Source organism: Nycticebus coucang, chromosome 12 (assembly GCF_027406575.1).
Source record: "Nycticebus coucang isolate mNycCou1 chromosome 12, mNycCou1.pri, whole genome shotgun sequence".
Taxonomy (NCBI): domain Eukaryota; kingdom Metazoa; phylum Chordata; class Mammalia; order Primates; family Lorisidae; genus Nycticebus; species Nycticebus coucang.
The window spans coordinates 109,200,325-110,248,772 of NC_069791.1; the positions used below are offsets into that span (position 1 = coordinate 109,200,325).

Consider the following 1,048,448-nt stretch of genomic DNA (forward strand, 5'->3'; position numbering starts at 1 on the left):
ACACTTTTTATGAAAAGATCTGTCTCAAGCTGGGTACAGAGGCAGGGACCTGCAATCCTAACTGCTCCAGAGGACTGAGGTAGGAGGACTGCTTGAGACCTGGGGTTGGAGTCCAGCCTGGGCATTCCTTTGAGTCTTACTGTGTGCTGCTAAGATTATTATGACCACATCCTCTGTGAAGTTTAGTTTAATGTTTCTCTTTCTGTATCATTAGGGTCTGCTCTCCTGGACGTGGCTAATGCTGACCCAGACCATCACAAAACTGGTGATGAAATTCTTCTTCCAAGAGGCCTGGGGTACACTGTGGAGGAATGTACCTGTGAGGACTGTGCTAAGAGCAAACCAAAGGTTGATTCTGACCATTTCTTTCCACTTCCAGCCATGGAGGAAGGCGCCACCATTCTTGTCACCACGAAAACAAATGACTATTGTAATAGCCTGTCAGCTGCTTTGGGTGTTACAGAGATAGAGAAATCAATTTCTACTAGATAATTAACCATTTTGACTAATGTAGAGCTACTTTGAAAACCTTTTGTCAGAAGCAAAAGATCATGCATCAGATCTCTTTAGGATGACTTATTTTTCACTTGCTGATAACAGCTTTTTGTTGTCTAATTTTGAAAACTACGTTAGACATATTTTTCTACCTTAATGTTGGGAGCTTATCTGTGGGAAGTTCCTCAGTTATGTGATTAAATTCTTGACTCACTGATAAAAAAGTATGGCAGTCTCTAGATTCCAGGGTAACCCACTTCTATGGGTAGAGATGTACTCTCTCCTGTACACGCACATACACATTTCAGGAAAGATTAGATTTTTCTCTTTACTGTGAAAAGGAAAGTGAGATTATACTCTGTGTGTTTCTGTAAGTAGCAGAAGCCTAGGACTGGCAGACTAAGCCAGCGTGTAGTACATAGGTGGTTCTTGGTCTCGGGAGCTTCTAGCTCACTGGACACATCATCCAAGCAGATGTATAATTGCACACTGTGCTAAAGGTGTACTAGGTACTGTGTACAGCCCAGATACCAGGGGACAATAATAACCGCAGCTAACACACAGCCTCCCTAATGTGTCAGGGACTGTTCTAAATGTTTTATCCATACTAACTCAAATCAAGCAAAAACCCATAAGGCGGGTGGACGTTATTATCTTCATTTTACAGATGATGACAGACACGGAGTCAAAGCAAGATAACACAGCCAGCAAATGGCTGTCTAGTCCATTTATGCTGATAGAACAGAATACTCAACACCGAGTCATTTATAAAGAACGGAAACTTATTCTTCTTTTAGAATAGGAATAAAACTTTTATTACACAGTTAAACTACAATGTACATCTGATATACATCCCAGGGAATATGCTAAGAGATTGCAAAGACATAAAGAAAAGTTAACATAATTAGTTCTGAAGTAGAAGACTTGTTAGCCCCATTTGTCATACAGTTCACCCTAAATTCACCTTTTAATTGGAAAGGCGATCTGTGTTTTCTAATTAGCTGTATTCAAAGGAAAAATAAACTTCATGTCTTCATAACAGAAGACAATTTTGTAACTTGGAGCCAGATGCCTGCTAAAGGCAGGCTCTCTCATTCTTCTACAAAAACTGTGGGATAGGCTCCATCTTCTTGACTGTATTTTAAAGCAATGGTTCCTAGAGAATGAAGAACAGACACTTACTTTTTTCACAGTTCTGGAGCCTGGGAAGTCCAAGACCAAAGTGCTGGCATCTGGTGAGGGCCTTTCTGCTGTGTGCTTATGTGGAGGAAGAGCGAACAACAACCAAGCTGAATGTTGCATGAACCCTCTTTCTTTCATAGGGGTCTTATTCCCATTCATAGGGGAGGACCCGTTATGCCCTAATCACCTCTTTGGAGTGGCCACGGCACTCTACCAAGACCATACCTCTTGATACCAACATTGGCAACACCTGAAATTTAGAGGGAACACATTCAAACCATAGCAGTGGCAGAGCCAGGAATTAAACCTAGATAGCTTACTCTCTTTTTTTCTTTATGCATCAATTTTGTTTGAGTTCCTTCTTCTTGGGCTACTATTTTTGTCACTACTGAGGGAAAGTTTCCCTCCTGGGGTTATGCAAAGGTCCTGAGGTCTTATGGAAAGGCACTATAACAAGGATGCCCTCTGTTGACTGGTCATTTTAAGATGACTACTGGCACCATGGCAAAGAATCTCATGTAGGCTTTGTGCTGTGGTGGGAATTTTTGCTCATTTGGGTCACAGTTCCATTTGGAACCCTTCAGTGCCACAGGTGACAATATAGTGTCGTGGTTAAGGTATTGGCTCTTGGAGCCAGACTGCCTGGGTTTGAGTCCTGCTTCCTGTTACTAGGAAAGTACAGACCCTGGATGACTATGAGAAAATTACTTAACTACTCCAGGCCTCAGTTTTCCTGAGGATAATAATAGTATCTACTTATAACATTGTTTTAAGGATTGTATGAGTAAAGAGTTCATATATACGCAATTTCTAAAAATACCCGCTTCATAAATACTTTGAGTTAGCTGCTATTACTGTTATGATGGTCATTTAGTTCCTTTGAGATCTGGCCTCTGACAGCAGGCACATACTACTTTCCTGTTATGTGGCCTGAGAATGTAGTCCCTAGCCTCTCATAGGCCCTCTTTCTCCCCTTACCACTTGGTATAAACTCCTTAATGAGTTCAGATTTTTCATTTTTTTTGATACAGAGTCTCACTATGTTGCCCTTGGTAGAGTGCTGTGATGTCATAGCTCACAGCAACCTCCAACTCTTGGGTTTAAGCGATTTCTTGCCTCAGCCTCCCAAGTAACTGGGACTACAGGTGCCCACAATGCCTGGCTATTTTCTTTGTTGCAGTTGTTGTTTGGCAGGCCTGGGCTGGGTTCGAACCCGCCAGCTCCGGTGTAGGTGGCTGACACCCTAGCTGCTGAGCTACAGGTGCTGAGCTGAGTTCAGATTTTTCAAAAGCCCAAGAAAAGCTTTAGCCTTTCTATTCTTGGTAATCTATGCTAAAATCTCAGGAGGAATTACAGTGTAGCTGCCTCTTGGTTTTTAGGACCCCAGACTATACCAAATTCACACATGCTCAAGTCTAGAAGTTATCCCTGCATATATATGGATTTTGTGTCCTGTGAATATGTATTTTCAAGAGATGGAGGCTGGCACAGTGGCTAACGCCTGTAAATCCCAGTATTCTGGGAGGCCGAAGTGGGTGGATTGCTTGAGCTTAGGAGTTTGAGACCAGCCTGAGCAAGAGCAAGAACAAGACTCTGTCTCTAAAAAATAGCCAGGCATTGTGGTAGGTGCCTGTAGTTCCAGCTACTTGGGAGGTTGAGGCAAAAGCATCACTTGAGCCCAAGAATTTAAGGTTGTTGTGAGCTACGATTCCATGGCATTCTACTAAGGGTGACAAAGTGAGACTCTGTCCCCCCCCCCCCAAATAGAGATGGAGTCTTGCCCTTGCTCAGGCTGGTCTTCAACTCCTAAGTTTAAGTGATCTTCCTGCCTCAGCCTCCCAGAGTGCTTGGGGTTACAGGTGTGAGCCATTGCACCTGGCCTGAATATGTACTTCTGATCCATGTTTGGTTGAAAAAAATGCAAGTGTAAGTGGATCCTCGCAGTTCACATGTCATTCACATGGGTCAACTGTACTGAAGGGGGGTGGTTGGGGCTAGAAAATACTATAAAGCTCAATCTACAGGAAAATAATTTTTTCTCTTTACTCACATTCGATGTAAAACACTTCTGTGACCAGATGTGTAGGTTTTTCCCCCCTGTACACCAAGTAATTCTCAGACACCAACTGAGTGTCCTATAATTTAATTCACTGGATAGAGCGTCAGATCCCATGGGTTATAATTGCCCTTTCAGATGCCAATCGAAAGTTCCTGGTTCTTTTGCTGAAATGACATAGATCAGCTCCCCCCACCCCCAAAGAAAGCTCCTGATGTGACTTTTGCTTCTCACCAACTGGCTATAAACAGGATTTCACATGATCTCCCTCCTCTGGTTTGATAACTTGCTGGACACTTAACTTACATTGACCAGTTCATTACAAAAAACACAGATGGGGCGGCGCCTGTGGCTCAGTCAGTAAGGCGCCGGACCCATATACCGAGGGTGGTGGGTTCAAACCCGGCCCCGGCTGAACTGCAACCAAAAAATAGCTGGGCGTTGTGGCGGGCGCCTGTAGTCCCAGCTACTCGGGAGGCTGAGGCAAGAGAATGGCTTAAGCCCAGGAGTTGGAGGTTGCTGTGAGCTGTGTGATGCCACGGCATTCTACCAAGGGCCATAAAGTGAGACTCTGTCTCTACAAAAAACAAAAAACAAAAAAAACACAGATGAAGGGTGGTGCCTGTGGTTCAGTGGGTAGGGCACTGGCCCGGTATACTGAGGGTGGCCGGTCAAACCTGGCCCTGGCCAAACTGCAACAACAACAACAAAATAGCTCGGTATTGTGATGGGCACCTGTAGTCCCAGCTACTCGGGAGGCTGAGGCAAGAGAATTGCCTAAGTCCAGGAGTTGGAGGTTGCTGTGAGCTGTGTGATGCCACAGTACTCTACAGATGGCAATAAAGTCAGACTCTGACTCTACTAAAAAAACAACCACAGGTGAAGAGGTACATAGGGGTGCCACCTTTTAGGACAGTGGTTCTCAACCTTCCTAATGCTGTGACCCTTTAATACAGTTCCTCATGTTATGGTGACCCCCAATCATAAAATTATTTTCGTTGCTACTTCGTAACTGTAATTTTGCTACTGTTATGAATCATAATGTAAATATCTGATATGCAGGATGGTCTCAGGTGACCCCTGTGAAAGTGTTGTTTGACCTTGGTTGTGACCCACAGGTTGAGAACTGCTGTTTTAGGAGTCGCAGTATGAGTTTTTTTTTTTTTTTTCTTAATGTTTTAAGACAATTTATTAGAATATTGTCCCTCATTCAGAAGCCAATGAAATGTTAAGACAGCAGAAAGGAAGGTGGGATGAGAAGGTCTGGTGAGGCACCAAAGAGAATAATAGTCTTAGTTATGAAATTTCATTTTATTCTAATAAAGACAACATATGCCTGGTAGTCTAGTGATAATTCATAAGTTAACTATTCACAATAATTTCAGAAACACATACTAACATTCAAATAAGGCATTATAGAACAATGAAATGTTTACTGTAATCCTTTTAAAAAACCCTTGGTCCATTTTGAAAGATGAACAGTGAATTTTGGAAAATCAAAAGAAAAGGAAAGTAAGCTCCCCCTGCACAGGATACATTAGAATTACTTGCTGGCATCTGTGTGTGCCTGGAATAAAATGGGCAAAAATTTCAAAGGCAGTTAATAATAGCACGTACAAGGGCTTGTTTCATTTGATTTAGCACCAAGCAAGAGTAAATATGCCATCTCTCATACTGCCCCATTTCTCCAGGTCACATTACGTGAGCATGCATCCTTGTTGCCCCGCTAAGAAATCAAAAATGATTCAGATTGGTAAATGGCTGCTCATTTAACACTTGCCAGCAGAGTTCTTTCCCCGTTAGACAGGGTGACAGTAAAAGCTAGCAGATACCAATTTCTCTGGGAATAAAAAATTCCTTCAGTAAACTCAGTTACTCTCCTGGTCCTTGCTAACCTATCATGTAAATTTTTTTTTACTGCTACACTTGTTTACTAATTGTGATTGCTATTTATGCCAAAGGAATATTTTCTCCAAGCATGCTTGACCTCTGTTTCCTAATGAAAAATAAGCTTAGTTTACATACTGCCATGGGTTTTCTCTTCTTTCTTTCCTTTTCTTTTGGTATTATAACTTGTTTTTATCAAGGCGAACATATGTTGTATCAAAAAGAGAAACTAACAGATAGATCCTGAACACATTTCTTAACCTAAGTAACATCTAAAAACAAGACTTTCCTTACATTTTCTACTGAAAATTCATTCAACTTTGGTGCTTACCCAAGGATTTGTAATGTCAATTTCTGACATAAATCGTATTCCTCAATACATATGTATTTTTAAAAGGAAACGAGTCATCTTAAATATTCTGAGTTAAGCGAAGGTATGTTTAACAACAAAATACAGCATGGCTAGCTTATACATTTCTTAGTGTAAAGGCAGCTGTGAATTTGTATCTTGAGACAGATCTGTAAAGCCAGCTGCTTTTTCTTCTGCAATTTTATAGGTATGGTATCTCATGAAACCATGTTCCACCATGCTAGAAATGTCTGTTTTTGCACAATCTATGCAAAAACCTTTGAAGAACTATTTTCCCCAAATGACAGATAATTTTTTTAACTTTTCCAGAAAAATATGGAAATTTTATCAACCATTTATTCTTACGGAACAAAAGGTTATATAACTACCAATTGCTCTTTTAATTTTCTTCTAACAGATTGTTACAAAAGTTTAGACATCTCTGATATTTTTGAATTGCACACTCATAGAAGGTAATTGGATAAAAAACACTAGATGATTTTTAAAAATTTATCTTAGTATCTATTTCACTTGGCACATTGTTAGTATCCAGAATAAAATCAGTAGAAATCAAAGTAATATAATTTTCAAAGAATTCAAACAAGCTGCAGTCATAAGAAAAGGAATTTCTACATGCAAGGACAAAGAGATTTTGCCCATATTACTACTTATATACATTTTTCCTCATGGAGTAACTAAGGCTTTTCTGGTTTGTTTGTGGAACTTTAGTTTGTAGGAAAGCATATACATGGGGCCAAATCTTGTCAGTTTCTGTTCCAGAGAATGTTTCCAACACCCCCTTTTTCTGGTAGTATTCCAGGACTGGCTTTGTTTGGGCTTCATAAGCCTTCAATCTCTTGATGACTGTCTCTGGTCAATCTTCCTTAAGCTGAATGAGAGGTTCCCCAGTCACATCATCAATACCCACAGTTTTGGGAGGGTTGAATTCAATGTTGTAGAGTCGGCCACTAGCTGGATGAATCCTGCAGTATGAGGTTTTTTTTTTTTTTTTTTTTGGTTTTTGGCCGGGGCTAGGTTTGAACCCACCACCTCCGGCATATGGGACCGGCGCCCTATTCCTTGAGCCACAGGCACCACCCTGCAGTATGAGTTTTTATAGAGGTAATCTCCAGTCCCTCTGCCCACTTCCCAGAGATTAGTGGGTGGGGCTCAAAGTTCCAATCCTTTAATCTTCAGGTCTTCATTTAACTCACTTCATATTAACATAAACTTAGGTGTAATCAAAAAGGGGTTCCAAGTGAGTAACAAAAAGACATTCCTAACATGCAAGAAATTCCAAGAGTTTTAGGGGCTCTGTGACTGGAGACAAAGATCAAATATACTTCATATGATATCACACACAAATTAGAATTTCAATAAATTATCCTGCCTTAAGTGCTATAAAGGAAAGATGCAGGGTGGTATGAAGAGTTATAACCCAAGGATCCTTCCTCATGACAACTCTGTGAAGCAGGTATGTGATGCTTTGTCAAGGGATAGAGGCAGGCCGACCTAAACCAGGCTGTCTAGAACAAGAAATCAGACACATTAACTCTTTAACTGGAATAACGACTACAAAGTCTAATTTTGAAAATGGGAAAAACAATCTCACCAACCAAACTCATTTTTACATTCTCTCATAGTCCAGATACATAACTCTTATCTATATATTTTTAAGTCTTTTAATTTTTATTACTCAAAAAAGCTTCATTTTATTTAGCTTTCTGACTTGGTGCTTGTGCCTCAACACTTTCACGATTTTCTGCTCCTCAGTAAGGAAAGCACGCTTGATCCTGTCATGAACACATTTAGCACACGTGGAACCACCATAGGCCCTGCTGACATTTTTTTTTTTTTTAAACAACCTCATAAGAACTTTAGGTCTCATGGCGGGAACCCCTCGAAGTCTGGCTGGGCACATGCCACATGCAGATTTTGGTGCTTTCCTAACCTTCTTGGTATAAAGGTAAATAATTCTATTACCAGGGGTTCAGGACAGCCTGGTTTTGTTAGAGGCTATATTGTAGAAAAGCATATGACGGTATGTCAACCACTGCACCATTCTGAGTGCTCCAGACAGCATCCCCAGAGGAGAAAAAATAAGCTTTTTTTGTTGTTGTTGAGACAGAGTTTGTTGCCCTCGGTAGAGTGTCATGGCATTACAGCTCACAGCAACCTCAAACTCTTAGGCTTAAGAGAACTCCACGTTCTCTTGCCTCAGCCTCCCAAGTAGCTGGGACTACAGGTGCCCACTACAAGCCGGCTATTTTTGTTGTTGTTGTTGTAGTTGTCCTTGTTTGGCAGGCCAGGACTTGGTTAGCTGGCGCCCTAGCTGCTGAGCTAAAAGAACTATATTTTGAGACAATGTAATATGGTGTACAGACTAACTTGCATGGAACTTCTTTCACTTAATGTTATTGGCTTTGCCTCATATTTCTAGGCTTTAAAATCAACATTTTCAACTACTACAAGACATTCCTTGTGTGCTGGGCCATGATTTACTCAGCTATTCTTCTGTAGCTGGGCTTTGGTGCTTTCCACTTGTTCACTATTATAAATAACATTGCAGAGCTCTGGGCCTCTGCTGAGTTGCTTCCTTAAAGGTAAATTTTAGAGATTATGTGTTGAGAGGCAATGCAGTAGGAAGAACACAGGGATTTGGGGTCACCAAAACAGGGCAGGGATTCTGGCTCTATTTCCTAGGGGGGCTTGGTCGCCAATTACTAGTGGATTAAGTCTCAGTCAGCATTACAAAAAAGAAAGAAAATAAAAGAGAATACAGGGATCATTACAAAAATTGTGATACAGAAAAATGAAGAAACATAAAATCCCTATCACAGATACAAATGAAGGCCTCCCCTGCAACACAATAAGCCAAGCAACCTGAAACTTGCACTGGTGAATCAGAAAGGAGGACAGGGGCTGTGTTTCCTGGGAGTGAAACAATAGACCATAACACAGTCTGTCTCAAAACTGTCATACAGACCAACACACGTTACCTACAGATTTGTTTTGTTAAACATCTCCTTCAATTTATGCATATGTGATGTAAAACGTTATTTTTTAAAACTCTGGGTGTGGGCAAAAAAGTTGGAAAATATTCCTTCAACCTTTCTGATCCCCTTTCCTCCGGGGGCAATAACCTGAACTTCATAAGGATGTTGTGAAAGTGTTCATGCTCAGTCCTTCATCTTCTCCACGTTCACAAGCCACCACCGTGGCCTGGACAACTGTAACAGGGTCCTAACTGGCTACTCTTTTTTCACCCTGCCCCATTCCATTTTATTCTCATCCCAGGAAGAGTGATGTCTTAAAACCTAATTCAGATCATGTCACTCTCCTGCTTGATTTCTTGGATGACCTCCCAGTCCCCTACTTACCTGCGTTTACTCCTTACCCAGGACTGCAAAGCCCTCCCCCCCATCTCCTTCGCGTCACCACTCTTGGCTCACTCCCCCGCTGGCGCCAGTGAACCCCTCCAGCTATCCGGAACGCCTTTCCCGGGGACCTGAGCCGGCTCCCACTCATTAGCTACATCTGGGTTCAAAAGCCGCTTCTTTAAAAAGACCCTCCGAGACTGCCCATCTGCCCACGCTTGGGCCCATTACTTTTTTTAAATTTCCCCTCCAGCTCGTACCCCTCAGGAACGACGCTGTCTCGTTGCTTCAGTCAGGGGGCCCGACAGAGGTGTGAGCCCCAGGAAGGCGGGAAGGCGTCTCCTCGCGGAGTCTCGCCGCCGCTTGTCGCCTCGCAGCCTCTCCAGCCCAGTTCTCCAGCGCAGGCCGCCGGCTCGCTCCAAACCCGCGCCGAGTTTACTTTCCGGGTCGGGGGGCGGGGCCTCGGGGCGGCGAGCTCCACTTCCGGGGCGGAGCTGCTGGGGCGGGGCGCGCTGTCTCCCGGCCTGTCTAGAGCTCGGCGGCTGCAGAAGCGGCTGTGGTGGCGGCACGGCGCGGCCACCGGTCCGGGGAGCTGCACCATGAGCGGTGAGTAGCGGCTCCGCCGCTGTCACCCGTCCTGGCCGCCCCGGATCCCGCTGCTCCAGCTGCACACTCTGGTCCCCGAGTCCCGTGCCTCTCTGGCTCTCAGCTCCCCGGTCCGTATCTCCGCTTCCTGACCCCTTGGCGCCAGGACCCTGATGCCTGGCACCGGGTCACCTGCAGTTCTCTGACGCCCCAGAGGCCAGGCACTCTAGTCTCTTGACTCCTGTCCGTCAGTTACAACCAGCTGCTAGACCTCTGCCCCTCAGGCCCCTCTAGTCCTATCCCCTTGCCCAGTTGCCAGACCCCCCGGTTCGGAGACATCCCGTGCCTCAGTCCCTCCCAGCTCCTAGATCCGGTCCCCTGGCTGCCCAGTCCTTTTCCTTACCCAGGGCCCTTGTCTCCAGTCACTCGAGTTTCCACACTAGCAGAATGTCTCTGGACTCTTAGTTTGCTGGCCCTGTGCGCCCATGTCCTACTACCTCCCTGTCTTCAGAGAACTCTCAGCTCTGCAACTCCTTTGTCTTCTCCATCTTCTTATTTCCCCACCACTGTCAGTGCTTCTCTATTCCAGCCACCAGTTGTTCCCAGTTACCCTCTCCGGTCCTTGCATTTCCGTTATTCTTTCGTACTCCTTCCATTTCTTATTTCTTGTCCTAGCTCATCATTTAGGGTTTCTCTGTCCTGTCCTGCAGCCCTTCCCTTCTGTCCAGTGCCTGGCCCTTCTAGGAACCGTTGCTTTGCCCTTTTCAGTTCAAAACTCTTGCCACCAGCGAGAGGGTGTTTTCGGAGGGGAGGCTGATAGTGAGAGGGAGGTGGGACAGCTCGTCCTCAGTGTTTCTCAAGTTTAGTCCTTTCTGACTGGATGTTCACCCTCCTTTCCTCGGAAGAGTCCTATTGGTGTTTTGGTGCTAAGTCATTCCTGGGTGGAGATGGGAGTGACTCAGGGAAGCCTCTCAGCTTACCCCTGTCTTTTTGGCCAGTCTGAATCTGGATTTACTTAGGGAGGACCCGCCTACCCTCCTAGTACCCGTTTTTCTCTCACCATGGAATTGCTTCTCAGGAATCCCTGCATCCAGCTCCCTTGTCACAGCTTTCCACATAGGTATTTCTGGAGATTGAGAAGGCTCAATGCAGAGGGGATACCTGTATTCACTTTTACCTTTTAAGCTATTTGTGTGGATTTTTAATATTTATTTATTTATTTTTGCAGTTTTTGGCCGGGGCCGGGTTTGAACCTGCCACCTCTGGTATATGGGGCCGCTGCCCTGTGTGGATTTTTTTTTTTTAAACTAGCTTTATGCCTTTTGTTTTTCTGTTTAAGAGCAAGATTTGTGAAATTGATCGTCCTAAGGATGGGGTGGTGAGGGGGAGTTTCCTGGGAGATAGTCCACCTTTTGTTGGCAGAGCAAATGGTTTTTCTGATTCTTGAACATCAGTGATAGCACAATAAAGAGGTCATGAGCTGGCTTCCACCAGGAGGTGATGTAGTTTGGTATAAATGCAGGTCTTGGACCCAGACATCCTGAGTTCAAATCCTGGTTCTGCCAGGTAAAACAGTGTGATTTAGAGTAAGTCACTTGACCTTTCTGCAGAGTATAAGTCCCAGCAAAATAGGGATATGTGATAGAACCTGTCTTCTAGGCTTGTTGTAGTGACTAGATAATAACGTTCAAGTAAAGTGATTTGGTATTGTGCCTCTCACATAAGGCGTGTCAGGATCTCAGAACTGTTGATGTTGTTTCCATAAGGACCCATGCGGGGTGGAGATGAGGTTATTTCTTGGCCCAGTTCTGGCACAAGATCTGGAACTGGGTGTTCTCCGAAAATCTTTTTCTTTTAACATGACCTATGACCAAGGATCTCTGCTACAAGCTCACAGTGCTGGATTATTCTCTGGTCTATATTAATCACTGGAGGAAATGAAATTGGTAAATCAAAGGAAGTTAGTCAATGTATCTTTCAAGGGGCAACTTAGTATAGACTCAGGAAGTTTTTAAAATTTAATTTAAAAATCATTAGGTTTAGAGCCAAACAAATTATAAAAGGATACCAACAAATGGCTTTTTAGGAAAAAGCATTAAGGATGAAAGCCTTCATTAGGAAGGATTGTAATTGAGGCAGAAAAAGTGATCTCTTGGGATAGAAGGGGAAGTCCAAGGGTACATTTATTCATTTCTTGAGAATGCCGTTCAAAATGGGCTTCCTCAATTATGGTGATAATTGGTATATGATAAATAATGTGGCTTAGAAATATTTCCTCACTTTCTTCTGTCTTTTTTTTTAAGTAGAAAATTTCAAATATTATGAAAGTGGAGAGAATAGTATAATGAACTCCCACGTACCATCACATGGCTTAAACAGGTACCAGCACATGACCATTTTATCTGTATCCCTACCTACTCCCCACTCCTCTCCCCAGTTTATTTTGAAGCAAATCCCAGATACAGTATCATTTCACCTATAAATATTTTCACGTGTATCTCTGAAATACAGGGACTCCTTTATAAAAAACATAATTTGGGCTGGGTATGGTGGTTCACGCCTGTAATCCTAGCACTTCGGGAGGCTAAGGTGGGAGGATTGCTTGAGGCCAGGAGTTAGAGACAGGTTGAGCAAGAGCTGTCTCTGTCTATACAAAAAATGCAAAAATTAGCTAGGCGTTGTGGCATGCCCCTGTAGTCCCAGCTACTTGGGAGGCTAAGGTGAGAGGATCACTTGAGCCCAGGAGTTTGAGGTTGCAGTGAGACAGAGTAAGACTGTCTCAAAAAAATAAAAACCAAAAAACCATAATAACATTATCATACCTATAAGAAATTAGTATTGATTTTTAAATATCATCAAAAATTTAATCAGCCTTCTAACGTTTTTTTTTTCTTTTTTTTTGAGACAGAGTCTCTGTTGCCCGACTAGAATGCCATGGCATGAGCCTAGTTCACAAGAACCTCAAATTCCTGAGTTCAAGCGATTCTCCTGCGTCAGCCTCCCGAGTAGCTAGGACTGTAGGTGCTTGACATAATGCCTGGCTAATTTTTCTATTTTTGGTAGAGACAGGGTCTCATTCTTGCTCAGGTTGGTCTCTAACTCCTGAGCTCAAGGGATCCTCCTGCCTTGGCCTTCCAAAGTGCTGGGATTATAGGCCTCTGTGAGCTACCACACCAGGCAGTCCTCTTTACTTTTTAGTATATTCACAAAGTTGTGCAAACATTACCATAATCAATTTCAGAATGTTTTCATCACCCAGGAAAGAAACCTTGTATCCATTAGCAGTCACTCCTGATTCCTCCTTCTCTCAGCCCCTGACAACCACTAATCTACTTTCTATCTTTATAGATTTCCTATGGTCAACATTTCATATACATGAAATCATTCAGTATGAAACCTTTTATATCTAGCCTTTTTCACTAAGTGTGATGTACTTGAGGTTCAGCCATATTGTAGCATGTATCTGTGCTTCATTCCTTTTTGTAGCCAAATAATATTCCATTGTATGGATACTGCACATTTTGTTTATCAGTTGGTGGACATTTGGGTTGTTTTCACTTTTTAGCTATTATGAATAATGCTGCTGTGAACGTCCATGCACAGGTTTTGGTGTGTGCATTTGTTTTAATTTCTCTTGGGTATGTATCTGAATACAATTGCTGGGTCATGTAGGACTGTTTGAGGGACTGTTTTCTGAAATGACAGCAGCATTTTAAATTCCCACAAGCAATATGGGAGGGTTCTACTTTCTCCACATCCTCAGCAGCAGTCTTTTTGATAATAGGAATTCTAGTGAGTGTGAAGTACTATCCCTCTGTGGTTGACTGGTGATGTTGAACATCTTCCATGCGCTGATTGGCCAACTGTATATCTTCTTTGGAGAAATGCCTGTGCATATCCTTTGCCTGGTTTTTAATTGGGTTTCCCTTTTTTTTTTTGAACTTGTAGCAATGCTGTATAATTTCTGGATGCAAGTTCTTTATCAGATAGATTGTTTATAAAAGTTTCCCCCATTTTGTGTGCTGTCTTTTCATTTGCTTGATGGTATTATTTGAAGCACAAAGTCTGTTTTTAAACTACAGGTTCCCCTTCAATCTCTCTTTTCTCTTGCAATTTTTTTTTTTAAGGAACCAGTCATTTATCTTAAGGATTCTTTTTTTTTTTTTTTTTTTTTGTAGTTTTTGGCCAGGGCTGGGTTTGGACCCACCACCTCTGGTATGTGGGGCCAGCGCGCCACTCCTTTGAGCTACAGGCGCCGCCCTGTCTTGATTCTTTGCAGGATTTTGCTGATTGTATCCATTGGTTTAGCTTAACATGTTTCTCAGTGTCTTGTATATCCTATACATTGGCAATTAGTCTTTGTGTGTGTGTGCCAGGAATACCATGTGGAGATGGGCTGTATTTTTGAGTTGAAAATGTTTATGTAGAGGCAGAGGTCAGATCAGTTCAAGGCTGAATACATTAAGTGCAAACAACTGGAAGGTAGAATGGCCCTAGGTAATGCGCGCACAATATTAATGGGTATCATGAGGCCAAAGACAACTAAGAAGACCATTAATAGGGTATGAACAAACATTATATGGTCTGTATGGTCACATGATGGGAAACCTCAAAGATGTTGAAAGAAATAATATGGATTTATACTTATCACTCTCTCAATGTTAATATTCTCTAAAAAAAGCAAGATGTAGAATTATACTAAAATATATGCCTTATGCAAATTAAAAAATATATAAGACAACATTTACTTATCATATGTGCATGTAAAATTGAACAGATTATCAGGAAGAAAAGATACTTGCTAGACATGTGTGGGTAGTTGTCTTAGGGCAGTAGTGGTCACAATTTATTTATGTATCTTTAAAGCAAGATAAGAATAACTTGCTTGCCAGCTTCTTAAAGCTAAGAAATTCTGATTTCCAGATAATGCTTTTACTCTTACTGGAAAAGTGGAACTTGTAGAACCAGAAAGTTATTATTCTCAAGCATTGTCTTTTGTAAGACTTTATATTTGAGGGTCCCTAATGCTCCTTTCCTTACGTAATTATTTTTTCAGGAATTATTCTGAAGTTAGAAGGACACTAAAATTCTGTTTCAAGGGTAGGGAAAGCCAGGCCACAGAGCAAATCATTTGTGGAACAAACTCCTAGTGCCTGATGTGTCAGAGTTTTGGGCTTAGTGGGTAATTTACTGCTGTTTTTTGCCTGATGTTTATGTACATTTTGACAGTGTTTTCTTATTTTTCTGGAATGTTGAATGTCATGGTTTTCTCCTTGGCATTGACAAGACCTTTCCACTAGTGGCTTGTACTTAGAATAAGGAATCAGCTGAAACAAGTGAATAGAAAAAGAACACTCATGGTTTTCATTCAAAGTAGGAAAGTAATGCTATCAACATATTTCTTTTTCCTCTACGAAGGCATTGGGTTGGTTTATTATGGTGGGATGTAAGAATGTAAGAAGTAAGGGGGATTGTACAGAGTAATGTCAGCAAACATTTGACCACCTCCTATGCTAGCAAGTGGCAATGGACTCAACACTGACTCTCCTGCTTCCCTGATGCAGAACTGTGTCCGGGAAACCAATAGGAAGTCAAGTTCATAGAGCTTTTCAAGTTCAGAACTAAAATCCAAGATTTTATGGACTTCTCTAAATTTTGGCAATTTGTACATAATTCCAGATAAAGTACCTTCCATCTGCCACCATCTTATATCGGCCATGCATTCTCAGTGGCGTGATAACACCCCCAAGGGGTGGAAATTGGTTCTTGAAGGATTTAAAAATTTACTCTTAAAAAAAAATTTTTACTCTTTTGTACTCAGGAGTTTGAGGTTTCTGTGAGCTAAGCTACTGCCAGGGCACTCTACTGTGGGCAACAGAATGAGACTCTGTCCCCCCTACCCCCCAAAAAAGAGTACTCTTTAGCGTACTAGTAGAACATAAGTAGTACTCTTTAGATATGCTAGTAGAACATAAACAGACGTAAATTGTATCTATAGTATTAATATTTTATGGAAGGAATGATCAGGAAAAAAGTGTCTGAAAAGTATCCTATGGAGGGAAATAATGAAAAAAAGATTGAGCGAAACGCTGACATGGACTGAAGTGACTGTACTGTTATCAGACACCTTGCCTTCACCTTAACATCCCAGGAAAGACTGACCACGTTGCTGCCTGGACGCCGTACTGATCTCTTTCATGGTCTATAGTCCGTCTTCAATCCTTCATTTTGCATGTGGCACAATCTTTATTGACTGTCCCTGTAGAGACTTAGCTTATCTTCTTTTTTTTCTTTCTGTTCTTGTTATAAGTAAAGCATTTTTGTACAGGGTAGTTTTCCTTCCTTTGGGTTTTTAGGATGATTTCCCAAAAGCAGCACTAACATCAAGTTGCCATTCTTGATCGGTGGTTTTCCTTCCTTTAGATCGTGTTTTTAGGGTGATTTCCCAAAAATTTACACCAACACCGTTGTTGTTCTTGATTGTTTTTTCCCAAAGCAGTTGTGTTTGTTTGAAATGGTGCCAGGAAGGATGACAGCTCTACTGGCAGCGGAGACTGGCTGGAAATTTGGGTTTACCACTCAGCAAACAGGACTTGGTTGATTATTTGGTGCATCCTCTCTCGCTTACCAAAGGGCTATACCAAAGGTGTCATCGAAGCAAATTGAACAAAGGTACCACAGAAGTTTCACGAGAGCAATGTTGGTGTGTTAGCCAGCACTCTTTTCAACTGACAGAGCGAAAGGTGATCAAACTGATTTCAGCAACATTATAGTGTCTTATAATGTAAAAGTCTAGGGATTAGGCCAGGCACGGTGGCTCACGCCTGTAATCTTAGCACTCTGGGAGGCTGAGGCAGGTGGATTGCTTCAGCTCAGGAGTTTGAGACCAGCCTGAGGAAGAGCGAGATCCTATCTCTAAAAATAGTGGGGTGTTGGGCGGCACCTGTGGCTCAAAGGAGTAGGGCGCCGGCCCCATATGCCAGAGGTGATGGGTTCAAACCCAGCCCCGACCAAAAACTTAAAAAAAAAAAAAATAGCCGGATGTTGTGGCAGGTGCCTGTAGTCCTAGCTATTTGGGAGCCCAAGAGTTGGATGTTGCTGTGAGCTGTGACACCATGATAGTCTGGTACTGTACCGGGGGTGACAAAGTAAGACTCTGTCTCAAGAAAACACCAAACAGGGCTTGGTGCTTGTAGCTCAAGCGGCTAAGTCGCCAGCCACATACACCTGAGCTGGCAGGTTCGAATCCAGCCCGGGCCCACCAAACAACAATGATGGCTGCAACTAAAAAATAGCTGGGCATTGTGGGGGGCACCTGTAGTCCCAGCTACTTGGGAGGTGGAGGCAGGAGAATTACTTGAGCCCAAGAGTTGGAGATGGCTGTGAGCTGTGATGTTCCGGCACTCTACCCAGGGCGACAGCTTGAGGCTGTCTCAAAAAAACCAAAAACAAACAAACAAAAAAACAGGGTGACACCTGTGCTCAGTGGGTAGGGCGCCAGCCTCATATACCGGGTTCAAACCTGGACCTGGCCAAACTGCAACAAAAAATAGCCGGGTGTTGTGGCGGGCGCCTGTAATCCCAGCTATTCAGGAGGCTGAGGCAAGAGAATCAATCGCCTAAGCCCAGGAGTTGGAGGTTGCTGTGAGCTGTGTGACGCCATGGCACTCTACCCAGGGCGATAAAGTAAAAACTCTATCTCTACAAAAAACAAAACAAAACAAAAGAAAAAAAGTTAGGGATAGGGCTCGATTTAGGCACTGATGCATTCAGGTGCTGAGGGTCTGTCGGGACTCTTTGTCTAACTCTCAGCTCTGCTTTCCTCTCTCTTGGCTTCATGCATATGCAGCCTCTCTTCCAGTGGAGGCAAGAGGGCTACCAGCAGCTCTTGGGCCAAATCCTGTAACAGACCAATCCCCTGGCAAAGAGTGGACCTCTTTCTACAGGGCTCCAACACAGAGGTTGGGCTGGCCATGGGGTTATCCTAGAATCCTCACTGTGACTCTGGTAGGCCCGGTCTGGATCAAAGTCCAGTCCAGAGCCTAAGGGTTGAGTCTGTCTTACTAAACTGTCTGGATGAAGGATGAACTCTGGGGGGTGTGAGGCGGGTGTTGTAATTTTGATGGAGTGGTTAGGAGTGGTTAGGCCTCATGGCTAAGATGATGTCAGAGCAGAGACCTCATGAGGCAGGGACTTCGGTGAGTTTTGCTCCCAAGCAGCTGGAAAGGGTGAGAATTGCCTTTTTCTGAGGTGGGAGTGGCTGTGGGGAGCAGGTTGGATGAGGGGTGGAGCAGTTTGAAGCCTATAGGGGAGTGAGGACCGGTTCATGCTGACTAGTGCTTGCTGATCCAGGGCCCTTGACAGGCCTGGCAGACAGCGTTTTCTCTGCCTGCTGGACAACAGTCCACTTCCTCTAAGGTAGGACTCTTGCCCACTCCATCTCATTGTTTTTTGCCTGCATTTGTATTTCTTGTAATCTGCTCTTTCCTCCTACAATTAAAAAAAAAAAATCAAAAAACAAAATGAAATTAAATACTATTGTGAAAACAGAAAATACCTTTACATATACCTTCTTAGCACATTAAATATTGAAATTTTTAGGTATTCCATTCTGCCTTTGTTCAGAGCATACAATGTCTGTGCATTTTAAATAATTGCATATGTCTACGTTTGAATTAGGGTGTCCATTTACATTGGGGTTCTCATCCATGTCCCTTCTTTTTGCAATTATTAAAGGCAGCATAGCACTCTACCAAATCGATGTACTGCAGTTATTTAACCTTTCTCCCATTGTAGCAAAAGAAAGTAAATTCTATTTATGATGTTCTAGGATGGGGCTGGCAAACGTTTTCTGTAAAGGGCCAGATAGAAAATATTTTCTGCTTTATGGGCCATTTGGTCTTGCCTCTATTGTGGTGTGAAAGCAGCTGCAGGCATGTAGCTGTGTTCTGATAAAACTTTATTTAGAAAACCTGGCAGTGGCTGGATTTGGCTTGGGGGCTGTGGTTTACTGACCCCTTTATTAGGATTCTACAGTAAAAATCTTTGTGCCCACCATGCTGTCTATAATCAGGCAATCATTGTATTGTGAAAAAACCTTTAGATACAATGATCCTGGACTAAACTCTTTGTTGAAGAATTTGGTCAAATTATGGAACTTTCCCAGCTCTTAATTCCCTCATCAGAAAATGGAAATTAAAACAAGTGCTAGGGGGAGGAGACAAGATGGCTGATTGAAGCCAGCTTTCCACAGAGGCTCCCGTCCAGAAGGAGAGTTAAAGGATAAAAATTCAGCAAGTATCCTGGTGGATTTGAGCTGCACTGAGAGAAGGTTGTAGAACGCACGTCAACCCCGCTGAGGCGAGCTGCGACCACAAGGATACAAACAAAAGGTACAAAATCCATCACCAAGCGGACGGGAGTCCCCTCCCCCATGGGAACGGCTCAGAGTGCCCCACAAACAACCGGTCAGAGTTCAAAGGTCCTCCCACTACACTCCACGGGAGAGACCCCCTAAAAACTGGACCTACCTTCCCTACTAGGGTGCCACGGCGTCCTCCTGCCAGGCATAAAACTGTATAAACTGTATATAGTTTCTACCTGGAATTCTGAGCTCCCAGTCCTCCCCTTTACTCACACTGGGGTCTGGAGGCCAGTCCTGGTCGGTTGGCGGAGATGGGACTGCACCAGAGTGGCAGTTCCTTGAGGCACAGTGCGACAGCCGTCTTTTGGTGACAATACGGCCAGGCATAAAACTGTGTGAAGCTCTGTGTGTTCTTTGCCCGCAACCCCAGGCTCCCAGCGCTCCCCGCACTCCCCTCTGCTGTCACTCCAAGGTCTGGAGGCCTGTCCCCCAGGGGTCCGGGCTCTTGGGCGATTGTTCAAGGGGTGTAGACAGTGCTGGGCTGCAGCCTGTCGGTGCAGACTCTGGGGTACGGGAGCGGAGAGAGGACTGTTGGCCGGAGGGGAGCTACACCGGAGCGGCCGTTGCCTGAGCCATAAAGCAGCGGCCCTCTTTTGCTAGCAATACGGCTCACTACTGAATATTCTGAAGCCACACCCCTGTCTCCCTGGGCAACCAGAGACTCTGAGTTTGCCTGAGGCAACTCCAGCTTGCAAACCAGGGAAACTCCCAGGGTGGGGCTGACCCAGAGGTCCGCTTTACTAAACCTAAGACGCACCTGGCCCTCAGGGGATCGTCAGACTACAGACAATACAGGAGCAAAGACAAGCTGATTTGGAGCTCAATTCAGCTTCTCTTCTGCAGGGGAACTGCAGAGTTGTTCTGTTCTGTTCTGTCAGTAACATTAATCAGGGGCGAGACTGGACCTGAGTGAAAACCCTTCAACCTTCATCAAGTGCCCGAGGTTGTCAGGCCTCACCTCCTCCTGCTGGAGAGAGGCAGAGGGCAGCGGCCTGGCAGACTTCCTTGTGATTCAGGCAGGTACAAACTCTTGGAGTACCGATTCACTACAGGCAACTGGGTCAGCCAACTGCAGGGCTATCAGTGACTGGATGTGAAGTGGTGCAAGGTGGGGAAGGAGGCAGCAACCTTCCCAGACTGATTTATTGGCTGGGTGGCTTCTCCTGACTCCACGCAGCACTGGAGCAAGCCACACCAGAGTAGTCACCAGACCCCTGTGATCCAGTTCTCAGAGACCTCTTAAGCTCTCTCACCCGAGACAGGTGCAGACTGAGACAATTGATTTGGACCTTTTTGAACTGAACCAATCGCCTGAGGACAAATCAGGTGGTGCCCTGGGTGCACCGTGAAGGTTTGATTTTCCTTCTCCACCGTGAAGGTTTGCCGGTGGGGGGTGGGGTGACTTAATTGCTGATATTTCTCCACAGCTGAGACTTCAATCCAAAGTATCTGTTTCACTAGGGTGGAACAGAAACCAGCTGAAAACAAGACAGAACCACTTAGCCCCACCACACCAGACAGGACCCCAGTTTCTCAGGCCACAACACTGTACAGGCCCTCGACAAAGCTCCAGGGGAAAAAAATCAGAGGGAGTAAAACAACCATGGGGCGGAATCAGCGGAAAAACTCTGGTAACATGAATAACCAGAATAGATCAACCCCCCCAAGGAAAGATATGGCAGATGCAATTGAAGATCCCATTCGTAAACAACTGGCTGAGATGTCAGAAATCGAATTCAGAATTTGGATTGCAGACAAGATTAACAAAGTGGAATTAGGAATTTGAGGAGAAATTCAAAAGCTGTCTCAAGAATTTAACGAATTTAAAGACAAAACCACCAAAGACTTAGACACACTGAAGCAAGAATTTGCAGCCCTCAAAGATATGAAAAATACAGTAGACTCCCTCAGCAACAGAATGGAGCAAGCAGAAGAAAGGATTTCTGACATCGAAGATAAAACCTTTGAATGCTCCCAAACTCTCAAAGAGGAAGAGAAATGGAGAGCAAAAACGGATCACTCTCTCCGAGAGCTCTGGGATAATTCAAAGAAGGCGAATACCCGAATCATAGGGGTTCCAGAAACAGATGAAGTGGCCTCGCTGGGCACAGAGGCCCTTCTGCATGAAATTATAAAAGAGAATTTTCCAGACATGCCTAGAGAATCTGAAATTCAGATAGCAGACAGCTTCAGAACCCCAGCACGACTCAACCCCAATAAGACATCCCCCAGGCATATCATAATTAACTTCACTAAAGTTAATATGAAGGAAAAAATCCTCAAAGCTGCCAGGAGAAAGAAAACCATTACCTTCAAAGGGAAGAATATTAGAATGACTGCAGATCTCTCTGCTGAAACTTTTCAAGCCAGAAGAGGGTGGTCACCGACTTTTAATCTCCTAAAGCAAAATAACTTTCAACCCTGGATCTTGTATCCAGCTAAACTGAGTTTCATTTATGATGGAGAAATTAAATACTTTAATGACATTCATATGTTGGAGAAATTTGCCATAACCAAACCAGCTCTTCAGGATATTCTCAGACCTATCCTCCATAATGACCAACCCAATCCTATACCACAAAAGTAAACTCACTCAGAAACTTCGGATCAAACTCCAATTTCCACACTGGCGAAAGGATTAAAAATGCCCACTGGACTTTTGAAAAACTCAATACCCAAAACTTCACCACACTTATCAATATTCTCCATTAATGTGAACTGCTTAAACTGTCCTCTAAAGAGGCATAGGTTAGCTGATTAGATACAAAAGCTCAGGCCAGATATTTGTTGCATACAAGAGTCACATCTTAACTTAAAAGACAAATACAGACTCAGGGTGAAAGGATGGTTGTCCATATTTCAGGCAAATGGTAATCAGAAAAAAGCAGGTGTTGCCATTTTATTTGCAGATACAATAGACTTTAAACCAACAAAAGTAAGGAAGGACAAGAATGGTCACTTCATATTTGTTAAGGGTAATACTCAATATGATGAGATCTGAATTATTAATATCTATGCACCCAACCAGAATGCACCTCAATTTATAAGAGAAACTCTAACAGACATGAGTAACTTGATTTCCTCCAGCTCCATAATTGTCGGAGATTTCAACACTCCTCTGGCAGTGTTGGATTGATCCTCCAGTAAGAAGCTGAGCAAAGAAATCTTAGATTTAAACCTAACCATCCAACATTTGGATTTAGCAGACATCTACAGAACATTTCATCCCAACAAAACTGAATATACATACTTCTCATCAGCCCACGGAACTTACTCCAAAATCGATCACATCTTAGGTCACAAGTCTAACCTTAGTAAATTTAAAGGAATAGAAATTATTCCATGCATCTTCTCGGACCACCATGGAATAAAATTTGAGCTGAGTAACAACAGGAATCTGCATACTCATACAAAAACATGGAAGTTAAATAACCTTATGCTGAATGATAGCTGGGTCAGAGATGAGATTAAGAAAGAAATCGCCAATTTTTTTGAACAAAACAACAATGAAGACACGAACTATCAGAACCTCTGGGACACCGCAAAGGCAGTTCTAAGAGGGAAATTTATTGCACTACAAGCCTTCCTCAAGAGAACGGAAAGAGAGGAAGTTAACAACTTAATGGGACATCTCAAGCAACTGGAAGAGGAAGAACATTCCAACCCCAAACCCAGTAGAAGAAAAGAAATAACCAAAATTAGAGCAGAACTAAATGAAATTGAAAACAAAAGAATAATACAACAGATCAATTAATCAAAAAGCTGGTTTTTTGAAAAGGTCAATAAAATAGATAAACCTGTGGCCAACCTAATCAGGAAAAAAAGAGTAAAATCTCTAATCTCATCAATCAGAAACAACAAAGATGAAATAACAACAGACTCCTCAGAAATCAAAAAAATCCTTAATGAATATTACAAGAAACTTTATTCTCAGAAATATGAAAATCTGAAGGAAATTGACCAATACTGGGAAGCACGTCACCTTCCAAGACTTAGCCAGAATCAAGTGGAAATTTTGAACAAGCCCATATCAAATTCGGAAATAGCATCAACCATACAAAACCTCCCTAAAAAAAAAGCCCGGGACCAGATGGTTTCACGTCTGAATTCTACCAAACCTTTAAAGAGGAATTAGTACCTATATTACTCAACCTGTTCCAAAATGTAGAAAAAGAAGGAAGACTACCCAACACGTTCTATGAAGCAAACATCACCCTGATCCCCAAACCAGGAGAAGACCCAACAAGAAAAGAAAATTTAGACCGATATCACTAATGAATATAGATGCAAAAATATTCAACAAGATCCTAACAAACAGAATCCAGCAACACATCAAACAAATTATACATCATGACCAAGTCTGTTTTATCCCAGGATCTCAAGGCTGGTTCAATATACGTAAATCTATAAATGTAATCCAGCACATAAACAAATTAAAAAACAAAGACCATATGATTCTCTCAATCGATGCAGAAAAAGCTTTTGATAATATCCAGCATCCCTTCATGATCAGAACACTCAAGAAAATCGGTATAGAAGGGACATTTCTTAAACTGATAGAAGCCATCTACAGCAAACCCACAGCCAATATCATATTGAATGGAGTTAAATTAGAATCATTTCCACTCAGATCAGGAACCAGACAAGGCTGCCCATTGTCTCCATTGCTTTTTAACATTGTAATGGAAGTTTTAGCCACTGCAATTAGGGAAGAAAAGGCGATCAAGGGTATCCATATAGGGTCAGAAGAGATCAAACTTTCGCTCTTCGCAGATGATATGATAGTATATCTGGAAAACACTAGGGACTCTACTACAAAACTTTTAGAAGTGATCAAGGAATACAGCAGCGTCTCAGGTTACAAAATCAACATTCATAAATTGGTAGCCTTTATATATACTAACAACAGTCAAGTTGAAAAAACAGTTAAGGACTCTATCCCATTCACAGTAGTGCCAAAGAAGATGAAATAGTTGGGAATTTATCTAACAAAAGATGTGAAAGATCTCTATAAAGAGAACTATGAAACTCTAAGAAAAGAAATAGCTGAAAATATTAACAAATGGAAAAACATACCATGCTCATGGCTGGGAAGAATCAATATTGTTAAAATGTCTATACTACCCAAAGCAATATATAATTTCAATGCAATCCCGATTAAAGCTCCACTGTCATACTTTAAAGATCTTGAAAAAACAATACTTCATTTTATATGGAATCAGAAAAAACCTCGAATAGCCAAGACATTACTCAGAAATAAAAACAAAGCAGGAGGAATTACGCTACCAGACCTCAGACTATACTACAAATCAATAGTGATCAAAACAGCATGGTATTGGCACAAAAGCAGAGAAGTAGATGTCTGGAACAGAATAGAGAACCAAGAGATGAATCCAGCTACTTACCGTTATTTACTCTTTGACAAGCCAATTAAAAACATTCAGTGGGGAAAAGATTCTCTATTTAAGAAATGGTGCTGGGTGAACTGGCTGGCAACCTGTAGAAGACTGAAAGTGGGCCCACACCTTTCACCATTAACTAAGATAAACTCTCACTGGATCAAAGATTTGAACTTAAGACATGAAACTATAAAAATACTAGAAGAAAGTGCAGGGACAACCCTTGAAGAAATCGGGCTGGGCGAGTATTTTATGAGGAGGACCCCCGGGCAATTGAAGCAGCTTCAAAAATACACTACTGGGACTTGATCAAACTAAAAAGCTTCTGCACAGCCAAGAACACAGTAAGTAAAGCAAGCAAACAGCCCTCAGAATGGGAGAAGATATTTGCAGGTTATGTCTCTGACAAAGGTTTAATAACCAGAATCCACAGAGAACTCAAACACATTAGCAAGAATAGAACAAGGGATCCCATCGCAGGCTGGGGAAGGGATTTGAAGAGAAACTTCTCTGAAGAAGACAGGCACGTGGCCTTCAGACATATGAAAAAATGCTCATCATCTTTAATCATCAGCGAAATGCAAATCAAAACTACTTTGAGATACCATCTAACTCCAGTGAGACTAGCCTATATCACAAAATCCCAAGACCAGAGATGTTGGCACAGATGTGGAGAAAAGGGAACACTTGCACTGCTAGTGGGAATGCAAATTAATACATTCCTTTTGGAAAGAGATATGGAGAACACTTAGAGATCTAAAAATAGATCTGCCATTCAATCCTGTAATTCCTCTACTGGGAATATACCCAGAAGACCAAAAATCACATCATAACAAAGATATTTGTACCAGAATGTTTATTGCAGCTCAATTCTTAGTTGCTAAGTCATGGAAGAAGCCCAAGTGCCCATCAATCCATGAATGGATTAATAAATTGTGGTACATGTACACCATGGAATATTATGCAGCCTTAAAGAAAGACGGAGACTTTACCTCTTTTATGTTTACATGGATGGTATCTCAAGAATGGAAGAAAAAGTACCCAATGTACTCAGCCCTACTATGAAACTAATTTAGGGTTTGCACATGAAAGCTATAACCCAGTTACAACCTAAGAATAGGGGGAAGGGGGAAAGGGAAGGGAGGGGGGGGAAGTGGGTAGAGGGAAGGGGATTGGTGGGATTACACCAGCGGTGCATCTTAGAAGGGTATATGTGAAACTTGGTAAACGGTCTGTAAAGCTAGTGAATGATGCCCCATGATCATATCAATGTACACAGCTATGATTTAATAAAACAAACAAACAAACAAAAAAAAACAAGTGCTAACTGTAGTGCTTTCCTTGCCACCTGGAAGACACAGTGACTAGTGGGGTGCTCATGTGTTCCTCATTTCTCCCATTCCCCCTTAGCTTAATTTCCAAGGTGTCAAAAAGATATTTTGGTATTTGTGTAGCTTTTGGTTCCTTGCCACATTTCTTTTTAGAACATTACAGCATCAATTCATTGTTACCAGTGGTGTGTATATATTAGATTTACTGTCGGTTGTGTTGAGGCACAGAGGGGGGTTAAAAAATGAAAAATATTGGGCGGCTCCTGTGGCTCAAGGAGTAGGGCTCTGGTCCCATATGCCGGAGGTGGTGGGTTCAAACCCAGCCCCGGCCAAAAACCACACACACACAAAAAAATGAAAAATATTACACAGAGAAGTTAAGTCCCTCAAATTGACCTTTACTATCTTATTTTTTGAATGGCATTCACATTAAAGATGTCTTTATGGAGGAAGTCTTAATTTTTATTGAACCAAATAATTTTAATAATTCCATAACTGTTTGTCATCTAGCATTGGGGAGTTTCATTTTAAATGTTTCTTGGTTAATTTCAGTTTGAGGTTGCTGTGAAACCATGGCGCTCTACCAAGGGCGACATAGTGAGACTCTGTCTCAAAAAAATAAATAAAAAAAGGACAAAAAAAAGTTTCAAGGTTAGTTTAGTGCTTACACAAATAATAGTGCCATGTAATAGTTATTAGTAAGCATATAATTTGCATTTCTTCAACCATAAGGGAAGATGTTTTCTTTTTAAGCGTTTGCACACTGCTCCTTAGTGTCTTTTTCCTAGAGCAGGAATTAGCAAATTGGGCTAGCCACTTGTTTTATAAATAAAGTTTTGTTGGAACACAATCTCATCCATTTACTTACTGTTGTCTCTGGCCACTTTCATGCTACAGTGGCAGATTGAGTAACTGTGACAGAGACCACATGGCCTGCAAAGCCTAAAATATTTACTGTTTTGCTCTTTACAGAAAATGTTTGCCAGTCCCTGCTCTAGAGTAAATTATCTGCCCACTTATTTTGCCTTTGATCGTAGACATTATAAGCCCACATGGATGGCTTGCGCCCGCCTGTCTTGAGGCAGAGCCCACCTCTTTACATTGTGTGACGGCAGCACGTCTGTCCTTCTTTCTTGGCCCAGCTGTGCAACTTCATCTCACAGTACTGAGAGCCAGTGCCCTGACGGGAAGAACGTGGAGCAGACAAAACCACTGCCTCACTCTGCTCACTGCATGTGCAGACAGCTGTTGTGTCCTGTGCTGTTCTGGTCCTCTCCGTTTAAAGTAGCCACTTGGGAATCATAGAAGTGAACCCCACTAGAGTCTAGCTTCAGCAACTGTTGCATTCCTTCTGTGCAGGGATTCTGTGAGGCTCTTTCCCATCCCGGAGAGGGCTCAGAGTCCAGGGTGGGGGCAGGGAGCTAGTTTACATTCCCTGTAATCCTTTCTATGGTAGGGATTATGCCAGGGTGTGTTGGTCTGAAGGGCCACAGGACCACAGTGTGGAGAGTAGTTGTGCCACAAAGGACTCCCAGCAGGGAAGTTTCTATTTGAGCCCGTCATCAGGAGGTTGTTTTTTCTTTGGTGGCACTTGGGCAAGGGAGCCCTTTTTCTGTGTTGAAATTGAGCCATACAGGGGTTTACCTGGTCTTGTGGAGGTTGGAAGGTTCGAGTTTTCGGGTAAAATGTTGGGTCTGTCATCTCCAAGCTGTCCCTTGGGCAAAGGATCAATGTCTTCAAGCCTCAGTTCCTTTATCTTTTTCAGTGGGGCTGCCAGCACCCACCTTCCAGGTAGATGTGAAGGCTAAATGTGTGTCTCATTATGGTAAATTGGTGGCAGATCTGGCCCCAGGTGTGTTGTATTTGGTTCACACAGAGTCAGCTGGAACACTGCTCTAACAAGAGTATAATTAGGTGCCAACTAATTGACACAAAAATCTGGATTTCCAGCTTCTCATGAAAAAATCAGGGGTGGAGCATTGCTGGTGTTGCTGTGAGGAACTGTCAGCCAGAGCTGAGTAGCTGCTGCCCACCTAGGCACCTGCCCTGCTCTGGCACTGTCCACCTGGCCTGCCCACCCTGCTCGTTTCCATGCTCCGCCTGACCCAGTGGGCATCGTGGGGGTCCATCTTGGCCTTGCACATGTCTCTGGCATATATTGGACAGTCCTCTCGGCCCTCCTCCTCCTTTCCTTCTCCTTTCTTTCTGTGTCTGTTTGGAATGGTAGTGGAGTTTGGGGAAGTTAATGTCAACATCAACACTGAACTCATCACTGGGCCAGTAGTGCCAAGCACACAGATGCCTGCAGTGTAACTGACTATGAGTTCTGCAGTGACAGCTTATCCCCTGTAAGGTGTGTGGTCTTGGTTAGAGGTGGGAGAAGATGGGAACATGATTAAGATGTGGGCATGGCCTCCAGTCTGCTGGGGAACTCTAACATGTACCAGTGTAATTGCATGGTGGCAGTAAGGTCTGCAAACACAGACACTATTGTTTTAATTTTTACCCCTGCTTCCTTCCATCATTACTTCTGCTAGGGCAGTGGTCCGTTAAATCCAGCCCAGAGGCTGTTCATTAACACATTGTCTAGGGCTACTTTCACATGGTGGTGGTAGAGCAGTCGTGACAGCAACCCTCTGGCCTACAAAGCCTAAAATATGACTATGTGGCTCTTTACAAAAAGAGTTTCCTGACTCCCATCCTAGGCTTGCTAAAAGTAGAGGTTTATTCCTCAAAAATCAGAAACACCAATCATCTGAGACAACCCACCGCAGATGGGTATGCACGGCTTACGAAGGCTACGTTCATTGCAGTGTTTTGCGGGGCACGTTGATGGATCACATAGTATCGTTGTGCCTGTGATATCAGTAAGTCCTTCATTGTGTATTGACCTGTGCTTCCAGATGTTCTGGCCACTGTGTAGGTCATTCAGTGCAGGGTGAAGGAGATCTATGCTAGGGAACAGGAGTCAGGGGAGGGGTGGCTGTCACAGAGGGTTTGGCAGGGCTCATGAAGAAAGAGCCATGCGGGACAGGGCAGTGGGAAAATGGGGCAGCATCTGGAGGGGCATATGGAAATGCCTGGGTTTTATTAAGTTTGGGGGAGACATGACATTCTTGTATGCTTTAGGAATTGTATAGTGAGAAGGAAAAACTGATGATCTGGGAAGAAGGGACAATCGCTGGAGCATGTTTTTTTTTTTTTTTTTTTTTGAGACAAAGACTCCTTATGTCACCTGGGTAGAGTGCCATGGTGTCACAGCTCACAACAACCTCAAACTCTTGGGCTCAAGTGATCCTCTTGCCTCAGTCTCCCGATTAGCTGGGACTACAGGCGCCTGACACATGCCTGGCTAGTTTTTCTATTTTTAGTAGAAAAACTCTTGCTCTTGCTCTTGCTCAGGCTGGTATTGAACTCCTGAGCTAAAGAGATCCACCCACCTTGACCTCCAAGAGTGCTAGGATTGCAGGCATGAGCCCCTGAGCCTAGTCTGGAGGCTGTTCTTGAGCAGGTGAGGAGATGGGATTTAGAGCACAAGTGGAGGTTCAAGTTATTTAGTCTTTTGGTACCTCAGTTTCATCATCTGTGAAATGGGAGTCATACTATAGGGCTATTTCTCGACCGTGGCACCGTGGGCTTGGTACTTCTTGTTTGTCAGGGGCGTCCTGTGTACTGTGAATGTTTAGTAGCCCCTGGCCTCTTTTCCACTGGGCACCCTCCCAGTTGTACCCAGAAATTTCTCCTGACATTGCTGAATGTCCCCTATGGTGGCAGAGATTACCCTGGTGAATTGTTTATCTACACTCGCTCCTGGGAAGTAAGGCTTACAAGGATGCCTCCCTGGACTCCCCCGACTTGAGTGTGTCTGTCAGGGGAAGAGTGTGGCTGATACAGATGTTAGGGACCTCCTCACACCAAATAGACATGCTCCTCATATAATCAGAAAGAGAAGTGAGTGGGGAGTAGCCTTCCTAGTGTGTGATTCAATGTGGGGACTGGGTACTCTCTGGAATTGTCTTGTTTCACCCTTGGGGGAATGCTACTGTCATTGTTCCTTTGGTTTAGAAAGTTATTTTGGCCAGTATTTATGTAAAAAAAAAAAAAAATATATATATATATATAAACATCACATAAAATGAACCATTATTTTAGTGAGCAGTTCAATGGCATTAGTGCATTTGCGTTGTGCAACCGCTAGTTCTATCTACTGCCAAAACATTTTCATCCCGGAAAGGAATCCTGTATCCAGAAGCAGTTCCCAAGTCCATAGAGATAATGCAGACAGGTGGTTACCAGGAGCTGGAGCGGGGGGGTGAGGTGGGGGGACGAGTAACACCTATCTGCGTTATCTCTAGGGATCTACTGATTCTGGTCTTCATTTTTGAAAGCACAGCTCACATTCTGGCATTTTCAATGGGGCGTGATGGAAGGAGCACTTGCCTTCCAGAGTCAGGGGACCAGGGGCTCAGGGCTGCACCTGCTCCGCTGTGTGACCTTGAGCAGAACTCGTTGTGCACAGTGGGAACTCAGAGAACTCAGCCTTTTTTTTCTTTTCTCCCTCATGCCAGACAGAGTTCTAGTGCCCGATATCCACTTGCTCAGTTAATGGTCCTAAGACAGCGGTTCTCAACCTGTGGGTTGCGACCCCTTTTAACCATGAAAATACATTGCACTGCAGCATTAGGAAGGTTGAGAACCACTGTCCTCAGAGGTAGCTTCTCTGGTAAGGAGCCTGAAGCAGAGGGGTTAAGTATCTTGCCAATGACGAGTGGCTGGTAGAGCAGGATTGATTCCAAATGGCTGTTCCATTCTTACCTCCTGCTCTCTCTCTTCAGGAGGCTCTTGTAACTTGAGTGGAGACTCCAAGTGAAAGGCTAGAGGTTTGTGGTAAACATTGAAGTAGGACCTGAGGATTCCAAACATTAAAGACAAAGACATCGGGGGACTGGGCTCTGCTGTCCCTGGCTGGTGACATGGCCAGGCATTCAGTCTTCACATACATGTGTGGCTTCTGAGTTAGAGAGTAAGGAGATCATGGAATTTTTCAGGCAGGTTTGTGAAGGCAGGTCTTCTGTGCGGTGCTTTTACATTTTCTCTTTTCACTATGATCGTGATCTAACAAGAAATTATAAGGAGGTCTGTTCTGGCTCACCTTGTTAACTGTGTTGGATGGGAGCTGCCCCTGGAGAAGGGAGGAAGCAGGAAGGCTGGAGTTGGGTTACTCCTGAATTTGTAGTGGGCTGAAGTGGGCTTGTTGCAGAAGTCAAGGGTGAGCAGAATTTAGCAGAAGGCAGAGCCAGGAGCAGTGGACTTGGAACTGAATCCACCTACCACTGTTGCCTATGGATTTAGTCTTGGGTAAAGGTCTTTTCCTCTCTGGGCCTGAGGTCTTGCTAATGAATGGAGCCACCTTCCTTCCTTGTCAAGGATTAAGTAAGTCAGCTGTTTAATGACTTAGCTCAAGTAAGTCCCAGCAAGGGACTCAGTTGGGGGGCATCAACTCTGTGTGCCTGACTAGGTGTGTACAGCCTCTGAAGCTGGTGGATTCTTTTGGGTGCTGGTGGGGATGCTGTATCCCTGTGCTTGGCTGGGCACGTGCAGCCTCTGAAGCTGGTGGATTCTTCTGGGTGCTGGTGGGGATGCTGTATCCCTGTGCCTGGCTGGGCGCGTGCAGCCTCTGAAGCTGGTGGATTCCTCTGGGTGCTGGTGGGGATGCTGTATCCCTGTGCCTGACTGGGTGCGTGCAGCCTCTGAAGCTGGTGGATTCCTCTGGGTGCTGGTGGGGATGCTGTATCCCTGTGCCTGACTGGGCGCGTGCAGCCTCTGAAGCTGGTGGATTCCTCTGGGTGCTGGTGGGGATGCTGTATCCCTGTGCCTGGCTGGGCGCGTGCAGCCTCTGAAGCTGGTGGATTCCTCTGGGTGCTGGTGGGGATGCTGTATCCCTGTGCCTGGCTGGGCGCGTGCAGCCTCTGAAACTGGTGGATTCTTCTGGGTGCTGGTGAGGATGCTGTATCCCTGTGCCTGACTGGGTGCGTGCAGCCTCTGAAGCTGGTGGATTCTTCTGGGTGCTGGTGGGGATTGCTGTATTCCCCACTTTGTCCCTGGGAGAAGGTAAGAAAGACACCGAGAGCACTGATTGCTCTGCCTGCCTCTCTGCAGAGTTCCCTCATTTGCAGATACAGAGCTAGGAGGGCATGATCTCACACAGAAACCGGTGCCCAGACAAGGGAAGTGACTGTCCCTCTCACGTGGCTAGCAAGCAGCCCAGCAGGTGGAAAAGTCAAGCCTTGTGATTTCCCCTCAGTGTTCCTTTCACTATTTCTCATGGCCAGAGGACTCTTTGGGCACCTTGGGCAGTTGGTAAGTGGTCTTGAGGTTACCTGTTCTCCCTGCAGCCTGGGAGACTCTTCTCTCAAACCCTGTTCAGGGGCAAGATGGCCACAGGTGACCCTTCTGAGGCCAAGATTGTCTTAAGTACTTCTGGGCTGTGGAGAGAGATAACAGTCAGGGAGCTTCAGTTTGTGGGTTGAGACCTGCAATACCTCAGGTTTTTTTTTTTTGAGACAGAGTATCACTATGTCACCCTTGGTAGAGTGCAACCTCAAACTCTTGGAGTTAAGCGATTCTCTTGCCTCAGCCTCCCAAGTAGCTGGGACTACAGGTACTCGCCATAATGCCTGGCTATTCTTTTTGTTGCAGTTGTCATTGTTGTTTAGTTGGCCTGGGCTGGATTTGAACTTGCCAACCTCAGTGCATGTGGCTGGCACTGTAACCACTGTGCTATGGGCACCAAGCCTCAGGTTGTTTTTATATAGAGAGCATTCTTTTCCCTCATCATGAAAAGAGGCTTTGCAGAGTAAGGCAGAGGAGGCTGCTGACTTCTCATCTAGAAGAAGCAGTGGAGCAAAATACATAAAAATACCTTTGGTCATGGTACGTTCCAGGAAGAGCTGGTGCTGATCCCTCAGGAGCTAGCAGTGTCAGGTCACCTAGGAGTGTGTGAGAAATAGTGTCTCAGGTCTTGCCCTCAACATTTTGAATCAGAACCTGCCTTTTAACAAGATCCCCAGGAGATCTCTGTGCACATTAAAGTTTGAGAAGCACTGCATTAAAAAAAGATCAGTGGTGAGATGATGGAACTTTTTATTTTCTTTGTATGCTTTTTTTTTTCTGGAAATAAAAGCATATTTTATTTTATTTTTTCACCTGAATTACTTTGATGATGAGAAAAATAGCAAAGGCATTTCCAGAGGAGAAACCTTGTTAAGTTTCCTGTTGGCGCTGTCCAAGGGCAAGTGGACTTTTTGGGTCTAGTGCTTGAAAAAAGGAAGAAAGCAAACCTGACTTTTCTATTTTGGAGTTAGATTAGGAAAGAGCAGAAACCATACCTCTGGATAAAGAGTAGGGTTTATTGATAGACACATGTGGAAGGCGGTGGGCAGGTGGGATCTGTAACTATCCTGAATCACATTCTTGAGACAGCCTTCTGTCTGGTGGGAATGGTGGATAGGCTATCCTTTATTGAAACGTCTTCCAGAAAAAGTAATAATGGCAGCTGTTGAGGAGTTGGTGTTTTACTGTGTTTGAGTCTCAGTATCTGTTAACTGGTTTTATTGCCAGATCCTTCTTGTCATGGTTTTAACATGAGCTTTAGAGAACAAGGGTCTTGAGTTAGGATCACAGTTCTACCAATTAGTATTAAAATTTGAACAGAATCCAAACCCTTGTTAGTGGTCCACAAGATCGTGACTGGCCTCTGCCTGCCTGTCTGTTCTTCCCTTCCCCCTTTTTGCTTATTTCTTTCTTTATTTTTTAATAGAGACAGAGTCTCACTTTGTCCCCCTTGGTAGAGTGCCATGGCGTCACAGCTCACAGCAACCACCAACTCCTGGCGCTGGGACTACAGGTGCCTGCCACAATGTCTATTTTTTGGTTGCAGTTTGGTCGGGGCTGGGTTTGAACCCACCACCCTCGGTATATGGGGCCGGCACCTCCCGTTCCCCCCCTTACCCCCCCCCCCCCCCGTTTGCTTCTTGTTCACTGCGGACTTCCTTCTAGTCCTGGAAGACTAGAGCCACACTTGTCCTGCCACTTAGCCCCTCCCCTGGTTGTTTGCTTTTCCTGGAACGTTGGTCCTCCATAGCTGCTGCTCACGTCACTGTGTAGCCCTCGTTGGTCAGGTGGACTTGTTGCTTCCTCCCTGTCTTGTCACTCTGGTTCTTCTTCCTGGTATGACTCTCTAACACCATCTCATCGATTAGTTTACTAACACACCATGTGTTTCTTTCTCATAGAATTTTAGCTTCATGAGATGATGGCTTTTTTTTTTTTTTTTTTAAGTTTGAGACAGAGTCTCACTATGTTGCCCTTGGTAGAGTGGTGTGGCGTCATAGCTCACAGCAACCTCCAGCTCTTGGGCTTAATTAAGTGATTCTCTTGCCTCAGCCTGCCAAGTAGCTGGGACTACAGGTGCCTGCCACAGCGCCTGTCTAGAGATGATGGCTTCTTTATACCACTTACCTCCCTCCTTTTTTATACCACTCACACAGGAGAAGTTGAGTAAATCTTGAGTGCATCAGTGCACCCAAGCACTTAGCTCTTCTGGGCCTCAGTCTCCCCGTCTGTGGTATGTAGGCCTGTAGGTGGTTATGAAGATGAGAGATGACACATCAGAGTGCTTAACTGCTGGCATGCAGGAAGTGCCCAGCACGTGGTGGCCTCTGTTTTTGGCCGACTGGCCCTGGCTTGATGAGGAGGAATCATGGTTTCTGAGATTGTGCCCTGGTGCTGCCCTCACAGAGTTGCTCAAGAGAAAAGCAGCTTGATGGCAGTTCAGTGCCTGTGGTGTGAACATCTGCCCTTGTAACTTTGAATTTGAGTATCCTTTGAAATGACTGTGCTTTGTGTCTGGTGCATCATACTTGGAGATAACAGAGCTCATCTGTCGATTGGAGTCATTGGGCCTCTTGTGGAGCATCAGCTGTAGCTCTGACAACTATCTGCCTGGCACTTTGAAGTGCCCTTGTCCCAGACCTTCACTGGGATTCAGCTGGGAATGCTTTTGGTTGCAAGTAACAGTCCAACATATAGTGGTTGGACGAATAACAAAGAGGGTTAATTGTTTTGCAAGGATTAGGTTGTTTCTAGTCTTGGGTTAGCAACTCAGTGAAATCAGGGCTGCTATCTTGCAATGCTCTGTGCCTTTCCCTCAGGCATCCAGCATCACAGTGGCAAGGTGCTCTCTGGCTCCACTCATCGTGTTTGCGATTAAGGATGTAGGAAGGAATGGTGCCCTTCGCAGCTCTTCTTTCTATCAAAAAGATACAAGGGGCGGCACCTGTGGCTCAAGGAGTAGGGCGCCGGTCCCATATGCCAGAGGTGGCGGGTTCAAACCCAGCCCCGGCCAAAAAAAAAAAACAAAAAAAAAAAAAAAAAAAAAAAAAGATACAAATGCCCCAGAAATCTCCTGATGCACTTCTGCTTTCTTATCGGCCACGCTCCTTAAGGTCAGCCTCAGCTGCTGAGAAAGGAAGTGATTAGTTTTTTCAGCTTGTGCTGCTGAAGGTGGTGTGGGAACGGGATGTTGGAGGTGATGTGGGATCAGCTGACAGGCGGTGCCTGCCGCTCTGGCAAACATATACATTTTGCTTTAGACTGCTGTCTGTTAGCTGGGGCAGTTGTGCTTCCCAAGGGCCACTTGGCAATATCTGGAGACATTTTTGTTGTCACAACTCAGGTGTGTGTGTGTTAATGGCATTAGTGGGTAGTGCCAAGGTTGAGAAACCCTTAGTTTTACCATTCTAGGCCCATTCTTCAAATTGGGAAAAATTGTTTTACCTGTTTTCCTGCGACGCAGTAACAGGCAAATGGTCAAACTTCATTGTAATGATATAGATTATTAGTACCTAGTCATCCCATTGATTTTGTTAATGATCACTAGCACTGATCCTAGCTGAGGACAGCAACTCAATGTGCCTGAATGTACCATGATGTCAGAAGTCTTTGTAGAAGGCTAACATCAGTAGAATTAATTCTCGTTGCATTTCAGGATCACAGAACAATGACAAAAGACAATTTCTGCTGGAGCGACTGCTGGATGCAGTGAAACAGGTAAGGGGAAAGCAGATGTTTGCCTTTTGGGTTGAGTAATAGTGTTGATAATTAATGTGGAAGTCATTTCTTCCCTTTTATGTCCACAGACTTACTCCCACTTTGTATCTGGGAATAGTGAAGCTACATGACATTTTTCCCAGGAAATGACAGAGCAGGGGATATGGTTAGAGTTGAGATGGAGGAGTTCCTGTACTTGAGTTTCCAAAACCCTCCGGAGGACCCCATCCTTCAGTGGTGCCCCTTCAAGAAGGGTTCGATGTGGGTTTCAAAGTCTCATTTCTTTCTTTTTTTTTTTTTTGTAGAGACAGAGTTTCACTTTATTGCCCTCAGTAGAGTGCTGTGGCATCACACAGCTCACGCAACCTCCAACTCCTGGGCTTAGGCGATTCTCCTGCCTCAGCCTCCCGAGTAGCTGGGACTACAGGCGCCCGCCACAATGCCCGGCTATTTTTTTTTGTTGTTGCAGTTTGGCCGGGGCTGGGTTTGAACCCGCCACCCTCGGCATATGGGGCCGGCGCCCTGCTCACTGAGCCACAGGCGCCGCCCCAAAGTCTCATTTCTAAGCAGTTGCACTTTAGGGCAATTCTGAGGGGTGTAGAGCCGGTGGTTTGGAGTTAGGACCTGTGAGCGCAAGAAGAGGAGCAAGGCCATGCCCAGGATCCTCTGCTGCTGCTGCCAGCAGCTGTGTGGCCCCTGTAGGTGGCCTTTGCTGTGATCAGGTGATGTTTCTGATGCCTGTCTATGACTGAGCTCGAAAGCAAGTGTGGACCCAAGACTGGACTCCGTTTGCTTGCCTGTGTGTGCGAAGATGCACACTGCTGTCAGCTGCTGTCCACCACACGTTCCCTGTGTGCCAGGCTCTGCTACGTGGTTCACATTAACCCTTCCAACCACCCGGTGAGATAGTTCTTGCAGCTAGTTTTATTTTACAGATAAAGAAACTGATTCTCGGAGAGATCCAGTAACTTGTTCAAGGCATCATAGTAAGTGGCAGAGCTAGGAATTCTAGCAACTCACTTTTTGGAAGGGGCAGTGGGCATTATAATTATATGTATATAATTATAATAAAGGGAGGTAAGTACTTTAATATGGGTGTGTGTTAAGTGTTGAAGTGAGCCCAGAGAATTTAGCATCTACCCAAGTCTCAAAAGGACATAGGTTTTGGGCTTAGACATCACTGAGTTTAATACCAGCTTCATCTCTTCAGCTGTGTGTGCTGGAGCAACTTATGTACCCTCTCTGAGCATCCTTCTTCTCTGCCGTCAGGTCACCTATCTCCATGGGGCTGCTGAGGGAACTGGATTGTTAAAGTAGGTAAAGGGTCTGGGAAGAGCCTGGCCCATAGTAAATCTGGAGCCCATGTTTTTAGTTTGTTTTTTCCTTGCTCCCAGAAATGGAAAATATAACAAGAAGATGAGGAGGCAAGTTCAACCACTTTAAATATAGCAATTTAAGAGAAATAAATTGGAGCTTATGCCCAGAGCATCCGCTGTTATTATACAGGGTGGCCATAAAGTTTGTGTACAATTTAAAATAGTGTGCAATTTAAAATTGCATGCGAACTTTATGGCCACCTTGTATTATTATTTTTTGGGGGGAGGTTAAAGTGTTGTATATGTCTTTCAAAAGTAACCTTTATTGCTATATAATTTACATGTAATAAAATATACCATTAAGTGTACAGTTTAATGTGTTTCAACAAATGTGTCGTTTTTATCACACATACACAGAGTATTTTCAATAATATGTTTAGGAATCTTCCAAGCTTGTTACCCACAGCAGAGATTCTATACTTTTCACGGAGAATAGTGGATAGTGGTGATGATTACATACCATTGTGAACTGAATTTTACACCTACAAATGGTTAACATGGAAAACTTTATGTTATTCGACATTTTACCACAATTTTGAACAAAGGGAATAGTTTGGTTTGGTTCTTACTCACCCTGAGTAAATTATCATTCAGCAGAGCCACATGACTTGTTGGAAACGTGACTTACGCTGTTGTAATTTTATACCCAGTCATAACAACTTTGGGGCTCTGTCAATGGGAACCATCATCACAGACCTGTGAAAGTTTTCATTACTGCCTGTTAAGAGCTCTGTGTTATAGACAGTTGGCTGCTGACAGAGAGCAGCAGCTTCCTAGATCCCGTGCAGATGGATGGCTGTGTGCATGTGATTCCTGTCAGCGCTGTTTTCCCACAGGGTTCACTCTGTACAGGAGAGAGATAAGGGTTTGCTTTAAGTGGCAGCTTGAAGGCTGGGGTGTGCACCTTCTGAAGTCTCGTGCTGATACCCAGGGCACAGGGATGTGCTGATTCTGGAGTTTCTGGCCCCATGTGCTCCCCCTGACCCTGCAGGGCCTCTGGGCTGTTTTGTGATGGTTTGTGTTCTATCTCAGCAGCTGATCTCAGCAGTTTCTTTTTCTGTACAGTGCCAGATCCGCTTTGGAGGGAGAAAGGAGATCGCCTCAGATTCTGACAGCAGGTAAATATGTCACTTCCAAACCCTTTTACCATCAACACTAAAAGGTGGTAAAAGATGGCCAGCTGCTATGTTCCGCCTGTGTAGCCAAGAAGTGCAGTCATTAAATCTGGGTCACTGTGGGTCATCTGTGCAGTTACTACTTGTCTAAAACATTTTCAGTTTTCCATAATTCTCCTTCTAGGAATCTATTCTTAGGGAACTACTTGAAATACCTTTCTGTGTAAAGTTATTTTCATGTGAATTTATAATTATGAAAACTTGGAAACCTAAATGACCAATAATTAGGAAATGGTTAATAAAGTATGGTCCCTCGGTGGGCTGGAATGATGTATAGCCATTATTATTCTTTATTTTTATTTATTTTTTTGAGACAGAGTCTCACTTTGTTGCCCTCGGTATATATAGTGCCTTGGCATCACACCTCACAGTGACCTCCAACTCTTGGGTTCAGGTGATCCTCCTGCCTCAGCCTCCTGAGTAGCTGGGACTATAAGTGTTTGCCCCAATGCCTGGCTAGTTTTTCTATTTTTAGTAGAGATGGGGTCTTGCTTTTGCTCAGGCTGGTCTTGAACTTCTGAGCTCAAGTAATGTACCCAGCTCAGTCTCCCACAATTCTAGGATTACAGGTGCGAGCCACTGCACCTGACCCAGATGTATAGCTATTAAAAATGATATTTATATAGGTTTGTTTTCAACAGGAAAAAATATATGTAGTAATTAAAAATTATATGTATATAGTTAAAATGCATATGTTGTAAAAGTAAAAACAGTGGGATATAAAATTATATGGATGCAGGGTGGTCCTAGTTATGTTAAACAACAACTCTGGCAATAAAAACTCACCAAAACGTGAACAGAGGTAACACTGGGGTGTAAGAATATTGGGAATCTTTATGCTTCCTGGTATTTTTCATGTTTTTATTTATTTATTTATTTTTGTTTGTTTTTTTGTTTTTTATTTTTTTTGGTTGCAGTTTTTGGCCAGGGTTGGGTTTGAACCCACCACCTTTGGTATATGGGCCAGCGCCCTACTCGTTGAGCCACAGGTACCACCCTCATGTTTTTTTTTTTTTTTTTTTTTATTGTTGGGGATTCATTGAGGGTACAATAAGCCAGGTTACACTGATTGCAATTGTTAGGTAAAGTCCCTCTTGCAATCATGTCTTGCCCCCATAAAGTGTGACACACACCAAGGCCCCACCCCCCTCCCTCCATCCCTCTTTCTGCTTCCTCCCCCATAACCTTAACTCATGTTTGTTTTTAAACAAGAACTTTATTATTTATTTATTTAGACAGTGTCCTACTTTGTCTCCAGGCTAGAGTGCTGTGGCATCAGCCCAGCTCATAGCAACCTCAAACTTCTGGGCTCAACTGATCCTGCTGCCTCAGCCTCTCATGTTGCTGGGACTACAGGCATCTACCACCACACCCAGCTAATTTCCCTGTTTTTTGTATAGATAGGGTCTCACTCTTGCTTAGACTGGTCTTGAACTCCTGAGCTCAAGGGATACTCCTGCCTGGCTTCCCAGAGTGCCAGGATTACAGGCATAAGCCACCTCACCCAGCCATTTTTCATGTTTTTACTGTAATCATATGTTCCTTTTGTGATTAATAGAAAGAAAGAAGTCCTGGGCAGCGCCTGTGGCTCAGTTGGTAAGGCACCAACCCCATATACCGAGGGTGGTGGGTTCAAACCCGGCTCTGGCTGAACTGCAACAAAAAAATAGCCGGGCGTTGTGGTGGGCACCTGTAGTCCCAGCTACTTGGGAGGCTGAGGCAAGAGAATCACCTAAGTCCAAGAGCTGTGAGCTGTGTGATGCCACGGCACTGTACCGAGGGCCATAAAGTGAGACTCTGTACAAAAAAAAAAAAAAAAAAAAAAATTCTCCTTCCCTTAAAAAAAAAAAAAAAAGAAGTCCTAAAAATTGCCGTGATGTTCATGACCCAGGCAAAGGTGATAGAATTGCATAAGCTTATAACATCGAGTGGAAGGAGACGCACTGGTGTTGGCAAAGGTAAGAGACACACAGGCACCCAGTCCCTGCTGGACACACTTTGTGACACGGTCAGAGCTGACTGGCGCTCCCAGCCTGCAGAGCTGCAGCGATGATGGACTTAGCATTCATCTCATCCCAGAAACTGTCCTTGTTCCCATGGAGTCGGTCATTCCCTTTTCTGCCTTTTCATACCCATATTCTTCTCTCAAACTTTGACAGCCATGAGCAAAGCACGTAGAGCTACACTGAAGAGCTACAGGGATTATTTGAAACTGGTGCAGATTTAAAACGACGCCCGTTACCCTTCCTCCTTAGCTTAGTTTTCCTCCGTACCACTTATCACCACCTAACAGAACCATGCATTATGCTTTTTATTCTGTCTGTTATCTGTCTCCAGTACTATAATGTCAGCTCTGTGCAGGCAGGATGCTTTGCTGTGTTGTTTACTGATATATCTTTAGTGCCTAGAAGCAGCTAGAAGGTGCTAAGTAAGGATTTGTTATCTGGGTAAGTGTGTGCATTATGTTGTACTGTTCAAAGTGTTTAAATATCTGTGCCACGATGAGGCTTGAAGCTTTGAGGGTAGAAGAGCTGCTTCATCATTTTTTTACTTCTTAGTGTTTTACATAAGTGTTTTGTGCCTGTTACTCATTAGAATCTCAGTATGTGTTTGTGATACTCAGTCAGTAGACTGATACAGCAATTCAGTTCTTCCTAAGGGCCTGTTATGGGGCCTGGCTTTGTTTAGTAAGCACAGGGTTTCTTATCTGGGGTTCACTTCCATCAGAATTACCTGGACTTATTAATTAATAGTGCAGACCTGAAATCCCCTCCTAGATCTACTGAGTGACAGTGTGTGTGTGTGTGTGTGTGTATGGATCAGGGGGCTTGCTTGGGTATTTGCATCTTCAAAAAGCTCCCCTGCTGCTTCTGGTGGACACCAAGGCTTCCAGTCCAGCCATTGATTGCTTCAGGGCCTGGGATGCAGAGATAATTAAGAAGGTCTTGCCCTCTGTTGTGTTGTGTGTGTGGGTTTGTAGTGTATATAGTGTGCACATGGGTATGGATCCATGACTTCTTTCCTTTATCACTCTTCTTCATAATTGTGCTGTCCATTTCTTAGGAGAGGCAGTCCTACTCTGAAAACTAAATTAATGTGTTCTTAATTCAGATACAGGTTGAGTATCCTCAGTCCTCAATCTGAAAATTGAAATGCTCCAAAATCCTACACTGTTTTTTTTTGAGACAGAGCCTCAAGCTCTCACCCTGGGTAGAGTGCTGTGGCATCACAGCTCACAGCAACCTCAAACTCCTGGGCTCAAGCAATTCTCTCTGCCTCTGCCTCCCAAGTAGCTGGGACTGTAGGTGCCCGCCACAACACCCGGCTATTTTTTGGATGCAGCCGTGGTTGTTTGGTGGGCCCAGGCTGGGTTCGAACCCACCAGCTCAGGTGTAAGTGGCTGGCAACTTAGCTGCTTGAGCCATAGGCACCAAGCCAAAATCCAATACTTTTTGAGTGCTAACATGATACACAAAGGAACATTTCAGATTTTAGATTTCTGTATTAGCAATGCTCAACCAATACGTATGTAAGACAAATGGTACAAAATCCAAAAAAATCCAAAATCTGAAACACTTCTGGTCCCAACCATTTTTAGTAAAGGGATATTCAAACTCTTTAACAGGATTACTATAACTTTTATCATATAAAATGTTACATTTTTACAGTAGAATTTAAATAGTTAACTCCTCCCATGAGGACCATTGTCTGTGTCTGAAAGGGGTTTGTGGGTTGTCAGTCATGCTAGTTACTGTTAGTTGAGTCCTCCTGTGAGGACCGTTGTCTGTGTCTATAAGGGGTGTGTGGGTTGATGTCAGTCATGCTAGTTACTGTTAGTTAACTCCTTCTGTGAGGACCGTTGTCTGTGTCTTTGAGGGGTGTGTGGGTTGATGTCAGTCATGCTAGTTACTGTTAGTTGAGTCCTCCCATGAGGACCGTTGTCTGTGTCTGTGAGGGGTGTGTGGGTTGACATCAGTCATGCTAGTTACTGTTAGTTGAGTCCTCCCGTGAGGACCGTTGTCTGTGTCTGTGAGGGGCATGTCGGTTGATGTCAGTCATGCTAGTTACTGTTAGTTAACTCCTTCTGTGAGGACCGTTGTCTGTGTCTGTGAGGGGTCTGTGGGTTGACATCAGTCATGCTAGTTACTGTTAGTTGAGTCCTCCCGTGAGGACTGTTGTCTGTGTCTGTGAGGGGCGTGTCGGTTGATGTCAGTCATGCTAGTTACTGTTAGTTAACTCCTTCTGTGAGGACCGTTGTCTGTGTCTGTGAGGGGCGTGTCGGTTGATGTCAGTCATGCTAGTTACTGTTAGTTAACTCCTTCTGTGAGGACCGTTGTCTGTGTCTGTGAGGGGCGTGTCGGTTGATGTCAGTCATGCTAGTTACTGTTAGTTAACTCCTTCTGTGAGGACCGTTGTCTGTGTCTGTGAGGGGTGTGTGGGTTGACGTCAGTCATGCTAGTTACTGTTAGTTAGCTCCTTCTGTGAGGACCGTTGTCTGTGTCTGTGAGGGGCATGTCGGTTGATGTCAGTCATGCTAGTTACTGTTAGTTAACTCCTTCTGTGAGGACCGTTGTCTGTGTCTGTGAGGGGTGTGTGGGTTGACATCAGTCATGCTAGTTACTATTAGTTAACTCCTTCTGTGAGGACCATTGTCTGTGTCTGTGAGGGGTGTGTGGGTTGACATCAGTCATGCTAGTTACTGTTAGTTGAGTCCTCCCGTGAGGACCGTTGTCTGTGTCTGTGAGGGGTGTGTGGGTTGATGTCAGTCATGCTAGTTACTGTTAGTTAACTCCTTCTGTGAGGACCGTTGTCTGTGTCTGTGAGGGGTGTGTGGGTTGATGTCAGTCATGCTAGTTACTGTTAGTTAACTCCTTCTGTGAGGACCGTTGTCTGTGTCTGTGAGGGGTGTGTGGGTTGATGTCAGTCATGCTAGTTACTGTTAGTTAACTCCTTCTGTGAGGACCGTTGTCTGTGTCTGTGAGGGGTGTGTGGGTTGATGTCAGTCATGCTAGTTACTGTTAGTTAACTCCTTCTGTGAGGACCGTTGTCTGTGTCTTTGAGGGGTGTGTGGGTTGATGTCAGTCATGCTAGTTACTGTTAGTTGAGTCCTCCCATGAGGACCGTTGTCTGTGTCTGTGAGGGGTGTGTGGGTTGACATCAGTCATGCTAGTTACTGTTAGTTGAGTCCTCCCGTGAGGACCGTTGTCTGTGTCTGTGAGGGGCATGTCGGTTGATGTCAGTCATGCTAGTTACTGTTAGTTAACTCCTTCTGTGAGGACCGTTGTCTGTGTTTGTGAGGGGCGTGTCGGTTGATGTCAGTCGTGCTAGTTACTGTTAGTTAACTCCTTCTGTGAGGACCGTTGTCTGTGTCTGTGAGGGGCGTGTCGGTTGATGTCAGTCATGCTAGTTACTGTTAGTTAACTCCTTCTGTGAGGACCGTTGTCTGTGTCTGTGAGGGGTGTGTGGGTTGATGTCAGTCATGCTAGTTACTGTTAGTTGAGTCCTCCCGTGAGGACCGTTGTCTGTGTCTGTGAGGGGTGTGTGGGTTGACATCAGTCATGCTAGTTACTATTAGTTAACTCCTTCTGTGAGGACCATTGTCTGTGTCTGTGAGGGGTGTGTGGGTTGACATCAGTCATACTAGTTACTGTTAGTTGAGTCCTCCCGTGAGGACCGTTGTCTGTGTCTGTGAGGGGTGTGTGGGTTGATGTCAGTCATGCTAGTTACTGTTAGTTAACTCCTTCTGTGAGGACCATTGTCTGTGTCTGTGAGGGGTGTGTGGGTTGATGTCAGTCATGCTAGTTACTGTTAGTTAACTCCTTCTGTGAGGACCATTGTCTGTGTCTGTGAGGGGTGTGTCGGTTGATGTCAGTCATGCTAGTTACTGTTAGTTAACTCCTTCTGTGAGGACCATTGTCTGTGTCTGTAAGGGGTGTGTGGGTTAATGTCAGTCATGCTAGTTACTGTTTGTTCTGCTTTAGGCACTTTTTCTGTAGATGCTGGTTTTTCTTCAGAACAAGTAGCAGTGTGATTCTTTCTTTACTGATGAGAAAAGAGGAACTCACAGAGCAGCCTAGGTGAGATATCTCAAAATGTTACAGCTGGAAGATGGATCCTAGTTTCTTGGGTTATATAATATTTAGTGATTAAATTGGTTTTTTTTTTTAGAAAAATATTTTTTCCCATCTTGTGATTCTTTCTTGATATTAGAGTCTTGGTCTCAGCTTTGAAATGTATTTGGGTAAAGGTGGCACCAGCTTCATGTCCTGCTTCCATGGCACTGAGAGAAGTTTGCAGGGTGGGGACCCCCTCTACCTCTGCCTCCCAGAGCCTCCCCTGTAGCTTCCCTTTGCTCTTGGGAGAAAACCCCACACCCTTAACATGGCCTGGAGGCCTCACAGGACTTCCCCTGCTCTCTGCTCCAGCCTCCTGGCCTTTCTTGACTTTTCACTATTGTTTTCAGGGAAATCTTTAGATTCCTGACACTTCCAACCTCCTTCCCCCAACCATCCAGTCCTGGACCTGCTATTCTGATTCCACAAACTTCTGTGAAGGGATGGGTTTATCCTTCGGCTGGGCTGTGCTGACCCCTGCTCCGCACTGTTATAGTCTATACATCTGTACGAAATTACATCTTTGTATTACGGGTTAATTACACCCGTCTGTTCAACTAGATGACAAGCTGGGATCAAGCCTGTTTTGCCCATACTTATCTCCACGGCATCTGACACATAGTAAATGCTCAATAAATATTTATTGGATCATTGTTTGTTCAACAGTGAGATATTGAATGCCTACTTGGTGTCAGGCTCTGTGCTGAAGATTGGGGCTTTCCAAATATTTCAGACACATTTCTACTTCTCAGTGGCTTTCCAGTCACTGGGGAGGACAATCCGGGAGGCAGTGACTATAGGATGGGAAGCTAGGGGCTGTCGATACACCTTGGGAAGGCTGGAGTGACATGTATGGGCTTTCAAGGCCTGGCTTGGAATCGTGGCCCTTCCCCTCTCCAGCTGGTCTACTTAACCTCCCTCGTCCTAAGTATTAGGTCTACCTTGGCAGTTATGTGTGAAAATGCCAGACATGCAGACATGTAGGGATGTTGGTTTCATCCCCTTTCAGAGGAGTAAAGTCAGGCTGGGGATAGTCATCACTCAGCTGTGACACCTGCTTGTGGCTTCAGATAATAGATTGCAAATATAGAGTGGAAGGCAGATGTGAATTTGTGAGCCTTGAAGATGTTTGCTTTTGCTCTCAGAGGAGCCACTGAAGTTGGAAGAATTCTTTCCATATAACTCTGAGCACAGGTCTTGATCCCATCTGGACTTAGAGCTTCTTTTGTGTGTCTCTTCCCACATCAAGTCTTCTTCAGGAATCTATGAATCAGCATCTACTAAGAAATAATTGATGGAGGGGATTTGTCTAGTAATCCCCCTTAGAAGGCCAAGTGCTATCTTTGAATGCTGTTTAAAATTTACTGTCTTAAGAGATGTTATGAGCAGGACTGTAAATATCAGCTTGTGGTTGCAGCAAGAGAGTCCAGCTGTTTGGAGAGATCACTGGTAGGGACCTTTGAAAGGATGATACACTGTGGTGTTTACCAGGGCTCTTTGGTAATAAGCGACAGAAATCTACTCTAGCTGAGGAGGTTGTGAGCTCAGAGAACTGATGGCAGGCCATATTTGGAAATGAAGGAATTGGGGTAGCTTTGGAAAGCTTCTAAGCTGAAAGAGGGAGCTCTAGCAGTGGCCTCTTAGCGGGAATGGTGGCCCATCTAAGGCTCTGCTGCTGGAGTAAACACCAGCTGCACTCTGACTCTTGTTCTGCTCAAGATTGACATTCCAGGAAGGAAGCATGTGGCTGGCCAAGGTAATCACTTGTCCAACTCTTGGCCATTAGCAGAAGGATTTGCCTAAAGCAGGGGTTCTCACCTGTGGGTCACAACCCCTTTTTAACAATGAAAATACATTGCAGCATTAGGAAGGTTGAGAACCACTGACCTAGAGGAACTTACTGGGACACCTTTGGCTTCTGTAGTGAAAAGATGTCTACTTGGGTTCACCATCTTACAAGACTAGCTAGTGAGGGAGAAGTCAACCCTTACAGCAAAATCTGGGTATTATTACAAAGGTGGTAGCCAGAATGCCAACCATTGTTTGCTGTAGCTGCTGTATTATAATAATAACATTTTCTAATAATATAGTCTCACAAGCAACATGAGGAGGGAGAGTTGACCTGAGAGGAAACAGAGGGAAATAAAGAAAATAAAGCTATGAGTGAGATAAAGACAGAGAGAGGCAAGGAAGGCAGGACAGGAGACAGAGATAGGATGGGAGATAGGACAGGGCAGGAGAGGACAGGGCAGAGATAGGATGGGAGACAGGACAGGACAGGAGACAGAGATAGGATGGGAGACTGAGATAGGATGGGAGACAGGACAGGGCAGGAGAGAGAGATAGGAAGGGAGACAGGACAGGGCAGGAGACTGAGATAGGATGGGAGGACAGGGCAGGAGAGAGAGATAGGAAGGGAGACAGGACAGGGCAGGAGACTGAGATAGGATGGGAGACAGGACAGGGCAGGAGACAGAGATAGGATGGGAGATAGGACAGGACAGGATGGGAGACAGGACAGGGCAGGACAGGGCAGGAGACAGAGATAGGACGGGAGACAGGACAGGACAGGAGACTGAGATAGGATGGGAGACAGGACAGGACAGGAGACTGAGATAGGACGGGAGACAGGACAGGACAGGAGACTGAGATAGGATGGGAGACAGGACAGGGCAGGAGACTGAGATAGGAAGGGAGACAGGACAGGGCAGGAGACTGAGATAGGATGGGAGAGAGGACAGGGCAGGAGACTGAGATAGGATGGGAGACAGGACAGGGCAGGAGACTGAGATAGGATGGGAGACAGGACAGGGCAGGAGACTGAGATAGGATGGGAGAGAGGACAGGGCAGGAGACTGAGATAGGATGGGAGACAGGACAGGGCAGGAGACTGAGATAGGATGGGAGACAGGACAGGGCAGGAGACTGAGATAGGATGGGAGAGAGGACAGGGCAGGAGACTGAGATAGGATGGGAGACAGGACAGGGCAGGAGACTGAGATAGGATGGGAGACAGGACAGGGCAGGAGACTGAGATAGGATGGGAGACAGGACAGGGCAGGAGACTGAGATAGGATGGGAGAGAGGACAGGGCAGGAGACTGAGATAGGATGGGAGACAGGACAGGGCAGGAGACTGAGATAGGATGGGAGACAGGACAGGGCAGGAGACTGAGATAGGATGGGAGAGAGGACAGGGCAGGAGACTGAGATAGGATGGGAGACAGGACAGGGCAGGAGACTGAGATAGGATGGGAGAGAGGACAGGGCAGGAGACTGAGATAGGATGGGAGAGAGGACAGGGCAGGAGACTGAGATAGGATGGGAGACAGGACAGGGCAGGAGACTGAGATAGGATGGGAGACAGGACAGGGCAGGAGACTGAGATAGGATGGGAGACAGGACAGGGCAGGAGACTGAGATAGGATGGGAGAGAGGACAGGGCAGGAGACTGAGATAGGATGGGAGACAGGACAGGGCAGGAGACTGAGATAGGATGGGAGAGAGGACAGGGCAGGAGACTGAGATAGGATGGGAGAGAGGACAGGGCAGGAGACTGAGATAGGATGGGAGACAGGACAGGGCAGGAGACTGAGATAGGATGGGAGACAGGACAGGGCAGGAGACTGAGATAGGATGGGAGACAGGACAGGGCAGGAGACTGAGATAGGATGGGCGACAGGACAGGGCAGGAGACTGAGATAGGATGGGAGACAGGACAGGGCAGGAGACTGAGATAGGATGGGAGACAGGACAGGGCAGGAGACTGAGATAGGAAGGGAGACAGGACAGGGCAGGAGACTGAGATAGGATGGGAGACAGGACAGGGCAGGAGACTGAGATAGGAAGGGAGACAGGACAGGGCAGGAGACAGAGTTAGGATGGGAGACAGGACAGGGCAGGACAGGGCAGGAGACAGAGATAGGAAGGGAGACAGGACAAGGCAGGAGACTGAGATAGGATGGGAGACAGGACAGGGCAGGAGACAGAGTTAGGATGGGAGACAGGACAGGGCAGGACAGGGCAGGAGACAGAGATAGGACGGGAGACAGGACAGGGCAGGAGACTGAGATAGGATGGGAGACAGGACAGGGCAGGAGACTGAGATAGGATGGGCGACAGGACAGGGCAGGAGACTGAGATAGGATGGGCGACAGGACAGGGCAGGAGACTGAGATAGGATGGGAGACAGGACAGGGCAGGAGACTGAGATAGGATGGGAGACAGGACAGGGCAGGAGACTGAGATAGGATGGGAGACAGGACAGGGCAGGAGACTGAGATAGGAAGGGAGACAGGACAGGGCAGGAGACTGAGATAGGATGGGAGACAGGACAGGGCAGGAGACTGAGATAGGAAGGGAGACAGGACAGGGCAGGAGAGAGAGATAGGAAGGGAGACAGGACAGGACAGGAGACAGATATAGGATGGCGTTGGGAGGACTGATGCAGCTGATGGCTCGGCCAGCACCTGACCGTGGAAACAGCTTTATTTATATAAAGCTTTAAGATACTGTATAAATAAGCACATGGGTAGAGCTCAACCTTACAGTGGAAAAACTGTGTGCTTGCTGATAACAAGGAAAGAGTGCATGGGCTGTGTGACTTCTGGCAGGTGGAAATAATGTTAAGGGAGAAGAGGTTGGGGGTGGCTTCCTTAGTGTTTCCGAGGCTGTGGGGGCCCTGCCAGCCACAGCCCACTCCTCACAATATAGCTGTGCAGTTTGAAAATGCTCTTGCCTAGGTCTTCAGTCTCATTTAATCCTTAACAATCTCTGTGGTGTGGGCAAACAAGAAGGGGACAATTTCCCTCCTTTTACAGGCATAAAAGTTTGGGGGCTGGTCGTTTATGCAGCCCTTATTGTCATCTCTGAAGTGTTGGTGCTAGGGGCACAGACTTAGGGTCAGTGGATCTCTGAATTTGTAGACAGTTGTTGCTCCGATGGGTTTGGAGCCCAGACTTCTAGTTCCTAGTGTGGTCTTCAGTCCCTGATACCGTGTCTCCTCTTTTTTCCCCAATGAGAGATTTGTATCACTGCCATAACTTAACATCATGTTATGTTTTAAATGTCATGATATTAAATTCCTTTCGATTGCCATATTGGCTAGGTTGTTCCACTTTCAATTCCTTTCCTGTCTCAATGATATGAGGGGGAGAGACTTGTTTTGGTATTAACCTGAAGTAAATGAAGTTGTAAATATTCGATCATTTTTGACCTACAAAAATGTTAACTTGTTCAAAATAGTGAATGTGTCTCTAATGCCTTTCCCCCTTTTTTTTTTTTATTATTGTTGGGGATTCATTGAGGGTACAATAAGCCAGGTTACACTGATTGCAATTGTTAGGCAAAGTCCCTCTTGCAATCATGTCTTGCCCCCATAAAGTGTGACACACACCAAGGCCCCACCCCCCTCTGCCTTCCTTTGGCCCTGGTAGGGATTCAGAGAATTTAATACTTTAATTGCATTTACTTTTAGGGGTACTCTGTGTTACATGATGCTAGTTTTCCACTTACAACAGCCATATAGTTGTTTTTTTTTTTTGACAGAGTTGGTAGGGTGCCGTGGTGTCACAGCTCATAGCAACCTCCACCTCTTGGGCTTAAGCTATTCTCTTGCCTCAGGCTCCTAAGTAGCTGGGACTACAGATGCCTGCCCCAACACCTGGCTATTTTTTGGTGCAGTTGTCGTTGTTTAGCTGGCATGGGCCAGGTTCGAACCTGCCAGCCTTGGTGTATGTGGCTGGCTCTGTAACCACTGTGCTACGTGTGCTGAGCCTTTTTTTGAGACAGTCTCACTCTGTTACCCTGGGTAGAGTGCTGTGGCATTATAGCTCACAGCATCCTCAAACTCTTGGGCTTGAGCAATCCTCTTGCCTCATCCTCCCAAGTAGCTGGGACTACAGGCACCTGTCACAATGCCCAAGCTAGTTTTTATATTTTGAATAGAGATGGGGTTTCTCTCTTACTCAGGCTGGTCTTGAACTCCCGAGCTCAAGTGGTCTGCCTGCCTCAGTTTCCCAGAGTGCTGGGATTATAGGCATGAGCCACGGGGCCCAGACTAGTTTTTCCTTTATTTATTTATTTATTTTAAAGACAGAGTCTCACTTTGTCGCCCTCAGTAGAGTGCTGGGGTGTCACAGCTCACAGCAACATCCAACTCTTGGGCTTAGCTGATTCTCTTGCCTCAGCATCCCAAGTAGCTGGGACTACAGGCACCCACCACAACGCCCAGATTTTTTTTGTGGCAGGGCTGGGTTTGAACCCATCACCCTTGGTGTATGGGGCCGGCACCCCACTCACTGAGCTACAGGCGCCACCCTAGTTTTTCCTTTTTAAAACAGTCATGTTTAAGTGAAAAAGTGAGTCAAGTTCAAGATAGGTAATAAAAGGTATGATGAAAGTTGTCAAGGTGTTGTGGACAACTAACATGTGGGCGAGAGGGTGCTAGCAGGACTGAAACTGCTGTTGGATTTGGGGGCCTGTGTGATATACAGCATTGCTCTGCCCAAATGAGAAATTTCAAGTGTGTGCAAGCATGCGTGTGTGTGTGTGTGCATGCATGTGTGCGTGTGTGTGCATGCGTGTGTGTGTGTGTGTGTGTGTGAGAGAGAGAGAGAGAATGTATTTGATCTTGTGAGGAGACTGACATGCTGGCAGCAGTCTTCCTGAGAGGCATAAAACAACACTTACAAGCAGGACTTGTTTTTCTCCTTTCAGTCTGTGTCCTTAGAAACCTTCTCAGGAGGAAGTGGTGGCATTTGCTGGGCTCGGAGAAGCATGTGTCTCCTCATCACTTTGTTAGTGTTTCCTGTTTTCCCTACCAACAAAGACTCATTCTTGTTCATTGGAATTACTGTATATTCTGTCAGTCAGACCAGCCTGGCAAGGAGCTTTAAGATATCATTTGAATATTTTGCCTGCAAGAAATAATAGACTAAGAACTCAGCAGGTCCTGGAAGTTCTCTCAAAGACTAGATTTGTTATTGTTCCTTAGAAGCATTTTCTTCCCATGTGGAATTACGGGACACAGTCTGGAAGTTTTGGGATAATAAACAATAATAAAAACTGAAGGGCAAAAGAATGAGCATGGGGTTTGGAGCTTGGAGTTTGAATCCAGGTTTTGCTGGTTCCAAGTCTTATGATTTGGGGTGAGTTTCTTCCATGTGTCTCAGTTTCCTCATCTGTACAGTAGAAGTAGAGCTAAAAATACTCACTTCATGAGGTTGTCAGTTCACATGCAGCCTGCAGAGCATTGCCTGGCAGAAGGTAAGTTTGCAAGAATTGTTAGCTGTTGGGCGGCGCCTGTGGCTCAGTGAGTAGGGCGCCGGCCCCATATACCGAGGGTGGTGGGTTCAAACCCGGCCCCGGCCAAACTGCAACCAAAAAAATAGCCGGGCGTTGTGGCGGGCGCCTGTAGTCCCAGCTACTTGGGAGGCTGAGGCAAGAGAATCGCTTAAGCCCAGGAGTTGGAGGTTGCTGTGAGCTGTGTGAGGCCACGGCACTCTACCGAGGGCCATAAAGTGAGACTCTGTCTCTACAAAAAAAAAAAAAAGAATTGTTAGCTGTTGTTAGTGTTATAATCTAATTATGATTAGATTATAATCATATATAAAGTGTCTTTTTTTTTCTTTCTTTCTTTCTTTCTTTCTTTCTTTCTTTCTTTCTTTCTTTCTTTCTTTCTTTCTTTCTTTATTTTTATTGTTGGGGATTCATTGAGGGTACAATAAGCCAGGTTACACTGACTGCAATTGTTAGGCAAAGTCCCTCTTGCAATCATGTCTTGCCCCCATAAAGTGTGACACACACCAAGGCCCCACCCTCCTCCCTCCATCCCTCTTTCTGTTCCCCCCCCATAACCATAATTGTCATTAATTGTCCTCATATCAAAATTGAGTACATAGGATTCATGCTTCTCCATTCTTGTGATGCTTTACTAAGAATAATGTCTTCCACGTCCATCCAGGTTAATACGAAGGATGTAAAGTCTCCATTTTTTTTAATGGCTGAATAGTATTCCATGGTATACATATACCACAGCTTGTTAATCCATTCCTGGGTTGGTGGGCATTTAGGCTGTTTCCACATTTTGGCGATTGTAAATTGAGCTGCAATAAACAGTCTAGTACAAGTGTCCTTATGATAAAAGGATTTTTTTCCTTCTGGGTAGATGTCCAGTAATGGGATTGCAGGATCAAATGGGAGGTCTAGCTCTAGTGCTTTGAGGTTTCTCCATACTTCCTTCCAGAAAGGTTGTACTAGTTTGCAGTCCCACCAGCAGTGTAAACGTGTTCCCTTCTCTCCACATCCACGCCAGCATCTGCAGTTTTGAGATTTTGTGATGTGGGCCATTCTCACTGGGGTTAGATGATATCTCAGGGTTGTTTTGATTTGCATTTCTCTAATATATAGAGATTATGAACATTTTTTCATGTGTTTGTTAGCCATTCGTCTGTCGTCTTTAGAGAAAGTTCTATTCATGTCTCTTGCCCATTGATATAAGGGATTGTTGGTTTTTTTCATGTGGATTAATTTGAGTTCTCTATAGATCCTAGTTATCAAGCTTTGTCTGATTGAAAATATGCAAATATCCTTTCCCATTGTGTAGGTTGTCTCTTTGCTTTGGTTATTGTCTCCTTAGCTGTACAGAAGCTTTTCAGTTTAATGAAGTCCCATTTGTTTATTTTTGTTGTTGTTGCAATTGCCATGGCAGTCTTCTTCATGAAGTCTTTCCCCAGGCCAATATCTTCCAGTGTTTTTCCTATGCTTTCTTTGAGGATTTTTATTGTTTCATGCCTTAAGTTTAAGTCCTTTATCCATCTTGAATCAATTTTTGTGAGTGGGGAAAGGTGTGGGTCCAGTTTCAGTCTTTTACATGTAGACATCCAGTTCTCCCAACACCATTTATTGAATAGGGAGACTTTCCCCCAAGGTATGTTCTTGTTTGGTTTATCAAAGATTAGGTGGTTGTAAAATGTTAGTTTCATTTCTTGGTTTTCAATTCGATTCCAAGTGTCTATGTCTCTGTTTTTGTTCCAGTACCATGCTGTCTTGAGCACTGTGGCTTTGTAGTACAGACTAAAATCTGGTATGCTGATGCCCCCAGCTTTATCTTTGTTACAGAGAACTGCCTTAGCTATACGGGGTTTTTTCCGGTTCCATACAAAACACAGAATCGTTTTTTCCAAATCTTGAAAGTACGATGTTGGTATTTTGATAGGAATGGCATTGAATAGGTAGATTGCTTTGGGAAGTATAGACATTTTAACAATGTTGATTCTTCCCATCCATGAGCATGGTATGTTCTTCCATTTGTTAATATCCTCTGCTATTTCCTTTCTGAGGATTTCATAGTTTTCTTTATAGAGGTCCTTCACCTCCTTCGTTAGGTATATTCCTAGGTATTTCATTTTCTTTGAGACTATGGTGAAGGGAGTTGTGTCCTTAATTAGCTTCTCATCTTGACTGTTATTGGTGTACACAAAGGCTACTGACTTGTGGACATTGATTTTATATCCTGAAACATTACTGTATTTTTTGATGACTTCTAGGAGTCTTGTGGTTGAGTCTTTGGGGTTCTCTAAGTATAAGATCATGTCGTCAGCAAAGAGGGAGAGTTTGACCTCCTCTGCTCCCATTTGGATTCCCTTTATTTCTTTGTCTTGCCTAATTGTATTGGCTAGTGCCACCTATGCCTATACTCTTCAGTGTTCTAATTAGAAAAGGATGCTGGATTTTATCAAATGCTTTTTCTGCATCTATTGAGAGGATCATGTGATCTTTATTTTTGCCTCTGTTAATATGGTGGATAACGTTTATAGACTTGCGTATGTTAAACCAGCCTTGCATCCCTGGGATGAAGCCTACTTGATCATGATGAATGACTTTTTTGATGATAAGCTGTAATCTATTGGCTAGGATTTTGTTGAGAATTTTTGCGTCTATGTTCATGAGTGAGATTGGTCTGAAATTGTCCTTTTTGGTTGGGTCTTTTCCTGGTTTTGGTATCAGGGTGATGTTTGCTTCATAATGTGTTGGGGAAGATTCCTTCTTCCTCAATTTTTTGGAATAATTTCTGCAGTACAGGAATAAGCTCTTCCTTGAAGGTTTGATAGAATTCTGGAGTGAAGCCATCTGGACCAGGGCATTTTTTGGTTGGAAGATTTTTTATTGTTTCTTTGATCTCAGTGCTTGAAATTGGTCTGTTCAGGAGCTCTATTTCTTCCTGGCTGAGTCTAGGGAGAGGGTGTGATTCCAAATATTGATCCATTTCTTTCACATTGTCAAATTTCTGGGCATAGAGTTTCTGGTAGTATTCAGAGATGATCTCTTGTATCTCTGTGGGATCAGTTGTTATTTCCCCTTTATCATTTCTGATTGAGGTTACTAGAGATTTTACTTTTCTATTCCTCGTTAGTCTGGCCAATGGTTTATCTATTTTATTAATTTTTTCAAAAAACCAACTCCTTGTTTCATTAATTTTCTGAATGATTCTTTTGTTTTCAATTTCATTGATCTCTGATTTGATTTTGGATATTTCTTTTCTTCTACTGAGTTTAGGCTTAGATTGTTCTTCTTTTTCCAATTCCATAAGATCTCTTGTGAGATTGTTGATGTGCTCTCTTTCTGTTTTTCGAATGTAGGCATCTAAAGCGATGAATGTTCCTCTCAAAACTGCTTTTGCAGTATCCCACAGGTTTTGGTAGCTTGTGTCTTCATTGTTGTTATGCTCAAGGAAGTTAATGATTTCCTGTTTTATTTCTTCCTGCACACATCTGTTATTCAACAGAAGATTGTTTAGTTTCCATGCCTTTGGGTGGGGTCGAGCATTTTTGTTAGAGTTGAGTTCCACCTTTAGTGCCTTATGGTCTGAGAAGATACAAGGTAAAATTTCAATTCTTTTGATTCTGTTGATATTTGTTTTGTGTCCCAGGATATGATCAATTTTGGAGAATGTTCCATGGGGTGATGAGAAGAATGTATATTCTTTATCTTTGGGATGGAGTGTTCTATATGCGTCTATCAAGCACAGTTTTTCTAGGGTCTCATTTAAGTCTCTTATATCCTTGTTTAATTTCTGTTTAGAGGATCTGTCGAGCTCTGTAAGAGGAGTGTTAAGGTCCCCTGTTATTATGGTATTATCAGATATCATATTGCTCAGACTGAGTAAGGTCTGTTTCAGGAATCTGGGAGCATTTAAATTGGGTGCATAGATATTTAGAATTGAAATGTCTTCTTGTTGTATTTTTCCCTTGACCAATATAAAGTGACCATCTTTGTCTTTTTTGACTTTAGTTGCTTTAAATCCACATGTATCTGAAAATAAGATTGCAACTCCTCTTTTCTTCTGAATTCCATTTGCCTGAAAAATTGTCTTCCAACCCTTGACTCGGAGCTTTAATTTGTCTTTTGAAGCCAGATGTGTTTCTTGCAGACAGCAAATGGATGGCTTGTGTTTTTTAATCCAGTCAACCAATCTATGTCTCTTCAGTGGGGAATTCAAGCCGTTAACATTTATTGAGATAATTGATAAGTGTGGTAGTATTCTATTCGTCTTATTTGCTGAGAGTCCATTGCTTAGTTTTATCTTTTGTATCAGTGTGGAGTTTTGGTTCTGTCCTTTAATTTCTGAGTTCTTACTTTGCTGCTGATCCATTGTGGTGGTCAGTGTGCAGAACAGGTTGAAGTATTTCCTGTAGAGCTGGTCTTGTTGGGGCGAATTTCCTCAATGTTTGTATATCCGTAAATGATTTGATTTCTCCATCAATTTTGAAGCTTAGCTTAGCAGGGTACAGAATTCTGGCCTGGAAATTGTTCTGTTTAAGTAGATTAAAGGTAGATGACCATTGTCTTCTTGCTTGAAAAGTTTCATTAGAGAAGTCTGCGGTCAATCTGATGGATTTGCCCCTGTAGTTCAACTGGCGCTTACTCCTGGCAGCTTGCAGAATCTTTTCTTTTGTCTTGACTTTGGACAGGTTCATCACAATGTGTCTTGGAGAAGCTCGGTTAGAGTTGAGGCGACCTGGGGTCCGATAGCCCTCTGAAAGCAGTGTGTCAGAATCTTTGGTGATATTTGGGAAATTTTCTGTTATAATATTCTCTAGTATGGCTTCCATTCCTCTGGGGCATTCTTCTTCCCCTTCTGGAATTCCTGTAACTCGTATGTTGGAATGCTTCATAAAGTCCCATAATTCTGACAGTGAACATTCTGCTTTCTCTCTCTTCTTTTCTGCCTCTTTTACTGTCTGAGTTATCTCAAAAGCTTTGTCTTCTACCTCTGAAATTCTTTCTTCTGCATGGTCTAACCTGTTGCTGATACTTTCCATTGCATCTTTAAGTTCCCTGATTGACTGTTTCATTTCCTTCAGCTCTGCTATATCCTTTTTATATTCTTCATATCGTTCATCTCTGATTTGATTCTGTTTTTGGATTTCCTTTTGGTTATTTTCCACTTTATTAGCAGTTTCCTTCATTGTTTCCATCATTTCTTTCATTGTTTTCAACATGTGTATTCTAAATTCCCTTTCTGTCATTCCTAACATTTCTGTATAGGTGGAATCCTCTGCAGTAGCTACCTCATGGTCCCTTGGCGGGGTTGTTCTGGACTGGTTCTTCATGTTGCCTGGAGTTTTCTGCTGATTCTTCCTCATGAGTGATTTCTTTTATCTGTTTCCTTGCCCTAATTTTCCTTTCACTTCCTCTTGCTCTTTAAGTTCTCGTGCCTGTGGAAGTTGCGGGTGGGTTTAGACGGATTGAACACCCGCGACCACTTGCCGGTTTTCCACTGTTTTAGTCCTCCTCTTGGGGTCCAGAAGTCTCTCGCTGACTCCCTGTATCCTCTCAGGGGTGATGATAGGCAGATCCCGCCAGCCAGAGATGCCTGGAGTCCTATCTCCCCAGACTCACGGTGCCCAGATGCAAGGAAGCTGTTACTCGGCTGCCATCTTGCTCCGCCTAGTGTCTTTATTTTTTGAGACAAAGTCTCACTTTGTCACCTTTGGTAGAGTGCTGTGGCATCATCATAGCTCACAGCAACTTCAGATTTCTAGGCTCAAGCAATCTGCTTTCTTCAGCCTCCCAAGTAGCTGGGACTACAGGCACCTGCCACAATGCCTGGCTATTTTAGAGATGGGGTCTTGGTCTTGCTCAGGCTGATCTCAGCCTTACAGAGTGATGGGATTACAAGCGTGAGCCACAGGCCCAGCCATATAAAGATCTTGATACTTGGTATACATTCACCACACATTGAAGCTCTTTGCCATTATAGGTGGCAATGAGTTGGCTTTTTTTGTCTCAGAATGTTTAGAAATTGCCAGTTTTGTGAACTTTCTAGGTGCTATATTAGAAGAAATCAGAGGGGAAGATTTCTTTTTCTTTCATAACATGCCAGGAAAGAGTGATTTGTGTTGGCAATTTTTCTTTCCTGTTCAGGAATTAGAAACAGTTTTGAACTTTTCCGGAAGTTAAAACCCAGCTTCCCTTTGCTGTTCCCAAGTATGAATGTACTTGAAAGCTGTCACATGTGTTCTCCTGGACACTTACAAAACTGAATGGCGTTTCCAAGCATTTTTCCTCTTTTAAATGTCTCTGAATGTTCATCATGTGATTTTTATCTTCACTGCATCATAAGTTTCTTTTTTTTTGTAGAGACAGAGTCTCACTTTATGGCCCTCGGTAGAGTGCCGTGGCCTCAAACAGCTCACAGCACCCTCCAACTCCTGGGCTTAAGCGATTCTCTTGCCTCAGCTTCCCGAGTAGGCGCCTGCCACAATGCCCGGCTACTTTTTGGTTGCAGTTTGGCCGGGGCCGGGTTTGAACCTGCTACCCTTGGTATATGGGGCCGGCGCCTTACCGACTGAGCCACAGGCGCCGCCCTGCATCATAAGTTTCTTACCAACCTCTTATTAGTTTGAGGTGTTGACTGGATGTTATAATTCCTCTCATCCTAGTAAAGAATCCTAGGGTTTATTAATTAGTTTCCCCAGAGCACTTTATTTCCAGATTGGGGCTGTGTAGTAGATAGTTCTATACCCTTTCTTTTTTTTTCGGTTTTTGGCCAGGGCTGGGTTTGAACCCGCCACCTCTGGCATAAGGGACCGGCGCCCTACTCCTTGAGCCACAGGTGCCACCCCAGATAGTTCTATACTCTTACATTTTATTGTATTGATCAAATGAATTGAGTTCTTCTTGGAAAAAGTTATTTTAACATTTAACAAATCTGAGCATATATCCATATCTGAATTTTAATAAATCCTTACCTTATTTATGTTGGCAGTTGCTGAGAGCACTGTAAACAATACGTTAGCACCATCAGTTCACTGCCGTCCTCCTCCTCCTCCTCCTCTCCACCCTGGCAGTGAAGAGAGTGGGGCATGGAGTACGAGCTTTGGTGTCAGACACTTACCTTCGCGCCCACTTCAGCCATAAGCACCAATGACCAGCTGTGTAATTTGGACTACTTGCTTTTCTTTTATTTTTTTTATTGTTAAGTCATAGTCATAGCTGTGTACATGAGTGCAATCAAGGGGTACAGTGTGCTGGTTTCATACACAATCTGAAATATTCTCATCAAACTGTTCAACGTAGCCTTCATGGCATTTTCTAAATTATTGTATGTAGACATTTGTATTCTGCCTTTAGTAAGTTTCGTCTGTACCCATTCTAAGATGCACAGTAGGTGTGGCCCCACCCATTACCCTCCCTCCACCATAACCTCCCCCCTCCCTTACCCTTCCTTGGCCCTTTCCTCATAGTCCTGTGCTATAGTTGGATTATAGCCTTCATGTGAAAGCTAGAATTTAGCTTCATAGTAGGGCTGAGTACATTGGATACTTTTTCTTCCATTCCTGAGATACTTTGCTAAGAAGAATATGTTCCAGCTCCATCCATGCAAACATGAAAGAGGTAAAGTCTCCATCTTTCTTTAAAGCTGCATAATATTCCATGGTATACATGTACCATAATTTACTAGTCCATTCGTGGGTCGATGGGCACTTGGGCTTCTTCCATGACTTAGCAATTATGAATTGGGCTGCAATAAACATTCTGGTACAGATGTCTTTGTTATATTGTGACTTTTGGTCTCCTGGGTATAAACCTAGTAAAGAAATTATAGGATTGAATGGTGGGTCTACTTTTAGGTCTCTAAGTGTTCTCCATACATCCTTCCAGAAGGAACGTATTAGTGTGCATTCCCACCAGGTGTAGAAGTTTGCCCCTTTCTCCACATCCACGCCAACATCTCTGGTTTTGGGATTTTGTTATGTGGGCTAGTATTACTGGGGTTAGGTGGTATCTCAAAGTAGTCTTGATTTGCATTTCTCTGATGATTAAGGATGATGAGCTTTTTTTCATGTGTTTGTAGATTGTGCATCTGTCTTCTTTAGAGAAGTTTCTCTTCAAGTCCCTTGCCCACCCTGAGATGGGATCATGTGTTCTTTTCTTGCTAATACGTTTGAGTTCTCTGTGGATTCTTGTTATTAGACCTTTATCAGAGGTATAACCTGCAAATATTTTCTGCCATTCTGAGGGCTGTCTGCTTGCTTTACTTACTGTGTTCTTGGCTGTGCAGAAGCTTTTTAGTTTGATCAGGTCCCAGTAGTGTATTTTTGATACTTCTTCAATTGCCTGGGCAGTCCTCCTCATAAAATATTCACCCAGGCCGATTCCTTCAAGAGTTTTCCCTGCACTTTCTTCAAGTATTTTTATAGTTTCATGTCTTAAGTTTAAATCTTTTATCCAGTGAGAGTCTATCTTAGTTAATGGTGAAAGGTGTGGGTCCAGTTTCAATCTTCCATAGGTTGCCAGCCAGTTTACCCAGCACCGTTTGCTAAATAGGGAATCTGTTCCCCCTGAATGTTTTTAATTGGCTTGTCAAAGATCAAATAACGGTAAGTAGCTGGATTCATCTCTTGGTTCTCTATTCTGTTCCAGACATCTACTGGACATCTCTGTTTTTGTGCCAATACCATGCTGTTTTGATCACTATCGATTTATAGTATAGTCTCAGGTCTGGTAGTGTAATTCCTCGTGCTGTGTTTTTATTGCTGAGTAATGTTTTGGCCATTCGAGGTTTTTTCTGATTCCATATAAAATGAAGTATTATTTTTTCAAGATCTTTAAAATATGACAATGGAGCTTTAATAGGAATTGCATTAAAATTATATATTGCTTTGGGTAGTATAGACATTTTAACAATGTTGATTCTTCCCAGCTATGAGCATGGTATGTTTTTCCACTTGTTAACATCTTCAGCTATTTCTTTTCTTAAATTTTCATAGTTCTCTTTGTAGAGATCTTTCACATCCTTTTTTAGGTATTCTCCCAAACATTTTATCTTCTTTGGCACTACTGTGAAAGGAATAGAGTCCTTGACTGTTTTTTCGGCTTGGTTATTGTTGGTATGTATAAAGGCTACAGATTTATGGGTGTTGATTTTGTAGCCTGAGACATTGCTGTATTCCTTGACAACTTCTAAAAGTTTTGTAGTAGAATCCCTAGTGTTTTCCAGATATACGATCATATCATCTGCGAAGAGTGAAAGTTTGATCTCTTCTGACCCTATGTGGATACCCTTGATCACCTTTTCTTCCCTAAATGCAATGGCTAAAACTTCAATTACAATGTTAAAGAGCAATGGAGACAATGGGCAACCTTGCCTGGTTCCTGATCTAAGTGGAAATGATTTCAATTTAACTCCATTCAATACGATATTGGCTGTGGGTTTGCTGTAGATGGCCTCTATTAGTTTAAGAAATGTCCCTTCTATACCAATTTTCTTAAGTGTTCTGATCATGAAGGGACGCTGGATATTATCAAAAGGTTTTTGTGCATCAATTGAGAGAATCATATGGTCCTTATTTTTTAGTTTGTTTATGTGCTGAATTACATTTATAGATTTACATATATTGAACCAGCCTTGAGACCCTGGGATAAATCCCACTTGGTGGTGTATAATTTTTTTGATGTGTTGTTGGATTCTGTTTGTTAGGATCTTATTGAGTATTTTAGCATCAATATTCATTAGTGATATTGGTCTATAATTTTCTTTTCTTGTTGGGTCTTTCCCTGGTTTGGGGATCAAGGTGATGTTTGCTTCATAGAATGTGTTGGGTAATATTCCTTCCTTTTCTATATTTTGGTAGAGGTTTAGTAATATAGGTACTAGTTCTTCTTTAAAGGTTTGGTAGAATTCTGACGTAAAGCCATCTGGTCCTGGGCTTTTCTTTTTAGGGAGATTTTGTATAGTTGATGCTATTTCAGAACTTGATACAGGCCTGTTCAACATTTCCACTTCATTCTGGCTAAGTCTTGGTAGGTGGCGTACTTCCAGGTATTGGTCAATTTCTTTCAGATTTTCATATTTCGGAGAGTAGAGTTTCTTGTAGTATTTGTTAAGGATTTTTTGCATTTCTGAGGGGTCTGTTGTTATTTCATCATTACCATTTGTGATTGACGAAATTAGAGATTTTACTCCTTTTTTGCCTGGTTAGGTTGGCCAAAGGTTTATTTTATTGATCTTTTCAGAAAACCAACTTTTGGATTTATTGATCTATTGTATAATTCTTTTGTTTTCAATTTCATTTAATTCTGCTCTGATTTTGTTTATTTCTTTTCTTCTGCTGGGTTTGGGGTTGTTGTGTTTTTCCTTCTTCGGTTGCTTGAGATGTCCCATTAGGTTATTAACTTCCTCTCTTTCCATTTTCTTGAGGAAGGGTTGTAGTGCTATAAATTTCCCTCTTAGCACTGCCTTTGCAGTATCCCAGAGGTTCTGATAATTCGTGCCTTGATTGTTGTTTTGTTCGAGAAATTTGGTGATTTCCTTCTTAATCTCGTCTATAACCTATCTATCCCTCAGCATAAGGTTGTTTAGCTTCCATGTTTTTGTATGGGTATGCAGGTTCCTGTTGTTATTGAGTTCAACTTTTATTCCATGATGGTCTGAGAAGATGCGAGGAATAATTTCTATTTTTTTAAATTTGCTGAGGTGAGATTTGTGGCCTAGGATGTGGTCGATTTGGAGTATGTTCCATGGGCTGATGAGAAGAATGTGTATTCAGTTTTGTTGGGATGAAATGTTCTGTAGATGTCTGTTAAGTCCAGATGTTGAATGGTTAAGTTTAAATCTAAAATTTCTTTGCTTAGCTTCTTTTTGGAGGATCTATCCAGCACTGCTAAAGGGGTGTTAAAATCTCCAACTACTATGGAACTGGAGGAAATCGAGTTGCTCATGTCAGAGTTTTCTCTTATAAATTTAGGTGCGTTCTGGTTGGGTGCATAAATATTAATAATTGAAATCTCATCATACTGAGTATTACCTTTAACAAATATGAAGTGTCCATCCTTATTCTTCCTTATTTTAGTTGGTTTAAAGCCTATTGCATCTGTGAATAGGATTGCAATGCCTGCTTTTTTCTGCTTTCCATTTTCCTGGAGTATAGATGACCATCCCTTCACCTTGAGTCTTATCGCACCTTTAATGTAAGATGCGATTCTTATTTTTTTTTGTAGAGACAGAGTCTCACTGTACTGCCCTCGGTAGAGTGCCATGGCATCACACGGCTCACAGCAACTTCTAAGTCTTGGGCTTATGCAATTCTCTTGCCTCAGCCTCCCGAGTAGCTGGGACTACAGGCGCCTGCCACAACGCCTGGCTATTTTTTTTGTTGCAGTTTGGCCGGGGCTGGGTTTGAACCCGCCACTCTCGGCATATGGGGCCGGCGCCCCACTCACTGAGCCACAGGCGCCGCCCAAGATGCGATTCTTGTATGCAGCAGATATCTGGCTTGAGTTTTTGTATCCAGTCAGCCAACCTGTGCCTCTTTAGAGGACTATTTTAACCATTCAGAGTAATTGAGAATATTGATAAGCCTTTCAAGAGTCTGGTGGACATTTTTAATCCTTTTGTGACTGTGGAAGTTGGAATTTGATCAAAATTTTCTGGGTGGGTTTACTTTTGCAGTGGAGGATTATGCTGGTCTTTATGGAGGATAGGTCTGAGACTATCCTGGAGAGCTGGTTTAGTTATGACAAATTTCTTTAACATGTGAATGTCATTGAAGTATTTAATTTCTCCATCATAAATGAAACTCAGTTTAGCTGGGTACAGGATCCTGGGTTGAAAGTTATTTTGTTGTAGGAGATTAAAAGTTGATGACCATCCTCTTCCAGCTTGAAAGGTTTCAGCAGAGAGATCTGCAGTTATTCTAATATTTTTGCCCTTGTAGGTGATGGTTTTCTTTCGTCTGGCTGCTGTAAGAATTTTCTCCTTCATATTAACTTTAGTGAAGTTGATTATGATGTGTCTGGGGGATGTCTTATTTGGGTTGAGTAGTGCTGGAGTTCTGAAACTGTCTGCTGTCTGAATTTCAGAATCTTTTGGCATGGCTGGAAAGTTCTCCTTCATAATGTCATGGAGAAGAGACTCTGTGCCTTGTGAAGCCACTTCGTCACTTTCGGGGATCCCTATAAGACTAATATTGATTTTCTTTGAATTATCCAAGAGCTCTCTGAGAGAGTGATCTGTTTTTGCCCTCCATTTCTCTTCCTCTTTGAGAGTTTGGGAGCGTTTGAAAGCTTTGTCTTCAATGTCAGAAATCCTTTCTTCTGCTTGCTCCATTCTGTTACTGAGGGATTCTACTGTGGTTCTCAGATTTTTGAGGGCTGCAACTTCTTGTCTCAATGTGTCAAAATCTTTGGTTATTTGGTCTTTGAATTCGTTGAATTCTTGAGATATCTTTTGGGTTACTGCTTGGAATTCTAATTCGATCTTATTTACTATCCAGATTCTGAATTCGATTTCTGACATCTCATCTATTTTTTTGTGCATGGGATCTTGTGCTGTGTCTGCCCCATTGATCCTTGGGGGAATTGGTCTACTCTGACTATTCATGTTGCCAGAGTTTTTCTGTTGATTTTGCCTCATGATTGTTTTTCACCATTGCCTCTGGCTGTCCTCAGAGTTGGGGAGGTGTTTCTCCAAGATTAGGCCTCAGCGGGATCACTCTATTGTTGGTGGATCTTTGTAGGGAGTGGCCCTGTGTAGTTCCTTTGGGGCTGCCCCAGCCGGGGAGTTCTGGTTGTGGAAGCAGCTCCGGAGTGTGACACTCTCAGATCCAGCAACAGGGTGGGAGGTATTGTGCCCGGTTCTGGGAGTGCCTGGTGCCCAGTGACTTTGGCACAGAGAGCCCAAGGCTCCAGCAGTCTCTGGCCAGGAGAAGGGCTCTGCGCAGAGGCAGGGAGGGCTCTGGAGGGCACGCGGCTACCAGAGTCCCTGGCCAGATGAGTAGGCTGGTGTGGAGGCAGGGAGGGTACAGGAGAGAGGACGTAGGGTTGCGCAGCTCCCACAGTTCCTGGTCAGGGCATGCGGAGGCCTGGCGGGCACAGGTCGTGGGTTGGGTATCGCGGCGCATCTGTTATGGAGGTCCAGGCGGCGCCAAGCCCAGGAGTTTGAGGTTGCTATGAGCTTTGACACCATAGCACTCTGCCCAGGGTAACAGCCCGAGACTCCAGTGTGCGAAAACCGGTCTCATTCTGCCCCTGAGGGTTAAGGCTGTAAGGAACTCAGTCCTGGCCTTTAGGCTGCTCAGTTACTAGCTCCCGCCTAATCCTTGCTCTGCGACCCTGAGGGTGGAGCTTGCCGGGGCAGTTCTCTCACAATGGCTCCCTGTGGCCCACAACGAAACACTATTAGCTCTGTCCAGCTCAGCGGCTCAGCGGCTCAGTCTGGGGCCCTAGACAATGCCCAAAGTTCTCCACACTCCTGTTCAAGTTCTCCCCAAAGGCAGTTCAACTGAGTGCCAAGTCCAAAAACACCGAAACAGTTCACAGGTAAGGCCTTTCCAGTTTGCAGTCTCACTGCTGCTTGTACTTACGGCTGCTGGCGGGATTAGGTCGATCCGACACACGCAACCACATGCCAGTTTTCCACTGTTTTTTTCTTCCTCTTGGGGTCCAGAAGTCCCTTGCTGACTCCGTGTATCCCAGATTCCACCAGCCAGAGATGCCTGGAGTCTTATCTCCCCAGACTCACCGTGCCCTGTTGCAGGGAGGCTGTGACTCAGCCGCCATCTTTGATTGTCCGCCTGGACTACATGCTCTACTAAGCCTTTCTGACACCTTCTAGGAAATCAGATGATGTTAGTGGTTCCCACTTCCTAGGGTTATAGTGAGGATGAGCTATAGTAATGTTTGCTTGGTACATCCAGTAAGAACTTAACAGACTCAGTATAATTTCTTTTTATGGGTAGACATATTTGAGGTTCTTTTTTGGAAGTTATTAGCTAGAATAAGATTGCCTCATTAATTCTCCCAGTTCAACAGATATTAGTTTATAGAGTACTCTATTGGCATTGGGGATGCAAGTGAATGAGATGGTTACTGTCTTCAAGGAACTCAAAATTGAATCTGGAAGATGGACCTGTAAGTTGTGGACCATTATGGTGACCTATAATAATAATCGGATGGTGTAGAAGTGCCGGTGGGTTGTTAGTAGTCATGTGGGTGGGATGGGAACTCTGGGTAGAAGGAAGAGCAAGTGTGAAGGCACAAGGAACAGCAGTGGTGGGATGTGTCGGGAGATGAGGCTGGAACGTCAACAGGTTTTTGCTGTTCTGGAAAAGTATTTGAACCCTATCCATTAGAGTATTATTTCTTAAATTTTGGACATTTTGTGTACTGTTTTCACAATTTTGGCCATTTCTGAATTCCACCTGAGCTAGAGGTTGGCTTGATGTGGAATTCCAAGGCATCATCTACTCAGACCTTGTTGTAATTAATACTGTGGGTGAAATCAAAGATTGACGAGTTGGTTATATTTTTTCTTGACATAACAAGGTGATTAATATAGACTGGGCATGGACCCTCACTCCTCTAATCCCAGCACTTTATAAGGCTGAATTGGGAGGATCACTTGAGGCCAGGAGTTCGAGACCGACCTGGGCAAAACAGTGAGACCCTATCTTTAAAAAAAAAAAATTCAGTTGGATGTGGTAGTGTGTGCCTGTAAACCCGGCTACTTGAGAGGCTGGGGCAGAAGGATTGCTCAAACCCAGGAGTTAGAGATGGTAGTTAGAGCTATGATGGTATTGCACGCTAGCTTGGGTGATCATCTTTTTTTTTTTTGGAAACAGACTCCTAGTTTATCACCCTCGGTAGAGTGCCGTAACATCACAGCTCATATTCTTTCTGCATCCAGAAGCTCTTGTTTTTTCCATTCTCTTTTCCCTTTTTGATGTACTGGCTCCTGGCTCCTTCAGCTGATTCCATGTCAGCTGCCAGGTTGGGTTCTTGATTTTTAAGTTCCTCCACTGCCAAGAGAACCCCAAGTAGTGTTTGCATTTAGACCAGAGAGGACAGTTATTTTGTTTCTCTTAGTATCTTTTGAAAATTGTCAGATATTGTGATTCAGTCTGTTTATAAATAGGCTAATTTTCTATTTCTTTGTTCCTCTGGAAGATGAATTTGATTCTTTTTACATGCCTCTCTCCTGTGTGTCCTAAACCTTCAGTTAGGGTACCTTGAAAACTACCGCCTTATGAGTTTTCACTATTGCCAAGCTTGCATTTTTTTGTGTTTCTTGTCAACTGTTTTATTTTTGAAGGAGGGGTTCCTTTTTTCTCTCCCGCATTTTCTCCCTCTCTCTGGTTAACTTATGTTAATAACCAGGAATTATTTGGTCTGTTTTTTTCCATGCTCATATAATCATTTACAAATAAAATATACATTTATATCATTGTTATTGCTATTGTTTTATAAAAACAGGACCATACATAATGTTCTGTACGGTTATGTTCTCTCTTGGCACTCCCCTTTTGAAATCTTTCCAAGTTATATTTCTGATAATTCTTTTTAAAAAAGTCTGCATCATACTGCATGTTGCCAGTTGTACAAACAGTTGCCTGCTGGATACTAAGTTTGTTTCTAATTTTTACTACTCTGCACTAAGAAGCACCAAATATCCTTGAGCATCTTTCCTTATTTACTGAGGATTTTATTCTTTTGGAATAAATTTCCAGGAGTTGGGTTGCTGAGTCAAAGAGAACAGCTTCCAACTTTCTAAACATTTCTACCTGTAGTGAGTGAAGCTGCCCTTTTCTCTTCTTTCTTGCTAATAGTCTTGAGTGTGATTTTAAAGTTTTGTCAGTCTGATGGGTGAAAAGCGGTGGCTTACTGTGACCTATGTTTGCTAGAAAATTTCAATGTCTTCTTATGCCTAGGATCCTAGCTCTCTGGCAGGCCAAGGTGGGTGGATTGCCTGAGTTCAAGAGTTCAAGAGTTCAAGACCAGCCTGAGCAAGGGTGACACCCAGCTACTTGGGAAGCTGAGGCAAGAGGACTGCTTGAGTCCAAGAGTTTGAGGTTGCTGTAAGCTAGGCTGATGCTAGTGGCACTCTGTCTTAAAAAAACAAACCAAAAAGAAAACCTCTTACTTTTGAGATAATTGTGGATTCACATGTAGTTGGAAGAAATAATACAGAAAGATCCTTTTTATCCTTTACTAGTTTCCTCCAGTAGTAACATCTTATCAAACTCTGGGATAGTAGTTCTGATTTCTGTAGTTCTACTTGTACTTTTTTTGTGTGTGTGTGTTTAGTTCTGTACAGTTTCATTATCTGTGTAGGTTCCTGTTTCTAATATCACCTTCAAGACACAGTTTCATCGTCACAGGATCTTTATATTGTTCTTTGTAACCACACCCACTTCCCTCCTGCTCTCTCCCTCCCTGTCTTGTTCTGTATCCTAGGCTGATCTTAACAAGTGGAAGACTGGGGCAGCGCCTGTGGCTCAGTGAGTAGGGCGCCGGCCCCATATACTGAGGGTGGTGGGTTTGAACCCAGCCCCGGCCAAACTGCAACAAAAAAATAACCGGGCGTTGTGGTGGGCGCCTGTAGTCCCAGCTACTTGGGAGAATCACGTAAGCCCAGGAGTTTGAGGTTGCTGTGACCTGTGACGCCACGGCACTCTACTGAGGGTGATAAAATGAGACTCTGTCTCTAAAAAAAAAAAAAATAAGTGGAAGACTTATTAAACTAAATATGTCAATTCTTCCTACATTAACATGTAAATTTAATACAATTCCAATAAAAATTACAGTAAGGACTTGGTGGCACAGTGTAGTTAATTGGTTATTTTTTTGATATAGCTGACTCCATTCTAGGTAATGTTGAAGTTTTGACAGATGAGGATAATCCAGTTCATTTTCTTGATTGTATCTGGGTTTCTCAAAAAAAGTTCCAGTAAAGCTGTACCATCGAAAAAGAATCAATTTGAAGTAGTCCTCTTCGTTACAAGGTTAATTTGATGCAATTCATCAAAGCATTTATTAATGAGCCTGTCTGTTGTCCTTACATTTGCCATAAAAAGTATAGGGTTCTTATGAATCTTTTTGTAGATTAATGTGGCAGGTTGAGCAGTCTTGAAATCTAGGACAACGCTTGTGAAAACACGCTTGTGGAGTCTGCAGCATCGAGCTGTGCTGGTGTTGGTAGACAGTTTTACATTCAGCAGGAGGAAGTTATTTCATTTTCCTTCACTAACTCCTTTACTATTTCATCAAATTTCACTGAGCACTTTGAGAGAAGTTTTTCTTTACACAGCTTTTTTTTAACATGCTATAAAAATCTATGCCATATAAGTATACAATTCAGTGATTTTTGTTTTTTAGAGACAGAGTCTCATTGTGTCAACCTCGGTAGGGTGCGTGGTGTCACAGCTCATAGCAACTTCTAGCTCTTGGGCTTAGGTGATTCTCTTGCCTCAGCCTCCCAAGTAGCTGGGACTACAGGCACCTGCCACAATGCCCAGCTGTTTTTTTTTGTTGCAGTTTGGCTGGGGCCGGGTTCAAACCCACCACCCTCAGTATATAGGGCCAGTGCTCTACTCACTGAGCCACAGGTGCTGCCCGATTTTTGTTTTTTTAAATAAGTTTATAGAGTTGTGCAGCCATCACTACAATTCAGTTTTAGAGCATTTTCATTTCCCCCCCAAATTTTCTTGTGTCAGTTTGTAGTTAATTCCTCCTTCCAATTCCAGACCATACCTAGACTACCACTGACTGACTTTCTGTTTCCCTGGGCAGGTGCACTTCTACTTGTGGTGGGGTTATGTCCTGATAATCCCATTGTAAAGTCAAAAATTGTAAGTCAGACTATCATTAAGTTGGGGACCATCTATGTTTACCTTTTCTGAACACTTCATGGAATTATACAGTGTGTGGCTTTTTTGGTCAGATTTCTTTCCTTTAGCATAATGTATATATTTTTTAGAGACAGAGTCTCACTATGTTGCCCACAGTAGAGTGCTGTGGCGTCCCATCTCACAGCAACCTCCAGCTCTTGGGCTTAGGTGATTCTCTTGCCTCAGTGCCTGCCACAACACCCGCTTTTTTTTTTTTTTTTGTTGTTGTTGCAGTTTGGCCGGGGCCGGGTTTGAACCTTCCACCCTCTGTATATGGGGCCAGCACCCTAGTCACCGAGCTACAGGTGCCGCCCAGCATAATATTTTTAAGGTTCATCTATGTCAGTACTTTTATTCCTTTGTGTTGCCAAATAATATTCTGTTGTATAGATATACCACATCTTTACCTATCCATCTGGTGTACATAAGAACGTGGAGTGACTTTGTGAGTTGTTTTTCTTTTTTAAATTAAAACATTCACTGTTATTAAGTGCTCCATTCATTAGGAGTTAATTACAGGCTTAGCGACACCTGGGTTTTCCTGCTGTGTTAGGTTGATTGTGACCTGTGTGCCTCTGGGGGGTTGTACTGATGATGTAACCCAAACCTCTTGACGGGGTTTGTTCTGTTCCTCTGCATTCCATTCCCCTTAGAGACCTGGCCTGCCAGTTACTGACCTGTGCACTGGAGCCAAGCACATAGACAGGGGTTATTGAGTTGTTTCTTGCATTGCAAACTATTCTTTTAAAGATAGAGGCTTTGGTTAATTATGAAGAACTCTAAACACAGCCCAGGTGGCTTTTTTTTTTTTTTTTTTTTTGGTCTGCGTCAGGGCCCTTGTTCAGCTTTATTTTCTATGATAGGGTTTGGATGTTTGGCCCTTCCAAATCTCATGTTGAAATTTGATCTCTCGTGTTGTGTGTGGGCCTGCTGGGAGGTGTTGGGATGGTGAGGGCTCCGCCTCGTGTATGGCTGGTGCCCTCCCCACAGCAGGGTGAGTTCTCCAGTAGTTCACTCACGAGCTGGTGGTTTAGTAGAGCCTGGCACCTGCTCTTGCATTTCTCGGTCCCACGCTCACCATGTGACACACCTGTTCCCTCACTTTTCACTTGATTAGAAGCTCCCCCAAATCCTCACCAGAAGCAGATGTGAGTGCCATGTTTGTTGGACAGCCTGCAGAGCCATGATCCAAATAAACTTCTTTTCCTATTTTTATTTATTTATTTTTTTGAGACAGACCCTCAGTATGTTGTCTTTGGTAGAGTGCTGTGGCGTCATAGCCCATAGCAACCTCCAACTCTTGGGCTTAAGCAACCCTCTTGCCTCAGCCTCCCAAGTAGCTGGGACCACAGGTGCCCACCACAACGCCCAGGCTCAAAGCCGCCAGCCTCCGTGTATGTGGCTGGTGCCCTACTCACTGAGCTATGGGTGCCGAGCCAAAAACCTCTTTTCTTTATAAATCACCCATCCTTGGGTATTTTCTTTACAGTAGTGCAAAATGGACAAATACTGTGCATTTGTTAGGGGGCACAGTTTTGGTTGCCATCCTGGTTTTGATAGGTATCTCAGGTTTCAATGTTGCCCTCAAACACCTACCTATGTGCAGAGACTAGTGTGTACACATCTAATATTTAAGAATGACATCTGCCTATAAATGAGGGCTGTTTCAATACGGGGGAGTGTTCTGGGACCTGTGATTCAAGTTTAATCACCACTGGAACTGAGAAAGGCAGGGGCAATTTGCCTACTCCCTGGAAAGGCATTTGTGGAGCTCACACTATGGACCAGGTACTGAGCTAGGTGCAGGGGTCCAGAAAACACAAGATAGATGATAGAAACCAAACAGTGCAGTTGACAGAACTTACGTATCTTAGGTTTTGGGTCCCAAATAGACTTCCATCTGTGGAGGGTTAGACTTTGATCATTTGGCAGCTGAAAACTAGAATGCTAGGATGGACTAGTGATGTCTGTCACGGGCACAGACTACAGTGGGAAGACATGAGTGCTGTGTGTTTGCAGATGCTATGTTAGGTTTGTCTGGTGTAGACTCATCTTTTTGTCTTGGTGGAATGGGGCATGGTGGAAATTGTACTGGATCAGCATGGAATGGGTGGGGCTGGAGTGCAGATGTTGCTCCTTATTAATCACTGTCTTCAGGAGGTCACTTGAATGTCTTTAAGCCTCATCTTCTTCAAGTATAGAATGGAGATAATAATACTTGCCCCACCCATATTGTAGTGTTTTCTGGGAGGAGTAAGAGAAGTAATGGGTTTGAAAATATTTTACCACCCACAGAATGATAAACACCTGGAGTATTGTTACCACAGGTGTAGGGATGGGTGAAACAGCAAATGCCAGCTCTTAGGCAAGTTTCAGCTGAGTGGTGGTAGCCACACGGCCTTTGCATTGGGCCTGTCTATCTAGCCTGCTGCCCTTGTCATAGCCAGGTCATAACTCCAAGCCTGCCTCTATTCAGGTCACAGAATCTAAGCCTGTCCCTGTCTATCTCCACCCTACTACCTCATCCTGTCTTATTTTCTTCAAAGTTCTCATTAACTAAAATGATCTGGTCAGTTTATTTGTGTGCCTTCCTCTGCTAGAAGCATGCAAACGTGGGAAGGCAGAGACCTTGCCTGCCTCACTCCCACCTTTGTATCCTCAGAGCTCGGCACATGGGAGCTGTTCAGGATTTCTTAACATTTGCTGCAGGAATGAATGGAAAGGATTCTAAAGTACACAGACCCAGTTGGGCAGGGCCCAGGAGCCCTGGATTGCTAAGTATTGAGTGTAGTTGCTGTGATCTCATCTCTTTGTAGAGATGTTCCTGAAATTACCATTTCTTTGGTTATCGAGAAACAAATTCAATTAAATGCACAGTAATTGTAACTTAATTGAAATTTCTGTCAACTCTGGTTCCGCATCCACAATGTAATCTCTTATAACAAAATGCAGAACAAGAATCAGAATTCATATTTTTTTTTCAGTGCATGTAACAGGCCGTGAAATTACACAATATTTCCAATTTGGCAGGTTGGTGAATTCAGCCTCTGAAAATATAATCTTGTTCTTTAAACTACATATAATCTGAATTAGAATTAAAACTTGTGAATTGGATATAATTGTTGTGCTCCCCACCCCAAACTGATTGGTTTTTAAATTGTTATCTCTGTCCCCCTAGCTGGTACCAGTTCCCTTTCCTCTTACTCCTTGCAAATTGTTACTATACCTTCATGTCTGATGAATATGACTGGCCTGTGCAAGGCATCCCTGATTATGTGAAATGAACATAAATGCCGGGAGGCTGGTGGACTGGGCAGGTCCGTTACCATCCTGGTAAATCCAGACGTCTCCTGTGATTTGCCCCTGGTGGCTTGCTCTGTCCCTAGAGATGCTGGGGCCGCCCTGGTGGTTACTCCCTTCCCTGGGTGGATTGATGAGTCATTGTTTCTCTTGCAGGGTGACCTGTCTGTGTGCCCAGTTTGAAGCCGTCCTGCAGCATGGCTTGAAGAGGAGTCGAGGGTTAGCGCTCACCGCAGCAGCGATCAAACAGGCGGCAGGCTTCCCCAGCAAAACTGAAACAGGTACCATGCTGCCTGACTGTGGCTTGAAAGAGCTTGTCTTCTCTTTTGCCCTCTCTATTTATTTTTATTTATTTTTAAATAGTGGGCAAGGCAGTCACTGTTTGGCACTGGGGTGGGTGCTCAGAAATCCGTGTCTTACTTGTGGTCAAAATAATAATGGTGTTTCCTGGGATCATGATTTAAATGAAGTCATCCTTTGTGCAGAATTCTCAGAGCCATGTGGTACAGTCTTTTCTGGGTTTGGAGCCTGCAGTCAAGTGCTTATTTCCCCAATGTGGTTTGGCAATGGCTGGGAAATTAATAACTTGTTTTAATTTTTTGCATAAGGACAATATGGCATTTCGTAATCAAATGTCTTCAACAACTACAACAGAAACCCTGGAGGTCTCTGAGCTTGGAGTTCTGCTGTCATGCATTTGATGTTGTGAACAGCAGGGTTGATGCTAATAATGGTAACTGTTAACACTTACTGCTTAGTGCAAGCCTGGCACTTGTTTAGTCTTTGATATAAATTAACTCATTCAGTTCTCACAGCAGTCCTATGAGTAGTAGGGACAGTTATTATCACCACTGTACCCATGAGAAAACTGTTCAAAGTGATTTGCTTTGGATTGAACCTTGAAGTGCATCATGTCCCATGAAAATGTCCTGTGGTACCTTACCTTTCAAAGGGCAGGTTCCTTCCAACCCTGCTTGTGGCTCCACATCCCTGTCTTTCTTGTACTGTGATCATGTCTTTGTTATTGCTGAGTAAAATGTGCTGTCTGTTGCTAGTTCTCCTATCCCAGCAAGCAGGCCTCACTGGTGGAAGCCTCTGGAAGTTCTCTGTCCACTGAGTCCTTAGCCTTTTCCCTCCCCTCATGTTGCTGCTCTTCTGGAGTACAGTGGCTGCATCATGCTCACTATAGCCTTAAACTCCTGGGCTCAGGAGATTGGCCTCTTGCGAAGCTGGACTATGGGCGTGTGCCACCATGCCCAATTAATTTTTTGATCTTTGGTGGGAATGGGCTCTTGTCCTGGTCTCCAGTAATCCTCCTTCCTTGGCTTCCCAAAGTGCCGGAATTATAGGCATGAGCCACTGTGCCTGGCCTTTTTAAAAAAAAATTAAAGTTTTTTTTTTTAATTGGTACATAATATTGGTGCAAATTTTGGGGGGCACTTGTATTTTGATATATGTATACCCTGTTTCCCCGAAAATAAGACAGTGTCTTATTTTAAGGTGTGCTCCCAAAGATGCACTAGGTCTTATTTTCAGGGGACGTATTATCTTTCCTGTAAGTAGGTCTTATCTTCGGAGGAGTCCTTATTTCAGAGGATGTCTTATTTTTGGGGAAACAGGGTAGATATGTGGTGATTTCAACAGATCTTTGATTCTTTTTTTTTTGGAGACAGAGTCTCAAGCTGTTGTCCTGGATAGAGTGCTGTGGCGTAATAGTTCACAGCAACCTCAAACTCGTGGGCTCAAGCAATCCTCTTGCCTCAGTTTGTCTATTTTTAGTAGAGATGGGGTTTCACTTTTGCTCAGGCTGGTCTTGAACTCATGAGCTCAAGCAATTCACCTGCCTTGGCCTCCTAGAGTGCTAGCAGATCTCTGATTCTTGTTCATCTCACCAGTTACTTGTTTTTTTATTAAATCATAAACACATAGATCATGTATACATTAATGCATTTATGGGGTACAATGTGCTGATTTTATATAAAATTAGAAATGCTTACATCACACTGGTTAATAAAATACCTCATCTCGTTTACTTAATTGTTGTGTGAAGACATTTAGTTACTCATTTTCAGTAATGAATGTGGTTCCTGTTGGGCCGAGGGACAGCTTTGAGAGGGATTCCTGTCACAACTGAGTTTTCTTCCATGACCCTGTGTTTCTTCCTCTTTAAAAAGCTAGGGAAGGAGGGAGCCAGTTTAGAGAAAAGCCAGCATCAAGGACTTACGTATAGAAATCACTGCCTTGACCTCCTCAGACGTCAGCCTCAGTAATGCCTCTGAGACTGTCGTCTCTGGGAGGCTTCCCTGGGACTCTGTTGGGGGTAGTGTTATGGGCTGGTTGATGAGCTTTTCAAGGGCATAACTTTTCCTAGAGACCCCCTAGACTTCCTGGACTTTTGTATTCCTTTGGTTTCCATCTTATCTGTCTATGGGGGTGGTGATCTTACAAGAACTGGTGCAAAGTAAACCCTGAGGTTCTTGGTCTGCCTCTGTCCAGCTGAGGGCAGGTGCTGGGCAAGGCAGAGGCAACCCTGGCTTTGAAGTCAGACTGTACAAGTAAGTTTTGTGTGATCTTGAGAAAGTTCCTTCTGAGCTTTAGATTTTTTTGCACCTGCAAAGGGGGAAAATCTTCCCTATCTTGAGGGATTGTCAGGAGGATTCAGTGAGAACCTCATGTGAAGAAGCTGCTTTAGTTCAGAACACCTAATAATTATTTAACTGGTTACCATCTTCTTCCCAGCACCCTTTTAACTTTGAACCTCTCCTTCCATCTTGAACCTTCTGACGTTTGGCCCTGCAAAGTGGCTCTTTCTATTCCCATGCAGATTAGAATTCTTGTCTTCTTGTGATTTGGTTGGCCTTCATGATCAGAGAAGCACCAGCACATTTGCATAGGCAGTTTTCCGCTGATGAGCACGTGCTGAGCACCTCCTGCCTGAGTGACTGTCCAGGGCTTCATTGCCACACGGTCAGCAGTGTTAGTTAACAATTTACTGGCTGCTAGGTAGTCTTTGGCTGATTAAAACCTCCTTCGTGCTATTGAATGTTTAATTAAATCCCTCACAAGAGAGTGGGGCAGGTGGCTTTTTGACTTCTATGACTTGGGAAAGGTCAGGTCTGTGGCTTCTTTTTTTTTTGGCCGGGGCTAGGTTTGAACCTGCCACCTCCGGCATATGGGACCGGCGCCCTACTCCTTGAGCCACAGGCGCCGCCCAGGTCTGTGGCTTCTTATGGCTGTTCTTAAAGGCATTGGAATGACACTTTCAGACAGAATGACACTTTCAGAGGATTGGATAGAAATGAGTGTAACCTGCCTCCTCTCCCCTGCCAGCTCTGAGGCACTTTATGTAGTGCAGCAGTTAAGACTGCTGGCTCCAGAGTCAAATGACAGGGTCCAAATCCCCTCAGTGGCTTGTCACAGCGTGAGCTACCTGTAACATCCTTTCTCTGAGCTTCTGTTTCCTTATGTTTAAAATAAAGATAACAACAGGACCTGGCTCTCAGGTTGGTGGGGGTAGTTTCAGCAGAAAGTGCTGCACAGACCAGGCCCTGGTACAGAGCTGCCAGGGGGCTGATATTGGATGATAACATGGCAGCACTTCCCAGGGTAAGCATTGCTGTGTTTAGTTTTCCAAATGATGAAACTGAGGCTCAGATAAGTTAATAAGTTGCTCAAGTTCCTTTAGCTGGTAAAGGTAGAGCTGAGGGTTCCAACCCATCTCAGACTGACTTACAATGCCTGCCTCTTCCCAGCTTCCCCGTCCCTGGCCACAGGCTGGTGCCCCTTCATTATTGGTCTTCTGTGGACCACTCCAGCCCAGTTAACTAAATTGGAAGTGATGGGGGCGGATAAATAATGATGAATTAACCTTTTGAAGAGAGAAAAGCTGAACTTCAAAGTAATGACTGTTCAGTCATTACTGAAGTCATTTCACAAAGCTATTGTTGAAAATCACAATACAGTAGATCCTGCCAAGTGCCTGCCAGTGGCATCACTGCATTTGGTCCTTGGAGTTTGGGTGCATGTAGGACTGAGTTTGAAACTGGTGCCCGTGTGCAGTGTGCTTGAAGTTGTTTTTAAAGTTGCCAACATTTAAAAACTGTGAGATTTCATGTTGAAATACGGATTTCTAGCTTAAGCTGCACAGTCTGTGATTCTGGCCTGTACTTGGTGACTTGGTGGTCCCCTGCAGGCTCAGTGCAGTCTCCAGCTGCTCCTGTTGCCCCTCACACTTGGGGTAGGTGTTGGTCACCATTTATTGTTGCAGTGTGCTGTTGTTTTTCTTGTTAGAATCAAGAGGAAAATGCCTCTGTTCCCACATATTGGTATTTTACTTTGGCCCTTTTAGAATTACGGTCTAGGACAGGCGTCCTCAAACTGCGGCCCACGGGCCACATGAAGTGGTGTGAATTGTGTTTGTTTCCGTTTTGTTTTTTACTTCAAAATAAGATATGTGCAGTGTGCATAGGAATTTGTTCATAGTTTTTTTTTTTTAAACTATAGTCCGGCCCTCCAACGGTCTGAGGGACAGTGAATTGGCCCCCTGTTTAAAAAGTTTGAGGACGCATGATCTAGGATAAAGGAAATAATGCTTTAGACGTTTTAAGTTTGTGACAACTCACTTCATGGAGTGCTGCTGTCACCTTTCCTGCAGTGCTGAACCAGGGCAATTATATATATATATATGTATATTTATTTATTTATTTTTTAAATTAGACAGAGTCTTTGTCATCCTTGCTAGAGTGCTGTGGCATCAAATGATCTCCAACTCTTGGGCTCAAATGATCTTGTTCTCTCAGCCTCCCAAGTGTCTGGGACTACAGGTGCCCACCACAATGCCCAGCTGTCTTTTGGAGATGGGGTCTCACTCTGCTAAGGTTGGTCTCAAGCTCCTGTGCTTAGGCAATCTGCTTGCTTTCATCTCCCAGAGTGCTGGAATTAAAGGTGTAAGCCACCATGCTCGGCCTGCCAATGATATATTTCTTTTTTTTTTATTAAATCATAACTGTATACATTGATGTGATCATGGGGCATCATACACTCGCTTCATAGACCATTTGACACATTTTTATCACAATGGTTAACATAGCCTTTCCGGCGTTATCTCAGTTACTGTGCCAGAACATTTACATTCTACATTTACCAAGTTTCGCAAATACCCCTGTAAGATGCACCACAGGTGTGATCCCACCGATCCCCCTCCCTCTACCCACCCCCCCTTTCCCACTTCCCCCTATTGTTAGGTTGTAACTGGGTTATAGCTTTCATGTGAGAGCCCCAAATTAGTTTCATAATAGGGCTGAGTACATTGGGTACTTTTTCTTCCATTCTTGAGATACTTTACTAAGAAGAATATGTTCCAGCTCCATCCATGTAAACATGAAAGAGTTAAATCTCCATCTTTCTTTAAGGCTGCATAGTATTCCATGGTGTACATATACCACAATTTATTAATCCATTCATGGATCGATGGGCACTTGGGCTTTTTCCATGACTTAGCAATTATGAATTGGGCTGCAATAAACATTCTGGTACAAATATCTTTGTTATGTTGTGATTTTTGGTCTTCTGGGTATATGCCCAGCAGAGGGATTACAGGATTGAATGGCAGATCTATTTTTAGATCTCTGAGTGTTCTCCATATATCTTTCCAAAAGGAATGTATTAATTTGCATTCCCGCCAGCAGTGCAGAAGTGTTCCCTTTTCTCCGCATCCACGCCAATATCTCTGGTCTTGAGATTTTGTGATATAGGCTAGTCTCAGTGGAGTTAGATGATATCTCAAAGTAGTTTTGATTTGCATTTCTCTGATGATTAAAGATGATGAGCATTTTTTCATATGTCTGAAGGCCGTGCGCCTGTCTTTTTCACAGAAGTTTCTCTTCAAATCCCTTGCCCAGCCTGCGATGGGATCCCTTGTTTTCTTCTTGCTGATGCGTTTGAGTTCTCTGTGGATTCTGGTTACTAAACCTTTGTCAGAGATATACCCTGCAAATATCTTCTCCCATTCTGAGGGCTGTTTGCTTGCAGTGTTCTTAGCTGTGCAGAAGCTTTTTAGTTTGATCAAGTCCCACTAATGTATTTTTGAAGCTGCTTCAATTGCCCGGGGGGTTCTCCTCATGAAATACTCACCCAGACCGATTTCTTCAAGGGTTTTCCCTGCATTCTCTAGTATTTTTATAGTTTCATGTCTTAAGTTTAAATCTTTAATCCAATGAGAGTCTATCTTAGTTAATGGTGAAAGGTGTGGGTCCAATTTCAGTCTTCTGCAGGTTGCCAGCCAGTTCACCCAGCACCATTTGTTAAATAGGGAATCTTTTCCCCACTGAATGTTTTTAATTGGCTTGTCAAAAATCAAATAGCGGTAAGTAGCTGGATTCATCTCTTGGTTCTCTATTCTGTTCCAGATATCTACTTCTCTGTTTTTGTGCCAATACCATGCTGTTTTGATCACTATCGATTTGTAGTCAAGTCTGAGGTCTGGTAGTGTGATTCCTCCTGTTTTGTTTTTATTTCTGAGTAATGTCTTGGCTATTCGAGGTTTTTTCTGATTCCATATAAAACGAAGTATTGTTTTTTCAAGATCTTTAAAATATGACAGTGGAGCTTTAATAGGGAGTGCGCTGAAATTATATATGCTTTGGGTAGTATGGACATTTTGACAATGTTGATTCTTCCCAGCCATGAGCATGGTATGTTTTTCCATTTGTTAACATTTTCAGCTATTTCTTTTCTTAGAGTTTCATAGTTCTCTTTATAGAGATCTTTCACGTCTTTTGTTAGGTAAATTCCCAAATATTTCATCTTCTTTGGCACTACTGTGAATGGGATAGATTCCTTTACTGCTTTTTCAACTTGACTGTTGTTGGTGTATATAAAGGCTACCGATTTATGGATGTTGATTTTGTAACCTGAGACGCTGCTGTATTCCTTGATCACTTCTAGGAGTTTTGTAGTAGAGTCCCTAGTGTTTTCCAGATACACAATCATATCATCTGCGAAGAGCGAAAGTTTGATCTCTTCTGACCCTATATGGATACCCTTGATCGCCTTTTCTTCCCTAATTGCGGTGGCTAAAACTTCCATTACAATGTTGAAAAGCAATGGAGACAATGGGCAGCCTTGTCTGGTTCCTGATCTGAGTGGAAATGATTCCAATTTAACTCCATTCAGTATGATATTGGCTGTGGGTTTGCTGTAGATGGCTTCTATTAGTTTAAGAAAAGTCCCTTCTAGACCAATTTTCTTGAGTGTTCTGATCATGAAGGGATGCTGGATATTATCAAAAGCTTTTTCTGCATCAATTGAGAGAATCATATGGTCTTTGTTTTTTAATTTGTTTATGTGCTGAATTACATTTATAGATTTACGTATGTTGAACCAGCCTTGACACCCTGGGATAAAATCAACTTGGTCATGATGTATAATTTGTTTGATGTGTTGCTGGATTCTGTTTGTTAGGATCTTGTTGAATATTTTTGCATCTATATTCATTAGTGATAGTGGTCTATAATTTTCTTTTCTTGTTGGGTCTTTTCCTGGTTTGGGGATCAGGGTGATGTTTGCTTCATAGAACGTGTTGGGTAGTCTTCCTTCTTTTTCTACATTTTGGAACAGGTTGAGTAATATAGGTACTAATTCCTCTTTAAAGGTTTGGTAGAATTCTGACGTGAAACCATCTGGTCCCGGGCTTTTCTTTTTAGGGAGGTTTTGTATAGTTGATGCTATTTCTGAACTTGATATGGGTCTGTTCAACATTTCCACTTGATTCTGGTTAAGTCTTGGAAGGTGGCGTGCTTCCAAGTATCGGTCAATTTCCTTCAGATTTTCATATTTCTGAGAATAAAGTTTCTTGTAATATTCATTAAGGATTTTTTGGATTTCTGAGGAGTCTGTTGTTATTTCGTCTTTGTTGTTTCTGATTGATGATATTAGAGATTTTACTCTTTTTTTTCTGATTAGGTTGGCCAGAGGTTTATCTATTTTATTGACCTTTTCAAAAAACCAGCTTTTTGATTTATTGATCTGTTGTATTATTCTTTTGTTTTCAATTTCATTTAATTCTGCTCTAATTTTGGTTATTTCTTTTCTTCTACTGGGTTTGGGGTTGGACTGTTCTTCCTTTTCCAGTTGCTTGAGATGTCCCATTAAGTTGTTAACTTCCTCTCTTTCCGTTCTCTTGAGGAAGGCTTGCAGTGCTATAAATTTCCCTCTTAGAACTGCCTTAGTGGTGTCCCAGGGGTTCTGATAGTTTGTGTCTTCATTGTCGTTTTGTTCCAAAAAATTGGCGATTTCTTTCTTAATCTCATCTCTGACCCAGCTATCATTCAGCATAAGGTTATTTAACTTCCATATTTTTGTATGAGTATGCAGATTCCTGTTGTTACTCAGCTCAAATTTTATTCCATGGTGGTCCGAGAAGATGCATGGAATAATTTCTATTCCTTTAAATTTACTGAGGTTAGACTTGTGACCTAAAATGTGGTCAGTTTTGGAGTAAATTCCGTGGGCTGATGAGAAGTATGTGTATTCAGTTTTGTTGGGACGAAATGTTCTGTAGATGTCTGCTAAATCTAAATATTGGATGGTTAGGTTTAAATCTAAGATTTCTGTGCTCAGCTTCTTGCTGGAGGATCGATCTAACACTGCCAAAGGAGTGTTGAAATCTCCGACGATTATGGAGCTGGAGGAAATCAAGTTACTCATGTCTGTTAGAGTTTCTCTTATAAATTGAGGTGCATTCTGGTTGGGTGCATAGATATTAATAATTGAGATCTCATCATGTTGAGTATTACCCTTAACGAATATGAAGTGACCATTCTTGTCCTTCCTTACTTTTGATAGTTTAAAGCCTACTGTATCTGCAAATAAAATTGCAACACCTGCTTTTTTCTGATTACCATTTGCCTGAAATATGGATGACCATCCTTTCACCCTGAGTCTGTATTTGTCTTTTAAGTTAAGATGTGACTCTTGTATGCAACAAATATCTGGCTTGAGTTTTTGTATCCAGTCAGCTAACCTATGCCTCTTTAGAGGACAGTTTAAGCCATTCACATTGATGGAGAGTATTGATAAGTCTGGTGGAATTTTGGGTATCGAGTTTTTCAAAGGTCCAGTGGACATTTTTAATCCTTTCGCCAGTGTGGAAGTTGGAGTTTGATCCGAAGTTTCTGAGTGATTTTACTTTTGTGGTATAGGATTGGGTTGGTCATTGTGGAGGATAGGTCTGAGAATATCCTGAAGAGCTGGTTTACTTATGGCAAATTTTTTCAACATATGAATGTCATTGAAGTATTTAATTTCTCCGTCATAGATGAAACTCAGTTTAGCTGGATACAAGATCCGGGGTTGAAAGTTATTTTGCTTTAGGAGATTAAAAGTTGATGACCACTCTCTTCTGGCTTGAAAAGTTTCAGCAGAGAGATCTGCAGTTATTCTAATATTCTTACCTGTACGTAACAGTTTTCTTTCGCCGGGCTGCTTTGAGAATCTTCTCTTTCATGTTAAGTTTAGTGAAGCTAATTATGATATGTCTGGGGGATGACTTATTGGGGTTGAATCACGCTGGGGTTCTGAAGCTGTCTGCTATCTGAATTTCAGATTCTCTAGGCATGTCTGGAAAATTTTCTTTCATAATTTCATGCAGAAGGGCCTCTGTGCCCTTCGAGGCCACTTCATCGTTCTCAGAAATCCCAATAATTCGTAAATTGCTTTTTTTCAAATTATCTGAGAGCTGTCTGAGTGAGTGATCCGTTTTTGCTCTCCATTTCTCTTCCTCTTTGAGAGATTGGGAGCGTTTGAAGACTTTATCTTCAATGTCAGAAATCCTTTCTTCTGCTTGCTCCATTCTGTTGCTGAGGGATTCTACTGTATTTTTCATATCTTTGAGGGCTGTAAATTCTTGCTTCAGTGTGTCTAAGTCTTTGGTGGTTTTGTCTTTAAATTCGTTAAATTCTTGAGACAACTTTTGAATTTCTCCTCGAATTCCTAATTCCATTTTATTAATCTTGTCTGCAATCCAAATTCTGAATTCGATTTCTGACATCTCAGCCAGTTGTTTATGAATGGGATCTTCAATCACATCTGCCGTATCTTTTCTTGGGGGGGTTGATCTATTCTGGTTATTCATGTTACCAGAGTTTTTCCGCTAATTCCGCCCCATGGTTATTTTACTCCCTTTGATTTTTCCCCTGGGGCTTTATCAAGGGCCCGTATAGTGTTGTGGCCTGAGAAACTGGGGCCCTGTCTTGTGTGGTGGAGTTAAGTGGTTCTGTCTTGTTTTTAGCTGGTTTCTGTTCGACCCTATTGCAACTTCTACTCTGGCTTGAAGTCTCAGCTGTGTGGAAAAATCAGCAATTAAGTCACCCCGCCTGCCCCCCCTCTGGCCCCAGTTGGAAAAGGAGAATCAAACCTTCCTACAACCGCACACCCAGGGCACCGCCTGAAAAGTCCTCAGTCTATTAGCCCAGTTCAAAAGGTCCAAATCAACTGTCTCAATCGGCACCTGTCTCGGGTGGGAAAGTTCAAGAGGTCTCGGGGAACTGGATCACAGGGGCCTGGTGACTCCTCTGACACGGCTCATCCCAGTGCAGCATGGAGTCAGGAGGAGCCACCCAGCAAACAGAGCAGTCTGGGAAGGTTGACGTCTCCTTCCCCACATTGCCCCTCCGTCGGACTCAGTCACTGGTATCTCTGCAGATGGCTAACCCAGTTGCCTGCAGTGAACAGACACTCCAGGGGTTTGCACCTGCCTGAATCGCAAGGAAGTCTGCCAGGCCCCCGCAGACTGCCGCTATTTAGCAGGAGGAGATGGGGCCTGACATCTTTGAGTGTTTGATGCAGGTGATGGGAAGGAGGTGTTCACTCAGGCTTAGCCCCGTCCCTGATGGGTGCTGTTAACAGAAGAGAACAGAACAGACAACTTTGCGGGGTTCTGTCTCTGTTCCTGCCGAAATCGCCTACAGAAGACGGGCTGTTCTGAGTTCAAACGTCTTTGCTGCTGGAGGTTTGTGTCCTCTTTGCTGCTGAAGGCTTGTGTCCGATCACCTCTCTGGGTCGGCCCCGCCCTGGAAGCTTCCCGGGTTTGTGAGCAGTGTCAGGAAATCCCCCCCTCACCAGTGGCCTCGTCTGGTTGCCCAGGGAGACAGGGGGTGTGGCCTCAAAATATCCAGAAGTGAGCCGTTCTGCCGTTAAAGAAAAAAACGGCTGTTGCTCTGCCTCCAGGGAACTGCTGCTTTGGTGTGGGCACTCAGCCGACCCTTTTCTCCTCTGTCTCGCGCCCCAGAGTCAGCAATGAGCAGCCGCAGTTTATGCTGGGTCCACACCCTTCGAGAGATCCCCCAAGAATCCGAACTCTTGGGGGTCAGGCCCCCAGACCCCGAGTGGGAGTCGGGGGGAAGCTAGAGTTTCATTCAGTTTTATGCCTGGCCGTACTGTTGCCCGCCCTGGGAGGGCTGCTGCACTGCACCGCAGGGAAGTGCCACCAAGGCTTGATTTCCCCTCAGCAGAGTGCCCTCTCCTCGCTCATGTGTCTCAGAGTCAGCGCTGACCTGACGCAGCTTGGGCACTGTGCATGCCCCTCGAGAAATCACCCAAGGATCCGAACTCCTGGGGGATAGGCCTCCAGACCCTGAGTGAGAGTAGGGGCGCTCAGCGGGGAAGCTAGAGTTTTATTCAGTTTTGTGTAGTAATTTTGCCCGGGGAGGGCTGCTGCACTGCACTGCAGGGAAGTGCCGCCGAGGCGTGACTCCCCCTCTGCCTGTTGCCCTCTCCTCGCTCACGTGTCTCAGAGTCTGCGCTGACCAATCGTGGCTCGGGCACTGTGCGCTCCCCTCGAGAAATCACCCAAGGATCCGAACTCCTGGGGGACAGGCCCCCAGACCCCGAGTGAGAGTGGGGGGGAAGCTAGAGTTTCATTCAGTTTTATGCCTGGCCGTATTGCTACACCGCACCACAGGGAAGTGCCGCCGAGGCGTGACTCCCCCTCAGCCCGGTGCCCTCTCCTCACTCGCGTGCCTCAGAGTCAATGCTGACCAGTCGCAACTCGGGGACTGTCCACTCCCCTTGAGAAATCACTCAAGAATCCGAACTCCTGGGGGACAGGCCTCCAGACCTCAGTGGGCGGGAGGGGAGTGTTGGGGATTCAGGGTTGCCGGCAAAGGATTTTTAAAGTTTTATTCAGTTTTATGCCCGCCAGGAGAACGCCACGGCACCCCAGTAGGGGAGGTTGGTCCAGTTTTTAGAAGGTCTCTCCCGTGGAGTGTAGTGGGAGGGCCTTTAATTTCTGCCCGTTTGTTTAATTGTGGGGCTCTTGAGCCAGTCTCATGGGGGAGGGGGACTCCCGTCCGCTTGGTGGTGGATTTTGTACCTTTTGTTTGCGTCCTTGTGATCATAGCTTGCCTCAGCGGTGTTGATGTGCGTTCTTCAACCTTCTCTCTTGGTGTGGCTCAAGTCCACCAGGATACTTACTAAATTCCTGTCCCTTAACTCTCCTTCTGGATGGGAGCCTCTGTTGAAAGCTGGCTTCAGTCCGCCATCTTGTCTCCCTCCCCCTGATATATTTCTTAACCTAAACTTTGATAAATATTTAGAGGCAAATAAATGTACAAATCATAGATGTGCAGCTCAGTGTATGATCACTACTTATCAGTCCACTCCTGTCACACGAGGACAAGGATGGAGGACTAGAACATTAGCAGGACCCTGGAATCTGCCCAACTCCATGTTTTCTCCCAGTTACTTTGCCCACCTCTTTCCCAGAGGTAACCCTACTCTGACTTCTCACATCATGGATTAGTTGTGCCTGATTTTTTTTTTTGAGACAGAGTCTCACTATGTCGCCCTGGGTAGAGTGCTGTGGCATCACAGCTCACAGCAACCTTAGACTCTTAGGCTTAAGCGATTCTCTTGTTTCAGCCTCCCAAGTAGCTGGGACTAAAGGCGCCCGCCAGAACGCCCAGCAATTTTTTTGTTGCAGTCGTCGTTGGTTAGCAGGCCCGGGCCGGGTTTGAATCCACTGGCACAGGTGTATGTGGCCAGCACCCTACCCACTGAGCTATGGGCTCCAAGCCATTGTGCCTGATGTTGATTTTAATTTAATGTGTTCTCTTTTATGTCCCGTTTCTTTCACTTATCATTGTTTTGTGAGAGTCTGCTATGTTCTTGGCATATCAGGAACTCATCCAACTCCACTGATGCTTTATAGTTTATCTGCTTTACCAGGTAGCGTTCGGGTTATTGCCTCTTTAGGGCTGTTAAAAATAGTGCTGCTATGACTATTTTCATATGGAGAACATATGTATAGGTACAGTTCAGTTTGGGCTAGGTGTGGAATGAATGAGTGAGAGGGAACAGGCACCTTGAGCTCACATTTCCATCAGCAGTCAGTCTTGTGCAGAGCTGTGGTGGCTCCATGTCCCTGCCAACATTTGGTATTGTTCCCAAGGGTGCGTAGTATTTCCTTGTGGCTTCAGCTGTCATTTCCTGATGAGCAGTGTAGTTGATCCCCTCTTCATAACACTTATTGACTATTCAGATACCCTCTTTTATGAAGTAGCTGCTCAAATCTTTTTTTAATTGGGTTGCTTTCTTTTTCTTGTTGGTTTGTAGGAGTCTGTATATTGTAGACATAGGCCCTTCCTAAGATACATGCCCTTCAAAAATCTTTCCCACTCTGTAGTTTTCCTTTCACTCTCTTAATTATATCTTTAAACTGAAATATTTCATTTTTATAGCCCAATTTATTATCTTATTGATTCATCTTTCCTTTTTGAGAAATATTTGCCCATTCCAAAGCCATGAAGATATTCTGTGTTGAATTTCTAGTTTTGTCTTATGTTTTATTTTAAGATCTGTAATTTACGTGGAATTTGTTTTTGTAATATATGTGGGGTGTGTGAGAAGCATCAAGATTTTTTCTCCCATTACAGATATCTAATTGACTGAGTACCATTTATTGATTTTTTCTTAACTGCCCTGAAGTACCATTTTGTCATAAATCAGGTGTTCATATGTTTTAGGTGCTTATCTGGACTTTGTATAATATTCCTTTTTTTTTTTCCCTTGTACCAATATCACTTTGCCTTTTTTCTTTTTTGCATAACTCTACCCCCCTCACTTTGCCTTAAATGCAATATTTTTATGAAAAGTTTTTCTAGCTGGTAAGTGTAAGTCCTCTGGCCTTATTCTTTAAGGTTGTGTTGGCTATTCTTGACATTTTGAATTTCCACGTGCCTTTTAAAATCATCTTGTCCATTTCCACATACACATAGAAACTTGTGGAATATTGATTGGGGTTGCTTTGAATAATAGAGCACTTGGGGATGCATTCACGTTGTTTATAAGACTGAATGTCTCAATCCACAAGCACAGTGGAGCCCTTCTGTGTTGAAGCCCTCTCTTAGCTCTCAAAAATGTTTTGTAAGTTTCTGTGAATGCTTTTTGATAGATTTATTCTCAGATATTTGAGAATTTTTTGATGTTGTTAAAAATGACGCTTAAGGCTGGGTATGGTGGCTCATGCCTGTAATCCCAGTTCTTTGGGATGTGGAGTTGGTCAACAGCAGTTCAAGAGCAGCTTGGGCAACAGTGGGAGACTGCAACTCTTCCCCCCTCACCGCCCCCAGAAGGAAAGTATCCAGGCATGGTGGTGTGCACCTTTAGTCCCTATTGCTTGGGAAGCTGAGGCTGGAGGATAATTTGAACCCAGGAGTTTGAGGTTACAGTGAGCTGTGATTGTGCCACTGCACTCCAGCAGGTGACAGAGCAACACCCTGTCTTGGAAAAAAAAGGCATTTAAAAAGTTTATTTTCTGGGCTGGGTGTGATGCCTCCATGCCTGTAATTCCAGCATTCTGGGAGGTCAAGAGGATTGTTTGAGCGCAAGACTTGGAAGTTGTAGTGAGCTATGATGATGGCCCTGTATTCTAGCCAGGGGTGACAGAGTAAGACACTGCCAAAAAAGAAAAAAAAAAAAGGTATTAATAGCTTTAAAATTTTTAAATTTATTGTTGTATAATTATTTACAAAATTCATTGATTGTCTTCATATACCAGGATTCTTAAAGATGTGGGTTTTAAACTAAAACATTGATGACTCATTCAGTCATTTATTTATTTATTTTAGACAGTAGAAATTTGTTTCTCACCCTTTTGGGCTGGACGTCTAAGGCAGGGTCAGGTTCTGGGCAGGGTCTTCCTCCAGGCTGCACACAGCTGGCTTCTTATCCTCACTTGCTGCAGAGAGATCTGGTTGCTCTTTTACAAAGCAGCTTTGATGACCAGAAATCACTTTACAACAAAGATGTTTGCACCAGAATGTTTATTGCAGCTCAGTTCATAATGGCCAAGTCATGGAAGCAGCAGCCCAAGCAGTCCATGCCCATGGACCCATGAATGGATTAGCAAATTGTGGTATATGTACACCATGGAATATTATGCAGCTACAAAAAAAAAGAGACTTTACCTCTTTTATGTTTACATGGATGGAGCTGGATCATATTCTTCTTGGAAAAGTATCTCAAGAATGGAAAACAAATATGCAATGTACTCAATACTATTATGAAACCAATATATAATCACCCACACTTTCATATGAATGATGAAACACAACTATAGCCCAGAAAGACAGAGGGAAGAGGAGGGTGAGGGGAGGGCATGGGTGGAGGGAGGGTAATCAGTGGGACCTCACCTATGGTCCATATTGCAAGGGTACATGTCAAATATATTAAGAGTGGAGTATAAATGTCTTAACACAACAATTAAGTGAGGTGAAGCCTATGTTAACTAGTTTGATGTAAACATTCCAAATTGTATATAAAATCAGCACATTGTACCCCATAAATGCTGTAATGTACAGTTACCACCTAATAAAAAAAAAAAGCAGCTTTATCGGAGTAAAATTTACTTTCCATCAAGTTCACTCATTCTAAGTGTAAATTTATAGCGCTGTGCAAAGCATCACCGCAGTCCACTTAGGACGTTTCCATTTGTATTTCTGACTTCCCCTCTTTCTGATGAGAATTCAGCTGTTAATCATATCGATTCTTCATTGTAGGTGAGTCATTTTTCTTTTGCTGCCTTTAAGAACTCTTCTTTATCTTTGGCTTTCAATAGGTTTGACCCTGAGGTACCTATATGAGAATTTTTTTTTGAGAGAGTCTCAAGCTGTCGCCCTAGATAGAGTGCTCTGGCGTCACAGCTCACAGCAACCTCAAACTCTTGGGCTTAAGCGATTCTCTTGCTTCAGCCTCCCAAGTAGCTGGGACTACAGGTGCCTGCCACGATGCCTGGCTTTTTTTTTTTTTTTTAGAGACAGAGTCTCACTTTATGGCCCTTGGTAGAGTGCCATGGCCTCACACAGCTCACAGCAACCTCCAACTCCTGGGCCTAAGCGATTCTCTTGCCTCAGCCTCCCGAGATGCCCGACTATTTTTTTGTTGTGGTTGTCATTGGTGTTTTAGCTGGCCCTGGCTGGGTTGGAACCTGCCAGCCTCGGTGTATGTGGCTGGCACCCTCCCTACCCACTGAGCTATGGGCACCGCCCCTATGTGAGAATTTGAGTTCTTTTTATTTACCCTACTAGGAGTTTGCTGAGCTTCTTTGATATGCAGATTCTTTATAAATAAAACTTTGGACATTTTTGGCCATCATTTCTTTAAACATTTTCCTGCCCTGTTCTCCCTTCTTGCTGCTCCTTCCGTGTTCTCTGTGTGCGTGTGCAGTTGCCCAGGCATGTGTGACCAGTGAGGGCCTGGCTGTTCTGCTCTGTAGATGTGGAGTCTCAACTAAGGGTGTTGACCCAGTCATGGCTCCAGTCTTAGGCTCACTAGCCACCAAGAGGAGTCCTTCTCAAACACTGACACTAGACAAGGGCATTGCCCACCGCTGCAGTTCAAGTGAGCCCCCACCCATTGGGCTGCTCTTGGCCTGCCCGGCCCTGACAGGCCTCTGCACTCACTAACTGGAGTGGGTGGGGGCCAGATGAGAGAAGCCCGGGCAAGAACTCTGCAGATTCCTTCAGTTTATAATCTGAAGTCCAGCAGTTTTCAAGCATGAACACTCCTCGTATTATTTTATGCTTTTGGTCAGTTCTCACAGTACTGAAATGGTTTTCAATTTTGTCCACTTTCATAGTAGCTTTTGGGGGAGAGGTTTTGTTAATGTCCTCAGTTTGCTGAGGCGAGAAGACCCTGATTTTAGCTTTTATCCTGTTTTTGTTTTTTTTGTTTGTTTGTTTTTTTGTTTTTTTTGAGGCAGAGTCTCACTGTGTTGCCCTCGGTAGAGTACCATGGCGTCACTGCTCACAGCAACTTCCGACTCTTGGGTTAAGCGATTCTCTTGTCTCAGCTTCCCAAGCAGCTGGGACTACAGCCACAACACCCAGCTATTTTTTGGTACAGTTGTCATTGTTGTTTAGCTGGCCTAGGCCAGGTTCAAAACTGCCACCCTTGGTGTATGTGGCTGACACTGTAACCACTGAGCATGGGCACTGAGCCTTTATCCTGGTTTTTATTTTTTTTAATTTTTATTATTATTATTTTTTTTGAGAAAGAAAAGTTTAAAATCTATTTTTTTATTAAGTCAAATACACACAGATCATGAATACATTTATGCATATGTGGGGTATAATGTGCTGATTTTTTTTATACGATCTGACATGGTTACATCAAAGTAATCACCATAGCTTTCACCTGATTAACTTGATTATTGTGTTAAGACATTTATGTTGTACATTTGACATATTTGACTTGTACCCTTGGCAATATGCTCCGTAGGGGTGGTCCCGCCTTTTACCCTCCCTCTGTCAAACCTCCCCCCTCCCTCTCTTCCCACTCCATTTCTCTCTTTCATCCTGGGCTGTAGTTGTGTTCTATCTTTCATAACAAAGTGTGAGTAAATATAAGTAGGTTTCATAGAAGTACTGACTACATTGGATACTTTTTCCTCCATTCTTGAGATACTTTACTCAGGGGAATGTGTTCCAGGTTCCTCCCTGTAAACATAACAGAGGTAAAGGCTCCATTGTAGTCTATGTATATCCTGATTTTTAAGACAGTCTTCTTTTCACGCTTGCCTGCTGTTTTTGACTGACTGCTGCGTGTTGAGTATGAAGAATTGTGGAGAGAATGTGAAGCCTGGGACCACGTTATCTTCCTTCAAAGAGGATTTTCTGTTGCTTCTGGCAGGCAACTGGGGCAAAGGAAGATCAGTTTAATCTAGTTAAGGACTTAGCCGGTTTATAACTGGGCTTAGCATGTGTGAGGGCCTGTGTTTCTATTTCTCCTTTATGTATGGGACTTCTAGCTTGTATTAGTTTTTTAGGGCTGTTGTAACAAACTGCCACAAAAGGGGTGGCTTAAAACAACAGAAATTTATTTAGTTTTTCGAGACAGAGTCTTAGTCTGTTGCCTAGGCTAGAGTGCTGTGGCGTCATCCTACCTCATAGCAACCTCTGTACCCTGGGGTCAAGCGAACTTCCTGCCTCAGTCTCTCCAAGGTCTACGGGCACCCGCCATGATACCTGGCTAGTTTTTCTATTTTTTTAGTAGAGCTCAGGCTGATCTTGAACTCCTGAGCTTAAGGGGTCCTCCCTCCTCAGCCTCCCTGCTAGGATTACAGGTGTGAGCCACTGTGCCCAGCCTAGAAATTTATTGTCTTACGCTGGAGGGTAGAAGTCCTAAATCAGCATGCCAGCAGGGTCGATTGCTCTGGAGATGGAGAGAGAGACCCTGTCTCCCTCAGACAGGTGGCTGGGGATGTTCCCATCCTTAGCACTCCTTGCCTTGTGGCTGCGTCCCTCCAATCCTGACCCCTTCTCCGCACGTCCTTCTGTCTGTCCTGTGTGTCTGTGTGTCCTTTCCTCTCCCATAAGGTCTCAAGTTCTTGGACTTAGGTGCCGCCCTCATCTAGCATGACCTCATCCTAACTGATCAGCAAAGAGCCTGTTTCCAGATATGATCTCAGTCTAAGGGTGTAGTGGATGTGAACTTTGGGGGGACCTTATGTCAACGCAGTATACAGTTGAACCCTTGAGGGGTTCACCAGTTCCTTCATGATAGGCCCAGAACCCTTCATTTTTCTCTTTTCAGACCCTGCAGGAATTCTGAAAGCTCTGGTTAACTTCTTATCATAGAAGCTTAATAGTTGGAAAACACTTTGATGTTTTTTTTTAAAAAAAGGCCTCCAAATGTAGGACTTATGGCTGTAGCCTTCTCTTTGAGATTTTAGTCTCTCAAGTATTTCCTGCCTTTGCAAATCTCTTGGAGAGATTTTATTAAGTTTAAAAAACATCGTCTGGCTTTTAGCTTTTTTCTTTCTTCTTCTTCCTCTTTTTTTTTTTTTTTTTTGTTTTTGGTGGGGGAGTTGCTTCACTCTCATCTTTCCATGGCTGAAAGTGAACCCTTGAGGTGATACTTTTTAGCCTTTTTCTGTTGCCAGATGTACCACCAATATGTGAACATTATTTTTTTTTTTTTTTTGAGACAGAGTCTCACTATGTTACCCTCGGTAGAATGCTGTGGTGTCACAGCTCACAGCCACCTTAAACTCTTTGACCATTACCTTTTTTTTTTTTTTTTTTTTTTGGTTGCAGCGTCATTGTTGTTTTGGCAGGCCCGGGCTGGATTCGAACCTGCCAGCTCTGGTGTATGTGGCTGGCGCCTTAGCTGCTTGAGCCACAGGCGCCGAGCCGCATTACTTTTTTTTTTTTTTTTTTTACAAATCAAGTACTAAGTTTCCTTCTCATGTAAAATATGGCCTGGGAAAGGGAGCTTGCATGCAGTTGTCCTTAAGTTTGGTGATGATTTTAATCAGTGCCTGCATACATTTCCCATGCTGTAGTTTGCTGCCTGTTAGGTGTTTTTGTTTTGTTTTGGGCCTGCTATTCAAGTTTCTTTTCTTTTTTTTATGTTGGAGTTTTTGCCTAAACTCCCCCGACATATGAAACGCTGGTAAGGCAGACATGTTAATAGCAGGCAAGTCACCAAATCAGCCTCGTCTTATCAAGTAGTATTGTTGGGGGTGGGATGCAGTGTCTACCTCAAACTAAGCTCCTCCTGAATACACCATCCAGGTTGTTGGGTTACGAGGGATCCAGCAAGGCTCGGATGAAGCCCAGTGTGTCTTCTCTAGGCCTGGCTGGATTCAAACCCCAGAAGTGAAGGTCTGTTGTGCTCAGTGGAGCCTGGTCCTCTTACTTTGACAAAGTGACTACATTTGTCTGCACAGGAGATCGATTTGGAGGTGTTAAGAAGGGGGTCTGTATTTTCAGAGTCTGGTCCTGGAGTTTGTATAGCCATTGCCTTCTGCTTACGCAGGTTACCCTGAATAATTGCCGCATTCGTTGATTATTCCCTACCCAGCAGTTCTGTCCAGCAGTTCTGTCCTTCCTTTTTTGCTGATAGAGCTGTGATGTCATTCAGTTGTTGCTAGCTGGGAGCTTCAGTGGTAGCCGCAGGGCACCTTCTTAGCCCCTGGGGAAGTAAATCTGGATCAGTCATGACAGTTAACACCTTGCCAGTGATTGGTTTAGGATAGGCATGAGGTACAGTCTGGCTTAAGAGAAGCAAGGAGAAGTCTGCTGAGGGGCTTTTGAGAAAGTTCCTCATTGTTTAAAAGGAGACACAGAGAGAGTTTAGTTTATGGCAATGATTTTGTGACCCTGAAGTAGGGCCGGTACACAGAGGCAGCTTAGAGAGAGGGCGAGTTCCTGGGTCCTTGGTAGTCCCTGTCCCCCACCTCTGGGTTTGATGTTATGTGAGATAAATTCTCTGTTGCTCTAAGCCAGCGGTTCTCAACAGGGGGTCGCGACCCCATTAGGAACTGTATTAAAGGGTCCAGGCATAACTGCTCTAAGCCATTTTGAGTTGGGTCTCCTTTTGCCTGCTTCTGAAAGCACCCTCACTGAAACAATAGGGAAAAACAAGTAACTTTAAAAAAAAAAACAGTCAAAGGTTTGTGCTGCAGAGGTGGAAGGAGTGAGGTGATTTGCACGTGAGTCTTGGAAGTGACGCCTGGGTGTATTCTGTTCTTTTTGGTTCGTTGGTTAACCACAGGCATGGCTTCCTTAGTGTCTGTCAGTGACTCCTACCGAGCATTTCCTATGACTCAGGGAACTTGTTAGATCCTTTGTGTTCATTATCTCATTTTATTCCTGATTGACTAGGCTTGGTGAATGATATGTAGAGTCCCTATTTTACAGATGAAGAAAATAAGTCTCAAAGAAGTGAAATAATGGGACTCATGTTCTCAAGCTAGTAAGTGGCAGTGCTGGGGTTCCTGCTCAGGTCTGTTTGACTGTGATTCTGAAGTTCCTGTTTCTATATGTTATGGTGTGTTTCCAGAAGGAATGGTCTTTGAAAGATCATAAGGCCCTAGTTTGAATTCATGAGTGAATTAATCAGCAAATATTACATACTATGATCCCTTGGAGCAGAGGACAGCAAACTTTGGCTTGCCATCTCATTTTGTAAATGAAGTGTTTTTGGAACACAGCCGCACCTGTTCATCTATCTCTGTGCTGTAGATGGCTGCTTTGAGGCAGAATTGTGATCAAGACTGCTTGTCCTGTAAAGTAGCTTCTATTTGGCCCTTTACATAAAGCTTTTCTACCCCTTGTCTTGCAGAACAAAGGATAGGAGATTCCATTTTATTGTTTTGGAGACTGGGTCTTGCTCTGTTCCCCAGCCTAGAGTGCAGTGGCATCAAGGCAACTTCAGACTCCTGGACTGTAGCTATCCTTCTGCCTCAGCCTACCAAGTAGCTGAGACCACAAGTGTGCAGCACCATGCCCACCTAATTTTTCTATTTTATATAGAGGCATGGGGGTCTTGCCATGTTGCTCAGGCTAGTCTTAAACTCCTGGTTCAAGTGATCCTCCTACCCTTAGTCCCCCAAAGTGCTAGAATGTGCTAGGTGTGAGCCACTGTGCCCAGCCTGGGAGATTCCATTTCATCTTTTTATTTTTTTTTGAGACAGAGTCTCACTTTGTTGTCCTCGGTAGAGTGCCCTTGCATCATAGCTCATGACAACCTCTAACTCTTGGGCTTAAGTAATTCTTTTGCTTCAGCCATCCATCACAATGCCCAGATAATTTTAGAGATGGGGTCTCACTCTAGCTCAGGCTAGTCTCGAACTCGTGAGCTCAGGTAATCCACCTGCCTTGGCCTCCCAAAGTGCTGGGACTACAGGCATGAGCCACCTCGCCTGGCCATTTTATCTTACTATCGCCCAGTATTCAGTCATCTGTATACCCCACTATGTGGTAAGCTTTGTGAAGGCAGCACACCGAGTCTGTTTTGTTTTCTCTTATCTCCACACTGCTAGTACAGCATCTGGCAGTGGCTGTGTTCTTGAATGAAAATATATTCAATGAGTAAATACATCTTCACTGGAAGGAAGGGCATTTATAGTGCATAGTACTATACTTCATGCTTTCTGAGGTACCTTATACCAGGATATCACTCCAGAGTGCTACAGGGGAAGTGATTAATTTTAAGTGACCCAGTGCTCTACAAAGATTTGACTTGGAATTAGTGGACTTTGTAGCCATTGGAAGCCCGAGTATCCAATATAGAATGTTGTATGGAAAAATTAATTATTTTCCATTCCACTGGAGAAACAAGAAAGAACCACTGCAGTCACTGGCATTTGATGGCACAACCTTGGAATATGTTCTTTGACTCACATTGTCAGGTTAGAGGTTGGAGTTCAGAATATACAAGAGACACAGTTCCTGTTATTGAACTGCCTTACAATTCAGGTCTAGCCTTCCTTGTCTGTTCAGTAGCTTTGGGCACCGGGGGTCTCCTGACCTTAGAACATGGCCTTCCTCTGACCTTGGTGACACCGCAGCCTCCTGGCAGGCTTTCTGCATTTTTGCTGATCTTTCTTGGCATGGCCTTTCTATGCCCTCATGTGTTATTAATGCTGAGATTCGCTGTTGACTCTCATTTCCACACATACTGTTCTGATTCCCAGGTGAAGCTGCTGTGTGTGTTCCTGTGACCCCAGCTCAGATCATTTCTCTTTTGAGTGTCTGTTTGGATACACCAAACGGGTTCATCAAAATTTCCAGGACTGATTTCTCATCTTTTCCTGTGTTTGCTCCTGTCTTCTTTGCTTAGTACATGGCTCTGCCCTTCCCCAGGCCCCTTGGGCAGCCCTTAGGCTTCCTCCCCTGGCCTTCTCCTCCCTTCCCTCTCCCCAACACCCAGCCACTCATAAAGCATTGTGCTTTCTGTCTCACTCAGAGGGGCAGGCCCCCACCCACAGATGGCTCCTCCATCCTCAGGGAGTTCTCTTCTTTCTCTCTTGCTCCATGTGTCCTTTCTGTCTTCAATCACGATCAGCTGTAACCCACTCTGCACACTATAGACATTTGAGAAGAGGGTCTTCTTAAACCATCCCTGCCCTTGACTTAAAGCTCTTTCATGGGTCTCTGTTAGAGTTGAGACAGAGTGCACACTCCTTGATGTGGCTTCCAGAGTTCTGTTCCCTGTGGTCTTTGTCTGTCACATACCCTCCCACTCACCCAGGGCTCATTATGCAGCCAGCAGGTAAGACATCGCAATATTTCTATCCAGGGGGCAAAGACAGGATGGCCTGAGTCTTCCTGCTGCCACAGCCCCTGCCTGGGGCCCTTAGATCTCCCTAATATGCAGCAGCTAAAGCATTAATGCTGGACCCTCTGGGGATAGGCGATAGGCCCCGTGGTTTCAATGCCTTTTGATTACTCAGTACCTGTCACCAATTTGGTCAGTGCAATCATGTGTTTTAAGTAACACTTTGCTTTCTACTGTCTTGAAACTCTTCTAGTACTCTTTGTTTGGTCTGTTCCATTAACCTTTTTTCCCCCCAGCCCTTACCCAAACTCCTGCTGACCAAATGTATTATTTGCTCTCTGTCTTTTAAAAAATTGTGGTTTTTATTATGTACATAATAAAATCTACCATTTTAACCATTGTAAGCAAAAGATCATAATAAAATTTACCATTTTAACCTTTGTAAGCAAAAGATCCGTAATAAAATCTACCATTTTAACCATTGTAAGTGTACAGTGTAGTGGCATTAAGTGCCTTTACTCTGTGGTCCAACTATCACCATTGTCCATCTTCCCAAACTGAAACTGCACTCATTAAACACCAATATTCAATCCCTACTCCCACCCCCGGCCCTGGTGACCACCATTCTACTTCATATATCAGCACATGTTACTATTTTAGCTATTAATGTAAGTAGAGTAATATGATATTTGTTCTTTTGTGTCTGACTTAATTTAGCATAATGTCTTCAGGGTTAATCCATGTTGCAGTCCATGTCACAATTTCCTTCTTTTTTAAGGCTCAATAATATTCTTGTGTGTGTGAATGTGTATGTGTGTGTGTGTGTATATACTACATTTTGTTTATCCCTATGGACACTTGGGTTTCTTCCACTAATTGGCTATTGTGTGCTGCTGTGAATATGGGGATACAAATATTTGTTTCTTCCGCTTTTAGTTCTTTTCCGTATATACCCAGAAGTGAATTTCTGGATCACATGGTAATCCTAGTTTAATTTTTTAGGAACCTGCAAACTGTTTTCCAGAGTGGCCAGACCATTTTAAGTTTCTATTAGCAATGTACGTTGTATGGGAATGTGTAATGTGGTCTGATTTTTCCACATGCTTGCCAATATTTTTTAAATATAAATATCCACCCAAATGGATATGAAGTAGTGTCTCACTGTAATTTTTATCTATTCTCTCATGAAGTTTCATATTTCTCTCAAAAAGTCATTCATTAACGCCCCACCTGGTTCAGCTGAACTGTGCTCCTCCTATAGTCCTGAGTCCTTCTCTCATAAAACCTGTGTGTGGCACTATCTGTTTTCTTTCTTCTTTTTCTCGTTTTTTAGAGACATGGTCTCAAGTCTGTTGCCGAGGCTGGAGTGCAGTAGCATACCAAAGCTCACTGCAACCTTGCCTTCCTGGGCTCAAGCAATTCTCCCGCCTCAGCCTTCCAACGTGTTGGGATTACAAGTATAAGCTGCAGCACCTGGCCCTGTTTTCGTGACTGTTTCTCCTTTTGGAAGTCAGAGACTGGGTCCATTCTCACTTACCCTATAGTTCCAGTGCATTGTAAGGAACTCGGTCATGTACATAGAAGAGGCCACCAAAGGACTGCATTCAAAATAATGATGGCTGGGCACAGTGGCTCATCCCTGTAGTCTTAGCATGTTGGGAGGCTGAGGTGGGAGGATCTCTTGAGGTCAGTAATTTGAGACCAGCCTGAGCAAGAGTGAGACCCTGTGTCTACTAAAAATAGAAAAATTAGCCAGATATGATGGTGCATGCCTGTAGTCCTAGCTACTTGGGAGGCTGAGGCCAGGGAGGATTGCTTGAGCCCAGGAGTTTGAAGTTGCAGTGAGCAATGATGACACCACTGCATTCTTGCCTAGGTGACAGAGCAAGATTCTGTCTCAAAAAAGAAAAAGAAAAGTAATGACTCGAGGATCCTGACTTTAGGACATGCCACTTATTTTCCCAGGAAACCAAACCTCTGTTCTCCAGTGTCTGTGTACATTGTTACAGTCCGTTGGAAGCAGGTGCTATTAATGTACTTCCAGCTGTAAAATTGGAAGAACCAACTTCCTTGATCCTCAGTGGGGAATTTTGAAAGTGGTTGATTGCATTTAATTCAAAGCAGTTTTGCTTCATTGGGTCACCTTGGGTAACAATTTCATTTCTGTCGAAAATTAATTCTGGAAGCAGCTGAGTGTGCCAGAAGAACCCTGGGCCCATTATTTTGATTGCGAGGGGAAGTCCACTCCCCCACCCTCCCTTCTTCTAAATGCTTTCAGTTCCCTCCTGATGTTTCTCTGCCATATTCATGAACTTGCAGATCAGCTACTTCTGGTGCAAGAGACCTTGAAAGGATGTCTGCTAAAGGTACAGAGAAAATACTGAGCTCTGCCCAGGTAATAAAAATGGTTAATAGCTAGTAGAAAGCGTCTGGCTTTAGGAAGGGACCCAGAAGCCAGGGTGTCATCCCCATGGGCTGGGTGTTAACCTGTGGGTTGCTGGATTATGAGGATGTTCACAGGTCCTAGGGAAGATGCGTCCTTGATATCTAGTGGTGGGAGAGGGCTTGGGCCAGTCGTTATTTCCTGAGCTGCAGGAAGATGTCCCAGCATGTTAAAATCTGGTGTAGCTGGACGGATACCTCTTGGCCAAATGTGACCTCTAGCTGTTTCAAAGGTGTTTAATCTCAATGTCTCATGAATTAAGAGTCAGTTTGGCCTTGGAGTTGTCAGCTTTTAGACCATGATTATCCAACCTGTAAGTTCCATGGGTCCTTTGCTTTGCTCCTGCCAGAATGTAAATGACTTTTTAGTATATGATGGAGTACACGTCTGAAGGGAAAGGAGACACAAGTTCCAGAAGGCCTTGTTCCTTTGGTGCTAGAGAAGTTTCCCACTTTGCAATAAAGAAGATGCTGTGGACTCTTGTATAATGTAGCTGGATGCCAAGTCTACTAGGCTGAGCTATTAGACCTCAGGAACTCAAAGTTAAGATGCTAACAGGGGCCAGACAGATGGCAGAAATGAGTGACCCAGATGAGTGAATGAGTGAAAGCTGGTTTGGTGCAGTGGAAACTGACTCACATGGTCCCTGCAAGGTAGGCTGGGAAGCATAGTCTGTCTGGGTTCAGGAAGAAGAGAGGATAGAGTTTGATGAGCAGCTAGCAGTCTGCCCCGGTGGAGTTTTACAGCCCCTTGAGGGGGACATTTGAATAAAGACCTAAGAAGGTGAGGGAATTATTGTTACTGCAGAAGGGAATTCCAGGTAGTTCAACAAGTTCAAAGACCTGTGCCAATCAGTTGCCTGTTTGCTCTCTGGTCTTGCTCTGCAAACTCTTCCTGGACTTTCTGTGTGCTCTGGCCAACGGGAGGTGGGAAGGGTGAGGAGCGGCTGAGTATCTTTTCCTCTTGCCCCTGCTTCAGGGGCTTCTCCAGCAGGGGCTGTGCTTTCTCCATGGTGCACAGCATCCCATGTAGACCACTGTCAGGGTCTTCTCACCCTGCTTTCTTCCTGTGTGCCTCTGCTGCCGTCTGCGGGGCCCAGCAGCCCTGGTGATACCACCTCCTGCTTTTTGTTCCTTTGACTTCCTCATATCATCTCTAGATAACCTTCTTAATTATCTCCTTGTTTGGCTTTACAGCTCTTCTGAAATTTTTGCAACAGATTCCCGGTGTTGGAGTTCTTCTGTTGGAGTACCTGGTGTGGGTTCTGTTTCCGTGGCTGGGCAGGTGCTTTGGCCTGTTGGAGGGATGTTAAGGAGGCCCATGAGGCTGTAGCAGGATGAGGCCCCAAAGGTTGTGGAGGAGCCACACGGACATTAAGTGGCAATTTGTGCTTTTTTCTTGTTTTAGTTTGTTGATCTCCATCTACTCCACCAGGATAATTGACGTTTATACTGTGGAGTCATTTGGGATGCTTCTGTTTTTGAATTTAAATCTACTAGTCTTCACAAGTAATCTAGTATTTCAGATTATTATGTGTTTATTTATTCATTAAACATCTTTGAAGTTCTAATAGCTTAGTTTGCAGAGCAAGACCAGAGAGCAAACAGGCAACTACTGAGTGGTTAAAATGGTGAAATTTATACTGTAATTTTACCACAATTAAAAAAAAACCCTACAGATGACTAAGTTACCTTTAGCTGGCAAATTTATTTTTTCCAACTGAAAAAGTTTCAGAGCAGAGTTAATTGTGGTTGCAGAGAAATACTGGCAGTTCCATCTCTATTCATTGTAAAGGGGTGCAGCCACTGTGGAAAATAGTTTGGTGGTTTGTCAAACATATAGTCACCATATGAGCCATCGATTCTACTCCTAGATATACGTACCTAAAAGAATTTAAAGCAGGGACTCGCATAGATGTGCATGCATGTTCATAGCCGCATTATTCACAGTAGCCAGAAAGGTGTCAACAGATGGAGGGATAAACAAAATGTGGTCTGTCCATACAAAGCAACGTCGTTCAGCTGTGAGGAGGACGGAGGCACTGGCAAAGGCTACAACATGGCGGCTGAAGTTTGAAAATATTACTCTCCATAAAGAAGCCAGGCACAGAAGGACAATACTGTGTGATTGCACATGGGCCAGGTCCCTAGAATGGCCAGATTCATGGAGACAGAAGCAGAATAGGCGTCCTGGGTGGGAGGGGTGGGGAAATGAGGGAGCTCATGTTTAATGGGTGTGGAGTTTCTGTTGGGTTGACGAGCATGTTCTGAAATTGGACAGTGGTGATGGTTGCACAACATTGTTAGAGCACTCAATGCCACTGAATCGCACACTTAAAACTGGTTAACATGGTACATTTTATTGTGCATATTTTACCAGTTTTTAAAAAGGCAAAAAAAATCAAATATGCGCACTTTATGTAAATTTTTATTATGTGTGATTCATATTTAAGCCATAGTCCCTGTGTTCTGGTTATGGGAGCCAATCTGTGGCCAGTAGGCAGATGGCCAAGTGGCAGAGCCACAGCCGTTACTGGGAACCCTGCCCTGTAGTTGGCTCATCTAGATGAGAATGTGGCTGAGATTTGGGAGCCTGTGTTCACCCATTTCATAGGCTAGACTGTGAACGAACTTGGTTTACCTCATTCCTGGAATGGTTAATAGCATGTTTGGCTGATTCTGTGTTTCAGGCCTTAGATCCATCCCACCCCTGCCACTCCCTGCCACACCCCCATCCCTACCCCCGTCTTCTTTGGTTTGAGAGAACCCGATTTTGCTTGGGGCTGTGATGTGTCCATCCTTCTCTAGGTGAGGGGTTGTGAGTAAAGAAGGCAGTCATGACTCTTGTTCTCTATTTTCTTTGCTCCCTCGTGGTTTTCTGTGTTTTCTTATCCTTCCTGATAAAAGGGGTGATAGAGCTGGTTTTATACAGTCTCATTTCTTCCTGCTCTGATTGTGAATGGGATGCCTAGAGTTGTGACCGTCCTCAGTGACAGTGAGGTCAAGGGTTTGGAGATTCTGGCCTAGCAAAGCTTTTGAAGTGACTGCCTGCCTTCTGACTAATTATGTGGAAAAGCAAACCCTTCTTTGTATACAAGGAGCCGGCTTGTATAGTTGTAGTTTAGTTTTCTGTTTCTTCTTGAGCAGTGTTTGGTTTGTTTTGGGGCAATGCTATCATACTGATAAAGTAAAGCCCCCGGTTGTAGCTCTGGAGGACAGGTGTTCTTGGTGCTCTGGAGGTGGTGGAAGAACATACCTCATCGCATTATATTAGACATCTTCTGGTTGAAACTGATAGAAAATCCTTTATTCTAATTTAAGACAAAAAAGGGGGCACTTATTGATCTGTAACTAGGAAGTCAGCTGGGAGTCGAGCTGGATTCAGAAACCTAGTGTTCCTCCAAATCTGTCTCTTTCTCTTTGTGCACCTTGTGTGTGTGTGTGCACATATGTTTGAGACAGAGTTTCACTCTTTTGCAGTGGTGTCATCATAGCTAAGTGCAACCTCAGACTCCTTGGCTCACCTGATCCTCCTGCTTCAGCTTTCGAAGTAGCTGGGACCAGACATGCATCACAATTCTTGGCTATTTTTTCTACTTTTGGTAGACCTCTTCGTCAGGCTGGTCTCAAACTCTTGACCTTAAGGAATACTCCTGCCTCGGCCACCCGGAGTGTTGGGATTACAGGAGTGAGCCATTGCGCCCAGCCTATATTCTTATTTCATATTTTTTCCTCATAGCAATACTTAGAAGTAGGTACTATTCTCCCCATTGTACAGATAAGGAAAATACAGGACAAAATAAGTTGTCAAGGTCGCACAGTACATGAACTGGAATTTGAGCCAAGGTTTTTGTCTTCTGTGTGGTCTCCAAGGTATGAATTCTTGGCATCAATGAAAGTTGAGGCTTGATAGAAACTTTGCCACAGGCTCAGCGCCTGTGGCTCAAGCAGCTAAGGCGCCAGCCACATATACCTAAGCTGGCAGGTTCGAATCCAGCCCGGGCCCGCCAAACAACAATGACGACTGCAACCAAAAAATAGCCAGGTGTGGTGGCAGGCACCTGTGGTCCCAGCTACTTGGGAGGCTGAGGCAGGAGAATCACTTGAGCCCAGGAGTTGGAGGTTGCTGTGAGCTGTGATGCCACAGCGCTCTATCCAGGGCGACAGCTTGAGGCTCTGTCTCAAAAAAAAAAAAAAAAGAAAGTTTGCCACAAGCCTGATGCCATTAGTTATCCTCTATTAACAGGTGCCCAGGGGCAGCTCTCCTTAGCATCTGCTCCCTAGCTCTTGCTTTTTGTTGGCACTTGAGATTTTCCGATGTTCAGAGAATCTGAAGCCTTTGCCCACTTTTGGAATTAACTCTGTTTTGAAGCAGATCAGTATATCTTCCCAGATTAAATTATGGACACTGCATGCCCTAATTGGCAGGTGAGCTGCACTTTATATAGACTACGTTCATTTTGGCAGTGGAAGCAGAACCCTACTGAGATAATTCCTGTCATCAGCAGCATCATTCTGACAAGCTTTAAAAGGATTCTGTAGCACTAAGCAATTTACAAAATTGAATAAGAGGAAAACATACCTTAAAGTGTTCACGTGCTTTCAAGGTCAAAGGGAGGTAAATGCCCTTTTTAAGACAGTTGTGGTGCAGTGAAAATCACTTGATTTTAAACGTGATGTATGTACAAGTGGTTGTCCACCACATTTCAGAACACGTTATTGGCTGGCTTACCACCACATTCCCTCCCATCATGTTTCTAAGGTTCCGAAAGGCAGACAAAGAAGGCTGTTGTCTACGGCTGTGTGGTTTTAGACTGATCTGGTGAGTTTGGGATTGTTTTGACATTTAGGGATTGAGACAGCGATAGTTCTCAGTGACTTGCCCTGTTGGTGGAGTTTTCTGTCATTCTTAGGAAGTTTATTCTAAATGGTCACAAAAGTTATCTTGGTCCACTAATGCATATGCACACCCACCCCCACACAGAAACATTTAGATGCTGTTAACACAAAAAGGAAAGAGTCCGCTGCACAAATGCCCTCTGCTCAGAAGGTAATTACTAAGCAGATAGTGGCTGGTCATTGCAGACAGGGCATCGCCATCAGCACTTTCCTCCCTTTCCAGATTACCCCACTAACTGGCAATTCTGTGCTTTTGTATTCATTTTATGGGAGAGGAATCTGAGGCTTACTGTGGCTGAATGGCCTTGCAGAGGGCCATTGGACTGAGTGATCTCTTAACCAATTTGTTCTGCCTGCTTGACTGGAAGCTGCTGAGGGGTGAGTCCTTGTCTGTGCCTGGTGGCTTCAGCCTTGCTCAGCTCCTGGCTCATAGGAAAAGTATAGTCCCGCCTCATTAAGTTGAACTGAACCATTGGAGCACAGTTACTACCTTGCAATCCAGTTTTTGGAGATGTATGTATTGCATACATCTGGAAGGAAGATTCTAAGAATGTCAGATTTCAGAGGGGTCTTTGAGCCTGTTTAGCTCCTGGAATGAAAGCTAGATATGGCAGCAGAGACTCAGGTTTCCCTCTTAGAATATTAAGCAGTTGTGAACACTATTATTTTGAAGATGGTAGCGTCCCCACATTTTGCAAGGCTTTGTGGCTTCGTGGTTTGTAGGGAGCTCTGAGGCTCCTTTCTGTGGCACTGCTCACTAAACGTGTCATTGGGCAAGTCACTTCATTTGTTTAGGCCCCAGACCTGGTCTTTGACATGAAGATAGCCTTGGTTGTTCTGAGGTCAGATGTCGTGTGTTCACTGCAGTGACTGGTGCATAGTTAATACTCGATAAATAGTAGCTGCTGCTGTTGTTATTGGTGGCATGAAAAAGCATTGATGATCCAATGTTGAATGAAGAGAATTAGGCATACACTAGATTATGACTATGTACAATGTTTGTAATGTGTGTGGATAACAAAAGGTGGGGCGTGAAGATATACAGGTGGCTGAGGGAGTGACGACCTTATGGATGAAAATAAACTTTCTTAGGTTTACTTTAAATCGGTCTCTATCTTCATACTTAGTAATTCAGCGCATGTAAATCTTTCCTAAGGAACTGGAAATCAGGATGATTATGTGTAAGGATGTTCTTTGCTATATAGAGGGAGAATTAGCAGTGTATCATGTCTTTAATAGGACAGAAATCATTAAATTACGTTTCACTAGGAAGCCATCAAAAATCATGTTTCAAAGATTTTTAATTGTAATAAGCAAATGTTCATGATCTAGATGAGAAAAATAAATGAATCAAGATACAAAAATCAATGTAAATATATGCATATATAGTCATACAACATGTATTTTTTTTATTGCTGCTGTAACACATTAATACAAAGTTGGTGGCTTTTAGGCAGTATGGATTTATCCTTGTACAGTTTTGGGGGCTGCAAGTCCAGAATCAGCGTCATGGGGCTAAAGTCAAGCTGGCAGCAGGACTGGCTCCTTTTTTTTTTTTTCTTGTTAAATCATAGCTGTGTACATTAGCGCAATCAAGGGGTACAATGTGCGGGTTTCATATACAATCTGAAATATTCTCATCAAACTGTTCAACGTGGCCTTCATGGCATTTTCTGTATGTAGGCATTCGTATTCTGCCTTTAGTAAGTTTCGCCTGTACCCATTCTAAGATGCACCGTAGATGTGGCCCCACCCATTACCCCCCCTCCACCAAAACCTCCCCCCTCCCTTCCCCTTCCTTGGCCCTTTCCCCATAGTCTTGTGCTATAGCTAGGTTATAGCCTTCATGTGAAAGCTAGAATTTAGCTTCATAGTAGGGCTGAGTACATTGGATACTTTTTCTTCCATTCTTGAGATACTTTGCCAAGAAGAATATGTTCCAGCTCTATCCATGTAAACATGAAAGAGGTAAAGTCTCCATCTTTCTTTAAGGCTGCATGATATTCCATGGTATACATGTACCACAATTTGCTAGTCCATTCGTGGGTCGATGGACACTTGGGCTTCTTCCATGACTTAGCAATTATGAATTGGGCTGCAATAAACATTCTGGTACAGATGTCTTTGTTATATTGTGACTTTTGGTCTTCTGGGTATAAACCTAGTAAAGGAATTATAGGATCGAATGGCAGGTCTATTTTTAGGTCTCTAAGTATTCTCCAAACATCCTTCCAGAAGGAACGTATTAGTGTGCATTCCCACCAGCAGTGTAGAAGTGTGCCCTTTTCTCCACATCCACGCCAACATCTCTGGTTTTGGGATTTTGTTATGTGGGCTAGTATTACTGGGGTTAGGTGGTATCTCAAAGTAGTTTTGATTTGCATTTCTCTGATGATTAAGGATGATGAGCTTTTTTTCATGTGTTTGTAGATCGTGCGTCTGTCTTCTTTAGAGAAGTTTCTCTTCAAGTCCCTTTCCCACCCTGAGATGGGATCATGTGTTCTTTTCTTGCTAATACGTTTGAGTTCTCTGTGGATTCTTGTTATTAGACCTTTATTAGAGGTATAACCTGCAAATATTTTCTGCCATTCTGAGGGCTGTCTATTTGCTTTACTTACCATGTTCTTGGCTGTGCAGAAGCTTTTTAGTTTGGTCCCAGTAGTGTATTTTTGATACTGCTTCAATTGCATGGGGAGTCCTCCTCATAAAATATTCACCCAGGCCGATTCTTCAAGAGTTTTCCCTGTACTTTCTTCAAGTATTTTTATAGTTTTGTGTCTTAAATTTAGATCTTTTATCCAGTGAGAGTCTATCTTAGTTAATGGTGAAAGGTGTGGGTTCAGTTTCAATATTCTACGGGTTGCCAGCCAGTTTACCCAGCACCATTTGTTAAATAGGGAATCTTTTCCCCACTGAATGTTTTTAATTGGCTTGTCAAAGATCAAATAACAGTAAGTAGCTGGATTCATCTCTTGGTTCTCTATTCTGTTCCAGACATCTATTTCTCTGTTTTTGTGCCAGTACCATGCTGTTTATTTATTTATTTATTTGCAGTTTTTTTTGGCTGGGGGTGGGTTTGAACCCACCACCTCTGGCATATGCGGCCGGTGCCCTATTCCTTTGAGCCACAGACACCACCCTATGCTGTTTTGATCACTATCGATTTATAGTACAGTCTCAGGTCTGGTAGCGTGATTCCTCCTGCTTTGTTTTTATTGCTGAGTAATGTTTTGGCTATTTGAGGTTTTTTATGATTGCATATAAAATGAAGTATTATTTTTTCAAGATCTTTAAAATATGACAATGGAGCTTAAATAGGAATTGCATTAAAATTATATATTGCTTTGGGTAGTATGGACATTTTAACAATGTTGATTCTTCCCAGCCATGAGCATAGTATGTTTTTCCATCTGTTACCATCTTCAGCTATTTCTTAAGGTTTCATAGTTCTCTTTGTAGAGATCTTTCACATCCTTTGTTAGGTATACTCCCAAGTATTTCATCTTCTTTGGCACTACTGTGAAAGGAATAGAGTCCTTGACTGTTTTTTCAGCTTGGTTATTGTTGGTATATATAAAGGCTACAGATTTATGGGTGTTGATTTTGTAGCCTGAGACATTGCTGTATTCCTTGATCACTTCTAAAAGTTTTGTAGTAGAATCCCTAGTGTTTTCCAGATATACGATCATTATGATCTACGAAGAGTGAAAGTTTGATCTCTTCTGACCCTATGTGGATACCCTCGATCGCCTTTTCTTCCCTAATTGCAATGGCTAAAAATTCCATTACAATGTTAATGAGCAATGGAGACAATGGGCAACCTTGCCTGGTTCCTGATCTAAGTGGAAATGATTTCAATTTAACTCCATTCAATACGATATTGGCTGTGGGTTTGCTGTAGATGGCCTCTATTAGTTTAAGAAATGTCCCTTCTATACCAATTTTCTTAAGTGCTCTGATCATGAAGGGATGCCGGATATTATCAAAAGCTTTTTCTGCATCAATTGAAAGAATCATATGGTCCTTATTTTTTAGTTTGTTTATGTGTTGAATTACATTTATAGATTTACGTATATTGAACCAGCCTTGAGACCCTGGGATAAATCCCACTTGGTGGTGTATAATTTTTTTGATGTGTTGTTGGATTCTGTTTGTTAGGATCTTATTGAGTATTTTAGCATCAATATTCATTAGTGATATTGGTCTATAATTTTCTTTTCTTGTTGGGTCTTTCCCTGGTTGGCGATCAAGGTGATGTTTGCTTCGTAGAATGTGTTGGGTAATATTCCTTCCTTTTCTATATTTTGGAAGAGGTTTAGTAGTATAGGTACTAGTTCTTCTTTAAATGTTTGGTAGAATTCTGACATAAAGCCATCTGGTCCTGGGCTTTTCTTTTTAGGGAGATTTTGTATAGTTGATGCTATTTCAGAACTTGATACAGGCCTGTTCAACATTTCCACTTCATTCTGGCTAAGTCTTGGTAGGTGGTGTACTTCCAGGTATTGGTCGATTTCTTTCAGATTTTCATATTTCTGAGAGTAGACTTTCTTGTAGTGTTCATTAAGGATTCTTTTAATTTCTGAGGGGTCTGTTGTTATTTCATCGTTACCAATTCTGATTGATGAAATTAGAGATTTACTCTTTTTTTCCTGGTTAGGTTGGCCAAAGGTTTATCCATTTTATTCATCTTTTCAAAAAAACAACTTTTCGATTTATTGATCTGTTGTATAATTCTTTTGTTTTCAATTTCATTTAGTTCTGCTCTGATTTTGGTTATTTCTTTTCTTCTGCTGGGTTTGGGGTTGGAGTGTTCTTCCTTCTCCAGTTGCTTGAGATGTCCTATTAAGTTATTAACTTCCTCACTTTCCGTTTTCTTGAGGAAGGCTTGCAGTGCTATAAATTTCCCTCTTAGCACTGCCTTTGCAGTATCCCAGAGGTTCTGGTAATTCGTATCTTGATTGTTGTTTTGTTCCAAAAATTTGGTGATTTCCTTCTTAATTTCGTCTATAACCCATCTATCCTTCAGCGTAAGGTTGTTTAGCTTCCATGTTTTTGTATGGGTATGCAGGTTCCTGTTGTTATTGAGTTCAACTTTTATTCCATGATGGTCTGAGAAGATGCAAGGAATAATCTCTATTTTTCTAAATTTGCTGAGGTTAGATTTGTGACCTAGGATGTGGTCAATTTTGGAGTATGTTCCGTGGGCTGATGAGAAGAATGTGTATTCAGTTTTGTTAGGATGAAATGTTCTATAGATGTCTGTTAAGTCCAGATGTTGAATGGTTGAGTTTAAATCCAAAATTTCTTTGCTTAGCTTCTTTTTGGAGGATCTATCCAACACTGCTAAAGGGGTGTTAAAATCTCCAACTACTATGGAAGTGGAGGAAATCAAGTTGTTCATGTCTGTTAGAGTTTCTCTTATAAATTAAGGTACACTGTGGTTGGGTGCATAAATATTAATAATAGAGATCTCATCATATTGAGTATTACCTTTAACAAATATGAAGTGGTCCATCCTTATCCTTAATGATTTTGCTTGGCTTAAAGCCTATTGCGTTTGCGAACAGGATTGCAACGCCCGCTTTTTTCTGCTTTCCATTTGCCTGGAATATAGATGACCATCCCTTCACCTTGAGTCTATATTTGTCTTTTAATGTAAGATGTGATTCTTGTATGCAGCAGATATCTGGCTTGAGTTTTTGTATCCAGTCAGCCAACCTGTGCCTCTTTAGAGGACAATTTAAACCATTCACATTAATTGAGAATATTGATAAGCCTTTCGAGAGTCCAGTGGACATTATTAATCCTTTTGCGACTGTGGAAGTTGGAATTTGATCAAGATTTTCTGGGTGAGTTTACTTTTGTGGTGGAGGATTACGCTGGTCTTTATGGAGGATAGGTCTGAGAATATCCTGGAGAGCTGGTTTAGTTATGGCAAATTTCTTTTTTTTTTTTTTTTTTTTTTGTTGAGACAGAGTCTCACTTTATGGCCCTCGGTAGAGTGCCGTGGCCTCACATAGCTCACAGCAACCTCCAACTCCTGGGCTTAAGCGATTCTCTTGCCTCAGCCTTCCAAGTAGCTGGGACTACAGGTGCCCGCCACAACGCCCGGCTATTTTTTGGTTGCAGTTTGGCTGGGGCCGGGTTTGAACCCTCCACCCTCGGTATATGGGGCCGGCGCCTTACCGACTGAGCCACAGGCGCCTCCCAAAGTTTTTTTTTTTTTTTATGGCAAATTTCTTTAACATGTGAATGTCATTGAAGTATTTAATTTCTCCATCATAGATGAAACTCACTTTAGCTAGGTATAGGATCCTGGGTTGAAAGTTATTTTGTTTTAGGAGATTAAAAGTCAATGACCATCTTCTTCTAGCCTGAATGGTTTCAGCAGAGAGATCTGCAGTTATTCTAATATTCTTCCCCTTGTAGGTAATGGTTTTCTTTCATCTGGCAGCTGTCAGAATTTTCTCCTTCATATTAACTTTAGTGAAATTGATTATGATGTTTCTGGGGGATGTCTTATTCGGGTTGAGTAGTGCTGGAGTTCTGAAACTGTCTGCTGAATTTCAGAATCTCTTGGCATGTCTGGAAAGTTCTCCTTCATAATCTCATGGAGAAGAGACTCTGTGCCTTGTGAAGTCACTTTGTTGCTTTCGGGGATCCCTATAAGACAAATATTGATTTTCTTTGAATTATCCCAGAGCTCTCTGAGAAAGTGATCTGTTTTTGCCCTACATTTATCATCCTCTTTGAGAGTTTGGGAGCGTTCGAAAAAACTTTGTCTTCAATGTCAGAAATCCTTTCTTCTGCTTGCTCCATTCTGTTACTGAGGGATTCTACTGTGTTTCTCAGATCTTTGAGGGCTGCAACTTCTTGTCTCAGTGTGTCAAAATCTTTGGTCATTTGGTCTTTGAATTTGTTGAATTCTTGAGATATCTTTTGGGTTACTGCTTGGAGTTCTAATTCAATCTTTTTTGCTATCCAGATTCTGAATTCAATTTCTGACATCTCAGCTATTTGTTTGTGCATGGGATCTTGTGCTGTGTCTGCCCCATTGATCCTTGGGGGAGTTGATCTACTCTGATTATTCATATTGCCAGAGTTTTTCTGTTGATTTCACCTCATGATTGTTTTTCACCATTGCCTCTGGCCGTCCTCAGAGTTGGGGAGGTGTTTCTCCAAGATTAGATACCAGTGGGATCACTCTATTGTTGCTTGATCTTTGTAGGGAGTGACCTTGTATAGTTCCTCTCGGGCTGCTCCAGCTAGGGAGTTCTGGTTGTGGAAGCAGCTCTGGCGTGTGACACACCCGGATCCAGCAACAGGGTGGGAGGTGGTGGGCATGGTTCTGGGAGTACCTGGCACCCAGTGACTTTGGCACAGAGAGCCCAACGCTCCAGGAGTTTCTGTCCAGGAGAAGGGCTCTGCATAGAGGTAGGAAGGGCTCCAGATGGCCCGTGGCTACCAGTATCCCTGGCCAGATGAGCGGGCCAGTGTGGAGGCTGGGAGGACACAGGAGGGAGGATGCAGGGTTGCACGGCTCCTGCAGTTCCTGGTCAGGGCATGCAGAGGCCCAGTTAGTGTGGGGTCATGGCACGGATCTTATGGAGGTCCGGGCAGCACCAAGCCCAGGAATTTGAGGTTGCTATGAGCTGTAACACCACTGCACTCTACCCAGGGCAACAGTCCGAGCCTCCAGTGTGCCAAAACTGTCTTACTCTGTTCCTAAGGGTTAAGGCTGTATGGCAGCTCAGTCCCCACCTTTAGGGTGCTCAGTCGCTAGGTTACTAGGTCCTGCCCCATCCTTACTTTGGGACCCTGAGGGCGGAGCTTGCCAGGGTTGTTCTGTCACACAATGGCTCCCTGCAGCCCAGCTTAGTGGCTCCGTCTGGGGCCCCAGACAGTGCCCAAAGTTCTCCGCACTTCTGCTCAAGCCCTCCCCAAGGCAGTTCAACTGAGTGCCAAGTCGGAAAACAGTGAAAGAGTTCATAGGCAAGGCCTTTCCGGTTTGCAGTCTCACTGCTGCTTGTACTTACAGTTGCCGGCGTGATTAGGTCAATCGAACACATGCAACCACTTGCCAGTTTCCCACTGTTTTTGTCCTCCTCTTGGGGTCCAGAAGTCCCTTGCTGACTCTCTGTATCCTCAAAGGGATGATTATAGGCAGATCCCACCAGCCAGAGATGTCTGGAGTCTTATCTCCCCAGACTCACCGGGACTGGCTACTTTTGGAGGCTTCAGGGCAAAACCTGTTAATTGCCTCTTCCAGCTTCTGGGGGCTGCCAGCATCCTTTGGCTGTGGCTGTATCATTCCAATTTTTACTTCCCTGTTCACCTTATCTTTTTGTCTTCTGTGCCAAATCTGTCTCTGGTTCCCTCCTCTAAGGATACTTGTGATCACATCAGCCCCACAGGGATTATCCAGGATGATCTCCTAATTTACAGATCCTGACTAATGGTAGTTGTGAAGACCCTTTGTCTTTATGAGGTAGAGATTAGGATGTGGATATCTTTGAGGGTCATAATCCAGCCTACCATAAACGTTGATTTTGTATAAAAAAGAAAAGTGCAGTAAAAAAAACCAGAAGGAAATTCTTACCAGTGTTAATATTGGTCATTTCTGGATGGGAGGCTTTAGATCATTTTTATTTTTGATATGCTGTTCTGTATCTCCAGCCTTTTCTGTGCTAGGGAAACACTCCATTACACTCTAAATAAACAGTGGCGGCCGGGCGTGGTGGCTCATGCCTGTAGTCCCAGCGCTGTGGGAGGCCAAGGCGGGTGGATTGCCTGAGCTCAGAGGTTTGAGACCAGTATGAGCAGCAGTGAGCCAGAGTAAGACCCTGTCTATACTAACAACATCAAAAACAGCCGGTCGTTGTGGTGGGCCTCTGTAATCCCAGCTACTGGGCAGGCGACGGGAAAGAGCATTGCCAGAGGAAGAAGAAAATGAACAAAAAAAAGAGTACTTCAAACGAAGAATGAACAAGCAAGCTGAAATTAAAAATAAATAAATAAACAGTGGCCTAGGGACTGCGACTCTAAATGACCCCGTGGCCCTCTCCCCGCAGAGCCGGTGTTCTGGTACTATGTGAAGGAGGTCCTCAGCCGGCACGAGCTGCAGCGCTTCTACTCCCTGCGGCACATCGCCTCGGACGCCGGCCGGGGCCGCGCCTGGCTGCGTTGCGCCCTCAACGAGCACTCGCTGGAGCGCTACCTGCACTCGCTGCTGGCCGACCGGGGCAGGCTCAGGTACGGCGCTGGGGGCTCCGGGAGGGGGGAGTGCTGGGGGCTGTGGGGAGAAGGCTGGGGGCTTCAGGAAGGGGTGCTAGGGACGGGCCCTCCACCTGGGACAGGCGAAGAATAAGTGAAAGATGCCTGGGAAGGGCCTAGCATGGCACCTGTGCACAGTCTGCACTCCTATCGGTATTGGTTATCTCCTGGGTGTGGAGAGCGCTTTTGTCTCAGACACAGCTTGCTCTTCACTTTGTGGAATTTCTATCTGGGGGTTTATATATTCAGTCCATCTGAAACTGACTGAAAAATATTTATTTATTTACTTATTGATTGATTGAGACAGAGTGTATGTCACCCAGGCTAGAGTGCTGGGGTCACAGCTCACAGCAACCTCAAACTCTTGGGCTTAAGTGATTCTCTTGCCTCAGCCTCCCAAGTAGCTGGGACTACAGGCACACACCACAATACTCAGCTAGTTTTTAAATTTTTTTTAGTAGAGATGGGGTCTCTCTTTTGCACAGGCTGGTCTCAAACTTCTGAGCTCAAGTGATCCACCACTTCAGCTTCTCAGAGTGCTAGGATTGCAGGCATGAGCTGACACGCCTGGCCTGTTTTTTTTTTCTTTTTTGAGACAATGTCACTCAGTTGCCCTGGGATTGAGTACTATGGTGTCACAGCTCACAGCAACCTCAAACTCTTGGGCTCAAGTGATCTTCTTGCCTCAGCCTCCTGAGTACTTGGGACTACATGTGCCCGCCACAATGCCCAGATATATATATTTTTATACCGGCAGGGTCTCACGCTTGCTCAGGCTGGTCTTCTGAGCTTAGGCTGTCCACCTGCCTCGGCTTCCCAGAGTGCTAGGATTATAGGTGTGAGCCACCGCACCTGGCCCCAGCCTGTTTTTTTTTTTTTTTTTTTTTTTTTGTAGAGACAGAGTCTCACTTTATGGCCCTCGGTAGAGTGCCGTGGCCTCACACAGCTCACAGCAACCTCCAACTCCTGGGCTTAAGCGATTCTCTTGCCTCAGCCTCCCGAGTAGCTGGGACTACAGGCGCCCGCCACAATGCCCAGCTATTTTTTGGTTGCAGTTTGGCCGGGGCCGGGTTTGAACCCGCCACCCTCGGTATATGGGGCCGGCGCCCTACTCACTGAGCCACAGGCGCCACCCTTTTTTTCTTTTTCCTTGATCATGACGTTTATGCTCAGTTAGCACAGGTGAGTTTCTACCCCAATAATGAACATCATAAGATCCTCAGTAGCTTTTGACAACCAAGTTTATTTCTTCCTTGGGCTACATGTCTGTCATGAGTGAGCAGAGATATTCTCAGCTTAGGGATCCGGGTGACTGGAGGCTCCATCTCTACATATGGTTTCATGATTGCACAGATAGGAAAGGAGGTGTCGTTGAACTAGGCACTGGCTCTTAGGTCTTCTGTTCACAGTACACATCCCAGGGCCACACTTGGGCTTAGCGGGGTGGGGAGGTATAGTTATTCCACAGTGACCAAGTATGAGCCATCGATAACATAATCAGCCACATTTCCTTTAAAAACACTAAGAAATATTGTAGAGCCTGCTGGGGTAAAAACTTGAATCCCTCGCAGTTTAAACAGAGGTAACTGCAAACATGTCGGCATTTTCTTTCCTGCCATTTTCCTGTACTCACGATGTCTGTGATTCTCCTGCTCTGGCTCTGGCTGTTATATCCTCTCTGAGAATGGGGGACTAGACTTGTTGTTTTGTGTCTTCTGATGATACAAAGAGACAGTGATCAGACCTTCCCCGGTTCCTTGAGTAATTTCCACACCAGCAATGCCCAGATGCTTAGTAGTGAAATTCTGTTTAATTTGGTACTGTGACGCTTTTCTCTTGATTTCTTACCTGACCGTGGATTCTCAGGTGTTGTGAGATTGTACTGTAGACTTCTTAGAAATACCCTTGATGTTCTTCTCCCACTGGTGGTGCCGGTGACACCTGGTCCACTTGTGTGGTCGTAACCCTCTGTGGGTCTGAAAGGAGAGTGCTGAGGAGCCAGCAGGACTGACCCTGGTTGTATCTCTGTGTGCCGCTCAGGATTGGAGTCAGGGAGTGGATGATGTCTGCACCACCACGGCCTTGGCCAGCTCTAGGAGAGGGGATCATGCTCACGTTTCTTCTTGCTTTTTTTTTTTGTCTGCAGAGTTTCTGCTGACATACTCATATTTCTTAAAATGAATTTTTGTGAAGCTTTTTCCAGTAGATCATTTGCAGGTAGTTCAGAATTACGTTCTCATTATCAAAATTAAGTTAGTTGGGTGGGGTGAGTGGCTCATATCTGTAATCTTAGCACTTTGGGAGGGGAGAGGAGAGGATTACTAGAGGCCAGCAGTTTGAAACCAGCCTGGGCAACATAGTGAGACCTCCCCCCCCATATCTCTACTAAAAATAAAAGAATAAGCCAGGTATCATGGTGTGAGCCTATAGTTTCACCCACCTGGGAGGCTGAGGAAGGAGGATCCCTTACGTCCGAGAGGCCATGGCTGCAGTGAACTATGATGAGCCACTTTACTGCAGCCTGAGCGACAGAGTGAGACACGGTCTCAAAACAAAAAGAATCACATTTGACCTTACATGAATACTTAGGCACTTACCTAACTGGATGTGGGGAAACCATATTCAGTTATATGCGTAAAAACTAGCTCAGACTTTTTAAAAGATCACAATTTTTAGAAATCAGAGATATAGATGAAATGTTAGCTTGGACCTGTGGTTTGTGCTTCCATTAACATTTTCTGAGTAAGTATATTGAAAATATGTCTCTTCTTTCTTTCTGTTGGTTGTATTTGGCCACTTCAGTAGCTAAAACTAAACAGCAGATCACTCATCGCTGACTGAGTCCATTAATTTAGAATTCCATGAGCTGGTGGGCAAGTATGACGCTGAGGATATTTGTTTGCTCTTGCTTAACAGGGAATCATATAAAGAGCTTGCCTGTTAGACTCAGGAGACTTTCTTTTAAGCCCTTGCTGTGCTGTTTATTGGCCAGGTGACCTTGGACAGGCTGAATTGGCTTCTCTGCCCCTGATCCCAAATGCCATTTATATTTATGGGGCCATTTTAGGCTCCCAGCCCTTTCCAGGATAACTTGGGCGTTTGGGTCTGTAGTTTGTGTAAATGCCCTGGTTGACAGAGCCATGGAACACTGTAATTTCTTTCTGATATTGTCTCTTCTTGTATTCGCCAAATCAGGTGGGCACTCTTGGCCCTTTTGGATTTCCTTCCTGTCTCTTGGGGACATTGCTTGAGTGGAAGTCACCTCTCTGACCTTCCCTACTTCGCTGCCTCATAAATACATTTGCATAGCACGTCTATTTTAGTACTCTAAATCTTGGGGTCTCAGGAGACCAGTGAGGAAGTGGTGGGATGTTTGTGCTCAGTCCTTTGGTTATAACCAGAAGCTTCAGAGCAGCAGAGACCTCAGACATACCATGTCCCTTCTGGGATGAACAGGCATGGATCTTCCAGGGACCCATCTAATGGAACTATCTGGTTAGTCAATGCAGAGAACCACTATTAAGAACTTTTTCCTTTTCTCTTTCAATTTGCAGCACTTTTTATGAAGACTGGTCTTTTGTGATGGATGAGGAAAGGTCTAGCATGCTTCCTACCATGGCAGCTGGTAAGCTTGGCCAAGGCCAGAGGTGATGGGCCCTGTGAAGCTTGGTGAGCAGAGGAGGCTGCCTTGGAGTGGATGTACAACCCCAAGGGATCTGTCTCTGTTCTTCCTCTCCTGGCATTAAATTTTGGGTCCATTCATCTAGAATTTGATAATCTGGCAGAGAAAGCATGATGTTGAACGTATTTGGTTGTGCAGGTATAACATCAGTGAGTGGGGATTTGGGGGACAGAAGCGTACCTTTGAAACTGGGCTCCACCTTTTGCTGGCTGGAGACCTGTGAGCTTTGAAAGCTTTACATCCTCATCTGGGAGGTGGAGTCATAGCTCAGTAGTCACCTTTATGGGGCTGTGAGAGAACTGTGTGTGATTAAGAGTCATGGATGGGATTTGTCATCACGAAGGTCCTGGATTGATGTCACTTGATGGGTTGTCAAATTGTTTGCCATTTGACTTTCATTCAACCAGACAGAAGGGGGGACCTTACTTCTTTCTTTCTTTTGTGCCTCTTTTTTCCCCCTGAAAGTCTATACAAAGTCCCACATATTGGGGGTTAGTTTAGTCTTATCTGTTGATGAGAAAAAGTCAGGGTTTGACCGTGATTTCCTGTGTAGGCCGTAAGATGCCAGTGTGAGATTTTGCCTAAAGTGATGGTGATGGCGATATCCATGCACATGTTTGCTGGCTTATTGGTCTGAGTGTTTTTGGTGAGTGATTGTGTACTTACAACTCTTTGAGGAAGATGATTTTGTCTTCATCTTACAGGTAATGAAACTGAAGCTCTGGGAGATTAGAAATTGCTTGACCAAGGTCTCATAGCTAGTAAATGCAGTGCCAAGATTTTCTGACCTCAGAGCTTGTGCCTTCACCTGCTGCTGGTGGACTTGTTTGTGTTTGTCTTCCTGACTGTTAGGGAGAGAATCTGGAGAGACTGCACTCCCGTGATAGCTGGTGTCTACTGACCCCAGTTTTGTGGAAGGTTTTTATAAATGTTCACGGTCAGTGTGTGTCCTCACGTGTGCTGTGTTGTCCGCAGCGTGTCTCTTGTGTTGTAGGTGTGACCGCCCAATAGCAAACACTCCAGACTTTTCCCTTTTTTGGCACAGGTCTGAATTCCATACTCTTTGCAATTAACATTGACAACAAGGATTTAAATGGACAGAGTAAGTTTGTCCCCACTGTCTCGGACCTCTTAAAGGAGTCAACACAGAATATGACCTCCTTGCTGAAGGAGTCCACACAAGGAGTGAGCAGCCTTCTCAGGGAGATCACAGCCTCCTCTGCTGTGTCTATCCTCATCAAACCTGAACAGGAGACTGACCCTCTGCCCGTCGTGTCCAAGAACGTCAGTGCTGGTGAGCAACAATGGGGCACTCAGGGGCTGTTGAAAGGGTAGCAGAGTGCAGCTAAGGTGGATACACCTTGTCTGAAAGTTGTTCCAAGGGGAATGAAATCTGATGCACTTGCATTTTCAGTTCACGTTTTTGTTTATTTTTCTTACGCCCATTCACTCCAAAAAGGCTCTGACAGTCTTATTTAGATGTGAAGATCAGGGGGTGGAAAAATGAACAGGCAGCAAGCGGAAGATCAGAGTGTGAGAAGGAAGCTGGATGACCTTGATCTCCCTCCCTCCTTTCCTCCCCCTTTCCTCCTTCCTTCCCTCCCTCCCTCTTTCCTTCTCTCCCTCTCTCCTTCCCTCCTTCCTTCTTTCCCTCCCTCTCTCCCTCTTTCCTTCTCTCCCTCCCTTTTTTTTTTGTAGAGACAGAGTCTCACTTTATGGCCCTCGGTAGAGTGCCATGGCCTCACACAGCTCACAGCAACCTCCAACTCCTGGGCTTAAGCGATTCTCTTGCCTCAGCCTCCAGGCGCCTGCCACAACGCCTGCCTACTCTCCCTCCCTTTTGTGTTCTGTGACAGATTGCCAGCACTTAGCCCATAGTCTCCTTTGGGGTGGGTGAGAGTAGGCAGTTAGTGACTCATTATGTAAGTAGTTTATTATCCTTAGGATAAATGGTATGAAAGTCAAGCATGTGGTGCTATGGAGAATGTTACCATGGGCTGCCTCTGTTGGGGGATGACCTTCAACTGGAGAAAGGCCTGAGGGAAGAGAGGAGTTCATCAGCATTGACTCCAGGTTTTCAGAGGCCAGAGAAAGTTGGCTTTGGAAGGAGTTTATACGATGTTGATACAGTAAAACCAGAAATATGGGGTTTAAGTACATAGTCCCAGTGTTCTCAACACCGCAGTAATCATGGCCATCCCTTTGGAATTAATGGCGGTGAAAACTCAGAATCCCATGGATTCTTTGGTGCACAGTGACTTTGTCTTGCCCTGTCCTTCCCCAACAGAGACCCCATGTGAGTGAGGTAGGAGGCAGGATTCTTGAGGGCTTTGTGTAACAGAGACACTGAAATTTGTATACCCAAAGGAATATCAGTCCTATCCACTTTCGGAATTCTGTATCACCTCACAGTGGGACACCCTGGTGAGGTATCACCATGTCACACCTTGGTTTAAGTGGATTGGATTTGGGGGGATTGGCTCAAAGTGTTTCACATGCACATTTGGTGATTAAGTTGGGTAAACGAACAGGCTCATTTCAGCCTTGGTCACTGAGGCACTCTTGATTTCTGTTTTGTTAAGCCTTTCCTGTGTAACAAAAGACTCAAAAAATTATAGTGGCGTAAACTCACCAGGGTTCTTTTTTTTTTAGACAGAGTCTCACTTTTTTGCCCCTGGTAGAGTATCATGGCATCACAGCTCACAGCAACCTCATACTCTTGCCTCAGCCTCCCAAGTAGCTGGTGCCTGACACAGCAACTGTTTTTTTTTTTTTTTTTTTTAAGAGACAAGGCCTCACTCTTGCTCAGGCTGTCTTGAACTCCTGACCTCAGGCAGTCCACCCACCTCAGCCTCCCAGAGTGCTACCATTATAGGCGTGAGCCACTGCGCCTGGGCCCACTGGGGTTCTTTTTAACGATTCTGTGGGTTGGCGGGGTGATTCTCCTGGCTTCCCTTGGGCTCACTCATGGGGCTGCCTTCAGCTGGTGGCTGAGCTAGTAGATCCAAGGTGGCCCTATTCACCTTTGGAGTTGGTACTTGGACAGCTCAGGTCCCCCTGTGGCCTCTCACCCCCTCCCCGGAGGCTGGACTGGTTTCCTTGTAGCAGCAGTACCAGAGGGCAAAGGCAGAGCTGTGAGACCTCCTGACACCCTGCTCCGGAACTCATACACTGTTATTTCTGCCATGTTATTTTTGGAAAAGCAGCCAGTCACATTCAAGAGGTTGCAGAGATAGATGCCACCTCTGCATGGAAGGAGCAGTAGGGTCCTGTAGGGAAGGGGTATTATACAGGGATGAGAGGAATTTTCCACTATTAAACAATTAGCTACAACTCCTTACAGCTGTCATCTGGTTTCATCTACCAGCCATGAAACTGTTTTCCAAAGTGAAATAATGAAGATCGCTTTAGTAATGGTAGCATTTTTTGAATCAAAGTGGCTGCTTAAAAGGAAAGATTTTAACATATGCGTGATATGTTTATATAAATCAGAGGAAAAGGACTATGTCTACTTTCCTCAGTCTTCTGGAGACTGATTTTTATCAAGGATTAAAAAAAAAAAATCTCACTTAGTCCTACAGTGTATTTCTCAGCAGATTAGTATTTCCCATAACCTAGAGGTGAGTTGACTTGATCATTCTTTTGTTTCGCTTATTTTTTCTTACACCGTATCTTTTTATGTCCAGATGCCAAATGTAAAAAGGAGCGGAAGAAGAAAAAGAAGGTGACCAACATTATTTCATTTGATGATGAGGAAGATGAGCAGAACTCTGGGGATATTTTTAAGAAGATACCTGGAGCAGGGGAGAGCTCAGAGGAGAACTCTGACCGCTCCTCTGTCAATATCATGTCAGCCTTTGAGAGCCCCTTTGGGCCAAATTCCAATGGAAGTCAGAGTAGCAACTCATGGAAAATTGATTCTCTGTCTTTGAATGGGGAGTTTGGGTACCAGAAGCTTGATGTGAAAAGCATTGATGATGAAGATGTAGATGAAAATGAAGATGATGTGTATGGGAGCTCATCGGGAAGGAAGCATGTGGACCACTCAGAGTCCCCTGAGAAGTAAGTTCCCTCCAGATTTGAATGAAGGGTGTCGTGTTAACCATTTTCTCTTTCCACAGTATCATGCTAAATATACTAAGAGTGCAAGTTTTATATTTGTTCAGTATATCATTTATTCTTCAGGTCTTTGTTTAGGAAGAAGGAGTGTTAGCTTGCTATTCTTCTGAGAGTAAGAGAGGGTAAGGGAACATATTTGAAGGTACTTATTGCAAAGTTAGTCAGGATGTGTGCCTTGAAATTCTTGCTTTATACATAGGTCTTTCATTTTTGTTGACTTGGTTTTCCTACCATCTCTGACTTGGCACTAACATGGGAAACTCAGCACTAAGGGTTAGTCTAGGAGAAGTTGTGGGCTGGTAATTTTTGCATTTATCTGCAGAGGTGTGACAAGCATTAACTTGCTGCACTTGATGCCTTAACACTGGAGTTGCTGTAGATTTATACCCATGGAGGGGGCTTGATGCATACGAAGGCTGAAAGTACAGTAAAGAGCATGGGCCTTAGAGTTAAGACAGCCTGGGCCAGGGATGGTGGCTCACCCCTGAAATCCTAGCACTTTGGGAGCTGAGGCTGGAGGATCACTTGAGGCCAGGAGTTAAGAGACTAGCCTGAGCAAGAGTGATATGTGGGCATCTGTGATATGCTGGGTGCTGCAAGGTACTGTGTATCCCTTACAGTAATTCCTAAAGCAACCCTGTCAGGTTAGTGGGCATTCTCTCTATCTTACAGATAGAAGAATAGGATTCCAGACAGAATTAAGATTGTGAAAGCAATGGGCAAAACCGGGATTTAGGTTCAGATGCAATGTACTCCAAAGCTTATAGTATCAGATACTTTTCATGTTTCCATGTAATTATGAATGTCAGTTGATGTGATGTGTCAACTTTATCAGACCATAGGATGCCCAGATCAGACATTATTTCTGGCATTGTCTCTGGGGGTGTTTCTGGATAAAGTTACCATTTGAATTGGTGGGCTTAGGAGATTGCCCTCCCCAATGTGATGGGCCTCACCCCATCCACTGAGGGCCCAAGTGGAACAGAGACTGGAGGAAGAAGGGAACTGTCCCTTCTCTGTCTGCTAGCTTGAGCTGGGACATCAGTCTTTTCCTGCTTTTGCACTAGGGTTTGCACACTCTGTTCTCCTGGTTCTCGGCTGCCCTGGGTCTCCAGCATGCAGATTGCATGTTGTGGGACTTCTCAGCCTCCTTAACCCTGTGAACCAGCTCCTCATTATAAATTTGCATCTGTGTCTCTCTATATCCCTATTTACATGTACACTGGTTCTTTTTCTCTGTCGAACTCTGACCAGTGTAGTTGATATTCAATCAGATTAATATGCCATGACTTGCAAAAGGTTTACCTTATTGTTGACTATTTAAATTATTGTTTTTTTGTTTTTGCTTTCATGCACAGGGCCTTTTCCTATGACTGAAGTATTTGTAGGGTAGCTTGTCAGCAGTATTGTTCCGGCTCTTAAGACATGGAAGTTTTTGTACCTGAGATTGAAGTCTGGTGACCTGTTGTATTAGTCAGGGTTCCCCAGAGAAACAGAACCAGTGGGGGGGTGTGTGGCTGCATGTCTCCTCTTCCTGGCCCTCACTCTCTGTCTCTAGCTAACTTGTCTCTGTTTCTGTCTGTTCTGTCTCTCTCTGTTGATTTACTTTGAGGAAATGGCTCATATGATTGTGGAGATTGGCAAGTCCAAAATCTGCAGGGTAGCCTGGCAGGCTGGAGGCCCAGGGAAGAGTTACAGTCAAGTCCAAGGGCCGTCTGCTAGCAGATTCCTCTCCCTTGCGGGAGGTCCGTCTTTTTCCTCTTGAGGGCTTCCACTGCTCGGATGAAGCCTACTCACTGGCACGATGCTGGGCAATCTGCTTTACTCAAAGTCTCCTGATTTAAATGTTAATCTCATCTTAAAAATATCCTTATAGAAACATCTAGAATAATGTTTGACCATGGCCCAGCCAGGTTGACACATACAGTTAACCACTATAACTGCCTTTAATTCTTACTGTGGGCCTTTGGGTAACCACGTTGCAGAGATGACTGACTCCACGGGTTCTTTGGCCTCAGCACACTCATTCCTCCTCCACCCTGCTGGTGCCACTGAGTGGAGCCCAGAGGTGAGGCCACCTTGTGAGCCAAGACAGCCACTGGCATTGTGATGTGTAAAAGCACAAAATAGTGCAGAGTGACCTTCATGTGGGCCTGGGCCTCTTACAGACTAAGGACAGCGTCTCCCTGGCATAGGGGGATCTTGAGTGAACATTCTGCAGAGCAGCCTGGGAAGGAGCAGAGGAATGATGAGATGGCCTACTGAGTAATATTTTTATTTTGATTCTAAGCTAATGTTCACAGGAAAGTGAAAGATCTAGGAGGTTGGCACATAGCAGGTGTGTGAGTGGACAAGGAGAAGTTCATTGAGGATTTGTAGCCTCTGGCAAACTGTCTACTCTTATTGTTTTTAAGCAGACCTTTTGGCCAAAAGTTGGGCCTATTCTTCTGTTTATTGGTAATTAAACCACTTCTTTGATGCCTGAGGAAAAATTTTGTTCCTCCTGCCTCAATATTTATCACACAAGTTGGCTTTGCTTTTTTTGTTTGTTTATTTATTTATATACTTTTTAAAGAAGAGAATGTTTGATTTATTTAGGTCATATGGAAAAAGTGTATCCACATTCAAAATATAATTTTGTACACAAAAAGTACAAAGTATATAACAGATGCATATGCTTTGCATATAATGTACATATTCACTACATATTTTAAAAACGTAATTACTGTAATTTTCTGTGAATAATTCTCTCCCTCTCCCCTACCACACACTAGGTTAAGTCTTTCTTAACTCACTTTTTTTTTTTTTAATTGTTGGAGATTCATTGAGGGTATAAAAAACCAGGTTACATTGATTACATATGTTAGGTAAAGTTCCTCTCAAAATTGTCTCTTGCCCACAAAAGATGTATCACACAGCGAGACCCCGCCCTTCCCTCTCTGCTGTCCTTTCGACACCCCTACCGTGTCATTAATTGTCCTCAGATCAAAATTGAGTACATAGGATTCATGCTTCTCCATTCTTGTGATGCGTTACTAAGAATAATGTGTTCCACTTCCATCCAGGTTAATACAAAGGCTGTAAAGTCTCCATTTTTTTAACGGCTGAATAGTATTCCATGGTACACATATACCACAGCTTGTTAATCCATTCCTGGGTTGGTGGGCATTTAGGCTGTTTCCACAGTTTGACAATTGTAACTTGAGCTGTGATAAACAGTCTAGTGCAAGTGTCCTTAAAATAAAAGGATTTTTTTCCTTCTGGGTAGATGCCCAGTAATGGGATTGCAGGATCAAATGGGAGGTCTAGCTTGAGTTCTTTGAGGTTTCTCTATATTTCCTTCCAAAAAGGTTGTATTAGTTTTCAGTCCCACCAGCAGTGTAAAAGTGTTCCCTTCTCTCCACATCCACGCCAGCATCTGCAGATTTGAGATTTTGTGATGTGGGCCTTTGTCGCTGGGGTTAGATGGTATCTCAGGATGTTTTTGATTTGCATTTCTCTAATAAATAGGGATGATGAGCATTTTTTCATGTGTTAGCCATCTGTCTGTCTTCTTTAAAGAAGGTTCTATTTGTGTCTCTTGCCCATTGATATATGGGATTGTTGGCTTTTTTCATGTGGATTAATTTGAGTTTTCTATAGATTCTAGTTATCAAGCTTTTGTCTGATTGAAAATATACAAATATTCTTTCCCATTGTGTAGGTTGTCGATTTGCTTTGGTTGTTGTCTCCTTAGCTTTTCAGTGTAATGAAGTCTCCTTTGTTTATTTTTTTTGTTGTTGCAATTGCCATGGCAGTCTTCTTCATGAAGTCTTTCTGCAGGCCAATATCTTCCAGTGTTTTTCCTATGCTTTCTTTGAGGATTTTTATTGTTTCATGCCTTAAATTTAAGTCCTTTATCCATCTTGAATCAGTTTTTGTGAATGGAGAAATGCGTGGGTCCAGTTTCAGTCTTTTACATGTGGATATCCAGTTCTCCCAGCATCATTTATTAAATAGGGAGTCTTTCCCCCAAGGTATGTTCTTGTTTGGTTTATCGAAAATTAGGTGGTTATAAGATGTTAGTTTCGTTTCCTGGTTTTCTATTCTATTCCAAATGTCTGTGTCTCTTTTTGTGCCAGTACCATGCTGTCTTGACCACTGTAGCTTTGTAGTACAGCCTAAAATATGTATGCTGATGCCCCACCGGCTTTGTTTTTATTACTAAGAACTGCCTTAGCTATACAGGTTTTTTTCTGGTTCCATACAAAATGAAGAATCATTTTTTCCAAGTCTTGAAAGTACGATGTTGGTATATATTTTTTTTTTTTTGTAGAGACAGAGTCTCACTGTATGGCCCTCGGTAGAGTGCCATGGCCTCACACAGCTCACAGCAACCTCCAACTCCTGGGCTTAAGCGATTCTCTTGCCTCAGCCTCCCGAGTAGCTGGGACTACAGGCGCCCGCCACAACGCCCAGCTATTTTTTGGTTGCAGTTTGGCCAGGGCCGGGTTTGAACCCGCCACCCTTGGTATATGGGGCCGGTGCCCTACCGACTGAGCCACAGGCGCCGCCCACGATGTTGGTATTTTAATAGGAATGGCAATGAATAGGTACATTGCTTTGGGAAGTATAGACATTTTAACAATGTTGATTATTCTCAGCCATGAGCATGGTATGTTCTTCCATTTGTTAATATCCTCTGCTATTTCCTTTCTTAGGGTTTCATAATTTTCTTTACAGAGGTTCTGCACCTCTTTTGTTAGGTATATTCCTAGGTATTTCATTTTCTTTGAAGCTATGGTGAAGGGAGTTGTATCCTTAATTAGCCTCTCATCTTGACTGTTATTGGTGTATACAAAGGCTACTGACTTGTGGATATTGATTTTATATGCTGTGACATTACTGTTTTTTTTTTGATGACTTTCAGGAGTCTTGTGTTTGAGTCTTTGGGGTTTTCTAAGTATAAGATCATATCGTTAGCAAAGAGGGAGAGTTTGACCTCCTCTGCTCCCATTTGGATTCCCTTTATTTCCTTGTCTTGCCTAATTGTATTGGCTAGAACTTCCAGCACTATGTTGAACAATAATGGTGACAGAGGACAATCTTGCCTTGTTCCAGTTCTAAGAGGAAAAGTTTTCAGTTTTACTCCATTCAGTAAAATATTAGCCGTGGGTTTGTCGTAGATAGGTTCAATCAGTTTCAGAAATGTGCCACCTATACCTATACTCTTCAGTGTTCTAATTAGAAAAGGATGCCTGGATTTTATCAAATGCTTTTTCTGCATCTATTGAGAGGATCATATGGTCTTTGTTTTTGCTTCTGTTAATATGGTGAATAATGTTTGTGGACTTAAGTATGTTAAACCAGCCTTACATCTCTGGGATGAAACCTACTTGATCATGGTTATGATGTATGACTTTTTTGATGATAAGCTTTAATCGATTGGCTAGGATTTTGTTGAGAATTTTTGCATCTATATTCATTAGTGAAATTGGACTGAAATTCTCCTTTTTAGTTGGCTCTTTTCCTGGTTTTGGTATCAGGGTGATGTTTGCTTCGTAGAATGTGTTGGGGAAGATTCCGTCCTCCTCAGTTTTTTGGATTAATTTCTGCAGTATGGGAATAAGCTCTTCCTTGAAGGTTTGATAGCATTCTGGTGTGAAGCCATCTGGACCAGGGCATTTTTTTGTTGGAAGATTTTTTGTTTCTTTCATCTCATTGCTTGAAACTGGTCTGTTCAGGAGCTCTATTTCTTCCTGGCTAAGTCTAGGGAGAGGGTGTGAACCCAGATATTGATCCATTTCCTTCACATTGTTCAATTTCTGGGAATAGACTTTCTGGTAGTATTCAGAGATGATCTCTTGTGTATCTGTGGCATCAGTTGTTATTTCCCCTTTATCATTTCTGATGGAGGTTACTAGAGATTTTACTTTTATATTTCTAGTTAGTCTGGCCAAAGGTTTATCTATTTTATTTATTTTTTCAAAAAACCAACTCCTTGTTTCATTAATTTTCTGAACGATTCTTTTGTTTTCAATTTCATTAATCTCTGATTTAATTTTGGATATTTCTTTTCTTCTGCTGGGTTTATGCTTAGATTCTTCTTCTTTTCCCAATTCCATAAGATGGCTTATGAGTTTGTTGATGTGCTCTCTTTCTGTTTTTCGAATGTAGGCATCTAAACTGATAAATTTTCCTCTCAAAACTGATTTTGTAATATCCCATGGGTGTTGGTAGCTTGTGTCTTCATTGTTGTTATGCTCAAGGAAGTTAATGATTTCCTGTTTTATTTCTTCTTGCACCCGACTGTCTTTCACCAGAAGGTTGTTTAATTTTCATGCCTTTGTGTGGGATTGAATGTTTTTGTTGGAGTTGAGTTCCACCTTTAGTGCCTTGGGGTCTGAGAAAATACAAGGTAAAATTTCAATTCTTTTGATTCTGTTGAGGTTTTTTTGGTGTCCTATGATATGATCAATTTCAGAGAATGTTCCTTGGGGCAATGAGAAGAATGTATATTCTTTGTCTTTGGGATGGGATGTTCTATATGCCTCTGTCAAGCACAGTTGTTGCAGAGTCTCATTTAAGTCCCTTATATCTTTGTTTAGTTTCTGTTTAGAGGATCTGTCTAGCTCTGTAAGAGGAGTGTTAAAGTCTCTTGTTATTATGGTATTATAGGATATCATATTGCTCAGACTGACTAAGGTCTGTTTTAATAATCTGGGAGCATTTAAGTTCGGTTCATAAATATTTAGAATTGAAACATCTTTTTGTTGTATTTTTCTTTTGACCAATACAAAGTGATCATCTTTGTCTTTTTTGACTTCAGTTGCTTTAAATCCACATGTGTCTGAAAATGAGATTGCAACTCCTCTTTTCTTCTGAATTCCATTTGCCTGAAAAATTGTCTTCCAACCCTTAACTCAGAGCTTTAATTTGTCTTTTGAAGCTAGGTGTGTTTCCTGACAGCAGATGGATGGCTTGTGTTTTTTAATCCAGTCAGCCAATGAACCTGGTCTGTTCAGGAGCTCTATTTCTATTTCTATTTCATTGAAAGCCAATGTATGCCTTTTCAGTGGGGAATTCAAGCCATTAACATTTATTGAGATAATTGATAAAGTGTGGTAGTGTTCTATTCATCTTATTTTGTGAGAGTCCATTGGTTAGTTTTATCTTTTGCATCAGTGTGGAAGTTAGGTTCTGTCCTTTAATTTCTGAGTTCTGGCTTTGCTGTTGATCCATTGTGATGGTTAGTGTGTAGAACAGGTTGAAGTATTTCCTGTAGAGCTGGTCATGTGGTGAATTTCCTCAGTGTTTGCATATCAGTAAATGATTTGATTTCTCTGTCAATTTTAAAGCTTAGCTTCTCAGGATACAGAATTCTGGCATGAAAATTGTTCTGTTTAAGTAGGTTAAAGCCTGTTCAGACACAGTACCCCACCTCCACCAAGTAGGGAGGAAAGACAATAATGCTATAAATCAAACCAAAACAAGCAAACAGAAAAGTTTATGGGGTAAAGTTGGGAGAAATACCAAATAATAGGGGTAAAAACACTAGCAAAAATGAAGTTCTAATTTTTAAAGAAGGTAACTATGAAAAATTGTATTTAAACTATTAAAATGAAGAAATAAAAGAAAGAAAAAAGATAAAAAAGAGAAAAATCTAGAGGGAAAATGTTGAAAGTAAGAAACAAACGAAAATTAAAAATCAAAAACAAAGCAGTGTGTATATCTTGCTGAATATTGTCTGGGCAACAGATGATCTTCTGGGGTATGAGATGTTAATCACCATGCTAATACAGCTGTACAAGATGAAGATTGGATGCCTCTGCTGATTTCTCAAACCCTGCAGGGTGGAGAACCTAAATCTCTCCTCAGCCACTTAAAAAGCACTTTAAACTGCTAACCCTGGCTAAGTAGAAGGCGGTTCTGGGATGACTTGTCCCAGATCTTGTTGCTGGGATCACTTGTCCCTGGGATCACTCCTGAAGTAGCTGCCCGCTTTCCCTGTGTGCGAAAACCGGTCTCACTTGGGCCAGTGCTGTAAGGTGTTTCAGTCCCCGTCTTTAGGCTGCTCAGTCATTAGATTACTTGCCCAAGGTCTCCCGCCTGATCCTCGCTCTGCGACTCTGAGGGCGGAGCTTGTCGGGGTCAGAGCTTGTGGGGGCAGTTCTCCCACAATGGCTCCACATGGCCCACAACCGAACACTATTAGCTCCTCTGGGCTCAGTCTGGGGCCCTAGACAATGCTTAAAGTCCTCTGTACTCTTGCCCAAGTTCTCCCAAGGTAGTTCAACTGAGTCCCCAAGTCCAAAAAACAAAACAGCTCACAGGGAAGGCCATTCCAGTTTGTAATCTCACTGCTGCTGTACTTATAGCTGCCTGCGGGATTGGACTGAATGAACACATGCAACCACTTGCCAGTTCTCCTCTGCTTTTGTCCTCCTCATGCGTTCCAGAAGTCTCTCGCTGGCTCCCGTGCCCGGTTGCAAGGAAGCTGTTATTCGGCTGCCATCTTGCTCCTCCCCTCTTAACTCTGCCTTTTATTTTTAATATTCAAAAGGGATAATATCTTTATTTTAGACAGGAATTTTTCTATCACTTTATGTGTGCTCCATGACACTAGTAGGGAAGTCAGCAGGGGTGGGGTGGGATGGGCATAATTCAAAAAGAATTATAGACATACGAAGAGATGTTGTATCTCACTAGTCATTAAGCAAGTGCAGTTAACCAAGATGCTGTGTTTTACCATCATGTTTGCCAAGAGCTCTGGGTTCTTGCCCTGCTGGAAGGGGTGAGCTTGCTTGGGGCCTCAGTTCCAGGCACCTAGTAGGCGCTCATCACATGCATGCAACCACTGAGGTGGACGGACGGGGGGAGAGGCTGTCCTAGGTCTTTCTGTAGTCAGCTGTTAATGACCCTGGGGGAGAATAGTTTGACAAAATGTCACAAGCCTTAGAAATGTTTACCCGGGTGATCTGCTAATCCCTCTGCTGAGCATCTGCCCTGAGGACATACCCTTTACTCAGGGAAAAGTGGTTGTGTCTAGATACCAAAGTCCTTACTCAGAGAAGCAAAACACTGGAGCTTACTGACCTCAATGTGCAGCCACCAGGGATGATTAACAGCCTTAAAGTCTTAATGTTTAGCTACTTTAATATCTCAAATGATGTTTAAGACTATCCAGTAGTATGAAGGCGAGCTAACGAAGAAAAGGAAGATATGAAATTCTATTTCAAATCTATTTAGTTTTATTATAACTGTGTGAAGAAAAATGTGTATAGCAAGCCAGAAAAAAGGCACTCAGGAGTCTGTGTCTGACCCGCTTTTGGGTAATGTGGGTGGGTGTTTCTTTGTTTGTTTGTTTGTTTTTTTTTTTTTCTCTTGCTTTTGGCATTTTCTGGGTTTTGAAATAAGTGTCATAATTTTCTTAATGAAAAGCAGCACTCAGTATGTTTTCAGCTAAGCATGGAACCATCTGGTTCGTTCATTTCCCCCTTGGGAATCTCTTTCATATAACTTATTTTGAGATGGTGGCCCTTGGAGCTCACTTTTTCTTGAGTTCCCAATCTCATCCTGTCTGGGGCACTAGAGTATGCTACATGGAGGAGCAAGAATTGTCTCAGAAGGAGTATAAATTCCCACCTGCCTGGAACCCCGTGCAGTAGCTGGGAAGGACCTGGCTGCTTCTGCTGTCTCTTCCTGACAGGGTCCGTGACTGTCTCGGGGTGTCTACCCCTTCCCCAGCTGCTGGATCAGAGCCTCTCGGTGGGGAAGGGGTGTCTCTGAGAAGATTCTAGAGGCACAGGCAGGCTCATCTGGGACTCGGCTCAAGTCTGGTTCTGCTGCCAGGACATTGGCAAGAGGGGTGCCTCTTTTACCCCCAGCCTGCCGTCTGAGTCTCATAGGATTAAATGATACAATTTAAAGAATGCTGTTAGGACTGTTTCCTCTATGTTTCTCCCTTGGTGCCAAATGTCTTACCAAAAGGTAGAGAAAACTAAAAGAGTTTTTACCTAGAGCCTCTAAAAGAAGAGCTAGCAGACTATCCTGCAGGCCAATTCTGCCCCTAAGCTACGAATGGTTGTTGCATTTTTAAAGAGTTGTAAAGAGATACCACTAAAGAAGAGTGTCACAGAACTTACACTATTTACTGTCTGGTTGTCTACAGAAAAAGTGTGTTGCTTCCTGCTGTGAAATAAAGAAAAACTGTATAAATAACATCAGAAGGTGGTGACCCATTAGAATTGTATTTGGTGGACCTGGGGGCTCCAGTCCCACAGCTGGTTGCTCACAGCTGGTGACCTTGGACAAGCCACATCATCTCTGAGTTTTCTTTTTCCTCCTTCTATATCTAAGATTTCTTTTCTTCCTTTCCCAACCCCGCTTTTCCTTCCTCTGTTAAGAAGGTGTGATTATGGTCTGTTTTGATCTTCCTTAGAAAGGGATTCTACAGACTTTAAAGTACCGTTGGCCCTCTTTGTGGGCCATGGATTCAAACAACTGTGGATCAAAAATATTTGAAAGAAATAATAACAACATAATAAAAATAATATAAATAAAAACACTGCAACAACTATTTACATAGCATTTACATCGTATTGAGTATTACAAGAAATCTAGAGATGATTTAAAGTACAAATACAGGAGGATGTGCTTTTTTTTTTCATTGCTTTTTGCATTTATTTTATGTTGTGTCTATTCTATAAGTTTTTGTTTCTTCAGTTTCTTCTGGGATATCATTTTTTTCTGTGCAGTCTCCTCTTCTGGTTTTAGAACAGTTTGTTCCTTGCTGGTAAGGGTCACCTTGATGTGGCAGGAGGAGCTCACATATGGGCTGATGTGACCATGAGCTCTGTAAGGTGGGGCGCATCCTGGGTGCTCTCTTCACCTGGTTATGCAGGAGGAGCTCACGTATGGGCTGATGCGACCATGAGCTCTGTAAGGTGGGGCGCATCCTGGGTGCTCACTTCACCTGGTTATGCAGGGGGAGCTCACATATGGGCTGATGCGACCATGAGCTCTGTAAGGTGGGGCGCATCCTGGGTGCTCTCTTCACCTGCTTATGCAGGGGGAGCTCACGTATGGGCTGATGCGACCATGAGCTCTGTGAGGTGGGGCACATCCTGGGTGCTCTCTTCACCTGCTTATGCAGGGGGAGCTCACGTATGGGCTGATGCGACCATGAGCTCTGTGAGGTGGGACGCATCCTGGGTGCTCTCTTCACCTGGTTATGCAGGGGGAGCTCACGTATGGGCTGATGCGACCATGAGCTCTGTGAGGTGGGACGCATCCTGGGTGCTCTCTTCACCTGGTTATGCAGGGGGAGCTCACGTATGGGCTGATGCAATCATGAGCTCTGTGAGGTGGGACGCATCCTGAGTGCTCTCTTCACCTGGTTATGCAGAGGAACCAGAGAATCTGCATGTAAGTCCTTAATTTCAGCATTGCTCTCTGCATTTTTAAGCATTTGCCGGAAAAATTCAGCACTTTTTTGAGCCACCAATCCTGTCTCCAGGCCCTAGGCACACTTACTAACTTTGTAATGTTGGAAGAGTGTGCACTGTTTCTTTAAAGTGATGTCTTTTAGATGCTTGGTGGCTTTTTGTATATGCATGCTCTTGATGGCCTAGGCAATTTCACCTGTGTTCTTAAAGTGAATACAAAGATCTGAGCCTCTCAACTTGCATGACTTTATGTGGTTTTCTGGGTGAAATGAATAGCGAGCCATTTTCACAGACCACCTCAGGCCGCTTAGAGGAAGATGAACAGCAGTGAGGATGTGCATAGGTTTTATCCAAACTCTACACTATTTTGTACAAGGCACTGTAGCATCCTCGGATTTGCTGGGGTCTTGGAACTAATGCCCTTGGATACCAAGGGATGCCTGTACTACATCAGTGCAAATTGGTATTTATTAGTGTTTCCTGATTGCCAGTGCTGCAGTGGGAAAATACTCTCTCAGACACACTCAGCTGAGCCAGCCTGGAGGTACAAAGATGGTACATGTTGGTTTTGTGCTTTGTGGGTAAGGTGACATTAAAACATCGTATGAGCCTAGTTAATACTTGAGCTGAGCCTGTCCCTTGGAAGGGACTCAATCGTAATGTGGTCTGATTCTGTTCTTTTACCCACAATGGTCTGAGAACCCGTGAGGGGCAGCCACACTAGCCGAAGGTCAGGTGGCCGCCATCATTTCAGAAGCTGGAGCACGTGGTGTTCCTCCTGTCTCTGCCCATCGTACGCTCCATTCCTGTCCCCTCCCCTCCTGTAGCTTCTCTCCCCTTAGGAGCTGGGCTCCTTCCAGCTTTCTTCTTTAGGGTGGCTACTTGATCTTCCTCATCGGCTCCATGCATGTGAGCTGCCATTTTATAGCTTCTCCAGGACTATCGGCTCCATGAGGGCAGCATAGTTTGCTGGCTCTTTTACCACTCGTAGCGAGCACAGTACCTGGTGTTTAGTAGGATTCAGGAAACATGGGTTGAAAGAGGTCTGGATCTGGACTGCAGACTCCTCACTTCCAGCCCTGCTGCCCCCTGTTTTCAGCCCCACCATGGCCTGGTTGGTTTCTGGAGGGCACTTGTGGATTTCTTGCAGATGCTTGTGGTGAGTCACCGCCCTCAGGTCACAGGGGTGTATTCTTTCATCGCAGGCCGCTGGATGGGAACGCCTGCCTCTCCCAGATGCACGGCTGGGCCCCACTGCAGGTGCTGCACGGCGACTCCGACATCCTCTTCCCCGTCAGCGGAGTGGGCTCCTGCAGCCCGGCAGGTGGGTGTTTACTGATCATTCTTTTTCTCCAGGCAGAGCTGTGACTTTGAGTTACCTACACAGGTAGAACGGGAGCCTGGAGGTGTGGGGCTCAGGCCAGAGTAGGCTTGTTGAGATTCAGGGGATGGCTGAACTGGGGGCAGGTTACCAGGGAGCCCCCATTGCTGCTTTCCACCTCACCAGTGGCTTGTTGAACTTGGTCATATAAAAGTTGACCATAAGTAGTGACCATTATTTTGCCTCTTCAGAGGTGGGAGAAGGTAACTGAATGCCCATCTGCAAAGCCCTGGAGCCCTGTGCAGCAGGTGCTTGGGGAGCAGGAAGTAGCTTGGTTCGGACCTGTCGTTAGTTATGGGTGTTTCTATACCCTTCCCCGCAGTTGAGCGTGCTCCTGTGTGGTTTGTTATTGTTCTCTTTAGCTAGTGCAGGTGGGGAGGGGTGTGGCTGAGCTTGGCTGGCCCCCTGGGAAGTATGGCAGTGTAGCTGGCATGGTGCCTGCCACAGAGAAGTGCTCTGTTGTTGTCATTCCTCTAGCGTGTCACTGGGTCAGAGGGCCTTGGCCTGATAGACTCAGGTGCCTTCTTATTTTTTCTAGGAAAAAGCATTCCTCCTTTGGGCCTAGATTTAGAACAATGGTGACTGGGGCCCACCAATTACTTAGAAAGCTGTTGAAATTCTGAAATGGCTGATAAGACTTTCTTTCCTTTCTTTCTTTCATAAAGTCTTGCTCTGTTGCCCTGGCTAGAGTATAGGGGCATTATCACAGCTCACAGCAACCTCAAACTCCTGGGCTCAAGTGATACTCCTGCCTCAGCCTCCCAAAGAAGTGGGACTACAGGCATGTGCCACCATGCCAGGCTAATAAGTTTTTTGTAGACATGGGGTCTTGCAATGTTGCTCAGGCTGGTCTCAAACTCCTAGCCTCAAGCCATCTACCTGCCTCAGCCTCTTAAAGTGCTAGGATCTTAGGCAATAGCCACCACACCTGTCCTACTAGGCTAGTCTTGTCACTTGGCAGGGAACAGCAGGCTAGTCACATTAGCTCAAGCCTAGTTGGGGACGTTCACAGCAGCAGAACAGAGTGGCCTGAAGCAAGTTTCTGCCTGAGCTTCACATTCCCACTTACAGAATGAGGCTGAGGAGTACGTGGCTGAGGACTCCGTGTCTCAGTGTCCTCATGGGGAAAATGGGGTTGTTAACATGAAGGAAGCCCTTGAAACAGGGTCCAAATACTGCCAAGGATCTCATCAACTCTCCATTACAGCCTTGTGAAGAAGGGGGTTATTATTATTTCACCTCCCACTCAGATCGTGGCGAAAGTCCCTGACTTAATGTGGTGAGAGTGCCAGGCATGAGCTGAGCCTTGCTCTTCTCGCTGTGTGATGAGACATCTCGCACACAGCCTGGGAGCTAGGACACTGGAATGGAGGGGACACTCTTGACTTGGTGGGGTGCTCATCCCCATCTCCTTCCCCTCCTGGTCTGCCCTTGCTCCCTCTTCATTTGCACTGCTGCCATTTTTAGCCTGTATGTGGGCCATTATGAAAGTTTTGAGATACATACAAATTAAGAAACATAAAATATGTGCAGATGGAAACAAATGAAAAGCTCTCCTAGCAACACTGATAATCTAAGCAAGTTGAAACTTGCTTAGAATAGTCACCATGTCCAGCTATTTGTAAAGATGAAGACTTGTTCTTGCTCAGGCTGGTCTTGAACTGGTGAGCTCAGGCAATCCACATGCCTCGACCTCCCAGAGTGCTAGGATTACAGGTGCGAACCACCACACCTGGCCAGTTTTACTGGTTTGAATGTCAAGATATTGCAGTGGCTGGCAGAGCACTGCTTGTGTGTTTCCAGCTCACTTAGGCCAGCTGTGTGCCTCTTGGAGTTCATGGACTCCCCTCACCTCCCTCTCCCCCTTTCTGATACTCTATTGCCCCAGGTTAGCAACCTAGCTTATAGCAACCTTAGGCTTCTGGGCTCAAGTGATCCTTGTGCCTCAGCCTCCCAAGTAGCTGGGACTACAGGCACCTGCTACAATACCTGGCTAATTTTTCCATTTTTTTTTTTAGTGGAGATAGGGTCTCACTCTTGCTTAAGCTGGTCTTGAACTCATTGAGCTGAGGGGATCCTCCTGCCTTGGCCTCCCAGAATGTTAGGTGTGAGCTGTTGCACATGGCCGGTGTGTGGTTTTCTTTATTCAATCATCTCACTTTCCTATGCCAGGTACTGTGCTAGGCTCTGGCAGGTGCCTGGAGTTTTTCATGCAAGTGGGGGACAGGACATACCATTTCCATACCTGATGGAGAGAGGATAGCTGACCCAAGTGTACTCTGACTGCTTTACCACCCTGTTCAAATCATCACTGTCCCCTGCCTAGTCTGTAAGGATGCCTGGCCTGGGTGTCCTCTGACTGCTTTTACCACTCTGTTCAAACTCATCATTGTCTCCTACCTGGGCTGTTGCAAAATAGCTTCTCAACAGACTGTCTCCTGCCCTTGTCCTCTACCCTGGCCTTCACTGTTTAGCAGTTACCGGGTTGCATCATTGCCTTGCTCCACTCCCTTCTGGTGTTCTTAGGATAAAATCCAGAATCTTCACTGTGGCCTCCTGGGCCCCAGCTAACCCTGCAGCCTCGTCTCCTTCTATTTCCTCTTTGCGTGGTGGCCCTGGCAGCCACACCATCCTGCTTCCTTCTTCCTTCCATGGACCTGTGCCATTTCCCTCTGCTTGTGCCCTCTGCACCCCAGGTCCATCCTTCAGGTCGCAGCTCAAGTGCTGATTCCTTTGTGAAGGCCCCTGTGGTCCCCTCAGACAGGTCAGGCCCATGTTCCATGTGGTTGTAAACCTTGTGTGTCCTTGTTGGTCTGACTTCAGTTTGGAATGATACATTTGTGCTATGACTTGGCAGAGTTTGTTCTCTGCAGGCATGGCCATGTGCATCTAGCTGCCATTGTGACCCTGGACAGTGCTGGGTCCACAGTTGGAGCTCAGCAAACCTTTTCTGAGTGGGCAAATGGGTGGGCACAGTGGGTGGGGAGACGCACATGCTGTAGGGAGTGGATGCATGGTATTGGACAATGATAATCAGGGCAGAGGACACTGTGGGCAGAGGCATGGAGGCAGGAGCGCCAGGACATGTATAGGAGAAGCAGGTGTTTCATCAGCTGGGTGCAGCCTGTGAGCAGGGACTGGGCTCAGCTCTGCTATTGGGCAGACTGGGGATTACATCCTTCTACTCATTAGTCATGATCTTCGACACATCACTTATAGCTTCATGGTCCATTTCCTCATCTGGAGAATTAAGATAATAGAGTTCAGCTGGGTGCTGTGGCTCACACCTGTAATGCTAACACTCGGGGAGGCAGAGGCAGGTGGATCGTTTGAGCTCAGGAGTTTGAGACCAATGTGAGCAAGAGTGAGACCCTGTTTCTATTAAAAATAGAAAAACTAGCTGGATGTTGTGGTGGACACCTATAGTGCAGCTTCTTGGAAGGCTGAGGCAGGAGGATTGCTTGAGCCTAAGAGTTTGAGGTTGCTGTGAACTATGACCTCATGACATTCTACCCAGGGCAATAGAGCGAGACTCTGTCTCAAAAAAACAAGTAGTTTCTGTCTCAGAGGAGGCCATGAGGATGCCACAGTCTGTGGTTTGTGCACCCCAGTGTGTCAGGCCCACTTCAGGTGCGAGTGCTTGTGTGGTCTTGCAGTATGAAGAGGCCAGTGGGGAGTCACCTGGGGCCAAGTGGGTGTCCTGTCTGGAACGCCATGCTGGGTGGAGGCGGATGGCCGTGGATTTCCACAGTGTATGTTCGGGTCCCTGTCTTTGCTTCAGGGAATGGCTTCTGTCAGCCATGTATCAGATTAGCAAGGATAACAAGAATGGAGGGGCCCTGCTGCAGAAGGCCTGCTGGGAGGCCTGGAGCCTTTGAACTGCGGGGCATAGGAATGGCTAGTGACCAAAGAGTAGGAGATAATTTCGCTATCTCTGAGAAATCCTGGATCCCTCCTGGCTCTGTGATGGGTGAGGGTGGTGCTGTGCTTTCCTGAGCTTGCAGCCAAGTAGGACATTAGCCATGTGGTTCTGAAGGTCAGCCCAGCCTGCCCGGGTGTCCCAGCAGAGCTTTCTAACAGGCAGTTAGAAATGTGTGACTAGGATTAAGACTGAGGTCTCAGCCCAGGCAAGGCTTGCAAGTTGCCATCTTCACAGAAGTGAGAGTGGGAGCCAAGACCTTGCCAGATTTACCAATGGGGACAGAGGACCCTGGAGTCATAATTCAAAGATACCTTCACTCAGGAATCAGAAGAAAGATGGTGGGGGAAGAGGACCAAAGAATGGTGTTAGGAAGGTGAGAGAGGAGAGCTCTGAATAGGAGGTGTGCTGGGAGAGAGAACTCAACACCACCAGGGGCGTCTAGGAGCGAGTTGCTGCCCGCCTCACTGAGTTGTACACCTGTTAGAATGCGATGCTTAAGTATGTGGTGCGGATTAATAAGATGCTGTATGGAAGATAGTCCTGCCTCCCCATTTCACAGGTGATGGAACTGAGGTATAGAGAGGCTAGGTAACTGCTGAACTGAAGTTGGGGGGCAGGGATGTGAACTCAGGCAGTACTAGGTGACAAGGAGTGGGGGGAGGGGCAGAAGTAGACACCTTTTATTTCCCCTTCAGACTTTTTGAGACTTAGGGGTTTGAGTTGTTTGATGCAGACAGCAGAGAAGAAGAAAAGGTTAAAAAACGTTTTTTTCCCTATAAGTTTCTCTAAAGTTCAGCCCCTAAAGAGCTGGGGAGTTTTGATCTGGTTAACCAGGCATTAGAGGAAGGATCCGGTTGGGGGATGATTAGAGAAATGAAATGTGCCCCATCTGTCTCTTTGTCCACAGCGGTATCGACAAACAAGTTTTTCTTTCTTTTTTTTTTATTGAGACAAAGTCTCACTATGTTGCCCTCAGTAGAGTGCTACCGTGTCACAGCTCACAGCAACCTCAAACTCTGGGGCTTAAGTGATTCCCTTGCCTCAGACTCCCATGCAGCTGGGACTATAGACGCCCGGCTGTTTTTTTGTTTTTAGCAGGCTGGGGCTGGGTTCAAACACACCAGCCCTGGTGTATGTGGCCGGCACCCTACCCAGTAAGCTACAGGTGCTGCCCAGACAAGTAAGTTTCTTGAAGGAGCAAGAGTTTCATGTTGGGTGGTACTGAGCTCGATGTCACCACCCAGCCCAAGGTTCATGGATTTGTACTTTTTCCTACCGGGAGACTGGAGTGATGGCTAATACGTTCATCAGATTGTTAAATGTCTCTTACCTGTTAGTTTTAGGGACTATTTATGGCCTCATGTCTTGGGAATGCTTTTCTGAAATGCCACTTAACAATGCAGGTAGTGGCTTTTTAAAGAAAGCAGCGGACATTGTCAGTGATTAGGCCATGCTGCCCTCTAGTGTCTGACTCAAGCCACCACAAGCAGGAATGGTCTAGCGCAAAGCTGGTCCATTATTCCTTAATTCTGAGGTTGGGTGTGAAAAAGGACTTCATGTATAACTTCAACGTCACAAAGGTCACAAGGTAAGGGGAAGTATAGGACCTTCTATCAGTGACTAATGTGAAGTCTGAGATGATGTCTAAAAAAAGAAAGAAACAAGTAGTGGGTTAAAATTCAGCATGCAGATGAGGTAGGAAATTTTTCTAAGTCTGGTTTAGCAGCTGAGCCAATATCTGCATTGTGTCCTTGTCTCATGGAGAAAATGGAATGAAAACAAAAATGTGACCTTCCCTCTTGATTGCTGTCTGTTCACAGATGCTGCCCTCGGAAGCCTGGAGAACGGGACAGGACCAGAGGACCACGTTCTCCCAGAGCCTGGACTTGTGTACAGGTTAACATTAAGAAACAGGCTGCCTTTGTGATTGAAGTGTCCTATTCATAACTGTGCATTTTATTCTTTTTTAAAGACAGGAGGATACCTGCTAGGATTAAAGGGCAAGGCCTTAACTTCATATTTATGTTCTAGTTTAGTCTTTCCATCACAGAATGCACAGTTGCAATAATCTTACATCATCATTCCTCAGAGAGACCGTAAAAGTGACAACGGTTGTCAAAATTCATTCGCGTACAACCTTTACTCTTTATACTTTTGGGGTCATATCTGAGTACCTTCTGTATCATAATTTTCTTACTTTAAATATTTGTTATTATTTAAAAATAATATTTAATAATCCTAGTGTTATATAAAATTTAAGGCACTTAGACATTATATAGTATTTGTGAAGTGCTTAGAACATTGGCATATAGTAAGTGCTATATAGGTTTTCTTTTTCTTTTTTCAAATAAAAGTGTGTCGGGGGAAACTGAGTTACCCTGAGTCACTGGCTGTTGAGGTCTCCCGGTGCTGCCAGCACCCTTGTCGCTCTCACTGGTTATATTCTTCTCTCCTCACCGTTCTAATTTGGGGTTCCATAGATACCACATGTGCATTCTCTTCTCTTCTCTTCTTCTTCTCTTCTTTTTTCTCTTCTTTTTTCTCCTCTTCCCTTCCTTTCCCTTCTTTTCTACTGGGACAGAGTCTCACTCTGTCACCCTGGGTAGAGTGCCGTGGTGTCATCATTACTTCACAGCAACCTCAGACTCCTGGGCTGAAGTCATCCATTTGCCTCAGCCTTCCAAGTAGCTGGGGGTGCTAGGATTTTAGTCCTGAGCCACTGTGCCTGCCTGGCTCCCTACCCCCCTCCCTCTCCTTTCCTTTCCTCCCTCCTTCCTTCCCTTTTTTTTTTTTTTTTTGTTGTTGTTGTTTTCTTTAATTTCAGGTTATGTGAGAGTACAAACAACCAGATTACAATATTTGAGTTTCTTATGTAGAGTCCCTCTTGTAGTTGCATCCAGCACCCAAAAGATATGCTGTACTCTTCCCGCCTCTCCATGAGGTCTTGCTTTATTGGGCTACAGTGCAGTGGTGTTAATCTAGCTTACTGCAACCTAAAATTCCTGCCTCAAGTCTCCAGAGTAGCTGGTACTACAAGCATGCGCCACCATGCCCGGATAATTCTTTAATTGTTTTGCAGAGACAGGGCCATGCTACATTGCTCAGACTGGTCTTGAGCTCCTTGCCTCAAGCATTTCTCCTGCTTCAGGAGAGTACAGGTTTGAGCCACTGAGCCTGGATCACCTCTGCATTTTGAACCCCCAGAGTGGGACTTGCTGATTACTCTGGACCACGCTAGGTGTCATGGCCCTACCTATAATAGATAGGGGTTCTGCTCTTGGAAAATAACACTGGAAGAGGTTTGTGCCAGGTAGTAGTGTCAGAAAGGATTGGTTTTACCAGACCATCCCAGGGCTCTGGGTCCTTAGCCGTTGTATATTTTAGAAAATTTAGAAAACAGAGCAATGGGGCCAGACGAGGTGGCTCATGCCTATAATTCTAGTACTCTGGGAGACTGAGGTGGGTGGATTGCCTGAGCTCATGAGTTCTAGACCAGCCTGAGCCAGAGTGAGATCCTCTGTCTCTAAAAAAACAGCCAGGCATTGTGGTGGCCCCTATAGTCCCAGCTACTTGGGAGGCTGAGGCAAGAGAATCACTTGAGCCCGAGTTTGAGTTTGCTGTGAGCTGTGATGCGACAGCACTCTACTGAGGGTGACAGCTTGAGACCCTGTCTCAAAAAAACAAAACAAAACAAAAAGAAACAGTAGTGAATGCAAAACTATGAGTCCAACTCCCAACTCCATTACAATGTTGGTGTTTCAGTGCTTTTCTTCCTAGGCAGGGTGCGTATGTGTGTGTATGTGTATGTGAGCATGTGTGTTTGTGTATATGTATGTCTAGATTACAAAAAGGATGCTTGTTGATGGTATGAGAACTGACCCAGGAAAGCAGAATGTTTGTACCTGGGAACTTTCTTACTGGGTGATTCAAGTCTTTGGCTGCTCTGCGTGTGTTCATGAATGACTGTGAAAGTCACTTGAGTATTGATTTGGGGGTTACAGATAAATTTTAGTGAGTAGATGAATTTGCAAATATGGAATATACAAATACTGAAGACTGACTAAGTTCAAGTGGCTGCCTTTGTTTCTTCTAGTAGATGTGCCTGTATAAACTTGGTAGTTATTAGAATGGTGAGGTTTACATTTGTTTTTGTTTTTGTTTTTATTTTATTATTATTATTATTTTTGCTTTTTAATTTCATTTCGTTGCTTATTTTCTATTTCTTTACTATTTTTTTTTTGTTGTTGTTGAGACAGGGTCCCACCCTATGCCCCTGAGCAGAGTGCAGTGGCGTGGTAGCTCACCACAACCTCAGACTCGGGCTGCGGGCACCCCGCTGCCTCAGCCTCCGGAAGCCGCTGGGATTACAGGCACTTGCCGTGGTGCCTGGCTGGGTTTTTCCATTTTTTTCATGAGTCGGGGTCTCACTGTTGCTCAGGCGAGTCTCAAACTCCTGAGCTCAAGCAGTTCTCCCTCCTCAGCCTCCCACAGTGCTGGGATTACAGGCGTGAGCCACTGCGCCTGGTGAGGTTTACATTTTTAGTGGTCAAGTGTAACTTCCTTCTGCTGCTTTTTTCTAGTGTGGAAGCCAGTTCTCCAGGCCAAGGAAGTCCCCTGAGCAGCTTGTTACCTTCTGCTTCAGTGCCAGAGTCGATGACAATTAGTAAGTACCTTCTGAGGCCAGCTCTGGAATGGCCCCTGGGCCTGCTTATCATGGCAGTGCCTTGGGCTTGCTTGTGTGGCTGTGGGGTAAAGTACACATGTGCACACCTGCTTGTGGACTTGAAGTGTGGCTGTGGGCTTCTGGAGCTGTGGTTAATGCGTGGTGCTTAAGCGAGTGCATGCGCTGAAGGACATCTTGCAGGGCGGGGCTCACGGAGACAGACGGCCATCCTTCCAGGTACTGGGGCCTGCCTCCTGGAAGGCAGTCAGCTACTGAGTAACTGTTCTGTTTAGGTTTCCTTTGTAACTCTGGAGGGATCATTTTTGTAAGTAAGGAAAAGTGTGTCTTTCCAAGGTGATTAAACATTGCTAATGATCAGGTTTTAACTGTTTCCAATTTTACTACCCAGAGACAGCATTGGAGAAGTAGCAATGAAGAGTAGGTTTGAATGGCTTTATATAACAGAGAATAAACCAACCGTGGTTTAACGAGGTAGACCTTCCTCTCAATGTGTGGAGGTGAGCAGGCTGTGGATGGTTTAACGAGGTAGACCTTCCTCTCTCTGTGCGGAGGTGGGCAGGCTGTGGATGGTTTAACAGGTAGACCTTCCTCTCTCTGTGCGGAGGTGGGCAGGCTGTGGATGGTTTACAGGTAGACCTTCGTCTCTCTGTGCGGAGGTGGGCAGGCTGTGGATGGTTTACAGGTAGACCTTCGTCTCTCTGTGTGGAGGTGGGCAGGCTGTGGATGGTTTAACAGGTAGACCTTCCTCTCTCTGTGCGGAGGTGGGCAGGCTGTGGATGGTTTAACAGGTAGACCTTCCTCTCTCTGTGCGGAGGTGGGCAGGCTGTGGATGGTTTAACAGGTAGACCTTCCTCTCTCTGTGCGGAGGTGGGCAGGCTGTGGATGGTTTACAGGTAGACCTTCGTCTCTCTGTGCGGAGGTGGGCAGGCTGTGGATGGTTTACAGGTAGACCTTCGTCTCTCTGTGTGGAGGTGGGCAGGCTGTGGATGGTTTAACAGGGAGACCTTCCTCTCTCTGTGCGGAGGTGGGCAGGCTGTGGATGGTTTAACAGGTAGACCTTCCTCTCTGTGTGCGGAGGTGGGCAGGCTGTGGATGGTTTAACAGGTAGACCTTCATCTCTCTGTGTGGAGGTGGGCAGGCTGCGGATGATTTAACAGGTAGACCTTCCTCTCTCTGTGTGGAGGTGGGCAGGCTGTGGATGGTTTAACGAGGTAGACCTTCCTCTCTGTGTGTGGAGGTGGGCAGGCTGTGGATGGTTTAACAGGTAGACCTTCGTCTCTCTGTGTGGAGGTGGGCAGGCTGTGCATGGTTTAACAGGTAGACCTTCGTCTCTCTGTGCGGAGGTGGGCAGGCTGTGGATGGTTTAACAGGTAGACCTTCCTCTCTCTGTGCGGAGGTGGGCAGGCTGTGGATGGTTTAACAGGTAGACCTTTGTCTCTCTGTGCGGAGGTGGGCAGGCTGTGGATGGTTTAACAGGTAGACCTTCCTCTCTCTGTGCAGAGGTGGGCAGGCTGTGGATGGTTTAACAGGTAGACCTTCCTCTCTCTGTGCGGAGGTGGGCAGGCTGTGGATGGTTTAACAGGTAGACCTTCGTCTCTCTGTGTGGAGGTGGGCAGGCTGTGGATGGTTTAACAGGTAGACCTTCGTCTCTCTGTGCGGAGGTGGGCAGGCTGTGGATGGTTTACAGGTAGACCTTCGTCTCTCTGTGCGGAGGTGGGCAGGCTGTGGATGGTTTAACAGGTAGACCTTCGTCTCTGTGTGGAGGTAGGCAGGCTGTGGATGGTTTAACAGGTAGACCTTCCTCTCTCTGTGTGGAGGTGGGCAGGCTGTGGATGGTTTAACGAGGTAGACCTTCCTCTCTGTGTGCGGAGGTGGGCAGGCTGTGGATGGTTTAACAGGTAGACCTTCGTCTCTCTGTGCGGAGGTGGGCAGGCTGTGGATGGTTTAACAGGTAGACCTTCGTCTCTCTGTGCGGAGGTGGGCAGGCTGTGGATGGTTTAACAGGTAGACCTTCGTCTCTCTGTGCGGAGGTGGGCAGGCTGTGGATGGTTTGACAGGTAGACCTTCCTCTTTCTGTGTGGAGGTGGGCAGGCTGTGGATGGTTTAACAGGTAGACCTTCGTCTCTCTGTGCGGAGGTGGGCAGGCTGTGGATGGTTTAACAGGTAGACCTTCCTCTCTCTGTGCGGAGGTGGGCAGGCTGTGGATGGTTTAACAGGTAGACCTTCGTCTCTCTGTGCGGAGGTGGGCAGGCTGTGGATGGTTTAACAGGTAGACCTTCCTCTCTCTGTGCAGAGGTGGGCAGGCTGTGGATGGTTTAACAGGTAGACCTTCCTCTCTCTGTGCGGAGGTGGGCAGGCTGTGGATGGTTTAACAGGTAGACCTTCCTCTCTCTGTGTGGAGGTGGGCAGGCTGTGGATGGTTTAACAGGTAGACCTTCGTCTCTCTGTGCGGAGGTGGGCAGGCTGTGGATGGTTTACAGGTAGACCTTCGTCTCTCTGTGCGGAGGTGGGCAGGCTGTGGATGGTTTAACAGGTAGACCTTCGTCTCTCTGTGCGGAGGTGGGCAGGCTGTGGATGGTTTAACAGGTAGACCTTCGTCTCTCTGTGCGGAGGTGGGCAGGCTGTGGATGGTTTAACAGGTAGACCTTCCTCTCTCTGTGCGGAGGTGGGCAGGCTGTGGATGGTTTAACAGGTAGACCTTCGTCTCTCTGTGCGGAGGTGGGCAGGCTGTGGATGGTTTAACAGGTAGACCTTCCTCTCTCTGTGCAGAGGTGGGCAGGCTGTGGATGGTTTAACAGGTAGACCTTCCTCTCTCTGTGCGGAGGTGGCCAGGCTGTGGATGGTTTAACAGGTAGACCTTCGTCTCTCTGTGTGGAGGTGGGCAGGCTGTGGATGGTTTAACAGGTAGACCTTCGTCTCTCTGTGCGGAGGTGGGCAGGCTGTGGATGGTTTAACAGGTAGACCTTCGTCTCTCTGTGCGGAGGTGGGCAGGCTGTGGATGGTTTAACAGGTAGACCTTCGTCTCTCTGTGGAGGTGGGCAGGCTGTGGATGGTTTAACAGGTAGACCTTCCTCTCTCTGTGTGGAGGTGGGCAGGCTGTGGATGGTTTAACAGGTAGACCTTCGTCTCTCTGTGCGGAGGTGGGCAGGCTGTGGATGGTTTAACAGGTAGACCTTCGTCTCTCTGTGGAGGTGGGCAGGCTGTGGATGGTTTAACAGGTAGACCTTCGTCTCTCTGTGCGGAGGCGGCAGGCTGTGGATGGTTTAACAGGTAGACCTTCCTCTTTCTGTGTGGAGGTGGGCAGGCTGTGGATGGTTTAGCAGGTAGACCTTCGTCTCTCTGTGTGGAGGTGGGCAGGCTCTGGATGGTTTAACAGGTAGACCTTCCTCTCTCTGTGCGGAGGTGGGCAGGCTGTGGATGGTTTAACAGGTAGACCTTCGTCTCTCTGTGCGGAGGTGGGCAGGCTGTGGATGGTTTAACAGGTAGACCTTCGTCTCTCTGTGCGGAGGTGGGCAGGCTGTGGATGGTTTAACAGGTAGACCTTCCTCTCTCTGTGCGGAGGTGGGCAGGCTGTGGATGGTTTAACAGGTAGACCTTCGTCTCTCTGTGTGGAGGTGGGCAGGCTGTGGATGGTTTAACAGGTAGACCTTCCTCTCTCTGTGCGGAGGTGGGCAGGCTGTGGATGGTTTAACAGGTAGACCTTCGTCTCTCTGTGCGGAGGTGGGCAGGCTGTGGATGGTTTAACAGGTAGACCTTCGTCTCTCTGTGCGGAGGTGGGCAGGCTGTGGATGGTTTAACAGGTAGACCTTCGTCTCTCTGTGCGGAGGTGGGCAGGCTGTGGATGGTTTAACAGGTAGACCTTCGTCTCTCTGTGGAGGTGGGCAGGCTGTGGATGGTTTAACAGGTAGACCTTCCTCTCTCTGTGCGGAGGTGGGCAGGCTGTGGATGGTTTAACAGGTAGACCTTCGTCTCTCTGTGTGGAGGTGGGCAGGCTGTGGATGGTTTAACAGGTAGACCTTCCTCTCTCTGTGCGGAGGTGGGCAGGCTGTGGATGGTTTAACAGGTAGACCTTCCTCTCTCTGTGTGGAGGTGGGCAGGCTGTGGATGGTTTAACGAGGTAGACCTTCCTCTCTGTGTGCGGAGGTGGGCAGGCTGTGGATGGTTTAACAGGTAGACCTTCCTCTCTCTGTGGAGATGGGCAGGCTGTGGATGGTTTAACAGGTAGACCTTCCTCTCTCTGTGGAGGTGGGCAGGCTGTGGCTAGATTTTGGTCCAGGGCTCCTTCTTTGCTTCAAAGACCAAAGTAGTTGTTTTTAGCTCCAGTCATTTCATTCTCATCCCAGGCAGAGGGGAAGAGAGGAGGAGCAAGGAGAACTTCCTCCATTTCCACATATAGCTGTCAGGGGTCTACACTTGGGAGAGTGAAAAATTACAATGTTTTCACTTAAGTTCTGGCTGAAATGTAGTATTTTCTTCAACTACGACCATTCCTTTTCATCATAATTGTTTTCCTTTTTGATCTTGTGTGTTTCTTGTATTTTAAAATATTTTGCTGAAAAGGAGCCATGGTCTTTCCCAGACTGCAGGATGGGCCTAAGGTACAAAACAGGTGAAGCCCCTCACGGGGAGCTGCTCACAGGTCTGCTCTTACATCCTTGTCCAGCATTCATCCCCTGATGTCCGTGGAGCGGGACAGTGCACCTCAGTTACCAAAATATAGAGTTTTCCATTGCCAAGGAAGCACAGAGGGAATTTATGAAGCAGCCAGCCCTCTGCGCCCCAGGGTGAAGCAGGAAGGGAAGGGACACTGAGGCCAGTGTGTGGGATGACGTGGTCTGTGGGACACACGGGTGGGTGAGGAATTAGGGTTGCTGCTTTGCAAATTTTAGTCATTTACTTACCCTGTAGCTTGTTTTAATTTTAATGGAATACTTAAAAAAAAACCTGAATGCCTTTATTTAAAAAGGAGACTTTATCTCATGACTACACATGGAGAGTGGGCAACTGTGAGCTGAAGACAGCTTCTGACTGAGACCCCCCCTTGGAGATGGAGCCATTGCTTCTCTTTTTGGCCCAGGCCTGGGCCCCCACCAGGATGGGCAAGTGTCTCAGAAGCTCCATGGTCACCAGCTGGCCTGCAAGTGGTGTGATGAACAGTGTGACAAAGCTTGTTCAGCTGAGGAGGAGTCCATCTGCCACAAGGCAGCAGCCGCATAGAGATAGGATTGAAGATGGTGTCTCTATGATACCACCTTTTGGAGGAGCTTCTCATGCAAAGGGGACTTGCTAAAGTAGAGGGTGAAGCCAAATAGCTATATTTTTCCATGAGGAAGTGTGATAGGGTCCAGTGGATAAATAACGGCAAGACATTGGTTGCTTTTACTTTATAGTGGAGAATGCTGAAGTTCTGGCTGCTGGATTTGATTACAAAGATCACGCTGTTGGTGACATTCCTGGAGTATGCTTCAGGTGCTGTTAAAGTAGGCAGTGTGCCTCTTTTTCTGGCCCTGTACAAAACAAGAAGGAAAGACTGAGACCATAAATTTTGGTGGTAAAAACACAGTAGTAAAAAATTTTCATATGCCAAAAAAAAAAAAAAAAAAAAAAAGTTGGAAGGGAGGATGGGAGGAAGCATTAGAAAGGTGGTGAAGATGACAGCTACCGAGCTGAGAGTAATGAAGGGCAGTGGAGAAGGGAGAAGAGACCACCTTCCGTGACTTGCTGTTATTTAGTGCCTTATCTCTCGAGCATCTTCAGTCGTATCTCTGTGTGGGTGGTGCCTTGTGGTAGATGGACTGGACTTTACTCTGGCTGTAGGGGCATAGCTACTCTAAAGGACACTATTCTTCTATTATTCCTCTCCCACTAAGGACCTCCCACATGCACCCCGGTGGGTAGCTGACATTCTGCTTTTCAGGAGCTCCTGCTTCCTGGCATGAGGTCCCAGCGGCTCGGGTACACATGGTTTGGTTTGGTAGCTACCCTTCAGGTCCACTGACCATGGACTCTGGGTTGCCCTCAGCCATCTGCTGTTTTTTGGGGAGTCGCTGGCCCTGCTTGTGCGTTTTCCCTGACAACGTTCCCTGAACATGCTTAAGACAAGCTGAGGGCAGGAGGGAGATGGTTCGTGCTTTCACTCATACAGATCTCTAGAAAGTAAACCATTTTGTTATTTGGTATCTTTGGCAAATTAGGGACATATCCAGAATTTACAACTTGAATCTCTGAAGAAAACTGTGAGTATTTCCACACACTGGGCCGTACCTTGGTCTGCAGTCAGTGACGACCGTGTGGCTGGACGGTGGTGGGCTTGTCCTCTGCAGTGGCTACACTTAGTGGACTGTCAGGGGACAGCAATGTCATCTGCCCTATGTGTGTTCCAGCACAGATTCTTAGAAATCTTGAACAGAGGATAATTTCAACTTATGATCCCCCATGCTGCCTCCACCTCCTGTGCCATCTGTGAGAGAAATAAGAAGAGGGTATCTGTCTGGGTGTGCAGGCTGGGTTAGTTTGGTTCGATTAGGCTGAACCCACAGGTGGGTGGGTTTAACAACAAAAATTTATTTTTTACAGTTCTGCAGGCTGAAGTGCCAACCAGGATGCCATCAGGGTTGGTTTCTGGTGAGGCCCCTCTCCTGGGGCCTCCCTTTCTCTGGGCCCCTTTATGACCTTGCCTCTGTGCAAATGCCTCCTGGTATCCCTCTGTCTTTTCTTAGAAGGATACCAGTTCTGTGAGGTCAGGGTTCCATCCATAGGACCTTACTTAACCTTATTTATTGCTTTAGAGGCCCTGTGTCCAAATACACCCACTTCGGTTGTTAGGGCTTCACATAATGAATTTGCAGGGGATGCAATCCAGTCTATAACATGAGTGTCTGTCCCAGAAGCAGATGTTGCAAGAGCCATCCTGGTTCAGACTAAGAATTCCATCACTGCATGTGAAATACCTAAGATTCTACTTCAGAGCAGCTGCTTAACTTTTGTAAACCCCAGAGGAGCCTGGTAAAGATTTGACTCACTGCTCCCGGAAGCAGCAAATGCTTCCCTCACATCCTGCCAAGTAGCTTCTCTGGCTTCATTTAATAACCAGTGCAGGTGGCTGCCTCTGTACTATGATCAGGCTGGAACTTGGTTAATCCTCGGTGCTTGAGGATATTTGACGAGCCCTCTGCCAAACAACCTCCCCATCTTGGGTATCTCTGAAATTGTAAAGTATTTTGTTTTGAGCTGTTTTGCTGGTGGATTCTTATCACTATTTACCATCCAAGGGAAGATGGTGTGGCCAGATCCACAATATTGCTTTCTCTCTCTGTGAGGCCCTTTGGTAATTGAGGAAACACAAAGCCTATTAGGAAAGGTTAATTCCCAGCTGGGCTTTGTGGGGGTGCCTGTAGTCGCAACTACTCGGGAGGCTGAGGCATGAGAATTGCCTGAACCCCGGAGTTTGAGGTTGCTATGAACTATGACACACCATAGCACTCTACCAAGGGCAACAAAGTGAGACTCTGTCTTCAAAAAGAAAAAAAGTTAATTGTGCAGCGAAGCAGTGAAGACAGTTTGAGCAAACCAGAGCACCTGTAATCCTGCCGCAGGGATGCTTTGCTTTTCTGCAGGTAGGTTTGCAGTTCTCAGTTTTGGACACACAGGGTTGTATGTGGCTGGAATCATGGCTGTGCATGTGGGTGCAGGGAGGTAATGTGTCATCAGAGCTGCTCTGAAGCCTGGCTGCTGGGCTCAAGTGCCAGCTGGATGGCCCTAGACCTGTGTCTGTGTCATTGGAACATAAGGGTGGTTCTGTACTTACCATGTGGTTATGAAGATTAACCCTGATGTGTTTAACAAAGTATTGGACCAGAATTGAGTGTCCGTAGGTGTTGGCTCCTATGACTGTGCTTGTTTTTTATTCTGCTTAACGTTATATCACAGCCATCCTTTTCTTCATCTCCGTCTCCCTAGTCATGCTGTTGTGTGCTGCATAAAATTCTGTCATTTGGTTTATTATAATTTACTAGATTATTGTGGGGGGTTACCAGCCAAGTATTTTTTTTTGAGACAGAGTCTCACTTTGTTGCCCTGGGTAGAGTGCTGTGGCATCACAGCTCACAGCAACCTCAAACTCTTGGGCTTAAGAGATTCTCTTGCCTCAGCCTCCTAAGTAGTTGGGCCTACAGGCACCCACCACAACCCCTGACTATTTTTTGGTTGTAGTTGTCATTGTTTGGCCTGCCCGGGCTGGGTTTGAATCTGCTAGCTCCGGTGTATGTGGCTGGTGCCCTACCCACTGAACTATAGGGACTGAGCCCCAGGTTTTGCTTTTTTAAAAAAAGTTTTTTATTTTTAGCAAATTTCTTCATTCATTATAAGAAAAAAATAAAAAATACTACCTGTAAAGTGCTGGGTTAGTAGTAAATGCTCTCTTAAATTATCAGCCAGTGTTCTTCCTTTTTTTTTTTCCTGCCTAAAATGTTCCTTTGGGATAAATTGTTGGTTGTGAGATGAGTGGGCCAAATTTTTGCCTGTCTTTATAAACAGCCTTATAATAGCCATGTTATGTTCTAACTAGTGGGAGAGCTGCTGGTTTTTCACTCTTTACCACCATTAGTTGCTAAAATTTTAATACATTTTTGCTTCTTTAAGGACTGGAAAACGGCCCTCCACAGGGGGCGGCTGTGCATCCCGGTTATGCTTTTGTTTAACGTTTGTTTTCTCCCATGTGGGTCGCTCATTTATACCCTGTAGGTTCAGGGTCTTTTGTTTCCCTGGAGGAGTTCTGCCTGATTTGGAGAGGAAAATGGGAGTAGGATTAGGAGGATGGGACTGAACGCAGCGGCTGTGTGCTGCTCGTGACACTGTGCAGGGGTTGAAGAGGGAGCTGAGGCTCACTTCTTTTAGGGATGTCACTGGGACTTTCTTGTTCTGCCTTTTCATTTTCTTGGTCTCTAAAACTTGCAGAAAGTCTTTTCCACCCCACATCCCCATCTGGTTGGCCCCCCTACCCACCGGCCCAGGAACAGCTCAGTATCCCTTGGCCCCTATAGGCTCATACTCTCCCCACCCCCAGACAGCTCAGGTCCCCTGGCCCCTATAGGCTCATACTCTCCCCACCCCCAGACAGCTCAGTGTCCCTTGGCCCCTATAGGCTCACACTCCCCCCCACCCCGCCTGGGCAGCTCAGGTCCCCTGGCCCCTATAGGCTCACACTCCCCCCCACCCCGCCTGGGCAGCTCAGGTCCCCTGGCCCCTATAGGCTCACACCCCCCCAACCCCCCTGGGCAGCTCAGGTCCCCTGGCCCCTATAGGCTCACACTCCACCCCAACCCGCCTGGGCAGCTCAGGTCCCCTGGCCCCTATAGGCTCACACTCCCCCCCCACCCCGCCTGGGCAGCTCAGGTCCCCTGGCCCCTATAGGCTCACACTCCCCCCGACCCCCCCTGGGCAGCTCAGGTCCCCTGGCCCCTATAGGCTCACACTCCCCCCCACCCCGCCTGGGCAGCTCAGGTCCCCTGGCCCCTATAGGCTCACACCCCCCCCACCCCCCCTGGGCAGCTCAGGTCCCCTGGCCCCTATAGGCTCACACTCCCCCCCACCCCGCCTGGGCAGCTCAGGTCCCCTGGCCCCTATAGGCTCACACTCCCCCCCCCACCCCGCCTGGGCAGCTCAGGTCCCCTGGCCCCTATAGGCTCACACTCCCCCCCACCCCCCCTGGGCAGCTCAGGTCCCCTGGCCCCTATAGGCTCACACTCCCCCCCCACCCCCCCTGGGCAGCTCAGGTCCCCTGGCCCCTATAGGCTCACACCCCCCCCACCCCCCCTGGGCAGCTCAGGTCCCCTGGCCCCTATAGGCTCACACTCCCCCCCCACCCCCCCTGGGCAGCTCAGGTCCCCTGGCCCCTATAGGCTCACACCCCCCCCACCCCCCCTGGGCAGCTCAGGTCCCATGGCCCCTATAGGCTCACACCACCCCCACCCCCCCTGGGCAGCTCAGGTCCCCTGGCCCCTATAGGCTCACACTCCCCCCATCCCCCCTGGGCAGCTCAGGTCCCCTGGCCCCTATAGGCTCACACTACCCCCCCCACCCCCCCTGGGCAGCTCAGGTCCCCTGGCCCCTATAGGCTCACACTCCCCCCCACCCTGCCTGGGCAGCTCAGGTCCCCTGGCCCCTATAGGCTCACACTCCCCCCACCCCCCCTGGGCAGCTCAGGTCCCCTGGCCCCTATAGGCTCACACTCCCCCCCCCACCCCCCCTGGGCAGCTCAGGTCCCCTGGCCCCTATAGGCTCACACTCCCCCCCCACCCCCCCTGGGCAGCTCAGGTCCCCTGGCCCCTATAGGCTCACACTCCCCCCCCCACCCCCCCTGGGCAGCTCAGGTCCCCTGGCCCCTATAGGCTCACACTCCCCCCCCCACCCCCCCTGGGCAGCTCAGGTCCCCTGGCCCCTATAGGCTCACACTCCCCCCCCCACCCCCCCTGGGCAGCTCAGGTCCCCTGGCCCCTATAGGCTCACACTCCCCCCACCCCCCCGGGCAGCTCAGGTCCCCTGGCCCCTATAGGCTCACACTCCCCCCCCACCCCCCCTGGGCAGCTCAGGTCCCCTGGCCCCTATAGGCTCACACTCCCCCCCCACCCCCCCTGGGCAGCTCAGGTCCCCTGGCCCCTATAGGCTCACACTCCCCCCCCCACCCCCCCTGGGCAGCTCAGGTCCCCTGGCCCCTATAGGCTCACACCCCCCCCACCCTGCCTGGGCAGCTCAGGTCCCCTGGCCCCTATAGGCTCACACTCCCCCCACCCCCCCTGGGCAGCTCAGGTCCCCTGGCCCCTATAGGCTCACACCCCCCCCACCCCCCCTGGGCAGCTCAGGTCCCCTGGCCCCTATAGGCTCACACTCCCCCCCCACCCCCCCTGGGCAGCTCAGGTCCCCTGGCCCCTATAGGCTCACACACACCCCACCCCCCCTGGGCAGCTCAGGTCCCCTGGCCCCTATAGGCTCACACTCCCCCCCCACCCCCCCTGGGCAGCTCAGGTCCCCTGGCCCCTATAGGCTCACACACACCCCACCCCCCCGGGCAGCTCAGGTCCCCTGGCCCCTATAGGCTCACACTCCCCCCCCACCCCCCCTGGGCAGCTCAGGTCCCCTGGCCCCTATAGGCTCACACACACCCCACCCCCCCTGGGCAGCTCAGGTCCCCTGGCCCCTATAGGCTCACTCCCCTATGGCCAGTGACTTTCCTTTTCTGCCTTTTCTGCGGTCAGTTCCTACTACTAAGTGTTCCTGACACACCCACAGACAAAACTCCTGGAGCGTGATTGATTTGTTTAGAAACAACAGGTCTCAAGAGAGTGGTATTTAATTTATTTTTGGAGACCCCAGGTTCTCCCCCATCCTTCTTTTATCAAACGTGCCTAGATATTACTCCACTTTTGACAGTAGCATCAAATAAAAATACAACCTGGTGAAAATGATCATATATTTTGACAGAGCTTACTGTGTGCCACGTAAGCACTTTAATTTGTTTTCTCATCAAATCCCTCAGCAAACTTCTGAGGTATAGTTAATATTATTCTCTCTCTTTGTGTAAGAAAACTGATGCTTAGTGAGGTTAACTAACTGGCCTAAGGCCTCACAGGTAGTAATTATTCAGTAATATTTACTGAGCACTTGCTCTGTGGCAGGCATGGTTCTTAGATATAGTAAGTGGCAAATCTGGTGACGGACCCAGATTTTCAGACTCCAAAGCCAAATTACCTGAGGAGACAATTTCCACTGTCACCCAGCCAAGCCAAGCAGCAGTGGACTAATAACGTGTAGGCATCCAAGTCTCAGAGCCTTAAACTTAATATTTTTAACAAAGTGAGGAACTCTGTGTTTTGGGGATAGGAATACCAACCTTGTTTAATTATTTTCAAGAGTACTTTTTGCTCTGAGGATTCTTAGGGCCAAGAAAACTGGAATGACTGACTTCTCATCCATCCCAAGCACCCTTTGCACCCTCTCCACCTCCCAATTCCCTGGCTTCCACCAACCCCATAGAGCAGTGGTCCTCAACCTTCCTAATGCCGCGACCCTTTAATACAGTTCCTCATGTTGTGGTGACCCCCAAACATACAATTATTTTTGTTGCTACTTCATAACTGTAATTTTTGCTACTGTTACGAATCGTAATGTAAATATCTGGTATTAGGCGACCCCTGTGAAAAGGTCATTCGACCCCCAAAGGGGTTAGGACCCACAGGTTGAGAACTGCTGCCCTAGATGCTCCAGGCAGCAACTAAACTGTCTTGGGTTCATGTTGCCCCCTGGTGGATCGTCCAGGAACTGGCCCATTCATTTCTCTTCACCATCTCCTCTTTTTTTCTCTCTCACAACACCTTATATTTGCAACTCTTGGTGTGTTGTTTATTATAAATGATTTTATGCCTTTCAAAACACCTAGTAGCCCTCAAACTGTCTTGCAATTGGCACAATATATCTGTCCACCTTACCATCATTTGTTGTTTAAGCTAACTTTGTACAGACCCCCAAATTTTATAATGAAGAAAATGGCATTTTCTATTTTCCAGTTTCATTTAACTATTGATTTTTTTTGAACTTGTGGCAACAATATTTCAACAAAAATTTGGAATTACATTTGCATCAGAATGTTTATTGCAGCCCAATTCCTAATCCCAAGTTATGGAATCAGCCCAAGTGCCCATCAACCCATGAATGGATTAACAAATTGTTGTATATGTACACCATGGACTACTAGGCAGCCATAAAAAAGATGGAGACTTTAGGTTTGGTGCCTGTAGCACAGTGGTTATGGTGCCAGCCACAGATACCGAGATCAGTGGGTTCGAACCTGGCTTGGGCCAGCTAAACAACAATGACAACTGCAACAAAAAATAGCTGGGCATTGTGGCGGGCACCTATGGTCCCAGCTTACTTGGGAGGCTGAAGCAAGAGAATTGCTTAAGCCGAAGAGTTTGAGGTTGCTGTGAGTTGTGATGCTGCGGCACTCTACCGAGGATGACATAGTGAGACTCTGTCTAAAAAAAATAAGAAATGGGGACTTCACATCTTATATGTTTACCTGGATGGAGCTGGAACATATTCTTCTTAGTAAAGTATCTCAAGAATGGAAAAAACAGTATCCAATGTATTCAATACTACTATGAAATCAGTATAGAATCACCTACACATTCATAGGAATGGTAAAATATAATTGTAGACCAGAAAGAAGGAGGGAAGGGGAAAGAGAGAGGAGGGGAAAGGGGAGGGCAGGAAGAGGGAGGGTATTTGGGGGAATCCAACCTAATATGCATAATGCAATGATACTTTTATTTTTTTTATTTATTTTTATTTAATTTTAATTTTAATTTTTTGTTGTTGGGGATTCATTGAGGGTACAATAAGCCAGGTTACACTGATTGCATTTGTGAGGTAAAGTCCCTCTTGCAATCGTGTCTTGCCCCCAAAAGGTGTGGCACACACCAAGGCCCCACCCCCCTCCCTCCTTCCCTCTCTCTGTTCTTCCGTTCCCTCACCCTTCCCTCCTTCTTTCTCTCTCTGCTCTCCCCTTCCCCCATCCCCACCGTGACCTTAATTGTCATTAATTGTCCTCATATCAAAATTGAGTACATAGGATTCATGCTTCTCCATTCTTGTGATGCTTTACTAAGAATAATGTCTTCCACTTCCATCCAGGTTAATATGAAGGATGTAAAGTCTCCATTTGTTTAAATGGCTGAATAGTATTCCATGGTGTACATATACCCTAGCTTGTTAATCCATTCCTGGGTTGGTGGGCATTTAGGCTGTTTCCACATTTTGGCGATTGTGAATTGAGCTGCAATAAACAGTCTAGTATAAGCATCCTTATGATAAAAGGATTTTTTCCCTTCTGGGTAGATGCCCAGTAATGGGATTGCAGGATCAAATGGGAGGTCTAGCTTGAGTGCTTTGAGGTTTCTCCATACTTCCTTCCAGAAAGGTTGTACTAGTTTACAGTCCCACCAGCAGTGTAAAAGTGTTCCCTTCTCTCCACATCCACGCCAGCATCTGCAGTTTTGAGATTTTGTGATGTGGGCCATTCTCGCTGGGGTTAGATGGTATCTCAGGGTGCTTTTGATTTGTCTTTCTCTAATAGGGATGATGAACATTTTTTTTCATGTTTGTTAGCCATTTGTCTGTCTTCTTTAGAGAAGGTTCTATTCATGTCTCTTGCCCATTGATATATGGGATTGTTGGCTTTTTTCATGTGGATTAATTTGAGTTCTCTATAGATCCTAGTTATCAAGCTTTTGTCTGATTGAAAATATGCAAATATCCTTTCCCATTGTGTAGGTTGTCTCTTTGCTTTGGTTGTTGTCTCCTTAGCTGTACAGAAGCTTTTCAGTTTAATGAAGTCCCATTTGTTTATTTTTGTTGTTGTTGCAATTGCCATGGCAGTCTTCTTCATGAAGTCTTTCCCCAGGCCAATATCTTCCAGTGTTTTTCCTATGCTTTCTTGGAGAATTTTTATTGTTTCATGCCTTAAATTTAAGTCTTTTTATCCATCTTGAATCAATTTTTGTGAGTGGGTGAAAGGGGTAGGTCCAGCCTTTTACATGCAGATATCCAGTTCTCCCAGCACCATTTATTGAATAGGGAGTCTTTCCCCCAAGGTATGTTCTTGTTTGGTTTATCAAAGATTAGGTGGTTGTAAGATGTTAGTTTCATTTCCTGGTTTTCTATTCAATTCCAAGTGTCAGTGTCTCTATTTTTGTGCCAGTACCATGCTGTCTTGACCACTTTGGCTTTGTAGTACAGCCTAAAATCTAGTATGGTGATGCCCCCAGCTTTATTTTTATTACTAAAAACTACCTTACCTATACGGGATTTTTTCTGGTTTCATATAAAACGTAGAATCATTTTTTCCAAATTTGAAAGTATGATGTTGGTATTTTAATAGGAATGGCATTGAATAGGTAGATTGCTTTGGGAAGTATAGACATTTTAACAATGTTGATTCTTCCCATCCATGAGCATGGTATGTTCTTCCATTTGTTAATATCCTCTGCTATTTCCTTTCTGAGGATTTCATAATTTTCTTTATAGAGGTCCTTCAATTCCTTTGTTAGGTATATTCCTAGGTATTTCATTTTCTTTGAAACTATAGTGAAGGGAGTTGTGTCCTTAATTAGCTTCTCATCTTGACGGTTATTGGCGTATACAAAGGCTACTGACTTGTGGACATTGATTTTATATCCTGAAACATTACTGTATTTTTTGATGACTTTCAGGAGTCTTGTGGTTGAGTCTTTGGGATTCTCTAAGTATAAGATCATGTTGTCAGCAAAGAGGGAGAGTTTGACCTCCTCTGCTCCCATTTGGATTCCCTTTATTTCCTTGTCTTGCCTAATTGTATTGCCTAGAACTTCCAGCACTATGTTGAATAGTAAAGGTGACAGAGGACAACCTTGTCTCTAAGAGGAAAAGCTTTCAGTTTTACTCCATTCAGTAAAATATTGGCTGTGGGTTTGTCACAGATAGCTTCAGTCAGTTTTAGAAATGTGCCACCTATACCTATACTCTTCAGTGTTCTAATTAGAAAAGGATGCTGGATTTTACCGAATGCTTTTTCTGCGTCTATTGAGAGGATCATATGATCTTTATTTTTGCCTCTGTTAATACGGCGGATAACGTTTATGGACTTGTGTATGTTAAACCAGCCTTGCATCCCTGGGATGAAACCTACTTGATCATGATTTATGACTTTTTTGATGATAAGCTTTAATCTGTTAGCTAGGATTTTGTTGAGAATTTTTGCATCTATATTCATGAGTGAAATTGGTCTGAAATTCTCCGTTTTGGTTGGGTCTTTTCCTGGTTTTGGTATCAGGGTGATGTTTGCTTCATAGAACGTGTTGGGGAAGATTCTTTCCTCCTCAATCTTTTGGAATAATTTCTGCAGTACCGGAATAAGTTCTTCCTTGAAGGTTTGATAGAATTCTGGTGTGAAGCCATCTGGACCAGGGCATTTTTTCATTTCAGTGCTTGAAATTGGTCTGTTCAGGGGGCGGCGCCTGTGGCTCATTTGGTAAGTGAGCAACCAAAAAATAGCCGGGCGTTGTGGCGGGTGCCTGTAGTCCCAGCTACTCGGGAGGCTGAGGCAAGAGAATCGCTTAAGCCCAGGAGTTGGAGGTTGCTGTGAGCTGTATGATGCCATGGCACTCTACCAAGGGCCATAAAGTGAAACTCTGTCTCTACAAAAAAAAAATAATAATAATAATAAATAAATAAATTAAAAAAAAAAAAGAAATTGGTCTGTTCAGGATCTCTGTTTTTTCCTAGCTAAGTCTAGGGAGAGTGTGTGATTCCAAATATTGATCCATTTCCTTCACATTGTCAAATTTCTGGACATAGAGTTTCTGGTAGTGTTCAGAGATGATCTCTTGTATCTCTGTGGGATCAGTTGTTATTTCCCCTTTATCATTTCTGATTGAGGTTACTAGAGATTTTACTTTTCTGTTTCTTATTAGTCTGGCCAATGGTTTATCTATTTTATTTATTTTTTCAAAAAACCAACTCCTTGTTTCATTAATTTTCTGAATGATTCTTTTGTTTTCAATTTCATTGATCTCTGATTTTGGATATTTCTTTTCTTCTACTGGGTTTGGGCTTAAATTGTTCTTTTTTTTCCAACTCCATAAGATGGCTTGTGAGTTTATTGATGTGCTCTCTTTCTGTTTTTTGAATGTAGGCATCTAAAGTGATAAATTTTCCTCTCAAAACTGCTTTTGCAGTATCTCACAGGTTTGGGTAGCTTGTGTCTTCATTGTTGTTATGCTCAAGGAAGTTAATGATTTCCTGTTTTATTTCTTCCTGTACCCATCTGTTATTCAACAGAAGGTTTTTTAATTTCCATGCCTTTGTGTAGGGTTGAACGTTTTTGTTAGAGTTGAGTTCTACCCTTTAGTGCCTTATGGTCTGAGAAGATACCAGGTAAAATTTCAATTCTTTTTATTCTGTTGATATTTGTTTTGTGTCCCAAGATATGATCAATTTCGGAGAATGTTCCATGGGGTGATGAGAAGAATGTATATTATCTTTGGGATAGACTTTCTATATGCGTCTATCAAGCACAGTTGTTCTAGGGTCTCATGGAAATCTCTTATATCTTTGTTTAGTTTCTGTTTAGAGGATCTGTGCAGCTCTGTAAGAGGAGTGTTAAAGTCCCCTGTTATTATGGTATTATTGGATATCATATTGCTCAGATTGAGTAAGGTCTGTTTCAAGAATCTGGGAGCATTTAAATTGGGTGCATAAATATTTAAAATTGAAACGTCTTCTTGTTGTTTTTTTCTTTTGACCAATATAAAATGACCATCTTTGTCTTTTTGACTTTAGTTGCTTTAAATCCACATGAATCTGAAAATAAGATTGCAACTGCTCTTTTCTTCTGAATTCCATTTGCCTGAAAAATTGTCTTCCAACCCTTGACTTGGAGCTTTAATTTGTCTTTTGAAGCCAGATGTGTTTCTTGTAGACAGCAAATGGATGGCTTGTGTTTTTTTAATCCAGTCAGCTAATCTATGTCTCTTCAGTGGGGAGTTCAAGCCTTTAACATTTATTGAGATAATTGATAAGTGTGGTAGTATTCTATTCATCTTATTTTGTGAGAGTCCATTGCTTAGTTTTATCTTTTGCATCAATGTGGAGGTTAGGTTCTGTCCTTTAATTTCTGAGTTTTTACTTTGCTGCTGATCCATTGTGATGGTCAGTCTGTAGGAGAGGTTGAAGTATTTCCTGTAGAGGTGGTCTTGTTGTGGTGAATTTCCTTAATGTTTGTATATCCATAAATGATTTGATTTCTCCATCAATTTTAAAGCTTAGGTTAGCAGGGTATAGAATTCTGGTCTGGAAATTGTTCTGTTTAAGTAGATTAAAGGTAGATGACCATTTTCCTCTTGCTTGAAAAGTTTCATTAGAGAAGTCTACAGTCACTCTGATGGATTTGCCCCTGTAGGTCAACTGGCACTTACTCCTGGCAGCTTGCAGAATCTTTTCTTTTGTCTTGACTTTGGATTGGTTCATCACAATGTGTCTTGGAGAAGCTCTGTTAGAGTTGAGGTGACCTGGTGTCTGATATCCCTGTGAAAGCAGTGTATCAGAATCTTTGGTGATATTTGGGAAATTTTCATTTATAATATTCTCTAGTATGGCTTCCATTCCTCCTGGACATTCGTCTTCCCCTTCTGGGATTCCTATAATTTGTATGTTGGAATGCTTCATAAAGTCCCATAATTCTGACAGTGAACATTCTGCTTTCTCTCTCTTCTTTTCTGCCTCTTTAACTATCTGAGTTATCTGAAGAACTTTGTTCTCTACCTCTGAAATTATTTGTTCTGCATGGTCTAATCTGTTGCTGATACTTTCCATTGATTGCATCTTTAAGTTCCCTAATTGACTGCTTTAGTTCCTTCAGCTCCGTTATATCCTTTCTATATTCTTCATATGGTTCATCTCTGATTTGATTCTGTTTTTGGATTTCCTTTTGGTTATTTTCCACTTTATTAGCAGTTTCTTCATTGTTTTCATTGTGTGTATTCTAAATTCCCTTTTTGTCATTCCTAACATTTCTTTATAGGTAGAATCCTCTGCAGTACCTCATGGTCCCTTGGAGGGGTTGTTTTGTACTGGTTCTTCATGTTGCCAGGAGTTTTCTGCTGATTCTTCCTCATGAGTGATTTCTTTTTCTTTCTTTTTTTTTTTTGTAGAGACAGAGTCTCACCTTATCACCCTCAGTAGAGTGCCCTGGCGTCACACAGCTCACAGCAACCTCCAAATCCTTGGGCTTAGGCGATTCTCTTGACTCAGCCTCCCAAGTAGCTGGGACTACAGGCGCCCGCCACAACGCCCGGCTATTTTTTTGTTGCAGTTTGGCCGGGACTGGGTTTGAACCCGCCACCCTCGCCATATGGGGCCCGCGCCCTACCCGCTGAGCCACAGGCGCTGCCCATGAGTGATTTCTTTTATCTGTTTCCTTGCCCTAATTTTCCTTTCACTTCCTCTTGCTCTTTAAGTTCCCGTGCCTGTGGACTAACGTTTCAATGAGTTTTTTTGGTATAGGACCAGAAGGATGAGAAGGTTGAAGAGCAAGAAGGGATAAAAGAAAGAAAAAAAAAGAAAGAAAGAAAGAAAAGAAAATAGAGAAAGTAGAGGGGGTGGGTAAAAGGGAATATTGCCAAAAAGAAGAGAGGCACAGAAAAAGGGAGACAAAGCAATATAGGTGTACAGTAGTGTACTTTGACATAACCTTAAAAAAACTCCAGTCTCTGGGGGTGCCCAGTTGGGTGGTTCCCTTGAGGTCAGCAGCTCTTTGCTAACCTGATTGGACACAGTACCCCACCTCCACCAAGTAGAGAGGAAAGACAAAAATGCTATAAATCAAACCAAAACAAGCAAACAGAAAACTTTACGGGATAAAATTTGGTGAAAAACCAAATAATAGGGGTAGAAACAGTAGCAAAAATGAAGTTCTAATTATTGAAAAAGGCAGCAACGGGAAATTGTATTTAAACTAGAAAAATGGAGAAAGAAAAGAAAGAGAAAATAAAAGAAAAAAAGTCTGTACGGAAAAGGTTGAAATTAAACAACAACAACAAAATAAAAAACAAACGAACAAAAAACTAAAAACAAAGTATATATATCTTGTTGAATATCTTTTGGGCAACAGGTGGTCTTCTGGGGTATGAGATGTTAATCACAATGCTGATATGACTGGAGGCCTCCACTGATTTCTCAAACCCCACGGGGTGGAGACCCTAAATCTCTCTTTAGCTCTCTTAAAAGGCACTTTAAACTTTTAAACTTGGCTAAGCAGATGCTTTCACAGGAAAGTGCTTGTCGTTGGGATCACTGCTGAAGTGGCTATCCACTTACCCAGTGTGCCAAAACTGGTCTCACTCTGCCCCTGAGGGTTAAGGCTTTAAAGTAGCTCAGTCCTGTCTTTAGGCTGCTCAGTCACTAGGTTACTAGCTCCAGCCCAATCCTTGCTCATCGACCCTGAAGGTGGAGCTTCCCGGGGCAGTTCTCTCACAATGGCTCCCTGCGGCCCACAGCTGAACACTGTTAGCTTCGTCAGGCTCAGTCTGGGGCCCTAGACAACACCCAAAGTTCTCCGCACTCCTGCTCAAGCTCTCCCCAAGGCAGTTCAACTGAGTGACAAGTCCAAAAACACCAGAGCAGATCACAGGTAAGACCTTTCCAGTTTGCAGTCTCGCTGCTGCTGTACTTACAGCTGCTGGCGGGATTAGACCGATCGAACACACGCAACCACTTGCTAGTTTTCCACTGTTTTTGTCCTCCTCTTGGGGTCCAGAAGTCTCTCGCTGACTCCCTGTATCCTCAAAGGGGTGATTATAGGAAGATCCCACCAGCCAGAGATGCCTGGAGTCTTATCTCCCCAGACTCACGGTGCCCAGTTGCAGGGAAGCTATTACTCGGCCACCATCTTGCTCTCTTCCCTCTTGATGATACATTTCTAAACTATTAAGAATAGAGTATGAATGTTATTACTACAACAAATAAGGAAGGAGAGGGTTATGTTAATCAGATGTGAGCATTCCACATTGTATATGAAATCAGCATGTTGTACCCCATAAATGCATTAATGTACACAGTTATGATTCAATAAAGAATTTTTAAAAATAAAAAAATTGGAATTAATAGTCCCATGAGTCTCCATCTAGGGGTCCAGGAGAGTGCAAAAGGGAGTTGGGGGCAAGAGAGCAGCATTGTGAACCACAGACCCTGAGCAATTGTCTCTTTTCTGGAGAAGCAGATGTCTCTTCTGCTTTAACTCTGGGAGGACTTTAACTCTGCAACTGGCAGACTTTAGTAACAAGTGGGCTAACTAATACATAAGACTAAGAGACAAAGGTGGTTCATGGGGATGGTATCATAGTGGTAAGTGGTAATTATAATAATTGTTTATCCTCCTTAGCTAGTGAGATAGCAGGCACTATGCTAGATGCTTCTGTGAAGTTATCCCTGGCTCTGCACCAGCCTCCCAGGTGCAGGCATCACTGGTCCATTGTACAGATGGGAAAATCACTGTGGCAGAGGCTCATACAGTGCTCAGAGTCACATGGCTCTGAGCTTGAACCCACAACTCCATGTTCTTCCCTCATCTTCCTGGCTGATGTGGTGGAAATTAGTAGTGTTTTGCCTTTTATAGGCTAACCTGGCAACCCAAGCACTGCTGGTAGCTCTGCCTGCCTTGGCTTTGGAGGGGGAGCTGTTGGACAGCTAGGCTCTAATGTCCGTTCCAGTGCCACAGGGGGACATGGTCCCTTTGGAACCGTGAGCGTGGCTGTATCTTGCTCTGGCTGTGCCTGTCTCTCCAGGCTGTGTGACTAGGAAAGGCAGCGCCACTCACACAGCTTCTCTTGTGGGTGTCCTAGGCTGTGGGGCAGTAGGAGGTCTGTGCAGCAGGTCTCCCCGTGTCACTGTTTGGGCTAGACAGAAAGCTTGAGAGAGATTGGAAGCAGCAAGAACATGCGTGTGTCTTGTCAGCTGGCATAGCGCCCGCAGGAGGCTGCGGCAGACCGGCTTTGTGGGGTCAGAGCAGGGGTGGTGTCGGGAAGGTGTTCACATGCCGCTGCCGGGGGAGGTGCCAAGTTACAGGGCGTCCTCGCTGAGCTCTGCAGGGTGCTTTGAGGACATGCTTGCTGACTTCTGTTATTTGACAGCCTTGACTCTATCCCTACTCATTCTGACACTTAGAAAGGATTTTAGCCTTCACCCGTCCCACCCTCATTTATATGAGAAGTCTTGGCTCAGAGGGACTTTGTCTGGGGCCATGCAGTATGAACAAGTGGCAGAGGAATGGCATTTGGAGTTGTCCAGGGATTGTTTTTCCTGATGAAGAACAAAGAGCATCTTTCTTTCCTCTCCTCTGCTCCTCTCCTCTCTCCTCTTCTTCCTTCTCTTGTCTTTTCCTTTTCCTCCCCTCCCTTTCCCCCCCCTTCCCCTTTCCTTTCACTGTTGGCTAGACCTTTTCTTTCATTCGAAAACGATTCCTGCCCTGTGCTTACAGTGTGATGGACACTGTGCCAATATTGGCTTACACTTCGGTGAGCAAGAAGTTGAAGTATTGCCCTCGAAAGCTGCTAGATCCATAGGGAAGACAAATAACAGCCAGTTTTTAACAGTCACATGGACGTACCTTGCAAATGGCACAAGTGCTAGAACAGCGGAGCATGGGGCGTGTTGTAGGGTGGGTTGGTCAGGAGAGGCTCTCAGGTGGCAGTGGAGCAGCAGCTCATGGAAGAGGGGACACGGTCCATTTGGGTGATGGATGGTAACAGTGGCAGAGCACAAGGCGAGGTGAGAGGGGAGCTCGGGAGGGAGGATGCCTGAGAGGGCATCAACTCCACTCTTTACCCACACACATAGGGAGGCCAGCGGAGGCCTTGAAGCAGGAAAAGGGGGATTTTTCTCACTCTCCTTGCCGAGACAGCTCTGAGCTTTCTGCGACTCAAAGCACCTGTCTTCCGTGTGGCCTCCCTTGCGCAGGTGGTTCTCAGAGGGAGGGAGTCCTGAGTTGACTTGGACATCCCCACACTCTCAAGCTACTGGCAGTTTCCATTCAGTGTCTCAGTATAGTCTCCTAACGCCCATGCTTCAGAGATGTGCTAAGTGCAAAAAAGAGGGGTCCCTGGGGGCTGGTCTGGAGCCTGGGTTCAGCTCCTGGTTTCAGGCCCCAGGCCAGGATTTTCTAGCTAGTTTCTCTTTGTTTCTTTCTTTTGTTTTTTTTTCTTAGACCCTCTGGGCCCTGCTTCCTTATTTGTAATATAGGACACTGGCTTCTCAGGGCAGTTCTGTGGATTAAATGAACTAATGTAGGAAGGCCCTAAGTTTGAATCATTCGGGACTGCAGCTTTCCCGGATGTCTAGGACTCCCCAGGTGGTGAGTGTTGCTGCTCTTAGTTCTTCAGAGTCAGGCCAGTGCTGAGGAAGGGAATCAGTGCACCAGCCCACTGTCACTGCCCTCGACCTTGAAGTGTCAGGTGGCAGCATCACTCCAGGGAGGCCAGTTCTTTCTGAAGTCACATCTGGAGACCTTTGGGGACTGTTTTTTGGTCCATTGGATAGGAATGTTAGCAATGTTTTCTTTTGTTCTGTTTTTAAGACAGAGTCTCACTTTGTCACCTTGGGTAGAATGGCATCATAACTCACAGCAACCTCAAACTCTTAGGCTCTAGCAATCCTCTTGCCTCTGCTTCCTGAGGTGCCCACCACAACGCTTGGCTGTTTTTTTCTATTTTTAGTAAGATGGGGTCTTGCTCTTGCTCAGGCTGGTCTTGAACTCCTGAGCTCAAGTGATCCACCTGCCTTAGCCTTCCAGAGTACTAGGATTATAGGCATGAGCCGCTGTGCCTGGCCAAGCATCATTTTATAATTGAAGAACTTGAGGCTCAGAGAGAGTGGCTCTGTGAACAGTCACACTGCTGGTACATGGTGTGGCCCTGATTCACATTCCCCGCCCTTTCCTGGAGACCCACAGGCTTAAGGAATGCCCCACCTTCTGAGGAAAGTACTGAGGTCTCTTAAAATGCTCCTTCTTGTTATAAACCACATGTTAGTGTCTCTCTAAAATTCATATGTTGAAATGATAACCTGGTGTGATGGTATTGGGAGATGGTTAGGTGGTGAGGATAGAGCCCTCATAAGTGGATCCGTGCCCTTATGAAAGGGACCTCAGAGAGCTCCTTTGCCCCTTCTGTCCCGTGAGAACAGAGTGGGAAGGCACTCTGAGGGGGGCTTTTCTACGGCCACTGAATCTGCCTGTGTCAGCCTAGCAGCTCAGGCACCCTCCAAGAGGCTTGCCTTGTCCCCTTGTCACGTTACCTCACTTGGTTTTATCCCTTGCTGTTGGCTTCAGACTTGAGGACCCCTTGGGGCCTTTCTTCCTTCTTGGTTTCCTGGATCCTCCATGCATGGCAGTTCTTCTTGAGGACAGGCACTTTGCCTGCACTTTCACTGCCGTCTCCCTGGCACCCCACATTCTGCCTCATCTGTAGTGTTGTTTAAGAAACAGGGATGAGGGCGGCGCCTGTGGCTCAGTCCGTAGGGCGCCGGCCCCATATGCCAAGGGTGGCGGTTTTAAACCCGCCCCGGCCAAACTGCAACCAAAAAATAGCCGGGTGTTGTGGCGGGTGCCTGTAGTCCCAGCTACTCGGGAGGCTGAGGCAAGAGAATCGCTTAAGCGCAGGAGTTGGAGGTTGCTGTGAGCTGTGTGATGCCACAGCACTCTACCGAGGGCCATAAAGTAAGACTCTGTCTCTACAAAAAAAACACAAAAAACAAAAAAAACAGGGATGAAACAAATGAATAGGTAAAGGATCTAAAGTTTATTTTACTTATAACAAACATGGAAAATTGAAACAGTGTTCTGCAGGAATGAGTGGAGACTGAGTCCCTCAAGGATGGGCTCGCGTTGGCTCCAGTCCCCACTGCCTCGTTGTCTTGCTAGCTCTGGATGTAGGAAGGCCTGTCACATGAGTTGCCGCAGTGAGTCTCCCACTGTGTCAGGGAGAGAGGCATCTGGATGTGGTGGAAGGACAAAGATGCAGTATGTGCTGTTTTCTTTTAGTGGATGGGAAAACTTGGTTTTGACCCTGGCTCTGATAGTCGTGGGTCCAGTGACCTCTCTGCACCTCAGTTTCCCCAACTGTGATACGGAGGAGGCTGTGCTAAGGGTTCTTTGCAGTGCTCACCATCTGTTCTGGGAAAGGAGTCATGATACCCACATTCTTACTTGCAGTGATTAAAGATCCAAGTGATTGAAGTCTAGGTATTTCTAGTGACTTGCCTGATTTTGTCAGTTGCTTTGATGTCAGAGACAGATGTGTTCCTTTTGCTTACTGTCTCCCTCGCAAAGGTAGTGACAGTTCAGTTGACTTTGAATGCCCTTTGGTAGGTAAGGTAGCATCAGTAAACGTGCTGGCTTTGACACTTGGCCCATAACTTTTTTTTTTAGACAGAGTCTCAAGCTGTCGCCCTGGGTAGAGTGCCGTGGCATCACAGCTCTCAGTAACCTCAAACTCTTGGGCTTTAAGTGATTCTCTTGCCTCAGCCTCCCAGGTAGCTGGGACTATAGTTGCCCACCACAACTTGGCCCAGCTATTTTTTTTTTTTTGGTTGTAGTTGTCATTATTGTTTGGCAGGCCCGGGCTGGATTTGAACCTGTCAGCTCTGGTGTACGTTGCTGGTGCCCTAGCCACTTGAGCTACAGGCGCCCAGCCGGCTCATAACATTTTGTGCACTAGGGCAGGTGTTGGCCAGCATAGGGATTGGTAAGGGGCAGAATGGCATTCGTGTGAGTGCCCAGGCTCCTGCGGTCTGGTTTGAAAAGATGCTAATGCTGAGTCAACAGCCTTCTTTGTGAAAGGCAAATACCATCTTTGGGTTTTAATTCTGAATGTCCAGCAGCTCTGCCTTGTCACTGCCAAGCTTAGACTGCCAGATCTGCTGGATGAGTTGTATAAAACCTTTCTGTAATTTTTACATCCTTAATTTTTGTAGTGTCCCCAATGTTAGTCAGTCATAGATGAATTAAGAGGCCGCCTGTGGTCAGATATACCCTGGTACTGTTGTTCACGGGCGGTGTGACCTTGGGCGAACGCGTTACCTTATCTGAACACAGTTCCCCATTCTATGAAAAAGAATTAATATCTGTAGGATTCTAGGGGATGCATGAAATGTCTGGCATGGAGCCTATTTCTTTTATTTGGGAACTTTATTGGAAGCTCTTAGGTAGTTTCAAGGACTTCAGAAGCCTCTTGCAATTGTGTATAAATAAAACTGTCCAATGTACATTGCTTTAGTGGTGTGTGCACCAGAGGCTGATCCCACCATCGGGCAGGGCACAAGTGCAGCACAATTCATGTGCCCCAGGAATGTGTCTGTATGCAAAATAAATGGAAAAAGATTTTTACAATCATGTTTGTATATTTGTGCACATGTGTGGGTTTTTCTGGGGGAGAAGTTCCTTTGGTTTCATTACTCTCCTTCAAAGGGTCCCAGACCTTAGAAAAAGGTAAGAAACTCTTTAGGTGCTCAGTGTGTGGTCACCGTGTGCAGCGCCTGGCGCAGCTCTAGCAGTCGTGGCATCACTGCTGCAGTTGCGGCTGCTCTGCTCACTGATGCTGAAAGCAGCTAGGACTGGCTCTGTTCTTACCCACCTCCCGTATGTGTTAGCAGTGGGGACTTGGGCAAGTTATTTAACCTACTGTACCTCAGTGTTCTTGTCCACAAAATGGGGCTAATAACAGTACCTGTCTGATAGGGTTGTGAGATTAAATGAATTGATATATGACAAATACTCAGAAGATACTCTATGTAAATTTATACTGTAATAATAAAAATTAGAAAAAAATACCCTGAAGATTACATGGCACATTAAATGCTCAATAACTGGTAAGTGTGATTATTATTAACACCCTCAAGGGGTATGTTGCTTTCTAATCTTCCTAAAAACAACATCTTGGTGTTCCTGTTGAGCTGCTGATTGGCAGACCTGAGCTCCTGTTTTTCTGAGACCATCTGAGGGCAGAGGCCCCTGAAGCTGCTCTCCTGGTGTCTGCTCATTAATCTTCTCTCTAGTTAAGAGGAAGTACATCAGTGTATTCTTCAGTGAGGTGGTGGCCTCAAGATTGGAAGTAATGATCAGACAGGACAATGGTTCTCAATTGGGGTGATTTCAAGTCTTAGAGGACATTTGGCAACATTTTTGATTGTCACAGGTGGGATGAAGGTCTTGGCAGATGGTGAGTGTAAGCACCAGGCATGCCATTAAACATCTCATAGTGCACACAAATAGTGCCGCGACAGAGAACTATCTGGTCCAAAATGACAGCAGTGCTGAGGTTGAGAAACCCTGAGATAGGAGAAGGAGGCAGTGGGGCTCTTTTCCAGGAACCATATTTTGCTTTCAACTGTTTTTTTGCCCAATTGCCTCCTTTGTGGGTCATGAAATAAAACTTAAAAAAAAAATGAATCTGAAGGAAACGATGGATCCCAGAGAGCATTTGTTCTTGTGTCTGTGAAGTTGGTTTAGGGGGCTACTGGTGCATAAGGGTAAACACCTGTAGAAGGTAGCAGAATAAATGATCCTGACTTGGTAGCTGCAGGAACACTCAGCACCAGCAGCTCATTGGTGCTGCCTTACTTGAAATTACTGTTCATTCAGTTGATATTTATTGGTATTTGCATCAACCTTATCTTCCTTCACTTACTTTTTAACAACTGAGTTTTCTACTCTTAGGTTACTTTTTTTGATTGAATATGTGGTTATTTGGCAGCTGAAGTCTCTGTTCTTCCTGCTGATTGCAGGAAGCCACCAGGGGGCGCTCAGGTCTTTCTCAGCCGACCTCCTTGTGACTGTGGTGGTTGGTTTCTGAATTTTGGGTGTCCAGTGCTGGCTTCCTATTTTGGTGGTGTGGTGGTGGTGGTGGGAGCAAAGGCTTTTTCTAGTTAAAAACCGTCAAGCATGCCCACAGCTTTCTATCCACCATCACCCTCCCTGTAGTTGTGTGTTGCTGTTCACTTTCTGAAGGACAGGTGTAGGTGTCTGGTCCTGTTTTGAAAGGGACTATATTGCTAATTAGAAAACATTTCTCCTGTGTCATTACTTTTCATGAGATACAATTGATGAGCTATGGCTATTTATTCAGTCTTTCTTGGTGGGGTGGAGAGTGATAGTTGGTAGAGAGAGGTGAGCTCAGATAATCAGCCCGATTGTTTCTTTTTGATTTGTCATCGCTTTTGATCTTGTGCCAGGGCATAGAGGGCAAGAAAAACATCCTGAATTATTAGGCCTTGTTGAGTGGGTCCTTGTTTTCTCTTGCCTATTACTGGAAGAGATTCTCTATACTAGAGAGGCGTTGTGGCTGGTCACCTGGCAACGCAGTTCCAAACATTCGGCAGCTCAAGAAATGAAGCTGAACCCCGAAGAGATGGCAAAGTCCAGCCGCTAGCTGCTTGACTGAGGGTCTCATGATAAGATTTGAGGGAGGTGGTGGCAGCAGCCATTAAGTTTGCTGTCCTCTGAGCCCCCTACCTGTTAACTACAGGAGTGAGTTAACGGGTAGAGGGCTGGTTGATGTGGCCAACACAGATTCCTTATGTTGGGCTAGTTTCTTGAAAGGGGAAACTTCCCCCTGAATTTCGTCTACCAGACTTTCCGTCTTAGTAACTGGAAGGTTCCAGATGATATTTAGACATGCCTCACTTTTTTATAATTTATTTATTCATTCCTCAAACATTTACCAAGTATCTCTAACATGCTGGGCCCTGCTCTAGGTGCTGGGGAGCCACTCACAAGCTCTGTGCCTCAGTCTCCCTTTCAGTAAAATGCTGATTCTAAGAGTACCACACCCTCGGCTGTCGTGAGGACTGAATGAGTTCACAGACAGAAAGTGTTAGTGACCGTGCACTGAGTACTCTAGATGCTGCCCACAGAGTTCACAGCCTACTGGACATAAAGATGGTGAGAAAATAAGACAAACAAAGAACAATTGGGGGGGAGGGAAGGTGACGGGTCACATGGGAGTGATGTATTCTTTGTCAGCTGTGGGCATTGGGTACCCTCCCCAGTGACCGTCCCCACTCGATTCACTCAGAGGGGAATGAGCCCTCTTTGAAGTGGGAAATCCTAATGGGAGTTTCAGGTCACACAATACAGCTTTCAGCTCCTCATCTGGAACCACGGAGTCTTCCAGCCCTGTGCTGGGTGCTGGCTACTACTAATACAGACCTCTGATTCCTTGCTGCCAGGATGGGAGGGAGGAGCTTGTGGAGTCAAGGGGATGGGTGCAGTAAGGACAGGGTGGCTGAGCATGGGCATGGCAGACGAGGGGAGCATTAGGGGTGGGTGCAGGGGAGGGAAGGAAGCCTCCGCAGAGACGGGCTGCCAGGGCCTCTGGGACTCATGCGTGTGGAGGCAGCACAGCAGTGATTTCCTGAGCTGCACCTGTGTCCTGCCATTATGCACTGTAGAACATCCAGGTTTGGAGGGGCTCTTTAGGAAGCGGTGGTGGTGCAGAGTGCCCAGGCTGTCTTCCTCACATGCTAACTTGCTTGTTACTGTGGCCCTGTGAGAGCTTGCTATCATCCCTTTCTTACAGAGGAACCAGGAGGTGCATACAGGTGACAAAACTTGCCCAGCATCACACAGCTGGTGGCTGGTCAGGCTGAGATCTGCAGCAAGGCCCTTGGCCCAGGGAGAATGCATTTTAGTCTCACTGGAAACCCTGCCCCAAGCCTGGTCCCAAGGGCATTTCACAGCATTTGTATTTCAGGCAACTCTCTGCTTTTGGCTGGTTGCTCCTGCCCTAACATGCTTTCCTTTGACTGTGGCTAACAATCTGGGCTGCAGTGACCTCCAGAGGTCTCACTGTCATTTCTGTGCTTTTTGTTCTTTTTTGAGCCAAATGTGATTTTTTTCCCCTTTTTTGGAATTTAATAATTTTTCTTGAAGTCTTTTGCACTCCTGCTGACCTCATCAACAGTTCAGACTCTTAATTTGTTTACAAACTTTCAGGAAAAGGTCTCATTAAACTCTTAGCAGGGGTCGATTTTTGGTCTTAAGCTTTCTTGTCAGCTGGCTCTCGGTCAGGCCAGGCAGCGTTATGTAACTGATGTAATTCAGAGCCGATCCAAAATGGGCTTCTCACTCAGGCGATGAGGCACAGTCAGACTTGTGTGAGATGTCAGCTGTGTTTGAAATGTGTCAGCAGCAGAGCTGGGGCAGCTCTGTTTGTAGATTTGCATGGGGTGGGGAGTTTCTAAAAGGATAGAGTCTGTCTCAGGGCAGCTGTCCCCCCAGGGGTCCTTCACTGCATCCTGCTGCCCCCTGTGCAGTGGCCCTGCTGTCCCTGAGACCACTCCCCAGCCCTCTGGACTCAGACTTGCACAGTGTTTGGGAGGTGTTGCACCAGCCTTCTAGAAACTTCTGATTCAGGGAACATTGCTCCTTTGGGCTGAGGCAGAGGGCAGGTTGCCCAGGCATGCCTGTGCCTCCGGGGTGCTGGCCCTTCTCTCTCTGTAGTGTAACAGCCAGTACCTGCCTGTTTCTGAGATGGTGTTTGATCTGAGAATCCTAAATGCAAATCTGTTTCTCTGGAGCAGCATTCTCCGTGTGGGAAACCTGGGATGACTGATGAGGATACCTGAGCAGGTCTGCTCCTCACAGCTCCGTGAGACAGCTCCTGGTGTCATCCCTGGGTTGCTGAGGGGTAAGAACCAAGGCTTGGTGTTGCGGGGACTTGCCCAGAGTCGCACAGGCAGTACTGTGGGAGGCTTCGGAGTCTAAGCTCTTGAACCTTGGACCTGACCGCTTCCAGCTATTCATTATCTATTCAGTCACTCATTCAGCAAATAACTTGTTGAGGGTCTACTGTCTGCTGGGCCTGTACTGGGCTCTCAGGCAGGACGTCTTGACCTTGGCACTGCTAACATTGGGTGGCATTGTCCTGTGCATTGTAGGAGATTTTGTGGCATCCTGGGCTTCTACCCATGACATGCCAGTAGCATCACCCCCAGTTGTGACAGTGAAAAATATCTGTGGACAGTGTCCTGTAGGGTGGAGGCGGGCAGAATTGTCTTCAGTTGAAAACTGCTGCTCTAGGGTTACAGCAGAAAAAGTGGGGCTTATATTCTAGAGGGAGCAGGGAGGCCATGGGTGTAGACATGTCTGTCAGGGGATGCTCTGTCCTCTAAGACAAATAGAGCCAAGCAAGAGGACGGAGGAGGCAGGACCAGAGGGGCTGCTGTGTCATGGCCTTGCTGTCTGTGAAGGCCTCCTTGACAAGATCACTTCTAAGTGTGAGTGTGTGAGAGGTGCGAGTGAGGTGAGGAGAGTCCCTCGGATGTCACGGGAAGCATGTGCTCAGCAGAGGGAATGGCCAGTAGGGAGGGGCTGGGCAGTAGGAGAAGAGGGACAGGGGTCAGGGTAGCGTAGGCAGGGCGGCTCTTGCCTCTACCCAGAGTGAGACAGGAAGCTGCTGAGGGCTTAGAGCAGACAGGCAGTCAGAGCTGTGTCCTAGATGGGTCATCCGGCCCCGGGGGCCTGGGGACAGGGGAGACCACAGGGAGAGCATCTGGCCGGTGGTTATTGTGATCCAGGCAGCAGATGCGGGCCACCTGGAGGAAGGTCCAGAACTTTCTGATTAGAAAGATGACCTGTAGGTTTTTTGCCAAATTTTAAATTATCAGTGCAGTACACGCCTGTGGTTAAAATTGCATGTCCTTGGCTCACCTCTCCTGAACGCCAGGCCTGTGCCTCCCATGATGAAGAGCACACCTCTCAATCTTTTAGCTATTACTTCTGAGGCTGAGCACTCTTCTTCTCTCACTGCTTCTGGAATCGACACGTTTTAGAAATCCCAATTAGTTTCCTGCCAGAATGGGTAGAGATTATGCTTCTGCCCCCTGCCCGTCCTACTGGGCTGAAGGAAGCAACCTATTTTGTTCTCTTTGCTCAGAGTTCTGTTATTTTTTTCTTTATCCAGGTGTCCTAATGTACCTTTGTATCTCTTATTTACTTATTTTTTGTCTTGCAGAACCTTTAGCTTCTCTCTCATTCTGTTGCTACTTCTAATGAAAAGTGGTTGACCCATAATTGCTTTTAATCATGGTGTATGTATATTGGCAGCTTTAGTTTTAGTTACAGCTGTCCCTGGGTAATAATGAAAAAGAAAAGTGTGTTTTAAAAATGTTTCTTTGTTTCCATTTATCATCTTTCTATAATGTTTTTGTAATCATCAGTTTATTCATTCATTCTTGGAACTCTCATTGAACCTTTCTAGAATTTCCTGCTAAAAAGATGAATATATTTAAAAAATGCCCTATGCTCACTTCAGTTTCCTGGCAGCAAGAAAATCAGAGTTTGTTTCCTTGAAACTGTGGCCACCACTTGGTCCCACACCATGTGGCAGTTGAAAATGAAAGTATAGTTTGGTGCGTATGGCACTTAATTGCTGGGAGAATCTTCTCAGGAAGCATCAGGCGCAGAGATCACCCTGGCTACAGTTCTCTGAGACCAATGCTTTTTAAAAAATTTCTTTCGACATTTTCCTTGGCCTCTGAGTTGCCTGGATGTGTAGCTTTATCCAGGGTTGCTCTAGGATTTACTTTTTGTTGAGGCCATCATTTTTATGTGCTGTAGTTGGAATATTCTTTGTAGCATGTGAAATAGTTGATGCATCAATTGCTGTAAGTACTGGAAACGTGTTTTTCTGTGCAAATCATTGGTAAAAATAGTCTCAATGGGTCAGGTACAGTGGCTCAGGCCTATAACCCTAGTACTCTGGGAGGCTGAGGCTGGAGGATCCTTTGAGCTCGAGTTTGGGACCAGCCTGAGTAAGAGCAAGACCCTGTCTCTACTAAAAATATAAAGATGAGCCAGGTGTTGAGGCAGGTGCCTAACGTCCCAATTACTTGGGAAGCTGAGACAAGAGGCTCGCTTGAATCCAGGAGTTGGAGGTTTCTGTCTATCCAGGGCATCAGAGTGAGACTCTGTTTTAAAAAAAGAGTTGGTCTTATATGTCATAAGGTGCTTAAAAACAAAGCTGGTGGCCTTCATCTTTATTGCTGTGGGTTGTATGCAAAGCATTCTTTGCCTTCCAGAGATGGACCCAAAAGACAAATTGTGCTTAGGAAACGAACTAGAAAGAATACCAAAGACTCACCTTCTATTGCTGCAACCTCATGTCTGCTGGGAACGTTGGAGTGATCCACCAGTAAGTCGGCTCCGAATGCAGCCCCGCTGGTTACTGTTAACGTCTCTCCTTGCTGGGCGCCTGCTCACCCACATAGCCAGGCGATTGCGGATTCCTTCCGAGTCTCAGGGAAGTCAGCCTCCACCTTCAGAGTGTGAGACGACACAGTGAGCAGTTTTCTTCACAGTGAGGCCACAAATAACCCAAAAATGAAGCCAGACTGTACTAAGAATCCAATTTCAAAAGTGCACTTTGGACAAAAAAAGCCCACCCACAAATCTTTATTGAAGTTTGACCCTTTAGTCTAAATAAGATGTTTTTTTCTCTTCTAAATGGCACTTGTGACTCATAGCAGAAGATGTCTCTTTTCAGGTGATGTTTTAGCGACGCGAAATTCAAAACATGGAGCCGGTGTTGTCCATCTTTCAGGTGCTCTCGGCCCTTATCCTCCCTCCTCCAGAAGCCTCAGGCTCTTCAGGGTGGTTCTGTCACACAGATGAGCCACATTCCTTGACGTGGAGAGAACACCCTGTAAAGAAGAGTTCTGCAAAGTTCTCTTCATGTCAGTATGAAGTTCAGGTGATTGAATTGAGATGTTGGGAGTGAGGAACTCAACAATATTTGATAGAGAGCTTAGAGCATCCTGTCTGTTCAGCATGGGAGGGGATGAAGAGTGATTGCTTCCCAGAGAGGTCCCTCTGTCTTCCATCTTCACTAAGCCTCAGCCCTGGCTCCTCTAGAGGGACAGGAGAACATCTCCAGCACTGTGAGGGAGGAGGGAGAGATTCTGAAGCAAGATTGTCATAGCTTATGAGACGCTTTCACTGGGGATCTGAGAAGTTTGACTTCTCTAAATTTCATTTGCTCGCGTGTGGCCTGTGTGGGTTAAGGGATGGGACTGATGAGCTGCCTTAAAGCGCCAATTGCTTTACCCAGACTGCATCTGTGAGGTAGGCTCTCGCTCTGGCTGCATCTGGTGGCGTGTGAGGTAGGCTCTTGGCTCTGGCAGCATCTGGTGGCGTGTGAGGTAGGCTCTCGCTCTGGCAGCATCTGGTGGCGTGTGAGGTAGGCTCTCGCTCTGGCAGCATCTGGTGGCGTGTGAGGTAGGCTCTCGCTCTGGCAGCATCTGGTGGCGTGTGAGGTAGGCTCTCGCTCTGGCAGCATCTGGTGGCGTGTGAGGTAGGCTCTCGCTCTGGCAGCATCTGGTGGCGTGTGAGGTAGGCTCTTGCTCTGGCTGCTGCAACAAAGACCCCCAAGCAACAGGTAGAATTGAATTTCTTCCCACCTAACAATTTGAGAGCCACTCGCCTTTTATCTCAGATGTTACCCATGTCCATGTGTCCATCACATCTGCATTTCTGCCAGGGGAAGGCACAGCCCCTTCTCTTAAGGGTGTACCCCAATGTCTTGTTTCACTTTCTACTCCCCTCACCTTGGCTGGGAGAGGAGTTGGGAGATGTTTCATTCCAAGGGGTCATGAGGCCGGCCAAGGAACTTCTCTTACTACAGAAGAAGAAGATGGGTATGGGAACAAATCTGGGCAATCTGAGCATGGCACTTAAAAAACAAACCAAAAAAAAAAAAAACATAAAAAACAAAACATTTTGTTTTGAAAGAATTTAAGCCTTGTGAGATGTTGCAGAAATAGCGTGGAGAGTTTCCACGTGCCATTCCTCAGCTTCCCCACATCTTATAAAATGGTAGTAAATGTCACTATCAGCACTCTGTCCTGGGACAGATGGTATTTGGATGTCACCAGTCTTTACGTGAGCTGGGTTGTGTGTATGTAGTACTAAGAAATTTTATCCCCTATACAGATGCATGCAACCACCACCAAAGATGACACTGAAGAAAATCCTTCTATGGTTGTCCATTCCTTGTGTGGTCAAGTCCAAGGGACTCCTTGACCTGTGACTACTTCCTGCTGCCCCTTATTGTTGAAACAATGTGCAAGCAGCTCCGAGTTCTCTTCTATCTATGAATGTCAGATTGACTTTTTGCATTTGCTGATGCGCATCAGCTTCATTTGGTTTGGGCTGCAAAATATTGAAAACATTTTGAAAAATTACTTGCTGACATTTAACATTTGTGTTTAAAAAATAAAACTACCATAAACCATAGGACTCTGGTGGAGAAATCTGAACATTTGGTGACCACTGGGTGTTTGTGTGCAGTGGGGGTCAGCGGTAGCCAAACACGGGCTGCCTAGTTTAGAAAGCCCCTTCCGGGTATATGCCCAGTAGAAGGATTACAGGATTGAATGGCAGATCTATTTTTAGATCTCTAAGTGTTCTCCATATCTCTTTCCAAAAGGAATGTATTAATTTGCATTCCCACCAGCAGTGCAAAAGTGTTCCCTTTTCTCCACATGCGCGCCAACATCTCTGGTCTTGGGATTTTGTGATATAGGCTAGTCTCACTGGAGTTAGATGGTATCTCAAAGTAGTTTTGATTTGCATTTCTCTGATGATTAAGATATTTGTACCAGAATGTTTATTGCAGCTCAATTCATAATTGCTAAGTCATGGAAGAAGCCCAAGTGCCCATCGATCCACGAATGGATTAATAAATTTGGTATATGTACACCATGGAATATTATGCAGCCTTAAAGAAAGATGGAGACTTTACCTCTTTCATGTTTACATGGATGGAGCTGGAACATATTCTTCTTAGTAAAGTATCTCAAGAATGGAAGAAAAAGTACCCAATGTACTCAGCCCTACTATGAAACTAATTTAGGGTTTGCACATGAAAGCTATAACCCAGTTACAACCTAAGAATAGGGGGGAGGGGGAAAGGGAGGGGGAAAGGGAGGGGAGGGAGGGGGGAGGGCGGTAGAGGGAAGGGGATTGGTGGGATTACACCAGCAGTGCATCTTACAAGGGTATATGTGAAACTTGGTAAACGGTCTGTAAAGCTAGTGAATGATGTCCCATGATCATATCAATGTACACAGCTATGATTTCATAAAAAAAAAAAAAGTGGAAAAAAAAAAAGGAAAGCCCCTTCCCACCCGTGCCTCCCGGTGGCTCCTCCTGTTTCTGCTTGTAGCCTCCCCGCCCCATGTTTACTGTTGGTCTGTCTGTCCAGGGAGGTCTTTGAGGGCAGGATTAGGGACGTCCCCTGTCCCTCCCTCCTGGTAGTGTCCAGTGCCTGGTACTGTGAATGGTTAGTAGCTGCTGGTTGAAAACACAGGAGACTGGCAGCAGAGTGGTGATGCAGGAGCCTTCCTCACACTCCCTCCATGCAGTCCCTGGAGATGGGGTCCCAGGCTAGGCTGCACCAGCTGAAGGCAGGAGCTTTCCTCTGCGGGAATGCAGACTCAGCAGGAAAGAAGAATCAGGAGGTTTTCAGTCTGTCCCCTCCGTGGAAGCTTTTCCCTTCTCACCTCTGCTCCTTGCAGGTCAGAGTTCAAAGAAGGGAGGCTTTGCAGAGAGGAGGGCTGTCATTTATCTACCTAGGGACCTGGTCCTGTGCTTGCATTTCCTCTGGAGGATTCTGCAGGGGATGGTTCTGCCCAGGTCGAGGAGGAAGGAGACTGGCCTCCCCGTCCTCCTTTGTGCCAGGTGCTTTCAGTCTGTTCTGACCAAATTGCATCACAGCTACTGCAGGTGAATAGTTTTGTCCCCATTTTATAGGCAAGGAAACAGGTTCTGAGAGGTTGAATCATTTGCCTGAGGTCTAGCAGCCAGTAATTGACGGACCCAGGAGTTCTAACCCTGAGGCTATATGACCACAATCGGCTGTGCCATTTCCCAGGGAGATTGGTGGATATGGAGGGAGAGGAATGTATGGGAGACTGTCACACCCTGTCAAGTGTTTTGCTCATTTGGCCCTTAAGGCCAATCCATGACTTAGGTGTGTGATCTTATTGAGAGGATGGGGACTCTCTGAGGTTCTTGGTAACTTGGTTCTGAGTAGCTGGGATTTGAGTTCAGCATTGTGTGATCCAGAGAAGCCTTCTGGGGCAGAGAGGATCAGAGGTTCATTTCTAGGTGGCTCCCAAGGGGGTCCTTTGCTGTGGTGGTCAGGCACTTAGGAATGCTTTCAGCTGCAAGTAATCAAACCTACTTAACGACGCCTTAAACTGGTGTTTATGTTTCTGATGTAACAGGAAGTCTGGAGGCAAGTGGTGGGTGTCATGGCTCATTGGCTCTGTGGTGCTGTGAGGGATCCAGGCTTTCCCCGCCCCACCTTCCTTGCCTTTCGGCTTTCACCCTAGTGCTTGTAGCCGCCTTTGGTGAGATGGTTGCTGCTGTTCCAGACACTCTGTTTTCAAACAGGAAGCATGGGAGAAGGGGTTATCAGGAAAAGAAGACTCTGTTCATGAGTCTGCCTGGCAAACTTGCCTTTACATGTCATTGTCTCTAGCAGTCCTGCTGCGAGGAAAACCAGGTATCTGGCTTTCAGCCCTTAAGGTGGTCACCAGCAAAGGAGCGTGGGTTGGGAGTGGCTTTTGCATGGCCACCCAGCACAGCCTGCTCAGTCTGTGTGACATAGAAGTCACCAGGACTGTTCACTTGCCTGTCACTTAGGGTCAGCATGCTAGGTTGCCCCTGGCCACCCTTCTTGGGGTGGAAGAGGGGATCCTCTGCCAGTCCGTGCATCTGTGCTGGGAACACCCAGTCCTTAGCCACAGGCTCTTCCTGGGGGTTGGAGCTCACCTGGAAGCCGTGGTCTGCTCTCCACCCCCACCCTCTTGAAGCTTCTTGCATCAGAATAAGAGTGGAGAGGGAAGATTCTTGGTGAGGAAGAAAACTCAGAATCTGTTGGCTGCAGAGGACAGGGCAGCCTTTGGGCCTCTCTAATACCCTCTTTAAATGGCTTCTGAAGTTGGCATCAGGCACTGATTTTGTTCCATCCATGTGTGTTGATGAAGACCAGGCAATGTACTAAGCTGGATGTGTGGAGAAAACTCAGAAGGATTGGGCTTAGCCCTGCTCACACAGGACTTATTGAGGCCACAAAAGCTAATGCTGAACTCTATAGTAGCACCACAGGGAGAAGAGTCCTTGGCTCATCTTGTGCAGTTCGGGGAAGGCTTTTTGCAGGAGAGCCTATCGGAGCTGAATTTTGAAGGTGAAATAGGAGTGAAAGGGTGTTGCACTTGTGAATGTCAAACCCCTCTAATGTGTGGTTTCTAATTACATTCCTGTTCCAATACGGCTGGAGAATCCTACTGTTCTTAGCTTAAGAGCTCAGTTACTTGGTGGCCGCAGCTGATCACATAGCCCCCATCTCCTTGCCGGGTGAAGGGAGTCCCTCAGTATTCCACGTGATGGTAGAGGTTGTCTCTGTATTTGACTCAGCAGGGCACTTGGAGGCTTTGGTGGCATTTGGTAGCCATGATGGAAACCGGGCTGCCTGTGGCCAGCACGGCAGACTCAGAGCATCAGGAAGGAGACCAAACCATTCCTGTCATTTCTTGGTCACTTGTGCTCTGGGTGTCTCGTGTCACTCCATCTTTCTGGGGCTCACTGGCCTTGACTCTAAGACTAAGAAGCATCCTCTGCTCCCATCCTCCTTTCCATGACTGAGGAGGTGAATTGAAATGATCACTAGTTAGCCAGATTCTGGCATAACATCTTCCAGTTTATGAAGCACTTCATTCTCTTATGCCCATAGAATTACCTCCATAATTTTGGAGGTAGACAGTAGGTGCCATCATGCCCTTTTCACATTTTTTTTTTTTTGAGACAGGATCTTGCTCTCTGGCCCAGGCTAGAGTGCTATAGTATCATTGTATCTCACTGCAGCCTTCAATTCCTGGGCTCAAGCGATCCTCTTGCCTCAGCCACCCTAGTAGCTGGGACTACAGGAATGCATCACCATGCCCGACTAATTGTTTATAAATTATTTTTTGTAGAGATGGGGTCTTGCTATGTCACCTAGCTTTGGTCTTAAACTCCTGGCCTCAAGCAATCCTTTACCTTGGCCTCCTAAAGTACTGGGATTACATGTGTGAGCTACCACACTTGGTTCATCATGCCCTCTTCAGAGGTGGGGAAACTGAGGTTTAGAGAAGGCAAGCCACATACCATGGCTGCATAGGAGGTGAGGTGTTATGTGGGAAGTGTGCAGCAGGACAGCCCAGAGCTGGTGAGAATCAGTCTGGGTGTGAGGCCCGCCTGTGCCCTCTCAGTGCCTGCATGCTTCTGATTAATTGCGGATGATGTGAGAGAATCTGTTTGAGAATTACCCATACATATGATACCACAGCCTGAGGGTGGAAGGAAGCTGTGCTGCTTTATACCCTAATTATTTATGAGGATGCCACATGCAATTAATCCTGCTTGCCATCAGTTAACCCTGCCACTCCGCTGTGCATGAGGCCAATCACAGCAGATGTTGGCGTCGCAGCCCTGGAGGCCACGGCAGACTCGGGGCCTTAGGCAGGTCAGGGTCATATCTCTGCTGGTTGCATTTGGCTGGTTGTCCAGCCAGCGGAGAGCAGCACGTGACAGGGGCAGCTAGTGTTTCACTTTGCCTGCAGAAGGCAGAAACTGGAGAGGCTCGTCGGCTACTCCTGATGAATCACTCATCCCAGGCTAGAAGGATTCCAGAAGATCAGCACGTGTAACCTCTGCATTTTACAGACTGAACGTCTGAGGCGGAAGTGGGTGTGAAATGCCTAAAGCACCTGAGCCCACCATCCTTGTCTGTTTGTTATTTGTCATGACATCACACACTTTCCTCTTCCTGTGTCTCCCCCACCTCACTGGCCACATTGACACCAGCACCAACTCTATGATGGTTGCAAGTTGTAGCATCTGAGGTGTGACTCATGGGTTGCAAGTGACAGAAACCAGTTCAAACCAGCCTAAGAAAAATGAGAGACTGTTACTGCTCCTCCACCTCCAGCCTTTAGGTGTGCGGTTGCATGTTGGCTGTGCTGGGTCCAGGGTTCAGTGGTCTTCAGGCCTCCCTTGAAGGCTCTCTTAGGAGAAGCAGGTGTCCCTGACCTGTGCTTGAGGTGGTTCTGCCCTGAACCCGCTGAGGCTTCAGTGACAATCTTGAGAATGCTGATTTGTACAGAGACAGCAGGAAGCCCTGGCCTCTTCCTCCTGAGACCCCACTGGGGTTCTGGGGAGCAAGTGTCACGTGGCAGTTGGGCTGTGACTTCCCATGTTAAATGGCTTCTGTCCTGATCCCAGTTCCGTGTTGTAATTCCTCTGTAACCTAGGGTACATTGCTTCATGTGTCAGTTTTCTGTAAAATGGACTTTGCTCCTTCTTCCCCCATGTAGCACCTCTGCTGCCTCCTTGACTACACCTTGACTGCAACTCCCTGGAGCCTCCTCAGAGCAAAAGCTGGTGTGGGGCTTTTGGGAGGCCTGCAGGGCTGCAGCCTTGCTCTTGGGACCAAGACAGCACATGAACAAGTCCAAGCTAGTCTTGTGGGAAAAGGCAAATGTGAGAAAAAGAGGTCCCAGACTTCCAGCTTCCTCTGCCAAGGGCACACACATGAAGGAAGCCATCTGGAATGTTCTACCTCCAGCCACCATCTGACTGCAAGCATGATTAGCAGAATAATGGGGCAGAGTAATAGCCCTGTCAACCCATAGAATAGTGAGCAAATAAAATGGTGGTTGTTTAAAAAAATGGATTTGATTCTGGCACTTGCTTTGTGAGGTGGTTTGAGAGTTTAGTGAGGTAATTTATATACATTTTCACCCAATGTCTGGCCCATGCATGTGCTCTGCTGGCATATGTTGTTCCACATATAAAATGGGGGATAATGCCACCAGTTCACGAAATAAGGAGCTCACTGTTTCCTGTAGTATAGCCAAATCCAGGTCTAGCCTTCAAGGCTGGCAATGGGTGAAAGATCCCAGGTGCCTCGGGGATGCCTGTCCCTCTCTGCTCTCCCCTTTGGCAGGCTCACCACTGCATTGTGCCAGCGCTGTCTTCCTCTCAGCTGGGAGTCTCATCCTGTTGTAGGGATTGGATTCTCCTCCACAAGTACTGGGGGAGAACGAGGAGTCCTCAGACTACACGAGGGTCGTAGATTCATATGGCTTCAGGAACCAGGCCTATAAAACCTCAGGCAGCAGTGGGCCCAGCTGGTAAGACATGCTCTCTCCAGAGAAATTCAGAAGAGATTTTGCTGGCCCTACTGCACAGCCCCACCCATGCACCCAGGTTTATTTGACTCGGTTGTTGTTGGGGGGAGAGGGAGGGTTACAGGAGTTAAGTAGGATAAAGCAGTAGGATAGCCTGTTATTCAAACGAGCTCTCCCCAGTATCTGTGCAGCTGTGCCTCCTCTCTGGGCCCCTCACTTAGCTGCTTTGCAGTGAAGGGCAAGTAGGCTCTGCCTTCCTTAGCTCCACCTTTATCTGGCACCATCTAATTAACACCTGTTTTCTACTTGCCACCTTAACTCAGGGCCTTTCTTGGTTTCTTCTGTAGTTTCTCACCAAGGCCTGCTTGTGCATGTCACTAGGAGCCCTTGGAACAGTGATGAATGAGAAGGGGTAAGCTTGGTGTGCATGTCTAATTGGTAAGTGCCCCCCACCCTGTGATGGTGTTCTGCTGGGGGACCAGCTGTCTTCCTTCCCACCCCCTGCTGCACTCTGCATAACAATTATATGAGTAATGGTTTATTGTTGAAAAGCACTTGGTGTCAGCATGGTGAAATAGAACTGACTATCTTAGGTAGTAAGGACAGATACCTGCCATCCAAGTTGCTGAGCTGGTCTGGAAGTGAGATGTAGTAATTTTAAAAACTGTATCTCCTAACTGTGGGAAATAGCTTACATGTCCTTCAGTTGATGAGTGGATAACACATTTTGGTGTATCCATACAAGGCAACATCACTCAGCTACAGGAAGGAAGGAGGCGCAGAAGCTTCCTCCAGCGTGGATGGATCTCTGAAACACCGTGTCAGGGAGATTGGACAAAAACACCACAGATTATATGATTCCATTTATGTGTGGGATATCAGGAATCTGTAGAGACAATGTAGATAGGTGTTGCTAGGATGATGAAATGGGCAGAAATTGCTTAATGGGCAAGGGGTTTTACTTTAGAGCGATGGCATGTTCTGATAGGCAGTGGTTGTACAACACTGTAAATTTGCCGAATGCCACCGAGTTGTTCACTTTCAAATGGTTTTGTGTTATGTGAATTTCACCTCATTAAAAAAAAATCCCCAACTATATACCACCCTCTCCTTCTTCCTGGCAATTAAGTCTTTCACTTAGTTCAATTTCTTCCATTACTTAAAGCAACCTTTAAAGCTTTCTGTTTTTAGTTCTTTTTGGTGATTCTTCTTGAAAGCTAAAGTGCTCATGCTTTAAAAAAAAACTGAGGTAATAAATATAGAGATTACCTGTTGACTTCTTGTTATATGAAACGAGAACATGCATGTGGAAATGTATAAAATTAAAAGTAAAGGGGCTCCCATCCCCTTGACCCCCGCCTGAGTTACTCCTTCCAGTGAGTCCAAGTGCCCCTAAGTGCTGAGCGTTCCAGCCCTTTCTGAGGGGGGCAGGTCAGGCGTGCTCCATCCTAAGTGCTGAGCGTTCCAGTCCTCTCTGAGAGGGATAGGGGTGCTCCGTCCTAAGTGCTGAGCGTTCCAGCCCTTTCTGAGGGGGGCAGGACAGGGGTGCTCCGTCCTAAGTGCTGAGCGTTCCAGCCCTTTCTGAGTGGGGCAGGACAGGGGTGCTCTGTCCTAAGTGCTGAGCGTTCCAGTCCTCTATGAGGGGGGCAGGACAGGGGTGCTCTGTCCTAAGTGCTGAGCGTTCCAGCCCTTTCTGAGGGGGGCCCGACAGGGGTGCTCCGTCCTAAGTGCTGAGCGTTCCAGCCCTTTCTGAGGGGGGCAGGACAGGGGTGCTCTGTCCTAAGTGCTGAGCGTTCCAGCTCTTTCTGAGGGGGGCAGGACAGGGGTGCTCTGTCCTAAGTGCTGAGCGTTCCAGCTCTTTCTGAGGGGGGCAGGACAGGGGTGCTCCGTCCTAAGTGCTGAGCGTTCCAGCTGTTTCTGAGGGGGGCAGGACAGGGGTGCTCTGTCCTAAGTGCTGAGCGTTCCAGCCCTTTCTGAGGGGGGCAGGACAGGGGTGCTCTGTCCTAAGTGCTGAGAGTTCCAGTCCTCTATGAGGGGAGCAGGACAGGGGTGCTCTGTCCTAAGTGCTGAGAGTTCCAGTCCTCTATGAGGGGGGCAGGACAGGGGTGCTCTGTCCTAAGTGCTGAGCGTTCCAGCTCTTTCTGAGGGGGGCAGGACAGGGGTGCTCTGTCCTAAGTGCTGAGCGTTCCAGCCCTTTCTGAGGGGGGCAGGACAGGGGTGCTCTGTCCTAAGTGCTGAGCGTTCCAGCTCTTTCTGAGGGGGGCAGGACAGGGGTGCTCTGTCCTAAGTGCTGAGCGTTCCAGCCCTTTCTGAGGGGGGCAGGACAGGGGTGCTCCGTCCTAAGTGCTGAGCGTTCCAGCTGTTTCTGAGGGGGGCAGGACAGGGGTGCTCTGTCCTAAGTGCTGAGCGTTCCAGCCCTTTCTGAGGGGGGCAGGACAGGGGTGCTCTGTCCTAAGTGCTGAGAGTTCCAGTCCTCTATGAGGGGGGCAGGACAGGGGTGCTCTGTCCTAAGTGCTGAGAGTTCCAGTCCTCTATGAGGGGGGCAGGACAGGGGTGCTCTGTCCTAAGTGCTGAGCGTTCCAGTCCTCTATGAGGGGGGCAGGACAGGGGTGCTCTGTCCTAAGTGCTGAGCGTTCCAGCCCTTTCTGAGGGGGGCAGGACAGGGGTGCTCTGTCCTAAGTGCTGAGCGTTCCAGTCCTCTATGAGGGGGGCAGGACAGGGTGCTCTGTCCTAAGTGCTGAGGGTTCTAGCCCTGTGGGAGTGGGCAGGGCGGGGGTGCTCCATCCCTCTTTGGTCCCTGAGTTAGTTATGTGGAGGCTTCTAGGGGTGTTCTCTCTTGGGGGTCCAGCCATAGTCCATTCTCTGCTTCTGTTAAAGCCTGTCTCAGGCCCCTTCCATGCCTGCACATTCTTTGACATGGGTGGAAGGCTGGTTTTGAAAATGGCTGTGCAGATGTGTGCTAACCACCTCCATTTCCAAGCTGATGGGCGCTGAAAATTCAAACTTTAAGGCAGGAGTTTCCAAGTGGTGGCCTGTAGCACAATCTGTTGGGCCTGCATGGCAGTGACCTCAGTGAATAGCATTTAAAAATTGAGTGGGTATAAAAATGTGGGTTCTTGCTTCTGACCAATCAGAACTGGGTGGCAGCCGGGGCCATATCCCTGCAAGGACAGTGGACTAGAGGAAGGGGCTACTTCAGCTGGGCACGTCTTTGATTTCTTTCTTTTTTTTTTTTTTGTAGAGACAGAGTCTCACTTTATGGCTCTCGGTAGAGTGCCATGGCCTCACACAGCTCACAGCAACCTCCAACTCCTGGGCTTAAGCGATTCTCTTGCCTCAGCCTCCCGAGTAGCTGGGACTACAGGCGCCTGCCACAACACCTGGCTATTTTTTGGTTGCAGTTTGGCTGGGGCTGGGTTTGAACCTGCCACCCTCGGTATATGGGGCCGGCGCCTTACTGACTGAGCCACGGGCGCCGCCCACGTCTTTGATTCTTTTTGCTGTGTCCACAGCCCACATCTCTGTGAGGAGTTTACTACCGATGAGGTCCTGTCTGACATCTGCCTTAAGGATAACAAACTGTGTGTGTGTGTGTGTGTGTGTGTGTGTGTGAGAGAGAGAGAGAGAGAGTGTTAGTTTACATGCACAGAAACCAGAGAGAACCAAAATATTGCTGATATGAAGAAGTTAATAAAGAGCCAGAACCTTTCTTGCAAGGTGTTTTTTTCCTGCACCTCACGATTTTCTTATGTATTTTCGTCCTATTCCCATGGGTTCCTTGAACCTTTCTTTCCTTTTCTAGATTATTATTATAGAAACATTATATAGAAATATTAGTTTAAAGTTGGGAAAGGCTGGAAGTTAATCAGATTCCTGATTTCCCTAACAGAGATGGCTGGGGAGTAGCGAGGGGCCCACCCTGGGCGTGGGTGTGAGCCGGAGCCACGTGTCCCCGCCCAGGGGATGGGCTTGCAAGGAGCCCTGCCAGGTGTGGGCCTTGTCCTGCTGCTGCCTGGCTGTGTGGCAGGGGGCAAGTCACTCCCCTTCTCTGGGCTTTTTTCTTCATTCCTATAGCAAGTGTGATAATACTTGCTCTTAAGGCCCTTGTGAAAGTGAAATGAGATTGTGTATTTCAAGTACCTTTCCCCTTGGTGGGCTTGCAGAAAGCAGCCAGTGCAAGGTGACCACTGGCCATCGGGGCACTGGGAAGGGGTCTGGAGGGCATTTATTTCTTTTTCATCATAACAAATTGAAAAGTAGAAACTCCGGGTGGGCAGGGACAAAGGGGAGACAGAAAAGAGAAATAATAAAAAGCTAAAGAGGCCCAAGGTTGATTTAAAAAGTTACATTTTGGAGCTGGATATAGTTTATCCTTTCCTTTGGAGATGAAAGGTAGTGGGTAGGCAGTCAAAGATATAAAAAGCAGGATGTTAACTTTGAAAAACGACGATGTAGGTTAAGTACATACTCATAGAAGAACATTTTTTATTTCTGTGTGTGTGCCCTCGTGAGCTCGCTCTTTAAATATAGCTGAATATAGTCCCCAGGGGAGGGTTTGTAAAGACTCTTTGAGGTCTTTGGGAGAAGATGCTAAATAAAGCCAGGAAATTATTCCCCAGATCTGTGTGTGTGTATGTGAGTGTGTGTGCATACATGCGTCTGCGCATCCTGATGTGCATATCTACTCAGCCTATTCATTAACCTCTTCCTTTTTTAATTTTGAAAAGGGAGTTGAACATCAGTTAGTCTCAGGATAATTTTCCCCTGGGAGGCCTTTAATGGCTGAAGATGGGGTGCCGTTCACCCCTGCCTCAGTGACACTGTCTCAGTCTTTATATAGCAACCTCTGAGGCCCCCAGCCATTTGTGTGAATGGGCCAGCACGTCATCAGGCTGTGTGTCTGTGTTTATGTTGGGTCCCTGGGGACTAGGGGTTGGTCCCTGCTCTGCTGATCTTTTTGAAACTGAGGCTTCATGGGGTCATTGCAGAGAAAGGAGGGGAACGGTTATGCTGGCTGGTCCTGTTTTAGGTCATGATAATAATAAGTAAGGATTTGTCCTGCCTATGTATATCACATTCCCAAGACATGTAATAGAAAAAGCTCAATTTGAGCTTGGATCCCTGTCACTGGGGCAGGAAATTACAGCTGTGAACCTGGTGGTTAGTGTTCTCTGGTGAGGCCTTGAACTTATTATTAACCACAGTTGACATTTCTGCCCAGCCCAGCCTGTGCTCAGTTCCTGGAGCCAAGGGGCAGGTTTTAGCTGTGAGCGACAGTCATTCTCCAGTTTATTAATTCCCTCACTTATGTACCCAACCTTTGATTCATTCAACAGCCCTCACATATGTAACGCTGGCCTCTGTGCACTGGCCTTTGTGCTCAGGGGACTTACAGGCTTGGGGGAAGGACTTTGGTGGGCGACCTGCAGATGTACGGCTCTGGCCCCGTGGATAACGTGCTCTCACGGAGATGTCTACGAGGGGTGGTGGGTGCTTATTTAGGGAAAGGAGGGTCCCGTCAATTCTGCTTGGGTTGTTTGGCTGTGAGGACATGGAAGCTACTCAAGTTGAGATACAGGGCAGAGGCCTGCAGGGTGTCTCAGGCCCTGGGGTGGAGGCAAGTCCAGCAGGAGTGGGATGGCCATCCGTGTGTGGCCACACGAGCACCACAGTCGGCTTGCTCTCACTTGCTGTTGCCACCCTCAGATGGCCATCTTGGTTTCCTTTGTACAGCAAGAGACCAAGTCAGCAATCAGTGAGTTCATGGAATTGGTACAAATTCTTTTTAAAGTTTTGGTTCTGAGTGGCTTTTCCCAGGCTACAGGGCTCAGTGGCATACTTTTGACATTTCAGACATCTCCAGCTTTGCTGACTTGGTGTCCTCTCTGCAGTTGAGGGATTTTACTGGCTCCCCTGTCTGATGGACTTCTGCCTGTGCCTTCATCGGCACTTGACCTTGCCCAGCCCTCTGCACCAGCTGGCCAGAGAGCCCCCAGCAAACCGTCCTTGGCTCAGTTTAAGGTCTCGGCTAAGGATGAGGTCATTAAATTGATCTTTTGGCAAATTGGCTTTCAGTAAATGGACTTGGTAGAGTGACTTAGAACCATTCTCTCCGGGCCACATCTGTCTGCTGCCGCCTTCTTTGTCTCTCTCTCACAGTCCAGAGACTGTGGCACATCCAAAACTTCAGGAAGAGCCTGAATGATTGACTCAGTCTGCGTCGATGAGTGCCCCTTGGTCTCATGGGTTGGATGGGTGGGGACAGAAGACTGTCTGAGCAGCAGCAAGAAAAGACAGGGCAGGCCCATTGACTTGTAAGACTGCTATAGCCAGAGGGAACAGGTACTCTCCAGCAGAAGCTCGAAGGGGCCAGGGAGGGGGGGCTGGGCCTTCTAGGCTTGGGGAACAGGCAGTGCCAAGACACAGGCTCCAAAAGAGAGGAGAGGAGAGCGGGTCTGATGTGGTGCAGACTGAACAGGGAGGAGTGGAGGAGGCAGCTACAGGAGTGCCTGTGCCCTGGAGCTCAGGGGAAGGCCCGGGGCCCCAGTGTCTGCGAGTGGAGCCTCGTGCATAGATGCAGTTACCCCAGGGGGACCAGGAAGGATAGGGGAAGGAGATACAGGGCAGGAGGCTGTGTAGGGACAGCCAGAGGGACCCAAAGAAAAGGGGAGGAGGTCTTGCCGAGGGAGGAAGGGGTGAACCACATCCGAGGCAGCTGCTGCTCAGCGGCTCTGTCCTTCTAATAAAGCTCCATCTGCAGTCTCTGGTTTGGGTACAGCAGTGAGCCCACCCGACTAGCACAGTGTCAGAGAGCTCCCACATGCACACAGCCACTTCCAGCCCTGAACTGGGAATGCCTAGATGGGGGTCAGTGGAGGGAAGAGCTTGTGGGTGTTCTAAGATGGGATTGGCAGGTGTTTTCTGTAAAGGGCTAGTAAATATTTGAGGCTTTGCAGGCCCTGTGTTCTCTGTCATACCTCATGGCTACCTTTATAGGGCAAAAGCAGACTTAGATGATACAGGGCTAGGTGAGTGTGGCAGTGATGTTTATACTGCTGTGCCCTACCCTGTGAAGTTGGCAACATTTCTCTGGTGGAGGGTGACGAGAGGTGGAGTGTCATTTGCCAGGGGCTCAGAGTGTGGGGCATCTGGTCTCTTAACCTAAGATGTGATTAGAAAAAGGGTGTTCTTTTTTACTCTGCCAGTTTGCTGCCCAGGGGAGCTGCAGGTTCCACAAAAGATGGACTGGTTTGGTAGTTGTTAGGTGGGCAGATGGTGTAGCAAAACTCTTACTGAACTTGGTCTTCTGTTTCATGTTAAGAAAGATGGTATGAAAGTTCATATATAGTTTTTATTGCTTCACTTTACACATTTAAATATTATTGTGTCTGAAACTTATTTTGATACATTATAGAAACAAAGATTTAAGTCTTAATTCTTGCTTTCAAAAATGGTTCCTTGCCTGGCAACATTTATGGACAAATGCATCCTTTCCACAGTGATTTGAAACGCTGCTTTTTATCCCAGATGGATTTCTGATGGTTGAAGTTAATGTTCTCCTGAGTCCGTGATAGGATTTGTGCTTCAGTCCTCTGAAGCCAAGCAAGGAGCCAATTTTGAGATGGACAGCCATTCACCTTCCAGCGTTAAGAGAGGGAAGCTCTGGCGTGGCCGGCCTCTGCAGAGGATGCGGTGCAGAAATGCAGCTGTACTTTCACTTGAAATGTATGCTATAGCAGGTAATAAAGAGGAAGGAAATCCCAATGACAGAGACTGAACAAATAGCAGGCTGCTCAGTGCCCAGGAGAAGAGAGAAAATTACATGTTTGAAACACCTCTGCCTGCGCATGTCACCTGTGCTCATGGAGTATAATATTTACATGATATGTAGAAATCACCCCAATGTTACTTAACACCTTCCTGCACAAAAGGAGTTACAAAATAGCCAGTGTGGCAGCAAGAGTGAATGCATATTAAAGTTAAACCCTGTTGAAAGAGCACTTTCTGGGGGATACCAGCTCTCTCTCCATTAATGTGGACAGAAGGGATGGCTCTGACAGCCTTTCTCTCTGTGACGGATTTTTAAAAACAATTCCCACCACCGGAGTACTGCTCTGTGCTCGTGTTGCCAGTCATTTTGATGTTGACACCAACAGAGGCTGGGAAGGTGCAGTGTTGGGATAGGGAAGGGAAGGCTTATATATAGGTGCTGGTGTGCGTCGTTGGGTCAGCACCGGTGGCCTCCCTGCTTCTCACAGGTGGCTTCTGTGCAGTGTGATTTGGGCCCTGCAAGGCAGGCTCATGGCTGAGATCTCTTAGTGCTGCCCGAGGCTTTTCTTGCCAGATGAGTGTTCATACAACTCTGATACCTCCTGGGATATGGTTCCTCCACCAAGATTATTTTCCCTGGAATGTGAAATTTTCAGCTGCAAAGTCCGAGTGGCAGTATTTGAGACCCCTTTATCCCATGCCTAGAAAAGCCCCAGAACCCAGACCCTTGCTCAGTTTCTTCCAAATGACACGTCTCTGGTCATGTGATTTCCCACATTACTGGTGGTGATTGTGTTTGACACTTCTGGAAATTCTATCATCTGGTCTGCTGCTCAAGGGCAGAGACCACTTCAAAAAGTTCCTTTTTATTCCACAAGATTGAGGTACATAGGAGCTTAGTAAATCCCCTGACTCCTGAAAATGTGCCCAGTTAACCCACTTGTACATAGGAGCTTAGTAAATCCCCTGACTCCTGAAAATGTGCCCAGTTAACCCACTTGTAACCCGGTGGTGATTGTGTTTGACACTTTTGGAAATTCTATCATCTGGTCTGCTGCTTGAGGGCAGAGACCACTTCAAAAAGTTCCTTTTTATTCCACAAGATTGAGGTACATAGGAGCTTAGTAAATCCCCTGACTCCTGAAAATGTGCCCAGTTAACCAGCTCGTACTCAAGAGCTGTCAAGCTTTCTCCATCTTCTGTCCCCCACTGTTGTAGTTCTGGAAAGACTCTCATCACAGTGATCAGTAATACTTGTCAAATGCTACCAGGTGCTGGGCACTATGCTAAGCCTCTCACTTAAGGAGTCATTGAATCCTTATGACATTCTATGAGATGGTGACTGTTAAGATCTAGTTTGATAGATAAGAGAGTTCGTGCTCAGAGAGGGTCAGTAACTTGCCCAAGTTTGAACCAGAGCCAGGATTTGAACTCGGAATCTGACTGCAGAGATTGCCCCCTTGCATTTGCTGCAGTATGCGCACCAGGCTGGCAGCTTTAGTCTTTTGTCCATCCTGCAGGGTACACGGCCTTATCCCACTCTGTAGCCTGCAGAGGCAGAAACCTGCTGAGGTCTACATCCAGTCTGTGGCTGAACTGGGGTCTGAGCTCTGGTCTACCTGGCCTGGGAGCCTGTTGATGGCCCCATGCTGCGGGTGCTGCTCCTGCTGTTGGAGTGGAAGCAGCTGGAACCCCTGTCTGATCTTGCTCCTTACATCTCCCACCCCAGTGCCTTATTCTTCTAGTGTCTGCCCCTCTTGGGCCGCCCAGGACAATGTCTGCAATCTTAGACCATGTGGAGGGTTTGGAAGTTGACTTGGGACCTTGCAGGGAATATGCCCCAGTTTCCTATTTCCTAATCTGTATTGAACATCTTTACCAGGTGATTGTGAGATTTGAAAAGAGGCTTGTCAGGGGTTGATTCATTGCTAGCTACAGAAAATGCTTACTATGTGACAGCCACTATCTCTTCTGTTAGTTTTGGGAGCATAGTTAAAGAAGAGTGGCTTCTCTGTACCACTCATGTCACAGAGTTCAGCTCCATAATTTTGACTAAGTGCTCAGTGTGTGGGAGCTCTGGAGACACCAAGATGCATGACATTGTGTGCCAGCGGGGAGACAGAGGTGACTGCTTATTGTATACTTTGCATTGTGCTGCTCAGAATAGGTGTCTTTTCATCTGGACCTGAATACATTAGTCAGGTTTTATCGGATTGGAAGTAGGTGATGGACATGAGGAAACTTGGATTCTGGCCAAGAAATCCATGAAATAAACATCTGTTGGATTATCTCTTACTCAGGGGAAAGGCTGTCATATTTGTGGGTATGGCCAAAATATTGCTGTCAGAATTACTCTGGAGGGTCGTTTAAGAGGCTGCTGGACCAGACAGGTCTCTGTGCAATTAAAAGGTGTTGGATGGTGTTTAGGGGCTGTAAGGAATGACAAAAACAAATGTCTCAGTAGCAGGATCATTGTGGTGGTGAGTGGTTTTCCTCCAGGGAAGGCATGGCAGAGCCCAGGGACTGAATGCCCGTTAAGCACAACTCTCCTGCCCCCAGTCCAGGGCTCTCCTTATAGAGCGCACGGGCAGTGGAGGTGCCCACACCCTGCACGTCTCCTCGCCCCAGACCGAGCGCACGGGCAGTGGAGGTGCCAACACCGTGCACGTCTCCTCACCCCAGACCAAGCGCACGGGCAGTGGAGGTGCCCACACTCTGCGCGTCTCCTCGCCCCAGACCGAGCGCACGGGCAGTGGAGGTTCCCACACCCTGCACGTCTCCTCACCCCTGACCGAGCGCGTGGGAGGTGGAGGTTCCCACACCCTGCACGTCTCCTCACCCCTGACCGAGCGCGTGGGAGGTGGAGGTGCCCACACCCTGCACGTCTCCTCACCCCTGACCGAGTGCGTGGGAGGTGGAGGTGCCCACACCCTGCACGTCTCCTCACCCCAGACTGAGCGCACGGGCGGTGGAGGTTCCCACACCCTGCACGTCTCCTCACCCCAGACCGAGCGCATGGGCGGTGGAGGTGCCCACACCCTGCACGTCTTCTCTGGCTCTTAGCCTGCTCTGGTCCAGTGAGAGCAGGCTAGTTGTGCAGGCCGGACATGTGTGCCACGACCACGGACAGAGCCAGACAGGGGGAAACCTGCCAGATGGGGAGACCTTCTAAGAGGATGCAATTTCTTTGATTCAGAGGAGATTTCATTTCTTCCAGCCTGTCACTATGGGGAGGAGGGCCATATAAGAAAATACTGAATTCAAGCAGGCCTTGGAGTAAAGGAACAGTTTCCCCATTGTCTATGTAAAGATAGGAGCCAAAGAGGTATAATACCCTGGCCCTTGTGGCCTCTGTCAGAGCTGTGCTTCGTGACAGCACAGCCATCAGGAATACCGACTCTGATGTTTATGAGGTGTCAATTGTGTAACCTATTCAGTAACCTCTCTGAGTTTGCTCCTTATCTATGAAATTGATTATTGTTCACTGCAAATGTCAATAAAACAGTAGCTCTCTGGTCTCAGGATCCCATTTCTTGCCTGGTGTCTGGCAGTATCCTGAGTGTGAGGGTTTGGTGGGACCCAGCGACTTATCCATTTCTTTTATTTTTTTATTATTATTTTTTATTTTAATTAAATCATAGCTGTGTACATTAATGCGATCATGGGGCAGCATACACTGGTTTTATAGACCATTTGACACATTTTCATCACACTGGTTAACATTTCTGTCCCTCCCCCATCTACTCTGCACTTTCTGTTTTGTGATTTATTTATACCCTCACAGAATGGGAATAGTGATGTGCATTTCTTCAGTGTGTATAAAGGATTAGACGAGATAATGCCAGTAAGAGCTTTGAATAGAGTTTGGCAAGTATAAGGATTTAAATTTTAGCTGAAAGGAAGAAATCAGCCAACCATACCTCTTCCCAGAAAAGGATTTTTAAAAAACAACAACAAAGCGGGGTAAGTATCAAGTAAAATTGCCTCAGAGTGGATAGACAGGTTGGAAAGGAAGACTAAACAGAAATCTGGGACAGAGAGTGTTTGCCGCATAGCCATGTACCTGCCCTGGCTAGAGCCAGAATTTTGGCTTGAGCTCCCTCTCAGCCCTTCCTCAGAGGGAGATCACGTTCACAGAGTCCTTTATGGGAAATAAACACAACATTGGGTCTAGAGAAGACATTCAGAAGTTTTCCGTCTTGATATCTGATGAAGTGATGTGGCAGTCTCTTCAACATGTGGATGGTGACTACAATTAAATTTGATGCAGATGAGAAACTTGGGTGCTGATTTAATGTAAAGGTATTCTTTATCCAGAATGCTTTCTTATGTTGAAGCTTTCCGGAAGAGTAGCTCCTAGAAGTAATTATGGGGTGTGTGTTGGAGACACCCTCCACCCGTCATAGTGTCACCTGTATCCTAACTATAGAAGGCACTGTAGGAGAACCAGATATTGTAGTAAATTTAAGTAACTCTTTCTATGCCACTATGGAGCCCAAGTGTCACTGAATCAGCTGTCTAGGTTGATGAACAGCTTTAACTGGGAATAAGTCACTGTTACACAGGTATGATTTAATACAAAAATTGTTAAGGGAAAAAAAAAAAAACAAAACACTTAGACATTGCGAACTCTTTTTCCATGGCGTCTGGATATATATTCACCAAGGAGGCACCTTCACATTAATTCTCATCCCGCCTGGCCCTTCTGTGTTGTGTGGCTGATGAAGAGGGATCTGCTGAGCCCATTGGATCTCTTAGACCATATAGGAAAATTTTTGAAAGGGCAAAGGGAACTTAATAGCATGCAATCCACAGAGATGAGGGGATGGTGTAACATGCAAGATCTGCCAATTAATTTCGACCTTGTTTTCTTCTCTTAGGTGAACTGCGACAAGCCATTGTGGCCATGATGAATAGGAAGGATGAGCTGGAGGAGGAGAACAGGTACTGTCAGGCTCCAGGAGTAAACGCTGCCCTGGACATTCCACCTCTGGGACACAGAGAGTAGACCAGAAGAAGGCAATTTTGCTTTACTGACAAGACTGTGACTGGCTATTTATTTTTGCCTGGACTGTGCCACTTGAGTCTGTATCTCTTGTGGCGTGTGGGTGAGCAAGGAGCGAGAACCTCACGATAACGGCACCACCTTACGACAAACTGAGAATTTGGTAGAGCTACCTTTAACTTTTTCTCTTAAACAGCTTTTATTGAGATTTAATTTATATACCTTACAATTCACTGGTTTAAAGGGTACAATTTGAGGTTTACAGTGTCTTCACAGATATGGGAAATCATTACCAGAGTCAATTTTAGGACATTTTTATTACCTTAGAAAGAAACCCATACCCCTTAGCTGTCACGTGTTTCCCTTAAAGCAGTCTTTTGATTAACCTTTAATGATAGCCTTATCTATCATGTTCCAGGTATTCTAACATTTGTTTTAAATTTTGCCCAAATTAGGGATACTTAGGGCAAGATGATATTTGGATTCTTTTGACTTGGCCCACAGATCATTTGCAGACACTTGAGAGGGTTTTATTAATCTTTGCTGTTGAAACCAGTGCTAGATTACTACCTGCCATTGGTCGCATTGCTACTATCCGGCTGTCTGAAGTGGAGCTTCTCAACTGCAAGCATCTCGCCTCGACTGTGGGTGGTCAGTGGAGGGGCTTGTCCATGTCACCCACCAGGCCTCTGCCTGCTGGGAGCGGGTGCACGTGCTCCTGGGTGTGTGTGTGCACCTCACCACTCATTCCTCTATTTAGAGCAGAAATTAAGGGTCCATGGTGACATCCAATCATGATTCTCTTTTAAACCTTATTTTTGAACCCTACTTGACAAGCTTCTCTCTCATCCTTTATGGAAACACATAAAAGCAAACAAGCATGATGTCTAAAACAAAAGAGATTGTTTTTAAAAGGAATCTTTAGATTATACCATTTTCGAAATAAACTTTCAACAAAAGCATTCAGCCATTGAGGATTCTCTTCCTTTGCTCCAGCTGGACCTATTATCTTAGAAGAAGCCACAGATTGTGTCTTACCTTGTGAAGAACAATAGTCACTGTCAATTTTTTTTTTTCCCAGAGAAAGAAAGGGGGGAAAAAAAAACAACAACTATGCTACATTTGTGTCAGGTGGTCCCAGGCTGTAAGAGGGGAATTTTCTCAAAGCTGTGAAGATTTCAGTGAATAATCTGAGTGGTGCTGAGGGTCAGACTGTTTTGCTTATATCCTAATGTCACATGGCACGTGTCCTCTAGATTTAGTCATTGGTAATTGTTCTCTAGAAATGGGCACTCACAGGTAGGGGAAGTAGGTGGTCAGCAGTGGCTCAGGCCTGTAAACCCGGCACTTTGGGAGGCCAAGGTGGGAGGATCACTTGAGGTGAGAGTTCAAGACCAGCCTGGGCAACATAGTGAGACCCTGTTTCTACCAAAACAAAAGATTAGCCAGTCATAGTGATCCTGCCCCTTCAGCCTCCCATAGCTACCTGGGAGGCTGAAGGGGCAGGATCAGAGCCCAGGAGTTCAAGGCTATAGTGCGTTATGATCGCACTACTGCACTCCAGCCTGGCAACAGAGCGAGACCCTGTCTCTTTAAAAGAGGGTCAGTAGAGCCATGGAGGGCTTTCTTCTAGGTGGTCACTAGTGGCTGGTAACTTGTGATGATTCCCGGAAGACCTGCTGTGCTCTCCCTTATTTAATAAGATCAGGCATGCTAGATACACAAGTGAACATGTTTTGAAAGGTTAATGAACTTGGGAATTTATGACACTGTCTACACTATATCAGACTGCATGCTATATAAATTTTGTTTAGCCTGGACGATGAAACACAGGCTCACAGTGTGCTCTGGGCAGCAGGGAAACAAGACTGGACATCAGCCAGGTAATCTGAGTGGATGTTCCGTTTTCATGCCTCAGATCATTCTTTTGGCCTCTCCTGGCATCCTTTCCTTTTCTTAGGAAGGAAAAAGTGCAGCTGTGACAAAGCGGTCTCAGTTTAATGTCCCATACTTTTGAGCATCCTAAACTTTTGTCTGTATATAGAGACTTTCCTGGGATTTGCTCAGCTTGTTGCTGTCCTTTGACTGAAGTTGTCAGATGGCCGGTCTGCTCTCAGGCCACCAGGGACGTGGAGCTGGCTGCAGCTGACTGCCTCAGGGCTCATCCTAATTCTTAGTCTGAGGCTCCTGACCAGATTTTGTTATCTCTTCCATCAGTTTAGATGAGATATGCTTAAATTATGATTTACGTAGAACCTTGTAGAAATGAATGACTCAGGGCTTGACTTAGGTTAGGAACTATGTTCTGGGCTCAGCAGACTCTGGGTTGATGGCATCTGAACAGATGGGCCTCCTCTTCACAGATCACTGCGGAACCTGCTTGATGGTGAGATGGAGCATTCGGCTGCACTCCGGCAAGAGGTCGACACCTTGAAAAAGAAGCTGGCAGAGCAGGAGGAGCGGCATGGCATGAAGGTCCAGGCCTTGGCAAGGTAGGGGAGCGGGAGGGGTGAAGAGGTAAGCACACAGGGGCTTGGTTAAAGCCTGAGCACACCTTTCACCTGCACTTTTTAATTTAAATAAAAAAAGAAAGAAAGAATACGAGAGAGACAGTGACCAAAGGGTGTCTGATAATATCACAGGTGAAAAATGATGTGGCAGAATATTTTTTATTTTCTAAGTATAATTAAGCCTATTTTTATTTCAAAGCTATTTTATTTCCTTTTCAGTGGCTTTGTTTATATTTTATTAAATAAAACCATTAAGTGAATCAAAAGAAGTCCCAACTCACACAGGAACATGCATTTCTACTGCACTTGCTCGTGTGAGAATGTATTTTTATATGCTTGTACTTAGGATCTCTGCTTGCCACTGTTTAGTCCCTCCGTCCACTACTTACTCCTGCAAAAGCAGTTTTTATTGTTTCCATATAGGCTTCATGGTAACTGTTTTTACACACCTGTTTGTGGTATTTGATTGAGTTAACATATAATATTATCAGATTGGGCATTCCAGGTTGGAATGATCAATTTAATATGGTCAATTTAGCATTTGGGTTATTTCCAGTTGTTTCTCATTTTAGGTAAGCTAAGCAGTTTATTGGCTGTTCTTTAAACTGCTTTTAAATAAGACCAGGAGATAAATACGTCTTGTGGATGTGTGAAGGAGTCCACGTTAAGTCAATTTACAGCAGCAGCGCTGGCCGTCTTTCTGCCGTTAGGTGTTGGGCACGGCACTGATGTAATTGTTTCGTGTGTGTGATCGAATGTCGGCACTATGATCCCAAATTTAATTTCCATTCCTTGAGCTTCTCCCTTTTTTTCACATTTCAAAATGACATCTTAAGAGCATCAGGGACTGTTAAATGACTGTTATAAATAGAGTAATATGTGCCTAATTTGGCATTTTCTCAGCCAGACCATCATTTCAGTTGGCTGTGCTAGAGTTCTGCACATAATTGCATTTAGTGTTCCCAGTAAAGACTGAAGGCTTTAGAGACTGTGGTTCTGTATCACTGAAGAAAGAACTATATTCCCTGTCATTATAATGGCTTGTATTAGGAATCAGCTTAGTCTCGAGTCCCTGCTTCATTACTTGCAAATTATGAGTTTCTGGGTGAATTGCTTGAGTTCTGCAAGACTGTTTCCTTGTCTATGAAATGGAAAGGAAGAGCTTACCCACCTGAGAAGCCAGGTGAGGAGGAAACGACAGTGAAACTCTGGACACGAGCAGGCAGCTCTGAGTGTATTTCACAGTGAGTGTGTTTTAGCATATGGTAATTGTTGGGAAAATTTCATCCCATACATGGGATAGAAAAAAAACAGTTTCTTAACCAGGTAGTTTTACAATCTGAAGTCTCCCCATTTAAACAATGGGTAGGTAGGGGTTTAAGGCAGCGGTTCTCAACTGGTGGGTTGCAACCCCTTTGGACTGCTGCGGCATTAAAGGGTTGTGGCATTAGGAATGTTGAGAACCACTGATTTAAGGTGTCTGAGAATTTCCAGTTTTTATAGGTATAAGAAACATCTGTAAAACAGACAAATATTTCAAAAAGAAGAAATAGAAGAAAGCAAACCAATTAGCTGGATGTGTAAGTTTTGAAAAATGTAATTGCTGACATGTTCTAGACAGAGTTAATCTCTGCTGATGGTCAGAACTTTCTTTTTGCTTCTGGCCACAGAAGGAGCCACTGTTAGGATGGTAGACGCTGGCCTGCTTGAGCAGGTGTAGCTTGGGGCTTGGGGGTGCCATAGCTGCTGGGGCACAGTCAGGGTTGGGCAGTGGAGCATCGCAGGCCACAGAAGAAGCCTGTGTGTGCACTTTGGGGCCCCCTGTTCCTAGGTCCCTGTCTGTTCAGGTGGAGGTTTCATGATGTGCGTGGTTTAGCCTAGGGGTTTAGACGGCAAGGGTCAGATCTTGCTCTACCGTGGGTAGGTTACTTAGCCTCTCTGTCCTTTGGCTTCCTTAGTTACAGAATGAGGATAAAAAAACTGTCATAGAGTTCTGGTGTGGAAAATGAGAGACCATGTACCAGTTCAATGAATCTTCATAGATGCTTGGTAAATGTTAAACTATCATTATCATTTTTATTTACTATGATGATTGTGATGGGATTCTTAGGCTTCAGAGGAGAGTAGCCTATCCAGGCCTGGACAGTGAGCTTATTGGCCGCCAAGACCCAAGCTGGCCTGGAAGAGCCATTTGCAGCAGGCTTGAGAGGGTGACGTTAGCCAGGAGTTGTTGGCAGCTGTCTTTGCCACTCTGTGAAAAGATCCTACCCCATATGGTGTCCACTCAGTGCAGAATGGAGGGAGAGAACAGTCAGCAGTTCTTGATAACCCTGTTTGAGCTCCTGGGTCCAGGCTTTCCTGAAGCTGTTTTTCCTCTGGACTTCTCAAGTAGATGAGCCAGTAAGTTGCTCTTGTCATATGAGCCAGTTCATGACTGGTTTTCTTTCAGTTGTAATTGTGAGGGTTCTGACTAACCAGGTTTCCTTGTTTGGATATTAGGGGTTTGAGCGCGCTGTGTTTTCTCTGCCTCTAGGTGGATTTGCCTTCTCAGTAGTCAACCTTCCAGGTCCATAAAGGGCTTCTTGTTGGCTGAGATTCTGCAGGGGGCTGAGAAAGTGTTCTTGAGGAGAAACCCACTGGATTGTTTCTCAAAGCACCACTCGAGGCTTTCTTCCCATCGCTCTTGTGGGACCAGCCTTGTTATGTCTATTTTGTCACAACTTTTCTCTCTGCTGGGCAGTCCTAGTACATTACACACTGTTGTTATTAGTGGTATGTCTGGAGCCATTCCCATAGCCCTTCTCAGCCTCCGGTTTTGTGTTTAAAGATTTGAAGGGGGTGGAGTGGCCTGGAGCAGGCTTCTCCCTACTTCCTGCAAGGTGGCATCAAGCAGGATGCCACATGGATGCTGATGTGTCGCAGGCACTGCTGGGGCAGGAGGGCTGTGTCCCACGCTCAGCTAGGGAAGCAGTGCAACTCAGTGACTCTGGCCCTTCTGCTTAGTAACTTCTCAAATGTCAGTTTCCCCAACTAACGCTGACATGTTCTTGGTGGCAGAAAGCCAAACCAAGGCCAGCAGGGGAATTTTTTCTTGCTGTAGCTGGGAAGCCAAGAACAGCTTGGTCCCTTTCTTCAGGCACCATCAGACCCAGTGTCCTTGTGATGCCTGCACCCTTTTCCTCCCCCAACTTGGGTTTTGTGTCCTTGGTGTGCTGGTTTCATTCTTCAGTACTCCCCAGAATGACACCTGGTAGTGCCAAGCCTCACACAGAATCAAAGAGACTCTTTCTTCTAATGTTCACATGTAACATTTTAGGAAAGAGTCTTTGTTGGTTTTTTTTCAGCCAGTAGTGAGCAGAGCCCCGTGATTGACAGCTTTGCCAGTCCCAAAGGCATGCCGGCAGACAAAACCATGTCTATTACATTTTCTCATAGGATTGTAGGGAAGCTTACACGAGCTAATGATTCTAAAGCACTCAGCGCAGCTCCAGGCCCTGTGTAAGTGGTCAGTGAATGTTACCTAATTTCTTCTCTTTGGCTGGCTCCCTGGTGTGGGTGGCTAGGGTTGCAGAGGGAGGGCTGGAATCTCCAGGTCCTTCCCTTGTCCAAGCTCCCCATGCAGTGAGCATCTTAGGAGCCTGTGGCCACTGGCCTTCATTTGACCTTCAGCTCCTCCTGGTGTTATTTTTCTCTGCCCTGCCTGCCCAGCATGTGTCCCTTTGTTATTTGTCCCCACTGGGCTTCTGAACCATGAGAGCTGCTCTTTTGTGTCCTGTGTGAGATGGAAAACTGTCCTGCACAGCCTGTAGGGAGTGGTGGCCCAAGGGCCCTGGATGCCTGTTCTGATCTGCTGTCTAGCCCTCCAGGGAGACCTTTAATGGCTTTCTGTGAAGGCTTTAAATTTCAGTTCTGTCCTGAGGCTCAGTCTTTTCTTTATTTTTTTTTAGTTTAAAAAAATTATTGGAGAAATATGAAAACTATGCCCTTTGCAAAAAAGGACAGTAAATTTTCTCAGGGACCATCCGAAGGCATTGATTCTGTATATTGCACAAGACAAATGGTCGGAGTTGAGAAGGTCAAACATGAGGGATGTTGGCTTGAATTCTGGGCCTGCCCTGGGTAAGGGACAGCCTTTGGAACTAAAGGTCTGGGCTTTCTGATGCTATCTCTGCAGGTGGAATACATACTCTGACAGGAGAAGTCAATGGGTTTCACCCTGCTGCCAACTCTGGTAGTAGCTGCCTGGGAATCTGGTTGAGAAGGACTGTGGCTTCTCACCTGGGCTCAGAAAGAGTGCTATTACTGGTTAGCAGTGTCTGCCATGGACGTGGGGAGGGGACGTGGTGGCAGGCATGCCAAGAGTTTCCTGTCCCTATGGTAGCACTCATGTAGTAGTGGGAGCTGCTTGAGAGAGAGAGTCCCCAGGCCAAGACGGCAGCATTGCACATGAAACTGAAGAAAGGAGAGAATTTGTCATTCTTCCATAGCTCTGTTGTTCTGTTCTGTTTGGTAATAGAAAGAAACTTGCTCTTGTACCCATTATGTGAAACAAAACAAAACTTTTCTCTCAGGCTTAGTAGAGATCAGAAATAACATCCAGTTTTTGCTGTGTCTTTCAAAAAATTGACATTTGACTTGTCCGATTTGGGAACATGTCCAATGTTTGTGGATTGAGAGTCTGGGAGGAAGAGAGGATTTCTTTCCCTAGAAAAGGAGTTGCTGTGGTAGACTTTGCATTGTCTTCTTAAAAGCCCTCCCTGTACTTCTCCCACGCTGGGCTCTCAGCTGTGGCTTGAACTTTCTTTTGTTCTTGGTTGGTGGTAGGGGTTGAATCTCCCAGACAACAAAGTTCAGCCTTGACTTATCTCATCTGGCCAAGTTAATCCATATCCTTTCCACAGTGATTGGGTTCAGGTAGCCATGGCTTGACCCAGCAAGATGCAGGTTTGGACTTGGTTCAGGAAATGGGCATTTGATCTAATTCTGGCCATAGAGATATTGTTGGAGGTTTGTTGGGACTTTGGAAGAAAATTGTCTCTTGGTCATTGGGAGGTTGTCTTCTTCTGGACCGTGTTTTGTGACGGTGGAAAGGCTGGAACTGCTTTAGCCATTTTATTGCCACGAAGGGAGAAAGCTGTAGGGCAGGGTCTATGCTGGGAATGGGTGGGGAGGAGAGCACTGGGTCTTACGCTGGATCCACCTCCTCATTATATGGGCCAGTAACTCCCTTGTGCCATTTAAGCCAGTTGGAGTTGGGTTTTCTGTTTCTGGCTACTGATACAGATTGCCTTGCCCACCATCTCCTGCCTGACCACGAGTGAGGTCAGGCCCCCCTGAGATGCCTGTCCGAGGGAGCCAGTGTTCCTGAATAGTAGTACTGTGGGCAGTCGCAGTCCACCGAGGGAGCCAGTGTCCTGAATAGTAGTACTGTGGGCAGTCGCAGTCCACCGAGGGAGCCAGTGTCCTGAATAGTAGCCCTGGGGCAGTCGCAGTCCACCGAGGGAGCCAGTGTCCTGAATAGTAGTACTGTGGGCAGTCGCAGTCCACCGAGGGAGCCAGTGTCCTGAATAGTAGCCCTGGGGCAGTCGCAGTCCGTGTTGTCACCTGTGTGCTGCCCGTCTTCCACAAGGGCAGTGACTGCTCTTCCTTACGTGCAGCATAATGCCTGGATTGCCTGATAATTTGGTTAAATGAGGGAATGAAAGGACTGTGGGCCCAGTGACAATGTCACTTGGTCAGTGTCACTAACAAGTGTCAGCCGCTCCAGCACTTTCTTTTGGGATAATGCAGTAATTAGACTGAGCTTTAGACCTGCTAATGGTAGACATTTGTCCCAAGACTATAGTCTAGGGATTTTGGGGCGGTGGGGCTTAGAGGTTTTCTGGAAACCTCTCAGTCATTTGTTTAAATCTTATCATTTAGAGTAGATTATGAGACCTCTTCGTAATACTGGCAGAAATCCACAGAAAACTACCTATGAGAAAGCACTATTGACTGGCTCATGTAACTTGGAAGTGTAGGATAAGAGCTAGCTTTTTGCTTGGCTGGACTTGGGGGTGTTAGGAACCACCTGTGTCTTTCTTTCCCTTCCACTTGGCTTTGTTCTCAAGGTCTGCTCTTCCTCTGTGGTGACAAGAGGGCCCCCAACAGCCCCTGACCTAAATCCCATCAGCTTCTTCTCCGAGGAGGAGGAGCCTTCTTCCCAGTAGCTGCCGAGAACGTCCTGGGATTCACTCTCATTTCTCCAGTGGACCGTGTTATTCTTGCTGCTCAGGCCCGGAGTCAGGAGGTGCTTGCTTTCCCTCACGTGACGCACATGGAGCAGGAACGAGAGACAGGACTGAGAAAGGTCAGTGTTGCTCCTTTCAGACAGTGAGAACAGCGCCAGGCAGGAGCTGCAGTCATTCTCACCACCGGCTGCTCCCACCGCGGGCTCGTGTGCCCCTGTGCAGGGTTCTGTAGATCCTCAGAGTGGCGCAGCTGTGCTGGCCACACAGCACACCAATTGTCCTGTCAGTGGTCAGTGAAATCTGGGCTGTAGCCGTTCTGAGCTATGTTCTCTTTTGTGTTTTTCCTTGATTAGATGTTTGTATCTAACCTTGTTAGATACAGGTAGATGGAATTTGACCTGGTTCACCCACTGTGGGCTCATTAGGCTTGATCTCAATAGACTCAGTATTTCTTTTTAATAAAAACATTTTGGGGCTGGGTGTGGTGGCTCACACCTGTAACCTAGCACTCTGGGTGGATAGTCTGAACTCAGAAGTTCAAGACGAGCCGGAGCCAGAGTGAGACCCCATCTCTAAAAACAGCCAGGTGTTGTGGCAGGCACCTGTAGTCCCAGCTGCTTGGGAGGCTGAGGCAAGAGAATCGCTTGAGCCCAAGAGTTTGAGGTTGCTGTAAGCTATGATGCAACCATACTCTACTGAGGGTGACAAAGTGAGACTGTATCTCCAAAAAAAAAAAAAAAAAAAAATAATAATAATTTGGTAATACCTTCTTTGCTATCCAGAAATGAAATTCATGGCTGATATAACCCACCTACACAAGTAATTTTAAAATATCAGTGTAACACCCTACCTCTAATATGAAAGAGAAAAGAAAGTAATTTGTAATAAAAAATAGATTTTAGAGTATATTGGCTGGGCACAACTTTGCCAGAAAACATGATGAAGTTAAGTGCTTATGCCTAATGATAATGTGCAAGATTGGATTCAAAGAGAGTAAGAAGATCAGAAGTCATTCTTTACGGGTGGCGCCTGTGGCTCAGTGAGCAGGGCGCCGGCCCCATATACCGAGGGTGGCGGGTTCAAACCCAGCCCCGGCCAAACTGCAACAAAAAAATAGCTGGGTGTTGTGGCGGGCGCCTGTAGTCCCAGCTACTCGGGAGGCTGAGGCAGGAGAATCGCCTAAGCCCAGGAGTTGGAGGTTGCTGTGAGCTGTGTGACGCCACGGCACTCTACCAAGGGCAATAAAGTGAAACTCTGTCTCTACAAAAAAAAAAAAAAAAAAGAAGTCATTCTTTACAAGAAGTATAGAAAACAAAAGAGCGAAGTGTGGGTGGGCCCTGCATAAAACTAGTATAGTGAGTGTGTATTTAAGCAGTCCATTCTAGGCTCAGATTATGAACAAGCTTTTTAACTACAGGGGTGGCCTTAAGACAATTGTAAGCGTTGGAGGAGATGGGCTGACCTTGGTTGTGTCAGACCCACCGTCCTTGTGATGACTGAAACTGTCCGCACGCATTTTTGTTATGCCTCTAGAGGGCAGCACTGTGTCCAGTGAGAATCCCTGTTTCACCCTTTAATCTAGTGTTTTATTTTTCGGGACCGTTTGCAGCAAAATTTTGTGTTCAGGAGCCTCCTGGGCCCCTTTTAGTCACCCCACTCTTGTGAGTCCCTCTCCAGTGACTGTGCCCCGAGCGCACTGAATTGTCCATTGATTTCCTACTGCGTATCTGGCCCACCCTGGCTCTCTTGCCCCTCACTTCTCTTTGGGCATGAAGCTTGCTCCCCCAAGGTCGCTGGCTGTTTCGCTTGGAATTTGACAAGCCAGGTAAGTTGTGTTCCTCATTCTTAAGCACATGCTCCTCAGCAGCTGGCAGGTCTTTAATGACATACCCCAGAGCAGCCAGGAGAGCCGAGTGTGTGGGTTGGGACGGGTGTGTGGGGACAGGGGTGAGTCCAGGACACATATGTCAGGGCAGGAGACAGGATGGCTCAATAGGAGCTTTTTTCCTATAATGTGATGCTACTGACGAAATTCAGAGGAGGATCAACGGTTAGTTAATATCATTCATTTTTTTTTATTCATTTATCAGACATTTAACTATTCTGTGTTAAGCTGAGTTATTCAGAGATCAACAAGACACAGCTGATTCTAACCTGTAGGCGCTGACAATTGCGGGAGGGATGTGAGAACAAAGATTTGAACCTTTGGGCTGACAGTTTCACATGTGGCCATTCTCAGCAGGAGCGAAGGCAAGTGTCATAGTGTGGGGCAGGCCTGGGTCACAGCCCTTCCCAGGGCTCAGCCAGCCCAGGGTGAGGAGGGTGGGCAGGGGGCTGCACAGTGGAAGGAGGTGCTTGCTCGCAGGAGTTCCACAGCGTCTGCGTGAGCTCTCAGATGGCCGTTCACCTCTCTTGCTTCTCCTCCTATAGATCAGAGTGGCCATCTCTCCCTTAGAGATAGTATCCCGGAGCTAATGCAGGAAAGTGCTAAGCACAGTGAGATTCCACTTGGTAAAAGCCAGCCCCATGATGATTATTGGTTTCGTAGAAGTAAATTATCGCTCCATTTCAAGGCTGCAAAAAGTCATTTTCTGTAGTTAATCTAGCCTATTGTTGCTTAGATGTAACTAACTTTTGAATCAAGAATTCTCTGGGTTGAAGAGCTAAATATGTTGCTCAAGCGTGGCCAAGGATTACAGTCCCTTGGGGAGTTTATAAAACTGTTACGTCTAGCCCTCCCTCAGGACCAATTCAGTCAGAGTCTCTTGGGCTGAGACCCAGACAGCTCAGGTAATTCCAGAGTGCAGCCATGGTTGACAACTTATGGCTTAGAGCAGTGTTATTCAGACCTGATGTCCCCACCGACCTCCTGGGGATCATGTTAGAATTCAACTTCTGATGGAGCAGGGCTGGAGTGGGGCCTGATTAACATTCTGACAAGCTTCCAGGTGTGGCTGCTGCTGCTGCTGCTGCTGCAGGTTCCTGGACCACACTGTAGGTAGCAAGGGCTTGGAGACAAGGCTGGAAAAGCTCTGACAGCGTGAGCTAGTTGAAATTACCCTCAGAAAGGTGCAGGCACTTGGGATTTTTATCGAGAACCAAGTGGGAATCTTAAGTTTTTGTTTATTGGTTTGTTTGAAAAACAAAGAATTACCCAGTGCAACAATTAGCACCATTAACATTTGTCATTTTTGCTTTAGATTTTAAGAAAACTATGAACAGTAGTTGGCACTGTAGGGTTTGTGTCCCCTCCACAACTCCTGTTGAATCTTCATTGTACGGGGATTAAGAGGTGGTGACCTTTGTGAAGTGAGTGGGCAGGAAGGTCCCACCCTCCTGAGTCCGATTAATGCTGTTATGAAAGGGTCAATTTGGCCCTTTTGTCTTGCAGTCTTCCAGCATGTGAGGAGGCTGTGGCCAGATAATGGCACCTTGATCTTAGACTTCCCAACTTGCAGAACTCTGAGTAAGTTCAGTTCATTGTCAATTACCCATTCACAAGTAGTCTGTTGCAGCAGCATAGAATGCAGCGTACCAGCTTGCTTTGGGGTTTCTAAGGATGGGTGACCCATGTTTTGCAACTTGCTTAAGTGGCATGAATGTGAACAAGTTGGCATGAATGTCTTCCCAGCTGATATTTCTTTTGGAAGTAGTGATGTGGGGCTCCTCCAAAGGTAGGAGACTGGAGTTGCCAAATGCATTAATGTCAAAACTTTAAATTATGGAAGCACCTTCTCAAATATTATGAATAGTGGAGGGCCATATAAATTCTTTCATAATCCTTTCAGAATTTTATAACCAGTATAGGTTTCCTAGATTTTTTATTTGAAAATGATAGGTGGCAGCATAGTGGGGGAAGAACAGGAGCTTGGTAATATCTCAAAGCAATCCTGTATGAGGGAGAAAACCACGTGGGTGTTTATTTTCTGCAAAGCTTCTAGAATCCAATCAAAGACTCAGGTTTTGTTGATGAACTAAAATTTGTTAGGGACTATGCAACAAGGTATATTTGCACGCACATCTGCTTTTTGAAGTGTGTGCCCAGACTGAATGGCTAAGCGTCAGAGCTGTTAGTACCCGATGCCAGATGTTCCCTGAAAAATCTGCACCAAACATGGACTTGGATGGTTCATCAAGATGTGGAAAATAGCAGCTGTTAAGGGAAAAGGCAGAGGGTTGTGTCTGAAATGTTGCTTTCGTCCATCAAAGCACAGAAGCAGGAGGAGATAAAAAATTACCGAAACCAATAAATATGATAGAACTCTCATTAAAAGGTTATGGTAATTATCCACTGGGGAGGGAAATGCATTTACTATTCGTTAACATTTCATTTGTTGTCTTGTCTAATGAGAAATAGGTAGAGAAGTCTAGAGGGTTTGAAAAGTAACACAATGGGGATGGCTGCTGCTGAATGCTGGGGTTTGAATCACTTTAGAGCAGCAGTTCTCAACCTGTGGGTCGTGACCCACAGGAACTATAGTAAAGGGCCGTAGCATTAGGAAGGTTGAGAACCACTGCTTTAGAGAAAAGATGGGACCAAAACAGCAGGCCCAGGACAGGCCCACCAAAGCGAGGAGCTGACCTTGTAACCCCTTGGCTTTTCTTGTGCCTTGGGAGAAGCAGAATTTGCAACCTGGTTATTCGTAGAAATAATTTTCTAAATCTTGCCTTTCCAGTATGGTTCATAAGGTGGCAATTGCCATGTCACTGAACGTGAAGCCTGGGTCTTAAATATAGCCAGCATGTACATGCCCCGCAGGCAGTGACAGTCACAGTGTGACATCACTGCCAGGCAACTTCTTGTTATTTTGGAGCCTGGGAGGGGAGCAACAGGAAGCTCAGCGTAGGGGAGATATTCTTGGCAGCAGCAGCTTTGCGATTTAGAGAGAGACAACTGTCAAGGCTGGTGATTCTGGAAGTTTACAAAATTTTATTTGTTTACTGAGCAAACAAAAGTTCACCAAGTTTGCACCGGGTGCCAAACACAGGTAACACGAAGAGGTGTGTGAGACTCATATCTGCTGCTACTCGGCTCCTGTGCCACCAAACAACCGTCACAAAAACATTTTATCTTAAGCAAAAGAGCCCTTTCTTCACTCGCATTCTTACCTAGAAGCTCCCAGTGTAACCTCAGTGAGAGCTGAGGTGCACAGGTTAAAGTGCAAAAGTGTGTATATGTATTTGGGGCGGTGTCCTGGAACACCCCATGCAGAGCTTTAAAAAAAAGGCCCTTGTGAGCCATATCAAAGAGGCCATTAAAAAATGACCGTGTCGTGCAGGACAGGTTTGCCTGTGAGTGTGACTGTCTCTCATTTCTGGTAATGTGCAGTTGGAGCTGCTGGGGCCAAGCTGAGTCCACATGTGGTCTCTGCATCTCTTTTGTATCTCACAGACTCTTTCCTTCCCCCTTTCCCATGATTGTTTGGCAGCAAAGTCAACTGCACTGTAGTAGGATCTTCTTTTTTCTCCCTTCATAATTTACTTACTTGCTCCTGAGTTTTTATAGAGCAATCTCTGCCCCTTTGCATTCTTAGTACCCTTTATTTTGTTCGACCATTTCTTTCTTTCCCACAGCATTTCTCAGTTTCTAATGTTACTTCTTACATTCTCTATTTAATCCTGTCTTTGTGTCTTATGTTGAAAACCTCACAAGGGCCGAGATTTTTCTCATTAGTTCACTGATGGATCTATCCCAAGGGGCCTAGACGTAAGCGAGCTCAGTAGACGTTTGTTGAATGAGTGTGTGGATGAGTATTTGCCAGTTACTTCTGCGCTGTTGTTTTCCTGTGCTTGGCTTATGTCTCCACGGTCATTTGGAGATATATCTAAGGTGGCTGCTGGAGCCCCGGCCATTACGTCTGTGCTCTTGGCAGCAGGAAGGATGAAGCAAAGAAAGGGGAAAGTATGTGGTGACTCCTGTTAAGGCAGTTACTTGTAACCACTCAAGACAGTTTCTCTTTCTTCTCAGTGGCCTGAACTTAGCCAGGGATGCTGAGAAATGTGATTTCTGTTTTTGGTAGAGGCTACTGGAGGATGGGTGTTTTGGTAGCAAATAGTGGTCTGTGCCCAGTGCCTGGCATGTTGTAAACTCTTTTCATATTTTTTTTTTTTTATTAAATCATAGCTATGTACATTAGTATGATCATGGGGCACCATACACTTGGTTCATAGACCGTTTGACACATTTTCATCCCACTAGTTAACATAGCTTTCCTGGTATTTTCTTAGTTATTTTGCTAAGTCCTTTACATTCCACATTTATTAAGATTCACATATACCCTTGTAAGATCCCATTAATCCCCCTCCCTCCACCTACCTCACCCCTCTCTCCCCTCTCTTTCCCCCTTCTCCCTATTCTTAGGTTGTAACTGGGTTATAGCTTTCATGTGAAGGTCCTAATTAGTTTCATAATAAGGGTGAGTACATTGGGTACTTTTTCTTCCATTCTTGAGACACTTTACTAAGAAGAATATGTTCCAGCTCCATCCATGTAAACATGAAAGAGGTAAAGTCTCCATCTTTCTTTAAGGCTGCATAATATTCCATGGTGTACATATACCACAATTTATTAATCATTCGTGGATCGATGGGCACTTGGGCTTTTTCTGTGACTTAGCAATTATGAATAGGGCTGCAATAAATATTCTGATACAAATATCTTTGTTATGATGTGATTTTTGGTCTTCTGGGTATAAGCTCAGTAGGGGGATTACAGGGTTGAATGGCAGATCTATTTTTAGATCTCTAAGTGTTCTCCATATCTCTTTCCAAAAGGAATGTATTCATTTGCATTCCCACCAGCAGTGCAAAAGTGTTCCCTTTTCTCCACATCCACGCCAACATCTCTGGTCTTGGGATTTTGTGATGTAGGCTAGTCTCACTGGAGTTAGATGATATTTCAAAGTAGTTTTGATTTGCATTTCGCCGATCATTAAAGATGATGAGCATTTTCTCATATGTCTGAAGGCCGTGCGCCTGTCTTCTTCAGAGAAGTTTCTCTTCAAGTCCCTTGCCCATCCTGCGATGGGATCCCTTGTTCTTTTCTTGCTAATGCGTTTGAGTTCTCTGTGGATTCTGGTTATTAAACCTTTGTCAGAGATATACCCTGCAAATATCTTCTCCCATTCTGAGGGGCTGTTTGCTTGCTTTACTTACTGTGTTCTTGGCTGTGCAGAAGGTTTTTAGTTTGATCAAGTCCCAATAGTGTATTTTTGAAGCAGCTTCAATTGCCCGGGGGGTCCTTCTCATAAAAAACTCACCCAACCCAATTTCTTTAAGGGTTTTCCCTGCGCTCTCTTCTAGTATTTTTATAGTTTCATGTCTTAGGTTTAAATCTTTAATCCAGTGAGAGTCTATCTTGGTTAATGGTGAGAGGTGTGGGTCCAGTTTCAGTCTTCTACAGGTTGCCAGCCAGTTCACCCAGCACCAGTTGTTAAATAGGGAATCTTTTCCCCATTGAATGTTTTTAATAGGCTTGTCAAAGATTAAATAACGGTAATTAGCTGGATTCATCTCTTGGTTCTCTATTCTGTTCCAGATATCTACTTCTCTGTTTTTGTGCCAGTACATGCTGTTTTGATCACTATCGATTTGTAGTATAATCTGAGGTCTGGTAGCGTGATTCCTCCTGCTTTGTTTTTATTTTTGAGTAATGTCTTGGCTATTTGAGGTTTTTTCTGATTCCATATATAACGAAGTATTGTTTTTTCAAGATCTTTAAAGTATGACAGTGGAGCTTTAATGGGGATTGCGTTGAAATTATATATTGCTTTGGGTAGTATGGACATTTTAACAATGTTGATTCTTCCCAACCATGAGCATGGTATATTTTTCCATTTGTTAACATTCTCAGCTATCTCTTTTCTTAGAGTTTCATAGTTCTCTTTATAGAGATCTTTCATGTCCTTTGTTAGATAAACTCCCAAGTATTTCATCTTCTTTGGCACTACTGTGAATGGGATAGAGTCCTTAATTGTTTTTTCAACTTGACTATTGTTGGTATATATAAAGGCTACCGATTTATGAATGTTGATTTTGTAACCTGAGACGCTGCTGTATTCCTCTATCACTTCTAAGAGTTTTGTAGTAGAGTCCCTAGTGTTTTCCAGATATATAATCATATCATCTGTGAAGAGTGAAAGTTTGATGTCTTCTGACCCTATGTGGATACCCTTGATCGCCTTTTCTTCCCTAATTGTGGTGGCTAAAACTTCCATTACAATGTTGAAAAGCAATGGAGACAATGGGCAGCCTTGTCTGGTTCCTGATCTTAGTGGAAATGATTCCAATTTAACTCCATTCAATATGATATTGGCTGTGGGTTTGCTGTAGATGGCCTCTATCAGTTTAAGAAATGTCCCTTCTATACCAATTTTCTTGAGTGTTCTGATCATGAAGGGATGCTGGATATTATCAAAAGCTTTTTCTGCATCGATTGAGAGAATCATATGGTCTTTGTTTTTTAATTTGTTTATGTGCTGAATTACATTTATAGATTTACGTATATTGAACCAGCCTTGAGACCCTGGGATAAAACTAACTTGGTCATGATGTATGATTTGTTTGATATGTTGCTGGATTCTGTTTGTTAGAATCTTATTGAATATTTTTGCATCTATATTCATTAGTGACATTGGTCTATAGTTTTCTTTTCTTGTTGGGTCTTTTCCTGGTTTGGGGATCAGGGTGATGTTTGCTTCATAGAACGTGTTGGGTAGTCTTCCTTCTTTTTCTACCTTTTGGAACAGGTTCAGTAATATAGGTACTAATTCCTCTTTAAAGGTTTGGTAGAATTCTGATGTAAAACCATCTGGTCCCGGGCTTTTCTTTTTGGGGAGATTTTGTATGGTTGATGTTATTTCCGAACTTGATATGGGCCTGTTCAACATTTCCACTTGATTTTGGTTAAGTCTTGGAAGGTGATGTGCTTCCAAGTAACGGTCAATTTCCTTCAGATTTTCATATTTCTGAGAGTAAAGTTTCTTGTAATATTCATTAAGGATTTTTTGGATTTCTGAGGAGTCTGTTGTTATTTCGTGTTTGTTATTTCTGATTGATGAGATTAGAGATTTTACTCTTTTTTTCCTGATTAGGTTGGCCAAAGATTTATCTGTTTTGTTGACCTTTTCAAAAAACCAGCTTTTTGATTTATTGATCTGTTGTATTACTCTTTTGTTTTCAATTTCATTTAGTTCTGCTCTGATTTTGGTTATTTCTTTTCTTCTACTGGATTTGGGGTTGGAGTGTTCTTCCATTTCCAGTCTCTTGAGATGTCCCATTAAGTTGCTTACTTCCTCTCTTTCTGTTCTCCTGAGGAAGGCTTGCAGTGCTATAAATTTCCCTCATAGAACTGCCTTTGCGGTGTCCCAGAGGTTCTGATAGTTCATGTCTTCATTGTCGTTTTGTTCCAAAAATTTGGCAATTTCCTTCTTGATCTCATCTCTGACCCAGCTGTCATTCAGCGTAAGGTTATTTAATTTCCATGTTTTCGTATGAGTATGCAGATTCCTGTTGTTACTCATCTCAAGTTTTATTCCGTGATGGTCCAAAAAGATGCATGGAATAATTTCTATTCCTTTTAATTTACTGAGGTTAGACTTGTGACCTAACATGTGATGGATTTTGGAGTAAGTTCTATGGGCTGATGAGAAGTATGTGTATTCAGTTTTGTTGGGATAAAATATTCTGTAGATGTCTGCTAAATCTAAATGCTGGATGGTTAGATTTAAATCTAGAATTTCTTTACTCAGCTTTTTGTTGGAGGATCGATCCATCACTGCCAAAGGAGTGTTAAAATCTCCGACTATTATGAAGTTGGAGGAAATCAAGTTGCTCATGTCTGTTAGAGTTTCTCTTATAAATTGAGGTGCATTCTGGTTGGGTGCATAGATATTAATAATTGAAATCTCATCATATGGAGGCTTACCCTTAACAAATATGAAGTGACCATTTTTTTACTTCCTTACTTTTGTTGGTTTAAAGCCTATTGTATCCGCAAATAAAATTGCAACACCTGATTTTTTCTGGTTACCATTTGCCTGAAATATGGATGACCATCCTTTCACCCTGAGTCTGTATTTGTCTTTTAAGTTAAGATGTGACTCTTGTATGCAACAAATGTCTGGCCTGAGTTTTTGTATCCAGTCAGCTAACCTATGTCTCTTTAGAGGGCAGTTTAAGCCATTCACATTAATGGAGAGTATTGATAAGTCGGTGAAATTTTGGGTATTGAGTTTTTCAAAAGTCCAGTGGGCATTTTTAATCCTTTTGCCATTGTGGAAGTTGGAGTTTGATCAGACGTTTCTGAGTGAGTTTACTTTTGTAGTAGAGGTTTGGGTTGGTTATTATGGAGGATAGGTCTGAGAATATCCTGAAGAGCTGGTTTGGTTATGGCAAATTTCTTTAGCATATGAATGTCATTAAAGTATTTAATTTCTCCGTCGTAAATGAAACTCAGTTTAGCTGGGTATAAGATCCGGGGTTGAAAGTTATTTTGCTTGAGGAGATTAAACATTGATGACCACCCTCTTCTGGCTTGAAAAGTTTCAGCAGAGAGATCCGCAGTCATTCTAATGTTCTTCCCTTTGAAGGTAATAGTTTTCTTTCGCCTGGCTGCTTTGAGAATTTTCTCCTTCATATTAACTTTAGTGAAGTTAATTATGATATGCCTGGGGGATGTCTTATTGGTGTCGTGCTGGGGTACTGAAGCTATCTGCTATCTGAATTTCAGGTTCTCTAGGCATGTCTGGAAAATTCTCTTTAGTAATTTCATGCAGAAGGGCCTCTGTGCCCAGTGAGGCCACTTCATCTGTTTCAGGAATTCCTATGAGTCAGATGTTTGCCTTCTTTGAGTTATCCCAGAGCTCTCTGAGAGAATGATCCATTTTTGCTCTCCATTTCTCTTCCTCTTTCAGAGTTTGGGAGCTTTCAAATGCTTTATCTTCGATGTCGGAGATCCTTTCTTCTGCTTGGTCCATTCTGTTGCTAAGGGATTCTACTGTATTTTTCATATCTTTGAGGGCTGCAAATTCTTGCTTCAGTGTGTCTAAGTCTTTGGTGGTTTTGTCTTTAAATTCGTTAAATTCTTGCAACAGCTTTTGAATTTCTCCACGAATTCCTAGTTCCATTTTTTTTAATCTTGTTTGCCATCCAAATTCTGAATTCGATTTCTGACATCTCAGCCAGTTGTTTTTAATGGGATCTTCAATTACATCTGCCGTATCTTTCCTTGGGGGTGTTGATCTGTTCTGGTTATTCATGTTACCAGAGTTTTTCCGCTGATTCTGCCCCATGATTGTTTTACTCCCTTTGATTTCTCCCCTGGTGTTTTGTCGAGGACCTGGATAGTGCTGTGACGTGAAAAACTGGGGCCCTGTTTGGTGTAGAGGGGCTAAGTGGTTCTGTTTTGTTTGCAGCTGGTTTCTTTGTTTGTTTACAGAGACAGAGTTTCACTTCATTGCCCTTGGTAGAGTGCGTCACACAGTTCACAGCAACCTCCAACTCCTGGGCTTAGGCGATTCTCCTGCCTCAGCCTCCTGAATAGGTGGGACTACAGGCACCTGCCACAACGCTTATTTTTTTGTTGCAGTTTGGCCAGGGCTGGGTTTGAACCCGCCACCCTCGGCATACGGGGCCGGCACCCTGCTCACTGAGCCACAGGTGCCGCCCTTGCAGCTGGTTTCTATTTGACCCTAGTGAAACAGTTACTCTGGGTTGAAGTCTCAGTTGTGGAGAAATACCAGCAATTAAGTCACCCCACCCACCACAGGCAACAAATGGAAAATGAAAATCAAACCTTCGTACAACCACACACCCAGGGCACCACCCGGATAGTCCCCAGGTGAGTGGCTCAGTTCAGAAGGTCCAAATCAATTGTCTCAGCCAGCAGCTGCCTCAGGTGGGAGAGTTCAAGAGGTCCCTGGGAACTGGATCACAGGGGTCTGGTGACTGCTCTAATATGGCTTGCTCCAGTGCTGTGTGGAGTCAGGAAGAGCCCCCCAGTAAATAGATCAGTGTGGGAAGATTGATGCTTCCTTCCCCACCTTGCAGCTGTGTCACACCCAGTCACTGCTAGCCCCACAGGGCTGTGACCCAGTCAGTTGTCTGCAGTAAGCAGATACTCCAGGGGTTTGCACCTGCCTAAGTCACAGGGTAGTCTGTGTCTGCTCGTCTAGGCCGCTATTCTCTGTCTTTATCCAGCAGAGGGTGGTGTGGCCTGTCAACCTCAGGCACTTGATGGAGGCTGGAGGTGTTCACTCAGTTCCAGCCCCACCCTTAGTTTATGTTACTGGGTGAACAGAACAACCCTGTGGGAGTTTGTTTCTGACCCTGCTAGCTTCCTCTGCAGAGGAGAGGCTGATTTGAGTTCCCAGAACCTGTGCCTCAGGTCCTGTCTTTAGTCCTGCGGGTTTGTATTCGCAGCACGATCAGTTGTCGGCTGTAGCCTCTTGGCCTCCTTTGTCTATAGGCTGGTGATCCCCTGAGGGCCAGGTGCGTCTTAGGCTCAGTCAAGCGGTCCTCTGGATCAGCCCCACCCTGGGAGTTTCCCGGCTCTGCGGGTGTGTTTTCTAGTCCCCGTGTTCCACCCAGGTCAGTGCCCTTTACTCACGGGGCCTGTGTTTCAGTCCCAGGTCTGTTCCATGGTGGTTGCCATCTGAGAAGATGCTTGGCCTCATCTGATTGCCCAGGAAGACAGGAGGAGAGGCTATGGGATATCTGGGGGTGGGCCTTGTTATTGCTGAAGACGGCTGTTGCTCTGCACCTCGGGGCACCACCACTCCAGTGTGATTCCCTCTTAGCCGACCATCGTCTTCTCGCTCTTTTGCTGCAGAGTCAGCACTGGCCAGCTGCAGTCCAGGTCCTGTCTACACCTCTCGAGAGTTCACCCAAGAATCTGGACTCCTGGGGGGCCAGGTCTGCAAATCATGGAGTGAGAGTGGAGGGGAGTGCTAGGAGCTCAGAGTTGCAGGTCATAACTCCAAGCTCATTGAGACCAAATGAACAAATAAACAGATACAAAGGTTACCAGGCACATGGGCCCATAGATACAGAGACAGATGGAAACACGTAGACATACAGGTAACAGCCCCGACAATAGCAATATAAGAACAACCGCAATAAAAATAGTCATAATTGTAAAATAATTAAAAGAAAGGAAAAAAAAAAGAGAGAAAAGAGTGGTGTTAGTAGGAATGTTAAAAGAGAAGAAAGAGGAAATGAAAATTAGAAGACATAGAAATAAAAGCTATATCTATATAAAAAGTAATAATAAAAAATTATTGAAATCTCCTCTAAGAAAATGGTGAGGAAAAAACAGACAAAAACAAAGAAACAAAAAAACACGAAAACCAAACCAAACAAAACAAAAAAAAAGGCACCAACTACAAAACTATTCTTGCGTGTAGAAATATACCTATATATATCTATATGTCTGCTGTAGGGATCAACTTTTGTAGGAATATATTAATACTGCAGTATACTTTCTGGACACCAGGTGGCGCTATAAGTGGTTCTGAGGCTTATACCTGGTTTACAGTTTACACTGTTACCATGGTAACCACCTTCCATGGCCGATGGCCATTTTGAAATTTCTGTAAAAGTGCCTAAGAATTGTGTAACCTCTGCTGTTCTTTTCCGGACAGCACTTGTGACCGACCTTCCCACTCAGTGCAGGTGTCCATGCTTCTTAAGTCTTTCCACTCTGTTCCCAGGTTCTCCTGCAAACTGGCGACTGCAATCGGCTGTAGGGGGAGTGGTGCTGAGTTTGTGCGGTCGTTGGTGGTTTGCGGTTTTATCTGCTGTAGCTGGCTCCCCGGGCTGAAGCCAGGTTCGCGGCTTTAGCAGCTAAAGCCGAGTCCGCGGCTTCAGTAGCTGTAGCCGGTTCCCGTGGTTGGAGCGTTCGGGGAACTTATTCTGAGTTTTATGGTTCAGAGTTTCCCTTTTGGATCGGCGCCCGCCAGTTCGCCGCGCAGCCTGAACCACCAGCCCCCTCCAACACTTGGGGGAAAGGTGCCCGCCCTTTTGGGTAGTTCAATATGCCTGTTTCCCGGGCAGGATCCCTTCCTTTCAATTGTCCAACAGTTTGCCCAGCTCCCTGTGGTTTTGAGTGGCTCTCCTTTCAGATGCCTCCCTCAGTTCAGGAATAATTATTTGTCAATTGGGTTTTGTCAGCATTTACAAGCTGGTGACCTCCGTAGGGGAGGGGCCTGCTGGCCAGCACGGCCGAGCAGGGAAGAATCTCTACAACAGTCTGTGGTTTTAAAGTACCCCTTATAAATAGCAGTCTACCAGTTCGCTGGGCGTCTCCAGCTGTCTGTCCACTCCAATAATCCACATACAGGGAAGGTCCAGACCGCCTTTCCTCTCACCTGATGGCTTGGGGGAGGTGGGCTACATGTCCATCCTGTCTGCCATCATGCTCTGACCCCCCTTGTAAACTCTTAATAGAAAAATTCACCTAATTTTTGTTACATGGAATGATACGGTAGCTTAAGTTCTGTTCTGTGGTCTCATCAGTGTAGCAGACTGTCCTCATAGTGGTCAACAAGAAGTCTTTCGAGTCAGAAGGACCTTGGCTCAAATCCCTGAATTAAATATTTGCACGGGGCATTGTGACCTTGGACAAGTTACTGTACCTCAGTGAGCCTCAGTTTTAAAAACCTATCAAATGAGGAAAATAATAGAACCTACTGTGTTAATGAGGATTGAATGAGACATGGTAAGTTAATAAATGGAGGCCTTTATATATCATCTCATGATCTTTCTCTTTGTGTACAGCTAAGTATGGTTTCCAGGTGCTAAGGACCCAAGGATGACAAAGACATCCTTCCAGAAGCTTTCAGAAGGGCATTCTCGGCCAACAGAACAGTTTGTGCAAAGGAAGAGGAGCATGAAAGATGATGTGTTGGGAAGCTTTGGGGTAGCTCACTCTGGCTGTAACATGGAGGCCTAGTTCTAGGGGATGTTTGGGGAATGACTAGGGAAGGGGGCCTGGAAACAGATTCCAGCCGTCCTTAGTTTGGCCTTGATTGTGTGGACGGGGGGACTAGTGAAGACTGGGAAGGCGGGAAAGTAATTGATCAGATCTGTTCTGTGGACACTTACCCCTCCTGGGCATTGTGGAGAAGTGGTTGGATGAAGGCCAGTCTTGAGGGGGCGATTTGGGCTGGAGGCTCTTGGAGCCCTTCAGGTAAGAGGTGATGATGATGATGGTCAGATCTAGAGCAGAATGAATGCTTCCAAAGAGATAGTGTAGAATCAACAATGATGGGTGTGGTTCTAGTTGTTTGGTTCTTGGATTAGAGTCTGTCTTCCCTGAAGTTGTTACCTAGCCTTAAGCACAGATAAACAAGATGCAAATGAATTATTTGCAGAGCTCCTTGAAATAGAAGACCAGATCCAACCCACCTTTCAGCTAGCACCTGTGTGTGTGTGTGTGTGTTTATTTTTGAGACAGAGCTTACTATGTTGCCCTTGGTAGAGTGCTGTGGCATCACAGCTCGCAGCAACCTCAAACTCTTGGACTTAAGTGATTCTCCTGCCCAGCCTCCCAAGTAGCCAGGACCACAGGTATCTACCACAATGCCTGGCCATTTTTGTTGTTGTTGCAGTTGTCATTGTTGTCTAGCAGGCCCAGCCGGGTTTGAACCCGCCAGCCCCCATGGATGTGGCTGGCACCCCAACTGCTGAGCTACAGGCGCCGAGCCGCCAGTGTGTTTGTTGAGAATGTTTACTTCCTTTCCTAACCAGTGCAGCTGTTAAATAGCAGGTCTTTTGAAGAGTGAATCAGCATCACCACTTAAAAAATCTGAGCCCTGCAGCAGGTTATCGTGGCCAGGAATGGCAGCTAATGAGCTAATTTTTGCCCGGTGAATACATTGCAAGGTGGTGTGTAAGAGCCGCGTGCCTTTGTAATTACTGTGGTCAGGGTGTCAGGAGCCCTCAAGCTCATGAGAAGGAGGTTGTCCCTAGGGCACGAACAGGGTCACAGCCTGTGATTTTGGTTCATTAGTGCAGATTGGGGTTAATTTGTTTTGGCTTCTTTGTCTGAAGTGGAAATTGCTCAGCCAGGCAAGAGATTGGGTCATTTAACAGTGTCATGTGGATGGAGTGCATTGAGGCCAGATATAACCTGGACCTGTGTTTTCTTCCCAAGTCCATTGCTGGGAAGAATGTGACCTTGGCTTTCAGAGGACCTTAACTAGCAAAGATGCCTGCCCCCCTTCTGGTAGAATGGCCATAGAGTCAAATAAAACTTTATTCATTACAGAATTATGCAAACACTCACCTCCTCCTCATAAGCTTGGGGGTTCCTGACACCATGACCACAGCAATTACACAGGAACACAGTTCTTACACACTATCTCGCAATGTATTCACTGGGCAAAAAGTAGATGGGCTAGTATAACAAGCTTGTTATACTAAGCTTCACCCAGCCTCAGGAGTTATCAACCTGTTATCACTTTTTTTCCTAGCCTGTTCTTGTATGTTTTTGCTTAACAAGTACATAAAACAAGTCCTAGATATTGTATCACCTATAAACATTCAGTTATGCAAAGGTAATGACTTAAAAAAAAAAACACACATACAATCTAGTTTCTGAGTTCTAAGTTCCTTGACTGTCTCAAATTTTGCCAGTGGCTTTGTTTGGGTCAGTTTTGATTTTACTTTTTGTAGTGTCTATCAGGTCAAGCCATTTTTTTTTTTTTTTTTTTTTGAGACAGAGTCTCACTTTCTTGCCCTGGGTAGAGTGCTGTGGTGTCATAACTCACAGCAACCTCTAACTCCTGGGCTTAAGCGATTCTCTTGCCTCAGCCTCCCAAGTAGTTGGGACTACAGGTGCCCACCACAACACCTGGCTATTTTTTTTGTTGTTGCAGTTGTCATTGTTGGTTTAGCTGGCCCAGGCTGGGTTCGAACCTGTCAGCCTCTGTGTATGTGGCCAGCGCCCTACCAACTGAGCTGCCCAAGGTCAGGCTATTCTTATGCTTAAAACCCTGCACTGCACTCAGGAAAGAATCCACACTTCTTTCCATGACCTGATGCTCTGAATAATCTTACTTGTGCCTGCCTGCTTCCCAGTAAGCATCTGTGTTTCTTCTGCCTAGAACTTGTACCTCCAAGATCTTTATATGGCTGTTTTTGCTGATAATGTCTGAAGAGAGGGCCTCATTGTCTGAACCAGGTATTCCCTCTGTCTCAGTCACACTCTCTTTCTTCATTCTGGTTTTAAATCTCGTCCACTGTGTAGTCTTGTCCATGTATTTAACTTCTTATTGTATGTAGGCCTCCTTCCATGCCTGAATGTCAGCTCAGTGAGAACTCTGGCCAGGGCTGCTTGGCAAAGCTGTGTTCCAGTCCCTGAGACACCGTAGTGGCTGAGCTGGCGTCTGGTTGTAGAACACAGTTTCCTTTGCAATGTGAGTGTGTGTGGCCTGGAAGCCCCAAGCACGCATCTGTTTTGTGGGGAAAGTTGTAGTAAAGGGAGTTTCCCTTACTTTTCCCTGTCTTCTTTCTTTCCATCGTTTGTTTCTTTCTTTACCCTTTCTTTTTTCTTTGTTTCCTCTGCTTTCTGTTTTTCTTCCCTCTGTTTGTCCTTCTCTAACCTCTCCTCTACTTTATTCTGTTCCATCATTGCGTTGTTAGCAGGGGCAATTCACGCTTTCAGTCGAAGGTGTGCGGTCGGTAGTTATTAATGACATAAAAAAGACAAGCACATTATAGAATGTTCAGTCTTTGTGATAGCAGAGCCCAAGCCCATATGAATCAGCGCCTCTCACATCCAGACAAGGTGCCTGGTTTTTAGATTGGGAAGATGGGGCACTGGCAGGTGGTCATCTCAAGGTTTTGCCTGGCATCATGGGGTTGCTGTGGGCTTTGGAGTTGGGCTCCATAACCTTGAATGTGTCTCTTTCCTTCTTTGAACCTCAGGTTTACTTGACAAGTAGGGCAAACCACCATCTCCAAACAAGCAGGAGACAGGGTGCTTCTGAGGCTTGCTCCACACATCCTGCACAGAAAGAATGATCTATATCAGCAGTGACTTCCTTCAGGCTGAGAGATGAATGAATGTAGCCTATATGCACAGGTCCCCACATCAGACACCACCTATTAATAATGGGCAGAACATATTTCAGTAGCTATTCTCCATGTACCAGGAATTGTTCTGTCTCACATACATCAGCTCGGTTAGTCCTCACAGTGGACAGTGAGCTGAATCTGATTGTTTCCTCAGTTCACAGAGGGAGACAGGTTGAACAGCTTGCCCACGACCCACACAAAGTGGCAGGTTGGGCTGGGCGCTGGCTCTGCAGGAGGCCCCAGACTCCCCGTCTGTGGCTGTCAGGGTGGTGTCTGTGCTCTGTGGCTGTGGTTCCGTGACTCTTCTCATGTGTATACCGTGGCTTTTAATTTTTTTCCTTTTTGCTCCAGCCCTGGCTGTTTTTAGTCAAAGATAATGATAGTTTAAGATGGGGCTTCATCCTTTATTTTAGCTGCAGAGAGGGACATTTTATCTGTCTTGCTCCTCCTCTGAAGTTTCAGGCCTGTCCCAGGGCATCTTACAACATGATTCAGAAGCTCTGGTTCAGACTCACGCATGTTTGGCCTTTCTCTGAGTCTTCTCCTGAATCTTTATGGTGAACTTTTGAATGCAGTTTTTTCAGGAAGGTTTTTGTACTAAGGCGGGTGTGACAGGAAGACAAATTGTTGAGCTTTAAATTGAAGAAAAACAGGCAATTTGTCTGACATGTTTCAGTTCTCCTCTTCTCTTTCTTCTAGTTTGAATTATAGAGATGATTTCTTCTCGCTCTGAAGGTTAAACTGTTGAGATGTGTTTTATTTGGGGATGTTCTGTAAGAGTATTAAGAACAATTAGATGTAAATTCCTTTTTTATTTTTATAGATTTTAACATATAAATAATTGGAAGTTTGGCTTCCCTCCTTCCTTCCCCCCATTTCTTTTTTTGTCTCCCCCACACCTTTTTTTCTTCCCTCCTTCCTTCCCTTTTCTTTCTCTTCCTTTTATTCCTTAAAGGAATTCTAAAAGCGCTGGAATAAAGTGTGTTTTGGAGAGGACTTGGCAACAGGTTTTCCGTAGTTGTCCAGAGAGGGAAACAAAACACATTCACGGGCGTGCCAAGGTGAAAACTGACCCTTAGACCTGAGTGACTTTGCCAAGCAGGCTGTTATCTCACCTCTGAGATCCCTGAAGAGGGAACAGACTAGTTTTTTATGGCTTCTGGCAGGCTTTTCTTTCCTTCCCACTCATTCACATTTGTAATCACGTGTACGTATCTGTCTGTGTCTCTGGTTGGGGCCTGTCTTCTCTACCAGACACCTGGAGCCCTGTGAGAGGGGACCTGGCTGTTTGCCACCTCCCATTTCCCTTCCTCAGGCCTGAATCTAGTCCTGCCATGTAGCAGGTGACTAGCAAGTGCCAAAGTTCATTTGGGCTGTATAATAAGATATGATACCATAAACCAGGCAGCTTGTAAAAACAGGAAGTTATTTCTCATGGTGTGTGGTCTGGAAGTCCGTTTTTGGGGTGCGGGCAGATTTGTGTCTGGTCAGGCCAGTTTCCTGGTTCATAGACAGTACACAGTGGGAGGCAGAGGGAGTGCGGCGGCTTCTTTTATGAGGGCACTTATCCCATTTGTTAGGGCTCTACCCTCATAACCTTATGATCGCCCCAAAGCCGCACCTTGCTCTTGGGGTTAGGATTTTAACATGAGTTTGGGAGTCATGCAGACTTTCAGATCACAGCAGCAAGTGTTTGAGGAATGAGCGAATGCAGCATGGAGGAGAGTTGTTTTCTTACTCCCTGCCAGTATGCCCTTCCCTCTGTGGTTCCCTCTGCCGGATGCCCCCATTCTGGATTATTCACTTGTCCAGCTCCTCCTGGTGCTAATTCTGATCACCTCTGCCCTGCCCCAGGTGACTCTGGTGCTTGTTGACACTGCTGATCAGAAGAGAAGAGTCTGCATCCCAGGAGGGGACGTATTTGGCCAGCAGGTTTGCAGCAGTGTTAACTATGTGACTGTGTGTACTTGGACATATTTCTGTGCATTACCTTGGTAGAAAAATACTGTATTAAGTCAGTGAATTAAGAAGAATATGCACCATTTAGCAAGCCACTGGGAGCAACAGCTCACATTGTGAGTTACAGAGTGTTTACCTTCTGAGAGCAGGAGGAGGTAAGCCAGGGACACAGTAACAGCCATCAGGAAGGGCCCTGTGCTGAGAGGCAGCCGGTTCATTCCTGGGGAGCCATCAGGAAGGTCCCCCTGCTGAAAGGCAGCTGGTTCATTCTCGTGGAACCATCAGTAAGGGCCCCGTGATGAGTGGTGGCTGGTTCATTCTTGTGGAACCATCACGGAAGGGCTCCTGGCAGCTCTGGCTCACTCTGCCTTGATTTCCCTCCCTGTTTCTTTTGTCTACAAGGACATTGAAGAAGGCCATTGTAGGCAGATGCAAAGCAGGTGCCAACTGGGATTCTGTTGTACAACCTGTCTGCTGTACTGGTTGTAAATACTGGAGCAGGAGCCTCTTTTGGTTTCTCTTTTCCCGTGGCTCCCCTACAAGGCAGGCCTCCCTGGGTCCACAGTGAGTGGCCGGCAGCTGACTAGCAGAGTGAATGAAGCACTTCTCAGAGCTGTGTCCACATCCAAGAGACTGGAAAGTGCAGCAGCCCATGGTGGGGTCCCTCTGGGTGCTGAGAGTGGGTGACTGTTGCGTGGCTGGTGACCGAGGGTAGCCTTTTAAATTCTGTGGGCAGGAGGCCTCTGTCCTAGTCTGGGTTCTCCTGTAGCATAGCCTGAGATGTGGGATTCAGGTGCTCATTTGGGAGCTCATCCCAGGAGGGCACAGTGAACGGGCGGGAGGGTGAGATGAGAATGGACACCCAGGGAGTGATGTGGGTGCCTTTGAGGTGGTTCCCAGCAGGCATCTGGAGTGTCCCTGAGGAGCATGGGGGAGGTGCCTCTGAGCTCTCTCTGACAGCTTTATTCCCCATCTTCCATCGCCCATTGTCTTAGGACAGTGCCTTGAGGTGCTATCAGCCTTGTCCTTACTTCTAGATAGCCTGGGATGCTGCTCCTCTTCTCTGCCTCTGGAAGGTGGAGACTTCACGGTATCCTGGGGTGAGGAGTTAGGTGGTATGCACAGGGCTGTTCCCACAGCTGTATGAAGTCAGGTGAGCCAGGCGTGGGTCAGAAAGTCTCTCCAGGTTCTTGCTCTAGCTGCCTGTGCAGAAGGTTTCACAGCAACTATTTCCTGGGTGTCCTATTCTCTGTGATATTATCCTTCCACCTCAGGCTGCTGTGTGACATGGCAGTGACAGTATTGTCTGCTGTGTGCCAGATTCCCCATTATGGTCTTTCTGTTGACCTGATTGCGCAGGATCCTTGCAACAGGGTTGTGAAGCAGACTTTACTTTCTGTCTTTTTTGGATTAAAAATAGAAACTCAGGGTCAAGTTTGTGAGCTAGTAAGTGAATAATCCAGGAATTTAGCACCTATCTCTGACCCTTGCTGTGAGGTGTTTGTGATATTCTGCTCTCTGTAGGAGTGAGGGCCTGGTGCAGGGCTGTCCTCTGAGCCTCCACCTGTGCTTTTCCATGCCTGCCTGAGGGCAGACATCTGTCCATCCTTCAAGAGCTAGCGGCAGCATCACCTCCTCTGTAAAGCTTCCATGATTCCTGCTGGCACTTCATCCTCTGTGTTTTCTCAGTATCCCAGAATTAACGTTCCTGTAATTTGCAGTGTCTTGATTGCATCAGATGTAGGGAACGGTAACCAACTCCTGCTGACTGTGGGCGCGCGGAGTTAGAGCAGATGTGGGTGCCCGGAGTCCTGTCTGAACATTCATCCTCACGTCCTTGTGGCCTGTTTTCTTAGTGAGTTCACAAGTGCCTTGTGGGTTGGGCTCACATTAATCAGTTCCTTTTCTCAAGTGTTGACTTTGTGCCTTGTCCAAACTGTGGGTAGAGAGGGCAGGTGGCACAACAGAAAGAAGGTGCAACGTGCACTCCAGCGTCGGTGGGGCCTGGTGGGCTCCTGTTCCCTCATTTCCTGCTATGCGACCTTGGGCATCTTTGAGCTTGTCTCCTCATATGTAAAATGGGCATATGGAGTTTCAAGGAAATTGAGCTCACAGCTTAGTGCTTGGCCATTAAATGTTGACTTCTGTCTGCTTTGTCCAGAGTACTAATCCCAGCTGAGAATAAGTCTTTTTTGCCCACAGGGTTGAGTTGTTTCTCTGATCATGGGGAATGGGTGAAGAATGACATTACACATCTACATGTTGGTCTTAGATTAGTCCTTCCACGAGGAAAACTCATGAAAACATGCTGTAAGTGTTGGTGGAAAGCACATCTTGTTGATTATCTTAGCAATTAGCCTGAATGGAGGTTCTAAGTGCCCTGCTGAGGACACCAGTCTAGCAAATGGCTTTTTTGGCTGCCAGCAGTGTCTGACACCTCTACAGGTGTATGACTGTACCAGGCCGAGTTAATTCCTTTGCCTAATCCCCAGCTCCAGGCCTGGCCTGTGGAGTGTTATGCGGAGTCAGCTGCATCCCCAGCCCGGGCCCATTCTCTTGGGGACGATGGCTGAGGGCACTGTGTGTTTGGCTGCTTCTCTGAACAGAAGCAAGAACTAATTCCCAGTCATCAGAGGTCCCATTACTGAGAGATACAAGACGATTTGGAGAACTCTCGCCCTTTTGTTTGCTAGGCTTGGCTTCAGATGTCTTAGATTAAACTTTTGTCCCTAAACATTTTGCTGAGTTTCACCAACGGATTTGGTGACATTCTTTTTACCAGGGGCCACATCCGCTTAGAGGGAGGAGTAATGATCCCCCTGCTGGAACTGGGAGAACTCTCACACCCTGGGTGCTGGGCTCACTGCCCTTGATGAGCCTGCAAGGGAGGAATGGCAAGGGCAGATGCTGCTCCTCGTCCACCCCAGGCCCATGGCGACAGTGTTCATCCAGCCGTCAGCACTGTCTCTGATAGAGCCCCAGACCCCTGCTGTCCAGTGTGTCTGTGCAGCCATTCCAGTCTTAGAGGATTCTTCAGTGAAAGTCGGTTCTTTGCCTTTCGTATCTCTGTGAACCCAAGAAAGTCCCTTTCCAAAAGAGTGGATGAGTCAAATATCTGGAATAAATGGTTCCAAGGCCAAGTGGGAATGAGGAGCTTATACATAACCACAAAGAGCATCATAGGTGTGTTGGTGGCTAGTTCTGCTGGCCCCAGAAAACCCCCTTTCCCCCACAACTACACTTCCTTACTGTGTTCACTACAGTGGGGGCTGTGGCAGGAATAAAGGTTAGTCTTAACATCAAGAACCTAGCACCTGGGCCTTGATTTTAGTTTGGATTCAGGATCTTTTAGCCCCTGGAGTCCACCTCTTTGGTTACATGGCAGAGGGCTTCTGTGTTCTGTTGACCAGACAGCCAGCTTTGAAAGGTCACAGCTAGAATAAGAGTCTTGAGAAAGCATTTAAAAACAACTTGGTGCTATTCTATGAAATATCTAGAATGAATAAATTCGTAGAGACAGGAAGTAGACCAGCCATCTGTGGCGGTGAGTGGGGTGCTGGCAGTTGGGAGGGACGGCTAATGGATACAGGGCGGGATGTCTTTTCGGGTGATGAAAGGGATCTGGAGTTAGTGGTAGTGGTTGTACAATCTCGCAAATATTCTAAAAGCCACTGGATCTTATGCTTTGAAAGAGGGAATTGTGAATTATATCTTAAAGACGGTGGGAGGGTGGTGCCCATAGCTCAGTGGGTAGGGCACCAGCCACATACACCAAGGCTGGCGGGTTCGAACCTAGCCTGGGCCAGCTAAAGCAATGAGAACTGCAACCAAAAAAATAGCTGGGCATTGTGGCCAGCACCTGTAGTTCCAGCTACTTGGGAGACTGAGACAAGAGAATCACTTAAACCCAAGAGTTTGAGGTTGCTGTGAGCTGTGACGCTACAGCACTCTACCGGGGGTGACAAAGTGAGACTCTCAAAAAATAACAAAAAAAGACAGTGGGGAAATAGGACGTGGGGATTTTGCATAAAACAAAATCAAATACTAACAGTGAATGCCATTTATTGAGCAGTGAAAACTGTAACTTCACGGCAGATGTGCTGGTGCTGCTTCTGCTTCTCCAGGGCACGGTGACGCCAGTGCCTGGGCTCCGGAGCTTTGTCTTTGGAGTCTGACATGTTGGATCTTAACTGCTTTCACTTCTGGCCAGTGTGGAGCAGAGAATGTATGTGTGATTTGGAGATTGCAAATCACTCTTGGTGCTTTCCCAATTCCTCTCAGGAATACTCACACATTATAACTGATGAAAGAGCGCACCCATTACATTTTGATAGATACATCGATCATTTCATCTTTCATTTCCATAAAACTGCCCCTCCGTGAGCTCTAGTTTCTGATAGCTGATAGCATTCTAAGGTTGATGTTATTATCGTTGTTGACAGGCCTTGACTCCACATTGACCTCCTTCCTGACCTTCAGCTGGATGTATTGAGAATACATGGGCTGTATTCTCCCCTTGGGTTTTCTTTCCACCTGCTCTGTGCCCCAGGAGGCACACCCTATGGACTCTTCCATCCAGTGGGCTCTGCCACCCGTGACCTCTGCTTCACTCTGGCCTAGTTGGTCAATGGAAGGCCCTGAAGAAGGAAGTTGAGGTCAGGGAATTTGTTCTTCTGGCCCTTCCTGCGAGGCCTTGGGTTGGCAGTGGCTGTGTTCCTGTTGGCAGTAGGGCGTCACTGCCCAGGTAACCTTGGGGTCCAGTCACCGCTGGCTCCCTTACCCTTCAGGCCTGAGGCGTACGGGTGCGGGTTTTCACACTTGCCGGCTTCCAGATCCTTCTCTGTCACCCACTATTCTCTTCACCTGCCTCTCTGTGAACAGTCTTCTACTATTGTCCCCTCTGTCCCCTGCTGGGCTATGACTGGGCGCCAGGCCCCACCCAGCTTCATTCTCTGTGCTTGCTTGCTCCCTTCCTGGATGTTCTGCCTCCCAGATCTGCGGTTGGCTCCTTCTTGGGACACCCAGGCTCAGCACAGATGCCAGCGCTTCGGAGGGCACTGGTTTGTGGCCCCCACCCCGGTCATTCCATGCTCACTATGTGCGTTATTTTCTTACAGCACTTTCGCCCTCTGGAATGACCTTTTACTTGATTGGGGGCTGGGCTTGTCCAGGGGCTTCCCTTATCCTCCTGAGTCGCCCAGAGGTTGGCAGACATTTTCTGTGAAGGGTCAGAGGTAGGTACTTTTGGCTTTGCAGGCCCTAGGATCTCTGTTGCAGCTGCTGAAGTCGCCTGTTGAAGCAAGAAAGCAGCCTCAGCACATGAATCAATGGGCTTGTCCGTGTTCTGTTAGCAGTTTACTTACAAAAACGGAGCAGGAATTTGTGCTAGATGATTACATCTCAATAAAGTTGTTTAAAAAGCAACAACAAAATAATTGCAGAGGGCTGGATTTGGCCATAGTCAGTGACCCTGAGCTAGCCTGAAAGCCCGCGAGTGCTGGGCCTCTTTTTATCTTGTTCACTTTGAGTGCGGTGCTTTGAACAGGGCCCGACATGGACATGTAGAAGGTGTGCAATGAATGTTTCTTGGAAGCCTGCTCTGCGTAGGTCAGGGTCCTGGGCAGCAGCAACAATGGAAAAATAAGGCAAGGTCCTGGCTCTGGAAGGCCCTGGTGGGCAGGCAGACCGTGTTTGTCACACAGCATATTTGTTCTGGTGGTAGATGGGAGTGGGCTCATGGGGGATGGGGCCTGGCCTGCTCAGGGAGGAACCCTCGAGCTGCCTCTGGAAGGCTGACCAGGTTTGGCCGGTGGATGAGGTGAGGTGGCAGTGAGGAGGGCTTGGCAAGAAGAGCAAAAGGGCACAGCGTGTGAGAGGCCACACCGTGGAGTGCTGCATGCCTGCTTGGTGGTCTGGCTGTCCTCTCGCAGGCAGTGGCGCACCACCAAGCATCCTGAATTGATGTATTTGCATGGTTAGAGGATGTTGTCATTGAGAGCCGTGTGGAGGATGGTGGGGGAGCTGACGGTCGTACAGACACTATTTTGAAACTTCTTGCCCAAGAGTGGGTCTTGGTCGGTGATGGGGTCTCCTATGGGGGTGAGGGTAGGATGTATGTGTGAGAAATGTAAGGAAAGGCCAGGTGACTAGAACAGACCTTGTGAGGGGAATCAGGTATGGAATTAGGCTATGGAAGCCTCCAGGAGTCTGGAAAATAACTTCCAGTTGACAAAAGATTAGTAAGAAAACCTATGCAATAGTGAGTTGTTATCTAATAGTGATATGTAAGATGTAGTTAGGAAACCTTGATGCTGTGGGTTTGAGATTTTTAGAAGTTTAAGCCACTACGTTTTTGCTTCTGGCCTAGAGTTACAACCTCCACAAGATTCAGTAATGTTTACAAGTATGCTCCTTTTTTTTTTTTTTAAGCTTCTCTCTTTGAAATGAGCTGGCATTCGAAAGCCATACGAGCAGTCTAAGCACTTGGCTTGTCTTTAATCATGAGATTTTCTTATTTTGGGCAGTGAAGTTCACATGGAGTATTTATTCATGCTTTTGACTCACTTCTCCCAAGGCTGTTCTTGAATTTGCATTGCCATCGTATGAGTGAATCAGGAATTTGTCATGTTCAGCCTTTTGAGGAACAGATAAAGAAGACTTGTTGGAACTGTGGGAGACACATAAATTTCTTTTTTTAAACTTTGCTATTTTTTATTTTTAAAGATAATGTTAGGCTGGGCATGGTGGCTCACGCCTATAATCCTAGCTCTTTAGGAGGCTGAGGCAGGTGGATTGTCTAAGCTCAGGGAGTTCTAGACCAGCCTGAGCAATAGCAAGACCCTGTCTCTAAAAAAATATCTAGACATTATGCCGGTCACCTATAGTCCCAGCTACTTGGGAGGCTGAAGCAAGAGGATTGCTTGAGCTCAAGAGTTGGAGGTTGCTGTGACACTATGGCACTCTACCCACAGTAATATAGTGAGACTCCATCTCAGGAAAAAAAAACACCAAAAAACAAAAATAAACAAAAAAATGAGATAATGCTATCAACAGTTACTATCAGGCAATATTAACTATTGTGAGCATATAAGGGGCATATTATTATATTGAAAGTTTAAACTGTGATTCCCTATCTCAAATCTTTTCCCCCCATTCATTTTTAAGAAAATTGTGACACAGTCTGTCAAAAATTATATAAATTCAGTGTTTTCACCAGCCTCCTCCTCCTTCATCCTCCTTCCTCTTTTTCTTCTTTATAATTTTTATTGATCAGTAGAACCAGTGGACACATAAACTTCAGTGGGAAATGTGTGGTTTCACAGGGCAGTGGGTCTGAGAGAGCAGGGGCTGCTGTTTTGCTCTGGCGTTGCTATGGCTCTTGCTTTCCTGGGTGACTGCCCTGAAGTGCAGAGGCACGACTGACACCCATCTGCAAACATCTTTATCCTTATTGCAGTGCACTTTCTAGTTACTAAGTGACACGTATATGGCTTGTTAGTTGCGATTTAGTGGCTCCAAGACATAACTTGTCATTTTTTGTCTTAGGTCAACTCACTTATGCTTAAATAAAGATAGAAAGTGATGTATTTTGGCAAAATAGTCAATCCTTTAGTCTCTGAATGTGCATACTCAGCTAAACAATTTTTATATCTCACTTTATAGGTCTATTTTTATCATTCAAATATTAAATATAAACTTTGATTCCCTTCTGGAATGGCTGCATATCATCTAGGGCTTTTAGTGGTAAGCATCTGAACATCCGGGGTGACTTGTCTGAAGAGGAAAGGGGTTCACATGAGCACGGTAGGTCTTTCCTTCAGGCATGACTTGATCCAGGGTCTCCCTGTTTCTCTCTGCGTGTGGACCTCGTTTCTAGAGTCACCGTCGGTTGGCAGGCACTGCGGACTTGCCCTTCTTCTGTTTTGTGCCCTATAGGCATGAACTTCTGGGCTCCCTTCATGCAAAAGTCTCAGGCTTCATTTTTCATTCAGATTCGCTCACATTAAACCCAAATGTAGGCCATCCCTGAATCATTTCCTTTTGTCCTGATCAGCCAGCTCCAAGTTACATACCCATCCCTTGAGGTGAATTGGTTGACAGATCAACTCCCAGGTGAGCATTCCAGGGGGAAGTAGATGTGGAGGTGTGTTCTTGCCCAGAGGAGAGACAGCAGCTGCTGCGTAAGGTGCACCCTCCTCCCAGCTGCTGCCTAAGGTGCACCCTTCCCTGGGTAGTGCTCCCTGCCTCATCAGATCTGTGAGTGTGCTCTGGACACTGCAAGTTAGCCTGGCCAGAGGGGGCGATGTGGTGCTGGATGGAGTTCCCATGTTTGGGAAACGGGTCGTTTCTCTTGCTACACAGCAAGAGAAAATACAAATATTTTTTATTTTCATAGTTTCTTTTTGAGTTTTATTTTTTGATTTTATTTATTGACTTAAGTTTTAGGAAATATAATGCATCAAATGTGTGACTTTTAAGATTTTATTACTTAAGGTGATCTAAAGAAGGGCCAATTCAAAGAAAAATATTAAGGAAATATTAGCATGTGTGCCAGAGGACATGGTGAAAAGGTTGGGTATGGCCATGGGCAACTGATATGTGCCAGAGAGAACTAGCTCTGCCAACACCAGCTCTGCAGCCTCGGGCCCACACCTCACTTCTCCAGGCTGTTTCCTCCCTGCCTGACATGCTGCCTTACAGGGTGTCAGAAGACTTGCATGAAGTGCATATCACGGTGTTCAACATGCGGCAAACATCTAGGTGATGTTAGCTGTTGTTATTATTAGTGGAAATAATAATAGTAGTTTTAGAGCCATGAGTCTTGTTGTAAAAATGTGATTTCGGAAGGTTCATCCAAGTAGATATATTAATTCATTGAAATAGTTATTTAGCATCTACTGTGTGTCAGGAACTCAGCAAAGTACTTGGGATGCAGAGATAAACAGGCAGGGCTGCTTGAAGAGCAGTCAGGCTGGAGACAGAGACACACAAGGGAGCCACGGGGGCTGCAGTGTGGACAACGCTAGAAGGAGGTCAGGTAGAGGGTGTTCTGGAAGCACTGAGGGAGAAACCTACCTGTAGGGTGGGTGCAGGCAAGGCTGAGCTTTGAGACTGGAGGGCCAGCCAGGTGCAGATGGGGAGAGAACAGCCCCCACGCAAAGCAGCAGATAAGGGGGAAAGCTCAGGGCAGACACCCGAATCTCATAGCACACAGGCAGGGTTTGAGTGCTGGGCAGAGGAAAGATGACACTGTTTGGTTGGAGATGTCATCAGTCATTTCAAAATGTGATATTCTGCCTGGTTGGGGTTGACTATATCATTAATTAGTCATTTAATTGTCAAAGCCTTTCCCTACCTACTTTCCAGGTACCTGCTGTCTGTTATGGGACCCATTTTATTGCAGACACTATTCCCGGAAAACTAAAAATCTTGAGTGCCCTCCTTTCTTGGAGGCCCTGTAAGAAGCTTCAGGCAGTAATATGGTGTGTATGGATGTACTTTAAATCAGGAGGACATGATATACTTCTTTTTTTTTTAATTGTTGGAGATTCATCGAGGGTACAAGAAACCAGGTTACCCTGATTGCATTTGTTAGGAAAGACCCTCTTACAATCGTGTCTTGCCCCCAAAAGATGTCACACACCAAGACCCCACCCTCTCCCTCCCTCTCTCTGCTCTTTCTTTCTCCACCCCTCCCTCTCCCTCTTTCTCTCTCTGCTCTCCCCATCCCCACCTTGTCATTAATTGTCACTAATTGTCCTCATATCAAAATTGAGTACATAGGATTCATGCTTCTCCACTCTTATGATGCTTTACTAAGAATAATGTGTTCCACTTCCATCCAGGTTAATACAAAGATGTAAAGTCTCTTATTTTTTTTTTAAATGACTGAATGGTATTCCATGGTGTACATACACCACAGCTTGTTAATCCATACCTGGGTTGGTGAGCACTTAGGCTATTTCCACATTTTGGCGATTGTAAATTGAGCTGCAATAAACAGTCTAGTGCAACTGTTCTTATGATAAAAGGATTTTTTTTTCCTTCTGGGTAGATGCCCAGTAACGGGATTGCAGGATCAAATGGGAGGTCTAGCTTGAGTGCTTTGAGGTTTCTCCATACTTTCTTCCAAAAAGATTGTATTAGATTGCAGTCCCACCAGCAGTGTAAAAGTGTTCCCTTCTCTCCACATCCACGCCAGCATCTGCAGTTTTGAGATTTTGTGATGTGAGCCATTCTCTCTGGGGTTAGATGGTATCTCAGGATGGTTTTGATTTGCATTTCTCTAATACGTAGGGATGATGAACATTTTGTCGTATATTTGTTAGTCATTCGTCTGTCTTCTTTAGAGAAGGTTCTATTCATGTCTCTTGCCCATTGATATATGAGATTATTGGCTTTTTTCATGTGGATTAATTTGAGTTCTCTATAGATCCTAGTTATCAAGCTTTTGTCTGATTGAAAATATGCAAATATCCTTTCCCATTGTGTAGGCTGTCTATTTGCTTTGGTTGTTGTCTCTTTAGCCGCACAGAAGCTTTTCAGTGTAATTAAGTCCCATTTGTTTATTTTTTTTGTTGTTGCAATTGCCATGGCAGTCTTCTTCATGAAGTCTTTCCCCAGGCCAATATCTTCCAGTGTTTTTCCTATGCTTTCTTTGAGGATTTTTATTGTTTCATGCCTTAAATTTAAGTCCTTTATCCATCTTGAATCAATTTTTGTGAGTGGAGAAAGGTGTGGGTCCAGTTTCAGTCTTTTACATGTGGATATCCAGTTCTCCCAGTACTATTTATTGAATAGGGACTCTTTCCCCCAGTATGTGTTCTTGTTTGGTTTATTAAAGATTAGGTGGTTTTAAGATGTCAGTTTAATTTCCTGGTTTTCTATTCGATTCGGAATGTGTATGTCTCTATTTTATTTTGTTTCTTTTTGAGGAAGAAATTTCTTAATTTTTATTTATTTATTTTTTTATTAAATCATAGCTGTGTACATTAATGCAGTCATGGGGTACAATTTGAAATAGTTTCATAAAACTGGTTAACATAGCCTTCATGGCATTTTCTTAGTTATTATGTTAAGACATTTATATTCTATCTACACTTAGTAAATTTCACATGTACTCTTGTAAGATGTACTGTAGGTGTGGTCCCACTGATTACCCTCCCTCCACCCATCCTCTCCCCTCCCTCTCCCCTTTACCCTTTTCTTGGGCTATAATTAGGTTATAGCTTTCATATGAAAGCTATGAATTGGTTTCATAGCAGGGCTGAGTACATTGGATACTTTTTCTTCCATTCTTGAGATACTTTGCTAAGAAGAATATGTTCCAGCTCCATTCATGTAAACATGAAAGAGGTAAAGTTTCTATCTTTCTTTAAGGCTGTATAATATTCTATGGTGTACATATACCACAATTTATTAATCCATTCATGTGTCGATGGGCACTTGGGCTTCTTCCATGACTTAGCAATTATGAATTGGGCTGCAATAAACATTCTGGTACTAGTATCTTTGTTATAATGTGATTTTTGGTCTTCTGGATATATACCTAGTAGAGGAATTGAAGGATCAAATGGCAGATATATTTTTAGATGCCTAAGTGCTCTCCAAACATCTTTCCAAAAGGAATGTATTAGTTTGCATTCCCACTAGCAGTGTAGAAGTGTTCCCTTTTCTCCATGTCCACGCCAACGTCTCTGGTTTTGGGATTTTGTGAGGTGGGCTAATCTTACTGGAGTTATGTCTCTGTTTTTTTTGCCAGTACCATGGTGTCTTGACCACTATGGCTTTGTAGTACAGCCTAAAATCTAGTATGCTGATGCCTTCAGCTTTGTTTTTATTACTAAGAACTGCTTTAGCTATACAGGTTTTTTTCTGGTTTCATACAGAATGCACAATCATTTTTTCCAAGTCTTGAAAGTACGATGTTGGTATTTTAATAGGGATGGCATTGAATTGGTAGATTGCTTTGAGAAGTATAGACATTTTAACAATGTTGATTGTTCCCATCCACGATCATGGTATGTTTTTCCATTTGTTAATATCCTCTGCTATTTCCTTTCTTAGGGTTTCATAATTTTCTTTATAGAGGTCATTCAGCTCTTTTGTTAGGTATTTCATTTTCTTTGAAGCTATGATGTACATATAGCTTCAAAGTGGTATATGTACACCATTTTCTTTGAAGGGAGTTGTGTCCTTAATTAGCCTCTCATCTTGGCTGTTATTGGCGTATACAAAAGCTACTGACTTGTGGACATTGATTTTATATCCTGAGACATTACTGTATATTTTGATGACTTTCAGGAGTCTTGTGGTTGAGTCTTGGGGTTCTCTAAGTATAAGATCATATTGTCAGTAAAGAGGGAGACATTTGGCCTCCTCTGCTCCCATTTGGATGCCCTTTATTTCTTTGTCTTGCCTAATTGTATTGGCTAGAACTTCCAGCACTATGTTGAATAGTAAAGGTGACAGAGGACAACCTTGTCTGGTTCCAGTTCTAAGAGGAAAAGCTTTCACTTTTACTCCATTCAGTAAAATATTAGCTGTGGGTTTGTCATAGATAGCTTTGATCAGTTTCAGAAATGTGCCACCTATGCCTATACTCTCCAGTGTTCTAATAAGAAAAGGGTGCTGGATTTTACAGAATGCTTTTTCTGCATCTATTGAGAGAATCATATGGTCTTTGTTTTTGCTTCTGTTGATATAGTGAATAAGGTTTATGGACTTGCGTATGTTAAACCAGCCTTGCATCCCTGGGATGAAACCTACTTGATCATGATGCATGACTTTTTTTGATGATAAGCTGTAACCTATTGGCTAGGATTTTGTTGAGATTTTTTTCATCTATATTCATGAGTGAAATTGGTCTGAAATTCTCCTTTTTAGTTGGGTCTTTTCCTGGTTTTGGTATCAGGGTGATGTTGGCTTCATAGAACTTGCTGGGGAAGATTCCTTTCTCCTCAATTTTTTTGGAATAATTTCTGCAGTACAGGAATAAGCTCTTCTTTGAAGGTTTGATAGCATTCTGGTGTGAAGCCATCTGGACCAGGGCATTTTTTGATTGGAAGATTTTTTATTGTTTCTTTGATCTCAGTGCTTGAAATTGGTCTGTTCAGGAGCTCTGTTTCTTTCTGGCTAAGTCTAGGGAGAGAGACTTAGCCAGATTCCAAATATTGATCCATTTCCTTCACATTGTCCAATTTCTGGGCATGGAGTTTCTGGTAGTATTCAGAGATAATCTCTTTTAGCTCTGTAGCATCTGTTGTTATTTCCCCTTTATCATTTCTGATGGAGGTTACTAGAGATTTTACTTTTCTATTTCTAGTTAGTCTGGCCAAAGGTTTATCTATTTTATTTATTTTTTTCAAAAAACCAACTCCTTGTTTCATTAATTTTCTGAATGATTCTTTTGTTTTCAATTTCATTGATCTCTGATTTGATTTTGGATATTTCTTTTCTTCTACTGAGTTTAGGCTTAGATTGTTCTTCTTTTTCCAGTTCCATCAGATGACTTGTGACTTTGTCAGTGCTCTCTCTTTCTGTTTTTCGAATGTGGCCATCGAATGTGGCCATCTAAAGCGATAAATTTTCCTCTCAGAACTGCTTTTGCAGTATCGCACAGGTTTTGGTAGCTTGTGTCTTTATTATTTTTATGCTCAAGGAAGTTAATGATTTCTGGTTTTTATTTCTTCCCACACCCATCTGTCGTTCAAAAGAAGGTTGTTTAATTTGCATGCCTTTGTGTGCGGTTGAATGTTTTTGTTGGAGTTGAATTCCACCTTTAGTGCCTTGTGGTCTGAGAAGATACAAGGTAAAACTTCAGTTCTTTTGATTCTATTGAGGTTTGTTTTGTGTCCTAGGATATGATCAATTTTGGAGAATGTTCCATGGGACAATGAGAAGAATGTATATTCTTTATCTTTGAGATGGAGTGTTCTATATGCGCTATCAAGTACAGTTGTTCTAGGGTCTCATTTAAATCCCTTATATCTTTGTTTAATTTCTGTTTAGAGGATCTGTCCATCTCTACAAGATGAGTGTTAAAGTCCCCTGTTATTATGGTGTTATAGGATATCATATTGTTCAGACTGAGTAAGGTTTGTTTCAAGAATCTGGGAACCTTTAAGTTGGTTTAAATATTTAGAATTGAAATGTCTTTTTATATTTTTCCATTGACCAATATAAAGTGACCATCTTTGTCTTTTTTGACTTTAGTTGTTTTAAATCCCCTTGTATCTGAAAATAGGATCACAACCCCTCTTTTCTTCTGAAATCCATTTACCAGAAAAATTGTCTTCCAACCCTTAACTCAGAGTTCTAATTTGTCTTTTGAAGCTAGGTGTGTTTACTATAGACAGCAGATGGATGGCTTGTGCTTTTTAATCCAGTCAGCCAATGTATGCCTTTTCATTTGGGAATTTAAGCCATTAACATTTATTGAGATAATTGATAAAGTGTGGTAGTGTTCTATTCATCTTATTTTGTGAGAGTCCATTGGTTAGTTTTATCTTTTGCATCATTGTGGAGGTTAGGTTCTGAGGAGGTTTAATTTCTGAGTTCTTAGTTTGCTGTTGATCCATTGTGATGGTCAATGTGTAGAACAGGTTGAAGTATTTCCTGTAGAGCTGGTCTTCTTGTGGCGAATTTCCTCTGTGGTTGCACATCAGAAATTATTTGATTTCTCTGTCAATTTTAAAGCTTAGCTTCACAGGATATAGAATTCTAGGCTGGAAATTGTTCTGTTTAAGTAGATTAAAGGTGGATGACCATTGTCTTTTTGCTTGAAAAGTTTCATTAGAGAAGTCTGCAGTCACCCTGCTGGATTTGCCCCTGTAGGTCAACTGATGCTTACTCCTGGCAGCTTGAAGAATCTTAACTTTTGTGTTGACTTTGGACAGGTTCATCACAATGTGTCTTGGAGAAGCTCTGTTAGAGTTGAGGTGACCTGGTGTCCGATATCACTCTGAAAGGAGTGTGTCAGAATCTTTGGTGGTTTTTGGAAAATTTTCATTTATAATATTCTTTAGAATGACTTCCATCCCCCTGGGGCATTCTTCTTCCCCTTCTTGGATACCTATCACTCATACGTTTGAATGCTTCATAAAGTCCCATAATTCTGCCAGTGAATGTTCTCTTTCTTCTTTTCTGCCTCTTTAACTATCTGAGTAATCTCAAGAGCTTTGTCCTGTACCCCTGAGATTCTTTGTTCTGCATAGTCTAATGTGTTGTTGATAACTTCTATCACATCTTTAAGTTCCCTCATTGATTGCTTCAGTTCCTTCAGCTCTGCTATATCCTTTGTATATTCTTTGTATTTGATTCTGTTTTTGGATTTCTTTTTGGTTATTTTTCACTTTATCAGTAGTTTCCTTCATTGTTTCCATCATTTCCTTCATTGTTTTCATCATCTGTCTTTTAAATTCCCTTTCTGTCCTTTCTAACATTTCTTTATAGGTGGAATCCTCTGCAGTAGTTACCTCACAGTCCCTTGGGGGGTTGCTCTGGACTGGTTTTTCATGTTGCCAGGATTTTTCTGCTGATTATTCCTCATGAGTGTTTTCTTTTATGTATTTCCTGGCCCTGGTTTTCCTTTCACTTCCTTTTGCTCTTTAAGTTACGTGCCTCTGTCTTAGGGTTTTGAGGATTCAGCTGCCGATGGGATTAGACCAAATGAACACACAAAAGCACTTGCCAGTTCTCCACTGCTTTGTCCCCCTCATGGGGTCCGGAAGTCTCTCGTTGACTCCCTTTATTCCCAAAGGGATGTTTCTGGGCAGATCCCACCAGCCAGAGATGCCTGGAGTTTTCTCTCCTCTATCGCACTTTGCCCAGTTGCAAGGAAGCTGTTACTCGGCCGCCATCTTGCGCCTCCCTCCTACTTTACCTCGATATGATATACTTCTATTAAATGGTTCTGGAGAATCCTGTGTTCAACTTAATTCTGTTTGTGCTATTATATGTTTATTTTGAAAAACAAAACTCAAGTTCTACTCCAAAATAGAAAATGCTTCCATCCCTTCCGTGGGGTAGTGTTTGGACCCCTCCTTGTGTGAGATCAGCCAGTGGCTAAAGCTGGTAGTAATCCAGTGACATCCTGTTATAATCCCCATGTGGCTTGTTAGCTCAATGCTTGTCTCTTTTGTATACAGAGGAATTTTTGACTTTTTGGGGAAGCCTGTGATGAAGTCTTTGCTTCACTTGCTAAGCCAGGAAAACCAGCCTCTTAGCCTGCTTGCAGCTAGCAAGGTTACAAATTGCAAGAACCTGTTAATAAAGGTCTTAAATAATTAAAAAAAAATTGTAAAATTAAATATTTATGGCCACTTTGGCACAAAGAAGCTGGAGTTGTCATTATGTTGCGTTCATTTTTTCCTTATGATTTTAAAAGAAATGAAAACATTACTGTGAAAACCCCTCTCCTGTGCCAGAACAAAGTCTGTGTGGCTAGGACACCATGTCCTAGCTGGATGCAGCCTCTGCCCACTGGGGTGCTGGTCTGCCTCCCCTCCAACCCCCCACCTGCCGCGTCTCCCTGCAAACATGGACACACCCATAATTCCCATTCATAATCCTAGTACACCTTGGGGCCTTCATTGGGGACACTGGTGCAAGTTGAGGGATGGTCCAGGGCAGGGCATGGCCAGTGCAGTGGTTCAGCTATTTCTGCTACTGGGTTATTTTTGCTGTCAAGAGCAATACTGCATAGGATCCTCACTTGAGGAGTCTTTAGCCGGAATGGCTGCTAAGGTCCCCCCACCCTGAGTTTTTTTCCAAACTGAACTTAGGAGGTCATGGCTCAAAGGATCTCTCTTGGGGCAGGGTCTGGTTTTGGTGGCTGTGGAGGGCAGCAGGAGAGGCCTTGCAGCATGTGCAGGGATGGTCAGGGGCAGGGCAGGGAGGCCACTGGGGCAGGGCTCATGGGACACAAGGCGGTCGCTATGAGGCAAGCTTTGGCTGGGTGCTGTGGCTCATACCTGTTTGTTCCCACTTGGAAATTGACAGGTTGTGTAGTTTTTCCTTGTCTCCCTGCCTTGTGAGAGATCTGATTCCAGTGGCCTATGACTTTACAAGCTGGATGTCTGGCCCAGAGCTACTGTCACCCGATGGTCCTTGTCTCACCTCTGCTGCAGAGGTTCATGAGGTTACAGAGAAGTAGCTACAGGGTGGGGGCACCTGTCTGACATCCAGACTGTTCAGTTATCAGATGTCATGGAGCCTCTGTTGGTCCAGGTAGAGTGCTTGATAGCTTTCCTCATTCCCAGGGCTCATCTTCCTTCTCGTCAGGTTAGCTCCATCGTCATCATCAGCGTGCTCACGGTCACTCAGTCACCACAGGCTGGGAGGGAGGTGCGGCCATTGGAGACTGCGGCTCATCAACGTCACCATCAAGTAAAGCAGCGGTTCTCAACCTGTGCGTCACGACCCCTTTGTAACATTGAAAATACATCCTGCATATCAGATATTTACATAACAATTCATAACAGTAGCAAAATTACAGTTATGAAGTAGCAACGCAAATAATTTTATGATTGAGGGTCATCACAACATGAGGAACTATATTAAGGGGTCACAGCACCAGGAAGGTTGAGAACCACTGAAGTAAAGGCTTTTATAATTTTGGCAGTTCACTTTTATTAAGTGCTTACTGTCTAATCCTCTTGAAGCCCTAGGGGGTATATCCAAGTATCACTGCCTTTTTACAGATGACAGGACTGTGGCACAAAGAAGTTAAGAAGTTAAATCACTTCCTCAAGTTATTAATGAGCCAGGATTCAAATCCAAGAAGTGATTCTGGGTGTGGGGTTGGCAAACTATATCCTGCAGGACCACCATTTGTTTTGTAAATAAAATGTCATCATAACACAGCCATACTCATTTGTGTAGGAATCGTCACTGGGCCTGCCCACTACAGCAGAGTCGGGTAGTTGCTACAGAGATTGCATTGCTCAGAGCCTAAAATATTCACCATCTGGCCATCTTACCAAAAGAGCTCCCTAACTCCCTGCTCTGGAGCCCCAGCTCTCAGCCAGCACAGAGTACTTCTCAAGGAAAAATACAATTGCTGAGTTCCTCTAGGGTGCTGGGAGGAGACAGACAGTAACGATGCACTCATTTTAGTACAAACAGAATTGCTCTGAAGGAACACTGTGAGCTGCCGAGGAAGCAGAAAACAGAGCAGCGAGTGCATGGTGAGGGGCGGGGATCCGGAAGATCCTCAGTGGAAGTGACACCTGAGCAGCGGAAGGTGGGTGGGTGGAACGAGAGGCTATGCAAAGCCCAGAAGTAAGCAACAGGCTATCAGGCAAAGGGCCACTCTCCTTTCATATGAGGAAACCGAGGCTTAGGAAGTTTAAGTGTTGACCGGGTGTGGTGTCTCACACCTGTAATTCCAGCACTCTGGGAGGTCGAGGTGGGTGGATTGCCTGAGCTCATGGGTTGGAGACCAGCCTGAGCAAGAGTGAAACCCCGTCTCTACTAAAAATATAAAAATTAGCAAGGTAAAGGTCATGGAGAGTGTGGAAACCAGCTTCATTTTATTCTAGACTCTGCGCTGTACCTCCTCTTCCTGGTCCCTTGGTCTGAAGTCCCTGATTCCCTTACATGCCTGCCCCAGTTGGCATTGTCTTCCCATGATTGCGCAGGCTGACAGGTGCCCGTGCGACCCTTCAGTGAAGCCTTAGCACTGTGGACTGGCAGTGGCACAGGTGCCCTCTGGAGCTCTGCCCCCTTGTGTTCCCAGTTCTCCTGGAGGGTCCCCTCTCGGGGCTGCTTTTCATCCCTCATCATATGGGGCCATGTGCCCACATTGCTAGAATTCTTAACACTTAACATATTGAGTTATTATTGCATTGTTAAATAAATTCAAATCAGTATGTTTTGGTAGATTGCCCTCTGCAGACCTCTGCTGGGAAACATGAATGAGTTTCTTACTAGAATACTGGTTTCTTCTTGCCCCGGATCATCCTGAGGAAGGGCTGAACGCTGGTGCCTGTGGGGCTGGGTAAGGAGGGTGGTGACCTGAAAAACGGCCATTGTCGAGAACAGTTACTAGAAAGTGATCCCCTCCTGAGCAGCAGAGGCATGACTGAACGTGGCTTTGGAGGTGATCGGGCTCACTGCTTAGGGGTACAGGGCTTCTTTCTGAGATGATGAAAATATTCTAAAATTGATTGTAGCAGTGGCTGCACAACTCTGAATATACTAAACCCAGTAAGTTATATACTTAAAATATACTTTGATATGTGAATTTTATCTCAAAGCTGTTATTTTGAAAAGTGGAAGCATCACAAGGTTTCAGGGGTGCTAACTGGGCAGGAAGCTAGGATGGAGTCCTGCTTTTAGACAGGGGACCTGTCCATGCTCTTCAGAAGCAGGGCAGTGCCCTGTCAGCTCAAAGCACAAGTGAGGCCACGTGACATGTGTACAGGCCCATTGAGGCTCTGACTCTGAAACGGGTCAGAATGCACCTCTTCTGGGTGGGAGCTGCTCATGGGATCTCTTTCCAGAAATGATCCTAGAGGCCTGTAGATCTTGTTGGTGGGCACAGCCTTGGGGACCCCAGCCTGAGATTAGGCATCTGCTGCTTGGTGAAGTTGCTTTGCATTTGGCCAGCATGCCTGTGGACTTGCTTTGTGAATGGGAAGGGATGACAGACATTCAGAATTTATTCACTGTTAATATTTGTGCTGGAGGAAACTAACCAAGGAAGGTAGATAGACCCTCTGTGGTAGATCAGGTTTCCTATTCATGTGTAATTGACACCGAGGCTGAGTAATCCTTTGGAGTGGGGGCTGTCCTGTGCACTGAAGGGCATATAAACAGAGTCTCTCCCCTCAGGTCAGAAGCACCCTACCTCTTGACAACTCAGAGTGTCTCTAGATGTTGTCCAGTGTCCCCTGGGGGTTGAGAAGCTCTAGATGGCCAAGTCTGTGTGGCAGAGGAGCCATGGCAAGCGTGTGGTCTGAGGGTGGCCATGAGGGTGGCCATGAGGGTGAGGGTGTGCAGGTGACGGGGAGTGGCCTGCGGGGCATGCTGTGGGCTGAGAGTGGCCGCGAGGGTGAGGGTGTGCAGGTGATGGGGAGTGGCCTGCGGTGAATGCCCAGGACATATGTGTGCAGGAGGTGCTGCAGACTCACAGGCCAGAGCTAACCCCTGCTTTTGTTATGCTGAGGAGGTCACTACCCCAGGGTCCTCAGGCTCCTGCCAGGGAAGTGGACCTGGGAAAGTTCCTCCTTGTGCTCTTCTTGCTGGTCAGGATCTCAGTGGAAAAGGTATCTCATATATACCATTTGACATATTTTGCGCAAGGACTGAGTGGGTCAGAGAGGCTTTTCTCCCTCATTCATTAGTTCCAAAAGGGTGGCCTCACTGGGGCACATGCCCATCTTTGGGAGATAAGGGGTGGGGGGTGGGGGCTGTGTGATTGACAGGCCCACCATAAGCTCACAGAGGGCAATTTCTGGGAGGAGGAGTAAGTGGGGACCAAAAAGTAGTACAGTTTCCTCCCCTGGGGAACCTTGGCAAGTGCCAACAGTCACTGGCATCCCAGATTTAGAACCTGAAACTGAAGAGTAGAGGAGTCTTTCCTGACCACAAAAGAGTAAAAAGCCTTGGGTTTAGGTGTGCTGCAGCATTTGGGTCAGATTCCTGCTTATTACTGACTGCTGGAGGTGCTCACCTGGCCTCTGTGGCCTGATTGTGTTACACCTCATGGCCAGTGGTGTGGCCCAGTTGTTAGATTAGCCAGAGAACCTAAGTACGATTCTCAGCTGTGCTCTTCATTGGCTGTGTGCCTTAGGCAAGTTTCTGATCTCTCTGGGCCCCAGTTTCCACTGAGTACCAACCTGACCTATCGAGGCCTGGGGCTTGGGTGAGGCTCTGATGAGAATCCTGACTGGGTATCCTGTGAAGTTCCTGGCACACATTCCTGCTCATTCGTATTGTTGTTCAGGTTACACATACATGTTTCTGCATTCACACCAAAATGTTGAATCTTTATTCCAGAAGTATTACTTTCTTTGTTGTAGAAGAGGTTTTTACCTACTTAGCATCAAATGTTGCACATTGGGGTCTGGTGGCCTCACTGTTGGGCTTTGCTGACCTGCTGAAAAGTAGCCTGTATGTTTTGCTTTTTTTTTAATTATTATTAAATCATAGCTGTGTACATTAATACAGTCGTGGGGCACCATACACTGGTTTTATATACCATTTGACATATTTTCATCACACTGGTTAACATAGCCTTCCTGGCATTTTCTTAGTTACTGTGTTAAGACATTTATAGTCTACATTTAGTAAGTTTCACATGTACCCTTGTAAGATGCACCGTAGGTTTGATCCCATCAATCACCCTCCCTCCGCTCATCCTCCCCCCTCCTCTGCCTTCTCTCTCCCCTTTCCACATATTCTTATATGGGGTTATAACCCAGGTTATAACCGGGTTATAGCTTTCATATGAAAGCCATAAATTAGTTTCATAGTAGGACTGAGTACATTGGATACTTTTTCTTCCATTCTTGAGATACTTTACTAAGAAGAATATGTTCCAGCTCCATCCATGTAAACATGAAAGAGGTAAAGTCTCCATCTTTCTTGAAGGCTGCATAATATTCCATGGTGTACATATACCACAATTTATTAATCCATTCGTGGATCGATGGGCACTTGGGCTTTTTCCATGACTTAGCAATTATGAATTGGGCTGCAATAAACATTCTGGTACAAATATCTTTGTTATGATGTGATTTTGGGTCTTCTGGGTATATCCTAGTAGAGGAATTATAGGATTGAATGGCAGATCTATTTTTAGATCTCTAAGTGTTCTCCAAATATCTTTCCAAAAGGAATGTATTAGTTTGCATTCCCACCAGCAGTGTAGAAGTGTTCCCTTTTCTCCACATCCACGCCAACATCTCTGGTCTTGGGGTTTTGGGATATGGGCTAATCTTACTGGAGTTAGACAATATGTCAAAGTAATTTTGATTTGCATTTCTCTGATGATTAAGGATGATGAACATTTTTTCATGTGTCTGTAGGCCGTGTGCCTGTCTTCTTCAGAAAAGTTTCTCTTCAAGTCCCTTGCCCAGCCTGCGATGGGATCACTTGTTCTTCTGTTGAGTTCTCTGTGGATTCTGGTTATTAAACCTTTGTCGGACATATAACCTGCAAATGTCTTGTCCCATTCTGAGGGCTGTCTGCTTGCTTTACTTACTGTGTTCTTGGCTGTGCAGAAGCTTTTTAGTTTGATCAGGTCCCAGTAGTTTATTTTTGAAGCTGCTTCAATTGCCTGGGGGTCCTCCTCATAAAATATTTGCCCAGCCCGATTTCTTCAAGAGTTTTCCCTGTACTTTCTTCTAGTATTTTTATAGTTTCATGTCTTAAGTTTAAATCTTTAATCCAGTGAGAGTCTATCTTAGTTAATGGTGAAAGGTGTGGGTCCAGTTTCAGTCTTCTGCAGGTTGCCAGCCAATTCACCCAGCACCATTTGTTAAATAGGGAATCTTTTCCCCACTGAATTTTTTTAATTGGCTTGTCAAAGATCAAATAACAGTAAGTAGCTGGGTTCATCTCTTGGTTCTCTATTCTGTTCTATACATCTACCTCTCTGTTTTTGTGCCATTTCCATGCTGTTTTGATCACTATCGATTTATAGTATAGTCTGAGGTCCCGTAGCGTGATTCCTCCTGCTTTGTTTTTATTTCTGAGTAATGTCTTGGCTATTCGAGGTTTTTTCCTGATTCCATATAAAATGAAGTATTATTTTTTGAAGATCTTTAAAGTATGACAGTGGAGCTTTAATAGGGATTGCATTGAAATTATATATTGCTTTGCGTAGTGTGGACATTTTAGCAATGTTGATTCTTCCCAGCCATGAGCATGGTATGTTTTTTCATTTGTTAACATTTTCAGCTATTTCTTTTCTTAGAGTTTCATAGTTCTCTTTATAGAGATCTTTCATGTCCTTTGTTAGATAAACTCCCAAATATTTCATCTTCTTTGGCACTACTGTGAATGGAATAGAGTCCTTAACTGTTTTTTTCAGCTTGACTATTGTTTGTATGTATAAAGGCTACCAATTTATGGATGTTGATTTTGTAACCTGAGACGCTGCTGTATTCCTTGATCAGTTCTAAGAGTTTTGTAGTAGAATCCTGGTGTTTTCTAGATATACAGTCATATCATCTGCGAAGAGCAAAAGTTTGATCTCTTCTGATCCTGTATGTATACCCTTGATTGCCTTTTCTTCCCTAATTGCGGTGGCTAAAACTTCCATTACAATGTTAAAGAGCAGTGGAGACAAGGGGCAGCCTTCTCTGGTTCCTGATCTGAGTGGAAATGATTTCAATTTAATTCCATTCAATACGATATTGGCTGTGGGTTTGCTGTAGATGGTCTCTATCAGTTTAAGAAATGTCCCTTCTATGCCAATTTTCTTAAGTGTTCTGATGATGAAGGGATGCTGGATATTATCAAAAGCCTTTTCTGCATCAAATGAGAGAATCATATGGTCTTTATTTTTTATTTATTTTTATTTATTTATTTATTTTTATTAAATCATAGCTGAGTACATTAGTATGATCATGTGGCACCATACACTTGGTTCATAGACCGTTTGACACATTTTCATCACACTAGTTAACATAGCTTTTGTGGCATTTTCTTAGTTATTTTGCTAAGACCTTTACATTCCACATTTACTAGGATTCACATATACCCTTGTAAGATGCACCGCAGGTGTAATCCCATTAATCCCCCTCTCTCCACCTCCCTCCCCCCTCCCTCCCCTCTCTTTCCCCCTTCTCCCTATTCTTAGGTTGTAACTGGGTTATAGCTTTCATGTGGAGACCTACATTAGTTTCATAATAAGGGTGAGTACATTGGGTACTTTTTCTTCCATTCTTGAGACACTTCACTAAGAAGAATATGTTCCAGCTCCATCCATGTAAACATGAAAGAGGTAAAGTCTCCATCTTTTTTTAAAGGCTACATAATATTCCATGGTGTACATATACCACAATTTATTAATCCATTCATGGATAGATGGGCACTTGGGCTTTTTCCATGACTTAGCAATTATGAATAGGGCTTCAATAAATATTCTGATACAAATATCTTCATTATGATGTGATTTTTGGTCTTCTGGGTATAAGCCCAGTAGAGGGATTACAGGATTGAATGGCAGATCTATTTTTAGATCTCTAAGTGTTCTCCATATCTCTTTCCAAAAGGAATGTATTCATTTGCATTCCCACCAGCAGTGCAAAAGTGTTCCCTTTTCTCCACATCCACGTCAGAATCTCTGGTCTTGGGATTTTGTGATATAGGCTAGTCTCACTGGAGTTAGATGATATCTCAAAGTAGTTTTGATTTGCATTTCGCTGATGATTAAAGATGATGAGCATTTTTTCATATGTCTGAAGGCCGTGCGCCTGTCTTCTTCAGAGAAGTTTCTCTTCAAGTCCCTTGCCCATCCTGCGATGGGATCCCTTGTTCTTTTCTTGCTAATGCATTTGAGTTCTCTGTGGATTCTGGTTATTAAACCTTTGTCGGAGACATAACCTGCAAATATCTTCTCCCATTCTGAGGGCTGTTTGCCTGCTTTACTTACTGTGTTCTTGGCTGTGCAGAAGCTTTTTAGTGTGATCATGTCCCAATAGTGTATTTTTGAAGCAGCTTCAATTGCCTGGAGGGTCGTTCTCATAAAAAACTCACCCAACCCAATTTCTTCAGGGGTCTTCCCTGCGCTCTCTTCTAGTATTTTTATAGTTTCATGTCTTAGGTTTAAATCTTTAATCCAGTGAGAGTCTATCTTGGTTAATGGTGAGAGGTGTGTGTCTAGTTTCAGTCTTCTACAGGTTGCCAGCCAGTTTACCCAGCACCATTTGTTAAATAGGGAATCTTTTCCCCATTGAATGTTTTTAATTGACTTGTCAAAGATTAAATAACGGTAATTAGCTGGATTCATCTCTTGGTTCTCTATTCTGTTCCAGATATCTACTTCTCTGTTTTTGTGCCAATACCATGCTGTTTTGATCACTGTCGATTTGTAATATAGTCTGAGGTCTGGTAGCTTGATTCCTCCTGCTTTGTTTTTATTTCTGAGTAATGTCTTGGGGTATTCGACGTTTTTTCTGATTCCATATAAAACGAAGTATTGTTTTTTCACGATCTTTAAAGTATGACAGTGGAGCTTTAATAGGGATTGCATTGAAATTATATATTGCTTTGGGTAGTATGGACATTTTAACAATGTTGATTGTTCCCAACCATGAGCATGGTATATTTTTCCATTTGTTAACATTCTCAGCTATCTCTTTTCTTAGAGTTTCATAGTTCTCTTTATAGACATCTTTCACGTCCTTTGTTAAATAAATTCCCACGTATTTCATCTTCTTTGGCACTACTGTGAATGAGATAGAGTCCTTAATTGTTTTTTCAACTTGACTATTGTTGGTATATATAAAGGCTACCGATTTATGAATGTTGATTTTGTAACCTGAGACGCTGCTGTATTCCTCGATCACTTCTAAGAGTTTTGTAGTAGAGTCCCTAGTATTTTGCAGATACACAATCATATCATCTGCAAAGAGCAAAAGTTTGATCTCTTCTGACCCTATGTGGATACCCTTGATCACCTTTTCTTCCCTAATTGCGGTGGCTAAAACTTCCATTACAATGTTAAAGAGCAATGGAGACAATGGGCAGCCTTGTCTGGTTCCGGATCTTAGTGGAAATGATTCCAATTTAACTCCATTCAATATGATATTGGCTGTGGGTTTGCTGTAGATGGCCTCTATCAGTTTAAGAAATGTCCCTTCTATACCAATTTTCTTAGGTGTTGTGATCATGAAGGGATGTTGGATGTTATCAAAAGCTTTTTCTGCATCGATTGAGAGAATCATATGGTCTTTGTTTTTTAATTTGTTTATGTGCTGAATTACATTTGTAGATTTACGTATATTGAACCAGCCTTGAGACCCTGGGATAAAACTGACTTGGTCATGATGTATGATTTGTTTGATATGTTGCTGGATTCTGTTTGTTAGAATCTTATTGAATATTTTTGCATCTATATTCATTAGTGATAGTGGTCTATAATTTTCTTTTCTTGTTGGGTCTTGTCCTGGTTTGGGGGTCAGGGTGATGTTTGCTTCATAGAACATGTTGGGTAGTTTTCCTTCCTTTTCTATATTTTGGAACAGGTTGAGTAATACAGATACTAGTTCCTCTTTAAGGGTTTGGTAGAATTCTGATGCAAAGCCAGCTGGTCCTGGGCTTTTCTTTTTAGGGAGATTTTGTATGGTTGATGCTATTTCAGAACTTGATATAGGCCTGTTCAACATTTCCAGTTGATTCTGGCTAAGTCTTGGAGGTGAAGTGCTTCCAAGTATTGGTCAATTTCTTTCAGATTTTCATATTTCTGAGAATAAAGTTTCTTGTAATATTCATTAAGGATTTTCTCAATTTCTGAGGAGGTTGTTGTTATTTCATCTTTGTCATTTCTGATTGATGAGATTAGAGATTTTACTCTTTTTCTCCTGATTAGGTTAGCCAAAGATTTATCTATTTTATTAATCTTTTCAAAAAAAGCAACGTTTTGATTTATTGATTTTTTTGTATAATCCTTTTGTTTCAATTTCATTTAATTCTCCTCTAATTTTGGTTATTTCTTTTCTTCTACTGGGTTTGGGGTTGCAATATTCTTCCTTTTCCAGTTGCTTGAGATGTTCCATTAAGTTGTTAACTTCTTCTCTTTCCGTTCTCTTGAGGAAGGCTTGCAGTGCTATAAATTTCTCTCTTAGGACTGCCTTTGCATATCCCAGAGGTTCTGAAAATTTGTGTCTTCATTGTAGTTTTGTTCCAAAAATTTGGCAATTTCCTTCTGAATCTCATCTATGACCCAGCTATCATTCTGCATAAGGTTATTTAACTTCCATGTTTTTGTAGGAGTATGCAGATTTCTGTTGTTTTGAGTTCAACTTTTATTCCATGGTGGTTCCAGAAGATGCAAAGAATAATTTCTATTCCCTTAAATTTACTGAGGTTAGACTTGTGACCTAAGATGTGATCAATTTTGGAGAATGTTCCTTGGGCTGAGGAGAAGTATGTGTATTCAGTTTTGTTTGGATGAAATGTTCTGTAGATGTCTGCTAAATCCAAATGTTGGATGGTTCGGTTTAAATCTAAAATTTCTGTGCTCAGCTTCTTCTTGGAGGGTCTATCCAACACTGTCAAAGGAGTGTTAAAATCTCTGATTATTATGGAGCTGGAGGAAATCAATTTGCTCATGTTTGTTAGAGTTTCTCTTATAAATTGAGGCACATTCTGGTTGGGTGCATAAATATTAATAATTGAAAATCATCATATTGAGTATTGCCCTTAAAAAATAGGAAGTGACCATTCTTATCCTTCCTTACTTTTGTTGGTTTAAAGCCTATTGTGCCTGCAAATAGAATTACAACACCTGCTTTTTTCTGATTTCTATTTGCCTGAAATATGGATGACCATCCTTTCATCCTGAGTCTATATTTATCTTTTAAGGTAAGTTGAGATTCTTGTATGCAGCAAATATCTGGAGTGAGTTTTTATATCCCGTCAGCCAACCTGTGCCTCTTTAGAGGACAGTTTAAGCCATTCACATTAATGGAGAATATTGATGAGCCTGGTAGAATTTTGGGTATCAAGTTTTTCGAATGTGTAGTGGACATTTTTAATCCTTTCGCCACTGTGGAAGTTGGAGTTTGATCAAAAGTTTCTGAGTGAGTTTACTTTTGTGGTAGAGGATTGTGCTGGTCATTATGGAGGATAGGTCTGAGAATATCCTGAAGAGGTGGTTCGCTTATGCCAAATATCTTTAAATTGTGAATGTCATTAAAGTATTTAATTTCTCTATCATAAATGAAAGTCAGTTTAGCTGCATACAGGATCCTGGGTTGAAAGCTATTTTACTTTAGGAGATTAAAAGTCGATGACCACCCTCTTCTGGCTTGCAAGGTTTCTGCAGTGAGATCTGCAGTCATTCTAATATTCTTCCATTTGTAGGTTATGGTTTTCTTACGTCTGTCTGCTTTCAGAATTTTCTCCTTCATATTAACTTTAGTGCAGTTTATTGTGATGTGTCTGGGGATGTCTTATTCGGATTGAGTCGTGCTGGGGTTCTGAGACTGTCTGCTATCTGAATTCAGAATTTCTTGGCATGTCTGGAAAGTCTTTCAAAATTTTCATGGAGAATAGCCTCTGTGCCTTGTGAAGCCACTTCATTGCTTTCAGGGATTCCTATGAGGTGGATATTAACCTTCTTCGAATTATTCCAGAGCTCTCTGAGAGAATGATCCGTTTATGCTCTCCATTTCTCTTTGAGAGCTTGGGAGCATTCAAAAGCTTTGTCTTCAATGTCAGATATTTTTTCTTCTGCTTGCTCCACTCTGTTATTGAGGAATTCTACTGTATTTTTCAGATCTTTGAGTGCTGTAAATTCTTGTGTCAGTGTGTCAAAATCTTTGGTGATTTTGTCTTTAAATTCATTGAATTCTTGAGACAACTTTTGAATTGCTCCTCGAATTTCTAATTTCAACTTTTCCTCCATTTTATTAATCTTGTTTGCAATCCAAATTCTGAATTTGATTTCTGACATCTCAGCCATCTGTTTATGAATGGAATCTTCAGTTACATCTGCTGTATCTTTCCTTTGGGGGGTGTTGATCTACACTGGTTATTCACGTTACCATAGTTTTTTCACTGATTCCACCCCATGATTATTTTTATACTGTTTGACTTGATGAGTGGATAAACAGAAGTTGAGTTCGGGGCTCCAGGAGTAGTGATCAACCAGCCGTTTGCCCAAAAGCTGGGAGTAGTGTCTGTACCTTTTCCCCTGGAGCTTTGCCGAGGACCTGTGCAGTGCTATGGCCTGAGAAACTGGGGGACCTGCTTGGTGTGGTGGGGCTAAGTGGCTCTGTCTTTTTTTGAGCTGGTCTCTGTCTTAGCCTCGTGAAACAGTTACTCTGGGTTGGCTTCTCAGCTGTGGAGAAATACCAGCAATTAAGTCCCCCCCTGCCAGGCAATAATTGGAAAAGGAAAATCAAACCTTCCTACAACCACACACACACGGTACCACTTGGATAGTCCTCGGGTGATTGGCCCAGTTCAAGAGGTCCAAATCAATTGTCCCAGTCAGCACCTGTCTCAGGTGGGAGAGTTAAAAAGGTCTGAGGCAACTAGATTACAGGGGTCTGCTGACAACTCAAATATAACTTCCTCCGGTCCTCCTTGAGGTCAGGAGGACCCACCCAGGTAATATATTAGTCTGGGAATATTGATGCCTCCTTCCCCACTTTGCACCTCTGTCACACCCAGCACTGATAACCCTGCAGGGCTGTGACCCAGTTACCTTCAGTTAGCAGATACTCCAGGGGTTCCCAGGGCTATGACCCAGTTACCTTCAGTTAGCAGATACTCCAGGGGTTTGCCCCTGCCTGAATCACAAGGAGACCTATGTCTCCTCAGCCAGGCCGCTGCTCTCTGCCACTATCTGGCAGGGGAGGTGAGGCCTGACCACCTTGGGTGCTTAATGGAGGCTGGGGCTGTTCAGTCAGTTCTAGCCTCGCCCTTGATTGATATTACTAACGGAACAGAACAACTTTGCTGAATTTGCTTCTGTCTTGGCTAAATTCCCCTGCAGAAGAGAAGCTGTTTGAGTTCACAGAACCTGCACCTCAGGCCCTGTCTGTGCAGCTGCCTGGTCTCAGTGCTGTTTGTATTCCAGCCGCACACGGTTAACTGTCAGTTCCGGCCTCTGCCTGCCCTCTTTTGTCTAGGCTGATGATACCCTGAAGGCCGGGTGCATCTTAGGCTCAGTAATGCGGTCCTCTGGGTCAGTCCTGCCCTGGGAGTCTGCGGCACTGCGCATGCGTTTTCTAGTCCCCGTGCTCCACCCAGGCCAGTATCACCTCCAGCAAACCCTTTACTCATGGGGCCTGTGTTTCTGTCCCATATCTGTTCTGCTGAAGATGCCCGGCCTCCTCTGGTTGCCCAGAGAGACAGGGGGTGTGTTCCGGATATGCAGGGGTGAGCCCTGTTGTTCCCAAAACGGCTGCTGCTCTGCACCTCTGGTCACCGCCACTCCTGTGTTGTTACCTCTTAGCCGACCATCCTCTCCTCACTCCCATGCTGCAGAATCAGCACTGACCAGCAGCAGTCCATGCCCTGTTGACACCTCTTGAGAAAATACCCAAGAATGTGGACTCTTGGGGGACGGGACTCCAGACCTCAGAGGGAGAATGGAGGGGAGTGCTGGGAGGTCAGAATTGCAGGTAGAGAATATATACAGTTTTATACAGTTTTATGCCTGGCAGGAGAGCACCATGGCACCCTAGTAGGGGAAGTAGGTACAGTTTTTAGAGGGTCTCTCCCTTGGGATATAATGGGAGGACTTTTGAACTCTGCTCTTTTATTTGTGGGGCACTCCAAGCTATTCTCATGGGGGAGGGGACTTTTGTCCACTTGGTGATGGATTTTGTACCTTTTGTTTGTATGCTTGGGGTCGCAGCTGCCTCAGCAAGTTTGATGTGCGTTCTTCAATCTTCTCTCTTGGTGCAGCTCTAATCCACCAGGTTACTTGCTAAGTTTCTGTTTTTTAACTCTCCTTCTGGATGGGAGCCTCTGTGGAAATCTGGCTTCAGTCAGCCATCTTGTCTCCGCCCCCGTTTTTTTTTTTTTTTTTGAGAGAGAGTCTCACTATGTCACCCTTGGTAGAGTGCCATAGTGTCATATTTCACAGCAACCTCAAACTCTTTCGACTTAAGCCATTCTCCTGCCTCTGCCTCCCAAGTCGCTGGGACTACAGGCGCCCACCACAACGCCCAGCTATTTTTTATTGCAATTGCCATTGTTGTTTAGCTGGCCCGGTCTGGGTTCAAACCCACCACCCTCGGTTCATATGGTCAGTGTTGTAACCACTGTGGTACGGGTGCCTCCACTTGTATGTTTCTTAATTGAAAGGTGGTGAGTCTTCTTGTCAATTTAAGGGGGGATGGAATGGAAGGGAAGAATAGAGGGGTGAGGTTAGAGGGAAAGCATGGAGGCAGGCCAGAGCATGGAGGCAGGCCAGAGCGTAGAAGGTCTGTCCTCTTCCTCTTGTAGTGAGCAGCACCTTCATGTCCACAGAGCCGGATTAGAGGGGACATGAATGGGTCAGAGTTTGGCTGGAGCCCAGCTCCACCATCCACTAGAGGAGCCCTCTTGGCCACTACCTGTCACTTCTGTGTCTCAGTGTTCTCATCCACCAAATGGGTTTATAATGGTGTCTCCCACACAGGATTATTGTAAAGATTAAATGAAATAACCCAGGCAAAGTGTTGTTAGAACCCTGCCTGGTAGATGTTAAAGGCCCAAAGAATTGTCATTGTCGTTAGTATGATGTTATGAGGAGTTTGATTTTTAACACTGTTTGAGATAGGAAGGACTGATGTTTCTGCAGTTCTCATTTTAAGGAAATGGACACTGATATGCAAAGATGTGAAGTGATTTATAAGAACACACAGCGCAGGGTCAGGAAAATTTTGTGTGAAGGGCCCCATGGTGAATGCTTTCAGCTTTGTGGACCATATAGTCTCTGTTGCAGCTACTCAACTCTGCTGTTACAGTTTGAAACTTTTTATTTATGAAGCAAGAATTGCCATTCAGGGCATACACACCAGGCCAGTTCTTTGGTGTGTCTGAAGAGCAAAGAGAAGGTTGGAGGTTTTATAAGGAGAAATGTTACCTACTGTTTTACAAGGAAGTTCATTAGAACCAGCAACGTTTTGGGGAGCTGGCAAGCTTTGATTGGTGAATGACAGCAGTGGGTAAGACTAGTCTGAGTTGTAGCAGGCAGTTTCAGCAGCTGTTAGATAGAGCTCGTTTCAGGTTACAGGAGGCTGTTTCAGCAGCCAGGATTGCAGAGAATGACAGTCTTGAAGCAATGTCATATACCTTGAGCTCTTTCCCCCCTGGCCTTTCAGGTCTGTTTTAGTTGGGTGTTTAGTTGAATGGCCCAGTTTGTATGATCAACTTTCATGGCAGGCACAGATGATACGTGTGAAGACTTCATTTACCAAAACAGATGGTGGTCAGACTTGGCCTGTGTTTGCCAACTCCTGACATAGCTGTTAAGTGGCCAAGTGCTAAGTTAGGTCTTGAATCTGTGTCTTCTGGCTCCAAAATTCTAGCCCCATCCTGTTGTGTCATGTAGCTTCCTGTGTAACCAAATCAGGGGATGCTCATCTGCCACCCAGCATCCAAACACCTGCTGCTTCGGGGCCAGTTCAAGCATTTGGAAGAAGGAAGGGCTTCATTTTCCAGCCTCTGAGATGTCTGCAGACATTTTCTTTGTTAGAATTTGTTTTGAATCTCTTTACTCTTGGGTGTGTGTTGCTGCCCCTCTGTTATTTCTTAATAGCTCAGTAAAAGCAAATCTGGGAACTTAAAAAAAGTTATGACTGAGAACTTCAGGCTCCTGTTAGCTACCATCTCAGACTCCAAAGAGCGGACTGCTGCTTCCCCTAGTACTGCTACAGAGCCTGCTGCTCATGGTGCTCCTGGGAGGAGGTAGAGCACCTCCTGGGTGCTTCTGAGCTGCAGGAATTATGGTATGGGAGGGTGAGTGGAGTGAAGCCCACCAGGAGAGCAAGTGGCCCACAATTAGCCTCGTAACCACTCAGGGCAGGGAGGAAACAGTCCCATCTCTGCCAGGTAAGTCGTTTGAGATATCCAGCCTTGACCTCTGCCCAAAGGAAAAGGTGAAAGAATATACAGTTGTTTCCGCCCATGTTAGCTGTGGGCATACGGCAGGTTGGGAGACTCATCGCTGGGTTTGGCCAACTCTGCCGCAGCATTCGCTCCCTGTTGGCCCAAGCTGGGCTGGAAGAGGAATTACCGATGACAGACAAACTACGTGACATTCACAAACTTTCAAGGCAGCATTTAAACCACTACTAAAGAATTAATTCTCAAAGCTCACTCAAAAACAAAAGGAATAGGTTTATTTTGCATGTGATAATGCTCTTGGTGCTTTATAAATGATGCATAAAGGAAAGATTAGGGAGGTTACAATATGAGATGGGATCTGTGCTGTGTGGCTTGTTTGAAAGTTGCTAAGCTCTCCCCTTCTCTTAGCACATTCAAGGAGATTTTGTGTTGGGCAGTTTTGCTCTTTGGATTTTCGAGTAGAGGAAAATGGTTCTATACACTGAAAGTACTATCAGTGCTTTTAAAAACCCAGTTCTCTTGTCTCTGAGGTAGGAAGGTTAGTAAAAGCTTAGTGTCCTCTCCTGAGAAGTCTAAGAAATGTTAATTATATCATTTACTGTTTAGATGGCTTCTAAAGGGAGATCGGTTTGAGAATAATTATTTGGGGGATTATTCTGTTTTTAGGATTGATGTTCAAGGATTATCTAAGTTGTTAGTAAGTTAGGTTGCATTTTACTTCCTCTATTTAAAATTTACAGCGGGCATTGGTCCCCTGTCAGAAGTGGGTCACTACTTGTTAAGGACTGATTATGTCTCCTCAAAATACATATGTTAAGCCCTGACTCCCACTGTGATTATATTTTGAGATTGGTTTTTAGAAATATAATTAAAGTTGAATGATGTCATGAGGGTGGGGCTGTATCTGATGGGACTGGCATCTTTCGAAGAGGAGACTACAGGTCTACATGCTGCAGAGAGAAGGTTGTGTGATGATTCAGGGAAGAGGTGGCCATCGGCACATCAAGGAGCGAGGCCTCAGGAGAAACCACCTCACCACACCTGGGTCTGGGGCTTCGGCTTCAGAACTATGAGAAGTAACTTTGTTGTTTCAGACCGTGGTGTTGTGTTACGGCAACCTTTGTTGGAACAATATGCTATTAGTAATGTCTTCTCTCCCAGCTCTTGACAGGTGCGGGTTCAAATCCTGGCTTTGCTGCTTATCAGCTTTAGTCTATGGACAAGAATCATATCCCTGCATGTGATATGTTTTGCCATTCTCTTCCTTGTCTACCTAAGAGAGACAACTATCTAACTAGCCATAGCCCACAGTCCACATTGTCTGAGACTTCTTACCTTCCCCATTTGTGGAGTTGCTGATGATGGCCACTCTCATTTAGTTCATCTGATGAATATTCTTTGGACGTGGGGGAAAGAACCCAGGGCAGGAGTTACCAGGGCAGAACTTATAGATGCTGCCTGCTGTGTAGAGCAGTGATTTTTAAACCGTGTGCTGCAAAAATTTTTAAAGATCATTAATTCAAGTATTTTTGAAAGATGTGTAAAGCATAGTAAGTATATCCTTTTTTTTTCTTTCACTCTTTTTTGATCAACATAAGTTAAATGTGCTGCGGGAGTTTAACTATCGGTTCAAGTGTGCCACGAGGTTGAAAACTGCTGCTCCAGAGGATGAGGTAGGCAGAGACCCCCTGGGGATGAGCACCTCATGGTTGCAGGGCACAGCGGCCTGCAGGGCTGATGGCTTCCTCTGGTCCCTCATGGTTAAGCTCCCTTCTGTTCTCTAGGGTCTGTGGGTTTGTGTTGGAAGGGCTCTGGTGCTGGAGAAGCTGCAAACTGTTAGCAGCAGAAAGAGTTGGGAGGTTTGAATTGTGCTCATTTGTGATTGGCACTGGAGACAGCCATTTCTCTTGGTCCCAAGGGGCAAAAACCCTCAGTCAGGATGGCAACCAGATCTCTCGAGATTCCACAAACCAGCCAGCCTGTCATCATCTGTTAAGTCAACACAGGACACAAAGGGCTAAACATCCAGAAGGAAAAGGTGTAGTGGTCCTAAAGACAACATAGGACCCCAAATGTTTGAGAAGTTCATCTAATAGACTTTATGTCTTTCTGTTTTGGAGATCAGAGATGAGTGAAAACAGGACCTTCCAATGTATGGCACGGGCCTCTCCTTCGCAACGTAGGGGTGGTCACCTGTCTTCATGGGCCCTGGAATAGTACCCAGGTTTTCAGACAGTTTGTAGAGTTCTGTCTAACGTGAATGGTGTTTCCTCCTCTCTCTACACTTTCACATGTGTCGCTCAGCTGGAGCATGTGTGGCTAGATGACATACAGACTTCTCTGGAATTGCTGCTCTAATAGTAATATTGGTATTATTCTGAGACAGTTGTATCAATATTGTGGTATAAAGCAAATGAGTTATTATGGCTCATTCTAATTCTCGTGTATCCTTGAGATGCTTTTTATAAAGAGAAAAGGATATGCAAATATATAAAAGGTTAAGTAAATAGCCCTAGAATTTGAATCGAATTTGAATTTGAAATTTCAGTATGAAATCATGAAGTATGAATGTTTTTGTGTACATATGCATGCATGTGTATATATTTCTGAGGTAGGAGGGTTAGTAAATTGCTTAGTTTCCTTGAGAAGTCTTACAAGAAATTTTATTTATATTTCATTTACTGTTCAGGTGACTTCTAGGGGGGAGATTGATTTGGAAATAATTATTTAAATACAGTTATATGTGTAGATATCTGTAGAGTCTCAGAATAACAGTAACACGACTACTACAATATAATTGCTGAGAACAGATAAAGGTGTTGGCAAATACTTTCTCTGTTTTTCTCCCTTCTTAGAACACGTTCATTCTGAGTCTCCGTTAGGTGAGCATATAGCCAGCACAGACTTCACTCTTTCCCTTTTCATCCTGGACTACTTTTAGTTCTGTAGGTTTGTTGGATGCTTTCCGTCAGTTCTCTGTGGCTATTTTGCTAGTTATTTTAGTTATCTCAAGCTTAATCTGTGGTAGATTTCTGCAGGGAGGGTTTAAGAGGACAGCTATTTCCAGAGTTCTTACATGTTGTTACTAGCTTGTGCTCTTCAAACTTGAAAATAAATTTTATTGACCTAAAAATCCTTAGATCAGATTTTCTTGAGCATTTTAAACATGTTGCTACATTTTCTCAAAGCATTGCTGTCAAAGTTGGGTGGAAATCTAATTTTTCTTCCCCTGGGAGGCGCTTGTCCAAAGGGGTTCTTCCGTTTCTCCAAAGTTTCCTTGTTCTCCCAGAACATACGTGTTACTCACTCAGAGTCAGTAGTCTCGGGTAGGTGGTGTGCTCTTTGAGGGAATTTCAAATCTCTTTATTTCAGCAAAGGTTTTTTTTTTTTTTTAATCATTCTTGGTATTTCTACCTTTGGTTTTCCTCTCCAGTGGCTTCTGTTTTCTGTACGTTGGATCATTCACCAGTCTTCAATATTTGTTACTTTCTTGCAGATCTTTTTAGTACATTCCTTTTAGTTTTAGGGTGGAAGGCTCAGTAGGTACTTGTGAGATGAGGAAAGAATTTCTCTAGACCAAGATTAGGATAAAAAAGTATAAAATTTATTGTATATTCCTATGAGAAGAGCAGGAATGAGAGAGTAAAAGAAGGTGGGAAAAGGACGGGGGAGAGAGCAGGGAGATGATGTGGCAAAAGAAGAAATTCTCACTCAGGGGCGGGGATCAAGAAGCTCCCTGCTCTTAGGGGGGTTGTAAAGTGGTGGGATAAAGTTGAGAAAGTTGTATCCACTCCTTTCTTTCTTCACAGTGGCAGGTGGATAAGAAAAACAAGCTGGGCCAGGAGTCAGAGTTTAAGAGTTGGCTCCTCCCACCTTTCTTTGGAGATGGGGGATTATTGCAGGAATTGGGTAGGGATGGCTGAAGCCTGAGCTCCTTCCCTGTTGTTTACTCAGCAACGCTGTAAAAAACAGATTATCAAAAACAATTGCAAAAAAAAAAATTTACATCTCTTTTTTGTCTATACAGTGGTGGCTCATTTTAGAAGTTGTGTGAACAACTCCTGTGGGGTAGGGTGCCTATTAGCAAAAGAATTTATTGGATCAATCTTTAACTATTGTTATCAAGTTGCAGGATTAGGTATTTTCTTGTCATTTTTGCACAAGGCTGGCCCCTTCATTTATATTTTTCAAGACGCTCATATTTTTCACTGCCTGGGTATTTCTTTTAGGTTGGTCTTCATTTGTGAAATGTTTTCTTTAATTCCATGAGTTTTGTCACCTCCATTGAGGTTTTTCTAATTCTGGTGTATAATCTTTCGTGTCTTGTATCATTTTTGTATTGTCTTACAATTTGTTTTGCAATCGGAAATTACAGTTCCTTGAGTATTTCTGGCATATCTTTCTTATTTAAAGATAGAGTCAACTTCTTATGCTCTTTTTTTCTCATGAGATTTGATCTGGATACTTCTTGCTTTTCTTTATGTGTAGTTAGGAAATGAAACTTTTAGAGGGAGGTGCGACCGAGGGAGTGGAACTCCCTTTTCTGTTGTCTTCTGTTTCCATATTCTGGTATTTGGCATCTCATTTTCTGAGGTTTCCTGGCTGTGTCCCCCCCCCCCCCCCACCTTTGTTTTGCTCTCTCCTTTCTACGTCTTTGTGTCTCTACTGCTCATTGTTTTCTAACAGACTAGTCACCCCTCCTCCTGTAGATATGGAAGTTGTAAAATTGAGAGTGGGGAATATGTAACAGAGGGAATGGTCTGGGAAAAACAGCAAAACTGTTTTCTGTCTCTTAAAAACTCCCCCACCTTTGGAAGGGAAGACCTGCATCCTGCAGGTGGTGGGTGGTCAGGAGCTGCAAGGGAATGTCTTTTGTTCTTTACACTGTCTGAGATGGGCCTGGTGGGTCCCCCAGGTGTGCAGAGGTCTCAGATGGGAGATTAGAATCATTAACTGCAGGTAAATGATAGTAGCCTAGAATGAGGGCCATAATTTTAAAAGCTCTGCATTTCTGCTATGAATAGGGAATTTGATGTTTTGGGATTCAAAATATTGAAAATATCAGTCTGCCATTTTTCCTCTTTGTGGGCAAAGTAATAAACTTGTCTGTTTTTCCTAACCACTTACCCCATTCTTCTGATGGGGCTTCATGGACTTTTGCTAACAATTCTTCTCACGTATAGGCAGTCCCCAGATTACAAACAAGATACGTTCTGTAGGTTTATTCTTAAGTTGAATTTGTGTATAGGTTGGAACAGGTACGTTTACCTACTACCTGTAATAGCCCATCCCCGTGAGTGTGAGTTGCACATTACTAGGGTGCTTGTAACTTGGGGATGCCTGTAGTTTTTTTCCTCACTGTCGTGTCCTGTCCTGGAAGGTAATCGCAGTCAGTGGAGTTTTGAGAGTTAATGGAGGCCAGCCTAGGCCTCGCTTCCCTCTGTGTGCTCATCTATTAGGGAAGGGAAACACCTCTCTCTGTCTCTGTCTCACTGCAGTTCCCGACTCGCCCCGTGTTTCCCTTCCAGGGAGCACTGCTGGTGACTGGGGGAGTCTTTCCCCAGGGCCTCTCATCAGCTGCCCTGTGCAGATGCCACAGAGGCCTTGTGGTTTGGTCGGCTAGTCCTCACCTGCTCATGTTTTGGGGCTCATGGAGTTACCTTGTCACCTCACTTTGTTACAAACGCTGCCCATGGGCTTTTGGTTTTACTATCTAGTTACTTTTTCATTGTGGTGGGGATTTAGTGAGATTAAAAATTATGCTGCTGTCATTTCAGAATCCCATTTTAAATAATACTAATAAATCCTTCATTAATAGTAATCCCACCAGACAAAGCACAAAGGAAGGAAGCTGTCAGTGAGGGTGAAATTGAAGTGAAATAGGTGGTTGGTAATAGGCCAATCGATTACAGTGGATTAGAGCTACTCTTGCTTCACAAAAGTAGTTACTCTGATGACTCCTGCCATTTTTTCACTCAGAGCAGAGCTTCCCAGCTAATCTGGACTCTTTATGGGGGGTTGTGGTGAAGGGGTGATTCCTTCAGCCTTCAGGACAGGAAGCCCTACCAGGTACCTCCAACCCAAGTTAGTGTATCTGTTCACCCTCATTGGGACATAGAAATGTCATTTTGAGCCTTGTGTGTGGATTTATTTACTCATTAGACATTTCTTATTTTTCAAAAAAATTGCCTAACTTTCCATTTTAACCTGCTGATCCACTGCTATGCTCTCCACCTAGATCCACTGTTATTATTTTATACATTTGTCTTTATTTTTACTTTATTTTTCTTTTCTTTCTTTCTTTTTGAGACAGAATCTTACTTCGTTACCCTGGGTAGAGTGCCATGGCATCATAGCTCATAGCATCCTCAAACTCTTGGACTTAAGCAATTCTCTTAAGCAGCCTCTTGAGTAGCTGACTACATGTGCCTCTTGAGTAGCTGACTACATGTGCCTGCCACAATGCTTGTTTGTTTTTTTTTTTTTTTGGAGATGGGTCTCCCTCTAGCTCAGGCAATCCACTCACCTTGGCCTCCCACAGTGCTAGGATTACAGGCATGGGCCACCATGCCTGGCCCACTTAATTTTACTAAATAAATGAATAAAACAAACAGATACTATATATAGATACATGTATATATGTATATACATGTACATATGTATATATTTTTCTGAACTTGTTGAAAGCTGTTTCAGACATTTTTTTCCCCCCTTAAATCATTGTACATTTATCTCCCAAGAACAAGGACATTTTCCTACATTGCCACAATAATACTATGCTGGAGAAAATGGACAATAATTCTGTAATAGCTAATATATAGTTCACATTCACAATTCCCTAATTTTTCCCAAAGTGTCTTTTCCAGCCCTCCCCACCACGTCAGGATTCGCACGAGGCCCATGCGTCATGGTGGCTGAGGTGGCATCAGACAGCTGTTGCAGCTGATTTTCCATGTACTGTGCTGTGTGTTGTGGATTCAGAGATTGGGCAGGCCCAACTTCTTGCTTTTAAAGACATCTTGGTCAATAAGAAGCCATGTTACAAATAAAAACAATAAAGATTGGGACCTCCTAGAGCTCCCTGCTATGGTGGCCTTTTTTTGAGAGTTTCAATTCACCTTTTTAACAAATGGCATCTGGTCCCCTCCTGGTCTGCAAACTCACCACATCTGGTGAGCTTCCTGGAGTCTACCGGGATCCATTCACATTTGGGCACCGATCAAGCCATCTTCAGAGACTCCTGGCCCTCTTGAGTTTTCTGCGGAGAGCCTGGAGGCTTGAGAGCACACTCCGTTCCTTTGGAAACATCTTTCATAGTTTGTCAGTAATTCATCCTCAGAGTGTGGGGTGGAACAGAACATAGCAGGAAAACGTTTTAATCAAGTGTAGACTAGCATCAGTGACAGCTTTAAGGAGTCTTGTTTTCTTTTTGCTTTGTTAACTCTTGCAGTCATTAGCTGTCAAGGAGAAAATAATCGTGTTTCCTCTGAAATGTGATTTATTCCACTGGATTTTCTATATCAAGAACAATGTACATGTTTGAGCCTGGCTGCAAGCCAGACAGGCTACATGGGACTGGTTTTTTTTTTGACAGAGTCTCACTGTGTTGCCCTTGGTAGAGTGCTGTGGCATCACAGCTCACAGCAACCTCAAAGTCTTGGGCTCAAGCTATCTTCTTGTCTCAGTCTCCCAAGTAGCTGAGACTATAGGCATATACCACCATGCTTGGCTAGTTTTTCTCTCTCTCTTTCTCTCTTTTTTAGTAGAGACAGAGTCTTGCTTTGCTCAGGCTAGTCTCAAACTCCTGAGCTCAAGGGATCCTCCTGCCTTGGCCTCCCAAAGTGCTATGATTGCAGGGTGAACCACTGCACTTGGCCCTGGCCTGTTTTTTAGTTCAGGTAAGAGATAATAATACACCCTCCTTCAGTAACTTTTCTCTTGCTCTCCCTCTGTCTAGTTGGCCTCCATTGTTGTATTTTGTTATCTTTTCATCCTTGCTTTATTCATAGTCCATGTTGTTTCCTATCTGTGGTCTCAAGAGGCTGAGATTTGATGAGACTATTGTGACTTATTTGAGAGCCAAATTGAATTTTCAGCTTGTTATTCAGATGTGGGATTTCTTGCTCTCCAAATGCCGTGTCGGTAATAGCAGCTCTGCAGCCCATCACAGTCTCCAGACACCATAGTAAGAAAGGGACCCATTCTAGGTCTTTCCCCCTTTCCTCAGATGTGGGTTGCAAGATAATAACAGTGATTGTACCTCCCTGTTACACAATACCCCTCGAAGGGCTTTCTAGGTTTTATCTCAGTGGCCCTGCCTGAATTATCACAAAGGAGACAGGTGAACTGCACCAAGTAATACTGGTAATTAGGCCTTGTTATTTTGAGATATTATTTAGTATTTAATATGGTCTATATTTATATTTACCAAGCACATTTTCTTGGCTTTTCAGTACCTTTTACGAGCTATTCAGTTAATCCTTTTAACCCTACTGTGTGGGCCATTATTATTAAACCTTTCCATTTTTTTGGTTGGGAGCTTTTCTTTTCTAAAGGAGTTTCTTTTTTTAAAAAACTTACTATTTTGAAGAAATCTTATATTTTCTCAACAATTGCAGAGATGGTAAAAGAACTTTGTGTTCTTTTACATACATACATGTATGCCCTTCCTTCAGACTCACGAGTTGTTAGTGTTTGGCCATATTTGAGATAAACTTGTCTTTCTCTATTTCTATAAATCCTATCTCTCTGTACCCATACAAACTTTTTCATTATTCTTTTTCTTTTCTTTCTTTCTTTTTTTTTTTTTTCTTTTTTGAAATAGGATCTAGCTCTGTCATCCAGGCTGGAGTATAGTGGTACAATCATAACTCACAGTAACCTCAAACTTCTAGGGTCAAGGGATTGTCCTGCCTCAGTGTCCCAAGTAGCCGGGACTATTGGCTGCAGTCACTGGACCTGCCTGATTTTTAAACCTTTTTTTTTTTTTTTTTTATAGACAGGGTCTTGCTATATTGTCCAGGCTGGTCTCAAACTCCAGCCTTAGTAGATCCTCCGACCTTGGCCTCTCAAAGTGTTGGGATTACAAGTATTAGCACCTGGCCCTGATCCATTTAATAGTTGCAAATGTCATGACCATTTACCCCTGAATACTCAAGTATATAATTTCTGAGAGCAAGGATACTTTCTCACATGACTGAAGTATGATTATAAAATTAAACATTGATGTCATTATTTTCATGCAATATATAGTCCAATATTCATATTTCACCTCTTAAATATGGGCCAATTAGTCCTTTTATGACTATTCTCATTGCCTGATCCAGGATCTCCTTTATTCTGGAATGTTGCATAGACTTTCATGACCTTGACTTTTTTTTTTTAATTCCTCTTCTGACCAAATGCTTGATAGAAGCAAAACCCAAACCCCTCAATTTCGGTTTGTCAGCTGTTTTCTCATGATTACATTGCAGTTATGTGTGTTTGACAGGATCTCAAGGGCCTTTCATTCATTTCTTCTTGGCCTAATGGAGGGACACTAATGAGCAAGTAGACTTTTGATTTCACAGATGGCCAAACTCAATGCCAAGAGGTCAAGGTCAAGAGCATACACAGCACCTGGTGGCCCTGTAGACTGTGGCTAATAGATGTGTTTGGCATGTGAGGTGTTTTAACACATTGTGGGTCAGTGTTTAAAGATCTTTGACTCCCAGCTGCTCTTGAACAGCTGGAAGATGGGGCAACATAGAGTCATACTCCCTGTGCTTGGGTGGAGTCGTGGACACTCCTTCCCAGCGGCATGTGCTCTCTGCTTCTGCAGGGCCTGTACCACTCAGGCCCTGCTTTGCACGTCCCCCAGCCTGTTCCTTCCTTTGCTACCTGCCTGCTCCTCCAGGCTTGGGGCCCAAAAGCTCTGGGGTAGGGTTCCAATTTGTCATGCTCACTCTTGTCTTCCACTTTGCATTCTTCTTGGGGCTCATCAGGAAACAACTTGACAGTCATTTCTTATCTGCTGCTCCTGCCTGTTTGTGTCCTTTGCCTGTTTTAAGGATATTAATTTGCGTACCCATTCTTCTGTTTACTTACCTTTTCTGTAGTGGTACTGTTTTTTTTCCCCTGAGACAGAGTCTCGTTCTGTTGCCCTGGGTAGAGTGCCATGGTATCATCATAACTCACAGCAACTTCAAACTCTTGGGCTCATGCAATCCTTCTGTCTCAGCCATCTGAGTAGCTGAGACTATAGGCACCTGCCACAACACCTGGCTATTTTTGGTAGAGATGGGGTCTCTCTCTTGCTCAGGCTGGTCTTGACCTCTTGAGCTCAAAGGACCTACCTGCCTTGGCCTCTCAGAGTGCTAGGATTATAGGTGTGAGCCACCACTCCCGGCATGCAGTGGTACTGTTTGTGTTTGCTCCTCCAAGGGTAAGTTGTCATGTGGGCGGTACCTTAAGAGTTTCTAAAACTGGCTTGTGTGGAAGCCCAGTTAACCTGGGAAATGCTGCATCCCTAGAGAGGTCCTCTGGGCCAGCCACAGGAGATCAGGCAGACCTTCTGAGAAGAGACGGAGGTGGCTGTGTGAGAGGGGGTGCGGCAGAGGACCACAGGAGATCAGGCAGACCTTCTGAGGAGGAGGCTGAGGCTTGTTTTCGACAAGCAAAATATTCTCCTTCATAACTACATTACAACAATTGAAATTAGAAAATTAACACACGTTTGTACCATCTAATCCCTACGTAATGCTCAACTTTAACCAGTTATCCCAATAACATTTTTTCTTGCGAAATGATTGAGTCCTGAATGATACCTTGCATGTAATTATCTGTCTTTTAGGCTGGAATAATTTCTCCCTCTCTCTGTCCTTGACTTTTGTGACCTTGACACTTTTGGGAGGGAGCCAAGGGAGGGGGTGGGGCAGAGGACCAGTCTTGGGTCGCCTGACATGGAAAGCTTCTAGGTAAGATTTGAGCATCATTACAGGCTCTTCCCTAGCCCTCTCTCCCCGGGAGAACATAGATCTCTCTGGTTTAGAAAATAATAACCAGTAGAGTCCTGGTTTGCAATTTATAAGTAATTATGACAAAAATAATAAATCAACAGCTAACATTGATTTAGTGTCTACTATATGCCAGACACTTTATGCACATTTATAGTTATGCACACACTTGTTCTAATTCTCTCTGTAGTTTCAGGAGTGGGTACTTTTGTCATCCCCTTTATAGGTGATAAACTGGTTAAGTGACTTGCCCAAGGTCACATGGAGGCAGAGTGAGCACTCATACCAGGACTGTCAGACCTTTTTAATATGGCACTTTTTAATATGGCACAAAGGACTGAAGCGAGCTTCCTCCTTGATAAATAAGTGCCCTGAGAAGTAACTTATATGAGTTTTTGAGTCAGCTGCGATTTTGGCTATTAAATTTGGAACCCTGAGATTTTCCCATTGTGCTCAGTATATTTTAGGTGTGTGTCATCTGCAGTTAATTACCTTTTTGAGTTACTGGAGGTTGACTGTTTCCCTCTCTGTGGATATGCAATGTGGGGACCAGCTTGCCCTCCTGAGTGGAATTGACCAGGTGGCTAATGAGATGAGGTTTATAAAATAGTGAAATGATGATAATGGGGGTGGGGAAACCGAGAGCACTAAAAATCAAACAAGCTTTTTACAGCTACCTCTTCCTAGCCCCTCCATCTGGCAGAGATAAGACGCCACATAGCTCAAACCAGAGTACAGCCAAGGAGAAATACAGAGGCTCCTGGTAGCCCTTGGCCTATCTTGTTAGAGAAAACTACTAAAAAGAAAGGAAAAGTACTCAGGCTTCTTGTGCATGGGTAGGCATCATTGTTTTCTGAACAGGATCTTAAGAAGGAATATATTTCTTGTTCGGGTCTTTGTAATGGAAGCGGTATGGCAGGAGGGCACTGGGCAGTGAGTGGCTCCTGGGCCTGAGGGGTCCAGCAGTGTCCTCCAGGCATATTAAAATGCAGGTTCCAGGCTCTACCCCAGAGTTCATGATTATTGAGTGGGCGTAGGAATCTTTTATTTCTTTTTTATTTCTTATTTTTTATTTATTTATTTTTTGGAGACAGAGTCTCAAGCTATTGCCCTGGGTGGAGTGCTGTGGTGTCATAGCTCATAGAAACCTCTAACTCTTGGGCTCACGTGATCCTCTTGCCTCAGTTTTTCTATTTTTAGTAGAGATGAGTTCTTGCTTTTGCTCAGGCTGGTCTCAAACTCATGAGCTCAAGTGATCTGCCTGTCTTGGCCTTCCAGAGTGCTAGGATTATAGGCATGAGCCACTGTGCCCGGCCTTATTTCTTAATTTTTTTCACTTTTGAATATGTTAGTATATGTTTTTGACAAGCAAAATATTCTCCTTCATAACTACATTACAACAATTGAAATTAGAAAATTAACGCTAACACATTTGTACCATCTAATCCCTATGTAATGCTCAACTTTAACCAGTTATCTCAATAACATTTTTTCTTGCAAAATGTTTGAGTCCTGAATGATACCTTGCATGTAATTATCTGTCTCTTCAGGCTGGAATAATTTCTCTCTCTCTCTCTTTGTCTCTCTCTCTCCTTGACTTTTGTGACCTTGACACTTTTGAATGTTCAGGCCAGTTTATTTTGCAGAGTCCCTCCGCTTGATTTGTTTGTGTTTCCTTACATTTGACACAGTTTGTGCATCTGTGGCAGGAGCATTGCAGAGGCGATGCACGTTCTCTGTGCATCCTAGTGCGAGGTGCATGGTTTCAATTCATTTCATTCCTGATGGTGTTAACCTTGGTCCCTTAATTAAGAGGGTGTCTGCCCCCTTCTGCACTGTAAAGTTACTCTTTTCCCTTTGCAATTAATGAGATTTTGTGGGGAGGTTTTATGGAGCCATAAATATCTTATTACACATTAAACTTCCCACCCATTCATTTTGGATTCCTGGGTTTCAGTTTTATTCAGAAACTCATAATCTATTACTGTCAGTATTTTGATGCTCAGATTCTCCCGGATTGGTCCTGTGGGAACCCTTATGAGCTGGCTTCTGTGTCCTTTTGAAATGTTCCCATGAATTCCCAGTGATACCTTGAATTTCAATCCAACAACACTGTGACTTCTTGTTTTCTTACTTTGCATATTTATTACCCACTTCTCCAACAGTAAGAATTCAGGCTCCAGTTGTCTGTGATATATTCAGTTATTTGACTCATCTCCTCATAAGTTAACTAATCTCTTATAGCCTAGATTAAATTGCTCAGGAAATGGGGAAGAGCAGGGCTGTGGGGAGATCTAATTTCTGGATAAAATTCTCTGCTGATTCCATTATTGGAGATCCCCCAAGGTCTGGCTATATCTGGAGGGATCTTGGCCTCGTGTCAGAAGGTGTGGACATTGGAGTTGTTCAGATACCAACCCCAGTCCCACTCCTGGTTGACTGTGGTTGGTCACTAACCCTGCCACACCTCCATTTCCTTATCAGTCAAATGAGAACAATAGGAAGGAGGTCAAAACAAGGGAAATACAACATAGTCACTCTCCTCAGGACAACCTAAATAGGGGGAGATGAGCACAGGCCAGGGGTTAATGTTAGACTTGTGGAGAGAGAAACTTGTCCAGGAGATGCTAGGGGTAGAAAAGGGAGCCATCTCATGCCCTGTGGTGGAAGTGGGGTTGGCAGGAAAGGCTTCAGAGAGAAGGTGGGCTCTGAGGAGACTCTGGAAAAATTTGCTTAGCAGGGGCTGGGGCAAATGGGGGTGTTGCAGGCAGAGAATCGAAGCAACCTCAGCAAACAGGTATGAGAAAGAGCTTGGCTGGGGTGGGCCACAGGGAAGGGTTGTGATTGGCCAACACCCGTAGTGGGGCTGGGAGGCTGTTTTGGGGTGGTTGTCTGAACTGCTCTGGGAGCCCCAACAGCGGCCGGAGGAGAGGAACAGGGCAGGCTCAGCCTTGAGAGACGGACTGAGTGGGGGGCAATAGCCTGGGTGGAGGTCCAGGACCATCCCCTGAGGTGGCCCCTCTAAGGTGGCCATAGGGGAGAGTGCTCTGGAAAGCTTCCTTCATCCCCTCCTGCCCTCAGGCCCTCAGTGCAGAGGTGCTGGCTGGCTGTGTTACTCCCCAGCCCTGATGATTATTTATTGTATCGCAAAGGCAAAGACTGGTCCGGCTTCCACTCTGGAGTCACACTGTCTGGGTTTGAATCCTGGCTCTGCCACTTTTTGGCTTGTTGCTTGCTAGGAAAGTCACTCAGGTTTCATGTCGATATTTAGGTTTGTGGGTATCTAAAAACTCCTGTGAATCCCTCTCCTCTTCCTGAGCTAGACAAGTGGTCGCTGGTAGCAGCAGTGTCATGGTGCAGACCGAGGGCGTGGATGCAGAGTGCTCTGTAAAGGACAAGCCAAGCACTTGTGCTGCACTCAGTATAGCAGCAGCCCTAAGAGATGATAAATTCCTTAAAAAAAAAAAAAAGTGGTGAGTAAGTTCCCACCTAATGGCACACTTCTGGGGGAAGGACACTACAGCTTGGACTGTAAACACTGTAACCTAATTGTATGTACCCTCCTGTCAACCCGATAAGACAGGTGGTAGGGTTGGAGTTGGGGATCAGAGCACACTAACATGCACCGTTTAGGGAAAATGGATTTTATAGCTTGGTCTGTGTCACTTTGCAGTGGCTCGACTTAGGAGCAGTGGCTGCGAATACCACAAAGCCGGGTGATTTATGCTGTCCTTCCTGCCTCTTGTTGGTGCTGCTCTGGGGCAGTCCTCAGGGCTTGACGTAGCCTGGCCACTTAGCTCCATTCTTCTAGTAGTTAGTTGTGGTCACCCTTGGTGTTCCTGGCACCAGATAGCAGATCATAGGGAACGCAAAATTCCTGTAGGTGTGTCTTAGGGTGGTGTTTTAGTGCCTGTGAATTACCAAATGTATTTACACAGGTTTGTTGGTTTTGTTTTGAGTGGTGTTATCTGAGGTTGCTGCTTGTTTATTCTGACATTGGGGCAGGCATAATTGCTTTGACTTACAAACATTAATTATTGCAGTCATTGGAAGCTGTTTGAGAGGTACTTGCTACCTACTCATTGATTTGCTTTCTTTCCTGATGCTTTTTTTTTTTTTTTTTTATTGTTGGGGATTCATTGAGGGTACAATAAGCCAGGTTTTTCCTGATGCTTTTAAAGAAAACCTCAGGGCAGCCCGCAGGCACATTTGGGGCTGGTAGCGGGAGTCGGACAGGTGAGCGGTCTTCCCAGTCCTGGCCACCACCACTTCTTGCCTTGGTTGGCCACAATGGCCTCCGGATCTGCCAGCTTCTCGTATTTCCCTCCTCAGCTTGTTTTGCTCTTCCCATAGGGCATGTCTGCATTCCTCAGCTTGGTACCTTTTCCTGGCTGCACCAGGAATTTACTACCATGGTTTGTTGAACCATTCAACTGTCCAGAGACATTTTTGGTGATTATGAATAATGTTGGTAGAAACATTTGTGTACAGATTTTTGTGTGATCAATTTTTTTTTTTTTTTTTTTTAGGAAAAACATCCAGAAGTGAGATTGCTGGGTCATATAGTGGCTGAATTAATTTCAGTTTCCACCAGCAACGTATGAGAGTTTCAGCTCTTTCACGTTCTCCTCGGCACTTGGTGTTGGCATTAAAATATTTTTTTTTCTGACCATTTTAGTGGATTTGTCATGGCATCTCACTGTGCCTTTGGTGTGTATTTGACTGATGATGACATATTTTCACATGCTTGCTTACTGTCCGTGTATGTTCTTTGTTTATGTCTGTTCTCATCTCCCCCCACCCCTTTTTGACTAAGTGATTTTATTAATTTTTAGAGGTTTTTAACGTATTTTGGATACAAGCACTTTACTGTCTGTATGATCTGTAACTATTTTCTCCTAGTCTGTAGCCTGTCTTTTCATGCTTTTTGCTATCTTTCATAGAGCAGATGCAGTTGGACATTTGTTTTCTGTTATGGATCATGGTTTTGATATTATGTCTAGGAACTCTGACTAACCCCAGGTTAGACGTGATTTTCTTCTTCTAAGCACTTTATAGTTTTGTTTTACATTTGTTTGTGATCTGATTTAACGCTTGTATGAGGTGTGCAGTATCAGTTGAAGTTTATTTTTTGCATATGCGTACGCAGTTGGTTTAAAAACCAAGCGGTTTCCCCCTGAATGGCCTTTGTACCTTTGTCAAGAGTCAGGCGACTGTGTTTGGGTGGGCTTGTTCCTTGAGTCTGGGTTCTGTCCTGCCGGCCTGTGTCTCGCATTTGCCTGTCCTGCACTTCCTTCATTGCTGTGGCTTCATGGTAGTTTTAAAATTGGGCAGTGAGAGTCTTCTGACTTTGTGCTTCTTTTTCAAAACAATTTTGGCTATTATAGTTTGTCTTTCCATGTGAATTTTATTATTAGCTAGAATATTTCTACAGAAAATTCTGCTGGGATTTTGGCTGGGGTTGGCGTTAAGTCTATAGAAGAGTTGGGGAATAATTGGCACCTTAGTTATTTAAGTCTTCTAGGTGATGAATCTGGTCTCTCCTTTGACTTCTCTCGTCAGTATTGTCCTACACGCATCTTGTTTATACCTGTGCATATCATCTTTTGGAGGTTTTATCAAGGGTTCCTCTCATGACTCTGCTTTTTACTTGTTCATTGGTTGTGTATAGAAATGCAGTTGGTGTTTCTGTTTGACCTTGCATCCCATGACCTTGAAAAACTCATTTATTCTGAGACTTTTTTTGTAGATTCTCAGAATTTTCTATGCAGACAATCACATTATTTGTAAACAGGGACAGTTTTAGTTCTTACTTTTTAATCTGATGCTAATTTTTGGTGCAGGGCTGGGAGCTCATTTCACTGGTTAGAACCCAGTGTGCTGAATGTGAGTGAAGGCCTCCTTGACGTCTTGTCAGCTCTGGGTGGGTGGGGGGCAAAATACCATCTTCAACCATTAAGTGTGATGTAGGATCTTTCGGTCGTCTAATCTTTTTTTTTTTTGAGACAGAGTCTCACTACGTAGTCCTCTGTAGAGTGCTGTAGTATCACAGCTCACAGCAACCTCAAACTCTTGGGCTTAAGCAATTCTCTTGCCTCAGCCTCCCAAGTAGCTGGGACTACAGGAAACTGCCACAACACCCAGCTATTTTTTGGTTGTAGTTGGCCTGGGCTGGATTTGAACCCACCAGCTCAGGTGTATGTGGCTGGCATCCTAGCTGCTGAGCTACGGTGCACCGAGCAAGTAGTCAAATCTTATTCTAGATACAGTTTTGAAGTATTCTAGTAAAGTATGTTGTTGGGAAAAGAAAGCATTTTTCTTCTAATTTCATCATCTATAAATGAACCCTGTTACCATGCAAATGTGCCCCTGCAGACAAGGGGTCGTAGTAAATGCCCTTGGCCCTCTGCTGTGTCACTCATCAGTGTCCATGGTGACAAACGCACTTAGCATAACTTTGACTCTTCTGTAGTGTCCTGTTGCAGATGGATGTGCCATAATTTATCCACTCTTCTCTTGTCAAGTACTTAATTCGTAGCCAGTTTCTTTCTGCTGTATTCACCATATCCTCATGTGTGTGCTTTTCCTAGAAGGGGAGTTACTGGGTCAAAAGACCTATGGCTCTTGATTCGTATTTTTTGAAGCTCATCTGTGACCAGCTGCTTACATATATGAGATGTCTGAGGGGGTCGGTAGCAGGGGCTTCAGCTGTGTATAAGCCTTGGGAGGTTCCTTAACCTCTTTTAGCAAAGCCCTGGGAAGTGGAGCGGGGGGAGAGAGCTTCCCTATGGTTTCTTGACTTTATTTAACTCTCATCTCCTGTTCTCTTCCTCATCCCCTGGAATATAGTTGGGAAGTATATTTTACAGCATCTTTTCCTTATAGTTTTAATTAAAAGGAAGATCCCCTTTAATGTCACTGTGCACCACCTTTATGGTTTTTGTCACACCTGTGTGTAACTGGCAGTATCATTTACTTTTTTTTTATTTAAATCCACTCACTTTGGGAATACTTTATTTTAAAGGGATTCTTTATATCACTGCAGTAAATAGAAAATCAGTTTTTAAAAAACAGAAGAAATACCCAAGTATTAAAGATTTGGTGAGGCCCTCCAGTGGCACTGGGAACACAGCGCGTTTGATAGACTGTCTTGACTCATTCTCTTTGTGTTTTTCCCTTTCATTGAATACTGAAGAAGCTGCATTCAACCACCCTTCACATGTGGGAAGCACTGAATGGGTGCTGAAGAGGCACCAGGGAACGGGGGTTTCTGTAGGTTGATCTGGGAACGGTTGGGGCTGGGAAAGACAGTGTGTCCCCTCTGTCCTGTGGTTACCTCGTCATCACGCTGGTAATCACCAGGGACACACCAAAACTACAGCTCCTTGTTTGGGGCAGGTGTGAGTCAATAGCTAAAAGACTTTATCCTTGGGGCGAGCCCAGCCATTCACAGTTGGGTCACTGACCGGTCACAGAGGGCAAGTAAAGTCCCAGCTGCCCCTTGTGTGCCAGCAGCGCACTCTGGGGTGGGGAGCGGCTGGTCAGGCCCTCCTGGCCCCTGAGTGCTCCTTTCATCCGCAGGTTCCTTAGCAACTACAGCACAGCCTCCTCCAACTTTTCTAAGTGGTTTTCTAGATGGAATGTTGATTTGATGAAGTCACTTTGTTGGCTGTAAACAGAGCCAGGTATGGAGGAGTGATCTTCAGCTGAGCTGTGTAGACCCTAGAGCTCAAGAAGAGGAAAGTCCTAGGAGGTGGAGGAGAGTTGCCCCTGAGATGTGGCTGACCAGGTTCAACAATCTATGCCTCTGGGCTTAGAGGCCTTGTCCTCACAAGCCGCCTCTGTCACACAACAATAGCACAGAGAAGGCAGGAAGGGGCCTTGGCCCAGGCAGGAGGAGGGAGGTGCAGGGAAGACCTATTCGTAGCAGCCTCCTCATCCCTCTTAGCATTTTCTGAAAGTTAAAAATTATAAGAGAATGGCAACAGCAATATTTTTTGTTTTTAAATGTTACTATTATAGAAAATTATAGAACATAGCTGAACAACCAAAAAACAAAAAAACAACAAAAAAAAAGAAAGTTAAAAATAAAAGCCCCATGACCTCACCACTCAGCAGGTTGGTCTGCTAATGCCACCCTTGTGCGGAGCTGTGGGCGCTCTCTTGCCCTGTGCTGTGCCTCCTCTGCCCCTCTCTGGTTTATGGCAAAGGAGATAGACACCTGACCCTGAAGCCGGCCTCCTGGGTTTGACGCCGCCCTAGGGCAGGTTTTGAAGTCCCCCGTGCCCTTGGTTCCTTCTTCACAAAGCCTCTGAGGTGAATGTGGAGTGCCCCAGCAGGACATAAGTGTGTGGTAATTCCTGCTTTTGATGCTGATGTTCTTTCTGCAGAAAAGCAACATGTAAAGCAAGGGCTGCCTTTGTGAGCTGAGGTGTGGTCAGATGCATTGAAAACAGGCAAATGCAGACCCAGTGATGGGCCCTAAGTGGTTTTACTGAGTGTGTGGCATGTCTGGACCAAGCAATGGCATTTCCGTCTGTATACAGGCTGAGCTAGAGGCTGACTGTGGTGAACTGTTAAATGAGACAACCTTGTTGCAGAATAATTTATAATTGAACCCCGTTTGATAAAGTAAATCGTGAGTGTGTTGGGGTGGTGATTATCTGAACGTGAAGGAAGGAGTAAAATTTATATACTGGGTTTTTTACCATTGGTTACCAGAGGGAAGCTGTAAACAAGAGGAAATAGACTTCAAAGAAACAAAAAGTTAATGAAGCATGGAACATGTTTCATCCATGAAAAATTATATTTAGGGAGTGTGTGCATGTCTGGGGGAAACAGGATAAGGATTGATATAACATGTTAATGGGGTTTATTTCCAGGTGTTGGGGTTTCATCTTGTTTTTGCATTCCTTCTTAAATGCATTTTGACTGTTTATTTTAAAATGAGAATTTTTAATTTTACAATTTTAGAAGCAACCCAGTCTTAAGCTCTTTTCATTGCTAGGAAAGTAATAATTCTACTCTGCTTAAAGCAGCGGTTCTGAACTGTATTAAAGGGCCGTGGCATTAGTAAGGTTGAGCACCACTGGCTTAAAGGCACTGGGGCTAACGATCCTCACAGGAGTTGTGGGCACAAGCAGAAGATGTGGGAGGGGCTCCTGTGTCTGGCATTACAAAACTAAGACTGAATCCAAAAAGAGGCAGAGAAAAGTTCTCGTGGGCCCTGCGGGCAGGGAGACCTGGCTTTGAATCATGGCCTTGTAGCTTACTGGTGGTCATGTGACCTTGGTCAGAGACCTTATCTATCCAACTCCTCTCCTGTAAAATAAGGAGAGTGCTACCGGGTCCCTGCACCTTTTTTCACCAAGTGAAGGATGAATGGGTACTTGATTCAATGAGACCTGTGAAGTCTCAGTACTCAGCAGGTGGCGGCTTTCTCCCCTGGTCCTTAGGGTCCATCCTCAGCCAGTGTATACAGGGAGTGAATTCAGTAGCCTGGTTCTTATGTCCATCATGTATTATTTTATGGAGGGTGGACTTGGTCAGCTGCTTTTCTTCTTTATCTTTCTCTTTCCTTGTCTACTTAGTATGCGTTTCTGTAAATGGGGAGAATATTAGCGCGTGGCTGACACTGAATAGACATCTAACAGACTGCTGGTTTCAAACAGCCCAAGCACAGCACCAGTCAGTGTTCTGAAATTTTGGGTCCTGGTCCCATTTCATGCTTATCTCTATCATGAAAGAGCACTTCTTAAAGTCACTCTGCAAACGTGTCCTGGGTAACTTAGCTTTTTCCAATGATGGTCTCTAAAACACAAGAATATATTGATGTTTTTAAGATGCAGATAATGTCCTTTTCTTTACACAGATTCCCCCCCACCTCAAGTCTAAATTGCTAATTTTTAAATGTATTTTTTAACATTCTTGTACCTGCAGAGAAAACGAAGTGCTGAAAGTCCAGCTGAAGAAATATGTAGGAGCTGTCCAGATGCTGAAAAGAGAAGGCCAAACAGCTGAAGGTGAGGGGGAGACGAGTTTTGGGGAGGGCTGAGCTGTGTCATGGTTCCCTGTAACTGGTGCATCATAGACATTCCCCGTGTAATGAGCACGTACGTGGGTGAACTGGAAGAACAGTGGTGGATTCTGGGAACTTAATTAGGAGGGTTAAATTTGTTACTGATCGCACAGGACTCACCCAATTTGTGTACTTAAGCAACTTTATGTCCAGAATCTTGAGAGACTTGCAATGCAGTGAGCCTCCTGGTGTTGCTCACACAATAGGCCAGGGTGAAAGCAACAGAATGCCAACATGGTGGAGAACCGGCACCCTGGACTTAGGCTGGCCAGGTTTCATACCCCAGCTGTGGTTGAGTTTCTTATTCTCTATGTACCTTGGTTTTCTCATCTGTAAAGTGGGATTATTTGATAGCACCAACCTCATGAAGTGATCTGTCCAGACAACTTTGCATAATGCCTACAGTAGAGTAAGCACTGGAATATGGGAATCTGGATATGGTTTACATAGTAATATCATAAAGACATGAAGTTTTTGGAAACTTGTGTGTTTTATTATGGTCTCCATTTGATTGGGATCAACATGTGGTGACACCTTTATGGTAACATGCCTTTCTTTATTCTTATTTGGTTTGTAACCAGGATCAGTCTGGAGGAGGCTGCAAGTGCAGAATTCGTCATATCTACTTCTGTGGGCTCATTGCCCTTTCTATACAGATAATGCTATTATGGCTCTGAATTAATTTCATTATGCAGAGTTTTATATATATGTTGGTCTTGCGTATTTTCACTTCTCATCTGTTTTCTCAGCTACTAACTCTTAACAGTCTCTCATTATATTCATTACGTGTTTTGAGTGAATAATGTTTGTCTGGCCCTTTACCCTTTTCATGCAAGTTTAAATGTACTCTGATTTGACGCAGTAACCTGTGATGAGTAGGTATTTTTTTCTCTATATTAAAAAGCTTGTTGCTGGAGGCTTAGGAGAGCTTAAGGGGCTGCTGGTACATGTATCTGGGGGTGGAAATGAACTCTTGCATTTTCTTCCAAATCCCTGCTCTTTGCATTATAAAATTCTTATATTTTAGTGTGTGCAGAGGAGTTACCTGGGGAGCCCATTAAAACATGCCTCTTTTTAGACCCTGTGTCTGGGAGTTGCTGTGGTGGATTCAGTAGGAGGCTCTAGACAGCGTGTCAGGATGAGTGACTGCAACGCAGGCAGCTGTGCGCTGTGCCACCATCTTTGCGGATCCTCCTTTGCCTCCACAGTAATAAGAAAAGTGAACCTTGGGAGAGAAGCACCACTGGACTTGCTGTTGATTTGAAAACCTCAACACTACAAAATGCATTTCTGTCTAGGAGGATTTTTGGAGTGATTCTCCCTAAATAGGCACGCAGAATCTACAATGTACAGAATGATTTTTTTTCTTTCTTCTTTCATTTTTTTGAGACAAGATCTCCCTCCATTGCCCATGCTAGAGTACCATGGTGTCAGGTGAGCTAACACCAACTTCAAACTCCTGGGTTCAAATGACTCTCCTGCCTCAGCCTCCTGAGTAGCTGGGACTACAGGTGCCCTTCACAATGGCCTGGTTAATTTTTCTATTTGTAGTAGAGATGGGGTCTTGCTCTTGCTTAGCCTGGTCTCGAACACCTGGGCTCAAGTGATCCTATCTACTTGGCCTCCCAGAGTGCTGGGATTATAGGCCCAGCACCTGAAGTTCGTTTCCCGAAACCCAGCCTGAATGTCCTGAACCAAAGCTGGATGTCAGCCTTTTCGGGAGGCAGTTGCAACAGCCGTTAAGCAGAGTAGAGTGGAGATGCTGAAGCTTATCCTTCTGTCCCACACAGCAGCAGTAACTATATCACCGTGTAGTTTAAGATCATGTCACCTTGTCTGCAAATCCTTCTTCAGTGGAAGGTCTTCATGAAAACCCTCATGTGTGGGTGTGTGCTGGTGCCTTATTATATAGAAATCCTGAAATTTACTCCTCTTCTCACTTCACAAATATTAGTGAGGACTGGCTAGATGCTGAGGACCTCAGGCAACCTTAATCAAAGACAGTTCATTCAAAAACTGCATAGTGGCCTCCTTTCAACATATTTTTCCTAATTTCAAGTATCAACTCCTAGCGAATTACTGCCTTTGTTTGTTGAAAACCATTGTGTATGTCCTGGTCTGTGGGTGGTCTGGATGTCTGGGAGTTGGAAGTAGCTGAGACTACAGGTATGTGCCACCACCCCTGGCTAATTAGAAACATTTTTAGCAGGGGTCTTGCTATGTTGTCCAGGCTGGTCATGAACTCTGAGCCTTAAGCAATCCTCCTGCCTCAGCCTTCCAAAGTGCAGGGTTTATAGGCATGAGTGGCCTCAGAATCTTTCTTGATCTACGATTTCCTCAGTTCCTGGTGTTGGGGATGGACCCAGAAACATCTTCTAGCTTCCCAAATTCTAGGTAGGAACTGAGAATGTATTTCCCACAACTTAAAGTTTTTAGTTTGAGATTCTATTCTATTCTATTCTTTATTTATTTTTAGCAAGAAATTGCTTATGAAATTGTGAGCTCATCAGTAGGGAAAAGTGTGAAAAATCATTTAAGCCCCAGATGCCTTCAGGGTTGAATAGATTTCTGAGGGCTGTTCTGGGATCCTCACCTTCACCTTCATTATTGCATTCTTGTGGAAAAATGTCTCCAGGATTAAAAAAAAAAAAAAAAAAAAAAGCCAAAAATCTTAAAACAAACTTTAGAATAGATCATTGACAGCCTTCGGTTTTACAGTTATCAAATTTCAGATTCTCATGCTCTTTTTTTTTTTTAAAGAGTGATCTGGTTCCTCCAAGAAGATCATGACTTACCCAGCAACACATGGAGTAGAATTTTGGGTGGCTTCATTATCTAATTGAAAGATTTGTTTTTTTTTTAATGTGGTCCAGAAATGAGGTTGGGTTTTTCAGCATGGAAGTACTGTTTTGCCACGTCAGGGTCGGATCTGTAAAGCACATGCCTGGCTTTGTTTCTGGGTCTCTCTCGTCTTAGAGCAGGTTGTCTTGCGCTCTCCTGCCGTGATCAGAGGTGGGCCATGAGCTGCCATGTTCACGGGGAGCTAACCTGGCAATCCAGCTTCCATTGTCACTGCTCATTATTGGGCATTTGAGCAATTCTGTTGTTAAGGACCCTGGATATCCTTTCTCCTCTCTATGGAGCCAGCGTGGGGCAGTTTAACTTCTGGCGAGAGAGCAGATCACTTTCCAGATGCTTGTCACCTGTGGCTTACTGCTGAAGTTTGAAACAAGACAGGTGGCAGAGTGGCTTTCTGTTTGTAGAGGCCTCCTAACAGCTTGCTGAGGGGTCTCTGGAGCAGGTCAGTTATCTTAGGCTCAGACAACAAATGGGTTATGTTGACAAGACTGGCTCATTCTTTTAGGAGGAGCCCCAGACCAGCCAAGTACACAGACAGCGTTGTAACCAGAATAACACTTAGGGCCCACCTTTCGTGCACAGGCCTATTCTCCCTCTGGGCTGATCAACTTGAGAAGCTTGAGTCTCACCTATTGGCTGCTTGGTGAACCAGACAAGGAGGGCCTAGTTGGCTGGTTCAGATGTTCAGTGGCATCAGATCTAGTGGAAACGTGTCTATCCCGCGGAGAGGGAAAGTTCTGTAGGCCTGGAGAAGCCCTCTATTGAGTCAACTTCTGGCTCTTTACACGGCCCATTTCCTTTTCTAGCTCATGGTTCGTCATGGAATTCTGAGGAGCGCTGGTTCTGGCGTGCGCACGGTGTGTGTGTGTGTGTGTGTGGTGGGGCAGCTGTCACGTGAGATGCTGGCGTCATGCTCAGCATGCCACAGGTGCTTTGTTTCAGTTTATAATTAGTTGTGTATCTTCTCTTTCTCCCTCAGGTTCTTGGTAGGAAACAGATGCAGGAATCAGATAACTGGTGATCAAAATAACATTTTTATTACTGACAATTGACCGAGACTCTAGCTTGACCTCTACCAAGAGTCACACTCCCTGACTCTGCCTTCCTGCCTTCCAGGTCTAGACCTGGAACCTCCCTTGGGTGGCATTGTCGAGTCTTCAGAATTGCTTCTTATTCTTTGGGGGAACCCTTGGGGAAGAGGGTTCGGGGGGCATTTCATGTTTTAATACATGAACTTCACCTAATTGAGAATCTTACCCATCAGGTATGGTTAGGGTGCGAGTGGTGAGGCTGAGTCTCCTCATGGAAACCTGGTTCTTTGTGGAGGTCCTTCACGGAGAACTGGGAGGACTGCAGCTACTGACATGACTCTCAGGGGAGCGCGTAGGACGGCCAGGTCAGGGAAGGATTGTGGTTAAAGATGCTGCTTCCATTGTATCTGATTGTCTGGAGTGAGGCAGTGTCAGAAGGTGCAGCTGTTCTGCCCATGGGCAGAATCCCTGTCTCCAGTGGTTTCGCCTCTGGAGACCCCAAGAAAATGGCTGTCTCAGCCAGTACCTCAGGAAGCATTGTACACTCCGTCTTCTTATGAGCTGCAATGGGTGTGAGTAGGTTGGTGTGTCTGAGGTGAGGGTACTTAGGACTTAGAGGCCTGTGTGACCTTCTGTGCCTCAGTCTCCTTCTCTGTAGAATGGGATGGTAATAGTACCTTCCTCCCAGGAGTCTGGGCCAAGATGAGATAAATTAACAAAAGGAAAGTATATAGTTTCTGGTATTCTAGAGGCACTCCATAAACAATAGCTATTACTACCTTAACTATTTCACTTTACCTCTCAGAGCCCTTTTTAGAGTCATAAAGTTAGGATTAAGATAGTATATATACTTCATATGTTGTTGTGAAGGTCAGGTGTTCAATTACATAATTCAGATGACATGCTTGGATCAGAGTCTGGGATCTAGAAAACAGGCCCAGAAGATCCACAGGTCTTCATTCCTGGGCCACGCAAATGTGCTGCCCTGTGGAACTGCACTGTTCAGTGGTGCTTCCAACCAGGTTATTCTGGTCACAAGGAGGTTCTGTTTCTCACGGTCCCAGCTGGCACTTGACTTTGACTCTGCCATGGTTTCATCATTCAAAGCTCTTTTGATTACAAGAGTCATAAAATGTAATTTTATCTGGCTTAAGCAAAACAAGTCCTAGAGTATCAGCCTTCAGGGATGGTTTGATCCAGGGATCAAAAAATATCATTGGGAGTGGTGTTTTTTTCTCTTATTTGTTGGTTCTTCCACTTCTCACTTTGTTTTTTGTTTTTGAGTGATGTGCTGGCAAATGCTTAGTAACCAGCACCCTCTTGCCCTCTCTTTCTCTCTTTTAAGTCCTAATTTAGGGTGTTTGCAGGTTTCGGTGGTGTAAATCCTCCTGCTGCACCTGACTTCAGTCTCCCAGTACAACATCTGAACACAGAGTAGGGAAGAGGTGTGCGCAGTCAGCCCCGGGGGTTGGTACACACCGGCTCCTGCACCTCACTGTGTGCTGGCTCAGTTTTCAGGCAGGTATTCTCCAGCTGGCTTAAGAGGCTGCCAACTGTGGTGGGTTTAGTCTTCCCAGCGACCACAGCAGGAGAGAGTACTTCTCTTCTCTACTAGTTTCTGTCAGTGGAGAAGAAACCATACTCTGTGAAATAATTTAAAGAGGTTTATTCTGAGCTAAATTTGAGGACCATGACTCAGAGCCATGCCCAAGAAAGCATAAGCAAATGGACTTACGGTGGTGGGATTACAGTTTGATTCTATACATTTCAGGGAGGCAGGAATTATAGGCAAAGTCATAAATACATGAGGAGAAAGGGGAAGGCATACATTGGTTTGGCTCCCAAAGTTGGGACATCTGGAAGTGGTGGCTTATGGGTTATAGGGTTTATAAAGATTCTTTAGCTGACAATGAGATAGCTCATTGAGCAGGGATTAGCAAAAAGGAATGCTGAGTTAAAATAATAACCTGTTAAGCAGATACAAATTGCAGGACACATGCCCAGACTAAAGTGGTTTGTTATGAATGTTTAGGACCCGCAGGTAGGTCTTGCATAGCCTTAGGCCTATTAATGAGTCGCAGAGGACGTCTCTAAGAAGAGAGGGGATGATGAGGTCTGTCCCACCTCCTTTCTCATGGCTAGGAGCTGAGTTTTAGGGGATCCCTTTGGCCAAGAGGAAGTTCAGTCAGTTAGCCACGGGGGGGGGAGCCTTAAGATTTTATTGTAGTTCATATTTCCTTATTAACCATATATCTATCCTTTCACCCCACAGAGCAGTGCTTCTCTATATTGGCTTTTAATTCAGTCACCTGAGAAGTTTTAAAAGACCCCATTGCCATCTCCACCCAGACCCATTGAATCCGTGGTGGGAACCTAGCAGGAGTTTTTTTACGCTTCCCAGAGGATCCCAGCATGTATGTTGGAGTGCAGTGGCTGGAAGCACTGCCTGGGAGGGCATCACTGTCCAGTTAATGACATCCAAGGTCAGCAAATAGACTACAAATCTGCCCCATGCTCTGACATTGGCCAGCGGCAGACATTGTTGAGTTAGTCAAGAGTACCTTTTTCTTCTTGAATCCAGCCTTGGCCACAGAATTTGGTTTTCTAAATAGGCACCATTAAGTTAAGAAGACCAGGGGTGGGGGTGAGTGGGGCTCAGTGCAGACTGCTGTGCAGAACACACCGTGTAGATTAACACAGTGTTTTTACTGGGCCCTCCACCTCTGGCCTCCCACAAAGACCTGCAGTGGGTGCTGAGCAGGTCTCATCTCCATCCTTGCAGCCGCATGTTCCACTGACCGTGGCCCTTCCCACCTGGGTTTGTGTCTTTCTCGCTTGCTGCTCTCCCATCCCAGCTTTGCAGTCATGCCTGCCTCCCACCCCCCATCGTGACTGCTCTGCAGCCCCCACTCTTGGCTTGTCCGGTTTCTGAGCCTAGAAATGTCATTTCCTTCATCTTTGGTCAGGCCAGATGTTGGATTCATCAGATGATCCAGCCTTTTCTTGTCACCTTAAAGAAATGTAATTGAACTGCTCTTTCAATTTGCTAACCTCCCTTGACAGTCATTATGAGCAATAACCAAAGTCTGGCATTTGATTTTTGCCGTTATGACTTATTTTATGATCACGTCTGTGTGAGTATGTGCCCTGTCTGCTCTGCTGGACTCTGTGACCACACGAGGGGGACGGTCTGTGACTTAGTACCTCGTGGGTAATTTTCCCTCCTGTATTGAAGAAGTACTCAATAGCTGTCACCAGGCTTTCTCCAGGTGGCTCCTGGGAGTGATTTTGGGGTAACAGAGAAGTTGGTATAGATGGGATCAGCATTCTGTGAGAAGGGAACGAAGCTTGTGGAAGCAATGGTACACACTTCTGGAGGGGAGGGACACAGCTGTTCTCATTCTGTCTTTCTCCAGAGGGTGCCGCTTGTGCCTCTGCTCACGTCCCATTGCTGAGGACCAGCCATATGGCCCTGATTGGATGCTGAGAGGTCTGGGAAGTGTCATCTCTGGCTGGGCAGCTGCTACCTGGCAAGAACCCTGTCCTGCAAAAGGGGAGCATTGAGGTTTTGTGGACAGCTGGCCATCTCTGCCCTCCCTCTGGGGCACCCATTTGAGGTTTCCATTTTTCAGTCTGTTTGTGTAGCTCTTTAGGAAGAGACCTCATGTCCCAGATACTTTAGAGTTTGTGCCCTTAGGGTCTCAGAAGGAAGACTTGGCAAGTTGTAAGGGTCTGTGATAGGAATGGTGTCCAAGAATGTGGTAGAGACATGTCTGTCAGAGATACTGAGTCCTTCATTTCCATGATTATGGAGATGCTAGTGCTGCTAGGTTGTGCTTTAGGAGTGTACTTAGCTGTCAGTGGCTATTAGAAGTCTGTCCTGGTGTCATTTACATTGGAGGTAGCAGTTGCATTGGAAGACCATGTAATAGCTGCCCCCTTTTTTTTTTCTCATTTTTTTTTTTTTTTTATTAAATCATAGCTGTGTACATTGATATGATTGCCCCTTTCTGTAAGGTCCCTCTAGCTTCCCCTTTAGATCCATCACTTACCTATGTGGGAGAAAAAGGGCACATTAGGTACTGTTAGTTGTCTGTGGACACACGGGTCAGATGGGTATTCCTTATGAAACTCAAGGCTCCATGTAGGGTGAAGTTCTAGGACTCAGTGACAGCTTGGATTCCAGAGAGATGAGGGCAGAGTGGGCCTTAGTTACTGCATTCCAAGTCTGGAAACAAGGGGCTGCAAACAGAAACAAGGGAAGTTGGGGCACTCTGGCAGGCAGGTCGGGTTCTGTGTTATTTGTGTCCCTCCTACTGTGAAGAGGTGTTGAACCTCTTGGCCATGGGTGCTGAAGTTTCAGAGGTGTGTTCTGGTCTTTTCAAAGCCAAAGTCAACCCCCCTTCAGTGTTAAGAGTAGAAATGACTGTCCCTTGTCCTCTCACTCTCTTGCCTGGGACCAGATCCTAGCAGGACTGAGCGGCCCTGTGGGTGGTCCGGGGGACACTCTGTGGGCCACCCACCGCATGTCTGACTCCCCTCGGGTCTCATCAGGACCACTCTGGAGGAGTGAGATCAGCAGTGGCCCCAACATTTTTGCCACCCCTCCTTCCCTGATTTCCCCTTCCTGGGTAAGAGCATCAGTTAGACCTCGTTCTGTGGTTCTTTTTTTTTAATCATTCTAGCTGATTGAATATTTATTTTTTTGTTTCAGATTAATGTGAGGGTACAAACAATTAGGTTACAATGTTTGCATTTTTTTTTTTTTTTTTGAAATAGAGTCTTATTTAGCTTGTCATCCTTGGTAGAGTGCCATGGCATCATAGCTCACGGCAACCTCAAACTCTTGGGCTCAAGAGATCCTCTTGCCTCAGCCTCCCAAGTAGCTGGGACTATAGGTGTCTGCTACAACTCCTGGCTGTTTTTAGAGACAGGGTCTTGCTCTTGCTCAGGCTGGTCTTGAATAAGCAATGTGCCTGCCTTAGCCTCCCAGGTGTCAGCCACTACTCTGGCCCCAGCACTTGCATTTGTTAGGAAGAATCCCTGTTGTGGTTGTGCCCCTCACCCAGAAGGTGTGCCATTTACCCTTACATTGTGCCCCTTAGGTGTGAGCACGCCCATCCCTATCCCTCCTCCTCCCCCTGCATGTTTAAAGTCAGGTATTTCCTGTTTGTACATTATCCTTAAGGAAGTAGCCTGCCTTTGGGAAGCTGAGCAGGAAGACTTGATTCCTGAGAGCCTGCTAGTCTGACTGTGTGGCTGAGAGGTAGCATGGGCTGGCGGAAACAGTGTGGGCTCTGGAGCTGAATCAGCTTGTCTTAAAGTCCTGGTTCGACATCTAACTGCATATGTGCCATCTTTGACATTGGCTTTCTTTTTTTTTTTAACTTTTTGAGACAAAGTCTCATTATGTCACCCTCGGTAGAGTGCCGTGGTGTCACAGCTCACAGCAACCTCCAACTCTTGGGCTTAAGAGATTCTCTTGCCTCAGCCTCCCTAGTAGCTGGGACTACAGGCACCTGCCACAATGCATGGTTATGTTTTGGTTATAGTTGTCATTGTTGTTTGGCAGGCCCATGCTGGGTTTGAACCTGCCAGCTCTGATGTTTGTGGCTGGCACCCTAGCCACTGAGCTACAGGTGTTGAGCCAGATATTGGCTGTTTTTTGTCTGTCTGGAATCTATTTCCCCTTTTCTACTAACTGGCCCTGGTTTTCCTTTGGGGAACCCCTCTTCCCAGCCCTTAGTCCCTGTGGTTTATGTGGGCACACCAGCCCAGGCACCGAGTTCAGGGATGTGCTCATGTCTCAGTCAGATCCAATCACCATCCTGACAGTGCTGCTGAGATATTGAAAGAGATGTGCACCCTTACTGGCTAGACTTGAACCTGTGAGGTGGGGATGGGGATGCCTTTCTTTCTGCTTAAGGGACTCAGCAGTCCTGGCTGAGCATGGAGTTGACACAGAGGAAGTAGAGCTGAGAGACACACCGAACCCCTCCCAGCCCGAGCTAGCTCTGCCCCTGGCCTGGACCACCTGGCACTGGGCTGCTGCCTGTCTTTTTTGCTGCCTCTGAGCCTTGCCTTTTCTTCCAGCAGGTCATCCTTGCCTCAGCTGTAGCCACGGCTGGCCTTCCCCCCTCTCTCCCTTGTGTAGCTCTGCTTCTGTCTGCTTTGTGTGTGTTTTATGGGTTGACTCTCAAGCAGCCTTTACTTTTTCTAAATGTGTAGATGGGAGACCTCATCCTTGCTCCCCTTTCTGCTTAAAATAACTGCCTACTGGGGGCGGCACCTGTGGCTCAATGAGTCGGGCGCTGGCCCCATATGCCGAGGGTGGCAGGTTTGGACTCAGCCCCGGACAAACTGCAACAAAAAAATAGCCGGACATTGTGGCGGGCGCCTGTAGTCCCAGCTGCTTAGGAGGTTGAGGCAAGAGAATCGCTTAAGCCCAAGAGCTGGAGGTTGCTGTGAGTCCTGTGACGTCATGGCACTCTACCGAGGGTGGTAAAGTAAGACTCTGTCTCTATCAAAAAAAAAAAATAAATAAAAAAAAATAAATAAAAACCATCATTTTCACCTGTAGCCTTGTTGTGAAGATTAACTGAGAGAATTTGATGTAAAGTTCCCAGCACGGCGTCTGGTATGAAGTTAGTCTTCATAAGCATAAGCAGTTGCCCCTCCGCCTCCCTCACTTGTGACATAGGCTCTGAACCCACCAGGTAGCTTGAGAAGTCAGGTTTCTTGCTTTGTGCAGAGTGCAAAGTCTGGGTGCTGTTTCATTCATTCGACCAGCACTGGGCACCGAGTGCCGGGCACAGTTGTGGGAATACTTGGGTGAACATGGCAGGCACAACCCTTGAGCTGACAGGAGAGAAGGACACTGAACGTGTAAACAAGATGACTCCAGATACGGGCTGTGACATAGCTCAGCCTTCCCTGTGAGGCCTGTGACCCTTGGTTGCCAGTGGTAACCAGAACTCCCCTGCGTCAGGCACCTGCCATGTGCTGGGCCCCAGGCCAGGTTTTCACTCTACAGCATTTCTCTTCCTCAAGCAGCTCTGTGAGGATGTGCTTTTGTCCCCGTTTTACAGACAGGAAGAAACCAGGGCTCTGAACAGGAGATGTGCTCAGGGTCACTGTACTAGTCAGGGTTCTTCAGGGATTTGGACCAGTGGGGGTGTGCTTGGATCTAGACAGAGGCAGAGAGATTGAGAGAGATGGAGACTCATTTATACTTGAAGGAACAGGCCCCTGTGATTGTGGAATCTGTTGACTCCTGAATCTGCAGCATCAGCCTCTAGGCTGGAGACCTGGGGACAAGCTGATGTTGCAGCTCACGTCTAAAGGTTATCTTGGAGCAGAATTCCCTCTTCTTTGGGTGCCCTCTCCTGATCTTCAGCCGATTGGATGAGGCCTGCCCCACATCATGGAGAATAATCATTACTCAAGAGTTTACTGATTTTATTGTTAATCTCCTTTAAAAATACTTTCACAGTGGCATTTAGAGTGGCATTTGACCAAAGGCATCTGGACGCCATGGTCTGGCCACATTGACACATGAAGTTAATCATTCATTCCAGCTAGGAAGCAGCCGAGCCCAGATTCCGGCTGGAATGCATTTGCTAGGTCTGTGCTGACCTGGGTGCTTCTCATTGCCCTTCCTAAGGTGATTTTTCCAGATGTGTTACAGGCGTTTCTCTGGAGCCCAGTGCTTGCCTGTGACAAGTGGACCTAGAAGTGCCTATGTGGGCAGCCTCTGCCTGATCCACCTCTTAACTTAATCCTGAGAAAATTCCACCCCATTCGTCTCTTCTCCCTGGATGACTGGCTCCTGACCATGTGCCATCTGTCATATGGGGAGCCAGGTCAGGGTGGGAGGGCTCAGAACTGGATATCAGCCATGGAAAAAAAGAGCTGTCGCCTTACCGCTTCTCAGAACAGGAGGATGTGCAGACACAGCATGCTCTTGGCAGTTGTCACAGAGCATGAGGGAAGGGTGGGCACAGGGTTTCTGGGTGGGGGCATCTGGGTTGCATCTCCGCCCTGTCTTCACTAGCTCTGTGTTCTTGGAATATGGAATACTGAGCTTCAGTGTTTGCATTTGAAGAACAAAAATGATAATACTGACTTAATGGAATTTATTTGATGTTTAAAAGTGATGAGGCATGTGAAGTGCCAGGCAATTATTGATGTCATTTTGGGTGTGAGATGCATTTGGGAGAGTGTCCAGGCACATTAGCAGGCACCTGTAAATTGGTTTCTGAAAGGGGGTGAATAATTATGGTGACAATTGTAGAGTAAACCTTTTTGAGAGCTTTGTAATCCATTATCCTGATAAAAGAGTATTTGTTTGATTAGCTGGTTTCCTGACCTTTAAACAAAAACCTGCCTCAACAGGTAGCCTCAGTACTTGACTCTTTGGCCATCCCAGTTGCAAGAAAGGCTGGAAAATGTGGTTGCTTAATTGGCCTGTAGGGAAGGAGGTTACAATGGATATTGGGTAGGCAGCCAGCCGTCCCCACTTCTGCTGCTTTGGGGAGGGTGAGGCTGATGGAAGTTATGTGGCGGAGGGGTAAGGGTGCTTAAGTCCCCTGCCCTGGCCACGTCTTTGTGCCATCACTCCTGGGGAAAAGCTTCATCAAAGATACGGGGCCATGGCTGAAGGGGATCCAGTCCCTGCTTCCAGAAGTGGCTCGTTTCACTCTGGCGACCTCCATAAGGGGTGATGTTTTATTTGCTCAACCTGTTTTTATTCCTGACAGAATGCTTTCTACTCCCACGTGGTTGCAAAAGCAATTGCCTGGAAATATCAAGTATTGATTCATGATTTTTGTTCATTTCCTTTTTATTGTTTGGTAGGAAACAAAGGCCCAGAAACAAAACAAGAGCAATTGGAGTGTCTCGGCGCCCTCCTCCGAGGCTGAGGCCAGACTTGTATTTATCATCGTCGTCGTCCTCACTTTAAGGGCTGTCTTGGCATCGTGATTACCCTCCTGCAGTTTGTCAGTCATTGTCTTGTTTGGTTTCCAGCTTCTTTCCTTCCTGGAAGCTGACAGGTGGCTTGTTTTGTTAAATACCACTTTGATTTTGGAAACTGCTCTGTTTTAAGTTTCTAATTACAGCTTTTATAAGGCAACTGGTCATTTTGCTTTGCTTGAGTGGGTAATGATGCCGTGTACCTCGGTTGAGAGCGACTTGTGTGAATGCTTTCTTTTTCTTAGACTGAATGGAAAATACACATTCTTTGAAGAGATAAAGCCTGTCTCCTGGTCTGCGTTTTCTTTGACTTATGTTTTCACTAGCATTCTTTGCACCACATCCCTCTGTGTGGCAGACCTTCTCTTCACTCTGTAATCTTCCCACTGCCTGGCACGCACCCTGTGCACCGTCAGATCCCTCTGCTGCAGGGAGCCCACTGTGATTTCCTTGCCATCGTAGTTGCCTATCTTATAGTTGCTGCCTATCTTATACTTTAATTTTTGCTTTCTTTCATGACATAGTCTAGAAACATTGGCCAGCTATAAGCTTATGGAGTAGAAATTAACTTGGCTTTGATACATTGTATGCCTAGTTTTTAAAACAGTGCCTGGTGTCTGGTGGATGCTCAGTAGATACTTAGTGAATGAGTGAGTGAATGTCTGAGTGAATTGATTGAGCATGGACATTGAGCCGTGTGTGCACTGGACCAGAGTTACCCTCAAGGTGTGTGCTGTATCTACAATTTCTCACTTTGCCAGGCTACCTGTTACCCTTTAATTTTTCTGTAATTCTTTCCTCAGTGACTTCACCAGTTGCTACCCACCCACCAAAAAAAAAAAAAAAAAAAACCTTTCTGCTATAGGTGGAGCCAGTTAGGTGCAGTGGGGCTCTACCTTTAATCACTGCTGTCCCCATTTGCGACTGGTTTGCCTCGTTATACTACCACTAGCAGAGTGGTCGGGGCCCAGCTGTGAGGCCTTGCGTCTGTGGTCTAACCGTCTTCCAGATGCATCAAAGGGTTTAGAATAGACGGCAGGCAAGCATACACCCATGGGCCAAAAGCAGCTGCTGAACACATCACAGCTTGCCTTAAAATTATTTTTGAACAACTTATTGATTGAAAACAATTTGTTTTCTCTTTTTGTTAAAAAATCAAAGTCATAATCATTATAGAGAATTAAAAAAGATAGAGACGAGTGAAAAAGGAGAAAATAAAAATCATTTATAAACTCCCAGGTATTATTAATATCTTGGAATATAGCCTTTCAGATAGGTATGGCACCTGGCCCGTACACTTTTGGGACAACACCCCCTGCCTGAAGGGCTTAGCGACCCTTTCCCCCTTATTTGACACATGGGCATTTTATAGGTAGGAGGAAAGCAGATGGCACAAAAAACAAAGAAATTTTAATGGGAAAATCAGTCAGTGGCATAGTAGTGTCAAGCACCTGTCAGCAGCCGGTTACACATGTGCCTGGCGTGACAGGAAGCAGGGCTGCAGGGCCATGCAGGCTGGCTATCACTGCCTTATCCCCTTCCTCACCTCTTCCAGAAGAAAATAGAATACAGTTCATTATTCAGCCTATGCTAGGAAGCCTTATAGCAAGGAGATCTTGAGAACATTTGTACAAGAACTCTTGTAGACCATGGGTTTCAGCCCAGAAAGTTCTAGCTTTTTCCTTTGCTAGGACTGGGACCATGGGCATATTACCTGGCTTCCCCAGAGTCTGCTCTCTTACCATTTTGGATAATTTCTGTTGCTAAGATTGCAAGTGTACTAATCTTTTCTCCTGCAGTTTGCCTGTGCCACTTTGATGTAGCCATACCTAGCTATAAGGGATGCTGGGAAACATAGTCTGTTTGTTTTCTTCCCAGGTATTCCAAGTACCCAGCAAAAAATTGGGTTTTTCTTGCTAGGAAGAAAAAAACAATGGCTGTTAAGAGACACCAGCTGTTTCTGCTATTCTGCTTTTGATAAGACATGTGGGGGGTGGTCTGCTTTTGCCAGTAATGGAGTGAATTCCAGTGGAGAAATGTGAAAGTTGATCTCTACTCAACACTTTGAAACCTACAGATGATGGTGTGTCTCTATCATGACTCGCCTTGTTTGGGTTGAACAGGAGCCGTCTTTCTCTTTACCTCTAAGCAGCAAGGTGACAGTTGCTTTGTTCTATGCTTACTTCCCTGTGGATCCGGGTGCCCGTGTAGTATCAAGGACTGCATTTACCAAGGGCATGTGTCCTATCCTCAGCTGTTGATCAATGCCAAGATAATCGATTAAACTGAAATTCAGACATAGGTCCAAATCTTAGCTCAAGGCTGAGCTGTCATGTCATTTGGGGAAGGCGTGAACTCAGCCCCTTCCCCAGTCTGTGAAATGTGCAGCAGCTACCTGGCTGACTTGACAGTGGCCGCAGGCTTATGAGCTTCAGTTTTGGACTGCTCTTTTTGTATCACTTAGTCCCTTGTTGGGAGAGAAGGATAAATTTATTTTCTTGGTTTCTCATGATTTGTTATTACTCTTTCCACCTTTTTGGGACAATTTCTGCCTGGAGAGTTTTTTTTTTCCTGGAGAGTTTTTTGCATGACAATTGGCATACAATTAAATATGAATTATGGAAGGCTTTTATTTGCAATGGTAAAAATACTGGTTAAATATATTACAGAGAATCGGTTTCATTGAAAGTCTCTAGAGTCTGTATTCCATATTTTCTTTGTAATACTTCATTGGAATTTTAAGGTAAGAATGTATGTGTATGTTCTTTATAACAAGACCAGCAACCCACAGATATATGAAGAAGGTAACAATCTCCTCCCCAAGCGCTATCTCCTTTAGATAACCAGAGGCAATTGGAGTATGCAAACTTATACAAATCTATACTCTACATACACTTGCTCAACCTATTTTTTTTTTTTTTTTTTTTCAAAAAATGGGATTGCAGACTATATTGGGGATTGGTAAACCATACAATTGTAAACCATACGTATACCACCTTTTTTTGTTAAAATAAAGTTTTATTGGATCGTAGCTGTGTCCATTCACCAAGTACTATGCACCTCTGCTCGTAAGCTCCTACAGGAGAGTTCGATAATCCCAATAGAGACCTGCAGCTGCCCAAGCATTTAGCATCTGGCCCTTTAAAGAAAAAGTTTGCAGGCCTCTGATGTATGTTGCCTTTTCCAGGGAACAGTATATTGCTTAACACTCCTGAATTGTCTTCCTGATCAACAGACATAGACCTAAATCATTTTTAATTTGCATATTAGAGTCCATCTTGTGGCTATGCTGTAATTTTATAGATTATTCCTTATGAATGGCACTTAGGATGTTTCCAGATTTTTGCCACGACACGCAGTATTGCAGTAAACCTCGTATGCAGGCACATGTCCTATATCCTGGGGGCTTTATTTTGTTTAGAAAAGATGGACAGAAGTGCGATTGCTGAGTGAAAGGGCAGGTGCAGGGTCCTTCCTTCACCTTTTGTTTTGAAATCAATATGTTATATTACCAGATGTCACCTCTGATTTCACGCCTTTTAAAAAAAATCAACATCTCTTATAAAAGTCCCTCCCCTCCTCACTCAGCCTCCTTTGAACTAGTGCCAAGCTTACCATTCTTCATAAGTATCGGAGATTACTACAGCGTGCCTCGCAGAAAATGCTGAGTGGGATGGAGGAGGAGAGGGAAAAAAACTCTCCATCATACGATTCGTATATGGGTAAGAACTACAAACAGTTCAGGGCGCTAAAACTACTTTGCTTCTCTGCCAATGAAGACAGGGTGAGCATCACGGCAGATTGTAATAAAAGCATGCTTAATGTGTACCGCACATATTTATTCATTTTTAGAAAGTTTGCTGTGCTTCCCCCCCCATAAAATCTGACCATCCTACTCAGTTTCTATTCTTATCCCTTGCTCATTTGCGTAATTTTAACACTGCAGAATATAGCTACCCTAAGAATATTTTTTTATAATTATACCCATCGCAGGAACTGTCAGTATCTAATGAAGGATAATTTCAGCTATTATAAGAAGCTTAAAAGATCATTTTCATGAATAATTCGTAATATGAATCATTAAACTCAAACAATGTCAAAAAATTCAAAAAAAGTAGAAAGAAAGAAAAATATTTTAGGTGCCTAAAAGGAATCATCCCTTTAAGGGCAGAATCTAGTTTCTGACGCAAACAGAAACAACACAACACGTGGGGCCTATCAGCAAGTGAGGAGAGGAAACATGGAAATCAGCTCTGAAGTACTTGCCTCTTTCTTTTTTTTTTTTTTTTTTTTTTTTTTTCTTTTAGTACTTGCCTCTTTCAATTTTTCCACAGGTCTTCCAAGACAGAGGATAAGATCTCAGCCTCTGATCAGGTCACACAGATTCCTTCTGTTTGACCCCTTCAACTCCTCTTGTACCTGGTTGCTGCCGCCGCCCTGATCTCATGCAGTCCCCCCCAGCTTCCCAGGGCTTCTACACCAGTAGATGCATTGCTCTTCCTGCCTCCTTCCAGGAAGGGATCTTCCTCATACTTACTCTTCCACGGGAGAGGGGTTGCTTATTGCAGGGAGCCAGCACTGACCGTATGATCTCATTTCAACTCACCTGCAGTGTCGAAGGCAGGAACTCTTCCATCTCCTTATCTGTGATCTGGACCATTTTACGCTGGGTAGAAGGAGTGATTAAAAAACAAAAAATTAAAGGCTAAAATCTAAGTAGTGCTAACTCTTTGCCAGGAATTGTTTTAAGAACATTTACATATTTAACCTTTAGTCACATCAGTCCTATATAGACAGGTGCTTTTGTGATTTTCATTATGCAAATGAGTAAACACAAACTGGGAGCTTACATCACTCATCCAAGGTCACACAGAAGATTAGGAAAGAGAAACAACCCTGATGGATTCACACTGACTGGTGATGGGGGTGCAGTGGGAGCAGGAACTGGGAGAAAGACTTGATCTGCCCACCTAAGTGGTTCAAGTCAGCCTGCAATACTTCATGCAAACACGTCCTGTAAGCACCTCTTTTCTATGTTGCCCCCCCCCCCCCCCTTTTTGAGACAGTCTTACTATGTTGCCCTTGGTAGAGTGCCATGGTGTCACAGCTCACAGCAATCTCAAACTTTTGGGCTCAGAAATTCTCTTGCATCAAGGCTCCCAAGTACCTGGGACTACAGGTGCCCGCCATAATGCTTGGCTATTTTTTTTGTTGTAGTTGTCATTGTTGTTTTGCAGGCCCTGGCTGGGTTCAAACCTGCCAGCCTTGGTGTATGTGGCTGGCACCCTAGCTGCTGGGCTATGGGTGCCAAGCATTGTTGCCTCTTTTGCCTTCATCCTGTTTCCCATCTGGGCTCTGGGCACCCCCCACCCCATGCTGTCTCTTTGCGTGCCACACGCGGTATGTTCTGCTGCTCCTCCTGTGGCCTGTTATTATAGCTGGGGGGTAATTTGGTGTCTTCTTGGCTTGTGTTCGAGCAGAACCGCCTTGGTGTTTTCTTCCAAGATGGGCGCAAACTTCACTATGCCTCCAGATTATGTGGTGAAGATGTTTGCTTTCTATTACACATGCATCTTAGAGACCAGAGGTTGACAGATATTTTCTGTAAAGACCCAAGTATTTTAGACTCTTTGGCTGGCCTCCTTTTCTCCATCTTTCCCCCAATCTGTCCCCACAACTGTTCCCCCATCTTTTTCCCCTCTTCCTCCACTAACATGTGAAAACTGTACAAAACCCACCGCAGGCTGGACCGCCCCACCTGCCCGTCTGAAGAGTGCACGCCCGCCACCTGCTGTTGTTGTACTGCTTCTTGAAGAAATTAGCTGTCCTTGTTCTTGTGGGTCTGAGTTTTGGTGCAGATTATTCTTCCCTTCATTGTGTTGTCTGCTTAACCTGGAAGTATTGTGGACCACTTTTATGTTTTCTTCTATTCCGCATTTATCTCAAACCACTCTTGCTGTTCTTGGTTTGCTCTGGCCACACTGGTTAACTGGAAACTTCTGAAAGCTAGTGGGGTTAAGGGTAATGGGTATTTACTTCTTCATACTTTCCCCCTACTGTTTCCATAGTGGATCACATTTATCAGGAAAAAAGACTTGATGCAAGGCAGCGCCAGCCTGTGTGTTGGCCTCAGAGGGCCGTCTCTTGGGGCAGCTTCTCCCTGGACTACCCGCATTGGCAGAAAGAGCAGCAGGCCCACTGCTTTGTACCTGGGGCTTTGTGGTTTGAAGAGCACTGTCTGCTCACGGATCCTTTGCCAGCCTTTTGAGGTCACTAGGGTGGTGGTATTCTCACTTTATAAGTTAAAAACAACAACAACTGGTGGGCACCTGTAGTCCCAGCTACCCGGGAGGCTGAGGCACGAGAATCGGCTAAGCCCAGGAGCTGGAGGTTGCTGTGAGCTGTGATGCCACGGCACTCTACCGAGGGCAACAAAGTGAGCCTCTGTCTCTGGGAAAAAACAAACAAACAAACAAACAAAACTACCAAGGCTTACCACAGGGTTCTTCAGCTAGCAAGTAGCAGAGCTGGAAATGGAGTTTAGGTCTTTGGATTTCAGATTTGGGATGCTGGCTGTAAGCTGAAGTGCTTCTGTTCAGTGTGAGTTGTGGTTAAGAGTGGGGTTTCTGGAGTCAGACCAAGAACCCTGGCCCTATCACTCAGCAGCTATGTAATATTAGGCAAATTACTAACCCTCTCTCATCCTCAACTTTCTTTTTTCTTTTTCTTTTTTGGTCACTCTGGATAGATGCCAGGGCATCATCATAGCTCAAGGCAACCTTAAGCTCTTGGACTCAAGTGATCTTCTTGCCTCAGCCTCCTGAGTAGCTGGGACTACAGGCACCTACCGTGACTCCTGGCTAGTTTTTTTATTTTTAGTAGAGACAGGGTCTTGTTCTTGCTCAGGCTGGTCTTAGACTCTTGAGCTCAGGCAATCTACACACCTCGGCCTCTCAGAGTGCTAGGATTATAGGAGTGAGCCATCGTGCCTGGCGTGGTCCTCAACTTTCTTTTTTTTTTTTTTTTTTGAGACAGAGTCTCACTATGTCATCCTTGGTTAGAGTGCCATGGCGACACAGCTCCCAGCAACCTCAAACTCTTGGGCTCAAGAGATCCTCTTGCCTAAGCCTCCCAAGTAGCAGGACTACAGGCACCCACCACAGTGCCTGGCTATTTTTTAATTTTTTAAGAGACGGGTGTCACTCTTGCTCAGGCTGGTCTTGAACACCTAAACTCAGGCAGTCCACACACCTCAGCCTTCCAGAGTGCTAGGATTACAGGTGTGAACCACCATGCCCAGCAAGTCTTCGACTTTCTTAACTGTAAAATTGAGATTGTAATAGTACTGCCCTTATGGAGTTACGACTGTAAAGTGAAACTGACAAGATAATGCTAATGAACATTAACTATTATTGCTATTTTTATTTTCTTTTTACTTGTAGTAAAACATATAACATAAAATTTATCATCTCATTTTTAAGTGTGTTCTTGGTTGTTAAGTACACTCATGTTTATACAGTCCTTTACCCCTGTCCATCTCCAGAAGGCTTTTCATCTTGAACACCCTAAGACTCCGTACCATTTAAACAATACCACCCCCTCTCTTCTCTCCCAGCCCCAGCTTCTTTTTCTTAAAAGTCAGGTATTTTGGGAAAATTGCTTAGGTCCATTTGTTCAACACCAGTCTGGGCAACACAGTGAAATAAAAAAAAAAAAAATCATCAAAATACCAGCTGGATGTGATGGTGTGTGCCTGTAATTACTTGGGAGGCTGAGGCAGAAGGATCATTTGAGGTTGCAGTGACACCACTGCACTCCAGCCTGGGCAACAAAGCAAGGTGCTATCTCAAAAAAAAAAAAAGAAAAGAAAGAAAAACCTCAGGTGGCAGTGCAGTGTGCTGTACAGACTGAAATCTGCCCTGTCCTGCTGCCTCGCCCTGGGGGTGGGCTGGGCACTCCTGGGTGTGATGAGACGTTTAGACTTCGAGGAGGCCTCTTCCTCACCTGTCAGCAGGGTGGCCGCCATTTGTTGAGTGCTTATTCTTTGCCAGGCTTTTGGCTGAGTGCTTCATGGTCAGGGTCTCATGGCAGCTTACCGTGGTGTTTTTCGGTATGTTCCCATGGTTCCCCTGTAGTACATATGAAGAAACTGAGTCTCAGGCAGGTTAAGCAGCTCTTCGAAGTCCATGTGGATAACAGAGGAAAGGGCTGAGCTGGGAGCCAGGTCTGCTCTCTCCAGAACTGGCGCTTTGTTGTCCGGCCCCCAGCCGGGGCTTTGTGAGCCTTCCTCCCCTGCCCAGCTGGTACTGGACAGCTGTGGGGAGATGCTTCCCCCTCTCATTCCTTTCTCAGCATGTATAATACAAACCTACTTGAGTAGTTGGTTGCTGGGGCACTTGGCATCAGGCTCCAAGAACTGAATAGATAAATAACACTGTACACTTTAATCAGAAAAAAAAAGAATTGGATAGATATGGCAAATGATGTTTCTCCTTGTCCCTCCCTTCTTCCTCTTCTGTTTTTTCTACTCTTTCGTCCCTCTGTCCCTCTTCTATTTTTTCTTCTGCTCTCTTGTGTCACTGCTGTCTCTCACACACCTTTACGGAGGGTGGAGCGCTGGGATGCAGACAGGAGAGGAAGCCACTGCCGTGGGGTGTGCAGTCCGGCAGGGAGCCAGATGAGCAGGAGCTGCCCTCACAGCACAGGCTGTGTCCCCCATGGTGCTGACACAGAGCCCCTGACCTCTGGTGGGGATAGGCAGGTGCCAAGGAGGAGTTCTTAGAGTGACATCTGATCAACGGGTCGAAAGGATGTGTAGGAATTCTCCAGGGCAAAGCAAGTAGGCAAGAAGGTCAGAGCTTTCAGAAGGATTCTAAAGAGACCAAGTCTGCAGAAGCGGGAAGGATTGTTGAATTTACCAGTCTTTCTCTAAGCAAAACATACGTATTTTTTGTTTTGATAGCAAGCAGGTATAAAACCAGGTAACTTACCAAGACAAGCTTGATGGAGTCCCAACTCTGTGTCCTTCTGTTTTCTTCCACAGTACCTCAAGCAGGAATCCAAGGTGGATGTGACAGTGTTCTAGGAGTAGGGTCAGTTCACATTGACTAGGGTTCAGGTCAGTGGCTGTATGGAAGGCCAGTTCAGAATCAAGCCTGGCTCCCCTTGCCCCCACCTGCAAAAGGGTTCTGGATGTTATTCTGTATTGTAGCAAGGGCAAGCTGTGCAGACACCATTTCAAACTGGCCTATAGGTTTTTGACTGCCTCTTCTATAAAAAATCTTTTCATAGCCGGGCGTTGTGGCGGGCGCCTGTAGTCCCAGCTACTCGGGAGGCTGAGGCTAGAGAATCGCTTAAGCCCAGGAGTTGGAGGTTGCTGTGAGCTGTGTGAGGCCACGGTACTCTACGCAGGGCCATAAAGTGAGACTCTGTCTCTACAAAAAAAAAAAAAAATCTTTTCTAGGCCAGGCATGTTGGCTTATACCTGCACTTCCAGCACTTTAGGAGGATTGCTTGAGGTCAGGGATTCAGACCAGCCTGGGCACCGTGGAGGGAACCTGTCTCTACAAAAGCATTAGCCAGGCACGGTGCCACATTCCTTAAGTTCCAGTTCCTGGAGGGGCTGAGGCCGGAAGATCACTTGAGCCCGGTTCAAGACTGCAGTGAGCTGTGTTCACACCATGCACTCCAGCCTGGGAGACACAGTGAGATCCCATCTTTTAAAAACAGAAAATAGAAAAACAGAGTTTAAAAACTCTTCTAATATCCATTCTTCTTCTTTTTTTTTTTTTTGAGACAGAGTCTCACTTGGTCACCCTCAGTAGAATGCCATGGAGTCACAGCTCACAGCAACCTCAAACTCTTGGGCTCAAGTGATTTTCTTCCCTGAGCCTCCCAAGTAGCTGGGACTACAGGTGCCTGCCACAATGCCTGGCTATTTTTTATTTATTTTTTAGAGACAGGGTCTCGCTCTTGCTGAGGCTGGTAATTGAACTCGTGAGCTCAGGCAGTCCACCTGCCTTGGCCTCCCAAGTGCTGGGATTACAGATGTGAGCCACCATACCTGGTGTAATATCCATTATTCTAACTAGGATTGCCTTTGACCACAGATGAAGATGGCTGAAGTCTTAATATACCTACCTTTTTTTTCTAAAGAGTCAATTTACTTCGTTGAATTTGCTATTACAATTACATTAAAAAAAAAAAGATGGAGACTTTACCTCTTTTATGTTTACATGGATGGAGCTGGAACATATTCTTCTTAGTAAAGTATCTCAAGAATAGAAGAAAAAGTATTCAATGTACTCAGTACTTTTATGAAACCAATTTATAATTACACTTTCTTATGAAAGCTAGATCACAACTATACCTTTTCTTTTTGGTTCAGAGTCTTACTTTGTCACCCTCAGTAGAGTGCTGTGGTGTCATAGCTCACAGAAACCTCAAACTCTTGGGCTCAAGCAATTCTCTTGCCTCAGTTTCCCTAGTAGCTGGGACTACAGGTGCCCGTCACAATGCCTGGCTGTTTTCCTCTGATGAGGTCTTACTGTGGCTCAGGGTGGTCTCTGTCTCAGTCTTGGTCTCGAACTCATGAGCTCAGGCAATCCACCCACCTTGGCCTCCCGGAGTGCTGGGATTACAGGAGTGCGCCACCACACCCAGCCCAATATGCCTACATTTAGAAAGGCATCTTTGGTACTTGGCTGTGGGCATGTCATGAAAAGTTTGCAGTAGACATCTGGGTCAGCCCAGGTACAAGTTATAAGGTGTAGAGGCAGTTTGGAAGGTTTGAAGTCCTTTTCTGAATTGCTTAAAGCAGTGGTTCTCAACCTTCCTAATGCCACGGCCCTTTAATACAGTTTCTGTGGGTTGCGACCCACAGGTTGAAAACTGCTGGCTTAAAGATTTGAGGAGCTGGTGTACAGATTTGACTACATCTCAGCAAAGCCCAAACCAGTGTTGTTATTTATGAACTCAGCAAGCTTTTCTCATATGTCCTTAAACAAATGTTGACTTTCTAGCATCAAGCCTCAAGTTTTTTTGGCTACACTCATTGTAGTTAACTTTGCAATAATACACCAGAGTTAATGAAGAGGCTCTCCTGCCTTTTAACTAACCCCAGTTAGACAGTTGAAGCAATTGAGTTCTGTGTTTTACCCTGGGAAACTAGCCAACATCCAGCCCTTATCCGCTGGCATTTTAGCAAGAGGAGAATTCATCAAAAGTGGTAAATCCCTCGCATACAAATGATTTTTGTGCTGCCTGCTCTTTACCAGTGATTAATCCTAGTGATGATCAATGTTTTCACTCTTACATTATCCGAAGAATAGTCTTGATCAACATTCTGGAGACTTCAACAGTGCTGTATGTGTGTTTAATGTTAATATGTAGCCACTAGAAAAGTGCAGTATAAATTGAATTAATATTGTCTGGGAGTTTGGGATGTTGTAACCAGCAGAGAGGCCCCAAAGTGAGGCATATGCTTGCAGAAAGCATGAATCACTTCCCTGCAACAGGAGAGTGTTCTCATGATTTTTTAATGACCCCCTGAAAATGAATGTGCACTATTAAGGTAAACTCTTTAAAAATTAAGGCTTTTGTAATCCTGTGAGTTTAAAAGAATCTGCAGACTGATAGATGGGAGGCGCTCACTGGACTGACAGGGTCCCCATGGAGCTATAGGTTCTCCATTTACTTTAGAAGAGGAGCTGGGGTTTCCACGGAAGGTGCGTGCTTGGACTGATTTTGGCAGTGTTTATTTAACAAGAAGTCTACCAGCTAGCTGATTACATCTGCAAGTGGCAGGGTTCTGCTGGGATCCTTAGTTAGATCTGACTTGAATTTGTCTTTGGGAGGGAAATTTTAACTTGGGTAATGCTCAGATTATTTGGGATTGTGGAGCAGAACTGCGGTGGGCTCCTGGATGAAAATGCAAACTCCCCTGTGGGGCTTTTGCACGAGGCCGTGTCACTGCCATACCATGGCAGGTCTGGGAGTCTGGCGGGTGGGCTGCTTCTCTCCTGGGCTGTGTGTGGTGGCTCTCTCCTCCGTCCCATCCTGCAGAGCTTAATGTGCAGATTGTCATTGCTTGGGGTCAGCTCGGTTAAGCACATTTCTCATTTTTGCATCTTTCTCACTTATTTCTCTGGGTCCCAACCCCCACCCAAGTGATCTTCAACTCAGTAATGATGAGGTATAGTGCCACAGAAGATGGACAGTAACACTGCCATGTCCTGCACATTTGGGAGCTGATGCTTTTTATCATCAGCTGCCTCGTGTTTTTCAGAGTTCTTTTTATAGCAGTTGAGGGCTGAAAGTCACAGAAAAATGACCAACTCAAGGACATTTTTGGTCAGCTATGATCTGCTGAGATCATGTGGCAGTCAGAACAACTCAAGTGTCAGACCTGGGAACTGGGACTCATGTTAGGCAAATCCGTGGGGGAGGCTGATCCTTGGTGTTGAGACTGAGGTCTGTGGACCAGTAGTGTTGGCTCCATCACCTGGGAGTGTGTTGGAAGTGCAGAATGTCAGACTGCGCCCTCCCCCCGACCCCAGCCCTCCTGTCTGAGTCTGAGTTCTGCAAGACCCCCAGGTAAGTTGCATACACGTGTGTGGGAGGCACTGGGATGCTCTGCATCTGAACACAGAGGACTGACAGAAGCTGCTGATTGCTGTCCCTCCTGCACCTGCAGCAGGCATCACTAATCAAGAAGGATACTTTCCTCCACTGAGCCCTAAGCTTCTGAATCTTTCTCAGCACAGTGTCCCAGGTGGCCACTTGCAGAAGAGTAGGTGCTTAAGAGCAAGCTCAGCTGCTTTACCTCACCTGTAGCAGGGACTGTTGTTGTCTCTTACCTGGGCAGCAGTGGCATCCTGGTCTCTCTGCCTCTACTCTGGCCTCCCACCTCCTCTGTCCTCCACAACATAGGGTTTTATTGAAAAACAAAATTATGATAGGGGTTCTTCCCTGTGTAAAACCCTCTAGTGACTTCTCATTGCAAGTGAAATCAATCCAAATTCCTTACCATGACTTTCCTTACCATGCCCCTGCCTGACATAGCTGCTGTGCCCTTTCCAGCCTCGTCTCGTGCCCCTCTCCCTTCCCCTTGTCTGCTCTTCTCTGCCCATGCAGCCTCACTTCAGTTCCTGGAGCATGCTGTGCTTTTCCCATGTCAGGGCTGACACAGACCTAAGTCCCTGTCTTCCTGAGTCTTCCTGGTCAATATGTGGGGAAGCCAGGAGCACAGAGCTATGATCTGCTGAGGCCACGTGGCCAGTCAGACAGAGGGACTTTTAAAGCCCACCATGCTCTGGGAGGTATTGTGACCCCCACAGGCCACACGAGGGAGCCTCCTCATGTCCTCCCCTCATCTGGAATGCTCCTCTCGCTCCCACTGACAGGTGCCTTGCAGGGCCCTCTCCTCCTCCCTTCCTCAGAGTGACCTTCCCTGGCTTTCCTACTGAGGCAGCCCGCCCCCCGTTGTCCCAGGTGTGTTCTCAATAGCACTTGTCCTCATTTGCAGGTAGTCATGTTCATTTGCTGTTTGACTTGTTTTCAGCTTCTCTACTAGTGTATCTGCTCCACAGCGGGAGGCTTCCCAGACCCAGAGCATCAACACGGTACCTGGAACACTGTAGGTGTTTAATAAATGTGATTTAAATGTATGTGTGAATGAATAATGGAAGTGCGGAGGAGACGCCTGCAGTTGTAGGGCCTGGTGTGGGCCTAGGCACACATGTGACCAGTCTCCACGTCCTGGACGCAGTGAAGCCAAGGCAGAGAGTCCTTGGAGTCAAATGGCCAGCTGGATTCAGAGTGAGTTTTTGTCAGTGTACACAGAAATGCTTTTTACCTATCCCCAGTGGACCACATCAGATGGCCTAAAATAAGTATACTTCCTGCCATTCTTTTATCTTTTAAAATTTTCTTTGAAGAATGATGTCTTTTTAGGCTGTCACACGACTGTTAAAATATCATCCTTTCTATTCTGTGGAGATCTGTCATGACAGGGATTTACTTGTGTTCGAAGTGGATAGAGGCTTACTTTTGTTGGCTGGACAGTCTCCATGGGATAATGTGCTTGGCTCTGAGGCCACCTCTGCAGTTTTACCTGTATTGGTGAACTCCGTGCCTAGATCTGTTAGGGAGCCCAGTTCTGGCTCATGCTAGTTTGATTGACCCATGAGTAAAGTCAAAGGAATTGCCTTCATTCTTTCTGGGACAGGGTTCTGCAAACTTTATTCTATAAAGGGACAGACAGTAAGTATTTTTTGGCTTTATTGGTCAGATAGGTCTCTGTCACAGCTACCCAACTGTGTTGTTATGGCAGCCGAAAGCATTATGTAAATGAATAGGCATGGCTGAGTGTCAGGAAAACTTTGTTTACAAAAGCTGATGTCAGCCTAGATTTGGCCTGAGGGCCAGGTCTTGTACACCTCTGTTCTAGGATGTCCAAATTAAAAAAATATATTAAAAGATGATTTCAGTGAGGTAAAGTAGCTGATACCTGTAATCCTAGCACTTTGGGAGGCCAGGGCAAGAGGATCACTTGAGGCCCGGAGTTTGAGACCAAACTAGGCAACATAGCAAGACCCCCTCTCTAAAAAAAAAAAAAAAAAAACTTTTTTAAAGTTAGCTGGGGATGGTGGCATATACCTATAGTCTCAGCTACTCAGGAGGCTAAGCTGAGAAGATCACTCAAGCCTGGGAGTTAGAGCTGCGGTGAGCTATGATTGTGCTCCTGCACTCCAGCCTGGGCTTAGAACATAGAAGAATGGTCTATGAAGTGAGTGTATGATGCCCCATGATCATATCAATGTATACAGTTATGATTTAATAAAAAAAGAAAAGAAAAGATAGCTTTCATTTGTTATCCAAATTTTCTTGCAGAGTGCCTTGAAAGATGGCTTCTTAAGCCAGTCTTTGATCTCAGTAGCTGATTCTTAAGAGACATCGTTACTTTTGGTTTTCTGTTTGGCAAAGATCAAGCAGTGATTTATTAGTTGCAAAAAAAGCTTTTAGTTTTCAAATAAATAATCATGTTGTCTTCATTAGTAATTCATCTGCTGGCCCATTGGCAGTACCAAGGAAAGATATCTTGGTAAAGACGGTAGCAAAGCAGAGTAGCAGAGTAGCAGAGTTGCAAGGTCCAAACTAGCCCTGTTTCTCTAATGACAGCCTCTTTGTGGAGACTGGACTATTCTGCATGTGAGTTTTCATTCCTGCCCAAATGCTGGAAAGTTCTATCAATGTTAGGGGACATGCCAGTACCCTTTGAGGTAGATTCACCAAAGCTGCAAGTGGAAAAATTACAGCTTTTTTTTTTTTTTTTGAGACAGAATCTCATTCTTTTGCCCTGGCTAGAATGTAGTGTTGTCATCAGAGCTCTCTGCAAACCTCCGACTCTGGGTCTCAAGGAATCCTCCTGCCTCAGTCTCCCCAGTAGCTGGGACTGCAGGTGTGTGCCACAGCATTTGTTTTTAAACTGTGGATGGGTGTTAGGCCTTGAATGCCCCCAAACACTTACCTTTGAATTAGGTTAGTGGTGGTGGTGGTGGTGGTGGGGGAAACCAAATCCAAATGAGTATTATAACCCACAACTGTTACTTTCGGCCCAAGAGTTTATTTTCCCCTGTAATAAGTCATTTAAAGGTTAAACTCAGACCTTTTATGAGGAAACTCAGACACAGGTTGGTTAAATAGGATACAAAGGTCGCTCAGTTGGGTTCCATAGCTTAGTTTCTCTCCATCACATCATGCCGGCTCATCAGAGAAAGTTAGGAAAGCACAACTGTCTTCAAAAGATTTTTCCTTCTGTTCTTACAAAACACAGTTGAACTTCTGCTGTACATGCAATTTTGCGTCTTGCGTCTCCCTTCACCATCTCTCACAAAGCCTCTTCTGTCATTACGTAGACTGCACACCTCTGATTTGTAACAACTGCATGCCTATTCCATCTAGGACAGCGGTCCCTTGCCTTTTGGTACCAGGGTTTCATTGAAGACATTTTTCCATGTGGTGTGGGGAGGGTGATAGTGCAGGAGGCAGAGCTCAGGTGGTGATGCGAGTGGGAACTGGCTGTAAATACAGATGAAGCTTCCCCACTGACCCCCCACTCACCTCCTGTGTGTCTGGTTCCCAACAGACTGTGGCCTGGGGATTGAGGAGCACAGATCTATAGGATAAACCAGTATTTATCTAGTAAATTTTCTATTGTTGGACTTTTTTTTTTTTAACTATCATTTTGCTACAAAATGCTGCAGGGAATGTCTTTTGTGGACAGAATTTCCTCATATTTCTAGTTACTTTGGAGGATGTGATCTCTAAAGCAGAACTGGTGGATGAAGTGCTAGGGTTTTTCGGACTTCTATTTTGGATTTCCATATTGCTGCTAAGAAGGATCGCATTCCTTTCAAAGTGTCACCAGCAAGCAGGCCCTCTCGACCATTCTCACCAGCATTAATGGATGGTTACCATTTTAAACTCCACCAAGCAGAAAGCCTAGCTGGTGGTATTGGTACTTCCTGAGTTGCAATGGACATGGAATACTTTTCTCTGTATTTATGAGTCCGATTTCTTTTTGGTGAATTACCAGCTCATTTCCTTGGCATATATGTTTCAGAGTTTCTCCATGAGGGCTTCATCTCAGTAAAGATGCCGGCCTTTTGTTTTAATGGGTTCGTAAGTTCTAGTGTCTAGGAATAGTTCGAAATCATCTTCCTCCTTTGGGTATATCCCGCAGTATAGATTTTTCACAATTATTCTGGTTTGATAGTCCATGTTTTGAAGATGAAATCTTCAGGCCTTTTGAAGTTTTTTTTTTTTTTTTTTTTGAGACAGAGTCTTACTTTGTCCCCCTTGGTATAGTGCTGTGGCATCACAGCTCACAGCAACCTCAAACCTCCCAAGTAGCTGGGATTACAGGTGCTCCCCACAACGCCCAGCTATATTTTTAGAGACAGGGTCTCACACTTGCTCAGGCTGGTCTTCAACCTGTGAGCTCAATCTGTCCACTCACCTTGGCCTCCCAGAGTGCTAGGATTATAGGTGTGAGCCCCTGTGCCCAGCCCTTTGAAGGTATTTTAAAGGACTTATGGCCATTAAGGGGGGAGAAAGCATCTGTAAGCCATGTTAAAATCCCTTGGCAGTTTTTCCTGTGGTGTAATTACTTTGGTAATAGATGTGGTTTTAAAGCTTCAATTCTGGGCTTATGTTTCCTTCCGTAAACAAAAGAATGGCTTTGATTTTTAATCTCCAGATGAGCTTCACAGTGGGATAGTAGAAACTTCAGGAAATCTGGCAACCCGTGAGAGTGTAATTCCCCCTAAAGCCACAAGGACTTTGCTGTGTGGAGTTCATTACTGTAAAAATAAAGGAGGGGCTGTAAAAATAAGGTCCGAGCTGTATATGGCCTATGCAGAAGCAGTTCTGGTGGTTTGGAAACCTTAAGTAAGTGCTTGTTCTGTGAGAGCCCTGGGCGCCTGTGAGGGAGGGGCTCCTGGATCAGGCTGGCTAGAGTGTGGATGCTGGCTGGACCCTTATTTGAGCTGTGTGCCTTGAGCACACCATTTCTTTTAACTTGAGGTACCATTCTCTGAGTGCTGTCCTTTGTGAAGATCGGATGCTGCGAGCAGGTTCAAGCCCAGCACACGGGGACTGCAGGGGGATTTCGAACTTGACAGTTTTTGTCTTTGTTCGTGACTTCACATTGGTGTGCCTAGAGTTTGTGAAGTGCTTCTGTATCTGTTATCTATTTTAATTCTTTTTGGTGCTTACATGTGTTGGTTTATTTTAAAGGATATTACAAAGGATATAGATGAAGCAATGTACGGGGTGGGGTATGTGGGAAGCAATGTATGGGGTGGGGCACAGATGTTTCCTGCCCTCCACAGGTGAGCCACCCTGCAGGGATCTCTGTGTATCCAGCTGTTCAGGAAGCTCCTTCAACTCAGTCCTCTTGGGTTTTCTGGAAGCTTCAGTTACATCAGCATTCCTTCCTCCAGGGCATGGGGCAGTATCCTCTCTGGAATGGGGGTCTGATGACCCACAGCCAGAAGGGTGAGGGAAGATTAGAGTCCTGCGTGGAGAAGCTGAAAGGAAAGAAGGAGACGCTCAGAGCAAGTCTGTTTCCTGCAGCCAACTTTCCAGGCCTAAAGCACCCAAAGTGATCACTCTGTCAGGGGTGTGGGATTTGTGAGCTGGGAACCTTGGACAAAAACCATAGCAACACACCTTTTATTTACTAGATTGTAGTCTAATTTTTTAAAAGATTTAACCCAAATCTTTTTTGATGCAATTAAAATCTCTTTTCACTTTTCTGTCAGAGAGATACGACATCAAACCAACAAGGAAGTATCTCAATATTGTACTCCTTTACCCCCCAAACTCCTTGTAAACAAAAAATATTGATGGCCCCTTAAAAAAAATTTTTTTTTGAAACAGAGTCTCACTTTGTCACCCTGGGTAGAGTGCCGTGGTGTCATCATAGCTCATAACAAACTCAGACTCCTGGACTCAAGAAATCTTCCTGCCTCATCCTCCCAAGCAGCTGGGACCACAGGTACAACCACAACACCTGACTAATTTTTCTGTTTTTAGTAGAGACGGGGTCTCACTCTTGCTCAGGCTGTTCTCAAACACCTGAGCAATCGACCCATTCTTGGCCTCCCAGAGTGTTGGGATTACAGGCACCAGGCATGAGCCACCATGCCTGGCTGATCCCTTAAAATTTTAATCTTTCTTCATAGGTTCTATTGAGACAATTGGAGTATTTTGGCATTAAACCATCATGATATTATTTTTCAAAATCTTGGCCACCATCAGCTGGTTTTGTTAGATCCTGGTGTAAAAGAAACTAAGGTTGCAGTTTTGATGGCTAAAAGTCCTGTTAACTCTACACTAAGAAAAGCCATTCCCAGCCAGAGGTGGGGCTGCACATGTGCCGTACATTCAGACAGGAGTGGGGCTGTACATCTGCCGTACATTCAGACAGGAGTGGGGCTGTACATATGCGGTACATTCAGACAAGAGTGGGGCTGCACATCTGCCGTACATTCAGACAGGAGTGGGGCTGCACATCTGCCGTACATTCAGACAGGAGTGGGGCTGCACATCTGCCGTACATTCGGACAGGAGTGGGGCTGCACATCTGCTGTACATTCAGACAGGAGTGGGGCTGCACATCTGCCGTACATTCAGACATGCGTCTGAAAAGAATAGCCTTTGAGTAAGGAGGAGCAATGGTGTCATCTCCAAACGGAGTTTCCCCATGGGTGGATGTCCCAAATCCTGACTCTGGAGGCCTGGTGTAGGTTTTTGCCCAGGACTTCCACTATGAGGTCAGCAGCCAGCATTGCATTGGGTTTGAGCTGGCTGTCCCTAAAGGAGTGGCAGAAGCAGTCCCACCAGTAACCCTAGAACTATGTGTGTAGTCCTTGCATGTATTATCTATTGCTGCAGAACAAACTACCCCCAAATGAAGGGCTTGGAAGAATAATAAACATGTATTATCTCACATGTTTCTGTGGATCAGGAACTCAGGAACCAGCTTAGCTGGGTGGGATTCCTCTCATGGGATTGGGTCAAGAGGGTGCAGTTCTCAGAAGGCACGACTAGGGCTGGAAACACACTTTCAAAGTAGTCACTGTTATTAACTGAATGTTTTGTCGCCCCTACATTCATATGTTGAAACCCGATCCACAATGTTCTGGTATTTGGAAGTGGGGTCCTTGGGAGGTGATGAGGTCATGAGGGTAGAGCCTTCATGGTTGACAAGTACCTTTATAAAAGAGACCCCACAGAGCTCCTTCACCCTGTTCACTATTGAGGACACAGTGAAAAGATGGGGATTGGTGAAGAAGTGGGTCCTCACCAGACACTGAATCTTCCAGGGCCTTGTTCTTAAACTGCCCAGCCTTCAGAACCGTGAGAAATAAATTCGTGTTGTTTATAAGCCACTCAGTTGGTGGTATTTCTGCTATTAGCAGCCAGACTGGACTGACACTCAAATGGCTGGCACATTCATGCTGGCTGTTGGCAGAAGGTTTCAGTTCCCTCCCACGTGGACCCCCACGTGGCTGCTTGGGCATTTTCACAACATGATGCCTGGCCTCCGACAGAGCAAGGGGGAAGCTCAGTGCTCCGCAGGATCAGTCTGGAGGGCACAGTCCCCACTTCTGCTACATTCTATTAGAAGTGCATTCTAGTTGAAAGTGAGTCGCCAAGTCTAGCTCACACTCAGCTGTTACCTATTTTAACTTCAGAGTAATGTTCTGGGTTCTGTTGTTCATAGCATGCAAATGGAATTATATCATTGGTCGCTCCTCAGGGCCGTTCGGGGCCCCTGTTGCTCTGCGATGTCTTCTCTCCTTGACACAGCCTCATGCCCTATCCCCAGCTCTTCCTCCCCCTTCCCTCTGTGCTCTGGCCACACCGGCCCAGGTCTCTCTGCAGTTTCTAGGAGCTGTATCCCTTTCCTTCTTTGCCCGAACTCCTTTCCCACCTTCCCCCAAGGGGGAAAAAACCCCCAAATAGCAAAAGTACTTCCCCTCTCTGGGTGGCTAGTACCCATGCTCTTTAGGTCTTACCCTACTACATTTCCCAGCCTCCAGGGCAGACAGGGTCGCAGGTTATTTCTTTTTTTTTGCAGTTTTTGGCCAGGGCTGGGTTTGAACCTGCCTCCTCCGGCATATGGGGCTGGCGCCCTACTCCTTTGAGCCATAGGCGCTGCCAGCAGGTTATTTCTTGTAGCAGTTGGACTGTTTATGGTCACCCTTCGCTCAGTTGCTGTTACGTCAGCACTTTTGTTGTTTTGTGTTTACTTTCCGTCTTCCTCCTGGCTTGTAACACTCACGTGTCTGTAGGCTGTGGGTCGTGTTCACCACAGGGCTTTGGTGTACAGGTGGTGTCTGGTACACAGCAGAATGTTCATAATGGGTGTTTTGGGGAGATGGGGGTGGGGGTCTATAGCCCCCAGTTGGGGAAAGCTGGGCACACACGAGTTCTCTGTAGAAATGGCTGCAGCCCATTGGTCCTGAGCCCTGAGCTGGGAAGTTCCCACACAGGGGTTCTGATGTCCAGCTCACAGTCCTTTCTGCAAACCGTGTGTTTCTTCTCTAAAAGAACTCAGAGTCTGCCGAGGACCTTGGAAGCGCCTGTCAGCCGGAGGGGTGGCGCGTGCCTTTAGTGCAGAGCCACACGTTGGGAGGCTTCCAGCTACTTTTTGGCATTGAGCTTGCTTTCTCTTGCTCCATAGCTGAGTGCAGCACAGTTGTCTCTTCAGGACTCATCCTGAGGAGCACTTTTCCCTTTCCATGGTGATAGTTGACAGATAGCAAGCCGGTTGCCACTTGAGCTGAACGGGGGTGGGGTGGGGTGGGGGATACCATTGGAACCCTGATTTATTCCCTGTTGGCATGTGCTCCCCTTGGGGCAGTGTGGGGGAGCCTGTCCTTTTCATTCTCTCTCAGTCCCAGGCTTCAAGCACTGCTGCCTGCCCCTTCCTTCCTTCCTCACTTCTAAAAGGCATCTTCCTGCCAGCCCCTCTCCCAGGAGTACCAGAGCTTCATGGCTGTCAGCCCTGGAAGTTTATCGTCCAAGGGATAACTTTGGCAGAAAATGCCCACATGGGAGCCTGGACAGGAGATAATACACAGGAACCAACCTGTTTTATCCCCATAAGATATTATCCTGAGGAGATACCTCTGTGCCCACTGTCAGCTTCAGTGCCAAGAGACTAGAGCTTTGCTCCTGTGCCTGCCATGGGGTTGGAAAGGTGCTCAGGCCAGCAGGGGAATATTCCATCTCTGGACTTGTCTTCTCAAGCCCAGCACAGGCAGCTTTCTGTCTGGGAGACCGAGGCCCTGACCTCACTTTCACGTCACTACCATTCTGGAGGGAGATGGAACGGCAGCTCAGTTTGCAGCAACTGTCCTCTCCTGAGTTTTTAAAAACCAACTTTACTGAGATGTGATTTACATAGTGCACTTCACCTCATGAGTGTATGATTTAATGGTTTTTAATGTATTACAGAGGTGAACATCACCACAATCCATTTTAGAACATTTCGTCCCCACACGGGGAAACGGGTTTCCATCAGCAGTTGCTCACTTCCCCACCCACCCTGGGCCCTGCCGCCACTGCCCTGCCTCTGTCTCTGGGGGCACCTGCTTGGGTATTTCATGTCCAAGACTCACCCCGTTCGTGCCTTTCACTTAGCACAAGGCTTTCCAGGTTACACATCGCAGCCTGTATCCCTGTCATTGCTTTTGAGGCCGTATTTTGTTTATCCTTTCATTAGGTGATGCCATCTGGGTTTCCACTTCCTGGCTGTTATAAACAGTGTTGCTGGGAACGTTCATGTACATGTGGTGTGGCACTTTTCATTTCGCTCGGGCATGGACCCAGGGGCAGTGGGGTCAGATAGTAACTCTGTATGTGTAGTTTTTTGAGGAACTACCAGACTGTTTTCCAAAGTGGCTGCATACACCTCTCCACCAGCAGTGAGCACGAGTCCCAGTGGATCATTCCACATCCTGCCAGACGTTTGTTACGATCTGTCTTTTTTATTCCAGGCGTCTCGGTAGACGTGCAGTGGCTCCTTGTGGTTAGTTTGCATTTCCCTGACGGCTGACGATGTTGAGCATGTCTGCTTAGTGGCCACGTGTGTATGTTCCTTAGAGAGGCACTTTCTCGATTCTTTTGCCTGTTGTTTAATTTATTGTCTTTTTTTGAGTTGTAAGAGTTCTTTGTATGTTCTAGAGACTAGACCCTTATCAGAGGTACACAGTTCACAAATACTTTCTCCCATTCTTTGTACTTTCTTGATTGTGTCCTTGAAAAACATGTTTTGATTTTGATAAAAGTTTTATTCAGATATTTTTCCTTTTTTCACTTATACTTTTGGCATCATATCTAATTAAATTTGTTTTAAAATCAGTGTTTCTGTTAATTCACTTTAGAGATCAAACACTTTCTGATTTCAGCTTAACAACTTTGGGGGTCTTCTGCCTAGGGGTTTACCCTCTTCTGGTGCCAGCTCCCAGACCTGAGGTGACATATGGTTGGTTTGTCTCCCTGCTCGGCCTCACTGCACGTGCTCAGAAGATGCCTGTGGGATGGATGAGGATTGACTCCCTGTTCTGGTCTTCGATTTCTCTCCTTACCTGTGGCACTCATTCCTTCTCTCTCATTTCCTCCTCTCCCTCTTTCCCTCTCTGCCTTTCTTTCTTAGGCTTGATCTCTTTATTTCTCTTAGAATCTCCGCTTCTCTTTTTTCATTTTTCTTTAACTTTTCCTTCCAAGCCGAAGCAGATTTGCTCTCTTTCCCCTCTGATTGTCCCTAGTGCTTGGTGAGTTTAGGGAAGATAACGCATGAACGGTTAGCTTTCCCTTCACTGATGTGCCCTAGAGCTGGACGAAGTCACTCAGAGACCAGCTGGCACAGAGTGTCCTGCGGTACTTGGGTATTTAGCTGGCTGCTTGTGAGTCTGTCCTCTAGGCCTGCAGTACTTCATTGGAAATTTGGTTAGGAAGCTGCAACAATACATTTTTGCATTCAGAGGTATATTTTTGGCATGTCAAAATATATAGAGCAGTGTGGGCATGTTTTTCTCTGTGTACCACTGCTGGGGTCTGTTAGGAGCTGTGGTGGGAATCCTTCTTTCTGCCTTTCCACCCGCCAGGTTCCTTTTCTGTACGGAGACGCGTTCACCTGCATAACACTGGGATAGTGGCAAGACTCAAAATGACATGGCGGGAAGAAATGGAAAAACCTCTGGGTAAAAAAGATTTGCATTCCACATTTCTTTTATCAAAAAGAAATTAGTTGGTGTTTTGAACAGAAAACTTAAACACAGTCAATGGTGGATGGAAACAGGTAGTAAATTTGATGTGTGTGTGTTTGGAGTATAGATTTTGGCTTATAATCTTCTTTTTGCCACTGTCATAGAAACCTTAGGGAACTAAATAGTAACAAGTAAGGATTTGGAAATAAATAACAATTTAGGGATTATTGGGAAAGTACAATTTTCTTTTTCTGTAGTACTTCTTTCTGTGGGGGTGGGGTGGGGAAGGCAGAATAAATGTAACTGAAAACCCAGTCAGTCTCAGCCTGCCCCCCATGCTGCCTCTGGTTGTATAGATAACCCAGAAATGCTTTACATATTTATTTTCTAATACTGTAGGTTTTGATTTTCTGTCTCTGGTTTCCTCACAACAATCTGACCCAAATCTCATTAAATAAATGTCCATCAACCGTGCTCCAGCAGCTAACGTGTCCAGTTGTTTGGGCCTCTGGATTAGAGAGAGGAAGGCTGTCAGTGTCAGCCTTCCATTTACCTTCCAAGGCTCCTTTGAAGACTGCGTGGGAGGCTGGGGAGGCTGGGCATTGTGGGCGGGGAGAGGTCTGTCGTTTTTATCTGTTTGTTGAGGTGAGGCCTTTCCTTTTGCAGTTCTGTCTCTTACTGTTCTTTTGGTACTTTGTGCCCCATCAGTGCTGAGCTATTTGGGCTTATCCAAGGGTATTTCCTGCAATGCTGCTGCCTTTAGACCCTTTCTCCCTCCTCCTTGAAGACGTAGCCCAGGGGTCACCTGCCCTGGAAAAACTTTCTGGATCCCATGAATGCTCTTCTTTCACCTCCTGCTGTGCTGACCCTGTCACTTCTGCCACCGTGCTGCCGCTGGCCACCCATGGGCCACTGCTGACCAGGGTTTCCTGTGCCGTAGGCAGGGCAGTGAGCACTTTCAACAGGGTGGCAGCACTTTCCAGGCAACAGCCCTGCGGGACAAGGTGCTTTTGTTAAACCCATTCTATAGAGTCACAGGGTTTTGAGCAGCAGAACAGTGGTTGCAGCCCCAGCAGGCTGGCTTCCTAAGCCCTGGCTCGCAGACAGTGGCTGCCGCTTGGCAGTTCCCTGGCCCAGTGCTGATGTTTGGGCACTTGTCACACAGTCTTCTATGACCGTTTGGTTGTGTATATTCCCCCTGCTGGACTCTGGATTCCTTAGAAGAGTTGCACATTGTCTCCTAGCCCTTGGAACCGTGCTTTAGTGTGGGTGGTGCTCAGCCAGCCAAGGCTGCGAGAGTGGGTGGAGACAGGGATGGCAGCGAGGGCCCTGGGCAGTGGGAGCTTTCCTGAAACTTGAGGGTCAGGTAGGAGCACACCTCTGGCGGCTGGATTGTGCTTACGAGATCTCTCGGGAAGCCAACCTTCAGTCTTACAGTAAAGTTTCAGGCATATGTTGGTTGTCTGCGTCAGGGGGGCACAGATAGGTGGCAGGTAGGGCCAGAAGGTGTGAAGCCCCCCAACCCCACGAGACAGGAAAAGTTTTCTTAAGTCTGATAGCATTTCCTGAGTTGTCCCACATTGCTGGTTGTCTGGCAAAGCGTGTCTTTTGGAAGAGCTCTGGGTGCTGGGATGCTGAAACTCTGCCTGGGAGTGTGCAGTCTTCCCTGCTTTATGTACTTGGCTCTAAGGCTCCAGGATTTTACAGTAAGAAAGCTTTGGGTTCTCTGGGTCTTTCTGCCTGTTCTGCTGCTGTGCTGTTGAGACAGTCGTGCCTTGGATAGGATCTGGATGGGGGCCTGGGGTGGAGCACGACAACTTTGGCGTGTTTCTGTGACAAGTACAGCGGTTGTGGAGATGGTAGCCAGGCGTGGGGCTGGAGGCCTCCGAGCCAGAGGGGAGGGGAGGGGTGTGGCCAGTGGCCTTCCAACCTTGTGGTAAAACGTATATAACATGGAATTTTCCAGATTAATGATTTTTAAGGGTACAGTTCTGTGTCATTAACTACGTTTGTATTCTACAAACCATCACCACCATCCATCTCAGGAAGACTTTTATCAAACTCTGCACCCATTGACTAGTGGCACAGAGGGTGCCATTCCCCTTCCCTGACCTCACAGCACCTGGCACCCAGCATGTTCCTTGTCATCTCTGTGGATTTGACTACTCCACGTACCTCATGTCAGTGGAGTCAGACAGTGTTTATCCTTTTGTGACTGGTTTATTTTACTTTGTGTAATATCCTCATGTTCATCCACATGTTCAGAATGTGCCAGAGTTTCCTTTCTCTGTAAGGGGCAGTGATGTCTTAGGATCCTTTATTCATTCATCTGGCAGTAGGCACTCTGGGTTGCTTCCACCCTTTGGCTGTTGTGAATAATGTTGCTCTGAACATGGGTGTGCACATATCTCTTTGGGACCTTCCTTTCCATTTTTTCGTGTTTATAGCCCTTTTAAATTTTAAATCACCTGTTCCAGTCTTTAGAACCTCAGCTGTGAAAGGGAGGAAATCAGGCCAGGAAGCTCAGAGCTCCGCCTCTTTGTTCTCTGTCTCTCTGCTCCATGGCAGCCCTTTAGATGGGCAGTTCCAAGGGACCTCTGGGTTCCTTAAGGCAAAGTTTGCAAACCACTGTGGTAAACCTGCAATAATAATATTATGCTTTGAGTTTGGAATTGTGCCTGGCTGCTGGTCACAAAGATATGGCCCTGATGACTTAAATAAGATCATTTATGCTTCCTAGAAGAAGTTCAGACTTAGGCAGTCCAGAGCCATTTTGTTAAAACTAACTTCATCTTGTCCCTCAGCCTTCATTTTGTAGCTGCATACCAAAGATGTTAGGCAACCTGCTCCCTCCCCCAACCCCTGTCCTTGCCCCATAATCCCTGCTCTTACATAATGTCTGCTCCGAGCGATAACAGCACTCTCCAGACAGTCAAGGACAAATACTGCTCAGTCCCCCAAACCCCCATCAGCTCACCTCAGCGGCTCACCTCACACCCCCTCCCTTTTTTCCTTTCCGTACCCTTAAAACCTCCCTCCTTTTCGAGATAGGGGCTTCTCTGCTCTCCCGCTGCGCCAGGACCAAGAAGCCTGGGTTCGAGCTTGTAAATAAAAAACCTCTTGCTTTTGCATTGGACTTGGTCTCCGGGTGATTTTTGTGGGGGATCCCGTGACTTGGGCACAACAGTGCCAGTGTCCTTGTCTGCTTTAGCTTTCTGCTCTGCCAGAAAGCTGTAGCTTTCTTCTTCAGGTTGGTCTAAGATGCTTGTTAAAGCTCTAGTCATCATGTCTCCATTCTAAGTAGGAAATAGGAGAAAACAGGAGGGCAAAAGGACTCATGTCTGCCACCTGTCCCTTGTTTCAGGTGCATTCTTGAAGTCTCATATACCAACTTGTGTTTACATCTTCCTGACCAGATCTTAGGCAGTGGAGCCACTTAGATGTAAGGGAGCTGTGAAGTGTGGTCTTTTAGCTTGGCACAAGGGCTTACTGAATAAAACTCTGAGGATGGACACCAGGCAGGCTGTCCACAGCCTGCCCTGTCGTGGAGGCAGTGCTGGCAGTATCTGATAGTCACTGAGTGATTACTGTGTGCCAGGAAGCATATCATGCTTAGAGATGGCAGGTAGTGGCCAGATGGAGCCCACATCTGCCTCGCCAGTTAGTTAGCATTTGATTGGCTTCTAGAGTTTTCATTGGCCAGCCCCCTCCCCTGGCTTGTATGGAGCCCACTGGGTTGTTAACTCCTTGAGGGCAGGAACATTTGCTTTTATCCCCCTGAGTGCCTGGCTCAGTACCCAGGAAGTGTCTACCAAATGTTGGCTTAGTAAACCAAGTCTTTTTCTACTGAAAAATGTATGTAAAATGTATTTTCTGCTTTGAAAGATAATGTAGATTTATTAGAGAGAAAATTTAAAACCAGGAGTAGGACAAAGAAAATGTCAAAAATCACTTGTAACTTCATCATCCAGAAATAGTGACTGTTAAGATTTTTGAATTTCTTCTTTCCAGTCTTCTCTCTTTGTATTTAGGTGTGTTTGTGCAACACAAATTTGGGCCATTCTATGTGTATCATTTTGCATTCTCTCGTTTCACTCAGTATTATGTCACGAGCATTTCAGTGTCTTTTAATATTTTTTTCTGCACAGTCTTTTTATTTATTTATTTTTTAAATTTAATCATAGCTGTGTACATTAATGCAATCATGGGGTACAGTGTACTGGTTCTATATACAATTTGACATCTTTTCATCACACTAGTTAACATAGCCTTCCTGGCATTTTCTTAGTTATTGTGTTAAGACATTTATATTCTATATTTACTAAGTTTCACATGTACCCTTGTAGATGCACCGCAGGTGTAATCCCACCTTTCACCCTCCCTTCGCCCATCCTCCCCCCTCTCCTTCACTCCCTCCCCCTTCTCCATATTCTTAGGTGATAATTGGGTTATAGCTTTCATATGAAAGCTATAAATTAGTTTCATAGTAAGACTGAGTACATTGGGTACTTTCTCTTCCATTCTTGAGATACTTTACTAAGAAGAATATGTTCCAGCTCCATCCATGTAAACATGAAAGAGGTAAAGTCTCCATCTTTCTTTAAGGCTGCATAATATTCTATGATATACATATACCACAATTTGCTAGTCCATTCGTGGATCAATAGGCACTTGGGCTTTTTCCATGACTTAGCAATTATGAATTGGGCTGCAGTAAACATTCTGGCACATATATCTTTGTTGTAATGTGATTTTTGGTCTTCTGATATATACCTAGTAGAGGAAATGTAGGATCGAATGGCAGGTCTATTTTTAGATCCCTAAGTGTTCTCCAAACATCTTTCCAATCTTAATGGCTGCATTGTCTCATATTCTCCGTGGTTTTTATTGTTGATGCTGCTGTGGTGACTATCTTTATGCCTATGTGCTAGTGTGTGATTCTGATTATTTCTCCAGGGCCAGCCCCTTTGTAGAGAATTAATAGACCATTTAAGACCCTCGTTAAAGATTGGAACATCTTCCCAGAAAAGAATGTGTGGACACAGTGGTTGGACTTCACCCTCAATGTTCTAGGTGTTATTATTTTAGCTTGTTGCTAATTTGAGTGCAAGTTTTGTTTTGTATTTCTACAGTGTTTGAATTTTTCCCAGTGTAATGACCATTTGTTCCTTTTATTGTCTGTTCTGTGGTGTCAAGAGTCTGTTTATTGTCAATTTTGATTTTTTGTCTATTTTTTTCTGTTAGATGTTTTTGATGTACTTGTGCTTATTTATAAAAATAGCATTTCTTTGCCATTCTGTGGCAAATATTTATTTCCCTTTTATTTTTTTGCATACTGATTTTGACCCAAGGCAGTGTTTTAAATGCATACCTTTGTTGACTTTTTTTTCCCTTGTGATTTGTTCCATTTGGTATGTGTGAGTATTGGAACAATTCCCTACTTATTTTTCTTTAAAAAATTAACTATTTGTTCATTTTCAAGATGAGGTTTAAAATTTGATCTGTTAAAAATTAACAAGCTGGCCGGCTGCTGTGGCTCACACCTGTAATCCTAGGCACTCTGGGAGGCTGAAGTGGGCAGATCACGTGAGCTCACGAGTTCAAGACTACCCTGAACAAGAGGGAGACCCTGTCTCTACTAAAACTAGAAAAACTGAGGCACGAGAATCACTTGAGCCCACGAGTTGGAGGTTGCTGTGAGCTATGATGCTATGGTACTATACTCAGGGCGACAGCTTGAGGCTCTGTCTCAAAAAACAGAAAAACAAAAAAAACATTATTAACAAGGATTCCAATTGTTATTTTGTAAATTGTCTAGGTTGGTGTTAAGAGGAATAATGAGTACTGAGTGAAAATTTCTTGTCTAGGATTAGTGCAGTGGACCATTAGAATTCACTTTTATAAATAGCAAAAGGGGTTTAATATTTTTTTTATTGTTGAGAATTCATTGAGGGTACAAAAAACCAGGTTACACTGATTGCATTTGTTAGGTAAAATCCAAAAGTGGTTCAATATTGAGGCAAAGATCCCTGAAAAGTATGAATGTTGTTTTATGTTAAAAGGAGTTTTATTGATTTATTTCACAAAAGTTTTGCCTTAATCAGGCAATGGCTTGATCAAGGGCTTGGTGCTGCCAGGATCTGCTTTGTCTGCCTCTGTCGGGGCTTATATGTCTGTCTGGATTTGTCTCCCTTTCTCTCCTTGTCTGCCTTTATTTCTCTCTCTCTCTCACCTCCGTCCTTTTCTATGCTGGTTCTGTCATCATACAGTTCCATCTCCTCACATAACTAGAGGATGACTGTAGCAGTTCCAGAACTCGGATCCTTTATTTAAGTTCAGTGTGGATGAGGGAAGGGCTGCTGCCTCTATGCAGGAGATGCTGGAGTTGCACTGACACCAGTGTGCCCATCCCCGAACTTGTGCATGGTAGGCCGGGGAGGTGCAACGATCTGATTGGCAGACCTGAGTCACATGTACCCCCTGAAGATGGACAGGAGCCAGTCCTGGGGCAGAGTCTGTGGAGTATGGAAGGTGTAGAATTGGCTTTGCGAGCAAAAATCGGATGCCCTCCCCCAGAAACTGGGCGGATGGGATCTGGGTTCCTGCTGTATAGTGCTAGTCAGCAATAATTGCTTGAGTGGTGGAGCACAGCCTTAAACCTTGACTTTTTACTTTTTGGGAGGCGAGGGAAGCTACCAACACCCTGACTTTTTCTTAGGAAGGGGAATTACAGTCAGTTCTGCTCTTGAATCCTCTGAGCATTGATGTCTCTAGTCCACTTGTCTTTTACCTTCAGAGTGGCTCTGTCTCTCTCTCAATGGTTAGGGGGAATTACTCCGTTCAGTTTCACAGAGAACAGCTTTAATCCCAGGAGTTCAGCTATGTTTGATTTGGCTGGCTTTGCTTATTAACAGCAAATTGAAACCAAATGTAGCACAGCAGAAAATGAAGACATATTTCCCACTTTGTTTGCCTCTTCAACAGCTGAGTTCACTTAGGGCTGAAGCGGAGCAGACAGCAGTGCAGAGTGCCTCTGCCAAACAAGGCACTGGGAGCTGGTCAGCAAGAGAGGACTTCAGGCTCTTCTTGATTAGGGATGTTTGCAAGGGAAGCAACGTCCTGTGTTCTGAGCAAGGCTGTAGGTAAAGTGTAAGTTAAAGCAGTAGGTTTGGTCATGATGTATTTCATTATGAAGAAACACAGTTGATGGCTTGGCGCCCGTGCTCAATGGTTAGGGCACTGGCCATATACACCGGGGCTAGTGGGTTTGAACCTGGCCCAGGCCTGCTAAACAATAATGACAACTACAACAAAAAAGTAGCTGGGTGTTGTGGCAGGCGCCTGTAGTCCTAGCTATTCAGGAAGCTGAGGCAAGAGAATCACTTGAGCTGAAGAGTTTGAGGTTACTGTGAGCTGTGATGCCACAGCATTCTACTGAGGGCAACATAGTGAGACTCTGTCTCAAAAAAACAAAAACGAACAAACAAACAAAAAAACCCCACCACAGTTGATAGTGCTGGTTCTTATCATTTGCATTTTTCCAACACAGCATTCTGTGGCTTTAGGTGGCATTTATATGTTCTTTGGAGGTCGTGCCAACCTTCACACAAACGGCCCTGTGACTTGAGTCATTGGTGGGCTTAACAGATGCCTACTGACTGTTCAGGAAGGCTGATATCCTGTTTGGCCTCCTCATTTGGACCCAGACGTCTACCTGTGGGGCATTTAATTAGGTTGAATAGTTGTGTGGTTGAATTTCAGGTCCACCCATTTACAAGGCAAGATTCTGCCCTCAGGGATCTTGGTGGGTTTATTCAGCTTCCTATAGCACCAGGTTGCTCCTTTGCTCACCTGTTGTACTTAGAACAGAAAATCCTGTGGGTTAAATAGGATAATAATAGTTAAGACTTTGTATCATTGTATAAGTCCATTTAGCACACCAGTCACAGTGCTCTGAGGTCCCCGAGTCCTCTGTGGCTCTGGCAGAGGTTAGGTTCTCACCAGCAGTCAGCATTACTCGGGAAGATCCCTTAGGAAGGGACCATCCATATTATAGATCTCTGTTCTTCCAGCAGTGGAACTGATTGCTATTTTTGAAGTTAGTGGCTAGGTTCTTTTAGCACCCTCTGCTGTGTCACCATCCCTGTTCACCAGGAGCCTTGTCTGTGGAGAGGAGTGTAGCTGCTGAGGCTCCAGGGCAGTGGCACTTCACACACACCCCTGCAGGTGTCCTGGTGTACAGATTGAATGGGACTGTGGGTGGCACACAGCACTGACATTATTTCTCTTGTGTCTCTCTCTCTCTCTTTTTTGAGACAGAGTCTCACTTTGTCACCGCTGGTAGAGTGCTATGGTCACAGCTCACAGCAACCTCAGACTCTTGGGCTCAATCGATTCTGTTGCCTCAGCCTCCCAAGTAGCTGGGACTACAGGCGCCCGCCACAAAGCCTGACTAATTTTTAGAGATGGGATCTCGCTCTTGCTCAGGCTGGTCTCAAACCCATGAGCTCAGGCAAGCCACCTGCTTCAGCCACCCAGAGTGCTGGGATTACAAGCATGAGGTGCCACACCTTTTTTCTTTTCTTTCCTTCTTTCTTTTTTCTTTTTTTTTGAGACAGAGTCCTACTTTGTTGCCCTCGGTAGTCCCGTGGCATCATTGCTTACAGCAATCTGAGACTCTTGGGCTCAGCCTCTCAAGTAGCTGGGAGTATAGGTGCCTGCCACAATGTCCAGCTGTTTTTAGAGATGAGGTCTCACTCTAGTTCGGGCTGGTCTCTCATTCATGAGCTCAGCTTTGCCCACCTTGGCCTCCCAGAGTGCTGGGATTACAGGCGTGAGCCACTTTGTGTCTCTTTGTGTATCTTTCCATGCAGGTGTGGAATCTCATGCCCACACTGGTCCATGCACGTAGTTGAAAGTGGATGAGCTAACTGTGCATTTGATGTCATTGCAGGGCCTGTACCAGGTGCTGGGACAGGCTTCATGCCCCCTACATCACTGAGGTCTCACTTCTAGCCTGGACAGTTAGCTTTTGTGCCCTCTGAGCCCTGGCTGCTTCCTTTATGCCACCACGTGGTTTGTCTCTCTTTATGCCTGTAGTTGGTGGATGTCATCTGATCCCTCTATGATGAATTTGTTAAGGGCTTAATAAGAACATGTTAGGCTAGAGGACTCCTAAGGATGTGTGGTTGCTGGGTAACTTTTAACTAGATCTGGTGATGGTTCTTGATGCTTTAGGGTGGAGTCTAGAATTCTGAGGATGAAAGAAACAGCTCTATTTTATCCTGGATATGGTCATCTAAATCACATATGCACAAGGGAGGGTGCTTCTTTTGCTTCATCGAAGCAAAATCATCTTTTCAATTCTGATGTGGGCCTTAATATCTAAATGGAGTATTTCACAGTCTGCGAAACAGTTGAGCATCTTTAAGAACTGTCCTTAGCTAGAGGGAATGGTGCAGATGGGTTAACAAGGAAGATCCCTAGTCACTGTTCAAACGCAGATGTGCTCTGCTGGTGGAGTCAGGTTTCTCACGGTTTGTTACTGTTACTTAATTTGAAATGACATTTTTGTGTTCTCAAAAGAACAGTCACATTTCTGCTTCCAGATTTGTTGTGGCAATTTATTAGTAGTTCTAATTGTGGTGTATGTTTTTTTTTTTTTTTGTAGAGACAGGGTCTCACTTTATGGCCCTCGGTAGAGTGCCGTGGCCTCACACAGCTCACAGCAACCTCCAACTCCTGGGCTTAAGTGATTCTCTTGCCTCAGCCTCCCGAGTAGCTGGGACTACAGGCGCCCACCACAACGCCCGGCTATTTTTTGGTTGCAGTTAGGCCGGGGCCGGGTTTGAACCCGCCACCCTCAGTATATGGGGCCGGCGCCTTACCAACTGAGCCACAGGCGCTGCCCTGTGGTGTATGTTTGATGCGGCCTCAGGTAGGGATAGCTAGCACTGCTTTAAAAATAAATCTGAAAGGGTACGTTTTCCTCATAGTAAGAGATAACATTGATTATTTTTTTCCTCTACAAAAATTACTTCTCAATATTAAACTGAAAATGGGAAGTTTTCCCTCTTTGTTGGACTCTTTAAGTAATGGTTGAAAACTTGGGCTCTGGAGTCAGTTGTTCTTAAGGTGAAATCTTGGTGCTGCTCCCTAGGGGCTGCATGACCTTGGCTGAGGTCCAGTATCATTGTCTATGGAGTAGTGTAATAAGAAGCTCCCTGTGAGGTGGAGATACTTACATGTTTGTAACACCCTGTGATAGTTACATGTAAAGTGCTCAGTAGGTGTGAGCAGTATTCTGAGTACTTTGTTTTAACTCCTGTTATCTGCTTGCATTTTGAATTAGAGTGATAACTTCTTGTTTATTTTATTTTTTTTCTGATATAGGAGATGCTGAGTTTTTCTAGTTGTATTTAAGGGAGAAAATTCTCTTAAACATCTTTTAAAAATATAGTGCTTAAAGAGAACTTAATTTTTTTTTTTCCTGAAGGAACAAGAGCATGTGCTTGTCACCAGCTTGTGCCGCTGCCACTCTTCTTTGTGGTCTGGGGAACTAGTCAACGGCCCTTGCTCAATGCCTTTGTACACAGACGTCTTCTTCCCGCAGGAGCGTCCTCTGTTCCTTGGGCTAGAAACACAGTAGTGTTAGGTGCTCTGGCCAGGCTGGCTTTGTGGTGGATGGTGGTGGTGGGGAGTGGTGAGTGGACTGGGGGACCCAGAGTTTCCACTGCAGGAACCATGTTGACTGAGAGGTATCGGGAGAGAGTGTTTGGACCTGTCATCCGTTTGACCTTGGGTTGGTAACTTCCTTAAGACTGAGGGGCCTCACCTGTGCAATAGGGATATGAATAATGGATAATTAGTCAGATTTTTGTACAGAGTGGTAACACAGTGCTGGTCTAATTAAGCCCTGTTGTTTTTATTGTCATTACTTTCCACATAAAGCACTGGTGATGACCAAGTAGGTGTCGACCTTTCCTTGGAGTCTGTGATTTTGGCTCCTATATATTAACATGGAAATAGGGAAGTTGCCTTATTTCAGAGATGGGTTTATCTCCTGTTGTCTCCAGAAGTTTTAGCATCTGACTTTGGGAGGCCTGAGGAGGTGAGAGGATGCAGATGGGAGATAGGCCTCCAGGACAGACAGCTAATAATTCTCTCTTCTTTCTGGGTAGGTTGCAGCTGGAATCAGTCTTTGGATAAAACCAATGCTAAGCATGAACATTACTCATTAAGTCCCTGGGTCAGAGTTCTGCCTTTATGGATGACCAGCCCAGAAGGGCTAGTTTGTGGTATTCTGAGAAAAATGACCCTCAGCCCACAGCAGTTACTGTCAAAATTAATTGCTTCAAAGGCTCAGGTCTGGGGGTTAGGGACTGGGTCTTGGATGGCTTCTTTGAGAAAGAAATGCTGGAGCTCAGGTCTGAAGGAGAAGGAATTCACCTTCCCTCCCCAGGCTGTGGCATTGCCTTGCATGTGGAGTTGGCCTGAGGCATGAGGGGAACAGGGTGCTGTAGGAGATGAAACGAGGTCCTTGTTGCTAGACCTCAGAGAATGAGGGGAACAGGATGGGCCCAGAGCACACCAAGCCTTAATGTCCTTGGAAAGGGTTTGACCTTTATTCTGAGAAAAATAGAAAAGCTTTGATGAGTCATCAACAGGAAGCTGGCAGGAGCAGACGTTCATTTTAAACTGGTCACCTTCCCTGCACTGTGGAAGGAGAGTTCAGGAAGATCGAGGCTGGTATGGGGTTTCTAGCTGGCTTCTACAGCAGTCATCCAGGCCAGGGGTTGTGAGTGGTGCTTGGGGACACAGGAGACAGTAGTAATTTGGAGAAGATTGAAGGACTTGTGAGAGATGTGGGAAATAAAATGGACAAGACCAGCAATCCACGTCTCACATTTCCAGATAAAACTCCTGCCAGGGTGTGTTCCTTCTTCAGTCTTCCTGCCTTTACTTAATTTTCCTGTGGTTTGTATAGCCATTGCTTTCTGCTTTTCCCTGAAAATGATTCTGTGGGTGAAAATGGGCACCTTCCACTTAGAAGCAGCTCCTCTTCCAGAAGAAGCAAGTAAGTGGGAGATGCAAGTGAGCAGCGACTTGTAAGGAGGATCCACACAGCTGCAGCAGTTCTCAGGGCTGAGTTCCGTTTACAGCATGCTCAACAGGGCCTATGTTTTGGGATGGCCTTACCCAGCAGAGATTTACAATATTGTTTAGCTTTTTTGCTCCCAAGTTTCACTCAACGTTTCAAAAGCCCTACTTCCCAGCAGCCTCCAGGCTAGTTTTGTTTTTCTTTAGATTGGGTTACTCATATGACACGCTCAGGGGTGCTATTGGAATGTGTATTAAAAAATAACGAGGATCCGCCCCCGCTGGGCGAGACACGGCTGGGTAGAGCACTCTCAAGGTCGCGTCATCCATGGGGCCGACATTTCGTCTTTATGTCCAACCAAGGGCCGACAGACGGGAAAGATCGTTGCCAGGCATAATTTGCATGATTTCAAAGAGGAAAAAGTTAAAAGTTCCATGTTTACTTCAGTCACACTAAAATTACAACTTCAAATTACAAGAGCATGTTTTAGAGAGGCTCCCATCCAGAAGGAGAGTTAAAGGACAGAAATTTAGCAAGTAACCTGGTGGATTAGAGCTGCACCAAGAGAGAAGGTTGAAGAACGCACATCAACCCCGTTGAGGCAAGCTGTGACCCCCAAGGATACAAACAAAAGGTACAAAATCCATCACCAAGTGGATGGGAGTCCCCTCCCCCATGAGAGCAGCTTGGAGTGCCCCACAAATAAATGAGAAGAGATCAAAGTTCCTCCCACTACACTCCACGAGAGAGACCCTCTAAAAACTGGACCTACCTTCCCTACTAGGGTGCCATGGCGTTCTCCTGCCAGGCATAAAACTGTATGTATTCTCTACCTGCAATTCTGAGCTCCCAGCACTCCCCTCCACTCTCACTCTAAGGTCTGGAGGCCTGTCCCCCAGGAGTCCAGATTCTTGGGTGATTTCTCGAGGGGTGTGGACAGGGCCTGGACTGCAGTTGGTCAGTGCTGATTCTGTGGCACAGGAGTGAGGAGAGGACCGTCAGCTGAGAGGGAACTACACTGGAGTGACTGTGCCCTGAGGGGCAGAGCAGCAGCTGTTTTTTGGCAACAAGAGGGCCCACCCCCGGATATTCCGAAGCCACACCCCCTTTCTCCCTGGGCAACCAGAGGAGGACAGGCATCTTCTCAGGTGGCAACCACCACGGAACAGATCTGGGATTGAAACACAAGCCTCGTGAGTAAAAGTTCTGCCTGAGGCGGTACCAGCCTGGGTAGAGTGCGAGTACTAGAAAACTCATGCGCAAAGCCAGGAAATTCCCAGGGTGGGGCTGACCCAGAGGACCGCTTTACTGAGCCTAAGATGCACCTGGCCCTCAGGGGATCGTCAGCCTATAGACAAAGGAAGGCACGAGGCTAGAACTGACTGCTAACCGGGCTGAGAATACAAACCTGCAGGAGCAAAGACAGGGCCTAAGGCGCAGGTTCTGGGAACTCAAAACAGCTTCTTTTCTGCAGGGGAATTTAGCCAGGACACAAACAAATTCCTGCAAAGTTGTTCTGTTCTGTCAGTAACATCAATCAGGGGCGGGACTGGAACTGAGTGAACATCTCCCAGCCTCCATCAAGTGCCCGAGGTTGTCCGGACTCACCTCCACCTGCTGGATAGAGGCAGAGAGCAGCGGCCTGGCTGAGCAGACATAGATTTCCTTGTGATTCAGGCTGGTGCAAACCCCTGGAGTATCTGCTCACTGGAGGCAACTGGGTCATAGCCATGCGGGGCTATCAGTGACTGGGTGTGACAGAGGTGCAAGGTGGGGAAGGAGGCATTAACCTTCCCAGGCTCATCTATTTGCTGGGTGGGTCCTCCTGACTTTACGGAGCACCAGAGCAAGTCATACAGTGATCCAGTTGCCAGGGACCTTTTAAACTCTCCCACCTGAGACAGGTGCTGACTGAGAAAATTGATTTGGACCTTTTGAACTGAGCCAATCGCCCGAGGACTACCCAAGTGGTGCTCTGGGTGTGGTTGTAGAAAGGTTTGATTTTCCTTTTCCAATTGTTGCCTGTGGGGCGGGGTGACTTAATTGCTGGTATTTCTCCACAGCTGAGACTTCAACCCAGAGTAACTGTTTCACTAGGGTCGGACAGAGACCAGCTGAAAATAAGACAGAGCCACCTAGCTCCACCACACCAAACAAGTCCCCAGTTTCTCAGGCTGTAGCACTGTACGGGTCCTCGACAGAACTCCAGGGGAAAAGTCAAACGGTGTACAATAATCATGGGGCGGAATCAGTGGATAAATTCTGGAAACATGAATAACCAGAATAGATCAACCCCCCCCCCCAAGGAAAGATGCGACAGATATAACTGAAGATCCCATTAATAAACAGCTGGCTGAGATGTCTGAAATCAAATTCACAATTTGGATTGCAAACAAGATTAATAGAATGGAGGGAAATTTGGAATTAGAAATTCGAGGAGCAATTCGACAGTCGGAATTAGAAATTCGAGGAGAAATTCAAAAGTTGTCTCAAGAATTTAACGAATTTAAAGACAAAACCACCAAAGATTTTGATGCACTGAAGCAAGAATTTACAGCCCTTAAAGATCTGAAAAATACAGTAGAATCCCTCAGTAACAGAGTGGAGCAAGCAGAAGAAAGGATTTCTGACATTGAAGACAAAGCTTTTGAACGCTCCCAAACTCTCAAAGAGGAAGAGAAATGGAGAGCAAAAACGGATCATTCTCTCAGAGAGCTCTGGGATAATTTGAAGGCTAATATCCGCCTCATCGGAATCCCTGAAAGTGATGAAGTGGCCACGCAAGGCACAGAGGCCCATCTCCATGAAATGATGAAAGAATTTTCCAGACATGCCAAGAGATTCTGAAATTCAGATAGCAGACAGTTTCAGAACCCCAGCATGACTCAATCCAAATAAGACATCCCCCAGGCATATCATAATTAACTTCACTAAAGTTAATACAAAGGAGAAAATTCTGAAAGCAGACAGACGTAAGCAAGCCATTACCTACAAAGGGAAGAATATTAGAATGACTGCAGATCTCTCTGCTGAACCTTTTCAAGCCAGAAGAGGGTGGTCATCGACTTTTAATCTCCTAAAACAAAATAACTTTCAACTCCGGTTCCTGTATCCAGCTAAACTGAGTTTCATTTATGACGGAGAAATTGAATACTTTAATGACATTCATATGTTGAAGAAATTTGCCATAACCAAACCAGCTCTTCAGGATATTCTCAGACCCATCCTCCATATAATGACCAGCTCAATCCTCTACCACAAAAGTAAACTCACTCAGAAACTTTTGATCAAACTCCAACTTCCACAGTGGCGAAAGGATTAAAAATGTCCACTGGACTTTTGAAAAACTCGATACCCAAAATTTTACCAGACTTATCACTATTTTCCATTAATGTGAACGGCTTAAACTGTCCTCTAAAGAGGCACAGGTTAGCTGACTGGATACAATAACTCAGGCCAGATATTTGCTGCATACAAAAGTCACATCTTACCTTAAAAGATAAATATAAACTCGGGGTGAAAGGATGGTCATCCATATTTCAGGCAAATGGTAATCAGAAAAAAGCAGATGTTGCAATTGTATTTGCAGACACAATAGGTTTTAAACCAACAAAAGTAAGGAAGGATAAGAATGGTCACTTCATATTTGTGAAGGGTAATACTCAATATGATGAGATTTCAATTGTTAATATTTATGCACCCAACCAGAATGCGCCTCAATTTATAAGAGGAACTCTAACAGACATGAGCAACTTGATTTCCTCCAGCTCCATAATAGTTGGAGATTTCAACACTCCTTTGGTAGTGTTGGATTGATCCTCCAATAAGAAGCTGAGCAAAGAAATGTTAGATTTCTTAGATTTCTTGGATTAAACCTAATCATCCAACATTTGGATTTAGCAGACATCTACAGATCATTTCATCCCAACAAAATTGAATACACATACTTCTCATCAGCCCACGGAACATACTCCAAAATTGATCACATCTTAGGTCACAAGTCTAACGTCAGTAAATTTAAAGGAATAGAAATTATACCTTGCATCTTCTCAGACCACCATGGAATAAAAGTTGAACTCAGTAACAACAGGAATCTGCATACTCATACAAAAACATGGAAGTTAAATAACCTTATGCTGAATGATAGCTGGGTCATAGATGAGATTAAGAAGGAAATTGCCAAATTTTTGGAGCAAAACTACAATGAAGACACGATTTATCAGAAACTCTGGGATAACACAAAGGCAGTCCTAAGAGGGAAATTAATAGCACTGCAAGACTTCCTCAAGACAACGGAAAGAGAGGAAGTTAACAACTTAATGGGACATGTCAAGCAACTGGAAAAGGAAGAACATTCCAACCCCAAACCCAGTAGAAGAAAAGAAATAACCAAAATTAGAGCAGAATTAAATGAAATTGAAAACAAAAGGATTATACAACATACAATAAATCAAAAAGTTGGTTTTTTGAAAAGGTCCATAAAATAGATAAACCTTTGGCTAACCTAACTAGGAAAACAAAGAGTAAAATCTCTAATCTCATCAATCAGAAACAACAAAGATGATATAACAACAGACTCCTCAGAAATTCAGAATATCCTTAATGAACATTACAAGAAACTTTATTCTGAGAAATATGAAAATCTGAAGGAAATTGACCAATACTTGGAAGCATGTCACCTTCCAAGACTTAGCCAGAATCAAGTGGAAATGTTGAATAGGCCAATATCAAGTTCCAAAATAGCATCAGCCATACAAAATCTCCCTAAAAAAAAGCCGGGGACCAGATGGCTTCATGTCAGAATTCTATGAAACCTTTAAAGAGGAATTAGTACCTATATTACTCAACCTGTTCCAAAATGTAGAATAAGAAGGAAGACTACCCAACACATTCTATGAAGCAAACATCACCCTGATCCCTAAACCAGGAAAAGACCTAACAAGAAAAGAAAATTATAGATCAATATCACTAATGAATATGGATGCAAAAATATTCAACAAGATCCTAACAAACAGAATCCAGCAACACATCAAATTATAGATCATGACCAAGTCGGTTTTATCCCAGGGTCTCAAGGCTGGTTCAATATACATAAATGTATAAGTATAATTCAGCACATAAACAAATTAAAAACCAAAGACCATATGATTCTCTCAATTGATGCAGAAAAATAATATTCAGCATCCCTTCATGATCAGAACACTTAAGAAAATTGGTATAGAAGGGACATTTCTTAAACTGATAGAGGCCATCTACAGCAAACCCACAGCCAATATCGTATTGAATGGAGTTAAATTGAAATCATTTCCACTAAGATTAGGAACCAGACAAGGCTGTCCATTGTCTCCACTGCTCTTTAACTTAGTAATGGAAGTTTTAGCCATTGGAATTAGGGAAGAAAAGGCAATCAAGGGTATCCACATAGAGTCAGAAGAGATCAACCTTTCGCTCTTTGCAGATGATATGATTGTATATTTGGAAAACACAGAGATTCTACTACAAAACTCTTGGAGTGATCAAGGAATACAGCAGCGTCTCAAGTTACAAAATCAACATTCATAAATTAGTAGCCTTTATATATACCAACAATAGTTAAGCTGGAAAAAACAGTTAAGGACTCTATTCCATTCACAGTAGTGCCAAAGAAGATGAAATATTTGGGAGTTTATCTAACAAAGGACGTGAAAGATCCCTATAAAGAGAACTATGAAACTCTAAGAAAAGAAATAGCTAAAAATGTTAACAAATGGAAAAACATACCATGCTCATGGCTGGGAAGAATCAACATTGTTAAAATGTCCATACTACCCAAAGCAATATACGATTTTAATGCAATCCCTATTAAAGCTCCACTGTCATACTTTAAAGATCTTGAAAAATCATACTTCGTTTTATATGGAATCAGAAAAAACCTCGAATAGCCAAGACATTACTCAGAAATAAAAACAAAGCAGGAGGATTCACGCTACCGGACTTCAGACTATACTATAAATCGATAGTGATCAAAATAGCATGGTACTGGCACTCAAACAGAGAGGTAGATGTATGGAACAGAATAGAGAACCAAGAGATAAATCCAGCTACTTATTGTTATTTGATCTTTGACAAGCCAATTAAAAACATTTAGTGTGGGGAAAGATTTCCTATTTAACAAATGGTGCTGGGTGAACTGGCTGGCAACCTGTAGAAGACTGAAACTGGACCCACACCTTTCACCATTAACTAAGATAGACTCTCACTGGATTAAAAATTTAGACTTAAGACATGAAAGTGTAAAAATACTAGAAGAAAGTACAGGGAAAACTCTTGAAGAAATCGGCCTCTGTGAATATTTAATGAGGAGGACCCCCCAGGCAATTGAAGCAGCTTCAAAAATACACTACTGAGACCTGATCAAACTGAAAAGCTTCTGCACAGCCAAGAACACAGTAAGTAAAGCAAGCAAACAGCCCTCAGAATGGGAGAAGATATTTGCAGGTTATGTCTCCAACAAGGGTTTAATAACCAGAATCCATAGAGAACTCAAATGTATAAGCAAGAAAAGAACAAGTGATCCCATCGCAGGCTGGGCAAGGGCCTTGAAGTGAAACTTCTCTGAAGAAGACAGGTTCACGTCCTACAGACATATGAAAAAATGCTCATCATCTTTAGTCATCAGAGAAATGCAAATCAAACCTACTTTGAGATATCATCTAACTCTAGTAAGATTAGTCCATATCACAAAATCCCAAGACCAGAGATGTTGGCGTTGATGTGGAGAAAAGGGAACACTTCTACACTACTTGTGGGAATGCAAATTAATACATTTCTTTTGGAAAGGTGTTTGGAGAACACTTAGAAATCTAAAAATAGATGTGCCATTCAATCCTATAATTTCTCTACTAGGTATGTACCCAGAAGACCAAAAATCACATGATAACAAAGATACAGATATGATTGCAGCCCAATTCATAATTGCTAAGTCATGGAAAAATCCCAAGTGCCCATTGATCCATGAATGGATTAATAAATTGTGGTATATGTACACCATTAAATATTATGCTGCTTTAAAGAAAGATGGAGACTTTACCTCTTTCATGTTTACATGGATGGAGCTGGAACATATTCTTCTTAGTAAAGTATTTCAAGAATGGAAGAAAAAGTATCCAGTGTACTCAGCCCTACTATGAAACTAATTTATGGCTTTCATATGAAAACTATAACCCAGTTATAACCTATGAATATGGAGAAGTGGGAGAGGGAGGGAAGGGAGGGGAGAAGGATGGGCGGAGGAAGGGTGATTTGCGGGATTACACCTACGGTGCATCTTACAAGGGTACATGTGAAACTTAGTAAATGTAGAATATAAATGTCTTAACACAAGAACTAAGAAAATGCCAGGAAGGCTATATTAAGCAGTGTGATGAAAGTGTGTCAAATGATCTATAAAATCAGTGTATGTTGCCCCATGATCGCATTAATGTACACAGCTATGATTTAATTATTAAAAAAAAATAACACCAGTGATGGAAGCTTTGCTTCCTAGTCCAACTCTGCACTTGTGCGAGAGTTGTGGTGAGTCTAATTTTTATCCCACTGAAAGGTAGATAATCCTTGGGTGTTGTTTACCAGCATGGGATTACCATGATGAACAAGGGCCGGGCGAACACCTTCTCCTGCGCCACAGCCCTCCTGCCTTCCCAGTCCTCATCGTGGACTGGACAGATGCATGGACTGGACAGCGGCCTCCTCACTGGTATCCTTGGTCTCCTGTCCTGTGGTCTCCACTGTAGACAGGGGATCCTTTGAAAATACCAGTCAGACCGTGTCGGGGCCTCCAGCATCATGGGCTTTCATTCCTACCTGAGACAGTTGTGCCCTGAGCCTGCCCCTCACAGGCCACACAACCTGCCTGGGCCTCTTCTTCCTGCCCCGACCCTTTACACCTCATTTCTTGTCCTGCTGTGGTCTCAGGCCCTTGCTCTCGCTGTCTCTTTGCCTAGAGTTCTTTGCCTCTTCTTTGCATGCCTGTCTTCCTCTCTCCCTGGGTTTCTACTTAAATGCCACTTTATCAAGAGCTTGTCCTATGTAGAATAGCACCCTGTAAACCACACTGCTTTATTTTTCTATGCAGCTCTTAGCTTTACCTGATAGAAAAATGCTTTTGTGGCTCTGATTCCCCTGCTAGAACCGAAGCTCCTTGAGGGCAGGTACACAGAATGGTCACTAGCACACATTGTGCTGTAGTAGTGTTTCCTCATTAAGTAAACCTGGGAAGTGCCATGCTGGGCCTTCATGATTCTGTCCCTGAAAGTAAGGAGATGTTTCTCTTAACTACACTTGTCTCACCCCCAAAACAACCATAGTGTTGCTCACTCATAACTCTGAGAGTCAGGGATTCAGGCAGAGATGGCTTATTTCTACTCCATAAAGGTTGAAGTCTAGGCTTGTGTCTTAATGACTAGGGGCTGCCTGGGCCAGCTCAGCAAAGGCCATTGTGTCTGGGTCTTCAGTTCCGACTTTGGCCCAGTTCCTTAGTTCCTCCTTTCATGGCATCTTCATGCGGCTGGCTTGGGCTTACTTACCATAGTGGACTCCGAGTTCTTAGAGGGACAAGCCCTGTGCTGTCTTACACTTGTTAATGCCACATTGGCTGGAGCAAGTCACACGGCCAGGTCCAGAGTCAGTGAAGGAGGGGCCTGCGTGAGGTGTGGACATTAGGAGGTGGGGCATTTTCTAGCCAAAGCATAATATATACTTGAAAGAACAGATTTTAGAGCCAGCTGCTGGGTCTAAATCTTGACTTAACTATTCCTCATTTATATTATCATAGATAAGTTGCTTAACTTTCCTGTGCTTCTGATTTTATTGTCTGTGAAATGGGCAGAAGCTATTTCATATAGGTGTTATTGAGAATTTGTAGGTGAGGAATGTATGTTCAAGTTCTTAGACTATATCTGGGTGCATAGAGAACACTCTGTAAGCTATTGGGTGACCAGAACCCATACATGTGATGAACTGTTCTGTCGTCAGATTACTTGTTCACTGCTTCTTTCTTTTACTTTATTCACTTTCTTATTTATCAAATATTTATTAAACACCTACTGGGTCCCAGACCTCTGATAAATTCTGGGATACAGGAGGATCCCCTCATGGAGCTTGCAGGAGGTGGGGAAGGCAGGCTGGCAGGTCAGGATGCAATCCCAATAATGCATGAGCTGGGCCGGGCAGCTACACAGCCAGCACAGACCAGAGCAGGAACCCCTCACCTGCTTCTATGGGATAGGCAGGGAAGACTTCCTCCAGGAAACAACATAAAATGAGCCTTGCAGGGTAAGATGGACTTAGGTGGGCACAGGGTTCCTGGCAAGTGGGAGAACATGTGGCCTGGCCTAGAGATAAAAGAGCATGGTAGCTGAAAGAATCATGCATGGGAGGGTGGGAAGGCTGGGAAGCTCCACTGGGGAGCCGAGCTAGTGGCGTGTTAACCATATGCAGTTACAGAGACAGGATGTCAGAGGAGGTGATGCTGGTCTGAGTGCAGGGGAATAGCCACAGGTGGGAACTGGACAGACGACCAGTGGGGCCTTAAGTTGGAAGGGCCTGGCAGGGAGAAGAGAGTTTGGAGAAGGAATGAAGGGTAGAGGTCAGAGGGCCAAGAGGTGGCCGGAAGCACAGACAGGGTCGGGTAGTTGGGGAGTTCATGCTGCAGGGCTCCTGGTGCCCACTGGGCTAGGCTTCTCACCCCCTATGTGTTCATTTGGTCCGTTGAGCACTGGCTCAGAGGAACAATGTAGGGCTTGACACACATTTTCAGATTGTGTTTTGGGAGCAGGCTCTTAATTTGCTTTCATTCTTTAAGCATTTTTGTGCCAGAGATGAAAAGCAGGCAGATCTGTGCACAGATGGTTGAAGCCCTGGCTGTAACTCCCCAGCATATGAGGTGTGGAGGGCAGAGCTGTCCTAGGTGGCTCAGAGTAGGCTTCCTGAAGGAGGGGACATCTGATCTCAGTGCAGAAAGACAAACAGGGGTTTTCTAGGCAGTCTGGTCTGCCTCCAGTGATGTGGCCAGTGACTTGGTTCTCTTCCCGGAGAGACTTAGTCACCTGCAATGTGCCGGGGCTGGTGCACGACACTGACCCTGGAGATTACAATTACTCATGCAGGTCATGGGGTGCTGGGGAGGATGGTGCAAGAGAGGGCTGCTCCTACAGAGCTCCCCGAGGGTCCCCACCTCACCTGCAGGGTCCTGCCGTCTGGGCCTTGGGCAGCACAGCCCAATGATGCAGGACACCTTCTAGATCACGCATGGCTGGGGGCATAGTCTCCAGGCAGATTGCCTGGGTTGGTGGAGGCTTGGCCGTGCCCCTTGTTGGCTTCTTGTCCTTGAGCATAGTGCCCAACCAGTGTGCACTTCAGAACTCTGGAAAGTTCTTGCCTCAGAGAGCTTTTCTTGGGTCTAAATGAGCTAGTGTGTGGGAAGGACTTAGAACAGCAGAAAGAACTCAATAAATGTCATTGGTACAACGGCCTTTAACATTATTGACCCTCAGTGGATTGCTATTTAGGGTTTTTAATGACCTTCAACTTTAAGGTACACAAGCCATTGCTTCCTAAGGGTATAAGAGTTCATCATTAATTCCTTCAAAAACAAAAGTAGCATTCTCCTAAGCCCAGCCTTCTACCACAGATCATCTCTTCTGCCTTTACCAGTTCCCTCCCTCTCAAACCGCCCTCAAAGGGTTTCTGCAAGCAGAATTGGAAGACAGAAAGAACCGAGTACATAAGCCATATATCAGACCTCATAGTGACAGATTTAAAGGAAACTTTACTATCCTCTTCTTCTTCCTCTTGTCCAAAAGCACATGAGCTTGCTGGGTGGAAGCTGGGAAATAAGAGCTGTTCGGAGGCTCTGGTCTGGGCTGCCAGCTGGTGACCACCTCTAGTCTCCTCTGGAGCTCTGAGTCCCAGCTCCTCTTCACCCCCAACTGGCTTCTTGAACTCTCCAGAATCCAGTTTTCCTGTATCCAAAATGGGGAGCAAAACTACTTCACATGAGATTGAGAGGATTCAGTGAAGAAGTATGCGGTGCTTGGTTGATGGGAAGCACTTGATGAACCATGATCGTAATCTAACAATCAGCTCTCTCTCTGTGATTACTAGCTCTCTCTGTGAACACTTGGTTCCTGCTTCCACTGTACCCTTTCTCTCCTGCCCACTCAGGGCAATTGCCCGTCCATCACCTGCTTTAGCATTGCCCTTGCCTGGTGCTGGCAGCCTTGCCGAGGCATCCCAGCAGAGCTCTGCTTCTCTGGCTCACACCCCTGAGGCAGCAGCCCTTCATTGGAGGGGCTCTGGGCGCATAGCCATGGGGAGCCTTTGCCGGACGGCCAGCTGCCTTTGCCGGACCGCCAGCTGCCTTTGCAGGCGGCGTGGTGCACACAGCGAGGGAGCAGCTGGCTCCTCCAGCTGTCTAATTGCTCATCAGATCCACTTCAGCACCAGTGTAACATGTCTCACTCCTGAATTCTGAGCCATCTTTTTCATGCTCTGGACTTCCAGCCCTGGCATCAGAGTGGGGGCGGGGGTTGTGTGTTGGATTTGAGGAATTTCCAGACCCATGTGGATAAGCTTTCAGTATTTGGGTCACCTTTGTGGGCTTGGAAATTCCAGAGGAACGTCAATTGATTCATTTGGTAGCTCTTCCCTAAACACCCCCTCCTTCCCCACTCCCATGTGCAAGGCACATGGTTGAGATGAGAGATACAGAGATGGTGACTGGGCATCCACCTTGATGGAAATCACTCCTTCATTCATGCCTCATTTTAATAAATACTGCATTTATTGAGCATCTGACATGGGTCAGATATTATCCTAGGCATTTGGGCTGACAGCAAACATAAAAGGTAAGATTGCTGCCCTGTGGAGTCACATTCTAGTTAGGGGGAGACAGATGATAACCAACAAATGGGGTGAACAAATGATGCGTATCATTGTGGGAAGGTGGTAACTGTTGTGGGACAAAAGTAAAAGCAGGGCAGGCTCAGGGGTGTGGGGAGAGTGGGGTTGAAAGAGCTCAGGACCAGCTGAGCTGAGAAGGTGCTTCTTGTGCACAGAGGGAGCAGGGAGGGAGGGGCTGGCCATGTGGACCCAGATGGGAGAGGGTTCCAGGCAGAGGAGACATGGCTTGGGTAGGCACGTGCCTGGCATGTCCAAGGAACAGCAAGGAGGCAGCAAGGGCTGCGGGGTGGGGAGGAGGACTCACAGAGGCTCCAAGGTGGTCAGATCCCCCAAGGCCTTGAGCCATCAGGGAAGGTGACATTACCTGGGAGTGAGAGGGAAGAGACTGGAGGGTTTTGAGCAGAGGAGGGGATCATCTGGCACTGGGTCTTGGAGGTGTGCTTTGACTTCAGTATGAAGACTGGAGGGTAGAAAGCAGGCATGGAAGCAGAGAAAGGAGTTTGAAGGTGGGCACAGGGACCCAAGTGAGAGGTGGCTGGGGCTGGGCTGGCCTGTGAGTGGTGAGAAGGACCCCAGCCCTGGCTTTATGTGGTCACTGGAGCTAAAAGGATCCTCAGCAACACGAGATGTGAGCGTCAACAGTTAGAGATGACTCTGTGGTATTTCTTCCAAGTAATTAGAAGGAGAAGAGTGACCCTTGACCTCCGCGGGGACCGAGCAGGAGTTCTGGAGTGGGAATGCTGAGCATGACATGTCTGGACGTTCACCTGGAGACCCGAGAAGTGTGTGTGTTTGGAGTTTAGAAGGAGTCTGGGCCCCAGATACTGCAGGGAGGGTCAAGGGTATTTAAAGCCCTGAGAGACTGGTTGATGCTTTCCTAGTGTGTGTAAGACAGACCAGGACTGAGCCCTGGGGCCCTCACACCTTAGGAGGGTGCAGTGAAAAAGGCAGTGCTAGGAGCGAGATGGAAGACTGACCAGGGAAGAAGGGGGGAAACTACGAATATGGGGTCGCGGAGGCTGAGGGAACATGCTCAAAGGAGAGCACGGCTGTGCCGGTACTGCCGAGGGGACAGGTGTGGCAGAGCTTCTGGATAATGTAGTGTCAGCTGTTGGTAGGTGAGAGAGCAAGCGAGCGAGCATTTAACTGTAGAACGTTGTCCAGAGAGTAGGAAGAGCAGAGTCAGAGGTAGCAAGTGGAGCTGGCTTTTTCCAGGAGGTTGGCTTCCCACAGGAGCCAGAGAATGCAGCAATGAACGGCAGAGATAGAGAGTAGGAATTGTTTTTTCCCTGCTGGGTTTATTAAGATATCATTGACAAACAAAAATTGTATATATGTACAGTGTACAACGTGGTATTTGGTAATGTACACATTGTGAAATGATTAAATGAAGTTAATTACCATATCCATCACTTCCCATACTTATCTTTTGTTTGTGGTGAGAACATTTGTGGTCTAATGTCAAGCAGACAACACAGTATTAACTATAGTAACTGTGCTTTGCAGGAGCCTTCCTGATTTATTTATCCCACCAACTGAGACCTTGTATCCTTTGACCCACATCCCCCCTCTTTTCATCCTGGCCAGTGGTAAACACCATTGTACTCCCTGCTCTTGCAATGCCTGGTTTATTTCACTTAAAATGCTGTCCTCTAGGTTCATTAATGTAGCCGATGACAGGACTTCCTCCTTTTTTAAGGCCAAATAAAATTTCCTTATGTGCATAGTCCATGTTTCCTTCCTCCCGTCATGTTGACCTGGGGTGGATTCTGCATCTTGGCTGTTGTGACTAGTGCTTCAGCAGACGTGGGAGTGTAGGAACCACCTCCATGTGATGCTCTCTTTTCCTTTGGGTATATACTTGGTAGTGGGGATCCTGGGTCATATGGTTCTATTTTTAAGTTTTTGAGGAACCTCCTTACTATTTTCCATGATGGCTGTGCTAATTTGCATTCCCACCAACGGTGTCTGAGGGTTCTCTTTCCTCTGTATCCTCTAGGCATCTGAACAGGTGTGAGGCCCTATCTCACTGGGGTTTTAATTTGCATTTCCCTGATGGTTAATAATGTTGAACATAGATTCTTCCATATACCTCTTGGCCATTTCTATTTCTTCTTTGGAGAAATGTCTAAGCCTTTTACTTATTTTTATTTTTTTTTCTTTTGCCTAGTTTTAAATTAGGTTATTTGTTTTCTTGCTGTTTAGTCGTTTAAGTTCCTTTTATATTTTAGATATCAACCCTTTATCAGATATGTGGCTTGTAGATATTTTCTTCCATCCGATAAATCATCTCTTTACTCTGATTATTTCCTAATAATTATTTAAAAAGGAGAAGATCAACATTAATTTGACAGTTGTTTATAAAGCATGTGCCAGGTACTAGTTAGTATCTGACTTAAAGTGGAGACCAAGTTCCTGAATACAAGGGACTTACATCCTACTGGAGTGATGGTAGAGGAGGCGGGAGTGGCCCCTGACCTCGCTGCTCGGGTTCCACCTGCCCAGGGCTGCCTGCCTTCTTGCCTCTTCCACTTGCATTGATGGTGACTCAAAAAGAACACTTGCTTTTCCCAGAAGACCATGATTCCTTTCCCAGTCTTTCCAACTGCATTAGTTTCCTCTTGCTGCAACAACAATATGGGCAGAAATGTAATGCCGTAAAACAACACTGATTTATTATCTGATAGGTCTGGAGCCAGAAGTCTGATGTGGATTTCACTGAGCTGAAATTGAGGTGTTGGTACAATTGTGTTCCTTTCTGGAGGCTATGGGGGTGGCCCATTCCTTGCTTATTCAGGTGTTGACAGAGTTCAGTTCTAAGTTGTTGTGGGATGAGGTTCCCGCTTCTAGGCTGGCTCATACTTGGGGGCTGCCCTGACCTCTAGAGGCCCCTGCATCCTGGGACCAGTGGTGGCACATCCAGTTCTTGTGTTGGGAATGACTGCCAGTTTTCCTTCTTTTGTTTTTGTCTTCTGCCACTCCTCTCTCTGCTTCCACCCAGAGACAGTTCTCTGCTTTTAGGGGCTTGTGTGACTGGGTTGGACTCACGAAGGTAATCCAGGGCACTGTCCCACTTCTGGGTCTGTAACTGTGATTATACCTGTGCAGTCCCTTCTGCTATCTGCCACCACGTGTTCACTACGTCTTTGTGGCAGGCACAGACCTCCTTGGGAGCCATTCTGCCATCTTAGTACATGCCACCACCTGGTTGCTCACACCCAAAATCTGTGAGTCATCTTTAGTTTCTCTGTGTACTTTGTCTCTTTTTTGTAATCCATAGTAAGTCCTGTTAGCTCCAAAATGCATCCTAAAAATGACTAGCCAATCCTGACAGTCTCAATGCCACTAGTGTATTGTGGCCTGAGATGCCATAGTAGCTGTTGGCTGGGCTCCTCTCCTCTAGCCTGGCTCGTTGATAGTCCGTCATTCACACAGCAACTGGAGCAACGTGAAGGTCACTGGATCAACAGATCACATCCCACACCTCCCCTGCCTAAAGCCTCTGTTGGCTTTGCCTCCACATGGGAGTAAGATGTGGAAATTATGGTTCTGCTGGGTCCTGGCAGCAACTGCTGTGGCTCTGCTCTGCCCTGGTTCTCCTTGCCATCACCCTTTTGTTTCGGAGACATGGCCTCTGGCATGGCTGTCTCTGAAGGTGTCATAGGGCATCCAGTGACGTGAAGGTGCGCAAGTCTTTGCCAGAGGAGGTGAAGAAGCACAGGAGATGTGAGTGAGGGAGAGAAGAACTTTACCGTGGAGAAGGGTAAGGACATCCTGGTAGGTAATGTGGGCCAGACTGCCAATGTCCCTGTGCCACCTTTGTCAAGATGCTTCCAGGCGAGGACTGTCACTATGTTCTCTATGCCACTACCTATGAAGCCAAGGAAAGCAAGAAGGAGGGCCCAGTGTTTATCTTTTTGGGCCCTGAGTCTGTACCCCTTAAGAGCAAAATGATTTATGCCAGCTCCAAGGACACCATCAAGAAGCTGACAGGGATCAAACACAAATTACAAGCAAACTGCTGAGGGACCCCTGCACCCTGCAGAGAAGCTGGAGGGCAGTACCGCCATCTCCATGGAGGGAAGGCCTTTGTGAGCCCCCACCCACCCCTGCCTGGAGCATCTGGCAGCCCCAGACCTGCCCCTTGGGCCTGTAGGCTACCTCCTCCTGCCAGACCAGAGGGGCTGGGGGGATCCCAGCAGGGTGGGCAGTCCCTTTACCCCAGTTACCAGAGAGCCTCCCCACCCCCTGGATTTTCCTCTTCCTGCCCTTCCTGATAGGTCTGGCCTTCATAAATGGCTTTCAGTCTTCTGATTCCTCAGGGGTTGAAGCAGACCAGGTTTCTCCCAGGCACCCCATAGAGGGGCTATATTTGCCAACTTCTAATGAAGTATTGACTCTGTGCTTGTCTGTTGAATTCTGTGAATAAAGGAGTGTGTGGAGATGACCCCTCCTTTCCCCTGGTCATAGCCACTCACAGAAGCAGGATCAGTAAGGGACCTTTGATTGTCACACACCCACCCATGGAGAATTACGAGATCTGCCTCACTGCTGTTCTGTCACCACCACCCATCCCCTTGCTCAGCTTACTCTGCCTTCTCTCTGTTTCTTGAAGAGGTCCCTTGGTGCCACATCACTGCACTGGCCATTCCCCTCATAATAGTCCCAGAGCTGGAGTTTCCTCAGAGAGGGGGCCCGACCTCTCCTTGTCTAAAAAAAGCTTTCCCAAGGCATGCTCAGGTTTATTTGTGTGTAGAAATTATCCTCATATTTTTGCTCGTTTGCTGCAGACCAGATGTGAGTGCTCAGAAGGCAGCAGCCTGGCAGGTTTGGTCCCTTGGGATCCAGGTGCCTTCAGCCCTCTGCATGTGGGCAGACCAGTGAGACGCAGTGTCAGAACTCTAGAGCCTTTCTGGAGAATGAGCTGTACTCGTCTGCACTTCCACCTTAACAGCTATGTGCAAGTAAATCTATCTGTGCACTTTGTGTGTGACTCCTAAAGGGTTAGGACGTAGCTCCTCAATCGGCTCCTCAGTTGAAGGTACCTAGGGTGGACAGAGCTGCTACTTTTTATCTAATACTTAATCAGACACCCTAGAGGATGTCCAGCCTCCTTTGGGACATTTCCTCCCCCTCCATCAGGGGACGACTTCTGCCTATGTCATTATCTCACACTGTAATAGTCAGGTAGAGAGGGAACTCCCCAGCAGACAGGAGACATCCCATCAGCAGACGGAGAGAGAGGTGGACTGCACCCTCCACCTTGGAATATTACAAATCCTCCCTCCCCCATTACTTCCCCACCCCGTCCTCCACTTCCTTGTGATCTTTCTTGCTTTGAGTTACTGGATATAATTAAGACTTTCTGGGAAGTTGTCAAGGCTGTACAACTTCTCTGTGGGCTTTCAAAATAGCCTCTGGTTTGTCATTTATTATTATATTGTTCTAGATATGTCAAGGTCTCTTTTTCACCTGGGGAAAAAAAATGCACTGAGCTTCCAGGTGTACATGGAAATTATTCAAAATACAGTGTAGTCGAAGAACTCAGCAAATGGGTGGAGGCAAGATGGCTTCCATCCAGAAGGAGAGTTAAAGGACAGAAGTTTAGCAAGCAAGCTGATGGTTTGGAGCTGAGCCAAGAGAGAAGGTTGAAGAACACACATCAACCCTGCTGAAGTGAGCTGCGACCCCAAGATACAAACAATAGGTACAAAATCCATCGCCAAATGGATGGGAGTCTCCTCCCCCATGAGAACATACTTTCTACAAACAAGCAAGCAGAGTTCACTATTTTATCCCATGGGAGAAACCCTCTAAAAACTGGATCTCCTTCCCCAGAGAGGACCTACCAGTGTGCCATGGCACTCTCCTGCCACGCATAACACTGTATAAAACTGTATATATTCTCTTTCTGTAATTCTGAACTCCAGAACTCCCGTACACTATCACCCCGGGGTCTGGAAGCCTGTCCCAATGGAGTCCATATTCTTGGGCATTTTCTCAAGAGGTGCAGACAGGGCATGGGCTGTTGCAGGTCTGTGCTGATTCTCTGAACTGAGGGAACCATATGGGAGAGGGAGAAGTGGTGCCCCATGGCACAGAGAAGCAGCGGCAGTAGTGGTAATAGGGCTCACACCCCTGGGGATATTTTTGAGAGACACTCCCTGCCTCTCTGGGCAACCAGAGGAAGCCGGGCATCTTCTGTGATGGCAGTCACTGGCAGAACAGAGTTGGGATAGAAACGTAGGCCTCGTGAATAAAGGGTATGCCTGAGGCAGTTCCTGCCTGGGATGGAGACTAGTGCACATGCAGAGACAGCATACACCCAGGGTGGGGCTGAGTCAGAAGGACTGCTTTAGTGAGCCTAAGAAGCACCTGGCCCCCAGGGGATCATAGCCAAGAGCAAAGCAGTCAGGCAGAGGCAGGAACTGAGAGCTGAGTGTGAGCTCTTAACTGCGCCCACCCCAACACAGAGACCAGTGGAAACAGACACACTAGCTCCAGGCAGCGACACAGACCGTGCTGACTTGCAGTTTCTGTGAACTCAAACAGTGCCTGGTCTGCAGGGGAATATAGCTGGAAAAGAAACAAATTCTGCGGAAATATAAGTGTCAGCAACATTAATCAGGGACGGAGCTGGAACTGAGTGAACCGCCCCGGCTTCCATTAAGCACCCAAGGTTGTCGGGCCTCAGCTACCCCTGCCGGATGGTGGCAGAGTGCGGCAGCCTGGCCGAGGAGACGTAGATCTCCCCGTGACTCAGGCAGGTGCAAACCCCTGGAGCATCTGCTCATTGGAGGGAACTGGTTCATGGCCCTGTGGGGTTACCAGTGACTGGATGGGACAGAGATACAAGGTGGGGAAGGAGGCATCAACTTTCCCAGACTAATTTATTTGCTGGGAGGAGGGGGTCCTTCTGACTTCACGGAGCACTGGAGTGAGTCATACTTGAGCTTTCGACTCCTGCTATTTAGTTTCCAGAGACCTTTTGAACTCTTCTACCTGAGATCGGGTACTGACTGGGACAGTTGATTTGGATCTCTTGAACTGGGCCAGTCACCCGAGGATTATCCAAAGTGGTACCCTTGGTGTGTGCTTGTGGGAAGGTTTGATTTTCGTTTTCCAGTTGTTGCATGTGGGAGGCGGGGTGACTTAATTGCTGGTATTTCTCCACAGCTGAGACTTCAACCCAGAGTAACTGATTCACTAGGGTCGGACAGAGACCAGCTGAAAATAAGACAGAGCCACTTAGCCCCACCACACCAAGCAGGTCCCCAGTGCCTCAGGCCGTAGCACTGTATGGGTCCTTTGCAAAGCTCTAGGGGAAAAGGTACAGACACCAGTCCCAGCTCTTGGGTGAAGGGCTGGTTAATCACTACTCTAGAAGCCCCCAACCCAACTTTACATTATCTGCTCACCTAGCCAAACGGCATAAAATAATCATGGGGCAGAATCAGTGGAAAAACTCCAGTAACACGAATAACCAGAGTAGATCAACTCCCCCAAGGAACGACATGGTGGACACAACAGAAGATCCCATTCATAAACAAATGGCTGAGATGTCAGAAATCAAATTCAGAATTTGGATTGCAATGATTTATAGAATGGAGGTAAAGTTGGAATTAGAAATTAAGGAGCATTTCAAAAGTTGTCTCAAGAATTCAATGAATTCAAAGACAAAATCACCAAAGATTTTGACACATTGAAACAAGAATTTGCAGCCCTCAAAGATCTGAAAAAAACAGTTGAATCCCTCAGTAACAGAATGGAGCAGGCAGAAGAAAGGATTTCTGACATTGAAGACAAAGCTTTGAAGACTCCCAAATGCTCAAAGAAGAAGAGAAGTGGAAAGCAAAAATGGATCATTCTCTCAGAGAGCTCTGGGATAATTTGAAGAAAGCTAATATTCGCCTTATAGGAATTCCTGAAGGCAATGAGGTTGCTTCGAAAGGCACAGATGCTCTACTTCATGAGATAATGAAGGAGAATGTCCCAGATATACCAAGAGAAGTTCTGAAATTCAGATAGCAGAATTTCAGAATCCCAGCACAAGTCAACCCAAATAAGACATCTCCTGGGCACATTATAATTAACTTTGCCAAATTTAATATGAAGGAGAAAATTCTGCAAGCAGCCAGATGTAAGAAAACCGTAACCTACAAGGGGAAGAATATTACAATGACTGCAGATCTCTCTGATGAAACCTTTCAAGCTACAAGAGGGTGGTCATCCACTTTTAATCTCCTAAAGCAAAATAACTTTCAACCCAGGATCCTGTATCCAGCAAAACTGAGTTTCATTTTTGATGGAGGAATTAAATACTTTAATGACATTCATATGTTGAAGAAATTTTCTGTAACTAAACCAGCTCTCCAGGATATTCTCAGACCTATTCTCCATAATGACCAGCATAATCCTCCACCACAAAAGTAAACTCACTCAGAAACTTTTGATCAAATTCCAACTTCCACAGTGACGAAAGGATTAAAAATGTCCACTGGACTTTCAAAAAACTCGATACCCAAAATTCTACCAGGCTTATCAATATTTACAATTCATGTGAATGACTTAAATCGCCCTCTAAAGAGGCACAGGTTGGCTGACTTGGTACAAAAACTCAGGCCAGATATCTGCTGCATACAAGAATCTCATCTTACCTTAAAAGATAAATATAGATTCAAGATGAAGGGATGGTCATCTATATTTCAGGCAAATGAAAATCAGGAAAAAGCAGGTGTTGCTATTTTATTCACAGATACAATAGGCTTTAAACCAACAAAAGTAAGGAAAGATAAGGATGGTCACTTCATTATTTGTTAAGGGTAACACTCAACATGATGAGTTTCAATTATTAACATTTATGCACCCAAGTAGAATGCACCTCAATTTATAAGAGAGACTGTAACAGACATAAGCAACTTGATTTCCTCCAGCACCATAATAGTTGATTTCAACACTCCTCTGGCAGAGGGCTGGATAGATCCTCCGATAAGAAGCTAAGCAAAGAAATTTTAGACTTAAACTTAACCAATCAACAATTGGATTTAACAGACATCTACAGAACATTCCATCCTAACAAAAATGAATACACATTCTTCTCATGAGCCCATGGAACATCCTCCAAAATTGATCACATCTTAGGTCACAAGTCTAACCTCAGCAAATTTAAAAGAATAGAAATTATTCCTTGCATCTTCTCGGACCATCATGGAATAAAAGCTGAACTCAGTAACAACAGGAATCTGCATACTAATACAAAAACATGGAAACTAAATACATTGTTTTCTGAATGTATTTATGTTCCTTTATTCTTTACGAGGTTTTTTGTTTCTAGTCCTTATCTTAAACATTGTTATTGTTATTAAATTTTAAGCCTCTTCAATTTTGTGAAGGCAAAAAATGGAAAGCTAATAAACACATGTATATGTAAAAATAAAAATAAATAAATAAATAAACTAGTTTCCCATGCTTGTGGCAGAAAAAAAAAACATGGAAACTAAATAACCTCGTGCTGAATGATAGCTGGGTCATAGACGAGATTAAGAAGGAAATTACCAAATTTTTGGAACAAAACAATACTGAAGACATGAATCATCAGAACCTCTGGGATACTGCAAAGTCAGTCCTAGGAGGGAAAGTTATAGCAAGCCTTCCTCAAGAGAACAGAAAGAGAGGAAATTAACAACTTAATGGGACATCTCAAGCAACTGGAAAAGGAAGAACATTCTAATCCCAACTTCAGTAGAAGAAAGGAAATAACCAAAATTAGAAGAGCAGAATTAAATGAAATTGAAAACAAAAGGATTATAGAACAGATCAATCAAAAAGTTGTTTTTTGAAAAGGTCAATAAAATAGATAAACCTTTGCCTAACCTAACCAGGAAAAAAAGAGTAAAATCTCTAATTTCATCAATCAGAAATGGTAAAGACAAAATAACAGACTCCTCAGAAATTAAAAAAATCCTTAACAAATATTACAACAAACTCTGTTCTCAGAAATATGAAAATCTGAAGGAAATAGACCAATACTTGGAAGCACGCCACCTTCCTAGACTTAGCCAGAAAGAAGTGGAAATGTTGAACAGGCCTATATCAAGTTCTGAAATATCATCAACTATACAAAATCTCCCCCAAAAGAAAAGCCCACAACCAGATGGCTTCATGTCAAAATTCTACCAAACCTTTAAAGAGGAACTAGTACCTATATTATTTAACCTAATTAAAAAAATGTGGCATGGTCATGGTCAGATTGCTCTAACCCACTCTGTGAGAGGAGACAGTATGGCTTGGTGGCTCAGTGTGGTTGCTGTCTAAGGAGTCCTCTCTTTTTCTGACCCCCTCCAGCTTGAACAAACCCTGATTATGCCCCGTGTGTGGGATGCTAAGATGTTTCACTGATACCCTCAACCTCATATGGCTCCTGGGAGCTTTGATAAGAGCTGTGACTTCGGGTACCATGCCTGTGCCTCCAAGGCACGAGAGTGCTGAGTGGTAAGGCCAGCCCAGAGGGTCACGTGAGACTCTCAGAGGGGGCCTTTGGATACAGTGGTTTGGCATGAGAGTGCTGAGTGGTAAAGCCAGCCCAGAGGGTCACGTGTGACTCTCAGAGGGGGCCTTTGGATACGATGGTTTGGCATGAAAATGCTGAGTGGTCAGACCAGCCCAGAGTATCATGTGAGACTCTCAGAGGGGGCCTTTGGACACGGTGGTTTGGCATGAGAGTGCTGAGTGGTAAAGCCAGCCCAGAGGGTCACATGTGACTCTCAGAGGGGGCCTTTGGATACAGTGGTTTGGCACAAGAGTGCTGAGTGGTAAAGCCAGCACAGAGGGTCATGTGTGACTTTCAGAGGGGGCCTTTGGATACAGTGGTTTGGCACGAGAGTGCTGAGTGGTAAAGCCAGCCCAGAGGGTCACATGTGACTCTCAGAGAGGGCCTTTGGATACAGTGGTTTGGCACGAGAGTGCTGAGTGGTAAAGCCAGCCCAGAGGGTCATGTGTGACTCTCAGAGGGGGGCCTTTGGATACAGTGGTTTTTCTATTTTCTAGTTTCTTTGATTTTTGGACGCTTTCTCTTCATTTAGGGCAGAAATGCCCTCAAACTGTAATGGGCATTCAGATCATCCAGAATATTTATTAAAATGCAGATTCTTGGTTCTCTCCACAGAGTCACTGAATTCCTGGGAACTGGGCCCCGGAAATCTACATCTTAACAAGTTATCCCCCTGTCCTCCGCATATAATTTAGAGCCACAGTGATTTAATGGACCTCCCTGCTTGGGTCATGGGCACATTGATGTACCCTTCCATCTTCCTGGCCCTAGTGACACAGCCACTAAGGATGTCCCTCCCATCTGGGAGTGTCCACTTTCCTTTCTTCTTCTGTTTCCACTTTCAGGCTTTTCATTATGGCCTGACCCTGTGGCATTCTTCCAGATTCATAAGGGATGGGAGCTTTCAGTGTGATTTCCTTTGTAAGCTTGTCTTTCTTCACCCTCTTGAAACATCAGACTTTGCCTTGGCTTTCAGGGGTGATGGTCTTTCTCCTGCCTGTGTGTTGGGGGGATGCTTTCACTGTTCCCCTTGTAACACTGTTCCCCTTTGGTTGCGACTGGCTTTGTGTGTTTGGCTTTGGGCTTCCTTCCCATGTGGCTTGAGGTTCTGGCTGGTGTTACTTGTTGTCTGGAACAGTCTCCTTGTGGATGACCTGCCTTCACCCTGAGCTTCTCTTTTCTCTCATATGGGTGGGAGGTGTCTGTATTCTCACTCTTGACCTTGCCAGCCTTGGTGGCATAGGCCTTGTTTTGTTGAGGTGTTGCGACTTCTGGCGTCTGTCTTCTCCTGCTCCCTGCTGTGGGCTTCCTTGGCCAGGCCCCCCTCCCTGCACGAGGTGATTTAGCTCTGAGCTCAGGTGTGTGCCTTTACTCCAGCCCTGCTTAGCTCTTTGTCATGCTTCCTCTGGATCTTGTTGTTTAAGAAATGAATGTTAGAACTGAAACTGAAGATTTAGCATGTCTTCTTCTTGGTTTGATAAATGAGGAAGCAGAGGCATTTGGAAGCAAGGTGGATGTTCAAGGTCACAGAATGCCCCGTGGGTATCTGTCAATGATCAAAATTTAAAATGTACCCTCTTTGACCCAGCAGTTCTATTGCTAGGAATCCTTCCCAGAGAAATAGCTGCACAGGTGCACAAAGAGATGGGCATGAGGCTGAATTGTGGCATTATTTGAATTTGGATCAATGTAAGACTGGAGGAACAGAACGCGATTTGATCGTAGAATGTAGCTGAAGTGTGTGCTGGCAGATGCCATGGAGTGAAAGGTAACAGCACAATGAGGGGTGTCATTAATGTCCCATGGAAAGCCAAGCCAGCAAGAGGACATAAGATGGGTATCCTGGCTGGGCATGGTGGCTCACTCACGCCTGTAATCCTAGCACACTGGGCGGCTGAGGCGAGTGCATTGCTTGAGCTCAGGAGTTCAAGAACAGTCTGAGTATGAGCGAGACCCTGTCTCTACTAAAAATAGAAAAACTGAGGCAAGATGATAGCTTTAGCCCAAGAGTTCAAGGTTTCTGTGAGCTATGATGAAGCCATGACCCTCTGCCCAGGGTGACAGACTGTATCTCAAAAAAACCCAAAAAACCCAAAAAGTGTGTCTTGTACATACGAGTACACAGGCAAATTTCTGGCTGGAAGGACTAATGCTGTAACTGTGGGATGAGGCTGGGGGTGGAGACGTTGGAAAGGATGGCCTGCACTTCCTAAGCTCTGGACTTAGGCATTCGAGTGTTTCTCAAACAGATGGAATTCATAATGTGTACACTTGACCTGTTCTAAGTATACAGTGCAGTGGTTTTAGTGTTTTCACAGCATTGCACAGCCATCACTGCTGTGTAACTGGGAACCTGTGCCCACTGGCAGTCCCTCCCCTCTCCCTCCAGCCCTTTCTGTTTCTGTGGATTTTTGATGGTAGGGTCAGTTCCCTCCAGTGTGGAATGGGGAGGAGGTGAGAAGTGCTGGAGCATGTGCAGTGCTCGTGTGCACGGTGCTTTTGCTGAGCACTTGGCGAGCGCCCACAAGTGTTGGCTACCATCATTGCCGTCATCAGATCCTCTCCTCTTGGACAGCTGCCCAGCTTATTCAGTAGTCATATGGACCCAGTGAGAGAGTACACACATTTGAGAGAATATAAACTCTAGAAATATAATGGATTGTTAGCTGAGTATGGTGGTATGTATCTGTATGTACCCAGCTACTTGGGGGAAGGGTATGGAAGGAGGATCATTTGAGCCCTGGAGTTTGAGACAAGCCTGGGCAACATAGTGAGACCCCATCTCAAAAAAGGAATGGGTTGTCATATGATTTGATGGCTGAGTTGTGATTTATAGTCTATAACTGTTCCTTGATTTGCAGGGGTCTGGCATTTGTATAGACAGGGTCATAAAATGTAAAAATGGATGTTTTTTCTTGCAGTGAACACAGGTTACATATTTAATTTGAGAAAAATAAACTTTTTAAAGAAATAAAGAGACAGTAGGGTCTGAGAACTACATCAAGCATACCTTGTACATTGGGTGACATCCCTAGTACGATGACAAATTTCATGTTTGTTGACTGATTTCTTTTTTTGTTGTTGTTCAATTTATATGGTGAGGCTGACATTAAATATTAGTCAGTAACTTAGGAAGTATTGAGCCTAACTGGGCCCCATCTGATTCTTGATGTTTCATGTGTTCAAGGAAACAAGATGGATGGAATCATTGCCTTTGTGCAACTTTTTTTTTTAAATTTTAGATTAATATGAGTTGTAGTTCAGCCCTTCACCAAGGAGGTGTGCCATACACCCTTACATTGTACCCTTTAGGTGAGAGCACACCAATCCCCCTCCCTCTACCCCTTCCCTCCTCCTTCCTTCCTCTCTCCCCTCCCCTTCTCCCCTCCCCCTTCTTCTCCCTCTCCCCTCCCCCATATTCTCCCCTCCTCCCCTCTCCCTTCCTCCCTTTCCACCATTTGAATTTAATTAGTTTTTCTCTCTTGTAGGCATGCAGTTGTTCATTTACTGGCTTCATGTTAGTATTGAGTACATTGGATATTTGCTTTTCTATTCGTGTGATACTTTACTGAGAGGAATGTGTTTCAACTCCTTCCAGGTTAATATAAAAGGTGTAAAGACTCCATTTTTTTTTGTGGCTGAAGAGTACTCCTTGGTATACTTATATCACATTTATTGATCCATTCATGAGTTGATAGCACATCTTGGCAATTATGAATTGCACTAACTTCTGATCTAGGTAGACCAGTGGTTCTCATCCTGTGGGTTGGGATCCACAGGAACTGTATTAAAGGGCCATGCATTAGGAAGGTTGAGAACCACGGAGGTAGACAATCAAGGTCATGATCTGATATTCGTCTCTGATGTTTCATTGATGACTCCAGTTACCGCCACCACCATTGCTGTGCATGGAGTGTGCTTTCTATACCAGGCACTGTTGTCGTTGCTTCATCCGATTCTTTGATGAACCCTCTAATGTTACCCTGCAAGACCGGTGTGATTATCCCTCTGTACCGTGTGGGAGGTGATGCCCAGGGTAGCTACGCACTTTGCAGAGAGGGGCTGAGTGGGGATCTGAACCCAGGTCTGTCTGGCTCTAGACTCTGTGTCTTTTGCTGTGTTGTGTCCTCCTCATTCTGTTGACATGTCATTGCCTCTGGTATGGTATATTGTCCTAGGATTGAGGCCGTTCAGGGAAATTCTCTGTATGGGCTTTTGAAATTTTAGGAGTCTCTTCTTAAGGGCAGGTTGTACAGTAATTTCCCAAGGCAGGTTGTGTCTCTCATAAACCCAGGCCTTATAATTGTACAATTTCTCTCTCTGATACATGTAACTGTGCTGCTTTCACATGCTTTTTGCTCCAAATGAAGTCTTCAAAGGTTTAGAATGAAAACATTTATCTGCTCCTCTCTACACTCCAGGGCTCAGAGGTTAACAACCCGGGTGTGTCCTTTGTGCTCAGATCACCGTGCACACACCCAGATGATAACCTCCCCTCTCACCACACTAGAACCACTTTACAGGAATTTCTGTTACTAGTTTAATTTTTGAGACCAGATACATTTGCAGTTGTTTTAAATGTTGTTTAAAACAATATTTTAGGCCACACTGGTTGCCTTCTCTTTTTGTTGAAAAGCTGGCCCTTGGTTGGCCCAGAGTTCTGTTCACTTTTGCACTGCTGTGATCAGGACAGGATGGCATTCTGTCTGGAGTGCCTATCTTCTTGTTTTATTCTAGTGAGGAAGTAGTTTTTGGTGTCAAACTACTTTTCACTTAGGGAGAAAAACACAACTCTAAATTCTGTCAGAGCCCCTGTGGGCCTGGGTCAGGCGAGCAGGTGGTGATGCGTCTTGGCGGGGTATGAGGGCAGTTCTGGTGTCACGCAGTCATCATTCTCAGCCGTCCTGTGTATGTGTCATCATGTTTAGCTTATCTCTTAGAAGGGAGATGTGGTGTCCAAATAAGTGAGCAGATTTCTCTGGAGAAACTGATGAGAGATGGGCACTTCTCAGGGAGTGGCATTCTGATTTTCAAAAGTAGGCAGGTGCTCACTTTGCATTTGTCTTTAAAAATATTCTCCTATATTTAATGCTTGGAGAGAGAATATAAGGTGGTTACTATACTTCTCATGTTTTATTCTCACAACAGGGATCATTATCCCTGTTTTACAGGTGAGGAAATGGAAGGTCAGGAAAAAAGTGATGTGCCAAGGTTTCCTGCTAGTTAGTGACGTTTGGAGGGAAAAGCAAACTGTTTTTCCTTCCATACCCACCACTCTCAACACTTGACTTCTGACCCAGTTGTGTGGTTTTTTTTTCACACCAGTTAATTCTGTAGCAGCAGCTGGGTGTCCTACAACTCAGTCCAGTTCTGGCAGGAGCTGGGATTAGTGCAGACCCGCAGGGTCAGGGTGTGGTCTGCGAGGCTGCCCTACTTCAGATTCGGATGCCAGGCAGTCACCAGTGCGTCTGATCAGCTGGATGTAAGTTGGAGGTTCCCGTGACCACCCCCTTCACACTGCACCTCTGGTGTGTTCAGCAGCCGGGAAGCTCTGGGCACCCTGTTGGTGGGTTTCTATGGATAGGCTCTGCCATGTAGAAATGAGTGAGTAAATCATTGGCCATTGGTGATTGACTCAACCTTTAGCCCCCTTTTCCTTCCAGAAAGTGGGGACGGGTGAGGATGGGAATGGGAAGGTGAAGGTTCCTACCCTCTAATCATGTGTTTGGTTCCCTTCGCACCCCCCTCCAGAGGCCAACCAGGAGCCCAGCTCCCAGGAGTCCCCCCAGCACACATGAAGACACCTGTTCCTGTGGAAACCCCACAGGTTCTGGGAGCTATCTGCCAGGAAATGAGAGAAAGTCAAATATAGATGTATTTTTATGAATTAAGTATCACTGTGACAGAGCCAAGAGTTAACCTCAGAGGTGCCCTGTCTCTCTCCACACTTTTGGTCATGTATAGCCGTCCACCTTTTACATGAAAAGAATATCCTGCTCTAGTCATGTGGTTCTTGGTCCTGTCCTTGGAGGATCTAATCAAGTCTGCACTCTTTGGATAGGGTTTGCTTGGCTTGGATATTGCCAGAGCCCCTTGCTTTCTGCCAGATAATCAACTATGCGTGAGGCTGACTTATGTCACGTTTTTATTCAAGTAGGTGGGAGAGGTGGAGGGAATGGGTATACTCCCACCTAGTAGGTACCTCACACACTTTCTGGGTTAGGGGCATACTTTAGACTTGGAGTTAAAATATACAGAGGCAAACTATGTAACCAAAACATGTGTACCTCTGTAATATTCTGAAATAAAAAGATAATTTCCCTGCTGTGATTGGCGTATTTAGCCTGGAATGTGCTTCTAAGGACGAGAGGTGAGCACGTGGCACCAGGCGGCGCTCAGATGGAAGGCTTACAAGGAGAGGGAAAATGCAATAGCAGCTGTTTCTAATAAAACATAAATTTTCATTTCTTATTAAAAAAAATTGTTTCAACTTTCTAGAGACTCAAGTTTATAGTTCTCTTAAACCATGAATAGTCATCCAGCGATATAAGAGTATGTGTTGTGTACACACGATGGCTATAAGAAAGTAGGAATGTAGGTTTTCTTTGGCGTTTTAACACAAGGCTCTGGAAATCTGTCACAAGTGGAAATTGGTAGTGCAGTTGGGAGGAACGTGACGTTTTGAGATTAGGCAGACAGGTTTGTATTGCTGGCTCTGCCTCTCCCAGTGTTTTGTAAAGCAGCGCCTTCACTTTCATCATGGTTGAAGTGGAGCTGTCCTGCAGTGGCATATCGAGGCTCCAGTGAGCTTGCTGGGATTGTTCCTGCAGTGCTGGGCTCCGGGCCCAGGGAACTGTGGCTCTTTTGCCACTTTACTGCTGCTGTGGCTTTGTGCTGGAGCCCAAGACCATGGCAGGGCATTGGTATTGGGAGTGGCCACTTTTGCTATAATTCTTGTGTGTTTTATGCCACCTTCTTTCTCATGTACTGTGTGTGGATTCTCCTGGGAAATGCTAGGTTGAATAAATATTTCTGATTTGGGAGGGGTACTTTCTTCCCGGAGATGGAAATTAGCTGACTGGCAGCTGAAGTTCATCTGTTGTCCCATCTCCAAAAGCTGTAATATGTTCAGTGTTAAGTCAGAAAACCTGAATAGAAACTTCCCTGAGTGATAACAGAGATTCAGTGCCCAGATGGCACTGGGTCGTTGTGAGACTGGAGCAGGGCAGGGCTGGTGACATCGCTGGGCATCCCCCGTCTATGCTGTAATCCTGGGCAAGGAACGATCCCCAGCCCTTCCCTCTTGCCCAAGTTTTCCTCAGCTTTTAGGCCTGATGGTATTTGCTGGACAGGGGTCTGAGCGAGACGGTGAGCCAGCTTCCTGTCGTTACTACTTCTCTGCCAGACATGGATGTGAGCCTGACCCTGCTATTTGTCAGCTGTCTGACCTTGGAAGAAACCATTTACCCCCTCTAATGATACCCATCTCCCAAGAAGAAGTGATTTGGTAACGTCCTTAGCACTGGGCCTGGTGAGTTAGATCACAAGTGCACAGTGACTCCAGTGGCTACACACTGGAAGGCGGCCGAACTCTCAAAGGTTGGGTGCTTTCTCCTCCTCTTGTATTTTTATCATCTTTGCGCTATTGTATTTTAATTTTATGTTTCTAATTCTAATCTCCCCCTTAAATGCCAGAATCATAAGTCTTACTGTGTTATGTTCCTTCTCTGGTAGCCAGTGCTGTATCAAGCCTGACTTGTCTGATGACCCAGCACCCAGTCATCACTCAGCTCTTCCTCGCCACGGTCGCTCCTACCCAGTCTTCCCCAGCTCAGCAGAATGGCAGCCCCAGGTTGCTGAGGCCAAAAATCTTGGTGTTACTTTGACTCTTGTCACACATCAAATCTATCAGCAAGTCTTGTTGCCTTTCCTTCCAGCCTCTCCCACTCCCTGACACACCATCGCTCTCAGCGTGGTCCCTGGACTGTCATTGAGTGTCCTGACCAGAAGTGTAGGTGGATTCTCCTAGAAGAGGAGGCTGAGATGGAGTTAGGAGTAGGAGAGGTGTAAGTGAGAGGAACCCTGAGGAAGGTGATGAGGAGGGAGCAGTGAGAGGTTTTTCCCAGATGAGAAAAAAGGAAACGGAGCCCAGGTAGTGTGGGGGAAACTAGGCTGTTTATTCACCTGGGTGTGTGTGGGCTGAGCTCACAAAGGAAGCCAGTGTGAGGAGCAAGGCCGGATGGGTATATAAGGTTCAGGGGTCTCTGGGTTGGTGCACTCATCACTTTCTGGGTGGGACTTGTGCACTCTGCTCTATTTTGTGAGTCTTTGCTCTTGGCCTTATCAAGCAGTGTGGCAGGCCTGCAGGCAGAGCTCATGGAGCCTCGCCCTCCCAGCTCAGTGGGGAGCTCCGCGGAGATTGCTCACTAGAGAGGGCTGGCCGGTAGGCAGAAATTCCTGTGTTCAACCACAAGCAAGGACTGCTGGGAAGAGAAGCACATCTGAAGGGTGCTGGAGTTGTTAGGTAGGTAACTGCTCTTGGCAATGGAATGGCCAAGTTCTTTTTTGGAGGAAAAGCTGAGCTGCTTACCTCCCTGGCTGCAGCACGCCTTACAAAGCTCCCTCCTGCCTCCCTACATCACATACCCAGTGAAATGGTCTTTAAGAATATAAGCCTGACCATCCCACCTTTTGTTCTGAATCCTCTGGGGCTTCCTGTGTTGCCTGAAGACCCTCACTGCTCCTGCTCAGCTCCACTCCTTGTGATCTGTCCCTGGTTCTTTATCCTTTTGGAACTAAGCAGATCCTCCCAACCCCCAGGGAATTTGCTGTACCTGGAAGGCTGTACCCAGGGCTGTGCGTGGCTGGCCCTCTCCAGCTTCACTCTGGTCTCTGCTCAGAAACTCCCTAGTGAGGCCTTTCCTTACAACTGTTTAGTTGGTGCTCACCTCCGTTTTCTGCTTGGACTTCCCTTAGCACTTCTCACGGCCTGATGCATTAAATAGTCGCTTTATTTTCTGAGTCCCCTCCCTAGAATGTAAGCTTCATCTTGGCATTTACTTTCCCCACTTAATACATCTCTGCATCTCTAGCATCTGGCACCTGGCATGTAAGGAATCTTCAGTGGCTGGTTGGCTGAGCAGATTAATGAAAGACTTGCCCAGGGTCACCTGCGGAGGAGCCAGACATTGAACCTGGGCATTGGTGTCATCTCAGACCTCCACTGTCTTATTTGGCCATATTCTTTCTTTGCCAGAGTGAGTACTTGGAGGAGGGTGAATGTCACTGTTAGGAAGACTCTATCCTTTAGTGGAACAACCTTGTAAAATGTAATTTTTTTAATAGAGTGTCACTCTGTTGCCCCAGCTAGAGTGTAGTAGTATCATAGCTTGCTGCAATCTCAAACTCTAGTGATTCTCCTGCCTCAGTCTCCCAAGTAGCTGGAATTACAGGCATGTACCATCATGGCTGGCTACTTTTTTCTATTTTTTTGTAGAGCCGGGGTCTCACCTTTACTCAGACTGGTCTTAAACTGCTGGCCTTAAGCAATCCTCCTGCCTTGGTCTCCCAGAGTGCTAGGATTATAAGCGTGAGCCTCCCTACCTTTCTGGTGGAACAACCTCGGGCACCCGCTGTCTTGTAGGGGTCACTGGCACCCCACCCAGGAGGAAGCTTTCTCCGTTGGAACCTTAAAGTGTCCCAGGTTTCCTAAGATCCAGCCTCATCAGCTGTGGCAGGACCCAGGCACACCTCTGTCTATTTGTGTGTCCTAGAAAACCATCTCTGAATTTAAAATGATTCTTTATCCACTTTCACTACCAGCATCTCCCACTGTTTGCATCTGGGTCATGCTAAGCTTGTTCAAATTGAAAGCAAAACAGTAACCTCATCATATTGTTTGCCATGCTGCTCTCTGTGGTATTAGAAGTTTTGCTTAAAATCATTTAGGCAGAAAGCCCCATGTGTTCTCGGTGCCCGCCAGCAAGGCCAGAATAGTATCTACTTATTTTAGATGACTTATCACAGATACCCTAACAGATATGGCAAGCTGCAAAGAGGTGGAACCATGAATGTTCTTGAAGTTTACGTGAACTGCCAGTGGTGTTAACTAACCCACAGCTTTTCTGGAAAAGCTTTTCTGATTTAGAGTAAATCTTTGTGCTTGTACCAAACACAATTTCACTGTCTGACTATTTGAATGTAAAAAGAGAAGGCTTATTGTTGTTGCCAAATCATTCTTTTTCCATTTGGAGTCTAACTTTTATAAGAAAACTGCTGACCACTCAGAGTTTAGGCGAGTAAACAGAGTGGAGATTTTCCTGTGAATCATGTGGAGGTTAACTAGGTTGACTGCATTAGTGGAGGATCTCAGTAAATCATGTTGACATCATTCATTTGGCACAAGATTAAAATGGCCAGATTGAACCCTGCTTTGGTGCTCCAGTGAGATTCTGGGTGTGAGCCTGCTGTGTAAACCTTTATGCAAGGTGAAGCAACATCATGGTTTTGATTTTTGTGGCAATCCATTGGATATGGATGTAGTTTTAAGATTTTGGTTAGTACATTAAGTACAGCCTTTATTTATTTTCTGCTTTTTAGCCTGTGTATTATAGCTTTGTAAAGCACAATGATGAGTTTCTTATTGAAAACAGAAATATCCAGCTACATAGATGGGAGTTTTTGCCCTGTTTTATTGGTTGCTTGGCAGCTGCACTTTTTATGAAGGGCAAATATAAAGTTCTGAAGACTGTCAGAGTAACTCAAAATATGGATGGAACTGTTAATGATTAAATTTTAGGCTTGAGATTGCATTGCTAGCTGATGTCTTTTAAAGCCTGGTGTCTTGAATTCAGAGTGAGCCGTTATTGACGTGACAGAGAGTATGTTTTTCTCCTGGGCTATTATATTGTCATTCTTTCCATTTTAAAACCAACAGATCACCCTCAGGAAAAATGAAACTTTAAAAACAAAGTTTTACTTCGATTAGTCACAAATTTTGTATTTATTGTTTAGATTTGATTTTCAGAATTTAATCACAATTGATCCTCTCCTAATCGATTGTGTTTTTTTGGCGGGGAGGGAATGTGCAAAGAATATAGAATGATTATAACTTGTTATTTTGGCTCTCAAGTGATTCACCATTACTCAGACTTTTATTGTGCTGCCTTCCTTGAATACCCAAATGTTCTCTTACTCCCAAGGCAAATGAGCCTTCTTGACTTGAAAATAAAGAAATCGGATGTTGTTCTTGCGTGAACTTAGCCTAATAAGATGACTTCTCATACTTTGTTGCTACATGTTGGCAATTGTGGAGGTGGAAGAAAATCAACTTAATCAACTATTAAGTTTGTAAATATTAATCCTTAACCTGTAGAGGCACGTGGAGCAAGTCTGCTTCCATCTTCTTGTGTGTTTTTTTTGTGTGTGTGTGTGTTTGCGTGTGTGTGTGTTTTTGGTCCATCCATGTGGGACCTTATCACTGTACTTATAAGTCCGTGCTCTAACTCAGAGTCTTATTTATAGTAGCCTTTCAAGAAATACCTATGGAATGATTAAAGGCACCCTATTAGTTATCTGTGGCTGTGTGACAAGTTGCCGCCAAAGTTTAGCAGGTTAAAACAATAAACATTTACTATCTCCCAGTTTGTGTGGGATGGATAGTCAGGGTGTGGCTTAGCCATGTGCCTGGCTCCATGTCTTTCATTAGGTCAGTCAAGGTGTCAGGTGCAGCTGTTGTCTCGCAGCTCAACTGGGGAGACCCACTGCCACTCCTGGACCGTTGGCTGCTGGCTGGATCCATCTGTTCTCTCCATAAGATAGCATATATCACTTCTGCCCTTTTCTGTTCATTAGGGGTGAATCAGTATGTCCAGGGGTTGGGATTATGTAGGAATGTAGATACCAGGAGGCAGGGGTCACTGGGGACCATCTTTGAATTCGCCTATCAAAGAGAAGAGTGAGTATGATATAGTTAGGATTGTTTTTTATTATTTTGCACATAGAATTAAAGTTTTTTGACATGCTTGTTAAAGCTGCAGGAGCCGAGCCAGGGCAGCAAGGAGTCAAGCAGGGAGGGGACGGTTGACTGGCTAATTTCCAAGAGAATTTCTTTTAATTTATGACTGTCCAGGGGCTCTCTCCAGCCTTGAAGATCAAAAAGCTTATTCTTGCCTCTTCTTCTCCTAGTGCTGAAGATTACTGATTCCTCCTAAGCACAGTCACAGAGGGCTTGGTACCTGGGCCAGAGGCCAGTGACTTGATTGCTAATGAGATGTATGGACTTGGAACAGGTTGGGTGATCTGGATGTTCTTGTGGAGGAATGGAACTTGGGCTGCAACAGATTAGAAGGTCTCCTGATGATCAGAGCCTGACCATGGGCTGTTAGTTCTACAACTTGGTTGTATATTTACCACCAGGTTCTGCCATCCAGCTGCATCCCACTTTGTGATGGGGGTGCCTGCCCTTGTACTTCAGCCTTGGCTGTTCTGTTAAGTGGTGCCTCTGCTAACTTACCTAACTTTTTAAAGCTCCTCTTCTCCCCTACATCGCCTCCCCTCTTCCTGTTCCCTCTCCTTCTTCCTTCCTCCTTCCTCCCCTCCCCTCTTCTTTCTTTTCTTTTAACTGTATTTCTTTTTTTGAGGCAGAGCCTCAGCCAGAGTGCTATGGGATCATCACAGCTCACAGTAACCTCAAACTCCTAAGCTCAAGTGATTGTCCTGCCTCAGCCTCCTGAGTAGCTGGGACTTCAGGTACCCACCACCATGCCTGCCTGATTTTTCTATTTTTAGTCAAGATAGGGTCTTGTTCTGAAACAGGCTGGTCTTGAACTCCTGAGCTCAAGTGATCCTCCTGCCTTGGCCTCCTAGAGTGCTAAGGTTATAGATGTGAGCCACCGGTGTCCAGCCTCTAAGTCCTGTTCCTAAGTGGAGTCTCCCCTCAAATTCTGATAACATGGTTTACAAAAACTAGTTTGTAGCTCAGGTGGCTAAGTCACCAGCCACATACACAAGAGCTGAAGGGTTCAAGTCCATCATTGTTCACTGAAAGTCCTTACAATTTTTTTTTCTTAAATAATGATGTCAGGCTATAGATTGTTAGCAGGTCACCTCTTGCAGTAGAGGCTGGAATGTAGTCGTTGCTGGGATGGAAACAGATGAGGGTCGCATTCAGCACGTTTCCTGCTATCACTCAAGGCCTTGTTGCCTCCGCAGCTCCGAGCAGCTGCAGCCTGATGAGGCTTGGTCCCTGGGCTCAAGCCTAGCACAGGCCATTTTAGCCTCTCTCACTTTGACTTTCTCCCTGTCCCTAGGGGCTAGCCTGAGACCTTGTTTTGCCTCATTGCCACCTTCTTATGATTAATAGGGGCTTGGTGGGTGGTCATCTCCCAGAGCACAAAGGAAACTGTCTGTATAGTTGATGCTTATTTTGAGACTTGAGGCAAACCCATATTCTTCAAACATGTCACTAGATTTTTCCTTACCCACAATATAGGAGTTCTTTCCTGCTCTTGTTTTCGTTTTCCTTGGAACTATCTGGCTCATTGCCTATTCTTCTTCTCTTTGCTTTTCTCCACAAAGCAGGCATACAGGACATATACTTAATAGTAGAAAGAGCTCCGGGGCTGTTTGTGCTCATTTTTTTGCTCTGACCTGGGAGCCAGTCTCTTTTTAACGTGTCTTTGCATTGACATTATGCATTGGTTTTAGAGTTTTTCCAGAGGCTGCCTTGTTGTCATCCTATGCATGATTTACACATGCCAATTCTTGGTTCTACTTGTAATTGGACCCCCATTACACTCCACATCTGTCCGTGGACAGATATTACCTCACTAGATAACCTTTTTGTTGGAGAAGAAATTAGACAAGCATAAAAGATGGAAGCGCAGGTTCTTATGTCTTGCAAAAGCGTTGTCTCTTTTCCCCTGAAATGGAAAGTGGTGACAAGATTATCCCTCAGACTCCTGTGCATATATCTTATGACAGCCGTAGAATTTAAAAAATCTAGCTTATCATTCATTTTTGTTGTACTGATGTGAAAATGTTGCAGGATTGAAATAATTAGTCATTGTAGATTTTGTTTTGTCTTGTTTTTTCTTCTAAAGAGCTTTTTCTCTTGGAGAAGCCATTTGGATAAGAAGAAAATTTTTTTTGCTGGGAAGATAATATTTGATTCCTGTTAAAATATTTACAGGGTGTCTTTCTTTTTCTAAAGTTGTGCCAAATCTTTGGAATGTTGATGGAGAAGTTACAGTAACTGAACAGAAGCCAGGAGAAGTTGCTGAAGAACTAGCCAGCTCCTATGAAAGAAAGCTCATTGAGGTAAGGCCACAGTTTGTGTGTCCTATTCTTGGTGGTGGCTGCTTTGGGGACTTCCCAGGAAAAGGCCTAGCCTGTTAAAAAGAGATGTTAGCAAAACTACCAAACATCTCCCATAAAACAAAAGAAGACCAGTGTACTTCATGAAAAAAAGTAAGAGCTGATTCTTTGAAAAATACCACTTAATTGGGCAGCGCCTGTGGCTCAAAGGAGTAGGACGCTGGCCCCATATGCCGGAGGTGGCGGGTTCAAGCCCAGCCCCAGCCAAAAACTGTAAAAGAAAAAAGAAAAATTACTTAATTAGAAACTTCTGGCACTTGTGGTATGGAAATAACAGAGAACACATAAGTATATAACATTAAAAATAAAAAAACAAAGGTAGCCTCAAATTTGGAAGAAAGAAACAGGAAAGAAGATCACATACAATTCTGTTAAATGTGGATGAAGGAGGCTGTTTCCAGAACATTCATTGTAGAACTAATTGAAGATGAGCCAGAGGCCAGGCTGTCTGAAGAGACCAAAAAGCAACCCTCTCCAAAAACACAACCCTGCCCCAAACAACAACAGAAACACCACTGTAGAAGACAGTTACAAAAGTAATTAAACTTTAGCCGGGCGCCTGTAGTCCCAGCTACTTGGGAGGCTGAGGCAAGAGAATTGGCCTAAGCCCAAGAGCTGAAGTTTGCTGTGAGCTGTGATGCCACAGCACTCTACCCAGGGCATAAAGTGAAACTCTGTCTCAAAAAAAAAAAAAAAGTAATTAAACTTCCTGGCTCAGGGCCCATAGCACAGTGGTTACGGCAGCAGCTGCATGCACCAAAGCTGGTGGGTTCAAACCCAGCCCAGGCCAGCTAAACAACAATGACAACTACAACAACAACAAAAATAGCCGGACAGTGTGGCAGGTGCCTGTAGTCCCAGCTACTTGGCAGGCTGAGGCAAGAGAATTGCTTGAGGCCAAGAGTTTGAGGTTGCTATGAGCTGTGACACTATGGCACTCTGCTTAGGGCGACATAGTGAGACTCCGTCTCAAAACAATAAAAAAAAAAAAAAAAAGAGAACTGCTTCCTGTAGGTAGCAAGCCTATGGCTTTATGGCGATTTCCAGAAAACACTTCAAGGTATTACAACAAGCCCTTTGCTGTTTATATGTCCTTAAAGCATTTATATGTATGTTAAAAAAATATATATATGTATATATATTTATTATACACATACATAAAATTATCTCTATCTTGGTTCAGTGTGCATTATCCTGATATAAAAAATTTGACAAACATAGCATAAATAAGAAAATTAGTTTAGTCCCATTTGTGTATAAATGTATAAAAATTATAGAAAGATATTACCCAATAAATTCACATATTAAAAGAATAATGCACATAAAAAGTAGAGTTTATTTAGGATTGCAAAGTTTAATGCTATGAAATTCCATGTTAAATCATCTCATTAGTAGTTAAAGGAGAAAAACCAGATAATTATCTTGTGAGGTACTAAAAAGTCATTTTATAGTGTTTATTATTGATCTTAGATAAAAACTTCTTGATAGATGAGGAATAAAGGTACTTCCTTAATGTAACAAAGAGTTTATTCAGAAACCATTAATTGTCACCATGTTCAGTGGTAAAGCTCAGGGGGGTTTGATTAGCTGTGTGTTTATGTTGTGGTGGTCTCTTGGTGGGTAGGTGGTATTACAAGTCCCGTCTGTATATGTACACATATACATGTAAGTATACCAACATGCTTCTAGTGCTTTCTGAATTGTCCATAGTAAGTTTTATTTTTGTAATCAGAAAAATACCCACTCATTATGGTGATGTGCCTGAGCTGGGCATAGGTGTCAGAGGCCCAGGATCTTGGAAGAGGACGGGGAACCCTATTCCTGGTTCAGGCTGCCATGGTCTGTTTTATCTGGTTCCTAAATTAACTCTAAATAAGGGAGGTGACCTAAGAAGCAACTTATTCTAACTCAAGTAAGGTTAAGGGAAAGCAAGCTGGAGTCTTAATAGGTTGCTGCAGAAGAAAAAACAGGCTGGGAAGGCCTGGGGCAACTGTCTACTCCTGTGTGGCCACCCCCCCACCCCCTCACTGTGTTTTTCCTTGTAGACTCACTGGTGGGGTCATGAGATTCAAAACTGGCTGGTGGCAGTGTCGCGGTGCTGGGCATCAGTCTATGCCTGGAAAGTCTGCAAGAGAGGAGAGCAGTGCCTCAGTCTGGGAGGTGGTCACCTGCACATTTGTTTCCTCAAGTGGACTCAGTCCCTGGACAGCAGGACTGTGTCTTTTCCTTCTTTGTATACTCAGTGGCCATTTATTGGTAAAGGATAAATAACCCTTGAATGCAAATATTTTTAAGGTTTACCTAGGACAGGGATGTCTGGGGTTTTTGAATGAATGAAGGTCTTGATGAACTAGTAAGAGTGAAAGGATTATCAGAGGTGAAGCGTTCGGTCATCTGAGGCATCCAGGTGCAGCTGGAAGGACCGTCAGACCAGTGCAGGGTGGAAGCACACGGGTTAGCACACGGGTTCCTCCACCTGCAGGGCTTAAGCAGGCAGGCTGGCAGCTGGGGCTGGTGAGCTGAGCTCCACCAATTTGTTCATGGGCTGGATGGTTCAGACCACATTTTAGTGTTCAGTGGCTACTTACTGCTGCTTAGGGAATAGCAAGGCCCTGCACAGGGAAAGAGTTAGCAGGAGCAGAAAGGAGACCTGTGGGTCTGGGACAGAGTAAACGTGGGAGATAGTGGCATCTCAAAGGCCATGTCACCACTGGGGCTGTCTCGTCTCACCCTGTGCTGACTTCACGTCACTTGTCACCACTGTGTCTGTGTCGTCGTCACCCTGCGCTGACTTCACGTCACGCGTCACCACTGGGGCTGTCTCGTCGTCACGCTGCGCTGACTTCACGTCACGCGTCACCACTGGGGCTGTCTCGTCGTCACGCTGCGCTGACTTCACGTCACGCGTCACCACTGGGGCTGTCTCGTCGTCACGCTGCGCTGACTTCACGTCACGCGTCACCACTGGGGCTGTCTCTTCGTCACCCTGCGCTGACTTCACGTCACGCGTCACCACTGGGGCTGTCTCGTCGTCACGCTGCGCTGACTTCACGTCACGCGTCACCACTGGGGCTGTCTCGTCGTCACGCTGCGCTGACTTCACGTCACGCGTCACCACTGGGGCTGTCTCGTCGTCACCCTGCGCTGACTTCACGTCACGCGTCACCACTGGGGCTGTCTCTTCGTCACCCTGCGCTGACTTCACGTCACGCGTCACCACTGTGTCTGTCTCGTCGTCACCCTGCGCTGACTTCACGTCACGCGTCACCACTGTGTCTGTCTCGTCGTCACCCTGCGCTGACTTCACGTCACGCGTCACCACTGGGGCTGTCTCGTCGTCACCCTGCGCTGACTTCACGTCACGCGTCACCACTGGGGCTGTCTCGTCGTCACCCTACGCTGACTTCACGTCACGCGTCACCACTGTGGCTGTCGCATCATCACTCTGTGTTGACTTCAGCTGTGATATGTGGAGAACATCATGTCATATGGAGAATTATTGTCCACCCATTGCCTTGTCTTGTTTTTTTATTTTTATTTTTTTGAGACAGAGTCTCACTCTGATGCCCCAGGCTAGAGTGTATGGCATCAGCCTAGCTGACAGCAACCTCACTTCTGGGCTCAAGTGATCCTTTTGCCTCAGCCTCCCAAGTAGCTGGGACTATAGGTGCCCTCTACAACACCCATCTAGTTTTTCTATTTTTAGTAGAGACAGGGGTCTTGTTCTTGCTCAGGATGGTCTTGAACTCCTGAGCTCAAGTGATATTTCCACCTTGGCCTCCCAGAGTGCTGGGATTACAGGTGTGAGCCACCTCACCTGGCCCGCCTCGCTCTTGTTAGCTCTGAGAGTTGGGGCCTGGACACCAGATGAGAGGAGCTAGAGGTCCAGGCGTGCAGATTTCTCTTGCCAGCCTTGAGCTTCTTTCTCTTCCTTCTCGCTGCCTTTACACCCGGTGCCAGCGGAGTTGCCTGCTCTAGTCAGCAAGCTGAGAGACTTGTGAGCTTGAAGCAGAGATGTCCTCAAATGGCATTTACTACCCCAGACTGTTTTTTTCATTGTTTTTTGGTTGCACAGTGAGGTCTGTCAGTCATTTTTCATGTGCGCGCGTAGCATTGGCATTTCGTTACACCAACACTTTGCCTGAACCCTTTGTGTTCACATGAATCGAGCCCTTTACAACATTCCTTGCGATGCTCCTCTGTCATTCTGTTAATGGGTTGATTTTTTTTTTTTGTAGAGACAGAGTCTCACTTTATGGGCCTCGGTAGAGTGCCGTGGCATCACACAGCTCACAGCAACCTCCAGCTCCTGGGCTTAAGTGATTCTCTTGCCTCAGCCTCCCGAGTAGCTGGGACTACAGGCGCCCACCACAGCACCCGGCTATTTTTTTTGTTGTTGTTGCAGTTTGGCCGGGGCTGGGTTTGAACCTGCCACCCTCAGCATATGGGGCCGGCGCCCTACTCACTGAGCCACAGGCGCCGCCCAATGGGTTGATTTTTACAGAGAGAGTTGTAAACACAAGTCAGAGTGGAGTAGTGAAAGAATGTGGGGGGAAAGCTGATGCAGTTCCTTTCCATATAGTAGGAGCTCTGTACATACTGAACAGTGGCTGTTAACATGAATCCAGTTGTTCAATGTAACGAATAAAGGATGATGAACGTGAGTTGGGGAGCCCAGGTTTGGAGTGAATTGTATAAGGTACTGCAGCTAAGTCCTAAAGATACCTCGGAGCATCCTGGTGGAGAGGATTAGATATCTCCTAAGCGGAAGTAGGTTCCCTAGAGAAGGCAGACTCAACTTGAGGGGAAGTGTTGCTTGGAGAACCTGGAGAGAACACTGAGTAACAGATGATGCCCACTTGCTTAGTGCACATCCACTGAGCTCCTTCCCAGTGTCCAGCCTTAAGCCTCCTCCTTCCTCCTCCAGTGGCTCCTCTACCCTGGCAGTGGTAGCATGGATGGCTCCAGGAGATGAGCCAAGAAAGCTGGGAGGCTGACATAGACGTCCCTCAAGTGGCATTCATTTCCCTAGATTGAGTTTTCCTTCTCTCTTGACTGTGAAGTGACTTTGATGGCCAAGTCACTGATGTTTCATCTGTGAATAGCCTTGACTCTTCATTACCCCAAGGCTGGGCCTAGGTTACCAGGATGAATGCAGCACAGCATTTCTGCTTGTTGGGAGGCACTGGACATGCAGAGGCAGCTCCACCTGCAGGCCTGCAGCCGTATCTTTTATGGTAGTTTTGCAGAGCTTTGTACCCAACTCTGGCTTTTTTAGATAGTTCTTCTCTCCTTCTTTGGGACTGTTAGCAATGATGCTCACAATTTCTTTTGTAAACTTCCTCATCCTTCTTGAAAGTCTAAGACACCAGGAGAGAATCCCGTACTCTCACCAAGAGTTTCAAAGATAAAAGATATTGGACACATCCAAGATTTATCTCTTCTAAGACTCTTGCTGCTTTTTTCCACCTCTTTTTAAGTAAAAGTCATTGGCTTGGACTCAACCCCAGAGATTTTCCATTCTTTTCCAGCTGTTGCTTTTGAGACAAATATAAAATATTGATCCTGCGTTTACTTGTCCTTGCCTTCTTTTGGCTGGTGCCTTGGAAGAGCGTATGGTGTCCCAAGCAAACTGAGTTCAGATGTGACACTTAGTGCCACGTGTAAGTGGCCAGGCCACCTAGACGCTTTAAGCCTCAGACTCTGTGTTACTGAAATGCAGCCTACTAGTGGGTTTGCTCTGGAAATTAAACATAAAGAACCCAGATCAATGCCTGTAGCAGACAGAGGTGTCTTTGTGCTTTCTTTTCTCCCTTTGGTTCTGATTCCCCTTGGAGTGATAACTCTCCACTGTTGCTTGCTGTCTTGTTTGGATAGTAAATCCAAGTCCTCTACTGCCTTTTTGGCTCAGGGGTCGGCATATGACCTAAGCTAGGGGATGGGGATGTTAACTCATGAGTTATGCAAGGATGCAACGATGCTTGGAAGGCCGTTTGTTCGATAGCAGTTAGCAGTAAGCATTTATTTAAAATAGACTAATAGCAATTGTTCTTACAAGACCCTCTAGTTGTTTCTGTGTTGAACTTGCCAGAGTTGTTCTGGTTCCAGTTCCTTTTATAAGGCAGATTCTCCCACTTTCCTGTTTGCCTTAAGTTCTGGTTTAGCTTAGGTGAGAATCTGTTTCTATTGCTTACCACCAAAGTGCCCCAACTTCTTATATAAAGCTTTTTATATGTGTGTGATTGGTAGATGTTATTTCCCTTTATTTCCTCTTCCACTCAATGCTTACCAGAGCTTTGCTCCTTCCTCCTGCCTTCTGGCTGTGCCAGGTCTTTACTTTATAGCATCATCTTACAGTTTTTTGCATCTCCTGAATGCCTCACACTTCAATATTGCCAGTCCATTCTTTGCAAACAGAACTTTACTTCCTTCCAAATGGTAGGGCTCAGCTTGCTGTTTGATTGATTTTTAAAATTATAGGATACACATCATTTACTGTATGAGTTAGTTCCAAAATTTTTCTCATGGGTAAAATAAATGGTGTATTAGCAACATTTATTCTCATTATAATGGCAGAGTTACTATTACTGGAAAAGTAAGTCTAAACATCAAGCTGGCAAAAAATACATTCATAATCATATGCTGTAACTAACTGTGAATGTGATCATCATCTTAATAAAAGAAGTTCTTGAAGCAGCCAAGACCTTGGGAGCAGTTACACCACAGACACTTGCTTCTGATATAGGCACCGGTGGTTTCCAGCACTTTTGATGTGTCCCAGAGAAGCACAGGCTTTTAAACAAAATACTAAATTCTGTGTAAGGACTCAGTATAAAAAAAATCTGAGCTGAGATCTATATTAAATTGATAATCAAAATGAAAAGTATGATGTAAAGTTTTTTTGTTAATCACATCATGCTGAGTAGATTGAGACCAGCCTCTCATATCATCTAAAGAGGAAAAAATTTCTTTACCAAGCAAAACTGAGTGTTTAAAGCTTATGGTGTTTTAGTGAAAACTGGAGAGGAGTTCTCCTTTCTAGCAGGGTAAGGGTAATTCCCACTAAAGTGTGAATGACTAATAGGCTTAAACTTCTCAGGAGCTCTGAAAATCTCTTTATTGAAGTAAAGCTGAAATGTAGAAAAATACAGGGTGTCCTGAAAGTGACCCATAAAGTTGCCATACATAGAGAGAATGCAAAATTATAGCTAAATGTACCTTTCTTCACAAAATATTCATTACACAATTTTACAAAAAGATGGGCAAGTGTAGAGGGTATTTTGTACATATTTTATAAAATTGTGTAATGAATATTTTGTATAGAAAGGTACATTTAGTTACAATTTCCCTTTTTTCCTGTGTATGATGACTTGAGGGGTGACTTTGGGACATTCTACAGAATATTATAAAAAGGCTGTGTGTACCCATGACCTGACTTCTGCCAGTAACTCCTGGCCAGTCTTGCTTCATCTATATTCTAACCTATCCCCAGCTGTTTCTCATTGTATTCTGAAGAAAATACCAGATTCAATATTATTATATTCCTAAATATTTAAGAATCAATTTTGAAAGATAAGAACTCTTTAAAAAAAGAACAATGTCATTGTCACACCTTATGAAGCCTTATAAAGGAGGCCCGTGCCAGTCCCCAGTGAGCCTCAGAGTACCAGGGAGAATGACTTCTTTCAACAGAGGGCCTTTCAGGGGCCCCTTGCTTGCTGTCCCCCCGCCCCGCCAGCTTCCTGAGGCAGCAACCATTTAACCATGCAGGATGGCTGAGCATTTCTGCTGGGCATTTCTGCTTCTTGGACCTGCCCTTTGCTTGGCTGCCTACATTGACTCCAGTTAGTGACAAGTGTAGTCATGGCAGCACCAAAGCTACCCTGGCTGTGGGAAACTGAGGAACTTGGAAACAAAGAGGTGTCACCACAGCCTGTAGGTTTTCACCAGCCTGCGGGTTCCAGCCTTCAGAGCAGCTTTGTGAGTGAGTGGACAGATTCCCGCGTGAAGGTCTCTGAGGGAGGGAAGGCAGGCTGTATCTCAACAGGTAGCCCTATCAACCTTTTAAAAGTTGCTTTCTTATGGATGCTTCAGACATGTATAAGAGAAGACAAAAGACTGTAAAGAATGTTCCTGTCCTGTCACCCAACTTTAACAGTTAATCACCTCACAGCCAATTTGCTTCATTCATTTACCCTCCTCTTTCCCCGGCTCTCTAGAGGGAGATTTCACCCCAAAGCACTTTATATTATACTGGTAATAAATATAAAGACTCTTAAAAAAAAAAAAAACTCTGTAACATTGTTGTGACACCTAAGTTAGCAATAATTCCTCAATAGGGTTCAATATCTGGTGAGTGTTGAAATTCCGAGTTTAAACATGTGCTTGTGTAAGGGTCCCAATAAGGGGGTTCACGTTTGTGAGTGGCTGGTACGTCTTTGAAGTCTCTTTTAATCTACACGTTGCCCCATCTGTATCTTTCCTCCCCTTCCTTCCTTTTTTACTGTAATTTGTTAGTTGAAAAAAACTGATCCTGGAGAAATTTTTCCCATTGTTGTTTTTGGGGGTCTATTAGGTGTCTGGTACTCTGTGACCTGTTAGGGTTTTTGGTGACATCTATTTAATGAAAAACAATGATAAATCTTGATGATAATGATGGTGATAGCAGTTAGTGTAAATAGAGGGGTTATTCTATCTTTAGTCACTGTGTTGACTGCATCACATGGGCTGTTTTTGTGTGTAAGCCTGATGAGGAAGCTGAGGCTTGGAGGTGTAGAACTAGGACCTGACCCGGCTGACTGACTGCAGAGTTGGCATCTTCCCACTGTCCTCTGTGGCCTTCTCTGTACCCGCCTCAGAACAAAGAGTCGGGCCTTCCTTGGCAGCCAGCTTTCACTCTCACTCTGAGTGGGCCAGGACCATGAAAGCAGTGACAGATGTGGTCGCTATTAGCTTGTCAAGCCTGAGGGCAGGATGTAAACACCCTGTCTGGGAGATGCTGTTCCCAGGGTGAGCATGTGCTCAGCGGGCAGGCCCGTTCTGAGGGATCTGTGCTCAGGGGGTGGCCCTTGTCTGTCCCTGTGTGCCAGGGTGACCTGCCCAGTACAGCAGAAGGAAGAGGATCCCCTTCTTCCTGGCTTTGCTTTCCTTCCTCTTCTCCCTTGGCCTTTGTCACCCACTGCACTCAGGTAGCTCCAGGTGACATCTGTGTTTCTGCATAGGCAAGTCCGGGCTCCCAGACTTGGAGGCACATCTTCGCCAATATTTGGATTTATCTTTTCTTAAAGATCTTTGGGCATCTCACTTCCCGTTCACAGTGGGGGTGCCACCCTCTAAGGGTGAGGGTGCCGGGGCCCTGCCTTTTGCTCTGCGTCTCCACCTCGTGAGTTCTATTTGGCTTTCATTACTGTCAAAGCCACATTTCCGGTGGTGTCTCTGATCTGGGAGTCTGGAGTACTTGAGAATGAACAGATGAACTTCCTCAGAGAAACACTGAGAAAATGATCCAATACTCCTTTTTGGGTGACAGATAAAAATACTTGTAATTATAGTGGCTGGTTTTCAGCTTTTCAGACTCACACTATTTTGGGCCTATTTTATATTTGCTTTCCTGCTTGAAGTGGGAAGTGGCTTCTTGAAGCAACTTCTGGGCCCCTAGAAGGAGTTGTCTGGCCTTGATGGAAAGAAGGACAGGAAGCCTTGTCCTGTCAGGGTTGGGCTCAGAGTTCAGGATATGCCTGGTGAAGGGACAGGGCTGTCCCCAGTGCCTGATGAGCTCAGTAGTGCGTGCGGCTATAGAAACTGGGAGGAGGGAAGGGTGTAGGATGCTGGGGGCTGGGAGGTTGTTGTATTTAGTATATGTTGATGGAATAATGAAAAACTACTCAAGCCCAGTATGGGCCATTTTTCTGCTTAAAACTCTTTAAGGGCTCACTTTTGCCCTTAGGTTCATCCAGATGTAACATCTTCATATGTTAATATAAAGCCCTTTGTGCTGTGGCTCTTGCCTTCCTCTTCAGCCATTTCTCATCTCACTCTGAGCTTCCATTTCCCCAATGTACGAGCTCTTGCTGCAGCCCTTCACACAGGTAGGTTTTCTACCTGGAACCCTCCTCTTTTCCCATGTACCCTTCCCTCCCGCTTTTTCCTGGCTGACTTCTGATCATCAGATCCTATCCTGGAAGCCTTCTCTGATCCCCTCTGCAGGACTGAAGACTGGCTTCAGTCCCCCTGGGGACTTCCTTGCCTGCTGTGTCCCGGCTCCCAACCCTGGCCATACAATGGTTTGTACTTGCTTTTCCCATCTGTGTTCTTGTCTCCCTCATTTTCCCCCCTGTTTTCTTGCTCTGCTGTAACTTCCACAATGGCAGCTGTTGAGTTAGCCCCATCATCTGTCATGATCTCTGGCACCTGGCTGGTGCTTATGTCATGTAAGAGTCATTTGGTTGCAAGAACAGAAAACTTGACTCCATATGGCTGTAACAGAGACTATACTGTTTGTTTATCAAGTCCTGTCTCATTTTTCTTTTCCTAGACACATAGAAAGGTACATTTCCCAGTCTATGTTAAGGGTAGAAATTGGGAGCATAGGACTAACACCGGCCTACGGGCTGTCAGTGAGTTTTCTTGCTTCTTGTTTCCTGTTGGGAAACCAGCCCCAATGTTACGAGTTTACTCCATGTGGGCTGGTGGGGCAGTTGACTGATGTAATTATTAGGAAAATTATTGAGAATTAATAGACAAAGACAAAGAGATACCCTGTTTCCCCGAAAATAAGACAGTGTCTTGTATTAAGGTTTTCTTCCAAAGATGCGCTAGGTCTTATTTTCAGGGGATGCCTTATCTTTCCTGTAAGTAGGTCTTATTTTCAGAGGATGTCTTATTTTCGGGGAAACAGGGTAGTTTTTAGAGCAGTGGGCACACCCTTTTGAGGCTTCCAGTATGTCGCCTCAAGGACCAGGCTAGCTCTATATTTATTTTATTCAGTGTCATAATCATAAATTTTATGAAGGTAAGGCAGACAGTCCCATCATGGTGCTTGCATTTCTATGAACTAGAGTAATTTTACAACTAATGACATTAATTGTATGGATTTACTTGCTACTTTTTATTGTTTTAAGGTATTTATGGTATTAACACGGAGTCTTGACAAAGGTAGACAATTAGGAGCTGACTCAAGGAACAAACCCTAGGTGACCCTCAGTCACATATCACAGATGTGATGTTTTAATATCTGATAGCCTTGTGTCCAGACAGGGGACAGAAGAAAAGAGATATTTCATCTCTTTATCTGGTCTGGAGCATATCTTTCTGTGTTAAACCAGGTTTAAAGATTCCACATTCTTAACTCCCAAAAGCACTCTCTCTCGAAGCATGCAGCCCCACCCTGGCAGAGAATGGCCTCAACGCCTGCAGCCTGCGGCTATGCAGCAGCTGTGGGGGGAAAGGGATAGTCAGCTTGCCATGCTTCAGAATATTAAAGTGACAAAGTCTCGTACTTTGCGCTCAAAGCCAAAAACATGTGTCTGAATCAATCCTGTCTCCCTTTGTCCATACTCTGCACCCTACTCCTAATAATATTTATAATTGATTAACAATAATTGGATATTGGGCGGCACCTGTGGCTCAGTGAGTAGGGCGCCGGCCCCATATGCTGAGGGTGGTGGGTTCAAACCCATCCCCAGCCAAACTGCAACAAAAAAATAGCCGGGCGTTGTGGCGGGCGCCTGTAGTCCCAGCTGCTGGGGAGGCTGAGGCAGGAGAATCGCGTAAGCCCAAGAGTTAGAGGTTGCTTTGAGCCGTGTGACGCCACGGCACTCTACCCGAGGGCAGTACAGTGAGACTCTGTCTCTACAAAAAAAAAAAAAACAATAATTGGATATTGGTTTTAAGCTTATAAAATCATTATTACTAGTAATGTAAGCACATCGAGTATAACTCTTCCTTTAAGAATTCCCCATGCACTCTTCATCACTTTCAGATTCCTTTGCCATGGTGATCCTGGAAGCCGTGTGTCTGTGCAGCATAGCCACAGAGTACACTGCCGTGGATCCCTGAGTCACTGCCTGGAAGGGAATTGCCCTGTTGTGTTGCTGGACCCACTACAGTCACAATACCCTGTCATGGTATTGCTCTTATCCCCATCATATTCATAGCCACAGATGACACTGCCGTGGATCCCTGAGTCACTGCCTGGAAGGGAATTGCCCTGTTGTGTTGCTGGACCCACTACAGTCACAATACCCCATCATGGTATGGCTCTTATCTCCATCATATTCATAGCCACAGAGGACACTGCCGTGGATCCCTGAGTCACTGCCTGGAAGGAAATTGCCCTATTGTGTTGCTGGACCTACTATAGTCACAATACCCCGTCATGGTATTGCTCTTATCCCCATCATATTGACTTTTATTCAGCCACTAAGATACCATGCTTTGCTTATTATTACCATTGAGCATACCCTATCTTGATAATCTCATTAAAGGGGAATCCCTTGGCTCAAGGGAAAGTCTGGCTTTAAGCATGGCTGGGTCTTGAGACTTAAGCTCTGTCACTAGGCTCCTGTTTCATTCTCTGTAACACTTGCCTCTACCATTTCTGGGTTGACATTGTTTTTTTGGTAGGTTTTCCCCTTGTGATCTCAGACGGCTATGATGACCCCTGGGCAAACAATTTTTCCTCCATGTTCATGTAGGGAAAAGCAGAGTCTCTCTTGTTCACACCACGAGTTTACTCTGTAGGCTAGCTTAAATTCTACTCTCTTTCTAACCACAGGGTCTTGCTCATGTGCTAAGACAGAGAGAAGAGCTCTGTTCAGACAGGGAGAATGGAGATTAGTGAGAGGGCTAGATCCCTGGAGGAAAACGGGAGTGTAGTGAGGAGAAGTGGATGCTATAGGGATAGATGAGTAAGCTTTATTTTAGTGCTGAATGGATGAGTGCCAGGTCAGTGGGTGTGCTGAGGAATCTACCTCCTCTCTTGCCCTGCGGGGCTCACAGCCTACCGTGGGCGTTAGCCTCATAAAACAGTAATTTGTAGCAGCAAGTGATCAGTGACTCAGAAGAAGGGAATTAATACCGTCTGAAGTCTGGTAGTGGAGGGGATGTAGTTTGGGGAGTCTTGGGTTAGGACAGGAATGTTTGTTTCCGAACTGGGGCTTTAAGGGCAGAGGAGGACGCTGCCACAAGAAGGCTAGTCCTGGTGGCAGGAGCAGCTTGGGAAAAGGTTTGGCTGACTGATAGACCACAGAGGGAGGCAGAGGCAAAACATCTTCACATTTTCTTTCTGTTTAGCACTATTTGACATTCTTCCTGGAGTGAGATTTTTAGATTTCAGATGCTACAATTAACATGTCTTTTTGTGAAAGTGGCACGATTGGAAAGTTTTTCTTTTCTTTATCCTTTTCTCTCTGCTTTGATTTCTCCCTGCACAGGTATGTGTGGATTGCTACACCACCCTCCCCAGCTAGAAATTCCCTTCACAGCCAGCTGTTTCTGACCTGATTAGGAAGATTTAGTTTTGGTAGGCAAGTCAGTGGTGCTGAGAAGCTTCTTTGTCTTAAAAATGCTTTGCCTGTTGGTCCTGAGGGACAGCACTGGGAGTCTTTTAGGTTGAATGGTCTGTAGCAGTTTGGCTTGGAAGCCACCTCAGGGTACCCTGTCATTTTACAAATGGCCCTTGATAAGATAGTCAGACTTAGGACTTTGCTTCTAATAGCATGATGTTCTTATTTGTTTTATTTGAAGGATGCCTGTTCTCTTCCACTGTGGGCCTGATAACAAAGCACGGTGGTTCTGGTGTTAGGCTTGCAAAGACCAGAGGTTGGACTAACTTGGTCCAAGCTTGTGTGCAAGAACTGGTGCTAACATCCATCTGAGCAACTTTCTGATGTGGAATAAGAAATTTTTACTAAAGTGGCTCACTCACTTAGAAATGAGTGAATAAATGAATGAATTACTTAAATTAAAGTAATTGACATGAATTAATAGCACGTATTATGTATCTAATACTGGGCTGGGGTGTCACGTGCACGCTGGCATTTAATCTTCACAACGACCCTGCAAGGTAGACGGTGGAGGAAAAGGAGGAGGCTTAGAAGGGTTGAGTAGAATATCTGAAGTCATACAGCTGGGAAGTGGCAGAGCTCATATTTGGACCCAGTTCCATTGACAGCAGTGGCTGAGGTCTTCCCGTCCCCACTGTCAGACAGTGTGTTTATTTAGGGAGGTGTCACTGTGAGATCTGCCAGCCCTCATGAGAGGTTAAACTTCCCATTTCTGTTGCCTGACACATTTTTATGACTGTCTTCTAGCGGAAGACTCTTCCAAAGCTTGAAAGAGACTTGAAATTGGACTGGGTGCAACTTCGAAGTTTTGTAGCCTCTCTTGATTCATTACCAGTGCCAATTAATCAAATGAATTATGTAGCTCAGCTAATAACTTGCTTGATCCAACAGCTCGGTAGAAAGAACATATTGAACATTTTTATTTCATCCATTTTGGAGGCATGTTTGAGTGGATTAAAAAATAAAAGCAGAAAGAATCCTTTTCATCAGTTAATTTGGAGCCCTTGTGTTCTTCGGGAAAGCTGCAGGTGTCTTTCTTAGTGAGGAGAGCCTCGTCGGGCTGCCGGGCTTGCACCTGCTCAGGGCTCACTCGGTGCCATGCATTCCTGAGCACTCGTTTATCTCATGTGATCCTTGCATTCACTCTCTGTGATGGTATTACTCTTACCCCATTATATGGAGGAGGAAACCAAGGCATGGTGACCTATTGAGGTCAAAGTCACAGAAGTAATTGATGACAGCGTGGGGTTCATATTCCAGACCCGAAGCTCACAGCCCCTATCTGGGGAAAAGAGCCTCGAGTCTAAACAAGAAGAGACATTGGTTTTTCCTCATGCTGCTTAGAATGTGAGGATCTAAGTGCATGCCTGGGCCCTGCCACCTAGCCACAGATTTCCTCATCTGTGTCCTGGGAGTTACGTTTTCTGATGTGTAGAGTTTGTAGATCAATGCAGAATCATACATGTTGCTTCTTACTACCTCCCCCTCCTTGAGTGGGGTGCATAGGGACCCTCTCGTCTCATTTACCTGCTGGAGGGACAGACAGTGTCACTCCTGAGATGAACAGCCCTGAGCCCTGTTATACACAGAGTGATTTCAAGTCTAGTCTCCTCTTGGACCACCCTCCTTTGGCGGAGAATGGCCTGGCATGCTTACTACGGGAGCAGGAGTCCTTCTTGGTTTCTGAGGACCCATTTTCTCCACTTTAGTGGAAAAAGAGAAGTCCACAGTCAACCCCATCCCCGGCCTCCCCACAGTCAGTGTGCAGTCATCTGGGCAGCTTTGGGCTTACTCAGCCATTGCCCTTCTCCCTGTTAGCTGGTCCTGATTCTCAGACTCTGGTCTTGACTCAGGACTGTTCTTCCCTGGGTAGATTCAGGTCCTGTCGATCATAGCCAAACCGGCCTATGTTCCTGCCTCCATCCTAGCTTGCTGTCACCTGGCTAAGAACAGCTTGTTCCACCACTAAAACCTCCCTGGTCCTCTGAGGGCTTTCAAATCTAGGCCTATCATGACCAGAGGCCAGGAAGAAGGAAGAAGGAACCTTCTACTTGTCCCAGGGTTGACATTACCGGGATGATGGACAGTGGGGTCACCTTTTCCCTTTAGCGAGACTCTCACCCCTCCGTGGGGCAGTGACAAAGCCTCCTGCCTCCTTACGTGAGTCCTTCAGAGAGGCAGCCAGAGTCCCTGAACATTTCTTCTCTTCCTACCAACCCAGAAGCGTTTGCTTGCCAGAGTGCCCACAGCTTTCTCAGTCTTGTTCTTCAGAAAACAGCCCTCTCTCCTAACTTCCTTTGTGGCTAATTTTTATCCTGTCAGCATCTCGCTCTTTCTGCAGCTCCTGTTGGCAGAGGTAATGCTCACCTCTAGGACCCGTGAAGCAGAGCGCTGAGGGTACTCTGCTTCCGCGGCATGACTCACAGCCTTCCTTTTCAGCACTAAAAACTCTTCTTTGCTAGGGCAAACTGTCAGCCTCTTTTACAGTGACAAGTACTTTTTAAAAAGTTTTCTTTCCCCTTCACAGAATCTTTAAAATACCCTACTTCACTTCTCTGGGTCACACAGGCAGCTCCATGCCTTGGCTTTGGGCAAAGACTGGTATTTCTGCAGCAAAGGAGTTTGAGTTGGGTTCTATTGGATTTCCTTCCACCTCCCTCTGAAACATTAAAAAAATATTCATTTTTAAGGTAGAGAGGGGGAGATGAGTCTTATAAAATAAAATCTCGAAAACATTGTTCTGACAAAGACCAACTTCTGTGCACTAGCACATTCGTTTCCAGGTGCCCGAGATTAATGCTTCTGCAAATGAGTCTTTTACACTCAGTCCTCCTCCTCTAAATGAAATATGTTCTGTGGTAACAATCCGATTCCTACTATGTAATAGGTAGAAACTATTTTCCCTTTGTGAAGAAAACTAAATCTAAATGCTAAAATACTACTTTTTTGTCTTATTAAAAAATCCTTTTTGCCTTTGGTAGTAAAAGCTTTTAAAATTAATGGAAAATTTTCCCTTCCCTGTGCTCTGGCTCAGGAGGAGAGTGAGATATAAGTTTCCCTGCAAATACCATAACAACTGCCTTCTTGGTGTTTGAGATTTGAGCTGCTTTGATGGTGTGTATTTTAAAGCAAAGTGGTAGTCAATTTCGACAAAAAGTGATAAAATCAGATGGATTAAATTGTCCTTCAGGTCTGACTGTGGCGGCTCATGCCTGTAACCTAGTATTCTGAGAAGCTGAGGCAAGTGGATTGTTTGAGCTCACGAGTTTGAGGCCAGCCAGAGCAAAAGCGAGACCCTGTTTCTACTAGAAATCAAAAAACTGAGGCAAGAGGATCCCTTGAGCCCAAGTTTGAGGTTGCTGTGAGCTATGACACCACCATACTCTACCTAGGGCAACAGCTTGAGACTCTGTCTCAAAAAAAAAAAAAAAAAAAATTGGCCTGCAGAGGTTAGAAGCTGTTTTGCATCTCAGAACTTTGCATCTGTAGTCCTTACCTACGTGGGGAAAGAAATGTGGATAGCCTACAGTTTTTTTGTTTGTTTTGTTTTTGACAACTCAAGATGGTAACAATTTCGTTTTTTCTATAGCCCTTCAATTTCTTGATCATTTCTAGGACAGCAGACTTCTTCTTAAAAGGGATCAATAGTAAAGTCTTCAGACATTGTGGGCTGTACAATTCTTGTTGCAGCTGTTCACTGCCTGGTATTGTAAACATGGTTCTGTGCCAATAAAATGTCGCCAAAACAGGCAGCGGCCAGATTTGGCCAGGAAGGTGCAATACGCCAGTCCCTGGCAGAGGTGCTTCCCCTGCTTAGCAATGATGCTGAAGATAATTGTCCCCCCCCAGCCCCACCCAGACACAGTTACTGTTTTGAGGGCCCGTCAAAGGCCAGGTACTACATGTATTTACTGCCTGTATACACTTCCATGAAGGGGTTAAGTCTGATTTTTGCCACTTAACAAAGGAATAAAGTGTAGCTCAGCAAGCTTAAGGGACTTTCTCTGTGTTGGGATTGTCAGCCGCAGCACTGTTGAGCTGTGGGGCCAGACAGTCCTGTGTCACATGTCGGGGGTGTCTGGTGCATAGCAGGGCGTCCAGTGCACGCCTGGCTGCTCCCCATGGGATGCCGCCTGCCCACCAAGCTGCGGCAACCAAAAATGTCTCCGGACCTTGACCAGATGTCCCTTGGAAGGCAAAATTGCTGCTGGTGGTGAACTATTCCTATAGGGTAGACCACTTCTAAGATCAAATCTGGACTAGAAAAGAGGCCTTTGTGCTTTTTCTTTCTCGTGAATGTTTCTTTTATTTTTTCAGATAGAGTAATGACTACCCAACAAAGCTCTTTCTCTTGACACAGTCTCTGATCTCTTCCTTGGGATCCCGGGCTTCCCTCCCGCTTTAGACTTCTCCCATCTGGGTCTGTGGGCAGCTGCCTCTTGGAGGAATGATACAGACTTGGGCTGCAGGGAGAGCAGTGGTTACTGGGCCTGGGGAGCAGGGAGATGGGGAGGTGCTGGTCAAAGGCACATGCTTTCTGTTGTAACATGTAGTAGTTCTGGGTATCTAAGAGTTGTGCCCAACACAAGTTGATCATAGAGAAAATGCCAGAACACTAAGGTCAAATTAGGTATGGGGTCCTCCATGGGCCAGCCGACTGAGAAGGGTTCACACCCAGAAATTCTCGGTGACCCTTAACAAAGGAAGGGAGTTTTTACATCTTTCTTTCAGTTGGATGGGAGTGAGGGGTGGAATCCCTAAAGCAGAGACATTGCAAGGTTAGATCTAGAGGGTAGAGGGTTAGGTAGTTACAAAGGGAACCAGATGTTTTGTGAACATAGGAATGTGATTTTACAAGGATCTGTAACTCTGGGCTAAGCCCTGTTTCCATAGGATATGTTTGACAGCCTGTTTCTGTAAGGCGTATTTGCTCAGGGCCCGGTAGTGATGAGGAGGGGGAGTGCACGATGGGGTCTTGTGGCCTTCATTAGCATAGTGTCATGCTCTGTCACAGCGTGGTGACTGTGGTGGGTGAGAACTGCACTATCTCCTTGAAATTGCTGCCAGGGCAGATCATACACATCCTCACCCCAAAGATTGCGTAAATAACGGTAACTGTGGCTGGTCATGGGTGTGTTGACTAATTTGATTCTAGTAGTCTTTGCACAGTGTATACATAGACAAATCATTACATTGTACACCTTGAATTTGCACAATTTTTATTTGTTAGTTATATCTCAGTAAAGCTGGGGGAAATGCAAAATGTACAGTGTGGCTGTGACTGACTTCCAAGTCTGGCCCCACCTATTCTTCACTGAGCAACTGTGGGCACCTGCCCAACTTTGCCAGACCCCACTTTTGCCCTCTGGAAAGTGGCATTAATGGTAATGTGTACATCGTGGCACCATTCATGTGCAGTGATCAACACAGGTGAATGCTCAGTAAATAAGGAATGTGATGTGGATGGTGACAGCACTGACAAGCAGCAGCAGAAATGTTGCTCTTCCCTGAGACTCATCGTCCTCTGTGACTGTACTCTCAGTGGCTGTGGTTTATCTTCCCTGAGACTCGTCATCTTCTGCTACTGTGCTCCGCGTGGCTGTGGTTTAACACTTGATGAAGACTGTGAAGAATTTTACTCTTCCTCACTTTACAGCTTGTTATGAGAAAGTTATTAACCTCTCTGAGCCTCAGTTTTCTTGTCTATAAAATGGGAATAGTGATAGTTCCTAACTCCTAGTATTACTGTTAGAAAAGTTAGCGTGTATATAACATCTAGAAAAATGCCTGGCTTGTATATGGATGGGTATGTTTCTATATTTTTCTGCCAGCATGGCATGGTTACAATGTGTTTGTGCTATTACCAATTTGGTACCTAGATTAATTTTCCCCATAATGCTATGAGGAGGGCAAAGCAACAGGCTTTGGTTTTTTTTTTTCCTTCTGTTTATCCATTTTTGGAATAACAAGTTGGTTTCTTTTTCTTCTAAGATGAATAATGAACCTTTCAATGAATAGCATTATGAATTTATGTCTTTAAACCTGATACTTTTCAGTCCCTCACGGTTATTTTTCTTTGTGATGATCAAATTGTCCCATGTTTAGATCAAGAGACAGTACTGAGGTTGACTCCTGAATGGTCATCCTAAACATTTGTGATCCTGCTGGACATCAAAGCAGGGGCAGTGAGATGTTCTGGGCCCTTCTTTTGCTTTATGCCCCAGACCTGGAGTCACCTACTTCTCCAAGGCACCCTGGTTCTTTTGCTGGTTCATAATCTGGGTGAAGGAGAAGCTCACAGCTCCTAGGTTAGCTGTTGTTTGTAGGCGTTTGCTGTGGTCAGCGCAGGGACTCTTGCTCTCCCTTCTTCCCTCTTTACCCCCTCCCTTCCTTGCCCCTCCCCTCCTTCCTCTGCCCGTCTCTTCCACAGAATATCTATTATGAGTTCATACAGATATTTCTAATTCAGATTTAGAATTATGAGTTTTTTACTTAAGTATTTTGATTTAATATTTGTATCTTTATTTTCTAATGTTGAAAATCTCTTAATGGCATAAATAAAATTTCTTATGGGTTTTTGCTAATCTGGTAATGGAGTGACATCATCTCCATGTGGTTTTGGTGTTTTTCTTTTTTTTTGCAGTTTTGGTCTGGGCTAGGCTTCAACTCGCCGGCACCCTACTCCTTGAGCCATAGACTCTGCCCTTCGATGTGGTTTTAATTGGCATTTCTCTGACTGTTGGTGAGAAGGACCCTTTCTTGATTACCTTCTTCCACTAATTTCTCTAACCAAGGCAGAGTTAATTGTGTTTTCCTCTCTGTCCCCATAAGCTTGGAGAGAGCCCCTGTCAGAGCGTTATCACCATCTGTCAACCTGGTGGTTCCTCCAGCTTGGGCCACTCAGAGAGGAGGATCTGGATATTTTGCCGTTTTTTTTCCCTTCTAGATCTCCTCAATGCTTGGCATGCTGTTTAGCCTTAGTAAGGGTTTACGAATGAGTTAATGGTTTTGCAGCTTTTATGTAGATCCACTAACCTCAATCCCTTTTTAATTCCCATATAACTGTCTCCAACCCCCCACCCCCACCCCACCCCCGGCCCAGCAGAGCAGCTGAAGGTAGAATGTTGTGGGCACAGAAGAGTAAGCTGTTGGGAAAAAACAAATGTGTACTTTCAGCGCTGACCTCTCTGAGCCCCACATGTGCGTCTGTCCCCCTGCCTTCATGGTGCCCTGGGTTGATGCCTAAGCCTGGCTTCTCAAACTCTGTCTTACTGACATTTTGGGCCAGTCCATTTTGCAGGTGCTTGTCCTGTCCTTTGTCGATGTTTAGCGACATGTACCTACTGGCCTACCATGTGCCAGGATTGTCTCCTTCTCCCAGTCGTGACACCAAAATCATTTCCAGGCATTTGTACTATCCCATTAGTGGCAAGTATGCCCTCTGTGGAGGACTGCCGGTTTAAAGGCATCTCAAACTGCGTGAGGCCCCTGCAGAACTCTTGGGTTTTCCTCCAAACTTGTCCCTCCTGCACTTTTTCCATTTCTGTAAATGGCATCACCTTCCATTCAGCTAGTTGCCCAAGTTCAAAAACTTGAGTCACCCTTGATTCCTCTTTCTTTTTCTCTATTTCCAGTCACTGGGTGAGTTATATTGAGTCCCTTCTAGAATATCTTATAAAACCAACCATTTTTCTTTTTTTTTTTTTCTGTAGAGACAGAGTCTCACTTCATGGCCCTCGGTAAAGTGCTGTGGCCTCACACAGCTCACAGCAACCTCCAACTCCTGGGCTTAAGCGATTCTCTTGCCTCAGCCTCCCCAGTAGCTGGGACTACAGGCACCTGCCACAATGCCCAGCTATTTTTTGGTTGCAGTTTGGCCGGGGCCGGGTTTGAATTCGCCACCCTCGGTATATGGGGCCGGCGCCCTACTGACTGAGCCACAGGCGCCGCCCAAAACCAACCATTTTTCACTATCAGTGTTGCCACCATGAGTCTGACCTGCCACCGCCTTTTGCCTGGAGGCTACTAGTAGGTACTTGCCTGATCTCTCTGAGTAATTCTCAATTTGTCCTTGCTGTGATGTTTGCATGCCTCTCCCCTTAACTGCTACAATTGTCCTCCTTCTCCTCCTGGCCTGCTCCTGGAAAATGCCAAGTTCATTCAGGGCCAGTGCACATCCCATGTTCCCTTCCCCCCATGGCTCCCTTCCTGTCCCCCAGGTCTCAGTTCAGTGCCACCTCCTCAGCAGGGTGTCCCCAGGTAGTGCATTGTGATTGGAACGCACCTCTCATCTGGTTTATCCATCACATTGCCTTGTTTTATTTTCTTGATTAAAATATCAGAACCTCCAATCATGTACTCTATGTCCTTGTTTGGCTCTTTATTGCCTGTCTTCCCTCTAGAATGTAAATTCCACGAAGGCAGGGGTCGTGATTATCTTGTTTGCCTGCTGAATTCTGAATTCAGAGAATGTACTCTGCATATGATAGGCAGAGACTGTGCCATGAATATTCTAGTGTTTGCTCCGGGCAGACTCCAGTCATGATGTGACCTTCCCCTGTGGACAGAGAAAGATTTTAGTCTTCTAGCTGATGCTGTTTTGCGTGGACTGTCCTGAGCACACGTGACAGTGACACTGTCATTCTCCTTCATGTCTAACATCGCTGCTGCTGTCCTTCCTGTTCTCCATGTTTAAAGGACATAGATCTGAGGGCAAATTTTGATCACATACAAAAGAAAATTTGCTTAGAATCTGTTTCTATCTCAGTTTATGATGCAGGAAGTTATCTTGTGTGCACAGTCCTCTCTTTGTTGAAATCTAGAAGATGTGTCTAATTTAATAATCAAAGATGGGGATCAGAACATTTTTTCTGGAAAGAGCCAGATAGTGGACACTTTAGACTTTGTGGGTGCTAAAGCAGTGTGGGAGCAGCTGAGTATAAACAAATGGATATGGCCACATTCAAGAAAACCTTCTTTATAAAACTAATTTCTAAAAAAAAACAACGTCTACATTTCAAAGGCATACTTCTGTATGTTCTTTGCATGGGCACTGTCATTTTCTGTTTTTTGGCTGTGTGACCTATTGTCCTGGTCTGTTTGGGCTGTTTTAACAAAGTACTATAAACTGGGTAGCTGATGAAGAACAGTGATTTCTCACTGTTCTGAAGGCTGGGAAGTTCAAGGTCAAGGCAGATTTGATATCTGGTTAGCGTCCATTTTGTAGTTCATACAGCCTTCTTGCTGTGGTCTCACATGGTGGAAGGGGCAAGGGTTTTCTCTTATAAAAGATCCCATTCCTGAAGGCTTTGCCCTCAATACCTAATCACCTTTCAAGGGCCCCATTATCCTAGTGTCATTACCTGGGGGGTTAGAATTTCAACATGGCTTTTGGGGCCCAGTGCATCCAGACAATCAAATTTTTAAAAATATTTCAAGCATGCAAAAGAGTAAATAACACACATTTACTAATAATATGAAATAATGGAACATTAAAAAAAAAAAACAAAAAACTTGTATACCCACCACTGCGTATGTTAGGATATACCCCATTTCCTCCAAAATAAGACATCCTCCGAAAATAAGACCTACTTGTAGGAAAGATAAGATGTCCCCTGAAAATAAGACCTAGCGCATCTTTGGGAGCACACCTTAAAATAAGACACTGTCTTATTTTCGGGGAAACAGGGTAGAACCTTCTAATAATTCTGAGAACCTCTCCCCGATATTAGCCCTTCTCCCCTGTAAATGTTTCAACATAAACATTCAGGCCATAGTCTCTCGTTCTATCATCTTGGAAACTTTCTATTAGATCATACCTTTTGTAAAGCATTGTGGAGTATCTTGGGTACACATTGTAGGGTGAATGTATTTTGAAAGAAATCTCACCAGTATACATTTTCTAAAAGCATTTCTAGATTAGGAAGGTCTATTCTTGGCCCTGTAGGAGCCTCTGGGCTTATATTAGTGAGTATAAGGTCAAACTCTTTGTTGTCCAAAAGTTTTCAGAAGCTAATTTTCAAGAAGTGATCTTTACAAACACCTGCCAGAAATTGGTGTTGTCTGTTCATGTGAAGCCCTTGTGTCCTTGAATTAAGCTAAACACAGGCAGAAGCAAATGCAGCCGGAACTGCTTCACCGCTTGGGGAATGGGTCGTGGGTGGTGCACGTGAACCTGCAGTCTGTGCTGCCAGGATGGGGGTATCTGGTCCACGGCTGTGGTTTGCTTACACAGAGTTGATGCGCATAGTTCTAGTTGAAAGTAGTTTGGCCAATATTAAAATCTAGGTTTTAGTCCCATCTTAGAGAAACACTTGCCGACAGCACCCAGGAGAGACCATATAGCAGTGTTTGTGTAGTGCTGCTCATGAGGGCAAAACATTCAGCATAACTCAAATATCCATCAATAAAGAGAATCGGTTTTAAAAGAGTGTTGTGGCACAGAAATCAATACAGCAGTGAGAATGGATGAGCCTCACTGTGTGCATCAATGTGGATGGATCTCAGGAATATTATGAGGTGCAAAGAAAGTGAACTACAGCCGGACACATTTGCATGGAGATCAGAAAGATGCAGACTGGAACAGGAGTGAGGTCAGGGGTTTACAGTTGGAGAAAGTCAGGGCAGCAATCACAGGGGAGAAGGGCTAATATTGGGGAGAGGTTCTCAGAATTATTAGAAGGTTCTACCCTGTTTCCCCAAAAATAAGACAGTGTCTTATTTTAAGGTGTGCTCCCAAAGATGCGCTAGGTCTTATTTTCAGGGGACGTCTTATCGTTCCTGCAAGTAGGTCTTATTTTCAGAGGATGTCTTATTTTTGGGGAAACGGGGTATATCCTAACATACGCAGTGGTGGGTATACAAGTTTTTTTTTTTTTAATGTTCCGTTATTTCATATTATTAGTAAATGTGTGTTATTTACTCTTTTGTATGCTTGAAATATTTTGAAAAATTTGATTGCCTGGATGCACTGGGCCCATATTCCCACACAGCAGCAGTTGGCTGGTGCTGAGTCAGAGCTGTGTTCTGGAGGTAGGACATGTACCTTCCTGTTTATCACAGCCCGAAATCGGCCCGTCTGCTGTTCCCTAAGCCCAGCCTATATCCCCTGTTTTCAGTGACATCTGAGGTTTTGAACCCCTGCCTGGGGTGTTAAGAGAGAATCCAGCCTGTTGAAGATCACCAGGGTGAGCATATTGGTGAGGTTGTTGTTGATGACTCATATGTATATAAAGTGAATAATTTCTATGTGAGAGAAATTTCTCTCAGGTGTAAATACCAGGAATGATTTTTGACTAAGTAGTCAAGTCTTGTGGATGCTGTGAAATGCCATCACTGGTTATATTTTTTTCTTTGCCTTGGCTTCTAGAAAGTGCAGCAAAAATGCGGAATCTCCTTCAGCAAACCCAGAGACCTGACCGTGTGGCGTGTGCTCTGTGGTTCCTGCCTTGCTGTGGGCTTCGTCTATTTCTTCCCTCTTCTCCCACTTTATTTCTTCACTTACTTTAAGAATATTATTCGAAAAACAAACAAACAAAAAGAATATTATTCAATAATTCACTTGTTTATAAGAGAGAATCTGAATTACAAGCTCATCTACCTAGAATCAAAGCAGAGTATGTCTTCGTGGGGACATTCTGGAAATCTGGGCTTTATCCAGAATGTTCTATTCACAGAACTTCCTTGATCATCTCTTTCAGCCGTGTGTGTTACTAATCTTCCAAAAATGAGGATATAATTAAAATACACTTATCGCTAAAATTCAACTGAACATAATTTGATCTTCGATAATTTAGAAAGCAGTTAAGGAACTTGCTGGGCCTCAAGGCCATAATTACAAACATCACTTATCATAGTGTGACACTATTAAAAAAATCTGTTTTTTTTTTTTTTTTTTCAGTTTTCTGATTATTTGAAATCTGTAGGAATTACAATTTAGAGTCTGTGCTGCAGTTAGTATATATATAGGTCTTTTGAGCCCCCATGTATGATTATTTCATATGATTGTCAACTGATTTAAATTTTTAAAAAGAACCCTGGGGCCGGGCACAGTGGCTCATGCCTGTAAACCCAGCACTTGGGAGGCCGAGGCGGGTGGATTGCCTAAGCTCACAGATTTGAGACCAGCATGAGCAAGGGCGAGACCTTGTCTCTAAAAATAGCCAGGCAGTGTAGCGGGCACCTGTAGTCCCAGCTACTTAGGCAGCTAAGGTAAGAGGATCACTTGAGCCCAAGAGTTTGAGGTTGCTGTGAGCTGTGACACCACAGTACTCTATCAAGGGTGACCAAGTGAGACTCTGTCTGAAAAAAAAAAACAAAAAAGGATGAATAAATAAATAAAAATAAAAAGGGCCCATGTTTGCTAGCCAAGTTCACATTGCCACTGCCTGATTCCCACTCTTGGTGGGACCAAGAGAACCACTGGGCTAGTGTGAGCCGAGATGTGATGAGATTAGACTCTTGTGTCCGGAGCCCCCCATCCACAGTGTGGCCATCATGACCGGAGCCAGAACTCCTTCCCAAGGGGACAGGGATCCAAGAGCACAGTGCTAAGGGCCTCAGGCCCTAGACGTTCTAGTTTCCAGTGACCGGGGGATGTTGGCAGGTCCCTTCACTGTTCTGGGCACTTCACCATCATCAGAAGGAGCAGGATGTGGGCCTTGAGCCTAGCAGAACCTGAGGCTAAGGGAAAAACCAGCGATACTGAACCTGTCCCGATTTAAAATTATGCTGTTTTGTTCATCACAGGTTCTTTTTAGCACTGATTTTTGAACTATTGCCTGAAAACATTATCACAGTTGCAGAGTTTTCCACCTTTCTCCTGAGTTTTGCCCAGTGTGAGGGCCTGGCTGCCTGACTTGCCCTTGACCCTGGAGCCCTTCCAGGCTCTGAAGACTTCTGAACCGTGCCATTCCTAGTTATGATGTTAATTATGGTTGTCTGGGCTCTGAATAGGAGAGACTGTGTTTCCACTTAGAATTTGATCAAATCATTTGTCCTTTTTATATGTCAAGGTGGAATACCAGCAAGCTATAACCTGTTCAAGTTTAAAACAGACCTTTAATTCATTTTGCAATTTATTGAAGTGGAATCCTTGGCTGGAGAATTAGAATATTACAGAGCCTTTGAGATCTTCCTGTTCTGGCCGGGGCTGAGTGTAAATGCCATGGGATGCATGTGTCACTGCCTTTATAACTACATTCCCTCCAGCAGAAATTGAAGGCATCTTTTGAGTTGATGATGATTGCTCTGAGTTGGCCGACTGCTGCTGGGGAGCTCTTGCTTCAGTGGCATGGCCCTTGAGTGTTTGATGTTCTTCTAACACTTTAGAAATTCTTCGAAAAAGTTATTAGGGATCTGACAGCAAAGGACAGCCTTGTGAGCAAGCTGTCCTATTGGACTAACTGCCAGGGTTCACTGGGGCAGAATCTTTGTCTTCAAAGGAGTTAGGCAAAGTAGGTGCTGTCATTAAAGTTTTGTCTCTCTTCCTCCTCTCCATCCCCTCCCACCTCTCCTCTCTCTTCCCTCTCTTTCCTCCCCATATCTTCTCTCTTCCCTCTCTCTCCTCCCCATCTCCCCTCTTTTCCCCCTCCCCTCTTTTCTTCCTCCCTCCCTCCTTCCCTCCATCTCTTCCTTCCCTCCCTTCTTCTCTTCCTTCCCTCCTTCTCTTCCTTCCTTCCCTCCATCTCTTCCTTCCCTCCATCTGTTCCTTCCTTCCCTCCATCTCTTCCTTCCCTCCTTCTCTTCCTTCCTTCCCTCCATCTCTTCCTTCCCTGCCTTTCTTCCTTCCTTTCCTCCTTCCTTCCCTCCTTCTCTTCCTTCCTTCCCTCCATCTCTTCCTTCCCTGCCTTTCTTCCTTCCTTTCCTCCTTCCTTCCCTCCTTCTCTTCCTTCCTTCCCTCCATCTCTTCCTTCCCTGCCTTTCTTCCTTCCTTTCCTCCTTCCTTCCCTCCTTCTCTTCCTTCCTTCCCTCCATCTCTTCCTTCCCTGCCTTTCTTCCTTCCTTTCCTCCTTCCTTCCCTCCTTCTCTTCCTTCCTTCCCTCCATCTCTTCCTTCCCTGCCTTTCTTCCTTCCTTTCCTCCTTCCTTCCCTCCTTCTCTTCCTTCCTTCCCTCCATCTCTTCCTTCCCTGCCTTTCTTCCTTCCTTTCCTCCTTCCTTCCCTCCTTCTCTTCCTTCCTTCCCTTCATCTCTTCCTTCCTTCCCTTCATCTCTTCCTTCCCTCCCTCTCTTCCTTCTCTTTTTGAGGTCTCACTTTGTCACCTAGGCTAGACTGCAGTTGTGCCATCATAGCTCACTGTAGCCTTGAGCTCCTGGGCTCAAGTGATCCTTCCACTTCAGCCTTCTGAGTAGCCAGGAAAAGAGCAAAGTTTCATCTTGAGAGAGAACATTAGGGATTGTAGGAACTCGTTTCCTTGTGATGGGAGGAGGGGCGTGCAGGAAGCAGTGCAACACCCCAGAGGGTGCAGTGTGCTCTTTGGGGGGACCCACTAGATTCTCAGCATTGGTATTTAGGGGAGCATGTGGGAGGAGTTACCTGTACAAGGTCTTTCCCTTCCTCTGAACCTGTTTCCTTTTCCTTAAATAATTTAGGAACAGGCTATTCCAGGATTTCAGAGAAGAGCTCTGTAGTGACTTTGATATAGAAAGGTTTAGGTTCAAATACTCAGTACTCAAAACTATACCAGGTCTACATTTTCTCCTCCCTGAAATGGTGTGGTGATGGCAACTGTGGCTGTTGCAAGGATGAAGGGTTATCCATATAGGTACTGGGTAGCTGGAAGGGGTAGCTAGAGGGTATGGGGTAGATGGTGAGTTACATTAAAGGGCACAGAGAAAACTGTATCCTTTGGTATAAAATAAGGATTAAATGAGGTGATGTCAGCACATCATGAGGAGCCGTGCCAGGCATGTGGAATTCTCATACACAGCTTTGTGAATGCTGCGTGGGGAACAGGTATGTGAAGGCCCTTCCTCAGGAGGCTGGTCTGTGTCTGGTTTTCTCACTGTTTCATCCCGTGTCTAGCAGAATCGGAAACCTCAGTAGGTGTAAATGTTTGCTGGGTAAAACATTTTTTTTTTCCCATGCAGTGTCCGGGAGGGGCTTTGGGGTCCCTCTTGAGGTCTGGTGCAGGCTGGCTGCTGCCTGGCCGCCTTCTGCCAGGGCTCGTGTTTAGCTGGGATATGCTGATGCTGCTGTGTTTTTGGTTGTCAAATGGTGAAATACATGCCCACCGATAGGCAAAGTGCCACCACCCTCGTGTTGACCTTCACTTCCCCAGTGACCTTGACCTTCTGGACTCTAGGCTTATTTGCCACCCTGCTCTATTTTTTTTTTTTTTTTAAACCAACAGAGATGGGGCCTAGTTGGTGGTGCTGACACCCAGCAGCCAAAGGCAGGCAAATGCCTTCTGCACGTCTGTCCTGATTGGCTGGCATTCCACCAAATAAGCTGCTAGGGCGGCTTCTAGAACCTGCAGCCTCAGCTTTGTACCATCCTAATTGTTCAATATTGTGAATATTTTCCCCGTGTGGCACAGGATAGTTCTGGATTTGACCTATACTTTTGGGTGCTTGCTATCCCTTATGCAGGGACAGGCCTTTTAATAGCTGCCATGCGCTGAATGCTACAAGAGCCCTCCACAGATGCTGCTGATCCTCACGTACTCCTGCCTGGGTGCCATCGCCTCCTCTACTTCATATTTATTGACTTATCCTACAAATATTTATTGAGTGCCTGCCATCTGATAATCACTTCTTTGGGTGAACAAAACAGGAAAAAATGCTTGACTTCTTGACTTCTTAGGTATAAGGCAGATTATTGTAATGCCTGTGTAATATTCTCTATTACAATTTATATATAAATAGTATTTCTGTGGGTTCAAATTAAAGGCAATTCTATCAATTTCTCAGTTGGAGTGTCCTGACAATATATCAGGATTTATTTATCTAACGAGCAAAAGCAACAAGAATGCCAGCGAGGCACAGCAATGCTAAGTGTGATCATGCATCTGCCTACTATGGCAGAATGAGCAGAAGATGATTAAGCCCATCACGTGTGGAAAGGAGAGATTGAGTTGGGGAAACGCAGGTCACATCTGGCTGGGGACAGACATGGGCAGTTAGGGCAGAGTCTAAAGGAACCCTTACTTTGAGAGAGAGATGATGGGAAGGTTGTCTCTCTGGGCCACTGGCATCAACAGAAACCACTATGTACTCAATTTTGATATGAGGACAATTAATGACAATTAAGGTTATGGGGTGGGGAGGAAAAGCAGAAAGAGGGACGGAGGGAGGAGTGGGGGGGCCTTGGTGTGTGTCACACTTTATGGGGGCAAGACATGATTGCAAGAGGGACTTTACCTAACAATTACAATCAGTGTAACCTGGCTTATTGTACCCTCAATGAATCCCCAACAATAAAAAAAAAAAAAAAAAAGATTACCTACCTAGGATGTGGGGGAGTTATTTTGGTCTTCTGTAGCCCTGCTGTGATTTCTTTGTACACTGAGAGAGGAGAAGGAAAAGATGGACTTCTCCTGAGTATCAGGCCCCGTTTGAATTGTTTGGCACAAAAGATCTTTGGTGTGGACAGAGCTCTGTGCTAGCTGCTGAGCTGTGTCCCTTAGGGTACTTGGATGGGGGAGGTGTGCAGATATTCTAGATCTGGTACCCCCCACCCCCCCACAATTCTATGGATAATATAATGGCTCACAGCCCATGAAGGCTCCCCGTGCTAAAGAAGGATGTGGTCTTTGCTCAGATGCTTGCCCCTCCAGGGAAACTTGCTCTCTCATCACATCATGCTCTTGGCTGTTCTTGCTTGATTTTTCTTGGTGGCATGCAGCACACGTGTTTGTGGCCCAGGTGGCTTCTCCCCTAGTTTGCCTGCTGCACGAGGGCAGACACTAGCTTGTTATTCATGGTATTCCAGACCCCACTGCTGTACCTGGCACATTGCAGAGCCTTGGGGGGTAGGTTCTGTTGTCCTCATTACTGTGCTCTCTCTGCAGGCAGAGGTGGGCTGGGCTGACTTCCCTTTTAATTCAAGTCAGCACTCAACACCTTTAACTCACGTTTACCTGTTGTAATCTGGCTGTAGCTATTTAGTATTTTGGAGTAGTTGGAAGAATTTCCCTCAGAAAGGGCAGGGGAGGTGAGGGCTCCAGTGCAGGTGTCACTCTGTGCCTTAGACCATCCCCTGCCCTTGGCCTGCAGCCCATGTGCCTCCCCTTGCCCGCGCCTCCCCTTACCTATGCCTCTCCTCACCTGTGCCTCCCCTCGGCCTGCACAGCTGCAGTCCCAGCTTAGTGCCAGTTTGTTTTTTGCCTTTGTACTTCTGGAGCTAACTATGTGGCAGTCAGGGTTCAGTCAGTGAAGTAGGACACCGACACACATACACACACACACACACACTGTGACTGACACGCATTGCTTACCTCTGCAACCACCTAGATTCTCTCTAACACATGCTACGTTAAGAGAAACTCATCTAAACACTAACCCCAATATTTGATCCTGAAAACAGGGGATGTGCCCTAGGGAGAATATTTCACTTTCAAAGGCAAGGTTATCATTCTACTCCTAGAGTTTTATCCAAGAGGAAAGGGAATACATACTCACAAAAAGATTTGAGCACAAATGTTGACAGCAACTTTATTTGTATCAGCCCCAAACTAGAAAAGCAGAGATGGCCATTGGCCGTGAATAGACTTGAAAATCTATTGGTATGTCAAGGACACATCAGTACACACAACACACACATTAACACAGGTGACTCTCAAAACGGGGATGCTGAATGGAAGATGTCAGATCGAGAGAGCACACATGCTGTGTCTGGCCATTGATAGAAGTCTCTAGAAAGTGCAGACTAATCTGTAGAGACAAAAAGAAGATCCCGGGAATGGAATGGGGATGTTCACTATCTTGAGTCTGTTAATGGTTTCACAATATATTAAAACATATCAAATTAAAAAATATATCAAATTATATACTTTATTATTTTCTGCCTTTTGTTTATTTTCTTTTTTTATTTCAAATTAATATGAGGGAACAAATGTTTAGGTTACGTTGTTTTCACTTTTAAGGTAAAGTCCAAGTTGTAGTTGAGCCTTTCACCTGGGGGTCGTGGTGACACCCTTGCACTGTGCACATTAGGTGAGATCCCGCCAACTTCACTCCTTCCTCCCACCAATTGCTCCCCTTTCCCTCCCTCTCTTTTCCCTCCCCCTCCCCTTTGCTGGACAATATTTGTGTTTTATCATTCATGTGGATGTGTAGTTGTTATATATTGGTTTCGTATTAATATTGAGTACATTGGATTTTTTTTCCATTCTTGAGATACTTTACTAAGAAGAATGTGTTTCAGCTCCATCTATGTAAACATAAAAGACATAAAGTCTCCATCTTTTCTTATGGCTGAATAGTACTCCATAGTATTCATATGCCACAGTTTGTTAATCCATTCGTGGGCATTTGGGTTGCTTCCATGACTTGGCAATTGTGAATTGAGCTGCAATAAACATTCTGGTGCATATGTCTTTGTGGTAAAATTAATCAATAAGAAAAGAGCAAACAACCCCATGTATAGTGGGCAAGAGACTTGAACAAACTTCTCCAAAGATGACAGACCAATGGCCAACAAGCACATGAAAAAATGCTCATCATCTCTAATCATCTGAGAAATGCAAATCAAAACCACTCTGAAATATCACCTAACCGCAGTGAGAGTAGTCCACACCACAGAGTCCCAAATCTGCAGATGCTGGTGTGGGTGTGGACAGAAGGGAACACTTCTACACAGCTAGTGACTAATACAAGAGATTAGTACAAGGTTTATGGAAAGAAGTATGGAGAATTCTTAAAGAACTAAAAGTCAGCATTCCATTTGATCCTGCATTTATTACTAGGCATCTGCCAAGAAGAACAAAAATTGTTCTTTAACATACTTTAACTATGTATGGTTTGTACGTCAATTATACTTCAGTAGAGTTGTGTTTTTAAAATTTTTTTTTAAAGGTGAAGCTGGAACAGCCCAGGGCAACTTGCATGAATTTAGGAGCAGTGCCCCAGTGTAGGAGAGACTTAATTCAAAATCCATCTGTTCAAAGAAAAATAATTGTGAACAAGTAGTGCATCACTCCTAAGAGACATTTGTTCTTTCCTAAATAACCTCTGGACAGAGGGAGGGAGGTATGTAATGAGATGAAGCTTACCTAGGAGGACCATAACCTAGTTATAAATTATAGTAAAGAGAAAGGAAATAAGGCTTCTTTTTAAAAGAAAGTTGAACTTGACAGCTGGTTCTTCATAATCAACTCCACTTGGCCGAGCTGCATTGCTAAAAAATTAAACTCTTACTTTGAAATCCTACTGGGGATTTAGAGGGATCATTTTGCTGGTTTTCTGAAATTCCCCTGGACAAAGAAACTTTTCTGTCCAACTTTCGCATGCATTCTCCTTTCAGGTGTCTATGTGTTTCCCACCAGGTTTCATCACAAAAGTACTAGATACAGGGACAGCCCCTTCTTCAAAACACAGGCTTCCACCTTTGCCATCACTTGGGACCCTGCCCACGTGTTCTGTCAAGGTGGCCTGTCTGGACCTCCTGGGCAGGGTTTGGGGCCCTCATTGGTTTTCCTTTTTCTCCTCCTTCCCTCTTCTTTTTTTTCTATTGTTAAATCATAGCTGTGTACATTAGTGCAATCGCCTGTACCCATTCTAAGATGCACCATAGATGTGGCCCCACCCATTACCGTCCCTCCACCAAAACCTCCCCCCTCCCTTCCCCTTCCTTGGCCCTTTCCCCATAGTCTTGTGCTATAGTTGGGTTATAGTCTTCATGTGAAAGCTATAATTTAGCTTCATAGTAGGGCTGAGTACATTGGATACTTTTTCTTCCATTCCTGAGATACTTTGCTAAGAAGAATATGTTCCAGCTCCATCCATGTAAACATGAAAGAGCTAAAGTCTCCATCTTTCTTTAAGGCTGCATAGTATTCCATGGTATACATGTACCACAATTTGCTAGTCCATTCGTGGGTCAATGGACACTTGGGCTTCTTCCATGACTTAGCAATTATGAATTGGGCTGCAATAAACATTCTGGTACAGATGTCTTTGTTATATTGTGACTTTTGGTCTTCTGGGTATAAACATAGTAAAGGAATTATAGGATTGAATGGCAGGTCTATTTTAGGTATCTAAGTGTTCTCCAAACATCCTTCCAGAAGGAATGTATTAGGGGGCATTCCCACCAGCAGTGTAGAAGTGTGCCCTTTCCTCCACATCCATGCCAACATTTCTGGTTTTGGGATTTTGTTATGTGGCCTACTCTTACTGGGGTTAGGTGATATCTCAGAGTATTTTGATTTGCATTTCTCTGATGATTAAGGATGATGAGCTTTTTCTCATGTGTTTGTAGATCTTGTGTCAGTCTTCTTTAGAGAAGTTTCTCTTCAAGTCCGTTGCCCACCCTGAGATGGGGTCACGTGTTCTTTTCTTGCTAATAAATTTGAGTTCTCTGTGGATTCTGGTTATTAGACCTTTATCGGAGGTATAACCTGCAAATATTTTCTCCCATTCTGAGGGCTATCTGCTTGCTTTCCTCACTATGTTCTTGGTTGTGCAGAAGCTTTTTAGTTTGATCAGGTCCCAGTAGTGTATTTTTGATACTGCTTCAATTGCCTGGGGAGTCCTCCTCATAAAATATTCACCCAGGCTGATTCCTTCACGAGTTTTCCCTGCACTTTCTTCAAGTATTTTTATAGTTTCATGTCTTAAGTTTAAATCTTTTATCCAGTGAGAGTCTATCTTAGTTAATGGTGAAAGGTGTGGGTCCAGTTTCAGTCTTCTACAGGTTGCCAGCCAGTTTACCCAGCACCATTTGTTAAATAGGGAATCTTTTCTCCACTGAATGTTTTTAATTGGCTTGTCAAAGATCAAATAACGGTAAGTAGCTGGATCCATCTCTTGGTTCTCTATTCTGTTCCAGACATCTACTTCTCTGCTCTTGTGCCAGTACCATGCTGTTTTGATCACTATGGATTTATAGTACAGTCTCAGGTCTGGTAGTGTGATTCCTCCTGCTTTGTTTTTATTGCTCAGTAATGTTTTGGCTATTCGAGGTTTTTTCTGATTCCATATAAAACGAAGTATTATTTTTTCAAGATCTTTAAAGTATGACAATGGAGTTTTAATAGGAATTGCATTAAAATTATATATTGCTTTGGGCAGTATGGACATTTTAACAATGTTGATTCTTCCCAGCCATGAGCATGGTATATTTTTCCATCTGTTAACATCTTCAGCTATTTCTTCTCTTAGAGTTTCATAGTTCTCTTTGTAGAGATCTTTCACGTCCTTTGTTAGGTATACTCCCAAATATTTCATCTTCTTTGGCACTACTGTGAAAGGAATAGAGTCCTTGACTGTTTGTTCGGCTTGGTTATTGTTGGTATATATAAAGGCTACAGATTTATGGGTGTTGATTTTGTAGCCTGAGACATTGCTGTATTCCTTGATCACTTCTAAAAGTTTTGTAGTAGAATCCCTAGTGTTTTCCAGATATACGATCATATCATCTGCGAAGAGTGAAAGTTTGATCTCTTCTGACCCTATGTGGATACCCTTGATCGCCTTTTCTTCCCTAATTGCAATGGCTAAAACTTCCATTATAATGTTAAAGAGCAATGGAGGCAATGGGCAACCTTGCCTGGTTCCTGATCTAAGTGGAAATGATTTCAGCTTAACTCCATTCAATACGATATTGGCTGTGGGTTTGCTGTAGATGACCTCTATTAGTTTAAGAAATGTCCCTTCTATACCAATTTTCTTAAGTGCTCTGATCATGAAGGGATGCTGGATATTATCATAAGCTTTTTCTGCATCAATTGAAAGAATCATATGGTCTTTATTTTTAAGTTTGTTTATGTGTTGAATTACATTTATAGATTTACGTATATTGAACCAGCCTTGAGACCCTGGGATAAATCCGAGTTGGTCATGGTGTATAATTTTTTTGATGTGTTGTTGGATTCTGTTTGTTAAGATCTTATTGAATATTTTAGCATCTATATTCATTAGTGATATTGTTCTATAATTTTCTTTTCTTGTTGGGTCTTTCCCTGATTTGGGGATCAAGGTGATGTTTGCTTTGTAGAATGTGCTGGGTAATATTCCTTCTTTTTCTATATTTTGGAAGAGGTTTAGTAGTATAGGTACTAGTTCTTCTTTAAATGTTTGGTAGAATTCTGATTTAAAACCATCTGGTCCTGGGCTTTTCTTTTTAGGGAGCTTTTGTATAGTTGATGCTATTTCATAACTTGATATAGGCCTGTTCAACATTTCCACTTAGTTCTGGCTAAGTCTTGGTAGGTGGCATGCTTCCAGGTATTGGTCGATTTCTTTCAGATTTTCATATTTGTGAGAGTAGAGTTTTTTGTAGCATATAAGGATTTTTTGAATTTCTGGGGGGTCTGTTATTTCATCATTACTATTTCTGATTGATGAAATTAGAGATTTTACTCTTTTTTTCCTGGTTAGGTTGGCCAAAGGTTTATCTATTTTATTGATCTTTTCAAAAAACAGCTTTTGGATTTATTGATCTGTTGTATAATTCTTTTGTTTTCAATTTCATTTAATTCTGCTCTGATTTTGGTTATTTCTTTTCTTCTGCTGCGTTTGGGGTTGAAGTGTTCCTCTTTCTCCAGTTGCTTGAGATGTTCCGTTAAGTTATTGACTTCCTCTCTTTCCGTTTTCTTGAGGAAGGCTTGCAGTGCTATAAATTTCCCTCTTAGGACTGCCTTTGCAGTATCCCAGAGGTTCTGGTAATTCGTGTCTTGATTGTTGTTTTGTTCCAAAATATGGTGATTTCCTTCTTAATCTCGTTTATAACCCATGTATCCTTCAGCATAAGGTTGTTTAGCTTCCATGTTTTTGTATGGGTATGCAGGTTCCTGTTGTTATTGAGTTCAACTTTCATTCCATGATGGTCTGAGAAGATGCAAGGAATAATTTCTATTTTTTTTAATTTGCTGAGGTTAGATTTGTGGACTAGGATGTGGTCAATTTTGGAGTATGTTCCGTGGGCTGATGAGAAGAATGTGTATTCAGTTTTGTTGGGATTAAATGTTCTGTAGATGTCTGTTAAGTCCAGATGTTGAATGGTTGAGTTTAAATCTAAAATTTCTTTGCTTAGCTGCTTTTTGGAGGATCTATCCAGGACTGCTAAAGGTGTGTTAAAATCTCCAACTACTATGGAAGTGGAGGAAATCGAGTTGTTCATGTCTGTTAGAGTTTCTCTTATAAATTGAGGTGCGTTGTGGTTGGGTGCATAAATATTAATAATTGAGATCTCATCATATTGAATATTACCTTTAACAAATATGAAGTGTCCATCCTTATCCTTAATTATTTTGGTTGGTTTAAAGCCTATTGGGTCTGCGAACAGGATTGCAACGCCTGCTTTTTTCTGCTCTCCATTTGCCTGGAATATAGATGAGCATCCCTTCACCTTGAGTCTATATCTGTCTTTTAATGTAAGATGTGATTCTTGTATGCAGCAGATATCTGGCTTGAGTTTTTGTATCCAGTCCGCCAACCTATGCCTCTTTAGAGGACAATTTAAACCATTCACATTAATTGAGAGTATTGATGAGCCTTTCGAGAGACTGGTGGACATTTTTAATCCTTTTGTGACTATGGAAGTTGGAATTTGATCAAAAATTTTTTGGGTGGGTTTAGTTTTGTGGTGGAGAATTATGCTGGTCTTTATGGAGGATAGGTCTAAGAATGTCCTGGAGAGCTGGTTTAGTTGTGGCAAAATTCTTCAACATTTGAATGTCGTTGAAGTATTTAATTTCTCCGTCATAAAGGAAGCTCAGTTTAGCTGGGTACAGGATCCTGGGTTGAAAGTTATTTTGTTTTAGGAGATTAAAAGTCAATGACCATCCTCTTCTAGCTTGAAAGGTTTCAGCAGAGAGATCTGCAGTTATTCTGATATTCTTCCCCTTGTAGGTAATGGTTTTCTTTCATCTGGCAGCTTTCAGAATTTTCTCCTTCATATTAACTTTAGTGAAGTTGATTACGATGTGTCTGGGGGTTGTCTTATTTGGGTTGAGTCGTGCTGGAGTTCTGAAACTGTCTGCTATCTGAATTTTGGAATCTCTTAGCATGTCTGGAAAGGTCTCCTTCATAATGTCATGGAGAAGAGACTCTGTGCCTTGTGAAGCCACTTCGTCACTTTCGGGGCTCCCTATAAGATGAATATTGGTTTTCTTCAAATTATCCGAGAGCTCTCTGAGAGAATGGTCTCTTATTGCTCTCCATTTCCCTTCTTCTTTGAGGGTTTGGGAGCGTTTGAAAGCTTTGTCTTCAATGTGAGAAATCCTTTCTTCTGCTTGTTGCATTCTGTTAATGAAGGATTCTGCTGTGTTTCTCAGATCTTTGAGAGATGCAACTTCTTGTCTCAATGTGTCGAAATCTTTGGTCATTTGGACTTTGAATCTGTTGAATCCTTGAGATAACTTTTGGAATTCTAATTCGATCTTATTTGCTATCCAGATCCCGAATTCCATTTCTGACTTCTCAGCTATTTGTTTGTGCATGGGGTCTTGTGCTGTTTCTGCCCCATTGATCCTTGGGGGAGTTGATGTACTCTGATTATTCATATTGCCAGAGTTTTTCTGTTGATTTCGCCTCATGATTGTTTTTCACCGTTGCCTCTGGCTGTCCTCAGTGTTGGGGAGGTGTCTCTCCAAGATTAGACCCCAGTGGGATCACTCTATTGTTGCTGGATCTTTGTAGCGAGTGTAGTTCGTTGACCCTGTGTAGTTCCTCTGGGGCTGCTCTAGTTAGGGAGTTCTGGTTGTGGAAGCAGGTCCGGTTTGTGACACACCTGGATCCAGCAACAGGGCTGGGGGTGGTGCGCATGGTTCTGGGAGTGCCAGGTGCCCAGTGACTTTGGCACAGAGAGCCCAAGGCTCCAGCAGTCTCTCGCCAGGAGAAGAGCTCTGCGCAGAGGCAAGGAGGGCTCCAAAGGGCACGCAGCTACCAGAGTCCCTGTCCAGATGAACGGGCTAGTGTGGAAGCTGGGAGGACACAGGAGGGAGGACGCGGGGTTACATGGCTCCCGCAGTTCCTGGTCAGGGAATGTGGAGGCCCGGTAGGTGCGGGTCACCGGTTGGGGGTCGCTGCACAGCTCTTATGGAGGTCTGGGCGGTGCCAAGCCCAGGAGTTTGAGGTTGCTATGAGCTGTGACGTCATGGCATTCTACCCAGGGCAACAGCCCAAGGCTCCAGTGTGTCAAAACCACCTTACTCTGCCCCTAAGGATTAAGGCTGTAAGGCAGCTCAGTCCTCACCTTTAGGCTGCTCAGTCAGTAGGTTACTTTGACCCACCCAATCCTTGCTCTGAGACCCTGAGGGCAGAGCTTGCCGGGGCAGTTCTTTCACTATGGCTTCCTGCGCCCAGCTCAGTGGCTCAGTCTGGGGCCCCAGACAATGCCCAAAGTTCTCCACACTCCTGCTCAAGCTCTCCCCAAGGCAGTTCAACTGAGTGCCAAGTCCAAGAACACCGAAACAGTTCACAGGTAAGGCCTTTCCGGTTTGCAGTCTCACTGCTGCTTGTACTTACGGTTGCCGGCGTGATTAGGTCGATCGAACACACGCAATCACTTGCCAGTTTTCCACTGTTTTTGTCCTCCTCTTGGGGTCCAGAAGTCCCTTGCTAGCTCCCTGTATCCTCAAAGGGATGATTATAGGCAGATCCCACTGGCCAGAGATGCCTGGAGTCTTGTCTCCCTAGACTCGCTGTTTCCAGTTGCAGGGAAGTTGTTTTTTGGCCGCCATCTTTAATCTCTCCCCTCCTCCTTCCCTCTTCTTGCCGGACTGCTCCACGCTGCCTGCCTTTGCATCTTCCCAAAGACCTCAGAGAGGTTGTACTCTCCTGGAATGCTCTTTCCAAGGCCAGTGGATGCTCAGCCCTGTGTCTGAGCTGTTACTTCTCGAAGAGGGCACCGCTGACCAGCTGGATCATAGTAATTTACCTGTAGCCCTTCATCTTGCTTATGTCCTTCAGAACAGCACCATCTGAATTACTTGTCTGTCTCCAGTTAGAGTGTGAGCTCCATGGAGGCAGGAACCTTGGCTGTCACAGCTATGTCTCTGGGACCTAGAGGAGGGCAGCTTGTATACTTGGGGCTTGCTTTACTGAGGGTATTTGTTCAACTCAACATAGGCAGCTTGTTATCATGTTAAACAAAACAGGAGAGTTATTCATTTTTCTTTTTTATAAAAGTCTGAGATGGTAGGTGTTGGGCAGGTGGACAGCTCTTCTCTGTGAGGTCACTAGGTTACCTGAGACCCAGGTTCCTTCTATTTTGTTGCTCTGCTGGCGGATGGAAAGGGTGCGTGACCCCAAAGTTTCTAATTTTCACACTGTCCTGGATAGAGCTTAGCTAGTTATGTGGCTGGACTGAGCTACAAAGGGAGCTGGGAAATGTAGTCTCCCTGTCCCCCCAAGACAGGGTCTTGCTCTGTCACCCAGGCTGGAGTGCAGTAGCATGATCAGAGCTCACTGCAGTCTCAAACTCATGGGCTTACGTGACCCTCCCACCTCTGCCTCCCCAGTAGCTGGGAATGCAAGGCTATTTAATTAAAAAAAAAAAAAACCCCTTTTGCAGAAGGATGTGTGGCTTTCTGGAGATGGGCTGATCTTCTGAGTCAAGAAGATATGACTTTTCAGATACTGGCCTCTTCACATAGGAGCTTTGGGACCCTGGGAAATTTTCTTAACCTCTCAGAAGCTTGGCTGATGCCTCTATGAAGAAAGCATAATTTTATCTACCTCCTGAGTTGCTGTAAGGGTGGTGACCAACCCAGGCTGACCCCAGGGCCATTATGCATGCCCTTCTTTCTTCTGGGAAAGCCCCTGCCACCATGACCTAGTAAGTTCCTACCAGGTGAGAAGGGCTCTTCCATGATCTGCCAGTATAAACTAGGATTTTTTTCTGTTGCACCTCTTGTGGCATTCTGTTGAATTTCTTGCAGCATTATTCTTGGTCTTAATTTCGTGGCTATTAGTGTGAGCATTTGTTTCACATGCATTTTACCACTTGACTGAAAGCCCCACAAGGGCAGGGATGGCCTCTGTTTTGCTCCCTGTTGTGGTCTTTGTACCTTCCCTAGTGCCTGATATGGAGTGTTGATGGTCTCTTAGTATTGGTTGAGACAGTGTTTCCATGTGTGATAGATCCTCAGTAAATGGAGGCACTTCACTTGAATCCCACAATATGGTTTCCTGTAACATAGAGGGTTTGGTGATCCTTATTTTACAGCTGGTGAGACTGTGGCTCAAAGGCAGCCATCTGGCTGTTATGTGGAGGACTTTACAAGCCTTTGGTTTCCAAGCTAACCATTCTTTTAAATCTCTCTGCTATATTGATTCCAGAACTGTCTAGTGAATGAATGGACCACAAATGTGACTTACCCACACAGTTTACCCGTACAGGAGAAGAAGCATGGGGAGTAGATTCAAGCCAGACAATTCCATGACTTACTTGTTGTGTGACCTTGGCTGAGTTACATAGCCTTTCTTCATCTCGGCTTCCTCATCTGTAAACCAGAGTCATGATGGTGCCCCCCCAATTGGTTTGTTGTGAGTATTAAATGTTAACGTATATGAAGAGGTTAGAATGGAGTCTGGTGTGAGGAAACCCTAAGTAAAAATTAAAATTGATTGTTCAGCATCTTCTCTGAGCCTTTGAAACTAAGTTTCTTAGATTCTAACTGCAATGTGGTTGAGCAGAAAGAAACTAGCAACTAGAGGAGCGAAAGCCAGTCATGTATTTGCTCTTGATAGATCGTGGTGGTGATAGATCATGTGGTGTCACTTTGCTTCCTACCAGGAGGCCTGTGACACCCGATTCCTGTCTTCTGAATAATCCTTGAGTGGTTTCTGAATTATTAATGGACATGGTGTTAGCAAAACACATGTCCTGCTAATTTGCTCTGCGGCTGGCATTTGATAGGCAATTCTAGTTCCTGATTTCCTGGGTCTATCTTAATTATGACTTCGTGGGCTTATACCTTTTGATCTCTGTTTTCATACTCTGAAATTGTGGGGGCCTTGCTGCCTGACGCAGGGGTGACAAAACAATTGGTGATTGTGAAGCAAGATGAACGTACCTGGGTGTGTTGGCCGGGGCTTCAGTGGGGTCTTACAATCAAGAGTCATGGGGAAGGCGAAGGCACTTATGATTTGTTAGAGTTGGCACCTTGCTCTAGACCAGATTGCAGGGGTTGCCAAAGAGCCAGAGAGAAACTCTTCAAGCTTTACAGATCTGAAGGTCTGTGTTCCAAGTACTCAACTCTGATGTCATAAAAAAACAGCTAAAGATGATAAGTAAATAAGATACGTGAACCAGTGAGCCAGGCTATGTCCTGTATGGACTGAATCATGTGCCCTCTCCTCATAGTTTATATGTTGAGGCTCCACCCACCATGTGGTTATATTTACAGACAAGGCCTTTAGGGAAGTAATTAAGGTGTAAAGTCATTAGGGTGGGGCCTGCCTGCACACAAAGAAAAGATGGCCATAGGAGAGAGGCCGCAGGAGAAATAACCATGTTGGCACCTTGACCCCCAGGATGGTGAGAAATGGATTTCTATTGTTTAAGCCATCCCATCTATGGTATTTTGTTACCAAGCAGACTAATACAGTTTTAATAAAACTTTATTTACAAAAACAGACCAGGGGCTAGATTTTGCCCCTGGCAGATAGTTTGTCCAGCCCTACTCTCAGAAGACTGTCCACAGTGAACAAATCAATAGGAGTTTTTGGAGCACCTCTCTTGGACCAGACCCTGGGAAGATAGCCCTGCATGAGGCACCAGCCTCTGCTCACATGGAAGCCACTTTCTAGCAGGCAGACAGTAAACAAATACACAAGTGTACAGCCAAGATGATGCAGATAGAGCAAGGTGTCCCCAGAAATCAGGCCTGACGTGATCGGGGCACTGCTGATGGGGGCCGGGGCTTCCTCTGAATAGGTCATGCTGGAGTGTGGAGATCTAGGAGTCAGAGGCACGAGCAAGCTTTGCAGATTGGAGGGATTGGCAATAGCCAGTGGGGCTATAAGAATATGGGGTGGACTGGACTGACTTAAAGCTAAACTAGTATCACATTCAAAAGCAGGGCCTGCTTTCTGTTACTTGCGGGGCCACCTTCCTACCTTGGGTTTCTTCATCTGTGCCCGTAGTACTTGCTGTGGCCCTGTTCTATTTCTGGGGTCCTGCCTGCACAGGCTTTGTTAGAGCAGGCACATCCCTCCCACCCCAACCCCCCGCCGTCCTGCCCGCGTGGGCTCTGATAGAGCAGGCACATCCCTCTCTCCCACGCTGTCCTGCCCTCACGGGCTCTGTTAGACCAAGCAGATCCCTCTCTCCCACGCCGTCCTGCCCTCACGGGCTCTGTTAGACCAGGCACATCCCTCTCTCCCACACTGTCCTGCCCTCACGGGCTCTGTTAGACCAGGCACATCCCTCTCTCCCACGCCGTCCTGCCCTCACGGGCTCTGTTAGACCAGGCACATCCCTCTCTCCCACACCGTCCTGCCCTCACGGGCTCTGTTAGACCAGGCACATCCCTCTCTCCCACGCTGTCCTGCCCTCACGGGCTCTGATAGAGCAGGCACATCCCTCTCTCCCACGCTGTCCTGCCCTCACGGGCTCTGTTAGACCAGGCAGATCCCTCTCTCCCACGCTGTACTGCCCTCACGGGCTCTGTTAGACCAGGCACATCCCTCTCTCCCACGCCGTCCTGCCCTCACGGACTCTGTTAGACCAGGCACATCCCTCTCTCCCACACTGTCCTGCCCTCACGGGCTCTGTTAGACCAGGCACATCCCTCTCTCCCACACTGTCCTGCCCTCACGGGCTCTGTTAGACCAGGCACATCCCTCTCTCCCACACTGTCCTGCCCTCACGGGCTCTGTTAGACCAGGCACATCCCTCTCTCCCACACTGTCCTGCCCTCACGGGCTCTGTTAGAGCAGGCACATCCCTCTCTCCCACACTGTCCTGCCCTCACGGGCTCTGTTAGAGCAGGCAGATCCCTCTCTCCCACGCTGTCCTGCCCTCACGGGCTCTGTTAGACCAGGCATATCCCTCTCTCCCACGCTGTCCTGCCCTCACGGGCTCTGTTAGACCAGGCACATCCCTCTCTCCCACGCTGTCCTGCCCTCACGGGCTCTGTTAGACCAGGCAGATCCCTCTCTCCCACGCTGTCCTGCCCTCACGGGCTCTGTTAGAGCAGGCAGATCCCTCTCTCCCACGCTGTCCTGCCCTCACGGGCTCTGTTAGACCAGGCACATCCCTCTCTCCCACACTGTCCTGCCCTCACGGGCTCTGTTAGAGCAGGCACATCCCTCTCTCCCACAATGTCCTGCCCTCACGGGCTCTGTTAGAGCAGGCACATCCCTCTCTCCCACACTGTCCTGCCCTCACAGGCTCTGTTAGAGCAGGCACATCCCTCTCTCCCACACTGTCCTGCCCTCACGGGCTCTGTTAGACCAGGCACATCCCTCTCTCCCAAACTGTCCTGCCCTCACGGGCTCTATTAGAGCAGGCACATCCCTCTCTCCCACGCTGTCCTGCCCTCATGGGCTCTGTTAGACCAGGCACATCCCTCTCTCCCACGCTGTCCTGCCCTCACGGGCTCTGTTAGACCAAGCACATCCCTCTCTCCCACGCTGTCCTGCCCTCATGGGCTCTGTTAGAGCAGGCAGATGCCTCTCTCCCATGCCGTCCTGCCCTCACGGGCTCTGTTAGACCAGGCACATCCCTCTCTCCCACACCGTCCTGCCCTCACGGGCTCTGTTAGACCAGGCACATCCCTCTCTCCCACACCGTCCTGCCCTCACGGGCTCTGTTAGACCAGGCACATCCCTCTCTCCCACACTGTCCTGCCCTCACGGGCTCTGTTAGACCAGGCACATCCCTCTCTCCCACACTGTCCTGCCCTCACGGGCTCTGTTAGAGCAGGCAGATCCCTCTCTCCCACACTGTCCTGCCCTCACGGGCTCTGTTAGACCAGGCACATCCCTCTCTCCCACACCGTCCTGCCCTCACGGGCTCTGTTAGACCAGGCACATCCCTCTCTCCCACACCGTCCTGCCCTCACGGGCTCTGTTAGACCAGGCACATCCCTCTCTCCCACACTGTCCTGCCCTCACGGGCTCTGTTAGAGCAGGCAGATCCCTCTCTCCCACACTGTCCTGCCCTCACGGGCTCTGTTAGACCAGGCACATCCCTCTCTCCCACACTGTCCTGCCCTCACGGGCTCTGTTAGAGCAGGCACATCCCTCTCTCCCACACTGTCCTGCCCTCACGGGCTCTGTTAGACCAGGCAGATCCCTCTCTCCCACACTGTCCTGCCCTCACGGGCTCTGTTAGACCAGGCAGATCCCTCTCTCCCACACTGTCCTGCCCTCACGGGCTCTGTTAGACCAGGCAGATCCCTCTCTCCCACACTGTCCTGCCCTCACGGGCTCTGTTAGACCAGGCACATCCCTCTCTCCCACACTGTCCTGCCCTCACGGGCTCTGTTAGACCAGGCACATCCCTCTCTCCCACACTGTCCTGCCCTCACGGGCTCTGTTAGAGCAGGCACATCCCTCTCTCCCACACTGTCCTGCCCTCACGGGCTCTGTTAGAGCAGGCACATCCCTCTCTCCCACACTGTCCTGCCCTCACGGGCTCTGTTAGAGCAGGCAGATCCCTCTCTCCCACGCTGTCCTGCCCTCACGGGCTCTGTTAGACCAGGCATATCCCTCTCTCCCACGCTGTCCTGCCCTCACGGGCTCTGTTAGACCAGGCACATCCCTCTCTCCCACGCTGTCCTGCCCTCACGGGCTCTGTTAGACCAGGCAGATCCCTCTCTCCCACGCTGTCCTGCCCTCACGGGCTCTGTTAGACCAGGCAGATCCCTCTCTCCCACGCTGTCCTGCCCTCACGGGCTCTGTTAGACCAGGCACATCCCTCTCTCCCACACTGTCCTGCCCTCACGGGCTCTGTTAGAGCAGGCACATCCCTCTCTCCCACACTGTCCTGCCCTCACGGGCTCTGTTAGAGCAGGCACATCCCTCTCTCCCACACTGTCCTGCCCTCACGGGCTCTGTTAGAGCAGGCACATCCCTCTCTCCCACACTGTCCTGCCCTCACGGGCTCTGTTAGACCAGGCACATCCCTCTCTCCCAAACTGTCCTGCCCTCACGGGCTCTGTTAGAGCAGGCACATCCCTCTCTCCCACGCTGTCCTGCCCTCATGGGCTCTGTTAGACCAGGCACATCCCTCTCTCCCACGCTGTCCTGCCCTCACGGGCTCTGTTAGAGCAGGCAGATGCCTCTCTCCCACGCCGTCCTGCCCTCACGGGCTCTGTTAGACCAGGCACATCCCTCTCTCCCACACTGTCCTGCCCTCACGGGCTCTGTTAGAGCAGGCAGATCCCTCTCTCCCACACTGTCCTGCCCTCACGGGCTCTGTTAGACCAGGCACATCCCTCTCTCCCACACTGTCCTGCCCTCACGGGCTCTGTTAGAGCAGGCACATCCCTCTCTCCCACGCTGTCCTGCCCTCACGGGCTCTGTTAGACCAGGCACATCCCTCTCTCCCACGCTGTCCTGCCCTCACGGGCTCTGTTAGAGCAGGCACATCCCTCTCTCCCACGCTGTCCTGCCCTCACGGGCTCTGTTAGAGCAGGCACATCCCTCTCTCCCACGCTGTCCTGCCCTCACGGGCTCTGTTAGAGCAGGCACATCCCTCTCTCCCACGCTGTCCTGCCCACATGGACTCTGTTAGAGCAGGCAGATCCCTCTCTCCCATGCTGTCCTGCCCGCACGGGCTCTGTTAGAGCAGGCGCACCCCTGTCCCCCCACGTTTCTTCCCTTCCCTGGTTTCTCTGCATCCTTCTCCCCTTTGGTTCTTTGCCACAGCCCTTGTACACATGGAATGGCGAGGGCAAGGTTGGTGCCCAGTGAGCAAGGACAGTGGCAGAAAGAGGAAATAATTGGAGGGTTTTGCATAGAGACAGGTTTTTATTTTATTTTTATTTATTTATTTATTTATTTATTTATTTTTACTATATCGCCCTTGCTAGAGTGCTGTAGCGTCATAGCTCACAGCAGCCTCAAACTCTTGGGCTAGAGACAGGTTTTTTAAAGGCTCATTTTAGCTATTGGGTAGAAAAAAGACCATGGAGTGCTGGCTAGGGCAGAACCCGCCCCACACCGTGTCCCTGGGGGTTAGAAACCTCACATTTTAGTGATTCTAAATGAGTTTTGGCCTGTATTCGTCTTGCCCAGGCTGCTTCCTCCCTGCTTAAGTCACAGTTCGGTGTTTTCCCCAGAAGTTTCCTCTTTGCACCTTAGACTTCTGCAGCAGCCCAGGACTTCTCCAGAGAAGGGGGCAGTAGGCTGTGTTTCAGGCTGCAGTCCTGGGGGCAGCTGTGCCCAGTGCCCCATTTGTAGGCTGTTTGTAGTGGGGGCTTCTGCTGCTGGCTGCTGCTCCGGGCCACAGTTGGCCACGGGAACTGTACTGGGTCCCAGATGCGTGGGATTCAGTCCCTTCACCCCCTGAACAGGTAGCTTCTCTTCTCTCCCAGCCCCTCATCTCTTGTCCGGGCTTCTCTCCGTCCTCTGTCTTGGCTCTTCCTTATTCTCACAAATAACCCATCCATTCTTCTGTCCCTCTCTTTTATAATGAGGTTTAGTGACTCAGGTGGAAAGGCAGCTGGGCCTCAGACCCTAGGGTCATGTGAGAACCTGGCAGCCTTTCCTGGGGTGTCTCTAGACCCACAGACTGGCCTCTCATCTCCTGAGGATTGGGACATGCTGCCGTAAAGCCACAAAGAACAAGTCATTATGGATTGAATGTCCGTGTCCTGCTACCTCACATGCTCACACCTGGCATCATCTAAAGGTAGAGACTAAGGGACTGTTACCTACCAGTGTCTGCCTAGCGGCGTGCGTTTAGCAGACATACATGTAGAATGAATGTAAAATGAATAAGGTGAGCAATATTAATTGGGTGGCTTTGGATATGTCTCTTAACCCCTCAAAGACTTAAGCCTCTTCATCTGCACAATGGTGGTGATACCCTCCCCATGCTGGGGAGGTGCAGTGAGGTACTCAGCTCAGGACCTGACCGAGAGCTAACAGGTACTCAGGGTTTCCAGCGGCCCTGGAGAACTGCACTGAATTTAGGCAGGGCACGTGCTGTTGCTGGGGCAGTAGACAACAGCACTGCCTTGGTGGGGGCTGACCTTGTGTCAGGCCCCTGCTGGCTCTCTGTGCCCTTGGCCCCTCCTAGGCCGGTGGCTGAGGCATCATTGGTCTGTTTATAGATGAGCCCTGCATCTTCTAGAGGGATGTCTCAGAGAGCATGACAGAGCTGGGATCGACACTCACATCTTCTTCAGAGCTTGCACGTTCTCAGGAACCTACATGTTCTTGTTGAACCATAACCCCAGCCTCGGATCAGCTGGTTTTTCTGCCCCAAGGCCCCTTGGCATCCTTGCTCTTGGTTTTCTCTGGGCTTCGTGATTTGACCCCTCACTGGTGCATCCCCTGCTCCAGCAGGGGGCAAGTGTTGGCTCTCTGCCTCAGGTGGGAGGTGGGAACCTGCATGGAGGGTGGGATGAGTGAGGGAAGGCAGAACTCTGCAGCTTCACTCCCCAGCTGCTGCTGGTGATGAAGAGTGAGGGACCTGCAGTTAGAACTTCTCCCAGGACGTGGTCATGGCTGCTTAACACACAGGGGTCTCATCCCACCACTGTAGAGAGAGCCTCAAATACAAGTATAAGAATGGTTCCATCAGCTGTTTATTGAGTTCCTGTTGGCTCAAAGTATGAGCCAGAGTGTTCACTTGTGATGTCACATTAAACCATCTCAGGAAGCCAGTGAGGCAGTGGCTGCAGGGGCCCATTTTTACAGACCAGGCAGCTGAAGCCCCAGGAGGAGAGTCCCAGCGGCAGCCACCTGTGGTGTCTGCTCTGTCTGTGTGCCCCAACTTAGCCCCATGCCAGCCCTGGAGGGGGCATTGCTGGCTTCGTTATCTGTGGAGTCACTAGAGTAGGGGTGAGAGGAACACATACCCTTTCTCTTGGAAATTTCCTGGAAGGCAATAACTGCTCGGGCTCAGCCACAGTTAGTTCCTTGGTAGCAGGTTTCTTAACTCCCACATGGGAAGAAATCAGGATATATTGTTGAGATGCCCATTCCAGGAAGCCTCGCCTGACAGCTGCTGGCTGGGGGTGGCTTCATCTCCTCCCTGGCCTCACCTCTCCATGAGCTACTGTTAGTACTTACCTTATATGGGGGCAGAGACAGCACATGTGTTAAAGAGAGAAAAGAACAAAGTAATTACAACTGTGCTGAGAGAGAGAGAGAGAGAGACATGAACTTGACTTCACATGGGGAGATGAACCTTATCAGACCTTCAGAATAAGAAGAAGCTACTTTGGGCAGGAGCAGACCAGACGGAGGGAATAGCCTGTGTGAAGGTCCTGTGGTTGGAAGCAGCTTGACAGAGACCTGCAGGGGAGTCACTGAGCGAGGAGCCACACCTGAGTGCTGTGCTGCTTGTGGCCCAGCGTGGAGCCTGGCACATGTGTCGGTGTTAATGAATGTGAGGGCAGGGGGCGCTTGCCCCCCATCGTTAGCCTTGAACTATGAGAGCTGGAGGGCCGGGGCTTAGGATGGCGACACATCATTACTGCTTCTATTTTTTTGGTCACCTCTTTGGCAAATCCTTGAGACTAACTAAATGTACATATGTATAGGTGAATGGTGAGTGATTCTTCACTCATCCCTTTGAGAATGTTCTGAACCACCTGCTGTGTGCCAGGCACTGACCTGGAGATCGTTCCCACACAGACCCGATTTCAGGCAGACTGACTGACAAGAAGGCAGTGTCACTGCTCATTGTGATGAGGGACACTGACCTGGAGATCGTTCCCGCACAGACCCCATTTCAGGGAGCTCCGTACAGACTGACAAGAGAACAGTGTCACTGCTCAGTGTGATGAGGGACAGAATTACACTGACTCTTTTTTCCAAACTGATATCAGAGTCATGATGTATTCAGAGTTGTTCCAATTCTTTAAATGAAAAGGCAGTTTGGAATTTTGGGCAAATGTGGGACCTCTCGTCACCTTAGCTACAATTAGACAAGTGCACAAAGGACTGTGGCAACATTTAAAAGTTCATAAGCAAGGACAGAAAAATGCCACAGTCTCATTCTGCCGTTTGTTGTCCATAGCCCACCTTAGAACTGAGGAGTTCAAATCTGAGCACCGTGTATGCATGGGAATTGTTCAGGACACCCAGGCGGCTCGCCTCAGACCTGTTTCCCTCCACTACTCCATCCTTCAGGTGTCTGCGTCTGCTTCCTTGTGACTTCCAGAGGGCCCCTCTTTTTTTTTTTTTTTTTTGGAAACGGTCTCACTGGCTTGCTCTGGGGTTCAGTGCTGTGGCATCACAGCTCACAGCAACCTCAAACTTAGGCTTAAGCGATTCTCTTGCCTCAGCCTCCCAAGTAGCTGGGACTACAGGTGCCTGCCACAGCATCCAGATATTTTTAGAGATGGGGTCTTGCCGTGGCTCAGGCTGGTCTTGAACTTGTGAGCTCAAGCAATCCACCCACCTCGGCCTCCCAGAGTACTAGGATTATAGGCATGAGCCACCGAACCTGGCCCAGAGGGTCCATCTGGTCCCTCCCATACTCCTTTCTCCTGACTACATCCCAGGCTCTACCCACCACCGTGCTCACTGCCCCCTCTGGAACCTGTGTGAACAGGGACCATGACTGTCTTGCTCCCTAGCACCCTTACAGGCCTAGCATGTACAGTCAGGGTTGGTCCCCTGCTCAGTGGAGGGATGGCTGCCCAGTCTTAGGTGGACCTGGCTGGAGAGAAACAGCTTAGCCCTTCAGAGTTCAGACCTAATATCATCCACTTCAGGAACTGCTGTATTCCCAGGCCCTGCCAGGGTGAGGGCAGGTGGCCTCTGTGAAGGGCGTGTGGCTTCTATTGTCATAGCTGTTTATTTTCTCATTGAACATTGTTTAAAGCTCTTGAGAAAGTCCTGGGCAGGTGTGCTTATTTGGGGAGCTGTGTGGGCAGTGGGGGGATGAGAGGGTTGTACTCCGCTGAGCAGATGAGCTCTGAGTGGGAACTAGGTACTGGGCAAATATATGTGCCTATGAGCGAGTGTGGGGGCCCTGGGAAGGCGATGGTGTGCCCCGAGTCATGGGTCTGGTTGCCAGATGACAGGCACACGTGCCCTACCCTTCTAAGGAGTGCTTTCCTTGGTGGGTGAGGGAAGGGGCCAGACTCGACCACAGCTATGCCAGCCTGTGATGAGCTTTAGAGTCGGTAGGAGTTAGAGCCCTGATTCTGGCTGACCTGAGTGACGAGGGGCCTGTGGAGGCCGTGATGGGCAGTCTGTGTCTGTGTCTGTGTCTCCAGCTCCACGTCTTCCAGTGGAGCTTGGTTTCCAGCCTGGTTTTCATTCACTGGAGCAAAAATGCCTCCAGCCCTGCCATGCCGGGCTTCTTCTGACCTATAGGATGAGAACAAGTGTCGTCCCAGTGCTCCCAGCTGGGGACCTGTTGTAGAATCCACAAGGCCAGTCCTGGTGGAATTCCCTGGCTGGCTCACCTATGTCTTGTATCCAACTCTGAGGCTGGGCAAGGGATCACCTTCTTGAGAACTGCATGGGTCTCCCGTGGGAACCAGAGGTTGTTGGGAGGGAAGGCAGGCAGTGGATGCTGGGGGAGGCCACCAAGATGTGTTCACCACAGGTCTCTCGGGATTCTGTCCTGTGGAAAGTGCAGTCTAGTCCTGAGGTCAACAAACTCCTTTGACTGCCTGTCCCAGGTGATGATAGGATTGTGAGTCACACCACCACGTGCGTGTGTTTGTTTGCAGTACCCGTAGATAGATTCTTTATAATATACAAACAAAAACAGAAACTTAAAGGTGACGAATAAAAATTAATCTGAATTGGAGTTTGAATCTGAGTGGGTCGCCTCAAGCACCCTGCTCTGGAGACCACTGTGATGATGCTGTCATCGGAGCTGAGTCACTCCTGTACTCTAGGTTTTAATTTCGTTTCCTTACCTTGAGTCATTTGGTTCCACGGTCATGAGTTTTGCTATATCTGCCCACCACTACAGCTTTAATATCTTCCTTAAATTGACTCCCATTTTTTACCTAAAACAAGTTTATAAAGAAAACCAGTATCATTTATCATCAGTAGAAAATCAGTTCAGAAGTACTGTGGTGATTGTGAAGCAGCTGTGCATTTCCAGCCAGCCGCTGTTGACCGCCCAAAGCTAAGAGACAGATGGACAAACAGCGAAGGGCAGAGGCAGAGGAGCACTGAATCGAGACACATCAGGAAAGGACGGAGAGGGAAAAGCTTTGCCTTTGAAACTCAGCATTGCTCCTGTGGTATCCAGGATGCACAGAAAGTGATCCTGGGTTCCAGATTCTGTGCTTGGGGGACACCAGTGGGCTGGTGCAGAGTGTGGCCTTGGAGGTCACAGATGGGGCTTTGAGTGCCACTCTGTCACTGCCCTGTGCCTCAGCTGCTTCACTGGAAATGCGGGCCCACCTCATGGTGTCGCTGGGATTAAACAGAGGAGTGTTTTCAAATAGCTTCACATATGGTGTGCAGTCCATAAATGCTAACTTTTATTATTATCAAATTGTTGCCCTATTACCCCAGACCTTTTAAAGGGATATTTTTAGTTTAAAAATAATAAAATAGAGATTGACTTCAACTGTGTTTTGAGCAGACTGCCCCCAGAGAAGAATCTAGCAGACTTCTTCAGTTTCTCCCTGGGGCCTCAGACTGACTGATGAGCCTGCAGAGGCCCCAGTGGAACCATCACAGGGTATGTGATTGTTTTTTTTCCACATGAGCATAAGCTTTTTTTTTGTAGATACAGAGTCTCACTTTACCGCCCTCCGGTAGAGTGCCGTGGCGTCACACGGCTCACAGCAACCTCTAATTCTTGGGCTTACGCGATTCTCTTGCCTCAGCCTCCCGAGCCGGGACTACAGGCGCGCGCCACAACGCCCGGCTATTTTTTTGTTGCAGTCTGGCCGGGGCTGGGCTTGAACTCGCCGCCCTCAGCACATGGGGCCGGCGCCCTACCGACTGAGCCACAGGCGCCACCCCTGAGCATAAACTTTTATATGAGACTGTCTTCTGTTCAGCATTTCATGGGCTCTTGGGGGTCCCATGTATTCAGCATCTTCAGACCCTCAGAAAACTAAGCAGCTCCTTGCCCCTGGCCCCCGGGTGCTGCAGAGGCTGGGGGTGCTGACTGGGATACGGTGAAGTCCAGCCTGGTGACACAAGTGAGGCACGGTGGCCATGGGAGGATTTTAGAGCTCCAAATAGTATAGCCCTTATTCCACGGTGACTGATTCTTGCCCTGTGGGAATGCTCTTGGCATTTAAATGTTGGCATCTGGCTGGTTTTTGTCTGTAGGTTGTACTCAGTGAGCAAACACTGTTTGCAGCGTCTTGCCTAAGCCCATCTGCTAATTGATCCCCCTCACCCTCTCTGCTCTCCAGGCTGGGCCCTGAGCCCACCTTATAGTCCCTTTGAGGATGAGCACTGCCATGCACACAGTTCAGAGCTGACATATGGTCTTCCTCACCTAGCAATCCATCTACCTGTGAACTGACTAGAACCTTCCAAGATGCCTGGACATCCACTTCTACACCCAGTAACTCCACCATGTAATGAAAGAAACCCAGGGAAATTAGAACAGTGGTAACAACAAAGGTTCAACCAGGACACAAGCTCTGGGTGACTTTCCTCAGAAGGGGTTTTTTTCCTCCCTTTATCCCCTTACGTAATTCTCCACAGTGGTATGTATATTATAGGAATGTTGCAAAACAACTGCCTTGTGAAAGATATAGAAAAGACGTTCTCCCCCCTCCCCGCCCCAGCCCCGGAGACAGAGTCATAACTGTCCTCTGTAGCCCTAGGTAGAGTGCTGTGGGGTCAGCCTAGCTCACAGCAACCTCAAACTCCTAAACTCCTCCTGAGTAGCTGGGACTGCAGCCACATGGCTCTGCTGGGTAATTTTTCTATTTTTAGTAGAGATGGGGTTTTGCTCGTACTCAGGCTGGTCTCTGACTCCTGGTCTCCAGCAATCCTCTTGTCTCACCTTCCTGGAGACCCCCTGTGATGTGTGTCCTACCCTCCACTCTGCCCCCTCACTAGCAATTTGTCATACTTCTGCAGTTCTGCAGGACACTCCCTAATGGGAGGAGAGAATAAAAACCTGAGATGTCTTCATCTTGACCATAGCTATTCCAGTTTGCCCCCCTCAAAGACATTTTTAAGAAGAAGCATCTTGTAGGATGTCAAAGTCATTTATTTGCATGGTATCATAACAGATTTTAATTTGACAAGAAAACTTTGCCTAAGAGAAAGGATTGGAAAGCAAATGCAAGGTGATTTGGAAAAGATTTGCTTTGTAAAAATTAGTTAAATGCATCCTGGCAGCTCTTCTTTGAAGGTTAATTGTGATACTGACTGTTAGGGAAAACCTAATTAATAGTAACTGAAAAAAACTACAGTTAAGTAATATTAAGGTTGTGACAAGCACTTTATAAAAGCAAAAACTCAACACTGAGATTTAAGGCTTGATCTTCCAACCTGTGGCCCATTGTTCCCAGGTGGTGAAGCAGATAAAATGCATTAATTAAATATTTGGAAGCACTTTGCTGGCTCTTCTTATTTATTATCTTTTGTGAGGTTGACATCTTGGCAATTTCTGAGAACAAAGGAATATGCAGAGAATTACATTTGCTCTTATTTTATCAGTGGGATTATATTTAAGTGTAATTTCTGTCTGTTTTTTTTCTTCTGTCTGGATGTGAGAGGCAAGGCTGGGGAGGAGCCCTGGAAGGTTGGGCAGGTGTGGGGACGAGGGTGTGGAGTGGAGTTGGCAGAGTTTAATACGTCCGGCCACAGGGGAACATAGTCTCTGTCATACCTGCTCAACTCTGCTGATACTGTCACACATAGTCACACCAATGTATAATCATTTGGGCAGGGTGTATTCTATGAAGACTTTCTGTACAAAAGCAGGCAGCTGGGCTAGACTGGGCCCAAGCACTGATTGCAGTTTGCACACTCCGGTATTGAGTCTGGAGTCAGGGCTTGGGTCTGAATCTAAGCTGCTCTCGAATCAGACCCTGGCTCGGTTTCTCTGTGCTGTTGTGTTCTTGGGTCCAGTGGCCATAGCACTAGCACTGGTCTCATGGTGACGTGGCATGGGTGGTACAACCAGTGAGGTGGCCTGCGGGGTGTGCAGGCTGTGGGGCTTGGTGGGAGGGGTGAGGGAGGCAGACCTGCCTGGGTAGAGCACTGTGCTTCAAGGTCCAGGGCACTTGGGGTACACTGGTTTAGGGGTAATTGCAGACAGAAGCACTCAAGGCTTTGTCTTGGGCTGCTGGAATGCTGGGCCAAGACTGGGTGACTTAAGCAATAAAAGTGTATTTTTTCACGTTCTGGAAGCCAGAAGTTTGAGATCCAGGTGTCCGCAGGGTGAGTTTCTTCTGAGGCTTCTCTCCCTGGTTTATAGATGGCCCTCATCCCCACATGTCCTCCCCGTGTGTGTCTGCGTCCTTGTCACTTCCTTTTACGAGGACACCAGTCATGTTGGATCAGAGCCCACCCTGTGGGCCTTATTTAACCTTAATCACCTGCTCGAAGACTCTGTCTTTAGGTGGAGTCTCACATGTGGAGGTATTGGGTTTGGACTTCGACATATGGATTGTAGGGAAACACAATTCAGCCTGTCACAGATGGAATTCCCAGTCACATAGAAACAGAGAGAGAGAGAGCAGAAACCAGATGTGGGGCTGTTGATACATGCAGGAAGGGTCCTCAATTGAACCACTGTTGAGGCCACTTAGGTGAGTTGACCATTTGGGATTGAGGCTGAGCAGCTTTGCACTGAGTGCCAGGTAGATGGGGCCCTACGCGCTGCCAGCCTGGCCATGGCACCACCAACTGAGCTGATGTCCGTAGCCTCCCTGTGGAGCTTAGCCCCACTTGGATGTGTCCATGGTCACCTGGTGGCATAAGTTAGACCACTGTGGGTGTCTAAAGCAAGTTCAGCTTAGGCACATCACTTTTCTGAGCCTCAGTTTGTTCATCTGTAAGTTGGAAACACATATACCTCCTCCACTTTTACAGTATTGGGAAGATTTATTGAGAATTTGCATGTAAAGTATTAGGACAATGCCTTTCACAAAGTATACCTCAGTGAACACTAGCTAGCTATTCTTTTATTACAACTATGGCTTTTACTATTTTACTACTACTCTTATTACCCTTAGCCAGAGTTGTTTCTAGCTTGTTAGTATCTATTGGTCTTTGAGGTACAGATTATTTATTAAAGCACCTAATTCTAAAAGTGATTAAATAACAGTTTTTAAGTATAACTGTCTTAGCTGAAAGTAACTTCTGCAAGCCTAGGCAAAAGCTCTTAGCTGTCGTATACCCCTAGTGACAGTATTTTTCATGCTGCTAACAACTCTTAGATAACAGAAGCATAGGCTGGGCATCTCCTCAAGCCCTTTACATGTGAATGGGGCAGAACTTTCTGGAACACGAATGAGTTCTGTGTGCCTGTATTCCTAGGTCCCTGTCTCCAGAGGGCCACTTCTCTGAGTGATCAGTCACCCAACCATATCTTACTGAAGCCTTTCCCTTGAGCTCCCTCTAAATATGAATATGTTTCTGTCACAGGTCTTCTAATTCTTCTTGTATTTTCATCCACATGACTCTCCCTGTTTTACTCAAACTTTTTTCATTGTTGTTGCCAAAAACTCTTTTTCAAATGATTTAAGAAGAGATGGAGTTTATGGCTCAGGTAGCTGATAGGTCTCAGAGTGATGGCTTGAGTGTGGCTGATGTGGGTACTGACCTGATAAGACCTCAGGACGCCATCTCTCCGACTCTCCAACTCTCAGCTTTATCTACTATGGGCTCCTCACCCGTATTGGCAAAATAACCACTGGCAGCTCCAGGCTTAGCAGCAGCAGCAGAACACCTGAGAGTGGGTCTCAGTGGCCTTATGGGAGGATAAGACAGGCTGGCCAGCACCTGGCATCTGCTCCTGTCCCTGGTGACACGCACACTGGTGGTGGATAATCCGTGGTTTCCCCAAATGAAATCTTTGTGCTGTTTCTCGTAGACACGGGAGGAGATTCTGGGCTGCCACAAGTAGCTGACGTCCCCTTCTACTCACATGGGCGGAGAGCACTGGCTCATTGGGCTGCCTTGTCCTAGCCCCTTGCACAGTGTCGGCAAATAACCCCTGAGTTTGAACAGTGCTGTCTAGTGACGATCGTTTGGACTCTTCCTTGGACCTAGCCCTGTTAGTGGCTTTGTGATTGCTTCTTTCCGTGGCACAGATGATTTCTGAGTAACTTGTACACTGCATAACGCTGTGGGATGAGCAGAAGTGTGCAGGGCCCAGTGTACCCCAAGTGCCCTGGACCTTGAAGCACAGTGCTCTACCCAGGCAGGTCTGCCTCCCTCACCCCTCCCACCAAGCCCCACAGTCTGCACACCCTGCACACCCTGCAGGGTTATCTTAGCATTTATGCTCACCAAAGGTTGGTCACATTTGTCTTGAGCATATTGGCCTTCTGTGGGTCACAGTTCACTGGCAATTAGTCCTCCTGGGCTAGTTCACTCAAGAGGGTAGGATAGGGTTATTTGTTTATATGCAAAGTGGTCCTTCTCTTTTCAGACAAGATTGAATTACTTAACCTGGTATTTTTCAGACATGGTCATTGAACAGCACATGTAGTGTTCTTCCTCTCTGACAAATGAGTTTTCTGAAGGGATTAAGATGTGTTTGTGGCTATTTATACCCTGTCTTATTTCAGAAAAGCGTTTGAAGTGGTGAATCTTACGTGTAAGTCCTGGAAGCCTGGGCATGCTTCTTACCGTCTCTTAGCCTCAGAGTCTTCATCTGTGAAATGGGTGCAACAGAAGGCTCATTGGAGAATGTTATTTTGAAAAGTAAACAAGTTGTAGCCTAAGCATCAGGTAATCTTGTTGTTATTATGGAAGGATTAGGAATGGTGACGTGAAACGATTGACCTGGTGGTGTCTTACACAGAGATGTGCTCGGGAAATAGTGGCTCACTGTGGCCTTGAGTATGTGACATAACCTCTCAGAGCCTCAGGTGCTTCAGCTCTGGAATGAGCTGGTGGGTATAGGTGGTATTAGCTAACAGGCAGGGTTTCTGAGAGCCAGCTTTACGCACATGAGCGGTCTCATCCTGACAGCTCTGGCCAAAAGATGGGCCTTGCAGTTAACATTTCACAGTGTGGAAACCAAGTCCTGGAGAACTTAAGTAGATCTAAGGTGACATTCTGGTGGTTAGTGAGCCCGGCAAGGCAGGATCCAGAGCCCTGGTCCTGAAGCAGCACCCGGGCCCAGTGCCTCAGTGTTGTGCTTATGGCAGGTGCTGGGGCTGAGGGCAACATCCTGCTTCCCTCAGGTCAGTCACGTCAGGTATTTTTAGCCATGAGTTCTGTTTGCTCACTCAGCAATCCAGTATGGGCCAGCTGGGGGATGAGTTTTCGGGCAGCTTCATGTTCAAATGGAGAAGCTTGTCTGCCTTTTTCTTTTAGACATAGAGTCTCTGTCACCCAGGCTAGACTGCTATGGCATCATAGCTCACAGCAATTCCAAACTCTCGGGCTTACATGATCCTCTTGCCTCAGCCTCCTGAGTAGCCAGGAGTACAGGTACCTGTCATAATGCCTGGTTAGTTTTTCTATTTTTAGTAGAGGCTGGGTCTCACTATTGCTCAGGCTGGTCTCAAACTCCTGAGCTCAAGCCATCTACCTGCCTCAGCCTCCCAGAGTGCTGGGATCACAGGTCTGAGCCACTGGACCTGGCCTAAAAGCTTATCTTTCTTGCATCTGCTTTCTGAGATTTTGGGGGTGGTGCCTTGGATACAGAACATGGTTGTCCAGTTTGTTTATGCTGGCCCTCTCACTGATAGACTCCCAAGCCCCTCTTAACTGCCATCCACATGCTGAGAACAATTCAGTCTCTGATATTTATGGGGCCTTGCAAAACCAACTCCAGCTCCTTCTTGCTTTGAAGCCTGCACCTGTGCGTGGCAGGCTGTGTGCTACATGCTCCCACCATGAGTTCTGGGCTGGTGTGAGCTTGGCCTGGCCAGGGCCCAGATGCCCAGGCCCTTCTCCAGAGACAGCATTTGGCCTCAGCTGCGTGAGCCCAACTTCCCAGGCTGCTGGATTTGGCTGCCTGGTTTCCTTCCCAGAACTTCCTACACCAAGATCATGAGATTACAGGATATAAGAAAGATCAGCAGCACCCTCTGTGCTCAAGGTGAGTCTTCTGTCAATAATGTCCTGGGCCTCACTCTGTGCCAGAAAAGGATGCAGAGGCCGTCCAACACGTGCTGTACATTTTATTGATTTATACACTGTCTTGCTCTGAGGAGCATTTGAAGCAACGTGTCTTACATATAGGTGCCAAGAGCACAGGCTGTGGTATCAGACACTGTGTCATCATGGGTACCGCAGAATATCATTGCAGAATCTTCTTTCAAGAATTAAATAATTTACAGTGTGAGTGTTACTTTTGTTGTCATTGCTGCTGTTATTAACATTATTACTATTATGCTCACCTCAGAATAAAATTGTTGGTCATGAAAGATGAACTTTCCGTCTGACTCAGAACCAGGCGTGTGTGTTCTTTGTACGTGCACGTCCCCAGCTCATTGCCAGATGGCTGCACCTGGCTTTCCCTTGCATGAGCTCCACCATTTTCCATGAATTCTGAGCAAATTTACATTTGCATCCAGCTGGCTTGCTCATTTGGTTGCTGTGTCTGTTAGGGAAGTCTTGTTAAAGCCGTCTTACTGTAGCATTTAAACACTGTGTCACTCGTGAGGGCCCCTTTTGCCTGATGAAGTGATGTCTTTATTTCCCACTTTCATCATCATATTTAAGGCCATGATCACAAAGCTTGAGAAAGACCCGGTGCTTGGTGGGATGGCAGTGGGCTCCCTGAGGTCCGTGGTCAGTGCTTCTGACTCTTGAGAACCCACCGTCAGGCCCTTCACCCCCCAATTCACCTGCTTTCCAGCTCTGGTTGTCCCCAGGCTGCTCTCCTGCTCCTAGCTGATCTGTCTTCCCTGTTCCCACCCTTGGTTCTGGTCTCTGTCTCCTCGTCAGTCCTCACTTGATCCTGTCTGTTCTGCCATTTCCTCTCAGCCACAGTGGCCATCTCTCCTCCCTCCCTCCGTGTTCCATAGTCCTTTAAACCTCAACTTGAACCTCATGCCTTTCTTGGGCTGACTCTGAGACCCCATGTGTTCACAAAAGCGCTCTGGAGAGATTGCAGATGGGAGGAAGAGGGGATGGACCAGGGCAGTGAACCCGTAGCCCCTGTGGTGTGCCGAGCATTATACTTTGTAGCCAGTGTTTATAACTCTGGGGGGTAGGGGGGAGGTGTTTTCCAGTTTGAGAGAGAAGAAACCCGAAGCTCAGAGAGATTAAATAATTTGATCAATGATCAATACAGAAATGTAGAATTCAGCTTTTATTGTTCAACAGCTTTTCATCAAGCACCTGTGATGGGCCTGGTCCAGGTGCTGGGCTTCTGGCCGTTAACAAGAGGAACGTGGTTCCTTCTTCTCCAGGTGCCCAGTGTGGATTCTCTCATTTTTTCACGGTGTCTTACAAAGATTTCCTAAGCAGGTGATAGGGTTTTGCCTGGGTCACTATCTGCATTCCTCAGAGAGCCTGTGTCCTGTGAAGTGGCTGGGAAAGGCAGAGTTCCCATAAAGCAGAGTGACAGGCAGGAAAGAGCCTGTGTAGCAAGTCAGTTCTGGTTGCTCTCCAAGATCTCTTGGAGAGTGTCCAGGGCGGCCCCCGAGTTGGAGGCACCCAGCCTTTCCTTGTCCAGTGTTTATCTTTGTCATCTCACTGTGATGAATGCAACTTCATGGGAATGTTTGTTCCCTCCCAGAGCTGATGTGTCTGTTTAGGTATCTGGGTTGTTTAATTTTTGGATGGCCTTATAGGGAAGGAAAAACAGATGGATTATCCCTTTCAGCTGAAAGGAAACAAGTGGCAAACCACACTTCAAAGGCAGTGCTCCTCCCACCCCCCAAGCCATCCACTTCAGGGTTTTGACTGAAGGTAAGTGCAATGAGAGGATGAATATTGATTCAAAAACCTAAGCAGTTTGGAGATCTTTGGGATGTTTTAAAACAGTGGTTCTCAACCTTCCTAATGCTGCAACCCTTTAATACATTTCCTCATGTTGTGGTGACCCCCAACCATTAAATTATTTTTGTTGCTACTTCCTAAGTGTAATTTTGCTACTGTTATAGGGTCGTTTGACCCCCCAAAGGGTTTGTAACCCACAGGTTGAGAACCTCTGTTTTAAAACAAAGCATAACATCCATGAACTCTTTTAGCTCAGGGCAACTTTGACAGCAACTGTTTTTTTTTATTTTTTATTAAATCATAGCTGTGTACATTAATGCGGTCATGGGGCACCATACACTGGTTTTATAGACCATTTGACACATTTTCATCACACTGGTTAACATAGCCTTCCTGGCATTTTCTTAGTTATTGTGTTAAGACATTTATATTCTACATTTACTAAGTTTCACATGTACCCTTGTAAGATGCACTTCAGGTGTAATCCCACCAATCACCCTCCCTCCGCCCATCCTCCCCCCTCCCTCCCCTCCCTCTCCCCCTTCCCCATATTCATAGGTTATAACTGGGTTATAGCTTTCATTTGAAAGCCATAAATTAGTTTCATAGTAGGGCTGAGTACATTGGATACTTTTTCTTCCATTCTTGTCCCCTTCTTCCTCCTTCACCGCTCCATGTATGTCCCTCCCGAAGATGCGCACTCGGTCGAAGAGGACAACCTTCCCAGATAGCGGGGCCCCCCTTCTTTGGTCAAGGGCATACGAGTAGCTGAGCTCCTCTGCTAGAACCTCCAAACGAGCTCTCAAGGCCCATTTGCAACTGTTTGTTAATGGCGAGACTTTGAATTCTGGGGCTTTGCTTCCTTAGTAGTTGCTTCTCACTTGAGGGAAGGAGTCTGGCCAGGCTGCATGTGAGTGTTGCTATGTGTTAGGCACCGTGTGATACACTTTGAAGGGATCATCGCATTTAATTCTGATTTGTAAAGCATTTGGATAAAGGGGGTGTTATTCTGATTACACAGTATTCTTCCCCTTAAAGACAAATTTATTTAAATCATAGATTAGAAACAGAAGCACACGTAGCCCACATATCTTTTTCATTTGGCTAATGTAGTTTTTAGTATTGAATTTGTTTGACTACATTGAGCAATCAGGATACTTCCCATAACATCTACGATTTCCAAATTCTTTTGAAAAAATCAAAAGCTCCAACAGTAATGGGTCTGTGTTCACTTGGGACCAAGTAGTGGCTACCTCATTTCTAAAGGACCAGTCTCCTCATCCCCGCCTGGCCTACTTCTGTCACTTCTCTGCCTGCCTGGTCCCTGCAGGCATTCACATTGGTCCTTCTGCTTCAAATCATCAGCCCCTGGATCTTTCTAAAGAAGGAGTCTTTCAAATTCGATTTCATACATGAATGTTGGCACCTGTTAGCCCTTCAACATTCCTTCAGCAAATAATGTGCCAGAAAGTGAAACCTGCCAAGATGCGTATGAGGAGGGGGCAGGGGAAGCGGCTGCAGGACACTCAGCAGCACTTGTCAAAGCGGCACCCGTGCCACAGGGGCTTTCTTGGGGGTCTCCAGGAAGGTGGTCTGCATTTTCCTGTTATCTTAGGCAGCTGGGTTATAGATCTTTGAGGGCCTTAGACTCCAAGGCGGGAGTCTTCCATATCTAGAAAAGAATCTTTAATTTGACCTGAAATGAAACTGCTGCTGCATGGCATGTAAGAATTCATTTGCTCAATCAAAAAATGTTGCAGTCAGTGATGTTTAATGATGACCTGCTGTGATAGCAGCGAATGCTCTGTGTTCTCCTAATGTGGCAGCCAGTGTGCCTGGTGTCTTCTCCAGATTATTTCAGTTAATTTCTCACAGTAACTTCATAAATGGGGTGCCATAATGATCCCTGAAGATGTCAAGGCCCAGCAAGGATTGTCATATGCTCAAGCTCATATAAGACATGACTGGCGGGGCCAGGATTTGAACTCAGGCGGTTGGACTCTCCACCTCTACCTTCTCCTGCTTCCCATGGGTCAAGGCACGTCCACAGAGGTCGTCTGTTTGGGTCTGTGTGTGTTATGTTGGCCCGGCTCTCTATGTCTTTATCAAATTGTTGTCACATCAAAGAAGAATCAGTTAGCATTTAGGGATACAGAAAAATGAAATAATATGTACGTTAAATAAAATTAAATTAGGCCATTGCTGCAGAAGCATTGGTTATTCTCAGAGTAGCTAACAGAAGGTTGAAATCACTTAATATTGTTGGTCTTTCAGCTTTTAGGGAGAAAGTTTTGATTTGGAACTCACTGTAATGCAGTCAAAGCCAAGGTATTCAAAATAGTCTCTGCTCAGCATCCCACAATGACATGGGAGCCATAAATAAATTTGACTGAAGAGCAATTCCTGGCAGGAATTAAAAATCTTCTAGCAGGTGACATGAAACTGTTCTCAGTGCCCCGTATCTGTCACTGTGCTGTTCCAGTTGGCCTTGGCGTGTTGGCATACTTCGCTGGCTGCTCTGTGTATTGTGGTAACTCTCATACCTTAAGATTCCACGCCCCCGGGAGAAGTGATTGGAACATTGTGTTTTTCTTTACCCCAGGTTTGCATTTAAATTGGTGGCATTTGCACTTCTTGTGTATCCTCAAGGGATGACAAATGGTGCATCATTTGTTCTTCCATTTTACAGACTGGAAGATCAAGGTACCAGAGAACCAAGTAGGTGTCCTGTAACCTTTGTTCAAGGTTGGTACCAGAGGGAACCTTGGCAGGCAGAACAGGACACTGATAATTATTGGTTGTTGGCCAGGCCCTTGAGATTTTTTCCCTTCTATTTTGTCTTCTTAGCTATTTTGGACAGTAGGTGGTGGTAAACTCTCTTAACACACAAGGAGCTGTATATGCATAAATCTCATCTCCTGTTCAAGGTCACCCAGCTAGTAGGTGATGAAGCTGGGATACCAAACCCAATTTGTCTTCCCTCCAAAGCCCCGTGCATGTCACATTACCGCACTGATACCACGGTGTTGGATGTCGATCTTTGCAAAAATTTTTCCAGCTTTATCGAGATATAATCGATAAATAAAATTTGTATGTATTTTAAGATACACGATGTATAATGTTTTGATATACATATACATCATAAATTGATTGCCATAATCAAGCTAATTGACATAGTCATCACCTCATGAAGTTAACCTTTTTGTTTTTGATGGTAAGAACATTTAAGATCTACTTTCTTAGTAAATTTAAAGTATATAGTATGTCACCATAGTCACCACACTGTGTGTGATATCTCCAGAAGCTTTTCATCCTGAATAACTGGCATTTCTCCCACCTTCCAGCCCCTGCAAGTAGATATTTTAATGCATCTGCTGAGTTTCTATGTTGAGAAATGTTGAGAATGTTGAGGAAAAGGCAGCTTCAGGTGAGGCATGATCCAGAAATGGTTGTGAAGGCTCAGGCTTCTCTGTTCTGTCCATCCTGCTTGCTTAGTATGTGCACCCACCTCTGCTGAGAACCTCCTTAGCAGCTCCAGAGGGAGGCAGGGCCAGCTTCTCTTTCCAGATGTTTCTCAACAAACATCTCCTTTCTCATACACTCTTTATATGAACTAGGAACCAGTGGGATTTGTCCTGCTGAGTGCCTATGGCAAAGAATGGAAGAGGGGTCCTTTGCACTGGATGATTTTTAAGAGCTCTTCATTGTCTGTATGGGACATGTTTTCCTTAGAGCTATTATTTGCCTATTGGAGGAATGGGCACATATTTGGAGGCATCAGTGCAAAATGAAGATACTAGTCTTTGTCTAAAAATTAGAAGAAAAACTTCCTCTGTTTTTCCTGTAATTCCCTCCTCCCTCACTGACATGTTGTGGTGTTTTTTAAAATTGTGTTTGCTATTTAACATCATACTCCCTTGGGCATGGGGATGCTTGTGGAACAAGGGTGGACCCTCACAGGCACTTGAGGCCCTGCTCCATGACTTAGCCTGCTAGGGGTGGAGAGCAGCAGAGTGTCTAGGTGGGGCAGGAAAGCTTATGTCCAGGAACCTGTGTTTCCTCTGCTCAGATACCTACTCCACTGCCCATCAGAGTTCACTTACAAAGCCCCCACTCAAAGCTAAAACTATGAAGCAACTCTAGACTGTGAGCACAGAGCATAAGCCCCCCCCCACAGGGCTCATTGCCTTCTGAGTGCTGGACCCTGTGTGACTGCTGGTCACCTGGCCATGAAGCTGGCTGTGAACTTTAACTTGTTTATAATTGTTTTCTATGCTAGTTTCTGGGTTTCTAGGCTTTTCAAAGGCAAGTCTGGGTTCTATTGCAAGAAAGGGAGGAGAAAGTGCTGGGCAGTATGCAGTAGAGGGCCATTGCAAGGAGGCTCTTGTGGGGTGTGTGTGTGTGTGTGTGTGTGGATGTTTTCAAGGAGTAGACGAGATGTAAGGGTCTGAGGGACCTTCAAGTTATTTTACAAGTTTATTGCTCCTGGGTCAGCTCAAACTTGCCTTTGCAGCTGAGAAAATGGACAGCTACTCCCAGTCAGTACACTCATTCTCAAGCCAAACACCTTCCTTTCAGGTAGTGACCTTGATGAAGTGAAGGGCAGTGTGTCCTGTGTCCCCTCCCTCACCTGCTAAGCCTGTCCCTAGCACCTGGGTGTGGAGGTAGAGTGAGTTTCTTCTTTGGAGGGTTTCTTTTTTGCCATTCTGAGACCAGGGGAAGTCTGTGTGTTAATGTCCCTGGTAAAGTAGCAGGTTGTTTTTAAAGATGTGTTTTATTGTAGATTTGTAGTTCAGATGTGCAAAGCAGCGGTGGTTTGTGCAATCTGTCAGCTGGGAGTCACCTGCCAGTTTCTTTCCCAGAATAAACTGCTTGAAGAGAGGGGACCTCTGCCAAATTGCCCAGACTCTTCCAGACTCATTAGCCAGTGTAATTTGAGGTTGAGGGTTGTAGGGCGGGAAGCTTCCCAGCTTGGGAAATAGATAGACGTGGCTTTGAATCTGACTGGCGGGTGGCTTTGGCCAGTTACCTAACTCTGAAGTGTCTGTACTAGGGTAGATGCAGTGCATCCTGGAATATGCACCTGTTGTGATTTATTTTGCTTCTTGGCATGAGAAGATTTCTACCTAACGTCTCCTGGGAGTTTTCAGGGCAGGAGTCATTAGGGAGACGGGAGAGTGACCGTGTAGGCCAGAAGTGGCCTGTGTAACCTGCTGGAGGCCAGCCTTCTGCTTCCTCTGAGAAGCAGTGTGCTTGAGCCCAGTGCCTTCCTTGACCAGTGTGGAGGCCACCTGTGAGCACTGGAGTGTGAGGGGAAGGGAAGTCCTCCTTGTTCCCAGCCTTGCTGGTAAATAAGGAAGCTCCTTGGGGACTGGGCCAGCACAGTAACTGTGATCATAGCTACCCTCCTGCTGGGATATAGTCCCAGTGACAACAGAAGTTGTCCCCTCTTAGCACTCTCATCTGCATTAGGTGTGTGTAACTCCACAGTTGTTATCACATTCTTTTAACAGCTCCAGGAAATAGTATCATTAAAATTGCCATTTTACAGATGGATAAAGCTGAGGTTCACAGAAGCTGCGTATTTGTACAAGGTCACAGAAGCGTTCACACCAGGCCTTCCTCAGTCCATGCCCTACTTAGCCAGTGGCAAGCCAGAAATGGTGGTGTGTCTTAAAAAGGGGCATCATCCCTGATCTCCTGACTTACTGGGTGGCAGGGGCTGGGAGATGGGACTGCGTAGGTAACCCTTCTCTGAAGCCTGATCTCCCCATCTCCATCTCCAGACCTACTTTTCATGTGGGAGGCCCTCAGGGAGTATTAGGTTCAAGAGGCTGAAATAAATTGATTTAATAGTATATGGCAGTAAGTTTCTTGGCATTATCTCAGGGGCCTGGCTTGAATCTCCTGCCATCCCTGAACCATTGTGGCCAAGGGATGAAATATGCTGATTGGCCAGGTCAGGACACCTGCCTTCCCAGCAGTGGCCTTCCCAAACCTGAGCTAAGACTGGAAGAGAAGAGGTTCCCCAAGGAAAAGCAGGGTTCCGTGAGCTGAAATAGAGGAAATTGACTCTTGCAAGAAACAAAAAGAGTAGTAGTTTACCATGAGGGCCATGGTAAATGGTCTTTAAGCAACAAATGGAGAATTGGCAATCACTTTTTTAAGCTCTTAAATCTAAGACGGTGACTGACTCTGATTTCTTAGCCCGAAAAATGTTGTGTTGGTCTTCCTTGTCTTCATTTTGTCTTCATCATCTTAATCATCTTTTTTGTTGTCCTGATCTCCTTCTCCTTTGCTGGAGTGGGATGAAACTGAGTAGGACAGACTCTAGCTGTGTAGACATCCTTGGTAATTTCTCAGATGCAGACTCATTACTCTGCAAAGGAAGCAGAATTTCTATTGAAGCCTGACCTTTTTGTTGGAAGGAACTGGGCACAAAGATACTATCCCATCGTCAATAAGAGTTTATAACCCGTGGCCCTGGCATGTAAGCTCAAGGGAAGCAGGAATTTCTGTTTGTTCACTCTTGTATCCCTAGTATCTAGACAGTGCTGGGCACATACTAGATAGATGCTCAGTGAACATTTACTGGCTGGCTGGATGTGAGCAGCGGAGTGGGAAGAGCATGCTTTCGAGGTGGATAGGTCTATGTTTGAGCTGGAGTTCTGGAGAGGTAGTCTTTGAGTCACTTAGTATAGAGTGACCAGTCAGGGGCAGGTGAGATTATTACCGGTCACTTATACTTGGTGGCCAGGTAAATAGGAGGCTAGAGCCTCCAGATCAGTGGAGAGGGACCAGGAGGGTTATTTCCCCTCCTCCCTACCCTGGGAGCAAACATCTCTAAGAATCCACTGACTGTTTGTTATTTTGGACATGGAAGCATGTTTGGGGGCTCTTCATGGCTTGAGAACTTCAACAGGGAGAGTTACTCAATCTCCTGCTTTAGAGTTGTGTGGAATATTTTTCTACTTCTGTTAAGGGAACCTATATTCTTTGCCCATCTTTGTCAGCATCTTTATTTACTTCACTATTACGAGACCTCTTCTACAGTGTCTTTGAGCCTCTATTTCCTTGCCTATAAAACAGGCATAAAGGCTTGAAGAGAGGTGGCTGTTACAGTGCAAGAGTATTCATCAGGGACTCAGAAGAGTATCTGGCACGTGGAATTTATCTTGCCAGTGGCCACTGTTACCATTAGAGCCCAGGGAAATATCTGAGTTATACTGGGGCCTTTACAGACTGTGGAATTCCTTAGAAAGTGTTTCTGGGGCACGTGCAGTAAATGGAACAAAGGCCTTGGGATGGCTAGAGCCATGAGGAAATTCTGACTTCACTGCTTGTTCTTTGTATGACATTGAACCCATGATTTGACTTGTCTGAGTCTGGTTTCTTGTTAAGTAAAAAGGATATCGTGATACCTTCTCTCCATGGCTGATGGGGAGCGCCTTTAATGAACATCTTTGGCCTCTGTCCCTTTCTTCATCCTCTCAGGCCCATGTTGGGAGAGCTAAGAAGATACAGGGTTGTCCAGCATGAGTTAGCTTAGGGTTGATTCTGTTGCACTAATAAATGAGCCTTGATGTCAGGGCTTTAACAAGATAAAAGCTTATCTCTGATTCATTCTACGTGTCCAGTGTGGGCTGTCGGAGGGCAAGGGTGGGACTGTTCTGCTCCACAGTGACTCAGGTATCTGAACTGACATGACCTGGAGAAGATGGTGTTTTTGGTTAGCGTGGTAGGGTAAGGGACAGCTCAGGCTCACCGGCTAACAGTATTATGCCGTGACTTGGGAGCAACACATGTCACTTTTTCCTGGAGAATAGTCAGAAGCCCGTGCCCCGTTGTACACAGGAGGATGGAAACTTGGGGGAGCAGGTGGAGCACTTGGTGGGCATCAGTGCCTCTGCCACGGAAGGTCCCATTGGTTGTCACCAGGTCATTTCCAATGCAGGGCTAGAACAGCTGTGGGCTGATGACTTCACAGCTTCCTGGACACTTCTGCCAGGAAGTGAAGACATGTAGGTCTAAACAGAATCTCCTCCCCATCCCCCGAGGTTGATAGATGCTTCTGAAATGTGAACTCTCTTTAACCTCTGTCAGATTCTTAGAGGTAGGTGTGATCTTACAGTGCTGACTGCTCAAGTAGTAAAAAGCAGAGGAAGGTCACCTCTGATGGGCCACTCTGTTAGGGCAGCCCTGGTGCAGAAGTGTAGTGATATGTTTGCATTTATCTTCACTGAGTGTGTCATGCAGCTTTGTGTGACCCAGAGAAAAAGTTTTATTTCCCCTGGTTCTGTACCAAGGAAGAAAGGTAACTGATGTCTGCTGCCTGCTGAGAGCAAGGCTCGTGTGCTTGGCACCTTAACATAAGCGATCTCAGTCATGTCCACAGTACCCCTTGGAGGGAAGAGATTACCATCTTTATTTTGCTGGTGAAACAGTGAGGCTTAGATATGTTCAGAACTGTACAGAAATAATAGCTTCTATTCCTGGGGTGCAAGTAGCAAAACATGGTGTCAGGTTTAAGCCCAGTCTTGTCTGCCTCTAAACTCCACGTTCTTGTTGTTTTAAACCACACCATCTTGTCTGGCCATTGTTGTGGACACAGGGCTTAAAGAAAATTAAGGGATGTGCACAATTTCCTGTGTCAGCTGAAGCTATAAGAATTGGAATCGTGGTATCATTTATTAGACCTAGTTACATATTAAGTCATTTAATCCTCATAACAGCTCTATGGTACAAGTGCTCCTATGGCTACCATTTTTCAGAAACAAGAACTGAGGCCCAGAGAGGTTGAATGACTTACCCAAGGTCACCCAGCAAGTTACTGGCAGACTGGAGCAGAATCCTGGCCATCCAGCTCCAAGTTCATCCTCTAGGCTAGTACCCCATGCTGCGTGTTTCCAGGCATACTTGGGCACAGTGTCCCCTGCCGGCGCCAGTGTTCACACCCCCCTGCTGAACATCAGGGGCTGAACAGTCCTCCCTGCAGCACCAAGGCGGCCATTTCCTGAAGGGGGCTCTTCTCAGCTTTGTGTGAGGGCTGTTTACTGTGAGAAGGGGACTCTTCAGGGAGAAAAGCATTTTGATGCTCATAAAATTTAATGTTTTTTTCACTTATTGTCTTTCTTTTGAAACTTGGACATAATTTAGTGAGCCCATGGCTAAAATATTCAGGAGGTCTCTGTGTATTACTTCCCAAGGAATGTTATTAAAAGTGCACGCTGGCCTCCACTGATTCCTCAAGGCGTGAGAATAGGACAGCCACGTGATTTCAGAATTTACGTCTTTGTGTAAAAATCAGTGCTTTCTAGTACCCTGCAAAATAAATGTAAAGGGAATACTTGAGGGTGAAGTATTTTTTAGAAAAACTTGTGAATGGGGGAACTAGTGTTAGTTGCATCATATTATATAACTTCTTGGGTCTAGCAACTAATTCTCAGGAACAAGATGAAGCTGCCTCAAGTGAGCCCCTGCTCTGTGCCAGCTGGCTGCTCTGAGGTCACATCTTACCCTATTTAAAATCCTGCTCAGCAGGTTGGTTCCCCCCTCACAGGTGGCAGCAGGTGAGCAACAGGTCTTGTCGGGGGCAGGCCAGTGTGAAGCTGTCTCCCTGCCCTCAAGCTCAGCTGGGTATCGCTTCTTCCAGACCCACCCCCCTGCCAGGTGGGTATTTCCCCTTCGTGTTCTCAAGGACCTCCATGCTGCTCCTGTGCCACTGGCCACACTCCCTGGGGACTGTTGGACTCTGTGCCATGAGACGAGGAGCTCCCTGAGGTCACACTCCCTGGGGGCTGTTGGACTCTGTGCCATGAGACGAGGAGCTCCCTGAGAGTAGGAGCTCCCTGAGGTCACACTCCCTGGGGGCTGTTGGACTCTGTGCCATGAGACGAGGAGCTCCCTGAGAGTAGGAGCTCCCTGAGGTCACACTCTCTGGGGGCTGTTGGACTCTGTGCCATGAGAGTAGGAGCTCCCTGAGGTCACACTCCCTGGGGGCTGTTGGACTCTGTGCCATGAGACGAGGAGCTCCCTGAGAGTAGGAACTCCCTGACGTCACACTCCCTGGGGGCTGTTGGACTCTGTGCCATGAGACGAGGAGCTCTCTCAGAGTAGGAACTCCCTGAGGTCACACTCCCTGGGGGCTGTTGGACTCTGTGCCATGAGACGAGGAGCTCCCTGAGAGTAGGAACTCCCTGAGGTCACACTCCCTGGGGGCTGTTGGACTCTGTGCCATGAGACGAGGAGCTCCCTGAGAGTAGGAGCTCCCTGAGGTCACACTCCCTGGGGGCTGTTGGACTCTGTGCCATGAGACGAGGAGCTCCCTGAGAGTAGGAGCTCCCTGAGGTCACACTCCCTGGGGGCTGTTGGACTCTGTGCCATGAGACGAGGAGCTCCCTGAGAGTAGGAGCTCCCTGAGGTCACACTCCCTGGGGGCTGTTGGACTCTGTGCCATGAGACGAGGAGCTCCCTGAGAGTAGGAGCTCCCTGAGGTCACACTCCCTGGGGGCTGTTGGACTCTGTGCCATGAGACGAGGAGGTCCCTGAGAGTAGGAGCTCCCTGAGGTCACACTGCCTGGGGACTGTTAGACTCTGTGCCATGAGACGAGGAGCTCCCTGAGAGTAGGAACTCCCTGAGGTCACACTCCCTGGGGACTGTTGGACTCTGTGCCATGAGACGAGGAGGTCCCTGAGAGTAGGAGCTCCCTGAGGTCACACTGCCTGGGGACTGTTAGACTCTGTGCCATGAGACGAGGAGCTCCCTGAGGTCACACTCCCTAGGGGCTGTTGGACTCTTGTGCCATGAGATGAGGAGCTCCCTGAGGGTAGGAGCTCCCTGAGGTCATACTGCCTGGGGGCTGTTGGACTCTGTGCCGTGAGACCAGGAGTTCCCTGATGTCACACTGCCTGGGGACTGTCCACCTCTGTGGTTTTTGCCTTTTTTCTCCCTTCGTTGTTCATTTGTCTCACACACCCACCCAGGAGGGGCTGGCCACCATTTAGCATTGTCACTGTTGTGTACTCTTCGCCCTTGGAAGGCTGTTAGTTGAGGAGTCTCCTGGGCTGTCAATAGCGGCCACGCTCTCCTTGGCTTGTTTGTGTGTTCTCTGAAAGGTCAGCAGAGATGAGGCCGAGCACTGGGGACTGGGACCCCACAGCCCCAAGGCAAAGCTACACCACCTCCCCAAACACCTGTTTGTCAGAGGTGTCCCTCCAGGATGGAGCCGTTGGTGCTGGTGCTCCCCCCATTAGACTGTGACTCCAGCCACTTGAGTGCAAGCGTTACCTCTCTCACACCTGATGTTCTCAGCACATTGTTACCAAGGTTAAGGGAGTTATCACTGGGCTCTTACGAACCTCTACGGACCCCATTTGGCTCCCTTGGGGCAGCACTGCAGGGGGGTCTGCCCCAGGCTTTCAGTTGAGCATGTTGCTGGGAGGCTTCGTGGTGTGGTGCTGAGGAGGCCGCCTGTCTCGTCAGGGCAGGCCTGCACAGCATCCTGGGGCCAGGCAGGACACTGACCCAGTAGAATCCAGGCAGGAGGTAGAGTGGAAGGAGGGCAGGACCTTGGCTGGGTGGTGGGGGTGCGGAGAAGGAGGGAAATGCAGGACCCTGAGCTCTGGGACCAGGCTGATCCCTTACCTTGCAGACTGCATGACTTTGGACAGTCAGATCACCTCTCTGAGCTCAGTTTTCCTTATCTGTGTCATGGGGGTCAGTTTCTACCTCCCAGGCTTATAGAGCTGATGTGTGAGGTGTTCAGAACGCTGCCAGACCCCAGGGGCCTCCTTAAGGTGCCTCCATGCCGCTTATTGTGGCAGGCCCTGGGTGACTAACTGTCTGAGCGCTGTCACCCTGTGCCTCACGACAAAACCTGCACAATAGGTGACTGTGTCCTCCTTTTACAGAGATACCAAGAATCAAAGATGTGCTGCTTTTTCTTTTTGAGACGGTCTCACTCTGCTGCCCAGGCTGGAGAGCAGTCATAGCTCCCTGTAACTGCCAGCTCCTGGAATCAAGCAACTCTCATGCCTTAGCTTCCTAAACAGCTGAGACCACAGCATGTGGCACCGTGCCCAGATGACTTTTTCATTTTTTGTAGAGACGTGTGGGGGCTTCCTCTGTTGCCCAGGCTGGTGTTGAACTCCCAGCCTCCTGAAGTGCTGGGACTGCAGGCCACTGTGCCTGGCAGACATGATTTTCCACTTCAGGCCCCACAGTGGTGATTAGGCGGGACCTCCCTCCTCTGTACCCAGCTGAGTCTCTTCTCAGCAGGCTCCTTCAGGTGGTATGACAGTCTCTCGGGATGTCTTCATGTTGGGCTTTTCAATGAAACCGGCTTCTAAATTGCCTTTGCATGAAGCAAAAACCACTGTGGAGAAGGCTCATGCTGGCTGTGGAGGGCTCCCAGAATCTTCTCTGGGGGTCTCCTTGGGACCCCAAGTCTCACAGCAGGCCCCTTACTCTGGGTGCACCCTCTTACTGCCAGCGTTCCCTGGAAGACAGACTTGTGATAAGCCAGATAGTGCTGTAGGAGGCTCAGGGGGCAATGGGACAGCCAGAGCCCAGGTGGCTCTCTCCCTCTGCCAGCTGGTGGTGGCCATTCCCATGGGGTGGATGGCACCCTTCCCAGGCTGTGTGAGGTGCATGTGTGTGCAGGTGTGTGTGGGCGCCCATCACCTTCAGTTTGCTCTCAGCCCTTGGCCCCAGGCTTGTCACCTCTTCCGAGTCCCCTGCTGTTCGCTGGTATCTTGAGTCACCAACGCAGGATCATAGTGGCAGTACATACATGCTGAGAGGCAGAACAGGGGAGTGTGGTCGAGAACATGGACCCAGATGTTCAAATCCCGGTCCTGCTGCTGATTTCCTTGTGGCCTGGGGCAGTTGCTCACTCTCTCTGTGCCTCAATTTTCTCCGTTGCAGGGACTGTAACAGCACTTACTAACCAGGGCAGTGGTGGGATTTAGGCGGTAGCTGCACGGAGTGCATGTGGAACATTCCTGGTGCACAGAGACTGCCCTGGCCCCTCACCTACAGAGGGAACCACAGATTACAGAATGCTGGCCCTTTCTTATTTCCATTGAGAGTCTCATGGCCCCAGTGGAGGGGCAGAAAGTGTTATTAGATCTGAAAACAAGAAACCTGGTCCACAGTTGGGACCCTTTACAGAGTAAGTTGTGTGGCCTTACATGGGTCACTAGCCTCCCTGAGCCTGGGTTTCCTCCACTCCCAAGTAGATGCAGCATTTTGCTTCCTGGGTTATCTGTTGCCTGAAGGGTCACATGATGGGATGAGGAAGGGCTTTGGAGCCACAGTGGCTGGGATTCAGTTTGTATGGCCACTCATCAACTCTATGACCTTGGCCTGTTAGTCCCTGAGCCTCCCCTTGCTCTGCTACTAAATGGGCAGGAAGCACCAGTGCAGAAGACTCCACCATGCTGGATCTGAGCAGGCAGGACGCTTGTGATTCTATGAGGACTCACCACGACCCTTTGTTGCAGGGTCTGAACACCCATTCTTTTAGGCAATATTCTTAGATTTCTTAGTTTTCGAGGCTAAACTGGCACTATGAGAAAACAATGTATAGGTCAAGCATCTCAAATCCAAAAGCCCCAAATCCAAAATGCTCTAAAATCTGAAGTGTTTTGAGTGCCAACCTGAAAAGGAAATACTCTTCAGATATTTTGGATTTCAGATTTGAGATGCTCAACTGGAAAGTATAATGCAAATATTCCCAAATCAAAAAAACGCAAAATTGCAAATAGTTCTGATCCCAAGCATTTCAGATAAGGGATACTCAGCATGTCTGTGCATCTAAAAGATTGATGGATGTTGAAAACATTGGTTTTATCTTATTTTTTTCAATTCTCCTAGAAATTTGTATCCAAAACATGGCTGTATTTTGGCTTCCTTTTTTTCATAGTTTCTCATAATTATTAATGCTGATACTGCTTCAAATACAGCATATGTGTTATAGATGTGTCTCAAACTATCTGTGAAGAATCAGTTTTCAGAAAAAATTTTTCATTCATTGCAAATTGACACATTTGTAAGATATAAAAAGATCTAGAAAAATTATGAAATTCTAGGGTTTCATGGCAATTCTGACAAGTACTCTAAGCATTTCTAAATGCATACTTCTCATTTCTTCTCTTGTCCCAGGCTAGTAGTAAATGGTTGGTGTTCCAGCAGCAGTTCATGGTCCACCCTTTACACAGTGCTGTCACAGACCCGCTGGCTGTGCCCTTACTGAGAGTGATGTTGCTGTAGTGACGGCTGCAATCAGCCCTCTACAGTCACAGCTTCTATGGCTGTGGGTCCTCCATCCATAGTTTCACCCGACTATGGATCAAAATATTCTGGGGGAAAATGCATCTGTACTAGACCTTGTTTCGTATTATTCCCTAAATGGTACCATTGATAACTCTTTACATAGCATTTACATTGTATTAGGTACTGTAAGTAATCAGGAGACCATGAAAAGTATATGGGAGGATGTGTGTAGGTTTTGCAAATACTATGGCATGTGTAGAAGGGCCTTGAGCATCGTGGATTTTGGCATCTGTGGGGAGTGCCATAACCAATCCCTTAAGGATACCTAGGAACGACTATTCTGCCATCCGTTGTTGGCAGGCAGGGTTCATGAAAATTGGAAAAAAAAGTACCCAATGTACTCATCCCTACTATGAAACTAATTTAGGGCTCTCACATGAAAGCTAAGTTACAACCAGTTACAACCTAAGAATAGGGGGAAGGGGGAAAGGGAGGGGAGGGAGGGGGGATGTGGGTAGAGGGAGGGGGACCGGTGGGATCACACCTGCGGTGCATCTTACAAGGATATATGTGAAACTTAGTAAATGTAGAATGTTAAGTGTCTTAGCCCAATAACTGAAAAACACCAGGAAGGCTATGTCAACCAGTGTGATGAAAATGTGTCAAACGGTTTATGAAGCTAGTGTGTGATGCCCCATGATCATATCAATGTACACAGCTATAATTTAATAAAAAAAAAAAGAAAGAAAATTTTCTTTGGCTCAATTGGATTTATTCATATTGGTAAGAGTTCAGAGGTTGAGAGCACTGAGGAGTGGAGAGCCTCCCATGGTGTCGTGTTTACAGATGAGGAACTGAGATGACCCACCTGCAGTTCAGTGTCAAGTCTGTGAGCTGTTTCCTTTGTCTTGCCAGTGGTTCCTGATTCTGGTTGATCACTGCAGTCACAGCCTTTAGAATGTACTTCTTTGGATTCCTTATCCCAATCTATTGAATTGGAATTTCTGGGGCTGAGGCCCAGAAATCTGAATTTTTCGCAAGCTCTCCCTGTGACTAATGATGAATTGGGTAGGGAGACCCTGGTATTTCACTCCATCCTGAGGGACAAACTTACCTTCTTTAACCATCCAAGAGTCCATCATACCTGAAAATGGAGTCCAAAGAACCCACATAGTAGGGCTATGACAAGGTGTGGGTTTAGTTCCCACCCTGTCACTTCCTGACCCTGAGACCTGAGGCTGATGATCCAACCTCTGAGCCTCATGGGTCAGGAAGGCGTGCCTGCCCTGCTGGAAGGCAGCCATGGTGACACAGCTGGTGTAGCTAATGCCTGCAAGAGGCCTAACGGGGCTGCTGCACCCAGGTGTGTTAAGACAAAGTGGGCAGTAACTGAGTTCACTTTTAACCAGGCAGGTGCAATGTAGTCATCACAGAAAGAGATCCCAGGTCTCTCCTCACAGCCAGTGTGAATGGGGCCAGAAAATAGGCTTGTAAGTTTTATAAAACGTAAATAAATTCTGAGGTATCTAAGTGATTGTTCGTGGAGAGTTTGGATATGTGACCAGAAGAGCCTCAGTTGCTGCTGATAGTTGGGTGGGGGGGGGGGGTTGGGAGGGAAGGGTGCCTTGATCTAATCAATCAAGAAGTGTCTGATTTGTTAGCCAATGGAGGGTGACACATGATTTATTTGAATGTGATTAGTGAGAACATACTGATAGGAAAGGAAATGCCAGTTTTTTAAATTTTAAAAAAACTTATAATCCTTTCATGATTTGGCAGGTAATTATGATAATTCCTGGTATTTTCACAGGCTTAAAAGGTTTTTCACATCCACATTATTTTGGGAGATTATCTTCCCTGAAACTCCAGCTGGAAGGAGTCCCTGATGCTCCAAAGGCATCATTTGCCAAAGCCCAACTCTAATGTCGCCTTCTTATTGATGCTTTCCGCAGTGTTTTGGGCCTAGGCTACCAAATAGGTGTTATCTCACAGGTCATGGCAGCCTGGTGTCTTCTGAGGACGCTGCGCATTGGTTGATAGGGCCAGTCAGTAGGAGAGAGCAGGGTTCTAGGATGTTTCAGCAGTACCCTTTGGTTGGACTCTTACATAGGTTCTAATCATTTGGAGGTAAACTTGTACTTGAACACACGTGCAAGTAGAAAGGCAGGATGACTGCCCAGCAATGATTTTCCAAGTCAAAGGTTAATAGTCTTAAAAATTTGATATATGTTGACCAGGTGCCTATAATTCCAGTGCTTTGAGAGGATGAGTTGGGAGGATTGCTTGAGGCTGGAAGTTTGAGACCAGCCTGTTTTTGAGACAGTTTTTCTCTCTGTCACCCTGGCTAGAATGCAGTGGCATCATCTTAGCTCACTATTACCTCACACTCTTGGGCTCAAGGTAATCCTCCTGCCTCAACCTCCCAAGTAGCTTGGGACTATAGGCAAATGTCACCATGCCCAGCTAATTTTTCCATTTCTTGTAGCAATTGGGTCTTGCTCTTGCCTAGGCTGGTCTTGAGGTGGGAAGACCTCAAGCGATCCTCCCACCTCAGTCTCCCAAAGGGCTGTATAGGTGTGAGCCACCACGCCCTGCCAATTTTGTTGTTTCACATGGTGAAACCCCCATCTCTTAAAAAAAATAAAATAAAATCAGCTGCACTGTAGAGCACACCTATAGTCTCAAGGTGAGAGAATCACTTGAACACAGGAGTTTGTGTCTACAGTGAGCTATGGCCACCTCAGTGCACTCAACCCTGTAGTGAGCTATGACCACACCAGGGTGAGATCCTATCTCTTAACAACAAATAACAAAATTGGCAGGGCATGGTGGCTCACACCTATACAGCCCTTTGGGAGACTGAGATGGGAGGATCGCTTGAGGTCCTCCCACCTTCAGACCAGCCTAAGCAAGAGCAAGACTCAATTGCTACAAGAAATGGAAAAATTAGCTGGGCATGGTGGCATGTGCCTATAGTCCCAGCTACTTGGGAGCCTGAGGCAGGAGGATTACCTTGAGTCCAAGTATGTGAGGTAATAGTGAGCTATGATGATGCCACTGCACTCTAGCCATGGTGACAGAGAGAAATTCTGTCTCAAAAACAAACAAAAAAAATTGATAAATGTCACCAACTTGCCTTGTTGCTTAAACTTCTCGAATCTTTCTACCTTCTCTCCAGCCCAAAGGATGAAATCTAAATGATGACTAATAATCCTCTGCATCTATTTACTAATAAGGTGTACACCTTCTAAGCATAAGTTAGGGACCACATCTTCTACCAGCCAGGTGTTCTCCTTGGGCCTTTAGAGAGTCTAGGCTCTGTTCTCAAGCTTTGGTGCATAGTGAGCTGTGAATTTGGGACCATATCGTCCCTGGTCAGTGTGTTTGGATTTCTTACTGTCGTTAGTGTTGTCAAAAGGCACCTCTTCCTGAAGTGTCTTGAGGTTGATTTTCATGAACTGAGGATAGAGAGAGGCACACCAGATTCACGAGAAGATGGGTGTGGGTCTGCCACAAGGGGCTGCCTGGCATGTGCCAAGGCCCATTGGAGAGGTGACTCCTGGATGAGGCCTTCTCTGACACCCCATCTTCACTCCGTGTTGTTCTATCATAATTTACCAAGTGTAAAAGGATTTGAACTGTGTGATTCCTATCCCCCAACCCTCATCCCTGCCCCCCATAACCCAGCACATGCCTGGGAGATGGTAGCAACTCGGATATGTGCTTTTCAGGGGACTGTGTCTTCCCCAGCAGTCCAACTCTTTGGCATAGCACACAGAGGCACTTTTCCGTCTGGCCTTAGGAGACCTACCTATCCATGGCTTCCTCCACGTGTCCTGCATGGTCACCCATCACATGAAACTAACTCTCTTGTTCACTGAGTGCTCACCCTGCCCCAGCCATGCTGCCAGGCCTGCTGAGTGCAGCATTGCACAGTGACCCGGTGAGGTGGTTGTGGTTTTAATGTCCGTTTGTAGATGAGCAGCCTCGGGTGTGCACCAGAGCACGCTTCCAGTAACTATCAAGCTCAGGCCTATCTTGCTTCCATTATCTCCAGTCCACATTTCCTAAGCCATTTGCTCATTTTGTTAGGGAGAATTAACCACCTTCCTCAAGCCCTCCCTGCCAATTCCTGTACCAGCCCTTGTATCTGCAGTTCTCCTGCTGGACATACCCTTTCCCTCTGTGTCTATGGGGGATCTCCTAGGACTTGACATGTTTATGGAACAGAAATGGCCTGTGAGGGCTGAGAGGGAGAGATGGGTTTTGGGAGAGAGCTTGGGGCAACATCTTGAAAGAGTTTGCAATTTTATCCTTATGGCAGTGGAAGCACTGAAGGGATTAAACAGCAGGTGATGATATCAGAGGGTCCTTTGAGAAGATTGCCTCTGCCTGCTTGAATGGATGTATTGGAAGGCATTTCTTCTGCCCATATTTAGTTGAGAAGAAGAAGTTGAAATGAGACTTCTAAGTGCCCTCAGAGCCTCATAAAAATTCTAAGAGGCAGTGGTTGTGTAGCCTATTGTTATTTTTATGATAATGAGAACTATTTGTGATCTCACAATCCTGTTCTGAGGCTCTTTCTGAGTCTTCAATTTACTTCTAGTTATACTGAAGTTTGGAAATAGTCATTCAAGGAGCAGTAAGTTTAGTGTGGTTTATGTAAAATGAAAGCTGTTTATATCAATGGCTGTAGGTAGGGATATGTAATATAAAACAGTTTCAGAGGTTAGTTTAGTAATGATGTAGTTTTATTTATTTTTTTACTGAACATTGTAGTTTTAATGGTTGCTGGAAATTATTTTATCAAATTTTATCTTCTCAGTTTGATCAGATTTTATTTCATTTCCTGGCAAAATGAAAAGTTTATCTGATATGGTCAAGTCCTATTTACTGGCTGCAGAAGAAAACTAGGGTTTTGATAGCTCATGGCAAACATCAGTTGAAGCTGGGATTTTTCCATGTTTTATGCATTTATGGAAAATTGTTGTAACACCCTGGCTCCGAGTGCAAAACACACATAGAACACAAAACCCTGCTCTGCTTTGGAAGTGAGAGTGGCATTTATTTGAAGCTCCCGTTCCTGGGGGCACATTAGCAGGTATTTATCAGAACGTTGGCAGCTTTGTGCTTCCTGCCTGTCCCAGGGAAGTGGGTTTGTAGCCCCGAGGATGCGGATGGAGGGCTAATGTGACTTGGGTGTGGAGGATGGGCGTGGGCATCGTTAGTGACATTGTACTTGTTTGTTAAAGGCCAAAAGATGATCACCTTAAGCTTTTCTTATCCAAAAGGAATAAGGCAAGTGGGGAATATTAATTTTAGGTTTGTACAAAGAAAAAAGCTGGTGAAAAGGCTCCTTAATTGCGCTGTTCTTACAGTATCTTTTGTGCCATTGTCACTTAGAATTTTGCACTGATTTGAAAGAGGTCAACACTTCCGGACAGAGGGGGTGCCTGTGAGTGGAAACTCACAGAGCAAGTTAATGGAATCGTCCAGATAACAATGAGGTGCCTAATCACTTCACGTTGATTGCACAATGGTTCCCTTCTATTTCAGGTGAAGATTTTAATTCTTGAACGAGTCCAAGTGCTTTCTCTAACTGATGAATGGGAACTTAAATAAGGAGAAGTAAAAGAACAGGAAGGAAACGTACCCCTTGACGAACATTGATATTGTCGTGTATTTTCTTCTGTGACTTACCCTTTATGTAACAAGAAAGGAGGGCTCCCTGTTACTCTGCCTGAGAAGAAGCACAGCTTAGAGACCTCTTTCTCACAGAGATGCTCCCTCTGTCCCTTCTTTATGCAGACAGCATCTCCTACATCTCATACAAAGTACTTATGCAAATTACCTTGTTATTTATGCATTACGTAGTATGTAGTAATGCTTACATGAAGCCTTGGGTATAGACTGTGGGGTTATCTCTTGGGAAGGACAGAGGGCCAGGTGGGTGAGGGTCTGCATGGCCTCACATTCTGGGGACTTCTCTTTAAAATGCTTGCAAGATTCTTCATTCCGTGTTCTTGGAGAATATAGCAGGATCTCACATCTCTCTAGAGTGTTTAAATAAATTATAGTAGAACAGTCTATACACTGATTATAGACTACCTATAGTCACCTCCATGTTTATTCAGGATCAGCTGAGCGTACTGAATAGTTCAATTCAATAGTTCAACATGCAAGGGTTCACAGAAGGCCCACGGGTTGTGTCCAGGCAGTGTAGAATCGGAGGAGCATAGCACGTAGCCAGGGCTCCAGGGTCTGTACTTTCTTTGCGGTATGACTTTACTTCCTATAAAGTGGAGATAATAACATTTGCCTCAGAGCACTGGCGTGATGCAGCTGTGAAGAGCACACAGGAAACATTTATCCTCACAAAGAATAAACCGGGAGGCCAGTTGTGATGCTGTGCTTTAGCCTGTCACCACTGTCTTCACTAGCCTTCATAGGGCTCTGGTTTCTGTTTTGCTGGTTTTCAGGACCTTGAACCTGATGAACAGAATGGTCAGTTTTTTTCATGATGCTATTAGGGAAATTCCTTTTCTCTTTAATTTCAGATTAATATGAGGGTACAAATGACTGGGTTATATTGTTTGCATTTCTAAGGTAAAGTTCAAATTGTAATTGAGAAGTTCTTTTTTTTTTTAATTAAATAACTGTGTACATTAATGCTGATTTTGTATACAATTTGGAATGCTTACAGGAAGAACTCAGAAAGAAAGCCTTTTCTAGAAAAGTGTTCACTAGTTAAGATTCAAAGCCTGAGGTCTAAAACTGATCTGTTACAGTCCTATTCTGACCATATACTGTGACCTGTTGACTCTGAAGCCTTAAAATCAAGGGAGGCAAAATGTATTCAACTTGCGGTTGGATTTCCATGGCCCGCAGGAAAGCAGTGCTGTTGGCTGTCACCCAATAACCCGCATGGGCCTCGCTGACAAGCGGCAGGAAGGGGAGACAGGAAAGGACAGGGCGCGTCCCCAGGCATCCCGGCCTCACTGTTCCCTGCTTATGTTCCAGGTGGCGGAAATGCATGGTGAGCTGATTGAATTCAACGAGCGCCTGCACAGGGCCCTGGTGGCCAAGGAAGCCCTCGTGTCCCAGATGAGGCAGGAGCTCATCGATCTGCGGGGGCCGGTAAGTGCTCTCCCAGCAAGGCCTAGGCCTCGCTGCCTACCCCTCTCTGTCCACGCAGCCTCTGCTGCCTACAGCCCCACTGCTGAGCTGGCTCATTGTTAAGGATGTCAAGGGTAAGGAAAAGCATGAGGATTAAAAGAGTGACCACCCATGAACCTGCTGGCCAGATTAACCTACCCTGTATTTGCTTTTTTTGAGGTGGGAGGGGGGATAATAAACACAATGTTATAAATTCTGTTGAAGTGACATTTCATGCTTCTCCCTCTAGTAATCTATGAAATTGGCACATAGCCTCCCCCTCCATGTTTTCATATTTTGCTGTATGGTTAAATTTCTATGAGCAGTAGATAGTCTTGGTTCTGGTTTTGTGTACATAACTTTTACCTGCATGACATGACTTGTACATATCTATTTCCCACTTTTTTTTTTTTTTTTTTTTTTTGAGGCAGCGTCTTACTCTGTCCCCTAGCCTAGCTCACAGCAGCCTCAAATTCCTGAGTTCAAGCAATCGTCCTGCCTCAGCCTTCCAGAGTAGCTGGGACTACAGGCACCCACCATAGTGCCCAGCTAATTTTTCTATTTTTAGTAGAGATGGGGTCTCGCTCTTGCTCAGGCTGGTCTGAAACTCCTGAGCTCAAAGGATCCTCACTCCTTGGCCTCCTAGAGTGCTGGGATTACAGGCCTGAGCCATTGTGCCTGGCTGCCACTTATTTTTGTTTTTAATTTAATGTTATGGTTTGAGGAGTATCCCACATAGATGGTATATGGTTTTTATCCATGGCTTTGTTGATATTTTTGGTCATGTAATTCTTTGTTGTAGGGCTATTCTGAGCATAATGGGGGTGGTAGCCCTGGTTTCTACCCACTAGAGGCCAATAGCTTTATGTCCCCCCAACCTTCCCCATGTGACAACCACAAATATTTCCAGACGTTGCCAGATGTCCCCTGGTTTTCAGAACTAGGTTGAGTGGTTGAGATCCCTGATCTAGTCTACTCACTTTCTTGCCTCTATAATAAGCGAGACACGGTGTTTTAGTTTCAGTCTGATGTCTATAGGCATTTCGGATGTTTTCAGTGTTCTGCTATTATAAGTCACTATGCTGTGAGCATCTCACAGCTGTCATGAGTATAGTAACTTCTTCATTTTAAGACTTTATTATTAGGTAAAATGTTAGGTACCCAAAGGTTAGGCACATAAGTATAAGGTGCTCTTGAGCATCTGTCGTCAAGGTGACCTGTTACCAGTCATGGCCAGTCTTGTGTCAAGTTACCCATATCTGCTTTCTCCTTCTGTACCATTGGAATCAAATACGGGATGTTTTTTCTTGTATAAACATCTTAGTATTTATTTCTCAAAACAAGAAAACATAAATACAATATCATTATCACCCCCCCATTACCAGTAATTCCTATATATCAGGCGTCCTCAAACTTTTTAAACAGGGCCAATTCACTGTCCCTCAGACCATTGGAGGGCCGGACTATAGTTCAAAAAAAAACTATGAACAAATTCCTATGCACACTGCACATATCTTACTTTGAAGTAAAAAAACAAAACGGGAGCAAATACAATCATACCGCCTCATGTGGCCCGCGGGCTGCAGTTTGAGGACCCCTACATATCATCAGATATCAGTGTTCAAGTTTTCTATTATAACTTTTTAGTTTTTTTTGATTCAAAGTCCATAAGATGCACACATTGTGCTGATATGTCTCTGTTAAGTCTTTCAAAAACTTATGCTAAAAAAATATAAAACTATCTTTAAGTGCACATTTCAGGGGTAGTAAGTGTGCTCTCATATTGAGCAGCCACCCATCTGCAGTCCTTTTTTGCCTTCCCCAACTGAAGCTCTGTCCACATTAAAATGAACCTCGTACTTCCCCCTCCAGCCCTTGGCAACCACCGTTCCCCTTTTTGTCTCCACGAATTTGGCTACTATCTTGTGTGTGTTTTCATTTGGAGAGTCCTTCCTCATCTCTCTCTCTATTTATTGAAGACATGGGATTTGCCTTATAAAGTTTTTCACCAGCTGAATTTTTCTGATCATATTGCTGTAGCATTTTTTGATATGCTCTGCCATTTCTTGTATTTCTTTAAATTGGCATTTGAATCTAGAGACATGGATTCAGGTTTGCTTTTTCTGGTGACGTGACTGTAGTGTTGGGCTTGTGTTTATTATAAGAGACCCATAATGTCTGCTATCTCTCTTTCTATGATGTTAGCAGCCATTTGTTATCACTTCCTAGGTCCATGCCTAAGTGTTTCCTTAAGGTTAGTGCCTAAGTGTGAAATTGTAGAGTTTTAGGTTATGGTGTCTTAAACTTGACTGGGTTTTCCCCCATTACGTAACAATACCTATTTATGACCCCTCTGTCAGGGTGCCAGAGTCCTGATCACACTGTTACATCCCCACTGTCATAGTGTAATGCGTATATTGGTTTCCAGCCGTGGCTCCGGCCGCGTAATTCCCATAGCCCTTGTTCCAGTCTTTTGTTATAACGTTGGGGTATTTCAGGACTCAGAAGCACACCTCGGAAAACAGATTCTCTCTGACCTTCTCCTGCCCTTTTTCTTGCCAATGCAGGGCTCCAATTTTCCTCTGCCTTTTCATAAAAAACTTCTCTGACCTACCTTGTCCGATTGTAGGTCATAAGACCCCCATTTCAGAGGGTCTTGCCCCTGTCTTGGAGGAAGGATTGCTGCACACGGAGGCCAGGAAGGCTCTGGACAGACCTCGCTGGTCTCCCCACTCAGTCTGACCTTTTTGTGCAGTCACATTTCCACACGGTTGTCCCTACCTCAGTTGTGCCTGTCCAGTGAAGTCTCCAGGCACTTTACATGGTGGGTGCTCAGTAAATGTGTGTTGACTGGTGGAGCCAGTGAGTGAATGAGCTCACGCATCTACCAGCAGTAAGGCCAGGTCTGTCCTCTGCACCATGCTCGCTGCTGCTCTAAGTCTGAGTGCCCTTCAGGACGGTGACAACCTTGTATACAGAGGCAGCTCTAATTGTCATCAGATCTTTGCCTCCAGACAGGTTGTGATGGCAAGTAAAAGGATCATTAAAGGCATGAAGGCTGTTGGGGAGCTGGCCATTTGGACTGTGGCCCTGCAGAGGACACCCTTAACCTTGTCTTTAGTGCCTTGTGCTCCCCACAGTCAGCCAGGGAAGAAGGAAAATGGCAGTGTCCAGCTTAGTATCAATTCTGGAATCTTTTCTTCCTTTTCATCGGGAGACGATTGTTATGGGAATCCCTCCTTCCCAGCTGGCCTGGCTCTCTGACTATGCTGGCTTAGACTTCTTCTGACTCAGGAGCAGGACTGTCTGCCTTCCTCTCTCATCATGGCCCCGGCGGTAGCGGCCGTCCCTCTGGGGCCCCGCCAGCAAGATGCTGCTCTCGGTGCTGGACATGTTTTCCCTTCTGGTCCTCGTGTCCAGCACTGTGCCCAACATGTTGTGCATGCTCAATAATTGCTGTGTGACACCTTCATTGTCACAGAGTAGAGGACAACTACACAAACCAGATGATAACCTAGAGAAACAGAGGAGCAGGGACACAGTTTCCTCCCAGTGGCATCTTTTTATAATATGGGTTGAATAACCCTAACTTGAAATGCGTGGGATTTAGAAATGTTTTGAATTTCACTTTTTTTATTTTGAAATATTTGCATTATACTTACTAGTTGAGCATCCCTAATCTAAAAATACAAAACTTTAAATGTACCCCAATCCAAAACTTTTTGAGTGCCAACATACTGCTCAAAGGGGGTGCTCTTTGTAGCATTTTGGAGTTCAGATTTTCATATTAGGGATTGTCATTCTGTATTACCATGTATACTTTTAAGATAAATCACTTAGTTTAAAGGAGACGGAGTTTGGGATTAAGGGTTGAATTTTTTTCCCGTTTCTTTCTTGACTGTAAGTATTTTTAGGACTCTCTTCTCATTATTTTTTCCTCTGGTATAAGATGTGAATGATGGGCGGCGCCTGTGGCTCAGTGAGTAGGGCGCCGGCCCCATATGCCGAGGGTGGCGGGTTCAAACCCAGCCCCGGCCAAACTGCAACAAAAATAAAATAGCCAGGCATTGTGGCGGGCGCCTGTAGTCCCAGCTGCTCGGGAGGCTGAGGCAAGAGAATCGCGTAAGCCCAAGAGTTAGAGGTTGCTGTGAGCCGTGTGACGCCACGGCACTCTACCCGAGGGTGGTACAGTGAGACTCTGTCTCTACAAAAAAAAAAAAAAAAAAAAAAGATGTGAATGAATGCCGGAGTTTTCTCCCTTTTAGCGGATTTGATTACACTCTGGTGAACAGCTTCTAATTTGAATAATAAATAATAGATGGAGACAGGGAAATAGAACCTCGTAAGACTGCAAAATATAGAGGTTGATTAAAGTCATAGAGCAGCAAAAGCTGAAAGTGAAGTGACTTGTTCCCACAGAGTAGCAAACCCGGGCCCACTTTACATGGCACAAGCTGGAGTCCTCCTTTCCCTGCCCCTTGGCTGGGCCCTGTTTCTCTGTCCCAAGTCCTGCGTGTGATCATCCCCACTTCGGCAGGAATGATGCCTGGCCTGGTATGATTTGCGGTGTGGGCTTGCTGCCTGCCTCACAGCATCTGTCCTCTGGGCACGCCCCCACTCCTCACCTGCCCACTCCCTGCTCTGTCGGGCCAGGGAACTACCCTTTGGTCTCCTTTTCCTGTGGGTGTGGTGTTAGATGAGCATTTTGATACTTTAACCCTCCCAACAGTCCTGTATAACTTATTAGGTCCCTTTTCAGCTGAGAAAACAGAGGTTCAGAGACATTTCATGACTCAGACATTGCATGCCCAGCCTCACGATGGCACCTAAATGCAAACCCAGGATCCTCGGACCCCCTTTTCTGTATCACTGTGAGCACTCATGTGCTCACCTGCTTTCTTTCTTTTTTCCTTTTTGACGTCAAGCAAAATTTAGTGTCTATTGTGCTCTGGATAGTTTTAAAAATTCAGACGCTTCTGTGGTAAAGTTCTCTAACATTCCATTTTCTACTTACAAAACAAATCTCTCCCTTTCTTGTCTCTCTTTCTCACTTTGTACATCAGAGGTAGGTGTTTTTTTTTTTTTTTTTTTCCCCCTAGCATATCAGCGACCTTGTTTGGAAGTCAGAGGGCTCTTTGGAAACTTAGAATTTGTAAAAGTTAGTTTATCAAGGACAGAACAGTATGATTCAGAGGGCCATACACAGTTCTTTCATATACTTAAGGAAGTGGGGGAGGTGGGGCTCTGTGACGGAACAAGCTAGAAAAGTGTTGGGTTGAAGATAGGTCAGTAGTCACCTTTACGGTAGGGCTTACCACGGCTGTCATGCTAGAGGGTGGTCTTTATGATGTCCCCAACGAACACTGGGTGCTGTGGCTCATGCCTATTATCCCAGCACTCTGGGAGGCTGAGACAGGCAGATCACCTCACCAAGTTTGAGACCAGAGTAAGATCCTGTCTCTAAAAATAGCCAGGAGTTTGGGTGAGCACCTGTAGTCCCAGCTACTCTGGAGGCAGAGGCAAGAGGATCGCTTGAGGCCAGGAGCCTGAGGTTGCTGTGAGCTGTGATACTATGGCACTCTGCCAAGGGCGATGAAGTGAGACTCTGTCTCAAAAACAAAACAAAACAAAACAAAACACAGGGAAGATGTCCGCAGGGAACATCTTTTCTAAGAGCATGCTTTCAGAACTGTTACTGAGGAGTGTGTGTGGGACAGCAGGGACAGTTGCATGTTGTGTTAGATACTAATGCACTAGCCATCACAGCCCACTTTACCTCGTGAGCCATCCTGGCACAGGGTTTAAGGGCCTGTAGGAGAGGTGGTGACATTCTGTGGGGTGCAGTGGGACGGCCTGTGGCGAACTAGTGGGGAGCACCGGGCTGGGTGCTCAGTCCTGGGGCTGTCTGGCCTCCCCCTCACTTGCCAGCCTGGCGGGGCCTGAGTGTGACAGCTCTGTATTCCCCAGTGCATGCACTCTCTGGATACTGGCTGTCAGGGAGTGGCTTGTTCTGGTCCCATGTTCTCTGTTCTTCCTCTCTCTCTCTCTGCCTCCCTCCCTCCCTCCATCTCTCTCTCTCTGTCTCCCTCCCTCCGTCTATCTCTCTATCTGCCTCCCTCCCTCCCTCCCTCCGCCTCTCTCTGTCTGCCTCCCTCCCTCCCTCCCTCTCTCTCTGTCTCCCTCCCTCTCTCTCTGTCTGCCTCCATCCCTCCCTCTCTCTCTGTCTGCCTCCCTCCCTCCCTCTCTCTCTCTCTGCCTCCCTCCCTCCCTCTCTCTCTCTCTGTCTCCCTCCCTCTCTCTCTGTCTGCCTCCCTCCCTCTCTCTCTGTCTCCCTCCCTCTCTCTCTGTCTGCCTCCCTCCCTCCCTCTCTCTCTGTCTGTCTCCCTCCCTCCCTCTCTCTGCCTCCCTCCCTCCCTCCCTCCCTCTCTCTTTCTGTCTCCCTCCCTCCCTCTCTCTCTCTATGTCTCCCTCTCTCTCTCTCTGCCTCCTTCCCTCCCTCCCTCTCTCTCTGTCTCCCTCCCTCCCTCTCTCTCTCTATGTCTCCCTCTCTCTCTCTCTCTGCCTCCTTCCCTCTCTCTCTCTGCCTCCCTCCCTCCCTCTCTCTCTCTCTGTCTGCCTCCCTCCCTCCCTCCCTCCCTCTCTCTCTGTCTCCCTCCCTCCCTCTCTCTCTCTATGTCTCCCTCTCTCTCTCTCTCTGCCTCCTTCCCTCTCTCTCTCTGCCTCCCTCCCTCCCTCTCTCTCTCTCTGTCTGCCTCCCTCCCTCCCTCCCTCTCTCTCTCTCTGTCTCCCTCCCTCCCTCTCTCTCTCTGTCTGCCTCCCTCCCTCTCTCTCTCTGCCTCCCTCCTTCTCTCTGTCTGTGTGCCTCCCTCTCTGTTTCTTCTTTCGTCTCTGTGTGCTTCTCTCCTGTTGAACTCTCTCTGTGTCTGTCTGTGTTTGTCTCCCTATCCTGCCCTTTATGGCCCTCTCTGCTCCTTTCTTTGTGTATTGCTGCCTCTGTCTTTCTGTCTCTCTCTCTCTCTCATTCCCCTTGTGTGTGTTGGTCTCTGTGTCTGCCTCTCTCCTGTCTGTGTACCCCCATGCCTGAATCTCCTTGTCCATGACTGTTCCTGTCTCCCCCTGTTCCCATTGTTTCAAGTTTAATAAAAATTTACATTGCCTTGTGCTGTGATGATAATTGCTATTCATTGCAATTGCCCAGAGAAACTGAAATCCTTTCTGTCTCCTATTCATCATCTAAGACTTCGGTGTCTTGTGCAGGTCTCTGGGAAGTGGATTACAGCAGACGGGCCTCCTGCCTGCCTCCCCCCGCACAGTCGGCTGTCCCGGACTGGCGTTCTGTTCTGTGGCCTTATGTGCTGTGGCAGCATTTGTTACTCTGTGTTGACCGAGAGCTTCCCTGAGACAGGAACTGTGTTTTTAGTTCCCTTTTCTCAGAGCCTGGCACTCATAATCAGTCACGGAGCGTGTCACGTGGAAATCTGACCAGTATCTGAGTTAACACTGTTACCCAGAATGTTTGCGTTTCCAGAAGTATACCTTCCCACCTGTTTCACACACTTGCTGATGATTCTCCGTGGCCTCCCGGTGTCTGCATGGGACACCTTACCTGCCCTGTTGAAATGGTGAACTGGTGCAAGGGAAAACGAGTAATATAAAATTCAGGGATCAGGAAGATGGAAAAAACCCATTCCAAGTTTTGTAATAAGTAAGGTTCACTTTAAAATAAAATGTTTCCTGAGACTTTGCTTGGTGTCTTTAAAACCTTCAGAGGGAGTGTTCTCATTTGAGGGCTGATGCTGTTTAAGTAGGGAAGCTTAATAAGAAATACATTTTTCAGTTGGGTGGCACTTTCCGAATATCTAATGATCAAGTACCAAATTGTCTGCAGTCCCACAGCAGCGCTAAGCATGGCTTTCCAAATTATGAGAGGCTTTATAACTTGGCACTTGGACATCCCTGTTTTAATCGTATGCTGTCTTGAAGGAGATTATTTTTTAAAGTGTCATTTAAGAGAGGCTACTAAAAATATATCTCACATAGAGGCTTAACTGAGAAATATTAGTTTTTGACACAAAACCATTTGGAAAGATGCTTGCAGAACCCACTTTAAGCTTCTCAGTGCCACAAAATAAAAGCCCCTCTTTGACCCCAGCCATGTTTTTCTGTTAATAGGCAAATACCTTATGTGATCACATGCTCCTTGATGTTAATGCAGGTACTCCTTGGACCTGGCAGTGGGGAGGCTGTGGAAGTGACAGGTCTCTCTTTCTGATGGGCCTGCGTGAAACTCTTGCCCTTTGCCTGACTTGTTCATGGCCATAGGTTTGGGTGGGCAGAGCTTGGCTACCCAAAGCTTATGGGTATGCAAGTTTGCAAATGCATTTCCATTAAGATCTGGGTTTTGTGTCTATTGGCAAATGCAGTGTGTGCAAGCTTTGCTTCAAAGCTGGTCCCATATTGATGCAAATAGGAAGCATTGGCAAGGCACAAAATAATCAAGATTTATAAACTTTGTGCTACATGATGACTTCAGCTGTGAGTTAAAAGAGGAATTTTCTGCACTGGCTTATGTTACCCTTCAGTCACTTGTGTTTTGGCGTCTGCTTTACACGGAGCAGAGCGTGCGGCACAGTGCAAGGAGGGAGCAGACGGGGAAGCTTGTCTCTGCCCTTGAGGAGGTCAAGGTCTGGAATACATTTCTTGTGGTTTGACTGCACTGTGATTTGGCATGGAGACAAGAGGTCCTCACCAGAGAACGCTGAGCTCTTTCCTGCCACTGCTGGATTAGCAGGTGCCTTTTGATCCCTCCCTCTGATCTCTCCTCTCTGCCGACTTAGGTGTGTGAATGCCACTCACAACCCCACCCACACGAAAAATGACTGGCAGCAATAGCCAAGACGCTCTTGGGGCTCATAGGTCCCCCTCTTTTATTTACCACCCAGGTCCTTCCCCAAATGGGCTTGCTCTTTGTTCTTTGGATTTCATCTGACTCAGGTGCACAAATTTGGATTAATCGAGATCCTGAGCTCATGACACAAAAGCAAACCTACTCTTACTTAATTTAAGGATTAAGTACATTTAGCTCTCACTCTCTATCCTCTGTGGAAACTGGTCCCACCCAGCTGCCAGCCCCCAGCCCACAGCTATCTCCAGAGCCTGGGTTGCTTTGCTCAGGGTCCTCAAAGTGATGAAGGGGGGGAGTGGGGGGGAATCCCATCCCTGGAGCATCCACATGGGATTGCTAAGAGGCTGGCCTGGGCCTCATCCTCTCTTCCATGTCAGACTGTGGCACTGGCCTTGACTCCTTCAGTTTGGTCATCCTAAAACCGGACTCTCACAGCCTCTTCTGTTCTGTCTTAGCTATGGCTTATAAATCTTACTGACCAAGGCATATCCGTCTAAATCCTAATTTAATTTATTCTATTTCTGCTAAATTCACACACAGTTATTTCTAAGGATACGTAATAACCACATGATTATACTTGTGCAAACCCTCTAACTAAATATATACTTCTTAATTTAATAAATTTATTTCTCTGTGTTAAGGACTTTCTTCTGATTAGTCATACCTTCTCTACCAGTTGCACATGACTTTGTATGTTTTTTTTAAAATGATTTCTTCCTATTAAAAAAAAAAATCTTTCTTAAAGAACAAAGGTCCGTCTCTGGTCTTTGCCTCTTCCTTCTCTTCTGGACCATCATTCCCCTGGGCACACTGGGCTGGGCAGTCACGGTTATAACTCTGGACAGTGACAAGGGCATCTTACAGCTTGTTCTGGAAGGCTTCCCCATCTCCTTGAAGTGAATTTATGTAACCGTCAGGAAAAATCAATGCTGTTTTTGCTGTATGCCTCATGGAGTTTGGCTCCCTGGCAGCTGGTCTGTGGGATCCAGAGCAGATTGTGCCTAGATACGTTGCTGTCTCTTTTCTGGGAGACCATCAGGTTATGTGGTTAGATGGGAACAGATATATTCTGGTATAGGGATCCCTGATTTAGTTGCAAAATGCCAAACCATTGCCTCCCTGTGACTGTTCTTTTAGAAATTGCATGGGCGCCATCTTGGTGTTGCCCACTCTCTAGTCTTTCTGAGCCACAGCCTCTTGCCCACGAGGGCTACAGGACTTGTCTTTGGTTTCTAAGCAGTGTTCAAAGTGTGTTCTCCTGGATACTCAGAAACTAAGGGCTTTGTCCACACTGAAGCAGGTGGCCATGATTAGAGCTATGACTCGTGTTGCCAGGTAGGCATTGGAAATCTGACATGGCCACAGCTTTGACAAAGCAATTCAGGTCTCTTTGGGTTTTTATTTTTTGTCTGGGAAAGTTGTTTTCTTTTCTTCCTGCTTTCTGGGGGTGTTGTTGACTTGGCCGGCTTGAGTATGAGGGCTCCCGTAGGAGTCGTCACCCTGCCCTCTTAGAGCAGAGCCCACAGCTGACTGTTGTCCCCGAGCACCTCAATGCACTACAGATTATTCTTAGCTTTGTTTTAAAAATAATCTGGCAGACACAAAGCAGGGCCTGACTCTCACCTTGGCTGTCGGCTCTTTCTGACGAGGCCCGTGCCTTAGTGCTTGTTCTTCCCGTCCCTGCTCCCTGCAGGGCTTTGCTCTCCTACCTTTTTCTTTCTGAAGAAAAATGCTTTAAATTTTTTTCCCTTAAATTACATAAATAAAACAAAAATACATTTTTGAAAGAATTTAAATAATGCACAACTATATCGAGTACAAAAAAATGAAGCAAGTGTCCTTCTCCTGGAGATCCTACCATGAAGAGTTCAGTATATATCCTTGGCAGATTTTTTTATGCATTTACATATAGATAGGCATATATACATACATAATGCACTTATTTATTTTTAACACAAATGAGATCATGTATACTTTTCAAATTGTTTTGAGACTTTGCATTCTTTAGTCATGAGTGTATGTTGGCTTCTCCTTCCTTCACATTCTTTCAAATCTTCCCCATTCTTCAAAGTCTAGTTCATTCTTTGAAAAAGCCCTGAGTGGCCTCGTCAATGTTGAATAATCCATTTTTTTCTTCAGAATTGCTCATTTTGTCCTTTATTTCTTTTTTTCTCTCTCCACCTTTTCTTTCTTTCTTCTTCTTCTTCTTCTTCTTCTTTTTTTTTTTTTTTCAAGAGGCAGGGTCTTGTTGTGTTACCGAGGCTGGAATATGGTGGCACTATTTTAGCTGACTGTCAGTTTGAACTCTTAGGCTCAAGCAATATTCCTACCTCGGGCTCCCAAATAGCTAGAACTACAGGCTTGTGCCCCCATGCCTGGCTGATTTTTGCATTTTTTTTTTTAAGAGAGAGGGTCTTGCTCTGTTGCCCAGGCTGGTGTTGAACTCTTGGCCTCAAATGATCCTCCCACCTCAGCCTCCCAAAGTGCTGATATAGTAGGTATGAGCCACCACACCTGGCTGTCTACTCTTCTTATGTTGTTCTTTGTTTATTCATTAATTTTTCTGTTGAGCTACACCCATTTAATTTTCTTGATCCCCAAGAGGTTGTTGTCCAGTGGAGGACACAGAGGCATTAACACATGTTGCAGCTGAGCATGAGGGTCTGGTGGATGGTAGTCTCTTGATACATGCTTGCTGAATGAATGAATGGGCAAAGGGACAAATAGGAAATCGAATTACGTTGATACCAGGCAAAATGGTGCCACAGTGACATATCTCACTGCAGAGATATGCTGGGGAGGCTTTGGAGAGATGTTTGACTTGAGTTTTGAAGGATGAGTAGAAATTGGTCAGGAGGTTGGGCCTGTTATGCAGGAGAATGGGGATATAAAATCAGCATGGTCTATTCATAATATTCACATCCCTTAGTTTCATGGATATATCTTTCGGCTTCTTCATGGGATAACAAAGTTCTTAAAAGTAAGAGTGGTATTTACAACTCCCACCTACAGCAATAGGTAACCTTTGTTGAGCACTTGTTAATTACCAAATCTTATTCCAAGTGCTGTACATGTGGTAGCAAGCCCGTGTCTCCATCCTAGATATAAGGAAACTAAGGCACAGATAAAACAGGAAATGTCTCCAAGTCCTTGTGACTAGTGAGTGATAAAGCTGGTAAATCTTCTCCTTTTTCAGTCTTCATGTCCTAATTTTTAAATGGGACTAGGAACGCCCAGCAGAGAGAGTTATATGAGGCTTAAATTAAATCAGGTGGCACTTCTGAGTCACTTAGAGTGGGCGGTGGGCTGTTACCTATCATAACCCCGAATCAAATAGCAGCCAGTCATACTCATGCTTTATTTTTTTGCCCAGCACATATTACCACTTGGCCTGGAGTCATTTATTTTCTCTTTCATCCTTTGTTTAATACTTGGCTGTGTCTCCACTACCTGGTGTAGAGTAGTAGGTGTTTGCTAAATGAATGTTAGTTTCTACTTCTTACCGTAGCATCTTGACTATGGATGGCCAAGAAATATTTGGTAAATTCGACTGAAAGTAAATGTTCAATGCCACCCAGCAACAAGAGACTGTGAACTTGTTTGTCTGAAGATAGTCAACACTGCTGTTTTTGTTACCTGCTGTCAAGTTTAAGGAAGTGTCATATTTCACCTGCCCCCAATTTTTCCTGATGTCTCTGTTTAAACTGCTTCCAATTTGGGTATGAAATTATCCATCAGTCACAGAGAGAACTGGTGCCTTCAGCAGTGGCTGTTGGAATAGGCCAGAGCTTAATTGGAGAAGCTGCTAGTGGAGGAACAAGAGTTGGGGGAACAAGAAGCTTATCCCCATGGCCCCAGGCCTCCCCTGGAATATCACTCTCCCCATGAATGGTGGTCTGAGTCTGCCCATTCCCCAAGGTCCAGTGGGGAATGACACCTTATTTATTTACTCACTGGATGCTAAGAGCATCCTTTTAGTGCCAGGCATGGGCCTAGGCCCATGTGATGCCAAGAGCAAGCCTTGCCCCTGTCCCTTGGACCTGTGCCATCTATCACCTGGTGAAGGACACCCCAGGTGATCTGAGCTGTGATGACTGAATCCAGGCCCTTGCCAAAGATTGTAGTCTATAAGTGTCTTTTGCTCAGAATCTCTTTATTCTAAACGATCACTTGCACAGAGGGTTTCTCGAAGAGATGTCTGTCCAGCCCTTAGGTCCTTGTTTCCTGGAGTCTGAGGCATATAGCCCTGGTGGTAGGCACGAGGTCAATTGATGTTGTGAGCTGTGTTAGTTTCTGAGGGCTGCTGTAACCAAGCATCTGAAATGTGGTGGGTTGAAACAATGAATGCACTCCTGTTCTCACAGTTCAGGAGGCTAGAAGTCCCAAATCAGGATGTCAACAGGCTCTCGGGAAGGGCTCTGCCTTGTCTTTTCCAGCTTTGGTGGCTCCAAGCGCTTCCTGGCTGATGGCTGCATCACACCCATCTCTGCCTCTGTCTTCACCTTACCTTCTCTCATCCTCTGGCTTCTCGGTCCTATGAGGACACCTGTCATTGGATGCAGGGCCCACCTAGGTGATCTGGCACCTTCTTCTCTCAAGATTCTTCACTGAATTACATTTTCAAAGACCCTTCATTCATATGAGGACACATTTATAGGTTGAGGCTCACTTAGGCTGTGGACATATTTTTTGGAGGTTAAAAAGTCAACTTATTCTAGGTGCTATTAAAAAAAATGCTGGTAGGTACAAGTCCTACACAAATACATCCTCAATGCAAAGCCTTGACATTAAGTCACACATCTCCTTATCTGTCACCCTCAATTCCATCTTCATCCCCAGAGATAACCATCCTGATGAGTTTGGTGCTTATCTTTCCAGGCCTTTCCATTAGGATGGAAAGGATACATCTTCTCATGGATTACATCCTGTTGCCAGGCTACATGATAGGTCTTGGGCATTGCAAGATGAGTTAGGATCTAGCATTGTAAGAGTTTATCTTAAGAAGTGTCTTTACACTCTTCATTTACACACATTATAGTTTAGTAACTGCTTATATTCCCCGGGTTAGCACTATTAATAACTTGGCTTTTGAGTAACTTTCTTGGAAACATTTAAAATATATGTATGTATGTAGTTTTTGAGACAGACTCTTATTCTGTGGCCCTCAGTAGAGTGCTGTGCCGTCATAGCTCACAGCAATCTCAAACTCTTAGGCTTGAGCAAACCTCTTGCCTCAGCCTCCCTAGTACTCTGTTTCCCCGAAAATAAGACAGTGTCTTATTTTAAGGTGTGCTCCCAAAGATGCGCTAGGTCTTATTTTCAGAGGACGTCTTATCTTTCCTGTAAGTAGGTCTTATTTTTTGAGGATGTCTTATTTTTGGGGAAACCGGGTAGCTGGGACTACAAGTGCCAGCTAGTTTTTCTATTTTTGGTAGAAATAGGCTCTGACTCTTGCTCAGGCTGGTCTGGAACTCCTGAGCTCAAGCAATCCACTCCCAGGGTGCTGGGATTATAGGCACGAGCCACCATGCCTGGTTTAAACAATATATTATAGGTAGGTTTCTTAGAAAGTCTGTTCAATTCGCAGACTTCAGGGCAGGAGGAGGTGAGCTGATAGTCTTCAGGCAATGTAGGAGGTGCTGAAATAGATACACTTATAAACAACTGTGGGGACACAAGGAAGAGAGGATTGTCATTCAGAAGGTTTTGCTTAGTGGGGGACACCTGAGCCTTGTAGGCCTTGAAAGCACAAACTTTGACATCTCTGGGGACTTGAGGATAGAAGGAACCTGTAGTGCATGTGGCCAGCAGCGAGAAGGGGATCTTTTGTTTTTTTTTTAGACAGAGTCTTACTTTGTTGCCCTCAGTAGAGTGCTATGGTGTCACAGCTCAGAGCAACCTCAAACTCTTGGGCTCAAGCAGTCCTCTTGCCTCAGCCTCCCAAGTAGCTGGGACTATTGGTGCCCGCCACAACACCCAGCTATTTTTTAGAGAAGAGGTCTTGCTCTAGCTCAAGCAATCCACCCACCTTGGCCTCCCAGCATGCTGCAATTACAGGCGTGAGCCACCACTCCCAGCCAGGAAGTGTATCTTGACACCTGGTTCCTAAAGGACATTGACTGTCATTCTCAGTGAGCGAGAGTTTTTCTCAAGGGGGAAGTGGCTTTCATACTATACCTCACAGGCCTGAGGCAGGGAGGAGGGAAGCCAATGCTTGGGGCTTTAACCCCACCTATGCCTGAGCAGCCTCTGTTCTCTGCCACCGCTGTGACTTGTGCAGGTGCTGTGCTTGTGAGTGGCTGTGGGGTTAGCTGTCCCAAACCTTCCCACATAAACATGCAAACAAGGAAACATCTGTGTTATTTGGACCACTGCTGTTTTGATATCGCACAGCAATAGGTATAGATCAACAGACCTGATGCAGCTTGGGTTACTTTTTTAAGCAATCTGTGTAGGGTTTTCTCAAATAAAAGGAAACAGAAGGAACTCATTGTGGTTGGGAAGCAGGGCAGCAAGATGGACAAAGTTTTCCAGGACCAGTGGAATGTGCAGCCTCCAGGACCCAGGTGCGGGCTGCCCTGAATGGCCAGGGGGATAAGGAGTGAGGAGCACATCAGGCCTTCTAGAAGCAGAAGATTCTGTCAGTCTGCAAACTCAGCCCGCTGTCCAAAGCCTTGTCTGTGCACACAGGGGTCGCCTCAGCTGGGCCTGATGCACGCATCACTGCAGACCTCTACTCTTGGGCTGGCTGCGCAGTGAGTCTCCCAGGGATTTAGAAAACCTCATCCTTCACACTCAGACTCCCCACACTCATCTTCTGGCCCACGGATATTTCTAGACTCTTTGGACCAAGGCCAAGGTCATTCTTATCAGCTCTTAGGCCAGCTAAGGCCTCTCCCTAGGACCTGGTGTGCGGTGCAGCTTCCGGACAATGACAGCAGCGGTCACACTCGCTCAGAGCCCTGGTGTTTCAGGTGCCCTTCTCAGCACTGCTTTCATGTTATCCCATAGAATCCTCACAACACAGCTATGAGGGGAGATGAAACTACTGTGTTCATTCTATCAAGGAAGAGACGGAGGCGCAGAGGGTTGAGATACTTCTGATGCTCACAAACCAGGAGGCGAAACCCGCCATTTGAACTGTGGCCGGTTCTCTGGTCCAAGCTCTTCACTGCTCTGAGCTTCTCAGCCCACTGGCCACCAGATTGCTGTCCTGGATAGCAACAGGGTCTTTGCTTAACCTGCCAACACTAGGGTTCTTGATAGGGGGTGTTTAAAAAAAAAAAAGGAAGAAGAAAAGAAAAAGAGAAGCTTAAAGCTTCAGGGAATGGAAAAGCCATGGATGGATTTTCAGCCTGAGATGACTCATTCCCAAACACGTGGCAATGCCAATGCCAGCTCAGTTTTAAAAAGTAAAGAGTTGAAGAGCAAAAAATTAAATAAAAAGGCTTCTTTTCCAGAAGAAAGATCAAATAAGAGAAATCCATGTCTAGATTCCCATTACTGATATGCAGGACCCAAGTTAATGGTTCAGTTCCCAGTGTCTTAGCACTGCGAGGGAGAGAAGTGGGGCTGTGTCAGGCTATTTTGTTCCTCATTGCACAACTGAATGGGTCTAGAAAGGTGCTAGAGAGAAGGCTGGCAGCTGGCTGTAGGGTCCCATTCTCTCTTGGTGTGCCAGCACTACTCTGCTTGCAGTAGCCAGGGAGCATGCCCAAGGGGAGAGGAGGCTGGGGAATGGTGGATTCTCAGAAGTAGAGAATGGTTTCTGATCAAAGCTGAGCTGAGGGAGCAGTGGCCAAAGTCAGAGCTGGCTGCACCTTCTTCCTGGTTGTCACCTTTGTAGCACAGGGACATGAAAAGGAGGGTATCAGATGGGAGGGGGAGTAATGCTGTTTACTGAATGTTTATGATTATGGAGCAGGCAGGATGTCATGTGTTCTACTGATCGGACATGGCAGGTGTTGTGTTGTGGTGGGTGAGTGCTGGTCTTATTTTGCAGATGAAGAAACTGAGCCTCAAGGTTTCTCCATTAGTAAGTATGGAAGCCCTGGTCTACCTGCCCTTAACACCCTGTGCTTTCCCGGAGGACCGTGGTAGCCAAAACCAGTCAATAAAGAGCTTCATGAGCAACATTCCTCCCGACCCCCTTAACTACCACCTCCACATTTGAAGTGGCCTTCAGGATGTGGCTTTCATATCTGTGACTGTTAGAATAAACCCCAAGGAAGAATTCTGGGAGAAACATTTCATAGACATTTGCTTTTATCTGCAAATTAGCAGCGAACACAGAGTTTTCTCATCTGCAGATTTAATCATTGTGCTTTTAATGTTAAAAATACAATCCATGGATGTAGTTAACAGCAGACGGCTCAGACATGCACGTGCCCTGGCTGCACCCGTGTCTCATTTCCCTTCAGGAGAAAACTGCCTTTGGAGATTTGGAGATACCACGCTTTCAGAGTCCTTCTATAGGAGGACAGGAGCCTGGATTCTTGTTCCCTGCCCAAATTTCTTCTGGGAGAGGCAGCAGGTGGTATGGAAAGAGCACTAGCTTGGGACTCAGCCAAACCTGTCTTTGAACCTGGCTTCTGCTGTGTCTCTGGACATGTCACTTGGCCTCTCTGAGCCTTGTGTAGAATCTGGGAAACACGACACTCCAAAGGTTGCTCTAAGAATTACATAAAAGGATGCAAATAAATGCCTACTCCTTACTGTCAGGCCATTGCTCCGCTCCTTCTCCTTAAAGATCTGGGGCCTTACTTTTGTCTCAAGTCACTGACATAAAGCTACAGAATGCAATGATTTGTTCCTCCCCACCAAGAAGAATGAGGTTTTCCTGAAGTTACAAGTAATTTTTCTGCCTCTGTTCAGCTATTAATTACACAGGAGTTGGCAAGCATTTTCCATAAATGCCTGGAGAATAAATGTTTTACGCTCTGCAGGTCGTTCTGTCTCTATCATGATTACTCAGCTTTGCTCATGTAGCAGGAAAGCAGTCATAGGCAACACACAGCCACCTTATGAGTGTGACTGGTTTCAGGAATGAGTGTGACTATTTACAAAACAGTCTGGGTCTGGGTGCAGTCGCTCACATGCCTGTAGTCCTAGCACTCCAGGAGGCTGAAGTGGGAGACTGGAGCTCAGGAGTTCAAGGCCAGCCTGAGCAAGAGTGATACCCCATCTCCAATACCAATAGAAAAAATTAGCCAGGCATTGTGGCAGGATCATGTAATCCTAGCTACGTGGGAGGTTGAGGCAAGGCGATTGCTTAAACCTAGGAGTTTGAGGTTGCTGTGAGCTAGGCTGACACCATGGCACTCTAGCTTGGACAACTGAGTGAGACTTTGTAAACAAACAAACAAACAAAACAAACAAACATCCAGTCTGGATTTGGCCTGTGGCCCATAGTTTGCTAGCCCCTGATTTAGAGGATAGAAGGTTTAAGTGCTAGAAATGTAAAAATGAATAAACCACCGGTCTCTGCCCTGGAGGGTTTCCTTGTGTGATACACTCACACTTGGGGCTGGTAAGGGGTGTTCTCTTTGTAAGAAGATAGCATTTGGGACAACAGGAATGACAGGTGCCTTCTGTCGTCCTTGTATGCTGGCATTTCTATAGGTCAGACCAGGGATACCCACATCCACTCCTGTCTGCAGTAATTTAACTCAGACCTGCTGCTGAAAACACCCTTAATACTTTCAATGCTGTGACATACACTTGGTGGTACCTTGCTAATTTCAAAGTGACAATTTTAGTTGGGATTATAGTATGTTTTCAGAAATAGTTCACTCCCTGGTTTTCCTACAATACCAACACAAGCCATTTTGGATCCCTGGGTTTGCATGACTGCTTTTCTTTGGCATCTTCTGGTTGATCTATGCTTGGGTTTCTCCATTCCATGGGAATTAAGGATGAAATGGTGGATGAGGCCATTTGTCCAGTGTTTTCTAAACTTCTTTAAAACAAGCAAGTCATGTGTTTGTAATGCTTTCTCTGTAAGAAGCTCTTCCTTGTAAAGTCAATATGGAGAACGGGTCTAAGAAAAACTCTCACAGGAGGGGCTCTGGCCACTAAATCCTTACGACAGTTCCCAGAAACCTTGGTACCTGTGAGGAGTAGGCTAAAAACCCGGGAACGTGGTGCAAGGCAGAAGCAGCGTGGGGACCCCACCATGCTAGAGTCATTGCTTTCCCCACCAGGCCTCTTCAGATGAGGTGTCCTCCTCTGAAGCCAGGAGCAAGTTCTGGAGAAACTGGACACTCTCTGTTCACTGCAGCAGGTCTGGGTCTTTCACTGGAGCCTGGTTGGAAATTCATAACTTAAGAATAGTTTAATGTTGGTGACAATAAACCTAGGGAAAACTGTATGCCATTGTTGATTTATACTCTTTTTATAAGTGGGTCTTAAAAATCTGTGATTGAAAGGGGCCAAGGGCAGAGAAGTCAGCATGTTGCCTGGTGTGCACAGTTGGGATAGAGCCTGTGTGCATGGTTGTGTGTGCAGCAACCACCTGCTGTCCCCCGTCTCTGTCTCATCTCTGCTCTGCCACACGGCAGCTGGCTGAGGTGTGAACTGGTCCAGTCTCTTCCTGGCTGAAATCCCTCCGTAGCTTTCCACTGTTTGAGCAAACACCGAAGAGTGCTGCTCCCCTCATGTTTCTGTCCACCTCAAAGCTGCTTCTCTTATGCCCCTCCCAGGTGCCCCACTTGCCCTGTCTTTCCCTGTGGATTGCCTACAAGCGTGGCTGCGTGATGAGTCTCATTGACTGTCCTGTGAGGCCACTTCTCCTTAGATCAGTGGTTCTCAACCTGTGGGTCGAGACCCACAGGAACTGTATTAAAGGGCCATGGCTTTAGGAAGGTTGAGAACCATAGCCTTAAGTGCTTTCTGCACGCCCAGGTCGCTGCTGTCCTGTTACAGTTATCTCCCTGGTGGCCCTGTGGAGTGTCTGACTCCTGCGCTGAAGTCCACATAGATCTGTGGAATGAACAGATGAGTAGCCACAGGGACAATGTGGGATGGAGCACTTGGTCCCTCACTTGGGGCACACTGCTGAGCCCCCAAAGCACTGCGCCCCCCATGGGGTTTCCAGAAAGCTTGGAGGCAGCAGGTCACTGTCTGTTCTGTCCGGTGCTCTTGAATTTTGTCTGTGGGTGATAAGAGTGACCGCTCCTTACTGAGATCAGTCCTCTGCCAGACTCTGGGCAGGGATGGTTCTTATGGAACCCTGTTGGAGCCTTACGACAACCCTACCTTCTGTTGCCCCATTTTATGGAGAGAAGTGAGGCCCAGAGACAGGCACAGCTTGTTCTAGGCCACAAAACTAAGTCACAGCTCAGTCCCAGCTGACCTAGGTCTCATCCTGTCTTTAAAAAATAATTATTTATTTAGAATGAGGAAAGAAATCACAAGTTATCATTGTTATAAGAGCAGAAAATATCAGAAATGCCACAGAATCCAGAAAAACATAGTATTTCTATTAATTAACCATCAGACACCCTTCAGCAACCTTCTTTGTCCTACATTTTAAAGCTGCATTCTTGGATAGCCTCTTTAGAATTCAGTACTGTTATCATGCAGAGAATAGAAAGATTATGCAGTCCTTCTCCTAGGATGGTTGAATAAAACTTATTTTTTCCAAATCTTATTTGAACAGTTATGTGGAAGAATTTTACAGTGAACACCTGCGCACCCACCACTTAAATCCTGCCACTCACACCTTGCCATGCTCACTGTACCGTCTGTCCGTCCGTTGACCCATGCACCATCTGTCATGCACCCCTCTATGCACCCAGTATTTCATCCTTTTGTGGGGCAGAGGCAGTGGGGGAGGGGATGCATTTCAAGGTAAATTGCAGACATTAGTGTGCATTTTTTTTTTTCAGAATCCTTCACTGTGCAGGTAGAACTTTAATGTCATCCTGGAATGTTCCTTGGCACCTCCCCCCACCCCTTGTCCCTTGCTCCACTCTGCCGAGGAAGTCACTGTTCTGTTGTGTTCCATCATGGATATGATAGTGTTGTTAATTTAAAACTGCACTATGGCTGTGTTTATTTTTTGAAAGGTTAAAAACTCATGTACATGATAAAAATTTGTAAGTTACAAAGTTTTACAGAAAAAATACATCTTCCTCTCTCCTCTGACCGTTGTTCCCAGTGCGTTCTCTCAAAGGCACCCACTGCAGCAGTTCCTTGCTTATGTGTCCAGCAAGGCTAATGCCCACAGACACGGGGTCTGGGCAGGCACACGCCTCTCCCGCCTCCTTCATGGAGATGTAGCTCACCTGACACACTGTTTTGTGTCTTGCTTTTGTCATTTGGCGTTAGATCTTATAGATCATTTCCTGTTAGAAGAGATCTGTGCATTTCTTTTAATAACTGCAGAGTCTGACTCTGGCTGTGCTATATTTTATGTAACCATCTCATTGCATGTTCCTAGGCTTTTATTAACCTAAGTAGTGTCGCAATAAATGTCTTTGAATATATGTCTTTATACTTACGTTTTCCATGCATCTTAATTTCTTGGAAAGAAACTAGATCTCCATTCTTAGTAAATTAGGTAATTTTCCCAGCCCCTGCCTTCCTCCTGCCCTCCTCCAATCATCCGTTCATCCATTAATCCATCTGTATATCTGCTAATCTGATGGGAACATTCTTTGAGCAACCATATGTGCCTGATTAGTCTTAGGCTATATGTCCTTGGGACCCTCAGAATCTTTTGGGAAAAACAGACACATCAAAGATGGATTCACGGAAGTGTAATGGTGTATGTTTGTATAAGGTTTTCAGAGCTACCCAGGGGATGAAGTAAAAACCCTTTAAGAGCTCTTTCTTGCCCATGTTTTACTCCCAGTAAAAAATCCTTTACCATACCTGTCTTTAAAACCACACAGATATCATGCCTCTAATTGTATGTTTGTAAAACAAATGAATAAATTAACAGAGAAGCCAGGTCTAGCCCTGGGCTGTCTGCCTCTCCACGCATGGGTGGCCCAGGCTGCGGTGTTGTCAGGGCTGCCCTGTTGTTTGGCTTAGCCATCCACGCTGGAAGACAGAGCCATGCCATTTCGCATTTTGTTCCTTATTAAAAGATGAGATACGAAAGCAGGAGTGTTGGTGGGATGAAAATAGTTGTCATTTTTGGCAGTAAAAAGAGTGAGCTAATTGCGTAAGGGAAGGCTATTTGAAAACATAGATAAGTGAGAAAGTGACTCTGGAAAACAAATTGTGGGTGCCATTTCATGATTGGGACAAAGATTTGCTGCCCTTAAGTAAATCCTTTTGCCTTTTCTTTTGAGCAATGAATCTATGAGTTCAGTAATTAGAAGAGAAAAAATAAGATTTTTTTTTTGTTCTTTTTATCTCCAAACTAACTTGTCCTTACCATGAATGAATATTTTGAATTTGCTTCAAAGCAGTTTAAAAACCAGTCAGCATTTCAGTGTAGAAATACAACTTACATTATTATGACTCATTTGTTTAATCAGTCACAAATATTTAATATTAATTCAGTGCCTACAGTGTTCACTGAGTTGCTAGGCCAGGCTGCCATGTGTCATGGTGAACAGGAAGTTTTTCAAGCTCACCCGAAAGGAAGGGACAGACCCGCAGATAACCAGTGTGGAGAAATCACAAACTGATAAATGTATTTTGAAGAGTGTGGCAGTGGAGAATCTGTTCTCTGGTTCTGGTGGTCCAGGAAGGTGCCTCCTGGGAATTTATATTCATTTTAGCTGAATCCTGAAGACTTAGAAGCGCTTTCCTTACAAAAGGGCTGGGGAGGAGAACAGGAGCTTCACAGGTTGAGGATGAAACCTGAGACAATAACGTCCTTGGTGCATGGTAGGTGCTCAACACATGTTGGCTCCCCTTCTCTAACTTTTGTTGATTCTGTCCAAAAGGGCAACAGACTGGTTATCACAAAGTAGGTGAGAAAAAAGCTAAGGTTTGCTGAGACCAAGTGACTTTTCTGACCATTCTTGGAAGCCCCGGATTAGAGCTAAAAATGTCTGAGTTTCCATTTGACCCTGAGGGTTTATGTACTTAGCTCTAAGTCTGGAGGCTGACTTGTGTACCCAGAGATGGAAATGGACCTAGAACTTCCTAGGGAGAAAGCCAGACCTTGGACTGGGCCAGGTCTGTGCCTTGGCTTCCAGGCCGGGTACCTACCAAAAACCACCTTGCAGCAGCAGCGACATCAGTAACACACACACACCCACACACACACACACCCTGGGCACTTGTGTGCACATGTCTGCTCTTATGTGGTTGAGTCCTTTCAGACTTTCTTTACTCTTCAGTGGTCTCTATGCCAGCTCTGTCTCTTGAGTATGAATTTGAGTTACTTCATCTTTTGGGTATCCCAGAGGCAAGATGCAAAGAGTGGGGACTGCATAGTGGGAGGCAGTGTAGCTTAGTGGTTAAATGTGCAGATCTGGAGTGAGACTCCCTGCATTTGAATCCCACTTCTGCTGCCTAATAGCCAAATGACCTTAGGAAAGTTACTTTTATGGACTAGGTATTCTATGTCAAACCATTCCAAAACTTAATGGCTTAGAAAACATAGCTATTTTCTTTTCCCTCATGGTTCTATGGGCCAACTGGGTTCAGCTGGGTGGTTCTTCTGCCTCTTCATGGTATCATCTGGGTCTGCAGTTATCTGGGGTCTGACTGAGCTGAATGTCCCCATGGCACTCTCTTTGTCTGACAGTTAGTGCTGGCTGTCCACTGGGATCTCAGATGGAATGATTGACCAAAATACCTCATGTGGCTTCTCTGTCTGGAGAACACTGAGCACCTGCTGTCACTGAGGCTGAGTGAGAGGTTGCTGAGTGGCCAAGGAGGTTTGCACTGGTCTCTGCTTCCTGCATCTCTGCTTCCTCTGTTTTTATTCACTGCAGTCCTCCTGTCCTGTCCTGTGAAATAAGGAGGACATCTTTGCCCACAGGATAATAGGAAGCTGTGAAGAGGGTTGTTATGTGAAAGAGCTTGTAGAGTGGGAGGCCTTTGATGATGCCTGGTGGTGGTGATACCATGTTTACATGCTTTTCAGGACGAGAAGTGAGGGAAGCTCCAAGGAGGGGAGGGTTCTCTGTCAACCTTTGCCATTCCCTGCCCAGATCCTGATTGCCAGTGGAAGAAGTTATACTTGGTGCCCATGGCTTTGTCAAATTGGCTGATTTCTCTCTCTCTTTCTCTGCCTCTCTCTCTCTCTTTTTTTTTTTTTTTATTATTGTTGGGGATTCATTGAGGGTATAAGAAACAAGGTTACACTGATTGCATTTGTTAGGTAAAGTCCCTCTTACAATCGTCTCTTGCCCCCAAAAGGTGTGGCACACACCAAGACCCCACCCTCCTCCCTCCTCCCTCCTTCCCTCTCTCTGCTCTTCCTTTCCCCCACCCCTCCCTCCTTCTTTCTCTCTCTGCTCTCCCCTTCCCCACCCCCACCATGTCATTAATTGTCCTCATATCAAAATTGAGTACATAGGATTCATGCTTCTCCATTCTCGTGATGCTTACTAAGAATAATATATTCCACTTCCATCCGGGTTAATACAAAGGCTATAAAGTCTCCATTTTTTTTTTTTTTAATGGGTTGGTGGGCATTTAGGCTGTTTCCACATTTTGGCCATTGTAAATTGAGCTGCAGTGAACAGTCTAGTGCAAGTGTCCTTAAGATAAAAGGATTTTTTTCCTTCTGGGTAGATGCCCAGTAATGCAATTGCAGGATCAAATAGGAGGTGTAGCTTGAATTCTTTGAGTGTTCTCCATACGTCCTTCCAAAAAGGTTGTATTAGTTTGCAGTTCCACCAGCAGTGTAAAAGTGTTCCCTTCTCTCCACATTCACACCAGCATCTGCAGTTTTGAGATTTTGTGATGTGGGCCATTCTCTCTGGAGTTAGGTGGTATCTTAGGGTGGTTTTGATTTGCATTTCTCTAATAATTAGGGATGATGAGCATTTTTTCATGTGTTTGTTAGCCATTCGTCTGTCTTCTTTAGAGAAGGTTCTGTTCATGTCTCTTGCCCATTGATATATGGGATTGTTGGCTTTTTTCATGTGGATAATTTGAGTTCTCTATATGTCCTAGTTATCAAGCTTTTGTCTGATTGAAAATATGCAAATATCCTCTCCCATTGTGTAGGTTGTCTATTAGCTTTGGTTGTCTCCTTAGCTGTACAGAAGCTTTTCAGTTTAATGACGTCCCATTTGTTTATTTTCATTGTTGTTGCAATTGCCATGGCAGTCTTCTTCATGAAGTCTTTCCCCAGGCCCATATCTTCTAGCACTTTTCCTATGCTTTCTTTGAAGATTTTTATCATTTTATGCCTTAAATTTAAGTCCTTTATCCATCTTGAATCAATTTTTGTGAGTGGAAAAAGGTGAGGGTCTAGTTTCAGTCTTTTACATGTGGATATCCAGTTCTCCCCACACCATTTATTGAATAGGGATACTTCCCCCAGTGTATGTTCTTGTTTGGTTTATTGAAGCTTAGGTGGTTGTAAGATGTTAGTTTGATTTCCTGGTTTTGTATTCAATTTCAAACGTCTATGTCTCGATTTTTGTGCCAGTACCATGCTGTCTTGACCTCTGTCGCCTTGTAGTACAGACTAAAATCTCGTATGGTGATGCCCTGGCTTTGTTTTTATTACTAAGAACTGCCTTAGCTATATGGTTTTTTTTTTTTGTTCCAGATAAAAAACAGAATTATTTTTTCCCAAGTCTTGAAAGTATGATGTTGGTATTTTAATAGTGATGGCATTGAATGGGTAGATTGCTTTGGGAAGTATAGACATTTTAACAATGTTGATTCTTTGCAGCCACGAGCATGGTATCTTCTTCCATTTGTTAATATCCTCTGCTATTTCCTGTCTTAGGGTTACATAATTTTCTTTATAGAGGTGCTTCACTTCTTTTGTTAGGTATGTTCCTAGGTATTTCATTTTCTTTGAAGCTATGGTGAAGAGAGTTGTATCCTTAATTAGCTTCTCATCTTGGCTGTTATTGGTGTATACAAAGGCTACTGATTTGTGGACATTGACTTTATATCCTGAGACATTACTGCATTTTTTGATGACTTTTAGGAGTTTTGTGGTTCAGTGTTTGGGGTTCTCTAAGTATAAGATCATATTGTCAGTAAAGAGGGAGAGTTTGACCTCCTCTTCTCCCATTTGGATACCCTTTATTTCCTTGTCTTGCCTAACTGTATTGGCTAGAACTTCTAGCACTATGTTGAAAAGTAATGGTGTCAGAGGACAATCTTGTCTGGTTCCAGTTCTAAGAGGAAAAGCTTTCAGTTTTACTCCATTCAGTAAAATATTAGCTGTGGGTTTGTCGAAGATAGTTTCAATCAGTTTAAGAAATGTGCCACTTATGCCTATACTCTTCAGTGTTCTAATTAGAAAAGGATACTGGATTTTATCGAATGCTTTTTCTGCATCTATTGAGAGGATTATATGGTCTTTGTTTTTGCTTCTGTTAATATGGGTGAATAACGTTTATAGACTTGTATATATTAAACCAGCCTTGCATCCCTGGGATGAAACCTACTTGATCATGATGTATGACTTTTTTGATGATAAGCTGTAATCTGTTGGCTAGGATTTTGTTCAGAATTTTTACATTTACATTCATTAGTGAAATTAGTCTGAAATTCTCCTTTTTAGTTGGCTCTTTTCCTGGTTTTGGTATCTGGGTGATGTTTACCTCATAGAAAGTGTTAGGGAAGATTCCTTTCTCCTCAATTTTTTGGAATAAGTTCTGCAGTATGGGAATAAGCTCTTCTTCGAAGGTTTGATGTAAGTCTGGTGTGAAGCCATCTGGAGCAGATTTTTTATTGTTTCTTTGATCTCAGTGTTTGAAATTGGTCTGTTCAGGGGCTCTATTTCTTCCTGGATAAGTCTACGAAGAGGGTGTGATTCCAAATATTGATCCATTTCCTTCACATTGTCAAATTTCTGGGCATAGAGTTTCTGGTAGTATTCAGAAATTATCTCTTATATCTCTGTGGGATCAGTTGTTATTTCCCCTTTATCATTTCTGATTGAGGTTACTAGAGATTTTACTTTTCTATTTCTATTTAGTCTGGCCAAAGGTTTATCTATTTTATTTATTTTTTCAAAAAACCAACTCCTTGTTTCATTAATTTTCTGAATGAGTCTTTTGTTTTCTATTTCATTGATCTCTGATTTAATTTTGGATATTTCTTTTCTTCTGCCGGGTTTAGGCTTGGATTTTTCTTCTTTTTTCAATTTCATAAGATGACTTGTGAGTTTGTTGATGTGCTGTCTTTCTGTTTTTTGAATGTAGACATCTAAAGTGATAAATTTTCCTCTCAAATCTGCTTTTGCAGTATCCTACAGGTTTTGCTAGCTTGCGTCTTCATTTTTGTTATGCTCCAAGGAAGTTAATGATTTCCTCTTTTATTTCTTTCTGCACCCAAATTTTATTCAACAGAAGGTTGTTTAATTTCCATACCTTTGTGTGGGGTTGAACATTTTTGTTGGAGTTGAGTTCCACCTTTAGGGCCTTATGGTCTGAGAAGATACAAGGTAAAACGTCAATTCTTTTGATTCTGTTGAGGTTTGTTTTGTGTCCTAGGATATAATCAATTTTGGAGAATCTTCCATGGGGCAATGAGAAGAATGCATATTCTTTGTCTCTGGAATGGACTATTCTATATACATCTATCAAGCACATTTGTTCTAGGGTCTCATTTAAGTCCCTTATATCTTTGTTTAGGTTCTGTTTAGAGGATCTGTTCAGCTCTGTAAGAGGAGTGTTAAAGTCCCCTATTATTATGGTGTTAAAGGATATCATATTGCTCAGACTGAGTAAGGTCTGTTTCAAAAATCTGGGAGCATTTAAGTTGGGTGCACAAATATTTAGAAGTAAATGTCTTGTATTTTTCTCTCGATCCATATAAAGTGACCATCTTTGTCTTTTTTGACCTTAGTTGCTTTAAATCCACATGTATCTGAAAATAAAATTGCAACCCCTCTTTTCTTCTAAATTCCATTTGCCTCAAAAATTGTCTTCCAACCCTTAACTCTGAGTTTTAATTTGTCTTTTGAAGCTAGCTGTGTTTCCTTCAGACAGCAAATGGATGACTTGTGTTTGTCAATCCAGTCAGCCAATCAATTCCTCTTCCGTGGGGAATTCAAGCTATTAAAATTTATTGAGATAATTGGTAAGTGTGGTAGTGTTCTAGTCATCTTATTTTGTGAGAGTCTATTGGTTAGTTTTATCTTTTGCATCATTGTGGAGGTTAGGTTCTGTCCTTTAATTTCTGAGTTTTTACTTTGCGGTTGATCCATTGTGATGGTCAATGTGTAGGACAGGTTGAAATATTTGCGTAGAGCTGGTCTTGTTGTGAATTTCCTCAATGGTTGCACGTCAGTAAATGATTTGATTTCTCTGTCCGTTTTAAAGCTTAGCTTAGCAGGATATAGAATTCTGGACTGGAAGTTGTTCTGTTTAAGTAGATTAAAGGTAGATTACCATTGTATTCTTGCTTGAAAAGTTTCATTAGAGAAGTCTGCAGTCACCCTGATGGATTCACCCCTGTAGGTCAACTGGCGCTTATTCCTGGCAGCTTGAAGAATCTTTTCTTTTGTCTTGACTTTGACAGGTTCATCACAATGTGTATTGGAGAAGCTTGGTTAGAGTTGAGGCAACCTAGGGTGTGATATCCCTCTGAAAGGAGTGTGTCAGAACCTTTGGTGATATTTGAGAAATTTTCATTTATAATATTCTGTAGTATGGCTTCCATTCCCCTGGGGCATTCTTCTTCCCCTTCTGGGATACCTATAACTCATATATTTGAACATTTCGTAAAGTCTCATAATTCTGCCAGTGAATGTTTTGGTTTCTCTCTCTTCTGTTCTGCCTCTTTATCTGAGTAATCTCAAGAGCTTTGTCCTCTACCTCTGAGATTCTTTCTTCTGCATGGTCTAATCTGTTATTGATACTTTCTATTGCATTTTTAAGTTCCCTAATGACTGCTTCATTTCCTTTAGCTCTGCTATATCCTTTCCATATTCTTCATATCATTCGTCTCTTATTTGATTCTGTTTTTGGAGTTCCTTTTGTTTATTTTCCACTTATCAGCAGTTTCCTTCATTGTTTCCATCATTTGCTTCATTTTTTTCATCATTGGTATTCTATTTTTTTCATCATCTGTCTTCTAAATTCCCTTTCTGTCCTTTCTAACATTTCTTTATAGGTGGAATCCTCTGCGGTAGCTACCTCATGGTCCTTTGGAGGGAGGGGGTTGCTCTGGAGTGGTTTTTCGTGTTGCCAGGATTTTTCTGCTGATTCTTCCTCATGAGTGTTTTCTTTTACCTACTTCCTTACCCTAATTTTCCTTTCACTTCCTTTTGCTTTTTAAGTTACTGTGCCTCTAGCCTAGTGTTTTGATGAGTCAGCTGTCAGCGGGATTAGATGGAATAAACACACGCAACCACTTGTTAGTTTTCCAATGCTTTTGTCCTCCTTGTGGGGTCCAGAAGTCTCTCCCTGACTCCCTGTGTCACCAAAGGGATGTTTCTGGGCAGATCCCACCAGCCAGAGATGCCTGTAGTCTTCTCTCCCCAATCTCACCATGCCCAGTTACAAGGAAGCTGTTACTCGGCTGCCATCTTTCCTGCTTCTCTTTTTAATTAAAATAAGTATTTATTCAGCACATAGCGGATATTTGTTATTCTTCTTAGCAGAGCTTCTATTATCTTCCCACATTTGAGGACTTGCCAATCAGGCAGGGTGAGCCCCTGTCAGAGTCCCACCCTGGCATTGAGGTCAGAGCTGCTGTTGTTGGCCTCTCCCTGCTCCATACCCCACAAGCCACTCAGGATTTGGAAACTTCTTGGTGGATGCAGTCCAGATGCAGATTCCCCACGAGTCTTATCTGTCCCTCCACATCTTGTGTTTGCAGTACCATGGAGTTTGCTCTGGGAGGATGCAGGAGTACTGGCTGATGTTTCTCCAGTGTGAGCCTCTGCCTATCCCTGTACAGCCAGATGGCAAGCTGCCCTGTCTGTGGGGTCAGGGAGAAGAGAATGAAATAACCATGTTGCTGATCACTTATTGATGCCTCGTGTTGAGGGTGAACTAAAGAGAAGGCTGCATCTACAGATATGTCCTCCAAGGTGGCCTGGACTTTAGGAGGTCACAGGAGGTGTTATGACCAGTATCAGCAGAAAGTTGATTTTTATTCCTAAATAATCTAATCTCTGCTCCACAGTTCTTTTATTGTCAGAATGTAAAATCAAATCAGCTTTCTGGAGGATTGCTGTAAAGTCTCATTGTTATCTAGTACCTTCCTAAGAAGACAAAGATAAAATTTTGAGATGTTTAATGAGCTCTGCCTTCAGTTACCAGTATGCAATTGCTGTAGAGCCTTTACTTGTCATCAAGATAACGTTCCACAGAAGTTAGAAAGGTTCCAGATTATTTTCCCCAGCCTCTCCCATACTCATGTAGACACATAAATACATCCTGGTTTGCTAATCCCAGTAATGCCACATAATTAGAAGAAAAGCCTATAAGTCAGAAGGATTTTACAACTGCCAGTTAGTTACACCCATCATCTAAAATGTCTCCTCTAAAATTTAACATCCCTGAGGGGAACTTTACATGTCAAGAAAATATCTTTTTCTAAGAATTGTTTATTTTTAAAGAAGCTTCAAAATGAAGTTTTCTTATAATTGAAAAGTGATGTCTGTCCTTAAAAACCCTGCCCTGCCTTTTACTTCACCCTTTTGGTTCCCTTTGGTGCTTTGGGGAATAGTCAGAGGTTCTTGTGAACAAGGCTCTCTTGGTGCAAACTCTGTTCACTTCCAACTATTGACTGTGTGTCAAGGAGGTGGTGACTGTGCGTAGCCTGTGATTCCCTCCTATAGTCTGTTTACTTGCTCTGCACATTGTGCCCATGATAGCCTTCCCCAGGCTCAGGTGCCGAGGGGGTAACTCAGGGAAGAGGAGTAGCCAAGGGCCGCCCTAGAGTTCGTGCCAGAGAAGATGCTGGAGTCCTGACTGTTTTTACCGAGTTCCACTTGAATGTGCAAGGAGGAGAGTGGGTATCATCAGGAAGGTGACGTGGCTTTACAGCCCTTGCTTTGCCCTTTTCACCCATGATTCATAGAAGAGTTTAAAGGCAAAGTCTCTCCCATCTGGATTTCTGCCCTCTAGTGACATGGATGGAGGAGCACCTGGTGGAAAGGATATTGTATTACCTGATAATATGGGCAGCCCTTAAATTAGAACTTGTGTATCTGCTTATGGTTATGCAATTAACACATCTCCGTTATAGAAGTACAGAAAAGTTCAAAATACACAGTACAAATTTGTCTGACTTCTCTCTCCACTGCAATCTTTTGGATGTATTTCATTCTAATCCTGTTGACACACAGGCATTATAAGTCATAGTTATGAGCCACACTGGGCAAGTACACCTCCTAACTGCTGCTTATTAAACAGACACCAGGGCGGCGCCTGTGGCTCAGTGGGGAGGGCGCTGGCCTCACATGCTGAGGGTGGCGGGTTCAAGCCCAGCCCCGGCCAAACTGCAACCGAAAAATGGCCGGGCGTTGTGGCGGGCACCTGTAGTCCCAGCTGCTTGGGAGGCTGAGGCAGGAGAATCGTGTAGGCCCAAGGGTTGGAGGTTGCGGTGAGCTGTGTGACGCCATGGCACTCTACCCGAGGGCGGTACAGTGAGACTCTGTCTCTACAAAAAAAATAAATAAATAAATAAATAAACAGAGACCAGAGCTTTCTTCCTATGCCATTAAAAATTGATCAGAAACACTCATTTGGGGGGGGGGCGGGTAATACATTTCTATTTAAATTTTTAGTTGGCAGTACATCAATTTATTTGAAAACCTGAATGATGTGACAGAGTGTGGAGTGGCCAACAGCCTCACTCCTGAGGTTGTACACCAGTAACCTGCCCCTGCCACCAGGGCCCTTTATTGGCATACTGAATTTCACTTCTATGGCTCTTTGATGCAGAAACACACAAGTAAAACAGGATAGCTGTCTGTACCCTGCTTCTGCCTTCACTGGGTGATCTAACTGGGAGAGCTTTTCCTAACAACACATAGAAACCTCTCATTCTTCAAAAGCACATTTTTTGTTTACTAAATCATATATACATAGATCATAAATACATTTATGCTTTTGTGGGATTTGGTATGTTGATTATTTGTACAAATGGGAGTGCTTACATCCTACTAATTAACATAGCTTGCACCTCATTTACTTAATCACAGTGTTAAGACATTTGTGTTCAATACTTGATAGATTTGACTTGTACCCTTGCAATATGCTCCACAGGTGTGGTCCCACCATTAACCCTCCTCTATCAAACCATGCCCCCCCCTTCCCATCCCTCTCCCCTTTCCTCCTTCATGCTGGGCTATCATTGTGATTCATCTTTCATATGAAAGTGTGAGTGATTATAAGTTGGTTTCATAATAGTACTAAGTACACTGGATATTTTTTCCATTCCTGAGATACTTTACTAAGAAGAATATTTTCCAGCTCCATCCATGTAAACATAAAAGAGGTAAAGTCTCCATCTTTTTTTAATGCTGCATAGTATTCCATGGTATACATATACCATAATTTATTAATCCATTCATGAGTCAATGGGCACTTGGGCTTCTTCCATGACCTGGGAATTATGAATTGAGCTGCAGTGAACAAGCTGGTGAAAATATTTTTGTTGCTAAGTGATTTTTTTGTCTTTTTTTTAATTAATATTAAATCATAGCTGTGTACATTAATGTGATCATGGGGCACCATACACTGGTTTTATAAACAGTTTGACACATTTTCATCACACTGGTTAACATAGCCTTCCTGGCATTTTCTTAGTTATTGTGTTAAGACAATTATATTCTACATTTACTAAGTTTCACATGTACCCTTGTAAGATGCACCGCAGGTGTAATCCCACCAATCACCCTCCCTCTGCCCATCCTCTCCTTTCCTTCCCCTCCCTCTCCCGCTTACCCATATTCTTTGGTTATAACTGGGTTATAGCTTTCATATGAAAGCCATAAATTAGTTTCATAGTAGGGCTGAGTACATTGGATACTTTTTCTTCCATTCTTGAGATACTTTACTGAGAAGAATATGTTCCAGCTCCATCCATGTAAACATGAAAGAGGTAAAGTCTCCATCTTTCTTTAAGGCTGCATAATGTTCCATGGATTTTTTGTCTTTTGGATACACACCTAGTAGAGGAATTGCAGGATCAAACAGCAGGTCTACATTTAGATCCCTGAGTGTTCTTCAAACTTCTTTCCAAAAGGAACATATTAACTTATATTCCCACCAGCAGTGCAGAAGTGTTCCCTTTTCTCCACATCCACGCCAACATCTGTAGTTTTGGGATTTTGGGCTACTCTTACTGGAGTTAGATGATATCTCAAAGTGCTTTTGGTTTGCATTTCTCTGATGATTAAAGATGATGAGCATTTTTTTCATGTATCTGTAGACCGTGCACCTGTCTTCTTCAGAGAAGCTTCTATTCATGTCTCTTGCCCACAATGAAATGGGATCATGTGTTCCTTTCTTATTCATAAGTTTGAATTCTCTGTGGATTCTGGTTATTAGACCTTAGTTGGAAATATAACCTGCAAAAATCCTTTCCCATTCGGAGGGCTGTATACTTGCTTTACTTACCGTGTTTTTGGCAGTGCAGAAGCTTTTAAGTTTGATCAGATTGCAGTAATGTATTTTTGATGTTGTTTCAATTGCCTGGGGCGGAGGGTCCTCCTCATAAAGTATTTTTGCAGGCCAATTTTTTCACGTTTCCCCTGCACTCTCCAAGAATTTTTATAGTTTCAAGTCTTAAGTTTAAGTCCTTTAACTAGTGAGAGTCAATTTTTGTTAGAGGAGAAAGGTGTGGATCCAGTTTCAGTCTTCTACAAGTCGCCAGCCAATTCACCCAGCACCATTTGTTAAATAGGGAATCTTTCCCCAAATTTATATTTTTGATAGGCTTATCAAAGATCAAATGATGATAAGTGTCTGGGTTCATCTCTTGGTTTTCAATTCTGTTCCATACATCTACCTCTCTATTTTTGTGCCAGTACTCTGATGTTTTGATCACTATAGATTTATAGTATAATCTGAAGTCTGGTAGTGTGATTCCTCCTGATTTGTTTTTGTTTCTGAGTAATGTCTTGACTATTCGAGTTTTTTTCTGTTTCCATATAAATGAAGTGCTAATTTTTCCAGATCTTTAAAGTATGACACAGGGGCTTTAATAGGGATTGCATTAAATCTGTAGATTGCTTTGGGTAGTATAGACATTTTAAGAATGTTGATTCTTAAAAGCCATGAGCATGGTATATTTTTCCATTTGTTAACATCTTCAGCTATTTTTTTTTTTTTTTTATTGTTGGGGATTCATTGAGGGTACAATAAGCCAGGTTACACTGATTGCAATTGTTAGGTAAAGTCCCTCTTGCAATCATGTCTTGCCCCCATAAAGTGTGACACACACAAAGGTCCCACCCCCTCCCTCTGTCCCTCTTTCTGCTTTTCCTCCCCCCCCCAATAACCTTAATTGTCATTAATTGTCCTCATATCAAAATTGAGTACATAGGATTCATGTTTCTCCATTCTTGTGATGCTTTACTAAGAATAATGTCTTCCACTTCCATCCAGGTTAATACGAAGGATGTAAAGTCTCCATTTTTTTAAATAGCTGAATAGTATTCCATGGTATACATATACCACAGCTTGTTAATCCATTCCTGGGTTGGTGGGCATTTAGGCTGTTTCCACATTTTGGCGATTGTAAATTGAGCTGCAATAAACAGTCTAGTACAAGTGTCCTTATGATAAAAGGATTTCTTTCCTTCTGGGTAGATGCCCAGTAATGGGATTGCAGGATCAAATGGGAGGTCTAGCTTGAGTGCTTTGAGGTTTCTCCATACTTCCTTCCAGAAAGGTTGTACTAGTTTGCATTCCCACCAGCAGTGTAAAAGTGTTCCCTTCTCTCCACATCCACGCCAGCATCTGCAGTTTTGAGATTTTGTGATGTGGGCCATTCTCACTGGGGTTAGATGATATCTCAGGGTTGTTTTGATTTGCATTTCTCTAATATATAGAGATGATGAACATTTTTTCATGTGTTTGTTAGCCATTCGTCTGTCATCTTTAGAGAAAGTTCTATTCATGTCTCTTGCCCATTGATATATGGGATTGTTGGCTTTTTTTATGTGGATTAATTTGAGTTCTCTATAGATCCTAGTTATCAAGCTTTTGTCTGATTGAAAATATGCAAATATCCTTTCCCATTGTGTAGGTTGTCTCTTTGCTTTGGTTGTTGTCTCCTTAGCTGTACAGAAGCTTTTCAGTTTAATGAAGTCCCATTTGTTTATTTTTGTTGTTGTTGCAATTGCCATGGCAGTCTTCTTCATGAAGTCTTTCCCCAGGCCAATATCTTCCAGTGTTTTTCCTATGCTTTCTTTGAGGATTTTTATTGTTTCATGCCTTAAATTTAAGTCCTTTATCCATCTTGAATCAATTTTTGTGAGTGGGGAAAGGTGTGGGTCCAGTTTCAGTCTTTTACATGTAGATATCCAGTTCTCCCAACACCATTTATTGAATAGGGAGTCTTTCCCCCAAGGTATGTTCTTGTTTGGTTTATCAAAGATTAGGTGCCAGTAACATGCTGTGTTGAGCACTATGGCTTTGTAGTACAGACTAAAATCTGGTATGGTGATGCCCCCAGCTTTATTTTTATTACTAAGAACTGCCTTAGGTATATGGGGTTTTTTCCAGTTCCATACAAAACGCAGAATCATTTTCTCCAAATCTTGAAAGTACGATGTTGGTATTTTGATAGGAATGGCACTGAATAAGTAGATTGCTTTGGGAAGTATAGACATTTTAACAATGTTGATTCTTCCCATCCATGAGCATGGTATGTTCTTCCATTTGTTAATATCCTCTGCTATTTCCTTTCTTTATAGAGGTCCTTCACCTCCTTCGTTATAGAGGAGGCGAAGGACCTTTATAGTTTTCTTTATAGAGGTCCTTCACCTCCTTCGTTAGGTATATTCCTAGGTATTTCATTTTCTTTGAAACTATGGTGAAGGGAGTTGTGTCCTTAATTAGCTTCTCATCTTGATGTATACAAAGACTTGTGGACATTGATTTTCTATCCTGAAACGTTACTGTATTTTTTGATGACTTCTAGGAGTCTTGTGGTTGAGTCTTTGGGGTTCTCTAAGTATAAGATCATGTTGTCAGCAAAGAGGGAGAGTTTAAGCTCCTCTGCTCCCATTTGGATTCCCTTGATTTCCTTGTCTTGCCTAATTGTATTGGCTAGAACTTCCAGCACTATGTTGAATAGTAAAGGCGACAGAGGACAACCTTGTCTGGTTCCAGTTCTAAGAGGAAAAGCTTTCAGTTTTACTCCATTCAGTAAAATATTAGCTGTGGGTTTGTCATAGATAGCTTCAATCAGTTTTAGAAATGTGCCACCTATGCCTATACTCTTCAGTGTTCTAATTAGAAAAGGATGCTGGATTTTATCAAATGCTTTTTCTGCATCTATTGAGAGGATCATGTGATCTTTATTTTTGCCTCTATTAATATGATGGATAACATTTATGGACTTGTGTATGTTAAACTAGCCTTGCATCCCTGGGATGAAGCCTACTTGATCATGATGAATGACTTTTTTGATGATAAGCTGTAATCTCTTGGCAAGGATTTTGTTGAGAATTTTTGCATCTATATTCATGAGTGAGATTGGTCTGAAATTCTCCTTTTTGTTTGGGTCTTTTCCTGGTTTTGGTATCAGGGTGATGTTTGCTTCATAGAATGTGTTGGGGAAGATCCTTCTTCCTCAATTTTTTTGAATCATTTCTGCAGTACAGGAATAAGCTCTTCCTTGAAGGTTTGATAGAATTCTGGTGTGAAGCCATCTGGACCAGGGCATTTTTTGGTTGGAAGATTTTTTTATTGTTTCTTTAATCTTAGTGCTTGAAATTGGTCTGTTCAGGAGCTCTGTTTCTTCCTGGCTGAGTCTAGGGAGAGGGTGTGATTCCAAATATTGATCCATTTCCTTCACATTGTCAAATTTCTGGGCATAGAGTTTCTGGTAGTATTCAGAAATCATCTCTTGTATCTCTGTGGGATCAGTTGTTATTTCCCCTTTATCATTTCTGATTGAGGTTACTAGAGATTTTACTTTTCTATTCCTCGTTAGTCTGGCCAATGGTTTATATATTTTATTTTTTCAAAAAACCAACTCCTTGTTTCATTAATTTTCTGAATGATTCTTTTGTTTTCAATTTCATTGATCTCTGAGTTGATTTTGGATATTTCTTTTCTTCTACTGAGTTTAGGCTTAAATTGTTCTTCTTTTTCCAATTCCATAAGATGGCTTGTGAGATTGTTGATGCGCTCTCTTCCTGTTTTTCGAATGTTGGCATCTAAAGTGATGAATTTTCCTCTCAAAACTGCTTTTGCAGTATCTCACAGGTTTTGGTAGCTTGTATCTTCACTGTTGTTATGCTCAAGGAAGTTAATGATTTCCTGTTTTATTTATTCCTGCACCCATCTGTTATTTAACAGAAGATTGTTTAATTTCCATGCCTTTGGGTGGGGTCGAGCATTTTTGTTAGAGTTGAGTTCCACCTTTAGTGCCTTATGGTCTGAGAAGATACAAGGTAAAATTTCAACTCTTTTGATTCTGTTGATATTTGTTTTGTGTCCCAGGATATGATCAATTTTGGAGAATGTTCCATGGGGTGATGAGAAGAATGTATATTCTTTATCTTTGGGATAGAGTGTTCTATATGTGTCTATCAAGCACAGTTGTTCTAGGGTCTCATTTAAATCTCTTATATCTTTGTTTAATTTCTGTTTAGAGGATCTGTCGAGCTCTGTAAGAGGAGTGTTAAGGTCCCCTGTTATTATGGTATTATCAGATATCATATTGCTCAGACTGAGTAAGGTCTGTTTCAAGAATCTGGGAGCATTTAAATTGGGTGCATAAATATTTAGAATTGAAACATGTTCTTGTTATATTTTTCCTTGACAAATATAAAGCGACCATCTATAACTTTTTTGACTTAGTTGCTTTAAATCCACATGTATCTGAAAATAAGATTGCAACTCCTCTTTTCTTCTGTATTCCATTTGCCTGAAAAATTGTCTTCCAACCCTTGACTCAGAGCTTTAATTTGTCTTTTGAATCCAGGTGTGTTTCTTGCAGACAGCAAATGGATGGCTTGTGTTTTTTGATCCAGTCAGCCAATCTATGTCTCTTCAGTGGGGAATTCAAGCCATTAACATTTATTGAGGTAATTGATAAGTGTGGTAGTATTCTATTCGTCTTATTTTGTGAGAGTCCATTGCTTAGTTTTATCTTTTGCATCAGTGGGGAGGTTAGGTTCTGTCCTTTAATTTCTGAGTTCTTACTTTTCTGCTGATCCATTGTGGTGGTCAGTGTGCAGAACAGGTTGAAGTATTTCCTGTAGAGCTGGTCTTGTGGTGAATTTCCTCAATGTTTGTATATCCGTGAATGATTTGATTTCTCCGTCAATTTTGAAGCTTAGCTTAGAAGGGTATAGAATTCTGGGCTGGAAATTGTTTTGGTTAAGTAGATTAAAGGTAGATGACCATTGTCTTCTTGCTTGGAAAGTTTCATTAGAGAAGTCTGCGGTCACTCTGATGGATTTGCCCCTGTAGGTCAACTGGCGCTTACTCCTGGCAGCTTGCAGAATCTTTTCTTTTGTCTTGACTTTGGACAGGTTCATCACAATGTGTCTTGGAGAAGCTCGGTTAGAGTTGAGGCAACCTGGGGTCCGATATCCCTCTGAAAGCAGTGTGTCAGAATCTTTGGTGATATTTGGGAAATTTTCTTTTATCATATTCTCTAGTATGGCTTCCATTCCTCTGGGGCATTCTTCTTCCCCTTCTGGGATTCCTATAACTCATATGTTGGAACACTTCATAAAGTCCCATAATTCTGACAGCGAACGTTCTGCTTTCTCTCTCTTCTTTTCTGCCTCTTTTACTATCTGAGTTATCTCATGAACTTTGTCTTCTACCTCTGAAATTCTTTCTTCTGCATGGTCTAATCTGTTGCTGATACTTTCCATTGCATCTTTAAGTTCCCTAATTGACTGTTTCAGTACCTTCAGCTCTGCTATATCCTTTTTATATTCTTCGTATCGTTCATCTCTTATTTGATTCTTCTTTTGGATTTCCTTTTGGTTATTTTCCACTTTATTAGCAGTTTCCTTCATTGTTTCCATCATTTCTTTCATTGTTTTCAACATGTGTATTCTAAATTCCCTTTCTGTCATTCATAACACAGAATCCTCTGCAGTAGCTACCTCATGGTCCCTTGGTGGGGTTGTTCTGGACTGGTTCTTCATGTTGCCTGGGGTTTTCTCCTGATTCTTCCTCATGAGTGATTTCTTTTATCTGTTTCCTTGCCCTAATTTTCCTTTCACTTCCTCTTGCTCTTTATGTTTTCATGCCTATGGACTAAGGTTTAGATGAGTCCTTTTGGTACAGGACCAGAAGGGTGAGAAGGTTGAAGAGCAAGAAAGGGATGAAAGAAAGGAGGACCAAGTGAAAAGAAAAAAAAAGAAATAGAGAAAGGAGAGGGGGTGGGTAAAAGGGATATTGACAAAAAGAAGAGAGGCACAGAAAGAGGGAGACAGAGCAATATAGGTGTACAGTACAGTACTTTGACACAACCTTAAAAAAAAATACCTTCTCATCTTTCACCCCAAGAAGGTGGCAGAGGGATGGCACACTAAGGATAATATCCAGAAATACAGGATATGAAGATTACATTTTTAAGAAATTGTTTACTGATTAGTATCGAGCAAGATGGCAGCCGAGTAACAGCTTCCTTGCATCTGGGCACCGTGAGTCTGGGGAGATAGGACTCCAGGCATCTCTGGCTGGTGGGAACTGCCTATCATCACTCCTATGAGGATACAGGGAGTCAGCGAGAGACTTCTGGACCCCAAGAGGAGGACTAAAACAGTGGAAAACCGGCAAGTGGTCGCGTGTGTTCAACCCGTCTAAACCCGCCCACAACTGTAAGTTCAGTAGCAGCGAGACTGCAAACCAGAAAGGCCTTACCTGTGAACTCTTTTGATGTCCTTGGACTTGGCACTGAGTTGAACTGCCTTGGGGAAGGCCTGAGTGGGATTGCGGAGAACTTTGGCCGTTGTCTAGGGCCCCAGTCTGAGCCGCTGAGCCAGACGGAGCTAATAGTGTTTGGCGTGGGTCACACGGATCCATTGTCAGTGATCTGCCCCGGCAAGCTCCGCCCTCAGGGTAGCAGAGCTAGAAACGGGTGGGAGCTGGTAACCCAGCAACCAAGTAGCCTAAGGGTGGGGTCTGAGCCACCTTGCAGCCCTAACCCTCAGGGGCAGAGTGAGACCGGTTTTGGCACACTGAGTAAGTGGATAGCCACTTCAGCAGTGATTCCAGCGAGAAAGCTGGGAAAGCTTCTGCTCAGCAAGTTTACAAGTTCAAAGTGCCTTTTAAGTGGGTTGAAGAGAGATTTAGGGTGTCTACCTGCTGGGGTTTGAGAAATCAGCAGCCTCCAGTCGTATCAGAACTGTGACTAACATCTCATACCCCAAAAGACCACGTGTTGCCCAGACAATATTCAACAACATATACAAACTGCTTTGTTTTTGGTTGTGTATTTTTTTTTCTTTTTTTTTTTTGTTTGGTTGGGTTTTTTTGTTTGTTTATTTTGACGTTGTTGATGTTCTTTTGTTTCTTAATTTCAATCTTTTCCATACAGATCCCTTTTTCTTTCTCAATTTTTCTAGTTTAATTATAATTTCCCATTGCTGCCTTTTTTAATAACTACAACTTCATTTTTGCTAGTGTTTCTACCGCTATCACTTGGTTTTTCACCCAATTTTATCGCCATAAAGTTTTCTGTTTGCTTGTTTTGGTTTGATTTATAGCATTTTTGTCTTTCCTCTCTACTTGGTGGAGGTGGGGTACTGTGTCTGACCAGGTTAGCAAAGAGCTGCTGACCTCAAGGGAACCACCCAACTGGGCACCCAACCCCCAGAAGGTGGGGTTTTTTAAGGTTGTGTCAAAGTACCCTACTGTACACCTATATTGCCCTGTCTCCCTCTTTCTGTGCCTCTCTTCTTTTTGTCAATATTCCTTATCCCTACCCCCTCTCCTTTCTCTATCTTTCTTTTTTTTCTTATCACTCGGTCATCCTTTCTTTCATCCCTTTTTTGCTCTTCAACCTTCTCACCTTTCTGGTCCTGTAACCCTTAGTCCACAGGCACAAGAACTTAAAGAGCAAGAGGAAGTGAAAGGAAAATTAGGGCAAGGAAACAGATAAAAGAAATCACTCATGAGGAAGAATCAGCAGAAAACTCCAGGCAACATGAAGAACCAGTCCAGAACAACCCCGCCAAGGGACCATGAGGTAGCTACTGCAGAGGATTCCACCTATACAGAAATGTTAGGAATGACAGAAAGGGAATTTAGAATACACATGTTGAAAACAATGAAAGAAATGATGGAAACAATGAAGGAAACTGCTAATAAAGTGGAAAATAACCAAAAGGAAATCCAAAAACAGAATCAAATCAGAGATGAACGATATGAAGAATATAAAAAGGATATAGCAGAGCTGAAGGAAATGAAACAGTCAATCAGGGAACTTAAAGATGCAATGGAAAGTATCAGCAACAGGTTAGACCATGCAGAAGAAAGAATTTCAGAGGTAGAAGACAAAGTTTTTGAGATAACTCAGATAGTAAAAGAGGCAGAAAAGAAGAGAGAGAAAGCAGAACGTTCACTGTCAGAATTATGGGACTTTATGAAACGTTCCAACATACGAGTTATAGGAATTCCAGAAGGGGAAGAAGAATGCCCCAGAGGAATGGAAGCCATACTAGAGAATATTATAAAAGAAAATTTCCCAAACATCACCAAAGATTCTGACACACTGCTTTCAGAGGGCTATCGGACCCCAGGTCGCCTCAACTCTAACCGAGCTTCTCCAAGACACATTGTGATGAACCTGTCCAAAGTCAAGACAAAAGAAAAGATTCTGCAAGCTGCCAGGAGTAAGCGCCAGTTGACCTACAGGGGCAAATCCATCAGAGTGACCTCAGACTTCTCTAATGAAACTTTCCAAGCAAGAAGACAATGGTCATCTACCTTTAATCTACTTAAACAGAACAATTTTCAGCCCAGAATTCTGTACCCTGCTAAGCTAAGCTTCAAAATTGATGGAGAAATCAAATCATTTACGGATATACAAACATTGAGGAAATTCACCACAACAAGACCAGCTCTACAGGGAATACTTCAACCTGTTCTGCACACTGACCACCACAATGGATCAGCAGCAAAGTAAGAACTCAGAAATCAAAGGACAGAACCTAACCTCCACACTGATGCAAAAGATAAAACTAAGCAATGGACTCTCACCAAATAAGACGAATAGAATACTACCACACTTATCAATTATCTCCATAAATGTTAATGGCTTGAATTCCCCACTGAAGAGACATAGATTGGCTGACTGGATTAAAAAACACAAGCCATCCATTTGCTGTCTGCAAGAAACACACCTGGCTTCAAAAGACAAATTAAAGCTCCGAGTCAAGGGTTGGAAGATAATTTTTCAGGCAAATGGAATTCAGAAGAAAAGAGGAGTTGCAATCTTATTTTCAGATACATGTGGATTTAAAGCAACTAAAGTCAAAAAAGACAAAGATGGTCACTTTATATTGGTCAAGGGAAAACTACAACAACAAGACATTTCAATTCTAAATATCTATGCACCCAATTTAAATGCTCCCAGATTCTTGAAACAGACCTTACTCAGTCTGAGCAATATGATATCTGATAATACCATCATAACAGGGGACTTTAACACACCTCTTACAGAGCTGGACAGATCCTCTAATCAGAAATTAAACAAAGATACAAGAGATTTAAATGAGACCCTAGAACAATTATAGACGCATATAGAACACTCCACCCCAAAGATAAAAGAATATACATTCTTCTCATCACCCCATGGAACATTCTCCAAAATTGATCATATCCTGGGACACAAAACAAATATCAACAGAATCAAAAGAATTGAAATTTTACCTTGTATCTTTTCAGACCATAAGGCACTAAAGGTGGAACTCAACTCTAACAAAAATGCTCGACCCCATCCAAAGGCATGGAAATTAAACAATCTTCTGTTGAATAACAGATGGGTGAAGGAAGAAATCAAACAGGAAATCACTAACTTCCTTAAGCATAACAACAATGAAGACACAAGCTACCAAAACCTGTGGGATACTGCAAAAGCAGTTTTGAGAGGAAAATTCATCGCTTTAGATGCCTACATTCGAAAAACAGACAGAGAGCACATCAACAATCTCACAAGAGACCTTATGGAATTGGAAAAAGAAGAACAATCTAAGCCTAAACTCAGTAGAAGAAAAGAAATCTCCAAAATCAAATCAGAGATCAATGAAATTGAAAACAAAAGAATCATTCAGAAAATTAATGAAACAAGGAGTTGGTTTTTTGAAAAAATAAATAAAATAGATAAACCATTGGCCAGACTAACTAGAAATAGAAAAGTAAAATCTCTAGTAACCTCAATCAGAAATGATACAGGGGAAATAACAACTGATCCCACAGAGATACAAGAGATCATCTCTGAATACTACCAGAAACTGTATGCCCAGAAATTTGACAATGTGAAGGAAATGGATCAATATTTGGAATCACACCCTCTCCCTAGACTTGGCCAGGAAGAAATAGACCTCCTGAACAGACCAATTTCAAGCACTGAGATCAAAGAAACAATAAAAAAGCTTCCAACTAAAAAATGCCCTGGTCCAGATGGCTTCACTCCAGAATTCTATCAAACCTTCAAGGAAGAGCTTATTCCTGTACTGCAGAAATTATTCCAAAAAATTGAGGAAGAGGGAATCTTCCCCAACACATTCTATGAAGCAAACATCACCCTGATACCAAAACCAGGAAAAGACCCAAACAAAAAGGAGAATTTCAGACCAATCTCACTCATGAATATAGATGGAAAAATTCTCAACAAAATCCTAGCCAATAGATTACAGCTTATCATCAAAAAAGTCATTCATCATGATCAAGCAGGCTTCATCCCAGGGATGCAAGGCTGGTTCAACATACGCAAGTCCATAAACGTTATCCACCATATTAACAGAGGCAAAAATAAAGATCACATGATCCTCTCAATAGATGCAGAAAAAGCATTTGATAAAATCCAGCATCCTTTTCTAATTAGAACACTGAAGAGTATAGGCATAGGTGGCACATTTCTAAAACTGATTGAAGCTATCTATGACAAACCCACAGCCAATATTTTACTGAATGGAGTAAAACTGAAAGCTTTTCCTCTTAGAACTGGAACCAGACAAGGTTGTCCTCTGTCACCTTTACTATTCAACATAGTGCTGGAAGTTCTAGCCAATACAATTAGGCAAGACAAGGAAATAAAGGGAATCCAAATGGGAGCAGAGGAGGTCAAACTCTCCCTCTTTGCTGACGACATGATCTTATACTTAGAGAACCCCAAAGACTCAACCACAAGACTCCTAGAAGTCATCAAAAAATACAGTAATGTTTCAGGATATAAAATCAATGTCCACAAGTCAGTAGCCTTTGTATACACCAATAACAGTCAAGAGGAGAAGCTAATTAAGGACACAACTCCCTTCACCATAGTTTTCAAAGAAAATGAAATACCTAGGAATATACCTAACGAAGGAGGTGAAGGACCTCTATAAAGAAAACTATGAACTCCTCAGAAAGGAAATAGCAGAGGATATTAACAAATGGAAGAACATACTATGCTCATGGATGGGAAGAATCAACATTGTTAAAATGTCTATACTTCCCAAAGCAATCTACCTATTCAATGCCATTCCTATCAAAGTACCTACATCGTACTTTCAAGATTTGGAAAAAATGATTCTGCGTTTTGTATGGAACCGGAAAAAACCCCGTATAGCTAAGGCAGTTCTTAGTAACAAAAATAAAGCTGGGGGCATCAGCATACCAGATTTTAGTCTGTACTACAAAGCCATAGTGCTCAAGACAGCTTGGTACTGGCACAAAAACAGAGACATAGACACTTGGAATCGAATTGAACACCAAGAAATGAAACTAACATCTTACAACCACCTAATCTTCGATAAACCAAACAAGAACTTACCTTGGGGGAAAGACTCCCTATTCAATAAATGGTGTTGGGAGAAGTGGATGTCTGCGTGTAAAAGACTGAAACTGGACCCACACCTTTCCCCACTCACAAAAATTGATTCAAGATGGATAAAGGACTTAAATTTAAGGCACGAAACAATAAAAATCCTCAAAGAAAGCATAGGAAAAACACTGGAAGATATTGGCCTGGGGGAAGACTTCATGAAGAAGACTGCCATGGCAATTGCAACAACAACAAAAATAAACAAATGGGACTTCATTAAACTGAAAAGCTTCTGTACAGCTAAGGTGACGATAACCAAAGCAAAGAGACAACCCACACAATGGGAAAGGATATTTGCATATTTTCAATCAGACAAAAGCTTGATAACCAGGATCTATAGAGAACTCAAATTAATCCACATGAAAAAAGCCAACAATCCCTTATATCAATGGGCAAGAGACATGAATAGAACTTTCTCTAAAGACGACAGACGAATGGCTAACAAACACATGAAAAAATGTTCATCATCTCTATATATTAGAGAAATGCAAATCAAAACATCCCTGAGATATCATCTAACCCCAGAGAGAATGGCCCACATCACAAAATCTCAAAACTGCAGATGCTGGCGTGGATGTGGAGAGAAGGGAACACTTTTACACTGCTGGTGGGACTGCAAACTAGTACAACCTTTCTGGAAGGAAGTATGGAGAAACCTCAAAGCACTCAAGCTAGACCTCCCATTCGATCCTGCAATCCCATTACTGGGCATCTACCCAGAAGGAAAAAAATCCTTTTATCATAAGGACACTTGTACTAGACTGTTTATTGCAGCTCAATTTACAATCGCCAAAATGTGGAAACAGCCTAAATGCCCACCAACCCAGGAATGGATTAACAAGCTGTGGTATATGTATACCATGGAATACTATTCAGCCATTAAAAAAAATGGAGACTTTACATCCTTCGTATTAACCTGGATGGAAGTGGAAGACATTATTCTTAGTAAAGCATCACAAGAATGGAGAAGCATGAATCCTATGTACTCAATCTTGATATGAGGACAATTAATGACAATTAAGGTTATGGGGGGGGGAAGCAGAAAGAGAGAGGGAGGGAGTGGGGTGGGGCCTTAGTGTGTGTCACACTTTATGGGGGCAGGACATGATTGCAAGAGGGACTTTACCTAGCAATTGCAATCAGTGTAACTGGCTTATTGTACCCTCAATGAATCCCCAACAATAAAAAAAAAAAGAAAAAAAAAAAAAAAAAAAAAAAGAAATTGTTTACTGCAAAAAAAAAAAAAAAATACCTTCTGGGGGTGCCCAGTTGGGTGGTTCCCTTGAAGTCAGCAGCTCTTTGCTAACCTGATCAGACACAGTATCCCACCTACACCAAGTAGAGAGGAAAGACAAAAATGCTATAAATCAAACCAAAACAAGCAAACAGAAAACTTTATGGTATAATACTGGGTGAAAAACCAAATAATAGTGGTAGAAACACTAGCAAAAATGAAGTTCTAGTTATTAAAAAAAGCAGCAATGGGAAATTATTATTAAACTAGAGAAATTGGCAAGAAAAAAGATCTGTACGGAAAAGGTTGAAATTAAAAAAACAAAACAACATCAACAACATCAAAATAAACAAAAAAAAACAACCAAACAAAACAAAAAAAAAAACCCAAAAACAAAGCAGTATGTATATGTTGTTGAATATTATCTGGGCAACACATGGTCTTCTGGGGTATGAGATGGCAATCACAGTTCTGATATAACTGGAGGCTGCTGATTTCTCAAACCCGAGCAGGTAGACACCCTAAATCTCTCTTCAACCCCTTTAAAAGGCACTTTGAACTTGTAAACTTGCTGAGCAGAAGCTTTCCCAGGAAAGTGCTTGTTGCTGGAAACACTGCTGAAGTGGCTATCCACTTATCCAGTGTGCCAAAACTGGTCTCACTCTGCCCCTGAGGATTAGGGTTGCAAGGCGGCTCAGGCCCCACCCTTAGGCTACTCAGTCGCTAGGTTACCAGCTCCCACCCGGATTCCAGCTCTGCGACCCTGAGGGCAGAGCTTGCCAGGGCTGATCACTCACAATGGCTCCCTGTGGCCCACAGCCTAACACTATTAGCTCCGTCTGGCTCAGCGGCTCAGACTGGGACCCTAGACAGTGCCCAAAGTTCTCCGCACTCCCGCTCAGGCTCTCCCCAAGTCAGTTCAACTGAGTGCCAAGTCCAAAGACACCAAAACATTTCACAGGTAAGGCCTTTCTGGTTTGCAGTCTCGCTGGTACTGAACTTACAGTTGCGGGCGTTTTAGACCTATTAAACACACGCGACCACTTGCCTTTTTCCACTGTTTTAGTCCTCCTTTTGGGGTCCAGAAGTCTCTTGCTGACTCCCTGTATCCTCACAGGGGTGATGATAGGCAGATCCCACCAGCCAGAGATGCCTGGAGTCCTATCTCCCCAGACTCACGGTGCCCAGATGTAAGGAGGCTGTTACTTGGCCGCCATCTTGCTCTGTCTCCCTTCAACTATTTCTTTTCTCAGAGTTTCATAGTTCTCTTTATATAGATCTTTCACATTCTTTGTTAGGTAAATTCCCAGATATTTCATCTTCTTTGACACTATTGTAAAGGGAATAGAGTCCTTGATTGTTTTTTCACCTTGACTATTGTTGCTATATATAAAGGCAACAGATTTGTGACTATTGATTATGTGTCCTGAGATGCTGCTGTATTCCTTGATCACTTCTAGGCATTTTTTAGTTGAGTCCCTGGTGTTTTCCAGACATACAATCATATCATCTGTGAAGAGTGACAGTTTGATCTCCTGTGATACTATTTGGATACCTTTAAAGAGGAACTAGTACCTATATTACTTAACCTTTTATTAGGTTGCCTTCTTTTGCCTGGGTGTGATGGCTAAGACTTCCATTACAGTGTTAAAAAGCAGTGGAGACAATGGGCAACCTTGCCTGGTTCCTGATCTGAGTGGAAATGATTTCAATTTTACTGCATTTAACACATTATTGGCTGTGTGTTAGCTGTGGATGGCCTTTATCAGTTTAAGAAATCTTCCTTCTAAACCTGGTTTCTTAAGTGTTCTGATCAAGAAAGAATGCTGGATATTATCAATAGTGTTTTCTGCGTCAATTGAGAGAATCATATGGTCTTTGTTTTTTATTTTGTTTATGTGATACATTATATTTATAGATTTACATATATTGAACCATCCTTGGGACCCTGGGATGAAACCCACCTGGTCGTGATGTATAATTTGGTTGATGTGTTGCTGGATTGTGTTTGCTAGGATCGTATTGAATATTTTTGCATAAATATTCATTAGAGATATTGGTCTATAATTTTCTTTTCTTGTTGCGTCTTTTCCTGTTTTGGGTATTGGGTTGATATTTGCTTCATAGGATTTGTTGGGTAGTATTCCTTCTGTTTCTATGTTTTGGAAAAGGTTAAGTAATATAGGTACTAGTTCCTCTTTAAAGGTTTGGTAGAATTCTGATGTGAAGCCGTCTGGTCCTGGGCTTTTCTTTTGGGAGAGATTTCTTATAGTTGATCTTATTCCAGAACTTGATATAGGCTTGTTCAACATTTCCACTTCCTTCTTGATAAGTCTATGAAGGTGGTGTGTTGGTCTATTTCCTTCAGATTTTCATACTTCTCAGAATAGAGTTTTTTGTAATATTCATTGAGGATTTTTGGAATTTCTGAGGAGTCTCTTGTTATTTGGCCTTTATCATTTGTGATTGATGAAATTGGGGATTTTAATCCTTTGTTTCTGTTTAGGTTAGCCAAAGGTTTATCTATTTTATTGACCTTTTCAGAAAACCAACTTTTTGATTGATCTGTTGTATAATTCTTTTGTTTTCAGTTTCATTTAATTCTGCTCTAATTTTAGTTATTTCTTTTCTTCTGCTGGGTTCGGGATTGGAATGTTCTTCCATTTCCAGTTGCTTTAGATGTACCATTAAATTGTTGACTTCCTCTCTTTCCGTTCTTTTGAGGAAGGCTTGCAATGTTATAAATTTCCCTCTTAGGACTGCCTTTGTGGTATCCCAGAGGTTCTGGTAATTCATGTCTTCATTGTCGTTTTGTTCCAAAAATTTGGTAATTTTCTTCTTAATCTCATCTAGGACCCAGCTATCATACAGCATGAGGTTGGTTAGTTTCCATGTTTTTGTATGTGTATGTAGATTCCTGTTATTACTGAGTTCAACTTTTATTCCATGATGGTCCGAGAAAATACAAGGAATAATTTCCATTCTTTTAAATTTACTGAGGTTAGACTTGTGACCTAAGATGTGATCAATTTTGGAGGGTGTTCCATGGGTAATGAGAAGAATCTGTATTCAGTTTTGTTAGGATGAAATATTCTGTAGACGTCTGTTAAATCTGAGTGTTGAATTGTTAGGTTTAATTCTAAAATTTCTTTGCTTAGCTTTTTATTGTAGGATGTATCCAACACTGCCAAGGGGTGTTAAAATCTCCAGCTATTATGGTGCTGTAGGAAATCAAGTTGCTCATGTCTGTTACAGTCTCTCCTATAAATTGAAGCTCCTTGTTGTTGGCTGCGTAAATGTTAATAATTGAAATCTCATTGAGTGTTACCCATAACAAATATGAAGTGACCATCCTTATCTTTCCTTACTTTTATTGTTTGAAATCCTATTGTATTTGCAAATAAAATTGTAACATCTGTTTTTTCTGATTTCCATTTGCCTAAAATATAGATGACCATCCCTTCGCCCTGAGTTTATATTTATCTTTTAAGGTAAGATGAGATTCTTGTATACTGCGGATATCTGGCCTGAGTTTCTGTATCCAGTCAGCCAACCTGTGCCTTTTTAGAGGACAATTTAAGAGAGTATTGATATACCTGGTAGTACTTTGGATATCAAGTTTTTCAAAGGTCCAGTGGACATTTTTAATCCTTTTACCACAGTGGACGTTGGAGTTTGATCAAAACTTTCGGATTGAGTTTACTTTGGAGTTAAGAGGATTGTGCTGGTCATTATGGAGGGATAGGTCTGAGAATATCCTGGAGAGCTGGTTTAGTTATGGCACATTTCTTCAACATGTGAATGTCATTAAAGTATTTAATTTCTCCGTCATAAATGAAACTTAGTTTAGCTGGATACAGGATCCTAGTTTGAAAGTTATTTTGTTTTAGGAGGTTAAAAGTCGATGACCATCCTCTTCTATCTTGAAAAGTTTCATCAGAGAGATCTGCAGTCATTCTAATATTCTTCCCTTTGTAGTTTATGGTTTTTTCTATGTCTGGCTGCTTGCAGAATTTTCTCCTTCATATTAATTTTAGCTAAGTTAATTATAATGTGTATAGGGGATATTTTATTTGCATTGAGTCATGCTTGGGTTCTAAAACTGTCTGCTATCTGGATTTTAGAATCTCTTGCCATGTTTTGGAAGTTCTCGTCAATTATCTCTTGGAGTAGAGCAGCTGCCCCCCCCCTTTTTTTCTGGGTTATTTTTTTTAATTCAGAGGGAGGGGGATTGGTGTGCATCTGGCCATTTCGAAGCAACCTCTTCTCCTTCAGGTATTCCTATAAGGTGAATGTTTACTCTTTTGGAGTGGTCCCATAATTCTCTCAGGGAATGGTCCATTTTTGCTCTCCACTTCTCTTCCTCTTTGATTATTTGGATGCCTTCATAAGCTTTGTCTTCAATGTCACAGATCCTTTCTTTTGCCTGCTTCATTCTGTTACTGAGGGATTCTACTGTATTTCTCAGATCTTTGAGGGCTGAAAGTTCTTGCCTCAATGTGTGAAAATCTTTGGTGATTTTTTTCTTTGAATTCATTGAATTCTTGAGATAAGAATTACTCCTTGAAATTCTAATTCCATTTTTACCTCCATTCTGTTGATCTTATTTGCCATCCAAATTCTGAACTCAATTTCTGACATCTTAGCCATTTGTTTATGAAGGATCATCTGGTATGTGTGTTTTGTCATTCCTTGGTGGAGTTGATCTACTTTAATTATTCATGTTCCCAGGGTTTTTCTGCTGATTCCATCCCATCATTATTTTTCACGGTTTAGCTAGATGGGCAGGTAAGGTGAAATTGGATTGGGGGCTCCTGGAGTTGTGGTTTACCAGCCATTTGGATCCTGGACTTGTGACTATAGCTTTTCCCCTACAGCTTTGCAAAGGACCTGTACAGTATCACAGTCTGAGGCTCTGGGGACCTGCTTTGTGTGGTGGAGTTAGATTGCTCTGTCTTGTATACAGTTGGTCTTTGTCCGATGCTAGTGGATCAGTGACTCTGGGTTGGAGTCTCAGCTGTGGAGATATATAAACAACTAAGACACCCTGCCCCCTGTGGATAAGAACTGGAAGAGATAAATCAACCCTTTCTGTTACTACACAACCAGGGTACCATCCAAGAGGGTCCTTAGGTGATTGGCCCGGGTTAGGAGTTGCAAACCAATTGACCCAGTCAGTACCAACTCCCAAGTGGGAGAGTTTGAACGGTCTCCAGCAGCTTGATAGCAGATGTCTACGGGCTGCTTAGCTGTGGCTTGCTCTGGTGCTTTGTGGAGTCAGAAAGGCCCACCAAGTAGCTGAGTTGGACCAGGGGGCTGATGTCTCTTTCCCCACCTTGCACCTCTTTCATGCCCCGTCACTGGTAACCCCATGGGGCTGTGGTCCTGCTCTTTCCAATAAGCAGATGTGCCTGGGCTTTGCACCTGCCAGAGTCAAAGGGAAGTCAATGCCTTCTTGGCCCAGCCACCACTCTCTGCCACCAGTTGGCTAGGGGTTCAGGTACTCAATGGCAACTGGAGAGTGTTCACCCGAACTCAGTCCAAACCTGAGGATATCAAGTCAGCAAATTATTTTCCCCCTCAGCCACTATGTCTTTGCCCCAGCTGTTCTGCAGCACTGGTATCCCTAGATGGCGATATCTGGCTTCCTCTGGCAATCCTCAGAGTTGGGGAAGTGTCTCTTCAAGATTAGAACCCGGTGGGATTGCTCTCCTGTTGCTGAATCTTCATGCGAGGTGTCCCTGCACAGCTCCCAGGTGGCTCCCACAGACAGGGAGGTGGCTGTAGCAGCAGCTCCAGCAGCAGGGTGGAGCACACAGTGCACGCTTCTGGTAGGGTGGAGCACCTGGAGGCTCCAGCAGGGTGGTGCATGTGGTTCCCGGCTCTGGCAGGGCGGGCATGCGGGAAGGACATGAGGCACTGGCAGGGTGGGTGCAGGGTGCTCGGTTCCAGCATGGCAGGCATGCTGCTCACAAGCCTCCTCCCACAACTGGTTTGCACTTTTGCAGAGCCAAGCCCAACAGCCTCCTCCCCCTTTGTCTGCACTACTGCTGGGCTCACTGTTACAGTGCATCTTTTCTACCATAGCCTTTGCAGTGCCCAGACCTGGCAATGAACTGCAGACATTCTGGTGTCTGTAGGGGTTAGGCTTCTGGACCATCAGGCGATGGGGGAAGTGTGGACTGGAAGTTCAAAATGGCAGGGAAAATGTTAGTTCAACTTTCATGTCTGGCAAGAGAGTGCTTAGGGTCACAGCAGGGTCCTTCTGGAGAAGTAGTCCCCACTTCCTGCAACTCTCTCCTGTGGTGTGAGACAAGAGGTCCTCAGTTGATCCGTTGCCTGTAGAAAACCTACGGCAAGCAAGCAAAAACAAACCAACTCTCTTGGGGGAGGGGATGGACACTTTTCCTGTGGGATGAGTTTTGTACTTGAAATTTGCTTTCTTGGAGTCGCAGCTTGTCTCAGTGGAGGTGAAGTGCAGTTATCACTCTTCTCACTCTTGGCTTGCAGTCTTCAGCTTCAGCTATGTACTTTCTGGTCATAATCCTTCCCTCTGGATGGGAGCTTCTGTGGAAAGCTGGCTCCAGTTGGCCATCTTGCCCTTCCTCCCAAAAGCACATTTAAGTTAAATTGTTTTAAGCAATTGAAAGATGCTTTAAAAAAATATTACACAGAGATAGAAAACAAAAAACAAGTCTCTTTCCTCCATCTCACTCCTACTCTGTCATTAATGATAGCCATTATTATTATTTTTTTAGTTTTTTTTTTTTTTTTTAATTGTTGGGGATTCTTTGAGAGTACAATAAGCCAGGTTACACTGATTGCATTTGTTAGGTAAAGTCCCTCAGAACTTTTATTTATTTTATTATTTTATATATATTTTTTAATTTTTTATTTGCTTATTTATTTTTTCAGGACAGAGTCTCACTGTCACCTTGGGTACAGTGCCGTGGCATCATAGCTCACAGCAGCCTCAAACTCTTGGGCTTAAGCAATCCTCTTGCCTCAGCCTCCCTATTAGCTGAGAGTACAGGTGCCCACCATAGTGCCCAGCTAGTTTTTCTATTTTAAGTACATATGGGGTCTCACTCTTGGTCAGGCTGGTCTGAAACTCTTGAACTCAAGCAATCTACCCACCTCAGCCTCCCAGAGTGCTAAGACATGGGTTTGAGGCACTGGGTCCAACTTATTTTTTTGACAGAGGCTCACTCTGTTGCTCTGGCTAGAGTGTCATGGCATCATCATAGCTCACAGCAACCTCAGACTTGGGCTCAAGTGATCCTCTTCTGTTAGCCTCTCTCGTAGCTGGGACTACAGGTGCCTGCCTCCATGCCCAGCATTTTTTTTTTTTTTTAAGTTGAGACAGAGTCTGACTCTTACCCAGGTTGGTGCCAAACTCATAAGCCCTACTTCAGCCTCCCAGAGTACAGGCATGAGCCACCACACCTGTAACCTAGCTATCTCATATGGATGTGCCATCATGCCTTTATAGCGAGACCTTTGGTTGTTTGTAGGTTTTGTTTTTTTTTTCATTTCTGTAAGTAACGGAAAGAGGAATGATTTGTGATATAAACCTTGGTTGGTGTCTTCAGTTGTTCCCTCTCGATAAATTTTGACAGTGGACTCATGGCCCACACAGTGTGGAAGATTTTAAGGGCCTAGGTAGGTGCGTGCAGCCACAAGGCTTTCTAATGTACCATCTCTCCTCTCAGCTGCCCATAGCTAAATGATGGCTGCCATAGCAACAGAGTCAACACCAACCTCAGCCCAGTGAGTTCCTGAACCAATGAAGCTTTAGGCCCTAGGATTCTGAAGTTTTTTCAAGTGGCAAGGCAGGTTCCTCCTCGGTTTGAGGGAGTCTTCATAGTGTCTTCTTCAGAACTTCTGCTGCCTGGCACCAGATGGAGCCAGGTTTAATTGCTTAGCTCCAGACACCTGTAAAGAACTCATCAGGGTTATTCTCGCTCTGGACTGCCACACATGGGAGGAGAGGCACCCCTTGGGTTGGCAGGGCAGATCCTGTGTCTCGTGTCAAGGATAATAGAACACACAGCTTTTCCTTCTTGATAATTGCTGTATTATTGTCATGGTACATTGTCAGTTATTGAGATATTTCTATATGCCAGGCTTTGTTCTGCATACTGTATAGATATTAACACATTTTATCTTCTGGTTTCCCCATTTTACAGGTGACAGCAGTGCGACACACAGAAGTGACTTGCTCATGGCCACACAGTCAGGAATTGCAGGGATGGGATTTGATCCTGAGCTTCATGGACCCAGGCTTCATAACCCCTGCATTCTCTTGTGCCCAAAGCCAGAAACCCCTGTTTCTTTAAAGAGAGCCTTCTAGAGTCTTCCAACACTCTGTGCAGCCAGAACTTCTGGAAGTCTTGCATTTTTTGTTCACCTTTTGGTCAGCTTTTCTTCTGTTTACTGAGGGTTTGTAGCAGAAAAGCTTTTGAAGTTGGACAGAGCTACTTCCTAAGTAAGCTTGGGCAAGTTATACAACCTCCCCAAGCCTTAGTGTCCACATCTGTAAAGTGGAGAAAATCCTGCTGACCCTGAGGGTTACTGTGAAGGCTGTAGATTATCTGAAAGCTCTGAGGGGTAAAAGGTGTGAGATCAGTAGTGTGTCTCTTTCTGCCCGCATCCTTCCCTGTTCTGCTTGATCCTCTTAGTCTTGATCTTCATAGTTAGAATTCCAGCCCATTCAGTTTCTACCAGATCAAAAAAGGAAGCTCATTCCCTGGGTATGAGAATAACATCAACATTTATTGAGCATCCACCACTGCTGGGCATTTTGCTGTCTGTTTCACATAATTGCAAATCCTTGCAACAATCTGAGAATCGATTTTCCTATCTGAGGGGGAGCAGAGGGTGGGAGGGTGGGAGGCTACTAGATGCTTACTGGCCCTCACGCTCACCTCCATGTGGTGCAGCATCCCTAAGCAGTGTGGGGGTGAGGGGGCATCACGTATGCCATTAGTTTCTCTCTCTTAATCATCGTCTCTTGTAGCCCTTCTGAGTGAGAAGGCTGAGCCACGTTCTGCCACCTAAAACTGTTGATACATTATGAGGGGGAAAGATGGAGTCCTTCTGGGGGTAGACATTGGTCTTTCTTGTTTATGTACTGGGTGTGCTTGTGTGCGTGATGTTCATCACAAGGACAAAGATGTTTTTTCCATTGTGCATTTGATATGTGGTGTCTGAGATCCTAATTAGGCCTTTATAGCTCCTAAATTACATGCTTTTACATGCCTGTGATTATCTCAATAGGATTAACCGTCCTTTTTCCGTAAAGATAATTGAGCTCTCTCATGGACGCATATTTTTATTACTGCAACATAGTCTCCAGCCATTCCTCCACAAAATCTCCTATTGTTTTCTAGTAACTACTTTTTATCAGGAAATATTCGGGGATCATTGAGAGGCAGAATTCTTCCTTGATTATGCAAACCTGGATAACCGTTAATGTATTTTGTCTCCCCTCTACTCCTGACGGCAGGTGCCTGGAGATTTGAGCCAAACATCTGAAGACCAGAGTTTGTCGGATTTTGAAATGTAAGTCCATGGTGTTTGCTCATGAGGGGTCCTTAAGAAATAGGACTGTGCTGTTGGCTTGTGTCCGGGAAGACCACAGAGGAATACAGAAGTCATTGTGAGCATGGGGGTTGAGCTCCCGCAACCCACCTCTGGCCTGCAGACATGTTTTCTAGCCTTCCTTTTTTTGTCTAACATTTAAAAGTCAAAAGATACCATGTAAAAATTTAAATTTTTTTCTTTTTCTTCTTCTTCTTCTTTTTTTTTTTGAGACAGAGCCTCAAGCTGTCACTCTGGGTAGAGTGCTGTGGCATCACAGCTCACAGCAACCTCAAACTCCTGGGCTTCAGTGATTCTCTTGCCTCAGCCTCCCAAGTAGCTAGGACCACAGGCGCCTGCCACAATGCCTGTCTATTTTTTTATTGTAATTGTCATTGTTGTTTGGCAGGTCCGGGCTGGATTCGAACCTGCCAGCTCTGGTGTATGTGGCTGGCACCTTAGCCACTTGAGCCACAGGCGCCAAGCTGTCTTTTTCTTTTTTTATAATTAGATACCAGACTGCTGTAAGACCATAATCCACTAGAGCTGAGTAGTAGCTGCCCCTTCACACAAGGCATGTGCTCCTCAGGTTACTGTGGTCCCCACTTGTCTCCAGTGCCCTACTCTGGCCCATTCTGTGTGACCCCTGGGTTATTGGAAACAACAGTAGTCGGTGCATTGGCCTGATGTTTGTTTGGATTAGATTATTAGATTCTATTGGTGCCTCTGCCCATAACCCTAAAGGAAGTTAGTTGGGCACCTGATTCTTTTCATTCTGGTTGCCTTCGTTTTTGGACAAATAATCCCTTTAGGCTGGTGAAGAAAGTGGGGTAAGTCCTGGGTTAAAGGCCAGGCAGAACCTCTTTCTCTCATTCAGTGTGGTGAGTGGAAGAAGTGTCAGCTTCTCTAAGAGAAGGGCTCACCCAGGAGAAGCCACTCCTGGAGACAGAAGGAGGGAAGGCACTGGGGAGAGTGTTTTAGAGATAGGCCCACTGTGTGGAAAGTTTAGGCTCCAGTCAAGCCCCCTAACTTCACTTACCCTGAGTTTCCTCATTTATGGGCTTGTGGGCAGGGCAGTGCAGTGTGCAGCAGCTGCTAGGATGGCAGCCTGTTAGAGAGCAATAGTGAAGAGAATCTGGAAGAGAAGTGAGAGCTGTGGAAGGGAACCTCAGAGGCAAGTGAGGTGGGAGGGACTCACTGTTAAACCAAGAATTTACCAAGCACCTGCTGTGAGCAAGTAACCTGCCAGGTCTTCAGTGGAGATGGTGAATAAGCCACAGTCCCTGCCCTCAAGGCCTTTGCATGGTCTAGGACACATCCTGTCTTCCCAGAGATTTGGATCTTTCTCCTGCCAGTTTTCTCATCCACACTAAAGCCAGAGGGAAGCAATGGCACCATTGCCTTCTCTCAAGATGGAGTCTGAAATCTTTTATGGAGCTTACAAAGAATTCCCTTACTGACCTCTCCTGTCCCTGCACACCAGCCGCCATGACCAGTTCCACTCCTCTAACTGCTTGGTCTTCCCTGTTCAGGATTGATTGTTTATTTATCCAACTCACACATACACTCCATTCCCTCCATAGTAGGCACTCTTACAACTCACTCATTCTTTATATCAACCATATCAGAGATGACATATTCAAGCCAGGATTTAGACCGTGCAGTGCTGATCTGGACTCTGTGCTCGTCACAAATATTAGTTCCCCCACCTGAAACACCTTTCCTATCCTCAACCTCTTCTCCCCAACTTGGACAACTTTTGATATTCCCCAAAGCCTGGTCCAAATACTTCTTCCACAAAGAAACCTTCTCAGATAGCCTAGACTAGGGGTCCTCAAACTGTGGCCCGCGGGCCACATGAGGCAGTATGATTGTATTTGTTCCCGTTTTGTTTTTTTACTTCAAAATAAGATATGTGCAGTATGCATAGGAATTTGTTCATAGTTTTTTTTTTTTTTTTTTAACTATAGTCTGGCCCTCCAATGGTCTGAGGGACAGTGAATTGGCCCCATTTAAAAAGTTTGAGAACACATGGCCTAGACCAAGGCAGGCCTGTCTGGCATTTACTTTCCTTGGATCTAGGTGTTCCTTGGTGGCATTTAAAACAATGTTACTCAAATGATTTCTGTGAAACAAGTCTAAGCTTATATGCACCTAACAACAAAGCCCTAAAACAGATTATGTAAAAATTGACAGAAATAAGAGAAGTAAATAATTCTACAATAATAGTTGGAGACTTCAACTAAATTTCAATATTGGATAGAATAACTAGATCATAAGGAAATAGAATACAATAAACCAATTAGACATAACAGACATATATAAAACATTCCACCAAATAGCAGCAGAATATACATTCTTAAGTGCACATGAAACACTCTCCAGTATAGATCATTTGATAGGCCACAAAACAAGTCTCAATAAATTTTTAAAAACTGAAATCATACAAAGTATCTTTCATGACCACAGTGAAATAATTTTTATAGAGATGTATCTCTCTCCCCTGTTAAACTTCATGTTCCATGAAGAAAGAGGCTGTGTCTACTTTCTTTATTGTCCTATCTCTACTACCTAGAATAGTGGGTGGTATGTAGGTTCTCAAAAAATACTTGTTTAATGAACAAACAAAAGAATAAAAAAATGAGCAAGCATTTGGGAAGGAAAGGGTCATGTAAACAATCATTTTTTTTAATGTTATTTTTGCAAGGAGGGTCTCATTCTCTTGCCTATATTGGAGCACAGTGATGCCATCATAGCTCACTGCAACCTTGAACTTCTAGGCTCAATGACCCTCCTGTCTCAGCCTCCCAAGTAGCTAGGACTACAGGTACATATCACTATGCCCAGCTAATTTCTAAGAAATTTTTTGGATCTTTTTATGTTGCCCAGGTTGGTATCAACTTCCTGTCCTCAAATGATCCTCCCATCTCAGCCTGCCAAAGTTCTGGGATTATAGGCATGAACCACTGCACCTAGCTATAAACAATCTATTTTGGTAAATGTTCAGTGTGGTAAATGTACTAAAGGGAGCAATACCTAACTCAGTCTCAGGTAAACTCACTATAGCCCTGGGAGGTTGTCTGGTCCTCACCAATCCCGGAAAGTTAGTAAAAAGAATGTTAATTGTACTTGTGTCCTCCCCGTCCCCTGTTGACAGAGGAATGAAAGGGCCATGCTGTTGGCACTAGTATGGTGCCAGGGACCTTTATAGGAATAATGTCATTGAACATATAAGCCAGTTTGGTGGCTCAGAATTGCAGTTTGTTACTGTCTGGGGAAGTGACCAATAGGGCTTGTGTTACCCCTTGAACGAGGTCACCACCTTGGCTCAGAACTTAGAAGAAATGCTGCTTCTGAGGAGAACCAATACCTCAGGTTATTTATTTGCCTTATGAAGAGAAAATTGTCTTTAATCTAGAGCTGTGTTTTTCACCTTTTCTTATCTCACAATATACTTGAACCTATAGTTAAACTACCATGGCACACTTAAATTATGTTGACCAAAAAATGGACAACAAGAAAAGATGTACTTACTATGCTTTTAACTTCTTTCAAAAATACTTTAATTAATTAATGATCTTTAAAATTTTTTGTGGCATATTTAAGATTCTCTCACTGGTTGAAAATCACTGCTCTAGAGGTTGTGAGAACATTGAGTCATGGAATCTTCCATCATTGGCATCTTAAATTGTGTCCCGGGCACAGGAAGCTGGCTAATTTTTATGAGCTGCTCTTAGAGAGAAGAAGGGCTGAGGAAAAATCATTTAGCTCTGGAGCAGCTCTTCAGTAGAGGCAAAGTCTGGGACCTTCCAGAATTGCACAGCACTACTATGATAACTATTATGGTTGATCTTGATGTTTTAGCGGCAATCAACTTATTAGCTCTGTGTGATTTGAACCTAGCCAGGTGGCAATGTGATGGGTATGTGTGTGTGTACCTGGTGCCTCAGAGTTAAGTTTAAAGTCATCACAATCACATAAGGCAAAGCAGTCATAGAACCAAAATAACCCTTAAAGTTACCTTAAATAGGATTAAATGAGTTAATACAGATAAAACCATGGAGCCCATACATTGTAGATACTCATGAAATTATGTTGTATTTGAATTTAAATTTGCTTTATTAGCTTTACTTACTGTGTTCTTGGCAGTGCAGAAGCTTTTTAGTTTGATCAGATCCCAGTAATGTATTTTTGGTATTGCTTCACTTGCCCTGTGGGTCTTCCTCACAAAGTTTTCTCCCAGACTAATTTCTTCAAGTATTTCTCCTGCATTCTTTCCAAGAATCTTTATGGTTTCATGTCCTAGGTTTAAGTCTTTTATCCAGTGAGAGTCAATTTTTGTTAGAGGTAAAAAAAAAAAAAATCAGCACATTGTACCCCCCATATGCATGAATGTATTCATGACCTATGTGTATTTGACTTAATAAAAAACAATTTGCTTTATTAGGTCCATGCACACTGTGTTTTTGGACATTTTGAAAGAGTGTTATTTGTGCCTGACATCCTGGTTTTGCAATTTATTTTTTCCTGTTGTCCTTCCCTCCTCCGAACCTAAATACCTATCACTGTCATAGCTGTGGGTACGGATCTCCTGAGCTCTTTTGTGGAGTCTGATATTAAAATGGGTGTCAGGGTCTAAAGTCAGCATAGTGGCCAGGTGTGGTGACTCACACCTATAATCCCAGCACTCTGGGAGGCTGAGGTGGGTGGATTGCCTGAACTCAGGAGTTTGAGATCAGCCTGAGCAAGACTGAGACCCCATCTCTAAAAATAGCCGGGTACTGTGGTGGGCACCTGTAGTCCCAACTACTTGGGAGGCTGAGGCAAGAGGATCTCTTGAGCCCAGAAGTTTGAGGTTGCTGTGACCTATCACACCCTGGCACTCTACCCAAGGTGACAAAGCGAGACTCTGATTCAAAAATGAATGAACAAAGTCAGTATAGTGAGGAGGTAGTGTGTCTCTTCTGGGTGCCCCAGAAATTCTGTAGCATCATTTCACGTGACCTCCCATAATAGCTTTTTGGGGGCTTCCAGTTTTCATTCTCTTTTTAGATGTGGAGACTAAGGTTCAGATAAATTATAGGCCAATGTCAGTAAGAACTGAAGGGCAGCTTTTTCTCATCCAGAGTTCAAATTGCATATGCACATATATGTGTGTCTGTTCATACATAGGCATAAATAGACAAATGTGTGAATTTATGTGGGCTGAATGATAAGACTTCAGCGTGTCCTTTAGCTTTCTCTCAGCCATGATGTATGTTGTCATAAATTGCTTGTGCATAGTGCCTCTCAGAGGAGAGAACTGTTTCTTGTTTTTGTTAAGTTAAAGTGACTGTGATCATCTCTTTCATTTGGTCAGATCAAACCGGGCGCTCATCAACGTCTGGATCCCTTCAGTGTTTCTTCGGGGTAAAGCAGCAAATGCATTCCACGTGTACCAGGTAAGTGCCTGGTCTTCTGCTGGGCACCACAGCTGGGGTGGAAGGACACCCAGTTATATGCACAGTGCTTTGCCTCTTGGTGGTAGAGCATGGTAGTTAGGAGGCCATGGTTCACCAAAGACCAGTATTTTGGCTTCCCAGATGCCCTGGAAACGTGGTCTGTGGTCTTCATTCACACAGGCTTCATTCACACAGGAATAGGATAGAGCTTCCTCATGCCAGTTGGGTCTATCAGTGTGGCTGCTGCAGGACCTTAGCTCCCGCTGCTTGAGCAGAAATGGGGATTTACTGGCTTGTGTTGCAACTGCAAAGTCCCCAGGGAGGTCAGGCCTCAGGCACAACTATAGCTGAGGTCAAGAGTGTGCTGCTGTCTGCTTTTTCTACCTTCTGGCCAGCTGTCTGTGGGTTGATGGGTTTCAGCAGAGTCCTGGGCCATGTCTCACTGGTCAGCCTTGTACTGGGTGATGGGCTTCTGTGACTAGTCCATTTTGACTCAGGACCACCGCTGGGGTGAGAGTGACCTCACCCAGCCCCAGTTCTGAGAGTGAAGAAAGGAAGGTCCCCAAGTGAAAACCACGTGACTCTTCCCTAAAGAAAGAACAATGGATACATGATAAGCAAAGACTGCAGATATCTCTGTGTGTTAGGGTCAGAGATGGCCACTGCCAGCTGGACTGCAGGACCTCTGTCAGCTTTGGAGGTGACTTTGCCCAGCCAATGAGACCTCAGTTTCCCCTCTTCTCTTTGGTTGTCTGGTGTCTCTTTCAACTCCACCTTCTTATCCCCTTTTTTTTCCTTCTTTCTCTTTCTCTCTCGTGCCATGGACTCTGAGTTCCAGGCTTTCATGTTCACTTGTTCTGGAACTGCTTTATTTTTAGCACCTACCCATAGCTATTCCCCGTGTCTCCTGTCCTCATATGTCAAAATAATTGTCATTAAGTTCTGTTTTTGTTCCTGTGAACTCTGTGGAGACCCTTGAGTTTGTTATCACTTTTCTAAGTAGGGAATTAACCCACTGAGGAAGGCTTCTTGGCTATTGAGGTATTTTCCCCAGAGAGTTGGATGGTTTAAGAAAAAAAAAAAGGACACTGGACTTGAATGTAGGAGCCCTGGTTTAAATCCCGTGACCTTAGGGAAATCTTAGTTTCCTCATTTGTAATGCAGAAATAATCTTGTAAAACTGTTTTGAGATTGGAAATACATGGTATACTGTAGACACTCCACATTTATTTCTTGCTTTCCCAAGTGATCACCGTGTTTGGGCTTGTGATATGTGCATGTTACTTAACATTTTATAGGCAGTTGAACTTGAATTTGGTATGAGAAGGTTTCGGTGCACGTTCAGCTGGGAAACAGCAGCATTTTACTACATGTTGGGAGAATCTGAATGTTCATCATGCTTCCAGCTCTGGTTTAAAAAGAGAATTAGATATGACGGATTTTCACATATTTTCTTCTCTTTCTTTCTCTTTTTATCCCAAGTGGAAAAAAACAAAACAAAACAAAAACCAACGCTGTTATTTGAGTGTCCTTCAGGTCTGCTTTGTGGTCATCAGAAATCTGGGAGGTGCTGCCTGGATATGAAAAAGTGAAGCAGACTCTTTATTTTAGAGCAAATTAAAATGTGATATCACTGGAGAGCTTTTCTTGACCTTTCAGTTCTGACTTTCCCATCCTCACCCATGAAGAGACTTGGCAATTTTTAGCTTTGAGAGTCAGCCACAAGGCAGACCTAGCAAATATGCTGTTGCCTGGGAGATTGTTGCCACAGTGGTCACCGTGGCGTTAGAGCCACTCTCTCACCGTCCTTCATGGTGTGAGAGCTTTCTGAATGTGATCCTGGATTCAGGAAGCCATGGGCCTGGTGGCTTCCACACCATCGGGAACGACCTCCTCCCATGTCTCTGAACTCTTTTCTGTCTTAACCTTGGGTGCTGTGACTGTGTACTTCTTAGCCAGCAGTGCTCCTGGTCAGGGCCGCCACAGCAAAGTCTGAGCAAGTGTTTGGAAGCATTTAGAAAGACTCTGTTACAGTGGTTTTTATATAAATGATATTGGATAAAAGGTGACTCACTTAAAATACTGGTACCATTGGACAGTATTTCTTTTAGATTCCAAAAATAACCAGAATGTTATTTTAATTTCCCAAAAGATTTCAGACAACTTCTAGAGAAATGTATGGAAAAGAATGATGAAAGTAGTAAAAAATGTCAAACTAAGACTTTAAAAAGAAAAAGTGGAAACCATATAAGTTTATCATGAGGTTCTACACAGTTGTTCTCAAGTGTGAATTTCCTGTGAGCTTCCTGGCAAACATTGTGAAAATGGAAATGGGGTTATTTGGATAATTCCATTGCTAATGACAGAATTCCTCAAAAGAAACGTTAAGAGAAATTTCCACACAGGGCTTTAGAACAATAATGAAGGATATTGTAAGCAATCCTCCACTATATCACTATCAGGTTTTGTAAGATCCGCCTCTAAGAAAGCCAAGGCCATAATCCCAAAGTGAACATGAATTTATCTGGAGAGCCAGGGCATGTAACTTTCGTAACAGAGCTGTGCTGTCCAATACCACAGCCACTAGCCTTCTGTGGCACTTCAGATTTTAATTAATTGAAATGGAATGAAATGAAAGCTCTGGCTTCTCAGTCATGTCAGCCACGTTATAGGTGCTTTAATAGCCACATATGCCTGGTGGACTGGGCATTGCAGGTGGAGAGTGTCTCTGCCAGCACAAAAGGTTACCTGGCAGCGCTTCTCTGGAGCAGAGTCTCCCTGAGTGCAGGACAGCAGGGTGATTGTATGTGGGATAAGCCAGGTTCCAGAAGGACTGAGACTGGGCATTAAACGGCAGACCCTGCAGGGGCGGCCCTTCCTGTGTCCACTCTTCTCGGCTCCAGTTACAGGAGGAGAAAGTCTGTGTGTTGCTGGCATGCCTTTCCCACCAGGAAGGCTGGGGGTCAGTGCCTCTGGCAGGTAGCGGGCTTGAGTTTAATTAGGTTGTTTTGTCTTCATTGTACTATTTTCACATTAGCCCCTAGTTGTGGCCAGAATTCTATTTTTCGATTTACCACGGTGATGTTCAGTTCCCTTTTAAACTCTAAGTAAAAAGGAAATGAGTCATTTTAAAGAAAGATGCTAAATAAACAATAGTGAAAACAGTAAAAAGTTTGGCATGGTGCTATGTGAATGAGGAGTATTTGGGGAACAGTGACATAAAGGAACAAATAAGCTGTGATTTATAAAAACACTAATAATAAGCACCAGCCGCCTCTCACCAGATTGTGTGTGTGTGTTATACAATAGTTTATTATTCAGTCCTCACAACAATCCTGGGAGGGAAGAAACTCTTATCACCCACATTTTGTAGATGAGGAAACAAATGCACAGAGAAGTAGTCTCAGGAAACATGTTCAGGAACATGTTTTTTTTAGCCCTCTAACCCAGGCATCCTCAAACTTTTTAAACGGGGCCAGTTCACTGTCCCTCAGACTGTTGGAGGGCCAGACTATAGTTAAAAAAAAAAAAAAAAAAAACAACTATGAACAAATTCCTATGCACACTGCACATACCTTATTTTGAAGTAAAAAAACAAAACAGGAACAAATACAATCACACTGCCTCATGTGGTCCGCAGGCCGCAGTTTGAGGACCCTTGCACTCTAACCGATTTCTTACAAGGCTCTGGACAGACTCCCTGTCACTGAGTGAAGGTAGAACCAAGGTCTTTACCCATCGTAGAAGCAGCTGGGACACTTGCTGTCATTCTAAAGGAAAAGCCTCACCCACGTGGACAGTTACCTGCATCCCCAGGGTGTGGGCTGAGGACATGCCTGCAGCCATGCCAGGGATTTCCCACAGGATTTCCCTGTGCCCACGGCAGTGTGCAAACATGGGATCCATCAAGGCTTCCAAATCTGAGAGCCAGGCTGAGGTGGTTTTGCCTTGGAAAGTTGTCAAAGCACGTGCTGGATCTCAGGATTTCAAGGATGCTCCCTTGAGACATCTTTCAGCAATGTTAATGTTCCAAGAACCTGGCTCAATAGACCACTGGGAAAATGTACTGCTAAATGCCCAAGGAGCCAAAATAATTTCTTGCTGCCTACGGTTACTGCGTCTTCTCCACGTGTACCGTGGAAGAGGTTTGGAATTATATTTGGCACAAAGGATCCTAGCAAGAAGTGCTGTGTTTTCAGAGTATTAAATGAAAGTTATTAAAAAAGATTTAAACTCGTTTGGTCCCAAGAAGGGCCTAATGTGTGTTCCTCCACTAAAAATAAGAAATGATGGCATTTGACTACCATTGATATCCAGAGATGTCGGTTGTAAATTTTCATCCAGTGAGTACTCCTTTCATTTTCAGCCCTGCTGATGCCTGGTTACCAACAGACTCCAGAGACAAAATGATTGAGCGGCATCAAATAAAACGGAAAACAGAATTAAACTCAGTTTGCTCCCTGTCCTGCTGACTTGTTCTTGTTCTCTTTCCCTCTTTGTTAACACACAGTTGTGTTTTCGGTTTGATTTTTCTAACACTTCCGTATGACAGTTAAATTTTTTGTTAATTAATTTCAACTTTATTGCTTTGCCAATGTTTGATCTTATTGCTCAGATACCCTGACTTCCCAACAAGTTTGAGACTTTCTGTCTTAATATCCCACTGAAATGTTTCTAAAAGTATGTGTGACCTTAAAACAACCCATGTATTTTTTTCTCCAGCAACTATTACAGCCACTGAATTGGTATGAGATAATACATCAATGTGCTTATTTTCTGAGCTTTTAGGTCTTTCCTTAGTATAAGCACAGTTGGGATCAGTCTTTTATGTAGGATTAATTTCAGCTTTTGCATTTAGCCACCAGAAACACAAATGTTCTGTTTGCACATCAGAATTAATTAGGTCTCCTTTGTAAAGATTATTGCTTTGTTTCAGCAGTGCTTTTTCCTTCTAGAAGAAATCCTTTTTCCTCGGAATGTTGTCTTGGCCTGAAGAGTGGTTCTCAACCTTCCTAATGCCACGACACTTTAATACAGTTCCTCATGTTGTGGCGACTCCCAACCATAAAATTATTTTCATTGCTACTTCATAACTGTAATTTTTGCTACTGTTATGAATCGTAATGTAAATATCTGATATTAGACGACCCCTGTGAAAGGGTTGTTTGACCCCCAAAGGGGTTGCAACCCACAGGTTGAGAACCACTGGCCTAAAGGAAGGGTTGTTCCCCAGGAAGACTTGCTCAATATTTGTGACCCGAGCTGACTTCCCACCCACATAGCCTAGGTGGTTATTTTAAATGTTTCATCCAGCTAAGTGTATTTGTGTATGTGGTTCAGGGAAAAATCTATTATTTATCCCATTAATAATAGATCGCAGAGCCTTGGCAGGCTGCACGGAGCTTGAGGTTTGGAGGGCAGTGTCGATTTTGGACTTCAGGTGTCTCATTTCTCTGCTGCGCCTTTCATCCTCTCTCCTGAGACCCTCGAGTTTTCTGTTACCCACAGCTCTGTCTTTGTGCTTGCTTGGTGTGTATCTATGCAGAGAGGGAGGAATTCATTATGTAGAGAAAGATGAAATGGCTGAGCCAAGCACAGAAATGGGAACTTCGGCTGCAATAATGTGATCCGAGAAGCCTCAGCCCAGCAGGTACCATTCTAGATGGGGACTGGGGATGGAGGACCAACTCGAAGGCCAAAGCCCTCCCTCACATCCATGCCCAGCCACTCCTGCGTTGCGCACAGCAGGCAGGAGATCCGGCCAGTCGTGGACTGAGGTGGCCATTTGCCATTTCACGTCTGCGTTTCTTTCCAGCCAGCACTGGCCTCCTGGGCTCATGCCGAGGAAACCACGGGAGCATTTGCCTTTGTTCTTGCTGTCTCCTTCCTCCTGAACTCTCCAAACACCTCAGCCCCTCTGAGGACCATAGCATGTTAACCCCTAGCTGTTCATGGAGTGCTCAAGCTACTGGGAAAGCCTGATACAGGTGGATACAAAAAGCAAAGCACAGAACAGTCTCTCCCCCTGAGCATGCATGTCACTCTTATTCTCTGTCACTGCTTGTGTCTTTCCAAACAGAAGAACTGTTACATTTTCTTTCATAGTATACCATATTTTGCTACGTATGATGCACACTTTGTTGCTCAAATTTTTGAGGGAAAAATAAGAGTGAGCATTATACATGGGTAGTGTGGTGTGAGAGTTGGGGAGCCCAGTGGGCCTCCTGGGGCCACCACACCTGCCCACCTGGGCCCACTGAGTGCATAGTCTGGGAGGATCCAGGGTCTGGTGGGAGTGGGCTGAGGATCACTGAGCACTGTGATCGGGGAGAGGCGGTGGTGGTGGGGCCTGTCGGTAGACCAGCCTCAGAAGCTCCTGCCTTGCTGGCCACATGCATTGCCATCTCTGCTATGGCCCCCGAGGAGGCACGGAGGGAAGGACTCCTGGGAGAGAGGAAAGGGGCGGCCTTCCGGGGGGCAGAGCGATTGGCACATTTGCCAGGGGAGTATTAACCCTCCCCAGATGCATCTTTTGGCTGAAAGCCAGCCACTTTCTTGAGAGTTGTTTTCCTCAAAGTTTGAGCCAAAAATATTCAAGGACATTATACACTGCAAAATACAGTAATTCCTTTATTCATCTCAAAGGTATTTATTGAGGATCTGCTGTGTGCCAGCCGTGTGCTAACTGGGCAGAGCCAGTGGTGAGCCAACCTTGACCTTGAACTTATCATCACCAACCTCACTTGGCAGTGGGGTAGGCAGAGCTAAGGTGACATCGCTCTGCAGGGAGAGGGCAGGACCTCAGTCATCTGCAGCATGGAGGTGATGGTGTGTGGTGACACACAGTGCTCGGCCTGCCCTACTATGTGCATGTTGCCTTTGTGATCTAATAGTTACTCGACTTGTGATGAACACGTAAATCAGGAAGTGTAAATGTAAAAAGAATTCCCCAGCTCTGTTGAATGTTTTGGGCATATTTATGTGCCCCCAAACTTTATTTATCATCTACTTTATCAAGAGCTCCATGTCAGCTGCCACCCGGGTGACAAAGAGCAAGATACCTTTGTCCTGAGATATCTGGCGTCTGGTGAGGAGACAGGACCTCCATTCACACAGCCAGAGTGCCAGGGCAGCACCTGTGTGAGCCCGTGGAGGCTTTGCAGAGGGGTGGGAGAGCTGGCCCTGGCGGACAGCCCATGGCCAGCAGCCCCAGGCTCTTTAACTCACATTGTCATTTAATCCTTTCCACAGCCTGTGACGGGGGGCACCATCATCTGTTTTATAGATGGAGCAGCAGTGACTCTGTGGGTTGAGTAACTCCTTCTGGGTCACACACAAGACCCTGCCTCCCTCCTCTCTCTGCCCCCATGTAGTCCTGTGCCCAAAGGATTTGCTTCAGTGAAACGGACCTGTTTCTATAGCATGTGTCCTCCAAGGAATTCTCCCCACCCTTTCATTGTCCCACCACGAGTTGTCAAAGCCACCATGGGCAGCTGATACCGGTGCCACGATTGTATTCTTACAGGGAAGGGGAAAGAGAGCCACAAAGATCTAAGTGTGGAATTGATGGCTCCCTGGGACTATGAGGCATCCATTAAGGCAGAGGCCGTTTCAGCTTCAGTGTATAAAGCCGTAGAATATTAGAGTCCAAAGCATACTTGGGGCTGGCCTCTGTCCATGTGTGTGTTCTGATGGGTGCTGTGTTCAGCTCGACAACGTCTTATCTGCAAAGCTGACCAGCGGGCACTTGGCCTTCGGAAGCAGTCTAGGGTAGAGACGGACACACCCTCTTGGCAGGTGAGATAGCCAGGTCTAATTCCTTTCTTTATATTCACTTTTTATATGAGGAAACCAAACCCTCTAATTTGTAGAACATCATTCAGCCTGTAGCACAGGGTCAAAGACACTGTGCTGCCTCTGGCCGTTTGCCTTTCTCGGGGCTGCCTGACCTTCTCTTGCTGTCCTGACCCCCTCTGTGCCCAGACGTGTGAAGCTGCCTGCCATGTTTATCAGGTGGGGGACATGGGCGTCTGGAGCATGGTGCTGACACATTGGCTTGCCACAGAGATGAGCAGCTTTTGTTTTTTCTCTGTTTTATGGTCACAATTGTCACACAACATCTGGTTTTGGTTGGGAAAGTTGTGTCTGTGAATGAAACAGCTCTGTTCTAACGGAGAAGAGGAACATCAAATAATTATTATAAGTGTGGGAATGTTTCAAAGGCCAATGCAGGGTATAGCACGGCCGTGCTTGTGGACACTACTTGTGGAGACATCTCCTAATTGCAGCCAAAACACCTGCAGCAACAACTCTTCCTTCTTCTCCTTGGAGCGGACCTGCCTGGCGGTGGCAGGTGGCAGGTTGGGGGCTGGGGGGAGCTACAGGGAGGACCTTGGGAGTGCGAGCAGGGCCCTCACTTCATCAGTGGTGCCCAGGGTGCCGTGGTGGCTAACGGGAGGCCTGAGGGTACGGGGGAGTGAGCAGGTGAAGGGAAAGGTGGCAGGAAGAGTGAGGAGGAGCAGGCAGCTGAGAGGACGTCTGACAGAGTGGGAAGGAGGCAGTGAAGGGGAACCCGCCCCAGGTGGCAGGTGGGGCCAGTGTCTCAGGTGTCCCTGATTGTTCAGCCACATGATCCCACTCAGTACCCTGCACAGGGTGCCGGGAGCCCTGGCTTTGGGGCCCGCCCCATGTGTCTTGGCCAAACCACTTCCCCCAGCAGGCCTCGGCCTCCTCTGGTTGGGTGAGATGACCTCCGGCTGCCTGAGCGGTGAAGCTATCACTGCCTGCCCCAGCTTGTGCCTAGCACTTCCTGGGCCCTCAGGCAGCCTGCCCAGCCCCAGACGCCCTATCCAGCTCCTCGGGCACCTCCAGCCATGAGGGAGAGCAACCTGGGAGCAGGGATGACGACACCTTGGAGGCAGCATGGTGGGTGTTTGGTGGGACTCCTCTACGCCAGGGAAGCACCTGTCCCCTCCCTGCCTTTGGGCCTTCGTGGAGGTGGGCCGCACACTGGGTCCCCTGCCCCGACACTTCTGGCCTCAGCCTGTGGCTTTGAGCGCCACCTCGCTGAGAGTTGTCACATTGGCTACTGCTCTTGAATGGCCATGGCCATTGCTCTAAACAAGGCAGGATGTAAATAACTGTACTCTCGGACCTCAGTGTCCTCCGGGGATTGGCCCCAGGGCCCCTGTGGATACTGGTCAGCATTCGCACACACCTATGCACATCTTCCCATGTACTTCAGATCATCTCTAGATCCTTATGACACCTAACACAATGTAAAAGCTGTGTAAATTGTTGTTAGATTGTATGCTTAGAGAATAATGACAAGAAAAATAGTCTGTACGTGTTCGGTGCAGGTGCAGTTTAAAAAACAGTATTTTCAATCTGTGGTCGGTGGATTCTATACAGATGTGGGCCCGGCAGGCACCGTGGGCTGACCGTGTAGGTAGTGAGGGACATTTGGAAGGCCTGCTCTTTCCATCAGAGCTCATCAGTGATGGCTCAAGGGAGGCCTGATGGACATGGTCGTCATACGTTGCCTTCACCTCCACCGCTGGAGGACAGGAGCCTGAGGACAGTTTGTTGTGATGGTCATCTGCGTCCTCCTGTGCCCTCCCTTCTCCAGGTGTCCCTGTCACTGCCAGCTGGCCTTTTCTGTTCCTTTCTAATAAAAGTAGACGTCTCTCCAAGGGACATTTTCCTGCCTGGCTATTGCTTTTCACAAGTTTAAGACTATTTGGTCTGCTTATTCATCATCTTTTAAAGAGAGCTCCTGTGCATCTGTGTGGACCTGAGATGACAGGCAGGGGCTCCCTCACAAACCCCAGTGGGGCCTGGGAGGCTGGGCTCCCAGCCTGGGCAGACATCCTAGCCTGCCTTCCATGCAGCGATTGGGCCAGTGTCCCCGGCTGGAGGCCCTTCTGCCTGGGGGCACTGCAGAACCCAGTAGTGGCTGAGGTGCCTCCCCATCAGCTCAGCAGGACCGTCTGAAGTCTCCACAGAAATGCAATCAGCAGCTAACTTCTGGCGCCCTTGAGCTTCACACTGCACAGAGGCCTTGTAATTACATGGGAGGGACAGGTTGTTCCTTCTCTTCCCCCCACCTGCTGAGCAGAGTCTAAGCATTTTGAAGAATCTCTAAGATGAGTTAATTTGGCCATGGAGGGCTTCTTGCAGGAAGATTACTAGTTGGGTCGTAGGGGGCCTCACAGCCTGAGATCTGCACCCATCAGACCTCCCATCCTGCCTAATGACTGGGGTGGTCTGTCATCATCTAAAGCAGGAAGACTGAGGTGTCCGATCTCCTAGGACACTGTCTGGATCCTCCAGGGGATGAAGCCAGGCCTAGCGGGGAGACTTGGTCCTTTGTCCACCAAGTCTCCGTGGAGGAAGAGATGGCACCTGTGCCAAAGAGTTGCACCACATGCCATGTGCTCCACAGCCCAGGCTGGGAAGCTGCTTTTCCCTTTACTGTGCCTCAAATGGTTGGGTGTGTAGGCAGTCTATCAGACCCTCATCTCCCCTGACTGCACCTGCCCACACAGCTCATCCGAGTAATGAGAGCCTATTCCAGGTGTGACTGGGGTCTGCTTCCCTTTCTCACACACCTGCAGCCTGTGGGGACATGTGGGCTCTGGGGACCAGGGAAAGACAGGGATGGTGCAGCCCAGTTGGCTTACTAGGGTAGCCCTTCTGTGTCAGCCTGTGGTCAGGTGGGCAAACCAGGCCCCAGAGGGTGGTGTTCTGTTCTGAGATGCTGGCCCCAGAGTCCATTGATGGGGCTCCTCTGTTAAATCCAAATCCCTCTCAACTTTTCTTAAACTTTCCCCACACATCCACTTGCTGCAGAAGCTGGAGAAGCCCAAGAGCATGGCCAGGTCTCAGCCCAGTCGCTCACTGGCTGGTCAGGGGTGCAAAGGTACAGGGAGCTGGGAGGAATGCATGCTCGCCCTCTGCACAGGATGGTGACTCCACTTCACAACAATGTGTACTTCAAAACAGCTAGAAGAGAGGGTTCTGAATGTTCTTGCCACAAAGAAACACTGAATATTTGAGGTGATGGATTTGCTAATTACCTTGACTTGGTCATCAAAAAATGTATACATGTATCAAAACATCAAACCATACCCAGTAAATGCGAACAATTAATATGTGCTTATTACAAATCTAAAAAAATGCACTGATGGAGTCCTTGGGGTCTGTCAGGCTCTGTGCTTGGTGGGATGTGGCAGGATGGGGGCTGGGCCTGGAGCCCGATATGCTCAGGGCTCTTCTGTTCCCGGTCTGTGGGCATCTGCATTCTCCTCCAGTCCTCCCATATTCTGCTATTTATAAAAATGTGCATCCTCCCCAGGCTGGTGTACAGGGGATATTCTCTGTGTTTCCTACGTTTAGCCCAGTCTGTGCTTACACTGCCGCTGTGCTCCCTAGATCCAGAAGTGGGCTTTGACAGAAGCCCCTCTGTGTGCAGCTTGTTCCAGCTGCCAGCTCTCCTGCACGCCCAGCCCCTGTCTGTGAGGGTGAGGGGACCTCCCTGGGGACTTAGGATGGGGCGGGGGTGGCTTCTCCCTTCTTCCCCGCCCCCAGCCTTTCTGCCTCTCCTGCTTCCTCCTCCCTTCTGCTTCTCTCTTTTCTCTTCCTCCTCCTGTTTGCTCGTCTTTCTCCTGCTTCCTCTTCCCTGTTATTTCTTCCTTCTCTTCCTCTTCTTTCCTCTCCCAACTCTGTTTTGTCTTTCCTTTCTCCTCCCTCCTTCTTCCCCTTCCCTTTTCTCCCTCTGGCCGTCCTTAGTCCCAGGCACAGAGAGGAAACCATCATTCCCCACACCACTCCATTTTTTTTGAGTCCCAGGAAGGGAAGCGCTACAGGCGGCAGGTGGGTGAGCTTCCCTCCCTTTCCTGACCAGGTAGCCACTTGGTGTCCCATCTCCCCCCATTTGGCTGCAGACTTTCTTCTTTGAGCTCTTGGGAAGGGGAAGGGATTAGCTAAGTGTGGAGGGTACTTTTTCTCCTGGAAGCCTAAACCACATGTGTGTGTGACAGCTTCTGCCTGCCTGCCTGTGGGAGTTGTTTTAAATTAGAGGATCCCTGCATGCTGGGAAAATGTTCCCTGAACCCGGTCACTCCTAATCACGATCACCTGCAGCTAGTTAATGACCAATTATTCTAATACAGATTTAAAATCAGTGTTAGTTGGTCAGTGATATTTTTATTCTTAAGACAGTAATAACTTTAAATGTCACTTTCCATCAATTGCTGTGAAACCACATGCCGGTGCCCCCTAAATTAACCTAATCAGTGAAGAAACAGGTCTGGAGTCCCAACACAAATCAGAGATTGTCATCCTAGTGGAGTGGCTAAGGAGGGGAAAGGGACCTCTTTTATCTGTCTGTGGTCTCAGAGTTTCTGAGTGTGGTTTAGTCACTTGTGCCAGTTTCTGTCCCTCTTTGTTTCTGGGGTTTTCTCCACAGGTCTGTTATCAGTTCTGGTTTGGGGTTTCCTGTGCAGTCAGCTCAGAAGCCTCCTTCTCTAAGGAGGTTTCCCACCAGTCTGATGTCCTCCTCACCATTCTGCGGGTGGAGAGGCTGGGATGCTGCCGTCATCTGCAGCATGCAGGGTAGCCCCCCCATAACAGAGGACAACTTGACCCCACATTTCTATAGTGCTGCAGTGGGGAGACCCGGGTTATAGTAAGCAACACAGGCTTGTGTGGGGAACGGCGTCTTGGCCCAAGGGCTGGTGGTAGAGATTGATCAGAGCATTCCTGGGTTCCTGGATCCGGGGTCCTCTGATGCAGCCATCTCCTCAGCAGGACCTGGCTGCTCCTGTAATGTGGCCCCCTTTCATATCCAGGGCGAAAGAGAAGCTGACCTCCCACTCACCTCGTGTAGAGGACCAAGGGCCGAGCTTGCCATCGAGACTCACTCTCCGTCTTTGTGTAGAGTTGCCTTGCTTTCTGTTGGCTGTGTCCATGGCAGTATGACCACAGGCAGGCCCCGAGGGAAAGGCCTCTTTTTCTCCAAGGCCAGTGATAGTCCTGGCATTGAGTCTCGCTGTCTCTCCATGGCTGGGGACATACCCTTGTTTGCTAATCACAGTGTCTGGGTGGGCCTTATGCTGTCAGATCATACACCTTCTCCTCACGCCGCGGGTCAGTGGGGAGGTTACCCCAAAGGGAAGCAAGGGGGCTCTGACTGGCAGAGGGGGGTGGCACCAGACTGGCTAACTCAGTGGCACCTGCCCACTGAGAACTTCGGCTGCGATTAGAGCCAGGTTGGTGAGTGCATACTTCCTCACCCCAGGGCTCCCACTGGGGACCTCAGGCACTCACAGCTCAGCCTCAGATTAGAGACAGGTTGGTGAGTGCACACTTCCTCACTGCAGGGCTCCTGCAGAACAGCTGGCCTTTGGGGCTGGATGACTCTTTCTGGAGAGGAGTCTCCTGTGTGCTGTAGGAGATTAAGCCGTGTCTTGGCTTTTGCTCAGTAGCACCCATAGTGTCCCTAGTGTGATGATCCAGGATGTCTCTGAGCATCTCCTAAGTTCCCCTGGGAGTCAAGAGTCCCTTCTAATGAATGAAGAAATGAATGAGTCAGTAGCTTGTTGTTGTCGCCCGATATTTCACAGACTCCAAGACACCATCAGCTGTAAGACTCATCCTGATTTCAGAGCTTTCAAAATTTGGCAACAATTCCTGTCTCAGAATCAATAAAATCTGGGTGTGCCCTTCTACTCCAGAGGGCTAGTAAGCGAGGGTGAGAAGAAGCAGTGCATCAAATTGTCCCCGAGACCTGAGGGTGGGCTTGCTGTGGAAGTCACGCCTTGCCCGTCCGGATGTTGGCAGGTGGTGGACATGGTATTAAGTCCAGAGAGACGCAAGTTATGCCTTTGCCCACTGTGAACTTTCTTAACATCTCTGGATGTCTGTTTCTGTATCCATAAGAGATGTAATGGCACCAACCTCACAGATTAGATGTGAGGGTTAAAGGAGGCACGGCTACTTAGTTGAGGGGCTGGCTGGTAGTGACGCTCAGTAAGGCTGGATGAGGTGCAGATGAGGAGCCACCTGGGGGAGACGGGGCATGTGCCGTCGTGGAGTACCCACAGCATGGCAGACAGTGCTGATAGCCCTGCACATGGGTCCCTAACCCACTCGGAGACAGCAATAGCGAGGGAGGGGCGCTCCATATTGTGGTTGGACTGCAGGATGGGGACACGAGGGACACAGATGTCTCTTGAGCACCTACTGTGTGCCAGGTACTGCACTTGGCCCTTTCTGTACTGTATCTCACTTACTCTTATCTGACCCTAGACATGGGGTAGGCAGTAGCTACATTTTATAGATAAACTGAGACACAGGATGGGTAAATGCCTTGCCTAAGGTCACAGTTGGCAAATAATAAAGGTGGGGTGGTGCACCTGACCCACAAAGCCCTGAATCCCAACCAGTTGAAAACAGAGTGACAGAAGCCTAGGCAGCATAACTTTACTCGTCACCCAGAGTGACGAGTGTGTTCCTAAGAGCCGAGGAGTGGGGACTCGGGGTAGCTGCTTTCTACTGTTAGCAAGTCCAGGTGAAGAGCTAGTCTGGGAGAGACTACACGCTAAGGTCCTGGAGGACATTGGGGACAAAACCTCCCCGGGCTCTTCCAGGCAGGCTCTTGACTCTAAACACTTGAAAACGAGCTACAGTACATGTGCCATTTTCTCTGAAGATTCCTGGATCTTTCTGGGTATGAGTTCCCTTAACACAGATGGGGTATTCATGGGAACACTGGCCTCTCCTGCTAACTGCAGACACAACTGAAACGTTCCCATCATAGTGCTTTCGGAGTTTAAGGAGGTGAAGCATGGAGGGAACTTGGCGCAGTGTCTGGCACCCGGGAAGCGCGTGGGAAACGTTAAACAGCTGCTGCCACTGCTGTCATCTACCGTACTCGCCATCGTCATCGTCATCGTCAGCTCTTCTCCTCCTCAGTCGTCATCATCACCATTAACGTCACCATCTTTTCACATCCTTTCTCATTTCTAAAGAAAATTCAGTTAAGAAAGAGGCTGCATGTTTCTGTTAAAGAAAGTGTAGCTGGCAGGCTGTGTAGAGCTAGGGTGCAGCTCAGCTGTGCTGTTCACCAGCTGTGTACCTTGGGCAGGTGATCACGCCTTGCTGACCTCAGCTTACCCGTCTGTAACAAGAGGTGAAAATACTGAGAGCTGGTGAGGAGGGGTCAGCTGGACATGCGTGAGGCTCAGTAAATAGCAGTGTGTGCTGTGAGCACTGGCCTGTGCACCTATCCCCTTTTTTCATAAATAGATTAATTCAAAGTTGGGCAGTGGAGACTTGGTAACATGACTCAATTACTTCAGAAGTCCAACAAGTAACTTTTTCCAAATCTCAAGCTGCAAAAAGCAGCTTGTTCTTTTCTCGGGTTTTCTGATAACTGAGATGTTTGAACTTTGTTCCCTGTGAGTCTTCCCTGGGGTCCCTGCCTCTGGGCCAAGTCAGCCCAGCAGTACCCTGATGCCATCCCCATCCCTGTGGCCATCATCCTGTGTGTTCACAGTCATAACCCTGCCCTTTGGACATGCCGCAACCCCGATCGGCAAGCTCTGTGTTCCTCTCCTGTTGCCCACCCCCACCCCCCACCTCCAGCCTCCACGTGGCTACCACCTTAAGCTGCTGCTTCCAACTCTAGGCAGCCAGAGCAGTCTGACAGAATTTCACTCTGTTGAGAAGCCTGGCACAGAGCTGGAATTCACAGTCTCTCAGGATGAGGCTGCTGGCAGTGCAAGGAGATGAGCTTTAAAGTTGGACCAGAAATGCTTTCCTTTATTGGAAAGAGGTAGGAAGAAACGTCCGAAGCTTAAGGCTGCCGTCCTCTCCTGTCCACTTCCTTAGGAGATGAGGCTTCTCAAAGCCCAGCTCAGGCAAAACCAAAAACCACGGCCCTCGTGGTGTCTGCACTGGTGCAGAAGGACACGTAAGGTGCTGAGGCCTCCCGATGTCAGCACAGCACAAGAGACCGCTGTCAGCTCGCTCAGCAGGGGAGGCGTTCACTCATCAATGCACAGGGTTGTTTTGTTAAACACAGAAATAGAAGTTATTATTCCCATGCTGCAGACCTTAGGAAAACATTCAGCACATAAGCATAAATCATAATAGCCGGCATTTGAACATCTGCCTAATGGCTTCCAGACTGTTTGTATATCCTGCTTCCCATCAGCCCAGGATGAACCCCGGGAGAGAGCAGCCCCCCAGTTTCAGATGAGGAGACTGCAGCACGGCTCAGATGTTGAATGCCCCAGCTCACATCTTAAGGAGGTGAAGCATGGAGGGAACTTGGACCATTTAACCCGGAGAGCAGGGAAGGGTTAAGAAGACACTGTGTCCAGATGCTGACTCAGCTGGAACAAAGGATGGGGTAGCACAGGGCTTTGATTCCCTGTTGGAGAAGATGATGTTTCCAAGAGACTCAGGTCCCTGTGTGTTGGTGAGCACCAACGTATGAGTAAATAATGCTCCATGCACCTTTGTGAGTTGGCGGCACACGTAGGTGCCGGAGGAGACACACTTACTCGCCTGAGCAAATGGTAAGGTTGACTCTACCGGCTGGTCCTTTCCACTCACCAAGCAGGCTGGGCCCCATGCTGAGTGCATTCGGGATGGATGTTCATGGTCACAACAACCCTGTAGAAGAAGAAGCATCCTTATTCCAAGGTGAGAAAACGGTGATTTCCCCAGGATGATAGAGGTTCCATCATCCTGGTCATCTAAATAGGGAGCAAGTGGTAGATTTAAACATGGACTTACTCAGAGTCCACATCTGAACCACTGCCTCCCACACAGAGAAATACTGACACCTCGCCTGCCCTCTCCTCAGTCACTTTGGATGTCAGAGCCCGTTCTGTCTGCAGTAGGGGCGAGGCAGATGGCAGGGTGGGCTGGTGAATGGATGGCAGATGGGCAGGCTCCCCAGCAAGGCCTTGGAAAAGCCCTGAGCCTCACCCCTGCTTTTCAGCTCCTCCAGAGAACCCAGACTTGTGTACCTGCTCCCACTGCCTCACAAGTAATAAGAAAAATGCAAATCCAAGCATCAGCGAAATGGAAGATTTCTTTTCTCTACCAGATTGGTAAAATTTAAAAGATTGATAATGTCCAGTGCTGGAAAGGACATGAGGACAAAGTCCTCTTTTACCTTGTTGGTGTGATTAAAAATTGGTTCAGACTTTGGGAGAGCAATTTGGCTATGGCTGTGAAAATAAAAAATGTCTATCTCTCTACCTCAGCATATCCATTTCTAGCTATTTATCCTGGAGAAATACCTACATTGTGTGCAAAGAAGTCTATACAAGGACAATTCTGACAGTTTTGCTTGCAATGACCAGGAAATAGAAACCATCTAAATGTCCGTTGTCCATAATAGTAAAATAAATGATGGCTCCTTCTTCCTTCAGGAGCCTGTGAAGAGAGAGGAGGAGAGCAGACCTGTGCTCATTGTCGCACGGCCTCATTCACATCTAGAACACACAAGCCTGTCGGCATCCCAGCATGCTAGCCTTCACAGAGCAGGCCCACCTGTCCCTCTCAGGAGAGAATTTGTCTTGCACCATCACACCACCCTCACTTCCCAGGCCTCTGGAATAAAAGATAACACTATACTTTATCGATTCTGAGTCAGGCATTGTCATCAAATTTTGACATCTCTGAAATCAGAATGGGTCTTGGGGTTAATGGCCTCTGAGATTCTGTGAAATGTTGGACAGCAGTGAGCTGTGGACTCCTTTCTAGCTTTATTCATTTTGCCTGTTCATCACTGCCTACTGCATTAATATATTTTGATTTGAAACTTCACAAGAAGAACAGAGGATATCCATGTATTCTAGGCTGAGTTTTCCCTGATGATAAAATCGTACATCACCATAGTACATCGTCAAAACCAAGACCCTGAGACTGGCAGGATGCTGTCAGGCTTTGGTCTGACAGGGTAACAGGGTAAGAGGAGGCAGCTCCTTTCCTTTATGTAAGATAGTGACTTGGGTGACAGTCTGGAAGTGCTGTCGGGGGGCCATGGAGAAGGTTTTATGGGGGGCACAGAAATGAACCCCCACATGGAGCTTGGGCTGTGAGGGGGAGCAGGCAGGAAGAACCAGCTTAGTCTTGGCGCTGCAGGGAGCAGCTTGTGTGGGGTGTTGGACTGCATATGGGCTCTAGGAGTGCACTTATCTGTGTTTAGATAAGCTTATTGTGGCCTCCAGGCCTTTGCACCTATTCCCTGGTCTTTGAATGCCGCCTTCCCAGACATTTCCAGAGCCGGCTCCTCCTTAACGTCCAGGCTGCAGATCCCAGAGGCCTGTTACCACCACCACTGTCTGAAACCCCCTTTCGATTTCTGCCCTACATTCCTATTTCTGTGTTTTCTGAAGCATGTGGTTTCTGAAATGTTTCAACTTTTTGATGTGCTTGTTTATCTCTCATACTTTCTCCATGTGCCCTGTCTTATTTTTCTGCAGTATACTAAAGACTTGACAACAAATTTTTATCACTTGTCCATAAATATTTACTAAATGAATGAACAGGCACTTGTCAATAAATAATTATTAAATAAATGAACATATCTACATGTACACTGGAGAAGCCACGAGTAGGAGCGTGTCTGCATGTGCTCTGGAGAAGCCACGAGTAGGAGCATGTCTGCATGTGCTCTGGAGAAGCCACGAGTAGGAGCGTGTCTGCATGTGCTCTGGTGAAGCCACGAGTAGGAGCATGTGTGCATGTGCTCTGGAGAAGCCACGAGTAGGAGCGTGTGTGCATGTGCTCTGGAGAAGCCACGAGTAGGAGCGTGTGTGCATGTGCTCTGGAGAAGCCACGAGTAGGAGCGTGTGTGCATGTGCTCTGGAGAAGCCACGAGTAGGAGCATGTGTGCATGTGCTCTGGAGAAGCCACGAGTAGGAGTGTGTCTGCATGTGCTCTGGTGAAGCCACGAGTAGGAGCGTGTCTGCATGTGTGCTGGAGAAGCCACGAGTAGGAGTGTGTCTGCATGTGCTCTGGAGAAGCCACAACTAGTAACATGTGCTAGGAACAGTGTACGTGTACACTGGAGAAGCCACGAGTATTTGCAAGAAGAGTGCATGTTGGGACATGTAGCCAAAGATGAAGCTAGTGAGTGAGCAAGGGCCTTGTGTCAGGGACAGTCGTATTTCCCCCATAAAGGATGAGCTCCATGAAGTGAACTTATAAGCATGTTCTTCTGAGCTGGCTGGTCAGGCAGAAGCAGGGCTGCTGGGCAGCCTCAGCTTTGCATGTGGCCAAGGTAGAACCTCAGAGGAGTGACTGGAAAGATTTGGTTTTTGGAGGATGACATGGTACTCCTCAGATTTCAGAAGCCAGTTTCTGTTTCCATGTGGCAGTGCAGTGATTACTCTTGTCAGCCTTCATCAGAAGGCAGACTGAGGAGTAAAGTAGGGGTCATCCAGGATGTGGCCATTGCCCAAGGCTGACCCTGGCCAGGAGAGCCCATTATCTGTCTCTGTTCTCCATCTTACACAGGAGTTTGGGTTTTGTTTTTGATTATTTTTTCTTTCAATGTATATTTTGTAAAGAAAATTGAAGATATAATTTCATTGAATGGGGAGGTTTTATCTCTTGAATGTGCTGATAACACAAAGATGATAATGTTCTGTCTTAGGACCCCTTCTTGGGCAACTATAATAGAATCTTGGTAAGCAGCATACTTTGAAAGAGCTGGAGAATTCTAGTACCTGAAAATTATTACTAATAACATCTAAATATCTTCATTAGCACTAAGAGGCAGGAGTCATTTGAGAGCCTAGGGGCTTAATTAAATGTGAAATATGCAAGGAGAAAAGTAGCTTGTAGCAGGCAGGAATTGGGCTATTATTTAATTTCATTGTTGAAGCAGACTTTGGGTTGGGAATGTGTCTTACCTTTGGGGCACTTGTAGCAGTGTCTTTCCCTCCCTGCCTTGTGGATCCAGCCCTGTGTGTAGTGTTGGATTACAGTAACGAGGAAGAGTAGACTAGATTCTCCTCTCTAGAAGAGAGGAGAACTAGAGTTCCAGTGCAGAGAGGAGAAAACCAATGCTAACCAACCACGTCAGGAAGTACATAGTAGCAGCCATGACATGGCCGTCTACAGACAGGTGGGAAAATGGATCAGGGTATACCCACCCCTGGACCACTGGACAGCAAGGACAGCACAGTAACTACGTGCAAAAACGTGGAGGAATCGCCTAAACCAGGATTCCTCAAACTGCGGCTTGCGGGCCACATGAGGTGGTGTGATTGTATTTGTTCCCATTTTGTTTTTTTACTTCAAAATAAGATATGTGCAGTGTGCATAGGAATTTGTTCATAGTTTTTTGTTTTTTTTTAACTATAGTCCGGCCCTCCAACAGTCTGAGGGACAGTGAATTGGCCCCCTGTTTAAAAAGTTTGAGGACGCCTGGCCTAAACAGTCAGCTGCCAGTGCATAAGGTACAAAAAAACAAAAGCAAAACATACACCCAGGAGATCGCATTTATCTACGTACACACCAGGCAGTCAGGATTCTAATCCGTGCTTCTGAAAGTGCCATTGTGGTTACCTTAGGGGTGTGCTACAGCACCGCTGATGGGGGTCACTTAGGTTAGTGGGGCTTGGAGCAATTGGAGTGGCCAGGAGAGAGGAGATGACTGGATTGCCTAGCACATGGCTGAGAACCTAGGGTGGAAGCCTGGGGGAGGCAGGTCCCATAGGGATTAAGCAATGGAAACTGTTATTAATTATTAGCTCAAAAATGTCATGAGGTCAGAGTGCCACTGTCAGGGGAGCCCCAGGCTCTAGAACAGTGGTTCTCAACCTTCCTAATGCTGCGACCCTTTAATACAGTCCCACGTTGAGAACCGCTGCTATAGAAGGACAGGTAGGCCCATTGCATACTGACACGGTAGGTGAAGTCCACTCTACTCGACTGACCAAACAGTTAACAAGGAGGAAAAAAGAAGATGGTAAATGAAAGTGGGTGAGGGTGGAGAAAGTGGCAGACAGGAAAACGGAGCAAAAGATGAAGAGAAACACACACACTGGCCCAGGATAAATCCTGGGAGGCCTGGGACAGTTCTACTCCAAGAGGCTGTGTCCCCGGGGTCAGCACCAACGGGTGAGGCAGAGGTTCAAGTTCTTATCCAGCTTGGCTTTCATCCTTGGGCACCAGTGGCACAAATAAACTTTATCTTTGGCACAAAACTTAGTGTGTTTTGCCAGCAGGCGCATAAAGCCACTGCCCCAACCACATCCTGCCAAGACCTTCAGGACTAGGCCCTGAACATTGGCCAGAGATCTTTTAAAATTATTTTATTTAGTTTTAGTTATTGTATTTTTAAAAATTCAATATAATTTTAATACTGTATCAGTTGCTTTGGGCTGGTTATGCCACTGTCACACAAATGATCCTCAAATCTTGGCAGTTTATAACAAAGTTTGTTAGCTGGGTGTGATAGTGGCCAGCCGTCAGTAATCCTAGCGCTTTGGGAGACAGAGGCAAGAGGATCAATTGAGGCCAAGTGTTCAAGACCAGCCTGGGCAACATAGTGAGACCTTATTGCTAACACAGAAAAGAAAACAAAATTAGCTGGGTGTGGTGGTGTTTGCCCATAGTCCCAAATACTTGGGAGGCTGAGGTGGGAGGGTTGCTTAACCGAGGTATTTGGGGTTGCAGTGAGCTATGATCACACCACTGCATGCACTTTAGCCTGGGGGACAGCAAGACCCTATCTCTAAAAATTAAAAAAATTTTAGTGCCTGTCTCTTTGCCATGCTGAGTCAGCTGTGGTCATGCCCAATGTCATCTCTGTGCCAGGTACTAGAAGGAAGCCGCAGCCCTCAGCTGGGGCACTCTGCCCTCACAGCGCTGGGAGAATAGAAGATGGCCGCTGTGCCCTGACACTCAGAGTTCTGCCCACAGTGACAGATGTCACTCCCAGAAGACACGTGGTCAGGCCTGATGGTAGGGATAAGGATGCAAAACTGTCTTTCCAGGGGAAGCAAAATATAATACAGATATACCTGGACAGGTAATACTCAGAGAAATCCAGGGATGGGTAAGTGTTATGCAGCCACTAAAAATGATGATGGGATCTAATCTATCAGCTTAGAAAGTTATTTATTATGTATGCCATAAAGGAGAGGAAATAGTGTAACTAAAAAGAATTTTAGTTGAATCTCATTAAAACTAAAAAAATTTTTTTAATATCTATATTAGCACAGGAATATGAAATTTAAATATCTACAGGATGTCCCAAAGGTCACCATACATAAGAAAATTAACAAATTGATATTTTATATTTTTAATATTTTTATATTTATATATCAACAAGTAGAGAAATACTTTGTAAATATCTTGCAAAATTTTATGACAAATCTTTTGTCAATAAAGGTACATGTAGCTGCAGTTTCCCATTTGGGACAACCTGTAGGTATAGCAAACCTGGATGTCTGCTGAGCCCAGTTGGGGAGTGAATCATACTGGCATTTTCTCAGTGTCAATCAGCTGTTACCATGAGGGGTCTCAGACTCTGTGCCCCTGGTTGGTTTATTGTTTCTGATGAAATATTTAGACTTAAGACATGAAACTATAAATATACTAGAAGAGAGTGCAGGGGAAACGCTTGAAGATATTGGCCTGGGAAAATATTTTATGAGAAGGAAAATTGCCTCCCCCCAGCAATTGAAGCAACCCCAAAAATATATTACTGGGATCTGATCAAGCTAAAAAGCTTCTGCACAACTAAGGGCACTGCAAGTAAAGCAAACAGACAGCCTTCAGAATGGGAGAAGATTTTTGCAGGTTATGATTCTGACAAAGGTCTGATAACTAGAATCTACAGAGAACTCTAATCAATAAGAAAAGAACAACCAACCTCATTGCTTTGTGGGCAAGAGACTTGAACAGAAACTTCTCTGAAAATGATAGGTGACTGGAAAAAAAAAACACATAAAAATGCTTATCATCTTTAATCATCAGAGAAATGCACATCAAACCCACTTTGATCTAACTCTAGTAAGATTAGCCCACATCACAAAATCCCCAAAATGTAGACGTTGATGTGGATATGGAGAGACGGGAACACTTCTACACTGCTAGTGGGACTGCAAACTAATACAGCCTTTTTTGGAAAGAAGTATGGAGAATTCACAAGGAACAAAAAGTAGACCTGCCATTTGATCTTGTAATATCATTACTAGGTATGTACCCAGATAAACAAAGATCATTTTACAACAAAGACATTTGCACAGAATATTTACTGAAGCCCAATTCTTAATTGCCAAGTAATAGAAGCAGCCCAAATGCCCAGCAACCCATGAAGGGATTAACAAATTGTGGTATATGTACACCATGGAATACTATGCAGCCATAAAAAGAGGGAGACTTTACATCTTTTATGTTTACCTGGATGGAGCTGGAACATATTCTTCTGAGTAAAGTATCTCAAGAATGGAAAGAAAAGTGTCCAATGTACTCAATGAAACCAATTTATAATCACCTACACATTCATACAAATGATAAAACACAAATATAGTCCAGAAAGAAAAAGGACAGAGAGGGGAGGGAGGTAGAAGGGTATTTGTTGGGATCTCACCTAATGTGCACAATGCAAGGGTACATTTCAAAACAACTAAGAGTTGTTTTGTACCACAAAAAGTAAGTAAGTGAGCTGATGGTTATGTTAATCGATTTGATTTAAGCATCCACATTGTATATCAAATCATCACATTATACCCCATAAATGTATATGCTTATGATTTAATAAAAATTTAAAAAATCTGGATTTAAATGTTAAAACTTCTTTTTTTATTTTAATTAATTTTTTTTTATTGTTGGGGATTCATTGCGACATTGAGGGTACAATAAGCCAGGTTACACTGATTGCAATTGTTAGGTAAAGTCCCTCTTGTAATCATGTCTTGCCCCCATAAAGTGTGACACACACCAAGGCCCCACCCCCTCCCTCCGTCCCTCTTTCTGCTTTTCCTCCCCCCCATAACCTTAATTGTCATTAATTGTCCTCATATCAAAATTGAGTACATAGGATTCATGTTTCTCCATTCTTGTGATGCTTTACTAAGAATAATGTCTTCCACTTCCATCCAGGTTAATACGAAGGATGTAAAGTCTCCATTTTTTTTAATGGCTGAATAGTATTCCATGGTATACATATACCACAGCTTGTTAATCCATTCCTGGGTTGGTGGGCATTTAGGCTGTTTCCACATTTTGGCGATTGTAAATTGAGCTGCAATAACAGTCTAGTACAAGTGTCCTTATGATAAAAGGATTTCTTTCCTTCTGGGTAGATGCCCAGTAATGGGATTGCAGGATCAAATGGGAGGTCTAGCTTGAGAGCTTTGAGGTTTCTCCATACTTCCTTCCAGAAAGGTTGTACTAGTTTGCAGTCCCACCAGCAGTGTAAAAGTGTTCCCTTCTCTCCACATCCACGCCAGCATCTGCAGTTTTGAGATTTTGTGATGTGGGCCATTCTCACTGGGGTTAGATGATATCTCAGGGTTGTTTTGATTTGCATTTCTCTAATATTTAGAGATGATGAACATTTTTTCATGTGTTAGCCATTCGTCTGTCATCTTTAGAGAAGGTTCTATTCATGTCTCTTGCCCATTGATATATGGGATTGTTGGCTTTTTTCCTGTGGATTAATTTGAGTTCTCTATAGATCCTAGTTATCAAGCTTTTGTCTGATTGAAAATATGCAAATATCCTTTCCCATTGTGTAGGTTGTCTCTTTGCTTTGGTTGTTGTCTCCTTAGCTGTACAGAAGCTTTTCAGTTTAATGAAGTCCCATTTGTTTATTTTTGTTGTTGTTGCAATTGCCATGGCAGTCTTCTTCATGAAGTCTTTCCCCAGGCCAATATCTTCCAGTGTTTTTCCTATGCTTTCTTTGAGGATTTTTATTGTTTCATGCCTTAAATTGAAGTCCTTTATCCATCTTGAATCAATTTTTGTGAGTGGGGAAAGGTGTGGGTCCAGTTTCAGTCTTTTACATGTAGACATCCAGTTCTCCCAACACCATTTATTGAATAGGGAGTCTTTCCCCAAGTTATGTTCTTGTTTCGTTTATCGAAGATTAGTTGGTTGTAAGATGTTAGTTTCATTTCTTGGTTTTCAATTCGATTCCAAGTGTCTATGTCTCTGTTTTTGTGCCAGTACCATGCTGTCTTGAAATGTTAAAACTTCTTGTTTTTAAATGTTGGCAATTAATTTTAACCTGCATGAACTAGCAGTTTGCAACCTCTGATCTGAATGCACAATAACTTTCTCTGGGTGGTGTGATTTTGGGTTTTCTTTTTCTTTTTCTTTCTTTTTAATTTATCTGTATTTTTCACTTAACCTCAAAACCAGGCATTTTCTTTCTTTCTTTTTTTTTTTTTTTGCAGTTTTTGGCCGGGGCTGGGCTTTAACCCACCACCTCTGTCATATGGGGTCAGTGCCCTATTCCTTTGAGCCACAGGCACCGCCCCCAGGCATTTTCTTCTGACAAATAATAATGGAGAAAACAAACAAAATAATGAAAGGACAAAAATAATTTAGCTGTAGGAATTGCTCTTAACCTTGTAATTCTCTATCCAATGGAGCATTGGTGTTTAGTTAAAAAATAGTGCCCTGAAACATTGGTCTGCTTGATTGTTAATAAAACTGGCTGGGACCAACGCCTGTGATCAGGACAGGCAGAGCCCAGGAGGAAGGCGTGGGAGAGGAACAGTTGTCCTTGGTGTTCTGCTGACTTTATGGAACAGAATAGAGAACCAAGGGATGAACCCAGCCACTTACCGTAATTCGATCTTTGATAAGCCTATAAAAACATGAATTGGGGGAAAGATTCCATATTTAACAAATGGTGCTGGGTGAATTGGCTGGCGACCTGTAGAAGACTGAAACTGGATCCTTACCTTTCACCATTAACGCAAATTGATTCTCACTGAATGAAAGATTTAAACTTAAGAAAATATAAAGATACTTGGAGGGGTGGCACCTATGGCTGAAAGGAGTAGGGCCCTGGCCCCATATACTGGAGGAGGCGGGTTCAAACCCAGCCTCGGCCAAAAACTGCAACAACAGCAAAAAAAATACTTGAAGAAATTGCCCTGGAGAATATGAGGAGGATCCCCCCCCACCTCCCCAGCAATTGAAGCAACACCAGAAATATGTTATTGGGATCTGATCAAACTAAAAAACTTCTGAACAGCCAAGAACATAGTAATTAAAGTAAGTAGACAGCCCTTGGAATGGGAGTAGATATTTTCAGGTTATGTTTCTGGCAAAGGTTTGATAACTAGAATCCACAGAGAATTTAAACTAATAAGAAAAGAACAAGTGATCCCATTTCATTGTGGGCAAGAGACTTGAACAGAAACTTCTCTGAGAACACAAACGCATGGCCTACAAACACATGAAGAAATGCTCATCATCTTTAACCATCAGAGAAGTGCAAATCAAAACCACTTTGAGATATCATCTAACTCCAGTAAGAGTAGCCCACATCACAAAATCCCAAAACTACAGATGTTAGTGTGGATGTGGAAAGAAGGGAACACTTGCTAGTGGGAATGCAAGCTAATTACCTTTCTTCTGGAAAGAAGTTTGGAAAACACTTAGGGAACTAAAAGTAGACCTGCTGTTTGATCCTGAAGTTTCTCTAGTAGGTGTACATCCAGATGACCAAAAATCATTTTACAACAAAGAGATTTGCACCAGATTGTTCATTGCAGCCCAATTCATAATTGCCAGGTCATGGAAGCAGCCCAAGTGCCCATGGACCCATGAATGGATTAATAAATTGTGGTATATGTACACCATGGAATATTATGCAGCCATAAAAAACATAGAGACTTTACCTCTTTTATGTTTACATGGACGGAGCTGGAACGTATTCTTCTTAGTAAAGTATCTCAGGAATGGAAGAACAAACATCCAATGTACTCATTACTATTATGAAACCAATATATAATCACCCATACTTTCATATGAATGATAAAACATTACTATAGCCCAGGATGAAGGGAGGAGAGGAGACTGGGTGGAGGGAGGGTAATTGATGGGACCTCAACTATTGTACATAATGCAAGGGAACATGTCAGATCTATTAAGAGTGGAGATAAATGTCTTAACACAACAAATAATTGAGGTGAAGGCTCTGTTAACCAGTTTGATGTAAGCATTCCAAATTGTATATAAAATCAGCACATTGTACCCCATAAATGCATTAATGTATATAGCTATGATTTAATAAAGTATTAACAGAAAAAATAAAATAAAATATTAATAAGAAACATAAAAAAATAACCGTAAGGATTATTCCTGCCAGCTTCCGTTGGCACAGAGCCCTGAGGTGTCTTCCTGAAAGTTACCCCATGACTAAAGAGATCCAAAAAGGAGCCAGCTGACCTCGCGGGAGAAAGGAGAAACCTTCTGAGGGCAAGTTCCCATACTTGCTAACTAAAATCAGATGAAACACTTAAACTCCAATTTAGCAGTTATCCAATGCACAACTCCCTGCAGCAGTTCCATTTGCCAAATGTGCCTTTTGCCAAAAACTAAATAAATAAAAAGATAAAGACACAGGCGGTGTTGTGGATGTGAATGGGAATGTAAGAACAGCTTTAGATTCAATACATGCTGTTGAATATTCAGGTTTTGCGCTCCCCCCCCCTTTCATTTTACCCCAACTGTAATTCCCTGGCTCATCACCCATCATGCAAATGTGATTCTTAGGCATATTCTAATGTTGCTCTTTCCCTAAACAAGTAATCAAAACAAGGTTTTGAGCTGCATTTGAACTGCAAATAAGTTTAGCATAAAATGCAATTATTCGCCAAAAAAAAATCAACAGAGACAATTTGGACATTTGAAAAGCTTGAATTATCCTTAATCAGAACTCAGAGTGGCATCCATTCTAAGGATTAAAATAAGCTAGGACTCAGCCCTAGCTGATAATAGGCAATTTCTTTAAAAAGGAGAGAGAGCATAAGAAAGAAAACAAAAGTTTTTAAAATTCTAAAAGTAGTACATACTTATTATAGAAAATTTGGAAAATAAAGGAAACTTAAAACGAGAGAGACTCTTAGTCCTATCATATAGATACAAATGCAATTAATAACCTTTTCCTAGTTTTTTCTCTATGCATTTTTTTCTTTATACAGAACTGTCTCTTATATGAACTTTTGTGTCCTGCTTTTTAATTTAACATAGACTTTTCTCCACACTTTGTCAGAATCATCTTTTGCAGTGTATAATACTCTACCATAGAAGTGTAATATTATTTCTTTAATTATTCCTTTTGTTCAACATCTGAACTTTTTCTAATTTATTACTGTCATAAACAGTTATGGGGAACCACGTTGTCCTTTAGACCTGGGGTATATTTTAAACTCTTCTCTCTAAATGGATTTGTGGAAGAGGGCTGGCAGTATGCTATTGTAGACAGGGCGCAGGGGCGGCGCCTGTGGCTCAGTCGGTAAGGCGCTGGCCCCATATACTGAGGGTGGCGGGTTCAAACCCAGCCCTGGCTGAACTGCAACCAAAAAATAGCCGGGCGTTGTGGCAGGCGCCTGTAGTCCCAGCTACTCGGGAGGCTGAGGCAAGAGAATCGCTTAAGCCCAGGAGTTGGAGGTTGCTGTGAGCTGTATGACGCCATTGCACTCTACTAAGGGCCATAAAGTGAAACTCTGTCTCTACAAAAAAAAAACAAAAAAAAAAAAAAACAAAAAACAAAAGACAGGGCGCAGACTTTTGTTGCAGTGGACTGGTACAAATTCCCATCTCGACCCTATTGTTTTCTTGCTCTGTCATTACAGACCATTTATTAACTGCTCATGCTTCAGTTTCCTCATCTGCATAGTGGGGGTAGTATCACCCCGAGTGCAGGGTCTTGGTGGAGTTTAGAATGACTCTGGGGGGATGTTGATATCAGTTGGTGTGCTATCTGCTGCAAGGAATAGACACCCTGATTGACAATGACTTTGGAATCAGACACACCTGCTTTGGAATCAGCATTCCTGAGTTTATATCTGAGCTCTGCCCTGAGACATCTGTAATCATGTGTAAATTAACGTTTCTGAGTCTCCCAGGGTCTTCTGAGCTGGGTGGTACAAAACTCATGAAGTGGGTTTTAGGATTAAATGAAATTAATCAAATGATGTTATATGCAAAGCACTTCTTATACTACTGTAATATAGCTCATACTTCATTCACGATAGCCATTATTATTATTGTTTCCACTATTACTTTTATCATCCTCATTATTCCTACCGTGCCGTGAGTAAGCTGCTGTGGGAGAATGAGACATCTTTCTCCATTTCCAGGTGGTGGTAGGAGGTCATAGAAGCTTCCAGAAGGGAGTGGGCTCTGACCAGTCTTAAATGTGAAGGTGGGACCAGCCAGGTGGCTGAGTAGGGCAGAGGACCCAGAGGTGAGAAGAAGCTGGGCAATGTCTGGGCAAGGGGTGGCCGGAACAGGGGGGCTGGCCAGGACCTGCAGTAAGGGCTGGACCAGTGCAGGCCCTGAGAACATCACCCCAATTAACTGAGCCCTCCGGGTGTGTGAGGAGGAGAATATTAGATTTATTAGATTGTGACTGCTTTTTGCTTTTTCATTTAGGGGCTGGAGGTTTTTCTTCTTCTTTTTTCTTTCTTCTTTTTCCACATCGAGGTTATTGATCCACATTGTGTGAATGATGCTTTCCTGCTCTGTGGTATAATGAAAAAAAATTCCACTTTGATGGAAGACATAAAAAGTGAAATAAACTCATTTCCCCTTAAAAAAAAGTTGACCTTTTGAAAAATGTTTTAAGAAAATGGGTCCATCTGTTTAAGTGTGAGTTTTCTCCCTGAGTTGAACAAAGTCAAGAAACAGTCAAGCGAGAAACCTCTTCTGTTAGGAATTCAGGAGCCCTGCTCTTGCTCCCAGGATCTTCTGAGCTGTCACTCAACCCTCACATGATGCTCACGACACAGGGAGAGCTCACCAGCTTCTTTCTGAAAGCGACTTCCTCCCTTCCTCCCTCCCTTCTTTCCGTCTGTGAGCAATGTTCATTGAGCACCCATGTACCAGGCCCGCTTCTGTGTCCTGGGGAGGTACCTGCTAATGAGACCAACCAGACAAGATGTCTGCTCCCGGGGAATAGAGACTGAATCCACAAACACTACTGTCATTTTTTTTTAGCAATTAGTGTGGGAGGAAATGAAGCAGGGTGAGGGTAGAGGAGCCAGCCGTGCTGGGGTGATGGGGAAGGGCTGCCTTCGTTGGCCAGAGCAGGAGAACTTGTGCGCTCTGGCAACCCACACAGAGTGGATTGGTCCTTGCCTTCACAGATCCGGTAGTTGTTGCTCAGAGCTGTTTGCACACCTTTGCATTCTAAGTTGTGATTCCTGTCCTCAGGGAGCCTTATGGCCTGCTGGAGGAAACGCACACTTCCAGGGTCAATGCTGCTATGACTGGAGGAGCCCAGAGTTTGGGCACTCAGCTCAGGATGGGGTGGGGGAGTCAAGACACTGGAGAAAGGGTGGCTGGGATTGAGCAGGGCAGCCTGTGAAAGGGAGGGCAAGCAGCAGGGCAGTGGAGCAGCACGTCAGCCCCTGGCTGCACACCGCTATTGTGAAGTCCTGGTGTGGGACTGTCTTAGCTCCTTCTCTTGCCAATGGCTGGTGCTTGGTTAATTTAAATGAAGAGGGGGCAGGGGTGGGCCACGACTCCCCACCATCACAGCCCCCACCTTTCTCCTTGAATTTCTCCTGGCACTTCTCACGTGATCTACACCTTCCCAGATGAGCAGCGCCTGTGGGCAGAGAACTTTCTCCCAGGTTTTCACTGTGCCTGAGTCTTAGGGATTCTGGTGGACTCCCCTTGGATGGACTCGCCCACCCCGTGGCCACAGCACACAGGAGGTATCACGGGCTGGGCCTGGGCCATGGTATGGGGGAGGGTATGGGCAGAGATGGGCTCTGTGGCAAGGCCGCCAGGACTATGTGGAGTGGGGATGGGGCTCCCCAAGTGAGAGGGGCTTCAGGCAGGCTAGATCAGCCATGTTCTCCTGAAAAGTTATGTGTGTCCCTTCCTTGTGGACACTGTAGGGGTCTCCTGCCATCGGGGTCGTTACATTTGTGTCTGTGTCTTGGTTAGTGGCAGCTCTGGGCAGCTTTTGTTAGTTTAACAAAAAAAGAAAAAAAACTGTCTTGAGGGGAAATAATAGTCTTTATAATGAGCGTTCTTCCTCTGCTCTTAGTCCTCTTCTAATTGGAGCACGCCCTTTAGAAGGTCTAACAGGAAAATAGTGAGAATTGTGGAGATCAGAGATCCTGTAGACACCCTGTTTCTAGGAAAACAGTTCCCCAGCCCAGAACCGTTAATGACACCCAGCGGCACACAGCCCAACGCCCTGGCCCCTCCTCCCTGGGTTCATCCCACCTATGACACCCAGCGGCCCACATCCCACAGCTCTGGCCCCTCCTTCCTGGTTCCATTCCATCTGGTGGCATTTTTCCTTCCTGGGGTTTGCGCTGTGCTCGAGGGTCAGTCTCTTCCACCTGACTTGCTGGCCAGAGTCTATGTGCCCCACCCCTATTCTGAGGTCCTCACGGAGGGCATTCTGTACAACTCAGTCCCTTGCCCAGGGCAGGGGCGGCAGGAGCTTCCACTGTGGAGTCTGACTCCTCTTGTTGGCAACTTATTTGACCTCTCTTGGCCTCAGTTTCCTTCTCTCTAAAATAGGGATAATAACAGGAACAAATCTGGAACATAATGTTAATTGTCCACTACAGCACCTGCAATATGGTGAGTGCTCAGTGTCTGCTTTTGTTTCTAATTATTTTCAAAATAGGAAGTGGCTGATCTGTGAGCCCTAAGATCAGAGACCTGGACCTTGGGGACAACATTGTACCCTGAGAACTGCAGAGCAGGGTACTGGTGTGGGGAGAAGGGGAGGTGGGGAGAGGGAGCCATTGCCAGCGTTCCTCCATCCCTTTTTTTTGTGCCCTATCCAGATCCAGAGTGATAGGCCATTAAGTGTCTCCATGCTGTAGAAGGGCCTTGCAATGGCCCACACAAAGTCACTTTCTCTTTGTGCCGGTGACCCACATGCAGAGTGTGCTGCTGGGGGCTTTTTTGGCTGCCTGTGTCTGACACTAGGGTCCCTGCCAACCTCACCCAGGAGAGCATGGGATAGGCAGGCTGTTTGCTCCAGTCCTGTGAGCACATTCAAATCACCCTGTAGGGATGGCTGGAACAGGGTGTGCCCCACGCTTGGCAGTTCCCTCCATGCTGCTACAAATAAAAGATAAAGTCGTCTCCTCAGTGTCCCAGAGAGAAGGGAACCAGCGCTGGGTGTCTTTGGGGTCAGTGTTGAGTATTAGAGGGGAGAACCAGTCCTTGTAAGTAGGAGAGCCTGTCACCTGTGAAGCTTGATCTGGAACCATCTGCCGGTCCTCAGGACCAGGGGAAGGTTGAAAGGGTCACATCTGCATGTGGACCTTTGCAGTGGCTCTTCCCTTAAACAGAATGCCTGTGCTCTCAGAGCTCAGTACAGGTGACAACTGATGGACCCACCTAGCATTGGCCAGCGTACAGAGTAAAGGCTCTGCAGAAACACACTTCCTCATTCCATCTGTGTCTTAAAATTCTGAGCTGTTATCTCTCTAGATTAGAAAAAGATCCCATGTGTTATACTGATGGCCGGCAAGGAGACAGTCAAGGAACTTAACTGGATGGAGTAAATCAGAGCTCAGCCCCTCCTCCTGGCACCTGCGTGGAGACTCATGCTGCAGGAAGGCCAGTGCAGGGGCTCTGAGCACCCGCCTGGCCCAGAGGACTCAGTGTGGCTTGGATGACGTCCATGTCTATGAATACTTGCAGGTGTCTCCTGGGACACAGCTGTGTCAGGACACACTTCAGATGTGTTTCCTCCTTCATCAGCGTAATTCTTGCCTGCAGCTATGTCCAGGAGCACGATCTGGGGCCTCAGCCTTGAGTTTCTCTTACTTTGCTCCTTGGAGGCCCCAGGTGGAATGTGGGTGCACCTTTGGCCTGCTGCTGTCACCATGGTCCTGCGGCCCCTTGCTCCATTCCTCTGGCCCCTCTGGACCTCTGGCAGGTTGGAATGATCAGCTGTGCCTTGTTCTGTCCTGGTTTTAGATCCGCCTGGCTCTGGGGTGGATATTAGTGTCAGGCAAGACAGGGGTCTGTGGTGCTGAGTCAGGGGCCCCATCCAGCCCAGGAAGTTTATGTTGGTCATGCAACTTCCCTGAAAGTTGATTTCCCACAGAAGGTTAAGACTATTTTTGTGGCAACACTGGACGGCACCACTGTGCTCTGCTCTGCCCCTACGAGCAGCGTCGGCACAGGTGAGGCCGTGGATGGCTCTTGGCAGGAAGCAGGGAGTTAAGGAGCTCACAAACAGGCATTTCTATTTCAGAGAGGGGAAGGAACGAAGACAGGAACACGGCACCATTTTTAGTACAAGGAGATGGTGACAGCTTGGCGTCAGCGTAGTATGTGACATTTCCGTGTGTAAGGTGTTCTGCAGCCTGGTGGAGTGGGGAGCAAGCACCTGGCTGCTTTCCCCCTGCCAGATGTCATTTCAGGAAGTCACCTCGGTTGCTCAGACAGACATGCACGTCCCTGATGGCTCAGGCGCCAGCCTGGCCCAGGGTTCAGGACTACTGAGGGCCTCTCCAAGATCCACTGTGCCACTGAGGACTCTGGAGGTTTTTGGCCCCTGGCCTGTGGCCATTGTTCCAAGGTGCTTTCTGCCTGGGTGACCTTGGCTATGCCCTTTGGTTTGCCTGGGCCTTGCTTTCCTTGTCTCTGAACTCAGGGGATAGCCAAGTATTTTCAGTGTCCCGCTCCAGGCCAGACATCTCTGAACATGAGAAAGGAAAGCCTCAAACCTGAGATTCTGAGGCAGAGAGGAAGGCGCAGACAGGAGCATCTGCCCGCCTGTGGTTGCAGGTCGGAGCAGGGCAGGAGTGAGGCTTCCACTCCCCAACCCCTCTCCTCATGCAGGGGGGTGGCTTCTGATTTAGCCATGTGACCTCTCAGAGCCTCCGTTTTCCCCTGCAGGAGGGGCATGAACTCTCAGATGCCTGGTGCAAGGTAGGCACTCCCGATATCAGCTCCTGGTTTCCAGATTGGCTCTCCCTGGGTACTTGGTGGGTTCAGCTGGCTGCAGAGCTGCGTGGGTGCAGGAGACGTGAGTGTACATCTCAACTCTGCTTCCTGGGGTCTATGGCCAGTCTTACTTCTCAGTGCCTCATGTGTAAGATGGGAATGTCACCCACCTCACCAGATGGTTGGAGGCTGAAGAAGTTGGGGCCAGGAAGGGCTAAGATGGGGTTAGCACCATCATTACTGACCAGCTCTTCCTCCTCTTAAAAAAAAAAAAAAAAAGATCATTTACATACCATAAAACTCACCTTTTTAACGTGTATAGTTCTGTCGCTTTTCAGCATATTCACAAGATTATGCAACCATCATCACTATCTAATTTCAGAAGATTTTCATCACCCTAAAAAGAAACCTGTACCTGTTGGCACTCACTCCCTGTCCCTATCTAGCACCGGCAGCCAAGCAGTCATCCACTTTTTTTTTACAGAATTCTCTATAGATTTGCCTTTTTGTGATATGAGATCATACAAATCATACAATGAGCAGGCTTCTGTGCCTGGATTCTTTCACTTGTCGTAATGTCCTCAAGATTCATCCTGTTCGAGTGTTCCTTTTATAGCTGAATAATACTCCCTTGTGTGGATAAACCACATTTTGTTTATCCATCCCTCTGCTGATGGACATTTGGCCCCTGCTTCTAGGGCATTATGAATAATGCTGCTGTGAACGTTCCTGTGCAAACCTCTGTCTGGACACTTCCTTTCAGTTTCCTTGTGTGTATTCTTTTTTTTTTTTTAATTTTTTTTTTTTTTAAATCATAGCTGTGTACATTGATATATTCATGGGGCATCATTCACTAGCTTCACAGACCGTTTACCAAGTTTCACATATACCCTTGTCCTTGTGTGTATTCTGAAGAGCAGAACTGCTGGGTCCTATGTGACTTTTATTGATCAGTGCTATGAAAGTGTGTCTGGTGGCGATTTTGATTTGCATTTCCCTAATGGCTAATGATGCTGAACATCTTTTCATATGCTTGGTGGTTATTTTTGTTGGGAGAAATGTGTGTTCAAATCATTGGCCCATTTAAAAATTGTATTTTCTAAAAAAATTTCTGAGTTATAGGAATTCCTTATATATATTTTAGATGTAAGTCCCTTATTAGATATATAATTTTAAAATATTTTCTCCAGGGTGGTGCCTGTGGCTTAAAGGAGTAGGGCACTGGCCCTGTATGCCGAGGTGGTGGGTTCAAACCTAGCCCCGGCCAAAACCCACAAAAATCCCATTTTCTCCTGTCTTTTCATTTTGCTGATAGTGTCTTTAAAGCATAAAAGTGCCCATCAGCCCATGAATGGATTAATAAATCTTGGTATATGTACACCATGGAATATTATGCAGCCTTAAAGAAAGATGGAGACTTTACCTCTTTACATGGATGGAACTGAAACATATTCTTCTTAGCAAGGTATCTCAAGAATGGAAAAAAAAGTATCCAATGTACTCAGCCCTACTATGAAACTAGTTTATAGCTTTCATATGAAAGCTATAACCCAATTATAGCCTAAGAATATGGGGAAAGGAGGGGAAGGGGGAGGATGGGTGGAGGGAGGGTGATTGGTGCGACCACACCTATGATGCATCTTACAAGGGTACATGTGAAACTTACTAAATGTAGAATATAAATGTTTTAACAGAATAACTAAGAAAAAGCAAGAAAGGCTATGTTAACCAGTGTGATGAAAATATTTCAAATTATATGTAAAACCAGTGCATGGTACCCCATGATTGCATTAATGTACACAGCTATGATTTAATAAAAAAAAAAATTTCCGATTTTGATAAAGTCTAATTGATCTGTTTTCCTTTTGTCGCTTGGGCTGCTGATGCTGTATCTAAGAATCTTCACACAGCCTAAGGGCATGAGGAGGAGGCCTACACTTTCTTCTAAGAGTTTTATGGTTTTAGCTCTTACATTTGTGTCTTTGATCCATTTTGACTCAATGTTTATATATTGTATGAGGCTAGAGGTCCAGCTCTCCACAAGATCACTCACTTGTGGGTACCCGGCTATCCCAGCAGAACTTGTTGGACAGATTGCTCTTTTCCCATTGAGTGGTTTTGGCACCTTGTCACATAGATGACTGGGTTTATTTCTGGACGCTCAGTTCTAGTTCACAGGCCTCTGTGCCTGTCCTTATGCCAGTGCCACACTCTCTTAATTACTGTGGCTTTCTAGTATGTTTGATAATGACCCATTTTGCTGGGCATGGTGGCTCACGCCTGTAATCCTAGCACTCTGGGAAGCCGAGGCAGGTGGATTGCTTGAGCTCACGAGTTCAAGACCAGCCTGAGCAAAAAGTGAGACCTTGTATGTACTAAAAATAGAAAAAACTGAGCCCAAGAGTTAGAGGTTGCTGTGAGCTATGATGATGCCATGGTACTCTACCCAGGGCAACGCTTGAAACTTTGTGTCAGAAAGAAAGAAAAGGAAAGAAAATACCTCACTTCTTCTTTTCTTTCTTCTTCCCTTCTCTCCTTTATCTTTCGTGCAGTCTTTAGTACAAGAGTCAGATCGTAAATATTAGTATTCTCAGTAAAGGGACATATAGTAAATATTTTGAGCTCTGTAGGCCATGCAGCCTCCATCTCTAAGACTCAGATCTATTCCTACAGAGCCAAAGCAGCTGTAGGCTCTATATAATGAATGAATACGACTGTGTTCTCATAAAACTTTATTTTTAGTTTGACATTGAAATTTGGATTTCATACACTTTGCACATGCCAAGAAATACTCCTCTTTTGATTTTTTTCCAGCTATTTAAAAATGTAGAAACCATACTTAGTCTGTGGGCCATATGAAAGCAAGTGGCAGGCCAGGTTGCCAGTCCTGCTGGAGAGGAGTGCACCTGGAGGGAGCAGAGTGGCAGAGCACTCACCTCCATTGTGCCAGCCAGCGCCTGGGCGCCCCTCCCTGCTGTGCTCCTCCCAGGGAAGCTTCTCAGTAGATCTTGCGGGGAACACAGCGTATTGCGCTGAGACATCAGGGCAGGGACACACTGTTAGATGGCTCCCTTCCTCCCTTACTGCCTTGCCAGACCCTGACTTGGAGGCAGAGAGCTCTCCTTCACCCACTCTGTATAAACCAAGCCGTGATGAATGCCAGTGATGTGTTCTAACCTTTTCTTCTGGGAAAACTACAGTCCTCCTTGCACCCAACTCATTGGTTCTAAATCTTTCTAGGAAGAGCATGACTTTTGGAGCCAATTTAACTCTTTCAGATAGGATGTGTATCTTGTATGACTTTGGTCAAATCAATTAGCCTGTTGGAGCCTCAGTTTCTTCGTTTGCAAAAACGGCATGAGATGAGGACCTTCCTCCCTGGGGAGTGTGAGTGCTCAATTTATCCATATAATGCCCAGCATATGCTGGGCCCCCTTGCACCAGATGGCGAGAGTGGTACAGGTGGCTGTGTCCAGCATGTGGCACTTCCCCAAGCCTATCACCTCCGCTGCAGTATATGAATAGATAGATGCAGGTGCTCAAGCCCCAGCCACAGATCCTGGTATGTGGTAGAGGTTGGTTTTCTTCTTTGTCTGAGCCAGATCGGGTGGATCTGGGGAATTCTTTTTCCATACCAGAGTCCACATTCCTGGCCCTTTTGAGTGAGGGAGAATATTCACCTCTCTGGGCTCCAGCCCCACCTTCCCTGCTTGTAGGTCTTTCCCTTTCTTCTCTGTGCCTTCCTGGTGGCCCCTGCCACCCCTCTGGCCCCTGCCAGTAGGTCTTATCCAGCACATCTTCAAAGACACTTTCTCTAGATCAGGGGTCAGCCATGTATGGCCTAAAAGCCACGGTGGTCCCCTGACAGATTTTTGAATAAAGTTTTATTGGAATGCAGCCACACCAGCTCATTTACATATTGTCTGTGGCTGCTTTTGTACAACAAAGGCAGAGTTGTGACAGCCACAGACAGAGCCTACCACTATTACCACATTACCTTTAAAGAAAATCTTCTGTGTCCCCAGATCTAGACATCCCTTCAGGGCTCCAGTACACAGAGGCTTCCTCCATTCTGTGCTACTCGTGTTCCTGTGGGCTGGGAGCTCCCTGGGGACAGCAGCTCCCTCATCCCAGCCCTGGCTCGTTCACAGCACGGGCATGTAGGAGCTGTTCACACCCACGGGCTGGGGGTGCCTGGCTGGCCGAATGAGTAAATGAATGGAACAGGTGTACCAAATAGTTGATCCAGATGGAGTTTTGGGTGAACTTAAGCTCTCAGCTTTTTCAGCTACCAGAAAGTAGTCTCCATGCACAGTTGGTCTGAACTCTCCCTGCAGTTCTGCTGACCAGCTTCCGCCCAACCTTCACAAGCACATGTTGCCAATAAAAGTAGCTGGCACTCAGCGTGGTGCCTACTGTATGCCAGACCCTGGGCTGAGCACTCAGCGTGGTGCCTACTGTATGCCAGGCCCTGGGCTGGGCTCTTTATATTAGTTAGCCAATGAAAGTCTAGGACCACCTAGAAAGGAAGATTAACTACCATGCTGCCACCACTGCCACTGGCAGATCTCATGCAGTGGGTGAAGGGGGCTCGAGAAGTGGATGGTGCTGCCTTCTGCTAAGTGAGCTTGAGCCTGCAGCTGCCTCCTTGTGTAATTTAAGTTCAGTCTAAAAGTTTCTCTGTATGCAGTGAACTGTAACCTGAACTGTGTGTGTAAACAACTGTAACCTGGTCTTGTGCCAGTCCCCGCACCCCACCCGGCTGTTTCTGTGCCTCATTTCCATTTTCCGTGGTTGCCTTCCTTTCTCTGTCCATAAATCCTCTCTGAGCCTGGGACGGCGCCAGCATCACTCTGGACCTAATGTGTTTGTGGAGGGGTGGTGACATGGGGGAGGGCTGGATTTGGAAATTGTTCTTTGCTCAACTAAACTGTTAAATTTGTCAATTAAAATTTTCCCTTTAATAATTCAGACCCGTGAAGTGAGCTCCAGAGTCGGTGTTCTTCCCACCACCCATCCTGTCCAGCTGCAGCTCCCAGACATGCAGTTATAATGGTGGCTTCTCGTCTCAATTGTTTTAAAAGAAGGAAACTCAGCTTCTGTGCCTGGAATCTTGAAAGTGTAGCATAGTTGGTGATGATTATTTGTCACACAGTGGTGTTTTTGGTTGAATGGGCAATTCAGGGTTGATCTAGCACTCCGAGAGATACCACTATGTGCTCCACGGGCAGGAAAGAGAGTCAGAAGAGCTTATCAAGAACATTTCTCAAAGTAGGGGCCAGTGGTGTATGTTTCAGCTGGAAAGAGTTGGCCCTCTGGAGGGGATTCCTCACAAGTTTCATGGCAGTGGTGCTGACAGTGCTTCTCCAAGATCCCTGCTTTCTTCTTTGTGGAGGTGATAGTAGGTTGGCTTAAAATAAGGTAAAGACAGAACCCTTACAGCAAAACCAGGATGCTGTGGCCATAAGAACAGGGAGTGGACATACTGGCAAGAAAAGCAGACAAAGAAACCCATTTGACTCAAACCTGTAATCTTAGCACTCTAGAAGGCTGATGTGGAGGATTAGTTGAGCTCAGGAGTTCAAGACCAGCTTGAGCTAGAGTGAGACCCTGTCTCTATCTACTAAAAATAGAAAAACTAGCCAAGTGTTGTGGCAGGCACCTGTCATCCCAGCTACTCGGGAGTCTGAGGCAGTTTGAAGTTGCTGTGAGCTAGTCTGAAGCCACAGAACTCTAGCCTGGGTAACAGAGTGAGATTCCAGCCTTAAAAAAAAGAAAATCTTCTGCTGTCCCTGCCACAGGAACTGCAGTGCCACAGTGTAATGTGCGATAAGTGGGTATGCTTTCTTGTCATTCAGTGGCTGTGCTGATCACTGTGTCGGGTGCTGAGTGCACTCCGGTGAGCAGAGCACTCCCAGACCTTTCCTCTGTGGATGCTGTCAGAGCGCCATGGGCAGGCATGGAAGGATGCTGCCTGTGCTGCATACCCAAGACCTTCCAGTACATGAATTACATACAGGCCACAGGCTAAGGTGGCTGGTGTTTCATCTCCCCATGGGAGAGTCTTGCCAGTGGAATCTGAACTACTTAAAATGTGTTGGCAGAAGCTCCTCCTGCCTGATAGGATGGGCAGTGCCTGTGTTGGCTTCCATCAGCCCAACACAGAATTTCTAGGGTTAAAGTATATGGAAGTTTTATTTTTATAGATCACAAGCAGTCACAGGTCAACAAACTCATGTGCCCCAACCTAACATGTGCCTTTAATAATTTAACAGTTGAGATTGCAAGAGGGACTTTACCTTACAATTGCAATCAATGTAACCTGGCTTATTGTACCTTCAATGAATCCCCCACAATAAAAAAAAATAATAATAATTTAACAGTTGAGTCTTCCACATGGTCAGCACCCCCCTCTCTGAGGGTCTTGGGGGGCTCTGTGCTGATAGGTGGTATGTGCCTTGTATACTTGAACTTCCTGAGGGTAGTTTCCTCTCCCAGTTCTCCAAGTTCTTGGGAAAAATTCTCACATCACCTGTTGACTGATGCAACCCAGTGGACCTTTGATGACGGCTGTGTATTGCTGGGGCCCTACTTGATGTGAACCGGCACGGCTTAGGTGTGAAGCGGCAGTGCTTCATTCCCCTTCAATTTAGTCACAGTCTTCTCCAAACGTGTAATACTTTATCCTCATGCCTCTAAGCGTTCTTTAGAGGTCTGCTCTGTCTGGATTCTCTCTTCCTCTTTGCCTTCTTGCTCCCAACCCTCTAAAACCCAACTAGATCTTCTCATCTGGCTGGATATCCCTTCATCGTCCTCCCTGTCCCCACGGCACTGTTTGGACCTGCTATATAGCACTATCCGTACTCAGTCATAAGTGGTACTAACTTGCGCATGTGGGCCTGACTGCCCAATCCCACTGCAGCCAGATGGCTTGCTGGCCACCTAGCTCTCTCTGCTTCAGGAGCTAACCTTGAGAAGCACTTAGAAGGGACCCTGGTATGTACTAAGCTCTCACTAGGAAATGGCTGTAATTTTTTATACCCTGCTTTATTAACTAGAGCTTAAAGGTTGCATTATGTTTTTTTATTTTATTAGGGCAGGATATGAATATTTAAAATAAATGCTTTGGACCAGCATCATTCCTTAAAACAAAAACTTTGATTCTTGAAGCATTCAGGTAACTGAAGACAGCTCACAGGGATATCAGTGTGAACCTTACCTTTTCAGTAAATGGGCAGAAGTACACATTAGTGGTTTTTGAGGTTAGCAGAATTCTAAAACATAAAACAAAAGTTTCTTGGTGCCTAGCCTAATCCAGGTACCCAAAGACTCTTAGTCAATACCTCATGGATCAATTTTTACCTCTTTTCCAACTTCATTTTTTAATCTGTGGAAAAAAAAGTCCAGAGAAACCACTTGGACAATGTTGAGGCTTCATAAAAAGACAGTAGAAACCAGAAGCCTAACTGGTTTCTAGGAGTTAGGCTCTCCTAACTCTTAGAGCAAAATCAGTTTTCTCTTGTTAGAGCAGAATCATGGAAACTGGTTGGCTGGAGGATCTAATTGGATCCATTTTGAAAATTATCTGGCTAGAGTTGAGTTGTAGGTTAGCAGATAAGATTGTCAGCTCATGCGCTATTTTCCAAAACTCTCTCCTGAGAGTGTTTTTGTGACATAACAATTAGAATGCTTCATTTTACCAAATGAAGGCTGTCACAGCCTCACTGCTCAGAGAGCCTTCCCTGCCCCTGTCCCTCTCAGCAGACTTGTGTCTTCATCTCTGGCATGGTTGTCAGGAAGACATTAGGGGAGGGGCTTCTAGAGCACATGCTTTAAATGATTTCCTAGGATAAAAACCTCCCCAGATCAGATGATGACATGTGAGTCCATTCTCATTTAGTGAAGGGAAGGGGAGGGACTGGCTCAGAAGTACTAAGAGCAGTGATAGCCCTGACAGTGTGCTGGTCATTGTGTGTCCAGCATGCTGTGCCTCACAGCAGCCCTGCCCCAACAGCAATGACACTATTAGCCCCTACTTTGTAGGTGAGCATTGAAGTTCACAGAGGTTAAGCAAGGTGACCAAGGTCACATAGCTTGTAAGTGACAAAACCAAGACTTACATCCAAGTTTGTCTCACGTCAGAGCCCAGGGGTTCCCTGCCAGCCTCCATCCCCACAACTCCTGTGAACGTCCCTGATTCCTGCTGCTGAATCCCTGTCTTGTGACAGGGATCCCTGGTGACAGTGGCAGACACCAGACAAGCATTTGACAGTGTTTCCCCATGGTTCCCATGCCATATAGGCCACAGCTCCAGTTGTTGATGAGCATCATTTTCATAAAGTGCAGATTATTAAAATCGGTCAAGGCAACTGGGGACTTTTTTGTTAAGTCACCAACCAGCAGTTGTGGTTATTTTCACCATGACATCTCCTGCAGTGCATGGCCCAACCTATGGTAAATACTCAGGGTGCTGAGCAGTTGATGGTAAGAAAGCAGATGATCCCCTCTCCCTCAGATAATCCTCTGGACCTCATTATTGCCCAGAAAAGTCTGGCCCCGACTTTGGCCTCACCCTGCTCTTTCCGGCATCTGTCTATGCTGCTGATTATAGAAGTGGCTCCCCAGTGCTCAGAGGCACAGCTGAGACTTTCCGTGCAATGTCTGGTTCAGTCACATCAGTTTGTCTTTCTCTGGTGCAACAAGCTGTTCTGATAAGATCCTTTAAACCTCTCTGCATCCAACCCTACTCAGTTTCTCACTTGGAATTAAGCATCTTCTTTTGCTTTTTAGGACGTAGAGATTGGCTTTGGTTTCTGCACCCAGAAGGCCCAGTTTTCTCCCCAGTGATAGGCTGTACACAGTGCTGGAAGGTCGCTGTCTTCCAGAGCTCTGTTGTGTTGACACACACACATATTTAGTGATCTGCTTTCTACCAAGTGAGGCACCCAGAACTGGGAGTAGAGAGGTGAGGAGTTGCAGCTCCTTACCCTCAGGTGACCCTCAGTCTAGTTGAGGTGGACAGGGTGGGGCAGGCACAGTAGCAGAGGGAGAGGGAAGGCCAGTGGTAGACAAGGGCCCAGGGCACAATGGAGACACAGAAGTTGGGTACAACTGAGAACAGGAGAGGCCAGAAAAAGATACTCCAAGGAGAAGATGCTCAGCAGGCCTTCGGGATAGGCAGGACTTAGCCAGGAGAAGAGGGCAGGGGTGGACAGGCAGAGGGAATGGCTGAGAAGGGCGTCGCGAGGACATGGCACCTCTGGGTGTCTGAGGGAGCTGGTTATGTAGATTATGCAGTGGAAAGTGGGTAACGAGGTTGAGTCGGCCATTTTCACGTGGAAGTGGGAGGAAACCCAGCCCAAACTGGGTTAAGCAAGAAGAGAATTTATTACTCTCTGTAAGTGGATATTCCTAGGGTCACCAGCTTCAGGCAGAAGTTGATCGAGTGTCACATATGACCCACCTGCTCTCTGCATTTCCCTGCTCGGTTTTTTGTGGCCACATTCTTGGGTAGGGTTTCTTTTTAGGGACAAAAGTCAGCCATGGAAGCTCTAAATAGGATCAGCTTGACTTCAAGTCAGTGAGGAAGAACGCCACTCTCTTCCATGTTTATCACAGCTGAGCCTCCCCAAATCATGGGCGGTCATGTGCCCATTCTTGAATCACTTGCTGTGGCCAAAGGAATGAGACGCTCTGATTGGCTGAGGTCTAAGTCACTGGCTCTATCCAGCACCCACGGTCTGGGGCAGTGGCTTCGCTGGAAGTGGCCCGGCCACGTTTACCAGAGGGGTGCAGTGTGAGCCATGTGGCCCAAAGCATGAGCAAGTGAGGTGGGCTTTGTCAGCTTGCTGGAGAGCTCAGGCGTTACCCAGAGTGTGACTGTGGAGCATTTTGAAGAGGAGAGTGACACTGTGATTGGCGATTAGTCTAGTCGTTGTGGTGGTTCTGGGGAAGGTGGGTTGAGGGAGGAAATGGAGCAGCAGGGTCAGGGATGTAGGCGTTTGACCATGACATTAAGCAGGATGTGTGCCTTCTACAAGCTGAGGGAAAGTGCACCTGCTGACCAAAAGTAGCCACTTTTGTCCTTGAACCCTTATGGCTATTTTTATTTATTCAACAATCCACTACCTGGTGGCCTTCTAACTCCTGAGATTTATGTCCTCATTACTCCTCCCTGCATTCCTCCAAAGTGCACATTAGGTTCATAAACACAATTTCAGGGCTCAGGGAGAAAATGGAGATGCACTGTAATAGAAAATTAGCTTCCCTACTGGCTCCGCCAAGTTCAGATTTCATTTCCTTTGATGGCAGCATTTGTGCTGGTGTTGGAGGTGGGGGGCGGAAATGAGTCCATGGGGTCGGGAGTCTTAGAGACTAATCACCATGCGAGGCCACCTCCTATAACTGATCACTTAACAGTCTGGTGGCCGCCCTGTGTGTGGGATGACCATGACCTGCTCTGTTTTATTTACCAACAGAAGATACCCCACACAGCAGCCTTTTAACACAAAAATAAATACGAAAGGCCACGCAGCAATGATTGTCTCACTTTAAGAAACAGATGGTTTAAAACCAGACTGGCTTTGCTCTGTGCCTCCCACTCTTTCTGTCCTAAAATAAGGGCGTGATATCTCTGACCATGGACAAGCATCTTTAGTGGTATGGTTTTTCCAGAGTCAGTTCCAGAAAGGGCCAGTTCCCAGCTGTTTGACTTCAAGCAAGTTATTGAGCCTCCCTGAACCTCAGTTCTGTCACCTGTAGGATAGTGGTCCCTGTCCCTACCCCACTGGACTATCATGAGGCTTACATGAGGTGTAGGAACAGCTAACAGTAAAGGTGCTTAGTACATTTACTAGCTGCGTGAGCCTGGGAAAGTGGCTCGGCTTCTCTGAGATGTGTCCTTCAGGGATTCTCAAGCAGGGGTGGTGTCGCCCCTAAGGGGACCTGAAGGCATTTTCGGTTGTCACACCTAGGAGGCTACTGCTGGCATTTAGAGGGTAGAGGCCAGGGATGCTACTAATATCCTGCATTGTACAGGACATCTCCCCAAACACGAGTGAGTGCTGTGCTAGAGAGGGCCTGAGGCACAAGAAGCACTTCCTGCGATGCTTAGAGTTGAGTGTGACCTCAGTAGGGGCAACTGTCAAATGGTGGTGTTCAGAAAGTCAGAGACCAAAGACAGATGCCTCTGAGTGGTGGTGGTGAAGGTGCCCTGGAGACCACGGGAGCTGAGGAGAATCACCAGGCAGAGCCTGGAGGGCAGGAAGGGGCAGGGGCACCTGAGCCGAGGCTCGCTGTGCCACCCTTGCTGTTTTGTCTGTGCTCCATTTGGTTGGAGTACTAGCTCTGGGATGGGTGCAGGGAGGAAAGGCCTGCTCCTGTGACGCCTGGGGGTCCAGGAGAGGAGTGGGCGGTGACTGTGTTGGCAGACTGGGTGCTCCGGGACAGGAACTGTTACCTCTGCTCCAATGTGAGATTCCAGGTGTGTCCTTTAAAAGTTGTGTTTTAAAATAAAATTGCACCTTGTTCTTACTGCAGTTGTCATTTCTTTTGTTACTTTTGAGTAACAGAAGTGGTTTGGGGGTGGTTTGTTAGTAAGAGGATGGTTTAGAGCGTGGATGTGGCCTTCATTTTGGCAAGCTGGTGAGTACCCGCTGTCTCACAGCACAGGGGGCCTAGGGTTTCCTCAGCAGCAGGATGGGGCCGTCTCACCTGGGGGCAGCAGGTGCCTGCCTCCCTCCCACCCTTCCTCTCCTAGCCTATGTTCAGACACAGACACCAGAGTTCGAAGGCAGCATTTCCATAGATGCCCTGACTACTGTAAAACTCTTAAACAGGAGTGTCACATCTGCGGCTCTTGTGCCATCACGCTCCACTCTCATGTCTATGACAGACATAGCTAATCAATCCAGTTTTCCTCAGTGAACTCAGACGCTTCTCAGACTCCGCCCCAGGCAGACTAGACAGGCAGCTTTAGGCCTAGCAGATGGCCATGCTTGCTGGAAATCCGTGCTGGCTGTGTGGCCTTGGGCACATCTCATACCCTTTCCAGTTTGTCTCCTCACATGCCCAGTGGGAATACTAACACCTGCTTTGCATGGGTGCTGTAAAAACCAAGAGAGGTAAAAATACATCCACAGCGGCCAGCATAGAGCCCACTTACAGTGAGCATTCAGTAATTGTTAATTGCCCTCTTACTTGCATAATACACACTTCAGAGACTGTAGTGGGGCCCGTGGTCCATTTGTTTCTGTATAATGTTGTCAGTTACCTTTTCAGCTGTATGTTTTTAGTCTTTAATGAGATTATAGGTGTTTAGAGAGCAGGGAATGTGAGCAACGTGTGGCTTGTCCTTTTCCTCTGTCTCCTTCCTATTGCTTAGAATTTAGACAGGACACCTGGAGTTCCCATAGCCACCTTGGCGCACAAGCTGACAAAGATGGCAGAGCAGAAAGGTGGGAGGTGCCGGCCCCGGCTCCTTGGAGGAGTAGCCGAGCCAGTCCTGGACCACCTCCCTCCTAGTGCTTGTGCGCCAGCAAACGAACAGGGAATGATTCGACCCCTGCTATTTTTGAACCACATGCAATTCCTAACTGGTACAAAGAGTTCTTTGAAAGAGGTTGAGAGAACGGCATGCCTAGAAACTGTAGAGATGACACAGCACATGATGTTTGGGGATCTCGGCGTTCAGCTCCTATGTTTACCAGCCATCTGTGAATGTCCTTGGGTGCTAGGGCTGCTGAGAGCGCGCTCGCTGCTGGGTTTAAGACAGAAGGTGGCCAGAAGGGGTTCTACCAGGAGAGGTGCCCAAGGGCAGGCTGTTGGAGGACCTTAGATTATACTTGGGAACCATGGCTCTGACTGTGGTGTGGGGATGGGAGAGAAGGAGAGGAAGCTGACTGCATCCCTCCTGGCAAGGATTTGTTCTCCCTTCTAGAAGACCTGACCCGTGAGCCAGCTTGGAGACCCGTTCTCTATGGCAGAGCCCTGCTTGCTGACTCTTGGTTCTGCATCTGGCATTTGTCAAGCATCCACAGCCCTTGGCCATCTGAGTTGAGCCCTTTAGATCCTGGGTCTGCCCCAGGAAGGGCGTTCTGGTTGAGCATCTTCTCCATTCCTGGTCAGCCCCATGCCAAGCAAACAGTGGAAACGGCTTTGCCCAGCACCAGCCAAGGCCATGACTGACCTGTAGGTGGCGGTGGCCACCTGCTGCCGCTCCAGCTCTCAGCGTCCAGGCAGCGAGTCCTCTGTCTCCTCCACAATAGCCCGTGCTCCCCTCTCTTCTATCCCTGAATCTTGGGTCCCTACCTCTTTCTTCCTCTGTCTTATATGATTTTTCTCTGACTGCCCAGGTTTCACTGCAGTAAATGTCAGGTAACTTCGTCCACATAGTCTTTGCAGAGTGACTGCTCAGAGTGCTGGGGGAGATGGCATGCATGGGGGTCCATGTGTGCAGACCTTGGTCTTGACTGTCCAGGGCATCAGTCCACTGCTCACTGCTGGACACCCATCAGTGAGGACAGATGAGATGAGACACAGACACATAGGTGCCTGGATGCAGAGGAGAGCAGCAGGCTTCCTCCGCCCTCCTTCCGCCCTTCCCGCCTGTCATCTTCCCTCCCTCTCTCCCTTCCATCCATCCACCCACTCACCTACCTGTCCACCAGCCACTGAGCATCTCTAAGAACTGAATGTCCCCTGGGGTGTCCATTACAGGTTCTTGCCCTCAGAGAATTTATTATAGAGTAGAGGTAGAGACTTATAAGAGTACAAATACAGGTAAATGTTCAGGTACTGTTCATTTACTTGTATGTTCATTCATTTGTTGAATAAGTGCTTATTGAGAGTTTATTACTTGCTGGATGCTGGTCTGGGTCGTGGGGCGTAGTGCATAAAACTTGCAGAGTTTACATTCTGGTGGGAAGCAGACAGATAGCCATCAGTAAATAAATCTGCGAGATAATTGCCCATTTTGCCAAAAGCTAGGAAGAAACAGGGAGTAATGTGGTAGATTATTGAGTAGGGTAAGAGTTGCCAGGTAAGGTGTGCATGTGTGAGAGAGAGAGAGAGAACCTGATCAGGGTATCTGCATGTGTGCGTCTAGTGAGGGGATTTATACCTGGTGGGGTAGATGTGGAGTATTTGGTAATTTGTACACCTCCTGAGGTTTGTGCATGTGTGTAATTATCTTTTTTCAGAGAAGGGATCCACAAGGTTTATGAGCTTTTCCAAAGGGTTCATGGTCCAGGAAACGGGGGGAGGTTCTCAGCTGCTGCTCAGGACCTCTCCCCAAGGCCTGGGGCCTTCATCATCGTCTCATGTGCCAGGGGCCTCCAGAGGGAACACCCTGCTCCTCAGCACCAAAGTGGGGTTGGAACTGACAGGGTTGATTGTGGCACTTGGGTCTCCTTGGCCGTCAGCCACCCTCTTCAGTGGGCAGTAAGCTGTGATATCTAACAAGGCCCCACTTTTTCCTTTTTTTCCCCTTTACCAAGCAACAGTACAGTCGGGTGGATCAGGCCACATTGTGTGTTCATCTAACATCTAACAAGAAATGCACCCCTTCTAAAATTGCTAATAATGATTTGACAGACACATGTCATATGGCAAGTCATTGGGTCATCCCAACAGTCCCATTAGTTAGATACTAATAGTATCCCATTGTATACAGGGTAAAAGCAAGGCTTAGCAAGGTCAGGTGGGTGAGCCAAGGTCACCTGACAGATCAGTGGTAGACCCAGGTCGGACCCAGGTCTAACCCAGGCACTGCCTCCCACAGCCTGGCTTTACCCTCCGTTCTCCTGAGAGAGCCCTTTCTTTCTTCTGTGATGGGAAGGCCTCTGGGTATGTTTGCAAAGTTAGGTCAGTCTGAAGGATGGCCCAGACCTATATTCTGCCCTGTCTATATCCTGAGGTTTTCTCTGCTGCTTGGGGACAGGGTGGTGTGAAGGAAGAAACAGTTTAGGAAAGACTTAAAGCGCAAGTGATGCTCAACACCCGCTACTGGCTCAAGGCTCTTGGGCAAACCCCAGTTCATCCCTCATCTGCCCATCATAAAAAGTTGCAAAAATGCAAAATTGCACACACGAGGCCTCGGCCACTGTGCTTTGCTAGCCAGCAAGATGGAAAATGTTCGTCCCAGCCCTATCTTGAATGCTGGGAACTTGTAGAACAAAAATCGTATGGGACTTCGTGGGCGCTGTTAGGAGGCAGAAATGCACACACTGGGCAAATTAGCTGTGTCACAATGTTTATGGTCTGCATGCAGGCAGAATTTGGTTGTGTGGGGAGACAAAAGAGTGCTCCTTGAAATGACTAATATGTCTCTTTAAACGTGCAGTAGAGGGGGGTACACGGAGGGCACGTACCACATCTGAAATGTTCTATTGTTCTGTTTGTTTTTCATTACTCTGAAATGATTACTGCAAAAATTCCTAAATTGGATGCTTTTCAGAGAGGAAGATTAAAGACCATAAGCACAGTCTTGCAGCTGTGTAAAACACAGCTCGCATCTGTGGTGGTTGGGTCCTCTGGGTGGCAGGGCTTAGCATCCTCACCTGGGGCTCTGAGTAGCCCAGGAAGAGGCCCAGCCCCACGGGAACGTCAGCTACGCTCCGTCCGCAAGCACCGAGGGGCCTCAGCTACCTAGCTCAACACCATCCACTTGGAGTTTTTTAACTAAAACCTGTTAAACGCATTTTGGTGTGTGATATTCTCCATAATGCCAACACAAGGATGCTGAGACCTTCTGAAGAAACCCAGATGAAACCTTGAAGGTTCAGAGGGGAAGGAAACTCTGTCCACTGCTGAGCAGTCTTGCTTTGATGACTATCTGGGAATTTGTAGCTATTTGATTGAAAATCAGTTCCAATTCGCAGTCTTACATTTAAGTAGAACCTCTGTAAGTTGACCAGCTAAGGGGCTATAACAAGCTGGTCAACAGTCAGAGGTGGTCGGCATAAGGAACTTCCATTGAGTACCTGGTGTTTGTCCAGTCTGAAAATTAAATCAACTTACGGAGGTGGTCAGTATAGGAAGATGGTCAACCAGGGAGGTTCTACTGTATTATCCATGTTTTATGTTTTTTGTTTTTATTTTTTGAATTTTTTTGAGACAGCGTCTCACTTTGTCACCCTGGGCAGAATGCCGTGACATCACAGCTCACAGCAACCTCAAATTCTTGGGCTCAAATGATCCTCTTGCGTCAGCCTCTGAGTAGCTGGGACTATAGGCGCCTACCACAATGCCCAGCTAATTTTTCTGTTTTTAGTAGAGACAGGGTCTCACTTTGCTCAGGCTGGTCTTGAACTCCTGAGCTCAGGTGATCAACCTACCTCAGCCTCCCAGAGTGCTGGGATGACATGCTTTTTCTTATTTGGAAGCTTCCAGCAGTCCCATTTCTAGAGTGGGGAGGCAGGGTTATCCCAGCCAACAGTTCCCAATCAATTGAAGAATATAAGAAGGAGCTTTGACTTGTTGTGTGAACAAATTAAAGGGCCACCTAAACCAGGAAGGGGAAGGCCTGGGGCATCAAGGAAGAGGCATCCTTTGGCTGGGCTGCCTGTCCACTTCTGCTCAGAGGAGTCCCCCTTCTTACCTGCACACAGTGCATTGGGGATACAGGCACACTTTTGCCACAGCCAGTTGGCCCTGAGTGCACACTCACTCAGGAGGAAACAGTCCAAATACTGGCCCAAATGGGTTCTCTTTTGATCTCAAGTCTTTTGATTACAAGTGGCAAATATCTCACCTAAAACAATTTATTGCCTTATATGAGTGAAGAGTTCAGTCGTGGTTTCATCCAGGGGCTCTGTCACTCTCCTCCTCCCCTGGTCCCCCACCCCCGTCCCCTCTTCTTTCCCACCCTTCTCTCTCCTCCTCCCCACTCTATAATGGCTTCATTCTCTGGTAGGTTCCCCTCCTTGTGTTGGTCACCAGCAGCTGGGAGCTTCTGTCTTCACAGACCAAGTGTAACTACATAAACCCTCAGCTCTGTCCCAGTCTCACACACCCTCACTGAGCTACTGTGCAGAGCTGGGACTGGCCAGCCCTGATCTCATACCTGCCTCTGGACTCTGAGCTGGGGTGGGATCCATGGAAAGCTCAGAGATAGAGGCCAGGTGGAGAGTGGGTCCCTAAGGGAGAATTGAGGTGCTGGTCTCAGGGAAAAGGAGTGAGTGCCGGGCAGAGAAGCCACCACTATCTGCACAGAGCTGCCTCCTGGAACATGCCGGATTGGGCAGCAGTGGCTGAGGCAGTCCAAATCTTTGTGGGGCTGGGCTGAGGGAGGGTCAGGTCTGGACTGTGAGCTCAGGAGGAGGAGAAAGTGACCCTGCAGAGAGAGCAGACTCAAGTGGGTGCACAGAGCCAAACAGGTGGGCTTCTCGGCTGACCTTGGTTCTGGTGGCTTTCAGCTCCTAGTCCAGCAGCACCGCCAGCCTGGGTTCTGTGAGAACTCTTGTATCCTTCCAGTATGGCCCCGTTTCCCCAAAGACATAATGAACTGGTTCTTCTTCTTAGTAATCAAAGAGCCTGTAATTAAGAAGGGAAGGACCAGTGGCACTGTTAGCCTGGCTTATAGAGCTGGGAGAGGAGTACCTGTCTCCCAGTGTGGATGTAAGCCTCCACACAGAAGCAGAGTGAGACAGAGCAGGACCGCATGTGGCTCAGACCCTGCACAGCGAGAGCTTGCACTTCCTCAGAGGACGTTTAGCCGCGATAGGAGGGAGAGGGCATTCCTGATCACCTCAGAAGGTGGCATGCCGATGGCTGTCCCTGATGAATTATTGCCGCCCAAGCCCGTTCATCCTCATAGAGCTGCTTGGCTCCCCCATGCCAGGAAACATCATTGCTCAGTCACGTCTTGGAGGTCAGACATAGCTGAACAGTCCCTGTATCGCTGAGACTCTTTATTCATTGGGGAAGCCCCAAAACCTTCTGCTGGGCACAACCGTTTCTTGAGTGTATTGCTTATTCAGATGCCACATTCTTATTCTTTTTTTTTTTTTTTTGTAGAGACAGAGTTTCACTTTATTGCCCTCGGTAGAGTGCCGTGGCATCACACAGCTCACAGCAACCTCCAACTCCTGGGCTTAGGCGATTCTCCTGCCTCAGCCTCCCGAGTAGCTGGGACTACAGGCGCCCGCCACAACGCCCGGCTATTTTTTTGTTGCAGTTCGGCCGGGGCTGGGTTTGAACCCGCCACCCTTGGCATATGGGGCCGGCGCCCTGCTCACTGAGCCACAGGCGCCGCCCGCCACATTCTTTTATAACCATTTTATTCTCCCTGATTGTCTGTTCTCAAGAACATTCGATTTGGAAAGGTCTTGGCGTAATCAAGCAAAGTAGAAAACTTCTGCAGTTTTGGCCTGGAATGCTCACTGTCACCTCTTCCTCCCTTTGGTCAGCTCCTCCTCCTCCTTGAAAGCTTTGCTCGGACATCACCTCCTCCAGGAAGCCTTGCTCGATGGGCTTCCACATTGCATTTCATGCGACCTCTCCTTGTCTCCTGGCCTCTGATGCTTCCCTCTGTCATAACACTCCACTGGGTCAGAGTTTTTTTTCTGCCTCGGAAATGTGTGAACTTTAGAGCAGACACATAGCTTTTGCTAATGACAGCTAACTTCTGTTAAATATTTACATGCCAAGCACAGTTGTTGATTCTAGAAGGTAGATGCTATAATTGTCCATGTTTTACATTAAGAAATTGAGGCATATGGAGAGATTTAATTAATCACTCAAAGTCATGCAGTTAGTAAGAATATGAAGTCAAGACTTGATCCTAGGCAGCCATAGTCCCCAGTTTGTACTATAATCACTGCTCCAAACTGTTGACATACTTCGGTATCTTTCCTTGCAGCCAGCACAGCTCCTGGCGTATAGTAGGTGTTCCGTAAACATCAAGGGAACTGAAGTAAGTTAGATACCTATGAATGTGCAGCTCCGCTAACTTGAAAAGACATTGTCAGAGGTGGTATTGCTGCTTCTGTTACTGTGGTTAGGGCTAGAGGCAGGTCTGGCCACCCATTCCTGGAGAGTCTTACAGTGGAGTGAACAAGTTTTTACCACCGCCATTCTCTGCAAGACACATAGAAACTTTCGGACTGCCCCAGCCCCTACCTCGCAATCCTGCACATTCCAGGAGGCAGCTCTGTGCGGACAGTAGTGGTGCTCGTAAAACCCGCCGAGCTTTCTCAAAGGCATTGGCTCTGAGGCTGCAGGGTGAAAAGTAACCTTCCATCCATCATACCAATTCTGGTTGAGGCTGAAAAACAATTAGGGGTATCAGATCTCCCAAGAGGATTTTCCTTTAAGTGTCTTCAGATTGAAAAATTTCAGGCCTGTATGGAGATTAATATTGTAAACTTCCTGGCCCCAGCTCTGGCTTCGCACAGAGCCCCCGGCTTGGTCTCCTGCTGTGGTCTGTATAATGTGTGTGAGTCAAGGATGCCTGGCGTCCAGTCCCCGACCAGCTCTCAGGTCTTGGCCTGCACCCTGGCCCAGACCCTGCTTCTGTGGTCAACTTTGCTTTCCCCATTCACTCTTGGATATTTCCTCTTTGCTCCTGAATGACAGAGATGTGTCTTTCCTTTTGGGCTGTGGCCATGCCTGTTTAACTTCCCCTATATTTTAACATTCATCCGATTGTATTTGAGAAAAGAAGGAGGGCAGTGGATATGGATTGTCTTTACAGTGCTGACCAGATGCACCCTTACTTGAAAAATGTTTAATTTTCCTTATACCAAAGTCCGTTTTTAATAGAGGTAGGAAACTTGGGAAGCTTGAGAAGCCATAAAGAAAATAAGAACATCTATCAACATTTACAAATAGCTACTGGTAATGTTTTGATTTATTTCTGGAGATGTAATGACCTACATAGACGTACCCTGGTTGGACTCCTACTTAGCGATATATCATTTCCTTATTTCACAATAAGCAGGTGCAGCTTCTGCTCTTCTCTGCCTTCTCCATACCCCAGCAAGACTTGGCCGGTATTTGTATTTGTGAGGCAGAAGACTCTCTACCCTCCCAGTGAAGTCTAAAACTCAGCAGAACGTCATGCTACGAAGCTACTGGAGCAGCCAGTTTAGCAATGCACATGGCTGAATGACTCAAATATCCAGACTGCAACATGTGACTGCAGGATGAAGTCATATTTCCTTTTAAATTCCCCAAATATGATCATTGGAGCCCCCAGCAGCTTGATTGCCGGAAATTAGCTCCCACCAAAAACGGCTCCGGCTATTTCTGAGCTCCCCAAGGGCTGTCTCACGTGCACTCAGGGACTCGCCCAGTGTGTGGTCCTCTCTGTGGCTCCGATGCCACTGACCTTGTGCCACCAGCAGCCACTTGGGTAGGATAGGAAATTTAAAAGGAAATATGACTTCATCCTGCTGTTCCATGTCGCAGCCTTGAGTGGGAGATCCATTAACTCACCAGGGTGACATGGAAGTGGAGACTGTCCCAGGAGTCCTCTGTGATAGGCCATGTGCGTCTTCCTCCTTCACTCGGACGGGTTCTGTCTGTGGCTTTCCTACTCATACACCTTGTTTTATAGCCAAAGGGCGGCTGCCAAGGTCAGACGTGCAGTGAGACGGGTGGGGGGGCGCCCACCTTTTCCATGGGCTTCCATGAGGAGAGTGGGCAGCGATGGGAGGGGGGCAGGCCTGGGCTTTCGTGTTGGTTTCTGCCCTTCTGACTGTCCCATCACCTGTCATCACTAGCTGTGGGCTAGAACAGTGTTCTGGCTCAGTGAGGGAGAGTGACAGATCCCTCTTATCAGAGTCACAGCAAGTAACAGGGAGTGAGCCAGCCACAGTCCATGGCCTGTAATGTTAAAAAAAAAAAAAGTTTCCTCTTCTCTTAAAGACTTACAGCTGAATTCTCCCTCCAGTAATGCAAGAGCAGGTAAAAGAACACTCGTTTATATATAAATGGCTGTTGTTCACAAGAGCAGAGATCCATGCTCCCATTGTCCACCCCCCAAATCTATAAGCACTGTGGGTGACAGTCCCGTGCTCTGAGCAGCCCCTGGTTCACGCATTTACCATGTATCATCAAGCACCCGCAGTGCCACAGAGGTGACATCCTGCTATTGTGGGACCGGGAAGCCCATAGCCAGTAAGGGCCTGCCTGGCAGTGCTGTCGCGGACATGTGAGCAGACGGCCTATGCCCACTCTGACCCCTCTAGTCATTCCTTCCATTCTTTTACAGATTCCTTTCTGAATGTGTATTGAGTACTTCCTTTGCATAAAATTGACCAGAACCCCTGCTTTCATGGAGCTTATTCTGTGGTTAAGGGAGGCAGGCAAACCACAGGTCTACCTGGCATGCCCAGTGGTAGTCGATGCTGGGAACAGCAGCAATGGTTCAGCCAGAGCCTAAGAAGTGAGGGGACAGGCATTGAGGCTGTCCAGGGCAAGGGAATTCTAGACTGAAGACATAGCAGCAGCAGAGGCCCCACAGCTCCACCCCTCATCATCTCTGCCCCGCACCCCCTTTATTGTCCTCTAAGCAGTGTCCCCTCGCAGCCCTTGTCCTATACCCTCTGCCTTGGCCTCCTTCACTTGCCCTGTTCCATATACCCCTGCCCTCTGCCCCAGAGCCGCTTCCCTTCCAGCGCTGGTCTGCTTTTGCTTTTTTTGTTTCAGATGAGACGTTTCCTGCTCAGCTGACCCACCCCACCCCAGGCTGAGCACCATTTGGGATCTATGATCATGCATCTGGCTGTTGCTGTCAGGTCACTGACTTACCTGCCTGAGCCCCCAGAGGGCAGGGACCACACTTGGCTTTGTTATCCACCAAGTCTCCAAGGTCCTGGGCTTTGTACATAAGAGGCTTCCTGGTGGTGACTTTGAGGAGGGAGCATCCAGGTCTGTCTGGGGGCCAGCAAGGATGGGAGAACAGGATTATATACCCTGGCCTACTGTCTCATCACTTCCAAAAGCAGTAAAACAGAACAAGCAGTCTGGTGGGAAGGCAGGACATTGCCTTCTTAAGCATTGAGATTGGTATCAAATGTCCAGAGACAGTAGAGCTGGAACTTGATCTAGAGTAGAGCGAACATAACATATGCCCCTTGCTTCTTTCCTGGGACCCAGAGGCTGCTTGTCTACTGTTGGTGATCACACCATTGCTGTTCCAGGTAGAGCAGAGACCGCTGGATCTGTGCCACAAGTAAGCCTGTATCCTCTACCCTCGTCCTCCCGAGGGCATGTGGGACTGTGCTGGTGATTTATAGTGGATAACGCATTTCCTCTTCTCCTGGTCTGCCTCATTTACATAACCCAGTGAAATGAAAAGTTGTTTTTCTTTGGCTAAGTTATTCATCTTATTCTCAGCATTTGGCTGCAATAATATCCCTCCATCAGCATTGTCATCCAGTAATTCAGGCATTTTGTTCTGGCAGTGAGGACACGTACAGTTAATAACACATGAAGCCGTTTCATTAAGAGAAAAGTTTTGTTGGGATACATTAACACAGGCCGCAGACCAAAACACACATAATTTCGTTCCCTGACTATTAAGGAAGTAAAATGAATTAGGAACCTGAAGCCATGTGAAAAGAATCTTTGTTATCCTAAAGTCATCTGGACATCTTTGCATTTAACAGTCCACATCAGGGGCTTCGGAGTTTTTGAGACTTTTTTATAGCACTTGTTTTTCTCTGGGGGGAACATCAGTTTAAGGCCCAGTGCTGGCTCTGCTGCCTGCTGCCTGGGGCTCAGTGGGCACCCCTTTCAGTCGCTCCACTGCTCTCTTGGAAGGCATATAACATTGCAGGGCTTCTGTATATAAAATGTCTGGCACATGGAAAGGGCTATGAAATGGTACATCTTCTGTAAGTCCAAAAGCTTACAGTCAATACTAGCCTTCCCTCCTGAGTATTACAACACACATTAAAACTGTTTCATTATGAGGTACAGAACTCTGGATAATTAAGAAGTTACATGGATATGGAAATGGAGAGGGAGGCATTTGATCTATGCTGCAGGAAGCAGGGGCAGCCTGAAGTTTTGGTTCTACATCAGTGGTGTGTCAATGTGTGTTTATTTCTGAGTTTCTGCTGCATTCCTGACAGCAGGTTTCTCTGTGGGGTCTGAGCCTAGCAGATGTTTACAGCATCCATCAAGTATGTCCTGTGAGGTCTTGCTCCTAAAATAGCACTCTTGTCCAGGAACCTGGGTGCTGTGTGACAGAGGCTGGCTGGACACATGCCCGGGCCAGGCTGCAGCCAGGATGGGCGCTGAGCTCATTCTGAGTCAGAAGTTTGAGGACCGCATCCTCAGTTTTGTTTTAGTACTTGAAACCCCACCTGAGAAGGTCATTTAGTGAACTCTGCAGATTCTGCTGAGTTTTCTGGAAGCAGGGGGAATGTTTAACTGCCCAATCCACAGCCTGTGCTTTAGAGCTGTGTTTCCCCGCCTGCCTAGCATTTGACAATTAATTAGGGATGGTAATTACCTGCTTTAATTTTGTGATTGCACATCCTATAATTACCCTTAATTCCATAATAGGGAAGTTCTTGTACACAAAGGCAGCTGATGATGAAGGTGATGGGGGTTACAATGTTAACAGCTGCCACTGCCTACTGCCTGCCAGGCCTGGGGCAAGGCGCCACTCAACAAGAGGGGCTTCATACCCATTGTACAGATGAAGAAACTGAGTCTGAAGGGGAAGAAAGAGTGTAAACACAGGCCTCCCCTATGCACAGCCATTCCCTTTCATTATGCTGTTCTGCCTCTTGTAGAAGTGCCTGAGAGCTGGTGCATTTTTGGTTAACAAAAGCCCATGCCTGTGCTTGGCACATCTTTATGCCAGGTCTGGGATGTCACCCGACTTTGAACAAGCCTTTTAAATCTTCATCCTCTCTTTTTCTCTCTTCCTGAATTCCCTCTCTGCCCCTCCTGCCTCTCTACCCTCATACAGATGTGTGCACTTGTGTGTGCATGTATGCACTTATGTGTGTGTGTGTGTGCGTGTCTGAGGTAAATTTTACTCCAAAACAAAGCCACACACCAGCACTGGGGACACCAGCACTGGGTGGTGCACAGAATTCCGTCCTGCACATAATCACTCAGGCTGCTCCTCTCCCTGAGATGTAGCTACTGGCACTATTTTCATTTTTCAAACAGGGAATTGAGGTTTGAGGAGGTGAATTAACTTACCCAGCATTACTTGGCTAACAAGAAGCAAAGCTGGGGTTCAAACCTGGGTCTGCCTGAGGCCAGAGGCACATGTCCAGCTCCTTCTCATGCTGACATCTGAGAAAGAAGGGCACCCACATGGATATCCCCTCCCCCAAGCCTTTGGCACTGCCTCTTGCCCTGCCCATGGCCTGGCTTAGACATCCTAGTACCATAAGTTGGGGTGACAGCTCATTCTCCTGAGGTTAGTGAAGGTGTGCGGCTTTGTTTTGTTTTTGTTTTTAAATTCAGGATTCACAGAAAGATGATCAGGCGCGTAAATGTTCTGTTTGTAATTTGATTTATTTGTACTTCTGTGTACCTGTGTAACCACTGCCTAGAGATACAGGGTGTTCCCAGCATCTGCAAGGTTCTGTTGTGCCTGTGGTGCTGTATGTAAGAACCCCTATCACCCTTCCTGCCCACATGGCCTCGTGCAGATGGTCCATCATGTCCTCTCCTAGTAGCTTTATGATTCCAACTTGTGCATTTAGGACTGTGATCCCCCTCCCCCAAATGAGAGCCAAAGCCTCACACCTAGATGTTCAGAAGCTTCTTTGTTCATAATGGCCCCAACTGGAAATAACCTAAGTGTCCCTTCCAGCAGAACAGGCTAACAAATTGTGGCTTATTCTTTTTTTGTTTGTTTTCTTATTTTTTTTTTCTTTTTTAGAGACAGAGTCTCACTTTGTCACCCTTGGTAGAGTGCTGTGGTATCACAGCTCAAAGCAACCTCCAGGTCTTGGGCTTAGGTGATTCTCATGCCTCAGCCTCCTGAGTAGCTGGGACTACAGGCACCTGCCACAACGCCCAGCTATTTTTTTGTTGCAGTTTGGCCAGGGCTGGGTTTGAACCTGCCACCCTCGATATATGGGGCTGGCACCCTACCCCTGAGCCACAGGCGCCACCCACAAATTGTGGCTTGTTTATAGTGGAATGCTATGCAACACTTTCTGGAAAGGGACATGGACACTGCACACAGCAATGCAGATGGGTGTCACAAGCCCCGTGCATAGCAGAAGACACCAGCACAGCGGTGCACCCAGTGTGAGTCCAGTTAGTTACATGAAAGGGACCCAGGGCTGGCCCTCAGCACAGCAGGGCGTGGTGTGGAGCATGAAGAGCATGAAAGAGCCTTGAAGGGGCTTGGCAGATGTTCTCTCCCGCATGGAAGCATTTCTCTGAGACCCTGTCCATACAAAAGTTGGTCCTGGATTCTGTTCACTGATGGATTAAGGTTTCTGCCCCCACCCCCAGTGATCCTGCCCTTGACTCCCCAGCCCGTGTCATTACAAGCATTGCTAGGATAATTCTTCCCAGTGGAAAAGAAATATGAAGATTTCAACTTCTTCATAAAATGGAGAAGAGGTTTGCCCCAACTCCTGATTACAGATATTGCCCTCCTATTTAATTTTCTTTTGCTGAGTCAAGGAGATTGGACTTGAAGTAGCTTTTTATTGCTTGTTTTAAAAGGGAACTTGGTTTGTTGGAAGAGGTCGACTCTTTTTATTCCTCCAGGGAATTATTATCTTTGTGGCTTGAGCAAAAGGAATTGGGGCCAATCAAACTTCATTTGGAGGGTAGAGCTCTTGAAAGTGAAAAATAAAACAAAAAGCCCTAACATTTTTGGGCACAAGCCCTTTGAATTCTTTGGTGAAATAAGCCCAGGATTTGGTTAAATGTATATAATTCAAGGACAACTTAATTTGCAGTGAGAGTTTCCTAATTTTGGAAGCTAAGAACATTGTTGTTGAAGATCAACTTTTCAAGCAATAATGGGTGATTTTAGTAGTATGGCTACAGATTAGATTTAGATCTAAAAGGAGAGGCGTAAATGAGAAGATGAAATTGGAACATCCGACACCAGAGAGACCATTCTGAGGACACAGGATCTGCCCAGGTGCACGTGGGCCTCAGGGGGATTGAGCAGGAGCCCTTGTGCCCACCCACATGCAGTGCTGGCCTGAGGTCCCTGGGGCCTTCAGGAGCCTGGGCCACTGCAGCAGCATGCTGTGATAGAAGGTGGCGGGCAGCCGCGGCTTCAGATCCGTTCTCCCCATCTCCCCTGAGCAAGTGCGTGACTCCCCTGAGCCTTGTGGCTTCCTTCATCTGGAAAGTGGGGTGTTCATACCAGCTGGCTTGTACGTTAGTTAACATGAGGATGAACAGTGGGTGAGTCTTGTGAAGTCCTGGGCTAACACCCAGCATGTAATAGGTGAGAAGATCCCAGATTCAGATTTAGATTTGATGAGTCAAGTCCTGGTATGGAGTTCATATGAGAGGTCCAAACTAGAGATGTAGGTCTAGGAGTCATTGACCTAAAAATGAAATGTGCAGAACTGGGTGTGTGGATGGGTGTGTAGGGGAGGGGGAAGCTGTGGGCAGAAGAGGAGGTGCCTAGGAGGAAGGCCAAGAAAGAACATTCCCTTCCAGGGAATGAAATCATTTGGCTCTTGCATGTGTGTTATTAAAAACGAGGAGTCAGAAGTGACCTCTCATGTGAGAGAATTGTTATTATTATGTTAAAGACATTTTTAACATGTGTATTGGCAAATTATAATAGCCATTTATCATTGGAGATTTTACCTCCTGAGCTGTTCTTAAATTGTGTAATTTTTTAAAGCTCATTGATTTCTCTCTCACTTCTCTGGTAGTTCTGTGTCTCCCTGGAAGGTGCTGGGACTTGCCAAAGGTTGATGAAATAGTGTTCACGTTTTGTACACCTAGAACATTCCCTTGAGAGTTACAATTTGGTTAAAATAAAGAAGTTGTATGCCCCTGGTGTGCTTGTCCCATCTGGATGTGTCCAGGTGTCCTACCTGTCCCACTGGGCTGATAAGTGAGAGTCTAGATCTTACCTTTAGCCCCCTCACTCCTTCCCCAAATTAAATCCCCCCTCGTCAGTGTGGTCTACAAGATCTGGCCACAGCTGGGCTGTGCACAGCCCTGAATGTGCTCCCTGCCACCTTGTTGGGGAGGTGCTGCTGTCAGCAGCATACAGATGGAGACATGAGTGAACAGAAAGGTCAAATAGCTGGTCTGTCCCCAGAGTCTGTGCCTTACCCAGGGGTTCCCCAGATTACCCTTCATCAGAATCACCAGAGAAGCTCTGGCACACTGTGCATCCCTGGGCCTTGGATGGTTGATGCAGGGACCAGGGGCTGGCGGATTTGCAAACGACTGCCTCTCTCCACTTTTGATCTTTAGTATGTTGTTGGAGAATAGTAACAGGGATCATCTAGATTTTTTTTGTAAAAGGCCAGAAAGTAAATGCCTTGAGCTTTGCAGGCCATGTGGTCTCTGTCGCAGCTTGTCAACTCTGCTGTTATGCAGATGTTCCTTGACTTATGATTGGATTATATCCTGATAAAGTCAGTAGAAGTTGAAAGTATTGAAGTCGAAAATGTATTTAATGCATTTAATACACCTAACCTACCAACCATCATAGCTTAGCCTAGCCTACCTTTAAACATACTTGGAACGCTTACAGTAGCCTAAAGTTGGGCAAAACCATATAACACAAAGTGTTGAATATATCATCTAAGAGTATCATGCTACATATTGCTAGCCCAGAAAAATATCAAAACTCTATTTTTTATTGAATGCATACCATCATAATATCAAAATATTAGAACTCAACCCTTTGTAAGTCAGGGACTGTCCGTATTGCTAAAGCAGTAGACGATAGGTAAACAGGTGGGTGCAGCTAGATGTGGCCCATGAGACATAGTTTGACTACCTTGTTCTAAGTAACAAATCTTATGCTGGTCAGACTAGGGATTGAACTTGCCACTTTCTTGGGGGTGTTTAGACTTATGAAGAATATAACACAAGTGGGGATACAATCTGTTCAAGATGTGTGGGATTGGAATTGCATCAACTGCTGGTGTAAAGAGCCCCCAAGACATAAGCTTGAATAAGTTAGAGGTGAATATTTCTGTTTTGTCAAAACATCTTGAGTTGTTAACCTGATAGTTGGTGTGGTGGTTCTATAATGTCACCAGAAACCAGGGGCTCCTACAGACTTGAGGGTGCGTTGCTCCATCTAATCCCACTGGGAACTTCTGCCCATTCATTGAGATTCTTTGGTATAAGTCTTCATTCCTTCCCCTACAGTCACCATACCAGGTCCAAACACACAGTCTCTGCATCTGAGGATGATGGGTGGTTTATCGCTTGTATTAGAGATGCCTGTGTTTATGATTAAAGACATCTTTGAGATGTGCATTGGCATCCACCGATGGTAAATTCCAATAGCCATTTATCACTAGGGGCTTTAGTCTTGGGGCTCTTCTTAACTCATGTAATTTTTAAAAAATGAATTGATTTCTCTCTCACTTCTCTGTTTTTCCTCATTGTTTTGTGTCTTTGGAAGATACTAGGGTTGTAAAAAGTTGATGAAACAGCCCTCATGTTTTGTACCCCCAGAGTATTCTCTTGAGAGTCACAACTTGATTAAAATAGAGAAGGTTTATATCTCAGTTGTTCTTATCCCATTTGGGTGTGACATTCTGTCTAGTTGGGCAAGTTGCAACTGTGGTCCCCTCCCACTTTTCCCAAACTCACGTCCACCTGTCTGCGTGGTAGCCCGTGTGATCCCAGGTGTGGCTGCGTTGCATGGATATCAGCCTGCTCTCCATAAGTCTTTGGAGGGAGGTGCTGTTATCAGCTGCATCCTACAGATGAGGAAACACATGGCCAAAGAGGCTGAACAGCAGCAAAGCATTAGTGCTGCAATACACACGTGACAAAACATGGAACTGGGCTGTTGACCTCTGTTGATGTTGGGGGAATGGTATACGGTATGTTACTCCTGTAACTTGCCAGATTGAGTTATTCTTTCATCTACACATTTGTTTAGCCAGTACCATGGAGTCCTCCTCTGTGCCAGGAGCTCCCAGCCCCTGGTGTGAGGCCGATGTGGCCCCTGCCCCGGGGGAGCTGGTTTTCATGGGCAGAGCTTTGCTGACATCCTAATCCCTTTACAGTGAGGGCTTTAAGAAAAGTGTACATTTTCTTTCTTTTCTTGACAGGTCTACATTCGGATAAAAGATGATGAATGGAACATCTACCGGCGGTATACAGAGTTCAGGAGTTTGCACCACAAGTTACAGAACAAGTATCCTCAAGTGAGGGCCTACAACTTCCCACCCAAAAAGGCCATTGGAAACAAGGTACCAGTCCCGAGGGGGGCCAGGCAGCCTACCTGTCACTGCCTATGTTGAGGCTGTTGCTTCTTGTTCTTTGGTCTATGGTTTTAAAATGCATTTTCCTTGAAGAAAAGTTGGCTAATGTAAGAAAGAATAGAAACAAAAAAGGAAATAGTCACCCATAATGCCACTACTGAAAGACAGTTGCCACTATGTAGTGTGTGTCCTCTTATTTCTGTTGGGCAGAAGTTGGAAACTTCTTCTGTAAAGGGCCAGGGGTAAATATTTTTGGTTCTAGGGGGCGCGATTTGATTTTAGCAGAAAACACCCAACTCTGCCAGTGTCGTGCGAAAGCAGCGCTGGACAATGTGCACCCAGACGGGCATGGCTATGCTCCAGTAAGACTTTATTTTTAAGAATAGGTGGCAGCTGGATTAGTGTGCTGGTCACTGTTCTGGACCAAAGTATTTTTTCTAGTTTTTATCCATAGTTGTCATAATATTATTTAACAATTTGGATTTATAACCGTGGAGTGGAATTTCCTCAGGGAAGTTTTTTACTATTATCTCAGAGTCACTTGCCTCATGAAGCTTAGTGACACATGGTGACTTGTTCTGCCTGTATGTCCATCTAGGCCTCCTGAGAGCAGGCTGCTGCCCTCCACAGCTTCCTGCTGACTAGTGTCCACCCATTTATCAGGCATGTCTTGGGCCTGTTACCTGCCACTGTGCAGGGTCTGGGGCCGGCACTGAGCAACACAGCCCTGTGTCTGGGCCTGCATAGCACTCTGTGGATTGTCCCCTTCAGCAGCTGGCCTTGTTTTGTCACCCTCATGTTTGCTTGCAGACCAGTATTCCATTGTGGCTACACTTCCGCTCATCTGGGGAGGACTGCCTGGGTCCCCTCCTTCTGTTCTGATTCTGTCGATCCAAAGTAAGAACTGGGCCTGGAGGGGTTCAGTAGCTCTCTAGGTGATTCAGTATGGAGAACTCCTCGCTCTCATTCAAGAAGACAGGAGAGCATCCGCAGTCTCAGTGCTCGTTCACTGACTCGGCAGCACAGTTCAGCCAGGTGAGGCGGAGTCATGGCCCTTCTCAGGTGTGCGAGGAACCAGCCCGTATGCTGTGGTGAGAGCAAGGCAGAAATCCACGTTCTGAGGCTCACCGTAGATGGCCACTGTGCAGCTCCAGGGCTGAGACCCCGCAGTCTGGGTTCACCCAGCCCTCGGGTGACGCTGATGTGTGAAGAAGTATAAGAACCCCTATTCAAGCCTATTGCAGAGGCCACATGACAGGTTCTACTTGGGAGGCATTCTCTGGTTTCTCTTGTTAAGAGGAACCTTGCTAGGACTTATTTTGACCTTTATTGTAGAAAAACAGAATACGAGTTTCCATCACTCACTCCCAGCACTTGGAAATTCCATCGGAAAAATTGCTATTACTAATTGTTATGCTTACATTTGCATAGATTTCTGTTTAAATCAGATAGAAAACTGTCCACATCATGGACTGCTGGATTTTAATTTTAAACACCGATAATGTAAGTTTATCTAGGGCCCAGAACAAATCTGTCCTTCATTTTTCTGTTGAAGAAAAGTGGAACTGAAGTCACACACATGGAATAGAAGACTTAGAAATTCTACACTTGTTCATAACAAGGAGTACAATAATTCTTTTGCAATAAAGAGAAAACTATACACTGATTTAATCTAATGAGCTTGTGGACTCATATAAGTCTTGGGACCTATCCAGAATACCTTAAAGTGTCATAAAACAAAATTCTGCCCGACGAATGCTTGTTCACTGTATGAACAAGGCATTATCATTGTAAAATACTCTCATTTTCAGGGTCACACCTATGGCTCAAAGGAGTAAGATGCTGGCCCCATATGTTAGAGGTGGTGGTTCAAACCCAGCCCCAGCAAAAAAAAAAATCTCATTTTCAAAAAACATTACCCTGACCAGCCCATCCGTGACTTGTGCCTCAGGGAACTTGGCCTGTCTGCTGTCTTGCTCTAAGGGAAAGCTGTTCTAACACAGAGCTAGACAGAGAGGATTGGGATGGTGACGTGTCTTGTGCACGGTAAATCCTTAACATCATCCATAGCTGCTTGAAAACTGCAACTTTAAGCAAAATGATATACTTTATAATAAAATGAATTTTGCCATAGGTGAATTGATATAAACAAGAGTTCCCATGGCATACAGTACGTCGGTTCATCTAAAGTTGCGGTTTCCAAGAATCTATCAACAGTATTAAGTGAAGACTTGCGGTGTTAGTTTCCTATTGCTGCTGCAGCAGCAAATGATGACAAACGTAGGGACCCAAAACACCACAAACTTATCATCTTACAGCTCTAGGGATCAGAAGTTCAAAATCAGCTTTATGTGGCTAAATCTGTGAGTGGGTCTGGTTCCTCCTGGAGCTCCAGGACAGAATTCTTCCCTGGCTTTTCCCAGCTTGGAGAGTCCACCTACAGGCTTGGCTCGTGGCCCCCTCTGTCTTCAGAGAGAGCAGTCAGGCCACTCTGACTGCTGCTTCTGTCATCACAGTCATGCTCCATCCCTGATTCTGACCCTCCTCCTCTTAGAAACCCCTTGTGATCACATGGAGCCCATCCAGATGCTTGAAGATAATCCTCCCATCTCAAGAACCTTAATTCAGTCATGCCTGCTAAATCCCTTTTGCTATGTGAAGATGTGGGAATTAGGATTTGGACATGGAGGCTGTTCTTCAGCCTTCACACATCACACCTTGTTAAATTAAATGCTTTCTCTGCAGCCGAAGCAACTGCTTTCCCATCTCATACCTTCTTAGGCCCCGTAATTACGCAAAACTTGTTTAAGGCAAAACATATCTGCTCAGAACAACAGCAATCCTAAGAACACTGGCATGCAAGTGTTAAGTTTGGTGAGGGAAAGCTCAGGCCTGAGGAGTGGGAGGGTCTTTCTGGAGTTAAGTCATGCAGAAAGAGAGCGTGAGGCAGCCCCAGGTCTCATCCATGCTGGGAGCAGGGACCGTGAATGGGTCTCCCCTTTGTAGAGGTTCATCCGTTGCCCTGGTTCTGCTGTCCACCCTCATCCCCAGGCCAGAGAAGATCCTTCCCTATCAGTCCTGGGGCTGACTTCCAAGGGCAGTGGACCTGTTCCCCTTGAAGCCTGTGTAAGTAGAGCGGTGTTCTCTTACCCTCTCCCAAACCCTGCTTGCAAACGAGAAAGGATGAAAGGTCCCACTTTAGAGAGCCTGGCCAGTGATGACCGGCTTGCCCAAGTGCACCAGCTGTTTCTTAACTGATGGGTGGTCTTGCTTCCTGTGGTCGCAGGTGGAACTGACAGTATCCTCTGTTGCTCAGAAATCTTGACAGCTTGTAAGCAGTCTTGGGGCCATGGCCCCATTTCTAGCTGTGCTACCCTTTGACTTTTAATTGCCCCGTCAAACCATTACTGTACTTTGATTCCTTCTCTGCATTTGCCTGACTAAGACATACCACTTCCCTTACGTCCATTCCGGCTGCTGCCCAGAGCAGATCTGAGTACTTCTTCCAATTTTCAAGAAAGGATTAAGTCAAGATACAGGACAGTCACCACCCAGCAGAGGCCGCTGATGAGCTCGTTACAAGCCCAGCTTTCCCTAACCCCTGCCGGGCCTAACAGTTCAGGGGTAGTCTTTGATATCCTGAGGGCAAAATGTCTACAGAGTCTTGATTCTAAATTAGCCCAGAAAAATCAACCACATCAGAATCTTCTCTCTGATTAGGTCACTTCAGAGCTGACTCACTGTCTGCTAGGATTTGTAAGGCGTGCAGAGACATCTTTAGGTTGATTGAATTTTGCGTGTCTTGTTGCTATAGGCGTTGGACCCATTAAATGATTCACTCCAAAATCCACAGGCACGTACATTATTCAAGGACATATTAAACATAGTTTAACTTTGTCTCATTTGTCAAATTTGAACCTTTCGTAATTGGTAAAATTAGCATACGGTATGGTTTGTCCTACCATGTGTTTGTTTCCTGAATATGCTGTGTGTGTGTGTAATTATAGACTTACAGTACCGAGAGCACTCCCCGGAGGGATCTGTACCTTCACCTACCACTTCAAGTCCAAACCATGGTAAAATTATTGGGCTGAATATCAGTCCACCACTCGATGAAGTTTGTTCCTTTATAGCTGAGTCCAGCTGCAATAGACACACATTAAAGTTAGTCATTAACATTTTATTATTTATTTATTTATTTTGAGACAGAGTCTCATTTGGTCGCCCTTGGTAGAGTGCTGTGGCATTATAGCTCACAGCACCCTCCAACTCTTGGGCTCAAGCGATTCTCTTGCTTCAGCCTCCCAAGTAGCTAGAACTACAGGTGCCCGCCACAATGCCCAGCTATTTTTAGAGATGAGATTTTGCTCTTGCTCAGGCTGGTCTTGAACCCCAGAGCTCAGGCAATCCACCTGCCTCAGCCTCCCAGAGTGCTGGATTACAGGTATGAGCCACTGTGCCCAGCCTAATTCATTAACTTCTAAATATTAGTCACTCTCTAGTGCATTACTCTGCTTTAATTTTCTTCTCTTACATCATTAATTAGAATGACTTTTTCGTGTATTTCAGTATTACCTGTCTCTCTGCCCTGGCATGGAGGTCCATGGACCAGGCCCTAGGTCTGCTTTTGCTTACTGCTCTCGTTCCTGGAATAGTATCTGACATACTGAGATGCTCATGGCCCAAATGAATATTAAACGAACAGATATTAAATGGAAGTTTCCCTTTTATTTTCTTCTTCACTTCACTAGGCCTAGGCACAAATTCAAAAACATCTAAATCCCAAAAGTGAGTAGAAAAACTTTCAAGGGGACTCGGGAAGTTATTTTCACTCTGCTTTTGACTGAATATTTTTTGCAGAATGGGCAAAAAGCCAAGCAAGCTTTTAGAGTCAGGAAAGCTGGCTCTCTAATGGTCTGAGGGAGTTGACCAGCAAGCTACCTGCCCAAATGGAACATCGCCGTCATGAGGGTTTCAGTAAAGGGTTTGCCTTGGATGATGTTACTAACATCTATGTTATTTTTCAGGGAGTAGACGAGATATGAGAGACTGTCAATTTCTTCTTAGAATAATAGATTCAATCTCCAAATTCAAGTTATTGGAGAAATTCTTCATTAACACCCTTATTAAAAACACATATGCCAGTATGTGGTGGGGGAACTGATGGATGCTCGGTCCACAGCTCCTTGGGACGTGCCGTTTGGAGTACAGCCCGGGCATGGCAGGCACAGAGGCGGGGGTGAGTGGACGTCGGGAAGATGCCGGGACCAGTGAACTCTTCTGTTAGGTGAATGTGGTCAGAGTTTAGGGGGCTGTCATGCTGCGGGTCGGAGAGACAAAGATGAAATAGGGGACAATTTTTGTCTTCAGGAAGTTGACAGTCTTGTAGGGAGAATGGCAAGGAAATCAGTCCGGACTGAGGAGCTGTGTGAGCAGGAATATCAGAGCCACTCCCTGCAAGAGGACCAGCAGGGCTTCTCGCGCTGTGTCTCCAAGAAGGAGCTGGTGGGCAACCTGCTCCTGTACATCCCAGGTTGGTTTCCCATGGTTGCCGTAACAGATGGCCACAAACTTAGTGGCTTAAGACAGTGCACTTTGGTTGTCTTCGTAGTTCAGGTCAGAAGTTCCACATGCATCTCATAGAGTCAGAGGGGCACGTTACCTTCTGGGGGCTCTGGGGAGAATTAGTTTCCTGGCCTTTCCTGCTCCTAGGGGCTGCCTGCACTGCTGGGGTCATGCCCCCTCCCACCATCTTCCATGTCTTTTCCATGTCTCTGACTCTTCTATTGTTCTCTGTCCTTCGGAGTTTAATTAGATTGGGCCCACCCTCATTACTCAGGGTAATCCCCATCTCAAGGTCTTTAATAACCTCTGCAAAGGTCCCTTTGCCGTGTAAGGTGATGTGTTCACAGGTTCTGGGGACTGAGGCAGGGGAATCTTGGAGGGCACTATCCCACCTGTTGCACACCTGTCTTTCCTTGCCCAGAGCAGTCAGCTTACTTTTATCCCACTTTACCATGAAGAAGCAGAGGCATGAGGAGGTAAAGTGACTTGTCCAAGGCCATCTTGCTCGGCAACTTCCAGGCAGATGCCTGGGCCGAGGGAGACAGTCTGCAGAGTCCTCTCACACAAGCAGACCTGTCACAGGGCCCCCACAGGCAAAGACATTGATTAGTTAGGCATTGCCTGGTTGGTGGGTGTTCATGTGGACTCCCTAAGTCAGCTGCTCAGCCTCGGTACTGGGGGAAGCAGAGAGCAGGAAGAACCAGACTCCGGTTGCCTCTATCCACCCACACCCTCTCTTACCCCCACCCCCACTCCCAGCAGGGTCCTTTGCAGGGCTGGGAATGCTGCCCTGAGGTTCACCTGCAGGGTCTGTGCACTTTCCTGGGCATCCTAAACGTGCGGAGATGGCTGCTCATGAATCCGTTCAGTTACGCACTGTTTCAATCCACAGGACTTTGCCAACCCTGTAAGGAAGGGGCTGTAACAGGCACGGATAGTGGGGGAAGAGAAAGAAAGAAAAAAGACTCCCTACACCTGTATTAGCTATGTGGCCTTGGGCACATTCTTTGACTCTCTGTGCCAGTTTCCCCTTCTGTATGCCAGGAATAGTCACAGCACTTCTAACATTCTTTTTATTAAGATCGAAGGGGTGACATTTGTAAGGTGCTTAGAACAGGGTCTGGTGCATGGTGAGTGTCCTGGTTTGCTAAATAAAGGGGCACGTGGGGCTGGTGGTGTGTTGGCACAAACACACCTGTAAGTGTGTCTCATCACCAGTGATGCTCAGATTCTGAGGCCGTGTGGGCCGAGCCCGATGGAGCTGGTCCTCTAGAACACTCATACCCTATGTTCTATGTAGAGTCACAGCAGCTTCCGCTGCGAGGCTCACCATGCACTCCAGGGGCTTTCTGTTCATTTTCTCGTCATGTGTTTCTTGTCATCTAAAACGTCTTATCCACAAGCAACCCAGGGCTTGGGCGGTAAGCTTGCTGCCCAAGGTCCCATAGTCTGTAAGTGCTGGAGCCAGGGATGGAGCCAGGTTCTGCTGATGCCTCTGCACTGCCTGCCTCCTCCAGAGAAGCCCTGCAAACCCAGGCCCAAGTCTAGTAGCCAGATATTTAGAAAGTCAGTTGCTACAGGACTCTGTGTGAAGCTTCAAAATCTCAGGGGATCCTACCAGTCAGTCCTTCATGTTAAGACAATGCAAAGACGATGGATTACCCACGGAGGCTCAGGGAGCGCAGACACCATCCCCCAGACCTGCAAGTTTTCTAAAGAGAAATTAGGAGAGCAAAGAAGCTCCAAATGAAGCCACAAACTCAAGCTTGTGTCTCATTTGACACTCTGCCAACCACTGTGTAAATAGTCCTGGTACTTAATGTTTTAATCGAGAGGAGAGGAAGAGAGAAATTGGGCTCACTATACATCACACATTTATGTGTCTCTTTAATGCAGTAAAAGCCTCAAGATATTTTGCAGAACTGTTGCTAAAGTTATCTTGCCAGAAAAAATCATCTTAAGAGAGAGACATTGAGGAGCCTCAGACTTGGAATGTGTATAGGTACATGTATTTAGTAAATGGAGGTTTCCTGAGAGGACTTTGCTATCCTATCAAATTAAAATCCATTAAAAAAAACAAAGTTATTCATAAATCCAGAGTGCAGAGCCCCACCTGGAAGTGTACTTGCTGTTCTGTTCCCATGCTACTTTGTACATGCAGCTCGCAGAGAGGGGGTCCAGGAGAAGCCTCATGTGTTTGGTGCTCTCAGATCGTAGACCTTGCAGGCTACCTCCCCTTCCTAGACCCTGAGCTCTGCTCTCGGAAGCCTTCCCTGGCCTCAGACTGTGAGCTGTCCCTCTGGGTTCTTTTCTCTTTCTCTGTCACTCCACCCCCTCCCTGGCCCAAAGGCACTGAGAAATCAGAGCAGAGCCTGGCCCTGGTGAGTCTTGGGCGTGTTGGGAACACAGCAGGGGTGTAGTCACAGGAGTCTGATGGATGGACGAGCTGGAGCTGCGTGGGGATCGGTCCTTCCCGTCCCCACCCTCACTGATGGGGTGCTGTTGTCGGTTACCACCCTACCCTGCGGTTCCTGCATGCTGCTGTCTGACCTGCCCCCTGCCCACTGACGGACGTTTGTAGGAGGTTCTGCAAAGACTACGTTTCTTGTTCTTGGTGACAGACAGGATTTGTTTCACACATGTGGGATCTGGCCTTTCCTAGTAACCAACCAAAGTTGGCCGGCTCCCCTGCTTCACTTGTTTCGGGCTGAGATTGGGTACTTTCTTTCTGGGACAATCGCATTGGTTTTTTAATTGACATGAATCACAAGACACTTAATTCTCTCCTGGGCATTGAATGATGGCCAAAATATTTCTGGGGCTCTTACATTACTTGTGTATAGCATTATCTAATCTCTCTTTCCAGCTCTAAAGGCCTTCTGAATACACTTACCCCATGTCCCCATCTGCTTTTTCCCATCATATTTTTGGACAATGGATTAAAATCACAACTTAGAAGGGTACTTCTCAGCTCTTATTCTCTTCTTGAGTAGTTGAGAATAATTGCTACCTTGCCCTTCAGTACTCTCATTAATATTTGAGAACTGTGTGTTGTAATCTTGCTTTATCTTTAGTACACTGGAAAAAACATTTCAGTCTCTCCAGTGGCCACCATTGTGGTCACTTCCTGACACTGCTTTCCTGGGGTTGAGTCCCTCATGTCTGGAGGAAGCCAGTGCCTTTCCCCTGCCCTTCTCTGCAGTGTCACAGGCCACGTGTGTCTTTAGAAACCAGGCTAGGTTTGGGGTGGGGCATCTCACCGCCCATTCAGAGCCTGCCCCAGCACACGCTGGCTGCAAGAGCTAGCAGCTCCTCAGCCTGTGCACCCCCGCTGTCACGCAGGGAGGAGTCGGCAAGGTGTGCCAGTTAACTCTTTAACACAGCACCTGGCAGCTCCTGAGGCTGCAAATGCCAGCTCGAAAAAATAGGTTGACAGGGGAGCGTTGCTGGTGTAGCTTCCTTTCCTTTGTAATTCGTGATAACTTGCATCTGTGCAGGCATGATTCTTCTTCCTTCCCTTCTCTCTTCTTCCCTTCTTCATTTCTCTTCTTGCCGTGCTGAGCTTGGGGAGGTTGTTTTTAAATTGAGGTATGACATTACCTCCAAAATTAGGGTACAGTTTGGTAGATTTTCACAAACTGAACACACCTATGTAGCACCTGGCCAAGCAATAGACCATTACCAAAACTCTAGAAGCCTTTTCCTGTCATGCCCTCCCCAGGAAGGGGGCACTGCTGTCCAGATTTCTATTACCGTATGGTACCTCTGCCTATTTCAGAGCTTTACTTAGAGGAAATCGCACAGCGTGTACTCCTTTGCATCTGCATTTTTCCTCCGTCCCGTTTATGAGATCCATCATGTTGTAAGTGGCAGTTGTTGACTTGTTCTCGTTGTGTGGTGTTTCATTATCTGAGCACACCACCGTCTGTTGATGTATATTTGGGTGGCTTCTAGTTTGGTTCAATTATGACTAGTGTTGCAGTTAATGTTCTTGTATGTATCTTCTGATGGGCATACGCCATGATGATCTGTACTCGGGAGTAGAATTGCTAGTCATAGGATATGCGTATTCCACAAAGTAGAGATTGCCAGAGTTTCCAGGAGTGGTCATACCATAACAGTGATACAAAGAATAAGATAATAAGCACCTGTATTCCCATCACATAAAATTAGCAGCTGTCCCCATTTTGTCATATTTGCTTCTAAGCTCCTAAAAAATTATTACACAGTGTTTCAAATGTGCCCCAAGAATACCCAGGAAAATGTAACGAACATGCACACACCACCATCCAGATTTCACAGACGTCAGTGTTTAGAAATTAAACCTTATAAATCTGCATCTTCTCTGCATCCTGGCTCCCAGAGGGAGCTACTCTGTGGGGTTGTTCTGTTACCCTTCTTGTCCATAGTTTTATACTTTTATTTCATATGATTATGGGAGGGTTTTCTTCTTACTGCTTTATCATTCTTTATGTATTACGTTTTTGTGGTTTGTTCATTTAGTTGCATGGCATTTGAGTTTGTTAACTTCGACTGCTGCCCTTACTCTGTTGTATGACTCTTCATGCCGTGTTTACTTGTTCTCCCCTTGGTGAACGTTGAGGATGTTGACAGCGTTCCCTGGTCACAGGTGGTGACAGTGAGCATCCTTGCCTCCTTGCACACATTGCCTTGTAGACGTTTCCAGACTCCATTTCTCTCCCTGTGAGTGAGGCTGCAGCTCCCAGGGGATGCTCGTCTCCACGTTCCTCTCCCCGTGTCCTGTGAGTGAGGCTGCGGCTCCCAGGGGATGCTCGTCTCCACGTTCCTCTCCCCGTGTCCTGTGAGTGAGGCTGCGGCTCCCAGGGGATGCTCATCTCCACGTTCCTCTCCCCGTGTCCTGTGAGTGAGGCTGCGGCTCCCAGGGGATGCTCGTCTCCACCTTCCTCTCCCCATGTCCTGTGAGTGAGGCTGCGGCTCCTAGGGGATGCTCGTCTCCACCTTCCTCTCCCCGTGTCCTGTGAGTGAGGCTGCAGCTCCCAGGGGATGCTCGTCTCCACCTTCCTCTCCCCGTGTCCTGTGAGTGAGGCTGCGGCTCCCAGGGGATGCTCGTCTCCACGTTCCTCTCCCCGTGTCCTGTAAGTGAGGCTGCAGCTCCCAGGGGATGCTCGTCTCCACCTTCCTCTCCCCGTGTCCTGTGAGTGAGGCTGCGGCTCCCAGGGGATGCTCGTCTCCACCTTCCTCTCCCCGTGTCCTGTGAGTGAGGCTGCGGCTCCCAGGGGATGCTCGTCTCCACCTTCCTCTCCCCGTGTCCTGTGAGTGAGGCTGCGGCTCCCAGGGGATGCTCGTCTCCACGTTCCTCTCCCCGTGTCCTGTGAGTGAGGCTGCGGCTCCCAGGGGATGCTCGTCTCCACCTTCCTCTCCCCGTGTCCTGTGAGTGAGGCTGCGGCTCCCAGGGGATGCTCGTCTCCACCTTCCTCTCCCCGTGTCCTGTGAGTGAGGCTGCGGCTCCCAGGGGATGCTCGTCTCCACCTTCCTCTCCCTGTGTCCTACGAGTGAGGCTGCGGCTCCCAGGGGATGCTCATCTCCACGTTCCTCTCCCCGTGTCCTGTGAGTGAGGCTACGGCTCACAGGGGATATTCGTCTTTATCTTGAGAGCTCTTGCCAAACTGATTTCCAAGGTGGTTGCACCAGTTTTTCACCTCCAACCGCCTGGGTGAGGATTCTCATTGTTTCACGTTCTCAACATCATTTGGCGTTGTTTGACTTAAACAATTGTTTGACTTTTGCCAACATGGTGAGTGAAAAATGGCATCTCATTGTAGTTTTAATCTCATTTCCCCAATTACCAAGAAGGTTGATGGTCTATTAACGATGTTCAGTCATTCAGATTTCCTCTTATCTTCTTTGCCTTTGTGCACCTTTTGGTCGTTCTTCTGCCTAGGTACTTTCCTTACTGGTTTCTAGGATCTTTTCATGTTTTCTGGATGTCATTCTTTGTCTTTGTCTTTCTTTACAAAGATAGAGCCCTTGTCCTCTTTTTGAAGTGGGAACTCTGGCTGCATTGACTCCCGAGCCCACTGCCTCTCTCCTCTGTGGGCTCCGGCCCGTTCCCTGCATGCCGGCGCTCACACAGATTCCCACGTCTGCTTTCCTCACGGGACTGCTTTCTGAGGGTGGGGCAGCACCTTCCCGTGAGACACACACGAGGGTCTGGCCCGGTAATTCACAGCAGGAAAGGGTAGATGTATGGTTATTGACATGAAGGAACACTGGGCCCTCAGAGGAAACCCACTTCCCAGCTCACTTCTCTGAAGTGGGGTCCAGCCATCTGCTAGTGTCCGGATTTCACTTGCTGCCTTGGAAAGCCAGTCTTCTCTGCAAGTTCACAGCCACCTTAAGCCTCGCCACCCCCTTGGAACTTTCTCATCATTTACTTTCTCAGCTCTTCCGCTTTCTGAGGGACAGAGAAGTTCTTTTTTTGTAATGAGTTTTAAAGCTTTTTTGAATTAAGCGCCTGATCCTTATAAGCTCGTGAAAATGGAACTGTTTTGTGTACAAAGGAGACTTTGATACTTGCTTCTAACTCTCCCTGGTGACCTGGACAGCCTTGCTCCTACCAGCAGGAGATAAAGGAGCCCTTCTTCACATCAGCAGTACCATGTTGACAGGAACAGTGGCCCTCTGTGAGTGTTGGCTGCACACCAGCCTGATGCCAGGACCCTGCCTATACTCATTTAACCGTCTCAGTGTCTTGGCGGCTGAGGAGTTATCTCCACCTCTCTTCATGTGACAGTGCATGTCTCCTTCCTAAATCTCCAAGCCCAGCTCTTTCTTGCCTCAGGACCTTTGCACATACAGTCCTTCTAGAATGCTTTGTTCCTCACCCTTCCTGTGGGTGTGTCTTTCTCCTCTGTCAAGTCTCAACTTGAATTATGCCTCCCAGAGAATCCTTTCCCAGGCACCCAGAATAAGTTAGTTTCCTTTACTTTGTGCTTTCTTGGCCCCTGGCTTTTTCCCTTTATGACTTTAGCACATTTTGTAAACACTGTCATTTATTTGTTTGAACGTGTGTCTCTGTGTGTGTGTGTGTGTGTGTGTGTGTGTGTCAGCAGTTGGAGGAATGAATGAATTCTTTTAAGCAGGGAGTGACAAGGTCCTATTTGTATTTTGAAGATGTCACTTCCCATGGAGAACAGCTGAGTGGTGTTGGTGCTTCAGGGAGACCCAAGAGAGAGCATTGGCAGAACATCTATAGTGGGTGCTGGGAGGGTTGAGGGAGACAGAACCCTTACAGACTGAGAGGGCCGTTAATGGACATGGGGATGTGGAGCTCGACATGCAGATGGGGGCTTGCAGAAAGGTCAGACTTACTTATAGGTGGCTATGCTCTCCAATGGGAGGCTCCTTAAATAGTACCCGGACAAAGTCCCAGGGCAGAGTTGTCAGTTGGCAACCCACAGGCCATATTCTGCTTGAGACATCAGTTGTGTTTCATGGTGTGGAGATGGTGAGCCCATGTCTGCAGATCAGAGCACACAGTCTTCCCAGCAAGTCAGGCTGGGCTGCTTCTTCATCTCCCATTTTTTAGCCACTGAGAAAGCAGCAGAGACTTGAACAGATAAGAGCCCAAAGGCTTGCTATTTGGAGTGGCAAGGAGAACAGATAATGTACATATAAAGAAATCAGAGGTAAACTCTTAATAATCTCTAAATAATACAAAATAGTTTAAAAGAGATTTACTTCTGCATCTGTGACCCAGGCCATAGTAGGTATTAAGTTATAAACCAAACAGTATAGACTATTTTCTTAATTTTTTAATATTTATTTATTTGAAACAGAGTCTCACTATATTGCCCTTGGTAGAATGCCATGGTGTCACAGCTCACAGCAGTCTCACACTCCTGGGTTTAAGTGATTCTCCTGCCTCAGCTTCCCAAGCAGCTGGGACCACAGGCACCACCACAACGCCTGGCTATTTTTTGTTGCAGTTGTCATTGTTGTTTAGCAGGCCCAGGTGGGCTTGAACCCGCCGCCCTCAGTGTATGTGGCCGGCGCCCTACCCACTGAGCTACAGGCACTGCCCTATTTTCTTAATTAAAAAAAAATTATTTGCCAATTGTTGCTAACCAAAGTGAAATTATTTGTCTCCCCTTGAAAGACTAGGTACAAGTAGAGAGGTGGTAGGTTTTCAGAAGCAAGCAACAAATTGTTGCTCAGGCATGACCTCCTGCTTCCTGACCCAGCAGTGGCTCTGCATGTGGGATAATGAAACCAGTGGAGTTGGTTTCCGACAGGCATATAAATCTTGGGAAGCTAGAAAGATGAGCCACCCAGGCAGACCTGGAATTCTGCTTCATTTTCTTTTCTTTTTCTTTTTTTTCTTTTATTTATTTATTTATTTTTTATTTTTATTTTTTTTTTTTTTTGAGACAGAGCCTTAAGCTGTTGCCCTGGGTAGAGTGCTGTGGTGTCACAGCTCACAGCAACCTCCAACTCCTGGGCTTAAGCGATTTTCCTGCCTCAGCCTCCCAAGTAGCTGGGACTACAGGTGCCCACCACAACGCCCAGCTATTTTTTGGTTGTAATTGTCATTGTTGTTTGGCAGGCCCGGGCTGGATTTGAACCCACCAGCTCTGGCCTTAGTTGCTTGACCTGCTGGCACAGAGCCTCTGCTTCATTTTCATTTCCACCTTTTATCTTCTTCCCTCACCCTGGGTTCATTCCTCCCTCCTGCAATGGGAGATTCCAGAAGAAAGGCCAGAGTTCCACACGGGTATTCTTCAAACTGCAGCAGCAAATGAAAAACGGTTCTGCTCTCTGGAGCCTTTCCCCCAGTGACACTATTAGTATCCAGATAGGTCTGGAGAGCTGCAAATCATACCTTTCACACTGCTTTGGAGACTCTTATAGATACCTCAAATGCATTTGTTTTGGAAATAATTGAATATTATTGAACTGTTTTCTCTTCTCCGACGGGGTAGGCTTCACTTCTATGGCCCGTGGGTGGACCCAGGCAGGGCAAGAGATGGCTGCATCTTTTCCAGGTTCTCAAACAAAATGGTAAATTATTGCCTCCCAAGGATTCTCCTTCAGTCTGTGTTCTGGCCACATTGTTTGCCACTGGCCAGCACCAAGGACAGTTCCACCAGCGCTGTTCTTGCTCTAGTGTTGAGGTCCCCAACATTCACACCCCATGGAGATCTGTGCCGGTCCTGGGCCCATCAGGAACTGGGCTGCACAGCAGGGGTGAGCAGGGCACGTGAGAGGTTCCCTCGGTATTTACAGCCACTCCCCATCACTGGCACCATGGCCTGAGCTCCACTTGCCGTCATGTCAGCAGTGACTCTCATAGGAGAGCAAACCCTACTGCGAACTGCATGTGCATGAGATGTAGACTGAGCACTCCTGTGAGAAGCCAGCGCCCACCCCAGGCAGTGGAAAAATTATCTGCTGTGAAACCGGTCCCTGGTGCCAAAGACCTGTGGACCACTGCCCTGATGGTTTCCATCTGGATGCATACCTGAGTCACCGGGGCTTTAATAATTTCACATGATCAGAACCACACTCCAGACCTAGAGTGGTCTGGAGGGGACACTACAGTCTGCGTTTTTGAAAGGCCCCTGGATAGTGCTGGCAGAGCTGATCTTTAGGCTAGTGACTGGGGGTCACCCAGCAGGAGCAAATAACTTGCTCCAGGTCACACAGTGAGGTGCACAGGTGTGCAGAAAGCCGGGCTGGGACTCCAGTGCTTTGCTGTGATCTCCGCAGACTCATCTGCTGTCAACCTCATGTGACAACATGGCGGAATGAAGAATATGGTACGGTGGCGAATATGTCAGGAGGTGGTGCAGGGCTGAAAAGCCAAAATGCGGCTTGAGATGAATGATATAAAAAGCACCTCAAAGAATGGGTTTATCCATTCTTTCTGAAGATCTTGCTACTTACAGTGTGTTCTATGACCTCAGCCTCGCCCGAGAGCTTATTAGACACACCTCACCCCAGACTACTGCATCAGGATGTGCTTGACGGGGTCCCCAGACGAGATGTGTATGTGTGAAAGTCTGAGAGGCCCCATCCTTCGCGCCTGCCTATCTCCCCTTCCTCCCTTCTCACCAGGGAGACTGCTCAGCCATCGGAGTGTCAGGCTCTGAGCCACACTTGCTGTGAGCAGAGTAACAAACCATGTGTTACGTTGGCACATTGGTACATGCCCATGTCCTGTCTCATCCTCCCAGGCTAGGAAGCTTCCAGAAGCAGGCAGGGTGCAGCTCCTCACTGCTTCCTCTCCTTTGTGTGTACCCTTCCTTCAGATTCATTCAACAGTTGTAGTTAAGACAGTGTTGAAAAAATAGTTATGGTCCCGGCCCTCATGGAGCTTTCAGCCTAGCTGAGGCAGACATTAAACAAACCAACCTAAGAATAAAGATACTTTCAAATGATGCCAAGTTTTTGTGTAGGATGGGCCAGGGAATTGTAACAGAGAGTGGGGACCTGTGCGCTGACACGTGGAAGAGGCGCCTGGGTAGCAGGACACAGCATGGGGGAGTGCCCCGCAGGGGAGATGCGGATCTGCCGGCTTCACGCTGGACACACGGTCAGATGCTCTTTCCCTTTATGACTCACGTGGCTTTTGCTATCAGGGAAGTGGAGAACTTCTAGTTCCTGGTAAAATGTAGGGTCTGCTTTGTGTCCAGCCCAGGATCCCCTCAGAGGCAGGCAGATGAAGATGTGCCCTGTATAGATGTGCAAAGTGTGGGGCTGAGGCTCCAGCTCAAAACCAAGTCTGACTAGGCCTCTCTGGGCCTTTACCTCCCTTGGGCCCACCGAGTAGTGAGAGGTAGTAGAGGAGGCATAGGCCCCAGGGTCAGTGTACTGGAAGGAGTAGGCCCCGAGGTCAGTGTACTGGAGGGTGTGGGCCCTGTGAGCCCCGGGAGGTCAGTGTGCTGGAGGGTGTGGGCCCCGGGGTCAGTGTACTGCTGGGTGTGGGCCTGGGGGTCAGTGTACTGGAGGGTGTGGGCCTGGGGGTCAGTGTTCTGGAGGGAGTGGGCCCCAGGGTCAGTGTTCTGGAGGGAGTGGGCCCCAGGGTCAGTGTACTGGAGGGAGTGGGCCCTGAGGTCAGTGTACTGGAGGGTGTGGGCCCTGTGAGCCCCTGGAAGTCAGTGTGCTGGAGGGTGTGGGCCCCGGGGTCAGTGTACTGGAGGGTGTGGGCCTGGGGGTCAGTGTACTAGAGGGTGTGGGCCTGGGGGTCAGTGTTCTGGAGGGAGTGGGCCTGGGGGTCAGTGTTCTGGAGGGAGTGGGCCCCAGGGTCAGTGTACTGGAGGGAGTGGGCCCTGAGGTCAGTGTACTGGAGGGTGTGGGCCCTGTGAGCCCCTGGAGGTCAGTGCGCTGGAGGGTGTGGGCCCCGGGGTCAGTGTACTGGAGGGTGTGGGCCTGGGGGTCAGTGTACTGGCGGGTGTGGGCCTGGGGGTCAGTGTTCTGGAGGGAGTGGGCCCCAGGGTCAGTGTACTGGAGGGAGTGGGCCCTGAGGTCAGTGTACTGGAGGGTGTGGGCCCTGTGAGCCCCTGGAGGTCAGTGTGCTGGAGGGCATGGGCCCTGGGGTCAGTGTACTTGGGTTCAAATCCTCGCTGTGTCTTAGCATCCTCATGTCAAGATGATGGCTTCTTCATGAGTTTGCTGTGAGAATTAAGTGAGGCAATGCAGGGAATGGGCTTAGATTGTGTCCTGGCCCACAGGCAGTGCTCAGAAATTGCCTGTGGTGGTTGTTGCTAGGCCAAGGTAGTGTTGGGGATTTCCTGACCAAAACGTCATTTTAATGCCATCCCCCTGGCTCCCAGTTCCCACCGTGCCCTGCAGTGCCCTGTTTCACAGATAGGGAAACTGAGGCTCAGAGTGGCCAGCTCAGGAGCTCAGCCTGAGCTTCTAGCCTGGGACTTCTAATCCTAGGGTGAGGACGAAATTCAGGGCATCGGTGAAAGGGAATTACAATTTTATTCCCACTATACTCTTCTTGAAACGAGAACTTCAATTGTGAACTTTGGCAACAGTATCTGCGACTTTGCCACCAGTGGAAATTGCCCACGTGTATTTTTGCATCACACTATGATATTTGCTGCAGATGTCTGCAAGTGTCATAAAAGATCACCACTTTAAAATTACAATAATGATTAGACCTGCCACTAGATCTTGTTATTGAATGCATCAGCAAAGAAGTGCTTGTATTGCTAAATTGCCGTTCTGATAACTGTGTTTAAATATAAATGCTTTTCTTTCTAATCCTGTGTATCCTGTTTCATTAATTTAAAAACATTATTTATAGAAGGGGGACCAATGGGCATCCCCACAGCCACGGAGAGGACCCTGCCATTTCCCTCAGCCCCGATAACAGGATTGCCCTCGCTGCCCTGCGGGGTGTCACCACCCACCCTGCTGTTCTGAGCCACCTCTCTCCTTCCAGGCTCTTCTTCCTCTTCCTTCCCTGCCAAATTCCTTTTTGTGAAGCAGGTGCTAGATAAATAATTAATAGGGTGGGAAGGACTCAGTGGAAAGAACACAACTCGTGGTTATTTTTAAGCAGCTGAGTTATAGAGCCCTGCTCCAGGTGCAGTCCAGAGGGTCCAGAAGGTGCCCACTGTGTGGCTGCCAGGAGGGAGGGGAAAGAGGCTTTGTACAGCCGTGGGAAGTTGGGGTGTAGGGGGCCATGTGGGAGTCTGTGACCAGAACAGAGTGGAGGATGCCCAGGAAAAAATCAAAATTTCAGTGAGGAACTGAGCAGAAATCCTCCCCAACTGGCAAAGGCATGAGAGGAACTTGATTTATGTGAAAAGAGCTGGGACGGTAGAATTGGTCAGATTTTGATCCTTCCCTCATTCTCAGGGAGGCTTCTTCACAGTGATCCTCTGGCAAGCCCAGGTTCACATCATCTTTACGGTTACCCCCGTGGAAAGAGAGCTGCTTCTTCCCAATAGTCCAGCCAAAGTCCTGGGATTAGATTTGACTGTGCTGCCTGGGTTATGTGCCCATTTTTTAAAAACGGATTTACTGAGATACAATTCACATACCAGACCCCCTAACCATTTAAAATGTACAATTCACTGGCTTTGAGTAGATTCACAGAGTTGTGCAGCCACTACCACAATCAATTTGGAACATTTCTATCAACCCCAAAGAAATCCTGATAGTCACCCCATCATTTCCTACCAAACCGTCCACCCTCCCCCTCTGGCAACCACTAATCTACTTCCTGTGTCTGTGAACTTGTCTATTCTGAGTATTTCATGTCAATATAATAATACAACATGTGGTCTTCTGTGGCTGGCTTCTTAGAGTATTTTCAGGGTTCATTGGTAATAGGATGTATCAGGACTTCATTCCTTTTGATAATTGACATATAATTCACATACCAGATAATTTGTTCTTTTAAAATATAAAATTCAGTTTTTAATATATTCACAGAATTGCGCAACCATCAGCACAACGAATTTGAGAACATTTTTATCACCCGAAAAGGAAATTCTGTACCCCTTACCAATCACTCCCCATTTCTCCCTAACCCCAGCCCAAGGCAACAACTAATCTACGTTATGTATCTGTAGCTTTGCTATTCTAAAAGTTTTATGTAAATAGAATCACACACTATGAAGTCCTTTGTGATTACAGAAGGGTGATGTTTTCCAAGCTCACTGGTGTCAGGACATGCACTAGCACGGGGGTCCCCCGGTGACGTTTTCCAAGCTCACTGGTGTCAGGACGTGCACTAGCACGGGGGTCCCCCCGTGACGTTTTCCAAGCTCACTGGTGTCAGGACGTGCACTAGCAGAGGGGTCCCCCATTGATGTTTTCTAAGCTCACTGGTGTCAGGACGTGTACTAGCACGGGGGTCCCCCCCTGATGTTTACCAAGCTCACTGGTGTCAGGACGTGCACTAGCACAGAGGTCCCCCCGTGATGTTTACCAAGCTCACTGGTGTCAGGACGTGCACTAGCACGGGGGTCCCCCGGTGACGTTTTCCAAGCTCACTGGTGTCAGGACGTGCACTAGCACAGGGGTCCCCTGGTGACGATTTCCAAGCTCACTGGTGTCAGGACGTGTACTAGCACAGGGGTCCCCCGGTGACGTTTTCCAAGCTCACTGATGTCAGGACGTGCACTAGCACAGGGGTCCCCGGTGACGTTTTCCAAGCTCACTGGTGTCAGGACGTGCACTAGCACAGGGGTCCCCCATTGATGTTTTCCAAGCTCACTGTTGTCAGGACGTGCACTAGCACAGGGGTCCCCCATTGATGTTTTCCAAGCTCACTGTTGTCAGGACGTGCACTAGCACAGGGGTCCCCCGGTGACGTTTTCCAAACTCACTGCTGTCAGGACGTGCACTAGCACAGGGATCCCCCGGTGACGTTTTCCAAGCTCACTGGTGTCAGGACGTGTACTAGCACAGGGATCCCCCGGTGACGTTTTCCAAGCTCACTCTTGTCAGGACGTGCACTAGCACAGGGGTCCCCGGTGACGTTTTCCAAGCTCACTGGTGTCAGGACGTGCACTAGGACGGGGGTCCCCGGTGACGTTTTCCAAGCTCACTGGTGTCAGGACGTGCACTAGCACGGGGGTCCCCCAGTGACGTTTTCCAAGCTCACTGGTGTCAGGACGTGCACTAGCACAGGGGTCCCCGGTGACGTTTTCCATTCTCACTGGTGTCAGGACGTGCACTAGCACGGGGGTCCCCCGGTGACGTTTTCCAAGCTCACTGGTGTCAGGACGTGCACTAGCACAGGGGTCCCCCGTGACGTTTTCCAAGCTCACTGGTGTCAGGACATGCACTAGCACAGGGGTCCCCCGGTGACTTTTTCCAAGCTCACTGGTGTCAGGACGTGCACTAGCACAGGGGTCCCCGGTGACGTTTTCCAAACTCACTGGTGTCAGGACGTGCACTAGCACAGGGATCCCCCGGTGACCTTTTCCAAGCTCACTGGTGTCAGGACGTGCACTAGCACCGGGGTCCCCCGGTGACCTTTTCCAAGCTCACTGGTGTCAGGACGTGCACTAGCACAGGGACATGTTGAGAGAAATAGACCATATTTGTGTAATTTTATTACAGTATATTGTTATATTTGTCTATTTTATTGTTTTTGTTGTTAATCTCTTAATGTGCCCAATTCATAAATTAAAATTTATCATAAGTATAAGAAATGTGTAGGGAAAAAACAGTATGTATAATATTTGTGCCATCTGCAGATTCAGCCGTCCACCTGCAGTCTGGGACATACCCTTGTGGATAAGGAGGATTACTGTCCTTCCTTTTTACCATCAAGTAATATTCCATTGTATGGATATGCCATATTTTGCTTATCCATTTGTCATTTGATAGACATTTGAGATGTCTGTGACCATACTGCCCTGAACATACCCAGTCTCATCGGATTTAGGAAGCTAAGCAGGGTTGAGCCTGGTTAGTACTCGGATGGGAGACATTTGAGTTATTTACTCTATTTGGTCTTTGTGAATAGTTCTGTGAATGTTTTAGGGTGGAATCTGTCCTCCTTTCTTCTTCATTTCTATGTCTCATTCCATCTGGGATTACAATCGCTGGGTCTATTCAGGCTGCTATAATAAAATACCATAAACCAGGTGGCTTATGAACGACAGAAGCTTAACTTCTTACCCTTGTGGAGGCAGAAAGGCCAAGATCCAGGTGCTGGCTATTGGGTGTCTGGGTGGTACCTGGTGCCTTCCAGGCATGCCCTCGGGTGCTGGAGTGGGGCGCCAGCCCTCGGGGCGGCTCTTACAAGGGCTCTAGTCCCATTTGTGAGAGAGCCTCCCGCTTTCATGACCGTCACCTTGGGAGTTAACAGACATTCTGACCATAGCATGTGGTAACTTTGTGTTTAGCATTTAAAGAACTGTCAGACTGTTTTCCAAACTGAAAGTATCATTTGATATGTGCATTCCCAGTAGTAATGGAGGAGGGTTCTAATTTCTCCACATTCTCACCCATGTGTGTTGTCATTGTCACCCTCGCAGTGTGAAGCGGTATTCCTTTGTGTGCTGGTCTCTGTCCCTGGGACTGAGGACACCGTGGTCTCCCTGAGCCCCTGGGACTGAGGAGGGTGTGGGTCTCCCCAAGCCCCTGGAACCCAGGACGCCGTGGGTCTCCCCGAGCCCCTGGGACCGAGGAGGGTGTGGGTCTCCCCGAGTCCCTGGGACCCAGGATGCCGTGGGTCTCCTTGAGCCCTTGGCCTTACTGTGTCTTCTTCGGAGAAATGTCTATTCAGATCTTCTGCTCATTTTTAAATTAAATATTCATTCTTGTTCTTAATATTAATGAATTCCAGTGTATATACAGGGTGGCCATCAAGTTCGTATGCAGTATAAAAGAGTGTACAATTTAAAATTGCCTGCAAACTTCATGGCTACCCTCCGTGTGTGTGTGCGTGCGTGTGTGTGTAGTTACTTATTTTGTCACCTGCGCTTTTCTAAGAAAGCTTTGTCCATTCTGTTTTCTGCTAACAGTTTTATAGTTTTAGCTCTAACCTTTGGTATGGTGATTCATTTGGAGGCAGTGGTCCAAACTTCATTATTTTGCATGAGATATCTACTTGTTTCAGCACTATTTGTTGAAAAGACCCTTCTTTCCCCATTGAGTTATCTTGGCATCCTTGTGGAAAATTAATTGACTATAAATGTGAGAGCTTATATCTGGACTTTTAATTATTTTTCATTGATCTAAATATATTTATGTCAGTTCCATACTGTCTTTTAAAAAAATCAGTTTTACTTATTGTATGTGTTTGAGATTTACAACATTATATTATGGGGTATATATGGATAGTAAAATGGTCGTTACAGTGAAGCAGATTGACGTATCTGTCTCTTGCGCGGCTTTTGATTGCTGGAGCTTTGCAGAGGTGGTAAGTTTTGGAAATGGATAGTGTGAGTCTTCCAACTTTGTTCTTCTTTTTCAAGATTAATTTAGTTCTCTGGATTCTTTACATTTTCATAATTTTAGGATTAACTTGTAAATTCTGCGAAGATGACAACTAGGATTTTGATAAGCAGTTACAAGCTGCAAATCAGTTTGAGAAATATTATCATTTTAATGTCTTCTCATCCTTAAGCATGGCATTTTTCTCTTTAGTTAAGTCTTTTTAAATTTATTTCAACAACATTTTGGAGTTTTTTAGCATGCAAGTTTCATGCTACTTCTGTTCTTGTGGCCATTCTTGAGCTAATCCCTGTGGCCAGGGGAATGAAGTGCCCATGTGCCTGCCCAGATGGGAACTGGGAGATCTTTGGAAGGATTATTATAGTGCTCCTAACAGAGGCATAGAGAGGATGGAGGCTGGACAGGCAAAAGTTAGAGAAAAGTTATCTATCAAAAATTCTTATAATTGAAGCTTCATTATAAAGGCATCTAAAATGGTATGGAGGCCATAGAGTCAGTATTGAACTATTTTATTACCTAAAAGATGAAAGAAATCACTGAGCTTTCTAGCATTTTATCTGGAGGTGATTTCTTGGAATCTTATGCTCAGCAAAGGCAGCACATCAGAGGCTTAAGAAAAGGCGGCTTGAAGGACATCACCTGTGTTCAGCACACGGCAGCAGCTGGGATCGCTCCGCTGGCGTGGGAAGGTCATTCTAATCACACAGCCTTCTCAGCTAACCCTCCAAGTTCAGCTGAACCCTGTCCTCCTTCACATCCCTTCCTCGAGGCTCATCCTTAACACAGCCTGTATCTCACCGTCTTCTAATCGCCACTCGTTTTGCATTCATTGTCTGCCGCTGCTGTGAACTGCAGAGCCAAGTCCGTGTCTTACGTGCTTCTCTGCTAATGGGAACAATTATTGTACTGGACCTCTAGGTTATAACAAGAATTAAACGGCTCGACAAAGATGACGGTAACAGCTAACATGGACTAAGTGCTTACCCGTGTCAGTACTACAACTCCTATTATCCCTCTTTCAGAGATGATAAAATGGAAATGACTTTCCTAAGGCCACAGACATAGAGAATGGAAGAGCCAGGACTCAAATGCATGTGGCCTGACTCCCCAGCCTGGGTTCTTTTCCACCACACCAAAGCATTTAGCACAGTACCTGGCATGACCAAGGCCTCAGTAAATGTGAGCTTCCATTTGCAGTCAGAGAAAGAACCTTTACTACTGTCTGGAGTTGCTATTTGTGCACTGGCCCCATGGCCCTGGGTCTGGACAGTCAGTGACTAGTGCGGAATGGAGCTCCCCTCATTCCATTTCCACACATAGGTGCAGGGATAGAGCCAGCTGCAATAAAAAGTTTAAACCCCTAACTCTGGTTCTCGTTGATGTTATTGTCCAGATGTGTGTGGCCAGCAAGTGACTTGTGAAGAAATCCACATCTTTCCACTCAGCCTTCACCATCCCCTAGGGCAGGGGTCAGCAAACTTTTTCTGTAAAAGGCAAGTTAGTAAATATTTTCAGCTTTGAAGGCCATATGGGCTCTGTCACATCTGCTTTTTGTTAGTGTGAAAACAGAAACAATAAGATGATGTTCTAATAAAACTTTATCTACAAGAACAGGCAGCTGTGGCCTCCTTTGCCACCTCCCAGGGGCTTGAACTTCTCCTTGAAGGAGGGAAAGAAGAGTTTAAAGAAGTTCACAGCCACTTCTTAAAGGCTGCAGCCACAGAGCAAAACCTCACTTCTCCTTACAGTGGATGGGCAAGAATTAGTCCCAGAGTCTTGCCCAGATGCAAGAGGTCCCAGACACGTAGCCACTGGCTGGGCTGCTGCTCTCTGGGGAGGAGTTTGCCCCTAGGAAGAGGAGCTGTGTCTGGGTGCCAGCTGAGGCTTCTCCCCTGTGCCCTTGAGGCAGCTCCCTGGCTGCAGCGAGTACACCTAGAATGTTATAGATAGGACTTCGTTGCCATTAAATGGGTTGGATTTTGTAAGTTTGTTTGTCTCATACTTGCTTGTCGCCTGGAACTAAAAGTCTTGAGAGAATAGCTCCCTCCATGTCAGCCGACTCAGAACCCAGGTGTGTTTAGTGTGGTCTCATGGAAGCAACTCCAGGCTGGGGCCTGAAGGGTCAGGTTCCACTTTGGTAAGGCTTGGAATAGGGATGACTTTTTTTAAACATTTCAGATTAATGTTAGGGTACATTTGATTAGGTTATATCGTATTTGGTAAAGTCCAAGTTGTAGTTGAGCGCGTCACCCAGGAGGCGTGCTATATGTCCCTACATTGCACCCCTTAGGTGAGAGCACCCCAATCCCCCTCCTTCACCTCTACCCCTCCACCTTTATGAATTTGTGTTTTTCTCTCCTGTGGGCATGTAGTTGTTTATCTACTAGTTTTATATTAGTATTGAGTGCATTGGATACTTGCTTTTCCATTCTTATGATACTTTACTAAGGAGAATGTTCTTCCATTCCATCCAGGTGAATACAAAAGATACAAAGTCTCCATCTTCTTTATGGCCGAATAGCATTCCATGGTACACATATACCACAGTTTATTTATCCATTAGTGAATTGATGGGCACTTGGGTCGTTTCCATCTCTTGGCGATTTTGAATTGAACTGTGATAAACATTCTAGTGCAAATGTCCTTATGGTAAAATGATGTTTTCCCTTCTGGGTAGATGCCTAGTAAAGGGATTGTAGGATCAAATGGGAGACCTACTTTTAGCTCGTTGAGGATTCTCCACACTTCTTTCCAAAGAGGCTGTGTTAGTTTGTAATCCCACCAGCAACATATGTGTTCCCTTCTCCCCACATCCATGCCAGCATCCATAGCTTTGGGACTTTGTGATGTGCATCTCGGTGGGGTTAGGTGATATCTCAAGGTGGTTTTAATTTGCATTTCTTTGATGATTAGGAATGATGAGCATTTTTTTATGTTTATTGGCCATTCATCTGTCTTCCAGGGAGAAGGTTATATTTATATCCCTTATCCAATGATAAATGGGATTATTTGCTCTTTTCTTGTTGATTACTTTGAGGTCTCTATTGTTCTGATTATTTGGCCTTTGTGAGATTTGTAACTTGCAAATATGTTCCCCGATTCTGATGGTTGTCTTTTGCTTTAATTGCTAGGTATTTAGCCATGCAGAAGGTTTTTAGCCTGATCATGTCCCATTTGTTTATTCTTATCCCTGCTGACATCTTTTAGGAATGACTTCTTGATTTTTTTATATTTATGTCACTGTGGCCCTACACCCCCATGGGATCAGAATAGCATGTAAACAGGTGGATTCTATGAGATCAGAACTGTGTGGTTAAACAGGTGGATTCTATGAGATCAGGACAGTGTGGTTGAACAGGTGGATTCTATGAGATCAGGATAGTGTGGTTGAACAGGTGGATTCTATGAGATCAGGATAGTGTGGTTAAACAGGTGGATTCTATGAGATCAGGATAGTGTGGTTGAACAGGTGGATTCTATGAGATCAGGACAGTGTGGTTGAACAGGTGGATTCTATGAGATCAGGACAGTGTGGTTAAACAGGTGGATTCTATGAGATCAGGACAGTGTGGTTGAACAGGTGGATTCTATGAGATCAGGTCCATGTGGTCGAACAGGTGGATTCTTTGAGACTGGGACAGTGTGGTTAAACAAGTGGCTTCTGTGAGATCAGGATGGTGTGGTTAAACAGGTGGATTCTATGAGATCTGGATGGTGTGGTTAAACAGGTGGATTCTATGAGATCGGGTCGGTTTGGTTAAACAGGTAGATTCTATGAGATCTGGATGGTGTGGTTGAACAGGTCGATTCTATGAGATCGGGACCATGTGGTTGAACAGGTGGATTCTAGAGATTGGGTTGGTGTGGTCAAACAGCTGGATTCTATGAGATCGGTCCATGTGGTTGAACAGGTGGATTCTATGAGATCGGGATGGTGTGGTTAAACAGGAGGATTCTATGAGATCGGGATGGTGTGGTTCAATAGCTGGATTCTATGAGATCAGTATGGTGTGATTAAACAGGTAGATTCTATGAGATCGGGTCGGTTTGGTTAAACAGGTGGATTCTATGAGATTGGGTCGGTGTGGTCAAACAGCTGGATCCTATGACATCGGTCCGTGTGGTTGAACAGGTGGATTCTATGAGATCGGGATGGTGTGGTTAAACAGGAGAATTCTATGAGATCGGGATGGTGTGGTTAAACAGCTGGATTCTATGAGATCAGTATGGTGTGGTTAAACAGGTAGATTCTATGAGACGGGTCGGTTTGGTTAAACAGGTAGATTCTATGAGATCTGGATGGTGTGGTTGAACAGGTCAATTCTATGAGATCGGGACAGTGTGTTTGAACAGGTGGATTCTATGAGATTGGGATAGTGTGGTTAAACCAGTGCATTCTGAAGTCAGACATGCCAGGGCTTGTCTTGGTTCCCTTTGCTCAATGGATGTTTGAATTTGGATAAGTATTCCAACTAGGTGCCTCAATTTCCTCATTCTGCAAAATGGGTTTAGTTATAGCATTTATGAAGACAACATATGAAAAGTATTTAACACCAAGCCCTGCAGTAAGCAAGGACTTAGTAAATGGTAGCTATTATCACCACCAACGTTATTATCCCCAATACCTTAAGCTGATAAAAAGGGGGAGCTGTTTTGTTGAATTAGAGCCTCCCTACATCTCCCAGATGCAGCCCCCACTCCAGGGTTCTGGGCCCCCTGCAGGAACCACCTGTGAAAGCCCCAAAACTCCCTAAACTCAGAATTCCCTTTCAGCTCTTAGGGACACTGAGGTCTAGGAGCCCTGGTTCAGTTCTTGTCCTCCAGGCAGGTCTGTGCCTCTGTGGCCCCCTGTGCTGGAGTTGGCCATCCCCATCCCCATCCCCATCCATCCCCATCCCCATCCCCATCCATCCCCATCCATCCCCATCCATCCCCATCCCCATCCTCATCCCCATCCATCCCCATCCCCATCCTCATCCCCATCCATCCCCATCCATCCCCATCCCCATCCCCATCCATCCCCATCCCCATCCCCATCCATCCCCATCCCCATCCATCCCCATCCCCATCCATCCCCATCCCCATCCCCATCCCCATCCATCCCCATCCATCCCCATCCCCATCCATCCCCATCCCCATCCATCCCCATCCATCCCCATCCCCATCCCCATCCCCATCCATCCCCATCCCCATCCCCATCCATCCCCATCCCCATCCCCATCCTCATCCTCATCCCCATCCCCGTCCCTGTCCCCATCCCCGCTGTCAGCAGCTCATCCGAGATGCAAGGGGGTGGGGTGGAGCATGTGTTGAAGGCTTGTTGGGAGAAGTGGGGGGAGGGGAAGCAATGGCCCTAGATCTCTGCAGCACCCGTGGAGAGAGAGATGAGGGACCCCAGCCCCACTTCAGCTTACCGCCCATCGGCCAGAATCAGTCCAGAGACCTCATAGTCACTGCCAAGGTTGCTGGAAATGGAGCAGAGTATTCAGATACTGGGAGTGCCACCTTTCTGCTCTATGGTCTCATGTACCCCTGTGCCCCAGCTCCTCGCACATCACTCTGGGGGAGTAAACCGGCAATGACAGCCCCCGCCTTCTCACCATGCAGGTAAAGAATGAAGACTTTGGGGCATTGCTTCACTATAGCTGGAATGGTTCCTTATTAGAATCTGATTTAATTTTTGCTCTCCTTATTATGGGAGAACTCCAGAGATTCTGTCTACGGTAAATAATGCACCCTTTTTTTTTTTTGAGACAGAGTCTCATTTTGTTGCCCTTGGTAGAGTGCCGTAACGTCACAGCTCACAGCAACCTCAAACTCTTGGGCTCAAGAGATCCTCTTGCCTCAGCCTCTGAAGTAGCTGGGACTATAGATGCCTGCCACAATGCCGGCTGTTTTTAGAGATGGGATCTCACTCTTGGTCAGACTGGTCTCAAACCTGTGAGCTCAGGCAATCCACCCACCTCGGCCTCCCAGAGTGCTAGGATTACAGGCATAAGCCAAGTAAAACTTTAAAATGACCCTTTTTTCCCCTTTATGCTTCATCTTTATCTGTTTGTTTTGCATTAAACTCAAATGTCCCCAAAAAAGGCATCTGTCTTCTGCCTCTCTTAGCTCCCCATTTCCCAGCATGGCACCAAGCGCATGGCCATGGCTCAGTCAAGGGCTTTTGATTGAATGGGATTTCTGTAAAGTTCCCTATAGAAGCAAAAACACTGTGAGGGACAGCAGAGCGGCTGGGCCTGGAAGTTGGATGGATTCAGTTCCCAACTCTAGCACTAGTTAACATGACTGTGGACAAGTAACTCCATCTCTCTAAGTCTCAGTGTCCCCATGTGTAAAGTGGAGATACCACTTCCTCCTTGAGAAGGTGCCTGTAAGATCTGGTAGAATGCCAGCTGTTGAAGGCCCAGCCTCCATTGATGTGGTGAGTGTTCCATCCACAGCAGTTACAGTTGCAGACAGGAGTCGGAGGAATGGCCCTGCTCTGGAGGCCAAGCTTTCCGCTGCTTCCCAGGGTGTCTGCAGATATGTGTGTGGCCTTCAAGAGTGTGGAGTAGTGTCACCTGTCAGCAGCACAGCTGTGAACTGTAAAGGGGTGGAAACACCTCACACAGCCCTGTTTTTGATGAACTCTTGGTTTCTCCTGCTGTTTCTGGATAGCCTGAAGACAGGCTTTATGTGTCTGCACCATTATATTCAGCATTTCAATTAGCTGCCAACTGGTTTGAGAATTGAGAGATTTCACCTGACAATCCAGATTTTCAGCTGCCCTTTAAAAGCAGGAATTGCTGGCACTGCAGGCTGTGCTGTCTCACTGCCTTGATCTTCCAGAACTGCTCCCCTGGCTCTGGGCATCTGGCAGCTCACACCTCCACCCTGCCCATCTGGCCCAGCCCCTGGAGGTGTGGCGCTTGCCACCCCCAGCCACCACGGTGTTTGCTTCACTCCTGGTCTCATTTCTCTGCATTTGCCCTGGCGGGAAGGCGGGGGTGCCGTGCTCCTGCCTCATTGCCTTCTCTCCCTGGGCTGGCTTTGAAGGCTGCCTCTTCCTCCACAGCCATGTCCAGCCCTGAGGGAACTCCTGGGGGACTTGAGGCTGCCTAAGCAGAGTGGGAGGCACTTGGTCCTAATCTTCTTTGCGCCTCATCTTGGAAACATTGCTAGTTAGAGATAACATTTGTAAGTCTCCTGCTCAGCCTGCTGGTGTTAACATTTAGTCCCCACTCTGCCTGGTGCCCACTGAGCCATGTCAGCCCCTGGCATCTGCAGCCAGAATCTGCACTCATCATAGAGGCTGCAGTTCAGATGGTTAGAGATGGGCCCATGTGGTGTGCTGCTGCCATCTCTAAACCAGACGCTGGGTGAGCATCGCGGTTAGGACAGACTGTGGGATGATTTGGGGTGTGGTGAGAGCATCGCTTGTTGGTCACAGGGAGTGGCACCAGGCCATCTGTTAGCCTGATGGTCCCGAGCAGCCCAGACGGTTGGGGAGCAGCTGTGGAGCCCCAGGGAAGATGGGAATGTGAAATGCCTGAGAGCTGTCTGCATTGCGCTGAGTTCCTGGCTGGAATTCCACAGCTCTGTCTTGGCCTCTGGAATTATCGGACTTGGGAGCTTTTTCAGGACAGAACAACTCAGAACCCGAGATCCCACCTGGGTCTTTGGGCCCCTCAGAGGGGGATCCCGGGAGTACAGGTGTGGATGAGAAAAGACTATTTCTCCTTACTGTTTTACCTCTTTGGACCTCAGGTACAAAAAAGGGACTGGATGCTGTTTACCAGCTCTTTACTCACTGCCCCCAGTGGTCACTCTGCAGCCCCACATTTATCCTTTCTTGTCCCCCTGCCACCAGTACCTGGCCCACTGGCTGTGACATGGGTCTGCACATTCGTATGCTTCTTCCAGAGTATATTGCATTGTTATGTGCGTTTCTAATTTGCTCACACAGCGCTGTGCTGGGGGCCTCGTCTTTTGCTTTTCTCTCTCAGCATCTTTCTCTCTCACCAGGCAGCAGCCATGCGGCCATGCGTATCTGCACTTTGCTGCTGTTCATCCTTCCCCTGAGATCTTCCCCGGGTGGCTCCTCACTCCCCACCACTCCCAAATACTGAGAGAAGTCTCTCTTTGTGTGGCCTTTATGGCCCAGTGTGAAGATTGCTCTGGTATAGACACTCAGAGTGGAATTACTGGATTACGTAGTCTACTATATTTAGCTTGACCAAGTATTGGTAGCTCGCTCAAAACTATGGCAGTTCTAAGCACCCACACTTCCATATGAATGCTAGAACCCAACTACAGCCCAAGATGAAGGGGAAAGAGGTGGGGGAGGGGAGGAGAGAGGGGAGGATGGGTGGAGGGAGGGTAATTGGTGGGACCACACCTATAGTGCATTTTACAAGGGTACATGTTAAACCTACTAAGTGTAGAATATAAATGTCTTAACACAATAACTAAGAAAATGCACTGAAGGCTATGTTAACCAGTTTGATGAAAGTATTTCAAATTGTATATAAAAGCAGCATGTTGCACCCCATAATTGCATTAGTGTACACAGCTTTGATTTATTTTTTTTTTAAACTTCCTAAGATTTTTTTTTTCTTTTTTTTTTTTTATTGTTGGGGATTTATTGAGGGTACAATAAGCCAGTTACACTGATTGCAATTGTTAGGTAAAGTCCCTCTTGCAATCATGTCTTGCCCCCATAAAGTGTGACACACACTAAGGCCCCACCCCCCTCCCTCCATCCCTCTGTACTCAATCTTGATATGAGGACAATTAATGACAATTAAGGTTATGGGGGGGGGAAGCAGAAAGAGCTTTGATTTATTTAAAAATAAATAAATAAATAAATAAAAGTATATGGCAGTTCTAAAGGCAGGAGCTCTCATGGAGCCTGAATTGTGTTTGCTTCTGAAAGGTAAAGTCATTGCATATCGAGTGCCTGCTATACGCTGGGAACAGCCCCAGTTTTTGCTTCACAAGCATTATCTCCTTAGATCTCACAGTGATCCTCTGAGATGGGTGTTCTCAGCATCTCCTTTGCACATGCAAAGAAATTGCGTCCAGAGAGGCGGGGCGTGTTGCTAGCTGTCTTTGCCTACTAGCTGTGGCTGCAGTGGATCATGGAAAGTGTCTTAAGTTATCGAGCCTCTGATTTAAGCCTCAGGCCTTAAATTGGTGGTTTTATGTGGCTGGCACTTTGTGTTTTGTTTATTCACATGGCACATGGTCTTCAAATAATTTTCAATATTTTAAAATCTGAGATTTCACAGAAACATCTTGGTGACCTGGCAGTAGTTGCCCACTTTCCTACAAGGCAGCACTGGCCAGGAATAAAACAAAAGTGGCTGGCCCTGTCCTTCAGATGTATATTACCCCCAGACACCACCGCTGCTGGAATTTGCAGGTCCTGGAAGTGACGTGTTTATGCACAGGCAATGTCCTTTTCCTCTGAGTTATTCCCATAAGCTGGAACCAGCCTTTCCTCTGCCTCTCCTCATCCTCACAGCTGTCCAACCTGCAGTTTTTTTGGCTGCAAAGTAAAAAACAGTGAAAAATAGCTTCCGTGCAGTGGAACCTGCTGCTCTCCTACCGCAGGGATCATGTGTTGTGTCCTGCAGAGGGCCCAGCCTGTGCCAGGCACCATGGAGGGAAGGAGAGACACAGCAGCTGGGCTCCTGCCTATGGGGAGGTGGGCCCCCATGTCTGGCCCATCTTGAGCAGAAAAACTCTCCCACGGATAGGAGTTCTGTTGATACATATAAAGATACAAATTCACCCAACCACAAATATTTATCACTGCACCAAGAGGAAACTTTTTGAAACTGTGGTGTTTGTTCCACCCCATGTGAGCTGCAGGACTAGTTTGTTTCTCGTTTCTGTTTTTAGCAAAGCATTAGGTCTCCTGCAGTTGTGAGTACATTGGTCTCCAGAGGCAGGACAGCACCGTGCTTAGAACTCAGGGGCTGAACAACTTAGACGTGGTTCTGCATCTTAGCCGGGTCACCTTGGAGATGGCACTTACTCTCGTGGAGCCTCCATTTCTTCATCTGCTAAATGCTGGTATTTGCATCTGCTTCATGAAGGCAGGAACGTGAGGTGCTGCAGGTGAGCACTTCAGAGTGTCCACACACAGAAAGCCTGCATGGGAGGGTCGTGCGTGCGTCATCGTCACAAGCAGCATGTGGGAAGAGCATGCTAGTGGACTGTCAGCCCCACTGGGAGCTTCTGTCCTTCTCTGAAGTAGAGATGCACTTGGTGTCCTGTGTTTGAGGTGAGGGTTTGATGTGGGAACATCTGTGTTGTAGATGGGGGTCAGGATTTATTTTCTTTTTGGACACTTGGCACAATCTAGTGACACCATGTGAGTGCTCTCCTTTGCTCTCCAAACCTTTCTTGGGTATTTCCTCCTTGGGCTGCCCAATCCTGAGGGTTGTGGCCTGTCCCCCCTTAGTTTGCAGAAGGATCAATCTGGGCACAGAGGCTGGGCTCCTCCACAGTCTCCTGTGGGACTGGAGGAGTTTGGTTTTGTGTTCTAGGTGGGTCAGGGAACCACTGGACAGTGTTGGCCAGGCAGAGAAAATGGGCTGGCCGCCTGTGTACAACTTGGCTAATAGTAGCTGTGACCACTCATGTAGGCGGGTCTGCCTCATGCGGGTGCTGCAGATGGACACAGCAATGAGTGAGAACCTGGACAAACTTGCAGCGATGGGAGACAGTCAGATGAGGCCAGACTGCAGTTGATTTGGGGCTCAGCTCTCCCCCAGGGGACTTCAGGAAGTAGTTGCATATGTTGGCCACTGAAGCTTAAGGTTGGGATAAGAGCATCTCCCCAGGGATATGTGAGTGCCCAGGGCATGGAGCCTTGCCCAGGGGAGAGGGTGAAGCTGGAGAAGCGGCAGGAAGCATGTGGTGAAGGGCTAGGTGTGCTGCGCTCGGGCGGCTGGCCTTGATCCTGAAGGGATGGGGAGCCGCTGAAGGTCACTCGTAAGAAACGTCATGATCAGATCTTGAATGTGACCCTCCCATGGATCCTGGAGTGCCTGCTGCCCATGCACTGTTGGGCTCAGTTCATGCCTGACACCATCCCTGTCACTGACAGGAGCCACCTGCCCCCCTCAGCCCCACCCTCCTCACACTTCCCCCTCCTGTCACGTCTGTTGATGTCTTCTCATCCCATCAGTCCAAGGCCAGAAGTGCCTCCCGCCTCCCAGACACTCCTCCACACCGGCCCAGCCAGGCAGGACGCCACCCTCCAAGTTACAAGCATGTCTCTCTTCCTGCCACATGGCCTGTCTGCTGTCCTCCAGGGCCTGTGACCCGGCACTGTGACCTGTCTGCCCCCAGCCTGGCACATCAGCCTCCTGCAGCCTTGTCGGGAGAATGAAGGACCCCAGACTGCGATTTCCAGGGAGGGGGACAACTGCCGTGCGCACCTTCTCTTGCACGTGCTTATCTCAGGTCCTGGGACAAGGTGGGCATCCAGTGGATATGTGGGCAGGTGAATGGAATTCTCCAGACCAGTGTTTTTCAACATTTTTAATCTCATGGCACATTTGAACCTACAGCTAATCTTCCATGGCACGATGAAATTATGTTGATTACAAAAAAAAGAATATACTTACTTTGAACTTCTTTCAAAAATAATTTAATTAACTATCTTTAAATTTTAATGATCTTTAAAACTTTTTGCAACAGTGCAGTTGAAAATCACTGGTCTGGACTATGGTTGCCTAATGAATGCTTGGAAGTGTGAATAGATGGGAGACCGTCGGTGCCTTTAGGGGAGAAAGAACTAGGTGCTTTTCATCTCTGCCAACAGACGTTTGCTTACATCGTAACTGAAATGTCCCATGGGCACAGTAAATGTCCACCGAGGGAGGGAAGCCGAGAAACGAGGACCTCACGGGGCTGTCAGGTTTCCTACCTTTCTCCGTCCTTCCCAGCCGATTGCCAAAACGCTTGCTTGGGAAGATGGGCGGAGTGGGATTGCAGGACTGAACCAGCTGACAGGGCCTGCTTCCCTCATCCTCTGAGTGAGTGGATGCTGCAGAGGGTTACAGGAGAGGGCCTCACCCAGGATGCCTTAGAGACCCTGCCAAACTGCTCCAAATAGAGCCCTCAGCCTGCCTGATGCACTGCTCATTAAAGAGTTACTCAGACCTCTCAGCTGGATCCCTCAGCAGCAGGTTGACCCAGATGTGAACATCAGGACCTTCCTCCTGAGCCCTGGAGCCCGTTCCCAGAGGAGGTTGGAAGGAGAGTGTCCTTTTCTCAGGCCGCACCTGTGTTGTCTCCTCCCAGTTGATCAAGTGGGGCTACTTGGTGGGGTTCTGCTGAAAGCTCCCCACCTGAAGCTACAGCAGGGCTCCGTGGTGTTGGAGCCACTGCCACGTGGGCTCATCGTGCCTGGCTATTCGCTGCTCTCGGATGCCTCCCCTGAGAGTTTTTAAAGTGGCAACATCAGGAATTTTTATCCTCGGTTTCCCAATTAGCAGTTGCATAATGGGTCCCCCAGAAACCGCTGCTCAGGCATGGGTTTTGTGAGCCCAACTGCTCCCCTTGTCGTGAAGCAGAGTTCACAGGTTTGCAGGTATTTGCAGTGACGTGAAGCTCCGTCCCTGCACCCCAGGATGGCAGAGTTGGGCCCATGGTTTACATTAGCTGCATCCACACATCCCAGCTGGCTAATGCTTGAAAAAGGAAAGGCAGATTTTCACTGCCACGGGAACAAAATCAAATTGCTTTTTAAAACTGAAGTATCAGAATTTTTTTCAGTCTCATAGCAGGAATGCCTGTCGCCCCCAGGGTAGAGTCTAGATTCTCCAACCTGGGCTCCCAAGTCTGTCCCAGGTTTCCATCCCCCCAGCCCCTGTGCCCCTCTGTTCCTGAATCCTGCGGTTTCCCCCAAGCTGCAGCTTTGGGCACCTCCAGGCTCATTCCTTCCCAGAAGCCCTTCTCTCTCCATCTTAAGCACAGGCTCAGGAACCAGACCAGAGCCAATTCCTCCCTCCACCCCTATCCCTAAGGAGTTGTGTGTCTGATCACCCTGCTTAACTCCTGAGTCTCATCTTCCTCCCTCTGAAATGGGAATTCTAAGAAGCCCCCATCTCAGTGCGCTGCTGAGGATGAGTAAATGATGCCTGATGCGTGGGTGTGCCTGGCAAGGAGGTGCTCGGTTAACGTTACTAGTGACAACTGCTGCTGCTGCCACCTCAGCTCCCAGCACGTCATCATCACCACGTCACGTGGTTCTCTGGGAAGGCCCCACTGCAGACCTTGCTGACCTTCCACCAAGTGTGTATAAAGGCTTTCTCACCCTGTTTAATAATGATCCGTTTGCTCATCTTTCCCAACTGTCTGTCAGCTGCACGTGTTGCTCTGGGCCCAGTGTGGCCTTCCCCTCATTCCAGATCTTACTGTGAAGTCACCTCCACCCAGGTGCCTTTCTGTCCTCAACCACCTAGCTGAGGTGTGTCTGCGCAAGCTCTTACCATGGTGTGTTTGTGTACCTGCCTGGCATCTCTGCCGGCTCTAAGCCCCTGAGGGCGGGGACCACTTACGTGCACAGTGCACATTCCTTCAAGGCACAGCGCCTCGCAAGTAGGTGGGCCTGTGGCAGATAGTCACTGAGTGAGCCGTGTGGTCACCAGCATCGGTAACTCGCGTGCCTGTGACCAACATGGGGCATAAATCTGAAACATCATATCACTGTCCACCACGGATCTGGTGGCTCTCCTTTCTCCACACATGGACTCCTCACTCCTTAGAGGAAGTGGGTGAGGATTGCAAGTCATTTCTTTTTACAATGTGGACGCACACATTTTCTGCACCCACCTTACATTAGCCAGAGGCCATCCTGGGGCATGTGCAAGGCATGCTGGGAAGCCTTGTCTGTCTTTGTAGCCCGGAAGAAGAAAAGGGTTTCATGAGCCTGTCTTGTCAAATGTGCACAGGGTAGCTAGAAGACCTTTGGCTGGGGTCCTTGGGAGTCTAGTCCAAGTTCTGGAATGTAATTGCTGCTGACAAGTTGTAAGAACAGCTGACACTGAAGCAGTCATCCCTCATCTGGGGATAAGCTAGTTGCTACTCCTGAAAGACCAGGCCTTCTGTTTATTTTATAACCTGCCTCTGTGTTCTGAGATTAAAAACAAAAAGGAGCTTTGGGAATGCAGAGTCACCCCGTCCATCCAGTGTCCCACCACAGGGGATGGAGGGCTTGTCAAGAATAAGTACAGGGAATGAAATGTTGGAAAAAACAGAGAGCAGGGGCCTGAGCATGTGTGTAGGAGCCATACCTTGTCTTCTTGTTCGCAACATCCTGTTGTCTTTAAAATAGCTATTCTTAATTTGATGATATCTTTATCTTCTTCAAGCTCAAAATAAAATTAACCTTTTCTGAAGGGGGAAAAAATTATTCCCATTAAAATAGTACTGATTGTTCTTTTTAAAAGCAAGGCCTAACTCCCAGTGCTCTCTGTTAATCGTTCTAAGACATAATTGAGGATAGTATTATGACAGGAAGGCCACACAGAGTGACAGCAGGGCCACAGTCACAAGACTCATTAAGCGGCCCCCAGGGGAGTCTGGCAGGTCTCTGGTGCTGGGCTAATCTGGGTTTTGGCTGTGTACCCAGGAGCCCAAGCAGGAAACTCCCAACTACCTCGTGCCCCGTTGCTGCTCTGTGGAGAGGCCCCCTTGTAGCTGTGGGGCCCCTCCTGGGAGCACCGTGTGACAAATGGGGCTTCTGGAGACCCTGTTTCCTGTCTCCACCCACTCAGCCCTGGTCTTCTGCTCTCGGACTCCATGCCGGGGTGGGGTTGGGGGCGGTCTCTGGGACCAGAGTGGCTTATGAGCCAGCCTCCTGGAGTCTTTGTTATCTCTTGTCTGGACTTTGGCAGCAGCCTCCAGACCATTCTCCCTGGTGGCCTGCCTCGTTCCCCTAAGTTCATCCCCAACATTGAATAGTTCTTTCAACAAACATTTATGTGGTCTCCTGTGATCTGTAGGCACTGTGTTGAGCTCTAGAGATGGAGGGATGAACCAGAGACATCAGTTCCCTCCCTTCATGGAGTGACAGTCTAGCTGGGGAGGAGGGAAGGTGAGAGGCACGTGCGAGAGGGACACAGTGAGCCTAAGCAGCTGTGGGAGAAGTGCAGGCAACAGCGTCAGGATAGGCTTTTGAAAGGTCTTTCTGCCTGTCGCCCCCACATCAGTCCTTCTGAGTGCTGTCAGATTCTGCCCCTCCTGCTGGTCACCTCCACTGGCTGCATTCCCTGCTCTCCACAGTTGCGCGTGGTCTGGCTCCTGTTGCCACCTCAGTCTGACGCCCCTGGAGCCCCTGAGCCCAGCCACACTGGCTGCCAGCCCCTGCCCCAGCAGGCCGGGCTCCTCTTGCCTGTGGCTGCTTTTTGGTTTCCCTTCCCTCCCCTCACACCAGGGCACCCACCTACACCACCTGGTGGACGGAAGGTTTTCCTCCAAGAGTCAGCTGAAATAGCACTGTCAAGGGTTGCTGTCCCTGAGTGAAAACCTCCCTCCAGCCCTGACACAGACATAGCCCTCCTGTCTGCCAGCTCCTCTGAGCACCTGTGGCTCACAGCCTCACAGTGCTAGCCCCCTGCTGACCCCACCCCCTCCCACACATATGAACAGAGCCTGGCCGGCCTTGCTAGCTATCAGGTACTTAGCCCAGGTCCTCACAAATGAGACATTTATGGCCATTTTACAGATGAGGATCCAGGGTTTGGAGTGGGTTAACAATGTGCCCACAGAGCTAGCAAATGGCACTTCAGATCTTTCTGATAGCCCTGGAGAATATCATCTTCTAATGTGAATTGCATTCAGTATGGCCTCTTGGATGGATTTGTAGGGCCTTGGCCAGTCCCACTGTCTGTGCAAGTGGAGTGAAGTGGGGCTTGCAAGCTCTCAGGAGGAGAGCTGGGCCAGGGTGGGACAGGCTGGTGGCCCTGTGTTGCCAGCCAACCAAACCTCTCTCGGCTCAGTGCCTACCTGCTGGCTGGACCACTTGTTCCAAAGGAAGGCCAGGAGCCTGGATTTTGTACAGAAATCTGGTGTTAATGTTTTTGAACATTGCTCAGGAAAAGCAAAACATACCTTGGGGTCACTTTAGTCCATGGACCTCCATGAATGGCTTGTGCTAAAAATAGTGGGATTGTCAGAACCAGAAGGTCAGAACCCGACTTATCCCCACAGGGGAGCCCATCTGGACAGCACTGCTAGAGAAAGGCTGACTCCATTCTGAGATATCCAACAACCCCTCCTTAAAAATTCCAGAAGCAGCAGGCACATTTGAAAACTCAGGCATTTAAACACAACTAGGCATTAAATGACATCAACGTATCATTAATTTTGTTAGAGGTGATAATGGCACTGTACTTAAATGGGAAAATGTTTTTAATTCTTTAGAAATTTGCATTGGAGTTCGAGACCAGCCTGAGCAAGAGACCTTGTGTCTAAAAATAGCTGGTCGTTGTAGTGGGCTCCTATAGTCCCGCTACCCAGGAGGAAAGAGCATTGCTTAAGCCTAAGAGTTTGAGGTTGCTGTGAGCTGTGATGCCAGGGCACTCTACCAAGGGTGACAAAGTGAGACTCTGTCTCAAAAAAAAAAAAAAGAAAGAAAAAGAAAAATATGCACTGAAGTATTTAAGGAACAAAATATCATGATGACCATAATTTACCTTAAAATACCTCAGCAAAAAGGTAAAAATGACATAGCAAATATGGGAAAGGGTTATGACTTTACTCAATGAAGGTTATGGGGATTCATTATAATTTGTTCTGCTTTTTGCCATATTTAAATTTTTTCATAGTAAAAAAGTAGGGGAAAAAAAAAAACCACAGTCCCAGAAAAGACTTTAGCCTTCCCTGACTTGTTCTGAGATCTTCCCTTCGACTGAGCTGTGCAGCAGTTCAGGAGGGGTGTCCAACACTCTAGGGTCACAATGAGACCCAGGGAAACAGTGTCGGGTGAGGCAGCCCCTCCCACCAGCAGCTGCCTTGTGTTTCGAGACTTTGGGCAGGGTCCTCATCATTCGTAAGCTTCAGTCCCCAGCCTCTGAGGGTGAGGTGCCAGGCAGGCGCTGAGTACAGCGTGTAAGTAGAGAGCTGACAGACGCCATTACTTGTTCTGAAAATAGTGGACACCAAGTTGAGACTTCTGCCACGTTGGGTTTTCTTAGAACAGGACGAGGATTAGTTTTCCAGGGACCAGTTTTCGTGAAGAATGAAGGCTTGGAAAGGATTTGGGGTCCCTCTAGGCAATAATCCCTGCCTCTGCCAAGTAGCCTTGGAGACCGGGGTGAGAGGGGGTGCTAGCCAAGCAGTGGTGGGCAGATTAGACTCATGGGCATCATCCTCTAACCTTCATGGGGGCGGGGGGGGGGGGCGTTCATCTTCCTGGTGCCCTGTAGCTCAGCCCCGCCCCACGTGCAACAGGAGGCTCATCTCCTCTCTCCTGCCTGGTGCCCTGTAGCTCAGCTCCACCCCACATGCAGCAGGAGGCTCATCTCCTCTCTCCTGCCTGGTGCCCTGTAGCTCAGCTCCACCCCACATGCAGCAGGAGGCCCATCTCTGCTCTCTCCTTGTTGCTTTAGAGGATTTGAGCATCCTCCTTCCAAAAACATCTTCGCAAGTTCTCCCAGGGCTGATTAGCTCCTTCTCATCTTCCTGCAGCAGAGCCTCCCAAGCCGTCCTTGAGGGCTTCTTATGCAGATCAAACCAGGCTTGCTCAGCTCCATTCAGCCCTGACCTGGCAGGTTAACCACCTTCTCAAGGTGCTTCACAAGGTGTCCGACTGCTTCACGACCAAGTAGCTTTACGACCAGCTCAGTGTGGGCTGCAGGACCCTGGGCTCCCCTGGCCTGTTTTCACTTGTTCCCACACAGCCCATCTCCCACCAGGCTGCAAGAGACTAGAGCCACTGGCCTGGGACCACACTGACATTGGTGTTGCTATGGCCCATGGCAGTGTTTGGGTGCTGCCATCCTTCCAGAGAAGGGTCCACCTCTGAGGCAGCTCATTTGGGTTGCTGGACAATAAAACTTTGCTGTGACTTTGGAGTGACCGTCGAGGTCCTTGCTTGCAGCAAATGCTCCGTGGCCCTTTCTTCTCCTACCCGGTGCTCAGAGTAGACTTGCCACAGAAAATAGAGGATGCCCAGTAAAATGGGAATTTCAGATAAACCACCAGCCATTTCTCATTGTAAGCATGAAGAGGTTTTATTTGTATGGGGCATACTCTTTGCTGAAAAATCATTCAATATTTATCTTAAGTTCAGATTTCATTGGCTAAATCTGCCCATCTTGGCTTAGAGTCGCTACTTACGAAAGAACTTTCCTTCCACACCCCGGGCCTTGGCAGGGCTTTGTGGGAAGAACTCTGCCTCAGGGACCAGGGCAGGCATTAGGTGGGTTTTGTGAGTGCTGACAGGTTGTGACTGAGCCGTCCCTGCCTTGGGTCACCTGTGCTGGTGCAGGGGCAGCAGAGACAAGCCCTGCCCAGTCTGTGGGCCTCCTGGACAAGGTGCCCCACACCTGCTCCAGGCTGCAGTTTCTTTGTTTATCATATGTGATCTGTCAGAGCACGTTTCTTCTGGTATTCTTGAGAAGCTGTAGTGACCCTTTTCCTCCCCCGCCCTCTCTGCTCTTCATGTCTTCACCCTGCTTTGTCTTCAGTCCAGAGGGAGCATCACCTTCCCAGAGAGAGCCTCTCTCGGCCCCTGCAGTGCCCAGGGGGTCGTTGTCACAAGCCAGAGCTCACCAGGGTGGAGGCATGGAGGCGTGCAAGCAGGACCAGATATAGAGTTTGTGGGGGCCCCTTGTTCCAAAATTATTAGGAATGTCAAAGTGGGGACAGCTAGTCTTCACACAGTCCAAGCGCAGCCCCTCTGTGACAGCACAGACTGCATGCCTGGAAGTGGGTCCTGCCCACAAAGGCCCAGCAGACACAGGTGAGGTGGGTGGGGTCAGGACCACAGTGCCCCCAAGCACTGTGTGAACGTGCCTCTCACCAGGGGCCACCCTGTGCAGTCCCAGCCTGCTGTGGCCCTGTTGACTATCACGTGCCATCACATGTCCTAGTTTTTCAAGAGAAGGTAGAAATTGTTCGTTTATTAATAAAATTGCTTTCTTAACCAGTAGCAAACAATTCATGTTTTAAGGCAATTCCTGTAAAGGGGAATGAAGCATATCCTCTGGAGGGTAGCATTTACTATGATTAACATTCGTGCAGCCACTTGTGTAGTCACCAGATGTATCTGTGTCTCCATCACCAGCCTGTGATCTCCACAAGAGCCACAGCAATGACAATGTGTGTTCCTTGTTTTATCTCTGGCCCCCAATGCCACGCTTGGCACATTGTAGCTGCCCCAGGAATAACTACCACACTTGCATGGGAACACATTTTGTTTAATTTTTAGCCCTGCTTTTCTCCTGCTTAATAACACAGGAGCGTCTTTCTTATTACTGAATGTGATAACACACATAAAGCCTTAGAGACCATTTGCAAACGATCATCTTGCAGCACGATGTCAGGTGCAAGATGGTGATGCATGTCCTTTCTGAACAGGTGAGGAAAGTGTACCTGAACATAGATGTTCTGTTTTCTCAGGATGCCAAGTTTGTAGAGGAACGAAGAAAGCAGCTCCAGAACTACCTACGCAGTGTCATGAACAAGGTCATCCAGATGGTCCCCGAGTTTGCTGCCAGCCCCAAAAAAGAGACTCTCGTCCAGCTGCTGCCCTTCTTTGTGTGAGTACCACTTGGTGGCCATGCTCCACCAGGGCTGCCCACCACTTCTTTGTTTCTTTGGAGGTTTGGCGTGCAATTGGCTCTCTGGCTCTCACAGTGCCCTGGACATTAGGAGCCCTGACGTGCTCCAGGCATTGTTAGAGGTGCTGAAATGCAGGATTAGTCTCAGCACTTTGGAGTTTCTAAAGGGCTTACAAGAGAGGTCTGCAAGTGAGCATTGCAGATTTGAGGTTCACAAATAATTTGAGGGCTCTGTGCTTTTATACTTTCATATGCTTTGATCAAAGGAAAGATTTATTTTCTGTACAGCTCACGAGTGTTTCAAAACTAAAATGATCTGTGTCAGTGTTTGTCAAGTTTGGGTAATGAACCCAAGGAAAAATTCTCGCAGGCTCCTGCCAGTATTGGCTTAAATTATTTTGGTATTAATATTATTTAAATATGAACAAACTTAAAACTTGGTCTAAATTCCTTGCCTTTCTGTCTCTTCTAAAAGCAAAAAAGTATTTAAAGAAGTTTATGTTACGTACTTAGAAAATCTTTACAATTCAAAATTGTCTGTTAACATAGTGGGTGCTTTTTCTGAAACCAAATCTTTGCTCACAATGGTGGATGTGTCTTGCGCTTGCTATGTTGGCATCTGCACACTGGCTCCACCCACCCGCTGGTTCCACCCACCCGCTGGCCCCACCCACCCACTGGCTCCACCCACCCACTGGTTCCACCCACCCGCTGGCCCCACCCACCCCACTTTTTTCTTTTTTAATTCATTGACATTTATTAAATGCTTATTATATGCCAGACCTTGGATGCTAAGAGTTTAATAAATGGAATTTAGGTAATTTAAAGAATAATCTCTTCAAGAGCGATAGTGCTGCGTTTTGAGCTTCAAATACATTATGAGTGATAAGTTAGTGCCATTAGAGCTTTATTCTTTGTGTTTTAAAATATATTCAAGGGACAAATATTAAGTTGTAATTGGTACACAGTATATTTTTGGATAAAACTCTTATCAGTAGTGAACAGGCCACAGGAAAACTTTTTTCTTTCTGGAAGTTGCTGAGAAACTTCCATTTGTGCAGCACCTGGAGGCTGGTCGTGGCCACGTTGATGTCCCTGCCTCATCGCTGGTTAGTCCACCCTGTTCTAGTAAATCTTTTCTTTTTTTTTTTTTTTATTATTGGGGATTCATTGAGGGTACAATAAGCCAGGTTACACTGATTGCAATTGTTAGGTAAAGTCCCTCTTGCAATCATGTTAGTAAATCTTTTCTTAGCCTGAGACATTCACATCTTTGGAATTAGGGAAACCAAAATGACAAAGTACTTCCTGGTTTTTATAGAGTCTGCAGATGATACCTAATGTAATTATGCTGTTTCTAAAATGTTGTCATCATAATGGAGACACAAAGTGTGAGAATCCATAGATGAAACCCGTGGACTTTTTTAAGAACAGTCTGTGTATTTTTATGGGAGGGATGTGATGTATTCCAGTGGTGATGCGGTAACTCAAAGCCAGAGGCTGATTTCTGCTTCTCACTGTGGGGTGCACTCGGCCTTGCCAAGTTGAACTTCCAGCCAGGCAGACCTCGGCTGCTGCCTCATTCCCTGTTAGGTCCTTTGAAATTGTTGCCATGATGGTTGCTTAGGTTTCACTATTGTTTCCGGGCTTTCATGAGAAGAGACTGTTATGTTGTGCTGCCTGGGAGAAACGATGCCTCTTTTCCTTAATAGAACACACTCTCTGGAACATTGTCTTTTTCCTTGTATATAATTATTTGTAAGGCCAGGGCCTTGATATTAATGTTTTGAAACAGCCACAATAGTTCACGAGAGGAGTTCTTGGCTTCTGCGAGTAGCCCTGGCCGCTCGCTGAGCTGTGTGCATGAAGCTGGATCCTCTGACGGAGGCTGAGTGAACACTGGGTCCCAGACATGGACCGTCTGAGGAGGAGGTGCTGCCCCACGCACACGGTCCCGTGTCCCTCTTGCCTGACCCTGGGAACCCAGCGTCTCCAGCCAGTAGGGTTCATCAGCCAGACACGTGTCGTGAGGTCTCAGCCCACAGAGAGAAACCTTTTGTGCCTAATTAGCACAGAGAATATACGGTTCAACTTATGGGCTTTGAAAAACAAAAAATTTCCATCAGAGATTGTGGCAAATGGCACAATATTGACACTGGAATTTTGGCTAAACTTGGTCCAGACCAGTGTCTGTCAACCTTCTTTATCTCACAGCACACTTGAACCTATAGTTAAACTTCTGTGGCACCCCAAAATTATGTTTGGTCCAAAAAACATGAGTAAAAATAAGAATATACTTACTATACTTTGAACTTCTTTCAAAAATACTTTAATTAATGATCTTTAAAAATTTTTCACGGTGCACCTGAGCTCCTCTCATGGCACACCAGTTGAAAATTACTGCTCTAGGCCCAGTTGAAATGTCTTGTATTTCCTTTATTGGGCAAGACTAGATTACAGGTTAGAATTTGCAGGTTGTGTGGTAATGGAAGATAAACTGCCCGTGTTTTGCCCATGCTGGTGGACCTCCATATGGTCATATCCTACCTGTGTGTGCCTGCAGAAAACAGCGAGACTCTCCGCTAGAAAGCTTAGCCTAAGAGATTTCTGGTTAAAAGCATTTTGAGAATCTCTTGGCTCAGGAAATATCCCCCCCACCCAAGTATAATTTATTTATTCTTGTAAATCTTGACATACAGTTCTTTCAGTGCTGTTTCAAGATTCTAAAGATCCATTTTAATTGCTGAGCTTAAGTGGACTTGTTCTCTGAAGAGTATCCCCATGTGCTGAGCACTTTCTGTGGGTGCTGACCTAAGGTTTCATCTGCTTTATCTCATCTAATCTTCTTGAGAGCCTCTTAGGTGGGCCCAGAGCTCCATTTTATTAAGCAGAATCTTACAAAGTTACTATTAAAATGAAAATTTTGCATGGTTTCATAATACTTTGTAATCATAATTTAACCACATAAATATAACATTTTATCATACTGATGAGGAAATTGAGGCTTTGAGAGGTTATCTGACTATTTCCAGGGTCACCCACTCAGCACACAGGGAGCCTGGCTGTTTGGTGCCATAGCCTGTGCTTTGGGGCACAGGTGACAAACCCACAGGCTATGGGTTGAGGCTAGTCCCTGACTTGTTTATTTGGCCAGTATAGTGGAGTTTTGTTATTTGTTTTCCTTGATTGAAGTACTTGCCTGTGTCAAAAAATTAGAAGATGTCAGAGGAAAAAGTCCAAATGCCAAGCTTCTTTTGAAAAATCAGAAGAGTTGATCATACTCTACTGCACTTGAGTGTTCCTGTGTCCACCGGACCCCCATCCTGGACATGGAGCCGACTTCCCCTGCCAGGAGTCACTGCTCCTTGGCTGGTGGGCCAGGTGCTCACCCTGCCTGCCTGGTGACTCAGCAGACATTGGAGTTCCCAGTCCTGGCTTTTATCCACTGCTTACACGGCCCTGCATTTCGGTTTTGTATTTGAGGGCACCCTATGTTACCCAGGAAGCGTTTGTTTACATGTTGTGTTCCTCCAAGCTAGTCTGCTGTTAAACTTCAGTAATGGAGGCTCCATTCCGATTTGAGGGACGGGAAGGTAGGCAGGAAAGATAAAAGCTAATGGGTAGAATTTGCTTCTGTTTTTCCTTGTGAATATTTCTTAAAACTTTTGGGCCTGCGCACCTGAAGTCCAGCGTTAGATACACTTTTCCACCTCATGTGTCTCTATTTCACTGTGTTTTGTGAATGGCATATGACTTCTAAGTAAGCTGCCCTCTGTACAAATCCAAGATTTGAAGAATCAGCAGGTTGAATTTTTTTCTCCTATCTCCCTGTGTTCCTTTGCCTTCTTTGCTAATGGCAGCAGCAGCTCTGAATTAGAAAGTAGGCCAGGGGGAAGTGGGGTGTTTTCTTTTCTATTTTGAACACCATGTATCAGTGTGGCCCAGGTGGAGACCAGAGTCTTCCCCCAAAAAAACAGGGAGCAGATGAACACCAGCCCCCAGCACCCTCTTCTGAGAACCTCATGCTGTATCCTGTCACTCGGTGGAAAGGTGGTCACTGAGAAACATGACGTGCAGGTGACAGCAGACAGGGACAGAAACGTCAGGTGCTATTAACAAAGGGAGGCCTGGACTCCAGAAATTCACTCTGTGAAACTGGAGCCACAAACTGGTGACAGATTCAAAGATTTGTTGCACTGTCATTAAGGATGTTATTAAAATGTTTTTCTGCAGAGTAATTTATCCTTGGGAAATACATTATATTCTGCTGCTCCTTGAGGGGTGGGAGGGAGTTAGGGGCATTGAAGGCCGCAGAGTGATACAGGTCATAGCACAAATTCCCAACTGGATTTTCAGTGGAAAACATGGTCTGTATTTCCCATCAGCCCCCATTTGCTGCAGCATTTACTCTTCAAGTTGCTAAACGTATCTCTTTCTTTTTGCCTTGCCGCAGTGTGACCTGCCATGTTCTCCCAGTGAGCAGGTTAAGTTTAGCTCAGGGATGAAATGCCCCAACCCACATCCTACCGGGGAACCCCTGACCGTGAGCCGAGACGTCTCACTGTGGAGGTTGCTCTGAGGAAGAACACAGTTCCTCCCTCAGGACTTTGACCACACTGCTTTTGTGGACTGGCCAGAATCTTCCAGGCTCCAGAGTCCACAGCACTGCCGGCCACCAGAAAGACATGCAGGTGCTATCCAAGATGTCTCAGAAGTGCAGGCAGATGCTGGCTAAGTGTGAACAGTGTTTTGAAATAAAATGTCCATGCAAGTGACTTTCGTGGAGGAGTGTGTCCCAGGTGGACACCTTTCCAGCTGCTCCTCCTACTGTTTTTCCTTGGCCTGCTTCACTGATTTTGAGGCCCCTGGCAGCCAAATGGAAAATATGGAGATTCTGAAGTCAGCGATGGTCTCCAGATCTGCCACTAAAGGAGTGATTTTGGGCACGGTTTCATAGTCCTAGTGTTCATATGAAATGGGAAGACAGGTACTAACCTTACCAATTTGTTGGAGTATCAAGTAAGATGACCCAAGTAAGTGTGCTCAGCACAGTGCAAAGGCCCTGAGGCAGGGCAGATTGGCGTATCCAAGAAGCCAGTATGGCCAGAGATGAGGGGGCCAGCTCAGGGAGGGCCTTGGCAACCCTAGAAGTGACCTTATTCTGGGTGGGAGGGGATGCCATTGGAGAGTGTGGAGCAGGGTGTGACTTGACTTGGCTTATGTTTGAAAACCTCACCTTTGGGCGGCACCTGTGGCTCAAAGGAGTAGGACTCCCCTATACCAGCGGTGGCGGGTTCAAACCTGGCCCCAGCCAAAAACTGCAAAAAAAAGAAAAAGAAAAGAAAAGAAAACCTTACCCTTGACCGGGGCGCAGAGAGTGGAACTGGAGAGGGACAAGCCAAGAAGCTTTTGGAAGCAACAGGAGTTGGTGGCTTGACAAGGTGAAGAGCAGGCTGGGTGAGGCGTGATTGGACCTAGACGTAGCTGGGGAGTGGCTGCTGGGTGACAGAAGATAGCTGCTCTTAAACCCCAGGTGTCCTGCTTGCTGGGCAGATGTAGAAACACCCCAAGTTGCTCATGGTTTGGTCTGAGGGAGAAGGCAACCCTGTCCACATGTACAGCCCTTGGCTGGGCAGGGGTATCAGTAGGGTATTTACACAGTTGAGGAGACACGGCCCAGCCCTCAAGGGCCTGTGTGTATACGTCATGACATCATGAGGCCACTGCCCGCCCTCCCCCTTCCCCTTTTCCTCCCCCCCACCCCTCTCTTGAGGAGTACCTGGCGGTGTGTCAGACTGCAGGGTTTGTTTCCCAGCTCTGCCACTGAATGGCTGTGTGACCTACTAAACCAAGTCACTTAAGCCCTCCCGGGCCACAGTGTCTTTATCTGTACAGTGGGATAACAGCAGCATCTTCCTTCGGTGGCCATGGGGTTACATGAGCACATAGTAAGTGTCACTGTTTCTACCAGGAGAAAGGGAGCTTGGGGGGAGGAGAGTTTCAGGGGCAAACATGTGGAATGAAGTGATGAATTTATGGTATTAAAATAAACCACAGAAGTATGTTAACACACCCCCACCATGCCTACCCACCCCTCTCCCCATAACTTTGCAGGAATCATCAATACATAAGTCAAATACAGATTCTACCTACTGTTCTCCTCTTTTTTAACTTAACAAAGCTGTTGCACTCCTTGGAAAGCCACATGGCATCCACTGTAATGGTGGCTTCATAATTAATTTCATCATTGCTCTTCTGAACATTTGAGAGGTTTCCAGGTTTTTCTCCCTCCAACAGTGTGGCCTGGAACATCTTGATGGCATACATTTTTGCAGGTGCTTGTTTAGGTCTGATTTCCAGATACCATTCTGTCACAGAGGCCACATGCATTTTTAGCCTTGGAAGACATCTCTAGACCCCACCCCTTAAACCAATATTATATGCAGGATTTTGACAGGGATAAAAGGTTATCTATTCTTTCCAGGTGTGGAGAACAGCTACAGAATGAGGGAGCCCAGGTCATCCACGGTGGCTAAAGAGCAAGTGCTTGTCCCCATGCTCAGAGTGCACAGGGATGTGAAGCTGAGACCCAGGAGGGGGCTGGGGATGGGAGACCTTGCAGGTGTTTGAGCTCTGGACCACGCTGTCAGAAGACCATGCTGGCACTGGGTGGAGAGTGGACTGGTGAGGAGATAGGTAGGGTGCCTTCATAATGGTCCAGAAAAGGCAGGGAGGTCTGAACCAGACAGCCAAGAGGAAATGTGGACGTGGATTCAGAAGACTCTGCAGAGGGAGGAGGGGGAGGGCCCTGCCCAGAGCCAGGTATGCAGCACCGTCCACTCCCCAGGCCTTCACAGCAAGGTGGTGGGGGCAGCATTGCCACCCTTTGGGGATAAGGAGTGGATGACAGTCAAGCAAATGACTGGGCAGACAGCAGAGCGATGGAAGGGGATGGCACCAGAAGATGGGCTGAATATCTGGGTGAGTGAAGGTCACAGGACTCTCAAGAGAAGCTCACTTGCAAGGAAATGAGATGAGAAGGGGACTTTGGGTGTAGGTGCCAGTCTCTGTAGTCCTGAAGGCAGGCCAGAGCCAGGCGAGAGGGATTTCTGAATGTCTCTGGGATTGCACCCTCTGAGCTGGTTCAGGTGGCAGTTCCTTCCTGGTGCTTCTCAGAAAATGTGTTTTTCTGAATCTCAAATACCAAGAAAAATCGGTCAAGAAATCAGGGAAAGATATCATTATTCTTCTGCAAAAACTAAAGTGTAGCAGTCAGTGTTCCTGTTGGAAGGAGCTGACGCTCACAGGGCCAGAGCAGGAGACACCAGCATCTGGAGTCGGAGGTCCAAGGCAGTGCTGGTGGGAACCAGGGCAGGAGCGTGTGGGAGGGAGCTGGCCGTGGTCCAGGCACTCAGAACTGCTGGGAACTGGTGCCACGTTCCAAGTGTGTGTTCATGGCTCTGTCTGCTGCAAACAGTGAGTCATTCTGGCAAATAAATACTAATGTATTAATATTCGTGTGATAGTATACTTTCCGTGGGTGGCATTCCAAGAAATAAGTGCAGGAAGAACACTAAATCCTTACGCTGGCAATTTGCACACCTGGCTCTGTGCAGAGCTGCGAACCTCACTGGGAACTTGCAACTTGCCTGGGCCTTCTAACAGTGCCCAGTGATTGTCCCTGGTGTTCACCAGTTTGGCTTGCAGTTCTTTGTAAACACAGGAGAACCTCCGTAACTTGCTCACCTGAGGGACTGTAACTAACTGGTCTGCATATGGAGGTGGTCACCATGAGGAACTTACCCTGAGCACACGTGGTGCTTGTCTGGTCTATGAAAATTAGGTCAATTTGAGGTGGTCTGTGAAGGGAGGTGGTCAACTATGAGGTTCTGCTGTACTACCAAACTTAATGTTTATTACTTACTAACCAAGTCATCTTAAATTTCTATGATAATGAGTAAATAGTGTGAAGGGTACTGGTAATAGTTTAAGAATAATTTATGATTTAAGGAATTCCTGATAACTCCTAGGAATCCTGACTTTGCCATCCTAAATCTCAAAGAGTCACCTCTTTCAGGAATCTGGAAACACCCTTTAGGATATGATTTCCTGATATAAACGTGGGAGTGGCTGGCATGCAGGAAACACAGAGGTCTGGGAGGTGGTTGCCCAAGGAAAGGGGAGAGGGAGAAGAGGGGCTGGCCAGCGATGGAAGGTGGAGACGTGGGCAGGAGCCCAGAGCAGCAAGACAGAGAAAGGGAAGTCAGCCTTTCGAGGAGAGCACGTGTTTCCCAAAGAAGCCTTCCCCTGTGTGAGAGAGCTGCAAAATTAACACCTAGTCCCAGAGCATTCAGAGTAGCAAGCTGTCCTCCATCACTGCCAAGTTGGCAGCAGACCCAGGGAGCAGGTGGCATGGCATGGCTGTGGTGGCATCCCTGTCACCCTCATCAGTAGGGAGAGTGCCACAAAAAAGTCGTCAAGGGTAACAGAGTGGAAGCAGCAAGCCCCAGCCCAAGTCACATCTCAGGTGGGGACGGGTTCATCTGCACAGCTCTTAGAAACGTGGCCGTGTTGGCCACGCGGGGCCTCTCTCTGAACAGACTGGATTGTGGAGCTGATAGCCATCTGAGGCCATGGGGATGTGGAGACTGCTTTGCAAAACGGCCGTTTATTCCCATGCAGAGCACTTTCCATAGTTTGTAGCATCTGCCTAGACAGGCAGCTCTGGTAACTGTGAGGCCAGGACATTTTGCCCTTGGGGTCCTGGGATGACTGAGATCATATAGAGACTATTTGTGCTTGTGAAGTCTTTGCCCCCTTTTCTGATATTTTTGGATGGCACACAAGGTGAAGTTTTATAATCCCATAAGCATGCCCCCCCAGCACAGAGTGGCGTGGACAGCTGTGTACAGGTCAGGGAAGCCCCCATCTGCTTCTTCCTCTCATTGTTACTAACCAGGAGTAGCATCTGCAGGGAGGAGGCACTTCACCACCAGGACTGATACCCCCAATAGGAGCATGTTTGCCCAGTGAGATGCCCCCACCTGTTTCTGATCTCCCAGTGCCCTCTTACGGTGCCGGCTCCTAGCCGGGAGCAGCAGAGCAGACACACCCTCTAGATTGACCCCTTCCAGCTGGGGGGCCACAACAAACTCCAGGGCCTGTAGAGTCCAGGCAGGTCATGTAAGTGAATACAGCCACTGTGGTGACAACAGGGAGTGGTGCTTGTGGGCCCCTCTCAAGGGATCAGCAGGTCCTCACAGCCGATTCTCACTATATGGAACCACAGGTTACCAGAAAAAAATCATTGACCTTTTCAGGAGATAGCATATTGATATAAAATCTGATGTCTAAATAAGGAACTAATTTGTTTGTGGGTCAAACAAATGTCAGTGGGCTGTATGTGGTCCTCTGTGGAAGCCTTCCAGGGCACAGGGTCTGCTTAGCCTGTGAAGGAGGCAGTGGGGACACACTCAGCCTCAGGAACATGAGGACAATGTGCCGGCCAGGGCAGCTCCAACACCAGGCCATAGGGCAGTGTGGGCCCTGCAAATCTGACTGAGGGGCCTGCACAGTTTGGGCTCCTGAGAAGTGGGTCTGTGTGAAGAATCCCCAGGCGAGGTACATCCTCTCAGCACCCAGGCTCAGCCCGCCCTCCCTCTGTCAGAAGGTGCCATGTTCCCAAGGAGGGCCCTGCCTGAGGGCAGAGCACCTGCCTGAGATTCCTGTGTCTCTTGTATGGTGGTTTCATTTGCTTCCTGCCCTCTCTGGTGGCCAGTGGCAGAGATTGGTTACTTGTGAGAAGATAACAGCCAGTGGGTTTGTATTTAGACAGCTCACCAAGAAAAGTGGGTCCTTGTGTCTATTCAGGGTAATTGGCTGCAGGTTATTAGAATTGGGAAAGAAATCTGGTATTCTGACCTGTTAAATTCAAGAAACAAATTCTGTTGATGGATGAAGCAGCTGAGGGGTTTCAAGCAGGGTGCTGCTGCAGGACCGAATGTGTTCCCTGGGGCGGCCACTTCCCTTGCACCCTCTGTCCCTGACCTGCCAAATCCTGGTGGGTGTGTGTATGGGGGGGTCCTTGTGCTTCTGACCCTATGCTTAGGTGGGGGAAATTTCACCTTATTCCCCAATTCCAGGGACAGTTGGCAATGCAGACATTTTCTGGTTGTCACACTTGGGGGACAGTGCTTCTTGACTCGTGGGCCAGGGATGCTGCCCACGCCCTACAATGCACAGGGTGGCCATTCCCACGTGGCAGAGAGTTATCAGACCCCAGACGCCGGTGGCACCCAGATCGGGAAACCCTGTTGTAGCCTGATGCGCTGATTTGTTGGGTCTTGTATAACCAGCTGCAAACCCTGGGGCTCTGTGGTCAAGAAAGAGGGAGAGGAAGCCAGTGTTTATTTAGCCCCTCTGAGGGGCCAGGAGCTGTTCGCTCATGTTCTCACGTCTACCCTTTGCAGGTATTATTGTCCCCTTTCTTCAGATAAGGAAACTGAGTCTCTAAGAGCAAAGTGACCAAGCCATAGATTTGGATGTAGTGGAGCAGGGAGTGGGGCTGAGTTCATGTGATTCGGGAGTCTCTGCTCTATCACCATCACCCCAACACAGAGCACACAGCAGAGTCCTTCTAAGGACCCTCAGGATTGACTCTTTCTAAGCACAGCATTTTACATTAAGTGTGGGTCCTCTGTGCCCCTAGGAAATGAAGTCTGGGCTTTGTCACATTCACCTTGAGACACTCTGCCTCTCAGAGGCCCTGACTGCTGGCTGCTGCTGCTGTTTAAGCTGGGCCTCTACCTCTCAGGGTGCAGAGTTGGGTGGGGCTGTCTGCTCTTGGTGCCGCCCAAGGCCCTGCTCATCCTCCCTTCTTTGGGGTTGTCATCCAAAGGAAACATGGCAGAAAAAGCTAGAAGACAGGGCTAGCAAGGGTTAAAGAACTTCTGAGAGCTTTAACCCAGCAGAGAAAAGGGGTCTTCCATACTATTAAACCCCCCTCAGACCCATCCCATCCCTAAGTGCTTTGCTCATGAGACACAGGCTCTTCTTGGCCCTACTTATCTAATACTCCCAGGATGATTGTTTTTTTTTTTTTTTTCTTTTTGAGACAGGATCTCACTCTGTTACCCAGGCCAGAATGCAGTGGCACAGTCTTAGCTCATGGCAGCCTTGAACTGCTGAGCCCAAGACATCCTCCAGCCTCAGCCTTCCAAGCAGCTAAGACTACAGTTGCACATGGTCACGCGTGGCTAATTAAGACTTTTTTTTTTTTTTTTTGTAGAGACAGGGTCTCACTCTTGCTCAGGCTGAACTTGAACTCCTGGGGTCAAGTGATCCTCCCTGTGCGTTTTCTCAAAGTGCTGAGATCACAAAGCATGAGCCTCTGTGCCCAGCATGCCCAGGATGTTTTAACTGGACCAAATAGAAGGCTGAACACAAGCCCAGCTTTGGCCCAGACACGCTTTCCTGTCAGCACACAAGCTTCTGGCTTAGCAGGCTCTACTTGAGATAAAACAGGTCACAGATTGCTGAGTAAGAATAGGATTCTGCGTTTTTATTTTTCTTTTTTGCACATGAGAACTTGCGGTGACAGAGTTGTGGATGTTTTTCACACTAGCTTGTTCTGAGAAGGCAGGTTGAGGCATTACTAATGCGCCAGGAAGAGAGCCGTGCTGTCAGGGCGGGTGAAGCCCGTTGGCGTCGCCAAGAAGAGAAAGGGCTGCAGGCTTGCGGGCCTGGGTGTGACGCCGGGCCATGCCATTTACTGTTTCCTTCATCTTGGGGTACCCCGTAAGGGCCATGACTTCCTTGTCTATAAAATGGGACTGATAATAGTTCCAACCTGAGAAGGCTGGAGTGCTTCACACTAGGCGGTAATAGCAGTAATTACTTTTGTCATTAGCAGGAGTGCTCATAGCTAACTCCTGGGTTCCATAGAACCAGAGGAGAACTTGGCATTATGAGGGGCTCAGGGCATGAGAGCAGGAGGAGCACACAGCAGGCACCTTGACTGCAGACGTTTAAGGGACAGTACAGAGTGTCTCCGGCCTGGTCTCTCCCTTTCCTCCCAGGTACCAGTCAGGTGGTCTGGGAGGCCAAGGCTCAGGACTCTTGCCCTAAATCGCTGAGCCCAGAGGCCAGGCTGCAAAGTGCCAGCTTCCCCACTGGACCTTCTCTTCACTTCAGTAAACTCATGAGTGCAGCAGATGGTTAGATTTCATCATGGTAGATAAACCAAACTCTGTCATGATTTCTTACAGGATTCAAACAGCAACTTGGTACCTAACAGAAAGAGCAAGACTTCGGCAGGCAGACAGGGTTCAGATTCCAGCTCTGCACATATCAGCCTTGTACCCTTCACGCTTCTCTGCCTTAGTAGACCTATCTATAAAATGGGCTGGTGGCAAAGGGCTCACAGGCTTGCTGGGAGGAAAGAAGGGAAAGCCACTGCTAGGAGCTTTTCAAAGGGAGGCTACTTTAACTGCATGTTTCATTTCTTTGTTCAAACTCTCACTTCAGTCCCAAAATGATGTGAGTTGGCAGCTTAGATATTATTACAATTCCTTGCCCTACTTCCTGTCTTTTATTTTTAAACATTGGAGCATCTGAAAATTTAGTTTGGAGAACAGGAAGCAAATTAGATATTTTGGGCACAATAACTGCTATCTGAATTGGGGTTCATGAAAATAATAATAAAATATCCCTAATATCAGAGAGGGATATTAGGCCACAACACACAGCAGTCGACTGCCCTTCACAGACCAGAGTGTCATGTCCTACCGGCTATGACGGGTCTCGGTAACGGGTCTCCTCTCAGTGGGGCAGCCAGTCTCACAGCTTCATGCATTTCCCCCTGCACTGAGTAAATGCTGTCTAGGAGTGACCCCTGAGAATGGCCACCTATTTGGTTATCAGTTATCCCCTGCCATGTTCATGCCATAGAACAGACAAGCATGACACCTTGGTGGCCTACAATTCTAAAAACATACAGCATGCATGCTGATGGGCTCGGAGGCCGGCTGGTCTTGGCTGAGCCCACATCCACGTCTGGGGACCAGCAGACTATCTGTCGATCCAGGGTGGCCGTGATTGGGAACTGGGCATTGGCCCTCCCAGGACCAGTAGGTTAGCCTGGGCATGTACAAGCAGGGAGCACAGACGGGGAAAGCCCACCCACAGAAGCACGTTCTGGATTGTGCCACACCTGCTAACATTCCATTGCCAAGGCGATTCACAAGGCAGAAGCCACACTCAGAGTGGGAGGGCACCGTAAAGTCACCTGGCAAAGGACAGCACACAGACTGGTGAGTGATTGGAGCCACTTCTGCAACTACCGTAGATGGTTAACTCGCTTGAGGTGGAAGGAGAAGTGTGTCTGTGGTGTGCAGCACAGCTGGGAAATCCAAGGCAGATGGTTCTGCAAGTGGGAAGATGGAAGGCAGGCCAGTGGTTCAGGCCTGACTGTCCACAGAGCAGCGGCGGGGGGCAGAGCAAGGCCATCCTCTGTATTTGGACATAGACTCAACTTAGTGCCTTTAATATACTGCTGGCCCTGACTGAAAAAGTTTTTTAATTAACATACAGTCAAATTGACTTTGCTGTTGCTGTTCATGTCCACGAATGTTAACCCATGTTAACTTTGAGTACCTTCTATCACAGTCACGATATGGAAAAGTTCCATTCCCAGAGAGTTTTCTCGTGCTATCCCTTTACAGCCACACCCTCCTGCAGCCTGAGCCCTTTCTCCATCCCTACATTTTGCCTTTTATGAAATGGAGCTCTGTAATAAGCAGCCTCTTCTTTCACTCAGCAGTCCCTCTGAGAGCTGTCCAAGTTGTTGGGTGTGTCCATAGTTTGTTCCCTTTTATTGCTAAGCAGTATTCCAGTCTATGAAAGTGCCACAGATTGTTTATACATTTGTAAAAGATACTTACGTCATTTCCAGTTGTTGGCAATTTTGCATAGAGGCAATAGAACCACTCGACTACAAAAATGTTTGTTTCTCTAGGATAAATACTTACATGGGACTAGATCATATAGTAAATGCACAAAACTGCCCAGCTGGCCTCCAGAGTGACCACCGCTGTGCCTTCCCACGGTCGGTGTGTGAGAGTTCCAGGGGCTCTGCACCCTCGCCAGCATTTAGTATCGTCATGTGTTTTATTGTGGCCATTCAAAAGGACGCATGATAGCATCTCATTGTGGTCTTGGTTTGCACTTCCCTGGTGACTAACGATGCTGACTTTTTACGTGCTTTAGGAAACTGTTCAAGTCTTCTACTCGTTTTAAAAATCGCGTTGTCATTTTGCAGTTGAGTTTCGAGTGTTCTTTGTGTGTGCTGGGTACAGGTCCTCCGTCATATATGAGGTTTGCAGGTATGTTCTTCCCCTCTTCAGGGTTCTATTCATTTTCTTAACAGTGTCTTTAGAATAACAAAGCTTTTAATTTTGATGAAATACCATCTATTATTACTTTTCCGAGTCTTCGAATAGCTGCCCCATGCATCTCTTCAGATGTCCCAGCTGCATTGGGCAGGACACCCGGGGAGGAGGAACCCACTCCTTCACACCTAGATCCGGAATCCTTCCTCAGCATCTTCTACCCCAAAATATTACGGAATAGTTGTGCACACGAGGAAGGACCATGCTGTGTACATCCCTTATGGCAGAGAGTGAATACTTGGTATTGGCAATATTAACTACCATTGTGATGGTCAACATTTATTGAGCACTTCTGTATACAGGCATTTCCTTACTTAATTTTCATAGCACTCCCTGTGAGGGTTGTTACCATGTTTAGGCCTGTTTTACAGATGAAGAAACTAAGGCTCAGAGAGGTTGATGAACTGGTTGAAGGACTCACACAGCAGGTGATGGAGCCAGGATCTGAGAACCAGGTCTGTGTGAGCCACAGTCCCAGGGCTCTGTGAGTTTTTAACCACCACCCCTGTTGGGCTGCCAGACCACTCTCTGTGGCCCAACTTCTCCGCTGAGGCCATACTCCTAGCCACATCTCTGGCTGACGTTGCAGCCTCTTCTTTACCTCCTGGGCAAAGCCATGCCAGCCCACCATTATCACCACCCTGGTGGGAACGTGGTCCCTCCTTTGAGTCCCATCATGTGTGTCATTCCCCCCAGCACACCAGCCAGTGCCTCATGCTGACCTGTTGGTTCCCACAGGAACTTGGAAACAACAGGTGCTCAGTGGGTACTGACTGACGAGAAAGAATCAGAAGCTGTTTCCCACCGACGGCCTGCAGTCAGTGTTAGGGCTGGACGTGGTGTTTGGTCATCAAGCTGACTTGGCTTGTCTGGTCAATCCAGAAGGGCTCATGTTTGTGATTCCACTTTCCTTTCTTCTTCTTTTTTTTTTTAATTAGTTAAAAAAAATAATAAAGGAAATATTGCATGATGTGGCTAACTGGTGATGAGGGCTATTATCTTTTCCCAGACTGATCCCTACACTGAGTCGCTGTTTTAGATTCAGCCCACTGTGCCTGCTCTGTGTCAGGCCCTGATCTGCAACCCCAAAGAGGCAGGATCTGTTGTTACTTCCATTTTATAGGTGAAGAAATCGAGGCCTTTTAGAGCTGGCATTTGCACTTGAGTCTAACCCTTAAATTTCTGCTGTTTGAAAACAAAGTGGTGGGAGTTGGACTTTGGGGCCAGGCTGGTGTGGGTCCCAGGTGTCTTTCACTCTAAAGCTCGTGTATGTCAGCACTGTACTATTACTGCCTGTAAATAGTGATTAGCTAAATGACAAAATGAAGTAAAAGCACTTAGTAAGAGGTGCTGAACATGCTAAATATCTGAGTCTCTGCAGGTCTCAGAAACACGGGTATCACTGAGGACTCTTTAGTTAGCAACAAAACAAACGCCACTTCAGATTAGCTCAAGCAGAAAAGGCGTACTTCCGACTTATGTAACTCTAAAGTCCCTCTGTCTAATGGAAAGCAGGCTCCTGGCAGCTGTGGATATTGATGGACCCTTAGATTCAGGTCCTAAAAAGTAAACATCCTTCTCACTAGCTCCAACAAAAGAGCTAGGGAAGAATCTTACTCATCACTACTTTCCTGATAGCTCCAGCAGACATTCTGGGGAGATTCTGATTGGCCCAACTTTGAATCATGAGCCCGTCTGCGCCAATGACTATGGCCCACGGTGCAGAGTGCCTTAATTAGCTAAATCTGGGGCAAAGGGGAGAGACTTTCAGCCTACACTCATGGACTAAACATGATTGTTACAGCAGTGGGGGGGACAGTTCCCTGAACGGAGAGATGGTGGGTGGACAAACATATGCCCATCCTGTGGGGCTGGTACACAGCTGTCAGTAAAGCCACAGCAGTTGTTGTGTAAGAAGCTTGTGACACCTTTGGCGCAGCCTTCCACACCCACTGAGCCACGAGATCACGCTTCTGTGGAGCGACTTCCGCATGTCCCAGTCCACCCTCCCTGGCAGAGTGGGCAGTGTGCTTCTGCACTCCCCGGCAGGTGCCATCTGCCTCCCAGGCATGCCTTCAGCCTGTGCTCAACAAGGAATTACTACTGATCATGATGTGTTAGTGAAGCTCGGGGTTGCAGTGGGTTCCATCAGGGCCATCAAGTAGATCTTTAAGGTGTCTCTGGTGCTCTGGAGTTTTCTCCCAGCCCGTGAGGTGGAGACTCGGGACCATTTCCCTATTCGGAAGAGAGAAGTCAGTGACGAACGATCCTCTTACCAGTCTGCAAGGACTTGCTGGTTCCTTCATCCTGCACCACTGTTATAGATGAAGGACAGATACAGAGGGGGCAGGGCTCAGTCCCTGTCCCACCATGAGTTGGCAGCAGATGCCCTGGACTCTGGACCTGTTGGGCCCTGCCACATTCCAGAGCCATGGGAACCATTCTGCTCCTATCAGTAGGAGCAAAGGTCTTCCAGCGGGTTTGGTTGCTGAAGGCCATTGTGGAAAATAAGTCCCTTGTCTCAGAATTTTCAAATAAGACTATGTCACTTGCAAAAAAACACAGTGGAGGGGAAGGGCAAGTGAAAGTATGCACATCAGTGTGGGGCTGAGGACCACGGCAGCCAGTCCCTCATCACATCCAGATGGCAGCTCACTGTCACTCACAGATGCTCTAAGAATTGCTCAGGCCCGAGGGCCAAGGTGCTCCTGACTCTTAGGCAGGACCAAGGAATATAGCCCACAAGGCCACAGATGTTGGACTGTTGGAAAGGGGAAGTGATGCTGGTGAGTGGGAAGGGGGCAGGAGGCTCATCTGGTAACAAATACATCAAAGATTTTTCATATGTGGGACGTGAAACCTTTTCTATATTTTGACTCATTCTAAAGAGGCTGATTTCCTTATTGGAGTGTTGATAAAATTGTTACTTGGGGAATTGTGGTGTAGGAACATTCTCCCAGCACGTCCCTCTGGGGGTTAATTTGTTCAGCCGTCGTTATTGACTCTGTCAGGCCCTGAGATCAGCCATTTGTGTTGGATTTCATTTTCATGTATGGCAGCCCTTGAGGGAGCTACTGCTTCAGGTTACTTCCCCAACCTGTTTTTCAATAGAAGAGAATAACTGGGCTCAGAAAGGTGAAGTTGCTTACTCTGGGTCTCATAGCTGGAGAATTGCAGAGCCAGGAGGATTCCAAAACCCTAGCTCTTTGCTGCTGTTTCACACAGAGTCGTTCAGTCTATCAAGCCCATGTGCTGCCCGTGTTTCCATGGCCCCTGGCCAGTGGTGAATAGGTCAACAGTCATTAGATTATATCAGCACCATCCCTTATTCACATCCTTTACAGATGAGGAAACTGAGGCCCAGAGAGGTTAAGCAACTTGCCCAAGGTCACACATCTGGGCCATGGCAGCCTGCTTTTTCCCAGCCAGCTCTGTGAGGGTCCACACCCACTCCCCTGTTGGAGCTACTCTTTCCTCGCCCTCAAGCAACGAAGATGGCTCACAGACAAAATGAGGAAGGGCAGGTAATGGCAAGGGGAGGGTCCCTGTGCTCAGATCACACCTCAGAACACCGTTACCAGGTTTGCCACGTGGGCCTCTTTAACTTGAGAGATCTGCACCAGGGGAAGTAATAGTGACACCCCGTGTGCACAGCTGGCAGCAGCTGGCCACCAGACACCAGGCACACGCTTTACCAGCCGCTCCTGCTCTGCTCTGTCCCCTGAGACTGTTCCTTCCAGGGCTCGCTGACTGATCTGATCCTGTGATTCTAAGCCCTGAGCTCTGGCAAGACCAGGCTCTGTGTGTCCTGTCAGAGTAGTTGACGGCAAGGCCTTTGCTAGCGGGCGACTTGTGGAGAACTTGGAGGCAGGCTGAGGAGCCCATATCCTCTAGAATCCAGATGCACAAAGCAAAGGTCAGGCTGCTCCCTCTGTTCTCTGAACCCAGACTGGGCCCTGGCCCTGCCTGTAGTCTCCAAGCACAGGGGTGTGGCCCCCTCATGCAGGGCAGCTGGCAGGAGGTGAGGCCCTGGTCGAGGCAGGGTCTTGGAGGTCACCATGAGCCCTTCAGATCTTAACCTGAGGGGTGACTTTGACAAGCAGCTCTCTCCATTAGTCACACAGGGGCCCTTTGGTCTCTCATTAGCCACTAGGTACCTGCTGGGGCAGGCCTCAGCGGCAGTGGAGAAACCGTTCTCCGCTGAGCCCCCAGCATCCTGCAGACGCCAGCCCAGGCCTCATCTGGCTTCCAAAATCTAAGCTAGCATAGGGTCTCCCAGGCCTGACTCTCCAGATGCCAAGGGTTACTCCTGAGAGAAGAGATGGAGCCTCAGGGGTGCCCTGAAGAGGCTCAAGGATTGGGAGACATTGATCATTCCTACAGCTAAGGGCAGGACGTGTGGCTCACAGGACTGTAGCTTGATGCCTAAAAACACTTCAGTGCACATAGCTAGAGGAGCAGGGCTGTCGTGGGTTCCTTAGCTGTGTGACTCTGGACAATTTATTCTTCTTTCTGTACTTCCTTTCTTCACAAAATGGATCCGATCACCCACACCTGGCAGCGTGGTGACGGGCTGTCACTGGGCATAAAAGAACCAGGCGTGTACATGGCAGGCCCAGAACTGTAAAGACCCTCCTCCTTTTTCCATACTTTCTTCAACCCAAGGAGGATAATATGTGTGGGATAGAAATACCAGCACGATCGATTGATGATTATAAACAATTAGTAAGAACAAGGGGGAGAAACTATTTCTTAATACATATAGAACCACTGTGATTAAAGCTGTTGTTTTGACTAGAAAACCAAGAAAACATGATGAGAAAATTACAGACATTTTAAGCAGCTACCTTCTGTGCAAGTACGTTTATTAAAGGAAATTTTTAAATATAAATGATGAGAATTGCTTTCAAAATATGTGAAAACAAAGGGATTAAAATTAAACAGTAAAAGGTAAGATTGTGCTTGTTTGGTTCTCCCCAGGGACAGTCTGAGTCCCAAGGCTGACCCAGCCCGGCAGACTACAGCCACAGGGGTGTGAGCAAGGGTGACACAGAGGGAATTCCTTAGTCTCTCCACATAGCCACCATGTGCAGGCATCATTGCAGAGGGTTCAATAGCACATAGAGTGTCTGCCCTTGTGGATATTCTGGTGGGTGGGGGGAAATGGACCTTGCATAGACCAGCAGATGTGTACGTCTCACAGGGTGAGAGCAGGAAAGATACCCAGGATGGGGTGGAAGAGAGGCCTGGTAGGGATGTGGTACTTATGACAGAAGGCCACAAGGATAATTTGACATGGTGTAGAGACCCCACAGAATGTGTCAGGTAGAGGCAGCATGTGCAAAGGCCCTGGGGCCAAGAGTACTTGGCCTGCTTGAGAGACAGCAAGGAAGACTGAGGAGCAGGAATGGGGGATGGGGATGCCTGGCCACAGAGGGCCTTTCAACCAAGGGCCTTCTTTCCCTGGCATCCCCTTCCCCAACTGCCTCAGGCCCAGCAGGGGTCATTCCCATGCTGCTTATCCCACGGAAGCTGGGCCTGACGTGCCCTGCCTCGTTGGTGCAGTTCTTGCTCCACGGCAGCTGCATGTGGAGTGAGTACACCAGGTACTGAAGGGGCCAAGCAGCGTGCCCCTTGGAGAAGAGGACGGGGTCCCAGACGAGATTCCATTCACCTCACACCAAGCTCCCAAGGAAGCTGTGAGCCTCAGACGCTGCCTGCTGAGGCTCCGTCTCCCTCAGAGGAGCACACTCTCACCTCCGCCTTTCCTGTTGTTAAGGCCCTGTGAGAATATGGGCTCTCATTCACGAGTGCCTCTCCTGCGTGGGAGAGGGTGGAGTGTGCAGGGCCACCTGGGGCTGGGCTGGGGTCTAGGGACCACAGAATCAAGGAGATGCATTCCATGTGACCATCCATCCTAGCTGGTGACGTTGCCACTGTAGACCTCCGTCTCATATGTGGAACCAAAGGCTAGATTCCCAGCAGCGCTATCCTGGCCAGTGAGTTCCTTCATTGTGCTACAGATGGAGCACCAAGCCAAACACACCCGGGACCTGCTCTCAGGGAACTCACTGGTCAGCAGTAGGGACAGTCAGCAAGTGACCAGTGATGGGAGAAGATAATTAACAGCAACTGCAAGAGGCCAGGAGGACAAAGGTGTGGTGGGTCCCTGAAACCACGGCAGGTGGTGGCCAGGAGGGTGGAGGTGTGGCAGGTCCCTGAGACCAGGGCAGGTGATAGTCAGGAGGGTGGAGGTGTGGCGGGTCCCTGAGACCAGGGTGGGTGGTGACCAGGAGGGTGGAGGTGTGGCGGGTCCCTGAGACCAGGGCGGGTGGTGGCCAGGAGGGTGGAGGTGTGGCGGGTCCCTGAGACCAGAGCAGGCAGTGATTCAATAGGTGGCCTCAAAGAACTGAGCACACAGTCGTGCTCATGGTGTGATGTTGCACAGCAAAAGGGCACAGGACAGGCTCAGCAACAGGAAGAGATACAGGGGCAGGGTCTGGGAGAACCAGGCGCAGCTTCCAGCGTCCTCTCCCCACAGAGTCACACAAACGCGCTCAGCTGTCCCAGCAGTGGGTCGTGAAAACAGTTGTGAGATGTCCACAGCAGCTCACTGGAGACTCAAGACTCAGGGTTTTGTGGGGGCTGACTTGGTAGCAGCCTCGGAGAACGCTGACCTGTGGCTAGGCAGGCAGGTACAGCAGTCAGCCTGCCTTCATCCCATGCCACGCCCCGCCACACACACACACTCTGGAACCCGAACCAGTTGTTTAACCTCTCAAAACCTTCATTCAGTCATCTGTGAAAAGGAACCAATACCACCCACCTCAGGAAACCTCTGGATTAAACGTGGGACTGTAGTAGAGTGAGTGCACAGGAGGAGTGGAATGGACTACCCACCTGTGAAAGCAGTGTTGAGCAGGGCTGGTCCCCGGCACCTGTGGCTGTGCCATGCTGCCGATCAGCTGACCTTACAAGAAGGCTAATCTAGGTTATCTGGGTGGGCTCACTGTTGTCGCAGAGGCCTTAAAAGTGGAATCGGGGCAGAAGGTGGTCAGGGTGAGGAGGACTTGAATTGCCCTTGCTGGCTTTGAGGTGAGGAGGAGCACCAAGACAGGGAATGCAGATGACTGCTGGAGCTCTCCTGAGCACCTCAGAGGAACACGGCCCTGCTGAAACCTTGACTTTAGCACAGTGAGACCCATGCTGGAGTTCTGACCTCCAGAATTAAGACAGAACACATGTGGGTATTAAGGCCCGGGGTTAGTGGCAGTTGGTTATAGCAGCAGCAGGAAGCAGGCACACCACCAGACCCCACTCTGGATCATGCAGTTTCCTGCCACCTTCATTGTCCCCCACCCCCAGCTCCACGACCATGCCAGGTCCCTGCAGCAGGTACTGCATCTCTGGGACACTGCTGGTGCCATAGGGTGAGCGGCCGTGCTTCCCGTCCTTTCTGCACTGGGGGCCTACAGCATGGGGCCCTCTGGGAATCACATCTGTGTTTTCTGTGGGCTTTCATGATGGTGGCTTCCTCATAAACCACACAAACTCATCAGCCTGCCAGCTCTGCCCCAGCCCCACAAGGGAGGGAGTTACTCAGGGGCCACCTTTGGTCCACTCAGCCATATCCAAGATGGTCAAGTTTAAAACCCAGAGCACAGCCAGGTGTTCTTCTGGTGGGGGCAAGTCCTGGACTCAGAGGCACTGGCTGTGCTGAGCCTCAGTCACCCCAGGTTGTGAGGCTCTGACTTGGAGGATGCACCAGTGTTTTGGGGGGGTTTCTGGCGCAGTTTGGCTGTTTCTTGGTTCCTTAAGTGTCCACCAGTGTCCTTGGTGTGCACTGTGAAGGTGCCAGCACTCGTCTGGACATCAAGTGTTTGCCAGCACCTGCTGCGCGCGGAGTCCTGCTCTTCTGCGGTTTGGGTCTGTTGGGAGCAACAGAAAATTGAACAAGTGGTCAAGCTGGTCAAGTTACAGCATCTGGGCAAATAGCCCATAGGAAGCCAAGGGAGAAAGTGGGGTAGAGAGAGTGGGGCCTGAGGAGCAGGCAGGCAGGTCATGGGCCGTCTCAGAGCACATGGCCACACTTGCGGCTTGGCAGGCATCGCAGCATCTGGCTTTATGTTAAATGGTGTAGCATCGGTGGACACAGCAGACGGAAATCCTGGGGTTGAACTTCAACATTTCACTTAGCAGTTGTCATCGTCATGCTTGCCGTTAATTGTCTCCATGGGCAGGTGCCCTGCGGGAGCTTGTATTCATGTCCGATTTCATTCTCTCATGCCCCTGGCAGGGGATAGAGTGTGGCTAAAACCCGGGACCGCAGCCCTAATGCCCACAGCCTGTCTTGCACCGTGTCTGCCTCAGCCTCTGAGCTCTCCACCTCCACACACAACTCCCGAAAGAAATCAAAGCTGCTGAAACCAGCGTGAGGCAGTCCCAAGGCCTGGCAATTTGATGTGCAGGATGCCACTCAGGGCCCAGTGTTCACCAAGCAAAATCTGTTCCAATATTTACTGAGATACTTGGGTGATAAACAAATGGGTGATATCCATTAGCAGCCAAGTGTGTGTCAAGGAGAAAGGCCCGTTCGTGGCCCTATGGTCCCATGTGGTCACGCAGCTGTAATGAGGCAGCCGAGGAGGGCTTAGACTAGAACAGAGGTCAACAAACTGCTATTTCTGTAAATAGAGCTCTGCTGCAGTACAACCACTCCTGTTCACTTAAACCTTATCATCTATAGCTTTTTTCCTACTACAGAACCAAAGCGTATTAGTTACCACAGAAACCAAAGGGCCTCTGAAGCCTAAAATGTTTGCAGTCTGACCCTTTACAGGAAAGGACTTGAATACTGGGGCTGATCTAGGTGTGTTGATAGGGGAAAAGCACCATGATGTATTATTAAAAGTAAGGCGCATAATAATTTTTTCTTTGTAGAAATAGCTACAAGAAATACCTAAGCTTTATAAATACATACTCACACCTGTATGTACATATATACGTCCATGTGCAATAAATACCTCTGGAAAGATACATTTAAAAACGATACGGTCCTCTCTTTCCTAGAGGACCGGGGTACAGAGGCTCACTTTTTGTACATTTACCTCTGTGTTCTTTTTTATTTTGCACCTCTTTCTGTTACCTGTTCAAAAACATGATGAAATAACATAGTTCAAAGAGTATATTGAGGCTGGAGAGCTGAGATAAGGAAGATGTGGGAAGGAATATATTATGCTTCATTTTTTTCTTTACCTCTTCTAGGAAGATGGAGCTACTACTATCTTTTCACATGGAACCTTTTTCTATAGGAGTGATATTTTCATAATAGACTCTTTTTGGGAAGGAAACCTGTGAGGGAAGCTCAGAATTGTCAGTTACATTTAAATGGAAATAAGGTTCCAGTTGAACCATAATGGCAGAAAGGCCCGGGGCGCAGTGGAAAGGTGCATTTGATCTAAGTGTCACTTTATCTTCAGCCCAGGGGTCATGGTCCTACGCAAGATGCCAGCCAGGGAGCCTCTTTCCTGGGATGAGGCCTCGTCTGGAATGATGGAGCCCTGGCCCACTGCTGTCAGGAAATAGTGGAAAACACTCCATCCCATCCGTATGGGTCTACCCCCACAAACCATCACCAGCAGACTGTGCTCAGATCTGCTGTCTTCCAGAACAGTTTAAAATTGTTTCTCCAGAAAGTTCAGACACTGTCAAATGTTTAACCAATTTCCCAACCCACAAAAAGCCTCCTTTAGCCTCAGAGATAAATGGAATTATTCTTTTTGGGGCCAGTCTTTAAAAGTGCAGAATCTCCTGGAATCGTACTTTCAAGTGTGGCTCTCTGCCAGCCTTGCCCGTCGGATCACCTGGCATGCTTTTATAAACGACAGTGGCCAGGCCCTGCCGAGTTAATTTAACATTCATCTTTGAAGCCTGGGTCTGGGCAAAAGTATGCTTTGTAAAGTTCCCCCAAGGTGATTCTACAGCACATGCAGAGTTGAGAAGCCCTATTTTGAAAAGGCTAGAACAAATTCTGCTGTGGAGTCAGGCCTGAGTCTGAATATCACCTGAGCCACCCATTATGAGACTTGGGCCCAGTTGTTCTCCCTCTGCGAGCTTTGGTTTCCACCTCTGTACAATGGGACAAAAGTGCCACATCCCATGGAGGTGGTTTATGAGAGCTGAGGGAGCTGGTGTGAACAAGGAAGGCGCTGATGCGGTCACTTCTGGGCCGCCTCTGATGGAGAGCCAGAGACTTTCCTTACCTGGCATGCTGTGCAACACCATGCAGGCTCTGGATTCAGATTTTGGCTTCTCTATGCCAGTCCTGCCGTGTGGCAGCTGGGCATCACAGGACAGGTGTGTGATGCTCCTGAACCTCTGTCTTCTCGTCTGCAAGGTAGAGACTGGCAGAGCTGCCCGGCTGTGCTGATGCCGAGAGAGCCTGGGAGACAGCAGCTGCTGCGTCTTTATAGAGGGGGTGGTGATAATAAACACATCTGGCCTTTCAGGCCTCTCAGTCTGTTGCAACCACTCAAGTCTGCCCTTGCTTGAGAGAGCAACTGGTAGACCACATGGGAATGAACGGGCACGACCACATCTTGATGAAACATTCTCTACAGATTTCCTGGAAGGGAAACAAGGCCAGGGTGAGGCAGGAGAGGCCTTGGGCTCTGACTGTCAGCTACCAAACCCAGTGCTGTCCACTGTGTGCTCTTAAGCCAGGGCCAGTTAACCTCCCTGTGCCTCAGTTTCCTCATCCAAAAGTGGGGTTACTATCAGGGCCTCACTCCTGGCTTCCATGAGGGTTTCTGTGTAAATACTTGTTAGGACAGCACCTGGCACACAGCAGGGAGCAGGAGCTGAGGTGAGTTCCCTGGTCCAAAGTGCAAATCATTGTGCCTCAGGGGCCTTGCTGCACAGGGGCCTGCCTGCTAGCCATCCCCTCCTCCACAGTGCTGGAGGGGTGAAATCAGGACAGGGTGACATGATCAGCTGGAGGGTTATTTGAGAAGCTATGTAAACTTGATGTCAGGTTTCTTTGGGGACTTCTTATGATACTGATTTGGGTAGACAGGAATCTTCTTCTTGCAGAAGAACCTGGTCTACTTTGTGATCTATCTGCCTCCTTAAAGGTTGGGTTTGGTCATGCGGCATTTAGTCTGATATGGATGTGTTCTGAGAAGGGCATCGTTAGGTGATTTCATTGTTGTGTGAACACCCAGTCCCCGTGGGTCCTGACCTGGAGCTCGTTACCTCAGCTGGAGTCCCTTTCCCCCACGGGAGAAGGAGGGACCATTGGGACATTTGGGCTATGTTCTAGGTGACTGTCCCTTCCCAATAGGTTGTTCTCCACCTGCCTTCCAGCTGAGCTGAGAGCCAGGTGCAGGGTGTCAGCCCTGGGGAAGTGATGTCCCCAGGGAGCTTTCCAGCTTGCAGACAGGATATGTCCATGGCCCAGGATGGCCAGCACCTTGTAGACTTAGGGAAGGAAGCCTCTGCACTCTTTCATTCCTGGGCTTCCTGCCCATCAGTTTGAACTGGGTGTCTAAGGCCCTCCCTGAGCGTGACCCAGAAATGGCTCCAGCAGTACCACATCTGAAGGATGGGGCTCTGTTCTATCCTGGGACAGGTTTTCTCAGAGGATAGGGAAGCCCTACCAGAGCCAGTTCCCCAAAGTGGCCAGAACAGGTGAAGGGAGAGGCCCCACACTGCACGGCACCACATGGGCCTTGCTGTCCCAGCATTGGGTGCCCTGCTCCCCCCAGCACTGGGCACCCTGCTCCCCCTGGCATTGGGTGCCCTGCTCCGCCAGCACTGGGTGCCCTGCTCCCCCAGCACTGGGCTCCCTGCTCCCCCCAGCACTGGTCACCCTGCTCCCCTGGCTCTGGGTACCCTGCTCCCCCAGCACTGGGTGCTCTGCTCTCCCCTGGGTGCCCTGCTCCCCTAGCATTGGGTGCCCTGCTGTCCCCAGCACTGGGTGCCCTGCTCCCCCCAGCACTGTGCGCCCTCCCCCCCTAGCACTGGGCGCCCTGCTCCCCCCAGCACTGGGCGCCCTGCTCCCCCCAGCACTGGGCACCCTGCTCCCCACAGCACTGGACACCCTGCTGCCCCCACCACTGCACACCGTGCTCCCCCCAGAACTGTATACCTGTTCTTCCCAGCACCGAGTAAGAGCCTCAGCTCTGTCACAGGACAGCACATCTGTGATCTCCCCCTCAGCTGTCATTTTTAACAGTTTTTAAACCCTCGTGAGCTACTGAGATACAGATCCCACCCCATGCTGGTGAGTGATAAAGCCAAGAGTTGGCCAGACTTTATGTCCCAAGGTCCCCTGCTTTCTGCCCAGAGAAGGGGACAAGGGTTTTGATTGCAGAAGGCCTCAGGCTGTCAGGGTCTTCCCCAGGGGTCTTTCATGCTGACAAAGTAGATTTCAAGATCCTGCCTTTTAGAATCAAGTTTGAGATTGAGTTATGATGTGGTCACGTTGACCTTGTTATTGTACAGTCTTAGGAATTTTGACAAGTGCATGGCCTCCTGTAACCACCACCACCATCAAGATACCAAACAGGTCCATTGCCTCCCCTGGACTGCTCAGATCTGTCACCTCCCCTGATCTGCTCTCCGTCCCTGAACAGGTCTGTCACCTCCCCCTGGTCTGCTCAGATCCGTCACCTCCCCCTGGTCTACTCTCCATCCCCGAACAGGTCTGTCACCTCCCCCTGGTCTGCTCTGTGTCCCTGAACAGATCCATCACCTCCCCCTGGTCTGTTCTGTGTCCCTGAACAGACCTGTCACCTCCCCCTGGTCTGCTCTCCGTCCCTGAACAGGTCTGTTACCTCCCCCTGGTCTGCTCAGATCCATCACCTCCCCCTGGTCTGCTCTGTGTCCCTGAACAGACCTGTCACCTCCCCCTGGTCTGCTCTGTGTCCCTGAACAGATCTGTCCCCTACCCCTGGTCTGCTCTCCATCCCTGAACAGGTCCATCACCTCCCCCTGGTCTGCTCTCCATCCCTGAACAGGTCCATCACCTCCCCCTGGTCTGCTCTCCATCCCTGAACAGGTCCATCACCTCCCCCTGGTCTGCTCTCCATCCCTGAACAGGTCCATCACCTCCCCCTGGTCTGCTCTCCATCCCTGAACAGATCTGTCACCTCCCCCTGGTCTGCTCTGTGTCCCTGAACAGATCTATCCCCTACCCCTGGTCTGCTCTCCGTTCCTGTAGCTTTACCTTTTCTAAAGTGTTCTGTGAATAGAATCAGATGGGCGTGGCACTGTGTCAGTGAGATTCTCTCATGTTGCCAAGAACCTGCAGGTAGGTAGCAAGGTCCTTTCAGAGAAGGCTCCTTCAGCCTCATTCCCCTAAGCCAGTGCTGATGCACAAGAGTAAAGCTTCAGTGTGCCTTAAAACTGTATTTGTGGGGAGGCGCCTGTGGCTCAGTGAGTAGGGCGCCGGCCCCATATGCCGAGGGTGGCGGGTTCAAACCCAGCCCCGGCCAAACTGCAACAGAAAAATAGCCGGGTGTTGTGGCGGGCACCTGTAGTCCCAGCTGCTCGAGAGGCTGAGGCAAGAGAATCGCGTAAGCCCAAGAGTTAGAGGTTGCTGTGAGCCGTGTGACGCCACGGCACTCTACCCGAGGGCGGTACAGTGAGACTCTGTCTCTACAAAAAAAAAAAAAAAAAAACTGTATCTGTGGATGTTTTTGCATAGACCAAGGTAAAAAGGTACTGAAAAAAATCTTGGCTATTACATAGGAGATGCACAAGGCCCGGGGGGGGAAACATGGACAGCAGAGTCTGGGGACGTTGCTATGTGCTCCAACACCAGCGTCAGGCAGGGTGCCCCAGGCCTCAGTGGTGGTCACTTCCCACAGTTCTGTCACTCGTACCCTGAAGATGGCCTTACTGACACTAGTACCAAGGTCATCTAGACTTGGGGCTCTAAAAGTCTGGTTTGTGGGCTCCTGCCTGTTCAAGCAGGCGTTCTCGCGTGAGAACGGGAGGGCTATGGAATACAGTCTCCTTCACCCAAATGCAGAACCTAGGAAGTGGCCTCGAGGTGGCTTGGTTAGAACTCGTGACAGCTGTGTCTATCCCTTTGTCCAGGTATCCCCAGCCTTCGCTGGCTGGAATGCCCTTTCCCCCGTCTTCTGCTCAGCTGTACTCATGCAGTAGAACCCTCTCCTTGGATGGCCTTTGATCGGTCACATCCCCCCGTAACCCTGCTTTGAGGAACTTGAAGGTGGAAACTGAGTTTTGCATTTCCCTGGAGCCTGCTGCAGCTAAGGGGTAACATTAATACCCTCACAGATCCTTCTCACCCCCGATGGAGGCCCTCTTCCTTCATCACAAGATGGCCACCATTTCCCCACCCTCCTTAGCAACACAGCTGAAGGCTGGACACCCACCTGTTTGCTCTCTGACTTATTTTTTCAGGCTGTCTGTAAACATCCCTGCCAAGTACTCATCTCTCCCCCATTTCTGTGCATTTTTTTTTTTTTTTTTTTTGGCCAGGGCTGGGTTTGAACCTGCCACCTTCAGCATACGGGACCGGCGCTCTACCCCTTTGGGCCACAGGTGCTGCCCAAACAGTCAGGCGTTGTGCATTTTTTTTTTCATTTATGTAGCTATTTAGGGGCCCTGATGGGGCAAGAGACCACCCTCTGATGTGTCAGGATGAGGCAGCTTAGAATCTGCACAACCCAGACACCAATCCTATTCCAAAAAGACTAGGAAGGTCCTTTCAGAGAAGGCTCCTTCAGCCTCATTCCCCTAAGCCAGACAGATGTAGGGAGCTGAGTGGCAAACCAGAGGGCTGGGAAGTATGCCATGTTCTTGGGGTCTCTGAAATCTCTGTAAAAGCCTCGACCTGGTTCCCTGTCACACCGGAGACCTCTGCCTCTCTAGGTTTTTCCTGTTCCTCCTATACTCTGATTTCAAGATGCAAAAAGAGCTAAACCGGTGTTGAATGACGTATGGATGGTAGGAAGGACTGGCTGTTGCCTTTCTTCCTGTCCAGATAGCCTGCAGTGGGGACACAGTGCCTCCCAGAACATCTGAATGCGTCCCCTTATCCCTTGCAGATGCTTAAGGATCTAGAGATGGGGAGATGATCCGGGGGCTCAGTGGAGTCACAAAAGTTCTTGTGAGAAGAAAGGAAGAAGGGTGAGATTCACCCTGTGACGCTGTGAAGCTGCTAGGCTGTTGGGGGAGAGGAAGGGACCATGGGCCCAGCACACACATTGCCTTTAGAAACAGTGGTCCCCAGCCATTTGGGGACTGGTTTCATGGAAGATAGTTTTTCCATGGACTGGAAGTGGGGGGATGGCTGGGATTAGATTCTCACAAGGCACACGCAAACTCGATCCCTCCTGTGTGCAGTGTTCAGTAGGGTTTACCCTGCTGTGTGAATCTAATACCACTGCTGATGTGGCAGGAGGAGCTCTGTGGAGCGGCGTCAACACAGATACTCACCTCCTCCTGGGGGAAGGTGTGCTCCCTGCAGAGCCTCCACCAGCAGCAAGCCCTGCCACCACTTTGACTGTAGGCCTGGAAGATTTTAGATTTCTGACCTCAAACTGCATGATGACGTGTATGTTTCTGTAAGCCAGTAATTTTTTTTTTTTTTTTTTTTTATGGCAGCCACAACAAAGACAAAGTGTGTCCACTGCTCACCACTCTGACACTCTAATCCACTCGCTGGTCACATAAAATGCACCCAGATCCCTCTGGCAGACGTGCCCTCACCCTGTCCCTTCAGCTGTGCTAAGGGCCTGGGGGAAGCAGACAGACCCTTTCCCCTGCTGACCCCCCGGCACCTCCCGTAAGTAGCACTCAGGCCTCGCAGGGAGCTCCAGCTGCATTTGTAACCCACATCTTCCTGACGTGTAACCCTTAACTCTGTGGACTGTAAGTCCTGCCAGACCTGGGAGAGTTTCTCAGTTGCTCCCCTCCACATTCATCACCTGGCATGGCATGTGGCTGCTGTGGGTGCTGGAGAAACAGCCACAGGACGAGTGACCACAGGAACAGACCCTCGGTGTCTTTCTGCACCTAGCAGGTCACACCCTCCTGCCTGGCTTGGACTTGTGCTGTGTTTGGGCACCTTGTCAGGCTGGGAGCACGGCCTGGCGGCTGCCCCTGGTGACTGCACAACCCCTGCTGCGTGGCAGCGTCACGAGCAGCAGCGGGCCCTTTCCTCTGGTGGCTTCCTGTGTGGGGCTCTTTCACACACCACTTACGATTAGATACTTGCACACAGCCAGAGTGTTCCCTTAAGGTAGATGCCATTCTATGTCCCCATCTTAGTTTTTTGTTATATACCTTCCCAGACTTTAAATACAATGTTCTTCCCAAATGATTTTTCTTCTTTGACTTTGAAGTGTGCCTTTGCTGGAAGAACAAGGAAAACATGACCAGTGTCCCACAAGCAAGGTGGGACACACGCCCCACCGGGGGACCATCAGAGTGCTTTTAAGAGATGATAAGCGTACACACAATGTGCATTTCCCGTTCCTCTAGGTCCCTCTCACTATGAGCACACGCTGTCCCCACACCTGGCTGTTCCCTGCCTATAATCATTGGCATTTGAACCCTTGCCCTAACCCAGTTCTCTTCTGCTCTGTCTTACAGTGATATTACCCCTCCCGGAGAACCACTGAACAACAACAGCCGGCCCAAAGCAGCTTCTCGCTTCCCCAAGCTATCCCGAGGGCACCCCAGGGAGACACGCAACGTGGAGCCCCAGAGCGGTGACCTCTGACCTCTACAGAACCCCAGACATGGGCCCTTCATGTTACGGCAGCCACCCCACCTCAGAATAATGACAGCATCGCCCCAGAGAGCCTCCCCACTAGTCATAGGACACTCCAATTAAACTGAGTCTTAGAGCAGCTGCGGCCCTGGCCTCAGAGCGCCTCGCTGGACAGACTCAGACACGCAGTCACTGTTCTCCCACAGTCTGGACAGCCGGGGCCGTTTTTTTCCCTCCCTCCAGCTCAGGGGCCAGCAGCAGGGTGGGCGTCCCAGTCAGAGATGACAGCTCCTACACTGTAGGTCAGAAGGCAGGAGGGTTCTCCAGAAACACCTGACTCCTTCCCCCGTGAGTCAGACGACCGTCTGCTTCTTTTTGCTTTTTAACCTAATTGCCTGCTATGGCGTTATGAACAGACAGTGGGGTGCCCTTTCCTCTCCATTTTCCTTCCCACCCGTAGTTGTCACACACCCTGCAGTGTTGCCACCATAGCTCCTCCAGGGAGATGCTCCTCCTGGCCTTGCCCAGGGGCCATTAGTGAGTTTAACTTTGGTTCTTAGAGAACATCTCCTACCTCCCCACAACTGGCTTCAGGAAAGACTAGTCACATAGGAACCCTGAGGTCACCCAGGTCCACGTGCACCTTGTTGGGCTTGGTGGGGACTCAGGTGTCCCGCCCCACTGTCAGCAGCAAACTCTATCCCCAGCCTATTCTGGAATCAGTGGCCTTGGCCTTACAGTCATCAGAGACTTGGTTCTGGGAACCAGTGGGATTTCAGACCCAGCTCATCTCTGCAACCTTGAACATAGCGTGTGCTCTGAACAGATCATGACTGCTCCCTCCCTGCACCCCAAGACACACGTTTGTGATCCCCAGCAGGCTCTTGCTGGGGCCAGAATCCTGTGTATCCCTGAGGATGGATTTGCCCCTTCCTCCCTTCTCAGGGCAGGGCCTCAGAGCCCAGGGCCTTGACAGACAGCACAGCAGCCCCTGAAGCTGCTCCTCCTCCAGGCCCAGGTCACAGCGCCTCAAAGGAACAGGGCATTGGCTGGTTTCACCCCTAGGATCATGGAACTGTCCCCAGTCAAGAGCTGTCCTCAGACACTGAGCACAGTTATGAAGAGTTTGCATTTTCTGGGGACTATTAATATCTAGATAAAACATTGTGAGATGGACTACGCAGGACCAAGTTGTGCCCCTCCTCCCAACCCCCAACCTGAGGGGAGTGGAGTCGGGGGACCTGGGAACGAGGACGAGCATGGAAGGCGAGCATTGGCAAACAGACCGCGGATGTGGCCAGGCACTGCCTTGATGAGCAAGAGGTGTTTCCTAGCTAGAATCAGCTGGAAGGTTTGTCCTGCGTATTCCCCTCCTAGCCAGAAGGAAACTTATGTAAGGCAGTGAGGACAAAGTTGATCCACCTTACACATGGCTCTACAGACAAACAGAGATGGTCTGAGTGACATCTGAGGGGACCTGTGCCCCGTAAGGCAGAAGAGACATCTGGGCCTTAGAAAGGTGACCTGCTCCTTCTCCTTGTCTGCCAGGATGGCTGCTACGCAGAGGCTGGGTTTGATTCTGAGGCCCTCGGGCACTGTGGCTGGCAACATGGGGCACAGAACCTCCCTGGACTTGGCAACAGGGACTGAGAGCCCAGGCCGCCTGGCGCCAGGCCTCCCTGGGTTGGGTTTATTTGCGCCAGTCGGAGTAGAGCTGAGACTGCCCTGGCAGTGCCTCCCTGAACCGGGATCTGCAACCTGAGGGCGCCTCCCCCTTCTGTGTGTGTCGAGTACAGAATGGAACCAGCTCCAGCATCCTCCCAGGCCTGGCTCCTGATCCCAAACACATCAGAGAATGCAGCGGCATTGCCCTTTCCACTCCCCTAGGAACCTTCTCTGACATTCTGCACCTGCAGTTTGAAAAAAAAAAAAAGGCACCCATAGCCACTACAGACAGATGCTAAACCGGGAGAAACAATTCCACACCCAGCTGCTATTTAGAAAGAGGGAGGAACTCTGCCTCTCCCTTCTTCTAAAGCTTAATTATTCCCAGGAAACTGGCCCTGCCCCCTGGAACATGGGCTGTGATGGCACCATCGTGGGGTCACCTGGCTGCTCGCTCTTTGTGCCCCCCTTCTGTGACCATGCGGAGACCTGAGTCCCTCTCCAAGTGCAGACCATCCCCTCATCCCAGCTCAGGTGAGTGTGTGACAGGCACACATCAGCACCTCCCTGAAGCCTTAACTTTGGAATCATATAGAATGTTCTGCAATGATTTAGTCCCTCCAGCTTCTCCAAATACTCCCGCCCTGGCTCTGGGGTGGTGGGTCGGACTTCCCAGTTCCTGGAGGAAGAAGCCCAAAGCATCTAGTCTGCGAAGGTCTAAGCTGGGACCTGGTGCCCCAGGTGCCACCCCTGGAGACACGTCATTATCTGGCCCTCAGCCTGGATCCAGCTCCAGCCCTGCCCAGCCTTGTGCCTTCTCAGGGCACCTTACTTGATCCACAAAGAAGATCCTCTGGTACCTCTGATGTTGCCATCTGAGAAAGGACCCCCCCTCCCATACCCACATTTAGAAAGAAACCATAGGAGCTGCTTCTGTCTAGAAGGCCTTGGACATCTAGGTCCACCTCTGTTGGGAGGAGGGACCCACTCTGGGTCCTTTTGATAAGGCACCCTTGCTGTCCGTGGTCTGCTGTAGTCAGAACGGAACAGCGCCCGTTGTGTTCTCTGCCATCATCTCTTTTCTGTCTTTCTTCTCCCCTAGATAAAAACAAGACTCAGGAAAGGCAGGGAGGGGCAGATTCGTCTCTGCTTAAAAGAGACCTAAAGCTTCCAGGAAGGAAGGTCAAAGGCTGATACAAACACAGACCAGAGCAACTCTGGCCTGGGAGTAAAGCTTCTCAGCCACTCTCTCTGGAATCAGCCTGAAATTCCAGCTCCTCGGAATCTCGATCATGGGCACCCGCCACTCACGGTACTGGCAAGCGCAGAAAGCCAAGCTGGGCTTCACGGCAGCTGCTGCAGGCTCTGGGGAGGGGGAAGCTTTCAAGGAAGAGGCTGTTAACATTTGTGGTGGTAACCAACTTACCCTCCTGAGGCCTCTTAGTTACCAAAGGGACGAGGTGGAGTGGGCAGGCCAGGACGCTATGAACTCTGGGGATGGGGGGAGGACTGGGTCTAGTCACAGCCCTCAGCTCTCCACGCCTTGGAGCTTAGTAAGATGAACTCTTCAGTAACCACTGAATTTCTAGAGGAGTGGCAGGTTGTGTGTTGTGCTTTAAAACCAGACTTAATCAAAAATGGTTCACCCCCAACCAGCCAGCTGATAACACAGCTATAGCCAATGCCAGTAGTCCAAGGACTGCTCCCCAGGGTGTGGGCCCAGAGTCAGGCATGCAGTGAAGCCCCAGCAGCCTGCCCAGCTGGGACGTGTGGGGCTGCGTTCCACAGAAGACTGCTGTCCTACCTCCCTGTGCCCAGGCACGTGGGGCTGCCTCTTGGTTTTGCATGGGACAGTGCACCCTGCTGAGGGTCAAGTCTCAGGGTCTGGGCTTCCCTACCCCTCCCCATCCTCTGCAGTGGGGTCACAGCAGGAACCCTCCTCCCAGCCTGCCTTCCTCAGCCAGCCTCCTCTATGTGAGCACCTGCCCCCCACCTCCCACAAGGGAGGTTATCCCCTCAGTACCCTCTCTTGGCCTTGGCAAAGGAAGGGTTGGATTCTCAGCCTCCAGCACCTGCTTCAAGAAGACCCGACCAAGGCCCCTCTAGGGCCCCCAGCGTATCAGACTGGCCAGGAGGCATTCCAGAAGGGGTGGCCTCAACCCAGGTTTCAACCCTAAAGGCAATAATTGTCTTGACTTTTCCTTGGTGGACTCAGCCCAGTGCCCCATGGCCTGGACCTTTTCTCCAGGAGAGGCTATGACTTGGCAGACACAAGCTGTTTCTAGAAGGCCTGCTTGTGAGCAAAGTCTATTGTAATGAAGTTTCCAAAATATTGTGCAGTATTTCATTAAAGCGAATGTTAAATATTTGCTGTTCGCATTGGCTTCTGTGCTAATTTTGCACAATTGTAGCACTGTATATTTTATCTAACATTTCTGTGCCAAAAAGTTCATTTTAATGTTTCTGTAATACATGGTCTTGATTATGTTTCTAAAATAAAACTTCAGCTACTGGATCAGTAAGAATGACGGGGCAGCCCTCAGGGTCCCCAGACTTTGAACAAACCAGGTTCCACGATTCACCCATGGCCACTGGAGGTACCCCCGGCCAGCTCCACTCTAGTATTTGTCACTTTCGCCATTGCCACAGAGCCCTAATGAGTTTCTTACACACATTTTCTGTAGGGAAGGGGGGAAAAAAAGGAAAAAGCCTGATTTTTTAAAAGGATGGTTGACCTTGTAACCCAGATGAATGTCCATTCATTGGTGTTTTGAGGTACAAGCGTTCTGTTCTCACTGGCACATAAATGTTTTCCTGTCCTAATTGAAAAGCCACTGGCAGCCCCACCCAGGCCTCCACCTTCCCCTCCGATTTGCTCAGTTCTGCTTCCTGCCCTCGTGAACTGCCAGGAAAAGGCCCTCATTCACCTTGGAGGATTCTTTTCACCATCAGTATAGGATAGACAGGGATACCCTTGCCAGACTCGGGGCTGAGGCATGGACAAATGGATTGTACATTTGTAACCAGAGTGACAAAGAGCTCAAGAAATGAGCCCAGATACCAAAAAATTTCCAGAAGGAAGTGGAGCGGGGTGCCGCTAACTGGGATTTTTGTCACTTAACATTCACCCTGGAGAGGATGTCTGCTTCCACAGCCTCTTCAGCCCTGGCCCAGCCCTTGGGCAGAGGGCTTTGCTTAACTTATCTGCCACTAACTTCTTGGAGTGAGTCTTTTAGATGCAGGAGAGGTGGAAAGCTCAGCTCAGGCTGCCTGGCCTGGCCGGAGTTACTCATGTTGGGTCCCAGTGAGCCCAGTGATGCAGGGAGAAGGCTGCGGGGCCGGAGCCTATGGTTGTCTGTGTGTAAAATAGGCCTAGAAGTCTCCAATGCGCTCTGAAACGTGTAGTGTTATCTTAACCACACTCTTACGTTAAGGTTTACACAATAGGATTTTTAAACAAATGTGTTTAATTTTCTAAGATCTCTTGTATTAAAATTTTCTTTTGGAATAAGCTGTGGTAATTTTGTTACAATCTGGTTGAGCTAAACCTCTTTACAATGACAAAATAAAAATGGCGACATTTTATAAATTAGATACTCAGTTCATGGTCTCTGTCTCAGTTCTTTGTCAACAACCGGGGTTCCAGTGAACTCTTAATATACATGTATACTCCTAATATATACATGAAAACTTTTGGAAAGGTCGTTCGCCATTTCACATATCCTGGACAACAGGATCTAATCAGACTAATACTGATTTTATTTGAACTGAAATATTTTTTAAAAATCCCCTTTCAAATTAATTAAGAGGCAGATCTGGATAAACTGGAGATAGAGAATCAAAACTCCAGACAGGAGAAAGAAAAGAAACAGCACCTCCCTGCAAGTTCCTATTTATCCATCCATGGAAGCAGTGGTTGTTGGGCACCTGTGCAGTGCAACCTGGGTGGACAGCAGCGGGAAGACTGAGGAGGGCCTGCCATCCTGGAATCCCATTAGAGACGAGGCAGCTAGACAAAAGTTTGTTTTCTTTTCCAGAGTCACCTAATTGCACATGGCAGTAAATATTGCGAAAGAACAAACGGACTGGAGGAAGAACAACAGGGCCAAGGATCCACTTCAGTCCAGGCCAGAGTCTCTGGCAACCTCAGCTGACATCCGGGGCTGGGTCACCCTGTGTGGTGGGCGCCGTCCCGTGTACCTGGAACACTCGCATCCCTGGCCTCTACCCCCTGGATGTTATGACAACCAGAAGTGTCTCCAGACATGCCTAAATGTCCCCTGGGGTGGGCCACTGGTTAAGAACCCTAAGCGACATTTAAACTGAGATCTGAAGGCTGGGAGGAAAACACGACCCTGCCACCCCTTCAAGTAGTTTATTTATTCAGCTTACAAATGCGTACCATGTGGCAAGGTGTTTAACGGTTCAAACCTAGTTGTGCCACCTGAGAAAAGAAAGGTGCTTGGGATGAGAAGGTCCCAGGCTCAAGGTGGGCTTCCGCCAGGGGCAGACCTCCAAGCCAGTTCTCCTCAAGGCCACTGCTGGGCTGACCAAGCTGGATGGGATCAGGGCATCCCCATAGCCTCCTGCTCATTTAATTCTTATGGCAGCTGGGGGAGGTGGGTGCTTCAGCTTGGGTTTGAATAGTCGAGAAAACTAAGTGGGTGCTGAGTGCTGGCCTGCGCTGGTCACCCAGCCTCAGGGTATCTCTCATCCACACCCTTGCCTGTCCCGAACTCCCCTGCTGCCTCATCCTCAAATTTCCAGCATGTACTGAAGAAGCTCCCTCAGCTTCTCAGTGAGGTCTCAGCATCAGGGTTTCCCAGCATGGCGGACTACCTCCCGAGCAGGGACTGTTCCTCCCCGCCATCCTGCCTCCCTTGTCCTAATCTGTTTACTGTTACAATAAAGCAGTGTTTTTTGTGGGTTTTTTTTTTTGCAGTTTTTGGCTGGGGCAGGGTTTGAACTCACCACCTCCAGTATATGGGGCTGGCGCCCTACTCCTTGAGCCACAGGCACTGCCCTAAAGCAGTGTTTTTCAACCTTTTTTATCTCACAGCACACTGAAATTATGTTGATCACAAAAAAGTGAAAAAAAGACTTTTGAAAATATTAATGATCTATAAAAATTTTCACAGCACACTGGTTGAAAATCCCTGCTGCAAAGGAATACCTGAAGCTGGGTCCTTTATTAAGACTGACTGACTTGGCTTAAGGTTCTGCAAGACCCACTGTCTGTTGCCCTCACCTCGCCCTCACGCCCTCGCCACCTCCCTCTTCCCCAGCATCAGATCAGTTCTGTGGCCGTGAGAGTCATCCGTTGCTGGCTCCCAGACACCCGTGGTTCCCTTCCTACTCCCTTCTTGAACAGTTGCCTGGTGAAAGCCCAGCCCCAGTTAATCCGGTGACTCTCCACTTGTGCTTGAGCTGTCCCACTGGGGCCCTGTGTGTTCTGCTGGTCTTTCTGCCACCACAGCTGCCCACTGTGGTCACCACTGCCTAGATCTTAATGCGTTTCTTGCCTCTGAATGTTGAGGGGCCTCACTTAGGGCATAGTCCCCATGCCTATGCTCCTGTCCTTCTGAACACACATCCTAGGTGACCCCTCCACCATCCACCTACACCAGTGCTGTCCAACAGAAATGTTACATGAGCCATATGTCACTTAAAGTTTCCTAGCGGCCCCACTGAAAATGTAAAAAAGATGCAAATGAAAATTGTAAGGATACTTTATTTAACCTAGTCCATCTAAGATGTTATCATTTCAACCTGCAATCGTTGTTTTAAAAGGTAGATTTTACATGTGGGGTGCTAAATCTGCAAACCCCGGCGCAAATTTTATGCTCACCTGCTCATCTCGACTTGGACCAGCTGTGTGTGGAGTGCTCAGAGAATCAACAACACATCTCCCCACTCAACAGAATTCAGCCTTCAAAAAGGAGGAAAAGAAATTCTGACAGATGGATGTGCCTTGAGGACATCATAACAAATAAACCAGTCACCAAAGGGCAAATACTGACTGGTCCCACTCGGAGGCCCCTGGGGTGGTCAGGCTCTCAGAGATGGACGGTGAATAGTTGGGGCGGTTAGTGCTCACCGGACACAGAGTTCGTTTGGGAACAAGTTCTGGGGATGGGTGGTGGCAGTGGATGTACTTAGTGCCACTGAATTACACTCTTAAAAATGGTTAAGATGGTCATTATGTGCATTTTATCGCAGGTAAGTCACTGACCACCATCCTTATTTCATAGCTCAGATTGCTGCAGCCGGGAGAGCAAAGCGGCTCTCTAGTTCACGCAGCTTCCACGCAACGTCACTGGGGATTCAAACCCAAGTCTGTCCACCTCAGGATGTTAGCTCTGTCCGTGGATCACAAGGTCAATTAGAGAGATAAAAAGGGGGAAGCCCACTCACCACTGTACTTTTTTCTCCAGTCTGGTGCCACACGTGAGTCTGTCACCAGCATGGTCTGCCAGGTAGGCTGAGAATTTCACCTCATGCAGTGGGTGACATCTACTGTGCACTGCATGGGGCTTTGCTAAAGGATGTAAACTTTTTGATGAAACAAAGACTCTCTCTTAAAAGGCAGCTGGAAATTACTACCCAAGATGAGTGGTGCGCAGAGTGACTTTCAGATCTTCTAACAGTCCGTGGGGAGGAGAGGCCGGTACCGGGGAGCTGGGTCCTCCATGAAGGAAACCTCCTCCTCAAAACCGGTAGAACTAGAAATACAAGCCCACACACGAGAAAAACACAGCTGAACTTACGGGGCTCACCTAGGTGCGGGGCACAACTACAACAAGGACCTTACCTTGTTACCTTACCTAACAAACACAAGCAATGTAACCTAATTGTCTGTACCCCTCATATTAATCTAAAATAAGATTTTTTAAAACAGGAAACTGGGCGGCTCCTGTGGCTCAGTGAGTAGGGCGCCAGCCCCATATGCCGAGGGTGGCGGGTTCAAACCCAGCCCCGGCCAAACTGCAACCAAAAAATAGCCGGGCGTTGTGGGGTGCGCCTGTAGTCCCAGCTGCTCGGGAGGCTGAGGCAAGAGAATCGCGTAAGCCCAAGAGTTAAGAGGTTGCTGTGAGCCGTGTGCCGCCACGGCACTCTACCCGAGGGCGGTACAGTGAGACTCTGTCTCTAGAAAAAAAAAAAAAAACAATAAAAAACAGGAAACTTCCTTCTCTGATGACACAGCACTATAAAGTCCCTCAGGTTTGCCCCCACAAACATACTGTTTAGATTCAAAAAAGCCCGGTAGATGAAGAAAGAAAGGCCTTGGGCACCCATCCCTGAACAGGCATTGATGGTGCCAAGAAAGACAGCCGCCTCCCAGCTTCAAATCCCAGCTCTGCCCCCTCCTGGCTGTGTAACCTGGGACATGTCTCTTAACCACTCTGGGCCTCAATGACATGAGGCCTTCCTAGGGTTATCGTGAGTGTTACACAAGTATGTAAAGTGCTCAGAACACTGCCTGGCCCTGAACCCGTGTTTCTGAGGTGCCTCCTTACACCTGCGAGCACAACCGTCCTTTCATGGTGACCTGCCTACTGTTCATCTCCCCCAGGCTGCACCTGACTCCAGAGCCTTTTCCTACCTGTCCGCTCCCTGCTCTCGGCATGTAGAGAATGCTCCAGGAAGCTTACAGAAGCCAAGAATATTCTGTGAGGTGAGCATTCCAGCAAGTGCCCAGCCCCCTCCCTGTCAAGCCCTCACAGTCCCCCGAGGCAGGGTTTTCATCATCCCCTTTTTATGACCCTGGGAAGCTGAGGCTTGGAGAAGGGAAATGACTTCTAGACCAACAAGCCTGAAAGCCTCTCTCAGGACGACACTTTTGTCCCTTGGTGCGGGCCTGCGTGGTCCGTTCTCGCCTTCAACAGCGGCAGAGGCCCCAGACTGTAATTTCAGGACTCCCTATACCATAATGATGATTATTCTTATTGAGTATCTGTGTACTGGGCACATCCCAGCAGCCGCAGAGGTAAACTGAGGCCCGGGGAGTGTAGGAGCGCGCCAGAGGCCACCCAGCACCTGACTGCAGGGGAGAGGGAGTGGAGTCCGCAGAGGAGCACAACATCCCAGGGACTGGCTCCAGGGACAAGGGTCCTGGCCTCAGAAAGCTGAAGCGGCTGTGTGCTCAGAGGGGAAGGGTCCCTGGGGAAGTTCCTGTTGTGGTTCCTTAGTGCTGCTAAGTAGAAAAGCAAAACCAAGACCAGCAGGAGGCTGGAAATGTTCCGATGCTGAGTGCTGTAATGGCCTTCTCATTCTTTGAAAAACAGAAGTGTTTCCCTATCCTGCTTGAGATAAATTAGGCGAATGTGAGTGGGCTGCTTTGTCAAAGTACATGAACACACCGGGAATAACGCTGATTTCTCTTTGCAGTGTGACGGCGGTGTCTTAATCTGCCTTTCCCCCCCAGTTGTTACTATAACTGGCGTTTCTGTTTCTGTGTGTTTGAAGGTTCACAAATGCTGCCAGCACTTCAGCCTGTTCCTTTGTTTTGAAACCTCTCGATGTTCAGGGCTTGAGGGTGGATCTCAGCCTCTGTTTTATGCCTGCACCCCCAGACTATCTCATCCTCCACTCTGAACATCACCCACACACTTGTGACCCCCAGTTGATGGACCCACAGATTCGGGAATCATACATGGCCTGAACAAAACTGGAGGCCCCTCAGACCCGCTCCCCACTTCACTTCCCTGTCCTGGGGAGCCACCTCCACGTGCCTGTTTAGACTCAGACTCGAGTCACAGGCGACTTCTCTTTCAATGCCCACGTCCCCTGACGCCAATGCACCCCCGAGCCCTTCCTGCTCTGCACCTCCAAAGTCTGTCTGTGGTGGCTTCATTCACATCCCCCTCAAATTCAGCCTCCCCAGAACCTCCAAATGTCACCTTATTTGGGAATAGTCATTACACTAAGATGTGGTCACACTGGACTAGACTAATGTGGTCACACTGGGCCACAAATCCAATGACTGGTGTCCTTATAAGATAGAAAGGACGGCCAGAGACACATAGTCAGGCCACACGAGGACATCAGTGGCACAGCGAGGCATCAAGGAGCGCCTGGGACCACCAGAGAGGGCCTCTGCCCCCAGCCCACCCGCAGAGGGGCAAGGCCCTGCTGACACCCTGGGTCTCCATCTCCAGGCTCTAGAATTGCTGGAAAAGAAAATTCTGCTCTTTTAAGACACCAAGTTCATGGTAATTTATTACAACAGCCCCAGGAAGAAACTAACACACTATCTAAATCCATCCACTTTGCTCCATCCCTGTCCCCACCATGCCCTTCAGGGTACCTGGCACACCCCAAAAGCTTTTGGGCTGGTCTCCATGCTGTCCCCTCCAATCTTTTTCCCACAATAGCCCAAGGAGTTAACTTATATTTACATATATGCACACGTATAATGTAAATATGTGATATTTACACATATTAGTAAATCATATAACAGGCATTTGTGTGTACGTCACATGTACATATGTAACACACGCCAGTGTGACCACCTCACAAAACAAAACCCAGATTATTATTCTTCCCCGAGAGTCCCCTCCTGCCCCTGCTCGGGGGTTCCTCTCACCGTAGATGAGTTTGCCTGCTCCCGAGTGTGGTATAAATCTAATCACGCGGCATTTGCTAGTTGTGTCTGGCTGCTCCTGCCTGTTATACTCTTTTTGAGATTCATCCACAGTGTTGTATCAATAATTCATTCTGTTATTGCCGAGTTATCCCATTGTATCAAGCAATGTTTTGAAAATATGATCAGATGGCATCCCCGTGCTGAAAACTCACCCAGAGCTCTCCACTGACTTTGGAGGAAACACCAGGCCTCACTCCAGCCCTGACTCCTGGCCCGCCCGTCCCTGGCACTTCACCTGCTCCCTGGGTCCAGCTAGTCCTGGATTCAGGGTCACACTGTGATCCACATGCTTGCACCTGTGACTCCTCACGTCACATGTAGCATCCTCAGGCAGCCCTTCCGTGGCTGTTCTGACTGAAATAGTGCCACATCCCCCCTCCACCGTGTTCTCTTTTCTTCCAAATTAATCATTCCCTAGTCTGTGGCTAGTCTGTGCTGCCACTCCGGGAGCTCAGTGAGGGTGGAGAATTTGCCGCCCTGGTTACCACCTTCTCAGCCCTTGAGGGGACTTCCCGGAACAGCAATGTACCCTCATTTTGGGGGGGATGAAGTGGTTCTCAAAAATGTTCCATGACAGGTGATGGTTTCTGTTCTAATCATTAGTGCTGTGCATTTGTGCTCTTTGAGTTGGAAGTAGCCACATGACTTGCTTTGGCCAATGAAATTTGAGAGGCAGTGATACGTGTTCATTGCAGGTAAAAGCTTGAAAGCTGGTCCCTTCCTGCTGCTATGGTTGGTGACTGTGCAAGTTCATGTTGGCAGACCCTCCACCAGCCCCGGTCCCAGGGAACCATAATGCCCAAGTCCCCCTGCTGAGCTGTGTTGGACAGATGTCATGACCAAGAAACAGATTTACTCTGTAAAGACAGGAGGCTCAGGTGTTTGTCACAGCAGCATAACTTGCCCCAGCCTGACTTGCTCAGTTTTTCTCATATGTGTTCCTCTCCTGCCAGTCTTTCTTGAATACCCTCTGATGCAGCATTTGCTGCCACCACCCCGAATCTGCACTTCGTGTTAAAGTCACCAGGGACTTCTGCTTAGAGATGCCCTGTGGTGGTCTTGTTCCTCACGTTACTGGACCATTTCAGCATCTGACAGGGCAGCGCCCTATCTCCTCCTCACAACCCTCCCTTCACTTGGGATCCAGACACCGCCCTCTGCTGCTTCCTTCCTGCTCCCCTGGGCGCCCCTGCTCAGCCTCTTCTGCTGCCCTTTCCTCAGCCTCTTACTGTGGGGCACCTCAGGACTCAGGCCCAGAACCCTTCTCCCCACTTATTAAGTGATGTCAGTCTCGTGTTTTAAGCAGCAGCCATACCCTACTGACACCCAAGTTCATGTCTGTCACCAGTGCTGCCTGTCTGAGCACCACACCTGTATTTTCACCTGCTCGCTTGATGGCTGAGCCCGTTGGTGTCTCACCAGCATCTCAGACTCAGCGTGTCCAGATGGAGCTCCTGGTCTTCCCCTCTCAGGGTCGCTGAGTAACTACGACTAGCAGCCCAGGAACTTCAGAACCATCGTTCCACCCTTCCCTCCTGTCATGCCTCATGCACCTGACCTACCAGTAATTCCAGGCCCCTCCACGTCTGTCCTCCTGGACACACTGCTCCGGGCACCTGTCCCTCTCACCTGGACGACTGTGCTCTCATCATGCTCCTATTTCCTTCCTGGCCTTCTTCTCACGACTCTCAATTCAACCGCCAAAATAATCAACCAGAACATGTTACTCTGTTTCTTAAAGCCCTCTATTGACTCTGAATTTCTCTGAGTCAAATCCAAAGCCCTTAAACAGCAGCCTACAGGACACATGCCCCCAGCCCCTAGCAGCCTCCTGAGCTCAACCCCGTCAGCCACCCTGACTTCCCGTGGTATCACACCTTCACCTCAAGGCCTTTGAAGATGCTGTATCTCCCACTTAGGACACTGTGACCTTCTCAGTCAGCAAGGCCCACTCTGACCTGTGATGTGGTGAGCGCATTTTTTTTTCCTTCTTCTTTTTTTTTTTTTTTTTTTGAGACAGAGTCTCACTATGTCACCCTTGGTAGAGTGCCATGGTATCACAGCTCACAGCAACTTCAAACTCTTGGGCTTAAGCAATTATCTTGCCTCAGCCTCCCAAGTAGCTGGACTACAGGCACCCACCACAAAGCCCAGCTATTTTTTGTTGCAGTTGTCGTTGTTGTTTAGCAGGCTCTGACCAGGTTCAAATCCACCAGCCTTGGTGCATGTGGCTTGCACCCTAACCACTGAGCTATGGGTGCCGCCTTGTGGTCACACTTCTAAGATCTTCTAGAGTGAGCAGGACTTGTAGGATGTCACTCCTGTGATTATGTGATTATGTGGAGGCAAAAGGGATCTTACAAATGTGATTAAGTTACTAATCAGTTGACTTTGAGCTCATTAGGGAGATTAAATGGTGTGCTTGATGTAACAGTGGGAGCTCTTTAAATCTGGGTTGAGATATAGAAGAGCCAGGAGGCCAGAAATTCAAAGTGTGGGAAGGATTTGAAGTCCTGTCATGGGCTGTGCAGATGGAAGGGGCTATGTAGAAAGGAATTCAGGAAGCCTTGAGGAACTGGAGGCAGCCCGGTTCCTGGAGGAACTCCTGGCAGCTGGCAAGAAACAGGAATGTTGATCCGGTAGCTGCAAGGACTGTATCCTACCAGTGAGGGAGATGAATCTGAAATATTTCCCCCCATATCCTCTAGATGAGAGCTCAACCCTGAGCAGAGAACCCAACCATACCATACCAGACTTGTAACCTACAGAAGTGAGCTGTGTGGGCTGTTGTAAGCTGCTACATTGGTGGTAATTTCTTATGCAATAGAAAACTACTACAAATAATCATCTTCACACCCATAGGGTGAGGGAAGATATTTGCAATCCATATATCCCACAAACAACTCAGATCCAGAGATGAACAACTTGTACAAAGCAATAACACAGACAATGCGATCAGAAAAACAGCAAAAGATCTGAACAGACACTTCCTAAGAGTGGCTAATAAACATGACAAAGTACTGAGTCGTCAGTTATCAGAACACACAGATCAAAACATGCGAGAGTCGTCCCTGCCCACCAAAATCCTAGAACGAGAGAGATAGGAAATAAGTACCAACCTGGATGTGGCGTGAGTAGAATTCTCACTCACCCTGGTGGGAGATGGGTTGGTGCGCATGCTCTGCTCAGCAGAGTGAACCCAGCGGAAGTCGGTTCACGTGTCCGATACCAGACGTGCACAAGAAGATCTAGAAGCGCCTAACCGGAGATGACGCATGCTAGCCCGGCCCCCTCTGCTCTCCCGTCACTCCCTCTGCCCCAGCCCGCGGCTCCCGGCCGCTTCCTCCCCAGGCTTTGTACTCGCTGTTCCTGCTCCTTGAGAACCTCTTGCCTTAGAGTAGCAGTTTTCAACTGGGTTGTAATTTTGGCCCTTGGGGGGACATCTGGTAATGTTCAGAGATGACTTTATCTCTCAGGGTGGGGGTGCTGAACCCAGTGGGTAGAAGGTGGAGACGTTGAACCTCCTACAAAGCACAGAACATCCAGTTTAAGGTGCCACAGTCTAAGGCTGAGAAAGCCCACCTCGTATGTGTCACCGCGGATCACTCCGGCCCCTTCAGGTCTTTGCCGCTGCAGTGTCACTCCCCCAGCACAGCCCGCCCAAGCCACACCATTTCAATGGTAAGTGATCCTTTGACAGAGTACTCCTTCCCCACAGCCCTGCCTTTGTTTCTCCATGACAGTTTTCAAGGGACACACCGTGTCTTTTATTTATTACCGTGTTCTCCCTGCCCCCTAGAATATACACATTTGCAAGGCAGTGATTCTTTTCTTTCCTAGATTTCTAGCCGCAATGGTTATTGAGAGCAGGTGCTCAATAACCACTTACCGAAAGGGTGGGCGCCAAGCTCATTGACAGTAAAAACACAGCCAAACATTACCATCCTGCTCGGTGATTTTATTTGCCCTCCTGCACCAGCTGTGGAAAACTATGTTGCAAGGTAAGGAAATACCAAGAAAGCACGAGTAACTAACCTGCCACTGTTTGAAGGGAGGGCTTCTGCCTGCCTGTTTCAGCCGTGAATGGTTTGGTTTGCTCTCAAGGTCTAGTGTTCTGCTATGGAACAAAAAGGCAATTTTGAATTTTGAGGTAACTTCCCATCATTGCCTATAAAACTAATTTGGGGTAAAAAGGGAAAACTGGAGGCAAAGACCAACCTCATATAATCCAGGAAGCAGATTTTGACAATACTGGGATTAAAAAACAACCTGTGACAGCCTAGAGGAAACTTTTGTACCAAATGACAGGATTTGACCAGAGAAGAGGCCTCACTGTGTTATCAACTTTTCTTTGGTACGATGCTTCTAAATGTTCTGTTTCTTATGCGCTTGTCAGCAAAAATTCTGAGCATGAACTTGCCATGTAGATTTAAGTTTAGAAACGATGTATTCTAATATGCTATTTATGTTCTAAGACATACCCGAAAGGAAATCTTAAAACAATGAGATTTTTCATAAGCAGAACTTTGGTTCAGATTTAGACGTCCTCCCAGTGAATTGTGTCATGCGTCCTCCTGGGCATGAGGACCCCCATCTTGGCAACTGTGATGTTTGCGAGGTTCTTCTCAGCTGGCTCCATGAGAGTAGCCACAGCAAAGGTTTTCTCATGGGGTTATCATTTTCACGGTGGTCACCTGCCACATTCTTAATACTGAGGGGCTTTGGAGCTGAGAGTAGAAAATGGGACCAAGGTCACCTTGGATGATTTCCATCTTCTCATCTACGTATCCTTGGCCTTTCCTTCTACCTCTTTCTAGAGCTTTCTGTCAAACATTGCTGAATTTGGCCAGGCCGTGTAGCCCGACTAAGAAAGTGTATGATGTGTCACTTGCACATCGTGGGGCCCTTCCCGATGGCCAGTGTGTTTCAGGAGGCCACTGCGGCGGAGATTCCTCAAGTTCCTCCATCTCCATTCCCCTTTCCTTCTATAATGATAGAACACTCCATTTTTAACGGGCCACCTGGCCACCCAGGATACAGACTACATTCCCCAACCTCTTTTCAGTTCAGTGCAGCCATGAGACCATCAGAATGGGACCTTCCCAATCTTCCACATCCCTTACACACCCCACTCCAATCAGCCCACAAAGGACAAACCTTATTAGGCTGTCATGGAAGGAATGTAGGAGAACCCTGAAGTCCAATGACAGCAATATGTAAATTTTCTTTTTTTTTTTTGTAGAGACAGAGTCTCACTTTATGGCCCTCTGTAGAGTGCTGTGGCCTCACACAGCTCACAGCAACCTCCAACTCCTGGGCTTAAACGATTCTCTTGCCTCAGCCTCCCGAGTAGCTGGGACTACAGGTGCCTGCCACAACGCCCGGCTATTTTTTGGTTGCAGTTTGGCCAGGGCCGGGTTTGAACCCGCCACCCTCGGTATATGGGGCCAGCGCCTTACCGACTGAGCCACAGGCGCCGCCCCAATATGTAAATTTTCTATTTCTCTTAGGAAACATGAGTACAAATGGAGGCCTTCATTCTTAAAGTACATTACGTCAAATGTGCATCCACTGTTATAACATGGCCAAAAAACAAGAGCCCTGGACCCCTGTTTGTGTAGCAGACTTGCTTGTAGGTTTCTATTGGGGATTGGGAAAAACTTGCCCCCTCACCACCTCAAATGAATTGAGTGTGCTTTTTTCACACGGTACTGGGGGACAAGTTGCTGTTAGCCCATAATGTGCCTCTATGCAAATGAGAAAGAAGTGTTCCTTAAGCAGACGCAGCGTCGTGCTCAGCCTCACAGGCTTGTGAGTGGAGCGCTAGTTGGGTTTCATCTCCTACTTGTCCGATCAAGGGGCATCCTGGAATGGTGCACAACCTGCCAACCCCACATGGCAGCCCTCGCAGAGGTCTACAATTTCCACTTGAGGTTAGCAAGAGCAATCAGAGCTCTTCCTTCCACACCCAAACTATCACATGCTCTCACCCACAGAGCTTGGCTATGGTGAGCAAACCTCTTATACCTCAAGTAGGAGCCTGGTTTGCGTAATAGAGAATCTGCCTTTGGGTATGGGTTGGCTGCTGGGCGAATGCTGTATGAATGTTACTTCACTGGTCTCCTGAAATCACAAAATTTCACCCAGCTGCAATGGGAACGGTTAAGGTAAGAGGGACAGGCTGGCCTGGTTTTTCCTTCTGTCCCCTCTCTCACCCTATAGACCCCCCTCAATCCTGCTCATCTTTTTGGTTTTAAAAATAGACATTGTGTTTTGAGCACCTATTACAGGCAGGAGTGTAGTACACTTCAGAATGTGAGGTAGGAAATGAGTCCCGGAGAGTAAGGTAACTTGTGCCAGGGCTGGACCCGATCCCCAGGTGCCACGGCCACTGATGTCCTTCCCATGTGCTCACCTCACTGGGGGCCAAAGCAGGAGGATGCTGGATACCGATGCTGGTGACATTTATGAGTGTGGTATTGCTGCCTCGGTGATTATTTATCGTTTTATACATGCCAGGCTGGCAAAAGTCAAATAAGTTGTGGTAGGCAGAAAAATGACCCAGGGAGGTGTTCACATTCTAATCCCTGGAGCCTGTAGGAGCGTCCTGGACCAGGACAACAGGGAGCCAAGGATGTAGATGGAATAGAGGATGCTGAGCAGCTACCTGGAGAGGGAAGAGTATCCTGGATTATGTGGGTGGGGTCAGGGTCATAACAAGAGCCCTCAGAAGTGGAAGGAGGAGGCAGAAGAGGTCAGAGATGCTCTTTGCAGGAGGGAAGGTCCTCAAGCCAAGGGACGCAGGTGGCCTCTAGAAGCAAGAAAAGGTGCAGGAAAGTCTCCCCCAGAGTCTGCGTACGGAACACAGCTCTGCCAACACTGACTCCAGCCCAGAGACCCCCACTCTGGGCCTCTAAACTATAGAACCGTAAGAGCATACGTGTAGTGTTAAGCCTTGTTAGTAGCAGTTCGTTATAGTAGCCACAAAAAACGAGCACAAATACTGACGGGGGAAATGAGGGAGATTCCTGTCGTGCATGGCTGATGGCAGAGTACCCTAGCACCACCACTCTGGAGATCAATTTGATAGCATCTAATAAAAGCAAAGGTGCACACCCTGTCACCCACTACCCTGTCACCAGAGGTCTCCATCCCTAGGTAAAGCACTGACTAGGTTCCTATCACTGCCATGATAAGTGCCAGACTCAGTAGTTTAAAGCAGCACTCACAGCCAGGTGTGGTGGCTCACGCCTATAGTCCTGGTCTCCAGGAGGCTGAGGCAGGAGGATCACTTGGGGCGTTGGAGCTTGAGACCAGCCTGAACAAGAGTGAGACTCCCATGTCTATTAAAAACAGAAAAACCAGCTGGATGTCATGGTGGGTGCCAGTAGTCCCAAATGCTCGGGGGCTGAGGCAGAAGGGTTGCTTGAACCCATAAGTTTGAGATTGTAGTGAGCTATGATGATACCACTGCACTCTACCCAGGATGACAGAGCTAGACACTGCTCAGAAAATAAAAATAAAAAATAAAACAGTATGTGTTTATGAACTTATGGGTCTGTGGTCAGAAGCCCAGTGCTAGCTCCTCTGGGTTAAAGGAAACCCAGAGTGTTATAGGAGTCTATTTCTGTCCAGGGGCTCTGAAGGAAAAGCCTATCTCCTGCTGCCTTGGGATGTTGGGAGACTTGGGTTCCTTATGTTTGCAGAATGGAAGTCCCTGCAGGCTGTTGGCTCAGGGCCCTTCCCTGCTTCTAAAAGCTGCCGCATCCCTTGGCTCGTGGCCCCTTCCCTTCATCTTCAAATCCAGATAGCACCTCTCACTTCCACGCTTCCCTCCTCCTTGGCTTCACTTCTCTGTCCCTTCCTTGTTGCATCTCTCTGGGCACAGCCAAGACACGGTCTCTGCTTTCAAGGACTTATGTGACTATATTGGGCCCACTTGGACAATCCCAAATAATCTCCTCACTCAGCAGCCTTAATTTATTCACAGCTGCAAAGTCCCTTCTGCCACATACGACAGCAGTTCTGTCTGGGTACTAGGACATGGACACCTCTGAGGGGCCGTTAGTCTCCACAGGAGAGGACGACACAGGGGGGTCTGTCAGTGAGATCGGGACTTTATTTTATGCCTACGTTTTTTTAAGTAGGCATTATTGTTTATTTATTATATATATTTGGATTAAAGTTCAATATACAAATATCCATTGTATACCATTAATAATTACAGAATTAAAGTGAACATGACAACACACAATATGAATGTAGAAATAACTCTTCAGAAATATATAGTATTTCTACATGGAAAACTTCCAATTATTATTAAAAATATAAAAAGATACATGTCTGTATATGTTGCAAAATTGTTATCAATGATTTTTTAAATTTGTTTAGGTAATCCTTCTGTTATAACTCGAGTTACTCTCTTTCTGGGGATCTCAGTACACCACATAGCAAGTTCAGTCTGCTCTGGGGGTTCAGGAGGATTGTAGCAAACAGCTGGCCCACTGGGGGGCACGCATATCTGATATTGGGTGTTATTATATGTGCAAGGTACTCTCAGGCTTTCCTGTACATTCACAATAAGAATAAACCAATAACACAATTTTGACAGTTTGTCTAGTTTGGGTTACTTTTTGGATACTTGTTTCACAACCATCATCAAGTCTTACACCTAAGATTAAAGAAAGAAGGTTAAAAAGTCCAAAGCGAAGACTCAATCATCAGTCCCACACTGCGGCTGCTCGTCCTCAAGCTTCTGCCGTGCGTAAGCCAGTCAGCTCCTGGGATGTGACTGGGGCAGGGCTGCAATCTATTTTCTCAGGGTAGGACTGTGGGGATGCCCTGGGTGTCTTTGGACTGTCCACTCCCCATCGCTGGCTGGTTTCACACGTGAGTGATGTATCCAGGCAGGAATGCCATCCACCTTCACTGCTGTTAGAGTGGACAGGATCACCAAGTAGGGGCCTTTCCACCGTGGTTTCAGTGGGCTCAGGGTCCAACCTTTAATCTACACCTGTTTACCTGGAGAATGGACTGGGAGTGATAAACTAACAGGATATCTATCATTCACCCATTCTGAAATATTTTTTTCAGTATTTTTCCCAGTGACATTAGTTGGCTAGTAAGTTAGTAAGTTTTTTTTTCCCCAGTTCTCTCAGGGTCCCTAGTAAATTTCTTCATATGGGAGGGGTCCTGTGATATAGTATTTTATAGGGTAACCTTTTTTTTGTTTCATTTTGAACCAGGTTACATTGATTGCATTCGTTAGGTAAAGTCCCTCTTATAATTGTGTCCCACCCCCAAAAGGTATGTCACACACCGTGACCCCCCCAGCCCCCTCCCTCATTCCCTCTACTCTTCTCCCACCCCCACCATGTACTAGGTCATTAATTGTCCTCATATTACAATTGAGTACATAGGATTCATGCTTCTCCATTCTTGTGATGCGTTACCAAGAATAATGTGTTCCACTTCCATCCAGGTTAATACAAAAGATGTAAAGTATCCATCTTTTTTAATGGCTGAATAGTATTCCATGGTGTACATATACCATGGCTTGGTAATCCATTCCTGGGTTGTGGGGCATTTAGGCTGTTTCCACATTTTGGCGATTGTAAATTGGGCTGTGATAAACAGTCTGGTGCAAGTGTCCTTATGATAAAAGGACTTTTTTCCCTTCTGGGTAGATGCCCAGTAGTGGGATTACAGAATCAAACAGGAGGTCTAGTTTGAGTTCTTTGAGGGTTGTCCATACTGCCTTCTAAAAAGGTTTTATTTGTTTGCAGTCCCATCAGCAGTGTAAGAGTGTTCCTTTCCCTCCACATCCACACTAGCATCTGCAGTTTTGAGATTTTGTGATGTGGGCCATTCTCACTGGGGTTAGATGGTATCTCAGGGTTGTTTTGATTTGCATTTCTCTAATAATTAGGGATGATGAGCATTTTGTCGTGTATTTGTTAGCTATTCATCTGTCGTCTTCTTTTTTTTTTTTTTCTTCTCTTCCGGGGATTTTTTGTTCTTTCTTTTTTTATTATTGGGGATTCATTGAGGGTACAATAAGCCAGGTTACACTGATTGCATTTGTTAGGTAAAGTCCCTCTTGCAATCGTGTCCTTCCCCAAAAGGTGTGCCCCACACCAAGGCCCCACCCCCCTCCCTCTTTCCCTTTCTCTGCTCTTCCTTTCCCCACCCCTCCCTCCTTCTTTCTCTCTCTGCTCTCCCCTTCCTCCACCCTCAACGTGACCTTAATTGTCATTAATTGTCCTCAAGTCAAAATTGAGTACATAGGATTCATGCTTCTCCATTCCTGTGATGCTTTACTAAGAATAATGTCTTCCACTTCCATCCAGGTTAATACGAAGGATGTAAGGTCTCCATTTTTTTTAATAGCTGAATAGTATTCCATGGTATACATATACCACAGCTTGTTAATCCATTCCTAAGTCAGTGGGCATTTAGGCTGTTTCCACATTTTGGCGATTGTAAATTGAGCTGCAATAAACAGTCTAGTACAAGTGTCCTTATGATAAAAGGATTTTTTTCCTTCTGGGTAGATGCCCAGTAATGGGATTGCAGGATCAAATGGGAGGTCTAGCTTGAGTGCTTTGAGGTTTCTCCATACTTCCTTCCAGAAAGGTTGTACTAGTTTGCAGTCCCACCAGCAGTGTAAAAGTGTTCCCTTCTGTCCAAATCCACGCCAGCATCTGCAGTTTTGGGTTTTGTGATGTGGGCCATTCTCGCTGGGGTTAGATGGTATCTCAGGGTGGTTTTGATTTGCATTTCTCGGATAGGGATGATGAACATTTTTTCATATGTTTGTTAGACATTCGTCTGTCTTCTTTAGACAAGGTTCTATTCATGTCTCTTGCCCATTGATATACAGGATTGTTGGCTTTTTTCATGTTGATTAATTTGAGTTCTCTGTAGATCCTAGTTATCAAGCTTTTGTCTGATTCAAAATATGCAAATATCCTTTCCCATTATGTAGGTTGTCTATTAGCTTTGGTTGTTGTCTCCTTAGCTGTACAGAAGCTTTTCAGTTTAATTAAGTCCCACTTGTTTATTTTTGTTATTGTTGCAATTGCCACAGCAGTCTTCTTCATAAAGTCTTTCCCAGGCCGATATCTTCAAGTGTTTTTCCCATGTTTTCCTTGAGGATTTTTATCATTTTGTGCCTTAATTTTAGGTCTTTTATCCATCTTGAATCAATTTTTTGTGAGTGGAGAAAGGTGTAGGTCCAGTTTCAGTCTTTTACATGTGGATATCCAGTTCTCCCAGCACCGTTTATTGAATAGGGATTCTTTTCCCTAGTCTATGTTTTTGTTTGGTTTATCAAAGATTAGGAGGCTGTAAGATGTTAGTTTCATCTCCTGGTTTTCTATTTGATTACAGATGTCTAGTCTCTATTTTTGTGCCAATACCATGCTGTTTTGACAACTGTAGCCTATAGTACAGCCTAAAGCAGTGGTTCTCAACCTTCCTAATGCTGCAATGTATTTTCATTGTTAAAAAGGGGTCTCGACCACAGGTTGAGAACCACTGGCCTAAAGTCTGGTATGCTGATGCTCCTATTTTTTTTTTTTTTTTTTGCTAAGAACTGCCTTAGCTATACAGGGTTTTTTCTGCTTCCATAAACAATGAAGAATTATTTTTTCCAAATCTTGAAAGTATGATGTTAGTATTTTAATAGGGATGGCATTGAATCGATAGATTGCTTTGGGGAGTGTAGAAATTTTAACAGTGTTGATTCTTCCCAGCTATGAGCATGGTATGTTCTTCCATTTGTTAATATCTTCTGCTATTTCTTTTCTTAGGATTTCATAATTTTCTTTATAGAGGTCCTTCACCTTTTTTGTTAGGTATATTCCTAGTTATTTCATTTTCTTTGAAGCTACTGTGAAGGGAATTGTGTCCTTGATTAGCTTCTCATCTTGGCTGTTATTGGCATATACAAAGGCTACTGATTTGTGGACATTGATTTTATTTCTTGAGACATTACTGTATTTTTTTATGACTTCCAAGAGTCTTGTGTTGGAGTCTTTGGGGTTCTTTAAGTATAAGATCATATCATCATCAAAGAGGGAGAATTTGACTTCCTCTGCTCCCATTTGGATGCCTTTTATTTCTTTCTCTTGCCTGATTGTATTGATTAGAACTTCCAGGACTATGTGAAATAGTAGTGCTGATAGAGCACTGCCTTGTCTGGTTCCAGTTCTAGGAGGAAAAGCTTTCAGTTTTACTCCATTTAGTAAAATATTAGCTGTGGGTTTGTCATAGATGGCTTCAATCAGTTTAAGAAATGAGCCACCTATGCCTATACTCTTCAGTAGAAAAGGATGCTGGATTTTATCGAATGCTTTTTCTGCATCTATTGAGAGGATTATGGGTCTTTGTTTTTGTTTCTGTTGATATAGTGCATTACATTTATGGACATGTGTATGTTAAACCATCCTTGCATCCCTGGGATGAAACCTACTTCATCATAGTAAACGACTTTTTTGATGAGAGGCTGTAATATATTGGCTAAGATTTTGTTGAGAATTTTTGCATCTATATTCATTAGTGAAATTGATCTGATGGATCTTTTTAGTTGGATCTTTTCCTGGTTTTGGTATAAGGGTGATGTTTGCTTCATAGAACATGTTGGGGAATCTCAATTTTTTGGAATAATTTCTGTAGTATGGGAATAAGCTCTTCTTTGAAGGTTTGATAGAATTCTGGTGTGAAGCCATCAGGATCAGGGCATTTTTTTGTTGGGAGATATTTTATTGTTTCTTTGATCTCAGCGGTTGAAATTGGTCTGTTCAGGAGATCTGTTTCTTTCTGGCTAAGTCTAGGGAGAAGGTGGGATTGCAAATACTGATTCATTTCCTCCAAATTGTCAAATTTCTGGGCATAGAGTTTCTTGTAGTAGTCAGAGATAATCTCTTGAATCTTGTGGAATCTGTTGTTATTTCCCCTTTATCATTTCTGATTGAGGTTACTAGAGATTTTACTTTTCTATTTCTAGTTAGTCTGGCCAAAGGTTTATCGATTTTTTTTTCTTTCAAAAATCCAACTCCTGTTTCATTATTTTCTGAATGATTCTTTTGTTTTCAATTTCATTAATGTCTGATTTAATTTGGTTATTTCTTTTCTTCTACTGGGTGTAGGCTTAGATTGTTCTTCTTTTTCCAGTTCCGTAAGATAGTTGTGAGTTCGTTGATGTGCTCTCTTTTTGTTTTTCTAATGTCAACATCCAATGCAATAAATTTCCCTCATAAGACTGCTTTTGCTGTATCCCACAGGTTGTTGTAACTTGTGTCTTCGTTGTTGTTATGTTTGAGAAATTTAATGATTACCCCTTTTATTTCTTCCTGAACCCAGCTGTCATTCAGCATAAGGTTGTATAATTTCCATGCCTTTATTTAGGGTTGAACATTTTCGTTGCAGTTGAATTCCATCTTTAATGCCCTGTAGTCTGAGAAGATACAAGGTAAAATTTCAATTCTTTTGATTCTATTGAGTTTTGTTTTGTGTCCTAGGATATAATCAACTTTGGAGATTGTTCCATGGGCTGATTAGAATATACATTCTTTAGCTTTGAGATGGAGTGTTCTATACAGGTCTGTCAAGCACAGTTGTTCTAGGGAAAGATTTAAGTCCCTTGTCCCCGCAGAAACAGAAAACATTGCCACGCTCATGTTCACGTTTTCCAAACAACCCAGCATGGGGCAGACAAAAGCTTGAGGCTCCATAAGTTGATGCCTAACTGGATTGAGAGGCAACTTCAACATCAGTCAAATTCAACTCTTCATCCAAGCCCCCTATGTTTCAGAAATATAGATGGGTAAGAGGATGGGGCATCTGAGAATTACTTCAAAATAACCCCACTGGTGGGGGGTGGGTTTTTGAAGCGAGACTGGTCAGCAGTGCACAATTGTTGAAGCTAAGTTACTAGTGGGCGGTGACCGTGGCTGAGATGTTCTCTGTGTTGCATACGTTTCAAGTTTTTTACTTTAGAGACGATTAGAACAAAAAACTCTAATGTCTTTAAATTGGCATGTAGTTAATTAAACCTTTGCTACGCTCTCATTGCTACTGCTTATCTGCTAATAATTGCTTCTTACTGTGGTTCTTCCTGTATTCTTACATTACCAGAAGATGTAGCATTTTTAAAGCCATTGTTAGCATAGAAAAGTATAAAATTATTTTAGAAAAGTTAGCCAGGTTTAGTGGTAGGCACCTGTAGTCCCAGCTACTGGAGAGACTGAAGCAGGAGAATTGCTTGAGCCAGGAGTTTGAGGTTGGTGAGAGCTATGATGATGCTACTGCACTCCAGCCTGGATGACAGAGTGAGACTCTGTCTCCACAAGCATGTGCACATGCGTGCACATGCGCACGCACGCAAACACACACACAGTTTCACCAGAGAGCCTTGCTTAAAAAATATCTCCTATTCCAGGTGGTGGAAAACATTACAAAGGCCTTCTTGTAACCCATGAATCTCAAGCCGTGTTAAAAAAAAAAAATGCTCATTTTTCCCCTATGTTTTAGGGCAAAGCTATCGCCAACCACACCCCTTCATATTTTGCTTCTTGAGGTGTCTTAGAAATCCTCGAGTCCAGACCAAAGTCATAGAGACGTGAAAACTGAGGTCAATGAACATTTCCGCCTTTTTCCAAATCAGACTCAACCAGAAGAAAGCTGGGGGTTGGACACACCCAGATGAGGTTTTCTCATTCCTGGGTTTATTCTGTCAACATTTCTTTGTGCATCATGCCAGGCAGAATGAGTGACGGGTGCAGCAGCGTCCAGGCTACATTCTAGCGGAATTGAACCAAAGCGCCCAGCCAGCCCAGTCCTAGCTGCATGTCCAGCAGAAGGCAAAGTCATCACGAGGCACACACACAAAGGCGGGCACAGTGATCTTCACAACAGCCAGGAGGTGGGAACAATCCAAATGTCCATTAGTGGACAGTGGCGAAACCAATGTGCTGCACCCATGTGGTGGACTATGATTCAGCAGTGAAGAGGACTGCGGGTCTGACACATCTCCAACCCACACAAACTCTGAAAACAAGAGCCTCGGCAAAAGGAGCTGGACACAAATGATCACAGACTGTTGGTTCTGTTTATTGGAAATGTCCAGAATGACAGAAAATGGACTCAAGGCTGCCAGGAGCAGTAGCGGGGGAAGGACGATTGGGAGCTGCTGAGCAGGAGGGCTCTTTTTGGGGATGATGAAAATGGCCTAAAACTGACTGTGGTGACAGTTGCCCAGCCCTGCAAACATATGGAGAGCCGTTCAGTTGTACACTTGAAATGGGCAAATTGGGCGGTATGCGAATCATATTTCAACACAGCCATTACATTTATAAAATCTACATCTATAACCATGGGACAGAAAAATTAAATGGAAAAAAAAAGACTTAAGTCCCTTGTATCTTTGTTTAGTTTCTGTTTAGAGGATCTGTCCAGCTCTGCCAGAGGAGTTTTAAAGTCCCCAGCTATTATGGTGTTACGGGATATCATATTGCTCAGACTAATTACGGTCTGTTTCAGGAACCTGGGAGTGTTTAAGTTGGGTGCATAAATATTTAGAATTAAAATGTCTTCTTGTTGTATTTTTCCCTTGACCAATATGACGTGTCCATCATTGTCTTTTTTTAATGGTAGTGCTTTAAATCCCCATGTATCTGAAAATAAGATTGCAATCCCTCTTTTCTTCTAAATTCCATTTGCCTGAAAAAATGTCTTCCATACCTTAACTCTGAGTTTTAATTTGTCCTTTGAGGCTAAGGACAAGTGTTTCCTGCAGACAGCAAATTGATGGCTTGGTTTTTTGTTTGTTTGTTTGTTTTACACAGAGTCTTATTTTATCCCCCTTGGTAGAGTGCTATGGCGTCACAGCTCACAGCAACCTCCAACTCCTGGGCTTATGCAATTATTTTGCCTCAGCCTCCCAAGTAGCTGGGACTACAGGTGCCTGCCACAATGCCCAGCTATTTCTTGTTGCAGTTTGGCCAGGGCCGGGCTCGAACCCACCACCCTTGGTATATGGGGCTGGCACCCTACCCACTGAGCCACAAGTGCTGCCCAGATGGCTTGTTTTTTTTTTTCCAATCAGCCAGTCTATGCCTCTTCAGTGGGGAATTCAATGCATTAACATGTATTGAGAGAATTGATAGTGTAGTGGCATTCTAGTCATCTTATTTTGTAAAAGTCCATTGCTTAGTTTTATCTTTTGCATCATTGTGGAAGCTATGTTTTGTATTTTAGTTTCTGAGTGCTTACTTTTCTGAAGGTCCATTGTGATGGTCAGTGTGTAGAGCAGGTTGAAGTATTTCCTGTAGAGCTGGTCTTGTTGTGGCAAACTTTCTCAATGTTTGCATATCCATAAAAGATTTTATTTCTCTGTCAATTTAAAGCTTAGCTTAGCAGGATATAGAATTCTGGGCTGAAAATTGTTTTATTTAAGTAGATTAAAGGCAGATGACAATTGTCTTCTGGCTTGAAAAGTTTCATTTGAGAAGTCTGCAGTCACCCTGATCAGTTTGCCCAAGTAGGTCAATTGGCACTTGGGGCCTGCAGAATTGTTTCTTTTGTCTTGCCTTTGGACAGGTTCATCACAGTGTGTCTTAGAGAAGCTCCATTTGAGTCAAGATGACCTGGGGTCCAATATCCCTCGGAAAGGAGTATGTCAGAATCTCTGGTGATATTTGAAAATTTTTCATGTATAATTTTCTCCAGTTTGGATTCCATTCCTCTGGGGCATCCTTCTTCCCCTTCTGGGATACCTATGACTCATATGTTTGAATACTTCATGAAGTCTCATAATTCTGTCAGTGAACATTCTGCTTTCTCTCTCTTTTTCTCTGCCTCTTTAAGCATCTAAGCTAGCTCAAGAGCTTTGTCCTCTACCTCCGAGATTCTTTCTTCTGTGTGGTCTAATCTGTTACTGATACTTTCTATTGCATCTTTAAGTTCCCTAATTAACTGCTTCAATTCTTTTATCTCTGCTGTATCCTTTCTATATTGTTCATATTGTTCATCTTTTATTTGATTCTGTTTTTGGATTTCCTTTTGGTTATTTTCCACCTTCTCAACAATTTCCTTCATTGTTTTCATTATTTATATTTTAAATTTCCCTCTGTCATTTCTAACATTTCTTTATAGGTGGAATCCTCTGCAGCAGCTATTCATGGTCCCTTGGGGGCATTGCTCTGGTTTGGCTTTTCATGTTGCCAGGATTTTTCTGCTGTGTCTTCCTGATGAGTGTTTTATTTTGTTTGTTTTCTTGCCTTAATTTTCCTTTCACTTCCTCTTATTCTTTAAGTTACTGTGCCTCTGACATTAGGTGTTGATGTGTCCTTTTAGTACAGGACTAAAAGGATGAGAAGATTGAAGAGTAAGAAGGGGAAAAAGATTCAAAAAAAAAAAGAAAAGAAAAAAGAGAAAGGAAAGGGGAGTGAGTAAAAGAGAAGATTGACAAAAAGAAGAGGGGCAAAGTAAGAGAGAAACAGTAGTAATACAGGTGTACAGTAGGGTACTTTGACTCATACCTTAAAAAATCCCCAACCTCTGGGGGTGCAGCATTAGGTATTGAGATTTGGAGCTCTTTGCCAGCCTGAGCAAAGATAGTACCTCACCTCCACCAAATAGAAATGAAAAACAAAAATACTATAAATCAAAACAAACAACAAAAAACCTTACAGGATAAAATTGGGGGAAAAAAACAAATAATAGGGGCAGAGAAACTAGGAAAAGTTAAGTTCTTATTATTAAAGAAGGCAATGTGAAAAATTATATTTACACTATTTACAGGTAAATAGTGTAAATATATTTACATTGGTTAGTGTAAATATAATTTACAGGTAAATAGTGTACTATTTACAGGGAAAAAGTTGAAATTTAAAAAAAGATAGAAAAAAACAAAAGCAAAAAACTATATATATATATATCTCATGCTGAATATCACCTGGGCAATAGGTGATCTTCTGGGATATGAGATGCTAATCACAATGCCAATACAGCCTGTATAAGATGCAAGCCTCTGCTGGCCACTTTGCCCTCTAACCCCTCAGGGCCGAGAGCCTGATTCTCTCCTCAGCCCACTTGAAAGACACTTTAAACTATGACCCTTGGCTAAGCAGAGGCTTTCCCAGGAAAGCATGTGTTGCTGGGATCTCTCCTGAAATGGCTGCTTGCTTATCAGTCCTGCCAAGGCCTCACTCTGCACCCTTGAGGGCCCAGGCTGCAAGGTACTCTCCTTTTGCTGAAATCCCCGCTCTTTTCTGGTATCTCAGTCCTGCCCTCTGGGCACTATTCATAGTCACTTGATCACTTGCCCAAGGTCTTCCAGCACGGGCCTTGCCCTAGGACCCTGAGGGCAGAGCCTGCAGGAGCCTACAATAGCTGTGCATGGCCCAAAGCCAAACAATGAAAGCTCTTTTCCAGCCCAGCAGCTCATTCCTGAACTCTGGAGACTGCTCAGAGTCACTTACACATTCGCTCAAGGTCTCCCAAGGTAGCTCAACCAAGTAGTCACGTCCAAAAAAAGAAAACAATCCATAGGGAAGGTCTTCCCTGTCTGCAATCTTGCTGTTGCTATAGCTACTGATGCGGCAGCTGCCATGGCCTCAGACCCAGTGCAACCATTTGCCACTTCTCCACTGGTTTTGTGGGTCCAGAAGTCTCCCCTGGCTCCCTGCATCCCTAAAGGGGCTTTTCTGGGTAAAGCCCACAAGCCAGAGGTGCCAGAGGAGTCTTCTCTTCTCAATCTCACTGCACCTGGTTGCAATCAAGCTTTACTTGGCCACCATCTTGCCTCACATCCAATATATTTTTAAACTACTTCCATCTAAGAATTTATTCAACTTTTCCTCAATTTCTGCCCCCCCTCCCCACCGGGTCCCTTTTCTATCTGGCCATGAATTGCTTCTGACAGTTTCCTTGGCCAATGCAATTTCCTATTAAGAATCACTCCAGAGAACTCACATACCAAGAATTTGCCAGAAAATGGGTGGATTGGCTTCAGATCCCAAGCAGTTTCTAAGAGGGAAGTTTTGGCTGGTGGTTCAGGGCTATGGAAGTAATTTATTAATATATATATTTGTAAGTTGAAAACCAACCTTTCATTCGTAAGTTGAAAACCAAGCTTTGTTAGTACATTTGATGTTTATTTTTCCTTACTCTGCACCTTCTCCTGTTAGGTTGAACATGGCCTACACCTGGGAAGACACCCGATAGGAAAAACCTGATATTCCCATGATAGAAGCTTCTAGTTGAGTTGGCTGTTCCTTATCTTTGGATGAGGCCAGGTGATATACACGACTGGGTAGCAGAATGAGAAGACTGTGGGAGTATTCATCCAGACCCCAGGACCTGCAGGATTCTAAGTCTGCTCCCCCCCATCCCCATCCCCATGAGGGGTTGGTTCCTTCTTCCTGAAGGTATTCTGCAGAGCATGGGAGAGGCCTAAACACACAGCCTTACCTACAGTTGTCAGGTATTGCCCTTTGAGAAGCAGAGTGCTCCAGAGAAACAGAAAAAATAGAGTTTTCTGACAGAGAGCAAAATATTATAGGTAAGGAAGTGGTTTATATAATTATGGGGGCTGGCAAGTCCAAAAACCTGCAGTGTGTGCCGGGAGGCTCGAGACTGAGGGAGGCTGATGGTGCTGTTCCAGTATGAAATCTGCTCAGGGAGGACTCCTCTGCTCAGGGAGGCTGGACTTTTTGTTCAACAGTTTAGATGAGGCCCACCCACATTAGAAAGGGAAGTTTGCTTACTCTAAAGTCACTCACTTAATTGTTAACCTCATCGAGAAACATCCTCCACATGGGCACAAAATCAACCACCACAAGCCCACCCTTTGTTTACTTAGCACCCATATGTATCTCTTTAGACCACCTTTAAGTCTCTGGATAAAGACAACAGCTTCTTCCTAACACAATAAGGTTATCCTGTATATAATTCAAAGTGCTCTAACCCATCTCCAGAGGAGCCAACCCTGCTGACAGAGCCGTGAGAATGGGTCTGATGTTTTAAGCCAGTTTGTGATTGTTTGTTATGGCCAACCCAGGAAGTTGATACAGGGCTAGTGGGGCTGGGGTTAAGAGTATGACAGGGACATGGCCCAAGGTGCCAGGGGGCATGGCCTGGCAAAGGTGGGCCAAGGGGCTAGGAGTGGGCAGGACCAGGCCCAAGGGGCCAGGAGAAATCTTCAGCCTTGGCTGACTCCCAGAGGGTGAGAGGTACCTGGTGATTAGTGTCAGGGTCAGAGTTCCTGGAGCCAAGCATAAGAGCTACCAGATGGACCAGGGCTTGACCTGAAGTCTGCCTTCTGAAAAGCCCATCCTGCAGCTGTGGAGCTTATGGGAAGACAAGGCTAGAGGGGAATGCACCCAGAGGGAGGCTACTGCCCCATCCACTGGGAAGACAGGGAAGCCTGCCCCTCGCCCTGGTAGAGGAGTGGACTCAAGGGCAGCCACGGGGTCTGGTCTCTTGGATGGGGCTGGGGACCAGGAGGAGGAGGCATGCAGATGCCCTACTTGAGGTTCCTGGCATGTCCTTTCCACCATGTCCTACCCTTGAGCAGCAATACCCAAGGACTGCTCTGCATATCTTAAAGCCACTGCAAGTTCCTCCTCTGTCCCTGGAGGAAGATTTAACATGGAAGAGGTCATCATTTACCATCTGTTGAGAGGGGCTGTGAAGGAGGAAGATCCATGTTAATTAGGAGGGAGACCAGAGGGGGATAGAAGAAAATGACCACCATCTGCTCTAGAACTAAGGCAGAGATAGAATCGATGACCCCAAATTAGCTGAAAGTACAGAAATCTTAAGGTCTGAGCTGTGGAGACTAGGCATTCTTGGCAATCCCCTTAGCAGACAGGTGGAGTTTCTGTGGTCCTCACCTAGAAAGTGGCTCTTGACCTTCTCAGAGCAGGGTCACCTGTTGTGGCCTGTGAGCACTGGGGCCTGTGGGAGGGTATTCGGGAAGAGGTAAGGTTGTAGGACAATGACATATTGGCTAAGCCCTATGTGTAAGGAAAAGGAAGAATGAAGGTGGGAAAGCTGGCCTGGAACAAACAGATCCCAGTGGGGCACCCTCACGTTCTGAAAGAGAGGGCTACCTTTTCCTAGGTAAAGCTGGATATAGAGGTGAGGTAAGTGATCTTGTGTCCCAAAAGCTATTCAAGTCAAGGACTCATTAAAAATTTAGTCTCCATAGCCACTGCATGGAGGCTGGGGAAGGTAAGTCTTGTTATCACTGTTTGAGAAACAGGGAAACTGAGTCTCAATTGGATTAAAAGGGCAAGCTACCAGTACATGAGACTGGATTCAGGCTCTGGATTGTGGTTCATGCAAGCTCAGTTCATCCTCACAAGGAGAAGAAAAGCTTCCTGGGAGCAGGACTGTGAGTTAGGGCTTTGTGACTACCCATGTGCAACCCCCTCTCCAAATGTGGGCTGAGCCCAGAGCAATGAACACTTTTTGGCGGATTTGTTCAGCTGAATGACCCTTCTCCAGATCCAATTAGGCAGACTGATGATAGCCAAGTTCTAGCTTTGGTAGAAGTTGTTGTTATAAGCCAGGGGTCAGTAAACTGTCTCTAAAGGGCCAGATGGTAAATATTTTAGGCTTTGCAGGCCATTAGATTTTCTTTGCAACTATTCAAATCTAATGAGGGAACATGGCTGTGTTCCAATTAACCTTTATTTACAAAATACGTGGGCCAAAGTTTGCTGACCCCCTCCATACAGTAAATAATTCACCAAAAGCCAGCCATGGGAATGCTGGTGGTGGATGTTACATCTCAGAAAAGGAGGTTAGTGCTTTTTTTTTTCCTTCCTCCCTCCCACAGAAAGTAGGGAGGAAAAAGAGGGAAGAAAATGACAAATTCTGTGCTGGAGATGGAATAATATTTACCTTCTATTTGTTTTTTATTGCATGTCAGTTGCCTGACATTCATTAGCTGTAATCCTCAGAACATACGTAACACAAGAACTTTTAGCCCCATTCTCCAGATAAACAAAATGGTTCAGAAGTTAAAGAAGTTGTTGACAGTGACACAGCCAGGATTCTAACATGGAAGCCTGTTTTCTTTTCCAAAGTGCTGTGTTGGCGCTTGTCCCGTTGGTATAGTGGTATCATGTCATCACTAAGAGGACCTTGCAAGGTCACTGCTGAGTATTCAAGGCAATAAGACACAAAGTCTTCTCATAGAGGCAGCAGCCCCACCTCCCTGTAGGGGGATACAAGAGAGCCTGGGCTGCCTGCTGATCACTACAGCACAATTAAAAACTTGATACAAGCATAAAATCAGAGAAAAGATCAAGATGCACTGCTAGAAGCACCTGGGATTTGGGGACATCTTGGAAGGTACTATATGGAATGGGGAATTAAAAATCCAATTTTAAGGGGCTAGGAAACCCCAACTGTTTTTTGGGCTCCACACCAAAGGGCAGTTTTTTTTTAAGTTTGATAAGGAAGGGATGCTCTGGTCTAAATGGGAGATAACAGACACGGGGAGCTGCCTGCTCCATCTCCCCTTCTCTCTGGTGTCTCCCCAACACCCAACAAATTCACTGGACTAGACAATATACTTGACATTAGTTTCATCTTTCAGCCTTCGGATGTTTTTGTAATTATAATGCAAGTTGTAAACTAGATGTAAGACAGATCAAACCAGAGGGGGGGAAGAAAAAGAAAGAGACCTTGGCCATGCTCCCAGGGAGAGCAGCAGCAGACTAGTAGATGTTAAGAATTTATTAACCTGACAGACTCTGGCTGCCTTTTGAACTCAAGGGTTAAGAGATAGGAACCAAGACAGAATTCTTACTCATTTCTTTTCTACACCCTCTCCAGTCCATGAGAAGCCTTCCAATGGCCACTGTGTTTTTTTGTAGTAAATGATCCAAGAAGAGACTTAAAAATCAGCACAACACTTAGGCTCAAAGGTACGATCATGCACATTTGCTTTTCTTTTCAGATACACGTGCCAATTTTTGACATGGTTATGCAATTTCAGTTTGTAACCTGAAATCCCAGAGAACCTGCACTCTAAAAGAAACATAATGAAGGTTTATCATGTGCTCTAAAATCTCAGTGTGTGAACCCCAACTTTCTCATGGACATGCCTCACATTTTACAGCTAGCCCACTTGGCTTACCTCAGGGTAATGAACTCTAAATTACCATAACCTAAGTCTTTAACAGTGTATATCGGTAAAAAGCAAAAACACCTTTGTTCATACATCTATGGGGGATGTTAATGAGATAATCAATGGAGTGGAAGGAGGGAATTGGCTAACAGGCAGATAGTCTAAATGTGAGGCATCTATTTCTATCCTAGACAATTATGGAACAGTGATGGTAATGACTATGATAATAGTAATTAAGTACTCACTTCAGCTTCTTTAAAGTGTACAAAGTATGATGATTTATATGGATTACCTTATTTAATTATCACCACTATCTGATAGGTAGATACTATTATTATCTATTTTATAGATATGGAAACTAAGGCTCAAGGTACATAGTGGAAAGTCTGAGATTCCAATCATGTGGTCTTAGTCCAGAGTCCATGCTCTTGACCCCTGGATGGCCCTTCTTTTTCTAGGCACTAGGGTGTGTTTCCCGTAAGCAAATATGGTGAAAACCACTCTGGCAAGAATACTTTTAAAAGCTGCTTAGATGATTCAATGGCCAGCCAATTTGAGGACCAGGAGTTAAACACAGGCTCTGTATTTACATAAGAGTTGTGACATCCTGAGTAGCTGAAGAACATCCTTAGTTCATCAGAGCCACCAAAAAGTGATAGTAACCCCTCTAAAACAGTGCTTTTCAACCTTTTAAAAATCTTGTGACAAACTTGAACCCATGCGGATCAAAATAAGAGTAAGAAAAAGAATATACTTTCCATGCTTTGAACATCTTTTGAAAATAATTTAATTAATCTTTAAAATTTTTTTTGTGCCAGGGAGGTGCCTGTGGCTCCGTGGGTAGGGTGCCAGCCCCATATACCAAGGGTGGTGGTTTGAACCCGGCTCCAGCCAAACTGCTACAAAAAAATAGCCAGGCATTCTGGCGGGTGCCTGTAATCCCAGCTACTTGGGAGGCTGAGGCAAGATAATTGCCTAAGCCCAGGATTTAGAGGTTGCTGTGAGCTGTGATGCCCTGGCACTCTACTGAGGGTGATAAAGTGAGACTCTGTCTCTAAAAAAAATATTTTTTGCGGCGCACTTGAGACCCTCTGATAGAACAGTGTGCTGCAGCACACTGGTTGAAAATCATGGCTCTAAAGCATGCCTGCCACCAATCAGATGATGCCTATTAAAGCATTCAAGGATCACAGACGCACACATACAATCCATCATTATAGTTTTAAAAAGTTCTTGTCACTGAAAAATACCTTCAGAAATCTTTTGCCTAAGTAGAGCCATCCCCAAAGATAGAAGAGTCCCTTGTTACAGAAGATGAAACTGACTTGAAGAGAGAGTGAACAAATCAACAGCATTGGCAGTGATGAACAGAAATGACATTGGAACATTCATTTGTCCCAAATAGCATCAAGAAGGTCTAAAGACCAGAAAGCACCAGAAAGGAGATAATTAATATGAATATAAAAGACAAGAAAGACTACATCATGAAACTGATGGTTTTCCCAAGTAATTAAAACAAATAATTAACAAAGACATAGCTGACAAAATTATCTGGAGCTAGGAATAGTTCTTATTTTACAGAATGGAAAGACTCATTATGATAAACAATACTGGTAAAAGGATATCTCTAGCTTACTAAAGTTTTTATATCATGATAATAAAAAATTCTGCACATATCCATGAACATAAAATGAAGGTTAGCTACAATAGCTACAATAGCTCCCCGTCCAAAACAAAATAGAACAAAGTTTAAAGAGTTGGGGGAAAAAGCTATGACCTAACAATTATATGCCCTAACCAAGCTGTTGTTCATGTTTAGAGATGAGAAAAAATATATAAGATTAAGAAGGCAAGCTGGGGCAAAGGGGGTGGAGATAAGATGGCTGACTGAAGCCAGCTTTCCACAGAGGCTCCCGTCCAGAAGGAGAGTTAAAGGACAGAAATTTAGCAAGTAACCTGGTGAATTAGGGCTGCAACAAGAGAGAAGGTTGAAGAATGCACATCAACCCCGCTGAGGCGAGCTGCAACCAAAAGGATACAAACAAAAGGTACAAAATCCATCACCAAGTGGACCAGGAGTCTCCACCCCCATGAGAATGGCTCGGAGTGCCCCACAAACAAGCAGAGTTCAAAGGTCCTCCCACTCCACTCCACGGGAGAGACCCTCTAAAAACTGGACCTACCTCCCCTACTACGGTGCCACGGAATTCTCCTGCCAGGCATAAAACTGTATAAAACTATATATATTCTATACCTGTAATTCTGAGCTCCCAGCACTCCCCTCCACTCTCACTCTGAGGTCTGGAGGCATGTGCTCCAGGTGTCCAGTTTCTTAGGTGATTTCTAAAGGCGTGTGGACAGGGCCTAGACTGCAGCTGGTCAGTGCTGATTCTGTGACACAGGAGTGAGGAGAGGACGGTCAGCTAAGAGGAAACCATGCCTGAGCGGCGGTGCCCCAAGGCGCAGAGCAACAGCCATTTTTGGCAACAACAGGGCTCACCCTCAGATATTCTGAAGCCACACACCCCGTCTCCCTGGGCAACCAGAGGAGGCCAGGCATCTTCTCAGGTAGGAACCACCGTGGAGTAGATCTGGGACAGAAACTCAGGCCCTGTGAGTAAAGGGTTTGCCTGAGGCAGTACCGGCCTCAGTGGAGCACGGGGACTAGAAAACGCACACAAAGAGCCAGGAAATTCCCAGAGTAGGGCTAACCCAGAGGACCGCTTTACTGAGCCTAAGATACACCCATCCCTCAGGGGATTGTCAGCCTATAGACAAAAGAAGGCAGGAGTCTAGAACTGACACCTAACTGGGCTGTGAATACAAACCTGCAGGAGCAAAGACAGGGCCTAAGGCACAGGTTCTGGGAACTCAAAACAGCTTCTCTTCTGCAGGGGAATTTAGCAGGGACAGAAAACAAATTCCAGCAAAGTTGTTCTGTTCTGTCAGTAACATCAATCGGGGCAGGGCTAGAACTGAGTTAACAGTCCCTACCTCCATCAAGTGCCCGAGGTTGTCAGGCCTCACCTCTCCCTGCTGGATAGAGGCAGAGAGCAGCGGCTTGGCTGAGCATATATAGATTTACTTGTGATTCAGGCAGGTGCATACCCCTGGAGTATTTGCTCACTGGAGGCAACTGAGTCACAGTCCTGAGGGGCTATCAGTGACTGGGTGTGACAGAGGTGCAAGGTGGGGAAAGAGGCATCAATGTTCCCAGACTAATCTATTTCCTGGTTGGGTCCTCCTGACTTCATGGAGCACCAGAGCAAGTCATATCTGAGTTGTCACCAGACCCCTGTGATCCAGTTGCCAGAGACTTTTAAAACTCTCCCACCTGAGACAGGTGCTCACTGAGACAATTAATTTGGACCTTTTGAACTGAGCCAATCACCTGAGGGTTTTTCAAGTGGTGCCCTGGGTGTGTGGTTGTAGGAAGGTTTGATTTTCCTTTTCCGATTTTTGCCTGTGGGGGGCGGGGTGACTTAATTGCTGGTATTTCTCCACAGCTGTGCCTTCAACCCAGAGTAACTGTTTCACTAGGGTCAGACAGAGACCAACTGAAAACAAGACAGAACCCCTTAGCCCGACCACACCAAACAGGTCCTCAGTTTCTCAGGCCTTAGCACTGTACGGGTCCTTGACAAAGATCCAGGAGGAAAAGTCAAATGGTCTAAAATAATCATGGGGAAGAATCAGCAAAAAATTCTGGTAACATGAATAACCAGAATAGATCAACCTCCCCAAGGAAAGATATGGCAGATGTAACTGAAGATCCCATTCATAAATAGCTGGCCGACATGTCAGAAATCGAATTCTGAATTTGGATTGCAAACAAGATTAATAGAATGGAGGAAAATTTGAAATTAGAAATTCGAGGAGCAATTCAAAAGTCAGAATTAGAAATTCGAGGAGAAATTCAAAAGTTGTGTCAAGAATTTAACAAATTTAAAGACAAAAACCACCAAAGATTTTGATGCACTGAAGCAAGAATTTGCAGCCCTCAAAGACCTGAAAAATACAGTAGAATCCCTCAGTAACAGAGTGGAGCAAGCAGAAGAAAGGATTTCTGACAATGAAGAGAAAGCTTTTGCATGCTCCCAAACTCTCAAAGAGGAAGAGAAATAGAGAGCAAAAAAGGATCATACACTCAGAGAGCTCTGGGATAATTTGAAGAAGGCTAATATCCACCTCATTGGAATCCCTGAAAGTGGTGAAGTGGTCTCGCTAGGCAGTGAGGCCTTTCTCCATGAAATTATGAATGAGAATTTTCCAGACATGCCAAGAAATTCTGAAATTCAGATAGCAGACAGTCTCAGAACCCCAGCATGACTCAATCTGAAAAGACATCCCCCAGGCATATCATAATTAACTTCACTAAAGTTAATAGGAGAAAATTCTGAAAGCAGCCAGATGTAAGAAATCCATTACCTACAAAGGGAAGAATATTAGAATGACTGCAGATCTCTCTGCTGAAAATTTTCAAGCCAAAAGAGGGTGGTCATTGACTTTTAATCTCCTAAAACAAAATAACTTTCAACCCTGGATCCTGTATCCAGCTAAACTGAGTTTCATTTATGATGGAGAAATTAAATACTATAATGACATTCATATGTTGAAGAAATTTGCCATAAGCAAACCAGCTCTTCAGGATATTCTCACCTTTCCTCCATAATGACCAGCCCAATCCTCTACCACAAAAGTAAACTCACTCAGAAACTTTTGATCAAACTCTAACTTCCACAGTGGCAAAAGTATTAAAAATCTCCCCTGGACTTTTGAAAAACTCAATACCCAAAATTTTACCAGACTTATCAATATTCTCCATTAATGTGAATGGCTTAAACTGTCCTCTAAACAGGCACAGGTTGGCTGACTGGATACAAAACTCAGGCCAGATATTTGCTGCATACAAGAGTCACGTCTTACCTTAAAAGATAAATATAGACTCAGGGTGAAAGGATGGTCGTCCATATTTCAGGCAAATGGTAATCACAAAAAAGCAGGTGTTGCAATTTTATTTGCAGACACAATAGGCTCCAAATCAACATAAGTAAGGAAGGATAAGAATGGTCACTTCATATTTGTGAAGGGTAATACTCAATATGATGAGATTTCAATTATTAATATTTATGCACCCAACCAGAATGTGCCTCAATGTATAAGAGAAACTCTAACAGACATGAGCAACTTGATTTCCTCCAGCTCCATAATTGTCAGAGATTTCAACACTCCGGTGTCAGTGTTGGATAGATCCTCTAAGAATAAGCTGAACAAAGAAAGTTTAGATTTAAACCTAACCATCCAACATTTGGATTTAGCAGACATCTATAGAACATTTCATCCCAACAAAACTTAATACACATACTTCTCATCAGCCCACAGAACATACTCCAAAATAAATCAGATCTTAGGTCACAAGTCTAACCTCAGTAAATTTAAAGGAATAGAAATTATTCCTTGCATCTTCTCGGACCACCATGGAATAAAAGTTGAACTCAGTAACAACAGGAATCTGGATACTCATACAAAAACATGGAAGTTAAATAACCTTATGCTGAATGATAGCTGGGTCAGAGATGAGATTAAGAAGAAAATTGCAAAATTTTTGGAACAAAACAACAATGAAGCCATGAATTATCAGAACCTCTGTGATACCGCAAAGGCAGTCCTAAGAGGGAAATTTATAGTGCTGCAAGTCTTCCTCAAGAAAATGGAAAGAGAGGAAGTTAACAACTTAATGGGATGTCTCAAGCAACTGGAAAAGGAAGAACATTCCAACCCCAAACCCAGTAGAAGAAAAGAAATAACCAAAATTAGAGCAGAATTATATGAAATTGAAAACAAAAGAATTATATGATAAATCAAAAAGTTGTTTTTTTGAAAAGGTCAATAAAATAGATAAACCTTTGGCTAACCTAACCAGGAAATAAAGAGTAAAATCTCGAATTTCATCAATCAGAAACGACAAAGAAAAAATAACAACAGATTCCTCAGAAATTAAAAAAATCCTTAATGAATATTACACGAAACTTTATTCTCAGAAATATGAAAATCTGAAGGAAATTGACCAATACTTGGAAGCACATCATATTCCAAGACTTAGCCAGAATCAAGTGGAAATGTTGAACAGGCCAATATCAAGTTCTGAAATAGCATCAACCATACAAAATCTCCCTAAAAAGAAAAGCCCGGGACCAGATGGCTTCACGTCAGAATTCTACCAAACCTTTAAAGAGCAACTAGTACTTATATTACTCAACCTGTTCCTAAATGTAGAAAAAGAAGGAAGATTACCCAACATGTTCTATGAAGCAAACATCACCCTGATCCCCAAACCAGGAAAAGACCCAACAAGAAAAGAAAATTATAGACCAATATCACTAATGAATATAGATGCAAAAATATTCAACAAGATCCTAGCAAACAGAATCCAGCAACATATCAAACAAATTATACATCATGACCCAGTCTGTTTTATCCCAGGGTCTCAAGACTGGTTCAATATACATAAATCAATAAGTATAATTCAGCACATAAACAAATTAAAAAACAAATACCATATGATTCTCTCAATCGATGCAGAAAAAGTTTTTGATAATGTCCAGCATCTCTTCATGATCAGAACACTTAAGGAAATTGGTATAGAAGGGACATTTCTTAAACTGATAGAGGCCATCTACAGCAAACCCACAGCCAATATCATATTGAATGGAATTAAATTGAAATCATTTCCATTCAGATCAGGAACCAGACAAGGCTGCCCATTGTCTCCACTGCTCTTTAACATTATAATGGAAGTTTTAGCCATCATGATTATGGAAGAAAAGGCAATCAAGGGTATCCATATAGGGTTAGAAGAGATCAAACTTTTGCTCTTCACAGATATGATTGTATATCTGGAAAAAACAGGGATTCTACTACAAAACTCTTAGTAGTGATCAAGGAATATAGCAGAGTCTCAGGTTACAAAATCAACATTCATAAATAGGTAGCCTTTCTATATACCAAAAATAGTCAAGCGGAAAAAACAGTTAAGGTCTCTATTCCATTCACAGTAATGCCAAAGAAGATGAAATATTTGGGAGTTTATCTGACAAAGAATGTGAAAGTTCTCTGTAAAGAAAACTATGAAACTGTAAGAAAAGAAATAACTGAAAATGTTAACAAATGGAAAAACATACCATGCTCATGCCTGGGAAGAATCAACATTGTTAAAATGTCCATACTACCCAAAGCAATATACAATTTTAATGCAATCCCTATTAAAGCTCCACTGTCATACTCTAAAGATCTTGAAAAAATAATACTTTTTAAAATATGAAATCAGGAAAATCTCAAATAGCCAAGACATTAGTTAGAAATAAAAACAAAGCAGGAGGAATCATGCTACCAGACCTCAGACTATACTATAAATCGATAGTGATCAAAACAGCATGGTACTGGCACAAAAACAGAGAATTAGATGTATGGAACAGAATAGAGAACCAAGAGATGAATCCAGCTACTTCCTGTTATTTGATCTTTGACAAGCCAATTAAAAACATTCAGTGGGGGAAAAGATTCCCTATTTAACAAATGGTCCTGGGTGAACTGCCTGGCAACCTGTAGAAGGCTGAAACTGGACCCACATCTTTCACCATTAACTAACATAGAATCTCACTGGATTAAAGATTTAAACTTAAGACATGAAACTATAAAAATACTAGAAGAGAGTGCAGGGAAAACTCTTGAAGAAATCTGTCTGGGTGAGTATTTTATAAGGAGGACCCCCCCAGGCAGCAGCTTCAAAAATATACTACTGGGACCTGATCAAACTAAAAGGCTTCTGCACAGCCAAGAACACAGTAAGTAAAGCAAGCAGACAGCCCTCAGAATGGGAGAAGATATTTACTGGTTATTTCTCTGACAAAGGTTTAATAACCAGAATTCACAGAGAACTCAAATGTATAAGGAAGAAAAGAACAAGTGATCCCATCACAGCCTGGGCAAGGGACTTGAAGAGAAACTTCTCTGAAGAAGACAGGCACTCGTCCTACAAACATGAAAAAATGCTCATCATCTTTAATCATCAGAGAAATGCAAATCAAAACTACTTTGAGATATCATCTAAGTCCAGTAAGATTAGCCCATATCACAAAATCCCAAGACCAGAGATGTTGGCGTAGATGTGGAGAAAAGGGAACACTTTTACACTGCTGGTGGGAATGCAAAGTAATACATTCCTTTTGGAAAGATGTTTGGAGAAAACATGGAGATCTAAAAATAGATCTGCCATTAAATCCTATAATTCCTCTACTAGGTGTATACCCAGAAGACTAAAAATCACATTATAACAAAGATATTTGTACCAGAATGTTTATTGCAGCCCAATTCATAATTGTTAAGTCATGGAAAAAGCCCAAGTGCCCATCAATCCACGAATGGATTAATAAATTGTGGTATATGTACACAATGGAATATTATGCAGCCTTAAAGAAAGATGGAGACTTTACCTCTTTCATGTTTACATGGATGGAGCTGGAAGATATTCTTCTTAGTAAAGTATCTCAAGAATGGAAGAAAAAGTATCCAATGTACTCAGCCCTACTATGAAACTAATTTCTGGCTTTCATATGAAAGCTATAACCCAGTTATAACCCAGGAATATGGGGAAGGGTGTTGCTGTCCACTGGCCTAGTCAGAGACACAGAGATAGAGACTGCAGATGAAATGAATGATTTATTAAGGGATGGCTGGTGCTTGCTCAGGCACAGCAGCAAATGGCCATTATTATTCACATTCTTATATACCTAAAATCATCAGATAAAAATAATCCAAGAACAAGGAAGACAAAAGGTAAAGAGGACTTATCAGAGTTAATCCAGTAAAGTACATACACACCTTTCTAAACCAAGAATATCTTGTTTAGAGATAACCAACAATGGAGATGAACCACAAAGGGCTATGTTGTCTGTTCTGTATGCCTACTTCTCTATATGATTAACTGAAAGTTTTTGTGTAAATAGAGATAGGAGATTAAGTGCAACAGTCCATTGCCTGAGGCAGATGCTCTGTCTCCCACTAGGACCTGGTGAGAGCCCTCCAGGATATTCTTTCCTTAAAGGCATGACTGCCTGCATTTTTCAGCAAAGCCATTTATGTGAGCTGGGGGAGAATATCCCCCGAAAACTCACATCTAGCCCAAGTACTGGAAATGTCTCTTCTCAGGGTCTCGTGCTTCAAGGAGCACAAATGAGACTGATTTACCTACAAGGGTGCAGTGGACTGTGCTCCTTCAGAAGGGGGAGATGGAGGGGAGGGATGGGGGAGGATGGGTGGAGGGAGGGTGATTGGTGGGATTACACCTGTGGTGCATCTTACAAGGGTACATGTGAAATTTAGTAAATGTAGAATATAAATGTCTTAACACAATATCTAAGAAAATGCCAGGAAGGCTATGTTAACCAGTGTGATGAAAATGTGTCAAACAGTCTATAAAACCAGTGTATGGTGCCCCATGATCGCATTAATGTATACAGCTGTGATTTAATAAAAAAAGAAAAAAGATTAAGAAGGCAATTTTAAAGGAAAAAGATTAGTGTTAACTCAGCCATCTATATTAAAATACAATAAAGCTTCAGTAAGTATAGAAGTGTGACATTAGTACAGAATTAAACTGCCAATCAATGAAAATTAATAGCCTTAAAAGTGGACCCAAGTGTAATATTTTTTAAAGTTAAGAACAAGACAAAGATGCATGCAATTATTGCTACTTTTCAAAACTGTGCTGGAGATTGTAACTTATATTATAAAATAACAATAAATATTAGGAAGGGAGATTTAAAATATTGCAATTATTGACAGATAATTGTCCAATCTAGAAAATGCTCAGGGGAAAAAATTGAAAAATCATTTAAAGTGACAGCAAAGTGGCCAGATACTAAAGCAACATTAAAAACAGAAAATAAGAAGTTAAAAAAAATCCATTTAAGAGCAAGAAAAATCTTTACAAGAAATAATTTGCTCTGTAAAAATCATATCGGTCTTTATTGAATAGCAAGAGACTTGTACGAATAGGAAAATATACCATGTTCATCAATGAGAAGTCTCGATATAAAAATGTTAACTTCTTTCCCCAAAGTTCCAGTGAGCTTCTTCATAGAATATGACAAGTGTATTCTGAAACCCAAGAGAACAGACAGCACAATTTTGGGTTGGGAGGGGAAGAGGAAAACTTGTTCCACTAAATACAAAAAGTATAACAAAGCTATATGAGACTGCAACAGGAATATACAAATAAATCAACAAAAGATAATGTAAACCTAGGTAGAGATATAATGTATGTTACATCACATAATCAGGCAAAGACTCTGCAATAAGTAGTGTTTGGACAATGGGCTGTGCATTTAGAAAACGTTTTAAGCAGGAACCCTATGCTGTTGTTACACAAAAATAAATTTTAGCAAAAACCAAAACTATCAAAATATAATAAAATACAGGCAAATATGTATAACTTTGGGCTATTAAGACTTTTAAAAATAAGTTTTTAAAAGCCATAAAAACTGGTAAATTTGATAATACCAAAACTTTGAGATTCTGCATGACAAAATAGAAAACAAAGTAAAATGACAAGCAACATTATAGAAAATATTCATAACATAATTATATGGAATATCTATTTTAGCAGAAAAAACCCTCTTACATCTGTAAAAAAGTAAACCAGTAAGGAAAATGGCAGAGATCTTAAATGAACAATTCAAAGAGGAAATACAATGGTCATGGGAAAAGATGTTTAACCCTATTAGCAAATGGAAGACTGTAAAGTAATAAAATATTTCTGTTAAGTCACAACTAATTTAAATACAATCATGTGTTTTTATGCGTCACTTATAAATTGATATAATCATTCTGGAAAATATTTTGGCAATAAAATATGTGCATGCCTGAGGATGAAGCAATCTTACTTTTCAATATCTAACTTCAAAAAATAAAATAAAATAAAGGGCATCCAAATGTGGGCAGAGGAGGTTAAACTCTTGCTCTTTGCTGATAATATGACCTTACACTTAGAAAACACCAAAGACTCAACCACAAGACTCGTGGAAGTGATAAAAAATATATAATAATGTCTCAGGTATAAAAATCAATGTTCACAAATTAATAGCCTTTGTATATGCCAAAAACAGCCAAGATGAGAACTAATCAAAGACACAATTACCTTCACAGTAGCTTGAGAAAAAAAAACTAGGAATTTACCTAAAAAAAAGGTGAAGAACCTCTGTCAAAAAAAAAAAATTGTGAAATCCTAAGAATAGAAATAGCAGAAAATATTAACAAATGGAAAAGCATACCATGCTCATGGCTGGGAAGAATCAACATTGTTAAAATGTCTATACTACCTAAAGCAATGTACAGATTCAATGCAATCTTCATTAAAATACCATCATCATACATTCAAGATTTGTAAAAAAATAATTGTTCATTTTGTATGGAACCAGAAAAAAACCCTATATCCAAGGCAATTCTTAGTAATAAAAACAAAGCTGGGGATATCACCCTACCAGATTTCTGGTTATACTGTAAGGCCATAGTGATCAAAACAGCATGGTATTGGCACAAAAATAGAGACATTGACATTTGGAACTGAATATAAAACCATGAGATGAAAACAAACCTCTTAAAGCTGCCTGCTCTTTGATAAACCAGACAAAAGCACACAAGGGAATAGAATCCCTATTCAATAAATGGTGCTGCGAGAACTAGATATCCACAAGAAAAAGACTGAAACTGGACCCACATCTCTGACCACTTAAAAAAATTGGTTCAAGATGAAGAAAAGATTTAAATCTAAGTCATGAAACAATAAAAATCCTGAAAGAAGGTATGGGGAAAATACTTGAAGATATCAGCCTGGGGAAAGATATTATGAAGAAGACTTCTGTGGCAATTGCAATAACAACAAAAATAAACAAATGGGACTTAATTAAACTTAAAAGCTTCTGTACAGCTAAGGAAACAACAAAACAAATAGATAACTTAGGAATTGGAAAATATATTTGCATATTATAAATGGGACAAATGCTTGATGACCAAGATCTGCAGAGAACTAAAATCAATCAATGAAAAGACTAAAAAATCCCATATATCACTAGGCAAGTGCCATGAATAGACCCTTCTCTAAAGAAGACAAATGAATGGCTAACAAACATACAAAAAAATGCTCATCATCTCTAATCATCAGAGAAATGCAAGTCAAAACTACCCTGAGATATCACCCAACTGCAGTGAGAATGGCCTACATCACAAAGTCTCAAAGCTGCAGATGCTCGTGTGTATGTGGATAAAAGGGAACCCTTTTATATTCCTGGTGTACTAACACAACCTTTTGGAAAGAAAGTATGGAAAATCTTCAAAGTGCTCAAACTAGACCTCCCATTCAATCCTACAATCCCATTACTAGGCATCTACCCAGAAGAAAAAAAAATCCTTTTACCATAAGGACATTTGCGCTAGACTGTTTATCACAGCTCAATTTACAATAGCCAAAATGTGGAAACAGCCTAAATGCCCACCAACAAAGAAATGGATTAACAAGCTGTGGTATATGTACACCATGGAATACTATTAAGCCATGAAAAATATGGAGACTTGGGGATGATGGGAAGATGGAGGACTGAAGCCAGCTTTCCACAGAGGCTCCCATCCTGAAGGAGAGTTAGGGGACGAAAAGTTAGCAAGTAACCTGATGGATTCGAGCAACACCAAGCGAGAAAGTTGAAGAACGCACATCAACCCCACTGAGGAGAGCTGCGACCACAAGGAAGCAAACAAAAGGTACAAACCCATCACCAAGCGGATGGGAGTCCCCCCCTCCCCCACCTGATCGGCTTAAGGGCCCCACAAACAAAAGGGCAGAAATCAAAGGCCATCCCACTACACTTCACAGGAGAGACCTACTACAAACTGGACCTACCTCCCTTACTAGGATGCCTAGGCGTTCTCCTGCCAGGATTAAAACTGTATAAATCTGTAAATATCCTTTGCCGGCAACTCTGAGCACCCAGCACTTCCCTCCACTCTCTTTGAGGTCTGAAAGCCTGCCCCCCAGGAGTTCGGATTCTTGGGTGACTCCTAAAGGGGAGAGGACAGTCCCCGAGCTGCAGCTGGTCAGCACTGATTCTGGGGCACGGGAGAGAGGTGAGGACAGTCAGTGGAGAGAGACCATCACCAGGGTGGCGCTTCCCCAAGGCGAGGTGCAGCAGCCCTCCTTGGGCAACAATACAACCAGGCATATAACTGAGTCGAAGTCACTACCAGCTGCTCTGAGCTCCCTGCTGCTCTGAGCTCCTGGCGCTCCCCCCGCCCTCATTCTGTGGTCTGGAGACCTGAGCGCCTGCCGTGTGACCGGGCAGGTAGACCGGTGGAGCTGAGTCTGTTTTTCGCTGCCCAGCGGTTCTGGGCTCCAGCTGCTCCCTCCACCCCGCCCCCACTCTGAAGCCTGAAGGTTTGTGCTGTGACAGTATACAACCGGGTGAGAGACTGGGAGAAACTGAATTTGCTCGCTGTTGACCAGGCTCCCTACGGCTCAGAGCCCCTGCTGGCTCTGGGCTCCAGGCGCTCCCCCGCCCTCACTCTGTGGTCCGGAGACCTGAGCGCCTGCTGTGTAGCCAGGCAGGGAACGGGCGGGAGTCTGTTCGCTGCCTGGCAGTTCTGAGCCCCAGCTGCTCCCCCCACCCCACCCCCACTCTGAAGCCTGAAGGCTTGAGCTGCGGCGGTATAACCGGGCGAGAGACTGGGAGAAACTGAATTTGCTCACTGCCGACTGGGCTCCCTGCAGCTCTGAGCCCTTGCTGGCTCTGGGCTCCTGGCCCTCCCCCCGCCCTCGCTCTGTGCTCTGGAGACCTGAGTGCCAGCCGTGTGGCCAGGCAGGGAACTGGGTGGAGCTGAGTCTTTTTGCTGCCCTGCGGTTCTGGGCTCCAGCTGCTCACTCCACCCCGCCCCCACTCTGTGCTCTGGAGACCTGAGCGCCTGCCCTGTGGCTGGGCAGGGAACTGGGTGGAGCTGAGTCTGTTCACTGCCTGGCGGTTCTGGGCTCCAGCTGCTCCCCCCACCCCGCCCCCACTCTGAAGCCTGTAGGCTTGAGCTGCGGCAGTACAACCGGGCGAGAGACTGGGAGGAACTGAATTTGCTTGCTGTAGACCAGGCTCCCTACGGCTCGGAGCCCCTGCTGGCTCTGAGCTTCCGGCACTCTCCCCCGCCCTCGCTCCATGGTCTGGAGACCTGAGCGCATGCCATGTGGCTGGGCAAGGAACTGGGTGGAGCTAAGTCTGTTCACTGCCTGGCAGTTCTGGGCTCCAAGCTGCTCCCCCCACCCCGCCTTTACTCTGAAGCCTGGAGGATTGGGCTGTGGCAGTGCGGTGGAGCCAAAGATTGGGAGGAATTGAGTGAGCTTGCTGCCAGTGGCTCTGAGCTCCCAGTACCCCACCCCACCCTCACTCTGGGATCTGGAGGCCTGTCCCCAGGGAGTCCAGATTCTTCAGGGATTTGTCGGGGCGTGGACAGTGCCCGAACTGCAGCTGGTCGGTCCTGACTCTGGGACATAGGAGTGAGGCTGGGGGAGACCCACATCAGAGAGGCAGTTCCCTGAGGTGGCTGAATCCATACCCCCTGCCTCCCTGGGCAACCAGAGGAGGCCACCCCTGAGTATAGGATTTGCCTGAGGTGACTCACAGACCCAGGAAACATCCAGGGTAGGGCCGACTCAGAGAACTGAGACTTCAACCCAGAGTAAGTGCTTCACTGAGGTCAAACAGAAGCCAGCTGACAATAAGTCAGAACCACTCAGCCCCACCACACCAGACAGGGCCCCAGTTTCTCAGGCTACAACACTGAACGGGCCCTCAACAAAACCCTAGGGGAAAAGTCAAAGGGAGTAAAACAACCATGGGGTGAAATCAGCAGAAAATCTCTGGTAACATGAATAACCAGAAAAGATCAACCCCCTCAAGGAAAGAAATAGCGGATGTAATTGAAGATCCCATTCATAAACAACTGGCAGACATGTCAGAAATCGAATTCAGAATTTGGATTGCATACAAGATGGATAAAATGGAATTAGGAATCCAAGGAGAAATTCAAAAGATGTCTAAAGAATTTAACAAATTTAAAGACAAAACCACCAAAGACTTAGACACACTGAAGCAAGAATTTGCAGCCCTTAAAGATACGAAAAATACAGTAGAATCCCTCAGCAACAGAATGGACCAAGCAGAAGAAAGGATTTCTGACATCGAAGATAAAGCCTTCGAACGCTCCCAAACTCTCAAAGAGGAAGAGAAATGGAGAGCAAAAACGGATCTTTCTCTTAGAGAGCTCTGAGATAATTCGAAGAAGGCAAATATACAAATAATAGGAGTTCCAGAAAACCATGAAGTGGCATCAATGGGCACAGAGGCCCTTCTGCATGAAATTATGAAAGAGAATTTTCCAGACATGCCTAGAGATTCTGAAATTCAGATAGCAGACAGTTTCAGAACTCCAGCACGATTCAACCCCAATAAGTCACCCCCCAGACATAGCATAATTAGCTTCACTAAATTCAACATGAAGGAGAAAATTCTCAAGGTTATCAGGCGAAAGAAAGCCATTACCTACAAAGGTAAGAACATTAGAATGACTGCAGATCTCTCTGCTGAAACTTTTCAAGCCAGAACAGGGTGGTTATCGACTTTTAATCTCCTAAAGCAAAATAACTTTCAACCCCGGATCTTGTGCCCAGCTGAGTTTCATTTGTGATGGAGAAATTAAATACTTTAATGACATTCATATGTTGAAAAAATTTGCCATAAGTAAACCAGCTCTTCAGTATATTCTCAGACCTATCCTCCACAATGACCAACCCAATCCTATACCACAAAAGTAACCTCGCTCAGAAACTTCGGATCAAACTCCAACTTCCACACTGGTGAAAGGATTAAAAATGTCCACTGGACCTTTGAAAAACTCGATACCCAAAATTCCACCAGACTTATCAATACTCTCCATTAATGTGAACGGCTTAAACTGTCCTCTAAAGAGGCATAGGTTAGCTGACTGGATACAAAAACTCAAGCCAGATATTTGTTGCATAAAGAGTCACATCTTAACTTAAAAGACAAATACAGACTCAGGGTGAAAGGATGGTCATCCATATTTCAGGCAAATGGTAATCAGAAAAAAGCAGGTGTTGCAATTTTATTTGCAGATACAATAGGCTTTAAACCAACAAAAGTAAGGAAGGACAAGAATGGTCACTTCATATTTGTTAGGGGTAATACTCAATATGATGAGATTTCAATTATTAATATCTATGCACCCAATCAGAATGCACCTCAATTCATAAGAGAAACTCTAACAGACATGAGCAACTTGATTTCCTCCAGCTCCATAATCGTCGGAGATTTTAACACTCCTTTGGCAGTGAGGGATCGATCCTCCAACAAAAAGCTGAGTAAAGAAATTTTAGATTTAAATCTAAAAATCCAGCGTTTAGATCTAGCAGACATCTACAGAACATTTCATCCTAACAAAACTGAATACACATACTTCTCATCAGCCCACAGAACTTACTCCAAAATCGATCACATCTTAGGTCACAAATCTAACCTCAGTAAATTTAAAGGAATAGAAGTTATTCCATGCATCTTCTCAGAGCATCATGGAATAAAACTTGAGCTGAGTAACAATAGGAATCTACATACTCATACAAAAACATGGAAGTTAAATAACCTCATGCTGAATGATAGCTGGGTCAGAGATGAGATCAAGAAGGAAATTGCCAAATTTTTGGAACAAAACGACAATGAAGACACGAACTATCAGAACCTCTGGGACACCGCAAAGGCAGTTCTAAGAGGGAAATTTATAGCGCGCTGCAAGCCTTCCTCAGGAGAATGGAAAGACAGGAAATTAGCAACTTAATGGGACATCTCAAGCAATTGGAAAAGGAAGAACACTCCAACCCCAAACCCAGTAGAAGAAAAGAAATAACCAAAATCAGAGCAGAACTAAATGAAATTGAAAACAAAAGAACAATACAACAGATCAATAAATCAAAAAGCTGTTTTTTTGAAAAGGTCAACAAAATAGATAAACCTTTGGTCAACCTAATCAGGAAAAAAAGAGTAAAATCTCTAATCTCATCAATCAGAAATGACAAAGACGAAATAACAACAGACTCCTCAGAAATCAAAAATATCCTTAATGAATATTACAAGAAACTTTACTCTCAGAAATATGAAAATCTGAAGGAAATGGACCGTCACCTTCCAAGACTTAACCAGAATCAAGTGGAAATGTTGAACAGGCCCATTTCAACTTCAGAAATAACATCAACCATACAAAACCTCCCCCAAAAGAAAAGTCTCGGACCAGATGGTTTCACATCAGAATTCTACCAAACCTTTAATGAGGAATTAGTACCTATATTTCTCAACCTGTTCCAAAATGTAGAAAAAGAAGGAAGACTCCCCAACACGTTCTATAAAGCAAACATCACTCTAATCCCAAAACCAGGAAAAGACCCAACAAAAAAAGAAAATTATAGACCAATATCACTAATGAATATAGATGCAAAAATATTCAACAAGATCCTAACAAACAGAATCCAGCAACATATCAAACAAATCATACATCATGATCAAGTTGGCTTTATCCCAGGGTCTCAAGGCTTGTTCAATATACGTAAATCTATAAATGTAATTCAGCACATAAACAAAGTAAAAAACAAAGATCATATGATCCTCTCAATCGATGCAGAAAAAGCTTTTGATAACATCCAACATCCCTTCATGATCAGAACACTTAAGAAAATTGGTATAGAAGGGACATTTCTTAAACTGATAGAGGCCATATACAGCAAACCGACAGCCAATATCATATTGAACGGAGTTAAATTGGAATCATTTCCACTTAGATCAGGAACCAGACAAGGATGCCCATTGTCTCCATTGCTTTTTAACATTCTAATGGAAGTTTTAGCCACTGCAATTAGGGAAGAAAAGGCGATCAAGGGCATCCACATAGGGTCAGAAGAGATCAAACTTTCGCTCTTCGCAGATGATATGATTGTATATCTGGAAAACACTAGGGACTCTACTACAAAACTCTTAGAAGTGATCAAGGAATACAGCAATGGCTCAGTTTACAAAATCAACATTCATAAATCAGTAGCCTTTATATATACCAATAATTGTCAAGTTGAAAAAACAATTAAGGACTCTATGCTATTCACAGTAATGCCAAAGAAGATGAAATATTTGGGAGTTTATCTAACAAAGGATGTGAAATATCTATATAAAGAGAACTATGAAACTCTAAGAAAAGAGATAGCTGAGAATGTTAATAAATGGAAAAGCATACCATGCTCATGGCTGGGAAGAATCAACATTGTTAAAATGTCCATACTACCCAAAGCAATATATACTTTCAATGCAATCCCTATTAAAGTTCCACTGTCATACTTTAAAGATCTTGAAAAAACAATACTTCATTTTATATGGAATCAGAAAAAACCTTGAATAGCCAAGACATTACTCAAAAATAAAAACAAAGCAGGAGGAATTATGCTACCAGACCTCAGACTGTACTACAAATCAATAGTGATCAAAACAGCATGGTATTGGCACAAAAACAGAGAATTAGATGTCTGGAACAGAATAGAGAACCAAGAGATGAATCCAGCTACTGACCGTTATTTAATCTTTGACAAGCCAATTAAAAACATCCAGTGAGGAAAAGATTCCCTATTTATCAAATGGTGCTGGGTGAACTGGCTGGCAACCTGTAGAAGACTGAAACTGGATCCACACCTTTCACCACTAACCAAGATAGACTCTTACTGGATTAAACACCTAAACTTAAGACATGAAACTATAAAAATACTAGAAGAGAGTGCAGGGAAAACCCTTGAAGAAATTGGGTTGGGTGAGTCTTTTATGAGAAGGACCCCCTGGGCGATTGAAGCAGCTTCAAAAATAAACTTTTGGGACTTGATCAAACTAAAAAGCTTCTGCACAGCCAAGAACACAGTAAGTAAAGCAAGCAAACAGCCCACAGAATGGGAGAAGATATTTGCTGGTTATGTCTCTGACAAAGGTTTAATAACCAGAATCCACAGAGAACTCAAACGCATTAGCAAGAAAAGAACAAGGGATACCATCACAGGCTGGGCAAGAGAATTGAAAAGAAACTTCTCCAAAGAAGACAGGCCAGCGGCCTTCAGACATCTGAAAAAATGCTCATCATCTTTAATCATCAGGGAAATGCAAATCAAAACTACTTTGAGATATCATCTAACTCCAGTGAGACTAGCCTATATCACAAAATCTCAAGACCAGAGATGTTGGCGTGGATGTGGAGAAAAGGGAACACTTTTGCACTGCTGGTGGGAATGCAAACTAATACATTCCTTTTGGAAAGATATATGGAGAACACTTAGAGATCTAAAAATAGATCTGCCATTCAATCCTGTAATTCCTCAGCTGGGCATATACCCAGAAGACCAAAAACCACATCATAACAAAGATATGTGTACCAGAATCTTTATTGCAGCCCTATTCATAATTGCTAAGTCATGGAAGAAACCCAAGTGCCCATGGATCCACGAATGGATTAACAAACTGTAGTATATGTACACCATGGAATACTATGCAGCCTTGAAGAAAGATGGAGACTTTACCTCTTTCATGTTTACATGGATGGAGCTGGAACATATTCTTCTCAGTAAAGTGTCTCAAGAATGGAAGAAAAAATATCCAATGTATTCATCCTTATTATGAAACTAACTTAGGACCTTCACGTGAAAGCTATAACCAAGTTACAACATAAGAACAGGGGGAAGGGGAAAGCGTGGGGAGGGAGGGGGGAGGTGGGTAGAGGGAGGGGGATTGAAAGGATCACACCTGTGGTACATCTTACAAGGGTACATGTGAGCCTTGGCAAATGTGGAATGTAAATGTCTTGGCAATGTAACTAGGAAAATGCCAGGAGGGCTATGTCAACTAATGAGATGAAAATGTGTCAAATATTCTATGAAACAAGTGTATGGTGCCCCATGATCATATTGATGTACACAGCTATGATTTAATAAAAAAAAAAAAAGAAAGAAAGAAAACTATGGAGACTTTACATCTTTTGTATTAACTTGGATTGAGGTGGAACACATTCTTCTTAGTAAAGCATCACAAGAATGGAAAAGCAAGAATCCACTGTGCTCAATTCTAATATGAAGCCAGTAGATGAGCTAATAAAAGGTTGGGGGTAGGGGAATGAACAAGTGATGAGAGGGGAGGAGCGAGGGGGAGGGTGTTACTGTGTATGGCACACCTCTTGCTGGTGGGACACAAATATAAGAGGGACTTTATCTAACAAATGCAGTCAGTGTATTCTAATTCTTTGTAACCTCAATGAATCCCAAACGATAAATTAATTAATTAAAAAAAAAAGCATTTCCCCATGTCAATGGGATGAACTGATCAGGGTGTTCCCTGCATCATCATGTGTAGTAGCAAACATCAGAAAACAACCTGATGCCGACCAATGCATGAATAGCCAAACTTTGATATATAATACACCATGCAGCAGTCAGAAAAGAGGAAATTTGTCTAGATATACTGATACTATTTTGCAATTTGCTTATTTGTGTCTAATAGCTGTATGTATGTGATAACCGTTTACACCAAAAATAAGAACAATAGTTTCTTAAAGGCATAGATATTACAGTTACAATACTAAACAGTTGAAATGTCACTCCTAAAAGGAGACCACACCAACCCTGGAAGTAGTAAGTAGTAAGAGGATTTTAGCTTTATAAATAGTCTTTTAAAAATCAGGACAAAATATATACATACTCACAGCAATTAAAAACTCAACTTTAGAGGGAGGGAAAACTGGCAGTTTGAGTGGGAGGGAACACCTGGAAAATCTCTGGGGTCACATGGGTCAGCATGGGTTATAAGGCACGGACTCCAGCTCCATTGTGGTGTTATAACAGGCCAGGTTTTCCCTCATGCTCTGGGCTGGGGAGCCTAGGGTGGCTCCAGAAAGAAGCCTGGAGGCTAAGTGTACACACCTACTCTCCCTGGATTGGCTGCTCTGAGTGGCACAGGGTTTGGTGGGAGGTTCCAGCACCTAGGCTCCAAGAACCATCAGACCCTAGGGAAAGTGCCCACCTAAACATGCAGGTGCAAGATATTCAAAGAACACTTTAGGAGAAAGCATCCTGTGTGTCTATGTATCTGATTTGTACATGGCCAATAAGTTATTGCCCATTGCTGCAATATGGGTGTTTGAGCATCTGGTTATGGTCTGATCATCTCTGTCAACTCCATCAGAATCCTGATTTGGGGTGGGAGGTAAAAGTGTGATTAGCTGGAGAGCAAAGTAAGATGGCCAACTAGAGGCAGCTTTCAACAGAGGTTTCTGTCCAGAGGGAGAGATAATGGACAGAATGAACTCAAAGAAGATGAAGGTGGGTAGCTGAGCTGAGAAAGAAGATAGATAAGTGCACATAATCACTACTGAGGCAAGCTGTGATTCCAGGAAAATAAATTCCAGGTACAAAGCCCATCACCAAGAGGACAAGAGACCCCTCCCCCAAGAGAGAGTCTCACAATGTGCTCTCTGCAAGTGAGCAGGGAACAAAAGATCTCTCATTTTATCCCACAGTAGAAGGCTACTAAACACCAGGCCTCCTTCTCCAGGGAGGTCCCACATGTGTGCCCAGGCATCATCCCGCCCAGCATAAAATTGAACAAATATTTTCCCCACAATTCTGAACTCCTAATCCACCCTTCCTCCCTCTCCTGGTGATCTGAAAGCCTGGCCCCTGCAGAGCCCAGAGTATTTGATAATTTATTGAGGCCTGGGTATTGTGTGGGCTGCTGGACAGCAGCACAGAAACAATGACTCAAGTGGAAGTTGGGGAGCACAGAAAGAGAGGGACACATGGGAAAGAGATGCACCATGCTGCAACACTGCATGGAGGATGAAGGCACACAAACCCTCCCCCCATCAGACTTTGGAGGTGCACTTCTCTGATTCCATTGATCACCAGAGGGAGCCAGTCTCCAGCTCCTCAGGGTTGCCAGTGGCAGTGTTCATTGGAGGACGAAGTTCTGGCACCTCCCTGACTCCATTGCTCATCTGAGGGACTCAGACTCCAGCTTCTTGGGCTTTCAGGACAGAACTGCCTATGGATTCCTACTATCAGTTCACTGGATACTCTTTGAACTCTCCCTGCTGAGCAGAGATTGTACTGCCTGGGACAATCAGACTAGAACTCTTGACATGGGCTGTCAACCCAGAGACCTTCCAAGATTGAGCAATGGTTGTTTTGTAACATGAAGAACTGATTCTCCTCCTCCAGCTGTTGCTGGTGGGGGGCGGGGTGCTGCAGTTGCTGGTATCTCTCCCTCGCTGAGATTTCAGGTTAATACTGATACTCATTAGGATTGGATAGAAGCTGGCTGACTACAAGACAGAGCAAGCTAGTGCTATCACACAAAGCAGGTCCTCAGAGACTCTGGCTGCAGCTCTGAAAGGGATCTTTGTAGAGGTGTAGTGGAAAAACAATAATCACTAGCCCCATCTCATTGATAAAGGGCTGGTTAACTCCACCTCCTGGGGCCCTCAATCCAATCTCAACCTACCAGTTTTACTAGCCAAACTGTAGGAAATAATCATAGGGCAGAACCAGCAGAAGAACCCTGGCAACATGCATAATCAGAGTAGATCAACTTCCACAAGGAATGACAAAGGAGATACAACAGAAGATGTCATTCATAGACAAATGGCTGAATTGTCAGAAATAGAATTCAGAGTATGGATGGCAAATAAAATGAATAGAATGGAGGAAAAGATAGAAATAGAAATCTAAAGTTCAAAAGTTGTCTCAAGAAATTAATGAATTCAAAGACAACATCGCCAAGGATATGGACATAATGAGCAAAGAGATAGCAGAGCTCAAGAAAATGAAAATGTTACTTGAGGAGCTTTGAAATACAGTAGAATCTCTCAACAGTAGAGAGCAGAAAGGGTATCTGAAATTGAAGACGAGGCTTTTGAACAATCCCAAGCATTCAAAGAAGGAGAAAATGGAAAACAAAGGCAGATCAGTCCCTGAGAGAGTTGTGGTGTCAGACCAAAAGATAAAGTATTTGACTAATAGGAATTCCTGAAGAAGAGGATGGTCTTAAAGGCACAACTGCTCTATTCCAAGTTATTATGGAGAAGAATTTCCCAAGCATGGAAAGAGATACAGAAATTCAGATAATAGACAGTTTGAGAACCCCAGCAAGACTCAATCCCAATAAAGCATCTCCTAGACACATTATAATTAATTCTAAGTTAATATGAAGGAGAAAATTCTGCAAGCAGCCAGTAAGAAAAGCATTGCCTATAAAGGGAGAAATATTAGAATGACTGTGATCTTTTAGCTGAAACTTTTCAAATCAGAAAAGAATGGTCATCAACCTTCAGTCTTCTAAAACAAAACAACTTTCAGCCCAGGATCCTGTATCCAGCTAAACCGAGTTTCATTTATGATGGAGAAATCAAATACTTTACTGACATACACATGTTGAGGAAATTTGCCATAACTAAGCCAGTTCTCCAGGAAATACTCAGACCCATTTTCCATAATGACCAGCACAATGGTTTGCCACCAAAGTAAACTCACCCAGAATTTATCAAACAAAACCTAACTTCCACAGTGGTGAAAGAATTAAAAATATCCACTGGACCTTTGAAAAAGATGATGGCCAAAACACTACCATACCTATCAATTCTCTCAATTAATGTGAATGGTTTAAATTTTCCTCTAAAGAGGTACAGGTTGGCTGACTGGATACAAAAACTTAGGCCAGGTATCTGTTACCTACAAGAGATTCATCTTACCTCAAAAGGATAAAAAAAGACTCAGGATGAAGGGTTGGACATTCTTAATATAGGCAAATGGAAATCAGAAAAAAGCAGGGGTTGCAATTTTATTTGCAGACACAATAAGATTTAAACCAAGAAAGATAAGAAAAGACAAGGATGGACACTACATATTTATCAAGGAAATGCTCAACATGAATGGAAGAGATTTGAATAATTAACATTCATGCACCCTATCTAAGTGATCCTCAATTTATTTATTTATTTTTTTTTTTAATTTCTTTTTTTTTTTTTTTATTGTTGGGGATTCATTGAGGGTACAATAAGCCAGTTACACTGATTGCAATTGTTAGGTAAAGTCCCTCTTGCAATCATGTCTTGCGTGATCCTCAATTTATAAAGAAAAGCCTAATGGATATGAACAATTTGATATCTTCCTGCACTATAATAGTTGGAGATTTTAATACTCCCTTTTCAGTTCTGCATAGGTCCTCCAAGACAAACATAAACAAATAAATAATAGACTTAAACTTGACCCTAGAACAAAGGGACTTAGCAGACATCTACAGAAAATTTCATCCTAATAAAACTGAATACATTTTCTTCTCAATTGCCCATGGATCATCCTCCAAAATCGATCACATCTTAGGGCACAAGTCTAATGTCAACAAATTAAAAAAAAAATAGAAATTATTCCTTGTATTTTCTTGGCCCATCATGGAATAAAAGTTGAACTCAACAGCAACAGAAATCTTCATTATCAAAGTCATGGAAACTAAATAACCTTAGGCTGAATGATAGCTGGGTCAAAGATGAGATTAAGAAGGAAATCATCAGATTTTTTAATCAAAATGATAATGAAGACACAAGTTATCAAAGCCAGTCCTATGAGGGAAATTTATAGCATTAGAAGCCTTCATCAAGAAAACAGAAAGAGAGGAAGTCAACAACCTAATGGGTCATCTCAAGCAACTGGAAAAGTAAGAACAATCTAACCCCAAACCCAGTAAAAGAAAAGAAATAACCAAAATTAGAGCATAATTAAATGAAATTGAAAACAAAATCATTCAGAAGATCAATGAAACAAAAAGTTGGTTCTTTGAAAATATTAATAAAATTGATAAACCTTTGGCTAGCCTAATAAGAAACAGAAAAGTAAAATCTCTAATAATGTCAATCAGAAACAATAAAGGAGAAATAACAACCAATACCAGAGAAATTTTAAAAATCAATGATTACTACAAAGAACTCTATTCTCAGAAATATGATAATCTGGAGGAAATGGACGAATACCTGGAAGCACACCACCTTCCTAGACTCAACCAGAAAGAATCATAAATTCTGAATAGACCTATATCAAGCACTGAAATAGCATCAACGGTACAAAATCTCACCCCCAAGAAAGTCCAGGACCAGATGGCTTCCCATCTGAATTCTACCAAACCTTCAAAGAAGAACTAGTACCTACATTACATAACCTTTTCCAAAACTTAGAAAAAAAAGGAATCCTCCCCAACACATTGTATGAAGCAAACATCACCTTGAACCCCAAATCAGGAAAGGACCCAACAAAAGAAAGAAAACTATAGACCTATATTGATGATGAATATTGATACAAAAATATTCAATAAGATCCTAGCAAACAGAATTCAAGGATATATCAAAAAAGTATACACCACGATCAAGTTGGTTTTATCCCAGGGTTACCAAGGTTGGTTCGACATAGTGAAATCTATAAATATAATACACTACATAAATAAAATAAAAAACAAAGACCATATGATTCTATCAATTGGTGCAGAAAAAGCTTTTGATAATATCCAGCATCCTTTCATGATTAAAACACTTAAGAAAATAGGCTTAGATGGGACATTTCTTAAACTAATAGAGGCCATCTACAGCAAACTCACAGCCAATATCATTTAATGGAGTAAAATCGAAAACATTTCCACTCAGATATGGAGCTGGACAAGGATGCCCATTGTCTCCACTGCTATTCAACATGATAATGGAAGTCCTAGCCAACCCAATCAGGCAAGACAAGGGGACGAAGAGTATTCAAATGGGGTGTGTCAGAGGAGGTCAAACTTTCACTATTCATAGATGACATGATCTTATGCCTGGAAAACCCTATGGATTCAACTACTAAGCTCTTAGAAGTGATCAAGGAAAATTATAGTGTCTCAGGATACAATATCAATACTTACAAATCGGTAGCTACTATATATACCAACAATAGTCAAGCCGAAAATATAGTCAAGTACTCTATTCCTTGTACAGTAGTGCCAAAGAAAATGGGAAATTATCTAACAAAGGAAGTGAATGATCTCTATAATGAGAATTATGAAACCCTGAGAAAAGAAATAGCTGAAGATGTTTGTTAACAAATGGAAAAATATACCATGCTCATGGCTTGGAAGAATCAACACTGTTAAAATGCTCATACTACCCAAAGCAATCTACAGATTTAATGCAATCCCTATTAAAGCACCAATGTCTTACTTTAAAGATCATGAAAAAATATACTTCATTTTATATGGAATCACAAAAAAACTCAAATAGCCAATACATTACTTAGCAATAAAAATAAATCAGGAGGGCGGCACCTGTGGCTCAAAGGAGTAGGGTGCTGGCCCCATATGCTGGAGGTGGTGGGTTCAAACCCAGCCCTGGCCAAAAAAAAAAAAACAATCAGGAGGTATCACATTACCAGGCTTCAGATTATACTATAAACTACAGTGATCAAAACAGCATGGTACTGGAGCAAAAATACAGAGGTAGATTTAGGGAACAGAATAGGGAACCAAGAGATGAACCCAGCTACTTATTGTTATTTGATCTTTGATATGCCTGTCAAAAGCATTCAATGAGGGAAAGATTCCCTATTTAACAAATAGTGCTCAGTGAACTGGCTGGTGACCTGTAGAAGACTGAAACTGGACTCTCACCTTTCACCACTAACAAAAATAGGTTCTCACTGGATAAAACATTAAAATGTAAGACATGAAACTGTAAAAATACTAGAAGAGAATGCAGGGAAAATGCTTGAAGAAATTGGCCTGGGAAGATATTTTATGAGGAGGACCCCCTGGCAATTGAAGCAACACCAAAGATATATTACTGGGGTCTGATCAAGCTGAAAAGCTTCTGCACAGCTAAGGGCACTGTAAGTAAAGCAAACAGACAGCCTTCAGAATGGGAGATTTTTGCAGGTTATGTTTCCAACAAAGGTCTAATAACTAGAATCCACAGAGAACCCAAACTAATCAATAAGAAAAGAACAAACAACTCCATTTCTTTGTGTGCAAGAGACTTGAACATTATTGTACCCTCAATGAATTCCCAACAATAAAAAAAAAGGAAAAAAAAAAGAGACTTGAACAGAAATTTCTCTGAAGATGACAGGTGTGTGGCCTACAAACATATGAAAAAAAAATGCTCATCATCTTTAATCATTAGATAAATGCAAATCAAAACCACTTTGAGATATCACCTAACTCCAGTAAGATTAGCCCACATCACAAAATCCCAAAACTGCAAATGTTGGCATGGATGTGGAGAGAAGGGAACACTTCTACACTGCTGGTGGGACTGCAAACTAATACAGTCTTTTCTTCTTTTTTTTTTTTTTTTTGTAGAGACAGAGTCTCACTGTACCGCCCTTGGGTAGAGTGCCGTGGCGTCACATGTCTCACAGCAACCTCTAACTCCTGGGCTTACACGATTCTCTTGACTCAGCCTCCCGAGCAGCTGGGACTACAGGCGCCCGCCACAATGCCCGGCTATTTTTCTGTTGCAGTTTGGCTGGGGCTGGGTCCGAACCCACCACCCTTGGCATATGGGGCCGGCGCCCTACTCACTGAGCCACAGGCGCCGCCCACTACAGTCTTTTTGAAAAGAAGTATGGAGAATTCTCAAGGAACTAAAAGTTGACATACTGTCTGATCCTGCAATACCATTACTAGGTATCTACCCAGCTGAACAAAAATCATTTTACAACAAAGACATTTGCACCAGAATGTTTATTGCACCCCAATTCACAGTAGCCAAATGCGGAAGCAGTCTAAATGCCCATCAACCCAGGAATGGATTAATAAACTATGGTATATGTATAGTTTATTACATATAAACTATATGTAATAGTTTAGTTTAGTTCAGCCATAAAAAAAGATGGAGACTTTACATCTTTTATGTTTACCTGAATGGATCTGGAACATATTCTTTTTAGTAAAGTATCTCAAGAATGGAAAAAAAGTATCCAATGTGTTCAGTACTATCATAAAACCAATATATAAACATATTCATACAAATGATAAAACACAAAGATAGTCCAGGAAAAAAGAGGGGGAAGGAGGGAGAGGGGAGAAGAAGTATGTAGAATCCTCAAAGAACTCAAAATATGCCTTTTATTTGATCGTGAAATCCCATTACTAGGCATCTACCCAGTAGAAAAAAATCATTTTATCACGAGGACATTTGTATTAGATTGTTTATCACAGCTCATTTTATAATTTCAAAGATGTAGAAGCAAATTACAATCCACATCTTTGCAATTGTAAATTGAGCTGTGATAAACAATCTAGTGCAAATTAATAAACCATAGTATATGTATAGTTTATTATACATAAACTAGATGTAATAGTTTTGTTTAGTTCAGACATAAAAAATGATGGAGACTTTACATCTTTTGTACTAACCTGGATGGTGTTGAAACACATTCTTCTTAGCAAAGTATCACAAGAATGGAAAAGTATCCAATGTTCTCAGTACCAGTATGAAGCCAGGAGATGACCTACTACACACAAGAGAAAAACTTAGTTCAAATTTGAAGGAGGGGGAAGAAAGGGGATCGGTGAGCTCCCACCTAATGGGCACAATGAAAGGGTATATGGCACATCTGGGCATGGGACACAACTACAACAGGGACTTTACCTAACAAATGCAAACATTGTAACCTAGTTGTACCCTCATATTAAATACCCTCATATGAAATAAAAAAAATAGAAAGTTTCCCTTTCTCCCAGTTTCAATCAGCCAAGTACTAAAAAAATGAAAAGGTTCCTGAAGAACATATTTAATATATTTGCTCATAAATACTTTAAACTTCTTTATATCAAATAATCTAAGCCAAATATCCAAAGGCAGACAAATCTAAGAACAGCATTCAATATCATATTTAATATAAGAACACAACTATAATCTCAAGACCAGAGATGTTGGCGTGGATGCGGAGAAAAGGGAACACTTCTGCACTGCTGGTGGGAATGCAAATTAATACATTCCTTTTGGAAAGATATATGGAGAACACTCAGAGATCTAAAAATAGATCTGCCATTCAATCCTGTAATTCCTCTGCTGGGCATATACCCAGAAGACCAAAAATCACAACATAACAAAGATATTTGTACCAGAATGTTTATTGCAGCCCAATTCATAATTGCTAAGTCATGGAAAAAGCCGAAGTGCCCATCGATCCACGAATGGATTAATAAATTGTGGTATATGTATACCATGGAATACTATGCAGCCTTAAAGAAAGATGGAGACTTTACCTCTTTCATGTTTACATGGATGGAGCTGGAACATATTCTTCTTAGTAAAGTATCCCAAGAATGGAAGAAAAAATACCCAATGTACACAGCCCTACTATGAAACTAATTTGGGACTCTCACATGAAAGCTATAACCCAGCTACAACTTAACAATAGGGGGAAGTGGGAAGGGGGGGTGGGTAGAGGGAGGGGAATCGGTGGGATCACACCTGTGGTGCATATTACAGGGGTATTTGCGAAACTTGGTAAATGTAGAATATAAATGTTTTGGCACAGTAACTGAGATAACGCCGGAAAGGCTATGTTAACCACTGGGATAAAAATGTGTCAAATGGTTTATGAAGTGAGTGTATGATGCCCCATAATCATATCATTGTATACAGTTATGATTTAATAAAAAAATTAAAAAAAAAAATAAAAATAAAAAATAAAGAGAAATGGGTAGAATTTTAATATTATATCTATTTAACCCAACATATCAGAAGCATTATAATGTTTCAACTCGCCATAAAAACTGACTATATTTACTTTTTTTTTTTAGAATACTAATTCTTTGATATGTGGTACATATCTTGTGCTTACAATACATCTTCATCTAGACGTGAACTTTTATTGAAAATGTATTTTAAGTTTGATAAAATTTTCAGTTGAAAAAAGTAAATTCACATACCTAAGTTGTTTTGAACATACTTAAGCATCCCAATCACTGAATCAAGTATTAGGTCTTAGAACTTATTTGAGATTAATTAAAACTAAACACAATTCCAGCCTCAGTTCCTTGGTCACGCTGGCTGCTGCTGTACTGAGGACCACAATTCTAGTATAAATGTGCCTGCTCAGGTCCACATCCTTTTTGATTCCTGCTATGACTTTTTCCAAAAGGCTCTGTAACCCAGTCCTTAATCAGTTGGTACATCTTAAGTTCTCACTCTATAAATTGTAAATAACAATAGGAATAAGAATGATCATAAAATGCGGTAGGCTCCTTATTGAACAGATTGTGTGTTCTTTTTTGAGACAAGCCTCTTGCAAGGCTGGAAGGCTGTGGCTTATTGCAACCCCAAACTCCTAGGCTCAAGTAATCCTCCTACCTCAGCCTCCTGAGTAGCTGGGACTACAGATGTTGTGCCTCCATGTGTAGAATCTAATTTTTAGATTTTTCTGTAGAGAGAGCCATGCTCTGTTGCTCAGGCTTAAACTCCTGGCCTCAAGCAATCCTCCTTCCTCGGGGTACCAAAGTGCTGGGACTACAGGTGTAAGCCATTCCAAAGTGCTTCTACATTCTTTACCAATAATCTGTCCCCCTTTAGATCACAGACAGGATAGAAAAGTACATCCATGTCATGTGATTTTGAGTGACTGAGCCATTTGTCGTCAGAACCAGAGCTAACCAGCTGCAAACTCCAGGCCTTCTCCATCTCCCACGCTATTCTCTGTCCCTTTGTGGTAATGCTTCCTCCTCTGCTGACAGAAACTCCTTGAAAACTGGGGACACTGGGATCCCATCTGGGGCATTGCTTCTTCTCAGACATCACATTAGCCAAGATGGCCCAGAGGAGAAGGGGACCACCATGTGGGGCTGACGTGTCAGGCACTGCATAACCCTTACGTACAGGTGCTCATTTAATTCTCACAGCACTTTGTGAAATAGGAACTGTCATTATCATCATTTTAGAGCAAACAAGAGATTCCATCAAGGGCAAACAGCCAGGAAGCTGCAGGGCTGGGATTTGGTGGTGGAATTTGTGTTCTCCCCAGTAACTTGCGATGAGGGAGGCCACCAGGCAGGGTTCGCTCCCCTGCTTCCATCTCCTCCTCTGAGCTGACCGCAGTGCCTGCCTCAGAGGTCTGTGGCCATCAGAGTAAAACCCCTGATGTGTCAGGTGAATGCACTCCTCCCTGTCCTGTGTGCTCTCTGAGCATGACGGGCCACAGCAGAGGCCTGTGTGTCAGGGATCATGCACCTGCACTGCCTGGCTCTGAGCTAAGCACACACCTCTATGTTCGCACACCTCTAAGCATGCACCTCTATTTTCACACGCATGCGTCTTATAGTCCTTCAGGCTGGGCGCCATCATCTGCATTTCAATCTAGAAAACCAAGCAAGCACAGGGTAACCAGGGCACAAAGCCAAGCCCTAAAACTGAAGTGCATTCACTCTGAATGTGCACTTCTTGGGCAGGTGGGATGCTCCTAGCCATGATATCACTGTTGCTAACCAAATGTAAGACAGTGGTTCTCAGATTCCATTACATCAGCATCAACTAGAAGGCTTGTTAAAACCCACATGCCAGTAACACACCCTCAGAGGCTCTGAGTTAGGAGGTCTCAGGTGGCCTGAGGCTGTGCAGGCTCCTGGGGGATGCTGTTGGCCCATGGCCACACTTTGAGAACCACTGCTCCAAGCATCCTTCCCACCTGCAGCTCTTCCCCTGCACAGTTCACTTAATTAATACTGCTCTCAGGCCAGTGAACATTCTTGACTTCTGCCTCTGAGGGAGGGAGGGGCCAACCCTGGCTCACCCAGCCCTTCCCCCTGAAGTACTCTCTTGGCTTCTAGAGTGGGGACCTCCTTGGCAAGCCTGGCACTTTTTCTCCTGCAGGCCATATTGCAGTGGTCCCTTACTTATCAGCTGCCCCATTAGACCAGGAAGAGCTGTCCTTATGGAGATTTCCGGGTGCAGCCTTCACATCTGCTGAACACTTCTGACACAGTACACACGGGCTGTCCAGCCCCCAAATATGCTTTTCTGCCAGGTCCCCCAGGGAGGATCTTCTCATTAAAGTGATTTCTGAAGACTCAGCATGTGTTTTCACAACGGGAGCCAAGGGGAAACACAGGTGTTGTCAGGGCTGGGGACAAACCCTGTGTCTCCTGGGTTGAATTATTCCCTACCTGGGAGGAGAGGACGCCACCGACACAGTCGGCTCCAGAGCCACTTCCTAATTAGGTCAGAGCCTGTGGGACAGAGGGAGGGGTGTCACTCCCCCTTCTGCATGCCATCCTCTCTCTCTCCAAAAACAGTGCCCAAAATGTGATGTTTGTGCTTAAAAATGTCTTCAGCCAGGATCTGTCCTGGTCCCACCTTCTTCTCTTGACTCTGTCTGTCCCTTCAGTATTCAGACCACCTGGCCTCCCTCTCATCTATCTGCACTTGTCCTTCCTGCCTCCAACCCTTCCTACCAGGCCAGATTTTTCTCACAGGTTTTCTCCCTTACTTTCCTCTCCTCCCTAAGCCCCAGCAGCTCATTGAGTGACACCACGGAGACCTCCTCCAAGGCTGGGTGGCCCATAAAATGGACACACTTTGCTACCCCAGCTGCCCACTGCCTCCTATGGAGAGAGAGGGAGAAGGGGACCATTTACCTCGCTCTTATCTAGGAATGGCTCCCCAGACTTAGTGAGGAATCTGGAGACGCCAGGCAGTGAGGAGCTGAGGGTTAGTAAGGGATGATTAATACTGTGCACATGGCCCATGCCACCTGCAAACCCTCAGGCAAATTCACTGGGGCCTCTGGTGCCAGAGTGGAGCCTGGATCTCAACCACCTTGGATTCACACAGGGTGCTTGAGAAACTCTCCCCAGCCCACCCAGACCCTCTGGGTAGAGTGTTGTGGCGTCGTCATAACTCACAGCAACCTCAAACTCTTGGGCTCAAGCAATCCTCTTGCCTCAGCCTCCTGAGTAGCTGAGACTACAGATGGCTGTCACAATACTTGGCTAATTTTTTTATTTTTAGCAAATGCTCGGCTAATTTTTCTATTTTTGTTTTGTTTTGATTTGTTTTGGCTGGGGTTGGGTTTGAACCCACCACCTCTGGCATATGGGGCTGGTGCCATACTCCTTTGAGCCACAGGTGCTGCCCTTAATTTTTCTATTTTTAGCAAAGATGGGATCTCATTGTTACTCAGACTGGTCTCAAACTCTTGAGCTCAAGTGATCCTCCAGCTTCAGTCTCCCAGAGTGCTGGGATTACAGGTGTGAGGCACTGTGACCAGCCAGGTTTCTTCTTTAAAATAATCTATTGGGGGAGGAGACAAGATGGCTGACTGAAGCCAGCTTTCCACAGAGGCTCCTGTTCAGAAGGAGAGTTAAAGGACAAAAATTCAGCAAGTAACCTGGTGGATTTGAGCTGCACTAAGAGAGAAGGTTGTAGAACGCACATCAACCCTGCTGAGGCGAGCTGCGACCACAAGGATACAAACAAAATGTACAAAATCCATCACTAAGCGGACGGAAGTCCCCTCCCCCATGAGAACTGCTCAGAGTGCCCCACCAACAACCGGGCAGAGTTCAAATGTCCTCCCACTACACTCTATGGGAGAGACCCTCTAAAAACTGGACCTACCTCCCCTACTAGGGTGCCACGGCGTCCTCCTGCCAGGCATAAAACTGTATAAACTGTATATAGTCTCTACCTGGAATTCTGAGCTCCCAGCACTCCCCTTCGCTCACACTGGGGTCTGGAGGCCAGTCCCGGTCCGTCGGCAGAAAGGGGACTGCACCAGAGTGGCAGTTCCCTGAGGCACAGTGCGACAGCCGTCTTTTGGTCACAATACGGCCAGGCATAAAACTGTGTAAAGCTGTGTGTGTTCTCTGCCCAAACCCCAGGCTTCCAGCGCTCCCCACGCTCCCCTCTGCTCTCGCTCCAAGGTCTGGAGGCCTGTCCCCCAGGGGTCCAGACTCTTGGACAATTGCTCGAGGGGTGTAGAAAGTGCTGGGCTGCAGCTGGTCGGTGCAGACTCTGGGATATGGGAGCGGAGAGAGGACGGTTGGCCGGAGAGGAGCTACACCGGAGCAACGGTTGCCTGAGCCATAAGGCAGCAGCCCTCTTTTGCTAGCAATACGGCTCACTACAGAATATTCTGAAGCCACACCCCCTGTCTCCCTGGGCAACCAGAGACTCTGAATTTGCCTGAGGCAACTCCAACTTGCAAACCAGGGAAACTCCCAGGGCGGGGCTGACCCAGAGGTCCGCTTTACTAAACCTAAGACCCACCTGGCCCTCAGCCTATAGACAATACAAGAGCAAAGACAAGCTGATTTGGAACTCAATTCAGCTTCTCTTCTGCAGGGGAAACGCAGAGTTGTTCTGTTCTGTTCTGTCAGTAACATTAATCAGGGGCGAGACTGGACCTGAGTGAAAACCCCTCAACCTTCATCTAGCGCCCGAGATTGTCAGGCCTCACCTCCTCCTGCTGGAGAGAGGCAGAACGCAGCGGCCTGGCAGACTTCCTTGTGATTCAGGCAGGTACAACCTCCTGGAGTACCGATTCACTACAGGCAACTGGGTCAGCCAACTGCAGGGTGTGAAGTGACTGCAGTGACTGGGTGTGAAGTGGTGCAAGGTGGGGAAGGAGGCAGCAACCTTCCCAGACTGATTTATAGGCTGGGTGGCTTCTCCTGACTCCACGCAGCACTGGAGCAAGCCACACCAGAGTAGTAACCAGACCCCTGTGATCGAGTTCCCAGAGACCTCTTAAACTCTCTCACCCGAGACAGGTGCAGACTGAGACAATTGATTTGGACATTTTTGAAATGAACCAATCACCTGAGGACAAATCAGGTGGTGTCCTAGGTGCTCGGTGGTAGGAAGGTTTGATTTTTCTTTTCCAACTGTTTGCCGGTGGGGGCTGGGGTGACTTAATTGCTGATATTTCTCCACAGCTGAGACTTCAATCCAAAGTATCTGTTTCACTAGGGTGGAACAGAAACCAGCTGAAAACAAGGTAGAACCATTTAGCCCCACCACACCAGATAGGGCCCCAGTTTCTCAGGCCACACCACTGTATAGGCCCTCGACAAAGCCCCAGGGGAAAAAATCAGAGGGAGTAAAACAACCATGGGGCAGAATCAGTGGAAAAACTCTGGTAACATGAATAACCAGAATAGATCAACCCCCCTCCCCAAGGAAAGATATGGCAGATGCAATTGAAGATCCCATTCATAAACAACTGGCTGAGATGTCAGAAATCGAATTCAGAATTTGGATTGCAGACAAGATTAACAAAGTGGAATTAGGAATTCGAGGAGAAATTCAAAAGCTGTCTCAAGAATTTAACAAATTTAAAGACAAAACCACCAAAGACTTAGACACACTGGAACAAGAATTTGCAGCCCTCAAAGATATGAAAAATACAGTAGAATCCCTCAGTAACAGAATGGAGCAAGCAGAAGAAAGGATTTCTGACATTGAAGATAAAGCCTTTGAACACTCCCAAACTATCAAAGAGGAAGAGAAATGGAGAGCAAAAATGGATCACTCTCTCAGAGAGCTCTGGGATAATTCGAAGAAGGCGAATATCCGAATCATAGGAGTTCCAGAAACAGATGAAGTGGCCTCGCTGGGCACAGAGGCCCTTCTGCATGAAATTATGAAAGAGAATTTTCCAAACATGCCTAGAGATTCTGAAATTCAGATAGCGGACAGCTTCAGAACCCCAGCACGATTCAACCTCAATAAGACATCCCCAAGGAATATCATAATTAATTTCACTAAAGTTAATATGAAGAAGAAAATCCTCAAAGCTGCTAGGAGAAAGAAAACCATTACCTTCAAAGGCAAGAATATTAGAATGACTGCAGATCTCTCTGCTGAAAATTTTCAAGCCAGAAGAGGGTGGTCACTGACTTTTAATCTCCTAAAGCAAAATAACTTTCAAACCTGGATGTTGTATCCAGCTGAACTGAGTTTCATTTATGATGGAGAAATTAAATACTTTAATGACATTCATACGTTGAAGAAATTTGCCATAACCAAACCAGCTCTTCAGGATATTCTCAGACCTATCCTCCATAATGACCAACCCAATCCTATACCACAAAAGTAAACTAACTCATAAACTTCCGATCAAACTCCAATTTCCACACTGGCAAAAGGATTAAAAATGGCCACTGGACGTTTGAAAAACTTGATACCCAAAACTTCACCAGACTTATCAATATTCTCCATTAATGTGAACGGCTTAAACTGTCCTCTAAAGAGGCATAGCTTAGCTGACTGGATACAAAAACTCAGGCCAGAAATCTGTTGCATACAAGAGTCACATCTTAACCTAAAAGACAAATACAGACTCAGGGTGAAAGGATGGTCGTCCATATTTCAGGCAAATGGTAATCAGAAAAAAGCAGGTGTTGCAATTTTATTTGCAGATACAATAGGCTTTAAACCAACAAAAGTAAGGAAGGACAAGAATGGTCATTTCATATTTGTTAAGGGTAATACTCAATATGATGAGATCTCAATTATTAATAACTATGCACCCAACCAGAATGCACCTCAATTTATAAGAGAAACTCTAACAGACATGAGCAACTTGATTTCCTCCAGCTCCATAATCGTCGGAGATTTCAACACTCCTTTGGCAGTGTTGGATCGATCCTCCAACAAGAAGCTGAGCAAAGAAATCTTAGATTTAAACCTAACCATCCAACATTTGGATTTAGCAGACATCTACAGAACATTTCATCCCAAAAAAACTGAATACACATACTTTCATCAGCCCATGGAACTTACTCCAAAATCGATCACATCTTAGGTCACAAGTCTAACCTCAGTAAATTTAAAGGAATAGAAATTATTCCATGCATCTTCTCGGACCACAGTGGAATAAAACTTGAGCTGAGTAACAACAGGAATCTGCATACTCATACAAAAACATGGAAGTTAAATAACCTTATGCTGAATGATAGCTGGGTCAGAGATGAGATTAAGAAAGAAATTGCCAGTTTTTTGGAACAAAACAACAATGAAGACACGAACTATCAGAACCTCTGGGACACCGCAAAGGCAGTTCTAAGAGGGAAATTTTTAGCACTGCAAGCCTTCCTCAAGAGAACAGAAAGAGAGGAAGTTAACAACTTAATGGGACATCTCAAGCAACTGGAAAAGGAAGAATATTCCAACGCCAAACCCAGTAGAAGAAAAGAAATAACAAAAATTAGAGCAGAATTAAATGGAATTGAAAACAAAAGAATAATACAACATATCAATAAAGCAAAAAGCTGGTTTTTTGAAAAGGTCAATAAAATAGATAAACCTTTGGCCAACCTAATCAGGAAAAAAAGAGTAAAATCTCTAATCTCATCAATCAGAAACAACAAAGATGAAATAACAACAGACTCCTCAGAAATCCAAAAAATTCTTAATGAATATTACAAGAAACTTTATTCTCAGAAATATGAAAATCTGAAGGAAATTGACCAATACTTGGAAGCACGTCACCTTCCAAGACTTAGCCAGAATCAAGTGGAAATGTTGAACAGGCCCATATCAAGTTCGAAAATAGCATCAAATATACAAAACCTCCCTAAAAAGAAAAGCCCGGGACCAGATGGTTTCACGTCTGAATTCCACCAAACCTTTAAAGAGGAATTAGTACCTATATTACTCAACCTGTTACAAAAGGTAGAAAAAGAAGGAAGACTACCCAACACGTTCTATGAAACAAACATCACCCTGATCCCCAAACCAGGGAAAGACCCAACAAGAAAAGAAAATTATAGACCGATATCACTAATGAATATAGATGCGAAAATATTCAACAAGATCCTAACAAACAGAATCCAGCAACACATCAAACAAATTATACATCATGACCAAGTTGGTTTTATCCCAGGATCTCAAGGCTGGTTCAATATACGTAAATCTATAAATGTAATCCAGAGAATAAACAAATTAAAAAACAAAGACCATATGATTCTCTCAATTGATGCAGAAAAAGCTTTTGATAATATCCAGCATCCCTTCATGATCAGAGCACTTAAGAAAATTGGTATAGAAGGGACATTTCTTAAACTGATAGAGACCATCTACAGCAAACCCACAGCCAATATCATATTGAATAGAGTTAAATTGGAATCATTTCCACTCAGATCAGGAACCAGACAAGGCTGCCCATTGTCTCCATTGCTTTTCAACATTGTAATGGAAGTTTTAGCCACTGCAATTAGGGAAGAAAAGGCGATCAAGGGTATCTGTATAGGGTCAGAAGAGATCAAACTTTCACTCTTCACGGATGATATGATAGTATATCTGGAAAACACTAGGGACTCTACTACAAAACTCTTAGAAGTGATCAAGGAATACAGCAGCGTCTCAGGTTACAAAATCAACATTCATAAATCGGTAGCCTTTATATATACCAACAACAGTCAAGTTGAAAAAAAAGTTAAGGACGCTATCCCATTCACAGTAGTGCTAAAGAAGATGAAATATTTGGGAATTTATCTAACAAAGGATGTGAAAGATCTCTATAAAGAGAACTATGAAACTCTAAGAAAAGAAATAGCTGAAAATATTAACAAATGGAAAAACATACCATGCTCATGGCTGGGAAGAATCAACATAGTTAAAATGTCTATACTACCAAAAGCAATACATAATTTCAAAGCAATCCTATTAAAGCTCCACTGTCATACTTTAAAGATCTGGAAAAAAACAATACTTCATTTTATATGGAATCAGAAAAAACCTCGAATAGCCAAGACATTACTCAGAAATAAAAACAAAGCAGGAGGAATTACACTACCAGACCTCAGACTATACTACAAATCAATAGTGATCAAAACAGCATGGTATTGGCACAAAAACAGAGAGGTAGATGTCTGGAATAGAATAGAGAATCAAGAGATGAATCCAGCTACTTACCATTATTTAATCTTTGACAAGCTAATTAAAAACATTCAGTGGGGATAAGATTCCCTATTTAACAAATGGTGCTGCGTGAACTGGCTGGCAACCTGTAGAAGACTGAAAGTGGACCCACACCTTTCATCATTAACTAAGATAGACTCTCATTGGATTAAAGATTTAAACTTAAGACATGAAACTATAAAAATACTAGAGGAGAGTGCAGGGAAAACCCTTGAAGAGATCGGGATGGGCGATTATTTTATGAGGAGGACCCCCCGGGCAATTGAAGCAGCTTCCAAAATACACTACTGGGACTTGATCAAACTAAAAAGCTTTTGCACAGCCAAGAACACAGTAAGTAAAGCAATCAAACAGCCCTCAGAATGGGAGAAGATATTTGCAGGTTATGTCTCCGACAAAGGTTTAATAACCAGAATCCACAGAGAACTCAAACACATTAGCAAGAATAGAACAAGGGATCCCATCGCAGGCTGGGCAAGGGATTTGAAGAGAAACTTCTCTGAAGAAGACAGGTGTGCGGCCTTCAGACATATGAAAAAATGCTCATCATCTTTAATCATCAGAGAAATGCAAATCAAAACTACTTTGAGATACCATCTAACTCCAGTGAGACTAGCCTATATCACAAAATCCCAAGACCAGAGATGTTGGCACGGACGTGGAGAAAAGGGAACACTTTTGCACTGCTGGTGGGAATGCAAATTAATACATTCCTTTTGGAAAGAGATATGGAGAACACTTAGAGATCTAAAAATAGATCTGCCATTCAATCCTGTAATTCCTCTACTGGGCATATACCCAGAAGACCAAAAATCACATCATAACAAAGATATTTGTACCAAAATGTTTATTGCAGCCCAATTCATAATTGCTAAGTCGTGGAAGAAGCCCAGGTGCCCATCGATCCACGAATGGATTAATAAATTGTAGTATATGTACACCATGGAATATTATGCAGCCTTAAAGAAAGATGGAGACTTTACCTCTTTCATGTTTATATGGATGGAGCTGGAACATATTCTTCTTAGTAAAGTATCTCAAGAATGGAAGAGAAAGTACCCAATGTACTCAGCCCTACTATGAGACTAATTTAGGGTTTTCACATGAAAGCTATAACCCACTTACAACCTAAGAATGGGGGATGGGGGAAAGGGAGGGGAGGGAGGGGGGAGGTGGGTAGAGGGAAGGGGATTGGTGGGATTACACCAGCGGTGCATCTTACACGGGTATGTGTGAAACTTGGTAAACGGTCTGTAAAGCTAGTGAATGATGCCCCATGATCATATCAATGTACACTGCTATGATTTAATAAAAAAAAAAGAAAAAAGAAAATAATCTATTAATTCCTAATCGACATATAATAAACTGAAAATATTTAATATGTGTATTTCATCACTTTTTACCCATGTACTACGTATGTCACCACCATCAAGATAATGAATATTTCTAGCACTTCCGAGCTAGTTTTTTAATTTTATTAAAAATTATTTAATTTTTTACTAATTTTAGTAATAATTTTAGGTTTACAGAAAAGTTGCAAAGACAGTATGAAGAGTTTCTATTTATCTCTTACTCAGCTCCCTCTAATATTAATCTCTTACACAACTATGGTACAGTTATCAAAAAGAAGAAATTAATATTGGTAAATTACAATTAACAAAACTACCAAACTTTATTCAGATTTCACAAGCTTCTCCACTTAAAATTTTCTTTTTCTGTTGCAGAATCTAATCCATGGCCCATGGTGCATTTAGCAAAATGTAGTTTTTATCTTATTATTACTTAATGTATTCCTTAGCATTACATGGTGAAAATCTCTTCAAAAGTATTGTTTTAAAGACTGTCTCATTTTTCTTGTTATCCATTTACTATATTGCTAAACTAGGTTATTTCCACAATTTGCTTTTATAAACAGTGTTGCAGTGAAAATCTTCATATCTAGGATGTGAGAGCAAGATGGTGGCCGAGTAACCGATTCCCTGCAACTGGGCACCGTGAGTTTGGGGAGATAAGACTCCAGGCATCTCTGGCTGGTGGGATCTGCCTATAACCATCCCTTTGAGGATACAGGGAGTCAGCAAGAGACTTCTTTGTCCCAAGAGGACAAAAACAGTGGAAAACTAAAAAGTGGTTGCATGTGTTCGATGGGTCTAATCCTGCCGATAGCTGTAAGTATCAGCAGCGAGACTGCAAACCAGAAAGGCCTTACCTGTGAACTGTTTTGGTGTTTTTGGACTTGGCACTCAGTTGAACTGCCTTGGGGAGAGCTTGAGCAGGTTGCAGAGAACGTTGGGTGTTGTCTAGGGCCCCAGACTGAGCCACTGTGACAGACGGAGCTAATAGTGTTCACCTATGGGCCGCAGGCAGCCATTGTGAGAGAACTGCCCCAGCAAGCTTTGCCCTCAGGGTTTCAGAGCAAGAATCAGGCAGAAGCTGATAACCTAGTGACTGAGCAGCCTAAAGGTGGGGACTGAGCCGCCTTAGAGCCTTAACCCTCAGGGGCAGAGTGAGACCGGTTTTGGCACACTGGGTAAGTGGAGAGCCACTTCAGCAGTGATCACAGAGACAAACACTTTCCTGGGAAAGCTTCTGCTTAGCCGAGTTTAGAAGTTTAAATTGCCTTTTTAAGAGGGCTGAGGAGAGATTTAGGGTGACAACTCTGTGGGGTTTGAGAAATCAGTGGAGGCCTCCAGTCATATCAGTATTGTGATTAACATCTCATACCCCAGAAGACCACCTGTTGCCCAGACAATATTCAAGAAGATATATATACTGCTTTGTTTTTGTTGTTGTTGTTTTTTTGTTTGTTTATTTTGTTGTTGTTTGGTTTTTTAATTTCAACCTTTTCTGTACAGATTTTTTCTCTTCTTTCTCCATTTTTCTAGTTTAAATACAATTTCCCATTGCTACCTTTTTCAATAATTACAACTTCATTTTTGCTAGTGTTTCTATCCCTATTATTTGGGTTTTCACCCAATTTTATCCTATAAAGTTTTCTATTTGCTTGTTTTGGTTTGATTTATAGCATTTTTGTCTTTCTTCTCTACTTGGTGGACGTGGGGTACTGTGTCTGATCAGGTTAGCAAAGAGCTGCTAACCTGAAGGGAACCACCCAACCAGGCATCCCCAGAGGTTGGAGATTTTTAAAGATTGTGTCAAAGTACCCTACTGTACAATTATATTGCTCTGTCTCCCCCCCCTTGCCTCTCTTCTTTTTGTCAATATTCCCTTTTACCCATCCCTCTCCTTGCTCTATTTTCTTTTTGTTCTTTCTTTCTTTTTCTTTATTTTATCCCGTCTTGCTCTTCAACCTTCTCATCCTTCTGGTCCTGTACCAAAAGGACTCATTGAAACCTTAGTCCACAGGCATGGGAACTTAAAGAACAAGAGGAAGTGAAAGGAAAATTAGGGAACTTAAAGAGCAAGAGAAAGGGAAAGGAAAATTAGAGCAAGAGTAAGTGAAAGGAAAATTAGGGCAGATAAAAAAAAAATCACTCATGAGGAAGAATCAGCAGGACACTCCAGGCAACATGAAGAACCAATCCAGAGCAACCCCTCCAAGGGACCATGAGGTAGCTACTGCAGAGGATTCTACCTATAAAGAAATGTTAGGAATGACAGAAAAGGAATTTAGAATACACATGATGAAAACAATGAAGGAAATGATGGAAACAATGAAGGAAACTGCTAATAAAGTGGAAAATAATCAAAAGGAAATCCAAAAACAGAATCAAATAAGAGATGACCGATATGAATAATAGAGAAAGGATATAGTGGAGCTGAGAACTGAAGTAGTCAATTAGGGAATTTAAAGATGCAATGGAAAGTATCAGAAACAGGTTAGACCATGCAGAAGAAAGAATTTCAGAGGTAGAGGACAAAGTTCTTAAGATAACTCAGATAGTTAAAGAGGCAGAAAAGAGAGAGAAAGCAGAACGTTCACTGTCAGAATTATGGAACTTTATGAAACATTCCAACATACGAGTTATAGGAATCCCAGAAGGGGAAGAAGAATGCCCCAGAGGAATGGAAGCCATACTAGAGAATATTATAAATGAAAATTTCACAAATATCACCAAAGATTCTGACACACTGCTTTCAGGGGGATATCAGACCCCAGGTCACCTCAACTCTAACCGAGCTTCTCCAAGACACATTGTGATGAACCTGTCCAAAGTCAAGACAAAAGAAAAGATTCTTCAAGCTGCCAGGAGTAAGTGCCAGTTAACCTACAGGGGCAAATCCATCAGAGTGACCGCAGACTTCTCTAATGAAACTTTCCAAGCAAGAAGACAATGGTCATCTACCTTTAATCTACTTAAACAGAACAATTTCCAGCCCAGAATCCTGTACCCTGCTAAGCTAAGCTTTAAAATTGACGGAGAAATCAAATCATTTACGGATATACAAACATTGAGGAAATTCGCCCCAACAAGACCAGCTCTACAGGACATACTTCAACCTGTTCTACACACTGACCATCACAATAGATCATCAGCAAAGTAAGAACTCAGAAAGTAAAGGACAGAACCTAACCTCCACACTGATGCAAAAGATAAAACTAAGCAATGGACTCTCACAAAATAAGATGAATAGAATACTACCACACTTATCAATTATCTCAATAAATGTTAATGGCTTGAATTCCCCACTGAAGAGACATAGATTGGCTGACTGGATTAAAAAACACAAGCCATCCATTTGCTGTCTGCAAGACACACACCCGGCTTCAAAAGACAAATTAAAGCTCCGACTCAAGGGTTGGAAGACAATTTTTCAGGCAAATGGCATTCAGAAGAAAAGAGGAGTTGCGATCTTGTTTTCAGATTCATGTGGATTTAAAACAACTAAAGTCAAAAAAGACAAAGATGGTCACTTTATATTGGTCAAGGGAAAAATACAACAAGAAGACATTTCAATTCTAAATATTTATGCACCCAATTTAAAGGCTCCCAGATTCTTGACACAGACTTTACTCAGTCTGAGCAATATGATATCTGATAATACCATAATAACAGGGGACCTTAACACTCCTCTTACAGAGCTGGACAGATCCTCTAAACAGAAATTAAACAAAGATATAAGAGATTTAAATGAGACCCTAGAACAACTGTCCTTGATAGACGCATATAGAACACTCTATCCCAAAGATAAAGAATATACATTCTTCTCATCACCCCATGGAACATTCTCCAAAATTGATCATATCCTGGGACACAAAACAAATATCAACAGAATCAAAAGAATTGAAATTTTACCTTGTATCTTCTCAGACCATAAGGCACTAAAGGTGGAACTCAACTCTAACAAAAATTTCAACCCCACACAAAGGCATGGAAATTAAACAACCTTCTGTTGAATAACAAATGGGAGCAGGAAGAAATAAAACAGGAAATCATTAACTTCCTTGAGCATAACAACGATGAAGACACAAGCTACCAAAACCTATGGGATACTGCCAAAGCAGTTTTGAGAGGAAAATTTATCACTTTAGATGCCTGCATTTGAAAAACAGAAAGAGAATGCATCAGCAAACTGACAAGCCATCTTATAGAATTAGAAAAAGAAGAACAATTTAAGCCTAAACTCAGTAGAAGAAAAGAAATATCTAGGGCGGCGCCTGTGGCTCAGTCGGTAAGGTGCCAGCCCCATATACCGAGGGTGGTAGATTCAAACCAGGCCCCGGCCAACTGCAACCCAAAAATAGCTGGGCGTTGTGGCGGACGCCTGTAGTCCCAGCTATTCGGGAGGCTGAGGCAAGAGAATCAATTAAGCCCAGGAGTTGGAGGTTGCTGTGAGCCTGTGTGATGCCACGGCACTCTACCAGGGCCATAAAGTGAGACTCTGTCTCTACAAAAAAAAAAAAAAAAGAAAAAAAAGAAATATCCAAAATCAAATCAGAGATCAATGAAATAGAAAACAAAAGAATCATTCAGAAAATTAATGAAACAAGGAGTTGGTTTTTTGATAAAATAAATAAAATAGATAAACTTTTGGCCAGACTAATGAGAAACAGAAAAGTAAAATCTCTAGTAACCTCAATCAGAAATTATAAAGGGTATACAATATAATTGTCTTAACAGGAAAGTGCCAGGAAGGCTATGTTAACCAGTGTGATGAAAATGTGTCAAACTGTTTATGGAACCAGTGTATGGTGCCCCATGATTGCATTGATATACACAGCTATGATTTAATATTAATTAAAAAAAAAGAAATGATAAAGGAGAAATAACAACTGATCCCAAAGAGATACAAGAGATCATCTCTGAATACTACCAGAAACTCTATGCCCAGAAATTTGACAATGTGAAGGAAATGGATCAATATTTGGAATCACACCCTCTCCCTAGACTTAGCCAGGAAGAAATAGAGCTCCTGAACAGACCAATTTCAAGCACTGAGATCAAAGAAACAATAAAAAAGCTTCCAACCAAAAAATGCCCTGGTCCAGACGGCTTCACTCCAGAATTCTATCAAACCTTCAAGGAAGAACTTATTCCTGTACTGCAGAAATTATTCCAAAAAATTGAGGAAGAAGGAATCTTCCCCCAACATGTTCTATGAAGCAAACATCACCCTGATACCAAAACCAGGAAAAGACCCAAACAAAAAGGAGAATTTCAGACCAATTTCACTAATGAATATAGATGCAAAAATTCTTAACAAAATCTTAGCCAATATATTACAGCTTATCATCAAAAAAGTCATACGTCATGATCAAGTAGGTTTCCTCCCAGGGATGCAAGGCTGGTTTAACATACACAAGTCCATAAACGTTATCTACCATATTAACAGAGGCAAAAATAAAGATCATATAATCCTCTCAATAGATGCAGAAAAAGCATTTGATAAAATCCAGCATCCTTTTCTAATTAGAACACTGAAGAGTATAGGCATAGGTGTCACAGTTCTAAAACTGATTGCAGCTATCTGTGACAAACCCACAGCTAATATTTTACTGAATAGAGTAAAACTGAAAGCTTTCCCTCTTAGAACTGGAACCAGACAAGGTTGTCCTCTGTCACCTTTACTATTCAACACAGTGCTGGAAGTTCTAGCCAATACAATTAGGCAAGACAAGGAAATAAAGGGAATCCAAATGGGAGCAGAGGAGGTCAAACACCTCCTCTTTGCTGATGACATGATCTTATACTTAGAGAATCCCAAAGACTCAACCACAAGACTCCTAGAAGTCATCAAAAACAAACAAACAAACAAAAAAAAAAAACAGTAATGTTTCAGGATATAAAATCAATGTCCACAAGTCAGTAGCCTTTGTATATGCCAATGACAGACAAGACGAGAAGCTAATTAAGGACACAACTCCCTTCACCATAGTTTCTAAGAAAATGAAATACCTAGGAATATACCTAATGAAGGAAGTGAAGGACCTCTATAAAGACAATTATGAAATCCTCAGAAAGGAAATAGCAGAGGATATTAACAAATGGAAGAACATACCAGGCTCATGGCTGGGAAGAATCAACATTGTTAAAATGTCTATAATTCCCAAAACAATCTACCTATTCAAAGCCATTCCTATAAAAATACCAACACTGTACTTTCAAGATTTGGAAAAAATGACTCTTCTTTTTGTATGGAACCAGAAAAAACCCTGTATAGCTAAGGCTTATAGTAATAAAAATATTTATAAATATCTTAGTAATAAAAATAAAGACAGGGGCATCACCATACCAGATTTTAGGCTGTACTACAAAGCCATAGTGGTCAAGACAGCATGGTACTGGCACAAAAATAGAGACATAGACACTTGTAATCTAATAGAAAACCAAGAAATGAACTAATATCTTACAACCACCTAATCTTTGATAAACCAAACAAGAATATACCTTGGCAGAAAGACTCTCTAGTCAATAAATGGTGTTGGGAGAACTGGATATCCACATGTAAAAGACTGAAGCTGGACCTACACCTTTTCCCACTCACAAAAATTGATTCAAGAGCATGGGGCCTAGTAAAAAATAAGTATTCAATCAATGAATTTAGTAAATTACATGTAAGTCACCTTCAAAAAAGCATGGAAATGCATATTATGGAAAAACTATGCATTGATTTCAAAAGGTGTTTTTGCACCCAAATGAACTCATACTAACTTATCATAACATGTCTGAACAGGATCTAGTATGAGGTACCAAGAAGGATAAGGAATCAGTTTGGAAGTTCCCTGTCAGCCCAACATGAATTTTGATAAAATTGAAATAGGAACAAAGGGAGGGCGGAGCAAGATGGCAGCCAAGTAACAGCTTCCTTGCATCTGGGCACCGTGAGTCTGGGGATATAGGACTCCAGGCATCTCTGGCTGCTGGGATCTCCCTATCATCACCCCTGAGAGGATACAGGGAGTCAGCAAGAGACTTCTGGACCCCAAGAGGAGGACTAAAACAGTGGAAAACCGGCAAGTGGTCGCGTGGATTCAATCCGTCTAAACCCACCCGCAACTTCCCCAGGCACGAGAACTTAAAGAGCAAGAGGAAGTGAAAGGAAAATTAGGGCAAGAAAACAGATAAAAGAAATCACTCATGAGGAAGAATCAGCAGAAAACTCCAGGCAACATGAAGAACCAGTCCAGAACAACCCCGCCAAGGGACCATGAGGTAGCTACTGCAGAGGATTCCATCTATAAAGAAATGTTAGGAATGACAGAAAGGGAATTTAGAATACACATGTTGAAAACAATGAAGGAAATGATGGAAACAATGAAGGAAACTGCTAATAAAGTGGAAAATAACCAAAAGGAAATTCAAAAACAGAATCAAATAAGAGATGAACGATATGAAGAATATAAAAAGGATATAGCAGAGCTGAAGGAACTGAAACAGTCAATTAGGGAACTTAAAGATGCAATGGACAGTATCAGCAACAGGTTAGACCATGCAGAAGAAAGAATTTCAGAGGTAGAAGACAAAGATTATGAGATAACTCAGATAGTAAAAGAGGCAGAAAAGAGGAGAGAGAAAGCAGAACGTTCACTGTCAGAATTATGGGACTTTATGAAGCGTTCCAACATACGAGTTATAGGAATTCCAGAAGGGGAAGAAGAATGCCCCAGAGGAATGGAAGCCATACTAGAGAATATTATAAAAGAAAATTTCACAAATATCACCAAAGATTCTTACACACTGCTTTCAGAGGGCTATCAGACCCAAGGTCGCCTCAACTCTAACCGAGCTTCTCCAAGACACATTGTGATGAACCTGTCCAAAGTCAAGACAAAAGAAAAGATTCTTCAAGCTGCCAGGAGTAAGCGCCAGTTGACCTACAGGGGCAAATCCATCAGAGTGACCGCAGACTTCTCTAATGAAACTTTCCAAGCAAGAAGACAATGGTCATCTACCTTTAATCTACTTAAACAGAACAATTTCCAGCCCAGAATTCTGTAACCTGCTAAGCTAAGCTTCAAAATTGACGGAGAAATCAAATCGTTTACGGATATACAAACATTGAGGAAATTTGCCACAACAAGACCAGCCCTACAGGAAATACTTCAACCTGTTCTGCACACTGACCACCACAATGGATCAGCAGCAAAGTAAGAACTCAGAAATTAAAAGACAGAACCTAACCTCCCCACTGATGCAAAAGATAAAACTAAGCAATGGACTCTCACAAAATAAGACGAATAGACTACTACCACACTTATCAATTATCTCAATAAATGTTAATGGCTTGAATTCCCCACTGAAGAGACATAGATTGGTTGACTGGATTAAAAAACACAAGCCATCCATTTGCTGTCTGCAAGAAACACACCTGGCTTCAAAAGACAAATTAAAGTTCCGACTCAAGGGTTGGAAGACAATTTTTCAGGCAAATGGAATTCAGAAGAAAAGAGGAGTTGCAATCTTATTTTCAGATACATGTGGATTTAAAGCAACTAAAGTCAAAAAAGACAAAGATGGTCACTTTATATTGGTCAAGGGAAAAATACAACGAGAAGACATTTCAATTCTAAATATTTATGCACCCAATTTAAAGGCTCCCAGATTCTTGAAACAGACCTTACTCAGTCTGAGCAATATGATATCTGATAATACCATAATAACAGGGGACCTTAACACTCCTCTTACAGAGCTGGACAGATCCTCTAAACAGAAATTAAACAAAGATATAAGAGATTTAAATGAGACCCTAGAACAACTGTGCTTGATAGACGCATATAGAACACTCCATCCCAAAGATAAAGAGTATACATTCTTCTCATCACCCCATGGAACATTCTCCAAAATTGATCATATCCTGGGACACAAAACAAATATCAACAGAATCAAAAGAATTGAAATTTTACCTTGTATCTTCTCAGACCATAAGGCACTAAAGGTGGAACTCAACTCAAACAAAAATGCTTGACCCCACCCAAAGGCATGGAAATTAAACAATCTTCTGTTGAATAATAGATGGGTGCAGGAAGAAATAAAACAGGAAATCATTAACTTCCTTGAGCATAACAACAATGAAGATACAAGCTACCAAAACCTGTGAGATACTGCAAAAGCAGTTTTCAGAGGAAAATTCATCGCTTTAGATGCCTACATTCGAAAAACAGAAAGAGAGCACATCAACAATCTCACAAGAGATCTTGTGGAATTGGAAAAAGAAGAACAATCTAAGCCTAAACTCAGTAGAAGAAAAGAAATATCCAAAATCAAATCAGAGATCAATGAAATAGAAAACAAAAGAATCATTCAGAAAATTAATGAAACAAGGAGTTGGTTTTTTGAAAAAATAAATAAAATAGATAAACCATTGGCCAGACTAACGAGGAATAGAAAAGTAAAATCTCTAGTAACCTCAATCAGAAATGATAAAGGGGAAATAACAACTGATCCCACAGAGATACAAGAGATGATCTCTGAATACTACCAGAAACTCTATGCCCAGAAATTTGACAATGTGAAGGAAATGGATCAATATTTGGAATCACATCCACTCCCCAGACTCAGCCAGGGAGAAATAGAGCTCCTGAACAGACCAATTTCAAGCACTGAGATCAAAGAAACAATAAAAAATCTTCCAACCAAAAAATGCCCTGGTCCAGACGGCTTCACTCCAGAATTCTATCAAACCTTCATGGAAGAGCTTATTCCTGTACTGCAGAAATTATTCCAAAAAATTGAGGAAGAAGGAATCTTCCCCCAACACATTCTATGAAGCAAACATCACCCTGATACCAAAACCAGGAAAAGACCCAAACAAAAAGCAGAATTTCAGACCAATATCACTCATGAACATAGATGCAAAAATTCTCAACAAAATCCTAGCCAATAGATTACAGCTTATCATCAAAAAAGTCATTCATCATGATCAAGTAGGCTTCATCCCAGGGATGCAAGGCTGGTTTAACATACACAAGTCCATAAACGTTATCTACCATATTAACAGAGGCAAAAATAAAGATCACATGATCCTCTCAATAGATGCAGAAAAAGCATTTGATAAAATCCAGCATCCTTTTCTAACTAGAACACTGAAGAATATAGGCATAGGTGGCACATTTCTTAAACTGATTGAAGCTATTCTATGACAAAACCACAGCCAATATTTTACTGAATGGAGTAAAACTGAAAGCTTTTCCTCTTAGAACTGGAACCAGACAAGGCATGATCTTATACTTAGAGAACCCCAAAGACTCAACCACAAGACTCCTAGAAGTCATCAAAAAATACAGTAATGTTTCAGGATATAAAATCAATGTCCACAAGTCAGTAGCCTTTGTGTACACCAATAACAGTCAAGATGAGAAGCTAATTAAGGACACAGCTCCCTTCACCATAGTCTCAAAGAAAATGAAATACCTAGGAATATACCTAAAGAAGGAGGTGAAGGACCTCTATAAAGAAAACTATGAACTCCTCAGAAAGGAAATAGCAGAGGATATTAACAAATGGAAGAACATACCATGCTCATGGATGGGAATAATCAACATTGTTAAAATGTCTATACTTCCCAAAGCAATCTACCTATTCAATGCCATTCCTATCAAAATACCAACATCGTACTTTCAAGATTTGGAAAAAACGATTCTGCGTTTTGTATGGAACCGGAAAAAAACCCATATAGCTAAGGCAGTTCTCTGTAACAAAATAAAGCTGGGGGCATCAGCACACCAGATTTTAGTCTGTATTACAAAGCCATAGTGCTCAAGACAGCATAGTACTGGCACAAAAACAGAGACATAGACACTTGGAATCGAATTGAAAACCAAGAAATGAAACTAACATCTTACAACCACCTAATCTTTGATAAACGAAACAAGAACATACCTTGGGGGAAAGACTCCCTATGCAATAAATGGTTTTGAAGAACTGGATGTCTACATGTAAAAGACGGAAACTGGACCCACACCTTGCCCCACTCACAAAAATTGATTCAAGATGGATAAAGGACTTAAATTTAAGGCATTAAACAATAAAAATCCTCCAAGAAAGCATAGGAAAAACACTGGAAGATATTGGCCTGGGGAAAGACTTCATGAAGAAGACTGCCATGGCAATTGCAACAACAACAAAAATAAACAAATGGGACTTCATTAAACTGAAAAGCTTCTGTACAGCTAAGGAGACAATAATCAAAGCAAAGAGACAACCTACACAATGGGAAAGGATACTTGCATATTTTTAATCAGACAAAAGCTTAATAACTAGGATCTATAGAGAACTCAAATTAATCCACATGAAAAAAGCCAACAATCCCATATATCAATGGGCAAGAGACATGAACAGAACTTTCTCTAAAGACGATAGACAAATGGCTAACAAACACATGAAAAAATGTTCATCATCTCTATATATTAGAGAAATGCAAATCAAAACAACCCTGAGATATCATCTAACCCCAGTGAGAATGGCCCACATCACAAAATCTCAAAACCGCAGATGCTGGCGTGGATGTGGACAGAAGGGAACACTTTTACACTGCTGGTGGGACTGCAAACTAGTACAACCTTTCTGGAAGGAAGTATGGAGAAACCTCAAAGCACTCAAGCTAGACCTCCCATTTGATCCTGCAATCCCATTACTGGGCATCTACCCAGAAGGAAAGAAATCCTTTTATCATAAGGACACTTGTACTAGACTGTTTATTGCAGCTCAATTTACAATAGCCAAAATGTGGAAACAGCCTAAATGCCCACCAACCCAGGAATGGATTAACAAGCTGTGGTATATGTATACCATGAATGCTATTCAGCCATTAAAAAAATGGAGACTACATCCTTTGTATTAACCTGGATGGAAGTGGAAGACATTATTCTTAGTAAAGCGTCACAAGAATGGAGAAGCATGAATCCTATGTACTCAATTTTGATATGAGGACAATTAATGACAATTATGGTTATGGGGGGAAAGAAAGAGGGAAGGAGGGAGGGGGGTGGGGCCTTGGTGTGTGTCACACTTTATGGGGGCAAGACATGATTGCAAGAGGGACTTTACCTAACAATTGCAATCTTGTACCCTCAATGAATCCCCAACAACAACAACAAAAAAAAGTAAAAAAAAAAAATAGGAGCAAAGATCAAATTTATGATGATTCTGGGGAGAAAGAATAATAAAATCATTGATAAAAAAATTGATTCAAGATGGATAAAGGACTTAAATTTAAGGCATGAAACAATAAAAATCCTCAAAGAAAGCATAGGAAAAACACTGGAAGATATTGGCATGGGGAAAGACTTCATGAAGAAGACTGCCATGGCAATTGCAACAACAACAAAAATAAAGAAATGGGACTTCATTAAACTGAAAAGCTTCTGTTCAGCTAAGGAGACAACAACCAAAGCAAAGAGACAACCTACACAATGGGAAAGCATATTTGCATATTTTCAATCAGACAAAAACTTGATAACTAGGATCTATAGAGAACTCAAATCCACATGAAAAAAAAACTTGATAACTAGGATCTATAGAGAACTCAAATCCACATAAAAAAAAAACTTGATAACTAGGATCTATAGAGAACTCAAATCCACATGAAAAAAGCCAACAATCCCATATACCAATGGGCAAGAGACACGAATAGAACCTTCTCTAAAGAAGACAGACAAATGGCTAACAAACATATAAAAAAAAAGTTCATCATCCCTATCTATTCGAGAAATGCAAATCAAAACCACCCTGAGATATCATCTAACCCCAGTGAGAATGGCCCACATCTCAAAATCTCATACCTGCAGATGCTGGCGTAGATGAGGAGAGAAGGGAACACTTTTACACTGCTGGTGGGACTGAAAACTAGTACAACCTTTCTGGAAGGAAGTATGGAGAAACTTCAAAGCACTCAAGCTAGACCTCCCATTTGATCCTGCAATCCCATTACTGGGCATCTACCCAGAAGGAAAGAAATCCTTTTATCATAAGGACACTTGTACTAGACTGTTTATTGCAGCTCAATTTACAATAGCCAAAATGTGGAAACAGCCTAAATGCCCACCAACCCAGGAATGGATTAATAAGCAGTGGTATATGTATGCCATGGAATACTATTCAGCTATTAAAAAAAATGGAGACTTTACATCCTTCGTATTAACCTGGATGGAAGTGTAAGACAATATTTTTAGCAAAGCATCACAAGAATGGAGAAGCATGAATCCTATGTACTCAATTTTGATATGAGGACAATTAATGACAATTAAGGTCATGGAGGGGGTGGGGAAAGGGGAGAGCAGAGAGAGAAAGGAGGGAGGGGTGGGGAAAAGAACAGCAGAGAGAGGGAGGGAGGGGGGAGGTGGCACACACCTTTTGGGGAAGGACACGATTGCAAGAGGGACTTTACCTAACAAATGCAATCAGTGTAACCTGGCTTATTGTACCCTCAATGAATCCCCAACAATAAAAATAAATTAAAAAAAAAACAACTTCATATCTAAATCTTTCTTGACATCTCATGTTGTTTGTGTCCTTGAGGTCTCTTCCTTGAAATAAGCTGGCAGGTTAACGTCTTTTGATACGAACTTGCTTTTAATCTTCTAAAGAATTCAGTAAGATTTTGCAAACCTCGTCATAATACTTTTTTCAGTGGAGAATCACCAGTGGAAGCCAAAATTCAAGGATGAAAGTTTAACAAGACACAGGACATTTACACGGCCTCAAAATATCTCCCTGATTATTACCCATTGGCTATGAAGGGGAGAACAGTAACGTTACAGTGGAGAAATCTGGCAGGCAGCATCTTAATTAAGTAATCAAAGTTAATGAGTTCAGACTAGACAAGCCAACATCAACAGCCTCCTTGTCAGTGGTGTTCTCGCCAGAGATGCATAACCTGCTTCTGATAATGAGAAATGTGAGGCAAACCCACAGCCAGCACTTGCCACATACGCAGGGTTTGCCCTCTTCAAAATGTTGGCTTCCCGGAAGGCACAGGGACATTCTACATGAACGGAGATTATTTTCCTTTTACCCACCAAATGCAATGACTAATCTGGGATTGAATCCTGAACTGGAAGAGAAAATTTTAAGGTTTTGATTAAAAAGACATTGTTGGGGAAATATATCTATAGATTACATAATAGTACCAAACCAGTGCCAATTTCCTGACTCTGATAAATGCATGGTGAATAGTTATTTAAGAGAATGACCTGGTGTTTTAGGGCTTGCTTAAGAAATAGGAATAAAGAGAAAGCAGTATGCATCTTACTCCTAAATGGTTGAGTATTAAAAATATGTATTTATGTATCCATATATGTCACATGTGTCCATGTCATTTATATAATATATTATTCTTAATCTCAAGGCGAGAAAAAGAGAGAGAGAGACAGAGAGAGAGAAGATAAGGCAAGTGTGGCAAAATCATCACATTTGGGAAAGCTGGATATGAGGAAATTCCTTGTACTATTTTTTTCTGTCTAAATTTTTTTATTAAGTCATTTGTACATAGATCATGAATACATTTATGCCATCATAGTATTCAATGTGTTGATTATTTGTACAAATTGGAGTGCTTACATCCTACTAATTAACATAGCCTTCACCTCATTTGCCCAATTAGTGTTAAGACATTTGTGTTCTACACCTGATAGATCCAACTTGTACTTGCAATATGCTCCATAGGTGTGGTCCCCCTATTGACCCTCCTTCTATCGACCCACCCCCCTTCTTTCCCTCCCTCTCCCCTCGTTCATCCTTGGCTATAGTTGTGATTCATCTTTCATATGAAAGTGTGAGTGATTATAAATTGGTTTTATAGTAGTACTGACTACCTTGGATATTTTTTTTTTCATTTCTGAGATACTTTACTAAGAAGATTATTTTCCAGCTCCATCCATGTAAACATAAAAGAGGTAAAGTCTCCATTTTTTAATGCTGCATAGTATTCCATGGTATACATATATCATAATTTATTAATCCATTTATGGGTCGATAGGCACTTGGGCTTCTTCCATGACTTGGCAATTATGAATTGAGCTGCAATGAACAACTTAATGGACATCTCAAGCAACTGGAAAAGGAAAAACATTCCAATGCTAAACCTAGCAGAAGAAAAGAAATAACTAAAATTAGAGCAGAACTAAATGAAATTGAAAACAAAAGAATCATATAACAGATAATCAATCAAAAAGTTGGTTTTTTGAAAAGGTCAATAAAATAGATGAACCATTGGCTAACCTAACCAGAAGCAGAAGAGTAAAATCCCTAATTTCATCAATCAGAAATGATAAAGGCCAAATGACAATAGACTCTTCAGAAATTCAACAAATCCTTAATGAATATTACATAAAACTCTATTCTCTGAAGTATGAAAATCTGAAGGAAATAGATCAATACTTGGAAACATGCCACTTTTCTTGTACTATTCCTATTGTAAGACTTTAAGTTGGGAATTATTTCAAAATAAAAAAAAAAGTAGTTTTTTTTAAACCCAAACTCTGATATTTTTGAGAAAGTTTTTTTTTTTTTTCACACGTGGGTCACTCTGAAAGCTTTGAGGCTGTGTGAGGGTCCATTGTTTCACTTCCAAGAAACACACTGTCAACAGAGCCCCTTCTGATTCACTCGCCCATGTTTCAACTTGCTCAGCTTATTGGTGCAGCTGGGAGGGTTTCATTTGTTTCAATCTGTGTGGGTTTTGCATTGCTTGAATTTTGTGACTCTCAAAAATTTCATAATGACCCACATGTTTTTACACCCCACCACAGGAATACTATGTTGAGATGAACAGTTTGTTTAAATTCTCCTTTTCCATATGAGATAAATGAGCTTCCAAAAGGTTGAATTAACTTACTTGTGGCCACTCAGACGGAAAGATGTGTGATTTGCTGCTATTTTACCAGTCCCAAAACAATACAACCCCTCCCCCCCATACTCTATAACCTACTAATAAAGGTGTCTTACTTTGGGGTCCTTCAAGGCACAGTGTGAGGCAAAGATGCAGTTGTAAGCAGTTTATCTGGGCGCTGACCCTAGCAGACACTGTGAGAAAAGAAGGGAGAAACACAGTTGGAGGTGTGGCACAGCAAGGTACTTCCAGCCACTAGGGCCCTGCAGAAGTGTCCCACTGATGGGTGATGGCACTGAAGTGTCTTCCACCAACCTCCATCCCTCAAATGGAGGGTGGAGGGTCCATTAGGGTGTCAGGTCTTGAGTATTCCCAGCAGGGCTGTGGCTGTGGACCCCCTGTCAGAGAACAGGGTCAGGCAGAGAGGGTGTGGAGCACAGGCTTGGGTAGGCAATCTCCAGGGCCCGTCAGGAGCAACATACAGACAGGGCTGTAAGGGTAAGGATTGAGTAAGCCGTGGCAAATCCAAGCCACAAAATATTACACGGCTCTTACAAAGAATGAATTAGCTCTTAGTTGACTTATAGAAATGGCTATGATAAGGCATGAAAGAAATTTGCAGTGGAATATATTTAGTGTAATCTCATTTTTCTAAAAATAAAGAACAATAATTATGACCATGCAGAGTAGCAGGCTCCTTTGGTGCGGGGCCAAATTCTCCATTAGGTCTAGCAGGCACAGAGGCCAAGGCCACAAAATATTTCCATTTCATGTAAAATCAGAAGGGAAAAAGTGAACTTTTAGGTCAAAGAGAATGTTTTAATGTATAATAGTAATATGTTCTTATACCAGTTTTATATTAATATTTTACTAATGCAGTCATAAAATACCTTTAATATTTTTCAAGGTGGAAGGGGTATAGACTTCCATCTACGAGGTATTTATTTCAGAGAAACCCAATATTAGACTCTTTCTTTTTTAAAAAGCTGAAAGGATTCTTCATACTTCTTTCCAAAAAGGCTCCTTTGCAATCCCACCACCAGTGTGTAAGTGTTCTCCTCTCTCTCCACCTACAACAGCATCTGCAGCTTTGGGACTTTATGATGTGCCTTGTTCTCACTGGGGTTAGGCGCTATCTCAACAAGTTTTTGATTTGCATTTCTGATGATTAAGGACAATGAGCATTTTTTCATGTGTGTGTTGACCATTTTTCTGCCTTCTTGGGAAAAAGTTCTGTTTGTGTCTCTTGCCCAATGATTGATGGGGTTGTTTGTGCTTTTCTTGTTTATTTGCTTGAGTTCTTTGTAGATTCTGGCTATTAGGCCTTTGTCTGATCCATAATCAAATGCAGAGGCCTTCTCCCATTCTGAAGGTTGTTGATTGTGTCCTTACCTGTGCAGAAGCTTTTTAACTTGATCAGGTTCCATTTATTTATTTTTATTGCTGCTGCAATTGCCAGTGGGGTCAACTTCACAAATTCTTTCCCTGGGCCAATATCATTAATTTTTTTCCCCACACTTTCCTCTAGGGTTTTTATCATTTCATGTCTTAGATTTAAATCTTTTAGCTAGTAAGAGTTAATTTTTGTAAGTGGTAAGAGGTGCAGGTCCAGTTTCAGTCTTTTACATGGGGTTAACCAGTTCTTCCAGCACCATTTACTAGATAGGGATTCTTTCCCCCCAGTGTAAGCTTTGGTTGGTTTATAGAAGATCAGATGGTGATATGAGACTGGTTTCATCTCTAGGTTTTTTTATTCTGTTCCATAGATCTATGCTTTTGTTTCTATGCTAGTACTACGCTGTTTGGATCACTGTAGACTTGTAATGTAGCTTGAAGTTTGGTAATGTGATGCCTCCAGATTTGATTTTATTTCTGTGGTATATGTATACCATGGAATGATATTCAGCCATAAAAAGATGGAGACTTTGCATCGCTTGTATTTTCCTAGGTGGATTTGCAGAATGTTCTCAAGAATGGAAAAGCAAGCATTCCATGTACTCAGTACTAAACTGAAACTAGCAGATCAACAACTACAGCCCACAGGAGAGAAAAACACAATTAAATTCAAGGGGTTGGGGGCACTTGGTAAGTTGCCATCTAACAGGTATGACGCTGGGGTACATGGCACACTTTCTGGGCAAAGTACTCAACTGCAACCCGGACTTTACCTTACAAAGGCAAACAATGTAACCTAATTGTATGTACTTTCTATTAACCTGAAGAAAAAGTGCTAAGGCATATACTATGATATTTTAGGATGGAGCAACACAAAGGCCTTGTTATCTCACCAAAGTGATGGTAGAGGCTTCCACAAAGCCTTGAAGCTACCAACTTATGGAAAAAGTGAAACATTAGAGAAAGGACTCCCAGACACTGCTCACCCAGAGACCTCACTGAAGTTCTGTTAAATGTTCTAATGATGCTCTTTAAAGCAAAGGGATACAGTTCAGGACTGAGTGCTGTAATCACTCTTCATACCTCTCTGGTCTCTCTCACTCTGAACAGAATGAGAAAGTAAGGGGGGAGGGAAAGGGATAGGAAGGGGGCAAAAAAGAAGGGAGGGAGGGAGTCTCTAGATTTTTAGAGTATTTGCTTGTTTTCCAAACATCAAATTTTCTGAATAGGAAAATTTGGAAAACACAGAGGAAAAAACTAATTACAGAATCCCTGTACCCAGAGATAAGCATTTTTCCCTGCTGAATGGGCTCCTTGTTTTTCATTCTTTGATTACAGTTGAGATTATATAACATTCTGTGGGTGCACAGCATCTCCTGGTGAGCTGGCTAAACATAAAGATTTTTATCCTTGCTTTATCTCAAGTCTTCTGAACCAGAACCTCTGGGCTGGGCTCCTGCTTTTGCATTTAAACTAGGTCCCAGGGACGCTGATGTGCAGGTCCAAGATCAGGAACCACTCTTTGCATTCTGCATTGTTATTTAATACTATTCCTAAACACTTCCCTTTACCACCGGTAGACCTTTCAATCACTTACCTGAGAATGCATTATTTATATTACACAAATGACTTTAAAAAAAATTTTTTTTTTGAGACAGGTCTTGTTCTGTTCTCAGGCTGGAACTCAGTGTCATCATCACAGCTCTCTGCAATTTCAAACTCCTAGGCTAAAGTGATCCTCCTGTCTCAGCTTCCCAAGCTGGTACTGTAAGTGTGCCCCACAATGCCTGGCTAATATTTTTTTATTCTTTGTAGAGATGACGTCTCACTCCTGCCCAGGTTGGTCTCCAACTCCTGGGCTCCCACTTGGGCCCACTGAAGTGCTGGTATTACAGGCATGAACCACCATGCCCAGCCTTAAAACAACTTTTTTAACAGCCAACTTCATAATTCTGGTTTATAGCTGGTGTGAGAGTATTTACCTAGAGTTGGGCAGGGACTGAGGGAACGTTCGTGGAATCCCAATGGGACAATTTTTGGACACAAACTTAGGAAATGAAGTAATGTAGAATCTGCCCTTGAACCGCGCCCTCAAGTGGGGGGAATATTAGTGGCTGGCATCACATTGGTGGCAGTATGTATTGAAATTAAAAATACACTTAGCCTTTGACCAAGCAATTCCTCCAGAAAGAGTTGGCATTCTGCAATATACTGTGCATAGGGCAAAGACAGGTAATCTAAAGAGCTCTCAGAGGTGTTGTGTGTGATAACAAGTGCCTGGACACGACAGAAGTATCCGTGGAAATGATGTGGTGTGCTGGGCGGTTATACACGCAGTTCTACATGTAAAGATATCGGGTGATGTCTAACAGGGGCAAACTGAGTGTCTGTGTGTTAAAAAGTTAGAGCTGCGTATCAGACTTGTGTATGCATAGAACATTCTGGAAGGATACACAAGATACTCTTTGTAGGGAAGTGGGCTAGGAGGTCAGTGATAAAAAGGAGATTTTATTTTTGTTGTCTCTCTTCCTGTCTCTCTAATACATTTTATCATGTATTATCTGCTCAGTTTTTTAAAAAAAGCTACAAATAAATAAATGCTCATGAAACATTGTCAGCGGGAGCGGGGAGGCAGCGATTTGGAGAGCGCGCGTGGTGCACAGGCCCAGCCTGGTATTGCTCTGTGATCCGGATGGATCTCGACGTTCCATTAAAGCGGGTGAGCACGGAGACGTCTGCGGGTCCTGAGAAACGCGTGTCACCAGCCACACCACCGCGCGGAGCCCTGAGGTCGGAGAGCAAGGCACAGGTTTCCAGATCAGCGCCCGCCTCACAGATGGCCTTTCAGAGCTGTCAGCGCCTCCTCCCACGTCTACAAGGTGGCTGCCTTCCCTCGGAACAGCGGCCGTTTTCTGAGGTGCAGGCAGGTCCAAGAGCTAATCCAACCGCGGGGCATAGCGGCTCTCACCTGGAATCCCCGCGCTCTGCGAGGCCCAGGCAGGTGGATTGCCTGACCTCGGGCTTTGGAGACCAGCCTGAGCCAGAGTAGGACCTCGTCTCTAAAAATAGTCAAATAGCCAAACAGCCGGGTGTTGTGGCCGGCGCCTGTAGTCCCAGCTACACTGGAGGCTGCGGCAAGAAAATCACTTACACCCAGGAGTTTGAGGTTGCTGTGAGCTGTGATGCCACAGCGCTCTACCAAGGGTGACAAGTGAGACTCTGTCTCAAAAAAAAAAAAAAGGAAGTGCTAATTCAATGCAGAAAACCTCTTTCTCTGACCAGCTGGACCTTTCAGAGATGGTCTGGGGTGTATAATAGAGTCTGGATTATGCCAGTTCAGGCAGGGCTGCCTGTGGTGTGGCCGGCAGATGGGCGTAGACTCTGGAGACACTGGAACTCTGCTCCAAGCTTGGCTCTGGCTTTGTCTCCTCACCTGTAAGGTGGGGATGATGAATGCTAATGTGGGTATAAATGACAAGAACAGGTGTGAGAGTTTACTGAACCCCTACACACATTCAATGCACTGCTCTATTTTACATACAACATCTCTAATCCTTACAACACTGGTTCTCAGGCAGGGGAGAATTTCCCTGAAGCAGCCACTGGGCAATGTCTGGGAACATCCTTGGTTGTCACAACTGGGGGAGGGAGGTGCTGCTGGAATTCAGTGGGTACAGACCATGGATGCCACTGAACACTGCAATGCTCAGGAAAGCTCCACAACAGGGGTGATCTGGTCCAAAATGTCAATAGAAATAGGTCTGAGAAACCCTGACATATAGGAGTCCTATATAATTTGCTACGTCCTGTCCCCATTTTGGAGATGAAGAAACTGAGGCTCAGAGAAGTCATCTAATGGGAGAAGTCTACACGTGAGCCACGCCCATAGCCGCTGCTCCATGAAGCCTATGCAGAGTGTGTGCATGCGTGTGTGTGCCTGTGCGTTCACGTGCACACCTGCTGTCACCCTGCGTCTCACAACTCCAGTTTAGGGAACCTTGAAAAAATTCTTCCTCTCATCACTGTGTTTGGGAGTTTCCCAATTCATGCTGAGTGTGCAACTCACAGCACTTTTGAATCAATAAGGAAATTGTATTGAAAAGCAAAGGAAATCAAAAGAAAAGTTAACAACAAAGCCACCATGGTGGGGAGCCAGGTGCTGGGTGATAAGAAAAATGGTGTCATGGTCTCTGTGTCTTGGAACTCAAATTCTGTTTGAGGTGTGGGACTTCATCTTAAACTCCAATAACATCAGTAACAGAGATGACAGTCGCTGAAGTCTCCGTCTGCGCCAGTCTCTGAGTACTTGGCGGCATTACTGCCCTTACTCACATAACCACCCACAGGGCAGTGCTTTACTGGGGAGGTAAGAGACACAGAGAGTGGAAGAAACTTGCCTAAGGTCACACAGCTGAAGAGGGGCTGAGTTGAGACTCAAACCCAGGTCTAGTGTGGTACCACATCCCTCCTCTTACCCACTTGGCCATCCAACTTCTAAATGTACCAACAAGGCCCCCCATATATTTAAGCTGAAAATCACGGGGCCAGATGTGCACCACTCTGCCCCCAGGGAATGGAGGCTGATCAGTCTCCCTCCCTCCAAATCTCTGAAAGTCTCCATCTACTTCCTCCTCTTCTAATTAAATCCATTTCCCCTCAACAAAGCATTCAAAATAAATTTTTTAAAAATCATATTCAATTTAATATTCATTTATTTCCTTGCTACCACAGCAGCCCTGTAATGGGCCTGGCATTTGCAAATGCTTATTATTACCACTATGCTGTGGGCCAGAGGGCCCTAGGCAGCCAACCTGGCACACCAGCCTCTGCTCCAGAAGGCTCGTTGCAGGCGGCAAACTACTGGTGATGGCTGGCATTGAGAACACAGCCCCCTGCCAGGCCGAGAGGTGCCAGGATGTATACAGGCTGGATATGCATGGCCCTGTGAAGGTCAAAACCATGTCCATCCCTGCGCAAGCTCTGACTTACTGGCTTTTCTGAGCTGCAGTGTTGCTGAGGGCACTGGCCAGTGCTCTGGCATCACAGCTGTGTGACCTCGGGCAGCTTATTTCCCTGTGGTGGACCCTCCAATTCTCCTTTGATAAGTGATGCAATAGTGTTGGGCTGCCAATTACAGAATGCCTTGCGAAAAGTGGCCCACATCACAAGGACATTGATCATCTCATTGAATGAGCATCCTGGAGGTAGGTGGGTCCAGGGATGGTTAAATTCAGCTCTTGTTGGTGTCAATGTGGGCTCTGGGGAAGCTTCTCTGTGATTCTTGTTTTGTTTTACTTTCCTTTGAAGGTCACACACATGCACACAAAACCTCATGATACCCCAGAGCAGGAAGCAAGAGAGGGGTTCTCCAAGGACGCATGTCTCTTTTAATCAGGGAGGAAAATATTTCCCAAATCCCGAACAGACTTCCCCTTGCATCTTATTACCCACAGCTGGGTCACACACCCATGCCTTGGCCCATTGCTGATGTGACCTGGAAGTCTCTGAATAGTCAGGGGATGCTATGCTGGCCAGTTCTGTCATCCACCACCCTCCTCACATGCCTCTGTCATGACCCTCTGTCATGCCTCTGTCATCCCTTACACCAGCTGGTCCCTTTTTCTGTTAATACCAATGTATCCTTCATATCTCAGTTAAGATTTTCTCTGTGCCATGCTTTCCCCCTCAGCAAACTGTGCTATTATTTACTATTTATCTTTCTCAATTCTGCGGGTGGACTGTGCTCGCCTGAGTGAGTCTTCAGTTGGTCTCACTTGCATCTCATGCAGTTTCTGGCAGACTGTGGGTATGACAGTATGAACATCACCAAGGCTGAGGCCACCCTCTTATCATGTGGTCTTTTTGTATGACTTCAGTTTACAATAGTAGTGGGATCCCAAAACCACACAAGAGGAAGATGCTGGGTGAGTCTTCTTAAGGCTTAGGTCAAAAACTAGCATAGTGTCACTCATATTTCTTTTGGTGAAAGTGTATCACAGGACTGATTCAATTCAAGGGAAGAATAAATACTGAAGGCTTTGATACTGAGAGGCATAGTGTGTTGGTAGCTATCTGTAAAGACTAGCTATCATATCATTTAAATAAGCTATACAAAGAGAACCAGTAGCTTCCAGCACAGATTAAAAAGTAATCCCTTAGATTCATTGACATCACCAGACACACCCAGCCAATTGAGCAGCTAAGTGTACCAAAGCCATGTTTCTTCTAACACAAGATTGCAGGGAGAAGATTGCAGGCACCTCTGGCTTATAGGCTATGCCCAGAAACATCCCTCTGGGGACACAGGGAGACAGCGGAAGACTTCTGGACCCCAGGAAGAAGACAAAACCAGTGGAGAAGTGGCAAGTGGTGGCATTCAGTCTGAGGCTGTGGTGGCTGCCACTGTTGTAGCTACAGCAACAGCAAGATTGCAGACAGGGAAGGACTTCCCTGTGGGTTATTTTAGTTTTTTGGACTTGGGCACTTGGTTGAATCACCTTGGGAGACTGTAGGCGAGTGTGTAAGTGACTTGGAGCAGTGTCTAGAGTTCGGAGTGAACCACTGGGCTGGAACAGAGCTCATTGTTCATCTGTGGGCCACGCTCAGCCATTGTGGGAGAGCTGCCCTGCAGGCTCTGCCATTAGGGTCCCAAAGCAAGGCCCACGCTGCTAGACCTTGGGTGAGTGATCTAGTGTCTTTGAACAGTGGCCAGAAGTTGGGACTGAGACTCCAGGGAAGAGCAGAGCTTTCAGTGTTCAGCAGTAGGAGAGCTGCCTTGCAGCCTTGGCCCTCAGGGGCTTAGAGTGAGGCCAATTTGGTGCACCTGATAAGCAGGCAGCCACTTAAGGAGAGATCCCAGTGACACATGCTTTCCTGCAAAAGCCTCTGCTTAGCCAAGAGTGGGCTGAGGAGAGATTCAGGAACTCAACCCTGTGGTGTCTGAGGGCCAAGAAGTCAACACAAGCCTCTAGTCTCCATCTTATACAGCTGTATTAGCATTGTGATTAGCATTTCATGTCCAGGAATGTCACCTGTTGCCCAGGAAAAATTCAACAAGATATTTATATTGCCTTTTTTTAAAACTTCAACTTTTTCTCCCTAGATTTTTCTTTTTTCCTTTTTTTCTTCATTTTTCTAAGTGCAAATACAATTTCATTGTTGCCTTCTTTAATAATGAGAACTTCATTTTTGCTAGTGTTTCTGTCCCTGTTATTTTTTTTTTTCCCCCAATTTTTTCTTGTAAGGTTTTTTGTTGTTGTTTTGGTTTGATTTATAGTATTTTTGTTTATCCTCTCTATTTGGTGGAGGTGGGGTACTGTGTCTGCAAAAAGCTGCAGACGTCAAGGGAACCACCCAAACCAGCACCCCCAGAGGTTGGGGGAGCTTTTAAGGTATAGGTCCAAATACCCTACTGTACACTTTTATTACTCCTGTCTCCCTCTTTCTGTGCCTCTCTTCTTCTTGTAAATATTCCCTTTTACTCACTCCTCTTTCCTTTCTCTTTTTTCTTTTCTTTTTTTTTGTTTTAAATATTTTTTCCCTTCTTGCTTATCAATGTTCTTATCCTTTTAGTCCTGTACTAAAAGGACTCATCGACACCTTAGGTCAGAGAAACAGTAATTTAAAGAGCAAGTGAAAGTGAAAGAAAAATTAGGGCAAGGAAACAGACAAAAGAAAAACTCATGAGGAAGAAACAACAGAAAAATCATGGCAACATGAAAAACCAGACCAGAGTAATCCCCGCAAGGGACCATGAGGTAGCTATTGCAGAGGATTCCACATATAACATTTCCACCTATAAAGAAATGTTAGAAATGACAGAAGGGGAATTTAAAATACAGATGATAAAAACAATGAAGGAGATTGCTGAGAAAGTAGAAAATAACCAAAAGGAAATCCAAAAACAGAATCAAATGAGAGATGAATGATGTGAAGAATACGGAAAGGATAAGCAGAGCTAAAGAAATTGAAGAAGTCAATTAGGGAACTTAAAGATGCAGTAGAAAGTATCAATAACAGATTAGACCACATAGAAGAAAGAATCTCAGTAATAGAGGACAAAGCTCTTAAGATAACTCAGATAATTAAAGAGGCAGAAGAAAAGAGAAAGCAGAATGTTCACTGGCAGAATTATGGGACTACATGAAGCATTCAAACATATGAGTCTTAGGTATCTCAAAAGGAGAAGAAGAATGCTCCAGAAGAATGGAAGCCATACTGTAGAATATTATGAATGTAAATTTCCCAAATGTTACCAAAGATTCTGACACACTCCTTTCAAAGGGCTATCAGACCCCAGGTCACCTCAAATCAAATCAAGCTTCTCCAAGGCACACTGTGATAAACCTGTCCAAACACAAGACAAAAGAAAAGTTCAAGCTGCAAGTAGTAAGTGCCAATTGACCTACTTGGGCAAATCCATCAGGATGACTGTAGACTTCTCAAATGAAACTTTTCAGGCCAGAAGACAATGGTCATCAACCTTTAATCCACTTAAACAAAACAATTTCCAGCCCAGAATTCTATATCCTGCTAAGCTAAGCTTTAAAGTTAATGGAGAAATAAAATCTTTTATTGATATGAAAACATTAAGGAAGTTTGCCACAAGACCATCTTTACAGGAAATACTTTGACCTGTTCTACACACTGACCATCGCAATGGACCACCAGCAAAGTAAACACTCAGAAATTAAAAGGTAAAACCTAGCTTCCACAATTATGCAAAAGATAAAACTTAGCAATGGACTTCTACAAAATAAGATAAATAGAACTCCATCACACTTATCAATTCTCTCAATAAGTGTTAATGGCTTGAATTCCCCACTGAAGAAGCATAGACTGGCTGATTGAATAAAAATAACAACAACACACAATCCATCCATTTGCTGTCTGTAAGAAACACACTTAGCTTCAAAGGACAAATTAAAACTCAGAGTTGGGCGGCGCCTGTGGCTCAGTGAGTAGGGCGCCAGCCCCATATGCCGAGGGTGGCGGTGGCGGGTTCGGGCCCAGCCCCGGCCAAACTGCAACCAAAAACTAGCCGGGCGTTGTGGCGGGCGCCTGTAGTCCCAGCTGCTCGGGAGGCTGAGGCAAGAGAATCGCTTAAGCCCAGGAGTTAGAGGTTGCTGTGAGCTGTGTGAGGCCACGGCACTCTACCCGAGGGCGGTACAGTGAGACTCTGTCTCTACAAAAAAGAAAAACAAAAAACTCAGAGTTAAGGGATGGACAAATTAAAACTCAGAGTTAAGGGATGGAATACATTTTTTCAGGCAAATGGAATTCAGAACAAAAGAGGGTTGCAGTCTTATTTTCAGATACAAGCATCTAAATTTCAGATTTAAAGCAACTAATTTTCAGATGTAAAGCAACTAAAATCAAAAAAGACAATGATGGATGCTTCATATTGGTCAAGGGAAAAATACAACAAGAAGACATTTCAATTCTTAATATGTATACACCCAACTTAAACCCTCCCAGGTTCCTGAAACAGACCTTATTTAGTCTGAGCAATATGATAACCCATAACACCATAACAGCATGGGACTTTAACACTCCTCTTACAGAGCTGGACAGATCCTCTAAACAGAAACTAAACAAAGATACAAGGGATCTAAATGTGACCCTAGAACAACTGTGCTTGACAGACCTATGTAGAAAACTCCATTCCAAAGCTAAAGAATATACATTCTTCATGTTCCCATGGAACATTCTCCAAAATTAATTATATCCTAGGACACAAAACAAAACTCAACAGAATCAAAAGAATTGAATTTTTACCTTGGATCTTCTTTTCTTCTTCTTCAGTGGAGAATTCAAGGCACTATGGAACTCAACTACAAGAAAAAATGTTTAATCCCACAGAAAGGCATGGAAATTAAATGAAGGCATGGAGATAAAAGAGGAAATCATTAACTTCCTTGAGCAACAATGAAAACAAAAACTACCAAAACCTGTGGGATACAGCAAAAACAGTTCTGAGAGGAAAACTTATCTCTTTAGATGCTTACATCTGAAAAAAAGACAGTGAGTGCATCAAGAAAATCACAAGCCATCTTATGGATTGGTAAAAGAAGAACACTCTAACCCTAAACCAAGGCAAGGAAAAGAAATATCCAACATTAAATCAGAGATTAATGAAATTAAAAACAATAGAAACATTCAGAAAATTGAAACAAGGATTTGGCTTTTTGAAAAAATAAATAAAATTAATAAACCTTTGGCCAGACTAACTAGAAATAGAAAAGTAAAATCTCTAGTAACCTCAATCAGAAATGATAAAGGGCAAATAACAACAGATGCCACAAAGATACAAGCGATCATCTCTGACTACTACCAAACTCTATGCCCAGAAATTTGACAATGTGGAGGAAATAATCAATATTTGGAATCACACTCTCTTCCTAGACTTAATCATGAAGAAATAGATCTCTTGAACAGACCTGTTTCAAGAACTGAGATTGAAGAAACAATAAAAAAATCTCCCAACAACAGCAATGAAAAAACCCTGGGCCAAATGGCTTCATGCCAGAATTCTATCAAACATTCAGAGAAGAGCTTATTCCCCTACTTCAGAAACTATTCTTAAAAATTGAGGAGGAAGGAATCTTCCCCAACATGTTTTATGAAGCAAACATCTCCCTTATACCAAAACCAGGAAAAGACCCAACTAAAAAGGAGAACTTCAGACCAATTTCACTAATGAATATAGATAGAAAAATTCTCAACAAAATCCTAGCCAATAGACTACAGCTTTTCATCAAAAAAGTCATACATGATGATCAAGAAGGTTTCATCCCAGGGATGCAAGGCTGGTTTAACATACACAAGTTCATAAACGTTATTCACTGTATCAACACAAACAAAAACAAAGATCATGTGATCCTCTCAATAGATGCAGAAAAAGCATTCTATAAAATCTAGCATCCTTTTCTAATTAGAACACTGAAGAGTATAGGCATAAGTGGCACATTTCTTAAACTGATCGAAACCATCTATGACAAACCCACAGCCACCCACAAACCCACATTCAATATTTTACTGAATGGAGTAAAACTGAAAGATTTTCTTCTTAGGACTGGAACCAGACATGGTTGTCCTCTATCACCACGACTATTCAACATAGTGCTGGAAGTTCTAACCAATACAATCAGGCAAGAGAAGAAAAAAAAGGGCATCCAAATGGGAGCAAAGGAGGTCAAACTCTCCCTCTTTGCTGACGACATGATCTTATACTTAGAGAACCTGAAAGATTGCACCACAAGACTCCTGGAAGTCATCAAAAAATACAGTAATGTCTTAGGATATAAAATCAATGTCCACAAGTCAGTAGCCTTTGTATATGCCATCTTCCCAGCCAAGATGAGAAGTTAATTAAGGACACAATCTCCTTCACAATAGCTTCAAAAAAAATTAAATACCTAGAAATATAACTAACAAACGAGGTGAAGGAACTGTATAAAGAAAATTATAAAACCCCAAGAGAAGAAATAGCAGAAGATATTAACAAATAGAAGAATATACCATGCTCATGGCTGGGAAGAATCAACATTGTTAAAATGACTATACTTCCCAAAGCAATCTACCGATTCAATGCCATCCCTATTAAAATACCAACATCATACTTTCAAGACTTTGAAAAAATAATTCTGCATTTTGTATGGAAACAGAAAAAAACCCATATAGCTAAGGCAGTTCTTAGTAATAAAAAGAAAGCCAGAGGCATCACCCTACCAGACTTTAGGCTGTACTACAAGGTGATAGTGGTCAAAACAACATGATACTGACACAAAAATAGAGGCATAGACATCTGGAATTGAATAGAAAACCAGGAAATCAAACTAACATCTTACAGCCACCTGATCTTCAATAAACCAAACAAGAACATACACTGGGGGAAAGAATCCCTATTCAATAAATGGTGCTGCGAGAACTGGATATCCGCATGTAAAAGACAAACTGGACCCACACCTTTCTCCACTCACAAAAATTGATTCAAGATGGATAAAAGACCTAAATTTAAGGCACAAAATGATAAAAATCCTCAAAGAAAGCATGGGAAAAACACTGGAAGATATCGGGGAAAGACTTTATGAAGACTTCCATGGCAATTGCAACAACAACAAAAATAATAAATGGGACTTAATTACACTGAAAAGCTTCTGTACAGCTAAGGAGATAACAACCAAAGCTAACAGACAACCTACACAATGGGAAAGGATATTTGCATTTTTTGAATTGGACAAAAGCTTGATAACTAGGATCTACAGAGAACTCAAATTAATCCACATGAAAAAAGCCAATAACCCCCTTATATCAATGGGCAAGAGACATGAATAGAGCCTTCTCTAAAGAATGGCTAGCAAACATATGAAAAAATGTTCATCATCCCTAATTACTAGAGAAATGCAAATCAAAACTACTCTGAGATATCATCTAATCCCAATGAGAATGGCCTACATCACCAAATCTCAAAGGTGTAGATGCTGGCGTGGATATGGAGAGAAGGGAACACTCTTACACTGCTGGTGGGACTGCAAACTAATACAACCTTTTTGGAAGGAAGTATGGCGAATCCTGAAAGAACTCAAACTGGACCTCCCATTTGATCCTGCAATCCCATTACTGGGCAGAAGGAAAAAAATTGTTTTACCATAAGGAATCTTGTTTATCATAGCTCAATTTACAATAGCCAAAATGTGGAAACAACCTAAATGCCCACCAAACTGGGAATGGATTAAGAAGCTGTGGAATATGGCAGCGCCTGTGGCTCAGTGAGTAGGGCGCCGGCCCCATATGCTGAGGGTGGCGGGTTCGGACCCAGCCCCGGCCAAACTGCAACAAAAAAATAGCCGGGCGTTGTAGCGCGCGCGCCTGTAGTCCCAGCTGCTCGGGAGGCTGAGGCAAGAGAATCGCATAAGCCCAAGAGTTAGAGGTTGCTGTGAGCCATGTGACGCCACGGCACTCTACCCGAGGGCGGTACAGTGAGACTCTGTCTCTACAAAAAAAAAAAAAAAAGAAGCTATGGAATATGTATACCATGGAGTACTATTCAGCCACTAAAAAAAATGGAGACTTTACATCCTTTGTATTAACCTGGATGGAAGTGGAAGACATTATTCTTAGTAAAGCATCACAAGAATGGAGAAGCATGAATCCTATGTACTCAATTGTAATATGAGAACAGTTAATGACCTAGTGCATGGTGGGGGTGGGGGAAGGGGAGAGCAAGAAAAGGAAGGAGGGAGGGGGTACCTTTTGGGGGCAGGACACAATTATAAGAGGGTCTTTACCTAACAAATGTAATCAGTGTAACCTGGTTCTTTGTAACCTCAATGAATCCCCAACAACAATAGCAAATGCTTTTAGAATCCCAAATTGTCTTTAAACTTTGGTATTTTAACCTATAAATTTATAAAAATTTCCTGCTGCTTCTAATAAAATGGTAGTTTGTTTAAACATTTTTTAACTTAGTAAATGCATATTTGAAATATTATTTGAGTATACTGGCTTTTTTAAAATTTTAATTTTTTAGCTTTATTGAGATAAAATTGAAAAGATCGTACATATTTAAAGTTTACAACACTGTATTTTGATTTATGCATACATTGTTTAAAAATAACTACAAGGCAACTAACATATTTACCACCTCACATTAGTGAAGTGCTCTATTTTGTTGCTCTAAATATGCAAATAAATAGCTTCCATGAGAAAAAATAAAGAAGGGGGTTTATTTGGCTCATGGTTCTGAACAGTGTACAAGCAGCATGGGGTCAGCACCTGCTCCTGGTAGGGGCTTCAGGGAGCTTCCAACCAAGGTGAAAACTGAAGGGGGAGTAGGCATGTCACCTGGTGAGAGCACGAGTGAGAGAGAGGAGGTGGTGCAGGTCCTTAAACAACCAGCTCTTGAGTGACTAGTAACATGAGAACCCATTCATTATCGCAGGGAGGGCCCCATGCCTTTCAGGAGAAACCCACACTGGTGTCCCAGACGCTTCTCACTAGGCCCCACATTCAACACTGGGGATGAAATGTCAACATGAGATCTGCAGAGGCCAAAACATCCAAACCATATCATCATGCCTTTAATCTCTTAGCTCTTGGTGGCATATAGTAAGGTTTGCTGCTAAAATGAACAAAATCTCAGTGGCTCAACTAAGTAAAGATTTGTTTCTTGCTCATTTATTATTCCTCAGTCATTCACACGCCCAATTCCCATCTGCCTAGTGGCTCCACCAAACCTGGCCTTCAAAGTCTCCCCACAACCTCTGCATCAAGCTGCTGGCAAAGGCAGGAGGCAGCTTGCAGGATCGCCTGGGAGGAGTCAGGCTCCAGGCCTGAATGGTCTGCGCCACTTCCTCCCAGGCTCTCTTGCCAGAGACCGTCACAGGGCCTCGCTGAGAATCGGGGGGCTGGGAAGTGAGGTCTACATGAATCACTGACACGGACACCACTGGTATTGGTGGAGGAGACTTGCCAGTCTTCAGAACATGCAGAAGCACAGCGTGTGTCCAGAATTCAGTCACATGGTCTGGCTTTCCAAGTGTCCGCCTACTGTTACCTTTTCTTTACAGTAGATAGTACTAGCTTTCCATTTTTGTTGGTAATTTAAAATTTTCTGATTAAATACCTATCTCTTAATAAAGTAGTTAACATGGCAAAAGTGTAAAAATAATGTTTGCATGCCAGCCATTTTGGAAATGGGGTTCTGGGGCTGTCCAATGGGACTTTCTGTAGTGATCAAAATGTTCTATTCTGTGCTATTTGATTCAGTGACCAACTGAGCACTTGAAAAGGGGCCAGTGTGACTAAGGCACCAAATTTTTAGTTTAATTTTACTATATAAGATAATACATTACCTTGATTGATAATGACTGCCTAAAATGGCAGGAGGATTTAGAGATCAGCAGTTCTGTGATAGATTATTAATATCTGGTATGGAGGAAGTGATGGTAAGAATGTCATTTATTGGCTATTATTAGACTAGATTTTCTTAGAGGGTCTTTCTACCTTTAACATTTCACAATGATATATTCTTCCCGAAACCTTCAGTAGATTTAGTACCCAATTAATGATCTGTCTAACCGAGGATGTAGGGAAAGTATTTTTTCTGGTCTGTGCGTTCCTTTTAAGACCTACCATCTGTTCATTTCCTGATAAACATAGAGACTATTGATTAAAGGTATTCACTTTAAATTATGTGACTGAGATGTGAGTCACCATCTCCTCTTCTCAAGAAAGACACTGAAAAGTCATCTCTTTAGAGGCAGGGGGTCATTACCAATGGAAAAGCAAGGACCCCCATCTGTTTAATGTGTGGCTAAAAGAGGGATGCTGGAAATAACCTTTCTCCATGTGACCGCAGAGGTGGGACAAGCTGTCAACAGGCTTGGGATGTCTTGGAGAGGAATTCACAGGTTCTGCTGTGGCTATCAGAGGCCAAATGTGGAGTAGAGCCCTCCCCCCACGATAGAAGCTGAATGTCAAGCAGGTTGGCAGCCTTCCCCCAGCTCCCTTGCCAGGCACAGAGGGACAGGTCACAGGGCTGACCCTGCCTGGCATCTCAGACAGCTTTATAATTACACCAGTTATTTTTCAACTTGCCAGTGACCTTTCGGTCTTCTCATTTCTGAGTGTGTATATGTGTGTGTGTGTGTGTGTGTGTGTGCGCGCGCGCGCATGCACCTGTTAGCTGTGTCTCCTATCTTTGCCCAATGCCCTAATCATTATTTCCTTTTCTCTTCTCCTCTGGTCCTGTTTACCATTTAGACCACGGCCCTGGGTTGTCAGGGCCAACGTGGGTTCTCTTTCCTTCTGCTTTTCCCTATTAGTGAATTACCTTGAAGAAGCCCCATCACCTCTCTGACCTCAGTTTCTTATTTGTGAAGTCAAAAGTTTTGATTGGATCATAAGAACTGGCAACACACAACTCTTGACTCTGCCCACCATGTCACTGTTACCCTCTGTCATCCCTGCCTTGGTCTTGGTCCTCATTGCCTGTCACAGTTGGGACCAAGGACCTATTATTCCAAAGTAGTGCCCCCATGGGCAGTCGGGCTCCCTTCCAATCTGTTTTCCAACCCAAGCCAGAGTCATCTTTTGGAAATTCCAGTTGAATTATGTTATTGTTCACTCCCTCGCACCCTCCAGAGCCACCTCCCCAACACTCTCTCTGAGCCCATGAAACCCAGCCGGTGTCCCCCTCTCATCTGCATTCCATATCCCTTCCCCTTCTCTCTAGCCTCCCACCCTCCTGGCCTTTCAGCTCCCTCTGATCATGGGACATTTGCCTGGAGCAGGGTCAGCCTGGAACAGTCATCCTCAAACATAGCTGCATATCAGAACCACCTTGGTAGCTTTAAAAACCCTGATGCCTAGGCTTCACCCCAGACCTTGGAGGGACAGTCTGTGTATCAGCATTTTTATTTTTTCTCTCTTTTCTTTCTTTCTTTTTTTTTTTTAAATTAAATCATAGCTGTGTACATTAATGGGATCATGGGGCACCATACACTGGTTTTATAGACCATTTGACATATTTTCATCATACTGGTTAACATAGCCTTCCTGTCATTTTCTTAGTTATTGTGTTAAGACATTTATATTCTACATTTACTAAGTTTCACATGTACCCTTGTAAGATGCACTGTAGGTGTAATCCCACCAATCACCCTCCCTCTGCCCATCCTTCCCCATCCCTCCCCTCTGTCTCCCCCTTCCCCATATTCTTAGGTTATAACAGGGTCATAGCTTTCATGTGAAAGCCATGAATTAGTTTCATAGTAGGGATGAGTTCATTGGATACTTTTTTTCCATTCTTGAGATACTTTACTAAGAATATGTTCCAGCTCCATCAATGTAAACATGAAAGAGGTAAAGTCTACATCTTTCTTTAAGGCTGTATAATATTCCATGGTGTACATATACCACAATTTATTAATCTATTTGTGGATTGATGGGCACTTGGGCTTTTTCCATGACTTAGCAATTATGAATTGGGCTGCAATAAACATTCTGGTGCAAATATCTTTGTTATCGTGTGATTTTTGGTCTTCTGGGTGTATACCTAGTAGAGGAATCATAGGATTGAATGGCAGATCTATTTTTAGATGTTCTTCAAACATCTTTCCAAAAGGAATGTATTACTTTGCATTCCCACCAGCAGTGTAGAAGTGTTCCCTTTTCTCCACATCCACACCAACATCTCTGGTCTTGGGATTTTGTGATATGGGCTAATCTTACTGGAGTTAGATGATATCTCAAAGTAGTTTTGATTTGCATTTCTCTGGGCATCAGCATTTTTAAAATCTCCCCAGATAGCTCCATTGATCAGCCAAGGCTGCGAACCAATGACCTAGGGTGCTCTTTTCCTTTCTACACCTCTCTTACCAATGCATCCCTTGGATGCTGTGTTGAGGAGCCATCCCCGGTTTCCACCAAGGTCTAAGATAGACCTTGTGACATGCTCTCTCAGGGCCAGGGGCTCTGTTTTCAGAGCACATGTCTCAACTGTGATCACATGTCCATGAGCATGGTTTTCGATTACTGCCATTCCCCACCCTCCAGAGGGGGCAGCGGACCACCAAGGTGGCCCTTTGTGTTCTCTGGAGTTCACTCCCTGTGTGGCATGATCCCTTCCCAATGGTACCAGGTTTGGCTTCTTTGATAGTTGCATATGGCAGCATATCACTTTCAAGTTTAGGTTTTAAAAGACGATGGCTTCCATCTTGAGAAATCTCTCTTGCATCACTTGCTTTGGGGGAAGCCAGCCACTGTGACCCGAGGATGCCTAGGCAGTCTATGGAGAAACACACAGGGTGGGGAACAAAGGCCTCTGGCCAGCAGTTGGTAAGGAGTTGAGGCCTGCTGAGAGACACAGGAGTGAGCTTGGATGTGGGTTCTGCAGCCTCAATCAAGTCTTCCAATGACACAGCCCAGCCACCACCTGTCCTGCAACCTCATGGGCAACCCAGAGCCAGAAACACTGAGCTGTGCTGCTCCTGGATCCCTGACCTTCAGGAAATGTGCAATATGATAAATATGTATTGTTTTAAATTGGCAAATTTTGGAGTAATTTGTTCCACACCAATAAATAACTAATACATCCTCCAAACTGGCAGTTCCGTGGGAATAGAAAACATGACTATTGCTGCCAATACCCAGGGTATGGTAGGCACTCAGCAAATACATGCATATTCAGTAAACCTCTAAGGGACTGCATCAGATTGGTCCACCGATGGAGGTGTCAACATAAGGGACTAGGCCTACTGCAGTGATATGCCCATCTGGTGCACGTCGGTCTATGAAAATTAAGTCAACTTAAGGAGGTGGTCAATGTAGGGATGTGGTCAGCTATGGAAGTTCTGCTGTATACATATTTTTAATGAACATATATATTTATATATTTAAACATATATATATTATATATGTGTGTGTATAAGTGTATTTGAATTAGTCAAACAAGTACTTTTGAGCACTTAGTAGGCAGGCACTGGTCCACTGGTCAAGACTAAGGAGATGCAGTGGTGAATGGGTCAGCATCCTGACCTCGAGGAATTAACATTCTAGTGGGATTCGATCAATAGAAATGTGGGAAAGGGAATTCTGGGGAAAAAAACAGCTTGGGCAAAGGCAGAGAAGGTTGGAACCCAGGGGTGCATGAAGGTGTAGGGGTGACGCATTCATGAGCAAATGGTTTGAGGTTTCTAGGGCCCACAGAGGGGCCACAGGGAAGCTGTGAACCCACCAGTCCCAGTGTGTAAAACTATGTGCATGTGGCCTTTTGAGGAAGGTGGGCTCTAAATGTCATCAGACTCTATAGGGAAGAGACCAGGAACAGCTGGACTTGGCAGGAGGTGGTCTTCCAACATGGCCTCCTTCTACCTTTATTATGGACAGTGGAAGGATGGGACTTTGGGGTTTAAAGTCTTCCTCTGATATACAGCATCCATAACCTCTAGCCAAGATACCTAAGACTTTAATTTCTGCACTGTAAACTGAGAGTACAAACAACAACTCCATAGGGTTCTTGTGAAAATCAGATAGGATGTGTCTGTAAAGTTCAGAGCACAGAGCCTGCCCTCAACAAAAGTCAACAATAGCTTTGTTTCTTAATTGGGGTGAAAGAGATTTTTGAGTTTGGATACCTTTCTTTCCAAATACTTTTAAAAAATTGTAAACATTTATTCTCTTGAACTGGAAAGGCTTGCATCAGTACACATTGTAAAGCCTTGCAACAGAAATTGACAAGAAAGTTCCTTGTTCATAAGTGCAGTGAATCTTTGTTGTCAGTGACCCACTGCAAACAATGAAAACACATTGTAAAGCACTTCAGACGTTCCCAGCACTCATCAAATGCATTTCTGTAGGTGACAAAAAATTCACAAGGTAGAGAATGCAAATCTAAGTGGTTTAAGAGGCATTAAGACCATAATTTACTTTATACTTAATGTCCGTACTACCTAAATATAAAAGGAAAGAACCCTTTAGGGGAGGAGTTATGTATTTTCTGGAAATTATTTCCGTGTGCAGAGATTCAGGGGAAGAGCAATCTATTTGTGGGCTCTCCTTAGCACCTCTAAGTCCCAAAAGAAGATAGAACATCATTTTGACTTGGTTATTATCCTCCTGCATTCTCCTCACCCCCAAATTCTAAGTTGGGTCACACTGTGTTGGCTGCAAAAAGAAATACAGGTTGCAATTGGTAATAATCATTTTGAAGGATAATTTGCTGTACAATAGAGTTTGGGATTTGACATAAGAATTCAGAAATATAAAACAAAATAACTATAAAAGTTAGGAGGCATTTGAATAGCACTTTCTTAGGAAAACCTGCTAACTCTGAATCATTCTGATGTGGATTCCAAGCACTTTTAAATGAAAAATTTCAAGCATAATGAAACATGGAAAAGGTTGCACAGTGAACACTCATCTACCCCCACCCAGAGTCCACTATTAACTTGTGCTGTGTTTGTCTTATCACGCATCTCTCCGCTCACTCCTTCCTTCCCCACCCACTGATCTCACTTATTTTTATTTCATTTCAATGTAAATGTTACATCTCAGACATCATGTACTTTAGGAATTTGACCCCTAAATACTGTAGCATGCCTATCACCAACTCCAATCCTGTGCGTGCTTGCAGATTTCCCCTGTTTTAGTACACAAAGAAATGCAGGACTCTCAGCTGTACGTACACTGAGTTTTTACTTTATTTTATTATTATTTTTATTATTTATTTATTTTGAGACAGAATCTTACTATGTCACCCTCGGTAGGGTGCTGTGGTGTCACAGCTCACAGCAACCTCAAACTCTTGGGCTCAAGCCATTCTCTTGTTTCCGCCTCCCAAGTAGCTGGGACTACAGGTGCCCGCCACAACGCCTGGCTATTGTTTTGTTGTGGTTGTTATTGTCATTTGGCAGGCCTGGCCAGGTTCAAACCCACCAGCCCCGGTGTATGTGGCTGGCGCCCTAGATGCTGAGCTACAGGTGCTGAGCCCTGCCACTGAGTTTTGACAAGTGCATGCTGTGTGATATAAACTCTACCAAGGTAACGGAGGGTTATCACCCACCAGGAAATTGTTTCATGCCCCCACCCCCAGTTGCTTCTTGGCCTCACCCCCAGAGGCCACTATTGTTCTGTTCCTCTTCACTACAGATTAGTTCTGTTTTCTCTGGAGTTTTGTATAAATGGAATCATACCGTGTGTGCACACGTGTATATGTTACGTGTATGTATATCACATACCCTTTGATGTAAGGCTCACTTACTCAGAATGTGTTGGGCTTGATACTGATATTTTTAAAAAATCACATCATGTCTTAGCTTAGGCTGACAAAACAAAATACTACAGACTGAAAGGCTGAAGCAACAGAGGTATTTTTTTCTCATACTTCTGAAGAGTGGAAGTCCAAGATGGGAGCGCCAGCAGAGTTGGGCTCCGCGAGGCTGTCTTCCAGTCTTGCAGACTATGGCCTCTATGTTGTGTCCTCAAGTAGCACAAAATTTCTGGCCCTAGTCCTTTCATGGTGGCCCTACCTTTGTCACCTCAGCTAACCTTGATTCTGTCCCAAAGGCAACACCTTAAAATACCTTTACATTGGGAGTTAGGGCTTCCCCATGTAAATTTGGGGAGAATGAAATCCATCTCATAGCACAGCACTAAGGTTTTTCCTATCGACATGCAAACATTGCTCTTTCTCAGAGGCAGAGTCCCACTCTGTCACCCAGGCTGGAGAGCAGCCGTGAGATCACAGCTCACTGTAACCTCGAGCTCCTGGGCTCAAGAGATCCTCCCACCTTGGCCTCTCCAAGTACTGGGATGAAATTGTGAGACACTGCACCCAACCCCAGACGCCTCTTGAAACTCAGTCTCTCAAACTAAGCAATCCAGCTGTCCTAGATGAAATAAAAGAGGAACATTGTCAGGCTTGTCATAACTGGGCCATCAATTCACAAATTATAAATGGCCTAGGTTTTGAAAAAATATGAGTGTCTATTCTATTTGACACAACAAAAGCCAGTAGAGTGGAAATATCATGACATAATAAAAATACTAGGAAATTTCATCTTTTTAATGTTCAGGTGGGCTGAGAAGGCTATTTGGCAGCTGTTGCATAACAGCTTTAGGGCTCTGATCAGACGCACAAGCCAGTGCACTTTATGTAATAGATTCTCAGAGCAGGAAGCCCATCTTGTGGTTCACTGCCCTAATTCTGGAAGAGGCCTGGGGTAGAACAGGTGCTCAATAATTAGTAGACCTGAGCATGGAAGATGTGCCTCTCTGAAGCTCTGGCCTCTCCCCCGAGTAGGCTGGGTCTGAGTTTCTGCAGCTCCCTGCTGGGTCTGTGCTGTCCTCCAGTGGAGCAGAGGTTCCACATCTTGCCATGCCTGTGACCCTGTCATCCAGCCTCAGCTGTGACTTGAGTAGCAGAGGTAGAGCGGAGAAGATGAGAACTGAGACTGATGGGTGAAATGGTACATGGGTGAGGCCTCCTGTGGTTTGGCTAAAGTAAAGGAGGAACAACGTTGGCGGCCGGGCATGGACCAGCCCCAGGGGTGGCTGGACCCGGGGTTTCCATCTGTCCCTAGCTGCTGCTTTGTTATTCTTTCTTCTCCTTGTTTCTCTGCTCTTGTTTACTGAATGATGGCTTCATTTTCTGGTACGTTCTCATCCAGGTGGCCCCCTACTCCCACTCCCACAGCTCCAAACACCATTGCTCCAGCTAACCTCAGTGGAAAGGGAGCTTCTCTTCCACTACTTCCAGCCAGAGAGCTGGGATTGTGTCACCTTAGTCTGAGTTGGGTCCCATGACTCTCTGTGGTATCCTGGGCCTGTGGCCAAGACCATGGCACCCTGATATGTAATATACACTACTAATTCAAACCACAGTAAAGCCTAGGATGTAGCTATCCCCATCTAAATGATATAGACTAATGTGGGGGGAGAGGAGGTCCCCCAAAGTATAGTCAGAAAGATGCTGCCCAGGTGTAAGTAACAGATGTCCACTGCAGCCAGGTGGTGCCCACAGACCAGTCACTGTAGTGGACAGGAAGATTGTTAATCAGGCCCCAGGCAGGGATGGTGGCTCATTGCCTGTAATGGGAGGTTGAGGCAGGGGGATCACCTGAGCTCAGGAGTTTGAGACCAGCCTGAGCAAGAGTGAGACCTATCTCTACTAAAAATAGAAAGACTAGCCAGGCATTGTGGTGGGCACCTGTAGTCCCAGCTACCTGGGAAGCTGAGGCAAGAGGATCTCTTGAGCCCAAGAGTTTGAGGTTGCTGTGAACTATGATGCCATGACATTCTACCCAGGGCATCAGAGTGAGATGCTGTTTCCAAAAAATAAAATAAAAATGTCAGGGCCCAGGGCCTTCCATAAGAGAGCGACAAGCTGCTAGGAGTTGGGTGGATAATTTCAACGAGGAGCCATGACTCTACCCCTAGCACAAAGCAGGTGCCCAGCCATTTGCAGAGGAGCATAGAAATGAATGAAAAGGAGTCATCTGGGAGACACATTGGGAGGTGGAGGCCCCCAGCTCACTTATGGACATCAAGGGAGTAGACAAGGGGAAGGAACAGCTTCTGCTAAGAGGGAGCGACTAGAAAAAATATAAAAATAAATAAAAGAGGAGCAACTGGCAAAGTCAAGTCACACCTTGATCAGACCAGTAGGAGGAGGGTAGCCAGAGATAAGTTGAAAATGTAGGAGGTTTAACAGAAATGAGAGCTCAGGGGGCTTCAGAGAAAGAAAGAGAGAGGAGCTGGGCCTTGGGCAGCAGGTGGTGAAGACAGGATCAAGAAAGTAACCTCATTACAAGGACACCTCCTCTGTCCCAGGAGGTCGCAGTGCTTCTCTCTTGCTGATTTTCCTGAATTGAATGATGTGAAACAAGAAGAAAGTGTTGTTGCCAGACTAACATTCTCAGACTGTAATTAATTTTGTTAAAAATCTTTACCTCTCCAAAGCTCAGTGGAATGCTGCCACCGGGGAATTCAAACTGTTCCCCTACTCTTTTTCCTTCTTAAACAAAGCATATTGTAAAATTTATCAGTATCAGTATTTGTATCTGCTGTAATCCTTTAGGTATTGAACTGTTTGCCTTTATGCTGGGTTTGACTCCATGACAATAAATGGTACCCAGGGGCACGGTGATTGCATTGGCTGTTTTATTTCTGATGTTTGGCAAAATCCACCCCGTGCAAACATTTAGCTTTAGAGCCCCTTAAGGACCCGACTGGAGCCAAGGTCAGCAAGGTGTCTGGGACAGAGAGAAGCAGGGGCAAGTTCCTAATTTCCAGTTCCCCAGGATCTGATGTTATCACCTTTGGAAAAGCCCATCATGCACCAAAAGTGTGTTATAATTATCAGACCTGTTGGGGAGATGTTACTGAACTGTCTACACAACATCAAAAAGCTTGTTTTCTTAAACGCTAATTAGAGCAGCTCCACAGGAGAGCTGGTTCATAAAGATACTCCCTGTGAAACTGTTCCAGCCACACAAACGAGCCAGACCTGGTGCTGTGACCAGGAGGGCAGAGGCCACTGCTAATTAGACATGACATCAGCATTTACACTCCACTGGCCAATTATGTTAGGAGAAGTAGATAAAACTAATGAAACTTACTTTTCATCAGTGCCAAGAGCTGTGGAGTCTCTGTAGGTGCGTAAGGTTGGTTCCTCATTCTTTTGGGGAATGTGTGACTTTATTCTTTGGGAACAGTTTGAAGGAAAAAGAGTAGGGGAACAGTTCCTCATTCTTTTGGGGAATGTGTGACTTTAGAATTCCTTGGAGAGAGGGGAAAATACTTAACAAAAATTAAATAATTAAGTACATAAATTTGGTTCCATTTGTCAGTGGAGACTAACTTGAGGATGAAAAGAATTTGCTTCCCAATGTCTGATTCTAAGAGGAGCAGTGTCACTCCCACGTCTGATGGAGAAGAGCTGGGGACTCTGTTTGTAAACATGGGTCTGTGCAGCTGAAGGGGTGCAGGCGTCATCCTAATCCCCTCTGGCATAGGAGGCTCAGGCTTGCCATCATTCCGGGCGTCGGTGGCACACTGAGGCTTGGTACAGTGCAGGGGCAGAGGTCTCTGGAACTGCACTGCTCGGGTTTGAATCCCAACTCTGCCACTTGCAAGCTGTGTGACCTTGGACAACTTCCTTAATATCTCTGGGCCTCAGTTTTTTTCACTTGTACAAAGGAATAATAAAAGGACATACCTTGATAGGGTTGTTTTCAACATTCAGTGAGTTTATTGGCGTGAAATAATTGGAAGAGTGGCCACTTAGTGGACTTTTCCCGTCTTAGCTGCCCACTCCCTTACTGACCAGAGGACAGTTAGTTTAACTCCTTTGAGGCTTCCGCTCTGTTCTTCACCCCACCGCTTTCTCTTCCACTGGTCCATTGCCACACCCATTCTCACCACCTTTTGTAATAATCACCAATGATGTTACCCCACAGATTCAGGAATACAAGTCTATTAAATATTTTTAAGGAGCAAATTTCAAGGGCTCAACACATGAAAAGGGGAACTGTGGGACCCTGGAGACGCACCTCTGGGCTCTGTGCTGGGGATGGGGAGGATCCCACGCTTGAAGTTTGAAGATGATCAACATCAGCCTTCTCTGTTGTGTGAATTCTCTGCACCAAATATGATGCTGAGTATGTCCACACGCACACTGTGTCAACATCATAGGGAGGGAACTATATGGCTATTTTTTTTATATTATTTTATTTTACTTTATTTATTTATTTATTTGAGACAGAGTCTCACTATGTCACCCTGGGTAGAGTGCTGTGGCATCATAGCTCACAGCAACCTCAAACTCCTGGGCTCAAGTGATTCTCCTGCCTCCACCTCCCAAGTAGCTGGGACTACAGGCGCCCACCACAACACCTGGCTATTTTTTTGTTGCAGTTGTTATTGTTGTTTAGCAGGCCTGGGCTGGGTTCGAACCCGCCTGCCTCAGTGTATGTGGCTGGCGTCCTAACAACCAAGCTATGGGCACCAAGCTGGTCCCCATGTTATAGATCAGCATTTTTCAACCTGTTTTATCTCACAGCACACTTGAACTTATAAACTTCCAAGGCACCTTTAAATTATGTTGATCCCCAAAAAAAGAGTAAATAAAAAAAAAAGAATGTACTTACTGTGCTTTGAACTTATTTCAAAAATAATTTATAATCTTTAAAATTTTTGTAGCACACCTCCGATTCTCGCCAGGCCCCCCAGTGTGCTGCAGCACACTGGTGGAAAAAAAATCACTGTTACAGGGTGGCGCCTATGGCTCAGTGAGTAGGGTGCCAGCCCCATATGCCGAGGGTGGCAGGTTCAAACTCAGCCCCGGCCAAACTGCAACCAAAAAATAGCCAGGCGTTGTGGCGGGCGCCTGTAATCCCAGCTGCTCGGGAGGCTGGGGCAAGAGAATCGCGTAAGCCCAAGAGTTAAGATGTTACTGTGAGCCGTGTGACGCCACGGCACTCTACCTGAGGGCGGTACAGTGAGACTCTGTCTCAACAAAAAAACAAAACAACAACAACAAAAAATCACTGTTACAGATAAAGAAACGGAGTCCTAGAAACAGGATGCCACCTGCCCAAGGCTGCCGAGTCCCTGAGTGACAGAACCATAACTCAAATCCCAGATGGGCCAACTCCATCCTTCTCTCTTTCCTTTCCTTCCTTCCTTTCTTTTTTAAAAGTATATCTTTCTAGCATCTCCTCCATGTTAAAGAGGCCACTGGTTGCAGGACATTAAAAAGTGGCAAAAGGTGCATCTTAGCACTAAAGAGACGGACCCTGCCCTGGAGGCAATGTGCTGTCCCATGGGCGCCTGCTACAAACAACCCTTACAAAGGCTCCTGCTCGGTGTGGTGACATAAGGGTCCTGGGGATGGGGGAAGGGAAGGCCGGGGGAGTCAGGGAGGACTTTCTGGAGGGGGAGAGACTGGATCTGGGTCCTGAAGAGGACATTGGGGTGAGTCAGTGGGTGGGGCGCTGTTCTCGCTCAGGGAGCCTCCCTAGGATTGTCTAAGGAGAGAGGCCTGGGGCATGGCTCTGCGGGGCTCCCTCTCTGTGACTCCAGGCCTGCGTGCTTCTGCTCCCTTAGCTTGACACACCCAACTTCCCCTTGAACCTCTCATCTCAGACCCAGGCACCACCTCTTTTGGGAGTTTACCATGATGTCCTTCCTCTCTGCTCCTACAGGTGGGTCTCTGACACTGAACTAAACAGCTTCACTCTCCTCTTCCCTGAGCCAGGCTATGCTTGGGGAGAGCACACGGGGACCGGTCACGTCACACAAGGACCTGGAAGGGGCAGGACACAGAGGCAGCAGCCCTGCTAGAAGGCTGCAGCAATGGGGATAACATTGATTGAGCAGCTGAGTGCCTGGCCCTGGGTCCACACCGCGATGTGCATTGTTTCACGCGGTCCTCCTGGATGCCTGTTCCTCTCATTCTGCAGATGAAGGAGTGGAAGTGCGGGTTTGTGGAGGTTAAGGAACTTGCCCAGTGTCAGATGGGACTTGGGTCCAGAGTCTGACTTAGGAGCTTCTGCAGTTAATGACTGTCCAAAGGATTTAGTAACATTTTGAAACTGGGAAGCTGTGAGAGACTAGAGGCAGGGCAGAGGATAGACGCAGGACACAGGACAGAGGCAGGGCAGAGGACAGAGGCAAGACCTCAGTTTCTGAGTTAAGGCACACAGGTGGGGGCTGTTGCCAGTTATCAAGACACAGAAGAAAGAAAGAAAGTGCTTTGGAAGAGAGATGAATTGAATTTTGGAAATAGTGTGTGTGAGTCATCTTTGGGACACTGTCACACTGTCCAGTTGGCAGAATTTCTTCTTGTTTTAAAATTGTCTATGTGGGAGCTGTCATCACAAAGTGGTAATGAATGCTACTGGGGTAGTGGAGGTTCCCCAGGTACAGAGGGAGCAGAGGAGGCTGCCTGGGACACGGGAAACACTGGTGTTTATATCGTCTCGCTGAAGACGAAGGCTGCACTCTGTTCCCAGGTGCTTGGCACAGGGCGTGCTACCTATTTGGCAAATGTCTTTGAGATGGATGAATAATTGGTATGGGAGGGTTGTTAGGTGGAGCATATAAACTGGGAATCAAATATTTATAAGGAGGGCCAGGCCCTGAGAACATAGTGGCTACCAAGATCCTGTTCACGCCTTTAGGGTCTCATGATCTTGTCACAAACATAAGAGAAAAGTACAGGCCTATGTGAGAAGCACAGTACAATTTCATTTTAATGATTTTTCAGGAAATTGGTGACAGCTAAAATATGTGGTTTAAGAGTACAATGTTCCAGTTTGATAGTTTTTTAAAAGAGCAAATCCAGACAGTCTTTTAAAGATTATTATGAAGCGAAATCACCTACTGTCTTTGTGAATGCTTGAAAGTACAGCTCTGGAGACCAAGGAGAGACTATTACGAATATGTTCGATCACGGGGCACACTCTGGATTTGTTCTGTTTATGCCTAAATGCCTAGTGCCCTATGGTCTACCTGGAGGAGGCAGAGACTCAGGTAGGTGTCACCAGCCCTATACAGATGGGGCTTGTCCCTGACAAGATACAGGTGAACTGTGCATAAATCCTGAAAGCCTCATGTGCCTCTCAGCAAAGCAGAGTGCACCTGGGAGACGGCTTGCAGGAAACGAACACCTGCGCACAGATTGCTGATTAGCCCTCCATGTCTCCATCAGCTCCCTTGGCGTCACCTCCCTTACCAGCCTCTCCATTCTGGTTTCTAACAGGAAATGTCTCTTCTCCTGCTGGGCTGTGCTGTAAGCCTGTTTGTTTCTCCTTCCAACGACCTTGTTGCATCAATGATTTTATCCTTCACGTCCATTTCTACCCTCATTCTCTTGATTTCTTCCTCCTGTCCATTATCATCCTCATCCACGCTTTTCTTCACCTATGGAAACCGAGTCCCCCCTCCCTCCAAGTTCCCTGAAGAAACTGCTCTTCGCTGTTCCCTTCTCTTTCTCACTATTCATTTCCTTGGCAAGCTGTGTCACAGCTCTCACTGTACTGTGGGGCACAGTCCTAAACTCTCATTCTGCATTTTGCTGACTGTGATGAATCAAGTTGGGTCATATCATTGGCATTTCTCATTCTGGCCAATGCTTGTGGGAGAGAATTTCCTCTCAGATGGAAAAGGCAACTCTTGAGACAAAGGCCCACCCTTCTCCCCCTTTCTTCCTGCCTTTGAATGTGGTTCTACCAGGATGTGATGCTTGAAGCTGAGCAGCTATCTTGTAAACCGGACGATGGAGGTTCCAACACAGAGTTCTGACATGTTGAGCTGCTAGAACATTCTGGAACATTCCATTGTTATCATTAGCTGGAACCATTCTAACTGATAGAATATGTGTGCGTTCTTATTTACCAGTGAGAAAACTAAGGTATAAAAAGGTTAGGAAATCTTTGCCAAAGAACTCATAGTTATGGAAAAACACAAAAGTCTACATTCAACGCTGGGTTTGATGTCAGAGGCTCAGGAGTCCTGGGAATAACATCTCAGGTAGCTCTATATACATTATCTGGATGTGACTGAAATGCCTTTTAAAAACACTGCCTTCTCCCAGGATGAATAAATTCCTTTTCTTTTTAGTAGTTTAAATAATTTTATTGAAATATAATTTATCTAAAGTAAACTGATAAGCTGCACATATTTAAGAAGTACAATTCAAGGAGATTTTGCAGATTATATGCCTGTGAAACAACTACACAAAATAATCCAGAACACTTCAACCCCCACAGAATCTCTCTGTGCTTGCTTTTCAAGCTGTCCCTTCTTCCACCCTGTTTCCAGGCAACCACTGACCTGCTTTTTGTCACTATAGATTAGTTTGCATTTTCTAGACATTTATGCAAGTGGAGCTGACTTAAATATGGAAAGAAGTCTTGACTTCTTTCACTCAGCATAATTTTGAGATTCATCTGTGTTACTGCATATATCAACAGTTTCTTCCCTTCCGTCACTGAGTATCCCATTGAATACACCACGTTCTGCTTATTCATTCTGTTTCTGGTGAACATTTGGTTTGTTTCTATTTTGGGGTTATTATTAAAAATAAATTGCGATGAATATCTATGCACAAGTTTTGCGTACACATACGAAGTCAGACAATTAAGTTTGTCAACTCATCCTAGAAAAAGAGCTACATATCTCGTGGCTGAATAGCACTATGCTCACCTTTGAAGTTCTCCCCTTGGGAAGCTGTGCACTGATGCCAGCACCTAGTCCATCCTTTAAAACAATTTTGGAACTCTTTTTCTGGAATGGCCATCAAAGCTGTCCTCGTATGAGGACTGAAAATTAAGTTGACAAGCTCATTTTAGAAAACATGCTTTGAATGATAGATGAGGCCCTGGTATTGGTGCAGAGTTTCCCAATGGGCATACTTTAAAGGTGACCATAGTGATATTCAGCAATGAGGTATGTCCCTTTCTTTAGGATGAGTTCACAAACTTAACTGTCCAACCCTATATACTTACATTTGGGGGGGCGGGGGTGAATAGGGTGGATACCTATGAGTTGAATTGCTGGATCACATGGTGGCATTTAATATATATGTTATTATTTATCCAGCAATAAATGGATCCAGCAATTTGTTCTATATATATAGAACAAATTATTGTTTGGAATTCACTGAGAGTACAAAGAATTAGGTAACACTGATTGCATTTGCTAGATAAAGATCCTCTTATAATTGTGTCCCACCCTCAAGAGGTGTGCCTTTCACCAAGACCCTCATCCCCCTCCCTCCTCCTCTTTCCCAACTTGCCATTCCCCTATCCCCACCTTGCATTAGCTCATCTACTGCCTTCATGTAAGAAGAGAGTACATTGCATTCTTGTGATGCTTTACTAAGAAGAATGTATTCCACCTCCATCCAGATTAATACAAAAGATGTAAAGTCTCCATCCTTTTAGTGGCTGAATAGTATTCCATGGTATACATATACCACAGCTTCTTACTCCATTCCTGGGTTGGTGGGCATTTATGTTGTTTCCACATTGTGGCGATTGTAAATTGAGCTGCAATAGAGTCTAGTACAAATGTCCTTATGATAAAAGGAATTTTTCCTTCTGGGTAAATGCCTAATAATGGGATTGCAGGATCAAATGGGAAGCCTAGTTTGAGTTCTTTCAGGATTCTTCATACTTCCTTCCAAAAAGGTTGTATTAGTTTGCAGTCCCACCAGCAGTGTAAAAGTGTTCCCTTCTCTCCACATCCACACCAGCATCTGCAGCATTGAGACTTTGTGATGTGGGCCATTCTCACTGGGATTAGGTGATATCTCAGGGTGGTTTTGATTTGCATTTCTCTGATGATTAGGGATGATGAGCATTTCTGGAGCATTTTTTCATGTTTGTTAGCCATTTGTCTGTCTTCTTTAGAGAAGGTAAGGTTCTATTCATGTCTCTTGCCTAGTGATATATGGGGTTGTTGGATCTTTATTTGTTAATTGAGTTCTCCATAGATCCTAGTTATCAAGTTCTTGTCCAATTCATAATATGCAAATATCTTTTCCCATTCTGAAGGTTGTCTGTTTGCTATGTTTGTTGTTTCCTTAGCTGTACAGAAGCTTTTCAGTTTAATTAAGTCCTGTTTATTTTTGTTGTTGCAATTACCACAGAAGTCTTTTGCATAAAATCATTCCCCAGACCGATATCTTCAAGTGTTTTCCCCACACTTTCTTTGAGGATTTTTACTGTTTCAGGTCTTAGATTTAAAACTTTTATCCAACTTGAATCAAGTTTGTAAGTGATGAGAGTTTCAGTTTCGGTCTTTTACATGTGGTTATCCGGTTCTCCCAATGCCATTTATTGAATAGGGATCCTTTTCCTTAATATATGTTTTTGTTTGGTTTATCAAAAATCAGGAGCTGTAAGAGGTTAGTTTCATCTCACGATTTTCTTTTTGGTTCCAAATGTCAATGTCTGTATTATTGTACCAATACCATTCTGTTTTGATCACTATGGCCTTGTAGTATAGCCAGAAGTCTGATAGTGTGATACCTCTGATTTTGTTTCTATTACTAAGAATTGCCTGCCAGGTTTTTTCTCTGGTTCTATACAAAATGAAGAATTATTTTTTCCAAATCTTGAGAGTATGATGATGGCATTTTAATGGAAATTGCATTCAATCTGTAGATTGCTTTGGTTAATATAGAAATTTTCACAACATTGCTTCTTCCCAGCCAGGGGCATGGTATGTTCTTCCATTTGTTAATATCTTCTGCTATTTCTTTTCTTAGGGTTTCATAATTTTCTTTGTAGAGGTCTTTCACCTCTTTTGTTAGGTATATTCCTAAGTATTCTTTCTTTTTTTGAAGCTATTGTGAAGAGATTGTGTCCTTGATTAACTTCTCATCTTGGCTGTTATTGGCATATACAAAGGCATTGTGGACATTGATTTTATATCCTGAGATATTGTTGTACTTTTTGATCACTTCCAGGGGTTTTTGTGGTGGAGTCTTTGGGGTTCTCTAAGTGTAAGATCATATTATCAGCAAAGAGGTAGAGTTTGACTTCCTGTGCACCCATTTGGATGCCCTTTATTTCCTTCTCTTGCCTGACCGTACTAGCTAGAACTTCCAGCACAATGTTGAATAGTAGTGGCAATAGAGGACAAACTTGTCTGGTTCCAGTTCTAAGTGGAAAAGCTTTCAGTTGTACTCCATTCAGTATATTAGCTGTGGATTTAGCATAGATGCTTTGATCAGATTAAGAAATGTGCCATCAATGCCTAAATTCTTAAGTGTTCTAATTAGGAAATGATGCTGATTAGCAAAGTATCTCATGAATGGAAGAAAAAGTATCCAATGTACTCAGCCCTACTATGAAACTAATTTATAGCTTTCATATGAAAGCTATAACCCAATTACAGCACAAGAATATGGGGAAAGGGACAAGGGAGGGCAGAGGAGGGGGGCGGTTGGGTGGAGGGAGAGTAATTGGTGGGAACACACCTACAGTGCATCCTAGAAGGGTACAGATGAAAGTTACTAAATGCAGAATATAAATGTCTGAACACAATATCTAAGAAAATGCCATGAAGGCTATGTTAACCAGTTCGATGAAAATATTTCAAATTGTATATAAAACCAGCACATTGTACCCCATGATTACATTAATATACACAACTGTGATTGAATAAAGAAAATAAACAGAAAAGAAAAGGATGCTGAATTTTAAAGAATGCTTTTTCTGCATCTAATGAGAGGATCATATTGTTTTTGTTTTTCTTCTGTTGATATGGTGAATTATTTTTATGGACTTGAGTGTGTTAAATGAGGCTTGCATCCCTGGGATGAAACCTACTTGATTGCAATGAATGATTTTTTAAAATGTGTACCTCTAATCTTTTGGCTAGGATTTTATTGAGAATTTTTGTGTCTATATTCATTAGTGAAATTGGTCTGAAATTATTTTTAGTTGGGTGTTTTCCTGGTTTTGGTATCAGGGTGATGTTTACATCACAGAATGTGTTGGGGAGGATTCCTTCCTCCTCAATTTTTTGGAATAATTTCTGCAGTATGGGAATAAGCTCTTCCTTGAAGGTTTGATAGAATTCTGGCATGAAGCCATCTGGCCTAGGGCTTTTTGTTGTTGTTGTTATTAGGAGTTTTTTTTTTATTTCTTTGATCTCAGTTCTTGAAATTGGTCTGTTCAAGAGATCTATTTCTTCTTAATTAAGTCTAGGAAGAGAGTGTGATTCCAGGTAGTGATCTATTTCCTCCACATTGTCAAATTTCTGGGCATAGAGTTGCTTGTAGCAGTCAGAGATGATCTCTTGTATCTCTGTGGTATCTGTTGTTATTTCCCATTTATCATTTCGGATTGAGGTTATTAGAGATTTTACTTTTCTGTTTCTAGTTAATCTGGCCAAAGGTTTATCGACTTTATTTATTTTTTCTAAGAACCAGTTTTTGTGTCATTAATTTTCTGAATGAATCTTTTGTTTTCAATTTCATTAATCTCTGATTTAATTTTGGTTATTTCTCTCTTCTGCTGGGTTTGGGAATAGATTGTTCTTCTTTTTCCAATTTCATAAGATGGTTAATGAGTTTGTTGATGCACTTTCTCTCTGATTTTCTTTTTTAAATAACTATATATTATTAAATTATAGTTGTGTACATTAATGCGATCATGGGGCACCATACACTGGTTTTATAGACCATTTGACACATTTTCTTTTTTTTATTAATTAATTTATTTTTATTGTTAAATCATAGCTGTGTACATTAGTGCAATCAAGGGGTACAAAGTGCTGGTTTCATATACAAACTGAAATATTCTCATCAAACTGTTCAGCATAGCCTTCATGGCATTTTCTTAGTTACTGTATGTAGGCATTTGTATTCTGCATTTAGTAAGTTTTGCCTGTACCCATTCTAAGATGCACCATATGTGTGGCCCCACAAATTACCCTCCCTTCCCTTTTTTTGGCCCTTTCCCCATAGTCTTGTGCTATAGTTGGGTAATAGCCTTCATGTGAAAGCTATAATTTACTTCATAGTAGAGCTGAGTACATGGGATACTTTTTCTTCCATTCCTGAGACACTTTGCTAAGAAGAATATGTTCCAGCTCCATCCATGTAAACATGAAAGAGGTAAAGTCTCCATCTTTCTTTAAGACTGCATAATATTCCATGGTATACATGTACCACAATTTGCTAGTCCATTTGTGGGTCGATGGACACTTGGGCTTCTTCCATGACTTAGCAATTATGAATTGGGCTGCAATAAACATTCTGGTACAGATGTCTTTGTTATATTGTGATTTTTAGTCTTCTGGGTATAAACCTAGTAAAGGAATTATAGGATCGAATGGCAGGTCTATTTTTAGGTCTGTAAGTATTCTCCAAATATCCTTCCAGAAGGAATGTATTAGTGTGCATTCCCACCAGCAGTGTAGAAGTGTGCCCTTTTCTCCACATCCACGCCAACATCTCTGGTTTGGGGATTTTGTTATGTGGGCTACTCTTACTGGGGTTAGGTGATATCTCAAAGTAGTTTTGATTTGCATTTCTCTGATGAATAAGGATGATGAGCTTTTTTTCATGTGTTTGTAGATCGTGCGTCTATCTTCTTTAGAGAAGTTTCTCTTCAAGTCCCTTGCCCACCCTGAGATGGGATCACGTGTTCTTTTCTTGCTAATATGTTTGAGTTCTCTGTAGATTCTGGTTATTAGACCTTTATTGGAGGTATAACCTGCAAATAATTTCTCCCATTCTGAGGGCTGTCTGCTTGCTTTACTTACTATGTTCTTGGCTGTGCAGAAGCTTTTTAGTTTAATCAGGTCTCAGTAGTGTATTTTTGATACTGCTTCAATTGCCTGGGGAGTCCTCCTCATAAAATATTCACAGTCTGATTCCTTCAAGAGTTTTCCCTGCACTTTCTTCAAGTATTTTTATAGTTTCATGTCTTAAGTTTAAATCTTTTATCCAGTGAGAGTCTATTTTGGTTAATGGTGAAAGGTGTGGGTCCAGTTTCAATCTTCTACAGGATACCAGCCAGTTTACCCAGCACCATTTGTTAAATAGGGAATCTTTTCCCCACTGAATGTTTTTAATTGGCTTGTCAAAGATCAAATAATGGTAAGTAGCTGGATTTATCTCTTGGTTCTCTATTCTGTTCCAGACATCTACTTCTCTGTTTTTGTGCCAGTACATGCTGTTTTGATGTCTATCGATTTATAGTACAGTCTCAGGTCTGGTAGCATGATTCCTCCAGCTTTGTTTATATTGCTGATTAATGTTTTGGCTATTTGAGGTTTTTTCTGATTCCATATAAAACGAAGTATTATTTTTTTAAGATCTTTAAAATATGACAATAGAGCTTTAATAGGAATTGCATTAAAATTATATATTGCTTTGGGTAGTATAGACATTTTAACATTTTAACAATGTTGATTCTTCCCAGCCATGAGCATGGTATGTTTTTCCATTTGTTAATATCTTCAGCTATTTTTTTTCATAAAGTTTCATAGTTCTCTTTGTAGAGATCTTTCACGTTCTTTGTTAGGTACACTCCCAAATATTTCATCTTTTTTGGTACTATTGTGAAAGGAATAGAGTCCTTGACTGTTTTTTCGTCTTGGTTATTGGTGGTATATCTAAAGGCTATAGATTTATGGGTGTTGATTTTGTAGCCTGAGACATTGCTGTAGTCCTTGATCACTTCTGAAAGTTTCATAGTAGAATCCCTAGTGTTTTCCAGATATACGATCATATCATCTGTGAAGAGTGAAAGTTTGATCTTTTCTGACCCTATGTGGATACCCTTGATCGCCTTTTATTCCCTAATTGCAATGGCTAAAACTTCCATTACAATGTTAAAGAGCAATGCAGACAATGGGCAACCTTGCGTCGTTCCTGATGTTAAGTGGAAATGATTTAGTTTAACTCCATTCAATACAATATTGACTGTGGGTTTGCTGTAGATGGCCTCTATCACTTTAAGAAATGTCCCTTCTATACCACTTTTCTTAAGTGTTCTGATCATGAAGGGATGCTGGATATTAGCAAAAGCTTTTTCTGCATCAATTGAAAGAATCATATGGTACTTATTTTTTAGTTTGTATATGTGCTGAATTACATTTATAGATTTACGTATATTGAACCAGCCTTGAGACCCTGGGATAAATCCCACTTGGTCATGGTGTATAATTTTTTTGATGTGTTGTTGGATTCTGTTTGTTAGAATCTTATTGAGTATTTTAGCATGAATATTCATTAGTGATATTGGTCTATAATTTCTTCTCTTGTTGGGTCTTTCCCTGGTTTGGGGATCAAGGTGATGTTTGCTTCGTAGAATGTGTTGGGTAATTTCCTTCTTTTCCTATATTTTGGTAGAGGGTTAGTAGTATAGGTACTAGTTCTTCTTAAAGGTTTGGTAGAATTCTGTCATAAAGCTATCTGGTCCTGGGCTTTTCTTTTTAGGGAGATTTTGTATAGTTGATGCTGTTTCAGAACTTGATATAGGCCTGATCAACATTTCCACTTCATTCTGGCTAAGTCTTGGTAGGTGGCATACTTCCAGGTATTGGTCGATTTCTTTCAGATTTTCATATTTATGAGAGTAGAGTTTCTTGTAGTATTCGTTAAGGATTTTTTTAATTTCTGAGGGGTCTGTTGTTATTTCATAGTTATCATTTCTGACTGATGAAATTAGAGATTTTACTCTTTTTTTCCTGGTTAAGTTGGCCAAAGGTTTATCTATTTTATTGATCTTTTCAAAAAACCAATTTTTGGATTTATTGATCTGTTGTATAATTCTTTTATTTTCAATTTCATTTAGTTCTGCTCTGATTTTGGTTATTTCTTTTCTTCTGCTGGGTTTGGGGTTGGAGTGTTCTTCCTTCTCCAGTTGCTTGAGATGTCCCATTAAGTTATTAACTTCCTCTCTTTCCATTTTCTTATTTAAATTTATTTATTTTTATTGTTAAATCATAGCTGTGTACATTAGTGCAATCAAGGGGTACAATGTGTGGGTTTCATATACAATCTGAAATATTCTAATCAAACTGTTCAACGTAGCCTTCATGGCATTTTCTTAGTTACTGTATGTAGGCATTTGTATTCTGCATTTAGTAAGTTATGCCTGTACCCATTCTAAGATGCACCGTAGATGTGACCCCACCCATTACCCTCCCTCCACTAAAACCTCCCGCCTCCCTTTCCCTTCCTTGGCCCTTTCCCCATAGTCTTGTGCTATAGTTGGGTTATAGCCTTCATGTGAAAGCTATAATTTAGCTTCATAGTAGAGTTGAGTACATAGGATACTTTTTTCCCCATTCCTGAGATACTTTGCTAAGAAGAATATGTTCCAGCTCCATCCTTGTAAACATGAAAGAGGTAAAGTCTCCATCTTTCTTTAAGGCTGCATAATATTCCATGGTATACATGTACCAAAATTTGCTAGTCCATTCGTGGGTCAATGGACACTTGGGCTTCTTCCATGACTTAGCAATTATGAATTGGGCTGCAATAAACATTCTGGTACAGATGTCTTTGTTATATTGTGACTTTTGGTCTTCTGGTTATAAACCTAGTAAAGGAATTATAGGATCGAAGGGCAGGTCTATTTTTAGGTCTCTAAGTATTTTCCAAACATCCTTCCAGAAGGAACGTATTAGTGTGCATTCCCACGAGCAGTGTAGAAGTGTGCCCTTTTCTCCACATCCATGCCAACATCTCAGGTTCTCTTTCCGTTTTCTTGAGGAAGGCTTGCAGTGCTATAAATTTCCCTCTTAGGAGTGCTTTTGCAATATATCAGAGGTTCTGGTAATTTGTGTCTTGATTGTTGTTTTGTTCCAAAAATTTGGTGATTTCCTTCTTAATCTCGTCTATAACCCATCTATCCTTCAGCATAAGGTTGTTTAGCTTCCATTTTTCTGTATCTGTATGCAGGTTCCTGTTGTTATTTAGTTCAACTTTTATTCCATGATGGTCTGAGAAGATGCAAGGAATAATTTCTATTTTTTTAAATTTGCTGAGGTTAGATTTGTGGCCTAGGATGTGGTCAATTTTGGAGTATGTTCCGTGGGCTGATGAGAAGAATGTGTATTCAGTTTTGTTGGGATTAAATGTTCTGTAGATGTCTGTTAAGTCCAGATGTTGAATGGTTGAGTTTAAATCTAAAATTTCTTTTCTTAGCTTCTTTTTGGAGGATCTCTCCAGCACTGCTAAAGGGGTGTTAAAATCTCCAATTACTATGGAACTGGAGGAAGTCGAGTTGCTCATGTCTGTTAGAGTTTCTCTTATAAATTGAGGTGCGTTGTGGTTGGGTGCATAAATATTAATAATTGAGATCTCATCATATTGAGTATTACCTTTAACAAATATGAAGTGTCCATCCTTATCCTTGCTTATTTTGGTTGGTTTAAAGCCTATTGCGTCTGTGAACAGGATTGCGTCTGCTTATTTCTGCTTTCCATTTGCCTTAATATAGATGACCATCCCTTCATCTTGAGTCTATTTTTGTCTTTTAATGTAAGTTGCGATACTTATATGCAGCAGATATCTGGCTTGAGTTTTTGTATCCAGTCAGCCAATCTGTGCCTCTTTAGAGGACAGTTTAAACCATTCACATTAATTGAGAATATTCTTAAGCCTTTTGAGAGTCCAGTGGACATTTTTAATCCTTTTGTGACTGTGGAAGTTGGAATTTGATCAAAATTTTCTGGGTGGGTTTACTTTTGTGATGGTGGATTATACTGGTCTTTATGGAGGATAGATCTGAGAATATCCTGAAGAGCTGGTTTAGTTATGGCAAATTTCTTCAACATGTGATTGTCATTGAAGTATTTAATTTCTCCATCATAAATGAAACTCAGTTTAGCTGGGTACAGGATCCTGGGTTGAAAGTTATTTTGTTTTAGGAGATTAAAAGTTGATGACCATCCTCTTCTAGCTTGAAAGGTTTCAGCAGAGAGATCTGCAGTTATTCTAATATTCTTCCCCTTGTAGGTAATGGTTTTCTTTCGTCTGGCAGCTTTCAGAATTTTCTCCTTCATATTAACTTCAGTGAAATTGATTATGATGTGTCTGGGGGATGGCTTATTTGGGTTGAGTCTTGCTGGAGTTTTGAAACTGTCTGCTATCTGAATTTCAGGATCTCTTGGTATGTCTGAAAAGTTCTCATTCATAATCTCATGGAGAAGAGATTCTGTGCCTTGTGAAGGCACTTCATTGCTTTTGGGGATCCCTATAGGATGAATATTGGTTTTCTTCGAATTATCCCAGAGCTCTCTGAGAGAGTGATCTGTTTTTGCCCTCCATTTCTCTTCCTCTTTGAGAGTTTGGGAGCATTCGAAAGCTTTGTCTTCAATGTCAGAAATCCTTTCTTCTGCTTGCTCCATTTTGTTACTGAGGGATTCTACTGTGTTTCTCAGATCTTTGAGGGCTGCAACTTCTTGTGTCAATGTGTCAAAATCTTTGGTCATTTGGTCTTTGAATTCATTGAATTCTTGAGATATCTTTTGGGTTACTGCTTGGAATTCTAATTTGATCTTATTTGCTATCCAGATTCTGAATTTGATTTCTGACATCTCAGCTATTTGTTTGTGCATGGGATCTTGTGCTGTGTCTGCCCCATTGATCCTTGGGGGAGTCAATCTACTCTGATTATTCATATTGCCAGAGATTTTCTGTTGATTTCAGCTCATGATTGTTTTTCACCATTGCCTCTGGCCATCCTTAGAGTTGGGGAGGTGTCTCTCCTCTTTCTGATTTTCTAATGTATGCATCCAATGTGATAAATTTCCCTCTTAAGATTGCTTTTGCTGTATCCCACAGGTTTGGATAACTTGTGTCTTCATTGTTGTTATGCTTGAGGATTTAACAATTTCCCCTTTTATCACTTCTTTAAACCAGCTATCATTCAGCATAAGGTTGTTTAATTTCCAAGTCTTTGTGTGGGGGATGAATGTTTTTGTTGGAGTTGAGTTCCACCTTTAATGACTTGTGGTCTGAGAAGATACAAGGCATAATTTTTATTCTTTTAATTTTGCTAAGGTTTGATTTATATCCTCAGATGCAGTTGATTTTGGAGTATGTAGCATGAGCTGATGTGAAAAATGTATATTCTTTAGCTGTGGGATGGTGTGTTTTGTATATGTTTTTTTTTTTTTTGGTAGGGACAGAGTTTCACTTTATTGCCCTCGGTAGAGTGCCGTGGCGTCACACAGCTCACAGCAACCTCCAACTCCTGGGCTTAAGCGATTGTCCTGCCTCAGCCTCCCGAGTAGCTGGGACTACAGGCGCCCGCCACAACGCCCGGCTATGTTTCTGTTGCAGTTTCGCCGGGGCTGGGTTTGAACCCGCCACCCTCGGTATATGGGTCCAGCACCCTGCTCACTGAGCCACAGGCACTACCCTCTGTATATGTTTTTAATCCCAATTGTTTTAGGGTCACGTTTAAGTCCATTGTATCTTTGTTTAATTTCTGTTTGGGGGATCTGTCAAGTTCTGTCAGAAAGGTGTTAAAGTCCACGACTATTATGGTGGTATGGGATATTATATTGCTCAGGGCCATCAAGGTCTGTTTCATAAATCTGGGAGTATTTAAGTGGGGTGCATAAACATTTAAAATGAAATGTCTTCTTGTTGTATTGTTTCTTTGACCAGAATAAAGTGTCCATCTTTGTCTTTAACTTTAGTTGCTTTAAATATGCTTGTATCTAAAAATAAGATTGCAACCCCTTCTTTTTTCTGATTTCCATTTGCTTGACGTACTGTTTTCCATCTCTTAACTCTGAGTCTTTATTTGTCCTTCAAGGCTAGGTGTGTCTCTTGGAGACAGCATATAGATGGCTTGTGCTTTTTTATCCAATCAGCAAGCCTATGCCTCTTCAGTGGTGAATTCTGTCCTTTGACATTTATTCGAATAATTGATAAGTGTGTGTGGAGCTCTATTTGTATCATTTTGTGAAAGTCTGTTGTGTAGTTTTATCCTTTGTGCCATTGTGGAAGCTGAGTTTTCACCTTTAGCTTCTGAGTGTTTACTTTGCTGGTGGTCCATTGAGATGGTCAGTGTTGAGAATAGGTCTAAGTCAGCAGTACTCAACCTGTGGGTCATGACCCCTTTTTAACAATGAAAATACATTGCAGCATTGGGAAGGATGAGAACCACTGGTCTGAGTATTTCCTATAGTGCTGGTGTTGTGGCAAATTTCTTGTTTATCCGCAAATGATTTGATTTCTCCATCCATTTTGAAGCTTAGTTTAGCAGGATACAGAATTCTGGGCTGAAAATTGTTTTGTTTAAGAATGTTGATGGTGGAGGACCATGTTCTTCTGGCTTGGAATGTTTCAGTTGAAAAGTCTGTTGTCATCCTAATAGCTCTGTAGGTCAGTTGGTGCTTACTCCTGGCTGCTTGCAGAATTTTTTCTTTCATCTTGACTTTGAACAGGTTCATGACAATGTGTCTTAGAGAGGCTCTATTTGAGTTGAGATGACCTGGGGTTCAATATCCATCTTAAAGGAGTGTGTCGGGGGTCTTTAGTAAAACTTGGGAAGTTTTCATTTATGATATTCTCCAGTAGGGCTTCCATTCCTTTGAGACCATCTTCTTCCCTATTATTCATATGTTTGAATGCTCCATGGAGTCTCATGGTTCTGTAAGCACCTGTTCTGTTTTCTCTCTCTTCTTTTCTGCCTCTTTAACTATCTTGGTTAACTTGAAAACTTTATCCTCTACATCTGAAGTTCTTTCTTCTCCATAGTCTCACCTATTTTTGATACTTTCTACTGCATCTTTACATTCCAAATTATCTACTTCATTTCCTTAAGCTCTTCCATTGCCTTTCTATATTCTACATATCTCTCATCCAACTTTTGGTTCTATCTTTCCATTTTCTCATCCATTCCTTTTATTGTCTTATTCTCCATATTTTAAATTTCCTTTCTATTAAGTCCATTAATTCTTTATAGGTGGAGTCTTCTGCAGTAGCTGTCTCATGGTTCCTTGGGGGGAGTTCCTCTGTTTTGGTTTTTCATGTTGCCTGAATTTTTCTGTTGCTTCCTCCTCATGTTTTCTTTCTTCTGGTCCACCTCTTTGCCCTCCTTTTTCCTTCTCACTGCCTCCTTTGTTTTAAACAGAAGTCCTTGCTCTTGTTGACAGTATGTTGAAATATGTCACTGGGACACAAGGTGGTATGGTGGCTTTTTAATGAGACAGAGAGCACAGCCAGCAACCTCTATGGTCCTTACTCCAAACTTAGTTGCCTTCGATGATTGCCTGATTGTTTCCACAGCATTCAGACCCTGACAGGTTGGGATCTTAAAACTCCTTCAGGGGCAGATCTCACAGTGTCCCCTGACTTCAGTTCCTGTGGGGTGCAGGAATCCCTCAGCCTGTTTCAAGAGTGGAGTTCTGATGCTGGTAGGCGGAATTAAGATGGCTGTGCTTTAGGCCCCTGCTGAGACCTTGTCATGACCTTCCAACAATGGTAGTCCCTTGACTTCAAAGACCTTAGTATGACTGCCTCGCCAGCCACCAAACCTATGGCAAGTCCACTCCAACAGGCATTCAAATCTGGTTCCTGTATACTGTTCAAGTCTTCCCAGTCTTCTAAGCTTGCCACTCAACAGGCAGCTTCCTTCAACAACTGAAAACTCCAGAAAGGCTTCCTCCTGTCCTGGACCTCTGTGGGCAGCCAGCTAATTCCAGCTGGTCACAATCACTTGTCTAGTTCATCAGATTTCCATAGTTCTGGATCATATGCTGTATCTAGCTCACCACCTCCTCACTGTGCTCCCTGAGGTATAACTTTGGGTAACGTCCCTGTGCCAGGTATGGATAGGTTCTCTCTTTTCTCTCAGTCATTCTAGGAGAGTTTAGCTGAATGATCCTTCTGGTCCACTATCTTGCCAGAACTCAAGTTTACTTTTTAAGGACATTGTCAAATTAATTTCCAATGTGGTTGTACTATTTAATAGTCTCACCAGAAATGTACATGAGTTAGAGTTGCTCCAAATTCTTGTCACCACTTAATATTGTCATTCTTTTTCATTTTGGCCAATCTAGAGAGTGAGATGGTATACTACAGTTTTTTTTTTTTTTTTTGTAGAGACAGAGTCTCACTTTATGGCCCTTGGTAGAGTGCCGTGGCCTCACACAGCTCACAGCAACCTCCAACTCCTGGGCTTAAGCGATTCTCTTGCCTCAGCCTCCCGAGTAGCTGGGACTACAGGCACCCGCCACAATGCCCGGCTATTTTTTTTTTTTGGTTGCAGTTTGGCCGGGGCCGGGTTTGAACCCGCCACCCTCGGCATATGGAGCTGGCGCCCTATGGACTGAGCCACAGGCGCTGCCCGGTATACTACAGTTTTAATTTGCACTTCCATTCTGGTTATGACGTTAAGCATCTTTCACATGGTTGTCATTCATGTATTTTTTTTTTTTTTGTAAAGTGTGTATTCACAGATTTTACCAACTTTTCAAATTACATTAAAAAAATTGACCTATAAGAGCTCTTTACATATGGTGGATAGGAGACCTTTATCTGATAAATGTGTTGCAAATACATTCTTCCAACTTATGGCTTGCCTTCCATTTTCTTAATGATATCTTTGAAGAGCAAAATATTTATGAAGTCCAATTTAGTAATATCCTTCTTTATTATTTATTTATTTATTTTTGTAGAGACAGAGGCTCACTTTACTGCCTTTGGTAGAGTGCCATGACATCACAGGACTCACAGCAACCTCCAGCTCTTGGGCTTCTGCAATTCTCCTGCATCAGCCTCCCAAGCAGCTGGGACTACAGGCGCCGCCACAATGCCTGGCTATTTTTTTGTTGCAGTTCAGCCGGGGCTGGGTTTGAACCCGCCACCCTCGGTATATGCGGCCGGCGCCCTACTCACTGAGCCACAGGCGCCACCCAATATCTTGCTTTATGATTAATGTTTTCTATATTTGCTGAGCATATGGAATTTGTAAAAATTTTTCTCCAAATATAGTTGTTGGCTATAATTTCTTCAAATATTTTTTCTGCCACATTATATATTTCCTTTCTGAGACTCATTGCCTATAATTTAGACATTTAAGGTAGGGTCCTGAAACTTTGCTTAATGTATTCTTCTTTGTCTTTGTATTTCAGAATGGGTAATTTTCTATTGTTGTATCATCATGTTAAATGACTCTTTTCTCTCTTTTCTCCATTCTATTAAGTCCATCCAATGAATTGAAAAATGGCAGCTATTATTTTGAAATTACTACTTGATTGTTTTTATGTTCTACGAAATATCCTTTCAGTCATACTAAGCATAATTTACCTCATAAAGCATTGTTATAATAGCTTTGTTATTTTTCTTGAGTGATAATCCCAACATCTGGGGCATCTTGTGGTTGGTTGTCTTTTCCTTTGAGTGGCATTCTCTTTTTTGTTGTTGCATTTTGTGTGTGTGTGTATGTCAAGTAATTTGTAATTTTGGGTTGTATCCTGGGCATTGTGAATATTATAAATGTTATGTTGTGGAGAATTGGAATTCTGTTATATTGCTCTACAGAATGTTGAAGTTCTTGCTTTCACAGGCAATTGACTTGATTAGACTCAAGTTGTAAGCTCTCTGTTGCTTTCTCTGGGTAGTAATTCAAATTGCCATTCAATTCTTTAAGCTCATGTTGCCCTTTCTATCCTGATCATGCATGTTGTCAGTAAGCCAGAAATTCGTGTGAAGTTTATATACAAAATTAAAGGACTCCCATCCTCAGCTCTCTCCCCTCTGGCATTCTGAACTCCTCAGTAACATGGGCTTCTTCCTCTTTGTTTCTCTGGTCTAATTAATAAATGGCGAGTTTTGACTAAATCTTTACTCACCCCTGGTGTGCTCCTCTGTACCTGTAGTTGCTCTCAGGGTAAAGTGGGAAGTAGGGAGAAACAGGAACTCACCTTCAAACTAATGCTTCTCTGAAGTTTTGGGTCCCTTGCTTGTGTTCACTCTTTAAATTATCTAGTTCTTCAGAGGTTATAAAGTTATAAAAGAGGGTTGGTCTGTGGGGTCTTAAACCACTGAACTTCAGGTATGGCCAACTTTTTTGTCTTTTTTGCTCAGGGTTCAACAGTCTGAGGTTTTCAAAGATGACTACTTCTGTGACTTCATCTTTCTCTTCTTTTGCTTAAACAAAGACATTACCATAGCCCTATTTTAAGGTTCTGTCCTTACATATCTTGCACTGCTGCTAGAGTTTCCCAGGAATCATACTCATTCTAACCTTCCTGGGGAACACTCCCACAAAGCAGTTTTTACTCTTTCCTGAGCCCCATACCTATATTTTGAGCCATTTCTTTTACATATTCATATATAAACTTCAGTCTAGAGTTAGTCCCTTCTCTATAGTATTTGGTCAAGGATATTTATGCGAAGGACAACACAGAATTACAGGTCAAGGAATTTAGTTATGTCCCCAATTTTTTCACTGTAAGCTGAGAACCAAAGACAACATTGATGCTGCTATTTATTTACCTGTTGACACTACCTAAATTTAAAGACAATTCCACAAGGACAAGGCTTAGGAGTATGGCCTCCTTCCCTTACTTCCTGCCCTATGTTGACTGTTCATATTGACAATTAGAATGTGATTGCTGTTGCTATACAGCTTACTGACTCACTTCATTCCATATTCATGGTCAAGTATTTGCTGAGCAGCCACTCTATGCCATCAGGCACAGTTGCAAGCCCTGGGAAGAGTGGCCAGTGCAGCAGACACAGTCCCTGCTGTCTGCAGCCTGCATTTGCGTGGGTGGGAGTAATCCTTAAAGATCATTAATCAAGCACATTTCTCAGTGGTGTGCTATGAAGAAAATAAGCAAGAGAATAGGAATGGGATGCCTTGTGACAAGGAGCATAAGGTGGTGCAGAATGCCGTTCTCGGGAGTGACATTTGAACTGAGATCAAAACAATGGCAAAAACAAGCGTCTTCAGAGTATGGTTTCATAATAGTGCTTAATAGAGAAAAGTTTTTATTAGTGCCTAGGTTGTGTAAGAATATTTGGCATCACTGACTAATAGAAACAGGTGAAGAAAAGGATGTTTGATATTTGAAAGACTAGTTTCAAATATTTAGAAGATCCAATTATGTGGAAAAATCTGTCTCAATTAATTATTGAGTCATTATTCCTACCTTCTACCCAATCCAATGCTAGAAAACAGGCTACGTGCTAAGTAAATACTTTTTGATTGTTGAAAAAATGATAAAATGATGACAAGTAACTGGTTCCTATCAGAGAAAGCAGACAGTGCCAACGCCAGACAACCTGAAACGCTCAGCAAAGGTGGTGTGAGGTGAGACACGGGAGGCAGAAGGGGGCAGAATGAGTGGGGCCTGTTCATCGTGTGAACTTGAAGTATGGCGCAAAACCCCTTTCATGAAGACAGTTCCTTTTTATTTTTTATTTATTTATTTTTTTTTACAGTTCCTTTTTAAAGACAACTGTTGGAACAGAATAATGAAGGGTAACATTGTGTTCACACTCAATCAACTTTATTTACACAGATAAAACCTAAAGGAAAAATCCAATCTACGTATTTACGTGTCAATAGTGTTTAAAAATCCATTAGAGGATGGAAGAAAAAGTATCCAATGTACTCAGCCCTACTATGAAACTAATATATGGCTTTCATATGAAAGCTATAACCCAGTTATAACCTAAGAATATGAGGAAGAGGGAGAGGGAGGGGAGGGAGGGGGGAGGACGGCGGAGGGAGGGTGATTGGCGGGATTACACCTGTGGTGCATCTTACAAGGGTACATGTGAAACTTAGTAAATGTAGAATATAAATGTCTTAACACAATAACTAAGAAAATGCCAGGAAGGCTATGTTAACCAGTGTGATGAAAATATGTCAAATGGTCTATAAAACCAGTGTGTGGTGCCCCATGATTGCATTAATGTACACAGCTATGATTTAATAATAAAAAAAATCCATTAGAGGAAAAAAGAGAATTTAGTCAGTAAAATATTTTCTAGAAAAATTGAAGTCATCATTATTCTAAGAATCCTGTTTTTATTACATATGTACGATACATACATTAAAAAAATACCTAAGAGCTGTTCAATGACATAAGAATATTTTATGAAGTTATAAAAAAAAATCAGTATTATCTGTCAAGTATTATCTCCAGCATGTGCAACCAAACAGTTAAGGTTATCTGAATAAGAAATCCCTGATGTTTATTACAGAAAGCTTTTAATACGACTTGCCTTGACAATTTATTCCTAAGTCTTTTTCCTCCAGCTCATTATAATACTGCTACTTAATTTTGTGACTACACAAAACTGTTTTAGACAATGCTTGTCCCTAAAGTATGAAGAGTTCAAGTAAATGTAAATGATGTTTTTGCTACCTTTTTGCAGAAGTTTTTACATTAGAATATACTCTGTGAGATCAAACTGTATCACGTGAGTATAGACTCTACATTTATATATACCTTGGTATCTTTTATAGGCATCTAAGGTAAAGGGTCCTAGTCTCCTTTAGGCTTAAAACTAATGTTTGACTTGAAACTGACAGCAACTAACAATCTCATAGAGCTAAAAATCACAAGATAGGATAAAATTTTCCATCTCTTTGTTAGTTCCATGAACTTTATGAGATCTCCATCCACTCCACACCCCCGCTGCTGTTCTGTCCAGCCTTAGAGGAAATACGACTGAAGATTGGAGATAAACTTATTTATTGTAACAAGCAAATGCAGTTAGATCACCATCTCCCCATTCACAAACTCACTCTTCTGAACCTTCCTAATCCAATTTGAGATAACTTTGAAAAAACGTTCCCTTTTAGCAGGCCTTTGTTTTGCTTATTTCCCAATTAAAGTGATTCATGGGCAAAGAAAGCCATAGGTGACTTACTTTGCTTTGAGAGAGCTGGTGGTTTCCTACACCCTGGGGTGGGAGCTACATATAAGGAGTGAAGTGTCACCTGATAGAGCATTTAGTGCAGTGGACGGAGCTGTGCCCATGACTCATTATGGTTTAGTTCAGTTCCTAAGCCTTCTCTAATAAAAACTCTCTGCCTGGAACTGGTTGTTCTTTGCACATGGTGCAATCAGGGAAAGGGCACCTGAGGCTTGCCCAGGCCTTGCATCCAGCTAACACCTCACTGGGAAAGGTGGTTAAAGGTGTGTCAGATGTAGTGTGTTGTCATGGGCCAAGTTGTACAACCTTTCACCTGTGAAAAACATTTTCCGAGACAGAGGGTAGAGTTAAGGAGCAAAGACCAAAGTTGTAGCCAGCCTGTCTCCTTCCTCCATCAGGAGCTGGGTGACCTCAATACAGGACAAGTGGCATCCCAGCCAGCTCGTGGAGCTGGGGGGTGCGGACCTGCTGCCTCCACCTTGGTGATGTTGGTGTGGTGGCAGCGAGCAGCGGAACCAGAGGGCTGGAGGGTGGGCAGGGGGGCCCCATTTCCTAGGCCTGGGAATGAAAGGGACTGACTATAGCCATTCATTTGCGACCCAGACATGTTCCAGACATGTCCCAGACACAATGTCCCAGGCACCCTAATTGTAACTACCTAGGGCTCCATGCGACTATCTATACCCCTAGACAAAGAGCCTACAGACAGACAGGGAGAGAGCACTTTTCTCTTCTGACTCAAGTTTTCTCTCTCTGCCAAGAGCTCTGGGACTTCTGTATTCTTTTCTGTAAATAAATCCTGTCTTACCACTGATCTGTGGTCCACAGATTTATTCTTCGAATCACCGAGACCAAGAACCTGCTAGGGGAAGAGTGAAATTGCGGTATCAACCTCAGCTCCATGACCCCACCTTTTTGAGCCAAAGCACTTAAAACACACAATCAACACTCAGAACCCAGCACTTACAATCATGAGGTCTTTTATCATTTTTCATAGTATAAGGCACTTACTTTTTCTTCATATGTATACAAGTTTAAAGACAAATGAAATCCTAAGTGAATGTAATTGTAATGATCTATTATCGTGATGACACATGTGCATCTATAAAAACATTTCCTAACTTCTTTCTGAACCCCTTGCCATTGTGGAATACTGCTTTTTGGTTCCTTAAAACATGGGGAGAATTTCATGAGTCTCTTTTCTCCTTTATTTATTAGGTTTTGGGGAAGGATATTCAGTAAGTTTCATTTCCATTGCTTTTAATTATCTCCATATCCTTCCCCAAAGCCTAATGCAACAGCCCAGAGCATTTTGTATGTGTGACATGACGACAAGAGCTCCTTTGTTCATTGGGATTAAACAATTCTCACCCCCTACCCCCTGCAGGTCCTCCACTCTGGAATTGAAGCTCTCCTTGTTTACCAGCGAAGTGTCATCACATCCCCAGTCTCAAATGTGTGGCTTGTCAGTTACGTCCCTTACTGAACTCCTCCACTTATCTCCACACCTGTTGTACAGAAAAATGAGCACAAAACAAGAACACAGCAAAACACTTAAAAAAGAACATTCTAATCTCAAAACTTTTTTTTTGTGCCACGTAACAATGAACAATGGTGATGTCACCAACCTGTCATAGAATTAACTTTTGCCTTTTGTTCCTTATGAATGTACAAACTCAATTATGTGTTTGATTTCTCACAGGTTTTGCTACATTGACTAGAACTTTTTAATGAGAAAGTCTTTTAATTTAATGGACTTTTCAGTTCATTGATAACAAGTAAGTTTTTTAAGTCATTGTAGGATTACTGAATGCTGTTGTATAATGCTGTAAATGTTTCCTTGCCAGGTTACGTGTCCGCTAGGACAACTTCTGAGAAAGATAATACTACGCAGTGGTCAGAAGCTGCTGAGAAGATGAAGTGAAGTAGACTAAAACAATGCTGGTGTTCTTTTGTCAAGGGATATCACACTAGTGCATTTAATCAAAGTTGTTGCAAATTTAGATGTGGCTGAAATCTGTTTTTGCCCTACTAGAATTTCTGTTTGTTTTCTTTTCTTTTCTGTTTTTTTTTTTTTTATTAAATCATAACTGTGGGGCGGCGCCTGTGGCTCAGTGAGTAGGGCGCCGGCCCCATATGCCGAGGGTGGCGGGTTCAAACCCAGCCCTGGCCAAACTGCAACAAAAAAATAGCCAGGCGTTGTGGCGGGTGCCTGTAGTCCCAGCTGCTTGGGAGGCTGAGGCAAGAGAATCGCGTAAGCCCAAGAGTTAGAGGTTGCTGTGAGCCGTGTGACTCCACGGCACTCTACCTGAGGGTGGTACAGTGAGACTCTGTCTCTACAAAAAAAAAAAAAAATCATAACTGTGTACAATAATGCAATCATGAGGTACAATGTGCTGGTTCCATATACAGTCTGAAATATTTTCACCAAACTGGTTAACATAGCCTTCATAGCATTTTCTTAATTATTGTGTTCAAATCCTTATACTCTTCACTTAGTAAACTTCACCTGCACCCTTCCAAGATGCACTCTAGGTGTGGATTCATCAATCGCCTTCCCTCCACCCTACCTCCCCTTCCCCTCCCTTGCTCCCTTCCCCGTATTCTTGTACTGAGATTGGGTTGTACTCTTCATATGAAAGCCATAAATTAGTTTCATATTAGGGCTGAGTACATTGGGTACTTTTTCTTCCATTCTTTGGATACCTTGCTAAGAAGAATATTTTTCAGCTCCATCCACGTAAACATGAAGGAGGTATCGTCTCCATCTTTCTTTACGGCTGCATAATATTCCATGGTGTACAATTTTAATGCAATCCCTATTAAAGCTCCATTGTCATATTTTAAAGATCTCGAAAAAATAATACATCGTTTTATATGGAATCAGAAAAAAACCTCAAATAGCCAAGACATTACTCAGAAATAAAAACAAAGCAGGAGGAATTACGCTACCAGACCTCAGACTATACTATAAATCAATAGTGATCAAAACAGCATGGTACTGGTACAAAAACAGAGAGGTAGATATATAGAACAGAATAGAGAACCAAGAGATGAACCCAGCTACTTACCGTCATTTGATATTTGACAAGCCAATTAAAAACATTCAGTGGGGAAAAGATTCCCTATTTAACAAATGGTGCTGGGTGAACTGGCTGGCGATCTGTAGAAGACTGAAACTGGCCCCACACCTTTCACCTTTAACTAAGATAGACTCTCACTGGATTAAAGTTAAACTTAAGACATGAAACTATAAAAATACTAGAAGAAAGTGCAGGGAAAACTCTTGTTTTCTTTTGAGAACACTGCATAAATTCCCACTCTTTCTGTCAAAGTAGACACAGTTAAGTGTCTTGTAATTGGAGGGGCATTCCCATCCCACAAAACCACCCATCTGTGGTGTTGCCATGGTGCCCAAATGTGAACGTGAGCCAACTCAAAATACGCTTCCAAGCAGTGGTGTGGTTAGTACTTTAGGGTCTTGTTTTCGGTCTCTTGGACGAGATTTTCATAAATGACCAATTTATTGTGTAAAGGTGACTCTTCCAGGCACCAGGAAGGCATTTTCCAGACCTGACTTGTATCAAGTGTGTTGTGTTCCTGTCATCAGCGACAATAGAAGTCTCAGAATTTAATAGCAAATGTTGGCTACTGACTGACCTCCTTGTTAAAACAAGTCTACATGGCTCTGGTAATGGGAGAGATGGCTGTTTGTTTTGTTAGGATGGAAAGGAGATGACCTTTGCTTTGCCTAGCATTTCTAGAATCATGACCACAATTTAGTACAATCAGACACAGTTTGTTTAAGGAATTATCAAAGCTCACACTAGGATTTGAGGTTGGAATTGAGGTCCATGGGTAGACATTCATCATATTCTACCAGAAAACAATGCAATTCAAATGCAGAGTTGAGAAACACACCATTAGGAGAATTTATTCAAACATCTGTGCAGAGACAGTTCAATACACAGTATCATTAAAAAAAAACATTATTTCCAGAGTGCAGTTCTATTTTGAATATAATTCAAGATAGGACCTAGCTGTTGGATTTATATAAAAGGACATTAATTTACCAGCTTGCCTGGTATGCTTTTATATTTCACAAGGGATTGTATGCCAGCTATTTCTGGCAAAATAAAAAACAGTGGAAGTGAAAAGTGAACAGAGCATAAGGAATCACTTTTTCTTCAACAAATCCATCAGATCGTCTTCTATGCCTTTCTCACTCAGCTCATCTAGACTGTAGTACCTGTGAACTATCTTCTCAGCAGTGACCACCACAACACGGAGCCCATGGGCATCTCTGCCCAGCTGACATCCGATGGCTGATGACACCACCATGTCCAGGTCCTGGTAGGTGCCCCCGGCGTTCCTGTGGTAGTGGCCTGAGAACACGGCTCTGATACCTGCAGGGAGGGAAAAAGACATTTGGGGAGTGAGGATTTTCATGTAGGTGAGTGGGGAGCTCCTGTGTTTTATTCTGTGAACAATCATACATTAAATATATTATAATATACCGTTCAATCCTTGTATAATAAACACAAAGGCAGCCCATGTGCCATCTAGAAACTCTTCATGGATAATTCACACACACAATATATCATTTACATGTTTGCCGTGACTCATAGAAGATAGCACTCAGGACGCAAGGAAGGACGCTAAGACGCAAGGGGACTAGGCCCATATAAACATCTACATGATGGAAGCTATTATTTTTATCTATTAAAAATAGTGTTTGTGGAGTTCTAATCAAGATTACTGAACATGTGTGACATCTGATGTATCTCACCTGCTCCAAACTTACAGCTATGATAGATAAAATGGCAAAAACAAAACAAAACAAAATTAAAAAACCCCAAGGACAGGCCCCAAAAGAAATTAAATAGCTCTACAGGCCAGAATCAAAACAGAATAGTAAAGTAATGAGTAGAAGCAAAATGCTGCCACGAGTGATGCTCTTAGAACGTCACAGAGAGGCAAGGATACAGCCCAGCTTCCCGTCTGTCTCAGGACGAGCACGCGCATCTGTTCAGGGAAGGAGAGGGCAAGCAGGGCCACTGTCCGCTGCCTGGGGCTGTGGCAGCAGTGTGCTGGGAAACATTTAACAAGTTATTCAAAAAACAGAGCTGATTTGTAATGTTTACTCATTTCCATGGTGTAAATACTTCCATCATGGCTTATTCTGAGTTGCCAGTGTGATGTCATTGAGCTGGACCCAGAAAGAGACGCCCAGTAAAGCACCATTAGATAGTGTTTCCCACATAATGATATAGAAGCTGTCACTAGGAGGGGCGACTCGCGCTGGCAACTCCAGCACTTTGGGAAGCTGAGGAAGAGGCTGCTCGAAGCCAGGGGTGTGACACCAGGGGCAGCAGGTGTGGGCTGTGTGTGGTGCCCTCCTTTCAAAGAGCACAGTGTAAAGAGGAGGAGAAAAATAAAAAAGAACATCTTTACAGGGAAGATATTGGGCAAACATCTATAGTATAAGTCATGTTGACGGTTTGTCCTCTTGATATGACTGCAAGGAAAATGGTACTTCATGGCTAAGGCAGGAGAATCGCCTAAGCCCAGGAGTTGGAGGTTGCTGTGACCGGTGACGCCACGGCACTCTACCGAGGGCCATGGAGTGAGACTCTGTCTCTAGAAAAAAATAAAATAAAAAAGAAAGAAAGAAAATGGGACTTCACCTCTGAGGTCTTCCTCCCCCAAATCCATCACCTGAGTCTAATCATGAGGAAAACGTGAGACAAATTCCAGCAGAGAGACATCCTATAAAATATCTGACCCGGCACCCTCAAAACTGTCACAGCCAAGAGGAGCTTAAGGGAGATTAGGATGACTAATTGTAAATTTTCTAGATTTTTAAAAGTAAACTGTTAATTTTAGAACAATTTTAGATTTACAGAAAAATTATGAGGATAATACAGAGAATTTCTATTTACCCCACCTCCAGTTTCCCCCATTTATTAACATCTTATATCAGGAAGGTGCATTTGTTACAGGTGAGAACCAGCATCGATAGGTTATTATTAACTAAAGTCTATAATTTAATTAGACTTAAATTAATTAATTAGAAAACTAATTCTCTTAGTTTTCTCTCACATCCTTTTTTGTATTCCAGGATCTGAATAATTTTTACCAGTTCCACTCTGAGGAACGAGGAAGGAAACAGGGATTGAGAATGATGATAAAGATAGACCAAGGAGAAAGAAGAGGGGAGAGGAAGAGCAAAGCCAGGAAGCAAATACGGTGAGTGGGATTCTGGGACTACAGCAGGAGCTGCCGAGCTGGAAGCTCACCATGGGCAGGGGCTGCGCAGCGAGGGGTGCAAAGGAAGAAGGTGGGGAGGAACACCACAGCTCACGCAGCACAAGGACGCTGCTGTGCATGATGACACACACGTCACGGAAGTCACATGACCTTAGAATACCATGTATGTACTGTACCTTTTCTGTGTTTAGACACTCAGCATTATGTTAGTTAGCTGGTATTCAGTACAGCACCACCCTGTGCAGGCTTGCAGCCTAGGAGCAACAGCACAGGTGCGCAGCAGGTCTGTGTAAGCTCACTTCACAATGTGCAAGCACGTGACAAAATCGCCCAGGGATGCGTTTCTCGGGACATAACCCTGTCCTCCGCCATCACCAAAGATTACAATGCAAACAGATGTAACTCATTGCAGGGGGCAACCTGCCGATACTGTCTCACATTTTATGGTACATTCCCCTTGACCCAGCAAAACTGTATTGGTAGAAATACATCCTTTAGAAATCCCCAGAGAAGAACCCCAAGAACCCTGTGTTGTAGCTGCGGGCGTGGATATATGGCACAATATTAACTGAGTCACTGTGAGTAATGTTTATGATGGGAGATTAGTTAAATGGCATTACATACATTTGAAAAAAGAGGCAGATTTACATTTACCGCCATTGAAAGTCACCAAATATATTAAGAATTTACAGTGAGCTGCAAAAAGAAGCCCATGTGATCCTCTGTGTGCCACATGATGTTTCCTTAATAGGGTGTGTGTGAGCAGGGCATCGCTCTCTCCCTGTTAATATTACTGTAGTGTATGTTTCTATAATGATCATGAACTGATGTAGTGATCGGGAACAAAACATCAAGGTGATGTGAACAGGGTAGGGGTGGCAGTGTGCCAGATGGACTGAGGGATGTGGGCACCACAGCAGGCCTGAGCTGTGTGGTTTGCAGGCTGCAGCAGGAACTGATGGGTCCTAGCCACAGAGGAAGAACTGATCAGCTCTGATTGTGCAAAGGGGCCATGGGAATGACTTCTTCCTTTGCAGCCTTCCCATGGGTTGAAGGCTTAAAGCTTGCTTGAATAGGAGCTTGTGCAATGAACCCTGACTGGGGAAGCTCCACGTGGCTGGATAGAAAGTGCTTAGCATTATTATTTTTTTTGCATGCTAAATTATGTTTGTGAATTTTGGCTCTTTATGCCTAACTCATAGCAGCAAACTGTACTATTTTGCCCAGCACTTTTCAAAGGCACACACATTAAGCGTAATTAGCTGTAAAAACTCATTTACGTCTAAATTTCATGCCCCATTGATTGGCATTTGCAGAGATAGGAACAATGATGGTGATTGTTCAAATTCCGAGGGGACCTTCTGCCTTTTCTGGCCAGAGAGATGTCTCCTCCAGGCCAATGAGGAACTTGATATTTTGGGGTCCTGAGAAATGAAGCAATGACCATGGTGATAGGTTTACAAAGGGATGGTCAGGAGGGGGTGGTGTCAAAGTTTGTTTCAAAAGTAGGAAGACATGAGTAGCTTCATCCTCTAGGTTCTGGTGCTGAATTCAAGGCTCTGGGATGTCCTTGGCTGGCCCAGTGAAAACTGAAACACAAGGGATACGATGCTGAGTTGGAGAATGAGGGAGTTACTTGTTGGGTTGGACCCAGATCCAGAAGGAGCCTGGTATTTGGTTGTGAGAATTTCTGAGTATATTTCTCAGCTCCCGGGAAGGCCAGGAGTTTTGAACCCTGAATAGGTTTTCCTCTTCCTGCTGCAAGTAATGGCAACCAAGGAGGCAGAGTGGAACAAGGATGGGTCTTGAACAGTCTCGTCAGGGACAGTCTGTGCCACTGGCCCACGCAGTACTTCCTATGTTCCATCTCACTGAATTCTCCCAGTGCACCTGTCCTAGGGACTTGCATCATCCTCATTTTATAGATGAGAAAAACAGAGGCCCAGAGAAGTTAAGAAACAAATGCAAGGCTACACAGCTAGACCACAGGGTAGCCAGGATCAGAGCTCGGGTACTTGGCTGTCAGAACCTTTGTGAGTTCCCATTTGTGCATTTGTAAGACAAATAAAGATGATGCCTGTCTCATGGCCAGGTGAAGTCTGGAGGGGGGCATGGACGTCAGTAATAAACTGGTCACTCTCCCAGGAGGCTAGGTCCAGGGCAGGCCAGCTGTCACTGCTGGAGCAGGGCACAGACACAGCACAGTAGCCTCACTCTACAATGTGTTCCGCCCACGTTTCAATCCTGTCCCTTTCATGCTGACCGGCTGCAAGGACTTGTAAGAAGTTTTATCTGTCCAGGCTTCCTATTAGCTTTGATAGGGAAGCATTGATTCACAACTCAATGGAGGGAAGGGATGTATTAATAAATCACTATTTCCCCGACGGGGGATCGATTTCAGGGGTGTTTTCACGAGTTGTGCAGGATTTTCGTTCCACTGTGCATCAGTCACCTGTGGCAGATGCGCCTCTGTGGTACCTTAATCGAGTATTACACATAGACTCTCTTTGAATTATGAACTGCTGTAAGGAGATGACAAGCAGTTTAAATTACTTTTTAAATTACTGCCAGAGATTTCCCACCAAAGACAGCCACTGCATCAACAGGGTGACTTCCACGGGGCCGGCGTCGTGTCTCTCACGGTATCGAGTCATGAGGATACTATAAAAGTTATTTTTAAGTTGTCTTGATCCAAATCCACTTCAAATTAACCAAAGGACTGCAATACGATCTCTATATAGTTCAATATTCAAATATTGGAAACTTGCTTCAGATCAATCAGGAAATTGGGACGCAACCCAGTACAATTCTCATACTGTGATATTGAAAACTGACTTCCCTAATGTCTTTGTGACTTAGTCCTGGAAAGTCTAAACAAGTTCTATTTGGACTGCATTTATCACTCCCCCGCTCCCGATAGGGTATCACTGTGTCGCCCAGGCAGGAAACCTCAAACCCCTGGGCTCAAGTGAGCCTTCTGCTGCAGCCTCCCAAGTAGCTAGGGCTTCAGAGGTGGATCACTACACCTGGATGATTTTTTAATTGTTTGTAGAGACCAAGTCTTGCTAGTTTGTGCAGGCTGGTCTTGAACTCCTGGTCTCAAGTGATCCTCCTACCTCGGCCTCCCTCAGTGCTGGGATGACGAACGTGAGCCACACTGCCTGGCCAACATTTACTTTTATCCTGCGAGAGGACACATTTATGAAAAAGCCATGCATCTTTCTACACTGCCAGCTTTAACACTGACACATGTGCTGTAAATCATCATTCACACTCAATTTATTCTGTCTCAGTGGTAGAGAAAAAGTGTGACTCATTAAAAAGAGAGAGAGAGAGAAGGAAAGTTAAAAAAAGATTGGTTATGAATGTACAGAAAACAAGTATAAATAATCCTTCCTGCAGGTAAAGCATTTCCTCAGCAGGCAGCCAAGGTGCAGGCTTTGAGACAGAAATCCTGGCCAGTGGTGGCCACAAGGCAAAGGAGAGACAAGATGTTTCTGAAGTGGGCCTGGAAGGTGCAGGCTGCAAATATGAAGCTGTGGTTAAGCCCTACCTGGCTCATTCGGGAAGCAGTTCTTCACTATTAAATTAGGGTTTTTGAGCTGGCCATTTGGGAACTCTAGATTCCAGTATGTCACCAGTATGTATCCTTCCCAGTGCAGAAATGTCTGTGGTCCAGGACTGCTGGGGGCTGTGGAGAAAGGAAGACATCTGTCCCATGCTCTCTGGGTATGACAGGAGGCTGTTCCTCCAGTCGATTTAAGGCAATAAATGTTTGCTGAGGTCTTTCTTGGTTTCAGGTGTCTCTGGAATGTGAAACCATCCCTAGCAATCACGAGCTCAAGGTCTACAGCCAGGAGGTAATGGAAAGAGCTATTCAAAACGAAATGCAGAGTGACAACATGATTTAGCAGTGTTTTATTTACTGAACGTCTCCTGTGAGCTTCACTTAAACCATCACCTCACAGCCTCATAGGGACCCTCACAAGGAAGGTATTATCCCCTTTTACAGATGAGAGAATGAGGCACAGAGAGGTTAAGTGAGTTGCCTGGGGTCACACAGCTAGGATATGTATCTGGACCCAGCTGATTCAGAAGCACATGCTCTACCATCTTAGAAGCACAAAGTGTCAAAGATCATGGTGCTACAGGTTCTGCAAAAAGGCTTCCTAGCTGGGCATGGTGGCTCATGCCTATAATCCTAGCACTTTGGAAGGCTGAGATGGGTAGACTGCCTGAGCTCAGGAGATCATGACCAGCCTGAGCAAGAGTGAGACCACATCTGTACTAAAAATAGAAAAACTAGCCAGATGCCTGTAGTCCCAGCTACTTGGGAGGCTGAGGTAAGAGAATCACTTGAGCCCAAGAGCCTGAGGTTGCTGTGAGCTATGATGCCTCCACACTCTACCCAGAGTGACTGAGTGAGACTCTGTCTCAAAAAAAAATAAATTAAAAAAAAAAAGAAAGAAAGAAAAGAAAACAAGAAGAAGGTGGCTTCCAGGAGGGGGTGGCTTTGACCTAACCCTCTCAACCCCTGTAGTTCTCTGTTCACATCTGACCTGAAGTCTGAAGGGGAATTATATGATGATGGTAACAAAAACAATAGTTTTTGTGGAGTGTTCACTATCTGCCTTGACATTGTTTGAGGTCAGTGTTTTGCAAACTTTTTTTATCTTATGGCACACTTGAACCTATAATTAAACTTCCATGACACACTTAAATTATGTTGATCAAAAAAAGTGAAAAAACACTTACTGTGCTTTGACCTTCTTTTGAAAGTAATTTTAATAATAATCTTTAAAATTTTTGCAGCACACAAGTTGAGAATTACTAGTCTAGGCACTTCACACTTTTCTTTTATTATTAAATCATAGCTGTGTACATTAATGCCATCATGGGGCACCATACACTGGTTTTATACACCGTTTGACACATTTTTATCACACTGGTTAACATAGCTTTCCTGGCACTTTACTTATTAAGACATTTATATTCTACATTTACTAAGTTTCACATGTACACTTGTAAGATGCACCGCATCCTCTGTCCATCCTTCCTCCCCTCCTTCCCCCTCTCCTCCCTCTCACCCTTCCCCATATTCTTAAGTTATAACAGGGCTTTCATATGAAAGCCATAAATTAGTTTCATACTAGGGCTGAGTACATTGGATACTTTTTCTTCCATTCTTGAGATATTTACTAAGAAGAATATGTTCCAGCTCCATCCATGTAAACATGAAGGAGGTAAAGTCTCCATCTTTCTTTAAGGCTGCATAATATTCCACGGTGTACATACCGTTTCCCTGAAAATAAGACATCCTCTGAAAATAAGACCCACTTACAGGAAAGATAAGACGTCCCCTGGAAATAAGGCCTAGTGCATCTTTGGGAGCACACCTTAAAATAAGACACTGTCTTATTTTCGGGAAAACAGGGTATACCACAATTTATTAATCCATTCATGGATCGATGGGCACTTGGGCTTTTTCCATGACTTAGCAATTATGAATTGGGCTGCAATAAACATCTTTGTTATAATGTGATTTTTGGTCTTCTGGGTATGTACCTAATAGAGGAATTACAGGATTGAATGGCAGATCTCTAAGTGTTTTCCAAACATCTTTCCAAAAGGAATGTATTAATTTGCATTCCCACCAGCAGTGTAGAAGTGTTCCCTTTTCTCCACATCCACGCCAAAATCTCTGGTCTTGGGATTTTGTGATATGGGCTAACCTTACTGGAGTTAGATGATATCTCAAAGTAGTTTTGATTTGCATTTCTTTGATGATTAAGGATGATGAGCATTATTTCATATGTCTTAGGCCATGAGCCTGTCTTCTTCAGAGAAGTTTCTCTTCAAGTCTCTTGCCCAGCCTGAGATGGGATCACTTGTTCTTTTCTTGCTTATACATTTGAGTTCTCTGTGAATTCTGGATTAAACCTTTGTCGGAGACATAACCTGCAAATATCTTCTCCCATTCTGAGAGCTGTCTGCTTGCTTTACTTACTGTGTTCTTGGCTGTGCAGAAGCTTTTTAGTTTGATCAGGTCCCAGAAGTGTATTTTTGAAGCTGCTTCAATTGCCCGGGGGGGTCCTCTTCATAAAATACTCGCCCAGACGGATTTCTTCAAGGGTTTTTCCTGCACTCTCTTCTGGTATTTTTATAGTTTCATGTCTTAAGTTTAAATCTTTAATCCAGTGCGAGTCTATCTTAGTTAATGGTGAAAGGTGTGGGTCGAGTTTCAGTCTTCTACAGGTTGCCAGCCAGTTCACCCAGCACCATTTGTTAAATAGGGAATCTTTTCCCCCACTGAATGTTTTTAATTGGCTTGTCAAAGATCAAATAACGGTAAGTAGCTGGGTTGATCTCTTGGTTCTCTCTTCTGTTCCAGACATCTACCTCTGTTTTGAGCAAGTACCATGCTGTTTTGATCACTATCAATTTATAGTATAGACTGATGTCCGGTAGCAGGATTCCTCCTGCTTTATTTTTATTTCTGAGTAATGTCTTGGCTATTCGAGTTTTTTTCTGATTCCATATAAAACGAAGTATTATTTTTTCAAGATCTTTAAAGTATGACAGTGGAGCTTTAATAGGGATTGCATTAAAATTGTATATTGTTTTGGGTAATATGGACATTTTAACACTGTTGATTCATCCCAGCCATGAGCATGGTATGTTTTTCCATTTGTTAACATTTTCAGCTATTTCTTTTCTTAAGAGTTTCATAGTTCTCTTAATAGAGATCTTTCGCGTCCTTTTAGATAAACTCCCAAATATTTCATCTTCTTTGGCACTACTGTGAATGGAATAGAGTCCTTAACTGTTTTTTCAACTTGACTATTGTTGGTATAGATAAAGGGTACCGATTTATGAATGTTGATTTTGTAACCTGAGACGCTGCTGTATTCTTTGATCACTTCTAAGAGTTTCGTAGTATGGTGTTTTCCAGATATACAATCATATCATCTGTGAAGAGTGAAAGTTTGATCACTTCTGACCCTATATGGATACCCTTGATCGCCTTTTCTTCCCTAATTACGATGGCTAAAACTTCCATTACAATGTTAAAGAGCAGTGGAGACAATGGGCAGACTTGTCTGGCACCTGATCTGAGTGGAAATGATTTCAATTTAACTCCATTCAATATGATATTGGCTATGGCTTTGCTATAGATGGCCTCTATCAGTTTAAGAAATGTCCCTTCTATACCAATTTTCATAAGTGTTCTTTTTTGACAGAGTCTCACTGTACCGCCCTTGGGTAGAGTGCTGTGGCGTCACACGGCTCACAGCAACCTCTAACTCTTGGGCTTAAGCGATTCTCTTGTCTCAGCCTCCCGAGCAGCTGGGACCATAGGCGCCCACCACAACGCCCAGCTATTTTTTTGTTGCAGTTTGGCCGGGGCTGGATTTTGAACCCGCCACCCTTGGCATATGGGGCTGGCGCCCTACTCACTGAGCCACAGGCGCTGCCCTTTCATAAGTGTTCTGATTATAAATGGATGCTGGATATTATCAAAAGCTTTTTCTGCATCAATTGAGAGAATCATATGGTCTTTGTTTTTTAATTTGTTTATGTGCTGAATTATATTTGTAGATTTACATATATTGAACCAGCCTTGAGACCCTGGAAAAAAACCGACTTGGTCATGATGTATAATTTGTTTGATGTGTTGCTGGATTCTGTTTGTTAGGATCTTGTAGAATATTTTTGCATCTATATTCATTAGTGATATTTGTCTATAATTTTCTTTTCTCGTTGGGTCTTTTCCTGGTTTGGGGATCAGGGTGATGTTTGCTTCATAGAACGCATTGGGTAGTATACCTTCTTTTTCTATATTTTGGAACAGGTTGAGTAATATAGGTACCAGATCCTCTTTAAAGGTTTGGTAGAATTCTGACGTGAAGCCATCTGGTCCCAGGCTTTTCTTTTTAGGGAGATTTCATATGATTGATGCTATTTCAGAACTTGATATTGGCCTGTTCAACATTTCCACTTGATTCTGGCTAAGTCTTGGAAGATGATGTGCTTCCAAGTATTGGTCAATTTCCTTCAGATTTCATATTTCTGAGAATAAAGTTTCTTGTAGTATTCATTAAGGACTTTTGAACTTCTGAGGAGTCTGTTGTTATTTTGTCTTTGTCATTTCTGATTGATGAAATTAGAGATTTTACTCTTTTTTTCCTGGTTAGGTTAGCCAAAGGTTTATCTATTTTATTGACTTTTTGAAAAAACCAACTTTTTCATTTATCGATCTGTTGTATAATTCTTTTGTTTTCAATTTCATTTAATTCTGCTCTAATTTTGGTTCTTTTCTTCTACTGGGTTTGGGATTGGAATGTTCTTCCTTTTCCACTTGCTTGAGATATCCCATTAAGTTGTTACCTTCCTCTCTTTCTGTTCTCTTGAGGAAGGCTTGCAGTGCTACATAAATTTCCCTCTTAGGACTGCCTTTGCAGTATCACAGAGGTTCTGATAATTCATGTCTTGATTGTCGTTTTGTTCCAAAAATTTGGCAATTTCCTTCTTAATCTCATCTATGAACAGCTATCATTCAGCATAAGGTTATTTAACTTCCATGTTTTTGGCCGGCGTTCTGTGAGGACACTCCGAAGGGTGAGGGGCGGGCTTGGCCCTCCGGTGTCTAGCTTTTCGTTTTCTCCCGGAGCCTGGCTTGACTATTTGGCATATTTCTTTCAGTAAAACGTGGTTCTGGATACCCCCAGAAACGAGTGTGGACTGTAGTTTCAAAGTATTATGACTGCAAAAGTGGTTCCTAGGCCCCCAAAGCCAAAGCAGTCCTTTATACTGAGAGTTCCACCAGATTCCAAGCTGGGCCAAGACCTACTTCGAGATGCTACTAGTGGGCCCAAGACCATCCACCAGCTAGTTCTGGAGCACTTTCTTACTTTCTTGCCTAAGCCAAGCCTGGCCCAGCCCAGTCAGAAAGTCAAGGAGACCTTGGTTATCATGAAAGATGTGAGCTCAAGCCTTCAGAACAGAGTGCATCCTCGTTCCTTAGTGAAGCTCCTTCCCAGAGAAGGAGTCCAGCAGCAACAGGAGATACCTTCTCGATGTTGGAAAGCTGACCCTGATGAGCCAGTTGTGTTTGAAGACTTGAACATATTTCACTCCCAAGAAGAATGTGTGAGCTTGGATCCTGGTCAACAACCTACCTCAGAGAAGGAAGATGATAATGATGTGGGGGAGATGATGTTACTGGTCAATGACAGTAATCCTGGGGATGATGATTTTCAGAAAGAATGTGTGGAGAATGGAGATAGTGGAGAAAAGTCTTTAGATTGTGATGAAATGGATTGTTCCTTGGTCTCTGAGCAACCTCTAGACTGCCAAGAAGAAGAAAGACTGAATACATCTGTTTCAAAGAAAAGGAAAATGAGAAATCTTTTAGTTACCATTGAAAATGATACTCCACTAGAAGAACTTTCAAAATATGTGGATATCAGTGTTATTGCACTTACTCGAAATCGGAGAACAAGGAGATGGTACACTTGTCCACTCTGTGGGAAGCAGTTTAATGAAAGTTCTTACCTTATTTCCCACCAGCGGACTCATACTGGAGAAAAACCCTATGACTGTAGTCACTGTGGGAAAAGCTTCAATCATAAAACAAACCTCAATAAACATGAGTGAATCCATACAGGAGAGAAACCTTATTCCTGTTCTCAGTGTGGGAAAAACTTCCGTCAGAATTCTCATCGGAGTCGCCATGAAGGAATCCACATAAGGGAGAAGATATTTAAGTGTCCAGAATGTGGGAAAACCTTCCCCCAAAATGAAGAATTTGTGCTTCATCTGCAGAGTCATGAGGCTGAGAGGCCATCTGGTTGTAAAAAATGTGGGAGAAGATTTGGTAGGTTGTCAAACTGTACCCGGCATGAGAAAACCCACTCAAAATGTGAGACTCGAAAGCAGAAGTGATGTTAGGAAAGGTCTTATGGTCCTATCTGAACCTGAAAAGTTTCATAAGGAATTCTGAATTCCCAGGCTGCCCAAAAAAATACAGATATGTGAAAACCTCATAATAGTCAAAATTGGGTAAATACCAATCTTGGTTGAAACCTCAGACTATTAGAAAATTCACAGGGAAAGAAACATCTTCAAGGGCTATACCTCAGCATCTAGTCTTTTTGACCTAAGGAACTTTCTTTTGTGACATTGTGCAAGAATGTACAAATCACAGATCCCTACCCCCAAGAAAGACTTTGAATATGAGTTTGGAGGCTGTTTACTTGCAAGGTGAACAGAGTGACTCTTACCTACTGAAAGTATATCCATCTTCCCTTTCCCATGGGAATTTATAATTGAGAAATACTTGAGTTCCTTATCTGGAACTGTGTTCTCTTGAAAGAACCAAACTACTGATTTGTTAAGCCAGTAGATTCTAACGGCAATTCACATATTCCTCTCAGAAATACCTATTAAGTCTTTTTTTTTTTTTTTGTAGAGACAGAGTCTCACTGTACCGCCCTCGGGTAGAGTGCCGTGGCATCACATGGCTCACAGCAACCCCCAACTCTTGGGCTTATGTGATTCTCCTGCCTCAGCCACCCGAGCAGCTGGGACTACAGGCACCCGCCACAACGCCCGGCTATTTATTAAGTCTTGAATGTTGAAAGGAATTGTTTGCTTTGGAATACAGGAAAATACAGCAATTGAATGTCTCACTTTTATTTGTATGTGGTCTAAACTAATGATCAATTTCAATAACATAATTTGTGGTGAAAATTGACTTTTATAGAAATTCTTTTTATAACATAATTTAAAGGTGTTCACTGTTCTTACTATATTTGTTCACCTGTTAATCTCAAACAGCTGTCTCATGCCTCTCCTTGCTGAAAGAAGTTTGGTGCATCCAGCCCCACTACTAGAAAAGCTCTTCAGAATTTTGTTCCTCTGCTGAGCGTGGATCTCACATGCTGGGAAGGAAGCTCAAAGAGTTTGGAGAGGAGGGGCAGACCTGGAGACAAGAAAAAGTTGCTTGGATCCATGTCTGGTCATTGACTTTACCATAAGTTTAAGTGCCCTCTACATAGTCATCAGACCCTTGAGAATGAGGTGGTCACTACCTCATAAGGCAAAATGTTGTGTATTTACAAATTAAATCTCCAGTGGTTAGCTCATATTGCCTCCAAGAGACATAATGCCATGTGTCTTCATCATAGTGGACTTTTGTTAGTCTTTGGCCTCCTGATAACTCAGACCTTCCTGTCTTCTCTGCCTAGAGGCAAGGCCAGCAGTGCCTTTATGGGACCAATCCTATGGTATGACTTAGGGACTCAATCAGTTTTACTTGTTTTAAGTTTCCCAAAGTTTTACATTGGTATTTTGATTGAATGGATTAATTCTATAAACTATTTGGGAAAAATTAACTGCAGATTTTGTTTCCATCTAGAAACATGCCTTTCCTTTTATTAGAGTCTTATATTCCTGAGTGATTTTTTTTAATTATCTTCACCTAAGTTCTAAACAATTTTGTTATTGTAAATAGCTTTTTCCATTATATTTTTCTAGTTATTGCTCTACATAGGAAAGTTATTTTTAATTATATATTTGTATAACAAGCCACCTCACTGAATGTTCTTAATTTCCAATAATTTCTTGGTTTATTAGTTCTGTTTGTGGTAAAATTATATCATCCACAAATAATAAAAAAAAAAAACAAAAATAAAAACAAAACTTCCAAGTTTTTGTATGAGTATGCAGATTCCTGTTGTTACTGAGTTCAACTTTTATTCCATCGTGGTCTGAGAAGATGCAAGGAATAATTTCTATTCCTTTAAATTTACTGAGGTTAGAATTGTGAACTAAGATGTGATGGATTTTGTAGTATGTTCTGTGGGCTGATGAGAAGTATGTGTATTCAGTTTTGTTGGGATAAAATGTTCTGTAGATGTCTGCTAAATCCAAATGTTGGTTGGTTAGGTTTAAATCTAAAATTTATTTGCTCAGCTTCTTCTTGGAGGATCTATCCAACACTGACAAAAGGAGTGTTGAAATCTCCAACTATTATGGAGCTGGAAGAAATCAAGTTGCTAATGTCTTTTAGAGTTTGTCTTATAAATTGAGGCGCATTCTGGTTGGGTGCATAAATGTTAATAATTGAAATCTCATCATATTGAGTATTACCCTTCACAAATATGAAGTGACCATTCTTATCCTTCCTTACTTTTGTTGGTTTAAAGCCTATTGTGTCTGCAAATAGAATTGCGACACCTGCTTTTTTCTGATTACCATTTGCCTGAAATATGGACGACCATCCTTTCACCCTGAGTCTATATTTATCTTTTAAGGTAAGACGTGATTCTTGTATGCAGCAAATATCTGGCCTGAGTTTTTGTATCCACTCAGCCAACCCGTGCCTCTTTAGAGGACGGTTTAAGCCATTCACATTAATGGAGAATGTTGATAAGTCTGGTAAAATTTTGGGTATTGAGTTTTTCAAAAGTCTAGGGGACATTTTTAATCCTTTTGCGACTGTGGAAGTTGGAGTTTGATCAAAAGTTTCTGAGTGAGTTTACTTTTGTGGTAGAGGATTGGGCTGGTCATTATGACGGATAGGTCTGAGAATATCCTGAAGAGCTGGTTTAGTTATGGCAAATTTCTTCAACGTATCAATGTCATTAAAGTATTTAATTTCTCCATCATAAATGAAACTCAGTTTAGCTGGATACAGGATCCGGGGTTGAAAGTTATTTTGTTGTAGGAGATTAAAAGTCAATGACCACCCTCTTCTGGCTTGAAAATTTTCAGCAGAGAGATCTGCAGTCATTCTAATATTCTTCTCTTTGTAGGTAATGGATTTCTTACATTTGGCTGCTTTCGAATGTTCTCCTTCATATTAACATTAGTGAAGTTAATTATGATATGCCTAGGGCATATCTTATTCAGGTTGAGTCGTGCTGGGGTTCTGAAACTGTCTGCTATCTGAATTTCAGAATCTCTTGGCATGTCTGGAAAATTCTCTTTCATAATTTCATGGAGAAGAGCCTCTGTGCCTTGCGAAGCCACTTCATCGCTTTCAGGGATTCCAATGAGGTGGATATTAGCCTTCTTTGAATTATCCCAGAGCTCTAGGTGAGAATGATCTGTTTTTGCTCTCCATTTCTCTTCCTCTTTGAGAGTTTGGGAGTGTTCAAAAGCTTTGTCTTCAATGTCAGAAATCCTTTCTTCTGCTTGCTCCACTCTGTTACTGAGGGATTCTACTGTATTTTTCAGATCTTTGAGGGCTGCAAATTCTTGCTTCAGTGTGTCAAAATCTTTGGTGGTTTTGTCTTTAAATTCATTGAATTCTTGAGACAAGTTTTGAATTTCTCCTCAAATTTCGAATTCCAGATTTTGAATTGCTCCTTAAATTTCTGATTCCACATTTTTCTCCATTGTATTAATAGTGTTTGCAATCCAAATTCTGAATTCGATTTCTGACTTCTCAGCCAGCTGTTTATGAATGGGATCTTCAGTTACATCTGCCATATTTTTCCTTGGGGGGGTTGATCTATTCCGGTTATTCATGTTACCAGAGTTTTTCCGCTGATTCTGCCCCATGATTATTTTACACCGTTTGACTTTTCTCCTGGAGCTTTGCCAAGGACCCATATAGTGCTACGGCCTGAGAAACTGGGAACCTGTTTGGTTTGGTGGGCCTAAGTGGCTCTGTCTTGTTTTCATTTGTTCTCTGTCTGACCCTTGTGAAACAGTTACTCTGGGTTAAAGTCTCAGCTGTGGAGAAATACCAGCAATTCAGTCACCCCACCTCCCACAGGTAACAATTGGAAAGGAAAAATCCAACCTTCCTACAACCACACACCCAGGGCACCACTTGGATAGTGTTTGGGCAATTGGTTCAGTTCATAAAGTCCAAATCAGTTGTCTCAGTCAGCACCTGTGGGAGAGTTCAAAAGGTCTCTGGCAACTAATCGCAGGGTTCTGCTGACAACTCAAATATGACTTGCTCTGGTGCTCCATGAAGTAAGGAGGACCCACCCAGCAAATAGATTAGTTTGGGAAGGTTGATGCCACCTTCCCCTCTTTTTACCTCTGTCACACCCAGTCACTGATAGCCCCGCAGGGCTGTGACCCAGCTGTCTCCAGTGAGCAGATACTCCAGGGATTTGCACCTGCATGAATCACAAAAGGAGATCTATGTCTGCTCAGCCAGGCCACTGTTCTCTGCCACTATCTGGCAAAGGAAGGTGAGGCCTGACCTTGGGAGGCTGGGGCTGTTCACTCAGTTCCAGCCCTGCCCCTGATTGATGTTACTGACAAAACAACTTTGCGGGAATTTGTTTCTGTTCCTGCTAAATTCCCCTGCAGAAGAGAAAATGTTTTGAGTTCCCAGCACCTGTGCCTCAGGCCCTGTCTGTGCTGCTGTATAGTCTCAGCTGTAGTTTGTATTCGCAGCACGGTTATCTGTCAGTTCCAGCCTCTGCCTGCCCTCCAGCTAATGGTCCCCTGGGGCTGGGTGTGTCTTGGGCTCAGTAAAGCGGTCCTCTGGGTTAGCCCCACCGTGGGAATCTCCTAGCTCTGCGTGTGCATTTTCTAGTCCCTGCCCTCCACCCAGGCCACTACCGCCTCAGGCAAACTCTTTACTCACGGGGCCTGCATTTCCATCCCAGATCTGTTCTGCACTGGTTGCCACCTGAGAAGATGCCCGGCCTCCCTGGTTGCCCAGAGAGACAGGGTGTGTGACTTTGGACTATCCGGGGTGAGCCCTATTATTACCAAAAACGGCTGCTGCTCTGCGCCTTGGGGCACCGCTGCACCGGCGTGGTTCCCTCTCATCCGACTGTCCTGTAGTCACTCCTGTGCCGCAGAATCAGCACTGACCAGCTGCAGTCCAGGCGCTGTCCACACCCATAGAGAAATCACCCAAGAATCTGGACTCCTGGGGGATAGGCCTCCAGACCTCAGTGTGAGAATGGAGAGGAGTGCTGGGAGTTCAGAATTGCAGGTAGAGAATATATACAGTTTTACACAGTTTTATGCCTGGCAGGAGAGCGCCATGGCATCCTAGTAAGGGAAGTAGGTCCAGTTTTTAGAGGGTCTTTCCTGTGGAGTATAATGGGAGGACTTTTGAACTCTGTTCGTTTGTCTGTGGGGTACTCTGAGTCATTCTCATGGGGGAGGGGACTCCTGTCTGCTTGGTGATGGATTTTGTACCTTTTGTTTGTATCTTTGGGGTCGCAGCTCGCCTCAGCAGGGTTGATGTGCATTCTTCAACCTTCTCTCTTGGTGCAACTCTAATCCACCAGGTTACTTGCTAAATTTTTGTCCTTTAACTCTCCTTTTGGACGGGAGCCTCTGTGGAAAGCTGGCTTCAGTCAGCCATCTTGTCTCCGCCCCCTCACTTCACACATTTTATAATCCCCACAATTTCCTTATGAAGGAGGCACAGTTATTTTCTGTGATTTTATCATCACAGATTTAGATAGTCAGTAGTTTAACTACCTTAACCTGTAAGTGGCAAGGCAGGGAACTGAACTCAGGGTCTGTCCCCTGAGTCAGTGCCCTTTACAAAAATACCTGCCGAGTGGAGGTAAAACAGATATGTCAGGTGTGGGGAATATCACCAACAAAGAAAGGGAGGCAAGGTGTGTCCAGGAAGCAGTAGGTGCCAAAGGCAAATGAAGGCTCCTGCAGACATCCTTCCTACCAGGTATCTGAATCTCTTCTCTAGCACTTTCAATCCTGACATCCAGCACAGGAGAAAATCTTCTTTGTATTTTCCAGGGAAGGTGACTGAAGGTCAGTGAGTGGGTGGGAGCACCAGGACTCCAGTTCAGATGCTGGCTTGGTTGAAGAGGCATAGAGAACGTGAAGCCAGAGGGCTGCGTGGGGCTAAGGACTGGCTGAGATGGAAATGCCTCACAAGAAGTGCCAAGACCAAGTGTGGGACTCGTTTCTCAGGAAAGCTGAAAGTATTTCATCATTTCCAGTTTCAGCCTTTCACTGATTCAAACCCTCACATCCTCAAATTCCCATTAAATTGAGTGGGATCTTATAGACATTTTCATGGAATCTCTTTTGGGGACACTTCTAACTTAATTCACCTAAAGTCAGCAAACATGTTCCAGAATGGGCCAGAGAGTAAATATTATAGTTTTTGTGGGCCATGTGATCTCCATGACAGCTACTCAATTTTGCCTTCTGTTCCAGCATGAAAGCAGTTGTAAAAAGTATGTGAGCTTATAGGCATGACTGTGATTCAATTAAAACTTTATTTATAAACTGGGGAACTAGGGTAACTCCAGTACTGAAGAGAAGTGTACCCCTGAAATAAATAAATTTGGGCAAAGTTCATTCAAGATTTCTTGATATTTCAAAAATTGGAAGCTTCTATGCTTCTCCAAAATAAAGGAAACCAGGGAAAGATTAATTTGTAGTTTCATTTATAAAACTACGAATCCCATTTTCAACAAGGGAGATAAGTGCATTTGCCCAAAAAAGAACACTTCTTTAATAAACACAAAAGAGATCAAATACAGATCAATTATTCTACAAGCAAGAGCCTTCCATCTAAAAAAGTAATTCAGAACTATTTTGGCTATTATAAGGGCTATGCATTTCTACAGAAATTGATTTCTAGAAAAAATAAAACTGCTATAATTTTGACTGGGATTTTGAATCTAAAGATCAATTTAGGGAAAATGCTATATTAACAATACCCTTCCGATCCATGAACATGGTCTACCTCTCCACTTCCTTAGGTCTTCTTTAATTACTTTTAGCAATGTATTGTAGTTTTCAGGGTAGAGGTTTTAGACATCCTTTCTTATTCCCAGGTATTTTATGCTTCATGGTGCTACAGTAAATTGAAGTATTTTTTATAATTTCATTTAATTGTTTGGTGAGAGTATATAAGAATATAATTTGATTTTGATGATAATATGACCTTATGTCCTGAGACCTTGCTAAATTCATCTATTAGTTCTAGTAATTATTTTACAGATTCCTGAAATATTCTAAGTTAAAAAAAATCATGTTGTCTAGTAATTTTTAATGCCTCTTATTTGTTTTTCTTGCCTGTCATAATCGGTAGGATCTCCAGTACAGTATTAAATAGAAAAGGTGAAAATAGGCATCTTTTCCTTCTTGGGAAAAAAGTTTAGTCTTCAACTGAAACTGGACCCACATCTTTCTCCACTCACAAAAATTGATTCAAGATAGATGAAGGACTTAAATTTAAGGCATGAAACAATAAAAATCCTCAAAGAAAGCATAGGAAAAACACTGGAAGATATTGGCCTGGGGAACGACTTCATGAAGAAGACTGCCGTGGCAATTGCAACAACAACAAAAATAAACAAATGCATCCAATTTGTACAAATAATCAACACACTGAAATGGGCATAAATGTATTTATGATCTATGTACAAAAGACTTAATAAAAAAACACACACACGAATGGGACTTCTGTACAGCTAAGGAGACAACAACCAAAGTAAATAGACAACCTACATAATGGGAAAGGGTATTTGCATATTTTGAATCAGACAAAAGCTTGATAACTAGGATCTATAGAAAACTCAAATTAATCCACATAAAAAAAGCCAACAATCCCATATATCAATGGGCAAGAGACATGAATAGAACCTTCTCTAAAGAAGACAGACGAATGGCTAACAAACATATGTAAAAATGCTCATCATCCATATTTATTAGAGAAATGCAAATCAAAACTACCCTGAGATACCATCTAACCCCAGTGAGAATGGCCCACATCACAAAATCTCAAAACTGCAGATGCTGGCGTGGATGTGGACAGAAGGGAACACTTTGACACTGCCGGTGGGACTGCAAACTAATACAACCTTTTTGGAAGGAAGTTTGGAGAAACCTCAAAGCACTCAAGCTAGACCTCCCATTTGATCCTGCAATCCCATTACTGGGCATCTACCCAGAAGGAAAAAAATCCTTTTATCATAAGGACACTTACACTAGACTGTTTATTGCAACTCAATTTACAATCACCAAAATGTGGAAACAGCCTAAATACCCACCAATCCAGGAATAGATTAACAAGCTGTGGTATATGTATACCATGGAATACTATCCAGCCACTAAAAAAAATGAAGACTTTATAGCCTTTGTATTAACCTGGACGGAAGTGGAACACATTATTCTTAGTAAAGCATCACAAGAATGGAGAAGCATGAATCCTATGTACTCAATTTTGATATGAGGACGATTAATGACAATTAAGGACACAGTGGGGTTGGGGGAAGGGGAGAGCAGAGAGAGAAAGGAGGAGGGCGGGGTGGGGGAAAGAAAGAGCAGAGAGAGGGAAGGAGGGAGGGAGGTGGGGCCTTAGTGTGTGCCACACCTTTTGGGGGCAAGACATGATTTAAGAGGGACTTTACCTAACAAATGCAATCAGTATTATCTGGTTTCTTGTACCCTCAATGAATCCCCAACAATAAAATGAAAAAATAATATAAAATAAAAAATTTAGTATTCATAGTCCTATTTTTTTGACTTTTGATATGATTATCAAATTATTCTTCAGAAAAACTTAACCATTTTAAATTCCGATGAAGGGTTTGAGAGTTTAATCATTGACAGTTCATTCTTTGGTGACCTCTTAGGAGCCTTGCAAAGATTAAAATGAAGATTGCCTAGGAGGATCTAAAGTAAGTTTCTGTTTACCTATAACTTTGGAGTAACTGTTCTTACCTGTTCTTTTTTCATGCTGGATAATCCCTTTCTTCCTGTGAACAAAATTTGCCCACAGGACTTACTATGGTGGATGTGCCCAGTATCCTTTCTAGGCCCCCCTTACAGGCTGGTGAACCCATCCTGCAGTTGCAGGGAGGGTTGGCTGCAGGGGGCTCACAGCTGCCCTTTTCTTGGGCAGTTACCTCCACTTTGGGTGGGGTGTAGGAAGGCACAGGTAGTGACTGAGGGTGCAAGTTTAGTCCCCAAACATATACCGTATGAGTCCATTTATATGGAATTTCCAGAATAGGCAAATCCATAGAAGCAGATTTTTAGAGCTGGGGGTCACAAGAGAAGGTTTGGGAAGAAATAAGAGAGTGATTGCTGAAGGATGCAGGATTTTTTTATAGAGCAATGAAATAAAAATGTTCTAAAGTAGACTCTGTAGGGTGCTCTCACTGAATGGGAATGGGCTGGAGGTGCCTGGCATATCTTTAGTGTGTGGGACATAACCACAAGAGGGACTCTATCTAACAAAATGAAACATTTTGACCTGGTTGTTTGTACCCTTATATTAACCCCAAATAAATTTATTTAAAAATAAATAAATAAAATGGACTATGGTAGTGAATGCAGAACAGACTAAAAACCATCAGTGGTACACTTAAGATACGGGAATTGTATGATATATGAATTATATCTCAATAAAACTGTTACAAAAAGAAAAAGGATAAGAGAATAACAACAATAATAGTGATAGCAATCAATCATCTGCTGACCTGCTGTGGGTCAGGCACTGTGAGTAAGCCTCCTTACGGGTATTGTGAGTATCACATGCTTAATCTCAGGGGTGTGGCTTCGAGCCCCACGTTGGGCACCAACTGTCAGTGTTCCCTGAGGAAGCCTGGAGAGTTGCACACTGACTCACACATCATGTGGCAGATTGAGACAAGGCAGCAGCCCTCTGACTCCTCAGAAAACTTTTATTGATTTCTACAACAAAGCATTCATGGAAAGATGCAAAGGTGCCAAAATTCAAAATTCAAAAATAGTACTAAAAGGACTTTAAGCCCCTAGGAAAACTGTGTAGAAAGGAAACAGCTGGGTAATCAGGAACAGAGGATAGTGAGTTGCAACAACACCTGATGATGTCCTACAAATTTCATCTCTGTAGGACAGGCAAACCAGCTTTCCTAATCTAACTGCCCATCAGGAATCCAAAGGGCTCAGCCCCTCCCACCTGCTGATTCTCTGTGCAGGGCAATAGCTCTAGAAATTAATCAAATAATAAAGCCATTGGGGTAAATGTTAATGGCAGACAAATTCGGGTAAAGGATACATAGATATTCTTATTATTATCCTTATCTTTGCAACATTTTGAAAGCCTGAAAACAATTCCAAATAAATGTTTTTTAAAAAGCAATATATACTTGCTAAAAATAAAACTGAATATTGTAAAACTACAGAACATGAAACAAAAAGCAGAGGGAGGAAAAACCTCTTGAAATCTCTTCCTATTTTCTTGTTTTACAAGTTGAGTGTGTATTTTCACATATATATGAATCTATAGAAATATAGATATTAAAATACATAGAATTGCACCAAAATGAGATACGCTACAGAGGGATACGCAACTTGCAAATCACCAACAATGTGATTTTACTTGTTCATCCATGATAATAGCCCTATCTTAGAGCTACTCTCTAAAATCCTGAAAAGGGTGTTTCTGGTGTTGGGGCTCAGAAAATGATACCCCTCTCTAGGATACTTTGAACTGAAGCAGCAGCCTGGACGCTCCACCCCCTCCCCAAGCACAGTGAGGGGCTCTCTGGAATTCCTTATCTGACTGAGGAAAGTTCTTTCCATAAGAAAGGCAATTGTCTTTAAACCTCTTTCCTAGAAATATCATAAATAACCAGGAAAGATTAAACACAGGAGAAGAGAAGAGATAAAGTCATCACCATGCCTGGACTTTTCATCTGTTCTCCTGAGGGCAGCTCCAAGAGATTACCTGGGAGACCTTCATCTATATAATAAGACAACCTGTGTTCACAATGCAGTTCTGCCCCTCACCTTCTCCTAACTTACCATTCTCTCTGTTTCCTAAGGGAATTATTTACAAGACAATGTCTGCCTCCTGGGCCCATTCCATTCCTCTAAACATCATTTACAATTACTACAACTTGCCTACATTTCCCTCACCTCCTTCTCCCTTACATAAAGGGCATATGAACCTCCATTATCTGGCCCTTTGTGTCTCTTATTTTGTTTGGCTTCCATAGTTAAGCACCTTAATACATTTGCAGGCTTTTTTCTCCGCCTTATCTGTTTATTGTCAGTTCATTTCAGCAGTGAACCTTCCGAGGATGAAACAGAAACTTTCTTTACAGTGGTGTGCAGAATCTAGGCAGTCGGATGATCTTTTTATATTTGAATGATGGAAACGTTGTGGACCTGGAGGTCAGGAGTTTTCAGAGCCTTTCAGCTCTCTAAGGACTGCTCAGGCAGTGGTGTGGCTTCCCAGACAGCATGCCCTGGGGGGACGAGTCTTGCCTGTACTTGTGGCAACAGCCCATCTGCTTCTGCTTGCTGCAGCATCATTAGCAGAGAAGAGGAGGAGTGGGACCCTCTCAGGTTCAGGAGTGCCCACACCAGGCAGCTCTGCCTCTGTGAGACCCGGGGACGGAGGAGAGAGTATCACCTTTTGAAGCTAAGCTCCTCAAGGACTTCACTGCAATGAGAACAGGTGCTTCCGGGCTGGGTCCTGCTGGAACCTGGGGCCACCCCTCTCCTCCTCTTGTAGGTGACACTTAAATGCCCACGTCTGGTTACCTCAGGTATTGGCTCAGGTGTCTGATCCATGTGACATAAAACATCTGGCTTGTCTTAGGATTCATAACCTCATCTTGGGATTCTCTCTCCCCACCCCTTTTAATATTTTTCTTGGATAGGAAGATCAGTTTTTGAATTGACCTTCAAGGCCAACAAATACTCTATCATCTGAAGAGATTCCTTTGCTTTAACGAATTTCTCCCCCAAAGTTTCCTTCCCTATAAAATAGAAATGTGCTATGGTTTGAATGTGTGCCTTAAAGCTCACGAGTTGAAAACTTAAGGAGCAAGGGGAAGGAGCAAGAGGATTCCAGTTGATGTGGAAGTCTCAAGTGGGACTTGGTATACTTTGAGGTGCGTTTCAGTGTTTAAATCTCTCTTTCATAGATGGCAGGCAGAGGTGGACGTGTTCCACTTGCTGCCCGTTGATAGACAGGGGTGTGATTCCTCTTCAGAACATGTGAGTCTCCTGGCACCTGTCATCCTATTTGTCCATGTCAGTGACATTTCGTCTCCTTCCTTCATTCTTGTTTTTTTCCCTTCCTTTATCTTAATTCAAAGCAACCTTTACTTCATGGCTGTGCCTTCATGAAATCACTCCCTCACACCTATTTAGTTAATTCACCAAATTGGGGGTTGCCTACTCTGTGCCAGGCCCACATACTGGTCTGTGGCAAAGACTGACCAACGCAGAGTTGCTCTTCTTTCAGGTATCAGGTAGTATTGGTTCCTGTGGACTGTACAGACAGGAAGCTCCGAGCTGCCCAGCGCAGAGAGTAAGGGGCCTCAGTCTCCCACCTGGTCAGAAGGACACAGGCAGTTCAGTCTCTCGCCTGGCAGTTACAGTGAGAGGGAAGAGGAAAGAAAGTCAGGGTATGGACGGAGCCCAGGGAATGCCACCATCAAAAGGGCCAGCGGAAGGAGAGGACCTGCCTGAGGAGATGGGACTGGAATGGAGGCAGGGGCAGCCTGAAGCCCAGGTAAGGGAAAGCAAGCGAATTCAGCTGGTGTGTTAAAACAGAAGCCAACTACCCACGGTCCTCACGTCTCGATGGCTGCCTCGCTCCTCTCTTGGCCTTCCTGGCTGGAGTCAAAGGCAAGAAGGACACTTTCTTCCCAGAAAATTCCATCTTAAACATCATGCAAAATATTTTCCTTCTGTGCCTTGCCACCACCTCTGTCTGCCTCCCTCAAGTATATCCAGTTTGATATGTGAAGATTCTGTCAGTCAAAACAATCTTTTTTTTTTTTTGCAGTTTCTGGCTGGGGCTGGGTTTGAACCCACCACCTCTGGCACATGGGGCTGGCGCCCTACTCCTTTGAGCCACAGGCGCCAACCTCAAAACCATCTTTTTAATGAGCCTCTTGTTTTGACAACTGTGTTTAAGACAGGGCATGGAAATATAAAAGATCGTCCATTCTGGATTGAAACCTTAACGTGTGCCCCACACTCTATTTCATACACAAGCCTGCCATCTCCTTTTAAAAATAAAGAGAAAATTATGAATAGAGAGAAAGATATAATTTGTGCAAATAAAAAAAAATCCTCGCCTATGGCTCAGTGAGTGGGTCGCTGCCCTAGAGTCTGAGATTCCTGAGGTCAATGCTTCCTCACCTTTGTGCCTCTAGCTTCCAAATGCAGAGAACGTGTGCAGTAAATGCTGAAAAATGAAAAGATGAGTGTAAGAGCAGGCAAAATGCCCATCCCAAGGCAGACAGCTCCCTCCAACTAGAATGCTGAATCTCTTCAGCAAAGCACAGCACAGTCACATTGAGCTTTTTCAAGACCAATTGTAGGCATATGTTCCACAAATATGAAAATCTGCAAGCACCTTTTTGAGCACAGAGGAGCTCACAGTGAGTGTCACACAGCCTAAATGTCCAATGATGGTCAAAGAGTCAAATGAACATGGTGTATCTGTGGAGCACAAGATAGCTGTGGTATGGGGAACACTTTTAATGACATGAGATGGTGCTAAGTCTTGTGCTTCTAAAATGCTCACAAATGACCTCGGCTGTATGAGAAGAAGGCATTTATTAACAAAAAAATGTTAAAGAATGGACTTCTTACAGACCAAGCCCTATTAAAAGTCCACAAGCTGTGCAACCAGACAGACAGCACCTTTAAGGGAAACCACAAATCCCACTAAAGATGCGGGATTTCATAGAGCCGATGGCAAAGACACCGGGAGCATTGGCAAAGAGGCTGTGGCGGAGCAAACACACATCTGCTCCCAACAGACCAATCGACAGATTCTGGGTGGATTCAGAAAGCGACCCTTAGGGAAGACTGAGGAAACCAGCAGATAACCCTCAAGGATGCTGCTGCCAATGTCAAATGTAGTGTAGGACTTTGCCAAAGAATGGTTCCAGACAATGAGGCCAGGGAAGCCCAGTCCACACTCCATCATGTTTCTGCTCATTCTGACTTGGTGCATACTGGCTGTAACGACCAACTGTGGGGAGTGGGCTGTAGGTGGCAGGGCCCCCACAGCCCGGGATATGCTCAGGGAGCAACCCCCAACCTCTTCTCCTCCTTTAACAATATCCTTTCCACCTGCCAGAAGTCGTGTAGCCCAGGCATACTTTCCATGTTATTTGCAAGTACAGTTTTTCCTCTTTAAGGTTGATCTCTACCGCATTTGTTAAGACTTATGTAACCATGTCAAGTCACTGTATGAATAAAGCTGTTTCCACAGTTCTGTTGCCTCAGTCCTCCCGATGCCGTCCTCTCTCTCATCTCCTTTCTTGGCTTTATTGCTCCATTTCCCACCATTTCCACTCAGGTCAACTCTTCCTCCTCATGCCGGGTTGCAAAAAACAGTATTTTATTAAATTTTATTAAGTTGACATAATCTCTATTCTCAAGACAATGTGTCAAACCAACCTTTACTTTTATCACTATTTTCAAAGCTACACTCTCCATCTCAGGGGAGTTTTTCTAGTGGCTGTAATCTTCAGACAAGGAGACCAACTGGGCTTCCCCCCCAGGTGGCCGGGGGGAGTGAGGAGGGGTGACACATGTCCTTCCTTGTTTCATAAAGGGTATGTCTGTCTGCAGAGGCCACAGTCCATGTATTGAAGAAGAAAAGAGGAACTCAGAGGCTGACTCTGAAAGAAAGACTGCAGCTTGCTCAGGCCAAAGGGGTGTTCTATGTCCTTGTAACTCCACCCTGAGAGGGCTCCCTGGAGTCCCGCTCAGCAGGCCCCTTTGGACATCCCCATCCAAGCTTTGGTGGTGGTTGGACCAGCTCTTCCCTGAGGCAGCCCTAGAGAGGGGCAGGTACAGAATGGTCCTGGCGAGAGAGCAGGTGGGGCCTGCCACACAGGTGTCCTTTCATTTTGCCACGAACACCCACACCTAGGGTGCATCTGTTCAGTAACAAGCTCTTTTTAACCCAACAACAACTGTGTTAGGAAAACAGGCCCCAGAGCCAAGAGCCAGTAGCTCTGCTACTTCCCAGCTGTGTGGTGCTGGGTAAGCCAGTCTGCCTCCCTGTGCCTCAGCTTCCTCGTCTGTAAAATCAGAGTGACAACACACGTGGTACAGGACTTATTCAGGAACTATAATCATCATATGCATACGATGTTCATTGTGTTTTTTTTTTTTTTTTTTTTTTTTTTTTTTTTTGTAGAGACAGAGTCTCACTTTATGGCCCTCGGGTAGAGTGCCGTGGCATCATACAGCTCACAGCAACCTCCAACTCCTGGGCTTAAGCGATTCTCTTGCCTCAGCCTCCCGAGTAGCTGGGACTACAGGCACCCGCCACAACGCCCAGCTATTTTTTGGTTGCAGTTTGGCCGGGGCCGGGTTTGAACCCGCCACCCTCGGTATATGGGGCCGGTGCCTTACCGACTGAGCCACAGGCGCCGCCCTGTTCATTGTGTTTTAAACGCTATATAGAGTAAAACTGATCCCTGAGGAAGCTGGTCACCCTGTGCTTTTAATGGCACTTTGTGGAGCCATCTCAGGGACAGGGGACCCCCATGTGGTGAGCAGAAGAGGGGCAGAATGAACACTGCCAGAAAGCCTCGGGTTCCAAGTCTGGCACCACACAACAACTCATAGAAAAAGAGAAATGTGTCTCTTAAGCATCATCTTAACATTAAATACTTTTAAATATTTTCACTCACAACAATGACAGAAAGGAGGAAAATATTACGAGTACTGCCGTGAGCGAGCACCTACGAGGAACCGACACTGTGCCACGGTATCCGATTATCTCACTGATTCCCATAAAGCCCTTAGATCTCGCTGTCCCTGCTTCATAGCTTTGTGACCAGGACAAATGACTCAGGCTCTAATTTTTGCTTGAATTTGCCTGAATTTTCTTCTCAGTAAACTGGAGAGGATGCCAACACGTTGGACTGGCATCCCTGAAAGCAGCCATTGGCAATAATGTGAGCAAAAATAAAACTCGATACTGGCCCTAGCTCTCAGGAAGCTTGTTAGTAGTCTGCATTTTTCAGGACAGAAATTGCAATATAAGGTACCTTCAGTGGTACCAGAGAGGAGTGGTTGAAGAAGATGACAGTGCCAAGGAAGAAAGGGCACAGACCACAGGGCCTCACCTACACAGGGTGGCCAGGGAAAGAGGCTCCCCGGGTAAGGCAGCATTACCCCTGCCCCCACACGCCCTGCCCACCTGGACCGGGTACTGCAGAGAATGGTCCTCACCTGGACTTCCAATATCCCATAGGAAAAACCCTTATAGAGGGGAGATGTTCAAGAAAAGTCATTTTTTTTATAAAACAGATTCAGGTGTCAGAGAGTCTCTGGTCCTCACTGCCCACACGCCCACTTTCCGCACCTGGACCCAGACCTGCATGAAGCCTCTTCAAGGCTGTGACAATATCTGGCACCTTTTATCAAAATGGGGGCTATTCTTTCATTTCCTAATCAATCTTCAATGTTTAAAGACATTATTTTTAAGTAAAATGAAAAAAAGCGATGAAATTAAAGCAATTTTGACCTTTATTTTATATAGGAAGGTTCTAGATTTGTACTTACAATGTGGAAAATTGTGAGGATAGAAATGCCTCTTAAAACAAGACCAGAAAAGAAAAATAACTGGAACTGGTAGAGGATCTGGGAATCTTTTGCTGGGGTAGGGACACTGGAGTTTTACAAAGAAGTTCCACTGCTAATTTCAAAATGATACTAATTGCTATTTTTAAAACATGACCTAAAAAGACAAAATATAATATTTTGACTTCATAAACTCCAACAGACACTGCTGCTTCCCAAGCACTGGGGGATCTTTTCTGAAATGTTGTGATGGGATTTTTTAATACATTTTTACATTTGTAAGTTAAGGCGATTTATGACCTCAGAGAAGGAACCTCAGTTTTGTTCATCCCTCTGTCCTCAGTGCCGAGCATGGGGCCTGGACTATTTGCTGAATGAATCAATATTGACTTAACTCTGGGAAGCAGCGGCACACATTTACACATGCCAGATTCTCAATTTATAAATATTTACCATCAGGACTTGATGTTAACTCTAATTAGCCCAACTGTTAAGGATACCTCCAAAGCGAGAACTGTAATCCATCACTTCACACCAGATGTAGCTTCGGCAGTTGGTCCTTTATCTAGGTTTATAATGAATGAGACAGATATCAAATGACTAAAGCATGAGGTTTTATGGTGAATTGATTGAAACAAAACAGGCCAGACCTGGGAAAATGAATTCAAGACCAAATCCTGGGAAATAAGTTAAAAAGAGTAAAATTCTTTAAGCTGATATGCCCAACACACTCTGGATTCTACAGATGCTTAAAAAAAAAGAAGAAAAGCAGTGCCTGTGGCTCAAGGGAGTAGGGCGCCGGCCCCATATGCCAGAGGGTTTGAGACCTTGGTGGGTTCAGCCCCGGCCAGAAACTGCAATTAAAAAAAAAAAAAAAAGGGGGGGGGGGGGACTGTTTGGGAGTTAAAAAAAAAAAAGACAGTTTTTTAAAGAATACATTTTAAACAGAGAACACTGTAAAGATGACTTTCATTATCTTATGGACACATTCACCAGATATGAAAACAATCTGGCTATGAAATTAAGATTCAAAGGTTGTTTATTAACATTAATTGGTGAGGTACATGCTTAAAAAATTAAACAGCACTAAGTTCTTCAGGAGTTTTTCATCTGCTACAGTGATGATCACCTTTTGAAACTACTACCCTCTTTTCATAAAACTGAAAGTAACATGTTCCTTATGCACCCTTAAAAATTCTCAGATTTGCTGAGACAGTCTATCTTCCTGCATATCCGAGGAGCCAGGAGGATTTTGTTTAACTTCAGCATCCTGTGGTTTGCTTTATGAACAGGGGTGGTTATCCTTTCCTTTTTTAATTTACAAAATTATGTCAGCAAACTAGAGGTACATCATCATACCAGACTTGCCTCTCTTGGCCTGCAAATTCTCCTGCAAGGACAACAGTGCCTCCGGGTGAGAAGCCCACTGGCCCAGCTAACAGAGACAGCAAACCTGCTAATGTGGGGTCTCAACACAGTCCAGGGGCTGGAACAACAAACATGTCTCATGGAGGGCTTAGACGTGCCAGGCCTGGTGCTAAGAGCCTCGCCTTACGTGATTCTCATATCACCCTATGAGATTACCCTCATTTTACAAGTGAGAAAACAAAGGCAGAAAGATATTCAGCAGCTTATTCCGTGCTACTCAGCTGGGGAGTGGCACCTGAGGATACAAATCGGGGTTTGTTGGAAGCCAAAGTCTGTTGTGCACCTGCTATGTCACATGACCCCACATCCCACTAGCCTAGACACCAACCCCCTGTACTGTTTCTAGAAGTTCTGCCTTACCTGCGTACCACCCATACTATCATTTACTTAATATTTTTAAGTTGATAAACCAGTTATAATTTTTCTAATACATATTAAAACAAACACCCAAGTATTAGATATTTTAAGTGCCCCCATGGACCCATCCTCCCCACCTCCAGACTCAAACCACATCCTGGGCTTTGGGTGGACCGTGTGCCTCACCCATGCACACCCTCCACGGAGGAACCAGGGGAGGCCTGTTCTGGGCAGACCCTTCATTCAGAGAGTCAGGTGGCTGCCACACAAGCTCACCAGAAGCACTTTGGAATGAGACATACTCATAATGTGGATAAGGTTTAGGGAGAGCAAAAGCATCACATTGCAATGGGAATATTTCTCTAAGTCGAGGGTGGAAAACTAGTCTGCAGGCCCACTGCTAGTTTCTGTAATGAAGTGTCACTGGGACGAGGCCACACTCAGTTGTGTATTTATTGTCTCTGGCTCCGCTCACTCTTCAAAGGCTGAGTTGAGTAGCTGCTAAGTCCAAAATGCTTACTGTTAGACCCTTAATAGGACAAGTCTGCTGACCCTGGCTCTAGGTGAAGTACTGTCCATCAGAAAGTCAGCTGGTAAACACCAGTCCATACATAGTAGGGACATTACCTTTGACTGTGATAAGTAAATTGGAATCAAGCTCACTCAATTCCATTTAATCAGTATTTCCTCCCGGAGGGGCCACGCTGGGCAGTCTTCCATAGGGGCTGGGCTTACAGAGGGCAATAAAGCTGGATCCCTATTTCTTAGAGGAGTCAGGATATAAACAAAATAATTTCCATACAACACAGGAAACTGTGAGAGCAGGATTTAATGTCGTATTCTTTCTATAAAGTGGACACTGGAAACATCACCTTTTTGATCTTTAAAACTTTGAAATTCTAAAGCCATAACCATAGGCTAAGATCTCTCACTTAAAAAAAAACAAAACACTAGAGGTGAAACTCTAATTCTGTGAAATTACTCATTAACTTTTACAGGGAAGATCAACTTATTGGAATTTTTCATAATTGCCAAATTTGGTCTGGGCTTTGTAATACACAGTTCTAATCTCTGTGTTAAGGACTGAAAAAAGAAAAGGTATTGAGACACCAAGGGAAACATGGTTGGTTAAAGAGCTAGACTTTTGTTTTTTAAGATTGAGTTTTTAAATTGGAATCCATTATTAACTGGGTCACATATTAACCTTCTGCTAAAAGAGGCATGAGGGACAGAGACAATGCCTGGGCTCAACCAAGATTTCATTATCTACTATCTGTCTCTGCAACTTCAACTAGGTATCAGGTGAATTAAGGAGAAAACCAATTTCTGCATCCCTGGTATATAATGAAATTGATTATCCTTAGGTGGAGCAAAAAAAGACAGAAAATGATGGGTGCCACTGCACATCTGGGTATCTGTCCTGCCCTGATAACTGTTTATTTGTACCAGCTATTGACAACGGTTTTGTATCATACAAAGGTTTTTTATTGAGCTTCCAAAGTAGAAACAGGATGCATCTGTTTCTAGGGAAACCTGTGCTTGCAAGCTCGTGGGTTTCCACTCACCCTGACGCTCATGGTGGCCCACTGTTTAGTGACACTCCTTCCCCCTCATGTACCTCATCCCATTTTACAAATTAATGCAACAATGAGAGATGATTGTTGATGCTCATTATTAAATCATTTATTCATCCCACACAATGATTCAGAATTATTCACTGAGCTTGCTGGAAAGAAGCTGGATTCTACCTCCATGGTGGTTTGGAAAGGGATGTGCTCTTTAAAAGGATATTTTATAACAACACAATTATCATAATGAAAAGCTACCCAGATATTCTGATGAGCTTTTGACATATTTTTGACTACTGGCATTTTAAAGGAGACTGAAATAGTATTAGGGAATAATATTGCTGTATGTGGGGGGAGAAGCCAGAGGCAACATTAAATACCATCTGCCATCATTACCCCCAATTTTATCCCAGTCTTCAAGTTAATGAATTTTACAAAATACCACTTGAACTTCTGGCTTTCCATAATGAGTTCTAATTACCCTGCTGTGACCCAAGCCATTCTGTGCATTACTGAGTCACGGATACATACAGTCCCCACGAGAGCCCACCTACCTGTCCTTCCAGACCGCGCAGGTGGCTCAGCCCTCGACAGAGCTGCAGCCACACCTTGACCTCTTTCTGATGCTGCCCAGGGTTTGCTCTGTCTGAGAGGTCCTTAAGCAAAGGGTCTGGTTGGGAAGCTACTCAAAGTGACGGCAACTACAGGGAGGGATCCCACTGCTCTGGTGAGCAGGTTTAGGTGAAGAGCCTCAGTCCAGTGGCTGTGAAGAGGCACCTTCTCATACCTGACGGTGGTGGGTAGGGAAACAGAGGGGAGGGGGACTTGGGAAGAAAGACTGCTAAGCGACCCTAGAGAGCCCCACAGGGACCAGAGCAGGGAGATGCGCAGTGGAGGCCACAGAGGCCACGTGTTGGGAGCATGACGGGTCCAGGGCTTGCTCTGCCCTGTGCCTGGCATCCAGATGATGCGAAACAAATGAGCTGTGCCAGTTGGCCACCAAGGGCAGGAGCGCAAATCATTCCACAAATACTGAGGAAGCATTAAATATGAGCAAGCGCCTGAGCCAGGCCTCCTGCATGCAGAGATGAACACAACCTTGTCCCTGCCCTCAAGGAGCTGAGAGTTCAGCACAGGATTCAGACAAGTCAATGCTTGTGGGTCTGAGACAAGGGCTGGGACTGAGGAAGAACCCAGGATGGGTTCCAAAGTTGAGCGGGCACAGCCAGGTAAAATGGTGGAGGCCGGGGGGAAAGGCCCTGGGTGAAGCAGTGAGGAACTGCACCTTACCTGGGGGTGAGGGGCCTCCAGAGGGTTCAGGCTGTGCAGCTCATGCCCCCCTGGCTGCCAGGACAGTGGAGCAGAGAGCCCAGTGTAGAGTTGCTGCCTCATGCCATGGGGGCCTAAGGAAGCAGGTGGGCTACAGGGATGTGGAGGGGGTACAATTAAAGGGCTGTGAAATACTGAGTACCCTCTTACCCCAACAGAGGGGCCCCAAAAGGAGACAGGGGCATAAGGGTTCTGCAGCCTGCTGCTATTATAAGCAGAGCAAGAACACTAACTCTGTCTCAGGCCTGTCTCAGGCTTCCCAAGCAAACTCCTGATCATGTTCTGGCTTCCCAAGCAGCTCTGCTTATGGGAAGAGACTGCCAGGCAGAAGGGAGGGCTTCAGGCTCACTTGAAATTAATCAGCTGGCATTCTGGTTGTAGAAATCAGTTCCAGAGCTGGGATAACTGGAGCTCATCTGCAGACACAGATCAGCTCTGGGTGTGCTGACAACTCAGGTTCCTGAGTGGTGGGGGCTGGCACACCCATAATGCTGCCTGCTGGGGTTTTTGGTGGGCAGTTAGCAGTCTTCCTCCAAGGATGCCCTCTTGGAGCTGTGGGTCCTCTCCTATCTGGGGGTTCTCTGTCTCACAATGGAAAAACATAGAACCAGATGCCACTCGGGAATGTGGCTGATGAAAGTGCAGAGCAGAGAGCAGCCACAGGGACAGCATCTGCATCATTTAACATTTGATTTCAAAGGAATCATTTTGGTGGCATTAAATGTTCTCTCTGGCTTTATTCTCTTTTACAAAGCAGTCTCCACGGTGGCACTGATGCCATTCTGGACACTCTGTTTCTTCACCATCAAAACATTTTTCTGCACCAATTCAAGCATGGCATGAAATTTCAAAGGTCTTAATAGAAGTTTTCCAACTTCATCTCCATGGAACAGTTGGAAAGTGTCTTCAATTATGTGAGCTTTTAGTAAAATGTCTTGAAAATACAGAAGGGTCTATTGTGCTTTTCCCCAGTAAACGCAAACACATTAATACTCAAGATGAAAAGCAGAGGATCAGCATTCACTTTGTTTTTTAAATGAATATTTGCTACTGGGTCAGGCCACTTCCCTTCTTCTATTCCACTGGTTTTCTACCTTTCTTTTTTAATCTCACAGCATACTTGAACCTATTGTTAAATTTCCATGACACGCTTAAATTATAGAAAAAAAGAGTAAAAAAAGAATATACTTACTGTGCTTTGAACGTCTTTAAAAAATAATTTAATTAACAGTCTTTAAAAATTTTTGCAGCACACCAGTTGAAAATCACAGCTCTATCCCACAACAAATAAGTGAATATATTTAAACTTTATAAGTGTCTGATAAAAGGAAGCCCAGGAAAATTCCGAAAGCCCAGGAATCCTGTCAAGGGACTGTTAACCCAGGGAAGCAGCCTAGAACACACCACTTCTCTCGAGAGGCCAAGTGGAGGTGTGACCAGGAGAGAGGTGGTGCCACAGAACCTGCCGTGTCTCCTCCCAAAATGATCCTTAAAATCTATAGCAGGAAGGGATGGAACTAGATTCACGTTTTCTCTCTCCTGATTCTGGAGGAGAACTTAATCCACTCAGAAGAGGAAAATTGACAAGGTCTCAGAACCTGCCCAATAAAGCCTCATCCCAGGATTTCCTGGCATACAGCTGACCGGCTCACACTGGTGGGAAGCTTGGCCCTCAAAGGTCATCTGTCCATCGGCAAGTTTCTGCTTCCCAGAGAAATGAGGAGTGATGCCCCCACCAGTGCACCTTCCCTTCTCCCAAGGCACATGCAGCCACATTCACATCCATCTGCTCCCCACTTCCAGGACTCCCCATTTTCAGTTGTGAGCAGCTGCCACAGGTTTAGCACTGGGCTAGGGGCTGTCCTATCTGCTTTGCAGGTCTTTCTCACTCACTGCTCACATCCACCCTGTGAGAGACCTGCCGCTACTGCTCCGATTTTACAGATGGGGACAGTGAGGCTGAGAAGAGTGAGACAGCCAGGCAGCCAGTGAGGAGTAGGGCTGGGATCAGAACCCAAAGCCAGACTGCAGAAGGGCCGGAGAAGGATCTGGAAACCCTCTCTCCAGACTGCCCTTCCACTGGGGCCACTACCTGCTTTGATGAGCTTGTCCACCATCTCCTTCCGAACGGACTTGGTGAGGTTGAAGTAGTCGTCGTCTTCGTCGATGCTGCGCAGGAACAGTGGAATGTGCTGGAAGATGATGGCATGCTGACAGTGTCTCTGCTCTGCGATTCTCAGCTGCTGGTCCAGCCACTGGTCCTGGGCCTGCTTCAGAGCAGGGCATCTGGAAGCGTCGTACAACAACTGGGAGTTGAGGACCAGGAACAGGACACCTCCAACCCAGAAACTGAAATAGTCGTCTCCCCAAGTCTGGCAGAACTCCTCGATGGTCTCGGCTGTGGGGACGTTGCCCACGTCGTGATTACCGCTGACCAGAACCAGTGGGATCTCCTTGTCAACTTCCCTGAGTACCTGCTGCAGGTCCTTGGTCTGCTCCTTCCGCCATGGCATCCCTGAAAAAGTGTGGGTCATGTCCTGAGATGGCCACCAGCTGTTCACATACTTACTAAGTTAGAAGAAGAATCTGTAAATCCAGTCAATCCAGCACAGACTCACATGCTAAAAGCAAATCGACACGTGGGGTAAGAGCCTCTGTCTGCCCCCTACCCCTGCCTTTTTTGAGACAGAGTTTTCACTTTGTCACCCTCAGTAGAGTGCTATGGTATCACAGCTCACAGCAACCTCAAACTCTTGGGTTTAAGAGATCCTCTTGCCTCAGCCTCCCAAGTAGCTGGGACTACAGGCACCTGCCACAACACCTGGATATTTTTTAGAGACATGTTCTTGCTCTACCTCAGGCTGGTCTCGAATTCCTGAGCTCAGGTAATCCACCCACCTCGGCCTGCCAAAGTGCTAGGATTACACGAGAGCCACTGCGCCCAGCCTTGTCTGTCCCTTTGAGTGGAACTATTTCTGTCCTGCCCCAGGACTCCCAGGAATTTCACTGTTTGTGTGGCCACTGTTTCATGTTGTAGAGTGATGGTGCATAGTCACTCCTAACATAAAATATAAGTGAAGCTTAATTTCTATCTTTTATTTCAATGAACACTAAATATAGGCTGAGCATAATGGCTCATGCCTATAATCTCAGCACTTTGGGAAGCTGAGGTAGGAGGATTGCTGGAGGCCAGGGTTTGAGACTAGCCTTGGCAACATGGTGAGATCCTATCCCTCTTAAAACAAAGAATGCCGAACACAGATGGTTGTCCCATTTCTCCCCTAGCTCAACAGAACACCCCACACATCCCTGTGATATGGGTACCCAGCTTTGAACACTAGTTTTTCTTACCATGTAGACTGTGTGAGCACCTTTATAGGAAAAATCCTTAGACCATGAATGGCTAGATCAATTGACATGGGCATCTTGTCTAACATCCCCTATAAAAGAGGTACTTTAGGTTCCAACCACAGTGAGGTACAAGAGCTCAACATGCCACAGTTAAGCATATGGCCCTCTCCTGTACACGGGATTCAGAATGGATATGATTATTTGGGCAAAGAGTTAGAGCAAGCCTCCTTCAGATTGCTGGCTTCCATACTTCCTGTAATACTGTCTTCAAGCTTTAATAAATGGATTTTAAAATGATCAGTTTAATTCTACATATGTTTCTTTGAGCCCATCTATGGCAATTTATTCAACAAATATTTACTGAGTGCTGACTATATAAAATGTGCCAATTTAATCCCTAGGGATGAACAGTGAGCTAAAAAGATACAAATCCTGAAGAGAAGCCAGAGTATATAACAAAGACATCTGTACCAGAATGTTTATTGCAGCCCAATTCATAATTGCTAAGTCATGGAAGAAGCCCAAGTGCCCACTGACCCACGAATGGACTAGCAAATTGTGGTACATGTATACTATGGAATATTATGCAGCCTTAAAGAAAGATGGAGACTTTACCTCTTTCATGTTTACATGGATGGAGCTGGAATATATTCGTCTTAGCAAAGTATCTCAGGAATGGAAGAAAAAGTATCCAATGTACTTGGCCCTACTATGAAGCTAATTTATAGCTTTCACATGAAGACTATAACCCAACTATAGCACAAGGCTATGGGGAAAGGGCCAAGGAAGGGGAAGGGAGGGGGGAGGTTTTGGTGGAGGGAGGGTAATGGGTGGGGCCACATCTATGGTGCATCTTAGAATGGGTACAGGCGATTGCACTGATGTACACAGCTATGATTTAACAATAAAAATAACATAAAACAAAAAATAATAAAAGATACAAATCCTTCCCTCACCACCAAGGAGTCAGATAATTTGTCCAGCAAATTACAGATGCATGCCCTTCTGTATCAGATGGTATCAATGTTACTAAGAACGCAGAGGGGTAAGGAGATACTTTCAGGACCATGTGAGTCCTGAGGAATGTGCCTGGTATCAGGCAAAGACAGCATAAGAAAAATGAGGAAAAAAACTGCTCAACTTCCCTAGGGATGCTGAAAACTCACCTGAAAAATGCTGCATGAGCCGGTGGAAGTTGTACCCAACACACCATCACAAATTAAAAAGAAAGCATAAAAGTCCTTACAAAGCAATTACTGCTAATACAGACCTGAAAGCAGAAACAAAGATGCTCAGAATCTAGACAGTCCTGAAATAGACAGTTGTGAAACAGGAACTGATAGAATTCAGGAAGAGAAAAGAGAAAAAACCCTTTCAGAAATGACAACTACACGGAGATTCCTGGGACCGAGATTTCTTTCATAGCCAGGTATGTGCCAAGGTCTCTCAATCTCCCCTGTGAGCTCGCAAAGAACATGCGTTTTCTACTTCCTGAATATTGAGTTCTGCAAACCCGACTGTGTATTTCCACCCAGTCAAAGTCATTAACGGTGTGGCTCAAATCTCCTGTATCAGTATTCTTGTCTTTTGATCTGTTGATCTATATTAGTCTGAGAGAAGTTGTTAGGTTGTCACTGTAATAGTGTATCTATCTCTTCTTGTAATTCTGAAAAGGTTCATGCCATCTCCTGTTTTTTTTTTTTTTTTTTGAAATGAAGCAGTATCTATTTTATTATAATAACAGATAGTGAAAATTTTATCTGCATTTTCATAACTGAATGAAACAGAGTAAAACACTCAGTGCTTCCAGAGACACCTATGTTGTTGATAAGAACTTAGGGTTGATAAATGCTTATCTTAGTAAATTATTTTTACTGCTTGATTATGATGACAGGTCTCTCATAGTTCAAGGTGGAATTACTCTCTATTTACTCAGGTCTTTGATTTTATAACAAAGCAAGGGCTGGATATGAACATTTTTATGTGAACCCCTTTCTCTGGGGAAGCAAAAGAGTGAATTACAGAGGAGAAATGGGGAAAGTATAAATATCACTCAGTTTAAATTACTTGATAATTATACTATTTAGTAATTAAAAAATTTAAAAAAACTTAAATGTTCAACATTGTTCCTCAGCACATCAATTTTGAAGGGAAATTTACAGTTCTTTTCACACAGATCATGTATGTTTTATGTTTTTCATAAATGTATTCATTCAGAAATATTGAAAAGAATAGATCAGGGAAACAAACGTATATCAACATAAATTGAAATTTATGTGATCATAAATATTAAGTCAAATTTTAAATATTTCATAAACAGATTTTTCTCTTTTAGTTCAAAAATATTTCTATGAATATATATTATGATTTTGAAATTGAATAAATTTAGGTCCTATTTTAAGAGAATTTATTTTATATACTTCCTATACAGTGGTTCTCAACCTTCCTAATGCCCGATGTATTTTCATTGTTATAAAGGGGTCTCAACCCATAGGTTGAGAACCGCTGCTATAGGACAATACTGAGTTAATGAGTGGGCTGAAATGAAAAAAGAGCCCTCCCTGGCCTCCTAGAGTGCTAGGATTACAGACTTGAGGCGCTGTGCCCAGCTTACTGTTTTGTTTTTTTTAATTTTTCATTAATTTCTGCCTTTTCTCCCCTTCTATTTCTTTGTGTTTAATCTGCTATTCTTTTTCTAATGTATGGAGGTGGATGTGCTATGCATTAATTTTTAGCCTTTCTTGTTTTGAACATCTGCATTTAAGGCTATATAAATTTCTAAATACTTCTTTAGCTTTATCCCATGTTTTGATATGTAATATTTTCATTATTATTTATTTCAAACTAATTTCAATATGATTCCCTTCTCCATCCATTTATTATATTAGATGTATAATTTTTTTGGTGGGTACATAGGAGCTATTTATTATACTATTTTCATAAGGTTCAAAAATTACACATAAGTAAGAAGAATATATGCAGATGATAAGTGCAAGGAAATGGAACAACTGTGGCACATATAGGCGCTTGGGGCTATTCTCTTTAATCACCCACTCTATTGTTTGGCATAGAGGGGGTGATTAAAATCCGATAAAGTAAAATAAAATAAAATAAGGAACAACAAAACAGGAAAGATGATCACTCTGGGCCCCCTTTCTGGTTAGAGGGTGTTTTGCCCTCAGCTTCTTGCCCAGCTGTCCAGCTCTTTTACACACACATATAGTCCTATGCTTTTTCAATGAGTTTTTCTGAGTAGTTAAGTCATGATTCAAAATCATCAGGCACTCACATCCCCCTCTGCTACCCTGGGAGAAAAATGGAAGACAGAGGAGGTGGGGTACAGTCAGTTCAAATCTTCCCAGAAAACGTACTTCCTGCCCAGTGGTCATCCCAGGACTTAGGGCAGAGCGGCTTGTACATGTGCTGGTACCGTTTACGCACAGAGACGTCACCCCTGTTTGCAGTCATCGCCTTCTGGCAGCGGTGGAAGTCCAGGTAGTTCTACCAGCAGCTCCTTGTCTGGTTCTGGTTGGGGAAGAGGCTGTCAAAAGTGGCAGTCTTACAGTTCTTGATTTTGGTCTTGACATCTTCTGCCATGGTGCTGACCACTAAAGACACCCTCGATGTACCTCACAACTCAAGGTGATTCTCAGCAAAGACCTAGATGTATATTACTTAATTTGCAGGCAAGTGAGTCCTTCCCTGGGTATCTATGAATTCTGATTCTTACTAAAATTTAAATTACGGTCACAGAACATGCTAAGTTTTATTCATATTCTTTAAAATTTGTTGAGCCTTATTTAATAACCAGATGTATTCAATCTGAATGATGGAAAGATTTTACTTTTTGATCGACATCTCCTCTTTTTGATCGACATCTCCTTTTTGATCGACATCTCCTCTTGGCTACCATTATTTTATTTTCTGTTTCCATGAGTTCAACTTTTTTAGGTTCCACATATAAATGAGATTATGTCTTCTTGTGCCGGGTTATTTCACCTAGCACGATGTCCGCCATCATTACAGGCATCTGTGTTGTCACAAATGACACATTTCCATTCACCCATGGATAGATACTTAGAGTCCCCTTCTTGACTTACATGTTGTGATTCTTTTTCTAAAAACTTTACTAGATGTCATTACCGATTTAGAATTATTTAGTTAATATTCATGTACATTAATCTACAGATTTATCTATTTCTCTCGTTTCTTCCTCTGCTTCAGATCATCTGTTTTGACTCCCTTGCCCTCTGTCTAAAATGTACCCTTCAGTAATTCACTTAGTAAGGGTCTGAAGAAACACAGATCACAACCTTTGAGATACCACCAGTATCTGAGAGGCTGGCCCTGGGATAGCAGGTGTATATAGGACAGTCACTCAGATTTGCTTCTTGGAGCTGTAGTTGGTCATTGGAGAGAACAATACGTTTGTGTATTTCTGCACCTCAGAGACAGATTCATCACTGAATACTGAGCCCATTTTCTCATTGGCTCAATTTAACAAGGCTCTTTGGAAGGTCAGGAACACGGTGAGTATTTGTGATTATGTCTGTCTCACTGAAAGCCCAGCCACAGGTATTGTAAGGTTACAAGGCTATCTCATTGTCTTCCCGTATCATCAAACTCTGGGATTCTCCATGACATTTTAAATCACTCATTTTCGGGGGAGAGACAAGATGGCGGACTGAAGCCAGCTTTCTACAGAGGCTCCCGTCCAGAAGGAAAGTTAAGGGACAAAAATTTAGTCAGTATCCTGGTGGATTTGAGCTGCACCAAGAGAGAAGGTTGAAGAACGCACATCAACACTGCTGAGGCAAGCTGTGATCACAAGGATGCAAACAAAAGGTACAAAATCCATCACCAAGCAGACGGGAGTCCCCCTACCCCATGAGACCGGCTCAAGAGCCCCACAATTAAACAAACGGGCAGAAATTAAAGGCCCTCCCACTACACTCCACAGGAGAGACCTTCTAAAAACTGGACCTACCTCCCATACTAGGGTGCCAAGGCGTTCTCCTGCCAGGCATAAAACTGTATAAAACTTTAAATATCCTTTGCTGGCAACCCTGAACTCCCAACACTCCCCCCACCCCGACTCACACTGAGGTTTGCAGGCCTGTCCCCCAGGAGTTCGGATTCCTGGGTGATTTATCAAGGGGAGTGGACAGTCCCCGAGCTGCAACTGGTCAGCGCTGACTCTGAGGCATGCGAGTGAGGAGAGGGCACCCGGCTAAGAGGAAGTCATGCCTCAGCGGCACTTCCCTGTGGTGCGGTGCAGCAGCCCTACCCCAGGCAACAATACGGCCAGGCATAAAACTGAATGAAACTCTAGCTTCCCCGCTGAGCTCCCAGCACTCCCCCCCACTCTCACTCAGGGTCTGGGGGTCTGTCCCCCAGGAGTTCAGATCCTTGGGTGATTTCTCAAGGGGAGTACACAGTGCCCGAGCTGCGACTGGTCAGTGCTGACTCTAAGACACACGAACAAGGAGAGGGCACTCGGCTCAGTGGGAGTCACGCCTCGGCGGCACTTCCCTGTTGCGTGGTGCAGCAGCCCTCCTTGGGCAACAATACGGCCAGGCATAAAACTGAGTAAAACTGTAGCTTTCCCGTTTCCAGCGCTGACCTCCCAGCACTCACCCCAACTCTCACTCGGGGGTCTGGGGGCCTGGCCCCCAGGAGTCCGGATTCTTGGGAGATCTCTCGAGGGGTGTGGACAGAGCATAAACTGCGGCCGGTCAGAGCTGACTCTGGGGCATGAGACAGAGGAGAAAAGGGTCGGCTGGGTGCCCACACCAGAGCGGCAGTTCCTGGAGGCAGATCAACAGCCGTTTTTCTTTAACAGCAAAACGGCTCACTTCTAGATATTCTGAAGCCACACCCTCTGTCTCCCTGGGCAACCAGAGGAGGCCACCAGTGAGCAAAGGATTTGCCTGACGCTGCTCCCAAACCCGGGAAGCTTCCAGGGTAGGGCCGACTCAGAGAGGTAATTGGACACAAACAACCAGCAGCAAAAACATCTGAACTCAGAACAGCCTGTCTTCTGCAGGCGATTTTAGCAGAAACAGAGACAGAATCCCACAAAGTTGTCTGTTCTGTTCTGTTCTGTCCTGTTAGCAACATCAATCAGGGATGGGGCTAAGCCTGAGTGAACACCTCCCCGCCCCCCCCCGCCCACCTGCATCAAGCACTCAAAGATGTTAGGCCCCATCTGCTCCTGGCTAGATAGTGGCAGACTGTAGGGGCCTGGCAGATTTCCTTGTGATTAAGGCAGGTGCAAACCCCTGGAGTATCTGTTCACTACAGGCAACTGGGTTGGCCACCTGCAGAGATACCAGTGATTGGGTCCGACAGAGGGGCAAAGTGGTGAAGGAGACATCAACCTTCCCAGACTGATCTATTTACTAGGTGGCTCCTCCTGACTCCACACAGCACTGGAGTAAACTGTATCAGAGTAGTCACCAGACCCCGGTGATCCAGTTCCCAGAGACCTCTTGAACTCTCCCACCCGAGACAGGTGCCGATTGAGACAATCGATTTGGACCTTTTGAACTGAACTAAGAGACTGAGGACTTTGCAGGCGGTGCCCTGGGTATGCGGTTGTAGGAAGGTTTGATTTTCCTTTTCCAATTGGTGCCAGAGGTGGGCAGGTGGGGTGACTTAATTGCTGGTTTTTCCACACAGCTCAGACTTCAAGCCAGAGTAAATGTTACAATAGGATCGAACAAAAACCAGCTGAAAACAAGACAGAACCACTTAGCCCCACCACACAAGACAGGGCACCAGTCTCTCAGGCCACAACACTGTACGGGCCCTCGATAAAGCCCCAGGGGAAAAATCAAAGGGAGTAAAATAACCATGGGGTGGAATTAGCGGAAAAACTCTGGTAACACGAATAACCAGAATAGATCAACAGCCCCCAAGAAAAGATACGGCAGATGTAATTGAAGATCCCATTCATAAACAACTGGCTGAGATGTCAGAAAACGAATTCAGAATTTGGATTGCAGACAAGATTAATAAAATGGAATTAGGAATTCGAGAAGAAATTCAAAAGTTGTCTCAAGAATTTAATGAATTTAAAGACAAAACAACCAAAGACTTACACACACTGAAGCAAGAATTTAAAGCCCTCAAAGATATGAAAAATACAGTAGAATCCCTCAGCAACAGAATGGAGCAAGCAGAAGAAAGGATTTCTGACATTGAAGATAAAGTCTTCAAACGTTCCCAATCTCTCAAAGAGGAAGAGAAATGGAGAGCAAAAACGGATCATTCTCTCAGAGAACTCTGGGATAATTCAAAGAAGAGCAATATACGAATAATTGGAATTTCTGAGCATGATAAAGTGGCCTTGAAAGGCACAGAGCCCCTTCTGCATGAAATTATGAAAGAAAATTTTCCAGACATGCCTAGAGAATCTGAAATTCAGATAGAAGACAGCTTCAGAACCTCAGCACGATTCAACCCCAATATGTCATCCCACAGGCATATCATAATTAGCTTCACTAAAGTTAATATGAAGGAGAAGATTCTCAAAGCAGCCCGGAGAGAGAAAACCATTACGTACAAAGGAAAGAATATTAGAATAACTGTAGATCTCTCTGCTGAAACTTTTCAAGCCACAAGAGGGTGGACATCGACTTTTAATCTCCTAAAGCAAAATAACTTTCAACCCAGGATCTTATATCCAGCTAAACTGAGTTTCATTTGTGATGGAGAAATTAAATACTTCAATGACATTCATATGTTGAAAAAATTTGCCATAAGTAAACCAGCTCTTCAGTATATTCTCAGACCTATCCTCCACAATGACCAACCCAATCCTATACCACAAAAGTAAACTCACTCAGAAACTTCGGGTCAAACTCCAACTTCCACACTGGCGAAAGGATTAAAAATGTTCACTGGACCTTTGAAAAACTCGATACCCAAAATTCCACCAGACTTATCAATACTCTCCATTAATGTGAACGGCTTAAACTGTCCTCTAAAGAGGCATAGGTTAGCTGACTGGATACAAAAACTCAAGCCAGATATTTGTTGCATACGAGAGTCACATCTTAACTTAAAAGACAAATACAGACTCAGGGTGAAAGGACGGTCATCCATATTTCAGACAAATGGTAATCAGAAAAAAGCAGATGTTGCAATTTTATTTGCAGATACAGTAGGCTTTAAACCAACAAAAGTAAGGAAGGACAAGAATGGTCACTTCATATTTGTTAAGGGTAATACTCAATATGATGAGATCTCAATTATTCATATCTATGCACACAACCAGAATGCACCACAATTTATAAGAGAAACTCTAACAGACACGAGTAACTTGATTTCCTCCAGCTCCATAATAGTCAGAGATTTCAACACTCCTTTGGCAGTGTTGGATCGATCCTCCAGCAAGAAGCTGGGCAAAGAAATCTTAGATTTAAACCTAACCATCCAATATTTAGATTTAGCAGTCATCTACAGAACATTTCATCCCAACAAAACTGAATACACATACTTCTCATAAGCCAACAGAACTTACTCCAAAATTGACCACATTTTAGGTCACAAGTCTACCCTCAGTAAATTTAAAGGAATAGAAATTATTCCTTGCATCTTCTCGGACCATCATGGAATAAAACTTGAAGTGAGTAACAACAGGAATCTGCATACTCATACAAAAACATGGAAGTTAAATAACCTTATGCTGAACAATAGCTGGGTCAGAGATGAGATTAAGAAAGAAATTGCCAATTTTTTGGAACAAACGACAATGGAGACACAAACTATGAGAACGTCTGGGACACCGCAAAGGCAGTTCTAAGAGGGAAATTTATAGCACTGCAAGCCTTCCTCAAGAGAACGGAAAGAGAGGAAGTTAACAACTTAATGGGACATCTCAAGCAACTGGAAAAGGAAGAACATCCCAACCCCAAACCCAGTAGAAAAAAATAACCAAAATTAGAGCAGAATTAAATGAAATTGAAAACAAAAGAATTATACAACAGATCAATAAATCAAAAAGCTGGTTTTTTGAGAAGGTCAATAAAATAGATAAACCTCTGGCCAACCTAATCAGAAAAAAAGAGTAAAATCTCTAATATCATCAATCAGAAACAACAAAGATGAAATAACAACAGACTCATCAGAAATCCAAAAAATCCTTAATGAATACTACAAGAAACTTTATTCTCAGAAATATGAAAATCTGAAGGAAATTGACCGATACTTGGAAGCACGTCACCTTGAAAGTCTCAGCCAGAATCAAGTGGGAATACTGAACAGGCCCATATCAAGTTCTGAAATAGCATCAACTATACAAAACCTCCCTGAAAAGAAAAGCCCGGGACCAGATGGTTTTACGTCAGAATTCTACCAAACCTTTAAAGAGGAATTAGTACCTATATTACTCAACGTGTTCCAAAAGGTAGAAAAAGAAGGAAGACTACCCAACACGTTCTATGAAGCAAACATCACCCTGATCCCCAAACCAGGAAAAGACCCAAGAAGAAAAGAAAATTATAGACCAATATCACTAATGAATACAGACGCAAAAATATTCCACAAGATCCTAACAAACAGAATCCAGCAACACATCAAACAAATTATACATCATGACCAAGTTGGTTTTATCCCAGAGTCTCAAGGCTGGTTCAATATACATAAATCAATAAATGTAATTCAGCACATAAACAAATTAAAAAACAAAGACCATATGATTCTCTCAATTGATGCAGAAAAAGCTTTTGATAATATCCAGCATCCCTTCTTGATCAGAACACTCAAGAAAATTGGTCTAGAAGGGAATTTTCTTAAACTGAAAGAGGCCATCTACAGCAAACCCACAGCCAATATCATATTTAATGGAGTTAAATTGGAATCATTTCCACTCAGATCACGAACCAGACAAGGCTGCCCATTGTCTCCATTGCTCATTAACATTGTAATGGAAGTTTTAGCCACCGCAATTAGGGAAGAGAAGGCGATCGAGGGTATGCGTATAGGGTCAGAAGAGATCAAACTTCCGCTCTTCGCAGATGATATGATTGTGTATCTGGAAAACACTACGGACTCTACTACAAAACTCCTAGAAGTGATCAAGGAATACAGCAGCGTCTCGGGTTACAAAATCAACATCCAAAAATCGGTACCCTTTATATACACCAACAATAGTCAAGTTGAAAAAGCAGTTAAGGACTCTATCCCATTCACAGTAGTGCCAAAGAAGATGAAATATTCGGGAATGTACCTAACAAAAGATGTGAAAGATCTCTATAAAGAGAACTATGAAACTCTAAGAAAAGAAATAGCTGAAAATGTTAACACAAGGAAAAACATACCATGCTCATGGCTGGGAAGAATCAACATCATTAAAATGTCCATACTACCCAAAGCAATATATAATTTCAACGCACTCCCTATTAAAGCTCCGCTGTCATGCTTTGAAGATCTTGAAAAAACAATACTTCATTTTATGTGGAATCAGAAAAAACCTAACATAGCCAAGACATTACTCAGAAATAAAAACAAAACAGGAGGAATCACACTACCAGACCTCAGACTTTACTACAAATCGATAGTGATCAAAACAGCATGGTATTGGCACAAAAACAGAGAAGTAGATATCTGGAACAGAATAGAGAACCAAGAGATGAATCCAGCTACTTACCGTTATTTGATCTTTGACAAGCCAATTAAAAACATTCAGTGGGGAAAAGATTCCCTATTTAACAAATGGTGGTGAGTGAACTGGCTGGCAACCTGCAGAAGTCTGAAATTGGACCCACACCTTTCATCATTAACTAAGATAGACTCTCACTGGATCAAAGCTTTAAACTTAAGACATGAAACTATAAAAATACTAGAGGAGAGTGCAGGGAAAATCCTTGAAGAAATCGGTCTGGGCGAGTATTTTATGAGGAGGACCCCCCGGGCAATTGAAGCAGCTTCAAAAATACACTACTGGGACTTGATCAAACTAAAAAGCTTCTGCACAGCTAAGAACACAGTAAGTAAAACAAGCAAACAGCCCTCAGAATGGGAGAAGATATTTGCAGGGTATATCTCCGACAAAGGAATAACCAGAATCCACGGAGAACTCAAATGCATTAGCAAGAAAAAACCAAGGGATCCCATCGCAGGCTGGGCAAGGGATTTGAAGAGAAACTTCTCTGAAGAAGACAGGCTTGCGGCCTTCAGACATATGAAAAAATGCTCATCATCTTTAATCATCAGAGAAATGCAAATCAAAACTTGAGATATCATCTAACTCCAGTGAGACTAGCCTATATCACAAAATCTCAAGACCAGAGATGTTGGTGTGGATGTGGAGAAAAGGGATCACTTCTGCACTACTGGTGGAAATGCAAATTAATACATTCCTTTTGGAAAGATATGTGGAGAACACTCAGAGATCTAAAAATACATCTGCCATTCGATCCTATAATTCCTTTACTAGGTTTATACCCAGAAGACTAAAAATCACAATATAACAAAGACATCTGTAACAGAATGTTTATTGCAGCCCAATTCATAATTGCTAAGTCATGGAAAAAGCCCAAGTGCCCATTGATCCACAAATGGATTAATAAATTGTGGTATATGTACACCATGGAATATTATGCAGCCTTAAAGAAAGATGGAGACTTTACCTCTTTCATGTTTACATGGATGGAGCTGGAACATCTTCTTCTTAGTAAAGTATCTCAAGAATGTAAGAAAAAGTACCTAATGTACTCAGCCCTACTATGAAACTAATTTGGGGCTTTCACATGAAAGCAATAACCCAGTTACAACCTAACAATAGGGGAAGTGGTAAAGGGAGGGGAGGGAAGGGTGTGGTGGGTAAAGGGAGGGGGATTGGTGGGATTATACCTGCGGTGCATCTTACAGGGGTATTTGCGAAACTTGGTAAATGTAGAATGTAAATGTCTTGGCACAGTAACTGAGATAATGCCAGGAAGCCTATGTTAACCATTGTGATGAAAATGTGTCAAATGGTCTATGAAGCGAGTGCATGATGCCCCATGATCATATCAATGTATACAGCTATGATTTAATAAAAAAAATAAATAAAATATAAAAAAAATTGAATCACTCATTTTAGAGCATACCAAATGCAGTGCAGCATTCACACACACAATTATGTGTTTGCAGAGCATGATAAGCTTATGCCGTTGTTAATATCTTATATTGGGAAGGAGAGCAAGATGGCGGCCGAGTAACAGCTTCCTTGCATCTGGGCACCGTGAGTCCGGGGATATAGGACTCCAGGCATCTCTGGCTGGTGGGATCTGCCTAGCATCACCACTGTGAACTGTTTTGGTGTCTTTGGACTTGGCACTCAGTTGAACTGCCTTGGGAAGAGCCTGAGCGGGAATGCGGAGAACTTTGGCCGTTGTCTAGGGCCCCAGTCTGAGCCGCTGAGCCAGATGGAGCTAATACTGTTTGGCTGTGGGCCACAGGGAGCCATTGTGAGCGATCTCCATGCCATGTACTTTTAGTTACACTGTGAGTTCAGAATTCTAATAGATAAATGAACTGTTTTTATCTTAAGACTAATAAAATAAGTGAATAAAAGGATAAGAGAGGGAGATCTATATTGACGCTATGGGAATATCTTCAACACACAGAGTAAAACCTCTGTGAACTGACTACCCAAGGAATGTAACAAACTGGTCTACATACAGAAGTGGCCAAGGCCGGCTGTACTGATACGTCCATATGATGCATGTCTAGTCTATGAAAATTAGGTCAACTTAGGGAGGTGGGCAGTTATGGAGGTGGTCAACTATGGAGGTTTTACTGCATTTAGTAAAAACGTAAGGCAAGGAAGAATGAAATCACACATGATTTTTTAAAAGTTTTACATTCACGTATTATGAATAGAACTTTTCCAAAGATTCAAAGGAAACTGTTAACTTTGGTTAAATCTGGGAAATAGAAGTGAAGATGGAGGAGACTTACATTTATTGATCGATTTATTTATTTCCTTCCTTCCTTCTTCCCTCACTCCCTTTTCCTTTTCCTTCCTTCATTTCCTCCTTTCCTTCTTTCTTTCCTTCCTTCTATCCTCCTGTTTCTAATTTTATGTACTATTTTCATTTAAAAATTTTAAAAAACCACACTCTGGAGCTGCTCCCACAGCCAGAACTCCCTGGCTGGGGCAGCCCCAGAGCAGCTACACAGGGTCACTCTCTACAAAGATCCAGCAATGATAGAGTGATCCCGCCGGGGTCTAATCTTGAAGAGACACCTCCCCAACTCTGAGGATGGCCAGAGGCAATGGTGAAAAACAATCAAGAGGTGGAATCAAGGGAAAAACTCTGGCAATATGAATAATAAGAGTAGATTAACTCCCCCAAGGATCAATGGGGCAGACACAGCACAAGATCCCGTGCACAAATAGCTGAGATGTCAGAAATCGAATTCAGAATCTGGATAGCAAATAAGATCGAATTAGCATTTCAAGCAGTAACCCAAAAGATATCTCAGGAATTCAATGAATTCAAAGACCAAATGACCAAAGATTTTGACACATTGAGACAAGAAGTTGCAGCCCTCAAAGATCTGAGAAATACAGTAGAATCCCTCAGTAACAGAAAGGAGCAAGCAGAAGAAAGGATTTCTGACATTGAAGACAAAGCTTTAGAACGCTCCCAAACTTTCAAAGGAAAGAGAAATGGAGGGCAAAAACACATCACTCTCTCAGAGAGCTCTAGGATAATTTGAAGAACACCAATATTCGCCTTATAGGGATCCCCAAAAGCGACAAAGTGGCTTCCAAAGGCACAGAGTCTCTTCTCCATGAGATTATGAAGGAGAACTTTCCAGACATGCCAAGAGATTCTGAAATTCAGATAGCAGACAGTTTCACAACTCCAGTACAAATCAACCCAAATAAGACATCCCCCAGACACATCATAATCAATTTCACTAAAGTTAATATGAAGGAGAAAATTCTGAAAGCAGCCAGACGCAAGAAAACCATAACCTACAAGGGGAAGAATATTAGAATAACTGCAGATCTCTCTTCTGAAACCTTTCAAGCTAGAAGAGAATGGTCATCGACTTTTAATTTCCTAAAACAAAATAACTTTCAACCCAGGATCCTGTATCCAGCAAAACTGTCATTTATGATGATGAAATTAAATACTTTAATGACACTCACATGTTGAAGAAATTTGCCATAAGTAAACCAGCACTCCAGGATATTCTCAGACCTATCCTCTATAAAGATCACCGTAATCCTCCACTACAAAAGTAAACTCACCCAGAAATTTTTGATCAAATTCCAAGTTCCACAGTCGCAAAAGGATTAAAAATGTCCACCGGACCTTTAAAAGACTTATTAATATTTTCAATTAATGTGAATGGTCTAAACTGTCCTCTAAAGAGGCACAGGTTGGCTGACTGGATAAAAAAACTCAGGCCAGACATCTGCTGCATACAAGTATCTCAACTTACTTTAAAAGATAAATATAGATTCAAGGTGAAGGGATGGTCATCTATATTCCAGGCAAATGGAAAGCAGAAAAAAGCAGGTGTTGTAATCCTATTTGCAGATACAATAGGCTTTAAACCAATCAAAATATGGAAGGATAAGGATGGACAACTCATATTTGTTAAAGGTAATACTCAATATGATGAGATTTCAATTATTAATATTTATGCACACAACCAGACTGTGCCTCACTATATAAGAGAAACTCTAACAGACATAAGAACTTGATTTCCTCCAGTTCCATAGTAGTTGGAAATTTTAACACCCCTTTAGCAGTGTTGGATAGATCATCCAAAAAGAAGCAAAGCAAAGAAATTTTAGATTTAAACTTAACCATTCAACATCTGGATTTAACAGACATCTACAGACCATTTCATCCCAACAAAACTGAATACATATTCTTCTCATCAGCCCATGGAACATCCTCCAAAATCGATCACATCCTAGGTCACAAGTCTCACCTCAGGAAATTAAAAAAAAATAGAAATTATTCCTTGCATCTTCTCAGACCATCATGGAATAAAAGTTGAACTCAGTAACAACATGAATCTGCATACTCATACAAAAACATGGAAGCTAAATAACCTTATGCTGAAAGATAGATGGGTCATAGATGAGATTAAGAAGGAAATTACCAAATGTTTGGAACAAAATGACAATGAAGACACGAGTTATCAGAACCTCTGGGACACTACAAAGGCAGTATTAAGAGGGAAATTTATATCACTGCAAGCCTTCCTCAAGAAAACGGAAAGAGAGGAAGTTAACAACTTCATGGGACATCTCAAGCACCTGGAGAAGGAAGAACATTCCAACCACAAACCCAGCAGAAGAAAAGAAATAACCAAAATTAGAGCAGAATTAAATGAAATTGAAAACAAAAGGATTATACAACAGATCAATAAATCAAAAAGTTGGTTTTTTGAAAAGATCAACAAAATAGATAAACCTTTGGCTAAACTAACCAGGAAAAAAAAGAGTAAAATATCTCATTTCATCAATCAGAAATGGTAAAGACAAAATAACAACAGACTCCTCAGAAATTCAAAAAATCCTTAACGAATTATTACAAGAAACTCTATTCTCAGAAATATGAAAATCTGAAGGAAATTGACCAATACTTGGAAGCACACCACCTACCAAGACTTAGCCAGAAGGAAGTGGAAACGTTCTGAAATAGCATCAACTGTACAAAATCTCCATAAAAAGAAAAGCCCAGGACCAGGCGGCTTCACGTCAGAATTCTACCAAACATTCAAAGAAGAACTAGTACCTATATTACTCAACCTGTTCCAAAATATAGAAAAAGAAGAAATACCACCCAACACATTCTACGATGCAAACATCACCTTGATCCCTAAAACAGGGAAAGACCCAACAAAAAAAGAAAATTATAGACCAATATCACTAATGAATATAGATGCAAAAATTCTCAATAAGATCCTAATAAACAGAATCCAACAATACATATAACAAATTATACACCATGACCAAGTGGCTTTATCCCAGGGTCTCAAGGCTGGTTGAATGTACGTAAATCTATAAATGTAATTCAGCACATAAACAAATTAAAAAATAAAGACTATATGATTCTCTCAATTGATGCAGAAAAAGCTTTTGATAATATCCAGCATCCCTTCATGATCAGAACACTTAAGAAAATTGGTATAGAAGGGACATTTCTTAAACTAATAGAGGCCATCTACAGCAAACCTACAGCCAATATCGTATTGCATGGAGTTAAACTGAAATCATTTCCACTTAGAACAGGAACCAGGCAAGTTGGCCCATTGTCTCCATTGCTCTTTCACATTGTAATGGAAGTTTTAGCCATTGCAATTAGGGAAGAAAAGGCGATCAAGGGTATCCACATAGGGTCAGAAGAGATCAAACTTTCACTCTTTGCAGATGATATGATCGTATATCTGGAAAACACCAGGGATTCTACTACAAAACTTTTAGAAGTGATTAAGGAATACAGCAATGTCTCAGGCTACAAAATCAACACCCATAAATCTGTGGCCTTGATATATACCAACAATAGCCAAGCCGAAAAAAACAGTCAAGGACTCTATTCTTTTCATAGTAGTGCCAAAGAAGATGAAATATTTGGGAGTATACCTAACAAAGGATGTGTAAGATACTTTAAGAAAAGAAATAGCTGAAGATGTTAACAAATGGAAAAACATACCATGCTCATGGCTGGGAAGAATCAACATTGTTAAAATGTCTATACTACCCAAAGCAATATATAATTTTAATGCAATTCCTATTAAAGCTCTATTGTCATATTTTAAAGATCTTGAAAAAATAATACTTCATTTTATATGGAATCAGAAAAAACCTCAAGTAGCCAAGACATTACTCAGAAATAAAAACAAAGCAGGAGGAATCACGCCACCTGACCTCAGACTATACTATAAATCGATAGTGATCAAAATAGCATGGTACTGGCACAAAAACAGAGAGGTAGATGTCTAGAACAGAATAGAGAACCAAGAGATGAATCCAGCTACTTACCGTTATTTGATCTTTGACAAGCCAATTAAAAACATTCAGTGGGGAAAAGATTTCCTATTTAACAAATGGTGCTGGGTGAACTGGCTGGCGACCTGTAAAAGACTGAAACTGGACTCACACCTTTCACCATTAACTAAGATAGACTCACACTGGATTAAAGATTTAAACTTAAGACATGAAACTATAAAAATACTTGAAGAAAGTGCAGGGAAAACTCTTGAAGGAATCGGCCTGGGTGAATATTTTATGAGGAGGACTCCCCAGGCAATTGAAGCAGTTTCAAAAATACACTACTGGGACCTGATGAAACTAAAAAGCTTCTGCACAGCCATGAACATAGTAAGTATAGTAAGCAGACAGCCCTCAGAATGGGAGAAAATATTTGCAGGTTATACCTCCGACAAAGGTTTAATTTCCAGAATCCACAGAGAACTCAAACGTATTAGCAAGAAAAGAACAAGTGATCCCATCTCAGGGTGGGCAATGGACTTGAGGAGAAACTTCTCCAAAGAAGACAGGCACACAGCCTACAGACACATGAAAAAATGCTCATCATCTGTAATCATCAGAGAAATGCAAATCACAACGACTTTGAGATATCACCTAACTCCAGTAAGATTAGCCCACATAACAAAATCCCAAGACCAGAGATGTTGGCGTGGATGTGGAGAAAAGGGAACACTTCTACACTGCTGGTGGGAATGCACACTAATACATTCTTTTTGGAAGGATGTTTGGAGAACACTTAGAGATCTAAAAATAGACCTTCCATTCGATCCTATAATTCCTTTACTAGGTATATACCCAGAAGACCAAAAATCAGAATATAACAAAGACATCTGTACCAGAATGTTTATTGCAGCCCAATTCATAATTGCTAAGTCATGGAAGAAGCCCAAGTGCCCATCGACCCATGAATAGATTAACAAATTGTGGTACATGTATACCATGGAATATTATGCAGCCTTAAAGACAGATGGAGACTTTACCACTTTCATGTTTACATGGATGGAGCTGGAACATATTCTTCTCAGCAAAGTATCTCAGGAATGGAAGAAAAAGTATCCAATGTACTCAACCCTACTATGAAACTAATTTATAGCTTTCGTATGAAGGCTATAACCCAACTATAGCACAAGAACATAGGGAAAGGGCGAAGGGAGGGGAGAGGAGGGGAGAAGGTAGGTTGGGGTGGAGGGAGAGTAATTGGTGGGGCCACACCTACGGAGCATCTTAGAATGGGTATAGGTGAAACTTACTAAATGCAGAATACAAATGTCTTCATACAGTAACTATGAAAATTTCATGAAGGCTGTATTAAACAGTTTGATGAAAATATTTCAGATTGTATATGAAACCAGCACATTGTACCCCATGGTTGCATTAATGTACACAGCTATGATTTAATAAAAAAAAAAAAAAAGAAGAAGTAAAAATTGAAAAAAAAAAAAAAAGAAGGAAAGAAACAAGTACTTTTAGCCCCAGGAACCTAGGGCTCTCAGAAGATCCACAGGAAGCCAGTCAGGTGTCTGCATTCCAGCCACTTCCAATCTCTTGAGGACAGTGGGACTATCTTGTGAAAGGCTGGCTGAGCCCCTCAGGAGCCCTGGCAGCAGGAACTGGGGTCTGAAGCCCACTCTGCTCAGGTGAGGGGAAGCAGGTCTGCCTGGCACTGGGGACTAGGCGGCCTCTCTCATGTAGCTACTGGGGTTCTGCCTATAGTCAGTGTTTGCCTTGTGGCTGGTCAGAGCTACCCCTGGCACAACCAGGTGGAAGATTCCATTGATTGATGTTGCTTCTTAGCTGAACTCAGACTGCAGGCATCTGTCTTGACCTGTGTAATCCTAAGACTCTGTTGGTGGTTCTTTCCCCATGGACGTAGACACGCCAGTTTAGGGAAGAGAAATCCTTTAAGGCTCTGAACATGATAGCCCCTCTCACAGGGCCTCTGTGGACCAAGGCTAATATATCCCTACTTTCCTTACCAGGTTTTCTTTTTTGAGACAGAGTGGCTAGAGTGCCATACTGTCACAGCTCACAGCAACCTCAAACTTTTGGGCAAGAGATCCCTTGCATCAGTCTCCCAAGTAGCTTAGACTATAGGCACCTGCCACAACACCCAGCCAGTTTTTCTACTTTTAGTAGAGACTGGGTCTCGCTCTCACTCTTGCTCAAACTGGTCTTGAACTCATGAGCTCAAGCAGTCCACCTGCCTTGGCCTCCCAGAGTGCTAGGCTTACAGGCGTGAGCCACCAGAAGCCACCCCTTACTTTCTCTGCTTTCTATTCACGTTGACTTTTTAAAATTTTTTTAATTTAATCATAGCTAGTACTTACCTGCACCTGTGATGGCCAGGCACTGTTGTCAGAGCTGTGTGTGTATTAACTGACTCATGTTACCTGGACAACCTGCAGAGAAGTCAGGAAGAAAACTCGGTGGTCTTCTCAGGGTCCTGCCTCTCATTACATACGGTGTCTGGGCTGCAAACGAAGCTAATCGCTCCCAGGGGCACTTATCTCAGCTTCCTGGTCCACAGGATAAGAACTTTATAATACACTGAGGTACAGAACATCCCCTGTTCTTGATTTTCAAAGGGCATTCACCACGGTCCTTCACATACTAACCAGACATATATAGGGAGTGTGTAAGTAGTTCATGACTACAGACAGAAAAATTAAGGATGGGCACTTCAAAAGAAAGGCTTATGCAAAACATGGGAAGGGGACCCTGTCTACAAAGAAACCTACAGTGAAGAGCTAGGAATTACACCCAGCAATGGGACATTTGTTTTCAAATGTCAGAGGCATGCTGATTGGGGGTAAGTCACAAATATCTCCCAATAACCTGTTATCATGAAGCCTATCTTCCCCACATCACTCCAATCAAAAGATGAGCTTCCCCGTTGGTTAGCTTTTCCAGCACTTTCTATACCTCTCGATGGAGTTACAACTGTGAGCTGGGCTTGGTTTGTGGCTGTTGCCCCTCACGAACTGAGTGGCCTTGGGTTGTTCCCAGCCTCAGTCTTGTCACATGTTTAGTGGAGAGGGTAATTCCCCACCCCAGGAGTGGCTGTACCGATTCAGACCAGGATAATGACGTCCAGAGTCTGGTACAAACAAGTAGGCAAAAATGTCAGCTCAAATGTAATAAATTCTTACATTTTCATCAGTGATTTACTCTATATGTGCATCTAACCAGTAAGTAATTTCTGAAGGAAAGAAAACATTCCCCAGGGATATAAATACTTTTCTGTTAAGAATTTTGAAGTAGCAAATTCTAGGATTACAAAAAGCCAAGTTTAATGAAAATATTTGCATATGTTTAACAAACTTTCATTTGTGTATATCAGAATCTCTTTAGGGTCAGAATACCAATAACACCTTCATATTAACAGAGCTCAAAGCACATCTGAATAGAGTTTCTAAGAAATAGTCTCACAGTATTGGAGCAAGTGTGCTGAGAGCCCTGAGCCAGGAGCTGAACCTCGCCAGCACAATGAACAGAAAAAACGGACACTGGGCAAGGACACAGATCCTGGCTTAGTTTCTTATGACTCAAGCAGGGCCCTGAGCTTAACACAGAAGATGTACATAAGGAAAGAATGGGAAGGATGATGGGAAAAGGAGAGAAAAGACTTTGAAAAATTGTAAGAAATGACCTAGGAGAGGGAAAGAGAAGGGTTATTTTGGGCAGGTCTCTGCTGGAAGTGAGTACCGAGGGAACATGGACCCCGAGGTCCACAGACAACTGCCCCCACAGGAGGGGAACCCCTCAAACGCGAAGGACAAGCACAGTGTGGAAAGCTGTGAGGTGTATAAAACATTTTTTTTTAATTTAGAAAACACTATCAGTTAAAATAAAACTAGGAGGTTAAAAAGCATTATAATGTCACAAAATTCTTGTTTGGATTAGTGGCACCATGGAATGCATGATTTATTTTTGTTAATATTCATTAAGGCAAACATTAGTATCTTGGTTAGTTTCCAAATAGCCTTCAATGCATTGTCTAATAAAATCTCTTCACAAACTAGGAGGACAAATAAACATCCTTAACTGGATAAACGACACCTATTAAAAAACGTGTACCATCATACATAACAGTGAAAGACCATCTTCCCTCTAGGGTCGCGGCAAGGCAGGGCGGGCAGCTCTGGCACCTTCATTGAAGGTCATGCCGGAAGTCCTAGCCAGTGCAATAGACAATGAAGAGAAGATGTGTAGATTAGAAAGGCAGGAAGTAATAAAACTGCCTTTTCCCAGATAACATGACTGTCTCCACAGAAAATCTCAGAGAATCTACAAAACAAAACAAAAGGCTCCTAGCACTAATAAGGGAGATTACTTTGGATGAAAAGTAAATATGCACAAATCAATGGTACGTCTACATCCCAGCAGTGAAGAAATGTAGATATGAGGAGAAGGGTTTTAGAGACATTTAGGAGGTAGAAATTATAGGAATCCCTGTATTAGTTACAGGAAGGAAAGGAAAGACTCAGAAAAAATTCCTACTCATCTGAGCATGTCTGTCCTATCATTTATCGATCAGGAAAAGAATGGGAGTAAAAGAGCATAGAAGTAGAAATTCTTGATATAGTAAAATTTGATGTAAAGGCACAGGCAAAAAAAAGTTAAAAATAGGGGTTGGGCACTGTGGCTCATACCTGAAATCCCAGCACTTTGGGAGGCTGAGGTAGGATTGCTTGAGCTCAGGAGCTGAGACCAGCCTGGGCAGAAGAGTGAGACCCTACCTCTAAAAAAGAAGAAAAATTAGTCTGCTATGGTGGTGTGTACCGTTAAGACCAAATTCTGCCACTGAGAGATCACCAGACACACATGCAAAAAACAAAGCTTAGAGTGACTTTATTCAAGCATGCTTGGGCCGTACCTCTGACAGAACTCTGCTCAGAGGGGATGACCTCAAGGTAGAAATGATGGTGGGTTTTATACTCTTTGGTGTGATGCATTTTGGGGTAAATTGCGGGGGAAATTTCTCAGTGGAAACCAGGACCAAGTTGAGGGGTTGGTCCGTGCAGGGACTGAGGTAACTTAGGAAGTTTAGGATTGGCTGGCTCTATCTGGGACTGACCCTACCTGGAGGCTATGAGAACAAAGGTGTGCATGTTGGATTGGCTGGCTCTATCTGGAACTGACCCCGCCTGGAGGCTGTGAGACTCGTGAGGGCGGGCCCTCCCTGGTTGTGGCTGGGGCACAAGGGCCACCTCTCACCCAGGGGGTGGCTGCTGAGAATGTCTCAGCTCCTGGTGAAAAACCCACTCTGCCCCCCACTCCTCACCCGGCTAACTAGCCTTTTTATCTTCTCTCTCTCTTATATCCCCTATGTCTCCCATTGCCCTTAACATCTCTGGGTAGGAGTTAGTTAACACTGTAGTGTTGCAGTCAAAACCCTCTTTCCAGCAATTAAAGAGTTACTACAGAGTCTGTTAAAAACTATTTTTTCTGGCTGCAAAATAAAACTGTGGTTGCTATGTTACAAGTAGTTTTGAGATAAGGTGCTGGCATTCCGAAGAAGACCCAAGGTCAATTACTCATTTAGAACTAGAGAAAAAAAAAATGTTCTTTTAAAACTGTAGCTGCTTTTCCCCACCTTCTCCACCCCACCACAGGGTTAGGATTCGCCGCCGGGCCCTTCATGCACCTGTAGTCCCAGCTTCTCAGGAAGGTGAGGCAGGAGGATAACGTAAGCCTAAGAGTTTGAGGTTGCAGTGAGTATGATCCTGCCACTGTATTCCAGAATGGGTAACAGAGTGAGACAAGACAGAAAGGAAGGAAGGAAGGGAAGGAAGGGAAAAAAGGGAAGGAAGGAAAGGAAGGAAGGAAAGGAAGGAAGGAAAGGAAGGAAGGAAGGAAGGAAGGAAGGAAGGAAGGAAGGAAGGAAGGAAGGAAGGAAGGAAGGAAGGAAGGAAGGAAGGAAGGAAGGAAGGAAGGAAGGAAGGAAGGAAGGAAGGAAGGGGAAAGGGGGAAGGAAGGAAGGAAAGGAAAGGAAGGGAAGGAAAGGAAGGAAGGAAGGGAGAGGCACATTGGACTTCATGAAAAATAAAAATTTTGTGCACCAAAAGGGAAAAAAGGCAACTCACAGAATGGGAGAAAATATTTGTAAATCATGGATCTGGTAAGGGATTAGTATCAGAATATACAGAGAACTCCTAAAACAACAACAAAAAAACAGTTGAATTTAATAGTGAGCAAAGGACTTGAATAGATACTTCTCCTAGGAGGATACACAAATAGCCAGTAAGCACATGAACAGATGCTCAACATTACTAGTTATTAGGGAAATGCAAATAAAAACCACGAGAAGATACCACCTCATACCATCAGGATATCTACCAGAAGAAGAAAAATTAACACGTGCTGGCAAGTATGCAGAGAAATTGCAAACCTTGTGTATTGTTGAGAATGTAAAATAGAATGGTTGCTGAGGAAAACAATACTGCAGTTCCTCAAAAAAAAATTACAAATAGACCAGGCATGGTGGGTCACACCTGTAATGCTAGTACTCTGGGAGGCTGAGGCAAGAGAATCAGTTAAGCCTAAGAGTTGGAGGTTGCTGTGAGCTGTGACACCATGCCAGTCTACCCAGGGTGACACCTTGAGAGTCTGTCTCCTATATATATATATATATATATATATATAACAATAGTCCATAATAATGGACTATTATTCAGCCTCAAAACAGAAGGCAATTCTGACATATACTACAGCATGAGCCTGTAAGATGCTCAGGGAAATAAGCCAAAAAAGGACAAATACTGTGTGATTCCCGTAACAGTGGTCAACTGCATACCACAGACAAGTAGCATGGTGGGTGTTGGGGGCTTTGGGAGGATAGGAAGTTGGTGTTTAGTGGGCACAGAGTTTCAGTTTTTCAAGATAAAAAGAGTTATGGAGATGGATAGTGATGGTAGTTGCAAAAAAATATGAATGCCACTGAACTGTACACTGAAAAATGGTTAAGATGGTAAATTTAATGTTACGTGTATTTTGCCATGATAAAGGAAAAAAAAGAAGAAACTGTCAAAAAATTGATATACTCACGATGACTCAAGTTGGAAATTGAGAAAGCAGCTGGTTATGGACTCAAGTTCAGCTGAGGGCTAGTCTGGGAGCAGCCGCACACTCACCATTATTCCAGCAAGTGCTCTGGCTTTTGAAGGGGAAGCAGAGGTGACTCTGAATTCAGAGGACCTGAGACTGCTCTTTACCAGGGGTGTCTTCTGGGCCTGCAACCCTCTGAGCTCAGTTCTCAAGCTCCTAAAATGAAAATCTTATTACCTCCTTTACAGAAATGCATGTGCTCAATGTCCTTTCCCATTTTCCTAACCCTCCCTGTCCCAGTGAAAGGCAGGGGAGGAGGGAGGTAGATCTTAGGTTATCCGAGGTTCCCCTTTGTTTTCTTTACCTTCAGGGAGCGTGGCACCCAGAGTTGTGCTGCCCCTGAATTGTACGTGTAAGAACAGCACACACATGCACAGTGACGAGTATACGGCTCATGTGTGTCTGGTGACCTGTCTGCTGTGGTGCCTGAGGCCACACCTGTCCTGCAGGAAGTTGGATAAATGAGAGACAATGCTAAGACTCTTGAACAGAGGCTGAAGCATTGATGCCAAAGATGAAAATCTCCAGTGCTAACCTAAAGAGGTCTCTGGAAATGGAGTCGGTGGTGTCTCTTCTTCACTTTCAGATTAGAAACAGAACAGTCAAGTCAGAGCATCAACTATATGGTTAAGCTCGTAGCTCAGTAATTAAAACTGCTGTTAGGCAGTGCGTGGTGGCTCACGCCTGTAATCCCCGCACTTGGGAGGCCAAAGTGGATGGATGCCTGAGCTCACAGGTTCGAGACCAGCCCAGAGCAAGACCTTGTCTCTAAAAATAGCCAGGCATTGTGGCAGGCGCCTGTAGTCCCAGCCACTTGGTAGGTTGAGCCAAGAGAATCACTTAAGCCCAGGAGCAGGAGTCTGAGGTTGCTGCGAGCTATGACACCACAGCACTCTTCCAAGGGTGACAAAGTGAGACTCTGTCTCAAAACAAACAAACAAACAAACAAAACCTCTTTTTAGGGGGGCATTTAGGAAATATCAGTTCAACTTTAATAATTTCATTTTATCCAATGACCCAGCCATTCCATTCATGAGACTTTATTCTACAGAATCACACACAAGTCTGCAAAATATACCAATTCACTGGAACATTAATCGATAGGATATAAAACTTGAACTGGCTTAAACATTCATAAATATATAAACAAAAATAAGGAATGTTTGGTATGTCCTTACTATGGAATAATCAACAGTTGTTAAAAAGAACAGAGTAGATCCAAACCTAGTGACAACGGGTACAGAGCTACGGTGTACTGATGAGGTTTGGGAAGCCCGAGCTTGGGGGGAGGCGAGTGAAACAGGAAGCTGCAAGAGCTGGGATGTAGGATTCCATTTTGTTGAAAATAAATCAACTAGTACATCCAGAGACAAAAAATACCTAGAAAAATACGACAAGACCAAGCAATAGTTACCCACAGCTGAGAAGGGCAGAAAACATTTCAGTTTCCTGTAAAGTCTGAATTTTCTTATGAGAACAAAATACTTTAATAATCAGAAAATAATCAAGACTTTAAAAAAATCAAAAAATGCTCTAAAATTAGATCTTGTTAGGTAAATAAGCATAAATATTTTAAGGTAACAAATGACAGGCCAAGCGTAAGTTCAGTTTGTTATTCCCAGAAAGGGTGAAAATGGGGAAAGACAATACGGTGCACCAGAAAAGGGCTTTGATTACTTAAAAAATAATTCTCAATGGATAAATCCAATTTGAAAAAAACGTGTAACAAAACTGTGTTCGGAAAAATTGTGTTCTTTCTAAATAAATGCATTTCCATAAATAGTTTTCGTCTGGAGCAGATGACTTCAGAAGTCAACATCTAGGAATTCTGAGAGGGCAGCTCTGAAGTAACAGTTCTTACTACTACCTGGGGATACAATAAATTCTAGTACCAAAGAAGAAAGTGCTGGCTTGACCTTGTATATGTAGTTTCTCATTTCCGAAATGTGATGTGTGTTTTCAACTATTTTTTAATTAATCCTCTACAGAGATTAATTTTTTCTTTCCTTTTTTCTTTTTGTTTTTTTAGAGACAGAGTCTCTCTATGTCACCCTCGTTAGAGTGTCGTGGCGTCACAGCTCACGGCAACCTCAAACTCCTAGGCTTAGGCAATTCTCTTGCCTCAGCCTCCTGAGTAGCTAGGACTACAGGTGCCCGCCACAACGCCCAACTATTTTTTGGTTGTAGTTGTCTTTGTTGGGCAGGCTGGGGCCGGATTCAAATCCATCAGCTCTGGTGTATGTGGCTGGCGCCTTAGCTGCTTGAGTTATAGGCACCACCCAATTTTTCTTTCTTTTTTTTTTTTTTTTTTTTTTGTAGAGACAGAGTCTCACTTTATGGCCCTCAGAAGAGTGCCGTGGCATCACACAGCTCACAGCAACCTCCAGCTCCTGGGCTTAAGCGATTCTCTTGCCTCAGACTCCCGAGCAGCTGGGACTACAGGCGCCTGCCACAACGCCCAGCTATTTTTTTGTTGCAGTTTGGCCGGGGCTGGGTTTGAACCCGCCACCCTTGGCATATGGGGCCGGCACCCTACTCACTGAGCCACAGGCGCCGCCCTGGCACCACCCAATTTTTAAGAGCCAGGGTCTTACGCTGTCATCCAGGCTGAAGTGCAGTGGTAAGATCATAGCTCATTACAGCCTTGACTCAACCAGGATCCTCCCAAATAGCTGAGACTACAGGTGCATGCCACTATGCCTGGCTAATTATTGTGTAGAGACAGGGTCCTTCTATTTTGCCTAAGCTGTTCTTGAACCTCTGGCCTCCAATGATCCTCCACCCTCAGCCTCCCAAAACCTTAGGCTTACAGGGGCCTGGCCAGGAGACTGTTAGACACATTTTTCCTAATCTCCCCCTCCACTAAGTATTTTTGTTAACAGCCTTAATTGAGAAATAAATGCACATACCATACAATTCATCCCTTTAAAATGTGTAATCCAATGGGTTTTATAATATCTATGGAGTTATAAGTTGTCACCAAAATCAATCATGGGACATTTTCATCACCCCCCACAAAAAACTTTCCCCCATTAGCAGCCACTCTCCTGCTGCCTGTCAGCTTCCCCAATCCTAAGAACCGGCGACCTGCTTCACCCACTGCAGACTCTTCATAGAAACAGAATCATACAAGGTGTGGTCTTTTGTGACTGATCTTTCACTTTGCATGACATTTTCAAGGTCTGTCTATTCTCCTGTATCAGTACATTATTCCTTTTAATATTCTGTTGAATGAACATATCACATTTGGTTCATCCGTCCATCTGGCAATAAGGAAAAATGCTGCTCTGAACATCCACGTTCAAGTTTCTGTGTGGATCTGTTTCATTTCTTTTTGGTACATACCTAGGAGTGAAGTTTGGGGGTCATACTTGTATGGTGACTGCATGTTTATTTAAGAAACTAGCAAACTGCCTTCCAAAACACCATTTTCCATTCTTACCAGCACTGTACCAGGGTCTCAACATCCTCACCAATACTTGTTGTTTTTCATCTTTTTGGTTATAGCCATTACGGTGGGTGTGAAGTAGTTATCTCCCTGTGTTTTTGCTTCTATTTAAATGATGACTGATGATGCTAAAGATCTTTCTGTGTGTATTAGCATTTTATATCTATTCTTTAGAGAGATGTCAATTCAGAGCCTTTACTCATTTTTTTTTTTTTTTTTTTACAGTTTTTGGCCAGGGCTGGGTTTGAACCTGCCACCTCTGGCATATGGGGCTGGCACCCTACTCCATTGAGCCACAGGTGCCACCCTGCCTTTACTCATTTTTAAATTAGGTTACCTTTTTGTTATTGAATTATAAGAGTTCTTTATATATTATGGATACTAGATCTTTATCAGATGTAGGATTTGCAAGTATTTTCTCCCATTCTGTGGGTCATTTTTCAACTTTTTTGATAAAGTCTTTGAAGCACAAAAGTTTTCAAGTTTCATAAAGTTCAACTTAACTATTTTGCCTTTTATTACTGGTGCTTTTAGTATACTATCTAAGAAACCACTTTCTAATAAAAGGTCACCCAGTTACATTTTCTATTAAGAGTTTTATAGTTTACCTCTTGCATGGTCTTTCCTATCTTTTGAGTTAATTCTTATGCCTTCAGTTACCAGCAGGCCTTCTCTCATGAGGAACTCTGCTCCTGTGTGCTCTGGGCCTTCCCCCAAGGACTTGGGGAAGTCGGCTAAGGAATCTTTCTGTTTTCTGTGCCTTTGATATAGGTTCTTATGTAAAGCTTAGTTTATAGCTCAACACAAGTAAACAAAATCAAGTGTTATTATTAGGATAAAAATCCTATGTGTGGTTCATTTATCCCTACAATTAAATTCTGTTTTTTGTTTGTTTGTTTGTTTTTTTGAGACAGAGTCTCACTATGTTGCCCTCGGTAGAGTGCTATGGCGTCACAGCTCACAGCAACCTCCAACTCCTGGGCTTAGGCAATTCTCTTGCCTCAGCCTCCTGAGTAGCAGGGACTACAGGTGCCTGTCATAATGCCCAGCTTTTTTTTTGTTGCAACTGTCATTGTTCAGCTGGCCCAGGCCGGTTCGAACCCGCCACCCTTGGTGTACATGGCTGGCACTATAACCACTGTTACCACTGTAGCGCGGAGCCCCTACAGTTAAATTCTTGTGGCACGGTGGACTGAAAGTAAACAAGATTAGATGCCCCGAGAATGCCTATTAATGGAATATGGCCATAACATTTCAACAGCCACGGTAAAGCCCTTGATGGATGAGGTTAAGTCTTGGCCACAAAACTTGTCTTAGGATTTTAAGGCAGTATAATTTACTGTTTCTTGAGAACCCAGGTGGGTTATTTCAGTTCCAAGAACACAGATGTCCGCATTACTACCAATATTTCTTCCAGACAGGGCTCCATCTTCTGAAGGGAAAATAACCACTCCACCTCACTTAAGGTAAATCTCAACCAGAAATACAGGCAGATACTGCACAAAGTTAGTGCTTACTTGCCAAACACAAGACATCACAATGATATGCACTTTGCATCCCCTCTGGGGGTGAAGGGGGAGGGAAGCCGCTACACAGTGCTGAGGGACGTGCCCAGCTTGGAAAGGACTGAACAAGGAATGAGCAGCAGAGTCTTATGTCTACGTTTCCTTCCAACCAGCCTGCCCCAGCCACCAATACACAGAGATGAAAAATTTTACTCCTGTTAGAAAATACCCACCTCTGAGACCTTCCAACTATCTGCGCTCCCCCGTGGATGCTGCCTAAGTAAGAGACACTGAGCCTAGACTTCAGCAGTATTATGAATTCATTTACTGTTTTAGTAAGAAGGCTTTTTTTCCCCCAATAAGAACAAGCAAACCAATGTTCTCTGTAGCAAACAGACAAGAAAGGATGTTGCTTAAAGAAAATAAGACCTCTATAATCCCTACCCCCCAGAGGCACAAGAACTCAGACAGACTGATGCTGATACACTCAACCACTATGGAACATTTTAAATTAAATAGCAGGGCAACTTCAGTGAGCGAAGGAACAGTTAGGTGATGTAATAGGCTACTAATGGAGTCTTTACTCATTCGAGGGGATACAGAATGGACTCCCCAGTTCAATATAAGCACCAGTGAAAAGAACAACAAAATCAACATGGCCCGCCAATAAGCAGACTTGGAGCAGTTACTTGCAAATCAAATGATTTCTCCAGCTGGGGCCGGCTGCGGGGTGGGCAGATGAAGGACGCTTGTGATTGGGGAGAATTTGCGGCCGTGAGACTGTCGGTTTACTTTGTCAAATCCGTTCCCACCAGCCTGCCCTGGCTTTGGGGGGCTTCTTTCTACTTGCGATTTCAGACATTGGCTTTATGGCAGAGCACCCTCCCCCAGCTGTGCTGTGCTCAACAGAGATATGTGAATTTGGTCTAACATGGGATCACTGCAGTGTGGAAATTAACAGGAAGACACTGGGGTACCAATTCTCATCCTTTCTCTCCCGTTTCAGCAGTGGGTTATCAGCCGGGTGGCCTCGGAGTCCTGAATCATCAGTCCAGGCTTCACCCAGCTCCATTCAACTCCACTCCACTCACACACACACACCTGCACACAGGCCTGGGCAGGAACAGGAATGCACAGGGCACTCACACATACACACACAGTATCACTCTTTAAACCTGTTCCCCTAACAGAGCAGTGGGCAAGCCTTAGACAATTAAAACTTGTTTCTTAATTTTAATTTTTTTAGGGACAGGGTCTCACTCTGTTGCCTGGATTAGAGTACATGGTGCCATCATAGCTCACTGCCGCCTAGAACTCCTGGGGTCAAGCCATCCTCTTGCCATAGCCTCTTGAAAACTGAAACTGTAGGTGTCTGTATCACCACACCCAGCTAATTTTTATTTATGTATTTATTTTTTATAGAAACAGGGTCTTATTATGTTGCCCAGGCCTGCCTCAAACTCCTAGCCTCAAATGACCCTCATGCCTGGGCCTCCCAAAGTGCTGGGACGTGAGCCACTGCAATACCACAGAACGTTAACTGTATTTGGAGACAGGGGTTAAGTGTTGAAGAGGAGATTAAGTTAAAGTGAACACTTTATGGTGAGCCCTAATCTAACCTAACTAGCATCCCTCTACAAAGAGAGGATTAGAGCCAGAGGGGTGGCTACATGACATCACGAAGGGAAGATGGCTGTCTGCAGGCCAAGGAGAGACAACTCCACTCACTCCCTGGTCCAGGATCTCCAGCCATCAGAACTGTGAGAAAATTCACCTCTGCTCTGTGTGCCCAGACGGTCTGGGACCTCTGCTGGGAGGTGGGACAGCAGCTGTGCCGGAGCAGAGGGCTCCCTCGCCCAAAGCCTCCTGGTGCTCTGAGAGAGAATGCTCTCTGGAAACGTCCATCAGCTGCTGCAGGAGAGGATGGGTTTGTGGTGTGGTTTCTCTGGCCCAGCACCTCCACCCCACACTCAGGTCCTCGGGGAAGGCTGCCCCCATCCACCCAGCTGCCCCGGCCAGAGATCTAGGAGGTCTGATCCCTGGTCACTCTGTATCCCCACATCCAGCCACCACCATGTCCTGCAGACCCCAACTCCCAAGTGTGTCTCAAACCCGTCCACTGTGTGAGGCCTCCCCTGCTACCATCTTGGCCCAAGTCAGAGCACGTTTCCCTAGAGAACCAGCGACAGATGCTAACCCCCACCCTCGCCCTCTGGGACTCCTCCCCTACAGACAAGGCGACAGGCAGGGAGGAGGCACAGACGCCTTGCACTGCACAGCGGTGGTGACCTGGCCATGATGCTCCTCAGCTTGCAGACTCTGAATTCTTGCCCACTTTCCATCCAATTCCTGCCCTGCCCCAGGGCTTGGACACTTTACCCACAGAACCTGTAAGACCATGCTCTTCTTCCTGGTTGACAGTTCACTGCATGGAAGACGGGAACAACCTCCTGACCAGTGCCTCGCCTCCACCAGGTCCCTGTACAGCCACCAGCACAAGCTTTCTCCACCATGTCACCAGCCTGCCCCCTCCCCAGGTCACACACTCAATCTCATTGAATCCTCACAAGATCCTTCAGGTAGGATGATGGATGGCCTTTTGGCATCTTATGCCAGAGACACTTTCTGAAAACTGTGCCCATTTCAAAACTTGGACATTTGAAGATGAATTTTGTAACAAAATGGTGTATTTCTGTTTCTCTGCCATTTTGCAAGAGCACGAAAAAAACATTGCATTTCGTCATCACCAGCTCTGAAATAACTTGATTCTTGGAAAAGTGTTTAGTTTGAAGGGGCTTGTGTTGCTTCAAAGGTAAAGCATAAAGAAAGGCATCTTTGGTTTGGTGTTGTTTTGGCATCATGCTAATCTGGGTTCCACAGCATCAATTCCATTGTTCCATCATGACCCAGCACAGCCCTGGAGGGGTAGCCTGAGAACTGGGTCATCAGCAGGGCTCCTGGGTAGGAGATGCTGGGGGCGGGGGAGACCCTGAGTCCTAAACCTCAGTCAGTGACCAACCAGCAGTCCTTTGGGGCAATGCTGAATTATATACATGCCTAAGCTGTCTTAAGTGAGTGCCACATACATTTCACAGTCTCGTCTGTCACTATGACGCGGCCACTTACATAAATGGTGCTGTCATAACGTCTCTAGGTATAAAGCAGCAATAGTAAACTTGTATCTATCTTCAATGGAGGAAAATCCCCCAAACACCCACGTTAGGCGTGCAGAGCTGCTTGGTGTCTGCGCAGTGAAAGGGATATGTCCTTCCCCGTGAAGGTGAGAGTGGGCCCCTGAGGTTTATGCCGCAGCTGTCGGGGGAAGAGCACTTCCACTCGAGGACTTTACTTGCAGCACCTGTCAAGGAACCACCGACTAAGTGATGATAAAGAGCAAATAACCCTCACAGGCTTCAGATGATACACAGCTTGACCAGGTGCTTACCAATATCTTTCTACAACCAAGTAAGTGTCCAATGCAGGGGGCTTTTAGACACTGTTGAAGTGTGTGCTGCTCAATCACCCAGACGGGCGCTCCTGTTCATGGCCATGGGGAGTGAAGCAGCACCGCATCCTCAGGTCTGCCTGGAGGTTGTAAGAGGTCGCCAGAATTGCAGGGGAGAGTCTGGAGATGGAAGCCATCATCTTCAGGAGTTCTGGTCTGATAGAGTCATGTTAATTCCTTTCAGATCATCAAATGACAAGGCTCTACAACTTGTGAACTCAACATAATTCTGTACGTAAGAACATTATTAACATGGATTTATTAACTTGCAAGGGTCTGTAAATCATCTCTCCTCATAGCAGGTAGCAGTATTAAAAGGCAAAGACAATTTTATTCTTTTTGAGTGGTCTTCACTTTAGAAATATATGATATACAAAATTTGTTCACAAATTGGCTGCCTGGAATGCAACTATGGTTTGTCACAGAAATCACACTGTAACTAGTGGTTAGATCTCAGGCTAAGTCACAGGACCCTAATTAATCCCCAGCACAAATGAATGTACTATTCCAACTTCATAAGGGTTACAATCAAGCTTCCTTCCCTCAATGACTGGTTTACTTTCCCAACAAACTATCTGAGATGTCTGTTATTACTGCCAGAGTTTGTGTCCTTTCTCCTTGTTATCAGCAAGCAGGGAAACAGAACCCCTATTTCTACCCATAGGTAGCAATGATCAGAAGGGAATTCAATGCACCAGAGGAGAGAAATGCATTATGCACAGTAATAAGTATATTAAATGTATTTGATTGCAGGGTCAGTAGAGGTATAATTATGTGATTATCTACACTTAGAAATAACTATTTATTACGTTAACGGAAGTAAAATACACTAAATTCATGAATTTAGGATAACATAGCACTGATTTGTGAAGCAGCAGGGTAGATAAGGACAAAGGGTCTGCAGGTGGTTTACATTCTCAAGACCCCCAGGAAGTGAGGTGAGTCAATCACAATTTGGGTTTGATTGGGTATATTTGTCCATTTGTGTAGCTATAAAAAAAATACCAGAGGCTGGGTAACCTAGAAGGAAAAGAGGTTTATTTGGCTCATTGGTCTGCAGACTGCACAAGAAGTCCCAGCATGTGCTTCTGGTGGGGGCTTCAGGAAGTTTCCAATCAAAATGAAGGTGAAGGGGGAACAGGCGTGTCACATGGAGAGGGTAGGAGATGGTGGGTGCCAGGCTCCTTTAAACAACATCTCTCAAACACGAGTGGGAACTAATAACTGGAGAACCCACTCATTACTGCAGGGAGAGCACCACATCACTCATGAGGGATCCACTCCATGATCCAAATGCCTCCCACCAGGCCCTGCCTCCAACACTGGGGATCAACTTCCATCACGAGACTTGAAGGTGGCCAAACATCCGACCATATCACCAAATGAGGCAAATAACTCTGCTAGGTTGCTTGGAAATGCAATCTATAAATACACCAGCCATTGTTCAAGAGACTCAGGAACATGCCCAGCACAGTGAGTACCTCACTGCCTTCCTGCACCCTGATTAGGTAGCTGGGCCCCTCCTCACACCAAGACTATTTTCATGAGTGAAACTCCATCGAAGAATGAACTGTAACCAGGAGAGAGGTGTCATGGTTTTGCCAGTTCTGTAGTGCAAGAGGGATGGTCAGGTTTGTGAGAAAGTGAAGCAGAGGACAGAGGGCGAGCTCGCTTGGAAGGCGCCGGGTGGGAAGTAGACAGGACATTAGAGTGTGCAGAGCAGGTCAGCACTAAGCATGTCTGCTGCCTTGTTTGCTGGTGAGGTCACCACCACTGTGGACAAAGAGGGTGTCTGTGACACCTCCCCTTGCCATCCTCAACCTGTCACCATCTCTGCACCAGAGAAATGCCCGGAGGCAGCCCAGAGGTTTCTGGATGGGAGGATAGTATGTGGAGGATCAACCACATCTCATTAGATCTTTAGGGAAACCTGCTCTGATTCCCAACCCAGGGCACTAGAAGTTCAGTTGTGCCTCCAGCCCTGGCACACCCAAACCAAAGTGGTAAAGATGGCTCCAGGGACAAGGGGAACACCTGGGAAGGACATCTGGGATATTATGACAAGGTTAAATGTTGGGACATTACAAGGTTAAAGATTAAGATATTCAAATTTGATTAAGATATTAAATATAATGTGATCAGCTTAAAAATTCATGGAATAGTATACTCAGATTTTTGCAAACTCGGGGGGGGGGGGAAATTAAGAGAAAGAATCCCACAGACCGTACCTTCAATTTGTGCTGTTTAATAGTCATTACTGCCGAAAAAGATGGGGAATCTGAATTGTGCTGTCAATTTGTTGGCAGCACAGAACGCAGAAAAAGATGCCTGGAGCAGCACTGAAAGCAGAGGCACTAAAACTGCTTTCATAAAGTCACTGAGCAAAACAACTCGGAGGAAACACAGGGCATTATGATTAGGGAGACTGAGAGCAGAAAGTTTAAAATCAGAACAGAGCCTTCCAGTCAAAGAAAGTGAAAACTCCCCTTTAGCTCTGTCCCATACAAATCCCACTGCAGAGACAGTTCACCCTCAAGGACAGAGATACTAGGAGAGGAGAAAACAGCCACAGACTCTGGGAGCTGGGAAGCAGACAGACAGGGGTCCCAGGCTTAGCTGACTTTAGAATGTTAAATATTCAGCAAACAGTGAGACAGGTCAAGAGTCACCTGACCTGGTACAACCACTCTGGAGAACTCTTTGGTCATAATTACCAAAGACTAAACCATATCACCCCAATGACCCAATAATTCTACTCCTTGGAACATACCCAAGGAGGCAGGTGTGGGGGCTCACATCTGTAATCCCAGCACTCTGGGAGGCCGTGGTGGGTGGATCACTTGAGCTAAGGAGTTTGAGACCAGCCTGAGCAAGAGCTGAGACCCCATCTCTAAAAATAGCTGGGAGTTGTGATGGACACCTGTAGTCCCAGCTACTTGGGAGGCTGAGTCAAGAGGATCACTTCAGCCCAAGAGTTTGAGGTTGTTGTGAGCTATGACGCCACAGCACTCTACCAAGGGTGACAAAGTGAGACTCTGTCTCAAAAAAAAAGAATATACCCAAGGAAACAAATGCACAGGTCTATTAAAAGACATGAACAAGAATATTCTTAGTGGTCAGGGGGCTTCCTGCAGGGCTGGGCATGGTGGCTCACACCTGTAATCCCAGTACCCTGCGAGGCTGAGGCGGGTGGATGGATTGAGCTCACGGATTCAAGACCAGCTTGAGCAAAAGTAAAATCCCCGTCTCTACTAAGATGGAAAAACTGAGGCAACAGGATGGCTTTAACCCAAGAGTTGGAGGTTGGGGTGAGCTGTGGCGCCATGGTACTCTACCTACGGTGACAGCTTGAGATTGTCTCAAAAAAAAAAAAAAAAAATAGAGTGAGCAAGGAAATGAGAAAAAAAAAAGGAGATAATATTTGAGGACCCAGAACAGGAGGTCCACATTTGAAGAACGTCAATAGTAAAGAGTGTAGAAAAAGGAAAAACAAAAACAAAAAAGCTACAGGAGAAAATGGATGAAATGATTAAAAAGGATTTCCCAGAATGAAGGGACTGACTTTGAAACAGATTTATACCAAAGTACACCAGAGTGTTTATGCAGAGGCCCACACGCAAGGAGAAGATCCGAAGTGTTTCCAGTGTCATATGAAAGACCAAGAATCAGAATGGAACTGAACTTTCAAAATCCATACTGAGAAAGCACAGGTAAGGAGCCAAAGCCCACAAAATTCTAAGAGAAAAATGATTCATCACCTACATTCCAGACCCAGCCAAAGTACCCAACTATTGATTTAGTACAGCGATAGAATGAAGAGACGTCCAGATATAAATTATTTTCCAGGAGCCCACCAGTGGATGGAATCCATCTAAAAAGGGGAAGGGGATCCATCATGAGAGAGGAGTGGGGATGGCTGAGGGAGGGGTCAGAAACCCCAATGAGAGGTCAGAAACCCCAACCAGGCAGGAAACAGAGGGTTCTAGAGAAACGACAGCTGAAGGCAGGCCTCGAGATCAACCAGGCAGGAAACAGGGGGTTCTAGAGAAATGACAGCTGAAGGCAGGCCTCGAGATTAACCAGGCAGGAAACAGGGGGCTCTAGAGAAATGGCAGCTGAAGGCAGGCCTCGAAATCAACCAGGCAGGAAATAGGGGGTTCTAGAGAAATGACGGATGAAGGCAGGCCTCGAGATCACCAGGAAGGAAACAGAGGGTTCTAGAGAAATTTATCTGAAGGCAGGCCTCGAGGTCAACAAGGCAGGAAACAGAGGGTTCTAGAGAAACCATGGCTGAAGGCAGGCCTCGAGATTAACCAGGCAGGATACAGGGGGTTCTAGAGAAATGGCAGCTGAAGGCAGGCCTCGAAATCAACCAGGCAGGAAATAGGGGGTTCTAGAGAAACGACGGCTGAAGGCAGGCCTCGAGATCAACCAGGCAGGAAACAGAGGGTTCTAGAGAAATTCACTTGAAGGCAGGCCTCGAGATAAACCAGCCAGGAAACAGAGGGTTCTAGAGAAATTTATCTGAAGGCAGGCCTCGAGGTCAACCAGGCAGGAAACAGAGGGTTCTAGAGAAACCATGACTGAAGGCAGGCCTCGAGGTCAACCAGGCAGGAAACAGAGGGTTCTAGAGAAATTCAGCTGAAGGCAGGCCTCGAGATCAACCAGGCAGGAAACAGAGGGTTCTAGAGAAATTCAGCTGAAGGCAGGCCTCGAGATCAACCAGGCAGGAAACAGAGGGTTCTAGAGAAACCATGGCTGAAGGCAGGCCTCGAGATCAACCAGGCAGGAAACAGAGGGTTCTAGAGAAACCATGGCTGAAGGCAGGCCTCGAGATTAACCAGGCAGGAAACAGAGGGTTCTAGAGAAACCATGGCTGAAGGCAGGCCTCGAGATCAACCAGGCAGGAAACAGGGGGTTCTAGAGAAACCATGGCTGAAGGCAGGCCTCGAGATTAACCAGGCAGGAAACAGAGGGTTCTAGAGAAACCATGGCTGAAGGCAGGCCTCGAGATCAACCAGGCAGGAAACAGAGGGTTCTAGAGAAATTCAGCTGAAGGCAGGCCTCGAGATCAACCAGGCAGGAAACAGGGGGATCTAGAGAAACGACGGCTGAAGGCAGGCCTCGAGATTAACCAGGCAGGAAACAGAGGGTTCTAGAGAAATTCAGCTGAAGGCAGGGCCTCGAGATTAACCAGGCAGGAAACAGGGGGTTCTAGAGAACTTCAGCTGAAGGCTGGCCTAGAGATCAACCAGGCAGGAAAAAGAGGGTTCTAGAGAAATTCATCTGAAGGCAGGCCTCGAGATCAACCAGGCAGGAAACAGGGGGTTCTAGAGAAACCATGGCTGAAGGCAGGCCTCGAGATTAACCAGGCAGGAAACAGAAGGTTCTAGAGAAACCATGGCTGAAGGCAGGCCTCGAGATCAACCAGGCAGGAAACAGAGGGTTCTAAAGAAAGCATGGCTGAAGGCAGGCCTCGAGGTCAACCAGGCAGGAAAAAGAGGGTTCTACAGAAACCATGGCTGAAGGCAGGCCTCCAGATTAACCAGGCAGGAAACAGAGGGTTATAGAGAAACCATGGCTGAAGGCAGGCCTCGAGATCAACCAGGCAGGAAACAGGGGGTTCTAGAGAAACCATGGCTGAAGGCAGGCCTCGAGATTAACCAGGCAGGAAACAGAGGGTTCTAGAGAAACCATGGCTGAAGGCAGGCCTCGAGATAAACCAGGCAGGAAACAGAGGGTTCTAGAGAAACCATGGCTGAAGGCAGGCCTCGAGATTAACCAGGCAGGAAACAGAAGGTTCTAGAGAAACCATGGCTGAAGGCAGGCCTCGAGATCAACCAGGCAGGAAACAGAGGGTTCTAAAGAAAGCATGGCTGAAGGCAGGCCTCAAGATCAACCAGGCAGGAAAAAGAGGGTTCTAAGAAATTCAGCTGAAGGCAGGCCTCGAGGTCAACCAGGCAGGAAACAGAGGGTTCTAGAGAAACCATGGCTGAAGGCAGGCCTCGAGATCAACCAGGCAGGAAAAAGAGGGTTCTACAGAAACCATGGCTGAAGGCAGGCCTCCAGATTAACCAGGCAGGAAACAGAGTGTTCTAGAGAAACCATGGCTGAAGGCAGGCCTCGAGATCAATCAGGCAGGAAACAGGGGGTTCTAGAGAAACCATGGCTGAAGGCAGGCCTCGAGATTAACCAGGCAGGAAACAGAGGGTTCTAGAGAAACCATGGCTGAAGGCAGGCCTCGAGATTAACCAGGCAGGAAACAGAGGGTTCTAGAGAAACCATGGCTGAAGGCAGGCCTCGAGATTAACCAGGCAGGAAACAGAGGGTTCTAGAGAAATTCAGCTGAAGGCAGACCTCGAGGTCAACCAGGCAGGAAACAGAGGGTTCTAGAGAAACCATGGCTGAAGGCAGGCTTCGAGATCAACCAGGCAGGAAAAAGAGGGTACTACAGAAACCATGGCTGAAGGCAGGCCTCCAAATTAACCAGGCAGGAAACAGAGTTTGCTAGAGAAACCATGGCTGAAGGCAGGCCTCGAGATCAACCAGGCAGGAAACAGGGGGTTCTAGAGAAACCATGGCTGAAGGCAGGCCTCGAGATCAACCAGGCAGGAAAAAGAGGGTACTACAGAAACCATGGCTGAAGGCAGGCCTCGAGATTAACCAGGCAGGAAACAGAAGGTTCTAGAGAAACCATGGCTGAAGGCAGGCCTCGAGATCAACCAGGCAGGAAACAGAGGGTTCTAGAGAAATTCAGCTGAAGGCAGGCATCGAGATCAACCAGGCAGGAAACAGGGGGTTCTAGAGAAACCATGGCTGAAGGCAGGCCTCGAGATTAACCAGGCAGGAAACAGAGGGTGCTAGAGAAACCATGGCTGAAGGCAGGCCTCGAGATCAACCAGGCAGGAAACAGGGGGTTCTAGAGAAACCATGGCTGAAGGCAGGCCTCGAGATTAACCAGGCAGGAAACAGAGGGTTCTAGAGAAACCATGGCTGAAGGCAGGCCTCGAGATTAACCAGGCAGGAAACAGAAGGTTCTAGAGAAACCATGGCTGAAGGCAGGCCTCGAGATCAACCAGGCAGGAAACAGAGGGTTCTAGAGAAATTCAGCTGAAGGCAGGCATCGAGATCAACCAGGCAGGAAACAGGGGGTTCTAGAGAAACGACGGCTGAAGGCAGGCCTCAAGATTAACCAGGCAGGAAACAGAGGGTTCTAGAGAAATTCAGCTGAAGGCAGGCCTCGAGATCAACCAGGCAGGAAAAAGAGGGTTCTACAGAAACCATGGCTGAAGGCAGGCCTCGAGATTAACCAGGCAGGAAACAGAGGGTTCTAGAGAAACCATGGCTGAAGGCAGGCCTCGAGATCAACCAGGCAGGAAACAGAGGGTTCTAGAGAAACCATGGCTGAAGGCAGGCCTCAAGATCAACCAGGCAGGAAACAGAGGGTTCTAGAGAAATTCATCTGAAGGCAGGCCTCGAGATCAACCAGGCAGGAAACAGGGGGTTCTAGAGAAACCATGGCTGAAGGCAGGCCTCGAGATTAACCAGGCAGGAAACAGAAGGTTCTAGAGAAACCATGGCTGAAGGCAGGCCTCGAGATCAACCAGGCAGGAAACAGAGGGTTCTAAAGAAAGCATGGCTGAAGGCAGGCCTCAAGATCAACCAGGCAGGAAAAAGAGGGTTCTACAGAAACCATGGCTGAAGGCAGGCCTCCAGATTAACCAGGCAGGAAACAGAGGGTTATAGAGAAACCATGGCTGAAGGCAGGCCTCGAGATCAACCAGGCAGGAAACAGGGGGTTCTAGAGAAACCATGGCTGAAGGCAGGCCTCGAGATTAACCAGGCAGGAAACAGAGGGTTCTAGAGAAACCATGGCTGAAGGCAGGCCTCGAGATAAACCAGGCAGGAAACAGAGGGTTCTAGAGAAACCATGGCTGAAGGCAGGCCTCGAGATTAACCAGGCAGGAAACAGAAGGTTCTAGAGAAACCATGGCTGAAGGCAGGCCTCGAGATCAACCAGGCAGGAAACAGAGGGTTCTAAAGAAAGCATGGCTGAAGGCAGGCCTCAAGATCAACCAGGCAGGAAAAAGAGGGTTCTAAGAAATTCAGCTGAAGGCAGGCCTCGAGGTCAACCAGGCAGGAAACAGAGGGTTCTAGAGAAACCATGGCTGAAGGCAGGCCTCGAGATCAACCAGGCAGGAAAAAGAGGGTTCTACAGAAACCATGGCTGAAGGCAGGCCTCCAGATTAACCAGGCAGGAAACAGAGTGTTCTAGAGAAACCATGGCTGAAGGCAGGCCTCGAGATCAATCAGGCAGGAAACAGGGGGTTCTAGAGAAACCATGGCTGAAGGCAGGCCTCGAGATTAACCAGGCAGGAAACAGAGGGTTCTAGAGAAACCATGGCTGAAGGCAGGCCTCGAGATTAACCAGGCAGGAAACAGAGGGTTCTAGAGAAACCATGGCTGAAGGCAGGCCTCGAGATTAACCAGGCAGGAAACAGAGGGTTCTAGAGAAATTCAGCTGAAGGCAGGCCTCGAGGTCAACCAGGCAGGAAACAGAGGGTTCTAGAGAAACCATGGCTGAAGGCAGGCTTCGAGATCAACCAGGCAGGAAAAAGAGGGTACTACAGAAACCATGGCTGAAGGCAGGCCTCCAAATTAACCAGGCAGGAAACAGAGGGTGCTAGAGAAACCATGGCTGAAGGCAGGCCTCGAGATCAACCAGGCAGGAAACAGGGGGTTCTAGAGAAACCATGGCTGAAGGCAGGCCTCGAGATCAACCAGGCAGGAAAAAGAGGGTACTACAGAAACCATGGCTGAAGGCAGGCCTCGAGATTAACCAGGCAGGAAACAGAAGGTTCTAGAGAAAACATGGCTGAAGGCAGGCCTCGAGATCAACCAGGCAGGAAACAGAGGGTTCTAGAGAAATTCAGCTGAAGGCAGGCATCGAGATCAACCAGGCAGGAAACAGGGGGTTCTAGAGAAACCATGGCTGAAGGCAGGCCTCGAGATCAACCAGGCAGGAAACAGGGGGTTCTAGAGAAACCATGGCTGAAGGCAGGCCTCGAGATTAACCAGGCAGGAAACAGAGGGTGCTAGAGAAACCATGGCTGAAGGCAGGCCTCGAGATCAACCAGGCAGGAAACAGGGGGTTCTAGAGAAACCATGGCTGAAGGCAGGCCTCGAGATTAACCAGGCAGGAAACAGAGGGTTCTAGAGAAACCATGGCTGAAGGCAGGCCTCGAGATTAACCAGGCAGGAAACAGAAGGTTCTAGAGAAACCATGGCTGAAGGCAGGCCTCGAGATCAACCAGGCAGGAAACAGAGGGTTCTAGAGAAATTCAGCTGAAGGCAGGCATCGAGATCAACCAGGCAGGAAACAGGGGGTTCTAGAGAAACGACGGCTGAAGGCAGGCCTCAAGATTAACCAGGCAGGAAACAGAGGGTTCTAGAGAAATTCAGCTGAAGGCAGGCCTCGAGATCAACCAGGCAGGAAAAAGAGGGTTCTACAGAAACCATGGCTGAAGGCAGGCCTCGAGATTAACCAGGCAGGAAACAGAGGGTTCTAGAGAAACCATGGCTGAAGGCAGGCCTCGAGATCAACCAGGCAGGAAACAGAGGGTTCTAGAGAAACCATGGCTGAAGGCAGGCCTCAAGATCAACCAGGCAGGAAACAGAGGGTTCTAGAGAAATTCATCTGAAGGCAGGCCTCGAGATCAACCAGGCAGGAAACAGGGGGTTCTAGAGAAACGATGGCTGAAGGCAGGCCTCGAGATTAACCAGGCAGGAAACAGAAGGTTCTAGAGAAACCATGGCTGAAGGCAGGCCTCGAGATCAACCAGGCAGGAAACAGAGGGTTCTAAAGAAAGCATGGCTGAAGGCAGGCCTCAAGATCAACCAGGCAGGAAAAAGAGGGTTCTACAGAAACCATGGCTGAAGGCAGGCCTCCAGATTAACCAGGCAGGAAACAGAGGGTTATAGAGAAACCATGGCTGAAGGCAGGCCTCGAGATCAACCAGGCAGGAAACAGGGGGTTCTAGAGAAACCATGGCTGAAGGCAGGCCTCGAGATTAACCAGGCAGGAAACAGAGGGTTCTAGAGAAACCATGGCTGAAGGCAGGCCTCGAGATAAACCAGGCAGGAAACAGAGGGTTCTAGAGAAACCATGGCTGAAGGCAGGCCTCGAGATTAACCAGGCAGGAAACAGAAGGTTCTAGAGAAACCATGGCTGAAGGCAGGCCTCGAGATCAACCAGGCAGGAAACAGAGGGTTCTAGAGAAATTCAGCTGAAGGCAGGCCTCGAGATCAACCAGGCAGGAAACAGGGGGTTCTAGAGAAACCATGGCTGAAGGCAGGCCTCGAGATCAACCAGGCAGGAAACAGAGGGTTCTAGAGAAATTCAGCTGAAGGCAGGCCTCGAGGTCAACCAGGCAGGAAACAGAGTGTTCTAGAGAAACCATGGCTGAAGGCAGGCCTTGAGATTAACCAGGCAGGAAACAGAGGGTTTTAGAGAAATTCAGCTGAAGGCAGGCCTCGAGATTAACCAGGCAGGAAACAGAGGGTTCTAGAGAAATTCAGCTGAAGGCAGGCCTCGAGATCAACCAGGCAGGAAACAGGGGGTTCTAGAGAAACCATGGCTGAAGGCAGGCCTCGAGATCAACCAGGCAGGAAACATAGAGTTCTAGAGAAACCATGGCTGAAGGCAGGCCTTGAGATCAACCAGGCAGGAAACAGAGGGTTCTAGAGAAATTCAGCTGAAGGCAGGCCTCGAGATCAACCAGGCAGGAAACAGGGGGTTCTAGAGAAACGACGGCTGAAAGTAGTCCTCGAGATTAACCAGGCAGGAAACAGAGGGTTCTAGAGAAACCATGGCTGAAGGCAGGCCTCGAGATTAACCAGGCAGGAAACAGAGGGTTCTAGAGAAACCATGGCTGAAGGCAGGTCCCGAGATCAACCAGGCAGGAAACAGAGGGTTCTAGAGAAACCATGGCTGAAGGCAGGCCTCGAGATCAACCAGGCAGGAAACAGAGTGTTCTAGAGAAACCATGGCTGAAGGCAGGCCTCGAGATCAACCAGGCAGGAAACAGAGGGTTCTAGAGAAATTCAGCTGAAGGCAGGCCTCGAGATCAACCAGGCAGGAAACAGGGGGTTCTAGAGAAACGACGGCTGAAGGCAGGCCTCGAGATTAACCAGGCAGGAAACAGAGGGTTCTAGAGAAATTCAGCTGAAGGCAGGCCTTGAGATCAACCAGGCAAGAAACAAAGGGTTCTAGAGAAACGACGGCTGAAGGCAGGCCTCGACATCAACCAGGCAGGAAACAGGGGGTTCTAGAGAAACGACAGCTGAAGGCAGGCCTCGAGATTAACCAGGCAGGAAACAGAGAGTTCTAGAGAAACCATGGCTGAAGGCAGGCCTCCAGATCAACCAGGCAGGAAACAGAGGGTTCTAGAGAAACCATGGCTGAAGGCAGGCCTCGAGATTAACCAGGCAGGAAACAGAGGGTTCTAGAGAAACCATGGCTGAAGGCAGGCCTCAAGATTAACCAGGCAGGAAACAGAGGGTTCTAGAGAAATTCAGCTGAAGGCAGGCCTCGAGGTCAACCAGGCAGGAAACAGAGGGTTCTAGAGAAACCATGGCTGAAGGCAGGCCTCGAGATCAACCAGGCAGGAAAAAGAGGGTACTACAGAAACCATGGCTGAAGGCAGGCCTCGAGATTAACCAGGCAGGAAACAGAGGGTTCTAGAGAAACCATGGCTGAAGGCAGGCCTCGAGATCAACCAGGCAGGAAACAGAGGGTTCTAGAGAAACCATGGCTGAAGGCAGGCCTCGAGATTAACCAGGCAGGAAACAGAGGGTTCTAGAGAAACCATGGCTGAAGGCAGGCCTCGAGATCAACCAGGCAGGAAACAGAGGGTTCTAGAGAAATTCAGCTGAAGGCAGGCCTCGAGATCAACCAGGCAGGAAACAGGGGGTTCTAGAGAAACGACGGCTGAAGGCAGGCCTCAAGATTAACCAGGCAGGAAACAGAGGGTTCTAGAGAAATTCAGCTGAAGGTAGGCCTCGAGATCAACCAGGCAGGAAAAAGAGGGTTCTACAGAAACCATGGCTGAAGGCAGGCCTCGAGATTAACCAGGCAGGAAACAGAGGGTTCTAGAGAAACCATGGCTGAAGGCAGGCCTCGAGATCAACCAGGCAGGAAACAGAGGGTTCTAGAGAAACCATGGCTGAAGGCAGGCCTCGAGATCAACCAGGCAGGAAACAGAGGGTTCTAGAGAAATTCATCTGAAGGCAGGCCTCGAGATCAACCAGCCAGGTAACAGGGGGTTCTAGAGAAACGACGGCTGAAGGCAGGCCTCGAGATCAACCAGGCAGGAAACAGAGGGTTCTAGAGAAAGCATGGCTGAAGGCAGGCCACGAGATCAACCAGGCAGGAAACAGAGGGTTCTAGAGAAAGCATGGCTGAAGGCAGGCCTCAAGATCAACCAGGCAGGAAACAGAGGGTTCTAGAGAAATTCAGCTGAAGGCAGGCCTCGAGGTCAACCAGGCAGGAAACAGAGTGTTCTAGAGAAACCATGGCTGAAGGCAGGCCTCGAGATCAACCAGGCAGGAAACAGAGGGTTCTAGAGAAATTCAGCTGAAGGCAGGCCTCGAGATTAACCAGGCAGGAAACAGAGGGTTCTAGAGAAATTCATCTGAAGGCAGGCCTCGAGATCAACCAGGCAGGAAACAGGGGGTTCTAGAGAAACGACGGCTGAAGGCAGGCCTCGACATCAACCAGGCAGGAAACAGAGGGTTCTAGAGAAACCATGGCTGAAGGCAGGCCTCAAGATCAACCAGGCAGGAAACAGAGGGTTCTAGAGAAATTCAGCTGAAGGCAGGCCTCGAGGTCAACCAGGCAGGAAACAGAGTGTTCTAGAGAAACCATGGCTGAAGGCAGGCCTCGAGATCAACCAGGCAGGAAACAGAGGGTTCTAGAGAAATTCAGCTGAAGGCAGGCCTCGAGATTAACCAGGCAGGAAACAGAGGGTTCTAGAGAAATTCAGCTGAAGGCAGGCCTCGAGGTCAACCAGGCAGGAAACAGGGGGTTCTAGAGAAACCATGGCTGAAGGCAGGCCTCGAGATTAACCAGGCAGGAAACAGAGGGTTCTAGAGAAACCATGGCTGAAGGCAGGCCTCGAGATTAACCAGGCAGGAAACAGAGGGTTCTAGAGAAACCATGGCTGAAGGCAGGCCTCGAGATTAACCAGGCAGGAAACAGAGGGTTCTAGAGAAATTCAGCTGAAGGCAGGCCTCGAGGTCAACCAGGCAGGAAACAGGGGGTTCTAGAGAAACCATGGCTGAAGGCAGGCCTTGAGATCAACCAGGCAGGAAACAGAGGGTTCTAGAGAAACCATGGCTGAAGGCAGGCCTTGAGATGAACCAGGCAGGAAACAGAGGGTTCTAGAGAAATTCAGCTGAAGGCAGGCCTCGAGATCAACCAGGCAGGAAACAGGGGGTTCTAGAGAAACGACGGCTGAAAGTAGTCCTCGAGATTAACCAGGCAGGAAACAGGGGGTTCTAGAGAAACGACGGCTGAAGGCAGGCCTCGAGATTAACCAGGCAGGAAACAGAGGGTTCTAGAGAAATTCAGCTGAAGGCAGGCCTTGAGATCAACCAGGCAAGAAACAAAGGGTTCTAGAGAAACGACGGCTGAAGGCAGGCCTCGACATCAACCAGGCAGGAAACAGGGGGTTCTAGAGAAACGACAGCTGAAGGCAGGCCTCGAGATTAACCAGGCAGGAAACAGAGAGTTCTAGAGAAACCATGGCTGAAGGCAGGCCTCCAGATCAACCAGGCAGGAAACAGAGGGTTCTAGAGAAACCATGGCTGAAGGCAGGCCTCAAGATTAACCAGGCAGGAAACAGAGGGTTCTAGAGAAATTCAGCTGAAGGCAGGCCTCGAGGTCAACCAGGCAGGAAACAGAGGGTTCTAGAGAAACCATGGCTGAAGGCAGGCCTCGAGATCAACCAGGCAGGAAAAAGAGGGTACTACAGAAACCATGGCTGAAGGCAGGCCTCGAGATTAACCAGGCAGGAAACAGAGGGTTCTAGAGAAACCATGGCTGAAGGCAGGCCTCGAGATTAACCAGGCAGGAAACAGAGGGTTCTAGAGAAACCATGGCTGAAGGCAGGCCTCGAGATCAACCAGGCAGGAAACAGAGGGTTCTAGAGAAACCATGGCTGAAGGCAGGCCTCAAGATTAACCAGGCAGGAAACAGAGGGTTCTAGAGAAACCATGGCTGAAGGCAGGCCTCGAGATCAACCAGGCAGGAAACAGAGGGTTCTAGAGAAATTCAGCTGAAGGCAGGCCTCGAGATCAACCAGGCAGGAAACAGGGGGTTCTAGAGAAACGACGGCTGAAGGCAGGCCTCAAGATTAACCAGGCAGGAAACAGAGGGTTCTAGAGAAATTCAGCTGAAGGTAGGCCTCGAGATCAACCAGGCAGGAAAAAGAGGGTTCTACAGAAACCATGGCTGAAGGCAGGCCTCGAGATTAACCAGGCAGGAAACAGAGGGTTCTAGAGAAACCATGGCTGAAGGCAGGCCTCGAGATCAACCAGGCAGGAAACAGAGGGTTCTAGAGAAACCATGGCTGAAGGCAGGCCTCGAGATCAACCAGGCAGGAAACAGAGGGTTCTAGAGAAACCATGGCTGAAGGCAGGCCTCGAGATCAACCAGCCAGGTAACAGGGGGTTCTAGAGAAACGACGGCTGAAGGCAGGCCTCGAGATCAACCAGGCAGGAAACAGAGGGTTCTAGAGAAAGCATGGCTGAAGGCAGGCCACGAGATCAACCAGGCAGGAAACAGAGGGTTCTAGAGAAAGCATGGCTGAAGGCAGGCCTCAAGATCAACCAGGCAGGAAACAGAGGGTTCTAGAGAAATTCAGCTGAAGGCAGGCCTCGAGGTCAACCAGGCAGGAAACAGAGTGTTCTAGAGAAACCATGGCTGAAGGCAGGCCTCGAGATCAACCAGGCAGGAAACAGAGGGTTCTAGAGAAATTCAGCTGAAGGCAGGCCTCGAGATTAACCAGGCAGGAAACTGAGGGTTCTAGAGAAATTCATCTGAAGGCAGGCCTCGAGATCAACCAGGCAGGAAACAGGGGGTTCTAGAGAAACGACGGCTGAAGGCAGGCCTCGACATCAACCAGGCAGGAAACAGAGGGTTCTAGAGAAACCATGGCTGAAGGCAGGCCTCAAGATCAACCAGGCAGGAAACAGAGGGTTCTAGAGAAATTCAGCTGAAGGCAGGCCTCGAGGTCAACCAGGCAGGAAACAGAGTGTTCTAGAGAAACCATGGCTGAAGGCAGGCCTCGAGATCAACCAGGCAGGAAACAGAGGGTTCTAGAGAAATTCAGCTGAAGGCAGGCCTCGAGATTAACCAGGCAGGAAACAGAGGGTTCTAGAGAAATTCAGCTGAAGGCAGGCCTCGAGGTCAACCAGGCAGGAAACAGGGGGTTCTAGAGAAACCATGGCTGAAGGCAGGCCTCGAGATTAACCAGGCAGGAAACAGAGGGTTCTAGAGAAACCATGGCTGAAGGCAGGCCTCGAGATTAACCAGGCAGGAAACAGAGGGTTCTAGAGAAACCATGGCTGAAGGCAGGCCTCGAGATTAACCAGGCAGGAAACAGAGGGTTCTAGAGAAATTCAGCTGAAGGCAGGCCTCGAGGTCAACCAGGCAGGAAACAGGGGGTTCTAGAGAAACCATGGCTGAAGGCAGGCCTTGAGATCAACCAGGCAGGAAACAGAGGGTTCTAGAGAAACCATGGCTGAAGGCAGGCCTTGAGATGAACCAGGCAGGAAACAGAGGGTTCTAGAGAAATTCAGCTGAAGGCAGGCCTCGAGATCAACCAGGCAGGAAACAGGGGGTTCTAGAGAAACGACGGCTGAAAGTAGTCCTCGAGATTAACCAGGCAGGAAACAGAGGGTTCTAGAGAAACCATGGCTGAAGGCAGGCCTCGAGATTAACCAGGCAGGAAACAGAGGGTTCTAGAGAAACCATGGCTGAAGGCAGGTCTCGAGATCAACCAGGCAGGAAACAGAGGGTTCTAGAGAAACCATGGCTGAAGGCAGGCCTCGAGATCAACCAGGCAGGAAACAGAGGGTTCTAGAGAAATTCAGCTGAAGGCAGGCCTCGAGATCAACCAGGCAGGAAACGGGGTTCTAGAGAAACGACGGCTGAAGGCAGGCCTCGAGATTAACCAGGCAGGAAACAGAGGGTTCTAGAGAAATTCAGCTGAAGGCAGGCCTCAAGATTAACCAGGCAGGAAACAGGGGGTTCTAGAGAAACCATGGCTGATGGCAGGCCTCGAGATCAACCAGGCAGGAAACCGTGGGTTCTAGAGAAATTCAGCTGAAGGCAGGCCTTGAGATCAACCAGGCAAGAAACAAAGGGTTCTAGAGAAACGACGGCTGAAGGCAGGCCTCGAGATCAACCAGGCAGGAAACAGGGGGCTCTAGAGAAACGACAGCTGAAGGCAGGCCTCGAGATTAACCAGGCAGGAAACAGAGTGTTCTAGAGAAACCATGGCTGAAGGCAGGCCTCGAGATGAACCAGGCAGGAAACAGAGGGTTCTAGAGAAATTCAGCTGAAGGCAGGCCTCGAGGTCAACCAGGCAGGAAACAGAGGGTTCTAGAGAAACCATGGCTGAAGGCAGGCCTTGAGATTAACCAGGCAGGAAACAGAGGGTTCTAGAGAAACCATGGCTGAAGGCAGGCCTCGAGGTCAACCAGGCAGGAAACAGAGGGTTCTAGAGAAATTCAGCTGAAGGCAGGCCTCGAGGTCAACCAGGCAGGAAACAGAGGGTTCTAGAGAAATTCAGCTCAAAGTGTTAGGATATCAGAACTCGGCCAACCCCCCCCCCCCCCCCCACTAAGATGACTCAGCCGTCTGTGGATAACTGCCCCACCTGCGCGTGGGCTATGTTTCCCGGAACGCTGTAACCGGCAGAACTGCCCAACTGCCCCACCTGCGCGTGGGCTATGCGGTTTTTTCCTTTAAAAGGGGCCTGAAGCCCCAAACAGGGGCGGACTCTTGTAAAACAGTCTGTCCGGGTGCTGCACTCGAATAAAGCTTCCTCCTGCTTTTGCATCAAGGATCGGCTCCGCGTTTGATTGGGTGTTCTCCTCAATCCCGAGGGGTCTTTGAGGCCTTTACATTTGGAGGTTCCACCGAGATAGAGACGACCACCCCCTCAAGCGCTGGACCCGCTATCCTTGGAGGTAAGAGGCCTCTGTGAGTCTGTGTGGTCTGTCCGTGTCTGTAAGTCTTTTAACAGGTGCCGGCGTCAGGTTTAGGATATCAGAGCGGTATATTCGTTCAGGAGGACATGCCGCTGTCAGGCTGGGGGACGCCCCAGAATCAGGAGGTGACCACCTACTGTTGGTCACCGTCAGTACGGCGACGGGCCCTTCGTCAGGGTCCGGCCGTGTCCGGTCAGGAGGGCTTAGCCCTTTGGAAGCTGTCAGGTTAACGTGTCGGCCCTGTTGGGTTCGGGGTCTGTGTTTTCTGTTTGTCTTCCTCTTTGTCTGTGTGTTGTCCTACGTTCATTTGTTGTCTCTTAAAATGGGTCAGGGGATGAGTACGCCTCTATCTCTCACCTTGGACCACTGGAAGGAGGTTAAGAAACGGGGGTTTAATCTCTCGGTCCTCATAAGAAGGGACCGTGGCAAACTTTCTGCACCTCTGAATGGCCCACCTTCAATGTGGGCTGGCCCCCTGAAGGTACCTTTAACCTCTCCCTTATCTTTACCATTAAAAATATTGTCTTCCAAGCAGGTCCTGGCTCGCACCCGGACCAACAGCCATATATTACCGTTTGGCAAGATCTGGTGCAGAACCCGCCCCCCTGGGTCCGTCCATGGCTAATACCAGCCACCTCACAGGTCTTAGCCCTCCACTCGCCAGGAGCCAAGAAGCCTTTGGAAGACCCCCAGAATGACCAGCTCCTCCTAGATGATGTCCCACCTCCTTATCCTTGCCCCCCGCAGCCTCCAGGCGCCCCACAGGAGGAGGTCATACTACCCTCCGCGCCGACCCTTCCTCCCCCAGGAGGGCCGGTACGCGGAACCAGAAGCTCCCGCAGACGACGAGGAGGGTTTCCCTCCCCAGATTCCACTATTACTTGCCCCCTCAGAGCCTATGGACCCCCTCCTCCTCCCCCTGAAGATGAGGGTCCCGCTCCCCTCCAGCCCCTCCAGTACTGGCCTTTTTCGTCCGCCGACCTATACAATTGGAAAACTAACCATCCCCCTTTTTCCGAGGAACCCCAGCGTTTGACTGGGTTGGTGGAGTCGCTGATGTTCTCGCACCAGCCCACATGGGATGACTGTCAGCAATTGTTGCAAACCCTCTTCACTACAGAGGAAAGGGAGCGGATCCTCCTTGAGGCGCGGAAAAACGTGTCCGGGGTGGTCGGGAGACCAACGCAACTCCCAAACCGCATCGAGGAGGCTTTTCCCCTTTCCCTACCAGACTGGGACTACAACACGGCTGACGGTAGGGAGCGACTGACAGTCTATCGCCAGACTCTAGTGGCAGGCCTCCGGGGGGCAGCAAGGCGCCCTACTAATTTGGCTAAGGTAAGGGAAGTGACCCAGGGAATCACGGAGTCCCCTTCCGTCTTCCTTGAGCGTCTCATGGATGCTTTTCGCCGCTATACCCCTTTCGACCCAACGTCAGAGGGGCAAAGGGCCTCTGTTGCTATGGCATTCATAGGGCAATCCGCCTCAGATATTAGGAAGAAGCTCCAGAGAATAGAGGGCTTGCAGGACTATACCTTGCAAGACCTAGTTAAGGAAGCCGAGAGAGTCTACCATAAGAGGGAAACTGAGGAGGAGAAGGAGCAGCGTAAACTAAAAGAAAAAGAAGATAGGGAAGTCAGGAAGGAGCGCAAACAGGAAAAGAATTTAACTCGCATTTTGGCCACAGTATTAGGTGAGTCAGGTCAAACTGCGTTTAGGAGAAGGCAGGCAGGGAACCTGGGCAACTCAGGAAGACAGACTAACCAACCACCACTGGATAGAGACCAATGTGCATACTGCAAGGAAAAAGGACACTGGAAGAATGAGTGTCCCAAGCGAAGGGGTAAAGGGGACCCAGTTATCCTGACCCTCGGAGGGCATAACGCCTAGGGGCAACGGGGCTTGGAACCCCTCGCCGAGCCCAGGGTAACCTTGTGTGTGGAGGGGAAGCCCATTGACTTTTTAGTAGACACAGGAGCTCAACACTCTGTCCTGATTACACCAGTTGGGCCGGTAACGGGAAAAAAATCTTGGGTCATAGGGGCAACGGGACACCAACAATATCCATGGACCACCCATAGGACAGTTGACCTGGGTAGGGGAACAGTAACCCACTCCTTCCTGGTGATTCCTGAGTGCCCGATGCCACTCTTGGGACGAGATCTCTTGACCAAAATGGGAGCCCAAATCAGCTTTACCTCCGAGGGGCCCCAAGTAACTACAGCTTTAACCACCCAACTAAGTGATGAGCACCGGCTTTTTGAAGACAACAGGCCGAGCACCCAACCCCCGCCTGACTTACTTGCCAAGTACCCCCAGGTCTGGGCTGAAACAGCTGAGACGGGACTGGCGATAAATCGCCCCCCTATAGTGGTGGAACTGAAGGCAACTTCTACCCCTATTGCGGTCCGCCAGTATCCTATGCCCCGTGAGGCACGCGAAGGGATACGGCCCCACATCCAACGCCTTCTTCAACAAGGTATGAGCATGCAAATCCCCTTGGAACACCCCCCTCCTCCCTGTCAAGAAACCAGGCACCCAAGATTATCGTCCAGTCCAGGATCTAAGAGAAGTGAACAGGAGAGTGCAAGACCTACACCCCACAGTGCCAAACCCCTATAATCTGCTTAGCTCCCTCCCCCCAGATAAAATCTGGTACACCGTCTTAGACCTCAGACCTCAAGGATGCCTTCTTTTGTTTACGCTTACACCCTTCCTGCCAGGACATCTTCGCTTTTGAATGGACAGATCCGGATAGCGGCAGCACGAAGCAACTCACCTGGACCCGACTACCGCAGGGCTTCAAGAACTCTCCCACCCTCTTCGATGAGGCACTTCATCAAGACTTAGCCAGCTTTCGTGTCCGCAACCCAGAGGTAACCCTCCTACAGTATGTAGATGACTTACTACTTGCAGGGGATACCGAGGAAGACTGCCAACAAGGCACAGAACGTCTACTTCAGGAACTAGCAGCCCTAGGCTACCGAGTGTCCGCTAAAAAGGCCCAAATATGCCAGAAAGAAGTCACATACCTCGGTTACCAGCTCAAAGAAGGGAAAAGATGGCTGATGATGGCAAGGAAGTATGCAGTAACGCAGATTCCACCCCCTCGGACACCTCGTCAAGTACGTGAGTTTCTGGGAACCGCAGGGTTTTGCCGTCTCTGGATCCCTGGTTTCGCTGCTCTCGCTGCTCCTCTTTATCCCCTTACTAAAGAGGTGACCCCATTTCTATGGGGTCCCCAGCAACAGCAAGGCTTTGAGAGTATTAAAAAGGCGCTACTATCTGCTCCAGCCTTAGCTCTGCCTGATGTAACTAAACCTTTCACCTTGTATATTGATGAAAGGAACGGGATAGCCAAAGGAGTTTTGACCCAGTCTCTAGGACCAAGGCAGAGGCCAGTTGCTTACCTCTCAAAAAAGCTCGACCCAGTCGCCAGTGGCTGGCCAATGTGCCTGAGAGCAATAGCGGCAGCCGCCGTGCTGATCAAGGATGCTGACAAGCTAACAATGGGGCAAATCTTGACAATAATTGCCCCACACGCTCTCGAAAGCATTGTCCGCCAACCCCCTGACAGATGGATGTCCAATGCCCGCATGACTCATTATCAAAGCCTCCTGTTAGACCAAGACAGGATTCGCTTTGGCCCTCCTGTCACCCTTAACCTGGCTACTTTACTACCGGAGACTGGGGCCTCAGGAGAGGTCCTGCACTCCTGCTCTGACATTCTCGCCGAAGAAACAGGCACACGGCAAGATCTCCGTGATCAACCTCTACCAGGCGCACAACTCACCTGGTTCACGGATGGAAGCAGCTACCTCCTAGAAGGTAAGCGAGTCGCCGGGGCTGCCATAGTGGACACTGAACGAACTATATGGGCCGAGCATCTACCCGGAAACATTTCAGCCCAGAGGGCCGAACTAGTCGCTCTGACTCAGGCCCTCCGGTTGGCAGCAGGCAAAAACGTAAACATCTACACTGATAGTAGATATGCCTTTGCCACGGCCCACATACATGGGGCTATTTACAGGCAACAGGGGCTGCTCACCTCGGCGGGAAAAGACATTAAGAACAAGAAGGAAATTTTAGACTTACTGGAGGCCATACACCTCCCAAAGAAGGTAGCCATAATTCACTGCGCTGGACACCAAAAAGGGGCCTCCAGCATAGCCACCGGGAACCGCCGTGCGGACCTCGCAGCCAAGCAGGCTGCCCAAGGCATTCCCACCTTCTCAGTGTATCTGCACCCCCCCCCCATCGCAGCACCTCCCACCTTAACTTTTAACTATGCGGAAGCAGACTTCCAGAGGATGGAGGATTTGGGACTCAGACAAGAGACCCCTGAAGGAGTCAGACGAACCCCTTCGGAAGACAAAATCCTACCGGAAGAACAAGCCCGGTCCTTCATCACCTACCTACACAAACTCACTCACTTGGGACCCAAGCACCTCCAAGCTCTAGTCCGATCCTCCCCTTACTATGTCTTTAACCTGAATAAATTAACTGAAGAAATAACCAAGACCTCCCAACCCTGCCAGCTAGTAAATGCCCACCCCAGTACAGCAACCTACAACAAACGCCTCAGGGGAGACCGCCCTGGCAGCTACTGGGAAGTAGACTTTACTGAAATAAAACCTGCCAAATACGGGTACAAATACTTACTAGTGTTTATAGACACCTTTTCAGGATGGGTGGAAGCTTTTCCAACAAAGACAGAAACCGCCCAGATCGTGGCCAAGAAAATTTTAGAAGATATCATCCCGCGGTATGGCATACCTAAGGTACTTGGCTCAGATAATGGCCCAGCATTCATTGCCCAGGTAAGTCAGGGACTGGCCAAAATCCTGGGGTACAAATGGAAATTACATTGTGCATATAGACCCCAGAGCTCAGGACAGGTAGAAAGAATGAACAGAACTTTAAAAGAGGTCCTGACTAAATTATCCATAGAGACTGGCATAACAGACTGGACAGTCCTCCTCCCCTATGCCCTCTTTCGGGTACGAAACACTCCTACCCCTTTCAAGCTGACCCCTTTTGAACTACTATATGGTGCCCCCCCTCCTTTAACTGCCTCTTGTACCCCTATACCCGATTCTCATTCTTATCCGTTTCTACACACCAGACTAAAAGCCCTCGAAACAATACAGAAAGAAATCTGGAGCCAAGTAGCTGAAGCATACATCCCCGGTGATCTCCAAGTGCCACACCAGTTCCGAGTTGGGGACTCAGTCTACGTCAGACGACATTGAGCCGCCACCCTGGAACCCAGGTGGAAGGGACCATACATAGTCCTTCTCACCACCCCGACCGCAGTTAAAGTCGACGGCATCTCATCTTGGATCCATGCATCCCACATCAAACCCGCCCCGCCGTCTGCAGGCCAGCAATGGACGGTGGAGAAGATGGAGAATCCCCTCAAGCTCCGCGTCAAACGGACTTCTCCTCCTGATTCTAGGCCTCCCTCTGATAAGTACCCAAAGCTATAACCCACATGAGCCCAAACGCTTAACCTGGCAAGTCCTTACCAGCCGAGGTCAGGTAGCCTGGGAAACCAAGGGGCAACACCCCTTACATACCTGGTGGCCTCCCCTCACCCCGAATGTGTGTGCCTTAGTCGCAGGTTCAAACACTTGGGACATCCCTGAACTAAGCATTGAACAGGCTCTAGCTCGTGCCTCCGGACCCCCGGCACGCATCCAGTACGGTCTCCTGGGGTCAGTAGACACGGGAAGCGGTGGAGCCATAGGATGCCAGACAACTGGGCATCGCACTCTTTTGAGCCGCACTCCCTTTTATGTCTGCCCCAAAGATGGACAACCCCCAACCCTTAAACGGGCTTGCGGGGGACCCGATCAATTCTTCTGTGCACAATGGGGCTGTGAAACCACCGGTGACGCCTATTGGCATCCCTCCTCACGGTGGGACTGGATCACTGTACGGCATAACAGCTCAGGGCAATGCACCCTCAATATTACCTTCACTGAAAAGGGGAAAAAGCAACGAGAAAACTGGTTACTGGGCCGTATTTGGGGTCTCCGCTTCTACCTTACCTACGACCCTGACCCTGGACTACTGTTTAAAATTAGACTCCTTGCCCAACCGATCCTCCCTCAGCCCGTAGGACCTAACCCCATTCTCCCTAAAAGAAACCCTTATCCGCCTCTAGCTGAGTCGCTACTATCCACCAACCACTCTATCCAACCCACAGAGGCTGCCCCCTCCAACACGAGCATAAGCCAAAGACTTTTTAACCTAGTCCAGGGAGCCTTTAGCACCCTCAATACCTCAAACCCAAACCTAACCAACCCCTGCTGGTTATGCCTGAACCCAAACCCCCCTTACTACAAGGGAATTGCAGTCCGTGGTACCCCTGCATTCGACAACTCCTCCACCCGCTGTGCCTGGGGACATGGAAAACTCACCCTCCCCGAAGTCTCCGGACAAGGTACTTGTATCCTGGGCACAACTCCTCCCTCACACACTTGTGCAACCATACGATCCCGCTGGGCAATTTCCCCCAACGGCACTTGGTGGGCCTGTACAACAGGGCTCACACCCTGCCTCTCTATATCAGTCTTCAACACCTCCCGAGATGCTTGTGTTTTAGTCCAAATACTCCCACACATCTCATATTACACTGCTGAAAACTTCCAATCCTCTTTCTCAGACCTACCACCCAGAATTAAGAGAGAGCCTATCTCTCTCACCCTAGCCGCTCTCTTAGGCATAGGGGCCGCTGCCGGTCTTGCTACTGGCACCGCTGCCCTAGTCCATACCCCCACTCTCGTCACAGAATTACAAACAGCCATAGATGAAGATTTAAAATCCATTGAACTCTCCATAACGAAACTAGAAGAATCCCTGACCTCACTTTCTGAAGTGGTTCTCCAGAACCGACGAGGATTGGAACTCCTCCTTCTCAAGGAGGGTGGACTTTGTGCAGCTCTTAGAGAAGAATGTTGCTTTTATGCAGACCACTCGGGAGTAATTCGAGATTCTATGTCCAAACTTAGAGAGCGTCTCGACACCCGTAAACGGGAACGAGAAGCCGCACAAAGCTGGTTTGAAAGTTGGTTCAACCGATCCCCCTGGCTCACCACTCTTCTGTCCACACTCACAGGCCCCCTCGTCCTCTTATTCCTCCTGCTCACTTTCAGCCCTTGCATCCTAAACAGGCTAATCAACTTTGTAAAAGAACGCATCAGTGCGGTCCAAGTATTGGTACTTCAGCAGAGGTATCAACCACTTCCCCAAGATCCCTCTCAGTTTCAGGATTGAAACTTCCCCAACAAGACAAAGGGGGGAATGTTAGGATATCAGAACTCGGCCAACCCCCCCCCCACTAAGATGACTCAGCCGTCTGTGGATAACTGCCCCACCTGCGCGTGGGCTATGTTTCCCGGAACGCTGTAACCGCTGAAACTGCCCAACTGCCCCACCTGCGCGTGGGCTATGCAGTTTTTTCCTTTAAAAGGGGCCTGAAGCCCCAAACCGGGGCAGACTCTTGTAAAACAGTCCGTCCGGGTGCTGCACTCGAATAAAGCTTCCTCCTGCTTTTGCATCAAGGATCGGCTCCGCGTTTGATTGGGTGTTCTCCTCAATCCCGAGGGGTCTTTGAGGCCCTTACAAAAGCAGGCCTCGAGATTAACCAGGCAGGAAACAGAGGGTTCTAGAGAAACCATGGCTGAAGGCAGGCCTCCAGATTAACCAGGCAGGAAACAGAGGGTTCTAGAGAAACCATGGCTGAAGGCAGGCCTCGAGATCAACCAGGCAGGAAACAGAGGGTTCTAGAGAAACCATGGCTGAAGGCAGGCCTCGAGATCAACCAGGCAGGAAACAGAGGGTTCTAGAGAAATTCAGCTGAAGGCAGGCCTCGAGATCAACCAGGCAGGAAACAGAGGGTTCTAGAGAAATTTCTTCAAGAAGCTGCAACTGACAGAATACCTAATTCTTAATTTATTTATAGGAAACTAATACGCTCACACCTTTGGAGGAAAAGTTGGAGGTAGAATTAGTACATTTTAAAAACTAAGAAAAAAAAATTTAAACCATAACAAGGTGCAGAAAAAAATAACAATGGCATACTGTTTTAATGTTTAAAATATAATACAAAGGGTACCCCCATATGTGCACACATTTTAAGAAAGGAAAAGAAAAGTGTATTAAAAAGAATTGCAATCAGTGTAACCTGGCTTATTGTACCCTCAATGAATCCCCAACAATAAAATAAATAAATAAATAAATAAAACTGTAATAGTACACACAGACAACAAAAGATGAATATAAGTCATGATCAGCACCTTTTGTAACTGCAGGAGTCAAACATGACTTGAGTAGTACAAATTTAATAGTTTTTCCTTGCCTAAAATGTGTATGCATTTTTTGGCACCCTCAGTATATACAGGCATGATATTACAGATACTCAATGCCAATATAAACCAAATCCGTATTTAACAATACGGGGAAGATGCAGGGATGGACAGAAGACATGAGAACAGAATGGGGAAGGAGAGAGCTAAATCCTTAATGTTCAGGGGGAAAACTTAATACATGACAGAAAGTAGATCCCGAAATAGCAACAAAAGCATGTTGTGTAAGGAGTGGTGCTCACACCTGTATTTCTAGAACTCTGGGAGGCTGAGGCGGGTGGATCGCCTGAGCTCAGGAGTTGGAACCAGCCTGAACAAGGACAAGACCCTGTTTTTAAAAATAGCTGGGCATTGTAGCAGGTGCCTGCAGTCCCAGCTACTTGGGAGGCTGAAGCAAGAGGATCACATGGGCCCAAGAGTTTGAGGTTGCTGTGAGCTGTGACACCATACCCCAGGTGACAAAGTGAGACACTTGTTTCAAAAAAAAAAAAAAGCATATTGTTTAGAACTATGGAAGTGAATAGCCACAAACCAGCTGAATTCCTTGAGGGCAGCTGCCCCTGGAAGTGAGCAAAGGGCCAGTGAGGAGTTGTGAGCTGCTGCTCTGCTTAATTATTTGATTCATCTGTCTGTGTGCTTTTTAATGTGAATAGAGATGAAAAATGAAATCTAAAAAGTAAAAATCTAAATCACAGAACACTATTTTCCTTATTATAAAATAAGAATTCCATAGTCACATAAAGTATTACCCAAGAAATTTTATAATTAGTAAATAACCTGCTTGTCCCCAGAGATATTTAAATGGCTGGCCCCAAGAGGCAGTCCGACTCCCCTAAGAGTCTGGAGGGCTCCCAGCACATCTCCCACCTGAGCACATGAGGGCAGCTGGAACTCAGGGGCTGTGAATCGGGCTCTGTCCCCGATGCAGGTGAGCACCAGGGCACACAGAGCTGAGCGAGGCCCACACCTTGAACAGACCCTGTCTCACCTGTGCTCACCGGCTCCCCACGTCCATCATCAGGCTTCAGAGGCCAGCCCAGGCAGGGAGGCTCAGGAGAGAATCTGGTTTGAAGCCTGAGAAATGGGGTGAAGCCCACCAACAAGCAGAAAAGAAGCTGGGGGTCCCATCTGGAGGTCACCAGCAGGAGAGAGTGCTGATGCACAGATGCCAGGGAGACTTGGGGTGAAACTACCCGGTATGGGCCTGAAAATCTGCCCCGACACGCTCTACAGAACAATTGTTATTTCTGCCTGGGATGAGCAGACTACAATGGGAAGCAATTTGTGCCAAGATCTAGGTGCCCCTTCCCCAAAGATCAATTAACACCCAGAGTAACAGTATGTATAATTATACCATCTCCTTTATACGATTGTTATGAGATTAAGTTCATTTTTGCAAAGCACTCAGAACAATGCCTGGAACACAGCAAGCCCTATATAAATGTTAGTTATTATAAAGAAAATAAAGCAGGGGAAGAGAACATGACTCGTTTGCAAAAGCGCTGTGAGAAGTCTCTCTTGGTTCAGAAATTGTGCTCACATGTTATTTAAATGTCTCTGTGAGAAATTAAAAAGAGGCCTGTCCCTCTCAGTACCCCAGTGAAGAAAGAAAGTTATATTTAGATAAAACTGTGGCACACAGTGTAAGAGAGTCAGGCCTGGAGACTATTATCAGCCATCACTTTGGCCCCAGGAAAGGTACATGCAGATGAGATGAGCTCCCAACCAGGAGGTGCCAGCCCCTGGCCACTGGAGCCTGGCCAAGCATGCGTCCAGCATGCCCAGGTTCTGACATTGTCCAAGTGAGCAGGGAACTGGGGAGTCCCTATGTCTGGGGGGTCCCTCATAGGGACCCCAAACTCAGCAGTGGGCTAAAAACTGGGGGCGTTGTATCTAAATAGTGCTTGGAACCATACACAGAAGAGATAATTAAACACCCTTGGATTTTGGCTTTCCCAGTCTGCAAACGTCCAGCTATTGTACCAATGTGACCTCTGGATCCATGAGGGCAGCCTTTTGAGTGAGTCCAAATTTTACAGAACAAATCCTTTAAATTTTAATAATAAAATGCCCCTGTATTTTAATAATAAAACTTATTTCAATAATACGATTCATCCTGCCAATACAAAGGAAAAGGATGGAAAGACACTCAAGACTTAGTATTTCTTTCCATTTGCTTAACAACTACAGGAAAACCTCCATAGCTGGCCACCTCCCTACAATGACCACTTCAAGTTGACCTGATTTTTATAGGCTGGATATATACATGGATCAGTACAGGAGGCCTAGTTCCTTACAGTGACCACCTCTGTATGTGGGCCAGTTTGTTACCATCTCATGGGTGGTCAACCTACTGAGGTTCTACTGAATTTATTAAATGCCTACTGGGTACCAGACACTACGAACATGACAAAAGAATCCCCACCCTCATTGAGCTTACGTTTTAATGGAGAAAGACAGACTATAGGTGCAGTTACTAAGTTAACTATGCAGTGTATGAGATGGGGCTGAGTGCTCAGGAAGAAACAGCAGGGCAGGTGCTGCGGAGCCGGTGTGGCTGGGAAGAATGGCAACTTTAAAAGCAGAGACAATCTCAATGAAAAGGTGACATTTAGCAACCCCCTGAGAGGCAGGAAGCAAGTGACTTGAGGGTGAGCAGGAGCTCAGGGGTGGGAAGGTAGGAAGAAGGGGAGAAGGGGGAGGAAACAGGGGGGACAGAATGTGCAGGAGCAGTGTGCAAAAGGGACATCAAGGGGCCACAGGCAGCCGACCTAGCCGGGGCCAGAGACAGAGGGGAGAGACAGGCCCACCTGGATTCCAAGAGCAATGGGCAGCCCCCCGACGGTTTTAAGCAGGGATGGACATGTTCGGGGTTGAGCTTTCAAAAAAATCACTCTGGCAGCAATGCTTTCATTGGCCACTTTTTTGAAGAACGAAAAGCTAACAGATCGTCTAAGGAACTTGCCCTTGCCCTACTAAAAAGATGCTATAAACTGTGAGAGGCTCCAAGGTCAGAGGGGCCACTGAGCTGTGAGGAAAAGAGAAGCTGTAGCCAGGAAGCAAAGGGGCTTTGGGGTCAAGAGTGCACGGGACCAGCTGCAGGGAACACAGTGGTCTTCTGTCTTCCTGGTATCCATCTTCTCTGTGTCTGGGGACCCCTGCTTGCAAGACCAAAGGATCTGGGCATTCTTTTTAAATATAAAAATCACAAGCACCTTGTTCTAAGCAGAGAAAAGGCATCACGACAGTAATGCTGACTGACACCTCCCCAGTGGTGACCTGTTAGTATGGCATTTGATTCGGGTGAAGGGCCTGTTAGCAGGTGTGTCAGGATTTGGATGCTTTTTCCTTTAAAGAACATTAAACAATTTGAGGCACACATCATACACCTGAGTGAGAACCCAAATGTCCGTCGTAAGAAGAGCAGCCCGGTAACGGATGCTGCTTTCCTAATGAAGACAACACAATGACGCCCTTCACAATGACGCTTGTAACAAGGAGGCTTGTTGATGGTATATGAAAAATTCCAAAACATGCAACTGCAAATAATGTATGAATTCAGCTATACAAAAGCAATTTTAAATGATTAGGAAGGAAATATGCCAAAAAATGTTAACAGTTATTGCCTCTGGGTAGTATAGAATTATGATTTTTCTTGTTCTTCCTAAATTTCTTTCAATTGCGCATCTATTACTTTTATAATCACACACACACACAAACCTCCCACACATTATTAAAAAAACATGTTGCAAAGATGAAATGTCTCTGAACATTTTAGTTTGCGAATGCATAACTGTAAGCTGCGGACATGAATATAGATGATTGCTGTTTCATTTATTCTGAAACAAGAACGCTGAGATTTTTCAGAAATAAGAAAAGACAAAAAACTCCTGGCAAAGTGCCTTCTGCTTAAGCAGGAAGATTTCGCAAATTATTTAGAGTTTATGAGTACAGACTAACCACTAAGTAAATGCTTACGAAGGGGACTGCCACATAAATCCTGTGCTGAAAATTGCAAACTTGCTCACAAAATGGATGTCATCTAGTTAAACCCCAAATATAAAACACCCCAAATTACAGTATTAATGTATTTTGTTCAGTTGCAATAGTATTAGCAAACTATTTTACCAAAACATGTTTAATGTAGAAGCTAAACTCTGGAAGACTAATAATCATTACTTCCTGGTAGGAAAAAAGTCAACTGTAGGATTTTTCTTTTTTTTTTTTTTTTGTAGAGACAGAGTCTCACGTACCGCCCTCGGGTAGAGTGCCGTGGCGTCACACGGCTCACAGCAACCCCCAACTCTTGGGCTTATGCGATTCTCCTGCCTCAGCCTCCCGAGCAGCTGGGACTACAGGCGCCCACCACAACGCCCAACTATTTTTTTGTTGCAGTTTGGCCGGGGCTGGGTTTGAACCCACCACCCTCGGCATATGGGGCCCGGCGCCCTACTCACTGAGCCACAGGCGCCGCCCCAACTGTAGGATTTTTCATACTGTGATCCTAGATCAGCTGTGACTGCTCAGGAAGGCAGCACCACACTGTGGAAGGTGTGAGGCTGGAGGCGGGGGTTGGGGTTTAAGCCTTGAATCTGCCCCTTACAGAGCCAAATAACCTTAGGCAAGTTATTTATTCCTCCTGAGATTCTGTTTCTAATTGCAAAATGAAAATAATAATGTTTAGCTTACCAGAACTGTCATGAGAATAAGAAATGTATACAGATTAACTGTAGAGACTGGCTCACGTTGGACAATGAACAAACGAACGAACAATCAAAGAGGCTGAGTTTGTTGCTGCTTGTCCATTAATACCAAAGTACTCATTCAGGTACATGGCGGGGGCTGCAGGGTCGGGCAGATGGGTGGGCTAGCCTAACTCCCATTTCCTCCTTTTTCTCCCTGGTTCACCTCTAGTACAGAGGCTGGAAAGGACACGTGTATGTTCCAGCCTCCTCTCCATCTAGAGGTGGCCCAGTGACAAGGAAACACAGCAGAAATTAGTCAAACTGGGAGGATTCCAGGGCAACGTGCTTTCCTGATAAAAGGGTCAGGTGTCAGTGGTGGTGTCTCCCTTCCTTATTCTCCTAAACAGGGAGGCACTGGCTGGGCTACAGCGGTCATTTTGCAAACATTAGGAAAATAATAAGAAAAAATGGCAGGGACTCTGGCAGGATAGCATGAAGCAAATGAACCAAGGTCAGGAGCAGCCAACCCTTGTTACTATGTGAAAAAATAACCCCTGCTTTAATAAGAGGCTTAAAAAAAATCTGTAGCCAAAAGCATTCCTAACGAATATAAATCCTGACTATAATTAATTAGACCTGGTCCTTGCCCTCATAGAGCTCAGTGTCTACTGAGAATTGGGACAGTAACAGGGTCTCACAAATACTATGTACAATTAGAATGTATTACTAGTGTCATTAAGGAGGGAAACTCTCCTTAACATATCAGGGGTTTTGAGCCAGCTCAGGTCAAGGGCAGCTTTCCTCAATAGGTGACGATGATGCTGGGTGCTGACAGTGAAAGAGAGAATTCTCAGCCAAGAGATCAGCAAGTACAAGGCCCTGGGACAGGAGAAGGGCGTCAGAGAGTAAAGACCTTAAAGAGGGCAGTGGGGCAGGGCCAGACCTGGTATAAGGCCCCAGGGCAGGAAAAGGGCACCCGGACAGTAAAGACCTTAAAGAGGACAGTGGGCAGGGTCAGACCTGGTACAAGGCCCCAGGGCAGGAAAAGGGCACCCGGGGAGTAAAGACCTTAAAGAGGACAGGGGGCAGGGCCAGTGCTTTGGACTTCATAATTAACTATTTAGTTCCCTTCTCCTTGCTGTGCACCCAGTATCCACCCTCCCCTCCTCAGTGCCAACAGAAACCCAATTTTGTTCAGGCCAATAATGTGTCATGACCAAGTGGAGAAACAGGGCTTGGTTGCAGCCACTAAGCACATTCTTTTTCCCTATTTTCCAAGATTCCCTGGGGTCCAGGCATGCCAGGTGACTCAGATCTGACTACGGGAAGTCCACTGGGCAGCAGGGGTGGGATAGGTGGTTACAAAGGGCACAAGCCTGGGAAGTGTTTGCTTTCCTGATAGAGGGGGGTGCACATATGGCCAAAACAGCCACCCTGAGGCCACCAAGCAGCAAGTGTGGAGAGGAAAACCAACAGCTAAGGATGATGTTGCTTAAAGTTGGAAAGCTCCGAGGGCATCGAGGGCACTGCAGGCTGCCACACTGTGCGTTCCCTCTGGTTTCAGCTACTAGTGGGTGGCTTGTTACCTGCACCACAACACTCTCCTAGCGATGTACCCACTTTCCTGGCTGATCGAAAGAGAAAAGGCCAAAGGTCCACAGCTATTTAATACGCTTGGTAAGGCATTTGCTCAACAGCTCTAAGGAGACCGTACTGCATTGATAACATTTCCATTTCCAAATCAGGAAGACTGCCCACACAGCAATATAACAGGGCCCCCAATTTTGACAAAATTTGACAATGAGCTCAGGCTAACTCTAGCTGTACGGTGCTACCCCTAATGCAGCAGGCAGGACGGCAGCAAGGGTGAATCGTCTGCAAGATCGGTTCTGCCTCATAACGGGCATGAGAGACACTCAGGATGGTTTTCTAACCACACTTTTGAGAACCAGCAGATAAAACTAAATGTTCCGTTGGCTGCTGTTTTTTGTAGCAAAAAAGTAAAATGAGACAGATTTGTTTATGGAGAGCTGAGGAGAATCACGTGTGAGTGGAGAGGGCTGTCGGAGTCATTAGTGGTGATAAAGGACTCCATTCACCTTGGGTGTGATTTAAGGTAGTAAGCACAATTTAGAGCAGTTTTTGAAATGAGCATGATTACTTGCTTCCCTTCATTAGGGGAAGAAAATTAGTGGACACTACTGATCTGTTCACACAAGCCACCAAAAGACAAACACAGCTGAGGAACAAGCTGGTCATGTGAATGTCCAGACAGAAGGCACAAAACAGAGAACTGAGAGACCTGTCAGCACCTTGGGAGATGCTGACCGCTCAGCGCTGTGCCGTGACTCTCACTTCCTAGTACACAACGCTACCCGCTGTAATCTGTGCTGTGCCGTGACTCTCACTTCCTAGTACACGACGCTACCCACTGTAATCTGCATGCACGCTTCCTTCCTCCCTGGGGTTGAAAACATTACACAACAAAGATATTCTTACAAATATACAAGTAGAGAAATAGGTAGAAATGACCATAACATTTACAGAAAGATTTTTAAATAACTGTACATATGTCTTCAAAACATCTAATGTAATCACTTAATCAAAAATAAATTACCTAAAGCAACATTCCATGAACCAAGGCAGCTGACTAAATATGCTGGAAATCATATAGTGACACAAAGGCAGAAATGTAAAAACTGTTGAATAATCCTGGGATTTTAATTTTCAGACTAGATTAGGAAGGTAGAAAATTCCTAACTGAAGACATGAAAAGAACTACAAATGTTCCAAGATGGTAAAAAAAATTGTGATTACCAATCTTAAATAGATATGAGAACATCTATTTCACTCATTGCAAAAACATAAAAAAATACCCACTCAAAAGATATACTATTGGGTATTCACTACCTTCCTCCAAACGACTGTGGAACTTTCACTGTTCATTTCCTGTGCTATCAATAAGTACTGCGTGATACAGGGTATATGCCAGGTAATGAAAGGGGAGGAAGGTAAGATATTAGACGAAGAAACTAATGTTCAGAAGCTACTTCTCAAGATTATTTTAATATCAGCAGGGAAAGGATAGTGTTGGGGGTCCCCAAGCCCAGCCCTAGATGTGACGATGTGCTGAGAGGACTCACGACTCAGCCGAAGGTCCTACTCCAGGGAGGATTTCTCATAGCAAAAACACACAGAACAAGGTCAGCACAGGGCCTGGGTGCCCAGATGAAGCAGACAGGAAACACCAGCCAGTTCCCACAGCCGCTTGCTCAGAGAAGTCACGTGACACATGCTCATTCCTCCAGCTATGTGCTGGGACAACAGGAGTGACATTCTGCCTATCAAGGAAGCTTGTCAGGGACTTGGCACCCCGGGTGTTTATGGGGCACACTCTACCTAACATCTACCAAAATCCTAGAGACCTATAAGGAAAGGCAGGTGTTCCAACATAAACTACCTTGTGGAAACCCTTCCAAATCCAGGTTCCCAGATACTAGACAAACACCACACTTGTGAACAGGCCTTTTGAAGGGTAAGTCTCGGGTGGGCTTTGTTAATTCTTTTTCTGCACAGAAAGGCAAATCCATAAATGGCACTAGGGCAACTGCTAAACCCAAGTGGAAAAGAAGAAGAAATAAAATTGTGATCGCTATCCCTACCACAGACAAAAATCAACTCCAGATAAATTAAAGACCTTCTCAGCGATTAGAAGAAAATATAGTAGAGTATCTTTACAACCTCGGGATAAAGAATGATTTCTTAAACACGACAAAAAAAAATGCACTTATCATGAAGGAAATTGATGAATTGGACTACATTAAAACTTAAAAATCCTGCTCACCAAAACAGTTTTTTAAATGAAAAGATAATTAAATCTAAGAAAAGATAACAACAGCTAATACAAGTTGACAAGAAATTAATCTGTAAAATATGTACAGAAGTGTCCAAATTACTAAGAAAAAGTCATTTATCTCAATGGGACGAATAGCCTGAGAGGAAGAGAGAATTTAGAGAGGAGGATATCGAAATGCTCAGAAAACATGCTCGACTTATGTAGTAATTATAAAAGGAAATGAAAACCATAATGAAGACTGAATTCTGCTTTTAGCCAAGGAGGAGGAAAGAACACTGGATATATCCTCCTACCAAGAACAATTAAACACCAGACTAAATACACCAAACAATGGCACTCAACATGGACTCACAGCCGTGGCCATCAGTGACTCGTAAGAGAGCACAGATGCGATGGCCCTGACAACTACTAGACTGTCACGTGTGGGGTTTTCAGGCCATGCAGCAGGGAGATGGATGTAAGGAGAGCCGAGAAGTAAGAGCATCATGAGTTTGAAGGGGAGGGAGAGGAGACAGGAGGTGCTGCATGGACAGAGAACTCCAGACAACAGTTGAGTGTGATCTTCCAGCCTTCAGTGAGAACTGACCAAGGAAGAAACCACCTGAGGCCAAGTTTGTCACATCAAGTAACTCTTCCTTTCAGGAAAGATTTCCCGAAGCTCTCAGAGCTGATTGGTAGCATTTTACCCACAGTAGAACTACTTTACAAATTGCAGTCAATCCTCTCCAACCCTGCTGCTGCTTTATAAATGTACATTAATATCCTAAATCCTTTGTTGTCATTTCAACGTTCACAGCATCTTCATCTGGAGATCTCATGAAACTACTTTCTTTGCACATCCAAAAGCAGCAGTTCCTCACCCATTCAAGGTTGATCATGAGATTTGCAGTAATTCAGGCTCCATTTTTAATGCTAGCTTTCTATTTCCACTACATCTCCAGTTACTTCCTCCACTGGGGTCTTGAACTCCTCAAACTCATCCATGAAGGTTGGAATCTACTTCTTCTAAACTTCTGCTAATGTTGATATTCTGTCCTCCTCTCATGAATTACAAATGTTCTTAAGTGGCATCTAGAAGGATGAATCCTTTCCAGGAGGTTTTCAGTTTACTTTACCCAGATCCATCAGAGGAAACACCATTCGTGGCAGCAATTTCTTCAGTAATTAGACCTCAAAGTTGAAATGACTCCTTTACCCATGGATACAGAATGGATGCTGTGTTAGCAGGCACAAAGACAACATAACCTCCTTGTACATCTCCATCTGAGCTCTTCACTGACAAGGTAAATTGTCATTGAAAAGCAATATTTTGAAAGGAATCTTTTTTTCTGAGCAGTATGTCTCAACAGGAGTCTTAAAATATTCAGTAAACCATGCTGTATACAGATGAGCTGCATCTGGATTTGGTTCTTTTATAGAGCACAGACAGAGCAGATTTAGCATAATTCTAAAGGAAGGGCCTAAGATTTTTTGGAATAGTATATGAGCACTGGCTTCCACTTAAAGTCATCAGCTGCATTAGCCCCTAACAAGAGAATCAGCCTGTCCTCGGAAGATGAAAGTCCTAGATGGCGTCCACTAATAAAAACCCATTTTGTGTACGTTGAAAATCTGTTGTTTGGTTTCGCCACACCCTCATCAATAATCTTAGCTACTTCTTCTGGATAACTTGATGCAGCTTCTACACCAGCATTGCCGTTTCACCTTGCACTTTTATGTTATGGATATGACTTCCCTCCTTAAATTTCATGAACCTTTGGCTTAAGGGAATGTTGTGGCTGGTTGGATCTTCTGTGTAGCATATTCAGACTTTCTCCATATCACCGATACGGCTATTTTTGTTTCTTATCATTATGTATTCACTGGAGTAGAATTGTATGTTTCCTACAAGAACTTTTTCTTTGCATTCACAACTTGGCGGTCTGGCCCCAGACACCTAGTTTTTGGTCTTTCTCAGCTTTGGACATGACTTCCTCACTAAGCTTAATCATTTATAGGATTACAGTTCAAGTGAAAGACACAACTTTTACTTTCCCTTCAACACGTAGAGGTCATTATGAAGTTGTTAACTGGCTTAATTTCAATATTGTTTTGTCTTAGGTAATAGGGAGTCCTCGGAACAGGGGAAGGGAGGAGTGAACAGCTACTCAGTAGAACAGTCGGAAAACACACAGCATATGTTAAGTTCATCATTTTATATGAGCATGGATTGCGGCACCCTCCAAACAATTACAATAGTAACATTGAAGATTACTGATCATAGGTCACCATAACAAATATAACAATGAAAAAGTTTGAAATATTCCAAGCATTACCAAAATGTCACACAGACAAGAAGTGAGCACATGGTGTTGGAAAAACAGCATTAACATTCTTGCTTGAAGCAGGGTGGCCACACACTTTCAATATACCAAAAATCCAATGTGTGAAGTGCAATAAAATGAAATGTAATAAAATAATGTACTATAATAAAAATATAAAAGAAATGCAATAAAAGACTCCAAATCTTTAATTAAGGCTAGTACCCCCCTATGGGGAATGCATAGGAACGTTCTTAGGGACAGGCTGCCAGCAGCTCACCTAATAACCCTTCTTTTCATTCTTACTAACAGAACCTACATTTTGTTGCCAGCAAAAATGATCTCTGCTAACAAGTGCATTTTCCAGTACTATTCTGGTCCCTGGAATGAAAGTCGTTAGGGGTCTCTTGAAAAGCTGTTTTGCCACTGGCCTTTCCTCCCTCATGGAGCAGACATGTGATGGATGCAGCTCCTACAGCCTTTTTGTGAGCCTGAAGACAAAGGCCTTCAAGACGAAGGATTAGAAAACTGAAAAATACCTATCTGCAAACTTGTCATTACCTAAGAGTAAAACAAACCCTTCTCTTATATATGCCACTGCTATTTGGATTTTCTGTCAAATGCCCTTAATCCCCAACAAAAACTGGCACACACGAGGTTTCAGTAGTATTGATGCTTTATTTCTTAAGCTGCCTGGTAGATACATGTGTACTCATCATATTAATCTTCAGGCAATTTTTGCTGTTTTTATTCTTTTTTTTTTTTTTTTTTTTGTAGAGACAGAGTCTCACTTTATGGCCCTCGGTAGAGGGCCGTGGCCTCACACAGCTCACAGCAACCTCGAACTCCTGGGCTTAAGTGATTCTCTTGCCTCAGCCTCCCAAGTAGCTGGGATGACAGGCTCCTGCCACAACGACCAGCTATTTTTTGGTTGCAGTTTGGCCAGGGCCGGGTTTGAAGCTGCCACCCTCGGTATATGGGGCCGGCGCCTTACAAACTGAGCCACAGGCGCCGCCGGTGTTTTTATTCTTTTCAGTTTTCATAAAACACTGAAACGTTTAAAACTTTTAAAAAGTGTAGACGAATACCTAATCCTCAGCAAGATTTTGAGGACTCAATGATGAAATATATGAGAAATGTCTGTGTAGGTGACATGAAAACAAACAGTGACTGGAAAGTAAGAAGAAAGCAGCCTAGAACCACCAAGGCAGCAGATAGCAGCACCAGAATCACACCTGTTCAGTCGTCCTAAAACCAACCAAGGTGGCAGACAGCAGTGCCAGACAGAATGAAACCTGTTCAGTCGTCCTAGAACCACCAAGGCAACAGACAGCAGTGTCAGAATCAAACCTGTTCAGTCGTCCTAGAACCACCAAGGCAGACAGCAGTGTCAGAATCATACCTGTTCAGTCGTCCTAGAACCACCAAGGCGACAGACAGCAGTGTCAGAATCAAACCTGTTCAGTCGTCCTAGAACCACCAAGGCAACAGACAGCAGTGTCAGAATCAAACCTGTTCAGTCGTCCTAGAACCACCAAGGCGGCAGACAGCAGTGTCAGAATCAAACCTGTTCAGTCGTCCTAGAACCACCAAGGCGGCAACCTGTTCAGTCGTCCTAGAACCACCAAGGCGACAGACAGCAGTGTCAGAATCAAACCTGTTCAGTCGTCCTAGAACCACCAAGGCAACAGACAGCAGTGTCAAAATCAAACCTGTTCAGTCGTCCTAGAACCACCAAGGCAACAGACAGCAGTGTCAGAATCAAACCTGTTCAGTCGTCCTAGAACCACCAAGGCAGACAGCAGTGTCAGAATCATACCTGTTCAGTCGTCCTAGAACCACCAAGGCAACAGACAGCAGTGTCAAAATCAAACCTGTTCAGTCGTCCTAGAACCACCAAGGCAACAGACAGCAGTGTCAGAATCAAACCTGTTCAGTCGTCCTAGAACCACCAAGGCAACAGACAGCAGTGTCAGAATCAAACCTGTTCAGTCGTCCTAGAACCACCAAGGCAGACAGCAGTGTCAGAATCATACCTGTTCAGTCGTCCTAGAACCACCAAGGCGGCAGACAGCAGTGTCAGAATCAAACCTGTTCAGTCGTCCTAGAACCACCAAGGCGACAGACAGCAGTGTCAGAATCAAACCTGTTCAGTCGTCCTAGAACCACCAAGGCGGCAGACAGCAGTGTCAGAATCAAACCTGTTCAGTCGTCCTAGAACCACCAAGGCGGCAGACAGCAGTGTCAGAATCAAACCTGTTCGGTCATCCTAGAACCACCAAGGTAGCAGACAGCAGTATCAGAATCAAAACTGTTCAGTCGTCCTAGAACCACCAAGGCGGCAGACAGCAGTGTCAGAATCAAACCTGTTCGGTCATCCTAGAACCACCAAGGTAGCAGACAGCAGCGCCAGAATCAAACCTGTTCATCGTCCTAGAACCATCAAGGTAGCAGAGAGCAGTGCCAGAATCAAACTGTTTAGTTTTGTCTGACCCAGTAGGTCTAAGCATTTCCCAAATTACCCCAAGTACTGAGTACATAAGCACACAACTTTGCCTTAAAGATAATGCTTTCTCATAATAAACTAACCTAGTTTAGAAAGAACACACACAAAGGAATAGAGCAGAGGTTAAAGTATTGCTTCAAAATAAAAAGTCTCCTACTTTAACAATGTCCATTAAAAGAACATCACTGGTTATTGGTATAAACTTTGATGTGAAAAGCGTCCTCTGGATCTTAGGAAGCCTGCTTGATGTTAGGTTTACAATCTAAATGTGCACTTGAACCTCTGTTAGGAGTCTAACGATTTGTCATGTTTGGTAAGAAACTCATTATCTATTACTCTATCACACTAAATAGGGAAGCTCTGTATGATCTTTATTATTATTATTACATTATGGCTATGTACATTAATGCAATCATGGGGCACCATACACTGGTTTTATAGACCCTTTGACACATTTTCATCACACTGGTTAACATAGCCTTCCTGGCATTTTCTTAGTTATTGCGTTAAGACATTTACATTCTACATTTACTAAGTTTCACATGTACCCTTGTAAGATGCACCACAGGTGTAATCCCACCAATCACCCTCCCTCCGACCATCCTCCCCACTTCCTCCCCTCCCTTTCCCCCTTCCCCATATTCTTAGGTTATAACTAGGTTATAGCTTTCATGTGAAAGCCATAAATTAGTTTCAGAGTAGGGCTGAGTACATTGGATACTTTTTCTTCCATTCTTGAGAAACTTTACTAAGAAGAATGTGTTCCAGCTCCATCCATGTAAACATGAAAGAGGTAAAGTCTCCATCTTTCTTTAAGGCTGCATAATATTCCATGGTGTACATATACCACAATTCATTAATCCATTCGTGGATTGATGGGCACTTGGGCTTTTCCCATGACTTAGCAATTATGAATTGGGCTGCAATAAGCATTCTGGAACAATATCTTTGTTATAATGTGATTTTTGGTCTTCTGGGTATATACCTAGTACAGGAATTATAGGATTACATGGCAGATCTACTTGTAGATCTCTAAGTGTTCTCCAAACATCTTTCCAAAAGGAATGTTAATATGCATTCCCACCAGCAGTGTAGAAGTGTTCACTTTTCTCCACATCCACGCCAACATCTCTGGTCTTGGGATTTGGGGATATGGGCTAATCTTACTGGAGTTAGATGACATCTCAAAGTAGTTTTGATTTGCATTTCTCTGATGATTAAAGATGATGAGCATTTTTTCATGTCTGTAGGCTGTGTGCCTGTCTTCTTCAGAGAAGTTTCTGTTCAAATCCATTGCCCAACCTGCGATGGGATCACTTGTTCTTTTATTGCTTATACATTTGAGTATCTGTGGATTCTGGTTATTAAACTTTTGTCGGAGACATAACCTGTAAATATCTTCTCACACTCTGAGGGCTGTTTGCTTGCTTTACTTACTGTGTTCTTGGCTGTGCAGAAGCTTTTTAGTTTGATCAGGTCCCAGTAGTGTATTTTTGAAACTGCTTCAATTGCCCGGGGGGTCCTCCTCATAAAATACTCGCCCAGACTGATTTCTTCAAGGGTTTTCCCTGCACTCTTTTCTAGTATTTTTATACTTTCATGTCTTAAGTTAAATCTTTAATCCAGCGAGAGTCTACCTTAGTTAATGGTGAAAGGTGTGGGTCCAGTTTCAGTCTTCTACAGGTTGCCAGCCAGGTCACCCAGCACCATTCGTTAAATAGGGAATCTTTTCCCCACTAAATGTCTTTAATTGTCTTGTCAAAGATCAAATAACAGGAAGTAGCTGGGTTGATCTCTTGGTTCTCTCTTCTGGTCCATACAGCTACCTCTCTGTTTTTGTGCCAGTACCATGCTGTTTTGATCACTATCGATTTATAGTACAGTCTGAGGTCCAGTAGCATGATTCCTCCTGCTTAGTTTTTATATCTGAGTAAGGTCTTGGCTATTCGAGTTTTTTTCTGATTCCATATAAAACGAAGTATTATTTTTTCAAGATCTTTAAAGTATGACAGAGAAGTTTTAATAGGGATTGCATTAAAATTGTATATTGCTTTGGTTACTATGGATATTTTAATAATGTTGATTTATCCCAGCCATAAGTATGTTATGTTTTTCCATTTGTTAACATTTTCAGCAATTTCTTTTCTTAGAGTTTCATAGTTCTCTTTATAGAGATCTTTCATGTCCTTTGTTAGATAAACTCCCAAATATGTCATCTGTGAATGGAGTGGAGTCCTTAACTGTTTTTTCAGCTTGACTATAGTTTGTATATATAAAGGCTACCGATTTATGAATGTTGATTTTGTAACGTGAGACACTGCTGTATTCCTTGATCACTTCTAAGAGTTTTGTAGTAGAATCCCTGAAGTTTTCCAGACATACAACCATATCATCTGCGAAGAGCAAAAGTTTGATCTCTTCTGACCCTAAATGGATACCCTTGATCACCTTTCTTCCCTAACTGCTATACTAAAACTTCCATTACAATGTTAAAGAGCAATGGAGACAATGGGCAGCCTTGTCTGATTCCTGATCTCAGTGGAAATGATTTCAATTTAACTCCATTCAATACAATATTGGCTGTGGGTTTGCTGCAGATGGCCTCCATCAGTTTAAGAAATGTTCTGTCTATACCAATTTTCTTAAGTGTTCTGATGATGAAGGGATGCTGGTATGATCAAAAGCTTTTTCTGCATCAATTGAGAGAATCATATGGTCTTTGTTTTTTAATTTGTTTATGTGCTGAATTATACTTACAGATTTACGAATATTGAACCAGTCTTCACACCCTAGGATAAAACCGACTTGGTCATGTGTGTAATTTGTTTGAAGTGTTGCTGGATTCTGTTTGTTAGGATCCTGTTGAATATTTTTGCACCTATATTCATTAGTGATATTGGTCTATAATTTTCCTTCTTTTGGGGTCTTTTCCTGGTTTGGGGATCAGGGTGATATTTGCTTCATAGAACATGTTGAGTAGTCTTCCATTCTTTTTCTACATTTTGGACAGGTTGAGTAATATAGGTACCAGCTCCTCTTTAAAGGTTTGGTAGAATTCTGACATGAAGCAATCTGGTCCCGGGCTTTTCTTTTTCGGGAGACTTTGTATGGTTGATGGTATTTCAGAACTTGATATTGGCCTGTTCAACATTTCCACTTTATTCTGGCTAAGTCTTGGAAGGTGACGTGCTTCTAAGTATTGGTAATTTCCTTCAGATTTTCATATTTCAGAGAAGAAAGTTTCTTGTAATATTCATTGAGGGTTTTTTAAATTTCTGAGGAGGCTGTCGTTATTTCGTCTTTGTCATTTCTGATTGATGAAATTAGAGATTTTACTCTTTTCTTCCTGGTTATGTTAGCCAAAGGCTTGTCTATTTTATTGACATTTTCAAAAAACCAACTTATTGATTTATTGATCTGTTGTATAATTCTTTTGTTTTCAAATTAATTTAATTTTGCTCTAATTTTGGTTATTTCTTTTCTTCTGCTGGGTTTGGGGTTGGAATGTTCTTTCTTTTCCAGTTGTTTGAGATGACCCATTGAGTTGTTAACTTCCTCTCTTTCCGTTCTCTTGAGGAAGGCTTGCAGTGCTATAAATTTCCCTCTTATGACTGCCTTTGTGGTATCGAAAAGGTTCTGATAATTCATGTCTTCATTGTTGTTTTGTTCCAAAAATTTGGCAATTTCCTTCTTAATCTCATCTATGACTCAGCTATCATTCAGCATAAGGTATTTAACTTCCATGTTTTTGTATGAGTATGCAGATTGTTGTTGTTACTGAGTTAAACTTTTATTCCACGGTGGTCCGAGAAGATGCAAGGAATAATTTCTATTCCTTTAAATTTACTGAGGTTAGAATTGTGACCTAAGATGTGATCGATTTTGGAGTATGTTCCGTGGGCTGATGAGAAGTATGTGTATTCAGGGTCTCAGCAGCTCGGGCGGCAGGAGGAGCGGCAGCAGCCAGGCAGCGCAGCTTGGTGAAGGTTCTCGGCGCGCCGCGGCCCGCAGGCACCCGGCACGCGCCCTGCCCACCGCCAAGATGCCGAAGAGGAAGGTCAGCTCTGCTGAAGGAGCGGGGAAGGAAGAGCCCAAGAGGAGGTCGGCACGGTTGTCAGCTAAACCTGCTCCTGCGAAAGTGGAAATGAAGCCAAAAAAGGCAGCAGCAAGGGATGAATCTTCAGACAAAAAAGTGCAACCGAAAGGGAAAAGAGGAGCAAAGGGAAAGCAGGCTGAAGTGGCTAACCAAGAAACTAAAGAAGATTTACCAGCAGAAAACGGAGAAACTAAAACTGAGGAGAATCCAGCTGCTGACGAAGCAGGAGAGAAAGAAGCCAAGTCTGATTAATATCATATACCATGTCTTATCAGTGGTCCCTGTCTCCCTTCTTGTACAATCCAGAGGAATATTTTTATCAACTATTTTGTAAATGCAAGTTTTTTAGTAGCTCTAGAAACATTTTTAAGAAGGAGGGAATCCCACCTCATCCCATTTTTTAAGTGTAAATTGCTTTTTTTTTAAGAGGTGAAATCATTTGCTGGTTGTTTATTTTTTGGTACAACCAGAAAATAGTGTGGGATGTTGAATTAATGGGAGGCTTTGACTATCTTGGGTGTGAGCATTACATGCTGTAATACGAAGCATACTAAATGGCAGTGTGGAGTCCCAGTCCTGCATTGATGTGTGAACATTTTAAATTACTTCTATTCCATGTTGTTTTGTACTAGAATTGTTTCCTAAAGAAAACCACTCCCATGATCATGGCTCTCCGTGTCAGAACTGTGTACACCCCTTAACATCTTTGGTTGTGGTGCTCCTGTTTTCCTAATAACTTTGTTGCTGTGCTGTGAAAGACTGAAAATCTGAGCATGTAGCATATGGTAATGAAGTGTGGATTGGTGGGACTTACCTAACAGCTTATCATCATTTGAAGATACTGGTACTTGGTATCCTCTTAAGGAAAATTTGCCTCCAAATTTTAATCTGGAAAGTCACTGGAATAAATGTTTAAAAAAGAATTACAATAAATGGCTTTTTAGATTTTGGGTATATACGTTAAGAATTGTGTATACAAATTGAAATGTCTGTACTGATGCTCAACACAACCAATAAAATCTCAACTACAAAAGAAAAAAAAAAGTATGTGTATTCAGTTTTGTTGGGATGAATTGTTCTGTAGATGTCTAGGTATAAATCTAAAATTTCTTTGCTCAGCTTCATATTGGAGGATCTATCCAACACTGCCAAAGGAGTGTTGAAATCTCCGATGATGATGGAGCTGGAGGAAATCAAGTTGCTCATGTCTATTAGTTTCTCTTATAAATTAAGGCGCATTCTGGTTGGGTGCATAAATAATAATAATTGAAATCTGATCATATTGAGTATTACCCTTCACAAATATGAAGTGAGCATTCTTATCCTTCCTTACTTTTTTTGGTTTAAAGCCTATTGTGTCTGCAAATAGAATTGCAACACCTGCTTTTTTCTGATTACCATTTGCCTGAAATATGGATGACTGTCCTTTCACCCTGAGTCTATATTTATCTTTTGAAGTAAGATGTGACTCTTGTATGCAGCAAATATCTGGCCTGAGTTTTTGAATCCAGTCAGCTAAACTGTGCCTCTTTAGAAGACAGTTTAAGCCGTTCATGTTAATGAAGAATATTGATAAGTCTGGTAAAATTTTGGGTATCGAGTTTTTCGAAACTCCAGTGGACATTTTTATTCCCTTCGCCACTGTGGAAGTTGGAGTTTGATCAAAGGTTTCTGAGTGAGTTTACTTTTGTGGTAGAGAATTGGGCTGGTCATTATCCTGAATTGGGCTGGTAGAGAATTGGGCTGGTCATTATCCTGAAGAGCTGTTTTGGGTATGGCAAATTTCTTCAACATATGAATGCATTAAAGTATTTAACTTCTCCATCATAAATGAAACTCAGTTTAGCTGAATACAGGATCTGGGGTTGAATGTAATTTTACTTTAGGAGATTAAAAGTTGATGACCACCCTATTCTGGCATGAAAAGTTTCAGCAGAGAGAACTGCAGTCATTCTAATATTCTTCCCTTTGTAGGTAATGGATTTTTTATGTCTGGCTGCTTTCAGAATTTTCTCCTTCATATTAACTTTAGTGAAGTTAATTATGATATGCCTGGGGGATGTCTTATTTGGATTGAGTTGTGCTGGGGTTCTGAAACTGTCTGCTATTTGAATTTCAGAATCTCTTGGCATGTATGGAAAATTCTCTTTCATAATTTAATGGAGAAGGGCCTCTGTGCCTTGCGCGGCCACTTCATCACTTTCAGGGATTCCAATGAGACGGATATTACCCTTCTTTGAATTATTCCAGAGCTGTCTGAGAGAATGATCCGTTTTTGCTCTCCATTTTCTTCCTCTTTAAGATTTTGGGAGCATTCAAAAGCTTTGCCTTCAATGTCAGAAATCCTTTCTTCTGCTTGCTCCACTCTGTTACTGAGGGATTCTACTGTATTTTTCAGATCTTTGAGGGCTGCAAATTCTTGCTTCAGGGTGTCAAAATCTTTGGTGGTTTTGTCTTTAAACTCGTTAAATTCTTGAGAACTTTTGAATTTCTCCTCTAATTTCTAATTCCAAGTTTTCCCCCATTCTCTTAATCTTGTTTGCAATCCAAATTCTGAATTCGATTTCTGACATCTCGGCAAGCTGTTTACAAATGGGATCTTAGCTTACATCTGCCATATCTTTCCTTGGGGGGGGCGTTGATCTATTCTGGTTATTCATGTTACCAGAGTTTTTCCACTGATTCTGCCCCACGATTATTTTACACCATTTGGTTTTTCCCCTGGAGCTTTGTCGAGGACCCGTACAGTGCTACAGCCTGAGAAACTCAGGACCTGTTTGGTGTGGTGGGGCTAAGTGGTTCTGTCTTGTTTTCAGCTGGTCTCTGTCCGACCCTAGTGTCCGATAGTTACTTTGGGTTGAAGTCTCAGCTGTGGAGAAATACGAGCAATTAAGTCACCCCGCCCCCCACAGGTAACAATTGGAAAAGGAAAATCAAACCTTCCTACAACCACACACCCAGGGCACCACTTGAATAGTCCTTGGACAATTGGCTCAGTTCGAAAGGTCCAAATCAATTGTCTCAGTCAGCACCTGTCTCAGGAGAGTTTAAAAGGTCTCTGGCAACTGGATTGAAGGGGTCTTCTGACAACTCAAGTATGACTTGCTCCAGTGCTCCGTGAAGTCAGGTGGACCCACCCAGCAAATAGATTAGTATGGGAAGGTTGATGCCTCCTTCCCCACCTTGCACCTCTGTCACACCCAGTCACTGATAGCCCTTCAGGGCTGTGACCCATTTGCCCCCAGTGAGCATATACTCCAGGGGTTTGCACCTGCCTGAATCACAAGGAAATCTATATCTGCTCAGCCAGGCCGCTGGTCTCTGCCTCTATCCAGCAGGGGGATGTGTGGCCTGACAACCTCGGGCGCTTGATGGAGGCTGGAGGGTGTTCACTCAGTTCTAGCCCTGTACCTTATTGATGTTACTGACAGAACAGAACAACTTTGTGGGAATTTGTTTCTGTCCCTGCTAACTTCTCCTGCAGAAGAGAAGCTGTTTCGAGTTCCCAGAGCCTGCGTCTAAGGCCCTGGCTTTGCTCCTGCAGGTTCGTATTCGGTTAGCTGTCAGTTCTAGCCTCCTGTCTTCCTTTGTCTATAGGCTGACTATCCCCTGAGAGCCGGGTGCATCTTAGGCTGAGTAAAGCGGTCCTCTGAGTTAGCCCTACCCTGGGAATTTCCCGGCTCTGCATGTGCGTTTTCTAGTTCCCGCGTTCCACCCAGGCCAGTACCACCTCAGGCAAACCCTTTATTGATGGGGCCTGCGCTTCCTTCCCAGATCTGTTCTGCAGTGGTTGCCACCTGGGAAGATGCCTGGCCTCCTCTGGTTGCCCAGGGAGACGGGGGGTGTGGCTTTGGAATACTCGGGAGTGAGCCCTATTGTTGCCAAAAACAGCTGCTGCTCTGTGCCTCGGGGCACCACCGCTCCAGCGGCATGGTTCCCTCTCAGCAGACCGTCATCTCCTCACTGCCATGCTGCAGAATCAGCACTGACCAGCTGCAGTCCAGGCCCTGTCCACACCCCTCGAGAAATCACCCAGGAATCTGGACTCCTGGGGGACAGGCCTCCAGACCTCAGAGTGAGAGTGGAGGGGAGTGCTGGGAGCTCAGAATTGCAGGTAGAGAATTTATACAGTTTTATGCCTGGCAGGAGAATGCCGTGGCACCCTAGTAGGGGAGGTATGTCCAGTTTTTAGAGGGTCTCTCCCATGGAGTGTAGTGGGAGGAACTTTGAACTCTGCTTGTTTCTTTGTGGGGCACTCCGAGCTGTTCTCATGGGGGAGGGGACTCCCGTCTACTTGGTGATGGATTTTGTACCTTTTGTTTGTATCCTTGAGGTCGCAGCTCACCTCAGCGGGGTTGATGTGCGTTCTTCAACCTTCTCTCTTGTTGCAGCTCTAACCAGGTTACTTGCTAAATTTCTGTCCTTTAACTCTCCTTCTGGACGGGAGCCTCTGTGGAAAGCTGGCTTCAGTCAGCCATCTTGTCTCTGCCCCCCACTGTGTTTGATCTTGACAGCTCCCACTTAATTCTCCCTAGGTACCTTCTGTTCAACCACAGTTGTCTTCAGATTAGTGGGAATAAATCAATTTTTATCAGTCTTGAGTAGATCAAATTTATTAAACTCTGATAAATCAGTTACTTGAGGGCTCTCCTGGCAGGTACACAAAAGAATAAAAAGAGAGAGATTGTATGTGATGGTATGAAAAATTACCTATATATTAAAATATGCATAGTATATAACATAATTTAACATATTAAAATGTATATTGAATAAAAATACATATAAACATAAAGATCTTTCTGCCTGTATATAAGCTAAATACTGACAGCAAGATGAAGTTCTGTTAAACAAATTCAACATGACTGAATCATCTTAAATTCAGTACAGCATAAGTTTGTGGTTAATTTTTCTTATTATCCTATTACTCTATCAATCACCGGAAACATTTCTTCCACAAATTACTGGATTTCTTTACATGTAGTTACAAACTGAATATTTCTCTTACTCCAAAATCCATATATTGAAACCCTAACTCCCAGGGTGGTGGTATTTGGACATGGGGCATTCAGACGGTCATTAGGTCAGGAATGGATAGAGCCCTCCTAAAAGGAAACACTAGGGAGTGCTCCCTCCCATGCTTGCTCTGTCTCTCTCTCGACTGCCCCCAGATGTGAGACTGTAACGAGAGGATGCCCATCTGCAAACCAGGAGGCAAGCCCTCACCAGACACTGGGTTTTCTAGTGCCCTGATCTTGAACTTCTCAGCCTCCAGAACTGTGAGAAAATAAACACTTGCGGCTGAAGCTGCCCAGTCTATGTCTTACAGCAACCTGAACTAAGACACCTATCAGAAATGAAGTGCTTTCAAAAATGACACCAGGCTAAGATAAAAGCAAAGGAAAACCTTTGGATGCAGGATAAATTATCTACTGGAATTCCTTTCTGGTAAGACAGCTTTCCTTTCCATTTGTTCAGGTTCCACCCGCCACATCTCTTCAGCCCAGAGGGACAGCAGCTCCCCTCTCTAGTGGACAGCACTCTGAGGCCCTCCATGCACATATTTTTTATTTTAATTTCTTTGTGTGGCACCCCTTTTTCAGGTGGAAGAAAACAGAGGGATGTTTAGTCCCTAAATCGCATCTCAGTAATGGAGAGCTACACGTGTGTATACTGTAGCTTTTGAACTCCCCCGTTCACTGACAAGTGAAATAACCAATGTTGATTTTTAAAGCAGACTATCGCTAGATTATTTTAACAGGGTGTTTCAAGCCAAATCAAAACCAGATGAAGCCCTCTTAGTTCAAGGTGACTTTCACTAGCAACGGCTTGTTGGCCTTGGGTCTGTCGTGGTGAACAGACCTGTGGGAAGGGCCCCCACACCGCCCACGCCGAGAGCAGTCATACTGAGCATAACGGAGGGGGCGCCACACTTCTAAACCTGATGGACACAAATCTGATTAAACAAAATGAGTGGACGCATGTCCATTACAAGCAGATTCTTCTCCTTACAAAAGGATTCACTGCAGAATCCCTCTAAGATCCTCTGGCACGTTCTATTTATAAAAATCCAATTTCACAGGAACCTCTTCACTGTGGAGAGGCAAAGGCCAAAAAAGAAGAGTATCAGCTTTTCTTCTGCTCCAAGACAGACCAAAATGAAGAAAATATTCAAGTGCAGCCAAAAAAAGGTGGGTCAGATGGACTGCAATACTTCTATTCACACTTAGTTACAAGTAGATGGGCCACAGTCAAGACAAAGATGAAAGTTTTACTCTTGGCCGTGAAGCAGCAAAAATGGAGTCAAACGGTCTCTAAGAGGGTTTCTTTCAGCATTAGAAAGGCATCATTTTTACAACTACTATACCAGTGATGTCTGTGTAACCAATCACTAATGTTCTCACAGGATGACCTCTTTACAAGCATTTTAATATACATTTTTGCATGTCTGCTTGGTATGAGCTTAGGATATTTTTGCAATAGATACAATTTGAGAAGGCAAATATCCACATAATAAAATTAGTTGACTCATTTGCCTCATCATATGAAAACAGCTAGATAAAACTCAGCAAATTTGGAAGGCATGTTTGGGAAAGTGTGATATAAAATCCAGGTTAAGTGGCTTATTTGAAATTTGTGTGTTGGGGGCAAGGATCTGCGCTCGGGAGGTGCCTCAGAGAAACAGAAGCATGCTCAGCTCTGCAGTAGCTGAGTCATGTACAGTCACACGAATCTTGTGTCCACAGGACTGGCAACATGGGAAAGACTTACTGCCCTTACTGACGAGCTGTGGATGCAGACGGACAACTATGGTTTTAAATGACGGTCCCAACCTGAAAGTCACAAGGGCACATGCTGGAAATTATAGGAGCAATTTGTGACCATGCTGCATCTCTTGTGGGCAGTTCCGTGCAAATTGCCCCTGGTGATGACGTGGCAACAGAGATGTATTTATTTAACAACAGTAAGTGATTCTCTAGAGAAATGCCAGGAAAGCCAGCCTACAAAGTAACACATCAGACAAAAGCAAGCAATTAAGGGGTGTCTAGAAAGTTCAGGGTACAACTTTAACCTCTGAGCTCAAAGTTATAGACCTTAACTACGATGTTTTCCCAAAACATATACCAAAAAATGAGCTCTTTTCTTTTTTTTTTTCTTCCTACAGAGCAGGCATTTGTGTTAAGTGCATGTATCAACAACTTTCCATGTCTCACTTCTAAAAGTGAGATTCTCTGGGCAAGGTGGCTCAGGTATATAATCCTAGCACACTGCAAGGCCCAGATGGGAGGATCCCTGGAGCTCAGGAGTTTGAGATCAGCCTGAGCAGGAGCAAGACCCTGTCTCTAAAAATAGCCCAGGTGTTGTGGTGGGTGTCAGTAATACCAGCTACTTGGGAGGCTGAGGCAAGGGGATTGCTTGAGCCCAAGAGTTTGAGGTTGCTGTGAGCTGTAATGCCATTGTACTCTACAGAGGGCAACAAAGTGTGACTCTGTCTCAAAAATAAATTAATAAAATTTTCTGATACAATCCCTTGAAAAATGTTTACATTTATAAACTACAATCTGGGATTGGCAAGACCTTACTATAATACACCGAGGGTGACCAACCACCTGAGTTTGTACAGGATTGAGGAATTCCCAGGATGTGGGACTTTTTGGTGCTAAAACCCCAACAGTCTCTAGCAAATCAGGCTGGTAGGTTCCCCTTAATTTGGGGTAAGATAGAACTCAAATGGGTTGGGCACAGTTTGGGAGGCGGAGGCAGGTAGATCCCTTGAGCTCAGGAGTTTGAGACCAGCCTGAGCAAGAGCAAGACTCTATCTCTACTAAAAACAGAAAAACTAGCCATACACCGTGGCAGGCACCTGAAGTCCCAGCTACTTGGGAGACTGAGGCAGGAGGATCGCTTGAGCCCAAGAGTTTGAGGTTGCTGTGAGCTATGACGCCATGATACTATACCAAGGGAGACAGAGTGAGACTGTGTCTCAAAAAAGAAAGAAAATTAAAAGCCCAATATAATGCAACCTGCCTGTAAGGTCTGTCTACCTAAACTGCACAGAAAAGCCTTATTAGGTCAGAACATAAAACCCACATAACTGAATACCTCTACTGGTTCCTTTACATGTTTCATGTTTTATAGACAAAGCCTCAGATCCTGGGCATTCATATTCTACATAAATCCTATCTGTATTTCTAGTGTTCATGGTGAGGGAAAATCGGAAAGGGAGGACAGCCAAGCTGCACCAGGGGCCTCCACCTGCACAGACGCTTTCTCACAGGCCCTCTGGGGACCTCAGCAGCAGAGGTGGTGAGTGAGTAACAGTCTGCATCCATGACGGGATCGTTCCCTCCAGACGATCTGCCAGACCAGTCCTTAAAAAAGGGCAAGTCCTCCTAGACTGCTGTCAAAGAATGGCAGGTTAAAGCACTGTTAATTACTTATAAGAGATGGTGGGGTGTCAGCACATGTGGCTGGAAGACCACGCTTTCAAATAAACGTGGTAGACAGCCCGGGCTGCTCTAGAGCAGAATCTGTGCCAACAGAACGCAGACAGAGAGCGAGCTGATGGGCAGATCATGTGATGAAATAAGCCCCCTTGTCATAGGGCATCCTGGCTGTCAGCGTGTCTCCATGTGAGCTTCAGAATCTTCCCAGCTAGAGAGTCGAAGAGACAAAGAAGCCATCTTTTCCCCATCACATTTGTGGAAATGGGGCCACGGCACATACAATTAAGCACAGTGCCCAGTGAGGGTGTAGAAAATGACCACCATGTCTCTCCACTACTGCCACCTCCAATGCACGTCACAGGCCTTGCAGCTTAGGATCTTGTTTAATCCTCCAAAAAACCCAAGAATGTAGATTTCTTCACCCCTGGGTTCAGACAAGGAAGCAGAGGCTCAGTGAGGCCTAGGAACTTGTCCATGGTCACATGGCTTCTGGGTGACACTCAGCTTTAAGCTCAGGTCTCCAGAAAGCTGTTTTGAGTGCCTACGATGCCTCAGATACTATGGTTCACACCTGGGATACAAATGGATAAACAGCAGAGAACCATTCCAAGCCATTCATAAGCTGGGAGGGAATACAAGAAACGCCAGCATTCAGTCATTCCAATTAATGACTGCGTGCCAGGTAGTGCTAGAAACCTTTCCCACTCATGATTTCAGCTTGTCCTCCACCAGCTCATTAACAGAGGTATTGTTTTCCATATTAACTCACTCATAGTCACATCTAGAACCCAGGCTCTTCACCATTAGACCATGTCAAATAGCAAGAGGTGACAGCCCAAAAGAGGCACAGCATCAATGATATTGATTACCAAGTTTATGAAACAGAAGGAATAGCTAAAAGTAGGTACTTCTGGAGGAGTTTTCTGGAAGAATGCAGGAACTGGAGCTGAATCTCCAAGGAAGATTGTTGATGATGATGATGGCAACAACAAAGATGAAGGGGATGGTGGAGTGTGGGTCACACGGCCACCCTAGGACAGAGCTGGACTGAAGCCTGGGAGGCGGAGACAATGGCGTGGGCTGTGTCCTCAACCCCAGCAGCATCCTGTCTCTCTGAAAACACAAGAGGAAAGAACATGGATGGGCTTTCCAAAGGGCACTGGTCTGGAGAACAAGGAGCTGAAGAATCTGTGCCTCACAGAGAAGTATGTCAAGGAGGGGAGTCTGGGAGGTGTGGAGGAGCCTGCTGAAGGAAAACAGAGACCTCAACTTCTAGGGACAGCTTGCTCTTCCTACTGTGCCCTGGGGCACCTGGGGGGCTCAGTGTTCTGCTCCTAGAGCCACAGCAGGAGAGGGAGAGGGCACAAGGGCTGTAGAAGGGACCTCCTATGGAGAGTTTGCTACCCGCCACGGAGAAGTGGGTCTGAATCTGGAGGGAGACTCCAGACTTTCTTCAGGGGAAGCCGCCAACCAAGGCCAAGAAGACACTTTGTTCCCAGAATGAGAACGAAGATTGAACGTGTCCAGAATATGTTCCCTGAAAAGATGCTCCAGGGCTTCCTACCCCAGAAGCAGTGATGTTTCCCTGGTCCTATCTGTTCCAAGTCTGCTCCTTCCATGTCCTTTCAGTCCTGCCGTTTATCCCTTTGTACCCCAGGTGTGAACTACAGACCCCCGAAATCTGTGTCACTGCCCCATTTCCTCAAATTACACAGAAAGGATTTCTATTGTCTACACCAGGAGAGAAGAGGACATGTATTCCATTATTCACACTGATGCTGTGTAACAAGCCACTACCGAACTTGGTGGCTTAACCAAATTAAGCAATAAACGTGTAAGCTCGTGGGTCTGGGAGTCAGCCGGGCAGCTCTGGTCTGGGCCAGACTTGCTGATCGTGGCTGGGACAAGTGGACAGCACCAGCTCTCACCTATGTGGCTCCCAGACCCCAGCAGGCTGAGTGAGACCTGTTCTCACTGTGTGGCTCCGTGTAAGAAAGAGAAGACGTGGACAGGGCCGCTGAGCAGGCAAACCACTCCTTCTGCCATATTCCACTGTCAAAGCAAGGTGCACGGTCAGCCTTGAGGGAAGCAGCGGGCAGACAAGCTCCAGCTCCAGCTCTTGATGGGGAGTGCTGCAGAGTCATGTCGCATGTGGGTGGGGACACGGGGAAGGATATATACCACAGGGGTGACAGTATGGAGCACTTAATATAGCAGAGAAGGGACAATCCAAGGAGGGGCCACACTGTCGTTAGATGGTTTGATCAGGGACAGCTGCAGAAGTCCTGCTCTGAGTGTCCGGGGCTGGTATGGGAGAGGGACTGCTGGACAGGGAGGAAAGACGACTCAGGTGTGAATCCAAAACGTTCACATCCTTGCAATGGAAGGAAGAATGTCACACCCACTATCAATGAAAAGCAAGCTCTTGAATGCAGAGACAGGGTTGGCTTTAACAAGCTCAAGATGAGGCACAAATGCGACAATGAGGCAGACACATCCAGCGAGAAGCACGGGAAGAAACTGGGCCCTAGTGTTTCAAAAGAAATGGCTGCAGAAGCTTCCCTAACATAGGTTCTTTGTTGCCAAAAGAGAATCTGACTTTGGCTAATTAAAGCAGAAAAGCCATTAATGAAAGGTTACCAGGTAACGGTGAGTCTTAAAGAAAGCTATAGAGCCAGGTATTGAGGCTAAGATGGCAGAAGCAGCCCCTGAATCAGATGCAAAACTGTTCCCAAGGAGATGCACATGCCTGGGCACAGAACCCCACTGACGGCAGATGCTGTGTGCTAATGACGGAGACTCCAGCCACTGCTGTCACCTCCTCTGTGTCACTAGCTGATGATGCAACATCTGGCTTAGGTGGTCTGAGTGGCTGGCTCCAGTTCCATGCCTGAGTCCCAGCTGCAGAAGAAACCAGGGAGGCCAGAGGGCATTATGTCCCCGTCACAACAGGTGGTTGAGGCCGTATGGCCAGCACATTTGGGAGGGGACTCTCCAAACCCGACAGGGGATACAAAGGTACTGGGCAGTTAAAAAGAACAAATGCTCATGCCCCACAAGCCCCTGTTCTGCCTTTTCTAACCATTCTAACCATTTCTAACCAGTCGGCCCTCTTACCATTATCTGTGGGTTCCCTGCATGGATTCAACCAACTGTGGATCAAAACATTCAGAGTAAGAAAAAAAATTCCACAAAGTTTCAAAAAGCAAAACTTGAATTTGCCACATGCTGAATACCACATAGAATCCACACAAATGAAGTGATGTGGGCGTCATCCATACTTGGCACTACGAGTAATGGAGAGATGATTTAAAATATACAAGAGCAGGATGGGAACAGGTTATATGCAAATACTAGACCACTTCTTAATTTCTGATTAATATGAGGGTACAAATGATTAGGTTACAATCTGTGTCCGTTAGGTAAGGCTGTTATAGTGCCCCCCAACCCAGGAGGTATGCCCTATACCCTTACACTATAACAGACCATTTTATTTATTTATTTTGAGACAGAGTCTCACTATGTCACCCTCAGTAAAGTGCCATGGCATCACAGCTCACAGCAACCTTAAACTCTTGGGCTTAAGCGATTCTTTTGCCTTAGCCTCCCAAGTAGCTGGGATTACAGGCACCCCCCACAACACCAGCTATTTTTTTGTTGCAGTTGCCACTGTTGTTTAGCAGGCCTGGGCCAGGTTCAAACCCACCAGCCTAGGTGTATGTAACTGGTGCCCTGCCCACTGAGCTACGAGCACCACAGTACTAGACCATTTTAATCAGGGACCTGGGCATCCTTGAATTTTGGCATCCTTGGGGGGGGGGGGGTTCTGCAATTAACTTGCCCTTCATAGGCAGAAATAATTTTATATGTCTCAGAACACATGAAGAGTTTTAGATAGTGATGCTGTGATTCTGGATAAGACGAGCACAAACTGGGGTCTGGGGACTGCTTAATGATATGGCCTTCTGCTATTGGGGGCCTACTGGTCCCAGGGTGCACTGTCAGCAGGGCTGTGCTCAGACACACCCATATTATGTGCCAAGAGTTAGAGATCCCTAAAGCAAGGACACTGGGGACAGTTTTTAATTTACCGATAAGTGAAATTTTAAAATCTGACAACTTTGAGTACTGCTATCCTGGTTTATTAAGCAGAGAGAAGTAATTCCCATGCCAGTATCATCCTCTTAACCTAAATGCAGTAATGCTGGCATGGCCCAGGGCTGGCAGGATGGTCTACATTGTAACTAACCTGAGATCACCATTTGCAGAAATGTGGCTTTGCCTTGATGTGAATATAGGAACAGATCCGAATGGGCAGCGCTCATCTTCCTCCGAGTGCCCTTTCTGCAGTTTTCACATAGCTTGAGCCCATCAGAAGGCAGCAGATACAAGGACGCTCTAGTGCAGCTTAACTCAGCCAAGAGGCCAAGCTCTGAGCAGCTGAGCTGAGTGGAGACAGAGCCACAGTGTCACGAGCCCCCAGCTGGGTGGTCCTAGGCAAGTTATCCGGCCTGATGATTTGCTCAAATGCAAAAAGGGATAAAGACAATACAATTTCATAATAAAACAGCCATCTTGGTGGCTCTACACTATTATGAGTACTGCTATTTATAGTAACTAGCTGTTCGCAAATTCTGGTGGCCACTGAAGTTTACCTAATGATAGGGGGCAATCAGGGAAAACTGTGTTCTTTGAAGTGACTTATTAAAAAGAAATAAATGAAAGCTGTAGTGTCAGCAATGTAACTTAATAAAACTGCTTTCTATTTTCCAAAAGTTTGGGCTGAAACTTCAGGCAAAATATCCTTGATTAAAACTCTGAAAAAGGCTTACAATACTCAGATTCTTTGGCTACCTGAGATAACACTCTGGGGTCTGCCCCAAAGGCAGGGAAATGGGTCGGGCACTGTAATTCCCACACTGCAAGCCCTCTCATTTGTCTTGATTTCTTTGAGGTGGGTAACACAAAAGAGATGGTGACTTCAATTTCTTGTATAATGAGGGATATTATTTAGTAATTGGCATAAAAATATTAAATTGTCATAGCTGTGCCATACATTAGGACAGAGGCCTAAAATCCATTTTCCTTAATGTTATCATCTTATTCAATAATCTACTTCTAAACATTTATCTTATAGAACAACAAAGAATAGCAGCAGTGGATAAATGAAACGTGGTATATCCCTACCACAGAATATGATTCAACAGTATGTGTACGGTTGGATGGACCTTGAAGATACAACACTCAGCGAGAGAAGCTGTCACAAAGGCCCATGATGCTCATGATGCCACCTACACGGAACATCCAGGACAGGCAATCTACACACCAAGGGTTAGTGGAGTGGGAGATGAAGGGAAACGTGGAATGGTAGCTGAGGAGGACTGGGTTTCTTTTTGAATTGATAAAAATGTTCTAATGCCGGGCGGCACCTGTGCCTCAGTGAGTAGGGCACCAGCCCCATATACCAAGGGTGGTGGGTTCGAACCCAGCCCGGGCCAAACTGCAACAAAAAATAGCCGGGTGGTGTGGCAGGTGCCTGTAGTCAGGAGGCTGACTCAGCTACTCAGGAGGCTGAGGCAAGAGAATCGCTTAAGCCCAGGAGTTGGAGGTTACTGTGAGCTGTGATGCCACAGCACTCTACAAAGGGCGACAAAGTGAGACTCTATCTCAAAAAAAAAAAAAAAAAAATGTTCTAATGCTAACGACAATGATGGCTGCACAACTTTGTGAATACAATGAATTTAAATGGGCGAATGATACGGTATGGAGTTAGATCTCAATAAAGCCATTACTAAAAATAACACAGGAATAACTGTAGTTACTGGGCGGTACACTTTTTGCAGATTATTTCATTTAAGTCTTATGAGAAGCCTATATAGTAGGTACCTTTATTATCTGCATTTTACAGATAAGGAAACTCAGCTGTAGAGAGATCAGGTAACTGGTCTTAAGGATGTTTGGCCAGTAAACCAGACAGCCACGTTCTTAACTCCTGCACGTGGACTCCAAGATGCAGGCTCAAGGAGAGGCCCTGCACTGCTGCTCCCAGCAGGACACTGGGCACAGCCTGAGTGTCCATCAGTGGAGGTCTATTTAAATACACACAGGTATCTTGTGCTTTGAAAAGAGTGAGATATTCTGTACACACTGCTATAGAAGATGACTGCAAAAACAAGGTAAGCAAATGCTTGTCTTTTTTGTTCCCATTTGCTTTCTTTTTATTATTATTATAAAAATCTACATATGAAAAAAATAAAAGTTTAGGGCAGCACCTATGGCTCAAAGGGGTAGGGCACCGGCCCATATGCTGGAGGTGGCGGGTTCAAACCCAATCCCGGCCAAAAACTGCAAAAAATTACAAAATAAATAAATAAATAAAAGTTTAAAAAAGTGATATACGTAGGGTGGCACCTGTGGCTCAAAGGAGTAGGGTGCCAGCCCCATACACCAGAGGTGATGGGTTCAAACCCAGCCCCGGCCAAAAACTGCAATAAAAAAAAAAAAAAGAAAGAAAGAAAAGAAAAGCGATATATGTAAGCGTATCAAAGTTTCACAATTTTCCATCATTTTTGATGAAAACCATTAACTGCCGTTTTTTCTGAGAAGTAGGTCATGATGGCAGGAACATTTCATTTTTAACTGGATACCTTTTGGCATCATTTGATTGGATTTTACCTTTTTGTGCAGTTTTTGGCAGGGGCTGAGTTTGAATCCGCCACCTCCAGCATATGGGGTCAGCGCCCTACTCCTTTGAGCACAGGCGCTGCCCAGGATTTCACTTTTTAAAACAATGACATGGTAGGGGCTATCCAGTCCTACTCCAGTTCTGAGGACACCTTCTCTTCCTCACCCACCATGCACCCTCCTGAGCAGCACATGGCCACTTTGTTTTATTTAAACCTCCTGATGTTTCAGCACTCTGTCCCTGAGCAGCCTGTGAGCTTCCTGAGAAAGACACTGTGCTTGTTTCTACAAAGCAGTGCCAGGCACATAAGAAGATCTTCTATACTTCTCTGCTGTTATTGATCACACAATATGAGACAAATGAGTAAATACATCATAGTCAAAGACTTGACCTCAACTGCCAGCATCAAGGATGTAGCCAGTGATGAGTGGACGGAGGGCACCATGCTGGAAACGACTTTCTGTCACACGGACCATCTGCTCCCACTAGGATTGAGAATATGGTGGCACAAGCAGCCTTGACTGGAACTCAAGAAAATGATTTATTTCTTCAATTAAACACATTTACTTGCATCTATTCCCAGAGAATTTATAGAGCCATAATCCCTTCCATCTCTAATGCTTTTCATCATCTTTTCCTAATTAATTGCGCTATGTAAATTTATTGATCTAAAACTTTGTAGGCATAAACATTACTCACGCAGTGATCCAGCATCACATTGCCAGCAGATCAAGCTTAATCAGGTTCTACCGTTTTCTAAATTATATATGTTATTAGACAAGATTCATTTAATTCTGCATCTAACAGCTATAGCTTATTATACTGGCTGCTTCAAGATACTTATAGCAACTCACTGTCATATCTGCACTATTAACTATCTCAGGATACAATTAATAAAATGGAATTAACTGACATAATAGTGGGTTTTGGCATGATATAAAATATGCTTTACTGTGCTTTTGTGGAAAAAAAAAGATTAAGAAAGGTATATCATCCAAGTAAAATTTCTAAAGTTGCTACCTTATAGATCAATATAAAATTTCTTTTTTTTTTTTTTTTTGTAGAGACAGAGTCTCACTTTATGGCCCTCGGTAGAGTGCCGTGGCCTCACACAGCTCACAGCAACCTCCAACTCCTGGGCTTAGGCGATTCTCTTGCCTCAGCCTCCCGAGTAGCTGGGACTACAGGCGCCCGCCACAACGCCCGGCTATTTTTTGGTTGCAGTTTGGCCGGGGCCGGGTTTGAACCCGCCACCCTCGGTATATGGGGCCGGCGCCTTACCGACTGAGCCACAGGCGCCGCCCGATCAATATAAAATTTCTTCACAAGAGTGTTTATGTAGCCGGGTGTTGTGGTGGGCACCTGTAGTCCCAGCTACTCGGGAGGCTGAGGCAAGAGAATCGCTTAAGCCCAGGAGTTGGAGGTTGCTGTGAGCTATGTGATGCCATGGCACTCTACCTAGGTCCATAAAGTGAAACTCTGTCTCTACAAAAAAAAAAAAAAAAAAAAAAAAGAAGTGTTTATGGATTATGACAGCAGTATTTCACCCAAGTTAACACCAAAAGAAAGTAAGTAGTAATTTTTTTTTATATAAACCAGATAATATATATTGAACAAAACCTACCATGGTTTTCCAATAAGCTATTTAGGAACTGGGCTGCAGGGATGTGACATAGAATTTGAAACATGCAGGTGAATTTCTAAATTCTGAGGACTGGAAAATAATATGTCCTCAGCAGTTTCAGCCTTTGTTCCATTTTCCAACCTCTCTTTTTTTTTTCATGCCACATTCTAATCCCTTGACCAATTACCTGCTAATTGAACCCCTTTAGGATCATGCTCCTCTTTTAGGACTTCATTTAGTTGCAAAAATGAGCCCATTAAGGAGGTAAAATTTTAAATGAGTGTGCAGAGTAAAAACAATGAGGAAAGGGAAGATGACAATACTCTAGCCAGCCAGTGTAGGCTTTGTCCACACCACTTGTCTATACCACGAGACAGCTTGCCAGGGGACTCTGCAATCTTCTGCAGAATCCGTTTACATGCTCCAGAAGACCCCAAGGAAGGGCCGAGGAAGAAGCCAGCTCTTCTCTGGCCCTACTGAGAGGGCTGGTCTAGCATCCCCAGTCAGATTGCCACAGGCTGTCTGCCTAATGGCCTGTGTGGTCATGGCCTGCTCTGAGGGAAAGTGTCCTCAAGTGGGAGCAGAAAACAAGAACATTCAGATCACAAGTCCCTTCTGCTCCCTGGTACCTCAGAGGTTCTCACCCTCTATCAGTAACAGTTCTGCCGCGAACCAACAGGAGATATGCAGATACAAAGAGGAGGTTAATTATGGAGCCCAAGAAGTCCCACGATGTGTGGTGTGTATGCTGGAGGCCCACGACAGCCCATGCTTTAAAGCTCTGTCTCAGTCTGCAGGCCGAGAACCAGGAGAATCAATGTCCGAGGGCAGAAGATGGATGTCTCAGCTCACATGGGAGGAAAATTCATCCTTTCTCCTCCTTTTTGTTCTGTGTGGCCTTCAACGGATTGGGTGATGCTTCTCCACACTGGTGAGGGCAGATCTTTACTCACTCCACTGATCTAAGTGCTATTTCTTCCAGAAACATCCTTACAGACACACACAGAAATAACGTGTAACCAGCTATCAGGTTACCCTCAGCCTAGTCAAGTTGGTGCATAAAATCAACCGCCACAGAGCCCTAGAGGATCTGATGAGAGCTACACACCGCATCCCCACAGGCCTGTGAGGCAGATGGACTAGACTCTGCCCTGAGTGGCGGAGGTCCCTGGATTGGTAAAGCCTGCTCATGGACCTGTCACCCGGGTTAAGAAACCTGCCCTGAAATCCCCCTTTTGGACACTGTATTACTTAATGCCTCAAAAGAAAATCTTCATTAAAAATTTCTTTTAAAGCTAAGATTTTCTCAGAAAAACTGTGTTCCTCTTCGATACAGGTAATATTTTGTTTCTTTGACAACTCTCTCTGTCTAGACTTTCAACTTATCTGTACCAACCACAAGGACTCTTTAAGATCCGGTTATCTGTTTCTGCCTCTGGTCCTGACTTCCTACGTGAACTTACATTTTCTTTGCTCCTGACTTATATTTATTTCTTACTTATATTAATAATTTTATGCTGTGTGCTTTTTGTTCATTTTAAACCTACCCAAATGCTTCATAGAACAAACAAGCAAATAAGGCAATTTTAAGCTTTTGATCCAAATATTGGAATCCAGACAGAAAAAACACGGAAGCCCCCCCACCCCCCGGCCTTTCAATCAAAAGGCAGCTGTTAACTAGTCCCTATTATTAAGGTCCTATCATTTCTTTTCATTGAAAAAACAAACATCTGTATCTTCCCAGCCACAATTAAGACTTCTGGCCTTTAGTTAAAGGTAGTGTCAGTCTGGCCCTGGGCTGACGCTTTGGTTCACTGTAGCACCTGCAAGTTGACTAAGATGCGGCAGCTCCAGCCCCTCAAACAGCACTGAGAGTGTGCAGATGTGCAAGTGGGCGTGGGCTCTGAGTCTGGGCCGCAGGGGTCGGGTTCACCCGGGAACTTGGATGGCAAGAAAACGAGATTTTTACCAACTTCTGTTTTTTTTTTTTTGTTTTTTTTAAGATAGAGTTTCACTATGTCGCCCTTGGTAAAGTGCTGTAGCATCACAGCTCACAGCAACCTCAAACTCTTGGGCTTAAGCGATTCTCTTGCCTCAACCCTCCGAGTAGCTGGGACTACAGGTGCCCGCCACAATGTCCGGCTAGTTTTTAGTTACAGCTGTCATTGTTGTTTAGCAGGCCCAGGCCAGGCTCAAACAGCCACCTTCAGTGTATGTGGCTGGTACCCTACTCACTAAGCTACAGGCACCAAGCCACCAACTTCTGATATTTAGCATTTTCTTCTATTATTAAGTTAGAAAAAAAGAAAAATCACACAAGTACTGATGTCCCTGTGGCTTCCCCCATCCCCCCCACCCCCCGGAAATCACATGGATGTTCCTGATCACATCACAGTTCTTACAGACACCTCAGGGTATTATGCTCATCACCACTCTGAAACTATGGCAGCTATCAGCCCTGTGGTTAGACTGCACTACATAATAGATCAACTCAGAAGCATGTATGTTATCATGTCAAATAGTTCATAAAGTATCTTGGTAACTGTATTTTAAAATAATTGGTTTCCTTGAAAATCCTATGCATCTTATGTATTTTAAAACATTGTTCTGAGATGGGACCCAAGGGGATTCACAAGGTGCCAAAGTGGTCCAAGACACAAAGGGCTGACACAGCCATCAGCCAATGTGCCTGCACTGCCATTCCAGCACATGGCAAGTGCTGGCAGAGGCGGAAGGATGATCACACACTTAATCAGAAACAACTTTTCAAGTAATGCTCCAAGTTCCCTAATTAGTAATATTGCGTAAATTAGTTCAAGCCACTTTAATCAGCCTCAGCACAAGGCAGGTATTGTCACTGATTACTTGGATGCTTTCACGGGGCTCATAATGGATGTGAAGGAGCGCAGAGCTGAGGGGCTTGGCTGATTGCTCCCAGGTTACTGCTCAGCATTCAGGCCATACACGTCCTACTGAAAAATCCAAGTGCCGACAGCCCCAGCCCATTCTGGGGCCTAGTGGTATTCGAACTAGGATGTCACTTTCCTGCCTAGAACCCTCCTTTTATCTTTTCTGTGTTAAAACTGTAGGGTGAACTGCCTTTAAATTTAGGCATTTCTTGAAGCCTAGAGTAGGCACTTAAAAACCCAAGGCTAATTATACAGCTGAGGAAATGAATGTGATTTAACTAAGCTGCTTTTTGCAAAGACAAACAAACAGGCCCTCCTCTAATACAGACAAAAAGGTTTCTGTTTAATGGAAACTTTCTGAGGATCTTGTATGTGGTAGGCAGTGCAGGAACTTACCACTTACATGGCAGGGAGTGAGCCTGTCAGTTACACAAGAGATAACATGGAAGGGAAGTGCCAGTCAGTCTCCAGGGAACTGCAGAGCACGATGCCGCGTGTTCACTCTGCGCAAACTCCCAAACCCAGGCAATCCACTTTGACTGTCAAGCCTGAAGAAATACTCACCTGAGCATATCTGAGGATGCCCACAATAGCACTACCTATATTAGCTCCGGCCTGGGGCTACCACAAGATTATCAGTCCTGGGGCGGCGCCTGTGGCTCAGTGAGTAGGGCACCAGCCCCATAGGCCGAGGGTGGCGGGTTCAAACCCAGCCCAGGCCAAACTGCAACAACAACAACAACAACAAAAATAGCCAGGCGTTGTGGTGGGCGCCTGTAGTCCCAGCTGCTCGGGAGGCTGAGGCAAGAGAATTGCATAAGCCCAAGAGTTAGAGGTTGCTGTGAGCCATGTGATGCCACGGCACTCTACCGGAGGGCGGTACAGTGAGACTCTGTCTCTACAAAAAAAAAAAAAAAAAAGATTATCACTCCTGGTTATGACCAGGAGGGAGGATTAACCAATTAAGAGACTCCCGTCCATAGGAGGCAAGGTAGTTATTAAAAGCCTGACATAAATCTGTACACACAAACATAAAAAGATTTTGCCAATAGATGAAAAGAGGAAAAGTAAATTACAGAACAGTGTACCCAGTATGATCACATTTATATTTAAGAGAAGTTGAATCACATGTTTGCATTTAGCTTGGGTGACCCCAAGGGAAAGCACTTGGTGGGAGACAAGGGCCAAAGTTTATTCCACATACAGATTTTAAACCTTTAAAGAAAATGCATTGACATGTTACCTGTATAATTTAAAAATCTAATAAACTAACAATAAAACTGGACCCTCTCTACCCTAGTCTAAATGCTAGAGAAAATTTTTCTTAAAAACAGAAAAATTTCATGTTTTCATGTATCTGTATTTCTAGATGATTCACTAATGTAACACAAACTTTAGACGTGCTTAGCACAAAATAGGCACTTAACATGGATTTGTTAAATAAATGAACGGAACTTGCACTGGGCACTTCCCATGCTGCTGGTGGCATGCGAAGGATCATGGGAGACACACATTCTGACCTGCATTCACTGAATTCATCTCCACATGCTTCTCACTGGGAACTAAATGAAAATACACTTGAAAATAAACACATACCTCTACTGCCCTTTAGGAACTTGGAGCCGAGCTGGGGGGAAGTGGACTCGCAGATGTTGGAGGAATGAGATAAGGCCCTTTTCTGGCTGCAGCCTTAATACTGGCTTTGTTTTTTTAATTATGCCTCTGAGGGGCAGCTTATCATTGCCTGTCTTGTACCAGAATTATGTTCATGTGTTTGTGTCTGCCCAAGTGCAGCCAAAAATACCAACCTTCCTGGACTGTATGAACCACAGGAGTACCAAAGCAAAGGCTCTATTCTCTGTGTAAAGCCAGCACGCCAAAGCTTTCTACCTTTGCCGAATGGCTTTCTTCCCAATTAGACATCTCCAAGTACAGAAGGAGTCTTGACGGCATTTGGCCATGGCTACTCTGATCAGGACCTCGACCCAGGCCTTCACATCTAATTTAAGGTGAATGGTTACTGAACTAGATGAAACAGAACCTCCATCTCTCTCTGGCCTTTTTCCTGATGGAAGGGCACGAGTCCCTTTATCAGTAATTCTACTTTACATTCCTGCAGCGTATCCCACTCTGATGATTCACTTACTCTCCTCTCCAGCCTTCTGCAGCCCTATTTGCAGAAGTCCAGCCCATCTTTCCCTTGAAGTTAAGACTTTTCTCCCTAAGTGGATTATCTGCACTCATCAATAGCAAACATCACTTCTGGGCATGCTCTCTCTCCTCCAATTTGCTGAAACATTTCTGAATTCAATTCCATTTTTATATTGTATCACTTTGGTCCCAAGAGAAATAGTCCCAAAAATTCAAATAAGATGTCTGGGATGCTTTTAACTGTGAAAATGTGGTGTACTGTACAACAGATGTGCAGAACTTGACTTGGGGAACTACAATGAAAAGCCTTCTACTGCCAGTGATGAAAGGCTTCTTCATCTATAAATCCAAAAGTATTAATTGTGTAGATTTGGAAGTCTTATCCAAAACCCACTGGGCCCGATCTCCTCTGAAAGTTGGAGTTTTAAAAACTTTAGAATGGTAATTCCAGGCATGAAGCACATAGTAAATAACACCTCAACCTGATGCTTGGGGAGGACCCTGAAATGAACCAGTTTCACTAGCAAAACATGTGAATATTCTAAGTAGGATTAATAAAGACTTAGCCTCATGTCATTTCAAGGCAGCGTTGCTCCCAACTGGGTTAGTTTCATACTTAAGAAAAAACTCTTTGTTTCCAGAGTCTTCTAAACTTTGGAAGGGCAGATAAGAAATTATGGTCAAGTACCTGCCCTACATCAAAGAGCCAGCTGTAGCTCTCCTGGACATTCCACATAAAGATCCTTTGAAGCAGATATGCAGGGTTATTTTCCTAAACCTTAAAATGAAGTTTCGAAAGTCCTGCATAGGAAAGGTCATCCAGTTTTGTTCAAACTGTTACATAAAAAGCAAAACAAAACCTATAAACTTAAAGCACTTCCTTTGAAAGCTGAGCATGATAGATCTAAAGGAATGACAGTTCTCATGCTAAACACCATTATCTTTAACACTTAAAAGGAATTTTCACAACCCATTTACACACACACAAACATTACATCTAATACACTGAAAAGAAAAAAACAGAGGGCCCTGTGCAGTTTAGCACAGACTGAGTACCATATCTGAAATGCTTGGGACTTGGATTTCAGATTTTTTCAGATTTTGAAATATTAGCACATACATAAAAAGATGTCTTGGGAATGGGACTGAAGTCTAAACGTGAAATACATTTGTTTCATATGTACCTTATTCACATGGCCTGAAGGTAACTTGATAGAATATTCCTAATTTCGGGTGGCACCTGTGGCTCAAGGAGTAGGGCACCGGTCCCATATGCCGGAGGTGGCGGGTTCAAACCCAGCCCTGGCCAAAAACCACAGAAAAATAAATAAATAAATAAATAAATATCTAAAAAAAAAAAAAAGAATATTCCTAATTTCATGAAAGAAAGTGTGTGCACAGAGCCAGCAGGAAGCACAGCAGACGCGTCTCCCTGCCCCTGAGAACAAACACTCCAGGGCTGCCCGCTCCTGTGGGCAGTCCCCCACTCGCTGCCGTGAGCAGCCGCTTTCTCACACCTAAATGCCTCACAGTAAAAGCTGTGATGTCGCATTACTACAGGAGAAAAGTAATGTGTTCAGGGCCACTAAGCCCATTAGCATTACCAGAACCGTCTAGCGGGTGAACAACCACAACGACAGACAGGGCGGGCTTTCAGTGGCTACCTGTGACGCTGAGTTTTGATTAAAAGGTTAATGTACGTTATATTTTATCTTCTGGTGAGAAGGAACATGGTGTTGAGGGACTAGGCAGTAGGTCCTCTAGATTTGCAGAGGTGTGCTGCTGGATGGCTTTGTAAAATATTTCCTCAGAGTCATCTGCCTTATTAACAGTGGTTTCTGTGCTTAGAAGTCTTTGACTTAATAAACTGACGTGATTTCTTTTTCTGTTCTGAATGCACATTGCTCTAGTTCTTCAATAGCCTGTACATTACTATTGTTTGAATATCTGTCCCCCTCTCAAATTCGTGTTGAAATTTATCCCCAGTGTGGCAGTACTGAGAAGGTGGGCCTTTCAGGGGGGAGGCGGAGCCCTCATGAAGGGGTTAAGCCACTCGTGAATTACTGGGTTATCAATGGAGTGCACCTGGTGGCTTTCTGCGAACAGGAAGCAGACCTGAGACAAATACTCAGCCCCTCTGCCAAGTGCTGAGAAGACGGCCATCACCACATGAAGTCCCTGCACCTTGACTTCTTGGCCTCCATGCTACTGAGAAATAAATTTTAGTTCTTGTAAATTACCCAGTTTCACATATTCTGTGATAAGCAAAAGAAAATGGACTGAGACACACATTGCACCGTGTCACCTGTAGGCACCTAGACACGCGCTGTACCGTGTCACCTGTAGGCACCTAGACACGCGCTGCACCGTGTCACCTGTAGGCACCTAGACACGCGCTGCACCGTGTCACCTGTAGGCACCGAGGCACGCGCTGCACTGTGTCACCTGTAGGCACCGAGGCACGCGCTGCACCGTGTCACCTGTGCACTGAGACACGCGCTGCACCGTGTCACCTGTAGGCACCGAGACACACGCTGCACCGTGTCACCTGTAGGCACCGAGGCACGCGCTGCACCGTGTCACCTGTAGGCACCGAGGCACGCGCTGCACCGTGTCAGCTGTAGGCACCGAGGCACGCGCTGCACCGTGTCACCTGTGCACCGAGACACGCGCTGCACCGTGTCACCTGTAGGCACCGAGACACGCGCTGCACCGTGTCACCTGTAGGCACCGAGGCACGCGCTGCACCGTGTCACCTGTAGGCACCGAGGCACGCGCTGCACCGTGTCACCTGTGCACCGAGACACGCGCTGCACCGTGTCACCTGTAGGCACCGAGACACGCGCTGCACCGTGTCACCCGTAGGCACCGAGACACGCGCTGCACCGTGTCACCCGTAGGCACCGAGACACGCGCTGCACCGTGTCACCCGTAGGCACCGAGACACACATTGCACCATGTCATCTATAGCACTCTTTCTGCAGTTATTAAACATCACCTGCAATGTCACTATTACAGGCTGAATATCTCTTATCCAAAACGCTTGGGACCAGAGGTGTGGAATTTTCTACTGTGATGCTAGGTCAGTGCTCCAGAAGTTTCAGATTATAGAGTATTTCAAATTTTCAGATTAGGGATGCTCAACATGTAACAGCTTCGCAAACTTTATTGTTCATAAGACTCACTTGGGGACATTGTTAAAATGCTGATTATGACCTAGGAGATCTGGATGGGGTAAAGACTGGGCACCTCGGACAAGCTCCAGGTGCTGCTCTGGGGACTGCCCCGAGAAGCCAGGCTGCAGTGGGGAGTGCATGAGGTTCGGAAACAGATGAACTTGAGTCCTCCACTTATAAGCTGAGTGGCCTCGGGCAAAGTAATTCACTGCTCTAAGCCAGTCTCCCTGCCAGGCAAAATGGAAATAACAATGGCACCTGCTTTGCAAGACTGGAATGAGTAGATGAGCTAGAAGCACAGTTCCTGGCAGATAATGGACCATCTGCTAACAGCTTTGGCAGGCTTAATAATGTCCCCCAAAGATGCTCAACATTCCTAACCCCTGCAACTTGTGAACGTTATTACCTTATATGGCAAAAATAGGGCTTGCAGATGTGATTAAGTTAAGGATCTTGAGATGGAGAGATTATACCAGATTATTGGAATGTGCCCAATATTCACAGTGGAGGAGTCTGAGTAATAGAGAATAGAGAATGGAGCAGAGGTCAGAGGAGAGAACATGCAATGCCGCTGGCTTTGGAGATGGAAGAAGGGGCAAGAAAGAAGAGATGGGCAGCCCCTGGAAGCTGGACCCTCCAGAAGGAAGAGCCCTCTGCAGACTCATGTTGGACGTCTGATGTCCAGAATGAGAAGGGAAGGAACATGTTGAAGTCACTCAGTTTGCGGCAACTTTTCACAGCAATGACGAGAAAGTAACACATCATCTATTAGAGTAATGCTGATGCAAGCTTGCCTCCCTGTGCGGAGCAGAGGAGTTCTAAGGCTTCACCTGGACCATGCGACAGGGGCCCATGCAGAGGGGACACGCCAAGAGCTCTCTGCGGAGACTTTGTATGAAGGGAAGAGTTCATCCCTATTGTCTGTTTTGTGTGATTATGGGAAATTTTTTTTTTTGTAGAGACAGAGTCTCACTTTACTGCCCTCAGTAGAGTGCCCTGACGTCACAGGATTCACAGCAACCTCCAGCTCTTGGGCTTCCGCGATTCTCCTGCTTCAGCCTCCCGAGCAGCTGGGACTACAGGCGCCGCCACAACGCCCAGCTATTTTTTTGTTGCAGTTCGGCCGGGGCTGGGTTTGAACCCACCACCCTCGGTATATGGGGCTGGTGCCCTACTCACTGAGCCACAGGCGCCACCCGATTATGGGAATTTTTAATAAACAGGGATGGATGTGTGTGTGTATGACAAACTATGCTAAGGGCTCCAAGGAATCTCTGCTCCCCTAATTGTACAATCCCATTTCAATTTGTCAGCTTTACACATAATTGTTGAAATCTAACAAGGCTCCTGGGACAGTGTCAGTGGGTCGATGCCTCAATGTCAATGGACTGACAAGAGTAACCCTGGGCTCATGAGGAAAGGGTGAAAATCAATGGTCTCAGTATTTGTACAAATCTTCATTTGGTATTTATAATGTGGCTTACCCCATAGCGAAGCTTTATAAAACAATAAAATACCAAGATAACCAAAAAGATCTTTGCAGAATGAAAATGTGTCTCAAAAATAAAAAGACAAAGAAGCTTGCATTTCTCAGGGTTTTCCCTGGGGCTTGGCACCAAGGGCTCCTCTTAGCCTCCAAGCTTTTTTGCTTCCCTCACCAGACTCTATCCCCATATCAGCACCTGGTCTCTCATTCCCACTATTATTCCACAGCCTCTAGCACTGTAACCACACTCAGTTTGCACACAGTAAGTGTATGTGGATAAATGAATATTATGATGGATACTTATAATTGAAAAGTGTATTATTACTGTCACTAAAAAAAGCATTACTCCGAATAGTTCTTTTTCTCCATTTTTAACTTAAATCTACGTGGCCCAAGATATTATTTATGGTAGAACTAAAAGTATGCTGATTTTATTTGCCTATTAATATATGCACCTGGTAATTAACAATGTGCTTAAGCAGTCAGAACAAATAATTACTTTTCTGATGTCTACTGCCTTGCATGAGCTGAACAAGAGGAATGCTGCCTACTGCATATTAAAACATGGTAACTAGTTTTAAAATGTTCTGTTTAATCTCAGACCACAATATTCAAAACAGTTACAGACCTTTCATATGTGAAAACCCTATAAACAGTCCAAATTTTCAGAATAGATTATGAATTCTGCTTGAGTTACATGGAATATAAAATACATGTTCAAAAGTTTGCCAATTCACATTTACAAAATCTTTTGACCAACTGGTAGGACGGATCATAAAAACCACATCTTTTAATTTATAATGTTTAATTTATGCTCACTGTATTTTATTTAAGAAGCAATGTAATTGCATGGATAGCTTTTATTTTTAATCTGATTTTGAAATATGACTGAATACATTAGCAGAATTCAGAGTGAGTTTGGTAAACATCTATGAGAACATGTTATATAATTCTAGTGAGCCCTGTAATATTCTGTTTTTAAGGAGAAGAAACCACTGAACAGAAAAATATTAAATTTGAAATTTTATTTTCACGTGTCCAATAAAAGCAGATGTTTGTTCACTGTGTGGTCCAGAGTGAGAGCTCTAGCTGACATGCATATAGGGCCATATAATCCCAAAGAAACCGGTGAACTGGAAATTAGACCATTTGGGAAGTGGCATTAATCTGTTTGGTCTGCCTATCACCTTGGTTCACCTGAGAAAGCTCTGAATGCTGCTATCATGTCTGATTCCTTCTGAGGCCAAGGCACTCTGCAGTCGCTTCAAAACTGTAGTCGCAGCTAAAACTTTAGCTCTCACAAAACAGAACTCAGGACCATCCCTGTGAACGTTCTCTGCACCAAGCTGCTGAGATGTTCATTGCCTGTACAAAGGTATAGAGCGCTCTGTCCCTGTACTGTGTAGCCCCAGACTGCTGAGGTTTTTAATTCCTCCTGCCTCAATAGGCTCTTGGCTCAGAATCTGAGCCCCTAAGATGATGAGGGGTTTGTGCACACTCACCCAGTTCATTGACGGCAGGCATGGGCTGGCATCGGCCACCCGAGCTGTAAGTCAGGTCTCTGCCCGTTACCCTCATGTTCTCTCGCCTATCCTGCCACCTGCCATGATAGCAGCTTCACCAGGGAGGACACCGTGGTTCTACTTGGTGAGAGCCAGCGACGTGGCATGTCCATATATACGGCTGTGTAAAATGCAAGTAAGCCAAGAATGAGGGTGGGTCTCAGGGTTCTCTCTGCTGGCTACATGCCCTGGACTTTAGACAGAGCAGTTTTCCCTGCCCTTTTCCATTCATCATCAGGGTTTGTTCTGGTTTTGTGCCTCAGTGGGGAAGAACTAATGCACCCAGGCTTCCTCCAGGGTGCCTCAGCTCCTAAAAGAGTCAGACATCGCAACAGGACTAAAAGTCTTGGTTTGTAAGGTGAAGTTAGCCAAAAACAGATATCCAGACCTGTTAGCCAAAAACAGACCAGTGCTATGTTTTCTACAATGGTTTTTAGGTCACCTCTGCCTCCTTAAGGGATAGGGGCATTTTCCATTTGCTTATTAACTTGCTTGCTGGACTTTATTCTTCCCTAAGAGAGGACTTAAGAGTAGAAAAAAACAAAAAAGGAAAAGCGTTTCAGAAAGCATGTGTGATTGTTGTGTTTCTAGTATTTCACTCTTCTTTAGAGAAACCACCTGTTCTTCAGACCACATGGGTGTAGTGGACCCAACCCTACACCACCGCTGCAGGGGGTCATGTGAGCTAGATGGGTCTGGGACTTTGATTGAACCACCAACACTATGACAAGCATATAAACCCAGAGCTCCCAGGAGCCACTATCCAGCAAAGGGCCCCATGTGAATGAAAGGAGAGCTCAGTGATGGAAGAGAGGAGTCCTATTAACAACCTCTGCACCCCTGAATCCAGCTGTACCCGAAGCCCAGATCTGCCCCTGTACTTCACAATCCTGTGAGGCAACACATACTCTAAAAAAAAAACCTAATCCAGTTTAAATTAGACTTCTGTCACTTGCAACCAAAAAAGCACCAACAAATACATGGAGAAATAAAAGCGTTAAGAAGAAAGGAAATGAGAAGATTACATTTATGGATATGGTGTGTCTGGAAGGAGTTCAAGTTTGTCCCTGGAAATGCAGAAAGATGATACGTGGAAATCTGTCCCATTTTTCATATGAAGCTCAGATGATCAGAACTGCAGTTCTGCCTAATTACTGTGATTAATCTCGCCAAACTCTAAATATAAAATGAGTGTGCACTCTCTGGAGCTTAGTGATCCTGTAACAGTCATGAAGGGGAAAAATGTGTCTGGAGCAAAATGAGGAGGAAAAGTCACAAGTGACAAGCCAACTCTTACCTGGCATGGCATGGATGAGGTCACCACACAGCACCAAGAACCTGGGTTTGGGGTTCAGCTTGTTGATGGCCTGGACGGCTTGCTCAGTTAGCCGGATCTCCTGCTCCCACTCATCACCGCCACTGTCACAGTTCCCAGTGGACCAGGCCTTCATCAGTCCAAACTGCGGGTCTGCACCCTGGATAAAGTAGAATGGACCCTTCCATTCCCTTTCCTTTTCTTAAAAAAGAGAGAGAGAGAGAAGAGAGAAATATAAAATCCACCAGGGAGAGCAACCAGGTTACCCATGCAAGTGGATACAATATTTTTCCTAAATTAAGTAGGTCATTTTAATAAGTTGCTGTTCAAACATACCATTTTCCTGTCACAGTCTAGAGATTTTGATTTGTACTAATTATGCCTGGGACCTGGTGATTCCCAAAGGCCAGGAAAAAGCACGTGGGCTGCTACAGCCATGTGGCCAAGCTGTTTGTTTATGAGCTTGGCGGCCGCAAGGAAGCACAGAGACACAACAGAACAGTATATATGAATGCTCAGTAATAGTTTCTTAATTAGAATTAAAAATGCCAAAGACTGAATGCTGCCAGAAGTATTATATTTAAATTATGAGGTGAAGAGAAATGCATACACATCTTTTCTGCCAGGTTTTGTGGCACCATTTGCACTGTTTCAGGGGAATGTGACAGAATTTTAATTATAAAACTTGGTGCTCTGAAGCTCTGGCTATCTGGTGGAAAACAAGGGGCCAAAATGAAATCTTGAAATGAGTAAGTCAACAAGAAGAAAGAAAGAAAGAAAGAAAGAAAGACAGACAGACAGACAGAAAGAAAGAAAGAAAGAAAGAAAGAAAGAAAGAAAGAAAGAAAGAAAGAAAGAAAGAAAGAAAGAAAGAAAGAAAGAAGGTAACACTGCAAAGAAAGGCAGTATGAGATAGCAAGGTGTGAGGCGGGGGGCTGGGTGGGGACTCTTTATGTTCTGGAAAGGGCTTCAGGTCCCCTGGAATTGTCCAGCTGGCTCTTCCGGTTGGTGCTGCTGGACGGAATCTTTGCGGGCCTCAGTTATCTACCCTTATACATCTCAGAACTGCTCCTGGTGCCTGCCTGGGCAGAGCTGGAATGGCCATTAGTGGGCATGGAAACCCTGTGGTTTCAAACTTGTCTCTTACGGAGGTAGCTACAGAACCCTGGCTTTAATCACAATCTTACGTGGCAGACCAATGTCGAAAACATGTAAAACAGAGCTGTTCCCAGGGAGCAGCATCTGGGACTCCCACTGCCTGTGCTGGATCTGGGGAAGGACAGAGGACCCCCAACCTGCAGCCCCTTTCTTCATCTCCAAAGGAAACTGAGGCTTAGGAAGATGGCATGATCTGCCAAATGGCCCATCAGCACTTAGCAGCAGGGACAAAATTACCTTGTAACCTTGAGACTGTTTTCTTTTTAATAAATTAATGCATTATGCACGTTAATTAAATAAATGGCATTTTGTTTGCAAGTCATAATGATAGTATAATTTCCAGAAAGCTCCTCAAAATCATTTCATGTCCATGTGTTTGATATGTTCATCTGTTCAATAAATATCTACTGAGAGCTCATGGTTTGCCAGGCAGGCCCCATGTGAGATGCTGGTGATATGAGGGGGACTGTGAAGAAGAGGTCCCTGCTGTCCTAGTGTTTGATTCTGAGCAAGAAAATATACAGTGAACAGCTAAATAAGCAGGGAAGAGACAAGAGAGCCCTATGAGCTGTGCGAAGAATCAAGAGTCAGGCAGTGGCTGATTTAATTAGATGGACAGGAAAGGCCCCTCTGAGGTGAGGACATTTAAGCTGAGATCTAAATAACAAAAAAGAGCTACTGGTAACCTTTTAAAATACCACAGCTACCTTCCCACCCACCATACTCAGCTTACTATCATCTGAGAGTAGACTCTGGCTTTAGGCCACCTTTCTCTTCTTAATTTTTCAGAATTTTACAAAACGTGTGAACAAACAAAAAAACTTTTACATACACTAAATATAAAATATTCTATATTTTATAGAATAAAATACATGTGCATGTTAACCTACCAGTCCCTGACCACACCACCGATGTTGAAACCAGCTGGAAATCAGTCTGAACAAAGCCTAGCAGGGACAGATGGATCCAACTCTCTTCTACTCAGCCCTCACCATGTGGGGTAGAAGGACTCCAAGACAGCCCCAAAGATCCCTGCCTGGAGATCGCACATCATTGTGCAACCCTATCCCCTTTAGTGGAGCTACCCCTAGCAACCTGCTTCTAATAAACAAATACCATGATCGGAGGTCCCTTCACAGGGCAGGCCAAAAAAATGACTATGAAATTCATTCTTTCTCCTCAACTCCCTTCTTCACTCTGGAGCCCTTAATCTGGAGGTAAAAAGCTGCCATGTTCTAAACAGCCCTATGGAGAGACCAAGAAGGGGGCAAGAAACAGGGAACCCCCTGGCCAACATCCCCTGAGGAACTGAATTCTGCCAACAACCATGCCCATGAACTTGGAAAAGAATATTCCCCTGTTGAGCTTTTGGATGAGACCACAGCCCAGCTGACACCTTGACTGAAACCTTAAGAGACTGCAGCAGCTAAGCGGCACCCAGATCCCTGCAGAATCTGTGAGAGACTACTTATCTGCTGTTTCAAGCCGCTGAGTTTCGGGATAATTGGTTACACAACGATAGTTACCTACAAGGCAGGCACTGCAGATAGAGGGACCTTCAAGAAGGACCCAACAAGATTTCCTGAAGATCTGAATGCTGTCATAAAAAAAAAAAAATTGAGAATCTCCTTTGTCTTTTTAAGTTAATTGTTGGCATCATTTATTTATTTTGCTTCCGTAATAACCTTTTTATACCACTGAATGCTTTTAGCTGTGTTCCTATTTCTGAGGCTATTTGCAGGGTTGTTTAAACTGGATGAATTAATCAAAACCAGATCAGGGAGGTGATCAACGCTCCAGGGCTGCTGCATAAATCAACCTTCTACAATGGAGTTTATAAACAGCTCCCTAAAGCAAACATTTTAACAAATAGTTTCCCATGACAAATAGAGTTTCAAATTGTCAATAGTCCTTGGAGCTATTAAAACAAATCTTTCAATATTACTTGCTTACTTAGTAAAAACTTAGAACCTGGATTTATGATGACATGGTATAAAATAAATAGATTTGACCTAAAATAAATGACAGTTCACCTATCAATAATGAAATCTAACTTATCTAATAAGATAATTTGCTGAGTCAGGGCTCTACAATCTCAAAAGCAGCTGGATCCTCACGGGTTTCTGCTCCAGAAGAACCTGACGGTCTTTGATCTCATCTGAATTTTAATCAAGGCTGACTTGAGGATATTTTAGGAATCCTTGAGGAGGAATCTTTTGTAAATGTATACCTCTCCCAACCCTCAAAAGGTCAGCTTTGTACATTATGAAAGTGAATTCTTAACAGTATTTATGTTGGATTATTTCACCGGAGTTACCCCCAATACAGGGTCCAGGTATAAGTTAAGAGATGTCTAGAAGGGCCAGAGAAAGCTTGTGGCACCATCCCTCCCAGGGCAAAGTCCCGCATCTCTGGAAGCCCTCTGGACACACTGTTCTGGCAATCTGAGCTATGGAAGTCTGCATAAGCTGAGGTCTGTCGCTAAAGCACCCTTATACATGCAGCATTTGTCATTATGAAAAAAAAGACACTTAGGGAACCAGTTGTTTTTCTCCCTAGCTTTCCTAGATAAAGAGCTTAAATATGAGACAGCCCAGTTAAACAGAAAATGCCTGACAACTCCAGTCAAGGAGTTGAAGTGCCTGGAAATGAGGGCTGAGGAAGAGGGACAAGGTGGTCTCCTGAGTGCAGCAAGAGGGCAGCTACTCATGGGCACAGAGAGCAGCACCGAGCCCCAGACTCTGTCCTTGCATCGGCATCACCTGGCCCCATCCCAGGCCTACTGAGTCAGCACCTGCATCTCCCTGAATCCCCAGGTGACTTGTGTGCACATCCAAGTCTGGGCAGCTCTGGCCTGCAACTAACCAACGTGCTTTAACTTACCAGCAATTTAATGATGCTGGATGAGAAATAGAAGCAGAGAAACTTTTATTTCCCTAAACCAAAACAACCCGTCACGGGGGTTTTGTTGGTGGTGGTGGTGGTGGCATATTTTTTATTTTGTTTTGGTTTTGTTTTGTGTATTTCTCTGTTCATTTTTTGAACAGAGCTGGCCTATGTCAGCTGTTTGGCCCCAAACACTTCTTGGTATTATTGATTACTATCTAACGATCGCCCTCTAAATTGCCTTTCAAAACCTAATCAAGTTTCTGTGAAAGGTAAGAACTTAAGTCAAGAAATGCATTATTAAGTGAGGTTTTTGAGACTTTCTATGATTCTGTCGTATATAATAGAAGCACTCATGAGAAAGTATGTGCGTGCAGCTCACAGAGTTTATAAAAGCACAGCAGAGAGGTATGTATTCTACTAAAAATTGATAAAAGAACATAGTCAGGGGCAGGCAGGGTGGCTCACGCCTATAATCCCAGCACTCTGGGAGGTCAAGATGGGAGGATTGCTTGAGCTTAGGAGTTTGAATCCAGCCTGAGCAAGAAGCAAGACCCCCATCTCCATTAAAAATACAAAAAATTACCTATAATCCTAGCCACTCAGGAGGCTGAGGCAGGAGCATCACTTGAACCCAAACAACTGGGCTTGTTGCAGTGAGCTATGACAATGCTACTGTACTCTAGCCATCCTGACAGAGTAAAACACAGTCTCAAAAAAAGAAAAAATAAGAAGCCAGTCAGGGGCCTTAATTGATAACTATGATAAAGTCAAGGTTGAATTTTGAGACAAAATACTTAGAGAAAGAATGAAAAAAAAAAAGGTAGTTAATTGAATAAAGGTCTCGTTTCTGACCCAGATGACACAAAGCTCCGGATATGCCTTTAGGGGATCTGGTGTTAACATACAGTGAAGCATCTTCTCATTTAACTGAAACACTTACATCCACTATGAATAAGAACGTCCACAATGAATTCGACCTTTTCAGTGTTACTATTTTAACAAAGTCAGAGATGGTAATTTAGCTATCTACTACTATATCACCAGTTACTGCAGACGTCATGGCTTAAAACACAGACTCTGTGAAAGCCTGGTGTGGCTCAGCCAGTCCTCTGCTCTGGAACTCACACAAGCTACAGTCAAAGGGCTGGTCAAAGCTGAGGTCTTATCCGAAGACTCCTGGGGCAGCATCTGCTTTCCAAGCTCACCTACGTCGTTGCTGGCAGGACTCAGCCCCTTGCAGGTTACGGGCCTGAGGGCTTCAGGTTCATGCTGAATGCTGGTGGGAAGCCACCCTCAGTGCCCTGTCACATGGGCCTCTCCAGTATGGCAGCTCACAACATGAAAACCGGCTTCATCAAAGCCAGCAAGGCAGAGGATCTGCTAGCAGATGGAAGTTACAGTCTTAGGCACCATACTGATGGGAATAACACCCCATCACTTCTGCTGCTTCTGCTCATTGTAGTCTAGTGATAGGCAGCCCGTACACAAGGGAATCTGAGTAGTAGGGGGAATCACTGGGCCAGCTCTGAGTCTGCCACTGAAGGTAATATAAAACCCAAGGCTTGGACTCACATACTTGACTCATCTCAGTTATTCTTGAAGTACACACCTGACTTTTGGTATTGAGGTGAGTAAACCCAGTTACTGCAGCCCATCCTAGTGATACCAGAAAGCTTAACTCACACAAGCCCACCTTTTCCCATCCAGTACTGGAAGTTGTCAGGGCTGGAGAAACTCTCAGAGTTTACTTTAACCAGCTTTTCCTTTGACCAAGGGTGGGATGCTGAGGCCTGGCTGGGGAAGGGGAGGAAATATTAGGTTGAGGTTCAAGTTCAAAGTCACACAGCAAATAACCAGCAGCTTTCTATCTGAGAGCTGCTCAGAATCTCAGTGGGCTAGTGAACACCATGAAGATGGACGGTGTCTTGGGCTGCTTCCAAGTCGTGCACCTTGATAGTATCATTGATGTCTTTATTTTGCAGTTTTTGGCTGGGGCTGGGTTTTAACCCCCCCACCTCTGGCATATGGGGCCGGCACCCTACTCCTTTGAACCACAGGCGCCGCCCGTAACATTGTTGCCTTTAACAAACTTCCTTCAAATAGAACATCCTGGTAAATTAGACCCCGTATACAAAGACAATGGTGCTGAGACCCAGAGCTCTTCCCCAGAAGGCTGTGCCTGACTCTTTCATGGTCCCTGCCAAAAGCACAGAGCTGACTGTTGGTACAAGTTGGGCCTAGACATCTATCTTCTGCAGGGACTAAATGGTGATCCCCTCCAGGGGTCACACGCTTGAGGATGAGGTCTGGCTAGCACACACAGTGGGCCCACACAGTGTTTAGAAAATTATGAATTTGTTGCTAACATTTTTAATTCATTAGTTTCTTATATATACCTGGCTTTCTGGAATCCCTTGGAAAATCTGGTCACATTGAACCCAAAGGGAGTGACTGCCCCTTTATACAGGGCTTGTGCTCTTGAATTTGCCACAGTCCACAGCTGGCCCAGCTGGCCCCAGGTCCTGTAAGCATCTGCAGTGATATGCCCTTCTTAGGGCGAACCTACCACTTTGCTTAGAGGTGAAGAACAGGTGACACAGCAAAGGCAAATAAACTGATCATGATCTACAAAGGCTGAGGGGCAAACCAGGCCGGAACTTTGCTTGTTCTGCCACAAAATGTCCAATCTAGGTGATCATACAGGTGAGATTATATAGAGAGAAGATGTAGCCATCTACAAGTGCCTACATCTGTCCAAAGGACAAGGCTAAAAAAATCAGTTACCATAATTTTCTAAATCAAAATTTTAAATTAATTTTGAAATATCTTTTAAGAGAAAATTGGCCTTAGAAATCAGATTTATTTATTGTAGAGAGGATAATAAGATCTGAACACCTCTAAATTTTAGCTGATTGATAAGAGATTGTCAAAAAAATATATTGCAAAATTGAGGGATAGTAAATTTTGAGGGGTATTAAACTATGGACAGAAAAAGCCTGTGAGTTTTCTTTAAACATTATCAGGTACAAAGCCACTGCTTACAGAGAAGAATCTTAAAAACCTGTAAGAATTCACCCAAAGTTTTACCATAATCCCTCCTGTGGAACTCTGTTTATGTGCCGATATCCTGCATGAAAGACAGATATTCAAATTGCAATTGCTTTTTGCAGTTGCACTTTTCATATCATGAACTTATGTTTTCTTGGCTTTGTCTCTAACGATATATTTCCTCTCTCATTTTTATGACCTTTTGGGTATATCTGTCAATTGCTAATAAAAGGGGACTTTTTAATATATACCAAGAATTAAAAATTTCATTGATCTTTTCACTATTAACAGTTAATCAATGAATAACTATAATTAATGCATTCCCAAAAGCAAATGAATCAATTTTTATCACCCAACTAGGAAAAGGCCCAGGGTATGAATGTAACCTTAGTATAATACTCTGTGTTTGCAGGATGTGCTAAGCCTGTTGCTTGTATGCAACCTCATATAATTCACGGGAGAATACAATGATAAATACCTATCTTAGTTTTCAAAGAGAAAAGTCAGATTTTCTTAAATCTAAGTTTGTTTTTGGAAGACAGAGTTAAAAAGACACTACTGGTCAGTCTGATGAGCAAGGCTGTCACCCCACGTCACATCATCACATTGTAAGGACATTTGAGAATTCAAACAGTCTGACCAGTAAGGCTGTCATCCCATGTCACATCGTCACATTGTAAGGACATTTGAGAATTCAAGCAGTCTGACCAGCAAGGCTGTCACCCCACATCACATCGTCACATTGTAAGGACATTTGAGAATTCAAACAGTCTGACCAGCAAGGCTGTCACCCCATGTCACATCGTCACATCGTAAGGACATTTGAGAATTCAAGCAGTCTGACAAGCAAGGCTCTCACCCCACGTCACATCGTCAGAACATCTAAGAATTCAAGGTTTTGGCTCTAGTTAATTTATCTGACTCAAAATAATACATGAATTGGAAATACCCTAAGAGGTTGTATTTCTTCACTTGACTAGAAAACCATAAAATCTACTTTAAAATGATTCAAACTTAGTATGTTTGTCTTTCTAGACACATCCAGGCTCCCAGCTTGTCTCATCAGTACCTTAAATTTAACACTTTCATAGACGGATTCATCATCTTTCCTTCAAGATAAGCTTTTTCCCAGGCTCATGCCTGGAATCCCAGCACTTTGGGGAGCCAAGGAGGGAGAGTTGCTTGAGGCCAGGAGTTTGAGACCAGCCTGAGCAACACAGCAAGACCATATTTCTACAAAAAGTAAAAAAAATATATATATATCTGGACATGATAGCCTCCAGCTACTTGGGAGACTGAGGCAGGAGGATGGCTTGAGTCCAGGCATTTGAGGCTGCAGTGAACTATGACACCACAGCACTCTAGCCTGGGCAACACAGCATGAACCTTCCTCAATCAATCAATTAATCAATCAAAAACTAAAAGTAAAGACTGGTTCCTTCTCCAGATGTCCCTAATTTTGCCTCTGCCAATCTACAGATCTTAGGATCCTGAGTCACTGCAGGCAGCTGACCAGCTCTTGGCCTTCTGTGGCTACAACATCTCCTGCAGGGACCCCACCTTCGTATCCCCACCAGGGGCAGGGGCAGGGGCTGTGAGAGCAGCTCCCTGCAGCAACCCCTGATTCCAGTCCATACTGTCTCTTCCTAAACCCTGACCCAGAGCACCAAATCCGTGACAAAGGAACCCCTCGAAACTCTAGGGAAGGCCTGTATTTGCCTTCCCTTTCCAGCATCATCGGCATGTAACACTGAGTCCTGGCGTGCATCAGCAAATATTTGGTAAACAGATAAGTGAAGGTGTCAATGGCTTCCTGCTCATTCCAAAGCTCTAGCTCTTCCAACTGTATCTAGCACTGGGCCCACGAGGCCTCCCCAGTGGTGCTAGTCCTGGTAGCCAGGGATGACTCTGACATTCGACAATGTCTAGAGACCTTTTTTGGAGATCTCACTGGGGAGTGGGTGGTGCTACTAGAATCCAGTGGATACAGGCCAGGGGTGATGCTAATCAACCCACAACACACAAGGCAGGGCCCCACAATAAAGAACTATCCAGTCCATAATGCCAAGCACGCTGAAAGTGAGGAATTCTGCTTAAGATCCACCAGGGGATCTCTCGAAGATGGACCATACCTGCTCCCAACACACCCCATACCGTCCCCCACATCACCTTACATCCTCTGGGGTAAGCTCTCGCTTCCACCAGCTCTTCCTGCTGAAATCCTATCTGGTTCAAATGTTGCCACTGCCATAAGCCACCCTCCACCCCCTGCAGATGCAACTTGACCTCTTTCACTCATTTCAGCATGTTGTGAGCACCCACCTGTGACCAGTCACTGGACATTCAACAGGTCCCAGTCTTGAAGATGTTACAGGATCATGGGAGATGTGCAATAAACAAGCAAATAACTGAGTTAGTTACACATTGTGCAGCTGCTACTGCAGGAGTTATCAGGGTGATCACGGGAGTCTGTGGGGACACACTCCAGACAGGGGACACGGCCAAGAACCAAGGCTCGAGCAAGAGACAAGTGGACAGGCCACACCTCTGGACACACAGGACTGTGGGCTTCCATCTCCCGGAGTATTAACTAGTCAGTGCAGTCCTGACTCTCAGGATTGATTGCCCAAGTTCAAATTCCATTTCCATTCCTTACCAATGTGTGACCTGATGCAAGTTCCTTAACCTCTCTGACCTTAGTTTCCTTATCTGTAAAGTAGGAATAATGGCACCTCCCTCAAAAGGTGCAGAATTAAGGAGTTAATACACGTAAAGCACCTCGACCAGGCACAAAGTGGCCCAATGTGAGTTACTGTTGCCATGACTACTATACAAGGGAACCCCTGCCCTTGTCTTGGCAGAGGCAAGGCTACTGTTCCCACAGCACCTAGCAGGGTTCAGAAAACCCTTGATGGGAAAGACACCCATTTACATGCTTTGATTTTAAACATAACACCTATTCCTTTATGTATTGTGGATATTGTTCTGGTTATAAACCAGCAAAGATGGGTAGCTTTACAGCTGCCTGGAGGGTTTCTGGCTGAAGAGCAAACGCCAACAAAATGCAATTTTTGCAGTTTCTCACAATAGCAGTCTGCACAGTGAATCACAATCTAAATGTCTTTAGCAATACCCTTCATCTTCTCTGGGGACTAATCTTATTTTAGTGGTTTAAAAAAAAAAAAAACAGCAGCTAAACAATATTCACCACTCTGGGACTCTTCCTGGTTTAACAGTCTAAATATCACGAGTGTAAAGCTGCGAGAATTTAATGCAGCAGATAACAGTGTCCACTATTAATGGCTGCTAAGGGGTTGGAGGTCAGGGACAGTCGGCAGGGCAGGGTTTCTTCTATGGTGTCATGAAAATGTTCTAAGATTGACTTGTGATGGTCAATCTGTGAATATGCTAGAAGTCACCAACTTGTACAGTCTAGAGAATGAATTACAGTCTATGTGAATGTGTCTAATGTGAACTGTATCCCCTTCAGGACCCCGTCCCCCACCCAAGTAATTAATTGGCTGTGACAGCAGTTTCCTCAGTCCAAATTACTTGTCCTAAGTCTAGGTTGAATAGTCTTTCTCTGAAATGCTGGAGACCAGAAGTGTTCCAGAATAAAGATGTTTTCAGATTTTGGAACACTGCATATACAAACTGGCTGAGCATTCCTAACCTGAGCATCTGAAATCCCAAATGCTCCCGGGAGCACTGGACATGAGCCTTCAGCATCATGCCAGCAGCCAAAATGTGCCTCACCTTGGGAGCATTTCTGATTTTGGATTTGGGATGCTCAACCTGTACCAAAGTGAATTTACCCAACTTTAAATTATCCAAAAGGTAGTTTCTGAGATACACAAAAGCCCTGAGCCATGGCTTGGCATCCTGCCCAAGTCCCTGTGCAACCCTGCAGAGCAGTAAGAAAACACCGACGCTGGGGCTTCTTTGCCACGCAGCTTTCAGCATCACTGGCTTCGGCTGATGCTGTTCTGGACAACAGCTGAAGGGGGAAAACTTATTTCCAGACCCTCCCTCATTTTCCAAGAGCAGAACTCTATTTGGGGCTTGCTCGTTTGGGGTGGATGTCTGCAGTAACCTTCCTTATTCCCATGTTCCTTTGCCAAGAAGGCAGGCAGCGCTTTGGAGAGAACTGGACAAGGTACCTTATCTGAGCAGCTGTAGCCCTCTAGGGAAAAGGCCAGCACACGGATGGCCTGGGAAGATGCAGCTCCATGAGAAGAGCCCGCATGGGATGCAAAACCTCTGCCTGCAGACGCCTTTGAGTAGCACAAGAGCTGGACAGCCACCTGGGATGTCATGCAAGGAATTCTACTGGTTTTTTTAATACCTTGGTTTCAGCTTTGTTTTGTCCACAGATTTTACGGTGTGTGTGAGCAGTGGGCTGGGCAGAGACACACAGGTGACCAAGGGGTAGTGGTATTATATTCATTCATAGTCATCCATTTACTCAGTATCAAATGGCCTCTGACTGTCCACAACTGCCAGATACTGTCCTACATCTAGAAACCCTCCAGGAATTTATAGTCTAGAGGTAAGAAAAGACAACAAAATCAGAGGAAGAAACACACAATTGTAAGTGGTAATTAAAGTGTCATAAAGGAAGAGGAAGTGAAAGCGAATGACAGGGGATCTAATCTAGGATGGGACAATCAGCACGAGCTTCTTTCAAACTGTGACCTGAAGAATATGGAGCTATCAGGGAAAAATGAGAAGGCCAGGGAAAAGCTGTGTCGGGGTGTGTGTGTGTGTGTGTGTATGTGAACTCCCTTTTTTGTATCAAAGAGATTCATCTGAATGCTGCAAAGGAATGTACTACAGGGGCAAGCGTGGATGCAGAGACCGTTGGTACTGTCCAGGTGCAAGATGGTGGTGGCCACTGTTACAATAGTGAGAGCCGTGATGGAGGGTGGTGGGCAAAGCCAAGGTGTACTCTGCAGGTCGAATGCATAGGACCAGAGATAGTCTGGAGATGGCGAAGAGGGAGGGGAACATGCTTTGGGGGCTAGGACAAAGGGCTGGGAGCCAGGAAAGCAGAATCCTCTTCTGAACCTACTCACTTACTAGTTTGGGGACCTAAAATTAGCAGTGTCTCAATGCCCTGGGGCAGATGAAGCCAATGCACACCAAAGTCAATGTGTGCATTATCGCAGCCGCACCTCCAAACAGATCCTGACAACTCTCCATGTAACTTCATAAACGAGGGCCTGAGACGACGTATGGCTCGGTTTTGTTCGTTTTCTTTTTCAAGCAAGGCTACACAAGAAGCCTGATCATTCTCTCCACAATTATCTCCTGACTATACATCAGACTTGGTTCTAAGAACCAACTGGCCACAGCTCTAGAACGATCGAGGTTTCCAGCCTGGTGTTACTGCCCCTTCCTCACTGCAGGGTTTGGCTAAGTTAAAAATCACACAGTGAACAAACACATAAGTTGTCAGTTAGGCCTCTCCACTAAGACGCGCTCTTCACAGATCTGCCCTATAAGCGGAAGGTTTTACCAACGTGCTCCGTGCCCTCTGAGAACGAACCTCCAGTCACCCAGCCACTCTCCCCAGTCCTGCGTTCTGCACACTTCTGTGCCTTCCCTGGAGAAGTGTGCTCCCCATACGTCCAATGAGAGCTGTCCTCGAATGTATGCTAGCGCTTATTTTTAAATCAACAAATTTAGTAAATTGCACAAACAGAAATATGAATGTAAAAAGAGTTGCTCCCAATGCACTAAGATGAATGCCCTGGGAATAAATGCAAGCTGGTAAAAATAAAGTATACTGATGAGTTAGGTGTTGGAAGGACAAGTGTAAAAGATTTGGAAGAAAAATAAATTAAACCTAAAATTCTTCACTCAAAGTGTTTTCCAAGTGATTTTCCTTCCTTTTCTTTTTATTCCCTACGGCTGAACTTTGACCCAAATGATTTTAGACTGCTCCACTGGAAAAAATCCAAACTAGAAAAGATTCACTATGGGTGTTGTTTATACAAAAAGTTTATACAGCAGGCCTCTCTGTAAACACACAGTCCAGCAGAAGTCCTTGTCCCAACCTCAAAAGACTGGTAAATAAATGTACATTTATGGTTCACAGTCAAATAAAATATTAAAAGAGTGTATAATGTTTCACAATTCCTCTCTCATTTTTTCTATTATTGACCAACTCTCCAGCTTCCACTATAGTTAAACAATGATGGGAATTTTCTAACAAATTAGGCCCTTATAACTTATCATACATAATATCAAATCAAAATAGACCTAGACCTAAAGGCAAGAATTCAAACTATAAAAATCTTAGAAGAAAACATAGGAGTAAATCTTCATGATTTTTAGTTACACAAAGATTTCTTAAATATGACATCAAAATCACAGTGATAAAAGAAAAAACTGATGAACTGGACTTCATAAAAATTTCAAACTTTAATTCCATAAATAATGTCATCTAGAAAAATAAAAGGATAATCCATAGAATGAGAGAAAATATCTGCAAGTCATGTACAGGCATAACTTGTTTTATTGTACTTTGCATATACGGTGATTTTTAGCAGTTGGGAGGTTCGGGGCAAACCTGCACGGATCTATCTGCACCATTTCCCCAACACCATGTACTCACTTTGTGTCTCTGTGTCATATTTTGGTAATTCTTGCAATATTTCAAACTTTTTCATTATTATTATATCTGTTATGGTGATCTGTGATCAGCATCTTTGGTGTTACTATTGTGATTGTTTTGGGGTACCATGTTAAGACTGGGCAAATGGAACTGACGTAATACATGTTCTGACTGCTCCAAGGAGCAGCCATTCAGCCATTCTCTCTCACTCTCTCGGGGCCTGCCTACCCTGAGTCACAACCATATTGAAATTAGGCCAATTAATAACCCTACAGTGGCCTCTAAGTGTTCAAATGAAAGGAAGAGTCACATGTCCTTTACTTTCAATAGAAAGCTAGAAATGATTAGGCTTAGTGAGGAAGGTATGATGAAAGCCAAGGCTAGGTTTCTGTGCCAAACAGTAAGCCAAGTTGTAAGTGCAAAGTTCTTAAAGGAAATTAAAAGTACTATTTCATTGAACACTCTATTGTATTATATAATAAAAAATAAGAAATCAAAATAGGGTGATTACTGATGGAGAAAGTTTGGGTGGTCTTGGTAGATAAATCAAACCAGCCACTATAGTCTCTTAAGCTGAAAGAAACCTACTTCAGAAGAAAGGCCCTAACTCTATTCAATTCATGAAGCCCTCAAGAGATGAGGAAGCTGCAGGAGAAAAGTTTGAAGCTAGCAGAAGTTGGTTCATGAGGTTTAAGAGAAGAAGCCACCTCCATAACATAAAAGTGCAAGGTGAAACAAGTTGCTGATGTAGAAGCTGCAGCAAGTTATGCAGCAGATCTAGCTAAGCTTACTGATGAAGGCGGCTACACTAAACAACAGATTTTCAGGTAGACAAGACAGCCTTCTCTCGGAAGAAGTTGCCATCTGAGACTTTCATAGCCAGAAAGAAGTCAGTGCCTGGCTTCAAAACTCCAAAGGATAGGCCGACTTTCTTTTGGGGACTAATACCAACGGTGATCTTAAGCAGAAGCCAGTGTTCACATACCATTCCAAAATCCTAGGCCCCTTCAGAATTATGCTACATCTACTCTGCCTGTGCTATGTAAATGGACAAAGCCCAGATGATAGGACTTCTGTTTACAGCATAGTTAACTGAATATTTTAAGCCCACTGTTGAGACACACTGCTAAGAAAAAAAGATTCCTTTCAAAATATAGCTGTTCATTGAAAGTGCACCTGGTCACCCAAAAGCTCTGATGGAGGTGCACAAGATGAATGGTGTTCTCATACCTGCTAACACAACATCCATTCTGCGACCTATGCATCAAGAACTCATTTTGACTTCTAAGTCTAATTACTTAAGAAATATATTCCGTACGGCTATAGCTGCCACAAATGGTGCTTTCTCTGATGGATGTGGCCAAAGTAAACTGAAAAGAATTCACCATTCTAGATAACATTAAGAATATTAAGATTCTTGGAAGGTCAAAACACCAACATTAACAGGAGTTTTGAAGAAGCTGATTCCAACCCTCAGGCCTGTATAAACTAAAATCCTAAGCACCGCTTTTGCAGGGTCCCCTCTTACCACATCCAAACGTAACTGATGAAGGGAACCCCACAAAAACTTAACACTGATTCCTGGCCATGAAGGAAGGAGGTTAGACACACCTTGTTATAATTCCACCCTTTTGGAGTTAGATACAACAACTGACCAGCCTTAAGGTTAAAAGAGAAATCATGAGACTGACAAAACAGACTGTAGCAATAAGATACTACATTATTACCAGGACTGAAGGCATCCACGTGGAGGCAAGACCTTCCACCAGCATAAAGACTTACTTGCTGAAAGCTCAGATGATCATTAGCATTTTTAGCAATGAAGTATTTTTGGTGTACGGATATTGTTTTTTAGACATAATGCTATTTCACACTTAACAGACAACAGTATTGTGTAAATTCACTATATTTAGAAAAAATTCACGGGAATTGAATGTACAGTGTTCTAGGACCGAAGCCACGGTGTTTCTGGGGTATGCCTGTATGTGACAAGGGACTTGCATCCAAAATGTATCAAGAACTCTTACAGCTCAATAATAAAAAGATAAATTAAAAAGCAAAGAACCTGAACAGACATTTAAAGATACACAAATGGCCAATACGCACACAGAAGGACGTCCCCCGCAAATCAAAACCCCAGTGAGATCCAACTCACACCCACTGGATGGCTGTAACAATAAAGACTGACAATAACAGACGTGGGCAAGGGCATAGAGAGATACAAGCCTTATACGCTGCTGGGGGGAATGCAAAACGGTGCAGCTGCTTTGGAAAACTCTTCGGTTTTCAGAAAGGTACCTACCCCAAAAGAAAACATATGTCCACATAAGGATTTGTTTGTGGCTGTTCATAGCAGCTTTCTTCATAACAAAAGTGCCCAAATGAGTGAATGTCCAGCAATGCCAAAGAAAAAATGCCCAAATGTTCACCAGTAGTGGATGAATAAACAAAATTTAGTTATTTATATAATGGAATATCATTTAGTAAAAAGGAGCACAGCACTGATTCATGCTACAAAACAGATGAGCAGAGCCCCACAAACCCATGTGCTAAGGCTAAGAAGGCAGTTACACAAAACCACATACGGTAAGATTACATTTACGTGAAACATCCAGAAAAGGCAAATCTACTGGGGCAAATTAGCTGTTGCTTGCGCTAGAAATGGGCATATGGACCCCCAAGTGGGTATAAATGCTTCTTTTTCTGGGAAGGGGAGATGTTCTGTACCACCTTGTAAATTTACTAAAAACTCTTGAATTGGAAACTTAAATGAATGAATAGTACAGTATATACATTATACCTCAATAATAATTAATAAATAAAAAAGCAAAAAAAAGGCATTCAAAGATAAAAGTAAATTTGTCTTTTAGAAACCTATTACTGTCAACTTTTTACATAATAATGAGTGCTGGTCACTACACTTTTTTTTTTTTTGTAGTTTTTGGCCGGGGCTGGGCTTGAACCTGTCACTTCAGCATATGGGGCTGGTGCCCTGCCCCTTTGAGCCACAGGCGCTGCCCTCACTGCACCTTTTGACTGATTACAATGAGGACATGATTAATAATCCAAAATTCTACACAGGGCCCCCCCTATTTAGGGCTCATGCTTGTGATCCCAGCACTCTGGAAGACCAAGGCAGAAGGATGCTTGAACTCAGGAGTTCAATACCAGCCTGAGCAAGTGCAAGACCCTATCTCTACTAAAAACAGAAAAATTAGCTGGGTGTGGTGGTGGATAGCTATAGCCCCAGCTACTCCGGAGGCTGAGGCAAGAGGATCACTTGAACCTAGGAGTTTGAGGTTGCTGTGAGCTAGGCTGGCACTCTGACCTGGAACAACTCTCTCTCAAAAAAAGTCCTATTTAGTCATAGAACACTTCCCAAATGTGAGGTTAACTAGTATGGCCTAAATGTATGTCACAAATAAAAAGTATTCATTTCACGCTCAGCACCCGTAGTTTAGTGAGTAGGGCTCCAGCTACATACATCGAGGCTGCTGGGCTCGAACCTGACCCAGGCCTGCTAAACAACAATGACAACTGCAACAAGAAAGTAGCCAGGTGTTGTGGCAGGCGCCTGTAGCCCCAGCTATTTGGGAGGCTGAGGCAAGAGAATCTCTTAAGCCCAAGAGTTTGAGGTTGCTGTGAGCTGTGACACCATGGCACTCTACCAAGGGCAACAAAGTAAGACTCTGTCTCAAAAAAAGTATTCATTTCACCTTCATCATCATCCTGTTAAATTTTTTTAAACCACAATATTTTCAACAACTGTTCAAATCTGAATAAGCATTTCCTGGTGTATTATTTCTAAAAACGTTTTTAGGTGAGACCCACCTAAAGAGATGGAAAGAATTATTTTTTACTGAGACTCCACTTATTCCCTGCCACATGAAAAGGTTTCTAAACAGAACTAAGAAATACTCACCAATAGGGAAGACAGCACCTAGGAAACAGCTATAGAGGTTTAAAATGTCTGGGAAAACAATCTTTTTAAGAATACCACCCAAGAGGGCGGTGCCTGTGGCTCAAAGGAGTAGGGCAGTGGGCCCATATGCGGGAGGTGGCGGGTTCAAACCCAGCCCCGGCCAAAAAAATGAAAAAGAATACCACCCAAGAGTCCTGTTCTCTGAGGTGGAAAATATTATAGTGGCAAAATGAACTGGAAGAACAGATAAGCACCTAAAAATATATGTCTTTTTAAAAATACATCTTACCTTGATCATTTCTCCCTTTCAGAGTTTCTTCAAAACAAACACAAACCTCTCCAAAGCAGTTATTTGCTAGGAGGAAGTAGTCCTAATTATGACATTAGTCAAAGAAATACAATTATCAATTTGCCTAATTAAAATGACTATCTGAACATGCCTTAGGAATGTGAGCCTCCTCAGGTGAGACGTGTACAATTTATTTTTTTACAAACATCTGCCCACAGAGCCTAGCAGATTATGTTAACAGGAAACAGATGACTGAAGACAAGCTTCACCCCTAACACTGCAGGAAGACGTTGATAGGATAACACTGCTCACGTCAATCACTGGGGTGAAACCTTGCGTAACCGTTAAGTTCATCTGTGAAACAAACTGTTTAAGGAGCTAATTCTGGAGGGGGCTTTTAGTGCAGAAGGCGAGGGTCTTCAGAGCTGTGATTTTAGGCACAGTTGCTTGAGTTAAGCAAACCTCTCTGACAGGCTCTGTGTGTTCTGGCAAGACAAGGGCAAAAGCCTCTTCCTTCAATTTCTGAGTCCGCCCTTGAGGCAACTCTGCTGGCTGGAGTCTGTTTTCTTTCCCACAGAGCCTGGACTAGCCTTTGGCACCTAAGGGCACCCGTCCACATGGCCAGTGGGGCTAACAGGTTGAGCCCATGGGAAGGTCAATGGACACAACAAAAGCAGCTGAGGGCTGGGACTCAGCACCCAGTGCAGTGAACCCAGAAAACTTGGGGATGCGGTGCAGCACTCAGGGGAGCCTCTAAAGGGCCAGTGCTGACAACCCCTCCCAGTCTTGCCTCTGAGATCTAGTGAATGCTGGGCGTCCAGGTCCTTCTATGTCTCTTCCCAGCTCAGCAGACAGGTGATCATCTCTCCTTTACCCCCATTCCTGTCCAGAGGACGTGTTCTCCTGTTCTCTGGTCCCACTGGAGGCCCCTTGGCAGCTCCAATGGCCTAGGAAGCTTCCATACCTCAATGCTCCTCAGAGCTCCTGAAATTTCCATCAGTCTCCACCCTCCCACCCCCGCCAGCTATAGCAAACACAGTCCAAATCCACAATGGGGGTGGGAGGGGTATGGATACACAGCTTCAGGACAAGTCCTCCAGCTTGAGCTTCCAATCAGTCTAGACCCCGGCTGCTCTAAAGTAGAAATCCTGTTGTTGCCATCACTTTATCTAGACCCTTTCTTTTCAAAATAGAAATCTGATCACCTTTTCCGTGTCCTCACCCATCCAAACTGAAACCCTTTGATGTTATTAGGATAGCACAGGACTCCTTAGTTACTGCCCAACCCTCCTGTCGGACCTCACACAATGCCTCACTCTGTTCAGGACTCAAAGGCTTCCCTGTACCCTCATCCTTCCCTTTTCCATCCTCCCACAAGGATGACTTTTACACTTGCTCTGTCCATGCTCTACAACAGCCCTCCCTCTCTTCACAGCCCAGTTAATTTACACCCACCCTTATGGGGTCAGAGGACCACTGTCCTCATTGGTCCACTGCTCCAATGAGAAGCCCTCACAGCATCTAACTCCTTGCTTCGCTGACATTTGCTGCAGCTGAGATTTCACTGGACTGTGGGACTGCAGGGCCAGTGCTGGGCTCTGCAACGTGCCAGAGTGCTGAATCACATCTGTTCTTTACTCATCTAGCAATTAGCACCATGGCTGGGGCAAACCAAGTGCTCAGTACATGCGATGAGTGGAGAAGTAGATGGGCAGACTATGGGTAGGTGGAGGGACACATGATGGACAGCCTGGCAGACAGATGGCCAGGTAAATGGACAGTCAGATGAAGGGACAGATAGACAGATGCTCAAAGAGTACCTTTGCTCCCAGAACCACTCCTCTCCCGAGCCCTCAATCCTATCATTTCCGATCTCCTTGGGTATCAGTCTCAATAATTATCCTGACTTATGAGGCCAGGCACTGTGGCTCACGCCTATAATCCCAGCACTCTGGGAGACCAAGGTGGGAAGATTGCTTGAACTCAGGAGTTTGAGACCAGCCTGAGCAAGAGTGAGACTTCATCTCTACGAAAAATAGAAAAATGAGGTAGGCATTACAGTAGGCACCAGTATTCCCAGCTACTCAGGAGGCTGAGGCAGGGGGATTGCTTGAACCCAGGAGTTTGTGAGTTAGGTTGAGGCCATGGCACCCTAGCTGGAGCAAATTCTCTTGCCCTTTGCATTCTCAAACCCAGATCCATCTCACATCATGATATGACCCTGAGAAAACTGCCTATCCTTTCTAAGCTTGATTTTCTTCTACTGTACAAAGAGGATAATCATAATAGCTACCTCAACAGGACCATTGTGAAGATGACCTAAGACAACCCCTATAAACCATGGCACATAGTACCTAACAGACCACAAACACTTGGTACAGCCTAGATGCTCCAGCTGTTCTTACCATCATTCTTACTACAATATTTTGAACTCTTCAGTTTGGGGCTCTCCTTTTCCAAAAAGCCTTCCTTTAGATCATTCCTCCTCTAAGCTGCTACTATCCGGTGTATACCTTGCATCACCAAATGGCTCCAATAGAACCCGACCTCCAACCCCTCCTCAAATACCATGCACCAGGCAAACCTGCCATCCTCTGCTCAGCTTCCATTCCCCTAAACACCATCTGACCCTGTGCGCCATCCAGCCTGAGTCCTCCTTCCTGGGTTTGGTGCCAAGGCCAGCTCTTGGTTTTACCTTCTAGAATTTCTAGCTGTCCTGCACTGAGTCCTCCGTGTCCTCCTGTTCTCACCCCTAAAGCTTACACTCACACACACCTGCCATGCCACACACTGCTTCTTGGCAATGCCATTGACTCCTACAGCAACACTATCTACTCCCCCTCTGCGATGCCACCTGCACGTACGTACATCCCCTGCCATGTACTCCATCCACAAGCTGCCTCAGATTCCTGAGGGCACCTCAAATCTACCTCCTCAAACCTGACCCTACTCTTCAGTCTCCAATTTCAGTTAATAGTCCTACTGTTACCCAGGATCAAACTTAAAATCCTGAGTCTGGCCACTGTAGTGGCCTCAGAAACCAACAGTTGCCAAGAATTATTTTCTGTGCCAAAGCTCTATGCCTACATTAGGAGCCTCTGAGGGCACATAACTTGACGACCCCCCACACACATATACATAATATACTGGAGAATAAAATAAATTATAAATATTTCTCAAACTGAAAAAAAAGGGATATGGCAAAGTAACAGAGAACTCTCATACATTGCTGGATGGATTATAAATCGGCTCAACCACTTTGGAAGGCAATTTGACCATATCTAGCAACACTTGAGATGATAATACCCTACAACCCAGAACATGGCTCCTGGATATAGGCCCTGGAGAAACTCACCCAGGCCTCTACAAAGAGACTTGTACAGAATGTTTATAACAGCACTGTTAGCAAGAGCAAAAAACAGAAACAGCTCCATGGCCACTGTCAGGATCCCAGCAGGAAATAGCTGGCATACTCAAATTAGGATAATTAAAGGAGGGTTTAAAAAGGGATTACTTGGGATGGGTTAGGTGTAGGGAAAATACAAGAGAAAGTTTAGTATCCCAAAGACAGAAAAGCAGAGCTGCTGCCACTCCCACACATCAAGGGAATAAAGGAGGAAGTGGTTACCCAAATCTGAAGAGTGTCTCAAGTAAAAGGCTGTCTTGAGAAGGAGTGACCCTGAAGGGAGGAATATACCAGCCCAAGAAAACACCACAGGAGGTGTGGCTACAGGAATACATGCACCAACTTTTGCTTCCCCCAGCCTCTAATCTCTCACATCAGGGCTCTGCACTGGCTGAACTCAAGAAGAAACCAGAGAGCAAGGGGCCCACTGAGGTAGCCCATGGAGTTCAACCCCCTAAGGTGTGGTCAGGAAGGGAGAGAGATTTAGAGAGGTAAAGGGAAGACACTCAGCACACCCATCAACAGAATGTAAAGAATATACTCATACAATGAAATACTGCCCAGCAGGAAAGTAAGTTGAGCTATTTATATCAATATGAATAAATCTCAAAAACTTCATGTTGGGGCTAGGTACAGTGACTCATGCCTATAATCCTAGCACTCTGGGAGGTCTGGGTTGGTGGAATGCCTGAGCTCACAGGTTCAAGACCAGCCTGAGCAGAGCAAGACCTCATCTTTACTAAAAATAGAATAACTGGGGCAAGAGGATCGCTTGAGCCAGAAAGTTGGAGGTTGCTGTGAGCCATGACACCATGGCACTCTACCCAGGCCGACAGATTGAGACTCTGACTCAAAACAAAGAAAAAAAAAAAAAAAATTTCATGTTGGTTCAAAAGGGCAAATTGCCTTAAATACAGTCATCCCTCAGTATCTGAGAGAAATTGGTCTCGGGACCCCAAGGGATGCCAAATCCATGGATGTTCAAGTCCCTTATACAAAATGACAGCATTTGCATATAACCTGTGGATACCACCCTCCCATATACTCTAAATCATTTCCAGTGTTACTTTAATACCTAATACAATGTAAATGCTACATAAATAATTGTCGGATTTTTCATTGGCATAATGTAATTTTTTATTTTCCCCCGCATGTAATTTGAAGCTGGTTGGCTCTGCAGATGTGGACCCAGAAAATACAGAAGGCTGACTATAGGTAGACAATGACACCATGGTAGATTGTGTTTTACTGAATTCACCATAGCTATTTTTCTGGCCCCACTCCCTCATCAAGAATTGCAAACAAATATGGTTCTAGCACTGCACTATAGAAGAAACGCACTTTAGATAGAGGAGCCAGGGAAAGTCTGAGAAAGTGAATGAACTTGAAGGGTAGACTAGGTGCGGGCCTCAGTACATGGCTTCCTAAGGAAGGGTGCATTGAGGGTGAACTGTTATGTTCAGTAATGAGGCTTGAAGCACATTTTCTGGGATGCGTTCACAACTTTAACTGTCTGATCTTCGTATCTTTTTCAGTACTTCCATGCTTTTCTCATGTTTTGTTTTATCTTGGCTAGTGCTTTGATTTCCCCACCCCTGGGGGGCACACACTAATGTCAGACAATGAAAATGAAGAAAAGCCAGACCCAATCTTTGTCAACCCCGCTAAGCTCAAAGGTTGTCGAATTGGTGTGGTTCTGTCTATACTGGAGAACCTCTGACATCAGGAAACCACAACCAATCACTTCCTCACCACACTGTCAAATGCCTAGGTATGAACTAGGTAACAGTTCAATTATGTGTTAGCTACTATTGCTGTTACTTTCATGAGTGTTTGCTAATGTATACCACCTGTATTTCTTCTATCACACCCTGCATTAATTAAACCCACAATTACCCTAAAAAAAAAAAAGGCTGAAAAAGAGCCAGGCTCACCAGCCCTACTGTGGGAGCAGACAAAGGCCGGCGCCAAGGCCCTCATGAAAGAAAGGCCTTGGCCCTTTTTAATGCAGTTCAGAAAAACCAGAGTAGCGGGAGAATTGAGCAAGCCAGAGAGTGACAAGCCTGAAGGAAGAAATGAGAACACAAGCCACATTGTGCAGAGCATTTGGGATGACTTCCCTAGGGCTATAAAGCTGTTACGTGCCTAGGAGGCAATTTGACTCCAGACAGCAAAGAGGACCAAAGAACCAAAACAAAACCTCCCTCCCAACTCATAGCTCAGGGACTAACATACGCTTAGCATCTAGCCAGATATCAGATCTGTGAACGTTTCCAACAACCCTATGAAGCAGGTATTATCAAACCCATTTTTACAGCGAGGCAGATTATCTAAACCCAAAATCCAAGCACTTAATCTGCCCTCCCTCTCTACTGTTCTGATGGGCACTGCTATCATTTCGGTGAATAACTCATACTATAGTAAATAACTGTAATTGTGGAGTACAAAATACTTTATGGCAAACTACCTTGATAAAAATAACCTCTAGCACGCACCGAGTGCTTATTCAATGCCACCCACAACTTCATTAGTATTCCCATTTTACAGATGAGAAAACTGAGGCCACGGCGTGGTGAGGAATACAACCAAAATTGGGGCTTGGAAACCAGATCTAACCGCGGAGCCCAAGCTTTTATCACGCTGTACTGCCTTCCTCTTTCCTTCTCTCAGGAACGTCAAGGCCGCTGGGACTCAATTCTGAACAGCGCCCCTGAGATCCCCGAGAACACGAGGCGACGCCACTGCTTGAGTCCCCATTCCCTGGTGCAGCTTCGGATGGAGCCCGGCAGGACACGCGTACACCTACACCGAAGGTTCCCTCGGCGGAAGGTTCCGCAATCCTGGGGTCCCCTCCCCAGGCGAAGCTCTGGCAGTACCTGCGGGAAACGCCTCCAGGGTCCTGCCCCGGGCTCTGTGAAAAACACCTCCCGCCTCCGCAGCCGACATGGCAAGCGAGTTCCTGGCCTTGCCTGAGCACGCCGCGTAGATGGAACAAACCGACTCCAACGTCTCACCTCCCGGCCTGCCCCACTCCAGGCGGCGCCCTAACTCGGGCGGGACAGGGTGGGAAGGGGCGGGGCTCGGCCGCTCGGGGCGCCGCTAGTGCTGCCTGGGCGGGGAGGAGGCGTGAGCAGCTCCTCTGCGATCGATCTGGGCGCCTGGCGAGGAGCCCTTCTGGGTGGGGCCCACGTGGGCAGAAGAGCTGAAGGTTTGGGGTCAGTTCTTTCCCCTAGAGAAGGGTGACCAGTTTTAACGTGAATAATATAGGACCTCCCCAGTTATATTTGAATTTCAGATAAAAAATAGAATGGCTGATTTAGTGTATGGCCCAGGCAATATTTGGGAGATATTTATGCCATTTTTTTTTCATTTTCTGAAATTCCAATTTAACTGGGCGTCCTGATTTTTATCTGACAATTGTAGATAACGTCAAAAGGGGCCAGGCCCTATCCCAGAACCGTCCTCCCACTCGTCTGTGATCTGTGACAGTTAATCTGAGAACTTCCCGGTTACCACCCTCTCCGTACCATCTTCCTTGTGGTAGGCTTTCAGCCCACTTAATCTGCACCGCCGCCCCAGGAAGTAGTGCTGTGATTAGCAACATTCCTCAGATAGGGAAACGGACCGCTCAGAGGATGCACCAACTTGCGCATCCAATGGAAATAAAGGAAAATCTTGAGTTCCTTCAGGGGAAGTTCTGAGCAGCTGGCTAGCCTGGAAAAGTGAATGGGCACTTGATGAGATTAATGGCCCTCCAAGCGAGCTTGAGTCTAGAGGTGTTTTGGTTCCCTTTGGAAACTAAAAAATTGCTTTTTGTTTGTTTCAAATTAATATGGAGGTATATATGATTAGTTTGCTTTCGTAAAGTGAAAAGTCTGGGTTGTAGTTGTGCCCCTTCACCCCGGAAGGATACAACATACCCATGTAACGTGCCTGTTAGGTGGGAGTTTACCCAACCCTTTTCCTCCTCCTGTTTAACTTGAATTTAATTGAGTTTTCTCTTACATGAACATGGAGTTGTTAATCCACTGGTTCTAATTAAGTATTGAGTACATGTGGTGCTTGTTTTCCATTCTTCTGATACTTTGCTTAGGAGAATGTTCTCTAAATTCAACCAGGTTGTTAGAAAGGTTGCAAAATTCCCATCTTTTTATGGCTGAATAGTACTCCATGGTATACATACACCACAGTTTATTAAATCATTCATGTGTGGAAGGGTGCCTGGGTTGTTTTCACATCTTGGTAATTGTGAATTGTGCTGCTATAAATATTCAAGTGCAAATCTCCTTATGGTAAAATGACTTTCTTTTGGGAAGTTACCTAGTAATGGAATTGCGGGACCAAATGGTAGTTTGACTTTAGTTCTCTAGACTCTCTATACTACTTTCTATAGAGGCTGTACTAGTTTGCAGTCCCAACAGTGCCTGAGTGTTCCCTTCTCTCCGCACTGCCAGCATCTATGGCATTTGGACCTTGTGATATGGGTTATTCTCACTGAGGTTAGGTGATTCACAAAGTGGTTTGCATTTCTCTGATAATTAGTGTCAAAGTGCTTAGAATAATAGTTCTAATAGCAACTGGTAAATACTCAGAGTATTAGCCATTGTTATTGTTATTAACCACTACATCTCTATTCCCTGAAGAAAGGAATGAACCACCAGAAACAAAAAAAGTGTTAATGGTGGCCTCAAGGGCCCTTCCAGCCTCCTCCTCCCCCTCACCTACTGATTTTCCAAACTGGCCTCTCAGTTCTTAAACAGACAAACCCATTTTCCCTTTGTGTGTGCTGGTTCTTCTGCTTAAATTCCTCTGCCCCTGCTGAACTAAAGCTCATCTGATCATCAAGGCCTGTGCCACTTCACGGAGCCTTTTCCCTGCACTTCACCCTGCACCCTTGAACATGCACTCCCAAACTAAACTAGATCTCCCTTATTCTTTGTCACAGCACTGTGTTCTTGTCCCTCATTGCTCTTACACAGTTGATAATTACTTGTTACAGGTGTAATTATCTAATGAATTTTATCTATCCCAACTCCACCATAAGGTCTGTGAGGACAGCTATCTTGACTGTCTTGCTCACTAAGCAGGATGCTTGAGGTATAGACGCTCTCTCCCACATGTAATTATTTACCCAGTGGTGATAGCTGCTCTGAGAACTGATTTATGCTGTTTTCACTTCTAAATATTATTCGTCTTAAAAGGCAATCAATAATATTTTTTACAAACAAATAGCATTTCATATATCTAAGGATATCAGTATTTTTTAAATATTAAAGCCTTATTAAAACACAAGATTAATGGCTAAAAAATAGACATTCTTCTGTTTGTTGTATGAATAAATAAATGGATTGTGAATACCTTGGCAAGATAACCCCATTAGGAACTTGGCAGCAGTTGAGGATCGCTCTGTTGGCAGATTCTGGTGATTTCAAACTGTGCCCGTGCGTTGGCTACTAGTGATGGCTGCAGCCAAACCATGTCACCATGGCAGACCAGCAGCCACTCAGCCTCTTGTCTGCCTCATCCTTCCCCTCTCACTGCACAGATCAGGGCTTCCACTCTCCTCTGACTGCTCTCTCAGCTCTTCTTTTCACTTATCTGCCTGGAGGCTTTGTGGAGACAGCAGCATGAGAAGAGTGCATCCCTGGGCCTCAGGCAGACCTGTTCAGCCCAATCCCCAGCCATGTGACCTTCAGGCAATTCATTTCTCTGAGCTTCAGCTTCTGCCTCTGAAATGAGACAATTGTAGCGCCAACCTCATATGGTTTTCTTGAGGATTAAATCATGCACCAGGCTGAACTTCTGGAATATACTAAAGCATTTGATGCATTTTGCAGTTGTTGATATTAGTACTGTGGTTGTTATTGTTAGACTACCCTTCAATTCATTTGTTTCTAGTCAAAATTCTATTCCTTGGTCAAGACTGTTCAGGTGTCACCTCTTCTATCAGTCAGGCATCATTTCAGTGCAGATAGCCAAAAATCAAATCAAATTAGTTTAATCAGAAAAAGGAATTCATTTGCATATATAATTTAAAACCCTAGGCAGCTGCAGGTCAGGTTCGATCCAGCTGCCTGAATGATGTTGTAAGAATCGAACTTCCCTCCATTTATCTTCTCAACCTTGTGTAGTTTTGACTTTATCTTCACTGTCTCACATCAGTTGGAAGCTCCAGGTTCCTGCTTCACAGGAGCAGAATGATTACATCAGCTCTGGCCCACATTCTCATGAGACACCACCCCAGAGGGCAAGGAGGGAAGATTTCTTTTTTTCTCAGAAGCCCCCAGCAGACATCCCCCGGCATCACTACAGTGCCAGTTTAGATGCATGCTCCTCTCTGAACCAAGGTCAGAGGGTAGGTGGCGTGTTTAGACTGGCTTGAGACAAAAGAACACCCCCAGAGAAGGGGTGGCATCAATGTCACCTGAGAACAGGGAGTATCGTTCTCGTAAAATTAGATCTGGATGCTATTTCCCTGAGGAATGGAGAATGACCAATTTTTAGAAAGAGCCAATAGATAATCCATTATATTCTCCTTACAGGAGTGGACATGGGGTCGGGGGTGGGGGTTATATTTAGCCAGCAACTGCCATGCCCTTCCCTTCTTAAAAACTTTCCTTCATTTTCTTCCATCCTACCCCTTGTAACAGCTATACTTATAAAAAGCCATAATCCAAATATGCTCTTATTTAGAGACGTAGGTATATTATTATGAACATCACTTGCTGTACTGGGCTGTATTACAGCCTCACTGCATGAAGCCGGCAGAACAGTTTGTCCTAACACTCAAAAGCCCCAGGCTGCTGAGCTTTTATAGTTCTTCTGTCTACTTTTTATAGATCTTCTCTCTCCTCCTTGCAGCCTGTGAGCAGTCACTCCTTACTGTTTCTGGCGTCTGCCTCTAGCAAATCCACACTGTCTACCTTCTCCCTTTGTTTCTTATCTGCCCAAGTTTGTGAATCCAAATGACAAAGCTTGCTTGGACTATGAGCCAGGTTGGTGTATGGCTTTGAGCCAGTGGGCTCTGCAGGAAAACTTAAGGCCTTGCCTAGAGAAAAGTGCTTGGGCTTTGCTTTAACAGGCATGACTCCTGGTTAGACTGCATGATGGCAAGTGTGATGTGTCAACTTGGCTGGGGCATGATGCCCAAGTATTTGGCCAAACGTTATTCTGGATGTTGAGTGAGATTTACATTTACATTTGGAGTTTGAGGAAAGTGGATCACCCTCTGTAATGTGGGTGGGCCTCATCCAATCAGGTGAAGGTCCAATTGAACAAAAGACTGACCTTCTCCAAGCAAGAAAGAATCCTCTCAGTAGGTGGTCTTTAGATTTGAACTGCAGCATCTGCTCTTTCTGGGTGTCCAGCCCGCTGACTCATCTTGCAGATTTTGGACTTACCAGCGTCCATAATCTTATGAGCCAATTCCTTAAAATAAAGCTCTTTTTATGTGCAGTCATGTGTCATTTACCGATGGGGCTCCATTCTGAGAAATGCGTCATTAGGTGATTTCACCCTGTGTACTTTCTCAGACCTAAATGGGGTCGCCCACTACACACCCAGGCTGTGTGGGATGGCCTGTGGCTCCTGGGCTGCAGACCTGGGCACAGGGATACTATAGGCAACTGTAACACAATGGTGTCTGTGTGTCAAACATATGTAAATATGAAAAGGACACAATCAAAATACGGTATTATTATCTTATGGGACCACCTGTTGTATACTGGTCCGCTGGTGACTGAAATGTCATTATGTGGCACATGACTATATATACATATATCCTTTTTAGACAGAGTCTCGCTCTGTTGCCCTGGATAGAGAGCCACAGTGGCCAAGTTCACAGCAACCTCTAACTCTTGGGCTTGAGCAATGCTCCTGCCTCAGCTTCCCGAGTACCTGGGACTACAGGCACCCGCCACAACACCTGGCTGGTTTTTCTATTTTTAGTAGAGATGAGGTCTCACTTTTGCTCAGGCTGGTCTTGAACTCCTGAGCTCAAGCAATCTATCTGCCTCAGCCTCCCAAAGTGCTAGGATTACAAGCGTGAGCCACCAGTTCTTCAGATTCTAGAGAACTCTGAAGAATACAGACTGTTAGAAGTTTTTAGAAGTGTTGGTGTCTCAGAGTTGGGCTCATAGTTCAAGTTGTAGCATTGTTCAGAAATGAATGATAATATCCTGATACAGCACGTTTGAGACATACGGAAATATGAAAGCAAAGTGCAGTTACTAAGACACGTGGCATCCCAAGCCCCTCACCTTTACCCAGCCCAGACCCACATCTGAGCAGGTGGGACTCAGAAATCAACTGCGGGGTATGATGGGGTCAGGGATAAAGGGAAGCCCATGAAAGGCTTCGGAATGTCTGTTTTACATATTTGATCTTTTTTTGTAACTGAAAATTAAATACCTTTGTTTTTAGACCAGATCGAAATACCCTATATACTCTGAAAACAAACAAACAAAAAAGCCCAGTGCTTATTTTAAAAAGATTTAATTTATCAAGTTACTGACATTATCACAGGCTTGGTAGTAACAAGACTTTGCAATTATTTTTCCCTCTTTGAAAGATGTTAGAGAAATTTCTGGAATATTCCAAGCTGCATTTGTGTTCTCCAACAAAAAATGAATTAATGTCCTTGAGACCTTTTAGGCATCCTGTAACTGTCTTCATGAGTTGTATAGCTTACACATTTTTTATGTTATTGGAAATAAACTGTTAGGTATATTATCACATGTAATTATTTTTAATAAGTGCCTGCCAAGGCTTTTCATGCCATTCTCTCCTTTCATCCCCCAAACAAAATGAAGTTTCACTGCATTTTAAAGATGAGACCAGGGACATTAGGTAATTTGCCTGGAGTCATCCCACCATTTACCAAAATGGCAAAGCCAGAATTCCTCTTTCTACCCGCATCTGGCCCTGGTAAGTCCAATTTCCATGCCTGCCATTTGTCTATCAGAGTTTCTTAAGCCTCAGTGTTGAAAACCTGTACTCATTGGACATTGCTGGTTAAAAAATGCTGTAGTTTAAATGTCTCCTCTAAAACTCATACTAAAATTTCATTCCCAATGTGGCAATATTGAAAGATGGGACCTTTAAGAGGTGATTGGATCATGAAGGCTTTGCAAACAGGAATGGATTAATGGGTTAATGGATCGTGGAGCAGAACTAGTGGCTTTATAAGAGATGAAGAAAGACCTAAGATAGGATGTTAGCATGCCCAGCCCCCCCCATCCTGAGATGCCCTGTGCCACCTTGGGACACTGCAGAGTGCCCACAGCAAGAAGGCTCTCACCAGGTATAGCCCTCAACCTTGGCAATCTCAGCCCTTGCAACTATAATAAATTTATTTATAAGAAAGAATATCTTATAAATTATCCAATTTCAGGTATTCTGTTATAAGCAGCAGAAAAGGAACTTAGGTAAGAGAATGAAACTGAACACGCAGTTCAGTTCAAAATTAACTCGTGACAGATAAAAGAGCTAACTCTAAGACAGGAAACTGTGGAAATCCTACAAGATAGTGTGGGGAAAATCTCTTGATCTTATTGGTCTAGGAAAAGAATTTATGAAGATGATCCCACTAGAAATTGCAGCAGCAACAAAAATAAATAAATGAGACCTGATCAAGTTAAAATGTTTTTGCACAGCTAAGGACACAATCCACAAAGCAAAAAGATGACCTTCAGATGGGAGGAGATATTGGTATGCTACAAATCTGACAAAGGGTTCATCGCCAGACTCTACAATAAACTCAGGTGTATCAACAAGAGAAAAGCAAACAACCCCATAAAAACTGGGCAAGAGACAGGAACAGAAACTTTTCTTATGATAACAGAAGAGTGGAAAATAAACATGAAAAAATGCTCATCATCCCAAGTTATCAGAGAAATGCAGATCAAAACCACTTTGAGATATCACCTGACCCCAGTGAGAATGACCCACATCAAAAGATCCCAGAGAAACAGATGCTGGTGTCAAGTGGAGAGAAAGGACACTCATGCCCTGCTGGTAGGACTGCAAAGCAGCCCAGCCTCTATGGAAAGAAGTACGGAGATTCCTCCAAGAACTAAAAGTAGACCTACCATTTGACCCTGCAATCCCACTACTATTAGTCATTCACCCAGATAAAAAAGACATTTGACCACAAGGACATTTGCACTCAAATGTCCACAACACGTGAATGGATTAATAAACTGTAGTACTATTCAGCCACAAAAAGGTGGAGATTTTGCAACCTTTGTTAACAACCTGGATGGATTTGGAGAACATGCTCCAAAGTATCACAAAATTGGAAAAGCAAGCATCATGTGTACTCAATGCCAATTTGAAACTGGGAGATTAACAATCACAGAGGGAGATAATCTCAGTTAAACTCAAGAAGGGGAGAGGTGGGAGGGATCTTCCTGCCCAGTGGGTACCTTGCATGAATATATGATGATATGCTTCCTGGTGCAGGACACAGCTACAACTCTGACTTTAAACTTCATGTGTAAATTATATAATCTAACGGTTTGTACTCTCCTATTAATCTGACATTTTAAAAGTACATTTAAAAATAAAAGAAAAAGAAAATGAACTTAAAAACCAACCAGTAGTTCACTTAGGCTTGCCTGGTGATTCAGATAACCTGAATTTAAGGTCATATCGTGTGACCCACTGTTTATTCTACTTACTAGGCCCTATGACCTTAAGCAACTCACTTACCTCTCAGAGCTTCATTTTTCTCACGTGTAAAGTGGGGATTGGGGCGGCGCCTGTGGCTCAAGGAGTAGGGCATCAGCCCCATATACCGGGAGTGGTGGATTCAAGCCCAGCCCCAACCAAAATGGCAAAACAAAACAAAAAAAAATGGGGGGCTTGTCACATTTAACTACAGAGTTGTTTGCAGGATTCTGTGACACAGAATGTTTAAAGTGTGCACTACAGTGTATAATACGAGGTCAGACAACTAAGTTCACGAACTCGTCCTATGTACCTCTTTGCTGAATATCACTATAGTGGCCTTCAAAGTACTCCCCTCGGCCATCTGGCATGTAGCACTTTTTCTAGGATGAGTTTGTGAATTTAATTGTCCAACCTCACACACACAATTGCTCAGTAGATAGTTTGTTATTGTGGTTATTTTTCCAGATAAACCACTGACGACCTCCCAACAGGGCAGCATACTCGGCTGCTGGGGCGTGGAGGTGCACAGGGGCTCCTGACATTCAGAACCTGGAATGGAGAATTCAACCACCGCCCTCATGAGCAGAAATCTTTTCACGTATCCTGTTTCTTCAGATGGAGCTGTCCAATCTGGTAGCCACTGGCCACATGTGGCCACTCAAATTAATCAAAATTAACTAAAATGAAGATGACAGTTTCTCAGCCACACTGGGCACCTTTCAAGTGCTTCATAGTCACATATGGCTTAGATTATCAGAATTAGGGAAAAATATACAGGACACCAAATTAAATTTGAATTTCAGGTAAAGCATGCTCCAACAAACATATGTGTATTAAAGATCATTTTTGTTTATCTGAAAATACAACTGAGCATTCATAGTTTATCTGAGGCTGGTGTCAACTGTATTGAACAGGACACATCTAAAACATTCCCATCAGTACGGAGATTTCTGTTGGACAGCATTGATTCAGACGGATGAGGAGTAACTTGTGACCGGTAAACCCAACCTGCTACTTCTGTTCCTCAGTCCAACGGCACGCTGTTGTCATGCAGAAAATTACCTCTGACTATTCTATTAAAGTTTTTGGCCTTTGAATCAGGTAATACTAATTATTCCAACTATTTTTCATCCATTTTTATTTTTTAATTTCAGAATATTACAGGGGTACATGAATTGCTTTTGTACAGTTTGGGTCAAAGTTGTAAGTGTGCCCCTCACCCAGATGGTGTGCACTGTACCTGTGAGGTGTGAATTCACCCATCCCTCCCCCCCACCTGCTTGATTTCTGACAAGGGTTATTTCTATATGCGCACACTAGTGTCCATCGATTAGTTCCAATTTAATAGTGAGTGTATGTCTGTTTGTTTTTCCTGTTCTTGTGACACTTTACTTGGAAGAATGGTCTTGGGGTGGCACCTGTGGCTCAGTGAGTAGGGCGCTGGCCCCATGTACTGGAGGTGGCAGGTTCAAACCCGGCCCTGGCCAAAAAAAAACTGCAATAAATAGCCAGGCATTGTGGCAGGCACCTGTAGTCCCAGTTACTTGGGAGGCAGAGGCAGGAAAAAAAAGAAGAAGAAGAATGGTCTCCAGAAACTTGAATTTAATTTGCCTACTTAAGATTCTGTTGGCCCTTGGGCGGCACCTGTGGCTCAGTGAGTAGGGCACCCGCCCCATATACCAAGGATGGCAGGTTTGAACCCAGCCCTAGCCAAACTGCCACAACAAAAAAAAAATAGCCGGGCATTGTGGCTGGTGCCTGTAGTCTCAGCTACTCGGGAGGCTGAGGCAAGAGAATCGCTTGCCCAAGAGCTGGAGATTGCTGTGAGCTGGGACGCCACAGCACTCTACTGAGGGCGACAAAGTGAGACTCTGTCTCTAAAAAAAAAAAAAAGATTCTGTTGGCTCATCTATTTCCTTTTCTATCTCCCCTATGTTGCTTAACACCCCTTGTAAATTACCTTCTGCAGGGGCCTACTCATGTTTTTAAATCTTCATCTTCTTCTTCTGGATAGTGAGCTCAGCCTCCTGAAGCATTTAAATATTTTGCAGTTATTCACTCTGAGTGGTGAAATGGCCTTTTCCTCCCCTTTCTCAACAAGAATGACTCCTTAAAGCTCCAGTACTCTCAAACTCAATTTTACATTGAGCGCACAATTTAAGCCCTTTGCAGAGAGATAGAAGCTCCCCGAGGCTTATATAGCCATTAGAATACACCAAGTGTCCAGAATAGGATCTGACACAGAGGAAGCTCTGAATGAATACAGAGCCCTTAATAAATAGCCCTTAATCAAAGCTGAATTTGCTCCTCAACTAAACTTACTAACGTGTAGAGTCCCGAGGGCAGATTCCAAATTCCATGTCGTTTCTCCATATGCCTTGGTATTGGATCAGTTCACAGTGAATAACCAAGTTCTCCATTGCATCACATTGTTGTTTAATTTGTCACGTGTCCCTGCAACATAACTGCGGTTGGTTCCTGGCCCTCTGAGGATGACTTCGCTGCCCTTGGAGGCTCAGGGCAAAATTGAAAACTCCTGGTTTTGTCAGCAAACACTGTCAACACACCTAGCCCTTCCTGTGCTTTCATTTGATTTTTCCATCTTCCCCCTGCTGGGCTCGGTTTGACTGAAAGCAAATCCTGTGTTTTCCGACCTCATGACAACGCTTTGTCTCCCACAAGAAGTAATGACCACATGCGAGTCTGAAATTGCCCAATCTTACTGGTTTTTATCTTCCCAAAGCACTAGCCTGTTTTTTTTTTTCTTTTTTTATTGCGCATTTAATATTCTGGAGAAATAAGGTCTGTACCCAGAGGCACTCCAAACTGTATGATTCTGGACTTTGTTTTCTCTTGAGACTCTGTCCACATTAGTCTCAATTAGAGGTCCTCAACCCTGGCTGTGCAGGTTTACCTGGGCAGTTTCTCTAGCCTCTCCATTTCAAGACTTCACCCTAAAGTTTCTGAGTGGATATGTGTTGGGTCAGAACTCAGCCTTGATCTTTAAATGTCCCAAATTATTCCAGAATGAAGCGAGGGTGGAGAACGGCTTGTCCACACGCTAACCCCCTGACTCAGGTGAACGTAAGTGAACATTGCAGCCTCTTGCTGCAGGTGTGATGAGATGAGTGAAATAACATTTGCTGAGTCACTGGACACTGGGATGAATGCAGGGTCCATTTAAATTTCACCATAGTCTTGGAATTTTGTGCCCTAGGTTGAATAGCGTTCCCCACAAAATTCATGTCCACCCAGAACTTGTGATCTCATTTGGAAAAAGATGGTCTTTGCAAATGTGATCAAGTCCACCTGAGGTCATCCTGGAGGGGGCTGGGCCCTAAGTCTAAGGACTGGTGTCTCTATGAAAGGAGAGGGGGACACACTCAGAGATGGGAAAGTGCAGCTTGGATGCATTTAGAAGCCGCAGAATGCCAGGGATCACTGACGAACACCAGCTAGGAAGGAACAAGGAAGGATTCTTCCCCAGAGCCTTCAGAGTGCACATGGCCCTGCCAACCCCTCTAAGAAGGGAGACTAAGAAAGGGGCTTTAGTGCGGGAGGAAACCCTGGCCTGGTGAGCCAGGAAGTCTGTGGGTGTGGGGTGACCTAGATAACCAATGACCCACAGAAAGAGACAATGTGAGGCCGGGACGCCCTGCTAATTTTCTATTTTTAGTAGAGAGAGGATCCACTCTTGCTCAGGCTGGTCTCAGAATTCCTGAGCTCAAGTGATCCTCCTGCCTTGGCCTCCCAGAGTGCTGGGATTATAGGTGTGAGCCTCCTCACCGGCCGACTGGACAGAGTTCTGTATGCTGCACTAGTGTTTTTTAAACCTTCATTAGTGGGAACAGCCTCCACTGCATCCTCCCTGGACATATCTGCATCCTTCCTGGACAATTTCCTTATTTAGAATTTTTTTAAGTTGAGTCATTTTTTTTTTTTTTTTTTTGAGACAGAGCCTCTAGCTGTCGCCCTGGGTAGAGTGCTGTTGCATCACAGTTCACAGCAACCTCCAATTCCTGGGCTTACGTGATTCTCTTGCCTCAGCCTCCTGATTAGCTGGGACTACAGGTGCCCACCACTACGCCTGGCTATTTTTTGGTTGCAGCCATCATAGTTGTTTGGCAGGCCTGGGCTGGTTTTGAACCTGCTAGATCTGGTGTATGTGGTTGGTGCCTTAGCCACTTGAGCTACAGGCGCAGAGCCTTGAGTCACTTTTAAAATTTAAGTTTTAAAGGACTTTTGTAGTCACCACTGCAAATGGAACACCATTATCAACTCTTTTTTTTAAATTTCAGATTAATATGAGGGTACAGACGATTAGGTTACATTGTTTGCATTTCTTTTTTTTTTTTTTTTTTTGTGGTTTTTGGCCGGGGCTGGGTTTAAACCCGCCACCTCCAGCATATGGGACCGGCGCCCTACTCCTTGAGCCACAGGCGCCGCCCCATTGTTTGCATTTCTAAGGTAAAGCTCAAGTTGAGGTTGAGCCCTTCATCCAGATGGTGTGCGGAGCCCATTAGGTGAGAGCTTACGAGTCCTCCTCTCTCCTTCCCTTTCCCTCCTCCCTCCCCCCCCTTTGATATACTTGTGTGGGCCTGTAGTTGTTTTTCTGTTGGTTTCACATTAGTATTGAGCACATTGGATACTTGCTTTTCCATTCTTGTGATACTTTACTAAGAAGAGTGTGTTTCAACTCGATCCCGGTAAATACACATGGTTGTCAAGAAGGTAACTGTAAAAACAAATCTGCAATTGTGACAACGTTATTGGAATCCAGAGAGAGATGTTGTTGGCTAAAAGCCTGGAACTTGAGGCCTGCTCTCAGGTAAACAGAGGAGAGGAGTAAGTGTTAGGAAGGCACCCTTGCATGATTTAAAGGGGATGGAGAAGGAATAACACTCTGTGGGATTTGTTGTTGCTTGACATTGGGGTGTGTACAAGCAAATTAGGATGTATCCCCGTGGTAGACAGAATAATGGGCCTCCAGACACACCCATGTCCTAATCCCAGAACCTGTGAACATGCTACCTTACATTCTAAAAGAGACTCTGCAGATACGTGTGAATTAAGGATCTTGAGATGAGGAGATTGGTGTGGGCCCAACACAAGCACAAAGGTCCTTGTACAATGGAAGTAGGGAAAGAGAAGGTGATGTGACCCCAGCAGAGGTCAGAGGTTCAGAGAGAGGGAGCACTGAAGACTGGAACGCAAGCTTGATGCTGGAAAAGGACAGGAAATACTCTGCCCTGGAACCTCCAGAAGGAGCATGGTATCTGCCAACACCTTCGTTTAGCTCAGCTCAGAGGATCCTTCTTTTTTTTTTTGGAGGTTTGAACTTGAGTAAGACATTTATAAAAACCTAGACAGGGCAGTGTCCTCCCCAGCCCAGGTGCCACTAGGCACAGCACAAGAGACTAAAAATGGGGAAAGGCTGGACGCTCAAGGTTTGGGAGTGTAAGCACCCCACTTCTGGCTCAGGGTTTTGGGGAACAGGGTAAACAAAACCTACTTGGAAAAGAACTGGGGAAGAAAACCAACAATTGCCTTCTCCAGGGGTAGGGCAGGGAGAGAGGGGGAAGGGCTAGGGACAGGAGCATTTCACATCACTAACCTAACTTGGGAAGCTGTAAGGGACTATCTTCAACTGGCCTTAAGAGGATGACCAGATGGTTGATGGGAGAATCCACAGGAGGGAAAGGAGGAGAGGGAATGTGGCTGGGAGGAGGGCAACAGCCCCTTTCTGGGCACAGGAAGGCAGCCAGGGCGCCAGGTCCAGGCAGTGACCTCACAAGGACAGCACAGTTTTTGCAGCTTAGAGACCACCCACCTGCCCCCACCCAGCTACTCATTCTGCTCAACGCTGGCCGATGTAGGGCCACTCTCCAGCCCCGAGGGAGTGGACGGCTCTGCAGCCTGGGGCCCTGCCTCCACTTCTGTGTTTCCTCCCTTGGAGGCAGCACTAGCCTCTGCCCCCTTGGCCTGGGGCTCCTGGCTCTCGGGGGTGGCAACAGCCTTCCCTTCCTGGGCACTGCCCTCGTCGCTGCAGGCACCAATCTCCCCCTGCTCCTGCTCTTCCTCTGTGGGTGAGGAGGCAGAAGAATCACCCCCACCCTCCTTCCGATTTCTCTTGAAGGACAGACCGCTTAATTTGAAAGGCTTCTTGAAAGAAAATTTCTTCTTCTTCTTGGGGGTCTCCTTTGGGGGGACCTCCCCCTTTGCCTCAGCTCCCTGGCTAGGGGGTGCTGGCTCGATGGCATCGCCGGTCGCCCCGGTTGCCTCATCTGTTCCGTTCACGGGGGGCGATTCCCCTTCACCCTTGGAGGATAAGTCTCCATTGCTTTTCACGTGGCCATTCTCCTGTCCATTGGCCTTCGCGGGGGAAGCGCCTGCTGCCTCTTCGGCGGTCACGTCGCCCCGGGGAGCCTTGGAGCTCTGGCTGCCCATGATGGGGGGGTCTGCTGGGGGCCGCCCGGAGCCACCCCGGGCTCGTGCCGCAGGGGATAGTTGGACAGGGTCGGCCTGGCTGGAGGAGGGGTGGGGCTGGCGCGTGAGGGGGAGGGGTGTCGGGGGGAAACCGAGCTGCACCCCCGCTTCGCGGCCGACCCGCTAGCTACGCCCGCCGCCGCTCCGCTCCGCGCCAGAATGCCTTCTTTTTTTTTTTTTTGCACTTTAAACTTCCCAAACTCTAAAATGATAAATTTGTGTTGTTGTAAGCCATGACATTTGTAGTAATTTGTCACAGCAACTGTAGAAAACTAAGACAATGCCCCACTTCAGGGAAGTGTCCTTGCACCAAACAGCCTTGCAGAAGGGGAAGAAAGAATCATGGAATCTAACTCTGCCTGATTCTGTGAATTCCCTTCCCTCTAATATCTGTCAGGAAGACAACAAAACTATCTACAATACAACCGTGGGCTGTTTTTGTTTTTTTGGCCGGGGCTGGGCTTGAACCTGCCATCTCCGGCATATGGGACCGGCGCCCTACCCGTTGAGCCACAGGCGCCGCCCAACCGTGGGCTGTTTTATGCAAAGATGTGGATGAGACCCTCAATAGAACCGACTACAGAGGAGTTAACGCAGCCAGTGTTTTTGAACCCTGTGCCCAAAGCTGGGCTGGGACAGCCCACAATCCAGTTGTTAAGTCTTCACCAACATATGCAAAACAAGCGCAACCCAGCATGACATTCACCCCCATGTTTCTCGCTGGATACAGACACTTAGTGCAAAAGGAATTCAAAAACAACACAGCAAAGACATTTGTTTTCCTGTGTTTGTCCCTGAGTGCTTTATTAGAGGACTCTGCTCTTTGCAAACAGTATGTCCTAGATCAAATCCATGGTAAAAATTACATGAAGCTAATTCTGGCTCAGGACTTTTGGAGGCTTAAGAGCTGAAATCATAGTGCCCCCTTGTTTATAATTGAAATAATACCAAAATCAGGATGAGAAAGCCCAACAAAATTCTAATATTTTTCCTATCGTTGACACTTAGATGCTTATATTTTTGAAATACTACATATCAGAGTTCTTTCCAATAATTGTCCCCTTTTCTGATCCTTCTCTGTGGGTCTGTTCATGTCTTTGTCTTTCTACTGTGTATCTTCATATTAGGGGACATGGAAGTGGTGGCATGTGTGAAATTTAAGGAACTTCTTTAAATCTCCAGGGAAGTCCAATCACCTGATAAAATCATGGTCTTTATAAAATGCTAAAGCAGTTTGGAGAAAATGAAAGTTTCTTATAATTCACTTTTTCGCAGACATTAAACAATTTGTAGTATATGTGGTATACTTATATATGCACACACAGATACACACATATTTTGGGGATATATATGTATCTCAACTTTTTAATGTCTACAGAGTGTGTGTGTGTAATTTAGGAGGTCCAAGAAATAACACTATTGTTTCCTAATTTGGGTCATGAACAATTGAGAGGTAAGTGCAAGAATAAGGCAAGTGGAAATCAATATATCTCCTTTATTAGATAAGTAAGGATAGTGATTAGACATATAACGAGATCAGTGTCTTTCATTACTGATAAAAGCCAGCCAGAGGGCACAGCTGGTGCAGGTAACCAAGTCAGCTTTCTAAAGGGCCATTGCATGGCAGGACAACAGCAGGCCCCTTCCATCAGGAGCAGAACTTGTCCCTCTCAACCCACCTGGTTTCAGAAAGCAGGTAAGAGCAGGCCCTCTCAGGAACCAGCCTGACCCAGAGAGAAAACAGAGTGGGCTGAGGCAGCATGCTTGATTCATTCTCACCAAGCAACCACTGGGAGAAGTCACTCCTCTTCCCCATAGTAGTAGTGAAGGGTTGCAGAGGGACAAGGAACGTTGCTGAAATGGAAGTTCCCCCACATGGAACCACAGGGAGTAGAGAATAAATTCATACACAACTCAAATTTGTATGGTTTCTTTCTGAGCCTTTGCTGCCAGCCATAGCACTCGCAACAGCTCAGTCAGTGGAACAAAACAATGATATTTTTTAAATAGATTGTTTGATTTTTATTTATTATGGACATACAATATTTTACATATTTATCAGGCCCATATGCTGTTTTGATACAGGAATACAGTGTGTAATGGTTAAATCAAGGTAACTGGGGTATCTATCAAAACGCAAGTATTTATCATTTCTTTGTGTTAGGAATATTCCAATTCTACTCTTTTAGTTATTTTAAACTGTACAATAAATTACAACAGCTAAGATATGGAATCAGCATATTATCCATCAATGGATGAATGGATACTGAGGATGTGGTTTACAAACACTATGGAACATTGTTCAGCCATAAAAAGGATGAAATCCTATCATTTCCAACACCATGGGTGGAGGTGGGAAAAGTTCTGTGGAGTGAAATACGCCAGGCGCAGAAAGACAACGTCTGCATCTTCCCAACTCAAATCAATGGAAACGCTTGAACCTGAGGAGATAGACAGTAGAATGATCGTTGCCAGAGGCTGGGAAGGATAAAGAGAGGAAGGCTACCAAAATATAGTTAAAGGAGTAAGGTCTAGTAGTCAGCAGCACAGAAGAATGCTATTTTATAAGCTGCTTCTCTTACTTAATTTGTTGGGGTCATGCTCACCTATGTATGTGTGTGTATACATATTGATATGTGATATCTGTGTTGCGATGTATATAAATGTGAGTATATATGTGCATTGTTTGTGCATGTATAAAATATTCCATTGACCCACAGTTTCACTGGGATTCTGAAGCTGTTTTGAATGCTGTTCTTTTCAGTAGAATGATACAAAATTGCTGTGTTCATAGGTCAAAAATATTCACATATCAGCCATTTCATACAATTCAACCTAATTTCTCTAAGTGCTACTGCAATGAACAAATATATTGGTGCACTTTTCTGATGATTTCTTTAGGATAAATTCCTAACAATGGGATCATTGGGTAAAACAACATATCCGTGTAAAATGTTGGTGGTTTTTGTCAGAGTGCCCTGTATTCCCAGGAGTGTGTGAGACTGCCCAATGTCCCTCATACTTACCAAACTGAGATGCAGGTTTTGGGTGGAGTGATTCACTTTGACTGAATATACGTGTGCTCCTCTTTCCATTAGATTTTTCTGGGAACTTCTGTTTCCCCGCCTCCGTAGGGGTCCATTTAGCCCTGGCATCTGGATACAAGCCGCTTCCTTCAACTCTCATTGCATAAGAATTAGGTCATAGAAATGGTAACTGTGTGTTTTGTCATGTTAATTGTAACATAGAATTTCCTGAAATGTGATTTCTAAAAAAAAAAAAAATGTGGATTATGTATTTAAAATTCTTGTACATCATATTCATTACCTCCCCAGATAGATGTGCCTTGTGAATACAGTATGTTATCAATAAAATAAAAGTAAATTTTAAAGTAAGCTATAAGGTACTAGCTAGCACATTAAGCATTTGGCTTACTGAATCCTTGCAGCCCTCCGACAGGTGGGCATTGGCGTCCTTGTTTTAGCTGCATCTGTAAGGAACTTGGGGTCAGAGAGGCGGTGCCTCTCATCCAAGGCAGCATAGCTACCGAATTAATTATCTGTTGTTAACAAATTATCACAAACTTAGCAGCCTAAAACAATACATATTTATTATTTTACAGTTTCTGAGGGTTCTCAAGAGGCTGCAATCAAGGCATCAGCCTGGGCCGGAGATCAGGCTGATACGAAGACTGGTTGGGGAAAGAGCTGCGTTCCAAGCTCACTTACATAGTCCTTGGAAGGATTCAGTTCCTTAAGGGTTTTTGGCTTAAGGGCTTCAGCCCCCCTGCTGGCTGTTGGCTGGAGGTCTCCTTCAGTCCCCCCTTTCCAACATTGCAGCTCGCAGTATGGAGGCTCGTTTCATCAAAGCCAGCAAGGGAGAGAATCTTCTAGTAAGACAAAACTCACGTCTTAGGTAGCCTCATCACTGAAGTGGCATCCAGTTATTTTTGTGATGTTCCATTGTTTAGAATTAAGTTGCCAGGCATGTGGGTACCATGGCTCACACCAGTAATTCCAGCACTTTGGAATGCCAAAGTGAAGGATTGCTTGAGGCTAGGAGTTTGAGACTGACCTGGGCAACATAGCAAGACCCATTTCTAAAAATAAAAGCATCAGGCCAACCCAGTCTCAGGGGTCAGTGGAGAGGATTGCATAACAGCACAAAAAACAGGAGGTAGAATCGCTGGGGGGGGGGGGTCATATGAATCTAACTGCCTCAGCAATTAAAAAGCAAAACAAGGACTCAAAGCCAGCCCTGCCAAATTCTGAAGCTCCCCACAGTCAACCATCATGCTCTACTGCCTCCCAGACAAATTAACCTGATTGCTTCTCAGAAAGATTAATCTGGTTATTCTCATGTGGACTCCGGTGTTTTCCTCAATGTAATATCGTTTTAGATTTAATCTCCCAAGTGGGAAGCCGAAAGATCCATCTACAGTGAGTGAATTTACTAGTTCTATAGGTTTTATTTAGAGATAACTTTAGTTACTAGTTAGTAAGACTAATGACCACAAGACTTCCAATCCTGACCCCCAGCTATTAGACCAAGCCTTCCCTTATGAGTTTTAGAGCATCTGACCAATTTGCATGAGTATAAATAAAAATTGGGCGGGTGGTTAGATTCAAAGAAGATAAGCAATTTCCTTGGAAGACAGCATTTATATTATTTACCCAACCTTTTTTCCCCTTCCTTTTTGTGTCTTGAATCTATAACTAAACTCAGAATTGAAATGACTAGCCTTAACAAACATCTTCAGACTCATCCACATATCTGCATGCAATTTGGTTTGCAGGAGAGCAGGGGGACCGGTTTAAGGGGCATCTTTGTGGGTGGAGATATATCTCCATTTATTGAAATGTTCCTAGCAACAGAAGTTGTTTTCTTTTTCGCCCCCAAATCTTCAAAGTAGAACCAGGCACAAATGCTGACAAAAAAATCTAGTGAATTGTAGATGTATTTTTGTTTCTTTCAAGCGAAATTTGTATTGTAAGTGTATTTCATTCCATTTGCCAATATAAAGTCAAAATCTGTTTTAAAAATTTAATGCCAAACATGGATTACTGTGTTTTCTCCCCTCGGAAGAGGGCTATGCTATCGTGTCACACTAGTTAGGGACTGCCTTGGCATTTCAATTGTATTTTCTTCGTATGAGGATTATTCTGGAGCTCTTTTCATATTATTCAACTAGGTGTGCATTCAGAACTTAACCAGCTCAGATCCTTCTGGGAAGTAATAATAACAAAATGTATTTAACATTTTTATCAATCACTTATTATATGCTTATTTTATGCTACACATTTCCCATATATTATTTCATTCTATTTTCATGATAATACTGAAACATAGGTAATTATCTCAATGTTACAGAGAAGGAAAATGAGCTTGTGGCTCAGAGAACTTAAGTAATTTGCCCAAGGCCACACAGCTATCTGTAATTAGCAGAGCAGGATCTGTAATACTACCTTATTTTCAATAAGGTCAAGGGTGGTGCTGAGCATCCTGTTATGCACAGGGCAGAGCATATATAATGAGCAAATGAATGACCAATATGCAAATTACAGCAGACCTTATTTTCAATTGTATGATTAAAGCATATTTTGTTATTCTTTCCATCCTTTCCTTGGCAAAGGCTTCAGACCAGTGGTTCTCAGCCTTTCTAGACTTCTTTTTTTTTTTTTTTTTGTAGAGACAGAGTTTCACTTTATTGCCCTCCAGTAGAGTGCTGTGGCGTCACACGGCTCACAGCATCCTCCAACTCCTGGGCTTAGGCGATTCTCCTGCCTCAGCCTCCCGAGTAGCTGGGACCACAGGTGCCCGCCACAACGCCCGGCTACTCTTTGGTTGCTGTTTGGCCGGGGCTGGGCTTGAACCCGCCACCCTCGGCATATGGGGCTGGCGCCCTACTCACTGAGCCACAGGCGCCGCCCTTCTCAGCCTTTCTAATGCCGTGATGTATTTTCATTGTTACACAGGGGTCGTGACCCACAGGTTGAGAACCGCTGCCTTAGACTTTGCAGGTATTTGTGCTGGGTAAGAGCATGGGCAATGAAATACTGCCGTATTCCAATTCAGACATGTAGCTGTGTGACCTCAGCCAAGTTTTATGACCTTGCTGAGACTCAGTTTGCTCCTACTGTACCCACTTCTCACAGTTAACGTGAGATTCCATGTGGGTGTACAGTGCTCAGCACAATGCCTGCATTATGGATAAACATTTACCCCTTGGTACTTACCATATTATCAGGTGGAATTACCTAGCATTGGATTAGAGTCCTGATTCTATCACTTTCTAGCTCTGTGACTATCAGAAAGATACTACTTAATCCTCTGAGGCTGTTTTCCTACCTATAAAATGGATATCATAATATCACCCTTGTGATGAGGGACTCTTTTAAAGAGATTGTATGAAAGCAGTACTCGAGTGTCATCCTGGGAACATGTGGTGATGTGTAGGGACATTTTGGCTGTCATACTGAGCGGGAGGGGTCGTGGTGCTGCTGACATCCAGTGGGGAGAGGTCAGGAATGGTGCCGAACATGTTATGGACCGGGCAGGCCCCCACTTCTAAGAATCATCTGCTCCCGAATATCGATAGTTCCAAGATTGAGAAATCTTCTTGAATGGGCTCTCCACACAGAGCTAGTGCCCCCAAGTATTATGCTACATGTATTATTATTTTTTGTCTTTTTTAGCTCCCTTTTCCCTCAATGTGCTATTTCAGCTTTAAAATTCTGTATTCAACAGAATGTAAATAAAACATACTTCATCTACACATACGAAACCAGTAGGGTATGAATATCGTTTCTGAGTGTTTTCATCAAGACAATTGAAAACAATGACTGTTCTGGTGAAATAGCATAGTCTTTTCTGTGGTCTTCTAAAAGTATTACTTTAGAATACATGACAGTAATCTTTGTAAAAGCTAGTCCCCCTCCCCATTTTATACTTAAAGAACAACACTTTTTGTGCTATAATCTTTGTGCTATAATCCCATCCTTATTTCCAGGGGTTTTATAAAACTCAAAATGTTTCTGAGACAGAAAATGGTCAGTGATTGCTGATTTCTTTTTTCCGGAAAAGTTGTGGTTATAGATCTATTTGTCCACTTATATTTTAAGAGTTAAGGTTCATGTATTAGGGCTTCTTTTCCCTGAAGGTCGGCCTTTTTTTTTTTTTTTTTTAGTTTGCATTTTTTCAGTTTGTAGAGGTGACACTTAATCATTGTGGAAAACTTGCTAAATCTGAAGAAGTATTGAGGAGAAGGAGAAGAAGATAAAGAAAATAGGCATAATCTCACCACCCCAATAAAGTACTCTTAATATTTTGGCATAATGGTAGTGTTCTTCTCTAAGCATTTCTTTAGAGAGTTGAGTGATATCATATAAAGGTGTTATACCCTTACGTGTCACCTTTCTTATAAGTTATCTGACATATTATGTGTCTTTCCTTTCACGCTTAACAACACAGCAAAAAAATTCATCCATGTTATAAAAACACTTCTTAAACATCTTTTGGGAATAATATTTCATTAAATCAATGTATACTTTCTTTCTTTTTTTTTTTTTTTTGTAGAGACAGAGTCTCACTGTACTGCCCTCAGGTAGAGTGCCGTGGGGTCACACGGCTCACGGCAACCTCTAACTCTTGGGCTTACGCGATTCTCTTGCCTCAGCCTCCCGAGCAGCTGGGACTACGGGCGCGCGCCACAACGCCCAGCTATTTTTTTGTTGCAGTTTGGTCGGGGCTGGGTTTGAACCCGCCACCCTTGGCATATGGGGCTGGTGCCTTACCAACTGAGCCACAGGCGCCGCCCAATCAATGTATACTTTCATAACCTCTTCTGAAACAGTTTACCATTGAATAAGTCAGTAGTAAAATGCCAAAAATAGAAAAATATAGAAAATATAAAACATAAAATTAAATAAAATTAATAAAATTAAAAAGTAACCCCTCAGACCTCCTCCAATTCTCTTACTTCAGTTTTAACTATTTTCGACAATTCTATATGTATCTTCCTGTGCAGTGTTTGTGGTTATCCTAAGTGTTATTTGCCAAACATTCCCAGCACATTCCAGGCACACAGTACGATCCACTTTCTGGCTAGTTGATGTTTGGGTGGGACCATGTGACTAATTCTGGCCCATGAGCTGGAAGTGCATTATTTAAATATTGATGCAAGATTTTTTTTCCAGATTTGGTTCCCTTTGCCATGACAGCTGGCAGTGCTTAAATTAGTAGCTACTCCTAAACCAAATTCCAGAGGGAAAGTGACACTGAGCAGAGGTCTTAGACAACTTGCAATGAACATGTAGAGTAAGTGAGAAATACCACCTGTTTTTTCATTAAGGGTTGCCTGTTACAGCAGAATGACCTATCCTATCCCTGCCAACAGTCTGTTAGTATGCACTCACACACATGCACAGACACACAGACACAAATTTACTGTCGTTTATATATTCTTTTTTTTTGAGACAGAGTCTCACTTTGTTGCTCCTGAGTGCTGTGGCATCACAGCTCATAACAACCTCCAACTCTTGGGCTTAAGTGATTTTCTTGCCTCAGCCTCCCAAGTAGCTGGGATTACAGGCACCCTCTACAAGGCCCAGCTATTTTTTGGTTGTAGTTGTCATTGTTGTTTGGCAGGCCCGGGCTGGGTTTGAGCCCACCAGCTCTGGTGTGTGTAGCTGGTACCCTAGCCGCTGAGCTACTGGTGCAGAGCCTGTAGTTTATACATTCTTTTGTAACCACCTTTTTGTTGTTGTTAGACTGTATATTTGTCATTCAAAAGTTTTTCATTGAGCATCTACCCCATGTTGGTACTTTTCAAGATGCAGATGCTGTATCAGTAAATGAAACAGGAAAAAAAAGCCTATCCTCAATGGATTTTATTTATATGGTGGATAGTCTCCCATGTTTTTATTTTTCTGTGTGTGTGTATATATATATATATATTATATCTTATTATTCGTAACAGCTATCTATTATTATATTATATGGAAGTACTGTAATTTATTTAACCATACTTCTATTTATGAATATGTAGGTTATTCCCACTTGTCTCCTTTTGAAAACAAGGTATAGTAGACACCAACATGCACATTATGTTGAGCGTTGTATGTCACAGATACACTTGTGGATCCATTCTGTTTTACTTAATCATTCTGCCACAATCTGAAGTATGGACCACTTCCAATTTTTTGCTATTATTCCTGCACTGGTTTTGTAGTTAACCAGAGCAAAGCTTTTGAGGTATTGGAGATCACTTCTTGAAGGTAGGCACTCCAACACACTATTACTGGATCAAAGGTTTTGGGCATTTTTAAGGTTATCCATGCATGTTGGTGTGATTCTCTTTTATAGTCTTCCTATAGGAACCATCCTGGGCTCTAGGGTTGTTCTACACATGAGGAGGAAAGGGATCTGAGTTGCTAGGCATCAAGTATTCCTCCTGAAGGAACCACGAAAACCAAACCAGGCATGAGTAAGTCAATTAATACTGATGGGCTGACTAATTTTTTTTTTTTTTTTTTAGCTGTTAGCATTTTGCTTCATTTTTTTCAGTTTTCTTTTGTAGGCATTGATGCATTTCTTTCCTCTTAAAACATATTTATTTGTTTTTGAACATATTTGAACAAAATATGGGCACTCGACACATATAAGCACACCCCTGAACTGGCCTTGAGACCAGTAGGGCTCATCTTTGAGGCCCCCCTGGTGAGTTCGTCCTACTCTCCGAGACAATGATTGTGTTTTCTTTACTTTCTCCCCTCATCTTCCTGCTGACCCATCCAGCACCTGTCTGCACCACGTTTCCCCACGTCCCTCCCTCATGTTGACTGTGACACTCACCGGGGACCCACCCTGCTCAGTAGTCAGTTCTTCCGTTTCTATGCCATCTTTCCTTCAACTCACAACGGTAGACAGACAGAGTGTTGTGACAGGAGACCTTTAACCACTAAGACGTCTGGTCTTCTCTGGAGAGGAAATAAAACCAAAAGATGCAAGGGGCAATGTCTTGTCAGATTGTTCTGACCGACTCTGGGCTTCTCCGAAATGCTGTGGGCTGCAGCTGTGCTGCCCTGCTGGAGGGCCTGCCTGGGGGACCCAACCGCTGCAGTCCACTTTGCAGGTCCCTGCCCACGCCCCAGACAAGGTGTCGATTTTTAACTGATCATAGTTCCTCTATTTCCAACCCCTGTGGGTTATGTCACTGGAAAAATGTAATTCTTTTGTCTCACTCTACACATGGTGTCAGCATAGGTATTCTCCCTTAACATATGCAGAACACCAAGTGAGCTTAATAAGTAGAGGTAGTTTATCTTCTTTGGAGTAGTCATTTATTTGTTCTACAAATAAGTCAGCATTTTTTTATAGTTTAGATGCCAAGAAAAAGGAAAGGATAGTTCTGAGACTGTCCTGAGCTACTGGAAGGATGGAGTTATCAGGACACGAGATGGGAACAAGGGTGAGAGAGGGAAACAGTTTGCTGGGGGACACTCGGAGCTCGGTTTGGGGCATGTCAGCACAGGTGTTCTGTAGTTGAGATGCCTGCCAGACACCTAATAGGGATGGTAGGCAGTTGGAATACAAGATAGGGGCCTGGGTTTGATATCCACAAAGGGCTCAGCTTTTTTCTTCTATTTTTATGAGTCAAATTCTGTTATTCAGAAGGAGATTAACTACCTCTTTTTGGTTTGTCAGTACTTCCACCTATCTATAATTGATCTTAATTGATATTCAGGGTGAGGAACCTGAGATCCAGGAGGTCCTCGAGGATCTTCTAATTCACTGGTGACTCATAAAACCTGGTTAGAATGACTCTTTGTTTTAGTTTTTAGTTGGCAGTTGACGATCTCTTCACAGCACACATGGCAGCTGGGAAAGAAACATGACATGCGTGAAATGACTTTAGAACCAGACCCGAGCTGGAACCAGACCTGAGCCAGAACCAGACTAGCTAGAACCAGACCCCAGCTGGAACCAGACCCCAGCTAGAGCTAGTGCGCTGGCCCTTTTCCACTGTGAAGAGTCATTAACATTTTCCTAGTCCCTGGGAAGGATAGTACCTGTCTTGGAGGGATACTGGGGGAAATGTCATACTGATTCTTTACAATGATTTGTATTGCTACTTATTTGATCATAATGGGGGTGCCTAATAATTTTTTTATTCCTCCTGCTCCTCATCAGCAGAATGCCTGGCATGTAGTAGGTATTCAGTAAATGCTTACAGAGCTATCCCACCACATGAGGCCGTGTGATTGTATTTGTTCCTGTTTTTTTTTTTTTTTTTTTTACTTCAAAATAAGATATGTGCAGTGTGCATAGGAATTTGTTCATAGTTTATTTTTTTTTAAACTATAGTCCGACCCTCCAACAGTCTTAGGGACAGTGAACTGGTCCCCTGTTTAAAAAGTTTGAGGACCCCTGCCTTAGATGATCTGAATGGAAAGAGAGATCTCACTTCTTTCATTTATTAATTTATTTATTGACAAGTTCTCACTCTGTCATTCAGGCTGGAGTGCAATGGCATCCTCACAGCTCACTGCAACCTCACTTTGGCCTTCTGAGTAGCAGGACTACAGGCACCTGCCACAAATGCCCAGGGCTTCTCACTTCCTTTCCCAACTCTTCTGCTATATGTTTGAGGGTTTGTATCAAAAGCACGTATTGCTGTGTGGAATGACTCAACGTACTTTATCTGCTTATTTTTTGCTTTCTCCATGAGTGAGCTCCAGGAAGGTAAGGACTTGCATTTGTTCAATCCCTATGTCTCTGGTACTTAGTACTTTTTCTGTCGTTCTAGGGGCTCTATAAATGTTACTGAATAAATAAGAAAGTGAATGGATGATGCAAGCAAACAAACCAACTCAATCATTTTACACATAAAGTGAAACTTCAAGGACCATAAGCCTTAAAAATTCATTGCCAAGAAGAGGATGGACCTGACATCGTTTTCAGCAGTAAGGTTTTACAAGTTAATCGATGTTTCTGACTCAGTGTGGTTTAAACCATGTATGTGAAAGCGCCATAATATATCCCCAAATTACTCTAACAACAAGAGCCCTGAAAGCTGTAATAATGAGTTAGACACTTAGCAGAGCCATCTCTATCAGCCCCTGCAGGCATTACCTTTCAGTACCACCTCTGCAGGGTGAACTTCAGCGCACATTCGGTGCTGGGGACCTGCGGGCGAGTTCTCTCTTTGTTTCCCTCCCAGCTTACTGGAGAAAACTGCAGACCTGCCCCTTGGGAACATCACCTCGGGCAGATCAGGAGCTGCCTGCCAGACCTTCCCCAGAGCCGGGTGTGCCCCTCCCGTTCAGCCTCAGTGTAGAAGAGCCCAAAGAGCACAAGGACGGCCGTGGCTGCGAGCCCTGTCGCAGTGACCAGCCAGACTGAAATCTCCTTTAACAGAAGAGCCCTTGAAATCCAGGGGTACAAGTGCACTCCTTTAATTTCCAGTTTTAACCATCATGCTGTGTGTTTCAGGGATAATGCCCCGCCTGCTCTTCTTTCTGTTGGGTGTCATAAAACACCTCTGAACCTGAATAGGCTTCAAAATTCTTTCTTGCCCCAGTGTTCTGCAGATTTCAAGCATTTGCATACCATCTTCTCTAATTCCTTTGCCCTATCGACATCTCGCCTGTGTTATTTACGCTTTAGTTTTCTTTACTGTAAGTCATTTTTGTTACTATGATGTTGCTGCTCATGATTCTGGTAGACTAGTATCTCCTGCCACTAGTAGAGATGGGCACAGTTGGGAAAACAATATAACATTAGTACATGTTAGGCAGCTACTGCTGTCTGCTAAGAATGCTGAGGCTCAGACTGGAGATTTCGTTGATAAAGAAGGAGAGTGAAAAAGTTAGGTGGTAAACAAATAATGGATGTAGTGAATGCAAATGGAAGTTTCCTCCTTAAAGTAACAAAGGGGATTGAAAAGAGAATACTGATGAGGAAGGGCCTTGGTGGTGATGCATCGCCCATCAGGATTACACTGGTGATTACACAGAGCTAATGATACATGGGGTAGAGTTACACAGAGCGAGTGATACACGGGGTGGAGTTACACAGAGCTAGTGACAGATGGGGTGGAGTTACACAGAGCTAGGGACATACGGGTGGAATTACACAGAGCAGGTGATACACGGGGTAGAGTTACACAGAGGTAGTGGCACACAGGTGGAGTTACACAGATCTAGTGACACATGGGGTAGAGTTACACAGAGCTAGTTATACACGGGGTAGAGTTACACAGAGCTAGTGATACACGGGGTGGAGTTACACAGAGCTAGTGATACATGGGGTAGAGTTACACAGAGGTAGTGATACACGGGGTAGAGTTACACAGAGCTAGTGATACACGGGGTAGAGATACACAGAGCGAGTGATACACGGGGTGGAGTTACACAGAGCTAGTGATACACGGGGTAGAGTTACACAGAGGTAGTGATACACGGGGTGGAGTTACACAGAGCGAGTGACACACGGGGTGGAGTTACACAGAGCGAGTGACACACGGGGTGGAGTAACACAGAGCTAGTGACACACGGGGTGGATTACACAGAGCTAGTGACACACGGGGTAGAGTTACGCAGAGCTAGTGACACACGGGGTAGAGTTACGCAGAGCTAGTGATACACGGGGTAGAGTTACACAGAGCTAGTGATACACGGGGTAGAGTTACAGAGAGCTAGTGATACACGGGGTAGAGTTACGCAGAGCTAGTGATACACGGGGTAGAGTTACGCAGAGCTAGTGATACACGGGGTAGAGTTACGCAGAGCTAGTGATACACGGGGTAGAGTTACGCAGAGCTAGTGATACACGGGGTAGAGTTACATAGAGCTAGTGATACACGGGGTAGAGTTACGTAGAGCTAGTGATACATGGGGTAGAGTTACACAGAGATAGGGATACACTGGGTAGAGTTACAGAGAGCGAGTGATACATGGGTTCAAATTACACCGAACTACACACACATCCTTAAAAACCTGACTACATTGCAAAAACTTGTGAAGTATGAATAGGGTTTGTAGTCTAGTTAATAGTATTGTGCCAAAGTCTATTTCCCAATTTTGAGACGGCACTCAAGTTATGTAAGATGTCATCATTTTGCTTAGAAGAAATACATGTAAACTTTATGTACCAATTTGCATGTTGAAATACATATAAACTTTCTGTATTTTTTTTTTGCTGAAACTTCGTGTAAGTTCACATTATTTCAAAATAAATTATTTTACAAAGGAAGAGAGTATTGTTTCTCTTATGTGGCCTGCATGTGTATGAAATCTGACAATTAAATTTGTGAACTTGCTACCCTGTGCTCCCGATGGCAGTGCAGACAAGGCTGTGACGTTATGTAACTTTGGTGTGTTAATGTCCCACCGTTGTGTTTGTGTCTCTGTGTGGCAGTATCCTGCTGAGTGGCATTTACTGATTTTGTTGTGTGTTTTTGTGTGCCATCCTGGGAATGTTGAAGCTTGAATTAGATCAACAAAGAAACATTAAATTTCTTGTTAAATGAAGCAACAGTGAAGGTGAAATCAGAGATATGGTGGTCTAGGCTTATAGGGATAATGTCATGAAGAAAAGGGCAGTGTACAAATGGATTAAATGCTTTCCTGAGGGGAGAGAAAGCGTCACTGATGGAGAGAGGTCAGGGCAGGCAGTGACAAGAACTGATGAAAACATTGTGAAAATTTGTTGAACTGGGCAATCAAAATCATTGGCTGACTGTGAGAAGCATAGCAGACCAAGTAAACATTGATAAAGAAGACAAGAAAATATTAACTTAAAATCTTGGCCAACAACTTATGGCTTTTGTATCACAACAAAGCACCGGGTCACATGGTACTGTCAGTGAGGGAGTTTTTAGCTAGTAAACAAATAACTGAATTGAAACACACTTCCTACTCACCTGATTTGTCCCCCAATGACTTTTTCCTTTACCTGAAGATAAAGGAAATATTAAAAGGAAGACATTTCAATGATACTCAGGATTTCAAAGGTAATACAACAACAGCTTTGATGGCCATTCCAGAAATACATTGCCAAAATTTCTTTGAAGGGTAGACGTGGTGCTAGTGTTGGTGCAAAGCTCCCCAGAAGGCAGCACTTCAGAGGTGACCATAGGGATGCTATCCAGCAATGAGGGATGGAGCACTTTTTCTAGGATGTGTTTGCAAACGTAATTGTCAGACCTTGCATACCACTAAAATCAGCATATCTGCTGCCCACTTTGGACAAAACTTTGCTTACCCTTTTTCAGAGGCAAAAGCCTAAGAGGATCCATTGATCAGGCTTTGGACCCCTCTGCAGTAGTAGGTGGTGTTGTTAGAGGCCTGATGCTGTCGTGGCTCAGGGCATAAGCTCAGTCTCCCAACAGGATCGGGGAGGATCTAGATTTCTTCCACCAGTAGAGAGACTTGGGGTAATGATCTTCATTTGTCAGAGCCCAAGTTTTGGTTGAAACTGAGGATAATAAGATTATGGCGTCTTCCTCATGGAGTTTCTGAGGGGATTGTATGAAATCAGTCAGGTAAATCACGTAGCGTACCACACGGCACCTAAGTGCTGTTTATTTGTCTCATCCTTGTCATCTTCTCTTATTCTCCCTCCCCCCCATCATCATCTTTACCATCATCATTGTTATCATAGTGGTTTAAATTTTGTGCTCCAAAATAGTATGTTCAAGTCCTGCCCTGATCTCTGTGAATGTGACCATATTTGGGAACAGGGTCTTTGCAGATGTCATCGAATTAAGGTGAGTTCACACTGGATTGAGGTGGGCCCTCATCCACTGACTGGTGTCTTTGCAAGAGAAGGCAGAGGTTGATTTTCAGAGAGACTCAGAGGAGACCGGCAGAGGAGGAGGGAAGGCAGATGGGGCAGAGATGGGAGCTGTGCACCACGAGCCACGGAAGGCCACGGATTGTCAGGAACAGCTAGAAGCTAGAGGGGCAAGGAAGGATTCTATTCTAGAAACTTCAGAGGAACATGTCCCTGCTGATACCTTTATTTCAATCTTCTACCTTCTAGAATTTTGAGACAAGAAATTTCTGTGCTTTAAAACCATCTGTTTCCAGTAATTTTTTATGGCATCCCTGAGAAACTAATACAATTGTCATCATCGTTTAATCAGCCTTGGTGCTTCCAGTATCTCAGCATCTGTCATATTGTCATTTATAAGACTCTGTGTTCCAAGCACCATGGGTCATGCCTATAATCTTAGCATTTTGAGAGGCCAAGGTGGGAGGATTGCTTGAGGCCAGGAGTGTAAGAACGTTGGGTATGAGTGAGACCCCATTTCTCCAAAAGAAAAGAAATTAGCTGGCTGTGGTGGTGTGCACCTGTAATCCCAGTTACTCAGGCTGAGTCAGGAGGATCACTGGAGCCCAGGAGTTTGAGGCTGCAGTGAACTACGATGACATCCTGCATTCTAGCCTGTGTGACAGAGAGGGATCCTGTTTCAAAAAACAGATACAAGAAAAAGGCTCTATTATGTTCTACAGAATCCCATTTAATTTCTTTTTGTCCTGTGTTTCCAAAGTTATTTTCAGCTAGTATTTTCACATAGCAAGTGTGTTTGAGAGACGTAAGAACCAGAGTGTTGGGGTCTCACTATTTATATCCCCTCTCCCAGATCTGTATGTTGAAATCTGAACCCTCCAGGTTATGTTATTGGGAGGTGGGTTCTTTGAGGGGGTGATTAGATTATGAAGGCAGAGCCCTCAGGATTGGCATCAGTGCCTTTACACAAACCATCACAGCAAGCTAGCCTGGTTCTTCTACCACGTAAGGACACAGCGCGAAGGCACCATCTATGAACCAGAAAGCAAGCTTTTATGAAATGCTGGATCTGCCATAGACCTGGCAATGCTCAGCCTACAGAACTGTGAGCAAAAATTTCTGTTGTTTATAAGCCCAAATGGACTAGGGCACAGGGAGAGTAGCTGTCTTGCTGTAAGTCACGGGATGAAAGGAATGTCATAGCTGGAATTGTAACTCAGCTCTTTACTGATCCATCTTAGTAACAATGATAATAATAATCATGGAGCCATAGCTTTTTTTTTTTGAGGCACAGTCTCACTTTCTTTCTCACAACTCACAGCAACTTCAAACTCTTGGGCTCAAACGATCCTTTTGCCTCAGCCTCCCAAGTAGCTGGGACTACAGACGGTTGCCACACCACTTAGCTATCTTCTAGAGATGGGGTCTAGCTCTTGCTCAGGCTGGTTTCAAACTCATGAGCTCAGGCAATCCACCTGCCTTAGCCTCCCAGAGTACTGGGATTACAGGCATGAGCCACCATGCCTGGCCTTAGAGCATTTTAACCGTCAAGGCCTCAGCTGTCATCTAATGAAAACCCTTTCTGAGAAAAAAGCTCAAAGAGAAGAGATTTCCCAAAGTTGCAAAGCAAGCTACTTTATTTTTCCTATGTACAAAAAATGTACACCCAGGCTTGGCTCCTGTAGCTCAGTGGTTATGGTGCCAGCCACATACAGTGTGGCTGGTGGGTTCGAGCCCAGCCCAGGGCCTGCTAAACAACAACAACTATAATAAAAAAAAAATAGCTGGGCATTGTGGTGGGTGCCTGTAGTCCCAGCTACTAGGGAGGCTGAGGCAAGAGAATTACTCGAGCCCAAGAGTTTGAGGTTGCTGTGAGCTATGATGACATAGCACTCTACTGAGGGTGATGAAGTAAGACTGTCTCAAGAAAAAAAATGTACTCCCAAATTACCTACTAATTGATATGAAATAATAAATGATTGCCCCTGGTGGTAGAGCTCTGCAATACATCACAACACGTATTTTTTAAGGTAGATTTTTCTTCCTTTTCCTTCCTTCCTTCCTTCCTTCCTTCCTTCCTTCCTTCCTTCCTTCCTTCCTTCCTTCCTTCCTTCCTTCACTCTCTCACCTTCGGGAAAGGGACGTGGCATCATTGTAGCTCAAAACACTTGGTTATCCTCAAGTGATACTCTGGCCTCAGCCTCCCAAGTAGCTGGGACTACAGGCACTTGCCATGATGCGTTGGGACTATAGGCATCCACCGTGATGCCTGGCTAATTTTTCTATTATTAGTAGAGATGGGGTCTCCCTCTTGCTCAGGCTGGTCTTGAACTCCTGAGCTCAATCAATCCACCTGCCTTGGCCTTCCAGAGTGCTGGGATTATAGGCTTGAGCCACTGTGCCCGGCCTATAGTAGATTTCTTAACAAAAATAATGAACCACAAAGTAAGTTGTGGTTGTAAGTTGTTTTGTATCCTGCAACTTTACTGAATTTGTTTATCTGTTCTGTTTTTTTAGCAGAGACTTCAGGGTCTTCTGTATATGTGTATACAATCATGTCACCTGTAACAGAAACACTAACTTCTTCCTTTCCATTTTGGATGCATTTTCTTTCTTTCTCTTACAGAATTATGCTGACAAGGACTTCTAGTACTGTGTTGAACAGGCAAGTGGGCATCCTTTTCTAGAGTGTTCCAGCTCTTGGAGGAAAAGCTTTCAACTTTTCCACATTTGGTATGAGCTTAGCTGTGGGTTTGCCATCCGTGGCCTTATCATGTCAAGACACATTCCTTCTATACCTTTACCTCCTCCTAACTTAGGAGTTTTTATCATGAAGGGATGCTGAAATTTAAAAAAAATTTTTGCATTTATTGAAATGAGCATATGATTTTTATCCTTTATTCTGTTAATGTGATGTATTATGTTTATTGATTTACATACGTTGAACCATCTTTTCATTCCTGGGATGAATCCTATTCTTTTTTAACGTGACGTGTGGTTGAATCCAGTTTGTGAATATTTTGTTGGGGATTGTGGTATCTATATTCATCAGAGATATTGCCCTATAGTTTTCTTTTTTATGTTGTGTCCTTTATTGGTTTTGGTATCAGGGTAATTTTCAAACTCTGTAGAATGAATTTGGAAGTAGCCTTCCTCTTCAGTTTTGGGGAATAGTCTGAATACAATTGGTATTAGTTCTTCTTTAAATGTTTTTCAGTGGTGAAATCAATAGGTCCTGAGCTTTGATGGGAGACTTTATATTACAGATTCAATCTTGTTACTTGTTACTGTTCATATTTTCTGTTTCTCCAGTATTCAGTCTTGACAGGTTTTAAGTGTCCTGATTTATCCCTTCCTTCTAAGTGATACAGTTGGTTGGCATATAATTCTTCAAAGTAGTCTCCTGATTTTTGTGTATCTCAAAACTCTGGTAATGACCCATATGACCTCATATATGTGGAATCTGAAGAAGCTGATCTCAGAGCAGTAGAGTAGCATCGTGGTTACCAGAGGCTGGGAGGGTGATGGGGAGGAATCAGAGTCATCAACAGATACTAAGTTACAGTTCAATGGGAGGACTAAGTTCTTGTGTTCTATTGCACAATACAGTGACTATGATTAACAACATTGTGTTATATATATATATATATATTTTTTTGTTTTTGTTTTGTAGAGACAGAGTCTCAACTGTACCGCCCGAGTGCCGTGGCGTCACACGGCTCACAGCAACCTCTAACTCTTGGGCTTACGCGATTCTCTTGCCTCAGCCTCCCGAGCAGCTGGGACTACAGGCGCCCGCCACAGCGCCCGGCTATTTTTTTGTTGCAGTTTGGCCGGGGCTGGGTTTGAACCCGCCACCCTCGGCATATGGGGCCGGCGCCCTACTCACTGAGCCACAGGCACCGCCCATTGTGTTATATATTTCAAAATACCTAAAAGAGAGAATTTTGAATGTTCTCACCATGAAAAAATGGTAAATGTAGGAGGTGATAGCTATGCCAAGTACCCTGGTTTGATTTTTACACACTGAGTATATCCATTGAAACACAATGCTATGGCTCGTAAATCTGTGCAATTATTATGTGCCAATTAACAAAAATTTTAAAAAAACAAATACAAATAATAAGAAGCCATATTTCATACCCTTATTGGAGGTAAAGTAAGGTTAATTCCTTATTGTACGATGGCTCTAACTTTGCTATAGAACATTAAACATTCATAGCAAGATATCTCTTATAACTGATCTGATTTTATGCATTTTTTGAGTTAATACAGTATCATTCCATATTTAGAGCTTATAAATTTCTACTGGATTTTAACACAAAGTAAAATATACATAAAAAACCCAAAAGTAATATGTTCTCCCCATGAAAACTATTTTAAAATCACTTTCAATACGTGTACCATGCAATCTATTTAGGCTCACCCCAAAAAGGTAATTACAGAATTGAGATCCATCTTGTATACCCACATATTGTATGTGCCAGCAAAGATGATAGTAATGCAGAAAACCTGTTTGTTTTTAACACGTCTCAAGGGTGAATCTCTGTTTTGTCTTTTAAATTATTTTGTCCTCAATTTCTTAGGCAATGCTTATATGAATTAAAAAAAAAAAAACTCACAGGGATTGTAAAACAGGATGTCTGAAGTTCCAGACTCCGAACTTCAGATGTGCAATTAATCCAGATGTGCCTGCAATTGACCAACTTTGGGGACTGTGGGAGCAGAACAGGTCTGAGCGGTTACTCTTTTGGAAAATCAGGAAGTGCTTATTGCCCGAAGTCAGGGAATTCAAGGGAAGTCAGAGTTACCCAAGCCCGTGTGATTACGTGTTGGCAAACAGCTTCAGGAATAAGCTCTGGGCAGAACTATCTCATATCTTCCTCTGCTCTCAGAAAGAGAAAAAGGATGCTGTTGGGCCAAAGGGTCAAAACAAACAACAAATAAAAACCAGTTTATGTTGATGTTGTCACATTTGTCTTTCTCCAAGAAGAGGAAGGCTGAGGAACCCAAAATTTTCGTGCCAGGAAGGCACCTTCACTACTTCAGCTTTTCAAATCCTAACATCATGTTCCAAAAAGGATACCAACCCCATTTTACATACAAGGAACCCAAAGATTAAAGAGGCTCATTTGCTCTTGATTTTATTTTGCTAATAATTAGCACATATTGAGTACTCTTGCAAGGTGCCGGGACCTGTATGATTGATTGATTGATTGATCTTTTGGAGACCACTCTATTGCCCAGGCTAGAGTGCCCTGGACTCATCATAGCTCACAACAACCTCATGTTCCTGGGTTCAGGCAATCCTCCTGCCTCAGCCTCCCAAGTGGCTTGGATTGCAGGCTCTCGCCACAATGCCTGGCTATTTTTTTCTATTTTTAGTGGAGATGGGGCCACACTTTTGCTCAAGCTGGTCTGAAATTCCTGAGATCAAGGGATCCTCCTGCCTTGGCCTCCCAGAGTGCTGGGATTACAAGGCATGAGCTAGTGTATCCAACCTGTAATTTTTTTATGTGTATTATTTCATTTTTTCTTCAAAATCTATGTGGTATCATCCACACTTCACAGATGAAAAGGCCAGAAAATGGTAAAGCTTTTACAGTGTTGAGGTGGGGGCAATAAATAAACATTCTGGAAACAAATTGAGAAACAAGAGGCAGCAATCAGAAATATGGAGGTTCAAACACCATGTAGGAAACTGGCAGCCAAGTGAATGGAGGTTCCTTCCCAACACGCCCCATGTTCAAGGTCACACAGCTTGTAAGCAAAGGATGTGGGATTTGAACTCCAATCCAAATGACTGCAAAGACCAGGTGTTTATCTGCTACACTCTTCTGTACTTATTCTTTCTCTTTTTCAGTAAAAATTTGGAACAAGGAAATACAGGGTGTCCCAAAGCTGCCCATGAAGTCACCACACATTGGGAAAATGGGGAAATTGTAGCTAAATGTAGCCTGACTAACAAAATATTCACTGCAAAGTTTTACAAAGAGGTAGCCAACACATGCAGAATATTTTGTAAAATTTTGTAATATTTTGTTATTACTGTATTATAAGAACAAGTTTCATCCATTCAAGTCTTGATTACTAATAGGAGCTTCTACCTCCTGTCACAAACTGGTTACTAAGAGTTAATGAACACAACAATTCCTTTTGTTTCAATCCTTGAAAGTGAAATATCTATTGAACAATGGTCCTCTGCCTGATTTAGCAAATATGATCTAGACTCTTAATTGAAAGTGACAGGAGTCCAATCCCAACCAACTTTTACACAAAGGTTATGTTTATTGGCTGGATTCCTAGGACTCTTGCCAGAAAGGAAAGGGTAAGACAAACGGGGAGGGGAGAAGAGGCACAACTTGCCAGACAGACTGAACTTGCTTCTCCTGCAGCAGGGCAGGTGTTAGTATGAGCTTCCTTTTGCTGCTGTAATAAGTAAAAACAAACTTACTGGCTTAAAGCCACACAAATCTATTCCTTTATGGTTCTGGAGACTGGAAGTCTGACACAGTTCTCACTGGGCTGCAATCACAGTATTGGCAGGGCTGCGTTCTCACCTGGAGGCTGTAGAGGAGAATCTATTTCCTTGCTTTCCCCAGTTTCTAGAGACCACCTGCTTTCCTTGGCTCCTGGACCACCTCCCCCTTTAAAGCCAGCATGCTGCATCTCTCTCTCTCTCTTCCATTGCTCACATCTCCTTGATTCTGATTCTCATCTTTTGCTTCCCTCTCCTATTCTGAAGGACTCTTGTAATCACACTGCCCACCCTTCCTCCACCCACATACCTGATTTTAAAGTCAGATGATTAGCAACCTTAATTCCCCTCTGCCTTGTATCATAACATATTCAGGGATTAAGATGTGAACATCTTTGGGGGGTGGGACAAACAATAATTCTGCCTCTCATATGGACAAACACCTAGATTTACCAATCAGCAATTTGGAACACAACCGATGAGGGACAGAAATTGAAGTGTTAAAAAGAGGGACAGGTGATCAGAAATTCTGGAAGATGGAAAGGTCTGCCCGGGCAGATGCAGCCCTAGTTGTCCACTATGGATCACAATCAAAGGGAAATCTCTGATGATCCGTGATCTTCCGTGTTTCAAGATCCCTCTCATGACCACCACCAGTTGGACATGGTACTACACAGGCAGAAATACAAGTGAACGTGACTTGTTTTGGCTTATAAAATACCCTGAAGTTTTTCTTTTTTTAAATACCTGTCTAAGTTGTTCTTTTGTTGCCTGTTCTTTTTTTATGTGTTGAATTCTTTTTTTAAAGGTTAATAATATATTCATAACACAGATTTTATAACTCTTATACTAATCTTTACATAGATTAATCACTCTACATTTTACCAAAAATAGGTCTCCAGTCGTGAAGCTCAGAAAGGATGGTCTATGGCAGAGCATGTTAGGCAAGCAGAAGAATTATGATCATTTGCACGGGATTGGTAAAGAAAGGGAAAAATAAACTGAATTTTGACATGCTATGCTTGAGAAGTTGCAGTGCACATAAAACCAAACCAGGATGTTTTGATGTAGCTCTTGGGAGAGAATATGCCAGGTTGTTTTCCACACAAGTGTGCAAATTATGGAAGACAGAGCGAGAGAAAGAGAGTGTGTGTGTAATGCAGAAAAAACAGCTGTTCCTTATCTGAACATCAGCCCTCATAGTCAAAATAAGTTATGTCCACACATCTGTATGTATAGACTTCCCACGTGTGGTCTAACACACATTTTCTCTTTAACACCACCACTTCCAACCCTTTCTCTCTTCTCAGTAGGCTTTGGTGGAAGTAAACCAAATTAGGAATGCTGAGACCTAGAGTAGTTAGCAACTGATTGGTAGGTATACCTGTTATTTTGGACAAGAAGAAATTGAGATTTTCAAAAACCACACAGAGTGGAGCTCAGATTACCTGACTTATATTGCATTGCCCACCATCATTGTTTCTGACTTGCACTGCTTAGAAAAAGAGGGTGTGGGAAGTGGTGCCAGCAGGTTGTCTAATGGTCAGAGACCAATCACGGGCCAGAGTTAAACTTTAAAGAGAATAAATAGTAGAGAAAGTTGACTCACTAGTGCATGCCATTCTTTTTTATTTTTTGTAGAGACAAAGTTTCACTGTACCGCCCTCAGGTAGAGTGCCGTGAGCCATTCTTTACATTAATAATACATTACATTGGTTACAATGTGCACTTAAAAAAATGAAGAACTGTCTTATAAAATATTGTTTTATTATTTTTATTCTTATTTATTTATTTTATTAAATCATAGCTGTGTACATTAATGCAACCATGGGGCACCATACACTGGTTTTATAGACCGTTGGACACATTTTCATCACACTGTAAACATAGACTTCCTGGCATTTTCTTAGTTATTGTGTTAAGGCATTTACATTCCACACTTACTAAGTTTCACATATACCCTTGTAAGATGTACCAGAGGTGTAATCCCACCAATCACCCTCCCTCCGTCCCCCTCAGCCCTCCCTCCCCTCCCTTTCCCCCTTCCCCCTATTCTTAGTTTATAACTGGGTTATAGCTTTCATCAGAAAACCATAAATTAGTTTCATAGTAGGGCTGAGTACATTGGATACTTTTTCTTCCATTCATGAGATACTTTACTAAGAAGAATATGTTCCTGCTCCATCCACGTAAACATGAAAGAGGTAAAGTCTCCATCTTTCTTTAAGGCTGCATAATATTCCATAGTGTACATATACCACAGTTAATTAATCTATTAGTGGATCTATGGGCACTTAGGTTTTTTCCATGACTTAGCAATTATGAATTGGGCTGCAATAAACATTCTGGTACAAATATCTTTGTTACAATGTGATTTTTGGTCTTCTGGGTATATGCCTAGTAGAGGAATTATAGGATTGAATGGCAGATCTATTTTTAGATCTCTAAGTGTTCTCCAAACATCTTTCCAAAAGTAATGTATTAATTTGCATTCCCACCAGCAGTGTAAAAGTGTTCCCTTTTCTCCACATCCACGCCAACATCTCTGGTCTTGGGATTTTGGGATATGGGCTAATCTTACTGGAGTTAGATGATATCTCAAAGTAGTTTTGATTTGCATTTCTCTGATGATTAAGGATGATGAGCATTTTTTCATATGTCTGTAGGCCGTGCGCCTGTCTTCTTCAGAGAAGTTTCTCTTCAAGTCTCTTGTCTAGCCTGCGATGGGATCACTTGTTCTTTTCTTGCTTATACATTTGAGTTCTCTGTGGATTCTGGTTATTAAACCTTTGTTGGAGACATAACCTGCAAATATCTTCTCCCATTCTGAAGGCTGTCTGCTTGCTTTACTTACTGTGTTCTTGGCTGTACAGAAGATTTTTAGTTTGATCAGGTCACAGTAGTGTATTTTTGATGCTGCTTCAATTGCCCTGGTGGGTCCTCCTCATAAAATATTTGCCCAGACCGATTTCTTCAAGAGTTTTCCCTGAACTTTCTTCAAGTATTTTTATAGTTTCATGTCTTAAGTTTAAATCTTTAATCCAGTGAGAGTCTATCTTAGTTAATGGTGAAAGGTTTGGGTCCAGTTTCAGTCTTCTACAGGTTGCCAGCCAGTTCACCCAGCACCATTTGTTAAATAGGGAATCTTTTCCCCACTGAATGTTTTTTGTTTTTTTTTTTGACACAGAGTCTCACTGTACCGCCCTCGGGTAGAGTGCCATGACATCACACAGCTCACAGCAACCTCTAACTCTTGGGCTTACGCGATTCTCCTGCCTCAGCCTCCAGATCAGCTGGGACTACAGGCGCCCAGCACAACGCCTGGCTATTTTTGCAGTTTGGCCGGGGCTGGGTTTGAACCCGCCACCCTTGGCATATGGGGCCGGCGCCCTACTCACTGAGCCACAGGCACCGCCCTCCCACTGAATGTTTTTAATTGGCTTGTAAAGATCAAATAAGGGTAAGTAGCTGGAGTCATCTCTTGGTTCTCTATTCTGTTCCAGACATCTACATCTCTGTTTTTGTGCCAGTACCATGCTGTTTTGATCACTATCGATTTACAGTATAGTCTGAGGTCTGGTAGTGTGATTCTTCTTGCTTTGCTTTTATTTCTAAATAATGTTTTGGCCATTCAAAGTTTTTTTCTGATTCCACATAAAATTAAGTATTATTTCTTCAAGATCTTTGACGTATGACAGTGGAGCTTTAAAGGGATTACATTAAAATCGTATATTGCTTTGGGTAGTATGGACATTTTAACAATGTTGATTCTTCCCAGGCATGAGCATGGTATGTTTTTCCATTTGTTAACATTTTCAGCTATTTCTTTTCTTAGAGTTTCATAGGTCTGTTTATAGAGAGTTTTCATGTCTTTTGTTAGGTATACTCCCAAATATTTCATCTTCTTTAGCACTGCTGTGAATGGAATAGAGTCCTTAACTGTTTTTTTCAGCTTGACTATTGCTGGTATAAATAAAGGCTACTGATTTATGAATGTTGATTTTATAACCTGAGACACTGCTGTATTCCTTGATCACTTCTAAGAGTTTTGTGGTAGAATCCCTGGTGTTTTCCAGATACACGATCATATCATCTGCGAAGAGTGAAAGTTTTATCTCATCTGACCCTATATGGATACACTTGATCATCTTTTCTTCACTAATTGCGATGGCTGAAACTTCCATTACAATGTTAAAGAGCAGTGGAGACAATGGGCAGCCTTGTCTGGTTCCTGATCTGAGTGGAAATGATTTCAATTTAACTCCATTCAATACAATATTGGCTGTGGGTTTGTTATAGATGGCCTCTATCAGTTTAAGAAATGTCCCTTCTTGACCAATTTTCTTAAATATTCTGATCATGAAGTGATGCTGGGTATTATCAAAAGTTTTTCCTTCATCAATTGAGAGAATTATATGGTCTTTGTTTTTTAGTTTGTTTATGTGCTGAATTATATTTATAGATTTACGTATATTGAACCAGCCTTGAGACCCTGGGATAAAACCAACTTGGTTATGATGTAGAATTTTTTTGATGTGTTGCTGGATTCTGTTTGTTAGGATCTTGTTGAATATTTTTGCATCAATATTCATTAGTGATATTGGTCTATTGTTTTCTTTTCTTGTTGGGTCTTTTCCTGGTTTGGGAATCAGGGTGACATTTGCTTCATAGAATGTTTTGGGTAGTTTTCCTTCTTTTTCTATATTTTGGAACAGGTTGAGCAATATAGGTACTAATTCCTCTTTAAAGGTTTGGTAGAATTCTGACGTAAAGCCATCTGGTCCCAGGCTTTTCTTTTTAGGAAGATTTTGTATTGTTCATGCTATTTCAGAACTTTATATAGGCTGTTCAACATTTCCTCGTGATTCTGGCTAAGTTTTGGAAGGTGACGTGCTTCCAAGTATTGGTCCATTTCTTTCAGATTTTCATATTTCTGAGAATAAAGTTTCTTGCAATATTCATTAAAGATTTGTTGAATTTCTGAGGAGTCTGTCATTATTTGGTCTTTGTCATTTCTGATTGATGAAATTAGAGATTTTACTCTTTTTTTCCTGGTTAGATCAGCCAAAGGTTAATCTATTTTATTGATGTTTTCAAAAAACCAACTTTTTGATTTATTGATCTGTTGTATAATTCTTTTGTTTTCAATTTCATTTAATTCTGCTCTAATTTTTGTTATTTCTTTTCTTCTGCTGGGTTTGGGGTTGGAATGTTCTTTTTTTCCCCAGTTGCTTGAGATGTCCCATTAAGTTGTTAACTTCCTCTCTTTCTGTTCTCTTGAGGAAGGCTTACAGTGCTGTAAAATTCCCTCTTAGGACTGCCTTTATGGTATCCCAGAGGTTCTGATAATTCATGTTTTCATGGTCCTTTTGTTCCAAAAATTTGGCAATTTCCTTCTTAATCTCATCTCTGACCCAGCTATCATTCAGCATAAGGTTATTTAACTTCCATGTTTTTGTATGAGTATGCAGATTCCTGTTGTTACTGAGTTCAACTTTTATTCCATCGTGGTCTGAGAAGATGCAAGGAATAATTTCTATTCCTTTAAATTTACTGAGGTTAGACTAGTGACCTAAGATGTGATTGATTTTGTAGTATGTTCCGTGGGCTGATGAGAAGTATGTGTATTCAGTTTTGTTGGGATGAAATGTTCTGTAGATGTCTGCTAAATCTAAATGTTGGATGGTTAGGTTTAAATCTAAAATTTCTTTGCTCCGCTTCTTCTTGGAGGATCTGTCCAACACTGCCAAAGGAGTGTTGAAATCTCTGACTATTATGGAGCTGGAGGAAATCAAGTTGCTCATATCTGTTAGAGTTTGTCTTATAAATTGAGGCGCATTCTGGTTGGGTGCATAAATGTTAATAATTGAAATCTCATCATATTGAGTATTACCCTTTACAAATATGAAGTGACCATTTTTATCCTTCCTTCCTTTTGTTGGTTTAAAGCCTATTGTATCTGCAAATAGAATTGCAACACCTGCTTTTTTCTGATTTCTATTTGCGTGAAATATGGACTATCATCTATTCACCCTGAGTCTATATTTATCTTTTAAGTTAAGATGAGATTCTTGTATGCAACAACTATCTGGCCTGAGTTTTTGTAACCAATCAGCCAACCTGTGTCTCTTTAGAGGACAGTTTAAGCCGTTCACATTAATGGAGAATATTGATAAGTCTGGTAAAATTTTGGGTATCGAGTTTTTCAAAATTCTGGTGGACATTTTTAATCCTTTCACCACTGTGGAAGTTGGAGTTTGATCAAAAGTTTCTGAGTGAGTTTACTTTTGTGGTAGAGGATTGGGCTGTTCATTATGGAGGACTGGTCTGAAAGTATCCTGAAGAGCTGGTTTGGTTATGGAAAATTTCTTCAACATATGAATGTCATTAAAGTATGTAATTTCTCCATCATAAATGAAACTCAGTTTAGCTGCATAGAGGATCTGGGGTTGAAAGTTATTTAGGTTTAGGAGATGAAAAGTTGATGACCACCCTCTTCTGGCTTGAAAGGTTTCAGCAGAGAGATCTACAGTCATTCTAATAGTCTTCTCTTTTTAGGTTATGGTTTTTTTTTACGTCTGGCTGCTTTCAAAATTTTCTCCCTCATATTAAGTTTAATGAAGTTAATTATGATGTGCCTGGGGGATGTTTTATTTGGGTTGAGTTGTGCTGGGGGTACTGAAACTGTCTGCTATCTGAATTTCAGAATCTCTTGGCATGTCTGGAATATTCCCTTTCATAATTTCATGGAGAAGGGCCTCTGTGCCTTGTGAAGCCACTTCATCGCTTTCAGTGATTCCAATGAGATGGATATCAGCCTTCTTCAAATTATCCCAGAGCTCTTTGAGAGAATGATCCATTTTTGCTCTCCATTTCTCTTCCTCTTTGAGAGTTTGGGAGCATTCAAAGGCTTTGTCTTCAATGTCAGAAATCCTTTCTTCTGTTTGCTCCACTCTGTTACTGAGGGATTCCACTGTATTTTTCAGATCTTTGAAGACTGCAAATTCTTGCTTCAATGTATCAAAATCTTTGGTGGTTTTGTCTTTAAATTCACTGAATTCTTGAGACAACTTTTAAATTGCTCCTCGAATTTCTAATTCCAATGTTTGAATTGCTCCTTGGATTTCTAATTCCAACTTTCCCTCCATTCTATTAATATTGCTTGCAATCCAAATTCTGAATTCGATTTCTGACATCTTGGCCATCTGTTTATGAATGAGATCTTCAGTTACATCTGCCATATCTTTCCTTGGTGGAATTGATCTACTCTGGTTATTCATGTTACCAGAGTTTTCCCACTGATTCTGCCCCATGATTATTTTATATTGTTTGACTAGATGAGTGAATAAAAAAAAAATTGGGTTCTGGGCTCCAGGAGTAGTGATTAACCAGGCCTTTGCCCAAAAGTTGGGACTGGTGTCTTTGCCTTTTCCCCTGGAGTTCTGCTGAGGACCCGTTTAGTGCTATGGCCTGAGAAACTGGGGACCTACTTGGTGTTGTGGGGCTAAATAGCTCTGTCTTGTTTTCAGCTGGTCTCTGTCTGACCCTAGTGAAACAGTTACTCTGGGTTGAAGTCTCAACTGTGGAGAAATGCCAGCAATTAAGTCACCCTGCCCCCCACAGGCAACAATTGGAAAAGGAAAACCAAACCTTTCTACAACCACACACCCAGGGCACCACTTGGATAGTCCTCGGGTGATTGGCTTAGTTCAAAAGTTCCAAATCAATTGTCTCAGTCAGCACCTGTCTCAAGTGGGAGAGTTTAAAAGGTCTTTGGCAACCAGATTGCAGGTGTCTGCTGACAACTCAACTCAAATATGACTTGCTCCAGTGCTCTGTGAGGTCAAGAGGACCCACCAAGCAAATAGATTAGTCTGGGAAGGTTGATGACTCCTTCCCCACCTTGCACCTCTGTCATATCCAGTCACTGATAACCCCATAGGGCTGTGACCCAGTTGCCTCCAATGAGCAGAAACTCCAGGAGTTTGCACCAGCCTGAATCAGAAGGAGATCTATGTCTCCTCAGCCAGGCCTCTGCTTTCTGCCATTATCTGTCCGGGGGAGGTCAGGCCTGGGAACCTTGGGTGCTTGATGTAGGCTGGGGCTGTTAATTTAGTTCCAGCCCTGCCCCTGATTGATGTTACTGACAGAACAGAACAACTTTGTGGAATTTGTTTCTGCCCTGGTTAAACTCCCCTGCAGAAGAGAAGCTGTGTTGAGTTTACAGAACCTGCACCTCAGGCCCTGTCTTTGCTGCTGCAGGTTTGTATTCACAGGTTGGTTAGCTGTTAGTTCTAGCCTTCTGCCCTCCTTTCTCTATGCCGATGATCCCCTGAGGGCTGGGTGCATCTTAGGCTCAGTAATGCTGTCCTATGGGTCAGCCCCACTCTGGGAGTCTGCTGGCACTGCGCATGCATTTTCTAGTCCCTGCACTCCACTCATGCTGGTACCACCTCAGGCAAACCCTTTACTCACAGGGTCTGCGTTTCCATCCCAGATCTGTTCCACCGCTGGTTGCCACCTCAGAAGATGCCCAGCCTCCTCTGGTTTCCCAGAGAGACAGGGGGTGTGACTCCGGAATATCCAGGGGTAAGCCCTATTGTTGCCAAAAATGCCTGCTGCTCTGCCCCGCGGGGTACCACTGCTCCTGTGTGGTTCCCTGTCAGCTGACTATCCTCTCCTCACTCCTGTGCCCCAGAATCAGCACTGACCAGCAGCAGTCCAGGCCCTGTCCACACCTCTCAAGAAAACACCGAAGAATCTGGATTCCTGGCAGTCAGACCTCCAAACCTCAGAGTGAGAATGGAGGTGAGTGCTGGGAGCTCATAATTGCAGGTATAGAATATATACAATTTTACACAGTTTTATGCTGGCAGAAGAGCACCATAGTAGGGGAAGTAGGTTCAGTTTTTAGAGGGTCTGTCCCATGGAGTATAATTGGAGAACTTTTGAATTCTGCTCGTTTGTTTATGGGATACTCCAAGCTGTTCTCATGGGGAAGGGGACTCCCTCTGCTTGGTGATGGATTTTATACCTTTTCTTTGTATCCTTGGGGTCGCAGCTCACCTCAGCAGGGTTGATATGTGTTCTTTAACCTTCTCTCTTGGCACAGCTGTAATCCACCACGTTACTTGCTAAATTTCTGTCCTTTAACTGTCCTTCTGGACGGGAGCCTCCGTGGAAAGCTGGCTTCAGTGTGTATTCAATTCTTAAGAAAGGTTATACAAGGGCCCTAGTGCACCGGAATTTTATGCTGCTGTGTTTAAGAAAATAAAATATCCTTAAAAATCAATGGCAGTGAGACTTTTTCTCAATTTAAGGCATTAAACTTCTCATCTGTATTAAAGTGGCACCCAAATTTGGTAAATTTCCCTGGCCAGATAAAATACTTCATTTAAATTCTGGGGCTCTGTGAAATTTCCCTATCAAATTCCATTCCCAGTAGTTAACTATGATTTACAGTCTGTGTACATATTATTCTAGATTTTAAAAAGTACATCCATATGTAAGAATATGCTATTTTATTTTTAATATTTTTCTCATATAATGATACTCTTTAGAAAACATTGTAGATCAGTTCATACTACTTTTTGTTTTTTGAAACAGATCATTGCAAGATCTTCCAATTTTTTTTTGCATATGTCTGATTTCCCTACTTTTATTTATATTAAGGATGATCAGTGTGTCCAGGGAACATCTGCCTGTCTCTTTCATATAATTGCTTATCATTTATTGATTAGTATTTTCCTAATTTTACTCATTTTTCTGGGAGTTGCAAAAAGAGCAGTGTTCTAGTTCTTTTTAAAATTAAATCATAACTGTGTACATTTATGGGGTACAGTGTGCTGATTTGATATACAATGTGGAATGCTTATATCGAAATTCAGGGTTTTTATGGGAGAAGTTCTGATGTTTTAAATGTTCGCAATGTATTTAAAATTTTACAGAAATAATCCTGGTACCCTAGGAGACCAAGATGGGAGAATCACTTGAACTCAGGAGTTTAAGACCATATTGGGCAACATAGCAAGACCCCATCTCTACAAAAATTTTAAAAATTAACTGGGCATGGTGGCATGCACCTGTAGTCCCAGCTACTCAGGAGGTTGAGGCAGGAAGATCTCTTGAGCCCAGGATTTAGAGGTTGTAGTGAGCTATGATCACTGCAAATGATTGAGCCCAAGCAACAGAGCAAGACACTGTCTCAAAAAGAAAAAAAAGTTTGCAGAGCAGTGTATAGCTTTCACTAAATATGCTTGTGGGTTTCATTCATCCTGTACACAGCTGGTCCGAGATCTCTGAATGTGAGTGCTTTTCTACCCAGCCCCACACGCGTAGTGCTGGTAAAATTTGCCAAATTCTGGAAAGAGGGAGATAAAGGAGGGGAGAAGACTCTGACAGCAGGGGCCGAGAATATTATTGTTCACTATTGCTCTGTTACCTTGTCCTTCTAAGCACACAAGGGCATTGTACTTCTCAGCTTCCTTTCACTAGGCAGGGCCCTGAGACTAGTTCTGGCCAGTGGGCTGTGAGCAGAAGGGACATGTGTCCCTGCAAGGCTCCAGTAATTGCCAAGGTGAAGGCTTCCAGGTCTGCTCTTTCCCCAGTAATCATGGAAGCATATCCTAATAAAAAACAACAACAACAACAACAACAACAACAAAAAACGTAGCTCCTAGTGTCCTGGGTCCATGTTTAAGTGGAGCCCTTTCAGTGACCTCTACCAGATATTTATATAAATGAGCAACAAACCTTTGTTGTTTTATAATTCTGTGGTTTTAAAAATATTTTTTGACCATAATATAATTTGGCTTTTCCTGGCTGATACAGGGTATATCAGGTTTTTTTTTTTTCTTTTTGTAGAGACAGAGTCTCACTTTATGGCCCTCTGCAGAGTGCCGTGGCCTCACACAGCTCACAGCAACCTCCAACTCCTGGGCTTAAGCGATTCTCTTGCCTCAGCCTCCCAAGCAGCTGGGACTACAGGCGCCCGCCACAATGCCCGGCTATTTCTTGGTTGCAGTTTGGCTGGGGCCGGGCCCGAAACCGCCACCCTTGGTATATGGGGCTGGCGCCCTACCGACTGAGCCACAGGCACCACCCGGGTATATCAGTTTTTTACTGACATGTGACAAATTACCATGTACTTAGCAGCTTGAAACAACACGCATTGCTTTGTTTACAGTTCCATAGGTCAGAAGTCCAGCACATGTGGGTGGATTCTCTGCTAAGGATGCCTCAAGGCTGAAATCAAGGTGTCTGTTGGGCTCTGCCATAATCTGGAGATTCAGCAAAAGGTCCACTTTTAGGCTCTCTGAGGTAGTTGGCACCATTCATTTCCTTGTGGTTGCAGGACTGAGGTTCCTGCCATCTTGCTAGTCTGGCCTCAGGTTCTTGCTAACATCCATCATCATCACAGTACTGGGGATCATACAGGCCACGTACACCCTGAGAACAGAGGATCTTGATGGCCATATTACGATTCTATCTAACACACGACAAAGAAGTAGCAAAGACAGCAAGTGAATAAGAAAGACTATTTTTTGGCCTATTTCTGCATACAGAAGAATCTATATACCTACCTCTTACTTAATAATTTTAATTCATTTCTGAGAACCTCGCTGCTAGGTAAAAAGCTATTAAATGGAAAAAAATTCCATTAGTGTTAATGGTAAAAAGTATGGTGCATTCCATATCAATGAATAGCATCCTCTCAGTTTTTAAAGATAGAGAAATATATCAATTGAACAATGAAAACACATTTGTATAAGTAATACATATATAGTTTATTACTATGTATTTGTAAAAATAATAAGTGCATATTTATTTTCTTCAACCCTTCCTTTTGGTGTATGTATATGACAACAATCTTTCAGGTTCACCCAAATATGACTCATGGTTCAAATTTGTTCCACTTCATACACTTGATATTTTCTGTCTCAAAACTGTTATGTTGGGTTAAACTGAAGAGTGTATCTCTGTCTGAAACCATAGTGTCAAACTATCACTTTTCTATAGCATGTATATTTAATTTGTTTTGGAGCAAAAAATTGGTATTTCAAAAAAGAAAAAGAGGTATGGTTGTCCAAAAAGTAGCATAACTTTTTAAGAGCCTTATGACAAAAATTGATTGAACAGCTATGATGGGATCTCAGATTTAGATGTGGTTTTAGGATACACGGTTTAGGGAGACTCTGAAATAAAGAGGTCCATAGAAGGTTTACATTTGTTTTTTGATATTAAAACAATCACCCTTTTCCCAATAGTTAAATTGAAAATTAACACGTTGAGTATCATAAGAGAAAATATTTGAGGTTAGATTAAGTCAAAATAATCCTTTTGGAGGTCATCACTTATTAAGAGTTTCTAAAAGAACTACATTTAATTAGTAAATATAAAGTTTAAAGTGGATAGTTATTGGCTTTTATAATTAAAGAAATTAAATAGAGGGGAGAGAGCAAGACAACGGCCGAGTAACAGCTTCCTTGCATATGGGCACCGTGAGTCTGGGGAGATAGGACTTCAGGTATCTCTGGCTGGTGGGATCTGCCTATCATCATCCCTGTGAGAATACAGGGAGTCAGCAAGAGACTTCTGGACCCCAAGAGGAGGACTAAAACAGTGGAAAACAGGCAAGAGGTCGCGTGTGTTCAATCGGTCTAAACCCTCCAGCAACTGTAAATTCAGTAGCAGTGAGACTGCACACTGGAAAGGCCTTACCTGTGAACTGTTTTGGTGTCTTTGGACTTGGCACTCAGTTGAACTGCCTTGGGGAGAGCCTGAGCGGGAGTGTGGAGAACTTTGGCCGTTGTCTAGGGCCCCAGTCTGAGCCGCTGAGCCAGACGGAGCTAATAGTGTTTGGCTGTGGGCCACAGGGAGCCATTGTGAGTGATCTGCCCCGGCAAGCTCCGCCCTCAGGGTCGCAGAGCAAGAATCGGGTGGAAGCTTGTAACCTAGCAACTGAGTAGCCTAAGGGTGGGGTCTGAGCTGCCTTGCAGCCCTAACCCTCAGGGGCAGAGTGAGACTGGTTTTGGCACACTGGGTAAATGGATAGCCACTTCAGCAGTGATTCCAGCGACAAGCACTTTCCTGGGAAAGCTTCTGCTCAGCAAGTTTACAAGTTCAAAGTGCCTTTTAAGACAGATTTAGGGTGTTTACCTGGTGGGGTTTGAGAAATCAGCAGCCTCCAGTTGTATCAGAACTGTGATTAACATCTCATACCCCAGAAGACCACGTGTTGCCCAGACAGTATTCAACAACATATACATACTGCTTTGTTTTTGGTTCTGTTTTTTTTTTTGTTTGTTTGTTTGGTTGTTTTTTTGTTTATTTTGATGTTGTTGATGTTGGTTTGTTTTTTAATTTCAACCTTTTCTGCACAGATCTTTTTTCTTTCTCAATTTTTCTAGTTTAATTATAATTTCCCATTGCTGCCTTTTTCAATAACTAGAACTTCATTTTTGCTAGTGTTTCCACCACTATTATTTGGTTTTTCACCCAATTTTATCCCGTAAAGTTTTCTGTTTGCTTGTTTTGGTTTGATTTATAGCATTTTTGTCTTTCCTCTCTTCTTGGTGGAGGTGGGGTACTGTGTCTGATCAGGTTAGCAAAGAGCTGCTGACCTCAAGGGAACCACCCAAGTGGGCACCCCCAGAAGGTGGGATTTTTTTAAAGGTTGTGTCAAAGTACCCTACTGTACACATATATTGCTCTGTCTCCCTCTTTCTGTGCCTCTCTTCTTGTTGTCAATATTCCTTTTGCCTACCCCCTCTACTTTCGATATTTTTTTTGTTTGTTTTCACTCGTTCCTCCTTTCTTTCATACCTTTCTTGCTCTTCAACCTTCTCATCCTTCTGGTCCTGTACTAAAAGGACTCATCGAAATCATAGTTCACAGGCATGAGAACTTAAAGAGCAAGAGGAAGTGAAAGGAAAATTAGGGCAAGGAAATGGAGAAAAGAAATCACTCATGAGGAAGAATCAGCAGAAAACTCCAGGCAACATGAAGAACCAGTCCAGAACAACCCTGCCAAGGGACCATGAGGTAGCTACTGCAGAGGATTCCACCTATAAAGAAATGTTAGGAATGACAGAAAGGGAATTTAGAATACACAAGATGAAAACAATGAAAGAAATGATGGAAACAATGAAGGAAACTGCTAATAAAGTGGAAAATAACCAAAAGGAAATCCAAAAACAGAATCAAATAAGAGATGAATGATATGAAGAATATAGAAAGGATATAGCAGAGCTGAAGGAACTGAAACAGTCAATTAGGGAACTTAAAGATGCAATGTAAAGTATCAGCAACAGGTTAGACCATGCAGAAGAAAGAATTTCAGAGATAGAAGACAAAGTTCTTGAGATAACTCAGGTAGTAAAAGAGGCAGAAAAGAATACAGAGAAAGCAGAACGTTCACTGTCAGAATTATGGGACTTTATGAAGTGTTCCAACATACGAGTTATAGGAATCCCAGAAGGGGGAGAAGAATGCCCCAGAGGAATGGAAGCCATAGTGGAGAATATTATAAAAGAAAATTTCCCAAATATCACCAAAGATTCTGATACACTGCTTTCAGAGGGATATTGGACCCCAGGTCGCCTCAACTCTAACCGAGCTTCTCCAAGACACATTGTGATGAACCTGTCCAAAGTCAAGACAAAAGAAAAGATTCTGCAAGTTGCCAGAATCAGGATTCTGCAAGTTGCCAGGAGTAAGGGCCAGTTGACCTACAGGGGCAAATCCATCAGAGTGACCGCAGACTTCTCTAATGAAACTTTCCAAGCAAGAAGACAATGGTCATCTACCTTTAATCTACTTAAACAGAACAATTTCCAGCCCAGAATTCTGTACCCTGCTAAGCTAAGCTTTAAAATTGACGGAGAAATCAAATCATTTAAGGATATACAAACATTGAGGAAATTCGCCACAACAAGGCCAGCTCTACAGGAAATACTTCAACCTGTTCTGCACTACTGACCATCTCAATGGATCAGCAGCGAAGTAAGAACTCAGAAATTAAACAAAACCTAACCTCCACACTGATGCAAAAGATAAAACTAAGCAATGGACTCTCAAAAAATAAGATGAATACACTTATCAATTATCTCAATAAATGTTAATGGCTTGAATTCCCCACTGAAGAGACATAGATTGGCTGACTGGATTAAAAAACACAAGCCATCCATTTGCTGTCTGCAAGAAACACACCTGACTTCAAAAGACAAATTAAAGTTCCAAGTCAAGGGTTGGAAGACAATTTGTCAGGCAAATGGAATTCAGAGGAAAAGAGGAGTTGCAATCTTATTTTCAGATACATGTGGATTTAAAGCAGCTAAAGTCAAAAAAGACAAAGATGGTCACTTTATATTGGTCAAGGGAAAAACACAACAAGAAGATGTTTCAATTCTAAATATTTATGCACCCAATTTGAATGCTCCCAGATTCTTGAAACAGACCTTACTCAGTCTGAGCAATATGATCAGGGACTCTAATATAATAACAGGGGACTTTAACACTCCTCTTACAGAGCTGGACAGATCCTCTAAACAGAAATTAAACAAAGATATAAAAGATTTAAATGAGACCCTAGAACAACTGTGCTTGATAGATGCATATAGAACACTCCATCCCAAAGATAAAGAATATACATTCTTCTCATCACCCCATGGAACATTCTCCAAAATTGATCATATCCTGGGACACAAAACAAATATCAACAGAATCAAAAGAGTTGAAATTTTACCTTTTATCTTCTCAGACCATAAGGCACTAAAGGTGGAACTCTAACAAAAACGCTTGACCCCACACAAAGGCATGGAAATTAAACAACCTTCTGTTGAATAACAGATGGGTGCAGGAAGAAATAAAACAGGAAATCATTAACTTCCTTGAGCATAACAACAATGAAGACACAAGCTACCAAAGCCTGTGGGACACTGCAAAAGCAGTTTTGAGAAGAAAATTTATCACTTTAGATGCCTACATTTGAAAAACAGAAAGAGAATGCATCGACAATCTCACAAGCCATCTTATGGAATCGGAAAAAAAAGAACAATCTAAGCCTAAACTCAGTAGAAGAAAACAAATATCCAAAATCAACTAAGAGATCAATGAAATTGAAAACAAAAGAATCATTCAGAAAATTAATGAAACAAGGTGTTGGTTTTTTGAAAAAAATAAATAAAATAGATAAACTTTTGGCCAGACTAATGAGAAATAGAAAAGTAAAATCTCTAGTAACCTCAATCAAAAATGATAAAGGGGAAATAACAACTGATCCCACAGAGATACAAGAGATCATCTCTGAATACTACCAGAAACTCTATGCCCAGAAATTTGACAATGTGAAGGAAATGGATCAATATTTGGAATCACACGTTCTCCCTTGACTTAGCCAGGAAGAAATAGAGCTCCTGAACAGACCAATTTCAAGCACTGAGATCAAAGAAACAATAAAAAATCTTCCGATCAAAAAATTCCCTGGTCCAGATGGCTTCACACCAGAATTCTATCTAACCTTCTAGGAAGAGCTTATTCCTGTACTGCAGAAATTATTCCAAAAAATTGAGGAAGAAGGAATCTTCCCCAACACATTCTATGAAGCAAACATCACCCTGATACCAAAACCAGGAAAAGACCCAACCAAAAAGGACAATTTCAGTCCAATCTCACTCACGAATATCGATGCAAAACTTCTGAACAAAATCATAGCCAATAGATTACAGCTTATCATCAAAAAAGTCATTCATCATGATCAAGTATGTTTCATCCCAGGGACGCAATGCTGATTTAACATACGCAAGTCCATAAACATTATCCACCATATTAACAGAGGCAAAAATAAAGATCACATGATCCTCTCAATAGATGCAGAAAAGCATTTGATAAAATCCAGCATCCTTTTCTAATTAGAACACTGAAGAGTATAGGCATAGGTCGCACATTTCTAAAACTGATTGAAGCTCTCTATGACAAACCCACAGCTAGTATTTTACTGAATGGAGTAAAACTGAAAGCTTTTCCTCTTAGAACTGGAACCAGACAAGGTTGTCCTCTGTCACCTTTACTATTCAACATAGTGCTGGAAGTTCTAGCCAATACAATTAGGCAAGACAAGGAAATAAAGGGAATCAAAATGGGAGCATAGGAGGTCAAACTCTCTCTCTTTGCTGACAACATGATCTTATACTTAGAGAATCCCAAAGACTCAACCACAAGACTCCTAGAAGTCATCAAAAAATACAGTAATGTTTCATGATATAAAATCAATGTCCACAAGTCAGTAGCCTTTGTATACGCCAATAACAGTCAAGATCAGAAGCTAATTAAGGACACAACTCTCTTCACCATAGTTTCAAAGAAAATGAAATACCTAGGAATATACCTAACGAAGGAGGTGAAGGACCTCTATAAAGAAAACTATGAAATCCTCAGAAAGGAAATAGCAGAGGATATTAACAAATGGAGGAACATACCATGCTCATGGATGGGAAGAATCAACGTTGTTAAAATGTCTATACTTCCCAAAGCAATCTACCTATTCAGTGCCATTCCTATCAAAATACCAACATCGTACTTTCAAGATTTGGAGAAAATGATTCTGCGTTTTGTATGGAACCAGAAAAAACCCTGTATAGCTAAGGCAGTTATTAATAATAAAAATAAAGCTGGGGGCATCAGCACACCAGATTTTAGTCTGTACTACAAAGCCATAGTGGTCAAGAAAGCATGGTACTGGCACAAAAGCAGAGACATAGACACTTGGAATCGAATAAAAACCAAGAAATGACACTAACATCTTACAACCACCTAATCTTTGATAAACCAAAGAAGAACATACCCGGGGGAACGACTCCCTATTCAATAAATGGTGTTGGGAGAACTGGATGTCTACATGTAAAAGACTGAAACTGGACCCACGCCTTTCCCCACTCACAAAAATTGATTCAAAATGGATAAAGGACTTAAATTTAAGACATGAAACAATAAAAATCCTCAAAGAAAGCATAGGAAAAACACTGGAAGATATTGGTCTGGGGGAAGACTTCATGAAGAAGACTGCCATGGCAATTGCAACAACAACAAAAATAAACAAATGGGACTTCATTAAACTGAAAAGCTTCTGTACAGCTAAGGAGACAACAACCAAAGCAAAGAGACAACCTACACAATGGGAAAGTATATTTGCATATTTTCAATCAGACAAAAGCTTGATAACTAGGATCTATAGAGAACTCAAATTAATCCACATGAAAAAAGCCAACAATCCCATATATCAATGGGCAAGAGACATGAATAGAACCTTCTCTAAAGATGACAGATGAATGGCTAACAAACACATGAAAAAATGTTCATCATCTCTATATATTAGAGAAATGCAAATCAAAACAACCCTGAGATATCATCTAACCCCAGTGAGAATGGCCCACATCACAAAATCTCAAATCCACAGATGCTGGCGTGGATGTGGAGAGAAGGGAACACTTTTACACTGCTGGTGGGACTGCAAACTAGTACAACCTTTCTGGAAGGAAGTATGGAGAAACCTCAAAGCACTCAAGCTAGACCTCCCATTTGATCCTGCAATCCCATTACTGGGCATCTACCCAGAAGGAAAAAAATCCTTTTATCATAAGGACACTTGTACTAGACTGTTTATTGCAGTTCAATTTACAATCGCCAAAATGTGGAAACAGCCTAAGTGCCTACCAACCCAGGAATGGATTAACAAACTGTGGTATATGTATACCATGGAATACTATTCAACTATTAAAAAAAATGGAGACTTTACATCCTTTGTATTAACCTGGAAGGAAGTGGAAGACATTATTCTTAGCAAAGCATCACAAGAATGGAGAAGCATGAATCCTATGTACTCAATTTTGATATGAAGACAATTAATGACAATTAAGGTTATGGGGTGGGAGGAAAAGGAGAAAGAGGGATGGACGGAGAGGGGTGGGGCTTTGGTGTGTGTCACACTTTATGGGGGCAAGACATGATTGCAAGAGGGACTTTGCCTAACAATTGTAATCAATGTAACCTGGCTTATTGTACCCTCAATGAATCCCCAACAATAAAAAAAAAAATGTTACTCCTATATAGCTCTATTCCCTTTCCCCCTTTTTGTGGTACGAAGGGGAAAGGTAAGCTGTTGAATCAGTGAGGCGACGTCCAGGGCTCTGTGGCATCAAGAGAGCAGGGTGAAGCCCATTGGTGTGGATTCTGAATTAACTTTGCTTATTCATTGATGCAATTAATCAATGAATATAATGTACATTATAATCTTAATTACAGTCTTCCTGACCCCAAGTGCAAATATGTGTCTATTAACAGTACTTGGGATGGGTTCTTTCCTAATGAAAAGTTCCATAAGCAGAATGAGAATCTAAATGCTGTTGCCTCACCATATAGTGATCTTTGTTGTTGGCTTATAAAAATTTGTCTGCCCAACACCCAGTTTTCTGGCAATACCATTATTTCCATTCCCAGAACTCCTCTGAACTTATAAAGCCTTACAGTTCTTCTTATGTGGGCAAAGCTGACCCTAATCCTAGGTCTAGGGAAAGCATGTGACCTGGGCCTGAGCCCATCAGAGCTTTCCATGTACCTGGCCAGTGTTCAAGTCCAATGAAAATCAATTGGAGCCTGTCCTGGGAGTTGGGCTATAGTGTCCTTGAAGAGGAGGTGTCCTTCTTACTGTTGAGTTCAATATGGGAAGGCATGAAATAGGAGCCTTGGATGTAATCTTGCCACCAAGAGGAGTGATCCAATCCGACACATAGGAGAGTAGAGCTGAGGAGTCAAAGGAAGCCTAATGATGTTGTTTGAATGTCAGATGCAGCTATCCTAAAGCCAGTCCTTCTTGTAGGGCTTTAAAAATGTGAGCCTAAAAGTCACTACAGCTCATTTACCACGTTATTTTTTGGTCCCTTTGCTTAAGTTAGCTCCAGTCAATTGCTACCATCTTAACTAAGATGAGTTACCATATGACTGCAGCAGACAGACTTCTAAAAGCACAACCACCAGCATCCTTATCACCAAATTCAATATCATCATCACTACATCAACATCAGCAGCATCATCACTAATGTCAATACCATATCATCACTATCACTATCACCATCACCAACACCAATTAATATCACCATCACCATCACCATCATGATTAACATCAATATCATCATCCACCATCACAAGGGCTAACACCAATATCATTATCGCTACCACCAAAATCAAAATCACTGTCACCATTACCAAAAACAATATCATCATCACTACATCATCGTCATCATCACCATCACCATGACCAACATCAAGGTCTCCATCACTATCACTATGACCAATATCAATATCATAATCACCACACTCACATCAATTTGACCATCACCATCAGCTATATGATCATCACTACATCATTATCATCATCACCACCATCATCTTCTCCCCCTCCTCCTCCTTGCCATCAACATCAACATTGCCATCATATCTTCCCTCTTCTTCCTCTTCCTTATTACCATTACCACCCTCATATCAGCATCATTAGCAACAGCAGCAGGATCACCATCACAACCACCACCAGAAATACTTGTGTAGTCTTTATGTGCCAGACATTGTTCTAAATGCTTTTTATGTACTTGCTGATTTGTTTTCATAACACATCTATGAATTTGGTTCTATTATTATCTCTATTCTACAGATGGTGAAACCAAGATACAGAAGGGTTAAGAGTGAGCAATAGAGAAAAACAGAGCACAGAGAAACAAACTTTGTCATAACTTCCAAGATTGGTCAGGAGAGAAAAGATAGTAGCAAAAATATTTTTGAATACTGATAAGTGCCAGGTAGATCACTATTCTAAAAATGTATTTATATTCTTTCACTGAATCCTTATAAAAGTCATAAAAATTAAATATTCTCATTACATTCCTTTTGCAGATGAGGAAACTGAGATGCATGGACATTCTATAATTTTCCCAAGGTCACAGAGTTAGTTAGAGATGTGATGATGATATTGATGTTGGTCATGGTGATGGTGATGGTGATATTGATGTTGATCATGGTCATGGTGACATTCGTGTTGATCATGGTGATGATGATATTGATGTTGATTATGGTTATGGTGATATTGATGCTGGTCATGGTGATGGTGATGTTGATGCTGGTCATGGTGATTGAGATGTTGATGCTGAACATGGTGATGGTGCTGGTGATATTGATGCTGGTCATGGTGATGGTGATATTGATATTGATCCTGATCATGGTTGATGGTGCTGGTGATATTGATGCTGGTCATGGTGATGGTGATGGTGATATTGATGCTGGTCATGATGATGCTGATGGTGATATTGATGCTGGTCATGGTGATGGTGATGATGATATTGAAGTTGGTGATGATGATGGTGGGCTTTGAGTACAAAGGATTAGCTCCAGATTTTATGCTTTTACCCTTTATGTTTTTGACTTTGCTCATAAAAAGGATTTAGGAAAATCTTTCAACATCAGCTATTAACTATGTTCTAATTTCACTCTCACAGCTCTAATCAGAGCAAATGACCAGTATGAGTGAAAAGAAGATTTATTGCAATGAAAGCAGAGAATACTTCAGGATCCAAAGTAGAAAATTTATCTGAACACTGCCATGCATTGAAGTATCCATTCCCTCTTTTTGTTTCTTTTCTTGTTTAATCCATTCTTCTCTTCCCTGTCAACTAGCCTCTTGGTGTTCCAGAAACCAAGAGCCTCAGTGCTGGCATAATGAGAGCTCAGTTAAGCCTAGCTTTTATTATATATTTGATATAAAGTGATATAAATTCATGCAATTATATATGTCTAGGTTGATACATATTCATAGACATATATCTTAAAATATTATGCATTATATAAAGTGGGCATGTGTTATCAATAGCCAATTATTCCTAGCAAAGAAACTGAAAGCAACCTTTTTTTAGAGTTGACAAAAGAAGCAATCCCTGTTCCAGTTCCATGTGACATCTCTTTTGTCAGGTTTTGTAGAACCTCTTTTGTCTTCTGTGGTCCTTGTCCCATGTTGGCTGGCTATCTCATTGTATCAGGGTCCAGATCCTCAGTCTCCAACAGACTTCATTGAAACACAGGCTTTATGAACTATACCCACAGGAGCCTTTCCTGCTGTCCGGTATGTGCTACACAGTGTCAACACCCTTCCAACCCTCATGCCTTGAGTGATGTGCCTTGGAACAGGGCTTGCTCTTCTGCATGTTGCTTTGTTCTGCGCCTGGGCTCTGTGTCTTGGCCCTTCATGCCCTGGTTCTTTTGAGCTATGGTGAGGAGTGGGATCTTTTAAATTAATTTTTATTGTAAGAGTGTATTAGTAAGGGTTCCCCAGAGAAACAGAAGCAATAGAGGAGATATATAGGTCACTATGAAAATTTTGAGACAGAATGTGTTATGGTCCATTATTTTACTTCCCAGAAACATAGTCACTAGTGTCCTTTCTGATTCACCTGTGCAAGTTTCAACCTGCTCAGCTTATCAGCATACACACACACACACACACATACACACACAGATGCAGAGTCATGCATTTCTTAACAACAGAGATACATTCTGAAAAATGCATCATTAGATGATTTTGTCTTTGTGTGAGCATCAGGAATGTACTTATGCAAACCTGGGTCATATAGCTTACTATGAACCTAGGCTATGTGGTATGGCCTATGGTTCCTACGCAACATACCTTTATAGCAAACAGCTATATTGAGTATTATAGGAAATTTTTGGAATATAATGGTCAGTATTTGTATATCTAACATATCTAAACATAGAAAGGGTACAGAAAAATGTGGTGTCATAATCTCATAGGACCATTGTCATATGTGGCCCATAATTGACCAAAATATTATGTGGTGTATATATATGTACATATGAGATTTATTATAAGGAATTGGCTTATAATAAATGATTATGGAGGCTGAGAAGTCCCATAATTTTTCTGCAAACTGGAGACCCAGAAGTCAGTGGTGTGGTTCAAAACTTTGAGAGCAAGAGGGCCGATGGTATAGTTTCTAGTTTTAGTCTGATCTGAAAAACACCAAGGTCAGGAGAAGATTGATCGATGTCCCAGCTCAAGCAGTGAGGCACTGAAAAAATTTGAACTTCCTCCTGTTTTTATCAGGCCCTCAAGGGATTAGATGACAACCATCCACCATCAGGAGGGCAGTCTGCTTTCTAAGCCCATCAGTTCAATTGTTAATCTCCTCCAGAAACACCCACAAAGGGACACACCCAGAAATGACATTTAACTAGGTATCTGGGTACCCTACAACCCAATCAAGTTGACACACAAAATTAACCATCACAAAAAGTAATGAAAAAATTGGTCACAAAAAAAATTGGAGTATGAAAGTGTTAGAAATAAAATATTAAAGCCCCTTATTGCCTTTATCCTTCAACCCCATTTTCCAAAAATGTAATCACTGTTTATAATATGGGTTTTTCTTTCTAGATATTTTTTACTACACATATTTAAACATGTATAAATTAGAATTATATTAGACATACTATTATGAAACTTGCTCTCTCCTCCCTAACAATGTACTCTGGATGTAGATCTATGTTATTTTATGAAAGCCAACCTCATTCTTTTTCATGACTGCCTATTACTCCGCATAATAAATGGGCTGACAATTTCTTAAATAGTGCATTAATGTGGCTGTTTGGATCATGTCCAGTTTTTCTCTATGACAAACAGTGTTGCCAGGAATATCCTTATACAAATATTTTTGCTTACATCTGTGAGGAAAATTCCTAGACATAATATTATTTGGTCTAAGAAGGTATACATTCAGCATTTAAATGTAAAAACAAAAAATTACACAAGAAGGCACCCCAACATCTTTTGTTGGCCCTTGTCTGATTGGTATCTGGACTAAAAAAATTTACTATTGGGCAAAGACATTGACGGCTTCATATTTCCAGTGCCCCTCATCTCCTTGCCATCTTTTTCCTCAGCAGCCCGTTTGGGTGCAGGGGAGGGGAATCTAACCCTTTAATGACCAATATTTTGTAGGCAAGAGAAAAACGGGCCTGTCTAATGTTTTAGAGAATGTATTCATGGCACTGTTTTCAAAAGCAGAGGTGATGCTTAAAGTAGACTGTTTTTTTTAGCTCAAAGATAAAAAACAAAAACAAAGCAAACAAACAAACAAAAAATACTGTGACCTGCCGTATTTTTCTTTTGGTTTAAAATGAATTTTGATCACAATAGTACAATAGTAACACAAATGAAATTCAGAACTGTGGGAATTAAAAAAAAAATATATATATATATGAAAAACAAAGCTCTTAATCTTTCTAGTCTTACATTCCCACAGAAAGACTGATTTAATTTTAGGGTAGAAACCAGAGAAACTGCTATTCCCCTCACATTTGGGATTCGTGCAAACCAAACAAAAAAATCATTAACTATTTCTGAACCAGAACTCGCCAGAGGCTATCAGCTATTAAGTACTTCTGGAAAAATACGCTTCTCTGCCCTGAATTCAGAGCAGAATTTAGTCTTTCTTCCTTTCATTCCCTGGCTGGCTCTCTATTTACCGTCTCTGTAAGGTGAGAAGGTGGCATTTAGCAGCAGAGAGGAGGATGGGAGGCAGAATTATGGTGGCCCTTTTCTAGGTGGGTCACTGCTATGGTTTGAATGTTCCCTCCAAAACCCTGGTTGAAATTTAATTGCCATTGGAACAGTACTGAGAAGTGGGGCCTTTGAGAGGTAATTAGGCCCCAAAGGGTCTGCCCTCCTAGGGATGATTAACACTGTTTTAAAAGTGTGAGCTTGGCCCCTTTTTGACACTTGGCTCTTCTGCCTTCTACTGTGTGAGGACCCAACCTTTCCCCATCCCTCTGGTGCAAGGGGCCAATTTGAGAAAGGCCTCACCAGTCACCAAAGCTGCCAGCACCTTGACTTTAGACTCCCCAGCCTCCAGAACTGTGAGCCAACAGTTTTATATTTTTCAGTTTTTTAAAAAATTAAGTCATAGCTGTGTACATTAATGCAATCATGGGGTACAATGTGCTGGTTTTATATACAAGTTGAAATATTTTCATCACACTGGTTAACATAGCCTTCCTGTCATTTTCTTAGTTATTGTGTTAAGACATTTATATTCTACACCTAGTAAATTTCACACGTACCCTTGTAAGATGCACCATAAGTGTGGTCCCACCAAATATCCTCCCTCCCCTCCCTTTCCCCTTTCCCCATGTTTTTGGGCTATAATTGGGTTATAGCTTTCATATGAAAGCTATAAATTAGTTTTAGAGTAGGGCTAAGTACATTGGATACTTTTTCTTCCGTTCTTGAGATACTTTGCTAAGAAGAATATGTTCCAGCTCCATCCATGTAAAAATGAAAGAGGCACTTGGGCTTCTTTCTGGGCACAGGGCAGAAAGACTAAATTCTGCCCTGAATTCAGGGCAGAGAAGTGTACTTTTCCAGAAGTACTTAACATGGGCACTTGGGCTTCTTCCATGACTTAGCAATTATGAATTAGGCTGCAATAAACATTCTGGTACAAATATCTTTGTTATAAGGTGATTTTTGGTCTTCTGGGTATATACCTAGTAGAGGAATTATAGGATCGAATGGCAGGTCTATTTTTAGACGTCTAAGTGTTCTCCAAACATCTTTCCAAAAGGAACGTATTAGTTTGCATTCTCACCAGCAGTGTAGAAGTGTTCCCTTTTCTCCACATCTACGCCAACAACTCTGGTTTTGGGATTTTGTGATGTGGGCTAATCTTACTGGAGTTAGATGATATCTTAAAGTAGTTTTGATTTGTATTTCTCTGATGATTCGGATGATTAGCATTTTTCGTATGTCTGTAGGCCATGCACCAGTCTTCTTTAGAGAAGTTTCTCTTCAAGTCCATTGCCCACCCTGAGATGGGATCACTTGTTTTTTTCTTGCTAATATGTTTGAGTTCTCTGTGGATTCTGGTTATTAAATCTTTGTTGGGGACATAATCTGCAAGTATCTTCTCCCATTCTGAGGGCTGTCTGCTTGCTTTACTTACTGTGTTCTTGGCTGTGCAGAAGGTTTTTGGTTTGATCAGGTCCCAGTAGTGTATTTTGATGCTGCTTCAATTGCCCAGGGAGTCCTCCTCATAAAATATTCACCCAGGCAGATTTCTTCAAGAGTTTTCCCGGCACATTCTTCTGGTATTTTTGTCATTTTATGTCTTGAGTTCAAATCTTTAAGCCAGCGAGAGTCTATCTTAGTTAATGGTGAAAGGTGTGGGTCCAGTTTCAGTCTTCTACAGGTTGCCAGCCAGTTCACCCAGCACCATTTGTTAAATAGGGAGTCTTTTCCCCATGAATGTTTTTAATTGGCTTGTCAAAGATGAAATAACGGTAAGCAGCTGGGTTCATCTTTTGGTTCCCTATTCTGTTCCATACAGCTATCTCTCTATTTTGGTGCCAGTACCATGCTGTTTTGATCACTATTGATTTATAGTATAGTCTGAGGTCTGGTAGCATGATTCCTCCTGCTTCATTTTTATTTCTGAGTAATGTCTTGGCTATTTGAGAATTTTTCTGATTCCATATTTTAAAAAGTATTATTTTTTCAAGATCTTTAAAGTATGACAGTGGAGCTTTAACAGGGATTGCATTAAAATTGTATATTGCTTTGGGTAGTATGGACATTTTAACAATGTTGATTCTTCCCAGCTATGAGCATGGTATGTTTTTCCATTTGTTAACATTTTCAGCTATTTCTTTTCTTAGAGTTTCATAGTTGTCTTTATAGAGATCTTTCACGTCAATATTAGGTAAACTCCCAAATATTTCATCTTTGGCACTACCGTGAATGGGATAGAGTCCTTAACTGTTTTTGCAGCTTGACTATTGTTGGTATATATAAAGGCTACAGATTTCTGAGTGTTGATTTTGTAACCTGAAACACTGCTGTATTCCTTGATCAGTTTTGTAGTAGAATCCCAGGTGTTTTCCAGATATACAATCATATCATCTGTGAAGAGTGAAAGTTTGATCTCTTCTGACCCTATATGGATACCCTTGATCGACTTTTCTTCCCTAATTGCGGTGGCTAAAACTTCCATTACAATGTTAAAGAGCAGTGGAGACAATGGGCAAACATGCCTGGTTCCTGACCTGAGTGGAAATGATTTCAATTTAACTCTATTCAATATGGTATTGGCTGTGGGTTTGCTATAGATGGCCTCTATCAGTTTAAGAAATGTCCCTTATATACAAATTTTCTTAAGTGTTCTGATCATGAAATGGTGCTGAATATTATCAAAAGCTTTTTCTGCATCAATGTGCTGAATTATATTTATAGATTTACATATACTGAACCAGCCTTGATACCCTGGGATAAAACCCACTTGGTCATGGTATATAATTTGTTTGATGTGTTGCTGGATTCTGTTTGTTAGGGTCTTGTTCAACATTTTTGCATCAATTTTCATTAGTGATATTGGTCTATAATTTTCTTTTCTTGTTGGGTCTTTTCCTGGTTTGGGGATCGAGGTGATGTTTGCTTCATAGAATGTGGCAACAATTTTTTGTTGTTTATAAACTACCCACTTTCAGGTATTCTATTACAGTAGCACAGAAGGGACTAAGGCAGCTGCCATCTTAGAGGGCAGTACAGGACAGTGGATGGGACAGAGACCAATGGATAGCCAATGGGGGCAGAGCTCAGAAATGAGATGGCTTCCTGAGAGTTAACATAAGTCACAGGGTCAGAATGTGTTTCCAGGCTAACAGCACCAATTCCCTGAGATTCAATTACAAATGTGAGTTATCAGGTCCCCACTCCAGACTACTGACTCAAAAGCTGGGAGTAGGGCCCAGCAATCTGTGTTTTAACAAGCCTTCTGGTGGTAATGATGCATGGTCAAGTTTAAAGCACAGCTGTTCTGAACTCATGCTAATGGTCCAGAGTGGGGGCAAGCAAAGTCTCCAGAGAAAGCATTTCTCCTAGGACTGTCGAGATGGATGTTTTCTGTTTATTGATTGTTGTTTCTACTAAAGATAGCTACTATTTATGTAGTGCTCATTATGTCTCAGATAATGAGCGTTTATTGAGTGTTCAATATATTCTATACATTATTACAAATGCTTTCTTCTACTGCCTCATTTAATTTTGATAACCATCTAGTAAGGTAGGTGCTGTCATACCTCTGTAATATAGGAGATAAAGCTGAGGTCCAGGGAAGTTATGTCATTGATCAATTATCATTGATCAATGATAATAAAGGCAGCAAAGAGAAGACCCAGGATATGAACTAGGAGGTTGGGCTTCAGAGCATGCACTGCCACTGGTGTTCTGAGATGTACTAACTCATTCAATCCCCTCAACATTACTAAGATGGTAAAATTCATCAGTGAAATTTTACAGGTGAAGAAACAGAAGCTATGAAAGATCCACTTGTCCCAAATCATACAGCTTATTAAAAGCTCAATTGTATTCAGAACCTGGGCTACCTGCTTCTATGGTCACTTCCTTGAGCCATTTATGCCTTGGTCCTTCCTTATGCTTGTCCTAATGCCTGGCACCTGCTAGCTCTGCAGCAGTGATTGCTGTCTGCTGCTGATTCAGAGACCATTCTTTGATTCTTTGGGGGGTCGGGTGGGGAAACTTGACCTTTTCTTTAGGTAATACAAGGAAATGGTCCTACATCCAACCCTAGACTGAGTACTGCTGGAAAGAACACTTTCTAGAAGCCTCCTTGAAGCTTGCTGTAAAATGCAACAAAAGTGAGATCTGATTCAAGTATGACTCATTTGAACAGAGTTTTAGTTAATAAATAAACTAGGTGTGTGTGTGTGTGGGGGGGGAGGTCTAGGAGGAAAGACTCCATCAGAATATGTAGTTAAATAGGAAGAAATACACAGAGAGTCCTTGAGCTTAATACTAATTAAGAGACACAGAATAGTCTTTCCATTCTAGATGAGGTTTGAGCTTCAGCAAGGGTGTGATGGAGCAGAAAGTCTGCTTGCTTTCAAGTTTGAGCTAGCTGGTCACTTAAGGGCATCAAGCCCAAAACTTACCAAAAGCTCAGTTTTCCAAGCCTTAGTTTCAGCTTTGCTAAAATGGCAATAATTATATCAACTATGTAGGATTACTGGAGGGATCCATACGTTTAATATCAAGAAGACATTGATGTTTGAGTATGTCCACATTCTTGGTCTTGTTTGCCCCTCACCACAGCACTGTGAATTAGGGTAAAGCAGGAGTTATAACCCTCATTTTCAGATGGGGAAACTGAAAGTGGTGGAGTCAGTCACTTGTCTCATTCAACATCAATTCAACCTTTTCCCAGGATGCCTCTGTGTACTGCAGAGACTAGAAAGCAGACATCTACATTGCCTAGACTCCCTTGCAGCTACAACTTTAGATGAGATTCAGAACCACTGATCATATGGACTCACATGGAATGGAATTCAGTGGGGAGATGAGGCATTCAATTTGTTGATACATCTCATTGAAGATGAGGAGTGGCTCTAGAAACAGCAAGAGAAGGGATTTGGTTCATATATCTGGATGGATCCTGAGGTCAGATATCAGAAGGTGGCTTTCTGATGGCCCATCTTCCTCTTATGGGCCAGTTCTGAGGTGCTGCTGTGGAGATCGTTTCTGGAGGACAGCCTAGAGCCTTCTCCTACACCCCCCACAAGAATATCATGTGAACTGAATTCTAAATATTAAGCTCTTTTGTGTCTAATGTAACAAGAGAGATTTTGTAGCTGAACCCCAGATGATACAATGGGGGTACAGAGAAGTTATACCACTTTTCCTAATAAAAGTTAAGTGATAATCCTAGCATATTTTTCACAGCCCCACAGATATTAATTTCTTTCCCCTTGGCTTCTCTACTTCAATGTATCAATATTTTTTTCTTTTCTGAGCCTCTCTTTCCTTCTCTATCAAATGGGGATAATACTTACTTCACTGTGAAGATTGAGACCACAGATATCAAGTCATCAGGATCTTGTAGGTAATTCTCAAGAGTATCAATCAATAGATACTGGTGTTTGCATTGAGATAACAAACATGCCCCCAAATCACGTCAACAACTTAAAACACAAAACATCTCAATAGCTTAAAACACAATGAACAGGGCTGACTTTAGTTACCCAGGTCTGCTTTGTTCATTGTTTACACAAAGGTGTGAATACCAGTTTTATTTCTCATACATGTTCATAAGTGTCCACGCTTGACAAGGAATATTCTTCTCTTGGTTACTCAGGGGTCCAGACTAATGGAGCAGCCATCAACTCATATGTGCACTGCTGAAGGAAGACCGGTCTGGATGGTCTTCAATTGCAATGCAACGCTCTGGCTCACAGAAATTCAATTTTCAAAGTTAGTCACAGAGATACAGGGTTCCCCCATTCAGAGCTGGGCAGGAATGCCCATTTTCTAGGCCTGGGGTCTAGAAAAGGCCTTTCCAGGCCACGTTCTCTGGACTCAAGCAAGATCAGAGAGAAGAGCCTGATCTCATCTGGGTGGTACACACTGGAGTGAAAAACATACACCCTGCTGCCTCTCTTGGGACAGGGACTGTGAAGACCTCATTATTTGCTAATCAACATGGGTGGGATGTTTTTCTGTCTGTTGGCTCCTGGCAAAGTATGATATACATTCCCGAGACCCCCTTGCTCACAGGCAGTATGTGAACCCGTAGACAAAAGACCCTTGAGGACTTCCCACTTGTGACTCCCTCCCTTCCTTCTTTCCTTCTCCATTCATCTCCCTGTCAATAAACTCTATCCTGTCCCTTATCTGCATTCATGCCAGTGGGTTCATTCTTTGATTCTCTGAAATCAAGAACTAGGCATAGAAATAAACGTTGGCAACAACAGGCCACCACCCAATCACAAGGGAGCTCATGGGGCAAGCTGGAAATACTTGGTGACCACAACTGGGGAAGTGGAGAAGCAAAACTGCAAGACAGGATGCTTTATAGTACTTCCCACATTTCTAAATTTCAGAGCTGTCCCATCTCTCATTAGGAACTGCAAAGCTGTGATTGGGTGGTTGGAAAGAAATTAAAGAGCATTTTCAAACAGCTGGAAGGAAGTCTGGAAATAGGAATCCTCCCCACACCTTGGTCTCTCTTGCCTTCCTGTAGCCCCCGTACAGAATCTGGAGTGCTCTGTGTGAACATGAATCATTTGTCATTTTCCCATTTAAAATCCTTTACTGGTGCCAAAAATAAAACTCATACTTCTTTCTTACCATGGACCTTCCATGACTGTGTTAGTTATCTATTGCTGTGTAACAAACAATCCCCAAAATATAGGGGCTTGAAGAATACAATAAACTTTTATTATCTCATGTGGGTTCTGTTTGAGAACAACTCACTGGGGTAGTCCAAGCTCATGGTCTTGGATGGTTGTGGTTAAGCTTAAGGTATCAGCTGGGGCTGCAGTTGTCTGGGGCTTGCTGGGGGTTAGACAACCCACTTCCATGTGGCTCACTCACATGGCTGGAAGGTTGGTGCTGGCTGTTGGGAGGAGGCCTCAGTTCCTCGCCATATGGACCTTCCCATAGGACTGCTGGACTGGACTTCTCTCATGACATGGTGATTGGCTTTGCCAAGAGCAAGTGGTCTAAGAGAGCGACAAGTGGAATGGGCAATGTTTTCCTATGACCCAGTTTCAGAAGTCACACACTGTTATTTCTCCAGTATCCTATTGGTTACCCAGGTCAGCCTTGTTTATTGTTTATACAAAGATGTGAATACCAGGAGGCAGAGGTCACAGGGGTCACTTGGACGCTGACCAGGCAGTGACCTATCTCTCTGATTTTATCCCCTGTTAACTCACTAAGCTCTCATCACATTGACCTTCTGTCTGTTCTTCTAACATGCTAAGCTTGCTCCAAACTCAGGACCTTTCTCTCATGCATGTGGGATCTCTTTCCTCAGATCTTTGCTTCTTCATAACACTCAAGTTTTAGCTCAAGCATCAATTCCCAGGAGAGGCCTTCCCTGAGCCCCCAGCTAGTATTGCTCTTCCCTGTAGACCCACTGTGGACAGTCGCTGGCCCATCACTTTATTTTCTTCACTCTGAAATCACTGTAATGACTCATTGGGTTACTTAACCCCAGCCTCCCTCTTGGAACCTTAGCTTCCTGAGAGTAGTCCTGGCCCTTGCACTCACCACAGCATTCCCACCTTCTGCAGTAGCACCTGCACATAGAAGTGAATAATATTTGAGCCTAGTAAAAGGACAGCCTCCAGCCTCCCTGGGGAACATTCCAGAGGCCTCAGATTTCCTCCTGCCCTGCTGCTATCACAGACCTGATCTGAAATCAGATCAAGGTTTGTACTAAGCTCCCTGCCCCCTTGTGAGCATCATTCACAGCAACCCCCCCTGAGTTTGAACAGCACTGCCATCCTCCAGGAGGAAGGAGGGCGAGAAATCCTCCAGGCAGGTGAGTCTGCCTTGCCCCAGGCCTGCCTGCAACCACAGCCTGAGCTCACCTTCCCAGCCCAGAGCCTTCTGCTTCTGAGGGTGATTATTTGAATAAAGCACTTTTAACTGCACAGTTGGACAAGAGCTTCTTGGCAGGGAACCCATTAACAAGGCCTAAATGGGAGTCACCCAGAGAGAGGGAGGCCCCAGGGACCACTTTGAAAGCTTTAGCAGAACTCTGTGGCCTTCTCAGTTGCTGTGGCTTCCCTGGGCAATTCAGTGGGCAGCAAAGATTGGTCACGTAGCATCTCCAGCCTCCGGTCAGAAGCTGCTGGTGACAGTCTGTCCATTCCAGCCCTGCAGCCATCTGCTCCGCAGGCTTCCTTTCACCTTTTCTCCATCTTTCCTTCCTCTTGTCTTCCTTTCTTTCCCTCCTTTCCCTTTCTTCTGTTCCTCCTTTTCTCTCCTTTCTTCTTCCCTCTTCCTTCCCCTCTCCAGGGAGGTCACAGAAGGTTATGAATTCCCCTGCTCTCCACCTCTCCTCACTTGCTATTGGCTCCGCTCACTCCCTCCCTATCTCCAGTATCTCACCTGCCTCTAAAATGTGAAATAATGAGGTGACCTACTTTCACTCTACAGGGGAGGCAATGGAGCCGTGGGCTAGTTGTACAAGAGAAGTGGGCAGAGACATCAACTGGCAAGGACTGTGAGACCCCACAGGTGATCTGGCTTCTTCAGGGACAGGTTTTCAGTGCTTGGCACCTGGAACAGCATCTATGCAGCTGGCGTTCTTGACCTGGGGCATTTTTTTCTTTTATCACAGCTGTTTTAGTACCAAACCGAACAGAAGGTGGGATTTCTATAGCCAGAGTGCTAAGTTGGGCCCAGCATTTACTGACGTTCCGGGGCACTGTGCTAGGCAACGTGATGCCTGTTAGTCATTATTGTGAGTGCTTTAGAAGGCAAGCAGTTTGCACACACCATCTCATTCGGTCCTCTCTGTTAGGTGAGAATTCACCTGGCTGTTCAGTGGACCTAGTTGGTTCACCCAGCAGAACTATCAAGTTCAGCTGAGTCAAAGGGAGAGCAAGAAACTAGTGGAGTGGAAAATGAGGCAGCTGGGACTCCAATACAGCAAGGAGAGAAGTGTACATTTTGTTTGTTTGTTTATTTATTTATTCATTATATTTTTTGAGACAGAGTCTCCCTCTATAGCCCTGGGTAGAGTGCCATGGCATCATCATAGCTCACAGCAACCTAAAATTCTTGGGCTCAAGACATCTTGCCTCATCCTCCCAAGTAGCTGGGACTACAGCCACCCGCCACAGTGCCTGGCTAGTATTTCTATTTTTAGTAGAGAAAGAGTCCCATTCTTGCTCAGGCTGGTCTCAAACTTCTGAGCTCAAGCAAACCACTCACCTAGGCTTCCCAGAGTGTTAGGGTTACAGGTGTGATTACACTGTGCCCAGCCTGTAATTTTTATTTAAGGAGAAGCATCGGTAAACACAGGATTTTCCAGGAGAGTGAAAGGGTCCTTGAGAGGAGACCCCACACAGTACAACAACATGAGCACTTTCGTCCCAGTCCCTTCCACATCCATCTGTAAGAATCCTCCTGGTTTCCTCCAGGCCTACAGGCAGGCGGTTCTGGTTTTACTGGTTGTGGGTTATCTCAATTGTCACAGAAATCCAGTTTTCTTTATTCTGTATCAATAATTATTAACCATTATTTAATGAGTGATGGTATGAGGTGTCTGTTACTCTTGTGTTTGTGGCAATTATTGCACTGTTTTGTGATGGGGATCCTTATCTTTGTTTTATGGGGGGATCAGTACCTTTTTTTTTTTTTTGAGACAGTCTCACTCTGTCACCCTAGCTAGGCTAGAATGCCATAGTGTCATGTCTTGGGTTAGAGGTCATGTGTCACAGACTAGAAGTTATATTTTACTGATTAACTAGGTCACATCCACTCAAAATTCCTCATTTTACTTCAGGGCCTTTTCCACCTTTCTTGTCCCGAAGGTCACAATTGTCTCCTACCTCCCTGTGGCCCCTTTAACCTCTTTTTATTCCTAATCACTCCCCCAAAGCTTCATAAGATGGGGATGACTTGCATCCATTTTTCACATGAAGAAACTGATGTGTAGAGAGGTTAAGCTGCTCAGAAAATTCTAGCACTTTTAGGTGGTATTGGCATCTTCAATTTAATTCTTACCACAACTCTGTGAGATGAGAATTATAATCCTCATTTTATACTTGGAAGCCCTGACACTCAAGGGAGAAGATCACATGGCCAATAAGTGGGAAATTAACTACTCCGCAGCAGTCCCTGCAGTGCTACAGTGTAACGTGCGAGTGACTTGATACTGTTTGCAAAATGTGAAAACTCACTTTCCCACCAGTGAGGACCAGGGTGATGCCGCAGATCACAAGGTGGCCACAGACTTCTCCCTGCTCTTTAGCCACACCCCTTCACCACAGGGCTTTGCAGCTGCCTCCATCAGGAGGCAGAGTCCATGCCCTCACCTCTGAGTCTGCACTGGCCTTGGGACAAGTTGTGAATATTGGAATGTGGCAAAAGTAACAGAATGCCGGTCTGGACCTCAGGATGTCATGCAGTTTTTCCTCTCCTTTGGAATCCTCTGAGTACTGTGTGAGCAATCTCGACCTGATCAACCAAGCAATGAGACCCATATGGCCCAGTCACAAATGCCACTTAGCCAGCACCTGGCCAACCCCTATAAATAGCACTAACTACAGATGCATGGCTGAGTGAACCCAGCTGAGACCAGAAGAACAGCCCAGCTGAGCATAGCCCGCATTGCCCCCCACACGATTGTGAGCCACAGTAATTCTCAAAGCATATTATTCTCCAGCCCAGCAGCATCAGCTTCTTGTGGAAAACTGCTAGAAATGCAAATTTGCAAGCTTACCTAGAACTACTGAATCAAACTTTACGAGTGGGCCCAGTGATCTTTTTTAACAAGCCCTCCAGGTGGTTCCGACACATGCCAAAGTTTAAGAGCCACAAAGCTAAATGATTGGTGTTGTTTTAAGCCACTGAATTTTGGGACAACAGACACTAACTGATACAGGTGTGGATGCCATTGAGATGCTTAAAGTTCATTAGGGGACACAACATATTCTTAAAGGTCTGTTCTGTAGTCAGACTATGTGACAACAATGATAACATTTAAATAAGTGTTTTTCTATGTGCATGGCTATGAAGTGTTCTGTATTCACTGTTTTACTTAGTTTTTGTAAAACCTGTGGTGGGTGATATTTTTTGTCCATTTTACAGATAAGAGAATGAGGCCTAAAGAAGATGAGCTTTGCATGAGTCCATTAAGCAATAAATGGCAGAGGTGGGATTCTCACTCAGGCACCTGGCAGACCCACAAGAGCTTACACGTAGTGGGTACAAGTTTAAATATGACACTAAAAACAAACAAACAAACAAACAAACAAACCAAAAACGTTAAAACGTGCTGTGGACATCCAGAGTGAGGGTGTTACAATCCCACAAGTCAAGACAGGCTTTTGTTTTTGTTTTCCAAGAGAGGTTTCATGGCAAAGGGAAATCTGAGTTGACTTTGCAGGCTATGGGCAAATTTGGGACATGTAGGAAAAGAATTTTAGAAGGGAATTTCAGATGGAGAAAAATTCACTAGACTGAACAAGCATTACAAAGAGTCAGCATTAATAATCTCGTTGGACACGAGGTGTGGAAAGTTTACTTGAAATATTAAATTATTAAACCCAGTCAATATCTTTTGACTTTGAGGTGGGTGGTGTGTTCTCGGACTGTAAATGGTTTGAAGATATTGGACTTGAAAAGGTAGGAAAATATTTTGCTATTGTTTTGGTTTATTCTCTCTTCTACACTATATATATATATATATATATATATATATATATATACACACACACATACACACACACACACACACTTTTTTTTTTTTTTTTTGCATTTTCTTTTTGGCCAGGGTTGGGTTTGAACCCACCACCTCCGGTATATGGGGTCGGTGCCCTACTCCTTTGAGCCACAGGCGCCACCCCTATTCATATTTTTTTTCTTTGAGGCTTATCTCTTTCTGCTATCATCTCTGTCTATATACCAGTCAAAAGAGGGATCTCTGATGGGTTCATCATCTGCTGTGTTCAGCCCAAGTCACGACTCTGCCAACCACTGTTATCAAGAACCTCAGCAAACTAATTGGACACTGAAGTGTCTGGCATGAATTCTAAAGACCATCAACAATCAGAGAAGAGGAAAGTCACTGCAGGCTAAAGAAACCAGGAAGACCTTTGGGGGAAAATCAGTCCCAATGTGGGAGGAAACCTTCAGTTTCACACTGACATTAGGGCCAGCCCTAGTACCAACTAGACTATATGCCCATCCAATTTAGAAAAATAAGAGATAAACCTTTCTTAAACATTTCTTGGCACATTTTCAATCTGAAATGGCAAATGTGCTTCACCTCTTGGATCAATTTGACTTGGAGTAACCACCCTGGAAAGGCCTTTGAGGCTCTGCTGGCTTCATAGGACATGAGTGCTGGGATCAGTATATGAGGTTTGCTGCAGCTGTGGCTGGAGTGAGAACGAGGGAGGATGTCCCACAAATGTCACTTCTTTTTCCCACTTTTCTCTGCAAACTACTGTACAATCTTTGTTTTATGTCCCCAACTAGCTAAAATATTTAGCTAACTGGAATGCATGTGACTTTTAAGGTAGAAGTACACAAGAAACAAAATTAAGCATATCAAATATTTGAAAAGAGAATGTTTGGTACATATCTGTCCAGCTAGTGAAGTTTTAATCTAATATCCTGTACTTTACTTGGAGGATTATTTGTTGATTCCTTTATATCAGTGTTTTTCGACCTTTTTATCTCACGGCACATTTAAATTATGTTGATTACAAAAAAGAGCAAAAGAGAATATACTTACTATGCTTTGAACTTCTTTCAAATATAATTTAATTAATGATCTTTAAAAAATTTCCTCGGCATACCTAAGATGCTCTCATGGCACACAGGTTGAAAATCATGGCTTTATATTCTGAAAGATGATCCTGAGGTACAGGAAGATTCTGAATTATTAAATATAAACTGTGTATCTATATAAATACCAAGCTGTATTCTGTTGAAAATAGATTCTATTAACTGAGATTAAGAAGGAAATTGTCCTTTAAGGATGTGGTTACTCACCAGAGTGATACTAGGTGGTTTTAAAGTGTTTGATTCTAATTAACTTGAGACAGCAACTCTAGATTTCAGAGCTCAGGGAGAGAAGTCAGTAACATTGAGGAAAGTTTCCCTCGGTTAGACACCTGGGGCAAGAGGAACAGCGGGTGAAGGTTAGAAGGGTTTCCATATGGCACAACTCTAGGAGGCGCCATCAACAGCACAGTCATTTGCAACGGAGTGCGAGAAGCTCCCTGGCATTACACTGTGAGGCTCTCCCAGTCTGAGCCAAGTTCAAGTGTGGATTTCAGTTCAGTTCAATAAATATTTATTTGGCACTTACCAAATGTGTTAGTCTGGGTTTGGAGCACAGGGAGAGAGCTGAAGAGGACATTCAGGGCTCTATGTGAGCACAGAGTGGAGCTCGCAGAAGCCGCCTTAGGATCTGGAACTCTGTCCTGACAGTAATGGGGAACCAGCAAAGGGTTTTAAGGGTGGGTCAGATTTTCCTCCTGGCTAAATTACCCTGGTGAGCAATGTGAAGGAAACACAAGAACAGGTCCACGTCCGTGAGTGGGAAAGTCCCTGTCCTCCTTTGTGCAAAGAGAGCGGAAGGAAGGGGAGAGTTAAGAAGATAGTCCCTAAGGCTTTGCTCTCAAATAGCACTGAATGCTGAGAACTTGAAGCTGGAAGGGACTTCTAAACGCATGCAGCAAGCTTTGGGGCTGTAATAGATTAAGATGAGTTGTTTTTATTCAGCTTCAGGCATATATATATAGAGAGAGTTAAGGTTCTGCAGATATTTTTGAATTAAAATTGGTGAGGCCCCACCCTAGAGAAATCTGTGCATATGAGCTCAAGATTCATGTCCCAGAATGTTCATAGGAAGATTGTTCAAGATAGCCCCCAGATGGAAACAGCCTGAATGGACAAATACACTGTATATTCAGGTGATAGAACACTACACAGCAGTGAAAATAAACACAGTCAAGCTACATGCACCCGAGAGGATGAATCTAAAGAACATAATAATCACCTAACCCCAGTGAGAACTGCCCACATTATGAAGTCCCCAAACTTGGGGGTGCTTGCCTGGGTGCAGAGAGAAGGGAACACTTACACACTGTTTGTGGGCCTGCAAACTAATACAGCCTTTTGGGAAGGAAGTATGGAGAATCTTCAAGGAGCTCCATTGCTAGTTATCTACCCAGAAGAGAAAATATCATTTTTACCTAAGGACATTGGTACTCAAATGTTTACAGCAGCTCAATTCACAGTTGCAAAGATGTGGAGACAACCCAAGTGCCCATCAACCTGTGGATGGAATATGGAGTATAAATGTCTTAACCCAACAAATAATTAAGTGAGGTGAAGGCTATGTTGACCGGTGTGACATAAACTGGTTTATACTTTAAACTTTTTATACTGTGGAATATGTATACCATGGAATAGTATTCAGCCATAAAAAGATGGAGACTTTACATCTTTTGTATTTATCTGGACGGAGTTCAAGAACATTCTCCTTAGTAAGGTATCTCAAGAATGGAAATGCAAATACCCATGTACTCAATACTGATATGAAACTAGTAGGTGAACAACTACACACCCACGGGAGAGAAAAACATGATTAAAGTCAAGAAGGGAGGAAGGAAGGGGCTTAGTAAGCTCCCACCTAACAGGTACAAGCAGGGGTGTACAGCATACCTCCTGGGGGTAGGACTCAACAAAAACTTGGACTTCTCCTAACAAACGCAAACAACGTAACCTATACGTATGCACCTTATATAATCTGACTAAAATAAAGGGAACATAACAGTGAGCAAAAGAAGCAAGATTCGAAAGCACGCACACAGCATGAGCACGTTTATATAAGGCTCAAGAGGAGGCACAGGGAAGCTGCATGATCTGGGGATAGAGCTAGAGGTTGTAAACTACACTGGCAGGCAAGAAGGAGCTGCCTGAAGACCCTAGGGGAGGGAGGGAGCCTCGTGGGGATGTAACTCTGGGGTACGGAGAGGGTGCTACCCTTTTTTTTTTTTTAGGAGACAGGAGTTTTATTCATTTTGAGGGAAAACTGATAGGATTTAAAATGTTTCATATTGAAGTGTTACAGCTCTTTTAGAATTTGTCTAGCAGGTTTTCCGGTCTCTACCGGAAGACCCCAATAAAGAAAAAAAAAATGTTTCATATTGAAAAACAGTTCAAAAGACATTTTATTTCTTTTCCCCTTTAACCATGATTATTCTTTTTTGTTTCTTTAAAGTTTTTTATTAAATCATAACTGTATACATTAGTGCATTTATGGGGTACAATGTGCTGATTTTATATACATTTTGGAATGCTTACATCAAACTGGTTAACAGAGCCTTCACCTCAATTATTTGTTGTGTTGTTTATACTCCACTCTTAATAGATCTGACATGTTCCCTTGCATTATGCACAATAGCCGAGGTCCCACCAATTATCCTCCCTGCACACGGCCTCCATCCTCCCCTCCCCACCCCCTCCTCTTTCCTCCTTCTTTCTGGGCTATAGTTGTGTTTTATCATTCATATGAAAGTCTGAGTGATTATATATTGGTTTCATAATAGTACTGAGTACATTGGATACTATTTCTTCCATTACCAAGATACTTTTTAGAAGAATATGTTCCAGCTCCATCCACGTAAACATGAAAGTGGTAAAGTCTCCATCCTTTTTATGGCTGCATAGTATTCCATGGTGTACATATGCCACAATTTGTTAATCTATTCATCGGTTGATGGGCACTTGGGCTGCTTCCATGACTTGGCAATTATGAATTGGGCTGCAATAACCATTCTGGTGCAAATCTCTTTGTTGTAAAATGATTTTTGGTCATCTGGATATATACCTAGAAGAGGAATTGCAGGATTGAAGGGCAGGTCTACTTTTGTTTCCTAAGTGTTCTCCAAACTTCTTTCCAAAAGGAAAGTATTAGTTTATATTCACACCAGCAGTGCAGAAGTGTTCCCTTCTCTCCACATCCACACCAACATCTGTAGTTTTGATAACTGGAATCCACAAATAACTCAAACTAATTAAAAAGAAAAGAATAAGTGATCCCATTTCATTGGACAAGAGACTTGAACAGAAGCTTCTCTGAAGAAGACAGGCGCACGGCCTACAGACACATGAAAAAATGCTCATCGTCTTTAATCATCAGAGAAATGCAAATCAAAACCACTTTGAGATATCATCTAACTCCAGTAAGAGTGTGCTATTCTTGACCTAGGTAATGGTTCTTTGAATAATTGCTTACTAATTATTTAAGTAGGATACTATATTTTTGCTCTTTTCTCAATGTTTCCATATTCCTGAATAAAATGTTTTTTAATGTGAGAAAGGAGATTTTGATCAGATTAAGTTAAAAAGGTAGTAACAGGAAAAAGAGAAGGAAAATTCCACAATATTTCAACATCTTTTTATATCTTTAAATTTTGCTCGAAATTATGTATCACATTTGTTTATAACCAGTGATTTGTTTTTCTTCCACACTTTCTTCCTTAAGACGATTTGTTCAACACACGCACCCTAAATAAAACTGTGGGCTACATAAAATGACCCAAGTCTAGAGAAATTTAGCCACTATGTGGGGGCAGCTTCCTCAATTCCAGGTGTGGTGCCTAACAACTTCTCAAAGATTGGCTCTGCAAGTGTAGACCTCGAGTAATGTAGATGTCAGAGCAATAAAAAGAAAGGATTAGTTTGTATTTGTCCAGTATCCCCTGAGAGAGAGAAGGGAGATCCCCACTATTTGAGAACAATTACTCTATAACAGCATTGTCCAACAGAAATAAAATGTGAGCCCCGTGTTTCAATTTTCTAGTAGCTACCCTAAGTAAAAAGAAACAGGCAGAATTAATTTTATAACATGTTCTACTTGACTCAGTAATATCCAAATATTATTTCAATATGTGATCAATATTTAAAAATAGGCATACTTGGGCGGCACTTGTGGCTCAGTGAGTAGGGCGCCGGTCCCATATGCCGGAGGTGGCGGGTTCAAACCCAGCCCCGGCCAAAAACTACAAAAAAAAAAAAAAAAAAAAATAGGCATATTTTCCATTCCTTTTTTAGTGACAAGTATTAGAAATCCTGTGTTTAGTTTACGTTAACAGCACATGTCAACTTGGACAAGTCACTTTTCAATAGGTCAAGTCGCTCCCAGGTGCCACTTTGGACAGTACAGTTCTAGAATATAAACTGCATGAGAATAGGAATTCTTTGTTTTTTGAACTGCTTTATTTTAGGTGCCCAATCCAGTATGTGGCACATAGTGGATGCCCTAATAGATAACTTTTGAATAATGAGTAAATGAACATCTGATTCTATTCATAAGAGAGAGGGCGCTCATTCTTCTGTGGAATGGGGTACTTCAAAAAGCACTCAGGGCAAACAAAGCAAGTCAGAATAATAATCCCACCCCCTGAGGGTTTAAATACTGTGCAAGATGGAATCCATAAGGTCACCCCGAGGAGGGCCGTGGCTGACTGGCGGTGAAGGATGTGTGGGGGGCACTGTCCTATAAGGTGCTGCGTCCTCTCCTATGTGCTCCCTTGCCACGCTCCTTCCTGTTCAAATCATTGCTATCCTTGTTGCAACATTCTTTTTTTAATGCTCTGGATAATGTGCTAAGAACTACAGATTTCTTCTAGTTATCTGGTCTAAGAAAATTGGCTCGTGTACCTGCACTTGAGATTCAGTTATTTTTTAATTGGCAAACATCACGATCTCCTGTGTACGTGCAGACAGTTAAGCATGTTATTAAAATGAGTTGGTATTTTGTTCTTTACGCATGACACGCTGATGCAGCAAACTCGCCACAGAAGGCACAGCCAGGACCTGCTCTCAGCAACTTTTCCCATGTTGGACTTTTCAAATTAGACTCCAAGTCCTTTTGGGTTTCACCTCAGTTGCTCTTCGCCCCAGGGGTAGGAGTGTTACAATTCGGGTAAGCTGGTTGTGCAGGATGACACTGGATTTTTTTCGTGGATGTTTCTTCCTCCTCATCCTCCCTTAGCATTGATATAAACAAGCAAATATAGACAGGATAGATTGTTTTTCAGTTCAGGAAAGATATTCTTCTCTGTTGACAAATATCAAAGGAGAAGCTAACTGTACCAATAGACGTATAATATTTTTTTATCACAAAATCATCTGTGTTACAATTGGTTTTCTCCTTTTCAACAAGTCTGCCATTTGGCCCCTGTTCCTGTCAGCACATCGGCATGCTAGACGTTACACTAACCGGATGTCTCCCTGGAGGATAAACAGACACATTTTCCTGAAGTTCCCTTGAATGCCAACCTTTGCGCTATCTGTTAAGTGGTGACAGGGCAGGTTTGCATTTTCAGACTAACAGGTTTACAGAAGATTAACCCCCAGCGAACCAAAGGACCCAGCCTTTCAAACTGTACTGTCATTTTTACTTCACCCCAGACAGGAGAGGCAAGACTTAAAATCTCCAGTGAGGACAGATCAGTGATTTTGAGACAATCTTGAGTCTGTTTAGGATAAATCTCGGGGGTTTACTACAACTGCTCTTCTTCATTGCCAGAAACAAAAAGGCTACCACCTTACAGTTAGATACTCACACAGACAGGCACATCCACAAGCTTTGCTGTATTATCACTGAAAAACAAACGGACGCACACGACCTTCCTTCACTACTGATGACAGTCATTTTCCTACAGACTCATGGGGCATTTATAAGCCTCTTAAAGAGCATTCTGGGTCTAGTGAACTTGATGTTCTCTTATCTTTTGTTTAAAAACAGTTCTTCTGGTGGTGCCCATAGCTCAGTGGTTATGGTGCCAGCCACATACACTGAGGCTGGTGAGTTTGAACCCGGCCCGGGCCTGCTAAATAACAGGGACAACTGAACAAAAGAATGGTCGGGAGTAGTGGTGGGCACCTGTAGTCCCAGCTACTTGGGAGGCTGAGGCAAGAGAATCACTTAAACTCACTTAAGAGTTTGAAGTTGCTGTGAGCTGTGATGCCCCGGCACTCTACCCAGGGTAACAGCTTGAGATTGTCTCAAAACAAACAAACAAACAGCTCTTTCCTTTTCTGCTGGCAGCAGGACATTTATTTCTTGGGGAAACTCATTTTGTCCGATGTAGGTGGAGTTGACACAAATTTCTACCATAGTCGCGGACACACAACTCATGTCTCACCTGTCAGGAGCTCTTGGTACCTTCTGGTCAGTGACAGGTTCAGAGCTGGCACGGGATCCACGGGGGACCAGTCGTGTATCTCTCACTGACTTTTGCTGAAAATACCAAGAAAGAAATGTGCTCTAATATTTGAAAAGACAAGGTAAAGACAGAGTTTCTGGTGGGGGAGCTTGTGGATGAGGTTCTGAGAGAACCAGGAGACGGAGGGGAGAGACAGAATCTTGAAGGTGGCATTTGCGTCCCCTGACCGAGCCAAGTCTAAACCTACCCTTGGGATTTTTAATTTTGTGAACTAACAAATCCTCAAACCTTTTCCCCCTTTAGCTTAAATTACTTCTACTTGAGTTTCTATCATCTTGGCACAAAACAGTACTTATGAACACACTCCTATTCTCACAGCTACCCTAGTGGAAAAACACGGGACCATACAAGGTAATTTTTAAAACTTCGGAATGCATAAAATCCAAACAGGGCATTCAAAATGCTGATTTTTGTGTCTTTCCAATAAATTCTCATCCAGAAGGATGGAGCCCAGGCAGCTTCAGGTATTAAGCACTCTAGCTGATTCTGATACAAGGCCACACTCTGAAAATCATGGAGTTAGAATATTCTCATGGGCCAAAGCTTCCGAATGAAGACAGGCGACTCATTGCTTGTGTGCACACCGTGAGGCACACGGCGGGTTAGGTTTGTACTTACCTCATTTAACCTCCATACAACCCTGTGAGATCCCGAGAAAGAATACAATATCTCTGTTTAGATTTGCAAAATTACTTCAGATTGAACTACAACAGCAATTCCACTCTGTACAAAGAAGATAGCTGTGAGAAATCAAAGAGCCCGTGGTACTTTTCTTGACTGTACAGATGTTAATAATTGCAAGGGTAAATGTAACTAAGAGGACTTGATTTCTTAAGTGAAACCTACTGGTCGTATACATGTGAGCAAGAGAAAATAATGCATCTTTCAATAAACAATCAGATTCTGAGTATTCCTTTAGTTGGAGCTGTAGGTTAACTGTCATCACATCAGCTACAATTAGCATTGCTCTGTTTCGTGTCAACTTGGAACAGGACCTTTCTACAGGTGGTCTTGGATCAACGATGGCTATGCTTTTTGTTTCTGGTTTTGAGTTTAAACTTACAAGAATTAGTGTCCAGGGTGGATTTCTTTAAAGGTGGCCCTGATAGGAGGGTTCAAGTGCAGTTGCTTTAGCAGGAAACTACCTGCAGGAGAAACCCACAAAGGAAAGACAAGGAAGCAAACAAAGTTTGGATTTTAGGCAAAGTTCCACAGTCCCCCAGCCTGCTCCTGCAGGGGTCTCTGAACCGTTTGTTCTGACTTGAGGCAAGAGGGCTGGAATTTCATATTTCTGCATCTGTAAGTCAGTGACCAGCCTCCCTACCCTCTGCCCACCAGGGATGTAACTTCCTAGTACTCTGACTTACTGGGAATCCAGGAAAATTCTCTTCAGTAGCCTGAAACAGTTCTCTGCCCCCAAAGCCTTACTTGTGTGTGTTTCATAGGAGTAACAGTGGATCAAAGTGGGCAAGGGATTCAGGACATGGTCAAAGGAATCTGAGGGCATCCGGGCGTGACATCAATAGTGTCTGGTTCAGTAATACTGATTTTGTTGCTGGCTTGACATATGTTTAATTTTTATGCATTTCATAAATTCATGGATGGACAAGTAGTAGATGACAGACATTGACCGGTTTTATAACATGACCCTCATTCAATCTCAGAATGAAAAATTAGGCAGTATCCTTTACATTGCCAATCTCAAATATGTCCCGCTCTCAGAATTTTTTGTTTCTCATTTGTGCAAAAAATAGGTATAGTTTTTTTTTTTTCATTATTAACATTGTTCCATGCGGTAAAGTGAATAAGTTGAAGAACAGATGTATTTTCAATGGTACTCAATACAGCTGTATTTGATAAAAAATACTTGGGGACTTATTAAGATGACAAAAGTAAGGCATGCCACAATAAATCAGATAAGAAAAAAATAAGATGGAGGGTAACCACATTCTCGTATTTTTTTTCTATTTATTCTTCTAGAGGGTAACCACATTCTCGTATTTTTTTTCTATTTATTCTTCTATTTATTTATTAGTCTCCAATTAAGGTTGTTTCCATTTTTCACTATTACAATGTTATTACAAACATGCCTTTCAACAGTCTTGTACACAATGATACAAGTGACTTGTGCACAAGTGTGGACTCCCTGGGAGAGGATTGTCGATCCCAAGTTTCCTGAATTAAACATTTTATGGATTAAAGATGGAGTCTGGGCCAGGTGCCATGGCTTATGCCTGTAACTCTAGCACTTTAGGAGGCTGAGGAGGGCAGATCACTTGAGATCAGGAGTTCAAGACCAGCCTGGGAAATAGTGAGACCCTGTTTCTACAAAACAAAACAACAATAACAACAACAACAAAAAAACAATTAGATGGGCATAGGGGCCCTCACCTGTAGTCCCTCTCCAGGCAGGAGGATTGCTTGAGCTCAAGAGTTTGAGGTTATAATGGGCTACAATAATGCTGCTGCCCTCTGGTCTGGGAAAAAGGGCAAGACCCTGTCTCAAAAAGAAGTAAATAAATAAATAGTCAAACAAACAAATAATAATGGAGTCAAATGCTCAACCCCTGCCTCATCAATGGTGGTGCTGATGTGTATTCTCACCAATGGGGATAAAGTGTCTATTCCCTCGACTGTTTTACTCTTAAATGAAAAACAGGTTGTCTGTGTACAGTCACCCCTCGCTCGGTGGGAATACATTCTGAGAGTGGACATCAGAGAGTGCCTGACACCACCCTGAACAGAGTGGCCTGCTCCACATCTGGGCTGTGTGGTGTGCCCTGGAGCTCCTCCACTGCACAGCTGCCCAGCCTGGCATTGCAACGCTGCCATCAGCATTTGTGTAACTCACCATATCTAATCATAGAAAAGACCCAGTAAATATATGGCATTATAATCTATGTGACCGCCATCACACCTGGGGTCCCTCAGTGACTGAAACGTCATTATGCGCATGTGAATGTGTGTGCTCTTGTTTATTTTGCCCCATGGTTCTCAGCAATACCTCTTACCAGTATGATGTCTCAGAATATGACATCTTTTCCCAATCTTTTTTTCCCTTTGTTTCAATCGACAAACATCAATTGTATGACTTTATCTGTATGACATGTTTTGAAATAGGTATATGGTGTGGAATGGCTAAATCGAGCTAATTAACATATGCATTACTTCACATACTTATTTTTGGTGAGAACACTTAGAAATCTGCTCTTATGATACAGTGAGCACAAATTGGGCAAACTCGTTTTTTTGAATCAAGAATCTAGTCCCTTAATAACTAACCACTTCCCCAATAACAGCATTCATCCCTTGATGACCTCATCACCTCTTAAAGAGTCTGTCTTTTAATACGGTTGCAATAGCAATTAAATTTCAATATGAATTTTGGCAGGGATTTCAAACCACAACAAACCCCTTATGAGATGGATCATTTGTAAATATTTTCTCTCACTTTGCAGACTGTCTCTTCACTCTGTTAATTGTTTCTTTGGCTGTGCTGAGCTTTTTAGTTTGAAGATCTTTCTTGTCTTCTTTTTTTCTTTTCATTTGCCCTTCATCCCTTCCTCTTCTCTCTTCCCTTCCTTTAAAAAACTCTTTAATCGGTTTATTTTTGGATAAAGCACACAGCTGGTTTTTAAAAACAACATATAAGAGTACACAGGGAAGAAAATTTCTCTGTCCCACTCCAGTTCCTGCCTCTAGAGGCTGTCACGACTTCTGGCACATCCTCCTGGAGACAGTATAATCCAAGCACATCTGTGTTATTGTTTTTGCTTTTTAAAATTATATCATGAATATCATATATAAATATATGTGTATTTTTTATATATAATCAATCATATATGTAACCTGTAAGGCAGTACTGATTAAAATGAGTTTTGGAGTTTTTAAACATTTTATTCTTTTTAACCACTGTATATTATTCCTTTATCCCACAATGTGAAGATGCTGCAATTTATCCAGTTTCTCACTGATAGACATGTAGGTTTTCAATCTTTTGCTAATATGAACAATGCCTTAAAGAACACTCTTCTAAAAATATTTTTGTTTATGGATGTGAGTACCCCTCCTTGTCCATCCAGCCAAATCACAGAATCAGGTAGGAGAGAAATAAAATGTAACGTTTGGTGGTGATGCAATGGGAGACAAAAAATGTCTTGGTCGAGGTTCTCTCAGTGGTAACAAGAATCGATTTGAACTAATCTAGGCAAAAAGAGAGGAAGGTAAGAGGACTCTATGGGTGGGTCCAAGAGTATAACACAGAATCTGCAAATTGTAGGAACCCCAAAGCCACGGATAACGTAGACAAGTCTCTTTTTGTCTCATTTCTGCTTCTCTCTGAAATCAGACGCATTTTTCCTTTCTGTCTCCTAACTCTTCTTGATCCTCCCTACACATGGAGGAAGATGGGGACCCCCACTGGACTCGAGTGTGCCGGTCTCAGACTTGTGGGCCTTCCCTCAGCCCCACGTGGATGATGGTACCTTGAGGCCAGCAAAGTGACCTACGTGAGCTGTGCATCTGACTTTGCCCCTCTTAATTTTTGATGAGGAGGTTTTATTAACTCCAGGTGGAATCTGTGCCCCTTAGCAAGGCATTTAAATTCTTTACTCTGACCTTTGACTTGATCTTCATCTCCACTCTTTTCTGCTTAGATGCTCCAGGTTCTGGCCAGGCCAGGCATCAAATCCTTTTCCTCACACGCCAAGGATGCACACTACAGCCAGAAAGTGCAGGCTTGGTTTCAGCCCCAGCTCATGCCTCAGTTGGGTGCCTTTGTGGAGTGCACATCTTTATAACTATAGGAGAACTAGGAAATCAACGCTAGAAGAGATACAGAGGAAAAATATACATCCTGTGACTGTAGGGTGGTGTGGGAGTGGAGGGTTAATGTTGGATTTTCCATGACATGGGATGGGGTTTGAACTAGTTTTACTCAAGTTACAAAGGACATGGTGGTCCTGAGAAGCCATAGGATTTGGACAAGATTTCACAGACACATTCCCCATACCTTCAGATCTCCCTATTTTGTCTTTTTCCTGTCTAAGCTGGTTATGGTCTCTGAAGATACCAGGCACCATCAGACAGGACAGCTGATGTCACTGATGGACGCCCTGGGTCTATGAGTGGAGCCCAGGAAGCCGATCACTGCGTCCTGTTGAATCTGCCTACTTATCGGATCAGTCTGCCATCACTCTGAGGGACTGGCTTCTTACTGCCTTCTGCAGTAAAGTGGCCCACAGCCTTCTACCTCCAGCTTTGCTTCTGGTCTGTTCTCCACAGAGCAGCCAGAACCCTCCTTTAAAAATATAAATCATGCTTACTTCTGTGCCACCCTAGTGCCCTCAGGTTAGAATTCAAACCTCTCCAAACTTCTGCCTGATCTGGACCTCGGCTGCTTCTCAGCCTTAATCTCCATCTTCTGTCCCCACCCCCAGCCCAACACCATGATTTTGGACCCTTAAGACTCAGTTTGGACTTCTGGTCTCCAGAACTGGAAAAGGTAGCAATGCCTAAACTAAGTTATGGATAAAGGATCACAGTCGGTGAGCTGATGCCTCCAGGGGAGAACACTTCTTGCCTTTTTCATCTTCCTTGACTGTGGACTGTTCCCCCATCTGCAAAGAGCATCACTTCAGTCTCTGCTTCTATCATCAGGGATTCTTCTCTTCTGTAGTCACATCTCCCATTTTCTCCCTTTTAGAAGAATACCTGTCATGACATTTAGGGCCCGTGTAGCTAACCCAGCATGTTTTCCTCATCTCAAGATTTTTAACCACATCTGCAAGTCCCTTTCTCTAGGTAATAGGGGTTGGTTCCAGGGATTAGAACCTGGACATCACTGGAGGCCACTATTCTGGCCACCACTCTACCTTCCTGACCCCCAAGTTGTATTAAATGTCTTAAACCTTCTCCTGGCTCAAATGGGATGCTGTACACCTCTGATCACAACATCCTTACATGTGTGACAATTGTTTCTTGACTGGTTATAAACTCATCAATCCTCTTTTCTTCTCTGAACACACAGGATGACTACATTCCCCAGCCCCCTTTGTTCTTGAATTTGGGCCATGTGACTGGGTTCAGCTGATGGAATATGGAGGGAGTGATCTAAGCCACTTCCAGACCTGGCCAGGTGTTGTTCCACTCAATCTTCTATGCTCATTCCTTCATCCACATGGCTAAAAGCCAACGATTTCAGGATGCAACAGATTTCTAAGTCATCATTTTTTGTGTGTTAAACCACTGTGATTTTGGAGTTGTTTATCTTAGCAGATGACCCATCCTCAGAAATAAATTTCCCTTGTTTACCAAACTGAAAGCTTTGCCTTGCTATGTATTGATCTCCAGCTGCTAACACAGTGCTCCGTGTGTCGTGAGTGTACCTGTATAATCAAGGCACTTACTTGATAAGCAAGTGAAAGGCAACTAGATTTGGGATGAAGACGGGGGGGTAGGAGTGGGTGGAGTTGTAATTGTCACTGTGAGAAATGACAAGGGCTTGAACTAATGCAGTGACAAGGGAGATGAAAGGAAAGGCAGAAATGACATTTACTTATTAGGAGGCATGTCGGAGATGAGGGGCAGTGTGGCACCAACAACTTCCCAGTTCACTGGTTTAGACATGTGGCTGGATATTCCTGTAATGAACTTTCAAATGTCCAAGGGTGGTTCTGAATACATAGGTGAAAACACAGCTTATACACAGGTATGTGGCTGTTACCTCTTTGGTTGCAGTAGAATTCTTGTGTATCATCTTCTGAATATTGATGGCTGGGTAGTCTTGGTGAGAAGGAGATTTTCATCCTCCTGTGGTTCGTGGTGATCTGAGCTGCGTGGCAGACTATAGCCATGCACACATCCCCACATGTATGCTCCCCTTTTCCTTTAGCCTTGTGGCTCCTACCATTGAGAGAAGTCTAATTCTCCACTCCCCAAGTCTGGACTGGCTTTATGGCTTAATTTGGCAAGTAGAATGTGGCAGAAGTGATCGGGTGTGTGTTCTGACCTTGGCTCTCTGTAGTACCTGTGTGCGCTTTCTCTCCTCTTCTTAGAACCCGCCCAGCCACCATGTGAATGAGCCTGAGCCCACCTGAGAAGGTACGAAAGACCTCATGGACTAGAGAAGAGGTTTCCCAGCTGAGGCCTGTCCTAGACCTACCAGCACCCAGCTGAGCGGGCAGTTGACAGCGAATGCCTGAGTAAGCCCAGCCAAGATCAGAAGACTCATCTAGATGAGACCAGCCTTAGTTACCAACCCATAGAATAATTAATTAAATACAAATTATTGTAAACCACCAAGTTTTGGGTTGATTTGTTACATGGTAGAAACTACCTGATACATTCTGTATTTATAAGTGATTGGAGAGACAGAGGTCTTGGAGTGAACAGCTGTGGGGTTTTCATCTGGCCTTGCTGATCCCTGGGGATGCACCGGGTTATTTTCGTCAGTGTGGCCAGCTGGAAAATACATCATCCCAACCCTCTTTCAGTTTCACAGCACAGGTGGAGGGAAGTAGATTATTTAGATAATTGCTTCAACTTACTACTTTACTTGTAAACAAAAGCTACTATGAGTCTCTTCAATTAGTGGTTCCAGACTCAGATGTCACCTGTAATAAAATGACCAAAATTTTGGGTCACTTAACCTCAATTAACAAGTTTGCTAATTTTTCCCAGCACAGATTTTTTTTTTAAATACCACAGAAACTCACACCCACACCCCCCTGATAAACACAAAACTAACATTCACCAACTCCACCACTACTTGAGAAAGTGATTTGTAACATGAATACAACATGTAACAACCAACAAAGGTGTTTATTGAACACATTTCATCAGCCTTATTTTTTTCTCAGTCTTCTATGGATCAGTCTTCAATACATCTGGATATTGTTCTAGCATTGAGAATTGCTTTGGAAGAGTGTCTATGGAAATTCTTCCTGCTATGTTTGTGAAAATGCTTACATACATTTAACTTAGGACTGCTCAAATGTCACCATCCCCGAGAAGTCTTCCTAACATCCGCCTCTAACTTCCCCTAAGCTTACCTCTTATTTCTTTTTTTTAATTTAATTTTATGCTTACCTCTTATTTCTGCTAGAGTTGCATCACTTATTCATAGGAGCAGCTGCACGATTGGTGGTACGTGGTGCAAAAATCAAAATGATGTTTGTCTAGCGCAGAGCATTAAAGCATGGGGCCCTGCTGAGCCTGGATCCCGGGGACAGCTCAGGTCCTGTGCCTTCGAAGCCTTCCCTCTGTATATTCCCTATGAAGAATCTGAGATCCTGGAGGACAATGAATATGTCTCAGTCATTTGTCTTCCCAGAGCTCAATCAGGGCCTGACACCTTGTCACCTTTAGACTTAGAGGAATGAGTGACCATATGAGTGACCATTTATTAAGCACAGCTGAGGTTTCATTCACTGTACCAAGCTCTTTATACAAAGTATCAGCCGTCTGTAACATTTCTGGGCAGAGGCCTCATTCTTATTCCCATTTTATAGATGAGGACACTGCAGCCTGGGGAGATTAAATGATTTATTCGAAGTCATAGACAGCCTATGAGAAAAGTCCAGAACTTAAACATAGGTTCGACATAGTGGTTCTCAATCACTTTTGCCCATCAGGGGTCCCTTCGTAATGTCTGTCCACAGTTTGGATTGTAAAAATGAGGGGTGCTACTGGCATCTAGTGGGTAGAGTCCAGGGGTGCTGCCTCACACACGCACAGGATGGCTCCCACAACAGAGATTCCTCTGCTTCAGAACGTCAGTAGTGCTGAAGTTGAAACTTCCAGCTGGAAACCAAAGCCCATGCCTCTTCGGCATCAGTTTTTACCCCATACAAGTCCTACTCCTTTATTTCCATTTCATTATTTGAACATATTGCATCTTTCTTTAATTGACGTTACGTGTTATACTTAAATAAGCTATGACTTTGAATTCATGTTTGATGTGTTTTTTTGAATATGCATTGAAATAAATATAAAACTATTAATATGAAAAATATCTTTGTTGGGAGTACCACCAAATATCATCTTCCCTACTACTACCGGTTGGACAGAGCTATACTTCAGACCTATTTTACTTCTCCTATGAGGCTGCCCTTGTTTCTTCAGAATGAGACCATAAAATACATCAAATCAGTGCATTGCTTGAAACTGGCAAGGTGCTAGCTGCATCCTGCTTTGGTCTCATCTCTTTTTTTCTCCAGGCTAACAGTTGCTTAGAAACCTCTTCAAAACCCTAAAAACCACCCAATAAGGATGATTAACAACAATTCATTCTGGTGAGGCCAGGGCACACCTAATTTAATTTGTTGAGTTGCTTATGGACATTGATTGCAACGTCCTGGTAAGCAAACACCCTTTGTTACCTCACTCCCTTCTCTAAGTGTTGGGGAGCACAACTGCACTCTTGTTGCAGTATCTACTGCAGTCTGACATAATTAAGGCTACAGCAAATGAGATTCTTCTTTAGATATTAAAAGTGCCCCTGTTGTAAATAATCATGTCATCGTCTTTTTCATAAGAAGCACTTTCATTAAGGGCTGCATTTTCAGTTCAACACATTTGCATGAATTCATTTTGGTAGTGGGAGGGGGCATTTGATGATGATTTTTCATTTTCCATTTCCATAAACTTGCCAGGTGTTTCAATCAGGTAGTTCACACGTCCTTCCACTCCTGGCAACTCCCAAGAGCCCTGAAAGAAATACCTCCGCATTCTCATGTTCCACGTAGGGGCATGCTCCCAATAATCAGGAGATAGCACCTATACTTACTGACTTGACATGTGCAGAGAAAATCGACTTTTTCTTTGAAGAGTAAAATGAACCAGGATGATTCCTCCCTCTTTTTGATATTTTTCAAAGGCGTGGGAAATAGGCTGGGGCATTTATTGCAGGGAGCAGCAGTGGCTACAGCAGGTGGGAGCAGGGAGGGAATTTGGGAAAAGCTCAAGGGGATTAGGGCTTTAAGATTTAAAATCATTGGCTAATAAGCCAGGCAGGGTGGATCCCATCTGCCTCTTTCCAAAGCACAAGCTCTGCACTCTTCTTGTCACAAACAGGGGGCAGTCTCTGTTAATTAAAGCTGGGAGCGGCAGCCAGAGTGAGTCTCCTCTGATATCCCTCTGGAGCCAACTGTCCTGGTGATAGGCAGTATCTTACAGAGCTTGGAGGCAGATTCTGAAATGGACTTTTTTGTCCAGATTTTTTTCTTTTTCTCTTAAGTTTTTTTTTTTTTTAAATCAAATTTAGAAGTGCTTTAAAATCCTCAACCCTTGTGGGAAGGTGTCTGTGACCCACTAATCTACCATGTCCCTGGTTAACCTCTGCCTGGATGCTTGCTGGGAGATACCATGGTGGGTGGAATGGGGACAGAGGTGGCAGCGGGGCCCTGAATTAGGAGTCTGGCCTCCGCATCCAGCCCTGGCTTTACCATTTGCTCACCATGTGATTTCCCACATAGCACTTAACCACAGGCAACCTGAGGGAGTGCCCCTTCTGTTTCGGATTTAACATGTAGATGTTTCACGACAGCAGGAACCTCACTGTCCATGTCCCAAGTCTCACACAAAAGATCTTCATTAATACAGCCCATAAATATTTTTTAGTGCTGACCATGTCCAGCAAGCACTGTTCTAGGGGCCAGGGACACAGAGAATCAAGACCCTTACGGTTTTAGAGTTTACATCTCAAAGTGGAAAACAGACAAAAAACATAAATACATAATGTAACATGAGGCAGCTAGAAGAGATCAGAGGCCTATTTTATGCAATGGTTAGAATACAGGCCTCAGGCTCACATTTCTTGGGTCAAATGTCAACTTCCCATGCTCACCAGCTGAGCTACCACTGGCAGCTCGTCTCACTGCTCTGAGTCTGTCTGTCCCTGGGTTGTGTGGGTCTGGTAACATTACCTAAGGGATGGAAAGTTACATGAGATCAATCAGTCAGTGGCTCAGAAAATATTTCCAGATTCTCTGCTATCCGTAAGGCATTGCTCTAAGCCTCTGTGAGGAGGTGCTTTTAGAAAAAGCAAGCTTAGTGGGTATGTTGCAAGCACTGAATACATGTCAGCCTTCCTTAGCTCTCACACACCAATGCTGGTGTTTGTAGGACTCACAGGGTGGTGGGCGTGAGCTGCCGGTCACGGCACACTTACCTTACTGTCCTATTTTGGGGATCCTACTATAATGAATCTGACGAATTTGGATTAAACAATCCCATACCTTTTCCAGGTGGGTTTGGGATACAGCACTCCTGGATATGCCCTATCTTTGTTGCTCTGGTGTGTATTTGCAATTTTTAAAAAACACCATGAAGTGATATTTCTTCAAAGAGAAGGGGATGACACAAAGTCCGTCTCATTTGGAGAAAATTTGCGATAGAGTCCCAGTAAACCCTCCCACGCTTTTCAGTGAAGGAGACCCTGGTATAAAATTTCACATGTGGTCCAACTTCTTAGGTCTTTGAAGATGCCCCGAAAAGCCCTTGACTGCAGCCGAATGGAGAGGAGGGTGGTGGAAACATCCTCTCTCTGCAAATCGCCTAGCGGACTGCAAGTGTATACTTAGTTAAAGCAATTAAAAACAAAACGCTGGGGCGGGTGGAGATCTAAATTTGGTGTAGCAGCTTTGGTGCAAATCTTGTTCTGGGGGCTACTGAAGTCAAATTCAAGCAGAGGAGACAAAGAAGCGGGAGCAGGCCTGTGGATAGCTGGGAGTGCTGGAGAGAGGGGGCCGATCTGGAAACGCCGAGAGGAGACTGAAGCCTGGAAGCCAGAGGAAGCAAGGCCGAGCTCCGCAGCCCCCGGTGAGGATGTCCGGGGGAGGCGGGGTGTCCGCGGGGACAGGGGCCAGCCAGCTCCGGAGACCACCGCGCGGTCTCCAGGTCCCGGAGGGTGGCAGAGGCTGGGTGCCCAGGCCTTGCGCTGCGCCAGATCAGGGCGCGCAAAGGCGGCGCCACTGCTGTGTGCCCTCCTGTGGAGCGCAGGGAATGCTGCCGGGGCGAAGAGGGACCGAAAGCGCCAGGCCCCGGGGCCTGGGGGAGTTCCAAGGAAAGACCTCCCAGGACATGCCATTACCTGGGCCTTGCCGTCGTCCCTTCCTCCCCACTAAGCTTCTTTGACTAGTTCATCCCAAGCCCCTCTCCCAAGGGTGGAGGGGGCTTACCCCCGGCTCAGGGGGTTTCGACCTCTCCTGCCCAGCTCAGCCTGGGTCCTCGCCTCGGCCCGGAGAGTTGGGCCATCCGGGTTGTACGCAGAGCTGGAGGGCACAGTCGGGGAAGGGCAAGGCGGTCCCGCACGCCGGGGAAGGGCGATTCTGACCAGACTGCGCCCAGTCTGCCTTGGGGTAAAAGCCATCTAGTCTGTCCCCATTCTTTCCGAGCCAACCCTTCCCTAGTGGGCAGATTCCGGCCGCAGCTCCGGCGCTGGCACCCCTGAAAAAGCCACGGGCTGAGCCGCCTCTGCGCTCTGGACAGATCTGTACCGCGCCACCCGCCCAGAAAGGGCGCTGGAGGTCCCGCCGCTG

The 1,048,448-nt window shown here is 44.7% G+C and overlaps 6 protein-coding genes and 1 non-coding gene across 13 annotated transcripts in view; 5 read left to right on the top strand and 2 right to left on the bottom strand.

The window, feature by feature from the left end:
• Positions 1-904, top strand: part of TNFRSF17 (TNF receptor superfamily member 17) — a 4,885-nt gene extending 3,981 nt beyond the window's left edge. The window contains exon 3 of the mRNA XM_053556926.1: positions 215-904. Within this exon, the coding sequence (XP_053412901.1) occupies positions 215-492 (278 nt within the window). The 3' untranslated portion in view covers positions 493-904. The remainder of the gene's footprint in view (positions 1-214) is intronic.
• An 8,951-nt stretch (positions 905-9,855) lies between these two features.
• SNX29 (sorting nexin 29) lies at positions 9,856-650,560 on the top strand. Of its 3 annotated transcripts, none has more exons than XM_053556354.1 (21): positions 9,856-9,952; positions 36,134-36,195; positions 38,637-38,689; positions 73,487-73,611; positions 113,305-113,485; positions 117,061-117,131; positions 118,234-118,482; positions 120,875-121,250; positions 133,939-134,057; positions 139,857-139,932; positions 142,617-142,699; positions 196,183-196,246; positions 198,671-198,799; positions 278,763-278,845; positions 364,352-364,458; positions 446,696-446,812; positions 502,781-502,836; positions 508,214-508,295; positions 571,679-571,819; positions 613,946-614,085; positions 645,183-650,560. In XM_053556354.1, exons 1-21 carry the CDS (start codon positions 9,946-9,948, stop codon positions 645,310-645,312), a joined length of 2,451 nt encoding a protein of 816 aa, XP_053412329.1. In that variant the 5' UTR covers positions 9,856-9,945; the 3' UTR covers positions 645,313-650,560. The 3 variants fall into 3 exon arrangements, with proteins under 3 accessions (XP_053412329.1, XP_053412330.1, XP_053412331.1); XM_053556355.1 differs by having other exon boundaries at positions 139,857-139,926; XM_053556356.1 differs by lacking the exons at positions 571,679-571,819; positions 613,946-614,085; positions 645,183-650,560 and adding an exon at positions 512,662-512,758.
• A 137,177-nt stretch (positions 650,561-787,737) lies between these two features.
• CPPED1 (calcineurin like phosphoesterase domain containing 1) lies at positions 787,738-955,639 on the bottom strand. 5 transcript variants are annotated; one of them, XM_053555815.1, is made up of 4 exons: positions 955,460-955,639; positions 931,235-931,453; positions 824,972-825,390; positions 787,738-789,791 (listed from the first exon to the last, which is right to left on the bottom strand). In XM_053555815.1, exons 1-4 carry the CDS (start codon positions 955,527-955,529, stop codon positions 789,642-789,644), a joined length of 858 nt encoding a protein of 285 aa, XP_053411790.1. In that variant the 5' UTR covers positions 955,530-955,639; the 3' UTR covers positions 787,738-789,641. The 5 variants fall into 5 exon arrangements, with proteins under 5 accessions (XP_053411790.1, XP_053411789.1, XP_053411791.1 ...); XM_053555814.1 differs by having other exon boundaries at positions 824,968-825,390; XM_053555816.1 differs by having other exon boundaries at positions 824,968-825,390; positions 955,553-955,600.
• Positions 800,250-803,314, top strand: LOC128561498 (zinc finger protein 200-like). Its single transcript, XM_053555813.1, is given in 1 exon segment — positions 800,250-803,314. A coding segment is annotated over 1 exon segment (1,185 nt). The 5' UTR covers positions 800,250-800,415; the 3' UTR covers positions 801,601-803,314.
• Positions 901,847-902,950, top strand: LOC128561500 (non-histone chromosomal protein HMG-14-like). Its single transcript, XM_053555820.1, has one exon. The coding sequence runs from the start codon at positions 901,847-901,849 to the stop codon at positions 902,150-902,152; it is 306 nt and encodes a 101-aa protein (XP_053411795.1). The 3' UTR covers positions 902,153-902,950.
• A 12,946-nt stretch (positions 955,640-968,585) lies between the features above and the next one.
• On the bottom strand, positions 968,586-969,898 carry LOC128561501 (MARCKS-related protein-like). Its single transcript, XM_053555821.1, has one exon. It carries the CDS (start codon positions 969,699-969,701, stop codon positions 969,099-969,101), a length of 603 nt encoding a protein of 200 aa, XP_053411796.1. The 5' UTR covers positions 969,702-969,898; the 3' UTR covers positions 968,586-969,098.
• Positions 969,899-1,031,733: 61,835 nt separating this feature from the next.
• LOC128562943 (U7 small nuclear RNA) lies at positions 1,031,734-1,031,795 on the top strand. The gene has a single exon (XR_008373635.1). It is a non-coding gene; the product is annotated as a U7 small nuclear RNA (small nuclear RNA).
• Positions 1,031,796-1,048,448: the final 16,653 nt, after the last annotated feature.

What these genes read in the sequence shown, in the direction of transcription:
- SNX29 (XM_053556354.1), top strand. An exon ending in CACTCAGAGTCCCCTGAGAA is followed by an intron (nt 121,251 to 133,938) that starts GTAAGTTCCCTC and finishes CTTTCATCGCAG; the next exon opens with GCCGCTGGATGGGAACGCCT. An exon ending in ATGAAAGAAAGCTCATTGAG is followed by an intron (nt 364,459 to 446,695) that starts GTAAGGCCACAG and finishes CTTATGTTCCAG; the next exon opens with GTGGCGGAAATGCATGGTGA.
- LOC128561501 (XM_053555821.1), bottom strand. Translation starts at nt 969,701, where the DNA reads ATGGGCAGCCAGAGCTCCAAGGCTCCCCGGGGCGACGTGACCGCCGAA.
- LOC128561500 (XM_053555820.1), top strand. Translation starts at nt 901,847, where the DNA reads ATGCCGAAGAGGAAGGTCAGCTCTGCTGAAGGAGCGGGGAAGGAAGAG.
- CPPED1 (XM_053555814.1), bottom strand. Translation starts at nt 955,529, where the DNA reads ATGTCGGCTGCGGAGGCGGGAGGTGTTTTTCACAGAGCCCGGGGCAGG. An exon ending in CCTGGAGGCGTTTCCCGCAG is followed by an intron (nt 931,454 to 955,459) that starts GTACTGCCAGAG and finishes CTCTTTTTTAAG; the next exon opens with AAAAGGAAAGGGAATGGAAG. An exon ending in GGACAAGCTCATCAAAGCAG is followed by an intron (nt 789,792 to 824,967) that starts GTAGTGGCCCCA and finishes CCCTCCCTGCAG; the next exon opens with GTATCAGAGCCGTGTTCTCA.